The following is a 982,777-nucleotide window of genomic DNA, read 5'->3' on the forward strand; positions in this document are numbered from 1 at the left end:
ATGCCAAAGAACTCTCTGAGGATCTGAAAAAAAGAATTGTTGCTCTACATAAAGATGGCCTAGGCTATAAGAAGATTGCCAAGACCCTGAAATGGAGCTGCAGCACGGTGGCCAAGACCAAACAGTGATTTAACAGGACAGGTTCCACTCAGAACAGGCCTTGCCATGGTCGACCAAAGAAGTTGAGTGCACGTGCTCAGCATCATAACCAGAGGTTGTCTTTGGGAAATAGACATATGAGTGCTGCCAGCATTGCTGCAGAGGTTGAAGGGATGGGGGGTCAGCCTGTCAGTGTTCAGACCATACGCCGCACACTGCATCAAATTGGTCTGCATGGCTGTGGTCCCAGAAGGAAGCCTCTTCTAAAGATGGTGCACAAGAAAGCCCGCAAACAGTTTGCTGAAGACAAGCAGACTAAGGACATGGATAACTGGAACCATGTCCTGTGGTCTGATGAGACCAAGATAAACTTATTTGTTTCAGATGGTGTCAAGCATGTGTGGTGGCAACCAGGTGAGGAGTACAAAGACAAGTGTGTCTTGCCTACAGTCAAGCATGGTGGTGGGAGTGTCTTGGTCTGGGGCTGCATGAGTGCTGCCGGCTCTAGGGATCTACAGTTCATTGAGGGAACCATGAATGCCAACATGTACTGTGACATACTAAAGAAGAGCATGATCCCCTTCCTTCGGAGACTGGGCTTCAGGGCAGTATTCCAACATGATAATGACCCCAAACACACCTCCAAGATGACCACTGCCTTACAAAAGAAGCTGAGGGTAAAGGTGATGGACTGGCCAAGCATGTCTCCAGACCTAAACCCTATTGAGCATCTGTGGGGCATCCTAAAATGGAAGGTGGAGGAGCGCAAGGTCTCTAACATCCACCAGCTCCGGGATGTCATCATGGAGGAGTGGAAGAGGACTCCAGTGGCAACCTGTGAAGCTCTGGTGAACTCCATGCCCAAGAGGGTTAAGGCAGTGCTGGAAAAAAATGGTGGCCACAAAAAAATATTGACACTTTGGGCCCAATTTGGACATTTTTACTTAGGGATGTACTCACTTTTGTTTTCGCTAGCGGTTTAGACATTAATGGCTGTGTGTTGAGTTATTTTGAGGGGACAGCACATTTACACTGTTATACAAGCTGTACACTCACTACTTTACATTGTAGCAAAGTGTCATTTCTTCAGTGTTGTCACATGAAAAGATATAATAAAATATTTACAAAAATGTGAAGGGTGTACTCACTTTTGTGGGATACTGTATATATATATATATATATATATATATATATATATATATATATATATATATATATACACTGTACTGTTTATATACAGTGGGGACAGAAAGTATTCAGACCCCCTTAAATTTTTCACTCATTGTTATATTGCAGCCATTTGGTAAAATCATTTAAGTTCATTTTTTTTCCTCATTAATGTATACACAGCACCCCATATTGACAGAAAAACACAGAATTGTTGACATTTTTGCAGATTTATTAAAAAAGAAAAACTGAAATATCACATGGTCCTAAGTATTCAGACCCTTTGCTGTGACACTCATATATTTAACTCAGGTGCTGTCCATTTCTTCTGATCATCCTTGAGATGGTTCTACGCCTTCATTTGAGCCCAGCTGTGTTTGATTATACTGATTGGACTTGATTAGGAAAGCCACACACCTGTCTATATAAGCCCTTACAGCTCACAGTGCATGTCAGAGCAAATGAGAATCATGACGTGAAAGGAACTGCCTGAAGAGCTCAGAGACAGAAATGTGCCAAGGCACAGATCTGGCCAAGGTTACAAAAAAATTTCTGCTGAACTTAAGGTTCCTAAGAGCACAGTGGCCTCCATAATACTTAAATGGAAGACGTTTGGGATGGCCAGAACCCTTCCTAGAGCTGGCCGTCTGGCCAAACTGAGCTATCGGGGGAGAAGAGCCTTGGTGAGAGAGGTAAAGAAGAACCCAAAGATCACTGTGGCTGAGCTCCAGAGATGCAGTCGGGAGATGGGAGAAAGTTGTATAAAGTCAACCATCACTGCAGCCCTCCACCAGTCGGGGCTTTATGGCAGAGTGGCCCGACGGAAGCCTCTCCTCAGTGCAAGACACATGAAAGCCCGCATGGAGTTTGCTAAAAAAAAAAACCTGAAGGACTCCTGAAGATGGTGAGAAATAAGATTCTCTGGTCTGATGAGACCAAGATAGAAATTTTTGGCCTTAATTCTAAGTGGTATGTGTGGAGAAAACCAGGCACTGCTCATCACCTCTCCAATACATTCCCAACAGTGAAGTATGATGGTGGCAGCATCATGCTGTGGGGGTGTTTTTCAGCTGCAGGGACAGGACGACTGGTTGCAATTGAGGGAAAGATGAATGTGGCCAAGTACGGGGATATCCTGGACGAAAACCTTCTCCAGAGTGCTCAGGACCTCAGACTGGGCCTAAGGTTTACCTTCCAACAAGACAATGACCCTAAGCACACAGCTAAAATAACGAAGGAGTGGCTTCACAACAACTCTGTGACTGTTCTTGAATGGCCCTGACTTAAACCCAATTGAGCATCTCTGGAGAGACCTAAAAATGGCTGTCCACCAACGTTTACCATCTGACCTGACAGAACTGGACAGGATCTGCAAGGAGGAATGGCAGAGGATCCCCAAATCCAGGTTTGAAAAGCTTATTGCATCTTTCCCAAAAAGACTCATGGCTGTATTAGATCAAAAGGGTGCTTCTACTAAATACTGAGCAAAGGGTCTGAATACTTAGGACCATGTGATATTTCAGTTTTTCTTTTTTAATAAATCTGCAAAAATGTCAACAAATCTGTGTTTTTCTGTCAATATGGGGTGCTGTGTGTACATTAATGAGGAAAAAAATGAACTTAAATGTGTTAAAAGAGTGAAAAAATTAAGGGGGTCTGAATACTTTCCGTCCCCACTATATATATATATATATATATATATATATATATATATATATATATATATATATATATATATATATATATATATATATATATATGTATGTTCCTGTTTATGACCCCAGTTTGCTTCACATACTGTCCCTGTGATGCCTGGAAAAAAGTCTGAGGATGCCATTGTCACCATAACAGGAGGTCACAGACAACTATAGAAATGTTGTGTTTTTGTCTGTGTCCCCATTGGGGGGGTCTCTCCAAAAAAGACACAGATAGCAGCAAAACAAATACAGGAGTTTTACCCAAGCTCAACCACTGTTATATATCCAGCAGCTGGTGTCCAGTACTCTGGCTGGGGAGTTCAACTCCCAAGGTAGTAGATATCAATAAGATTAAGGCCGGCAACTCGAAGTACTCTTGCGATGAAAATTCTTTATTGCAATGCTGCAATAAACCTATTGAAGGCTGCAAAAGCTGAAACGTGTTAGCATCTTTTGTATCATGCTTTTATACATGTAGCCAATAAAGAATTTCCTTTGCAAGAGCACTCAGAGTCGTCGGCATTAAAGTGGATGTAAACCCAATGTCATCCTTTCTAAACTACTGCCATAGGGGTTATCTATAAGGATATACATGCCTCCTGCATGTATCTTTACCTGTCAAATGTCTCCCCTCTGTCTGTTATGAGACCCGAAAAACTGCAGATTCTGTGGGTGGGTCTGTTGTCTGGAGCTCGGTGGGTGGAGTCGTGATGTCAGTAGACTCCCCGCCCACCTCTACACTCCCCTTGTCAATATACATTTTCTCCTGTGTATTTCTAACACTGAGCTTTGATCTCTATCATCCAGTGAAAAGACAGGAAAGTAACCACATGACTTCAGCATGCCAAATCATGCTGAGGTGTGGAACAGCCAATCCTTGCAGAGCTGCTGAAGAAAGGAGTGGGGGAGGGAATTAAAAAATAATGCATGTGTCTTAGGCTGGTGCACAAGATGTAAATCACCTGTCACTCACAGCAAGGGGGAGGATTTGACAAAGTTTTTCTCAGTTTGTCAAGATTTATCTCACTGAACAATAAAAGAGGATTGCTCAGAGATGGATTAAATCTGTGTGGCAAGACTGGGCTCAAATGATAGAAAATCTTATACTCTACAGTATGATATAAAAAAAAAAAAAAAACAGGTTTACATCCATTTTAATCTTATTGACAGATAGCAACAAAAGCCTCAGAAAGGGTTTTTCCTTCCTTGGTCTTTACAACACAAAATACAAGTCTTGGATGGAGTTGAGCTATAAAATATAAGTTTTATTTTCTCACAAGAGTTACATTTTAGATAACTTATCTTTTCATTTACTAGACAGGGAAGCTTCTGCTAATCTTGGGTAGATTTACCTATGGCATGTTGAGGAGGAGTGGACACACACAGGATCTGGTTTTTAACATTCTTTTAGAACTGTATGCCTGAAAGAGGTACAAGAACCCAATAAACACGTTTGTGGCCTGTTTGAAATTAGTGCCTAAGTTTTCTTTAGTAGCATACAACAATGAAAAGGCTCAGAAACTTCCACAGAGCAATGATGTCATCTCCAGAATGCGCCCTCTAGAACACTGTTGTATTTTATTGCCCTCGTTTATATATTCATTGGAGGAACATTTCAATTATGTGCACCTGCTGTGCGCCCGAATGTGCCCTGTTGTATTTAGATAAATATTATTGCTACAATTCATCTAAATTGTAAAGCAAATTATACACACTTCAGGAGAAATGTGGAATTCGGAAGGGAAATCTTGAGGGGAGCAATAAAACAAATGTAGTTGGAAGCCATAAATCCAGAAAGTGCGTTCAGTGAGCACAGCAGACTGCAACGTTATTTGGTAATAAGGCCACAGATCTATTACCCGTAAATTACAGAAAGGCAGATGCAGAAATTCAGACTGGCTGGAATTTGATTTTTTTGGTGTCATTAATTCACAGCAGACTAGATATGAATGTCAAATGTTTAATTCAGATTTGTGTTTTATGTCCCTGTAGGAAAATATTAACTTCACTACCCAGTATCAGAGAAAACTGCACTCACTTTTATACATTTGTGCCATTTAGTCTGGAAATTGGATTAATCTGTACCTGTCATCAGACACCTAGATCTGTGTTACAGGAATATTTTCAAGAGTTATTTACATGGCACCTTTTTTTTTAATTTATATGTTTGTTCAAAGCAGATATAATGTACAACGATTATGAGAAAAAGAAGTGAGGAATGCAAAGACCTGTGGATTGGGTAGACAAAATCAGCTTTCAACAAATAAATGGCACAACATAGGAGGACAAAGTCAATAATTCAAAAGTCAGCAGTCTTCAAACTATGGCCCTCCAGTTGTTCAGGAACTACAATTCCCATCATGCCTAGTCATGTCTGTGAATGTCAGAGTTTTACAATGCCTCATGGGATGTGTAGTTCCGCAACAGCTGGAGGGCCGTAGTTTGAGGATCCCTGCCTTAAGTAAAAGGGAAAGTGTTTTGAGGACAGGTCCACTTTTTGGACAGAGAGGACAACTTGTTCACAGGAGGCATGAAAGAGGCTATCTACGTTAAACTTTCATACCTCCCATTATGTTCTTGGACAATAACTTTGGATCTTCCTTTGTGATTGAATCAAGGAGCTGGTGTTACCTGTTTAAATAGTAGGGTATTTTCCCAATACTCATTAGAACTGAAGAAGTAGCTTGAGCAAGCTATGAAACACTTTCAAAATTACAGAAGTCCAAATGAGTGTGACTAAATACTACTAGATATACTAGACTCAATCTGTTCACACATTAGGTATATTTCTTTTGAGACATTGCGTGGCAGATATTCTAATAATATTAAAGCGGAGTTCCACCTAAAAGTGGAACTTCCGCTCATTGTACTCCTTCCCCCCTCCGGTGCCACATTTGGCACCTTTCGGGGGGGGGGGGACAAGATACCTGTCTTTCACAGGTATCCTGTCCCCACCTCCGGGAGCCTCAGCTGCAGATATTTGTGTCACCGCTCAGGCTCCCGTCTCCTCCCTCCTCCTTCCCCGGCCACCGTGCCAGTAGGAGAGAGGAGTGGAACCTCACGCATGTGCAGTAGGGTTCCCGGCGTGAAGCCGTAAGGCTAAAATGCTGGGTTCCCTTATTCACAATGGAGGCGGCAGCACTCAACAGCTGATGGAAACAGCTGCGGTGCCGACATCGCTGGACTCCAGGACAGGTAAGTGTCTGATTATTAAAAGTCAGCAGCTGCAGTATGTGCAGCCACTGGCTTTTAATTTTTGCAGCGTTGGGCGGACCTCCGCTTTAAAGACATTGTGCAATTCAGTAGGGGTTGTTACTTGTTTTTTGCAATACAATATACTTTAGAGGCCCAAGCGGTTATATTGAGGTGACGTAGAAGACCCGCAACTCTTGTGCATTATCTGCCTATTTGTATAAGGATAGAAAAGGGTATCTGCATGTTGCAGCAGATGAATAAAATAGAAATGGGAAGAGAAGAATACTATCAGAGAAAGAGAGCAAGATGTAGATAAGGATAGATAAGTAGTGAGGTTAGAAAATGAGGGGTATGAAGGGAGGGTTGCTAAATGGGGAGTGAGGGATAGAGAGAATGATGGACACCTGGGTGGAGCAAGCCTATACATGGATCTTTTTTCATAACTTGTATCAGGTGGCCCAGAAAATGCTACTGTAAAAATGTCTTGTCACCCCAGGTTGTTCCTACCACAGGGTGAAGGGGGGGCTGTGAAAGTTTTGTCCCATACAGCACCCTTTAGGGATGGCACAAGATGAGCATCTAATATCTCCGTAAGGTTTCCTGTTGCAGTGGACACTGGGTATATAGCAGTGGTTCTTAACCCTGTCCTCAAGTACCCCCAACAAGTTGAGAATGGTATATAGCACAGAAATGCACAAGTAAACCCCCTTAACACACAGGCTGCATATACAGTAATAAACTAGGCTCTTTTGTTCACTTTTTTTTAATCAGAATTAAAAAATAAAGGTTATACACTCTTGCAGCCCCAACATTTCCCTTAGAATAGAACCTCTGCTGGGTTTTTTGACCATCTAGCTCCGCTAGATAGATTCAATCCTCTCTTTGCCCTGGTGACCATTGCTCCAAGGTAGAAAGTGGTGGGAAATCCAAAATTTAACATTTGTCATCGGAACAAGAAATCTTCCAATGGGCACACCTTTTGTGGTGACAACTGGGAAATGGGATCTTGTTCACTTTGTGGAGATTTCATTTTAATTTATGTTACATCCCTGAAACAAAAATGAAGGGAAATCTCCCCAACTGGACAAGGTAGGTAAAATATCCATGTAGCATATGAGAACACAGGAGGAAAGGGAGCACAGCACTTTCAGCACCTTTTGCTACATATTTCTGCATGGATTGCACTTTTTAAAGAACTTTTTCTGCATGGATGGCACTTTAAAGGAATCATTGCAATATTGAAGAATCACAGTACTATATAAACTCTTATTGTTATACTTTGTCATTTGTTATAGCAGGTATTGTTGAATATATGGTAGATATTGTAGACTATTTTTTAATGATTCTATATATTTTACTGAGCACAGACAGCGCAGGAACTTCCCATACTAATTCCTAATTCTTTAACCATTTCCTACTCTATCCAAAATTTTTAAAAAGAAGTCTTATGCCCCGCACACACGATTGGATTTTCCGACAACAAATGTATGTGAGCTTGTTGGCTGAAAGTCCGACCATGTGTATGCTCCATCGAACATTTGTTGTCGGACTTTCCGCCAACAAATGTTGGCTATCAGTTTCTCAAATTTTCCGGAATTTCTGATCGTGTGTGCACAAGTCCGACGCACAAAAGTTCATGCATGCTCAGAATCAAGCAGAAGGAGCAGCACTGGCTATTGAATTTCCTTTTTCTCGGCTAGTCGTACGTCTTTTATGTCACCATGTTCCCACATTTGTAATTGTTGGCCAACATTTGTGTGACCTTGTGTATGCAAGACAAGTTGGAGCCAACAACCTTCAAACAAAATTCCACGGTTTTGTTGTCGGAAAGTCCGATCGTGTGTACGGGGCATTAGTGTAGGGATCTGCTGTCCTCCACTGTATTTGTGATTAGCCTAGCTATCACGGAGCTATGTATAATTATATATCAGCACTTCCTCATCCTGGGAGGATGGCTTGGAAACCCCAGAAGGAGGAGATGAAGAGAGAGAGGAGCTGAGACCACATGCCCCTATGGAAGAACTGTTGCTATTCCAGATCAGAAGCAGTGATTATTAAGCAGTGTCCCTATGTTAATAGTTTACAATTTTTGCCTAATATTTCTGAGGCCACTTCTGCTAATTAGAGATCCAGTTGCATGACAGATTATAAACTACTAGGGACTAAGAAGCAGAATACATAGGCTGACTCTGAGTTCCAGCGCCGCACCACTGGTTCTGTTGGTGAAAAGCCACATTCCAGGCTAGTAGGACAAAGGTTGGAGGATCTCCCTGCTGAATTTGTCTTCAGGTCTCCAACACCAAGACGAAGGCTGAAACTGGACTTTGCTGTAATATTTATCTGGAGGTATCTCTATTAATACTTATATATACCGGGGTATATGTGCATAATTCCACCAACTCTTGTTGGGCCCTTTGCTGATAACACCTGTTTGTACATTGAGTGTATGTACTAATATTAATCTCTTCTTATAAAGCTTGCATTATTTCCATACGAGTGTGCATCTAAATACTTATGGGTAATGCACAGTAGGTATTGTGCAGTAGGTTGCTGTCTCCCAGGGGCACGTTCTTTATACGATTTTTGGATATACAGTGGGTTGCTGTCAGGCTTCATTAGCCACTAGCATTTCTGGAGCCTAATTAAGGATTTGTCTCTCATATATATGGTGGACGCTATTTTGGCCCCGCTGGCCTCTTACAGACTAGGAATACAAGCCTTCACTTGCCCCTGCTCATAGACTTAGCTAAAGACTTATGGGTAATGTTATATGTTGGTTGCAGTAGTTCCTCTGCTCCCAATTACTTTTACATGATTAATGGTTTCATTTCCCAGGAAGAAAATCCCCTCTGTTGAAAGAGGCCCTGTCCTGGGTGAAGGTATTGCCAACTTTAATATCAAACTCACTCTTCCACTTAGTGAAGGTTTTGGTTTTTGTTATCTACTACAAGTTTAGCGCAATATCCTGTTTGGGATGGGCCGTTTCTCATAACCCCCCCACCCGAAGAGGGCTATATTAGCTATACATATACTTTAAGGATTATTATTCAGCATGATGTACTAATAGAATGAGAGACCTTGCTTCCAGAATCCACGTTATCGCCTCACAATGATAACCCATTTCCTGGCACATATTGTAACCTTGATCGTCCCAGCTCTGATGGCGGTATTGTTCCACATCTGAATGACTATCAAGCTGTACAGATCTACAGATCTCTCCCTGTCTGATGTCTGTAATAAACGTATCTCCTAGTGTAATAGCTGAAGATAGTCCATTTCCAATTCTAAGAAAAGTTCAAAGTCTCAGAACCATCCTCTAAGATATTAAATAACATCTACTTTATTCAGTTCACTAGAAGCAGTAACAAGGTGACAGCTCGGTTCAGCTGTTGCTGATTTTAATGACCAGAATAAAGTGAATCTTATTTAACATGTTGAAGGATGGAACCTTTGTGCTGCTACTTTGAACCTTTCTTTGTATAAACTGCACAATCTCTCGGCTTTAGCTCATTGTGCCTCATGCAGCAGTCATCAGGGCCTTCTTCTCACTCCCGACATAGTAAAGATACTGACAGGCTGATGCAAGCAGGAAATAAAAGTCCATGCAGTCCCCGTGGATGCTGAGGTGACATGGTGACACACAGGAAAAACAAAATGGACATGACAGCTGGGGCTCAAAATGCAAGCCATGTTACTTAGAATCCATTATAAGTACCTGCATAGGGATATATATATATATATTTTCTTATTTCTAGAAATGGTGGCTGGCAATCTCTGAAATAGATTGCCAACAAGGAAGGCAGTCTTATTACTGTTGTGGTGATAACATGTTGTTTTACCTGGTTAGTGATATGCTGCATGTCAAACTTTTGAGGGGGAGAAGTTCCCCTTAAAGTGACACTATAGTTCACTTCAAAGCAACCATTATTGTAAAAATCTGTAGTTGTTTGCAAGAACCTAGGACATATATTTTACATCTGTCAGGAACATTGTGCTAGCCATAGGGAAGATTGTGCCAGCATATAGGTTATCTAGAGGTGTCACTTAATATGTGTGCATCACAACGTGCATGCAAACATATGTAGCACCCTCCTAGATAGGTGCTAGGATTATATAGATAGATTTAGCGTTGGCTCACTGTGTTTTGTGGAGCTGTTTTGATAATTTAGTAAATGGCGGGAGTTGCTGTGTTAGGTAAATTTAGTTGCTCACTGTAGCCAGTGCAGGTACCTTTAACTAGTTAGATCTGCTCAGTGTTCTCAGCTGCTGCTAGTCTGTTTACTCCCTCTTCTTTCCATAAAAGTGTAAGAACTTTCTAGTTCATAGGTGTGGAGCTATGCAGATGGCAGCGTAATTATTTATACAGCCCTGTCCAATCCCAGGGAGCAGGGTCCTGAAGGCAATTTGGGAGTCTGTATATATTCCCTTAGCACACTGGGCTCTGGGTCTTTTCCTGGAGTGGATTAGTTCAGTCTGGGCAGTGCTGCCATGTGCTTGATGTTCGTGAGGCCTCAGGTGAGTGACCTTGAAGCTACAGAGAGCTGACTGAGGGCTGTCTGCTGAAGATCTAGCCTGGCATTACTAGCAGAAACTGTCGCTTGGAAAGAGGCAACCAGCTGTCCCTGGACCTTTTTGTGAGTACAGATGGCTGTGAGAGATCTTAGAGACTTTTGGGCTGCTGATGCCCCTCTTGTGTTAGAGAGTCAGCCGTGTGTTTGATAAAAGGGACATCAGCCAGTGTTCTGAAGAGCTTAGTCTGTTTGGTTCTTTGTGAAAGAACTCTGCTCTCGCTGCTCCAAAGGGAGAAGCTTGTGTGCTGTTAACTGCTTCTATACCAAAGCCAAGTCCACATTCTGCAAGGACTTCTGCTTCATTTTTACAGAAAGGAATTCACTGTCCTCAACTTGTATATATTTGCTGTTTTTGGAGAATCCCACTCAATACCATCAATCTTAACCAAGTTCTCCAAAAATAAAAAGCAACAAAAACAACACCCCTACTAGACTGGTTATTGAGGAAAAGAGTGACTGTGTTCGGGTGCATGGCTGTGGGGCAATCCACTGGGGAAGAACCTGGGCAAATTTCCAGTGGCTCGTATGGGAGTAGCACTACATGTAAAGGAACATCCACTGCAGATATTGGCACCTAGTGGGCTCTTTCAGTCTGTATAACTTCAATTCTTGATCTTGAACCCTATGACTGACCGCTTTATTAACCCAGCTTTTGTTTGACCTGCTTCTGGCTATCCTTGCCTGCCTATGATTGGTGTTCATCTCCATTCCACACCTCAGCCTGGACTTCTGATGAAGATTCTGACAACTGGGCACTTGTGTTTCCATCACTCTTGCAGATGCTGTCTCAATGTCCAGGTGTGTTTGGTTGGGAATTGCACAAGAGGCCACCCTCATCATCTCAGGCTTCCCATACAGGTAAGTGAAAACATTCTAAAGTTTTCCCCTGCTCTGAGAACACACCCATATAATAGATGCCAGGACCTTCTGCCATTTTAACAGCAGCGGTCATGAGCTGTGATATAAGCAGCAATTTCAGCACTGCTTTGATGAAGCATCTGCTTCTGCTCAACCCTATTAAAATGTAAACAATGGTTGACACATTGGGGGATGTACTAAAACTGGAGCACTCAGAATCTGGTGCAGCTGTGTATGGTAGCCTGTCAGGGACTTACTGCAGCAAGACGGAGGTGCGTGCGTGCGCTTATGCGCACACAAGTTCCAGGCCAACAAGCTGGGCAGCAGCGTGCGAGCGAGCGTGCTAGACGCTGCTTTGCACCAATGGACTTTTCAAAGAACAGCAGCTTATTGTGTCCTGAAACCTGTACCTGCTATCTGATTACCTGTATTGACCCGGCTCTGCTGACTTACCTGATATCTCCAAAACTGACCTCGGCTTGCCTTGACTCTGCTAAAGACTTTCTGCTTGATAACTTGTTGCCAACCACTGCCTGTTCATTTGACCCTGCTGTCATCCACAACCCAGTCCTTCCTGGTGGTTCATCATCCGCCCATCTGTGCCAGCTACCACAGATCTCACAGGCACTTCTGCCTCACTGCGCTCTCAAGGCCACTGTCCCAACTCCAGTGGCTCCTGAGCCAGGGCTGAAAGAGAGGTCTCCTCCTACAAGTCAGGCTCTACTACAAGGTACATAACATAGCCAATCAGCTTCTAACTTCAGCTTGGTCAATTAAGCTTTGACGATAAAACCTGGAAGCTGATTGGTTTCTGTGCAGAGCTGTGCCAGAATTTGCACTCTCCAGTTTTGGTAAATCTCTCCCATTGTATTTGGTGGTGGCTAACCTGAATGTAGAAAAATAAGTTTGCTATATTATTAAGTGTTAACATATTAAATTATGGACCATAAGTTGATATCATAGATTCATAAACAAAGTGCAATGTGCATGAGTGAACCTAAAGTCCAAGATAGTGCAAATGTGCAATCTAATAAAAAAAAATGTCCAATAGATGGTATGGATATCTGTCAGAAATGTCCATACAGTGACAATGATAAAAAAATTATTTGTAATAAAGGTAAATATTCAGTGATCTTTGTAACCACGATTAGGAGTGACTGTATCCTCCTCCACCAACACCTGTCAAACATCCTACTCACCAGATCACCATGACACCCATTACAGGTAGTCAAGATACACAAGATAAGCAACCAATGGGGGGTCCCTCTGGACTCGGATCATGTCGTCACCACTCCAGACATCCGTGGTGTAATATGGAAAGGAAACAAGCATCCATGGTGAAGTACATCACGATCATTTATTTAAAACTATTAAAATTCATTGCATATAGCGGTACAAAAAATTCAGGAAGCAGGTACGCCGTAGAGTTTCAACTGCATTCCAGCAAAGAGCGGAAGTGATGTATTGCGTTCACAGGATCCGACGCGTTTCATCAGTACGTTCTGACGTTATCAAGCGTGTTTCCTTTCCACATTACCTCACGGATGTCTGGAGTGGTGACGGCACGATCCGAGTCCGGAGGTATCCCCCCACTGGTTGCTTATCTTGTGTATCTTGACTACCTGTAATGGGTGTCATGGCGATCTGGTGAGTAGGATGTTTGACAGGTGTTAGCGCAGAAAGATACACAATCACTCCTAATCATGGTTACAAAGATCACTGAAGATTCACCTTTATCATCTTTATTGCAAATAATTTTTATTATCATTGTCACTGTATGGACATTTCTAACAGATATCCATACCATCTATTGGACATTTTTTTGTTTATTTGATTGCACATTTGCACTATATTGGACTTTTGGTTCACTTATGCACATTGCACTTTGTTTATGAATTTATTAATCTTTGATATCAACTTATGGTTCAGGATTTAATATGTTAACATTTTATGGTTAATAATATAGCACTCAATATATCATACATTGATGAGAGTTTGGTTTAAATTAATTTTATTAATACATTTTTTTTTCACCAAAGGCTTATTGCATATAATGAGCAGCTCTCACTTCCTAATTTCACTTCACCATCTGCGCAGTTAGGGTACTTTTGTGCACTCCCTTCCTTTCTTCAGATAAATATGTTTCATTTTTCTTAAATAAAAGTCTTTCTTATTAAAGCATATCTATAGTCAAAATGTAAAACTGTATATTGATTTCCAAATTACATTTCATTTGTATCTAGCCTATTTCTATTAATCTAAATGATCTTGACATTTTTAAACTTTCCTTGTGGAGATTCCCTCACATTTACTTTCTTGAATTCTGTGGCACACATTTCACAGAACCTACCTTCTGTACTGTAGTGGTGCTGAGGGATGGAGTAGAGGAGAACCTGCAAAGCATGCAGGAAATCCAGGATATTGTGGAAAGAGATGGCCAACAGATAGGCAACAGTCACAACCCGATAGGGAGATTTTTCACGTAAGTAATATTACTTAATGGTAATTGATTAATTAGTATTAAGTAAGTAATATTGGATTGTCAAATGTAACTATTGTTTGTATTGTTACTACAATGCTGATGTTATAAAATGCAAGCATGCTGTGAACATAGATTTCCTTTCATTTCCTGTAACTGAAATCTCATTGTTGAAAAATCTCAGACAGGGACTAGCTCAACCCATCAGGCTCCATCTAAAACAAAAATATCCCTTTTTTGGTGGAATGACCCTTAAACATCTAAGATCATGGAACAAATATTATGTCTGATAACACAGCTTGGCGTACTCTAGGTCATTGTCAGTGAAATAACCTTTTAATACGAGTTGGAAATGAGACATTAGCTAGTAATTACCAGGGATGACCCCATCCGGTAGAGTTCATCACAAAGCACTGTAATCCCGCTGAAGGTATTCCACACAACTGCCTGGGATTCTGGTAAGCCTGGTAGGTAACGAGGTAATTAGACATTCTCGGCAGCCCAAGCCAGGACATTAAGCAGATGCTATAAATAAAGTCCCATTCAGCCCTTCCTGTATCATGCATATCATTCACTTGTGACAAATTCCGCAACATCTAATCTTGGCACAGCTCACCAATGCCACGGTGCCCTAGCAACTATTTGTTAAGCATTAAGATGTGCCCCACTTCTGTAGGGTCATGTTTGTTTTGCAAACTGGATATGTTCCTGTTGCTGCCAATTCCTAGCAGCACAGAATCTGCTGTGGTCTGCATAATGCTGGGCACTTTTCCATCTGTGTCACTTGGACATAATGAGGAGGCACTGAAATCTGCAGCTTTTACTGATGGAGGGGAAGAGAATCTAAACAGATTGCGCATCACCTCGCATCTCCCAGGAGGCTGCTGGATTGCTGCATAGATTAGTGGGTGGGAGGACAAAGGGGGTTTGTCTTGCGAGTCATCGGAGCTGGCCACCTGCACCCATAAAAAGCAACCAGATGAAGAGGACCTGTTGCATGGCACCTGAAGAGTGGAATGCATTAGGACAACGCTGGATTCGCTGTGCGGGTAAGCATATGTTTTGAAGGAACTGCAAAAACATTACTAGGGGTGAGGAGTTGATTTCCACTGTAAACTATATCTAAGAGTGAAAACTTTTACATTTTGGATATAGTAGGGGAGGGTTAAACCCCCTATCATTTTTTTTCTTTCATATTTTTATGCTGTTTGCGTCCCGTTGAACAGATTTTCCGTTACTCCTCTCTCAAAAACACAATAGGAAAAGAGGAAATTGTCTTCAGAACATCAGATGATTTTCTTTAAAGTGGAAGTTTTTTGTTTTTTGACTTAATATTAGATGATCACCCCCTCCTAGTTTGAGGTGAGTACTCCTCCCCATTCATATGGGTTACTGAGCAAGGTTCCCAGGCATATTCACTTTTGTTTGTAAATCAAAAATCACTGTACTTAACTATTCTGCAGCCGATCTGCTCCGGCTTCCATCGGCGGATGCTGTGTGCTGGGGGGGGGACCAACAACGGCTGGGAAGTGACTTCACCCATAGTGTTCGGCTGCAGAATAGGTAAGCTAACAGGGTTAGATAGATTAGGTTTAGAATGTGGCACAGAGCAGGTATAGAGTTTGTTTTTGCCCGGACTTACGATTTAAACTCCTCTTATAGTGACAACTGTAAAATTTGCAATCATTTTCTGTTTTAATGACAATTGTGACCAAACCAAAATATTTCTTTTTATTTATTTATATTTCTATAAAACTTTTTTTCTTGGGGACTCAAGCTTTTATCTGCTGTTGGGGCAGATGATGAGGTAGCCATCTTGGGCTCACTTAGTAGAATATCATGCTAGGACAAATTTTAAACATGTGCCAATTAACCTACCAGTATGTCTTTGGAGTGTGGAAAATAACTGAAGTACCCAAAGGAAACCCATGAAGGCACAGTGAGAAGATGAAAACTCCATGCAGACAGTGTCTTGACCAGGACTTGAACCAAGAACCTCAGTGCTGCAAGGCTTTTGTGCTAACCACTAAGCCACTGTGCCATTACTCTCCCTGAGGACTTAGACATCAATAAAAGCCTGAAAGAGGTAACTCTCTGATACTCTACCCAAAATTAAAAAAAACAAATACAATTGGCTTTAAATATACTTTAAAGAGGAACTTCAGTCTGCTCACATAATTTGTAATAAACCTCTTTGCCATTCTGAAGCTTCCCTCCAACCACTTTGCATATTATTTTATATATACTGTGATTCTGTACTTGCCAAATATGCTGCAGAAATCTCCCTTTACTGAGTCTGGCTGCAGCCATTTTTACTGTGGGCAGCTGAAGCTGCTGCCTGTTCACTTCCTGGATTTACACAGACACACATACACAGAGGCACACCTCCAGCTCTGCAGCTCCCATTTGCTCTCTTATGACTCATCCCCCCTCTCTTCCTGGCAAACTCTTACAAGAGTGAGAGAGAGAGCTGTATATGTCATAAGCCTAGGCCTTTTACCAGACAAGAAACAGGAAGTGGGCTGTATAAGGTATTCACTGGCAGAAAAATGTTTTACTATCCACAGTTAAAACAACAAGGGCAGAAGATTTTTAATAGATGGAAAGTTGAAACAAATGACTGAAGAGCCTCTTTAAATTGGTAAAAAATAAAACCAAAACTAAAAATGTAATACTGTATATTGCAGCTTGCCAATCATTAGATGTGGTGGCTGCATTTTTTAAGCTTTTTCCATGATGATCTGGCCAGTACCACACTTTCCGTATTAGAGAGACACCACTCTGGATGAAGGAGCACAGGGGGCAAATTTGGATGGCAGCATTGTCAGTCTGGGGGGGGGGGGAGTGTTAGATCTACATGCAGGTTTACACACAGTAACATACTGAAGCTGAACTCCAACTAATACTTTATAAGCAGTCACAGAAAATAGCTTTTCCTTTTTTGGATAAAGTTTTGCATGAATAATAAAAGCTGATCATTTTTAGCACTCTGTCAGTGGTAAATGGTTTGTCTCATCCATGTAACTGCAAGAGAGCTTGTTCTGTTGAAAAACAACAGACTTACTAACTCGGACATTAGAATAGGAGAAAGGAAACCTAAAAGAGAAAAGCCATGCAGCCACCAAAAGTAGTAAAACCGCTCAGGATAGAAATTCCAGATTCTCACCTCCCCCACACACATAGGGTTCTGGCTCAGTATGCAGGATGCATGTAAGCAGAAAAAGTCTGGATGGCCGCACTCCAAGTTAATATCTTTATTGAAGAAATAGTCCATACAGCAATCAGAATAAAAAGCACGATAGCTATGTATTTCACACCACTTTACCGGTACTTAATCATAGCTATGATTAACCATTTCAATACCAGACACTTTCCCCCCTTCCTGCCCAGGCCAATTTTCAGCTTTCAGCAGTGTCGCACTTTGAATGACAATTGCGCGGTCATGCTACACTGTACCCAGACAATTTTTTTTATCATTTTGTTCCCACAAATAGAGTTTTCTTTTGGTGGTATTTGGTCACTTCTGGGGTTTTTATTTTTTGCGCAACATTTTGAAAAAAAATGTTTTTCTTGTTTCTGTTATAAAATTTTGTTAATAAGTAAGTTTTCTCCTTCACTGATGGACACTGATAAGGCAGCACTGATGGGCACTGATGATGGGCACTAATATGCAGCATTGATGGGCACTGATAGGTGGCACTGGTATGCAGCACTGATGAGCATTGATAGGCGGCACTGATGTGCACTCATAGGTGGCACTGATGGGCAGTGAAAGGCTGCACTGATGTGTACTTATGGGTGGCACTGATAGGTGGCACTGATGGGTATGGATGGGCACTGATGGGCATCACTGATAAGGAGGCACTGACAGGCATTAGTGATGGAAAATGACTGTCGCCATTTGTAGGTACTGACTGGCATCGAATTTGGGCACAGATTGGCATCCCTGGTGGCCATGGGTGGCATACCTGGTGGTCATCAGTGGTGGCAATCCCTGGTGGTCCTGGTGGCATTCCTGGTGGTCTTAAGTGGGGATCCTCGGGGGGCTGCGCTCATAATCAGTGCAGACCCCCCTGATGGGAGAGCAGCCGATTGGCTCTCCTCTACTCGCGTCTGTCAGATGCGAGCGAGGAAAAGCCAATACCTGGCTTTTCCTGTTTACACTGTGATCAGCTGTGATTGGACATGGCCTATCACGTGGTAAAGAGCCTCCGTCAGAGGCTCTTTACTGAGATCGGTGTTGCGGTGTGTCAGACTGACACGCCGCACCACCGATCGCCACGCGCCCCCACAGGCGTGCGCCGGCTGTTATCCTGAAAGATGTCATATGACATCCAGTCAGAATAACGGGACAACCACCCAGCCGTCATTCTGCTATAGGCTGGGCATGAAGTGGTTAAGCACCGGTAAAGTGGTGTGAAACGCGCCAGTTATCATGCTTTTTATTCTTATTGTTGTATGGTCTATTTTTTCAATAAAGATAACTTGGAGTGTGGCCATCCAGACTTTTTCTGCTCACTTGTGTAATACAAAGTATAAAAAAGAGATTTGCGCTAGGTGCATATACTATACGTGAAAAAGTGTTAATATAAATAAATATCAAATAAAAAACGTGAAAGGAATCCTGCTGCTGAACACTATAACCCCGATATGAGGGCACAGAAAGTAGATATAGAAAGAACAGTGCAGCGCTGGATATATATCCCAAATGAGAAATGTGTTAAATCAATATATCAATACAAAAAATGATAACAACAATGATTGACTACTAATAAAATTAAATCAACCAGTATACGGTTAATCAAGCATGGTAGATTATATAAAAGTGAAAGACAATAAATATATACAGGTGAAGGTAAAAAATTAAAGTCCCCCAAAAAAATGGTGTTTTAATATGGAATCCTGGATCTATGTTCCACCGCAGGTGCTGCCCACCACCTAGTGAATAGTATTGGAGGCTTACCAGACAGCCTGCGACTGCCCTTATTCAGGGGGGTCAAAACAGGCTCAGTAGAGATATGCAGACCTTAGAATGTGTCCCGCAGGGAGCTCTGTGGATGTTCCTCCAGCCTCCTTACAGGAAGGCTAGCCAGCGACACCAAGGTACTATCCGAAGGATGCTATCCCGGGAGCGTTCCTCATATAGCAATCAAGGTTTTGGCTCCAGCGGAATCCAGCAAGGGTTATCCATAAGTACCAAAAAGAAAGAAGACTCCAATAGTGTAGGGAGACTAGGTTGGTTTATTAAAATACAATACAAAACAGATATAACATTTCTGGCAAGGAAAACCGAAAAAAAACTCCACTGCCGTTTTAAAATGAAATCGCGCATGCACGATGCGTGCTTACGTTGTGACCCTACGGGCGTTTTGTCACAACTGACGTCATCAGGGGTACGCAACCGCGTATGCGCCTTATAAAGCTCAACGGTGCGCCGAGAGATGCCGCCATTGGCTAAAGAGAAGCTAAGCTAGAAAACTAATTGGTCAACAATGTACTTCATGATTATCACATGGGGCAGGGGCCTGTTTGATTGACATACATAGTAAATTTTTTCTACTAGAGCAAACAAGGCAATGTGCTTATAAGGCTACAGCGATATCAATAGGAACAATGCCATCTAGTGGCTAGTTAAAAAGATACACTAAATACACAGCATTTAAAATAAGTGCTGTGTATTTATATAAATAACCAGAAAGAAAACTCTATAGTTGGTGTAATAGTTGGCATAAAAAACCTTGCAATAGATGTAAACAAGAAATGATTACTAACAAAAAACCCTTACTCCCAAAGGGGAGATTATTAAAGTACTGTGCAAATGATGCACAAGTACCTAAATGTGATAAAAATGATAGGATCAAACAATCTTTAATGTATATATATGCAAGGAAAACATAAAAAAGAAAATAATCATAAAAAAATCATGGGATGGCTAAGACAAATATGGCAGAACCATTCCCCCCAATTTTTTTTTAAATATATTATTAAAATGAACACTATATACCTTAACCGAGGGGGACATCAACTGTTATTAATAAAACAGTTGATGTCCCACTCGATGTTCAAGCCACTGGGGGCATGACAACCAAGTTTATAGATCTAGTTCGTTTCGGATCTAGAAATGGTTCTTTTGCCATTACTGCCACGCCAATAGGGAACATATTTTTCTATGCCTATGAAGATGGTGCCCTTAGGGTCCCTGTTGTGCACAAGATCATAGTGTCTAGAGACACTGTGCTTATCAAAGCCTTGTCTTATGTTGGTGATATGCTCACCCAACCTGACATGCAACTTCCTAATGGTTCGTCCCACATATTCCAACCCGCATGGGCACCTAAGGAGGTACACAACACATTTTGTGGTACATGTGATAAGGGACTTGATGGAATATGTGACACCTGTACCACTTGATGTGAACTCAGTCAATCTCCTCTCCTGTAACGCATTTATCCTGCAGACGCTGCACCTCCTGCAGGGAAAAAAAAACCTTTTAGGTCACCAAAAAAAGTTAAGCGTGTGGGCGGATCTGGGACATTAGGTGCCAGTATATGTCTGAAGTTAGTGGCTCCCCTAAAAAGGTCTCTAGGTTTATCAGACAGCAAAGGTCCAAGGATCCGGTCGTTTTTAATGACCGGCCAATGTTTTTTAATAATTCTTTTGATAGCCCAATGCTGACTGGAATAGGTTGTGAGGAAGGCTAATCCAAAGTCTTCTCTGTTTTCGACCTGTGGGGGTTTATCATCCAGTAGGTCCCTACGACTTTTATTACCCACCTCTGTGATCAAGGATTCCAGAGTTGCATTATCATAACCTTTACTTAAAAATCTAGATTTCAAAGCTAAAGCCTCCCTGTAGAACTCATTCAGGTCGGAACAATTCCACCTTAGGCGTAGAAATTGGCCCTTAGGGACAGCGGATAGCCAAGATCGGTGGTGACAGGAATCTAGCGAAATAAAGCTATTCCTGTCGGTAGTTTTGAAAAAAGTGGAAGTGGTAATCACGCCATCAGCAACTGTGATGACTAAATCCAAAAAATGAATTTGAATCGGACTGGCTTCATATGTGAGCACTATCCCCGTATCATTATTATTAAGAAGAGATAGGAAGGTGGCCACAGATTCAGAGTCACCGTCCCATATAAACAGGACGTCGTCTATAAATCCTCTCCACATGACAAGCTGGGATGGTTTATCACGCAGAACCACATCTTCCTCCCATTTGGCCATGAAGAGATTGGCCATGCTCGGAGCGAATTTAGCTCCCATGGCCACTCCCTTTATTTGTAAATAATGTGCACCATTGTGCCAGAAATGATTGTGTTCCATCGAGAAGTCCAGTAGCTCCATCGCGAAATTACATTGCGTGGTGGGGATACTGGAGTCTCGATTGAGAAAATGTCACACTGCTTCATGTCCTAACCTGTGGGATATTGACGTATAGAGTGATGCGACATCGGCCGTCACCAGCATGTAAGTAGCCTTCCACTCAATACCGCTCAATATATTAAGAACATGTTTAGTGTCCTTCAGAAAAGAGGGGGTGCCCATCACCAGTGGTTGTAGGAAAAAATCAATGTATTTACCTACACGTGAAGTTATGGAGTCTATACCACTGATGATGGGCCTTCCCGGAGGGTTGATCAAAGTTTTGTGTATTTTTGGCAAAATATACATGATCGATAATCTAGGGGCTAGAGGGACCAGGTGTTCCTTCTCTTTTTTATTTAGAATCCCATATTAAATCCCTTGTCAATCAGAGCATTCAGTTCCCTTTTGTAACCGAGTGTTGGATCAGACTGCAAAGGGGAATAGGTGTCCGTGTCGGAAAGGATCCTTGACATTTCGTTATTATACGAGTCTTTATCCAAAATGACGATAGCACCGCCCTTGTCAGCGGGGCGTATGATAATGTCCTTTCTATTACATAAGGTCTCTATTCCAACTCTGATCTCATGTTGAGGTTGCACCGATCTCATTCTTAAATTCGCCAAATCCTTTAACACCAAATCTCGAAAGATGGTGATGTTGGGTGCTGAGTTGCCAGGAGGATTAAAGAGCGAGGCATTAGATAACCCAGAGTGGATCACCACGGATGCCTCCCTGGTAAGTTGTCTAGAGGGATTACTTAAAATATACCTTTTAATATTAAGCTTACGTGTGTATTTCTGCACATCTATAAACGTCTGAAATCTATCAAGATTCCGAGGTGGGACAAACTTCAAACCTTTATTAAGAGTAGAGAGTTCTTCCTTTGAAAGTTCTTTAGTGCTTAAGTTTATAATGCCATCAACATCTAGGTTCTCCTCCTTTTTGGGGTGAAGTTTCCTCCCCCCTCTGCACCCTCTCTTGCATCGCCATTTCGCTTGTTTTGTCCCCTGCTGGCCAGCTGAAAATCCTGACTGTTCAGTTTTCTCCTATGTGCTGACTTTGGGGGGGACAAGAGACATTATGATTTCCACTTGAACCAAATGTATTCTCATTGGTGACATTTAGCAAAGGGGAGAATCTATTCCTAGTGTTGATGTTACCCTCCTGTTGGCCCTGTCCACCATTACTATCACAATGGTTATGCCCTAATCTGTGATCCTGTGGGTCACGATGATAGTTCCCACTATTGTGGCTTGGGTAAGTTTCACGACCATCCTGTTGTCTCCAAGGTGGGAGTGAATGATAGTTTGATCGAGAAAAAGAGTTTCTACTGGCACCCCTACCTCTTGAGCGATTGGAGTGTCGTTGAGGTCCCCTTCCCCTAGAGGGGTGGGGAGAGGTGTGATGCATATATGGAGCATCAGACCTATATAATACAGCCATCACATCTAAGAATTGGTAAGCTGCAATACAATAAATGTTTGCTTTTGTGTTTAATACTTCTTTAAGTCCTTACGCAACTGATGCACAGTATAATTATTAATATTACTATTTTACAGAAGTTTTATGGTGCCAACAGTCTGCACAGTGGATTACAGAATAACAGGAAAAAGAACAGTTAAAATACAGTTGAACACTGAGGGTTAGGAGGGCCCTGCTGGTATGAGCTTTCAGTCTCATAAGGAGGGACAAGTGATACAAAAGGTAGTAACTGTGAAGAGCGGGCTGATGGAGAAAGTAAAAGTTTCAATAAAAGATAATGGTGGGCTAACGCTTTATAGAGTCATGTTTTCAAGAATTGCCTAAAGAGTAGAAGATAGATGGACACACAAAGGCTAGAGCAGGGGTTGGCAACCTCCCTGTAGATGTGGCCGCATTTATGATGGCATGCAAAGGCTGGGACACCTGACACATCAACACAGCCAGCTGCCCAATGCTTGTGGCCGGCTATACAGAAAGAAGCCCTGCCCAGTGACCAGTGCATGTTTTAGAAAGGTGGGGAAAATGCCAATGGAAAGGGGGTATCCGAAAAAAGGGGGCGTGGCCTGGTGGGGGTCCAGGCTGAGACTGCCAATCACTATCATACAGCAAGTCTTGGCTTGATGTGCGGCTCCCGGGGACACCTAGTCACTCTCATTTAAAAATTATGCATGTGGGCAATTTCAGTGGCAGACAATGTTTTTTGGCTCATGCAAATGCTTAGAAAGGGAATTATCTCTTAGCTTAGTGAATGTGGTAAAAGTCTACTCAATCACGTGCAAAGGAAAAAAAAAAATCAGGATTTTTTTGCTTTGCCCATGATTGGATGCTGAAAGTCAGCAGAGCTTCACCTCAATCGCCAAGCTAAGGGAAATTCCCTTGCAAAGTCAACAGCCTAATTGCCATTAGTAAACCATCCATGTGTTGCTGGTATCCACAGGTGTCCAGGGTAATTATACCAGTTTAAAATGTTTACATTCTTTTCATTTTTATACTAAGCAGATGTAGATAGAACTACTATGGACCAGTGTTTGTATTGTAAACTCACAATGAAAAAAATTTTGTACAACAGGAAGTCATATTGTAAAGACTGTGAATGGGGATTTAGGGCAGTACAATGTGTGTGGCAATTTGGTTATACATGTCACTGAGTCATGTCAATAGCAAATTGGTGAAATACATTAAGTAATATCCAACTGGCTGGCAAATGACTTTATGGTCTAACTGATGCCTATATAGTGAGGAGTGACCTGAAGGATAATAGAGCAGACTCGATCAGCCTCTGCCTTAAAACCTGACAGCAATGTCACATAACATTTGAAGGTACAGCAGTGGAAGATGCAATCAGCAATGCCCTTTAGGAAAAAAATGTCAGGTTTCCACTACTTGAATAAAACGGGACGTCTCTCACACAGGCCCCATGCTGAGCTGTCCCTGTTCACAGCCCCCCAAGGTATGAAGTATATGGAGATAATGAATACAAATTGCTTGTAGGTTCAAAGATGCATTAATGCAGCCTTTAAAGCTCATGAGCAAAGACAAAGAGACGTATCTACAGACACTTGGCTTGCTGCAGGTGAACTTCGCAGACATTACGCTATAAAGTACAAAACAACTGGAAATGTAAGTGAAATTGCTGACTTTAACCAATTAGGATATGACATCATAAATTTTACAGTCTGGCATAAAAACCCAAAGCACTTAAAAAAGTAATCTTCAGCGGCATGACATATATATATATATATATATATATATATATATATATATATATATATATATTTATTTATAGAGAGAGAGAATTATATACAGTATCTCACAAAAGTGAGTACACCACTCACATTTTTGTAAATATTTTATTATATCTTTTCAAATGACGCTTTGCTACAATGTACACCCTGTTCCAAATGCAAATTCTATTTCAGTGTCACAAAGATTAAATATTTTGTTTTTCAGTTTAACTCGTGGATGGCATTGTGTCTCAGGGCTCTTTTGATCACTGAAAACAATCTCCGACACCTGTGATAATTAGATTGCCAGGCGAGCCCAATTAAAGGAAAAACTACTAAAGGAGAGTGTTCCATATTATTAAGCAGAGCACTTTTTCAAGCAATATGGGGAACCAAAAGGATCTCTCTGCTGCTGAAAAGAGTGAAATAGTTCAATGCCTTGGACGAGCTATGAAAACATTATATATTTCACAAAAACGTAAGCGTGATCATCGCATTATTAAGAGATTTGTGGCTGATTCAGAGCACAGACGGGTTTTGTGCAGATAAAGGCACATTGAGGAAGATTTCTGCCAGATCCATGCATCGGATCAAGAGAGCAGCTGCTAAAACACCATTACATAGCAACAAACAGATATTTGAAGCTGCTGGTGCCTCTGGAGTCCCATGGACATCAAGGTGTAGAGTCCTCCAGAGTCTTGCAACTGCGCATAAACCTTCCATTCGGCTACCACTGACCAATGCTCACAAGCAGAAACGGCTGCATTGGGCAGTAAAATAAATGAAGACTAATTTTCAAAAAGTCCTGTTCACTGATGAGTGCCATGCAACCCTGGATGGTCCAGATGGATGGAGTAGTGGATGGGTGGTGGACGGCCACCCTGTTCCAACAAGGCTGCGACATCAGCAAGGCGGTGGTGGAGTCATGTTTTGGGCCGGAATCATGGGAAGAGAGCTCGTCGGCCCCTTTAGGGTCCCAGAAGGTGTAAAGATGACCTCTGCAAAGTATGTGAAGTTCCTGACTGACCACTTCCTTCCCTGGTACAGAAAGAAGAACTATGCTTTCCGTAATAAAATCATCTTCATGCATGACAATGCACCATCTCATGCTGCAAAGAATACCTCTCCATCAATGGCTGCTATGGGGATAAAAGGAGAGAAAGTCATGGTGTGGCCTTTATCCTTCCCTGACCTCAATCTTATTGAAAACCTTTGGAGCATCCTCAAGCAAAAGATCTTTGAGGGTGGGAGGCAGTTTACATCCAAGCAGCAGCTTTGGGAGGCTATTCTGACATCTTGCAAACAAATTCAAGCAGAAACTGCTATCAAATAAGGGGTCCTATGTTAAATGTAACGTGACCTGTTAAAATGTTTAAAAAGTTAAAATGTTTTTCAAAGTTTGATTGAAATAGCTTTTGATTTCAGTAAATATGCTGCAAACACAACAAATGACAATTTTCAGTTCTTTACAATCTATAAAGTGTTTTGAAACTTACTGTGCGTAATAATTTGGAACAGTGCATTGTAAGTTTTTTATTTTGAAAAAAAAACTGTTATCATTAGGAGGTTTGTTCAATAAAATTTGAATTGTACTCTAATAGTTGATAACATGAGAATTATGCTGACTGTTGTTTACATCAATTATTTAGGTAAATGAGAAAAATATCACTGGAATAATAATTTGGAACAGGGTGTAAAGTAGTGAGTGTACAGCTTGTATAACAGTTTAAATTTGCTGTCCCCTCAAAATAACTCAACACACAGCCATTAATGTCTAAACCGCTGGCAACACAAGTGAGTACCCCCTAAGTGAAAATGTCTATATTGGGCCCAAGGTGTTAATATTTTGTGTGGTCACCATTATTTTCCAGCACTGCCTTAACCCTCTTGGGCATGGAGTTCACCAGAGCTTCACAGGTTGCCACTGGAGTCCTCTTCTACTCCTCCAATTTGGACATTTTCACTTAGGGGTGTACTCACTTTTGTTGCCAGTGGTTTAGACATTAATGGCTGTGTGTTGTGTTATTTTGAGGGGACAGCAAATTTACACTGTTATACAAGCTGTACACTCACTACTTTACATTGTAGCAAAGTGTATTTTCTTCAGTGTTGTCACATGAAAAGATATAATAAAATATTTACAAAAATGTGAGGTGTGTACTCACTTTTGTGACATACTGTATATAGGAAATTGTATTGAAGGAATATCTAAACCAAGAACACTAATGTAAAAAAGTATTCTTCAAGGGCATGACATATATTTGTATATATAGATAGATATTAAATATATATAGGAAATTGTATAAAAGAATATCTAAACCAAGAACACTAACGTAATACTGTACAATATATTGCAGCCTATCAGTCCTGAGTTGTGGCTGTGTTAGTTTCCTTTTTTTCAGGCTAAGTACAGAACATTTTCCATAAGTAAACTACATGTTGATCCTGCCAAAAATCCAGGATTCTTGCAAATTCCTGTGCATTAAACTGAATCTTAAACAGTGTTATCTGCCCTCTCAGGTCTTTTCCATAGACTACAGAATACCTCCTCCTATGTAATGGAGAGCAGAAGAGGAGAACGTGTTCTGTAGACTCGTACTAGGGTAACAGCGCTCTTTCTTCATAAGTACAGTTCAGCAAGTGAGCATTGCCCCCCTTGAACAGGAAGTGTTTTACAGGCAGGGGAAAAAAAGCTTAAAAAACTAATGTAATCACCACATGTAAGGACAGGTAAGCTGCAATATATTACATTATTGTTTTGGGATTTAGATACATTTAGATACATTTTAATTTATCAATCCAACCCAAACTAATAACTTGAATATGGGTAGATGTTGGCAGAAGCATGATTTGTATTCAACAAAACCTTTGGCTCTTTTTTAAAGAAAAAGACCACAGCAGCACAATTCTCTGCTTCAATGTGTTCATTAATGCGGAAGTAAACCCATCCATAAAACAGTTTAATTTCCGACACGTGCCGGAAATGTGACAGTCCCATTGGTTGTGCTCTCAACCAAACTGTCAAACCATCCAATGGCTGGTGTCTAAACTGATCAAATGTGCAGCATCATGGCAGTTATAGATTAAACAGAGGCAAAGATGGCAGCTTCCTTGGCTGAAAACGATAGGTGGGTTACTTACACTTTAAGTCTTTTAAAAAAAGCCTTAATATTGGCCCTAACATTGGGCCATTAATAGTACTGTTCCTGTAATAAACCACAAAGGAGGTTAGAAATTTGGCATCCGCATATTGTTCTCCATACACGTTTGCATGTATTGTCAAAATCCATATATTTATTTGTCCTGAAAATAGTTCTCACAATTTCTAATATATATGAATGACAAGTTTGCGAATTAATATTTTTTTAAATTCCTGGGCCTAAAAGCCCCCATATTTACAAGGTGCTCACAAAACAAACCTTCCACTGTTGTATATCTGTGATTATAAAACTAGTAGGTGGAATGATGTGCCACATATCCAAATTATCCAGCAGGAAGATGGACTCAACACAAACAGCCACCATATAATCAATAAACAGGAGTTGGACATAGCAGGGATTGTGTTCAAACCAGGAGAGCAAGCTAATACTCACAGAGAAAATGGGAGAGTGGCTCGTTACCAATGTGTGCACAGTATGAGGCAAGACTTTAAACCGTCGTGAAAGCCCCGTGCAAATTTTTTTTTCAGACAATGTATTTATTTCTAGGATAAATTCTGAAAACCAGTGTCAAGGCATACAGTGGGGACGGAAAGTATTCAGACCCTATAAAATTTTTCACTCTTTGTTATATTGCAGCCATTTGCTAAAATCATTTAAGTTCATTTTTTTCCTCATTAATGTAAACACGACACCCCATATTGACAGAAACACAGAATTGTTGACATTTTTGCAGATTTATTAAAAAAGAAAAACTGAAATATCACATGGTCCTAAGTATTCAGACCCTTTGCTGTGACACTCATATATTTTACTCAGGTGCTGTCCATTTCTTCTGATCATCCTTGAGATGGTTCTACACCTTCATTTGAGTCCAGCTGTGTTTGATTATACTGATTGGACTTGATTAGGAAAGCCACACACCTGTCTATATAAGGCTGGGTTCACACTGCTGCGGTGCGGGAACGCAGCGAATTTACTGCGGGTTCCCGCATCGCACCAGCTCGCACGGCAGTTCACACTGCCATATGCGAACTGCTGGGGAGTGTCATACAATGTTAATGACACCCCCAGTTCAGCCCGCATATCGCAATGCGAACTGACAATTCGGACATTTTCGGATCGCATAGGTGTGAACACCCATGCGATCCGATTTTGGTCCGAACAAAAAAAAGGGTCCTGTGCGAGTTTGGACCGAATGCGGTGCGATATCAGCCATACTATCTGTATGGCTGATATCGCACAGCACAGACATCGCATGTGATGTGAACAGCAGTGCGCTGCGAATCACATGCGATGTCTGCCACCGCAGCAGTGTGAACCCAGCCTAAGACCTTACAGCTCACAGTGCATGTCAGAGCAAATGAGAATCATGAGGTCAAAGGAACTGCCCGAAGAGCTCAGAGACAGAATTGTGGCAAGGCACAGATCTGGCCAAGGTTACAAAAATATTTCTGCTGCACTTAAGGTTCCTAAGAGCACAGTGGCCTCCATAATCCTTAAATTGAAGACGTTTGGGATGACCAGAACCCTTCCTAGAGCTGGCCGTCCAGCCAAACTGAGCTATCGGGGGAGAAGAGCCTTGGTGAGAGAGGTAAAGAAAAACCCAAAGATCACTGTGGCTGAGCTCCAGAGATGCAGTCGGGAGATGGGAGAAAGTTGTAGAAAGTCAACCATCACTGCAGCCCTCCACCAGTCGGGGCTTTATGGCAGAGTGGCCCGACGGAAGCCTCTCCTCAGTGCAAGACACATGAAAGCCTGCATGGAGTTTGCTAAAAAAACACCTGAAGGACTCCAAGATGGTGAGAAATAAGATTCTCTGGTCTGATGAGACCAAGATAGAACTTTTTGGCCCTAATTCTAAGTGGTATGTGTGGAGAAAACCAGGCACTGCTCATCACCTGTCCAATACAGTCCCAACAGCGAAGCATGGTGGTGGCAGCATGATCCTGTGGGGGTGTTTTTCAGCTGCAGGGACAGGATGACTGGTTGCAATCGAGGGAAAGATGAATGCGGCCAAGTACAGAGATATCCTGGACGAAAACCTTCTCTAGGGTGCTCAGGACCTCAGACTGGGCCGAAGGTTTACCTTCCAACAAGACAATGACCCTAAGCACACAACTAAAATAGCGAAGGAGTGGCTTCACAACAACTCCGTGACTGTTCTTGAATGGCCCAGCCAGAGCCCTGACTTAAACCCAGTTGAGCATCTCTGCAGAGACCTAAAAATGGCTGTCCACCAACGTTTACCATCCAACCTGACAGAACTGGAGAGGATCTGCAAGGAGGAATGGGAGAGGATCTCCAAATCCAGGTGTGAAAAACTTGTTGCATCTTTCCCAAAAAGACTCATGGCTGTATTAGATCAAAAGGGGCTTCTACTAAATACTGAGCAAAGGGTCTGAATACTTAGGACCGTGTGATATTTCAGTTTTTCTTTTTTAACCACTTGCCGCCCGCCATATAGCAGAATGACGGCGGCAAAGTGGTTTCAAAATCCTGACTGGACGTCATATGATGTCCGCAGGATATGGGGGCGCGCATTGCAGCGATCGTTGTTGCGGTGTGTCAGTCTGACACCCCGCAGCACCGATCTAGGTAAAGAGTCTCTGATGGAGACTCTTTACCACGTGATCAGCCGTGTCCAATCATGGCTGATCACGATGTAAATAGGAAGAGCCGGTGATCGGCTTTTCCTCACTCGCATCTGACAGATGCGAGTAGAGGAGAGCCGATCGGCTGCTCTCCTGAAAGGGGGGTCTGTGCTGATTGTTTATCAGCACAGCCCCCCCTCGGATCCTACCCAGGACCACCAGGGAAGCCGCCCAGGACCACCAGGGAAGCGATCCACACTGGACCACCAGGTATGCCCCTAGACCACCAGGGAAATGCCACTGTGTGCCCAGGCAGCTGCCAATCTGTGCCCAGGCAGCTGCCAGTCAGTGCCCACTTCAATGCCTACCACTGCCAGTGCCACCAGGGATGCCCATCAGTGCCTCATATCAGTGCCGCGTATCAGTGCCCATCAGTGCTACATATCAGTGCCCATCAGTGCCACATATCAGTGCCCATCAGTGCCGCCTATCAGTGCCGCCTATCAGCGCAACTCTATCAGTGCCCAGCAGTGCCGCCTTTCATTGCCCATCTTTGTCGCCTATCAGTGCCACCCAGTGCCACCCATCAGTGCTCATCAGTGCCGCCTATCAGTGCTGCATATGAGTGCCACCTACCAGTGCAGCATATCAGTGCCCATCGTCAGTGCCCGTCAGTGCCCGCTCATTGGTGCCACCTCATCGGTGCCGCCGTATCAGTGCCTGTCAGTGCCGCCTTATCAGTGCCCATCAGTGAAAGAGAAAACTTACTTATTTACATTTTTTTTAACAGAAACAAAAGTAAAACTTTTATTTTTTTCAAAATTTTCGGTCTTTATTTATTTGTTTAGCAAAAAATAAAAACCGCAGAGGTGATCAAATAACACCAAAAGAAAGCTCTATTTGTGGGAACAAAATGATAAAAATTTAGTTTGGGTACAGTGTAGCATGACCACGCAATTGTCATTCAAACTGCGACAGCGCTTAAAACTGAAAATTGGTCTGGGCAGGAAGGTGTCTAAGTGCCTGGCATTGAAGTGGTTAATAAATCTGCAAAAATGTCAACAATTCTGTGTTTTTCTGTCAATATGGGGTGCTGTGTGTACATTAATGAGGAAAAAAAATGAACTTAAGTCAGTGGTTCTCAACCTGGGGTCGGGACCCCCTCGGGGGTCAAATGATGATCTGCCAGTGTCATCAAATCCTTGGCTGCTTCTGAAGCCCGCACCGCTCTCCCAGCCTTTTCGTGGCCGCCCAGCAGGGCTGTCCCTGGAGCCCACAGCTGCTCGCCGTCTGGAGGAGACCCTATCTCCTGATTTCGGCATAGGTGTCAGTGCTACGAAACACCACAAAGCCAGAGACACAGAAAGTAACACTACCTGTGATTATAGTTGCCATTAAAAGTCCCCACTACAGTTCTCAGATCAGCAGATGACCTTGATCAAGAGGACCTAAGTTGGCTGATCAGAACTCCCCGCCAACATTGCCATTCATCCCATTCCCCCCATTCCCTCACACCCCCACCAATGAGTGAGAGAAGGAATAAAAGTAGAGAATACATGGAAGGGACAGGAAAAGAGGGGGAGGAACAAAGAAAAAGGGAGAAAAAGAATAAGAGAAAGAACAAGAAAGATGGCTAGAAAGAGGGATGGGGAAAAACAAACAAGAAATTAGGATAGAGAGAGATAAAAGGGAAAGAAAGGAGAACAAAGAGAAAGAGTGGTACATCCTAAAATGTACCATAAAGGGTTTTAATACTGTACGAGTGGAAAGGACTCAGGGAGCGCTAAATGTCTATGGGTTAGGGGTGCAAATGACTTGTCTTGCCTTGGGTGCTGACAACCCATGCTATGAAAATAATTTTACGGTTGGGGGTCTCCACAACTTGGGAAATTTTATCAAGGGGTCACGGCACTAGAGAGGTTAAGAACCACTGACTTAAGTGATTTTAGTAAATGGCTGCAATATAACAAAGAGTGAAAAATTTAAGAGGGTCTGAATACTTTTCGTCCCCACTGTAGAAATCAGGGAGAATTACCATGTATGATTTACGTCATCCATGTACCTGGAATCCAAATGGAGAGAAGCACTGCTCTAGGTGAGTGACAAGTAAACCCCTTCATAGTCCTTGTTTGTAGGTGCCTGCCCGGCTTGCTACTACATATTTCGAAGAGAAGAGGAGGATGGTCACACACCACAATTTGCTGTATATATTTTATATATATATATATTTCTAACCATAGTCCAGGTAAATAGATGAGAAGAGGAGGATGGCTGTACAGCACAGCAGGACACTTTCCATTAGCAAAAAGTGTATTCCAAGCAATATCTGCAAGACATGCAGCACAAGATACAGGAGATGTTTCACACAACAAACAGTTATGACTAAGCACTTTGTTGTGTGAAACCCGTCAACATCTCCTGTATCTTGTGCTGCATGTCTTGCTGATATTGTTTGGAATAACCTTTTTGCTATTGGAAAGTGTTCAGGTGGCCTGCTGTGGTGTGTGGCCATCCTCCTGTTCTCATCCAGGTACCTGGATTATGATTTGATATATATATATATATATATATATATATATATATATATATATATAGCAAATTGTGGCTCTTAACACTAAACTATATGAACATCCAAACGTGGCAATATATAGTATATAGTAGCAATGAATAGATCAGCTTTTCTCAAACTTAATATTACAAAGGAACCCTTGATATATTTTTTTGGATCAGGGAACCCCTTAAGACACCCTTACAGACAGCTAAGATAAATGTGTTGTGTTGCTGGCTCTGCCAAGTGGTGTTGGACCCCAAACTATCCTGGCATCAGATGGGAGGTCAATTGGCAAAAGATCAATGAACCCTTAGTAACCTTTGGAGGAAGCCTAGAGTTCAGAATGTTTGCAATAGATTGACAGGCAGATCATCTGGAGGGTAGCCCCATCCTCATCAAAGGTACAACAACACACCAGATTCCTAGACTCACTCAATGCAGCTAAAGACCCACAGTGTGTGCCTGCACCTAATCTAAAAATGACCGACTTAAAATACATTTCAATGCTTTTTATGTAGATGGGACCAACTCCATTGTAAACTCACTCTTAATATATTTATTTCCATGTAGATATTTCTCTGTTTTGGTGTTAATATTTGTAACATTTAGAAACCACACATTGGAGAGACAGCTTGGGACAGCAGTATGACTTGCTCATCATGTGCTGAGTTTTTGGAAATGTTAAGGGAATTGTCCCATGCCTGGGTACCTTTCCTTTGCTATGAGTAGCAGTCGTCTTCTTTTGCTTTGTTGGATTATGGGTGGTCTCCCACTCATCACAATTCGAACATGAATGTGTAATGAGTGAATGCTCACTCCAGGATTTCCTCCACTACATCCACATTTTAACACGTCTCATTTGAGCTGAATATTTATTTACCAGTAGACATAAGTGTCCTGTACTGTTATAGTTTCCTTTTTTTATCCGGTTTCCCTGAACACATCAACAGTTTCTCACACATCAGCAGCACACAAGTCATTGTCTGAGGAACTGAGAGGAAGTGGCACTTCCATGATTTTGATTCTTTAGTTTAGTTCAATTCTTATCTTTCCATCTTTACAACAAACAAAGCTTTAACACCTATGGTATACCGACTGACAGGAAAGTCACTGTCATCTGAGAATAGTTTCTCTTGGGTCTTCTTTTTTTTTTGACTATCAAATTAACCACTTCGGCCCTGGAAGATTTTGCTGCTGAATGACCGGGCCATTTTTTGTGATTCAGCACTGCGTCACTTTAACTGACAATTGCTTGGTCATGTGACATTGTGCCGAAAAAAAATTGACATTCTTTTTTTCCAACAAATAGAGCTTTCTTTTGGTGGTATTTGATCACCTCTGCGGTTTTTATTTTTTGCGCTATAAACAAAAAAAGAGCAACAATTTTGAAAAAAAAGCAATATTGTTTACTTTTTGCTATAATAAATATCCCCCAAAAATATATAAAAATCAAATTTTTTCCTCAGTTTAGGCTGATATGTATTCTTCTAAATATTTTAGGTAAAAAAATTGCAATAAACGTATATTGATTGGTTTGCGCAAAAGTTATAGCGCCTACAAAATAGGGGATAGTTTTATGGCATTTTTATTATTCTTTTTTTTTTATTAGTAATGACTGCGACATTATGGCGGACACATCGGACACTTTTGATACTATTTTGGGACCATTGTCATTTATAACGCGATCAGAGCTATAAAAATGCACTGATTACTGTGTAAATGACACTGGCAGGGAAGGGGTTAACCACTAGGGGGTGATGAAGAGGTTAAGTGTGTATTAGGGAGTGATTCTAACTGTGGAGGGGAGGGGGCTACCTAGGACATGACAGCAATCACGGCTCTCGATCACAGGGAGCAGCAGATCTCTGTCATTACACAAGGCAGAACGGGGAAATGCCTTGTTTACAGGGGGTGGTAAAGGGGGTCTGACGAAGGAGCCGCACATGCTCCGAAACGTGTTACCACCCCCTTCTCTACACTGACACCATCAGCCTTGTGTGTCCCGCAGTGAATACAGGCTTCCCTGCTGCCTCCTCTTTCCAACACGCATGAGAATGCTTTACAGCTGCTGGACGGCTCTGCACTGCTCTCTACCACCGTGCTGAGGATGGACACATGCCACAGATGAGGACTCCTGATTTTATCATGTCTTTTAACACTCAACAATCTTGTAAGTGCTTTTAACCCTTTGTGCACTCTATTAAATTTTACATACTGCACTTAGAGGCACCTTTCTTTTCCTTTTTTGATCCTTTAATTTAATTGGAAGCTCACAATAAAAAGTAAATCTAGGCAAGAGCTAACAATATTAAACTAAATGTAAAGCTGACCATATGTTATACAATTTTCTTGTTCAATTTCCTTTAGATTTATCTTCAACTGTGTAGTAGAAGGGCCTGCCTGATTGCATACAAAATTGAAAGTGTTTAGGTGTGACCTTATATTATGTGGTTTTGGTAAATCTAAAGAAAAGTTGTAGAAGAAAATTGTATAATGTATGGGCAGCCTAACCCATGTGCCTTTCCAAAGGTCTGAATGTCCACTCGGTGTACCTTAATGTGTTTGTTACGCCAACATTTCATATTCCTGATATGTGGCTGTTGTACCATGTACTTATAAAAAAAAATATCCTGCTCTCTTTGTATTGCCTCCTTTGTGTGCAATCCCTGGTGTTCAAAAACTGACCACACTAAGCAGGAGAGCACAGGGTGGTCAGTTCTCTAGCTCTGCTGGGTACTCAGCCTGCCCTATGCCAATGATCAGACTTATCCTGACACGCCTCCCCCCACACCCACCCACACAGCCTTTCACTGGGAAGATCAGTGTGCTACTGCTTCTCCTCCTCCAGCTCTTACACAGCTGAGAAGAGAGGGAACAGAAAGAATGTGATCACTTATGAAAAAATAAAGGAAAATAAAAAGGTACTTATAATTTTTTTTGTATCTATAAACAAATGTTTTGCCTTTCATTTTTATTTTTAACTTGAATGGGTTGTTTAACAAGGTAATTGTTTACAATCAATTTAAGTTAGAGTAAGGGAGGGTTGTGTAGCCCATCAGTTTTTTTTTGCCATCTGTGTCCTATTGGGGAGATTTCCCTGCACTTCCTGCCCCATACCCAAAGCAGGAAGTGAAGGGAAATCACTCGATAATGAGGGAATCACTGGTTGTCACAAGAACCAGTGTGCCCATTGGAAGATTCCCTCTCTATTCCTGGTGTCAGTCAAATACTTGGGCTTTCTTTCACTTTCAGTAATAACAATAAACAGTACAAATAGAGAGGGTCAATCTCTTTAATGGGGGCATAGGAGAGTAGAAGTAATAAGCCAATATTTACCTGTGTTCTATAACATAGATATCATGCTACACCAGGGCGGCCCATCCATTAAGGGAGCACGGGTGCCCCCCCCCATTGCCGCCTCTCCTATCCATGCAATCCAGCCTCTTTCAGGACACCGGCGCATGAATTCCAATGAGGAGGGGCTGTTTTTTTTGAAGCACCGATTAGAGCCAGAGGCTTTAATAGGCTTCAATATAGGATGGGCTCGGGGCGCAGAGAGTGCGCTCCAAGCCCACCCAGGTGTGTTACAACAGTAAATCAATATTCTCTATTGTAACGCTGATCCTCCTCCCGGCCAATCAGGAAGCGGGTTTTGACACCAGTCACCCCATTGGCCGAAAGGTCAGGCGATACTATTGGATGCCTGGGAGGAGGTGGGGAGGAGCTAGAAGCCACCATGGAGGAGAGGACTCAGAGCCGAGTTGCTGCACCACACTGCCTGCCACCCGCCATGATGGGATAAGTGTCGGACCGACCAACAAACAGCAAGGGGGTGAGTGCGGCATGGGGGGATGGCTGGTTGTTTGCCAGCCGCCACTGTGCTGCAGTGTTAATTTCGACGACTAAAACTTTTTAATCGATTAGAAGTCTGCGCTTAGGATTAAATCAGGGCTGCTGCCTCCCCTTATTTAATTCCTAATAAGGAGTTAATTGAATATACTAAAAACAAGACTGGGGAAATTGGCGCTGCCCTACTATAATAAATTTGCCCAAACCATGCAAATAGTGCATAAATATGTGAAACAGAAACAAAAAACAAAAAAGGGGGGTACTATTGTAAATGACCTGCCCCTACCTATGTGCTAAAATTATAATAGAGTAGAAAATTATTTTTATATATTTCTTAAACGTGAACGTGTGACTCCTATATGTATCTTAAATAGATATCAAATTGTGCAGATATAGTTAAAAAGTGCTCCACCTCTATTGCAACATTCAGAAAGTGTCAATCAAATACCGCAAGATTAGGGGTTACCATTAATCATGTGGGGGTTTCCTCATAATCCCCAAGCCCATAATAACAAAAGTGCACTGTGCAACAAATAAATAAAACAAGGTACATTAAACTAATAATTGCTAGATTCCATATAGACTCAGTTCATAAGAGCAAAAACCTTAGGAGCATAAGTCCGAACTATAGTATTGATGTAAAAAGTCCAAAAAAGTACATCTATAAAATAAAAACCAAACCAAGGAATAAAACTTATTTAAAAAAGGAATATTTAGGTGCGTCAGGATTAAAAATGCATTCCCAGCTGTCCAGGGGGTGATATTCGGTGACTTCTGTGCATACAGGAACTGGTGACTTCAAGTGCTCCCCCCCGTGCTCCCCCACTCACAGGACTCCGTCACCCTCAAAGGGGTATTAGGCAAGAGAGTGGGTGCCTCAGGATGGCTGCTGTTGTAGGGTGTCCCTCTCCCGTTCTGCTTATTCGTTCATGGATCCCTCCTTCTGTGCTGATGTTAAAGTTTCCCTTATCTGGATCTGGATGTTATCACTAATTCCCACCTCCGTGTTGTTTGAAACGTAGCTGTCAAGAGAGGAAGCTTCAGGATAGGACATGGCCACGTGACAGGTCACAATGATAAGAATGGACTAAAACTCTTCACAAAGGTAGAAGACAATCTTCAAAAAAGGGTCCACAACAGGGCTAATAATGACTTCAAAGACCTGCAAAGCTGCCCCTTGCACGTCTTCGAGCGGCTTGTGAGGGTCCACCTTAACCTTCCACGTTGTTTGGAAGACCACCAGAAAGGCGAAGTTCTAGCTGACCTTCCAGGAATCCTGCAGCTTTTTCAAAATTAGGTTAGCTGTTGTCCTTGAAGCCCCTCAAATCCATGTTTCACAATTTTTTGGACGCAATGGACAGTCCCAGGAGGCTCGCTTTTTTTTTTTTTTGCTCAGTTTTAACTGAGCAAAAAAAAAAAAAAAAGCGAGCCTCCTGGGACTGTCCATTGCGTCCAAAAAATTGTCAAACATGGATTTGAGGGGCTTCAAGGACAACAGCTAACCTAATTTTGAAAAAGCTGCAGGATTCCTGGAAGGTCAGCTAGAACTTCGTCTTTCTGGTGGTCTTCCAAACAACGTGGAAGGTTAAGGTGGACCCTCACAAGCCGCTCGAAGACTTGCAAGGGGCAGCTTTGCAGGTCTTTGAAGTCATTATTAGCCCTGTTGTGGACCCTTTTTTGAAGATTGTCTTCTACCTTTGTGAAGAGTTTTAGTCCATTCTTATCATTGTGACCTGTCACGTGGCCATGTCCTATCCTGAAGCTTCCTCTCTTGACAGCTACGTTTCAAACAACACGGAGTGAGTGGGGGAGCACGGGGGGGAGCACTTGAAGTCACCAGTTCCTGTATGCACAGAAGTCACCGAATATCACCCCCTGGACAGCTGGGAATGCATTTTTAATCCTGACGCACCTAAATATTCCTTTTTTAAATAAGTTTTATTCCTTGGTTTGGTTTTTATTTTATAGATGTACTTTTTTGGACTTTTTACATCAATACTATAGTTCGGACTTATGCTCCTAAGGTTTTTGCTCTTATGAACTGAGTCTATATGGAATCTAGCAATTATTAGTTTAATGTACCTTGTTTTATTTATTTGTTGCACAGTGCACTTTTGTTATTATGGGCTTGGGGATTATGAGGAGACCCCCACATGATTAATGGTAACCCCTAATCTTGTGGTATTTGATTGACACTTTCTGAATGTTGCAATAGAGGTGGAGCACTTTTTAACTATATCTGCACAATTTGATATCTATTTAAGATACATATAGGAGTCACACGTTCACGTTTAAGAAATATATAAAAATAATTTTCTACGCTATTATAATTTTAGCACATAGGTAGGGGCAGGTCATTTACAATAGTACCCCCCTTTTTTGTTTTTTGTTTCTGTTTCACATATTTATGCACTATTTGCATGGTTTGGGCAAATTTATTATAGTAGGGCAGCGCCAATTTCCCCAGTCTTGTTTTCAGACTAAAACTTTTTAGTCAACTAAATTAATACTATTTTAGTCGACTAAAATACGACTAAAACTAAAACAACTGAGATGACTAAAATACGACTAAAACTAAAATGGAATTTTAGTCAAAAGACTAAAATGGGACTAAAACTAAAATGCCATTTTAGTCAAAAGATTAAGACTAAAACTAAATTGAAATTTGACTTCAAAATTAACACTGGTCTGTAGTGCACGTTCATACCTCAATACCATAAATAACATATCAGATTTTTCACTCCAGCAGTATATAATAAGTTTGGAAATTGTAGAGAAACTAATGCAATACAATTTATTTACACCCATTAGATTTTAGTCGACTAAAATGTACTGGAAATTTAGTCAACTAAAAACGACTTAAACTAAAACAATTGCAGAAGACTAAAATGGGACTAAAACTAAAATGCCATTTTAGTCCTAAGACTAAAACTAAATCAAAATTCACTGCCAAAATTAACACTGCTGTACTGCAAGGTCCATAAAGACATGGATGAGCGAGTTTGGAGTGGAGGAACTTGACTGGCCTGCACAGAGTCCTGATCTCAACCCAATAGAACACCTTTGTGATGAATTAGAGCGGAGACTGTGAGCCAGGCCTTCTCGCCCACCTCAGTGCCTGACCTCACAAATGTGCTTCTGGAAGAATGGTTAAACATTCCCATAGACACACTCCTAAACCTTGTGGGCAGCCTTCCCAGAAGAGTTGAAGCTGTTATAGCTGCAAAGGGTGGGCCAACTTAATATTGAACCCTACGGACTAAGACTGGGATGACATTAAAGTTCATGTGGATATAAAGGCAGGCGTCCCAATACTTTTGGTAATATAGTGTATTCAGGACCTCTATGTATTGTGGCCTTTGTGTTCTTCTACAGCGTGTTGTTAATCTGGGGCAGTGCAGCACACATTATCTTGGAACATCACAATGACATATGCTAGAGAAGCACTTCTCTATATATTTGGGTATATTGCACTATTATATTTTATGAATCTTCACACACACAATGTAGTCAAGAAGATTGTTTCGGCTGTTTATCTGTCACAAGTTCTTTCTTCTGCAAAGCTAGTCAATACTCTGACTTACATTTGTTTTTTAGATTGCAGAAATGTGATTAGAAGATACTGATACATGTTCACAGTGTTACAGCGGATCAATACTTCACATACAGAGATAAATGTATTGTCCTCCCCAATAGTTCTCTCTACTAAACTGCATTGTGAAAAAAGACAGCAGTTCAATATTAAAGTTCATTTAACTACTTCAATACCAGGCACTTACACAGCAATTTTCAGCTTTCAGTGCTGTCGCTGTTTAAATTACATTTGCGCGGTCATACAACACTGTACCCAAACAGAATTTTTATCATTTTGTTCCCACAAATAGAGCTTTCTTTTGGTGGTATTTGATCACCTCTGCGTTTTTTATTTTTTGCTAAACAAATCAAAAAAAGACCTAAAATTTTGAAGAAAAAAAAAAGAAAGTTTTCTTTTGTTTCTGTTATAAAATTTTGTAAATAAGTAAGTTTTCCCCTTCACTGATGGGCACTGATAAGGCGGCACTGATGAGGTGGTACTGATGGGCACTGATAAGGCGGCACTGATGAGGTGGTACTGATGGGCACTGGTAGGCTGCACTGATATGCAGCACTGATGGGCATTGATAGGCGGCACTGAAAAGCTGCACTGATGGTTACTTATGGGTGGCACTGATAGGCGGCACTGCTGGGCACTGATACGTGGCACTGATAGATGGCATTGGCAGGCCAGGCATTGGGGATGGGCACTGATTGGCAGCTCTCTGGGCACTGATTGCCATTTCCCTGGTGGTCTAGGGTGGCATACTTGGTGGTCCAGTGTGGTGGGAATCCCTGGTGGTCCAGGTGTGGGCATCCGAGGGGGGGCTGCGCTGATTAACAATCAGCACAGACCCCCCCCTGTCAGGAGAGCAGCTGATCAGCTCTCCTCTACTTGCTTCTGTCAGACGCGAGCGAGGAAAAGCAGATCAACAGCTCTTCCTGTTTACATTGTGATCAGCCGTGATTGGACACGGCTGACCACATGGTAAAGAGGCTCTTTACCGAGATCGGTGTAGCGGTGTGAGACCGACACACAGCACCACCGATCGCCGTGATGCGTGCCCCCACGGGCGCGCAAGAGCGGTCGTTCTGGAGGGCCGTCCTATGACGTCCACCCAGAACGAGAGCCGTGCCGCCCAGCCGTCATTTGACAGTGGGCGGGAAGCAAGTAGTTAAACTTAAGAGCAGAAAATATAGTGTAGCTTACAAGTTCTTGGTGCTTGCAGTCTTTTTTTTTTGTCAAACTTTTTTTGCCTTTACAATCAGCTGGTGATCCTGCCACTAAAACACTTATGCCGCGTACACACGAGCGGACTTTACTTCAGACTTTGTCCTGCGGACTTTACGACAGACTTTACGAATGAACGGACTTGCCTACACACGATCAACCAAAGTCCGACGGATTTGTACGTGATGACGTACGACCGGACTAAAACAAGGAAGTTCATAGTCAGTAGCCAATAGCTGCCCTAGCGTCGGTTTTTGTCCATCGGACTAGCATACAGACGAGCGGACTTTTCGACCGGACTCGAGTCCGTCGGACAGATATGAAACATGTTGTTTCATTTCCAGGTCCGTCAAACTTTTGGTACAAAAACAGTTTGCTGGAGCCCACACACGATCGAATTGTCCGACGGACTCAGGTTCGCCGGACCAAGTATGCCGTAAGGTCCGGTCGTGTGTACGCGGCATTAGGCTCGGTTCACACCAATACGTTTTTTCATGCTTTTTGCAGCAACGCAGGACATTATTTTTAACATCCTATGGAACACGTTCACATTAATGCATATTTGTGCCTCTGCGTTTTTGGAAAGGGTCAGGGACTTTTTTAAACGCAAAACAGTGCTTTTTTTTTTTTGCTTTTTTTGGTTCAATAAACTTCAACAGAGAAGCTGCAGAAAAGCATTTAGTGCTTTTTTTACTGCAGTTTTACAGCCATTTTCGTTTTTTAACTTGCCCAATAACAAATTTGGCGGGAAAAAAAGCATAAAAAACGCAAAATGCATCAAAATCGCAGCAAAAAGCACAGCAGAAATGCTCAAAAGCAAACTGCCTAGGTGTGAATGGAGCCTTACTGTCCCAAGGTGACAACTCTCAGGCTGCATTTACACCTCAGCGTTTTGAATTGTGGGCAGATTTGTCATGATTCTGCCCACGATTTCAAACGGCAGAACGCACATTTGAGATGTCATTCATTTGAATGGCCCCTAAAATCGCGGTACGTTTCTGTCACGACTGTCACGCGATAAATTGTGCTGCAATCACAGCAACCCGCATTGCGTGAAGCTTGTCGCCCAATAAAAGTTCAGGAGTTACTTTTGGGCGACTTGCACTGCACTGCGACTTTAGATGCCGCTCAAATGAATGGCATCTCAAATATATGTTCTGTGTTTTGTCATTCACACCTCGACGCTTCGAAATCGTGGGCAGGACCACAGCAAATCTGCCCACGGTTCAAAACGCTGAGGTGTGAATGCAGTCTTACTCACCGATGTGCTTCTTGGATTTCTAGTAGAATCAATGGGTACTTTTTGTTACTTATCTAACCAATATAATAAAAGGCTTTCCACAATGTATTTAAGCGATCAAAGGATAAGTGAAATTCATCATTAGGTTTTACACTATAACCACTTGCCCCAGATGGACATATCAGTATGTCTTCTGGCCTACGGTAAGTGGTTCTACCAGAGTCATGGCTGCAGCTACAATTATGGTATGTTTTGTTTTTCAGCAGGTGATGCTGAATGTAAAAGGGATCCGAGTGGCATGATTGCTTTTACATGTGGAGGCAGCCCCCCCTCCACACCCCCCCCCCCTACCCCGCCACCTTCCTGGTGGCCACCCACCTCTCCACCTCAGCCAATCAGAGGAAGCCTTGAATTCTTAAAAAAAAATACAAAACTTCCTGAGAATGGTTGAGAAGTATTCAGCCCAACTCAATTCTGTTGCAGCAGCAGATGGGTAATCCCTGTACTACTGCCGAAACACAGCTATAGATACTTGGATCAGTTTGACCCAAATTATTTAAAGTGAAAGTAAACCTGGAGTTAGGCATTAAGATTGCATTCATCGCCACACTTTTATCATACCAGTTAGTGTTATTGAGCAACAAGGGGCATCAATGTCATATACATAACACAACCCAAGCAATTTGATCAAATGTTATCTATTTTAAATAATTTTAAATAACATTTTGTGTTCCTTTATTGTATACTACAATAGTGTCCTATGTATTCCAAAGGACCTCTGTACTAGTTTGCTTTCATGGTGAAATGAGTGTTAAAGAGCACCTGTATTGTGAAACCTAAAAAAAAAGGCATGCAAGGGACAAAAAGACTATTGCCCATAGGCTTCCTTGTAACTGCTATTTTGCCCATTAATGGCATACAGTACCATATCTTGTTGCACATTGTGTCTCTGGGTAGTGGCAAGGCTTTATCCTAACTTCAAAGCTGCTCCCCTGCCTGGTGGTGTAATGTTCAAAAAGCAGCAAGAGGTAGAAGAACAGAAGAAGCACAAGCAGGGAGATCCTTGCACTGCAGATCCTCAGATACAGCTTATTCTGCAGCACAGAACAGGGAGTAGCACAGTAATAACATTAGAAAATCTTATTCTAAAACTCCTATGAATTAGAAAATATTATTCTAAATCTCCTATGACTAGAAGCCAGAGGCAGCAGTACCTTAGAATTATTTTTTATTTAATTCAGGAACTTTTATAGCGCCGTCAATTTACGCAGCACTTTACATATGCATTGAACATTCACATCAGTCCCTACCCTCAAGGAGCTTACAATCTAAGGTCCCTAACACACATTCATATATACTAGGGCCAATTTAGGCTCGATTCACACCTATGCATGTTGCTTTTGAGCATTTTTGGAGGTTTTTTTTTCATGCTTGGCACGTTTTTGAGCAGCGTTTTTGTAGCGTTTTTGCCGCGATTTGCGTTTTGCGTTTTTTTTTTTTTTTTCATTTTTTTTTACAGTCTTAAAAAAAAATTACAAAAAAAAAAACGGCAAAAACGCACCAAAAACGCACCAAAAACGCTGCAAAAACGGTGCACTTGCGTTTTTGATGCTTGTCCATTGAAATCCATTACATGCAAAACGCTGCTTTTTGCATGAAAAAAAGTCCCCGACCCTTTCCAAAAACGCAGAGATACAAAAAAGCATTGATGTGAACATGTTCCATAGGAACCCATGTTAAAAAATTCCCATGCATTTCGGCAAAATGCATCAAAAAACGCGCTAGTGTGAATGGAGCCTCAGACAGGATCTGATTAACCTACCAGCATGTCTTTAGAGTGTAGGAGGAAACCAGAGTACCCGGAGGAAACTTAGATCGGTGTTTCTCAACTCCAGTCCTCAAGGCTCCCCAACAGGTCATGTTTTCAGGCTTTCCATTATTTTGCACAGGTGATTTGATCAGTTTCACTGCCTTAGTAATTACCACAGGCGTTTTATCTGAGAGAAATCCTGGAAACATGACCTGTTGGAGCACCTTGAGGACTGGAGTTAAGAAACACTGCCTTAGATCTCACGCAGCAGATACACAGCTATGAGGATGCACAGGAAGTGCACTTCTTTTTTAGGAGAAATTCAAGACAAAAGATAAATCTTTCAGGGTACCGCTTAGACACAATTAACATTCCTAGAGATAGCTCTAGATCTACTTTTTGCATTCAGGTCCACTTTAAAAGTATTAGCACATTAACATGCACATAATCTTCAAAGCTTTAATATTAATGTGAATAGTGACAAGCAGTTACAATTGGGGGAGAAACAACTTATTGTCACTTTTGCAGGCATATTTGCGAAAACTCCACTATATATTTATGTGTTCCTATTCAAACAACATACCTAAAATTGATAATGAAGATCTGCCCGCACAGTACAGACAGGATTCATTGTGGCAAACACAGCTGTCCAAACCCCTCATAAACAAAGAGAACTTTGTGGGATTTTTCTTTGCTGGATGGTCCGGGATAGAGCATCTAAAAAAAAAGTACACTGCAATTTTATTATTTTTTTTAGCTATGCTATGTGAATGGGAACTTGTAACGTGTTTGCTGTAAGCTGAAAACTTAGCAAAATTAGCATCACCAATAGATAAATTACTATTTTACACCCTTGATAAATTGCAGGAAGCATCTGAAATGAAACAAAATCTGTGAAAACATCCAATTTAACCTGTTGATTATAAGCTTTTTTTTCTGTCGAGAAAATGAAAATCCACTAAAAATGGTGCACTTATTTAGTAGACAATGCGGTTTATAGGAAGTGCACAAACATTTTAGAATGATTTATTTAGGAAATTAGTTTGTGTTGGAGAAACGCAACCCATAAAATGCTATTTAATTTTGTTCCATTATTATCCACAGATAAAGTGAGCAGCCATCCCTCTTTCCATCCCCTTTTCAAGGTCGTTCAATTGTACTTTTGTTACATTCATATGAGACTATGCCGATTGCCAGTGAATACCAGTGACACTCGGCTCTCTCTCTCATCCTCCCAGTATGTTCTCTAAAACATTTCAACACTAACTACACACCCGCACAATACTAAACCTGAACTGTATTTGTATTTAGTGGCACGTATCACTTTGAAAAATATGATATAAAAAGTGAAATATTAGTGTTCCAACGTGTGTAGTGGCGTATATTTTTGTATTTAGTGGCGACAAAGCCTTTTCTTTCCATTCCATAGCATTCTTTTCTAGATTAGTCTAAATTTTGTTATGTTAAAACTCTATTTCCGAAATGCAAACAGTGTAAGTACCTGAATTTGATTGTACAGCAGCATTCATACTGGGGAAGGGAAGTGCAATGGGCATGCTGATAGGAGGAAAGAGCAGAGTGACCAATAGATGAGTTTATCAGTTTGCTGCTTCTCATTTACTACTACAGGCATGGGAAGGGGTGAGCACCTGGAAGTGCTTCTGAACCCACCAGACAGGGCTACACTGTATGGCAGAACTGTATAAATCTAAAGACAAGATAGACATACACATAATTTGGCATAATCTGTTTATCTGGAGCTCAGCTTAAATAAAAAAATAAAAAGTGAAAGACATTCTATCGAGCACTTAAATGTCATGGTCAATGATCCAGTGGTTCTAGTAATGTTTACTGTACACACTAGAGCAGGGGTAGGCAACCTCGTCCTGCCAGCTGTGGTGAAACTACAAATCCCATCGTAACTCTAGGAGTCATGCCTGTGATTGTCAGGGTCTTGCAATGTCTCATGGGACTTGTAGTTTATAAACAGCTGAAGGGCTGAGGTTGCCTACTCCTGCCCTAAAATGTAGAACTAGCCTATGGAGGTTGGTTTGACTAGAGAAATAGATGAAGTAATCTGGTTTGAGCTTCAAACCTCCGTCAAGTTGGGTGATGCACCTACAGTATTTTTAAGAACCCGTGTCAATAGATTTTTGTTTGCTTCAAGCAGTATTTGCATTCCAATACAAGTCTATAGCAGGGATAGACAACCTGGGGCCCTCCAGCTGTTGTGGAACTACATTTCCCATGAGGCATTGCAAGGCTGGCAGTAACAATTACTCCCAGAGGCATGATGGGACTTATAGTTCTGCAACAGCTGGAGGGCCCCGGGTTGCCTACCCCTGGCCTATAGGATTGCAAAACCCTCTTGAAGCAGGTCAAATGCACCTCTCAATAAATTCTGATTGATCTCAGAAGGGTCTCAAACTGATATCGTCAACACAAGGACTTTGAATGCCTGTTGGACATGGTCAAACATCCTCATCACACAAGTAAACGCAGCACCAGCTATTTGCTTTCCATTGGTCAGGATCTAGATCTAGCTGAGGCACACTGAAGGAAAAAGTCTCAGAATAAACAGGCTGCATTCTAGGAGTACAAGAGCCCAGTAAAGCAGGCCATAGATCAAGGATCTTCAAACTACGGCCCTCCAGCTGTTCCAGAACTACACATCCCATAAGGCATTGTAAAACTTTGACATTCACAGACATGACTAGGCATGATGGGAACTGTAGTTCCTGAACAACTGGAGGGCCGTAGTTTGAAGACCCCTGCCATAGATGGTGCAAATTTCTTTCCTGTAACCACGATTCCCCCATCAACACAGTGCTGACAGGGGAATCCCTCCGCCAAGCTATTGTCTGTCATTACTGCTAGTGGCTATAGCAGCCGCTAGCAATAATCGCACGTAAATCCGGTACGCTGGTTGCTCCCAAGTTGATTAATCAATCAACTTGGTACATTCAGCCTGCCCACACATGGTTCGAATCTTGGCCGGTTCCTGCTGAACCGGCTGAGATTCGAACGGTCTATGGCTGGCCTAACTGATAAGGTGCTCCAAAAACAATGGAAAAAGTCACTAATGAGTGAAAATGGTAGCTCTGCCTAGAATGCTTCAAAGTATATTTTGACTGTTCACACATGGTACAGAACATGAAAAGAAATGGGCCATCACTTTGCAAGAGAATTTTCTTAGTGAATGTGGTGAAGTTTCACTTTTCAAAGAATATGCAATCACAGGCACAGAAAATATACAAAGAAAAATGGCATTTTTGCTTGCACATGATTGGATTATGAAAGTCAGAAGAGCTTCACCTCATTCACTAAGCTCTAAGGAAAATGTCCCTGCAAAGTGCATCTACCCCTTTAAAATGAACAATGAATGAATGTTTGCCTTTAGTAAATCAACCCCCAATAATGAAATCAGAAGGAGCCAAGGTAGTTGTATTCTTTAACCACTTCAGCCCCGGAAGAATTTACCCCTTTTAACGACCAGAACAATTTTTGCGATACGGCACTGACAATTGTGCGGTCGTGTGATGTTGCACCCAAACAAAATTGATGTCCTTTTTTCCCCACAAATAGAGATTTCTTTTGGTGGTATTTGATCACCTCTGCGGTCTTTATTTTTTGCGCTATAAATAAAAAAAGATCGACAATTTTGAAAAAATAAAACTATATTTTTTACTGTTTACTATAATAAATATCCCCCCCAAAAAATATAAAAAAACAAATTTCTTCCTCAGTTTAGGGCGATATGTATTCTACATATTTTTGGTAAAAAAAAATTGCAATAAGCGTATATTGATTGGTTTGCACAAAAGTTATAGCGTCTACAAAATAGGGGATAGATTTATGACATTTTTATTATCTTCTTTTTTTTTATTAGTAATGGCGGCGATCTACGATTTTTATTGTGACTGCGACATTGCGGTGGACAGATCGGGCACTTTTGACACTATTTTGGGACCATTGACATTTATACAGCAATCAGAGCTAAAAATAGCCACTGATTACTGTATAAATGTCACTGGCAGGCAAGGGGATAACACAAGGGGTTAACTGTGTTCCCTCAGTGTGATCACTGCTCCTGATCATTGGGAGCAGTAGATCCCCTGTCATGTCACTAGGCAGAACAGGGAAATGCCTCTCTGTGTCACAATCGCGGGCCACCGGCGGACATCGAATTTCCTGCTGTATAGGTTTTTTTCAGTTATCTTTCAGTGCACTCAATGAGCTTTAACACCCTGGATTGTGAGCTGTTCACAAACTTAGATATAGTTCATAGTTTCGTAGCATAGATGTAAACATAGTTGGGAAGTCAACATTTTCCAGTTCCTTCTAGCACTTCACTATTAATCAGAGAGAGAGACCACGTTTTCAGGTCAATAATGAAGAGCCGGAGGGGCAGGTCAAGGCACCACTGGCCTTCATCTACATCCTGCTGCCAGTTTGCAGTGTTAACTCCTGACGGCTACAGCGCTGATCTGCTTTGCCGGGAAGGTGTCAATAGATGTCCTCCCCTTAGCAAGCTGGCCACGCTCCCCTGCAGGGTGGGCACGGCGCACGCTGTGATCACCCAAGTCATCGAGACTCGGGTGATCACAGATCGGAGTAAGGGGTCGATCCCGACCCTTTGGAAAACGAAAAAGAGCACGCATACAAAAAGCACTTATATGGAAATATATATAAGTAAATCTGTGCATACAAATTAATACAAACTTCATAGTGCATATGATAAATGTATCATAAAATATAAAAAAAAAAGTCCTTCAATGTGTAAATAGAAAAATATATATATATAAAAATATATTAGACCATAAACAATAAAAAATCCATATGTTAATCTCTGAATTCCTGACCCCTTACCACGTGATCAGCCAATGACAGCTGATCACGTGATGTAAACAGAGAATCAGTAATCGTCTTTTTTTTTCTCACGCTAACAGCGTGAGGAGAAAAAAAAGCTGATCACCGGCTTCTGTTGAAGGGACATCCGTCCCGAGCAGGGAGAGGCGAAGCCACCTCATATGTGCCCACAGTGCCCACCAATCAGTGCCCACAAATACAGCAGTGCCACCTATCAATGCCCACGAGTGCCACCTATCAATGCCCACGAGTGCCACCTATCAATGCCCACCAGTGGTGCCTCATCAGTGCCACCTAGAAGTGCTGCCTATCAGTATCACCTACCAGTACTGATCAGTGCCCATCACTGCCACCCATCAGTGCCAACTATCAGTGCCACCTATTAGTAGCCTTCAGTGTCACCTATTAGTAGCCTTCAGTGTCACCTATCAATGCCCTTCAGTGCCGCTTATCAGTGCCCATCAGAGCAGCCTATCGGTGCCCATCAGTGCAGCCTCATCAGTGTACATCAATGAAGGAGAAAAATTACCTGTTTGCAAAATTTATTAACAAAATATAAAACGGTTTTGTATTTTTTTTTAAATCGGTCCTTAATTAAAAAAAAATAAATAAAAAACCCAGAGGTGATCAAATACCAGCAAAAGAAAACTCTATTTATGGGAAAAAAATTATAAAAATTCCATTTGGGTACAGTGTTGTATGACTGTGCAATTGTCATTCAAAGTGACAGCGCTAAAAGCTGAAAACTGGTCTGGGCAGGAGGGGGGTTTAGGTGCCCAGTAAGCAAGTGGTTAAAATCTAAGTTTAGTCAAAATTTGTTTTTGAAAAATCAGCACAAGGTACTTTAGATTTAATGAGAAGTGCCCCTTGAGCTGTTGGCTGCTCTCAAAGTGGATGTAAACCCTCACATATACCCAGTGAAGTGAACAGCCTCAGATGATGCACAGAGATGAAACAAATGTCCTACATACATTTTACATGTATATCTGCTGTCTTCAGCTTTATATATCCTTTAAAAAGTGTACATCGTGTTACAGATTTTCTCTTCCTGTTCCACTGGGAGTGGATTATTGGCATACAGCCAAGACAGCTGATTGGAGGAAAGGCACACACCCTCCACTCCACATTGGCAAAGAAAGGAAGGAATGTGCAGAGCTCTGCTCTGGGAAGTCAAGTTCTGTGCTAATCTATTCACAGCAACCTCCCACAACACAAATTTCAGGCTGCTTTTATCTCCCGTCTCGGAGAACTTGTCAGAAGTTATCAGGTTTATAACAGAGCTACAGAACAGCAGAAACACACAGGACGTAGTGCTTTGAAGAGAGATAAGAAAACACTTCAGATATATGTGCTTAGCTCAAATTTTACAAATCAGGGTTATATCCACTTTAAGTGAACTCCGAAGTCCTCTGCCAATCTACTCAACCCATACCCCCTCATTTGTAATCTTACAGTGCGGTGGGGGTTAATATGATTGCTTAGCCTGTCACAGCCACTGCTCATGCAGACTATGCTCTCCCTATCTACCCATCATCTGCATTCATAGAAGATATATTACAACTTTCATCAATGAAAATCAATCTATGAATGGAGGAGGCAGACTGTTCATTCATCTGGCAATCCTCCATTCATAAAGTGCTTTTCATTGATTGAAACTATGGCACAACTTCTATGAATGGTGGGTGTGCGGAAAGGGTGGCCATAATCAGTACTCTTGATGAGGCCATGTGCGCTGCACTATACTGTATTAGCATCGGCTACATCCAGTAAGCAGCCCTGTGTTCTGCAGAAGTATGGATGATTTCCTGTCTGTTCCTGGAACTAAATCTAGATCACCTGAATGCTTCTCTGCCGTTCAGGAGGAGCACTGTAATTTAACCAGTGAATACAAGTCTTCCATCTGATTGGCTGAGATGGAAAGGCAAGCGTATGACATCACAATTCCGACCTCAGCCAGTCAGAAGAAGCCTTTTATTCACCTGAAGAAAACACAAGGCTTCTTCTGAAAGGCTGAGAATCATTCAGGCTGACTCAATTTATTACCACCAGTAGTCATCCATACTTCTGTAGAACACAGCATTACATACTAAATGTAGCTGATGCTACTACAGTACAAAACAGTACCGCGCCGACAGCAGCCACATCAGTTAGCAATGGAAATAGTTCATTTGAGCCAGCCAGTTTGGCCAAAAAAAACCCCAAGTCAAATTAACATGGCATTATACTTTAAAGGCATAGTTAACCTATAAAGAAAAAATAATACATACAATTTTTACAGTAAAAAATGGTGCATTTATTTTTTCCATGGGAGCCTGAAAAGCATTGCCCGTGTAATCAGGAGATTTCAGGTGCAATGTCAGGCTCATGCAGACTATTCCTCCAGCTTTCTGCCCGTACCTCTTTATGGGTTTTCAGTTTGAAAACTGGAGGGAATAGACCAGGAGTACACCGATTACCACATTCTTAATCTATTAAAGCGACAAGCCCGTCTGCTGCAGTGGCAGATGGTACTTGTAGTTTATTCATTCACAGGTCTCTGGGAGAGGACTACATGTTACACCTTAAATACGAGGGTAACATGTTCCAAAAGGTGAACTTGGCATTTAAAGTGGTTGTAAAGGCATTACTTTAATGCATTCTCTGCATTAACCACTTAAAGACCAGGCATTTTCTGGCACTTTTTTGTTTACATGTGAAAATCATCTTTTTTTTTTTTTGTGCTAGAAAATCAGTTAGAACCCCCAAAAATATATTTTTTTAAAGCAGAGGCCCTTGAGAATAATTCGGTGGGTTTTGCAATTATGTCACACGGTATTTGTGCAGCAGTTTTTAAGCGCATTATGTCAGGCTTTAAAACTGTGCATGCCCGCACAATGGCAACAAACTATGTACATTTTACTATCCATAGGCAATGCTTTAAAAGCCTTTACAGTTTACCACTTTAGATGTATAGAGTTAGTCTAGTGCTAGAATTACTACCCATGATCCGATGCTCACGGTGATACCTCACATACGTGGGGCAATCGCGGTTTGCGTGCATTCAGGACCGACGTACGTGTTCCATTTTGCACGCTAGCACGGGGGGGGGGGGGGGGGGGACGTTAATTTTTTTTTTCCATTTATTAATTTATATATTTTTTTTTACTTTTACACTGTTGCTTTAAATTTTTGTTTTTTTTTTTAACCACATTTATTGCAGTCACATCGTGACAGGTATTCTTACAGAGGGATCTGGGGTCTATAAGACCCCAAATCTCTCCTTTGCACTTGAAAATACTTTAGATTTTTTAAAACTGGCGCCCTTAAGACTCCAGTAAATCGGAAGTGATGTCATGACATTGCTTCCGGGTTACTAAATCCGATACCCAATCAAAGCCAATCCCAGCTTTCTTTGGGGCTCCAGCCAGCTGGCGGACGTGCTGGCTGGTCGTTTGGGTCTCCCATTCGGGTCCCCCCCCCCCCGCTGCTTGTAACAACAACCAAGAAGCTGCTTAGCCACATCTGTTGTTATTACAAGAGAGCCGACCATCGGCTCTAAAAAATGGTACCAGGGTTATGCTTGCTGTCAGCTGCAGGCATCACTCCGGGAAAACCACTTGAAGCCAAATTATGTACAGGTACGTGATTTGGCGGCAAGTGATTAACGTAAAAAATGTCCCAGGGTTTGTATTGCCCCCCCCCCCCTCACCCCCTAAATACTTACCTGAATTCTCACTCGATCCAGTGCTGTACCCATCTGTAGCGTCCGTCTCCTCTTTCCCTGCATTCACAGGACAGCAAGGCAGCAACAAGAGCCAATGGCTTGATAAAATGCCGTGAGCAGAGAGTGAGGGGGGCGGGCAGCCAAGCCGCGCTGTGTGTGTGTCTATGGACGCACACAGCCCTGCCCGGGAGTGAGCCCACACCTGCGTTCCTATTGGAAACTGCTTGCTATTGTGGTCCTTGGAGAAAAGCAGCCACCAAGAGTGGTGGTGGGGGACCCCAGAAGAGGAGGTTGAGGTTGTTCTGTGCAAAACCATTGTACAGAGCAGGTAAGTAGAACATGTTTGTTATTTTAAAAAAAATAGCCTTTACAACCACTTTAAAAAGAAATCTTAGCCTTAAAAAAAAAGAAAATCTCCCAGTGTGAATCTGTAAATTGTAAAACTCGCAGGATTGGCATTGAACCAATAGTAGCAGAACCCAAATATCATCTCTATTTAAAACATTAAAAACAGCTGACCACAATAAGTATGCCATACCAAGACAAGGTTATCTCTTAAACATCCAGACAAGAAACATATTTTATTCTAATGATTTATTTACAAGTATAAGGCGAAATTAGCTCTTTTTCTATATACTAGTTTAAAAAAAGAGCCTTTGTCATCCCATATTACTGTGCTTACATTAGTAATCATCTCAACACTGTAGTACATTAATAACAAAAACATCTTTAAAAGACAAGATACATGTGCTTGACAGCGTCACAAACTTTTTTTTTTCTTCTTGTATAAAAACAAACTTGTGATAAAGTGTGCCAGTAGACCAAAAAAAAAAAAGAAAAAAAAAAAAGGAAAACAATAAATCAGGCTTATTTAATAGCACATTGCAAAGAGGCGTGCAGTAATTTTATGGCAACCAATGAGAAACTACCTTTAACTAAGAGTCCACTTTCTGTTGCTGATTGGTTGTACACAACGCCACTCTATGCAATGTGTTGAAAATTAAGCCCCCCTCTTTTTTTTTATCACATACTGTGAAATTTTTTTTTCTTTTGTAGTTTCTCCCCCACTCCTAACATGATATGTTCAGCTTAGTCTTCATGGTCAGAAGAGAATCGATAGGCACTTTATTAAGTGGTGATAACACATCTAAAGTCTTATGTAACAGATTTCATGTCAATGAGACCAATAGAATGACTTGACTTCCTTACAGACATAAAATAAAATAAAAATAAAAAACAGGATAAGGATAAAATAAGGATTGGACATGTCAGATGACAATGGATTGAAACACAGCTGTGCAGTGACATATTTTGCCTGCCAGTTGGGTGCACCCACATTCAGAGCTATCTGATCATCAGTAATGTTTAAAGACACCCATCAAGCAGTGGTTCACTATGTGTGGCATGTGTGCCATTGGTGGTCCATGTTCCCCTTACAGTTAGTGAGCACCAGGTCAGGGTTTAGGATAACAGTCCACAGGAATATATGGGACCTGGAGTGACAGCTGCCAGTGTGGATGTTATGACCTTCAAGGATAAGTTCACCTTTATAAAAAAAAAATTTATAAATGGACATTTTTTTTGCAGGTAAATAAATGTGTAATTATTATTTATTTATTTTTTTTCTAGGACCAAGATCAAGCAAGTATACAGAGGAGGGTGAGGGTGCGATACACACACTGAAACATTTTGTACCCTAATCCAGGAAATGCATTAAGGTAAAAAATGTTTGGCTTTACACCCACTTTAAAGCTGAACCCCAGCCAGATATAAAAGATACAAATGAATACAGCTCTGTATTGATTATTATTGCATTAGATGCATTATATAAAAAAAGTTTATTTAGTTGTTTGCATGGAGTTCAGCTTTAACTTTACAAGCAAAGGTGGTACTCAGATACCTCAAACATCATGTGACAACACTAACCAAAGTTAAGGTCTCCTTAACATTTGAGGTTGAGAGGCGTAAAACTGTGTATTTAATGCCAACCCCCCCCCCCCCCCGCTTTCTCTTGAATTGCAACGTCAGCAAAGGGGGTAGGGTGTATGTATGCTGCAGATGTGATGCTTTAGATCACAACATGGCAAAAGTGATGCCCACTGCCGTGTTTGGCGGGCAGTACCACCCACTAAACGCAGCACATTTGACTGAATGGGGGTGGTTGCAACATGCTAGTGTGGGGTTTAAGGAGTTAAAACAGGCAGCAAGGAGGCCATAGGATGCCTCCTCATTGCCTGCCAAAAGTCCTCCGAACAGTGATCTGGACACAGATCACTCTTCAGAGGGCACCACGTGTAAATGAGCCCTTAGGGAAAGACTGACTTGTCCACCTGACTTTAAAAAAGACACTGAGACATTAGCTATTTGTCTTGGTAGCTTTTTAAAATGCCATTGGAAATTAGCGGTTCTAGAGGATCCAGGCAGAGGTTCAGGCTTGAACAGCTGGCTGTTAGTGCCAGCCGGCATTCAGCACTAAGCCCAGGACCTGAAATGATCAGCTCCTGGAATTTGGATTTTGCTACAGAGCACTCACTAGATGCTCTTCTAGCAGATCATTGTAAACACAGCACTCCCTCATTGAGTCCAGCGACGCTCTGTAGCAATAGATTACTGCTATAACAAATTGGGATATTATAGAAAGAATGTTTCAGGATATAAATGGCCTTCAGAGGTATGGCAGAAAGATCATGACCACTTATGGGAATTACTATACAAGATGGTCTAGTGATGGCAGCTTTTGCACATTATAACCTGTATTTTCTTATTTACTATGATTCTAAAACCTGGGTAATTCTGATCAGATCACAAGAGCTTTTGCTTATAGTGTTGTTTCATTTATGTGGCAAGATTTTCAGAACTGTGTAACAGATTCCTCCATTTCAGGCTCACACCCTATTGGGTACATGGAAGCACAAAGCAAATGTTCTCTGGATCTTGGTGGAATGTCACTCCTGTTCTTTTTTTTTTCTTTGTTCAAACATTTTCTGCAATCTGTTTTTATTCCTGACTCCCATCTACTATACATGGAGTTGGCAGACAATTTATAAGAACTATCCATAATAATCAGACCACGGTTAGGATATCTGTCTTAGGAACCAGTTAAGATATGTCATGTTGGGTCTTGTACTACCTCAATAGTTGTAAAGTGTTAGGCTTCATGTACACACAGCCTACTGTGACCGCCGGAAAACATGGCAAAATAATGCCACAATTTGAGTTTTCCCATGGCTGGTGGTCAAAAGGTTCCTATCCTGAATGTGATTTTTCCGCATTCAGAAGAGGGAGATTGAAGCTCCCCTAACCACAGCAGCTCTTAAACTCTGGTAAAAGCCTATGTGTACATTGACACACAGGCTTTTACGGAGTTTAGGAGCTTTGGCAAAAAATGCCAAAAGCTCCAAAACTCAAGTTTAGGAGCTGTAGTGTATGTGAAGCCATAGATAACATCGCAGAGCAAATGCACTTCAATGACAACACACTGCGCCATGTTATCACAACTTTGGGGGGAGTCTTAGGCAGGCCATAGATGATCCACCGATCATCGCTCTCAGCCAATCGCTAAGAGCGCTAATCGGTGTGTTCCGGCAGGGGTTCCCCTGTCAGAACACAAAAGCTCAGCAGGGGAGATAGCTGTACTTACATTGGATTGTTAGTACAGGGGCTCTTACTGAGCTGTAAGTTTTTTTTTTTTTATTCAGCCCTGCTGGGTTGAAAAAAATAAACTACTAGTGTGTACTAGGCTTTAGACTTGTGAAGGCAATAATTCCCTTAGTAATAGTTAAGCGTGCAAAAAACAGGAAATATTCTGGTTTAGCTTACACATTTTCTGCCTTCACTGTGCATGAAAGGGGGATCAAATTAAAAATAACAACAAATTCCTAAACATTCTTAGAAATCTGAATATGATGAAAATACATTCCAGAAATAAAAAATGCTTACATAAAATCCAGGCATGTACAACCTACCACTTATAGGGTATTCATGGTTAGGACAAACATTTTTATACAAATTTCTTTGAGATGAAAGGCAATTGTAAGAAAGTGAATATATCACAATTTTTTTCTCCTTTTAGTTACATAACAAATTACAACATAAACATAATCAGCTTTATAACTGCTTAAAAACAAACCAAAGTGAGTAGTGTAAATGATTAAATGACCAATCTTGGGCTGCATGATAACAAGAAAATAATACTTTAGTCAACTGTTCCACATATGTATAAAAAGAAAATAAAAGAATCCATTAAGTAGAAACCTCAATTCATTCCGTTCCCACAATATATTATGTCAGTAAAAAAGAAACAAAAAGATACATGGCAAAACAAAAACAAAAGCATGGCAGTCAATTCTTGACTCTTCATGAAACTCAGCTGAACGACATGATCTTCGGGAGAAAAAGATTAAATGTCACCAGTGATTGTCTTATCATAAAACATCCTTCCATGTGGATAACACTTCAGACCAAAAAGACAAGGGCAAGGAGACAAGAAGAGAGGTCCATTGTTGCTTCGCCCGTATTGCAAAAGGCACTAAAAAGAAGCATACCACAGTACCATTCCATTTAAAAAATAATACAAAGTCTTCCATGAAAATAATTATTGCCTTTATTTGTTTAACAGTGTTCAGTGTTCCTCAGGAATAGAAGGGTCTCCCCTGTTCTTGCGGTAATCGGTTCAGCCGTGCTACCTGAGACGGAGAGGGTGGGACATCTTGACGGAAAGGACCTTTAGACTGAGTGTAATTTGAGTCATAATTGTCTGACCCTTCAGACACCTTTTTTTTAAGCTGCTGTTCTTTCCGCCTCTGCTCTTGTCTGAGAAGTTCTTGGGTTTCCATCATGACCCTGGCATTGAATCCATGTCCACCCATGTAGCCATTCCTTGAGCCCTGATAGCTGGAATATCGAGGATTCTCCTTGGCGCTCTGGAAACCCTCTCCAGGGGAATAAGCTTGCTCCCACGAGTCTTGAGAAATAGAGCTAGGATTTTTGCGACTTTGCCTGCATATGGATAAAACAAAGGGTTGTTAGCTTTGAGTGTATGTAAACCCTTTCAATGAACTTATCTTATTTGCTACATTAGGTCTGTTAAATCAAACATTAAAAGCATTGTGTTATATCTGTTTGAGAAGTGCAAAAAAACTTTACAACATGGTCTTCAAATGTGTACACTTTTGCAAATGCCGGTTTAACATTTAATATAATATATGGGGATAGGAGAAGTTCTTGTAGGGGATGGTTAAAGCCAAATTGATTATTCTATCAATAAAGTGACTACTGGTGATCAGGAATTAGGTGATTTGTTTGTGTTGCACCACAAAAGTCCACTATGTCCCAATTTTTACCTGCTTTATAAATCAATGAGATACAAAAAAAATCTAATTGTATAAACAAAGAATAGGCAGTCATTGTGCCTAAATCCATCCCATATCTATGCCTTGGATACAACAGACAATGGTTTCACCATTAATCGTTCAACACAATCTAAAAAAAAAAAAATGATAAACACAATTTTAAACATATACACTATATCAGGAACATGCAATTAGCGAACCTCCAGCTGTTGTAAAACTACAAGTTCCATCATGCCTCTGGGTGTCATGCTTGTGGCTGTCAGAGTCTTGCTATACCTCATTGGACTTATAGTTCTACAACAGCTGGAGGTCCGCTAATTGCATATGGTGCACCTTGAAGACTGGAACTGAGAGACATTGCCATGGACACACTCCTAAAACTTGTAGACAGCCTTTCCAGAAAAGTTTAAGCTGTTATAGCTGCAAAGGGTGGGCCAACGCAATTGAACCCTATGGACTAAGACGCCATTAAAGTTCATGTGCGTGTAAAGGTAGGTGTCCCAATACTTTTGACAATATAGTGTATGTGTAAAGAAAAAAAAAAAGAAAGCAAGAAAACATTTAAATAACAGAATAAGCCAAAACCAAAAAAATAAATCAGCCTTCAGTGTAAATGCAGTCACTATAAAAAAAAAAGCTGAATTCATTAGTTGCTATGAATTGCTGCAGCTTACTAATTATATGACCTTTTTATAGACAGAATAAAAAGAATGAAAGTTGTACAGTAACCAATGACAGCTAATTAGCAAAGTGGACATGCTATTCAAAGCTAATTTCTGATTGGCTGTGATGTACACCATGTACACAGAGCTACATGTCTGCCTTTGTTTCCACTCAATCTCCTTTCTTAAGTAACCACCATCATATTAAGATTTCTTTCACTGTTTTCTTGACAATTGGCAGAGATTATCATCACCTCAACGATCATTATTATTAATCCTATATAAAAATGATCTGCATTTCTCTTTATTGTTAACAACAACAAAAGTATGAAAAAATAAAATAAAAAAAGGATATAAAAAGGTGGACGATCTTTCTGATAATTGAAGAATAGCCATAAATGGTTATTCCCCTCTCACCTATATGAATACCGTAATGTTTGAAGTTAAACCCTTTAAAAGTGAATCCAACAACAGGGAACAGAAGCAGTGATTCTACTGCTTTCATCTTAACGGAAAAGAAAAGTTGAACGAGTTCTAAAGTATGGGCTATAAAGTCCTCCAGCGTCATGGCTGCTGGGACGTCTCATATCAAAGAAGCATCACTGACAACTGCCTCACTGTTCCCAGCAAGCTCCAGGTCTCCCCCACTCCTCTGTCTGATGGATTGCCTTGCTTTGACCCACTTCTAGCAGCCAGGAAGAGTCTCTTCCCCCGGCCTTTCCTCTGAGGAGTGGTATTCCTGACAGTTGTGTCTGGGCTGTTTCTGACGGCTGTGCCAAGCTACATTAGGTTTCAGTTCTGTAGGAAGCTGGCTGTGTGAGGACTCCTGTAGATCTGAGGTCATTGAAGTTACTGCCTCAAGGTATAGAAAGCACAGCGTGTGCCAAGAACCTTTTAATTCTATGAAGGTCAGTCTTTGAAACAACCGCTGCTTTGGAATTGCCGGCAGTTAAATAAAAAAAGACAGGGCTGTTGCACATAGTCATACAGTTAGAATGAAAATTCATGCAAAGTGTATTAAGCTGGTGTCTGTATTATGTGCAGAGATGTGCTACTTGACCAACATCTGCAAAGTAACTGCATAAAGTGCCGCATGATCCAGAAAACTAAAGGCTAATGGCAGCTAAGACATAAATACATGCACAAAGTATCAGAAGTTGTAATCTATCATACAAAGTGCATTAGCAGATGTTGGCATAGGATAAAAGTAATTCACTTTAATGTGCGTGTGCAAATATTATTCTGTTTCTCTGCACAAATATGTTTTATATAGTTGCATTACTCTGTATGTAAAAAGAGATGCAAAGAAATCGGTGCAAGAACCTTTACCAAGTGCGCCACTGTCTGTTTAAAATTTTACACACATAAAAAAAAAAGTTTATTAGGGTTTAAATCAACGTATGGTGCTTAAAGCCCAACTGGGGCCAAAGCCTTTTCTCTTTGTTTTGGATTGGGGGCAATTTGAAACTCTGTCGCTTTTCTTCTTTTTTTTTTGTTTTGGGGGGGGGGGGGGGGTCCAAACTGTGAAGATATCCCCATGCCTTTCATTATGAGTGTATCACAGTGACAGAAAGTGATGTGAAATTTCTCCAGTGAGGACAGAGACAGCAACAGAAACAAATGTGTTAGTGCAGGGGAGGGAATTAGAACCTCCTTAAAGCTTTTAATTGTGCTCTGGTAAGACATTACCTTCATTCATTCGCCTTGTGTCAACAAAGGGAAAATAAAGTGAAAATCCCAGCCAACAGGGTCACATTCAGCAATGAAAACACCTCAAAGGTTAGTTTTCTCAATGATTTAAAAGACAAAGAAAAATGGGCTTCAACTGAAATTGTTGTATAGTGCACAGACCACAAATGATCAGTAAAGCTAATTGTTATGTGTCTTTAACAGTCACAGATTAGAAGAATTAACAGTAAAACCTTGTCTTAGGTTCCTCAAGAAGGAAAGATGAAAGAGTCCTCCCAAATCCCAAGTATGCTACCTCAACACCCAATCATTTTGAAAAAGAGAAGATAAACTGTTGGGTTTCCCTCGATACATTCTATTATTAAACCTGATTAGCAGCAGAAAATAGGGTAGTGGGACTGCTACAGGGTGAGGGATGACACATACTTATCTCCACCAGCAGTATATAATGGACAGAGACAAATGACCTGACTGGGGTTCAACTTAGACAGCCCAATTTTATTGTATGTTAATGGGGGAAACTGACAATTTTGCTCATTTATTGTTCGATAACTGGTTTTATTTCCGTACACAAAACACATAATTATGGTCCATGAAAAGTTAGAAATACAATGTTTAACCAGTTTCTCCACATTTGCAATTGGATGCAGCAATTGCAGAAACTGATAACATCGCTGAAAGATGCTCGCTGACGGCATGCTCAAAATACATCTGACAGTAGCTGACATGATCTTCACTGATCTTATTACTGGAATAAGGTAAAAGCCTGGGGCAGGATCTTATAATTGGTAAGAAGGACCTATCAGGTGAGCCATCTCCACGGCTTGTATTTATACAAGAAAAAAAAAGTGAAAAAGAAAAAAAAAAAAAAAAAAAAAAAGAAAAACCAGCTCGGAGGGAGGCCAGCTTGAACCAGACTTGAATAAGTCATGTAATTGCATTGCCAAAAGAAAGAAAAAGTAAGAAAAAGTAAGAAAAAGTAAGGAAGGACAACCATCAAACTGAGGTGAAGCAAACTATTAGACTGTAATATTTAGATTTCCCCATTACATTATGTCCCCCGTAACGATGGTCCCCGAGACGAATAGAGAGGGTAAACCTCCCCAGCGGGGATACAGCCAGCAATACCTACCTGATAGAGGTTTTAAAGCCCAAATCCGAGAATCTTAAAAAAAATCCACCCCTACAGTACCCCCTTCCCCGTACTGCAAATGCTAAATACTCTTTATTTTTAGCTTAGGGGGCACATAAAGTATAAATACTTACCCCTATTCTTCGCTCTAGCAGGGTCTCTCCAACGCTGTGTTCGGTTCTGTAAGCTGAAGACAAAAGTAACGAGAGAAGCTTTTGTCTTCACAATCCTAGTGTCAACTTCCACCAGCCCTGGTGTATGGACTGAAAGGACCTTTTAACCCTTTCATTATGGTTCTCTTTAACCTTGGAATAGAGATAGATATATAAAGATAGATAGATAGATAGATAGATAGATAGATAGATAGATAGATAGATAGATAGATAGATAGATAGATAGATAGATAGATACAGTATCTATAAATATAATTTCCAGCCCCTTTTTAATTCATTTATGACATCTTGAAGTGTCTTATCCTGTGCCGATCTTTGTTTCTGTAAGCTCCAGTTTTGTTTTTTAATTCCTGGTGAGGGGATTTAACATTTACCTGTTTTAGATATTCTTTTTTTGTACTCTAATTGGTTTTGGGGAATCTGTTTTTATAGGTCCTGCAATCCTCTATTTATGATAGGTGAACATGAACATAAACCTTTGTGTATCATATAAAACAAATTTAGCTTTCCTAAATTATTATATATAATTTATATTTGCTTATACAATGTTGCAGTATTAAAACCTCAATGCTAGGATACTTACCTTGCCTTTAGTGCAGCGGTTTTATTTTTCTTTTTAAACGCATTTGTCCAGTTTACATTTATTTCTAAAATTACATGAAATCCTCATATAATTAAATATAAACTCGTAAAATCACAACTTTTTATTGCGGGTAAATCCTGAGTGTGGCAAAGCGAATAACATGAATTTGACAGAAAAGCCCTGTGACTCATTTCATTCTCATTGACATCCTTTAATTTAATTGGGGATCACATGGCATTAGTGAATTTTCATTACAGCCAGAGCCCTTCGATCATCATATTGCTAATTGGAATCGGATCAGCTGGTCATCTAATCCAAGTATAATATCAATATATTTTCATTACTGTATATGAATTAAGCTAACAGTTAAATGCAGTGAGCGTTTAATGAGCAACATAATCTACTGCAGCTCCAAAAAAAACGTAATGGCTCGGCCTAGAGCAGTTGTAGAGGTTTCATATACAATCTAGTGGGCATATATTACAATAATAAAAAGGATAGAAAAAAACAACAGTGAACCCTCTGGCACAATATCAATAATGCCACATGCTTTAATTAAATAAAAGATTTAATAAACCTGTGGGCAATGCCAAGAAAGGCAAGAAGACATTGTACCCAATATGGAATGAAGAACAAATGTTCAACATGGCCACCTCAGAGAAATATTAAATCAGAACGGGGCTCTAGGCAAGGTTTTGGCCACTTTATGGACATTCAAAAGAACTGCAATAGACACAGAGAAGTTGCCCTATTTGTACTGTACTGGCAAGGGCCCATCAGACACCAACTGCCTGCCACAAGTGCATTGCCCCTTGTGAACCTGTGAAGTTACAGGCAGGTGCACTGTTTTGAGCAATTGCAGTATTTCCCTAGCTTACTGCAGGAGCATGAAGGTTTTAGCTGAGCCACCTAGACATCCACCAGGCCCTAGGCTCCTCCCTAGGTTGCCTTCTAGAAGAACTGACTCGTGGCCACTCTAACCTAGACCTTTTAGGAAATGTTAAGCAGTGGATACTAATGGCAATATATTTTACACAAAATCAATTTAAATAAGAGCCAAGTAAGGCTATTCTTACCCCGTGTACACCTATGAATCCCCATTATATCCATCCTCTGTGCTGCACATCACTGACCCTAGTGGAAAGCTGATCTACAGACTGACATGATGTAGGATCGACTTTCTGTTGAAGTAAATGGATGGTGCATATAATATATTAGTGTGTATATGAAAGTGCGGGTGGGGGTGTGGTAGGTAGAAAAAGATGAGTACACAAAGTATATCTATACTGTGAAGTCATTATTACTTGCACTATTATTAAATATGTATAAATGTAGAGATTAACTAAATGAAAAACAACATCGTACAATCATGTCATCATGGTCAGCTTGGGTCCTCAAACACATTAGATGCGACATGTTTTGCAGACATGCTTTGAATCAGGTAGGTAACATTGTTGATAGCAATCCTGACCTGCAGCTGGATGCATGCCTGGTTTGTTGTGGTCACTGAATGCATCCATTTTAGTAGACATGGCACCTTGGATATCTTCAGTAAATGCAACACAGCTGGCCAATATAGACATCCGTGATGGCTTTCATTGACTCAAAGTCAACCTGTCTTTGAGAGTCAAGAGTAGCTGCCCATCCCAGACTAACCCATACTGCATCACTTATGTAAGCTGTTTTACGATAAACCACTTAAGGCCAACTGGGTGGCCTTCGGCAGCTTGGGACCTAACTATCTCAGATCATATATTCTTCTGATTCAGACCAGATATCGCTCTTTCACTTTAGGCTTGCATCTTGTTTTATCCAAGCATCTTCCACACATTTTTTAATACTTCTGTGCAGTAGAGAATTCCCAGAACTTGTTCTAAGTCAGTACTAAAAAGTAGAATCCTGTATTCTAGCTAATTCTGCAATAATTCGTTTAAACGTGTGACAGAGTGCATTCCTTGCATAAGTTGTGCTCTTGCTGCTTGCATTATGTCTTCAGGAACAGCTGTTACAGTATCTCGTTCAGCAAACAGCTACCTCTTACAATCAAGTGTTTACAGAACATATTATGGGTCAGCACAATGCCAAGATTTATGCCTCTTTTCCTTCTTCGTCTCCTTTGAATGGCTGCTAGGAAAACTTTACCATAATTGTACAACTTTTAGGATCAAAGGCTTGCTGGCGGTGACGAATTGCAATGAAATGCTGGCTTAAAACTGAAATGTGTTCTGTTAAGAAAAAATGTGAGAAGACTTCTACCGGAATCTAATTGAAGAAAGTTATTAGTCTGAAATGAAAACTGGCTAATTCGCACTCTTGGTGCAGACGCATGCATTTTTCCAGCTACAGACCAATATTTGTAGTCAGGCGGTTGTCTTTGTGACCTCCAAGCATTTGGCTTTCAATAGAGAAAGCTTTATGTTTAATAAAAATTCCATGGATCACTGATTTTAAATGCTTTGAGTGACTATCCGTGCTTATCTTTTTCACCCTTCCTGTATAGTCAGAAGGACTCTAGCTTATCTTCCTTTTTAAACAGACTTCAGCCTTTCAGTTTCATATGTACAAAACACAAACATGTGTGGAAGTCATTTCATCGGATGGGGGGAAATTTGATTGGACACAAGTTTTCACCACAGAGCTGCTTTTAAAGCAGACCTAACGGTAACATTGCAACCTTCATCAACAAATTCCTAACATGTCAAAACATACAGAACCAGCATCATCTTTGCAAAAAGCATTACCTTTTACCATTATTAGTCCTAGAGCTCCAGTCAAGTGTACCCAACCCAGTGTGACTTTACCTAGACACCTCCAGTCTCTTAAGGTGCATTCTGGGAGAATGAGGTAATCAGTCTGCTGCAGGCAACAGGTTATCAACAGAAGGTTTTCAATTTTTCCAGTCTTAGCTCTGCACTCGAGGGTAAAAACGATTTGTTATCCAAGGTACTGGATGTGACATACATTACTAATTATATGTCCACGCAATCAGAACATAAAATCAAGCTTTACTCCTTATTCAATAAAATTACTGTAACGAGTGTGATTTTTGTGTGTTTGTAATATGTTAATAAAATTTACACAAAAAGTGACACTTGTTAAAGTATTTTTATTGAGTAAAATATAAAGGTTGATTTTATGTTCTCTGATTGGATGGACATAAAATTAGTAGTGCATGTCACAGCTATTATGTCAGTTATGAAATACTGCAGGCAGGAGGAAGGATTTCCCAAGTCTCCCGTCCCACAGTGATCATTCACTTAGCCTGCTGCAACATAGTAATTTTCTTGTAGCTAGTGGTAGCAGCAAGGCTGATGTAAAGACAGCCATACATGGAACAAAATTCTCCTGGTACAGCAGGGCCTCGGCTTGGCCGAACTTCGATCCATGTATGGGTAGGCTGGTTGTACAGAAGTCAAATTTACCAAACAACTTCTGTACAACTGCCCTGTTGGATTTTTTCTGCTCCACAGAGCCACCAACAGCACTGATCTGTGTACTCAATGGCATGGAAGCTATCAGAGTACAATAGATCAGCAGGGAGCATTCCCCATCCACATTGAGTGTGTGGATGGGAGAATCGAATCATTTTTTGCTGGTTGAACAAAAAAAAAAAAAAGACTCATCTATGGGCTTCTTAAATGAGACAGCAGGTGGACATACATACAAGACCATAAATGCAGCTCCATAGGTATGTAGATGTACTCAACCATGTCAGATCTGGAAGAGTAACTCAAAAAGTAGGTGCAGGCTCTGGATCATGCCTGATGATTCCCAATGTAAAGGTAAATCTGTCCCTTTCAGAGATGATAATGAACTAAACACTGCTGCTTTTCATGATCCATTAGTATGGGGTCCGGTAGTAGGCCCTGTTCTTGGAGGGGCTGTGGAAGAATGGCTTGTTGAATCTGAATAAATTACCTTGTTATAGTAATACATGCTATCTGCAGGTGGAATATAACTGTGGAATGGATAACAGGGACCAGGTTTGAACTATGTGACCCTAAAAGACCCCAGATTCTGGTGATCTCTATTGAGATTGATCCTTATGACCATATCGTTAAAAAAACTTCACAAGTGTATTCTATGTTTAATACAATTCTACCTTCTCAATCTTATGTTCCTTAAAGATTTGCCTTTCCAAGACCCAAACTGGAAACAATTCTCCAAGTAGGGACACTTACCTGGAGTTCAGTGTCACCCCCACTTTTTCTGCCCTAATTTTATATCATAAATCAGTGAAGCCTTTCTTGCCAAATAACCAAATCAAACTTTCATTCTCTAAGTGACAATGTTTATCACAGGTCTGAATGAAACTGGCTTTTAAAGATCGTTCTTATTCTTGAATTTTTTTTAAAGAGCATTCAGTGATATGAGGAAATAAGAGGCATCCAAACCACATGTTGCCTTCCTATACAATCCTATCTATATTTGGCAGAAGTTGCCAGAGTTTCCTTGTAGACACAGACAATAAATCCCACAAACTAAATGCAGGAGACCTATACTTGGGGGGGTTGAAAGGTTTAAAAACTGCTTTACTTCAGCAATTACACAGTGAAGACCAAGAGACCAAAATATGTGGTAAAATATTTCACAGCACTGCAAAGCATTTAGCACTGACGCGAACGTCCACATTTCACTGATAAACATACAACACAGAGAAGAGGAAGTGCTGCTCTTATGTTCAGAACAGAGTACACAAATGTTATTTCCATGAAAGTATCAATTTGAAACCTGTTTTTCTATTTTTGAAAGGCATTTCCCCTAAAGCCCAAATAAACTTCCAGTTTAAATCAGCTAAATCCTTCCTGGTGTATCAAAAACAAAACATGTATAAGGTGTGCAAAGTCCTTCAGTTTGCTCACAGCCAGAGTAGAAAAGCCTGCCACCTGCAAAGAAGGACTTCTGCCCTCTGTTTGGAAACATGGGTCTCTCTGCAGGGTCCAATACACCCTCTGCTAAGTCAGTGGTAGAGCTCTCCAATCAGCAAATATCATGCCCCATGCTGATTGCAGAGCTAAAAATCTTATTTAGCAGAGGGCATGTTGGACCACTGAAGAGAGACCACTTACAGCATTCTGGGAGGGGACAGGCTTTTTTTAATCAGGCTGTGGGCACTCCTTGTAGAAAACAAACTTTAAACGCCTTTGTTTTCATGCTCTTGAAAGCTTAAAGCAGACCGTCAGTCGATTTTTTCAACTTTCCATCTATTAAATCTTCTGCCCTTGTTGTTTTAACTTTGGATAGTAAAACATTTTTTTTTTTCTGCCAGTAAATACCGTATACAGCCCACTTCCTGTTTCTTGTCTGGTAAAAAGGCCTAGGCTTATGACATCATGCACAGCTCTCTCTCTAAGTCTCGTGGGAGTTTGCAAGGAAGGGAGGGGGGGTGAGTCATAAGAGGGCCAATAAGAGATGCAGAGCTGGAGTTGTGCCTGTGTGTGTCTGTGTAAATCCAGGAAGTGAACAGGCAGCAGCTTCAGCTGCCCACAGTTAAAATGGTTGCAGCCAGACTTAGTGGAGGGAGATTTCTGCAGCATATTTGGCAAGTACAGAAACACAGTATATATAAAATAATATGCCAAGTGATTGGAGGGAAGCTTCAGAATGGCAAAGATGTTTTTATTACAAATTATGTGAGCAGACTGCAGTTCCTCCTTAAACTGAAAGATCATTTTGAATTAACAAATAACTACCAGAAAACCTCTAATTAAGCAAAAATGCAAGCAAAGATGATACAAGTCTATAAACACAATATGACAATTGAATAATCCAATAAGCTATATCCAAAAAAAAAAAAAAAAAAAAAAACATGGCTGCATTCTAAAAAAGAACACCGATAGCTGCATACTAATCCATTACAAAAAAAAACAAAAAAAAAACAGTCAATGTAAACTGCACTCACAGGGCCAGTGCAGTGTGTAGAGTACAAGAAAAAAAGGCTGTGGCTGTCACAGCTTCTGTGAAATTGATATTAATGGGAAGTCTGAGGTTCTTTCGACTGATATTTCAGCCCTGCTAATGGATATTCCACAAAATGTAAATGATCCAAGTCTGCATTCAACCTGAACAGAGACAAAAGAGGCCAATTCTACAGCACAGATTTATGGGTACAGGCTCACGGTAAGGAGCCAAGAAGTTTATAGTGACACTACCTCACTGTGTGAGCGATATCCATTATCCTAGCATGAGCGATGGGGAGTGATGGGGGCCATGTTACCTGGGTAATGAACTGTACTGGCGCTGGGCTTGCTGGAAGCTGTCCCGTTCCTCCTGTCTTTGCCTCTGCATCTGAACTTCCACAGACACTGAATGCCGTCCGCTCTGATTATATGTTGTTGTGTTTGGCTGGGGAGAAACAAGCAGGGCGAAAAGTGATTTTTGAGCAATATACAAGGACGTGGGCAAGGTTGTTAGTCAGTACATCATGTGGATACAAGGCTGGACATTCTCTCAGCTGAAGACATTTTCACAATATGCTTGACAAGAAACGTCAAACAGTTTGACAAGTAAAAGATGGCTACTTTGGCAAGGCACGCTTCTGACTGCTGTTATTTAGATTGGCTCAGAAAAGTAGGCTGGATTGTAAACATTTAATTTTCCTTGGAGTGCGAGAAAGTAGTTCAGAACTTTCAGAATGCTTGCTGCAGTAATTACAAAGGCATGAAACCTCGACTTCAAGTACCTTTAAAACACCCCGCTGAACAAGGGTCTCTGGGGTTTCAGTAAATGGAACCACGGTATGTTAGTTATTTACTGAAAACATCTCTATTATGTGGTCCTAGAAAGTGCAAACAACAGGTCCAAAACCTCTGACAGCTCCAGAGCTACACTGACAAATAACTGGGGGAGCCACAAAAATCTAATAAAATTACCATGGAAACTATAAAAGGGCCACTGAGCAAAATGATAATAAAACCAAAAGTTTCATTATATTAAAGGGTGATTAATAATGATTACATGAAGTACATAAAATATCCCACATCGGCCATGAAATTGTGAATTTTGGTATTTATTCAACTTCGCTGTAAAGTGCATTGCTCTACATTAGCTGTTATGGGTACATAGGTTGGAAAAAAAAAAAAAAGACATGAGTCCATCTTGTTCAACCAATAGAATTGGTCATATTAGCAGGAAGTAGCAGCAAATAAAAGTTGTCAGGTTTCTTTTATGGGATTACTTAACAGGAAGCAATTTACCACTTACTGTACTTGACCTCAAATAGCAACTTCTTTTAAAATGTACACTATATTGTCAAAAGTATTGTGACACCTGCCTTTACATGAACTTTATTGGCATCCCAGTCTTAGTTCGTAGGGTTCCATGTTGAGTTGGCCCACCATTTGCAGCTAGAAAACCAAAATAGGTGTGTGCCCCAAGGGGGATATTATGGGCAGTATATCACCAGGAAAGAAATATAAGGTGCAAAAATAGAGTACAGCAGTATTGTTTAAAAAATTATCAAAAGGTCTTTATTGTTTACAAAATACATACAACATAGAATAAATATAAGATCAAAAGGGTGGAAGAGACAGTAATCAATTATATTCCAACTGCTATAGTGTTGTGATAGACCACCCCAGTAGACTCCAGGGTCAACTGACTGGAGTGGCAATAAAACAACACAAGGCACTCTACATGTTTCGGAATGACATAGAAAGATTCAGTTCTTTCTATAGTGTATGTTTCCTTCCTCAGGAGTTTCAAAGAAGCAGTTTGATGTATTTCTAAAAAAGGAAAAGTATATACAAATGTGTGTAAGTAAATATATTTGGCACCTACATATAACATAAAAAAAAAAAATATTCAACTGAGAATTTTAGAGACTGTTATCTTCCAACAAAGCACAAGGACATCATAGAATCCCAATTTGGGATTCCACACCAGTCAGTTGACCCTTGAGTCTACTGGGGTGGTCTATCACAACACTATAGCAGTTGGAATATAATTGATTACTGTCTCTTCCACCTTTTTGATCTTATATTTATTCTATGTTGTATGTATTTTGTAAACAATAAAGACCTTTTGATAATTTTTTAAACAATACTACTGTACTCTATTTTTGCACCTTCTATTTCTTTCCTGGTGATATACTGCCCATAATATCCCCCTTGGGGCACACACCTATTTTGGTTTTCTTCCTTATATATGGGATGTGGCAGAAATCCCTGGAAAAACTCAAACACTGGTTCCTTCCTATTCTATTTATTCACCATTTGCAGCTATAACAGTTTCAAGTCCACTGGGAAGGTGGTCTACAAGGTTTAGGAGTGTGTCTATGGGAATGTTTGACGGTTCTTCCAGAAGTGCATTTGTGAGGTCAGGCACTGATGTGGACAAAATGGCCTGGCTGGCAGTCTCCGCTCTAAATTATCCCAAAGGTATTTAATCAGGTTGAGGTCAGGACTCTGTGCAGGCCAATCAAGTTTCTCCAACCCAAACTCGCTCATCTATGTCTTTATGGACATTGCTTTGTGCAATGGTGCGCAGTCATGTTGGAACAGGAAGGGGCCATCCCCAAACTGTTCCCACAAAGTTGGGAGCATGAAATTGTCCAAAATGTCTTGGTATGCAGACGCCTTAAGGAGTTCCCTTCACTGGAACTAAGGGGCCAAGCCCAACACCTGAAAAACAACCCCACACCATAACCCCCCTCCACCAAATGATTTGGACCTGTGCACAAAGAAAGTTCCATGAAGACATGGATGAGCGAGTTTGGGGTGGAGGAATTTGACTGGCCCGCACAGTCCTGATCTCAACCCGATAAAACACCTTTGGGATGAATTAGAGAGGAGACTGTGAGCCAGGCCTTCTTGTCCTCATCAGTGTCTGACCTCACAAATGCGCTTCTGGAAGAATGGTCAAACATTCCCATAGACACACTCCTAAACCTTGTGGACAGCCTTCCCAGAAGAGTTGAAGCTGTTATAGCTGCAAAGGGTGGGCCAACTCAATATTGAACCCATGGACTAAGACTGGGAGGCCATTAAAGTTTATGTGCGTGTAAAGGCAGGTGTCCCAATACCTTTGGTAATTTAGTGTATGTGTGGGTAAAAAAAAAAAAAGTATATCTATGCAATACACGCATATTCACAACATTCTGCCTCTTTAAAAATGCTGCAGAAAAAAGACCTGTTTATCTGCCAGAAATTGAATGAATTGTTAACTTCTTGTTTGAGCTTACGAAAGCTGTACTGAAATCCTAAGCACAGTTATTAGTCATGCTTAGCTCTTCTTTATTGGACTAAAAAAAACCCAAAAACTTATGTTAAGAATATGAGGAGAGGATGAGGAGTTCTGTAGTTCAGTAAGCGAGAACTCCGGTAGGGCTGATGCTACGTACACACGGTCGGACTTTCCGGCGGACTTGGTCCGGCACACTTTCTGACGGACTTTGTCCGCCAGGTGCGCCGGACTTTAAAACGGACGGACTTGCCCACACACGACCGGACTTTTCTGGCGGGCTAAGTCCGCCGTCTTTCCGACGGACTTTCGCCGGAGGTACGGCGGACTTTCAGAATGAACGGACTTGCCCACACACGGACAAGTCCGTTCATTTTGAACGTGACTCATGTGCGACGGGACTAGAAAAGGAAATCAATCTTGCCGCTTTTATCGGCAAGATTGACACCTTGCGAGCCCCGTCGCGGGGCATACCAGGCCCTTAGGTCTGGTATAGATTATAAAGGGGAACCCCCTACGCCGAAAAAAACGGCGTGGGGTTCCCCCAAAGATCCATACCAGACCCCGATCCGAGCATGCAGCCCGGCCGGTCAGAAAAGGGGGTGGGGACGAGCGAGCGCCCCCCCTCCTAAACCGTACCAGGCCGCATGCCCTCAACATGGGGGGGTACTTTGAGGGAGGGGGGCACCCTGCAGGGCCTCCCACCCCAAAGCACCTTGTCCCCATGTTGATGAGGACAAGGGCCTCTTCCCGACAACCCTGGCCGTTGGTTGTCGGGGTCTGCGGGCGGGGGGCTTATCGGAATCCGGGAGCCCCCTTTAATAAGAGGGCCCCCAGATCCCGCCCCCCCACCCTATGTGAATGAGTATGGGGTACATGGTACCCCTACCCATTCACCTAGGGAAAAAGTGTCAATAATAAAACACACTACACAGGTTTTTAAAATAATTTATTAAACAGCTCCAGGGGGGTCTTCCTCCGGCTTTGGGGGTTCCTCCGGTTCCTCTTCTCCCGGCGTCCGGTTGGAGAAGAGAAGAGGGAAGAAGCCAAGAAGCCCAGAAGCCCGGACCTCTGCTGGCAAGAGAGCTACCTGAAGACAGCAGAGGAGCCGGCCGAAGAACTGGAACACCGGGAGAAGAGAGCGGAGAAGAACCAACCGGACGCCGGGAGAAGAGGAACCGGAGGAACCCCCGAAGCCGGAGGAAGACCCCCCTGGAGCTGTTTAATAAATTATTTTAAAAACCTGTGTAGTGTGTTTATTATTGACACTTTTTCCCTAGGTGAATGGGTAGGGGTACCATGTACCCCATACTCATTCACATAGGGTGGGGGGGCGGGATCTGGGGGCCCTCTTATTAAAGGGGGCTCCCGGATTCTGATAAGCCCCCCGCCCGCAGACCCCGACAACCAACGGCCAGGGTTGTCGGGAAGAGGCCCTTGTCCTCATCAACATGGGGACAAGGTGCTTTGGGGTGGGGGGCCCCGCAGGGCACCCCCTCCCTCAAAGCACCCCCCCATGTTGAGGGCATGCGGCCTGGTACGGTTTAGGAGGGGGGGGGCGCTCGCTCGTCCCCACCCCCTTTCCTGACCGGCCGGGCTGCGTGCTCGGATTGGGGTCTGGTATGGATTTTAGGGGGGACCCCACACCGCTTTTTCGGCGTAGGGGGTTCCCCTTTATAATCCATACCAGACCTAAGGGCCTGGTATGCCCCGCGCTCACCGCAATAGGAAAATCTGTTTTTCCTATTGCAGCGAGCGCGAGATGCAATACCCTGCCCTTTGCGTCGTATCTGGTCCGTCGGACCAGCATACACACGAGCGGACTTTCCGTCGGACCAGCACACAGACGAGCGGACTTTCCGCCCGAAACTGAGTCCGGCGGATAAATTTAAAACAGGTTTCAAATCTTGGTCCGGCGGACTTTGGGGAAAAAGTCTGCCGGAAAAGTCCGCTGGCGCCTACACACGGGCGGATTGTCCGGCACACTCTGGTCCGCCGGACCAAGTCCGCCGGAAAGTCCGACCGTGTGTACGCGGCATGAGAGCATTGTTTGAGTTTTTAGCGTAGCAAAAGCAGTGTTATCCGCTCAAATAGAAAGATAGGAGCTCATTGCATTTCTGGCAGGAACAACAGCTAGTTTTCTGTTCTTGTAGCATTTTTAAAAAGACACAGAGAAATACGCATGTATTGAAGAGATGCACTGAGCAGGTTTTTTTTTTTATTTTGCTCAGAAATATATTCTAACAATTTAAGAACTACAGGCATATTAGATATGCCCCTGTAGGAATCCAGTTGAGCCGACAAGTGGTCTTGGTATGTTCTACTTTATCTTCTTTTTGCTTTCAAGAGCACAAGGCAGAGGTTTGTGAAAAAAAATATTATTGTGGTAAAAAGTACATAGCCCTTTTCACACAGGCATTCCATGTGCCCATTTTCTCCAGTGATTAGATGGATCAAAAACAACCTGAAATGTATCCCTTAGGGAGTCTGGATGTAAGCAGATGTGCATCTGTTTACATCCAGGTCTGTTGTTCAGGTTCCTTGGGCCAAACGTAATAGCATTGTATCCAGGTTTGCTTTTGTGGATCTTAACAGATCCACCACATCCATCTACTGTAATCTAAAAGGGATGACACTGGTCTGTTTTACTTCCATCACCAGACAAATGTTTCCATTCTGATCAGTCAATGAAGCTCCTTCTGAGAAGAAACGGAGGCACCCATGTGTAAGGGGCCCATAGATCCTTGCATAACATGTAGTGCTCAGATTCCAAAAGATGTCATTCCTGGCTTGCATAACTTTTACATTTTCCTTTTGTTGCACCAAAATAGAAATAGGAAGTGGTGTGCTTGTGGGGCTAGTGAAATAATTTAATTGACCGATCCCTCCAGTTAGAGTTGGAAACAAAAAACAGGAACATAGCAATCCGCTTTTTTAAAAGCGAAACAAAACAAAAAAAAAAAATCTGATTGTGATTGTAAAAGGCACATGATCCACTTTATCCAAAGGATACTCACACCTGAAAAAACACAGCTAATCACATATCTAAATATGGAAGCTATCAAACCAACATGGCAGCATGTCTCTGCCCTGTACCATACAAAGCCCTCTTCTGGTAGTAATTTGGGGGGCTGTGAACTGAATGAAGAAATGCACAAACAGACATATTCCAGTTGTAGAGTAAATAATGACACATTACTTCAAAGAACAGGTCTAGGAATTCCACTACAATGACTCTTGCCTGTGTCCGGCCACGTCGGCTTAAGCAATATTGGCAATTTTCCTTGCATGACTGAGCTATCAAGATTTCCTTATGTGGCTGCTTTGGGGGATTACTAGAGGAGCTTGCTGGGGGATTTTTTAAGGCAATTAGATTTATAGACATAAAAACAATCAGGTATTTTCTCTTGAAAGTCAACTGCTTAGAAAAGGAAGCAATGCCGATATTCTGTTGATATCATATCTCACTAAATGTAGCTTTAGTTATTTATTTCATGTTTAATTAAACCCATTGTAGACTGATTCAGCACGCTTTGGCAATCATACTGCCCTCTTCCCCCCCTACACACACTATGGGACATTAGGCCACATTCACACTTAAGCATTTTAATGCACTTTACTTTTCAAGCATATCAAAATTAGTATGTTGCAGAATGTGTTTTGAAGTGGTTGCAATATTTGTTACTTGTGTTAAAACACATGTGAATCTGTCCCAAACGTAGGGCAATAGATCAGAAAAACATTCAGATATTCTAGCTAGACTATAACTAAAACTGCAGCACTCTACACAGCCAACATCCTAGTATGACTTTAATGCATAGGTTGGTACTTGGGTGCCGCCAAGAACTAGCAGATGGTGAAAAAAATGAAGCTTCACCATAGTAGGGGGGTCACACCAGGTTACTACCAGTAGATCTAACAACCATGCATAAGGGCATGGTTAAAAAAACACACGTGGAATCAGGACAGGTAGAGGTCAAGAATCGTTAAACAAGTAGTAGAGGTTGCAACTAGCTACCACGTGGGAATGGCACCTTAATCACACCTATAAGCTATTAAAATGTTACAAAATCCACAACAGTAAAAATTAGTCTGTATATGCACTAAAGCATGATTGTTATACTGTGAAACCTAAGGGGTTAATCCTCCACATTATATAAAAAGGCTTTTTGATCCTGTCTTCTCTGATCCTCCCCTTCTTCCACAGTCCACAAACCATCTCCTGATAGTACAGAGTCTTGGGGGAATCTCTGCACATGCTCAGTTTGGTGTATTTGGGAGCATGCATGTGATCAGCACAGGGCCAATTAGCATTGCCTAGACAGAGGGTCAGGGGTTATGCAGTTTCATAAAACAGTCAGACTAGAATGAAAACTCCTCCCACAAACTTTAACCAGTGCAAGGCCAGACACTGATAGAAGTTACAAGACTGCTATATACTGCTGATGGGAAAGGGTATTTAGCAGTTTGTGTTTACTAAAATAATTGCATTTCCATGTTCTGTGTACTGTGGGAGACCAGATATAGTGAATGCAGGGTCCTGGGTTTAATAACACTTTAAAGGCCTTAAAATGTATCTATGGTCAAAATGTAAAATTATATATTAATTTCCATGTTAAATTGGAATTATTTTTAGCCTACACCTATCAATAAAAATGATCTTGATGTTTAAAAACTTAAGGCTAGTACTCGCTACTAGCTTTTTATTTGTTCAACCCGCAAAAAAACCTGATAGCTCAGATTGGAGCCGATGTATTAACAATCTGATGTTAGTACAGCGATGTCCCCTACTGAGCTTTTGTGTTCTGACCCCCGCCATAACATGTCAGTCAGTGCTCTCAGCCAATGACTGAGAGCGCTGATCAGGAGTCATTTGGCTGCTCATTTTCCAGCATGCTCGTCCGACAGTAGTCAGCCAAACTGCCGGCTGCCATACACGAAGGCCAAACATCGGACATTTTTTATTGAACCAGCTGATGTCTCCCGACATTCGTGAAGAATCCCACACATTTACTTCCTTGAATCATGTGACACATACTGCATGCACTATACCCTGTGAATATGTGCTCCTTGTGTCACATATTTAACAGAATCTGCCTTCTGAACTACAAAACATGCAGGGAATCCAGGAAGTTGGTAAACAGAGATTTTGTTGGAAGAAAGTTTATATTGAATTGTCAAAAATAACTATCAATTGTATTGCCATTACAATGCTGATGTTATAAAATGAGAGTCTAGAGTGAGTGAGGACCCAGAGGAGGCCACATCAAAATACACTGACCTGGTTCAATGTCCAGGAGCACGAATAGCAGCAAGAAGCTCTACAGAAAAGCCGCCAACTAAACCCCTCGATTTACCTGACCGTCCTATTTCCCCTGTGACCTTGCTGAGGATAACCACCAAGCACCCAGATGGATGGATGCACTACCGAAAAGGAAGCCATAACTATCAGCTCTTCGTTAACGTTTTCTCCTTTTTTAAAAGCATTAGATATCCACTATTTCCACCCTTAAAATACATATTTTGTAAGCCAGCAGCATCTAATATTCAGAATTGTAATCGGTAACATGGCTTGCATCTACCCAACAGCTCTTCCAAATCTTTTCAATCTTTTTTTTCTTGCATGCTGTGTAATAGGCATTGAAAGTTTCTGCATAAACACAGATTATAAAAATCTCAGAAAAACGCACAATGTCAGTAGAGCATTTACAAAGCAGTGCCGGGTCTAATTGGAAATATATAATTATATGATAGATTCAGTAGAGGGAATTGAATTCAAGCCATTGTACATCAAAATTACAAGCCAGTAGCTCAATAGCTCAAGAGATGTCCTTGAATAAGTTCCCATCTTGCATATAGAGGTTACTAAGGGGAACAGGCAACAATGTTTTTTTTCTTATTAAAAGCAGGCAGCAATGGATAGCAGATGTAATAATTCAGACAGAATGTGAGACTTTTGTGCTACCCCCTGTGCAGTACACAAGCACAGATTGAAAGTAATTCTCTGAAGGGCATTATGACTAAGCTAATGTATTGCAGGAGGCACACAAATGTATGACTGCGCGAGGAACTGACGGCTGTAAACTCAGATCTTCAAAGATCTTTCGCCTGAAAATGAACGGAAACCATTAAAATCCCAATATGTTATGCCTTCAAAGAAATTAAATCTTGAGGCTGAAACTCTATTTCATGAGAAAGTGGATATTTTGATGATTGTTTATTAAAAATTTGAGTTTTTTTAAAACATTTTTATAATCTTTATTACGATGGAAACATTTTTTTTTTTTCAGTAGCAACTAAACTTTAAAAAGATCTTGTAAAGTGATTGGATACCTAGAAATGCCCTATGAATAAGGATAATGCAAATGAAGCTGCCCCAGTCACAAAAAAGTTGGAAAAAACATATAACAATGCGGCGCTAAGCATATACAAGTGAATATACGGTATATATCATGAACATATCTCACTGCAAAAAAACCACATACATCGTTGAACATATAGCAAGCTAAAAAGTCCATTAGTGATAGTGTTCCCAACACCAAAAAAAAATGCTTTTAAATGAAGCTTCTAGTTCTTCCACCACAGGTGCTCAATGGAAAGGTGGCAACTCACCTCAAGTGTTTGCCCACTTTTTAAGGTAGGTCAAATTGCACATTTGGTATAACAAATTGATTCCCACTGCCAACACCACTCCGCTTCAATAGACCCCTCCAGATGAAGCTAGGGCAATGACAAAGTAGTAGGTTGCACTCACATGTAAAAGTGCCTGCCTGGCACTAGGGGAAACAGCATGTGTGGATTTGAGGATTTGTCACTTCTGGGTCCGGATTTGTCACCCCACACCAGGCTTTACCCCTATGAGCGGGAAGCAGAATGCACGCTACTGCGTTAGGAACCAGCCAGATCCCTACACGCTGTTTTCCCTAGTGCCAGGCATGCACTTTTACATGTGATTGCAGCCTACTACTTTGTCTTTGCTTTTAAATTTTATTAAATATACTACACTATGAGACTTTCTCTCTCCTCTCCTGTGGAGTTTATTTTTATGCCCTAGCTTCATCCGGAGGGTCCATTGGAGCGGAGTGGTGTTGGCAGTGGGAATGAATTTGTTATTCCAAATGCGCAATTTGACCTACCTTAAAAAGTGGTCAAACACTTGTGGTGAGTTGCCACCTTTCCACTGAGCACCTGTGGTGGAAGAACTAGAAGCTTCATTTAAAAGCATTTTTTCTGCTGTTGGGAACACTATCACTAATGGACTTTTTAGCTTGCTATATGTTCACCAATATATGTGTTTTTTTGCAGGGATATATGTTCATGATATATACTGTTTATTCACTTGTATATGCTTAGCGCCACCTTTTATATATTTTTTCCAACTTTAAAAAGATCTTGCATTTAAAGCTGAACTACAGTCTGACCAAAAAATAATATTTAATAAAGGTTTGGATTTATTTGTTTTTATATACAACTACCTGAATGCACCTTGATACATGGACGGTCAGCACTCAGACTACAGAGATGCCATAGAGCTCGCTAGGCTACCTGGAATGGGCATCTGAATGACACAGCTGGCCAAAATGTAACTGTAAATCCTTTGGAAGGTAAAACATTTTGTGCGTAAGTATTTCAGCTGTACTATGTGTTGGTGTTATAAACTTGGGTCATACCTCTCCATGCAGTTGATTTAGTTTGCTCATCACACTACAAAATGCTGATACAAATATCTAGCAGAGATCCTGGACTGCCTGTCATATGTACTCCATTATATCTCTACTCCCCAGACCGGGGCTGCAGCACGCTCTTTCCTGACGTCTTGCAAGACTTCAGAGGCAGTAAAGGAAAAAGAAGCAAGGACGTACGTGATCATTTTCTTGGGATATTTAATAATGGCTGCTTAATAATACAATGTGCACAAGGAAAACAGGAAAAAGTAGAGGTAAGCAGGGGAGCTTGCAGCTCCAGTATGCCATTGCATTACACTGAAATTGAATTTTCTTTCCAATATGATTATACTACAATGTTCGCTTTAACAGTTTTCAGTCTAGTATAACATAGACTTATTTAAGCTTTCTGTGAGTATTTGTTGCAGCAATTTTAATATTTAAAGTGAACCTGTGCTTTATCAATGCAGGGCAAAGCAAGAAGGTGACCTAATTGCCACTGTCTCCAGCTGTACATACCTCACTTCACTTTGCTCTATCACCAGGAGCAAAGAGGAATACTTGGTATGAGAAGCATGTGACTCATTCTCTTTTCTCTACTGTATGGGCACTAATGCTTGAGGACGTCAAAAGAGTTCTCAACCCCATGTGAGCTGCTAAAGCTTACATGGTTTCCTCTCTTTGCGGCTGGCGGCTTAATAGAGTAGTTGGGAAAGGAAGGCGAGTATATAGGGAGGGTAGCAGTTGAGCCTGTTGCTTACCCCCTACAGGAACATTAGACAGTTTTTCTTTATATCTCTAAAAGTAAGTCTTCCCAAAACTTCAGGTTTTGGGGGATGCTAGAAAATACATTTAGGCCACAGCTTCTTACATCTCACAAAGATTCCAGTTGCAAGAGCTATGAAGATACATTTCTCGGTGTGACCACTATCCTCATCAATTACTAAGTGATTTGGTAGATGAGAAGCTGGATCATCAAGCATATGTATATAGCATGATGTGAGGGCCAATAACATGGATGGAAGCAGAATCTTTGTTAAGTAAACCCTCCTTTTAGGAGACAACGGAAGATTCCAAACTCCTTAATTAAAATATCACTTTAGGTGGGCAGCCTCTGCCTTTAGGTGAACATAGCTGGTCAAATATCAAATTGATATGAATGGTATCAGAGTATACATAAATTCAAATTTTTAAAAATTGTAGCTGGTCTCAGCAGCAGTCTTTCTGATGCACAAAGTGGAGATAAAACACCTTAAAGAGACAAAGAACACACTACAAATCCGCCGAGCGGGATATTAACACCTGTTCATGCAGTCACTTCTGAGGTGCGGTCTACCTTTATATGCAAACTATATCATTACAGTTGGATCTGGTTAGTGGCTTCACTCATCTGGCAGTAAAGCAGTTAAATATAACAAAGATAATATCTGTTTTAAACTTCCCTTTCAGCAGGCCTGCCATCTGCTCAGCACAAGTATTATTTGAAGTCTGAATGTTAAGTATGTAAATTATATTGCTTCGATTCTTCAACATGGCCCAGGAAAACAGACATCTGCTCAACAAGTATTAGGAGCTGGAAGCCGGATTGGCCCTTAAATACAAAACGGCGAGGCTGAAGCTGCTATCTTGTGACAGAATTCCTAGTGGCTATAGAGAAGCAGATATGAAAAGGGTCAGGCAGCGGTCAAAGGAAATCTATCAGCTTACCACCGATTGGTCTAACAGTTTATCATTGTGATATTCTGAAATTTATAGTATCATTATCAGTACCATTTACGTATGTAGTGTTTGTAGAAGCACATATAAACTAGATTCACATTCAAAGAAGAGTTGTCCTCGGAGTAGGGCCCATAGTCACATTGTGGGCATTATATCACAATCTGCCACTTGTTCAGGCCTGAGATCACTAATCTGGCGGAGAGAAACACGTTCTGCCTTTGCGGCTTTAATATTGAATGTGACCAAATGCTGGGAGCCAAGAAAGAAGCGGATGAGGTGGATGTCACAATAAACCCTGTCTATTGAAAACGCAGACCTTTTACCAAGCCCACCAACAGCTGTGTCCACATGGCACAATTTGGTGAGGAAAACGCCATTTATTGGCTATACTTCTCCATATTCCCTACCTAGAAAGTGTGGCGGTAAATGACACAATTTGGTACACTTCTTTTGGTAAATCGGCCCCTACCATGAAGGAGCCAGTCTGTTATGGCTCCACCATTGTCAAAAGTTCCCATTCCTGCCCTGCAGGTTGGTAACAGTAACACATGCTTTTCACCTCTTAACAAGGACCTAGAGCAGGGGTCAGCAACCTTTTTCCACTTAAGGGCCGGATTCAATGCATGTGAATGCAAGGAGGGCTGCATTTACCTGCTAATAAATGAAGATAATAATCTGGACCCCTTTACAATTTACAGCCCCCGCACTTCTGGACCCCTTTACATTACACAGCCCCCCTACCTCTGGACCCCTTTACATTACCCAATCCCCCCTACCCAGCCCCCTGCATATTACACAGCCGGCTGCGCCCCCCCCCCCACCATGCTATGCTTTAAAATTGCGCACACTCGTGGAATAGTGACAAACTACAGTACTTAAAAATCTCCATAGGCGATGCTTTAAACATTTCTACAGGTTACCAGTTTAGAGTTACAGAGAAGGTCTAGTGCTAATAATCACATGTGGCAATACCTCACATGTGTGGTTTGAACACGGTTTACATTTGCGGTTAAGACTTGCGTATGTGTTTGCTTCTGTGCACGAGCATGGAGGCATGGGGCGCTTAAAATTTTAAATTTTTTTCTTTATTTTTTTATATTTTTTTTACACTGTCCCTTTAAAAAAAAAAAAAAAAATTATGATTACATTCCTTTTGACAGCAATAAAAGTTAACATCCCTTGTGACAGTAATAGGCAGTGACAGGTACTCCTTATGGAGGGATCTGAGGTCTATAAGACCCCAAATCCCTCCTTTTCACTTAAAAACATTCAAACGGCAAAGTTTGGCTGTTGTCTTCTGTAAATCGGAAATCATGACATCGCTTCCAAGTTACTAGATCTGACACCTGTTCGGGCCTCCAGCCAGCCGGCAGACGTGCCGGCTGGTCGCTCGGGCCTCCCAGTGGGACGGGAGAGCTGCGGAAGGAGGGGGACATCCCCTCCCGCTGCTTGGGATAACAGTCGAGTGACTTCTTAGCCGCATTGGTTGTTATCCCAAGAAAGCAGACTGGGGTTAAAATGTCCACAGGTTGGGTGCACGTGAATTCATCACATGCACTGACGGGTTGGACATTTAGCTGGGGCGGGCCAGGTGCGGCCCGCAGGCCGTTGGTTGCCAACCCCTGACCTAGAGGCAGGCAAAAATGCATCTAAGTTAACTGAATATTTTACAGAACGGAGCAGCTCAATACACATTTTTAAGACCTGACAAAATGCTCTCTGATGGCTGAAATTCCTAAGAGTCAGTTCAGAGGCCAAAACGTTGACAGCCAATTGAAAACCTTTATCATCTGTTTGACTTTAAGTTTTGCTAAATTTACTTTACTGATTACATTGGCTAATAATTAGAGCTAGCTTTATAACAAAGAGTAAAGAGATTAAAAATCCTAATAAAATAAATTAGAAGGGGAAAAAATGAAATTATTCATCCTATTCTTTCACAAGAAATACTATTCTTTGGCTGAGAACAGCTATACATTTCACACCATCACTAATCTGACAATTGACCTTCATTAAGCAGACCAGAATTCTCACAAAGTTCAGCTTTTTCTCAGGACACTTTCCCAAGAAAAATTGCATTTTTCACCCAAGTAAAAGACAATCCAAACAGGGCGATATGTCCTAATAAATCTTAAGGTACAGATAAGATGGAGCCGCTACTGTGCAAGGCAAAGACCAGGGAACACGCCTGATGGATTGGTCTGGCTAAGAGGATGCACATTTAGTTAAACATACAAAACGTGTAATTAAGAAAACACATACTTTATCTTTGCTACAAGAAAAAAAGAAAAAACCTTGTTTGTAGGTTTTGTTGATAAATTACCTGTAATGCAGCAAAAGTATGTAAAATATGAACTTTAATGCCATGTGTAGTTTCAGTAGCTTTACAATTTGCATTGTAGCTGTATTATGATATACAGTGGGGCAAAAAAGTATTTAGTCAGCCACCAATTGTGCAAGTTCTCCCACTTCATAGGTATACCTCAACTATGAGAGACAAAATGTGGAAACAAATCCAGACAATCACATTGTCTGATTTTTTAAAGAATTTATTTGCAAATTATGGAGGAAAATAAGTATTTGGTCACCTACAAACAAGCAAGATTTCTGGCTCTCACAGACCTGTATCTTCTTTAAGAGGCTCCTTTGTCCTCCACTCATTACCTGTATTAATGGCACCTGTTTGAACTTATTATTAGTGTAAAAGACACCTGTCCACAACCTCAAACAGTCACACTCCAAACTCCACTATGGTGAAGACCAAAGAGCTGTCGAAGGACACCAGAAATAAAATTGTAGACCTGCACCAGGCTGGGAAGACTGAATCTGCAATAGGCAAGCAGCTTGGCGTGAAGAAATCAACTGTGGGAGCAAGGGAGCAATAATTAGAAAATGGAAGACATACAAGACCACTGATAATCTCCCTCGAACTGGGGCTCCATGCAAGATCTCACCCCGTGGGGTCAAAATGATCACTAGAATGGTGAGCAAAAATCCCAGAACCACACGGGGGGACCTAGTGAATGACCTGCAGAGAGATGGGACCAACGTAACAAAGGCTACCATCAGTAACACACTACGCCGCAGTGCCAGACGCGTCCCTTTGCTTAAGCCAGTACATGTCCGGGCCCATCTGAGGTTTGCTAGAAAGCATTTGGATGATCCAGAAGAGCATTGGGAGAATGTCATATGGTCAGATGAAACCAAAGTAGAACTGTTTGGTAGAAACACAACTCGTCGTGATTGGAGGAGAGAGAATGCTGAGTTGCAACCAAAGAATACCATACCTACTGTGAAGCATGGGGGTGGCAACATCATGCTTTGGGGCTGTTTCTCTGCAAAGGGAACAGGACGACTGATCTTTGTACATAAAAGAATGAATGGGGCCATGTATCGTGAGATTTTGAGTGCAAACCTCCTCCCATCAGCAAGGGCATTGAAGATGAAACGTGGCTGGGTCTTTCAGCATGACAATGATCCCAAACACAACGCCCGGGCAACGAAAGAGTGGCTTTGTAAGAAGCATTTCAAGGTCCTGGAGTGGCCTAGCCAGTCTCCAGATCTCAACCCCATAGAAAACCTTTGGAGGGAGTTGAAAGTCCATGTTGCCCAGCGACAGCCTCAAAACATCACTGCTCTAGAGGAGATCTGCATGGAGGAATGGGCCAACATACCAGCAACAGTGTGTGACAACCTTGTGAAGACTTACAGAAAACGTTTGACCCTTTTGCTGGCCAGCTTGGTCTGTTAAAGGAAATTAAAAAATAACAGATTTACTGTCAGGATCATCAGGTGAAAATAAAGTTAAAAAAAAAAGCCTAAAATGGGAAAGTAATGCAATCACCACATCTAAGCTGCAATATAATACATTTTTGTTTTGGGTTTGCTACTGCTTTAAATCACTGGCATCAAAAGGCATATGATGCAGTGGGCATAACCTGGTGCACTATAGGAATACCTAAATGAAAAAGAAACCCCCGGGGCGTCATTTCAGGCTTAACTTTAAATTTTGACTGTGAGTGTACCTTCAATATAGGGCCGAAACAACTAATCCATTAATCGATAACTAATAGATTATGTAATTAATCGATTACTATTTTCATAATCGATTAATCGGCCAGTAACATAATGGGGTTAAAAAAACTAAAATTAGCCCTACATAGTACAAAAAGAGCAAATAATCTCTACTGTAAATATTACTTTCACTGTTGCACAGTAAAAAAACGAAGGGCTCATTTTTTATTTTTTTTTAACTCCATTATGTTACTAAATGTCTTAGGCCTGGTTCCCACCCATGTGTTTTTTGGTGCTTTTTGCAGAAATGCACTACAGTTCATTTAACGTTCACATCTATGCTTTTTTCAGCTGCTGTGTATTTGGAAAGGGTGAAGAACTTTTTTCAATGCAAAACGGTGCTTTTTTGGTTCAATATACTTCAATGGAGAAGCTTCAGAAAAGCATGTAATATTACAGTTCTGTTTGAAAATCTGCAAAACAGTCTAGAATTTTTTTTTTCTTTAAATAAAAAAATTTGATCTGAGTCTGATGATATTTACCAGATTCAACCTCTAATAGTATATAGAGTATATCTCTTCTGTCTGTTATTCTCAGGAGGGGATTAAAGATTTTACTCCCTAACCATATAGTTATTTATATTTACCCCTGCATATAAAGATATTTAGGAATAAATTGCCCTTTTTTAAACTTTACATATTAACTAAATTATATACCACACTTCTTTTTAAAGGTTATTAACCGATTAATCGAAACAATAATCGGCCAACTAATCGATTATGAAAATAATCGTTAGTTGCAGCCCTACTTCAATACCACTAAATAAACCTGGCACCCTGCCCAATCTATTATATTCCTTGCAAAACTATAAAGTCATGGCTTGATTGAGCACTTATTGTTATTCCACTGTGTAGCTTTTAATATGACCAACTCACAAATGAAACTAGCTGAAAAGACAGCATTAATTTCTGCAGCACAGAGAGAAATCCCAAGGACATTCAAACACCAGCACTGCCAATGCATTTCTCACAGATGTGTGCTGTACGCTCATAGATTAACAGCTCCACAGAGTGCTTTGTCTGATAATGCCTAACACGTTGGCATCAAAAATGATTGCAATGCATATTAAATAAGCAGTACACAAACCATGGTCCTGTATGATAGGGTGCATTTCCGTCTTCAAATAGGGAATATGCACCAAGCACTATGTGAAATGAAAATGGGCGCATATCACTATAAGCATACATTGATTAGTATCAAATATTGTTCTGTGTTTGAAAGTTCCCATATGGTATAACATTTTTGGTCTAAATACTTAATACAGGGATGCTGGCACTTCCCTTTAATAGGGTTGAAAACTCCTACCATTTATAATAATATTGCTCCCTTGTCAAATAACTCAAATTTAATCACTGGAGATCTGGCCCCATCCTCTTCCTACCTCCCACACTTTACTATTGGTCAGAAAAAGAAACAGTGACTTTGAAACAGAAGACAATATTTACATAGAGTGTCTGTTCTTCAGCCAAGCTAGCAGTTTGCTAGAAAGTGTAGTCATCGTAGGCTCCCATTCACACTTGTACAATTCCAATGTTGTGCTGACTGTAAATAGGTGCAACTTGGATATGACTTTGGCCAGTGATAATTGACAAGTGTTGCACACAAGTTGCCTTGTATAACATTCAGGTATGACTTTAATGCAACGTCTGAGGCTTACCATTGTAGTCTATGGCCTTCAAGTTGAAATGAAATTTGGTACGATATGAAAATCGTACCAAAGAAGGGCATGAACTACTATTAAGTTGCTGCAACTTTAAGTTAGTCATATATGATTAGTTATCATTGGTAAACATGGGAAACGAATTGTCATGCGACTTAGATGTCCAAAGTTTCATGACAAGTCGCACAAGCGTAAATGGAGCCTTACACTTACATTTGTATTGCGAACAGCACAGATGCCGATGATGTTTATATTATACAAAATAACACATATTATACTGGTCTACCGGAGGAATTGGGAATGTGGTGAGACATCACCTGACCACAGAACAATCAGTGTCTCCGAGGCTGGTAGTCAGAACACAATATTGTACATATTCTACCACCTACCTCTTTAGTTAAGTACTACAAAGCAAGATTACATAAGGAGACATAAATCAAGCTCAAACCTTATTTCTACCATTGAACGTAATCAAGAGAGACAGCTGATTGGACTGAATATAATTTAGAAACTTTGTGCTATTGGTCACTGTTTACGAAACTTAAAGTGTATTATAAAATGTAATATGAAAAGAACTTAAAAACAAAATCACGTTAAGGGTCTGGGGGTAATCAATATGGAAGCTGATCAATGAATAAAATACACTTTATTGGGCCTTTGACATTGCAAACCTATGAGTTATTCAATTTTGTAAATGAGGAAACGTCTGAGTAGATTTTTATAGACTACAACTGTCTGATGGCCAAGTACAAAGCCTCGCTTAAGTGGATTGACATTTCAAATGAACAATATGAATCTAAATGTATAATACACAGTACTGTATTGTCATCTTTAAAGGGCAGCACTGTCTGTCTATCTTTGTGTCTTGGTTGATATCCACCATGAGGACATGCTGGGTGTCTTAATCTAAACATTTTGTAAATGAAAAAGCTGATTGGCTTTTATGGACAACAGCAACAGTTTGTCATGCACTTTTATAGACCAAGGCTCATTGCCTCACGCCATTATTCAATTGGATTTTGCCACACTAACTAAACTAAGCCAGACAATAGTTTATGCAATTTCCTTTCCTGTAACCATGGCAGGACCGCTGGCAATAATCACATGGTAGAAATCTGACATGCTGGTTGTACCCAAATTGATCAGCTTGGGTACAATCAGCCAGCCTATAGATGGACTGAATCTCGGCCGATTCAGCATTCGAACCTTCTATGGCTGGCTTAAGTTTATGGGAGACCAACTGCTACACCTGAGATACTGGAGACAGATTCAAAATGTGTATTTGACTTCCCTTTATTCTCTGTTGATAATGGAGATATACTATAAGCAGTCCACCCAAAATAGACCTTAAAGCGGAGCTAAACCCTTCGATTCGGTTTCAAAAAACAGTTACATTCCTGGAATGCCAAGATTGCTAACTTGTCACATTTGCTTGTGTCCTCAACCAACCTGTCAAACCATTAAATGGCCGGTGTCATAACTGATCACATGTGCAGCACCATGGCAGTTGAAGATCAAACAGAGGCCAAGTTGACAACTTCCTTGGCTGAAAAAGAGGGTTTAGTTCAGCTTTAAAGCAACTTTGTCACGGTGAAGAAAAAAAAAGCGCTCTGACAAGAAAAAGACATGCAATACTTACCTCCCCTGCAGTCTGTACTAATGAATTGAATTGATACCACTTCTTGAAGAATCTTCAGAATCCAAAACTTCCAGGACTGTCAAATTCAAGGTTCCCCACTACAATCAGTGATTCCCCCCCCCCAGTTCCTATGTCACTACAGGACAAAGCAGTGAAGTAGGGGCTGGTGCATCAAACCACTGAGTACAGCGGGGGAGCAGACATCCAAAACTATTAGAAATGTCAGATTCTGAAAGCTCTTTAGGCACCAGCATCTTCAGAACTTACAGCAAAGTTCAGCATTATGGGAGGTGGGAGAGGTAAGTACTAAATGTCTTGCAAGAGGTATTGTTTTTTTTTTTTTTTACATTTTAATTTTAGATAACCTTTAGTACAGTTATCCTTTGAATGACCTTCTCTAGTAAGCCCCCCAATATCTGTCCCCTCTCTTCATATATCTTTACTATGCAGTCTGCTTGCTGCAAACCGCACAATCACCACTGCACAATCTACTGGCCCAGAGAAGGTTACTGAGGAGCAAAGACAGGTGGGTACAAGTTTTGAGGGGCATCATTTATAAAAGAGAACTTTACATTTCACATGAAGAAAAGATCATCCAAGGCCCTCATTACTAACAAATGATTTCCCTTGCATAGTTTATTGAAATATGCAGAGACAAAAATATGGGAGCTGACATTGCTGACTTGTTGCAAGCTCCTGGGCTGCCATTCCCATCTTTCCAGCACAACCTGGTTAGCCACCTACCTGGAAAAGGCATGTGTTCATCAGGTGTCACAACACTTAGGCTAGCCATACATGGGTTGAATTCAGAAATTATTTTCTTTTGAAAATCTTATACAAGAATTTTCACTTGAGTTTTGCACCATTAGTGGGCCAGGGCAAGGGCCGATTTTCGTGCAGCCATCAAATTTTAATGATCGGGTATGTTGGAATTTTTTTGAAAAACTAATGATTTTCAATGATGGGAGAATCATGTGAGGAAAAACAAAATTGAAAAATGTGCATGAGCACAAGAAAATGGGATTTCTGACTTACCGTAAAATCCATTTCTCTGAGTTCATTGACAGACACAGTGCTCTATTATTCAGAACCATTGGGTTATATCGCCCCCCCCCACAGGAGTAGGACACCAGGCAGAAGAAAGTCCTAGGTGATATACACCCCCCTCTCTGCTATAGGTCCTCAGTTTAGTAACAAGCAGTGTCAGAAGCATCAAAGCTCCTTAGAGGGGTGGGTGCTGTGTCTGTCAGTGAACTCAGAGAAAAGTATTTTACGGTAAGTCAAAAATCCCATTTTCTCTTTCGTTCATTGACAGACACAGCACTCCATTATTCAGAACCATAGGGATGTCCCAAAGCAGTGCCCAACATGAGGAGTGGGACCTCGAACAATCCCAAGGTTAACACAAGAGCCAATCAGGTAACAGGAGCTCAACACAGAAACAAACTGGAGCCCAACCTGAACAATACCCCTTCAAGCGGGAATAGAGCCTCTAAACAGCCGCCTGCAACACCTTGCAGCCAAAAAAAGCATCCGCAGATGCCAGCACATCCATGTTGTAGAATTTTGTTAAAGTGTACACCTGCGACCAAGGCAGGTGTACACTTTAACTTTGACTAGGTAGAAATAAACTGAAGGCCTATAGCAGAGAGGGGGGTGTATACCATCTAGGACTGCCCATAGGCGTAGCCAAGTCTTTTTTCTGCCTTTGTGTCCTACTCCTGTAGGGGGCAATATAACCCTATGGTTCTGAATAATGGAGCGCTGTGTCTGTCAATGAATGAAAGAGAAAAGAAAATTGCCGAAAATAAAAGAAGATTCCTGGCCTAAAAAATTATTTTCTGTAGCAACACAAGGCGAAATTGAAAACTTGATTGGTCAAATTTCAAAGTCAACAGTGGCACCATCGGATGACAAAAATGCACAAAGTTTCTGATTTTCAAAAGAAAATTTGTTCAGAATTCAACCCATGTATGGCCTGCATTAGGGCTATATTCATAAAACAGTGAATCTGACAGTTACTACAGGTGAAAATTCATGGTGCATGCGTTTTAAATTTCACCATCAGTAAATGCTTGGTAATAGTGGAATTCACTGCTTTTTAAATATGGCCCTTATGCCTAGTTCACATGGGCTGAATGTGGGGAGACCTTGGACAGCTCAATAAAAACCTGCCCGGAGGCGCGGCCAAGCACGCATGTGAGCAGCCGCTTTATCAAAGAGCTTCTGATTAATATCCTGATTTGATCCAGTTTCCAGCGCTACAAACTCCTCATTTTGGCCCCAGCACAACCCTGAATGTTTGCAGCAGCTCCTAGAATGATCTGCAGAGGCTGAAGTGGTATGACCACCAAGGGAAACAAAGGAGAAGCTCTGCGGATCACCAACATGGCGCCGCAGCAGCTCCTCCACAGCATGCTCGTAGTGTGGAGAAGAACAAGGAGACTGAGTAAGACGCCCAAAGCTCCCAAAGATCAGGCAGGGTACCCCCCCCCCCCCCCCCCGAAGACATGAGATATTATGCACTGAAAATGACAGAGCTATCAATAAAGACATTCATTATCACGGCCGACATTCCAACGTTTGGCTGGCTTCGGGTGGACGAGCATGCTGGAAAACTAGCAGCTGACTGGTGTTCTGCCGAAAAAACTCCAACTCACCAAAATCTCCAGCCACATAACTTACGGTGACTCTCCAGCATCAGTAATTGGAGATTTGGATGACTTGGCTGTTTTCACAGAACACTGGCAGCGTATACACTACAGTACACAATATGAGTGGACATTGTTAGTCTGCCTGCTAGTAACCAACAACATGGCCGACACAAATCTTTTCCTCCTTACCCGGTGTTCTGTTAAAACAGCCGACTCATCATGTACTGTAGTGTATAGGCTGCCGATGCAACTGCTGCACAAGCCCTGGGAAGCCAAACGAACACTTTCTGCTTCTATACACGACATGTTTATGCATAAATATTATCAGCATACAGGTTTCCTATTGTTCAGGAAGTATAAATATACTTTTCTGTAACCTTGGGATGAGATGATGGTATGATAAAAGACATATTGCTTGCACTTCATTGATATTCCTGGATGCAAGAGAAGCAGTTGCTATAATTCAGATAGTGAAATTGTTTTCAAGATATACACACACACACACACACACACACACACACACGGAAATTATCTGCAGATCAGGTGTAAAACAGCCTAATCTGCCATTATACATCCTGCCTATAGGCACAAAACAACCATAATTACTGTAAAGGCTTTAACAATACTGCAAATGTCTATTTAAAGAAAAGCAAATGTTTTGTCTGGAGTGCTGAATCTAAATCCACAGTTGTTTACCGCAGATAAACAAAAGGGGAAAAAATGGGCCTATAATTAAGGAACAGCTGAGATAAATATATAACGTACGATAGCTAGAAGTAATACAGCTTTTGTTTCGAACCATTTGAGTTCCTCACGGATCTGGGACTTTTGTACTTGCCACTTAGTAAAATAAACACAATTTGCTACAGCAAGACACAAGGAAATGTGATATTGCGTAAATAAGCGTCCAGATGGTGAAGTCAGATATGAAATGAAATTATCCATAATGGACACATGCTGTGAGGATAGGGACATAAGTTGAAAGGTCATAAAGTTGGTACTCTAAGTAGTAATGCCAATCTGGAGTGAATCTGGTAGATAAACTAGTATAGGTTACTGGAGGTTGTCTGAACACTCACCCAAGGTTGTTCAAAGCTGTAAGTACGCCTGCGCTCATCTACGTCGTCCTCATGCCGGGCCTGCTGGAATTCTTGACGAAGACGCTGTATTCGGTCATGGTTGCTTGGAGTTGATCGATTACTGAAACAGAAAAATCTCATTAGAGCTTCGCTGCAATATAGCCTGTAAAAGTTTGCATGCAACTTAAAAATGTCCACATATACATATCAGCACCAACTGAAAAGGATATAAGATGTCTATAGACAAGATAATAATGAGATGATCTGATTGACGAATTACCGTTCTTCAGAAAAAAAGGGGCACAAAAAAAAAAAAAAGACACACTTATGTCAGCTAAGCATGCCTGTTTATTCAGTCAGCAGCTACACATGGCAAAGGGTAACATTTTGTGAGAAACCAAATGATTCTGAAAGTGGAACTTCAGTTTGTAAATCATCATTGAATATTTTTAATCCTTAACCTGCTAGAATTACTAAATAGATAGGAAAGTATTTCATAGTTACTTGTTTTAAACTGTTTATTTTTTTTTTTACATTTCTTCAGTTACTTACTTCCTAGTCTCCATGCCAAGGCAAATGATGTCATACATCCCAGAAGTCTTCAGGAGGGGAGGAGGGGTTTTCTCAGCTAAGCACACCCTCCTGCCTGCATGCCTGAGCTAAAGGCAGATGGACTTCAGGAAGTAAATGCTACATGATTCATCTGCCCTTATTCAAGATGGCCACCACCAGAAATGAAAGGGGGTGTTTTTCAAAGTGATTTCTCAGCAAAACAAGGCATGGAGACATGGATGGATGGGGGATTTTGCATTGAATATTAAAAATGAATTTTGGTGCTCAGATGCAATGTAGTTCTGCTTTAACCCCAATGGATCCTTCAGGGATTGTGTGCAACAGATGCTGAGAACCCATAGACTTGCAATCCCCTCATGGACTGAGTGTACTCAGGCCTGCCTGACCAGCTGATAAATTAGCTAGAACAGCTATTGTACAATGAAATGATGCCACTTTCTAAACTTAATAATACAGTAATTAAATTGGAAAAATTACCCTTACCTGCCCTTTACAAACCACTAGAAATCCACTCTATGTCAATGGAATAAGTACCCATTGGAAGATTTACCCTCTATGCTTTTTTTAGGCGACAACTTAAAGCGGAACTTCAGTAATTTTTCCATCTATTAAATCTTCTGCTCTTGTTGTTTTAACTTTGGATAGTAAAATATTTTTTTTTTCTGCCAGTAAATACATTATACAGCCCACTTCCTGTTTCTTGTCTGGTCATTAGCCTAGGCTTATGACATCATACACAGCTCTCTCTCTCACACTTTCGTGAGAGTTTGCCAGGAAGGGAGGGGGCATGAGAGCTGCAGAGCTGGAGGCGTGCCTCTGTGTGTGTGCATAAATCCAGGAAGTGAACAGGCAGCAGCATCAGCTGCCCACAGTTAAAATGGCTGCAGCCAGACTCGGTGGAAGGAGATAGCAGCATATTTGGCAAGTACAGAATCACAGTATATATAAAATAATACGCAAAGTGGTTGGAGGGAAGATTCAGAATGGCAAAGATGTCTTGATCACAAATTATGTGAGCAGACTGCAGTTCCTCTTTAAAGGCTAAGATCACCTTTAGTAGCATGTTACACTTGTATTTAGGGTGTAACATGTTACTAGGCAGCATCCCCCGGCCTCCCCTATTCCCCATTGTGGACTAGGGTGGTTCTCCTGGTACCCGCTGTCACAATTTAAACACAGTCTGGCTGTACAGTCCACACAGCCATGTCATACATTCACAAGAAACTGTGAATGAGAAAACTAGTTCGTAGTTCAATCACACTGCCTACAGGTCAGGAACGGTCTCTGTCTGTACAAAGGTATGGGCAGAGAGCACTAGGCAGTATGTGCAGGAGTCTGACATTGCACTCGCGCTCCACTGATCGTGGGGGCAATGCTCTGCAGGCTCCTATTAAGAAAAAAAAAAGTTAATAAATGCACATTTTCTACCTGCAAATATACATGCATTTATTTATTTATTTTTCTAAAAGTTAATTTAGGTTTTAAAATGTTGCACAGTCAGCAATAAAAACCTGAAAGGAGTTCCCATCACTATTCTATTCAAAAAAAAAAAAAAAAGTTTTTGGATACACTTTAAAGTTGCAAGATTGTATTTACTACTCGTACTAAGAACTGTATATATGAATGGTAAGTCTAGTGATCAGACTCCATCCCTGTTGCCACCAATGTGTCTCCATTAAATTCTGACCATCTCCCATTATCTTCTAACTCTACACCATTGCCAAAAGCTAAAACATTCATGTTGGGTAGGCCGACTCCTTAACCCCCAAACCATCGCTTGGCAGCTGCATAAATATAGTTAAATTAACAGCTATTAGAGATCAGGGCAGAGTTTTAAACACACATTAAAAGATGAAAGCTGCATGCTATGGCTTAAAAGCTACTTATGCGTTAGGGTTATAGAGATGGCTACTTTATGACCAATGAAGTGGTCTGCCAGTACATTCAGTCTATTTTCACTGATCAATGAGATACTGTCATCCACTTCTGTAATGGCTACTGCATTTGAATGGAAAATCATTGCTGTACACGCATTGTATGAGACTTAAGAAATTTTAATTCTCAATACAAGTCAATGAGACTGCAAAAGCAAACCACAGCATCTTACTGGAAAATCAAAGCAACGCAGAAGCATTTGAAAGCATACTGCATTTGAATGTTGTCTGTATCAGATGCCCATATACATTAGCCCAAAGACAGTTCCTAAATGAAGGAGCTACTTTAATCAAGTTTTTTTTTTTTTTCAAAATTCTTAGTGTGAACTTCGAGTAAAAACATATATATTACAGACTTTATTTATATACCATCAAGAAAACTTAATTTAAACCTTCATTCTCCCTCTGCTATTTTCTGCTTTGAGTTTAGAAGCGGTCTGAGACTTTTCTTCCTGTGTTGCTTTATAATACCATCCATTTTATTACAAAAAAATGGAAGTCACTTGCTAACACCAAAGAACATGACCACGAACTAAATAATGTTTCTATCATATCCAGTAGACAAAATGACCTGATGGTGACTTTTCTTTAAAATACTCCAGGCAGCCATCACTAGCTACACTTTGAAGCATCTCAAGGACAGACATCAAAATAATGTCAAGTGGCTAAAACAAAAAACAAAGATTCTCCTCTGAACAATCTGAAATAAAAATTGAGCTGTCCTATAGCAACAAATCAGACAATTCCTTTCAGTTGGAACTGTCAATTACTAGTTTAAATTATTTACTATAGGGTAACACTGACAGATGGGACATATACTTTGATAAAAGAAGTCAACTGTATGAAACATAATCTAAAAACTGTGTCTGCAATATCCATCTTCCATCTGGAACTGCCTCCTGCAGTACCTATTTGGATGATGTCTGGCAGAGCACACTGAGTAGGTGTCAATACGGCATCCTTTACTCTTTTAACGAAGAGAGTTGTTGCTGAAGTCATCCTGTTAGCACTGCTCTCTGCAACATCCAGCACCACTCGTGGCCAGAAGTAGACCAAAGAGGCCCCAACTTGTTACGTTCCTGGCCAAAAACACCAGAAAAAGGCAAGTATAACTTCACTGAGCATTAATTTGGGCCTTAATCAAAATGAAAGTACATCTTATGCAAAAACTTTTTGCTTTGGATAGAATAGGGAAAGTATAAAACCACTGGCATGTCTTATTAGCATTTTCCTTCACTTCCCACCCCGTAAAGACAAGAAGAAGCAAAAGGAAATTCCTCCAATGTACGGGAAATTCTCACTTAGTTGTCATCGCAACAAGTGTCACACATTACAAGATTTCATCCTAGTTCTGCTGGTAACTCAAAGCTTTGTATCTTTGCTCCCTTTCAGTTCCGGAGACAATGATCACTATTTACTATCCTTACATATTCTACCCAAAACAAACAACAAAAGTATTGTCTTTAGGCACACTTTCATTAAAGTGAAGTTCCACCCACCCCCCTCCAAAAATAAAAAGTCAGCAGCTACAAATAGTGTGGTTGCTGACTTTTACTATTAGGGCACTTACCTGTCCAGGCATCCAGCGGTGTCCTCACATGGGCTGATTCTTGAATCTGCTCTCGGGTGCTGACACCATTTCGGCTAATGGAAACAGGACGGTTTTCTACTGTGCTGCACTCTGTGAGTGGGCAGAACCAGGTACCTGCTCCCCCCCAAAAGGTGCCAAATGTGGCGGGGGGGGGGGAGGCAGACAAGCGGAGCTTCCCCTTTTGGGTGGAGCTCCGCTTTAATATGACTACAGTAAAATGCCGCTTTGCTTCTACCAGTAGCTGTGCTTTACAGTGTCCTGTTATGGAAGGCTGACATCTGCAAAGTGTATTAATCTTGCAATCGCCAAGACAGGAAGATTTCAGAATGACACATGCTTATTACATATAATACATCCTCATATTGCAGGGTAAATTGCACTTCAATACAATGCATTGCCCTAGACTAGCAGCCTTTGATTGAAAGAATTCCATCTTACAGAGTCTGTCAGTGCTCGGGGTATCCGGTCACTGCACTGATCAGCCTATAATATATGCAAAGTATTCCTTTGTGGTGATAGAACCTGTTATCCACCCAAGTAGAAGCAGTTTATTACTTGCTGTATATAACAGACATTCTGATCAACGCCCTGAATCTTCTTCTGACACCTCATGCATGTAAACCTACCAAAGGACTTTTAGAGGAAAAAAAACAATGTCGGCTTGAGTATTCATTCAAAGTTTGATCAGATTTTGATTGAAGTTTTTATCAAATTGTTTACCAGTTAATTTGTTCTTCATTGCCTTACTACAGTAACAGACAACAAAATTGCCATTTCCATTGTGTATTAGAGCCCCATGCACACAAGAATTAAGACGTCCAGGTGTGTTTGGAGCCAGTTTCTAAATGCACTTGGAAGAGTGAAAAGTGCTTGCTATGTCTGAATGCACCCAGGGTGTTTGGTCTGGCTGCATTAACACAAAATAGAAATTTCCGTGTCCCAGCACTGTTTAGCCTAGTTGGCTAAATGCAACTAAACCCAGGTACATCTAAACGCATGATCCTTATACTGAATCACAACTGATTGGCTCCTTGTACTGTTTTCTCCCTCTCCCAGTCCTGAGCTTTGCTGTACAGAGGTTGTAAGAGGCTTACACTAGGTCACATTTTAAGGTAGTTACACTGCTTGCATTTAAGGATGTATTCATGAATACAAGTCAGTATAATTTAATTATTTCATATCTGCATGTAGTTCAGTTTTCAGTCAAGTGCTTGTGAGCCTTAGAGTGCGATATTCAAAGATAAAAGTGAAAAACAACATAAAAATGGTTTATTCCAAGAAAGCAACGCATAGATCTCTCTAATAAGCCTGATATTTAGAAGCAACATGTTGTAAACGGTGGATTCTTGGGCTTGTTTTGCAACTGCATAGCACTCAAATTGCAATATTCGTTAAATTTAAACAAGAAATTAGAATAAAATTTTAATGCATGCTCATTTGGTTTGGAGATTTAATTTCAAACTGCAGGATGTTGTTTTGCACTGATGGGATGTTACATATTCCCCTGCTGTGAATACTTACCCCTATGTAAAGTGCAGGCGTTGTGTCATTGTTCTTTAGGGTATTTTGTAATTAAACTCAAATATTGGTGCCATGTACAATATGCTAATAAGTGGCAAGATGGAAAAATTATACATCAGGTCAAAAACAATGTCAGAAAGGAGGGAATTATTTGGCGGGACTTTAAGGGTGCCAACAAAAAAGAGAAATAGTCATATAATGCTCGACAAAAAGTATGTAAGGGTTAATGATTTTATTGTTACATACAAAACATCATTAAAATTCAAATATAAATTATGCGCACATGTTCAGAAGTACATCTAGAAATTTAAAACAGATGATAAAATGTAATCACTCGGTAGTAGCGTTGGAGTGATTGTCCCGACATTCGATTTTTTGGCTAGATTTCAGCTGACAAGCTCATCTGGGCCTCTTTTGACACCTTAAGTACACCACTCAGCGAGGATTTCCCTTGTTTTCACATGGAATCACAGGTATGAGACTTTGCATATGAGTGAGCTTCTGTTGATGGACCTAGCAGTCGATAGTATACCCTATTGTATTAGTATATTCATTTTACCATTCTGTATTATACTCCGAACTAACGTAATGCTTGTATTTTATCTTATTACATGCAGTGTTACATCTATTTTTTCTTTAAAACATCCCCTGATGAGCCCAGAATGGCGAAACATGTCGGGACAATCACACCAACGCTACTACCGAGTGATTACATTTTATCACCTGTTTTAAATTTCTAGATGTACTTATGAACATGTGCGCAAAATTTATATTTTCATTTTAATGATGTTTTGTATGTAACAATAAAATCATTAACCCTTACATACTTGTTGAGCATTGTATGACTATTTCTCTTTTTTGTTGGCACCCTTAAAGTCCCGCCAAATAATTCCCTCCTTTCTGTCACAAGACATGCCATGCTAATTCTTGGAGCCCCCCCCCCCAAAAAAAATTGGCACTGCAAAAAAAAAAAAAAATATATATATCTATATATAGATATAGATATATATCTATATCTATATATAGATATATATCTATATCTATATATAGATATATATATATATATAAAAAGCAAAGCAATGTAATTACTGACACTGAGAGCCTTTTAAAATGTTGCTACTACTTTGATTTTGAGCATTATATGTGTATATATATATATATATATATATATGTATATATATATATATATATATATATATATATATCGGTTCACCACCAGCTTAAACCATTAATACAAGGCAGGATGGATCCATGCTTTCATGCTGTTTAACCCAAATTCTGACCCTACCATCTGAATGTTGCAGCTGAAATCGAGACTCGTCAGACCAGGCAACGTTTTTCCAATCTTCTATTGTCCAATTTTGGTGAGCCTGTGCAAATTGTAGCCTTAGTTTTCTGTTCTTAGCTGACAGGAGTGGCCCTCGGCATGGTCTTCTGCTGCTGTAGCCCATCTGCTTCAAGGTTCGATGTGTTGTGCATTCAGAGATGGTATTCTGCATACCTTGGTTGTAAGGAGTGGGTATTTGAGTTACTGTTGCCTTTCTAAATTCTCAAACTATCTTCTATTCTCCTCTGACCTCTGGCATCAACAAGGCATTTTCGTCCATACTACTGCCGCTCACTGGATATTTTCTCTTTTTCGGACGTTTCTTTGTAAATGCTAGACATGGTTGTGCATGAAAACCCAGTAGATCAGCAGTTTTTGAAATACTCAGATCAGCCCGCCTGGCACCAACAACCATGCCATGTTCAAAGTCACTTAAATCCCCTTTCTTCCTTATTCTGATGTTCGGTTTGAACTTCAGCAAGTCTTCCTCACCACGTCTAGATGACTAAACACATTGAGTTGCTGCCATGTGATTGGCTAATTAGCAATTGTGCTACCAAGCAATTGAATAGGTGCACCTAATAAAGTGACCGGTAAGTGTATATGCCTTTGTCATCATTGGGGATCCATGATATACTGTAAGACCAAAATACACTGGGGGTGAAAGAGATAGCAGATGAGATGTCAGTGGTCTGACATTTCACACATTCTTAATACTGAAAACTGTAGACAGAATGTTTACCGTGTGTAAAATGAGGCATATTAAAAAACAAAGGTTTTATGGCATTACTGGTGTGATAGTTGAATTCTGCTATTGTCTATAAAGTAGCTTACCACAAGAGATATTACAAAAATATGTAAGATTCTCCACATGTCCAATTTTATTTAATCGGCTGAAAATCTATTATTTTACCTTCTCATGAACTGGGAAATGAACGGAGTGCAAACATTCTGCCACAGCCAGCAATTCATTTAACTAAATACAATATGATCCCTCCCCCCCCCTTCAAATTAATTTAATCAAACCAAGTGTAAGTGGTGTCGTTATCTAGAACTAAGATGTGAATACAAATATGATTATTGATATGATAATAATGGTAATAAGTCAGCATCTTAAATGTGTTTTATTATTTGTCTATGCAGGTTCTTTGAAGTAGAAGATTGCCATCATATTTTTTTTTTTAATTACCATGAAAGCCAAAGCAAATTGTTTAATGTAAAAGACATAAAGATGGTTTATAATGCTGAGCGGAGAAGGAGGTTTAGTCATCGGGTTACAATGTTTATCCTTATAAATTCAGATAATAACGAAGAGTACAACATCATAAATGTGCTGGAATTTTTTTTGGACTTGAGGAAAAATAACCAGTGGCTTGTGAGAGATGTCAGGCACTGAGCATCAGATTGTATGGACTATCTGGTTCATACAGAACTAAAGTGACAGGTCATCAGGACTCCTCTGAAGTGTGGTCGTGGCTTTGTGGACCAGTAATGACACCACAAATGTGAAGGGAAAAGGCATAGCATGATCAGGCAGGACATCATTTCTGCACTACTCTTTGCATGTAAACTGAGCCAGATCATCCACAAGGCAACGTAGGCAAGAGCTTAGGACTCAGTGGATGTCCAATGGGCCCACTTACAACCCTCATATACCTGCAGTAAACAAGGAGGATATTGCAATTGGTTAGAGCTGTGCAATTAAAGTGATTGTAATCATTTTTCTTTTTAAAATAGCAAACATGTTATAATGACCTGCTCTGTGCAATGGTTTTGCACAGAGCAGCCCTAATCTTTTTCTGGGTCTCCCCGCTGGCGCTCCAGGCCCCCCCTCTTCATCTAGTGCCCCCACAAAAAGCCACGGTCTGTGGGGGCACCTGTGCGAGCTCGCTCCCTAGTACCACTGCTGCGTCCATTGACACAGAAAGCGGGACTCAGCCCCCCACCCCACTGTCCTGTGTGACAGCTTTTGATTGACAGCAGCTCCTGCTGCTATCAATCTGTCCAATGAGGAGAGCGACAGCAGCAGGAGTCGCTGTGCTCATGCACATCCAAGGATCGGATTGGGCTCAGGTAAGAAAAAATGTGTGTGTGTTTGGGGAGGGGGGGGGGTTGGGGGGAGGAGGGAACTGCAGCACAGAAGAGAGGGGGGACTGCAGCACAGAAGAGAGGGGGGACGGGACTGCAGCACAGAAGAGAGGGGGGACTGCAGCACAGAAGAGGGGGGGGGACTGCAGCACAGAAGAGAGGGGGGGACGGCAGCACAGAAGGGGGGGGGACTGCAGCACAGAAGAGAGGGGGGGACGGCAGCACAGAAGAGAGGGGGGACTGCAGCACAGAAGAGGGGGGGGGACTGCAGCACAGAAGAGAGGGGGGACTGCAGCACAGAAGAGAGGAGGGGACTGCAGCACAGAAGAGAGGGGGGACTGCAGCACAGAAGAGAGGGGGGACTGCAGCACAGAAGAGAGGGGGGACTGCAGCACAGAAGAGAGGGTGGACTGCAGCACAGAAGAGAGGGGGGACGGCAGCACAGAAGAGAGGGGGGACGGCAGCACAGAAGAGAGGGGGGACGGCAGCACAGAAGAGAGGGGGGACTGCAGCACAGAAGAGAGGGGGGACTGCAGCACAGAAGGGGGGGGGACTGCAGCACAGAAGGGGGGGGACTGCAGCACAGAAGAGAGGGGGGACTGCAGCACAGAAGGGGGGGTACTGCAGCACAGAAGAGAGGGGGGACTGCAGCACAGAAGAGGGGGGGGACTGCAGCACAGAAGGGGGGGGACTGCAGCACAGAAGGGGGGGGGGACTGCAGCACAGAAGGGGGGGGGGGACTGCAGCACAGAAGAGAGGGGGGACTGCAGCACAGAAGGGGGGGTACTGCAGCACAGAAGAGAGGGGGGACTGCAGCACAGAAGAGAGGGGGGACAGCAGCACAGAAGAGAGGGGGGACAGCAGCACAGAAGAGAGGGGGGACAGCAGCACAGAAGAGAGGGGGGACAGCAGCACAGAAGAGAGGGGGGACTGCAGCACAGAAGAGAGGGGGGACTGCAGCACAGAAGAGGGGGGGGGACTGCAGCACAGATGAGAGGGGGGGACTGCAGCACAGAAGAGAGGGGGGGACTGCAGCACAGAAGAGAGGGGGGGACTGCAGCACAGAAGAGAGGGGGGACAGCAGCACAGAAGAGAGGGGGGGACTGCAGCACAGAAGAGAGGGGGGACAGCAGCACAGAAGAGAGGGGGGACTGCAGCACAGAAGAGAGGGGGGACTGCAGCACAGAAGAGAGGGGGGACTGCAGCACAGAAGGGGGGGGGACTGCAGCACAGAAGAGAGGGGGGACAGCAGCACAGAAGAGAGGGGGGACTGCAGCACAGAAGAGAGGGGGGACTGCAGCACAGAAGGGGGGGACTGCAGCACAGAAGGGGGGGACTGCAGCACAGAAGGTTTTTCCCCTTAATGCATAGAAATTATTAAGGTGAAAAGCCTTAAGGCTTTTCAACCACTTTAACTGTCACCTCAAAAAGGGAGGATGCACTTGAAGGCAATATCTGATATCTCCTATAATTTGACCACTCCTATTGATTAATTGCTACCATTTTTAGTAGCAAGATTGTACGCTAAAAATCTCAGGTGTAATGCAAGGCTAATGAAAAAAATGGTTCAACACATCACTGCAATCTGTGCACTTCCCTCAATGTTATACCCGCCCGCAAACACAAAAAAAAACAACTTGTTAATCTGCAATAAACCCAATGTGGTCCTAACTTCCTGCCTGAGTGGACAGCACTGAAATCCCATGCAGTATTGTCAGCACTGCCTGAATTCTCACCTTCTGGCCTACAGATCACCTCCACATATCGTCATCTCCATAGCATGAGTGTTCTGTGGTACAGAAGGGGAACACCCAGGTAGGTATGACAACACTGCTTGGGATTTAAATAAGTTCACCTTAAAAAAAAAAAAATAATAAATGCACATTTTTTTTGCAGATAAAAAAGTGCATTTACAATTTTTTTTGTAGGAGCATGGACAGCATTGCACCAGCGACCAGCAGATTGCTGGTGCCATATAGGACTCCTGCAGACTGTCAGTGTAAGCTGTCTGCACACACATCATACGGGCAGGCAGTGTTACACTAACAGGAAGAATCAATGAACTACCAGAGCACTCTGGAGGTTCATTGAGAACTACAAGCTGACAGCCACAAAGGTGTCGGTACTTGTAGTTGATTTATTCACATTACTCTGTAAATGAATGACATAGCCGTAGCCTCACACAGCTGCGCTCTTTTCAAAAAGCGATAGCTGATACGGGGAACTTCTCCCTGTACTGCTGTCATAGGGAGAGAGGGAATCGACTGCCGCAATGGGAACATGTTCCATCCTAAAAACAGGTGGAACATGTTCCCAAAGGCTAATTTATCCTTTAGGGCAGCAGAGGCAGTAATGTCAGCTCAAATAAGTGGTTACGAACTAACTAGGTTTTTGGCAAATCAGAAGTATTTTTTTTGTGCTTGCAGTGTTTTCAAATGGGTAAAACAGATTAATCTGCATGTATTGCAGAGGCAGACATCATCTTTTTTTTTTGACCAAACACTTTACGTCTCTAAATAGCAAGGTATTAAAAAGACCCTTGCAGCTTAGCTGCTAATACTGGAAAAAACAACTAAAAAGCAGTGATTTTGGAGTCCTGAGGTTATAGAAAACACAGAGGCCCTGTGCTGACCAAACCGTGGAGGGACTACAAATCTCAATATGCCCCTCAATGTTCCCCAGTAAGAATGTCTGCATACTGTCCTTGGCTGTATTAAAAAGTGTTTTCCTCTGTCATCTTCCAGTCTAATTCCCCATCAAGCGTGTACACAATTTTAAATCCAGAAATTGATTTTTCCAAAGTAGCTTTATGTGAGGCTGACATTATGTGCAATCACAAGCAAGTCTGCCTAACCCTAAAATTGCCGAACAGATAGGCTACCTTACTGACAATGATGGCTCAGTGGGAGCACGCTGTCGAGAAAAGTGCCAATTTTGGTTTCTGTACGAGTCATCTTTGTAGGGGGTGCAAGATCACAACAATTTTGTGTGAATTTTCTCTGGCTAACCAAACAGGGAACAGACAGGCTGCTTTACCTGAGTACAAAATACAAAAAAAAACCTTTTAAAATAAAAACTGCTAGATATTTTTATTGCTTGCTGTGAGGGTAAAAAAAAAAAAAATCTGTATTCGAGGAAGCTGAGATGTGGGGGACAAAAGGCAATTTAGGCACTTTAAAATGAGGTATAACAAGGTATGTAATTGTAAAGCTAGACACACTACATTTTGCCCACTGCGTGCTTTTATTTAAGTGGATACTGAGATTGCCTTCAATAAGGTATAATCTTCTGTAATCATTTTTGGTGCCGAACGCAATTACAACTCAATGGGGAAGGCAAGGTGGGAAACAATGACAAGAGTTCTACAGGTCTGACTTCCACAGACATTTACATTTGGCCACTGGGTAAAAGGTAGGGTTGAATGCTTACCACTGTCCCAACACAGAAGATGCTAATTAGAGCAATGTATTAAAAGATAAACTTGAGACGACATTGTAAATTAGGTACTAAAATACCTAAGGTTTTCCATCTATACATAGATGTATTATACCAAGGGCATTTTGCTATTTTGAGTGCCTTTTTGCTGGGAATACCAAGTGCTAAGCCATGTGAATTTCGGGGCTGGCTTTGTCAATCCTTATAAAGAAAGCGAAGAAAACAAAAGGAGACAGAAAAAAATAAAATGGGGAAAGTAAAGAAAAGAGAGATGAAAAAAACAAAGGCGTATTAGGCTCCATTCACACTAGCGCGTTTTTTGATGCATTTTGCAGAAATGCATGGGAGTTTTTTAACATGGGTTCCTATGAAACATGTTCACATCAAAGCCTTTTTGTACCTCTGCATTTATGGAAAGGGTCAGGGACTTTTTTCATGCAAAATGCAGCGTTTTGCATGTAATAGAATTCAATGGACCAGCATCAAAAACGCAAGTGCAGCGTTTTTACAGCATTTTTGATGCGTTTTGCGCGTTTTTTTTTTTTTAAACTGTATATGGTCTAAAAAAAAACTGTAAAAGAAAAAAAAAACGCAAAACGCGGCAAAAACGCTGCTCAAAAACGTGGCATCACAAAAAACACTGCAGAAACGCTCAAAAGCAACATGCATAGGTGTGAATCGAGCCTAAAACCCAAAAGCAGACTTATTTTGGATTGTACCAATTCTTATATGTGGTGGCTGCATTCATTTTTATGGGCTATCTTTCGTTTATTTTCATCTTGCCAGTAAGTATGCAGATGTACAATAAAAGAAAGAAAGTAAAAAAAAAAAAAAAAAAAAAAAAAAAGGAAATGAAAGAGAAGAAAAAATAAAAGGAAAAATAAATACAGATGAAAATAAAATTAAAAAGAAAAGAATGGAAGAGAGAAAGTAAATGGAAAGGTAGGGAAAAGTAGTGGTAGGGAAAAGGGGAAAGGAAAAGGAAATTAATTTGAAAAGTAAAAAGAAAAGAACTGAAAGGGGAAAAAGAAAAAGAAAGCAAAAGAAAAAAGGAAATGAGTTCATCATTAAAGTAAAGTGGGGTACACACTATGAGAAAATCTTTCAACATCAATTCAGACTTTCCAAAGGGACAAACACAAAAAAAAAATTCTGGCACGTGAACAGATTTTCGTTCAATAGGTACTGTTTTCAGACGATAAAAATTGAATACAAATGACTAAGCATGGTCAATAACATCTTTCAACCGATTTTCTTATAGTGTGCACTAGACTTAAATGTGGGCTCTTACAATCACACTAATCTATGTCTGCCCACCAGGTATCAAGAGGCATCTGTCAAGAAACCTCAGTTTACAACTGTCCATCGTCCAAACATAATTACATACCACTCACAGGACTAGAGGAGCACCACTTGGAGTTGTTCACTAGACACCTGCCCTTGCTATATTTGATGACTTTGCTGGAAAGAAAGCAAATTCTGGTAACTGCCATGTAATCCAACATTCAAATACAGAGGCTGATTTACTAACGGCAAACAGACTATGTACTTTGCAAGTGCAGTTGCTCCAAAACTTAGTAAATGAGGGTGCAAGTACTGCTGACTTCCAACATCCAATCATGCGCAAGCAAAAAAGTTTTTTTTTTTCCTTGCATGTGAGTGTTCTCTGCAAAAGTATCGCTTCACCTCATTTACTGAGCTCTGGAACAACTGCACTTGCAAAGTGCACAGTCTATTTGCCTTTAGTAAATCAACCTCAAAGACACGCAGTGCAGGGTAACTGCGAAACTTGACACCCGACTGGGCCCTGTGACAAACATTTTCAGTCTTTCAGTAAGACCCCTTTCACACTAAGGCGTTTTTCAGGTGCTTTTGGGCTAAAAATAGCTCCTGTAAAGCACGTGAAAAACGTCTCCCCTGCAGTCTCAGTGTGAGAGCCCGAGTGCTTTCACACTGGAGCGGTGCGCTGGCAGGACGTTAAAGAAACTCCTGCAAGCAGCATCTTTGGAGTGGTGAAGGAGTGGTGTATACACCGCTCCTAAACTGCCCCTGCCCATTGAAATTAAAGAGCAGCGCAGCCGAACTGCCAGCAAAGCGCCATTTGTGGGTTGTTTTAATCCTTTTACGACTGCTAGCGGGGGTTAAAAGCGCCCCGTTAGCGAACGAAAACCTCTGCAAAAACGACACCTCGGTGTGAAACCAGCCTTAAAGAAAAAAAAAAATGTCTAAGGCCCCTTTCACACTGGGGCGGTTTGCAGGCCTTATTGCGCTAAAAATACCGCCTGCAAACCGCCCCTAAACAGCCTCTGCTGTTTGTTCAGTGTGAAAGCCAGAGGGCTTTCACACTGAAGCGGTGCACTGGCAGGACGGTAAAAAAAGTCCTGCGAGCCGCATCTTTGGAGCGGTGAAGGAGCGGTATATTCACCGCTCCTGCCCATTCAATGGGACAGCGCGGCTATGTACGAGTGGTTTTAACCCTTTTTTGTCCGCCAGCGGCCGAATACCGCGGTAAAACAGCGCTAAAAATAGCGCTGTTTTACCGCCGACGCCCCCTAAAGCCCCAGTGTGAAAGGGGCCTTACAATTTTAGAATTATGAAAAACAATTTCCCCTTTTGTATAAAAGGCAGTGCCTGCTAAAGTGAGGGTAAGGGCCAACAAAACAAATGAACTTTAAATCCTTCATTCAGTACATAAAGAATTGCATACAATGGCAGGAGACAAAATAGAAAGACAGATCTATCCAGCCTTGACGCATAACTTGTAACTTTTTGGCAAGAGAGGTGCAACAGCTCAGCTACAGAGCTGGAAATGGCCAGATTAATGGCGCACCTCAACCTCCCGGCATAAATCATTTAAAATATGGCAGATAAATGAAAGTGGCGTGCTTGGGTTTTCGCTGCATGGCTCACAAAATAAGAAAAATTGGCAGCTGGGGAGTTTTATCGGAGTTCACAGGTAGTCTGAGAATGTCATTTACTCTGGAACAATGCCGCAACTGGAGCTGCGCGCAGAAAGACCCATGGCAGAGGCTTTTGTAGAAAATACCGATGTACTGCTGAATGCCAATGTCAAAACCTCACCAGGCACTACATCATTTAGTAAATTATTAACATCCTCCACTAATGAAGAAGCTTCCTTCATTAAATATTGACGTGCTATGTTTTAGGATGTTTGCCAGCACTGACAGAAGGTGTATATGATAAATATAGCTCCCAGGTCCTTTTTTTTTTTTTTTCCCTATTCCCTTCTGGCTCCCCAGTGCTTACTTAAAGGAAAGATGTGGTGATTTTTGTCTTTCCAAGGGCTTTGTGAGAGAGAATATTGGAGGATCGCACTGTACATCCCTCTCGGGGGAGCAGAGTAGGTCAGAGGGTTGGCCCAGTGTTAATGGCAACACATGGCCGCACAAGGCAAGGCTCTGGCCATGTTTCAATTACCTTTTTCAATTAGTTCCAAGGATCAATGATTGTACTAAAAAGCCTGTAGGAAAATGATCAGTGTAGACAAGCCGCTATTATTGGTTTACATGTTTAATGGACTGTATCAGAAAACAGCCAGTGAGCTCCCATCACTCAAAACAGTTTAAAATAGACCCATCAAGCATCACGGAAAACTCGATCATTAATAGTACAAACTGAGTAAAGCACAAATGTCAACTGTCCCTGATTTTCAGGGTTTGTCTCTAGTTTTCAGACTGACCTACCACATAAAATTCCTTACGCTTGCCATACACGGCACAATTTTGAATGCTACCTAAAGCGCGTGCCTCAAATTGATATCTATTATGCCGCATACACACGACCGGTTTTCCTGACGGAATAAACTGTGAAGGTTTTTCCGACGGAGTTCCGCTGAAACTGTCTTGTGTACACACGATCACATCAAAGTCTGACCGTCCAGAACGCGGTGACGTACAGCACATACGACGGGGCTAGAAAAAGGAAGTTCAAATAGCCAGTAGCCAATAGCTTCCGTCTCGTACTTGATTCAGAGCATGCGTCGTTATTGGTTCATCAGAACAGCATACAGACAAGCGGTTTTCCCGATAGGAATTGGTTCCGTCGGAAATATTTAGAACATGTTCTATTTCTAGGTCCGTCAGAATTTTCAAAAAAAAAAGTCCGATGAGGCATACACACGATCGGAATATACGATGAAAAGCTTCCGTCTGACATTCCGCTCGTGTGTACGCAGCATTAGAGCTGCACGATTCAGGATAAAATGAGAATCACAATTTAAAAAATTTTTTTTTAGAATAAAGATCACTATTCTCGGCATAACATCATCTTTCACATTACACAAAAAAAATTGGGCTAACTTTACTGTTTCGTTTTTTTTTTTTTAAATTCACTGACGTGTATTTTTTCCTAAAAAAATTGCTTTTGAAAGACCGCTGCGCAAATACAGTGTGACATAAAATATTGCAACAATCACCATTTTATTCTCTAGGGTCTCTGCTAAAAATACATAAGTAATGTTTTGGGGTTATAAGTAATTTTCAAGCAAAAATACTGATTTTAACTTGTAAGCAACAAGTGTCAGAAAAAAGGCACCTTTTCCTTTAAAGAGGAACTGCAGTCTGCTCACATAATTTGTAATAAAAACTTTTTGCCATTCTGAAGCTTCCCTCCAACCACTTTGCATATTATTTTATATATACTGTTATTCTTGCCAAATATGCTGCAGAAATCACCCTCTGCTGAGTCTGGCTGCATCCATTTTAACTGTGGGCAGCTGAAGCTGCTGCCTGTTCACTTCCTGGATTTATGCAGACACACAGAGTCACATCTCCAGCTCTGCAGCTCTCATTGGCCCGCTTATGACTCATCCCCCCTTCCTTCCTGACAAACTCTCACAAGAGTGAGCGAAAGAGAGAGCTGTGCATGATGTCATTAACCTAGGCTTATTACCAGACAAGAAAAAGGAAGTAGACTGTATGAGGTATTTACTGGTAGAAAAAAATGTTTTACTATTCAAAGTTAAAACAACAACAACAAGGGCAGAAGATTTAATAGATGGAAAGTTGAAAAAAACGACTGAAGGTCCACTTTAAAGTGATTGTAAGGCTTTGTTTTTTTTTTTTTTAAATAACAAACATATCATACTTCCCTTCACTGTGCAGTGGGTTTTGCACAGAGTGGCCCCGATCCTTGACATCTGGGGCCCCCCAGCGGCACTGGTAGCTCCTCCCTGCATCGTATAACCCCCTAGGAGAAGCGCTCTCCCAGGGGGTTACCTTGCGGGGGCTCTCCCCAGTCCAGCATTTGCGTCCATAGACACAGAATGCCTGACTCGGCTCCGCCCCCCTGGCGCTAAGGTAATTGGATTTGACAGACAGCAGCGTGAGCCAATGGCTGCGCTGCCTTCAATCTATCCAATCAAGAGCCGAGACAATGGGCAGAGGGGAAGAGCGCCTCTCCGGCGTGTGAATCACAGGACTCAGGTGAGTAAAATGGGGGGGCTGGAGGGCCGGTCAGTGACTGAAATTTTTTCACCTTAATGCATAGGATGCATTAAGGTGAAAAAACATGAGGGTTTACAACCCCTTTAGGTGGTTAAACTAACCTCATTTGCAGACCGAAGTTTATCCCTTTGATCCAAAAGAACCAAATGATACAATATTTCTTTTTATCTCAGTACTGAGCAATGTTGTGATAAACTCTGCAGGCTGCTTTTTTTTTTTTTGACAGCTCTGAGCAGAGAAGGCTCTGGACTTGTTACCTGAATCGTGGAAATGCCGGATTAAGATTGTGAGGGGGTTGAATAGAGCACAATTTTTTAACGATTAATCGTGCAGCTCCAATATCTATGCAAATACAAAAAGTACCATCATCCTAACCACAGCATATTGTATTTGGCTGGGGACATTCCCTGCCATGTCCCTAATGGTGGAAGAGAGAAATGGACTACCTCGGTACCAAAGAATAGCACAACTGAATAAAAAGGTTTTTGCATTTTATTAACATAATATAATAAAATCAGGACATATAGCCACACAAAAAAAGATAAAAAAACAGTGCTTGTAGTGGCATATAATGATCAATGGTGCTGATGAAGAGGTGATACGTAGTAACCACTTCATCAGCACCATTGATGTAAAACATTATATGCCGCTACAAGCACTGTCTTAATCCGGCATTTCCACGATTCAGGTAACAAGTGCAGAGCCGTTCTCTGCTCAGAGCTGTCAAAAAAAAAAAAAAAGCAGCCTGCAAAGTTTATCACAACATTGTTCAGTGCTGAGATAAAAAGAAACATTGTATCATTTGGTTCTTTCGGATCAAAGGGATAAACGTCGGTCTGCAAATGAGGTTAGTTAGGATTTATATAGCACCTACAGTTTGCACAATGCTTTACGTTGTTAAGGCAGACAGTACAGTTACAATACAATTCAATGCAGGAGGAATCAGAGGGTATGGCTGGCTACATGTCCTGATTTTATTATATTTTGTTAATAAAATGCAAAAACCTTTTTATTAATTCAATTGTGTTATTCTTTGGTACCAAGGTATACCATTTCTCTCTTCCCCCATTGGGGGCATGGTAGGGAATGTTCGCAGCCATATGCAATATACAATTCTGAATGATGCATGCAGGAAAACTTCAACTGTGAGAGTGCCGTTAGCATGCTCTATGATGGTAAAAGTGAACATGGTGGATTCAAACATTTACTCTAACGTTGGTTTAATTATTTACAGCCTACCATATATGTGCCTCATGCCACGTGGTGAAGGCGGCACCCTTTGGCTGCTGTAGTAAGATAGGCCCTTATGCACAAAGGAAATGTTATTAATAGATGACGGGTGCTAGGTTACACGGCTTCAATCAGCTGAACTGCCACTCTAAACACAAGAAGAAAACTGGATATGCACTGTCATGGCTGCCCTTAGGGAAAGAAACTACGGTCCATAGTAGCACCAGATTATGTATGTCTTATAAACAAAATGTAATTTATTGCATCTTTCTACATCTTGGTTGTGGTGGCTGCATTAGCTTTGTTTTTCCCTTCATTTTGACATGGGAAACCTGCAAATACCACACTCCCTGTCCCAGGGTGGCTATGCTGATTGACTTCAAACATGTCTGCCTTTGTTCATTTTCTATAACATGGTGGGTGAAGGGGTTAGTTTACAGAACTATGATATGATTATTTTGCTTTCTGTCAGCTCATAGGAAGCGACATTGACACTGCATGTCAGACAAGATTATCAGATATTTTCTATACGACTATACCTACAGCTTTATATGAAAGAACACATCCCTGGCATCCCTTTAGATGTCCATGCTCTTCCCTGCTGGCCACTGGGTGCTGCAGCCTTAAAGTGGTTGTAAACGCAAATGCCCCAAATTTATTTACCCTCCATGTTTTGCCTCGTTTAGCAGTGCAGTGTGTTTTTTTTTTTTCCTATTCCTAAATACCTTTTTGTTTGTGTTCTGCTGTGCGGTCACGTGTTCTTTGTCTGCTGTTTATTCTGATGTAAGGGAACAGGGAGGAAAGGGGCGAGGAGGGGAGCGGAGGGGCAAGGATGAGAGGGAGAGATGGGAGAGGAGAGGGGCGGGGAGGAGAGGATAGGGGAGAGAGATCATCGTGTTCTCACTGAAGACTACAGAACTAACAGGGAGAGAGGGAGGGGGGATAGGGAGGGGGAGGAGGAGAGAGACGGAGGGGGAGGAGAGGGGAAGAGGGAGGAGAAGAGGGAGGAGGGGGGGGAGAGGGAGGAGGGGGGGAAGAGGGAGGAGAAGAGGGAGGAGGGGGGGGAGAGGGAGGAGGGGGGGAGAGGGAGGAGAGGGGGGGAGAGGGAGGAAGGGGGGGAGGAGGGAGGAAGGGGGGGAGGAGGGAGGAGAGGGGGGAAAGGGAGGAAGGGGGGGAGGAGGGAGGAGAGGGGGGAGGAGGAAGGGGGGGAAAGGAGGGAGAGGGGGGAGGGAGGGGGAGAGGGGAGAGAGGGGGGAGAGGGAGGGGGAGAGGGGGGAGAGGGAGGGGGAGAGGGGGGAGAGGGAGGGGGAGAGGGGGGGAGAGTTGGGGAGAGAGAGATGCAAAGGAGAGAGCTGTAATGTCAGATTCACGTGAGCTGACCACACTGGCACAAAGGGGGAGTCAGGACCAGGCAGGAAAAACAAGGTACTGTAGAAGATACAAAGGAAAAATTGACTAGGCAAAAGCACTATGCTATAGCGCCTGCCTTAAAGGGACAGGATCAGGATTTCAGGGGTGTGTTATTTCATATAATGCTTAGGAAACTATAACTGGTGGCAGAGAAAGCCAATACCTGTGAGAGATGGGCAATGTACAAATAAGAAAGTGGATTGATTAGTAATTGAAGCCATTCAGACAAGAAATTAGGGCAGACGTAAGATAGCTGCTGCAGTTTTAAAGGATTATACTGTGGAGATGCCAGTTTGCAGGAAATTGATAGTCAGTTTCCACTCAGAAAAGGACTTTCAACATTTGTGGGAAAAAAACTTAAGGTTGATGTTCAGCTTTGTGGCTTCCTCGTATATGTAATCATGACATTTTATTAATTGAAAGCACCACCACTGGCAATTGATTGACCAATAATGCAGCTATTTTGATTGACTGATTCTCTGCCTTCAGTGGAAATCACATAACCAAATACCTGTGACTTTAATTGAGTGCAGTAAGTAGGGTAGTGATTTTGTCTTGTAGAAGGGAGTCATGTAGAGAGCCAGGGAAAGTCCTGGCTAGGATTTCTCTCCTGTAGTTTTTCACCTCTCATGGTCAGTGAATAAAGCATCAGGCGAGACAAACAGCCAGTGTAGCCTGAGAAGCAGACGAGATATCTGCTAGAGTTAAGGTTGGTGATACTTAAAAGTTTGTTATCCCAACACTTCATATTAATGACATGTGCCTGCTGTACCTTGTACTTGTATGAGAACGTATCCTGTTCTCTTTGTATTGCTTCCTTTGTGTGAAATCTCTGGTGTTCCTGCCAGTCCCTCTGCCTTCCTATTAATAACTGACCACACTAAGCAGGGGAACACACCGTGGACGGTTCTTTAGCTGTGCTGGGAATTCGGCCTGCTCTCAAATTGTCAGACTTGTTCTGACATGCCCCCCCCCCCCGCATAGCCTTTCACTGGCAAGCTCAGTGTGCCGTTGCGTCTCCTCCCCCAGCTCTTATGCAGCTGAGAACAGAGGGAATGTGATCACTTATAAAATAGGAAAAAAAGTATTTAGATTTTTTTTTTATATATATTTATACAAAAATGGGTATTCCATCTATCATTTCTATTTTAACCTGAATGTGTTGTTTTACAAGGTGATCATTTACAATCACTTTAAAAGAACTGCATATTTTGAAGTTGACAAGTGTTCGCCTTGTTCAGCCTATTAGTCAGGATTGCTGTCGTGTAGCTAGCGCCCAGACTCAGCTAGGTTTGCTTTTGAAGTATTGTTTTATTTATTTTGAAATATTGTACAGCACCTTCATATAACCTGTAAATCAGAGGAATTGCACCTCTGCTTCATCAAGCCACTACTGAACTAGTCTCTTTGCCTAAAAGGTTGCTTGTCCCAGGGATCATCGCACCTACAACCTACCCCGACTCAGTCTACAGTTCAACTTTATGTGCTATTTTATGGGTTTATGAACAAGAATATGAGAAATGAAAAGTTGCTTCTTAAAACACTGCTGTGAACAGAAGTTTGCTATGATTTTCCACAACAAAGCTTCCTCAGGGATCTCAGAAGAGAAATGCTTGAGGCTAGGAAGCTTTGAAGCAACTGGGTCAGCCATTGAAGAGCTGGGAAAGGAGTTGTGCTGTTAATTTTGTAGTTGGATAGTGAAATGTCAAATCATGTCTTCAAGAGAGTGGAAGCAGTGGGAATCTCTGTAACATTGCAAATGTATTCAGAAACACAATCTCAATAATACATCTTTTCCTCTGCACAAAGTTTGAGCATCTAAGGGGAACTTTACCGAATGAGCAGGAGGGGAGAACTGCATATTTTGTAAGATGGATAATGAAGTCCCATGCCACATAAATGTAACAGATGGAATTTCACTTGTGGAACACAGACGAAAAGAAAACTTAATCTGACCTACTCCCTGGACAATACATGGAGTAAAAATGAAGTCACATTTTTATCTGCTTTTTTATTTTTTTTTAATAATTATAAATATGCAAATAGTGCTGATACAAAGTCATAGTGCAAAACATAGTACTGCTCGTCTTCAGCTGGCCATACATGGATCGAAATTCATCTGTTTCAACAGGGACTGGCCCAGTTTGATCCATGTATGGTCACTGTAGTAGAAGAGAAGTAGATCTACTCATCAACTTCTGTACAACCACCCTGTCGAATTTTAGCAGCTCCATCAGTGCTGCCATTGATAGATAGCAACTTGTTTGGAAGGTGGAAGAAGCCCTCGATAGTGGTGATTCATTTAGAATATTTATTGGTGCACATTTCATTTTTTGTGGACTCAAATTTATATATATATATATATATATATATATATATATATATATATATATATATATATATATATATATATATATATAAGTGGATACTACACTGAATTTTGAACTTGGCACTTTTTATTTTGGGATGAAAGATATTCATATATTATTTTTTTAGTCACACTGATCTATTATTTATGCATTTGAAATAGATTTATAGGCTATGTATATGGTTTGGTTCTGTTTTTTCTGCAGTGAAACTCCACAGCAGATTTTTCCGCTTGTGGACAGAGTAATCATAAGATGGACATGCAATTTTAAAATGACTTTACATGGGCAACAAATTAAAGCCCAACTCCGGCTTACACTTTCTAAGCAGTTACATCATTTTTTTCCTTGGAGAAAAGGCTTAAGCTGACCAAAAGCTGACTGTTGTAAGGTAAAACTAGCGAGTTCACAAAATAGAACAAATAGAGAGGATGAACCTACCTAATGGTGGAACAGCCGGCCATTAAAATGACATCACCTCGCACCTCTCATATGATAAAGGAGGGTGAGCACTTGATTACCTTGCTAGTACTACAGAAAAGGATCAGAGACCTATGTTAATTTAAATATCTCAGCTCCACCCCAGGTAAAGATCTAGCCTAAAATATATTTACCCTTAATCTTGCTACATTACATCCTAAACCATTGAATGTCCTTCTCCAGGTCCATCTGCTCTTCACTTATGGGTCTGAAATGCTTCTTTCTCAAAAACCAAACTGAACAGAGACGTTAAAGCAGCAATTTAGCTACAGAACACTTTTGTTTTTCTGGAAGAAAACTACGTGTTAGCAACTTGAACTTCCACAAGAGTCTGATTGATTTACAGAAATATCATTTTAAAGCAAGTGCTTGGAGATTTGGTACTGTGCCTAGTGAAGGAATGTTTATGAGGAGGTCAGGACTGAAAACTTGATTCTAGTAAATGTCAGGCTTTATTGTATAAAGAGAATTACTGGAAAGTGGTTAACTGACTGGGGTCTAAACCACAGGTCAAATGAAGCCGTTTATAGCATTCTTCTGAGGCTTATCATTTTAGGGCTCCATAATTAGATAAAGGAATGTCTGAACAGGTGGACCATGGCTAGTCTGCCTTATCAGAAGCTAACCACAGCCAGAAGAATGATCAAAATCCCTGCACAGGAGCTGAAGGTTGTGTTATAATCAATGGTTTAATTTTTGCAGCTGAAAAGCCACAACAGTGCTGTACAACAGATTGTAATGTATCCGACACCCCCTTTTATTAACATCTATATTGTGCTAATTTTCAGCAATGCCTGAGAGCAGTGAAACAATCCTTAACATGCCTAAAACTCAGTTGGTATTCATACACAGTTCCTCAAGCACAAATGATAAATACATTCTAACTGGCTTTTCAGAATATAATTTTGTTCAGATACTTTTAAAGAGATCTACTGTTTTCAGATGGACCGCTGCTTTAGAGATCACAGTGATGATCAGAGAATATTCATTTTGAGAGGCTCACAAGCTAACAAGTCCCCATTTTTTAAAATCACAAATGCCCTTTAAAGTGGACCACCCCATAGAAGGTGAAATACACGGTTTCTACAGCGATTTGTATTCAAGCAATGCCACTTAGATTTCAGTGTCTCTCACGGCCAGGGAGGGACTAAAATCTTGTGGGCAGTTCAGGGACTGTTGAGAGCAGCAGAGAGTGGCATGGCACAAGATGAGCATGGTATGAAGTATATTATGCGCTATATACTTAGTAATAGGTCTCAAAAAAAACAACAAAAAAACTTTAATGAGACAAAATGCTGCCTTTCCTGGAACAAGTGCTGCTCCAGATTCTTCCAAGTGCTAATTATGACTGCCAGACTATGCAACTAAAGCCACTGAACTTCCTCCAGCAGAGATTATGACATGGTTTCATTTGTAAGCAGCACTGGAAGGAGCCTAAAGTAGTACTTTCTTCAGAAAAAGTCATTGATCCAACCTCGACTGTTAACTTATCTTTTAAATGATCCCGTAGTTAGGATACAAAGTTTGACATTGAAGCACCCTGTAGACGATGTCTACTACATGTCCAACAGGCAGTACACTTACAGAGCTACGGTTGCTGATGTCCCCACTGTGTGCTGTGGTTTCACCCACCAGCTGCAAAGTCACTACTACCCCGTATAGCGGACTCGCCGTTCGAAGTACAACTAAGTATTCAATAGCTTCTAGTACAGGGGACTTCATGATCAAATTTTGTATTCAATCAATAGGGTTCCCTTAAAATAACATTTGAGGATAGGTCCATTATATACAAGTATTTCTCAGAAGAGTTCTTCTTTAGGGTATACTCCACAATTCACATAAGAAAAATGTATGTCTACCCATAAGATTTCAAGTAAAATAAGTGCCTTAGTGGAACGTACATCCCTATCAAAACACATATTATAGTCTCACGCAAGTTAAATATTTGATTTAGATCCTCATCTACCTAACCTTAGTTGGCAAGATGAACATGCTTCACAGAAACACTTCTACAAATGCATGAAAATGAACCAATACATCAGCTTTTCTGGCAAGCATTCAATAGTTCATACATAATTTAATACGGTAACAAATCATTTCCTTTACACTCTTATTTAATAACAATTCTCAACTGAAAATTAAATCTCAGAGTCTAACACAATTTAAAACAAATGCTAATATAAGTAAAACCTTTCAAAGATATTTCATCTGCCTTGGAAGACAACGGAAAAAAATGGTGCTGTCAGAGCAAGGCCAAGTCTCAGATGGGGAACGAAACTGCCATTAACCGCTCTTAAAGCCTTTGAAAATGACTTTTCTGATAAGTATTGCAAGTAATTATAGACATGGGCTCTCACTCTGCAATACAAATCTGAAGAGGACTCATCCAGCAAGGTGCAAAGCGGTATCCTACTTTGGTGTTGCAGACCCGGCACCAAATGTTGAGTAAACCAGCATTCTACATCAGAAGGCATCTATAAGGCAAGTATTTTTGAAAATGTTCTGCTGTTCTTCTGGGACAGGGCCAAGCAGAATTAGTGACCTTAAAGTTAATGTAAACCCCAACATTTTACAATACTGTACATGTTGATGCTGCCAGAAATCCAATAACCTTGTAACTTCCTGTAGTCAGCGGACTACACTGTGCTGCATTGAAATCTCAGTGTTACTAGCCCCATGCAGTTCAGCTCTGTAAACTACAGAACTCCTTAAGTTTCCTCATCTCCATAACATAGGGGAAGGTGTTCCATAGTTTGCAGAGGTGAACTGTGCAAGGCTTAGAACGCTGCTTGAGAATTCAGTGCAGCACACCATTGTAAATCTCACTATAGAAAATTACAAGCCGTACTGCAATACAAGCAAGCGGCCTAGGGTGACAATGCTCCTCCTCAATAGATACAGTTTGGTGAGAAAGCAGTGTCACCGTAGAACAGGAAGTGTGCTTCTGGCAAGATCACCTGATGAAATACAAGGGAAAATAAGTCCAAAGAAAATGAAAGCAGATACCACATTCAAGAACTTGTAAGTTCCATATATTAAATAAAACATACCAACAATCTTCTGTGTTGTAGGCAGCCTCACAGATTCTATCTGCCAGCCCAATTCAAGCCTAAAAAGCTCACAGCAGTTAAACATACATTTGAAAATGTCACTTGCAGAACGCTTTATTCATGTAAAGGGAATCTGTCATGAGATTAATATGCAGGCTACCATGGCTGACACTCCTTTTTAGAATGCTAGTTCCCTAGCTGTCATGTTAATGCATGGGATAATAAAAATAAGGAATTCTGACACTTTTCTGACTCATTTATAGCATGCATGTTTCAGCTCTGTGAATGAAAAGTAACACTTACAACAAGGCAACTAGTATTTCAGGAGACAAGCAATGGCAGTCCTGGTACTTCTCTCATGACAGACACACTTTAAAATGAATAGCTATAATTGTAAATGTCCATATAAGAACCTGTGGTGCATACTGGGAGATGTTTCCCATGGCAAGGGCCTTAGAAGCAAGTAAATGGTGGAGCATGGTTTGTGCCAGTATGCATGTTGTTACATATATTACGTACCAGGAAAAAAATGGGGGTTACCATTGTTGATTTTCTGAAAATTCTAGCTGGTTGGCTCCCAAGTGGATTCTCTGATTGCTGAACTTTCTAATGCAGCCCAAAGATGATTTTATTTTGGAAGGAAAGAAAATCACTTGATTACCCCAACAATACGGCCAGTGTTTGCACTATTGTGTTCTGCCAGCTGGGGGGGGGGTGGAAGGGTGTGCCCGGCCCAGAAGAACACAATGATTACCGCTAGCAGCTATAGCCACCGACAGTAATTGAATGTAAAAAATCCAACAGGCTGGTTGGTGAACTGGCCCAACTTTGATTCATGTATGTCTGGCTTAAGTCACTGATCTGGGAAATGAATGAAGTCATGAAATCAGAGCTCCTTACTTCCATACTAGCTCCAAGCCAGTAAGCAGCATGACAGACAGGCACCTAGCATTTTCACAAGGAAAAACGCAGGATTCCAAGTCTTCATATTTCTCTCAGCGCCTGTTTCCTTTAAAATGTTTCTATATAGCTTTCGAATAGCAGAATTTAGAATAACTATAGCAAATCCCATTTTGCATTTCTGTCAGGAGACTGGGGAATATATTGAAAACACTTATGTTTGCTAATAACTTTTATTTGCCAATAACTTGCAGTCTGCAGGGTGATTGGAGGATCTCAGATGAAGCTTAGACTCAGTGTCAGTTTGTCGGGTTGATGTGGTCAAGGAGAAGCCCCATGACACAACAGGGAAAGGGAGAGTTCTACGTGAACATCACAAATGCTTTCATGTTGGAGCAGAGAGACTGGGAGCTCCAGTCCACCCAGCACTTGACAAGGAAAGCACAGAGCTGTCACTGACTGCCACTGAGCATTGGCTGCTGAAACAAAGCGTGCCGGAGGATCCACAGCCTGGGAAACTTAGCCATGCTGATGAACCCTTGCCACATAATGCCTCAGTTAATATAAAAGCTGAAGTGATGCAGTACATGGTTGCCTCTCTAACGCTCTTAATTACTTGAACAGAGGAATTAACTTATTCCTTTGGCTGATTAAATGCAAGAAACAGCCCGATTCTGAACAGTTATAGAACCAACACAACTAAAACAAGCTGGCAACAACAAGAAACCAAGTAAATGTAAATCTCAATTAAATTACATGGCAAAAGAACTTTAAATTAAAAACTGCCAATTTTACTTTTAAAGCCTAAGGCCCCTTTCACACCAGCGGGCTGATAGGGTCCGGCTGTCTGTTTTTCAGGCAGACCCGATCGGACCACCCATTGTCCTCTATGGAGCAGTGGATATCAACGGACACCTGCCAGCATTCAATCCACAAAAAACAGATAAGTGGGGATCCGTTCCCCATCTGTCCTGCAGGTCGGATGACAGCAGACAAGCAGTTTCTTTCCATTTGACCGCCCCATAGAGAACAGCGGGCTGTGTCTGTGTACAATCTGCACAGCAGAGCAGACACAGGCCTGTCATCTGCCTGCTCAGTGGGGATCAGCAGAGAGATTCCCTTCTGAACAGGTGGATCCGCTTGATGGATTCCACTCTGTCTGAAAGGGGCCTAACTTTGGAAAACGTAAATTGTAGTGGGGCTGTGCCCACACTGCACAGGTTAACTGCTCGTTTAGTCTAGGAGAGAGTTTATGTATTTTAACTTACCTGTGTTCTCTCACACTCAGAGGAAGTGGGCTGAATAATGCTGGCCATGAAACTGTGGACATCTACTGGCAGAAAAGTACTGGGGAAGAGCAGCTCTAGATTTTGCAGCAGAAACTACACAGAAAATCACCAAAACCTATAATTTACACAGGGGAGCCCAAACTTATCAAATTTGTTTGGAGGCCATACCTTACAGTATGAGCCCTTAAAGGCAAGTTGGATTTTAACATATATAGGTGTACATACTGCTTTTAGTTATAGCCCTAAAAATGTCATCCAACAGTAACTTGTTCTTGAAAGCATTTTGAGCTATTTTGGCATTTCTCAAAAATGACTGCAGCCTCCAAAAACTGTTTGCGTTGCAGTTCAGCTGAGGAAGGTATGTAGAGCTCCTGGAAACAACAATGATTCAACTTTTAATCGTGAATTCTGCTTGAGAAACATAATGTTTGAGAAAAATGTTAATAGGAACTTTCTTTAACACGGCAACGTTTTCCACGGATATCAATTACGCATGCAAGCCAAGACTTGCAATATCTGCCATAATACAGAAGGAGTCTTCCTGCTGACAAATGAATATCTCATAATGAAAAGTATACACAGAAAAAAAAAATCAATCAACCAGCAATAAAAGTAAATGAACATTCTGTTTAAGGTCAGTCATTGACTTTAACTACAGGATCTAGGTTTTTGTGTGTAAGCACACAGGCCTGCATCTAAAGAAACATTCAGCCAGATCAAAAAAAAAGAAAATAAAAAAAAAAAAAGGAGAACGAAATCACAAGACACACCAAAATATTGATGAATTAAACATGCCCTGGATTAAAAAAGACAAAGCTAATCTAACTAAAGAGGAAGAAAACTTTCATCTAATGTTTGTACCTATAGGTAAGCCTATATTAAGGCTTACCTATAGGTACTGTAAATATCTCCAAAACTTGCACCGTCTAGGAGATATTTACTGTATACGCCGCTGACAGCCGCCCCTGCCGTTTCTTCAGGGCCTTGTGCTGTGACCGGCGGCTCTTGCACGCATGCGTGGGATTGACGTCAGGCGGCTCCGGCCAGTCGCACAGCCAAATCCGCGGACCCGGGACGAAGAGAGGTGAAGAGGTGCAGCCATTGCATTTAAGGATTGGTTAGTTACAATATACAGTATAACTTTTTTGTTTTTTGGATTTAAAAGAGAAGTATGGGGTTTTAAAAAAAACAATCAATCATTCTCACCTAAGTGGATGCAGCTAAATTTGTCCCCCGCTGGCTCTACACTGAGAACTGAGCGATCAAACACCGCTGATCACTCAGTTCTCGGGTAGAGTGGTGACTGTAAGTCATCGTTCTGTGCATTTCTCCTCCAGTCCAGCACTCACTGAAGCACCAGGCTGTGGAGGGGGTGGCAGTGGCTGGCTTAGGAGTCAGCTGCCAGTCAGGCATCTGGGTGGATCCTGACATTAAAGTTGGGATCTCTCCAGAGTATGGACCAGCTGAGTGATGTCAGCTGACATCAGACTTTAGGCCGCTCTTGGCTGAATATGGGTTACAGAAATGCAGAACTAAGTGCACTTTTGTGACCTACAGGAGAAGTATGACCAAAAGAGCTTTGGCCCCACTTCTCCTTTAACATGGGTTTAAAGCAAATAGTAAGGTCTTCCACTTTATGGTGCCTGCTCTATGTAAATTAGTTTGTGTTGTCCTTTTTCTTTGGCTAGCATAGTTACACTATAAAGATTTCAGATTGAAAACATTACACCTAGGTAGAAAACATCCCCAATGGCTGGGACCTGTAGTATACCAACTGACAAGAGCTATAGTCAGCCACTACTGGCAAGCTATGCAGTAGTTTTATCACATTACTCACAGCACATAAGAAGCAGGAGAGAGATTTTATCATCAGAAAAGCTGAAATCAGCTGTGTTTATTTTAGCGTGACGTGCCGTTTTCCAGCAAATGACCGAGGTTCTGAGGTCAGCCATCTCCAGACTGCCCTGGACAAAAACAAATCTTTGCTACCCGCTGTGCTGGTTACTTATTTACAGTGCTTTATGAAGAGTGTCTAATCCTGGGTACACACTATGGGTTTTTTTTTTTTTTGCTCAACCCAGTGGGCTGCACAAAACATTTTTTACAGATTGCCGTACTAACACATCTGATGTTAGTGTGATGATCTTCCCTGCTGAGCTATTTTATGCTGACAGGCGGACTGCCCCCCTCCAGAACACACTGATCGGCCACTGGCTGATCAGATGCTTGTTTTTCAGCATGCTTGTTCAACAGAAGCCGGTTGGGAGATTGTGAGGAGTTGTACATACGGGCCAAAGTCGGCCAGTTCCTGACTAACCGTCAATGTTTGCCTGATTTTTGGCCCGTGTGTACCCAGTTTTACAGTTCTGCCCTATGTTTTCAGGTTGATACATCAGAACTTTGTATTAGTTATGTAACAGCCACTTAGAAGGAATAGTTAATACATAACATATTTGAAAAAAATGATGGTTAATAGCAATGGGGGGGGGGCAGAGACAGCCAAAGCTCTCTGATAAGGATAACTGACCCGCATGGTAAAAGTCTATTAAAGCCTTTGAAACCAGGGTGCCCAGTCACCATGGGGTACCTTGAGGATTCTGCAGGGGTTCCTTGGCAAAATGCCTAAAAATTGTCCATAAATTGTATACAAGCCTGCGTGTGGATGAAGCCTGCCTTTTAGCTACACTAAGCCACAGGTTTTCATTGGGCGCCACTACAACCTTCTAGCTGCCGGCATCCTAACTAACAATGGCATCATCAGTTGATAAGGAGAATGTCAGTTGCCTGCATAGCATCCTTAGAATACATTGGTTTGCCACATAGTTTACACAAAGGAATAAACTAACATTAATAGGTACCATCATCCTGGGTATGCATAATCAGAAAATGAGATTGAAAGAGAAATCGGAACAGGGGCCTCTCCAATAGGGTCCTGCCTCTTTCAAAAAGGGGGAGAGAAAAAAGAGGACTATTGCGGTACCATGAAAAAAAACTTGGTTTAAAAAGAGTATAAATTTATTTCAAAATTAATAAAAAGTCCTGTGAGGGACATGTTTTGTACATATTAATAATACTAACATACAAAGACAAAAACAATAGTAATTGTTTACAGCAATGTTAACACTAGGTTTTGGTATAGCTGATGCCCACAAAGTGCATAGACAACGGTTTATATGGTGTGATACTTGCAGACGTGACCTCTACGGTTTCGCGGTCACAGCCGCTTCTTCAGGAGGCGTCTGGTAGTATATAGTCACACTATAACCAAAGGGGGTCTTCCTGGAATGATGTTGTGAGACGCCCTCGAGGAGGCGTTCCCCCGGTGGCGGGCCCGGGAGGCAAATTTAGGGTACAGCTATCATTGCTTTAGTAAAGGCCTAGACTCAGGGACTGTTCAAACCCAGGAGGATGTGACTAGTGCAATCAGTGGCACAAACGCCATATCACACTGTCACAGCGGATCGATAAACTTCAAGTAGCGTCCGCACAGAACTGGGTATCCAACTGAGGCATAGCATCCTTGTTTGACCCTCCTCTGCCCCTCTCCATCAGCGCTGGGGTCACATTAGCTGAGTGATGGAGAAAAACTGAGGGAGAAGAGAAACATTGGAATACTAGTCAGTTCCAGTTTGCAAAATTGAATTTGCTTTAGAAGAATACATCACCTCCAACGTTGGGTATCCTACTTGGACTTGCGGATGTTGCTGAATTATATAAAACTATTAGGAAAGTTTTTACATTTTAGAATGGGGTGCCTCGAGATGCAAGGTGCCTTGACTGAAAAAAGGTTGAGAAACACCGGTCTATTTCATAAAAAGCAGTCAACTGAGGACAGCATACAGCCAATATAGTACATATTAGGTGATGGTTAGTGGAAGCATGTTACTTTTAATACTGCAAATCTGTATGTTCAAGTTCAGATGGGGACAGATTCCCTCTAAAATAAACATCACAAGCTGGAAGCAATTCAAACTGTGCATATAAAATATACATACACGGGGGTCAACATCAGTGGTCTACGTGTCAAAACAATTAGTAGATGTAAGATACAGGCAGATAACATTTGCTGTAACTGTTGAATTTGAACCTACCCATTCTTGCTTCCCTAATTAAGCCATTGCATTAATAGACCAATAGGGGCAGGCCAACGAAAAGACCAGATCTGCTGATGTTTTCAGAAGGTAATTCTGATCATGCATTTTTTAATCAAATACCAAATTGATTTGCCCACATTTGCGACAGGTTTGCTTTCAGTAAGAAAAACCAAATAAACCTTCATTGTCACATCTATTGACACACAAACAACAGACGAGACCAAGGGAGAGTGGCGACTGTAATTCAGAGGTATACAAAACACGTCTTCCCGATAAAATTATAGCCGCACATCCAGAGTATTTATTGTCCTTATTTACAACATCCCGCTGTTCATTCTTTTACTGTTTTCTGCAGTGACAATTAACCTTTCCTATTGATCTGCTCCAGAGACGATAGAGCAGTCTCTGGTTTCACCGAGGATAGTGTGACGGGCAGCTTTTGTTTCCAAATGGCACACCCTGTCCCTCTCCTCTGTGAATGGACTGGCGCGCTGTTTTGAGGCTGTGTGCGCTGCAAACCAAATCTGTAATATGTATGCCGTAACCCTGACAGTGATTTATCCCAGCAAAACACAAACTTCAGACAGACCTTTGCCAAAAACATAAGAAATCACAAGGGCTCTATGAATTATTTTAAATATATTAAATATAAGTGTCATTGCACAATGTTCTTTGCAAAGACGACAAAGCTCTTAAGGCTCAAATGAATTTTCAGTTTAAATTTGTGAAATACATTCCAGGTACATCAAAACAAAAAGTTATAATTGGTTTTCTTTAAAAGTTAGCCACAACCTGAGTAAAAAAGCCTGTCACCTGCCAGCATGCTGCAGAGTGGGACTGTTCTCTGTGGGGAAGCAGTGGTCTCTTTGCAGAGGTCCAATAGGCCCGCTTAAGGGTCAGACTAGATCTCTGGCTTGAGCACTTTATCACTGATCTGGAAGTATTTCGATCAGAAAAAAATAAGTCATTATCTGCATACTTTGATTATTGACATAAGCAGGCCATATATGGATCAAATTTTGTCCAGTTCAGCAGGGACTGACTGAATTTCGATCCATTTATGGGCAAAGTGGTTTAGGGAAGTCGATGTACGCCACATTTTGACCCTACTATCTGAATGTCGCAGCTGAAATCGAAAGTCATCAGACCGGGCAACCTTTTTTTCTAAACTTCTATGTACCATTTTTGGTGAGCCTATGCGAATTGTAGACACAGTTTACTGTTATAGCTAACAGGAATGGCACCCAGTGTGGTCTTCTGCTGCTGTAGCCCATCTGCTTTAAGGTTCAACGTGTTGTGCTTTTAGAGATGGTATTCTGCATACCTTGTTTGTAACGAGTGTTTTTTTTTAGTTACTGTTGCCTTTCTATCATCTCAAACCAGTCTGCCCATTCTCCACTGACATCAACAAGACATTTTCGTCCACACAACTGCTGCTTACTGGATCTTTTCTCTTTTTCACTGTAAACCCTAGAGATGGTTGTGCGTGAAAATCCCAGTAGATCAGCAGTTTTTCAAATACTCAGACCAGCCCGTCTGGCACCAACAACCATGCCACTTTCAAAGTCACTTAAATCTGCCTTTCTTCCCCATTCTGTTTGGTTTGATCTTCAACAAGTCGTCTTCACCATGTCTAGATGCCTAAATGCATGGAGTTGCTGCCATGTGATTGGCTGAGTAGCAATTTGTGTTATCAAGCAATTGAACAGGTATACCTAATAAAGTGGCTGGTAATTGTATTTCACTATAACTAAAATTGTGTTATTTTTTTTTTTTAAATACGAGTTTGAAAATTGGCAATTTCAAATTATTCAAAGTAATCCTCTCTCTTTTTAAGTCATTTAACACTAAGATAATTATTTTCAATGGAATTGAGTTTGCGCAGCATTTCATATCGGCCCCAAGCTTGCCAATGACAATTGCTCTGCATTCACCTCCATTGCTTAGCAGTAAATCCCCGAAGGGGGTCGTTATGTAGCAACGGGTGATAATGTTATGATGAAGCATGAGTTTAAACTGTAGCTGCAAAAAAAAATCACAGCCAAATCGCTAGACAATAATGATTACGTCACTAGCTACAGATTACGGTTAATCGTTGTCATTAGCAATTTGTAGCAGCGAGGAATTGCCGCTAGAAATATCCCCACCTGACATGGCCCTAAAGGTAATTCTGGCTAACACAGCTGCAGTGTTGCCTGGACATCATTAGCAAATCTCTGAATGACTTTTATTGTTACCCAAAGTAATATTTTGAATATATATTTTAGCAGTAGTATAGGAAAAAAACCGACACAAGTTTATTCTAAATGATCTTGTTTGCAGGGACAAAACCAATGACAAATCTTCTAAGCCGGGAGTAAAGCTGTTTACATTTTTTAATTTTCTGCCACATATTCTTTATGATAGATGGCCTCTTAATTATCTCCAGACTACAGTGAATCAGCTAAATACTAAAGCAAACAAAAAAAGCAAATACACTGTGAAAGAAATTCTCTTTTGCATTTTTATTTTATTGACATGGCAAAGTCAAACCATTTTTGCATGGCGGTTTATTTTTCTCTGACATTTTTGCCCTAGGAAGCTTACAAATAGATAGAATTCACAGCAGTGTCTCGTCAAAAAGAAAGTCCGGAAGATAAAAATGAGTTATGCTAATTGTTAAATAATATGACTTTTTAATTATAGAAGCCGGAATTAACAAACAGCATTTCTTTGTTCTTAAAGTCCCATTAAAGTTTGTGAAACAAAAACAAGAAAAGTTATATTATTTGGCAGTTTTTTATTTTTTATTAAAGGGGTCAAAATATGGTAAAGTGAAAAACCCTTCCCAGCAGAGCCAGTGCTAGCGGCGGGCTGACTACTTTCACCCAGAACCAGTTCAGAGGTGACAATGCTAATTTAGATGCCTGATGGTTTATTTTGTATCAGAAATTGAGTAAAATCTTAATTATTGAAAGAGAAGTATGTTTTTTTTTTTTTCATACTTACCTAGGTGGATGCATCATCGGTTCCCTGCCGGCTTTAACACTGAGAACCAAGCAATCTAACGGTTCTCACAGCACCCTGAGCAGAGAGCCGGTGACTGTCAGTCACCGGCTCTCTGCTCTGGCCCCTGGGCATTCACTGGAGCGCTGGGGTGTGAAGGGGGCAGGAGTGGAAGTGGTTCCCAGATCATAAGGTTATCAGCAAATGATGGGACAGGAGAGAATGGAAACAATACAGTGATTTTTTTTATTTTTAAAAGAACATCAAGGAGAGTGCAGGTAGCCCAAGCTGCTTTTAAAGTGGAGCTCCAGGCTCCTTCAGAAAAAAAGATAAAAGTCAGCAGCTACAAATACTGTAGCTGCTGGCTTTTAATATTAGGACACTTACCTGTCCACAAACCCAGCAGTGTCTTCACCGAAGCCGATTTTTCAATCTGCTCTCGGGCGCTGCCGCCGCCATCTCTAAAGGATACTGGCAGTGAACTCTTGCGGCTAGTGAGACCTCATTTAGAATACTGTGTCCAATTCTGGAGACCTCACTTACTGAAAGATGTTGATTAGATAGAATGCATCCAGAGACGGGCAACAAAAATACTGAAAGGTCTGAGGGGTAAGACCTTTACCTTAACCCTCCCCAATTGCTGGACTTGGTACTGGTATTCAGAATGTGCAAATTTGTACATATATACTAGGGCCAATTTATACAATGGCAAATATGACAAGTTTACTTTAAAGTTTACTTTAAAGGCGTCATTAACAAATTTTGAGCAGGGGAAAATGGGATTTTTGACTTACTGTAAAATACATTTTCTCTGGGTTCATTGACAGACTGGCATTGGTGGTGACCACTGTCCAATACAAAAGGAGAAAGCATGTGCCCTGCCAAAATCCCGGAAAGCGAAGCCACCAGACCAGGGACCGTTGGTTTTCTGGCTCAGCCGAATCTGATATCCCAGAGACCTTGGGCACTTTACGCCAGAACATCACTTGAAAGGAGCTTGTATGGAACTGCGTAAATGGAACCGCCTCAAAAGGTAGATACCATCAGGCCTAACACCCACATGCAGGACCGCAGGGAGGCACACCTGCGAGACAACAGTAGTTATAACGCAGCATGCAACTTCTGGAGTTTGTCCAGAGGCAGAAACACTCTGGCCAGAGATGAAACCAGAGTCAGGCCAAGATATTCCAATTTTCTGGAAGGATCCGGAGCAGACTTCAGGTAGTATAAAAGCCAACTGAAAACTGAGGTCTGTATAGCGAGCTATGTAGCCCCTCAGGGTAGCCAAGGACTCTGCTCGCAGAAGATGATCGTCCAAGCAGCCCAGGACCCATGCAGACGCAACCACGCCAGAACTAGGTCCAACACCTTTGTAAGTACGCGAGGGGTGGAGGCAAGACCAAAGTCCACACCGCAAGCTGAAAATGCCCTCTTCCCACAGTAAAATAGAGGAAGTGTTGGTCCTGGGCACATATTGGAGTGTGTAATCAGCATCTGTGATGTCGACATAAGCCCAAAAGCCCCCATGATGAAAGGATGCCGCCACCGTGCGGATGGACTCCATTGGACTCCAGTGGTGCCCAAAGCCACGGCCTAAATTAGTGGAGGGTCACTGCAGGGGGCGCGGATCTGCGGATGCCTGGTCACCCACCCAACCATCCAGCAGGTGCCAAGGTGTACCCCACATAGTGTCAACCCTGAAGGGGAGATTGGACAGAGTGTCCGAAGCACCTAAGCCAGAGGCCTGGGCCTCACCCAGGGAAGGGGGGATGTGGAGGAACCCCAGAAGGATGGACCACCCCATGGAGTACCCGCGCCCCAGGCCACTCCAGGGAAGGAGAGGAGGGGGCCTTTTACTTACCGCTCCAGCGAGTGCGCAGGTAACACTCCCAGACAAATCCTCCTTGCCACTGAAGTGGCGGGAACTGTTGGCCATGAGGAAAGCTGTGACTCAGGCCGAGACCCGGTCGTATGCAACCTCGCTAGACGTTTAACAGGGCCAGCCCCCGTCCAGTGGGGCTATGTCTCAGCCAACCTAGCGCGTAGCTGCGGTCTGCACGAGCTCGCTGGGCAGACTGGGGAGACCACTGGATCTTAGTGTCCAGCCCGTCGCCCAGTCCGGCAGTTGATTGTAGATCTCACAGGAAAAAATCCAAGAGAAAGAAAATAGTTTAAAAAGCAAAAACAAAAGATTGTCAGGACCAGAGATCCCAAGCAGGGTACTAGGTCCTTACTTCTGACTAGGCAGAAAAAAACTGAAGGCCTATAGCAGAGAGGGGGGTGTATATAAATTAGGACTGCCCATAGGCATAGCCAAGTCTTTTTTCTGCCTAGTGTCCTACTCCTGTAGGGGGCGATATAACCCTATGGTTCTGAATAATGGAGCGCTGTGTCTGTCAATGAACGAAAGAGAAATAAGAATATGTACTACTGACTTCACAAGGGACTGCTGAGAAAATAAATGCCCCTCACTGGCCTTCAAGGTGTTAACCTGCTTTGAGTCCTAAGACCCAGTTTAGTAAATCCAGCTGGATAATGGATAAACTGAGGAGTTGCTGATACAAGAAGGCAATGGTGTGGAAGATTGCAGACAACAGCTTAGTAGCACGAAATAAAGCATGTCAGAGGTTTTATCAGTGACCTCTGGTAAGTGCCGGGGATCACAATGTCATGATTCACACAACTGTGTTACTGACTCACTGAGCTTCACTCTGGCGTCATTTGTCTCCTACCAAGGCACTGGCCTAGTCGCTCCAGGATTTATTGGATCAGCTAGAAAGCCTATGTAATCAGCTATGTATTATTTTCAGAATTACACATAGAAGAGGTGCCGGGACCTGTGTACTAGCACTGAAGTCACACGGCATATACACAATAGGGCCAATGACATCTTGTAGCAACTGATATACATTATATTTATAAATAGAAAACGTCCCAATCCAGCATATATCACTCTTGCAATAAAGACATAATACTGTTAAGAGTTTAAAACAAAAATATCGATATCTACATCAATAGATTGCAATACAAAGCCTAAAATGTATACATTCTGCCTAGCTTTTCTGAAGCTCTTTTACCAGTAAAAGGTTTTCTACATAAAAATGATAGATTAGATGGGGACACTGTAATGGGCATCCAATTCTTAGAACATGAGATTAAAATATTAGTAGAGATTTACTTGTATTTTGGAGTAAAGTATGGTGGACCATGCAATGAAATACAAATATTGAGCCTCTTACTACGTTGAACTTTGTCATAAATGCAAACACCAACTAACTAATGTAGATAACCACAGTATACATTATATAGACTGTCTACACATTATTTTGGGCTAAGAATGTTTTGTCTGTTTTTTTATGTATTTAAAAAGATTTACAAAAGGCAGTTAAGGTACCATCATGACCCTTAGGGCTCTTTCACACATGCGGACCGTCCAGGTCCGTCTGTCAGTTTTTCAGGTGGACCTGAACGGATGCTCCATGCAGTTCTATGAAGCGATGGATGTCAGCAGTGACATGTCCGCTGACATGTGATCCGCTAAAGATGGATGGAAACCCTCATTTCCATCCATCTGGTGGATCGGATGAAAACGGAAAGGTGGATCCATTTTCAGCCGATCCCCCATAGAGGAGAGCAGTGGGTGGGGCCAAGCCGCACTGTGTATATCAATGGACACACAGAGCGTGGCTCGAGATTGAGCCCGCACATGGGCCACCATAGGAAACAGCTTCCTATGGTGGCACACAGAGAAGTGGAGGAGGATAGAGCACCAGTGGAGACCCCAGAAGAGGAGGATTGGGGCTGCTCTGTGAAGAACCATTGCACAGAGCAGGTAAGTATGACAGGTTTGTTATTTTAAAGAAATATTGGTAACTTTACAATCACTTCAAGATTTAATATTTTGATAAATGTAAAACTGACCAATGATGCAAGATGGTTCTAGCCAATAAAAATGTTAAAGTTTTAGGCTCGGTTCACACTGCATGTCTCCCTGCGGGAGTTCACACTGCCCGATGCTGGGAGTGTCAATTAAAAGTTAATGACACCCCCAAATCAGTTTGCATATCGCAGTACTACTATAAATACACTACTACTATCTGTATGGCTGAAATTGCATCGCATGTGATTTGCACTGCAGTGCAGTGCGAATCACATTCAATGACGGACATCGCTGCAGTGGGAACCGGCACTAACAACATTCTTTGCTTGTGTAAGATGAGGCATTTTGGAAAGGCAAAAAAAAATCTGTTCCTGTGGTCAAAATATTTATCCTGGAAAAGATCTGCCATTTTGAGTCAAACAAAATAAAAAAATATAGTTAAAAATGTCAAATCTTAACAAAAAAAAAAACAAAAAAACATCTACAGGAGGCAGTTTGCGCACTGGTGCAATTGTCTTTGATTAAACTTATGATGAAAAGGATTGAGTACATGTTTTTTTTTAATGTATCACACTAGACTGAGGTAATTTTTTTTTGTGGGTGTGGAAGGATAGTTAGTGGGTTTTTTTTTTTTTTTTTTTTACCTTAATGCAGAGAATGCATTAAGGTAAAAAACAAAACAAAAAAATAACACATACTTTATAACCAACCACTTTAGGATTCTTTGGTTATAACAGAATGGCATGGACATTTCCTATTGGCTGGCAGCGGTCCTCTCAGGAGAGAAAAGAAGGATGACGTCATCAGCAGACTGGTGGACTTTGGGTGGCACTGCAGTACTAGATTAACCCCCCCCCCCCCCCCGAACTGGCAACACTGAGAGACCTGGGTGGGGGATTTAGGTAAATATTGTTGGCTTCAAGGTAAGGGCTGTCAGGATGGGCTAGACTGGGGTGGGAGGAAGCGGGACTTTGATGAGAAAGAATGTCTGATTTTAAGTTTAAGGCATGAAATTTGTAAGTTTTTCTTGTGAACCTCCAGGTACTTGAATTTCCTCCTACCACCCAACAATATGCCTGTAGATCAACTGGTCTTATGGGCTTGTATATAGTGCCAAATACAGGCAAATCTTTAGCGTCCATATTATTTTGCATAGTATTTCGTCTCACTCCAAATGCTCTTCTGGCATGGGGGCATGCTGGGTTAAGTATTATATATAGAGTCGCTTGGCCTGATTCACAACTTGGTTGAGCTACACCAAACGTAGACACATGTATGGACTCATTCAGCTTTATATAATCATCTAAACAAGCGTCTGGGGACATGTACATGGTTTTAAACCTGTCTGGCAAATTACCAAATTCAGCGCTCGTATGCATGAGTACCTAAACTTTGTATGTGAATATTTTAAGGACAACTGATTGAGAGCTCCTCGAAGGAGAGGGACTAATGTGATCGTTTAGTCTGGAAGGTTCTGCTTACTATGTTGGTGCTATACTAATTGAGGAAATAAATAATTATAACTACAGATTAGTTATCAGACACGCACAATGAAATGACTTAATATTTGCCCAACAAAGGAAGGCCTTACTAATTAACAATCCATAGCAACAGGGATATGTAATTAATGAAACTGCACACTTAACATCCTGCCATCTCTTCTACAATAGAATTTGTTTTACCTCCACTCACAGCTGTCACAGTAGGAAACCACTGTTCTCATCGCAGGGAAGGAGGTTAAAAGACACCCAAGACACAATTTGACCAAAACTGACCCTGGACCTCCACAGAATTGGAAAAGCTATTTAACAAATTGGTGTTGAGGAATTTGTATTATCTGGCTGGGCTCGCCAAGATTAATGATGCATGAATGAGATTAAACTGGTGAACCTATCATTAGCGGATAGAGAATTTTGAAAAGAAAAAAAAAAAAAAAAAACACACCTGATCAATCTGTGATTGATCTTGGACTTGTGCAGAATGGAAAGGATCAGAATGCCTTTTTTCCACTAAGAGCCGCTGTTTACAAACATACGGCGGGAAAAGGGTATGCGCAGCCCCGCATAGAGGCTCATTGACAGCCCAAGGAATCAATGTTTCCAGTACACATGCTTTATTACAAAGCAAGAGCAGTAAATTACTCCAAAAGCCTGTAAATTAGCCTGCTGTACTGTTCAGTAATACAGCTTACATGCACACATTCATTAGAAGACCGCACACCTACATTACCTAATGGGGCCGACGCTTCTCCTGTAACAGGCTGGCTCCTCATCAGCAATGTGTAAGTTTGAGTTATGTGTCTGTGACCTGAGACGGGTTAAGCAGATACCTTGCATTTACCGCCACTATGCTGTGTGCTTATTTGCCACAAGAATGAAAGGAATATATACCAAACACAACAGCTGTCAAAATATATTTTCATTTATCTAGATAATGAGGAGAAGCAGCTAAGTGCACTCAGTGTATAACGACAACACTAAGACATTAACCATTGATTATCAGTTCCAGTGTTGATTTTTTCCTATCCACCATGTGAAGAAATAAATCTTACCTACGTAAACCGACAAAGACTCCTATGTTTATTCCAATTAAAGTAAAACTCAAGGCAAACATCTAATTACTGGTTTTAAATATAGGGTTGCTGTTGTGTGTGACAAGAGATTTGCGATTCAGTACAGCCAGTCCAGTGATTTACACATATTTTGTAGCTTGCACAGCCAGATGGGAGACTCAAGTTCTCGATTAAGCAATTCATATTCCAGGTTTTGCAATGAAGCTTCCTATGCCACCTCTTCTCTTCTATCTTCCTTATTGGGCAGTTAATCAGCATCATCACCTCTGTCCAATGTGCAGGGAGCTGACCCAGGAAGCAGCATTACAAAACCTGGAAGAAGCACAGTGATCTACTTGAGTAGAAGAGGGGTGCGTAATTACAAGAATGGAGGGTTATACTCACAAATCCATTGGCATTGAAAACCTTAAACTATTATGTATTTAGCGGTTTGTCTAGAGTTCTACTTTGTGTAGAACACCACATTACAAAAGATGGTTTCTGAACTAGGCATTCCATATACAATATTATTATTATTACAGGCAGTCCCCGAGTTACGAGCACCCAAGTTACGAACAACTCCTACTTATGAACGGACCTCAATGCCGGCTGCTTGTGCTCCACGCTGGTCCTGGATACCTCCGACCAGCTATCTTGCAGCGCTGGAGACATCCTACACTGCAATACTGCATGGCCAGAAGAGCCCCAGATAACATAACTGCATGCCCAGAAGTGCCCGGAACATCCCACATCCCTGCTTAGGCTGAAGTTAAACTTAAAAATGCACTGTTCTGACTTGTACACAAATTACACTTAAGAACAAACCTACTGTCCATATTGTGCTTGTAACCCGGGGACTGCCTGCATACAGGATTTATATAGCGCCAACAGTTTGTGCTGCGCTTTACAACACGAGGGCAGACAGTACAGTTACAATACAAATCAATACAGGAGGAATCAGAGGGCCCTGCTTATTAGAGCTTACAATACCCAAAGGAAGACTGTGTGCAACAGTGGCAATTATTAGACCTCTAAAAGAACCACTGATACCCTGCCCATTCAAGGATTATTGTCTTAGGCAGGCCATAAATGGTTCGAATCTCGGCTGGTTCAGCAGGAACTGGACAAGATCTGAACCATGTGTGGGCAGGCTGAATGTACTAAGTTGATCAATCGATCAACTTGGGTACAAACAGCATGCCGGGTTTTACCTATGATTATTGCTAGCATCTGCTATAGACGCTAGCAATAATCAATGTCTTCTCCCAGCAGGGACGACTTCCCCCGCCCTCCCGCCGGGAGAGGACAATGGCCTGGCAGGAGGGATTCCTGCATCAACATTGTCTGTGTTAATGGGGGAATTGAGGGAATCTCTTTCCTGCAACCCATTGTTACAGGAAAGAAATTTGCTCTGTGTATGGCGGGCCTTAGAGTCTGTATGTTCCCTTTTCTCCTCTTACCCATTATTTTTTGCTTTTTGCCAGCAAGGGGTGTGGTTGGTACAGGTTTTCCTTGTGAAAGTATTACCCTGTCAAGTTATACCACTTAAGGTCGGTTCACACTGAGACAGCATGACTTGCAGCGCGACTGCCTCAGGCGACCCAGGACATGACTCAGCGGCAACTTGCAAAATGACTTCTGTATAGAAGTCAATGCAAGTCGCCCCCAAAGTAGTACAAGAACCTTTTTCTAAATCAGAGCGACTTGCGTCGCTCCGATTAGAACGGTTCCATTGCACAGAACGGGACGCTACTTGTCAGGCGACTAGGTCGCCTGACAAGTCGTCCCAGTGTGAACCGAGGCTAAGAGCATACTCAGGCTAAAATGATACCATCATCATATCTGTAAAGCCCCCCACCTCAACCACCTTATACTCCCCCTTCAATGCTTCCTTTACACTCTTCCCTCTACTGTAGCTTCCGTCAAAATAACTGCCGCTGCAGCTTAGATAATGTCATCTTCTGGACATGTAACAGTGCTTGGGCTGAGCGACTGGCCACTAGGCCCAAGTACTGCATCATGGGAGGAGGTCACATGCTGCCCAATAGCACTGTGTATTGCAGCCACAGTCATGGAGCAAGGAGCAGAGAGGGAGCGTTGGAGGGGGGGTAGAAGGTTGATTCTTTACAGACTCACTTTAGTATATGTGATTTTTCAAATACACTATAAATGCACACACATATATATATATTTACACAAAGTCAGGTCGATAAATATTGGGACATCGACACAATTCTAATCTTTATGGCTCTTTACACCACCACAATGGATTTGAAATGAAACGAACAAGATGTGCTTTAACTGCAGACTTTCAGCTTTAATTTGAGGGTATTTACATCCAAATCAGGTGAACAGTGTAGGAATTACAACCGTTCGTATATGTGCCTCCCACTTTTTAAGGGACCAAAAGTAATGGGACAATTGGCTGCTCAGCTGTTCCATGGCCAGGTGTCTGTTATTCCCTCATTATCCCATTTACAAGGAGCAGATAAAAGGTCCAGAGCTCATTTCAAGTGTGCTATTTACATTTGGAATCTGTTGCTGCCAACTCTCAATGTGAGATCCAAAGAGCTTTCACCATCAGTGAATCAAGCCATCATTACGCTGAAAAAACAAAACAAACCCATCAGAGAGATAGCAAAAACATTAGGTGTGGCCAAATCAACTGTTTGGAACATCCTTAAAAAGGAAAGAATGCACCGGTGAGCTCAGCAACACCAAAAGACCCGGAAGACCATGGTAAACAACTGTGGTCGATGACTGAAGAATTCTTTCCCTGGTGAAGAAAACACCCTTCACAACAGTTGGCCAGATCAAGAACACTCTCCAGGAGGTAGGTGTATGTGTGTCAAAGTCAACAATCAAGAGATGACTTCACCAGAGTGAATACAGAGGGTTCACCACAAGATGTAAACCAATGGTGAGCCTCAAAAACAGGAAGGCCAGATTAGAGTTTGCCAGACAACATCTAAAAAAGCCTTCACAGTTCTGGAACAACATCCTATGGACAGATGAGACCAAGATCAACTTGAACCAGAGTGATGGGAAGAGAAGATTATGGAGAAGGAAAGGAACTGCTCATGATCCAAAGCATACCACCTCATCAGTGAAGCATGGTGGTAGTAGTGTCATGGCGTGGGCATGTATGGTTGCCAATGGAACTGGTTCTCTTGTATTTATTAATGATGTGACTGCTGACAAAAGCAGAAGGATGAATTCTGAAGTGTTTTGGGCAATATTATCTGCTCATATTCAGCATTTAAGTGGAATGTTATGCAATGGCCAAGTCAATCACCTGACCTGAATCCAATGAGCATGCATTTCACTTGTTGAAGACAAAACTGAAGGGAAAATGCCCCAAGATTAAGCAGGAACTGAAGACAGTTGCAGTAGAGGCCTAGCAGAGCATCACCAGGGATGAAACCCAGCGTCTGGTGATGTCTATGCGTTCCAGACTTCAGGCTGTGATTGACTGCAAAGGATTTGCAACCAAGTATTAAAAAGTGAAAGTTTGATGGATGATTGTTAATCTGTCCCATTACGTTTGGTCCCTTAAAAAGTGGGAGGCACATATACAAACTGTTGTAATTCCTACACCGTTCACCTGATTTGGATGTAAATACCCTCAAATTAAAGCTGAAAGTCTGCAGTTAAAGCACATCTTGTTAGTTTCATTTCAAATCCATTGTGGTGGTGTATAGCGCCAAAAAGATTAGAATTGTGTTGATGTCCCAATATTTATGGACCTGACTGTATATATATATATACACACACACACACATACATACATACAGTGCTATACAAAGGTTGTAGGCAGGTGTGAAAATAATGCTTTAAATAGCATAGGTATTGTAGGCACACATAGTGTACCTAGAAAGTATCTCAAGGTACATATATTTATCCATTATGCTTCAGGGAGGTGTGTGGTTGGCCCCAAATTTATTCTGCAGCAGGAAAATGACCTCAAACTTACAGTCAATGTCATTAACAACTAGCTTTAGCCAAAAGAAGAACAAAGAATCTTGGAAGTGCTTGTTTGTCCCCCACAGAGCCCTGATCTCAACATCATTATTATAATACAGGATTTATCTTGCGCCAAAAGTTAACGGAGCGCTTTGAATATAAAGGGGACAGTACAATTACAATACAGTTCAATACAGAAGGAATAGGAGGGCCCTGTTAACCGCCTGCCGTCCAGTGCACGACGATATACATCGCCACAATGGCATGGCTGTGCAAATGGGTGTACCTTTATGTCTCCTTTAAATTGCAGGCTAGTGAGCGATGTCCGCCGGTGGGCCGCGATCGTGTCACACGGAGAAGCAGAACGGGGAGATGCCTATGTAAACAAGCATTTCCCTGTTCTGCCTAGCATCATGACAGGGATCTACTGATCCCTGTCATCGGGAGCAGTGATCTCTGTTATGTCCTGACTAGCCCATCCACCCTACAGTTAGAATACACCGAGGGAACACATTTAACCCCTTTATCGCCCCCTAGTGTTTAACCCCTTCCCCGCCAGTGTCATTTACACAGTAATCAGTGCATTTTTATAGCACTGATCGCTGTACAAATGTCACTGGTCCCAAAATAGTGTCAAAAGTGTCCGATCTGTCCGCCGCAATGTCGCAGTCACGATAAAAATCTATATTAAAAAAATGCCATAAATCTATCCCCTATTTTGTAGACACTATAACTTTTGCACAAACCAATCAATATATGCTCATTGTGTTTTTTTTACCAAAAATATGTAGAAGAATATATATCGGCCTAAACTGAGGAAGAAATTTTTTTTTTATATTTTGCTCACTTTGCATTTTGTAAATTTCTAAAAGTAAACAAATAAAATGTATATTTTTGAAAGCATTCTAACTTTATACCTGCCTATAACTTTCGCAAAGTAATATATATATATATATATATATATATATATATATATATATATATATATATATATATATATATATATATATATATATCAAATCGCACATTGGATCAGACAACATGCGATGCATTTAGAGTTGAACATTTCTGTGTAACATTATACCTACAATTACACTAGAGTGTGGACTGTTTTGTAATCTAATTTTCCCCAGTTTCCAAAGAATGGATAGAAGTGCGATAAAAAGTAATGTCAATGTTGTGCTTAAACAACCCGCAGGCAAGACGACACACGACTAATAGAAACATAATATATACTGTGGAAATTCGAGGCAGCCAGCCTGGAATGAATCAGTTCCATGTGGAAAAAATCTTTGTATTGTCTCTCAGCGACACCATAAATCTCAATACTGCCGCGCTGATGTGGAAGTTTCTACAAGGAGAAGATGCTTAGCCTCCATATACACAGACATTTATAGTTGAAGCTGGGCTTGCCAGCAGGAGATGGATGTAACCCTACACGGAATGTCTTTTGAGATATTCATCTATACTACATGTATCAATATATGGACATTAACCTTGGATGGTCTACTGCAAAAGTATCTCTGTACTTAAAATTGAAAAAAAAAACAAAAACAAGATACTGGTGTAAAACAGTGAACTGTTGGAATCATGAAACATAATCAATTAACTTTCCTTGAAAAGAAGGAGAATATAATAGGCAGTGCATCATCTAAGTCCTTGAAAATGTTTGTACCCACCTCATCCATTACTTTATGTTGAATGACAGCACAACTCACTTAAACCTAAAAGAAAGTCCTTTGGCATCATGAAAGAAGACAAGTTAGACTTGATCAGTCGTGACATGCTGAGCAGACTAGAGACATTTACACAGGTCTTGTTTTTTTTTTTTGTTTTTTTTTTTTTTAAAGTCTTCTATGTGTACATGGCTTTTGGGGGATTGATGATCCCACAGACATTAATGTATACTTTTGAATTCTTCCATTATGGAAAACTAGCTGCTGAACTGTATACACTATGGATGAGTTTTGGGGCCCCCAGCTTGTTTTGTAAATGTAACTTGTAAGGGTACCTTGAGGTGCCTTCTAAAAAGTCTGGGCCATCTACCATGCTGTAAGAAGAAACCACAGGTACACTTTAAAGTTGCATGATGGGATGGGGAAAAAAAGCTACCCTTTTTACTTCACTCCCACGGCAGCCGGTGCTCTCCTCTGCTGTTCAATACTCCTGGGGTGCACCACTGGTCCTGCACTGTATGCAGCGATCTTGAAAAGCTTGAGGGAATGGTCTTATGAAGTCTACGATTGCAAGGAATTTGAGGAAATTGAGTAATTTATCCTAATCCCATCCTTCCAGACCAGGGGTCTCCAAACTGCAGCCCGTGGGCCAGATGGGGCTCCTTGTTTGCCTTTATCCAGGCTCTTGGGGCACCATGCTATTCAAGAACACCAATAATGGTGCATCATTCCTCCCACAGACACCAATGAACACCATTCCTCCCAAAAATACCGACAGGGCACCATTCCTACCTTGAATACCAACAATGGGGCACTGTTCCTCCCACTGATACCAACCATACGTTGTTCCACTAAAACCAGTGATGGGCACGGTTTACTCTCACTGACACCAGGGCGTTTTCTAAACCCACTGGCCAGAGTCTGGCCCCCTAAAGCCTCAAGGGCTGTAAACTGGCCCTTTGTTCAAAAAGTTTGGAGACACCTGTTCTAGACAGAACTAGCATTTAGCCCTTGCAATCACAGGGGTTCTAATGCAAGGTTAACTTTATCTCCAGCCCAGAGTTTAGCTTTAAGTGCTTCTTCATGGAAAAGGTTGTTATGCAATTTATGTTATGCCAAGTGGGCAGTCTAGATGCAAACAAGGCTTACATCAGATCTATCAAATGTCACAATTATGGCAGATGAAATAGCCAGGCTGTAATTACAAACATTGTACCTGAGAAATGGAATATGGCTGCCCCATGGCCCGGGTTGAGGCCGTGAAAGAGTTATTTCCTCTACTAATGCACTGCTCAATGAAGATGGCTCTCATAAAAAGGTCATCACAGTCTTCCAGCTCACCACAGACAAGTATGAAAGGAATATTAGTATTTACAATGGCCAATAATACAGAATGTCAAAAAAAAAAAAAAAAAGCGGTTCATGGTATAGCCATCACTCTCAATCAAATGCTAAATACATTTGTAGAAGTTTGAATTTTATGCGCTTGTGTGTGTCACCATACCTATTTAACATGTCAACATTTAGCCAGTTTGAACATGGGCTGCGGCCCTCCTCATCGAGTTATAGAAGGTACTGGGCAAACACACTGTTTAAGAGGAGGCAGTAATAGAGGAAACCTTGAGAGCTCTTCATTCTAAGATGGTATCTTGCTTTTCATTTGGTTCCAATTGCTCTTTAAAAACACAAACCAAGAAACTGCTGTGGCTGAAAGAAACTCACGTGGGTATTGTTGCTTCTGTCTATACACAAGCAGATGACAAATTAGTTGTGCTCCCTGTCGGCTGATTATTTTGCATGGATCAGGTTTTACTTTCTCAAAAAGAAGTGACAGCCTAGAAATTTCTATAATGACAAGCAGGCAGAACGGGACAAAATCTCAGAGGAATATGACACCATGATGAAAGCAATCTGACCTGATTATGTCACAGAGATTAATAAAACTACAGGCGACGGAATCCAGACAGCTGGTTCATAATGTATCTCTACACTTAGGTTAAATGTGCTTTTAGCTTCAGACTCTACAAGAGGAATATGTTAGGCAGGCCCTACACAGGCAGATCTTTTGTTCAACATAGATAAAGATCAGATATTTGGCCATTCCCCAAATAATTGCAGAGTAGTGTAAGCAGCACAGCAGTCAACTTCTGGCAAACCAGAATCAAATCTAACCTTTGTATTATCAGATTGTCTCAGCTAATTGGCTGAAAACATAATTTAAAGTGTACCTGTGGGGATTTTTTTAAGAGCCTTTCTTGCTGCAAATGGCAGACAGTTCAATGTTCTTGCACTTTTTATCTGAGCCGCTGGAATTGTGCTAGTGTACCAGTACTGACCAGCATCCATGTCAATGCCCCACCCACCCTAAAATTGGATCAGGACTGTGATAACCAGCCTGTCTACCCACAGACTAGAGCAGGGTTTCTCAACCAGGGTTCCATGAAATACTAGGAATCCTCCAGAGATGGTTAGGGGTTACTTGAGCAATAAGCAATTTCCATTTCTCAGATAAGTTCCCACTGACACCATTGCTCCTTTTAGCCATCTGTAAGAGGGTAATGCCCCGTACACACAGTCGGATTTTCCGACGGAAAATGTGTGATAGGACCTTGTTGTCGGAAATTCCGACCGCGTGTAGGCTCCATCACACATTTTCCATCGGATTTTCCGACAAAGTTTGAAAGCAGGATATAAAATTTTCCAACAACAAAATCCGTTGTCGGAAATTCCGATCGTGTGTACACAAATCCGACAGACAAAGTGCCACGCATGCTCAGAATAAATAAAGAGATGAAAGCTAATGGCCACTGCCCCGTTTATAGTCCCGACGTACGTGTTTTACGTCACCGCGTTCAGAATGATCGGATTTTCCCACAACTTTGTGTGACCGTGTGTATGCAAGACAAGTTTGAGCCAACATCCGTCGGAAAAAATCCTAGGATTTTGTTGTCGGAATGTCCGAACAAAGTACGACCGTGTGTACGGGGCATATGTCTTCCCAATGACCACAAGTGTAAGGAACATCAATGTATCATGAGTTGTACATAAAGTAATATTTAGCAGGGGCCCCCCTGACACCAGAAAGTTATTTCAAGGGTTCCCCCGTGTTAAAAAGGTTGAGAAAGGATGGACCTAAAAAGTGTCTCTTTAGGTGTTCTAAGACTAGGTTCACACCTGTGCATCTGCATTTTTTGTTTGTACTTTGTACTTTTCATGAACTCCCATTAAAGTCTATAGGGCCAAAAACACAGTGTCAAACCAAAAAATGCACTTGTAAGACACATGCAAGAGACATACAGGTGGGAACGGCTAACATAAAAATTGTGGTAATCCTCTTGTTGTGTATTGTCATTCGTAATCCAATGCACAGAAAATCACAAGTGTGAATTTGGACCAAAATGACAAAAATATTTTAGCAGATATTCTCAATATTGTACATTTTTTAACATGTAAGTTCTTGCTCTGATTAACGCCAAAAAGAAGACAGTCTTCAGTAAGAATTGTGTCAACTTCTGACTCAATGCCTTTAAAATACATTTTAAAGTTACAGTGTCATAAAGTTACAAATGAAAGCTTCTTTCAGCAGCCGCTAACCAGCACTTTTTTTTCTAACATTTTTAATAAAATGAATTATGTACAGATATGAAGGACATATGACAGACTTTGCGATAATGTCTACGGGTTACAATAATGTACATTATAACTGTATTATAGTTTTAATAAAGACACTGAATCTTTTTGGGCGTCATAAAAAATTTTTTTTTAATCTTTTTTGGTTAAGGCCTATAGAGATGGCTCAATGTAAGTAGTATGCCTAGTGTGTGTCTGTGTGAATCATATGTTCAGAGCAAGGGTATCAGTAAAAATGGGGAATGTGGAGGATCTCTGACCACCACTCTTTATGAAAGAGGTTTATAAGAAAACCATTCTAGTGTGCAGGCAGTTTACCAACTCGTACTAAGTTACTTTGCATCTAAATAATTTGGATTACTGCTCATTCATTATCCTGATACAAGTGCCCCCTGAAAACTTTTATTCATTGTGTGAAAAATGCCAAAACATGAGCACTTTAGCTCCATTCCAGCAAACCAGATGGAATCTGAGCTACTCTAGAGTGGCCTTCCAGTAACTGGGGAATTACAAAAAGCTGACAAAGCACGCTGGTTTTTGACGTCTCGGTGACTGGAGGGCTGAGGGTTGCCCATGGCTGGCTTAGCCAATAAAGTCTGACAGGAATTTGTTTTCCAGCAATAGCGTTACTTGATACCTGAATTGCTAAATTTATTTTTTAATGGCAAATTTTACACCTGAGAGAAAAAGCAATAAGCCTGATGACCAAATTTGTATGACCTGTCACTACTAGGGCAAGCCAATTTTTCTTCACTCACCAGAAAGCTCATTTGTTAGGAACCCTGTGACCCCAGGCTGAGGCAGATTTCACTTACTTTCCTGTGTTTGCCAATACACTCTTAGCAGGGGCTAATTACGCACATGTGTTTTTGCTTTAACAAGAGCAACGCATTAAGGGACCGTGGGCTTGCAAAGTAACAGATACACCACAGGGTCTGGTAGTAAAGTGGGACCTGTGCAGGACATTAAACAGTCCACAGTAGAGGAGAATAGCTTCTATGATCACAGCAATTTGTGATCATTTTTCAGAACAGAAATGGCTGGGTAACATCAAGACGTCACCCCTATCACGCTTCAAGATGTGCTCAACTTAAATAGCTAGCTGTGCTTTATACACTTCAACACTTGACAACAGAAGAGTTTAGACACCCTCTTAAAATGGTTAGAAGGATAACTATTACAGAACAATCATTCAGTGTAATGGATAAAAGGATCTGACCTCGTTCTGTTCTTCTATTATAGATGTGCTCTCATTTTTCTTTAAAATAAACTTTGACCTGAAAGCACCTTAAATTTAGGGTAGCCACACAACTTGCATTTTTGCAATTGATGAGGCAGAATCTGACGCAGCTCATTATGATTGGTTACTTGTTCACTTTGAATGTAGGAGTTCTTCCTCAGATGATTTGAAAATGTTGGTGAGTGAAAGGATTCTTTCATTTTGACCATAGCTATCTCTCTACCTTCTGCCATTTCTAATAGGAGATCAGGCTGTCCAGGAGCTGACTCAGACAGGCTCAGAAAGGCAGTCAGACTTTAGAAAATTATTCAGTGAGGCTAATGCCCACTCCTCTCCCTCCCGAGCAGTCCCTGAGCAGTGGCCCTCCTCAAACAAATAAAAAAGGTTCCTACAATAGGCAATGTATCTCCTCCGGCCGGAGGAAACACAATACCAATTGAGGGAGGATACAGAAGGGACCTTCTTTTCTACGAAAGGCAATGTGTTTCCTGCCCACCAAGAAGAGGAGCTATATCTCAGGGGCTGTCCTGGAAGACAACTGGAGGGGGGGAATTATTCAGTTACTCTACTTTCACACTGCTCCACTGCAAAAACGCAGTAAACCACATATGCATTTTTGCTGCATTTCCTGTGCGCTTTGCAATTGTGAAAAGAGACATGCAACTCAAAAACTTACCAAAAACGCAACCATGGGTGTGTTTTTAATGCATTTATTTTTCGCTTTCCATTAAATTGAAGGGGGAGGTGTGTTTTTAGTTGATTTTTTTTACCGCATCAAAACATGCAAGCTCTAACAAGCAGGGCCCTCTGATCCCTCCTGTAATGAATTGTATTGTAACTGTTCTGTCTGCCCCTATGTTGTAAAGAGCTGCGCAAACTGTTGGCGCTATATAAATTCTTTATAATAATAATGTACTAAAAAGCAGCAAGCAGGATTTTACAAAACACAGTGGACCCGCAACTGGTCTGCGTGAAGAGTTCCATAGGCTTTCATGGGCATGTGTTTTTCTTCACTTATTTTAACCACTTCAATACTGGGCACTTTCACCCCCTTCCTTCCCAGGCCAACTTTCAATAAGAATTGCGCGGTCATGCAACACTGTACCCAAATTAAATTTTTATAATTTTGTTCACGCAAATAGAGCTTTCTTTTGGTGGTATTTATTCACAAATCATTTTTTTTTATTTTATGCGATATAAGTGAAAAAGAGCAGAAATTTTGAAAAAGAAAATATTTTCTACTTTGTTTTAAAAGAAATCCAATAAAATCTAATTTCGTCATAAATTTCAGCCCAAATGTATTCTGCTACATGTCTTTGGTAAAAAAAATCCTTTTAAGTGTATAATAATTGATTTGTGTGATCACGGACAGATGTGTGCAGATGATCATTGGGACATATGATTTTACTGTTACATATGTCGGGGACAGGTGTTTTTACTGTGTGGGGACAGTGTTTTGGGGACACTATTTTGAGGACATTGTGTGGGGACACTGGGCTGGTGACAACTTCTGTGTGAAGAGAGGAGAGCTGATCGCCTAGCAATCAGCTCTCTATTTACATAACATGACGGCTGTGATTGGACACAGCCGTCATGTGATCAGGAGGGACAATCACAGAGCCCTCCTGCCGATTGGAGATGCGCCATGTCCAGGTGACATGAGCCCTCCTTCTGAGGGACTTTCCTGAACGTCCATACAGGAGGAAGCGCCCACCCGTCCGTATATGTGCAGTGGCCGGGTAGGAGGTGGTTAAATGCAAAAGCGGAAAAAAAATGGATCAGTGTGAAAGCAGCCTTAAGTGGTAATTCAGGGCAACAAGTGATGAGTTACCACTGTTATGCAGTAAACACTGTGCTAAAGCCAAAGGCTCATTTATAAATCTGTACAAACCCCTAAAAAGTGCACATATTAAATAAGGACACGGTAGAGTAGCAGGAATATACTTCCTTTAAGCGGTGTTCCACCTGCAAATTTTTTTTTTTAAAGTCAGCAGCTACAAACACTGTAGCTGCTGACTTTTAATAGGGACACTTACCTGTCCAGGGAGCCCGTGATGTCCGACCTCCAAGGCTGATCCATCCATCGGAACTTTTGCAGGTGCCGCCATTCCAACTAAGGGAAACCGGCAGTGGAGCCTTCAGGCTTCACCACCGGTTTCCTGTCGCATGGCGCTTCCTGAATGGCCTCTTCAGCTTCTCGGACACACACAGGTCCCAGAAGGCAGCGGTGGAGAAGAGGACGTGCGCACTGGGCCGTAGCGAGGCTGGGACGGAAGTACACAAGGTACTTCCATAAAAGGTAAGAAAGAAAAAAATAAATAATAATAATTATTCAAAATCGAGTGGTGGAGGGGTTGTCTTTCCTTTAAGACAAAGTTGTAAAAGTGGGTTGAACTCCACTATAATTCCATACCACAATACATTCTCGCTCTGTGTTTCCTACACCATTGATAATGTTTAAGCTTCTACACCAGGTTCAAATCTTATTGGTGGTTGTTGGAAACTTCTGAGTGCTAGCATTTTTATATCAGGCGCTCTTGTGTGACAGGTATATAGAAAAATTTTTTTTTGTTTTTTTTTTTTTTTTTCTTTTTACCAGCAGTGTTCCAGGACCAGCGGATTGTTGAAAATAGAGATTGAGTTGAACTGGTACAATATAACTTTGCCTGGATGTAAAAATGGACTACTGAAAATGTCCAAAGCAACTTTTCCAACATTAGCATTTGACCCAAAAAGACAAACCCAACAAGTATGAGCATTAAAGTGACCTAAATGCAAAAGTAAACAGTTACTAAAATAGGGAACCTCTACTATGTTAATTGTGATTAAGCCAAACCCTGCGACCCCTGACGCTATGCCTATGCTGAGGGTGCTTCCATCCAGTCACATGATCGTCTCCCAGCCTTGGTCTCAGTATAGAGGAGGCACAGCCTACAATGAGTGCACATAGTAAGCCTATGGGTGACGTCATCCCCCAGGCCCTGCAGCCGTTGTCAACCATCTTTCCTCTTCAATGAAGTTGACCATTGGAGAGATCATGCGACTGGACCGTAGCACCATTAGTAAAGGTAAGTATAAGCATTTTTCCTTTAAATGGTAATTAGTAAAGGGCATAGAATAGGGGTGGGAGCAGGTTTAAGTATAGTTAGGATTTGACTGAACTTCTACTTTAATAAGTAAATAGACTAAGTTTTGCTAGCTTTAAAAAACTGGCCATACGGATCATACCTGTTAGGAGACAAAACCTCTTAATACTTGGGCCCAATGGTCAAATCTGTTTCTATGTGGGAACTGCAACTCAAGTTCTGCCTACATCTACAGGTATCAATTAACTGACACACTTCAATTTCGACAGTCCAGCATTTGCAGTTAAATCTGGAAGGAATTACATTAAGAGTTATGCAGATCCCCAAGGGTCCTTACTTTGTACATTGGAGAAAATTAATTTGCACAAGCTGCCACAGTGATTTGTTGTGTATTTCGCACCCGCCTATATGCAATAAATCATAACAAATTAAAAACAGACAGGAGAATTATCTGCTTTTAAATAAAAGGCTTATTAACTACTAAGGTAGCGCTCTTTTGATGTGAGCTCTGTGCTGATGCGGATGTCTTGAAGCCAGAACGGAGGTCACTGCTTTCTTTAGATTCTTTCAACTTTGTAGCCCAGATGTCACTTCCTGCCTCCCATTTGGTCATTCTAAAGAAGGAACATCATTTTACAACCGGTGAAATGTGAGGAATGCACCCAAGACCACTTTTATTATCCTCATCACTCTTTCTGATTAGCCTGTCACTGGGCACACAGAAGGAAAAGTTAAGTCCCCTGTATATTTCAGGGGATTTCCTGCCAGAGATGAAAGTGTGAAGAACCAGTTACCACTTATTCAACTGCACTGAGAAGAGCCAGTTACAGTGGCCTTATCCTCATAGCATTTAAAGGACCAATAAAGCTAAAACAACATAGTCTTAGTCTAGGGGACTAATGGGAAAAAAACAACAACTTTCTATAAATTTCATAGGGAACGATATACAAAAACTAGGAAAATACAGAAGCAAAAATGAATTACAGCAAAAGCAGAGAAAATACGGTGCCTGTATTTGCTGAGCTCTATTTCTAAAAATGCTAGATGTCTGGATGTTGTGTTGGATTGTGTGTACTTTGAATCACAGCCCTGAAACAAAAATGTAGATCAGGAGCTCAGTCTTTCCTCTGATCTGCATGCTAGTTCTGGGTAAGTGACTCAAAATACTGAAGCCATTGGATCGGTATCTCTTTATCATTATTATTATATAGGATTTATATAGCCAATAGTTTGCGCAGTGCTTTACAACATGAGGGCAGACAGTACAGTTGCATTACAATCCAAATCAGAGAGTCCTGCTTGTTAGAGCTTACAATCTAGGAGGGAGGGTCAAGTGATACAAAAGGCAATAACTTTCGGGGGATGATTTGATGGAGAAAGTAAAAGTACAGTTGTTAGGTGAAGGCAGAATAGGCTTCCCTGAGGAGATGGGTTTTCAGGGATCGTCTAAAAGCAAGCAGAGTAGGAGATAGTCGGACAGATTGGGGTAAGGAGTTCCCTAAGATTTGAGAGGCACAGAAAAGTCCTGGAGGCAAGCATAGGAGGAGGTGACGAGGGAACTAGAGAGCAGGAGGTCTTGGGAGAAACAAAGAGAACAATATGGTTGGTATTTTAAGACCAGGTTAGTGATGTAGCTGGGGGCCGAGTTGTGGATGGTTTTGTAAGTAGTTGTAAGAATTTTGAATTTAATTGTTGGGCGAGTGGAAACCAGTGGAGGGATTGACAGAGAGGGGCAGCAGACACTGAGCGTTTGGTAAGTTGGATGACATTCAGGTAGCCAGCATTTTCTGAGCAATGAAAGCATCTGTAGCTTTCTTTTCACAGATTTATTTCATTTTGCAGGTTTGCAAACTGCTACCAAGTCTTTTTTTAGGCTCCTTAAACACGGGCGCCTCTGTGATGCGGGATCCACCCTCACTGCCAAAAGTACCAATACCTTGTTTAATGATCATGGTATCACTGTGCTTCATTGGCCAGAATAATCACCTGACCTAAACCCCATAGAGAATCTGTGGGTTATTGTTAAGAGGAAGATGAGAGACACCAGACCCAACAATGCAGATGAGCTAAAAGCCACTATCAAAGAAACCTGGGCTTCCATAACACCCCAGCAGTGCCACAGGCTGATTGCCTCAATGCCACACTGCATTGATGCAGTAATTCATCCAAAAGGAGTCCCGACCAAGTGCATAGTATACCGTACATGGACATACTTTTCAATAAGCCAACATTTCTGTATTAGAAAATCCTTTTTTTATTGGTCTCATGTAATATTCAAATTTTCTGAGATACTGAATTTTGGGTTTTCACTAGCTGTAAGCCATAATCATCAAAATTAAAAGAAAGGAATGATTAAAATATATCGCTCTCTGTATAATGCATCTAGATAAATATGAGTTTCACTTTTTGAATTGAATTACTGAAATAAATTAACTTTTTGATGATATTCTAATTTTATGAAATGCACATGTATATTTATCCTGTGCTTTGCTCATGCAGGGCAAAGCAACAGGCTCACTGGAATGGCATAATTTACCTTCACTTCACTTCTCTACCATTTTGTTCGGCCACAGAAAACAATGCTTTCTGGTATGGAGGAGCAGGTGACTTCCCATGACAAAGCTGGAGCACAACCCACCTGGGGGGGGGATTTTGTAAACTCAAAGTCTCCCAGCAGCCAATGATGAGTAGGTGCAGCTGGTGAGAACAACATTAAAGAAAACTTGTTGCCTGGCCCTGCATGAGCACAGCATAAATCCGCTATAAGAGCAGAATATAGATTCTCTAAAAGGGAAGGATATTCATATATTAATTTACCTAATTCAAATATGTTTTTGGACTGCAGGAGGAAGTCAAAACAGGTGAAGATAGAAACATCAAGAGGGGTGTTATCCATTTCCTCAGATCCAATGTACAGGTACCTTCTGGGCCATCCTGCATATTTCATTCACAGTTAAACCCCATCCCACCACACCAGCAGGTTAGTGGTATGGCAATCCTGATCTGATTCGGTGTTTCCTCTCCTCCAGATTAAAGAGGAACTGCAGTCTGCTCACATAATTTGTAATAACAACAGCTTTGCCATTCTGGAGCTTTCCTTCAACCACTTTGCAAATTATTTTATATATACTGTGATTCTGTACTTGCCAAACATGCTGCAGAAATCTCCCTCCACTAAGTCTGGTTGCAACCATTTTAACTGTGGGCAGCTGAAGCTGCTGCATGTTCACTTCCTGGATTTACACAGACACACAGGAGGCACACCTCCAGCTCTGCAGCTCTCATTGGCCCTCTTATGACTTATCTCCCCTCCCTTCCTGGTAAACTCTCACAAGAGTTAGAGAGAGCTGTGCATGATGTCACAAGCCTAGGCTTTTTACCAGACAAGAAACAGGAAGTGGACTGTACAAGGTATTTACTTGCAGAGAAAAAATGTTTTACTATCCAAAGTTAAAACAACAAGGGTAGAAGATTTAATAGATAAAAAGTAGAAAAAATGACTGAAAAAATTTTCCCTTTTAGTAACAAGGATATTACTGAGGAAGGGGGGTGGGAGAGCTTTATCCATTTCTTGTAAGCTATACATATCCATTCATCCCCTGCAAAAGTGGGTACGCCAAAGAACAGTTAAACCAATCATTTGTATGCCAAGTGACCTACTAGGTCCATGAGGAAAGGCTAGTGGTAAAGTCAATCACATGACCTTTGTGATTGGCTGTCACATGATCAGGAGCCGGTCCCGCTGGCTACAAACCATTAGCGGGAACCAAAAGCTATCTTCCATATATCAGTCTCTGTGCTGGGAGTGCGCTCTCATCCCAGAAACATTCATTACCAAGGGATGCATATGTGTGGAGTGTGGTCATTAAAGTCCATCCTTTTACGGTCAGATGGGTTAATAAAAGATTATTTTGCATGTTAATGTGTGGCACTCCTGACACTATTACTGCGGTGCAGACAAGCTGAGCCAGCACCTGAGATGTAGTTGTGGAGTGTGGAGCAGGATCTTGCCTGGAGCAGCATGTGAAATATTTCACATACTAAGATATTGAGGGGGCATCTGTTCCAAAGCTCCCATATAATGATTTTACCTGTGCATTTAGTCTGGAATAAAGTTTTAAGTATCTCTTTGAGAAGTAGACTGGAGTTCAACCTGTAAACTAAAATTAAAGCTAGTATAGTTGTATAAAGTCCTCTCCTGTAGTGAAACTGCGCATTCTGATTTCACTGCACACTGTGAGCCTTTCCCCTTGTACACTGGAAGCTGCTGCAAGTCAGATCATGCCTAATTTCATGGCTGGGGGACATCAAGCATTATCTAGCTCTTTCCTCCCCAGGCTGACTGTCCCTGGCCCGTCCCTTTCATTCATTGGATTTCAGTTCTTTCCTTAACAGAGGTCAAGCCTCATATGAGGGCATTACCTAGGACTGTCTACATGCAATTTCAGTCTGCCTAGAAATACACACATCTCCAGATTAATATCCACACATCCAAGCGTTTTGATATTTGCATAACTCCTCCCAAAAGACAGAAAAAAGAAGAACTGGGACAGGGCGTTGTGATGTTTTCAGGCATCTATGTATAGCACCCTGCTGAATCCCCACACCAGCCTTGATCTGACTACATTGCATAGAGACCAGAGACCCATTGATGACATCAGATTAGGTCTAAAATAAGATATGCAAGAAAAACAGAAAAGATTTATTTTAAAGTTTAATTAGTATATTGATGAGGGAAAGGAGGATGCAGGGAAGGAAAATATAAACAGAGTAAACTTCAGATACAAAAGCTTTCACATTTTGCTGTGCGTTTTTTTTTTTTTAATTATTATTTAACATGAACTAAACAAGCACAATTGCTGTACGCGACAAATACAATAAAAACCTTTCAAATCTACAAAGTTTTTCACAACAGTAGGCTGTTTAACTGATTGGCTCAAAACGGTTTGAACATAGATATACATTTACAATACACTCAAGTAATGTGGAAACTTTCATAAAAGGTCACAGCAATTTAAAGCCATCTTCTTTTTTCTTCCAGCTTGATAGGTTCAGTGCAGGGAGCGTGCAGCTGTAAGGGTGAATTACGCTGAGCAACCCATCAACTCATCGCCCATGTCCCTCCAGTGATTACATTTGTTTAAGACAGGATAAGGAAGATACGTTTTAGACAATGAATCCCCCATTGTTTAGCCCAAGACTTGCCAGCTGCTGGCCCTGAAGACAGATGTAGGGCCCAAGGGTGTTTTATCCGGTCCCAAAGCACCACAAATAAATCAGATGTGGCAGTGGAGGAAGTCAGTGGGAACAATGTACAACAGATGGAAAGTCAATAGATGACTTTGGGCAAGTGCAGTTCAGAGGTAAAGAATAGAAAGCACAAAAACAGGGCCTGGGGAGCAGTGCGAAACTTTTCAAGTGAAAAGAACACATCTCTGAAGTGTCTTGAAAGTCGAAATGACCCTGACCTCAATTCAACAGAAACACGGCAGTATGATGGAGTGACAATCTCCCAGTGTTACTACAGTTCATTAGAACTCTATAAAAACTAACACACAAACTGAAACCAGCTTCACCGTTGTGGTTAGCAACTGATTAGTATGCTGCTAATCCAACCTCTGTCTGAATTACAGCACATCTGTTGTGAAAGAAATATGGAGCCTGGCGCTGCTGAGCTCTCCTTCTGGAAATGCAAGTTGCCTGGAGGTCATGGTAATGCTTAGTCTTCCCGAGTCATGGATCATAAACAATTATAGATGTAAAGACTTATGACTTTTCTTTTAATTTCAATTGTTGCATGCTTGATCCAGGTTCTAAACTTGATATTAGTCAGCGAAGTCGATTGGGATTGTTTAGAAGAAACCCTTGGTTTGTTCCAGACTAGGAAGAGTATCCTGTATTTGAAGGTTCTCCTGTGGCTGTTCAACACTTGGGCAATTCTTTAATAGGCAAGGAGTGCCCAAAAAGTAGTCAATATGCTTGCAATTTTGAAGAATTCATTGATTTGTTAAAACAAAGAAGGGTACAGCCAATGCGTTTTGGGGCTTTTGGGCATCCCCTACTCCAAGGCTCAGAGGTTATATTAGTTTGGGTCCAAATGGTGAATAGATTGTTTATGTAGTAAACTCGGCCATAGATGGTGCGATTTTCTTTTCTGCAACCATGGGTTACAGGAAATACAATTGCTCGATTCCTCCATCAACATTGTGTGTTCTTCCAGCAGGCCGCTGGCAATAATTGCATGAAGAATGAAGCATGAAGAACATGCTGGTTGTACTCAAGTTGATCTATTGATCAACTAGGGTACAATCAGCCTGCCCATACATGGTTCGAATCTTGGCCGTTCCCTGCTGAATTGGCTGAAATTCGAACCGTATGTGGCCAGCTTAAAGTGGTTGTAAACCCATCATTGTCATTTTTACCTATAGGTAAGCCTAGAATAGGGCTTACCTATAGGTAGTGGAAATATCTCCTAAATGTGCGCCGTTTAGGAGATATTTCCTGTACACTGCGCAGATGACATCATTGGCATATGCGCTGTGAATAAATGGCGCTCTGTGCCATTTCTTCACTCGCAAGTGCCGTGACTGGGGGCTCCCTTGCGCATGCGCGGGAGTGACATCACGCGGCTCCGGCCAGTCACAGAGCCAGAGTTCGCAGCCCCAGAAGGAAGAGGGGCGAAGGTGGATGGTGTCACCAGCGGGGACATCGCGGACAGATCAGGCTTCGTTTGCAGGTAAGCGTCACATAATGGGCTAGTATGAGATGCATACTAGCCCATTATGCTTTTACTTTGCAGGGGAACAAAGGGGAAATAAAACCCATCAGGGTTTACTTCCTCTTTAAGTGTTCGGTCTGTGTGTCAAAATAGGTCTTTGGCTTTTGTCTGCACTATAAAAATAGAAAACATTGGTAACCATTTAAGAAACATATTCCAAATCATCGGGACAGATACTAGCAATCATAAGGAGAAGATTGCAGAACTTTTTACCTTTGGCCACCCACATGCATCACATATGGGTAGAGTTACAGATACTGTGCTCAGGATGACCATTAGTATGTAATGCCTTTGGGCAAACTAAGGCTTCTTAACTGAATTAACACTTAACACCGTGAAGTTTGACTGCTATTTAGATGTATACAAGCCATTTCTTTTGAGAATCCTCTTAATACAGGCCTTTGTCAAGACCACCATTATGCATGACGCATTGCTGACCTTCTGCCTAGACATATATATGAAAGGAATCAACACCAGGGAATTCATTTTCCTTAACTACTTAAAGAAAATTCACAATGGGCTTGTGCTCATTTTCTTGGTCAAGGATATGAGTTGTTGAGATGTTGAACAACAATGATGGAAAATGCAGTTGTGCGATGGCCGCATCAATATATTTATACCATAAAACAAACCACAAAGCACACTGCGCTACCTGCAATGAAATATAAGGTATCTCTAGATACTAAATGTACATTAGCAAAAGATTATCATACAAAACATAATTTTGATACATATGCAAGTGGTGCTGTGATTGGGATTAAATCCAACAACTCTGGGGCTGCTGGGTGGAAGTGCTAGCCACTTAGCCGCTGTGCAGTCCACACTATATACCCTCTATATATATTTTTATATATAGTTTCCATATATATGTTTTTATTTTTTAATCTATATACAGTATCTCACAAAAGTGAGTACACCCCTCACATTTTTGTAAATATTTTATTATAACTTTTCATGTGACAAATTGAAGAAATTACACCTTGCTACAATGTAAAGTAGTGAGTGTACAGCTTGTATAACAGTGTAAATTTGCTGCCCCCTCAAAATAACGCAACACACAGTCATTAATGTCTAAACTGCTGGCAACAAAAGTGAGTACACCCCTAAGTGAAAATGTCCAAATTGGGCATAAAGTGTCAATATTTTGCGTGGCCACCATTATTTTCCAGCACTGCCTTAACCCTTTTGGGTATGGCGTTCACAGAGCTTCACAGGTTGCCACTGGAGTCCTCATCCACTTGTCAATGATGACATCACAGAGCTGGTGGATGTTAGAGACCTTGAGCTCCTCCACCTTCCATTTGAGAATGCCCACAGATGCTCAATAGGGTTTAGATCTGTAGACATGCTTGGCCAGTCCATCACCTTTACCCTCTTGTTTAGCAAGGCAGTGGTCGCCTTGGAGGTGTGTTTGGGGTCGTTATGTTGGAATACTGCCCTGCGGCCCAGTCTCCAAAGGGAGGGGATCATGCTCTGCTTCAGTATGTCACAGTACATGTTGGCATTCATGGTTCCCTCAATGAACTGTACCTCCCCAGTGCTGGCAGCACTCATGCAGCCCCAGACCATGACACTCCCACCACCATCATGCTCGACTGTAGGCAAGACACACTCCTCACCTGGTTGCCGCCACACATACTTGACACCATCTGAACCAAATTAGTTTATATTGGTCTCATCAGACCACAAAACATGGTTCCAGTAATCCATGTCCTTAGTCTGCTTGTCTACAGCAAACTGTTTGCGGGCTTTCTTGTGCATCAACTTTAGAAGAGGCTTCCTTCTGGGATGACAGCCATGCAGACCAATTGCAGTGTGCGGTGTAGGGTCTGAGCACTGACAGGCTGACACCCCACCCCTTCAACTTCTGCAGCAATGCTGGCAGCACTCATATGTCTATTTCCCAAAGACAACCTCTGGATATGACACTGAGCATGTGCACTCAACTGTTTTGGTCAACCATAGCGAGGACTGTTCTGAAGGGAACCTGACCTGTTAAACCACTGTATAGTCTTGGCCACCATGCTGCAGCTCAGTTTCAGCATCTTGGTAATATTCTTATAGCCTAGGCCATGTTTATTCAGAGCAGCAATTCTTTTTTTTAGATCCTCAGTTCTTTGCCATGAGGTGTCATGTTGAACTCCTATTGACCAGTATGAGAGAGTGATAACACCAAATTTAACACACCTGCTCCCCATTTACACCTGAGACCTTGTAACACTAATGAGTCACATGACACCGGGGAGGGAAAATGGCTAATTTGGCTGAATTTGGACATTTTCACTTAGGGGTGTACTCACTTTTGTTGCCAGCGGTTTAGACATTAATGGCTGTGTGTTGAGTTATTTTGAGGGAACAGAAAATTTACACTGTTATACAAGCTGTACACTCACTACTTCACATTGTAGCAAAGTGTAATTTCTTCAGTGTTGTTACATGAAAAGATATAATAAAATATTTACAAAAATGTGAGGGGTGTACTCACTTTTGTGAGATACTGTATGCACTTTTGTTTATACAAGTATTATCGATTAATTAATATTGATCTCAATTATGAGTATACAAGTTTTAGGTAAAGATGCTTGTTATTTTAGTTTACTCATTGAATTAGGTTGTTTTCCCTTAGATTTTATAGGATAAAGGTGTCCGTTTATGAAGCAGTAAAAAAATGTTACTGCCTAATTCTCCGGCACTCTCAGAGGAGATCGTTCTCCTCTGTGTGCCAGTTTATGAAGCTTTGTAGATTGCTTCTCCTTTGGAGGAGTAAAGTGATCTACAAACGCTTCAAACAGTGGAGAACGGCCCCTGATACTGAAATCTCATGAGACTTTACGAGATTACAGTACCAGAAATTCACAGAAACACTGAGATGTCAGTTTATTAAGCAGTGATAATCCCTGCTCAGTACACGGACAGACGGCATGGTTAATGCTAATAAAATAAAGAGTCCCCCTTATATATATATATATATATATATATATATATATATACACACACATACATTATAAATATATATATATACATAAATATGACAAGGGAGCATGCATAGTTACTGTCTTGGGTGGTCTGAGAGGAAGAAGGAAGTTAATAATCTTCCTCTTTCCTCCTCAGATCCCCCAGGATTCTCTCTTCACTCCCCGATTCCCCACCTCTGAGCTGGTGAATCAGGGAGGGTGAATTCTGACAGAGATCGCCAGTGAAGTGCTGAGAGCAGCTTTATAAACTGGCTGTTTCTGTGTCAGTCAATGAGTATTCTAAGTGTGTGGAGATCATTGGCAGGTGAACATGTTCAAACACGTTCTCCCCCGATCATCTCTGTTTCATAAACCGTTTATGGACCGTGATCAGTGGCAAACCTCTGGATCACTGCTCTTCACTGCTTGATAAACGGACACCGTAATACCTTTAGGTTGATATTATGCTCACATTTTGTCAATTATAAGGTTAAGTTTGACCAGGGGTGTGAATGAAGTGTTTTCATCTCCTGCTCCCACCCTTTAATAGCAGGATCCTTCTATTTAAAGTGTAAGTTCACCTTTACAGAAAATCTGTAAGGTGACGTTACACTGGACCCCCCCCCCCCGGTCCGAATCCTGCTCTGCCAGGGACAGGAACACCACTTCACCAGAGATTTGTGGCTTAATCTGTTTTCCCTACCTCTCAGCGTGCACAGACAAGCAACATTCTAATTGGTCAGCACCATCACATGGGCGGCCCTGACCATCAGAATCCAGGCGAATTTCAAATCCTTGGACTGGTGAAGCGATGTTCCTATCCATGACAGAGCAGGATTGCAGGTCTACAGTAAAGGACTGGTGGGGATGAGGTCCAGTGTAAGGATTACTTTAAGCACCTTGTTCCCCTTGTTCTGCAATTGTTCAATTGCAATTCGAAATGTATATGGTGACAGCCATAATTTAAAATTACAAAGACCCTTTATTCCTTTCCACTGGTACACAGGGGTTTTCCCTTTACTGCTCCTTCCCATGATGCCAACCTATGAGTTACTTGACTCATTTAAAAAAAAAAAAAAAGTGCATTACATATGTGTCCAAAACCTCTGAACAGTGGTTAAGGGGTCACTATAGCATAAATATTATTTTCTGGTAACTGGTAAATGTGATTATTGCTTGCAATGAATGTTTTGAATTGATTAATGAATATTGGGCAGCACAGTGGCTAAGTGGTCACTTCTGCCTATCAGCACTAGGGTCATTGGTTGGAATCCCAACCACCGCACTACCTGCATGGAGTTTGCATGTTCTCCCTGTGCCTGCGTGGGTTTCTTCCGGGTACTCCGGTTTCCTCCCACACTCCAAAGACATGCTGGTAGGTTAACTGGCTCCTATCTAAATTGGCCCTAGTATGTGTATGTATGAATGTGAGTTAGGGACCATATATTGTAAGCTCCTTGAGGGCAGGGGGCTGACGTAAATGTACAATATATATATGTAAAGCGCTGCGTAAACTGACGGCGCTATACACAAGCTTCTGTAATAAATAATAAAAATATATTAAATTATAAATAATAAAAATAAAATCATTATAACAATATTCATATGTTAAACAATGTATCAGCACTCAAATGTATTTTTGTTATTTGACATGCCTTAATATATGTATTTTTCTCAACATTGACATGCAGCCCAAGCTGTCTAACAAAACAATGACAGCTACAGGGTTGGGATAAGCTTTATAACACTGCCAGGGGGTGCTTGCTACAGTCAGCTTTTACTCCATATGTTTTAAATCCCTTTTTTCCAAAGGGAAAAAAAAAAAAAAAAAAACTGTCGCTGTAACTACTTCAAACATGTTTGCTCGTGTTAAGATTTAATTTGTTTGTCGCTTGATTAAAGTCCATTTAATACATGATGTGCATCTAAGACTGCCCAGTCTACAGGATGACAATCTCGCTGCACGATTTTACTGCAGAATGAACAGCAATGACGCAATGACGCCCTGTAAAAAGAAGGGAAACACAGCAGATCTACTTGCAAGATAAACCGGTGATAAAAACTATTTTACAGGGACTGCTGTGTTGATGGTGACAAAAAGCAGCAAATGAATCATTTTATTATTAGTGGCTGATATATATTTATGCATTAGTGGCTAATCTATATGTTTCTAAGTTTAACAATAAAGAATATTTGAAAAGCAAGCATGTAAAAAGTTGTATAAAAGATAAAAAAAAGTCCTCAAGACAAACTCTGCAACAACAAGTAGAAATATGTACTCATTAATAATACATTATGCTTCTTCCCCTTTTAAAGCTATTGGCAAACAAAATATATATCTTCAGCACATCAGGCCAACTGGGACTTTACCCTGAATTTTATTTTAGAGGTTTTATTTACTCTAGCAATACTAGAAGCACAGATTATGATCCTCGGCGCTCTACCTTTCTAACAGGGAAGAAAAAAACTATTTAACATACACTTATAAATGCACAGCACATAATTAATCCAATAAACCCAGGTTATTCTTAATCATATTTTAATTAGTCTTGATGTTTTATCTACATGCCAGCTGTGATGTTTGAATTTTTAATAGAGCTTTAGGTAGTTAAAGGATTTACTTTGCCTGAAATGTAGTAGAAATGTGTGACAAATTAAAAAAACGCAGCCAAAGATTTTGGCATGGTAGGCTACGGTAGCCAGGAAATGTCATGGAACAAGATGGAGATGTAAACGATGACTCAACTCTCACTGGTGACAGTATGAGAGGGTCGGCAGAAAAGTCAAGCTAGGGATTTGAATAACATGCTACCCCTGGCCTTGCCCTTCTCTCTTAGCCACATAATGGAGGTTGGAGGCAGATGTTTTTGATCGGGAAAAGCTTGAATCCCAGGCTCTGAAGGCAGCAGGGCCGAGATTTGGAGGAAAATAAATTGTTGTCTTGCTGGGAAACTTGCCAACAATGTGGCTGTTTGATCTGAAACACACACCAAGTGGATTTTCCTGTGTTTGCCCAGGTCCTCTCTGTTCAATTATATTTGCTATTAAGTGGCGTAGAAGTTCCGTTATGGTATTAAAGCAGATTCTAGTTCTTTGTTCTAATCTTAGGACACTTAAAATAAGCAGCATCCTTCTTTTATGAGAAGCTTCCTGCGAGTACTTCTCCTTTTCCAAACAACAAACCATATATTGATTATTGTAAACATGTAGACCACAAAGTCATGTCACAAATGAACAGATCTTTTCACACTACAAACTTTCACTTGTGCCTCTGCCTCCCCTCTAGCCGTGGATGTTAATAATGTGAGGGACGCTTTCTGCTTCAATACACTATGGATGAAAGGTGCCATAGTGACACACCCATAGAAGGCAGCACTGTGAGGTCCTCATTTATATTAGCTCATCGATCTTGCAGATTAAATGATGCCCAAAAGACTGAGGACATCTCATGGAAAAATAACGTTAGGGATCACCTCCAGATTGAAAGTGAGTATGGCAGCCCGGGCTTTAAAGTTGAACTAGCTAATAAGCCAAGAAATGTGTCGTTCATACACTTTTAAAAGCACAGCCAGAAGAATGACACCACTTTCTCTGCAAGAGTAATAAAATATAGTGGTGTCACCTTCCTGCCTGCAAATCGCTGTTTAAATATTGAGAGCCCTCATTCACACTGAGTATGGGTTTGAAATCGTGCGAGTTCAGCTGAATTCAAACCTGCATTTCAGTGCGAGTTCGGGGGCGATTTGAAAGACATCTATGCGGGTTCATGCGCAGATGTCTACTGAAATCGCCCCCGAAGTCGACAAAAGTAGTGCAGGAACTACTTTTCAGAATCAGTGTGGTGCTGCAAAGTCGGTGTCGCACCGATTCGGACAGTGCCGTTGCCAGCAATAGGTTCCGATTTGGCATGCGATTTGACATGTCAAATCGGCCCAATGTGAACAGGGGCTTAAGAATAAGTGCAGCAAAAGCTCATTTGGTTGTACTTCTCCTGTGGATCACAGGAGTGCAGTTCGTTCTGCACTCCTGTGACCTGGTATCAGCAGACAGCAGGCTGAAGCTCGCTGTCAGCTGATGTCACAGAGCCGATCGAGACAATTAATAAAAAGTCCATACTTCTCTATTAAAGTGATTCAAAAGGTTATTTATATATATATATATATATATATATATATATATATATATTTTTTTTTTTTGTAAAACAAACATGTTATACTTTCCTGCACTATGCAATGGTTTTGCACAGAGCAGACCCGATCCTCTTCTTTTTGGTTCCCCTGCCTGCAATCCTGGCTCCTCGCCCCTGCCGGGTGTCCCCATAGCAAGCCTCTTGCTATGGGGGCACTCGAGCAGGCTTACTCATGAGCGGCACTCCTGTGAATGGACATTGTCCATTAACACACACACAGTGCGGCACACCCCGCCTCCTGCTCTCTCCTCGTTGGGCTGTGATTGACAGCAGCATGAGCCAAGGCTCCCACTGCTGTAAAAGACAGCTATAGAAAGACAAGGGAACTAGCCTTCCTTTAACCTAGCTGTCTGTGACCCCCATTTAAGGATTCCCTCATCTCTTCCCGTGCTGGTGACAATGTTGTCTCCCGGACAGATTTTCTAACATTGTAGACGGCATTAACAACCTAGAAAAAAGATGTAACCCCACTATATACTCCATAAAAAAATTTTTTTATTGGAGATTCACTTTAACAGAAGCAAGGTATAAGAGGTCATCAAATTATCATTTTCTCCATACAAAGAAAGGTTCAATGACTTCCATATCTGAAGTAAATACATGCCAACAAAACATCATACAGACGTATAAAACACAATATAGAGATTGGTCCAGCCTGATAGTGCTAGATAATAAACTTTTCTCACTAATTGGGAACTATGAAGTTGGTGTACTTTCTCAACGACAGTCACGTTTTAAAAATGTGTGACGTAACGCCATGAGGTTGCATGCACACACATATGCAATTGTAGGCTACTTTCCCTAAAGTAACAACTTTCAGCACTGTTGCACTTTGAATGACAATTGTGCGGACATGCAGCACTGCACCAAAACAAAATTTGTATCTTTTTTTTTTTTTTAGACATATAGAGCTTTCTTTTGGTGGTAATCACCACTGGGTTTTTTATTTTTTGCAAATTAAAAAATGCCCAAATTTTTGAAAAAAAAACACAAAAGTTTTTCTAAGTTTCTGTTCTAAAGTTTTGTAAATACCGTAAGTAATTTTTCTCTTTCACTGATGTGCGCTGATGAGGCTGCACTGATGGGCATGGCACTGTTGGGGCTGCACTGATTATCAGGGTAGATGTCCCCTGTGTGGATTGCAACCTACGGGATCTCCTCACGCGCTGTCAGCGTAAGGAGAGGACTGCCGATAACTGGCAAATCCTAATTACACTGTGAGTGGGCACAGCTGATCACACGGTAAAGAGCCGCTATGATTGACTCTTTGCCCTGATCACAGATCCCTGCTGATACGCAGCACACGGGGGCACATGGAAAGCACGCTCACAGGACGACGTCAAAAGACGCCCTCCTGGAAATGTGCGACGGCGCTGTAGCCATCATTCGGCTATAGCATGGTCGGGAAGAGGTTAATGGCCCTGAAATCTATGTTTCATGAATTTGTTTCTTATTGTGGCTTTTCTGACTCCTTCTAATGTCTTCCACGAGCTCCCAAAACCTCTTCTTTACCCTCTTACTTCCGTATCTTTGAAACGAGCAGTGCACATTAGTTGTAGTCACGTGCACTCCTCTATACACACTACAAATCCCACATTCCGTAGTCCATCATTAGAGTGGGAAAGAGAGGGTGGCTACATTCTTATATGCAATGAGACCATGGAGAACAGACGAAGTTGCCCTCTAACAGGAAGGAGGAGAGCTGAGAGCAATAGAAGGGGCTTTTTGAGTTAAGAATACAAACTTGAATAGATGGTATTTAGTGTCACTTCAAGTTCTCTATACTTGGTTTGCCTGATCTGCCCAAATCAGTTTAAATCTCATACAACATACCAGGGTAAAAACTTATACAGATGACTGTATTCAAAATATTGCTTTCCAAGATACATGTTAACATAAATATGGTTTTCTTAAATATAAGAATTTTCTATAGGGGTGGGCTTCAGGTAAGGGTCCCTTTTACCCCTTAAATATCCAGCACTGGCTGGAGTTCATGTAGACAGGACTAGGATGCAAAAAGACAAATGTTTTATTAGAAAACAGCAATTGTTTATCACTCATTGTGCTTCAAGAATCTAAATGTCATTCAGTTATGGATTAGATCTACGATCAATGTAATGTACTCTACTGTAGTTTTATTCCAAGCTTACTAGAAAAACACGACTCTGGAAACTCTGGAAAACAACTGCATTAAATTTAATTAATTGCAAACAAAAAACAAACATACTAAAACTACATCAACCTAAATTATAAGGAATAAAGAATAAAGCCACTTCTACAACAAAAGGAAACAGCATTCCCAGGAATCAGCACTGCCTGCGATAACCAATTATCATTACCATAACAGATTAGGATAACATTATCATATGGAAAAGAATGGGACGTCTAGAAGAGCAGGGGATCTGGGATGTCTAGAAAAGCAGCATGCCTATCTCACTGTTAACAAGCTATTGATTTGCTCTGGCGCCCTCTGATGGACACTCCCTTCACTGTTACCAAATAGACATTTTGGAAGCATAACCATATAAATTGATGTTGTAGTAGCTTGTCTATTATAAAGTGTAAGCATTTCTTAAGATCTTCCGATGTTTTTATAATGGGGCCCTTCACACTGTTAGTAGTAGAGAAGTCAGACAGAGCTTGTAGCGATAGATGGACAGCAAAAGCGTAAGATTAAAGGTAATAGTGTGAAGCGCTAAGTCCAATCCAATCAAATCAATCTGTTCAACCAACAGGAATGTTTTTATTTTACACTTTAGGTGAGAATTATATCAACCAACAGCTACAAGTACTCCACCAGCATATAAATCTACAAATGACAGAATGTGAAATGATAGCACATTGTGCAGCAAGCTCCGAATCCACCCTCCTAGACCGTGCACAAAGCTTTGTCCGCTGTGCGTGTTTGCATCTAATCTTCCAAAAGGAGGAAGCTGGAGCTTGAACGCTCTATTCTTCCCCCTCACATCAGCAGCAATTACAAATATTTCCACTGCAATTCACAATTTACAGCAGCTGTAATTTCACTTTGTTTATGGCGTTACATTTCCTTACGTAACAACGCACATTACTCACTGAAAGCAACCTCGTTTATTTTCTGTCTGACATTTCACATTTTCCTAATCAATAAAGGGAAAATCTGAAGTGCTTTCAGCCTGAATGAGACAAGTGTACACAAGCTGGTGCCAGCCTTGAGGGCCACGTCCACCCAATACTGGTATTTGGTAGAGAAATGAAGCACCCAATGGTTTCTCATCTCTCAGGAGGGGCCCCGGTGCTGAGATTTTGGCATTTCTATTCCAAGGTCTGCAAACCTAACAAAGCCATTTAGAAGAAACCCTTCTCTCTTCCTGATGATCTGTCCATTCATTTTATATCATGAAGATGACAATAGGTGGAGTGAGAACACCTTAAGTTAGGCCAGGAAGAAGTATGAAGGCTTCCATTCTAAAAAATAGTCATTGGATGGTTTCATGCTGTTTAAACAGCTTCAGTCTTTTTGGAGGTACGGAGTTAGATCCGGTAGATTAGGATAGTGTTTAACCCTTTTTTAGTCAAGGCACACTTTATGATGCATAATCTCGAGGCACCCCATATTAAAATGTAAAAAATAAAACTAAAAGTTATACATGCTGCAGCAACATCCACAGACGTTGGACACAATGTTTACAATGGTACTGACTAGTATTCTAATGTTTCTGTTCTCCCTCGTTCAACTAACATGACCCTAATGCCGACAGAGGGAGAGGTGCTGTGCAGGCGCCCAACGTGCTCCTCATCAACGGATGATATCATTGGTTGTTAGGACATTGGTGGCTGGAAGGTTGTAACGGTGCACAATGTAAATCTGTGGCTTTGTGTAACTAAAAGGCAGGCTTGATTCACCTGCTGGCTTATACAGCATACACTTTTTGGGCAATGTTTAAGCATTTTGCCAAGGCAACCCTGAAGAAATCTGAAGGCAACCTGGTTGAAAAAGGCTGGATTAGGACACCCTGTCTATCCTGATCTGTATGCCCGCAGTGACTCAAAGTATTAGGTCCAATTCACACAGTATGTTAACACGTGTTGGGTCACATGTACATCAACATTACGTTAAGGCAGCCAATTCATCTTGAATGGGCTGCCAACACACAAGAATGGGCATGCAGCATTTCTTCAAATGCAGTGCACAATGCACAGTAGTATATTACTATGTGTTGTAACACCCTGCAATGCATGTGCATCAGAGCAGCACTGCCTTAGGGACTGGGGTGCCATTCAAAAGGTGATCCTTAGATTGCAAGCTCCTTCAGAGCAGGGACTGATGAGAATGTACTATATGTAAAGTGCTGCATAAACTGACGGTGCTTTATAAGTACCTGTAACGCTGCTTTCACACTGAAAGCGCCGCTCGTTTTAGCCGTGCTTTAGCGCTGTTTAAGCAGGGCCTTTGAGTCACTTTTCGGCCGCTAGTGGGGTGCTTTTAACCCAAAAAAAGGGTTATAAACTCCCGTTTTGCTGCGCTTTGAAAGCACTGCCCATTCACTCCAATGGGCAGGGCGTTTTGGGAGCGCTAAATACAGTGCTCCCAAACCACCCCAAAGATGCTGCTTGCAGGACTTTTTGGAATGTCCCGCAAGCGCACCAACCCAGTGTGAAAAGACACATTGGAATGAATGGGAGGCGGTTTTCAGGTGATTTGCAGAGGCTATTTCTAGCGCTAAAGCACCTGAAAACCGCCCCAGTGTGAAAGGGGTCTTATAAATATATACACAATTTGATAATTTTTATTAAAGCTGAACTCTGGGATAAGCAAATATTGTCTAAATACAAGAACCATGCATACTCTTACTTGAATCTTGATGTGCTTTGTGTTTCTTATAGATCTGTGCAGTAATCCAGTGGGAACAGTTTCCTCCTTGCAGGAGCTTCCTGTAATAAAGACCGGTCACTGCTGCTCCCTTCTTAAGCAGGGTGACTGGTCTTGTGTATCTACCCCCCTCTTGTAGTTTTCTGCAAGCAGCCTGTAGTAGGTGCGACTCTGCTCAGGCTATGTGCAGCACAATGATGATGTCATTGCTACTTTTACAAAGTAATATCTAGAATTGCAAGGACATTTGGTGCACAAAAAGGGTATTTATTTTCTTTGTGGTTACTGGGGAACATGATTAAATGAAAGGTTTTGTGCCCAACCTTCAGCTTTAAAGCCCATCTCCACCCCGGCTATGCCTGCACTGCAAGGGCTAAGTGCTCATATTGTCTAGGGGAGAGGAGAAAGAGTTATAATCATCTCATCCTCCGCTCTACTGGCAATCTTTCAATGGACTGCTCCTGTCGTCCTCACATCCAGAGCAGGTCTATGGTGCCTGCTCTGGGCTTGATGATGCCTGGACTCAAGAATACTAGAGCCCGGGGATGCAGGAGCTTCAGGAACCGGTGGGGGGGGATTGGGTAAGTATATCTCCTTTCATCTCTTCCCTAGACAAAAATGAGCTGTTAACCATCGCAGTGCGGGCACAGCTCCATTGCAAGGGTATTCTTACTCTGATAATTACACTTAGACCCCTTTCACACCAAGGGCGTTTTGCAGGCGCTATAGCATTAAAAATAGCGCCTGCAATCCGCCCTCAAACAGCTGCAGCATTGTCTCCAGTGTGAAAGCCTGAGGGCTTCACATTACTCTACCCGAGGGCTTTCACACCAGAGCGCTGCGCTGGCAGGACGTCAGGAAAAGTCCTGTCAGCAGCTTCTCTGGAGCCGTGAAGGAGCAGTGTGTTTACCGCTGCTCCCCATTGAAATCAATGGGGCAGCGCTGGGATACTGCCGGCAAAACGCCGCTATTGCGGCACATTGCGGGCCGCTTTAACCCTTTCTCAGCCGCTAGCGGGGGTAAAAGCGCCCCGCTAGCGGCTGAAATGCGCCGCAAATCCGACGGTAAAATGCTGCTATAAATAGCAGTGTTTTTACCGCCGACGCTATAGATGGCTTGGTGTGAAAGGGGTCTAGACCACATCAGTACCAGACACTTTTACCCCCTTCCTGCCCAGGCCAACTTTCAGCTTTCAGCACTGTCACACTTTGAATGACAATTGCACAATCATGCAGCACTGTACCCATTTGAAATGTTTATCATTTTTTTCACACAAATTGAGCTTTTTTTGGTGGCATTTAATCACCAGTTTTATTTTTATTTTTTGCTAAACGAAAAAAGACCGAAAACTTTGAAAAAATAAAAAAAAGTTATAAAATTTTGCAAATAATCTTTCTTCATACATTTAGGCCAACATTTATACTGCTACATTTCTATGGTGAAAGTAACCTGAATCAGTATATATTATATAGTCTGTAGGAAAGTTAGAGAGTCCACATACTATGGTGCATGTATCTGAAAATTGATCAATCCTAATGTACTGATGGCCTATCTCATTTCTTGAGGCTCGAAAATGGCAGGACAGTAAAAATTTCCCCCAAATTACGGAAGTAGACAGTCCAATGTATTTAGTAAGAGGCATAGAGAGATTTTTGAAGTTTTTATTTATTTATTTATTTATTTTTTTTAAAATAATGTTTTAGTAACACTGTACTTACTACAATGGATTTTTTTTTTAACACACTGATTACTTATAACAGTGAATTTTACAGTTTTAAGCAACCATTTTTTTCAGAATGAAAACTATTCATTCAATGTTTACTATTGTGATTTAGCTGTGATTGGCCACAGCTAATCACATGGTACAGATGGTTTGTGATTGGCCCTGTCTGTACCATGTGATCACTGTGACCAATCACAGAGATCAACACAGTAGTACACAATGGATGGCATGAATCAAAGCCATTCATTCTGTACAATTAACCAATCACAGAAGATCACATGGTACCCGCAGCGGTACACTAATCTGTCATCTGCTCTGTCCGGTGGACAGAGCGGGTGACAGATCGCGCCGGAGCATGGCTCATGGGATGCACGCGAGGTGCGATCCTGGGAGGATGTCATATGTAGTTAAACAAAAAAAGTTTGTCCGTCACGTTGATCCTCTTGCTCCAATACTTCACTGACCCATATAAGAACCTTTGAACTTTTTCTGCCTTTTCCAATTTGCATACTTGTTCTGAGTTAGAGACTCAAAGAAAGTCAGCCAATGGTCAGTATAAGGGCCAGGCAAATAGCAATTGCAGAAGGGGATCAACACTGACATCTCCAGTATTTTTTTTTTTTTTTAACGAGGGGTTAAAATTAAAGAACAATTTTTAGTTAGAGGCCTTCGTACAACTTTTAATGTCTCTTATCAGCAAACAGGTCAATACATAATTCACTTGCCTAATGTAGCAACGGAAAACCTTCATCCAGGAGCATTCAAGGTAGTCGTACATAAGATACAAGACTAGAAGTTAAAACCAGCAGAAAAAGACGCAGCTCTTTAGATAATTAAAGTGCCTTAGCCCGCTAACCAATTGATTGTCTTCCTTGTAAAGAAGGCTCGATTGAAACATTCAGAATAAATCATGCATTAAAATTATCTTCCAAAGCAAACTCTAGAGTGCATATTGATTAATAATTATTTGCACTAACAGACTCAACCGAAGCAATACCATCAATTACTTCAAAATCCTGCCACATCAATCACTGGAGGGAGGCCTGAGTGAAAACTTTCAGTGCTCTGACATTTTGCTAGCACTTCATTACAAATTCAACATCTCCCTGAAGTTTAGGGAACTAGAATCCCGGAATATGAGGCTGCCGTAAACCAGTAGACGTCCATAATGAATGGGGGGGTCTCCACAGAGCTCCGGTATTGTGTATAGGAAAAAATGGAAGTGGAAGTTCACTGTATATTTACTCTTTATGATTATGTCACAAGGGATGTGAAGATGGGAAGGAGGAGGCGTGCGAGGATGTAAAGTAATATGATATTTATTGTGTGTGTCCTCCACAACCCTCTAATATTGGGTTAGGTGTCAGAACAAAGCATAGGGTGGGAGGTAAGCAGACCTAGAGGAACTACTTCCATCTGTGACCGGACATTTTCTCAGGCGGCTACAAATGGACAGAAAAACTTCACACGATGCTGTAATAGAATGCATGTTTTTGTGTGTGTGCCAAACACATTTTCACACAGAACTCTAAAGCTGAACTCCACGCAAAAGCAAAATACATAAATGAATGCAGCTCTGTATTATATATATATATATATTTTTTTTAACCACTTGTCGACCAGCCACCGTCATTATACTGCAGCAGGTCGGCACGATCCCGTGAACCGTCGTAGCTATATGTTGATCCCTTTAAGCGGGATAGCAGGCACGCCCGCTGCACAGCGGGAGTGCCGATGCTCCTGACTGGCAGTCCCGATGACCGCCGGCCATGAGCGATCGCGGGCACGAGAGGCAGAACAGGGACGTGTGTGTGTAAACACACACATCCCAGTTCTGTGAGGAGAGGAGAGAGAGATCGTGAGTTCCTAGGAGCTGGGAACCACGATCTCTCATCTCCTATAGTCAGTTCCATCCCCCACAGTTAGAAAATACATAGGGAAACAGTTAACCCCTTGATCGCCCCCTAGTGTTAACCCCTTCCCTGCCAGTGACATTTATCCCCTATTTTGTAGACGCTATAACTTTTGCGCAAACCAATCAATATACGCTTTTTGCGATTTTTATTACCAAAAATATGTAGAAGAATATATATTGGCTTAAACTGAGGAAACAATTAGCTTTTTAAAAAAAAAAAAAAAATTGGGGCTATTTATTATAGCAAAAAGTATAAAATATTGTTTTATTTTCAAAATTGACATTTTTTTTTTGTTTATAGCGAAATAAATAAATAATCACATACCACCAAAAGAAAGCTCTATTTGTGGGAAAAAAAGGACGTCAATGTTGCTTGGGTACAGCGTTGCACGACTGCGCAATTGTCAGTTAAAGCGACGCAGTGCCGTATCGCAAAAAATGGCCTGGTCATTGAGCAGCCAATTCTTCCGGGGCTCAACTGGTAAAATATAAGCAGTGTGAGTACCTGCTATCAGATTCTTGTAGCTGTCTGTACAGCAGAGCTCAGAAGCAGCACAAAGAGCCAATCAGGGATGCTGCGTGCGAGGGACATGCTGATAATAGGAGAGTGCGCCAGACAGATTGGGTGCTCAGTCTGCTGCTTCTCCACTGTCTATACCCAGGCTGGGGGTGAACCTCTAAGATTTTCTTTACTGCAGCAAAGAAAAATAAGGTCTCTTTTTTTGCTAGATGGGGCTGTGTTATGTGATTGAGCTGTGTGGAGATCAGGACTGGATGGGCAGAAAAAAACAGTTTCTGGAAATTTGCCTGGAGTTCAGCTTTACTACCTCATATTTTAGTATTGAAATGGGCAAAGTTGTGTTCATAAGTTTACATACCCTGGTAGAATCTATGATTTCTTGAGCTCAGCGAAGCTGACCCCCCTACAATCAGCACAAATAAAAACTCAAGTGTATTTCTTTAGTGCTAGGTTTGTGCTGTTTTGTGTCGTAAAAATTGACATTTGTGCTGCTTTTATTTTAAGATATTAGCAATTGTTTTTTCCAGACATCACCTAGCCCCCCTACAACAGCCAATGACACAAAACCAGGCTGGTTGGTTAGTGCTACATTTGTGCTGTTTAAATTTCCATTCTATCTTTTATTGTTTTTGCGTTATTAATGATTTATTAAAGGTCACTCAGCCCCCCTACAACACCCAAATGACACAAAACTGGTCTCGTTGGTTAGTGCTACGTTTGTGCTGCTAAAAAAATGTATTTGTGCTGTTATGGTTTTTAAGTTATAACAGTTTTTTTTTTTTTTTTCAAACCCCACCCACTTTGCCACCCCTACAATCAGCACAAATAAAAACTCAAGTGTTTTTTTTTTTTTTAGTGCTACGTTTGTGCTGTTTAAATTTCAGTTCTATAATTTATCATTTTTGCGTTATTAATGATTTATTAAAGGTTACCAAAGGTCACTCAGCCCCCCTACAACAGCCAAAAGACATGAAATCAGGCTGGTTGGTTAGTGCCGTTTTTATTTGATAACACACCCACCCACTTTGCACCCCATGTCATTGAATCTTAAAAACAAACATACCATTTGTTAATGCTACGTTTGTGCTTTTTAGTGTCATAAAAATTAAAAACTGCTTTTATTTTTAAGATAATAGCAATTTTTTTCCCCAAACGATGACATCACCGTGCTGCCCTCCTGTCACGTACCTGTTTAGTGAGCTCTGGCTCGGGGGACCACTGATAGGGAGACAGCAGCCATGGGAGCACAGCGAGGTACTAGTGCCTGTGATCAGTCCAGTAGACTGCGTAGTGGCAGCAGTCAGCAGCTGGATGTGGCAGCAGAACCGGCTGGTGGCAGATGCGCTGGCATAGAGCTTGGCTTATGTATGCAGTGGGAGACATCATTTGTGCTATGGGCAAGCCTGTCCTGACACCCCGTACAACAGCCAAAAGAAATTAAAAATGGGCTGGTTGATTAGTGCCACGTTTATTGCAAAAGTTATAACGTCTACAAAATAGGGGATAGGTTTATGGCATTTTTATTATTAATTTTTTTTTTTTACTAGTAATGGGGGCGATCTGCAATTTTTATCGGGACTGCGAAATTATGGCGGACACATAGGACAATTGTGACACATTTTTGGGACCATTGGCATTTATACAGCGATCAGTGCTATAAAAATGCATTGATTACTGTAAAAATGTCACTGACAGTGAAGGGGTTAACACTAGGGGGCGATGACTCTAACTGAAGGGGGGAAGGGACTGTGTAGGGGAAATGACAGATCGCTGTTCGTACTCTGTATGAACAGACAATCTGTCTCTTCTCCCCTCAGAGAACCATAAATTGTGTGTTTACACACACAGATCCCGGTTCTCCATGTGTCAGCCGCGTTCGCAGGAGCCCGGCGGTGATCGTGACCGCCGGGCACTCGCATCGGCTCCGGGGCTGAGCAGTGGCCACAGGGCGAATCTAATTAACATAACGTTGTTTCGCCCAGCCGTGCCATTCTGCCGCAGTACACCTGCGGCGGCTGGTCGGCAAGTGGTTAAAGGTGGTTAAAGGTCACCAAAGGTCACTCAGCCCCCTACACATGAAACTGGGTTGGTTGGTTAGTGCTGCGTTTGTGCTGTTAAAGTTATCATGTGTGCTGCTTTGATTTTTAAATTGTAAAAGTTTGTTTTGATTTGATCAAACCTTACCCACTTGGCATCCCATTTTATTAGATATAACAAATACACCATTCATTTGTGCTAATTTGTGAAAAAAATAACATTTGTGCTGGTTTGATTTTGGAGATATTGTACATTATATTTGATCAAACCCCCTCCACATGTGAGAATCACATGCTGACCATTTCTCTTTCTCACAGACAGCACAAAACCCTTCTTCACACACAAAATGAGAGTGCGTGAAAAAAAAAAACTATGATTTTCATGTATGCTTGTATAAATGTAATTGAGAATGCCAAGTTGTACTTCTATTGGTTTGCTGAATAAAATATATAGAGGGCAAAGAACATAATTGGTGTCTTGTTGTTTAAGAATGCATGGAAACAGGTGAAAGAGGAGTGCAAGTTACACAAAGACTTTTCACTAGTCAGTACATTTTTCTTTTCTAAATTGTAATATCCATATTGTTATAATAGCAAAAATGTTTACATTGGTCCTTGCTAGGCCCCATACTCAGCCTAGAGTTTGTTTTTGTAATGCTCCTCCTCTGTACCGGGCTCTGTAAGCGCAGCACACAGTACCATGGGGGAAGGCACTAATACAGCTTAAAGCGGAGCTCCACCCAGAAATGGAACTTCCGCTGATCCGGTTCCTCCCCCCCTCCGGTGTCAGATTTGGCACCTTTCAGGCGGGAGGGGGGAGCATATACCTGTCTAATTTACGCCATGTCCAGCCCCTCCTCTATTCCCCCCGCTGTCTTCTGGGAGAGACACAGGTCCCAGAAGACAGCAGGGACCATTCAGAACACACAGCGCGACTCGCGCATGCGCAGTAGGGAAACAGGCTGTGAAGCCGCGCTTCCCGATTCCCTTACTTAAAGTTCCCGGCGCCTCCACCCGAAGCCGAGGGAGGGGTCGGCTTCAGGGGAGGATATCGCGGGCACCCTGGACAGGTAAGTGTGCTTATTTTAAAAGTCAGCAGCTGCAGTATTTGTAGCCACTGACTTTTTTTTTGCAGGACTTTTGCAGGACTTTTTTTGAGGACTTGCTTGACAAAATTAAATAAATGACTCGACTTGACTTTGACTTGTCACTAATGACTTGCGACTTGACTTTGACTTGGGCTATTTGACTTGCAATGACTTGGCACCACCAGTGCTGTGTCTTGGCCTAGGCAAAAGCCCCCCCCCCCCCACAAAAGAAAGCTCCCCCCGAGTCCCGGCTTCGGGGTAGATCAGTATTTTGACTTAATTTGTAACTTGACCAAAATAAATGACTTGACTTGCTTGACTTCTAGCAGGGACTCGACTTGCTTACTTTTCGCCACAGTAACTTGGGACTTGCTTGTGACTGGAAGGTTAAGACTTGCACATGTGTGACTTACTCCCATCACTGTATAGCAGAATGACGGCGGCAAAGTGGTTGTGATATCCTGACCAGACGTCATATGACGTGATCAGGATAACACAGTCAGAGCGTGTGATCGGAGGTGATGTGTGTCAGCCTGACACACCGCAACTCCGATCATGGTATGGAGCCTCTGGCAGAAGTACACAAGTCATTCGATAGATTGTACAACCAGGGTGTGCATACAGGGATTCAAATTCGGCCAGTCCTTGCTTAACTTCGATCCACATATAGCCGGCTTTGGAAGCAAGCTGGGACAGCGGTTAGTTGTGATGTCACTTACTGACAATAGGACTCTCCAGGCACAATGTGTCAGCATTGTGTTATTTTGCGGGAATAGGGAGTCTCTGGCCACCAGTCACTAGGAGGCACCAAAAAGGCCCAAATAATGTTAGGATCAACAGGTATTTATTTTTCTGTTTGCATTTAATAAAGAGAAGTAATGGTATATTTAACAGATCATACAGGAGAAAAATAAGAGCAGCTAACGTTTAGGATATTATATACTTAAAAGGGATCTGAGACTTACATTTTTAAAGCAGCGTGCCTTTATGAGAGATGAGCTCATATACTTGATCAGAGCCACACGCTGGTTTAATTTTTGCCTGTTAGCAAATAGCAGCTCCAGTTAGGGCCAGAACATTTGTGAGAAGCCGTGCCAACAAGGCCCCACTGGTTAGGGAATCAAAATCAGTATCTGTCCATGTGTTCCCTAATTACAGAACAGCTGTAACTCAGGAGTCTTCTACTTCCTGTCCTTTTGCGACGTACACATCAAAGAAGAATTCTGCAAATAACAACATACAAGTAACATATTGGGACGGCGCATAATGAAGCCATTTTCTAATCCTGCTATTCATTTTTCCTGTGCTGTCAGGAGAGATTGATGCTCACGTCTTTAGACATCTTTATTCGCACGTTCTGCGGTCTCAGCAAGTGACCTGTGTAAAACAGCGGCAAGCTGTATTGTGATGGAGACAGCACAATATGGTCTGAGCTCTCCATTGAGAAGGCTGACTTGTAGAAGTGCTGATTTATCTCCTAGATGAACAGTCTCTGGGAGATGAACACCGCCAACGTTTGTTTGATCGGGTGACACTTTGAACAGAACAGCAGATTCAAGGACAGCTGCAATATGAGGACATGCTAGTCAGCAATTAAATAGGTGCATGCTATGTAAATTGTACCTCCGTAAATTAGTATTAGAAGAAATTTAAATAAACTCTATTTCTATTCCGCTAGCTTTAAGTACAGAATTCAAATGGGAACCCACGTTTTCAAGCAGAACTTTACTCGCAAAAGCAAAATATAGTTAAAAAAAGAATCAGGCCTATTAAATGACATATTTTGTATGCTTCTCTACCAAAATCCACTCTAAATCTGCCTTGTGTTTGGGATCTGAATGGCAAACTTCCAGCATCTTGAAATAAGCATTTAGTGTTTGCAGTTAACTTCACTGGCAATGCATTGGGCCATGACAAGTGACTATTTACATCATTCAAGAATGTCCAGAACTTTGCAGAAGGTAGGCTGAGAAGAAAATCTGTAGAAGAAGAATGGATGTAGTAGATCACTGAGCCAGTCCTATAGTTTAACAATAAGTTGACCGAAGATGATGTATATTCAGAGATGGTGCTGGCATCCTCCAAGCCGAAATGCTAGGAGGGAAGAGGCTAGCGGCCAGAAATAAATACACTTAGAGCTTTTTGGCTTTCAGTTTGTTGACATTATAAACAACAGCATATTTTCTGTTTTAACTTTAGCGCACCAGTTCAACTTTCATAGCAGAATATGGTCTCAAAACAGGAAGCTGCAGAAATGTGAAAACTTGGCTAAAATGAATGTCATCGTATTACACAGAGCACTGTCTAAAAGTTTAAAGTAATGTGCTCAAATAGGCAAAAAGGTCATCTTGTTCACGGTTATTTTAATCATGATCACCAAAAGCTATTGTGTTTTTATTAGCACTTTACCAAAATCTACGATTCTGATAGATACTGCCTTAGGAGGGGCAAAATATGTCAAGGAGGTGTGACTTAAAGGCAGAGACTACTACCAGCTATACACAATAAACTAACCAGTAGGATTTTCGTGGAGTGCGGTCATGTCCTTTGATTTTGCTTTCACAACAAAATACTAGGTTACCATGGTCAGCATTAGATCATTAAGTCATAAAGATGCAAAAGCACCAGAGAAAGTCAAGTAATCCATACTACTAGGTGCCATGAATCAAGAAGAAAAATGTTAGTATGACACTGTGCAGAAGCAGTCTCAAACTTGATCTGCCCTGCTGGCTTCTGAGTTTGAAATAGCTGGCTGCTTCACCCCAATGTGTGGTACACATAAGAAGGTTTATTTTCTTTCAAACTAGCATGCTGATTGAAAAAAAACCTGACAGATCTTCGTACTAACACAAGCGATGTTAGTTTGGCAATCTTCCCCGCTGTGCTATTGTATTCTGACTGGGGGACTGCCCCTCCACCAGAACACACTGGTCAGTGCTCACAGCCATTGGCTACCAGTGCTGATCGAATGCCAGTCAGATGCTGGTTTTGCAGCATGCCCTTTTGACAGAAGTCATGACAGCTGTACACATGGGCTGAAAGTCGTTTAAAGTGTACCCAGCATAAGTAAGTCTGGGCAGCTACTTTGCTGAACATGTGCTTAACAAACTTTCAGCACCATGAAATGGAGAGAAGGTAAGGAGAGTAAAGAAAAGGAAGCAACTGCCAAGCTAGACCCATTTTAGGTCCTGTGTAGATCACCTCCGTTTGAAATGCTTTCAAAATCATTCAGAACACTGTTGCTTTTACAATTGACCTCCTCCTGGCCTGCCTCAAGCAGATGTTTTATTTCCTTTAGACTTGCAACAGACCATGAGATACAGTTCCATGGCTGTGTATATTTAGGAACTTCTTGTTTAAGAAGCTATTGTTCATTACTTTAGAATTCAGGAGTTTGCCAAAAGATCCTTTATCTTTATCGGTAATTTTGCTTTCCATTCAGCAAGAGCTTTCCAATCTCTTCCCATTTCGTACATGTCAGGCAGCAAATATGCGTATAAGAAGATCAGAAGACTATTTTTTTCTAGAAAAGCAGTGGTCTATTAATAAAAACCTGTGTTAATTAGTAGTCTGATTTGTCATGCCTGCCTCAAAATCACTGACTCTTTACAAGCATGTAGATAAAGGATGGACCATACTGGTTAAAGGTCAGTGACTGAAGCCGCGTGTGGCATGGCCACCAAACAAACAACTGCTAAGTCCAAAGGCGCTTTAGCAAATGCACATGCGCCATGGCCACCAAACAACAACTGCTAAGCACAGTGGCACTCTTGTGAACGGTCATAGTGAACCAAGGCGAAATGGTGCACCGTCATACAGGTAAAAAACAGCCAGACACAAGCAAAAAAGGTACACTTTGCAAACACCTACAGCTAGGCCAAAACTCCCCCATATGGTCACTGTATACAGGTGTGCAGTCTTTAGCTAGCTTGACTGATTGTTACAATCACTGGGACACCCCACAATAATAAAGGGGTTTCACTTACCCGCCCAGGCGCAGGGCCACTTAAAAACTAAGCACCCAATCTTCATCCTTCATGGCGGGTTCCTGTCACTTGAGGACCTTCAAGGACTGGATACCCTTTTCATGTTTAGGGTCCACTCCTTTGGACCTGTACAGCACCCTGCAGGAATGCTTTAGCGCTGTAGTGTGCAGGATTCCGCTTCGCAGGGTCCAGCGCCCGGAGGCCGCATTACAGGCAAAACCTTGCAGGATCTTGAGTCTTCTTTGCGAGGCTCCGGTACCATTTGTCTAAGCATATAAGGCCTGTGTCAAATGGATCCAATCGGTCAATCCCTTGATTCATTTATGAACCGTTTGTGGGACTAGAGACCTGGAGCTCAGAGAGCTCAAACAAACTGTGTCATCCACCTTGCAGACACTGGTAAAAAACTGAATTGCTTCAGGTGTGGGAGGGGTTATATAGGGGATCACTTCCTGTCTGAAGACCTTTAGTCTACCAGTGTCCATTCACCTGGAGATGGAGTATAACCCAGCAGGTAATGAATATTAGCCTGACTCTGTGTCCCATGAGTTATGAAAAAGAAATCTCATGAACATCTGTATGGTAGACACAAAGTAATAGACAAGGCCACCCATGCTGAAATATGACCACTCTCTATGGACAATTATAAAAAAAAAAAAAAAAAAACACCTTCTGCAATTTTTTATACAATATACACATCTGCCAAAATCTTCAGTGTTATTAAAGAATCAGAAATTACAGGGAAGGTACTGGGTGGTGCTTAGCTGCAACAATGCAGGGAAAAAATTAAAATGGGATAAAAAGCCATTACAAAAACACTGCCCTGTTAACTTTTGAGTCAAATGAGGATCCTTTGACATATGTTTCTTAATTAAGCAGGGATGTAACTCTTAAGCAACAGTCAAACAAGATGATGTCAGATTATCCCCGAGGGGCATTGGGTAATAATTATTTTTAAGGAGGTTAAAGTTTCTTAGAATAACTTTTATTTTATTGTGGAACTTTTTAAATGATAGGTTATTTTTATCATTTATGAAATATATACTTATATATATATATATATATATATTTAAGCAGTTTAAAGCTGCCCTCTGGGATAGATGTTAATTGTGACCAAAACCTGGGGAAAGAGTGAGCACAGTGCCACAGGTCTTACAATCAGAATATAAACTATGCTTACCCCTGGAAATGTTGCATTTAAAAAAAAGAATCTATGAGTGACTGCTGCTTTGACTAAAATAATAATGTTTATATTTGTTTAAGGTAGGAATGCACTTTTTAAAAAGATGAAACCTTTTTGCCGCAAGTTCTAACACAGTGTTACGCAGTTTTAAGTGTGTTACTGGCAGGATTACTAGATGAAAATAAAGGAAAAAAATAATGCAGCTGCCACATCTAAGGACTGATAATCTTTAATAAATTACACTGAATCAGGGGTTAAGATACAGATTATAAAAATTATATTCCAATACAAACACCTACAAGGCCTTCATTAAAAAAAAAAAAAAAAATTATATATATATATATATATATATATATATATATATATATATATATATAATTCACAAGTGTTTTTATTTATGGATTGGAACACAGCTGCATTGTTTTCAACGGAGACATTCAAACAGGTGTGTAAACATGCACTGCGTCCAGGTCCATAAAACAAAATCCAAAAATCTGGCTCTCAACATGCGTATGCATTCTGGTATTGAAATAAACAACAGGACAAATTTATGCATTTAAAAAAATTGATCTAAAAGCAAGTATAATTTATCCAGGAACTTCTGTATCAGTAACATTTTTACGACCATGTGAGTGTAGCCTAAAAGGCAAAAACAAAAATGCAAATATCAGCTAGTTCAGCAGGGACCGGCTCAGATTCTAATCATCTATGGGCAGGCTGATTGTACCCAAGTTGATCTAGTGATTAGGTACAACCAGCATGTTGGATTTTGACATGCGAGTATTGCCAGTGACAGCTCCCCTTGCCCCCGTCGAGAGAATAAAGTAGCTCTGTGGGAGGGATTGGAGAGATTTTCTTTCCTGTAACCCAGGAGCGCTACCCATTCATTTCAATGGGCAGGGCATTTTGGGAGCAGTGTATACACTGGTCCCACACCGCCCCAAAGATGCTGCTTGCAGGACTTTTTTTCCTGTTCCACAAGCGCACCGCCCCAGTGTGAAAGCACTCAGGCTTTCACACTAGGGAGGCATGAGAGGCGCTTTTCAGGCGCTATTTTTAGTGCTAAAATGCCTGAAAAGCCCCCCAGTGTGAAAGTACCCTTAGTCTTTTACCTACTTGCTTACTGGGCACTTAAACCCCCCCCCCTGCCCAGACCAATTTTCAGCTTTCATCGCTGACGCACTTTGAATGACAATTGCACGGTCATGAAACACAGTACCCAACTGAAATTTTTATAATTTTTTTTCACACAAATAGAGCTTTCTTTTGGTGATATTTAATCACAGCTGGGATTTTTATTTTTTGCTAAACAAAAAAAGATGGAAAATTTTGAAAAAAAAAAAAAAAATCACGTTTCATAGTTTGTTACAAAATTTTGCAAACATGTAATTTTTCTCCTTCATTGATATGCGCTGATGAGGCAGCACTGGTGGGCACTGATAGCCTGCACTGGTGGGCACAGATAAGGCGGCACTGATGGGGACAGATAAGGCGGTACGGATGGGCACAACTGATAGATGGCACTGATGGGTGGGCACTGGTAGGTGACACTGATGTGCAGCACTGTTGATGAGGCACTGATTGTGGGCACTCGTAGGCAGCACTGTTGTCTACTGCTATGTGGCACAGGTGGGCACTAAGGAGCTGGCGCGGCAGCTCTCCGTGCTCGGGACTGATGTCCCTCTCACGGCCGCCAGTAATCAGCTTTTTTTTTACCGGCTCTGTTTACATCACATGATCAGCTGTCATTGGCTGACAGCTGATCACATGGTAAGGGGTCGTGATCAACCTTACTTCGATCTGTGATCCAGCGAGTCTCATAGACATAGCAGGAGGCGTGCGGGCCGCTCGGGCACGGGAGGATGTCAACAGATGTACTCCCGGCAAAGCAGGTCCGCGCTGTCGCCGTCATTCGGCTATAGCGCGGATCTGAAGTTATACTGTACATGCGTTGTCTTTTATGTATGCGACCTGTACAATGTCCTTAGTTAATATTCATGGAAGTAAAGAAAGTCGTCTTGGAAATTTTCTAAGTACAACTACTGTTAGAAAATAACACAGAAAATATAAGTAAAATATTTTCTGATGAAAAAAAAAAAGAATAAAAAGATGGCTTGAAATATTTTTTGGGGTGAAACAGCTTCCTAAAAGTGATTTAATCTGTTTGTACTACTTAGGTCACTGGGTGCACTTATCACATATCACATAATAAAATGTTGAGTTCCTGGCTCTGCCTGGGTGTGGCACTTTTCAACAGGATCTCCAACTAGCAAAAATCTATTTAAGAACTTGTTTTAAGGAAACCGCCAGTGAAAACAAGTATTTAATCTTCTAGACGGATGCTGTTTACAGCGTGTTGGAACATATTATTAACCTCACAAGTGAGCAGAGGAACAGAAAACTGCGAAGCAATTGGAAGTGCCTGAGCCAAAAAAGATAACAATGATCACCAGTTCTTTCAAGGAACAGAAAGTCAATAGGGGCTGAAACAAACTTTAAAACTTCTTGCACAAGCAGTTTGATGGCATTGCACTTTTATGAGCACAACAGTTTTGCTTAAACTGCCAGCACGTAGCAATTAAACCCATGACCGCAAGTGTTTAGCTAGGAGACTTAGAGTTGATACCCTCTTATAACCTCCTCCTTGGAACTTCGCAACCTTAGAAATGGAATACTGTCAAATATGAAGTCACATTCTGTGCTGTAAATGGGTTGACTTGGTTCCAGCAGCAGCTTAACCTTATCTCTCCATGCCACAGTCTTCCTGCAGTAATTGATGCTCACAGTCCCCAACTCCACATAAACTAAGGGACAATGTTATTGTACATAGCAATCTGACTGCTTGCAGACAGGAAACTGCACTGAACCCAGATCAATAGACATGTCAACAAGTAAGCAGCTTAATCTAATTCTGCCTATCTCATCTTGGAGCACACTGCTCACAATTTTAATGCCAGGTCCCTCTGGCAGGAAAAGGTTTAAAAAGTTTGGAGTTCATTGCCCAGGCCTTGCAAAGTCTGTTCAGCAGGATAAACACTCTAAAGGTCTCTATGCTGGCGGCAAAGGAAATTTGGGTTTGTGGATTGGAGATTATTTTACAGAAGTGATCGCTTTGGTGATAAAATACCAAATTCAAGAACATACACATTATTTTAATTCCAAGCACAAATGGAGTGATATTGTAGGAATCACACACTTTTAAGCTCTCTTTAAAAGAAACTTTGATGGAACATGGTTGGGAAAAATGTATAAGACAAAAACTTTAAGAAACCAATTAGGAAGTTAAGAAAAAAATCTAACTAATTGGATTGTTAAAATGTTACTAAACCCACAATAGTAAAATCAGCTTGCATATGCAGTGAAGCATGCTTGTTATACTCACTGTGGAATTTAAAGGATTATTCCTCTTCATTGTGTAAAAAGTATGTTTGAACCTGTCTTCTCTGATCCTCACCTTCTTTTACTGTCCCCAACCCATCTGCTGATAGTACAAAGCCCTGGAGGCACTCTGCACATGCTCAGTTTGGTATGTATTGCTAGAGTTTTTTCTTTGGGAGGGTGCATGCAATCAGCACAGGGCCAATCAGCACTGTCCAGACAGAAAGTCAGAGGTCATGTAGCCTCATAGGACCAGTGAGAGGAGAATGAAAACTCCTCTTACAAGCTTTAACCAGTGGTCGGCCAGCCATTGATAAAAGTCACAAGACTGCCATATACTGTTGATGAGAAAAAGGTATTTATCCATTTATATTTACTAAAATATTTGTATTTCCATGTTCTGTGTACTGTGGGAGACCAGATATAGTGAATTCAGGGTCCTGGGTTAAGTACCACTTTAACTGAAATGCTCATTACTAGGCCAAATGCTCATACCTATGGTCTACATTTAAGACAATCACTAAACTACGGTAATGTAAATCAAGTAAATACAAGATTTTTTTTTAATTTGAAGGACATTTTTATTTATTTATTTCACTTATTTATATGGCACCAACAATTCATGCAGCACATTACATACTGTACATCAGTCCTTGCCCTCAGAGTCTAATGTCCCTATCTCACATGCATATGTGTACACATACTAGGGCCACTTTAGGCAGGAGCCTATTAAAGGATAAGTTTCCCCTTAGTAACATGTTACACCTGTATTTAGGGTGTAACATTTAACGTGTTACTATGCAGCCTCCACACTCTCACCCTTCTGTGACAATGAGGTTCTTCTCCCGCACCAGTCACATTTTGAAATCATCACAGCTGTATGGGGTTCTGCCCTCCCAGCCGTGTCATTCATTCACAGGACTCTGTCCTGTCCACTGTGGTAAACAAACTTGTAGTACCGATAAACTGCGAGCGTGCTAATTAGCACTCTCATAGTTCATTTACACTGCCTGCAGTTCAGGAACAGTCAATAGATACAGAGGTATGGGCAGAGAGCTCTAGGCAGTGTCTGAAGGAGCCTGACATTGCACCTGTGATCACTGGTCACTTTTAAGGATCCGTTCCAAAAAATCTTAAATGCACAGACTTTTCTACAAAAAGATGTGCATTATTTTTTTTTTTTTTTAGAAAAGGTGAACTTGAGCTTCAACCTGGCTGTATGGTTTTGGAGTGTGGGAGGAAACCAGAAATGAAGGGGAATTGCATGCGAGCACACAGGAACATGCAAACTCTATGCAGATAGTGTTCTGACCAAGATCCAAATCAGGGTCCCCAGTACTAACCACTAAGCTACTGCACTGCCACAAAAGTAATGTTAAATTCTTGTTCCTTTCAACAAAAAGTGACTTCCAATATACAATAAAAAATAGGTCTCTCTCTTCTTTCTGGAGTAGCTACATTCTTATTTCTTTTTGTTCAGTATAGGTTAGAATAGGACTTTTTATACACAACTCAGGCACTTTAATGCAAATAGGTATAAATTTCAGTTTCCAGTATAGGCAAGAGCATTCCGAAGCATCCTATAAACAGGAATTGTTCTTCTTTTGTGGGTAGAAGCAATCCATTTCTGTGAATCAAGGGAACATGCCATCATCTGAAACCCAACACATCCAATACCAAACTGTATATGCTTTAACAAGCATGTTTATAACTGTCATGCCTTACAGCTCTCAAAAAAATAAATATGAGTGAAAGATAAGCCTTTGCACATGGAAGACATTCGTCAATGGTATGGCAGCTCAAAAACAAACACACTTTATAGTATAATTGCCATTGCTTGAGGTCTGCTCTTTCTAAACATTGAAAACACCAAACATTGTTATGTGTTAATTGCCAACCAAGGTAAACGTATCTGATTTTCATAAATAGCGAGCTTTGACTACACATCAGTCTGGATATCATGCGCAGAGGATAATTAGCCAAGAATGTGCGTCCCAAGCTGTTCTGCACTTATCTTGGTTTTAAGGGTTTTTTTTTGTCAGATTTATAAAGAGAGCAGGAAACATTTATTTTTCCAAATGTTTTAAAACCATATATTATCAAGATTTTTGCCACTTTTCAGCATTCCAGCTATATACACTTGGAAATACTTCCCTTTGCCATTTCACCCATTGATAGTTCAGCAACAGCATGTAAAAAAAAAAAAAAGGGCAATGCGCTGATTAAAAGACCAGCAGGGCTATAGAAGTGGAAAGTTCTTCTCCACAATGGAAATCTCAATATTCTATTTTGCGACTGGATGGTGAGCAGAGTATGTACTAAGCATTAAGGGCGATATCCAAACTTAAACTGTGGAATACTCACTTTTATGGACTTTGCCAGGTTCAAGACTGGTACACGTTTTGTACTTTTGTAAACAATGATATAGCATTAGGCCAGGAGCTGAATGACCAGCAAAAGTGGAAGGCCGACATGACTGGGCTTGCAGGATTTAGACTGGAATTAATGCAAGGTTAAATTAGCTATGGTTTAGAAGCCTTGTTTTGAAGTAAATGCTCTTACCTTATATTGGTAAGAAGGGTGGGAACTTAGCAAGAAGTTAGGAGGGAGGTGCTTTTCCTTAAGGGTCAGTTGTAGGTGACAGCATTGGACATGCTTCTCTCCCACCCTCCCTCCCCTTAATGCTTTCTGATGTTGTTGGGTTTACTGTCCTTAATTTATTTCCTTTTTTCCAGCTCCTTAGGCCCCTTACACACTGGACGGGCTCTTTTGGATTGCAGCAGGGAATCTGTTTGCTGTTCCCCGCTGAGCAGGCGGATGACTGGTCTGTGTCCTGTATGCTTTGGCGGACACACAGACCGAGGAGTGAGAGCTTAGAAAGCCTCTGCTTTTGTGCACATCTTTGGATCAAGATTGGGTTCAGGTAAAAATAAGGGGGGGGGGCACGTAAAAAACCTTCTGCCTTTCCAACCACTTTAATGGTTATTCAGCTGTATAGAGTAGCTTGATAATCTATTGTCCCTAAGGCAGTGCACTAGGGGCTGGGGGCCTTACCGTGGAATTTGTTGGTAGAATACATGTGCCTTCAAAACCCCTAGATCTATTTTGAGATCAGTTATTTTTATTGTAGAAACAGCACACACTGCCAGGGTGGATTCATCATTCACACCCTTCGTGGTGAATATCTGGCACACCCTTCCTGTGCCTTCCCACTGGGCAGTTAAACTATCCTTTGTATTTATTTGCAAGCCAACAGGAAAATACAGCCACATATCAGCCTCAGAAGCATTGGTCAATATCTCCCAACTACAAATAGATACACAGCTGAAATTCATCACTAGGAATACGCTCTGCTCAGGTATGATTGCAGCATTACTGGTAATATTAAAACTTCTCAGTTTGCCCACATTCCTGAATACCAGGGAGCTTTGCAGGAAAAGAAACTATGTGAGAGCATGAACCTAGAAGCTTTATGCAGCCAATACTACATACAGGGTAAAATGAGCCCACTTTAAAGCAGAAGCATGGCCAAAAATAATTGTCCATTTGCACAGTAAGTTAGCTCTAATGATGTGTGCCCCACCTCTGGCTGCTGCAGCATTTGTTACATATCTTACTTTTACTCAGAAAGCAGTTTCCTGGTGGTGCTAAACTAAGACTTAGTAGTTTTGGAAGCAGTACGCCCAGTACACAGATCACAAGGTTGCTCGATTGCCACCTCCTCCATTTAAAAAAAAAAAAAAAAAAAAAACCCTTGCATTCTCTTCAACTGGAAGAGAGATTGTGACATTCATCTGTACCTCCTCCAACCACAGAGCTCCTTGTACTCAGTGAAAAGAATGCAAGACTTTTTTAATTGTGGTAGGTGCAACATGAGCGACCCATAATGATCAGTATATGGAGTGTAATGCAGCCAAAACTACAAATCTATTGGTTGGCAAAAATTAAGGACAGTTGAGCTGTTCTTCAGTAAATGCAAGACGTTCTGTGATAGGTGGTCAGAGAAGCCTATCTGGCCTCCACCTAACAACTGTACATTTATCTTCTCGATCAGCACATCACCCACAGTTATTACCTCTTGTATCTATTGACCTTCCCTCTTAGATTGTAAGCTCTAAAGAGCAGAGCCCTCTGATTCCTACTGTATTAAAGTGTATTGTATTTGTACTGTCTACCCTCAAGTTGTAAAGCGCTACTTAAACTGTTGGCGCTATATAAATCCTGAATAATAATAATACTTCAGCTTTAAATTACCTTGTTTAAACAGTTCTCTTTTCTTTTGCCTCTGTTTTTTTATTTGTCTTTAATTTTTCTTTGTCTTTAATTTTTCCCAACAACAAAACTAAAGGAGGCACAAATTAGCAATGGTAAACTAAATAGTCGCAGTCATGAAAACTACCCATAAAACACATTAACTCAGGAAAAACTGCAACTTATATTACTGTGCCAGCACTCCAAAGCATACAGTAAAGCTCAATGAGGAGCCATCGTTTTTTCTACCCATGACTTGAAATCTGTACATATCCCCCAGGTTTGTGTTAATCTTACAAAGAAATTTCAGACACAACACATACAAGAGATGAACAGTTTTCTGGAAGTTTAAAGCCAACCCTTTAATCTGTTTTATCTTATTTAATCCTTTAATGTAAATGACTGTTTTCATGATTTTTCATGCCACATTTCCTGAAATGTTGAAAAAAAGGAGGGCTTGGAGTGGGAAATGTTACCAAGTTAGTGAAAGTACAGAAGAAACACTGTCACTTGCAATAGTTTAGCAATGCCTTTACTTTCATCTGCTCTAAGAGGCTTAATTTTCCTTGCTGACAAGCAGAGACTGGGAAGAAAAGATCAACTAACTGTGAGAAGGAATTCAGGAATGTAAAGCTTTGCTATGCTATGGGTTTACCTAGGGAGGAAAGATCTATTTTATTACTAGTCTGGGGAGGGTTTATAGAAAGACACCACATGCACGATAAACAATACTGTAAATAAAACCAATATTAGTATCTAAACTATGTGTGCGTATACCAGAATGAGGTTGTATTGCATGTGGGTGCACAAAGGGGCACGTTTCTTACTTCTGTCTGTGTCCACACTAAGGAGAGTCACCAGAACAGGGATTTAAGGCAAATATCCCAATTGCCCAAAAAAACCCAAAAAAACTGACAGCAATTCCAACCTTTCCCTACTCTTTTCAAAAAATTACAGTAGTATTAAACCCTAAAAAAAAAAAAAAATTGATCCTGTTCCCTTAACGCATGAATAACAGCACAGCGCTTGTACTGTGTAATTTGTCCCTTTCGATCATCTAAAATACCTGGCTGATCCTGACTGATGCTGCCCTCCCCTTTGTAAACTGACCACATTTATCATGGCTGCTGAAACATGATTACCGTGGTCAGTTTACGTGCCTCCGTCATCCTGCTGTCTCTCCTCTCTCCCCCTCGACCCCTTCCCTGTCAGCTAGTTTCTGCCGATCTGTTGTCACGAGAGATGGGGGCAGGGCCATGCCCTACTGTCTGTGTCTATGAAAGCAGCTCCCCAAGGGGGGCACTGGATGAAGAGGAGGAGCCAAGAGCGCTGGCGGGGAACCTGGGAAGAGGAGGATCAGGGTTGCTCTGTGCAAAACCATTGTAGGCAGGTAGGTAGAAAATGTTATTTTAGTAAAAAATAACAAAACACTTTAAAGTTGCATGTTTTGCCATGTTTTCTAAAAGAATATCAAAGATGCAGCATGTAGGACTTTTGGTGTGCTTTCAGAAAAAGCAGCAAAACCACATAACTTAATAGAAGTCTATGGGACCGTAGCTGAAACCATAACACACAAAAACCATGGACAGACCGGCGCTGCAGTAAAACTGCAGCATAGGGATGTGAACATATCTTTACTCTAGAGTAATATGGGAAGAAAAACCATTCTGATGGAAACAAAAGTCCATCAATACAAGACATAACACAGTCCATCCCCCTTTTCACTCCTCCTGTCCGAATTTTCCTGATCTGCACATGGGCGCTGACAACTTGGAAAATGCTACAGGCATCAAAACTGCTTTTATTGCAGCCAAATCTGAAAGACCAAGACATACCAAAGGACTGGCTTGACAGAAAAAAAAAAAAAAAAAATTATATATATATATATATATATATATATACATATATATATATACACACACACACACACACACACATATAGTCAGATGGTTAAAGTGATTGTAAAGTCTTGTTTTTTTTCCTATAAAAATAACAAACATGTTATACTTATCTGCGCTGTTGCAGTGGATTTGCACAGAGCAGCCCGAAATCTCCTCTTCTCGGGTTACTCTTCTGTGATCCCGACTCTTCCCTCCTGTTCAGTGTCTCCACAGCAAGCTATGGGGGCACCCAAGCTGAGTCGCAGCTCCCTGTGTCCATTCAGACATAGTCCCGACCCCACCCCTTTTCTCTGCTGATTGGCTAGATGACTTTGATTGACAGCAGCGGCAGCCAATGGCGCTGCTGCGGTTGTCTCAGCCAATCGGGAGGGAGAATCTCGGATGGCTGAGACACTCGTGGACATCCCTGGACAGAGAGGGACCTCAGGTAAGTATTAGGGGGAGCTGAGGGGGGCTGCTGCACACAGAGGCTTTTTATCTTAATGCATAGAATGCATTAAGATAAAAAAACTTCCGCCTTTACAACTCCTTTAAAACTGCATTAAAACAGGATTTGTTCTTGCCTGCATTGCTCCTTTAAGTTTATGTTGTATATAGCTGCTCTGTCCATTGGAAATCACATAAGGGCACCAATGACTGACAGGTCACAGGATAATATAAGCGCAGTGGAATTGTGCTGTGAAGGGCTGGATGAATAAGAGAAGATTGGCATGCCACCCGGGTATGACAATATGCTCAGCACAATGAACACAGATTTAAAACATTTATTCCCGATGCCATTAGTATGTCACGGTGTCGCACTTAAAGGTTCATATGCCAATACAGAGCTTGCCATTTGGGCTCTTGATGGCTGCCAGAAGCCTCATTATGTTGATTGATTTAAAGAAAATCAGCATATTTACATTCCAAAAACAAAAAGTCCCTGATTTCGGTAATCTCTATTAAGAGATGAATAAGTACACTCTTACATATGTAAAAGCCATTTTTGTAGTCTAATTGACACTGCAATTTCTAACAACCCTACATGACATCTCCATAATTTAAACAAGAACAAAAAGAAAAATAATTTCTCTTGTCATTAAAGTGTACCTGACACCACGTAGAGAAGAAGAGAACATTCCTTCCGAATGACAGACCGATACTTCAAAACCAGCAGACTTACACTTTGCTAGATACAATAATTTTAGTGGTACAGTTCAGTTTTTTTTTGTTGATTGGTAAAAACGGCCACTATAGGTGCGCGCAGCCTACTGCATTAGGGTGTGCACCCCAAAGCTCATATGAACGTGTGTGCATGTGTATATACTGACAGTGTCAGTAGAGCAATGGACGTTGTCATTAGAGAAGTGGACGGTGTCATAAGGGCAGAGATTGGTGTTAGTAGGGCAGTTACAATACTATTTACATTTTTTTTTTTTTTTAGGAGAAATAAGAAAAAAGGAGAATTTTGTTTTATTTGGTGAAATATCAGTGGTCACTGGCACAATCACCTGGCACAATCTGTGCGCACGCCTATGACGGCCACTATGGCTAAACTTGTTTTTGTTATATTGCACATTGCTAAATTGTTTTTCAGGCACTGAGAGCTGGAGGGGAAGTTGTTTAGGCAGCTTGGAGAAGGGGGTGAGCAGACATGACGCAGGAAGTGCAATGAGCAGATAGAAGGAGGATACAATGCTAGGAAGGACACCAAACCTGCCTATGCAGTGTGGCAGTGGTGTATGAAACCCTACATAGGCTGAAGATTACATATATTTCAGCAGGTCAAACAGTTCACATGTAGGGTTTGAATGTAAAACATGTATTTAGATTTTGGTCTGTGTTTTTTTTCTGTTCTTTCCATTATTGATGTCTTACCATCTGACGTGGTTATTAGCTCTTTCCAAATCATATCTGCATGCATAGAAGATCCTGTGCGTACAGTATTAGAAAATGACAAGATCACAGAAACCTAGTTGTAACTGTTGGACAGTGCAGTTTCTAAGGCAAGCCATACAATTTTCTTTCCTTCTGCCAACGGTGGAAGGAAAGAATATCGCTCGATTCCCCCATCACCCCAGTTCGTGTTGATGGGGGAATCCCTCCCACTGCACTATTGTGTTCTGCCAGTGGTGAGCCTTCCTAGCCGGCAGAAGACATTAAATACTGCAAGTGGCTATAGCTGCCGGCAGTAATAACATGTAAAAAAATCAGACGGGGCGATTGAACCAAGTTTGATTGATGGATTGACTGATTGGTACAATCAGCCTGCCCACAGATGGATTGCATCTTTACCGGTCCCTGCTGAACCATTTGAGATTTGATCCATTTATGGCAGGCTTTACCAGCAGCACATGCAGCTTAGTCTGAGGACCATTATTAAAGTATATGTAAACCCATTCACTAAAATCTCATGCAAGTTCTACCATGTGAACACCATTGAAAATTATTTTTTATCTATAACTATATTCTATTACTTAGTTAATAATGCATGGTGATCTGGCTATAAAGGTCCTTGTTAAGGCATTTCTTGGGTGACAATGTTTGGTCCCTGCCTCCAGTTATGCTCCTGTGTGGTCACACTAGCTTCCGCTGTGGCCCACAAGAGGCTTTGAGATGGATCACTGTTGTCACTTCCAGGAAACAAGCCCTGAGAATAACCATGCAGCCATCTTTGGAGTGCATGTAAACAGGAAGTGGCTGCAAAGAGGTTACAGGAGTTTTGCAGCTCTGAAAAAAAAAGTTACAATAAGTACTTTTTAAAAAAAAAATAGCTATTTTACTATTTTAGCAAAATGAAGTCATCTAGTTTGAGTTTACATCTACTTCATAGAGAAGTATGGGGTAAAAAAAACCCCAAAAAACACAAACATTTATACTCACCTAGGTGGAAAGCATTGATCTAATGCCGTGTCTGCCCCCTGCTGCTTCTAAGGCGGGGAACTGAGTGCTCAAAGACAGCTGAAAGTTCAGTTCTCAGTCACCGGCTCTCTGCTCTGTCCCTCCAGCGCTCACTGGTGTACTGGGCTGTGGAGGGGGTGGGAGCGGCTGGCTTAGTCTCCCAGCAGCTCACTGAGAGGCTGATCCAGCTGCCGGCCCAGGCATCCGGGTGGATCCTGACTGTAAAAGCTGGGACTCATCCAGAGCCTGGACTGGCTAAGTGATGATAAAGCCCGCTGTCGGCTGAAAACGTGTCACAGGAGTGCAGAACAAACTGAAAATATCTTTGGCTATACTTCCACTTTAAACTCTACACATATAAAATAATTGAAACATCTACATACAAAATTCTTTATAAGTTTAGTGTATTTAATGGACTTTTTTCAAGAACATGGTAAGATATCCTGGGAACCAGTTAAAATTTTATTTCCTGGGGTTAAAAGGAGTTTCACTTTATTGCTCAACTTTTCCTTCCGTCATGGTGCAGAAGACACCTCAGCAAGTTCCATTCGGGTTTTCACTGACCTCTCCATCAAAGGGAACCATTGTCTTGACTGGACTCGGATAAATGACTTGCAAATGAAAAGTAACATTTTTATGATTCAATGCCATTGCCTGCGTTTTGGATGCAAGGTTAAGAAGTGCTGTGTGAACCTTTTAAGGTTATTGAAACTAAATTATTAACGCTACATTTCACCTTCCTTTTGTCCTCCTCTTGCTGTTTGAGCTTATTACTTGCTGCAAGTTCATTTCAACAAGTTGTAAATCAAATGCCCGTCTGAATGAATTGGTAATGTTTAGAATAAAAAAAAGGAGATTTCTTTTATAGGCCTGCCCTGGCACTCCCATGGCTAGCATATAAAACATCCCCCTACAGAACTTATTTAAAAGGGTTTTCCATTTTGACAAAGAAATTGGGAAATGACCCCTCCCCTCTTAAACGTCCACCATTCTGCAATGATTTGGCTTTTTTCACCTCTGTTTGGCTTTTCATTAACTTCAATTGCTGATGTTCTGGCTTTTCCTAAATAGTTTTTTTCAGTGCAAAGCCTCTAAGCCATTTCAGCAAGCTGTAACCACTTCAGATTTGGGCTGCAGCACCACCCGCAGCTGAAATTTAGCACTGCAGGGTCAGCTCAATTATTTTACAAATACATGACTTTACTAACCCAAATCATTGCACACTCTAATTTCGGGTAGTAGGGTTTCATTAGGGATACTGTAGTTAAGACACATAGTATATTAACATGTACTTTTGGTTTTTGACCAGAAGCAACATTTGGGCAGGATGGTATCACACTACAGATAGCTGTATAATATACATAGATCACTTATATTTGGAACGCTACAATCACCCAATGAAGTTATCAATACAATATCAGCTTAAAACGTGAATGTTCTGATAATCAAATCACAAAAATAGTAAAGCAGTGAGCGCAAAGTAAGACATTGTGCTGAAGCAAAGGGAAGGTGGTATGGCCTGATCATGTCATTTGAAGGGACCCTTCAATATGGAGGACTGGTAAAGCAGCTGTATATGCTGGTTGTTCTATTGATTGACAGCTATGTTCACAAAACCCACCCATTCTGTGGTCATTGGACTTAAAGAGGAGAGGTTACAAATCAATACTGCCATATACTGGCATCTGTGCAGAATCTATTTAAAAAGGATACATCCATATCTGAGTGGCAGTGGGTGTTTACATGTCCAGGTTGCTGGAAAAAAGCTTACCCTTATTTGAATATATACAGTGCCTTGAAAAAGTATTCATACCCCTTGAAATGTTCCACATTTTCTCACGTTACAACCAAAAACATAAATGTATTTTATTTGGATCTTATGTGATTGACCAACACAAAGTGGCGCATAATTGTAAAGTGGAAGGAAAATGATAAATGGTTTTCAACATTATTTATAAATAAATATGTGAAAAGTGTGGCGTGTATTTGTATTCTGTCAATACTTTGTAGAACCCCCTTTCACTGCAAGTCTTTTTGGGGATGTCTCTACCAGCTTGGCACATCCGGAGTGACATTTTTGCCCATTCTTCCTTGCAAAATAGCTAAAGCTCTGTCAGATTGGATGGAGAGCGTCTGTGAACAGCAATTTTCAAGTCTTGCCACAGATTCTCACTTGTATTTAGGGCTGGACTTTGACTGGGCCATTCTAACACATGAATATGCTTTGATCTAAACCATTCCATTGTAGCTCTGGCTGTATGTTTAGGGTCATTGTCCTGCTGGAAGGTAAACCTCCACCGCAGTCTCAAGTTTTCTGCAGGTTTTCTTCTAAGATTGCCCTGTATTTAGCTTCAGACATCTTCTCATCAACTCTGATCAGCTTCCCTGTCCCTGCTGAAGAAAAGCATCCCCGCAACATGATGCTGCCATCACCATGTTTCACAGTGGGGATGGTGTGTTCAGAGTGATGTGCAGTGTTAGTTTTCCATCACACATAGCGTTTTGCTTTAAGAACAAAAAGTTCTTCGCTGCTTCTCTGATTAATGCTCTCCTTGCCCGGCCTGTCAGTTTAGGTGGATGGCCATGTCTTGGTAGGTTTGCAGTTGTGCCATACGCTTTCCATTCGGATAATTGAACAGTGCTCCGTGAGATGTTCAAAGCTTGGGATATTTTTTTTTATAACCTAACCCTGCTTTAAACTTCTCCAAAACTTTATCACTGACCTGTCTGTTGTGTTCCTTGGCCTTCACGATGCTGTTTGTTCACTAAGGCAGGACATACACGGGTTGAATTTAGAAATAATATTCTTTCGAAAATCTTCTCTAAGAATTTTTTGTTTGAATTTCGCACCATTAGTGGGCTGCAGCAACAGCCGATTTTCGTGCAGTCACCTTTTTTGAGTAATCGGGTATGTTGGAAATGTTTTGAAAAACAAACGATTTTCTAATCAATGATGGGAGAATCGTGCAAGAAATGTAATTGAAAAAGAAATGCGCATGTGCAAGCAAAGAAGATTCCCAGAAATAAAAGAAGATTCCCAGTCACAAAAACTATTTTCTGTAGCAACATGAGGTGAAATTTAAGGCTTGGTTGGCCGAATTTCGAAATCAATGGTGGCACCATCGGATCACAAAACAAACACAATTTCTGATTTTCAAAAGAAAATTCTTTTGAAAATTCATCCATGTATGGCCAACCTAAGGTTCTCTAACAAACCTCTGAGGGCTTCACAGAACAGCTGTATTTATACTGAGATTAAAGTATACACAGGTGGACTCTGTTTACCAATTAGGTTATTTCGGAAGGTAATTGGTTCCACTAGATTTTAGTTAGGGGTATCACAGTAAAGGGGGCTCAATACAAATACACGCCACAGTTTTCAGATATTTGTAAATATCCACTTCACAATTATGTGCCACTTTGTGTTGGTCTATTCCATAAAATCCCAATGATTTTGGTTGTAACATGACAAAATGTGGGAAATTTCAAAGGGTTATGAATACATTTTCAAGGCACTGTAATATATATATATATATATATATATATATATATGGCATTTTTTAGATCATCTTCTGCATAACTGCTGGGTGGGATGATGGGACCTCTAATGCATGGCATGTACTGTACATAACACACCTATTTCCACATCAGCTCTTTCACATAAAGTCATTTTTAAATGTATTGGTCTCTATAAGCATAGGAAACCAACAGTGAGATCACCTTCCAGTGCCAACATCTAAACTTATTACATAAGAAAAAAAAATTCTCAGTTTCAAAGATACATAGTGCATCAGTATGGAAACAGTGACCAGACTGTGTGGTAGCCTATTCCTTCTCACTACTCTTCCTATTGGCAGCTCGAGATGCCAATTAAACTTTTTAGCCAACAGGGAGACACAGAGAATGGAAAAGGGCAAGCCACAGAGCAACCATGAGAGATCTGCTAACAGTTTTCATGATCATGCGCTCTGCATTTTCAAAGTAGCGGGTTTGGGAAAAACGATAAAAAAAAACAAAACAAAAGAGTATTGTAAGAGTAAAGCTAAAAAAAACAAATCTTCAGACACAGGTGTACGATTTTGTTCTGCTGTCTATTATGCGCTGTTAGAAAATGTCAATATCACTATGCCAAAAGCCTATATTAGAGTTTCTAATGCCCACTGTTCTCATACACTCGGTACTTATTTTTGGTTTCATGTCCCTTGGAAAGCACGGCACAATACACCAAACATGGTCTATTCAGGTAGAATAGCTGAAACTTTTCACTGTGTAGATAAGCAGCAGCCCTGTGCTCCTCTTGCATGGTTGCATTCATGCATTCAGCCTCCGCTACCGTGATGAAAAGATTCCACACACGGCCATGCCCCGACCTTGGCATTTTAACTTCACTGAAAGCTAATGCGATAGACTCGCATAATAGCTACTATGGGATAGGAATGAAAACAGCTCCAGGAGATGTCACTGAACTTAATGTCCCCATACATTCACTGTTACAGATCACCTTACAACAATGTGGCAAAGGGGTCAAAATAACAATTTTTAAGTCAACTGCTCGGTGCACAAGACATTCATTACTTCAATCGGAGAACAATTTACTCCTACCAAGTATTGCTGGTTCAGTGAAGAATATTAAATCAGTGGAACCCCAGGGTTTTCTATAAAGTTAATTTACCTTATGTCACTTCACAAAAGATGGTGTGAATTCAGAAACATTCCATCATTTTGAAAGTTTCTATGTCTCCAAGTTGTGTATGGGCCCACTTCCTCCTGTATGTCCCTATTAATCAATGAGGCCACCCATCAGAGTTATGGACCAATAGCAAGTTGTGTGAGGTAGGGGATGCAAGTTCGACATCAAAATCTGAAATTTTCATTAGAGTACAGATATCAGAGTTCTTTGAAACTCTGCAAGGTATCTCAAAAGGTGCCTTTAAGTAGGCTCTCTCAATGCTAAAAACCTCTTCACAGAAAAAGACTACTGCAAATAACAGAAACTAAAAGGATGTCGGGCATTATTTTACTTTCTTCTCCCCAATGAAACTTGCGATAACAGTATCTGGCAGAAGCAAAGACTTTCAATGTTGACTTCTTTGGCAGAGTTGACATGAGAACAAATGCAGAAAGCTGCAAAGGAAGCTGATGCCAGATGATGACACATTTTGCAAGGTACACTCCAGCCCAAAGAAATGTGTCTCTACCAAAGAATGGCTTGTTATTGTGTTTACCTCCCAGGTCAGGATTCCAGACCTCACCCAACCACCAAAGTCTCAGTAAATTCCCAGTATTCATCTAGATATGGCGCACATGTGTAAAACCTCACTTGCTTCCTACAATGAAGTGCTTTATCCCTAAGTGGCAAATCACTAGGTTCTAAGAGGCAGAAGAGCTTGGTTAACTATCTCCTAGTTTGGACTTTCACAAACATTTTTCAAGTTATGGAACCTGGTACACAGCAAAATTGAAATATTTATCCTTCACGGTGCACAAATTCTAACCAGCCCACATTTTTATTCAAACAATAGTAAAAACAAAGGATACTGATAATACATCTGAGCTGAGATTATGCCCAGAGGTAATTTAGGCTGGTGTAAATGAAGATGAATTATTACCCAGCATTTAGATGAATGACCCACTATACAATCCAATCCTTCCCCACTGTGTCTACCTCCCTGGCAGCTGTGTTACATGACGGAAGGAATTATCACAATGCTGTATGGCTATCTGAACACCTGTTGGAAGTGTGCGCTTAATTTTTCTTGTTCCATAGGATGTCAGATGGGATTTACATGGGTTTACTTCATATTTAATACAGCTTTCATGCTTAATATGATGCATTTAAGTAGGAGAATTAGTAAAGCTTCTGTTTGTTATATCTGCCAGGACCCCACAGGCGAGAGCTGTGTCCCAGATATGGTACTTAGTCTGAGAAGCAGTTTCTCTGGCTATAGACACACTTATTAGTGCACAGGAAAGATACACAAATGAAAAGGTACACTTCAATTTACGTTTTATGAATGTAAACATTTTCAAAAATACATTTAAAAAAAAATCAATCAATGGCATCTTCTGTGGGAAAATCATGGAGGCTGCAGTTGCTGAACTCTCCTGGCTATAATGCTGATGCTTTAGCTTTTAATGCTGAGTGGCTGAGCAAGAATATGTAAAAAGATAAGGGATTCTAACACTTTTGACAACATGTTTGATCTGGGTCTGTGACTGAAAAGCATATAAAGTGTATAACACAAAAATTTTATATATTGCAGCTAACTAGGCCGTTGATGTGGCGACTGCATCTGTTTTCTTCATTCAGGTTTTTTTACTTTATTTGCACCAGGTAATCCTTTCTTTCCTAGGATGACAACGCTCACTAAGGCCGGCCATAGACTGCTCGGCAAGAACCAGCTGAGATTCGAACCGTTAATGGGCAGGTTGAATGTACCAAGTTGATCGATAGATGCAGGAAAGAAATTTGCACTGTCTATGGCCAGCCTTATTCTGTATCAGAACTCCACCCTACTCCTGTTGTTCATAAAATAGAGGAGCATGCCCCTGTAGTTCTTTAGTGCCAACTAAGAACAATGTAATTGATAACAGTCACCACAGGCTGGGAATATATCAACTCACAAGATTTATGACGAGTTTAATGGGTATTTTATTTTATTTTTTTAAAAACATTACAAAACACTTTCAATTGTGTATTTAATAGAACAAAAGGCACCAAATAGGATAAGTTCACTGTTAGGGTTTAGATATGCTTAAAGTTAGACACAGTTAAGCCGGTCATAGGATGGTTCTAATCAGGAAATCTTGGCTGGCTCAGCAGGGAACAGCCGAGATTCAAACCCTCTATGGGAAGGTTGAATGTGTCCAATGCGATCATTGCCATTGACTATAGCCGTTAGCGATAATCACTGTGTGCTCTACGCCGAACCCCCCTCCGCGACACTAACACAATAGGTTTGCAGGAGGGATTCCCCAACACTGACTGTGTTGATGGAGGAATCCAGTGATCTATGGCCTGCCTTAAGCCTCTAGCATTTACTTTAAGAGGCCCTCCAGCTGTTGCAGAACTACAATTCCCATGAGGCATTGCAAGGCTGACAGTTACAAGCAGGACTCCCATAGGCAGAGGCATGATGGGACTTGTAGTTCCCCAACAGCTGGAGGGCCGCCAGTTTGAGACCCCTGCTCTAAACCTATTAAGATTTTTTTTTTTTTTTTACAAAATCGTACTTTTTGCCAAGTTCTGATAATACAAATTAACTTATAAAATCAGTTCACCTTTGCACCTTTGAAATAGATCTTTGTAGCAATACAATACTACAATAAGTCCAATCAGCATGTGTATTTTCCACCTTACCCAGATGATCTTTCACTGTAGCTCAGTGACCGGTGATCTAACTGCATTTCCCATAGTTCAATGCACCAATTCACAATTTCATGTGTTGGGAGGATGAATGAGGCTTTGCAGAAGTTACAGTAGGCCTACAGGTATGCAATTTGAGGGCAGTTACATTTCTCTACCCTGCACAATAATTACTAGCCTAGTACGGCCCCTTAACTGTATTGCAACATTTACTATAAAGGTGATCTAACCATTTAAATTCACTGATTAGGCAGGCCATACATGGGTCGATTTTCGAAAGAATATTCTTTCGAAAATCTCATCTAAGAATTTTCGTTCGTATTTCGCAGCATTAGTGGGCTGCAGCAACAGCCGATTTTCATGTGGCCATTGAATTTGAGTAATCGGGCATGTTGGAAATTTTTTGAAAAACTAACGATTTTCTAATCAATGATGGGAGAATCGTGCGAGAAATGTAAATCGAAAAAGAAATGCGCATGTGCAAGAAAAGAAACTTCCCAGAAAGAAAAGAAGATTCCCAGCCATTCTTTTCTGTAGCAACATGAGGTGAAATTGAAGGCTTGGTTGGTCGAATTTCAAAATAAATAATGGATCACAAAATGCACACATTTTCTTATTTTCAAAAGAAAATTCTTTTGAAATTCGGACATGTATGGCCAGCCTAAAGAGGCTATATTCAGCTAGGGACTACTGGTAGGTTTGCTGTCACACTGGCATATAGTTCAAAACAGCTCATTTTAGCATGCAAGCTAGTGTCCACGGTGAGCAAGACATTGATAACATTTCTCCTTTATTTTTAGCTTTATGGAAATGTCATACATTTCATTTGTTCCCTTTTTCTAAGTGGCCTTGCAATGCGCCTGCATTGTTTTGGGCAGATTAAGGCAGGTGACCGCACACGGTGTGAAAGAGCCCTAATTGTGTAAGAAAACAATGTAGTCTTATTTTCTGTTCAGGCACAATTCCAATAAGATAGAAAAAAGGGTTACATGAAACAGTTATAAACTTTATCATTCAAGCAAAGGAAAAATGGCCTAGTAATTCAAGAGAAAGGAAATCGTAATAATGACAGATGTAAAAATATAAAGGTTAAAATACATTTAAACACTACAAGAATAGTGTCTAGTCCGTCAAAGCAATGTGTATCACAAACCACTGCCATATTTTTTCATAAAATACGATTTTTACCTTTTTTTTATTCTTTGTTGCTTCTCAGAAGTGCTAATCTCCTGCTGCGTCTGTAAGGCACTTTTTGTCTACAAGTTGCATCGCCTGCACATCATTGCTCTAGATCAGATCCCTGCTAGTGCTTGTGCAATGTGAGCAGGCACAGGAATTTTTAGTCTACATCAGAGATATATATATATGACAGGGTGACAAAGGAGCGCAATAGTTACGACCCCGTAACGGAAAGAGCCTATAAAAGTACTTTGTGGTAGAATCTCCATGTACTCATTCGGGTTTAGATCTACTTCAACATTAAAGTGGTTCTAAAGGCAAAAGGTTTTTTTAATGCATTCTATGCATTAAGATAAAACCCTTCTGTGTGCAGCAGGCCTCCTCAGCCCCCCTAATACTTACCTGAGCCCATCTCAATCCAGCAATGCTGCACGAGGGCCAGAAAGTCTGTGGACTCCCCCTCCTGATTGGCTGAGACACAGCAGTAGGTGCCATTGGCTTCTGCTTCTGTCAATCAAAGTCAGTGAGCCACTGCGGAGAAAGAGGGGGTGGGGCCGAGCCACGGCTCTGTGTCTAAATGGACACAGAGCCGTGGCTCGCCTCCGGTGCCCACATAGCCAGCTGTTTGCCGTGGGGGCACTGGGAAGGAGGGAGGGACCAGGAGCACCGGTATGGGATTTGAGAAGAGGAGGATCTGGGCTGCTCTGTGCAAACCCACTGCAACCGATCAGGTAAGTATAACATGTTTGTTATTTTTAAACAAAAAAGAAAAACCAAGACTTTAATATCACTATTTTTAATGCTTATGCTGTATTAGTAAATAGATAGGAAGGTATATTGTATTTTTTTTTTTTACATTTCTTCAGTCCCTAAACACGTGTTTAGGGACTCTGGTGAAATGGGGACACCAATCATCATTAACAAACCATACCTGAGTCAATGTCTGGGGACAAATTGAAAACATAATGGCAGCACAAGGCAGGCCTTCCTCTAGCACTCAACACACTTCATAACACAACAAAACACATTTTCAAAGCAAAATACATATCATTTTCAACTCAATAAAAGTGTGTTTCCCAACAGCGAATTTTTTTCAATTCGCACACATTTGAGAAAAACATCAAAAGACTGGTTTCATGTGCATATCACAGAATTTGTTTTCTGCTCAAGTAAAACATGCTTTGAAGTCTTTGATGCAAATAAACAACGCTAAAGAGAGGTGTGATGGAAATGGAAATGGCAATGCAGGCGGCTCAGCGTGGTACATGGTGTGTGTCAAAACAAAGGCATGGAGATTGAGCTCAAACTTTCTTTTGTCATAACAAAACTAAAAGCCGATGTCAGAATGAGTAAAAAATAGTATATCTCTACAATACATGCACATTTCCCAATCAAATACTTGTTGATCCTGTCAGAAATCCAGTTTCCTTCTAACTACTTGTGCTCTTTTGGCTTTGCTGCACAGAAATCTCAGGTAGTGCTGTTAGTCCTGCCTAGTTGCCCTCGGACTACAGAACACTGTCTCATATGCTGTAGATAAAAATGTATTCTGTAGCACAAATCAGAACTGAACAGCCTATGATGCTCCTCCATAAATACAGTTCATTGTCACCACCCTAAGACAGGGTGGGGGGGGGGGGCTATACAAACACTTTAAAATCATACAATACAGCGCTTGCAAATATATGGTATCAAGCAGATTCTTTTGTGAAACCAAAAAAGAAAAGAAAATGGAACTTTGTTGCAGCAGCAGAGTGAAAGTACTGTACTTTGAAGATATATAAACCAAGTGTACTGCGCTAGCAACTAAATGTGTAAAAATATATATATAAACAAAAACCACACAAAACACACAAGACACCACAGGTGTATATAAAATGACACGTGAATATAGATATGGATGTGTCAGAGAACTGGACCTGCAGCTCGTGCATCCGAGCAAACACTCAGTGTGCGTGCACTAAGCTGCAACACCAGAGCTCCAAGACCCTCCACAGAAACAATATCAATTAGTGTAGAGGTGGCAGGATCATGGGACGATGCACTACTTGAACATATGCATCTATCAAACCTCAGAATTAGCAAATTGGCATACAATGGTATAAACAAAAATATGAATGTATAAATATAGCATAACAATTGTGCAAAAAATAGGATAGCATGGAGCAAAACCACTCAGCACGTTCCAGATAGCACAAAGAGACCATAGAATGTCATCTACAATATATATGCTTCTTCATGGGATATACAATAAAATAATAAACGGGCTTCCAACTTTTCATCTTTTCCAACACCCAGGGCCAATGGTGTAGTGATGTAAAAGGATTGCTCATAAAGCCATAGAAGCACACGTTCCACCGAAGGAGAGAAGAGAAGTATATAGCATAAAACCTTTTAAAAACAAAAGGTCACCTGCGCATAAATGCGCTACTCACAGGACCGATAGGGAAAGCAGGCATTCAGATATTTCGGTCGGTTCGCCGCTCATGGCGTGCGTTCCACCGCCAGGAAGTGATGTCACTGGTACAGGCCGAATGAACGTAAACAGGATATTGCGTCGACGCGTTTCGCCCCTCCCCCAGGGCGTTATCAAAGTCTTTGATAACGCCCTGGGGGAGGGGCGAAACGCGTCGACGCAATATCCTGTTTACGTTCATTCGGCCTGTACCAGTGACATCACTTCCTGGCGGTGGAACGCACGCCATGAGCGGCGAACCGACCGAAATATCTGAATGCCTGCTTTCCCTATCGGTCCTGTGAGTAGCGCATTTATGCGCAGGTGACCTTTTGTTTTTAAAAGGTTTTATGCTATATACTTCTCTTCTCTCCTTCGGTGGAACGTGTGCTTCTATGGCTTTATGAGCAATCCTTTTACATCACTACACCATTGGCCCTGGGTGTTGGAAAAGATGAAAAGTTGGAAGCCCGTTTATTATTTTATTGTATATCCCATGAAGAAGCATATATATTGTAGATGACATTCTATGGTCTCTTTGTGCTATCTGGAACGTGCTGAGTGGTTTTGCTCCATGCTATCCTATTTTTTGCACAATTGTTATGCTATATTTATACATTCATATTTTTGTTTATACCATTGTATGCCAATTTGCTAATTCTGAGGTTTGATAGATGCATATGTTCAAGTAGTGCATCGTCCCATGATCCTGCCACCTCTACACTAATTGATATTGTTTCTGTGGAGGGTCTTGGAGCTCTGGTGTTGCAGCTTAGTGCACGCACACTGAGTGTTTGCTCGGATGCACGAGCTGCAGGTCCAGTTCTCTGACACATCCATATCTATATTCACGTGTCATTTTATATACACCTGTGGTGTCTTGTGTGTTTTGTGTGGTTTTTGTTTATATATATATTTTTACACATTTAGTTGCTAGCGCAGTACACTTGGTTTATATACAAACACTTTTCCTAATGAAAAAAAATGTGTGGTCCCTTTAAATATCATCCAACTATATAGGTTAAAAATGAAATAAACAAAACCTGCACTTGAACCCAGTATATCGTGATACAATTTGCTAGCTGCAAACATAAAAGTTAAAATAAAACCGGAGTATAGCGCTACTAAATACATTTACACCAATTCCTTATCCACATTTAATCTAAGATGAAATCTAAGTGTGGCCCAATTAGTGCGAACTGCCACCTCCTAGGATAGAACACACAGCCTCCTAACAGATGGAATTGACCCCTATTACAGGTGGTCAAAACACACACAAAGGGCCCCATGTATGGCTCACAAAGGATCCAATCCAGACAGCACTTCCAAGACAATGGTCTTCAGTAATCATCTTGGAAGTGCTGTCCTTCCTTCCAGGGATCTGGGTGGAAGAATGACTGCCTGGGAAAGCGTTACTTTCCCAGTTTAGGAAAGCAAAGACACACCCGGAGAGCAGGTCCTACGGGACAAAGAACTTTACACCTTGCTGGGGTCTGCGTGGACCACCTGAGAAGTACAATATACCCTTCGGGAAAATACTATATTACACAACTTCTGACCATTCCTGCCTGGAAGAGGTTTTAGCCGAGCCTGTCAACAGACAGACTGGATCCTTTGTGAGTCATACCTGGGGCCGCTTGTTTGCATGTTTTGACCACCTGTAATAGGGGTCAATTCCATCTGGTAAGAGGCTGTGTGTACTTTTTTAGGAGGTGGCGGAGCTCTCTCTGGGTCACACTTTGATTTCATCTTAGAACCATTGCATGTGGATAAGGAATGGACTTTATATTCACCTTGATGTAAATTTAGTAGCACTACACTTCCGTTTTATCTTAACTATTTAGATTGAATATGTAAAAAAGAATAATAAATTGTGAATAATCAAACCATCACATCATGTACAAATTATTACCCATAACCAGTGTCCAGTAATGAACATAAACGTCAACGCTTATTTCATTAAACAAATTACTAAAAAAAAACAAAATTCATATATAAAAATAAAAAAGCAAATAAAGTCCATAAGCAAAGATTCAAGGTGCCTTTAAAGTGCTCAAAAAGATGCTAAAAGTGCTTCAGACATTAAGGCCTCTTATCAGATAGGTATGATCAAGTATTACAGAGATCATAAGCACTCTGAGCCCACACACAAGGCGGACACTCTATCAAAACCTTCCAATGACTCTTTGACCCTGTAGGTAGGTTACAGCAGCGGTGTAAGATATAGCCCCTAAGATACAAGTCTGAGCTTCTACCCGAGCCAACTTTCTCCAGTATTCCATAATTACACATGAAAAGGGAAAAAGCCTCATAGTGCAATTTCATTTTATTGATAAAAATTGCACTTACACCTGAAGGAAAAATACAGGCAGTTCCAAACACAAACAACACAGTCGGGGGAACCTCTGGCACCGCCGTGCGTGATGACGTCACAGCTCTAGCTCCGCACGACGAGTTTCTCTGAAAAAGGTGTCCTTTGGGATTGGAGACTAGAGTATTGTTTAAATCCAGTATTCAGGATTATTGCATTAAATCAGTTTGTGTATACATACACTTTACAATATCCACAATCTATCCAAGACAAAAAAAAAGGTGTGGTTTCAAGTACACTTTAAAGAAAACAAAATGGCAGACCGGAAACGATTGCTGATCTTTCCTTTCAAACATACTAGTTTTCTGACTTCAATGACCTGTAACAGGTATGAATCAAGTGAAGTCACAGCTCCTCCTGTTTCAGGTCAAAACTAGCATTTTTAGGAGTTTAGCAATGGCAGTTTACATTCCTATCTCCTGATATTTTTTCCTAACTTGTTCCCACTGACTGGGCTTTAATGCCGAGCCACTGCACATGTGCATCCATGGGGAATGACTTTCTGTGCTGAGAGCGCACTCACTCCACGCTCTCATCACAGTAACAAAGCTGTTTCTGGAAGCTTCCAATGCATACTTGTGCTTAGGAGCTTCCAATCATATGACTTCTGTGACAGCCTATCACAGAGAACAATCCATATTCCCATAGCACACATTCCTGGAAAAGGCTCTGGAATGATGGGAGCTGCAGCAACAAACAGCTGGAGACTGGACCATGCACATCACAGTGTATACATTTGCCAGCACACCACGAATCTTCAATGTTTTTCTACTGAAGTATGATCCCATCACAAACAAGAGAGTTTAACGTTTCAGAGCCACCCTGGACCCCTTTGTCAGGCATGTGCCGATGAAGGGGTCCTGCTTGGCTCCAAAACACTGCACTCTTTTGATGTGATCAAACGCCAATAAGAATTGTTTGGACTCAATTTGAAGATCCGTAGAGTGCTGGCAAATATCTACACTGAGCCAATCACAGAGGTCAAATAATTGGAAGGTCTGCCTCTGCCTCCCAGCATTTAGATTCCTCTTACAAGGCCAGAGGCATTAAAGTGCATCTAAACCCATAACCAATGAGTCCTTAGACATGGTGGCTGCATTAAATACCTTCTTTCAGGCTTTAATTTTCACCTGGTGATACTGAAAGTAACATTTTCTGCCCTGAGATGACAAAGCTAACTCACTGTACTAAACTATACCAATGTAGGAGCAACAATGTCACTCCGGGACAAGAAGTGTGCAAGGGCTACAGAACACCTTGACCTCTCCTCATCTTCCTAACATTGGGTTAAGGCTTTTTAGTCCAGAGAGAGTTAGACGGAATGCTGATAAGAGTCAGAAGCATAGATTTCACACGATTTCTGGATAGAATTAGCAGCTCACAGACTGCTTTCACTTGTCTAGAATTGATTTTTTTTTCTACTGGAAACCCAAGAAACCTCAACGTTATCCAACACTGCATAAACCTGAACAGCTAAACCTAGCTCTTCTGAGACAGCAACATGCTATTTTTATTCCGTCCATGGAACGCTGACACCGTGTAAGTCACAACTCTGGATGAAGCCAAATAAGTATTGGTGATTTAATCAACACATCAAAACAATTCATAAATATAAAACAGAGAGGAAATGTCAGGGCCCGGTGATATTTTCTTGGATCCAGTATGTTGACAACTGTATGACATGCAGAAATGCCAACATAGAAATACCACTTGACTAGGGGCACGTTTTAATAACACGCTCTGGAAAACGTGCAGGACATACAAAGGCTCATATCTGACAACGACATAGTTTAAACAAAATGTAAGCTGACAAAATATTACTTTCATTAATCACAGATTTTTGAAGGAAATGACTTTAATATCTTCAAGAGGATTATCACATGACATTTTACCATATGTGTAATGATGGCTCAATTCTCCAAACAGTTAATGTAAATAAACAGCTCAATGTTTCTCTCTTCAGAACAATTCTGTCTGGACAAATTACCACCAGTTGATGATGCAAAGGTCTTATTTTAACCTTTGACATAATGCATATCTTTGAAACCTAAATCTACATGATTGCCTTCAGAAAATCCAAATTTCCTTTATAAAAAAAAAAAAAAAAAAAGAAGTCTGCTACATATACAGTGGGGACGGAAAGTATTCAGACCCCCTTAAATTTTTCACTCTTTGTTATATTGTAGTCATTTGCTAAAATCATTTAAGTTCATTTTTTTCCTCATTAATGTACACACACAGCACGCAAAGACAGAAAAACAAAGAATTGTTGACATTTTTTGCAGATTTATTAAAAAAGAAAAACTGAAATATCACATGGTCCTAAGTATTCAGACCCTTTGCTGTGACACTCATATATTTAACCTCCCTGGCGGTATGATTATTTCGGATTTTAGGTGCTGAAAGCGGTACAATTATTTTGCGTGGAAATTTGCCGTTTTATATTGTAGGTCTGTAATTCTTAACAATAACACACTTAAATCTGTCCAAACAAGAGTCTAGTAGATATCCCGGGTATGATAAAGTTTGAAACACAAAAACATAAATTATAATATAATAAATAAAAATAAATAATTAAAAAAAAAAATAATAATAATAATAAAATACATTTCCCCACGATTCACTATCGTCCAATTCTGCAAGTGTTCTAATTTACTATAGCTGTTTTCTAGCTGGTCTAAAGCCACTTTTGATGTAAAGGGACACTTTTTGGTTGCTATGGACAATCTCCAGTTTCCAGGCAGAAAGAACAGTATATATAACATAAAACTGCATACAGGGCATGGGCCAAAGCACTAGGGACAAAAGGGATGTGAAATTATTTCATACAGTACTGTAATCTGTAAGATTACAGTACTGTATGTGTTATGATTTTTACAATTTTTTGAATTTGCCGCCAGGCTCTGCCCCCGTGCGTTGCGACGCTCGCAGGGAACGGAGCCTGGCACAGAGAGGCTTCGGAGGAGGACGGAGCCCACGGACACAGCGGGGGACATCGCAGAATCCCGGTGACAAGGTAAAGCCACACCAGGATCCTGCGATGTAATCCCGAGTGTGGCAAGGCACAGATCTGGCCAAGGTTACAAAAAAAATTCTGCTGCACTTAAAGTTCCTAAGAGCACAGTGGCCTCCATAATCCTTAAATGGAAGATGTTTGGGATGACCAGAACCCTTCCTAGAGCTGGCCATCCGGCCAAACTGAGCTATCGGGGGAGAAGAGCCTTGGTGAGAGAGGTAAAGAAGAACCCAAAGATCACTGTGGCTAAGCTCTGGAGATGCAGTCGGGAGATGGGAGAAAGTTATAGAGAGTCAACCATCACTGCAGCCCTCCACCAGTCGGGGCTTTATGGCAGAGTGGCCCGACAGAAGCCTCTGCTCAGTGCAAGACACATGAAATCCCGCATGGAGTTTGCTAAAAAAAAAAAAAAAAAAAAAACACCTGAAGGACTCCAAGATGGTGAGAAATAAAATTCTCTGGTCTGATGAGACCAAGATAGAACTTTTTGGCCTTAATTCTAAGCGGTATGTGTGGAAAAAAACAGGCACTGCTCATCACCTGTCCAATACAGTCTCTACAGTGAAGCATGGTGGTGGCAGCATCATGCTGTGGGGGTATTTTTCAGCTGCAGGGACAGGACGACTGGTTGCAATCGAGGGAAAGATGAATGCGGCCAAGTACAGGGATATCCTGGGTGAAAACCTTCTCCAGAGTGCTCAGGACTTCAGACTGGGCCGAAGGTTTTACTTTTCAACAAGACAATGACCCTAAGCACACAGCTAAAATAACAAAGGAGTGGCTTCACAACAACTCCGTGACTGTTCTTGAATGGCCCAGCCAGAGTCCTGACTTAAACCCAATTGAGCATCTCTGGAGAGACCTAAAAATGGCTGTCCACCAATGTTTACCATCCAACCTGACAGAACTGGAGAGGATCTGCAAGGAGGAAAGGCAGAGGATCCCCAAATCCAGGTGTGAAAAACTTGTTGCATCCTTTTTAATAAATCTGCAAAAATGTCAACAATTCTGTGTTTTTCTGTTAATATGGGGTGCTGTGTGTACATTAATGAGGAAAAAAATTAACTTAAATGATTTTAGCAAACGGCTGCAATATAACAAAGAGTGAAAAATTTAAGGGGGTCTGAATACTTTCTGTCCCCACTGTATTTCAAAGTCTAGTGAAAATTTTCAGACACATACACCATTTAGTTAGGCTGGGGTTAGTGCCGCAAGGCTATGGCCAGGGTATGGACATTCAGACATGTACACTGTAAACAGTAAATGAGCTTTAAATTGATGCCTCACTGATCTCTGTAGCTGCAAGCTTGTGAATCAATTACTCCTCAAAGTACACACCACAAGAAGCCTTCCTACGGATCAACTGTGGGTATCAGATTCTATATATAGTGAGGGAAAAAAGTATTTGATCCCCTGCTGATTTTGTACGTTTGCCCACTGACAAAGAAATGATCAGTCTATCATTTTAATAGAGGGTTTATTTTACTAGTGGGAGACAGAATAACAGCAAGAATATACAGAAAAACGCATTTCAAAAAAGTTATAAATTGATTTGCATTTTGAGTGAAATAAGTATTTGATCCCCTATCAATCACCAAGATTTCTGGCTCCCAGGTGTCTTCTATACTGGCAACGAGCTGAAATTAGGAGTGCGCACTTAAAGGGAGTGCTCCTAATCTCAGCTTGTTGCCTGTATAAAAGACCCCTGTCCACAGAAGCAATCAATCAGATTTCAATCTCTCCACCATGGCCAAGACCAAAGAGCTGTCCAAGGATGTCAGGGACAAGATTGTAGACCTACAAAAGGCTGGAATGGGCTACAAGGCCATCGCCAAGCAACTTGGTGAGAGGGTGATAACAATAGTTGGTGCGATTATTCGCAAATGGAAGAAGCACAAAATAACCGTCAATCTCCCTCGGTCTGGGGCTCAATGCAAGATCTCACCTCATGGAGTTTCAATGATCATGAGAATGGTGAGGAATCAGCCCAGAACTACATGGGAGAATCTTGTCGATCTCAAGGCAGCTGGGACCATAGTCACCAAGAAAATAATTTGTAACACACTACGCCGTGAAGGACTGAAATCCTGCAGTGCCTGCAAGGTCCCCCTGCTCAAGAAAGCACATGTACAGACCCGTCTGAAGTTGGCTAATGAACATATGAATGATTCAGAGGAGAACTGGGCAAGAGTGTTGTGGTCAGATGAGACCAAAATCAAGCTCTTTGGCATCAACTCAACTCACCATGTTTCGAGGAGGAGGAGGAATGCTGCCTATGACCCCAAGAACACCATCCCTAGCATCAAACATGGTGGTGGAAACATTATGCTTTGGATTTTTTTCTGCTAAGGGGACAGGACAACTTCACCGCATCAAAGGGAAAATGGACGTGGCCATGTACCGTGCAAATCTTGGTTGAGAACCTCCTTCCCTAAGCCAAGGCATTAAAAATGGGTTATGGATGGGTATTCCAGCATGACAATGACCCAAAACACATAAAGGAGTAGCTCAAGAAGAAGCACATTAAAGTGGAGTTCCACATGTTTTTTTCTTTTATTAAAAGTCAGCAGCAACAAAAAGTGTAGCTGGTGATGATTAATAAACAGACACTTACCTGTCCTATGGTCCAGTGATGCAGGCGCCCGGAGCCTCGCTCCTCTCCGCCAGTAACAGCAACTGTGGGCACCCAGCCATGACAGCTTTCGGCTTCACGACCGGGCACGCACTGTGCATGCGCGAGTTGCTCTGCGATCCCATGTGACATGTCCCAGAAGATTGCAGAGAGGGAGGGGACGCCTAGGAGGAGAGGAGTTGCCTAGGCAGCCAAGAGCAGGAAGAAGGAAGTGGGACAGGAAGTCCCACTCTTAACTAGGTACACGCTCTCCCCCAAAAAATGACATGCCAAATGCGGCATATCAGGGGGCGAGGAATACTTAAAGCAGAAGTTCCACTTTTGAGTGGAACTCTGCTTTAAGGTCCTGCAGTGGTCTAGTCAGTTTCCAGACCTTAATCCCATAGAAAGTATGCGGATGGAGCTGAAGGTTCGAGTTACTAAACGTCCGCCTTGAAACCCTAATGACTTGGAGAGGATCTGCAAAGAATAGTGGGACAAAATCCCTCATGTTTTGCGAAGGGGTCAAATACTTATTTCACTCATTAAAATGCAAATGAATTGCAGTGCCCTTCAGTGCCACCCATCAGGGCCCTTCAGTGCCACCCATCAGGGCCACCCATCAGGGCCCATCAGTGCCACCCATCAGGGCCCATCAGTGCCGCCTCATCAGCGTGCAACCTTATCTGTGCCTATCAGTGCCCATCAGTGCCCATCAGTGCAGCTTCATCAGCGCATATCAATGAAGGAGAAAAATTACCTGTTTGCAAAGTTTTATAAATAAAAACCCCAGCGGTGATTAAATACCACCAAAAGAAAGCTCTGTGTGAAAAAAATTATAAAAATTTCAAACTGCGACAGCGCTGAAAGCTGAAAATTGGTATGGGAAGGTGGGGGGTTTAAATGCCCAGTAAGCAAGTGGTTAAATAGTTTGTTTGGACCAAGCTCATCCAAACAAACTATTTTCTTCACTAAGTGCTGCAGTGTCTCTAAGCGCTGTATGCACTGCATGTAACTTCAGCTACATACAGTACACAGTGCTGGGTTCCGGCTGTAAGAAAGAGACTTCCCGTCTCACACCCAGAAGAAAACAGACTGAGCGCCGCTCAGCCATTCATAGGCAGCTTTTAATTCTGTGAATAAATACAAAGCTTCCTCACTTTGGCTGAGTGGGAGGGGTGGGCTGATGACGTTGCACGCTCAGACTCGGCCAGAAGAAGCCTTGTATTCATTCACTGTATTCTGTGAATGAATACAAGGATTCCTCTGATTTGCCGAGTCTGAGAGTGCGACCTCATCAGCCCACCACTCCCAATCAGCCAAAGTGAGCAAGCTTTGTATTTATTCACAGAATTAAAAGCTGCCTATGAATGGCTGAGCACTGCTAAGCCAGACTCTTTTTTTTGTTCCAGGCGCGAGACAGGAACCCAGCACTGTGTACTGTATGTAGCTGAAGTTACATGCTGTACACACAGTGTTTGAGACACCGCAGCACTTAGTGAAGCAAATAGTTCATTTGGACCAGCTTAGTCCAAACAAACTATTGAAAGTGACATGAAACATGGACATCAGCTGTAAGGATTCACGCTTGTCAGCATTTGCTGTAGCACCTGCTCACAGGTTTTCACATCTGGTACAATATGCGTTGCAATTAGTAACCTGTATTGCATTCTGGCATGCTAAAAAAAAAAAAAAATCAGGTTGATCCTTTTTGTGGCCCACTGAAAATAAGTGGGCATACTCAATACAAAAAAATAATCTACATGCAAGAGTGAACATGGGCCCTAAATGACAACACATTTCTGTAGCACAGACAGGGTAGGACATGCGTCTATTTAGATTTCAGGAAGGGTTATTAGACAGAGTTTAAAGCAGATGCTTTATAAAGCTACTATCAGCTTGTGGGAAATTTGACTGTACACAAAAGGTAAACAGTAAATATCTACTAAACAAATCTGATTTATTCATAATTATGGCTTCAAAGATATGCAATTAAATCGATATCTTGATCTTATAGTGGACTATTTAGTAGCTTCTTATTGCTTGTTAGACATCACTCAACAATTTAATCCAAATTCTGCAAACAAAAACTGAAAGCGGACAATAATGTTTTCTATGATAAATGTAGAATATGACTATATGTAGTTGGAATACAATGCTGGAATTAAGCCTTTATATTTAAACCATAGAAAAGTGACAGCGCTACCCACCCACTCCACTCAGAACTCGTTACCCTTTACATATAGAACAAAAAGCTGCTTTCTGATGTGTGACCTGCTTTATAAAACAAACTTCTGAGAAATTTTGTTGGCAGGTAGTCATTGCTAAAAGCAGGTAGAAGTAGAATTTCTTCCAAAATCTGCTATAAATTACTTAAGGAACACGTTACCCAGCAGTTGTTTGAATGTATTTCCAAATTACAGGTATAATTGAGCAAGCACAAACTGTATCTGGATACGTTCTTTGTTGTCTACTTTGGCTTCCGTTGAACAAGTGCTTGGAGCTCATTTAGGTGAAGTTCACAATTCTGTAGCTAAAACTATAAGAAATAACAGTGCACATTCACAGCACTTGTATTATAGCTGTAGAATGTTTTGTTACATTTAAACAGAAAGCCCCATCCTCTATAAGGCCCCTTTCACACATGCGGACCGTTCGTTTTTCATCCATACAATGACGGATGAAAAACGAACATCAATGCATTCTTATGGAAAAATGGATGATCATCTATTTTCATCCTCTTTCGTCAAAATCAGTTTTTTTGAATGGATGAAAGGCCTATTTTTCATCCGTTAAAAAAACAGATCGGAAAAAAAAAATGGACGTAAACGGACGGACGTTTTTTCATCCGTATTCTCATTGGTAGTGTATGGAAAAAAAAAAAAAAAAAAAACTGATGAAAAACGGATGAATACTTCATCCGTTTTGACGTGACTGAACTGATGAAATGAATGGTCCACATTGTAACGATATCAAGTACGGGACATGACAAGCTGTAGCTAGCTGCCATCTTGTGTGGAAGTAGCCATGACAGTTTTTGCTAACCATGTAACCTCACAGAGAACTCTGAACTCCGTCTTCCCCACCTTAGGAATTCAAAGCTTTTTAAGTTCAACAGAAAAGGTTATCTCAACAGAGAAAACGAGCAGGCTAAGTCAGTAGGAAAACATTTGTTGTAAGGGCAGTGTTCAGGCCTGTCGTAAAACTGTCACCCTCCCCACTCAGAGCCCTAACAGACCTCGGTCGTAAAGTCTTCTGAATACACCTCATAAGAATAAGTATGAAATTTCAGCATGTTTCATAACTTCTGACTTAGTAATAGCACAGCCATAATCTGGACATATTTAGCTTCCTCAGATAATATGGAACGTTTCAAGTCCAGACACCCCTATGTCAGGTCATATGGGAAACCCCTGGGACCACTTATTCCTCCAAAGCAGGCTATACGTTATAGACATAGCATGTTTAGACTTGTTTTGAAGGAAATCTCAAGTTGAATAATAATATGGATATTTGGAGTCTGTCAACACTACAGATGCAGATATATGAATATGTATTAAAGAGATCTACCTGGGACGTGGTCATGAGTGTAGACACCTCCCAGCAACCAACCCCTAAAACCAGCTGATCAGATGATTGGTTACTGGTCGCTGTCAACACCCCCTTTGATTTGACAGAAAAGAGGAGATGCCAAGACAATGGGCAGTTCTCCTTTTACCATCCAAGAAGAAACATCTGCCAAGTCGAGAACCAATTACCTAGCTCATCGATCGAACTCTGATCAACCCTCGGACATTAATTGCAAGTATTCTTCCTTCCCAATTCTACCTTATTGCTTTGTGGCTGTATATTGTCTTTATTTTTTGAAACATTTTTTTTTCTGTAAATATTTTATTTGCATCAACTTTGACCTTTTCATAATAAACCCTTATGTTGAAAAGTGTTGACCTTGTCTCTAAAGCTCTTAATGCAAGCTATAAACGAACCTGCCTCTTGAAGGGCGCTACTGTTGTAGAGTAAGACTCTGAGCAGATCTGTCTGTAGTGGCAGTGTGTGTGTCAGACGCTTATTCTAAAATTATAATTGGTATTGCAAAATTACGAGTCTCCCCCGGCTCGGTCTTTTAAACGGGGGTGGTGGCAGTTAAAGGGTTAATTGTGTAATTAGCCCAGTGACAATCACTCTCAGGCTGCTCGCACCTAGATTGTGGTCCCGCAAGCTGGAAAATCTTTGTGCTGGGCGCAGCTGAGAGTGGCATTGTTACGTAAGTGACAGCGTGGTGTGAGGTTGGCCGGTCCTTTGTCGCGAGTTAGCGAGGAGGGCAGGGATCTGACACCCGCGTTCGTCACATATTGGCTGGCAGCGTAGCGGGATAGTTTCGCATTAAGAGCATTCAGTGCATTGTTAGGAATTAGCTCTGCACTGAAGGATTGTAACCTTTGTGGAAACAGTCCTTAGAGACAAGCTGGTGCATATTTTTTGATTTTGATTTTTTCAAGAGAGACATACAGCAACAACTCTTTCCTACACCTTCTTCCTATCTCTTCTTTCTGTTCTATCTCTTCTGCTTGCAAAATGTCTGGGTTATCAGCATATAAAAAGATGAGCAAGAATGAACTGACTGTTGAGTGCGCAGAAAGAGGAATTGATGTCGGTGGCAAAAATCGTGAAGGCTTGATACATGCCTTACAGGAGTTTGATATCCGTACACACCAGAACCTGGGGGAAACTGGACCAGAAAGGGTTTCCGCTACTCCAGAGCCCAGTGGTTCAGAGGCGGCCTCACCAGATGGGCAAGCAGAGACTGACACTGGCATACCACGGATTGTTACCTCCAAGCCACCACAAGAGCAGGCCAGCATCAGATTGCCTGAAACCATTATAGACTCTCTTCAAATGCAAGAAACTCTACAAAACCTCAGGGAGACGGATCCTGTGGTGTACCTGCAGTTTCTGGAACGCCAGGCTGAGAGAGAGGAACGCAGGGCTGAGCGAGAGGAACGCCAGGCTGAGAGGGAGGCTGATCGTCGGCACGAATTGGAGATGGCTAGGCTCCAGCAGCAGCGACAGGCTCAGAACCTCGGATCCCTAGAGCACAGGGATGCCTCTCTGCCAGTGATCCCAGCAGCCAAATTTCCAGTTATGGAAAAGGACAGTGACATTGACGTGTATCTACTGTCGTTTGAAAAAACTTGCCGTCAGTACCATCTGCCCCCAGCACAATGGGCCCGGTACCTGACACCAGGGCTACGAGGCAAGGCCCTGGATGCTTATGTCGAACTGTCAGAAGAACAGTGCGACGATTATGCGGCCCTAAAAGCTGCAATCATCCAAAAGTTTCAGCTAACCCCGGAAGTGTACCGGAAGCGTTTTAGGTCCTTGCAAAAGGGGCCTGGGGACTCATACATGGATGTGGTAGGTCGCTTACGCACCACATTCCGGCAGTGGACTAAAGGCTTGGAAGCCGATTCTTTTGAATCCCTGGAAGATCTTATGATTGCAGATCAACTTTTGCACATCTGTCCTACAGACGTCAGACAGTTTGTGCTGGAGCGAAAGCCAGCCTCTGCCAAAGCAGCAGCAGAACTGGCAGATACCTATATCCACTCTCGGGTATCTGACCATCGCAAGGTTCCTCTGAATGGCTGGAAAGGAGGGAAATCGCACACGGCAACCCCTCCTCTGCCTACCAAACAAGTTCCTCAGCAGCCGGAACCTGCAACTCCTGGAGCCAAGGCCTTCCTAACGGACAAACGCAAATGCTACAACTGTGGGGGAGCCGGACATCTCAGGGCGCAGTGCCCTGAGCAGAAGAAGACGACATCACCTGGCCATCCGGCTAGCAACCCTTCCGCTGTGCTGCTCGTCAGTGGGAAACCTCCCGGAACCAATGCCAACTTGCAGCCAGTCATCGTAGGCCACCGGACTGTAACAGGCTTTCGTGACACCGGAGCCGAAGTCACATTGGTCAGACCAGAGGTTATAGAAGAAACAGACATCATCCCAGAGAAGTTCCTTACCCTCACCGGAGTTGGGGGGACCCGTTCCTGTGTACCCCGTGCCTATGTTTTTATTGATTGGGGTGCCGGAAGTGGGATGAGAGAGGTGGGTGTCTCGGAGGAGATCCCCACTGCGGTGTTGTTGGGTTCTGATTTAGGTACCCTTGTTTCATACTATGCCCCTGCTAAAAGCACCCCAGATGCTCCCACGGATCTCTCCGGACCTCCCAAGGTACTGTTTACAGATGTTGGGGTAATATCTGGGCAACCTGTAGATGGACAGAGGGAGGGGGAGGGTGGAGTGGAAGTGCAAGGTCCTCCTTCTTCAGAGACAGGAGAGGAGGCCCCCTTGCTAGTGAAGGTAACTGATGTATGTTCCAATGATGCTGAACTGATAAAGGTTAAATGTGATGATAATGATGATGATGATAATGATGATGATAATGATGATGATAATGCATTGCCAGTACTGGTGGTCACTCGCAGTGCTGCAAAGGCAGCCGAGGTGCAGGCCCTGGTCGCAGAACAGCAGGAGGAGGTCTCTGGGCCCTCTCCCTGTTCTGACCCAGTGGACTCCACCTCTGTTGAGCCTCAGCAGCTGTCCATGTTTGCCACAGGACTGCTGGCTGGGACCTGTTGTTCCGCCTTTGAAACAGCACTGCAGACAGACCAAACACTAGCACAGCTCAGGAGTCTAGCTGATCGCCCCCCTGCAGAGAATGACAAACAAAAGGTCTATTGGGACAAAGGTAAACTGTACAGAGAAAATATCCCTGCAGAGGGGAATGAGGCTGACCTAGGTAGCAGGCAGCTGGTTGTACCCAGTCAATTTAGGGGACAGCTGCTAAAAGTGGCTCATGAAATTCCCCTCGCAGGGCACTTGGGGATCACTAAGACCCGAGGGCGGTTGATACATAACTTTTATTGGCCTACAATGCTCGCTGACATAGCTGACTACTGTCGGTCCTGTGTTACCTGCCAGCGAGTTGGCAAGGCAGGGGATGTACACAGGGCTCCGCTAAAACCTTTGCCTGTGATTGACGAACCTTTTAAGAGGGTGGCAGTGGATATCATTGGGCCTTTGGCCATCCCTAGCAGTTCAGGCAAACGTTTTATCCTTACAGTTGTCGACTATGCCACGCGTTATCCGGAGGCGGTGGCTCTCTCCTGCATCCGGGCAGACAAGGTCGCTGATGCTCTGCTGGGAATCTTCACAAGAGTGGGATTCCCGGCTGAGCTCATCAGCGATCAAGGCCCTCAGTTTGTGTCCGACTTGATGCAGGCTCTCTGTCGGAAAATACAGATGACGCATATCATGGCAAGTCCTTATCACCCACAAACGAACGGTTTGTGCGAGCGTTTCAATGGAACCTTGAAACAAATGTTGTGCACCTTTGTGCACTCCCAGGGTAAGGACTGGGAACGATATCTGCCTCATCTGCTGTTTGCTTACAGAGAGGTGCCTCAGGAGTCCACAGGCTTTTCGCCATTTGAACTTTTGTACGGACGGAGGGTAAGAGGACCCCTGGACCTAATCCGTGAGACCTGGGAGGGCAAGATTGCCGACTCAAAGGTCTCTGTTGTGGATTATGTCCTAAAATTCAGAGATAAAATGGAGACGCTGGTGGAAATTGTGCGGGAGAACATGACCCAGGCCCAGACTAGGCAGAAAGAGTGGTATGACCGTAATGCTAGGGAGCGGACCTATGACATTGGTCAGAAGGTGTATGTTCTGCTTCCCCTGCGGCAGAACAAACTCCAAGCAGCATGGGAAGGCCCGTACACCATCACCCAGCGTCTGAATGATGTCACCTACTTGGTCAGGTTGGGAGAAGGGCGTAGACGGCAGAAGGCCATTCATGTTAACATGATCAAAGCCCATCATGAGCGCACGGCCTATGTCATGCCGGTCTGCAGCAGGCCAGAGCCCGAGGAGGCTGATCCACTTCTGGACCTGCTAGCAGACACCAGGGAGGTAGACTCAGAGCTCCTGATAAACTCCAATCTTACCCCCACCCAGGTACCTGGACTGAAGCGAGTGCTGGCAGTACATGGTAGCAGGTTTACGGGAAAACCTGGGAGGACACACCTCGCTGTCCACCAGGTGGACACCGGGGCACATCCCCCCATTAAACAGTCGGCCTATCGCGTCTCCCTGGAGGTGCTGGCCGACATGAAAAGGGAGGTGGAGGAAATGCTGCAGCTGGGGGTGATTCAGAAGTCCCACAGTGCCTGGGCGTCCCCAGTAGTCTTGGTCCCCAAAAAGGACCAGACGACCAGGTTCTGTGTGGACTACCGGAAGCTGAATGCCATCACGACTGCAGATGCCTACCCCATGCCCCGGATTGATGAGTTGTTAGATAGGCTGGCGGCCGCCCGTTATATAACAATCATGGATCTGAGCAGGGGGTACTGGCAAATTCCTCTGGCCCCTGAGGCTCGGGAAAAGTCGGCCTTCATCACCCCATTCGGATTGTTCGAGTTTACCGTCATGCCGTTTGGGATGAAGAATGCCCCAGCTACCTTCCAGAGAGTCATGAATGACTTACTGGAGGGGCTGGAAACCTTTGCCGTAGCCTACTTGGATGACATCGCCGTGTTCAGCCCTACCTGGGAAGAACACCTGGTGCACCTGTCACAGGTCCTAGACCAACTGACAGCTGCCAATCTGACTGTCAAACCCAGTAAGTGTCAGATTGGCATGACTGATGTGCAGTACTTGGGACACCAGGTAGGAGGAGGTACCCTGAAACCCGAGACAGGGAAGGTTGAGGCCATCCTGGCCTGGCCTACCCCTCAAACCAAAAAGCAGGTTATGTCTTTCTTGGGGACCGCTGGCTACTATAGGAAATTTGTATGTAACTATAGTAGCCTGGCCAAACCTCTGACTGACCTAACCAAAAAGAAACTGCCCAAGGTGGTGTCTTGGACACCAGAATGTGAGCAGGCATTTCAGGCCTTGAAGGGGGCGCTGGCCAGCGCACCTGTGCTGCAGGCTCCAGACTTCACCCGCCGTTTCCTTGTGCAGACGGATGCCTCTGCCTTTGGATTGGGTGCAGTCCTGAGCCAGGTGGACGAGGCCGGAGAGGAGCATCCCATCCTCTACCTGAGCAGGAAGCTGCTTCCCAGGGAAGTAGCATATGCCACGATCGAAAAGGAGTGTCTTGCGATCGTGTGGGCTCTCCAGAAGTTACAAACGTACCTTTATGGACGGCACTTCACTGTGATCACGGATCACAATCCCTTGAGCTGGCTAAATCGTGTTGCTGGGGAGAATGGCAAACTACTTCGGTGGAGCCTAATTCTTCAGCAATACGATTTCACCATCCAGCATAAGAAAGGCAGCGCCCATGGCAATGCTGATGGGCTGTCACGACAAGCCGAGCCCGCAGGAGTCGGTTGCGTCCGGAGGGAAATTGTAGTTCCCTCCCATGCAACCACCTAAGGGGGGAGGTGTAACGATATCAAGTACGGGACATGACAAGCTGTAGCTAGCTGCCATCTTGTGTGGAAGTAGCCATGACAGTTTTTGCTAACCATGTAACCTCACAGAGAACTCTGAACTCCGTCTTCCCCACCTTAGGAATTCAAAGCTTTTTAAGTTCAACAGAAAAGGTTATCTCAACAGAGAAAACGAGCAGGCTAAGTCAGTAGGAAAACATTTGTTGTAAGGGCAGTGTTCAGGCCTGTCGTAAAACTGTCACCCTCCCCACTCAGAGCCCTAACAGACCTCGGTCGTAAAGTCTTCTGAATACACCTCATAAGAATAAGTATGAAATTTCAGCATGTTTCATAACTTCTGACTTAGTAATAGCACAGCCATAATCTGGACATATTTAGCTTCCTCAGATAATATGGAACGTTTCAAGTCCAGACACCCCTATGTCAGGTCATATGGGAAACCCCTGGGACCACTTATTCCTCCAAAGCAGGCTATACGTTATAGACATAGCATGTTTAGACTTGTTTTGAAGGAAATCTCAAGTTGAATAATAATATGGATATTTGGAGTCTGTCAACACTACAGATGCAGATATATGAATATGTATTAAAGAGATCTACCTGGGACGTGGTCATGAGTGTAGACACCTCCCAGCAACCAACCCCTAAAACCAGCTGATCAGATGATTGGTTACTGGTCGCTGTCAACACCCCCTTTGATTTGACAGAAAAGAGGAGATGCCAAGACAATGGGCAGTTCTCCTTTTACCATCCAAGAAGAAACATCTGCCAAGTCGAGAACCAATTACCTAGCTCATCGATCGAACTCTGATCAACCCTCGGACATTAATTGCAAGTATTCTTCCTTCCCAATTCTACCTTATTGCTTTGTGGCTGTATATTGTCTTTATTTTTTGAAACATTTTTTTTTCTGTAAATATTTTATTTGCATCAACTTTGACCTTTTCATAATAAACCCTTATGTTGAAAAGTGTTGACCTTGTCTCTAAAGCTCTTAATGCAAGCTATAAACGAACCTGCCTCTTGAAGGGCGCTACTGTTGTAGAGTAAGACTCTGAGCAGATCTGTCTGTAGTGGCAGTGTGTGTGTCAGACGCTTATTCTAAAATTATAATTGGTATTGCAAAATTACGAGTCTCCCCCGGCTCGGTCTTTTAAACGGGGGTGGTGGCAGTTAAAGGGTTAATTGTGTAATTAGCCCAGTGACAATCACTCTCAGGCTGCTCGCACCTAGATTGTGGTCCCGCAAGCTGGAAAATCTTTGTGCTGGGCGCAGCTGAGAGTGGCATTGTTACGTAAGTGACAGCGTGGTGTGAGGTTGGCCGGTCCTTTGTCGCGAGTTAGCGAGGAGGGCAGGGATCTGACACCCGCGTTCGTCACACACATGTGTGAAAGGGGCTTTAACCTCCTGCAGGGGGCGCGCTGTGATCACAGAGTCACTGAGACTCGGGTGATCACAGATCCAAGTAAGTGGTCGATCCGGGCCACTTACCATGTGATCAGCTGTCAGCCAATGACAGCTGATCACGCGTGTAAACAAAAGCTCGGTAATCGTTTTTTTTTCTTCTCACACTGACAGCGTGAGGAGAAAAAAAACAGCCGATCACCGGCTTATGTGCAAGGGACATCGGTCCCGAAGAAGATGCCAATCAGTACCCTCATCTGTGCCAATCAGTACCCCCTGCCAGTGCCAGCTGCCAGTGCCCACCAGTGCTACCTATCTATGCCCATGAGTGCCACCTATCAGTGCCCACAAGTGCCACTTATCAATGCCCACCAGTGGTGCCAATCAGTGCCTCATCAGTGCCACCTATCAGTGTAACCTACCAGTGCCCATTATTGCCACCCATCAGTGCCCATCACTGCCACGATACTATCAGTGCCCACCAGTGCCACCTATCAGTGCCCACCAGTGCCACCTATCAATGCCCTTCAGTGCCACCTCAGCGCACACCAGTGCCGCCTATCAGTGCCCACCAGTGCTGCCTTATTGGTGCCCATCAGTGCAGCCTCATCAGCGTACATCAATGAAGGAGAAAAATTACCTGTTTGCAAAATTTTATAACAAAATATAAAAAAATATAATTTTTTTTTTTTTTAATTCTGTCTTTTTAAATTTTTTTAACAAAAAATAAAAACCGCAGAGGTGATCAAATACCACGAAAAGGAAGCTGTTTGTGGGAAAAAAATGATAAAAATTTCATTTGGGTACAGTGTTGTATGACCGTGCAATTGTCATTCATAGTGCAACAGCGCTGAAAGCTGAAAATTGGTCTGGACAGGAGGGGGGTTTAAGTGCCCAGTAAGCAAGTGGTTAAACAAAAATGAGTCCTTGCCACTGTAAAATAGAAAAGTTTGGATATGTTAAAAATGTGGCAAACACATGCATTTTAGTGGAAGACCAATTATCTGGGGGTCAGAAAATGTTAAATAGTGTGGTCAAACTATTATATGTACAATATTTTAAAAACACCCTGCACTAATAGAGCCCTATGGTTTTTCTCCAATGGGAATGTAAATTAAAGTGAAATGTGCTTAGTATATAAAAGGGCAAAGCAACAAGTTTACTCAGGCACAGTCCTCCCCAACTTCACATATTCCCTTCACTCCCTGCTGATCAGTTCAGCCATCAGGAGCAAATGACATAGAGGTCGCATCAGGGATGTGACTTCACTTCATGCCACATGTCATTGCAGGGGCTTGGTGACCAACACGGGCTGGTGTCCAACAGATGTGTCCTTAAAGTGTTACTAAACCCAGGACCCTGCATTCACTATATCTGGTCTCACACAGTACACAGAACATGGAAATTCAATTATTAACAATTATAAACTGCTAAATACCTTTTCTTATAAACAATTAGAGCAATCTTGTGATTATCAGCGTCTGGTTAAAGCTTGTAGGAGTTTTCATTTTCCTTTGATTGTCCTATGAAAATGCAGGACACCTGACTCAACGTCTGGACAGTGCCGATTGGCCCTGTGCTGATCACATGCACCCTCCCCCCCCCAAAAAATAAAAAAAATAAAATGTGCAGCTTGCCCCCAAGGCTCTGTTCTATCAGCAGATGGAAGAAAAGGGGGGTGTGGGGGGGGGGGGGGGGTGTCAGAGAAGACAGGATCAAACAGCCTTTTTACACAATGTGGAGGATTAACCCCTTAAGTTCAACAGTGAGTATAACAAGCATGCTTTACTGCATACACAGACTGATTTTACTGTTGTGGGTTTAGTAACACTTTAAAGGAATCTGTAGGCATAGCACAGGTTTACAATAAATCTGAACTCCAGGCAAACTGGAGCCATTCTAGGCACTGATCTAGACACTTCAGACAGACCGCATAGCTGGGTTGGTAACCTCCTTTTTCTCCATTATAGTTAGGCAATACAGCTTAGTGCACGTAATGAACTAACCATTCAACTGTGCGGCCCCCATGCCAGTGGCAAAGTATATATCTTTCCTCTAGTAAAAATAAGCTTTACCCCTTTTAGATTTTTTCATTCCTCTTTTGCCCATTGGTGGAAATTATTTTTGTTCTATTCGCTTAAAATCTTTCTATTCATTCTGTAAAGGAGGGATGAAGCCATCTAGGCAGACTTTGGGAGGTAAGTTGATTACTTTCCACAGCTGCTATCTAGGGATTAATATAGAGCTGTGCCGTGAGAAAGGAAGCAATATATATGTAAAGCGTTGCGTAAATTGACGGCGCTATATAAGTACCTGTAATAAATAAAATAAATAGCTTACAACAGCTTCTATAAACATATGCTGTCAGGTGAGGTATGGCACTGGTCACGTTAAATGGACTGCACAGCTGCCATTTTTATGTAACCTAATGCTTCCACTGACTCTTCACTATACTTGATTTTGATATAATAATTCTGCTCCTATTTTCACTCTGGTTATATTGATGGTTTCATTTTTCCAATGCAGACTGACTGTCTGCTACAGACAACAGGTCTTTTTCAAAAAAAGTTCCAGTTTTCTCAAAACGAAAACCTCCTGCATGCTTTATACAAGCATATAAAGAAGCACAGGCTGAGAATCAAACATTTTTATAAACAACCTGAATGCTATTTTTCACCGATATTTGTTATATGTGAAGGTGTCTCACAGGTTGGGGACCTCAGGCGAACATTTTCTTATCATAAAGGAAAAAAGAAGAAGTGTAAGCCACGGAATCCATAAAAGACCTCCTGGATTACTAAAGAGTATAACACGTGGCGAAGTAGCAAAATCCAGGGCCAGAGGTTTTTTTAATATTATGAGGCCTCACTAGGGTGTTATTCAAAAAAAAAAAAAAATAGGCACACTGTTGATAATGGTGCCCATCAACCTACCCCACACCTGTTTACAATTTCCTAACACTTAAAAAAAAAAAAGATATAAAAATGCACAGAGGCATCCATAAAATTCTTTGTAGACTTTTAATAAAACTGTATCTACTACTGAAAACTCTCAGGGTTTAAATGTAGAGCATAGTAAGGTTTCAGGATTTATGCCTGAATCTTGCTAAAGTCTGCTAAAAGCTGAATAAAAGGTCACTAACACTTCAACTGACCACTATACAAGAAACGAAAAACAGTTGAGCATTAACTCCCCTCCCCAGCAACACACATTTAACACTTTGTTTTGCCTCCCTGGAGTATAGACTATACCTAGTACTCTTGTGTGTGTGGAAGAGCATGTGAGTCGATCTACGTGGCAGTGGAAGGATAGGATAGTGCCAGTGCTGTCACATGAAGAGTGTCCATAGCCCTTTGTAAATTTTGTTCAAATTTTTTTTAAGTGTTCATTCAATTTTCTAAACATTAGTGGGGTCAAACCAATGTTCATTTTTGTCCAGAGTGATGAGAAAAGTCAAAGGAGCAGGATGGAAATTTTTTCTAGTATGAACGACTAACCGTGAATGTGGTCTTCATTCGGGGAAATTCCATTCATTACAAAATCAAATGTTAAAATGAAATCAGATTTTAAGTACTTTCAAAGAAATTCATCAAGTCGTCAAATTTACTGAGAATTTTTGTACAAATGTTTGTGTGAAAATCTATTAGTGTATAGCCAGCTTTAGCTACGATTTATATCTTACACACAGGACAACTCCTAGCAGCTGAACAGTAAGGTGGTGGAGGGAAGGAAAAAGGAATATGTTATACTAGGAGGGGAATTCAAATGAACATGTTGTTTTGTCATACATGGGTCACAGGAGAGATTTTGCTAAGCTAGGTAAATACTTAGTTCAAACAGTGCCCATGTGTTAGAGTCTTGAAGGGTACCTATGGTGAAGGAAGGGTCTTAACAACCACAATGGCTCCTGATCTATAAATAAAAAAAAAAAAAAAAAAAGGAAAAAAGGTACCTCCAAGGTGCCTGCCTGCTTCCATCCTCAGATTATCTTCTCTACAGCCCAGAATCCTTCCCGGGGTGCAAATAACTGCTGCAGCACTGTGCTTATGGCCCCTGCTGAATTTTACTGGCCACCAAACATAATGGATGAAAAACAGAGGATAGAACGAAGCACAACCAGAAACTTGTGGTTACTACTTTCTCCCCTCATTTTGGAGGTAAGATGATCTAAAAGAATTAGAAGCCATTTTTGGAATTACTCCCCACCCCAAGGCCACTGATAAGGCAGTACCAGCCAGCCCTCCTGTACCGTACCAGTATCTGTGTCCCCAATTCCCCCTTCTACTGCTCTGATCATCCCCCTGCTGTTCAGGCCCCCTGTGAGCTCCTCCTTTCACTTGCTGTTCAGGCCCCCCAAGTACCCTTTCACTCGCAGAGCTGTCAGCTTCCCTCCTTTACTCTTCCGAGCACTCAGGGGGGGCAATTTCAGGATGGAGACCTCATTTACACACAACTATTTTTAGCAAAAATATAAGATTGATATTTTCAAAGGAAAGCTCTGTGATTTTTAACAGCAGCCCTGCTCGCACAAACAAAACAGGTTCCTTCTTGGTCCCTAGACAATAGAAACTTGACCTTCAACATCATTGATGTAGGTGAATTAGCCAGTAAAATAGGACTTTTCCAGATAATGCCTTTAATTGTTCAAATCACATTAGTCTAATTTACTTGTGATAATAGGCATCAATAAGAAAAAGAAACATTTGCATCTATAACGCACTAATTACATTTGCTGTGATCCCGGTGCTAATAAGGATGTTATAAAATATTTAGCGCTTTAATATCAGAATGTCACAATTACAAACAAAATTGCACCTTCTTTCTAAGAATAGACTGCTAAACGATTCACGAGCAATGTTGACAATCTTAGAGAAACATATGCAATGGTTCAATATGAGCCTTGCTTTGTTGTTTTATATGGAAAACAGAATAGCATTATACACATGTGAGTGCACCCATGCTCACCGAGTGTTAATAAAAGGCCCAGACAAGCAGATACAACCCAATGGCTCAAAGGCAATAGATGAATAAGCTGCTAAATTAGACTGAAAACAACATTTCAAACCAAATTTCATTTAAAATGCCATTTGCCCAGGAAAAAAAAAATATGATTATTATATTATAAATAATAGAAGCATTTTAATATTGTTTTTTGCAGTTCTTAGTTACCTTCCATTTACATTATTTCAACACTAACTGCCAAGGACAAGAATATCAGACAATCACATGCACTTGTCTCTAAGGTCCACCGGCTGCTACACTACTTCATCATATCATGTCTAACTTTTTTGTACTTTTTTAAATTTTAAAATGTATCTTCAATAAGCCGTTGAAGATGTGTGCATGCTAAAACTTTACTGGAACATTGGCTCAATACCAATAAGGTACCTCTAAATGAAATGTGCCCCACTGGTGGCTGCTGCTTCTTTCAAATGTTACTTATATACATCCTCTGATTTTGAGGTCACCAATGAAGTTCCGGCTGTGAAACTGACAGTCTAGGGCTGGAACATAGGAATCACCGTGGATCACTCGTTGTGTGCAGCTCCACCATTCTGAAACGTCTGGTATTCTTTTCATAGTATACAAAATGTTCCGTCATTGGACAAGGGGAGAGTGTGACATTCATATGCCCCTTGTCCCAATCACAGAACACCTTGTATCCCTTGAAAAGAATACAAGATGTTTTCTGAACGGAAGAACTGCAGAGCGATCAACCTGCTTTAATCGTTGAGTACTAGCCCCAACTGTCAGTTTCAGTGGTGACATCATTGTCTAGTCTGTTTCAAGTAATATTTTTCAAGAGAGAAATGGCATCTACTATTAAATCTGCATAAATTACTTTTTAGAAAGGTTGAGATTTGTATATTTTTGCCAATCACGTGTAGTCCATACCTGGAACTACCAAGTTCATCTACAGAAGTGTTAGCAGGGATTAGGAGATGGAGTATTCTTCTTATTTTTAAGGTGACAAATTTGGTTTAAGATTTACACAGCATGGGAACTGAAGCACAGAAATCTAGAGATAGAACATAGATATACAATAGACTGACTTTTTTCATTATGGGTTAAAAGAAGACCTCAACTGAAATCACAAATGATTGGAACTTAAACATCTTTCTTTAGTAGGACCAGTGCTCTGCATCAATAAGAGCCTACAATGCTGGTGACTGCACTTAATACAATTTTTACTGCACCACATATCCTACTTTTTAAAATCAATTCAGAAAACAGAAATGATAAAAACCACACAGAAGCTATTTCTGGATTTTTCTGTGGTCCATACTTCATTTTGATCAAACATTTGGAGTCACTGGGACAGAGAATTTTCCTGGTAGTAATATACTCTCTGGTGGTCTGATGCTTTCATCACCTATAGCAACACTCAATCTCTTTAATTATATATATATATATATATATATATATATATATATATACATACACACACACACACACACACATACAGGTAAATGACCAGTTGCCAAGTGCAACAAGAACCTTTTTTACGCAAATAGTTTAATAAAAAAAGGTAATGTTTACGAATAGTGGCGTAGTAGTTAGCACTTGTGCCCAACAGTACTGGGGTCATTGGATTGAATCCCAACCATGACACTACCTGCCTGGAGTTTGCATGTTCTCCTTGTGCTTGTGAGGGTCTGTTCTCAAAAAAAAAAAAAAAAACTGAAATGAAAATGGTTGTTTTCCCCAAAGCAACTAGGTTCCCATCTAATAAGTTTAGGCTACAAAATAGGATCACGTGGTTGTATGTTGCTATGGCTTAAAGTGTCCATTATTCTACGTTCTAGTCAACTGAGAATACCTGTTTATGCTTAAGTGGTGGTGAGGAGGCAATGCAGCCAGTTAGAAGCAAACTTGAATAATCCTAGGGGTAGCAGCCGACATCAAAAAAGGCTTTTAGGCCTGTCCCATTATCCTGTGACACTGGTCAGACAATAGTGTCTGTTGATATTCACAGACATGAGATTAGAGAGTGAATCATACCAACGACCATCTCAAGCCTAGGGTTAGCTTAAAGTGGAGTTCCACCCAAAAGTGGAACTTCTGCTCGTTTTACTCCTTCCCCCCTCCTGTGCCACATTTGGCACCTTTCGGGGGGGGACGACAGGATACCTGTCTTTTACAGGTATCCTTTCCCCACTTTCGGGAGCCTCAGCCGCGGGTATTTGCGTCATCGCTGGAGCTCCCTCCTCCTTCCCCGGCCGCCAGGCCAGTAGTAGAGGGGGGCGGAGCCTCACGCATGCGCAGTAGGGTTCCTGGCGTGAAGCCGTAAGGCTACACTGCCAGGTTCCCTTACTCGCAATGGAGGTGGCATGCACCCGACAGCTGATGGAAACATCAGCTGCGGTTCCGACATCGCTGGACTCCAGGACAGGTAAGTGTCCGATTATTAATAGTCAGCAGCTGCAGGCTTTTAATTTTCGCAGCGGTGGGCGGACCTCCGCTTTAATACTACAATTTTCCTTTGCATTGTTTACAAAGTAGACTTTGGAAAGTGTCCATTTAGCCTTGCTGACTTGATGCTTTTCAATGAATTCCCAAACTATTTATGTGAACACATTTGCTCAAAAGCTCCAGAGCACATAGGGCGCAATAATCACCACCAGGCCATGGGGTTCAAAAGAATCTGTGGCTTAATGTAAACTAAACAAAACTAGCATATATAAAGCCTGGTACACACCTGTCAAATATTGGCTGGATCAACAGAAACCAGCCGACATTCGGCCCGTGTGTACACTAGCTTGGCCGGCTTTTGTTGAATGGGTATGCTAGAAAAACAGCATCCAATCAGCGCTAGCAGGCAAAGGTTGGTGTGTTCTGGCAGGTGGGCCCAACCTGTGTTAGAATACAATAGCTCAGCAGGGAGATTGCTCTACTAACATTGGGTAGTTAGTACAGCAAGCTCCTCAGTTTTCTTTTGTTCAGCCCACTGACGCATACAAAAAAGCAAGACCTGACAGTGAAATAAACCTATGGTGAAAAACAACTGCTGACACTGGGGGTTATTTACTAAAGGCAAATCCAGTTTGCACTACAAGTGCACTTCGAAGCACAGTGACTGTAGATCTGAGGGGAAGATCTGAAATGAGGGGAAACTCTGCTGATTTTATGATTCAATCATGTGCAAACTAAAATGCTGTTTTTTTTCCTTGCATGTCCCCCTCAGATCTACATCGACTGCACTTCCAGTGCAAAGTGGATTTGCCTTTAGTAAATAACCCCCAATGTGCACAAGTCTCAATGAGAAGGATGCCTTCAAACTCATGGAATTACTGCTGAGATCCTGTCTGCAACTTGGCTAATGGGAGAAGGAATTACACAAAAGGTGAAATATCAATTTTCTAATATCCATAAAAGGAAAATGACTGGAACTTGCTCATACAGGGATTTCTGAAATCAGAAACACCCATTATTTCCCCTTAGTAAAGCCCTACATGGCCTGATCATAATCCAATTATAGCAAAGGAGGACTGAAACAAGGACATTTTTTGCAACACTCATGACTGCCTTCAGACAATTTTAGATGAGGCCAAGAGAAGACCCAAGTGCAGAACCCACTTCTGCCTTCTTGAGTTTTGCAGGGCCACAAAAAACCCATTAAGGTACAGTAGTGAGATGTTCAGGCACAACACCAGCACCGAATCATCATAACAACATAAGCGTGTATGCCTGGATGATCAGACTATGAGGGGAGCTGAAAAACACACAGCTTATCTAAGAAATAAAACGAGTGGTTGAAATTATTTTAGTGAGCTAAATGCCATTTCCCCATCTATATCAGTTTAGGCCTAGTGAAACCATATAGATAGGGATCGTTACTACCCGATACAGTCAATTTAAGATTATCTCATACTGAGTGAAGATGCAAGTCTTCCTAGCAATACAGACCTATTGGGACTCTACTACATAGTATCTAAAAGAAGAGTGATCTGTGTAAGCTATATTAAACAGAGCTTCCATTTGTGATGCTAAAGAATATAACAAAAAAACACATTTTTTATCAAACAGTCATACAGTCCCATAACAATGCTTTGTCTGCCATTTGCCTAGTAATTCAATAGTCAATTTGAAATTCTCTCCAAACTTCAATAGATAAAAGGAATTTCTTATTTGTTCTCCCAAAGACCAATTTGCTAGAAGGAATGGCACTCGGCCTAAATTGAGAATAAATGACCTATTCCACCAACTGAATGCACAAAACCAGCAATACACATCACTGATAAGTGGGGAAGTCTGCTGAAGTCAATGTCTACAGTACAAATGGAACAAACCACTCATTGGGGGTAAACGGGGACTTTATATAAAGCAAGTGGCAGGTAACCTGTTACATTTTTGGGGTAAAAAATGCAGCCCGTCTCTTCTAAGCTACCACCCTCTGCAACAAGTCTATACATACGGTATTAATTCTGTCTAGAAATCTAAGCAAATGAGCTTTAAAAGGAGCCAAACAAGACAGCAAGATAGGACCTGCCAATGCAGACATGCTGTTGTTGTTCCATGTTTCCCTATATCCAGAAGTACCAGGGTATATCGCAGGAGCTCTGACAGTAATGGAGCAGTGAAGGAGCCCAGTCAAGATAAGTATAAGTGAGTCAGTGGTGGGCTTAAAAGAGATTGTCATCCTTCTCTAAAAGGACACAGTGTTGGAGTCTTTTTGTGGCCCTGAAATAGTTACAGGATTATATGATTATTAGTAAATCTGCAAGTGTAAAGCAGTATCCTATATCATCAACCTGGTTTTTGTCTAATCTGCCCCAAGTGTGATCTTTTTGCTTGGGTACAAATTATGGCCCCTAATGACATCCCTGGGGTCACCCTTATCCTATGAGATGCAGACAGAAAACTGTCACCTGGGTCAGAGTGGAAGCAATCTATTGCAGTTCAATACTCAGGCTGCCTTTGTTTCTCAGGGATATCATCTGGAGCCGTACTTCTTTCTATTTTAATTCACCTGACTGTATTGCGGCGCTTCTAAAAATAATTCAAATACTAGCCTGCTCCAAGTTGATTTTTTTAATGCGTCTAGACTGATTTTTGCATATTTTTCTGATTACATCTTACAGAACTCTACGGAAATGAACTGGAAATTAGACTGTGCTGTGTTTGATAAAAGCATTCTGGGAATTTAAACAGTGTTTTCTTTTAAAATTCATGTTACAAAACACAGAAGAAAGGCACCGAAAATAAATGCAAATGTGTTGTATATACTTGCAATTAAAAAGTTTACTTGGCTTCTATAAATGCATAGGTGTGTACATACCCTAAATGGAACATTATCCATCATATTTGCTTAGAGTTCATTCACACCTCTGTCATCTAGCAATTTAACATACATTTAAGTGTATCTCATTTTACACTTTGAGTAAAACCCTTCCTAAAAGAATACACAACAAGAAGCCTGCTATTCTATTTATAAGCCAAAAATTCCCTGTGCCCCTTTTTGATTTAGTATTCATTTCTTATCAAGACTTGACTTTGTCCAATTCCCATGGCTAAGCCCCACCAACTACCATCTGCCTGCACGAGCATGACTCAAGTTGATGGAGCTTAAATTAGCAATGTAGGCAAGGAAAGTCACAAACTAGCAATACAGTGAAGCCAAATCAGAGGGGGGCACAGAAGGGGTTGTTCTGGCTAACAAGTAAATAAAAGATAATTTGTATCCGTTGAAGTTTTAATTTCAATTGATTAAAATTAAAGTGCATGTATAGCCAATATTTTTTTCATTTTGGATAGAATAAGGGTGGGATATAACCTCTGTCAGATATTTTTTTTTTTTTAGCCATCTCTGTCACATTGCGGAGATTTTCCTTCACTTCCTGTCCCATAGCCAAACAGGAAGTGCAATGAAATTCCTGCAAATTAGGGGAATTCCTTGGGGACCCCCAGGTCACTAGAACTGGGGTCCCTGTTGGAAGATTTCCCCTTTATTACTTTTCTGGGGACAACCCTAAATTTGGGATTTTCTTTTACTTTCAAAAATAATTGTAAACAAGAGGGTGATTCTCCTTAATGGGGGGGGCACAGATAGCAATAAAAACTGACAGGTGTTCTAATCCATCTCAACTATCGAAAACTGAAAAAAATAAGTTTTGCCTTTAGTTCTACTTTAAGGCGATTTGCTTTTTCTGTTCTGTCTGTGTTGCATCAGGAAGTTAGTGGAAATCCACAGCAACAAGTGTGCATATTGGAAGGTTTATCCTCACCTTCTGTTAAGATGACAACTAAAATGTTGAATTACCTATCAATTTCTGTCTTGTTGACAATGGCCACCAGAAAAAATAGAGGGTGAATCTAACAGATGGAAAAAAGAAAAGGTTTTCCCTATGCGTACACTTTAAGCACAGGTTCACTTTAAACTGCCTCTAAAGCTCCTGGAGAATTGTGCCCCATGATTTCCAATGGTAATGCATCTATGCACTTTAGGATTGTGCAAGTTTAAAGTGATTCTAACGGAATAAATAAAAAAATAAACACAAACATGTTATACTTGCCTGCTTGTGCAATGGTTTTGCACAGAGCAACCCCCCCCCCCCCATACCCTTTTTTTGGGTCCGCCGCCGACGCTCCTGGCTCCTCTCCCCGCCGAGTGCCCCCATAGCAAGCTTTCTGCTATGGGGGCATTCAAGCAGGCCTGTGTGTCTCCATTCATACAGAGTGTGACTGGCTGTGATTGACAGAAGCAGGGGCTGTGTGAGCCAATGAGGAGAGAGAGACAGAGTTGCTCTCATGCACATCGCTGGATCAAGATGGGGCTCAGCTAAGTATATGGGGGGCTGCACCCAGAAGGTTTTTTTTACCTTAATGCATAGAGTGCATTACGGTAAAAACCTTGAGATTTTAAAACCACTTTAAATATCTTGCCATTTCCACCTTTAGAGCTTTTTACTGCAAACACACACGTACCATAGAGATAAAGTTTACTGCATATATCACACACTATACAAGCTCTCAAAGTTTTACCTCATGAAGACGCATAACAGTAAAAAGTAAAACAAGCCAAAAATACGCAACGCACGAAAACTGCACATAAAGTACATATTAAAAATGCATGCGTTTATAAACACAGCACTGAGAATGGAGCAAAGCTTTAGAACATTAGATCCTAATACAGAAAATACAAAGGCTTTTGTTTTCTGATTACGACCAAATCAGATTCAATCACCTGGAGTTTCAGATTACGACTGACAAGCGGCTTATTTTATAAGGCCGTGGTGGATGAGCCACCTTTAAATAACTGTCAAATGATGTAAAAGGTTGTTTAAAGTAAATACATAAGAAAGGCTGCTCTCTCTTTAAAAATGAATGAGCCAGGCAGTGGATATCTGTATTTAAATAACTGGTCTCACTTGCCTCTCAGTGTGAAAATTAATATTTATACCTCACATTGGAAGATGTGAATTTCCAGTCGACTCTTCATTCTGTGCTGGGTTATTATATAGTGTCTGTAAGACATTCCTCGAGCCATGTTGAATGAGGCTGGAATAGGAATTTTTACCATTTCAGCATCACATTAAAAGCTAATGCAGAGTTGGACTAGCAAGCTCAGAAAAAAGGACATTACTAGGGTTATAGAGCCACAGGCATAATTTAGAAGACAAATACAGAAATGTGGGTTTGCATATTTAAATAGTGTCTCCTCTGTACACTGCCACCTAAACTAAAACTTATCCTTCAGTGTACAATCAGGTCCACTATACAGGATCTGCCATCTCCAGCTTCTTCCATGGTTAACAAATGTGGTCTTTCAAAAAAAAAAAAAAAAATGCACTTGGCAAAGCTTTTCCATAATGTGATTGGATGACTGGACTATTTCAACCTAAAATGGGGGAATGCCTCCTGTGGAGCTATTGAGTTCTACCGAAGGGGGGGTGCGGGGAACTGTCCCTGCCAGAACACAGTGATTATTGCTAGCGGTTAGCAATAATCACATTTAAAAACCTGACATGCTGGTTGTGCCCAAGTTGATCGATGGATCGACTTGGGTACAATCAGAATGCCAATAGATAGTTCAAACCTGAGCTGGTCCTTGCTGAACCAGCCGAGATTCAAGCCATCTATTGCTGGCCTAAGGAGGATGCAAAAGTCACTGCAGTCTGCACAGTGACACACAGAGAAAGCAGTGGGACGCTCGGGGATGAAATTAAATGAAACCTGTTCATTCTGAGCTTGGATCTCCAACAAGACACCCAAGAAATCTTCCTTAAGCCAGGGAACACACAGGCTGAATGTTGGGAGGCAACGGCTGGTTAAAAAAAAACAACAAAAAACTGGCCAACATTTGGCCCATGTGTATATTGGTCTGTCTGACAGAAGCTGACCGTTTAGCTGGAAAACCAGCATCCGACCGACTCCCGAACAGCGCTCTCAGCCAATGACAGAGAGCACTAAGCAGAGTGTTCTGGCGGGGGGTGTGGGTGGTGGGGGGGGGGGATTGGCGGGGGAGATCACTGAACTAATCTTGCATGATTAGTACAGCGGCTCCAACTGGAGCAGACAATTTTTTTTTTTCATTCAACCAGCGGGGTCAAACTAAAAAAAACTAATAGTGTGTGGCTTAAGATAGATCAGTAGCTAAAGCCAGGCAATACATTTTCTATTTCTTCCAGGGATTCTACAGAATACTCCCTATTCTCTCCTTGCACTACACTGATGCTCCATGGGGTCATTTAAAAACTGAAAGCAAAAAGGTAATGGACAGGGACTCTTCAGATGTACCCTGCAACACCTGGTATTATCAATGGTCTGTAATATAATAAAGTTAAAAAGAGAAATCCATACGACTGCAAGGTGCACCATTCTTCTGGCTCTGTGTGTTTAATTTTCCAGAAACTGCAGACTGAGAATCCATGCTAGATGTACAGCGATCTGCATTATTTCTCTCTGAAATTACAATTTGTACAGCCTGTGACCCAGCTCCAATTCCCGCAGCTGCCGGTAACATGCATATCCTGTCTCCTAGCAACAAAACCAACGTGCATGCTTATTACTTTGGTGACACCAGAATTTCATTGCATTTTAATATAGAAAATTCAGTGACAGATACCTAAAAATAGGCATGTCCACCCTAAATATTTTATCAAATGTATGTTGTGGGAAATTCTGGGAAGTGTAACTCTGATATCCCTCTGCTGGCAACGAATACTTTGGACAGGAACATTTTGAAAAGGAAAAATCCATATATTTAGTTAGTCGCTAGGTAAGTAAAATAAAATGTCTGTCCAAGGCCTACCAAAAGCAAACTTTCTTCATCTTTACCAGTAGACCTGGAGATACTGTAGTGCATAAAGTGGTCAACTCATTGGTCACTGGTACTCTGAGCAACACCCTGGAATAATTTATCTAAAGAAGCTGAGGCTGCTCACCTAGCAAAGTGAATGCTAGTAAATAAGTTGAGCCTGTGTTCAGTGTGAATATCCAATCATGTAGAAGGGAAATGCGAAAAGGAAAAAATACTCTCTAGAACAGGGTTTTTCAACCAGGAACCCTAGGGTTCCTCCAGGAGGTGGCTAGGGGTTGCCTGAGCAATTAGCAATTTCTGCCTCTCAGATTAGCACCCACCTAAACAATTGATGTTTTTAGTTATCTGTAAGGGGGTAATTCTTCCCAATGACAAAAAGTGTAAGGAGCATTCTTCCCACTGATCATTGTGCTAATGAATCATGAGTCATGTACTGTAGATATGGTACATTTTCAGCAGGGGTTCCCTGAGACCAGAAAGTTATTTCAAGGGTTGAGAAGGCTGAGAAAGGATGCTCTAGAACTGGTTGAAGTAAACACAGCAAACCTTATTCTAGTCTCTACTTTAGTAATCAACTCCACTATTTTAGGCCACTGGGACTCAGTTGGAGAGGGAGTCTGCACACTGGGTCAGCATGGATTTGGAGGTGGAGAAGCTACCACCCCTCCACCACATTCCCTGTGTGTGAAGCTAGATTAAGAATTAGTTCTTAGGCTATTTAGCACCTTTGCCCCCCATCACTTTGATTAAGATTGAAAAGCATAGGTATGGAGAAGTCATATCTGTTCTGACATAGCCTGACCAGACACCAAATGCTTACCAATGCATCCCCCCTTGTGAAGTTGGATGTGAACAGTTTTGACCAACTGAGCCATTATGTCGACGCAGGTACTAAAGGCTGTAGCTCATGAACAGCCATCAGGTCCTAGATTCTTGCCTAGGTTGATTTTTGCATGATTTGACACTGTCTACGCTTGAAATCTTGCAATGAGATAGGGGTGCCAGAACAAAATATGCACTTAGCTTCTCCAAACTGGTATCTCTGTCAGGAAAGTGAAGTACATTATTGCTCAATCAAGCACATCTGTTTGAACAACCACATTTAACCTAACCTTTTGCCCGAACCCTAAAATGCACATACTTACCAAACCTGTGCTCTAGTGCTGCTAACTTCATTCACTGGAAGTGATGGAGAGTTTAGTCCTATGTAAGCTCCAAGTTGCAACTTTTAGCCGAGGAAGCCCTCCCCACCATCATATAACAGTAATTGGTGGCTGAGTAGCCAATCATCAAAACGCAAGCTCTGTGCTCTCCCACAGCCAAGTACCGAGTATGTTTTTTTTGGTCTAAAGCTTAAGAGCTCTTTCACACTTGTATGTCCGTTTTCACAGACTCCGTTTGCTCAGCGGGGATCGCTCCGTTGATCCTCACTGAGCCAGCGGATGACAGGTCCATCTCCGCTCACTGTGCAGAGACGGACATGTCAGAGGTCTGCTCCCCTCTATGGGGGGATCGATTGAAAATGGATCCACCTGTCTATTTTCATCCGATGTGCCGGACTGATGGAAAATAGGGTTTCCATCCGTCTGGATTTAAAGGATTGGATGTCAGCGGACATGTCACCGCTGACATCTGTTGCTCCATAGAAGTGAATAGAGCGTCCATTCTGGTCCACCTGAAAAACTCACCTTAACGGTCCGTATGTGTGAAAGGGGCCTAACAGAGCTGCTGGGGACAGCAGGAAAAATTTGTATATGTTGCTGTCAGAGCCATAATTACAGTGAACCTGTTACTAATCCCTGCGGGTCAAAGCACAAGTTCTCTTTAACCCTAAAGCTAGTCCAAGAAAAAAAAAAAACCTAACCATCACCTCTCTTCCTTCAGGAATAATTTGTGCAGGCTCATGAGGCTGCAATTGTCTTCTCCCCAAAAACCATGCACTAGAATACCAGCGTGACTTTTGCAAACTTAGTAACTATTCCAAGTAACTATCTGCAAGTAAACAAACCGGCATAGGAGAAAACTACATATTAAGGTACACTGTGGTTAAAGTTTATCATGAATACATTTAAGCAGTATTCACTCACCCCGCAAAGGGCTGTAAATATGATACACTAAACAGCTACAGGCCAGATTAGTGCACTGAGGAGAAAACGCACGCATGGTAATTGGTCAACTAACGTCAATCAGCTGTCCGGCAGATCACCGACATGAAATGAAGCAAAAGGCAAATGTGCAATTTCACATATAGTTACTGGACGCGCAGACAAGTAAATGGCAGAAAAAAACATTTCTGAGAATCGTCTTTCAGCTTGAATTATTGCTGGCTGCCTATTAGCAGAAACACTCTAAATGACCGCAGCCGTGAGGGGATGTCGCACAATAAAGTACCCTGGATTAGTTAATGGAAGATGCTGAACATAAAACAACGTGTGTGTTTTCTTATTAGCACGCAGGGTCTAGTACAGTTAGAGATGGACTCCAGTTTTACCTTTTTTTCTTCCATTCCTTCTGTGTTGAAAACTATTTCTCTTGAAGGCCTTGTGTCATCTCTTCAATACAATCTCTAGAATTTGCAGCACCTCTCTGGATCCCGCATCTTTTCCAACCCCAACGACCGCATCATATACCATCTTCTCCTCCCTGTCCCTCTTGTCAGGAGCTCACCTCATGCATCTTTTTGTTTTCTCTGCCTTTTGTATCATGTGGGGGCAAGATTGTTCAGTCTCTGCATAATTTTAATTAGCGGGAATGGTTTATTTTATCTTTTTTTTTGGGGGGGGGGGGTATGCATACACTACACCTCAGCTTTAATATGTTAGGACTCGCATATTGTTCTTATTGTGCTGTGTGTGAACATCGTTAGCTACAGTGTTATTTTTTTAAAGATTTCTTTTATATTGTATATACTGGAATAACTACACTTGGGTGGAATTAAGAATTCTTGGAATGGTCACAAGGAGGGGGACACTGGGAACTTTGACTCCACCGAAATTCCGGGAGCAAGTGCCCAGGCTATGGACATTCATATACAGTATGTATATATTCTTAACAAGCAGTAAATTATCCTTCTAAGAGGTCCACGCTGATCTCTGTAGCTGCAGGCGCTGTGAAATAATAAATCTATTTTATAGTAAACACACTTTCACTTTAGTATTCTGCTCAGCAGTGACCTGGCTGCCTGGCAGTCTTTAAACCTCTAAGACAATCACAGAGGAAAAGTGGGGAATAGAGTGCTAGGACCAGACATGAAGATTTCACTTTAGTTATAATGAAATTTGAGGATGAATTACTCCACAGCGCCTACAGATATGGAATGCTGTCAGCAGTTTTACATGCAAACTGGATATTTAGCTCTGGTGCATAGGGTGCTAGTGTATAGCTTTGGGCAAGGGACACAGGTGCCACATCCAGCCCCGCTACTGGCAGCTTGTAAAACTGTATGAGAGGCTGAAGCTACTGTGAATAGACGAGTGCATGTAGCAGTCTGAACCTTTAGGGCAGTATGTGCCTAAGGATGAATTCTGTGGCTCCTGTTATTAACTCCTACCGCACCGGAAGACTTCCCACTCAAGACAGCATCCTATAGTTTTGAAGGATTAAAAGTCGACAGACTTTTCAAAAATCATATTTTTTTAAACTTAAAAGTTGACAGACCACCTTTATTACCAATAATATGTAATGTACTTTACAATGTTCCTGACATATATTTCAGCTTCCTGGATTTTTTTTCCATCTGGCCTTCAGATATGAAAAGCAAAGTGATTTAACATCTGTTTAGATTTGTCATGTGACGATATGAAAAGTATGCTGTTTGCAAAAAACTTTGCATAAAATAGTTCATTTGCATGTAATTTTAATGGTTCAATGAATGTCAGACACAATGGTCGGCCCTCACGCATGTTCACTTCTTCAAATCTGGCTCTCGTTGAAAAAAGTTTGGAAACCTCTGCCTGAATCTATCAGCCTCTAGTAATCCCTTGCACAGCAGCAACTGGATGGTGTAGGAGGTGCATGCAAAGCTTATCACGGCTTTATTATTTTGCACAGTGGTGTACATTCGCTATAAGAACAGTGGAGCAGGATGAGAGCCATATTAGGGTGTGATTGCTCTGTCTTTGTCCAGGTTAGGGGCAGGTTGGTGACAAAGCTGTATTTTCTAGCCATCATAGGGAAATACACCATCTAAAAAATATACATACCCTGGGGATTGAGGAGAACACAACTGCCTAAACGTAAAGTGGATCTAAAGGCTTTTTTATTCTGTAAAATAACAAACATGTTATACTTACCTACTCTTTGCAATAGTATTGCACAGAGCGGCCCCAAGCCTCCTCTGGGGCCCTCTGCCAGCGCTCTCGGCTTCATCTCTTCTGTGTGTGTCACCACAGTAAGCTGCTTCTTATTAGGGCAGATGTGCGGGCTCAAGCCTGAGCCGGGCTGTGCGTGTCGACTCTGCCCCGCCCCCCACTCCGTCCTCACGGATTTTCACTGACAGCAGCAGCCAATGGCTGCTGCCTGTTAGTCTGAGTGTGAAGAGGGAGAGAGGACTGCAGCCTGGCACAGCGCCAGATCGATCCAGGAATAAGGTAAGTGTTTAAAGTGGGAGAGGGGCACAGCAAGTCCTAAAAATGTCTTTTACTTTGATGCAGGGCATGCATAAGACCCCTTTCACACTACAGCGCTAAAAAGAGCGCCTGCATAAAGCCTCAGCTGCAAACCCAGTGTGAAAGCCCGAGTTACTTTCACACTGGGGTGATGCGCTGGCAGGGCGTCACAAAAAGTCCTGCCAGCAGCTTCTTTGCAGCGGTGGAGGAGCGGTATGAAAGCGGTCTTAGGGTTAAGAAAAAAAATTTATCTATAGAACCACTTTAACTGGATACATAATTTCAAGTGCAGTTAGGCCTTATAATAAAATTATTAATGTGACAATTTATTAGTGTGATATTTAGTTGTTTTTTCAAGTGCTTTTTGTGATTTTCATAAATTCATTTAAGTCACAATTATATTTTTAGTGCTGTAGTTTTATGTACTTTAATGTATAATATCTGTTTGTTAAAGCAGATTTTTGGGGGGTGTTTGTTTTTTTATAATCGGTTTTAGAATAGTGCAAATCACTGTTTATATATATCATAGAAGAGGAATGTTAGATCACCAAGCTGGCTATAATGCCTGGCAGGAGTGCTGGAAAACTATTACAAATTATTTGGCAGGTGAAATAGTTTCCATATATAACTGTACATTTAGCTATTTGCCTGATGTTCTGCTTCACTTCCACATTTATCAAAGGTGATTTCCCTTTAATGAGGAATATTCACATAAATATATATTTCATTTTGCTGGTTAAAATCCCTTACATTCCAGCCAATTCCCAGAGAGCAAATCCGGAAAATTTGTAAACAAAATACTGCTGGCTTCAATTTCTGACACACATAATCTAATGACTGCTCGGCAATGATAAAAACCCCATCAAGAATACTATTTATTCTGCAAATATTCCCCGACATAAATAGAATGTTATTTGAGAAAGGTGAGGTTACTCCTTGATATGGTGCATCAATGTCAAAAGCGGAATATAAATCTAGAATAAGGATGAAAAATATGCATTTTATGGAAATTCCGCACAGCTAGAACCGGTCACCTCAGCAAAACTGCCAGGCAGTGTAGTATATGAACAGAAAATTACCATACTGCAAAGGTAGTTATTATTAAGATTTTTGTTTTGGTAATTTTGACATATACAAGATGAAAAGGTCTGAATTAAAACATATCATAAGCAAAAGTGTTTTCAGAACAGTGGTCCTCGAATGGTGAATAAAAGTGTCCCTCTGATTTCTCATAGTTATAAGTAACCAAACGTTATACAGCTGCCAAAGCTTTAAAAAATAACTTCAGTGAGGACCAGAAAAATATACACAATAATGGTTTAATTATTACATGAATCATAAATAACATTTATGCATTTTAATCAATACCCCAATAATAAAAAGGTTAAAGCTGAACTGCAGGCATACAATAAAGCATGGAGAAAATTGACATGTTGACAATTGAAATGGTCATGAATATTAGGCCTCTTGCACACAGGGCGTTTGCCCAGCTCTTCTGAACGCCTTTGATCCGGACAGGAGAAAAGCAGTGTTCTGCAAACAACTTCAGGTGCATCAGATGTTTGGGTGTTCAATCATTTCATTGGGCAAAATATTCATTTATTCTGGTCATCAAAATGAATGCTCAAGGGCTAAATGCACCTAGCGCTTACACACTTTTATGTACGTTCTGCATTTATTATTTTTTCTGCCAAAAACTTCTAAAAAGTGATGTTGTTTTCTGCCTCTAAAAGACTGTAAATGCCTGTGTGTGCAAGGACAACATTGAGGGACGTTCAGAGGCAGAAAATAAACCCAAAGTGGAGTTTTTGGAACACAGTGTACATGAGGCCTTATGTTTACGTTTTGTTTTTTTTTTATATATATAATTCTAAATGCTTTAAATTTCTAAAATTGCCTGACATGATAACTTTGTTCATTGGCTGCTTCAAGTCGACTTTAAAGTGGTTGTAAAACTCAGGGATGAAATATGAACAAAAGTATACCCTTCTATAGTGTGTACATGTCTCAATTAAGAAGACTAAGTGTCATTTCTATCTGCTGCTTCATTCCTCTGCTAGCAGCATGAACCACTTCTGACAAGTTTTCCTGACACCAAGAGAAAAATGGTGACAGGGGAGGGAGCTCCAGCAGATTGACAGCCTCAGCTTTGTTCCTGTGTGCTGTGTGAAGGGAGTGTGTCCCTTCCCTCCAATCAGCCCTCAGAGATCTCTTCTCTAAGCTCTGTTGAGTGTGACTTCATCTCACCGCCCCTTTTTTTTTCCAGACATCTCAGGTAAGCTTTATAAATTCTAAAATTTGAAGAGATGTGGAGAAGGGAAGACTGCAGATATACAGGTACATCTTATGTAGGAGGATTTGTTTAATCTCTACGTATCACCTGAGGCCAGTTACTAAACTGGGTATTATGCAAGGGTCTACAACCACTTTAGGTACGTTGAAAACCATTAAATGGCAGCTTTCTGCAACAGGTGAGCTATTATACTCACGTCTCCAGTGGTCTGTGTCTCATATCTTCACTCTGTTTCAGCACTTCACCAGACTCTTAAGCTTTCAACACTATTGGGAGTGTCGAATAGTAAAGAGTATGAGAGAAACTGTAGTACTATAGTGAAGATGGTGACATGGACCACCAGAGAGGCAAGTGTAATAGCTCTTCTGTTCCAGGGAGAGCTATTGCTGTTTAGGATTTGTGGACAAGAGTGAAATAAAATACAGAAGAGAGATGTGCAGAAAAGTGTCACTGCTTTCAAACTACAACTATCAACACGCAAAAGGTGGTGTGTCAGAGACCAGGCTTTCAGCGGGCAGGAGAAATGAAAATGAATAATGGTCACCCGGATAGAGCGCCTACTGCAAAAAGAAGTTTCTCTTAATAAAGACATGGTAATATGGGCAGCACAGTGGCTAAGTGGTTAGCACTTCCACCTAGCAACACTAGGGTCATCGGTTTGAATCCCAACCACGACACTACCTGCCTGTGGGTTGCATGTTCTCCCTGTGCCTGTGTAGGTTTCTGTGGGTACTCCGGTTTCCTCCCACACTCTAAAGACATGCTGGTAGGTAAATCGGCTATGGTGTAAAATTGGCACAAGTATGTGTATGTATAAGTGTTAGTTAGGGACCTTAGATCGTAAGCTCCACGAGGGCAGGAACTTGATGTTAATGTACAATACATACAGTGGATATAACAAGTCTTCACACCCCTGTTAGAATATCAGGTTTCTGTGATGTAAAAAATGAAACAAATAATTTCAGAACGTTTCCCACCTTTAATGTGACCTATAAACTGTACAACTTGGTTGAACAAACAACTGAAATCTTTTAGGTGGAGGGAAGTAAAAATAGAAAACTAAAATATTACATAAACTAATACTTTGTTGAAGCACCATTTTATTTTATTACAGCACTCAGTCTTTTTGGGTAGGAGTCTATCAGCCTGGCACATCTTGACTTGGCAATATTTGCCCACTCTTCTTTGCAAAAACACTCCAAATCTGTCAGATTGCGAGGGCATCTCCTGTGCACAGCCCTCTTCAGATCACCCCACAGATTTTCAATCTGATTCTGGTCTGGGCCATTCCAAAACTTTAATCTTCTTCTGGTGAAGCCATTCCTTTGTTGATTTGGAAGTATGCTTTGGGTCGTTGTCATGCTGAAAGATGAAGTTCCTCTTCATGTTCAGCTTTCTAGCAGAAGCCTGAAGGTTTTGGGTCAATATTGACTGGTATTTGGAACTGTTCCCAATTCCCTCTACCTTGACTAAGGCCCCTGTTCCAGCTGAAGAAAAACAGCCCCAAAGCATGATGCTGTGACCACCATGCTTCACTGTGGGTATGGTGTTCCTCTGGTGATGTGCGGTGTTGTTTTTGCGCCAAACAAATCTTATGGAATTATCGCCAAAAAGTTCAACCTTGGTTTCATCAGACCATAACACATTTTCCTACATGCTTTTGGGAAACTTCAGATGTGTTTTTGCAAAATTTAGCCGGGCTTGGATGTTTTTCTTCGTAAGAAAGGGCTTCCGTCTTGCCACTCTACCCCATAGCCCAGACATATGAAGAATACGGGAGATGGTTGTCACATGTACCACACAGGCAGTACTTGCCAAATATTCCTGCAGCTCCTTTAATGTTGCTGTAGGCCTCTTGGCAGCCTCCCTGACTAGTTTTCTCGTCTTTTCATCAATTTTGGAGGGACGTCCAATTCTTGGTAATGTCACTGTTGTGCCATGTTTTCTCCACTTGATGATGATGATTGTCTTTTTCTTTTGCTGTAGGATGTGACTAAGAAAATGTCAGGAAAGACCTACTAGAACAGCTGAGCTTTATTTGGGGTTAATCAGAGGCACTTTACAGTGATTGTAAAGGCTCACTTTTTTATTTTTTAAATAACAAACATTGTATACTTCCCTCCTCTGTGCAGTTGGTTTTGCACAGAGCAGCCCGGATCCTCCTCTTCTCAGGTCCCTCTTTGCTGCTCCTAGCCCCTCCCTCCTTTGAGTGCCCCTCAGCGAGCAGCTTGTTACAGGTTGTCACCCAAGCCGATTCAGAGCTCCGTGTATCCATTCAGACACGGACCCCAACCTGGCCCTGCCCCCTCTCTTCCCGGATTGGCTGACTGACTTTGACAGCCATGGGAGCCAATAGCGCCGCTGCTCTGTCTCAGGAGGAGTGTACTGGATGGCTGAGTGGATCATGGACATTGCTGGAGAGAGAAGGAGCTCTGGTATACAATACGAGGGGTGCTGGTTGGGCTGCTACACATAGAAGGTTTTTTATCCTATTGCATACAATGCATTAAGATAAAAACCTTCTGCCTTTACAACTCCTTTAAATGATGGCAGGTGTGTACGGACTCCTATTTAACATGAGTTTGAATGTGAATACTTAATTCTGACACAGCTACATCCCCAGTCGTAAGAGGATGCGTGGACACTTATGCAACCACATTATTTTAGTTTTTTAGTCCCCCCCCCACCCACCTCAAAGATTTCAGTTTGTTTTTCAATTGAGTTGTACAGTTTATAGGTCACATTAAAGGTGGAAAAGTTCTGAAATGATTTATCTTTGTTTAATTTTTTTACATCACAGAAACCCAACATTTTAACAGGGGTGTATAGACTTTTTATATCCACTGTATGTACCTGTAATAAATAATAGGCTGACGCAAATTCAATGCATGTTAAAAAAAAGTTTGTAGGAAATGTGTTTTGGCATTTTTTTTAACCCCAAAGGTCAGGTTTAGCTTTAACGATGCAAAGAATAACATACAAAAATGCAATCCATAGTGCAGAAAAATGGGAATTTTATGGTGCACTTGGTCGGTAATATGAACACCTTTAATGTGGGCCTGCCATATTAAATTGATTCAGTTTACATGAGTCAGATCAGTGAAAGATGAATTCTGATATATTGCTATAGGCTATTCTGTTCTGCCTTGCTGAAGCAAATTAGGAGCCTAGCACAATTCACAGACTTCTACAAGTCAATAAAAAAGCCTTTTACAGTTTTAACATAGTAATTGTTGTACGCATAAACTTACAGAGAATCTGTTACTTTTCCCTTTGATAGAAAAATGAGCCCCCCTTCCCTCCCTCAAACCGAATAACACTCACATTTTCTGTGCTCCCCCATGCCTCCATCAAAAATACCTGTAGATTGCTCCCAGGAGAAGCTTGGCACAGACTTAAGCAGCACCAGTCTCAACCACACTACTGTGATGGGAAGGGCGTCAACACCTCAGCAAGGAGAAGAGCTTACACAAGATTTGACTTCCTGAGCAAGAGAGGAAGCGCCGGAAAGGTAAGTATAAGTGAGTCAGAGTACTGGATAGTAAAAGCCTCTCTTAATTTGCCCATTCAGTCTCCTTAAGCTGACCACAGGTTCTTTTTTCATTTGTTACATATATCCTCAGATTGCATAGTTCTATCTATGGAGGTGATACATGGACAGCGGTGTCTATGTGGCTGGTACTCTTACCTTTCAGCTCCAGGTCTGTTTGGGTAGAGTTTGTATTCTCACCCCACATTGAGAGTTTCCAACCACAACCCAAAAACATTCTATTAAGTCATAGTCAATAACCTCTACCAGCTGACTGCAGGCAAAAAATAGCAGCCACCAAACCCTAGTTGCCATTGCCAAGACTGGTTGGCCGGGAGAGCACGGCACTCTCTGCTTGTGTCATTACTGGCAGCACTGGACTAGAATCATCTCATATCTATGGCCACCTTTATAAAGGCTGGCTCTCACACAAGTTATTTTAGTAAATGTAACCCCACAATGCTTTCATTGCCAGAACTGTTGTTAAGAGATACCATATTCTGGTTTAATTTCACAGATAAACCCTGATAAGTTGGTGTGTGTAGGCGATCCAATCTTGCTCCAGCTTTCCTTGTAACCGGCCTCAGGATTGCCTGCTAACAATCTGTCAGTGAGAAGCTTAAAATCCCAAGACTGAGTAGTGAGGCAGAACTGGGCAGAGCATCAGTTTCACAGACTTATTTATCGCTCATTTTCTAGGGCCATTATCGAGGAAGACTTTTCATGTGGGAATACAAGTGAAAATTCCACTTAAAATTAAATAATCCTCGACTGCTATTATTTCACGAACATAAATGATTAGCGTCCTCTGAAAGATAAGCTGATTAATAATGGATCTGCGGCACATTATAAGTCTGTTTCATGAAAAAGCCAGCACCTTATACTTTCATATGCCATGATGAAACGGTGGAGGTAATGTACCTTGCCTGCATAAGTGACTTGTGACTGTTACAAAGAGATTTAACAACTAGGCTGCATTCACACCTGCGCATTTCCTAAACATGCTACAAAGCACACACGCACATTCAGGGCTGGACTGGGACAAAAATTTGGCCCTGGACTTCATCCAGACTGGCCCACTTTGACAGGTCTCTCCCATGCCGGCTGGACAAACCCGCCTCCCCCGGCCTGCCACCCAAGCCCCCCCCCCCCCCCCCCCCACTAGCCGTTCTACATTATTTCTCTTATAGGCAGTACCAGTGGGGAAGTTAGACATTATTTCACCTGGGGCAAAGAATCAGTTTGGCGCCCCCCCCCCCCAATGGGACAAGATTAGGCAGGAAAGTGAGGCCACCCTCCTTCTGGATCGTATTATGAGCTTCTCAGTGTTGACCCCTGAGCATCATGTCTGTATTCAGGCGCGCTGCATAACTAGCCAGGGAGAGGAGGTGAGCACTGTGGGGGGGGACAGAGGACCGGAGGGAGGCGGCGGTCCACTGTCACTGAAATCGGCCCACTGAGCCATCGGGCCAACCGGGAAACTCCCTGTAGTCCCGATGGCCAGTACATGCCTGCGCACATTTTGCTGGGTGTTTCAGGAAACACGCTGCACACATGTAGTGCAATTAATCGTTAATGACACTCCAGACGCAGTTAACAGATGCTTGTTTTGCTGTGCAACAAAGCATGCTGCAAACGCACCAAAATGCACACGTGGTGAACTGAAAAGGAGGTTCTGGCACTACTTTGGAGCATTTGTCCTGCGTAGGGCAGCCCTATGCGCGACACGCAATAACACACACACAAAAAAAATTGCCAGTGGTAACGCGCATTCCCACTATGCTCAGGTGTGAATGGGGCCTTCAAGTGATTGTAAAGTCTCTTTTTTTTTTTATATAAAAATAACAAATGTGTTATACTTACTTGCTCTGTGTAATTCTTTTGCGCAGAGCAGCCCAGATCCTCCTCTTCTCGGATCCCTCTTTGGCTCTCCTGGCCCCACCCTCCAGTCCAGTGCCCCCACAGCAAGCAGCTTGCTATGGGGGCAACCGAGCCGAGTCACAGCTCCCTGTGTCCATTCAGACATGGAGCCCCGTTTCAGCCCTGACCCCTCTATCTCCTGATTGGCCAACTGACTTTGATTGACAGCAGCGGAAGCCAAGAGAGTCCCGGACGGCAAAGGGACTCGTGGACATCGCTGGAGAGAGAAGGGGCTCAGGTAAGTATTAGGGGGTGCTGGGGTGGCTACTACACACAGAAGACTTTTTATCTTAATGAATTAAGATAAAAAACTTTCTGACTTTACAACCCTTTTAAAGAGGTGGGTATTCTTGCTGCCTGAACAGTAGCTTAGAAACAAACCTCCTACTCCTGGAATAGCTGCTGCAAAAATGTTTAGAAGAAATCAGATCATTTGTCTCACCCCACTGTCTAAGCCATAGGGGGCTAAACCTGTGGCCCTCCAGCTGTTGTGGAACTACAAGTCCCATGAAGCACTGCAAGGCTGACAGTTACAAGCATGACTCCCAAAGAAAGAGGCATGATGGGACTTGTAGTTCTGCCACTGCTGGAGGGCCACATTTTGAGCACCCATGACCTAAGTATTAAAAAAATACATTGAGCTACATATCTATAGTACATATGTGCTGCTCATAGCAATCAGCATATTCTTTTATTCCTCCTTGATTCTGTAAACAGCACTTGAAAAGTGCCAGCTGGAATTTAGTTGTTTGCTATAGGCAGACACTGCACTTCTGCACAGTTTTCACACACACAGGCAAATAATCCAAGGTGTAGAAACACTCAATGCAGCAATAACTGTCCAGCTGCATCTCTCTAACTAGTTAAAGGAGAGGTATGGGGTTTATAAAAAATAAATTTGAAAAAATTAATAAATCCATACTAACCCTCTAGGCTGCAGCTGTCCCTCGTTGCCTCTAAGACAGAGAACTGAGTGATCACATGACTGCTGATTGGTCAGTTATTCGTCTGCTCCGAGCGGAGAGCATTGACTCTCAGTCACCACTCTCCACTCTGCTCCTCCAGCGCTCGCTGGAGCTATGGGATGCGGAAGGGGTGGGTGCAGCTGGCTACAGCACTCAACTGCATACTGAGAGGTGGAGTGAGCCGTCAATAAGGCAGCTGGGTTTATCCGGACAATATTGTTTGGATCCCTCCAGAGCCTGAAGCAGATCTGACATGTTAGCTGACAGCAGCCAGTAGCCTGCTTTAAGGTCGCAAGAGAAGTAAAAATCTTTGGCTATATTTTTCTTTTAAGCATATAAGAGGATTTCATGGCAGAAACACAGGGAGAATTTTGCACTTTATTTTCACATTAGAAAATATGAATGCATTAGTAGAACTGCGACAGGCATGGGCGCTTGTTATATATGACTATACAGATTGTGTAGAGTTCTATATTTAAATTAAATTAAAGGGACTCTAGGCACTGAATGGTTAAAGAAGTTATTTGCAGGGAAAAAAAAAATAAAACTTAATTTAGCACATTATCAAAATCAGTGTGAATAAATCTGATGACACAGGAATCCTATTATTCAGTCTAAATTGAAAAATATGGGATTTTGTGCCCTCTGTAATACTTGGGGCCAGAAGTGAATCATTTGCATAAGCCTTTAATTAACAGTGCCAAGGGAGCTTACAGCCTTTGGAGAGCAACATGAAAAAAAATGATTAATCAACACAGAAACATCAGATGGGACTGACAAGATACCCCCCACCAATTAAAAGTAAAGGTTTTTAGTAACATTTTTAAATTACAATTTAGTAATGGTCTCCATAGAATGGGCCATTAAAGATCTATTAGTGGCCTGCATGGAGAAGCTGCAGAAAGTAGAAACTGTTCCACGTACAACATCCCTACATCCCTCAGTAAGGATCAGGACATGAAAGCAGCTGCTGAATACCCTGAAGTAGACAGTACAAGACCTCTATATACTTTTCAGATTTCATACATTGCATACAGAACAAGCTCATACAAAACCCAGGAGTCTAAGGCCAAGTAGATGTCTATGGGACTCAGCTACAACCTTCATGTCTCTGCAATAAACCAGATGGACAGCACAATAGGTCAAAGCTATACTCCCAATTTTTACTTTATAAGGGAACATGCGCTTGTAGGCAGTTGGTATCTGATGGGCCATACAAGTACAGAAAATAAAAATGGGGCAGCTTCTTTATGTCTACTGCAATCCTTATTAAGGTAAATCAAAAGGATAGGTAAACAAAGCTGCCACTTTATCTAGTGCCCCATTCTGCTTTAAAGCAGGTCATAAACTAGTAGAACTTTGTTTTATGAACCTTTGTTCGATTTTCTCATTGGCGTTCATTTTCAACAGCAGCAGTGAGAAAATGTGAAGGAGCAGAATGCAAAGTTTTTGTCGAATTAACCAACAGTGTATGTAGTTTTTGTTCAGGAAATTACATTCACTCCAAAATTGAATGTTAAAAGCAAATTAAATTTAAACGACATTAGTCTGGTCATTGAATGTACAAATCATTTTTGTACGAATATTTGTGCAAGTGCTTGTTTGAAAACTAACAGTGTACAGTAAACTTAGGCCATCTCTTCCTGCCTTTAATTTTATTTTATTCTTCTCGATTTTTGGATGGGTTCATCAGAAGCCAGCCTAAGTGACAACCATAGCTCCCTGTACTGAAAAGATACAGTACAGTAAGTGAGGTGAATATAGCCACCCCAGGACAGAATTACCAGGTATATACAAAGGGGAAAAAGACTAAAAATGCAGCAGCCACTACATCTAAGGACTTGTCAGCTGCAATATCATTTTGTTCTTGGGTTTAGAAATGCTTTAACAGTGCCCCACACTTTTATTTTTTACAATTAAAATGTAAATAATAGATTAGGCAAAAAGGCAATTTTTTTTTTTAGTTTTGGATAGAGTGGAGAGGGATTAGAATGCCTGTTTTTACCACGGTCTGTGTCCCTGTTAGGAAGATACCCCCCTCTCTATTACCACTGTTTAGCGTTATCGTTGACCCAAATTTTTTAGTTGACATTAAGGCTACTTTCCCACTGGGCAGTTTTCAGGCGCTTTAGCGCTAGAAATGGCCTCTGCAAAGCGCCTCCCATTCATTGCAGTGTGTCTTTTCACACTCGGGCGATGCTCTTGTGGGACGTTAGGAAGCAGCATCTTTGGGGTGGTTTAGCGCTCCCAAAACGCCCTGCCAATTACAATGAACGGGCAGTGCTTCCAAAGTGCCTTAAAAGCCCCGCAAAACGTGAGCTTCTCACCTTTTTTTGGGTGAACCACACCGCTAGCGGCTGAAATGTGCTGCTAAAACAGTGCTAATGCTAATTTCGCGGCGATTTACCGCTAATGGCCAGTGCTGCCGTGTGGAAGTAGCCTAACAGAGGGGAACCCTTCCAGTGGGGACACTAGCTCTGCTGACCTTGGTAACACCCCAGGATTAAAGGTAAATGTCCCCACTGGGACATGGGCAGAAAAAAAACAAAAACTTATGGAGGTTATAACCCTCCCAAAATGAAGATTTGGCTTTAGTTACATATTAAAGTGGATGTAAACCATGATACATAAAATTTGACCTGGGCACATATCTCTGCAGTTGTTCTTATCTCTCTCCAAAGGCCTAAGTCCAGTGGCGGTGTGTCCATAGAGGGCGCAGGAGCACCGCCCCCTCTCTCCTGCACCCGTCAATCTTCAATAGATAGATTTATGCATTGCATGAATCTATCTATTGTCGCCACTGCCGCCCCCTATTCAGGTGTCCGGCCCCTTGTCGGGCACCGGGCATCTGAATGACAGCGGCGGGGGGTGCTTTTGGAAGTGCCTGATTAGAGCCGTCGGCTCCAATAGGCATCCTGATTAGCGCTGTGGCTTCTAATAGGCTTCCAAATTGGTAAACAGCGGGCGCACTGCTGTGCGTTCACTGCTTACGTAGTGCTGTGTTAGGGAATCAAATAAATTGCTTCCCTAACACTGACCCGCCTCTCAGCCAATCAGGTGCACTAGGCTGGTTACCTGTCACCTGATTGGCTGAAGCGACAGGCGCTGTGATTGGATGCCTATTGGGCGTCCAATCATAGCAGAAGAGGACGGGAGGACTCGGAGGGAGCGTGGAGGAATATGCTGACCCGAGACAGGTAAGTGCCGGGCGGGGGGACACTGGCAGCATTTGATGGGGCAAACTGGCGGCAATTGAAGGGGCAAACTGGTGGCAATTGATGGGGCACACTGGCGGCAATTGGGCAATTGATGGGGCACACTGGAGGCAATTGATGGATACAGTGGCTGCGCTTGATGACACAGTGGTGGCAATTTATGGGCACAGTGGTGGCAATTTATGGGCGCAGTGGCTGCCTTTGATGGGCGCAGTGGCTGCCTTTGATGGGCGCAGTGGCTGCCTTTGATGGGCGCAGTGGCTGCCTTTGATGGGCGCAGTGGCTGCCTTTGATGGGCGCAGTGGCTGCCTTTGATGGGCGCAGTGGCTGCCTTTGATGGGCGCAGTGGCTGCCTTTGATGGGCGCAGTGGCTGCGTTTGATGGGCACAGTGAATGCCTTTGATGGGCACAGTGAATGCCTTTGATGGGCACAGTGAATGCCTTTGATGGGCACAGTGAATGCCTTTGATGGGCACAGCGGCTCCCTTTGATGGGCACAGCGGCTCCCTTTGATGGGCACAGCGGCTCCCTTTGATGGGCACAGCGGCTGCCTTTGATGGGCACAGCGGCTGAATTTGATGGGCACAGCGGGTGAATTTGATGGGCACAGTGGCTGCGTTTGATGGGCACAGTGGCTGCGTTTGATGGGCACAGTGAGGCTGCAATTTTTTTTTTTTTTAAGTTTGCGTCCCCCCAAAAATTTTGAGCACCAGCCGCCACTGCCTAAGTCGCACTACTGCTCCGTTCTTCTGTTAACAGCATGATAACATCTGACAAGTTCTCCGACAACCGAGATAAAATCAGCCTGAAATTTGTGTCGGGGTGGGTGCTATAAATAGTTTAACAGAGAGCTGGTCCATTCACAGCACATTCCTTCCTTCCTCTGCCTATGTGGAGGGGGGGGGGGGGGGGTATGCCTTTCCTCCTATCAGCTGTCACACAGTGTATGCCAAGAATCCACTCCCAGTGCTGATAAGGAAGAACAGATTTCTAACACCATGTGCACTTTCTAAAGAATATAGTAAGCTGAAGACAGCAGATATACATGTGAAACTTATGTAGAGAGATTTGTTTAATCTCTGTGTATCAGTGGAGGCTGTTCACTTCCCTGGGTATATGTGAGGGTTTACATCCACTTTAAGTCTAATCTTTTAAGGAGTACACTTGAAATTAAATATCTTTTTGATTTGTAGCTACTGACTTAATTTTTTTTTTTTGCCGGCGGAACTCGGCTTTAAAGCAGTATTAAACCCAAAAGCAAAAATGTAATATAATCACAGCTCACCAATTCTTAGATGTGGGGGGGGCTGCATAGGCAGAGGAAGGTTGATTTATTAAGCCATTTTTCCTTTATTTCACATTCATCTTTTCCCAGCTGTTCAGCAAAAGTGGTGGTTAAGAGGTTTAAGACAAAGTATTTAACACTGACAAGGGTGCTTACAACAGTCAGTTTTTATCCATTTATGTAAAACCTTTATCCCTAAATGAAAAAATAAAGTTGCTATAATTGCTTAAAAGGTTTTAGCTGGAGTTCAACCTGAAAGCGTTTAGCCTGTAGCTGCTAGCAATGATCACTATGTTCTCCTGGCGGGGGTGGCTTCCCCCTCCGGGAAGGATCCCCCTGTCAACGCTGTCTGTGTTGATGGTGGAATCAAGCAAATTTCTTTCCTGCAACCTGTGGTTGCAGGAAAGAAATCTGCTCCATCTATGGCCGGCCTAAGACAGGAAGAATGCTACTGACCAGTTTACTTTTAATAAAAGAAAATAAATGCCTTAAAAACAAAAAACAAATACAGGGACTGGTAAGTTATAGCATATTAACATTTTTTTTTGGGGGGGGTTAATACCACTTTTAGGCTGCTTACACACCGAGGCGGCAGCAGCGGTAAAGCGCTGATATTTTTACCGTCGTTTTTGTGGAGGTTTTTGGCAGCTAGCGGGGCGCTTTTAACCCCCGCTAGCAGCCAAAAAAGGGTTAAAACCACCCAGCGGTGCTGCCCATCGGGCTTTCACACAGACTGCAGGGGACCCGTTTTTCAGGTGCTTTACAGACACCATTTTTAGCCCAAAAGCTCCCCAGTGTGAAAGGGGTCTTAATCTCTTAGCAGCAAACGAAAAAATCACCCAGTAGTCCAAGACTAAGTGAAACCATATAAAGGCAATCAAGTAACTAGGTTGGTAGCAAAAGAGGAAGAAAACAAAGTAAATACAAAGTTTTAAATATGCACAAAACATTGACCATATTGTAATAAAAACATATTTTTGAGCTTGACACGGCCAAAGTGTAAAAAAATAGGAAAAAAACTCCAAAGGGTAGAACGTGAACAAAACAAAAAGTAATACAAAGTCTCAGGAGCGATCCTTCGTAGTGTATTTAGGTCTCAATCTTCTAGTGCTGTACAAATCAAAAAAGTAATATAAACCAAAAAAGTAATGTAGCACTAATGCTCACATCAATAGAGTTGCAGTACACCAGACAGTTAGGCCTGTGGGGAATATTTCTGTCCACGGGCAGATATAGGCCACTATTTGCTTTTAGGAATGGCGGTTGGATCCAGATGGAGGATATGTGAGGAAACAAGCCCCAAAAATTGCTATCGATTGCAGAAGTGCCGTATGACAGAATATTTTGCATCAAGGACTGGTCATTAATTACAGAGGACCAATAAAGACCAGTTTTTGATGTAAGAGATGCTCTCAAGCATTCTGTTCCATATGGGTGCCTCTACAATGAATAACAATTTTTTGGGCTCGTTTACTAACACATAAAAGTGATAAAAAAAAAAAATCTGAATAAATTAGATGGCATACTAAACATAATATTCATCTATCCACACCCTTGGCATGTCCCATTGGTATGCTTCACTGACTGCGAGCTGCATTAGTGCTAAAAGTTGGATCACAAGCATGGTGTGTGCCTAGGATGGATGCTCCTGAAGTGCAAATAAAATAATTCGATGTCTAACAAAGGTACTTGTGATTACTTAAAGGTGCTTCTGCTTTGAGCAACTGCTAGTATACTTTTATAAACTAACAAGTTTACTTTAGTAGCTAGCTTGTGTCCTGAACACAAAGAAGAAGGCTAAATAAAATATTCACATTGCATATAGCAGAATTCCATCATCTGCCTTTAAACAAATGCAGCATATAGCATTAGCTGCAGGCGTAACAAAAGTACAGAGTAACTACAGTACTTCACTGAGACAAACAAAATGCCAATTGTAGTGTAGCTTGTACATCATTACTTAAAAACACTCTGCTTAGCAGGTCGGCTGCCAGAATTTCTTGTGCTGAAAGAGCAGTGCACATTATCCGTGTGCATGAAAACAATATAGAGTGCTATTAAACGGAAAAAAGCGAGCGAGAGCCCTGTGATTAGAAGCTTTACGTATACACGAGGAAAAAAGGCTCCATCAATTAGTGGTAAAAACATACCCTGCTATTGTCCCTGGTATAAAAGCACACATTGACGAACAGGGTGAAAAAAATTTTAAATTATGTCTCCTGTCATAATGAATCAGAGCCCAGAAGGTGGTCGGGAGGGGGGGGGGAAAGGGAATCAGCAGGTTGTGATGAAATATTAAAGCCAGTGATTATTGATGAAAAATGAATTAGCCTTTTTGATTTCCGCAACCTTTAAATCACAGACACAGTTCTGGAGCTAATTAAAGCAGCTCAGACATATTTGGTTTGCACTGGCGCAGACATTTACAGATCTGTACTACTAAGGTTGTTAAAGTCATATTTAAAGCCATTTTTTTTTTATCAATTTATTTTTGAATAAAGAATGATTAAAATGCTTGTCCGACATCTTCCTCCCACAGATATTTCCCATCACTTCCTGTCCTATAGATACAATAGAAGTGAGAATAATACTTTATGAAGTGAAAGCAACTCCTTAAAGTGGATGTAAACCCTCTCCTATACCCAGTGAAGTGAACAGCCTCAGATGATACACAAAGATTAAACAAATCTCCCTACATAAGTTTTACATGTATATCTGCTGTCTTGCCCTTTCTACATGCTTTGGAAAGTGCAGATAATGTTAAAAATCTTTCTTCCTGTTGAAGTAGCACATAGGGGTGGGTGTGGAGTCTGGGCTTACACTGTGTGAGAGATGATTGGAGGAAAGGCACACACCTCCTTCTCCACATAGGCAGAGGAACGAAGGAGCATGCAGAGCTGAAGTGTGAATAGACAAGCTCTCTGCTAATCTACCCCTAAGCTCCCTCTCCACACAAATTTTAAGCTGCTGTTATCTCATGTGTCGGTGGACTTGTCAGAAGTAACTTTGCTGCAAACAGAGGAACGGAGCAGCAGAAAGAAATGCCACTTAGAGCTTTGGAGAGACATAAGTAAACACTACAGATATATGTGCTTAGGTCAAATTGCATGAATGGGCTTTACAACCACTTTAAGCCTACAAGTACACACCACTATTTTTTGACAGACCCGGTCTGAGCCATTGTACTAACAATCTGATGTTAATACAGCGATCTCCCATGCTGATCTATTGTGTTCTGACAGGTGGACGCCCCCTTCCCCTCCCTGCCAGCACACTCCAGTCAGCAAGTGATCAACACCCAGCGCTGATTTTCCAGAATGCTCGTCTGATAGAAGCCGGCCAAACTGCTGGCTTCTGTCGGGTCGACTGCAATACACATGGGCCAAATGTTGTCCGACACTCGGTCTGTGTGTACTAGGCTTGAGGCCGGTGGAGGGTGGACCTCATATCTAAGCTTACAAAACACATAGAGACATGTACTTTGTCACCCGGAGACAGAACACTGAAAAAAATGTAAGTGAGAGTTCTTATTTATAGGAAACCTATACTGAAAGAAATATGGGGGCCATCACTGTAATTTACAACTGAAAAAATTTGTTGCGTAGCAGTCTATGGCTTCAATATTTTCTCTGTCACTCAATTTTAATTACTATTTAGATAAGGAAGTGAGTGTGAAGTGAAAAAACCTCCTAACATGTATACTAGTTCTGGATCAATGACCGTATTAAAGCATTTAAATCAGCATTAAGGATGGACAGCCTAAAGCCTTACACACCAGCTCTTGTCAGAGACGCTGTACTAGCTATTCTAATATATTCTGACCTGAGCCCCCCTACCCCCCCAACCACCACCACCAGCAGGACACTCCAGTCTGCACTCTAAGCCAATAGCCCGATTGGCCAATTGGCTGAGAGCGCTAATCAGCTGCTGGTTTTCCAGCATACTTGGCCGGCTTCTGCAAGACCAGCTGCATACACATGGGCCAAATGTCGGACGGTTTTTATTGAACCCATGGCCTGTGTGCACAAGGCTTTAAGGTCAGCTATGGCAGTCTTAATATTTCTCCTAGGTTTCTTTTAAGTACAAACAGGTCTTGTTTGACTGCAGTGTTCCTTTATGCATCCTACTGCTTATTTAAATGCCAAGCTCCCTCCGTTCAGAACTAATCAAAGAGACTCTTGGCATGTGTGAGAAAATTGCCAACCATGCCATTATCTGTTTTGATAATGCCATTTATACCCAAATCAGATAACATCACAAAAATGAGTATATTTAAGCTGCAAGAAACGACAAATATTACTTTGTGTTTAAGGAGCTGCATTTGCCATTTCATCTTATCAGATGTGCGTGTTGTCAGGATAACAATAACCAGACAATGTAAGCTAAACTTGTGAGTGACAGCATTTTGGAAAATGGTAATTACACAAGAATCAAATCTTTCACTGAAACAAAACACATCTTAGCACCCGCCTATGTTCTCTTTAAGCTTCTATCTTTCTTTTTCCTTTATGAGGTTTTCTAGGGACCGCTCAGGTTTTACACATACAGATGTAAATATTACCTAAGCACATATATTAACCTTTCATACTGAATAGGAAATCACCCTTGGGGTTTCTTCTGCTTTGGAGGGTCACTATAATATTGGTGGATGAAATTTACAGGAATTCAAAATTTGCACATATAAAAAAAGATACTATAGAGAATTGCTTTACATTATGGAGGCACCCAGTGTAATAGTCCTAATGAGTGCATGGGACAAACGCCACTTTTGTTAAAATATGTTATAAATAACTACACATGAAGCATTTTTAATGTTACCAAAATATTTTTTTATATGTCAGCCAAAACTTTTAAAAACTGCCAAGAACGTCAAGTGTTGCAAAGATGGCAAAACCAGAGACATTCTGAAGACCAGCTTTTCTCAACCAGAGTCCCATGATACCCTAAGGCTGGCCATACATGGTGAGAATTTCTTGCCTGCAACCGCGGGTTGCATGGAAGAAATTTGCATGATTCCCCCATTAATGTAGACAGTGCTTAGCATCATCTGCTCCCGGCAGGGGTAGGGGCAGGGGAAGCCACTTCCACCGGGAGAAGACAGTGATTGCTGTAGCTGCTAGCGATAATCACAAGAGAATCTGGAAGGCTGGTTGTACCTAAATCGTCTGATCAGTTAACTTGGTACATTCAGCCTGCCCATTAACGGTTCAAATATCGTCCGGTTCCTGCTGAACCGGCCGAGATTCGAACTGTGTATGGCCCGGCTTAGGTTTCTTCTGAAGTTTCTAGGGGTTCCTAGAGCAGTGAGCAATGGTGAATAGATCTCCTACCTACACGGATTACCAAAGCAAGGAGGCACTTCTACACTGACCAGATGTTCAGGGATACCACAATTTATAAATATCTTTTCCATCACTACTAATTTCTAGATTACTAAAAATGTTGTTGTACAGAAAAGTAGGGTGTAAAAAGAATCATACCATTTATTCATATATATATATATATATATATATATATATATATATATATATATATATATATATATATATATATAAAAAACACTGTACAATTTAGCAATCATGCTACTGAACCACAAACTGTAGGTAAAATTATTTTTAACAGGTGTTCTCCGAGACCTGAACAATAGATTAATGGTTCCTTGGAGGTAAAAGGGTTGAAAAGGTCACTGTAAACTATAGGTAGAAGAACTCCCAGAAAGATGTAATTTCCTGTTTGTAGGTTTAGCTCACTTTTCATGGCTTTTATTTTTTTTAACGCATAATTGTCGCAGTCAGATTGTTCCATGTAGCATTCTCACTTCCTCCAGTAAATCGGGAAATAACTGCATTGGATTCTCTCCACATCTACAGAAAACAAGCATGTATGAATCTACAACTAACTTCATAAACCTTGCAATATTTATAACTGACATGGACAGGATACATTTTTCCTTTATAAACTGGTGTTTCACTTCACCAATAACGTAAAAAAAAGCAATAAAAATGAATACTTGACAAGTTGCTCCAGGCCAATATCTGGATTTCATTATGACCCAACAAAAGTACAATGAGTGTGGCAGGGATAGAGAAGTGAAGTGACTGCCATGGACAATGCCTTCTAATTGTCTGTTCCAGTAATATCAGTGGGGGGGGGGGGGGGGGAGAAGGCGCAGAATGGTTTATTTAATCGCTCTTTTATCTTTCTTGTTTAACAAGCTGAACGTGGTAAATTTTCTTCCACATCCTGCAAGAGCATTTGCTTCCAGTTAAGTCACAGCCTTTCACCTCTGGTGAGACGTGCTGCACTACGAGTGTTTCATCAACACGCAATGCTCTGTGCTGTTCCTATTTCCTGGAGGGAGAGTCGGTATTTGTTGCAGACCGTGACTGGCTTTTGTTTCTTTTCATATGCCAACTTCATCTAAGGCATTATTATTTTTATATGCACTGCTTCACATTGGAAACACAGGTTTTATGTTTTCATATTATGCTGATGGAACTCAAGTAAAAACACGCTTTTGCTGTAGCAAGACAAGACGCTCCAGCAGACAGGGGCTAGAAGATTTGGCATTCATACATAGTTGCTGAAGTTAAAAGAAATGGTCCGGCTTCGTCAGATGATTCTCATTATAAGTTATAATGTCTGCAGAGAGTATGATTTTTCAGCCATTCCAGAGAGTCTCTATTTCCTTTTTGTACTCCCTGTCCTAGGTCCTGCTTCAGTTGTATTGACTTACAGACGATCTACGAGTTATTATTATTATGGTGTTATGGGTAATATGAACAGTCTTTTTCTTCAGAAACTTTAAAGTATTGCTCCAGTCATTTTATTTAGGTTTAGACAGAGAGGTCATGTTTAGAACCTTTGTCAAGTATTACTGTCCAGCTCCCCATCTGAGACATCTAACCTCACTTTGGTGTACCTAAATCCACTATAAATCGACTTCAATATGTTCAAAATTCTGCAGCCAGAATCCTGACTAGGTCTGGTACAAGTGATCATATTACCCCTATCCTGGAGTCCTTGCACTCGCTGCCTGTCAGGTTTCGCATAGACTTTAAGATCCTCTTGTTCACCTACAAGGCTCTTCTTTAGGTTAGTACATGTATCAACAGAAAGGGGTGGTGCCCGATATTCCTAAAGCTGAAGTTTAGTATATATATATATATATATATATATATATATATATATATATATATATATATATATACATACATATACACACACATACACACACATATATATTTTATTTTTTTGGGTCACAGCAATTTATACATATATAGTTAGCTCTAATGGTGTTATCTCAGTTGTCTGCGATTACTAAAAATCCCCCTTGCAGTGCCTCCTCACAGCCACCAGATACTGAGTGGATGTCTTTCAATACTACGAGAGTTAACTGTGGAGTCGCTGCTACGGAGGATAGTTGCACCTCTCACCCGCCCTCTTCTCCATTGAGAGAGCTCGTCTTAGTACCCTGCCATAATGTATCACATTCTGTGAATGGGTGGTGGAGCATTTGAATGACAGGATTCCACCACTCTATCTCAGGACAGGATGCATTGAAGGAGTGTAGTAATACAGGTTCTGTGAATGGTGGAGAGGGGAGAAGGGGCCGAGTGAGCAGTGCAACTTTTCTCTGTAGCAGTGGTTGCAGTTAACTCTCACATTGCCAGAAGACAGCCATTTAGGACAGTATCTGGTCACCAGAGATGGGGCACTAATCTTCCCACTGACACTAGAGATGGGGAACTAATTCTTCAAATGACACCACTAATGCAATTTATTTACTCCCACTGACCACCAAGCCTACGGCATTGTTCACTCGCACTGATGCCAGGTATTTTCCACTCCCACTGACCACAGTCTGGCCCCCTAAGGTTTGAAGGGCAGTATACTAACCCCTTGGTTTCCAAAGTTTGGAGATCCCTGCTGTATAGTAATTGTGATTTGATCCTCTCCTTTCCTTGCAAGCCTTCCAGCATTTATTCGATTGAAAATACACTCTCTACAGGCTCTATGGCAGGTAGAGATCACGTGATCTCTTTTAGGTGACCTGATGATTTCATGTACATGACTCATAAAATATGAAATTCAATTTTATTCCTTTATGGTCTTTCCTTAAAAATCAAGCTGTGATTGAGAGATAGAACTGTGAATCTACCATGACCTACTGCATTTATAATCGCTTAATACTAACATGTTTCAGGCACTGCTGGCTGGAGGCGTTCAGTTAGGTTTACAAGACTAGATGGTTGCTGCTCAGTCATGGTCCAATCCGAAGGAACCCACAAAGCTCTCAACAGTGATGTCTCTCTAAAGCTGTGAACCATGATAGTGTTTGTGAATCACAAGACTGGCTGAACAAAATTACAAACACATTTCACTTGTATTTCAACCATACATTCAGCCATATGGCTGGAATTCTACTTTAACATTACATTTGTGAAGGAAGGATCAAACATTTGATTGGCATTTTTTTTCTGAAACGTAATACAAAAATAAAACAACCAACCAAATGGTTTACTAGCCAGCTATTTCTCATTTCTTCCAAACAATATTCTCTTGACATGTCTGAATGGCATTTACACTACAGCAAAAAATACAGTTCACAAAAGGTCTTCTCTTTAAAATGGACATTTTCCCAACAGTGGTAAAATGCACATAGAAAAACATGTGATTATGGTATTTATGTGTCCATTAAAGCAGACACAAAAAGCTATAGATGAGTAGCCTACTATTTGACTGCTATTTAGATGTGCCAAGGCTTTGTGCCACTTTTAGTTCAATTGTGCTTGCAGAACAAAGCACCCGGTATATGTGTGGAGAACAGAGGAATGCTTCAGGATAGTAAGGAGGGTCTCATACAGGGGAACATAGACTGCGGGAAGGGCGCTCTTATATTATTATTTTGTAGCTGCTCATTGTGATGGGCCAGTAACTTGTGTTTTCATCCTTATGATGCATAATATTAGCAGCTTTGATATGCTAAATGTGTGCCACCAAAATGTAATAAACACAAGCAAACACCACCCTGAGTAGCAATGAAGGAGTGTCTGGACAACGCACAGAGAGAATCCATCAACCCACACCTGATTAAATAGGCTATGATGAGGAAAGGCTGTCTATAGTGTATGGGAATCTTTTACAAACATTCATTTAAGGAGATGCATTGGAAATGATAATTACTGGCTACAGAAAAAATAGTATCAGTGCTTAGTCATAATCATAGTACATAGCCATAAGTGATGTCCATTACCCCATCTCCTAGACACAGGAGGAAGAAGATTTTAAAAGCCACAGTAAAACAGAAACCATCAAAAAGTTTGGTTTAGCATAGACATTTCCAGTTTTTAAAGAGACCCTGTGACCAGCTTAAAAAAAAAAAAAAAAAAACTTAAGATAAAGGCACAATGCTTACTTTTAGTGTTTCTTTCAAAAAATACATTTTAACTGTGTGCAAAGTACCTATGAACTAAATTTGACTACCCCAAGTCAATTCTCTAGTTTAGCCCCCTTCCTCCATGCACGTCACAGCCCTCTCCTTTTCTGGTAGTGTCTAATTATTCTCTGTGCTGGCCAAGCTCCTCCACCCTTCTTCTCACCTCTCTACATAAGTCTTTATGTACCTAACAATGGAGGAGCAAAGTGGAATAGTATAGAATGACATCACATCAAAGATGACAAGAGACCATCAGTAAATAGAAACATTCTAGCAAACCTATTTTTACATAAAAGAAAAATGTAAAGAAAACAAGTGCCAACGTTCATTAAAGGGATTCTATCCTAATGATCTCACAACTTGTACCATAAAAAAAGAATACACACCTAACACACTAGGAAACCCATCTGAAGTAGGGATAAACCCCAAAAACTTAATGGTGGAGACCTAATTCCCCTCTGCCTCACTGGGCACTTTGTTTTGGTAAAAGATGGCACCACCTAGAAGTCTCAGGGCTTTTGGATGTCTAAATCAGGGAGGCTTTTACAGGTAAATAACATGCACACACCCCCAACTCACTCATCCATGTCTTTATGGACCTTGCTTTGTTTACTGGTGTGCAGTCATGTTGGAACAGGAAGGGGCCATCCCCAAACTGTTCCCACAATATTGGGAACATGAAATTCTCCAAAATATCTTGGTATGCTAATGCCTTAAGAGCTCTCCTCACTGGAACTAAGAGGCCAAGCCCAACCCCTGGAAAACAACCCCACACCATAATCCCCCCTCCACCAAATGATTTGGACCAGTGCACAAAGCAAGGTCCATAAAGACATTAATAAACGAGTTTGAGGTGGAGGAAATTAACTGGCCTGCACAGAGTCCTGACCTCAACCCAATAGAACACCACTGGGATGAATTAGAGCAGAGACTGCAAGCCAGGCCTTCTCGTCCAACATCAGTGCCTGACCTCACAAATGCGCTTCTGTAGGAATGGTCAAACCTTCCCATAGACACACTCCTAAACCTTGTGGATAACCTTCCCAGAAGAGTTGAAGCTGTTATAGCTGGAAAGAGTGGGCCAACTCCATATTGAACCCTACGGACTAAGACTGGGATGCCATTAAAGTTCATGTGCCCCAATACTTTTGACAATAGTGTACACACACATATATTTATATTTTTTTTACACATATACACACACATACACCCACACCAATGTTTTGCCTTCGATCTCTATTGTAAATGGTTTAGGTTGTTTTACTAGGTATTTGTTCACATATACTTTAAGGCAAGATTTTTATTGAAATGAATGGTGGACAGTTATATACCCAGTGCGGTTCATAAATGGCACTGGATAAAGCACTGTTAGACAGCCACTGCGCCAGTTAATGTCTGAACTGAGTGGTCATCGTCCACACCATTCACAGACTGTGTACAGACAGAGCTGATCTGAGCAGCTCTGTACATGGTCATCACTGTGAACAGTGTACTCTTCACATCTAAGGGCGCGTCTGTTACTCTTACAAAGGAGAAGAAGCAGCAGCAGCAACATAGAAGGCTAGGTTTTTTTAAACCTTTAACCGCCTTCTTTCATATACATCTGATCTGCAGCTTGCCTCTGTATGGAATCTATATATTAACCCTTCACCTTCCTTACCCTCACATTTACATATTAACCTCCTTATTTTCTTCCTCCTACTCTATTTGACCTGTACATTAACCCCTTAATCTCCTCCTCCCTCTGTGCATGTGCTGTTTCTAGTTAACCAACCCGTCTTGTCTATCTAATGCACCAACCTTGTTCCCAACCTGTATGCACTGTATCTACTGCATCATTACCAAGGCTCTGTGTTTCAGCCCTCAATATTTAATACCACCAAAAGAAACTGGTCTCAAAATATGACATAAAATTCATTTAGGTATAGTGTTGCATGACATAAAACTGTCAGTTGAATTATCACAGCACTAGAAAACAAAGAACGACCTGGTAATGCTAAAAATGTTACCATTGTTGAAAGGTGAGACCTGTGCCCTCCAAAGCCTAATTATTGGCACATCCCTGTGAGCTGCTGCCCCAGTGGCTGAAAAAGGGGCAACAGAGGGAACAGAAACCACCTCTGGATCACAGGGCTGGGTAAGATTTGCATAACAGACAGCTCTACCCAAAACAAGATAAAATCTTGTGGCTGGGATTGATAAATCTAACCGTAATTTCAAGAGTCTTAAATGTGCTTGGTTTACATCAAACTCACAAAGGGAAAACCAGACAGTAGATCATGGGAAGTTGCAAAATAATTTTTATGTTTCAGGGGAAAAACAACTGTCAAATTCCAGTCTAACCTAACCTTTCAGCAACAATAAAGAGCCTTTGAAATGTTGCCGTTTGGGTTAACCCTAGGGGTGGTTTTAACATTGTGCAACTTTCCAATTAAACATAGCTACCAGCAATCAAGTTTCCCAATGCTCTGGATGAAATTTGGCATCTTTTGGTGAACTAAAGTTAAAACGGAAGATTACAAAGCAGAATGGTGACAACTTCCCTAATTAGGTCAACACAAAAGAACTCTAGTAAAGTCAATTACTGTGAAGAACATCTTCTAACAGTAAGAAAAAGGCTACCAGCAAAATCCCATTTTTCAGAAAGAACTAATTTGGGGCTGGGGAGAACATACAGGCACTTTCTTTGTAATAAAACACTTAAGTATCAAAGGACCAAAAAGAAAAATTGATAAACCCGCTTCTACTGCCAGGCAACCAACAAAACAACATGCACTAAAATGCCACTGCAAAAAGAAGAAACTATCTCGTATAATTAGTGATATTTTTATCTACGATGATTTCGAGTTTAACTTAAAGTTAAAAAAAAAAATCATCTAATCAGGCTCTTGATCAAAGGAAATTTTTTCTGACATAAGCACTCTAGTTTCTAGAAAAAAACTACGGATTTAAAGGCTTCTCTTTTATATAAAAAAAAATACTTTATTTCAGTTAAGAATGGTGTAAAACCACTTAAAGTTTTCGTCTTGCTCATTACAAAAGATTCCAGATCTGTAATCAGTCACTGAAAAGCAGAAAGCCACAAATAAAACACAAGTTATCATTTAGGACACCTAAATACTTTGCCCAGTGCCTACCTGTCTACAGGTGAAGGCTTTGAGTTCCTCGGTTTCTTAACTTGGGCATACAGCGCCTCCATTTGCTTTCCGTCTCTTGGGCTTTGAGGTCTACTGTTCAAATTAATGGTACCGCTGTTAGGAGTAGTGTCGTACTGGCCCGTAGTAGCATAGGTTGGATCATCCGAGATGCTGTAATTCTTTGAATATTCATGAATCTCTGCATAGTCTTTTTCCCGAGCTTGCCTTTCTCGAATTTCTCGGGTTTTAGCCTGAATCCTGTGTAAATAAGGAATGGTTAAAATGCTGAAGAGTTGGATGTGGAAAAAAATTACTTAGAACAGAAATAATATTTTTACACTGTACAAAACAACACAGTTAAAGTGCCAGACTAAACTCAGCTGTCTTCTGCTTTACCTACTTTCATTCAAACAAGCATATTGTCAGTAGGTCCACAGTTAGAACAAGGTAATAAGAGTTTAACTTTTTTTTTATCATGAGTACTCATTTTCATTTTTCAAAGTTAGTCAATGAATTGTGATGCTACTGAGATAAAAGCATTGTATGGTGGATTGGGAGGCATGGAACTCCTTCACCTTGCAAAAAGTTAAAGGCTGATCTTTTACTGACATTAAAAAAAAAAACACCCTTACTTACTATACTGGTCATGACACATGTAAAGGCAACATTCGGAAAAAAAAATTCTAGAGTAATAGTAGCCCACCCTAAAGCCCCGCACACACGGGCCGAATGCTGGGTGACATTGGCCGGTTCAAGAAAAACCAGCCGACATTTGGCCCGTGTGTATGGCAGTCGGTCGGACAGAAGCTGGCTATTTGGCCGGCTCCTGTCAGATGAGCAGCGGACAATCAGCAGCTGACCGGCTCCCAATCAGTACTCTCAGCCAATGGCTGAGAGCGCTGATCAGAGTTCTATCGGGGGGGGGGGGGGGTCTTTCTGACAGCTCAGCGTGGGAGATCGCTGTACTAACGTCAGATCGTTAGTACAGTGGCTCCGACCGGAGGTGACGGAAACGGAAAAAACTGTGTGTACCAGGCTTTACTCTCCTGTACAGGGGAAACAAAAGACGGATACCCTAGTACAGTGGTGGTGAACCTTGGCACCCCAGATGTTTTGAAACTACATTTCCCATGATGCTCAACTACACTGCAGAGTGCAAGAGCATTATGGGAAATGTAGTTCCAAAACATCTGGGGTGCCAAGGATCACCATGACTCCCCTAGTATATGTATGTATGAGTGTAAGTTAGGGCCCTTAATCACTTGCCGACCATCCGCCACAGTTGTACTGCAGCAGAATGGCACGGCTGGGCGAAACGACGTTATGTAACGTGCGCGCCCCCCATGCCGATGCGCGTGCCCGGCGGTCACGATCACTGTCGGGCTCCCACGATCGCTCGGGGCACGCGGAGAACTGGGATCCCTGCGTGTAAACACAGTTTCGGCTTCTCTGAGGGGAGAACAGACAGATCGTCTGTTCATACAGAGTATGAACAGTGATCTGTCATCTCCCCTGCACAGTGTCCTCCCCCCTTCAGTTAGAACACACACTAGGGAACACATTAACCCCTTGATTGCACCTAGCGTTAACCTCTTCACTGCCAGTGACATTTTTACAGTAATCAATGCATTTTCTATAGCATTGATCGCTGTATTAATGCCAATGGTCCCAAAAATGTGTCACAATTGTCCGATGTGTCCGTCAAAATGTCACAGTCCTGATAAAAATCGCAGATTGCTGCCATTACTAGTAAAAAAAAATAAATAAATAATAAAAATGCCATAAAACTATCCCCTATTTTGTAGACGCTATAACTTTTGCGCAAACCAATCAATATACACTTATTGCGATTTTTTTTACCAAAAATATGTAGAAGAATACATATCGGCCCAAACTGAGGAAAAAAATAGTTTTTTTTATATATTTTTGGGGGATATTTATAATAGCAAAAAATAATGCGTTTTTTTCAAAATTGTCGGTCTTTTTTTGTTTATAGCGCAAAAAATAAAAACCGCAGAGGTGCTCAAATACCACCAAAAGAAAGCTCTATTTGTGGGAAAAAAAGGACGTCAATTTTGTTTGGGTTTAACTTCGCACGACCGCGCAATTGTCAGTTAAAGCGACGCAGTGCCGAATCGCAAAAAGTACACTAGTCAGGAAGGGGGGTAAAATCTTCTGGGCCTGAAGCAGTTAAGATTGTAAGCTCCTTAAAGGGGTTGTAAACCCATAAACCCTCTTTTTTTAAAACAAACATATCATACTTACCTCCACACGTTTTGCACAGAGTGGCCCCGGTCCTGTTCTGGGGTTCCTCAGCGTCGCTGGTGGCTCCTCCCCACATTGAGTGTCCACTTTGGAGAAGCGCTCTCCTTGGTGGACACCCGTGCAGGCGCGCTCCTGAGTCCTGCATCTGTGTCCATTCACACAGAATGAAGGACTTGACCCCGCCCCCCAGCGCCGCTTCATTGGATTTTATTGACAGCAGCAGGAGCCAATGGAGTCTGCTGCTATCTATCTATCTATCCAATCAGGACACAAGACACCAGCTAGTGCTGGTGGGCTCGTTCCCAGCCGGAGAAAGATCAGGGTCAGGTAAGTAAAACGGGGGCTGGGGCTGCAGCACCACAGAAGGTTTTTCACCTTAAGGCATAGAATGCCTTAAAGTGGATGTAAACCCATTTTTTTTTTATGTCATAATGTAGAGTATAAGAGATTTCCTATCGTTTGAGCCCAGTCTTGACACAAAGAGTTAATCCAGCTCTGAGCAATCCTCTTTTATTGTTCACTGAGATAAAACTTGACAAACAGAGAAAAACTTAGTCAAATCCTCCCCCTTGCTGTGAGTGACAGGTGATTTACATATCTCGTGCACTAGCCTAAGACATGCATTATTTTTTAATTCCCACCCCCACTCCTTTCTTCAGCAGCTCTGCAAGGATTGGCTGTTCCACACCTCAGCATGATTGGGCATGCTGAAGTCATGTGGTTACTTTCCTGTCTTTTCACTGGATGTTAGAGATCATAGCAGAAGTTCAGTGTAAGAAATACACAGGAGAAAATGCATATTGACAAGGGGAGTGTAGAGGTGGGCGGGGAGTCTACTGACATCACGACTCCACCCACCGAGCTCCAGACAACAGACCCACCCACAGAATCTGCAGTTTTTCGGGTCTCATAACAGACAGAGGGGAGACATTTGACAGGTAAAGATACATGCAGGAGGCATGTATATCCTTATAGATAACCCCTATGGCAGTAGTTTAGAAAGGATGACATTGGGTTTACATCCACTTTAAGGGCAGGGACTGATGTGAATGTACAATATACAATATATATGTAAAGCGCTGCGTAAACTGACAGTGCTATACAAGTACCTGAAATAAATATCAGGTCTATATTGCTGTAGGTGCCCCTATTTAGCTCTAGGCTTAACATATATCATGGAAAATAAAATGTCAGTAAAGGTAAAAGGTGCCACTGGAAGAGACACAGAGGGTATTATGTACCAATGGGGTAACAGATGTCAAAGATCAGGTTTGCTCTCATTTTGGTTAGATTTCCACCTACCTCCTGTCACATTTCTGGGGCAGGAAGCGAAAAGAGTTTTCCTGACAGGATCATAGATAACAGTATAAACCTTTCACATACTAACCAAAACTAAAAATTAGAAAGGTTTTTGCTGGAGACCTACTTTTACTTCAAACTTTGTTTTCATCTGTGGCTTAAAAGCAACGGAAAATTAAACTGGCAAGTTATTATGTGCCAATACAATACCTCGTCAGATGCTTTAATAAAAAGGCCTGTTTTTGTTCAGGGCTCTTTTGTACCCTAGAAGACAGATATACCGCATGATGCTTAAGCTGAGAGCACAATTCTCCAGCCCATCTCTAGGTGTCAGGAAAAGAGCAGGGGAAAGGCCTCTTCCACTAAGCCAGACATACTACTTATTATAAACTATACATTTAAAATGCATATATACACCTTCAAAAGAAAGTGGAAAAATGTCAAGCCTGACGGATAGCGATTACACAATATACACAGGTGCCAGTCTGATGGCCCATTACGGTGTGCTGCAGGGCTGCTGCCTCTCCAGAAATCCCTGACAATTAGGTGAGCCGCTGAGGAAGCAGACTGCTGCTACTTGGCGCAGCTATCTGACAGGAAGATATTTTGACAGCCATCTCTCTGCACCTCCACATTTCACTGCACATTTCAATTCAATACAGACCTATAACGCAACATTTACTCTGGAAGGTGAAAAAAAAGCTGCATTTAGAGGAGTTCCATCTGAGCGCCAATAAGGACAGAACCAGAGAAAATTTACCCTGCTCTGCAGCACAATCCAAGCTTTATACAGCCAAAGTGATTCAAATCTTGAATTATTAAAAATATTTTTAAAGGACACCTATAGTATGAAGACTTCCATTGCAGACCCAATCCTTCTAAATATATTGACGTTTTGGTTGTAATGCTAATCTTATGGCACTGGTATTACTATGTTACTTTCTTAAAACAAGGACGCAGAGCTTTGACTTTCCTGATCTGCATTTTTATTGTTCCAAGTAAGAAGGTCAAATACTGAAGCCAGACAGCCAGGAAACCAGCATTTTCAGAAGTAAAAACAGCCTTTATATTTCTCTCAACACACATTTTTTTTCACGTGACACTGTTGCTAAGATACAGTTCCTTGAAAAAGTATTCATACCCCTTGAAATGTTTCACATTTCCACAACTTAAATGTATTTTATTGGGATTTTATGTGATAGACCAAAGCAAAGTGGCACATGATTGTGAAGGAAAATGGTTTTCAAATTGTTTTTACAAATAAATATCCTAAAAGTGTGGCATGCATTTGTATTCAGCCACCCTGAGTCAATACTTTGTAGAACCACCTTGAGCTGCAATTACAGCTGCAAGTCTTTTTGGGGGATGTCTCTACCAGCTTTGCACATCTAGAGAGTAAAATTTTTGCCCATTCTTCATTGCAAAATAGCTCAAGCTCTATCAGACTGGATGGAGAGCGCCTGTGAACAGCAATTTTCAAGTCTTGCCACAGAGTCTCAATTGTATTTAGGTCTGGATTTTGACCGGGCCATTTTAACACATGAATATGCTAAACCATTCCATTGTAGCTCTGGCTGTATGTTTAGGGTAGTTGTCCTGCTGGAAGGTGAACCTCCTCTCTAGTCTTTTGCAGACTAACAGGTTTTTTTCTAAGATTGCCCTGCATTTGGCTCCATCCATCTTCCCTGTCCCTGCTAAAGAAAAGCATCTCCCCCACAACATGATGTTGCCACCACCATTTTTCACAGTGGGGATGGAGTGTTCAGGGTGATGTGCAGTGTTAGTTTTCCGTCACACATAGCGTTTTGCTTTTAGGCCAAAAAGTTCAATTTTGGTCTCATCTGACCAGAGCACCTTCTGCCAAATGTTTTCTGTGTCCCCCCATGGCCTCTCACTAACTACAAACAGGACTTCTTATGGCTTCCTTTCAACAGTGGCTTTCTTCTTGCCACTCTTCTATAAAGGCCAGACTTGTGGAGTGAATGACTAATAGTTGTCCTGTGAGCAGATTCTCCCACCTGAGCTGTGGATCTCTGCAGCTCCTCCAGAGTTACCATGGGTCTCTTGGCTGCTTCTCTGATTAACGCTCTCCTTGCCCGGCCTGTCAGTTTAGATGGACGCCATGTCTTGGTAGGTTTGCAGTTGTGCCATACTCTTTCCATTTTCGGATGATGGATTGAACAGTGCTCCGCGAGATGTTCAAAGCTTGTGATTTTTTTATAACCTAACTATGCTTTAAACTTCTCCACAACTTTATTCCTGTCTGGTTTGTTCCTTGGCCTTCATAGTGTGGTTTGTTCACTAAGGTTCTCTAACAAGCCTCTGAGGGCTTCACAGAACAGCTGTATTTATACTTAGATTAAATTATACACAGGTGGACTATTTACTAATTAGGTTACTTCTGAAGGCAATTGGCTCCACTAGCTTTTAGTTAGGGGTATCACAGTAAAGGGGGCTAACGCCACACTTTTTAGATGTTTGTAAAAAATCGTGAAAACCATTTATCATTTTCCTTCTACTTCACAATTATGTGCCACTTTGTGTTGGTTTAGCACATAAAATCCCAATAAAAGACATTTACGTTTTTGATTGTAACATGACAAAATGTGGAAAGTGGTATATTTACTTTTTCAAGGCACTGTAACACACTAGGAAAAACACCCTGTTAAAAAAGATTACCAACACTTATCTTTCTGGCAAGTAGAGTGTTGATTGGTTGCTCTGTTCAAGAGTTATGGGCACTACTGCTGACACATACGGGTGTGTTGGATATGTGGTCCACTGCTGGGCACCGCCGGCTGCTATGCCACTACAGGACATAGTAGCGATATAGCAGGCCGTGGGAGAAAAGCACAATGCCCAGTGATGAATGCACTATCCAAAACACCAGATAACAGAAGCTCTTGAACAGATCAAATATTCAACATGCTGCCTGCTGAAAAGAGAAGTATAACCATAATTTTTACAGGGTACACTCACATCTCAAGCTTTTCATTTTCAAGTGAGCGGATGGTGGTAGCCTGGTGGACAAATAAAGGGCTGACTATGGTACTGCAGGACTATGCTGGTGGCCTTTATGGCCATGGCTTACAGTAAGCCAAATTGTTAAGAAATTTTCCCCTATTTCCAACAGATTTCCGATAGGGGATGACAGAATATTAAATCGAAGCCTTCCAAAGGTTTTGGCACGCGTAATACAGTATGGGTGCTCAAAGCAAGCATCTAATGAAGGATATCTGGGGTTTGTAATCACATGGTACTCTACAGCCTTACTCAAACTCACAGCAAGTCTTGGACCCAATGTAAGTTCATTATAAAGATGAGCAGCGCTAGGGCTCCATGTCATGCCCCAGAATCAGATGGTAAACATCCAGAAGAGCTGTAAATATCTGCATGTCATTCCCTATACTCACTTCTTGAGTTTATGTGTGAAACATGCTCAGAGAGCGTATGTTGGTATAAATGCAGTGCCAACATTATAGACAGAAACTAACATCAACAGTTCTCTGCTTAGAAAAGTTAAAAAAAAAAAAAAAACTCTCTATAAATGAATTATAAATATCATGTTTTAAAAACCATGGTATTGTGGGAGGACTTTGACTTATGGGATCAGTGGTTATAAGCTTTCAGAAGTACACTTAGCAAAAGAATATATGACAAACGATGACAACCACACGGCAGCCATCCCTTACTTCCCATGTTTACTCGGGGGTGAAAAATTCTAGTATTTTCTGACATGCCGTTTATCGAAGATCTTAAATGGTACTGTTAAAAAAGTGACAAATGTGCCCATTTTCTTTTTAACCGGATCAAGTGTAGGTTCACATGACCTCCTAACAAAAAGCTGAGGATATGCTATGATATACAGAAGATAGAGCATGTGTCAGCGTTTTGTAAGCAATAGTAACATCTGCACCATATCTCTTTTTTTATTACCAAAATTTTATAGTCACTTTAAAATGCTCTTATCGGTCTGACTTAGTGCTGTAAAACAGAGGAAGGGAGGGGGCACTCTGGGGTTTATCATGACAGGGCTACTTGAAGATGTCAGAAGGTGAAAAGTGTGCATCACTGGCAGATGTGCCCTCAGAATGCTGAAAGTTCAATATATATGTAAGTATACTATAACACCATATAAATATGGGAATAGAATAATAAGAATGTTCAGATCAGCTGCAAGTGTATACTGAGACATTCTCTTCTTCCCTCTGAGCGATGTACTCTTCTAGAGAGGGTTAAAAAAAACACATGCCAAGTGCCCAGGAACTTCCAGGAATGGCACTAGTATAACCTTGTATTTCCATCTATGAGTCCAGTGTTGAGTCACCCTTCATTCCTGCCCCTCTGATACTTGTACAAGAAATGGGGGATATGTATGTCACTCTGATCCTACTATGATACTCCTAAGAATTAGTTTTTGCTTTGTCAATGTCTCTGTTTTATAGATTTCCAGTCACTTCCTGTTTTTGAAATTAAGTGAAATCTCCCCAATAGGGACATACAGTGCCTTGAAAACATATTCATACCCCTTGAAATTTTCCACATATTGTCATGCTACAACCAAAAATGTAAATGTATTTTATTGAGATTTTATGTGACATACCAGCACTTAGTGGCACATAATTGTGAAGTGGAAGGAAAATGATGAATGGTTTTCAAACTTTCTTACAAATAAATATGTGAAAAGTGTGGTGTGCATGTGTATTCAGCCCCCTTTACTCTGATACCCCTAACTAAAATCTAGTGGAGCCAATTGCTTTCAGAAGTCACCTAATTAGCAAATAGAGTCCACCTGTGTGTAATTTAATCTCAGGATAAATACAGTTGTTCTGTGAAGCCCTCAGAGGATTGTTAGAGAACTTTAGTGAAAAAACAGCATCATGAAGGCCAAGGAACACACCAGACAGGTCAGGGATAAATTTGTGGAGAAGTTTAAAGCAGGGTTAGGTTATAAAAAAAAAAAACAAGCTTTTTTAAATCTCAAGGAGCACTGTTCAATCCATCATCCGAAAATGGAAAGGGTATGACACAACTGCAAACCAACCAAGACATGGCCGTCCACCTAAATTGACAGTAACTCTGGAGGAGCTGCAGAGATCCACAGCTCAGGTGGTAGAATCTGTCCACAGGACAACTATTAGTTGTGCTCTCCACAAATCTGACCTTTATGGAAGAGTGGCAAGAAGAAAGCCATTCTTGGAAGAAAGCCATAAGAAGTCCTGTTTGCAGTTTGCGAGAAGCCATGTGGGGGGACACAAACATGTGGCAGAAGGTGCTCTGGTCAGATGAGCCCAATATGAACTTTTTGGCCTAAAACTTACACTGCACATCACCCTGAATACACCATCCCCACTGTGAAAAATGGTGGTGGCAGCATCATGTGGGGATGCTTTACTTTAGCAGGGACAGGGAAGCTGGTCAGAGCTGATGGGAAGATGGATGGAGCCAGACACAGGGCAATCTTAAGAGAAAACCTGTTAAGAGTCTGCAAAAGACTTGAGACTAGGTCAGAGGTTCACTTTCCAGCAGGACAACGACCCTAAACATACAGCCAGAGCTACAATGGAATGGTTTAGATCAAAGCATATTCATGTGTTAGAATAGCCCAGTCAAAGTCCAGACCTAAATTCAATTGAGAATCTGTGGGAAGACTTGAAAATTGCTGTTCACAGAAGTTCTCCATCCAATCTGACAGAGCTTGAGCTATTTTGCAAAGAAGAATGGGCAAAAATGTCACTCTCTAGATGTGCAAAGCTGGTAGAGACATCCCCAAAAGGACTTGCAGCTGTAATTGCAGTGAAAGGTGGTTCTACAAAGTATTGACTCAGGGGGGCTGAATACAAATGCACGCCACACTTTTCACATATTTGTAAAAAAAAATTGAAAACCATTTATCATTTTCCTTCCACTTCACAATTATGTGTCACTTTGTGTTGGTCTATCACATAAAATCCCAATAAAATACACTTACGTGGCACTGTATAGTAGGTAAAATAGACAAATGCTCTAAACATTTCAATCTCTATTCAAAAATGAAAACTATTTTGCCTGGAGTTGGGCACATGTATATGGGCTTTAAACTTAGAAGCAAAGCAAATGCAGTATTGCTTTCAGGGACACTTGATTTGCTTTTGAGTTGCTACAAATTGTTTTTGTATTTGCATTGACTTGTATGTGGAACAAAAGCAGCTCAGACATAAAAGGAGCTTTAGGGTCCTTTCACACGGGCTTGTCCGTGTACGGCCCCCGCTTTGCTCAGCAGGGATCGATCCGCGGATCCCCACTGAGCAGGCAGATGACAGGTCCGTCTCCGCTCACTGTGTGGAGATGGACCTGTCAAAGCTCTGCTGTCCTCTATGGAGATAGGTTATAAACAGACTGCCTGTCTGTTTCCATCCGATTCGATTCTCCAATAGGGTTTCCATTTGTCTGGATTTCACAGACAGGATCGGATATCGGCGGATGTCCCCGATGACATCCACCGCTCTATAGGAGTGAATGAAACGTCCGATCAGGTTCGCCTGAAATACTGACAGGCGTACCTGATCAGAAAGCCCGTGTGAAAGGGCCCTTAAAGTGGTTTTGCTTTTTTGTTATCTATTTTTTTTTTTCTCATTGGAAGTTAAGATGACTTGATTCTTTGAATTTATAATACTTTGAACACTGGACTTTTCCACTATATATTTATAACACTTTTTTTAATAAGATTAAGGTGTTGCGCTACACTGTTTTCTGGTTTGATTATATTGGTTTAAGTGTTGTGAAATCACTGTACAGTGTTTGGCTGAGCAACACATACAGTACATTAATATTTTTTTATGATTTTCTGTGAATAATTTCTGTTGTATGTTAATTGTGCGGATTGTGATTATTAGATTAAGTCATACTTATTCCATTGCACAGAGCGGCCCTGAACCTCCTCTTCTCGGTTCCCCAAGCCAGCCCTCCTCTGGCTCTTCCTCTATATCCAGTGCCCCCATAGGAAGCCACTTCCCATGCACGCTCGCTCTGGAGCACCGCTACAGCGTCCATTGACACAAACAGTGGGACTCGGCCCTGACACCCCTCTCCCTTCGTCACTGGCTTTGATTGACAGCAGTGGGAGCCCAAAACTCCTGGTGCCCCAGCAAAGCCAGTGAGACCCGGAAGTGAGGGGAGAGAAGAACTGCAGATGTGCACAGAGCTGAATCAAATGAAGGGCTCAGGTAATCAAAAGGGGGGTGAGGGGGGGATACTGATGCCTAAACATTTTTTATCTTAATGCAAGGAATTGCATTAATGTAAAAAAAATGTTTAGGCTTTAGAACCACTTTAAGCACTTCCCGCATGCCGTATGCAGAATGACGGCCGGGAAGTGGTTCTGTTATCCTGACTGGGCGTCATATGACGTCCAGCAGGATAACATGCCGGCGCACGGCGTTCGCAAGTGCGGCGTGTCAGTCTGACACCCCGCATCTCCGATCGTGATAAGAAGCCTCTGTCAGAGGCTTCTAACCACGTGATCACAGCGTGACCCAGAAAGTGCCGGTAAATGGCATTCCTTGTTTCTCTCTGACAGGGAGAGCCAATCGCCGGCTCTCCCTGTCGGGGTGGGGGGTCTGTGCTGATAATTAGCAAATTGATTATCGGCACAGCCCCCTCAGATGTGCAAATAAGCTACCAATCAGTGCCCAGCATTCCCCCAATAAAAAAGCCTTCAAGTGCCCACCACAGTGCCAATCAGTGCCCAGCAGTAACACCTGTCAGTAACACATCAGTACCTCATTATCAGTGCTGCCCATCAGTGCCACCTGTCAGTGCCAATCAGTACCACCTATCAGTGCTGCCTGTCAGTGCCCATCACAGCTGCCTGTCAGTGCCCATCAGTGCCACCCGTCAGCGCTGCATATCAGTGCCGCCTATTGGTGCCCATTAGTGCTGCATATCAGTGTCGCCTATCAATGCCCATCAATTCTACATATCAGTGCCTCCTCATCAGTGCCCGTCAGTGAAGGGGAAAACAAAATGTTATGACAAACTAAAAAAAAAACTTTTTTTTTTTTTTCAAAAAATGTTGGTCTTTTTTAGTTTATCAAAAAATAAAAACCCCAGAGGTGATCAAATACCACCAAAGGAAAGCTCTATTTGTGGGAAGAAAATGATAACAATTTTGTTTGGGTACAGTGTTACATGACCGCGCAATTGTTATTCAAAGTGTGACAGCGCTGAAAATTGTCCTGGGCAGGAAGGGGCGAAAGTGCCTGGTATTGAAATGGTTAAAAGGAGCCACAGTCTAAATAGAACTAAAAAATGATAATCAAAACTATTTCTAAGAGTTTTTTTTTCTGGCAGCAGTCTATTTTTTCTTCCAAAGCAATAACTGAAGCTCATGCACTCCCACCAATGAAACTCAGTGCAGAGTCAATGCGTGAGATATTAGGTGTTTAAAGAAAATATTTTGGCCAGGAAAATTAAATATTTGCTTTCCTCTAAAAATATTATGATCTTGTAGACTTTATAAATACACTAAAAAGTGCCCCACAGTTCCCCTTCCCTGGTGTAAAGGGTCAAGATGGTGACAGAAGAAAGATGACACCATTCTATTCTCTGCTGAGGACCTGCAGGGTCATCAAGTGTCTTGGTTTCATGCAGGCTTTGGAAAATAAAACACAGAAGTACACAGCTCAATCGAAGTACGTAGAGAAGCTCTTGCACTAAAATACAAGCAACAGTATACTAAACTTGGAGTCATGATCAAAAACCCAATCTGAAGAATTTAGGATTTAACACTTAAATCTGGTTTCAGCTAGATATGGATGTTTCCAAAGTTTTAACCCATCTGTTTTGAAATAATGACTAAACAGAGGGCACATTTTAGGGGTTTTGGAACAGACATTTTTTTTTTGTTTTTTTTAAATATAATTACCCTTCATAGTTCAGGCAAGGTCTTCCATGGCCTCTGGCAAGGTTAAGTTTTTGATTCTGGCTGGAGGGATTAGCATAAACCATCTATGCAGCATTGATCGCAATGATTAGGTCTTAAAAAAACTACATTCATTTACTTCATTATGCCACTTATCCTAAATGAATACCCCAAAATAATAAACGATTACATGCATAGATGGGGGGACTGGATAATAAGGTTAATGTCGCTCCTGCTGTCACTAAAGCCACATTAGCAATCTCTTTTCAGCTTGACACAAATTAATGATTTTAATTCAAGACACTTGTCACGGGGCTTACTAGCCTTTCTTCTAATTAAAATGGATGAAGCGCTGTGATCAAGAAACCATACAGTTAATTTTTTTTTCTCCTTCCTGTACTTGCTACATTCCTATTCATTAAAAAACAGCTTACAGCACCCTAACACAGGACAGGGCGAGGAGATGTGCAGTGCCGGCTGACATATGGGGGAAGTCGTCTTTCCCCCAGGGGTATTGTACAATAGAGGCTCCTGGGAATGTTCAGCGCTAGATTGGTTTAATTACTGCATTGTAGAAATGGATTCATTACAACACACTGTGATTAGGAATTGGCCTCTTCCCTTTTGAATGCCAGAGGCCAAGAAGACTTAACAGAGATGCACAACACACCCCTTTAATAAGTACTGTACATCTCACTTCATCATGTACGAGAGCCTCAGCAGTCTGACACTGTGCAATGAGACAAAGTAAATGTGAGGGCAAACGATAAATCACTAATTGTTGCATGGTTATAATTGGGACGAATATAAAAAATGTTGGAAAGGCAAAGTGTGATGTCTGGGTTGATCAAAGGGCCCAACAGAACCAGCAATGTTTCCACACTTATTTTGGAATGTACAGAGTAGATTTCTCCCATTAAAGGTGTGTGTGTGTGTAGACCTCTCACATTTTTGTAAATATTTTCTTCTATCTTTTCTTGTGACAACACTGAAGAAATGACACTTTGCTACAATGTAAAGTAATGAGTGTACAGCTTTTATAACAGTGTACATTTGCTGTCCCTTCAAAATCACTCAACACACAGCCATTAATGTCTAAACCACTGGCAACAAAAGTGAGTACAACCCTAAGTGAAAATGTCCAAATTGATCCCAATTAGCCTTTTCTCCCTCCCTGGTGTCATGTGACTCGTTATTGTTACAAGGTCTCAGGTGGGAACAGGGAGCAGGTGTGTTAAATTTTGTGTTATCGCTCTCACTCTCTCATACTGGTCACTGGAAGTTCAACATGGCACCTCATGGCAAAGAACTCTCTGAGGATCTGAAAAAAAAGAATTGTTGCTCTACATAAAGATGGTCTAGGCTATAAGATGATTGCCAAGACCCTAACATTGAGTTGCAGCACGGTGGTCAAGAAGACCATACATCGGTTTAACAGGACAGGTTCCACTCAGAACAAACCTCGTCATGGTCAACCAAAGGAGTTGAGTGCAGATGCTCAGCATCATATCCAGAGGTTGTCTTTGGGAAATAGACGTATGAGTGCTGCCAGCATTGCTGCAGAGGTTGAAGGGCGTGGGGTCAGCCTGTCAGTGCTCAGACCATATGCCGCACACTGAATTAAATTGGTCTGCATGGCTCTCCTACCAGAAGGGAGCCTCTTCTGAAGATGATGCACAAGAAAGCCCGCAAACAGTTTGCTAAAGACAAGCAGACTAAGGACACAGATTATTGGAACCATGTCCTGTGGTCTGATGAAACCAAGATAAACTTATTTGGTTCATATGGTGTCAAGCGTGTGTGCCAGCAACCAGGTGAGGACAAAGACAAGTGTATCTTGCCTAGAGTAAAGGATGGTGGTGGGAGTGTCATGGTCTGGGGCTGCATGTGTGCTGTCGGCACTGGGGAGCTACAGTTCATTGAAGGAACCATGAATGCCAACATGTACTGTGACATACTGAAGCAGACCATGATCCCCTCCATTCAGAGACTGGACTCCTAATACATCTGCAAGACAACCACTGCCTTGCTAAAAAAGCTGAAGGTAAAAGTGATGGACTGGCCAAGTGTGCCTCCAGACCTAAACCCTATTGAGCATCTGTGGGGCATCCTCAAATGGAAGGTGGAGGAGCACAAGGTCTCTAACATTCACAAGCTCTGTGATGTCATCATGGAGGAGTGGAAGAGGACACCAGTGGCAACCTGTGAAGCTCTGTGAACTCCATGCCCAAGAGAGTCAGTGCTGGAAAATAATGGTGGCCACACAAAATATTGACACTTTGGGCCCACTTTGGACATTTTCACTTAGGGGTATACTCACTTTTGTTGCCAGCAGTTTAGACATTAATGGCTGTGTGTTATTTTTAGGGGACAGCAAATTTACACTGTTATACAAGCTGTACACTCACTACTTTACATTGTAACAAAGTGTCATTTCTTCAGTGATGTCACATGAAAAGAAAGAATACAATATTTACAAAAATGTGAGGGGTCTACTCACTTTTGTGAGATACTATATATATATATATATATATATATATATATATATATATATATATATATATATATATATATATATATATACATACATATACATATATACACACACACACATACATACATACAATATTACCAAAAGTATTGGAACGCCTGCCTTTACACCAACATGAACTTTAATAGCATCCCAGTCTTAGTCCGTAGGGTTCAATAATAAGTTGGCCCATCCTTTGCAGCTATAACAGTTTCACCTCTACTGGGAAGGCTGTCTACAAGGTTTAGGAGTGTGTCTATGGGAATGTTTGACTATTCTTCCAGAAGTGTATTTGTGAGGTTAGGCGCTGATGTTGGAGAGAATGCCTGGCTCTCAGTCTGCGCTCTAATTCATTTCAAAGGTGTTCTATCGGGTTGAGGTTCAGGACTCTGTGCAAGCCAGTCAAGTTCCTCCACCCTAAACTCACTCATCCATGTCTTTATGGACCTTGCTTTGTGCACTGGGCCAAATCATTTGGTGGAAGGGGGATTATGATGTAGAGTTGTTTTTCAGGGGTTGGGCTTGACCCCTTTGTTCCAGTGATGAGAACTTCAGCATACCAAGACATTTTGCACAATCTCATGCTCCCAACTTTGTGGGAACAGTTTGGGGATGGCCCCTTCTTGTTCCAACATGACTGTGCACCAGTGCACAAAGCAAGGTCCATAAAGACATGGATGAGCGAGTTTGGGGTGGAGGAACTTGACTGACCTGCAGGCGTCCCAATACTTTTGGATTATATCTAGATATATATATCTAGATATATATATCTAGATATATATATATGGAAAATTCCAAAATATACTAAATTGATTCAGTCCATGTTCCACGAAAGTTTTGTTGATCTGAAAAAGAAACCAAACTCCTGGACAAAACCCACCAAAACATGGGAAGAAAAGAGCAAGCAAACTCCAAGCAAAAAGTTACCCTAGCAGAACCTAAAATTCTCTAGGCGAAAATGCTAAATCCTAATAACCATGCCTCCCTGTATCCTATATTAGAGGATTACGTGCATTTTAGAGATGAAAAATATAATCAATTGTTAAAGCGTTTGTAAAGGAAATTTTTAATTGATTTTTTTTTTTTTTAATACAAACAGGTCTTACCTGCTCTGTGCAATGGTTTTGATCCCGATCCTCCTATTTTTGGGTCCCCCTTCGATGCTCTGGTCCCCTACCCTTTGGCGAGTGCCCCATAGCAAGCCGCTTTCTATGGGGCCACTCCCGAGCCAGGTCTCTGTGTAAAAGACAACACAGGGAGCATGGATCAGCCCCACCTCACTGGCTGAGATTGACAGCAGTAGGAGCCAATGGCTCCTGCTGCTGCATTTCAGCCAATGAGGAAGGAGAGACCCGGGAGAGCTTTGGCACTCGTGCACATAGCTCGAACGAGATCAGGCTTCAGAAAATATTGGGAGAGGGCTGTGGGGAGAGCTGCACATTAAAAGTTTATATCTTCATACATAAAACGCATGAAGGTAAAAAAAACCTTCAGCATTTACAAGCACTTCTCTCAACTAGTGTCAATACCCAAATTTGACTGTTTGACACTGTTTAAATCTCGGCCGGTTCAGCAGATTTGACCTATTAATGGGCAGGCTGAATCTACCAAGTTGATCGATCTGCTGGATTCTCTTGCAATTATCGCTAGCGGCTGCTATAGCCACTACCAATCACCATCTTCTCCCAGCCAGGAGAAGACAATTGCTCAGCAGAAGGGATTCCCCATGTCAACACTGTCTGTGTTGAAGGGAAAATCGTGGAGGAAAGAAATTCACAGTGCATGGTCAGCCTAAGTCTCTGGCAGTCTTTGCACAGCAAAGCTCAGACTGGGAGAAGGAAGGACTGGGAGCCAATTATGTGTGCATGCAAAATTTACTGACAAGTATCATTCTGATAGGAGGAGAACACTGAGACATGACTTCATCAATATGTTCCTGCTCTTTTACTATTCATTCAGCAAGCGCTGGGTGCTGGGAAGACACTAGCATATTCCTTTTAATATCTATAACAGTATAAGAAAAAGTGGTGTAAACCTCTTGGCAGGTAAGACAGGCAGATATAAAAGACGCAAATTAATGTAGCTCTGTATATATAAAATATATATACTTTTTTTGTTTTTTAACCGTAAGCAGTGTTATTACTGATATTGACTTGTATTTCCATTTGGAGCAGAGCTCAGACTGGGAGATCCGTCGAAGTGTGCAAAAACAAAAACACCTAAGTGTACAAAATCAAAGTGCATGTGCAGACAAAAAAAAAGAAAAAAAAAAAAGAAGAGCATCTAAGGGTGTATCTTTTACCCAACCCCGAAGGAGAAGGACCTTACCCTGACCTTCAGGGGTGCAAGGCTCCTGACAGGGGCAAGGCTCCAACATCATCCACCTAGCCAAAAGGCCTGGTGGACCCCTCTCCTCATGGCCAACTGAAGCCGATTAACGATCCCCCAGGTTCAGGGCAGAAAGGAACTTAATGGCCACACATCCTAACCCTAGCCCTAGGTGTAGGCCTTAGGACCCACACCCTGCATCCAAGTGAAACAAACAAAAGTGCAAAGCGAAAAAACAGTGGAGAAAAATAAAAATAAACAAATAGTGTAGGTGCACTGGCTAGGCCTTGCAGACTTGTAACAAAAATTGCCTCATACTTAGCCCATATGGGCACTGCGCAGCTAAAAAGCATCATAAAAAGTACCATTACATACCAGCAGGGATACTATACAGCCAACCATTACTGCCAGAATGACAGTGGAGCACCCCTACTGGAAACTGATAAGAACAGATACTACACTTTATCTTAGCCAAAAGGAGAAGCAGCACAAGGAGAGCCCGTAAGTTGTACTACAGTGCTCATGTGCTAACACGGAACATGCGGATAGGAAGATAGATCAGGGTTACAGATAGATGAGCTCATTAATCTGCTGTTTCTCCTTTCACTGTCCAGTCACAGGATGGAGAAAGGACAATACCTGTAAATGTTACCCAACAACTGCAGCAGAGAAAAATCAAGTTTCCTGTTTGCCAGACAGATTAGTGCTGAACGGTCGAGCAGTGTAAATCATATCAATGGACAGACAGAAATACAAATCCATAGACAGTTAAAAAAGCTCTAATATGTATTCATCTGCATATTTAGTGGTTTGCATAGACCTCAGCTTTAAACTTTTTTGCATGTACAAGAGAGAAATTCACTGGAGACAAAATGACACGTGAACTCAATTCACTGTTACACTTATTCATCAGCTAGATGTAGAAGTCAGGAATGTTCCCAGCAAGTGAAACTTTCACAAGTTTATTCATAATAAGCATTTCAAAGGGAATTCAGAAGACAAAAAGAAGATAAGACAAGTTGCAAGGTAGATAAAAGGCGTTACTATAGTCACAGAACTGGTGATGGGATCATTATGAGAATTAAGGCACCTCTGATAGCTTTTCAGTCATGATGAAAGTAGGGCAGATCAAGTTGCTCGTATGGTTTAATGTTCACAAAAATGGGCCGCCAAAATGGGTGAAGTGGCTTTAACCTACTATCAGGTTCTGTCTTTTTGCTGGGATTGGAGACAGCCTTCTGAACCATCTGTTCATACTTGAAATATGAAAGACGAGACTTCTAGAAAGTGCGCACCTATACCAGGAAACATACATGTCATCTGAATTCAATAATGTCTGAGACAAAATGGGACACAATAGAAAGTGCAGTAATGCTTGATGTGCTGAACTCCAAAGTTCTGAGTCAACATTGACAGAACTGCTGAACCCTCAGATGAGCTCAGGCGGCATGCATTTAGTAAGAACATTATATTGTAGCTGCTACGGGAATTCATCCTAACGTTCTGAGCCAACCAACAATAAACCTAACAACAGAGAGGTCACTTTTGGATTAGGGCATTTTAGTAAAGCAAACAGACTTTTGTTCTGTGCTTTATGGAACTTCCTGAGTTAAGTTATGGATTAAAGGATGGGTATAAACAGATAATCTAAATACAATGGACTCGATTCACAAAGATTTACACAAGCATAAGACAATCCCAGTGGACCCTGGACTTTTAGAGATACAGTATAAACAAAGCCTAATATACCTGATTTAAATATCATTGATGATGACTGAACAGCTAGCAGACCTGGTTTCCCAGATAGTTCTAACATGCTCAACTCACCACCTAAAGCTTGTGAGAATCAAAGTCCTCACTACATTCACCCATAGTCTGAGAAGGGAAGAACACTATGACCGAGGATGGACCGATAACTCACTGCACTCACAAATACATTAAATCACATGTGGTGAAGACAGACTGGGAACAATTTGCCTGAAAAGACAAGCTTCTGCCACCTGCCCATTGGCAGTTTGCCTCTTATAGGCCTACATCCAAGATCCTGGTGCTGCTTGTTTTTGAAGCAGAAACTGAGTGATTTCTAACAGTTAGAGTAAGTACTTGTGTCATGAGAGAAATATGGGGCTTCCATTGCTAGCTGCAGGCTTTAGAACCGATACACAGACCTACCACAATTATGGGCCTCATAGTGGCTTATTAGTTAGCTCTCCTGCTTTGCAACACTAGGGTCCTTGGTTTGAATCCTGACCAGGACCACCTGTGTATGTTTTCCCTTTGCTTACATGGGTTTCATGCGTGTACTCTGATTTTCTCCCACACGCCAAAGACCTTCCGGTTGCTTTATCTGTATTTATGCATGCATGTGAGGTAGGTATCAGAGATGTAGGCTCCTTCCTTGAGGACAGGGACTGATGTAAATATACAGTATGAAAATGGTGCATACGCTGTGGGCACATTAAAAATACACGTAATAATACATTAAATAAAAAATAAATTTTGCAACAGAACACAAAATTTCTTATTTCTATCTTATTCCAGGCTATTGACAAAGTGGTTGTAAAGGCAGAAGGTTTTTTAATCCTAATCTATGCATGTATTCTATGCATTTAGATAAAAAAAAACCTTCTGTGTGCAGCAGTTTCCTCAGCCCCCTTAATACTTACCTGAGCCCCATCTCTATCCAGCGATGTGCACAAGTGCCTCGGCCGTCCGGGACTCTTACTCCTGATTGGCTGAGACGCATAAGCATTTAGCCAATGAGGAGAGAGAGGGGGTGGGGCCTAACCATGGCTTTGTGCCTGAATGGGGACACAGAGCAGTGGCTCGGCTCCAAGAGGAGGAGGATCAGGGCTGCTCTGTGCAAAACCTTTACACAGAGCAGTTAAGTATAACATGTATGCTATTTTTAAAGAAAAAAAAAAAAACATGACTTTATTATCACTTTAAGCTGGCCATACATTATACAATTTTCTTGTTCCATTTTCATTTACCTTTAACTATGAAGTCAGAGGGCCTGCCTGATTGCAAATAAATTGAAAGTGTTTAGGCTTGACCTCATATTATATGGTTTTGGTAAATATAAAAGGAAAATTGTACAAGAAAATGGTATATTGTGTGGCCAAAATTCCCCTTATTTGCCCAATTTCCTTTACATTCTACTGCACTAAAAATTTCAAGCAGTATTATCAGTCCTAACCAGTTCTCGTAAACAGGACACATCACTTCTATGTTATAGAGAAGAGGCGAGAGGGAAAGTCTTCTGTAGTTTTGTCCTAGGGTGACAAAAGTGCCTCTCCACAGATAAAGTACACGGAGTAAATATTGTCTTGGGGCAGGAAGTGTGTTACTGGCAAGATCACCAGAAAAAAACAAAGGAAGACAAATGAAAAAAAAAAGATAATGCTGCCACCAAGGACTGATGAACTTAAGTACAGTACATCTTTTTGTTCTTTCACACTTTTAAACAACTGCCTCACTAATAAAAAAAAGTAAGGAAACCATTCGGCAAAGAAGATAGTGAATAAGTAGCTCTCCCACCACCTATGCTGATGTGTTAAAGAGAAAACACAACACTCTTCAGAATCTGACCCTGCAGGAGTAGCAATTTCCACTGCAGCAGGGCACCAGGAATTTGACACCAATGGGGGAGACACTGCATGCCTGAAGTGTTGTCATCTGCCTGGCTGTGCTATCTGGCAGAGCACGTTACACCAGTTTTTAAGGTGGAACATGTAACATGTTTCCACTCCTGCAGCATCACCCTGATCCGCTACATCTAGTGACAGCAAATGGGGTATCTTCTCCAGGCGTTTGCTGTCACTATTAAAATAAAAAAAAAAAAGTTTCCGTACAGGGCTCCACTCACCCACGTCATTCATTCACAGGGTGCTGTGAATGGGAAACTACAAGTACTGACAGCCTTTGCGGCTGTCAGCTTGTAGTTTTTTTCAACTACCAGGGTGCTGTTGAGCGCTCTAGGCAATCCATGGTCGTTTCCTGTCAGTGGGTAACTGCCTTCTCCTACGACACGCTGACAAGTGTGCAGGAAACCACCATGGCACCTGCGATCTGCTGATTATGGATGCAATGCTTTTCAGGCTCCTAGTAAAAAAAAAAAATGCACATCATTTTTACCTGCAAAATGATGTGCATTTATTTTTTTATTTTTTTTAAAAGTTGAACTTATCCTTTAATCTCAGGAATGGATACACAAACACCAACACTTTAGTAGGTAAAACCCCCTCTGCATATAGGCCTTTCATATATTTAGCATGTTTCCTGCAGTTCAGCTTCTGGTCTGGTTGAAGCATAACGGCAGCAAAAATAGTAAGGTGGTAAGAGAACAGCTGATAATAACAAAACACCATTTCCTTTTTTTTTTTTTGTATTGTTAGACAAAAGAATGCTTCAGGCTAGAATGGAAAAGTAATTTTTTAATAACATTAAATTACAAAATGGCTTGAGAAGCAGATTTCATTGAAAGTGCTCAGGAGTTCAGAGTACATACTATGCTGCAGAAAGTCTAGATGACTTTAAATAATAAATATGTACATATGAAAAAAAGCCATATTATTCAATCAATTCTACAAAGTACTATCATTAATATGTTTGTCTCACCCTCGATCAATATGGGCAAATACTATGGGCGTTTAAGCAGAACATGGTTGTAAGCATATTATTATTAGAAAGATGAGGTTGGGTATTTTCTGTATAAAAATTGTAGGCTTAATTGATTTTTATTTTTAATGGACCATTTGCTTGTTCTTCAGCCCCCATAGGACTTTTGTTTGATGCTTTCTGCACACTGTAAATTCATTATTGCCAAGCGATTTCCCAGAAGTATTACATCATTAAAGAAAGAATGGAAATATGTATTAAATGGACGGTCCTAAACGAACTTAGTTATTGCAAAAAGGCAAGTTATCTATGGACAATAAATGTTTTTTTTCTGCTCACGCAGTAGATGAAGGAATTAGACTAAGGTATCTACATACAGGGGACCAAACAGCTCTTTCCTTTACAATTAAAATCAAATTAAATACAACTTTACTTTGGCATCTAAATGCTCCGGATGCAGCACAAGGCTTTCCCGGCTGATTAAATAGAAACAGAGGTGGCTTTATTAACACTTCCAGAATTCAATGCACTTTAGCCGCACGTCGCCGGATTCGGTTAACACAAAAAAACGCTTATTGTATGTGGCCGTTAAACCGTGCTAGACATCAGCGGGTCAGCTCCTGACTTGCAGCACTGGTATCCTGACTGCTGTTCTCACCTGGGATACATAGTGTGCATATGCTTCCTCAGTTTCCAGCTTCTTTGCAAAATTAAAGAAAAAGCCATTTACATTTAAACATACTACATTCTTGTTATTATTACTATACAGGATTTATATAGCACCAACAGTTTGAGCAGCGCTTTATATTATTATTATACAGGATTTATATAGCGCCAACAGTTTGCGCAAAGCTTTAAAACATGAGGGCAAACAGTACACTTACAATACAATTCAATACAGGAGGGATCAGAGGGCCCTGCTCGTTAGAGCTTACAATCTAGAAGGGAGGGTCTAAAAGCTAATAAAGTAGGGGATAAGCAGACAGATTGGGGTAGGGCATTCCATATGATTGGAGAGGCTTTGGAAAAGTCCTGGAGGCGAGCATGGGAGGAGGTGACGAGGGACCTAGAGAGCAGGAGGTCTTGAAAGGAACGAAGAGAACAAGTAGGTTGGTATTTAGAGACTAGGCTGGTGATGTAGCTGGGGGCAAAATTGTGGATGGCTTTGTACGTAGTTGTTAGTATTTTGAATTTAATTCTTTGGCCGAGCGGAAGCCAGTGGAGGGATTGACAGAGAGTAGTAGCAGACACAGAGCGATTGGTAAGGTGGATGAGTCTGGCAGCAGCATTCATGATGGATTGAAGAGGTGATAGACTATGTAGAGGTAAGCTAATGAGAAGGGAGTTGCAGTAGTCGAGGCGAGAGATAACCAGCGAGTGAATTAAGAGCTTTGTTGTGTCATTGGTTAGAAAGGGGCGTATTTTGGAGATGTTGCGGAGGTTGAGGTGGCAGGATTTGGCAGTGATTGGACGTGTTGCTTAAAAGAGTTCAGAGTCCAGGACTACACCTAGAACCTTGGCATGTGGGGATGGGCTTATAGTTGTGCCATCGATTTTGACAGTGAAATCAGGAGAAGGGGCATATGGGGGAGGAAAAATTATAAGTTAGGTTTAGGATAGATTGAGTTTGAGGAAGTGATGTGACATCCAGACTGATATATCTGATAGTAAATTAGTGATATGGGAGGAGACAGAGGGAGTGAGCTGAGGGGTAGAGAAATAGATTTGGGTGTCGTCAGTGTAGAGGTGGTATTGGAAGCCATGGCAGGCTATCAGTTGACCCAGGGAGGAGGTGTAGATTGAAAATAGGACAGGTCCAAGAACAGAACCTTGGGGGACCCCAACTGAGAAAGGAAGGGGAGAGGAGGAAGGCATGGGAGTTTTTTGAGGAGGAGGGGGTGGTCATCTGTATGAAAGGCAGCAGAGAGGTCCAGGAGTAGGAGTACATAATAGTGTCGATCGGTTTTGGCCGTTAGTAGATAGTTTGTTAGTTTTAGGAGAGCAGTATCTGTGGAGTGTTGAGGACAAAATCCAGACTGAAGGGGATCAAGAAGGCTATTATCAGTGAGGTGGACGCTCAGTCGGTTCTAGACCAGACGTTCAAAGAGTTTGGATAAGAAGGGGAGCAAGGAGATGGGGCGTAGGTTGTTAAGATTGGATGGGTCCAGTGAGGGCTTTTTAAGTATGGGTCTGACAAGTGCATGTTTTAGATAGTTGGGGAAGATGCCAGAAGAGAGGTAGAAATTGAAGATGTGGGTTAGAGAGTGTAGCATAGAGCCAGAGGGTGAACGTAGCATTTATGAGGGAACAGGATCCAGAGGGCAGGTGGTAAGGTAGACATTTCCAAGTAGTTTAGCAACCTCGTCTATAGTGGTGGGGTTGAAAGCGGGAAGTAATGATTTATTATATAAAGGAAGACAGTACAGTTACAATACAAGAGAGTGTTAGAAGGGCTATACCCCTGATAGTTTACTAAATAAATTAAACCAGATAAAAATAAGAAAGTAAAATATGCAAAAATAGGATTTTTGACTTACCGTAAAATCCGTTTCTTAGAGCTCATTGACAGACACAGCGCTTCCTTATTCAGAACCATAGGGTTTTATCGCTCCCTACAGGAGTAGGACACTAGGCAGAAAAAAGACTTGGCTACGCCCATGGGCAGTCCTAGGTGATATACACCCCCCTCTCTGCTATAGGCCTTCAGATTTGTCACAAGCAGTGTCAGAAGCATTAAAAACTCCATAGAGAGGTGGGTGCTGTGTCTGTCATGTACTCAGAGAAACGCATTTTAAGGCAAGTCAAAAATCCTATTTTCTCATACATTCATTGACAGACACAGCGTTTCCTTATTCAGAACCATAGGGATATCCCAAAGCAGTGCCAAACATGAGGGGTGCGGCAGCCAACAAAAAAACAGGCCAACCAGACAATCTGGAGCTCAATGAGAATAACTGGAGCCCAATCTGAACAGAAAGAAAACCCCTTCATGAGGGAAAAACCCTCTAGATCCCAGCCTGCAGAACCATGCGGCCAAAAGAGGCATCTGCAGATGCCAGCACATCCACTTTGTAAAATTTTGTTAAAGTGTGCACCGACGACCAGGTGGCCGCCTTGCACACTTGCGTCACTAACGCCTGATGACGGAAGGCCCAGGAGGCATTCAACGCCTGAGTAGAGTGCGCCTTCACCGGGAAGGGTGGAACCCGACCCCTGACAGAATAGGCCTCAGTCATCGTCTGTCTGATCCACCTAGAAACGGTCGCCGAGGAAGCAGACAGCCCCATCTTTGACCGGTCTGCGATCACGAACAGGGAGCCTGACCTCCGAAAGGACTCAGTGGCCTCCAAATACACTCTGATCGCCCGAACCACATCCAAGGTGTGTAAGGCAAATTCCCTCAGATGTTGCGGCCTGGGACATATTGCGTTGCCTTTTCGGTCTTCATTTAAATGGAAATCAGAAACAACTTTTGGAAGGAACGAAGGATAAGGACGAAAAACCACTTTGTCCTTATGAACCACCAGGTAGGGCGTGCGACAGGATAGCGCCGCCAATTCCGACACCCTGCGAGCAGAGGCGATTGTCACAAAAGGTGGCCTTCTTGGTGGCTGAGTGAGCAGGGGAATTTCTCGAATATTTTCAAACGGAGGCTTCTGTACAACCGAAAGCACCAGATTCCCACGGTGGCAAGGGAGATCGCACTGGTGGAACCACATGTCGCACCCACTGAATGAAGGTACGCACCAGGGAATGCAAAGCCAGAGGGCGCTGAAAGAAAACCACCAAAGCTGATACCTGGCCATTGATGGTACCCAAGGCCAAATTCTTTTCAACGCCCCTCTGAAGTACAGTCAAAATCTGAGCCACCGAAAAGGAACATGGGTGAAACCCCACTGACTCACACCATGAAATGTACGCTTTCCACATCCGATTATATACCTTCCCGGAAGTAGACTTCCTAGATTTGAGTAGTGCCGGAATCACGACGATAAAGCAGGGTGGAAGATCAGCCTTTGGGAAAGCAGATCCTCCCTGAGAGGCAGCCGCCAGGGGGCGTCTGCGACCAGACGCACCAGGTTGGTGTACCAGGACCGACGAGGCCAGTCCAGGGCCACTAGAATGACCGGTAATTCCTTCGGCCTCGATCCTGCGTAAAAGCCGAGGCAGAAGCTTGAGAGGATGAAAGGCATAGATCAATCAATACTGGCCCCACGGAGCCACCAGAGCGTCTGAGGCGTCCACCAGAGGGTCCCGGGATCTGAACACAAACCTCTGCACCTTCCTGTTGACCCGGGATGCCATCAGATCTACCTCTGGAGAGCCCCAATGCAGACATATCTGTTGAAATACTTCCTTATGAAGGGATCACTCCCCTTGGTCCAACACTTGTCGATTGAGGTAATCCGCCTGCCAGTTGCCACCCCCAGAATGTGGACGGCGGAGATGGCCGGGATGAAACGCTCTGCCCGCCGGAAAATGCCTGCTACTTCCAGGCCCGCTAACACACTCCTTGTTCCTCTCTAGTGATTGACATAGGCCACCGCCGTGGCATTGTCCAACTGGACCTGTATCGGGAGCAACTGAAGTAGATCCGGCCAATGATCCAGACAGAGTCTGATCACCCGGAATTCCAAGATGTTGATAGGTAGCCAGGATTCCTCCAGCGTCCAGCGACCCTGAGCCAAGCTCAGGCCCAGGATTCCTCCCCACCCGGACAGACTGGCATCGGTGGTGACCACCATTCAGTACAGAAGGAGAAAGGATTTCCCCTGCCGAAGAGCTGGGGAACCAATCCACCAGATCAGGGACCCTTTGGCTCCTTGGCTTAGCTGAATCTGACTGCCCAGAGACCCTGGACATTTGTCCCAATTTAACAAGATCTCCTTTTGCAGGGGTCTCGTATGTAACTGAGCAAACGGGACCGCCTCAAATGTAGACACCATCAGGCCTAGCACCCACATGCAAGTCTGCAGGGAGACTCACCTGCTGGACAGCAGTAAGCAGGTTGCCGCCTGTAACTTCTGGAGTTTGTCCTGCGGAAGGAATACACTGGCCAGAGCGGAATCCAGAGTCAGACCCAGATAAACCCATTTCTGAATTGAAATCAGCGCAGACTTTTGGTAATTTATCAGCCACCCAAAATCTGCCAGAGTCTGAATAGCAATCTCCACCCCACCCTATCTGCTCGCAGCAGGTCGTCCAGGTAGCCCAGAACAGCAATTCTCTGCTGGCACAGCAGCGCCAGAACCGGGGCCAACACCTTGGTGAAGACCCAAGGAGCAGAGGCGAAACCAAAGGGTAACACCTCAAACTAATAATGCTCCTCTCCAACAGCAAAGCAGAGGAACCGCTGGTGTTGTGCACATATCAGAATGTGCAGGTAGGCATCCTTAATGTCGATGGAGGCAAGAAAGTCCCCCTGATAAAGAGATGCCACCACGGAGCAAATTGGCTCCATTCTGAACTTCCGCACCTGCACAAAGCGGATCAGGGCCTTGAGGTGCAGAATCGGATGTACCGTACCCTCTTTTTTGGGGATCATAAACAGGTTTAAATAAAAATCCCTGCAACGTTCCGACACTGGACGCGAGACAATCACCCCTTGAAGCAACAGGCCTTGCACCGCGCCCCAGAGGGCTAACAAGGTGGTCCGTAGACGTAAGCAGATTAGACGGAAAAAATCTGCTTGGGGACAAGACTGGAATTTGATCTTGTAACCAGACAGAATCAATTTGTGGACCCACATGTTGTTTATCAGAGAGGTCCACGGGCCCGGAAACCAGCGAAGATGTCCCCCCACCCGGACTGCGGGTGAGGGCACCCCTTCCTGCCGAAGGAGCCTTATCTGGGGGTCTGGACCAGACCAGGGTCGCTTGGAACCTCCAGGGGGAGCGTGAAATACTGAGCTTTTATCAGTGGACCCTGAGGGATGAAAAAACTTTGTGTGCAGAGAAGGAAGGACCTACGCTTGTGACATGGCTCCTTTCCCTTTTTGACTGTGGAAGAAAAGTTCTCTTCCCCTTGTGACACTCTTAATCATATCATCCAGAGTGGCCCCAAACAAACGATAGCCTTGAAAAGGCAGATCAGCTAGGGCTTTTTTTAGAGGCCTCTTCCACAGTCCAAAACTTCCCGCATAGATGCAATCAGTGCTTCCACCAGAGCCTTCTTGTGTGCAGCCACCGGGGCAGAGGAATCATTCTCACTGTCTGAAAAATCTAGGAGTGCGGCCACAGAACTGGCAGGGTGGACCCCGTCCACAGCAGCCGAATCAGATTCAGAATCTGATGAGACAGATGAAGCAGGGGAAGGCAGGGGACGCTTCTTGCTAGTCCGCCGCCCAGGAGCCACCTCCACGTGGGACACAAAGGACTCCAGGGCCGCCATCAGTGCATCAATGGATGGCTGGGACCCAGAGGGACCTGCAGCCTCTTAAAGGGGGTTAGGTGGGGAAACATGCACCTGAGACTCCATAGGGGAAGAAGAGACCCACCACACCAAGAGCGACACTGCAAAGGGACACCCCCCATGCTGGTAGTGGTACCGGAACACTAGGATATGCCACAGCCTGTAGCAGAGAGAGGAAGGGACCCCACCAGACTCAACACCCCACTAGCGTAGAACTTGCTGCCTCAGGTGTAGACCTGCACACACGTGGCATCCGAGGAAGAGGATAACACAAGAGTCAGCACCGAGTTAAAAGGAAGAGCTTCCGCCTGCTAAAAATGCTGTCTGGGCTACACAGTAATGGCCGCCGCTGCCTGAGCACAAAAACTACCAAATCATGGCCGCCGAGATACACAAACATGGCCGCCAGCCATAAGAAGTCAGCAGGCACTAGGGGGAAAAAATGCCAGGCTACGGCAAAATGCCCACTGGCCCCGCTACACGAGGCTGACACAGACCCAAGGAAAGACCCTGAAAGAGAGAAAGAGGATCCGGGCACCGGACCCCCCCCCAGTAAGCACTGCACCTGGCGGCGTGCACCCCCTGCCCACCAGTACTCAACCCCACCCCCCCAGGATCCATCAAGGCACCACACTACCTCATATAGAGGAGGGAGGGAGAAAGGAGGGCTACCAGGGGACCTCCAGGGACCATCCACCACAGGAAGAGAGGGTGAAAGGGCGGAGGGAAACCCGCAGGACCGACTGACCCGGGGAGAAGCCTGTGTCCACCGCAAACCCACCAAGAGGAGAGGGGCACCGCTACAGACAGAACCTTCTCACCACTGAATTGGGGGGCTGTCGGCTATGAAAGACGCTGCGACTCGAGCCAAGACCCGGTCATATGTGACCTCGCGAGACGTTTAAACAGGGCCAGCCCCATCCAGTGAGGCTATGTCGCAGCGACCTAACACGTAGCTGCAGTCTGCAAGCGCTCGCTGGCTAGACTGGGGAGACCACTGGATCAAATGCCCAGCCCATCACCCAGACCGGCAGATGATTGCAGATCTCATCGGAAAAAATCCTGGAAAAAAACAACAAAAAGATAAATTTTGTAAGGACTAGAGATCCCAGCAGGGAACTAGGTCCTTACTCCTGACTAGGCAGAAAAAAACTGAAGGCCTATAGCAGAGAGGAGGATGTATATCACCTAGGACTGCCCAAGTCTTTTTTCTGCCTAGTGTCCTACTCCTGTAGGGGGCGATATAACCCTATGGTTCTGAATAAGGAAGCGCTGTGTCTGACAGTGAACAAATGAGAAAATAACTCTGTGTATAGGGTCCCTACACATCTAATATATATGTAGAAGGAAAAAAAAGGATCTGCGTTTCGTCTCATACTAGTCAAACTCAGGCAGAGAATATGGTAATAAGCTACATTTAGGGCTCTAAATCCCCTTATTTAAAAAAAAAAAAAAACAAATACAGTTACCTTAAAACGGAGCACGACCCAAAAGGGGAAATTCCACTTTAAGGCATCCTCCCCCACTTCTGTTTGTGAAATGGAGCCTTTGGGGAGGAGGGGTACTGGATTTTGACAGGTTTCCGCTCCGATCACCTAGGTGTTTGGAAGCGGAAGTTGTCCTTTCCCCCCAACCTCTCGAAGTCTTCTGGGAAACATGACAGGTCCCAGAAGACTGCAGGACCAGTCACAGAGTGCATATGCAGTGGGCACCCGGCTGTGAAGCTGCAAGCTCTCACAGCCGGATGCCCATAGTAAAGATGTTGGCGCCGGCAAGGGATGACACAGGGAGAAAATGGCTGGGGTGAGCACACCACTGGATTGTGGGACAGGTGAGTGACTGTTTACTAAAACTCAGCAGCTACAGTTTTTTTTGTAGTGGCTGGCTTTTAATTTTCACTTGAGACTGGAGCTCCGCTTTAAGCAAGCCTTACAATTTTCTTTCTTTCAAACACAAGTTAAAAAAAAAAAGAAAATGGCTTGATTCCTCCATCAACACAGTCAATATTGATGGGGGGATCCCTCCCACTGTGCTATTGAATTCTGACAGTGGGAGGCTTCCCAGCTATCAGAATACAATGATCACTGCCAGCAGCTATAGCCGCCGACAGTGATAACACAAAGAAAAACCCTGACAGGCTGGTTGATCTGAAGTCGATCGATGGATCGATTTCAGTACAACCAGCCTGCCCATAGATGGATCAAAATACATCCGTTTCCTGCTGAACTGTGTGAATTTCAATACATCCAGGTCCAGCGTTTTAAAACTGTTTTCACCCACACAGACATGTATGTGTCTGTATGAATGGGGCGGGGCCATTAGAAAAAACAGCTCCTCGGCACATGCAGTACAGCCACTGGAGTCTAATCCTGGTACAGATAGACCTCTTGCAATCACCTGTACAGCAAAACTCGCAAAAGGGAAAGCAAACCGCAGAATGGATCTCCGGCGAAGCTGCTAAAAGTGTACAGCTGAAACACACTGTATATGGGAGCTATTTCAACAGCCAAATAATTTGTTGTTCTGTGCAGCCTATCCTATGATCTGGAGGGAGAGTGCAACTTAAGCATACACTCAGCATAACAATTGGACAATGAAATAAAGCAGCACACTCATGAGGGCATCACTCTGCTCTCTCTACTTCTATAAGCATATTACCTGCCCCACTTGCAAACTTTGCTGTACTGTGATTACAGAAGGCTGATCACCACACATCCAGAAGCTAACTAACTGCATTTAAGATACTTTTATTTTTTTAATACATAACTACATTAACTGGTGTTATATGCCTGCAGATTGGTTTTAATATGACTTGGTAATTATGAACAAATAGCGCCATTGCATCCTCCTGACATTGGAGAATGCCACAACACACACTGTTGCAGTGAAGATTGTGTGGCTTTTCCTTTCTTATGGATCTGGCACTAGAATACGAGCTCCCTCGGGGCAGGGAAGTAATGAGATACACTATGAAGTCAGCTGGGCTATGCATTACAGAATACGTCGACAACAGCGGCGGCCGGTTGGATCTGGTACATTTACCCCATCTATGGTGGGCAGTGCTTCTCCCGGGCTTCATCGGTGGCTCCAATCAGGTGCTTAAAAAAAAACACCCCGCCTCTGTAATTCATGCACCCGGCGTCCTGAAAGGGGCCAGACGCATGAATAGGGAGTGGCGGCCGTGGATAGAGGGGGCGGTGCTCAGGCGCCACCTAATGGACGGGCCACCACTGGTTTTTCTTTTTTTTTTTCCTTACATTTAATTGTATTTACAGACCCCTTTTGCTCCTCTCTCGGTTAGGGTAATTTATAGTGTCTGACTGCTTACTGTCCCCGTATGTTGCACGGAGTTGGGTTTTGTGTTCGGCTAAGCCTGCATGAGTCCTGCTGAGTTGAGTCTGATGTCCCGCTGGAAGATACCATTAATATGCACCTGATGTCTTGTACATGATGATTACTTGTGTGCATTTTGATCCTGCCATATTATGGTCCATATGTTAACCTTACTTATTGAATATTGTATTGACTGTTTCTTTATTGTATCTATAGATTTTGTACACCCTTTTCTTCTCCCCTGAAGAAGGAATATACAAAACATTTTGCGAAACTCGTTAGGTTCGGGTTCAGCTGTGAATACCTTGAAGACTGTTGGGCCATTATTCCATCCTGGCCGACTCGGTGCAGCCCATTTTACAATTCGGGTGTTTGTTTTGTTATTTTATCATCATGCTATGCCCTTATGTATTTTATTGTCCCCTCTGGGGAAATACTTTTATATTATGTAACGAATAAACTTATATTTTATACCTTGTATAACTTTTTCACACTCCCCTAACCTGCCTATAAAAGTCCATGCTAGGGCAATTTCTTTCTCCACTGGTGGACACTAAACAACATAATAGAAATACAATAAAATTAATTGAACGTGGAATTATTCCTGCTTGTAAATGTTGGTGTGTCACTTTTCCTATAAACCAAAAACGAAACTTGCAATTCCAGGCCCCCCTAAATAAATAAGTAAATACATCCCATGGATTTCTTCTCCAAGAGGAGAACGCTGATTTGAATTATATCTTGCTTTAACTTTGTATGAGAGATCCATCAGACAACGGTAATACTGCTGTGTGCCGCATATTTTGTTGAAATGGGTCAAGAACAAAAAGTGCTACTTAGATAACAGAAACTCGGTATACTCATGAGTAGCTTGATTTAAAATGTACTAGCCTACTGAATATGCAAAAGACAGACCACAACATATAATCCAACATAATCATACCAGATCACTTGGTAAAAGAAAACGGCTTTAAAAAATGGATACTCTACAGTGAAATAAAACCCACATTATAAACACATGCGCAGCATGCAAAAAATGAAGCAAATGAGCCGTCCGCGTTCATTTACTGTGCACAAGAAGTACTGCAGTATACAATAAAGGGAAGTAAGTTTGACACATGCAACCCCCCCCCCCCCCAAACTTAAACAAGAAATAATAAAAAAATGGTGGGGGGATTCTATGTATTGGATTTGATAAAACCAGATATAGATAAATATATAAATAAACATAATAGAAAACAAGCCTTCAAGACAAACAAGGTGATATTTTAAACTATTGTACTGTGGTTTTATAGAAAGGTTATGTCAGTAGCTTTTAATGTGGTATAAGACACGCATGCTGCAAGGTTAGGAAAAGATGCTAATTAAGGCTCAGTTGAAGTCTACCTCTCCTGTTCTTGCCTCATTCGCATCCTGTCATCTTCTGAAGGGTGGGCTTCTTTCATTTTCCACGATCCCCTGTGATCAATCTTGTCATCTTTTCGATGTTTGCCAAACCTGTCAAGAACAAGCGCAATTCTAACACTGGTCTGCAGAAAGAAAAGGCGACAACAAGTGCCTTTGTGGAGGCCATTCTCTGCTGCTAACAGTGCACAGTAACTTGATCACAATTTCTGCTTCTGTGTCCTCGCTGTTTTCTGCAGGGATATTCACTGCCACAATGCAATCAGCACAACCGGTTTATAGATGTCCTACTTGGCTACACTTGAGTTTTAACAGCTTTCCTATTTCAGAAATAATAGCAGAGATTATTATAGGGCAGGATATATGTTCAAACTGTTTAAATTGTTAGTAAAGCACCAAGTGAAAACAGGCTTCACATAGTTCACCTCACAATGACTAGAATCCATAAAAAAAACTCAGGGCTGAATAAATCTAAAAAGCCAGGATCCAACTGCGTCCAAAGAAAATTACAACTGTCACCCTTTTTGTCGGATTTTCCTACTGACTGAATCAATTGAAGAAAATGTCCTCTGGGCCCCTTAAAGGAGACTTTCAGTTTATACCGTTTTGTTGCCATACAATGTAGAAGTGCAAAAACAAGTTGTCTGTAAACAGTGTAAGGAAATGGCAAGGTAGACTAAGAAAGAAAGATTCAATTAGCTGTCTGTTCTTGCGTAACAGTGCCAGGACCTTCCAACTACACACATTTGGCGCTGGCAGCGGCACAAACGTGGCATTTCTGACTTTTCACTCTTCTACACAGAGGTACTGTCCCTGCTTAAAAGAATTTTTTCCAACCACAAGAGCCTCTGCCCACTCTTGTAACTGCTTCCTGTCAAGAATGACTCCATGTTTCAAGCCATTCCCCTATTTTGGAGCATTGCTACCTTTTTACCATTCTACTTTTATTGCACATACCAGAAATACATTGGTTATTATCTACATCCTTAAAACCAAACTCTGCCCCTCCACAGCATTAGATGTTCTAAACCTATAAAAATCTATTTTGATTTATGGCTGGTGTGAGAGAACACCATAATCACGGAAATGCTTCTGCTGCAAACAGTCAGCAGGTTAATTAAAGACGTTTGGTTTAAGTTAAACTTAAAAAAAAAAAAAAAAAAAAAAAAAGAAGAAGATATATAAATTATCTATCTCATGAACACTAATAACATGGAAAAATGATACACTCAGTCATATAGTTCACATCGCCCTATCAATCCTTCCACCTGTTTCCGAGGCTGTCCTTAACCACATGTAAGTTTAAACATATACGATGGGGGAAGGCTATCGGTAACTTAGTTATAAGTTATATATATTACTTTACCAATCGATATGCAAAGCCTGGGGGAATTACTAAATAGCTACTTAATCCAAAGACAGATTTTTGTATGTCTACAAAATATATATATATATTTTTTTTTTTTTTTTAACGGTTTGGAAGACTAGAAGCCTAAAGGGTAGCTGAAGTTAAAATGTGGGTTACTTGGACCATAAGTAATGAAAACAATAGCAAAACAGATTTCATACCTAAATTAAAGAAAACTGGAATCTGCAATCCTTTCCAAGTCATTCCCCTATTTGATCTATTTCTTCATCTTTCTCTCTCCACCTCACCTCTATTCTCCAACCTCTACTCTCCAATTCTAACTTAAATATTATTTAGCATTTTGTTGAAAAAGTTATCATATTTGTGCGAATACTAATGTTCTCAGCCCCAAATCTAATAACTGTATTAAAAAAGAGATGCATTCTGTAACTTGGCACCTTTGTTTTACACTCTTAAAAACAATATGCTGGATCCCAAATTGAGCGGACTGACTTTTGATTTCAATACCAACGGACCATTCTCAGAATTGTGGGATCTAGTCCCAGAAGAGCTCCTTCATTTGCAGTGATCTTGGAGTAATTCAGCCAGGCTGACCCAGGACTGGTATTTGGCCCAGTAGTACACTTTGTATCTGAGGTTTCGCATTAATGTATTTTGCTCAAAAGTTTTGCCAAACTGCCTTAAATATTTTCACTTAGTTACATACGTATCCTAACAACTTGACTTCCTTTTTTTTTATTAGAATACAATTGCAGTTCCTTTATTAGTCTATTAATTAAGACAAATTAAATAATGCAAGAACAAAAGCCCCCCCCCCCCCACCCACTGGAAAGAATATGAACTTGAGCTGGTGTCTAGGTACTTGTTTCTAGACCTAAACTGGTTAAAGTCTCTCTTTATCCAAATGTGCTAAATTTCAAGCACAACAAAACCAAATAAAATCACAATTTAATCTGTTAAATGGGCTAAACTTGCTGCGTTACTGATGAGATCATTGTAGCCTGCCAAATTACCTACGGATTTCATTAGGACAGCAAGCTATAGAAGAAACATCCATTAGTTGATTAATGAAGAAAAACAAAAACTGATTAAGACATAAAAAGTCCCATAGTGTTAAATTGGTTATGAATGGTAGAAATGGAAAAGCCTAATTTATTAGCCAGCCTCTGTATGCATATTGTCATCTCCCTGCATCTGGTTTTATAACGATAAGAAATAAATACTAGAACAGAATATGAAAGACAACGCCTGAACACCAATCACTTATTCTATTTGAATGTCAAAAGTGCATGCCTACAACACTAAGAACACCAACCTTTTAATCCCAGGTTTTGCTTGGTTTAGGGCTGGGTTTGATTGTTCTTTGGCGGGGTTGGCAACCCGTCAATCGCGGCCCACCTGTTGACCGTCTGCAGGTAACAGGTGGACCACGAAAAGATTCCTGCTCCGCCAACCTCCTCCTTCTAAGTGCCAGTCTTTGCCTTTTCTCCCAGCCGACTCCACTGTGCCATCCCTGTCTCTCTCTCCCTCCCGCCTCCTCCACGCTTTCCATGTCCCGGTCCCTCGCTCTCCCTCCCCGTCCAGCCTCCTCCGCCGCTGTGATCAGTGAATAGCGGAGACTGGGAGGAAGCACAGCTCATGATTGAGGGCGGGGGAAGGAGCCGGCCAAATTAACTTTTTAAGTTAAACCACTGGTGATTGGTTGTTAGGACACAGGGTGGTCCTAAGCAACCAATCATCAGCTTGCTAATATGAAAATTGACTCTGCAAACTCCTGCCCTCTGTCGAGAACTGTGCTGCTTCCCGGGTCTCCGCTGTGGAAAAAGGTAAAACACTGCTATGGGAGGAAAGGGGGGCCAGAGTTTACGGCTATAGGAGAAAGGGGGGATGATGTGAAGTGAAGGGGGGCGGTCATCTTTGACTTCACTAGGGTTGTGCCAAGTAGATCTCCATATCTCGAAGGTTGCCTACCCCTGATCTATTGTGTCAAGAAAGCCTGCTATGTTTGGTCTAGTATTTTCATAGAAGATGTGACAAAAGCACTATGGGGTACACATAAATATACATTGAATGCAGACCAAAAATACACAGTACTTTATTTCAGAATTGAACCCTGGCTGCAACATGAGAACATGGGTTGGTAGGTGGTTGGAGACAGAGGTAAGAACCTGGAATGTGATTCAACTTTTCTAAAATTATAATTTATGGGTGGAGTTCAAGTTTAAAGTAAACATGCCATTCTTCTTGCTTACCCATCTAACAGGTACTGTATATAGAGATTGCTGTAAGGTCTGTAGTGCTCTCTCTTTCATGTCACAGCTCTCTTGGCAATCCCCCAAATAGCAGCTGTGAAAACTCAGACTGAAAATCATTATATATATATATATATATATATATATATATATATATATATATATATATATATATATATATTTTTTTTTTTTTTGTCATTGTCTGAGGTCTGCCAAAAAAATTAAATATAAAACATTCCAGCCAACTAGAAAATAGAGATGTGAAAATAAATTTTTATTTTTACAGTTCTACAGAGCTCAACAGCTGCTATTGCTATTGTGACAGGAGAGAGGAAACGATAGAGAGCTTATAACAGCCTCAAAAGAAGAGTAAGATCAGGAGCAGGGCTTGTGTTTGTTAGGGATTCCCCCCGTTGTTTCAAAACCTTTGTGATAAAATGGTACACCCATTCCTTCCAGTACTCTGGTTTCCTCCCACACTCCTTAGACATGCTGGTAAGTTATTTGGCTCCTTTCCTAAATTAGCCCTAGTATGTGCGTGCGTGGATGAATGCATACCTGTAAATATTATATATATATATATATATATATATATATATATATATATATATATATATATACATACACACACACACACAGCATCTGTCCACAAGTGCAGCACACCATACTCTGCTGAAATAGGTTAGATTTCAGTCTCAATCTTTTTCATTTGTTTTCCAACCAGAGTATTCATTCTGTTAACTGCTCAAGGCCCTTCTAATTTCTGTGGATGCGAAAGGTAGAATTCAAATGAAAAAAAAAGCACAATTAAGTTGTTAATGGCAATTAACTCTGTATGATGGCTTGATTGCACGGAAATGAAAAAAATATTGTAATGGAGGACAAGCAAGGTCGATATTGCCAAGACTGTAATTTGGCCTGGCATCTGATGATTTACTGCAGATTAAACGTTCTGTTATGTTAACATAAGTAGTAGATGTACAATACAGCCATTCTAGGCTATTTCGTAAGCCTAGGTGGGGAGCACATGATCCACAGCGACTGAGAAGCCTCAGAGTCCACATAGGCTGTGGGCTGATAATGACTTCATTCTTTTGTCTGACCTTCTTAAACTTGTTCTAGATCAACGATTCTGAAGTTACTGAAGCCAGTCTCTATTAGTCTCCCTCTTCTCCCTTCTCCATTAGTCTCCCTCTCTAATGAAAGTTTTACTCGGAAACCCAATTGGGCCTTGGTGTACAGGATGCATATTAAAATATCAAACTTTAAACATCTCGAGCTGTACTGGAATAAGCAGTGGAAGTTATAGATGTCTAGTCTGGAATTTGGTAAAGGGGCAACCAATATGGTAGGGGAACCTCCGCAAGTGTTCCAATACTTTGGTAGTGTGAACCAGCATGCCTTGCTTTCCATCATTTGAAGCCACACGGATAAGTGAGATATGTTTCTAATGTTTATTAAAACTATCTGGATAATGACAAAACAACTTTAACATGGCAAGTAGAAGGCAAATGGGTTCCGACTGGCTGTTTACTTTGCAAGGTAAGTAGCGGTTTACAAAGATAATTTTACACATGGCTTAGTGGATATGGTGAAGTTTTACTTTGCAAAGACTAGCTCAATTACGTACAAGGAAAAAAAATGGTTTGCTTGCACATATAATTAACTGCTTCAATACTGGGCTATAGTCATATGATGTCCGCAGATGGGATCTCCCATCCTGGGCGGGCGTCATATGACATCCTCAGCTTCTCGCCGCTCCTGCGGGCCCCAGCGTGGTGATCAGGGATGAGGTGTGTCCCTCGGACATAGCCCATCCCAGATTAGTGTAAAGAGCCAATAAAAAATGGCTGTTTATCACGTGACTGGCTGTGTCCAATCACAGCTGGTCACATGTACTGTCCATGTGCACGGTGCTCGTGCATGCCCCTAGGGTGCGCGCACAGCAGCGATTGGAGACGAGGCTTGTCACCCTAACACAGCCCAACCCAGATCGCAGTACCACGTGACCAGCTGTGTCCAATCACAGCCAGTCACAGAATGTCAACAAACCGTGGTAACGAGATGTTACCGGGTTCTCCACCTCACACACCGATCGTGTGTGAGAAGGAGATTGCAGTAACATCTCGTTACCACTTACAGTGTACACCAACCACACTGATCTCCCCAATAAAGAGGACCTGTCACCAGCCATCAAAGTACCTTTCGCAGTTCATCTGAGTACCTGTCACAGCCCATCTGAGTACCCGAGTACCTGAAACAGCCCACCCGTGTACCTGTCACAGCCCATCTGAGTACCCGAGTACCTGTCACAGCCCATCTGAGTACCCGAGTACCTGTCACAGTTCATCTGAGTACCTGAGCACCTGTCACAGGCCAACTGAGTACCCGAGTACCTGTCACAGTCCATCTGAGTACCCGAGTACCTGTCACAGTCCATCTGAGTACCCGAGTACCTGTCACAGTCCATCTGAGTACCCGAGTACCTGTCACAGTCCATCTGAGTACCTGTCACAGTTCATCTGAGTACACGAGTACCTGAGCACCTGTCACAGCCCATCTGAGTACCTGTCACAGCCCATCTGAGTACCAGTCACCAGCCCATCAGGGTACCTAAGTACCTATCTATAGCCCAGAGTACCCGAGTACCTGTCACCAGGCCATCAGAGTACCTGAGTACCTGTCACCAGGCCATCAGAGTACCCGAGTACCTGTCACCAGCCCATCAGAGTAACCGAGTACCTGTCCCCCGGCCAGAGTACCAGAGTACCTATCTGCAGCCAATGCCTCATAGAATATACGTTGGGGTGTTTGGTTGCTAGGAAATTAGAGGTGTAATTTATGCTCCTAGAACCCCTGATGTTGCTCCCTGCATGTTAGACCTCTCTGTGTGGCCAGGCTGTGTAAAAGTCACACACATGTGGTATCGCCATACTCGGGAGGAGTAGCAAAATGTATTTTGGGATGTAATTGGAAGTATGCATATGCTGTGCGTGAGAAATAAAAAAAATAAAAAAACAATCTTCATTTTACCAAGAATTATGGGGAAAAAAAAAAATCACAACTTCAAAAAACTCACCATGCCTCTTATATACCTCTGACTGTCTTTTTCAAAAAGGGGTCATTTGGGGGGGTATTTGTACTTTCTTGACATTTCAGGGCCTCAATAAATGAGTCAGTGCATCAGGTGTGATCGATTTTCAATGATTTGCACCATAGCTTGTAGACTCTATAACTTTCACAGAGACTAAATAATATTCACTAATTAGGGTTATTTTTACCAAAGAGCTGTAGCAGTATAAATGTTGGCCCAAATTTATGAAAAAAAAAATTACTTATTTGCAAAATTTTATCATAGAAACTAAAAAAAAAAGTGTTTTTTTTTTCCCAAAATCTTCGCTTTTTTCCACTTATGTCGCAAAAAATAAAAAACCCAGTGGTGATTAAATACCACCAAAAGAAAGATCTATTTGTATGAAAAAAAAAGATAAAAACTTTGTTTGGGTAGAGTGTTGCTTAACTGAATAATTGGCATTCAAAGTGTGAAAGCGCTGAAAGTTAAAAATTGGTCTGGGCAGGAAGGGTGCCCTGTATTGAAGTGGTTAAATGATGGAGGTTAGCAGAGCTTTACCTCATTCACTGAGCCCTGGGGTAAGTTCCTTTGCAAAGTGAAGAGACTATTTAGCCTATTTGCCTTTAGTAAAACAACCACACTGTGGGGTTGATTTACTAAAACTGGAGTGCGCAAATGCAGCGTTTCTATGCAGCTCTGCATAGAAACCAATCAGCTTCCAGGTTTTATTGTCAAAGCTTAATTGAGCAAGCTGAAGTTAGAAGCCGATTGGCTGCTATGCACAGCTGCACCAGATGTTGCACTCTCTGGTTTTAGTAAATCAGCCCCTATGTTTTCCCAATAAATGAATGGGCAGATGCGCCGAGTTACCAGACTGACATTCTTCATTGCAATGTCATGTTCTGTTATAGCATAGACGGAGTCTCATTAAGCATCACTCTCGCTCAATGTCAGTCAACAGCACAGTGCAAAAATGCAGCTAGTATTGATCTGCACACTTCCCATTTCCGCTGGGGAAAGTAACACTGTAGTTTCAAACTGGCTCTCTACATTATCTCTACCTCTATTTAATGTATTTAACAACATTCAAGGGGAACCGGTGTCCACTTTTCACAATGTCTGTGGAATACGAAATATTCTTCTGTGCACCCCCCTGGCTGGAATGACTGAAAAGGTTACGTTAGTCATCTTAAGGTTTTATATCAGCATTGGAAGAAGGTTTTTATAACAAAGGAAAAAAAGGTGCAAGACCCCAAGAACCTCACACATCCCAGCTGACACAAAGCAAACTCATTTAACTCAGCAGCACTGAGCTTACATCCAGAACGAGGCAACCAAACAAATCAATTTCTTAACCGTTGTTCAATGTTTCCACAACCTGTCGCTTGACATGTTGAGACTGAAACATAATGGCAGTTGTGCTGACCTTTGACTTCACACATTAAAGTCACCTGAATCAATTGTTATAGAGACGAGAGGCAGGCTTCGCCATTACAGACGCAGTATGTACACCATTCATAGACGGTTTAAAAGGGAGATGCTACTGTATTTTTGGTACACATTTTAAGTTAGTATCATAAAAAAAACTTGCCAAAAAAATTTGAAGAAGGATTTACATTTTAACATGTTGTTCCTTATTAGGACTGTTGTATGTTATATACAGATAGGTGAAGGCTCACTCTAGTGGTCATCTGTATATTGGGGAAAGTGATAGTGTCCATGTACATAGAAGGCAATTGGCTATGCAAGCACAGTCTAACCTCCCCACTACAACTGTGCTATGGAGGCGCTCAAACACGGATGTTCAGCATGCTTTGGCATTTTTGCTCAGGTCAATCAAAAGTGGACTAGAAATGAGAACAGTGGTACTCAGGAAAAATAATAATAATGTTTGGGGAAAGTTTAATAACCTGATCATCTAGTAGCTGTGTGCATGACAAGGCCTGTTCACACCATGAATCTCATAGGAATGTCTTGTGCGTTCCTATGTGATTCACACGTAGTCCAGGAGCAGTGCCAATTGAGTCCATTTCATTTGGACTGAAATCATGCTGCATTGCACAAAAAAAAAAAAAAATCATAGCAACTAGATTGCATGGTACTACTGTACGTTTTGAACGTGGTGTGGGGAATGTGCACAGAACGCAGGTTTCCCAAACTGCATTCTGGTGTGAACAGGCCCTTGGACAGGAGATTACCTTATCAAGGAAATGTCAACATTAAGCAACTGCAGATTTGTATCTACTGTATGAGCAGTTTTAGGGTGGCCAAAGAATAACAGATGTCTATGAAAACAACAGATGGGAATCCTTAAGTGAGTTGTCAGATCGCCAAGATCCCCTCTATGATCCTTGCTAAGCAATGATGTGCAATACTTTGCTCTTTTATTCTTCCACATAAGAAAAAGTGAACGATGGGAACTTGCTCACGGGAACCGTTTCTAATAAGTGCTTGTTTCCTATATGGTCAGCAAGAGCCCAACAATTCTAAATACTACTCAAAACCAATTCACATCTTTTTTTTTTTTTTTTTATTTATCTGACCCATAGACAGAGGGGCAGTATAGCCCATCACTATGTAGTTCTAGAAGGCAGAAAGCAGAGCCTTCACTATCAATGTGCAAATACGCCTATTCTAAAATAACATAATAGGTTTATTACATATTTATATATAATATATATATATATATATATATATATATATATATATATACACATATACACACACCAATCACCCATAACATTTACCACTTCAATACCAGGCACTTTTGCCCCTTCCTGCCCAGGACAATTTTCAGCTTTCAGCGCTGTCACACTTTGAATGACAATTGCGCGGCCATGTAACGCTGTACCCAAACAAAATTTTTATCATTTTCTTCCCACAAATAGAGCTTTCTTTTGGTGATATTTGATCACCTTATTTTTTGATAAACTAAAAAAGACCAACATTTTTGAAAAAAAAAAAAAAAGTTTTTCTTAGTTTTTGTCAAAATTTTGTTTTCTCCTTCACTGATAAGGCACTGATGAGGAGGCACTGATATGTAGAATTGATGGGCACTGATAGGCGGCACTGATGGGCCAATTGGAGGCACTGATATGCAGTACTGATGGGCACTGACAGGTGGTACTTATTGGCACTGACGGGCAGCACTGATGATGAGGTACTGACTGGCAATGTGGTGGGCTCTGATTGGCACTGTGGTGGGCACTTGAAGGGTTTTTTTATTGGGGGAATGCTGGGCACTGATTGGTAGTGTTCTTTGTACATCTGAGGGGGCTGTGCTGATAATCAATGTGCTGATTATCAGCACAGACCCCACTCTCTGACAGGGAGAGCCGCTGATCGGCTCTTCCTGTCAGCGCGACTTGAGGAATGCCTTTTACCGGTACTTCCTGGTTCACGCTGTGATCAGCTGTGATTGGTCACAGCTGATCACGTGGTAAGAAGCCTCTTTTTCTTATCACGATCGGAGATGCAGGGTGTCAGACTGGCATGCCACACTCACAATCGCCATGCTGCATGCCCCCACGGGTGTGTGCTGGCATGTTATCCTGCTGGACGTCATATGACGTCCAGTCAGGATAACAGAACCACTTCCCGGCCATCATTCTGCTATAGGCCGGGCGGGAAGTGGTTAAGATCACTGACAGAAAAAATTAATAACATTGATTATCTCGTTACAATGGCATCTAAAATTCGGTGGGTTATATTAGGCAGCAAGTAAACATGTTGTCCATGAAGTTTATAATTTGAAAGCTGAAAAAAAAAAAAAAAAAAAAGGGATTGCAGTTCGTTGTAAATGGGGCTGCGTAGCCACAGACCAGTCAGGATGTTCATGTTGAACCATCTTCACAGCCAAAAGCACCTACAACAGTCAACTGGACCACAGAAGAAGGTGTCCAGGTCCGATGACTAACATTTTCTTTTACATCACATCTCGACCCGGGGAAAAGCGGTCACCAGGATGCAGTATGAGAAGAAGGCAAGCAAGTGGAGGCAGTGTGATTCTTTGGACAATAATCTGCTGGGAAACCATGGTTCTAGTTCCTGGAGGAGTCCCCACTGTCAGAATATAATACTGTAGTAGGGAGGATTGAAGGTAAAAAACATCTGTGTGCAGCAGCCCCTCCAGCCCCCCCCCCCCCCCAATACCTACCTGAGCCCCATCTCGATCCAGCCAGGTTTACGAGAGCCTTGCCTCTCCAGGGACTCAGACTCTTGATTGCCTTTTGGCAGCAGCAGGACCCATTGGCTCCCGCTTAAGGTTGCCACCTCATCCCTTTAAACCCAAACACATATGAATTACACAGGTTCTGTGGTTAATTTAATGCAGATAAGGCACCAAGTGAGTTTAATTACCACCTTAATCAGCCTCAGAACCTGTGTAATTCATATGTGTTTGGGTTTAAAGGGATAAGGTGGCAACCCTACTCCCGCTAATGGCTTCTCCCCCCTGGCGGATGCCCACAGAGCAAGCAGCTTAAATCTACTGCTATGAGGCCACCCGGCAGGAGCCATTAGCGCTGGTGGAGGACCCAAAATGAGGAGGATCTGGGCTGCTCTGTGCAAAACCATTACACAGAGTAGGTAAGTATAACAGGTTTGTTATTTAAAAAAAACAAAACAAGGCTTTAATATCACTTTAATGTCCGAGTGGGAGAGGCCAGTTGAACAAATCACAATGAGCAATTGTTTAGATCCTGAGAAAGAGCAACACACAAAAAAGAAAAGAAAAAAAAAAACTCTCTAGCAAAACAAACCAAAACGAAGCATGAGAAGAGTGCCTCCTAGGCCTCTGTATTATCAGTAGATGGACAGTAGGACAGTGGAAGAAGGAGGATCAATGAAGACAGGCTCAAACAGCATTTTTACACAATGTGGAGAATTCACCCCTTTGGTTCCACAGTGAGTATAACAAGCATGCTTTACGGCATATTCAGACTGATTTTACTGTTGTGGATTTAGTAACACTTTAATAAGATACATTTTCAAAATGATCTACCACATTTATAACATTTACATTATTATATATTAACGTTTTCTGCACTGCTGCAATACCAGGCCTGCCCATATGGTGAGCAAGTCATTGTTTAAGTATGTAACCAGAATACCAACAGGCAGAAAAGCCTTATGAACCTGACAAATTCATACCACTACAATATACTCACAGAATATTGAGAAAAAAAAAAATGTTCTCGATAGATACAAAAAAAGATCTAAACTAAAAAGAAAAAAGTAACAGCTAGGGATTTTTCATTTCATCTGATTTCTAGTCTATTTCATCGTGTTTCCTTTGAGGTTAATATATTTCATGAGATAAGCGACACCCCCTCTGTTCCAGCCCCAGCTCTCTCTTGCACTCCTGTCTATGCGGCTGCATTTGGCTTTTGAGTTCTCCCAAAAGGAAGCTCGGTGGCAGCGCAGCTTGCTCACCACTGACAGGCCTCACAGGGATCTGTCTACAGCTTGCATCCATCCATTTCCCTTAGAAGATGGCATGCATGGAGATGCTCATTAGTAATATACAGAGCAAAAGTCTCCCAGGGGATAGTCTCATATGAAATGCAGTATCACACTCTTAACCACTTCCTTACTATGTGCATTATGGGATTAATTTATATTTATAATGTAGGTGTAGATGCAGTTGCCAGTGGTAACCGGGGGCAGTAAAATTAAATTAAAGGTGAGAGAGAAATTTTTTTTATGGCTCACACACCAATGAGATTAACCAGCAAAAGTGAATTATAAAAAAAAAAAACAAAAAAAACAAAAAAACAAAACGAGAAAGAAAGAAAAAAGAAATAGAAAGTAAGATCGAAAGCTATTAGATATAAGAAAAAAAGTTTACATAGAGCTGCTTTCAAACAGCATGATAACAGCCAATATCTTGTAACTGATATCAGTATACTATAGGGACAAGATGTTTGAGGACCTGAACCATCATTGTGTTTAACACCTGATCCAATCAGCAAGAAAACCAAGCACTTATTTTCTACTCTGCTATTTACTTTCTCCTGATTAGATGCTCTGTAGAATCCCAGCCATTACTGTTCTACAGTACAATAGTGCAAATTACAAAGCGCATTTGGCTTAAGGACCATTATGGCACACGGGATGATAGCTGTGTCTGCTTGAATAACTTTGATAATAAGTAAGGAGTGATTGTGCCCCGAGCGGCCCCAAATGAAGAGCTGGGTCATTCTGAGTATTTCTTTTAACAGCCTTTTAAATTCTTCCATTGACTGGGGTCATGAGCAAATGATTGCGCCAAACACAAATGTGTCTTGAGGCGGGGAAAAAGCAAAGTTTGCACTGAGTGACAACAGCGAACGTCGTATCTTCCCAAGTGATACGAGGAAAAAATAAAACCAAAAAAAAAAAAATGTCTAATGCATGCTGTTTATGTTAAACCTTGGAAGGGTACATGGTGTCAGGAGCTTTGCAGGATCAACACTGCCTTCCTGAGCCCAGCCAACAACAGGCTAGGGACATGCAAACCTGTCATTTATGAATTCAGCTTGGGAAAGAGAAGAAAGATGTGATTACTCGATTCGCGCTAAAAGAAAAAAGGGAGGCAGATACTGTACTGCAGATTTTTAGGATGCAATACTACCCTTAGAAAATGATTATAATCGTCGTAAGGTCTATCATCAAAAACTTACAATGCAAATAGACAATAATAAGCCTACCAAGAAAGTATACAGATGATTCAGCTAATGATTCATGCCATAGGAGGTGTAACACAATGACCTCAGCTGTGGAGTTATGTAAAGATGAGTACCAGGCAGATATAAAAACACCAATAAATGCAGTTCTGTAATTGTTAATTGTATTTTTATTTTTTTAATGCAGGCACTTTAAGCACCCCAATTTGACCTGGCATCATCCTCTTGCAGTTTCTGTACAGCAGGGATGGAGTAGAACATGAAGCCAATCAGCTGATGTGCTGAAAAAAAAAAAAGCAGAGTGACAGAAAGATGAGCTCATCGCTGCTGCTTCTTTCACTGTCCAGCCACAGGATGACCTGGGCTCAGAGGAAGTTGGTTGAATGATGCTAGCCATCGGACTGAAAACAAGTATAACAGAAAAAAGAAGCACTGTGGGGAAACTCTCTGTATTGAAGGTGAATATTGCAGCAGAGACTGTTTTTTTTTTAATTTTTTATTTTTTTTATGGCTATTCATTTTTACCTAGCTACATTTGGCTGGAGTTCTGTTTTAAAGATATTTTCAAGAATTCTGGAAATCACTTACAACCAACAATCTTAACATTTCTTGCTCCACATTGTTTAAGAGCAATTGTTGCAGTGCTATCTATCAAAACCATTTACGTGTGCTTTTAGAGCCCTTTCACACTGGGGCGTTGGAGGCGTCCATGGTAAAGCGCTGCTATTTTTAGTGGCGCTTTACTGTCGTTTTAGTGGCACTTTTCAGCCGCTAGCAGGGCGCTTTTAACCACCGCTAGCGGCTGGAAAAGTGTTAAAAGTGCCTGCAAATCGCGCCGCTGCCCATTGATTTGCATGGGCGCTTTAGGAGCAGTGTATACATCGCTCCTAAAGAGCCTTGAGCTTTCACATTGGAGTGACAGGAGAGCCACTTTGCAGGGGCTATATTTAGCGCTATAGCGCCTGTAAAGTGCCTCGGTGTAAAAGGGGTCTAAAGATTGGTAAATGACACAGTTTTTGCAGTTTTTGGAAATTTTGTGCCCATGTGACCAGAAAAAGATGGCTTGGAAAACCACAGCTTATTTCTGTTATGACAAAGAACTGATGAGATGGCAAATATATATTTGAATGATGTATTTGTTACCTGTTCTATTACTATCATAGATGCTTTTGAAGTATCCACCATTGCTAGTTACCATGGGGCACAATGGAGCTGCATACATCTGTGGATTGCGTACACTCACTTATTGTCTACCACATTCTAATGCGGTTTCAATTTAAAATTTAAGCCACTGCTTTACTGCCAAAACATACCTGTTGATCCTGCAAGCAAAATAAGTCAGCCAGCACTTCCTGTATAAGGGAGACAGCACTGTTCTATAGAGCACTGTCACCTTATTTTTGTTCTTAAAGTATAAGGTAACCCTCACAATGTAAGACATCTCATTCACTAAAAATAAGTGATCATAAAACCTGTTTTCAGATGCATAAGGGGCTTAGCGAGCTGGGGGTGGAGACTGTGGAAGAAAAGGGGCATGTCAGCAGGAGGCAGAGAAAGAGCAATACACTGATCTTCCCAGTGAATGGCTGTGTAGGCACGCATGTCAGCACAAGTCTTGGCCATTGGAGAACAGGCAGGTCGTGTTCCCAGCACAGTCATTAAACTGACCACCCTGGGATGGATGTGCTCTCATGCCTACCATGGTCAGTTTGCAATTGGAAAAAAGGGGGACTGGCAGGATCACCAGGTTTTGCGCACAATGAAAAAAATACAAAGAGAACAGGACACTGTTTAACATAAGCACATGGTACAACATACACTTATAAGGAATATTAAATGTTGGAGTAATGAATGCCTGAACAAGAACAAGGCTAGTCATACACAACATTTTGATAATATGACTGATCTGTACATTATTAGATAAGTCGTGGCTATCAGGCAGAATATAGAATTAGATGAACAGCCGACAAGGTATGAAAAATCAATTGGCAATCTCTTCCAGCATGTAAAAGGAAATCACCGCACACACGCTGAATGAGTTACAGCCCTGTGATAAGCGCAAATACAGGAGAGATCCTATGGTAGGTGGCACCTGTCCAATAGAATGTAAGAAATATTTAGCCCCTCCCATTAACCATTATGGCAAATTATGTTTCCCTCCCATTAACCATTGTGGCCAATTCTTTTTTTATGTACACAGTAGAAACAATGTACAGTGTTTTTTTTTTTTTTTTACATTATAGACAGATGGTTTTTATGAGATTATGCTGGTGCTAGGTTAGGGGTCAATATAGCTCCAATGAATGCTAAGCAGAGTTCATTTTTAATATTAAATTTACAAAACAGATATATGTGTTACATGTTCCACAAAGAACATGACGGGACTAATTAAAACATGCAGAGAGTCAGCCAAGGCTGGCCTGAAGACACACACACCAAAGCATTCACAATGTTAATATCCCTATCTGTAGACCCTGCTACATTCCCAGAAGATCTCATTATCTGAGAACCAAGACAAGTCAGCACATACAAGAATACATCTAAATAAAAGATCTTTGTTTTATGCCACAACATGGGAGGAAAAAAAAAACAAAAAAAACACAGAATTTTCATTTAATGTCATTACGGTAACAATGAAACACAACCTAAGAAATGGATGTGATATGGGGCAAAGCGTATCTTGACAGATCCTGAAAGTCGGTATACCAATCCACTGTGTAATACTCGAGGATCATCAGGCCTTTAACTGCGGTGAGTCTCAGGTCAGATCATTATGCAGTCTCTAACCTCAGGACAAGAACAGACAACAAACCTGAAATCAAACAAGCAATTTGGTGGATAACGCCACTGCTAATAGACACAAGGCAGAGGACCAACACGTGTGCAGCCAGCTTCCATCGGGATCAATGATCCTATTAAGCATCATTGAATGTCACACATACATACATAAGAAAAAAAAAAAAGGTAGCAGGGGAGAAATATGACATCAGCCAAGCTGGTCAGACCATCTAAAGAGTTAAAACAGTAACTACTGAAATGTTAAAGAAAACCTGTCACCTACACTAGCATACTAAAGAAGCCTAAAAATGTTAAATCCACTGATAAAATACAATACTGTTCAAAATCTGATAACACTAAGAATTATTAATGGTTTTTGAAAGCATTGCTTTTTTAAATAAAATGTGCCAGTAAATTAATAAAAATGCATTGATATTTTTCTGGGAATGAGCAACGTAGCATGTATTATTTACATAGACTGCAATGCTCCATTTTCAGTAGCCATTTCTCTAAAATGTTAATGGCAACCAAAAACATGAACATTTTAGGGTGATACTTAAAGTGCACACACACAAAATTGCACCACCTGCAAATTTGTTATTTTAATTACTTTACTGATGATTCATAATGCGTGCCAAACTTTAAGGCCTGCTTCACACCAATGCATTTTTTGATGCTTTTTGCAAAAATGTACTAGAGTCCATTTACCATGGTTTCCTATGGGGAAGTTGCCATCTATGCTTTTTTCCGCTGATGCATTTTTGGAAAGGTTCAGGAACTTTTTTAAATGCAAACTGGTGTGTTTTTGGAACAGACTTTAATGGAAACGATGCAGAAAAGCATGTAGTGTGTTCTTGGATGCATTTTTGACATGTTTTTGATGCGTTGCATCTTTATTAAACTGCCCAACAACAAACTGACCAAAAGCAAAAAGCATTAAAAATAATGCATAAAAAAATGCGTGAAAAACGTGTGTGCAAAGACACACCGCAAAAAGTGTGAACCAGGCCTGGCTGACTCCATTGTTCACAGGCCACAGTTTCTCGAGTCACCCCACAAACAGCAGAATCAGCGTTTTTAATAGCAACAGGCAAATCTCTCACCTGAATGCTCAGGTCACATATAAGCATGCATTATAGAGATGTATTGTAGTTTTTTTTTTCCCAATAAATACTTTAAAAGTTTTATCCTACTCCAGCAGCCTTAAAAAAGATATTTGCTACCTGTCTGAGGCCCTTATAGCCCAACACTGGCTGCATTTAAATTAAATTAAAGAGGGAGATTCCCCTCTTTCTCTTTACTGGTGACCACTGTTAACAAGAGTAATATAAATGGGGAGTTTGGGACTATAAATGAGGCACAAGTATGTGCCTCCATCCCGGCTTTGATAAGGCAAAAAAGGGGAATTTTTGGGACTTTAAATGAAGTGGTTGACTCATGTAAATGAATAAGGTCAAATTTAATTGCATAGAATAAGAGGTATATAAATACATAAGAATAGTATAATTCATATAAAAAGATCAATGGATAAATGCCATATTTATAAATATTCATAACAATAGTACCGTCAAATTCATAAATGTATACATGGTCAGCACATAACAATAATGTATGGTATAGTCAATTCACATGTCAAATGGCAGTAATTAGTAATTCAATAGATACAAAAATAATAATAAATAATGTATCCAGATATATATCATGATAAAGCACATAGCTACATCCTCAGAGCCCGACGCATTTCTGTGTATAAAACACAGATGTTGTGAGGCATCTATAAAAATATATACTGTAAAGTATATTAAGAAATTGAATATAATATTGGGGTAGATACAGCAAGACAAGACAATCTCATCAACCCTAGTGCTTACGTTCCACAAGTAGCGACGGTGTATAGTGTTTGCAGAAATAGGGCCATAGAAGTGGTCCGTCCCGGGAGCTGAGGCGGCAGCTCCATAACCAGGAGGGCACATACATAGAGCCCCAAAAAAGCCACAGACCTCTCATCTCGGGGGCATGTCCAAAATTGTGAAAAGAATGGGGATGTGAATCTAAAATGGGTAAATGAAGTGACCATTAGTGAGTGAAGGTAGTGTGAAAATGAAAACCCAAGTGAAAATGTCAGAGATAGAGAAAAATATGTGAAAATATGCAAAAAAGGTGGTGATGTGAACCACCTAAACGGTACTGAAGTGAGTACCATAGAGGGTACATTAGCCACATAGAGGGAAAAATGAAGGGAAGAAAAGGGAGCGTGCTGGGATAGCACTGCCGTGAAGTCACATAGGTGTTTACCTTGGGTAGTAGCATAAAGAAGTGAAGGAGCTTGCCACAAGTGCGGCATGCCACCTGCATGCGCCGTGTAGGTTTAGGAGATATTCATTTTACCTACAGGTAAGCCTTATTATAGGCTTACCTGTAGGTAAAAATGTAATAAAAAAAAAAAAAAAAAAAGGGGGTATACAACCACTTTAAACGCGCTCAGACAGCATTAAAGTGATATTAAAATCTTTTTTTTTGTTTTTTTTAAAAATAACAAACAAGTTATACTTACCTGCTCTGTGCAGTCGTTTTGCACAGAGCAGCCCAGATCCTCCTCTTCTTGGGTCCCTCGCCGGCCCCTCCCTCCTGCGGAGTGCCGTCATAGCAAGCAGCCTGCTATGGGGGAACCTGAGCTGACCCGCTGCTCTGTTTGTCCATTCAGACACAGAGCCGTGACTTGGCCCTTCCCCCTCTCTCTCCTCATTGACTTACTGACTTTGATTGACAGCAGCGGGAGCTAATGGCGTCCACTGCTGTGTCTCAGCCAATCAGGAGGGAGAGTCTCGGACAGCCGATGCTCTTGTGCAACATCGCTGGATCGAGATGGTGCTCAGGTAAGTTTTAGGGGGGCTCATGCACACAGAAGGTTTTTTTTTTTTATTTTAATGCATAGAAGATAGTCACATTTAGGGACATTTCTTTTTCTTCCATTTGCAGGAGGAGGGTCTTTCTTAGATAATCACGCCTGAGCTAAGGGCAGATGGATTCCAGAAAGAAAAGCTTTGAATATCAAAATAATACCTATAGTGTTCTGCTTGAAACCTTATTATTGTGAGTTATAGCATAATTAAAAGGAAAACTTTTTTTTTTTTTGGACAGAGTGCAGAGGGATTAAAACACCTTTTTTTTTATTGATGTCTGTGCCATTAGAGAGATTCATCCCTCCTATTTGTCAGGTTTACCGTTATCACCAAAAGAAAGAAAACTCCAAATTGTGAGTTGACACTAGAAGAGTTTAGAAAAATATTCCAATGTGGACACTAGTTCTGGTAAAAAGAAAACAAAAAACAGGGATTCCATCACTTTGGAGAGATTTTTTTCTCACTTGTGAAGGACTAAATCCCCAATGGAAGACAGATGGCAAAGAAAATAGGCCTGACAGGGGTTATAACCCTCACGCTATGCAAAATGAATGCTTCAGTTCTACTTTATTTATATACCTGTTTGTACCTCTATATCATTAAGGGGTAGGCCACTTTTAATTACTGCATTTGCAGGCTCTGTTTACGGCTTAGAAGAGCTCAGTACTGCAACGGACATCTATCATTGAGGAAACAATACTTCAACTAAATTAAAAAAAAAAAAAGTGAAATAATGTTGCTAATATCATTAAAACAAAAATATCCAAGGGCAGCCAGAGGGCTCTACACACAGGCCAATTCTCCCTGCCCATTGTTCTCAGGGCCTATAGGAGCCTACATGAACATGCACTGATTATCCATAAGCTCTCACTCAACTATATTATAATGTAGGAGCAGAGTCGGTGTAATTGGTATATCTTCTGAGAGCACAGCATTCAGCTGAAGTCTTATCTTTTCTGACACGCTTAGGTTCCCAGAATATATAGCCTTGTCTGGTTACCCAGCCTTTCATGTTTTTTTAGCCAGGCATTGTTTGAAACTGAATAGTCGCTACCCTTTAATTTTCACTCAATTACAGAAAAAAAAAATGATTTCACATTTTCTACATAAGCTGAAATGGAAATTGACTAAGAACCTCAGAACTGTCAGCAACATCTTTTGAGAAAAGATTAGCTTTGCCGTGATTATAAAATAGGTGTCATCTTTGACACGTGCGCTCTGCGGTGAATCGGAGCACTATGGAAAGGGAATGTTAAGGGACGTCAGAAAGGGTCTTAGAAGACTCAGCTGTCATGCTATGTGCCTCCTTCTCCTCGCTTTGTAGTCAGATGCAGTGCGCGGAATGTCACAGGGTCTCCATTTAAACTCACTGACAAGAAAGGGAAGAATACTGGGAGAATATGTTATTAGCAACTATGAACTTGTCTGTGGTTATGGGTCAGACTGACACCTCATTTATATGGAGGCAAGCTGCAAGAAAAATGCTTCCCTCAACCTAAATAGAAACAAAGGAGAGCTAACACCACTTAGCCTCTTATTTGCCTGAATGCGGTCAGTGGTTAAATACAGGATTGGAAATATGTCCGCTTTCCTATCACAATGGCAGCTATTTATTGTAAGCAAAAAAATTGTGTGTGTGCATGTGTCAACAGGAGTGTTGTGTGGATGGATGGGGGTGTGTGTGTGTGAGTGAGTGGATGGGTGGGTGTGTGTGTGTTTGTGTGAGTGGATGGGGGGGGCGTGTGTGTGTTTGTGTGAGTGGATGGGGTGTGTGAGTGGATGGTGGATTGGGAGTGTGTGTGTGGATGGGGTGTGTGTGGATGGGGTGTGTGTGGATGGGGGTGTGTGTGGATGGGGGTGTGTGTGGATGGGGGTGTGTGTGGATGGGGGTGTGTGTGGATGGGGGTGTGTGTGGATGGGGGGTGTGTGTGGATGGGGGGTGTGTGTGGATGGGGGGTGTGTGTGGATGGGGGGTGTGTGTGGATGGGGGGTGTGTGTGTGGATGGGGGGTGTGTGTGTGGATGGGGGGTGTGTGTGTGGATGGGGGGTGTGTGTGTGTGTGTGTGAGTGGATGAGGGTGTGTGTGTGTGTGAGTGGATGGGGGTGTGTGTGTGTGTGAGTGGATGGGGGTGTGTTTGTGTGAGTGGATGGGGGTGTGTTTGTATGAGTGGATGGGGAGGTGTGTTTGTATGAGTGGATGGGGGTGTGTTTGTGTGAGTGGATGGGGGTGTGTTTGTGTGAGTGGATGGGGGTGTGTTTGTGTGAGTGGATGGGGGTGTGTTTGTGTGAGTGGATGGGGAGGTGTGTTTGTGGGTGGATGGGGAGGTGTGTTTGTGGGTGGATGGGGAGGTGTGTGTGTGAGTGGAGGTGTGGATGTGAGTGGATGGGGGGGTGTGAGTGGATGGGGGGGTGTGAGTGGATGGGGGGGTGTGAGTGGATGGGGGGGTGTGAGTGGATGGGGGGGTGAGTGGATGGGGGGGTGAGTGGATGGGGGGTGTTTGTGTGAGTGGATGGGGGTGTGTTTGTGTGAGTGGATGGGGAGGTGTATGTGTGAGTGGATGGAGGGGCGTGTTTGTGTGTGTGGATGAGGGTGTGGTTGTGTGTGTGGATGGGGGTGTGTGTGTGGATGGGGGGTGTGTGTGTGTGTGTGTGAGTGGATGAGGGTGTGTGTGTGTGTGAGTGGATGGGGGTGTGTGTGTGTGTGTGTGAGTGGATGGGGGTGTGTTTGTGTGAGTGGATGGGGGTGTGTTTGTATGAGTGGATGGGGAGGTGTGTTTGTATGAGTGGATGGGGGTGTGTTTGTGTGAGTGGATGGGGGGTGTGTTTGTGTGAGTGGATGGGGGTGTGTTTGTGTGAGTGGATGGGGGTGTGTTTGTGTGAGTGGATGGGGGTGTGTTTGTGTGAGTGGATGGGGGTGTGTTTGTGTGAGTGGATGGGGGTGTGTTTGTGTGAGTGGATGGGGGTGTGTTTGTGTGAGTGGATGGGGAGGTGTGTTTGTGGGTGGATGGGGAGGTGTGTTTGTGGGTGGATGGGGAGGTGTGTGTGTGAGTGGAGGTGTGGGTGTGAGTGGATGGGGGGGTGTGAGTGGATGGGGGGGTGTGAGTGGATGGGGGGGTGTGAGTGGATGGGGGGTGTGAGTGGATGGGGGGGTGAGTGGATGGGGGGGTGAGTGGATGGGGGGGTGAGTGGATGGGGGGTGTTTGTGTGAGTGGATGGGGGTGTGTTTGTGTGAGTGGATGGGGAGGTGTATGTGTGAGTGGATGGAGGGGCGTGTTTGTGTGTGTGGATGAGGGTGTGGTTGTGTGTGTGGATGGGGGTGTGTGTGTGAGTGGAGTGGTGTGTGTGTGGATGGGTGGGGCGTGTGTGTGTGTGTGTGAGTGGATGGGGGTGTGTTTGTGTGAGTGGATGGGGGTGTTTGTGTGAGTGGATGGGGGTGTGTGTATGGGGGGGCTGTGTGTGTGTGTATGGGGGAGTGTGAGTGTATGGGGGAGTGTGAGTGTATGGGTGTGTGTGTGTGTGTGTGTGAGTGGATGGGTGTGTGTGTGTGTGTGTGTGTGGATGGGGTGTGTGTGTGGGTGAGTGGATGGGGGTGTGTGTATGGGGGGGGTGTGAGTGGATAGGGGTGTGTGTGTATGCGGGGGGGGGGGTGTGAGTGGATGGGGGTGTAGGTGTGAGTGAATGGGGGTGTGTGGGTGAGTGAATGGGGGTGTGTGGGTGAGTGGATAAGGGTGTGTGTGTATGGGGGGTGTGAGTGTGTGTGTGGATGGGGGTGTGTGTGTGTGTGTGTGTGTGTGTGTGTGTGTGTGTGTGTGTGTGTGTGTATGGGTGGATGGGTGTGTGTGTGTGTGGATGGGTGTGTGTGTGTGTGGATGGGGGTGTGTGTGTATGGGGGGGGGGGCTGTGAGTGGATAAAGAAAAAGAAAAAGAGAGAGAAAAAAAAAAAGAAGGATCCTGTCTCCTTATAGCAGATTTAACAGCACAGTGCTTGTGCTGTCTTAATCTGTCCCTCTCTATGATGTAAAAAACGTGGTTGATCTTGCCTGTTCCTGTGTCCCCCTTAGTGTGCTGACCACAGTAATCCCTGCCTGTCAGCTCCTGTGTGTGAGCCAATCTGCTCCCCGCCCCTCCTGTCGCTATTAGTAGCTGGCAGTAAAGTTAAAAAAAAGAATTCTGGCAGCCCCCCTGTTCTACTAAGCTATACTACCCTGTGTACAGGTTTGTATAAAATTGTGTATAAAATAGTGCCTGTAAATACATTATTTCAATTAGTTTCTGGCTGGTCACATGACCTCCGGCCGTTCTCTTCTTACCATCTAAGGGATAAAGTGGAATGGGGCTGAGCGGACAGCACAGCGGTCATGTGACCTCCCGGCTGACACTAGAGGGGGATCTCAGCCCCTAGCGCTACATCCCTTAGATCAGGGGAGGAGAGCTGCCAGAGGTCAGAAACAAATTGAAATAAGGTATTTACAAGCACAATTTTATACAAACATGTACACTAATGAAAATAATAAAATTATTCTTACCTAGGTGGATGCAGATTCGGTCTGATACTGCATCTGTCCCCCACCAGATCAAGACAGAGAACTGAGCGATCAAACACTGCTGATCACTCGACTCTCAGTCTTCAGGCTGCACAGAGCTGGTGACTGTCAGTCACTGACTCTCTGCTCTGCCCCTTAAACATTCAGTGCTGGGCTGGGCTGGGCTGTGGAGGGGGCGGGAGCAACTGGCTCGGGCTATCAGCAGCTACCTGAGCCAGCTGCTCACCCAGGCATCTGGGTGAATATCGACCATATTATCGGGATCTTTTTTAGAGCCTAGACCGGCGAGTGACGTCAGCCAAATGCAGGCTTTAACCAGCCATTGGCTGAAAACGGGGCAAAAGGAGTGCAGAACAAACTGCAATTCTGTGATCCATAGAAGTATAGCCATAAAAGCTTTGGCTATACTTGTTCTTTAATAATAAAAATAAATAAATAAAAACACAGAGTACAGCAAATGGAATGACACACAGCAACTAGCAATCTGATAATAGAAAAGAACAATTTGATTGGTTGTTATAATTTACTGCACTTACTTTTTTGCCATTCGGTGCGCTCTTACTAGACATCCCCAAATGTGCTTTGTGCATATAAGTACAGAAATAATTACTTGTGTTGCCCACACTGACTAAATTCTTACTTTTACTGCTCCAAGCTGCTTGCAATGGGCAACGATAACTGTGAAACAGGCCTCATTTATGAAAATGTGTGAAAAACTGACTATTTCCCCACAGCAAGCATTCAAAAGCTCCCCTTTCATCCATCAACCATCACTTTTCAACCTATACTAAAACTAAAAATTGTATGGTGTGGTGGAACACTTAGGTCTCATTTTATCAAAGCTGACATTTACAGGTCTCTGTATGTAAAGCGAGTGGCAATAGTGGTTTGCCTGGATTCTGGGTAATCGGTTTAGTTATAAGACGATAATTTGCAAGCTATGCTTGTTCACACTTATGCAACGTGCTTCCGTGCGACTTGAAAACAGGTCCAGGTGCTTATTTGGCTCTATAGCCTTCAATGGGAGCACATGAAAAATGCACAAAAAATGCATAAAAACACATGCGCACAAGTGTGAACCTAGCCTTAGTCATCTCATTTTACTGGTTTGCAAGAACACCATGCCAAAGGTATTGTGGGGATTGGCAAGTATTATTTGTGTGCTTTGCAGGAAATACAAATTGTTTTTAGTACTTTTCATGTAAAATTACCCAGCTTGATGAAATCATCATCTTATCTGTGTGCCAATGTTTTAAGAACTTTGTTTCCATATATAGTTTTTATATATCACTAACTGTGGAAACTTCACACTGGACCTCATGCAACTTAGATTCTGTGCCACTCTTCCTCCAGACTCTGGGACCTTGATTTGCAAATGAAATACAACATTTTTCACAGTCCGGGGAGTGTTTGGGGAGCAATGTCATCTGCTGGTGTTGGTCCACTGCGTTTTATCAAGTCCAAAGTCAGCGCAGCCCTCTAGCAGGAAATTCTAGAGCACTTCATGCTTCCCTCTGCTGACCAGCTTTATGGAGATGCGGATTTCATTTTCCAGCAGGACTTGGCACCTGCCCCCACTGCCAAAAGTACCAATACCTGGTTTAATAAACTTGGTATCACTGTGCTTGATTGGCCAGCAAACTCGCCTGACCTAAACTCCATAGAGAATCTGTGGAGTATTATCAAAAGGAAGATGAGACACCAGACCCAACAATGCAGACGAGTTGAAGGCCGCTATCAAAGAAACCTGGGCTTCCATAACACCTCAGCAGTGCCACAGGCTGATCGCCTCCATGCCACGCTGCATTGATGCAGTAATTCATGCAAAAGTGGCCCCAACCAAGTATTGAGTGCATACTATACTGTACATGGACATACTTTTCAGTAAGCCAACATTTTTGTATTAGAAAATTCTTAGTTTTATTGGTCTTATGTAATATTCTAATTGTCTGAGATACTGAATTTTGGGTTTTCACTAGCTGTTAGGGTCAAATTACTTGCCTTGCCCCAGGCACTGACAACCCATGCTACGCCACTGTTCCTACCAGTCATTTTCGTTTCTTATACAAAACCACACTAAGCATGCAAACACATCCATTCTCGTGTGTGGTCAGTTCCTGTCCTCCAATGGTGAGATTTGTGCTGACAGCCCACCTATGAAAAGGGACAGGGAGCAATAGAATGACTGAATAATTTTATTTGGAAAATAAGAACGATAATCAGGGCAGCCAACCTAGCCAATTAATAAAAAATGTCAGGGGGCGTGTACCCAACTATGTTCTTGTTTCTCAAGCTGGCAATCCTCTCTGCATGGAGTTTTTTTTTTTTTTTAAAGCTACACTGCTTAGTTTATCTCATGATAATATTCTTAAAGTGGTTCTTAAGGTCATTGGTGAACCCTGAATAAATGTTTATTTGCACTATTTTTTTAAATATAAAAACATATAATAAGTTAAAAATCAAAATCAAATAAAACTGTCCCCAAACCATTATAAATAACCTTTAATTGTAGTGCCGACTTGGGATTTTAGCTAATAAGGTTCAGTCTGAGCCACAAACAAAAACAATGAAGAGCTGAAGAAAACATGTTATGAAAATTGGGCACAGATGAGATCATTAGCATAAGATAATACCAGCTTATCAATGTCACATTACACACAACAGCGTGATTTTTTTCCTAAGCTTGACAATTCAAATATCAATGCCAAGATGATAAACAGAGTCTGACTTCGGCCTGGATGTAAAAATTCATGAGATCAGCTTGCCAAAAATACTGAAACTCCACAAAATTTGTCCCTGAGATAGTGCTATGTTAGATCAGGAGTAGGAGTTTAGATATGTGGTTCTTATTCACATATTCCTACAACAAATATTTAAACATGATGAGCCAGGCTTATGCCAGTGGCAACAGAGCCTGACCGAAAACCCCATACTTACAGCAAAAAAACACAACTTCAAATATATAAAAAAAACTTTAACTGCACTTCAGATATATTTAAACTCTGCATGTATTTAAACACACCTTTTTTAATATTCTCTGTTGTACAAGGGCTTTCATCACAGATCTAGCCAGTAAACATATCACTGTTTTCATGCTCTAACTCAGCGGTGCCCAACCAGTGGCCCACAAAGCCCTCTAATGTGGCCCGCGACCTCCTGCTATGGGATGGTGGGTCGGCAAGCCCAACCCTCTATCCAAAGCATAGGTGTTATGAATGAAGCCAGCAGTAGAGGAAGCAAGTGGCTGTGGAGCAGAGCCGCATAAGCCGCTGCTTCCTGTATAGGGCCGGCTCCTGTCACAGGCAGAGTGATACCAAATGCACCCTGCCTGGGACAGTAACAGTCAGCGATACGCGAATGGAAGACTGTCATTAAAGATATGTTTATTACTAAAATCACAGAGTATATATGGGCATATCTGTTCTGCAGTGGTTACTGGGCTGCTTTCAAACTGATCTACAGGTGCAGTGCAGCTGCAGGTTACCTGCACTGAGCCATAGACTTCTGTTATTGCCTGGGGGTTGTGCTTTATGAAAGTGCACCACACCTGCAGGATATAATAGAAGTCTATGGCAAAGTGCAGCTAACCCCCAGGAAAGCCACAGGTACACTGTGCTGCACCCGGAGTGTGGGTGAACCGCAGCGCATCATTGTGAAAGCAGCCTTAGGCCCCTTTCACACCATCATTTTGACCCAATTGGACCCTCCATTCAACCTCTATGGAGGAGCAGATGTAAATGGACTTGTGTCCATTTACGCCTGCCTACCTCCAATTCGATCCACTAAAAAAAAAAACATAAGGGGATCGTCCCCTTTCGTCTGGATGGATCGGAAGGCCTATAGAGTAGAGTGGGGTTTATCCATGTCCATTCTGCATATGCAGAGTAGACACGGACCTGTCATACGCCCACTCTTCACATTGTGGCCCGTGACCGGTTACCAAGTCGCTTAAGTGGCTCTCGCTCTTCAAAGGATCGGGCACCCCTGCTCTAACTGCAGACAATAAGCAACAAGGAAAGGAGGACCTGGGGAGTGGATCTGGTCTTCAAAGCTGCAGCCATGAGAGTACTATTAAGGGTGGCTCCAAGAGATCCTGCAAGCAGTGGAGCCACCCTACAAAAAGAAACCAAGGAGAGTGATATTTTCACAGCAAATTAAAAAGTAGTAAGAGGCTGCTAGCAGAAAGCAGACATGGACATTTTAAGTGCAATTGCAAGTGTCCACCATCTGCTGGGACTAAGGGCTACAAAGACTTTGGTTTAGTCTGTATATTATAATATACTTATAAATCTTTTGTTAGCTGTCAGTTTTGTCATTTTAATGGCTTATACAAATCCTAATATCGTTGTGGGTGATTTGTACTTTTCTTGCTGTTTTCTCAAAACATTACTACAGATTCTTGAGTGTCCCTGTGTGCGGAATATAATGCGCGCATTAAGCTGTCCTTGTTAAAGTGCCTGCTAAGTGGGAGGATATGCCTTCATTACTATTATTATTATTATACAGGATTTATATAGCATAAACAGTTTGCACAACGCTTAACAAAATTAAGGCAGACATTACAGTTACATTACAATTCGGTACAAGAGGAATCAGAGGACCCTGCTCACTAGAGCTTACAATCTAGGAGGGAGGGTCAATTCATACAAAAGGTAATAGCTGTGGGGGGATGAGCTGATGGAAAAAGTAAAACAGTGTATTAGTAAGAAGCAGGATAAGCTTCTTTAAAAAGAAGGGTTTTCAGGGATTGTCTAAAGATGGATAGATTAGGGCACAGTCGGACAGATTGGGGTAGGGAGTTCCAAAGGATGGGAGAAGCTCTGGAGATATCCTGTAGGTGAGCATGGGAGTTGGTGACTGGTTTCCTTCATCATCTTCAGCCACCTGAGCAGGCAGTCTCAAATGCTGGAATAAAGGAGTGACAAGCCTCAGGCATTCTTTTAGAAAAAGAGGCTTTTTAAAAGTTTCTGATTTAAAATGATGCTTAAAATGTATGTTACCTCAACAATTCATATTCTTGATATATGCCTGTTGTACCGTGTACTTGTATTATAAAGTATCTATTTCTCTTTGCATTTCTTTTTTTGTGTGAAAAGCCTGGTGATCTTGCCAGTCCCTCTGCTTCCATTTTCCTTTCATCACCATGGACCTTGTTTGTTTGTCCCATTATTTTGATTTTGGTGTATTATCTGGTACTCCTGACAAAGCTCATTTAGTGAGTGAAACATGTAGAGAAGATATTTTTTTTTTTTTTTTTATACTTTGGGGTGTCGCATGGGAAGGTGAACAAGTTGTTTTTTAAAGTAGTTATGAGAGCTCTTTTTGAGACCAACGAGTGGCTTGGATGCATGACACCATACCATGGTAATTGGCCAGTCAAATTGTTAGAGGAGGCCTCCCAATAGTAATTATTTATCTGATACTTCTAGATCATAGGGACATGCTTAAAAACCATTGCAGATTATCATTACTTGGGTATCTATCTTCTGCACGTCTACAGAATCAATATGCTTCCCATCCTATAAGTATACACATACACTCATTTGCTTCTACTTTATTTTCATGATATACTTTATAACCAAAGGTTGATCCTGTCTTATTGGCCATTGGTGTGTGGGCATGCGCACCCCCATCTGTCTATCTAGTATAATTACTTGCCAGCTTAAGAGAATTTAGTACATTAAAGTAGGCAACTTGTTCAGCAGTTCCTCTGCTTCCTTATTTCAAACTGACCATGCTAAGCATGGAAGCACATTAATCACAGCGTGGTCAGTTTTCTGGCTGTGCTGAGTGCACAGCATGCCAGTCCTCCAATGATCAGACTAGTGCTGACATGTCCCCTTGCACAGGTATATTACCAGGAAAGATTAATGTACTGCCCTATCTTCGCCTCCTGCTAATGCTCCCCCCTGCAGTGTCCACTCACACCTCTCTAAGCCCCATAAGCGGCTGAGCATAGAGGTTGTGTGAGAACTTTTTTTTTTTTTTTTTTTTTTTTTTTAATCTAGTCACAAGTATTTTAAAATAGGTTGTTTTACAAGGTAATAGATCACATATACTATACTTGAAGTTTAGGGGGGCTCCAATTATATGATAAACTGCCAAACTTCTGGGAAAAGCAGTGACCCAATCACACGCAGAGAAAAGAAGTTCACTTGGTGCAAACTGTTCACACAGTCATCAAAAGTTGTACATATTTCTAGCAGCTGCTGGTAAGTCTATGACAGGAATAAGGTAAGTCACGGCCGGTTTGCTTTGACAGAAGAGTAAATGACCTCCCATTCTGCTAAGCAGGTGAAGGCAACAGTCACTACACAAGGCTCTAACCTGACTCAAAAGGGCTCTGGGCAGCAGCACTACAGTGTGCTATTCTTTATGAAAATAAATGTGTTTAGACCTGCCACTAAATATACAGAAGGGCCTGTGAGAGGGAGACGCTCAATATAAGCCTAGCTCAATGCGGCGAATGGAAGATAAATGTAATTTTCAAGTCTATCAGGGCTGGCGCTGTTAAATAATCATAAAACAGAATTGGATAAAGACAGATCCTACAGCATGTTGTTTATTGCATGGCTCATTCCTAAGGCTCTTGTAGTAATATTCTAATGTGCAAATCAAATGAATAGGCTTTCAAGAGAAAAGTCACTTTAATGCTCTTAATAAGATCGTTGTGTATATTAAAATGTCTCCTGCAATTCTCTTCACTTTATCAATGATGCTGTTTACAGGATGAATACATGTACGTTTAAAGATTTATGCCAGCAATTTCTGTAAACACGGATCCCCCGGGAGCGTTCCTGCAGGCTGTGGAAAATGGTTTTCATGTATGAAGGTTTTCCACTAAACATGCCATAGGTACAGTATATAACCAACAAATACCAACTGCTTTCTTATTACTCTACAAACACTAATGTGCAAACGTTTTAGGTAACTGTAAAAAAAATACTGTAAATTAAAAATTCTTTCAGAAATAGAAGTGCTAATAGTTTATTTTTTATCAATTAACAAAATGCAAATTAAATGAACAGAAGAGAAATCCAAATCCAATCAAATATTTGGTGTGACCACCCTCTCCCTTCAAAACAGCATCAATTCTTCTAGGTATACTTGCGGAAACTTTTTGTAGGAACTCGGCAGGTAGGTTGTTCCAAACATCTTGGAGAACTAACCACAGATCTTCTGTGAATGTAGGCTGCCTGAAATCCTTTTGTCTCTTAATTAAATTTCAGACAGACTCAATGATGTTGAGATCAGGGCTCTGTGGGGGCCAACCCCCTTCCAGAACTACTTCTTTATGCTGAAAATAGTTCTTAAATGACACAGGCTATAGGTTTAGGGTCATTGCCCTGCTGCAGAATACATTTGGGGCCAAACACACGCTTTCCTGATGGTATGTCATGATGGAGAAGTATCTGCCTGCATTGCACACATTTTGACTCATCAGTCCAGAGCACCTGCTGCCATTTTTCTGCAACCCAGTTCCTATGTTTTTGTGCACAATTGAGTCACTTAGCCTTGTTTCCACATCAGAGGTATAGCATTTTTGGCTGCAAATCCTCCATGATGCCTATTTCAGGCAAGACTTCTCCAAACTGTAAATGGGTGTACCTGGGTCCCACTGGTTTCCACCAGTTCTGTGCAAGCATAATGTGTCTTTCATCTGCTGCATTAGGTCTCCTTGGCTAACCTACGTCTACCAATTTCCTTGTTGCCCATTTCTTTGTGCTTCTTAAAAAGAGCTTGAACAGCGTATCTCGAAACCCCAGTCTGCTTTGAAATCTTTGCCCGGGAGAGACCTTGCTGATGCAGTATAATTACCTTGTGTCTTGTTGCTGTGCTCAGTATTGCCATAGTGTATGACCTATGATATGATATGAAACGGTATTCCACAACCTCACCCAGTTTTCAGCCTCCTAGGTGGCCGTTTCTGTTTCAGTTAAGGACCATGTTTCACCCTACATATAGAATTGATGATCATTACCACCTATTTGGTATAATTGGTTAATCTTACATCTAAATCTAATACTACAAAACCCCTAACAGGGTGCAAGTGTAAGAATTGATGCTGCTTTGAAGCCAAAGGCTAGTTATACCAAGTATTGATTTTATTTAGATTTTCTTCTGTTTACTCACTTTGAATTTTTTAAATTGGTAAAAAAAATGATAAAATGTACATTTTTAAAAACATTCTTACTTTACAGCATTTCTTCACACCTGCCTAAAACGTTTGCACAGTACTGTATATTGCTATACGATACTCTATTACAGGGATCTCCAAACTTCGGCCTTCCAGCTGTTGAACAACTACACATCCCATGAGGCAATGTAAAACTCTGACAGTCACAGACATGACTAGGCATGATAGGAATTGTAGTTCCTGAACAACTGGAAAGCCATCATTTGGAGACCCCTGCTCTATTATATCGCAAAAAGACTGGATGTACACCATTTGATTTTAAAAAGCCAGCTTAACTTAACCTTAGCTTTGGACAATTTATAAAATCAAACTGCCACATCTATCTGAATGTCCTAGCCAAAATGGAGGTAGTAATCTTCTTGTTAGGGAGATCACATAATAAATCTGCAGTGGGTCCTGGTGGGAGTATGGGCAGGTTTTTCCCCACCTGCTGTTCTGGAGAAACAACTGACCTTTTATGGTTGGCCATGAAAAAGATCTTAATGCAGTCGTTCATCAAGAATGCTGACTGCCCTGCTTTATAGACAAGAAACCACTAGAGGGAGAACCTATAAATCTTCTTTAATTATGATCTTGAGAATCTGGCACAATAAGTAACATTTACAATAATCTTCAGTGAGTACTCAGTGAAAATATTTGAAAAGAGCCCATTAAAAGCATTCCTTGTTTAGCATTCAGCTATTTTCTCGCTACCAGATAAAACCTATCACACAGTAAAAGTAAACAGATAAAACACACAAAAATTGATTCAAAACACAGTTGAATATCTTTTTTGCCATTTCTTTTTTTTTTCTCTAGAAAACTATCCAAATTTTCCTGCAGCCCTTTATTACCTCAACTGGAAAGATCTATAATCTTGCAGCTCATCTATTGGGCTTATTAAACATTGTTACGTGAGCCATTAGTGTTTTTGCTGGCTGAGCTAAGTTATAGATTGTGGTACACAAAGACCAAGCAAGACAAGAAAGAGGGATGTGGAGAAAACATTTGTAAGTACTGTAACATGAATAATGTAATGCTGTTTATAACAATGCATCATAATGGCTTTATAGGTCAATTGGTATTTCTACCACTTCCAATCATCACTCAAATTTTGTGTAATAGCTGGTTGGTGAGAGTCCATTTAGAGGAAAAGTGAAAGGATAGATTATGCCGTGTCTCCAAAAAGTTTTTTCAATACACTGAAAACTATTAGGCATCCTACAATTGCTCAGTAAATAGGGCCACATATGGAGTAACAACCAGTTTCTGGAGGGATTCTAATGGGTCTGCAATAACAACTCGTAGAACATGGGCTAAGGTAGATGCACTATATTGCCAAAAGTTTTGGGACACCTGCCTTTACACGCACATTAACTTTAATGGCATCCCAGTCTTAGTCCATAGGGTTCAATATTGAGCTGGCTCACCCTTTGCAGCTATAACAGCTTCAACTCTTCTAGGAATAGATGTCCACAATGTTTAGGAGTGTGTCTATGGGAATGTTTGACCATTCTTCCAGAACCGCATTTGTAAGGTCAGACATTGATGTTGGATGAGAAGGCCCAGCTCACAGTCTCCGCTCGAACTCATCCCAAAGGTGTTCTATCTGGTTGAGGTCAGGACTCTGACTCTGTGCAAGCTAGTCACGGTCCTCCACGTTTTTATGGACCTTTCTTTGTGCACTGGTCTAAATCATTTGGTGGAGGGGGGATTATGTAGGGTTGTTTTTCAGACGTTGGGCTTGGCCCCTTAGTTCCAGTGAAGGGAACTCTTTTGGCGTAGAGAGAGAGACCCTGAGGCAGACAGATTATGCAAGTTCTAGACAAGTACATGAATTTGGTGTATGCTGAATTACTTTTAGAACGCATGAAAGACACTTTCCAAAATCTGTCTGCGGCTTTATGAATTCTAGGGAGAATATTTTCCTTTCAATCTATGTGTTTACACAGCCTAATAATGGAATAAGTTGTTGATGCAGCACATTGGAACCAGTTATATTCTTCATAAAATAATAATAATTTTGCATGAGGAGTTTCCTGCTATATGCCACAGATCAGGCATAATGCAATTTTTAACCCCCCCCCCCCCCCCCAATCAAAGATATCAGCCTTTGCTTATCAAGGCATTGTGCCACACTGATTTGTATGTGAATGTCAGGATGGTATAAATTAGAATTTGTGAACATTAGTGAGAAACTTACCAACTGATTGGCATGCCATTTGCATTGTTCAGCTGCAATTGGTGAGGCGTGATATGCTAACAAAGCCTTCAACGGAAGCTCGAGTACACATTACAAACGTGAGACATGGCAGAACTCCGCATAATAAATTCTACACACACCGGAATATATAGCAGGTAATATATTAATCTGTTGCTGCTAATTGAAGCCAATGGGGAAAACTGTCATGGTCTGCATTCAGGTAAATATTTGCAAAACTAACAAATTAAAGTTACAATTAATTTGCATTTTTTCTCTAAAAAGAATGTATTTGAAACCCCTTTTGTAAGTGCTGGTTCACACTAGTGCGATTTCTGATGTGCCTTAAAGTGTAAGTAAACCCTCCTATCATTTTGAGCCAAGGAAGCTGCCATCTTGGCCTCTTTTTAATCTACAACTGCCATGATGCTCCACATGTGATCAGTTAAGACACCAGCCATTGGATGGTTTGACAGTTTGGTTGAGAGCACAACCAATGAGAGTGTTACATTTCCGGCACCTGCCGGAAATGAAAGGGTTTTATAGATGGGTTTACTTCCACTTTAAGTTTCACAAAATCATGTAAGCGAAATTACATTATTTTCAATGGTGCCCAATCACATCAATGCGGTGCGATTTTGAAAAAAGTTCCTTTGCTGCTTAGGTGTGTTTTCTGTGCAATTTTGCTCCTTAGAATATGCAAACTACATCCAAAGTCATAGTCATATTTTAGCACCTTACACTGCTCCTCTTTTTATTTGTTAATTGTATTTAAAGTGCATAAAGTGACACTTCATTCATGTCTCCACACAGCAGGGCATTGTGCTGCTGTGGGGTGACTTGCAGTGCCTAACTGTACACTGCAGTAAAATACAGTGGAAAAACACCAGTCACTACACTATGAGTGAACAAACCCTAAATTACAGTCAAGAGGCCATGTATTCTCAACAGCAACAGATTGCCATTATCAGATGATGTATTCTGGGCTTCAGGGCTCCCCAGGTGCTCCACAAAATAACTAAAGGTACACAGGCAACAGTCACCGCATTTTACTTCTGTCAGTTTAGAAACCATCATTTAACAAGCTCACTGAGCTGGAACAAGACTGCAAATCAGGAGTTCTGACTTCACTAGCAGCATGCTTGTCCCCGATATGTGACTTAAGTATTGAAGTCAGTCAGGCAATTGACATTTAAAGTGGAACTAAAGACAACTCTTTTTTAATGTTAGACAGAGAAACAGAGGGTTATAACCCCTGTAAGGATTCTTTTTGCCATCTGTGTCCCATTGAGATTTCCCTTCACTTCCTGTCCTATAGCCAAAACAGGTTGTGAGTGAAAATCTCTCTGAAGTGACGGAATGTCTGGTTGTCACCAGAACTACAGTCTCTATTGGAAGATATCCCCATTCTCTGTCACTCTGCAGCTCCAGATGGATGACGCCAAGAAACAAGATTTTATTCTCTCTCCACTCAAATTTTCTGTTTGGACAGTAAAACAGCAGCAGACTGCTACCAAGTTAAATTTGGGCACTTATTCCACTGGAAGAAAAAAAAGATTTTTGAACACAAAGCTGTATTAATTTGTGACTTTCAGATCTGCCTGGATATTAACTTTAGAAAGGAGGTCAGCAATGGCAGCCTACAGTCTTATTTTATGACAAGTTTCCTTTCCTCAAGGTTCTAACACAGAATGCTGTCTAGCACAGACAATATCAACAAAGTTGTATCGAAATTTAAACATGTAGGAAAGAGACCCACTGGATTAGAGTTTCAGTAGTTTCCCTAATTTTCATACCTGCTTGTATTAAGATATGCCGATGCCGCACTTGACTGTCTGGGGAGAAACTACACAACATGTACCAAACAGCAAACTGGCAAGTAGTGTCGAGTCCTTCTGAGGTCTGACCATTCACAAATAATCAGATTACCTCTTGTCTGATAAGCTTTACAAGTATTCTGCTTACACTTTAATGAGGTTAACTGTTAGTGTACAATGTGCGATTTTCTAAAAACTGTGTTTATTTATATTTTAATGATGGATTATGGATAAAGCCTAGGCCTAATCTCCTGCAGCTGTCCACATGGGATGATATTCCAGCAGAAAAACTGCTATATTCCTTCAAAATACATAAAAAAAATACAGGGAAAGAAATGGTTAAGGAGCACTCTTCAATACAGCACTTTGAGCCTTTTCTAAACTTAAATAATGCATTGTTATTTATGCAGGAGGGGGGAATTAACAAGGCTTTTGTCTAGGAAATTTCCTTTGATATACACACGAATCAGAGGTTTTTATCCCTTTAGCTACATGGGTGGATACTGTAACACTGAACATGCCATTGGAGAAAATAAACTGACTTTGCAGCGAGGTAAAGGTGGCCACAAAGAGTTGAAGTACACCAAGTAAAAATCTTTTTTTTTGCGGAGCACTGATTTTTAGCAGCAAGTTTGGAACAGATTTGTTATATCCACTACCTAGTATAGTGCCAAAGGATTGTTAAATTGAATGCATTTTTTTTGATAACCAAGGAGAAGACCTAGTAGTTAGTCATATGAACTTGTTCTGTAATGTTGAAGACGTCTCGTAGCTTATCCAATCCACTTCTCCAGTTCTAATGAGTTTCAGGAAATACCTGAGCATTCAAAACTACATAGGTAACACCAACACTTTGATTGAAACACCATGGAAAGACAGATTTTATGATCTAAGAACAGGATAGGAGGTGTGAAAATTGTGGAACTACCCTGTTCTAGCTAAAAAATACAGTTGAATTTAACGGACCACAACTAGATATACCATTGACCTTTAAAGACAAGGGCAACATTCAAATAAAGCTGGATAGACACAGATTGAAGTTTGACCAGTTCAGCAGTAACCGCTGATCAGTGTATTCTGACGTGGGGATGCTTGTATGGATTGAGGAATCTGAGTTTTTTAGTCAGCCTGTTGAGTGATTGTAAAAAAAAAAAAACAAATAAAAAAACAAAAGCCTCACAGTATGTACCCAGCTTATGGGTGGTCATAATGGTCATATACAGAAGGATGTCATACCACATGAACACCTGTGAGACAATGTCACAGGATGCACTTCATTAATGCCTACTATGGGGACAAGAAATTGGAAAGACTGAAAAGAAAATTTGAGCCTATTACCATCTTGTTGTACCTATGAATAATAGACAAAAAGCCAATGAATCTAATAACTAAGCTGATAAACTTTTCAAACAGCTGTGTTGATCTTTGAGGACTGATATAATACATGGCATGTTACATGTTTACCATTTTCTTTTTTTTCCCCACTTCATTCGATGACTGTATAGTTTTGTGCTTTGGTGAACAATTTAGGGGATACATCTAACTAATTGCTTCACCTTCTATTAGAGGTAAGGCATTGCAGCACAGAAAAAATGGATTGAGGCAGGATTGGGTCTTGGGAAAGTAGCCGCCCCCACCCCCCCCATTCTTTTGATTGTCATTGATCAGGACTTCAGTAGACACAGAGATACCACATATTTGCACTTTATTGGCATTACCTGCCCTATCAGGAACCAAGTGCTTTTGCCCTTGTGAAGTGAGAGTTCAGCAATCTAGGTTGCCCTGTGAACGATCCAGCTCAGCAGCAAAGTAATGAATAACAAACATAATGGAGAGATCACCTACTTGAAATGGATTGGGCCTATTGGACGAACAGATCACTACCAAGCTGGATAATTTCTTCTTTGTATCCATCCTACTGCCCTTAAATACCATTCACCTTAAACACAAATCGGCTTAACAAAATAATGGAAGAAAAACAAAGATCTGTGCAACTGCATGATAAACTGGTTGTGAAATAAAGCACATTTCTTGGCCAATAACTGAAAGCCTGTTATATTGATTCAAATCTGTAGTGCAGATCTTTTCAAAAACGGTTCACTTCTGCAGTATATCACAATACCCAGGTAAGAAAAGAATTAGATACTTGTAGACTTTAAAAAGACTGTTGCTAATGTAGACAAATGCTTATTTGATAAGCAAAGTATTACAAATAAGAGGCATTAGTATTACAGTGAGCAGTAACTTGTGGGGTAATGGTGCTAATACCTGGTGATGCCAGGAAATTAGGCTATGTATAAAATGAGTATGACACTCCCAGCCATAAGGTATGTATGATATTCCTTCCTTTTAATTAGAAATCTAGATGCAATTTCAGTTGAAAATCTGGTTGCATGGCAATCATGAATACCAATTTATGCATGCTACCATGGTCCAAGAGATTAACACAGAGTGGAGAGATGCTTGTGATTTGGTCACCTGGGTATGGTCTAAACAATTTCTAAACAGCTGTCACAAATATACGACCAACATATAAAACATTTTACAGGATGAATATATAAAGTCTTGTAGCTGTCATAGACTATTTTCATGAAGACTAGTAACTTGCAATCTACATGGTGCCGTGGCCATTTTAGACATTGATCCAATATCCCTATCCATGCTAGGTATCAGTAGTACCAAAAAGAAAGTGTACACAGATATATTTCATATTAGGATTTCACTGCAGACATAACCTGCATTCCGTGATGACAAAACAATGGGCACTATATGATATAATTGAAGACAAAACTAGTTTAACTTAAAGTGGTTGTTAACCCACTCTAAGGACTTTACATAATCCAACTCTGTCTAATAAGGATATGTCCCCCTGTGTTTGATTAAAAAAATAAAGATTCTACCTCATTTCTGAGCACCACTCAGGTGACCCGCTGGCTCTCTCCTCCCCCTCGTCTGACAGTCGCAGCGGGCGGGACCCTGATACAGGAGCAGACAGGCAGGAAGGGAGTGGGGAGAGGAGCACAGAGGAGAGGCAGGATAGCTGCGTGTGATGGAGGCACGTAAACTGACCATGGTGTCAGGGTTCAGCAGCCATGATTAACCGTGATCAGTTTACAAAGGGGAGGGCAGAAATTGGCAGGACTTGCCAGGTATTTCAGGTGATAGAGAGGGCCAAATTACACAGCACAAGCACTGTGCTGTATGACATGCTTTAAGGCAGTGGTCATCAACCCTGTCCTCAGGGCCCACTAACAGGCCAGGTTTGAAAAAATAACTGAAATACATCACAGTTGATATCATTTGCTGCTCAGTGATTCTAGTCTGCATCTCCCCAAGGTAATACATAAAACTTGGCCTGTTAGTGGGCCCTGAGGACAGGGTTGATGACCACTGCTTTAAGGGAACAGGATCCAAATAGATTTATTTTAAGGTTAACAAATGCTTTAAGCTTGACACAAGCTAGAAGACCATGTGATAAATAGCAGTATCTGTCCACCTTCACAAGCATTATGAACACTTTTGTGAAATGAGGACAGCAGGGATCAATGTGTGATGAGCACGAAGATGTGTGCCGGATAAAACAAGGTCCTCTACTGACAGTATTTGAAGTAGATTACAAGTGGACATTGTATAGATGAAAAGAAGAGTCAAAGTGCCAAGCTGTCGATTTGTGTCACCTAACTTCATCAATGAAATGGACTTATAGATTCCATTTACATAAAATCTTCCCCAAGACTGATGTTTAATCACTGATCAGGACATCCAGAAGAATGGATTGCCTAAAGGACCTTGATTATGTATATGGCATTTTCACTGCCGAAGAAAAAAAATCACATTCTTTATTATGGAGTGTTAAATACAACACTGTACAATGTATTAATCTCATTTTGCTTTTAAAAACTATGAAGATGCTGTAGTCCTCTTGGAATGTGACTGGACAAACTGTTACCCAGATATGGTTTTAGTAACGAATGTTAGAGACACTTTTCTTCAACTGTTGGGAAAGTCAAGGGGGATGCTTCTGCTTTTTTAGGATATTAAATAGTTATACATTTGCTATTTAAAAATGATATCCGTGAAAATCCCTTTGTTCAACCACCTTAACCTTTCCATTAATGAATCCATTGCTTAGCACACGTAATGGTAGTCATATGTTTATAAGGAGGAAGACACAGTACTTTCAATAACAGACCATTTCTGCCTTACGAGATCACTGGCCCCTCAAATTCCGCCTACATATGCTCGGACATTCCGACAACAAAATCCTGGATTTTTTTCCGAAGGATGTTGGCTCAAGCTTGTTTTGCATACACACGGTCGCACAAATGTTGTCGGAAATTCTGAACGTCAAAAACGCGGTGACGTACAAGACGTTTGACGAGTCGAGATAAATGAATGCGTGGAATTTTGTGCGTCGGAATTGTGTACACACGATCAGAATTTCCAACAACAAGTTTTGTTGTCGGAAAATTTGAGAACCAGCTCTCAAATTTTTGTTGTCGGAAATTCCAACAGCAAATGTTCGATGGAGCCTACACACAGTCAAAATTTCCGACAACAAGCTCCCATCAAACATTTGTTGCCAGAAATTCCGAGCGTGTGTACGCAGCATAAGAGGGACTAATACCAAATGCTGAAGGTGTGTTGCATCTCAGGGGCAGAAGCTGGTATATTTTTTTTTCTAATACAGTCGTAAAGCTCAGACCAAACTTGTGACAATTTTTGTTATCAAGAAAATCTGTTTGGTTGACTGCCAAAGAGTGACTGAACAAGTAATAAAATAATCTAGCAGAGGAGGTATGAAAATCCTAAACAAAGCCTAAGAATCTAATAATTTAAAGCTAGATTTTAAAAGTATAATGTGATAAATATGTGTATAAAAAAGTATGTAGTGTAACCAAGTATAAACATGGTTTGTGTAAAAATAAAAATTTTCCTACCTGAACATATCTCCTAGACCTTTCAGCACGCCGCCCTTTTTGGCCTTGCTTTTATCTTTATCTCTGTCTTTATCTCGGTCTTTTTTCTTCTCTTTACTGCTCTTTTCCTTTTTATTCTTGTCTTGGCTTGACCCATTAACCTGCCTCTCTAGAGAATGAGATGGCTGGTCACTGGCAGTTGAAACGGACTCTCGCCCTGATCGAGAGCTCTCTTCAGTGTCTTCCTCCACTGAAAAAAATAAAAGTAAAATGTCAGTAAAAATGACAGAATGTACACAAGATCACAACAGTGGCAACAACTGACCAAACCAATGAAAGTCTGACCATTATTGCTACCATGACTACTGTGTTGGAAACACATTGACAAAATAAATAGCAGTTTCCTAACAAGAGGACATATGAAAGGCTTAGAATACAGTATATGTTCCATTAAATAAAGTAGAGATATACTTTGCACTTAACCTACCCCATGTGGTAGAACTGTCCCTTTGCTCCAGCTGTATTTGATTGGTACCTGATAAAGTATTAGATTCAATTAAGAGTGTTCACACTACATTCTTATGCAGCCTCCACCCAGCACCAGTAAAAAAAAAAAAAAAAAAAAAAGGTCTGAGAGTGTATTAATAATAAAAAAAACATTCATGAGGTTGCATTGTAAGGGAAAACACAACAAAACCCCATTCCTTCTTTTATAAAGACAAAACAAAATAAGCCTGAAAAGAGCTGCCTAAAATCTGTTCTGGTCCATGTCAGTCATCCCCAGAGTGCCTTGTACAAAGAGTTTTACAAGCACTTTACGTACCCAGCTCAAAAGACTTGTTTAGTGGTTCCAACTGTGATGTGCCATGTGGTAAAGTATTAATTGAAGGTAATAAGTTTCTGCATAGGTACAGCCATTTTATTTTATCTTGTGCTGAAACTACTATAGAAAAGGTAAAATTCATAATTGTCAAATTAATATTAATAGTAGTGATCTGATCTTATTAACATCTTTTCAGTTCTGGTTATTAAATAATAAGTGTACCCTTTAATTTAAATGTTCACATAAATAGTGTATGTGCCCCTAAGCATTTTAGCAAATGCAATTTATTGTCTCTCTGTGTCCCTTTCTAAAGGACGCTATACTAAGGCGGCTGTCATATCACATAGTTTAAAAACTCAACTTACTGGAGTTGGAGTATTCAGGTATCTCTGTGGACAGAAATAGAATACTTGCAAACTACTGAAGATGGCCACCTAACCAGAATCTTGTATAGAAACGTTCTCCTCTTCCCTTCTTATATACCACTGAATGCAGACAGCACTTTTACTCATTAATGGCAAATTATGTGAGCACTATTTTCCAGCCAGTTAGTGAAAGGTATGGGGTCATCAGAATTGTTAGATATCAGAATTTGAGCATCTTAAGCCTCTACTAAAAGTCCTTTTACTGCTCTGTGGGGTGCAGGCTTCACAGGGGCAGGAAGCTGAGAAATTACATGTAGACAAAGCCTTAGAAGGCATGATTTTTACATTTTATTTTAGTTCTATAGGAAGGTCCCAGATTCCTTGACTTACTGAAAAAGTAACAGGTACCAAAATACCAAACAACCCTTCAACCACTCTGCTCTCCATTATTCTTTTTTCATTATTATACTGTAATGGGAATTTGTAAGTTCTGTATATAATTGTATTCTTTTTTGTATGTATTGCACACTGCCCTCACTGTGCACTAATAATGTTTTTAGTACATGTTTACATTCTTTCGAGTCCTGATTAGAATTAGCCTGCCTATGTAACGCCCCTTGTTACCATAAACGTACAATTGTAATATTAATGTGATACCTACGTAATCATGTGTATAAAAACCTTCAATTGCGTCATAATAAAGCAGAACAGTTATTTGGAAAGATGCTGAGCGTATCTTTTGTGTCTGTTCCCTACTGCAGTAGTTATTATTAATTTGGAACCACTAATCAATATGAGGATAGGAGTTGCCTATCATCAAAATGTCCAGCTCAATACCACTGAAGTGGTTGTAAAGAATGAAGGCTTTTTACCTTCATGCATTTTATGCATGAAGGTAAAAACTTTTAGTGTACCGCTCCCCCCGCAGCTCCCCCTAATACTTACTCAAGCCTGATCCAGCGGTGTGCACGAGAGCCAAGGCTCTACCGGGTCTCTCCCTCTTCATTTGCAGAGTCACAGAAGCAGGAGCAAATGGCTGTCCATCACAGCCAGTGAGGAGGGAGCAGGAGGGGTTTCGGGGGGGGGGGGGCAGGACTGAGCCATGCTGTGTGTGTCCCATAGACACACAGAGGTGGCTGGGGAGCGAGCATGCACAAGTGCCCCCAGAACAAGAGGGGGGGACCCGAGAAGAGGAGAATTCGGTGCAAAACCATTACACAGAGCAGGTAAGTATGATGTGTTTATTATTTTAAAGGAAAAAAAAAATGGAACCTTTAGAACCACCTAAAATCCATTAAAAAGGGCAGGTTGCATAATTTTTTAATGCAGCGCAAGCAACGATCCCCAGATATCGGTGCTTATTACAGGTACCATCTGCCACAGAACTGGCTGTGGAATTTGTCCTCTTTAATGCAACTTGGGAGCCTGATAGCAGGGATTATTACACTTCTACCCGCGCTGCTTAGACAGTATTATGACACTCTCAAGAGGTCAGAGATAATGTTATCCAAATAAAACAACTCTTCCGTGCACTTGCCCGTGCCTTCTTCTTTAGCTCACCTACCCTTTTTTTGCTCCACCCCTTCTCCCCTCCTCCCTTCTCTCTCCTTTTTTCTTTCTGCTTTCTTTTCCTGATTTAGGAAAGTCAACACAACTTGGTCAGCAGCACCAGAATCCAGGTCAATCATTAAAAATTCTTGGCGAACATGGAAATGGCAGGTTAACTCCTTTGCGCCTAAGGGTAAAACAAATCTTAATGCCCAACCACAATTTTACAACTTTGACATGTGTTAGCAAAACCGTACATCACAACTACTTTGTGCATCCAGTTGGATTATACCTCTTTTTTTTTTAGGATAAATTGGGCTTTTCATTTAGTGGTAAATGGCAATGGATATCCCTTGATTTTTTTTTTAATTATCAAAGGAATACTGGCCCAAAATAGTTAAAAAAGAAAAAAAAAATTAAAGTTAGCTGTATATTTTTTGTTATTACCATAACCTTCCACCCAAAATAAATTATCCTGCTCCTGAGGATCGCAGCGATACTATATATGCGTATCATAGTTGTTGTTTGTACCTGTTGTACAGCCCAGAAACAATAGTGCGCATTTTGTTTTGTTTTTTTGACCCAAACACTTTGGCACTGACCTAGATCAAACCTTGATCTAGGTATTATTTTGTGTATATATATATTTTTTTTTGTTTCACACACGTCGGGAATCGGGAGTTTCAGGTCCTGATCATTAGTATGGGGCCTGGGGCTCTTGGTGAGACCCGGTCTCTGTGCTGTGAGCGTGCCATGTGGCGCTATCCCAGCACAAAAGGGAGATATGCAATTATGCAGCCCCATGGAAAAAAGCCCAGTCTAGTGGGGCAGCATATTTGTATGAGGTTGGCATAAAGGGGTTAAAAACATTGGGCTCCCTATACTTCCATGGAATCTGAGTAAAGCAATATTTACTCAAACAGGTTTCTGTAAAAGAAGAAGAGAGGGGTTTGGCCCCTGCATGTTGGGGGAAAAAAAATATTCTCTAGAAAATTTACTAAAGTACAAGTTCAAGAAAATGAATTCCTCTCCAGTTTCCACCTACCCCACTCCGAAGAGCTGTTCAATACTTCCAGCTGGGATCTGTTAGTGGCTGTTAAATTAGTGTCACAATTATTGATATCTAACCGGAAAGAACAACCACAACTATTATCTCAAAATCCAAGCATAATTTACATTATAAAGTGCAGTCAGAATTTTTATAAACATCGCATAGCCGCTGAGCTAGAATACCACAAACTGTGCTAGGGAAATTAAACAAGGTATCCGATTGGTGCATATAAGCATTGTGACGTTCCTTCGCTCCAAGTTTCAAAAACAAGAATGGATATAGGACTGTGACTGCTTTCCACTGTGTGCCTCCCATCAGATGTCAAACAAAGTAGAGAGTAGACACTGTCCCTCAGCTGGCAATTTAATTATTAACAGTAATGGCTTTACAGTGTGTATTTATAACCTCCACCTGTCATAATACTTCATGTCATCAGTATGAAATCATGATGCAAAATGTAACCACCATGACCGCATATCCAAAACCAGCTTAACATTTCAAGTGCAAATTCACCTTAATGACACTTCTACCTGGTACATACTTCACTGTACATTCTTCAACTTCTGAATTTTGTTAATGACCTATATTTCCCTTTTCATGGTTTCTAAATTTGCTGTGTCCTTTTGGCTCCACTTGCTTTACTAGTATTTACTAATTGCAAAAGAGGATTTTTACAATGGAGCCCTGCATTGACAGGCACAATGCTCTGCCTACCATAGGCTCAATTGGAAATAGGACTGCCTGGAGAGCACTACTGTCAGCAGGACATACAGCGCTGATATTGCACAAAGCAATGCTAGACCAAGTGCCTATGCATTTGTTTTTACATTTAAAAATAGGAGGGTGAGAAAGGGGAAACAGGTTAAATACTATACAAATGATCCTAAGGTTGAGGTTCAACTGTCAGGACACAAAGGGTGCAGGAGGATTTTTAAAACCTGCCAACCTGTGTCATGTAAATGGAGGACAAGTTAAAAAGTAAGCAATCTAGTGTGTCAATATATAGGTGCATCTCAAAAAAATGAAATATCATCAAAAAGTTAATTTATTTCAGTAATTCAATTCAAAATGTGAAACTCATATTATACAGATTCATTACACACAGAGTGATATATTTCTATATTTCAAGCATTTCTTTCTTTTAACTTTGATGATTATAGTTTACAGCTAGCGAAAACCCAAAATTCAGTAGAAAATTAGGAAAAGTTCAATATTGTAGACTCATGGAGTCACGCTCTACTCAGCTAATTAACTTAAAACCAACTGTAAAGGTTTCCCGAGCCTTTAATCACTTCAGCCCCGGAGGATTTGGCTGCTCAATGACCAGAGCACTTTTTACAATTTGGCACTGTGCTGCTTTAACTGGTAATTGTGCAGTCATGCAATGCTGTACCCAAACAAAATGTGCGTCCTTTTTTTCCCCACAAATAGAGCTTTCTTTTGATGGTATTTGATTGCCTCTGCGTTTTTTATTTTTTTCGATATAAATGGTAAAAGACTGAATATTTTCTACTTTTTGTTATAAAAAAAATCTAATGAACTTAATTATAGTCATACATTTAGGCCAAAATGTATTCAGCCACATGTCTTTGGTAAAAAAAAAAATGTCAATAAGCGTATATTTATTGGTTTGCGCAAAAGTTATAGCATCTACAAACTAGGGTACATTTTCTGGAATTTACGCAGCTTTTAGTTTATGATTGCCTCATTTCTTGAGGTGCTAAAATGGCAGGGCAGTACAAACCCTCCCCAAATGACCCCATTTTGGAAAGTAGACATCCCAAGCTAATTGCCGAGAGGCATGTTGAGTATTTTGCAGATCTCGCTTTTAGGCACAAAGTTTTGAAAATTGAAAAAAAAAAATGTCTTTTCTTTCTTCATTTTCAAAAATAAATGAGAGCTGCAAAATACTCACCGTGCCTCTTAGCAAAAACCTTGGGGTGTCTACTTTCCAAAATGGGGTCATTTGGGGGGGGGGGGGGTCTGTGCTATCTGGACATTTCAGGGCCTCCGTAACTGTGATAGGTAGTGAGGAGTAAAATCACAATTTTACGCCTTTAGAAAGCCTGAAAGCGGAGCTTGGTTTTTGGGGTCCTGTACGCGGCTAGGCTCCCAAAAAGTCTCACACATGTGGTATCCCCATACTCAGAAGCAGCAGAATGTATTTTGGGGTGTAATTCCACATATAAACATGCCATGTTTGGACAATAAATCATTTAGTGACAACTTTGTGTAAAAAAAAAAAAAAAAAAATTGTAATTTTCCCGAAACTTGTGGCGAAATATCAAATATTCCATGGACACAACATGCCTCTCAGCAAAAAGCTTGAAGTGTTTTATTTCCAAAATGGGGTCATTGGGGGGGGGGGGTGTTGTGCTACCTTGAAATTTCAGGGCCTCCGAAACTGATAGGTAGTGAGGAGGTGAAATCACCATATTATGCCCTTGTGGCGTAAATATAAATATAAACTTGTGGCAAGATATAAAATATTCCATGGACTCAACATGCCTATCAGCAAATAGCTTGGGGTGTCTACCTTCCAAAAAGGGGGGGAGGGGGGTTGAACTGTCCTGGCATTTTTTGCACAACATTAGAAGCTTATGTCACACATCACACACTCTTCTAACCACTTGAAGACAAAGCCCTTTGACACTTTTTGTTTGCATGAAAAAATATATTTTTTTGGCTAGAAAATTACTTTGAACCCCAAAACATTATTTTTTTTTAAAGCAAAGGTCCTACAGATTAATATGGTGGGTGTTGCAACTTTTTTTTTTTCCACACAGTATTTGGCGCAGCGATTTTTGAAACGCAATTTGTTTGGAAACAAAAAACCCTTTTTTTAATTTTAATGCACTAAAGCACACTTTACTGCCCAAATGTTTGATGAAATAAAGATAATCTTATGCAGAGTACATGGATACCAAACACGACATGCTTTAAAATTGCACACAAACGTGCAGCGGCGACAAACTACATACATTTTTTTAAAGCCTTTAAAATCCTTTACAGGTTACCACTTTAGATTTACAGAGGTGGTCTACTGCTAAAATTACTGCCCTCGATCTGACCTTTGAGGCGATACCTCACATGCATGGTGCAATTGAGTTCACCTTTGCGCGTGAGCACGGGGGGACAGGGGTGCTTTTTTTTTTTTTAATTTATTTTCGCTTTTTTGTTTTATTTTTAAACTGTTCCTTTCATTTGTTTAATTATCATTTTTATTGTTATCTCAGGGAATGTAAATATCCCCTATGATAGCAATAGGTAGTGACAGGTACTCGAGGTCTATTAGACCCTAGATCTCTCCGCTGCCCTCAAAGCATCTGACCACATCTGAGCGTGTACAGCACCCAGCTGTCTCCTAGGTGCACATCTATCTGTTCTAATAACCAAGCAGTCTATGCTAGTCTGGGCTTTGTTGCATGCCATTGGCTTTGCTGAGCACTATCAGAACCTTCCCCTGCTGGATCCTGGATCTTCCAATATTGCTGTTTGGATGGTTACTTTTACTCTTGGACATGAGATGCACACCTGCCCCTGCCATAGCAATACTTAAAATGTATATATTTGCTATAAGTATTCCATACCATGGGAAACCTTCTGGTTACTACAAATTTGTACACGAGGCCTTATCCATTTGAAGACAGTGAGATTTGCTCTTTTTCCTTTGTTGTTACATCTTTGAACCTTGGTCGTGTTCTGAAGATGCCTCACGGCAAAACGCGTAGACGCACAAGGGCTCAGTGTAAAAATTGTGTCATTTGGTTGTGGTTTTATCCCCTTTTGAACACTGTGTTATAATATGAACTTTTTTCAATAAATATCAATTTTTATTATTGTTACTTCTCAATTGTTTCCATGCCTACAAAGTCCGACTTTTTGGATACTATATTAGTACCTTCTTCTGTTCCCCTTAATTTACAGATGTGGCAACATGAGTGCTTCCACTTCTTATTAAACAATAGAGTGGACAATAGAGAGCGAACATAAGAGGGAACAATAGAAAGAGAAGAAAAATAAAACCACAACTATTTTTGGCGTTTTTATTTTTTGTGCTTTTGTGTGTTTTTCTTTTGCACTTTTATATAAACTGTAAATGGTCCAGATTAGGGTCTCTCAAAATGTGATGGCAATCTCATCTTCTGAGACCCTGTGTAAGTGGGCTGCAATGCTGTACCCTACGCTAATACTCCACTAGTGTGTGGTAGGGTTTGAAACAGTCACCCATGCAAAGACCAGGTTGGTCAGGACAGGAGGGACAATAAAAGCAGGTGTCATGCCTATATCTGCGCTTTCTACAGACAACATCTTCTTTGGGGATTTCTTTGGGTAGGGGTACCAGGGAGGACATGCAGAAAATGCCTCTCATGCAGCCGGCTCACTGCATTTGGATTGGGAAGTTGGGCCACAGCACAGTCTGGAAAAAGAAGTGCTGTGATGAGCTCTAACTGGAATTTAAGGAAGGATCCAGTTAGTCCTGAAGCTTTGTATAGCACACAAGCATTCAGCAGAGCCAATTGGAATAAGTATACAGACACTTTTTTTTTACCAGCGTACTGGCCTTACGGGCAATTAGGTATGGCGCCAACAACTGGTCGTTGAGGTTCACCCCTCCCATATTAAGGTTATATTCATGGACACAAAGGGGTTTCTCCACAACACCAGTGGCCGTAGAAATTTGGACCATTGTGTCTGCGTGAAGGAAGGACAGAAAGAAAACATTCTTATTATCCCTCCACTTCACAGCGAGCAAATTACTACATGTCAAGCAGGCTCTCTCCCCCAGCCTAAGACAGGAATCTACAAGTCGCTGGGGTAAGCTCCGGGGATTAGATTGCACAGTGCCACATGCGCCAATTCCATGATCAAACAAGTGACAAAAAAGTGGCACGCTTTTGTAATAATTGTCCACATACAAGTGGTAACCCTTTCCGAATAAGGGTGACACCAAGTCCCACACAATCTTACCAGTGTTCCCTATGTAGTCTGGGCAGTTCTCTGGCTCTACGCGACTATCTCTTCCCTCGTAAACCATAAAACTGTATGTATAGCCTGCTGCCCTGTCACAGAGCTTATACATCTTGACCCCATATCTGGCACGCTTGTTAGGAAGATACTGTTTGAATGTCAAGCGGCCAGAAAACTTAATCAGGGACTCATCAACACAGACAACTTGATCTTGAGTAAACAAGGCTGCAAACTGCTGGTTGAAGTGGTTTTACGGGGGGCCAAATTTTTGTAGAGCCAATTGTATTCAGGGTCACCCCGAGGACGACAGAGTTCATTGTCACTGAAATGCATGAACTGCAAGAATATGCCCATGAGGAGGGATAGGCCCAGGAAGGTCTTAAATTCAGAGACCGGAATAGGTTTCCAATCTCTGGCAAGGGTCAACTGGGGATTAGTGGCGATGAATTGAACAGCATACAAATTGCTTTGGTCCACAATAGATCTATAGAGATCTTCTGTGAAAAAACAGTGAATAAAAATCAAGTGACGTAAAATCAACTGTTTCCACCTGAATTCCAGGTTGGCCAGTGAATGGGGGATGTACGGGTGCTGCAGAAATGGTGGGATCCCAATTCGGATTGGCAAATGCAGCAGGGAGGGCACTATTGGCTCGACTGGCCCGTCTTTGTCTTCTTGGTGGCTACAGGACACAAGTTGTGGCAGTCACCTCACCAGCTTTGAACTGCACTTATGGGACTTCGCCACGTCACCACGTGATACTGCCGTGTTGGATGTACAACCAGGATGTACTAGGCCGCTGGTGCTTGCCAGTTCACCAGAAGGATGACCGACACTAGTACTGGCTCTCTGCTCCATTCAAGAGCCCTGCGGTTCTTGCACCTCAACAACAGCAGAACGGGGTCGGGTACGCCTGACCTTGGCAGGGACCACTACTCCGTCGTCAGAGCTATCTGTCAGAGTGCCGCTTCTGTCTACAGGTTTGTATTCTGAGCCTGAATCTGACAGATGGGTGAGTTCCTCTTCACGCTCATCTGTCATGCTCAGAAATATGTAGGCCTCTTCACTAGTGTTCCTTCGATTGAACATTTTGGCCTCTAAATTTACTGGTACACTTGTGAGACTCACAGGAAAAAAAGAGCACCTGTCAGCGACTGCTTCCAACGCTACCAAAAAAACTGTTAGCGATGGCAGGGATCAGGCCTGACGTGAATGCTGCAGTTATGTGTTTAGTGTTTTGTAAGTGACAGTGATCGATTGATACTGCACTTGGGTGGGCTGGGCTGAGGGGCTAAATGCAGGTGCTAGCAGGTATCTGGGCTGATCCCGCTAATACTGCATTTCTGGCAACCATAAACTACTGGGGACGCCAATATAGATCTGATCAGATATTGATCTGTTCAGACACTATACTACTAAGGGAGGTGTATGGTGCGTGCGTGGGTGTTAGCGCTCCTGGTACTAATCTGACGCAGCCTGGGGCAACGAAGACCCTAATTGACACTAAAACCTAACTTAAATAACCCGCCGGGGGATCAGGGGGTTAAAACTTTTTTTTTAGGTAATATACGGCGAGTGCCCTGACGCTATAAAATATAACAGACCAGCGTCACCTGTGACACTAATACGGCGATCACTGGTAACAGGGGTGATCAAGGGGTTAAACCTTTATTAGGGGGGGTCCCTAGACCTATCTGGGACTAATACTAAGTACCCTAATGCTGATTAGTGTCACAAATCACACCAGTACAGTGATCAAAGAAAAATATGAACACTGCACTGGGTGACACAATGACAGAGAGTGAAGGGGTTAGCTGGGGGGGCGCTTGGGGGTGAAATATGTGCCTATGTGTACTGTGTCATTGTAGTGTTGGTGCAACTCACATTTGGATGACCTCTGTCTGGAACGGAAAAGAGGGGAGAAGACATCACTTCCTATCTGTGTTTACACTTACACAGGCAGGGGAGGATTTTCTTGGTCAGGACCGATCAGCAGGAAATAATTGGCCTGGGCCTGGTTCTGAAATAAATCCGATCATCACAGCCACCGTAACATAACATTGCTTCGCCCACCCGTGCCATTCTGCCGCAGTAAAACTGCAGCAGCTGGTCGGGAAGTGGTTAAATGGTCTGTCTTGTTCAGAAGGTTACACAATCATGGGGAAGACGGTTGACTTCACAGTTGTCCAGAAGACAGTCATTGACACCCTCCACAAGGAGGGAAAGTCACAAAAGGTAACTGCTAAAGAAGCTGAATGTTCACAGAGTGCTGTATCAAAGCATATTAATGGAAGGTTGAGTGGAAGGAAAAAGAATGGTAGAAAAAGGAGCACAAGCAACAGGAATAACCAAGCCTTAAAAGGATTGTGAAGCAAAGGCCATTCAAGAATTTGGGGGAGATTCACAAGGAGTAGACTACCACTGGTATCAGTGCTTCAAGAGCCACCACACACAGACATATTCAGGACATGGGCTACAACTGTTGCATTCCTTGCGTCAAGCCACTCCTAAACAAGAGACCACGTCAGAAGCGTCTTACCTGGGCTAAGGAGAAAAAGGACTGGACTATTGCCCAGTGGTCCAAAGTCCTCTTTTCGGATGAAAGTAAATGTTGCATTTCATTTGGAAATCAAGGTCCCAGAGTCTGGAGGAAGAGTGGAGAGGCACAGAATCCAAGTTGCATGAGGTCCAGTGTGAAAATGATTTGGGGAGCCAGGTCATCTGCTGGTGTTGGTCCACTGTGTTTAACCACTGCCCGCCCGCCCTATAGCGGATTGACGTCCGGGAAGTGGTTGTGTTATCCTGACTGGACGTCATATGACGTCCAGCAGGATAACATGCCGCAGCGCGCCCCCGGGGGCGCGCATCGCGGCGATCGGTGGAGCGGTGTGTCAGTCTGACACACCGCTACACTGATCTTGGTAAAAAGCCTCCGGCGGAGGCTCTTTACCACGTGATCAGCCGTGTCCAATCACGGCTGATCACGCTGTCAATAGGAAGAGCCGTTGATCGGCTCTTCCTCACTCGAGTCTGACAGACGCGATTAGAGGAGAGCCGATCGGCGGCTCTCCTGACAGGGGGGGTCTGTGCTGATTGTTTATCAGCGCAGCCCCCCCTCAGATCACCACACTGGACCACCAGGGATCGCCACTAGGACCACCAGGGAAGGGGCAACATGTGGATGGCCAGGTATGTACCCCATGGCCATCCACATGTGCCCAGTCAGTGCCAATCAGTGCCCACAAATGGGCACTGATTGGCACCATTATGTTGCAGTGATGCCCAACAATGCCACCCTTAGGGGCATCACTGCAAACAACCAGTGCCGTCAGTGCCACCCATCAGTGTCCATTCATGCCACCTGTCAGTGCCCATCCATGCCCATCTGTGCCAACTATCAGTGCCACCCATAAGTAACCATCAATGCCACCTATGAGTGCCCATCAATGCCACCTATGAGTGCCCATCAGTGCCGCCTAGGGGTGCCCATCTGTGCCACCTATGAGTGCCCATCAGTGCCGCTTACCAGTGCCACCTATCAGTGCCGCCTATCAGTGCCCATCAGTGCCGCCTATCAGTGCCCATCATCAGTGCCCGTCAGTGCCACCTCATTGGTGCCACCTCATCGGTGCCCATCAGTGCCGCCGTATCAGTGCCAGTCAGTGCTCATCAGTGCCCGTCATTGAAGAAGAAAACGTACTTATTTACAAAAAAATTTTAATAGAAACAAAGAAAAACTTGTTTTTTTTCAAAATTTTCGGTCTTTTTTTATTTGTTGCGCAAAAAATAAAAACCGCAGAGGTGATCAAATACCACCAAAAGAAAGCTCTATTTGTGGGAACAAAATGATAAAAAATTTGTTTGGGTACAGTGTAGTATGAACGCGCAATTGTCATTCAAATTGCGACAGCGCTGAAAGCTGAAAATTGGTCTGGGCGGGAAGGTGTCTAAGTGCCTGGTATTGAAGTGGTTAATCAAGTCCAAAGTCAGCGCAGCACTCTACCTTGAATATTCTAGAGCACTTCATGCTTCTCTCTGCTGACCAGCTTTATGGAGATGCTGATTTTATTTTTTAGCAGGACTTAGTACCTGCCTACAATTGCAAAAGTACCAATACCTGGTTTAATGATCATGGTATCACTGTGTTTGATTGGCCAGCAAACTTGCCTGACCTAAACCCCATAGAGAATCTGTGGGGTATTCTCAAGAGGAAGATGAGAGACACCAAACCCAACAATACAGACAAGCTAAATGCCACTATCAAAGCAACCTGGGCTTCCATAACACCTCAGCAGTTCCACAGGCTGATCGCCTCCATGCCACACTGCATTGATACAGTAATTAATGCAAAAGGTTCCCCAACCAAGAATTCAGTGCATACTATACTGTACATGGACATACTTTTCAGTAAGCCTGAAAATTGGTCTTATGTAATATTCAAATTTTCTGAGATATTGAATTTTGGGTTTTCACTAGCTGTAAGCCATAATCATCAAAATTAAAAGAAAGAAATGCTTAAAATATATCACTCTGTGTGTAATGGATCTATATATATGAATTTCACTTTTTGAATTGAATTATTGAAATGATATTCAAATGTTTTGAGATGCACCTGAATGTGATCAAGATTTTTTCTTTCTGAATAGTAAAGGTGAGTTTACATTTGAGGGTCACCTCTGTGTATGTAGGATAGAACCAGCTACAATACTAATTAGAAAAGCTCACCTACCCCACTCCGAAGAACTGTTTAGCTGGGACTTACTGGCACCTGTTAGGAGTACAGAATACAATCAGGTTACCCAGTAAAGGGGTTGCCTATTTTTTGGTTTTTCACACAATGTTAGACATTGTATTTCAGGTGTTCCCAGTGATCACAAAGAGTGGAAACAGCATGAAGCTTCAGCAACATAGCTAAAGGAAAATATGTTTACATGTTATATGTTTACATGTGCACATATCAGTATTGGTGGCTAACTACATGACAGAGGACCTTCACCAAACACCAGTGACCACACAGAAGTACTGGGCACATGTGACTACCCACAGCACCAAACCTACCCCATTCTGATGAGCTATTCATGGTCTCCAGCTGGGATTTGTTATTACCTGTTGAAGTATTTTAATTGTATTAGGTTGTTTCACAGACAAATTAAAACGCAAGAAAACAAGATCTCAAGAAAAAGCACTATAATAATGATATTAGCTGGTTATTCAGAGGACACACAGTGCACTCGTTTGCTTATTACCAACTACACAGGATAAAAAAATTTGAAATGTTAAGAAAAAAAAAAAAAGGTTTTTATTTTAATAGCACTGATCCAAAGCCATTTCTCTTTTACACATTAGTCGAACAGGCCTGCATGGATTTGAGTGGGTAGGTGGCTACACCCCAACAGGTTTTTTTTTTTTTTTTTTTTTTGCAATCTATGTTGCATTGAGAAGACCTCCCTTTACTCCTGTCCCATACAAAGAACAAAAAGTAGAATAAAAACAATTAAAAGTGAGGAAAATTCCCACTCAGGTAGTTAATATTAAAACAAGCAACCACACTGGAAAATATCCCCACTATTCCTATCTGGTGACAACTGATGTTTTGGATATTCCTTCACTTTCAGTCAGGGCAAATCTCCCTATAGGGCACACAGAAAGCAATACAAACACGACAACAATCCCAATTCTCCCCCTCTACCTAAAACATAGATTGGATTTGGATTTAGATACACATTAGGATACCGCTTTTGTTATCTCTCAACATTCATTACCAAAAGTCAGAATTCATCTGGTAAGTTTCCATAAGAAACAAACATCCTAATAGTGCTAAGTAAATTGTCATTTAGCTAGTTGGTGAACACAAGGCCACTGCTTATTGCTTTGCTCTGTGTACTTCACTTTTTTTTAAATGGCTGGAGATGTATACTGTAAAAATCCACAGCTAAAATTATGACCTTATGGACTGGATTATACCCATTTCTCTAGATTGCGTACATGTGGCTGAAATTACTACTTTAGATATATCAGGAGCCACTTTTTATCACATCTCTGTACTCCTGGTGGTCTATTTATGACTCAGTAATGTTAAAATTACAGGCCACTGATGCAACCATTAACTGATAAAAATTTACTCTCATCATATTTACCTGGCCATGTGCAACACAGCATTTCACAATCTTCTAAATAGGCACTACTAAGATCATTTATATCCATTACTGCAAAGTTTTAGTGTTTGAAAAAAAAAAAACAATCAAATTGCTAGGTTACCAGCTCTGGGGAGGCAGAAGGAGGCGGGATAATGTGGCCATGACTTGTGTACCTTTAAACAGTATACCCCCCCCCAGCCCCCGCAGTTGTTCCATACTTCTAGCTAGCTGAACCTGAGGGACTGACTAAGCCAGAACAGCATCCATTTTGACACTGCACAAGACAGGGACATCTTGACTAAACCAGGTAATTTCAGGGAGGAAAAGAGCAAGCTCAGTGCTTTCTGTGACCAGAAACCCAAGACAAGACAATCTGCTGCTCTTAGGCCTTCACAACCTTCCAGATTTAAAGAGCAAATTTAGCAACCAGCTGGGGCTCTACGGAACACAAAGCACTGTTCTCTGTGTATTAGAGGAAAGCAGCCACAGAGCAAATAACCAAGCATGATGTCATAACTCTGTGACTGAGCTGTTCTTTCAAGCACACTGATAGTCACTTGCTGTTCTACAATACAGTTCAAACAGATTACTCAGAAACTTAAAGTCACAAAACTTTCATGTGAAATCATATTTTACATGAGTATGCATTTTGGGTTACCGTTACAATTATATGAGAGTACATTTTTGACAACGCTTTCAGATATTTACTTGTTTTGGATAACCTGGCTTACATGTGCCTCATTTCCACTGAGCGGAACGGTTCGGGTCAATACAGTTTGGAAGAGTTAGAATGGTCCGGCCTATTCAGGTGAGCATTTCCACTGCAAGTCGGACCACCAGGGGCCATACGAGGTTTAGAAAAAATGCCTTTGACGTGAGCATTGACGTTTTTTCTGTCCGCCAATCAGTGGAATGTATCGTTTGATGCCAGTAGCTCCGCCCTAACTGTACCATACCATTTTCTATGGCCCCACATCTGAAGCAGGACCATGACTGGTGCGGTATGGTTCAGTTGTATGGGCCACTTTCATAATGCAAACACTCAAAATAGCGTACCGTACCAACCCGAACCGATCTGCTCAGTGGAAACGAGGCATTAGACTTGATGTAAACCTACACATTTCAGATTGAAATTTTAACAAAAAATTAATTAGATAGATAGTTAACCTTTAGCAAGAATACCATATCAAAACAATAATAGAGAGAAAGAAGCAGATCATTTTAACATGCCGCTTTTACAAAAAGTAACCCCTTACGTATTTTTTTCTTTATGTGCTCAGTTTGAGTCACTTTGGGATTTAAACACCAAAAAAGCTGTCCCAAGGTTAATTATATATATATATATATATATATATATATATATATATCACACATACATACACACACACATATACATTCACAGTTGTGCTCATAAGTTTACGTACCCTGGCAAAATTTATGATTTTGTGGCTTTTTTTGCAGAGAATATGAACAACACAAAAACGTTTCTTTCACTCATAGTCAGTGTTTGGCTGAAGCCAATTATGATCAATCAACTGTGTTTACTCTTTTTAAATCATAATCACAACAGAAACTACCCACATGACCCTGATCAAAAGTTTACAAACCCAAGTTCTTAATACCGTGTAGTGCCCCCTTTAAAATCAATGACAGCTTGAAGTCTTTTGTGGTATTTGTGGATGAGGCTTTTTATCTTCTCAGATGGTAAAGCTGCCCATTCCTCTGGGCAAAAAGCCTCCAGTTCCTGTAAATTCTTGGGCTGTCTTGCATGAACTGCACATTTGAGATCTGCCCAGAGTGGCTCAATGATATTGAGGTCAAGAGACTGAGATGGCCACTCCAGAACTTCACATTATTCTGCTGTAGCCAATGACAGGTCGACTTGGCCTTGTGTTTTGGTTTATTGTCATGTTGGAATGTCCAAGTCCATCCCATGCGCAGCTTCCTGGCTGATGAATGCAAATGTTCCTCCAGTATTTTTTGATAACATACTGCAATCATCTTACCATCAATTTTGACCAAATTTCCTGTGCCTTTGTAGCTCACACATCCTCAAAACATCAGCGATCCACCTTCGTGTTTCACAGTAGGAATGGTGTACTTTTCATCATGTTGTTGACTCACCAAATGTAGCGTTTATGGTTGTGCAAAAAAAACTAAAGTTTGGTTTCATCACTCCAAATGACTTTGTGCCAGAAGGTTTGAGGCTTGTCTCTGTGCTGTTTGGCATATTGTAAGCGGGATACTTTGTGGTATTTGCGTAGTAATAGCTTTCTTCTGGCGACTCAACCATGCAGCCCATCTTTCTTCAAGTGATGTGGATCTTGAAAAAGTCCTGTATTTCACCTGAAGTTATTTGTAGGTTTTTCTTTGCATCCCGAACAATTTTCCTGCCAGTTGCGGCTGAAATTTTAGTTGGTCTACCTGGCCGTGGTTTGGTTTCAACAGAACCCCTCATTTTCCACTTCGAGATTAGAGTTTGAACACTGCTGATTGGCATTCTCAATTCCTTGGATATCTTTTTATATCTCTTTCCCGTTTTATACAGTTCAACTACCTTTTCCCTGCAGAGCCTTTGACAATTCTTTTGCTTTCCCCATGACTCAGAATCCAGAAACGTCAGTGCAGCACTGGATGAAAGATGCAAGGGTCTGTCATGAGTCCAGAAACTCATTGACCTTTTATAAACACACACTAATTATAAGCAAACAGGTGAGGATGGTTACCTTTAATAGCCATTCAAACCCCTGTGTGTCAACTTGTGTGCATGTTATCAGGCCAAAATCACCAGGGTATGTAAACTTTTGATCAGGGTCATTTGGGTAGTTTCTGTTGTGATTATGATTTAAAGAGAGCAAACATAGTTGATTGATAATAAATGGCCTCAGCCAAACACTAACCATGACTGAAAAATGTTTTTGTGTTAGCATTTATATTCTCTGAAAAATGGCCAAAAAATCAAATTCTGCCAGGGTATGTAAACTTATGATCACAACTGTATATATATATATATACATATATATATACACACACACACACACACACACACACACACACGCTAGAATCATAGCTACATACAGTACATGTGAAATTATTTTAAATACACCTATAAGTTTAAAAAAAAAACCCTATACAGACCTGGCTAAAGGACTAAAATACATTCCATTAGATATCTTGTTGAACACTCTGAAAGCCACAATTTTAACCCTGACAAAGATCTCTGAGAACAGCTGGGTGTGCACACATGATCGGAGTGTCTCAAAAGGTCATTTGTGCAAGCTTCTGACCTAAACTGGAGCAAACCCTTGTTGATCAAGCACTTTGGATGATCACATAATACAAACTGGATCTAGTTTATCTGGAGAGAAAGAATTGCAATCCAAAAATTTTTCCTAATGGGTTAAATTTTTTTGTCCAATTAAAACAAATGGATAGGGGGGACTGTTGTCTAACAGCTATATGAGCTTTACAGAAAGTCCAAGGTTGCTTGATGAGTAAAAGAAGCTGTTAACAAAATTGGGGTAGGCTATGGCTGTTCTGGAGAGGAAATACATAGTTGCGGGTGCAGATACCCCTCCAGTTATGCTAGTGACATTTAATAATTGGTAAGGTAAAGTTATCTTTGGGGAAATAAAAAACTCAACACTAAAGTTTGCTTATGGCATCAAAGCAGTGCATTGTCTTCACATTACTTGCACACCACCATATTCTTCCTCTTTTTCACTGCTGGCACACAAACACTAGAAGCCAGTCTGATGTACTACATTTGGGGGAGAGGGATGAGCCCAGCGTGCTGCTGCTCCTCCATTGTATAATCGTAGCTTGGGGGCAGACATGTGACAGGTCTTTATTGTTTAAAGTGAGTGTAAATCTTTTTTGTTTTTTTTTCAAACATCATGTCATACTCACCCTGCTCTGTGCTATGGTTTTGCACAAAGCAGCCCTAACCTTACCCTTCTCGGGTCCTCTGCTAGCGCTCTCGGGTTCCTCCTCTTCCCCATGTGCTACCATAGGAAGCCACTTCATATAGTGTCACACGTGTAGGCTCAATCACAAGCTGGTCTGTGTGCGTAGCGGCACGACCAAAAAGGTCTGCTAATCAGCGCTTTCAGCCAATGAATAATATTTAGTACCTTAACATGGATCGTTGGATTAAATCACACACCTCTTTAGCCAGTGTTTAAGAAAATATATCAAAGATTAATATATAATTTTATTATATATTAATTATATCCCCTATAAGACGTAATTGAATAAAATCCAATTTTATTCCCAGAAGACACAATATATGGATTTCTAGTGTTAGAGCGCCATCTGGTGGATAAATGAATCCACTGACTGAGCAAACAAGTAGTTAAAGCGGAGATCCAGGCAAAAATGTAACTCCTTGGAAAACATTTGTACAGCTCCCTGGACAAGTACCGTATATAATCGAGTATAAGTCGATACGAGTATAAGTTGAGGCCCCTAATTTACTACAAAAAACTGGGAAAAACTTATTGACCCGAGTATAAGACGAGGGAAATGCAGAGGGTCAACAATGCGCATCTGTAGCTGCATGCCTGTCTGTGTCCTGTGCATGTGCCTGTGTCCTGTGCATGTGCCTGTGTCCTGTGTCCTGTGTCCTGTGCATGTGCCTGTGTCCTGTGCATGTGTCCTGTGCCCTGTGCATGTGTCCTGTGCCCTGTGCATGTGTCCTGTGCCCTGTGCATGTGTCCTGTGCCCTGTGCATGTGTCCTGTGCCCTGTGCATGTGTCCTGTGCCCTGTGCATGTGTCCTGTGCCCTGTGCAGCCTCCCTGTGGCGATCTCCATCCTCCCTGTGGCAATCTCCATCCTCCCTGTGGCAATCTCCATCCTCCCTGTGGCAATCTCCATCCTCCCTGTGGCAATCTCCATCCTCCCTGTGGCAATCTCCATCCTCCCTGTGGCAATCTCCATCCTCCCTGTGGCAATCTCCATCCTCCCTGTGGCAATCTCCATCCTCCCTGTGGCAATCTCCATCCTCCCTGTGGCAATCTCCATCCTCCCTGTGGCAATCTCCATCCTCCCTGTGGCAATCTCCATCCTCCCTGTGGCAATCTCCATCCTCCCTGTGGAGATCTCCATCCATCCTCTGATCAGCGTGTGATAATACACTTCGGCGGCCATTCCACTGTTCAAAAACCACGCCTCCTCCTCGTCTGTGATAGGCAGAACACTCAGCAGTCAGCCTATCACGGACATTCTCTCATTCTCATACCACGGACGAGGATGAGAGAATGTCCGTGATAGGCTGTACATTGACAGCTGTTCAGCCTATCACAGATGAGCAGGAGGCGCGGCTTTTGAAAGCTGGAATAGTCTCCGAATAGTATTATCACACGCCGACCGCTGTCTGCCTGCATGACACGCTGATCATGCAGACAGACGGCGGTGACTCGAGTATAAGTCGGGGGGGGGGGGGGGGGCTGAAAAATTTGACTTATACTTGAGTATATACGGTAAGTGTCCTTAGATTAAAAGTCAGCAGCTACAGTATTTGTAGCTGCTGACTTTATATTTTGTTTTCACCCAGGCTGGAACGCTGCTTTAATCAATAATATTACTCCCCAGTTGGAGGTGAGTAAATATTCCAAACTACACCATCTGGGCTAGTCCCTACATAATAGGATTTTTAGGAATAAAAAGGGAAATTCAGAGAGAAAAGGGATCCCTCTTGATCCATCACCAGATCCATCCAAAACCTCACAATCATGATATCTATATCCACCCATCTTGATCTCTTCAGCTTCATCCTCCTTAATCAGCATCTTTGATTGTCCTCATCTAAGTTCATCACCATGCTCTCATACAGCACACTCTGTCTGTCTGAGATGCTTAGTCAATTTCCCTGAAGGTTCTACCGGGGTGGGTTAAGTATAATTTGATCATTAGCTTGAAAACAAATTCCATTTTATTCCTGAATATAGCTTGTCTATCACAATCCTCTAGGGGATAGGTAATCGAAATACAAGCTGTATCATCACGGTATGTAGATAGACTTGACCCCTTCATTCTGTTACAGAGAAAGCAAAGGGGATGGCCTGATAAATATGGACCTAGTTGCCTGCTTGGTTAGTTAGAATATTGGTACTCTGTATCTTGATTGTGATACCTACAAATCAACAGTAAATTATTCTTTTTCTATTGTTAGGCATACGATTTTAGCTGAATAAGTTGTGGAATATAAATTTTCTGCGTCTACATCATACTATTAACCCTGCTGCTATAGGCGATTATTGGCGACTAAATCTTAATGTTTTCTATTTCCATAGTCCATACTTTCACACAATTTAATTGTGCTTAAAAATATCTGCATAGAGCACACATTCAGGGGATAACTAATTGAGTCTGTATAATTATACTTAATTTATTTTATAATGGAGGCACTGTCATTTTGAATGATTAAATAATCAATATCGCACACTTAAAGTAGCAGGAAACTTCTTCGATGAACTTGTACCTACAGGTAAGCCTATAATAAGGCTCACCTGTAGGTACAGTGAATATATCCAAAACTTGCAGTGTTTAGATGATATTCACACAGCATGCAGTTGATGACATCACCGATGCATGTGCTTGAAGGAACCCATACCCCTCCTTCAGAGCTGTGTGCCGTGTCCACGCGAGTGACATAATCATGGCTGGGCCAGTTAGGCAGCCGGAGCATGCGATGCATACCAGCACATAATGCCTTTACCTTGCGAGGTTTTTTTCTCTCTTTCTTTTTAAACATGCCCAAGTTTACTACCTATTTAATTAATCAAACTTCCTGACAATATAACGAACTGTGAAATGGCAAAAACCACGAACGAGGATATGTTCATGGTTTTTGCCATATCACAGTTTTTTTAAAGTTTGTGTAACAATTATTTGAAGTTGTAATAAAGAGCAATTGTACCATCATACAGTCTGTAACTGTTTGGCATCTTAAAAATCCCACCCTAGGAGATTTAGTAGAATACACGTTGAGTTTTTTTCAGGATGTTGAGCCAATTGTTACCCCTTGCATCACGAAGTTGGGCTCTCATATTGGAGTTAGTTACAACCCCCCACCAGTCTGTAACATTTAACATGCAGTAGAGAAAAATCAGGTAACCTTCCTGGCTCCGAGGTCTCATACAAATCAAGATATCCAGAAACACAGATTATTTGGAAGATAAAGCATCTCCCGTACGTGTATTACAGCTGAGTAGTTAGTAGTTTGCCTGGAGTTCAGTTTCAAAACCAACCCTGTAGTGATTTACTTAAATGCTCATGGTGGACAAGTTAGGCATGTCATTCCCGGCAACTATAAAAGTTTCACAATTAAATTTAATTGGCACTTTTTTTTACAAATGTGACCAATATTATAAATATGAAAGTGGTATTATTCACATCTAAGGAAAAATAAGACAATAGATTTCCTTTAATGGGACATTCATCTGGAAATGTTACTGTCATACAATGTGTCAGAACCTTTTCTGCATTGTCTTCGTGCTGCCATCCAGCATGTTAGTTCTACCCTTTAGACCAGGCTAATTAGGCTCACATTACACAAGCCTAACCTCTCTGGCTGGGACTGACTAGCATGGGCTGACATTTAGCTGTTTGCTGTATGAAATTCATGGCTAGACAAAATGTAATCTAATTTACTGCCATTCATACAGAACCTACCCATTGTGCAATGACCTCAGCAAATGCAATTTAGTCATTTAAACTGACATACTGTGGGGTGGAGAAGGGAAATGCACCATTGTGAACGATGACTGTGCAATGTATAGAAAGAAAATGAGGAATAATTACAATTCATCATTAGCAAGCATGCCATTCTTCAAAGGGCCACGCTAAGAAAACTGCAGGAAACCTCCATTTCCTTGCAAACTCTTCATTTTACTTTACAAAATTCACTTAATTATCCTGAGTAAGCGGAAGCAGACAACATTCACCTCCCTAAAAATCTAAAAATACACACAAATATTTCATAATACACAATGAATGATTTTGATATCAAGAGGCACAGATTGCAGATTATGGAGGAAGTATGGGATTGTTTGACACTTATGCTCGAACAACTTTAAATGCAAACAGTGAAAAACTGTAGATGTTACAGAATAAACATTTGTTGTACATTTGTGATTGAAATAATTCAACTAGAAAAGCTAAATCATTAAGACACATGCATTGTTACTACTGTAAATGTGCAAACTTATATAAAAAGTGCAAACAAATGCTAAAGTTGCCAGGAGAGTTGCTGTTTGCTGCTTCTGGAATCATCAGAGCCTTAAACTATTGGTTTCCTATGTGATCACTTCAGCAGTACTTTATGAATGCCCCTAAAGAGGACCTTCACCCTAAATTGTAAGTTATGTTGCTCTGCCTCATCCTCCTTTCTGTCTTACAGTTGGACATTATTTTTTAAATGGTGGTGTTCATTTGTGCCAGGCAAGAATTACAGTTTCCCCCCACCCATGTGTGCTTAGATGTGTGGCAGGGCTTTGGGTTCTGAATAAGTCCTGCAGTGCATCTCCACACACATGGGTATTTCAGACCATCTGCACATGTGTGGGGTTTTAAAAGCATTTGCAAAGACTCCTATTAGGGAAGTCAGGAGACTTTGCACATGTGCCAAAGGGCTCTGCCAGGACCCGACATGATATATGCAAAGCAGGTACGAAGCGGGACTGAAGTTCCATATTAACTTCTCTGACTTCCTGAAACATTGACATGTCCACATGAGTTTCACTTTTCAATCGAGTGACTCAAGGGCAACAGTGAGGCACAGTATAACACAGTGAGAGCAGGCAGGTAAATTTAATGCAAGTTGATATAAATTGCCCTGATTGCACAGGGTAGCTGGTACATGGAGACCGCTTGAACTGCTACACACAGTGATTTGAAAAGCAAAAAAGTTTTTTTTACCTTAATGCAATCCCAGCATTAAAGTAAAAAAGTTAGAGCTTGCTCTCCATCTCCCTAAATACATAACCGAGTCCTCAATTGATCCAGTGCTGTGCACAGCTGCATCTCCTCTCTCCTCTCCTTTACACAGGGACCTGGGCAGCTGCAGGAGCCACTGGTTCCTGCTGCTGTCAATCAAATGCTGTGAAGAGACGTGGGGGGAGGAGCCAAGCCCTACTGTGTGTGTCTATGGAACACGGCTCCATAGACACACACAGCTCAGGAGCAAGCACACATTGTGTGCCCCACTGCAAGCCAATTGCTATGGGGGCACACACAGAACAGGAGCAGCCAAGATCGCCGGCAGGGGATCCTAGAAGAAAACGTTCGGGGCTGCTCTGTGCAATAATTGCACAGACCAGGTGAGTAGAACATGTTTATTATTTTAATTTTAAAATCATTGTCTTTAGTAAAACTTTAAACACTGTTACTAGTCTGGTCAATCTATGCAAGGCAAAGAACAACAGAAATCAATGGACTGATTTCCAGTTCAGAAGCTTATAGTTTTAGCAAGTTTTATCTACAGCAGCAAAAAAATGTAGACAAAATGCAGGCAATGTGCAGTCATGCCAAAATCCAAACTACAAAGTGTCTTCACATGAGGGGTGTGTCCAACATAATTTCTTAGTCCTACAATGCGACCATTACATGCGGACATTCGTTTACATGCATAGCAGAAGGGGGTGCTGAAGGCAGGCATTTTTTTAGTACACACTTAAATTTTTACATGTCACATTTGGCAGGCGACAGTGCCGCCAAATGTGACACATTCAAGTGAATGAGAGTGCTGTAAGCGCATGCGCTTTCACTTGGTGACATCATCCCCTAATTACCTGTCAACTTGCTCTGAAAAGCAATCCAAAACAGATCACTTTTCAGATGTGTGTTCAGAACTGGTGCATCTGAAAACAAGGCTATAGTCTGTTCTGTGGCCATACATGATCAAACTGTCAAATAATTAATCAGAATCAAATTAAAATTTAGATATGTAGTTGTCCATAGACAAGCAGAGGATACAAAACATTAAGGCATCGATATACGTTTATTTTGCCCATACTACTAGTAAACATTGCTTTTAGGGCTCAAGCAACTAATCGATTATGAAATTAATCGATTACTATTTTCATAAATCGATTAATCGGCCAGTAATATAATGGGGTTAAAAAACTAAAATGAGCCCTTTATAGTACAAAAAGAGCAAATAATCGCTACTGTGAACATTACATTCACTGCTCTACAGTAAAAAAAATGAACCCCTTACAGTAGTGATTATCTTGCTTTTTTTGTACGATAAAGGGCTTATTTTAGTTTTTTAACCCCATTATGTTAATAAACATCTTAGACCTGGTTCACACCTATTTGTTTTTTTTGGTGCTTTTTGCAGAAACACACTACAGTTCATACATGGTTTCCTATGGGACACGTTCACATCTATGCTTTTTTCAGCCGCTGCGTATTTGGAAAGGGTTAGGGACTTTGGTTTGTTTTTTTTTTTTTAACTCAAAACGGCGCTTTTTTGGTTCAATATACTTCAATGGAGAAGCTGCAGAAAAGCATGTAATGCGTTTTTGCAGCAATTTGTGTTTTTTAATCTGCCCATGAACTAATTGTCCAAAAACAATGCAAAAACGCAAATCGCAGCAAAATCACGTGCGCAAAATTTAAAACACACAGCAAAAGGCACTGCAGAAACAGATCAAAACGGATCACACGGATCAATTTTCAGATGAGAATATTCAGACAAAAAAATCTTTGTACATTCGCTGAAAGAATGCTGTTTGAAATTTTCACTTGTTTTTAAAATGAATGTAATTTCTGAACGAAAACCACATACACTGTCTGAAAATTCCTTTGACCAAGAAGTTTTCTATTTCCAAATTTTCCCATCACTGTGGTTTAAAATGGTCGATTTGACCCCACTAACTATTAGAAAATTGAACAAACGTTCTTAAAATGACTTTTTTTTTGCAGGGAGATGTTTGTTTGTTTTTTTTAAATAAAAAAAATTTGATCTCTGAGTCTGATATTTACCAGAGTCACCATTTAATAGTATATACAATTTATCTCTCCTCTAATAGTTTATACAGTATATTGATAGTATATATGTCTTCTAATAGTATATACAGCATATCCCCTCTTCTGTCTGTTATTCTCAGAGTGGATTAGATATTTTGCTACCTAACCATATAGTTGGTTATTTATATTTACCACTACATAGAGATATTTGAGAATAAATTGTCTTTTGTTGTAAAGTTTATATATTAACTAAATTATACACCACACTTTTAAGGTTGTTAGCTGATTAATCGAAACAATAATCGGCCAACTAATCAATTATGAAAATAATCTTTAGTTGCAGCCCTAATTGCTTTTTCTTAATTTTCTTTTTACTTAATTTTGCTGACAGTGGTGTACACTATTTAATACTTCTGAGTGATGGTTCCAGACTAAGTATGACTGGAAAGTCTAACACAAGATTTCCTTATTACTTTAGCTTACACTTGTTCAGGGTTATAGATTTAAAAAAAAAAAAACTGAAGCTCAAGCATCAACGTGACAGCCAGGCACAAATTTAGAAGAGTTCAGCAATGGCAGCCCACCTATTTTGCTCACGCTAGGTGTATATTTAATGCATTATTATTACTGTACTGTTATTCTGTTCAGGCAATCGTGTGATCCAGCATTAATCACAAGACTGACTGAACAGAATTACAATCATCTAGCAGGTAAAACATTAAACTTATACAGTAAAACCTTGGTTTGAGAGTAACTTGGTTTGAGAGCATTTTGCACAACAAACAACATTTTTAAATAGATTTTGACTTGATATACAAGTAGCTTCATGTCACAACAGAGTATAAAAGAGAAGAGAGGCACCACTAAGTGTAGCAATAGGGTTACATTTAACCACTTCTGGACCGACGCACGCCGGTGTACGTCCAAACTTTGAAGGGGGTATCGTTGTTATGGCAGCAGCTAGCTGCCATAACCCCGGTATCCACATTTCATGTGCGGCGGCCGGCTTTCTGATAAAAGTGGTCCCTGGGGCGGATTCACTACAAGATCACTTTTATCGGTGGCATTGCATTTTACTGTAAATATGAGATCTGAGGACTTTTTGACCCCTGATCTCATATTTAAGAGGTCCTGTCATGCTTTTTTCTATTACAAGGGATGTTTACATTCCTTGTAATAGGAATAATAGTGACACAATTTTTTTTTTTTTAATTTTTTTTTTTTTTTTCTTAAAACAGTGTAAAAATAAATAAAATAATGTAAAATAAATAATAAAAATATAAAAAAAAAAAAAATTTTAAAACCCCCCGTCCCGACGAGCTCGCGCGCAGAAGCGAATGCATACTTGGGTAGCATCCGCATATGAAAACGGTGGTCAAACCACACATGTGAGGTATCGCCGCGACCGGTAGAGCGAGAGCAATAATTCTAGCTCTAGACCTCCTCTGTAACGCAAAACATGCAACCTGTAGAATTTTTTTAAACGTCGCCTATGACGATTTTTGAGGGTAAAAGTTTGACGCCATTCCACGAGCGGGCGCAATTTTGAAGCGTGACATGTTGGGTGTCAATTTACTTGGCGTAACATTATATTTCACAATATAAAAAAATTGGGCTAACTTTACTGCTGTCTTATTTTTTTATTCAAAAAAGTTAATTTTTTTCCAAAAACAGTGCTCTTATAAGACCGCTGCGCAAATACGGTGCAAAAAAAAGTATTGCAACGACTGCCATTTTATTCTCTAGGGTGTTAGAAAAAAAAACATATATAATGTTTGGGGGTTCTAAGTAATTTTCTAGCAAAAAACACGTAAACACCTAAAATATAAAACGAGGCTGGTCCTTAAGTGGTGGTTAATGCAGGTACAACATTTATCAACTCACATGGTTGATGATTAAAAGAGGCTCATCAAAGTATGCAGGCATCCGGGGTAAAGCTGTCCACATAGACCGTCCTCCACACCGCAGTCGACGTCATCCCTTCCACGCTGTGCTCCACAAGCGCTTCAAACGCTCTTCTGCAGGGTAGTCTTCCCGGTCACGGTTGCAGATTGACAGCGGTGAGAGCCAGCAGTGCGGAGGATGGTCTATGTGGACAGCTTTACCCCGGATGCCTGCATACTTAGATGTGCCTCTGTTAATCATCAACCATGTGAGTTGCTAAAGGTTGTACCTTCATTAAATGTAACTGTATTGCTACACTTAGAGCAGTGGTTCTCAACTCCAGTCCTCGGGACCCACCAACAGGCCAGATTTTAAGTATTACCTTGGGGAATTGCAGACTAGAATACTGCAATCACTGAGCAGCAAGTGATATCACCTGTGATGTATTTCAGCTATCAGGCAAACCTGGCCTGTTGGTGGGTCCTGAGGACTGGAGTTGAGAACCACTGACTTAGAGGCACCTCTCTTCTCTTTCATACTCTGTAGCTCCTGCTGGATTTTGCTTCTAATCCCCTTGTGGAGGCTGCCATTTGTGGATGGACATTTTATGGTTACATTGCTATAATCTTTTTTTATATGGACTATAAACTGAAGGACTTCTGAATGTTTCTGGAACAAATTATGCTCGCAATTCAAGGTTTTACTGTATTTATTTCAACTACATTTAAAAGGTTACCCGTAGTGCAGCTTTGAAATGGTCCTCTTACAAAACATTAAAAAGAGAACATTTTACAGGAGAGTAGGTGGGGGAAAGGTAGCAGGAAAGGTTGATGCAGTATCCTGCATTTCTTAGCTGAACTAAAAGCCTGTATTTTCAAGGTTTCTAGAAATGATTCTCTATGCCATGGCCTTAGATGTGGAGCACTCTGTGAGGTATTTATGTGTTTAATCAATTAAGTGGACCGTTGTATTGAACTTTCCTCAATAAAATCCCAGTAATTCTACTACAGGAAAAAAAAATCAATTGTCTAAATTGGGTACATTGGTACTTTGGGACATAAAAAGAAAATGGAAATAAGCAGTAATAAGGCTTGCTTTGTATCATTTCCAGCCAGATAATACGTCTGGGGAGAGAAAGGAGAAACATGGAGAAGTTTCTGAAAACTCTAAGTTTACAAACCAAAAGTAAACGTTAAAGTGAAACCATACTTTGCACACAGGAGGTATAAGAAGTTCATAATGTATGCATGCTACTCTCCATAGCCACAGAATTTCCCCCGATACACGTAGGGCTTCTCACCCTTCTGGGGGAGTGCGCAGACCAAGTGATGTATTGTGGAAGAGGGGGGAGACTGTCACATGATCTCACACCAAATGTAACAGGAGGGGGGTCACATAGAAGATAAAGGAACAGCATACCTAGTGTGCCATTAAAGTGTTCTTAAACCCAGGACCTTGCATTCACTGTATCTGGTCTCCCACAGTACACAGAACATGGAAATGCAATTATTTAGTAAATATAAACTGCTTAATACCTTTTCTCATCAGCAGTATATGGCAATCTCGTGACTTCTATCAGTGTCTGATTAAAGTGTGTAGGAGGAGTTTTCATTCTCATCTGACTGTCCTATGAGGCTGCATGACCCTCTGACTTTGTCTGGACAATGCCGATTGGCCCTTTGATGATCATATGCACCCCCCCCCCAAAAAAAAATCTCTAGCAATACACACCAAACTAAGCATGTGCAGAGTGCCTCCTAGGGCTCTGTTCTATCATCAGAAGAATTTGGGACAGTAAAAGGGGAGGATCAGTGAAAACGGGATAAAACAGCGTTTTTGTAGCTTTTTTTTTGATCGCGAGCTGGACGGCTGCTTGTTTCCCAGCATGCTCTTCCGACAGCACCAGGTGCCATACACATGGGCCGAATGTCAGGTGGTTTTTTTTTAACTGGCTGATGTTGCCCGACATTTGGCCCTTGTGTACTAGGCTTAAGACTTTGCATGGTCTATATTAAGCAACTATAAAATCCTGCAACCAAGACTCTCTACAAAGAAATAAATTACATCAAATGCCATTTTCACATAGTTGGTCCTAAATTAATGCCACACAAAGTTTGAAAAAACAAGACCTGATTTTGTGAAGCACATCAACTTGTGCAACTACTATTAGGATGCTACTTTCCTTTAGTATATGTTTAAACTCAGCTCTAGTGACTACCTATTGAGTGAGGCATTCAATTACAGATTGGTCTTGTGAAACTGACATTGACCCACATTTCTCCTGACTTCTTGGCACCCTCCACTTTTCCTTATATATATAGCAGACATATCCAAACAGCATTCTTGAGATCAGTTATATATATCTCTATATCTATCTATAGATATATATTTATAGATAGATATATCTATCTATATCTATCTATCTATCTATATCTATATATATCTATCCATCTATCTATAAAAGAAAAAGCCCCAAGGAGCACATCTAGTCGAATAAAAAAAAATGTGGCAGATGTTCATTACTGGATGGAAGAAGGGACATCCTCAATTAAAACCATCAATCGGCTGACAATGATTAAAGCAAAATTAACACAGAATTACTTTGTCCTTTCCTCCCGTCTAGAAGATTGGGCCATAACTTACATGTCTCCATGCCTTCATCGTCGTCATCAACAGGTGGCTTGTCATAGGACTTGTCAATAGCAGCTCGGAAGCTCTCATTGCAGCCTCGTCCTCGAATGATTCGCGGGCGTGGGCGATGGAAAGGAATGTCGCCGTTCAAAGTCACCTCAGCCACGGCTGTCTGCAGACTTTCTAATGAGCTGGATTTCTTCAGGCCTAATGAAGGCCCGACGTCTCTGCTTGGGGAACCTTAGAGGTCAAAAGGAAAAGTTAATTGGTATTAGTACGAGACAGAGCATGCCTGATTATTCATGTCCTCAGTGAAATTCTATGGGGAGGTGTATCTATTATACACTTTTATCTCCCATTTCTTTGTGGTAGATTAATATTTTTCAAGCTACAAAACGTAATCGTGTCATTTATAATGTTCACTCCTTTAATTCATTAACATTATCGCTGCAGTTTTCCATTATCCAACAATTTCCTCTTAGCATATACAAACAGGGTATCTTATTTTACCTTTACCCACAAACACACACAGGGTTTGATTTACTGCTATTGGAGACTACAAAATCTGGTGTCAGCTGTGCATGGTAGCCAATTAGCTTCTAACTTCAGCTTGTTTAATTAAGCTTTGAGAATAAAACCGAGAAGCTGATTGGTTTCTATGCAAATCTGCACCAAATTTTGCTCTCCCCAGTTTTTGTAAATCAACCCCAATGACTATTATTCAACTTATTATTACATAATTATTACAATTTCATCCACAGATATGTGTAAAAATGGATCTCAGGGAAGCAGTCTAATCTTTGCAACAGTATTGTATGTTAAATATTATTAAGAGTTTCCACTAACATGCTTTCTAAAGTTGGTAATGTGCTATCTGCCGATACGAAGCCATCTTGTGCTGGCAAATAAGATGACATGCATCCAGTCTAGCTGATTTCGGCTTGAAGAGTCAACTCAATGATTTACAGCTGCTATCAGACCAAGCTAAGCGCCCCAGGCAATTGATTGGCAGTTGGATTTGTTGGATACCTTTGCTAATTAGCATCATTTTACACCAGCATCAACTAGCCACAGTGGTAAATGACTGGCCTTCCTCTTCAACAGGAATAAATACACGAGGCAGCTCTAGTTTAGGTGATATGCATACTTAATACTGTCCAATGGAAAAAAGGAGTAATAATTTGTGGGTGGTCAGGTCATGCCTGTATGTTTGACACGCCTTGAGAGATCAGAGTTTAGATTTTCAGGCCGGGTTCACACTGGAACCCGCTGCGGATCACACAGGAGCGCTGTGCATCCCTGTGCCTATGAACCTATGCCTGAATTCGACCCTGAAACGAAGCCAAAGACGCACAGCATTTCCGTGCAGTGCGCTCCACAGCCGCAACGGAGCTATGTGAACCTTCTCCATAGGGAGCCAGTCACATTCTCCTGCTATGTGAATTGGATGCGGGGAAACCCACATCTAATTCGCATAGGTGTGATCCTGGCCTCAATGCACTACAAAGGTCACAAAACACTTACAGATTAATCGGGGCTTAAGCTGGCCACATATTCAGTTACTCCAGTCACACAATCAATGTGGATGGAGGAATTCCCATAACTGGAAATTGTATTCAGGCACCTGTAGCTGTCAGAATACTCTGATCAAGAAAACTTTTCCAACATGTCCCTTCAACAGAAGTTGATGAAATTAGTGACTTCTTTCGAGCTGGAATGGCCACACACAGATTTCTATCAGAGTATGGCCAGTTTAAGATTAACACACCTTTCACTGCTTTCTTAAAGTTGGCTACACATTATACAACTTTCTTGTACAACTTTCCTTTAGATTTACCAAAACCATATAATATGAGATCAGACCTAAACACTTTCAAATTGTATGCCATCAGGCAGGCCCTTGCACTACATAGTTGAAGGTAAATCTAAAGGAAGTTGAACCAAAAAAAAAATGTATAATGTGTAACCAGCTTAATAGATACACAGATTTATAATATGCATTACGGTTAAAAGGAACCAGAGGCTAAATTCTGGCCATCTACCATTAATCTAAAACCTGTAAAATCCTGCTGAAAGAATAAATCTACTGCTACTAAAACTACTGCTACCAATGGCTATATTAGCCTATACAAAGGGCAGGTATAGAAAACAAATGGGACATTTTTGGAACTGGAAATTACTAAATAATAAATCCATTTGTCACTTTCTATATAATGGTTCCTTTTAGACTAGGAACACTGTAAGACAATAAAATGTGAACAATTGTCATCTTGTTGTACTGCTGAGCACTGTTTCACCCAGCACCAGTAAAAACAATTATGACTAAAGCTGACGTCTAAGAGGAAAAAAAGAAGGCATGTAATGCTTTTGCTTTACAGATGCTCATGGGTTGAGCATTCTTAGCAGCAGCTTTAGGGGTGATCTAGGGGAGAATGTGTGCAGGGGAAAATCATAATTTTATGAGGCCTAAGAGTGCCCCATCATTCACAGAAAAGCAGCAATTATTTTATGTTTTTGTTGATAATTTCCAGAACAGACAAAGAATAATGGAAATTCTTCATAACACGTCACAGTTGGGCTATGTTCACATGGACGCACCCAGGCAGCCTCTGTTGAAAATCAGTGGATTCTTGCAAAAATCTAAATGCTGCATGCAATGTGTGCAAACAGCAGTGGTAATCAGATTGTACTCTGTACTATTCAATGGTCACTGCCATTGTTGTTCGTATGTAATTGTTCATCTGATCAGTTACATGTGAATAGAGCCTCTGACCGTCCCTGGAGGCAAACATTGTGCATTCAGGGATGGCATTTCTGCGGAGTTTCTTGTCACCGCTAATTAGCCAGTTTTTATGTGGAAATTGCCTCAGAACGCAGCAAACAATATCTAACTCTAGGGTGGACCACATACTAGAACAGGCTGTAAAATGATTGCTTTGCTAAAGAAATAAGAATATGTTATTGTACACAAACATTGTTTGTTTAGCCTGGAGTTCCTCTTTAAAAGGTGAACACATGTATTGCCACACTGTGGACTGTAAAAACCAAGAACATAGGCAACGCTTTTTCACCATTTAAATTCCATTTTGGTCACATGATCTGAAAGAAGTGTTTGGCACGTTGTTATAAAGTAGAAGGACATGCCTAAGCATTTTGTCGTCATTTACTGAAAGCACAGACACCGCTTATTAATTAGTATTGGCTTGTCAAGTGCAAGTTCAAGATGCTTTGTGCAGATAGTACTTAAATGACAACCTCTCCATAGAGGATGCCAGGCTCATTACACGTGGCTTGATGTCCTGGAATCAATCTGTCTGTGGACAAGTTTTTGGATAAGAAATAAATGAGAGCAAAAAAGGTTACCGGTGACAGCAGTAACTATTACTGATTCTAGGCTGAGGGGCTCCCTTGATAAAACGAGCTGATCCTAGAGATTAGAACATCTTTTGTGACATTGGGCTGTATGGGAGTTAGCAAAAAGTGCTTCTGAGCATCAGAAATTGTATATTTTAACACGTATCTACATAAATAATTATTGTTTTTTCTATACAGGGAACAGATAGAAATTCTTAGCAAATGTGCAACACATTAGGAGCCCAGCTGCATTAGAAGGCAGGTGCTGATGTGAACAGTGCATTATACTGTTTACACCTCATTAAACTGGAACTTTGCTGCCTTTCCCCTACATCATCAGGTGCCAGTTGTCCCTTTCTGGTTCAGGCAGGCCTTCCCCTAATGGGCACCGTTGGGTCCACCCTCCTTCTGCAAAATGAATGGAATGTGCATATCACAAAACACTTCACAGCAGAGGAGACACCATTCTTGCCAGGGTGAGAATGATGGTGGGGAGGCTGGGCAGACCAAAAGAAAGTAAACAAAGGAAAAGACTAGTTGCAGTTTTAGGTGGTAGGGCAAGGGGGTCAGTGATGGCTAGTTCATCTAGAGGGCGAAAGTCTAGGGTTGTCCAAAGTTCTGTTAGCTGCACTGCAGTGTTTGATGCAGTGGACTGCAACCCACCATGCTGAAAAAATAAAATAACGTATTGCATGCCATCATTTCTTTCAGAGCCCACAAGTGGTACAACCTGGTTTGACCTGGTGTGACTGGGTCCTAAGGCTGTAGATGACTGCAGTGTGCAGTTAAAGCTTTGGCTAACATCTCACTGAGCCCCTCATGTACACCTTGGCCTGGGTAAGCAGTGGAATCACCGAGATGCAGTTGTCACTCTAACCATGTGAATTTGCTCCTTAACTGGCTATAATGCTTCAAGATCTTAAACAATAGATTTTAGGGATTTTGTTGCCAATTAGTTAATTCCAGGTAAGCAATAGGTCATAAGTGGTGCTGCAGCTACTAAAGGAAACCTCTGTCTATTCACACCACTGCATTGCGGTGGTGGGTGCTGAAAAAAAAAAAAAAAAAAAAAAGTACTGATTGCACTACTTTTTTGCAGCGCAGTAGGTTGTGACACAAGCCGCGGAATTGAACAGGGTGCAGGAAAGGTGGCAGGAAAGAAGACAGCATTGGCTAGTAATTTAGACTGAGCAAGGCTTATTAAACATAATGCATACCTTCCCAACTTTTTGAGATGGGAACGAGGAACACCTATTAGCAAAAAGTATGTAGGCATGGCCACACCCCCTTAAAATAGATTTACACAAAAAAATGATTACCGTAGTTAAACCCAAAAGTGCTTTTTTTACCACTACTAGTCCTTTATATTGGCTTTTGAAATTTACAAATGCAGAAATCGGATGAAAGGTTTCACACTGTGAAACACTTTTTGAAAGATAAAATAGTGCATTATATATACACAACTATATAGAACAGATCAAAATGAAAGACAAATGAGGAGGTATCAGGGACAGTTGGGAGCTATGCATAAAATATGCTGCACAAAATATGAGCTGCCCACCTTTACATGGTTCATACAGATTCATAGGGCCCAAATGTAAATACGTAAATTAAAGGCAGATTTTTGGTGCTGTGCTCTACAAGCAAATGCATTATCAGTTTAAGAGAAAATAAATCTCAAACATTTAATGGCGGAAATATGCACAATGCCAACAATTTTACAGCCAAAAAAAAAAAAAAACAGTATAATGTGAAAGCATGAATAAGAATTTTAATAGACCATCTCAAGGGAAATTCTTTCAGGCAAATAGATTCTTTCCAATAGCTGCTAAATACTATCCTGCTAAATAAATATTTTACAAGTTTAATAATTTTATTAATTCTCACTTCTCTGCCTTAGCAAGCACTCCTGCAATTTTCTTTCATATAAAATGGAGACTATTAAATTAGTCAGGAATTCACATCAATTACCTTAAAGACATCAACAGCTGTTTCTGCACCCTGGAATAGTTTAATGGCATTTAACACTATCCTTGAGCCTTTGATTGGCCACTTATTTGCAAGGCAATTGAAGTTTCAAACAAGAGCTTGTGAAGGGTCAAATAGAGTATGCTCTATTTATACAGTATTCATGTCATAGCAGGGAGCCAATGAGAAGTCTACTTATAGACTGGTTAAAGCTTATTTTAATTTGTCAGTATAGATATATTTAGCTAGTGATAATATAACACTTCAGAAATATCTGCATATTTTTCTGTCTTAAATTTATCCAGATTGGGTTAGAAGCTGCAAGTTTTTTTGGGCAAGGCTCTCAAAGCAGGTTTTAGACAAGGTTTTCAACGTCACGATACTCACCTAAGATCATAAGCTATAGCTGAATGACAAAGTGCGAGTGCTAGAAAACAGGGTTTTTAAAACAGCGTACCTGTAAAATCCTTTATTTGGATTACATCATAGGACACAGAGCCTCAAGTAATTACTTGGTGGGTTATGGGCCTACCTTCAGGTGTTGACACTGGTATAACCAATACAGGGAGTTGACTCCCCTATATAACCCCTCCTCCTTCCAGGAGTCCTCAGTTTTTGTAGCCAAGCAATATAAGCAATATACTCTCGCCCCATAAAACAGAGGGGCGGGAGCTCTGTGTCCTATGATGTACTCCAAGAAAAGGATTTTACAGGTAAGCTGTTTTAAAAATCCTATTTTCTTTATCGTACATCATAGGACACAGGGCCTCAAGTAATTAATTGGTGGGATGTCCCATAGCAATGCTACTTGAGGGGAGGGAGACACAACCCGTAGGGCACCCCCAGACCTTGAGGAATTATACTGCTGCTTGCAGCACACTGCGCCCAAAGGCGATATCCTCATTCCAATTTACATCTACTTGATAAAATTTTGTAAATGTATGCACTGAAGACCAAGTCGCAGCCTTGCAGATCTGAGACATGGAGGCCTGGTGAAGCACTGCCCAAGAAGCACCAACCGCTCTGGTAGAGTGCGCCTTAACTTGAAAAGGGGGAATCTTTCCCTTTAAATCATAAGTTTGAATTATTACTTGCCGAATCCACTTAGCCACAGTGGATCTTGACGCTGCCTGTCCTTTTTTAGGACCCTCTGGCAGAATAAATAAGACATCAGTCTTCGAATCAGAGCAGTTTTCTTTAAATAGATCTTCACTGTTCTCACCACATCAAGACAATGTAGTGACTTCTCATCTTTGGAACATGGTTTTGGAAAAAACGATGGCAGGACAATATCTTCATTCAGATGAAAGCCTGAAACCACTTTTGGCAAAAAGCCTGGATGAGTGCGTAACACCACTCTGTCCTCATGAATAACCAACATGGTTTTGGAAAAAACGGCAGGACAATATCTTGTTCAGGTGGAAACCTGTGACCACTTTTGGTAAAAAACATGGACGAGGGCCCAACACCACTCTGTCCTCATGAATAACCAAATATGGCTCTTTACAGGAAAGAGCAGTCAATTCTGAAACCCTCCTTGCTGAGGATATAGCAACCAAAAATATCAGCTTCCTAGTCAGAAGGACTAAGGGAACATGCTGTAATGGTTCAAATGGCGGTTTTTGTAATACTGCCAAAACTAAATTCAAGTCCCAAGGGCTTAAGGGTGATTTAACTGGCGGATTAATCCTCATCACTCCTCGCATGAAACCCCGGAATAAAGAATGCATAGCAAGTGGTCTTTGAAATAAAATTGATAAGGCTGAGACTTGGCCCTTAATAGTACTCAGGGCCAACTTCATCTCTACGCCTACTTGTAGAAAGGCAAGAATTCTGCCTCTAATATATCTCCGAGGGTGCCAACCCTTGGATTCACACCAGGAAACATAAGCTTTCCAGACTCTATAATATATAGCTCTAGAAGCTGGCTTCCTAGCATTAAAGTAGAAATAACTGCACTGGAAAGCCCACGTCTTTTCAGAATGTGGGTCTCAATAGCCAGGCCATTAAATTTAGCATTCGTAAAGTAGGATGGAATATCGGCCCCTGTGAGAGCAGGTCTGGCCGTAGTGGAAGGGACCACAGATCCTCCACTGCCATCTTTACGACCTCTGCATACCATGACCTTCTGGGCCATGCTGGTGCTGCCAGAATTACCGTTTTTCTTTCCAGCTTCATCCTGCAAAGAAGTCAAGGCAGCAACTGAATAGGGGGAAATGCATAGATCAGTAAAAGCTGATCCCACAGTATCATCAACGCATCTGTTCTGCATGCGAATAGATCCTTTGTTGTGGACACAAAGTTGACTAACTTTGTGTTACACTGGATGCTAGAAGATCTACATCCGGAGTCCCCCATCCTTGACAAACAGCCCGAAACATGTCGGGGTGAATAGACCATTCCCCTGGGAATAATCTGCTGGCGGCACATGTAGTGCGCGTGCCAATTCTCTATTCCCGGAATTTAGACTGCCGATGGGCACGGAATATTTCTTTCTGCCCAAGTTAGAATATAGTTCACTTCTCTCTGTACTGAGAGATTCTTGGTGCCCCTTTTGGTGATTGATATAGGCCACAGCCGTGGCATTGACGGATTGGATCCTGTCGGGACAATCCCTTAACCTGGAAGTCCAGGCTTTTAGAGCCAGACGCACTGCCCGAATCTCTAGGATGTTGATGGGCAAGGCTCTTTCGGTTCTTGAACACTGTCCTTAGACAGTAGTCTTCTCTGTCATTACCACTTTCCAGAAAAGTGGTTTGAAGTATTTACCCTTTAGGACATTCTTTAGTAACCACCAATTGAGGCTTTGGGACACACCTGGGGACAGCCGCATTGGCAAGTCCAAAGCTTGGATCGTTTTGTTCCAAGAAAATAGAATACTGTTTTGCAACAGTCTCGAATGGAACTGGGCAAAGGGAACTGCTTCCAATGAAGCCACCATCCTTTATAACAACCTCATGCAAAGGTGAATGGAGGGACCTCCTTTTGACCTGACCATCCGCACCAACTCTTTTATAGAGTGGTGTTATTTTTTTTTTCTTCTGGGCAAGAAGACCCTTTTTCTGGGCTGTATCTATGATCAGACCCAAATACTGCAGCCCTTTTTTAGCGATTTTAATGGAGACTTTACTAGGTTGAAAATGCAACCCAGACTTTTCCAGGTAACTGGTTGTAATGCGTACAACTTACTCCGAACAGTGATTGGTCTACTAGCAATAGATCGTCTAGGTATGACAAGACTGTTTAAGCCCTGTGCCCTTTACCTGGCTACAGGTGGGGCTAGCACCTTTGTGAACACTCGAGGTGCTGTAGCTAGCCCGAAGAGCAAGGCAAAGCGGGAAATATATGGACATGCAGATGTGCATCCCTGATGCCGATAGGCGCCAGAAGTTTTCCTCCTTGCAGGATAGAAACTACTGACTTGATTGACTCCATAGAAAGGAGCGGGTCTTCAGGAACTGATTTAGATTCTTTTAGATCTAGAATGGATCTGTTGAATTTCTGCGTGGCTCTGTACATGTACAGCAGTGAAGGTTCCAAGGAACCTAAGAAAAAACAGAACTATCAGCTGACTCTACTAGAGGTAGCTTGAAAGAGGCACAAATCATCTCTGTAAGAGGTTTGTATCAGCAATTTCTCAGAATGCGAGGCTGAAAAAAAAAGTTCAACTCTAGTTGTCTCCTTATCAGAGGAGTACTCGGTTTGCCTTTCTTCCCGAATACCTGAGGGTAATCCTTCATCCTCTACCCACTGTTCCCTTGATAAGGGATCTCAGGTGGGGGGAGGGGGGTCTAACACGCTTCTCATCCTTGGATAGCGGATGCAATTAAAGTCACTAATTTTCCTTTTAGGCCCTGCAGGGCGGAGGAAAAACGCATCTTCAATCATCTATACAGGGGCTGAATATTTTCTCCTCTTAGGCTCAGTTTCCACTATTGCAACCTCAAAGTTGCGTGATTTTACTGTGATCCTTTCCTGCCGAGAATACATCGGGGCGCGATTTTGATGCGACAGCAAACAATGCCTGTGTATTCTAGAGGTTTATGGACCTCAAGTCGCATCAAAGTGGTACCAAAGTAGTGCAGAGACTACCTTGAAGTCGCACAGATCTGAACAGTATTTCTTGGAAATCATGCCCTAGAGTCTGACGGTGGAGGCCGTCACCGCTGCCTAGAGGCAGCGGCCCCTGCGCAGGGGAAGGAATCTGTTTAAGTGACTTGTCCAAGGTCACAAGGAGCCAACGTGAGGACGAAGTCCCACGTCTTTCAGGAAGCCTCCCATGGCTACGCTGGCTGTCAGAGTAGTTAACCTGTGAGGAGTGGCTTCTTCACTAGTGAACGCTGACATGTGGATCTGAACCCATGTCTGTCAGGAAGTCTCCCATGGCTGCACTGGCCGTCAGAGTACTTAACCTGTGAGCTGTTGTGGCTTCACTTTAAATAAAAGGACATTTATACCTTCTACTGGACAAAAGAGCTTTACTGCTAGAAATCATTTGGATGTATTTCACCAAACCTTCCCCAATGAAAAGGGAAACTAGTCAGACACCCCTTTTTTGCAAGATGCTTCGGCTGACCAACCCTTTTAACCACAGGGTCCTAAGCATGTGTTTTAGCACAAGCGCAAGGCAAGACGCCTGGTGGATAGGGTCTTTTATGGCATCTATGGCGAAACATAACACCATTGGTAGGAGGATTTTAACAAAAAAATTCCAACTCCTTATCTGTTGGATGCTTAAGCAATTATGCATCTTTATTGATGGTGGAAATCGCAGTGTCTACTGCTGGTATTTCCAACCCCTGTGAATTTTTCCTCCATGATAGAGAACTGAGAAACTCTTTGGAGGGAAAAAAATGCTTATCCAGATGATCCCATTCAGCATAAATAAGCGCTGTAAAAGTTTTTTTTTTTTTTTTTTTTTTAAAAACCAAAGAAGGGACATAGACTTTCAGCTTACTCTGTTAGGAGTGGTATAAAAAGTGGAATGAACCATCTCTGTAAGAGTTTGTACCATCAATCTGTCAGATTGTGAGGTTGCATAAGGTTCAACTGTTGTTTCCTCCGCAGAGGAAAATTTGGCTTGTTTTTCCCCATGATCACATGAGGATAACACCTCACCCTGTGCCAACTGTTCACTTGGAAAAAGGGGTTTGGGGAGGGGGATCTAGCATGCTTCCTATCCTCTTGGATGGAAAATGCGATTAAAGCCGCTAATCTTCCTTCTAAGCCCAACAGGGCAGAGAAGAATGCATCTTCAGTCACATACACAGGGGCTGAAGTGTGAGAAGCAGTTGCACCACCAATTGCTTCCAATGACTCAACCTGGCTTGCCATGTCAGGTATCTCCGGAGAGGATGACAGTGTGGAGGCATGATTTGGAGTTCCCAGCGCCTGGGGGTGGAATCCTTGGTACCTTTGTGGTACACTGGAAATCAAATGTGCTAAGCCCCACAGCAGAGGCACTTTAACAAATTATGGTATTTGCTGAACAATAGTTTTTGCAAAAGAAAACAATGTCACCATAAGGATCAGCCTTTGATGCTGAGTACCATAATATTTCCTGTGCTGGAAATGCCTGTTTACACACCTTTACATGCCCAGCGCTCCTGTGTCTCTTAGTGTGACAGACTTCTGTCTTCAGCATATGAACTGAGAGCGTCTGTGTTAAGCCTCAGGTGAGAACCTCATTACACATAAGTGTCAGCTGTTACCGCACCTCTCCAGGAGGAGAGGGGAGGGGAATTTTTATCAGCAGTGTTTGTTAAGCTCCTAGTTTTAAAGGAAGACTTCACTTTATACAAAAAAATTCAAATGGCTGGTTTTGTATGTTCATAAACTACTGCTGTAACCCCTTTAGATCCCTCAGAAGAGGAACACCATCTGTTCAATTAAGAACTCCCCTCTAGCTGCAGGGACCACACCCACTGCTATAGCCAGACACAGAGCTGCTGAAAAAGCATTGTACTAGGTAAGTGTGATATACTCCCTCTAGAGGAGACATTTTAAGGCATACAGTTATACATTATATATATATTTTTTGGAGAAAAAGGCATAGGTGGACTTTTTACAGTTCCTAGGCTTCTCCCCTTACCTTATCCTCGCTGCAGGATACTGCTGATTTAACAGACAGATCCAACTTTCACCCATCACGGCGGGCAGCGTAGTTAAACCTTCAAAGACTGGGGCCCTTTTTAAAGGGGTTCCGCTCCTTTGGACCTGTATAGCACCCCTCAGGAACAACTTTAGGTAATATGAAAAACCAAAAAGAGTCCTGGTTCCTAGGGTCCAGCTCTCAAAGAGAAGCTTACAGGCAAAACCTTGTTCTTCAATGCGAGGCCCAGGTACCATCCTATGGCCTCAGTGGTGAGGATGGATCCGGTTGTGGAGGTTTTTTAAATCCAGCATGGATCCCTCCCTGGAGCTCCTCAGAGCACATCTTCACTTGTGACCAACACCTTAGACACTGGCGAAAAAAACTGAGGACTCCTGGAAGGAGGAGGGGTTATATAGGAGAGTCAACTTCCTGTATTGGTTATACCAGTGTCAACACCTGAAGGTAGGCCCATAACTCAAGTAATTACTTGAGGCCCTGTGTCCTATGATGTACGATAAAGAAATAAACATTTTCTGAACAATTCCTAGACCTGCTCTTTGCCAGTGGTGCAAGAGACTAAAAAGGGGCCTGGGGTATTCTGATAGCGGGGAGACTTCTCCGCTGTCAGAATACACCGATAAGCATTGCAGGCTATAAGCCTGCAGCACTGATCGAGCAGGGAAAATCCAACAGGGTAGTTGTACAGAAGACCCATACATGGGATGAAATTTGGCTGGTCCCTGCTGAACTGGCCGAATTTCGATCCATGTATGGCCAGCTTAGGAATTTTCATTTGAAGTTCCATCCATCTATGGCCAGCTTTAGCATTGCACAGAAAGTGTTAATGACAGCCTAGACTTCCCTGGCTGCACTAATGGCTCTTCAGCTTTCAGCTGGATAAATGAGCAGTTTCTTACCCCTGACCATCACTCCTAGTCTGTCTAACCTTTGCACTGAACTCCTAACATTCAGAAAGATCACGCAGCCCAAATAAATTGCAGAGGAAAATAATTAAAGGTCTATTATGTTGTCTGCCTCAAGTGATGTTTACTTTATACTTCTTATCAATCTAATTGCTTTCAACTTCAGGCTCCAAACAAGGTTTTCACAACTGGCTTCAATCTTACATAGTAAACTTGAAGGATGAAAAAAAAAAAGAAATTTATTAGCATAAAAGTGACAACTCTTACTTCTTCCTTCTACAGTATATGGACTTGTGCTCAATCTCTTTATGTAGAATGTATTAACCTTTCACCCTTTCAAGTCATAGAAAGAAATACAATTATTTTATAACTCTTTTACAGATAATTCCATCACACTGAGGCAGAATCTCATCGCCCTTTGCTTTTACTCCAACCATTTATTAAAATATTTATCTTTTCCAAAAGCTGCAGCTTGGTGGTTAAAGACGTGACCGTTCACCCTAAGCTCTATAAGTCATGTTGTTCTGGGCAAAGGATGCTTTTATCCAGCTGCTGGACAGCACAGAGTTCACAAGCTAAAACACATTTAAATTTATAAATATAAAACCATTCATTCTGTACCATTACGCTGACAAAACAGCCACCAGAGGCTTTTCTATGGATTCATAAATTTCACCAACAAAACCAAATGGGACTTTTTAGGTACAACTATAGTTGACTCAATCCTTGCTGTTAAAATATTCCATCATATTATTGCAGTATCATCATTAAAGAGACATAAAACCCTGATATCTTTTTAAACGATTCAAAATTTCTATACATTACATAAACCTCTGTATCCATACAGAGACACATTCTTCTATATGTTCAACTTACAGGACAACCTTAAAATGACTGTAAACCTTTGTTTTCTTTTTAAACAAACATATCATATCTCCACTGTGCAGTTCATTTTGCACAATATGGCCCCGAACCTCATCTTCTGGGGTCCCCCAGTGGCACTTGTGGCTCCTCCCCACATCAGATAACCCCCCTGGGGGTTACCTTGCGGGAGTGCTCCCGAGTCCAGCATTTGCGTGCATAGACACAGAATGCCGGACTCTGCCCCGGTGCCCACGTCATTGGATTTGATTGACAGCAGCGGGAACCAATGGCAGCGCTGCTATCAATCTATCCAATCAAGAGCCAAGAACCCCGGGCAGAGAGGTACAGCGTGTCTCCGCCAAGAGAACGAATGGGCTCAGGTGAGTAAAACAGGGCTGGGGGGCCGGTCAGTCAGAAGTTTTTTCACCTTGGTGCATAGGATGCATTAAGATGAAAAAACACAAGGGTTTACAACTCCTTTAACCACCTCCCACCCGGCCACTGCACATATACTGCCAGGTGGGCGATTCCTCCCTCTGAGTGGACCTTCAGGAAATCTTTTAGGCAGAGGGTAAAACAAAAAAATAAATAAAACGGTTGCATAAGTGTGCACACTCTTAAACTAATGCTTTGTTGAAGCACCTTTTGATTTTAATACTATATTACTAATTTTCTCAGCATGGCACATCTTGACTTGGCAATATTTGCCCACTCTTCTTTGCAAAAACACTCCAAATCTGTCAGATTGTGAGGGCATCTCCTGTGCACAGCCCTCTTCAGATCATCCCACAGATTTTCAATCAGATTCAGGTCTGGGCTCTAGCTGGGCCATTCCAAAACTTTAATCTTCTTCTGGTGAAGCCATTCCTTTGTTGATTTGGATGTATGCTTTGGGTCGTTGTCATGCTGAAATATGAAGTTCCTCTTCATATTCAGCTTTCTAGCAGAAGCCTGAAGGTTTTGTGCCAATATTTACTGGTATTTGGAACTGTTCATAATTCCCTCTACCTTGACTAAGGCCCCTGTTCCAGCTGAAGAAAAACAGCCCCAAAGCATGATGCTGCCACCACCATGCTTCACTGTGGGTATGGTGTACTTTTGGTGATGTGCAGTGTTGTTTTTGCACCAAACAAATCTTTTGGAATTATGACCGAAAAGTTCAACCTTGGTTTCATCAGACCATAACACATTTTCCCACATGTTTTTGGGAGACTTCAGATGTGTTCTTGCAAAATTTAGCCGAGCTTGGATGGCTTTCATCTTGCCACTCTACCCCATAGCCCAGACACATGAAGAATATGGGAGATTGTTGTCACATGTACCACATAGCCAGTACTTGCCAGATATTCCTGCAGCTCCTTTAAAACCCTTTCATGACTAAGCCTATTTTTGAAATTTGGTGTTTACAAGTTAAAATCCGTATTTTTTGCTAGAAAATTACTTAGAACCCCCAAACATTATATATATTTTTTTAGCAGAGAATCTAGAGAATAAAATGGCGATTGTTGCAATATTTTTTATCACACGGTATTTGTGCAGCTGTGTTTTAAACGCAAATTTTTGGAAAAGTGACACTTTCATGAATTTTAAAAAATCCAAACAGTAAAGTTACCCCAATTTTTTTGTATAATGTGAAAGATGATGTTACGCCGAGTAAATAGATACCAAACATGTCACCCTTTATAATTGCACGCACTCGTGGAATGGCGACGAACTACGGTACCTATGAATTTCCATAGGCGACGATTTAAAAATTTTTTACGGTTACCAGGTTTGAGCTACAGAGGAGGTCTAGGGCTAGAATTATTGCTCTCGCTCTGACGATCGCGGCGATACCTCACATGTGTGGTTTGAACACCGTTTACATATGCGTGCGCGACTTCCGTATGCGTTTTCTTCACTGCGCGAGCTAGCGGGGATAGGGGCACTTTAAAATTTTTTTTTTTTTTTTTTTAATTTATTTTATTTATTTTTGTACTTTATAAATTGTGTTTAAAAAAATTTTTTTTTTTTTTTACTTTTATTGCTGTCACAAGCAATGTAAACATCCCTTCTGACAGTAATAGGTGGTGACAGGTACTCTTTATGGAGGGATGGGGGGTCTAAAAGACCCCCATCCCTCCTTTACACTTCAAAGTATTCAGATCGCCGAAAACGGCGATTCTGAATACTGTGTACTTTTTTAAATTCGGCGCCATTGGCAGCCGAGTAAACGGGAAGTGACGTCATGACGTCGCTTCCGCGTTTACAATGAGTAGGCTGGAACGAAGCTGCTCGCAGCTTCGTTCCAGTCCGCCCCCAGCCACCGAAGGCAGCCGAATGGACACCGGGCCTCCAGATCGCACGGGAGGCCCGGTAACAGCGGCGGGAGGCGGCGGGAGGGGGGGGATGTCCCCTCCCGCTCCTCCGGTATAACAGCCGAGCGGCTTTTAGCCACATCGGTTGTTATACATGGGTAGCCGATCGCCCGCTGTAAACAACGGTACCGGGATGATGCCTGCAGCTGCGGGCATCATCCCGGTATAACCCCGGAAAGCCGAGTACGCATATCTGCGTACGGTCGGCGGGAAGGGGTTAACTGTAGGCTTCTTGGCAGCCTCCCTGACCAGTTTTCTTCTTGTCTTTTCATCAATTTTGGAGGGACGTCCAGTTCTTGGTAATGTCTCTGCTGTGCCATATTTCCTTCACTCGATGATGACTGTCTTCACTGTGTTCCATGGTATATCTAATGCCTTGGAAATTCTTTTGTATCCTTCTCCTGACTGATACCTTTTAACAATGCAATCCCTCTGATGCTTTGGAAGCTCTCTGCGGACCATGGCTTTTGCTGTAGGATGCAACTAAGAAAATGCCAGGAAAGACCTACTAGAAAAGCTCAACTTTATTTGGGGTTTATCAGAGGCACTTTAAATGATGGCAGGTGTGAACTGACTCCTATTTAACATGTTCGGCACAGTGGTGTAGTGGATAGCACTTTCGCCTAGCAGTAAGAAGGGTTGCTGGTTCGAATTCCAACTACAACACTACCAGCCTGGACTTTGCATGTTCTCCCTGTGCCTGCGTGCCTCCAAAGACATGCTGGTAGGTTAATTGGATCCTGTCTAAATTGTCCCTAGTATGTATGAATGTGAGTTAGGGACCTTAGAGTGTAAGCTCCTTGAGGGTAGGGACCGATGTGAATGTGCAATATATATGTAAAAGCACTGCGTAAATTGATGGCGCTATAAGAGTACCTGAAATAAATAAAATTAAAATAAACATGAGTTTGGATGTGATTGCTTAATTCTGAACTCAGCTAAATCCCCAGAGGGTGTGCACACTTATGCAACCACATTATTTAACTTGTTTAATTTTTACTCCCCCGCCCCCCAAACGACTTCAGTTTTTCAACAGAGTTGTACAGTTTATAGGTCACATTAAGGGTCGGTTCACACTGAGGCAGCATGACTTACAGCGCGACTGCCTCAGGCGACCCAGGACACGACTCAGTGGCGACTTGCAAGACGACTTCTCTATAGAAGTCAATGCAAGTCGCCCCGAAAGTCATACAGGAACCTTTTTCTAAGTCGGAGCGACAGAACGGTTCCATTGCATAGAACGGGATGCTACTTGTCAGGCGACTAGGTCGCTTGACAAGTCATCCCAATGTGAACCGGGGCTTAAGGTAGAAAAAGTTCTGAAATGATTGTTCTTTGTCTCCTTTTTTTTACATCTCAGAAGCCTGACATTTTAACAGGGGTGTGTAGACTTTTTTTATACACTGTATCATCACAACTTTGTGCATCCAGTAGGATTATATCTTGTTTTTTCAGGACAACTTGCGCTTTCATTTGGTGGTAACTGGTCATGAATATTTCCTGATTTCTTTTTTTTTTTTTACCAAAAAAAAAAAAAAAAAAAAATTTTTTAAATTTAGCTGTCTATTTCTTGATACTACCATACCCTTCTACCAAAGAACAACCCAAATTAAATGTTGCTGCTCCTGATGAAAGCAGCAATACCACATATGTGTACATTAGTCGCTGTATATAGTTACATAGTTACATAGTAGGTGAGGTTGAAAAAAGACACAAGTCCATCAAGTCCAACCTATGTGTGTGATTATGTGTCAGTATTACATTGTATATCCCTGTATGTTGCGGTCATTCAGGTGATTATCTAATAGTTTCTTGAAGCTATCAATGATCCCCGCTGAGACTACCGCCTGTGGAAGGGAATTCCACATCCTTGCCGCTCTTACAGTAAAGAACCCTCTACGTAGTTTAAGGTTAAACCTCTTTTCTTCTAATTGTAATGAGTGGCCACGAGTCTTATTAAACTCTCTTCTGCGAAAAAGTTTTATCCCTATTGTGGGGTCACCAGTACAGTATTTGTAAATTGAAATCATATCCCCTCTCAAGCGTCTCTTCTCCAGAGAGAATAAGTTCAGTGCTCGCAACCATTCCTCATAACTAAGATCCTCCAGACCCTTTATTAGCTTTGTTGCCCTTCTTTGTACTCGCTCCATTTCCAGTACATCCTTCCTGAGGACTGGTGCCCAGAACTGGACAGCATACTCCAGGTGCGGCTGGACCAGAGCCTTGTAGAGTGGGAGAATTATCATTTTATCTCTGGAGTTGATCCCCCTTTTAATGCATGCCAATATTCTGTTTGCTTTGTTAGCAACAGCTTGGCATTGCATGCCATTGCTGAGCCTATCATCTACTAGGACCCCCAAGTCCTTTTTCATCCTGGATTCCCGAAGAGGTTCTCCCCCCAGTGTATAGATTGCATTCATATTTTTGCCACCCAAATGCATTATTATTATATACCCATTGTTTTTTATCCTTCCTTAAACACACTGACAATGACACAAACTGACACCGATATCAATTAAAAAAAAAAAATGGTCCAAAAAAAAATACTGACCCCGACCCAAACATTAACCCTGGCACTGACCTAGATCAAACCTTGATTTAGGTACTTTTTTTTATTTGTTCAGTGCGCCCCTGCACAAAAGGAAGATACACAACTATGTGGCCCCACAGAAAAAAAGGCCAGTCTAGTTAAGCCGCATATTTGTGTTAGATCAGCGTGAAGGGGTTAAACAAACATAAGTAGACATCTAAAAGAAAACTATTGGGTTTGAAAAAATACACACCTACACACACACCTAGGTGGATGCAGCATCGATCTGATGCTGCATCTGTCCCCGACCGCCTCTAAGTCTGAGATCAGATCACTAATTACTTGGTTCTCGGTCTTCAGTGAGCAGAAAGCCGATGATTGTCAGTCACCGGCTCTCTGCTCTGCCCCTCCATCACTTACTAGAGCATTGGGCTGTGAAGGGGCAGGAGCGGCTGGCTCAGGCTCCCAGTGGCACGCAGAGAAGCTGACCCAGCTTCCGGTCAGGCATCTGGGTGGATCCTGACATTTAAGTTGGGATCTCTACAGAGTCTGGACCGGCTGAATAATGGCAGGCGACAGCGGACTTTAGCCCACTGTTGGCCGATTACAGGTCACGGGAGTGCAGAACTTAGTGCACTCCTGTGACCCACAGGAGAAATAAGGCCAAAAGAGCTTTGGCTCTACTTCCCCTTTAAATTACATATACAGGAGGTCTGTTAGACTTGCCAAGAGACCCCGTCATCAACTTAAATAAATTGCAGATAAAAGCACAGAAAAAAAAGTTGCTTACTTGCAGTGTTTTTCCTTTCCATAAAGATTTTTTTTAATTCATTTTCACTTCACACGCCTTAGAATTTCAAAATTTGACTACTTAGGACTACTCCAGGAGAATCAAATCTACAACAGCCCCTTCCCTGCTTGCTCCCTTCTCTTCTGAGAGTGTCTAAACGGCCCAGCTCCATCACCCCTCCCTACATTTTATGTAGCTGCCGGGAAGGGGGAATACCATGAAGCATCACTTGAATGTCAGCTGGGGCTGCTGAAAATGCATAAAAGATGGGGGCATCCGGCAGCTTTTGGAGGCTTGCACAAGGAAGGTTTTAACATGTAAATAACTTACACACTATATGTTAATTACACGTTGTGTAAATTAATTGCATGGTGACACTGGTCCTTTAAGACACTACAAAAAATGTTATTTGAGATTTAGGGTGTTTTAAAAGTGGACCTTTCCCCAGACTGTCCTAAAGTAAAGCCACCATGCAAACATTTGCAAAAAGACATAACAAAAAGCATATACATATTTCCTCTTCCTTTTCTTTCCTAAAATATTCTACTGGTAGACATTTCTAGAAAGGGCAGAGAAGTTCTAACTCACCAACGAGACACTAAAAGGCCCTTTCCAGAAATCTGGTAAGATATTGCAATGCATACACACAAAAAACAGTGTTCTTTTCCTTTCATGGTAACACCGCAACATGGAGCTTCAAATTTCTTCATTTCCACATGAGACTTGATATTTAACATGTGTGTTCACGCATGATATTTACTTATATTTCCAGCACTGACAATTTCTTTGCACCATATAGCACTTATAGTATATGCAATGCCTTAAGTGCTACACTTTTGTGTTTATTTATATGTTATGCCTTGTAATAGGGTACTGTGACAACTGCTATTTTTCACATATATGACTTTGTGTATCCAGAGCTGTTTTCTTTCGTTGTTAGATTTGGAACACTTTTTTCTACTTGTGGGGGGGGGGGGGGGGGGGGATCCACTTAGTGTTTTTGTACTTTATAGTAGTGACTGTCATTTGTAATAAGAAATCTTTTCATTCAACAAGTATTTTTATGGACATTTATGTAGAGAGTTGTTTTCCTGGAGTGTTTTGTGTCTTATATTTATCCTCCCTAGTCTAAAGACACAATGGTCCCTCTTTTTTATTTTTGGGTTTCTTTAATGCTCCATGCACACAACCAAGGAGGCCCCCCAGATACCACCCCCCCCCCCATGTGGATGAGTATGGGGACATTGTACCCCTACTTATTCACCAAAAAAGTAGAACAGAGTTTTTAAAAAGTCTTTTATTAGCAAAAAAAAAAAAAACCCTGGTGTAGATCCATTGTCAATTAGAATGATCGCTGGCCATCCACCCCAGCTCTGCTGCCTCCCGCAGCTAAATAAATGAAGGGGTGGAACCACCCGATGACCCCGCCTCTTGTGATGCATAGAGAGAGAGAGAGAGAGAGAGAGAGAGATCTATATAGATATATATATTATATATATCTATACATATATATCTATATCTATATATCTATATATCTAAAGGAAATACATACCCAAATTGTATAATTCGAGAGATAAAGGAAGCAAGAATCTGAGATTACTACTTAAAAATGGACTATCAGTTTAAGGGGACTGGTTCTTCAAAATGGGCAATCCACCCAAAAGTAATATTTCAGTTATAGGTAGCTCCTGGTGGCATGCATCACCCCGTGGCAGTTATTATCCTCCACATAATCTTGGGTACCACATGTCAAGATCTATGTATATATACCCAATGCAAAGGGCTTATGGCCGACTCAAGGTAATAAGCAAAAATCGCCAGCATGTAAGCAAGTGCATTTGGCTAAAATAGTATATCAAATTCCAGAAACACAGTGGAAAAAGAATAAATAATTCAGTGTTTGAGGACATAAAATGCCAGCAGAGAAGCAAGTGGAAACGGAATGTATCCAATAAAAAGCACAATGCTCCCACATAAGAATGATTTTGGCCTAATTAAAATAGCATTTCAAAGGTCAAAAGCTAACTTGGATTAATAAATCACAGAAACTCATAATTGCAAACGGCACATTATTTTAATTGCTAAGGGGAACAAAAAACACGATTACTCAGAAGTCATTTTTCATAAGCCGATCATCAGGAAAAAAAAAATGAATGAAAGCTGCTTAAATACATAATTTATTGACTAAAGGCTGTCACATAATTCTTTCTCATATGGAAAAGTTAAGGTGCAAGTTCAGGGTCAGGCGAGTTTAGTTATGAAAAGATGTAGAGATATAATAGAGAAACGTTACAAACATTTCTTCTAGTATTCAAAGTGATCTGGATTGCAGGATATATATTTTTATTAGCTACATTCAGTAGAGCAGTAATACATTAGACTGCAGACCAAACCAAAACATTGTTGGAACAGGACATCAGCATAGTTCCTAGTTTTCCAGGGGCAGACCCTTTTCTACTGAAATATCTCCTTTACGCTTTTCAAGTATGATATTCAACAGAAGAGATCAATATAAACTATTTTTGTTTTTTTAATAAAAAAATAATATAACAGTAATAAAAAATAATAATAATAATAAACTAGTAATACAAAAGTAGCAAACATTTAATATTGGGTGGAATTACGATAAAGGATTCCCAGAGGGCTATAAGCTTTATAAACAGATAGCACATCAGTAGCTTTCACTCAGTGTGCTTCTGATTAAGGCTGGGTTCACAGGAGAGTGTGGCCGGCTCTCAATGGAGCCGGTTCACCCACTTCCAGGGCGTCTGCGGAGCACACTGCAGAAGAGTCCTGTGTGTCTGGATTTGTTTCAGGTCCGAATTCAGGCAAACATTCGGACCTGAAACTGTGACGCACCGGACCCCATGCTGCGAGCCGCGCCGTAGTGTGAACCCAGCCTAAAACCTAAGCTGGCCATAGATGGATTGAAAATCAGCAAGCACTGGGCAAATTTTGATCCATCTATGGCCATTCCCTTCAACAAAAGTCAATCTAATTATTTGCTTCTCTTGAACTGGACTGTTGGAAAATTCTCTATTCGTTCAGTGCATGCAGTGCTGATCAGTGTATTCTGACAGTAGAGGGGGCCCCCGCTGTCAGAATACAATGGTACAGAAAAGATGATTTCAGCCACCTGTGTGGATGGGAGAATTCATCTTTTTCTTTTTTTTTTATCAGCCCACTGGTGATAGAAAAAAAAAAAAAATACATCTATGGCCAGCTTTAACGGCAAACCTTTTTTGGCCATGCTTCTCTTGTGTGTCACAGGAATAAACTTACTTTTGCACACCTGTGGATCCAGGAATTGGCTGACAGTGAGCTATCAGCTGATGTGACAAAGTCAGATGCATCCACCTCCTCCCAAGTCCAGCGTTACAGAGAGCACTGGAGGAGCAGAGTGGAGAGTAGTGTGACTGAATGCTGTCTGCTCTGTGCAGACCGAGAAATGAGTGATCAGCACTCATGTGATCGTTAAGGTCTCGGGCTTGAGTCTATGTGGGACAGCTGCAGCATCACACCGATATTGCAGCACAGATGGGAATATGTTTGTTTTTTTTACAAACCCCATACTTCTCCAAATAGTGGAGAATCAAACATATGAAAAAGGGCCCAGAGCTCCACCTGCTGGTTGACCAGCTGCTAGCTGAAACTGTAAATACAAAATATACACTTGCGATATTTCAAAAAATTTATTTCAAAATTTTTTTTTAGTTCTGACCATATTTAATAGAGAAAATATATTCTAAACTATTGTATTGTTCCTTTCAAGGAAACCTATGCTAAAGTGGAAATATATATGCTGCCATTGTGGGCATTCATCTGAAAATGCTAGCCGTCTTGGACCAAAAAACGTTGTGTTATTGATCAGTAGCAAACGCACAGCTTATGAAGCAAGAATTTACTTCTTCTGGTGTCTGTAATTCAAGTACTGATGTCAGTGGCTCAACATTACAGGCAGGCAACTAACATTTACAACAGGCAATTTCAAATTATAGTTTTAAGTTTAAAGGCAAAACAGTTTTTTAATTGTGGATAGGGTGGAGAGGGATTAGAACACCTGTCAGGTGTTTATTGTTGCCTGTGCCCCCATTTAAATAGCCTCCTTATTTGTGATGATTACCACTATTATCGAAAGTAAAAGAAAAGCCTGAATTTTGGGTTCTCCCCAAACTGTAAGAGGGAAAATGTTCCAATGCAGACACGTTCTTATTTTCTGATGACAAGGGGAGGGATTTCCTCTCAATTTCTGTTTTGGCTGTGGGACAGAATGTAAAGGAAAAACTCCTCAATGGGACACAGATGGCAAAAATAAAACTGAAAAGTGTTATAACCCTTAATTACGCTACCTAGCATGGAAAAAAAAGAAAAGTTTTGGCTTTAGTTCTACTATAACTATAAAAGTATATTTTCCATTTCTTTTAAAGCGGAGCACCAATTTTTTTGTTTTATTTTTTTCATTTTTGGATCCCTCCCCTTTCCTTCATTAAAGTGGTTCTAAAGTCAGAAGGTTTTTTCTCTTAATGCATTCAACACCTTCTGTGTGCAGCAGCCCCCCTCAGCCCCCTAATATTTACTTGAGCCCCATCTCGATCCAGCGATGTTGCAGGAGAGACTTAGCTGGTCGGGACTCTCTCTCATTGACTGAGACAGCAGCAGGGCACCATTGGCTCCCGCTGCAGTTAATCAAAGTCAGTGAGCCAATGAGGAAAGAGGGGGGTGGTGCCAAGTTACGGCTCCATGGCTTAATGGACACACAGAGCAGCGGCTCGACTGAGGTGCCCCAATAACAAGCTGCTTGCTGTGGGGGCACTTTGCAGGAGGGAGGGACCAGGAGTGTTGGCAAGGGACCTGAGAAGAGGAGGATTTGGGTTGCTCTGTGCAAAACCACTGCACAGAGGAGGTAAGTATAACATGTTTGTTATAGTAAAACAAAAAATTAAAACATTAATATCACTTTAAATAAAGAGTTTGCCAAGCTATATTTCTCTTCTTTATGCTCCAGCGATGTCCCAGCTTCCTCCTCAGTACAGCAGAGCTGGTCACCTTATTCTACTTCCTGGAGTCCAGCCTATCACTCGCACAAAACACCAAGTTTTTTTTGCTTTAGAGCCCTTTCACACTGAGCCGCCCCAGGGGTCTGCGGCGCTTTACTGTTGTTTTTGTGGCGCTATTCGGCTGCTAGCGGTGCACTTTTAACCCCCGCTAGCGTACGAAAAAGGGTTAAAATCGCCCCACAAAGCACTGCAACAGCGGCCCTTTACAGGTGGTTCAGCGCTGCTGCCCATTGATTTCAATGGGCAGGGGCGCTTTAGGAGCGGTGAGTTCACTGCTCCTAATGCGCTTCAAAGAAGCTGCTGGCAGGACTTTTTCTGATGTCCTGCCAGCACACCGCTCCATTGTGAAAGCCCTCGGGCTTTCACACTGGATTGAATGTAGCCACTGTTTCTGGGCGCTTTGCAGTCGCTATTTTTAACGCTATAGCGCCTGCAAAGCGCCTCAGTGTGAAAGGGTTCTTAAACTAACCTGTCCAATAGGAGCACATAGCAACCTTAATATCAGATTGTGGATAAACTGCAGCTAACAGACAGCTACAAAGTCATAAAAAATACTAACATTCTAAACTGCATGCAAGAAAATCACACAACCAAAATGTACAAGGTTTCCTGCTGCCTAAAATATGAGAATCATAGCAGATGTTCTAAAAGGACATTTTTCATAGCACAAAACAAGCCTCTTAAAAAATATTTTCATATAAAAAAACAGATGGTACAATAAAGAAAACGTGGATCATAAAGCGCTGAATGAAATTTTTGCTTAAGGTACAAAGTCAGAAGAAAGACGTCACTGGGAAGAATACAACATCATATTAAATTTAGCATTCATTATTATCTTTTCACATATTCTGTCATAGCCATATATTAAGACTCATGTCCAATAGGGCTCCACTAGGATTAGACGACTAATGCCCCGTACACACGAGCGGACTTTACGGCAGACTTTGCTCGGCGGACTTTTCGACAGACTTTACGACGGACTTTCTGAATGAACGGACTTGCTTGCCTACACACAATTCACCAAAGTCCGTCGAATTCGTACGTGATAACGTATGACCGGACTAAAACAAGGAAGTTCATAGCCAGTAGCCAATAGCTGCCCTAGCGTGGCTTTTTGTCCGTCGATCTAGCATACAGACGAGCGGACTTTTCAACCGCAATCGATTTCGACGGATTGATTTAAAACATGTTTCAAATCTAAGTCCGTCCAACTTTTGAGAAAACAAAGTCCGCTGGAGCCCACACACGATCAAATTGTCTGACGAAATCCAGTCCGCCGGGCAAAGTCTGCCGTAAAGTCCGCTCGTGTGTACATGACATTACTTGGATACTTGAAGGCACCACAACAGGCCTGTACTTCTGCACTGTTATTACATGGTTGGTTCCAGAAACTTGTTTATTGCCAGGAAGATGGACGGGAGTAACCTCATCACTAAGGGGCACAGTTACAAAGCAGTAACATTCACTGCAAATGAATAAATCCCTTCAATATAAACACATTCATCAGGAATATTCACCGGCAGTGATTGGTGAATGTCACGTTCACTGCTTTAAAAATAGGTCTCTTAATTCTATTTGTTTGCATTCAGTATCACACTAATGCCCTGTACACACGGTCGGATGTGTAGGATGTGTAGGCTCCATCACACATTTTCCTTCGGAATGTCCAACACACAAAGTTTGAGAGCTTGCTATAAAATTTTCCGACAACAAAATCCGTTGTCGGAAATTCCGATCATGTGTACACAAATCTGACGCACAAAGTGCCACACATGCTCAGAATAAATTAAGAGACAAACGCTATTGGCTACTGCCCAGTTTATAGTCCCGACGTACGTGTTTTACGTCACCGCGTTTAGAACGATCGGATTTTCCGACAACTTTGTGTGACCATGTGTATGCAAGAGAAGTTTGAGCCAACATCCGTCGGAAAAAATCCATGGATTTTGTTGTCGGAATGTCCGATCAACGTCTGACCGTGTGTACAGGGCATTAAAAAAAAATTCCTATGGGGAATTGGGGGAGCACAATTGCATCGTAATGTGGGTGGGGAGTTTGTGCTTTGTATAACCATGATTTAAAAAGTCTATTTCCAAAAAAGATGACAAAATATTCTTGGTCTACAAAGTCAGTTGTTTTTGTCTTAAATGTGCTGAAGATGGTTTTGGAACATGTAACATCTGTACATACACATTCCTGTTTGTGCTGTAGCTGTATCGTGACACACAGTCAATGACAGCAAAACAAAGATGAATTGCCATTAGATTTTACTTGGCTACACTATAAAATTATATTGGTACACTACACGATAAAAACAAAAACAAAAAAAACACAAAAGAATAATCCATGTATGCGTTTCTAAAGCTGATTGATTGAGTCACAGTAATAACTGGTCTGTTCCTTCTTTTTTTCACGTCAGTTCAGTAATGAGTACACTTTACAGTTAGAGGAGAGCCATGCTAGCCCTTCAAAGGTCATGCTGACATGCAATCAGAATGGTACTTCGCTCTTAATCTGCTTTGACCCTGGTTTCCATAGCAACAGCATTGTCTCTTACCTGCACTGTAGTCAGCCATTGCACTGATCCTAGCCTCGTCAGCTACTGTTAAAAAGGTAAATGTAAGAAGGTTAGCCCGGTTAGTGCCCACATTCCACATGCAATGCAAAAAATAAAAAAAGGAACATTAAGATGAAATGTCTCAGTCCATGCAGGCTCTTTATCCCCCCGAGAGTCTTAATGCAATATTGGGAAATTAAAACACTCCATGCAAAGTTTGCTGGCTGCAAACCGCAGGCACTTATGTTATTACATGTTAGCATCACCCACTTAAACAGAATTAAAACTGTTAATTATTTTCATCATTTGCTCATGCCAAAAAAGCAGATCATTTAAAAAGGCAGACAAAACAGAATAGTAATTATTGTAATGATTGCTTTCTGCTGGTGACACATTGCTTTCCCCAGCCTTTGCGATTAATTGGGGTTGTATTAATAATAGTATTAGGAAACAATCTCAGGGGTTATGGTAATACACAAAACTGACAAATATGGCTACGTTCAATATGCAACTCATGCTGTAGCATTGCATTACATATGGGGAAATATTACCTATGTATATGCAGACATGTATTCAAACTGGAAGTTGAAATGGAAAAAGTGGACGTGATTTAAAGAAGAACTAAACCAATCAAATTAACGGTTAAAAAATATTTCTGGCTACCCATTACATAAGCTTGTGCTCTCAACCAAACCATCAAATGGCTGGTGTCATAACTGACGACATGTGCTACACCATGGCAGTTGCAGATAAAACTGAAGCTAAGATGGCAGCTTCTTTGGCTCAAATGAATAGGAAGGTTTAGTTCCACTTTAACCCTGCCTGTGGCCAGCAACATGAGCACTCAGCTTTCCCTTAGGAACAATGAGACACTCAAAAGGAACAATTCGTCATAGGACAAGCCTAGCCTTATCTTTGCTGATGGCAATCTGACGGCTTTCAAAACTGGTATATTGACAATTCAATGGTCAATGCAAGTCAGCTGTGAAAGGTTTGTGGACATAATCAGAGAAATCACTGTACAAGAGGCAGAAATGTTCATGTCAAAAATTAGTCCAACTAATTGGCTTGTGTCACAGGAACAGTTTTCCTGCATTTGACGTGCATATACAATGCAAACAAACCAAGGACAACAAAAACCCACCAACTTCAACTGAGCAGTACATATGGCAATTCAGAGACTGCATTTAGCTACATTTCCTTGGACACCGCAGTAAATACTACCTAAGTGTGTACTGCAGACAAAGCAGGTCAAATGTAGACATTTCTTGTCAGAAGCCCCGTTTCATTTCAAATAGCAAATGGAACATTTGAAAAGAACACCCATTGACATGAGCACTTAGGCATCAGTGTTTTTTTTTTGTTCAGAACATATCCCCTGCCTGAGTAAAAGAGCATGCCCCCTGCCATCAGACTGCAGAAAAGGGCCCTTGTTCTCTTTGTGTGGAAGCAGTAGTCTCTCCACAGAGGTTTGACACACCTTCTGCTGAATCGGCAGAGGGCACGTTAAATCACTGCTTCCACACAGAGAACAAGGGTCCTTCTCTGAAACATACTGGCACAGGCTTTTCTACTCAGGTTGTGGACGCTTTCTAAAAAAAAAACAAAAAAAAACAAAATAATTGTAAGACTTTGCACACTTTTTTAATGCACCAGGAATGTATTTTGATGGCAATAGCGTTAAATCAGTATGAAACTAGGGTGAAAGTGACTCCAATATAGCAAGGATGTTACCATAGCCTGTATTTATTTATTTTTCAATTTATGCTCATGTGGATGTTCAGTTTTGTAATATGATGCTATATAACTTGATTTCAGCAATAGTTTGATGTGCAATAGTCACTAAATTGGACTCTGCATGTTTGGGCAAACCATGCATTTGGACCCTCTTTACACTAATGCCAAGACTCTGTACTCCCTCTGGACAGTGAAATCCATATTTACTATCAGCACTCGCGATGTGGAGAACATCAGAAGATCATAAGAAACATTCCAACCTATGTCATGTTTAGCATAGTCTGCACAAGGCTTATGTTTTACATTTACGTGCCAACTTCTTCTGCAATACTCTTAAAGCACAGGCCTTCTCAGGGGAGGGACTGAAGTAGACCAGTGCTACATTATGAAGAAACAGCAGGCAATGCTTTTTCACTAAAGAGAGTCCTGTGATTCAGGGACCATTCAAATGCTTATTCAGTGAAGCCGACGCTCTCCTAATATGCTTGATAGAGGCTACATAGAACCATTATAAATTGTTCAAGTTAACTATAGAACATAATGTTATTCTGTACTACACATGCAAAATGACTGCACATTCACAAGACATCAAAGGGTTACAGTTCTGATTAATATTTTCAAAAGATACAAAATCTAGACTGTGAATGGTGCTATAAGAAATAATTCCTCATGCCCAGTATAATTGCACCCAACCACGCTATTGATTGGCCTTATACTGCAGCTAAAATCTACATTGTGAGCCATTTAATCTTATTATCCCGGTGAAATAATACCTAGCTCTCTGCAAGCTGGCAAAGTCACATTGCTTTTATAAGTACTCTGGCAAAGACAGTCAATTAAACTAATAGCTGCCGAGATTAAATCTAAAAGTAAACACTTTGTTTCAATAGTAACGAGTCAAATGTTCAGAGTTATTCTGCTTTCAGAGTGTTTTCCCCTAATATTTTGAAAACTGCTTAGTGACCTGTCATTGCTTGATGAGAATATCCTTCTCATGGCACACATTAAGGCTACATTCACACGAAAGATTAAATGCAAACAGCAGATTCCTGTGGAAGCACTCAGTGGCCATCTATCTCTAGCTGAAAGTAACAGCTGAATGTGCGCCTACTTGCACACAATAGTCACAGCTCCCGTCAGCCTGTCATTGCTTTGTACAGTGTTCCCGGTTGCAGCTGCTCACATACCTCTGTGATCCAAGCTGCAGGAATCCACCAATTCTTGCTGCAGGAATCTGCTATATGCCCCTAATACCGTGTGTGAATGTAGCCTTATCAAATCAAAGGCTACTAACAGCACTGCAGGGAGCACTTTTTACATTTCCCAGAATGTACAGGAAAAAGTAGACCTGCAGATCCTCTACTTATCTTCCTCTATGAAAGTTAACATTATATAGAATGTTTCAGGATTGCTGTCTGTCTGAATGTCATCTTGTTTTTTTCACATATATAATGAAACTGAAAAAATAGGATTTTTAACGTCATCCTTACCTGTAAAATGCCTTTCTTTGAGTACATCATGGGACACAGAGTCACGGAGGTAATATTCATTACCTGCTGGGTTATACTTCATCATAAGGTGAATGGACACTGGTAGACCAAAGGTCTTCAGACAGGAAGTGATCTCCTATATAACCCCTCCCATACAGGAGGCACTTCAGTTTTGTAGCAAGCACTGAATCCTCAAAAAAGAAGGGAGGGATCTTTGTGTCCCATGATGTACTCAAAGAAAAGGATTTTACAGGTAGGTATTACGTAAAAATACCATTTTCTTTTTCATACATCATGGGACACATAGTCAGGCCAATATTCATTACCTGCTGGGACATCTCAGAGCAATAGCCTTGAGGGGAGGGAGACACCCTGCCAAACAATAGCCATCAGAACTGATACGGCAGCCGCAGTACACTGCGGCCAAAAGCCGAATCCTCGGCTGCTCAAACATCCACTTGATAAAAGTTTGTGAACTTATGCACTGAAGACCAGATAGCAGCCTTACAAATCTGAGCCACAGATACCTGATGGCGAAAAGCACAGGAGGTTCCTACACCCTTGGTAGAGTGAGCTCTCACCCTAAAGGGAGGAGCTTTATGTTTCAGACTGTAGGCCTGAATGATCGACAGACCCAATTGGCAATGGAAGCTTTGGAAGCTGAAAGAAAAGCAGCGCCGCTCTAAGAGTAGTAGGTAGTTAAAATAAAAACTTTAATATTTTAAAATTGTGCACTCACATTTGTGTGATAAAAACAGGCATTGGTAAGTTCTCCTGGGCAACGCAGAGTCACTTCTGGAACCAGCTGGGCTGTGGTGGGGCCGGCCTCGGACGCTTTCGGTGGAGTCCGTAGCTCCGAGGCGTGGGGTTCCCTCTGGCAGCGCGTCAGCAGGTACGTGGGAAGATGACGTCAGGTGGAGGAGAGCGGGGGGCGTGGCCGTAGCGCTCGCGTTCGGAGCATGCGTGCTCCTTTATCAGGCATGGATATCAGCCATGATGGTGTTGGTAATATAGGGAGAGAGGAGGGGAGGGACAGGGGCGGTACACAGGAGTGGCCTGGCAGCGTTGGTGCGTGTCTAACACACGCCAGCAGAAAGGAGGGATAGTGGTGTGACTCATAAGTGCAGGGAGAAAAGTGAAAAAGGGGGAGGGGTTATGGAACTAGAACGATAGGAAGGATAGTTGGAAAAAATAAGAAATTGGGATAAAAATAGGGATAAATATTAAGAAAAACAAGAGAAAAAAATAAAAATGAAATTCAAAATGTGAGAAATGAGAAATATAAAAAATATATGAAAACAGAAAATGAGAAATATAAAAAGAAAAATTAAAATAAAAAATGAAAAATAAGGGTAGACAGTACAAATACAATACACTTTGATACAGTAGGAATCAGAGGGCCCTGCTCCTTAGAGCTTACAATCTAAGAGAATATTTTGAGTATATTTTAAAAAAATATAAAAAAAATACAAAAAATATATATAAACTAATTTTTATAAAGAATATATATATATATATATATATATATATATATATATATATATATATATATATATATATATATATATATATATATATATATATACACAGTATATATATATATTATATTAAAAAATTATATAAAAAATGAGGTGGGAAAAGAATTTTTTTATATATTAGGTGGGAAAAAATATATATTGTATTTTTTATATATTTTTTTATATATACTCAAAATATATTTTCATATTTTTTTATTTTTCATTTTTTATTTTTATTTTTACATATTTTTAATTTTTTATTTTAATTTTTTTTTTATATTTCTCATTTTCTATTTTCATATATTTTTTATATTTCTCATTTCTCACATTTTGAATTTCATTTTTATCTCTTGTTTTTCTTAATATTTATAACTATTTTTATCCCAATTTCTTATTTTTTCTAACCATCCTTCCTATCATTCTAGTTCCATAACCCCTCCCCTCCCCCTTTTTCACATTCTCCCTGCACTTACGAGCCACACCACTATCCCTCCTTTCTGCTGGCGTGTGTTAGACACGCACCAATGCTGCCAGGCCACTCCTGTGTACCGCCCCTGTCCCTCCCCTCCTCTCTCCCTATATAACCAACACCATCATGGCCGTTATCCATGCCTGATGAAGGAGCACACATGCTCCGAACGCGAGCGCTACGGCCACGCCCCCCGCTCTCCTCCACCTGACGTCATCTTCTCACGTACCTGCTGACGTGCTGCCAGAGGGAACCCCACGCCTCGGAGCTACGGACTCTACCGCAAGCGGCTGAGGCCGGCCCCACCACAGCCCAGCTGGTTCCGGAAGTGACTGCGTTGCCCAGGAGAACTTACCAATGCCTGTTTTTATCACACAAATGTGAGTGCACAATTTTAAAATATTAAAGTTTTTGTTTTAACTACCTACTACCCTTAGAGCGGCGCTGCTTTTCTTTCTGCTTTCTCATACCACAGAGTCCCTTCTACTCTGACAAGCTGGCTGCAGCTCATCATAGATGCCTTAACCATCTTTAACTGTTTTTAACTGCTTGTCACCCCTGGACATACCTGAACTCCCACGCCACTGCCTCTTACCTATCCATCAGCAGCACCTGTCAGCGCTCCATTCCTCCTCGGTTACTGCAAGCTTTGGAAGCTGCCTGCCCCTTCTTGGGTCCTTTTGGTAAAACAAAAAAAGTCTGATCCTCGGATCTCTGCATCTAGACAAATAAACCTTGACTGTCCAGACAACATCCAAAGAATGCAGTCGTCTCTCTTCCGCCGAACGAAGACGAGAGAAAAAAGAAGGCAAAATAATGTCCTGATTTAAATGAAAAGCCGACACCACTTTCGGCAAAAAGGATGCAACAGGTCATAACACGACTCTGTCATGGTGAAGGATCAAGTACGGTTCCCTGCATGAAAGGGCCGCCAACTCCCTTCTAGTCGAGGTGATAGCCATCAGGATGGCTAGCTGGCATGACAGCAAGTCTAATGGAATTTCCTTAATAGGTTCAAATGTTTGTTTCTGTAACACAGACAGCACCAAGTTCAAGACCCAAGGACACATAGGTGACCTAATGGAGGGAAGCAAGCGAGTTGCCCCTTGCAAGGTTCAGATCAGTGAATGGGAGGCTAAAGGCCTTTGGAAGAGTACTGAAAGGGCCGAAACTTGACCTCTGATTGTACTCAAAGCCAATTTGATTTCCACAGCTGACTGTGGAAAAGAGAGAATTCTCCCAATCCCCTATTTCCAAGGATGCCATTTTCTGGCTTCACACCAAGCAATATAAGTCTTCCGGACCTTAAGATAAATCTTCCTAGTGATACCTTTTCTAGCATTCACTAGAGTAGACACCACTGGTCCAGAGATGCCAAGGTCCTTTAACACCCTGGCTTCAATAGCCATGCCGTCAAATTTAGAGACTGTAAATTGGGGTGGAATATATAGGACCTTGAGATGGTAGACCGGGGCGACGTGGAAGCATCCATGGTCTGTCTATTGTCAGTCTCACAATCTCCAGGAACCAGGGCCTTCTGGATGACTGGAATCCCCTCTCTTTGAATCCTGCTCAACAAATGTGGAAGGAGAGGGATCGGAGGGAGATCATAAACCAGGGAGTACTGGCTACATGGAACTATCAGAGCATTTGCTCCAACTGCCAGAGGATCTCTTGTTTGCGACACAGCTTGTTGTTGAACCTGGATGCCAGTAGGTCGACCTCTGGCCATCCCCAACGTTGGCAAATTTCCTGGAACACCTCTGGGTGTAGGGACCATTCCCCCGGGCAGATTTGCTGGCGGCTGAGATAATCTGCCTTCCAGTTCTCTACTCCTGGGATATGGACTGCCGATATTATTGCCACATGTCCCTTTGCCCAGGCTAGTATGCAGTTCACCTCTTTCAAAGCTGAATGACTCCTGGTACCACCTTGGTGGTTTATATAGGCCTCTGCCGTGGCATTGTTGGACTGAACCCTGGACTGGACCCTGATGGGGCAGTCCTGAAGCTCCACCTTCCAGGATCGTAGGGCCAGACGTACTACCCGTAATTCTAGGACGTTGATGGGCAGGGTCTGCTCTGTCCATTTCCCCTGAGCTGTGAGCCAGTCTAGGGTCGCTCCCCAGCCTGAGAGACTGCCATCTGTAGTCAGTACTCTTCAAGTTACCTGGAGAAAAGATTTTCCCTTTGGCAGGTTCAGATCCTCCAACCACAAGTTTAGGCTTAAGCATTCCTGAGGAGATAAGCACATTGGATAATCCAGGGCTTTTCTTCCTCTGTTCCAAGCCAACAAGATGTCTTGTTGTAAAGGCCTGGAATGGAACTGGGCATAGGGCACTGCCTACCATCCTCCCTAGAAGACTCATACAGAGCCGAATGGAGGGTTGTCTGGTGCCCCTTATCTGCCACACCTGATCCTTCAGGGCACAGATCCTTAAGGATGGCAAGAATACTCTTGCTTGGACCGTGTTTAGAATCAGACCTAAATATTTTAGACTTTGAGCTGGTCTCAAGGCTGACTTTTCGGTGTTTATGATCCAGCCTAAGCTTTTCAAATAACTGTGTATATTATGCTCTGCTATTATGCTCTCACTGTGTATATTATGCTCTGTTCTAAAGCCTGTAATGAGTGATCTCTGAGCAAGAGGTAATCCAGATACCCGAGCTCCAGGATCCCTTGGGCCCTTAAAAGACCCAATACTGGTGCTAGGAACTTTGTGAACACCCGGGAGCTGTAGCAAGCCCGAAGGGTAGAGCCACAAACTGAAAATGATGTTCCTCTACTGCAAAATGTAGGAACCTCTGATGAGGCTGAAAGATAGGTTTGTGCAAATACACGTCCTTTATATCGATGGAGGCTAAAAAGTCTCCCCTCTGGAGTGAGGTTACTACTGAGTGGACAGACTCCATCCGAAAGGATTGTATCACTAGCTACTTGTTCAGGGACCTTGGGTCCAGAATGGGCCCTTGTGTCCCCGTTTGGTTTCTGAACCATAAACAGGTTTGATTAGCACCCTGTGCCCCTTTCGGGTACCAGAACCTCTACAATCACTCCTTGATGCATTAGATGATGTAGTGCCTGAAGTAATAAGTTTCTTTTTGGAGGATCCGAAGGACGCTGGATCTTAGAAACCTCTGAGGGGGCACCCCCCCGTAACTCCAGCTTATAACCGCGAGATATAATTGAGGTGACCCACTCGTCCTGAATTGTTGTTTTCCAAATGTCCCCAAAGTGCAGCAGCCTTCCCCCACCCGATGGAGTGGGAGCGTCCCCTCAAAAGGAGGGCTTGGCGCTGGGTTTAGAAGAATTTTGGACCCAGGGCTTTTTCTGGCGCTAGCACCCTATTGGCGACGGAACCGCCCTGACGCTGAGACATTTGATGAAGCAGTCCTGGGTTTTTAAACGAGGAACATTTGGTGCTTTTCTTCACAGGAAGTAGAGAACTCTTCCCTTCGGAAATCTTTTGGATATATTTGTCCAAGTGATCACCGAATAAACGTTCTCCCTGAAATGGGAAACCTGCCAATAACTTTTTACAAGGAAGCGCGGCTGACCAGTTCTTAAGCCATTAAAATCTGCACATATGTACAGACTAGAGAGCCAGACGAGAAACCTGCTGTATTGAATCCTTTAAAGCATCAACAGCGCTTGAGGAATATCTGTCTTACTTTCAGGCAGATCATCCTCTTGGTTAGGCCTATCAGGCCGTTTGACTTAATCCTTTATGGACTGGCAAATACCAATTGCTGCAACAGCTGGCTGAATAGCTGAACTGGTGAAAGAAAAGGGAAGCTTTTAATAATAAGTCCAATTTCTTGTCAACAGGGTCTTTCAAGCCCTGTGCGTTATATATCCGACAAGTTAAGTTCTTGTTTAAGGAAAAGACTGCTGCATCTACGGCTGGCCTGCTCCGATTTTTAATAAACGTTTCATCCATGGAATATAAAAGTCCTGTCAGGATGTTCCCAAACACCCACCTGTTCCAACAGGGGGTGTAGTGGGAAAGTCTGTCCAACCTGAAAAGATCTCAGAGATCCCAAAGAGGACCAGGGGGGCTCATTCACCTCTGCAAGAGGAAACTTAAGGGCAGAAAGAACCATTTCGGTCAGAGTCAGGATCAAAAGCCCCTGCGACTGAGAGGCAGACATCAACTGGATACCTTCTTGTCCAGATTGCTCGGAAGCAGACTCCTCATCCGAATCCTGAGCTTTCAGCTCTTCCCAATCCTCAATCCATTCCTGCACCAGACTAGGAGACTTCAAGGAGGGGGATCTGTCACGTTTCCTGACACCCTTTGGGATGGAGGCAATCGTGCCTGCAATCCTGTGCTCTAACCCAGCTAGGGCTGAGGACAGTTCATCCTTAGTGATAAAGGGTGAAGCAGCAGCGTTGGCTGTAGGCACAATACCAGATAAGAGTAGTGGCTGGGATTGCCTGGGAGCCTCAGGTCTTTCAGGGGATATGACTAGGTTCACCAGGAATTACTAATGACATAGGTATGCCCTTCCCTATGGTGTTAGTCCCACTCCTCTGTTGGAAGACATTCAATGCCTGCAAACAAAGAGTACTTGGGTGTAGTTAAAACACCTTTGAAGGGATACCCTGTAATAGGGCTCACCAAGCCCCTATGCAACAATCCTGCTAAGCACCTTTAGCCTGCCAAGCAACACCTGGTGACTCATGTGACCCGGGTAAGGAAAAATGAACCACTGCAAGTCTCTGTTCAGAGCCTGCTTTGTGTCCCACAGCTGCCTTCTGGAAGCACCACATGCTTGGCCTGCACAGCTTAAATAAGCTGGGTGTGCGCCGGAACGTTCCATGTGTGTGTACGCACGCATGTGCGAGGTCCCAGCGAGCGGGCGTGACTGTATTCGCGTACGACGTGAATCTTCGTTCGCTCAGATAAAGGCTATGGCGCATGAACGGCGAAGCCATGTGCGCCATGGCCGCCAAACTGCTGGGCCCAGCGTTTGCTCTTGTGAACGCACATGCGCCATGGCGAACCAAGGCGAAATGGCGCACCGTGGTGCGCCATCATACAGGTAAAAAACAGCCAGACACAAACAAAAAAGGTACGCTTTGCAAACACCCACAGCTAGCCCAGAACTCCCCCAAATGGTCACTGCACACAGGTGTCCATCCTTTAGCTAGCCTGATTGATTGTTACAATCAGTGGGACACCCAATAATAAAATAAAAGGGGTTTCACTTACCCGCCCAGGCGCAGGGCCACTTAGAAGCTAAGGGCCCAATCTTCACCCTTCACGGCGGGTTCATGTCACTTGAACCTTCAAGGACTGGGTACCTTTTTATGTTTAGGGTCCACTCCCTTGGACCTGTACAGCACCCTGCAGGAAATGCTTTAGCACTGTAGTGTCCAGGTTTTCCACTCTGCAGGGTCCAGCGCCCGGAGGCCACGTTACAGGTAAAACCTCGCAGGAACTTGAGTCTTCTTTGCGAGCCTCGGGTACCATTTACCCAAGCATAAAACCTGTGTCAAATGGATCTGTTCGACCAATCCCTTGATTCAATTCTGGAAGCGTTTGTGGGACTAGAGACTGGGAGCTCAGAAAGCTCAAACAAACCATGCCATCCACCTTGCAGACACTGGTAAAAAACTGAAGTGCTTCCTGTATGGGAGGGGTTATATAGGGGATCACTTCCTGTCTGAAGACCTTTGGTCTACCAGTGTCCATTCACCTAATGATGAAGTATAACCCAGCAGGTAATGAATATTAGCCTGACTCTGTGTCCCATGATGTATGAAAAAGAAATAATGTTTTTCAACAATTTGTCCCAAAGCTTTTCTAACCCATTGACTACAGCTTGGTGAAATGACTCAGAAAGCTGTTAACCTTATTTTTTCAAAGCATGAGTATATCAGGTATGTGTACTTGATGTAAACTATTTAACCAATGGATGTCTCTAGTGTTTAAGGGAGTGGTAGATTCTGCTTCATCTAGTCTCAATAGCAGCTGATACAGAAGCAACTACAAAATAAAGATCAAAGCGAGTTGGACTGTAAGGCTTGACATACTTTGTTAATTTTTTTGCATTCGACCAGCGGGTTAAACAGAAAAAAATAGCCAAATCCCAGACCAACACACTTGCTGTGGATAGGAGGATTTTTTCTGCTGAGCCTTTGTATTCACAGTGGGGAGCCTTCCCGCCATCAGAATACAGTGATCAGTGTTGCTGGTTATAGCCAGTGGCTGGTTGTACACAAGTCAATCTATACATGCCCAGCCTGCCCATACATGGATTCAAATTCAGCTGGTTCCTGCTGAACCGACCAGTTTTTGATCCATGTATGTCCGCCTTAAGTCTCTATACCAGTCTTAAGTAGACTCCAGGCTGTCAATATTATCCAGCTTTGAGGTCGAAGGGCTATGTAATAAAATAAAGAGCTGCATTAAATATGGGCCTTATATAGGGCACCACCAAGCATCACTAGTTTGGATTAATCAGCAAGAAGCAGAGACAGGATAGAGAAAAAAAATGTATCTTATCGGTATGGTTTTTCCCCAGTAAGCAAGAATGGTCTGCAGAGTGCCTTGCATACCTTGCAATGTGAGCTAAATCCAAATGGCCACAGAATGCAATCATTTTAGCTTAGAGAAGTACTGGAAGATTCAGATGACTGGAGGCACATTCCATCTGGCTTCTGATGTATGCCCAATAAATGTAAATCAATGTCAAATTACAGTCATGAAAACAAAGTTAAACTCTGGGCAACAATTTCTTATTTAAAATTATTTCAAAGGATATATAATCCACTCTGTGAGCATTAAATTCCTTTGAAATCCCAGACATTACCTTGTAAATGTAGCAGTGACATTATCACTGTGCTGCACGCATGGAGCAAAGCTGTTGGCAGGACCCAGCGGGTCCATCTACTGCAGGCTGCGTGTAGGAACTAGAGGGGGACATATACAAGACCAGTCACCCTGTACAAAAAGGGGGAAGCAATGACCTGTCTTTATTTGGGAAACGCCTGTACAGAGGCAAAGTGCAGGAGCTGTTTCAAGCTAAATTGCTGTGCAAATCTGGAAGAAATACCAAGTAGGAATACACTCGCCTCTTGTATTTAGACCAGGGGTAGGCAACCTCAGCCCTCCAGCCCTGGTGAAACTACAAGTCCCATGAGACATTATAAGACCCTGACAATCACAGGCATGACTCCTAGAGGCAGAGGCATGATGGGATTTGTAGTTTCACCACAGCTGGAGTGCCGAGGTTGCCTACCCCTGATCTGACAATATTAGTTTAGGCCAGATTTGAACTTAAAAAAAAACGGAGGGAAAAAAAAAAAACAACAAGGCATTCTTGGGGCTACATGTGTACTATTATGGAGACTGTAATTCAAATGCTGCTGCTATGACTCGGTTCATCTGTTGTGCAGTGAGAAATGATGACCTTTGAATAAATCCCAGTATCTGGTTATCAGAAGACACAGCAAACGTCATATGTTTGGCTAATGCTTGCACGACTGCCGAACTACCTCTGTCTGGCTGGGGCTGGTAGATCAGAAATAAAATGATATTTAAAGAATTAATTTATCTGAGTGAGAAAGGAAGGTGCTGAGCTCTTTTATCTATGAACTTGTCATGGGGAATAAATCCATATCTTTTTTTATATACTGTAGATACAGAAAAACAGCCATATCCAGCAGGCTGCAGGAAGGTAGCACCTCATAAAGCCATTCTGCAAGGCAGGATTGTGAACAGATAAACTACACAGTGATGATGGAAATACTACATTTCAGGAATTTTAATTCGAATTTTAAGGAATTATCTCACAGACAACTCCAACAGCTGTCATTAGATATTCATCTGTTTTCAGTGGAAATGGGTTTTGAAGGATTTAAAATAATCCATGATTACTACAAAAGAAGAACAGAAAGTGACTTTTTCTCTAGGTATATATATTTGATAATGACACCAAAAAAAAAAAAAAAATCTTCTATACATAGTGTGACTGATGGAAGAGATTTTCCACAAAAAAAAATAATTAAACCACAATATTTAAGAAATAAACATATTTGTTACCTAAATCCATGCTTTTGGATTTTCGGGTTTTAACAAAGTCCAACTGACTGGCGTCTCCAAACTGCTTGGTGCGTTTCTCTGACATGCTCTGGCGACCAAACCCCTCTCTCTGGAAGGCAAGGGATGGATCTACATCTGGACTCAAAGTGCTGAAAGAAATTTAAAATAGTATTCATAATCACCAATCAAGAAATAGTGTGTGTTTGTCAGTGCGAGTGTGTGTATTTCATAAGGAATATGTTCTACATAGACACATTAGACAGATTAAATGAGAAGTTTGCCTTTTGGGAAAAAATAATACATGCACATATTTTTGCAGAAAGAAAAGTGCATTTATTCTTATTTCCCGCAGAAGCATGCAGAGCATTGCACCTGTGATCAGTGGATCTTGAGTGCAATGTCAGTCTCCTTGCAGACAAGCCGCCCATACCTCTGCACAGGCTGTCTGTTTAAAAGCTCTTCAGTGCCCTCGCAGTTCATTGGGAACTACAAACCACCTGCTGCAATGGCATCCAGGACTTGTAGCTCATTCATTTACAGACTGTTGTGAATAAATAATGCTTAGGGGAAGGGGGGTGGGGTGGGGACAGAGAGAATGCTGGAGCATGTTACTAGTTACACCCTACTAGGAATGGGCTCAGGCGAGTTCAGGATCCTAATCCCAACCCACCTGCCCGATCCTGCCAGGAAGCCGGCATTGCACAACGCTAGTCCCAGGCAGTGAGATATTTCCCAGTCCGAAGCTGCACAAATTGAGCAATATCTCACTGCCTGTGATTAGCGGTGTGCAGTGTCGGCTTCCTGGTGGGATCAGGCAGGTGGGTTGGAACTAGGAACCCGAACACGCCCGAGCCCATCTCTACACCCTACATATGGGTGTAATGTTTACCATGCTCCAAAAGGTGAACTTAGCCCTTTACGTTGCTGCTGGCTAAATTTTACCACTTCTGCCCCGGAAGGATTTGCCCCCTTCCTGACCGGGTCATTCTTTGTGATACAGCACTGCATCGATTTAAACTACAATTGTGCGGTCGTACGACGTTGTACCCAAACAAAATTTGTCGTTTTTTTCCCCACAAATAGAAATTTCTTTTGGTGGTATTTGATCACCTCTGCGTTTTTTATTTTTTGCGCTATAAAGAAAAAAAAAAGTAACAATTTAAAAAAAATATTTTGTAGTTTTTGCTCTAATAAACATCCCCAAAAGTTATAGCGCCTACAAAATAGTGGATAGATTTATGTCATTTTTATTATTTTATTTTTTTACTAGTAATGGCGGCCATCTGCGATTTTTATCAGGACTGCAACATTGCGGCAGACAGATCGGACACTTTTGACACTATTTTGGGACCACTGACATTTATACAGTGATCAGAGCTAAAAATAGACATTGATTACGGTATAAATGTCAATGGCAGGGAAGGGGGTTAACACTAGGGGGCGATCAAGGAGTTAACTGTGTTCCCTAGGTGTGTTCTAACTGTAGGGTGGATAGAACTGACTAGCGGAGGAGAGAGATCGGTGTTCATATTTAGTATGAACACACAATCTCTCTCCTCTCCCCTGAGAGAACTGGGATTTGTGCGTTTACACACACAGATCCCGGTTCTTGCTCTGTCACAAGCGATGATGGGTGCCCGGCAGTCATCGCACCAACCGGGCACATGCATCTGCGCTGGAGACAGGCGGCGGGCGCGTGCCTGCTGTGACATCTTAAAGGAGCGACGTCCAGCTACGGTGATTTGCGTAGCCGTGCCAACCTGCCACAGTATAACTGCGGCAGCTGGTCTGCTAGTGGTTAAAGACAACACCAGCTTTATTACCCCCCCTTAGGCTTTTCTCATTATCTATTATCGACATGTATAAATACATAGGTCCATATAGTGAACTTGGTGTTGCATTATTCACTTTAAGGTCATCACAAAGGACAAGGGGGCATGCTTTACCTCTGGAGGAAAAGAGATTTAATTTTCAAATATGGAAAGATTTCTACACAGTAAGAACTGTGAAAAGGTGGAATAGACTCCCTCAAGAGCTGGTTCTGCCTTGCTCAGTAGATTGTGTTAAAAAAAAGGCCTGGATTCCTTCCTAAATGTACAGAATATAACTGGGTACTAACATTTATAGGTAAAGTTGATCCAGGGAATATCCAATTGCCTCTCAGGAATTTTTTCCCCTGCTACAGCAAATTGAATCATGCTTTGCTGGAGTTTGCCTTCCTCTGGAATAATTGTGGGTATAGGATTGTGTATATGGGTTTGTTTTTTTTTGTTTTTCTCTTTTATTGGTTGATCTAGATCAGGGGTCGCAAACTGGTGCCCCTCCAGCTGTTGCGAAAGTGCCTGTGCCTCTGCCTGTGGCAGTCACACTTTTAACTGTAAGCCTTGCAATGCCTCATGGGACTTGAAGTTTCGCAACAGCGGAAGGGCCACCAGTTTGGGACCTCTGATCTAGATGGACCTGTGTCTATTTTAACCATACTATGTTAGCCTCTTCTATGTACATTACTGACCCTGGTTGTATGGTCCTACAGAGGGCAGCTCTAACTTTATTTCTGGGCTAAGCCTTACCAACCACCCTCTCGGCTAACAAGAGTGCCCATTATAGCCATACAAGTGCTAACACTGCTAAGTTTAAAGGGGGGATGGAAAGCTTAACCTAAATCGAATATGTCTAATTCTAGAAGTTTGGGTACTTGTAAAACACCTGTCACCTCAAGGACACACAGGAAGCATTTTTTTCCCATGTCCCATTCATACTGCAATGCAGCCTAGGGCACGTTGCGATAAAATACTGACACGCTGCATTTTATTGCAGCGCACCATTGACAGCTTTACTTTAAAGTGTATTTCCACTTTTACACCTCCATATTTGAAAACACCTATTTTATATTTGTTACATTTTATATTTGTTATATGTTCCCATTCACATAGCATAACTAAAAAATTCAAAACTTGTTGCTTACTTTTTAATTCAAAAAATCGGCCTACCATTTCCATATTTTATCTAATGTTAAGGAGAGGGCTAGACAGTTGTTTTCAAAGCATTATTAACTCTGTCTGTACTGTGCTAGCAGATCCTCATTAGTTGTATACCAGATGTGCAGGACTCTCTGTCTTAAAGGGTTAAAGCAGAACCATCACATACCGCTGACATTTTCTGGTGGGGCTTCAGGAGTCATTCATTCTGATATACACTGGTACAATGCCAAGAATGTATGCGGAGATTGGCACATACAGCTTAGTGTCAATGCAACAGAAGATTTCAAACAGGTAGGTAAATTTGTTTTATTGCAGAGGAAGAGAAAAACAAAAATCTGCCTGCTCGAAAAATTTTTAACTGAAGGATTACTTCTACTTTAAAGAACTCAAGCCTTCGGTGGTACATTGTTTATGCACTTAAAAAAAAAACAAAAAACAAAAAAAAAAAAAAACTGTCTCTACATCTGTCTCTTACTTGCACATTATTCTGACTAATTCTTAACTACAATACAGAGTGCTGAGTATAACCCTGCTCCAAACAACCAGAAAGGGAAGAATTATTTTTTGTATAATTATTTTTAGGTATGCTTTGTGAACATGTAGTGGGTAGTTCTCAAATCTGACTGTAATGGGTGAAATGCACTTTAAACTGAAGCACATCTGTTATTTAAAGGATAAATAATGTAAAGCAAATAAATCCAGGGTAGAAAATGTGAAAACGCTTAACTTAGGCTTTAAAAGGGCAACAAAAATTGAATTTAGCCACAGACATAACACACTTATTTAAAGTGTCACTCCATAAGTGCTTTGCAGAACAAACATTTCCAAATGTCCTGAAAGTCACCTTTCCCCATGTATTACTGAGCATGGTGATTAAGCTGTGTCCCACCAGCACATTCATCCCTCTTCCGCCCAATTATTAAAATATTCATCAGATTTTTGCAGGCTCAAATCTACTCCCCAGGATTGATTTGGGAAGAGCTTCGCCACCCGGCGACCCTGCATATTATTAACATTCCTTATATTAATCCCTTCTTATTGCACTTTTTGTTTTCATAATATTTTCATGAAGGATTAGGGAGATAATGTCATGCTGGACGGCATACATTTTCCTCTGTGATTCAGAACAGCTGCCAGGCTTGTTTGTATAACCCTCATATGTCCATTGTGACTGCTCCAAGTTTCTGCCTCCGAGCATGAGGTTGTAGAGAACACGCAGCTCCCTTCTGTCTACTTGGCCCCCTGACTGCAGGAAATTGAACTGCATGGCTTTATTGTTAATGAATCTGGTCTTTAATGGCTGCTTTATAATGTGTGCACTTCGATTGTGAATACAGAAACCAGAAAGTCACATGGTCAGAACTGGCTGTACCAGAAGATGATTCTCTATGTCTTAATAGGTGATGGGCCTAATTAATATGGCACAAGAAGCATGACCTTTAATCAGAATCCAGTGACATTAGCTAAATACTCTGAATACACTTATAGTTTATTAAGAAAGAGCGACAGGTAAAAAGTCCTTACAAGCATGCAAAACTTAAATGGCAATTCCAGGCAATTAAACAAAAATATCAGTGAGCTGTTAATATTAACCAGAAACTTCATATTAGGCGCTAATTAAACAGTATATATATATATATATATATATATATATATATATATATATATATATATATATATATATATATACACACACATATATATACATACACACACACATATACATCTATATATATCATCCCCTCATGATCCTATGGACTAGCTAGGACCTAGCAGAAATACACAAAGCCCTAAATCTTATGTGCCGCATTGAATGTCTTCTCTTTTCCAGTGAGATGTAATGTTTTCTGGAAGTCTGCAGTGTATGGAGCAGAGATATCATTTATTTATTTTTGCAGGATCAATGATGTAATTAAATTGCCAAGAGTTTTAGATGAACAGGACTGGGAATTTATGGCCTTCAGAATTTATGGTTCAGAAGTTCAGGGTATTGGCTACCAAAACATTTGATAAAGTAAGTAGGTGTCTTCAGCACTGAGCTGAAAAACAATCTGTTGAAGTGCAGTGTTGAGTGCTCAGATTGCCAGTCCACTCGAAACTAATATTTCAGATTTTGGTAAATGTTGGAAAGCTTAACCACCCAAGAGTTTCTTCAGATCTCCAAACTTTCTAAAGATAGGGCCAGTTTGTTGTCCTTCAGACTTTAGGGTGGCTGGACTGGGCCCAGGGTGAGTAAACAATGCTGATCTTTGATATTAGGGGGAGAAATGTCGTCGGTGGAAGGAATAATTCTCCATCGTTGGTGTCAGAGAAAGGAATAGTGACCTATTGTTGGTGTCAGTGGCAGGAATAATAATGCCTCAAGGGCTCAATAAAGGCAAGCAAAGATCAGCACCCAGCCCCAGGGCCATAGTGTGGAGACCACTGTCCTAGAGCCATTCTGCCTGCCTGTTTTTTTTATTGTATTTTGAAAAATAAGAAGTGGGAGCAAGCAAAAGTGGCTGCAGACACCCATAATCTGTAAAGAGGGCAGAAACATGAACTATGGCAAGGAAATCTCACTACCTTGAAGATAATCTTCACCAGTCTTTATCAAAGAAAACAATGTTGCCTGTCTACCTCTGGTTTCAACTGTTTGGTGTTGATCTACTAAAACTGGAGTACACAAAATCTGGCGCACCTCTGCATAGAAACCAATTGGCTTCCAGGCTTTTTGGGGTTTTTTTTTGTCAAAGCTTAAAGTGGTTGTTACCCTAAAGAAAAAATCATGGTCCTGCCCCTTTAAGGAACGAGCTATAACATAGTGCTTTTTCCTTTTCAATTGCAGCTTTCTATCTTCTACAGCAGTGGTTCTCAACCCTGTCCTCAAGTACCACCTATAGGCCATGTTTGCAGGTTTTCCTTTATCTTGCACAGGTGCTTTAAATCATAGTCAATGGCTTAGTATTTTGGACAGCTATTTTATTCAAGAGAAATTCCCAAAACATGGCCTGTTATGCTACTTGAGGACAGGGTTGAGAACCACTGTTCTACAGTACCTGGTTGATCCTGACTTCCCATCTGTGAGCTGACCACGTTTATCATGGCTGCTGAGCCATGAAATTGTGGTCAGAATGTGTGTCTCTGTCATCCAGCGTCTCTCCTGTGCATCTCTGCATTTTCCCATCCTCCCCGTCCCTCTCAGTTTCGGTTTTAGTGTGTAATGAGAACACAATCTCCTTTCCTTTCCTCCCCTCCCCGCCCAGCCAGCCTTCATTTACTGACTATACTGTTTACCCAAAACAGAAGGGAATCTCGGTCCCTTCCACTTGGCTCCCTTAGATCAGGATCCAGAGCTGAGGGAGGACATGTGACCATAAATGAGCACAAAGAAAAAAGGTATTAAGATTGGAAAAAATAAAAGCAAACTGCACTGTACTGCTAAATGTACAAACAAATAAATACATGGAGGTTAGATCAGTTTTAGCCATTTAAGTTTACAACCACTTTAACCACTTTCGGACCGTCCACCATATGTATGTACATCGCTACTTTGACGTTATGTACTGTGGTTATGGCAGCAGATAGCTCCCATAACCCTGGTATATTTTTACACAGCAGGCGACCCGGCGTCAGATAGAAGTGGTCCTGGCGGATACGCCAAGGGATCACTTTTATGGGTGGTGGGAGAGTTGCCCGAACCCCCCCTCCCCCCCGCCGCTTCACAGTTGTTTTCCCCGCTTACCAGAGCCATCGGTAGTTGCAAAAATGATCCGTGTGCTGGACAGATGGGCATGAAGTCGAGTGAGGGCAAGATGGCCCAGTCGACACTATGCCCTTGGAGGACTGGAGCGACATCAAAAAGGGCCCATTTTCTTTTTGCTTTTAAATGTAAATGTGAGATCTGAGGTCTTTTTTTTACCTCAGATCTCACATTAAAGAGACTTTGTTCTACTTATTTCTATTACAAGGGATGTTTACACATAAAAGTGATCAAAACATTTTTTTTCAAAGAAACAGTGTAAAAATAAAAAGTGTAAATAATATAATAAAAAAATTAAATAAAATTCAAAGCGCCCCATCCCTCTGAGCTCATGCACAGGAGTGAACGCATATGCAAGTTGCGCCCACATGTGAGGTATCGCCATGATCATCAGAGCGAGAACAATAATTCTAGCACAAGACCTCCTCTAACTCTAAACTGGTAAGCTGTAGAAAATTTTAAAGTGCCTATGGAGATTTTTAAGTACCTTAGTTTGTCGCCATTCCAGGAGCGTGTGCAATTTTAAAGCATGACACATTGGGTATCAATTTACTCGGCAAAAACGTTACTGTTTTCCTATTTTTTAATTGAAAAAAGTGTATATTTTTTTAAAAAGCCTGTTTGTAAGACGGCTGCGCAAATACAGTGTGACAAAGTACTGTAAAAAGCTCCATTTTATTCCCTAGAATCTCTGCTAAAAAAAAAAAAAAATACAATAACGTTTGGGGGTTCCAAGTAATTTTCTAGCAAAAAAAATACTGATTTTAACATGTAAACAACAAATGTCAGAAATGGGCTTGGTCCTTAACTGGTTAATTGAACAAGCTGAAGTTAGAAGCTGACTGGCTACCATGGACAGCTGTACCAGATTTTGCACGCTCCAGTTTTAGTAAATCAACACTTTTGTGACAGATTTGAAACAAATATGCAAACCAAAAACTTCAGAGTGAAATCAGGACTCCTAATCTCCATACTAACTCTTAGTGTCTTATAACGTACTAAACATATTCAATATAGCATGACAGCCAGGGAATAATATTTTCTGAAAAGGTCAGAAATGGCAACATTATATATATATATTATACACAAACACACACATATATATATATATATATATACATACACACACACACACTATATAGACACACTCAATGTAGGTTTTCGTTAATGGCAATGTAGTTAGGACCTGTGTATATGAGCTATTGTTCGCATCGGATCTGCCTTTCTCTTCATGCAATTGAATAGGTATGCCAAAGCAGCTTAAGAGGAGGTCAACTACAAGTCAAACCAACATGCGCATGACCTTAGAAGTGTCTCAAACACCTGAAAGTATGCTGCATTTTCCCATCCAAATAATCCCTTTACCAAACTGCAAGTGGCATGACCTTAAACATTGAACAGTAGGTCGGAAATGAGAAAACTAAAAAAAACAAAATGTTCATTGGAACAGAATTCCCAAAGAGTAAGGGATTGTTATTCTACCATCCCAGAAGTGCCAAGTTACAGTTAAGTCCATATATATTTGGACACAGGCAGAATTTTAGTTTTTTTCAGGTATTTACCAAAACATATTCAAGCTATAGTTATATAATGGATATGGTCTGAAAGCGCACACTCTCAGGTTTAATTTGAGGGTATGTACATCCAAATCGGAGGAAGGGTTTAGGAATTACAGCTCTAAAGAATAGCTATCCCCTCTTTTTCAAGGGGCCAAAAGTAATTGGACAATTGAATCAGAAGCTGTTTCATGGCCAGGTGTGGGCTACCCCTTCATTATTTCTTCATCAATTAAGCAGGTAAAAGGTCTGTAGATTCTAAGTGTGGTATTTGGGATCTATTGCTGTGAACCTACATCATGTGTTCAAAGGAGCTGTCCCTGCAAATGAAACAGGCCATTGTAAGGCTTCATAAAACAATTTCTCGATTTTTCGAACGTTTTTCATAACAAATCCATCAGAGAGATAGCAACGTTAGGAGTGGCCAAATCAATAGTTTAGTATATTCTGAGGAAAAAAAGACGCACTGGTGAGCTCAGCAACATAAAAAGGCCTGGACGTCCATGGAAGACAACAGTGGTGGATGATCATCGGTCCTCTCTATGGTAAAGAAAAACCCATTCACAACATCCAGACAAGTGAATGACATTCTCCAGGAGGTGGGGGTATCATTGTCAAAGTCTACAATCAAGAGAAGACTTCATGAGAGCAAATACAGTGGGTTCTCCACAACGTGCAAACCATTCATAAGCCTGAAGAATAGAAAAGCCAGATTAGACGTTTTTCAAAAAACATCTAAAAAGCCAGACCAGTTCTGGAAAAGCATTCTTTGGATTGATGAAAGGTTAATCTGTACCAGAATAATGGGGAGAACAAAGTGTGGAGAAGTCTTGGAACGGCTCATTATCCAAAACACACAACGTCATCTGTAAAAAATGGTGGAGGCGGTGTGATGGTATGGGAATGCATGGTTTTCATTGGCACTGGGTCATTGGTGTTTATTGATGATGTGACAGAAGACAGAAGCAGCTGGAATAATTCTGCAGTGTGTAGAGATATACTGTCAGCCAAGAATTACACAAATGCAGCAAAGTTGATTGGACAGCACTTCACAGTACAGATGGACAATGATCCAAAACACACTGCATAAGCAACCCAGGAGTTTTGAAGGAAAAGAAGTGAAACATTCTGCAATGGCAGAGTCAATAATCTGATCTCAACACAATTGAGCATGCATTTAACTTGCTGAAGGCAAAACTAATGGCTGAAAGACCCACAAAGAACAACTGAAGACTGCTGCAGTTAGAGGCTTGCAAAGCACCAGAAAGGAGGAAACAGTCTTTGGTAATGTCCATGGGTTTCAAACTTTAGGCAGTCATTGCAAGTAAAACATTCTCAACAAAATATTAAAAATTAAAAATTTTATTTATGATTACATTCATTTGTCCAATTACATTTGAGCCCCTGAAAATGGAGGGGGGGGGGGGGCTGTGTATAAAAATGTTTGCAGTTCCTAAAATTTGTACTTGATATTTTTGTTCAGCCCCTTGAATTAAAGCTGAAAGTCTGCACTTTAAATTCATTTGGATTGTTTTGCTTTAATTTTTTTTTTTCTGGTGGCATACAGAGCCAAAAGTATGAAAATTGTGCCTGTGTCCAAATATATATATATGGACTTAATGCCAAAGCATGTAAACATGTGGCAGCTGTAATGGCTAGCTCCCTTCCACAACAATGTTTCAGAATAGCTGAGATGAGCTGTACAGGGAAGGTGCTCTGCTTCGCTCTTTCCCTGGCAATCATGCTGATGCTCTAAAAGCATGCTCAAGAGAAGGACCAACTGCAAAAGCGGCATATAATAATTCTCACTGCTTGTACTAATTATCACTACAGCCTTAGGAGGTGGCACAACTGAGAGCTTTATTTTGCTTATTGATGTACATAATTACAAGGCTTGCAAATTATGCACAATTCCCCAATTACGAAGAGAGGCTGTAGTCTTCAGACTGTTTAATAATTATCAAATTCCAGGTGACTATCAACTCTGGGTTTCACTGTGTGAAGAAAATAATGCAAACCTGCCAGGTAGTGTGGCACAGAAACAAAACAATTGGCTGTATCCCATATCTATTAGCAGGTATCAGTTTTGGCTGTTTTCTCAAACTGAATGAATGCATTTGGTACAGAAGCCACAGGACAGCAACTGAACTACAAATTGTATGAATAAATGTGGGTATCAGAAAGAACTTACATATTTTATCTTCCTGGGGACCCATGAGGATAAAAATATGAGCTGTTAGTACTGATATTTTCAAAGGTCAGAAGTTGTCGCTCTGAACCTGGCTTTACTACCTCATAAGTCAATCAACCTGATCAACCTGGAACAAGCATGTAGACAGTAAAGTCTGAAAGTCTAAGCGCTTCTAAAAACTTTCTATAGGTTAGTGCTTTAATAGATATTGTTTGTTCCCCCAAAAGACAACAGAGGCCACTGCTACCCCTGTCCCTATATAGTTCCCGTTCCCTCCTAAATGTCCAGAGCTATGGCTCCCAATAAGTAAAGCTGTTATCACCTCTTGCCATTGCTGTACATTCTTGCTAAATAAAAAAATTAAAAAGTGTGATTTGCCTTGCTAATGCTTTGGTTTCAATACTCAACTATACCAAGTATAGTGATTAGGAATTTGTTGAATGTCTGTTTTGGGTCAGCAACTCAAAAGGATTAAAAGGCTAGACAGCCCAGCAAACAGCACTTTCAGATTTTGGCCAGTGACTACAGCATTGGTGCACTTTAACACTGTACCAACACTAAAAGCATACCTATCAACTTTCTGAGATGGGAATGAGGGAAATCTATTAGCAAAAGTATATAGGCATAAGACACACCTCCTGCTACCCTCCTTGGTTACTTCCCTTCATATATCTTCTTTTAGAGCCGGCGATTCCCTGCACCTTAAGATCAATCATAGGGGCTTGATCATTCTTACAGGCAGCAGAAGGAGATGTGTGTCCCCCCCCCTCCACGCTTCTCCCATACGATTAGCGAGAGGGAGAAGGAATCAGTCCATGCCAGAAGTTTACCATAGAGAATCTGGTCATCTCTCTATGATCTTTCGGAGGTCGGGCACGATGTTATGATGTCACCCCCGGCATCTAAATTTGAAAAAATGCCGCCGCCTCTACTGGGAAGCCAGGATCGTTTTTTTTGTTTTGTTTTGTTTTTTCTGGCTTCCCAGCCTAGAGGCGAGATCTGGGGACTTATTGACCCTAGATTTCGCTGTGGACCTGTCACGCACTATTCCTTTTACAAGGGATGTTTACATTCTTTATAAGAGGAATAAAAGAGATAAAAAAAAAAGTAAGTGTCAAAATAGAATAAAAGTAAAATAAACAAAAAAAATTAATAATTAAAAATTAATAATATAATAAAAATGCAAATTCTAGCGCTAGACCTCCTCTGTAACTCTAAACAGGTAACCTGTAAAAAATGTTAAATTGACGCCTATGGGGATTTTTAAGTACCAAAGTTTGGGGCCATTCCACGAGTGCGCACAATTTCTAAGTGGGACATGTTAGGTATCTATTTACTTGGAATAACAGCATCTTTCACATTATGCAAAAAAAATGGGCTAACTTTACGGTTTTGTTTTTTTTTTAATGCATGAAACAGTTTTTTTTTTCCCCAAAAAAAAAACATTTGGAAAATGACTGCGCAAATATTGCGTGAGATAAAAAGTTACAATGACCACGATTTTATTCCCTATGGTCTCTGGGGGTTCCGAGTAATATTCTAGCAAAAAAATTATGATTTTTACATGTAAGAGTGAAGTGTCAGAATTGGCGTGGGTAGGAAAAGGTTAAAAGAAAATTGTACAAAAAAAAAAAAATTGACTGGTTAAACACAAAATTGCTTTTTTACCACTTTTACTACTATTCCTTTATATTGGCTTTTGGAATTTACAGATGCAGCGAGTTAGAAATTGGATGGGAAGTTTAGGACTTTTTGATAGATAAAACTATATAGATCAGACCAAAATAAGGGACAAATGAGGAGGAGAGAGGGACATAGGGAAGTCCCTCAGAATCAGGGACAGTTGGGAACTGTGCAAAAGGGCCAAGGAGCATGATGAGCCTTTTCTTCTCCATAGAGCAGGGCAAGCTGAGTCTGGTTTGTTGCTTAACTTTCAAATGGTGCATAAATCTCCTTAACATTAGAAATACTTGTAATAGAGTTGAAATTTGTATCCCAGGACCGATTTACAGCCTGCAATCTCACCATGTTCCCATCACCAGATCATATTAAGTGGTTTGCAGAGGCTGATACAGTGAAAATAGGTTCCTCTTTCCAAAGCAGGCTTTTGGAGTTATTGAATGCTAGAAACAGATACAAGTTAGTGCTTTTCTGCCAAACAGTGCATTCAAAATAGAAACACAGATTTTGTGGTTTGTCTTGAGCTCTTTTAAATGAGTCGGAGTTTAAGCAGAACCTGCTTGAGGGTTAACCTAAACTACAATGTGCTGACCTTACAAAGAAATACAATCCAGGCTTACCTCTCTGTGGATTCACTAGTAACATTTTTTGACCAAGCTCCTGCGGAGTCTGTAACACATCCTACATCATCGTGTGAGCTGGACGACGAGTGGTCAGAGAGCTGGGAAGGCATTGCTGGGGATCTGTCATCTTCGATGATCACAGTGTCATCCTGAGGCATGTTCACTGTTGGGGAAAGCTGATATTTACCTGCAGAAAGCAGAAAACAGCATTACATGACAGAAAGCTTGACTAAGCAATTCCAGCAGCAGCTCAACACTCCCTTCCAAAGTACTGTTCAGTGTCTTTGGAGCCCTCAGACTTGAGTTTATTAAAGCGGAACTTCAGTCATTTTTTCATCTTTCCATCTATTAACCACTTCAGCCCCGGAAGGATTTACCCCCTTCCTGACCAGAGCGTTTTTTGCGATTCGGCACTGCGTCGCTTTAACTGACAATTGCGCGGTCATGCGACGTGGCTCCCAAACAAAATTGACGTCCTTTTTTTCCCACAAATAGAGCTTTCTTTTGGTGGTATTTGATCGCCTCTGCGATTTTTATTTTTTGCGCTATACACAAAATAAGAGCGACAATTTTGAAAAAAACGCATTATTTTTTACATTTTGCTATAATAAATATCCCCCAAAAATATATAAAAAAAAAAATTTTTTTCTTCAGTTTAGGCCGATCGTATTCTTCCACATATTTTTGGTAAAAAAAATCGCAATAAGCGTTTATTAATTGGTTTGCGCAAACGTTATAGTGTTTACTAAATAGGGGATAGTTTTATGGCATTTTTATTAATACATTTTTTTTTACTAGTAATGTCGGCGATCAGCGATTTTTATTGTGACTGCGACGTTATGGCGGACATGTCGGACATTTTTGACACCATTGTCATTTATACAGCGATCAGTGCGATTAAAAATGCACTGATTACTGTGAAAATGACACTGGCAGTGAAGGGGTTAACCACTAGGGGGCGGGGAGGGGTTAAGTGTGTCCTAGGGAGTGATTACTAACTGTAGGGGGATGGGCTGTGTGGGTGACGTCACTGATCTCTGCTCCGATGACAGGGAGCAGAGATCGAGTGACACCTGTCACTAGGCAGAACGGGGAGATGCTGTTTACAACGGCATCTCCCCGTTCATCCGCTCCGTGAGGCGATCGCGGGTATCCCCGCGGCGATCGAGTCCGTGGGACCCACGACTCGACTCACGGAGCTGCCGACCGGCGCACATGCACGGGCACGGCGGGAAATTCAAATGGACGTACAGGTACGCCCATGTGCCCAGCCGTGCCGCTCTGCCGACGTACATCGGCATGCGCCGGTCGGCAAGCGGTTAAATCTTCTGCCCTTGTTGTTTTACCTTTGGATAGTAAAACATTTTTTTTTCTGCCAGTAGATACCTTATACAGCCCACTTCCTGTTTCTTGTCTGGAAAAATGCCTAGGCGTTTGACATCATGCACATCTCTCTCTAACTCTGGTGAAAGTTTGCCAGGAAGGGAGGGGGGATAAGTCATAAGAAGGCCAATCAGAGATGCAGAGCTGGAGGTGTGCCTCTGTGTAAATCCAGGAAGTGAACAGGCAGCAGCTTCAGCTGCCCACAGTTAAAATGATTGCAGCCAGACTCAGTGGAGGGAGATTTCTGCAGCATATTTGGCAAGTACAGAATCATAGTATATATAAAATAATATGCAAAGTGGTTGGAGGGAAGCTTCAGAATTGTAAAGATGTTTGTATTACAAATTATGTGAGCAGACTGCAGTTCCTTTTTAAGAAAAACAGCAGACATGTATTTATTTACTGTGTGTGACAAATTATGCCAGCTAGGAATTAAAAAGTGAGCAATACACATGGCTTACAAGTCTATGCTTTCAAATCATATGGCTAAAAATAGGATTTTTAAAACAGCTTACCTGTAAAATCCTTTTCTTGGAGTACATCATAGGACACAGAGCCTTCAGTATTTACTTAGGGGGTTATAGCTACCTTCAGGTGTTGACACTGGCACACCCAATACAGGAAGTGGACTCCCCTATATAACCCCTCCTCCTTTCAGGAGTATCTCAGTTTTTGTAGCCAAGCAATATAAGCAATATACTTACACCCCATAAAAAGAGGGGCGGGACCTCTGTGTCTTGATTCAATCATTTTTATTGAACATTTATAAAGAAGAGTAACAGTCATAATATATTCAGTAATATTGTTATGATACAGATATGATTTATACTCCAGTATCTACAGAGTATTAAACACATCCCATTGCTGTACTTTAGGTCAAATTCCTTGAAGTTAATAGAGCGTTACATCTAAAAGGTATTATAAAGAGAGAAGGATCACCCTCTGTGCCCCCCTATGGGATCAAGCTGCGCCTCAGAAGGGTAATCCTCCCTCACCCCGTACTTCTACTAGGTTAATATTGATCATTTACATTTAAAGGAGCATCAAAAATGAATTGCTGTAGTTGAAAATACTTATAAAGGAAGAAGTTATTATATAACGTTATTTACAAATATTTAGGTACTTAAGGTGTGTGAGAGAAAGAAGAGAAGGCTTTCCTAGAGGACCAGTTGGACTCATATTTAGAGGTGTTGTCATCTTTGTATGCCATTATTCTTTCGTATTCAGCTATCATTTATTTTGGCTCTTACATCCCTTACACTGTGGACATCCATAGTCTTCCATCTGTACATTATTGCTGATCTCGCAGCTAGTAAGGTGTGTGTGGCAATAGACCTCACTGCTTTTGGGAATAATGACATATTGATGCTGAGTATGGCCTGTTCAATGTTCGGTTTTGAAAGGACTCCTGACACTTTTGAGATCAGGTTAAATATGTCTGACCAAAATTTGCAGAGGTTGATACAGGACCACACCATATGTGACATGGTGCCTACCTGCCTGCACTCCCTCCAGCAAAGGTTTGAATTATCTTTTGAAAACTTAGCGACTTTATAGGGAGTGAAATACCACCTCAACATAAGTTTTTGGGAAAGTTCTTCGTAGTTAGCACACCTAGAATACTGATGATGGCATTTTATTGCACCCATCCATTGTAGTTCCGTGAATTCCTTACCCAGTTCTTTTTCCCATTTTAGTAATGAATTTCCAAATTTTTCTGAGATCGGTCTATGAGTGCCCTTTGTAGTTCGATAGAAAGAGGAGATCTGGGTATATGTAAAGACTTCTGTGTTTTGAATCTTGTACTTGTGTTGAATAGCTATAAATGGCATTATTTTGTCCCCTATTATGATGTCTGCTAGATTTAGTATTTTGTTCTCTATCCAGTTGTCTAGCCGTATGTTAGAGATTATCCACCTTAGGGTGTCTAGAAAGATAGGGACATTGGTTGTTGGGTAGAATGCATTCCCCGTTGGGTTTAGTTCTGTCCAGGCCTGACATGTTGTTTGAATTGTGGGGTGGTCTGCTAGGTCACTGTCTTTAGGTAAATTGGAGGCCAAAAGAAGTGAAAGTGGGGAATTTGTATTTAGCCATGTTAGTTCTATTTGGCACCAGGGTTTGGTGGTGGGTTAGGCAAACCAATTTTTAAGTTGGTCTAAAATAGCTGCTATATAGTAGTCTTTTAGCACTGGTAAGCTCATACCCCCTGCAGATTTGTGCTTGCTCTGTATGTGAGGCGAACATCTGGCTCTTTTTCCCGCTCACACAAATTTCGATAATTGTTTTTGCATAGTCGTGAAAAAGGAGGTGGGTAGTGGGATTGGCAGTGCTCTGAAGTAGTAAATTAACTTCGGTAGTATTAGCATTTTATATGCTGCCAGACGTCCAGACCAGGTTAGGTAGAATTTTTGGATCCTAGAAAGTTCTTGTTGGAATGTGTTAGCTAGTGGGGTATAATTGACACGGTATAAATTTGTGAGGGGGTAGGTAAGTTGGATGCCTAAGTATGTGATGGTGGCATTGACCTTGTAATAGGACACTTTACTTAACAGTTGCAAAATATCATGGGCAGCAGGAAGTGAAGTGGCCGGGTTTGACATGGATAGGATGACATCATTCGCAATTAGTGATATTGTATGCTGGTGTTTATGAGCTAAGATGTCCTGGATATTTGGATCTGACCTAATTTATCCCTGCCTTGTCCCATTTGTGATTTGAAATGTTTTCCAAAACATTCCTTCTGTGAAAACAAATGCTGAGGGAGAGGAGTATAATGCTAGTATTGCATTTTGTATTGGGCCGGACAGTCCAAACTTCCCCAAGACCTCGCCAAGATATCCCCAGTGTAGTCTATCGAAAGCCTTCTCTGCATCCAATGTTAGAAGCAGAGAAGGCTCCCTTCTTTTCCCCACCAAATGTAGGAGGTTTAACATCCTTCTTGTGGCGTCTGTAGTCTGGCGACCCAATACAAAGCCCACTTGGTCGTAATTTATCAATTTAGGTAGCAGGTCCATTAGTCTGTGAGCAAGTAATTTAGTGTATAATTTAACATCTACGTTTAGTAGGGAGATTGGCCTAAAGTTTTGTGGCAAGTTAGGTTCCTTGGCAGGTTTGGGAAGGGTAATTATTGCGGCTGTGAGCATTTCTGGGGGAAAACTCGCAGTGGCCTGTGCTGCTTTAAAGACTTGATGAAGATACGGTGATAAGATGGGACTGAACAATTGGTAGTATTCAGAATAACAACCGTCAGGTCCAAGGGATTTGTTGTGGGGGAGGCTTTTGATGGAATTCTCTATTTACTGTATTGTGAAAGGTTCATTTAAATGGTCTAGGTCAGTTTGAGATACAGTGGGCAGATTCACTGAGGATAAAAAGTCTGAAATTATGTCCGTAGTGGGTTGGAAGGTGGTCGGGTCTTTGTTGAGATTATACAATGTTTCATAGTAGTCACTAAAGGCATCTGCTATTTCTTTGGGGTTTGTAACTTTCGATTAGGTTTTGGGGTTTACAAGGTAAGAGATTTTTTGTTTAATTATCTTTTCTTTCAATTGGTTAGCTAGTAATTTCCCCACTTTATTCCCATACCTGTAGGATAGAGCCTTTAAGGAACGCACCTGGTGGTCATGTTGGGCCACCAGATGGGTTTGCAATTCTTGTCTGGTAACGAACAGTGCCTCTCTGATATTTTGTGTTGTTTTTTGTTTATTGAGATTTTCTAAGTGACTGATTTTGGTTAGTAATTCAGTAAGCCGCTCAGACCGTTGTCTCCTTAATTTTGTACTCATTTTTATAAGTAGTCCCCTAATGTAAACCTTATGGGTGTTCCATAGTATGAAAGGATCCTCGACCGAAGGAGCATTGATGGCGAAAAATTCCTTAAGTGCTTTTTTAATTTGGTCTTGGTTGTTAGGTTGAGACAGGGTATATATGTCATTACACCATCTGTTTGCCCTGGTTTCGGTGCGACAATCTCCCACACTCATGGAGATGAATATCTGACATCACAACTTGCTGTAAAACAAATTTATCTACCAGAAACAAGTCTATACGGGAATATGTGTGGTGAACACTGGAGAAGAACATATAGTCTGTTTCTGATGAGTGTTGGCATCTCCACACGTCATGAAGACCTGAAGATGAGATGAATCGATCCAACGTTGCTCTGCATTGTTGTGCCTAGTGTCACTGGATAAATCCAGATCCTTGTTGGGTATTATGTTAAAGTCTCCGCACATGAGTACAGTTCTTTGGCACATTGTGGAGACTTTTTTCCAGATTTTTTTCCAGAAAAGGTAGTTGTTTTGTATTAGGGAGGTACACATTAACCAGCGTGTATTTGGTGCTATTTAGTTCACATACGAGGATTATGTATCTACCTGATTCATCAAAGTATAGGTCTAGACTTTTGAACTGAATAGAGTCTTTGACAGCTATTGCCACTCCCTTTTCTTTTGGATGGGCCATTAGCTTGAAATACATGGGGAAATCTGCGGTGTTGGAAAATGGGTGGCTTGTGGGAAACAAAATGGGTCTCTTGAAAGCAGATTAAATCGCTTTGAAACTTAAGCGCCTCTTTCCATGCCATTCGCCTCTTGTGAGGACTGTTTAAGCCTTTTACATTAAAAGAGGTAATTTTAATCGGCATTCTGTATCTTTGATGAGATCAGTTTATGGAGTGTATAGAGGTGTTTCGGTGGGATGTAGATTTACCTTTCACTGGAGAGATGGTTGAGGCGATCTCTGTAGGTAGTCGAACGGTTAGGAGTTGAGGCGTAGGCCGTCCCTTCAAAACGTAGAGATGGTAAGGTCCCTTGAATAGCCTTTGAATGAGCAGTTATGTGAGAAATAAACAAAAAATAACAGTAAAGGAACTTGCGATTCTAAGGAGAATCTGTGCGGTAAGAACAACCGCTCAACTTAAGGGGTAACAGAGATTTAGTGGCAATCCCCTGGGCCCTCAGGGGAAGGAAAGGTATGTTAAATATAAGTAAGGAGTTCAGCCTGTTTCGGCATCAGAGTTGTAGCGAGATTGTACTAGAGGGCTGGTGTCATTTTTATCTACGGCTCCCGGATCAATGATTTGCCATTCTTGTATGAGGAGGAGGCCCTCTTTTATGTTGGTTATTAAATGAGTAGTGCCATCCTTTGTCACTAGTAGTTTCGCAGGGTATAGCCAGCGATAAGTGATCTTGTGGTTGTGCAGGGGTTTTGTTATTGTAGTCAGTTGTCTGCTTTGTTGCATAGTAAAGGCCGACAGGTCGGCGAAAAAGGACAATCCTGCAAATCAGGAGGTAGTGATTCACGGCGTCTGGTGGCTGCCATGAAGTGGTCCTTCGTGTGGTAAAAGTGGATTCTTACAATAGTGTCTCTGGGGAGATGGGTGCAATGTGTTTGGGCCTTGTTAGCCTGTGTATACGATCTATTATCAGATCCTCCATGGGTGCATCAGGGAGAACAACTTTCATGACATTGACAAAGTATTCTTTCAGGTCGGGGGGCTTAACTGTCTCAGGGATCCCCCTAATTTTTATGTTATTCCTCCTGGACCTGTCTTCTAAATTTGCTAGATTAAGTTTCATCTGCAGCAGTTTGTCATCTCTATCATTGTGAGCATCCACTAGGTCAGCGTTTCTCAATTCCAGTCCTCAAGGCGCCCCAACAGGTTTATGTTTTCAGGATTTCCCTCAGATAAAATGACTGTGGTAAATACTAAGGCAGTGAAACGGATCAAATCACCTGTGCAAAATAATGGAGAGTATGAAAACATGACCTGTTGGGGCGCCTTGAGGACTGGAGTTGAGAAACACTGCACTAGGTCATTGAAAGTAGAAGCAAATTCTCCCATTTTTGCCTCCACATGGGAGACTCTTGTTTACTGTGGAGATGTCGGAATTGCTGGGTCAATGCAAGAATGTCAGTATGCAGAGTAGACCTCAAGGATACGAACATATCTTTTAATGTAGTATCCATTACTGGCATTGATAGTGGGAAAGTCAGTGAGTGAGTCTTGCAGCTCCCTGGTATCATCAAGGGATGAATCCAGGCTTACCTCCAGAGTTTCTGCTGAAGGATTGTCCATCTTCTGCCTTCTTTTAGCTGGGCTGGATGACACAGATGGCGGTGAGGAGAAATTTCCTTTCCCTGGCTTACCGGCGGTGCGGCCTGGTATCCATCCTGGAGCTGCGTTGTGCTGTGTGTGAGAGACGCGTGTATGCTCTCCTTGCCTGCCACCGCCACCACTTGGTCCATGTAACGGCGCTGCTGTGTAAAATAGTCGGGCAGTTTACTCGGCTGGCTGCCTTCCTTCCTCTTGCGGGATGGCATCTCGAGGTACCCTGGTTCGTGCGGGGTAGTCGGGTGTGGAAAACGAGGCTTTCAGTCGCTTTTAACCCCCCCTAAAGGCCCGTAGCGGAGAAGAGCTGTGTTAACTAGCATCCATTCACTCCATCGGCTAGCCACGCCCCTGGGACCTCTGTGTCCTATGATGTACGCCAAGAAAAGGATTTAAAAATCCTATTTTCTTTATCGTACATCATAGGACACAGAGCTTTAAGTATTTACTAAGTGGGACGTCCCATAGCAATGCTACTTGAGGGGAGGGAGACACAACCCGTAGGGCACCCCCAGACCTTGAAGTCTTAAGCTGCTGCCTGCAGCACACTGTGCCCGAAGGTGATATCCTCATTCCTTCTTACATCCACGTGGTAAAATTTTGTGAATCTATGGACCGAAGACCAAGTTGCAAGTCATGGGTCAGGGTTGGTCCTGAAAGCCTATGGAGTATGTGCCCCTGGAGTGACAGTCCAGGGGTGCCAAAAAATCACTGTGAGTGGGAGTCACTTTGATTTGAGGCACCACGGTCACTGCACCATAGAACACGCTTTTTTAGCACCTGCCTCTTGGGCCGGGCCTTTTGGCTGGGACCAGAGGAATTTTTTTATTCCTGGCCGGAGGGCCTGGTCATTGTTTTACACAATGGCCACCTTTTTCACTCTCCTCTTCACTATCCTTTCCCCACTTTATTTTATTTATTAAGCCTATGTTTGTCAGTTTTTGTATTTTTATGTTTGTACACGGTTTGTTGCACTGTGTGATGAGTAGGGATGCGGGTCCACGGGCCAGCCCTGAAAGTCTTGGGAAGGGGTGGACATGGCTTTTGGCTTAGTTCGCCCTCTCTCATGGGGTTTCCCTTCGGGGGAGCCTCACCTAGTACTTGGGTGGGTCTGTTTCAGCAGGCCCTCCAGAGAACGGGGTCCATCTGGTTTCTGCCAGATGGACCAATTATAAAGTACCCTTGTCCCCGTCTGGAGCCTAACGCCCCGGGGGATTCAGGGCAAGGCACTATCGTGTACCCGTTTGCTCTTTTTTGTGTTTCACTCTTTATGAGTGTGCACATTTTTTTAGGCACCGGGTGAAGTTTTTGGGTGTGTTATGCACGCCATAGGCTTTCAAAAAAGAAAAGTAGTAAGCCTTGAAGCCATAGTGCAAAGCACAAAAAGCAAAAAGGTATGCTAAGAACCGTTCTATTTATTTGAACAATAGTAGGAAAAACAGTGGTAGCATAGAATGATCTAATGCTAAACAATACGTTTTTTCCTGTACTGCAAATGCCTGTGTAAACCCCTCACGTGCACCAGCACTTCTGTGTCCTGTGGCAGCCTTGCTGCAGCTGCTCTGATAGATGGTTTCCCAGAGTATCAGCTTTAAGATTTTTCAGGTGTGAGCCCGATTGTCTATGCGCCACGCCCTTTCCTGTGCTTTAGCAAGAGTTACCTCAGAGGGGAGGCGGGGGAGGGGGAAGGGGATTTACACAGCCTTTTTATCAGCTTTCCAGATTTATGCTTGTTTAAACATAACATGTATCCCTATGCACTCAGTTTCCCCATTTAGGGGGAGAGGAGACCCTCCTCCAGCTGCTGAGACACATACTGTATTAGCACAGATTTAAACAGGGTCTATACACTATTACTCCCTCTAGAGGAGTTTTTAAGGCATTTTACAATATTATTAAAAGAAAAGTCATAGGTGGACTTTGCAGTTCCTATGTTTTCCTCTTACCTTTTCCTCGCTGCAGGATACTGCTGTAAACAGACAGATTCAAACTTCACCCATCACGGCGGGCAGCATGTTTAAACCTTCAAAGACTGGGGCCCTTTTAATAGGGGTTCCACTCCTTTGGACCATTTATAGCACCCCTCAGGACAGCTTTAGGTAATGTAGCAAGACCACAAAGAGTCCTGGTTCCTAGGGGCCAGCCCTCAAAGAGGAGCATTACAGGCAAAACTTCGTTCTTGTATGCGAGGCCCGGGTACCATCCTGGAGCTGCAGTGGCGGGATGGATCCGGTTGTGGAGGCTTTTTAAATCCAGCATGGATCCCTCCTGGAGCTCCGCAGAGCACATCTTCACTTGTGCCAACACCTTTAGATACTGGCAAAAAAACAGATACTCCTGGAAGGAGGAGGGGTTATATAGGGGAGTCAACTTCCTGTATTGGGTGTGCCAGTGTCAACACCTGAAGGTAGCTATAACCCACTAAGTAAATACTTAAGGCTCTGTGTCCTATGATGTACGATAAAGTTTCAGTTATAGATGAGATCAACAATGTATAATGTCACTTCAACTGTGTCCTACTCAAAACAGAAACCTGTAAACTGTAGCAGGGGGTCTATGTGATTGACATCATTCTGCTAATGTAAACAGAAATTATTCAAATATTCTTGCAACCCACCTTTCCCAGAACTAACAATAACACATTTTACCTGCACAACCTGAGCAACTGGAGTATATACCCCCGAATTTGTCCTGATACCAGCTTCTTGTAATCTATTCTCTAACCTAACAGTGCTCAGATTAGAAGGGGGAGTCATAGCAAGAGAAGCCAGTCAGCATCTACATAGCAAGATGGTGAATTCTTTCAAGGCCACGCTTTTAATATGGAATCTATCTACATATAGTAAAAATTCTGAATGAGCCCTCTACACACTGCTCTGCACCATATTTCTAGCAAACTTTGCAAATGAACATAGATTTTTAGGTCACATACAGTGGAAAACATTTTCAACTGGCCAACTGCACCACAGTAATCCTTTCTGGCCAGTCCCTACCTGCTCTGCAAATGCTCCAGTGAATATAGTGCTAATAGGGGGCAGATAAACACAATCACCCTGGAACAGTTTCTTTAGAAAGTTTTAAAGGATAACGTTACCCCAAACTGATATACCTACCACCCTATGATTTAGGTATTTATTCTGTATGATAGAGGCACAGTAAATGATTGGAAGCCCATCATTTTCAGAGGGCAGAAAACAAGCCAGAAACTACAAATGCAAGACGTAAACATATATATATATATATATATATATATATATATATATATATATATATATATATATATATATATATATATATATATATGAAGCCAGTGTGTGAGTCATCCCGAGCATAGACCATCTATAACTTAAATATTAGATGTAAGAGGATTACCACTTTATTGTACACATCCAGACACATATTTGAGACCTACAGTGGGGTTGGTGTTTCTTCCCCCTGCATGTCAGAATGAACAGCGGTACACAAGTTGACACCTCAAGTCCCAGAGGTGATGGCGGAGCTCTGCTCGGTCAAGTAAAATTTGTGAACTAAGATGCTGGATATCAATTAAATCCATGTCAAAAGATCCTTTAAATGTATACCTCTGCACGGCGTCTGAAGTTCCAAGTACTTAGGGATTGCAGAATTAGGAAGCTAGGGAGATGTCTCTAATTCAATGGGATAGCTGGAAGCACTGGCATAAAACTGGCACAATTTAAATGTGCTAAGTGGTTGGAGGTTTGCCTAATAGAATAGTGAATTTGGATGTGTTGGTGACCTTAAATAAAAACCACGAAAAAACCCTAGTGCATACCATCTCATGAGGCTTCTGTGCAGTCAGTGTAAATTAAATTAAATTCGGCATATATGGAGCAGTCATCTTACAGTTCACTGTTACAGAACAAAGCAATACATTATGTGATGTTCCAATTTTCACCATTCAATTCCTTCATCCCAGCATAGTGTTTTGAGCATCAAAATAGGAGACTTGATCAATACCCATTTATGCAATATTATTGCAAGGCAGCACAATCAGACAATCAGACCTATGATCAGAATTTTTTTTTCACCCTTCATGTGCATGGGCAAGCGTTATGTTTATGATAATCCATGGAGACACTGATATGTCCTGTTCATCTAGATCCAAATAAATAATTTATTCTAGCAAAGCTTGTTTTTATGTAACCTTGCCATGAGTAACTTAGTGTTTCACTTTATCTCTAATTAAAACTAAAGGTGTCAAAATGTGCACAGAAATTCATTACCATGCAGAAAAAGCTTGTATACAGATGTGGGCGGGCTTACAGATGCAGACTGGTCTGAGACTTTAGCAACAATTCCTATTATGTAAGTTTCTCCTACACAAGTCTAGACTACTGTGATTATGCCTTCTCATTGCCTGCTCTAATCCTGTAAATGCTGCACCAAAGCACCAAAACTGTGCTTATTGATTGCGATTACAGAGCATTACCAGAGCGTTTGCTTGAATGGGTCGCATTTGGCTGGCATACTTGACGCCGAACGTAACAGGAGTGATAGTCTTGCCACGGGCATGAAGAAAAGAATCAGGACGTGTGAACACCCCCATCCGCTGACTTTGCAACTTAAGGGGACAGTTGGGAGGCACTAAAAATGCAACACAACTAGGCATTGTTAGCACCTGCATTGTGAGCATACAGAACAGTAAGTGTTAAAGTAATATTAAAAGGTAAACTTTTTTTTTTTTAAACAAAAATGTTATACTTACTGTACCTGCTCTGTGCAATGGTTTTGCACAGAGCAGCCCCAATCCTCATTTTCTCAGGTCTCCCACTGCTGCTCTTGGCTCCTCCTCTTCTCTGAGTGCACCCAAAACAAGCTGCCCGCTAAGGGGGCACTCATGCATGCTGGCTCCCGAGTCCCACTCCGTGTCCATAAGACACACAGAAAGGGGCTCAGCCCTGCTCCCTCCCCACTGGCTGTAATTGACAGTGGTGGGAGCCAATGGCTCCCGCCGGGGAAGTTGCAGGGGTGAAAAACCTTCAGCCTTTATAACTACTTAAAGAAAGAAAAAAGCAATGAACGTCATAAGATTATGGTAAACTGGAACTCCAAGCACAAATCTGAACACATAGCTGCAGCACCAAAGCAACAGGATTTTATAGCTGATCTTGAGGCACAAAAAAACTTATATTCCTCAATACCACAGATCCAATTAGTGTCCACGAAATGCCTTTACAAACCCAATTATAATCTTGTAAATGTAGCAATGACATCATCATTATGCCACATACAGCCTGCACAGGGAGCAGAGCTATGTGAGGCACCCAACAGGTCCACCCATCACAGACTGTCTGCAAAAAACTATAGGAGGGGTGGAAACATGACCAGTCACCCTGATCAAGGAGAGAGAGCAGCAGTGAGTGGTCTTTATTAAAGGAAGCTCCTACACAGAGGTAAAGTTTCACACTAGATTACTGCACAGATCTGGAAGAAATACACAAAGCACACCAATATTTGCTTATCCTAAAGTTGAGTTTTAAATATCTTTAGTAAACGTGTTAAAAGACCTTCTGGATAGTCAATTATGATAAAATATGTAAAACAAAAACAGCTTTATTCACAACTTCTGCATAATGTGTCATGTGACTATGCCTAGTCATTTCATCAAATCCTTCAGAATTCTCCAAGCAAGATACATTTGTTTTATCATGGGAAGGCTGTCTATGTAAACCACACCACCAGGTCCCCTAAGACATCGGACAGCGATATGGCCTAGGACAATACAATTTCTTTAACGTGACTCCCCCTCCCCCAACGTTTAGTAGGAAACCGCTAATAAAACCTTCTTCATTTTAATATTCATACCAACCAAAATTCTGTCAACTCTAAAGTATAACGTACGGTATACCAACAGAAGGTCCTGCTTCTATCAAAACATGAAGGGAGATTTATGAAAACACCACAAAAATAATTATTTTTCTTAATTACATTCTTAATGAGCTCATTAGAAACATTGGAATTTAAATGATCTAATAGCTCTATTTATGTCTTTCTAGTGAAGGGAAAAAAATTAACTTGCCAATGCAAGGGAAAAATGTTTTTAATGTCAGGACCAATTTTAATCAAACCTCTCATTGTGTTTAAAATTTGAAAATCCTTACAAACTAATCCCATGATGAGGCAGTCAGTAAATCTCTGTTCTCCTGTGGCAAGACAAGTCTTTATTAACTGGGTCTGTTAAGGGAAAGCTGGATAGCTGCAGAGCAAGCGCTAATAACCTCATTGGCCACAGGGGACGAGGGAGTCAGCGTGGTGCTGAATGCTAACAAAGGATGCAGAAAATTATCTATAGCGATTTGGAGCTAATGCACTGAAAAATAGAAAACCCAAGCAAGCTAGCGATAGCACTCCAGTGACCCATTCTGCCGTCTCAGTGCTACCCGTAATATAGTACTTCTACATGTAAAACCTATTACCACATATGAAAATTCAAAACTGTTAAAGTCAACCTTGCATGAGAAAATAGTTTTCTAACGGTATAATCCACACTGCTCACTCAACTTTGTAATTGAGAGGTTTAAAAATAAAATAAAAAAAATCTGTGTTTTGTTCATGGAGCAATAAGCTTAGCTCCTCCCTTCCCATGCTTCTTTTTTAGTATAACATTTCTGTTTAAAACACCTACGTTCTAGAAAAGCTCTTGATCTGCTGGTCAGGTGACATCATCAATTCCACCCCTTTTCAGTCAGGCATTTATACTGTATACATGCTTTAGCTGGATCCCTGGATTTCCAAATATGGCAGCTCCATAATACACTTTACACAGGTAAAAAAAAACAAAAAAAACACACACATACATATACTGTATATAACATGCAAAACATGTTCTAAACTGATTTTCTTAAAGTGATACTTAAAAAAAAAATAAATAAATAAAAAAACAAAACAAACAACTTGTCATACTTATCAAAACCAGTGGTTTTGCACAGAGCAGCCCTGATCCTCCTTCTCGGGTCCCCTGCCGACAATCCTGGCCCCTCCCTCCTGTCAAGTGCCCCAAGCAGGCACACTCCCGAGCTGCTGCTCTGCATGTCCATTCAGACATGGAGCCACGGCTCAGATCCGCCACCTCTCTCTCCTCATTGGCTTACTAGCTGTGATTGACCACAGCCAGAGCCAATGGCTCCCGATGCTGTTTCAGCCAATGAGGAGAGGTAGTCCCGGGACAGCCGAGACTCTTGTACACATTGCTGGGTTGAGAGGAAGCTCAGGTAAGTATTAGGGGGGGCTACTGCACACAGAAGGTTTTTTACCTTCATGCCTAGAATGCATGAAGGTAAAAAAACATCACCCTTTACAACCACTTTAAGTAAATAATGCAAGATTATACAAAATAGGTGTGTATATACCTATAAACTCAATATAAATAACTAAAAACAAATCATAAATCCATCACATAGAAAGTACATTAGTGAATATTATCCACATTAAAAAGCAAGCCTATGTGTGTACAATACTAAGAATCAGCCAAAAAAGTGAATATAGGAAATAAATGATATATGTGTATATAAAGTCCAAAAACGTAATCAATAGTCCACCAATGAATGAAAGGGGTTGTAATCCCTCGTGTTTTTTCACTCTATGTATTAAGGTGAAAAAACTTCTGTCAGTCACCAGGCCCCAGTCACTTTAAGGTGTTTTTTTGTGACATTTCAAAGCATATAAAGTGCTTCCAGTGTTCAGGTGCTGCTCCCCTATGCACAGCCTCTAACCAGAAAGACATCAATTTGCACTTTTGAATAACACTGAGGGTCCAGGCAGCCAGCGCCAGATTAATAACTCCAATGGATATCGCCCACAGGCACTTTATCTCACTCCTTAATCACCATAGCGCTCCACAGGCAATACTCAAATATAATAAAGTAGTGCATGTGAAACTTCATTTACTTGTACATTCCTCTCACAATCCATCCTGCAATCTTATGACGTGACCGGCGCATGCGCAGTCCGTCGTTTGATTCACGGCACGCTGTGTGTGCCATTTCTATATCAACAGCATGCCGGGTCTGTCATTTCCCCTGTAAACGGCACAGCACGGTAGCCTTGAGATACTGTGACTTCCTCCTCAGCCTCATTGTTCTCCTTGGATAGCATGCGATCGCGCATGCACAAGATTTCGGCAAGGAAAACAAAGGAAGGGTGGAAATGACGTCCACAACAGACAGAAAACAATAGCAAAAATGTCGTGGCCGATTCCCAGAAGAGGATATAATTTATCAAAGGACAAAAAAATAATTGCGAAGCAGTTTTAAATTATGTTTAAATGTGCAAGGCATGTAAATACTTAGTTTCTATATAAAAAAACAAAAAAAAAAACAAAAAAAAAAAACGGGGTTTACTTCCTCTATTAAATAGTGATACACTCACATAACAGAAACAATCAAGGCATAATATATATATATATATATATATATATATATATATATATATATATATATATATATATAATTTAAAGGGATCTTATTTTATATAATATTTTTATGTCCTGTGACATTTGGAAGTGCTGCAGTCTCATGCTGCACTAAGCAAGAGTTTTTTTATTAATGTAAGATTCTCTTAAATTAAACTTAAGGTAACTTTGGACAAATTCTGGGAGACAGAAATACCCATCTTTTTAGCATTCTTAACCTCCAGAGGAAATATCTCAACACACAAATTCCATCAGCCTAATGGGCCCGTTATGAATGGTTGTCCCCGTCCACATGGGCTTAGATCTACCGTTACAAATTTTACTGGGTTGCATGTGTGTTTAAAAAATGTTCACGCTAGAAAACATATTGCAGCTCAGTGTTTCACTACACAGGGCCTCTGAAGACAGGGATGAAACTATGCATGACATTTAATTCAAGTCAGTGATCTCCAACTTGTTGGACTATGTTCCGTCATATGATGTGGCAAGTACAGGAAGTGCTCTTGATATAACATACTGGGTGCATTTAGGAAGAACTCTAGTTCATTCACATGTACAACTGCTCTACCACATTTACTGAAGGAAAAAAGTCACGTGTAGAATACACTTATCAGGATTTTTTATTACATTTCTTGCATACAGCTCAAGTTGACAATTTTCATTGTTGGATAAAAAAGATATTTATCAACTCTGTGCTGACAGACAATTTATGAGACTCGCTGCAGTTTACCAGTGCATGTAATCGAGAACAAGTCCGCATTCACTGAAAATAAACGATGAAAAAGTTCTGCTTTCCAAGGGAATTGAGGTAAAGAAAGTCATACACAAAGTCATTTCTGATAATAACCAAAAGACTATATTTTCTAGGTGATGTTACAGGTGATGCTTCAAAGTGGTTCACCAATATTTTAATAGTTAAAGCAAATGTAAACCTGATCACGTCTCACCCAATCTCATTTAAGCTTTAAAACGTTATTATTTCAGATTTTTTTTTTAACAGCTTTCATTAAAATAATAACTGCTGATGCTACAAGATCCATGCTTGGACAAGTCCTGTTATAGGGTGACAACACTTGGTCTCGGTCTCGCAATTGTGCTCCTGCACTGCCACCCTTTTCAATGGAGGCTACAATTCACCATTTTAACACATTTATGCAGGTATAAACTACTGTTGTCGCCATCAAAACCATGCCCTGACAAACACCATGTAGCTGTAAACTGGAGTGCATTAATGGGTTCTAACCCTTCCATATTTTAGTAAAATTCCAGTCTGTGTCCTTACTGGAGAACTTTTCAATCACTTCCTGAAAAAAAAAAATCCTTCCTGTTCCCTTAAGGCAAGCGTATATTGCCTGGATCAACAAGCTCTGGTGTTTTTCTGGCGACAATGTATAGCTCATCATAGCTTGAAGAATCTCTACCTGCTGTGCAGGGGATTGGGAACATAGAGATTTTTGGCAGCAGACTAAAAAAAAACAACAAGAGTGAGGCTTGGTCTAGACAGACTTCCCGTCATCTTGTCCTGGAACAATAAAGTTTGGTAAAGTTTCTTTGTTCCATGTAGGGAGCACTAAAAAGCTTCTTTGGCAGGCACCTGGAGGTAAAATGTGTGGATTGCAGGTTTTGAGTAGTGACCTTCTTTGGTATTAAGACAAAAAACTAAATAAACAAACAGCTGGACTAATGGGTGGTTTTACTACTTTCCCGGCCTTGATATATAATTTACTAAAGCACAGCGTGGATCAAAAAAAAAAAAAAAATGACCATTTTTATATTATAAAGTAATCTTTTCAAATTGATCTTTTTTTGATGGTTTCCCCCAGTTTGTTTTAGCTACTCTACATTCCAGTGACAACTTCGGGTTTTGTTCTGGGTTGGCTTACTGATGGTGAAAATGGAACAACGTACCTGCACAAAAAGTGTTAGCTAGACTATTGAAGATTAATTCACATGGGTGCTGTGGAGATACCTAAAGCTGCATGTAGGCAGGCCATGTTTCACTATAGGAACAAAGGCCTCATTAACGCGCGAGTGCTGTGGCCCGTACAGCATGAAAAAGTATCTTATTCATGCAGCTGGAGCCACCTGGAACTGCGTGCAAGCAATCCATATTTCTCTTTGTGGACACAGTCAATCATCCTAAACTGACAGGAGGGCAAGGGCAGGCGAGAGGCCCAGAATGCAGATAGTTTGCGTGCAGATCTGCTCCCCCGCACGCCTGTCATACTAAAACAAGCAGCCATGTCTACATAGTCGCTGCATCCCCAAAGCGAAACATGGGCTACCTGCATGCAGCTCCAGCTGCATAAACAAATAGTATCTACTGAAATCACATGGGGCAAGGTGACAACTCAGAAGAGTATTTAGGAGACAGGAAAGTTCTCTCTCCATAAAAGGGAACTGCCTGAACAACATTCTCTGCACTAAGGTAAAAAACTTTCTGCATGCAGTGCCCCCCCCCCCCCAGCCTCCCCTTATGCTTACCTGATCCTAATCTCGATTCCACGATGTGCACAAAAGCAGAGGTTCTCTCAGCTCTCTTCATACACATTGGCTCAGAGACAGCAGTGGGAGCCATTGGCTCCCACTTCTGTCAATCACAGCCAGTGAGGAGGGAGCAGGGGCGGGGCTGAGCTGCGCTGTGTGTGTGTGTGTGTCAATGGACACACAGAGCGGGGCTCAGGAGCAAGCATGCACGAGTGCCCCCATAGAAAGTGGGTCGGCCGGGGGGTGGAGCCAGGGGTGCAGGCGGGGGACGCGAGCAGAGGAGGATCAGTGCTGCGCTGTGCAAAATCAGTGCACAGAGCAAGTAAAATATGTTTGTTATTTATTTTTTTTACCAGTTAAAGCTGGTCGTATGCAAATTTCAGCTGGTTCCTGGTCAATTGCCCAAAATTCACTCCATAGGTGGCCCCAACGCCACCCATCCTTGCTTCAAAAATAAAAACAATGGAGCAGGAAGGAAAATTTTCAGCTCGACGGTGCTTGCATCCAATCAGATACAAGTACTGTTCAGGTATTCTGACAGTCGCAGGATGTCAGGATACAACAGGTGCAGTGGGAGATTCCTCCATCTGCACTGTATAGTAAGGATGGAGGATTCGGTTAAAAACGTAAGCGTGTATGGCAAACTTAACAGAGAACCTGGGGAAGAAAAATGTACTGGTGTGAATGGGACCCAAAGAGTTTAAATTATCAAAAAACATTTTTTTACAGACAACAGGATGTTGTTGTCCAGTTAGAGACCTTTACATCTGAATGAAGGAATAGATAGAACACAGTTATAACCCGCAAATGTTCAGCACTAATACACTGATACAATGGCAGGACTAGGTTCCTGACAGTTACGGCTCTAACAGTGTTGACTGTGCCTAACACACATCCTTTAATCTAATAAAGCCATTATTCCAGGAAGACAAAAAACGCAGAGGTACTCTTATAAAAGACAAGGCCCATTCTATGCTGCGCACCCACTTCACCTGTTCTACTGGGAAAACAAACTATGCCAATCACATTAGAAATCTTTTATCCTGCACAATCTCTGCTGCTCTTTGTTCGCCTGAATTGGATTTGAGATGTTGTATGCTGACCGTTGCCATTGTAAATAGAACATTAATCACTCTTCAATAAACAGTGAAAAGGACAAAAACATGACATGATTAGTAGAGGCTACTTGACTCACCCATTATTCTACTTAATGCAGCATTCCTTGTGGGCGATTCGTCAAAGCTGTACATAGAGTGGGAAATTCTTCGCTCCCTGTCGTCCAGCATTGTCTCGATGGGCAATTCGGGCCCCGAGGGGCTTCCAGGTGACTCCAACTGTAGAATCGGGAGAGAAGGGATATCAGTGTTGACGGTCTATTTAACAGCATGGGGGAACAATAACAACATGCCTAAGGCCTGCACCCGGCTGGGTACCAAATGAGCTAGAACTTTTCACCCTCTACCAAAATAATTTGCATTGACAGCTCTGCTTAATGGGCAACTTTCGACGCCACTTTGTAGTATACCTCCTGTGGAGCGCCTGTCATATTTCAACACCCTTAAGCAAAAAATAAATAGTACAAAGGCAAATGTCTCTGATCATATTAGACCAAATTTGCTTACAAATTTGTTCTTTTAACTCTTCTCTGCACTTAGGACTTCTACAGCAATAGACAAAATACAAAAATAATTTTACTGCCAAAATGTGTCTTTAATCTTATTATGCAGATAGCATCTGTTAGGTTAGTACGTTTTAGAATAAATAAGGCTTGAACTAATAAAACATCTTTTAATTGAAAAAAAAAAAAACAAAGCACGATCCAGTTGTTTGTTTACTTTTTATTTCCCCAAAACAATATTTCTTGCAAAAATTCAACAATAAAAATCTGATTTATCAACTTTACTTGCTAAAGAAGTTTTAAATATATTATATATATATATATATATATATATATATATATATATATATATATATATATATATATATTCCAAAGACATGCTGGTAGGTTAATTGGATCCTGTCTAAATTGTCCCTAGTATGTATAAATGTGAGTTAGGGACCTTAGATTGTAAGCTCCTTGAGGGTAGGAACTGATGTGAATGTACAATGTATATGTAAAGCGCTGTGTAAATTGATGGTGCTATATAAGTACCTGAACTAAATAATTCAAATAAATAAATATATACCGCCCCTCCACCTTGATATTGCATGCCTTGTAAAAGAGACTCTACCACCTTATCACCAATCCAGCATTAATCTGCTACTGGTCTAGTCCAGTAAAGATAAGAGAACAAGTGTTATTTCGCACTTTTAATGATTCAGTCCCACTGTGCACGTTGGGGCCTATACTATTTAAGCTTAAACCTGTTCCCACCCCCATTCTAAGCCCTATATTACCTATCCTGTAAAAGAAAGATATGTATACTTACCTAATCTCAGGGTGTTCCAATCGTTCAGGATATAAAGAAAGATCCACAGGTAACCTCAGGAGAAATACAGGCTGCTCTGGAAAAAGATGGTGTAGTTGTTTTAAAGAGAACAATACGACGATACTTGAACAAAAATGAGCTGATTGGCAAAGTTGCCAGAAAGAAGCCTTTACTGTGCCAATGCCACAAAAGAGCCTGCTTTGTAATCTGGACGGACAAGACCAAAATAGAGCTTTATGGTCACAACCATAAACACTATGTTTGGAGAGAAAGAATACCATCCTCACTGTGAAGCATGGTGGTGGCTCACTGATGTTTTATGGGTGTGTGAGCTCTAAAGGCATGGGGAATCTTGTGAAAACTGATGGCAAGATAAATGCAGCATATGATCAGAAAATTCTGGCAGACAATTTGCATTGTGTGAACCGAATTCAAACCTCTATAAATGTGAGAATGAATAGTGGCGCTATCGTAAAGAGAATAAGTGCTTTGAAATCTATGTGAATAAAAAAAATCTAATATCTCAGTGAAAATAAAATTAAGTGGTTCGAACACATATATGACACCCTGTGACAAGTGTACAACATATATAGCACTTCTCAAAAAATATCAGTGGATGGTGATAATGCATAAGAACAATCCATATACAATATAAACAACAAGTCACAAATGGACCTGCACTTGGCACATTTATCACAAGGTGCATTTCATCTGTTTTGGTGCACGTTACATATGGATTGTCATCATTTATTTATTTTTTTTAAGAAGTGACACATTTATTTAACTAGGTCCATTTGTGACTTGTTGTTTATATTGTATATGGATTGTTCTTATGCATTATCACCATCCACTGTTATTTTTTGAGAAGCGCTATATATGTTGTGCACTTGTCACAGGGTGTCATATATGTATTTGAACCACTTCATTTTACTGTCACTGAGAATTTTTTATTCACATAGATTTCAAAGCATTTATTCTCTTTGAGATAGCGCCACTATTCATTCTCACATTTATAGAGGTTTGAATTCAGTTCACATATTGTTTTTTTTAAGAGGCAGCTATAGGATCACCCTTTCATATTTCCTAGAGCGCAGTGGTGGATTTACGGGTTAGGGCGGATTCTCTTGTAAACCAACAGTTTAGACAATTTGCATTCTTCTGCATGAAAGCTGTACATGGGACGCTCTCGATCTATCCAGCATGATAATGACCCTAAGCAGAAGGCCAAGTGGACCCTACAGTGGTTACAGCAGAAAAAGGTGAAGGTTCTGGAGTGGTCTTCTGACTCTAATATCATTGAGCCACTCATGGGTAGATATCAAACGTGCAGGTAATTCAAGACGATCAAAGACTGCATGACCTGGAGACATTTTGCCAAGAGGAATGGGCATCTATACCACCTGCAAGAATTTGGGGTCTCAGACAACTATTACAAAACACTGCACGCTGTCACTGATGCTAAAGGAGGCAATACATGGTATTAATAACTAAGGGTATGCAGACTTTTGAGCAGGGGTCATTTAATTTGTTTACTTGTTGCCACGTTTTATTTTATGATTGTGCCATTCTGTTATGACCTACAGTTGAATATGAATCCCCTAAGAAATAAAAAATGTGTTTTGCCTGCTCGCTCACGTTTTGAAAATGGTACATATATTACCAATTCTTCAAGGGTATGCAAACTTTTAAGCACAACTGTGTGTGTGTGTGCGTGCACGTGTGTATGTATATGTGTATGTGTATGTATATATATATATATATATATATATATATATATATATATATATATATATATACACACACATACAAATATACACACCATAGTTCATAATAAAAAAGCTATAAAATTGAAGGGTAAAAAAAAAAAAGTGTCAATGAGCAGAGACTTAGTCACACTAATCAGAAGAAGCGCACAAGAAAAGAAAGCGCAAGCATCTCTTGACACTGAGGCTTGTCTTCTGCCTTCAGCTGTACATAATAAAATCTGCATCAGTATTGCTTAAGCTAAACTGTCACCCATAAAAGTGAAACCATAATTCACAGCTGCCGGTAAAAGTGTCTTTTGTGCTTGTAAGACTGCGGCTGTCACAGCCTATCAAACATTTCGACTGGAAATGGCTCCACTAAACTCCTACTTCAGTGCAAACGCTTCTGTCAGAAAATGATCAGCAACACCCACAAGGCAATCTCTGTCTTTTCCACATGGAGATTATTTTTAGATGAAGAAGAGTTTGGTGAACTCCTACATGGATGGAACCTTTATGCAAAACCAATGTCAAGGAAAATGTTTCCATTTACCTGTGTTACCTATTAGAGGGATGTCATTCAGTGTAATGCATGTTTTCCTTTTCCATCTAAATACATTTCTCCCTCTGCGTATTTAAACACAGCCCCGGCAATTGTCCTTTCACTCCCCCCCTGATGACATGCTGGCTTTCACTGAGAAATTTTCAACATGCAATCCCTTGATACAATACGGTCAACACTTGGATTGCAATGGATTTCACTAAAGGACACGTGGAAATAAAACATTTTCCTATTTTTTACGCATGCATGGTTTGACTTCCTGCTCAGTCTTTGGTGTGGATTCTATGATGGCCAAATATACTTTTTTCCAACAGGTTTTTGATTGCAAAAGATGGTTTCTACCTGTGAAGCAACCAAAAGTGTAGATGGTGGGCATCTTGACCTATAATTTCTGTATTTTAATGCTGGTTTAAAAAACAAAAAAAAAAAACAAAATAACATTAACCTTTCTTATGAGAGTTTAAAGAGTCAAGAGACTGTGCTTTAAGCAGGATATACACGCAGTTTTTTTTTTTTTTCCGAGCAGTGGGTTGAGTAAAAAAAAAAAAAAAACAAAAAAAATCTCAGATTCACCCAACCCTTCAAGTGATGTGGATGTAGGGATCACCCCAGCTGTGCCATTTTCTGACTACGGCGAAGCCTCCCGTCAGAATACACTGATCATCCCAGCAGACATTGCCTGTCAAATCCCTTACAGATCTCTACCAAAAAAAACTGCTCACATCTTAAACCCATCTCCTTTTCATTTTATAAGTTTTATTTTGTGCTTTAGCAAGCACATAGTACAGTTAAAGTAGAACTATAGGAATTTTTATTTTTTCATTTTGAATAGAGTAAGGGGGCTATAATCCATCAGTTTGTTTGTTTTTCTGCCATCTGAGTCCCATTGTGGAAAATTTCCTTCACTTCCTGTCCCATAGCCAAACAGGAAGTGAGAGGAAAGCCCTGCAAATTAACGGTATTTCTTGGGGACCCCCAGGCCATCAGAACTAGGTTCCTCATTGGAATATTTCCCCTCTATTAGTTTTCTGGGGACAACCCAAAAATGTTGATTTTATTTTACTTTCACTTTCAATAACAACAGTTAACAGGACAAATAGAGGGCGAATCCCCCTAATGGGGGCACAGACCGCAATACAAACTGACAGGGATTCGCTTTTAGTTTTAGTTGTACTTTAATGGAACATAGCCCCCAAGACAAAAAGAAGAAAAATACAATTAAAACTTGTAGCCTTGGAGTCCAAGGGAGTGAATTCCACAGTTACAATTTAATTTAGATAGCTTAATAAGACCTATGAATTCACAAGTACATTTTCTAATCCCTTTAATCTGTTAAGTAGGCTGGGACCCAGTACAGTAATGTGTAAGCCAAAGGAACTTATTTTCTAGAGTTCCTTTGTCTAATGCCTCGTACACACGATCGGACTTTCCACCAACAAAACCGCAGAATTTTGTCCAAAGGGCGTTAGCTCAAACTTGTCCTGCATACACATGGCCACACAAATGTTAGCCAATAATTACGAACATAGTGACATAATAGACATACTACATGTTTTTTTCAGCTCTTTAGCGCCACCCTTTGAGTTCCTTCTGCTAACTTCATGTTAGTAGAAGTTTGGCAAGTGTTGATTCGCGCTTTTCTTTTCGTGTTTTTCATTTAGCGCTTTCAAGTTCATTTCTGAACGGCCGTCGGTCAACCAGACATGTTGCGGAATCGGAGGAGATAAAGTGTTATTTATTATTAGCCTTGGAGTTATTGCTTTGACATTATTTTTTTCGTTGAATAATGATTTGATTTATTTTCTATATTTTTGGATGCATAGAATGCACTTTTTGGTTAAGTTCTATTGGCAGATAGCATGTCTAATTTTATTTTTTTTATTGCACAATAAAAAAATTGTGGAGAATAATACTTGGCTATGTGTTTTACTTCAAAATACAGTTTGGGAGTAGGCAGTTACATTTTAAAAAATACAATGTAAAATTGACAATGTACACCAACATAGTTGTATCTTTGATATCTTTGATATCTTTGATCTTAAAAACTATGGAATAATGGTGTTGTGGTAACTTGCCCCAAAAAAAAAAAAAAAAAAAAAAAAAAAAGGTGTAATAATAATAATATTCTTGATATCACTAGAACAAAAAAGGCTTTGAAAATTTGTTTGCAATAACTCATCAGTGTCAGTATCACCAGCAAAGCAGCTTCATTATTATCCCATTAAAGAGGGAGAGAATGTGCACTGCATTTGGAGATTTCATAATTTGCCACGTCACGAATGTTAATTCTCCATTACGAACACTAGTTTACAAGACCGACCACTTCTGGCTCATCCTTGCTTCCAAGCATGCATGTTTGTACTTTGGACTTTGGTCCAACGGACTTATGTACACACGATCAGAAAATCCGACACCACACATTTGTTGGCGGAATATTTGAAGACATGCTAGCCAATATTTGTTGGCGGAAAGTCCGACAATTGTCCGATGGAGCATAACATGGTCGGATTTTCCACCAACAGCCTGACATCCAACATTCTCCGTCAGAAAGTTTGATCGTGTGTACGGGCCTTTAGAGTTTTTTTTTTTTTCCTTCAAACAAAAGAAAGGGTGGGGTAGGGGGAGGGAATGGGGACACTTGGCATAAGTGTAGACGGGAGGAGGGAAGAAGACTGGAGTCCACCGGTGGACCCAGAAGCAGCAGAAGTATAACCGCTACCAAGGTGGAGCCCAAGTGAACAGCGTGGTTAGATGTGAGGTGTATTCCCGTGAGTATTGGAAATCATGCCAATAATACCACGTTTTATGGGACAATTCATCCTTGCATTTCATAGCCACCATCAGGCGTTCCATTTTATTAACCTAGTTTACCAGTGCTGTCCACCAACCAATTGTCGGCGGGTCTGTGCTTCTCCATTTTTGCGATATGCAGACCTTGGCACCATTAAGTGAATCAGGGAGGATCGCTTACATCTGTGCCTCAAGAGTGGGGTAATGTGAAGAAGGATTGTCCCTGGGCGAGCATATATCGGTAAGCTTGTGGATCAACTGCCTGACATCTACCAAAAACGCTGTACCCATTGTAAACGCAGTAAGCCATCTGAAGAGGTTCGATATGCCCTCTGCTGAGTCTGCACTATCTACTGGAGAAGGAGCATGAGCTTTACTGATTGCAGAGCTATAGGCCGGACTAATTAGTGGAGTAGTGGACATGTTACCTCTCCAAAGAGAGCAAGGGTCCTATTATGCAGCTGCTGGAAGGGAACAGGCTTTTCTACTCAGGAAGCTTTAGAAAGAAAATAACTAAGACGCTGAACCTGGAATTAACTTAGCTGAGTTAAATAAAAAGTTCAGTTTGGCTTGCAATAAATGCTAGCATGGAGATCAGGTTCCACTTCTCACCTAGGGTTCTACTTTAATGTGACCCTGACAAGAGAGCTACATGAACTGGTATTGCTAGTCTACTTCCAAATATGTTATTGCTAGTCTACTTCCAAATATGTTTGTTGCCTGGTGGCAAGCATGCTGTACAATTTTCAGAATTACTTTTCCCTATACTTACTGAAAGGGAGAATGGTCAGCAATGTTGGTACTCTATAAAACACTCATTACAGTATTAAATAATGTGAATATTGAAATGTAGTATTCATTCATACCCTTAGGAAGTTTGCTAGATTCATGTGAATGGAGGTGTATTTCTCAAGGTCACACAGCAGAGGGAAGTCATCTCCAAGTGTCTAAATTCTTAAAATATTTCAGTGAAAGTTAGCTTTGTAAATAAAGTGTTGGGATAGGCAAATACAGCAATCCCCAATATAAATTTATACCCAGAAGCATAGGTTAGATGCATATGAGCATGGTTAGATGCATATGTGGAAAATGTGTTTTTTTTCCCCATCAATGTGATCAGCAGGCAAGGGTTTCTTTAACCCCTTCCCGACCAGCCACCGCAGTTGTATTGCGGCAGGTTGGCTCCCCTGGGAGAAACGACGTAACTGTACGGCGGTCCGCCTTTTGACCACTAGGAGTGATGACCGCCGGGCACCCACGATCACTCGTGACAGAGCGAGAGCCGAGATCTGTGTGTGTAAACACACAGATCCTGGTTCTCTCAAGGGAGGAGACAAATCACGTGTTCATAAGAAAGTATGAACACCGAGCTCTCTCTTCCCCTAGTCAGTCCCATCCCCTACAGTTATAACACACTAGGGAACAGTGTTAAACACTTGATCGCCCCCTAGTGTTAACCCCTTCCCTGCTAGTGACATTTATACTGTAATCAGTGCATTTTTATAGCACTGATTGCTGTATAATTGTCAATGGTCCCAAAAAAAGTGTCAAAAGTGTCCAATTGGTCCACCGCAATATTGCAGTCCTGATAAAAATCACAGATCACCGCCATTACTAATAATAAATAAAATAAATAAATTACTAGTAAAAAAAAATAATAAAAATGCCATAAATCTATTCCCTATTTTGTAGACTCTATACTTTTTGCGCAAACCAATCAATATACGCTTACTGCGTTTTTTTTTTTAACCAAAAATATGTAGAATACATATCGGCCTAAACTGAGGAAAAAATTTGTTTTGTTTTTTTTAAAATTTGGGATAAAAAGAAAAAGAAAGAAAGCTCTACTTGTTGGAAAAAAAAGACAACAATTTTGTTTGGGTACAGCGTCGCACGACCGCGCAATTGTCAGTTAAAGCGATGGTGCCATATCACAAAAAGTGGCCTGGTCATTGAGCAGTCAAATCTTCTGGGGCTGAAGTGGTTAATGACTCCTTCCAGGCTTGAATACTTTTTAAAAGCAAAACATGTATCTACTAAATACATGTCCAAAAACAAAACAAAAAAACTATATCCTTTTTCTTCCTCTTTTCTCTTTCACCTTCGGTCCTCGCCAAGGATTCTAGGCGATTCTGTTCTATTGACCTCTTCACACTAACAAGGTGTTCCACCTCAGACCCTGGAACATCCTCCCTCTTTCGCCCTTTTCATTTTGATTATCTCCTTTTTCTTGAATGTGGCAAAAGTTTTGGCTGATAGCCTCTATTGCCACTGGACCGCTCTCAGAACTACATTGATGCTACTAATGCACTTGTTGGTACCTTTGGCTTGAATTGTAACATTCAGGCACTACTGCCATATATCTGATGGAATTGTAACTATTTTTCTTTTGCCTCCAAAGTGTTTTATACGCTTCCTTACAATACACATCTGTTTGTTTTGTACCACCCTTCTTAAAAAAAAAAATACAATAAAAACTTTGTAAAAAAACTAAATTTTCAACAACTTTGTGCTCCCACTGGTTGCCAGTCTTAAAATCGGGCCAAAGCAAGACATCACACGAGCTGATTATGAGATGATTTTCAGATAGAATCAATCACTGGCTATTTCTGAACATAGATCCTACTGCTTCGTCAAATTCAAGTGTCCGCCTCCATGGATGCACTTGAAATTGGCAGCCAGAGGATTGCATATAATAGACTTAAGGACCCATTTAGGCCCACAACTAAAGACACTGATGAAAGCCTTGCCTACGCAAGCAAATCGAGAGGAGAACAGATTCACTTAAATTAACTTGGATTAGCCCTTTTAATTCTGTTACAATAAATTGATGAGTAGGTTTCAAGCAGTTATGTGGGAGGCTGAAAAAAGCCTAACAAGAACATTAGCAAGTATGGTTTTGAAGTCAATGAAACATACAACATCTTACAACGGTGGAGGCCTGGCTGCATGCCACAGACATAAACTGAGGAGGGAACGGGAAGAAAAACAAGACATTCCTAGCACATTAGACCATGAGCAGAGGAGGTCACAGAGTTTCCTAACATGATTCCATTCCAAGACTTGGCCTGCCTACTACAAATGAGATATTTAATGAAGCGCCGAATGGTAGTCTTATCTTCTTCTCTTTGATAAGCACTGGGGAGATTTGCTGCAATAAAGGGTCAATGCAATTACAATTGGAATCACGTCAAGCTGTAGGAGAACAATAAACTTGCAGTGCCAGTGAATTAGACTCAGTAAGGTTTAAATTGCAAAATAAGGATTTGTTTTATTAGTTTTTACATAAAATGCAGATTAGGAGTGACAGCTTCACTAAAACATGAATTAATCACTTCTCTGAGCTGCTGGAGGCAGAAAAATTAAAGAAAGTGAGAGTAAAAGCCCTGGGAAGGTTTATGAGGATCATGGTTGGATATGGGAGGAAATCAGTGATGTAGATGTACTAGAGAACAGGAAGTGAGTGCGGGGGAAATTTTCTTACACCAGAAGCAAAGAAAGGCATTCTCTAGCTAAAATATATTTTAGAAAAATGTATAGTCTTTTTAACAATTTTGTTTTTTAAAGCTGCACATTTAAAATAATTCAAATTAATTTAGATAAATCTTTGCATTCCTTTTGTTTGTGCATGGCCTGGCCAAAGAATATTTAAATCTTATTCCAAATAAGCGAGTGTAATAACAAAAGATGATGTGGTTTGCCTTGTTGTCAAGTATATAAGGGGCATCAGCAGAGGTGTAACATTTCATAACTGTGGGCACAAAGCTAGGTAGACTAGAGGAGTGCATTGTTTTCAGTGTGTCGGTTGACTCGCTGACCTACATTGTGAAAAGGAGTAGCAAAGTGCAACACTATAGAGCAGAACACATAGCATGCGTTTAAAGAGAATATATAAATAAAAAGCATGAAAACACATTCACATGCTCCTGATTGTTGATAGTTATCACATCTTTAATTACCTCTAATTAACAGTGAATTTGAAACTTCAGGAACTGGGGCCCCTTTTTGTCGGGGGATCCACACTCCTGGACACGTAAAGCACCCCACCAGGAAAACTTTATGGCTGAAAAACCAAAGCACTGGATCCCTGGGTCCAGCTCTCTAAAAAGAGAAGCGTTATGGGCTAAACCTTGTTTCTTCCTCCACAAAGCTCGGGTACCATTCAATTCGGCCTGAAAAGACACTTTGAATGGATCCAATTGCATAGACTGCCCCAGCAAGGAATAATCCAGTGGAGCTCAGCACAGCACATCTTTACTTGTGACCAACACCTAAGACACTGGCAAAAAAAACTGAGGTACTCCCAGTAATGGGAGGGGTTATATAGGGAGTGGATTTCTTGTCTTAGGGTGTGCCAGTAACCCACATAGTAACTACTATGGCTCTGTGTCCCGTGATGTACGATAAAGAAAGCCATCTACTTACAAGTCACTAGACACAATCTTTATTTATTTATTTTTTTCACTGTGGCCTACCTAGGGACTATTGGATACTGTCTTGATTACTGCACTATTGTAAGTATGAATGTATGCAGGGAGGGACTGTTATCCAACCATTTCAACCACATGTTTTCTAGTTGGCTTTTGTACTTCTTTGAAAAACTTAATAAAAAGTAATGGAAACGAAAATCTTTTTTTTTGGATAGCAACAATGTTGCCAATTTCTTCAGTTATCTGGATTTCTGACAAAATGGTGCTTTACATCCTGCCAGCAAAATGCTTTGGAATGAAACCTGATAAATATTCAAACTACTAGCTTTTACACATGACTAGAAATGGACATATACATTTGTGCCCAGAGTTGAGGTTTACCTAAAAAAAAAGGGTCCCCTGGCTGCCTTAAAAAAATAAGTGCACCTTCAGACAAAGTGCATTTATTACTTTTTGCCCATGTTCCCCGACTTAACCACTTGCCAACCATGCTATAGATGAATGACGGCTACAGCGCGACCATCTAGTTCTGGAACATCTAGTCCCACGATCGCGCGCGGGGCGCGCTCTGTGATAGTAGTGTCCAGAGGACACTGCTGATCACAGAGTGAGGTGAAGAGCCAATCAACGGCTCTTTACTCTGTGATCAGCTGTGTCCAATCACAGCTGATCACAGATGTAAACAGAAGATGGTTTTTGCCATTCCTTTCCTCATGCTGACAGCATGAGGAGAGGAGAAGAGAGCGGATAACACCCTTCTCTAAAAAGGGGCATGTACACTGATAATCAGGGCACTGATTATCAGTGCAGTCCCAACAGTGCCCACCAGTGTTGCCAATCTGTGCCCACCAGCGTTGCCAATCTGTGCTTATCAGTGTCCATCAATGCAGAGTCATCGGTGCACATCAGTGATGGAGAAAAATTACCTGTAACTTTTTATAAAAAACTATGAAAACGTTTTCTTTCCAAATGTTCGGGGTTTATTCGTTTTGTAGCAAAAAATAAAAAACCCAGTTGTGATTAAATACCACCAAAAGAAAGCTCTAATAGTGTGAAAAAAAGTGATAAAAATGTTGTTTGGGTACAGTGTTGCATGATGACTGCGCAATTGTCATTCAATGTGCAACAGCGTGGAAAGCTGAAAATTGGCCCAGGCAGGCCACCCTCCAGAGATTTGCACTTACTGAGAACAGTTGTCCTCCGCCTTTGGTGATTGTTTAAATTCCACGTGGCAAATCACCCTTCCTTCTGGGTTGATGGTCCCATAGAAGTCTATGAGAGTTTAATAAAACAGTAGGGGAATCTTGCAGTGAGTGATGTAAACACTCCCCAAGAATTTCGGGAAGTACAGATCTGTAGAGGATGTGGGTGGGACCGTTTAGGTCAGGCACAAAATTAAAAGAAGTGTACTTTGTTTAAAATGCACTGATTCTTCAACAAGAACAAAGCACTCTCTTCAATAAATCTCCCCCTTTTCAGCACTGTCCCCAGCAGTAAATTCTTTGCCACAACTAGATGTCCCCAGTCTTCCCGGTTGAATTTCAACCTAGAAGTCTAAGAAATATCATGTGCAAATAAAAACTAGCAGTCGCCCAGAATGTAAAATTTAAATTCTTGATATATAAAAGGCCGATGCAGAAATGTTATTTTAGAAGTTCTGGTACATGAATAACACACATTCACCGCAATCGACATGTTTTTCAGTGACCCATTTCCTAGAGCCATGTTTTAATAACTTCAGTTAATCAAGCAAAACAAATAAGACCCCTTTCACACTGAGGCGCTTTGCAGGCGCTATAGCGTTTAAAATAGCACCTGCAAAGCGCCCTGAAACAGCGGCTCCATTCACTCCAGTGTGAAAGCCCCCGAGGGCTTTCACACTGGAGCGGTGTGCTGGCAGGGCGTCAGAAAAAGTCCTGCCAGCAGCTTCTTTGGAGCGCATTAGGAGCGGTGAACTCACCACTCCTAAAGCACCCCTGCCCATTGAAATCAATGGGCAGCGCCACCGAACCACCGGCAAAGCGCAGCTGTAGCTGCGCTTTGCCGGTGGTTTTAACCCTTTTTCTGCCGCAAGCAGCATTTTACCATTGACGCCTGGGGAGGCTCAGTGTGAAAGGGCTCTAACTAAAAAAAAAAAACAACAAAAAAACTTTGTTCTTCATTCCTAACATTATCATCCTGGCTCAGGAAAACAGATACGACATGTGAGCGTAACTACCAAAGCATGGAGAAAGGACAAGAAGTCCGAAAAGTAGCATTCTTATGTCGAATCTCGCAGCAAATGAGTTTTATAATAGATGCCATTTGTAATCCGGGCTTTTTGCACAGTGTAAAGTAATGGCAAATTACCCAATTAAATATCTACTTCATCCCAAGCTGCAAGGCTTCTGGCATACAAGCGCAGACAGAGATAAATCTTGTGTGGCAGTGAATGAGATACAATAAATAGCAGCATGTGCAGGATTTCTGGAATCAATGTATAGACCTCAAAATTAGATAAGCATTCCTGTTTATGTGTTATAATATAAAATGAAAGCTATCACCACAGATCAAGATATTTACTAATTGGAGCTGGGATTCAGGCTTAGGTGCTATAAAAGGGCTAATAAAGCAAAAAATATATACCGTATACCCTGAAAAGTAGCAACTTAAAGAAGGTTATACTGCAGTATGCAGACATAGCTAGCAGTCCAACAAATACGTCCAAGGTTTTACTGGGACAGGAAGCTACAAGTCACAAATTTACCTGCAGCTCCACCTGCTGGTAAAATCTGGCACCATGAGATTACAAACTTCTCAATGTTCTACTGTCATTTTATGGTCAGATTGCTGGTATTGCTGTCACTGTATGGTCAGATTTCTGGTACTACGGTCACTGTATGGTCAGATTTCTGGTATTACGGCCACTGTATGGTCCTTGACTTCACAGGGCTTTTTTTTTTTTTTTTTTCAGCCAAGAGGGCTACACACAGATTGAAATGCGGCCAGTCCCTGCTGAACTGGGCAAATTTTATTCTGTATGTACCCAGCTTTACGAAAGAGCTCTAAGACTATAACTATGAATCAGTGTGAGGTGCATTGGAACATCTGTGTTGTAACAGTTAAGCAAGATTCAGAGACAACTTTGGCAGGAAAAACTATTAGACCCTGCTTCCTTTATTACAACACACTACATCTGTATTTGAAATATCACTTTAGGCGGACTAGCTCTTTAACTTTACATGTATGACTTGAAAGCTTGAACTTCACAACACAAACAGTCAAATGTGCATTAATAGTCTGGTTCTACTGCATGAGATTGAAAGGATCTTAGGGTTTCTCTCTTTCTGAAAAGCGCATGCAAGCAAAGTAACGTGCAAGTGTAACGCTTATGCTTTAATTATAATTGTGTAATGACAAAGCCTCAATTTCTCTCCAGGAAGCCAGCACTATTTTTATTCAGGCACCATTCAAGGTCAACATTTACTTTATGAACTGGGAACAAGACCCATAGATGATATGAACCCCACAGCCTACACAGTTTGTTTTGGGCTTCGTACACATATGTTGTTTTACCCAGATCCAGCACCTTCTGCTGCCTCTTATTTTGTGATCTGCCAGAAAATTGCAATGTACAGTTATAGGAAGCACTGCACTCCAACCATACGGGGCAAAGACTTATATGGATAAAAGGGTATTTGTGTGATAATAGTGAGGAACTGTAGCTCCGATGAAGGGAATGTTTTAACCACTTGCTTCCCAAGCCTATTCTGACACTTCTTTCCTACATGTAAAATGCATCTTTTTTTGCTAGAAAATTACTTAGAACCCCCAAACAATATGTATATATTTTTTAAGAAAAGGCCCTAGAGCAGTGATGGCAAACCTTGGCACCCCAGATGTTTTGGAACTACATTTGCCACAATGCTCAACTACACTGCAGAGTGCATGAGCATCATGGGAAATGTATTTCCAAAACATTTGGAGTGTCAAGGTTCGCCATCACTGCCCTAGAAAATAAAACGGTGGGTGTTGCAATTTTTTAAGTCGCACAGTATTTGTGCAGCGGTTTTTCAAACGCATTTAAAAAAGAAAAAAAATATAGTAAACACCATATAATATCAATTTTTTGGGTAAAACATAAATGATGATGTTACACTGAGTATACAAATACCAAACCTGTCATGCTTTAAAAATGTGCACGCTCAGGGAATGGCGGCAAACTACGGTACTTTAAATTATCTATAGGTGACGCTTTAAAAGCCTTTACATAGGTGGGAGTTATATGCAAGCGGTCTGGTGCTAGAATTATTGCTCTCGCTCTGAAGTTTCTGGCGATACCTCACATGTGTGGTGCGATCACTGTGTACATTTGCGTGCAGGACCGCCGTGTGTGTTCGCCACTGCATATAAGGACGGGGGGGGGTTAAAAAAATATATATTTAATTTTTATTATCTTAAATATTTTTTATGTTTACACCGTTTCTTAAAAAATAATGTAAACATCCCCTGTGACAGCAATATCAGTGACAGGTACTCATTATGGAGAGATGGGGGATTTATTAGACCCTCCAACTCTTCTTTGGGCCCCAGTACAGTCGATCAGACACAGATTGGTTTGATCAGCTGCTTCACTGGCCGCTATGCTGAAATAGTTGTTGCTTCTAGGTTCTAACATCACACTTCAGTTCCTCTCACTGAGTCCACAGCTGGATGCAGCCGGCCACATCATTACTGGGCTTCCTGACCGCAGCCTGTATTCCAGTGGCTGCTTAGCCGCTCGGATTACTTTTACCTGAAAGAGAATCCCCGACACTAAAAACCGATATCTGGATTACCGCTTCCATTGGGCAACGTATATATACTGTGGCCAGTAAGGAAGCAGTTAATGCTCTGAAACGCGTTGAAGAAGTTCACAACAATCAAATACTGCAGCTTTGATAAAAGCCTAGTTGGAAATTTAGACCATTTGTCCATATAAGGCTTTGCCTCTCTTGATGTGAGTGGAATACTCACTATAGATGTATCTCACCTCCCTTTGGTCTTCTGGCTTGTATGTTACACATGAGCAGCCTATATCTAGTAACATATAATGGCTCCGGGTTTATTCCTTACTCCACTTGACGTTATGAAAGCAATGACTGAGTAAACAGTGGTGGAGGCGCGGCTGAGAAAATTCTTTACTACTGCCTGTTATGTAAGAATATTAATATTGTAGACATGCAAAGATTCTGTTAGGTCCTCATTATCATCAAAAGTAGAGACTTTTGAAATAGAAATATGAGATTTTACCTCATTCTTCTTTATTCTCCTTGCTACAATTAACTGGATCATTCCCCTTTTATTTCCTTCTGTAGACATAGACTTCCTCAAATTTTCCATGGCATCTTGGTTTGTTTTACCTAACAGTGATTCGCCATTGACTGCCACTAGTTGATCATTCACATGAAGCCTTCCATCCTGCAACAGAAAAATGGGGTAACTAATCTTGTATTTTTTTTTTGGTTTCTCTTAACCAATCTTTTTCAAGTTTTCTCCAATGCAAAGTAAAATGTAAAAATATCTATGGTAGAAGCATATACTTTTTTAACATCAGCATTGTAATTCCAACACAAACAATAGTTACAGTTAACCAGTCAATTTAAGCTTACTTGAAAGATCTACTTTCATGTTGTGAGTTGTGCCTGTCTGCTGCCCAACTCTTTCCACAACTTCCTGATTCCCTGCATGCTATGCAGCTTTTCTGCTGTTTACTTTCAATTTCTAAGGACTAGATATCACATGGTAACTTGCTGCCTGCAAGCAACGATTCACTTACTGACTGTCCTAAAACTCCTTCCCTAAGCACCTCTAATTCAGAAGGCAGGTTCAGTGAAATGCGTGACACAGCAGTTACAGAACTCAAGATAGTAAATGTCTGGGGAGCTTCACAAAGTAAGCTGACAAACGTCAAGATCATTTAAATAGGAGGCAGGCTAGAAATTGAAATACAACAGAGAAATGAATATATGATTTAAAATTGTGACCATAGATATGCCTTTTGTGCTTCTCTATACAATGCAAACAGATCATGGATTATTTGAGGGGCCAAAGGTGATGTATATATCTTTTGGAATACATCACAGCATCCTGCTTCAGTATTCCTCTCAAGAGCCCTCAGTCCTGATGCAAGCAGTGGGCTGGCTAATGGGAAGAAGTATGCAAATGTCAAGATGGGTCAGTCTGGAGGAGATGGCATTCCTAGGCGGAGTGTATTTCCAAGAAGACTGCTCTAGGTATCACCCACATGTGATGCTAGGCTTCCATCATTGAAATAACTGAAATCAAATGAACGAAAGGGATGGTCTCTATATGACTTGCTGCTACTCCTATTGCACACTGTGAAAAGCTCACAGTGTGTAGTGAAATTGCCAGTTTCGGTAGAGGAGAGGAGGCTGTACAACTGTGCAAGACTGAAGTAAGGCCAGAGTTTACCTTTAAATGATACCTTGTTCACAGACCTGAGGAAAGGAACTTGGAATGTTGCACATAGAAACCCAAAATCATCATTAATTATTTATAGGATCTTCAGTTTTAACAAAAAAAAAAAGTAAAACTCAGCAGCCAGAAATACTGTTACCTGCTGACGTTTAATAAAAGGACACTTACCTGTCCAAGGAACCAGCACTGTCCACATCGATTCTTGCGACTTCACAGCCAGCTTTCCACTGCACATGCACGAGCCACACTGCACTTTGTGAATGGTCCAGGAACCTCCTGAGGCCTGTGCTGTGTCCCAGAAAGTTCAAAGGTTGCAGGCTGGGGCCCTGATAGGTGAAACTGATGGGCACTGATGAGACTGCACTGATAAGTAGCACTGATAGACAGCACTGATAGGCACTAATAGGCACTAATAGGTGGCACTGGTGGGCACTGATTGGGGCCAATGTCCCTGTAACAGAAGCCTGTTACCGACTTTCTTCTATTCTCCTCACGTTGATCGTGAGGAGAATAAAAGCCAATAACCGGCTTCTGTTTACCACGTCATCAGCTGTCAGCCAATAACAGCTGATCATGGAAATAAAGGGCTGCTGTGATTGGCCCCTTATCCTGTTCTGTGATCAGCCGAGTCCGAAGGACTCGACGATCACAGAACATGCCGGCGGGCTGTGTGATCATGGGAGGACGTCTATTAATGCCCTCCCATTACTGAAGCCCACACTGTAGCTGCCTTTCAGCTATAGCGCAGGCAGAAAGTGGATAAGTTCCACTTTAAGATAGGATGTTAAAAAAAAAAATTATTTAAAAAAATGCCTTCTGGTTGTTAGCAAGGAACAGCTCTGTCGTTCTTAGTTTCTAACACTTATAAAATAGATTTGAATACCACAGGGAAAGAAATGTTATTACATGACTGTGAAATTGAGAAGTAGACTCAAAAAGGAAAGCGATCTGAAAGCATATTTTTCAAACTGCATTACTTTTCTTAAGAGGACACCTAAAAATACACAAGTTAATGGCCTTAGTACAAGCAGCCAAAGTGTATTATTGTTCGTAATGCACACACTGCTGGTACTGCAAATAATCTTAACATATATATTGATTTCCATCTCTCTCTGAGGGAAAAACATAACTGGAAGCTCCGTGTTGTACGGTATTGATCAGTATATATCATGGGCACTTTGTAGGCAGTAAAATTGGGGTTATTCATTGCCAATTATGTTTAGGCAATTATCATTGGCAAACTATCAGATGTGCAGATTACTGTGAAACAATCACTGCAAAGATCTCCTGAGGCTGTAGACACATCAGTGGGGAGGTAAACCAAGGCCTCCAGCCAAATGCGTAAATAATCTCAGGAACCTGGTGAAAATTCTATATAGACGCTTAGTCCTCAGTGATCATTTTGAAAATTCTGTTTAGCACACAATAAGAGTATAGCCAATAATTCTGGGTAGAATGTGCTGGGGAATTCACTCGTTTTGTTTGTCCTGGTGTCACTGAAATGAAAAGTGAGGGAAAAGCCTACATTTTAGGTTGTCATCTGACCGAGAATAGCGTGGAAAGCTTCCACGTGGACATCTGTTCCATTGACAACTATCCAAGGGAAGATTTCATCCCACACTATGGAGATCTCCTCATGTTCTGTTGTGTCTAGAGAACAGGACGTGAAGAGAGCTCCCAATGGGACACGACAGGCAGGGCGTTTAGCCATTCCCTACTCTATGCATAATAATTAAAAAGAAAGTTTTACATATAACCACTTTTGTACCTCCACATGTTTTTGAATAGCAAAGTGGTAGAAAGCTCACGACACACAGTTTACAAAGCCAATCCAAGTGGCTCTGTACCTTGTAAATGATGTGTTGACTAATCAGAACTATTGCGAACAAAAAAAAACACATACTAATGTTTTCATTGGAGATCCCCTTCCTTCTTCTTACAGCAGAGGAAGGAGAGGAACCAGATTAGTTTATGAAAGAGGAATGAGCGAATAGATCAGCAACTGATCCATTCATTTATTAATTTTCACTGGCTGTGAGATCTTTTTTTAAACCTTTCACTCCCCCAACCCCTAAACATCTGCCCTTCAGCTTGTCTATGTGTGTGTGATCTGTATCCAGCATAACTTCACATTTTACAAAACAAAACAATGAAAACATTTTTCCTTTATATAGTAAAAATAGAAAACCCTTGGTGCCACCAGGATTTCTTGAAACTCATGGAAGACATAAGGAATAGAAAACAAGATGTAGGTCAGTCAAGATGTTGCTTTACAGCATTGTCAGAGAAACATAGCTTAGTTGTGGATAACCCTCACAACCTCTGCAATGTTTGAGTGCCTGCTGTCCCACCCATTGTACAGTGCATCCGGAAAGCATTTACAGCGCTTCACTTTTTCCACATTTTGTTATGTTACAGCCTTATTCCAAAATGGATTACATTCATTATTTTCCTCAAAATTCTACAAACAATACCCCATAATGACAACATGAAAGAAGTTTGTTTGAAATCTTTGCAAATCTATTAAAAATAAAAAACACAAAAAACACATGTACATAAGTATTCCCAGCCTTTGCCATGACACTCAAAATTGAGCTCAATCAACTTGGAGTCCACCTGTGGTATATTCAGTTGATTGGACATGATTTGGAAAAGCACACACCTGTGTATATAAGGTCCCACAGTTAACAGTGCATGTCAGAGCACAAACCAAGCCATGAAGTCCAATGAATTGTCTGTAGACCTCCGAGACAGGATTGTATCGAGGCACAGATCTGGGGAAGGGTACAGAAAAATTTCTGCAGCATTGAAGGTCCCAATGAGCACAGTGGCCGCCATCATCCATAAATGGAAGAAGTTGGGAACCACCAGAACTCTTCCTGGAGCGGGCTGTCTGACCAAACTAAGCGATCGGGGGAGAAAGGCCTTAGTCAGGGAGGTGACCAAGAACTCGATGGTCACTCAGACAGAGCTCCAGCGTTTCTCTGTGGAGAGGAGAACCTTCCAGAAGAACAACCATATCTGCAGCAAACCACCAATCAGGCCTGCATGTTAGAGTGGCCAGACGGAAGCTGCCACTCAGTAAAAGGCACATGACAGCCCGCCTGAAGTTTGACAAAAGGCACTTGAAGGACTCTCAGACCATGAGAAACAAAATTTTCTGGTCTGATGAAACAAAGATTGCACTCTTTGGCCTGAATGGCAAGCGTCATGTCTGAAGGAAACCAGGCACTGCTCATCACCTGGCCAATACCATTCCAACAGTGAAGCATGGTGGTGGCAGCACCATGCTGTGGGGATTGTTTTTTACCGGGAGGAACTGGGAGAATAGTTAGGATCAAGGGAAAGATGAATGCGGCAATGTACAGAGACATCCTTGATGAAAACATGCTCCAGAGCACTCTGGACCTCAGACTGGGTAAAGGGTTCATCTTCCAACAGGACAATGACCCTAAGCACACAGCCAAGATAACAAAGGAGTGGCCACGGGACAACTCTGTGAATGGCCATGAGTAGACCAAACAGAGCCCAGACTTGAACCTAATTAAACAACTCTGGAGAGATCTGCAAATCGCTGTGTACTGGCGCTCCCCATCCAACCTGATAGAGCTTGAGAGGTCTGGCAAAGAAGAAAAGGAGAAACAGCACAAAAACAGGTGTGCCAAGCTTGTATCATCATCAAAGACTTGAGGCTGTAATTGGTGCCAAAGGTGCTTCAACAAAGTATTGAGTAAAGGCTGTGAATACTTATGTACATGTGATTTTTTACGTTTTTTATTTTTAATAAATTTTGCAGAGATTTCAAACAAACTTCTTTCACGTTGACATTATGGGGTATTGTTTGTAGAATTTTGAGGAAAATAATGAATTTTATCCATTTTGGAATAAGGCTGTAACATAACAAAATGTGGAAAAAGTGAAGCGCTATGAAAACTTTCCGTGTGCACTGTATGTCATTAATTCCAACGAGGATGTTCTTTCAAATGTATCACAATACACATTGACAAACGGTTTCGTCACACTCCTTGTGCATTGGTATCCAACACTAGAGTAATCTTCTGGTATGGTGGGGTCAACAGAACTGAGAGCATTGTGGAAGGTACCCATCAAGAGGGCTGTGGGAGTGGTGGGGCCTTAAAAGAGGAAGACTTCACCTAAACCAGGAGGCAGCAGCACCAGGGACACATCACACTGGTGGTAAGTAATGTTACCTGATCACATTCACATACATATCTAAGCAAAAGTAAAAAGATGACAGCTCCCCTCTTTTGTGTTTAATCTAGAGTCAAAGGTCTCAACTGCAAGAAAGCAGGCACCCAGAGAGCCAGTGTTAGATTTGGATTATTTCTGTTAATGTCACAGATAGATTACTGGAGAGGCCATAGAAAACTATGTACACAAAGCAAAAAATATTCACTTACTTTGGAAGCGGCTCCACCATTGATAATAGACTTTACAAAGATGCCAAGGTCAGCATGATTCTCTTTTGACCGATTTCCTTTAACACTGACGCCAAGTCCAGCAGATCCAGAATCATTTAGGGGAATTTCAAACGTCAAGAACTCTCTGGTGCCATCAGGCGTGAGAACCAAGTCATCTTCTTCTGGTTGCTACAGAACAAAAGACAATCTGGCTTATAACACACAAAACACTAAGAACTGGTAAGAAACTGGAGCTTCCAAAGTTCTTTCAATTTAGGAGCAACATTTTTTTTTACTGTAGGTGGCTACCAAAAACACTGACAGATTACAGACAGCACCTTAAATGGATTTTGCCCTGAAAGTTAAGCTGACAAAGATGCATGCCCATTGCTGACCTCATTTGTGAAAATGCTAGCTGACTGGATTCCTGTCATTTTGATTAAATTACTTCAATACTTTCAGTGTCAATGACCTGGAAGAGAAATGCAGATGAGCAGTTCAAACTTCACTTGTTGCATGCTCGGAGTCCATGACTCTGAAAGTAGTATAACCACAATTCTGACGCTTATATAGGCGTTTAGCATTTTTTTCATACCTGTAAAAGCACTTCTACGATAGCCTATATGGCCATGCACACATAGGCGTTTACAGGCATTTTTAAAGAGGGGTGTTTACAGGTAGAAAAAAAACAAACCAAAGAAGAGTTCTGAGCTCTTTTGAGCAGAAAAAAAAACATGCATACGCGTGTAAATGCTTAAAGCGCGTAAATGTATTCCATTCCCATAGACGACACAATTCGGTGCCTGCACAGAGCAGACTGCAGCTTATCTACTTTGCACATCTCAAAACTGAAAAATCACTTTTTTGGCATTTAAAATATGCCAGATATGATAAAACATTTAAGAGAGGTTTAATATTCTGTAATACATGGGAAACAATTTATATGGTACAGGGTTGCCTTAGTCAGTTACACAAAGGCTAGCAATGCTGCACTTTATTATTAGTATGCCTTGCATACCAAGTATTATTATTATTATTCAGGATTTATATAGCGCCAACAGTTTACACAGCGCTTTACAATATAAAAGGGAAACAATACAGTTATAATACAATACAATACAATAGGATTAAGAGTAGAGGTCGACCGATATATCGACCGGCCGATATATCGGCCGATATTTGGCTTTTTTTTACTTAATCGGCATCGGCCGATTGTGCTGATAAAAAAAGCCGATTCAGCGGGACTTGCAAACGACTTCTGTAATAGAAGTCAATTGCAAGTTTTCTGAAGTTTTCTTCTCTCCTCCTCTGGGCAGCCTGCCAAGTCTGATAAGAAGATACATTGTATCTCTTTCAGGTTCTTTTATCAATAGACTGAACTCTGTGGAGAAGTTCTCAGTTTAACCATTTAAAGACTAAATCTTTTCTGACACTTGTTGCTTACAAGTAAAAATCCTGTATTTTGTGCTATAAAATCACTTAGAACCCCCAAACATTATATATATTTTTTTTAGCAGAGACCCTAGGGAATAAAATAGCGGTTGTTGCAATATTTTATGTCACACGGTATTTGCGCAGCGGTCTTTCAAACGCAATTTTTTTTTTTAAAAATACACTAATGAAATTTTAAAAAAAAAGCAGTAAAGTTAGCCCATTTTTTTTCATCCAAAAGTTTTGATTACCTGTTTTTGTGTATTTAATATTTAGGATATAGTTATTTTTTTTTAATCTAAATTATACATACAAGTGAAATGATTGGAGGTTTGTTTTGTTTAATAAATGTTTAAATATAAAAAATTTTCTGTATCACTTATTACTTAAGGCTGCTTTCACACTGGTGCGGGCATGCGTTGACGATAAAACGCTGTTAATTTTAGCGGCGCTTTACCGTCATTTTAGTGGCGCTATTCTGCTGCTAGCGGGGCACTTATAACCCAGCTAGTGGCCGAAGAAGGGGTTAAATGCGCCCCTGAAGCGCTGCTGCCGAAACGCTTTGCAGGCGCTTCGGCAGCGGTGCGCATTCATTTCAATGGGCGGGAGTGGTGGAGGAGCGGTATACACCGCTCCAAAGATGCTGCTTGCAGGACTTTTTTTTAACGTCCTGCCAGCGCATCGCCTCAGTGTGAAAGCACTCGGGCTTTCACGCTGAGACTGCAGGGGAGCCGTTTTACAGGCGCTATTTTTAGCCCAAAAGCGCCTGAAAAACACCCCAGTGTGAAAGATGTTAGATTTTATGAGATGAAGGGAAAAAAAAAAAAAAATCGGCCTAATATATCGGCCCAAAAAAAATCGGCATCATATATCGGCCATCGGCCACCGCGATTTCTAAATATCGGCTTTGGCATCGGCCAGAGAAAAACCCATATCGGTCGACCTCTAATTAAGAGGGCCCTGCTCAGAAGAGCTTACAATCTACTAGGTATCTGTAGATTCTATAATAAAAGCTTACTTGTTATACAAAGATTTTTCAAATCGTTCTTAAAGTATGTAAAGTAAATTTATAAAGTTTTAATCTTCCAAAAAGACTATATAAAATTGAGCAAAAGCCACTGATGGAGATTTAACAAAATAGTGGACAACAAATGCATAATAAAGTGCAAATTAGGCTTTCGTTTAGTTAGGTGTATTTTCAAACCCTCTACTTGCAATTGGGGACAGGAAAATAGCATTGCATGAATACTGTGACAACTCCCCAACTATGACAGTTAAGCCTAGTACTAACTATCCGATGTTACTACAGCGATCTCTCCGGCTGTGCTATTGTGCTCTGACAGGGGGACAGCTCCCCAGTCAGAACACTCTGGTCTGCGCTCTCAGCAATTGGCTGAAAGTGTTGATCAGGAACAGATCGCCAGACCTTTTTCGGTCATGCTCCATCGACCGAAGCTGTCCGATATTCGGCCCGTGTGTACTAGGTTTTACAGTGGTCATACAACACTAATGCCCCGTACACGCGGTCGGATTTTCCGACGGAAAATGTGTGATAGGACCTTGTTGTCGGAAATTCCGACCGTGTGTAGGCTCCATCCACACATTTTCCATCGGATTTTCCGACACACAAAGTTTGAGAGCAGGCTATAAAATTTTCCGACAACAAAATCCATTGTCGGAATTTCCGATCATGTGTACACAAATCCGACGCACAAAGTGCCACGCATGCTCAGAATAAATAAAGAGATGAAAGCTATTGGCTACTGCCCAGTTTATAGTCCCGACGTACGTGTTTTACGTCACCGCGTTCAGAATGATCGGATTTTCCGACAACTTTGTGTGACTGTGTGTATGCAAGACAAGTTTGAGCCAACATCCGTCGGAAAAAATCCTAGGATTTTGTTGTTGGAATGTCCGATCAATGTCCGACCGTGTGTACGGGGCATTAGAGGTGGTCAGGAGCAAGTTTTTACTTAATGCGCTATTATGGGCAGTGCAGGGGTGTAGTGGGTTAGCACTTTCACCTAGCAGCCAAAGGGTTGCTGGTTTGAATCTCAGCCACGACACTGCCTGGACCTGCCTGGAGTTTGCATGTTCTCCCTGTGCCTGTGTGGGTTTCCTCCCACACTCTAAAGACATGCTTTTCATTGGATCCAGTCTAAAAATTGGCCCTGGTATGTGTGAATGTGAGTTAGGGACCTTAGATTGTAAGCTCCTTGAGGGCAGGGACTGATGTGAATGTACAATGAATATGTAAAGCACTACGTAAATTGATGGTGCTATACAAGTACCTGAAATAAAATAATAAATAAATATTATGTTATTCTGTCTCACCGTGCCTGTATAATACAGCCTTTGTGTGACAAATCTGGTAAAGCTCCACCCAAAAAAAAAAAAAAAATTAAGGACACGAGTACCCTGTGAAGGTAGCTCACCAATGCCTCAAAGAATATGTCTTCAACCGAAAGTGCGGAGACTGATGTTGCATAAACTTTCACACTACAAGCCTCTGCTAGACACACACAATAATGAACATGAGCATTGCTTATGAAACATGTTCACATCCTGACAGATGTAAACCCCATAGACACAGAAAACGTGAGTTCAAACCGAGCAATAATTGCTAAATTACCAAATCACACATACCAGGTTGGGGAATTCATGGATGAAATGTGAAATTCTCTTTTCTACTCACCTTTCTAAGATGGTGTGACTTTAGTGAGCAAGTAATTATTAGTTTACTCTAGCAGACAATACACTTTAGAAAAAATTAAATTAAATAGCAGAAGGGCGATGAACCGGAATTACAACACTGTATACACAAAAAGGCAGCTAATATAATTTGCCAATACATACAACCTAAAATAAAGCATCATAAACCAAGAAGGAAAACCATAGATACGTTTCTGGCCTCTAATGGAGACATTTTTACACAGGTACATCTGAAAATTCCCTATAGGCATTTTCTGATACAAAATCCTTGCCAATGCACAAATGAAAGTTGCCCACGATGCCTCCAATTCTGTAAACTATACGAGATTAAGTGACCTTCTATTTGGGTTGCTGGGCTAACAAATTAGGTGCAGCACTGAGCAATCCATAGCGCCTAACTTTTCCTCATTGGGAACCAAATTACTCTTATCCTTATTTATTAGCAGGCCCCTCTTTTTGGTCTGTTTTGGTCTGTATCAACCTCTAAAAGAGATAAGCTTTAAAGTGTACATTTGTTTTAAATACACTAAAAACCCCATTAGTTTACGTTTTGAGGTCCCCTTAAAACATGTCTAAACCCAAAAACTAAAATGCAATAAATTGCAGCTTACAAGACCTTAGAAGCAGTGGCTAACCTTTTTTTTCAGTCTTTTCTTCTTTATTTTCACCTGGTAATCTTGTGACCACAATTTCTGTCCCTGGGTCAATACGTTCATTCACTGTACTTTATCTATGGAAGAGCACTGTTGTGTGTTTTAACACTAAAGAACACTTTCCCTTTCCTTTTCTCCATAATAGAGGGTAGGAATTTTATAGATCACAGAGAGAGCGTGCTGGGAACAATCAAACTCATAAGAGTGCAACTCAGACAGGGAGCGCAAGAAGTTATCAACTCACATTTCTGGCTGAATCAACAGGTATTTTTTGCTCTTTCAGAAGAGATAGAACAAAAAGCTTTTAAAATATATATTTAACAGACCAAATACAGCAAATGGGAGAATTTCATTACCAGGTTTTAAAAACCCTTTGAGATTTCCCTTTTTTTCCTGTTCTGCAGGTTCAAAAGGAAGTAAAGGGAATTCTCCTCTTACCATGGCTGTCACCAGAACAGGTATCTCAATCGGAACATTTGTCACCTATTCTTCTAGATACAATTATAAAACCTGGGATTTGCCCACACTTTTTGTCAATGGCAACTGTTATCAGGACGAATAGAGGGGCGATTCTCTCCAGCAAGAACAAACACAAAATGGTACTCTTGCCTGCGGGTATTATTCTTCCATGCTTTCATTAACATTTAACTAAAAAAAAAGTTTAGCCTGTACATATACTAATTACCAAATGTTTTACACTGCATTAAAGCATTCATCCTAAATCTATTGCATTTGTAATTTTGAAAAGCCAGTATAAAGTAGTGATGGAAAAAAGTTCCCCCCACTGTCCCATCTGAGAAAGTTGGGCAGTAAGAGAAATCATTTGCTGGACATGGTTAGTGACGTAGCAAGACCCCATCAAGAAAAAACTTGTAATTGACAGTTACAAAGGACTATTAACTGTGAATAAAAAAAAAAAAATTCACTTGTTTAAAACCTTCTCTTACTGTATGCAATTGAAGGACACTGCAGGAACTGGCAAAAAAAGCAATCTGTAAGATGCATCAGCTCATTATATAGAACAAGGAGCTATGTTTCACAGGACATATAAATCTAATGCTAAACAACTATAGCTCTGTACACCTTGGGGAACTATAACATACACATCTGTTAATAATACTCACAGTCAATTTATTTAAAACAAACATTTTATTGAGGATAAAAATCATTGATAAACTTAAAACCTTTTCATAGCTCTCAGCAAGTAAGCATATTTCTTTTGTGGATGGATAGCCTGTTTCTGAATGAAACTACATCATGCAAGATCACTAAAATGTCCACTTCAAAGCTAAGAACATTGACAAAGAAAGGTTTCAATAACCACCACAAAACCAGAACTTTGAGAAGTATGCTTCCAAACATCCAAATACACAAAGCTAATTCAGGTTAAGGGGTAGGACTACTATTAACCTGGCCACACACTAGTAGAATTTAATTCCAAACTTTTTGCTCTATTTTCTAATAGCTCATGGGATCAAATTGAACCTCATTTTTGACAACAGTGATGAGAAAATTCAAAGGAGCAGGGTGGAAACTTTTTCTCAAACAAATTAATTTCCAACAGTGTGTACGGTTTTCATTCGAAAACTACATACATTCTAAAACAGATTGTTAAAAGCAAGTAAAATTTTGAAGTAGCTTCACACGATATTCAGTCAATAAACATACAAAGAATTTTTGTTTGTTCATACATCAAACATCTTCTAGTATATGGTCAGCTCAAGAAACCAAATCTGAACTCCCCAGAGGAGTTCATAAGCATTCCTAAAAATTAGCAGTGCACAACGATGCTTACTGTATCTAGACTGTCTTTATTCTAAGTGGAAGAAGACTTAACACTAAAAGATGCGCACACCTGGGCCTATTGGAGGTCTACTGTGCACCCGCAGAAGGAAGAGGAGGACTGGCTGGTGGTAAACATTGCATCGAGAAATGGCTAGACTAAGTACAAGAACTAGTAAATTTTGGATGAATAAGGGAAGAGTAGGTTAGATCACCATTGTGAAATAGGTGGAGGGTTGCAATTTTCTTACTCATTAAAAAATTGCAAAAACACGTGATTCAGGATGCCTACAATAAGACAAAAGTGAATAGGTCTGCTGCCTCATTCCTTTGCTGTCAGTATGAATAAATTCTGACAAGTTTTAGAGGACATCAAGGGGAAAAAAAGTGATGACGAGGGACCTCCAGCACACAACTTGTGACTGACAGCCTCAGCTCTGTTCCTGTGTTCTGTGTGAAGGGGTGTCTGTCAATTCTCTCCAATAAGCTCTTAGAGCTCTCCTCACAAAGCTCTGCAATGTGTAATTTCAGCTCTCCGCCCTGTTTTCTAAAAGCACAGACCAGCTTTATAAATTCTGGACTTTGAACGGCAGTGGAAAAGAGAATACTGGAGATAAACATGCACAACCTATGTAGGAGGATATGTTTCATCTGTGTGCATCACCTGTGGTCAGTCACTTCACTGGGTATATGTAGGGTTTAGGAAGGTTAGCAAAGTCAGATACAACTATATAGTAGCTTAGCTATTTATGACAGCATGTATTTTCTTAGCCATTAAGGACAATGACGTGTCTAGCAAAGGTTTTTTTTTATGTTTTTTTAAATGTACAGTATTTAACATTAGACCATGCAGAACTGCTTATGGCAGCCTTTAGTCTCCTGCAGCTTGAACTGCCATTCTGTTATGCAGTACAGTCTTCTCATTCTGCATGCAGTCTGCTCTCCCTCATCTTAGAAGGCGATGCTTTCATTGCACTGACTCCTCTGACCAGATTCTGCCTCCAGCACTCAGACTCTCTTATGTTCTGCACACTGTAGAGCATAACTGTGTTTGTCTAAACTTGGAAGAAGTATTGCTTGCACGCACATTTTTGCCACGTCGGAACTCATGGATCAGAAATTAAGTTCACATGCGGAGTGCTTGTGGAATTGTTGTTCCAAAAAACATCTTCTGATTAATAAGCATTATTTTACAGATGTTCTGATTCTCCAATTCATTCTGGAGTCTATTTAAAGGATGACTTTACCCAAAAGCAAAAATTACTTGGCAGTGGGCCTGTTGGGCTAACTCACCTACAAGGCTCTGATATCTTTTTGGTAACTCCTATAGTACACCCCCCCCCCCCCCCCCATTATATTTCCCCACGTTCTCAGGTTGGAGAACATCGAATCTGGAATGTGAAGACTCCTAATAAGGATGTGGCAGATATGTCAACATGAAAAATCAGGTGCATGTAAAACACCACCCGACTTTCTGAAAGGCCCCATTTTCCACCCTCTTACAGAAACTAAACTATCACCAGCTCAGTGGATTGGTCTTTAAATGACAACTTACAGAGAGGGAAAAGTAGGCAGTAACCTGAAGCAGCTTATAAGGATTTTATAAATCAACATCAGAGCTTGTATAAAATACTGCATTCATTATTTTATTGCAAAGTAATTTAAAGTATAACAAAAAGGCAAAACTTTATTTTTGTTCACCACAGAATGAAGATGGTTTAGAACACCTGTTTATCATTGTCATTGAAAGTGAAAGTAAAAGAAAGTCCCACATTTTGGATTGTCCCCAGAAAAGTAATAAAGGGGAAATCTTTCAACGGGGACCTAGGGGGGCCAATAGTTTTGACCTGTCCATTTTTGGAGTTTTGCGTAGCATGTGACAGATTTAGCTTTTCGTTTCTCCAATTTTTTGTGTCATACCAATACAAACAAAAGAAATACACGAAAATGCCTAAAGTTTTAATAACAATTATCTGACAGAAATGCATGAGTGCCAATCATTTTGGGTGTGTGTGTGTGTGTGTGTGTGTGTGTGTGTGTGTGTGTGTGTGTGTGTGTGTGTGTGTGTGTGTGTGTGTGTGTGTGTGTGTGTGTGTGTGTGTGTGTGTGTGTACACTATATTACCAAAAGTATTGGGACGCCTGTCTTTGCACACACATGAACTTTAACCAATTGCCACCCAGGCCAATTCTGACATTTCTCTCCTACATGTACAAATCATCATTTTTTTTTTTTTTGCTAGAAAATTACATAGAATCCCCCAAACATTATATATGTTTTTTTAGCAGAGACTCTAGAAAATACAATGGTGGTCGTTGCAACTTTTTATCTCGCACAGTATTTGCGCAGCAATTTTTCAAACGCAGTTTTTAAAAAAAAAAGTTTCATGCTTAAAAAAAAAAAAAAAAAAACACAGTAAAGTTAGCCCGCTTTTTTTGCATAATGTGAAAGATGTTATGCAGAGTAAATAAATACCTAATATGTCACGCTTCAAATTTGCACACGCTCATGGAATGGCACCAAACTTTGGTACCTAAAAATCCCCATAGGCAACGTTTTACATTTTTTTACTGAGACAGTAGAAGCCAGTAGAAGCCAGTAGAAGACAGTAGAAGACAGTAGAAGACAGTAGAAGCATCGGAGGGCGGCGGAAGGGGGGGGCGTCCCCTCTGGCCAAATGTAAGAATGATCAAGCGGCAGAACCACTATGATCTACTGTCTCAAGCAGTAGATTGGGACGACGCAGAATCGTCCATGGCCCGTCTATTGTCAGTCTTACAATCTCTGGATACCAGGGCCTTCTGGTGCCACCAGAATGACTGGAACCCCCTCCCCCAGAATCCTGCGCAATAAATGTGGAAGGAGAGGGACTGGAGAGAAAACATAAACCAGGGAGTACTGACTCCATGGAACTACCAGAGCATCTGCTCTGATTGTCAGAGGATCCCTTGTTCGGGACACAAACTGCTGTATCTTGTTGTTGAACCTGGATGCCAATAGATCGACCTCTGGCCATCCCCAATGCTGGCAAATTTCCTGGAACACCCCTGGGTGTAGGGACCATTCCCCCAGGCAGATATGCTGGCGGCTGAGTTAATCTGCCTTCCAGTTCTCTACTCCCGGGATATGGATTGCCAATATAAATCGGCACATGTCCCTCTGCCCAGGCTAGTATGTGGTTCACCTCCTTCAGAGCTGAACGACTCCTGGTACCGCCTTGGTGGTTTATATAGGCCACTGCAGTGGCATTACCATACTGAACCCCCGATAGGGCAGTTCTGAAGCTCCACCGTCCAGGACCTTAGGGCCAGACGTACTGTCGTAACTCCAGGATGTTGATGGGCAGTATCTGTTCTATCCTTCACCATTTCCCCTGAGCTGTGAGCCCCTCTAGGGTCGCTCCCCAGCCTGAGACTAGCATCTGTAGTCAGTACTCTCCAAGTTACCGGGAGGAAGGATTATCTCTTTCGCAAGTTCTGTTCCTGCAACCACCAGTATAGGATTAAGCGTGCCCGAGGTAGGACCACTGGATAATCCAGGGCTTGTCCTCTTCTGTTCAAAGCCAACAAGATGTCTTGTTGTAGAGGCCTGGAATGGAACTGGGCATAGGGCACTGCCTCAAAAGAGGACACCATATAGGATCAGTCCTAAATACTTCAGACTTTGAGCTGGTCTCAAGGCTGACTTTTCTGTATTTATGATCCAGTCTAAGCTTTTCAAATACTGCACTGTGCAGGTTATGCTCTCTTCTAGAGCCTGCAGTGAGTGATCTCTGAGCAGGTAAATGTCCAGATACCTGAGCACCAAGATCCCATGGGCCCTCAAAAGACCCAGTACTGGTGCTAGGACCTTCGTAAAAACACCCGGGGAGCTGTGGCAAGCCCGAAGAGTAGAGCCACAAACTTAAAAAGACGTTCCTCTACTGCAAAACGCAGGAACCTCTGATGAGGCTGAAAAATAGGTACGTGTAAATACACATCATTTATATCAATGGAGGCTAGAAAGTCTCCCATCCGGAGCGAGGCTACAACTGAGCGGACAGACTCTATCTGAAAGGACTGGATTAGTAGATACTGGTTCAGGGATCTTAGATCCAAAATGGGCCTTTGTCCCTGTTTGGTTTTTGAACCGTAAACAGGTTTGAATAAAACCTTGCGCCCCTTTCAGATACAGGAACCTGTACAATCACTCCTTAATGCACTAAATGGTGTAGTGCCTGAAACAGTAAGTTTCTTTTTGGAGGATCCAAGGGAACGCTGCATCTTAGAAACCTCTGCGGGGGAACCCCCATACCTCCAGCTTGTAACTGCAGGTCATAGTTGAGGTGACCCACTCATCCTCAACCACTGTTCTCCAAATGTCCGCAAAGTGCAGCAGCCTTCCCCCCATCCAATAGAGTGGGGGCATCTCCTCAAAAGGAAGGCTTGGTGCCCGGGTTTAGAAGAGCTTTGGACCCAGGGCTTTTTCTGGTCCTGGCCTTGCCCCTGGCTCTAGCGCCCTGTTAGCGGCGGAATCTCCTTGGTGCTGAGACACCTGAGGAAGCAGACCCTGAGGTTTTAAGTAGGGGACGCCTGATGCTCTTCCCTCCGGAAATCTTTTGGATATATTTGTCCAAATCATCACCAAACGTTCCCCATGAAAGGGGAAACCTGCCAATAACTTCTTACAAGGAAGCTTGGCTGACCAGTTCTAAAGCCACAAAAAAGTCTGCTCATATACAGTATACAGACAAGAGGGCCAAAAGAGAAACCTACTGTATTGAATCCTTTAAGGCAGTGGTCATCAAACCTGTCCTCAGGGCCCACTAACAGGCCAGGTTTGCAAGATAACTGAAATACATCACAGGTGATATCATTTGCTGCTCAGTGATTGCAGTATTCTAGTCTGCATCTCCCCAAGGTAATACATAAAACCTGGCCTGTTAGTGGGCCCTGAGGACAGGGTTGATGACCACTGCTTTAAGGCATCAACAGTAAAACACAGCGCTCGAGAAATAATCTGTCTTATTTTCAGCAAGATCATCCTCCTGGTTAGGCCTGTCAGGCCGTCTGATCTGATCCTTTACGGACTGGCAGATACCAACTGCTGCAACAGCTGGCTGAATAGCTGAACTGGCCAAAGAAAAGGAAGACTTTAATAATGACTCCAGTTTCTTGCAACAGGGTCTTTCAAACCCTGTGCATTATCCACCGGAAAAGTCAAGTTCTTGTTCAAGGAAGAGACTGCTGCATCTACGGCTGGCATGCTCCACTTCTTTATGAACTTTTCATCCATGGGATATAAAAGGGAAAACATCTTAGAGGAACAAAATTCCTGCCAGGATATTCCCAATCAGAATACACGGCCTGTTTCAACAGTGGGTGTAAGGGAAAAGCCTGTGCGGCCTGAAGAGGCTTCAAGGACCCCAAAGAGGACCAGAGGGGCTCAGAAAAGTCTGCAAGAGGCAACTTAAAGGCAGAACGAACCAGTCTGAATCAAAAGCCTCTGCGACTCAGAGGCAGACATCAACTGGATATCTTCTTGTCCAGATTGCTCAGAAGCAGACTCGTCCACCAGGCCCTCCACAGAATCCTGAGCTTTTAGCTCTTCCCCATTCTTTTTTTTTTTAATAATCAAAATTTTATTATTTCATTTATATATACATCATTTATACAACATTCTATACCCCTATATTCAATCCACAGGAAAAAACATACTACACATTACATCCTTCCTCTCCACCGCATTTTCCCCCCTGTCCCAGCAGTCGACATTAACATATGTGATGGGGAGAAAAAAAAAAAAGCTCTTCCCCATTCTCAACCGATTCCTGTTCCAAACTAGGAGGTTCATGGGAGGGGGATCTGTCACTCTTCTTGCCACCCTGTTGGATGGAGGCAATCATGCCAGCAATCCTGTGCTCTAACCCGGCTAGGACCAAGGACAGTATATCCTTGGTGATTAAGGGTGAAGCAGCAGCATTGACTGTAGGCACCATACCAGATAGACGCAGCGGCTCAGATTTCCCGGAAGCCTCTGGTCTTTCAGGGGATACAACACTAGAGATATGACTAGATTCATCAGGAGCAACTGATGACATAGGTGTGCCCTTCCCTGTAGTGTTTCTCCCGCTCCTATTTTTTGAAGACATTTACAAGTCACAAAAAGGGAGTACTCGGGTGTAGTATTAACACACCTCAGAAGAAAGACCCTTTAATAGGGCTCACCAAGCCCCTATGCAACAATCCTGCTAAGCACCTTAGCCTGCCAAGCAACACCTGGTGACTCACGTGACCCGGGTAAGGAGAAATGAACCACTGCAAGTGTCTGTTCAGAGCCTGCTCTGTCCCACAGCTGCCTTCTGGAAGCACTGCATGCTTGGCATACACAGCTTACATAAGCTAGCCGTGTGCCAGAACGGCAATCGGGCGCGGCTGTATTCGCACATGACTCAAATTTTCGTGCGCCCAGATTAGGCTATGACGCAAATTTTCGTGCGCCCAGATTAGGCTATGGTGCATGGGCGGCTTTGAGTGCGCTTAACGCCCACAGAGAAGCCGCGTGCGCCATGGCCACCAAATAAATTGCTAAACACAGCAGTGCTCTTGCAAATGCACGTGCGCCATAGTGAACCAAGGCAAAATGGAGCACCGTCGTGCGCCATCATACAGGTTCTAGATAGCTTGACTGATTGTTATAATCACTGGAACACCCCACAATAAGTAAAGGGGTTTCACTTACCCTCCCAGGCGCAGGGCAACTTAGAAACAGAGCGCAATTTTCACCCATCACGGTGGGTTCCTGTCACTTGAGGACCATCGAGAACTGGGTACTCTTTTCATGTTTAGGGTCCACTCCCTTGGATCTGCACTGCACCCTGCAGGAATGCCTTAGCGCTGTGGTGTCCAGGATCCCACTTTGCAGGGTCCAACGCTCGGAGGTTGCATTACAGGCAAAACCTCGCAGGATCTTGAGTCTTCGCGAGGCTCGGGTAGCATTTATCTAAGCAAACAGATCCTGTGTCAAATGGATCAGATCGGTCAATCCCTTTATTCATTTAAGAACCGTTTGTGGGACTAGAGACCTGGAGCTCAGAAAGCTCAAACAAACGTGCCCATCCACCTTGCAGACTGGTGAAAAACTGGTGTACTTCCTGTATGGGAGGGGTTATATTGGGGATCACTTCCTGTCTAAGACTTTGTCTACCAGTGTCCATTCACCTAGAGATGGCGTATAACCCAGTAGGTGATGAATATTACCCAACTCTGTGTCCCATGATGAATGAAAAATAAATCAGTGTAAGATTTCACAACAGGAGAGGAACATACAAAACTGTAAAAGACTGAAGATAGAGTTGGAGTTCTGCTTTAAATGTCTGCAAAAGAAAAGCCGACGTGACTGATAAGCAGAATTAACATGGCACCAGTTTTGTATTCTGCTAACAGACTTTCAATTTTACTTCCCATATCAAGAAGCAATTCGTGCTCAGACCAAACCCTTTATTCTCCCCAGCTCCCTACTTACATATTCATTAACTATTCAAGCTATTAGGCCTGTCCTATGTTTCATTCAAAACATTTACTTGACACAAAGGTCATTCAGAATGACTTCAGCTGATTGAAGCCGCTCATGTATATAATTTCTAATAAAGAAATGATGAATGATAAAATATGTTGAATGCTTTTCCTTTAACATCATGTTTAACCACTTCCTGACCGCCTCACGCAGATATACTGCAGCAGAAGGGCACGTACAGGCAGATTAACGTACCTGTACGTTGCCCTTTAAGAGGTGGCTTGAGGGCACGCGTGCGCCCGCCGGGAGCTCCATGAGCGTGATCTCGGGTCCCGCGGACTCGATGTCCGGGGGGATACCCGCGATCGTCTCACGGTGAAGAACGGGGAAATGCTAATGTAAACAAGCATTTCCCCGATCTGCCTAATGACACTGACACTGATCACAGCTCCCTGTAATCGGGAGCGGTGATCAGTGTCGTGTCACACACAGCCCCTCCCCCCCACAGTTAGAATCACTCCCTAGGACACACTTAACCCCTACAGCGCCACCTAGTGGTTAACCCCTTCACTGCCAGTCACATTTACACAGTAATCAATGCATTTTTAATCGCATTGATCGCTGTATAAATGTGAATGGTCCCAAAATAGCGCCAAAAGTGTCCGATCTGTCCGCTATAATGTCGCAGTCACGATAAAAATTGCCGCAATTACTAGTAAAAAAAAAAATTCATAAAAATGCCATAAATCTATCCCCTATTTTGTAGACATATAACTTTTGCACAAACCAATCAATAAACGCTTATTGTGATTTTTCTTTTACCAAAAATAGGTACAAGAATACGTATCGGTCTAAACTGAGGAAAAAAAAAATTTTTTATATATATTTTTTGGGGATATTTATTATAGCAAAAAGTAAAAAATAATGAATTTTTTCAAAATTGTCGCTATTTTTTTGTTTATAGCGCAAAAAATAAAAACCACAGAGGTGATCAAATAACACCTATTTGTGTGTGTGTGTGTGGGGGGGGGGGGGGGGGAGACGTCAATTTTGTTTGGGAGCCACGTCGCACGACCGCGCAATTGTCAGTTAAAGCGACGCAGTGCCGAATTGCAAAAAGTGCTCTGGTCTTTGGCCAGCCAAATGGTCCGGGGCTTAAGTGGTTAACCACTTCCAGACCAGCTGCCGCAGTTTTACGTTACCATACGTCACTTCGCCTTTTGGCCACTAGGAGCGCGCGCCCGAGTGTGCCTGTAGCCGATGCGAGTGCCTGACGGGCACGATGACCGCCGGGAACCCGTGAGCGCTCGTGACAGAGCGAGAACCAAGATCTGTGACATGAAAACATGAAAAACAATACAATGGAGATGGATGCTGATCAGGATCAGCCGTAAATGACGCACAGATGCGCAATGACAACATAAAGTATGTATACAAATGATCCAAACCTGGAACCGAAAATAATCATGTGACAGCAGAAAGGATCTAACTCCTTCTGTGAAATATGATAAGCCCAGAAATAAGAATGTAATAGACAGGAGTCAATTTGAATCAAAGCCCATTGTGCACAGAAAAGAGAATATATGTATCCAGCTGCTCCAGTTCCAGCGAAATGGATGACTTTTTGAATACACTGTTGCATTTACAAAGTTTTATGCAGTTGATACCAGTGTTTGTATGCCAGCTGGTGTTCATATTGTACTTGTACAGTGGAACCTTGGATTACAAGCATAATCCGTTCCAGGAGAATGCTTGTAATCCAAAGCACTCGCTTATCAAAGCGAGTTTCCCCATAGAAGTCAATGAAAACGAAGATAATTCGTTCCGCATTGACTTCTATTACATGCAATACCGCATGTGACCAGAGGTGGGCAGGCACCGGACAGCCTCGGAAATACTCGGACAGCTCGGCTGAACTCGGAAAGGCTCAGAAACACTTGGGAACAGAGTATTTCCGAGTCATTCCGAGTATTTCCTAACGGCTCCGAACCGTTACGAGTGTCCCCGGAGCCCCTGCACCTCTGGCCAAATGTGGTACTGCACCGCCAATTAGCTTGAATTCTGCTTGTTTTGCGAGACAACACTCACAAACCGAGTCAGAATTAAAAAAAAAAAAGTTGCTCGTCTTTTAAAATGCTCGTTAACCGCGTTACTCGTAAACCAAGGTTCCACTGTATTTCACAAAGTTTTTGTAGTTTATTACTTAGTTTTCAACACCGCAGCACCATTTACAGCATATCTCCTTATTTTTTGGTATCTATTTTCAATTCCTCTATAGTGGTGGCACGGGACTACCCTCTTTTTAACAGTGTAAATTACCTTCCCCCTTAAAAAAAAAACTCACACAGCCATTAATGTCTAAACAACAAAAGGGAGTACACCCCTAAGTTAAAATGTCCAAATTGGGCCCAATTAGCCATCTTCCCTCCTGGTGTCATGTGACTTGTTAGTGTTACAAGGTCTCAGGTGTGAATGGGGAGCAGGTGTGTTTTCTCTCTCATACTGGTCACTGGGAGTTCAACATGGCACCTCATGGCAAAGAACTCTGAGGATCTGAAAAAAACTTGTTGCTCTACATAAAGATGGCCTAGGCCAGTGGTGGCGAACCTTGGCACCCCAGATGTTTTGGAACTACATTACCCATGTTGCTCATCCACTCTGCAGTGTACTTGAGCATCATGGGAAATGTAGTTCCAAAACATCTGGGGTGCCAAGGTTCGCCATCACTGGCCTAGACTACAAGACCCTGAAACTGAGCTGCAGCATGTTGGCCAAGACCATACAGCGGTTTAACAGGACAGGTTCCACTCAGAACAGGCCTCGACATGGCCGACATAAGTTGAGTGCACGTGCTCAGCATCATATCCAGAGGTTGTCTTTGGGAGACAGACGTATGAGTGCAGCCAGCATTGCTGCAGAGGTTGAAGGGGTAGGGGGGGTCAGCCTGTCAGTGCTCAGACCATATGCCGCACACCGCATCAAATTGGTCTGCATAGCTGTCGTCCCGGAAGGAAGTCTCTTCTAAAGATGATGCACAAGAAAGCCCGCAAACAGTTTGCTGAAGACAAGCAGACTAAGGACATGAATTACTGGAACCGCGTCCTGTGGTCTGATGGGACCAAGATAAACTTATTTGGTTCAGATGGTGTCAAGCGTGTGCAGTGGCAACCAGGTGAGGCGTACAAAGACAAGTGTGTCTTGCCTACAGTCAAGCATGGTGGTGGGAGTGTCATGGTCTGGGATGGATGAGTGCTTCCGGCACTGGGGAGCTACAGTTCATTGAGGGAACCATGAATGGCAACATGTACCTCGGCATACTGAAGCCGAGCATGATCCCCTCCCTTCGGAGACTAGGCCACAGGGCTGTATTCCAACAGAACGACCACAAACACACTTCCAAGACGACCACTGCTTTGCTAAAGAAGCTAAGGGTAAAGGTGATGGACTGGCCAAGCATGTCTCCAGATCTAAACCCTATTGAGCATCTGTGGGGCATCCTCAAACGGAAGGTGGAGGAGCGCAAGGTCTCTAACATCCACCAGCTCCGTGAAGTCATAGTGGAAGAGGACTCCAGTGGGAACCTGTGAAGCTCTGGTGAACTCCATGCCCAAGAGGGTTAAGGCAGTGCTGGAAAACAATGGTGGCCACACAAAATAGTAGGATGCAATAGGGTGGAGCAGCACTATATGTTTACACTAATGTATTCAAACAGTAAAGGTGCAATCTGTATAAATTCACATAAAGTATTCATTCCTAAAGTTGATAATCAATAAAAGGTGGAATGATTTTGCAAAGAAGAGTGGGCAAATATTGCCAAGTCAAGATGTGTCAAGCTGATAGACTCATACTCAAAAAGACTGAGTGCTGTAATAAAAACAAAAGGTGCTTCAACAAAGTATTAGTTTAACCACTTAAGCCCCGGACCATTTGACTGGCAAAAGACCAGTTTTTTGCGATTCGGCACTGCGTCGCTTTAACTGACAATTGCGCAGTCGTGCGACCTGGCTCCCAAACAAAAATGACGTCCCTTTTTCCCCACAAATAGAACTTTCTTTAGGCGGTATTAGATCACCTCTGCGGTTTTTATTTTTTGCGCTATAAACAAAAAAACAGCGACAATTTTGAAAAAAAAACACATTATTTTTTACTTTTTGCTATAATAAATATCCCCAAAAAATATATAAAAAAAATGTTTTTCCTCAGTTTAAGCCAATACATAAGCGTTTATAGATTGGTTTGCGCAAAAGTTATAGCGTCTACAAAAAAGGAGATTTTTTTTTTTTACTAGTAATGGCGGCGATCAGCGATCTTTATCATGACTGCGACATTATGGCGGAAACATCAGACACTTTTAGCGCCATTTTGGGACCATTCACATTTATACAGCGATCGGTGCAATTAAAAATGCATTGGGTTAAGCGTGTCCTAGGGAGTGGTGTCCTAGGGAGTGATTCTAACTGGGGGGGGAGGGTCTATGTGTGACACGACACTGATCACTGCTCCCGATTACAGGGATCTGTGATCAGTGCCCTGTCGCTAGGCAGAACAGATCTTCCTCTCCGTGAGACGAGGGCGGGTATCCCTGCGAACATCGAGTCTGCGGGACCCGCGATTACACTCACGGAAGTCGCTGCGCGCTTCCGCAAACCGCTTCTTACGTTTATCTGCCTGTACTTTCCCTTCTGCCGATGTATATCGGCGTGAGCCGGTCGGCAAGCGGTTAAGGGTGTGCACACATATGCAACCATATTTTATTTTTTTTATTTTTACTTCTCTCCACCTAAAAGATTTCAATTCGTTGTTCAACTGAGTTGTACAGTTTATAGGTCACATTAACCACTTGCCGACCAGTTCACGCCGATATACGTCGGCAGAATGGCACAGGCGCGCAAAACAACGCACCCGTACGTCACTCCATCATCGGCGGCTAGCAGGTGCTTGCCGCTACCGGCACCACAAGCATGCCCACAGTGCCCACTGACTCGATGTCCCCCCGATGGCCCGCGATAGTTGCATGGAGAGGCATAATGGGGAGATGCCTAGGTAAACAAGGCATTTCCCTGTTCTGCCTAGCAACATGACAGGGATGTACTGCTCCCAGTGATCGGGAGCAGTGATCTGTCAAGTTCTAGTGAGCCCATCCCCCCACAGTTAGAATACACTGAGGAAACACACTTAACCCCTTGATCCCTTCCCTGTCAGTGACATTTACACAGTAATCAGTGCATTTTTATAGCACTGATCGCTGTATAAATGTCAATGGTCCCAAAATAGTTTTTAAAAGAGTCCGATCTCTCCGCTGCAATGTCGTAGTCACTATGAAAAAAGCAGATCACCCCAATTACTAATTTAAAAAAAAAACAACTAATAAAAATGCCATAAATCTATCCCCTATTTTGAAGATGCGATAACTTTTGCACAAACCAATCAATATATGCTTATTGCGATCTTTTTTACCAAAAATATGTAGAAGAATACATATTGGCTTAAACTGAGGAAGAAATATATAAATATATATATATATATATATATATATATATATATATATATATGATCAAATACCACCAAAAGAAAGCTCTATTTGTGGGGGGAAAAAAGGACGTCAATTTTGTTTGGGTACAACGTCGCACGACCGCGCAATTGTCAGTTAAAGCGACGCAGTGCCATATCGCAAAAAAGGGCTTGGTCAGGAAGGGGGTAAATCCTTCCGGGGCTAAAGTGGTTAAAGGTGGAAAAAGTTCTGAAATGATTTATCTTTGTCTCTTTTTTTACATCAGAGAAACCTGGCATTATAACAGGGGTGTGTAGACTTTTTATATCCACTGTATGTATTTCAACAATGTATTTAGACAGAATTCATTTTTGGAAAAAACTGCAATTGAGAAAAAAAAAAAATGAAGAATGGGGGAAAACCAACAATGCATACAACTCTCCCTGTAGATGAGAAAATCAAAATACAACATGTCAATAGGTTATGACTTTCAGAAACTTAACAGAATAATGATGCTGCTCGCTGTCTGATGCTTTCTTATCACACTGATTGTCTAACCATTGCCAAGTGAGGAGAATGTTAATTTCCTCCACATGACAGCTAACTGTTATTGGGCACCATTTGCACATATACATTGAAATTCATTATTCCTATTATCTCAGCTAATACATCACATCTGGCCTTGAATGGTTTTATGCAATTTGGCAGCAGCTGTGAAATATCACGTGTCAAAAGTAATTTTATTTTCAAGACTGAGTGGAAAGTTTAATTTGTCTCCATTTTAATTGTAACACTTGTTTGCCTGGAGACCATTCAAACAGGCTTCAGCCACTTTCAAACGGCGTAGCTGATTACTAGATTATGGAAACTAAACAGATAATTTTGCGTGGAGCTTTCAGTCTCTTCAGAACGTAGCCAACATATCACCAAGAATTTGTTTATTGACAGGTTGAAAGTGTTAAGACATTGCTGTTTAGACTAAGGCAAAGTGGAACGCCAGGCAAACTGCTAAAAAACAACACCCTCCACATGCACTGTATGTTTATTGCTTTACCTACCACCCAGTAATATGTATTGCAGCCAACCATTATAGTGATAGACCCACCTCTGCTTAGAGGATCACGCTGCCAAATCCTGGTTTGGCATTAGAGTTTCTTGGGTCGGCTATACTGCTTACTAGAGATGGGCTTGGGCGGTTTCGGGATCCTAGTCCGCAGCTGCACAGACCGGGAAATGTCCCACTGCCTGTGATTAGCGGTGTGCAGCGATGGCTTCCTGGCAGGATCGGGCAGGTGGGTTGGGACTAGGACTCCTACCACGCCCGAGCCCATCTCTACTGCTTACTAGGTCAGTCCCCCAATTGCTGCATAGGGGTGATAATACTGATTCACAGTCTAAAAAAGCGGTGCTGAAGATGATAACACAATAGTGAGTCCAAAGTAGAAGGAAAGAGTATTCCAGTCACCAGCTATAGTGCATCCATATAAAAGCACTCAGCATCACGTGATAAGGTGATCTGCTTACCAGAAGGCTAAGTATTAGGCATGTAATGATAAGTTCAGGCTCATCCTGCATATCCGCCTCTACAATTCTCCTTCAGATCCTGAAATAGAGGTGTCCAGATAATATTCTCCCTCTTTAAACTTCTCCAGGAACTCATATCAGATGCAAGGCTCTCAATATAACGATCAGCAATGTTGGTTCTGGCTGAGCCGAGTCACACACCGCACCTTCAGTCCTGACCTCCCAATAAGGGCAGGTGGGTTGGGGCTAGGATTCTTACCACGCCCATCCCTACTGCTTACTAGGTCAGTCCCCCAATTGCTGCATAGAGGTGATAATGCTGATTCACTATCTAGTGAGGGGGCTGGAGGTAGAGAGGTGACATAGGATGCCTAATTCCTTAGTCAAGGCTGTATGGGTTCCCCTGTCTGGCTGTGCAGTGCGGAAAATGTGTATAAATCACAGGACTGATGGTACAAAAATACAAAACTTTTGGCAGTTAAAACTGTAAACATTTATGAATTGCAGCTGTGTATATGTTTTGAGATGTAATATGTAAAACATACAGAAAACCCCCTTGTGTAGGTGTTACATACACGAATGCTTCCTTTTAAATAAGCAGACCTCTAGAGCAAATATATGCTAAAAGTTCTTTCACTAGGGATGCACCGATACATCAGCTGTCAAAAATTATCGGGCGAAAATAGGGTTATCACCGTATTACAGATAAAAAAAAAAAAAAAAGTGCCAATAATGGCCACCAAAAAACGCACGCAATTTTACCTCGATTTTGCCGCATTTTCATAGGTCATGTGACTAAAAAAACTCATCAAAAACGCAACATGGGCGCGTTTCTGTGTTTTTATCGCATTTTCAATGCATTCAATGGGGAGGTGCATTACACCACAACTGAAACACAATGGTCCACTGTAAAGACAGACATAAAATTTAAAAGGATGTTTTCACTTGAGCTTTTTCTGCGCTTTTTTTTTTTTTTTTTTAATGCAAAAGCGCTTCAAAAACTATTATTTAAAAAATCGAATTATAGTACAATTGTATTTTACACTGTCTATTTCAGTTTTCGGGCCAAGTGTATCCTGAATTTTCATTTCGGTGCACCATTACTTTCAACAAAGCCGGGGTCAATAGCCTGCCATAGCAATCTCTACCCTATTAATTTCCCTCAAAAGTGAGTATAGATCAGCCAGAGACCTCCTGCACTTACCTTTGCCTACGTGGGTCTTTTTCATCGAACCACTGATCTACAGCATACAAGGCATGCACAGCCTCCATAGACCCTAATGCAGAAGACCTCTATTTACACATAAAAAAAATGTGCGCACTCAGAACACCACAACCATCCAGCTCAATGTAGACTCCTTGAGTCAATGTAGGCAGAAGTGGTGGAGTAACATCAAGCTTCACAAGCAGGTGTTCTCCAGGATGACCATATTACAGACAAAAGGGAGTGGGGTTAGGACTTTTTGCTACAGCAATGCCTGCATGAAACCTGAAACCCTTAACAGGTCAGCTGTGCTACCTTTGTGCATCTCAAGGGTAAATTTATAATTTGGGTTGGAGTGTACCTTTAAATATGAGACTTAATTTAAAAGAAACTGCAAACGGTAAACCTTTGCCTTTGCAGCTATACAACTCTGCCCGATACTTCAAAGAAGTGTCTGAGTTCAATCTCACTACGCTTGAATCAGGTGAGCCTCTATGGGCACTTACAAAGAAATCAAATTTATATAGCATGTGATTTTCATCTTGTGTGAAAATCAAAGCTATGAGAAAAGGAATCAAATAACCACTTCCATATGTCTTATTATTCAGCTGTCTTAAGACAAGTCAGTAGACATTTCCTTTAATATTTATGCCGAGCAGCATCCCAATTGCGCTGTTCTGACCCGCTGTGCAGACAGAGCAGCGTCAACATCCTGAATAGACACCAACAATAGTGACATGTGGATGGAACATCAATGAATGGTATATTTTTAAAAGAGTACCAGCTAATTAAAAGTGCACAAGCAGAGCCTCCCGCAGTTTTCTGGAAAAGTTAACAGACAGACAATTGTTCATCTCTTCTCATTTCAACCTCCCAAGAAATGACTTCCTCTCTGGCTGTTTTTGGCCATACAGAAACCACTGGAGATGGAGTTACGATTGATAATGTACATTATTTACCTTAAACCTTGAAAATCACTGCAACAACTCTGTATCAATAAAAAAGAATCTCTTTGAACAGTCCTTGGAAAAAAAAAAAGAATTTTAACATACCTGTAAATTCTGTATCTTGGAGTACAGTACAGGACACAGGAATCAATTCATAGACCAGGAATCTATGAATCACTTCCCCTTAGTGGACCCATATAACCCTGCCTACTTCGCGAGGTTCAAGTGTTGTTAGGAAGCATCTCCTATGGACACTATCAGGATAAAACTGGAGCCTCACGGAGTAGGTGGGATTATATGGGAACACAAGGGGCGAACCCAACAAAGTTTCTTCTGCCAGTGTCCAACCAACTATAAGTACTGTCATACACCCATGGTCTACAATATGATTCCGTTGTCATGCGCTGTACAATAAAAAATAGTTTCCCATTTGTTCAGCCCTCCTTTGTTTCCTTGTGTGAAATGAAGTTTAAAGGGGTTGTAAAGGTAATTTTATTTTTTTTTTAAAATAACTAACATGTCATACTTACCTTCACTGTGCAGCTCGTTCTGCACACAGTGGCCCCGAACCTGCTCTTCTGGGGTCCCTCGGCGGCTGTTTCAGCTCCTCCCCGCAAGCACTAACCACCTTAATGCGAGCTCCCTCGCATGGTGGTTAGTTATTGCGGGCGCGCTCCCGTGATACAGCCGGCGGCTATAGCCGCTCACTGTATCACTCGGCCCCGCCCCCCGGTGCGCCGCGTCATCGGATGTGATTGACAGCAGCGCGAGCCAATGGCTGTGCTGCTTTCAATCCATCCACTGCAGCCAATCAGCGACCAGGCTGAGCTGCAATAGAGATGACGGGAACGAGCAGCGGAGATTCGAGGTGTCAAGTAAGTAAAACGGGGGGGCTGGGGGCGGCGGTATTGTAAAAAGTTTTTTCACCTTAATGCATATAATGCATTAAGGTGAAAAAATTTTTACCTTTACAACCCCTTTAAATTTAAAAACATTTTTGGATGTTGAGTGGTAAGGAAAGATGACATGCTCTGCATTTTTCTGCTTGTTTGACAATTACGAAGTCCAGATAATCAAAACTGAACTCTATCCAAATAACTGCAGTAACAAACAGAAAGTTCTTGCAAATATATTTTTTAACTAAAAAACAGCAAAAGGCAGAACATAAGAGAGGAGATGTGAAAAAACGCAGAAATCTTTTAACCTAACAGAAAATGCTGACAGCTATAGCATTTCTAATAGACTTTCCCTATGTGGTCACTGGAATATTGGCTTAAATGCTGTATGAATGTTACTTTAAAGCATAAAAGCACATTTAAGTATTAATACATTGCACAGCAGATTCTGGAAGAAAACAGCTTCCTGTCTGCAAGGGATATTTTACCCATGTAATTACTGCAATTCAGCTAAGTTTTGGAGAGAGAAGAAAAGGCTTTTAAAAAAACTGCCAGTTGTTTCTCACATTCTTAATCCAAATTAAAGGATTTTTAGTTATTTCTTGGCCCTGTAACCAGGGTTCCTAATAGGGATGCATAGAATAAAATCCAAACAGATGTTCTAATCCTTTTACACTCTAAAAACAAAGGATAATTTGTCTAGAGCTGCATAGTAACTTCGAAGAGAAACCACCCTGCAGATAAAATCAGATAATGCAACTCATCTAATCAGAAATGGCAACTTTTAATGGACGGAGTAGAGTTAGAAACCAATAACATTAAAATGCATATATAAACCGGAGTGCATTTTCAGCCATGGCACTATTCAAACTGCAGTGAAAAATGCAGTACTTAAAGTCTATGGAGCTACAACGCTCAACTTAGAAACCCTGGCCAGAGACTTAACCCCTGCCTACTCCTATCTAAACTTTTTAAAAAGGAAAAAAGGTGGTTTTAAATATACGCAAATGCTTGTAGTGTACTTCCCACCACACACAGCAGCAAGATAGAATAACAGGTTTCTTGGGAGCTCATCGCTTTAAGGGACACAGGAACCAGTTATTCCAAAACAACTGAGTTATACTGCCCCCCACAGGAGGATTTGCAGAAAGTGGAGAGCAGAGAGTCAGAAGTTTGTCTTGAGGAAGAAAAACTTTGGCCCGGGTTGTGTCTAAGATGCAGATATTTCAAGCGATGTGCCTCTGCTCCAGCCCTGAAGTTTCAAAATCCAACCAAACCATTTTGGGATCTTGACTGCTTGCCCCAAACTGTCAGTCAGTAGTTGGGGTTACAGATTCCTCAACAGGAGAGTATTCCACAAGGGGAATACCAATGTAGCAAAGTACGACTATGTAGTAAGACTATGTGCACGAGAACCTTGGCTCTCCTGGGTCTCTCCCTCCTCTTTGGCTGAGATAGCAGCGTAAGCCATTGGCTGCCCCACTACTGTCCATCACAGCCAGTAAACCAATGAAGAAGAAAGCGGGGGCAGGGCCAAGCCATGCTGTGTGTGTGAATGGACACAGAGCAGCGGCTCAGAAGCGAGCCTTTTCAGGTGCCCCTATAGAACGTTGCTTGCTAAGGAGAAACTAGGCAGAAGGGAAGGGTCAGGAGCTTCAGAGGGGGACCAGAGAAAGAAAGGATCAGGGCTGATCTGTGCAAAACCACTGTACAGAGCAGATAAGTATAACATATTTGTTATAGTTAAACAAAATAAATCTCAACATGACCTACTAAGTCTTCGGCAGCAAGGCATGCAATTAGACTGCTTAAAATTAAAAATAAATGAATAGCATAAAAATGTGTTTTGCTAACACAATCAAATAACCACCAAATTCAAGTTACACAAAGTATTTTACAGGGGGGTCGTTAATGGAAAAAAAAATTTAAGTTCTCACCGGTTCTCTTGCGTTGGGTACCGGATTTGGCTCAGTGTTCTGAAATAAATTAAAAACATGTAGTTTAAATAACTGTATAAAAGTTTATCAATTTTCTCAAAGCTGGACATGAAACAGCTATAAACATAATTGATAAACGTATGTGGTAGCAGTTTTACCCGATTCTTATTGTGTTTGTATTTCTATACATCCAGTTTTAAGATTTACACAGCTCTGCCACGCAGCAAAGCCCTGCCTGGAAAGCAAGCAATCAGATTTTTTTTTTCTCTGCTGCAGATCAGTACACTGGTCTAGTCCCTTCATGCAGCTCAAAAGCGAAAGTAGAAAATGCAAACAGACAATATATCTATCATGACTGTTCTTTCCTCTTATCAGCTTGGCCCCTTAGCACATGCCCACTCTCAGCCCACCTGATTGGCTCCTTGTGATGCTTCTCCCACTCCAAGCCTTATACTGAACAAGGCTGATACCAGGTTAACATCAAGTACTTATACTGTCTGCATTTTAAAAATATGAGAAACACCTGAGCAGAGTGATTTTCAAGCATTTTGAGCATTTTTTCATGCATATACAAGCATTTTAGAGAAGTACTTCGAGCCTTTTATATGTGTACTCAAGCGTCATCTTTGTTTTAGCCATTGGAAAGCACTATGGAAAGAAACCAGTTCTTACAGGCTCAAACACGCCTTAAAAAAAAAAAAAGCTTTATAATGCTCAATTTGAGCAACAACGGTCATTTCCATTGAAGTCTATGGGGCCCAAAAAGTACAAACCCGCCTGAATAGTAGCTCATGCAGCTTTTGGAGGATCAGGTATATAGAGCTACAGATGCCTGAGCGCTCATGTGTGAATGATCACCCTTAAACATGAGATTTTGGAGCTTTAAACTTGGAATGGGAATGGGACCCTCATTGATGGTGTATTGATGAATGCCGTTGCATTATTTAGTGTCTTTTATATTTACCTGGAGCACAGGTTTTACCCTATCAGTGATTTTGAGTCTAACCTACTATACCACCAGCAAGCCTTATATAGCTTCCAACCTAACATATCATACTTGTTCCATGGGGAGAAACCACTGGAGAAGGCGTCAACTGTTGCATTAAGAGGGTTCCTGGGATGAAATAGAGATTTCATCTACCCATGATACCTTCAGACAACTGCATGACCCCTCCTAAACCTAGCCTTTAACTTCCTACAATCACATCACATCTATGGTGTATTATTGTATGCTGGAATGTATTGTGAAGATCATGCAGAATAGATTACAGCATTTGTTATGGAAGAAATGACACAGAAATGTATACGTATGCATAGATCGCTTTTTCAGCCAACTCCTCAGAAAAGACAGACTGAGAAATGAATCAAAAGACAGGCTAAGGGATATGAATATTTAACAAAGGAAATTAGTCATTTATCAAAAGATCAGATTAGCTGCACCATCTGGGTATGTCGCACACATCATGCCAACACACAGCAAAAAGCGGAGGCCAGTCATGTGATTAGTTGTCACTGACACTAAGTCAAATACAGTTGTCACAGACTGTGCGCAGCTAAATTACATTCACAACTCCAGCTGTACTGTGAATGAAAGCTCATCTGCTTGATGCACAATAAAAACTGCCAGCTCTCTTCATCCAGTGCTGATTGTGAAGTTCACACAAATCATAGGACTGCAACGAAGACTTCCAAAGCCGCCAGGGCAGATGGAAAGAAAAAACATCTACGTGACTGTCGTAATGGTTTCTCTATTATTCTGGAGGAAATAAAATATATTTGACACTTTCTGGTCAAGAAACATAAAAAAAAAAAAAGTTGATTCTGTGTTCCCCAATGCTTTTTCAAGGTGCCACCTGTGCTGGGATTGATGCACCTTACAGTCTAGCTACTCATTCCTATAGAGGGGTTGTGAGACTCAAAGGACAGAGAAGAACTACTAACTTTCTTTAGTTAAGTTAAAGTGACAAAAATATGTGCAATGTTAAAGCGGAGTTCCAGCCTGGCGAAAAAAAATTAAAAGTCAGCAGCTACAAATACTGCAGCTGCTGAGTTTTAATATAAGGACATTTACCTGCCCAGGGAGTCCGCGATGTCGGCACCCAAAGCCGACCCGTCCATCGGCTCCGGGTGCAAGTGCCAGCATCCTTACTAAAGGGAAACAGGAAGTGAAGCCTTGTGGCTTCACAGCCGGTTTCCTACTGTGCATGTTGTGCGGCGTTTTGTGAATGGTCCCGTCATCTTATGGGACACACACATGGGGGTCCGGGGTGTGCTTTTGTTTCAAACAGAGTTTAATTTTTACCTGGAACTCTGCTTTCAAGGCAAAAATAAAACACATCACAGTAACCAGCCAGAACTAATTTTAACCAAGAAGTACAAGATGGATCTAGCTGGTGTAGTTTGCACTAAGGGTGTTGCACTGTGCATTGCTTTAAAAGTAAGTCTCATGCCTACACCGTACCAAAATCTTACGGCGGAAATAAAATAGCCACAGATTTGAATTCTATTAAAGCATCATTAAATGCAGCTTTTTAAATGCAAGCTGGGTAAATTACCAGAAAATGACTTAGAATCAAGCTTCTTGTGGCTTAGAGAAGGGGAGGGTAAAGCAGTAGTAAAGGAACCAATCAGGTGTGCTATTGTGCAAAGACGATGTGGACAGGAGAGTAACCAAGTAATAAGCTTTTCAGTGTGTTCCTTCTCTCTGTCCATCCTTTCACCTGCCAGGCTGTGTGTGCGCATCAGGGCTGTGTAAATACCAGGCCTGGATGGACAGAAATACAAATGCTTTGGCAGATAAAATAGCTTCCTTATATGTACAATATTTAATCTGTCTATTAAGCTGTTTGCCTGGAGTTCAGATTAAGATTAGTGTATGGTGGAAATTTTTTTTTTGAATATGAGGCAGCCATAGTTGATATGTATCAATACAGCTTGAAATAAGAGCGTGCATTCACTTATCACTCCCACAGCAGCGCGGTGGCATACCATAACCATAATAAAGTTAAAGTGCATAATGTGTAAAGTTCTTAAGAAAATCCATACAAAAGTCCATAGAAAGAGAAAAAAAACAGCCACATCCACCAAGAATTTTCACAAATCACCAGTTGTGCATGTGAACCGCTTCCCTCTTCCAGAAAAGACTCACCAAAAAAATATACCACTCACTGGTAAATAAAAATTCCTGGGAATTCCTTGAGTGACTTAGTATGGATCTCTGGGTTGAATCGCCCCTGGGTCACTCCTTTATCAGGCTCAAACATCCAATCACATAAGGAAGAAAAAGAAATAGCCTCCAATGGTACAGTAAAACCATCAACAACCGATTAAAAATTAATTTATTTTATCTTTATTTAACTAAAAAGCCACTCACATAAAAGTCACATAATTCAAGCTCATCCTAAATTAGAAATGGTGTCAGGCAGTAGAAAAGAAGCTTGTCTCAGTCTCTCACCACATCTGGAATATTCTAGGCTACTGCCGCTGTGTCACTTCCGATGCCAGCTCTGATGTCACTTCCAGTTGCCGTGTAACCACGCCTTACCGTGTTTTGTCCAATAAACATTGTCACTTTGGGGCTATTTCTTGTTCTTCCTTATGTGATTGGGTGTTAATGAGTCGGATGGAGTAGTGAGCCAGTCACAATTCATCGCAGATATCCATACTAATGCAAGGAATTCCCAGGAATTTGAATTTAATTAAACAAGCACCAGTCATGAGAGTAAGTGGCATAGTGTTTTGGTGAGTCTTTTCCTGAAGGGGAGAAACCATTCACATGCACAATTGGTAATTTGTGACAATTCCTGGTAGATGTGGCTATTTTTTGCACTATTTATGGACTTTCTTAAAGGATAAGTTCACCTTTGGGAGCATGTTACATGTTCCAGCCGTTTTAGGGTGGAACATGTAACATGTTCCCAGTGCCGCAGCCATCGCCTGTAACATGTCTGAAGTTGGTCAATTTGTATCTGGATATCCACTTATATCTATGGCCACACCAAGATTTAATGGTAGCCTGAGGACTGACTGAAATCTGCATCTGAGAAATGGAGCAAAAAAAAAAAACGTAATTCTATAAATTGTTCTCATTTATAAATCAGAACAAACAAGTCCCTGCTGTCTGATTATAAGTAATAGGTGTCAAAGATCGGACAGGTGAAGACTGCTGCATTAAAAGTATTTTTATTTTTTTGTTAATATTACATCTCTTACGAAACATTTTTGGTAAAGTGTAGATGTACTTTTCCAAGCATTGCTAAAATTACACACAATCGTTAAAATAATCAGCAGTCATAAATCATTAGTGAGCAAAGAAGGTTCCCAAGCAATCCATACATTTTTGGAATGATAATAGCCCCTCCAATCAAGCAGTGGTGTAATCACTTCAATTGTCCAAAGCCAGACATTGAGACATGATTTTCATTAAAGCTGATGAGGCAGAGAGGTCGAGTCACATTCAAAAAGGCTTTTTTTTTGCGGTTGTTAGGCCTACATGAAGATAAAAATTATCTAACTTTTTTATTGCATGGTTAGTGGTATGTTTTCTGCAGTAAAACCGTGCAATCAGAAGAAACATGTGCAGGACACACTTACCAGCTCTCTGGGGTGGAAAGCCTCGTCTTGTCTGAGGATTAAGAGATTTACTGCACCTCCCATTTTGGTACTTCTTAATAATGATACGACTTCTTCTTGTGTTTTTCCAGTTAGGTCCACACCATTCACCTGATAAAGCAACAGAGACTCTTTATTTGTTCAATTAACAGATGAAAATATTTCCTTGAAATAAAACTTGCCCATTCTGTCATAAAGTAATACTGAATTGTCAGAGGCTACTTGATCTAAAAGCATGTCTTCATGAATGCGCCATCAAGAGTTTGATGCATGTGCATATGGGCAGGGAATATGTGCAGTGTGTGTGAACTGACGGACACTATAGCTCAGATTAAACATATGTATACAAGAGCCTCCATTGAAAAGTAAGATAGAACTACGGAAGCATTACATCTACAGAGCTTCTCATGTCCAAGTTAAAATTCTCTTGAAGAGTGTGCCACTATTTAGACATGGAATTTTAATATTTTTAATACATGGAAAATAATGGCCAAGGCAATCACACAAATATTGGCTACAACCACAAAACTGACTTAAGTTGGGTATACTCTAGTACATTTTTGAATGTATGTTCCTATGAATATTCAAACAAACATTTGTATGAAAGTTCTCAGTACATTCAACAGCTTGACAAATGTTCGAAGTTAGTTCAAACCTTTGCTTGCCTTTACCATTTGAATTTGGAGCGAATGGCCACAACTGAACAAAAAACACATGCATGATTATGTTCCTTCGTGTTTCTTATAACTGCGGTCCAAAATGAATGTCAATTTGACCTCACTAATAATCAGAAAATAAAAGAAATGTTCTTTACGCTAACATTTTCAAATGAAAATCTGTTTGTGTATAGTATTACCCTGCATTACTCCTGTATTTAGAAAATTATTAATATCATTAGTAAAATAAGTAAATCCTTGTTAAGTTAAATGTTTGTATTAATTGTTAAAATTCTGCTACAAGAAGTCAGTACAAGGCTCCTATTAACACCTTGATTATCCAGTCTCTTGATTAAAGTCTCTTCTGTGCATCCCTCTGAAACTAGTTTTACTTGGCCTAATACAACTTTATTTTCATGACTTTAGGTCCCACCTACCTCCCATCCATCTGCCAAATAAGAGGACCCTAACTGGTCAATGAGACTCATTCATTAGTCAGTAGGAATGTCAAGGGGCCAAGACCAAGCCAGAAAGGGAAGCTGACTTTTTACAAAAAAAAAAAAAAAAAGAAGTAAAACCAGTTTCAGAGGGGCTATAAAGAATAGCAAAGAACACTTATCCTATTAGGCAGTAGTTTTACTCTGGAAGTTCAAAATGATCAACATGTGAGATTATTTATTGGTATTGCTCATCAGCATCAAGGTCCTGATCCATTCATAAACGTTGCTGGGACCCTAATCTGCTGTAACATGCTCTAGAATTAACTATGCCCAGTAACCAGTATAAACTTAAAGTGGTTGTAAAGGCAGAAGGTTTTTTGTTTTTTTTGTTTTTTGCATTCTATGGATCCATAGGAAGTGGCTTCCTATGGTTGAACACAGAGAAGAGGAGGAGCCGAGAGTGCAGGTGGGGGAACCCAGAAAGGAGGGAGGATCGGGGCTGCTCTGTGCAAAACCACAGAGCAGGTAAGTATAACATGTTTGTTATTTAAAAAATAGCCTTTACAATCAATTGCTATATGTATGTTCTTATACGGCATAGCTGTTTGTGCATTCTTAAAATTATTGTAATATTTAAAAGTAACGATGGGGCAACAATAGAACAGACATTAATCTCACAAATGACACAATCTAAAAAGTTCTTCCAAGCTTGCCAATTTAGTTACAATTAGCTATGATGGAGCCATTAACTCCCCCAGCGAGTTACCAATAGCGTAATTGTTGAGGTATGTAAAAAAACCTATTATACATCACAAACCACTTAAAGTCTATTAAGCTATGCTATTAGGTCACCTTGCTTCCCACATAACCTTGCTCATACGCATGGCTTCCTGTGGCCTAAATCAGTACTTATTATGAAAATATCAGTGTGGTTTTTAATGTTTGGAGTGATTGCTCACTTCCTCAACCCGTGGAATTTTCTTTTAAATTTGGCATTTAATAAAATTCCCCTTGTGATCTTATTTTAGAGTATTCCTGAGATCCAACAGGCCACCATGAATAGGAATCCTAATTACATTTCACAGCTGTAGCACATTCGCTAAAAACGTGTTCTGTGGGCAGCCACAGTGTGAGGGGAGGACAGGTAGTCCGTGATTTAAAATTCCCAGTGTTCAGACACTGCACAGCCATTTTTGATGTGACAATAAGCCTAGCTAAAGGGAGTCTGTGTCCAGCCAGCATGTGGGGAGGTGTTATCTCAAAGAAAGAATAACTGCTTCTCTGGCTGTAAGCATAAGCACACTATGAAACATAATACAAAATAGAAATAACACTATATTAGTATATCTTGCTGAAATATAAGTGGTAAAGAGAAAATAAACAAACAAGGGAAGAGTTTGGTAAATTACAAGGCAAACAATGAAATAGTAAAGAATTGCAGGTTCCTATAGTGGAGATTTCTGCTGAAATCATTCTCCTCCAAGAGCTGGCAGCAGTGGGTAATGAATAGATCTGTACAACATCCCTAGATTTATTGCGGAGTGCTGAGAGCTCGGTGCAGGAACACAGTGCTTTCTTCATAGCCTTGTGATTGACTGTTTAAATAGTAAGTCTGTTCTCGTATGCAGATATTTATCTTATTCATTTATGTAAAACAAACATAATCAGCAACACTTTATAGTGGCTGTCCCCAAGGATCTTGCAATACACTATACCACAATTACGCACATTGGGTAATAATAGTTAGGTAGTGGCTACCCCTAAATATCTTGCAACCTAATATCCTTACCACAATCATGCACTAGGCTGGGTAGAGGCCAATCAATCCTGCAGTATTTTTTGTAGTTGAAAAATCCAGAGAAAGCCCAAACAAGCTCAGAAAGTATACTGTGGTCAAGTGGCATAAAGCTGAACTCCAGTCATTTAAAAAAAACAAAAAAAAAAAAAACCACATACAGCTGGCAAAAGTCCCTAAATCTTTCTTATTCAGTGTGAGCAGCCATCACTGAATGAGGGAAGGCCAGCAGCGCAAGCAAGTTAAGTACAGAACAGGTTGCTAAAAGGAGAGAGTAGAGTGATAATCTCACAAGTCTGCTTCTTTATTAACTTGCGATAGGCTTAAGCCGACTATAGACAGTTTGGATCAAAACTTGTATGGGTAGGCTGAATGTATCCAAGTTGATTGATCAATCAACTTGGGTACAAGCAGCCTGTTGGATTTTATGAATGAATGAATGAATGATTTATAAAGCGCTGCAAATGCGAACTGAATCGCCTCAAGGCGCTGGATGCATTCTCTGATGTCCACTTCTCAGAAAAGGAAGGTCTTTAGTTTTTTTCTGAAGGCCTGGTGGTTTTCTTCCATGCGGATATTGGTAGGAAGAGCGTTCCATAGTCGAGGTCCTTGGACTGCGAATCTTCGTTCTCCCTTTGCTTTGTAGCGGTATTTGGGAATGGTAAGGAGGTTTTGGTTAGCTGATCGAAGACTGCGATTCGGTGTATAGTGTTTTATTTTCTCGCGGAGATATGGTGGGGCGTTTCCTTGTACGCATTTGTGGGTGAGGCAGAGGGTCTTGAATGTGATCCGTTTCTTCACCGTTAGCCAGTGTAGGCTCTTTAGGGAGGGGGAGATGGATTCCCAGGGTTTTTTTCCTGTTAACAGTCTTGCCGCCGTGTTTTGGATGAGTTGTAAGCGCGCAAGCTGATATTGGGGTAGTCCTACGTAGAGCGAATTTGCGTAGTCGAGTCGGGAATTGATGATTGTTCCCACAACTGCCGCTTTGTCCTCTTCTGGGATGAAGGGGATGAGTCTATGTAGTTGGCGGAGGAGATGGTGGGATCCGCTCACCACTGATCCTATTTGTGCATCCATTGTCATTCCTGAGTCAAAAATGACTCCGAGACTCTTGGCTTTGGTACTTGGGGAGATGGTCTGTCCAAGGATGGTGGGAGGTGTCCATGTAGTCTTTATTTTGGAATTTTTGTTAGCTTGTAGAAGAAGAAGTTCTGTTTTTGATCCGTTGAGTTTGAGGGAGCTAGTGGTCATCCAGTCATCTATTAAGGAGAGGCATTTCTGTAATTGCTGATGAAGGTCTTTTTGTCCGTTGATACGAAGGTAGAGTTGGGTGTCGTCAGCGTATGAATGGAAACAAAGATCAGTTTTCCTGATGATATTGAGAAGTGGGCGGATGTATATGTTGAATAGTACTGGTGACAAGGGTGATCCTTGAGGGACTCCGCAGGAGACTGCCCGGGTTTCCGAGGTGAATGTACCTAGTTTCACTGTCTGGGAGCGATTCTCTAGGAAGGATGTAAACCATTTTAGAGCAGAACCTGTTGCTCCTGCTACTTCAGCGAGGCGGACGAGTAAAGTGTTGTGGTTTACTGTGTCGAATGCTGCGCTGAGGTCTAACAGTACCAGGAGACTCTGTTCTCCATCGTCTGCTGCTTCAAGGGCATCATCCCATATTTTGAGAAGTGCTGTTTCTGTGCCATGGCCTGGGCGGAAGCCTGATTGCAGAGGGTCCAAGAGTTGGTGTGTGTCCAGGTGGCGTTGTAGCTGTTGTACTACCGCTTTCTCCATAATCTTGGAGATGGCGTTGAGGCTAGTTATTGGTCTGCGGCAGTTAGGGTCCTTAGGGTCGAGATTGGCTTTCTTTAGCAGAGGTTTGACGATGCCTTGCTTGAGGGAGGTTGGCACAGTCCCTTCTTTAAATGATTGATTTATGAGCTGTGTTAGGATAGGAGCCAAGATGTCGGAACATTCTTTAAGCAGTTTAGTGGGGATGATGTCGTTCGGTGATGTGCTGTCTCGAAGGCTTCTGATGATGTTTTTGGTTGTGTCTATGGTGATTGGGGACAAAATGAAATTCGGTGGTTGAGTGATGTTTGTGTCGATATCTTCTTTTTGCTTTGGTTCAGTGAGGGTGATCGTTGTTTTCTGATGGATTGATTTCCGAATGTTGTCTATTTTGTCGATGAAGAAATCTGATAACTCATTGCAGAATTCTTGAGTATCGTTTCCTGGGGGCTCTAAGCAGGTCGGGTTCATAGACTGAGCCACTATTCTGAACAGTTCCCGCGGACAGTTTAAGGCGGATGAGATGGTGTCTGAGAAGTGTTTTTTTTTGGCTTTGAAGATTGCCTTGTGGTATTTCCCTGTGAGTGCTTTGTAGTTAGCATGGTTTTCCTTGGTAGGATTTCTTCTCCATGCTCTTTCAGCTCTTCTACGTTCTTGCTTGAGTAGGGTGAGAGTACCATTGAACCAGCTAGAGTTTTTTTTGCGGATGAGTGTTCTACGTTTTGGCGCCACGAAGTCTGCTGTTTGTAGTAATACATTGTTTAGGGAGTTGAGCGTTTGTTCTGTTGAGAGGTTTGAGTTTAGCAAGAGAATTTTGCTCGATAATGTAGTTTTGAAGAGATCAGAGTGGAGTTTCTTCTGCGATCTATTCCAGTGTGTTGCTGTTACGTGTTTCTGTTTTTGCAGGATGGTGTTGATGGTGATTTTAAATTTGATAGCATGGTGGTCCGTCCATGGTAGCGGTGTGTTGTCAAATACGTTGATGTCCATATTCTGTTTGAAGATGAGATCTAGGGTATGTCCTGAACCATGCGTGGGAGAGTTTATCAGTTGTTGAAGGCCAAGTTCTTCCATTTGGTTGACGCAGGCGGTTGCGGTGGGGTCTTGGGCCGAGTTTGCCCACAGGTTAAAATCCCCAAGTACCAGCAGGTTTTTGGTTTTCAGGGTGTGCATCGAGAAGAATTCAGTGAGCGGTGTGAGCAGATTGGTCTTAGGTCCTGGTGGTCTGTAGCATAGTAGTATGTGAACGGTGTCTTGAGGTGTTGTTCGGAGGTGCAGTGAGAGTGTTTCCATGAAAGGCACTGAGTTCTGTACATTTGGTTTGGTGAACCCAAGATGAGATTTGAAGATCACTGCTAGGCCTCCTCCTTTTTTTCCGATTCTATGCTCGGTTAGGATACTGTAGTTCTCGGGCACCAGTTCAGTTAGGATGGTGTTGCAGTCAAGTGTTAGCCAGCTTTCTGTAATGAAGAGGCAATCTAAGTTGTTTTCGATGACGAAATCGTGGATTTCCAGCCTGTGCTTGACTGCAGATCTGGTGTTAATCAGGGCGCATGCTAGTTGTTGCGGTTGGATCGGTGTCTCCTTGCATTTCCTGGTTGATTGTGGGTTGGTTCTTAGTAATTGTTCTTTTTTTAGTCTTTTTTGAGTGGCGCTCGGTAAAGTTGCGGCGGTGTTTCTTAGCCTGTGGATGGTGTCTGCTGTGTATTTAAAGTTGCACATGATGAGGAGGATGGTGTTGCTAGTAAGAAAGGCGTTCTGATGATGGTCCTGATGTGGTGATGATCCACTTGCAGGGAGATGGCGGGGTCTGATGGCTACCCGCTGCTTCTGGAGTAGTGTGGCGATGGGCTGGAGTGGGTGCGGAGGTACGGCTGCCTACCCCCTTGTCGTTGATCCAGAGGAAGGCGAAAAACCCCTAGCTGCGAGGGCCAATAATGCAGCAGAGGAAAAAATTCCTTCCTGACCCCCCGAGGGGCGATCGGACTGGCCCCTGGATCAACTGATGCAGTACCCCTAGTGGCTTACCTGTAGGATGGTCCGGCGGACGACGGGGGGGGGGATCAGACACTACTTACTGGTAGGTGGTGCAGTGGCTGCGTCAAGGATGATTGAGTTGGAGTAGCCTCTGGTGAGATACCGGAGCCTTTGGGATGATGTTCCGTGTTAGCGGGAGGGGTGATTCGGGTGTGGAGGGGTGCGGGCTCTGTTGGACAAAAAAAGGAAGGGGGGGATGAGTGGCTGGCTGCAAGAAACTAAGCCGCAGCCGTGGTCTATCCCACAGAATCTAGCAGCTAGCCTATGGTGCTTAGACTGCGGCTGCGGTGGTGACCCGGGGGGGGGTGCCGGAAGGAGGGATCAAGGATGGTGGGTCCAACCAGGGGGGTTACCCTGCTGGGGGCCTCAGATGATGCACCGGGGGTCTTTAGTTGGTGCACTGACATGGGATTATTGAAGGCAGCTGTTATAGCTGCTAGCAATAATCACTGTGTTCTCCTGACGGGGACCCATGGTTGCTGGAAAGAAATCTGCGTCTATGGCCAGCCTTAGGCATATCTTAAGCCTGGTACACACTGACTTTTCACGGGTTGAACAAAAAAAACAAACTGTCAGCTCTGGTTGGAGCCGCTGTACTATGTGAAGTTAGTACAGCAATCTCCCCTGCTGAGCTGTTGTGTTCTGACAGGGGGATCCCCCCCCCACCAGAACACTCCGATCAGCGCTCTCCGCCATTGGTTGAGGGCGCTGATCGGGAGTCAGACGGCTGCTGGTTTTCCAGCATGCTCGTCTGACAGAAGCCGGCCAAATGGCCAGCTTCTGTCAGAGGGTGGCATACACACAGGCTAAATAATCAATTAATGATCCCGCGCTCCAGCAATAAAAGTGCAATTTTTTTTTTTTTTTTTTCAATACATGTACTGTTTAAAGACTTTAAACCTGAACTTCATGCAACTGAACCTCTTTACCTGGTAGGGTGTTAGTAATACACCACCATGCTCTAAGCTTCATGAGACAACTCTGTAGGCTGCAATTCAGTTAATCAATACAGGCTGGTCTAAAGCCCCGTACACATGGGCTAAATGTTGGGAGACATTGGTCGGTTTAAAAAAAAAAAAAAAACGCAGACATTTAGCCTGTGTGTTTAAATGTAAAAAGCCTTTGCGCTACGAAGATGTGTTCAAATAGTAAAAGGTGTATAATAATAATAATAATAATAATAATAATAATAATAATAATAATAAATAAAAACAACTATCATAAATTTGTGAAAAATCAAAGTTCGATGTGCAATTAAAGTGTAACCAAATATATATTAAATGCCGTTCGCAGCAAGATCTAACAGTGTTCACATCACACTCAAGCAAAATAATCAATTAATGATCCCGCACTCCAGCAATAAAAGTGCAAACAGTGCCTAATATATAAAAAATGAGGTACTACAACAGTCCGGGGGCATACATAAATGAATAAAATTATATAAACATTAGTATGGTATTAATCTTCTAATCAGATGTTTTTTCAAATTGACGTCCAAAAAGTTCCTTTAAAATTGGATTAGACAGTTCGCCACATCTCGCATGTGAGAGGTATAAAATCCTAAATAGGCTCACAAAACTCTCACCTCGATATCTTTAATCAACAGCATAGAGTTGTGTAAAAAATATATATTCCGCTATTCCAGCATCAACCACCAGGGGGTCCTCCGCTCCAGCCAGCAGGAAAATGGAAGCTTTAAATTCACATACTTATAACGTTCTTGTACCCCACGGGGGGCGGGGAGGGGGGGGGAGTTGAGAACAAGGAAGGGATGGAGGAAAAAGAGTATTCCAATAGTGTAGTATTGTTAAATATAAAGTGCTTTTATTAAATAAAAAAACTGGACTCTTACAATTAGATTAAACCAAGACAAGCAATAAAATAAAATCTTGTAGCATCTGAGCGCCGTTCTCACGTCACTTCCTGTATCTTAGTTAGCCTCCGGCCACTCCCTACGCGTTACGTCATCACGTGACTTCATCAGGGGATCCCGATTGGCTGTGGAAGCTTTGTCTATAACTAGTACAAACGGAAATAGAATCGCGGCCATTTTCTTGTGGTCCACTATGTTAAACAACCTCAGCCATCTTCCTATAGCCTTTCCTATGTATTAACAGCGGCCATTTTCTTAGTGGCAAAAGAAAAAGACCTTCCGTTGTTAATACATAGGAAAGGCTATAGGAAGATGGCCCCGGTAGTTTAACATAGGGGACCACAAGAAAATGGCAGCGATTCTATTTCCGGTTGTACTAGTTATAAACAAAGCTTCCACAGCCAATCAGGATCCCCTGATGAAGTCACGTGATGACGTAACGCATAGGGAGTGGCCGGAGGCTAAGATACCGGAAGTGACGTGAGAACGGCGCTCAGACACCACCAGATTTTATTTTATTGCTTGTCTTGGTTTAATCTAATGTAAGAGCCCAGTTTTTTGATTTAATAAAAGCACTTTATATTTAACAATACTACACTATTGGAATACTCTTTTTCCTCCATCCCTTGCTTGTTCTCTCCCCCCCCCGCGGAGTACAAGAACATTATAAGGATGTGGATTTAAAGCTTCCATTTTCCTGCTGGCTGGAGTGGAGGACCCCCTGGTCGTTGATGCTGGAATAGCGGAATATATATTTTTTACACAACTCTATGCTGTTGATTAAAGATATTGAGGTGAGAGTTTTGTGAGCCTATTTAGGATTTTATACCTCTCACATGCGAGATGTGGCGAACTGTCTAATCCAATTTTAAAGGAACTTTTTGGATGTCAATTTGAAAAAATATCTGATTAGAAGATTACTACCATACTAATGTTTATATAATTTTATTCATTTATGTATGCCCCCGGACTGTTGTAGTACCTCATTTTTTATATATTAGGCACTGTTTGCACTTTTATTGCTGGAGTGCGGGATCATTAATTGATTATTTTGCTTTTATGAGTGTGATGTGAACACCGTTAGATCTTGCTGCAAACGGCATTTAATATATATTTGGTTACACTTTAATTGCACATACGCACTTTGATTTTTCACGAATTTATGATAGTTGTTTTTATTTATTATTATTATACACCTTTTACTATTTGAACACATCTTAGTAGTGCAAAGGCTTTTTACATTTAAACACAGGCTAAATGTCTGCGTTTTTTTTTTTTTTTTTTAAACCGACCAATGTCTCCCAACATTTGGCCCATGTGTACGGGGCTTTAGACCAGCCTGTATTGATTAACTGAATTGCATCCTACAGAGTTGTCTCATGAAGCATAGAGCATGGTGGTGTATTACTAACACCCTACCAGGTAAAGAGGTTCAGTTGCATGAAGTTCAGGTTTGAAGTCTTTAAACAGTACATGTATTAAAAAAAAAAAAAAAAAATCAATCACTGAACCTGGGTAGGAAAGGCAGGGACTGTCATATTTCACTAGCTGCAAAATTTTAGGGCATTTTGGAATATTCATGTTAAGCAACACCTAATATAAGTCTCAAAAACACAATCAAATCTCAACTTGTGTTTCACTACAATTGTTAGGTACTCAAAGTGGAACTCCAGTCAAAACGTTTTGGATTTTTGAATAGCACAGGGAAAGCTTAGAACCTCTGTTAGGTTTTTATCGCTGACTGCATCTCTACAGTTCCAAGGACAAGAGGAATAGTCTTTCCAACAAGAAACCAGCAAGAAAAGTGACAATATTTTAACCCTTCCTCGCTTTATCCAAAATAATAAATGGCGGCGTTCCACTCTAGTTCCAGTAAGAACAGAGTTTACCATAATCAAAGTAGCCACAGTACCTCTAGCAGTCGGTCTCCAGCTTTCATTCTGCCATCTTGAATAGCAGCTCCTCTGGGGAGAATGTTCTTCACATAAATTGGCGCTGAACCACCAAGAGGAACATCTCTTGAAGTAATGCTAAACCCCAATCCTTCAGCCCCTGTATCAAAAAAATTAAAAATTAGCTTGAAACCCCATATTAGGGCACAAAACACAGTTTCTAATACATACAACTGTAAATGGCAGAAACGCTTCAGTGCTGATCTATTTTTGACTTCTAATATCCAAACAATTGAGAACCATTTTATATATCGCAGTAAAAATGTAAACTAAACCTGTCATAAATCTTGACAATTCAAACTGAGGATATTATGGGAAAAAAAAAATAAAAGGAAAACAACATGTAAAACATAACAAATAGGCTGCTAACATTATATAAAATCTCACCATTTTTAGGCAAAGTTGAACTACACTCCAAACCTATCGAGCATCCCTTATTGGTCAGTAAATGTCATGACCTCACTAACCAATAGATTTAAATTAAACTTCAAATGCCTATATTTCCTGGAACTGCTGATCATCTTGATATATACATTTTACTGAAGGTAACATCTGCTTAGTCATTTGTTTTTACCTGAAGCTTTATTTGAATGGAAATATGTGATAGTTTAGCTCTGAAGTGTATAGTAAAAGAGAAGTAGAACCCAATCTCTTTTAGCCCTACTTCTCTTCTCCATCACAGGAGTGCACTTCATTCTGCACTCCTCTGACCTGCATTCAGCAGACAGCAAGCAAAAGTATGCTGTCAGCTGACTTTGTCAGGGTCCATCCAGATGCCCAGACCAGCAGTTGGCTCAGCCTCTCAGCGCCCCACTAAGCGCCTGAGCCAGCCACTCTCGTCTCCTTCACAGCCCAGCACTCCAGTAAGCGCTGGAGGGATAGAACACAGAGACGGTGACTGACCGTCACCAGCTCTCTGCTCGTGGAAGACCAAGCATCAAATAGTGGTCTTTGATCGCTCAGTTATCAGTGTAGAGTTTCAGGGGGACAGATGCAGCCTCCACGTAGGTATGTTTGTTTGTTTTTATTTCCTGAACTTGGCTTTTAAAACTGAACCCAAAAAGGTAAATAAAAGTTAATTTTGCTGTTATCAGCCTGTCAAACTCTATGAAAGGCTGAGAGCTGCTGCAGCTGGACAGTGTGCCTAGTTGTATGAATGAAAAGGGCAGTACGCACCAAGAGACAAATGCTCCGAACGGACGTTGTCTGCGTCCCAGCCATTCATCTTTGGGCGCACACTGCCCTAAATGTTCATACACCTAGGTGCACTGTCTCCCCCTGTCCAGTGGCAGCAACTGTCAAACTCTCAGAGTTGTGTCCTCCGCCTGCAGCTAAGCGCCAGAGCACAATGCACGGAGGCTAAATGCCAGGGCCAAATAGAAAACTCACATTTTTCTGTTGCTGTGAGTAGCAAAACCTTCTTTTTTGACACAGCTGAGTAGATCAAGTAGAAGTTTTTGTTCTGGACTTTAGATACACTAAACGGGTAAGAGTAAATCGACCCGACTGCCCCATCCTTTAGACAGAACAGAAGACATTTTTACATAATACTTTTAATAAAGTTTTGAATATTTTAGTAGGGATAAACTCTGGCGTGTTCAGATCCTAGCCTGAGCCCACCAGGAAGCTGTCACCTGTATTTGGCCAATCAGCTGCTGTCAGTGCATTCCCTGAGCCACAGCCGCACATACAAAATATCTGTGTATGCGTGCAGGGGGGCAGGGAATGCCTCGACCCAGACTGGTGCAGTTCAGCTACAGCTTCTGGCGGACTCACTTACATGGGTTCAGACTAGATTTGACCATGCCTGAGCTCAACCCTATATTTTAGGCTGACTATCAAAACATGAGCTACAACAATGATCTCCTGCGCATGAGTGGGAAAGCCAACAATGGAACAATAGCTCTGTTGCAGCAATGGATAACTCTTTTGAAGCCTTGCTGCCCTTTAGGACTGCGGTTGTCCTAAGAACACTGTCAAGATAGATAAAAGAAAGAAAGTGTACTTGCCTAGTGCATTATCCCACAAATTTTATTAAAATAGAATAAAATAAATAGATGCTACTCACAAACATAGGTAGTAAAGGCGCTCATCAGGCAACCCAACTTGGTTGCACTCTCCCAAACTCTCCGACAATTGGCGCATAGGGGGGACCTCACGGGGGTCCCTGCTGGCAAACGCGTTTCAAAGGCATATCCTTCTTCATTAGAGTAGCATCTATTTATTTTATTCTATGTTAATAACATTTGTGGGATAATGCACTAGGCCAGTGCGCCCTCTTTCTTTTATCTAAACTGTCAAAACATCCCTGGTTTAAGCATACATTATAAGCAACAAGGATTGCTCTCAGAACGCTATAAACATTATAGTCTACAAATGAAAGCATCATATCCAGTTAAAAAGATCCAACATATTATTCCTCTCGCATGGGGCATCATGATAACATTCAACCCACTTAAATCTGCACAACAGTATTTAAAATATGTATTAGAGATTGTTTTTTTTAAAATCTACATCTGAAAACTGCAGCGTAAAATTGGCATCTAGGGTGAGAAATTAAGATTTGGAAGTGGTAAACGGAAAATTATTGTTTAATCCTTTGTTGTCGCAGCATCTCAGCAGGGATGCAGCAGAAGGGATGAGAGGTTTCATACATCCCTGCCGGCCCCTTGCTGGGAAGCGATATGAGCGTGGGATTCAGTTATATGCATTTAATAATATTGTGCAGCATTCTGGTTTCTCTAGAAGCAATTATTACAAGTCTCAGCCTTATTTCCATCATTTTAAAGGGCATCTCCATGCAACAATCACTGAATGAATATAATCCAGGAAGCACTGCATCTGTGCTAAAGTCAGAAAGGATAGGCAATGTCATTTAAAAATAATTTTATATACTCTATTCTAAACAAATTAGGCAGGTTTTTCATTGTGCTTTTACACATGTCTGAAGCCTCTTGTTACATTCTGATGTGCCACTGCCAACGACTTCAGAGCACAGTAATTAGAACCAACAGACAGACATTTAGCCATTGGCATGTGTACCGTGAGTCCGTTTGTAAAGCTGAAGATTTTGCTTTCAAGGTACACCACGGTCATAAATGAACTCCAGGACAATGTAACACTCCATTCACACCTGAGCATATCAATTTACTAGCTTTTTTTTTAAGTTTTTTTGCAGTTTACAAGCTTTTTTTTTTTTACACATTTTAGAAGCGTAGTATTTTACAGCTTTGGCCGTTTTTGTATAGCCAATAGAAAGCACTAGGGGGAGGAGAGGGAGAGGAAATTAGGGGTAGAGAGCTGCTGTTTGAGCAGAAAATTTTCGTAAAACGCTCAAGTCAAGCATTTCTATTGAAGTCTATGGGGCAAAAAAACGCTTGTAATCTGCTAAAAAGCTGCCCGTACATTTTTGAGCTTCAGACATTTTGCTTCAGGAGACAGAATGCTCAGACGTGAACAGGGGCCATTGAAATGAATGGGATTTGGCTTGTTGATTGTCTTAGAGCTACAAGCTTCAAGTAGAAAATCGCTCAGGTGTGAACAGGGTCAACACATATATATTTAACCGCTTGCCAACCAGCACGCGCCGATTTACGTTGGCAGAATGGCACTGGCAGGCAAAAGGGCGTACAGGTACGTCCCCTTTAAGAAGTGGTGTGGCGAGCGCGTGCCCGCAGCTGTCTCCGTGACCGCAGGTCCCGCGGACTTGATGTCCGTGATCATGTTATGGAGAAGAACGGGGAGATGCTTTTGTAAACAAAGCATTTCCTCATTCTGCCTAGTGACAGGACAGTGATCACAGCTCTCTGTCATCGAGAGCTGTGATCACTGTTCTGTGTGTCGAAGTCCAGCCCCTTAACAGTTAGAATCACTCCCTAGGACACACTTAACCCCTTCAATGTCCCATAGTGGTTAACTCCTTCACTGCCAGTGTCATTTACACAGTAATCAATGCATTTTTATAGCACTGATTGCTGTATAAATGACAATGATCCCAAAAAAGTGTCAAAAATGTCTGATGTGTCCTCCATAATGTCGCAGTCCCGATAAAAATCGCAGATCGCCATTACTAAAAAAAAAAAAAAAAAAAAATTAATAATAAAAATGCTATAAATCTATCCCCTATTTTGTAGACGCTATAACTTTTGCGCAAACCAATCAATATACGCTTATTCCAATTTTTTTTTACCAAAAATATGTAGAAGAATACATATTGGCCTAAACTGAGGGAAAAAAAATTTTTTTATATATTTTTGGGGGATATTTATTATAGCAAAAAGTAAAAAATAATGCATTTTTTTCAAAATTGGAGCTATTCTTTTGTTTATAGTGCAAAAAATAAAAACCGCAGAGGCGATCAAATACCACCAAAAGAAAGCTCTATTTGTGGGAAAAAGAGGACGTCAATTTTGTTTGGGTACAGCGTCGCACGACCGCACAATTGTCAGTTAAAGCGACGCAGTGCCAAATCGCAAAACACGGCCTAATTATTGAGCAGCCAAATCTTCCGGGGCTGAAGTGGTTAATACAGTAAGGCCCCATTCACACCTGGGTAATTTTCGCCTTGAACCTTGTAGCTCTAAAACCCTCAACAAGTCAAATCCCATTCATTTCAATAGCCTCTGTTCACATATGAGCATTCTGTCACCTGAAGCAAAACACCTGAAGCTCAAAAAAGTACATGAGCTTCTCTTTGGTAGATTACAAGCATTTTTGGCCCCTTAGACTTCAACAGAAATGCCTAACTTGAGTGTTTTGTCACTCGTTTTTTGCTCAAACAGCAGCTCTCCACAATGAATTTACTCTCCCTCTCCTCCCCCTAGTGCTTAATATTGGCTAAATAAAAATGTCTGAAGCTTTAAAACGCTTGTAATAAGCTTCTAAAACGCTTTTAAAAAGCTGCAAAAAAGCTTTAAAAAACAACCAAAAAACACCAGTAAATCGATATGCTCAGGTGTGAATGGAGCCTCAGTAGCAAATAAGCATTAACCCGAAAGGACAGGAAATGTGTTCCTGGCAGGATCACCTGATGAAAAGGAAGGGCAAAAAGCCCAAAAACAGAAAAGGAATGCAGCCACCACATTTAAGGACTGGTAAGCTGCAATATAAGATATTTGTTTTTTGGGCTGAGATTTGCTTTAATACAATATATTTTTACATATAAGTACCTAAATCTTTATTACTAACAACCTTTATCATACCTCCCAACTTTTTGAGAAGGGAATGAGCAAAGGTATGCAGGCATAGGACCCCCCTTACCACGCCCCCCTTAAAGGAGAACTGTACAAAAAAACAAGATTGGTTAAACCCACAAGTGCTTTTTTTTATATTGGCTTTTGGAATTTAAAACGCAGCAATTTAGAAATTGGATGAAAGGTTTAGTGCTGGAAAACACTTTTTAATAGATAAAAAGTGCATTTTATATACATCTATATAGATCAAACCAATGAGGGACAAGGGAACATTGCTCCAAATCAGGGACAGTCCCTCGAAATCAGGAACAGTTGGGAGCTATGCCTTTATCAATACTTGTCTTATATTACTTAGGCTGGAAAAGGGATAGGGAATGCTCCATGCACATGTGCCAACAGAAACATGCTGAAATCCCCCCCCATAGACTTATGATTTATCAGTGAACTGCTGGTCCTTTATTGTTCAATTGCTAGGCTATGAGGTGACGCCCCACAACTCACCTGAAGTCCATGTTGGTCCCTGCACAAAGGGCAACAGACTGCCATTCTGGGATATTTCAATAATGTTAAAAAGGTAAATAATACAAAAAAACTGTGCTTTGTGTTGTAACACAAAGCATGTACCCCCATCACCCATACACAATGGACACCCGACTGCATAGGCTTAGGCTCGGTTCACACTAGGGGCGGCACGACTTGCAGGTCGCCTGCACACGACATCCACGGCGACTTGCAAAACGACTTCTGTATAGAAGTCTATGCAAGTCGCCCCAAAAGAAGTACAGGAACCTTTTTCTAAGTCGGAGCGACTTGCGTCGCTCCTATTAGAACGGTTCCATTGTACAGAACGGGAGGCGACTTGTCAGGCGACTAGGTCGCCTGACAAGTCGCCCCTGTGTGAACCGGCACTTAGTGTGCACAAGCTCTACCTGTAAGAGAAACAGCAGTGTCACCCTCCTGGCTGTGCTGTCTGGCAGAGGTGTAGGAAGAGTCACAAAAGAGAATGAACAGAATATCAAACCCTCTGGAAGATAAATCAGTGCATGTGATTTTCAACTGTGAATTGAGCTATCTGCCTGGATTTAACTGAATACAGTCTTTCCTCAAAGTGTTTACAGATTCATAGTTGGAGAACTCTTCACAATCACAAAATAGTTCTGAACCACACTGTTTAAAATCTATAAGGAGTGTCTACTGAGATTGACAGATATTGCCGAGTTGCTGGAAACAGTCCAAGGAGTGAAGAATCAAAACCCATTTAAGCAGCTCTGGAACCTCCTTCACTCGTGTTTGTATTAATTAACAGTCCTCCTTTAAAGAGAGCATAATAGAGCACACCTTGCAATATTAAATAACTGCTAAAAGCTTTCCACTTTAATCAATTTGTTCCAAAATACTCAACGCTTGGTCAAAGCTGTCATAGCTCACAGCAGCAAAATTGAAGATCATATAATCAGAGTACAGAGCACCTAGACTGTGCAAGGAATATGTGCAACACAAAAAGGGATTCATTCACTTCCAGGAAAGCTCCTAGCTTCTTCAGATGTACTGTATAAAGTGGAAATCTCCTAATGAAGAGGGGTTTTAAAGTATAAAAAGCAGTTTCTCTGCTGTAACATTAAAAATATAAGGGGCAAAATCAAAAAACCTTTGCACTAGCTTCATAATAATGCAAATGTTTTTAAACTATTAAATATAGCTGTGCTGGTCATATGAAGACTCTGGGATTGATTTACTTAGACCCCTTTCACACGGTGGGCATTTTTCAGGCGCTACAGCGCTAAAAATAATGCCTGAAAAAAATCGGCTCCATTCACTCCAGTGTGAAAGCGGTGCACTGGCAGGGCATCACAAAAAGTCCCGTCAGCAGCTTCTTTGGAGCGGTGAACTCACCGCTCCTCCACCGTTGCTCCCCACTGAAATCAATGGGGCAGCGCTGCGATACCGGCTGCGTTTTGCAGGCGGATTTAACCCCTTTTGGGCTACTAGCAGGGGGGTTAAAACCGCCCCGCTAGCGGCTGAATAGCGCCGCTAGAACAACGGTAAAGCTTACCGCTGATGCCCTAGGCGGCTCCGTGTGAAAGAGGTCTTAAACTGCAGAGTGCAAAATCTGCTTCCAGGATTTTTTGTCAAAGCTTAACTGAACAAGCTGAAGTTAGAAGCCGATTGGCTACTATGCACAGCTGCACCAGATTTTTCACTCTCCAGTTATAGTAAATCAGCACCTCTGTATACTAGTTGTGTCAGACCTTAAAAAGTAAATGTAAACTTTAAAGCAACCCAGCACCTAAAAGTGAAAGTACCACTCATAGGCCCCCACCTACTTTTGTAAACTTGGGAACATAATGGTAGGATTTTTACCATCAAGTTGATCTCCCTTTTTATTTACAGATCCTTGAGATAGTTTACATTCCATTTAATGTGCATCTCCAGGTAAAAACTTATTCTTTTTAGTTTTGAATAGGGTAGCGAAAGGTTAGAGCCTCCAAGTTTTTATTGCTGTCAGGGTCCCCATTGGAGGAATTCACTCTCAGTTTGGACAGGTGACCACTGTCACTGACACAGAAACTGAAGGGGAACCAATATTGTAGAGCTGTCCTCAAAACATCCAATGGGGACACTGGCTGTGGGAAAAACTGTCTAAGGACCCTTTCATACAGGTGATCTGATCAGGTTCACCTGTCAGTATTTAAGGCGGACATGATCGGAAGGTCCATGCATTCCTATGGACAGGCATGTGTAAAGGGAGTTGTGTCTGTTTACACTATCCTACCTTCTGATCCAGTCTGGATCCGAAAAAAAAAGAAGAAGAAGGGGATGAGCCCTCTTTCGTTTAGGTGGATCGGAGGGTAGTTAGGTGTAAATGGACAGCAGGGCTTTACACCCAGACGCCCATACAGCAGAGCGGGCTCCCCTCGTGACCACTCTGCAGAAGCTGAGCAGACACGGATGTGTCAGCCAGCCACTCTGCTGGGAGCTGATCCCCTGCTGATTATAAGACTCCGCCCCATGTGAAAGGGGCCTAAATGGGGAATTTCCTTGATTGTAGATGATCACCTCTAACTTCTAGTTGCATTTCTAAGAAAGCAAGTGAAAAGAAAAATGTCCAATGAAATTTCCAACGACCAAAAAAAAAAATTTCCCTACTCTATCCAAAACTTAAAAAAAAAAAAAAGTTACACCAGTACACCTTTAATACAGGACCCCATTTAATACATTCCATAATGAAAGGCTGGATGCTTCCTTACGGCCATATGTTAGAAAGAAACAGGTGCATGAGCACATTACTTGGCATCTCTATTGCCAAAACAAGGATATAAAATAAATTTGCCCACTCTAAGATTATTCAGCAAAAAACCCTAACCATTGGCAAGCAAAATTGTTGTTGACGGAATAGGCTACAAAAAAAAAGGACACACATCACAATTTATCTATGGATCACGCACAAACATGTATCCCGCTGCAAATCTCTCAATGACACAGATAATTATTTCTGTAATTAAAATTAGAGACAATTATCTACAAGAGCAGCTTCCATTACACTGGTAATCTACTAGGAAACATTCAATTACTGTATGTCTAACGCAGATGTAATAGACACGGTTATGGATCATAAAAAGCATTCAATGCTTAAAAATAAAAGTTCTCACTTGATCATGACTTAAGGGTGGAAATAAAAATACTCCCAATGAGACTACATGTATTTACATTTTTTGCAGCATAGTTATTTTTTTCTCCACATTTAAGTAGTCAATCATTTACCACCCGATAGGCTGTTCTTTGTAACAGGATTAAATTGGGGAAGAAGAAAAAATGAGACTGACGGAATAGAATAGTCAAATAGTGTCAACGTGAGATGCAGTCATGTGACCTGCCTGATCTCTGCTATCTCTCTCCAAAATCCTCAAGGCTTTATTCTCTCCTTTCATCCATTTTAAAGAGAGAATTTCGAATTGATGGAATCTATGAAGTTTCTGGCGTTACAAAAGCAGAGATTGGAAGGAGTATTATACCTTTTTGAGACTGTGATTTAAATTATTCCCTGAATTATCTGTAAACTAAAGTCAGCATCTTCAGCATAACTGGCTTGTCTGAAGACTAAAATTACTTCTCTTTTCCATTGGGGTTCTTCATTCAGACAATAATACACTATATGTGCAAAGGTTAGTGCATAACTGACCATCAGCCCTATATAAGCTTGCTGGACACATTCAAAAAATTCCTTTTTTTTTTTTTTTAATTATTAACAGCCTCATGTTGGTAAGACGACCTGGCTAACAATCAGCATTCTAGTTTACCAATAAGGTGTAGACTTGAGGTGAGGATTCTATGAAGGCTTCTCACCCAAAATAGATCAAGCAACGTCTTTGCGGAGCTGGTTTTGCGTGCAGGAACATGGCCACGCTGATATAGAAAATCTTTGTCCTCAAATTGCTATCACAAGGTTGGACGTGCACAATCGTCTATGAAAGGGATGGCCAACCTTTAGACCAGGGGTGTCCAACTTTTAGACATTCCTGGGCTACATTGGAAGAGAAGAAATTGTTTTGGGCCACATATAAAATACACTAACAATAAGGATAGCTGATTAGCAGAAAAAGTCAGGCCGATCAAGTTAATGATCACTAATATCCACTTGCCGATTGCCCTATAGCAGTTTTACTGCTACAGGGTGGCTGCACAGGATCACGTACAGTATCTCACAAAAGTGAGTACACCCTTCACATTTTTGTAAATATTTTATTATATCTTTTTATGTGACAACACTGAAGAAATGACACTTTGCTATAATGTAAAGTAGTGAGTGTACAGCTTGTTTAACAGTCTAAATTTGCTGCCCCCTCAAATGAACTCATCACACAGCCATTAATGTCTAAACCGCTGACAACAAAAGTGAGTACACCCCTAAGTGAAAATGTACAAATGTTCCAGCACTGCCTTAACCCTCTTGGGCATGGAGTTCACCAGAACTTCACAGGTTGCCACCGGAGTCCTCTTCCACTCCTCCATGATGACATCACGGAGCTGGTGGATGTTAGAGACCTTGTGCTCTTCCCACCTTCTGTTTTGTAAATTAGCGGTCACCTCAAAATAACTCAACACACAGCCATTAATGTCTAAACTGCTCGCAACAAAAGCGAGTACACCCCTAAGTGAAAATGTCCAAACTGGGCCCAATTAGCCATTTCCCTCCCCAATGTCATGTGACTCGTTAGTGTTACAAGGTCTCAGGTGTGAATGGGGAGCAGGTGTGTTAAATTTGGTGTTATTGCTCTCACTCTCTAATACTGGTCACTGGAAGTTCAACATGGCACCTCATGGCAAGGAACTCTAAAGATCTGAAAAAAGAATTGTTGCTCTACAAAGATGGCCTAGGCTATAAGAAGATTGCCAAGACCCTGAAACTGAGCTGCAACACGGTGGCCAAGACCATACAGTGGTTTAACAGGGCAGGTTCCACACAGAACAGGCCTCGCCATGGGCGACCAAAGAAGTTGATTGCAAATGCTCAGCGTCATATCCAGAGGTTGTCTTGGGGAAATAGACATACGAGTGCTGCCAGCATTGCTGCAGAGGTTGAAGGGGTGGGAGGGTCAGCCTGTCAGTGCTCAGACCATACGCCGCACACTGCATCAAACTGGTCTGCATGGCTGTTGTCCCAGAAGGAAGCCTCTTCAAAAGATGATGCACAATAAAGCGTGCAAACAGTTTGCTAAAGACAAGCAGACTATTGACATGGATTACTGGAACCATGTCATGTGGTCTGATGAGACCAATATAAACTTATTTGGTTCAGATGGCGTCGAGTGTGTGTGGCGGCAACCGCGTGAGGAGTACAAAGACAAGTGCGTCTTGCCTACAGTCAAGTATGGTGGTGGGAGTGTCATGGTCTGGGGCTGCATGAGTGCTCCTGGCACTGGGGAGCTACAGTTCATTGAGGGAACCATGTATGCCAACATGTACTGTGACATACTGAAGCAGAGCATGATCCTCTCCGTTCAGAGACTGGGCCGCAGGCCAGTATTCCAACATGATAGCGACTGCAAACACACCTCCAAGACAGCCACTGCCTTGCTAAAGAAGCTGAGGGTAAAGGTGATGGACTGGCCAAGCATGTCTCCAGACCTAAACCCTATTGAGCATCTGTGGGGCATCCTCAAACAGAAGGTGGAAGAGCACAGGGTCTCTAACATTCAACAGCTCAGTGATGTTGTCATGGAGGAGTGGAAGAGGACTCCGGTGGCAACCTGTGAAGCTCTGGTGAACTCCATGCCCATGAGGGTTAAGGCGAGGCCTGTTCTGAGTGGAACCTGTCCTGTTAAACCGCTGTATGTTCTTGGCCACCGTGTTGCAGCTCAGTTTCAGGGTCTTGGCAATCTTCTTGTAGCCTAGGCCATCTTTGTAGAGCAACAATTCTTTTTTCAGATCTTTAGAGTTCCTTGCCATGATGTGCCATGTTGAACTTCCAGTGACCAGTATTAGAGAGTGAGAGCAATAACACCAAATTTAACACACCTGCTCCCCATTCACACCTGAGACTTTGTAACACTAACCAGTCACATGACATTGGAGAGGGAAATGGCTAATTGGGCCCAGTTTGGACATTTTCACTTAGGGGTGTACTCACTTTTGTTGCGAGCAGTTTAGACATTAATGGCTGTGTGTTGAGTTATTTTGAGGAGACAGCTAATTTACAAAACAGAAGGGGCGAAGAGCACAAGGTCTCTAACATCCACCAGCTCCGTGATGTCGTCATGGAGGAGTGGAAGAGGACTCCGGTGGCAACCTGTGAAGTTCTGGTGAACTCCATGCCCAAGAGGGTTAAGGCAGTGCTGGAACATTTGTACATTTTCACTTAGGGGTGTACTCACTTTTGTTGCCAGCGGTTTAGACATTAATGGCTGTGTGATGAGTTCATTTGAGGAGGCAGCAAATTTAGACTGTTATACAAGCTGTACACTCACTACTTTACATTATAGCAAAGTGTCATTTCTTCAGTCTTGTCACATGAAAAAATATAATAAAATATTTACAAAAATGTGAGGGGTGTACTCACTTTTGTGAAATACCGGGACCCATGGTAGGGCCGGCCCTGGATGTCCTCAACTTCGAGTGGGGATATCGTCTTTGTGATAAAAAGGAAAGTAATGGATATACCCGTTCCACAGCTACCCCATATAGCTCTATTTAATGAAAAAGTTGATGGCAGTGCTACTCAAAGGCTGATCCATTTTATGTTATTTGCTGCCAAACTTGCCATAGCCCGATCCTGGAAGCGCCCCTCAGTTCATATTGCTATGTTTAGGTGCAAAGTTTCCTGGATTATGCTCAATGAGCATCTGGCAAGCAAGCTTACTGATCCGAGCCTCGGTTTAAGAAGGTATGGGAACCATGGTCTAGTTATGTCAACATTGAGTTGTAGGAGTTATCCAATTTTATGCATCCTGCTCAGGACCTCCTAGTTCAAGGTGCTTTTGCAGTTCTGTCCCTCTTCTGTTTCCTCCCCTTTTTCCCCTCTGGGCCATGTAGTCCGGTCTTCCGACTGGGCCCCCTCTCTTCCTTTTCTTTGTCTTTTTTCTTCCTCTATATGATTAGGTGATTTGCTCTCATGCTTGGAGTTAGTCCCCGTGTTTTGCTTCAAGTTGGCATACGTTCGACAGGGGGATGACCCCCCCATGGTTTATTTTCTTGTGTGATCACTTGGACTAGTCTAGTGTTTTTTTTTTTTTTTGCTTATTTACTTGAGTGTTTAAGTGTCTGTTGTTTTGCGCTATGTTTTAGTGTAAAATGACATTTATGCTGTATTATGGTTGGGGCTCCAACCTGTGCAACCCTTATTGTACAATGACATTTCTGTATTTGGACTTTCTTCTTATAATAAAACAGCTTGAAAGAAAAAGGAATGGGATGCTGGTAAGCAGACAGCTTAGATATAAATAGCCTTCACTAGGGGGAGTTCTAGGTGGGAAGATACTTTTACTTTTTTTTTGTCTACTAGAATAAATCTCTCAGGAGCTTACCCTGCAGATCTTAAAAATTAAAGGCTCACGAAGGAGGCGTGGCCTTGCCTTCGAAACGCGTTTCTATTGGCCACTACCACGGCAGGCTGCACCAGGTCTTACAGCTCCAATCCGTCTTCTCCCCGAGAGCCTCGGCTGGTGTCTTCTCGATTTCACTATGGCCACGGCGGAGACTCACACCTGGCGCCCGCTCTTTGTGCTGACACTGTCCACATGACAAGCCTGTATTCACTCGTCAATTGTGAGTGTATTTTATATCTTCTTACTTTTGTTTATTTATATTAAACCTTACTGCACCCGCGGTGGTTTGGCGCTTCTCGCTTCTCTCTTCCCCCTTCCCTGCATTTCATTTCCACAGCCATAGGGTTCCCAGGCCGCCATAGAAGCAGCCTCGCCACCAGGAGCAGACATACTTAGGACACCTTTATGTGCAAATGACCTTGAACATGCCTTATATTGGACTATTTTGGGACTGACTGAATCATTCATAAATCAACTATTGCAGTACACATTTTTTCCAACTATTTGTCTCTTAGCGCTGAGTTGCGCACTTTGTGTGTTATTCATTTTCTTGTAGTGCCTTTAATACACCTGCAACTTGTTTATTCTGAGTTTATCATTCCATAAGTGCAAAGCAAAATGTAGTATTCACAGGGCGAGTAAACCATATTCTGCTTTCGTCTTGGCTTCAATATATTTACAACTTTATTACTTGTGTTACACTAGCACTAAGGGGTGAAAAACAAAGACTATTGTTAGGCGGTTTTCACTCAGGATGAATGGTAGTCGTCAACCAGAATAGAGTAAATCATGAAAATACAGCATTATGGCCAATAGACGGAGCTGACATTCATCTAGTGACCATAATGAATTATTATTTAATGGGGCAGCACAGTGGTGTAGTGGGTAGCACTCTTGCCTAGCAGTAAAAGGTCACTGGTTCGAATCCCAACCACGACACTACCTGCCTTGAGTTTGCATGTTGTCCCTGTGCCTGCGTGGGTTTCCTGCGGGTACTCCGGTTTCCTCCCACACTACAAAGACATGCTGGTAGGTTAATTGGCTTCTGACAAAATTGGCCCTAGTATATGAATGTGAGTTAGGGACCTTAGATTGTAAGCTGCTTGAGGGTAGGGACTGATGTGAATGTACAATGTATATGTAAAGCGCTGCGTAAATTAGCCGCGCTATACAAGTACCTTAAATAATAATATATAATAATAATATTTATTAGATGCTCTTTATTCTGTATGAAGAATACCATTTGACCTGTACTGAAAATTGCCTAACATTTGAATTTGTCCCTATTTGCACGACACAAATGTACAAGGGGTTTCACTGGACAAACAAAATGAATAGCTCTGCATTTATTTTTATTTTTTTATTATTAAAAAGTGTTAGGTGAAGTCACAGATTCAAAAGATGAATCAGAAATGCCACGATTTATAAAATATCATTAAATAGAAAAAAATATGTATTAAAATGTGAAAAAAAAATCAAGTCCCAAGGACAGTGATACAGTAATGTCTCTTACCTTTCTTGAGCTGGATGTATAGCTTCTTTCCTTTTTTGGTACTGTAACCGCTGGCAGGGGGGCAGTTAGCGCCACGCTGTGGTGAAGGGGTGAGGCCGGTTGGTGGTTTTCCTGCTGAATTGATACTATGAGGTAGGTGTGAGTAAGAGTCAATTTGCTCTGTCTGGTTTCCCTGTCGGGGAACTCTCTGCAGTGTCTGCTCAGGACCAGGAACTCTCTGCAGTGTCTGCTCAGGACCGGGAACTCTCTGCAGTGCCTGCTCAGGACCGGGAACTCTCTGCAGTGTCTGCTCAGGACCGGGACTGTGAAAGTTCCTGTTGTCCATGAACTGGTGGTCAGAGGCATGTTGGCTGGAGTAATAGCTGTTGTTCTCACTTTGAGATAGTTGTTCATACGGTTCTTTGTTAGCAGCAGGCACCACATGGAACCAAATCATGGGCGAGCGCATGGCTTGACGGAACATATGCTGTGCTCTGGATAGATGAGATAAGATTATCAAATTATGAAATTGTTAGGAATATAATTATGCTTTCTAATTATGCAAAATGAGGTGCTGTGTGCCACTATGGAGATAGGAAATTATTTATAGAAAAAAAATAAGTCTTTGCAGTCACTTGTTAGTATGTCACAGTTGGTCCCAATTAATGAGTATTTGTAATGTGCACAAAACAGTCAAAAATAGCAGAGAAAAACTGAGAAACGTGAAATCTGGGATTTACAAACCCAAAGCAAAAACCTGGTCTGTGCTTTGTATATTTTATATACTCATTCCAAAAACTTCACATCAAATCTAATGTAGAACATGCACCTCCAATTTGAACAGCTGATGTGCAGTATGGACCCATCAAGAGGACTGAAAGACACACAAAGTCATCTATCTCATTAGAATCCAGTATGAACATATTTGTGACTTGTGCTGGTTCTGGAAACATTAAAGCTGAACTCCAGGCACATAAAATACAAATGAATGAAGCTTTGTATTTATTAATTTATCAATAAATGTAGGTTTTTAAAAACAGGCAGTTTAAGTACCTGGATTTAATACCTTGCAAACCCACAGTACAACAGAACTAAGACTGGGAGAGGGAGAAACAGCACAAGAAGCCCATCAGTTGTGCTGGTATGCTTATGTGCTAACAAGAAAATGAATATGCCACTAGAGTAACAGAGGAGTTCACCCGTCTGCTGCTTCTACTTTCTCTGTCCAATCACAGGCTGGGGAAGGAACAAAATCCTTAGGCTCCGTTCACACTTGTGCGACTTGGGACATGAAAAATCGCAGCCCATTCTTTTCAATGGCACCCATTCAGATTGATGCGACTTAAAGTTGCAATGATTTTGAAAAGGTGCCTGCACTACTTTGGTGCAACTTTTAATGCAATTTAGGTCCATTGTGTGTAAAGTCATATCAAAGTCACACTGAAAATTGTGCGACTTTGGAGTCACGCTAGTGTGAATGGACTCAAAGTATAACTAAAAAGAAATTTTATTTATTTATTTTTAATTTGGATAGAGTGGAGAGGGATTACAACATCTGTAAGGTTTTAATTGCTATGCCCATGTTAGGGAGATTCACCCTCTCCATTTGTCATGCTTACCGTTGTCATCAAAAGTGAAAGAAGATCAAGGAAGATCAAAATTTTGGCTGTCACCAGACCAGGAATAGAGGGGAAATCTTCCAATGGAGACACTAGTTAGGGTGACCTGGGCATCAACCAGGGATACCCTCACTTTGGAGGGGTTTCCTCTTACCCACTGTTTTGGCTATAGGACAGAAAGTGAAGGGAAACCACACCAATGGGACACAGATGGACTCTATCCAAAAACGCCTTATGTTCTACTTTAAATGTAACGCAATTATAACAAAAATCTTGCCCTGCCAAATGAGGCTGTGTTGTGTGGCAGAGCTGTGTAAATCTCAGGACAACATGGACAAAAAAGAAGATCTGACAGGTATGACAATTCCCTTGTACGTATTTCATTTGTTTATTTAGATGTTTCCTGTAGTTCAGCTTTAAAATTTCAAGCTATAACTGAAGGCCAACTATACCCAAATATGAAATGGCCTTTCCAATCCAAGTGCCTGCATCTTCTGGTTTTTAGCCCTGATGAAGTGCTGAGCTCTGGATGGATCAACTGAAATGTCCATATGCATGATATTAATTTTAATATATTTTGCAGAGAAAAATTGATTCATGAAGATAACCACTTTGATTATTGCTCTTAAAAATATTTCTAACTTCTGACTGGCTTTAATAGTGAGTTTCTATGAGGTTGTCTATTGAAGAGGGCAGAGACTGAAGCACGAGAAAAAGACAATACCTAGTTTTACATAAAGTGGAAAAGGGTTAAAACCGCTATCAATTTTTTATTGCCGCTTGTGTCCCCACTGGGGAGATTCATCCTCAGTTTGTCCTTTGGATACCAAGCGATAAGAAATACACATATTCACAGTTGTCTAGAGCAGTGGTTCTAGAGCAGTACCTCCAACAGGCCATGTTTTAGGAATTTCTCTTAGATAAAATAGATGTCCAAAATACCAAGCCATTGACTATCTTGCACAGGTGCTTTAAATCAAAGGAAAACCTGCAATCATGGCCTGTTGGGGGTTGAGAACCACTAGTCTAGAGAACAAATGTTCTGGTGATAGAAATTATCTGCTCTTTTTGTAAAGGTATCATCTAATTTTCTGTTGTGCCTCCAGAAGCTCCCCAATGAGACACAACCAAATTAGAAAAAATGGTTTTTGGATACAGATAAATTTACCTATGCTATAAACCCAAAGGTATATGGACACTCTTCCAAATAATTGAGTTCAGGTGTTTCCAGAAAAGGGTACCAGCCAGGACTTACTCGTCACCAGTTGCCCCTCCCAACCCTCACCCTGTCCCACCCCTAAACATGTCCTCAAATTATCTCATGAAATTACACTGTTAAATGTTTTAGGCAGAATTAAGTTAGAAAAATAATTATTAACAACAACTTTACCATAAAGCATATTTCATTGATCTGTGATCAACAAAATAAGGATAAAATATGATTGGCTACTATAGGCACTGTACACATCATTACTGCCTTGTTAAGTAACTATTTTAACACTATATTAAATATAACATTAAAAAAAAATTTAAAACCAAAGAATTACACTTTCACTGATTTAGGATGCACAGAGACTTACAGCGGAACACAGCACTGGACATGGGAGCGGGAACTGCCAAAGTTAACTTTTTCTATTAATAAGCTGATGACTGGTTTCAAGGTGGTCCTGAGCAACCAATCACCAGCTTGTTAATAGGAAAAGTAAACTTTGGCAGCTCCTTCCCTGACCCCACCGCATCTAGTTCTTTGCTTACTCCCGCTGTATGCCAGGCCTTCTTGCGAAGAGAAGAGGGACAAAGCTAGAAGGACAATTGGCTTCTGTTCAACCCCGAGAGACACGCAGTCTGTAAGTAGGGCCTAATTTACAGGAAGTGAAATAACCCATACCAACCAATCAGGGAGGATATTCCACTCAAGGAAACATACCTATCACTGGTTGCTAGTGGTTATAGAAATCTGCAAGTCAGACTGTGGAAAGCACATGGATAATGCCCCGTACACACAATAGGATTTTCCGATGGAAAATGTTCCATGGGAGCTTGTTGTTGGAAATTCCGACCATGTAGGCTCCATCGGACATTTTCCATCGGAATTTCCATCACACAAAATTTGAGATCTGGATCTCAAATTTTCCGACAACAAAATCCGTTGTCGTAAATTCCGATCGTGTTTGCACAATTCCAACGCACAAAGTTCCACGCATGCTCAGAATCAAGCAGAAGAGCCGCACTGACTATCGAACGTCATTTTTCTCGGCTCATTGTACGTCACCGCGTTCTTGACATTCGGAATTTCCGACAAGATTTGTGTGACCGTGTGTATGCAAGACAAGTTTGAGTCAACAACTGTCTGAATAAAACCATGGATTTTGTTGTCGGAAAATCCTATCGTGTGTACAGGGCATTAGAGTACAATATCTATAAACATAGAATTACGATACAGAAACTGTATATCCTGTTTTATTTACCTAACCACAAAAAATAACCAGCAACTGACTACTGCACATTTTCCAGAAGGCAAAAAACACTGTGAAAACCAGACAAGTGATATATTTGAGAACTGCTTCAATGTGTGCCAGCCAGCGGCGCTACTCTAACTTCTATCAATTCCCAGGATTTACATCTAAAATATTAACAAACATGTTAAATACATCAAAGAACACTGCCAAGTTCAGGAGGAAAGTTATTGCTAAGCTACAGAACAAGACAAGGAACTGAACACAGCTGGACTTGACAGGGGAGGATACAAGCAGAGCAAACCGTCTGCAGAAATAGGTGAAAATGATCAGAAAGCACAAGCAGATAGAAAATGCTACTAAAATCATCTTGAGATAAATGAATTGGCTATATACAGTATTGTGGAAATGTTTTAGTCACTTGTGAAAAATGCTATCAAATGAGGATGTTTTAATTTGTCAATTAACCTCTTGCACCTGGGCAACCCTTTAAAGGGGCTCTAAAGCCCAGGAGGAAGAGTTGGGCTTTTCCAATTATGTGAGTGGTGTGATTGCCTGTAACACAGCTCCCATAGCCCCTGATCACATGACAAGGATCTGTCCAGTAGTTCCCAAATATAAACAATGACCAGGAAGAGCTCAGTCACTGTGCTGGCAGCCAACTCCAGAGCCAGATTCCTGAGCTGCCACATAAAGAACATCCTGGTCCTCTCTGATAGATAAACTGATCTGTCCAAAAACTGGCTCCACAATGACAGAATGTTGCAATGTAGAGATCTTGAGTGTAACTTTGAAATATGACTTCTGGTAAAGAAGCTTCCATCAGACCAGGACACCCTTTCAAAAGCAAGAGTCAGATGGCTCTTCGGCTGGAGAGTTTGAATCTGAGACAAGACTTTTGAAATTTTTCCAACAATTTCTAAAGGTCAAGGCTTAATCTCAGGGTTCAACAAAATTTCGGAAATTTCTGGACAGTCAATGTCATATTGTCCAACAGAGCCCATGCAGACTGTTCTCTAAACAGAAAGTCGTCTAAGTATGCCACAATAGGGATGCCATAAGAGAGCAACAGGCAAGTCACGGAGCCAGCACATTGGTGAATACCTACCTGAGGACGAGATGCCAAAGGGCAGGGCCACAAACTGGTAGTGGCCCATCAGCAAAGCGTAGGAATTGCTGTTGCGCTAGAAAGATAGGGACAAGTAGGCAAGCATCTTTGAAGGTTGGTGGTAAAGGTGAAGGTCCCCGGTGAATAGATTTTTTTTTTTTAATTCCATGCGGACTTTTTGGACTCCAATGAAGACATACTGAGCTTTAGGATACAGAAAGGGGCAAATTCCCCCTTTGGGCTTCAAAGTAGTGAACAAGTTGGAGAAAAACCCATGGAACCATTTAGCCAAATCAACTAGAGTAATGATATTTTGACCCAAACGACTTAGGAAGGCTCAATGCAGATCTGCCAATTAGAGATGGGCTCGGGTTTGTTTGGGATCTTAGACCTAACCCACCTGCCCGATCCCACTAGGAAGCAGACACTGCACACCACTAATCATAGCCATTGAGACATTTCCCAGTCTGTGCAGCTGCAGACTGGGAAATGTCTCACTGCCTGTGATTAGCAGTGTCGGCTTCCTAGCAGGATCGGGCAAGTGGGTTGGGACCAGGATCCGAAAACGCCCGAGCCCATCTCTACTGCTAATCTGTGCGGTGACACAGGAAAGCTGTAGGTCAGAAACAGAGGAGGGGGCAGTAGTGTAAAGCCCTGTGGTACCACCTTCTGCACCTGTCTAAGATGCAAGCTGTCTAAGCATCCACATAGGTTAACAAATGTCCCCTAACTATGGAAAGTAGAAGTGCAACTTCCTACAGAGGAATGCTTGTCCGAGGGATTGGCAAACACAGTGTCAAGACTTGCAGGTAGATAAGGAGCCAAACTTGAAATTGTCTGAAAGTGGATGTTGAGAGAATGGAGAATCAAAAGGGGCATTTCTTAGCAGATAGAGAGGAAGAGGACTTTGCAATTTGTACCCTAGGTCTTTATGTCAAGAAAGAGGGTGCTCTTACCAGCAGTAGCATCCTTGATGTTATCAAGAGATGACTCAGAGTCTATCCATCACATTTGCTATAAAAGTAAATAAAGCCCTATCGGTACACCTCCCCACCCCATACACACACAAAAAGACAATGAATAATCTGTTATGGTATACAAGAAAACCTAAAATGTATAATGTGCAAAACAGACATCACCGGGAAAAAAATGTCCTGGGCTCAAGGATTTTAGGGGGGGGGGGGGGGGGGGGAATCACTTTACTGCATACGGTCCCCATGCCATCCCTCGCCCCCTACCAACAGCGAAATATATGTAGAAGGACTTACACTTAGAGGCTGTGAGTGGCAACAAGAAGTAGTACTTCTCAACAGTCCAGTTTTTGTTTACACTGTTGCCCCTATAGCATTGTGTACAAAGTTAGCATGAGTTTAACAGCTAAATTCTCACACTACAACGTTAAAACTACAGCGTCTGCATTTTAGCTTGTGTAGCCTTTAAAGTAGGCAGACAATGCACGGCCTCGTGGAAAAACGTACCCTACTGTTTAACATGTGCCAATGATTTTGGTTCAGGTATACTGCTTGATTACTTCATAGACCCAAGGAGTTTTGCAGAGTATTAGATGCTGGATCTCTGGTTTTATTTTGAATGCTTTATTGCTCTGTAAAAGTCTGAGCGGTATATTGATGTTCATAACAACCAGTACCAAGAGCTCAGCTCAGGCATTTGCTCCAATCTACTTGATATTAACCAGGTGTGAATATGATTTGTGGTTTCCAATAAAGAGATATAGATCTTAAGTTGCAGAGTCATTGACCTGAAATGCTGTCTCAATAACAGAAGTTTTGAAATCTTCCAGACTTGATCAAAAAAAAAAAAAAACATTTCCACCATGTACAAAAATAAACCATAATGTAAACATGGCCATTGTCAAGTATTTAAACCTAATTCTGATTTAACAGATGGGGCAGTCGGTAAACGGAGTCATTCACACCACCCCCTTTCCCTGCACTGTAATGGTTACAGCGCAGTCTTTATATCACCGTCCTCCCTGCAGTCATGGCCCCCATCACAGTCCTCCATGCAGTCATGGCCCCCTCACAGCCCTCCCTGCAGTCATGGCCCCCCCATCACAGACCTCCTTGCAGTCATGGCCCCCCCAATCAGAGTCCTCCCTGCAGTCATGGCCCCCATCGCAGTCCACCCTGCAGTCATGGCCCCCCCATCACAGTCCTCCCTGCAGTCATGGCCCCCATCGCAGTCCTCCCTGCAGTCATGGCCCCCATCGCAGTCCTCCCTGCAGTCATGGCCCCCATTGCAGTCCTCCCTGCAGTCATGTCCCCCATCGCAGTCCTCCCTGCAGTTCCTCTTTAAAAGCACCTTCGTACCTTCGGCAGGGCAGAGGGGAAGTTAGCAGCCTGTGCCTACTTAAAAAAGGAGAATTGCACTAGGTACGTGATAAATGTAAAAAAAATGAATAAGATTAAAAAAGGGGGGGGGGGGCCGTGAAGGATATCCTGCAACTAGGCACTATAACCCCGATATAGGGAACAAGAGATATGGATAAAGGTAGGAGTGCAGCGCTGTATAAAAAAGTGAGTATGATGTGTATGATGACAATGTATACAATACATTTCCAATATATCAATAGTGATCAAAATCAGGTGCAAATGAAAACATCAAATACAAAATAGTCCATGTGTGATTATTACTCCATTAGTAGTGAACATGCATATAAAACACACAAAAAAAAATTTTTGTGACAAAAACACAGTTCATAAGTGAAAGTATCCAAATGGAAGATTTCCAATGCGAGACCCTGGGTCTATGTTTTCCACCACTTGTGCTGCCCGTCACCTTTCAATAAACTATGGAGGCTCACCAGAAAGCCTGCGACCGCCCTTACTCAGGGGGATCAAAACAGGCTTAGTAGAACCACAGGAACACTGCTAAGATCTCAGACTTCCTTCACAGGTGACCGGTCGGCATCAATGAAGAGCGCCTTCAATGGCTTGTTCCCAGGAGACAATCGTCGTTCTCAGGGCAGGGATAAGGGCTCCATTAGTCCCTCCATTAGGACTAATGGAGCCCTTACCCCTGCCCTGAGAACAACGATTCTACAAACAATACCCCATAATGACAACATTAAAGAAGTTTGTTGGAAAACTTATCACAGCCTTTGCCATGACACTCAAAAATGAGCTCCAGTGCATTCTGTTTTCACTGATCATCCTTGAGATGTTTCTACAACTTGATTGGAGCCCACCTGTGGTAAATTCAGTTGATTGGACATGATTTGGGAAGGCACACACCTGGCTATATTAGATCCCACAGTTAACCGTGCATGTCAGAAAACAAACAAAGCCATGAAATCCAAGGAATTGTCTGTAGACCTCAGACAGAGGATTGTATCGAGGCACAGATCTGGGGAAGGGTACGGAAACATTTCTGCAGCATTGAAGGTCTTAATGAGCACAGTGGCCTCCATCATCTGCAAAGGGAAGAAGTTTGGAACCACCAGGACTCCTAGAGCGGGCTGCCCCGGCCAAAATGAGAGATTGGGGTAGAAGAGCTTTAGTCAGGGAGGTGACCAAGAACTTGATGGTCACTCTGACAGAGCGTCATCATTTTTCTGTGGAAAGAGGGAAACCTTCTATAAGAACAACCATCTCTGCAGCACTCCACCAACCAGGCCTGATTCGTGGAGTGGCCAGATGGAAGCCACTCCTCAATATTAGGCACATGACAGCCCGCCTGGAGTTTGCCAAAAGGCACCTGAAAGGCTCTCAGACCATGAGAAACAAAATTCTCTGGTCTGAGGAAAACAAAGAGTGAACTCTTTGGCCTGAATGGCAAGCATTATGTCTGAAGGAAACCAGGCACTGCACATCACCTGGCCAATGCCATCCCTACAGTGAAGCATGGTGGTGGCAACAGAATGCTGTGGGGATGTTTCTCAGTGGCAGGAACAGGGAGACTAGTCAGGATTGAGGGAAAGATGACTGCAGCAATGTACAGAGACATCCTTGATGAAAACTCCAAAGACATGCTGGTAGGTTAATTGGATCCTGTCTAAAATTGTCCCTAGTATGTATGAATGGGAGTTAGGGACCTTAGATTGTAAGCTCCTTGAGGGTAGGGACTGATGTGAATGTACAATGTATATGTAAAGCGCTGCGTAAATTGACGGCGCTATATAAGTACCTGAAATAAATAAATAAAAAATAAAACCTGCTCCAGAGCGCTCTGAACCTCAGACTGGGGAGAAGGTTCTTCTTCCAACAGGACAACGACCCTAAGCACACAGCCAAGATAACAAAGGAGTGGCTACAGGACAATTATGTGAATGTCCTTGAGTGGCCCAGCCAAAGCTCAGACTTGAACCTGATTGAACATCTCTGGAGAGATCTGAAACTGACCAAAAATAGATGTTCCAAGCTTGTGGCATCATACTCAAAAAGACTTGAAGCTGTAATGGTGCCAAAGGTGCTTAAACAAAGTATTGAGCAAAGGCTGTGAATACTTATATACATGTTATTTTTTTCATTTTTTATAGTTAATAAATTTGAAATCTTAGCAAACTTCTTTCATGTTGTCGTTATAGGGTATTGTTTGTAGAATTTTGAAAAAAATAATGACTTTAATCAATTTTGGAAAAAAGCTGTAACGTAACAATGTGGAAAAAGTGAAGCGCTGTCAATACTTTCTGGATGCACTGTAATTACTTACTGCCTGGTAGTTTGAGTAAAACTAAATTTAAAAAAAACATGCTGGCAATTTAAGAGCACATTAACATTTTTTTAATAGAGTTTATAAATAACTAATAGCATTGCAAATATTTTCCCAAAACTATATTTACCCTTATTCCAATTTCAAGGACAATGTGTAGGTTTTGAAACAGGATATTGTGTTGAACTTTGGATTGTATCTGATACAGCTATTCTCATAACTCTAGCAGCTACATTTTTCCATCATATTTTTTTTTTTCAAATTATGCGGTGTAGGTCATAGAATGAAAAGATGCAACTTTTTTTTTTTCGATTGATGAACTTTTAAACTTAATTTGTGGTGGAAAAAAATCTTATCTGCACAAGTGCTTTATGGTATTAAAACTCATAATATCTGGTCTTGACTGAAAATGAAGAATCCACTTACTGCTCAAATCTTCTGTTGCGAAGGTCACCGTTGTTAATCCGGACGATACAGTCGTTCTCACGAAAAAGGTTCTCTCGTTCAGCTTTACCACCTTTCTCTAGCCGTTTTACTAATAACCCGAGTGTTCTGCAACATTAACATCACAAATGATTACACATGCAGGACTAGGGCTGCTACTTAATGGCTTGTGCAGATGACAATATTCATACAATATATGAGCAAAGCAAAATATTAACATTCCCTGAAGAAAACAAGGTTAAACTAGCAGAAAGAATAACCTCTTTACTTTTTTTTTTTTAAGAAAAAATACTGCAAGCAGGTACAGACTATAGATGTAATTCATTTAAGTATAATTCCATAAGTACACATCTATAAAATATATATAACTCCAAATCAAATAGAAAAAAAAAACTATAAAAGGTTAAATGAAATCTCTCCAAAGAGCTACAAAGCATTAAAAGCCCGGTCAACCAACACACTTATGTTTATAAGGCAAACTGTAATAGTAAACCCTTACATATACCCAGTGAAGTGACTGGTCTCAGGTGATGCACAGAGCTGAAACAAATCCTTCTACATAAGTTGTACCAGTTTATCTACAGCAATCTGTCTCCTACATCCACTCAGTGCAGGATTTACACAGGATCTTTCAACTCTGCAAAACAGGGGCGGGGAGCTGACGTTACACTTCGCGAGGAGAGTTCTGAGAGCTGATTGGAGGGAAAGGGACACACCTCCTTCACACAGCACACAGGAACAAAGCTGAGGCTGTCAATCACAGGCTGTGCTCTCCCCTCATCCTTTTTCTCTTGGTATCAGGAAAACTAGTTAGAAGTGACTCATGCTGAAAGCCGAAGAACAAGGCAGCAGACAGAAATGACACTTAGTGCTATGGATTAAGACAAGTACACACTATAGAATGATATGCTTTGTTTATATTTCATTTCTGAGGTTCACAAACACTTTAAGAAAAATCAAACTACTATTAGCTACTAAGAAAAATCAGCTACTAAGGCTATCAAATACACTGCAATTGCATAAGAATCAGAAAGTCCACTCAATTTATTAAATTTGAGTTATCTATGACCTACTGCGTCTAGAGCACAGACTACCTCACGTGGTCAAAAGGAAGTCAGTAGGAGCTGTACAGTTTAAGGCCCCTTTCACAGTGATGCGGCACAGCGCAGTGTACCTGCTGCTTTTAGCACTAACTTCTACTATGTCTCATGGTTTTGGTGCATTTTCAGAAAGCGCACCAAAAACAAAGGACATCATAGAAGTCAATGGGAAAGTGCAGCTAACCAGTGCACACAATGCCTTGCACTTGTGGTGTGGCGAAACCACACCGCATCAGCGCGAAAGGGGTCTAAAGCAGTACTTAACTGTCCACATCCCACCCTATGTTTTTTTTTCCCCACTTACCTGTATAGTGCTCTTCAAAATGCATACTTGCCCACAAAGTGAATCCAGTGTTGTCCTGCATCACCATCTTGGTTCTCTTCAGCTGACTATTCTGGGTATAGGCAGCCAGAACCAATGATGCACTAGACTCACCAACTCTAGCCATTTTTAATGTATTTGAGTGCCAAGCCATTAAAATATTTGTCAGGTATTTATTTCTGTTCATGATCTCATTTGGAGGATTATTCCCAACTTCCTGCGCCAGTGAAAACCATCTCCACTTTTTTGTCCACATTCAGTATTACAGGGACAGGAAGTGACAGACATCAATAAAACATTGTCAAATGTTCTAGTCTATCAGTCTGGGTCCCTGCTGGAAAGATTTCCAACCACTTTATGTCTCAGCAATGAAATCAGGCTCCAAAACACTGAGAAATTCAGAAACAGCGAGAGAGACAGAACAAGCAGTTTATCAAGCCTCCCTTTTTATAGTTTAAGTAAAACTATAGGCAAAACTATTTTTTTTTTTTTTTCATTTTGGATAGAGTAAGGCAGGGTTATAACCCTGTCAGTTCTTTTTTTTTTTTTTTACCATCTGTGCCTCATTAGGGGGGGGATTTACCTTCACTTTCTGTCCCATAACCAGAACAGGAAGTGAGAGGAATTCTCTGCAAGCGGAATCCATCTCCCCCCCCCAAAAAAAACTGGTGTCCATATTAATAAAGTTCCACTCTAGTCCTGTGTTGGGATCTTTTAATTTTACTTTCAATGAAAATGAAAGTTTCAATGAAAATTAAATGTAAAGTAAACAAGATATATAGAGAGGATGACTCTCCCCAACGGCCACAGACAGCAATAAAAACCTGACATGGGTTTTAACCCTCTCCACTCTATACAAAGATTATATATGCCTTTAGTTATACTTTACCTTTTTGACTGACTATAGGTTTATGTTTGTGCTAACTATGTTTGAAACCACTTATGCCCTGTAGACACGGTCAGATTTTCCGACGGAAAATGTGTGATAGGACCTTGTTGTCGGAAATTCTGACCGTGTGTGGGCTCCATCACACATTTTCCATCGGAATTTCAGACACACAAAGTTTGAGAGCAGGCTATAAAATTTTCCGACAACAAAATCAGTTGTCGGAAATTCTGATGTAATTCGTGTGTACACAAATCCGACGCACAAAGTGCCACGCATGCTCAGAATAAATTAAGAGATGAAAGCTATTGGCCACTGCCCCATTTATAGTCCCGACGTACGTGTTTTATGTCACCACGTTCAGAACGATTGGATTTCCCGACAACTTTGTGTGACCGTGTGTATGCAAGACAAGTTTGAGCCAACATCCATCAGAAAAAATCCATCCGTGTGTACAAGGCATAACTGTTGACTCACTACCTCTGCTGGAAGCTTATTCCAAACATCTACTCTCTTGGTAAAATATTTGCCAAGATTAGTTGAGATAGTTACTTAAGATAAGTCACTGTGTTCTTGAAGTTAACCACCTCAATAACGGCGTACGTTTATATATGGCTGCATATTAAGGTGGTTTTAACAGGATCATGGTTGAAGCTACAAATAAGAACCTGGTACTGTTTTTTGTCAGAAGGTGATTCCCTATACAGGTGGCTGAGGGGGCTCATCCATTCCTTGCAGCTGCCTTTCCCGGGATCTCTTCTCTCACCCGATAGCATCTGCTGTACTGACGTTGTTCCTCCCCCCTCTGCCACGCCAGAAACTGTAAGCAACCAGAATTTTGTCACTTCTGGTTTTGATTTGTTTGTTTACAAACTGTTGCTGGCTTAAACAGCATCTGATCAAATGGATCTCGGTACTTATAAAGAGGACCTGTGGCAGCCCATAGCAAAAAAAAAATATATATATATATATATATATATATATATATATATATATATATATATATATATATATAACTATAACACATATACATATATTAAAGGGACAGTGACCATATTCGTAAGTGCATATGTAATTGGCTCCACACATGTCCGGTATCACCGCAAACATCACAGTGACAGCAATAATTCTAGCGCCAGACTTCCAGTGTAACTCTGAACTGGTAACCTGTAAAGGATTTTAAGGTATTGCTATTTGTGGGTGTATGCAATTTTTAAGCGTGACATGATAAGTATTTATTCTGCGTAACATCATCTTTTATATTTTACCAAAAATATTATATTGTGTGCGCACTAAAATTAATTAAAGTGTATTTTTCCTGAAAATTTGCATTTAATAAACTGCTCCGCAAACATGTGGCATAAAAAAATTGCAACTACAGCCATTTTATTGTCCAAGGCCTTTGCTCGAAATAAATATCATGTTTAAGGGGTTCTAAGTTATTAAGTTCATATTGAAAATACTGCCCTCCTGAACCTTATTCACATGGTTCAAATCATGCCTTCCCTGTTCAAAACAGAATAAATCTGTTTGGCTGGAGTTGGACTTTTGTAACCTCCTTTCCCATCCAATGATACTGAAAGTAATAACTCCTGAATTGGGGATACAATATTACCAACTGTTTCATAGGAGCGAGAGTTCTTCGTAACTGAAGACTGGATATTAGAGTAAGAAAAAAAGTAATTTTTTACTGCTGTACAATAACTTGTGCAACAACAGAAACAAGGTTCATATCTCGCTGAAAAATATCAATGATATTAAAGGCAACACAAACCCTACAGAATTTGGCCTGTAGATCTGTGTTTTATATGGTCAAGGAACTGTGTAGCCTCCAATATCCTTGGGTCATACAGCAGACAATGCAATATACGGCGTGTATTACAGGTATCTTCTATACATCATCTTTTTCAAATGTTACAAATAATGTTTTCTCTACAAGAATGTGTTTATTTAAAGGTCTGAATAGTGTTACTAAGGAACATTTAGAAAGAAAGAGTAAAGGTGACACCGTATAACATTTCAAGATGAGCAAACCACAAAAGTCCAACGATATATAGTGACAAAACAATCAAGAATGTAAGAATGAGCCCACAAAGCTTATTGTCATAGCTATTTCTTTCTTCCAACTGCAATAACTGGCCTCTCCAATTCTATAGTTGAGAATTACAATCCTGGAGACTGCGATGTACTGAAGTGCAATAGATATGCACACAAAAGGGAAAAAACTGTATAACAATTTATATATATATATATATATATATATATATATATATATATATATATATATATGCGGGGCCCTCTGAATCCTCTTGTACCAAAATGGTGTTGTAGCTGTAGTGTCTGCCTTTATTTTGTAAAGCGCTGAGCAAACGGTTGGCGCTATATAAATCCTGGATAATAATATTAATACTCTCAAACCATTAAATGGCTGCTCTCAAAACTGATCAGATGTGCTGCACCATGGCAGTTGCAAATTAAACAGAGGCTAAGATTGCAGCTTCCTTAGAACAGAAGGGTTTAGTTCCACTCAAAAAGAGAAGTACAGGATTTTTTTTTTTTATCAAGAATCACACTTACCTAGGTGGATGCAACATCGATCTGATGCTTCATCTGTCCCCCACCGGCTCCAACACAGAGAACCGAGCGATCAAACACAGCTGATCACTCAGTTCTCACAGCTCTGTGAGTAGAGAGCTGGTGATTGAAGCACTGAGCTGTGGAGAGGGCGGGAGCAGCTGGCTCAGGCACTCGGCAACTCCCTAAGAGGCTGAGCCAGGTGTCAGTCCAGACTCCTGGGCTGATCCTGACCATATGGTCACGATTATTCCCCAGCCTGGACCGGCTCTGTGACTTCAGCCTGCTGTCTGCTGAAAATGGGTCACAGGAGTGCAGAACGTACTGCACTTCTGTGATCCACAGGAGAAGTACAGACAAACAAGCTTTGGCTGTACTTCACCTTTAACAGGGTAATATGAGGCCCATGGCAATGATCAAGCACATCTAAAAAGGATCAACAATCATTACATGAATTGGAAATAATCTAGCCTTGCCAATAATCTGGCACAACACCGCCACTTTAAAACAAACCACTAATCAAAAATAGGATTTTTTCGCCATACTTACCTGGTAAAATCCTTTTCTTTGAGTACATCATGGGCCGCAAATCAGGCTAATTTTCATTACCTGCTGGGTTATACTGCATCACCAGGTGAATGGACACTGGTAGACCAAAGGTCTTCAGACAGGAAGTGATCCCCTATATAACCCCTCCCACACAGGAAGCACTTCAGTTTTGTAGCAAGCACTGAATCCTCAAAAAAACAAAAAAAAAAACAAAGAAGAGTAGAGGGATCTCTGTGTCCCATTATGTACTCAAAGAAAAGGATTTTACAGGTAAGCATGACGAAAAAATCCTATTTTCTTTTTCATACATCATGGGAGACAGAGTCAGGCTAATATTAATTACCTACTGAGACGTTCCAGAGCAATAACCTTGAGGAGAGGGAGACACCCTGCTAAACAATAGCCATCAGAACGTATACGGCAGCCCGCAGCAAGCTGCGGCCGAAAGCCAAATCCTTGGCTGCTCGAACATCCACTTGATAAAATTTTGTGAACATATGCACTGAGGACAAGGTTGCAGCCTTACAAATCTGAGCCACAAATACCTGATGGCGAAAAAGCCCAGGAGGTTCCTACACCCCTGGTAGAATGAGCTCTCACCCTAAAGGGAGAAGCTTTACGTTTCAGACCGTAGGCCTGAATGACCAATTGACAATTTGGAAGCTGCCTGCCCTTTTTTGGGTCCTTTTGGTAAAACAAAAATAGGAGTCTGATCCTCGGATCTCCGCAGATCTAGAAAAATAAACCTTGACTGCCGGGACAATGTCCAAAGAATGCAGTCGCCTCTCAAACGCTGAATGAGGCTGAGAGAAAAAAGGCGGCAAAATAACGTCCTGATTTAAAAGAAAGGCCGACACCACTTTTAACAAAAAAGGGTAGAACAGGTCGTAACACGACCCTGTCGTGGTGAAGGATCAAGTATGGTTCCCTGCACGAAAAGGCCGCCAACTCCGACAGCCTTCTAGCTGAGGTGATGGCCATCAGGAAGGCTAGCTTGCGTGACAGCAAGTCTAATGCCGCGTACACGACCGTTTTTTCCGTCGGAATAAACTCTGAAGGTTTTTCCGACGGAGTTCCGCTGAAACTGTCTTGCCTACACACGATCACACCAAAGTCCGACCGTGATGTACAACACGTACGACGGGACTAGAAAAAGGAAGTTCAATAGCGAGTAGCCAATAGCTGCCGTCTCATACTTGCTTCAGAGCATGCGTCGTTTTTGGTCCGTCGGAACAGCATACAGACGAGCGGTTTTCCCGATAGGAACTGATTCCATTGGAAAGATTTAAAGCATGTTCTACTTCTAGGTCCTTTAGAATTTTTGAAAAAAAAAAATTCCGATGAGGCCCACACACGATCGGGATGTCCAATGAAAAGATTCTGCCGGAAAGTCCGACCGTTTGTACGCAGCATAATGGAATTTCCCTGATAGGTTCAAATGGTCTTTTCTGTAACCCAGACAACACCAAGTTCATGTCCCCAAGGACACATAGGTGACCTAATGGGGAGGAAGCAAGCGAGTTACCCCCTGCATAACGGTTCGGATCAGTGAATGGGAGGCTAAAGGCCTTTGGAAGAATACTGATAGGGCCGAAACGTGATCTCTGATTGTACTCAAAGCCAATTTGATTTCCACAACTGACTGTGGAAAAGAGAATTCTCCTAATCACGTATTTCCAAGGATGCCATTTTCTGGCTTCACACTAAGCAATATAAGTCTTCCAGACCTTATGATAAATTTTTCTAGTCACAGCTTTTCTAGCATTCACTAGGATAGACACTACTGATCCCGAGATGCCATGGTCCTTTAACACCCTGGCTTCAATAGCCACGCCGTCAAATTTAGAGACTGTAACTGGGGTGGAATATAGGACCTTGAGACAGTAGATCGGGGCAATGTGGAAGCGTCCATGGCCCATCTATTGTCAGTCTCACAATCTCCGGGAACCAGGGCCTTCTGGGCCAGGCTGGTGCCACCAGAATTACTGGAACCCCCTCTTTCTGAATCCTGCGCAACAAAATGTGGATGAAGAAGGATCCGAGGGAAAGCATAAACCAGGGAGTACTGTTTCCATGGAACTATCAGAGCATCTGCTCCGATTGCCAGAGGATCCCGTGTTTGGACACAAATTGCTGTAGCTTGTTGTTGAACTTGGATGCCAATAGGTCGACCTCTAGCCATCCTCAACCCTGGCAAATTTCCTGGAACACCCCTGGGTGTAGGGACCTTTCCCCCAGGCAGATCTGCTGGCGGCTGAGATAATCTGCCTTCTAGTTCTCTACTCCCGGGATATGGATTGCCAATATAAATCGGCACATGTCCCTCTGCCCAGGCTAGTATGTGGTTCACCTCCTTCAGAGCTGAACGACTCCTGGTACCGCCTTGGTGGTTTATATAGGCCATTGCAGTGGCATTGTCGGACTGAACCCTGATAGGGCAGTCCTGAAGCTCCACCGGCCAGGACCGTAGGGCCAGACATAGTACCCGTAATTCCAGGACGTTGATGGGCTGGATCTGTTCTGTCCCTGACCATTCGCCCTGAGCTGTGAGCCCTTCTAGGGTTGCTCCCGAGCCTGAGAGACTAGCATCTGTAGTCAGTACTCTCCAAGTTACCAGAAGAAAGGATTTTCCCTTTCGCAGGCTGTGATCCTGCAACCACCAGTTTAGGCTTAAGCGTGCCCGAGGAGATAAGAACATTTGATAATCCAGGGCTTTTCCTTTTCTGGTCCAGGCCAACAAGATGTCTTGTTGTAAAGACCTGGAATGGAACTGGGCAGAAGGCAATGCCTAAAAGGAGGATACCATCCTCCCTAGAAGACTCATAAAGAGCCGAATGGAGGGTTGTCTGGTGAACCTTATCTGATGCACCTGAACCTTCAGGGCACAGATCCTTACGCGTAGCAAGAATATTCTTGCTTGAACCGTAACTAGGATCAGACCTAAATACTTTAGACTTTGAGCTGGTTTCAAGGCTGACTTTTCGTTATTTATGATCCAGCCTAAGCTTTTCAAATACCGCACTGTGCATATTATGCTCTGTTCTAGAGCCTGTAATGAGTGATCTCTGAGTAGGTCGTCCAGTTACCCCAGCACTAGGATCCCTTGGGTCCTTAAAAGACCCAGTACTGGTGCTAGGACCTTTGTGAACACCCAGGGAGCTGTAGCCACCTCAATGGGTAGAGCCACAAACTGAAAATTACGTTCCTCTACTGCAAAACATAGGAACCTTTGATGAGGCTGAAAGATAAGGTATGTGTAAATACGCGTCTTTTATATCGATGGAGGCTAAAAAGTCTCCCCTCTGGAGTGAGGCTACTACTGTGCGGACAGACTCCATCCGAAAGGACTGTATAAGTAGATACTTGTTCAGGGATCTTAGGTCCAAAATGGGCCTTGTGTCCCCATTTGGTTTCTGAACCATAAACAACTTTGAGTAAAACCCTGTGCCCCTTTCGGATACCGAAACTTCTACAATCACTCCTTGATGTACTAGATGATGTAGTGCCTGAAGCAATAAGTTTCTTTTGGAGAATCCGAGGGAACACTGGATCTTAAAAACCTTTAAGGGGAAACCCCCCGCAACTCTAGCTTGTAACCGCGAGGTATATAATTGAGGTGACCCACTCGTCCTGAATTATTGTTCTCCAAATGTCTGCAAAGAACACCAGCCTTCCCCCCACTCGATGGAGTGGGGGGCATCCCCTCAAAAGGAAGGCTTGGTGCTGGGTTTAGAAGAATCGTGGACCCAGGGCCTGTTCTGGCCCTGGCCCTATCGCCCTGTTGGCAGCGGAACCGCCTTGACGCTGAGACATTGGAGGAAGCAGTCTTGAGGTTTTAAACAAGGGACGTCTGGTGCTTTTCTTCACAGGAAGTAGAGAACTCTTCCCTCCGGAGATCTTTTGGCTATATTTGTTCAAATGATCACCAAATAAATGTTTCCCATAAAAAGGGAAACCTGCCAATAACTTTACAAGGAAGCTCGGCTGACCAGTTCTTAAGCCATAAGAGTCTGCGCATATGTACAGACGAGAGAGCCAAACAAGAAACCTGCTGTATTAAATCTTTTAAGGCATCAATAGCAAAACACAGCGCTTGAGATATATCTGTCTTACTTTCAGGCAGCTCATCCTGCTGGTTAGGCCTATCAGGCCGTTTGACCTGATCCTTTACGGACTGACAGATACCAATTGCTGCAACAGCTGGCTGAAAAGCTGAACTGGCCAAAGAAATAATGACTCCAATTTCTTGTCAACCAGGTCTTTCAAGCCCTGTGCTTTATCTACCAGATAAGTTAAGTTCTTGTTTAAGGAAGAGACTGCTGCATCTACTGCTGGCATGCTCCATTTTTTAACGAACTTTTCATCCATGGTATATAAAAGGGAAAACCTCTTAGGAGGAACAAAAATCCTGTCAGGATGTTCCCAATCAGCATACACCACTTGTTCCAACAGGGGATGTAGGTGGAAAGCCTGTGTGGCCTGAAGAGGCCTCAGGAATCCCAAAGAGGACCAGGGGGACTCAGTCACCTCTGCCAGAAACAACTTAAAGGCAGAACGAACCATTTCAGTCAGAGTCAGGATCAAAAGCCTCTGCGACTGAGGCAGACATCAACTGGATATCTTCTTGTCCAGATTGCTCAGAAGCAGACTCATCTGCCGGGCCCTCCACAGAGTCCTGAGCTTTAAGCTCTTCCAATCCTCAACCCATTTCTGCTCCAGGCTAGGAGGCTCCGGGGAAAGGGATCTGTCACGTTTCCTGCTACCCTGCGGGATGGAGGCAATCATGCCAGCAATCCTGTGCTTTAACCCGGCTAGGGATGAGAACAGTTCATCCTTAGTGATAAAGGGTGAAGCAGCAGCATTGACTGTAGGCACTATACCAGATAGGCACAGCATCTCATATTGCCCGGAAGCTTCTGGTCTTCCAGGGGATACAACACTAGGGATACTAGGTTTCTCAAGGACTACTGGCGGCATCGCTGTGTCAAATGGATCCGATTGGTCAATCCCTTGATTCATTTAAGAACTGTTTGTGGGACTAGAGACCTGGAGCTCAGAGAGCTCAAACAAACCGTGCCATCCACCTTGCAGACACTGGTTAAAAAAAAGAAAAAAAAACTGAAGTGCTTCCTGTGTGGGGGGGTTATATAGGGGATCACTTCCTGTCTGAAGACCTTTGGTCTACCAGTGTGCATTCACCTGGTGATGAGAGTATCACCCAGTAGGTAATGAATATTAGCCTGACTCTGTGTCCCATGATGTATGAAAAAGAAAAAGATTTCCCCCCCCCCCCCGCCTATACAGCACCCTTAATTTCTGTTCAGAATTTTTTGACAGCTGGTCACAAGACCAAAAGTAAAACTATTGGTCACAAAATCTCTGCTAAAAACAAACAATCATTCACTTAGTGGTTTTGCTCAAACGCTTATTGACCACTTCACAGCGATTACATGACTGCTTCTCAGCCTTTGGTTATATGACTTGCTATCATGGAACTGCGATGAAGTGGATTCCTTGGTACTGGTATTTAGATTCGATCCATCCATGGGCAGGCTGATTGTACCAAAGTCGATCCATTGATTGACTTGTGTACAACCAGCATGTCAGATGTTTAGCATGTGATTATTGCCAGCAGCTATAGCCGCTAGCAGTGCTCATTGCGCGCTCCCATCTGAAATATGCTGCAGCTGGACAGGGCCAAACGCTGAACCATGCTGTACTCATTTAGAGCCATATTCTTGGATAGCAAAATACCTAAACACTCACCCAACCTTTTAAAATGCTGTGACACTTACTGAGCCATTTCTACAGAAGTGATGGATAAAGAACGAGGTACACGACCATCTAATCCCGTAAAACTATAATAATCCCTAAATCACAACAAGATCGTCTACCCATCATCTAAACCAAGTCACATTTATCCCTTACAAAAATGATATTGGATTAATTGCCAAAACATCGAATGTTTCTCCCCTAATTTCCCATTTAATAGAAACACAAGTTTAATTTGAAAGATAACACCTTCTAGCAACACAGTGTGAAAATATTCAATAAAGCAAGGGGAGGGGCGGCTTAACTCAGAATTTCTCTTTTCAGCCCTGGAAGAAATAATATTTTGAAAAATATTGCTAATTAAAGCAACATGGTGCCCTTATAATAGGCATCCCAGAATAAAGCTATAGATAAAAGTATTAAAACAATTCACACAGAAGTGCTACTGAAATTCTTCCCATAATCCATTGGCAGCAGCATGTCCCTTGCACTGAACATTAAAGCGCCAATCAACAGGCTGAAAATTGGCAAAGGTCGATCTACACCTTTACTTTAAAATGTATTCTGAATCAATATATAGTATAGCAGTAAGGTTAATAATTTTTTTTTTTTAAATCAAAAGATATATACTGTGTGGGAAGAAAAAAATTAATTCTTGATGCAAAAAAAATATGTTGGCTCTTACTTGCAGGGACTGTTGCCAGACCATTCAATTCAACCAAACCCTTTCAATTAATTGTATTTATATTAACCTATGTTAGGTGCTAGTTACCTGTAGAAGCTTCCCTTGTGTAGACTTCCAGAGCTGTCACTCAAAGGACACACTACAGCGGGGTCAGCAACCTGTAGACCGCAGTCTGGGCTTGCTGACCCACCATCACAAAGTATCAAACAAAGTGCAATGCAGAGGGACTACTTGTAAAACTTGGAGCTGTAGTAGGGAGCAAGAGCCGCATAAGCCAATGCCTCCTCTGTAGTGCTGGCTCCTGTCCCATGCGGAGTGATACCAACTGCACTCCACCTCTTATCCCAGCTAGCAGTCTTCGGAGTGATGCCAGTAGCAAGAAAGAAGAGGTATTCAGGTCAGAATAAAGCAATACAGTGGGCATAAGAGTATAGGGCTGCTTTCACACTGATGTGCTGTGGTTTACCCACACCGGTTTGCTGCACTCAGCCATAGATCCATTATATCCTGCGGGTTTGGTGCACTTTCTGAAAGCGCACCAAAACTCCTGAATGCAGTTCATTCATTCACAAGTGCAGCAGGCACTGCTGCTCCTCCGAAAAGCAATCAGAGTATGTTTAATAGGTGGTGAGGAGGAAATATGTTGCCTCCTCACCACCTGATTTAAACCCATGATTGCCATGTAATGAATATGATTGCAACACAGCAGTACGGCAATTAGAGGTTTAAATCAGGTGTGAGGAGGCGACACGGTGCCCGGTGATCTTTGACTTCTCCCATGTTGTTAAGGTAGATTGTCACCTCTTTAAGGTTGCCTACCCCTGCACTACAGTATTCCCTTTTGCATGGATTGGAGTGGTTGCCATATTTGTATAATTTGCTGAAATTGGCATGGGGACACATTGGAGGCCACCAGCTGCTGTTGGACTGTGCTGAGCTTCTTTTGTGTCCCTGCACCTATATATGCTCCATCATGGAGGATCAGAGTTAGATACCACACTACAAAGTTAGGGCTTGATAAGGCAATGTGGCTTTTTCGTATTAACAAATATGAACAAAAAAAATGTCTGTTATTAAGTCAAATTGTTCGACAGTGTAATTAATAAATTGACTGGCGTGGTCACCATTTTTATTTCTGTTAGACATTCCCAGAAGAGGATGTGCAAGGAAGGAAGGGGCTATGCTAGGTAATTTACACTTTCTAGCGTGTCCATTTCCCAGCAAGTTAAAAAGGCACATTGCAATTCAACAAAAAAAATTATGTGTGTTAAGTAAAGCAGCCCAGAGATGATTCGATTTTTTTTCCTTCCACTGCAGAAGGAAGCCTTCACGGCTGGCAGTACACAATGTAGCAACCGGCAGTAATCGACTGTAAAAAATCCAAAAGGCTGGTTGTACCCAAGTCAATCGACAGATTGATTTGGGTACAATCACCTGTCCATACATGGATCGAATCTCTGCCGGTGCCTTCTGAACCGGCTGGATTTCGACCCACGTATAGGCGGCTTAAGTGAGTAAGCATTTAAAATAGTGTTTTTGGTTTTATTTTTTCAAAATGTGTTAAGTTGATAAAAAGGTCTCTTTAAATAATTTTCAAAGTAAATTTGATTAATAAGCTAAAAAAAAGAAGCAGTAGTAATTGTACACGCCAGGCAAAATATTTTATTTTTTTTTCTAATTCCATCCCAAGGTTTTTGGATTATTTAGAGTATGCATATTTTTATATTATATAGATTTTTGATTGACCCCTCTGGGAATCTTTGTGATTCTTGGTACCATCCAGGCACCCGGGGAAGGCATGGGGCATATCATGCGTATGAGAGTTATGCTGTTCTAAGTGAGTGGTTTCCTCTATGCATCACTTATATGTCTTTCTGGGACATCTCACCTTTTGATATGTATATCTGTACCCATTGTCCATATTTGAAATATGATTTCTCCTTTCTTATGCAGAATCCCTCTGCTTGGTGTCAGGCATGTAGGTCCTGAGGAAGCTAAAGCGAAACGTCGACCTGCCATATTCAAGCAGCAATAGGGATCAATATACATACTATGCGTGGCTTATTTTACTGGAAGCCAACGCTATTTGTATTTAATGTTATATTGTCAATTGTTTAAAATTTGTATAATAAATTATTTTTCTAAAAAAATGTTGTATTCCTTTTCTGGTACCCATGAAGTCCGCTCCAACGTTCCCCCTTTTTCATTAGCAATTTCATATGGATGTGGTACCCCCTTGGCCCCTTCTTTATCTATATGCCAGGCAAAATTAAAAATGTACTTTGTATTAGATTACGAACATGACCCTACCTATGGGTTTCAGCTCCTTATCCAAATATAGTTGTAGGTGTTCCAGTCTACCTGACTCCCTTTTGTTCATAATCTGGGGGTTTAGGGACCCCTTTGAACTCTGTTATGCATCAGAAGAAATACTTAAACACACAAATATAGGATGCAGTGAGAACAGACTTCATTGGTTTGCTGTGTTCTGAAGACCCAGAGATTCAGGTAAGTATAGCAGCAACTACAGCGATTTAGTGAGCAGGGAAGCCTGCTGTGCAAGATGAATGCCAGAATGCAAATTAGCATCTCACAGCAGGTAAACTGCATCTGCAGACCAAAGTGAAACAATCATGTTTGACTACAGCGGACATTTATATATGTTGTACTAGGTGAGAGCTATAGGGCTTTCTCTGTAAACTTGTCACAGACACCCCACCTTCCCTTTGCATAAATGGAATACAAATATTGCCAAGTCCCTGGCCGGCACTTCATGCACTAATGAGCAGTTCAGGTTTAGTTTATTACAAGCTAAGGCCTGCTAATCTAGTGCAGGTGTCTTCAGTTATGCTCTGATAGATGCTGCGCTGTACAATCAATACCGCAGAGCTGGCTAAAGCCTGGAACATAGTGAAAACAAACGATTACTATCTGCAATTTGGAAACAGGCTGGTGCTTTCCGTGATTTTATCCCAGATGGACTGAAAATAGATTGCTACAGGCAGTGCGTTACGGCAAAGTTCAGCAACAAGGAACAGGACCCAGACAGGGCGTTCACTGGCAAGGGGTACCCTTACCACAGGAATGCTTGAATGTTCTTAAATACAAATAGAGCAGTAATAGATTATAGGATCTGGTTCCAAAGTGCGCCAAAGACTCTGGCTTTACACCACATGAAGGGCTGATCACCTCTCCTAAGACTCAGTAAGCAGAGCAAATCCACACAGCCAAGAGAGCTTTCTCTTGTAATCCTTTGGAAATCACAAAGAGAAAAGAAAATCAATCAAAAGTTAATAGAAAGAGCGTAAAAGAGATGAAGCCACTGGGGGTCGGGACAGGGTGGAGGGAGGGAAATAAAGAAAAGCTTCCAGATTCTTACAGCAAAACATAAACCTAGCAGTTAAAGTCATCTGTGACTGCACTGACATCTACATGTTCTTGTTCATATGAGAACATTGTGAACTTCATGGGGTATTAGAATGCAGGGCCTCCTGTCTGTAGAAAGGAATCATTCCAGGTTTGCAGCCTGCTACCTGGCTGCAGGACTTTGTAAAACCAATGGAGATGGTTTCAAACAACCTATCAAAGTAATCTTTTACAAAGTGAGTATTTGCAGTACATGGTGTCTGATAAAACTGGGATTTAAAGGCTGCCAACATATCACTGAATGGGGACGATGGATGAGCAGGGCTTAGGCTAAAAGTTTTGAAGGTCAAGTGAAACTAACTTTTATGGTTTTCTTTCCATTAAAATAGTATTATACAACATTAAAGATTTTAACTTCTCATTCACACGGGCATATTTAAGAACACATTCACTGGAAGGGCTGTGTTTGCCCACATGGGATGCACAGGTGTTGCATGCATCCATGTGCGGGCAGTCCTATTCATGTCTATTGGAATACAGAGGTTTCACAGACAGTTGCTAGCCCCAAATTGACAGCCATGCAAGTGAAATAAATGGGACTGCCTGCACATAGGTGCAGTATACACCAGTGCATCCTATGCTGGCAACCACAGCTCTTTGCAGAGATTTATGCTTAAAGCAGGATGTCACTCTCTTAAATCAGCATTGACCATTTTGAATCCTTATGCTGCCAAAATCAAGTAAATAGATAGGAAAATATATCAATATTTACTTGTTTTATTTTTTTTTGTACATTTCTTTAGTTACTTCCTGGTTTCTGGCCTGGGTAAATTATGTAATACATTTCAGGGATCTTCAGAAGGGGAGGAAGGGTTTTTCTCAGTTAGGCACACCTTCCTGTCTGCATGTCTGAGCGAAGGGCAGATGGATTCCAGTAAATAAATACTATATGAACCATCTGCACTTACTCAAGTTGACCACAACCAGGAATGCTAGGGGGTGTTTTTCATAAATTCCATAGAAATATTAAGCATGGAGAAATTGGTGGATTGAGGAGTTTGCTTTTAATATTAAAAATCGTATTAAATACCGTTTGGTTTGTGGTGCTCAGATGCAATGTAGTCCCGCTTCAAGTACGCCCATTTCGAGGTCTAAAGCCCAAAGCAGATGCTGATGCCTTGCCAGCATTAGCACTATTCTTCCCCACTCTATGCAAACTGTGTAATGCTGTGTAAATGAAGTCTGTGTAAATTGCCATGGAGTTATTTTCATGAAATGATGAATTTGTTTGCTGCCAATTTCCTCTAGCCTCCTTTAGCAACTTCCTGTCTACCTAAACTAGCTACAGCGTTCGCCGAGCATCATTGTCATGGACTGGTTTTCTAACAATGATGAGCCAATCTAGTCTCAACCAAGGGCCCATGTGACAGGGTGACAACACAGGTGCACAGCTGGGCAAAAGTTGGCACCCTATAAACAGGAACCTACCAGGTGCTCATTAAATGAAAGCTGCAGATTAAAAAAAAAGAAAAAATAAGCAACTATTTAAAAATACATTAAAATGTTAAAGCTAATGATCGGGATCTACTTCAAAGTTTTAAATGTTTACATTTTCTGGCTGGTTTAATGTTTGGATGAAGCAGGGCAAAAAAGAATGAAACATTTCTAAACTTTTTTTTTCTGAACTGTGCTTCTTCTTAGTATTCAAAGTATTTCTGGAAGGAAAATTAATTTATTAAGCTCACTTGATCTTTTCCTGAAACTGCAGTCATTTTGGAGCAATTCATATTAATGCACAAATCAAAAAAAAATACTTGTGTCTCTTTTCAAATGAAGAGGTTTATGTGAAAAAGTTTCAATTTCATTTAAGTAATACATTCTGAACTACTAGTATTACCTGGGATCAAACAACAATTTACTGATCACAAATCTAACATCAGCCGAGACAAACAACCAACGCCGGGAGGTCAGGAAAAATTGAAAGTAGCGGAAATAAGGAAAACAATTATTTTAAATAACAGACAAAGTAAGAAACACAGTTCAATAAATGAACAAAAAGCCTGCAGAGACTCCAAGACAGAACTCAACTAAATTACCAACAATCAGAGAAGATTTGGAAGCTGTGTTTTGTGTTTACCGAAAGCATATTACGTTTATTGTTTTCCCTAAGATGCTCACTAATCACAATTTAGCAGAGGGGAAGACATTTATCTAAAACAGTGCTGGTATAAGTACACGCCTTAAGCACAAGAATTTGGATTTCCATTACAACTTTTCAAACGCATCCTCTGCTACAGAGATTGCGCTGACAAAAACGCCTCCTGCTGTGTCTTACTTTGCGTACATAGGCTCGCCGCCCATAAAGTGCCTCCCCGATTTTACCCACATGCTACAGTGTAGTAGATGCAGACAGAGGGGGGGGAATTACTTTCAGCTTCCTTAAAACAAAAAAGCAAACTTTTACATGTTTACGAAAAGATTAGTTTGCGATATCCTTTTTATTATTTTACAAAAAAATATCCAGATGCCTACATGATTTCTTAAAAAAGAAAGTGTAATGCAATCTAAATGCAATAATGCACTTGCTGTCTAACTGAGACACTATCCAATATTTTTTTTTCAACTTTATATATACTGTGCACACAAATACTTCTGCATGCAACCTAAACCTAATATCCTGTTTCTAAATCCCAACTTTGGGTACAAGAAATGAAGTGATTATGGATTAAAGTTGAACTTCAGATTTTGCCAAGCTGGCCCAAACGAATGTTGCCCCCTAACATGTGAGGCTGCTGGATGTGCAGTATAAACTGTATGCAGCTGGGGCTACATTCAGCACTGTGCATTTGCACATTCCGCACTGTGTTCCAGGTTCGAGCCGAGAATTTCTGTCTCATACCCTAAACACACTAGAATCTATTTGATCAGGCGCTCAGCCAAACAGAGAAAGTGATGTATTCTAGCACCGATTACAAAACTTCCTGACTGGCTGAGTTAGGCGTTGTCAACATCATCAGCCCGCCTCTCTGACTCAACCAGAGGAAGCTTTGTATTCATTTCTAGAATACATTGCTTTCTGACTGGCTGAGCGCCAGTCAGACACTAGTGTGTTCCGGATATGAGGAAGTGTCGGCTCAAACCCGGAACACAGTGCAGTATGCTGTATGTAGCCTCAGCTACATGTTAGTGAGGGGCATCTTGACCCAAACAAACTATGTAAAGTATAGCAAAAGCTAGAGTTCAGCTTTAAATACTCTATTTGATTAAAGGATAAAGGCACTTTAAGTAAAAGCACACTTATCCTTTTTGCTCCTTTTTATTGACCTAACTGAAATCCCCCTTGAGAGACTGAGGTTATGGCTTACATCCAGCACTGCAAGTCTCACTGTCCTGGCTGCACCCAGCCACAGACTCAGGTTAAGGTTTACATCCAGCGCTGCAAGTCTCACCGTCCTGGCTGCACCCAGCCACAGACTCAGGTTAAGGTTTACATCCAGCGCTGCAAGTCTCACCGTCCTGGCTGCATCTGAACACTACAGCTCCACAGACTTCCTCTCTATGCAATGAAGGAAGATCATTGCTGGTGGGAGGTGTTGGCAGGGTGGTGTATGTAGCTTTAGGAAAACATCACAGCCCCCCCGCCTCAATACACCTCAGAGTCCTCAGGTCTGAGGCAAGCAGTAAGCTGGCTCTTGGAAGATGTTATAGAAATATTAAAATTCCTTAACGGGTGGATGCCAGCCTTGGCAAATTCAAACTGTATTCACAAGCAGATTGCCCAATGTGATTTAGAGTCTATATTATTAAAAAAAAAAAAAAATCTATCGGCAGTGTGCGGGGAGGTTGCTGAACATGTTACACCCTAAATATGGGTGTAACATACTGACAAGGGTGAACTTATGCTTTAAAGCAAACCTGAAGCCAAATTGTCCATTTAGACTCTAGTTCAGGAAAGAAAGCAGCAGCAATTGGTGCTTGCACACACCATGACTGTATGTACAGATTGCCCCAGCAGTCCTAAAACCCAAGATGCTCAATAAGTTAACAAACAGTTCCTAGGGTACTCTAGAACAGCGGTTTCCCAACTTCCGTCTCTAAGTACTCCCAATGGGCCATGTTTTTGGCATTTCCCTTAGATAAATAGCTGTCAAATACTGAACCACCCTTTCATGACTAAGCCTATTTTTGAAATTTGGTGTTTACAAGTTAAAATCCGTATTTTTTGCTAGAAAATTACTTAGAACCCCCAAACATTATATATATTTTTTTAGCAGAGAATCTAGAGAATAAAATGGCGATTGTTGCAATATTTTTTATCACACGGTATTTGTGCAGCGGTGTTTTAAATGCAAATTTTTGGAAAAGTGACACTTTCATGAATTTTAAAAAATCCAAACAGTAAAGTTACCCCAATTTTTTTTGTATAATGTGAAAGATGATGTTACACCGAGTAAATAGATACCAAACATGTCACCCTTTATAATTGCACGCACTCGTGGAATGGCGACGAACTATGGTACCTATGAATTTCCATAGGCGACGCTTTAAAACATTTTTACGGTTACCAGGTTTGAGCTACAGAGGAGGTCTAGGGCTAGAATTATTGCTCTCGCTCTGACGATCGCGGCGATACCTCACATGTGTGGTTTGAACACCGTTTACATATGCGGGCGTGACTTCCGTATGCGTTTTCTTCGCTGCGCGAGCTCGCGGGGACAGGGGCACTTTAAAAAAAAATTTTTTTTTTTTTTATTTATTTTATTTATTTTTGTACTTTATAAATTGTGTTTAAAATTTTTTTTTTTTTTACTTTTATTGCTGTCACAAGCAATGTAAACATCCCTTGTGACAGTAATAGGTGGTGACAGATACTCTTTATGGAGGGATGGGGGGTCTAAAAGACCCCCCATCCCTCCTTTACACTTCAAAGTATTCAGATCGCCGAAAACGGCGATTCTGAATACTGTGTACTTTTTTAAATTCGGCGCCATTGGCAGCCGAGTAAACGGGAAGTGACGTCATGGCGTCGCTTCCGCATTTACAATGAGAAGGCTGGAACGAAGCCGCTCACAGCTTCGTTCCAGCCCGCCCCCAGCCGCCGAAGGCAGCCGAATGGACACCGGGCCTCCCGATCGCACGGGAGGCCCGGTAACAGCGGCGGGAGGCGGCGGGAGGCGGCGGGAGGGGGGGGATGTCCCCTCCCGCTCCTCCGGTATAACAGCCGAGCGGCTTTTAGCCGCATCGGTTGTTATACACGGGTAGCCGATCACCCGCTGTAAACAACGGTACCGGGATGATGCCTGCAGCTGCGGGCATCATCCCGGTATAACCCCGGAAAGCCGAGTACGCATATCTGCGTACGGTCAGCGGGAAGGGGTTAAAGCACCTGTGCAAGGAGAAGGAAATCTTGAAAACAAGACTAGTTGGGAGTACCTGAGAACTGAGGTTGGCAACCACTGATCTAGAAGATTAAAAGAATTATAAAGTAAACGTTTAATAATTAACAAACTAATAATAAACATGTTTAGAATCATCTGCACTGTGCAATGGTATTGCACAGAGCCACCCCTTACTTCCTCTTCTGGGCTCCCCCTCCAGCAATCTTAGCTCCTCCTCTCCTGTGTCTGCCCCATAGCAAGCCTCTTTCTATTGGGGCAGATGTACGTGCTAGCTCCTGATCTGGGCTCATCCCTGCCCCCTGCTCTCTCGATTAGAGGACAGGAGTAAGGTAAATGTTAGGGAGGGTGAAGGGTGCAAATAAAAAAAAAAAAAAAAAAACCTTTAGACTATAGAACCACTTTAAATGTAGGCATGTTCTGCCACTTCTTGGTTTCTACATTTGGTTTCTGAGTTCTAACTGAATGTGAAAGCAAATCAGAGGAGCTTTAGCAGGATCAATGACATCAAATACAGTCACAGAACACAAAATTGGAATATTTATGCTTTTATGAATGCAAAGCTTTAAGGAGGATAGAAGTGAACAGAAGAAAAGTCTACTTGGCTTTGTTAATAAGATCTGCAAAGAGGAAATGTAACCTTTTATAAATGAACGCAGCCTAATAAAAGCTGACCAAATACCTTTGGTGTATTAAATAGCCCACATGATAATCTGTCACATTTCAGAAATAGAATTTTTAGCACTAAAACATAAAACTCATAAATTTCATTTGAACTTTATAAAAACTTTATGTAGTACAAAAAGGGATCCGCCTGACTGCATTCCAGGTCTCTATAGTTGAGTTTGGATCTAGGTCTGCTAATTCAATTTAGGACTAGAAAACTACCTGAACATGAAATCCAGAAGAGCACGCTGATTTATTATTCACAGACAGGCTTTAGAGGCATAACAACTATTTATCAAGTGTAAAAAGCACACAATTAGAGCTTACCAATATAAATGTCATACGCCTTTAATCAACTCCAACTAGAACTGCTGTTAGGAAAGTTCACTGGAATGTTATGTCTTTAAAATGCAATTTATGGTTGTAATTTCACTTAATATGTGCATTTATCTTCCCACTCAACACAAACGGCAACAAAGCCAACATACAGTCATGCAGCGGGAAGATCTATGTATCCTAGCCGTCCCCCATAATTCCCCTCTATCTGGCATCTGACACAGGAACACTTCTCTTGTGATATATCTGTTGAATATCTCGATTACGATGATGAAAAAGACAATAAATCTGTTCTAATGCCAAATAGGGCTAAAATAAAGGTTACCAAAACTTCAAATAATTGTTTAGCTGCATGCAGCCATTTTCTGAAGTGCCACAATAAGTGGAAAAATGTGTCTTATTTAGCCAAGCGAACAAAGCAAAATATTTTCTTTGCCCACAGCAACTGACTATTCACTTCTTTTCTGCATAACACGGCAAGGAAAATCTAATAGCAGCTATGAGGAGTTAGTGCAAGAAAACTAACACAGGGGTGTCCCGCCTGCGGCTAAAGGTAGCTATGAATAACGGCCCAACACAATATCATAAACTTACTCAAAAATGTATCATTTTTGGGGGGAATGTTTTGTAAATATGCATTTACACTTAGTGAACGCAGCCAAAATTTTTTCTAAAGTGTCTCTTTACTGGACTTGTGTAAGTTTCATCTTCCCAAAGACAAATCTCCCACTCTTCCCAATCATGCCTTATTCATGTCAACAGTTTACAGCAGCACTTACATTTGTGAGCAATTATTTTCAAGGATGAAGCACAGGAAGGGCAAAATTACAACCAAAATATCTGATGAGCACCTTGAGAGTTATCGAGAATTGCTACTACATCAATCCAAACAGATATTGATGCGTTAGTTTATCAAAAACAGAGTCAAATATCGAACTAGTTTTATTTTGCCCTCTTTTACTTTTAGAATAAAAAACACTACAAAGAAAGGTACATTATCTATATCAGTGATTGGTAACCCGTGATCTGCCCAACTTTTTCTGCTCATCAGCTATACTTATTGTTAGTGTATTTTATGTGTGGCTCAAAACAATTCCTCTTCTTCCAATGTGGTCCAGAAAGAACAAAAAGTTGGACACCCCTGGATCCAACACAAGAGACCGACTGTTTGTTTTTGGACAAAACCGTACTCTGTAGTGTGGTTGTAGAATTTAGAACCTCAATGCAGAATCACAATGCAGTGTTCCAAACTACTGTAAAAAAAAGTTATAAACAATTAAGGAAAAAGTTTTCTGATGTGATGCCGAAAAACGTGTAATGTCCATCCTGACAAATCATTCTGCAATTTAGTTCTATAACTATTGGAGAGCAAAACCTTTATAATAAAGATTAAAACCTCAAGTGCATTCTGACGTTACATACATTAAAAGCTCAACAGCGTGCTGACCACTGGAACATGGCGCATATCTCTACACCTAAACAAATCAGGCTAACAATAAAAGCAGAGCTTCATCTGTACACTTATATTATGGACTGTCTCCTTCCTAAGATGTCCTCCTGTGTGGCTGACCTCAGCAGAACAGGAACAAATCTCTGCTTCCTGTACCATAGGAAAATGCAGATTTTACCAAATGTGCAAATTCTGCAGCAATGGGATATCCATTTATACCTTTAAAGTTCACCTTTCATAACATGTTACACCCATATTTGGGGTCTAACATGTTATGAATGCACTGGCCTCCGCACCTCCCGCTCACCCCATGTGACAGCTAGCGGGGAATCTTCTCCCCCCACCCTCATTCCCCCAGCTGTCAAAATTGTAAAAAACATGTTCCATCCACCCGGCCTTATCACTCATTCACTCACAGCGCTCTGTGAAACTGCAAGGAAAGGCTGCCAGCTTGTAGTTTTCAATGAACAACCACAGCACTGTGAGTTCATTCATTCTTCCTGTCAGAATGAATAGGCTTGCCGATACACTGACAGATCTGCAGGAGACCTGCATGGCACCATGGCAATGCTTTACAAGCTCCAGAAACAAAAAAATAATAAATTCACATATTTCCACCTGCAAACAAAATTTGAATTTATTTTTTGACAAAAGGTGAACTTCTCATTTAAGACAGGACTATACAGCGGGCCTTGCAAATCCAAAGGGACAGTACTACAGACCTAGAACCAGCTAGCATCATTGTAGGGTATGAATCACATGAGCCCTGCTAATCATGCACACAGATTTCATGCACTGTGATGCAAAACCTGTCCACTGACTCTCTTGCAGCTATTCAAGTAAAACGCAAAGGTCTTCACACAAAGGTATTTAGTGGTATCAATGGGCCTTGATATAAATGTATCAAATTAAAACATGTTTAAAAAAGGTGTATGCTTTTTTTTCTCAACTGGTCTATATTTATTCATTTAACCACTTAAAGTGACATTAAATGTTCATTTTTTATTTTTTCAAAATAACAAACATATCATACTTACCTCCACTGTGCAGTTCGTTTTGCAAAGAGTGGCCCCGACCCTGCTCTTCTGGGGTCCCTCCGTGGCTCTCTCGGCTCCTCCCCGCACCAGATAACCCCCTAGGAGAAGCGCTCTCCCAGGGGGTTACCTTACGGGCACGTTTCCGAGTCCAGCATTCGGCGTCCATAGACGCCGAATGCAGGACTCGGCCCCGCCCCCCGGTGGCCGCGTCATTGGATTTGATTGACAGCAGCGGGAGCCAACGGCTGCGCTGCTATCAATCTATCCAATCAACAGCCAAGAACCCCCTAGCAGAGAGACTGCGCGTCCCCATGGGACAAGTTCGAATGTTCAGGCAATTAAAAGTAAGGTGGGAGGGGCTCAGGGCAAGTCACTGACAAGGTGTTTTTTCACTTTAATGCATAGGATGCTTTAGGGTGAAAAAACACAAACATTACAACCTTTTTAAGGACAGAGCCTGGTTTTGAAAATTGGTGTTTACAAGTTTAAAACAGATTTTTTAGGCTAAAAAATCAATTTCAATCCCCAAACATTATATATATATTTTTTTCTAACACCCTAGAGAATAAAATTGCTGTCATAGCAATACTTTCTGTCACACCGTATTTGCGCAGTGGTCTTACAAGTGCACTTTTTTTTTGGAAAAAATACACTTTTTTGAATAAAAAAAATAAGACAACAGTAAAGTTAGCCAAATTTTTTTTTTATAATGTGAAAGATGATGTTACCCCGAGTAAATTGATACCCAACATGTCACACTTCAAAATTGCGCCTGCTCGTGGAATGGCGACAAACTTTTGCCCTTAAAAATCTCCATAGGTGATGTTTAAAAAATTTTACAGGTTGCATGTTTTGAGTTATAAAGGCGGTCTAGGGCTAGAATTATTGCTCTCGCTCTAACGATCGTAGTGATACCTCACATGTGTGGTTTGAACACCGTTTACATATGCGGGCGCTACTCACATATGTGTTTGCTTCTGCACGCGAGCTCGGCAGAACGGGGCCCGTTAAAAAAAAAAATGTTTTTTATTTATTTTACTTTTTATTCTTTATTTTTACATTGTTCTTTTTTTTTAAAAAAAAATGGTGTCACTTTTATTCCTTTTACAAGGAATGTAAACATCCCTTGTAATAGAAAAAAAAGCATGACAGGACCTCTTAAATATGAGATCTGGGGTCAAAAAGAACTCAGATTTCATATTTACACTAAAATGCAACAATAAAAAAAAAATTGTTTGAGAAAATAATTTTTTAAAAAAATGTCCCTTTAAGAGCTATGGGCGGAAGTGACGTTTTGACGTTGCAGCCGCCCTACAATGGTATGGAGGCAGGTGGGGCCCATCTCCCCCTCACTCAGCTCCATACCACACAGGGAGAAGGATCCGATCACCTCCGCTGCTGCCAACAGCTCTGGTAACTCTGGCACCAGAGTGCGGTCGGAGGGGGGGCCCTCTCCCGCCAATGACAAAAGTGATCTTGCTGTGAATCCGCAGCCGAGACCACTTTTATCTGAAAGCGGACCGCCTGCTGAAGAAGTGGATACTGGGGTTATGGCAGATAGCTGCCACCATAACTACGATATTCCACTTCAAACAGCCAACGTATAACGACAGCGGGTGGTCAGCAAGTGGTTAAATTAAGGTGGTTGTAAACCCTGTTACACCACTTTTACTTACAGGTAAGTAGGTACCTTGAATATCTCCCAAACTTGCACAGTTTAGGAGATATTCAGTATACGAAATGCGCTGCTGCTGACATCATCGGCGCATGCACACTGAAGAAACGGCCTCTGGTGCCGTTTCTTCAGGATTCTTGCTTACACTGTAGCACAGTAGTACCTTACACTGGAATATTCACCACTGAATTCAGTACAGGAGTCATATCTGCCAATAAAGGAGGATAAACAAAGTGTCTACTAAGCTTCAGATATTCACAGAAGAATGAAACCATAAGCACTGCATTCTATTCAACTTGTCCCAATCACATGTAACCAAAAATAGGCTATTGTTTTAGCAGAAGATGCATTCAAAGAAATGAGCCATGTAATGACTAAAAAATAATGGTTTTAGCCAACGAGGCCATGATCATTACCTGCCACCACGGGAGCTGTAAGGCACTACATGGATGCCCAGAGGTCCACCATCATTGGAGACTTCCACTAGTTTCACCATGTCACTGTAATGAAGATGGATAAAAGATTAATAGTGCACAATATTTTATGATATTATGAGCCTCAATTGTGACTGGAACAATAAATGTGTTCTATATACAATGAAGTACACACAGCAAACAGAGTTTGGGAGGTGAAGAAGAAAATACTGCATACCTCAAAATCAGCCTGACGGCATGCAAAAAGGACAGCAACATAAACAAAGCTAAATCAATTCTAACAGTCAAATCTAATATTTTCTCAGTATAGTACAGTACTGTGCATTCACATTTCAGCATAAATACAAGCAAGCAAAACAGGTATGTAAATACAAGCAAGCAAAACAGGTATGCCAATGTTGGCATAAAGGTTCTTGTGCTGAATTAAGTTCTTTGTTTTTTTCAGAAAGAAATTTTTAAATAAATGAACGGAATATAATTACTGTGGAAAGAAGTAGCATTTTCTGTTAACTGATAAAAAAAATAAATAAAAAAAACACAAAACTACCAGGCAAATGTTTGTATATATATTCTAAGCTCATGAGAACAAAAAATGATGGATGCAATCTGGACTTTGATTTTCTTGTTATATTATGTTGTACAACCCCTGGTAAAAAGTATGTAATCACCACTCTTGGAAAATGTTCATTCAATTGTTAGTGAAGAAAAAAAACGAATCACAGACATCCCTCAAAACTATTTTCATTTAACATTCCAACCTTCTGGCTTTAAGAAACACTTACAAAAATAAAAAAGAAAGAAAACTGTAGTCAATTGCAACTGTTTTGCAGATCAAGCAGAGCAAAACAAATGGAATCACTCAATTGTTGCCTTATGGGATTATGTGAAATCTCCATTAATCGCTGTAAAATATTGCAATTAGAAATATATTTCAGTTAGAGGGAAATATATTTAAAATACTGAGTGTTGTGTTGGTGTTATTGTAATTAGTTCAACTTCAAAGGTTGGCCTTTTGTTCTCCCTGATAACATCTTCCCTGGGTAGTAAACAACAGCCTTCTTTGACTCATCCAATCAGGCTGTGCCCAATATACATTTACTAGGTACAGTGACCAATTAGGGAGAATTATATTAGCCACACTACAGAAAGGATGGGGGGGGGGGGGGGAAATAATGCTTTGTGACCAAGCTAACTCACTCTTTGGTGTGGGAACAGACAGCAGTCACCATGGGCTGACCTGAAGTTAACAGGTAATCTAATATACTTGTATTTTATACTGTACTGTAAATATGGGTGTCGTGGGTAATTTGTAAATACCATGTAAGCCAGGAGACCTACACTGTACATTGTGTTGTAAATACTGTCGGGTGTGTACTTTGTATAGATTATGCAACCCTATTAATAAATGTGTATTGCGGAACGAACTACCTCTTTGTTGTAAGATCTCTCAGATCTAGATATGTATATGTCCATACTACTACAATGATTGAGGTGTATGCATAAAATACAGAACTAGTCAACACAATTCTGAGGAAAATATTATGTAATCATGAAAAAAAATACTATAGTACACCACTAGGACTTTGTTGCACCACCTCTGGCTTTAATAACAGCTTGAATTCTCTGAGGAATGGATTTATCGACAAACAGTATTCTTCATCAATCCTGTTCCAACTTTCTCTTACTGCAGTTGGCAGATCAGCTTTGCAGGTTGGAGCCTTGTCATGGACCATTTTCTTTCATTTCCACCATAGATTTTCAATTGGATTGAGGTCCGGACTATTTGCAGGCCATGCCATTGACATTATATGTCTTTCTTGAAGGAACATTTCATGGCTTTTGCCCTATGACAAGATGCATTATCATCCTGAAAAATGAGGTCATCAACACCGAGCATCCTTTCAATTGATGCAATAAGAAAAGAGTATAAAATCTCAATATAATATTTGTGCATTTATTGAAGATTTAATGATGGTCATCTCCCCGTGCCTTTACCTGATATGCAACTCCATATCAATGATTGTGTAAATTTGCATGTTCTTTTCAGGCAGTCTTCATAAATTTTATTGGAACAGCACCAAACAAAAGTTCCAGTATGATCACCCTGCCCAGTGCAGTCCGTAATTCATCACTGAATATACCTTTCATCCCATCATCCACAGTCCACGATTGCTTTTCTTTAGCCCACTGTAAGCTAGTATTTTTCTGTTTTCTGTTTAGGTGTTAATGATGGTTATTATTTGGCTTTTATGTATGTAAATTCCATTCCTAGGCGATGTCTTAGAGTTCGGTCACAGACCTTGACTCCAGTTTCTGACCATTTGGTTCCTCAGTTGTTTTGTTTTTGTGCATTTTCTGTTTTCAAGGCATTTAAGTTTTGATGCTTTGAGGTCTTCCTTGGTCTACCAGTACGCTTCCCTTTAATAACTTTCCCATTTGATTTGTACTTGGTCCAGATTTTAGACATAGCTGACTTGGAATAACCAACATCTTCTGCAACATTCCGTGATAATTTACCTTCTTGAAGATGTTTTTTAATCCTCTCCTTTGTTTCAACTGTCTTCTCTCATGTTGGAGCCATGATTCATGTCAATCAGATTGGTGCAATAGCTCATCAAGGTGTGCAAGACTAATTAGCAGATCTCCTAGATTGTAAGCTCTAACAAGCAGGGCCCTCTGATTCCTCCTGTATTGAATTATATTGTACTTGTACTGTCTGCCCTAATGTTGTAAAGCGCTGCGTAAACTGTTGGCGCTATATAAATCCTGTATAATAATAATAAAATGTAATCTGATACAGATATTTGTTTTAGAACCGCAAAGTACATGGCTATTCCATAATAAAAAAAAAATCTCAGAATTGAGTGATTTTCATTTTTTTTTCTCTGCTTGGTCTGCAACAACTGTTACAATGGACTACAGCTTTCTTTCTTTTTTTATAGTTTTGTTTCTAAAAGCCAAAAGCATAAAATTACAATGCTTATTTTTTTTTCTCTTTTGTTTAGTGGGAATGTATGTTTGTTTCAGTTTTAAGTTGTATATTGTAAAAACCTTTCAATAAAATTATCTGAGGAAAAAAAAAAAAAAAACAGAAGGTTGGAATGTTAAATGAAAATAGAGTTGAGGCTGTGTCTTATGTCTGTAATTAGTTTTTTTTCTACGCCATTGAATGAACATCCAAGAGTGGCGATTCCATACTTTGGCAAGGGTTGTATAGGATACATGTTGCGTTGTATTATATACTTTTTCAGTGTTGGTGATATTCATTAAAACCCATTATCATTCTATTTCATCCAAAATTTCTTGCAAGATAGCTACCATTTTGATAGGAATGGAGGTCGACTGGATTGTCCAAAACTTGTAATGAGCATGGGGTCAGTGTGAACCAGCTGCCAGTCAAAGATTTCTGAGTAAACATGCATGCTTGTGTTGTCAAACATGGATACACGGAACATTTAAGATTGTTGTGGGGGTTGTGAATGCTTAGTGACATAGAAAGTATTTGGCCAGTAGTCTATCATACCCCCAACTCCCCCCTCCCCATATGTGAATTCTGATATGCCATGCGTGTGTCCTAAATGCATAGTCATACACCTTTTTCCAAAACTATACACGTTTGGGGCTAGATCAATATATATTTATATAAAAAATATAGTCAGGCTCTGCTTCCTACTTAGTAGTCCAGCACAGAGGTTATTTCTTTACAATCCTCTCATCTCATGTCTAAAAGACCAGTTCTGTTGGACTGAAAAAAAAATACAGTCACTGCATCCAATACCATGAAACAGCCACAATGCTCCTGACAGCCATGCGATCTAGACTGCCGAGGCATTAGAACATGCATTAGGATTGGGAGAAGTAGAGTTTGTTATTCAAGGAAAACTAGAGTTACTTCTTTAAATAATGTGGTCTGTTAATGGTTACATGTTCTATACTGATTCAGTTAATATGACTTCTATCTTAACAGCGAGGACCTCGTACCACCCTAATAGTAATATTCTTTGATTTTTTTTTTTAACCATGTGTGTAGACACATTCTGCAGTACAGTGATTATTTTGTACCCGCTGTGTATTTGGAAATATGTTAAATCTGAAATCTTTAGCCTTGGTAGGGAATTGGCTTTAATACTCACTCAAGGGAGAAGCTTGAGGTTCGTTCCAAGCCAGTGTCTGCGTGACCAACAGGTTCAACCCGGCTGTTCTCTTCTCCATCTTCCTCTTCCTGAAATGGGAATGCAACATATGCTTAAACGTCATTGGGATACTAAAGAGACATTTCAATGCTTTTCACGATTCGTTTGAAGCATGGGAAGCGATAATTAGGAGTGATCCAAAATTTATGTCGGGTGTTCTAATGAACATGCATAATGTATATTCTAGATACCGTAGGCACACAGAGGTCTAGGAAGAAATAAAACAAGCATAATGTTGGCACAGAATTGCCACATAAAAAGGAATTGCAGCACTACAGTTCTGTATGCTGTCTTGATTCAAGAGAGCAGTTTGTTATGTTTAGCATCGTACAAAGTTATTTGTGCTATATGTATTCACAAAAGGTCTATCTTTTTAACCATGGATCACGTTATACCCTTATTTTAACATGAAACATGGTCTATGGCCCACCACCTCTAAACAGTCCCCCTACAGGGACTGCATATATGCATACCTCTCTTTGTGCTGGGAGCGCACCGCACATTGCACTCCCAGCCCAGAGATTGGGTCTCGTACTAACAATCAAGACCCGGGACCCCAGTTCTAGGTCACCTGATCACTGTGATAGCCTCTGATTGGCTATTACAGTGATCAGTCACTGTAAGCCAGCCCCTGTGTTTTTACTTCCTCTTCTGAATGGAGTGTAAGATATGTTCACGCATTACATTTGTTTTACCATCAGTCACTAAGGGGTTAAAGTCCATTTCAAGCTGTAAACGTATTTTAGTTTTTGAATGGTTGCTGGCAAGTTGAATCAAATGTCTTATTTGGTGGCCCAAGCAGTACAATTTCCACACCAGACTTCAAACCCATCCAGTTCAACTTATGCGGGTGTCACAAAGCCAAATTTTGGTGCCCTCCTTGCCAAACAAATAACCCAGACTAGACAAATATTTAGAGAATGCAACTATGAGAGATTGATTGTGACAACCAAAACATAAACAGAGCTGAATATTGGTATTAAAAAAAAAAAAAAAAGGATTTCGGCAAATGCAACAAGAATGGGAAAAATTCTTCAAGCTATTGGGAATCACATATCAGCTTCTAATACCTCTTGGGGATTCCAGTGGAGAGGCAAACAATCCAAAATTTGCAAATACACCACAGACACTATCCCACAACTGGGATTTCAAGGAATAAGCCAGCAGGTAACGCAGTTCACCCGTGTCTGTCCAAAACTCAAATGTTAGTGCAAAGTGGAGTTAGCCTTTAGAGACTCATGCATGCTGCCGTTGTGGACTATTTCTTTTGAAAATGCAAGTAGATTGCTTTCCTGCTATACTTTTTCTTCTATACTTTGAGTGGCTGACCTGGAACAAGTATAGAGGTAAGGAATTGACACTTTACAGATACCTATTAACAGCATTCTCATTCAGGGTCTGTGACTCAAGTATTGATGCCCTACAAGCATTTTTAGAAAGAGGCCAGCAATGGCAGCCCTCATATGTCCCTCATGACCAATGACATACATCCCTAAGGGCATCCAACTATACTGGATAATCAACTGGATTAAGGGTGGTCATTGATAAGCAGATAATTCCAAGTGATGCTCCTAATTATGAGCATTGTTTGTAATTAATGCATATTGAGCGGTGAGGAGGTGATATTGAGTGGCTTCCGTGGTCAGACATGCTCAACACACAGATTTTCTAGTTTGGTAATTAAAAGGAAAAAAATGGATCACAAGGGACTCTGAGTCGTTTGAGGACAGTTCCATATCTGTATAGTTAATCATTCCTGGACATATACCACAGAAGATTATATTAAAAACACATTTCATTAGAATGCTTTCCATGTGATCAGAATAAGGTATTTGATTAGAGAATCCACATTTAAGCAAATGCAAACATTTTTTAAAAAGTTGCTTGGGAGTCAGACTGCACACGTGTCAAACGTACTAGGAACACCTATTGAAACTTGCATACAAGTAGAAGCAGCTATTTGGTAGGAATGAATGAATTTTTTCGCAGAATAAGAAAAAAGTTCATAGGTAAGTGTGTATGGCAAACTGTTGACACAAAAATATTACAGAATGTAAACAGCACAGCGGCATCCCCTAGCTCTGGCGCCACACGGTCTGTACAGAAACACTTTATCAGTGCAATTAAAACACACTATTACAGAAAAATGAGAAAATAACGCTCACTTTATGATGTAATATTTTTTGACTTTTTGAGAACAAAAATAATTAAGAATTTATGTCCCTCATCACTCATGCAACTAAACAGAATTAAGCACGGAAAACTCAGCATGGTTCCTAAACAGATTTGGGAATCTTTGAGCGTCTGTATCAATCAAGAAAACGATAAGGAGAGGTTGGCACACGGAATAAAAATATTAAATTATTAAAAAAGTCTACCCAGGCGAAGCCGGAGCAGCCTGTAATGTTCTACTGACATTTCCTCCGAGAGGCTGAAAAACAAGTGCGCCTGCATGTGTTCGGCTTGTGTCTGTGGATTTACTCTGCGCCTCGGATAACGGCTTCGCTGCGTGAACCCAGGCTGCCTGAAGATTGATGATCCTGTGTTTTGAAAGCCTCTAATATACACTTCTATCACATCTATCTCTCTTAAGCACCAGCCAAGTAATGCATTTTAAAAGGTTAACCGGCGGCTTGAACCCACCAAACAGCCATATGAATGTAAACAAGGGGTCTAAACAGGTTAGTATTTTGGAAGCAGTAAATTGCAATTCCAGTTGCTGCTGGGGATGACTGTAATTGTAGGTCTTAAACGCATTAGGGGGCAATGATTGCACACACAATGTAGAAGCTTTCACTCTTCTTGTCATCTTAAAGATGCATTAACTCAAAGCCAAAATCAAGATAAACATTTCCCGAAATAACCCTTTCATTTATAACATTCTTTTTAACCTGTATTATTATGATCTCAAAATATTGGACTCAATAGGTATTTTACCTATAGATACATAGGAAAACATGACTGCCTTCTCAATTCCACAATAGGGTGCAATTGTGGCAAAAGAATTAAATCCATGCAGGTGGTAAAGTATTCTTCACCTTCAGAGATGGTATAGTTGGTTGGACTGTATAGTTTAACAACAAGCCTTCAGAGAAAGAGAAGTTCTACATCTTATGTGAAATGCAGAGCGCCTTAACCTCCCTGACGGTATTCCCAAGAGTTGCACAGGGTTAAATTTCAGCACCATTAGCAGTAACCCCGAGCCACACTCGGGATTGCATTGCAGGATCCTGGTGCAGGTTATTTACCTTGTCCCCAGGATCCTGCGATGTCCCCCCGCGATGTCCGTGGGCTCTGTCCTCCTCCGAAACTTCTCTGTGCCAGGCTCCGTTCCCTGCGAGCTTCGCGAAGCACGGGGGCGGAGCCTGGCGGCAAATTCAAAAATCATAACACATACAGTACTGTAATCTGTAAGATTACAGTACTGTATGAAATCATTTCACATCCCTTTTGTCCCCAATGCTTTGTCCAATGCCTTGCATGCAATTTTATATGATATATACTGTTCTTTCTGCCTGGAAACTTGAGATTGTCCATAGCAACCAAAAAGTGTCCCTTTACGTCAAAAGTGGCTTTAGACCAGCTAGAAAATAGCGATAGTAAATTAGAACACTTGCAGAATTGAGCGATAGTGAATTGTGGGGAAATGTATTTTATTCTTATATGTATTTTTTTTAATTAGTTACATTTATTTATTATATTATAAATTATGATTTTGTGTTTCAAACTTCATCATACCCGGGATATCGACTAGACACTTGTTTGGACAGATTTAAGTGTGTTATTGCTAAGAATTACAGGCCTACAATATAAAACGCCAAATTTCCATGCAAAATAATTGTAACCCTTTCAGCACCTAAAATCCAACATAATCACACCGCCAGGGGGGTAAAGATTCCTCTCTGCAGCTATCACCTATAGTTACATGCTTTAGGAAAGGTCCCTATGTATGCACTGCAACTATCACGCTAAAATTATACCACTTGCTGGCAGACACATTATCTACAACACGCTAAAACAGCAGCAAAGTCCATAGTTAGCAAGGGTTGAAATACTTTTGTAGCACAAAATTAAAAAGGCCCATGTCGTTTAGCTAGCACCAGTTTTAGTCTGTAAACACTAAAGAGTTTTCATGCATTTGTAAGCAAGGCTTTCAGTCTACTTTGAACATCTTAATAAAACAAACCTTAGAAATGGGGGGAAAAAAGCAAAAGGCTTGCTCTCACCCCAGCTGCATCTACTCAACCTTCTTTAGCTCCCCCTCCACTCCTTTCAACTACAGGGGGTGAAGTAAAAATTTCTAATACTTCCAAGTATGGAAGAGCATTAACTCACTCTTTGGGGTTGATTTACTAAAGGCAAATAGGCTGTGCCCTTTGCAAAGTGCAGTTGCTCCAGAGCTTAGTAAATGAGGTAAAGCTTCACTTTGCAAAGAATACCCAATCACATGCAAGTAAAATTAACGAAACAGCATTTTTGCTTGCACATGATTGGATGATGGAAGTCAGCAGAGCTTCTGCTCATTTACAAAGTTCTGGAGCAACTGCATTTACAAAGTGCACAGTCAATTTGCTTTAGTAAATCAACCCCTATGTGACAGTGCTGCTGCTTGATCATTAGTCCAGCACTATCCCTTGGGGCAGGGAAGATTCTCAGCCCTGTTTAAAGTGGTTGTAAGGCAGGTTTTTTATCTTAATGCATTCTATGCATTAAGATAAAAAGCATTCTGTGTGCAGCAGCCCCCTCGCACTTACCTGAGGTCCCTCTCTGTCCAGGGATGTCCACTAGTGTTTCAGCCATCCAAGATTCTCCATGCTGATTGGCTGAGACAAAGCAGCAGAGCCATTGGTTGCCACTGCTGTCAAAGTCAGCTGGCCAATCAGGTGATAGGGGGGCGGGGCTCCATGTCTTGAATGGACACAGGGAGCTGTGACTCGGCTCGGTTGCCCCCATTGCAAACTGCTTGTTGTGGGGGCACCGAACAGGAGGGAGGGGCCAGGATCACAGAAAAAGGACCTTAGAAGAGGGGGATCCGGGCTGCTCTGTGCAAATCCACTGCAATAGAGAAGGTAAATATGTTATATATGTTTGTTATTGTTATAGAAAAAAAAAAACGAGACTTTACAATTACTTTAAGCTTCAGCTGGAACTCGTAACTTACACAGAACTTTCTTTGCTTCTGTCAGCCTAGCATATAGGCAAGAAAGTGCAGGAACTATTAATATGTCCATCAAGGAAAAATAAAATTATTCTTTTTACTATGCCAAGCAAGGACAAAAGCACAGGTTTACTTTAAAATATAAAGCTTTTTTTATTGATTTATTTTTTATTTAGTTTTGGATAGGGAGAGATGAGGGGTTAGAACACCTGTTTTAATTGATGTCTGTGCCTCTCTTAGGGAGGTTCAACCTGTTTGTCATGTTTACCGTTATCACTAAAAGTGGAAGAAAATCACAAATTTAGGGTTGTCCCCAGAACAGTAGTACTAGTTCTGTCAGAATACCCAAGAACTGTCTGCTTCCGATCGGATGCAATGTGCCATTTGGCCAGCAATTTCCCCCCTGGCTACTATGACAAAAGTCAGTTGAATAATCCACTTTTGTCAATGCTGTTGCCAACTGGGCCACCTACGGAGTAAATTTCAGCCAATTTATCATGAACCAGTAAAAATTCAATGCTTGTATGTCCATGATTACTGGATTTAAATTATTTTCTTGTGCCTTTAATTAGAAGGCTAATTTTTTTTTAAGCCAGATATATACGGTTTGAACTGTCTGAGATTCAAAACGTTAATGGACAGGCTGAATGTACCAAGTTGAACAATCAACTTGGGTAAAACCAGCCTGCCGGATTCTCTTTTGGTTATCACTGTCTTCTGCTGGCGGGGACAGCTGCCCCCACCCCAAGAAGACAATTGCAGATTCTCGTGTCAACATTGTCTGTGTTGATGGGGGTATAGTGCGAAATTTGCACCGTGCCTAAGTTTCAGTCAGAGTTAGCTGTTCTTTTTAGAGTACTGGGCCTCGTTAATATGGGTATTTAAGCCCTTCTATGGTAGTGTGTGTGTGTGACCCTTAGGCTGGCCATACATAATATAATTTTATTGTACAATTTTCTTTTAGGTGTATCAAAACCATATAATATGAGATCAAACCTAAACACTTTTAAATTGCATGCAATCAGGCAGGCCCTTGCACTACATAGTTCAAGGTAAATCTAAAGGAAATTGAACAAGAAAATTGTATAATGTATGGCCAGCTTTAGGCAGGCCATACACGATTCAAAAACTGAACTGTGCAACAGGCTGAATGTACCAAGTTGAGCAATCGACCAACTTGGATACAACCGGCATGCTAGGTTTTACCTGCGATTATCGTTAGCGGCTGCTATAGCCGCTAGCAATAATCCCTCTATTCTCCAGTACTTCCCTTGCCCTCCACCGCCGGGAGAAGACAATGACCCAAAAGGAGAAATCCCCTCATTAACACAGTATTGATGGGGGAAATCAAGCAAATTTCCTCCCTGCAACCTACTTGGTTGCAGGGAAGAAATTTGCTCCTTGTATGGCTGGCCTTAGTCCTTTTTCAAGTCCACTTTTAACCCCTGATCTACAGGGTAAGGTAGAATAACCATAACACTAACTCAGGAAAACAAAAATTCCTGCTATGGTAAATCTGGGTGGACAGGGTTAAAACCACCTACAAATCTTTTTTTTAGAAGTCTTAACGCTTTCTTTTTATATATCTGTAATGGCAAATACAAGGCAGACAAGAGCAGAACACTTCAAGCGATGGGACAGTCCCTGTTGTCCCGTTGCAGTAATAATGATGAAGGCGGCTACTTGTAGAGTACACATTCCCTGCCACACAAGTGATTTCAGGCACATTGCTCTACCATTTGACAAGACAGGCTGTAAAATGAGCTTAAACCTACATAAAATAACAGAGCGCCATCACCCTCTGCTCATCCCATGGAAGCAATTCAGCCGAATGTCTGTCTAGGCTGTAAATAAATCGCAGAGAGTAACTGAGGACACCGCTCTAAACTCTTCTCAGAGAACTTTGTATCCAGTCTTTCAAAGAAGAGGTGTACACTTTAATTTTCAACCTTAGGGAGACCTTAATTAACTAACTATTGACAAAAACACGCATAAAGTTGTTGCCTGAAGAGCAGAATAATTAATGGGCTTTTGGTAACTTCTTTATTATTTCCAACAGATAAGGTCTTCTGGCTGTTATCAAGGTTTTTCTGGTATCATTAATTCTTTGAGACAAAGCCTTAAGCAGAAATCTGAATATGTTGAGTTGGAGACAGAATCGCGGTAAAGTGTCTCCAAAACCAACCCATAGTATTCAAAATAGTGCAGCTAAGAATCATAAGTATAAGGCTTCATGCACACTGGACGTTATAATAATGTTATAAAAATGCCAGTAGCTTTGCAGGGAGTTTTTCAACGTTTTTCCAGCGTTTTTGCAATAGCATTTTTCACCATTTTTTCAGCTAACATTACTGGCTTTTTTACAATGTCCAATGTGCAAGAGGCCTAAGGGCCAGTGATTCTAAATATACTGCAGCAGATATATAAAAACATGAGGTTTAATAAAAAGTATGTTTAGAAGGCCCCCCTCCAACACTGACAGCACCCCTTTATACAAGTTAGTCTCTAGACACTGCTGCAATAAAGACAAAGGCTGCTAAAGTGTATACAGTATATATAGGGATGCACCGATACATTTTTTAAAAAAATTTTTATGAGTACCAATACTTTTTTTCTTTTTAGTACTCACCGATACCAAGTACCGATACCTACCACAAATTTATTGTTTACATTTCAGCTGTCAGCAATGGTACAAAGCATTGAAAAGTTATTAACAAATTACATTTTTTTTTGGGGGGGGGGGGCTTTTTTCAATGTGAAACGTGTAAATATATGTTAAAGGTGTAAAAATATTAACAAAAAAAGCAAATAAAATGATTAGTTTATAAAAATAGAAGTGAACAAAAAAAAATCTGCAGGAAAATAATTAATCACCTCAATACCAGGCACTTATACACCTTCCTGTCCAGGCCAATTTTCAGCGCTGTCGCAATTTGAATGACAATTGCGCGGTCATGCTACACTGTACCCAAACACATTTTTTTTATCATTTTGTTCCCACAAATAGAGCTTTCTTTTGGTGATATTTGATCACCTCTGCGATTTTTATTTTTTTTGCGCAAAAAATAAAAAAAGAGAGGAAATTTTGAAAAAAAAAGTTTTTCTTTGTTTCTGTTAAAATTTTTTGTAAATAAGTTTGTTTTCTTCTTCATTGACGCGCACTGATATGGCTGCAATGACGGGCACTGATAAGACGGAACCGATGAGGTGGCACTAATGAGCAATGATGGCCACTGATAGGTGGGCACTGATAGGTGGCATTGCTGGGCATCACTGAATTAATTTGTTCCATAATGGTGCCAATCACTGCCCATTTGTGGGCACTGATTGGGCATTAATTTGTACATGTGGATGGCCATGGGGGATGTACCTGGCCATCCACATGTTACGTGCTTCCCTGGTGGTCCTGGAGCAGAGGAGAGACAATCAGCACAGACCCCCCTGCCTCTGTCAGACATGAGTGAGGAAGTCGATCAACGGCTCTTCCTGTTTACATCGTGATCAGCCGTGATTCGACACGGCTGATCACGTGGTAAAGAGCCTTCGTCGGAGGCTCTTTACCGAGATCGGTGTAGCGGTGTGTCAGACTCACACACCGCACCACCAATCACCACAGGCGTGCGGCGGCTGTTATCCTGCAGGACGTCATATGACGTCCAGTCAGCATAACTGAACCACTGCCCAGCCATCATTCTGCTATAGGCTGGGCGGGAAGTGGTTAAACGGAGGAGAATAAGGAGTTATTAAGGCTGATTAGAGTCAATTAAGGGTTAACAATTTAATTAAAAACAAAAAAAAAAAAAAAAATTTTTTTTTACTTGACAGTAGAGCTGCGCGATCCTGGATAAAATAAGAATAACGATTTTTTTTTTTTGTTTAGAATAAAGACCACGATTCTCTTGGCGTAATATCTTTCACATTATACAAAAAAATTGGGATAACTTACTGATCAGTTTTTCTTTAATTCATTGAAGTGTATTTTTTTCCAAAAAATTGCATTTGAAAGACTGTTGCGCAAATACAATGCGACATAAAATACTGCAACAAATCTCTAGTCTTTAAGTGATTAAACTGTCCTCATTTACAGACCGAAGTTCAACCCTTTAATCTAAAAGAACCAAATGATTACATTGTTTATAGTTATCGCTCAGCGCCAAACAATGTTGATAAACATTTGCCGGCTTTTTTTTTTTTTTTGCTTTTTTATTGACAGCTGTGAGCAGAGAATGGCTCTGCATTTGTTACAAAGAATCGTGGAAATGCCGGATTAAGATCGTGAAGGGGGGGGGGGGGGGGGTGTTAAATCGAGATTGCAATTTTTTAACGAATAATCGTGCAGCTCTACTTGACAGGTTGCTTTAAACTGACTAAATTTGCAGACCGAAGTAAATCCCTTTGATCTGTAAATGAATAAACAGAAAAAAATAAATGAGAAAATTTTATTTTTTTTTATCTATCTGTTTCAGCAGCTATGTTGTTGATGTTGATAACCCGGCTGTTTTTTTTTTTTTTTTGACAGCTCCAATTGCTGGGACTTTGTTTACACTTCAGCTGTTAACAGGGGAACCCCACTGAGAGCTGAATAAGTCATCAGTTAAGGACACAGCGACCCCGCTCCTTAACAACCAATAATTGTCTGCTCCCCCCCCCCCCCCCCCCCCCATTACATTTGAGCTGCCAGTGGGGAAATCCTGCAGAGAGATGAAATTACTGAGCCTGAAAGTATCGGTTTCAGGTATCAGAGCATTTGCACAAGTACCAATACTTATGCAAATGCTTAGTATCAGTGCAACCCTAGTACACACCAAACTTGAGGAAAGAAAGTCTTTTCTACAGCACTGCAGCAAAACTCCATTCTGCCATGATATGAATTATTAAGGAACAGATGTTCCTACCTACTGTTGGTAGTAATAACAGTTTAGATCAAGTTTAATGATATATAAGGATATAGGAAGGAAAAAAAAAGTCCTGCAAGCAGCATCTTTGGGGCGGTGCGGGAGCCCATTGAAATGAATGGGCAGCGCCGCAACACGGGCCCTAGCAGGGGTAAAAGCGTCCTGCTAACGGCCAAATAGCGGCGCTATAAAAGCAGTAAAGCACCACTAAAACTAGCGGTCAGTGAGCCAAAGAGGAATGCGCAGGGGGCAGGGCCCAAGCCATGGCTATGTGGGAAAAAACAAACAGAGCATTGGCTAGGGAGCAAGCCTGCTTGGGTGCCCCCATTGCAAACTGCTTGCTGTGGGGGCACTTGGCAGGAGGAAGGGGCCTGTAGAGCTGGCGCTGGACGCAAGAAAATGAGGATCGACGTTGCGCTGTACAAAATCACTGCACAGAACATATATTACAGGTTTGTCGTCATTTATAAAAAAAAAAAATATTATATATATATATATATATATATATATATATATATATATATATATATATATATATACACACACACACACACACACACACACACACACACACATACACACACCCCTTCACAGTCACGTTAAAACCACAAAACAACCCCCCCCCAATCTCACTGGTGGTCAGTGGCAGTGTTTATCCCCCCACCAAGTATACAGTTGCATGGAAGACCCATATGCTGTTTGTTTCTATAGAATATGGAACACCATGTCAACTATGAAACCACATGTATATTTTGTTCAGTGGTGACAAATATGTTAGCTTTAAGTACATTACTTGTACAGAAAAATTATATTGGCAATGAAAGGGCTAAGGCAATGCATCAAAAACAAATGCAACTGGCTGGTGCTGAAACAGAACCAGGGATTTAATTTGCTTGTGTGGGGCCAAGCTGTTCAACAGATCTGCCACACACAGCTGATTATACTGGCATGTTCTAAGACCCAGAGAAGGTTAGAAGGGAAACAGCAGTGCCTTATTGTCGTTCGCATAAAGCTATGGTTCCATGCGACTTGGCACAAAATGCACACAGGACAATTGTGAGCATTGTGGTGGGAGGATCATGTGCTTCTAAGCAGCTGCTCTGTACTAATAGGGAGACGAATGCTAGCAGTTCTTCCATATTGTCAGCCATTGTGAAATCCAGCTGCCATCAGAAATCTGGAGCCAGGAAAGAAGGAGCACAAGCATCAGGCATTTATGGAGAAAGCGGCCTGTGGCTAGATTGTATTTATAGAATAATATCCTGCAAGCTGTATTTAGCTTTAGTTCAAGGGTTCTGTTATCAACCTAACTTCCATCTATAATGCCTAATCAACGGCATACATTTCTAACAATCGCACTTGATTACTGTGTATGGTCACAAGCTTTTGTTCACCACCTGCAGTATGGCCTGACCTACACACACACACATGTCCTTTTCCCCAGATCTACATTTGCTGACCAACACAACAATAACTTCATTTAATTGTTGAATTACAAGATGGTTAAGATGAAAAGAGATACATTTCATATACAGCAAATTGTACAAGTTTCATAAACTGCACAACAGCTATAGGTATATAAAGTGAATCGGACACCCTGTCTAGTAGTAATGCTCAACCTTTAAAGCAACTCTGTCGTAAAATTAAAATAAAATCTGTAGAATTGAAATACACATGTGCGCTGCTACCTGCTAAAGAACTTGTAATTCTGTTCAGCCGCTCTTGTGATTTACCACCTGAACAACCAGGCAGGTGACACTTATTTCCTGGCTCAGTAACATGGCTTATTTCTGCTCACTGGACAATGAATCAGTAGGGGGATGACCCAGGAAGAAAGATATAACGTGCAGTCACCCACCCTATACAGCCATTTAGGCACAAAAGGGGTTGGAGGATCACAAGAAATTGTTCAATACTTACAAATCTTTTGGCAGATAGAACAGCCCTTATACAAGTCTTTTGCTGCATCTGACCTTTAAGGGCCAAACACATGGGCCGAATATTTTAATACAATAATATATATTATATAATATATTTTGCACTGCTTATTGTTGGGCTACAGCTCCAGAAGTTCAAAATGCAATTACAACTTTCTACAGGCCTGTGTTCTTGCTTCACTTGAGGCATTTATTGTAAAGCCATTCTAAACAGGAAGTTTAGTGTAGATTAAGGTGGATGCAAACCTGAAATTTATTTATTTTTTTTAATCATACTGAGTAGAGTATAAGATTTCCTATCATTTGAGCCCAGTCTTGCCACACAGAGTCAATCCATCTCTGAGCAATCCTCTTTTATTGTGCAGTGAGATAAATCTTGACAAACTGAGAAAAACGTTGTCAAATCCTCCCCCTTGCTGTGAGTGACAGGTGATTTACATATCAAGTGCACTAGCCTAGGAGACATGCAGTATTTTTTAATTCCCTCCCACTCCTTTCTTCAGCAGCTCTGCAGGGATTGGCTGTTCCACACCTCAGCATGATTTGACATGCTGAAGTCATGTGGGTACTTTTTGGTCTTTTCACTGGATGTTAGAGATCATAGCAGAAATTCAGTGTTAGAAATACACAGGAGAAAATGCATATTGACAAGGGGAGTGTAAAGATGGGCGGGGAGTCTACTGACATCACGACTCCACCCACCGAGCTCCAGACAACAGACCCACCCACAGAATATGCAGTTTTTCGGGTCTAATAACAGACAGAGGGGAGACATTGACAGGTAAAGATACATGCAGGAGGCATGTATATCCTTATAGATAACCCCTATGGCAGTAGTTTAGAAAGGATGACATTGGGTTTACATCCACTTTAAGCCTTGGTTCACACTGAAAGCGGGATTGAAATTGTGCGAGTTCAGCTGAACTCGCACAATTTCATACCTGCATGTCAGGCCGACTTCAGGAGCGATTTTAGAGACATTTGTGCGGTTTCCTGCATAGATGTCTATGCAAAACACATCCCGAAGTCACCAAAAGTAGCACAGAAAATACTTTTGGGAATTGGTGCGGCTCCACAAAGCCGGCGTCACACCGATTCGGAGGTTGCCATTGCCATCAATAGCCACCGAATTGGCATGCGATTTGACATGCCAAATCGCATCAATGTGAACCTAGGCTCAATGTTGGAAAGTTTACATACCTCCTTTGTGAGGCTGTAACAATGGAACAAAGGATTTCTGTATATATGTGCTCACAAGATTACTAATGAGGCACTCCGTCATATGCTACTGAGGACAGCTCCCTGTTACCCTAAGTTGACTGTGCTCTTTAGTAGAGCCTTGATGAGAGAAAGCCTAATGGACGACACGCAACAGATTATCATCCAGATACTATGGCAAGAACACACAGGAGCTGCACACGTGTCTCTGAGCTTTCAAATACAGAATCCCCTCAGTCAATGTTCTCTGCTTGCGGAAAAGGTGAAATAATTTTAATGTATAGGGAGTACGGAGGAGATTTAAGAAGCTGGGCATATAATGAAACTTTTCAAGCAGTTGAGGGGATGTAACAAAGCATGGGAGACCAGCAGATTTCAAAGCACATAAGACTCAGAGAAGATGAGGCCATGGCGTGAACTGCCAGTAAGGTACAAAGGAGGAAGAAGAGTGCTAGAACAGCACAGGTAGAGGAATGATTGAATCCGCTCCCTGCAGAGACTCCATCCTGAGATGTGAAAGAAGGCCATTACATTCCTCTGTTTGAAACTAGACTGAAAAGGTGGGTCAGTGCACATTCTCTCTGCTATTACCACCTTCCGTCTTCTTACCGGAGATAAATCCTACTGAAAATAATACTAGACAAAATAGAAATTAAAGCGCAATGACAACTCAAGGCTGCTCACTCTTAGCGTGTAAAGGAAAAATTTTTTTGGTTCTGGATAGATAAAAATTTAGCCAAAACTTAAAAAACAAACTTTTTATTTACTCTTGAACAGTATAGGGAACGATTAAAACTGCTGTTGGGTTTGTACTGCATTCTGGGACACTGTATGAGAGCTTTCCTCTTTTTATCGTGACAGCAGTTTTTCAAGACAAGAATAGAGGGAAAAAAACAAACAGCAATACGTACATAATGTTTAATTTTTATTTTAGAAGTGTAGAAGCTTAGAATCCCCCATCAGCTATTCATTGCAGTCTGTGTTGCTAGATTCCACCTCCAGATGTGATAAGAACAGTTACGCACATTCCACACCACATCAAAAAAATACCTATTAAAAATAAAAAAAAGGATAGCAGAAAAAGAAAAGCCCATCTGAACACTTTTGGGTGGGTTGCTGCTTCACTCCCACCACACATATCGGTATCTTCCCTAGACTTCAATGCTCTGTAGTAACAATATGACGTGGTAGGAAGATCTAGTGTGTGTGGCAGCAGGAACAGGGATACACACACTTGGAAGTGTGCAACACTTACAGCTGCCAGGATGTAGTAGCGTTTCAAGACAAAGTTAAACTTGTAAACTCAAATGGTCCAGATAGCTTTAACAGCCTTGTCTATATTCCATTAACAGTGCAGGAGAGCTGCAATGACAGAGGCACGCATTCTGACCATGCTTTCAGGGCTCAGCAGCCATGATAAACATGGTCAGCTCTCAGAGGGACAATCAGGACCAGGCAGGATCAACCAGGTACTGTAGAGCAGTGTTCCTCAACTCCAGTCCTCAAGGCGCCCCAGCAGGTCATGTTTTCAGGATTTCCCTCAGATGAAATGGCTGTGGTAATTACTAAGGTAATGAAACTGATCAAATCACCTGTGCAAAATAATGGAAAGCCTGAAAATATGACCTGTTGGGGCACCTTGAGGACTGTAGTTGAGAAATACTACTGTTGAGCCAGGTTCTCCAAACTATGGCCCTCCAGTTGTTCAGGACCTGCAATTCCCATCATGCCTAGTCATGTCTGTGAATGTCAGAGTTTTGCAATGCCTCATGGGATGTGAAGTTCCGCAAAAGCTGGAGGGCCGTAGTTTGGAGATCCCTGCTGTAGAAGATAGAAAGGGGCAATTGAAAAAGCAAAAGCAGCTTGTACTTTAAAGAGACAGGAGCATCTTTTATTTATTTTTTATTTTTTATTTTTTTTGAGGGGGGGGGGGGCTAATGATCACTTTAAGCATAGATTTGCTTCTTATACAGGGCTGGCCATCTTTTAGAAGTGATCCGGTGACAGAGTCATTAAGCCCAAAATCTTGCTCAGTACTAACAAAATGGAGGGCCAGCGCACCCTTACAAAACAGGCATCCCTATCCCATTCACTGTGATAAAGAGAGAAATAAACTGAAGCAGATACAAAAAAGGCAGACAAACCAAACTGATATCAACGCACTTCCAAAGCACAGAAGCAGATGGTTAAAACTGGCAAAAAAGAGAGAGAGGAAAAAAAAAAGCTCTCATTCATTCAGAACCGACAGATGCGAGAAGTTTAAAATATTGCTGCTTTAGGATACACAAAGACTGTCAGCCCAGATTGTGAGTTTGGGCCAGTCTATCAGTTATTAATGATCTTGAAGAACAGAAGTCCTAGAACACAGTTGTGAAGGGAAAAAAATTGTGTGACAGACACGGTGCTATGTGGGCTGCCAGTCTCCTTAGAGATGGAATAGAAATTTGAAACAAATTCTGCTGTAGGAAGGGCAAAAGATCCAACAAAAACTTTTATTTTCTTACTAAAGAGTCAACAAACGGGCAAATCAGGTAAAAGCGTTAAACCATCACTCATTTTGTTTGGACATATAGCTCCATGTCAGAATAAGACCTCCTACATAAGACAATTTTATTAAGAGCGCATATTGCTTTATATTTCCCTACTAGTCTTTAATCTTGTTTGGGATCTTTGCAATCTGCAATCAGAGCAATTATATTAAAAGCAAGGGCATAGAATAGCAGGGTTATAGGACTGTCATCAAATGGAAAAGTGGCTGCTTGGTATTAGTGAACAATTAAAGTATTTATCAACTCTGTTATTCAAAATAAATGACATGGGTTTATCAGGGAGAAAAAAAATATTTGTATATTGGTATGGTACTCTGGATACAGCTTAAAGTTTCACCCATATAAATTTATTAAGTCAATAATTTACCCACCAACATAAGGGAAAACAAATCTAATTTATGAAGCATAAGTGGTATCATTTAAATTAGCAGGTTATAAATTTCCATCTCAAACGGCACCAGACAGGGTTATCACGTGTCCCCCCTACTATTCTTTCTCTCTCTGGAGCCCTTTCTACAACATATCAGAGGTAACTCGTCCATCCGAGGCACTGAAGCCGGCAAATACCAACACAAAGTGCCAGCTGATGACCTTTTATTTTATATTACTGAGCCTCTTACCTACTTACCCTCTTGTTACAGGAGTTGAAACGCTATAGTAGCTTGTCTAAGTTCAAGGTCTACTTACAAAAATCAGAGGCCTTAAATGTCTCCTTATCAGACGTTACCAGAGCACGATTATGCCCTGTTTTCCTGTTCAAATTGGCTGCCCGCTCGATTCAATATCTGGGAATGAAAATCCCTGCAAATTTAACAGCCCTTGCACACTGGGGCGGGGGGCGGCGTCGGCGGTAAAACGCAGCTATTATTAACCGGGGCGGTTTTACCCCCCGCTAGCGGCCGAGAAAGGGTTAAATACCACCGCAAAGCGCCTCTGCAGAGGCGCTTTGCCGGCGGTATAGCCGCGCCGTCCCATTGATTTCAATGGGCAGGAGCGGTATACACACCGCTCCTTCACCGCTCCGAAGATGCTGCTGGCAGGACTTTTTTGACCGTCCTGCCAGCGCATCGCTCCAGTGTGCAAGCCCTCGGGGCTTTCACACTGGAATGAAAGCAGCGGCACTTTCGGTGCGGTTTGCAGGCGCTATTATTAGCGCAATAGCGCCTGCAAACCGCCCCAGTGTGCAAGGGCTCTAAATGACAATTTTCCCCTCAACTACCAGCCTTTCCTGTCAACGCTAACCTCGTACCTTAAAAAGTGGGACTCTCTGGCTCTTTCCTGGTTTGGCCACTGTAACGTACTTAAGATGACCGTGATGCCCAGACTCTTGTACTTATTGCAGGCACTGATGGTAAAAATACCTCAGACCTTTTTCACACGGTAGTTTTTCCTCAGACCTCTGTTCACACGTTCGGTATTTATCAAATTAATCTGGCAATAAACATCCAATCTTTAGAAGAGCGTAATTGTTACGACCTAAGCTGAAGGGCGGTGTGGGTTTCCCGGATCCGGCCCTGTGTTATACTAGGGCACATATGACCAGAGTTATGGACTGGTGCCGACAGTGACCTGAAACTCTGGATATCGCTGATCCGGAGACCGCCCAGGCTCTGTTTCCTGGCGTACCTTGGCAAGGAAAACCCACATTACCCATTTAACTACTCATCCATTGATTGGCCTCACTTTAGCAGAACTGGACAGGTTTTTCCGACTATCTTCACTGAGCAGTTTTCCATCCCCAATAACTCAGATTGTAGGTCACCCAGGGTTCATACCTGGTCTCACTGATCCAACTTTTCATTCACAAAGCTCACAGGGACTTCTGAGAGCCTCTCAACTATTACGATCATCTGGTTGGATATCTACAGAGACTTTGCTCTCTGGATGGGCTCCTCTTAAACTGGATTACTATTCAATTGTCGCACTTTCTTAGATCGTTGCCTAAGCCGGTCCTTTTTGCTAGTAAGCTCCACTCTTTCGAGGAACTTTGCCTGGGAGCGGGCCCGATTCGGAGTTCCTTATCAACTTATAAATCTCTGCTAGATCTCCATGCCACTGAAGACCCACCCCCCGTTTTTAGCAAAAATGGGAGAGAAACTTGCAAGTTCCCTTTACTGAACCCCAAAAAGAATGCATATTTTTTTTGCTCAGAAATTCTTCCTATGCAGTAAATATCAGGAGACCACTTACTAAATTATGACACGTTGGTATAGAACCCCATCAGTTTTGGCAAAGATATTCCCTCATCAGATGGATAGCTGTTGGCGTTGTCGCCTCCATTCGGGTACCCTCCTACATATTTTTTGGGAGTGTCCTACGCTTGCCACTTTCTGGCAACCAGTGCTTAAGCTCATACATAAATTCACAGACATTTCTTTACAAAATATCCTAGCTGCGATCCTACTTAACCTTACCCTATTGTCAAGGAAACGTTACCACAAATCTCTTCTCAAACATCTCCTTAAGGCGGCACAGGCTTGCATTCCACCTCTGTGGATGCAACACTCCACCCCAATGGTGGCCCAGTGGCTCGCAAGAGTGAAGGACAGAGCAAATGGAAGATCTGACCTCCGCTTTACAGGATGTCAGAGGAACACAAGTCAAGATGGTTTTACTGAGACCTCTTCCGCTTCTCTGGCAAATTTCTCAAATATACCTAATTAAGATTCATTGTCGGTGATTCCCACTGCTTGACTGACGCTGTTGATCCCTGCTCCATGGAGGTGACCCCTCCATCCCCTACCTTCCCTAGCTTTCCTTTAACAATTCCCCCCACCCCTTTTATTTTTTATTTTTATTTTTTTAAACTTTTTTTAAACTTTATTTCTCCTTTTCACGCTTTCTTCATCTGCTTCCTTTTCATCTCTTAAAATAAAAATAAAATATATGGTATATACAGGCATGTGTTATCTACCCTGTTTCCGACTTCCCTCTACGACACGACAGATTTGGGGTTATGCTTCCTCAAACAAGCTTGCCGTCAGCACAACCTGCTTAAAGGGTTCTATATATGTAGGTACAAATGTTTTGTCTTTCTTAATCGCACTTAATTGCTTGTTTCGATCTTTCGCAATACAGTACGCAGTTTTGTTTGTACCTTATAAGCTTGACTGTACTGAGAGGTTGTCCTTTCATTTTACCTGTGACACATCTTTAAATAAAAAATAAATAAAATAATAATAAATAATCCCATATTTCTCTTTTTATTTATTACAGGTACTTATATAAGGCTGTCAACTTACACAGTGCTTTACCCATATTACACTCTAAAGTATTTTAACCTGCCTTTTTGGCTGGCAGGGGACACTGTGTTCACAGACATTGATTTTTGGAAGTATTCCTGAGGCCATGCAGTGATGTCCATCACAGAATCATGCCTGTTTTAATGCAGTGCTGTCTGAGCACCAGAAGAGCACAGACATCCAATATTGCATTTCAGGCCCTGTCCCTTGCGTACAGAGATTTCTCCAGATTTTCTGAATCTTTTGATATTATGTACTGTAGATAATGATATATTTAATGTCTTTGCAATTTTACATTGAGGAACATTATTCTGAAATTGTTCAACATTTTTTAGACACAGCTTTTCACAGATTGGTGAACATGACAATCTTTAGTTCTGAAACGCTCTGACTCTCTAAGATGCTCATTTAATACCCAATGTTACTGACCTGTTGCCAATTAACCTAATTAGTTGCAAAATGTTCTTCCGGCTCTTCCTCATTAGTACCACTTACTTTCTCAGCTTTTTGTTGCTCTGTCCTAACTTTGAGATGTGCTGCTACTATCAATTTCAAAATTACCTTATTTTTTTCTTAAATGGTACATTTTCTCAGTTTAAACATTTGATATGTTTTCTCTTTTCTATTGTGAATAAAATATGGGTTTGTAAGATTTGGAAATTCTTGCATTATGTTTTTATGTTGATTTTATCAGCGTCCCAACAATTTTGGAATTGGGGTTTTATAACCAACCAAACTGTAGAGGAAAAGAGAAATGCGGGGGTTAGCATTTACAAAGCACTATAATTCAGATGTTACAGAATCATATATAGTAAATAACTAGCAGAGCAGTCAGCTTCACTAAACAGCTCAGAGGCAAATTTCCTTAGATGGAAGAAGGCTGTAGGATATCAGCTCGCAGCAACCGAATTGGATAACTGGGAATTTATAGATGCACAGGTGTTTTGTGATGTTTTTTGATTCCCAAAACATGACACTGAATTTACCAAAGAAATAGATGGATGAAGCTTGCAAAGTAAATACAGAACAAACAAGAATATCATTACTAACATTACACCTATTTTCTGATATCAATTTTTATGTTGCAGCAGCCAGAAAATGTTTTATGCAAATTGTACAGTTTCCGAATATAACCTAAAATCAGCTCAAATGAATGAGATTACAGAATGTGCTGAAAATTGGATCATATTTTATTACACATAAACAACTACATTTTCTTGGGAAGAAAGCCTTCATTTAGAAATCTACAACCTAAGCTTTCATTTTTCTATGCCGTCAAAAATGTGCTCAACAACGCAGACTAAATAAACATTTAGTCCAAATCTCTACACTAAATCTAAACACTGTACACTAGAGCAGCTTTTCTTAACCAGGATTCCTCAAGAGTTTGCATTGAAATGAGTAATCACTAACATCATAGATATTTTTAGATGGGATCTGGCATATCTGAGCAGCATGTCTGCGCATGCGCTGGACCCTTTGTGCATGCGCAGACACGCTGCAATAACTGTCAGTAAACAAGCAGAGACTCCCGCGCTGTATCTGTGCATGCATGAGATCCTGCAGGCTGCCTCCTAAGATGAGTGATGTAGAAATCCCAGGAAGGGGTTTTTGCAGGACCCCAAGCATGTGCAGAAACTCTGCAACAGATCTCAAAGTGACTCATGGCATTCTTGTGCATGTGAGGGGTCCGGTTACATCATTCTTGCCAATGAGGGAATATACTGGTATATCACTTTAGATGTAGGACTCTATTAAACTATTTAGGGGCTGTAGAGTAAACATTTTTGAGAGCTTAGGCTTCTAAGGGACTGATGCACCTTCAATACACATGTTAAAGCATGCTGTAGATTACATCAATTTTTACTTTTACTTTAATTTGACTTTTAATCTGGACATCAAGTTGATAAATATTAAAAAAAAAGCAAGCTGAAGTCAAAGTGCTATTTGCCTGTATTGCCTAAGGTCCCCCTGCAGCTGATCTTTTCCCCATAACTGTGTGGAGGTGGACATCTTGATAGGGCTTTGCTTCCTCAGGTCTATGACTGATATAAAAAAAAAAAAAAAAAAAAATCAGCAGAAGTAGTTCAAAAACACAGATCCACAGAATAAATAAAGCAAAATTGTGGGCATTCTTGCACTGCAAGTCTTTGGGTACAGCTTTCTCTTCAACAATGAACAGCATGGCTGTGACATCAAGTCTCACTCCAAATCTCATGAGGCTGGGAGCAAGAGGAGGAGCAGGACATTGCACTCTTTATTTACAATTTCAATCTACAACTGCTTTGAAATATACTTATTCCTGTTTGCATTGGAACTAATGTACGAGCAGCTGTGACTATTTCCCATAACAAGAAGTCCACTTATCATATTAAACCGTCTGTATATGTCAGCAGCCCAAATACCTGCCAAGAATCAGCAGTGCTTTAGGTAACCTCACACTGCAGATATACAACTAGGCTCAAGACTAGGGAGGAAATGTACTGCTATTTTTCATGGAAGGAAAGGGTAGATTTTTTTAGGGTACTGCTTAGGCACAATTAACATTTCTAAAAGCTCTTCATGATATAGCAAACCTGGTTTACACCAGTGCGGCTTTGAAATCGCGCTACTTCAGCATGTTTCAAAGCCACAGATCATTCCGATTTGCACCTCCGATTCCATTGCGGCTTGTGACTTCATTTCACAGAAGCCTATACAAGTCGCAATGAAATTGTAAAAAAAAAAAAAAAAAAAAAAAGCAGTACAGGAACCTTTTGTACAGTAGCTGGGAATCACGACGATTGGAACGGTTCCATTGCTGGCTTTTGGGTGCGACTTGTCATGCGATTTGAAACTGGCAAATCGAATGACAAATCACACCAGTGTGAACGAGGGCTTACTGAAGCATTTACCGACTTCCAAACGGAGATCTTGTAAAGTGTAAACATAAGCAACATTTTTAAAATTTTCCTGTTTATTAAGCCTGTTTTTGAGTACTTGATTAAAACCAAATTATTTGCTTGAGAGGACAATATATTGGAATTTTTAAGCCCAACAATAAACTAAGAACACATCAGTAAGGATAAAGACTACACAATGAGCACAAACTGATGGACGCCCTGCTTATGTTCTTGAAAAGACAAAACAAGCATCCATCTCACTATGACCTTAATACTGGAAATCAAGTTACATTGAGACTAGTAACTTGATTTAATGGCTCTAATGCTTTTAATTTTCCCATCTACCCTGCAAAGTAGATCTACAGGGCCTACGCTGAGATGCAACCAAGACAGCCTTCGTAAAATCTGAACTACTTTCTTTTTCCCGTTTAATAATTCCTAGAGATTGACTTACATAGGTCTGCATTGTTTTAATTTGGTTCACTGCTGTGCGTGATTTCCTGCAATTTGATTTGGGAAAATCAAATTTTTGTATCAGTCTGGGTAGAAATGAAATAAAGAGGGTAAACTGGTATATAAAATAATTTCATTGTGTTTAGGTGAATTACGTCCACATCCTAGGCAGAGGAGGAACAGAACATTGCACTGTTTATGAAAAAACATTACAATTTCAATCTACAACTGCACTGAAATATACTTATTGTAATTTGTTTGTGTTGGGACTAATGTACGAGTAGCGGTGACTATCACCCATAACAAAAAGTCCACTTATCATATGGAGCCGTCTGTACATGTGTGCACAACAAATCCCTATCAAGAGTTTGCTAGGGCTGAAAGGGTGTATACCTGTAACGAGCCATATACTGTTGTGCTCATAAGTTTACATACCCTGGCAGAATTTATGATTTCTTGGCTATTTTTTACAGAATATGAATAACACCACAAAAACTTTTCTTTCACTCATGGTTAGTGTTTGGCTGAAGCCATTTATTACCAATCAACTGTGTTTACTCTTTTTAAATCATCACAACAGCAGAAACTACCCAAATGACCCTGATCAAAAGTTTACATACCCCAGTTCTTAATACCGCCCCCATTAACATCAATGACAGTTAGTCTTTTGTGGAATTTGTGGATGAGGCTCTTTATCTTCTCAGATGGTCAAGCTGCCCATTCCTCTTGGCAAAAATCCAGTTCCTGTAGATTCTTGGGCTGTCTTGCATGAACTCCACGTTTGAGATCTCCCCAGAGTGGCTTAATGATATTGAAGTCAGGAGACTGAGATGGCCACTCCAGAACCTTCACTTTATTCTGCTGTGACAGCTTGACTTGGCCTTGTGTGTTGGATCATTGTCATGTTGGAATGTCCAAGTACGTCCCATGCGCAGCTTCCTGGCTGGTGAATGCAAATGTTCCTCCAGTATTTTTTGATAACATACTGCATTCATCTTGCCATCAATTTTTACCAAATTTCCTGTGCCTTTGTAGCTCACACATCCCCAAAACATCAGCGATACACCTCTGTGTTTCACAGTAGGAATGGTGTACCTTTCATTATAGGCCTTGTTGACTCCTCTCCAAATGAAGTGTTTATTGTTGTGGCCAAAGAGCTCAATTTTGGTCTTTACTTTGTGCCAGAAGGTTGGAGGCTTGACTCTGTGCTGTTTGGCGTATTGTAAGCGGGATACTTTGTGGCATTTGTGTAGTAATGGCTTTCTTCTGGCGACTTGACCATGCAGCCCATCTTTCTTCAAGTGCCTCATTATTGTGCATCCACAGCCACACCACATGTTTTCAGAGAGTCCTGTATTTCACCTAAAGTTATTTGTGGCTTTTTGTTTGTATCCTGAACAATTTTCCTGGCAGTTGTGGCTGACATTTTAGTTGGTCTACCTGACCGTGGTTTGGTTTCAACAGAACCCATCATTTTCCACTTCTTGATTAGAGTTTGAACAGAGCTGATTGGCATTCTTAATTCCTTGGATATCGTTTTATATCCCTTTCCTCTTTTATATAATTCAACTACCTTTTCCCGCAGATCCTTTGACAATTCTTTTGCTTTCCCTATGACCCAGAATCCAGAAATGTCAGTGCAGCACTGGATTAAAGATGCAAGGGTCTGTCAGGAGTCCAGAAACTCATTGACCTTTTATACACACAAACTAATTACAAGCAAACAGATCACAGGTGAGGATGGTTACCTTTAATAGCCATGTGTGCATGTTATCAGGCCAAAATCACCAGAGTATGTAAACTTTTGATCAGGGTCATTTGGGGAGTTTCTGTTTTCATTATGATTTAAAAAGAGTAAACAGTTGATTGATAATAAATGGCTTCAGCCAAACCCTAACCATAAGTGAAAAAAGTTTTTGTTTGTGTTATCATTCATATTCTCTGAATAACGGCCAAGAAATAAATTCTGCCAGGGTATGTAAACTTATGAGCACAACTGTATCTGACTTTGGAACCCCCACACAAAACTGATATCAGTCAGCATGGGACAAAAAAAAAACACTAGAAACAACTTAACATAATTGGTGACTGCTGACAACACCTCCACAATTCTTTGCTCTTGTTTTACACCTTAGCCCTGGGGGACATCATTTGTCAAAGTGTTTGACACAAGAACTGTTACCAGAGCAACTAACTGCGATCAAGACTACACTAGAAAAGGACAACTGGAGAGATTTTTATTCTGACTGATAGCTGTAAAGATAGTCAGGTATTGGTTCAAACATTGTGCCTAATTCACGGAGTATTAAAATAAAAACTGTCCATGTTATCTCAAAGCAACCAATAAGATTCAAACTAGCTCCGGAATGCGGCTGTTGAAGAAGAAGAAGAAATGCTTGATTTGTACTGGTTACTACATTCCATGCCTGCTTTAACCACTTGCTTACTGGGCACTTAAATCCCCTTCCTGTCCAGGCCAATTTTCAGCTTTCAGAATGACAATTGCATGGTCATGCAACACTGTACCCAGATGAGGAGTGATTTTTATTTATTTTTTTCCCACAAATAGAGCTTTCTTTGGGTGGTATTTAATCACGGCTGGGTTTTTTATTTTTTGCTAAACAAAAAAGACCGAAAATGTTGAACAAAAAAAAAAAAAAAAAGTTTCATTAGTTTGTCATACATTTTTTCAATCAAGTAATTTTTCTCCTTCATTGATGGGCGCTGATGAGGCTGCACTAATGGGCACTGATAAGGCGGCAAAAATGAACACTGATGGGCGGCACTGAAGGGCACTGATAGGCAGCATTGACTGGCAACACTGATGGGCACTGCATAACACCAGTGCCTTTCCGAGGGAGAGACTGATGTCCCTTTGACAGAAGCAGGTGATCGGTTCCCCCTCCCTTGTCCTCCAAGTACTTTTGGTCCTTCATTCAACTGATGATCTGACCAGTTGGATTTTTGGTCACTAGGTCCATGCCCGTCCCCATTTCCCTTTAATTGATATCCTTAAGTGGTTAAGCTGCTTTCTCCTGCCAAGAGTAAAGTGTTCAGAGGAAAAATTCAAATGCCCTGTGTGTATGAGGCCTAGGTGTGGACAGCCCCAGTCCCTTCATCTGTGAAGGGGAGTTTTAGCTCTATCACAAATTAAAATCTACAAGTAGCCAAAGTCTACAATAAAATGAGCAGCTTCCCCCCACCAAAAATAAAAACAAAAAAAATAAAACAGGCCCTTTACCATTCTCGTTTTCCCAAATAACGGTGATAATCAAGAGAATGAAAAAGCCCCATTTACTGCTGTAATACTGATAAAATAGAGCAGTTTTTGCCAATAAAGCAACACTGCTATAGTCATTTAACTAGCGACACCAGCCCATTTCAGAGATTTCACATCCGATCCAAGGAAAAGAAAAACAAAAAAACAAAAGTCAAAACCAGGGTTTGGACAGATGGGCATTATTTCCCTGCAATTCACGCGTCCGCAGCACATATCAAATGCAGGTCAGCAAATTTCCACTTTCCATAAAGTAGTGTGGATGACATGTCTTTTGCGCAGGACTTCTTTGAACACAGCAGGTTCTACTGAAACGCATTTACATTGCATGAAAAATGGAAAAAATGCAGCATTTTGCCTACAAAAACCATGTTTACAAGCAGCAACGCATCAGCACAAGTCCTAAAGCTGCTAAAAACCTATATTATCCTTCTCATAATTGCCTGTTAGCATAAGCATTAGATGATGCTGCCACAACATAAGCTGCTTATCTTTGCTTATAACCTACACACATCAATAGCACAGGAAGCCATTTTAAAGTGGAACTTCACTCTCCCAGTCAACATTGATTATTTCTAATCCCCAAGCTGTTAACACTTAATAAATAGATAGGAAAGCATATTGTATATACTTGATTTAAATTTTTACATTTCTTCCTGGTTTGTTGCCTATCATACATCCCAGGAGTCTGCAGGATTGGAAGAGAAGAGGAGAAGTTTTCTCAGCTAAGCACACTATACTGCATGCATGCCTGAGCTAAGGGCAGATTGATTCCAGAAAGAAAATGCTACATGAATCATTTGTACTTACTCAAGATAGCCACGGCTAGAAATGCTAGGGGGCTGTTTTTTAAAGGGATTTCTCAAAAAAAAAAAAAAAAGCATAGAGACATGGATGGGGGAATTTGATTTGAATATTAAAATTGAATTAAACAGTGTTTTTTGTTTGTGGTGGTCATGCGAAAAGAAGAGCCACCTTAATAATCCTTCCTAGCATAAAAGAAAAGCATTTTGAGGTCACTGCACCTATAACTTGGGGATTGACCCTATAGAGGTTTCACAGGCAGTCCAACTCCTCCAGGATGGCACATCAATACGTGCTATTGCCAGAAGGTTTGCTGTGTCTCCCAGCACAGTCTCAAGTGCATGGAGGAGATTCCAGGATACTGGCAGTTACTCTAGGAGAGCTGGACAGGGCCACAGAAGGTCATTAACCCATCAGGACAGTTATCTGCTCCTTTGTGCAAGGAGGAACAGGATGAGCATTGCCAGAGCCCTACAAAATAATCTCCAGCAGGCCACTGGTGTGAATGTCTCTGACCAAAACAAATCAAAAACAGACTTAATGAGGGTGGCCTGAGGGCCCAATGTTCTCTAGTGAGCCCCTCTGCTCACTGCCCGGCACCGTGGAGCTCAACTGGCATTTGTCATTGAACACCAAAATTGGCAGGTCCACCACTGGTGCCCTGTGCTTTTCACAGATGAGAGCAGGTTCACCCTGAGGACATGTGGCAGACATGAAAGGGTCTGGAGAAGCTGTGGAGAATGTTATGCTACCTGTAACATCATTCAGCATGACTGGTTTGGTGGTGAATCAGTGATGGTCTGGGGAGGCATAGCCATGGAGGGACGCACAGACCTCTACAGGCTAGACAATGGCACACTGACTGCCATTAGGTATTGGGATGAAATCCTTGGACCCATTGTAAGACCCTACGCTGGTGCAGTGGGTCCTGGGTTCCTCCTGGTGCACGACAATGCCCGGCGTCATGTATGCAGCCAGTTCTGGAAGATGAAGGAATTGATATCAATGAATAGGCCCCATGCGCCCCTGACCTGAATCCAATAGAATACCTCTGGGACATTATGTTTTGGTCCATCCAACGCTACCAGGTTGCACCTTAGTCTGTTCAGGAGCTCAGTGATGCCCTGGTCCAGATCTAGGAGGAAACCCCAGGACACCATCTGTCATCTCATTAGGAGCATGCCCCAACATTGTCAGGTATGCATACAAGTACGTGGGGCCATACAAACTACGGAGTACAATTTTGAGTTTCTGCAATTAAATTTCAGCAACATGAACTAGACTGTTGCATCATTTTTTCACTGCGTTTTTTGAGGTGTCTTTGAATTCAACCCTCTGTAGGTTGATAATTTTCATTTCCATCAAGTGATGGGATATTATTTTGTTCCTAACACATTACCCAGTCCATATCAGTATAGATATCCAGCATGATAATTTTCCGCATTGAGATCTGATGTGTTTTCAAAGTGTTCCTTTAATTTTTTTGAGCAGTGTACTAAAACTTTTAGGGGAAAAAAGAAAAAAAGTATGGCCTATGCAGGAGCCATGTCTTTGTCAGTCATTTTCTCAGAGAGAGACAATTCTGCAGACACGATCCCAGAACACACACCATTGCTGAGGAAAGCTCTCTGCTCCCCTGCGGCCAACTACCCATTTTAATCATCTGCCTAGTGCGAAGTGAGTACCGATTGTGGCAGTGTCGGAACTCTGCAAATCCACCAAGTTCCTTACATGAAGTAGCATTGACAGGCACACATGACAAAAATGGGCCAGGTGACCCACACTCCCTTATGACAGCAATAGGCAGCAAGAAAATGCATTTATGAAAAACTATGAATATTCGTAAATGTCTTTAGGCTATTACTGATGCATCTCATGGTATCCTAATATGGAGTTTTTGATGGAATGGTTACAGATGCCTGGGCAACCTCTAGGGGGCATGTTCTATTAATAATGGCATCAAACAAAAGGTTCAGCGTTTTACCTGCTCCTGCCTCTCTAGCCACTTGTCCACCAGGGGGTGACTGGCACTCAGGGAAGAGCGGGCTTTATCTCTTTCAAACTGTTTAGACCAGTTACTGGTATCTCTGGGCAGACTCCTGTAGTTCTCATCTTTCTGTTTTAAAAGAAAGAAAAACACATGATTAAACTATTCTGTCACTATACAAAGAGCATATACACTCTTGGGAAACCACCACCACCACCAAAACCACCGTTCTGCCTATGTAAAGATACATGCATTAAAAAAGATATGAAGTATCTACAGTATCTCACAAAAGTGAGTACAGTACACCCCTTACATTTTTGTAAATATTTTATTATATCATTTCATGTGACAACACTGAAGAAATGACACTTTGCTACAATGTAAAGTAGTGAGTGTACAGCTTGTATAACAGTGTAAATTTGCTGTCCCTTCAAAATAACACACACAGCCTTTAAATGTCCAAACCGCTGGCAACAAAAGTGAGTACACCCCTAAGTGAAAATTTCCAAATTGGACCCAAAGTGTCAATATTTTGCGTGGCCACCATTTACCAGCACTGCCTTAACCCTCTTGGGCATGGAGTTCACCAGAGCTTCACAGGTTGCCACTGGAATCCGCTTTCACTCCTCCATGACGATATCACAGAGCTGAGGGATGTTAGAAACCTTTCGCTGCTCCACCCTCCATTTGAGGATGCCCCACAGATGCTCAATAGGGTTTAGGTCTGGAGACATGCTTGGCCAATCCATTACCTTCACCCTCAGCTTCTTTAGCAAGGCAGTGGTTGTCTTGGAGGTGTGTTTGGGGTCCTTATGTTGGAATACTGCCCTGCGGACCAGTCTCTGAAGGGATCATGGTCTGTTTCAGTATGTTACAGTACATGCTGGCATTCATGGTTTCCCTAATGAACTGTAGCTCCCCAGAGCATGACACGCCCACCACCATGCTTGACTGTAGGGAAGACACACTTGTCTTTGTACTCCTCACCTGGTTGCCGCCACATGCTTGACACCATCTGAACCAAATAAGTTTATCTTGTTCTCATCAGACCACAGGACATCCATATCCTTAGTCTGTTTGTCTTCAAACTGTTTGTGGGCTTTCTTGTGCATATCTTTAGAAGAGGCTTCCTTCTGGGATGACAGCCATGCAGACCAATTTGATGCAGTGTGTGGCGTATGGTCTGAGCACTGACAGGCTGACCCCCAACCCCTTCAACCTCTACAGCAATGCTGGAAGTACTTATACATCTATTTCCCAAAGACAACCTCTGGATATGACGCTAAGCACATGCACTCAACTTCCTTGGTCGACCATGGCGAGGCCTGTTCTGAGTGGAACCTGTCCTATAAAACTGTTGTATGGTCTTGGCCACCATGCTGCAGCTCAGTTTCAGGGTCTTGCCAATCTTCTTATAGCCTAGGCCATCTTTATGTAGAGCAACAATTCTTTTTTCAGACCCTCAGAGAGTTCTTTGCCATGAGGTGCCACGTTGAACTTCCAGTGACCAGTATGAGAAAGCCATAACACCAAATTTAACACACCTGCTCCCCATTCACACCTGAGAGCTTGCAACACTAACGAGTCACATGACACCGGGGAGGGAAAATGGCAAATTGGGAGCAGTTTTGTTGCCAGCAGTTTTGACATTAAAGGCTGTGTCGAGTTAATTTGCGGGAACAGCAAATTTACACTGTTATACAAGCTGTACACGCACTACTTTTCAGTGTAGCAAAGTGTCATTTCTTCAGTCTTGTCACATGAAAAGATATAATAAAATATTAACATAAAATGTGAGGGGTGTACTCACTTTTGTGAGATACTGTACATAACACTGATTATTTAATGAAATCCAAAACAGGCCTTTTTTGTACAACAAAAAAAAAAAAAAAGAAAAAATAATGTGTTCTGTGATACAGATTATATATTTTTTAAGCCAAAAATAAAATTCTAAAAAAAAAATCTCCTTTCAAAAAAGTGTGTGTAATGACATACAATATATAAATAAGTCTCACATTTCTGACTGCCAAATAAACAACTGTAGTATAGTACACCTAAAACAGCCCCCCTGAATTGGAGCACCAAATAGTACTAAATTCCATACAGCTGAAAGTCCTGACAAGGGCTAGCCTCCATATACGCTCCTCATGCCTGGCAAAGGCTCCCCTGACAATGGAGCTGAAAGAGTGTATTGGAAAAGATGAATACAAATATCAAGTGCTGTGTCAGAGGAATAAAGCCGGCAGCATCACGTAGGTATTGTTGTGGCAGCGCTAGTTGATCTAATGGGTCTACCAAGTATGCCATCCTAATGAGAGCGCAGAATGGTAAGCCATCGTGGGAATGATGAACAGATATAGTACATGTATACAAGCCATAAAATGAATGTGGACTGCATCATCTGTCGATGCTCATGCTACAATCGTTCTGCTTAAGCACCAGCTTGCGAAGGTTTATAGATTGATGTCTACATTGCTAATAAGGTTCAATGAAATAGGATTATTGACAGACCAGGGTGTTGCTTAAAATATCATCGCCTTTAAATTGATTAAAGGCCTAAAAAATGATCACTATTATTCAGTCTGCAGTGGTCTCCAAACTAATTGCTTTTATAAAGCCCTCGGGGCAAAATTTCATCTTTGGACACAATTCCTCCCAGTGGTACTGATGGGACACAGTTCTTGCCAGCGACGCCAATGATGGGGCACAGTTTCTGCCAGTGACATCAAAGATGGGGCATGATTCTTCCCACACAATGACACCAACGATGGGGCACAGTTCCACTCACTATGACCAAAGATGGAGCATTGTTTACTCCCACTAATGCCGGGACATTTTCTGCTTCCAGTGGCCACAGCCCAGCCCCCTAAAGTATGAAGGATGGTTTAGAAAGTATGGAGCGATTTAAAGCAAAGTAGGAAACCACAGATGTTCTGTTCTTGTCGTCTGTACATCCAATTTCCAAAAACAAGATTGGCCAAAATGCTTTTTATGCAGCACCAATGATGTGCGCATACAGTGCTATATCCAAACTTTAGTTCACTGCAGGAAAATGCTAAAGCGGAAATAGAAAGCCTACAGAAAAAAACGTTAAATCTATAAGAAAAAAAAACAAAAAAAACCACAAGATGTGTTGGGACATATACTGAAGAGTGTAAGATGCATAAAATCCAGGGAACAGTGATTTCAGAACCATGCTTTAGCTTACCGGTCCCTTTTAGCCCACATCACCATAAACCTGCCTGGTTGTACCAATTTAACAATAAGAAAACCTGGAGTATTGCAATCTTTAGCTAATCAGAAAGAGTTCAGTAGAACAATGAAATAAATACTGAAAAAATTGATAGCTCAGCAAGGAATAAAATATGAAGAGGCTTTAGACTTGGCAGATCTGCCAACAGAGCATAGTGCTGGACTGGTCTATCATACATGCAGGAAGCCCGCTGTGTGGTTTCACTGATCTGTAACTTATTGCTTGAATTTACAGACAGTCACATCTACCCGTTAAGTAGAAAGCCAGCAGCTGGTCTGTGTGATCGTAGTGCAGAGCTGCCACTTAGATCAGGAGCAGAATATAACTGGGAGACTTAACACATCTGCCCAGCTGGGTGTTACTGCTGCCCGGAATAACACAACAATGGCAGAACAATTTTCACATTCATAAAGTCACACTGGCTACCCAGCTACTTTGAGATCTATGTTTGTAACAAGGCTTGTCATTTCACACAACTCCACAGTACATTGGATCAAATAAAAATGCAAACCTATCAAGCATCTGGATTGCTATAAAAGACAAAATTTCCCACCTGTAGCTGCTATACGCTCACTACATTTGACCCCCTTTGACCAACTTCGTTGCAATATTCACATTCCATCTGCAGGTTACTGCAAGCTAGTTGAGCCTAGTTTTTTTTTTGGTGCCTTTTTATTGTGTAGGTCTGTAAGCAAACAAATGTCGCTGTTCATCACAGTGGTTTCTTCTAAAATCAGTAGAACTGTTTCGGTGTAGGGTTTTCATTTCTTTAAAGCGACTGTAAACAATCACCTTGCTAAATAACTCATTCAGTTTAAAACAGAAATGAAGGGCAAAACACTTGGGTATAAATATATGTTAAAATAAAAAAAAACACATTATAAATACCTTTTTTTTTAAGTGATTTCCTCTGTTTTCAGCTGTATAAGAGCTGGAGGGAGAAGCACCAGTACACTGATCTTACCAGTAAAAGGCTGTGCAGAATGGCTGTGTCAGGACAAGTCTGATCATTGGAGGAGAGCAGGCGGAGTTCCCAGCAGAGCTAGAGAACTGACCACGGTCTGTTCTCCTGCTTAATGTGGAAAGCAGAGGAATTGGAAGGAACACCAGGGATTTCACACAAATGAAGCAAATATAAAGAAATCAGGATACTTTTTCATATAACTACATGGAACAGCAGGCACATATCAGGAATATAAAATGTTGGGGTAACAAACACTTCAAGGGATGGTTCACACTAGCGAAGACTGCTACGTTTTGTGCAGAAGAAAAAGGCAACTCATCGCAAGGGCACACAGAAAACAATGTTTTTCTTTGTGCCCAGTTTGCACTTCCACACTGCAGGGCAGTACAGTGCGGAAAAATTTAACATGTCTGCATTTTTCTGCACCGCTCCACAGCCATATGTGTGATTCTGCGTTTCTATGCATGAGCTGCCATGAAAAACTGAACTATTTTCCTCTGTGGGTGGTATGAACCAGCCTTAAAATAGGATTTTTTTAAAACATCTTACCTGTAAAATCCTTTTCTTGGGATTACATCACGGGACACAGCGCTCTATTCATTATATCATGGGTTAGATAGCCACTTTCAGGTGTTGGACACTGGAAATCCTAATTGTAAGGAGAGTTCCTCCCCTATATAACCCCTCCCATACGGAGAGTACCTCAGTTGTGTAGCAAAGCAATAAGTATCCCGATGCATATAGATTCATAAATCCCGAAGAGGGGCGGGGAGCTCTGTGTCCGGTGATGTAATCCCAAGAAAAGGATTTTACCGGTAAGCGGTTTTAAAAACCCCTATTTTCTTGTTCATACATCACAGGACACACAGCTCTATTCATTACATCATGGGACATCCCAAAGCAATGCCCAAATTGAGGGGAGGGAGACACAGATCAGAAAACAAGACCGCTACTGGAAGTGAAGACCTACACTCTTGCCTGCAGTATACTGCGCCCGAAGGCGGTATCCTCATGCCCCCTTACAACCACTTGATAAAATCTAGTGAATGTATGGATTGAAGACAAAGTTGCAGCCTTGCAGATGTGAGCCATGGAGGCCTGTTGATGCACTGCCTATGAAGCACTTACTGCTCTAGTCGAGGGCGCCTTAACTTGAAAAGGAGGAATCTTCTTTTCCAAATCATAGGCCTGAAAAATAACTTGTCGAATCCACCTAGCTATAGTGGACTTCGATGCCACCTGGCCCTTTCTGGGACCGTCTGGCAGTACGAACAGAAAGTCAATCTTTCGTATCTGGGCAGTCGCATCTAGATACATTTTGACTGCTCTAACAACATCTAGAGAGTGTAATAATATTTCCTCCGCGGACTGCGGATCTGGAAAAAAGGATGGCAAGACCACATCATGGTTTAGGTGGAATCCTGATACTACCTTAGGTAAGAAAGCCGGGTGAGGACGCAACACCACCCTGTCTTTATGAATAATTAAGTAAGGTTCTTTACATAAAAGAGCCGCTAACTCCGATACCCTCCTGGCAGAGGATATGGCAACAAGAAAAACCAACTTCTTGGTCAAAAGACACAAAGAAGCATGACATAATGGTTCAAAGGGCTGTTTCTGCAAAACAGACAGAATCAAATTCAAATCCCATGGGCACATGAGCGGCCTGACTGGCGGATTTAGACGCAGTGCCCCTTGAATAAAGGCCCGGACTAAGGAATGAGAGGCAAGCAGTTTCTGAAAAAATACAGATAAGGCCAAGATCTGACCCTTGATAGTGCTCAAGGCCAGCTTCAACTCTACTCCTAACTGGATAAAATCAAGAATTCTTTCAATAGCATACCTTCTAGGATGCTATCCTTTGGACTCACACCGGGAGACATATGCCTTCCAGATTCTATAATAAATGAGCTTGGAGGCCGGCTTCCTGGCATTAACCAGAGTGTTTAGGACTGGACCCGAGAGCCCACTTTTTTTAGGACGTGGGTCTCAACAGCCAAACCATCAAATTCAGACTTTGCAGGGAAGGATGGAATATTGGCCCTTGCGAAAGCAGGTTTGGTCGCAGTGGGAGCACTCATGGCCTTCCGACTGCCATTTTCACGATCTCTGCATACCAGGACCTCCTGGGCCATGCCGGAGCTACTAGGATTACTGGTTTCCCTTCTGACCTTACCCTGCGAAGTAATCGAGCAAGAAGCGGAACTGGAGGGAACGTATAGATTCGAGAAAACTGATCCCACGGAACTATCAAGGCATCTGAACCTTGTGCTAGCGGGTCCTTTGTCCTAGGTACAAAGACGTCCAGTTTGCTGTTGAACCTGGAGGCTGGTAGGTCTACATCCGGGGTACACCATCTGTGGCATTTTGTTTGAAAAATGGCGTGGTGTATTGACCATTCTCCTGGGTCCAGCTGCTGGCGGCCTAAAAAATCTGCTTTTCAATTTTCCACCCCTGGAATGAAGACTGCTGATAGACAAGGAACACCTTTCTCTGCCCAAGTGAGAACATGAGTCACCTCCCTCTGGGCACTCAGGCTCCCGGTGCCCCCTTGGTGATTGATATAGGCCACTGCTGTGGCATTGTCGGACTGAACTCGGCCAGGACAGCCTTGTAGCCTGCCTGTCCAGGTCTTCAGGGCTAAATGGATTGCCCAGAGTTCCAGAATGTCTATGTGTAAGGACCCTTTGGTTCTGGACCATTTGCCTTGAATTGAAGCTTCTTCCAGAACTGCTCCCCAGCCTGAGAGGCTGGCATTTGTAGTTACAACTTTACAAAAAATTGGAACAAAGGACTTTCCCTTCTGTAGATTCTTGTCTAGTAACCACCAATTGAGGCTCTGGCGCACTGATGGTAACAGGTGTATTGGAAGATCCAAGGCTTGAACTTTTTTGTTCCAGGCAGACAGAATGTTGTTCTGCAAAGGCCTTGAGTGGAACTGGGTGTAAGGAACAGCCTTGAATGAGGCTACCATCTTCCCCAATAATCTCATACAGAGACGAATGGAAGGAATTTTCCTGGCATTGACTAGTCGGACCAAATCCTTTAAAGGCTTTGGCTTTTGCCTTGGGCAAGAACACCCCCCTTTGGACTGTGTCTATGACCATGATCAAATATTCCAGCCTTCCTAGGGGCTGTAATAGTGATTTTTCAAGGTTGAGGACCCAACCTAGATACTCTAAGTGTTTTACTGTGCTGAGCACATTGTGCTTCAGGCGTGCCCTGGACTGTTCTACCAGTAGTAGATCGTCTAGATAAGCTGTTACTGTTATGCCCTGATCCCTTAGATTTGCCAGGAGTGGAGAACCTTTGTAAATACTCGAGGTGCCGTAGCAAGACCGAAAGGGAGGGCCATGAACTGGAAGTAGCGCTGCTCTACTGCAAACCTTAAAAACTTCTGGTGGGTGGGAAAAATTGATACATGTAGATATGCATCTTTGATATCTATTGATGAGAGGAATTCTCCCCCCTGAAGGGTGGAGACCACCGAGCGGATAGACTCCATGCGGAACGAGCGAATGTTCAGGAACGCATTTAGGTCCTTTAGATCCAGAATGGGTCCAACATCTCCTTTTGGTTTCGGGACTGTAAAGAGGTTTGAATAAAACCCCGAGCCTTGCACCTCTGGAGCCACCTTTATGATCACCCCTTGATACAACAGGTGATCCAAAGCCAGAAACAAGGGTCTCCTTTTGTCTGGGTGCTTGGGAACACTCAACAAAAGAAGACGGGATGGTGGAAATTCCAGAAATTCTCGCTTGTACCCGAGAGATACCATGGAGGGTACCCACTTGTCTTGAATCTTTCTGCCAAACACCCAAAAAACCCCAAAGCCTTCCCCCCACTCAGCCGAGCGGGGGCGCCCCTTCACAAGGAGGCTTTGGGATTCTGCTTAGAAGACCTTTAACACCAAGGCTTCTTTTGCGCATAGGCTTGGGCCTTTTCTCTTGTACTGGACTGGGAAGGCCATCGCCACTGCCCAGAGGCCAAGGTACTCGGAGCTGGGGAGAGAGAACGTTTAAAAGTAGGACGTTTATCTTTCTTTTAACCGGCAAGGTGGTCTTACCACCGGAAATCTTTTAGATATATTTATCCAGATTATCCCCAAACAAGCGTTCCCAATGAAATGGGAACCCAGCTAAATACAGTGGGGATTTTTCACTCTTTGTTATATTGCAGCCATTTGCTAAAATCATTTAAGTTCATTTTTTCCCTCATTAATGTACACACAGCACCCCATATTGACAGAAAAATACAGAATTGTTGACATTTTTGCAGATTTATTAAAAAAGAAAAACTGAAATATCACATGGTCTTAAGTATTCAGACCCTTTGCTGTTACACTTACATATTTAACTCAGGTGCTGTCCATTACCAAGACCAAGTCCAAGACCTTACAGCTCACAGTACATGTCAGAGCAAATGAGAATCATGAGGTCAAAGAAACTGCCTGAAGAGCTCAGAGACAGAATTGTGGCAAGGCACAGATCTGGCCAAGGTTACAAAAACATTTCTGCTGCACTTAAGGTTCCTAAGAGCACAGTGGCCTCCATAATCTTTAAATGGACGACGTTTGGGACGACCAGAACCCTTCCTATAGCTGGCCGTCCAGCCAAACTGAGCTATTGGGGGAGAAGAGCCTTGGTGAGAAAGGTAAAGAAGAACCCAAAGATCACTGTGGCTGAGCTCCAGATATGCAGTCGGGAGATGGGAGAAAGTTGTAGAAAGTAAATCATCACTGCAGCCCTCCACCAGTCGGGGCTTTATGGCAGAGTGGCCCAACGGAAGCCTCTCCTTAGTGCAAGACACATGAAAGCCCGCATGGAGTTTGCTTAAAAAAAAAAAAAAAAAAAAAACAACACCTGAAGGACTCCAAGATGGTGAGAAATAAGATTCTCTGGTCTGATGAGACCAAGATGGAACTTTTTGGCCTTAGATCTAAGCGGTATGTGTGGAGAAAACCAGGCACTGCTCATCACCTGTCCAATACAGTCCCAACAGTGAAGCATGGTGGTGGCAGCATCATGCTGTGGGGGTGTTTTTCAGCTGCAGGGACAGGACAACTGGTTGCAATCGAGGGAAAGATGAATGCGGCCAAGTACAGGGATATCCTGGACGAAAACATTCTCCAGAGTGCTCAGGACCTCAGACTGGGCCGAAGGTTTACCTTCCAACAAGACAATGACCCTAATCACACAGCTAAAATAACAAAGGAGTGGCTTCACAACAACTTCATGACTGTTCTTGAATGGTCCAGCCAGAGCCCTGACTTAAACCCAATTGAGCATCTCTGGAGAGACCTAAAAATGGCTGTCCACCAACATTTACCATCCAACCTGACAGAACTGGAGAGGAATCCAAGGAGGAATGGCAGAGGATCCCCAAATCCAGATGTGAAAAACTTGTTGCATCTTTCCCAAAAAGACTCATGGCTGTATTAGATCAAAAGGGTGCTTCTACTAAATACTGAGCAAAGAGTCTGAATACTTAGGACCATGTGATATTTCAGTTTTTTTTTAATAAATCTGCAAAAATGTCAACAATTCTGTGTTTTTCTGTCAATATGGGGTGCTGTGTGTACATTAACGAGGAAAAAAATGAACTTAAATGATTTTAGCAAATGGCTGCAATATAAAAAAAAGAGTGAAAAATGTGAACTAAAAAGAATAATAAACTGACGAGCGGGACAACCTTGTGGACCATACCTCTACCTTTCAACCCTTTTTCTTCTTTCTCTTTCCTTTTCTCCACCTTACGATTAAAGCTCATTATCAGAATTTATTTGACCTATATACACTCTACTTGTAAACAATATGTATAGTAGGTATAAATCATTTAAATACCTACAAAAGTAACTAAGGAAATGATATATATCTTTAATTTAGGTTTACGTGAACCCAATGTTTAATATTTGAAATTTCATGATATTTACCTATATAAACCCTACTGTAAAACAATGAGCTTACTTTATAGATCCTTGTAAACTTACTTTATGTATCTTTATAACATTGTATACTCAATAAACTTCTTTTGACAAGGAAAAATGTAAGGGGGTCTGAATACTTTCCGTCCCCACTATCTTTTGCATGAGGCTTCAGCCGGCCAATGTTTAAGCCAAGAGGACCTACGCATGCGTACCAGCAGGAGTGTAAGGTGGGATGCTTGTTGGAGAGAATCCATAATTGCATCTATTGCAAAACATAAGGCCCTTGGAAGGGCTGCATAGTCTTGAACTTGTTCAACAGGAAGAAAATTAAGTACCTGCTTCACCTGCTCCTTCAATTATTGGCACATACCAACTGCTGCAACCGCAGGTTGGACCACAGCGCCTGCCACGGAAAAAGAGGATTTAAGTAATGATCCCAGCTTTTTGTCAGTTGGATCTTTAAACACCTGAACATTGTCCACAGGACAAGTTAGGCTTTTGTTCACACAAGAAATAGCCGCATCAATTGCTTGCACACTCCATTTCTTGGTGAAATTTTCCTCCTTAGGGTAGAGCAGGGAAAATTTCCTAGGAGGAGAAAAAGATTTACCCAGGTGAGCCCAACCATCATACAATAGTTTTCCATTAATGGATGGATGGGAAAGGAAAAAGCAGCCTGTGGAGACTTACGAGATCCCAGGGACGAAACAGGGGACACAGTTGGTTCAGTACAGGGCAAATTGTATGTGGTACGCACCACCTCTGTATAATATTGCACCTGTAGCCTGAGAGCCTGCGAGATAGAAGAGAGCGTCTCCTCATCCCCTGATTCGTCCGACTGCTCATGATCCTTGTCCCCCGACAATGTTGTATCATCATCAGACTGCTGATTATCTGATAGGGAACCCAGAGCAGAGGAAGGAGACCTACCCCTTTTTTCTGCTATCTGCTAGGGATGCTGTGATAAAAGCAGTAATCCTTTGTTCTAAACCACCCAAAGCTGCCTCTATAGCATCTTCAGCGACATATGCAGGGGCTGCAATATTGGGAGAGGCAGCAATGCCTGACGGCGGCGATGGCTCACCCTGCATGGCTGCCTCCAGTCTCTCGGGGGGGGGGGTTGGGGTAATGTTACCCTGCAGACACGTCTAGAGTCCCCCGACGGTGACTTTTTCGTGCTCTTTTTACCTGGCCCTGAAACCTTTTTGTGGGGAGACATAGTGCTAAGCTAACAAAGCAGAGGTACTAAAATCAATTGCATACACTGTTGTGCCTAGCTTAAAATAGTAATGTTTGCTTAGATTGCACAACCTGACGCTGAGTAGGTGTCTAGGTGTGCCTGTATCCGAACCACATGAGATGCTTACGTGCCCCAGCTCTGTGTCCTGCCGCTTACAGACTCTTGGCAACCTGGGCTCTTTAAAACAAGCGCCTGCACAGTAAATGGCCACGCACGCCACATGTGCACAGCGCTCGTAACTACGCCCCCATCCTTTGCCGTAAAAGTGTGCTCCCTGCGCGCGCGTAGAGCCAATCTGGCCGCAGCCAGGAACGAGGAGGGGGGGGAGGAAGACCGGAGGCTACTCAGGGACCCCAAGACTGCATGGGATCCCCTTATTTGAGTGACTGACAGAGCGGCTTCACTGAGCTGTTTATCCTGGAGGCATGTAAGTAACACCAGGTATGCCTCTTACACCCTCTAGTGGCGGAAAAAAGGTAAGACATGCAACAACTCAAAGAAGCTAATCCTTAAGGTATTTACCTAGGATTGCTTCACTTACCTTATCCCCGCCGCAGGATACTGCTCAGAACAGACCCAACCTTCACCCATCACGGCGGGTACTGTTGTGCCAACCTTCAGGGATCTGGGTTCCTACTTACAGGAGCCTCTTACCTGGACCTGTAGAACACTCTGCCAGAAAAACTTTGCGCATTTAATATATATGCTCAAAAGTACTGGATCCCAGAGCCCAGTCCTCAGGGACAGACATTACAGGTAAACCTTGTTTCTTCTTTTACGAGGCCCGGGTACCATCCATCTTAGGTGATATAAACTGGCCCGAGGTAGGGATCCGGCTGTGTAGCTCCTAGAACCCCACAGGGAACTTCAAACAGAGCTTTCTTCTAAGCATATCTTGTATCGTGACCAAACACCTTAGACACTGGTGAAAAAACTGAGGTACTCTCCGTATGGGAGGGGTTATATAGGGGAGGAACTCTTACAATTAGGGTTGCCAGTGTCCAACACCTGAAGGTGGCTATCTAACCCATGATTTAATGAAGAGAGCTCTGTGTCCCGTGATGTATGAACAAGAAAAAGGATCTTCTAAATGGAGCAATGGACAAAGCTAGACAGCCAATACATAACTCACATAAAATATACTTTAAAAATGGCAGATTTGGCACTATTGCAATTCAGGTTGACAAGTTAGAGCTCCACTCAGCATTACTACATTATAAAATTGCAACACAGAAAAAAAACGCTTTAACCCACATAGTGTTGCCACATCTTTAAAAACCAAGACCATATGAGTTTAGGAACCAACATTTTAGTTGCGTGGCCAACTGTCCTTATCAGAAAATATATGCTGAGTTAACCTAAAAAAAAAAAGAAACCCTTGGCTTCCATGAGTTTAACACTTTCCCTAGATTTGCTATGCGCCAGCCAGAAAAGAATCTGTACAAAAGATAAATATATTATATACATACATACAGTTGTGCTCATAAGTTTACATACCCTGGCAGAATTTATGATTTCTTGGCCATTTTTCAAAGAATATAAATGATAACACAAAAACTTTTCTTTCACTCATGGTTAGTGTTTAGCTGAAGCCATTTATTATCAATCAACTGTGTTTACTCTTTAAATCGTAATGGCAACATTTCTTAATACTGTGTATTGCCCCTTTAACGTCAATGACAGCTTGAAGTCTTCTGTGGTATTTGTGGATGAGACTATCCTCTTAGATGGTAAAGCTGCCCCATTCCTCTTTGCAAAAAGCCTCCAGTTCCTGTAAATTCTTGGGCTGTCTTGCATGAACTGCACGTTTGAGATCTCCCCAGAGTGGCTTAATGATATTGAGGTCAGGAGACCGAGATGGCCACTCCAGAATCTTCACTTTATTCTGCTGAAGTCAATGACAGGTCGGCTTGGCCTTGTGTTTTGGATCACTGTCATGTTGGAATGTCCAAGTACGTCCCATGCGCAGCTTCCTGGTTGATTAATGCAAATGTTCCTCCAGTATTTTTTGATAACATACTGCATTCATCTTGCCAACAATTTTGACCAAATTTCCTGTGCCTTTGTAGCTCACATATCCCCAAAACATCAGTGATCCACCTCCGTACCTTTCATCATAGGCCTTGTTGACTCCTCTCTAAATGTGGCGTTTATGATTGTGGCCACAAAAGCTCAATTTTGGTCTCATCACTCCACATGACTTTGTGCCAGAAAATTTGAGGCTTGTCTCTGTGCTGTTTGGCGTAATGTAAGCAGGATACTTTGTGGCATTTGCATAATAATGGCTTTTTTCTGACGACTTGACCATGCAGCCCATCTTTCTTTAAGTGACTCCTTATTGTGCATCTTGAAACAGCCACACCATGTATTTTCAGAGAGTCCTGCATTTCAAAAGAAGTTATTTGTGGGTTTTTCTTTGCATCCAAAACAATTTTCCTGGCAGGTGTGGCCAAAATTTCAGTTGGTCTACCTGATCATGGTTTGGTTTCAACAGAACCCCTCATTTTCTACTTCTTGGTTAGAGTTTGAACACTGCTGATTGGTATTCTCAATACCTTGGATATCTTTTTATATCCCTTTCCTGTTTTATACAGTTCAACTACCTTTTCCTGCAGATTCTTTGACAATTCTTTTGCTTTCCCCATGACTCAGAATCCAGAAACGTCAGTGCGGCACTGGATGAAAGATGCAAGGGTCTGTCAGAAATCCAGAAACTCATTGACCTTTTATACACACACACTGATTACAAGCAAACAGATCACAAGTGAGGATGGTTACATTTAATAGCTATTCAAACCCCTTTGTGTCAACTTGTGTGCATGTTATCAGGCCAAAATCACCAGGGAATGTAAACATTTGATCAGGGTCATTTGGGTAGTTTGTTGCCATTATGATTTAAAAAGGAGTAAACACAGCTCATTGATAATAAATGACTTCAGCCAAACACTAGCGATGAGTGAAAGAATGTTTTTGTATTATCATTTATATTTTCTGAAAAATGGCCAAGAAAGCATAAATTCTGCCAGGGCATGTAAACTTATGAGCACAACTGTACATACATATACACACACACTATATTGCCAAAAGTATTGGGAAGCCTGCCTTTACACGCACATGAACTTTAATGGCCTCCAAGTCTTAGTCTGTAGTGTTCAATATTGAGTCGGCCAACCTTTGAAGCTCCGCTCTAATTCATCCCAAAGGTGTTCTATCGGGTTGAGGTCAGGACTCGGGTTGTGCAGGCCAGTCAAGTTCCTCCACCCCAAACTCACTCATCCATGTCTTTATGCACTATTCCAAATCATTTGGTGGTGGGGGGATAATGGTGTGGGGTTGTTTTTCGGTTAGTTTCAGTGAAGGGAACTTTTAAGGCATCAGCATACCAAGAAATTTTGGACAATTTTAAACTCCCAACTTTGTGGGAGCAGTTTGAGGATGGCCCCTTCCTGTTCCAACATGACTGCACACCAGTGCACAAAGGTCCATAAAGACATGGATGAGAGAGTTTGGGGTGGAGTAACTTGACTGGCCTGCACAGAGTTCTGACCTCACCACGATAGAACACCTTTGGGATGAATTAGAGCGGAGACTGCGAGCCAGGCCTTCTCATCCAACATCAGTGCCTGACCTTACAAATGCGTTTCTGGAAGAATGGTCAAACATTGCCATATACACACACTCCTAAACCTTGTGGAAAGCCTTCCCAGAAGAGTTGAAGCTGTTATAGCTGCCTACGGACTAAGACTGGGATGCCATTAAAGTTCTCATGCATGTGTAAAGGCAGGCGTCACAATAATCTTGACAATATAGTATATTCATCATTCTGGTAGATAGCAGCAGATTTTTATCGAGAACACCTTGGTACATTTTTCCATTCATCCTTCAATGACATGAAGTTTGCAAGTACCATATGCTGAAAAAACAGCCTCACACCATGATGCTCCCACCTCCAAACTTCACTGTTGGTATGGGGGTGTTTTTGGGGTGATGTGCAGTGCCATTTGACCTCCAAACATGGTGTGTATTATGGCATCCAAAGGGTTGCAGTTTGGTCTCATTTGACCAGACTATATTCTCCTAGTATTTCATAGGCTTGTCTAAATGTTGTGCAGAAAACTTTAATGGAGCTTCAACATGCTTTTTCTTCAGCAATGATGCTGCCACCCACCATGCTTCACTGTGGGTATGGCGTTTTCTTGGTGATGTGCAGTGTTTTTGCGCCAATCATATCTTTTAGAATTATGGCCAAAAAGTTCAACCTCGGTTTCATTATTATTATTAGTATACAGGATTAATATAGCGTCAACAGTTTACGCAGTGCTTTACAATATAATAGGGAGACAATACAGTTATAATACATTAAAATAAAAGAGGATTAAGAGAGCCCTGCTCAGAAGGGCTTACGATCTAATAGGGTGGGGCAGGTGGTACAAAAGGTTGTAACTGGGGAATGAGCTGATGGAAGTGGTAGAAGATTAGTTGGAGACGTGATAGGCTTTCCTGAAGAGATTTTTCAGGGATCGCCTGAGGGTAGCAAGAGTAGGGGATAGCCGGACAAGTGGAGGTAGCGAGTTCCAGAGGATGGGAGAGGTTCTGGAGAAATCCTGGAGATGAGCATGGGATGAGGAGATGAGAAAGCTTGAGAGTAGGTGGTCTTCAGAAGAGCGGAGAGGACGATTTGGGTGATATTTGGAGACAATATTGGTATGTACCTCGGGGCAGAGTTGTGAATGGCTTTGTATGTTGTGGTTAGTATTTTGAATTTAATTCCCTGGGTGATTGGGAGCCAGTGTAGGGATTGGAGGAGAGGGCTGGCAGACACTAAGCGGATGGTAAGGTGTATAAGTCTGGCAGCAGCATTCATGATAGACTGAAGAGGGGATAGCCTATGGAGAGGCAAGCCAATGAGAAGAGAGTTGCAATAGTCAAGGTGAGAGATATCAAGGGAGTGAATGAGGAGCTTGGTGGTTTCATTTGTTAAAAAGGGGCAAATTTTAGAGATGTTACGGAGGTGAATTCTACAAACTTTTGACAACGATTGGACTTGAGGCTGAAATGACAAGTCATAGTCTAAGATTACACCTAGTACCCTGGTGTGAGGGGAGGGACTGATGGTTGCATTGTTGATTTTGATGGAAAAGTCATGGAGGGGATATTAATAGCTCAGTTTTAGAGAGATTTCATTCATTTTTAGGTAGAGTGCTAGCAAGATCTGTTTGTCATAGCCTCTTGTTATGTTATGTTCTCCATATTGAGTCTTGCACTTCTTGCTAGCACTCATTGTACAGCATACTCCAGTGAATAGTAAACTAAAAATCCAACCATGCCAATGTTTGTCCAAAGGGGAAATAAAGTGGATATAACTGAAATAACGTATTGTTATCTTTCAATGTTAACAAAAAAAAAAAAAAAAACACAAGGTAAGAAATTTCAACATTTGTTGAATTACATTGTTTAGCCCAAAAGAGAGCTTCCAGGCAACAAGTGATTCAAGTCACTGAACTACTAAAGCTTTTATACTAAACACTGCAACTCTGCTAAAAAAAGAAAAGTCAATTTATCTTAATACGATTACTCTTTAAAAACCAGCCAACCCTCAACAAGCTCTTAACAGGATCACTGGGAATGTATCATCAAATATTCCCCCTCTTCCCAACTGATAAAGGATCTAATACTCATTTTTTTTCTAGGGGATGAGATAAAACAGAATATTACTTCTCCTAATCCAGTATTCTGCAGTCTTCCTCCCTCCTCACTGACATCACAATGTTCACTGCAGGATCAGCAGCCACATCCTATCCTGAGGATGGAACCGCTGGTCCTGCATGGTAACTTGTGAGGTTGAAGTACCTGCTCACATTCCGCAATGAAGAGAAGAGGCACAGGCCACCAGCTGACATGAGACTGCGGGTTAGGTAAGTAATACTATTTGCGATTTCATTTCCTAGAAAAAAACAAGCAATTAATTTTTTTATTAGCTGGAAGCTGTGCATAAAAAAAGTGTTACTGCCTGGGAGGTTAGCCGTAAACATTCTCGATTTCCCTAAGGAAACCCAAGACTGTTCTGCTTCAAAAAACTACCAACTAAACATAACTTTGAATTAAACTAAACACAAAATCAATATAGATATGCATTATCTGACAGATAAAAACTGTTCTCTAAACCCTTTTCTCAGCAAACTGTTGCAGAAACACTTGCAAGATGGTATCATTTTCACATGCTGAAGAAATTAAAAGCTGATCTAGGAAGTTCTGAGAATCCAGTGATCCCGCGACATATGGTGTTACAGATGGGAGAAGGTGAACTTGGAGAAGGCTAATTGTTTCAAAACATGTCTCTGTTTCTACGACCGATCGACAGGGACAGCAAAGCAGCAGACATAACAACTGTACTTTTCACAGGAGAATAGCTGCCTCGGGGCTGCAGCCCAGTGGAGGATGCTGCAATAACACTACTGACATGAAGAAACAATTACAGTCAGAGAGAAGAATGAGAAAGCTGAACGGCAGGCAGTAAAGTGTGTGTGATCCATACCTTTCTGTCACTGCTGGTGTGGCCTGCAGGGTGGTTTTTCTTGGTGTAGCCTGCTGTTGTAGACCATCTTGAGGGGTTCCTGCGAGAGGGCTCTTCTGATGAGAAATTGGAGTCGCTGACTGAGGTGGTAATCCCAACTAATGCCGGATCGCTACTCCGACGCACGTGCAGTGGCATATCTGAAAGAAAACAAGGAATAAAATAATCATGTAAAAAGCACTACAAGGTTTTGCATAGTAACTTGCAAGAAAACAAAAACACAAAAAAAGCTAAGTTTCCATAGGTAAACTATTCACCTAACTGCATATAACCGCGTACTCAACATGCAAAGTGGTCATGTCTGAACATCGGTAGTAATTACTAAATTCGAATACAACATGTAAAGATTAATAACCACACAGCCAGCAATCTCACCTTCTGGCAGACAGAGAAATGATAGGTAAATATTGACTGGATGCTTTATATGGCTGACTGTTACACTCAGATCTATAAACCAAACCCTTTGTATACACTTATCCATAAAGGGGGTACTACAGCATATTTTAACTTTGCTTCTGGACATGCTAGACAACAGGCGGACATTTTGGGTCCACTCAGTTTTTCAGGCGGACCCAATCCGACCCTCCAGTGTACTCTATGGAGAGGCGGGTGTCAACAGACATCTGGCAGATCAGATGGCAGTTGGGTGTAAACGGACAGATGGTCCGTTTACATCAGACTACCCATACAGGAGAGCAGGCTGTGTCTGACTTGCTTAAGCAAGGCAGACACAGACCAGCAGACGGATTACCTGCTGAGCTGGCAGACTCCAACGGAGCCTGCCCTGTGTGTAAGGGGCCTGTTTTTAGTGGATGGGATGGCATATCCATTGACACCTGCAGCTCAACAGGGGCGACTGGAGGGTCCAATTGAGTCCACCTGAAAAGCTGACAGTCAGAACGAAATCGGTCCGCCCATGTGAAAGGGCCCTAAGGGGCCTAACTGTCAAACAAAATCCCATAGCATTTTAAGGAGTACACAGCAAGTACTATCTGTTCCTGACCTTCTGAAGGCCTTTAGAGACTCATGCCTCTAACACAGACACAGACACAGACATACACTGGGGTCAATTTGCATTTTGTAGTCAATGTTCCAATAAGTTCTTGGGGTGAAGGAAACAAATGTCACCATCTGAAGGAACCCATACAGGAAGAAGAGTTACAAACTCTATGCATATAGTGTGTTTATAAAAAATGAAAAAAGCATATGTCAAGTTAAAAACCCTTTAAGTTTTGGATAGTCGTTTTTACTGCTATCCGGTGCTCGGTTAGAAAGATTTACGGCCATTTCCTGAAAATATTAGGGACCAATCCTTCCCTACTCACTACTGAGTGAGCGGAGGGTGTTGTGAACTTCTGGTCTGCTCAACTAGGCAAGCCAAGCAGATGTGGGAGCAGTACCTGTCAGGATTAAGGGGGGGGGGGGGGGAGGAGAAGGAGAAGGAGGAGGAGGAGGAGGAGGAGGAGGAGGAGGAGGAGGAGGAGGAGGAAGAGGAAGAGGAGGAGGAAGAGGAGGAGGAGGAGGAAGAGGAGGAGGAGGATCAGTAGAGCTTCCTTTTTTATAAGTGAAGTTCAGGATGTTTTTATGAAAGCAGCTAACCAGAGACACTGTGCAAAAACATCCTGTAGACTTGGGAGAATACAAGAAAGCTTTTCTGTCCTGTGGATTTAATCCACCACACCCTGGCCACTGTATGTTACTGTATGTTTCCAGTGAGACATAAGAAAAACTGCTAAAATCACTTTCCATTAAAAAAAAGGCATGATGATAGGAACATTACAAGTTACAAATTTATTTAGTTTTATTACCCACTTAACAGAAGAAAGAACAAATAAAACTCATATGTATCCAGCATGATATAGATTAGCTTAATACAAATGTCTTTTCTTACAGGATTTCCAGTGTATATGTGAAAATCATCAAGTAGGTTTCTCCGTGAGTATAGCAGTGAAGAGCATGCAGACTTCAAGAAAATCATTAAAGTGGACCTGAACACAAACAGTCAAGATCTTTATCTTCTAGGAAGTTTCTAAAAATGTGGAGCTAAACTCAGCTGCTGCTGCTCAGGAGTTTTGCCAAAATATGTATGCACATCATCTTTGCATTTTATGGCAGACTTATCCATCAAAGCACCGCTGTCCACAAAGCGATGGGTTCACTCTTCACTTTGTCACCAATGACATCTTTGCACGGTCTTCTTCTGGATTTGAAGAATCATCTTGATTGGCCAGGATAATGAAGATCCTGTGCATGAGAATTCGGTCATCCCAGCATCAAAGGCAAGACAAGTTTGTACACTGTACTACGCTTTCTCAACTCAACGTACATTAAAAAATAAACCATTGCTGGCAGGTTAGGCAAAACTTTTTATAGCCAAGCATACATACACAGTTTGCAGTAAAAGCCTGCCAGCAATATTATATTATTTTTTTTGTTAGGTTTTACTTTAATTTTGCCTAAACAGAAATCCAAGTGCCAAGGGCTCATTCACACCACTCAGACCCTTTGTGGGTCATTTAACGCTCATGGATTATGTGAATCAACTGCCTAATGCACCGCAACAGACCTAAAATTGTACCTGCAGTATTTTTGGCATTGTAGCGAACTGCAACACATTGTAGTGAGCTAACACGTGCGTTGTAATATGCTGCAACTCAGGAGATTTGGAGTAAGAGATATGGTGATGTTACTACCGTGCTGCTCACTGCTTTCTTTGCTGAAGAAGAGGCTGTAGCTAAGGACCTTCCAAGCATACATCACATTTTGTAGTTCATTTACTTTCTATGCCTCTCCTGTTGCTCCTTGGCCATTCATCAGATGCCACATGGGCATCTGATGGAGACAACAATGTGGCCGTTTCAGCAGAGATTACAAAGGCGCAATACACGTGGGAAATCCCATGATGTTTTTGAAGGATTGCATGTTGTTAGGTAGGAAGTTGCTGCAAAACATTGCCAGTATGCAACAAAGGATGGATAAAAAATGTGAAGTATTATCTTCAGGGGCATTCAGTTCTGGACATTCATCCGATGTTGGAGGAGTTGGTGTAGAGGGCTATGTCACTCCAGTGAGTAAGGCAAACCTAATATGCTTACTATGCATAAATGTAATTATTTTAACAGCATTAGCATGTTATACGATTTATATGAAGGATGTTTGTTCAGATTTATAATAATTATTCTAGATCTTTTTCCTTCTGAGGCACTCCCGAGGAAGACGTTTTTTCCCACGAAACTGGTCGAGGCCCAAACCAGGTGGATTGAAAACTCCCCCAGTGTAAACATATGTATTAGTTGTAGTGCTAACAGATAATATTGGAGTCTGTTACATGGAATTTGATTTTTAGTCTTATTGTATTTTAAAAATTATGTTAGATTAAAATCAAAGTGCAAACAAATGTTAAATAGAAATTTGGGGAATATTTTATAGGTTGTCCTTGTGCACCTCAAAAGTCCAGTGTCCTCCCTTTGAGATTTTGTTTTCCTCGATTTGAGTAGAATGTGGTGCAGCTGAATGCTGACTCTCGCTAGATACTACAATATCACAATGGAAGTGGGTGACTGTCCATTTAACTGTCTATTCACAAAGGAGCATGCAACTTAAACAGGTAGAAGTCACCTTTCACACCAGCTTACCTCTTTTCCTGATAAAAGGTTTTTAGCAATACATCTACAGTATACAAATTAACAGCATTAGCCTTAAACCTTGGGGCTTTATCACAATGAAAATATTTTTGATCAAGCAAAAATATATGAATGGTGACAACATTCTATAAACACACCAACATCCCAGCACTCGCAACTAAAAGATTAAGACTTTGTTGAAGAAGATGTAATAACAAGAACAGAGAAAGCGGAGATTTACTACCAGATAAACGTGTCCCTTAAAAGATGTATACGTGTTCAATTTTAGTTATTAATGTATTTAAACACCAGAACAAAAACACAACATATTGCAGATTACCAGTCACGTATATATGGCAGCTAGAGATGGGCCGAAACATATCAGCCAAAAATTGTGTTTTCTGCATTTTGCGGATAAGAAAAAAGGTGCCGATAATGGCGTCGAAAACGCACACTATTTCGCCCCAATTTTACTGTGCTTAACGTGTGGTTTTTATAGGTCATGGACCTCAAAAACTGCATCAAAAATCTAACAGGTGCATCATTGATGTGTTTTCAATACACTTGAATAGGGAGGTGCGTTTTTGGTGAGGTTTTTAAACTGACCAAAAATGCAGCAAGCAAGACTTAACACCACAACGGACCAGTGTGAAGATACATTTTTCTTGAGCTTTTCCTGCGCTAAAGGTTAATGACCAACAATAAATTCATATTCATTTAAATGGCAATATATCTATATATCTATATCTATATATATATATCTATATCTATATATATATATCTATATATATATATATATATATATATATATATATATATATATATATATATAGAGAGAGAGAGAGAGAGAGAGATCTATCTATCTATATAGAGAGATGTGTATATATCTATATATAGATATATCTATATTTTTTTTTTTTTTTTTTTTAACTGTCAATCTTGGTTTCGGTCAAATGCATCTTGAATTTTTGATTTCGGCACCAAAATTTCACTTTGAAGCACCACCAGAACTCCAGGAAAACCTTCAAAATGTGCAGTTCACATTGTAAGATTACATATTTTTTTTTATGTTTCCTGAGGACTGTCCCTGTTTTAAGAATGCCTGTCCTGAGAAACAAACATCCCCACCAGCAGTGAATGCAGATCAAACAAAGCCATACCTCCTTCACACTTTATTTTCAGCTCCAATGATCTATTTTGGCACTTGAACAAATATACACTGAAGCACAGTAAGGCCACATTCACACCCATGAATGGGCCCTGACACCAATTACACGCAAGAAGCCCAGCAAGTTCAAAGGAGCTGCCTTCTGCAGCCAATTAGCAGTAACCCCCCACTGGGTGTAATCGGTATTGGGCACATTCACAGGTGTAAATGTAGCTCAAAGATATCTCTCAGGTTAGCTCAGAGTGGATGGATGACTCCCCCACCGTTAGCCATTTTATTCAGTCGGTGTCCACGGCTGTAAGAATAACCAAATAGTGACTGCAGCTGATTCGCAGGAATCGGATGAAATTCGAGCCATGTATGGCCAGCTCTTGAGTGCCTTGTTGCGGCTGCCAGCAATATGAAGAGACAGGAGCAGGGCCAGGTGCTGGAACGCCTTCCATGACATGATAACAACAAAGGAGCCAAACTGGGGGACAGGGACAGAGCATTGTCAACCTACTACAGGAGGAGTCTGAACACGAACCTTCATAGCAGGATCACCAGTTATTTCAATGGAAAGCTGCAGATTTACATTGAAAAGGACGTTTGAAATTTTGCTACAATGTTAAAGGTTATATGAGAATTTTAGGATTGGGTTTAAGAATGCTTTATGCACATGCCTGTTCAGACCACTCCACAGATTTACCAGTCATAGGATGACAGAATATAAGTGCTACAATTACAGAATGCAGTATAGAGTTCATACTTTTCGAACTGTACTGGCTACCGTATTTTTGCAGATCTGGGAAACCCAAGTAAAGCTTAACCACTTGCCTACCAGGCACTTACACCCCCTTCCTGCCCAAGCCATTTTTTCAGCTTTCAGTGCTGTCATACTTTGAATGACAATTGTGCGGTCATGCTACACTGTACCCAGACAAATGTTTTATCATTTTCTTCACACAAATAGAGCTTTATTTTGGTGGTATTTACACAAAAAAAAGACCAAAAATTTTGAAAATAAACATTTTTTTACTTAGTTACAAAATTTACTGACAGAAACGAAGTCATTTTTCTCCTTCACTAATGTGGCGGCATTGATAGACTGAACTGGTGGGCACTGATGAGGCATCACTTATGGGCGGTGATTGGGTAGCACTGCTAAGGAGGCACCAATATGCCGCACTTATGGGCACTGATAGGTGTCACGGATAGGCGGTACTGATAGGCACCACTGTTGGGTATTGATCGACAGCAGTGATGGGCACTGATGGGCAGCACTTATAGCCAGCACTGACTGGCATCGCTAATGGGCACCGATTGGTGGCACTGGTGGGCACCGATTGGTGACACTGTTGGCACTATATTGTAATCAGGGCACTGATGATCATGCCTGAAAATTGGCAAAACAGACTTTCATTTTTTTTTTCTTTAAAAGAGAAGTAAAGGATTCCCCCCCCCCCCCAATCATACTTATCTAGGTGAATGCAGCATGGGTCCGATGCTGCATCTGTCCACTGGTGCCTCCACACTGAGAACCGAGCGATCAAACACCGCCAATCACACGGTTTTCGGAGACCCGTGAGCAGAGAGCTGCTGACTGTCAGTCACAGCTTTCTGCTCCCTCCTCGCTCATTGGAGCGCTTGGCTGTGGAGGGGGCAAAGGTGGCGAAGCAGCCGTCTCAGGCTCTAAGTGGCTCGCTAGAGGTTGAGACGGGTGTCAATCCAGGCACCTGGCCGATCCAGACCCCGTTGTCGTGATGACGCGTTGCCTGCACTGAAATTGGCGACGTCAGCAGAGAGAAGACATCAGCCCACTCTCTGCTGAAAACGGGTCACAGGAGTGCAAAACTAACTGCACTCCTGTAATCCATAGAAGTAAAGCCAAACAAAGTTTGGCTGGACTTTTCCTTTAAATAACAAATTTGATCTCTGAGTCTGATAATATTTACGAGATTCAACCACTAATCGTATATACAGTATCTCTCTTCTGTCTGTTATTCTCAGAGTGGATTTGAGATTTTGCTCCCCAACCATATAGTTGTTTTTTTTATATTTACCACTGCATAGTGGTAAATCACGCCGATATACGTTGGCAAAGTGGTTCGTTATTGCAAATCGGCATATGGGTACGTCTGTACTTTTAAGCGCGATGGCAAACGCGCATGCCTCCGGACACCCGCGATCGCGTGCATGACAGCAGGAACAGGGATTTGTGTGTATGTAAACATAATAATAATAAGCACTTATTATTAATGTTTTACATAACTATACCTGTAAAAGGGGCCAGCCCGAAGTTATCTAGCAGGACTTAATTTTCTGCCTAAAGTCAGTGATCTTAAAGTGAAAGTCCAGCTTAACATCAAAATCGCTACATCTACAATCTAACAATAACCTATCTAGCCCTGTAAAGAAGAAATCAGTAAACATATCTTTTTTGAAGCCGCTCCGGTCTCCAGCAGTGGAAGCTTTGCAGGAGGACATAGCCGACGACGGCTGTGAAATGAATGGGGGGTGACATCACCCTTAGAGTTACTATGGGGCTTCCATTGTCAGCTGTGTCCTCTGCATCCGCCTCCACAGCGAAACTGCTGCTGACAGCTCAGCGTAGGATGGGACCAGAGTGGATACGGAAAAGTTATGTATACTGATACTTCTTTACAGGGCTAGATAGGTTAGTGCTAGATTGTGGATGTCTATAGATGTAGCGATTTTAGTGTTAGGCTGGACTTCCACTTTAAGCTGGCCATATATGGATTTTTTTTTTCCCTAATCAGCCGGCGGGGTGATGGAAAAAAAAAAAAAAAACACAAACAGATTTCCCCATCAGCACAAGCATGGTTGATGAAGTAGTCCTACCCACTGTGCTTTTGTAAGCTGGGACTTCTCTGTTATCCAAACAAACTGCTCAGCGCTGCAGCCCATTGGCTGCAGGCGTTGATCGAATTAACATTTTCCAACATTCCCATTCAAGAAAGGCTGATCATTAGATCAACTTTTCTCAAGCTTGAACAGCCATAGATGGATCAAAATTGGTCCGGCCCCTGCTGAACCAGCCCAGTTTGGATCCATCTATGGCCAGCTTTACACCTGTGAAAAAAAAAAAAAATGCAACGGCAGATTCAATACTTTTTCCATACAATGTATACATTACCAACGTGAAAGAAAACCGCAACATAAAAGCATGCACTAGGACCCACTAAGTGTTTTATGGGAATATTAATTCATGGGATTATCACAGAGTGTTCCGAAGATATGACAGAGCTTCAACATTTGGCGATTCATTGAATAGGGACATCCAATGTAAATAACCTGTATTAAGCTCATCAGACCCATGTCAGAGAAAAGGTAGATAGCACTGGCAGCATTTGAGCTGTGCTCAAGTATTGCTGAATAGTTTGCACAGTAACTGTAAACAGAAGCTAATATTTAGGCTATAATTCATTTTTCAAGTTGACAGCTATTGGCTCTGTAGGGAAAGGATAAGATAGAGGGTCTAGAAGAGATTATTACTTGTGCAGGAATCGAACTGTCATCAGCAAGGATGAAATACACAGCGTCCCAGAAAGGATGGATAGGTAATAGTCCACGGGAACTCAGAAGTTTATTAGGACTAAGAAAACCATCACAAGGTCAAATGCATCTCCCACATGGAGGCTGAATTTACTCTTTTCTATTTAATTCTCTGTGGCAAGGACAGCAGAGAATAAAGGGAGACATTGAAAACACTTGCAGACACAGCGAGCGATCTGTAACAAACTGTAGGCAAGAGCATTCTACACACACTACATTAGAGGTGTACAGAAACTCTGCCAAGGTCTAAAGAGCCTCCATTTATCATTTTGGGTGATACAAGGGTGCTATGGGAGTGACTTCTAGTTCTTCCAAAAAAAAAAAAAAAAGAATCTAAGTCATTACCTCAAAGGTGGCTCAATACATATCGAATCACCTTGCCTATAGCCACAACCTCCTAAAAAAGGCTTGAACACACTTCAAATTAATTTAATAAAAAAAATATAAAAATAAAAACTTTAGCATGCATTTACATCTGTGCAGTGTGGACTAGGCGGAGAGAAGTTCTAGCAGAGATGGAGAGGAGTTTTTCCAGGTGCAAAAAACGCTCATAAATGCACCTGTCATGTGTCTCGGGGCAAAAACTCCTGAACACGTACTTTTAATGTCTGGTTACACAAATTTGTGACATCCCAATAAGCCTTTGCCTGATTTAAATAACAAAAAAATGACTAAATACGACTAAAACCAAAACAACTGCAGACGTTTAAATGGGACTAAAACTAAAATGCCATTTTAGTCAAAAGACTAAAATCAAATCAAAATTTGCTGTCAAAATTAACATTGATTCGCACTGTAGCCACTGAAAAATTAGTGGTTTGCAGAGTAGAGTAGGCACTGGCCAGCTTAAACCTGTATTGCAATGTATGTGAACAAAAAAATCCCTGAGACCCTCCAGAATTTTTAGCATGAACATGTCGTTGCACTCCCTTTCGTGTACATATATATATATATTTATTTATACACACACTCCAAATCCAAAGACAATCCAAAGACAATCCAAAGACATGTTGGTAGGTTAATTGGCTTCTGTCTAATTTGGCCCTAGTATATGAATGTGAGTCAGGGACCTTAGATTGTAAGGGACCGATGTGAATGTACAATGTATATGTAAAGCGCTGTGTAAATTGACGGCGCTATATAAGTACCTTAAATAATAATATGTATAAGCTGTTGACATTTGAGCACAGGTGTATGTTATTTCAATTGCATAGTGCAGGACAACGACCAGACCTGCACCTGTAGCTCTCCTACAGATTAGGGACTGGCCAGAGAGGGGTTACTTTGACACAGCAAGCCAGCTTAAACATATATTACAATGTATGCGACAAAAAAATCCCTGTTACTGTGCAACGTTTGCTATAAAGGGTGTAAAGAAGTGTGCAGAGGGTTCATTCCGAAATTTTGTCAAAAAGCTCACGTACTGTCTTTTTTTTGGTTTTTTTTACTACAGGGTGGGGTGTAGATTATAGGACGATCAAGCGTACAAGTGTGAACAGAGAATTATCATCATGAGTGTAGTCAGATGTAGGGAAAAAGTTGGCATACATAAACTTTGGGACATATTTATAAAGCAGTGTATGTGACTTTTACCAACTTTTCACTGTCATTTAGAACACATAAACCAGGAGAATTTGTCTACAGTGAATGCCAGCTTCACTGCTTTATAAATATGCCCCTTTAGTTACTTTTGAGTCACATTCCTGGAACAAGCAAGCAGTAAATGAAAGTCAAAGAGTCAAAATTACTTCTCGCTATACATTTCTATCACAACTCAGAAAACCCTGAAGTCTAAATCTTTAGCACATCATCCATGAAACATACTGTACATACATGAAACTAGCATTCTCAAAAAGTTTAGCAATAGTGCCTCCATTAATCTCACTTGAAGAGTACCTTTAAAATGGACCTTTCTGTAAACTTTACAAGTCTGCATGAATATATTCCTGACATATTACAATAATGTAAAAGTGTACAATTTTTTTTTTCTCTCATCAAAAACTCCAGTCAACTGAATCTGCCTAGGTAGATCTGATGTAACCAGACTGCTGCAGGCAGGAGAATTTCCTCAGTCAACTTTCTACCTGCAACACTAACTTTCACAAGGTGAAAGGCTGAGAAATTCTGTAATTTCCCTGTTTTATGCATTGCATGCTTCAACTATAGTCAGTGACTAAATATGGAATCCAGACCTGCCAGTCAAGGTATTGGTGGTGTACATGAAAAAAAACTCAAAAACCTCTCAGATAGAATATAGTTTGGACATTAGATCTGATATAACCCTCTACAACAGGTCTCTGTATATGTCTGCAGGAAAAAAATGAAAACTGGAAGGAGAAAAAAAATAATGTCAAATGGTCATAATTTTCTCTATATGAAAATAGATATTTTAGTACATAGCTTACTCAATTGGACATATTTTAAAATCTTATTGGCAGTTCTCTCATACAGAAAACAGTTGTGGTATATTGTAGGGTGACTACTCCTTTAAAAAGCACATATTCATCTTTCCTGAGAGGTTACATTATACTGGATACAAGACCACAATCATCATGAACTAGAAATATCCATGTCTACACTCCCCTTTACAACATTATCTATGAAGGCAAACATGTCTGGCTGAAGGCTAATACAGTTTTTCTGGGACGTCACCTGAGATAATCACAGATAATCAATAGCAAATACAAGCAAGTCACCATCCAGAGAGTGCTGTGAAAGGAAAGTAGCAGGTTCTTTTAGCAGATTGCTTTGTGTTCCTCTGTCTGCGGTTTTGAGGTTTCTCCGTTTAATTGGAAAAATGCCCTGTTCAGAGAAGCAGTGCCTACTCTGGGTCAGGAAAACAGATTCTGGCAGCTCATGTATACAAACAAATGTATTGCTATAGAGGAATACCGATTAGAATGGATAATTCACCTTAGATAGGACAGGAATGCAGTCTGATTAGTATTCACTTTCACTAACCACTAGCAGACACAGGTTGTGGAAGTCTTAAAGTAGACCATTTAGTAACTTTTCAAGTGTACATGAAAAAAATGCTGACATATCATACTATACAATGGTCAAATATATAAAATAATAATGTATAGGTGTGGTTTAGCCTACCGATCTAGCCCCATCTCGCCACATTGCTTATCCATAAAAAGGAGCAAGAGACTGTCCAGTTCCTCCAGAACACCAGCTCACATGCCACATATGAAAAAGGTCTCTAAAAACTGAGCACACAGACCACGCGGGAAATCCAAAAAGGTCCCCTCACGTCTTCAAGCTACAGATCCTCCATCAGCGAGAGGCTCTGATCCCCCTGCTCCAGATAGCTGCCCCTGAGGTGGTAGCAGAGGTTCCCTTCCACCCCTCCGGCTGCACCTATACCTACATCTTAGCTGTTTGAGTTAATCTCATCAGCGGAGACAGAGCTGGCAGCCAGCCTTTCCACCAGCTTTCAGTTTCAGGAGACAAGCATCCATTCAATCCTCCAGGCTCTACCAACAAAAGCCAACCTACAATCTCTAGCCAACAGCATCACCAAGGCCTTGAAGAATGAGTTAGCAGACATAAATACTAAAAAAGCCAGCACCAAACAGAGTGACCACTCTAGAAACTTCAGCCCAGCAAGTTTCAGAACTGCTGTCCCAGTTTTAAAACACCCAGGCTTCATCCCAACTGTGGGAACTGTGTTCGCCTGCCTCCAACTGTGGGTAGAAGACATGGAAAATCGGAACCGCAGGAACTACATTAGACTACAGGGTATTCCAAAGCCACAGCGGGCCCCGATATGCCAGCTACATTACTGGTCATGTTAAATGCCACATTGGGAAATCCCCCAACAGTCCCTATCAAGCTTGACGGAGTAAACAGACTCTAGTCGCCCTAACCAATCACAATTGAAAAAGGTACTCTGTAGGGTACATTTTTACAAGGTGAAGGAGAAGATCCTCTGCCAAGCATGGCACAAAGGGAACAGATTTTGATGGAGCGCCCATTCAAATACTAACAGATTTATATCGCGAGACTGTTAGTCAATTTATGTAGGATATACCTTTTGCTCAAGGATACTGCTTAAATAACTTTTGAAAAAGCTGCAATCCCTTGGGCTTTCCTATAGATAGGGCTACCCTTTTGCCTTGCAAATCCATAAAGTGAACCAAACCTTCATGCTACAGTCCCTGTCACAGCTGCCAGCTCTCTGCAACTTCCTGAAACGTAAAGAACTACAGCTTCCAAACTGGCTGTATTTCACTCGCAGCCATCATCTCAGAACTCCCTGAGACCTCAATGTCAATGGTGAGCGAGATCTAGAGGATGGTTCAACATAATCGAGACAGACTCCAAGCTCCAAAGAACCTCAAACTTTCCAACCTGTGGATATGCCTTGATTGCTGGCTATGGGCCACCCGTGAATGCACGTCTGCGGGGCCAGAGACTTTGTTACCCTTCTTAGTGAATAATGTCATGATCTGTTCACCAGACATGGGGCTCAGTGCCCCCCTGCTCCCACCAGTAACTAGCACTACAGCTTCATGTTAACGCTTCTGCAAGCCATCTGTGCATTATCTATCACTCTGCTATGCGATCATAGGGAGCAATCAGCCACCAGACATTTTCGCCATACCTTGCCTATGATACCCTGAATGACCAGATACTACCCAGTGGGCTTGGAAAAAATAACCACGGCTACCCCCTTGGACTTGGGCTACCGGGAACTGGTACCTTTATGTCCAGTTTTGCCTTTATCATTAAACCTTTGATGGGTCCTCGGTGCAGACCCCTTGGCACTGAGAGGCAACCCCTCGGTGGCTGGAGGTTTCTGCCAAGCCCTGAAGGTTCTAACTGCTTTTCCTGAATGCAATACACATAGTTTGAAATCAATTATAGCTTTGTGTGATCCAGGGCCTAGCCAGTTTGTAGTTAATGTATACTGTTTTAGGTCTTCTATGGTCCTACTAGCACGTTAACCCTCAAGAGCCAGCCTGGGGCTGTCAGTGGTGACAATACCTGTTATTTAATGTTTGGGAGTTTTCTCCCTCATTATTGTGTTTACAACACAATGCAGACTCCCAGCCCTGCCTGGGAAGGGGAGGAACCCTAGTTGGAGAGGGTAGGGATGGGATGTTATCTAGCCACCCTAACCATTCCTCGTGAGTGGGTGCCTTAAGCTCTATGATGTTCAATATACAAACTCATTTGGAGATGTACCACTCCCTCTGTGGGCTTGGTAGTGGGGGGGGTTGAATGAGTTAAATTCTCTTGGCTACCCAAAGACTCCGTATTTGTCTGTTTTCTAGTAGCCATCCTTTCAGTACACTGGAGATACTTTTCCAGGAGGCCAACCCCGATTAAGGGAATTTATCCAGGCTTGTTTATTCTCCTCTTTCTGTTTTGTGGATTGCCTGAGTGGAGGGGCTCACCCTCTGTATGCCCCTGCAGTGTAGTCTCGGTCTTCTGACGGTATCAAACCAATAACTTTATACACACCTCCCCACAAGTTCTACATCCTCAACTGCTTTTTCAATACCAAAAGAACGGTGCCCACAGTCCAGCACTGCATCTGCAGACCTGCCAGCAAGAGGTTGTTGCATCTGTAAGTGCAGATGACAGCTTTCCTCTACCACTGCAATCAAGCAGACATAACTTTTAGGCGATAACTGCCCCCCACCACCATTTCCCACTGCCAAACATCTGGACCCTCACAAGAACTTTCCAAATTGTTGCCCCCTTCAGGCTACAAGCAACTTAAATGTTTATCTGGAAAGTTTGTGGGTTAAACTATTGATAATTCTAAAAATACTTTCACCATTGTGAAAGCTATATAGCAAATGAGTTTAAATTCCATAAAAATGTACAAAATACACATTAAACTCACAACTATTAATATCCCAGGCAATGCTACGTAAGACTTGATATAAATAAAATCTTATGGGACATAACGAATGACAACTTGCAGGCTTCAATCGCTGGCGTGAATAAAATAAAGACCCGCTATTAATCAGTGATAGAGAGGAGCCGAGCTTTGTTCTAAACATAAAAAGCATCAGCCACAATGCTTCAAAACACAGGCGACAAGAAAGATGTGTCAAACTTTCAAATTTATATTCTCAGTCCGTAATCCTGACATGACAGAAAATATAATAACTGCAAAGAGCCTAGATATCTCTGACATTTACGATCAAATCCCTTTGGGATTCCATCTGATTGGATGATATACAGCCCAGGCCACAAGCATCAAGCGACATAATGAAGTAAGCAGGTATTGCAGCCCTCGTCTTGGCTCTCCAACCTAAGATCACATCTATTAGATTAGCGTCTGCTAAGAAAGGAAAGGCTGATGTGACCACTTAAACAAAGTGGCAATTTCTGCTTTTTACTGCAAATACAAAGGAAGAAGAGTACAGGTGGCTTGTAACAATGGAGGGTGGTTACCCAGGATTATATATGGCTTTAATACAGTAATATGTTTTCCAGAGACTGTCCATCATTTCATAGCCAATAAAATCCAACACAGAAAGTTGACAATTTTCTTTTTTTTCCCCAAATTTGTTTTTCTAATTTCGTTATGATTTCTTAATATACATACTAAACAAGTGCATTTTACATTTTCCAATGGTCACAGTATGTACTGAGGATAGGATAAAAAAATAAAATTTACCGCTTCAAGTTTTGGGGAAGGAATTGATACAGAGAGACAGATTTATCGTAAGCCACAACAAATCTGGGTATGGGAAACACAGTGGCTAGAGACCACTGAGCATAGCTAGATAGAAATGCAGCAGACTGCATGATTATAATCTATGTAAATGTGGCAAATTAATGGTTGTATCAGGACAGCTCCTTACAAAGAGTATTAAGCAATTCAACTGCACCATGCGTGGATGGGCAGGTTAGGTCTACCTAAAACAAAAAAAAAAAAAAAAAAAAAAGACCATCCTAGAATAAAAAAGAAAAATTAAGCACTTAGTGATGTTTTTTTTTTTACAATTCCATGGAAGGATATAATCCGAGGGTACTCTTGTTGCAAAAACTGTAGGTTCTTACTCCTGGTCCTGGCATGTTCTGGAATGAGCTAGTGCTATGGAAGTGATACATTGATGATATTGTATACTCACTTGAGGTTTACTTGGCAGAACCTAATAGGACAAGCAGGGCATTTGTTTGAGTCACACGATTAGTAAGAAAAACTTTTTTTTTGTATCTAACTGATTCAGTAGTAGATTGTTCTATTAGGACAACCACTTGTTTTTTTTTTTAAGGGAAAACGGAAATGGGTTTATTCCTTTAAAGAGGAACTGCAGTCTGCTCACAGAATTTGTAATAAAAACATCTTTGTAATTCTGAAGCTTCCCTCCAACCACTTAACATATTATTTTATATACACTGCGATTCTGTACTTGCCAAATATGCTGCAGAAATCACCCTCTACCAAGTCTGGCTGCAGCCATTTTAACTGTGGGAAGCTGAATCTGCTGCCTGTTCACTTCCTGGATTTACACACACAGGCGCACACCTCCAGCTCTGCAGCTCTCATTGGCCCCCTTATGACTCACCCCCCTCCCCCCCTTTCTGGCAAACTCTCACAAGAGTGAGCGGTGCATGATGTCATAAGCCTAGGCTAATGACCGGACAAGAAATAGTTAGTGGGCTGAATAAGGTATTTACTTGCAGAAAAAAATTCAAGTTAGACTTACGGGTGACTTGTTTTCCAGAAGTCTTCAGGACAGCACCTGAGAGAGTGTGACTACTCCCACTGGACCACAGTAAAAAAACACCTTCTTCCTCCAGATCTTTAAAGGGAGGCACCTCCCTACCACACCTCAGTTGTATTAGAGAACCTCCTGCCCCGGCTGGAACACATAAGCACATACGTTAGTCACAGCATAGTACATCAAACTAATAGGGCGGGTCGTTGCTGTCCTGAAAGACTTCTGGAAAACAAGTTACCGGTAAGTCTAACTTGAATTTTCCCAAGGCGTCTTTCACGACAGTACCTGAGAGGATAACAGAGACTTACCCCTTAGGGCAGGACAATAACCTAGAGGACCTTCCTGCCAAATGTCTGATCACTGGCAGATGTGAGGCCCAGCCTGTAATGTCACACAAAGGTGCAGAAATTTGACCACGTTGCCGCCTTGCAAATTTGTTCAGGGGTGGCACCAGCTCTTTCTGCCCAAGTGGCCACAAGGACTCTGGTTGAGTGTGTACGAATTCCCTCTGGTGGAGACAAGCCTGCATGCAAGTATGCTTCCAGGATGGTTAACTTCAGGCATCTGGCTAATGATCCTTTAGAAGCCTGGCAACCTTTTCTTGTTACCCGAAAACCTTGCTACCTTTCTTGTACGTTTAAAGTCCTTTGTAATTTCTAGATAACGTAACAAAATCCTTTTGACAGCCAGCGTATGGAAAAAGGTCTCCTCCTCCCCCGATGGGTTAGCACAGAAGGTTGGGAGCACAATGTCTTGTTAGTGATATATTGAAGCTACCTTTGGTAAGGTTCCCTAACTAAATCAGTGTAGCTCACTGATCCTGTGTGCTGAAATAATGGCGATTAGGAACACAGCTTTAAGAGTGAGACATTTGAGTGACGCTTGTTCCAGAGGTTCACATGGACTCCTATTTATTTTCTGTTTGGAGAGTTTGGACTTTGCTTGCTGTTTTACATAGATTTTGGCAGTTCGAGATGCAGACAAAACGGTCAGCCCCTAACTATGACTGTTTTTAGACCATGGACTGAGAGTGACGTGCAGAAGGCTACCGAGCATATTAAATATCCTAAGTTTGGGGCCCCAAACCAAATCATTGAAAATATGGAAGGTCTGAGGAACAGTTATAGGCTAAACGGGGTCGAAGTGGAAAGGGCCTTAAGGAGGGTTCTAGGATCAGATTGGGCATCAGTAAAGGGAAATTGGGACCCCTGTGTAGCCACAGTGCCCCCTCAACAAAGAGGGGAACCACTGGCCCTTGATAGCCAAGATTTGACAGACAGATTGACTGCCTTCTATCAGAGATGCAATCTCCGATCTCCGACTGGCAAAAGATTATTATGACTGTAAAGGAAGACAAGGAAAGTGTCAGTGATTATCTAAATAAACTACCAGAAGTTTTTAAAGTGTTCTCTGGGCTCCCCGAAGCTGAGGATGTGAATAGTGCATATCAACAACAGCTAAAGATAGCTTTTGTTAAAGATTAAAACAGGATCATAAGTATTACATTGTTAAAAACATGGTTACATACCGAACTGCATCAGTTTTAGATGTTTTGCAATATGTTAAGCATTCTGAGAAGTATTTGAAAGTGATGGAAAAAAATGTGAAAGTAAAGGTTTTTGTGCAAGGTGATGGAGACACCCCCTTAAGAAGGAAGCAGAGGAGGGTATAGCCCCTGCAATACCCCTCCTTTTCCTGTTAAGAAGGCTCCACCTTCCACAGGCTGGAGAATGGTACAGGATTTACAAGCTGTTAACCAGGCAGTTATACCAAGGGCATGGGGTAAATAAAACTAAACTCCAGTTGTGGCAACAGCAGGTCACATACTTAGGGTATGATATCTCAAAAGAAGGTCGACACCTGGATGAGGAGAGAATTTGAGCCCTCCACCAGGTGCCGAAGCCAGAAACAAAGAATCAAATGATGTCTTTTTTGGGCATGACAAATTTTTGTAGAGCTTGGATTTCTGGGTATTCAATACTGACCGCGCCCCATTGGTCCATACATTTGAGCCCAGAACGACAGCTTTACTGTATGACAATACTTCTGACACAACCTCACTTAACAATACAGAGATGTACTACATTAAACCCATCCACACTAATACCACTTCCTACTGATGGTCATAAACATGACTGTACTGCTGCCATCGCTGAAAAGGTACTGCCATGAAGTGATTGGAAAGATGTACCGTTATCTAACCCTGACATGACACTTTTTGTTGATGGCTCCAGTACGAAAAATCCAGATGGCACAAGTGTAACTGGATATGCAGAAGTGACACATGACAGAACAGGAAATCATAGAGATAGATCATACAGTCCTTACTGATATACAGCAGAATGTATCCCCTGGGGAGAAACAATATCGGAAAACAAAAGGTTGCACAATAATAGATAACATCTACACATCACCTGAAGGAAAGCTGGTATTGCCAATATCCTTATTTAGGTATGCAGCAGTATTGACACATGGAGTAACTCATGTGTCAAACAGGGGGATGACTGAGATGTTAAATAAGGTATGTACAGCCCATGGCTTCAAAAACTACAAAAAAAACTTTTTGTTCTCAATGCATTATATGTGCAAGACACAATGCTCAGGGAGGCATAAGACCACGGAAAGGGAAGTTCCCCACACCGCAATATCCATTCCAACACATCTGCATGGATTTTATTGAATTAGACAAAAGTGAAAAGGAAGAAATATTGTTTGGAAATCATTGATGCATTGACCACATAGGTAGAGATATTCCCCACAGGAAGTGCTGATGCCCTAATAGTATCCAAAGCCTTACTAAAAGTTATCATTTCACAATTTGGGATACCAGAGAAGATTTACAGTGATAATGGTTCACATTTTGGAAATCAGATCATAAAACACCTAACAGAAGTGATGGGTATAGAAGTAAAGAATCACTGTGCCTATCACCCTCAGTCAGCAGGGCTTGTAGAAAGACATAATGGGATATTAAAGAGCAAGCTAAAAAAAGACTATGGAAGAGACAGGGAAAAATTGGATGTACTGTCTCCCACTAGCTATTTTAAGCATGCACATCACCCTCACTAAAGAGGGGCTGAGTCCATTTGAAATGATGTAGGGTAGACCTTATAAAATACCTTTATTACCAAATGAAACCCACACAGAGGAAGGGGAGAGAACCTTAGCAGAATACATGTCAAGGTTATTAAAACAGAAACAAATTAACCAAGAGTGTTCCATTCCAGAAGGAGAGCCCATAGGAGAAGACAAAGTACAAATCGGGTGCTCATCAAGGTGATCAGAAAGAAGTATTGGCACTCCCCTAAGTGGGACGGGCCATATCAAGTACTCCTTACTGCAGTAAGAATTGCTGAAAGGACTATCTGGATTCACCAATCCCACTTTAAAAAAGGTAAACATAGGCAGTGTAGGGACAGAAAGACTGAAGGAGGGGGAAAGTCCAACTACAAAGGGAGGCAGATAAAAGGTCTGCTTGTCTGAACCTTGGTGAAGAAAAGGCCCTATTATGCCCCCCTCACTTCAGATAGGATGGTAGGGATTTTGTTCCTCGTGGGAGTATTGGTGACTCTAGGAGAGGCCTCTATACGGGGAGGTAAGAGACACGGGAGGATGGTGGAACCAATCAATTGGGAAGAGACAGGAAGAGCATTGAACCTCACCTTTGTTGAAGGAACCACCAGTACTATACAGGTGGATTTCTGCCAGATGACAGATTGTGGAGATAAGGTAGAAGCAAGCAAGTTGACCTGGGCAGACAAATACATGTGCTACCCGGCTGAAACTACCGGGTGTACTACTTGGGATTCAGTCATGTGGACAACTGCAGCCCAGGATTGGGGATATGAGATCCCAGCAGCAGGAGATTTAAAGAATAGATTAACCATAACTAAAAGCAGCCCACTCTCCCTGTACAGAATCAAAGAATTGCATTATTGATTTCCCTGAAGGACCCAAAACTAGAAGATCAGAGGTTATACCGTTTAGGAGCTTGGATATCAGGAACTGACCTTTTGGGAAAATTCTTCCTCGAGGTTAAACCAAAGAATGAGACAAACAAGAAGAAAGAATTAGATAATGAGGACCAATTTAAAGTAGAGGTATTAGGATCCACAATGAGATTCACCAATCTCACAGTGGAAGAAGCTATAACATTAGAAACAGGATACCAGGATAAGAATGAATTGTTTGAATGGTTAATCTATACTGCTAACATAATTAAAAAAGAGAACTGCTTGGTCTGTGCAGGGGCCAGACCCCAGCTGGCTACAGTGCCTTTTCCCTTAAATAACACTATAGATCCAGATGGTTTAGGGTGTATGCTAAAGCTATATCAAAAAACATACAAACCTGACACCAACACACCCTGTCACATGTTAAGTTTGTGGTTTCCCCAGGTTCAGAGACCTCAGATACCCCCTGCTGTCACGGCATACCCTGACAACTTTACTTGTTTTGCACTTCTGGGGAATGAGAATGGCAAAGATTTGGGGTCCTTACCGGATGACTACTGCATAGAGAGGATTAACAAAATTGCAAAGGGAGAGGGTGACAACTGGGTTGAGCACGACACCCAGAGGGCGGACGTCTGGTGGTTATGCGGAGACAAGAGGCTCAGAGCGAGCATCCCAGCCAATTCCCGAGGAGATTGTGCACTGGTACAGCTGGCAATGCCTCTGCGCTTACTGTCAGAGTCCCCTTGGAAGAAGGGTCACCAGAGGAGCAGAAGGGACACCTCTCCTGCGGGGTCTTTTGACCCCCAGATCTATATAGATGAGATTGGGGTTCCGCGTGGAGTGCCGAGTGAGTTCAAAGCTAGGAATCAAGTGGCAGCTGGATTTGAGTCTCTTCTCTGGTGGGTGACAGTAAACAAAAATGTTGACTGGATTAACTATATATACTATAACCAACAAAGGTTTGTAAACTACACCAGGGATGCAGTTAAGGGATTGGTAGAGCAATTAGCCCCTACCTCTCTGACGGCATGGCAGAATAGGATGGCATTAGATATGGTCCTAGCAGAAAGAGGAGGGGTCTGTAAAATGTTTGGTGGTATGTGTTGCACCTTTATTTCTAACATTAGAGCTCCTGGAGGAACCGTGACTAGAGCCCTCGAAGGATTGACAGCTTTATCGAATGAATTAGGGGAAAACTCGGGTATTGATGATCCATTCATAAATTGGCTTGAAGGTTGGTTTGGGAAATGGACTGGACTTGCCAAGGTCAAGAACTTGCTAAGGTCGGAAAACCCAGTTGTGAAACAGACCTGCACTGAAGTAATAAATTGAGGAAGCAAATATAGATATCAGAGGAGGGAATGATAAGAAATATGTAAAGAATTACAAGTGATATCGAAATTTGCCTTGTTCCTTATAGGCTTTCTTTCTAGCTAAAATGGCGCTGACTTATTGTTTATGCAACCTGCTTATTTCCAACTAACGCCTTAAACCATACTTAAAAGAACTAGCAAAAGTTTACCATATTAGGGCATATTGTGAAAGGACACACTGTTTTTTTGACAATAAAGCCGACGATGCACCATGAGTCACCAGTGTGCCTTAGCCAGTGGCAGCTTGCCAAATACTGCTATAAAATGACATGTGTAAAAGGGTTCCTGTGTAACTCTGCTGGAACTCCTTGCTGTGAACAGAGTTCACCCCTATGTATCGATACATTTGTAATAAATCTGTCTTCTAATCAACATGACCGGAGTTGAGTGATCAGTGAGAGAATGGAATTTTACTGACAGTCCTAACTTTAGGCTCACTTAGACCTGCGTACATGCAGTTGTGCAGAGTCAATTCCTTTTTTTTCTTCACTTAGGTCAAGGGTCTTGGCTTTGCATGAGGGGCATCTTTTTTTTTCCCTGGGTCAGAGCTTTTGGCCTGAGAGAAAAAAGAAAAAAAAGGGAAAAAAAAAACAAAAAAACAAGGGACCCTTCGTGAGACCCAGTCTCGGCTTACGGACCACCCGGCAAGGTGCACTAGGGAGAAAACACAACCTCCTGTGCCCAGACAGGTCCTCGCCACCAGGGGGAAAGAAAAAAAGACCATAAACCCCAGGAAAAGGAAATGGCGGACTTAATCCACTGCCCCCTACCTGAGCCTTGCTGGTGCCTGTCCCCACCAATGCAGATGCCGCGTCCTCCATAGCGGGTGTTCAGCGCTCCACTTGTGGCTTCACACACCGCTTCCAGACTCCCATAGTGCCACTGCACCAGACTGGAAGCAGAAATAGGCGCCAGCTTCTGCCCTGCCTCCTCAACTGGAAATGACTTTGGGCATTGACCCGGTGACCTATTAGGAAGTGTCCAAGGAAGAATTCCTCTCAGCCAGCGCAAAATGTTGACGGAGCACGTGCAGCCGACGCTCCCAGGACACTGGAGCAGGTCACCGGACCTTCTGCGGCTCTCCCCGAGCACCTAGGGGGTAAGAGGAGCCTGAATCTACCTATCTAAAAAGGAAGAAAAAAAAATGAGAAGAGACCTTGTCTCTTAGGAGCACCTAAGAGATCCTGGATCCCCTCCAAAAGATGTTACCCCGGGGCCGGAGGAAACACAAAAACTGAGGTGTGGTAGGGAGGTGCCTCCCTTTAAAGATCTGGAGGAAGAAGGTGTTTCCTGTGGTCCGGTGGGAGGAGTCACTATCTCTCAGGTGCTGTCCTGAAAGACACCTTGGAAAAAATGTTTTACTATCCAAAGTTAAAACAAGGGCAAAGGATTTAATAGATGGAAAGTTAAAAAAAAAAAAAGCCTGACGGTCCACTTTAAATAGCTGCCACCTTCCTTCCTGGCTCGCTTCAGTCCACAACTTATGATATGGAAGAAATCAATTGGTCTTTGATTACCACATATTCAAGAAAACCCTTCACAGTGAAAAAAATTATCAAAAACCACTGGCCCGTACTAAAAAAATTACAAGGTTTTGGGTCCCCTTTTGCCACAGAACCCCTCTTATCTTTAAAGGGGTTGTATAGGTTCAGTTTTTTTTTTTAATAACAAACATGTCATACTTACCTCCACTGTGCAGTTTGTTTTGCACAGAGTGGCCTCAAACCTCGTCTTCTAAGGTCCCTTGGCGGCTGTCTCGGCTCCTCCCCGCAAGAGCTAACCCCCCCTCTGGGAAGCGCTCTCCCAAGTGGGTTAGCTTGCGGGCACACTCGTGTGTGATACACTCGACGGCCATAGCCGGCGAGTGTATCACTCGGCCCCGCCCTTCAGCGTGCCACGTCATTAATTTGATTGACAGCAGCGAGAGCCAAAGGCTGTGCTGCTATCAATCATCCAATGAAGAGCCCACAGGACCTGGGGGAAAGCAACGCGGGATCACGCCCACAGAGATTCGCAGTTCAGGTAAGTAAAGCGGGGGCTGGGGGCCGGAGAGGATAGGCATAGGATGCATTAAGGTGAAAAAAACATGAAGCTTTACAACCCCTTTAAGGGAGTGCCTTCTTTGAAGAATAAGATTGCCCCAAATGGTATTTGATCCATTGAAATCTATGGAACCAAAAAAACTGAAAAAAGTCCCTGGCCCTTTCCATAAAATGCAGAGATGTGAACGTGACCCATAGGAAACCATGTTAAATGGACTATAGTGTGTTTCTGCAAAACTGAAAATGCGCTAAACAATGCATAGGTGTGAACCAGGCCTAAATGGAAGAAACTACCTTTTAAGACTGCCACAAATGCTAAAACATAGAATATTGACACATCCAGCTCATGCAATTCTAAAATCATTATTTACTGCAGGTGTGGAGAGCATCACATGGACGCTGCAGGTTTGACTTAACAAGCACGTTGTTAACATAAAAAGAGGGTTCAAGGGGCATAGTGTTTTAAAGCACAATGCCATCCATCATAATATTAAGCCTGTGGGTTCTTTGATTATGGGTATTGACAAACATAACCCTAGTTGGAGAGGAGGTTTTATCAGGAGAGAAATCTTTTGAAACAAGAAGTATTTATTAGTTGAGAACCTTTACCCCCCACAGCCTCAACATTGAGTGGGATATTAACTGCTTTACTTAATAATTATTGAGTTGCCTGTATTGGGTGGAGATAGGCTCCTCTTTCTCTCCATCTTTTATGTATATGGGATTCGCTCTGACTTCTAGAGATGGTACACTGTATCTGATTTTGAGATGCCATTCGTTTAGTTCCAGTATTGGTTGTAAGCTACCCACATTAATCTGTGTTATTCATAGGAAATCTGTTCCATCCAATGCTGCGTTAAAATTTTCTACCTTTTTTATGTTTTAATTTAAATCTTGATTTTATTAGTTTGAGGGGGTTTCTCCCTTCAGGTTGTTTATATAATCTTAATCATGTTTGGATTATGTTCTAGAGGAAGCAGACCCTTATAATTTAATTTTCATATATAGTTTATCTTTAATTTTTAATTTTCAAAGATGATGATTTTTTTTTTTTTTTTTTTAAGAGGGATCTCTTCCTTCAATGAGATGTTTCCCATCTTTTCGATTAGTACTTTCAGATCAAGGTTCAAGACACACATACACACAGAGGTCGCTTTTGCACCCTGTGATTTCTCGCACCCAAATATGCACTGCAGTTTCAGATGTGTGGGGGTGGCATTAAATATGAATGGCACCCACACAAGTCTACCAAAAAGCAGAGCGTTTTGCCTGCGGGTGTGGGAATTATGCTTTTTACATGTATTCCCACACCCGCATATATGTGAACCTAGCTTAAGAGGGTATAATAAACATTGTATGAAAGATCATATAGAAAGTAAAATATAACTTTAGTAGCAAAAAGGATTAAAACAAGAAAAACTGAAAAAGAGAACTTTCTTCAAAATCCCACCTTGGGCATCCTTTCTGTGCAATACCCCAACAGAAACACCCAAAGTTGAACAATTTGAAGACTCTTCGTTGGAACCAATTTATATTCAAATTTTTGTCTTTTCCAGCTCCATTTCAGTTCATGACAAGTTAATCTGTTGCACATTAATTAATGCAACTGAAAGCTTAACTGTCTGCCTGCGTTGTAGGATGAGCTTTTTATCGCCGTACTCTGCGTCTCGCATTTCACAGATTCCAAGAGGAAAACAGTGAAAAAGAAATTAAGGGCAATATCAAAGAAAGGATCTTTAATTATTAAACCCCGAGAAGCAGCGCGTGTGGGAATAAGGCAATGTCACTGACTCCTGAATGAAGGCTAATTACGTTTGATGTCTGCGCTTTTCTTTGAAGAGCGGATAAAACGCAGATGAACTCTAATCACAAGGTTTCAAATTCTCTGAGGCTCTAATGCTCTGTAAATATTGATTTGACTCTGAATGTAAGATCGTTTTGAATAAACCCCATAGCAATGTTAATTAGGATTAGTGAAAAGTTGCATGTTTTTGTTTATTCAGTCAAAACTTCCCATCACCAACTGCCGCTTCCTTAAAATTCATGGAAGAAGAGGTGGGAGTGATGGCTCTACCTGGCTTGTTAGCTCATCACATACTTCAACTCGAACAAAACCATACACTAGAGGTTCTAGAAGACATTATCCCAATTCCATGAGTGAATCATGAACTGTGTCCTATAACACAGGCCGATTACAGAACCTTAATAAAGCCATTAAAAGAGTTCAAAGGGAATGTACGAAGGGCATTTCCTCTACTCTTCAGTAAATGCAAAAACCAAAGCTCCTTGTCCTTGTGGGGATTTGGGGGGAGTGCTAAGTGATTTTCTACCAAACTTGCTTCAGCTGTTGCCTGTGTGATTCAAAAGCCAAAACGCTACATTGCTTTTTTTTTTTCCTTTCTTATTTTTTTTTACTATGTATTAATTGGAGTATTGAGCTCCTAAGCATCTGCGTATGCTATATTCTTTATACTTACTTTCAAAATGTTAATAAAATACTTTAATCAGCAATGTGCAAGATAACATATCATTCATTGAGGGTGATCATGAACATAACTGGTCTTTCTTGGAGAACTGGGGGAGAGGTGCCTTTGGGAAAGCTATAAGAAAGGCTGTCTGAGATGAGGAGCTACAGAGACCACAGGTATGCAACCTGTGTCCTACAAAGGGAGGAGCTGTATCCATCCACAAGCAGGTAGTATTGATCTTTCCGTGCACTAGGTATGATGACTACAGCAAGTTCAATACAGTTTTGCATGTGTTCATGGTTTTTTAGATCTACTGGGTTTCTCTAGGTGGGTTTTGCAAAGTCTTAGTTTTTACGCAGTGATCGTATTTCTGGGTAAATACCTTTATTCATTTTCTAATTCTAACATTTACATTTTTTTTATTAAAAATCTAACTCCTGTGAAAGACCAAAGAATCAGGGCCCTACTCCTTTCCAATTCTTGGTGGCGTACAGACCCATCTCCCAGGTCAAACCTTGCCATGCATGTTTGAGTTTTAAGTTTGAGAGCTACTATTTGCAAAGAAACTTTTTCAACACCATCAGTATTCTGGTAAGGTGTAGTGATCAGAATAGAGTTACAATTGTAATAAAGTACCTGATTGTGTCCTGCTGTATAATTGCAACCTTAAATTTGAATTCCTGCTAAAGCCAAACTAGTCTTACAAATGCTCCCTCATCCCTCCTAACACTTTTGCTGACTAGCCTGTGTAAAAAAATGATATATTTACCTATTTTAAGGCAGTTTTGGTCTAGTCACATGATTTCACGTCAGCCAGGGGAACAGAGAGTGCGCCCAACAATGGCTGTAAAAGATAGGAGCAATAATGCCATCCATAGGTTCCCTGGTGCAGCCGTTGCCTGCGGCCCCTCCTCTCCCCTGCAGCTGATGCTGGCTGCCAGACTTGAGTATAACTGGCTGAAAATAAGCAAGTATATGCATCTTTTTTTACACAAGTTAGTCAGCATAGGTATTAAGAGGTGGGAGAGAGAGCATGTTTAAGACTAGTTAAGCTTTAGCTGGAAGTCTACTTTAATTTATCTTACTTGAGGGTGATAAAGGTTCAGGTTGGGTATGGCAACAAATACTCAGGGATTTAGCACAACATGTTAGATTTGGTTATTGAGCATCTATGAATATGCTGAACTCCAGACAAAGAGCTAAATACACAGAATACATATAAGAGCTGCTTTAACTGCCAGAGGATTTGTACTTTGTCCATCAGGCTTTGAGGTTTACATAGCTCTGCCACACAGAGTAGCCCTGTGTGGCAGAAGAAAGGACCTGATCTTTCTCTTTGCTTGCAGGTCTACTCACCCTGTAACTAGGAGATTGAAATATAAAGCAGCACACTGATCAGCTTATCTCTGTCACTCAGCTCTCTCCTCCTATCAGCATACATTACACGCTGCAGAACATCTGATTGTCTCCATGTGCTACTTCTCCCTCCAAGTTTTCTGTACACCACTTTTAGCAGAGATCAGCAATGGCAGCCTCCACCCCTAGGCCTTTCCTTTAATCTCAGCATACTGAAATTTTGCAGAATGGTGTTTTTTGCATTGCTCTTTTCATAAACCAATGCAGACACGCATGCATTTATCCATATAAATGAAAGTAAAGAAGAGTATTCATTTTGAAGATGCTAAATTTGGAGATGTACGGTGGCCAGCAAAGAGAATAATGATGAGAAATTATTTTGGACATGGAAATGTGGAGAGCAACAGGTTTGTGGAAATGCATGTTAAATTTGAAAGAAATTTCTTCTCTTTCAGTATAAAGTTATCTTTAGATGAGTTATGGGAATGTAAAACACTGAAAAATATGGCAGATGTAACTCCCCAAGGCACAGCATTTATAAATGAGTGTTTTCTCCTTGCTTTAGAACTAATCCTTTAGGAAACCAAAAAACTGGAACGTGATGTCTATCTGTAAATTTAGGTTTCCCGCTTTGAAATTTTAACAATCATCATCCATTGGAAAATATGGAGGACGTTTGCCATCAACTTTAGTCACGTCTCTTCTGAAAGCCTGCTGAATGGACAAAGAGGCAACAACAAACACGAAGCAAAACTGACAGCCCTAAGCAATAGACACCAAACTAGCATAAGCTAGCCATAAATGTTTCAATCAGATTGTACAATCACCTTTAGCTATGTAATGAAGGCCTATCTAAACAATGCATTCAATGTATGTCCAATTGAGCAGGCTCTCCCACTGCAGAAATGGTTGTACATCTACAGGAAACTACACGTTCAAACTTTATTGTGCATAGTTAGGCTCCATTCACACCAATGCATTTTTTCATGCTTTTTGCAGAAATGCATGATATTTAACATGGGTTCCTATGGAACACATTCACATGAATGCACTTTTGTGCCTTTTTGGAAAGTGTCAGGGACTTTTTTAAACGTAAAATTGTGCTTTTTTTTGTTTAAAAAGATTTCAATGTAGAAGCTGTAGATAAGCATCTAATTTTTGTTTACCTCGATTGTGCCGAGATTTGTGTTTTGAAATCTGCACAACAAATCCCCCCCCTCTCAAAAAAAAGCATTAAAAATGCAAATTGCAGCAAAAACACCGTAATAAACGCGGAAAGCACAGCAAAAAGCACTGCAGAAATGCTCAAAAGCAAAATGCATAGATGTGAATCAAACCTTAGCTTCACAATATTAGGTCACATTTAGGTGTACGTTTATAAAAGTTTTTTCTCAGTTCAGTTCTCGGCAGTTCTCAGAGGAAAATTATCTCCTCTGCAGCCGGTTTATGAAGCTGAGAACATCAGTTCACAGAGGAAGAACAGAGGAGAAGTGTTTCCTCTGAAAACGGCCGAGATCAGTGTAAAAGTGAGTGAGCTGCCTGTAATCTTGGGAGATATTGTGAGATTATGGTGCAGCCGAGTTCAAAAAGCGAAACTAAAGTTTAAAAGAACAATTACATGTTTTCAGACATGTGATAACTAAGCATATACATACACACGCACATATATATATATATATATATATATACACACACATATATATACACACACACACACACATATGTACAGCCATGGTCCTGAGGATCACGGCTGATCTCGGTTTTATAAACGGACACCATAGGCTCAATTCACACTGGTGCAATGTGGAAAACCTACCCTGAGGTATTGCGCCTGACTCACAAGCAGTTCACACTGCCCTATGCAAACCGCTGGGAGTGTCAATGCAAAGTTAATGACACCCCCAGTTCAGTTTGCATATCACAGTGCAAACTGTGAATTCGGACAGGAATCGGATCGCACGGGTGTGAACACCCATGTGATCCGATTCTGGTGCGGACAAAAAAAAAGGGTCCTGCACAAGTTTGGTCCAAATGCGATGCGAATTCAGCCAGTCTGTATGGCTGTATTCGCATCGCACAGACATTGCATGTGATCTGCACAGAAGTGTGGTGCGAATCACATGTGATGTCTGGCATCGCTGTAGTGTGAACCGGCCCTTAGGAATTCACACTAACTGTGTTACAGTGATGGAAAACCTTGGCACCCCAGATATTTTGGAACTATATTTCCTATGATGCTCAACTATATTGCAGAGTGCATGAGCATCATGGGAAATGTAGTTCCAAAACATCTGGGGTGCCAAGGTTTGCCATCACTGGCCTATTGGGTGGCATCTGATGAAGTAACTCCTGTGTATGAGTGTTTGACATGCATAATGCACGCATAGCAGTTAGGGTACAATTTTTTTTTAAATTGCTAGCGAAAAGGGGGAAGTATTTTTTGACAGATGAGACACACAGTCTCTTCTAGCGAAATAAAATTTACCTTAATTATTTTTCCAACTTCAGTTTTGCTCTAAAGTGCAAGCCCACTTTTAGTGGACTTTCACTTATTGGATTTTTACTTCATCCCATACAAAAAGTCACACACTTACCTGTCCCTACTTCTGTAAGATCTTGGCTAGGAAGCCTGCTTAGCACCATACTGCCTCTTGAAAATCTTCACTCTAAATACTTTTCTTTTTTTTAAAGTGGATGTAAACCCTCTCCTATACCCAGTAAGATGAACGGCTTCAGATGATACACAGAGATGCAACAAATCTCCCTACATACGTTTTACATGCATAGCTGCTGTCTTTAGCTTTATATACTGTTTAGAATGTTCAGATCATGTTATAGATTTTCTCTTCCTGTTCAACACTGCAGTGAAGCCTGGGCATACACCCAAGACAGCTGATTGGAGGAAAGGCACACACCCCCTCTCCTCATAGGTAGAGACTTTCAGAGCTGATCGTTGATAGTTCAGGGCTCTACTAATCTATTTATAGCATCCACCCCCCTGCTTTTATCATATGTGATAGAGAACTTGTCAGAAGTTATCAGACTGATAACAGAAGAACGAGCAGGAGACAGCTACAGTACATTGTGCTTTGTAGAGAGATAACAAAACACTGCAGATATATGTGCCCAGCTCAAATTTCATGAATTGGGTTTACATCCACTTTAAGTTTTTCTATGTGGTCACATGACTATAAAGCGCCAGCTCAGTCCATTTTCACTGCAGCCATGACAACAGCACCTTTAGCCCTATGAATACTTGTGAAAATAAGGTCACTGCTCTACAGGATTAGGAGGTATGGTTTAGCTAGCTCAAAATTTTGCAGAGTTGTCAGCCCTCAGCAGGACCCACAGACTACGTGGAGCTTTGTGGTCACAAGACCACATAGAAAAATGCTTTTAAACAAAAGAAAATAGGTGGCAATTTCTTATAAAATGTATGCAGGGAGCATCAGAAATTGTGTAGCCATTCCTTCTAAACTTTAATGAGAATTTAAAGATTATTAGCCATTTTAAAATATTTGTTTGCAATTCGGATCTTCTGAACTTATACAAGGGGCAATGTTCATTAGCGAACACCATCAAGCTATAAAATGATGTCCCTCAAGTTATAAACCTACTTTACTCAGGAGGCTCAGCTAGTCTTCCACCTACTGTCATATGTCTGGGCTGCCTATATCATAAAACCAGAACTGTAGAAAATGCCTGCTGGCATGAAGCATCTATCTTCCTTAGTTTTTCCCTTCTCTATCATAAGGATTTGACGTTCCAGCTGGAGGTCCAAAACTGTGCATATTAAAAAGATGCTGTCCAGATACAAAAAAATTAAGCGGCCACAGTTGACTTAGTATTGAAGATAAAAGTTCTACTACTATAACAAACATGTGTCAGCAAAGGACACTGCAATCCTTTTTAACTATCCCTTCAAAACGAATGTGTGAGATTTGCAAGGTCTTATTTGCCTGGAGTTCCTCCTTAGCTACTGTGACTTTCAGTGGAAAGGTGCTTTGGTAACTTTTTACAAGTCTCATTACAAGAGCCAATGTCATTTACTCCACTGGGCTCCACCTCTATCCTTTGAAGAGATGATAAAATATTTAAAGTGATCAAAGGGAAGTCTCCTCTTTTCAAACACTCGAGCTGCAAAACTCATAAAACCTAATTCAAGTCACACGACACAAAAAAAAGAAAAAAAAAAAAAAAAAAAGCTTTTTTTCCCCTCCAAGAATTAAATATAATTACAGAGTACTCTGGAGGGGGGGAACGATACAAAGACATATCTCCTGAGCACAAAATGAATCCTGCCTTTGTCCTACTTTTAATATTGTAAGAAACTCCATGGAGAGGGCTAGACGCAAAGTCACAGCATTGGCCATTATCACAGACTTTTATTCTTTTTTTTCTGTCAACAGAGCCAAAGAAGGAATAAAGTTCTCTGCAAAAATGCTAAGCATGTACCCATCAGCTATATTAAGAGGAGACAGTCATTTTTCCATCTGGCACCACTATCTCAAAAGAGGACACCTTATCAACTCAATAGACACCGGTAGGGTCTAGAGCTGCACAATTAATCGTGAGAAAATCGTGATCTCGATTCAACCCCCCCTCACGATCTCTATTGCAAAGTACCCGATTCTTTCATGTAACAAGTGTAGACACTTCTCTGCTCACTCAGCTGTCAATAGAAAAAAAAAAAAAAAAAACAAACAGGCAGTCTGCCAACATTGTCCTTGCTAGTAGATAACTACAAATATTGTAACTCTTCCTTATTAGATCAAAGGGATAAACTTCTGTGTGTAAATGCAGGAAGTTTAACCACTTAAAGTCTAAACCTTTTTCTGACACTTGCTTCTTACAAAGTTAAAATCACTATTTTTTACTAGAAAATTACTTGGAACCCCCAAACATTATCTATATTTTTTTAGCAGAGACCCAAGGGAATAAAATGGCAATTGTTGCAATATTTTATGTCACATTGTATTTGCACAGTGATCTTTCAAACGCAATTTTTTGAGAAAAAATACACTTCAATTAAAAAAAAGAAACGAAACACTAGTTAGCCCAATTTTTTTGTTCAATGTGAAAGATGTTACGCTGCGAGAATCGTGATCTATCAGCAAAAAATTGTGATTCTCATTTTAGCCAGAATCTTGCAGCTCTAGTAGGGTTCAGTCATTCGTTTAAACCCTAACCCCCATTCATATTAGATTTTTTTTTTTTTGCTGATTTCCCTATGGCTGCCTATGCTCAACATGCAGAATCCCATTCTTTTTAATTGTTCCTGTTCACATTTGTACTCTCAGTTGCCCCATGCTTAAAAAAAGTACATAAGTAGTTTTTTTTTTTGTTTTTTTAGTGTAAACAGGCATTTTTTGCACCATAGACTTACAACTGTTCTAAAAGCTCAAGGTTTTTTTTACCTTCATGCATTCTATGCATGAAGATAAAAAAACCTTTCCTGTGCAGCAGCCCTCCAGCCCGCGCTAATACTTACCTGAGCCGGATCTTCCTCCAGTGCTGTCTGTGCACGAAAGCCTCTGCTCTCTGGGGACTCTCCCTCCTCATTGGCTGAGACAGGGGGAGAGGGGCAGGGCCGAGCTATGGTTCTGTGTGTGGACAGCGAGCCTGCCTTGGTGCCCCCATAACAAGCTGCTTGCTCTGGGGGCACTCGGCAGGAAGGAGGGGCCCAGAGCGCCGGCAGGGGACCCGAGAAGAGGAAGATGAGGGCTGCTCTGTGGAAAACCATGTTATTTAATTTTTTTTAACCACTATAATACCAGGCACTTATACACCTTCCTGCCCAAGCCAATTTTCAGCTTTCAGCGCTGTCGCAAATTGAATGACAATTGCGCGGTCATGCTACACTGTACTCAAATTTTTTATCATTTTGTTCCCACAAATAGAGCTTTCTTTTGGTGGTATTTGATCACCTCTGCGATTTTTATTTTTTGCGCAACAAATAAAAAAAGACCGAAAATTTTGAAAAAAAAAAGTTTTTCTTTGCTTCTGTTAACAATTTTTGTAAATAAGTACGTTTTCTTCTTCAATGACGGGCACTGATATGGCTGCACTGATGGGCATCGATGAGGTGGCACTGATGGGCACTCAAAGGCGGCATTGAGAGGTGGCACGGATAGGCACTGATAGGTGACACTGATGGGTGGCATTGCTGGGCATCACTAATTTTTATTGTGCCATAGAGGTGCCAGTTAGTGCCCATTTGTGGGCACTGATTGGCATATGTTGGGCATTGATTTTCACATGGGGGATGTACCTGGCCATCCACATGCTGGAGGCTTCCCTGGTGGTCCTAGCGGCTTCCCTGGTGGTCTAGTGTGGGCATCCGAGGGGGGGACTGTGGTGATAAACAGTCAGCACAGACGACACCCCCCCCCCCCTGTCAGGAGAGCCGCCAATCGGCTCTCCTCTACTCGCGATGTCAGACACGAGTGAGGAAAGGCCGATCACCGGCTCTTCCTGTTTACATCGTGATCAGCCATGACTGGACACGGCTGATCACGTGGTAAAGTGTAGCGGTGTGTCAGACTGACACACCGCACCACCGATTGCCCCCACGGGCGCGGGGTGGGCTGTTACCCTGCGGGGCGACATATGACGCCCAGTAAGGATAACTGAACCACCGCCCAGCCGTCATTCTGCTATAGGCCGTGCAGGAAGTTGTTAAAAATCGAAAGCTTTAATATCATTTTAAATGGGAATGCCTGCAAATGCGTGATACACACATTTTTATGAAGAATTCTCATCCTGTAGAACTGATCTCCCCATTTGCTCAGCCCAAAAATGCTTGTAAATGCCATCTTCAAAATTACCAGGAATACCAGAAAGTTTCTGCTAAGATAATCTCATGTGTGAATGCTAGCTTAAAGTGGTTGTAAACCCTATTCATGAAATTTGACCTAAGCACAGTTATCTGTAGGGTTTACTTATCTCTCTCCAAAGCTCAAAGTGCCATTTATCTCTGGTGCTCCATTCCTGTTATCAGCATGAGTCACTTCTAAAGCTCTCTGACGCACAAGATAACAGTAGCTGAAAATTTGTGTCGGGGAGGGAGATTAGCAGAGAGCTTGTTTATTCATACTACTACAGCTGTGCATGTTCCTTCATTCCTATATGTGGGAGGGGGGAGGTTGCATTTCTTCCAATCAGCTCACACACAGTGTGAGCCCAGACTCCCCACCCACTGCTGAAAGGGGAAGAAAGATTTCTAACATGATCTGCACTTTCCAAAGAGTGTAGAAAAGGGGAAGACAGCAGATATACAAGGCCATTCACTTCACTGGGTATATGTGAGGGTTTACAACCACTTTAAACGTCACATTTCAATATACACTATATAGGTAAAATTAGCAAGAATGGGGTTTGCCTATCTGCCAGTACTATAAAAGTAAGGCTGCCAGACAGCTGGTAGTTGTAACTTTAGCTTTTTTGATTTATTTTTTATTTGTTACAGTAGTGATACATTCGAACCTCCAAGACTAGATTCACACCAGCAATTAAGACAGGCTGGCAGCATCCAGCAGCAATCACTGAAGGTAATCGCCGGTTTTGTAGAGAGCGGTGAGTATCTGTGGCCACCAGTGCCCTGTAATTATAGTGAATAGGGCCAGAGGCTGAACTTAGCTGCTCAGAGCCTCAGCAATCTTCAATTCCTGCCTCTACTGCTAGCACCGGCCCTAAGAGTCGATGTGAATGTAGCCTTAGTTTTCAATGCACACGAACATTTGAAGGCTTAAAATATGCCTAGCAAAAAAATTCCCAGTGTTCTCCTGTGCCTGCGGTGCTGCAGGTGGGGTATACAGCTGGCCATAAAAGTAAATTGCTTACGCACCTGTACCCCATGTTGACACAGATGCTTCTGTGCATCAGAGTTTACCTGCGCACATGTATATGATCTATCTCAAGAATCTTGAATTTTTGCATTTGGGAAAATATGCCGATTTTTTTTTTTTTTTAAGTTTTAAACACAAGTACAGGGGCATACAGCCACTCACTTCTAGAGCTGCCTGTATGTTCCACCTGTAGCACCTCCGGCGTGGGAACATGCAGAAAACTTTACACTAGGCCTATTTTATGCACCAGACCAAAGTAACTTCAAAATAGGTAGGTATAGGCCTGTTGCTTTTTAAAGGGTAGATACAATAGGCTTAGAATGGGGGTGAGAGTAGATTTAAGCTTAAGTTTTGCCTTGCCTTGCCTTCCACTTTAACGAAAGTATGAACAGAACACAAGGTGGCAGCCTACCAAAAGAACCTCGACACCAAACGCTGATTCAGACCAAACTGGTTTCTCCCTCACAGAATTTCCTGGGATGGAAAATCTTTACTTCACATCAAGAAAAATATGCTATTGAGATGTGGTGATAAATCTTGAGAAGTCAAATTTACGGCTTTCAAGATTGTAGGGATGGCCAAATCTGATAAGCCCTTGTCTTTAAGGATCTGGCATTCAACAACCAAGCCACTAAAGCCTGTGACTGAGGAACAGGGTGGCAAACCAGCCCATGAGATAGAAGACCAAAATGATCTGGGAGGGCCCACCGAGAGTCTGCTAGAAGCCCGGCGAGGTCTAAGTACCACCTCCTGCAGTTCTGAGCAATGAGATTCACTAGAAAGCCCTCAAATTTCAGTGCTGCTGAATAAGAAGGGAGCTTCAAAGGAGGAAAAGCATAGCTCAGGTTGAACTAATTCTGCAAAGTGAGCCAGAGCATCCAATGCGAAGGCTAGAGGATTCCTGGATCTGGAGACCGACCTGCTCAGTTTGTTGTTAAATCTGAAGTCAGGTGGCGATAAATTCCTATTCACTCTTAAAATTTACACATCAGAACTCTGCCTGCTGGATGCCTAATGCAGCAGGTCTTGCGGAAGTCTAATCAGAAAGGGAATATACAGCTATTCTTTGGGTATGTAATCCTTTTGCACGAGTGTTTGCCAGAGCAATAATTGGGGGTTGAACTTTTAATACAGAAGGAATCCTTAAATGCACTTTAGAAATCCATGCCTAAAATATTTGGCTATTGTGGGCAAATGCCCACTAATCATGTAGGCAACCCATAGGTTTAGAAAACACTTCACATTTCAAGGTAGGCCATATTTTCTGATAAAGAAATGTAATTTTCGAATAAGGATTTTATTCTCACGCAGAAGCAGAATTTATAGGGGTGGCTGGGAGGATAAAGACATCTTTTCAAAGATCTTTCCATGTGGTGAGGAGCTATGTACACTGAGAGGACTGGCAGCTGAGCAGCAATTTCAGATCAAAGCCTTGCAACAACTTCCAATGAACTAGGCAGGGCTGTGATACAGGGCGAGAGTTCAGAGAATTTGAAAATGAAAAAAAGAGCTTGTACATCATTTTTAGTAGGAGTTTAGACAATATCTGGGAGGGGCGCAAAGAAGCCTCCAAAGCAAATCTAGTTCAGATAAAATTATCTGACTTTGAAACCTACACTGGCATGGGAACCTGACAGAGCCAACCTTGAAAACGATGGCTCAGAGGAACTCAATGCTTTTATGTCCTTTTTTTCCTGATATGGTGAGAGGATGTCCCACTTGTGTCCAGACTTCTACTTTCACTGGTTTGTTCTTCTGCTCCCAACAGTAAAACGAGGCAAAAATGCAGGTCTTGGCATACACAGGGGGATGATTTAAAAAAAAAAAAAAAAAAAATACATGGCTATTCATCAAACAAAACTGCATGTACTTTTGTTATATGTGAATTCCCTAACCTTCCCTCAGTTTTAGAGATTTTTTTTTTGCACAATGCATAAAGCTGTGGTTGTGCGAAGGGGTCAAAACTGAATGTTCTTAAAGCGGAGTTCCACCCAAAAATGTAACTTCCGCTTTAAGTGCTAGTGACTTCCTGATATGCCACATTTGGCATGTCATTTTTTTTTGGGGGGGTGGGGGGGTGTTACCCTGTTTTTAGAGGCACCCAGCTCCCACTTTTCCCCCTGGATCCGTGGCACCGGATGATAACCTCTCTCCCCCCTCTCTCCCTGCAATCTCCTGGGACACCTCACAGGTTCCAGAAGATAGCCCAGCTATTCACAGCACGCATTGCAGCCCGTGCCCACAGTACGGATACTGGCGCCATGGAGAGGAGAGGAGCGAGCCTTCCAGCGTCGAGGAGAGGAGCGAGGCTGCCGGCGCTGCGGAGAGGACCGAGGCTGCGGCGCCACGGAGAGGACCGAGGCTTCCTGTGCCCGCATCGCTGGACCGTGGGACAGGTGAGTATATGATTATTAAAAGTTAGCAGCTACACTTTTTGTAGCTGATGACCTTAAAATGGGTGGAAGTCCGATTTAAGATATTTTTCCTTCTGATGGAATATTTTTAGGGTATTCACTCTGATCAAATGTTTTTAGGGTATTTTCTCATTTGAATAATTGTTCTTAAGCCATTTCTGATTGGAATCAGATGTTCTTAAGGTATTTTCTCTTAGAACCTGAAGTTCTATATTATGAATGTAAATACGATGTGTCCAGGACTGCTTATGTTTGACAGAGAAATCCATACAAAACTATTATATATGATAAACCTATTCTAACTAGGTTCGATTTGCCAACAATGAAACAAATGAATGTTGTATTTGCCCTGCGAAAGACTATTTAAGTATTGTGAAAGAACATTTTCAACAGAATAAAATTCACAAAGACAATATTTCTTTGCTGAATGCAGATACATTCACATAGCAATTGTTTTATAGCCAAAATGTTCTCAAAGCAGCTCTTAATACAAGGGAAAGTGATTTTCCTCCTCACATTTTATTTTTATAACTTACGTTTATTTTGAAAAAATAATAAAAAAGGTAAGACAACAGTAGGAATAAAGTATACAAGCTAGATATCATATGTCTCATTACTAAAAGGGTCTCTTAAAGTGGTATTAAAACGAAAATTGTAATAGATTGCAGCTTACCAATCAATATGTGGTGGCTGCTAGGGATGAGCACGATGTTCGCCTGTTTGCCGAACATTGAACAATATGCGGTATCGGCGGCAAATTTGAAAGCCGCTGGAACACCGTTAAAGTCTACGGGACACTAACATGAAAAAGCAAAAGTGCTAATTTTAAAGGCTTATATGCAAGCTATTGTCATAAAAAGTGTTTGGGAACTCAGGTCCTGCCCCAGGGGACATGTATCAATGCAAAAAAAAAAATTTTAAACACGGATGTTTTTTCAGGAGCAGTGATTTTTTTTAATGCTTAAAGTGAAACAATAAAAATGAAATATTCCTTTAAATATCGTGCCTGGGGGGTGTCTATAGTATGCCTGCAAAGTGGCACATTTTTCCCGTGTTTAGAATAGCACAGCAAAATGACATTTCTAAAGGAAAAATTGTCATTTAAAACTGATCGCAGCTGTAATAAATTGTCAGGTCTCGGCAATATAGATAAAACTCATTGAAAAAAAAAATGGCACCCCCCCCCCCCAATCCATTACCAGACCCTTTGGGTCTGGTATGATTAACCACTTCGCTACCCGGCCAGACAAATGACGTCCACAGATGGGATCTCCCATCCTGGGTGGACGTCATATGATGGCCTGGGCTTCCCGGCCACCTAGGGGGCGTGCGCGCGCCCGCCACGTTGCTCAGGACCCGGTGCGTGTGCCCGCAGGCCGCGATGTCCGCCGGGCATCCGCGATTGCCCGTTAACCAGGCTGGACCGTGGATCTGTGTGTGTAAACACACAGATCCATATCCTGTCAGTTGAGAGGAGACCGATCTGTGTTCCCAGTACAGAGGAACACTGATCGGTCTCCTCCCCTTGTGCGTCCCCGCCCCCTACAGTTATAATCACTCCCCTAGGAAACATTTAACCCCTCATGTCCCCCTAGTGGTTAACCCCTTCACTGCCTGTCACATTTATACAGTAATCAATGCAATTTTATAGCATTGATCGCTGTATAAATGTGAATGGTCCCAAAAATGTGTCAAAAGTGTCCGATGTGTCCGCCATAATGTCGCAGTCATGAAAAAAAAAATTGCAATCGCCGCTATTACTAGTAAAAAAAAATATATATATTTTTTTTAAAAATGCCATAAATCTATCCCGTATTTTGTAGACGCTATAACTTTTGCGCAAACCAATCAATAAACGCTTATTGCAAATTTTTTTTACCAAAAATATGTAGAAGAATACGTATCGGCCGAAACTGAGGAAAAAATTAGTTTTTTTTTTTTAAAAATTGGGATATTTATTATAGCAAAAAGTAAAAAATATTGTGTTTTTTTCAAAATTATCGCTCTTCTTTTGTTTATAGCGCAAAAAATAAAAACCGCAGAGGTGATCAAATACCACCAAAAGAAAGCTCTATTTGTGGGGAAAAAAGGACGTAAATTTTTTTTGGGTACAACGTCGCACAACTGCACAATTGTCGTTTAAAGTGCGACAGCGCTGAAAACTAAAAATTGGTCTGGGAAGGAAGGGGGTGAAAATGCCCTGTATTGAACCAGTTAAGGGGAACACCGAACCAAAATTTTTTAAAAATTGCGTGGGGGTCCCCCTAAAATCCATACCAGGCGCTTCAGGTCTGATATGAGAATTAAAGTTGATGTAAACTCGAATTTTTTTTTTTTTGATGTCATAATGTAGAGTATAAGATTTCCTATCATTTGAGCCCAGTCTTGCCACAAAGAGTTAATCCAGCTTTGAGCAATCCTCTTTTATTGTTCAGTGAGATAAAACTTGACAAACAGAGAAAAACTTTGTCAAATCCTCCCCCTTGCTGTGAGTGACAGGTGATTTACATATCTCGTGCACTAGCCTAAGACATGCATTATTTTTTAATTCCCACCCCCACTCCTTTCTTCAGCAGCTCTGCAAGGATTGGCTGTTCCACACCTCAGCATGATTTGGCATGCTGAAGTCATGTGGTTACTTTCCTGTCTTTTCACTGGATGTTAGAGATCATAGCAGAAGTTCAGTGTAAGAAATACACAGGAGAAAATGCATATTGACAAGGGGATTGTAGAGGTGGGCGGGGAGTCAACTGACATCACGACTCCACCCACCGAGCTCCAGACAACAGACCCACCCACAGAATCTGCAGTTTTTCGGGTCTCATAACAGAGGGGAGACATTTGACAGATAAGGATACATGCAGGAGGCATGTATATCCTTATAGATAACCCCTATGGCAGTAGTTTAGAAAGGATGACATTGGGTTTACACCCACTTTAAGGGGAACCCGGCACCAAATTTAAAAAAAAAAAAAATGGCGTAGGGGTCCCCCCCAAAATCCATACCAGACCCTTATCCGAGCACGCAACCTGGCAGGCCGCAGGAAAAGAGGGGGGACGAGAGAGTGCCACCCCTCCTGAACCGTACCAGGCCACATGCCCTCAACATTGGGAGGGTGCTTTGGGGTCTGACCCAAAAAAAAAAAAAAAAAAAAGTCCAGCGTTGTCCATTCTTCTTCTATCACGCTGTCGACGAGCCGAAAAAGAAAAAAAAAGTCGCAACCGATCCACCTCCATGGGAGGCTCCTGCCGAATGACGCGTCTTCTCTGTGACAGTGCTTATATAACTGAGGGCGGGGCCACCCGGTGATGTAAACAGGTGATCCCGACCCCTGTGACACCACGGGGGTTTCCCCATCGCAGCATGATAGAAGAAGATGAATGGACAACGCTGGACATTTTTATTTTTTTTATTTAGGACTCTTCCCAAGCCGTCTCATCTTTTTTACCATTTTTGACACTTTTTGTGAAATGGTAGGGGTACAATGTACCCATTACCAATTCACACGGGGGGGGGCCGAGATCTGGGGGTCCCCTTGTTAAAGGGGGCGCCCAGATTCCAATAAGCATACCCCCACAAACACCGGGCAAGGGTTGTGGGGATGAGGCCCTTGTCCCCATCAACATGGGGACAAGGTGCTTTGGTGTCAGACCCCCAAGCAACCACATGGGGATGTTAAAGGCATGTGGCCTGGTTCGGTTCAGGAGGGGGGGCACTCTATTTTCCTGCGGCGTGCCGGGTTGCGTGCTCAGATAAAGGTGGGGGGCCCTACGCCATTTCTGTTTAATTTTGGTGCAGGGTTCCCCTTAAAATCCAGACCTGAAGGGCCTGGTATTGATTTTAGGGGGACCCCACACAATTTTTTTTTTTTTTTCAGTTCGGGGCTCCCCTTAATATTCATACCAGACCCAAAGAGCCTGGTAATGGACTGGGGGGACACCCATGTAGTTTTTTTCAATGCGTTTTTATCTATATTGCCGAGACCCGACAACTCATTACAGCCGCTATCAATTTTAAAAGAAATTTTTCCTTTAGAAATGTCATTTTGCTGTGGTACTGTTCTAAACACGAGAAAAATGCGCCACTTTGCAGGCTATAGACACCCCCAGGAACGATAGTTAAAGGAATATTACATTTTTATTGTTTCACTTTATACATTAAAAAAAAAAAAATCACTGCTCCCGAAAAAACGGCCGTTTTTTAAAAAAAAAAATTGCAATGATACATGTCCCTTGGGGCAGGACCCAGGTCCCCAAACACTTTTTATGACAATAACTTGCATATAAGCCTTTAAAATGAGCACTTTTGATTATTCATATTCGTGTCCCATAGACTTTAACGGTGTTCATGTGTTCTGCTAAATTTTTTGCATATTCGCATGTTCTGCAGCGAACCAAACCAGAGGGTGTTTGGCTCATCCCTAGTGGCTGCATTAGTGTTTTTTTTTTCTTTTAGTTTTTCTCCTTATGTTTTCACCTGTAGACCTAGACAGTAACACACTTCCTATATTAGAGTGCCCCCACTCTGAATGAAGGAGCACAGGGGGCACCAACATTATCATTCTGGGGGGAGAGGAGTGTTAGATGTAATAGTAGATTTAGATACACAAACAGATTTAAGCCAAACTCCAGCTAATGCTTTATAAGCAGTTACAGCAACATTTGTTTTCCTTTTGGGCTGTTTACATAAATAAAAGCTGATCATTGTAAGCACCTCTATAGGTGTTAAATGGTTGTCCCATCTATTTACCTGACACATAAAGCTGGAGAGATTGTTCTTTAAAAAAAAAAAACACACTAACTGGCTGGATCACCATATGAAAATAGAAGAAAGAAAGCCTGATAAAAAAATGAAAGCAGCCATCACATCTAAGAAGTGGTAAGCTGCAATATAAAGAATACCTTTGCTTTAGGGATTAATACCATTTTAAGGCTAGGTTCATATTGGTTTCCCCGCATCCAATTCATATGACAGAGAGTGTGACCGGCTTTCAATAGAGTTGGTTCACACACCTACGGGACGGCCACGGTTTGGATAGCAGAAGGGTTCTGTGCGTCTTCTGGTCTGTTTCAGGTGCAAATTCAGCCAAAAAGTTGTGAACAGGCACTCACCGCACCCCCCTGCTGTGAGCCACGGATGAGAATTTAGTTCAGGATGTAGTCCCAGCAAGTTTCAAGGGAGCCTCAGCATCCATACAATACCAGATCGCAGCACTGCAGGAATGTCAGATAATAGGAGAGTCTTTACAGCAGCAATGTAGCACTTACATTCAGGAAGATGGGCAGGCCAGCTCCCTAAAACGCTCCCCTTCCTTTTCACTGCAATCAACTAAACTCTGACCCCACTGTCAGATGCAAAACGCGTCTCTTTCTCGTCAGTCTGACCCGTGCTCTGCCACCAGACATATGACGGCCCACGCCAGGATAAATCAGGGCTGATCTGTGCAAAACCATTGCACAGGGCAGGTAAGTATGACAACTTTTTAAAAAACATGTAAAAAAAAAAAAAAAAATCAACATTTACAATCACTTTAAGGGCTCTGTGCAGGAAGATCAGCATCTGAAACCAGGAAGCTGGAGGCTGATAGACGGAGGCCGATAGGCTGATAGACGGGAGGTAATATAAGGCATTACAAGTAAAAGTTAACCAGTATTGCGCATTATCTTTAAAATTATTATATAGCCTTAAGTAGTACTTTAATATAAAGGATTTGTATCCCCTCCCCTTCACATAGTTTCAGGTCTGACTCTGGGTATATCTATTATCACATAAAATGTATATATATACACATACATACACACACACACAGTTGTGCTCATAAGCTTACATACCCTGGCAGAATTTATGATTTCTTGTCCATTTTTTCTTTTAAGAGAGAATATGAATGATAACACAAAAACTTTTCTTTCACTCATGGTTAGTGTTTGGCAGAAGCCATTTACCATATACACACACACACAGGCGCGAGTATAGGCCGACCCGAATATAAGCCGAGGCACCTAATTTTACCACAAAAAAAAATGTGAAAATGTATTGACTCGAGTATAAGGCTAGGGTGGGAAAATGCAGCAGTTACTGGGTAAAAAATGACCATCTGCAGCCTCACTGTGCCCATCTGCAGCCGTACCTTTGATTACTAAAACCGCGGGTGTCTCCCGCTGTGTTATGCAGTATATTCGGCGGCCGTCCATTGTAACAACTCCCTGCCTTCTCCTTGTCCGTGATAGACGGAACACTGATAGTTTCCCAGCATTGTATCAGTGTTCCTCTATCACATACGAGGAGGAGGCAGGGCTTTGTTACGATGGACAGCTGCCGAATAGACTGCATAACACAGCGGGAGACACCCCCTGTTTTAGTAATCAAAAGGTACGGCTACTGCACGGCTCACTCGAGTATAAGCCAAGGGGGGTGTGTTTAAGCCTAAAAAATGGGCTGAAAAACTCGGCTTATACTCTAGTATATACGGTATTATAAATCAACTGTTTACTCTTTTAAATCATAATGACAACAGAAACGACCCTGATCAAAAGTTTACATACCCTGGTGATTTTGGCCTGATATCATGCACACAAGTTGACACAAAGGTGTTTGAATGGCTATTAAAGATAACCATCCTCACCTGTGATCTGTTTGCTTGTAATTAGTGTGTGTGTATAAAAGGGCAATGCTTTTCTGGACTCCTGACAGACCCTTGCATCTTTCATCCAGTGCTGCACTGACGTTTCTGGATTCTGAGTCATGGGGAAAGCAAAAGAATTGTCAAAGGATCTGTGGGAAAAGGTAGTTTAACTGTATAAAACAGGAAAGGGATATAAAAAGATTTCCAAGGAATTGAGAATGCCAATCGGCAGTGTTCAAACTCTAATCAAGAAGTGGAAAATGAGGGGTTCTGTTGAAACCAAACCACGGTCAGGTAGCCCAACTAAAATTTCAGCCACAACTGCCAGGAAAATTGTTTGGGATGCAAATTAAAACCCACAAATAATTTCAGGAGAAATACAGGACTCTCTGAAAACACGTGGTGTGGCTGTTTCAAGATGCACAATAAGGAGGCACTTGAAGAAAGATGGGCTGCATGGTCAAGTCGCCAGAAGAAAGCTATTACTACGCACATGCCACAAAGTATCCCACTTACAATACACCAAACAGCACAAAGACGAGCCTCAAACCTTCTAGCACAAAGTCATTTGGAGTGACAAGACCAAAATCGAGCTTTTTGGCCACAACCATAAACGCTTAATTTGAAGTGGAGTCAACAAGGCCTATGATGAAAGGTACACCATTCCTACTGTGAAACACGGAGGTGGATCGCTGATGTTTTGGGGATGTGTGAGCTACAAAGGCACAGGAAATTTGGTCAAAATTGATGGCAAGATGAATGCAGTATGTTATCAAAAAATACTGGAGGAACATTTGCATTCATCAGCCATGGGACGTACTTGGACATTTTAATATGACAATGATCCAAAACACAAGGCCAAGTAGACCCGTGAATGGCTACAGCAGAAATAAGTGAAGGGTCTGGAGTGGCCATCTCAGTCTCCTGACCTCAATATCATTGAGCTACTCTGGGGAGATCTCAAACATGCAGTTCAGGCAAGACAGCCCAAGAATTTACAGGAACTGGAGGCTTTTTGCCAATGGGAATGGGCAGCTTTACAAATACCACAAAAGACTGTCATTGATGTTAAAGGGGGCAATACATGGTATTAAGAACTGGGGTATGTAAACTTTTGATCAGGGTCATTTGGGTAGTTTCTGTTGCCATTATGATCTAAAAAGATTAAACACAGTTGATTGATAATAACTGGCTTCAGCCAAACACCAACCATGAGTGAAAGAAAAGTTTTTGTGTTATCATTCATATTCTCTGAAAAATGGCCAAGAAATCATAAGGTCTGCCAGAGTATGCAAACTTATGAGCACAACTGTACATGTATAATATATATATATATATATATATATATATATATATATATATATATATATATATATATATATATAGGCTCAAATCGCACTGCAAAGGTATCCGTAATTGGTATCTGCGAGTACTTGAGTACAAGTATCAGTACTCATACTCGCTGGTAAAAAAAAAAGCATTGGTGCATATTTATATAAATCTCTATCTCTATCTCCTGTTCTTCTCAGAGTGTATTAGGTATTTTGTTTGCTAACCATAGAACTGGTTATTTATATTTACCACTGCATAGAGATATTTAAGAATAAATTGACTTTTTTAAACTTTACATATTAACTAAATTATACACCACACTTTTTTTTTTAGGTTTTTATCCGATTAAATTGAAATCATAAATCTACCAACTAATCGATTATGAAAATAATCATTAGTTGCAGCCCTAAATAACAGCACACACCCCCCTAAATATGAGTATAACACACCAAAAGGTGAACTTAGCATTTAAGGATTCCAGGTTAATGGTAAATATCTGACCACTGTTTATGTTTTAAATCCATTTGGGGAGAAATTTTGGTAAAAGAAAAAAAAAAAAAAGGAATTCCGTGAATGGGTCCTTTTAGGGCTTTTGCACACGGCCATTTGAGCCCCTTTAGCGTCATAACAGCCATACGTTATCTGCCCAAGCAGCTTATGTATATAGCGTTCAGCCTATCACTGACATTAAGGGCTGTGCGCTGATGTCCTTGTGTATATGGCTTTGCCGTCGTAAACATGAGTACAGCACATGGGCATGTGCAAAAATATAGAACATTTTAGGCTACATTTTAAAACACAATTTAAAAAGAACCTAATAAAAATGCAAGCCAGTTTTATCTAACCTTGAGAATTGCGGAATGCTCAGCAGCTGCACTCTAGGCAGGGCTGCAGGTCTGACATTTAACAGCGAGAGCACTGACTGATCAGTTGTGTGCAGTTCTCACTTCACTGTGGGTTTTCTTTTATAAAAATGATAAGATTCTTTATGATGAAAGGTTATCTCTAGGACAGAGACAGGCTTCTCATAGCCAAATATGAGGCAGCCTTGTTTTCTGTCAGATTTCGACAAGGTTATCTTCATGTTAAGGCCACAATGCAATTGAAGTCCTATTTTCAGCAAGAAATTCAGAATATCATTTATTGCAGCTTTTAAAATAATGTATGTAAGTACATCGGGTTTGCTAAGCCCCCGAACAGAGAAACTTATATAACAAACCGGCCAACCTGAAAAGTGCCAACCACTTCATCCCTGGACGCCTGGAGACAATGAAGTTAAAATTGCACGTTCCCTACAACAATAATGCTGGTAACAGCCTGTCAGCCACGTCGCTTATTTTCTGAATTACTTTGTCCTACTAAAGCTAACCAGGTCATAACTTGAACTGCGAAATGAGGAAGATGAATACTGAAGGAGGAACAAGAGCCAAGCTGGAAGTGTGAGGAGGGAGCGAGGAGAATTGGAGCCATTGATCACTTTCTGACACTTATTTTCCCATCGTAAGTGAAGCTAATGTGCAGACGTTCCAATGAGAAGCGGGGTGGGGGTGGAGGGAGTTAAAATGAAACTTTTAAGTTAATTGCGACTCTGGTTACCAGCCGCAACTTCAAAGTGATAAGTATAGCTAAGAAGACACAGATAAGAGGTAAATGAAAGTGAGAACTTCATCACACAACATTAGGGCGGATGGAAATTGGAACAGCCTGGTGATGTGCTGTTGGAGGTAATGCAAACTTATTTAAGCGTTTTCAGCAGATGTGAACAAAGAAAAAGGAAGGCTGGATCAGAGGACTTTGTGCAACTTCAATAACATTTCCAACAGTAGACTACACAGAACTGTATAATGAATAGCCATTCACACGTGCAAAGAAATGTTTGATGTAGACCCAGACATTCAACAAATATTCAGAGTAAATTTAATCACATCTGTCGCATAAGGCTTCATTTGAATTGTAAGAGTGTGTAGACTGCTCAGGTGAATCAGTGATCAGCCATCCAATGTGGGTGCCGGCCTTGGCTCGCCACCGTGCAATACAGGTATAGAAGAAAATAGGACGCACACCACCGGGAGCTTGAGTAAAATAAGATCCTTTATTCACATATGCCAAAAGTAGACAGGCTACAACGATTTTCTTCTATACCTTTATTTGAATTGTATTGGAAACAAAGAAGATTCCAGCACAGTATGTTTTAGGGCCACATTTTGTCCGTATATAAACCATTCTACTCTTGCCCCCAAAGATAATACGCAGCTTCCTTCTGAACCATAAGACTCTTTCCCTAAATTCAGACAGATCATATTTTAAAAGTTAGCAATCCTTCTCAAACAGACTATCTTTGGAAAAGACAACTGTGATCAATTGGTTGGAGGGACCCTCAAGGGCAACAAAGGTGGCTTACTACCATTCAGATAGGCAGGCAGTGGCGGCCCATGCACTGTGGGAGCAGTGGGGAGGGGGGTGGTACTTTTTGAAGCACCTGATTAGAGCCAGAGGCTCTAATAGGCTTCAAAATAGGGTGGGCTCGGGGCGCAGAGAGTGAGCCCTGATCCCACCCAATTGTGTGACGATAGCGAATTACTTTTCGCTTTTTTCACACTAACCTTCCTCCCTGCTAATCAGGAGGCAGGGCATCAGACCTGTTTGCCAATTGGCCAAAGCGCCAGGCCACACTACTGGATGCCCGGCACTTAGGAAGAGGAGCGGAGGACTCGGAGACACACACTGGAGCGGAGGTATCGGTAAGTGCCATGTCAGAGCCGTGCGGGGGAGGGGTGTTGGGGGTGCTGCCAGAGCTGCGAGCCCTGCAAGTAGGGGGGAGTGGTCGGTGGGCACAGTGGCTGCATATGACGGGCACACGTGGCTGCAATTGATGGGCACACGTGGCTGCAATTGACGGGCACAGTGAGGCTGCAATTGATAGAGGGGGTTCAGTATTTTTCAGTTTGTTTGCTCCCCCCAAAAAATTTTGAGTACCAGCCGTCACTGTAGGCAGGGCTGTTTTTATTGCATAAGCAAAACCATGTTAATGCCTAAAAGTCACCCAAATAAAAAGGGCTCAGTAGGATTGTCGCACCAAAACTTTAGGTAGCACAAGATGAGGTGAAATGAACCAGGCCAATAAAGAAGCTCTGGAGTGGACCGGAACAAAACAACCTAAAGTGCCTATACCTAACAAGTGTATGTAAACCCTAACAGTAAACTGATCCTTTTGGTCTGTTAAATATACAGTTTAAAGTGTTTTTTTTTTTTTTTTTCGCTTTGTTTTATTTTAACAGCCGTTAGGCAGGCCATAGACAATGCGATTTTCTTTCCTGCAACCACAGGTTACAAGAAAGAAGATCGCTTGATTTCCCCATCAACACTAATGTTGATGGGAAAACCCTCATGTAGAGCTATTGTGTTCCCCCAGCAAAGATCAACTTGGGTACAATCAGCCTGCCCAAACATGGATCAAATCTCATCCAGTCCCTGCTGAACAAGCCAAGATTCAAACCATGTACGGCTGGCTTTAGATGCCAAAAAAAAATACACATTGATCCTGTCAGAAATGAAGAGCTGTCCTTTCTCCTGTACACACTTCCTAGGTTATCTAAAGGAGCCTTATTAGTGCTCCTGGTACTCATCTTGGAATACAGAACAACAAAAGCCGGCACACACGGGTCGAATGTCAGGAGATATTTGCCAGTTCAAAAAAAACAGAAACAAAAAAAATAAATAAATAACAGCCAACATTCAGCCCGTGTGAAGCTACTGTCGGACAAACACGCTGGAAAGCCAGAAGTCAACCGACTGCCAAGAGATCGCTGATCGGAGTGTTCTGGCGGGGAGATCGCTCTACTTACTTCGCATAGAGAGTACAGCGGCTCTGACCGGAGCTGGGTTGAATAAAAAAAAAAACCTATAGTATGTACCAGGCTTAAAACATAGAATTCCTATGTTGTGGAGATGAAAAGGCAGAGGATGATTCAGTAGTTTAGCAATAGACAAGTGGGCAGGGCTGACACTATTCAGTCCACAAAAGTAATTAGGAACAAAGATATACTCCTGTTTCTATTTTTTTTTTTTTTTGCCATGATAAGCATGGTAATGCGGTGAGTGACACACACAGTATTGCATTGACCATGCAAGCAGCTCAGAAATTAATGTGCATGTGTGATAGAGGAGGATTGCTCTCAGGAATAATGTTTAAAGTTGAAGGCAGGTCACGGGGTGGATCACTTCAGGCAATTCCAGTCTTCACTGATGGGTAACTGCCAATAGCACGTTCACTTGCCATACTTATAGAAAGTCCACAGAGGTCCTAATTATGGTCTCATATTTGTTTTTAACACAACATTCTGTCTGCTACATGCTTCATTTTACCAAGGATTTTAAAGAGGTATGGCAGAATCTGGCATAGTCACCACCCTCCTGAGTTGCACTTGGCAGGCATTGGTGTGCTGTGCTGCCCACCAGCTTACAAAACTGAATTGTATTCAGACAGATTATTGTGAATCATTTATAGCATGATTGATTATCGGCATCATTCTAAATCCCTATAATAAAAATGTAATTATGGAATAAAACAATTTAGGTGAAAACATAGTTGCTGTAAGTGTAATAGAAATGTAAGTTTTAAAAAATGTACTTTGAAATAAATTGGTCAGGAATTAACATATGTATCATTCAAATAAATGGCATTGTTTGATCTAGTACACTTGCAGCAAGATATTTGTTTTGCCATAATTTCTATAATGAAAATTCAAAAATATAATAAATCATACTAAAGCTGACTGCAAGGCAACAATTGTTTTACTAGGAATTTTACTGCCTTAATGTGATTCCATTTTGTTGCCTGCTGGACATCACAGCATATCTTCTGAGAATTAATGCCTCTTGTTACATTCTGTATATCATTGTTGTACATCCGAGTTCATATGACCTAGCTAAAAAAACTTTGCAAAACTTTGCTAAATATACCTATAGTTTGTTGTAGTGCAAAACAGACTTAGAATAGCCTACATTGTAGATTTATAATGTGTACCTGCATTCTTTTTTAAAGGGGTTGTAAAGTCAGAAGGTTTTTTTCTTTAACTTAAAGCATTCTATGCCTAAAGATAAAAAGCCTTCTGTTTGCAGCAGCCCCCCTCAGCCGGTCTAATACTTACCCGAGTCCCCTCTCTGTCCAGCAATGTTCACGAGTCCCTTGGCCGTTGGGGACTCTCCCTCCTGATTGGCTGAGACAGCAGTGGTGCCATTGGCTCCCACTGTTGTCAAAGTAAGTCAGCCAATCAGGAGAGAGGGGGCGGAGCCAAACAGCAACTCCGTGTCTGAATGGACACATGGAGCTGCAGCTCGGCTAAGCTGCTTGCTGTGGGGGCACTCGACCGGAGGGAGGGGCCAGGAGCAGCGAAGAGGGACCCGAAAAGAGGAAGATCTGAGCTGCCCTGTGTAAATCCACTGCAACAAAGCAGGTAAGTATAACATGTTTGTTATTAAAAAAAAAAAAAAAAGACTTTAGAATCACTTTAACATGTAATGTTTCATCAGCTACATACAGTATGTAACAATCTCTAATTTGCATTAAAAAGTACTCAGCTGTTTTCCCACTGTCTCATTAGGCAGACACCTGTATATGGGACCCCTTTTATCTGTAGCTGGTAGACAATCCAACACTCTAACATGCACTCTTCCTCCCTGCCAAGTAGAAACTGGACTTCAGGTGCTTGAGCGCGTCCCTGCTTATTGCACACACTCATTCAAAAACGGACGGGCTACACGCCAGATAGGTCACCACAATGAAAATTTATAAATGACTTTATTAACTTGCTAGCTGGCATATCATTCACTTTGCCCTAATGCGTGTCATCCAAAAAACGGGCTTAGCGTAGGCATCCCCCTTTACTGGTGGTTTGGGAGACCCTCTTGCTAAACTGCTTGTAATGTAGAAAAGTTATTCCCAAGCGCACCCACTGGAGGCTCGAAGGCTCCTTGTGTACCAAACCATCACTGTTAAAGGATAAGCTCACCTTTAAGAACATGTTTTTAGGGTGGAACATGTTCCCACTCCTGTGTCGTCTACCCGATCCACTGCATCTAGTGACAGCAAACGGGGGATCTTCTCCGCCTGCTTGCTGTCACCATTTTAAAAAAGATGCGGCCGCATGGGATACTGCCCACCATTGCGGCTGTCGGAACTATGGTGCTGTTGATCGCTCTGGGAGTTCATTCTCTCTTCCTGCCCATACGAGCAGACAGATACACTGACAAGTCTGCAGGAGTTCAGCATGGCACCAGTGATCTGCTGTTCGCGGGTGCAATGCTTCACAAGCTCCAAGTAAGGAAAAAAAAAATTGCGCATTTTTTACCTGCAAAAATTTTTTTTTTTTTTTTTTTTTTTTTTAAGGTGAACTTATCTTTTAAGGATGATCATACTATTAGGTATGATCTTGTACATTAACACACACAAAAAACTAGTCAACCTATTATTTTTATGCATTTTGGCAAAGAGGAAGAAGGTGACCAGCACTGACAGATTTCTCTAAATGTTCTCCCTTACAAAGGCTGTCTGGGAGGGGTTAGGGATTTGCCATAGATGTGAACTTATGCCAATGGGTATCCAAAGACATCTCTCCCTCTAAACTGATGGCACATTCAATATAATATACTCCCATTAATCATGTTTGGTGCTGCTTAGATTGAGGCTGCAGGGGATTACAGACAAATCAGATTAAGGTAATCCAAGTGATTTATTTTGACTAAACAGGATTGCAGTGTTTGCTGGACAGCAGAAGCAGTTCATCAATTTGAATGGCTCTTTAATGGGATTCCTTCCTGCAAGTGTACAATCATCAGTGGACCTGTTTACCCCTTGTTAAGATGTTCAATGCTGCAAAAACACTTAGGCCTCCATCTGATAGATATGTGCATTTTGTGAAAGGGTACACAGATCCTGCTGGCTGAAAAATGCATCAGCTTACACGTGTTATATCCATTGTGTTTACATGTATTTAAACGTGTTTACGTACATTTGCATGCGTACATATGGTAAAAACACAGAATCTGTGTGGCCACGAACACAAACCTGCTCTATTTTTTTTTATGCTGCTCCAAATGCACTTGTCTGAAATACCAATTCACTTCAATTATGCTGAATACAGATGTTGCAGAAGTATACCCTGCATGCATCTGTACGCAGCATGTTTTTTTAATGTCCTGTCTGAATGAGGCCTTAAGGCCTATTGACGCTAGTGCACATATTCATGGGTCCATTTTTTAGGGGGAAATCATGTAAGCTCATACGTTGTCAGTAAAGTTTTTTTTTTCTGGCCTTTTTTCCAGCACATGGACAAAGCATTGCATGTTCATGAAAAGAAGCGTTGCTGTAAACTGAGGGACAGCTGTGTTTGCTTAGGTTGTGAATGCACATTGGGGTAACATTCAAAATGAGAGGCAATGCACAACTGTGAATCCTGCCTTAAATGGTTCAGCTTTCCAAAAAGGATCAATCCTATCAATGAGAGTGCCCCAAAACCTAACCGTGACAAGGTCCAAAACGCGACTGCACATTTGCATTGTCATAATCACAGCAATGGTATTTCTTCTGATCTACCGTTATGATTGACGAGAATCTGCCTGTCATATACTGGCAGACTTTGCCAAATGAATAGTCCACTTTAGCTATAGGTGGCCAATTACAACTAAATCTCTTACAAAGAGATGAACTGAACAATTTCCATTTTTGCTGAACATGGGTCAACAAGTCCTAGATCTACAATAGTCTCCCCCTGCTCACACAGGAAACACATCTTGTGCAGTGAGAGGTCCATTCCTTTCTTTCCAGAGAAAAATAAAATATGGATACGAAGGGTCACACAGATTTTACACCACACTGTAAAATGTATACCTTCATTAGGCAGTACTTGTTTAATCACCCTCATGGTAAAAATTTGAGTTTAAACTATAACCTGCATTTTGGAAAATCCCTGTGGCTCATAATATGGGTCTTTCTTCACCTTCCCCTTTTTATTTGGACACACAAGAGTGGCAAGCATTTGCTGAGTTAGTTTCCATCTGGACTGGTTATTGCTAAACCACCAAAAGAATTCTGGTGCCAGCTAAAGTGACAAAACCCCTTCTGGAGATCTCAGCCTTTAACAAGATTGTTTATCAATTGCCTGTAGCAGACACCAGTGATCACCGCTCTGAGCCAAGATCCACTGTGCCAAACCTTCACATAATGCTTTGCAGATACTTGGAGAAGTCGTCACATGAAAATAGGAGTGAAAAATATTTTAATAATTGAGCACAAAAATCCTAGTCTTTAAAAATAAAATTATGCACAATAAAATGTTATCCTAGATTTACACTTTATTGTAAAACATCTAGATTTGCTTATTTCTGTCTCCAGCTTCCTAAGCCAAACTTAGACAACAGAAAATCTTATGAATTGACAACATTTAGTAATCAGTATATTTAATTTTTTTTAATCAAAAAAGTTTTTATCAAACATATATATACACCACTTCCCAAGTACATACATTGCAATTGCACAAGTCTACATTTACATACCAGTTTCAACACAGTTCCATCAAAAGTATTATACACACTAACCAAGGTCTCATACCATCACAATTTGTTCATAAAATTATTATAACGGTTGCATTGTGTCATATACATGACAGTTATCCTGTAGGGCATTGTAGAAGCCTGGACATTACCAATTCCCTGGGTCTCAATCCTTGTGTATCCAGCCATGGTGACCAAATACATTCAAATCTACCCGGGATCCCCCTGTGTTGATAGATATATTTTTCCATAACAAGGGTGTTCCCCCTGTGTGCTATCCATAAGGCGACAGTGGGCGGTGAGGTTGATTTCCAACCCATCAGAATAAGTTTTTGGGCCTGAAACAGCACCCTGGATAATGCAGTTCTCGCCATCTCCTCTGGGACCACCTCTTCTAGAACTCTCAGTATACAGTGAATGGGGCTTAGAGGTACAGCAGTTTGGAACAATTGATTGAGTGTTCCAAGTACCTGATTCCAGTAACGGTGCAGCTTTGGGCATTGTCAGAGGAGATGGATAAGGTCCCCACTGTGCTGCCTACACCTGCCACACAAAGGGGTCTGCCAGCCTGCCCATATGGTGGAGCTTTTGCGGGGTGTAAAGCACACTGAGTACAATGTATAATTATGATACGTTTTGTGCAACGTTTAAAGAGCAGATATTTATTGGTTGCAATGCTTCATCCCACTGGTCTCCCACGAGTGGTCCTAGATCCCTTCACACATGGATACTGCCTTGATGGGGTGTGCCCTCAGAAAGTGTGTCAGCAACATCTGGTAACACTGATATAATGCCCTTAGTTTTGGTGCTAGACTGCAATAGGTGAAATATAGGGGTAGACGACACAACCCAGCCCCCTGCATGCCTGAGCTGAAAGTATGAATAGAACATGGAAGGTGGTAGATTGAACTGACTTTGTAGTTCACGGAAGGACTTCAGCTTACCATTACGGAATATGTGAGACAAAGGAGACACCCCAAAGGCTCTCCACCTAGGCCCCTGGAGCAGCTTAGCCAGTTCAACATAGGAGAGGTTATTCCAGATTGGGCACACCCTACATCTGTTTGCCCTTGTTCCATATTTTTTGAATCAGTGAAAGAGTAGGCATCAGTTTGTTGGATTTGTGGAACACCTGCACCCCCAAGCCCATGGGAACAGATTCCGCTCCAGTGCCCACCAGCATCAACCGCGCCGATGAGCTCACCGACTCATGGGCCATGGAGCCAGTCAGATGCTGCAGCTGGGCTGCCAGATAGTACAGCCAAGGGTTGGGCAGTGCCAGGCCTCCGCTGTCCTTCAGGGATTGTAGCTGCTCCAACTTAATCCTGGGGGGACCCATATTCCACAGTAAGCGTCGAATAAGGGAGTTAACCACTCTGAACATTTTTAGATGGATAACTACAGGGGAGTTGTACAACAAATAGAGCAGCTGTTGCATTAATATCATTTTTGTCAGGTTTGCCTTGCCCACCAACGATAGTTTAAAGTTATTCCAAGTGTTAATTTTGTCCCAGAAGCGTGAAAATAGAGGCTATACATTCAGTGGACGGTAATCCGTGAGCCTAAGCGGTATTTGTATCCCTAAGTACTTAAATGAGGTTACTATTTGGATAGGGGAGGTCCCTGGCAGGTCTACCTCCTGATCATCAAGCAGCATTTAAGCTGATTTAGACTAGTTTATGTTCAGGCCAGAGTAATATCCAAAACTGGAAATCATGTCCATCACAGCCTTTAAAAAGTGGCACCAGAGGGGGGGATCAGATGAGCAGAAGTTCCACTTTTGGGTGAAACTCCGCTTTAAGCACATTTACACGCGTTTAGGTGCATTGGGCTTTGTTTGTGGCAAAATGTTCCTCTCCTGAACGTACTGGCCTTGGTTGTTTTCTGTCTCTAAACATCAATGTGTTCATAGAAACAAAGGCCAACACAGATGGGCAGGAAAAAAAAAGTCAAACACCCTAAGAAAGTGGTGTTTTTGATGCCTAATGTGCACAAAGCCTTATTTAAAGTGGTTGTAGAGCCTTTTTTGTATTAAAATATCAAACATGTTGTACTTAATACACTTAAAAGCATCGCACAGAGCAGCCCTGATCCTCTTCTTCTAGGGTCCCCCACCGACGCTCCAGGCTCCTCCTCTTCATCGGTTGCCCCCATGGAAAGCTCACTCCCGAGTTCCAATACTGCGTCCATTGACACAGACAGTGGGACTCAGCCCCACCGCCCGCTCCCGTGTCACAGGATTGGATTGACAGCAGCGGGAGCTGCATGAAGGTGAAAAACCTTAAGGCTTTACAACCACTTTAAGTGACACAAACAAAATGAAGATATCAAATTTAAAAGAGAATAAGGCCAGACCTAAAAGGAAAAAAAATTCTATGCTGCCCACAAAGGGCTCTACAGGGACATAGGGAATAATTTTACAGCCATCACAGATCCTTGCAGGTACCACAGGATGCCCGCTTTTTAGGTTGTACATTTATTCTATTTCAGTAATTAAGTAGTGACATGGGATAAAAAAGGCAAACTCAGATATTGATTCTTCACAAATAAACAGAGGGAGCCCCAAAACCGGTTTCAGCCAACCATGGAGTATTCTGAAATCTTTCCCTTTTAATTAAAAAAAAAAAATTACATCCAAGCTTTGACAAAATCTTCTTAGGCACAACCAATTGTGTTATTGTTCACAATTTACTGTTGTGTATCTTATTTTATCCTTTATAACAGACATATGTTTTGCAGGAGGCATAACAATCTATATATTCTGAACATAACCATTCAGAAAAAAACATGGCTGAAAAACACCCCATTTTGTTGGCACAGTTTAAAATCTTGGCACTGCCCACAATTCTGCTATATGTGATAAGAATGGTAGCAATTTTTAATCTACATTATGTTCGGCGAAGCCAGGGACATTTGTATTCACTTTGTGTCGTCTCAAAAGATTGTGTTTCATCACATCTCTGCTTTGTAAATGTATGCAATGTGTTTCTAAACAGATTTTATCCCAGGAGACTCAATTGGAATAAATAAGAGAAATATGAAAAGGAAGACATTGAAGATTGTCTAGTTTTACAAGGTTCAGCTGAGAAAAAAAAGGGTGTAAAAGCTGTATTTACTTATTTTTTTTAATTTTAGGAAAGTCCCCAGATTCATTCCTAATGCTTGATTGAGCAGACTGGGCTTCCGTCTCTGCCTGACATCTCATTTGATCTGCCAAATTGCTCATTAGGTTTGGCAATTTTCACCTAGGCCTCATGTTTGCATTTCAGAAGGGAATGAACATCAGTTTGGCTTTAACAGTCATCAAGCTGCAAACTTCCTATCTATACCCAAGGCTAGAAAACCCACAATATTAACATTTAGTTAGTGGTGAAACATTACAGCACTTTCACAGTCTGCACGGTGTAGCAGTAACACTTATTACATGAAGCACAATAAAGACTAGTGCAAGAGACCACATTTTGGACAAACCTGGTTACCCATAAGGCCCCATTCACACCTTAGCATTTTGTAGCTTGAAGCTCAAAGCTCCAAAACACAGGAGGAGGGAAAAAAAAATCAATTATTCTCTATGGAGTTGCTTCACATCTCAACTACAAGTCATTTAAAGCCAAATGCACGAAGTTCAAAAAAGTTCTGGAGCTGTTATTGTAGCTCAAATCTGGCAGATGCGTTATTGAAGCCTCTTGTTTCATAGAAATGAATTAAAAAAGGCTTGATGCTAGTGTGTTTTGTTATACGTTTTTCTGCGCAAATGCAATAAACGAAAATAAACAATAAAGTAAATACAGTAAAACCTTGGATTGCGTGCATAATTCATTCCGGAAACATGCTTGTAATCCAAAGCAGTCGCATATCAAAGCAAATTTTCCCATAAGACATAATGGAAAAATCAGATGATATGTTCCACAACCATTTATTCATAAGTATTTAAGTTTAAAGTCCACATAAATAGATTATAGCAATGTGACCAGGTTGTGTAACCATAAAATTCACCATCCACAAATGGAAGCCTTCACAAGGGGATTAGAAGCAAGAGCCAGAAGAGCTACAGTGTATAAAAGAGAACAGAGGCGCCTCTAAGTGTAGCAATATGATTACATTTAAGGGCGGTACAACATTTAGCAACTCACATGGTTGATGATTAAGAGAGGCACATCTAAAAAGTCATCAAAAGTATGCAGGCATCCGGGGTAAAGCTGTTCACATAGACCATCCTCCACACTGCCGCCTCTCACTGCTGTCAGTCTGCAATCGTGACCGGGAAGTCAACCCTGCAGTAGAACAATCTGAAAGCGAGGCTTGAAGCGCTCGTGGAGCGCAGCATGGATGGGACGACGTTGATGGCGGTGCAGAGGACGGTCTACGTGGACAGCTTTACCCCGGATTCCTGCATATTTAGATGTGACTGTTTTATTCATCAACCATGTGACTTGCTAAATGTTGTACCTTCATTAAATGTAACCATATTGCTACACTTAGAGGTGCCTCTATTCTTTTAAAGACATTGCTCGTTTATCAAGTGAAAATTTATTTTTAAAAATGCGCTGGTCTTTACTCTCAAGCCAAGGTTTTACTGTAAACAAATTAAATAAAAAACCCTTAATCCTAATATTAACCCTTAATCCTATTAACCCCAACTCTCATATTAACCCCTAAGCTAACAGAACAAACTAAGTACATAGAAAAACAATAAACAAATCCCTTACAAAAATCTAAAAGTAATCAAAAGAAGTTTGGGGCTGTATTAGCCCAAAACTGTTACTACTATAACTGCCTGTATATTTCAGGTGTTTTAATTTTATTCATTAAAACACTTTTTTGTGCAGCAATCCCTCTTGATATTTTCTATAAGCCCTTGGGAAGGCTTGATTGCTTTTGCACATACTACTGTGACCGATGTGCACCTCACCCTTTGATTGATATATAGAGATAGATAGACACGTGCAGCTACAGAGGTCAGTGTTTAAAGAGGTTCACTTTATAGTGGCCAACTACAAGAAGGGCTTTTTTTTAACGGAAATGAAAACTCGAAATTAAATACTATACCCTTTGAATATAAAAAAAAAAAAAAAGGACTAGTGACTAGACCCAATAGTAAAATAAGTGTGTATACAAATCATCCATTTAGTACAGTCAACTTTGCATTTTTTTGTTTTATAATCATTATGTATTAAATAATAATTTGACTTTTTATGTACTTGTCTATTTATAATTACCATCACAATCCTGGGCGCAGATAGCCATGTTAAAAACTTTCTGTCCTCCTGTTCCAACAATCCTCACTGTGCAGAACAGGACAGCTTTTCTCCTGAAAACATCCCCACTAGCACAGGTTAGCCATATTCTACAGCAGAGGTCTCCAATCTGCAGCCGTTTATTTGCCCTTATCCGGCCCTTGAGCCATTATTCCTGCCACAAACAATGCAGCACTATTCCTTCCACTGACACCAACGATGGGGCATAATTCCTTCCACTGACAACAAAAATGGGGCACTATTAGGCCACTGACACCAACTATTTCTCCCCCTAATACCAAAGATCGGGCATGGTTTACTCCCACTGGGCACAGTCTGGCCCCCCTAAAGTCTGAAGGACAGTAAACTGCCCATTCTTTTGGAAAGTTTGGAGACCCCTGTTGTACAGGATGGCTGGAAAACAGCTCACCGACAAGAATAAGTGGGACTGCCACACATATGCACAAAAGGAAAAGCTGGGGAGGATGTTTTCAGGAGAAAGGCGACATCAGGCAGGGCTGCACAGGTAAGACTTCTGGAAAAGGGAGGAAGGCAAGTACAGTATTTAACAAGGCACGCACACTCAGGGGGGTTGAAGAATTAACTAAAAGTGAATTTGTCCTTTAAAAGAAAAACAATACAGTTGTCTTAACAGTCACTGCTTTATTACAGGTATTTAATTGACAAAACGGTGCTTAGTGAACACTATATTTCAGTGGACCAAAATACCATAGGAAAAGTTTGGCGTGTAAGCCATACTACATTTATCAATGGCTAACCTGGCTGGCACAAGAGTACTGCAGTAAAATACTATGAAAAAAATAAATAAAATTTCCCTAAATGATCCTTTTAAAATTCAACTCAGTTACAGCCACTGATCAGAAGTGCTAGGGTCTGGTCTGGATCTAAAAAATGCCCCTTTTACGCAAGATGCATTCTACAGCCTGTTCTTTCAAACTAAAATTATGCAGGTTGCGTAAAAGCCTTTATTATAATCTCTTTAAAATACTCTTGCTTTTGTACCATGCTAAATTAACCAATAGTCTTTGAACGGAGGAAAAAAACAGTCAAGGTTGTGTACAGCTATACTATTCTCATATGAATTGCTAAAACATCCAAGAGTACACATCTCCAGCCAATGTGGCCTGATTTGCCTGATCAGAGCGAAGAGATAAGTGCTCAGGTGCTTTATTGTCTGGATAATCCGTCCTCAAATCTATAATTACAAAATTAATTTAGCTAAGCCTGAATCCCATCATTTTGATGATCAAACACAATATACTCTGAATATCTTCTGGGTTAACCAACCTTACATGTGCTGGTGTCCAAGGATACAAAAACAGCATTCTAGCATTAGAATGCCCCATCGCAATCCCAAATGGCATGCAGACAGTCGTAAAATGATTTAAATTGCATTTTCTACTTTCCATTAAAAATAGGCTCAACACCTTTGAGCCCGGGTTCACACTGAGCTATGGGAATGAATTTTATTCCCACATGTCAGTCCCGATTTTGGACGATTTTTGAGACATCTGGGCAGGTTTCTGCACAGATTTCAATGTAAATCACAGCCCAAAATCGCAAAAAGTAGTACAGAAAATGCTTTTTCAAATCGGTGCAGTGCCGCAGATGTGGCATCGCACCAATTAGGACAGTGCCATTGACGGCAATTACCGCCGATTTGTCAAAACGCTCCAGTGTGAACCAGGGCTCAAGGAAATCTTTACCTGGGAAAAAAAAAAATGCTAGAAAGAAGGATTGATGCAAAAAAAGACATACTATGTCTCTTCTGCAATAAAAGCTTCTTGCAAACTTCTTTGGCATGTAAACTGGGCTTCACATGAGCAGCTCAGTGTACACACATGGAGCGCCCTAGTGGCACGATGAATAAACATGGAAGGAAGTTTCGCAATTCCAAGTCTGCCAGTCAAGATGGCCGAAGATGCGGAAACACATCTTGCTAAGATGTCAGGGGTGAAGAGGGTACCCACACATGTTACACTGGGGGGAGTATAGGAGACTTTAGTTCGACATTAAGACAAAACTGTCAGAGCAGAAATGTGGGGGCTTACAATGTGGATCTCTTCAGCAAAATGTGTTCCGCCTGGCTGTTACATTAACGTGTTGACTTTAATATGTCCTCCGTTATTAAGTAAGAACAATTACACAGACCAGGAAAAGGCAGACAAATGTCCTAGGTCTCCAAATGCATATTTGTTTTCAGTCCACGACTCAATATATGATCACGCAATCTAAATATTGGCCAGTTCAGCAGGAACCAGCCAACATTCAGATAGTTACCTGTCTGTGTGTACAGCTGCCCGTCTGACAGAAGCTGGTCTCACATACGGCTTCTGTTGAATGGACATGCTGGAAAACCAGCAGCCAATCAGCGCTGGTAGCCAATAGCTGTTAGTGCCGACCAGTGTGTTCTGGCCATTGGGGGCAGGGGCTACAGCCCTTCTGTCAGAACTCAATAGCTCAGTGGAAGTGTTTGCCACACTAAAGTCGTATAGTTAGTTTGGCCACATCGCTCTGGGTTGAACTTTAAAAAAAAAAAAAAAAAAAAATGAACATGTGCATTAGGCTGAAATCAGCGTTTCAACTCCAGTCCTCAAGGCACCCCAACAGGTCATGTTTTCAGGCTACCCATTATTTTGCACAGGTCACAGGTGATTTGATCAGTTTCACTGCCTTATTAATTACCACGGGCATTTTATCTGAGGGAAATCCTGAAAACATGACCTGTTGGGGTGCCTTGAGGACTGGAGTTGAGAAACACTGGCTTAAAGAGACTGCAGTCTGCTCACATAATTTGTAATAAAAACATCTTTGCTATTCTGAAGCTTCCCTCCAACCACTTTGGATATATATATAGATATATATATATATATATATATATATATCTATATAGATATATATAGATATATATAGATAGATATATATAGATATATCTATATAGATATCTATATATATCTATATAGATAGATCTGTACTTGCCAAATATGCTGCAGAAATCTCCCTCCACAGAGTCTGGCTGCCACCATCTTAACTGTGGGCAGCTGAAGCCTGTTCACTTCCTGGATTTACACACACACACCTCCAGCTCTGCAGCTCTCATTGGCCCTCTTATGACTTACCCCCTTCCCTTCCTGGCAAACTCTCAGGAGAGAGAGTGCTGTGCATGATGTCATAAGCCTAGGCTAATGACCAAACAAGAAACAGGAAGTGGGCTGTACAAGGTATTTACTGGCAGAAAAAAAAGTTTTACTATTCAAAGTTAAAAAAGCAAGGGCAGAAGATTTAATAGATGGAAAGATGAAAAAAATGACTGAAGTTCCGCTTTAAGTTATTGAGTTCTGTACTAACTAGGCCACTACTATGTTTTAGAAGGTGATTCCAACAAAGGCAGCCTCACATGAAAGGTTTCCTTTAAGCATAATGACAGTTTAATTTAAGGCCCCTTTCACACATATGGACCGTTTGTCCGTTTTTCATCCATCCATTGACGGATGAAAAACGGACATCAATGCATTCCTATGGAAAAAGGGATGACAATGGATGATCATTGATTTTCATCCGCTTCCGTAAGCATCCGTCTTTTTAAATGGATGAAAGCCCTATTTTTCATCCGTCAAAAAAACAGATCGGACGAAAAACGGATGTAAACTGACAAACGGTCAGTTTTTCATCCGTCTTTGCATCGGTAGTAGATGTAAAAAAAACTGATGAGAAACGGATGAACTGAACTGATGAAATGAATGGTCCGTATGTGTGAAAGGACCCTTGAGGGCCTTTCACACATACCGACCGTTCATTTCATTAGTTCAGTTTATCCAGTTTTCATCAGTTCAGTTACCACCTCCCCAAAACCCATAAAGGGCTCACCCCCTTACAAGGTAGACCTATAATAGTGGGCATAGGGTCTTCTCAATGAAAGGTTGGGCCAATAGCTGGATGGTGAGGTTTGTGCTATCATCAACAAATACCTACCTACCCTCTGTGTTGATGATGTATGTGTGAACATCTTGCATAACGGCATCAACATAGTACCCAGAAAGGGCACTAACACTAGGACACTCCCCGTCACCCAGTTTTTATGATAAGACTGGCAACCAGTCATTTACTTGGCTCTATTTCAAAGGAAATTTCAAATGTGGGTCGTCAGGATGTGCCTGCTCTGGCCATGTTCTGGGGAGAAATATGTTTAGGGCGTCACCCAACCAGATGGAATATGAAATCAGGTCCTTTTATAATTGTAACACAAGTTATGTTATATATCTAGTTACTTGTGACATTTGCTATATGCAATATGTTGGTAGGACTACGATACGTCTGCAAGACCATTTCTAAGAACATATACAGTGTAGTCAAAAATAAGGGAGCCAACATAGCCAAACACTATAAAGAGAGCCATGATGGTAACATCAAGGCTTTGAAAGTGCAGGTTATAGAAAAAGTGTGTGCAGCAAAAAAAAAAAAAAAAAAGGTGGGAGGTGATATCTTCTGGATGTTATGTCGAAGGGAGGTGTTCTGGATACACCGGCTCCAGACTTGCATCCCTTCAGGTGTCAACTTTGAGTGGGATGTTAGCCACTATCATGATTAGATACCTTCCATATTGTTGTGGACCCACTTTGGCTAGAGATGTTATGATTCTCGCCATTTGTTGATCCATACGATGTTCCCCACTCTTCCTTCGCCCGTAAATGTTCAAAATTGGTTATTATATACAATTAACTGACCATTTATAACAGCGGGTTAATGGGACTGTGGACATTGTTTGTATTTAGTATTTAGGGGATGTCTTTTGTGGAGTATTTTTCTATGGCTATAGGTTGGGGTCACCATGTGGTGTGCCAGGGGAAATGTTGCCTTTTAGTCTTATCGGTTTTAACATAGTAGTTTCGATTAGCACCACATACTCCACATCTTCCCATTTAGAGATCTTTTTTGTTCTTGTGCGTCCACAATATCAAACGGATTTATTTATTTTATGATATTGGGATGTGTTTTTTTCTTTTTTGTCTTTCCTTCTTATTTTTATATACAAATTGCTAGATAATATATATATATATAATGGAATCTTATATTTTATCAATATAGGACACTATTTCTCTAGTAATTTATTTATACTTCTCATTCATATATTTGGGTTAGTTTCTATTATTCTCAATATTATGCTATTTGTCATTTACATTTTTCTCCATTACACTTTAACAAATTTATACTTATATTTATACTTATATTGTATGACTATTATAACAATCTTTGGCGGTGTTATTTTTTATATTATTATATATTTTTTTGTATGAAATGTACATGTTATGCCATGTTGTCATATGGTAACACAGAGGTATGGTTATGCAGTTGTATTAGGATTGCCTTGTCAGACATTCGGCACAGCTGATTGCATTATCCCGCACCTGTGTGTGGGGGGGTGGAGCATTTATATGCTCGGTGCTTCAATTAAGCTGTAGGTTTGAAGTACTGAGGTCAGTGTGAAACGCACGCGTCACCTCCTGGGTTCGGACACTCTGTCTTTATTGGCTGTTTATTGCTAGTTTTTTGGAGTAAAATGGTTGGAACGTTCCTGTGGTGTGCCTAGCAGAAAGTGGATTTTCCCACTGGGTTGAATACCGCTTTAATGTTAAAGGGTAACTCCACTTTCGTGTGGATAAAAAATTACAATAAAGAAAAAATAATATAGCATATACAATTACGACAAAAGATATATTATGATTGAATGTTATTAAAAATTATCTTTCCTTTTTAAACTGCATCTGTAATTTCCTGAAAATGCAATGCAATATGGCTACCTGGAGGTGTTCTGTACAAAGAATGTGTACAGAACGTCCCCCAGAAACAATGTCCTGCTTGTGTGATTGGCTCACCAATTTTCCCAGAATTATGCCCTAAGATACAAGTCAGATTTCAGGCATCCCCTGCAACAAAAACTTCATTTTTGATGAGCTACTTCCAATAGGAAATCACATCTAAAAGGGATACAGGCTCAGCAACTTTCCTCATTCGAGCCCTGCAGGTGCATAGCTGATTGATAATTAGGAAACCACTCCCATTAGATGTATTTTCCCACATGGACACAGAAAAACACAGGGATTTCTTCAATATAACAAAAAGGTAGGAATCTGCAACAAAGCTTGTTAAAATCCTTGCAATGTACATAGATCACCCAACAAGGAAATGTTTTTTTCTCAACAAAAGTGGGGTTATGCTATAAATGCTGTCAATTCCACTAATATTTCTATGTAAATCTTCACCTAAATAACGCCCCCCCCATCGCCTCAGTCAAGAAGATGTGAATAAAAGCACAACTAATGAGGACTCCTCCCTCTCCCAGTCTCAGTGCTACTGTAGAGTGGTTAAAAAAGATAAAATTAATTCAAATCCAAAAATTTATACAAGGTGCATTTACTTTAATAAATACAAAACAGAATATATTGTGGTTTTAGCTGATATCTGGAGTTCTGCGTTATAGAAAAATCAAGTCTTAACCTACTTTAGCTCCAGCCACAAAACCTGAAATGTACTACCCAAAAAAGAAAATGGTCTTCACACTAAATTTTATTCATATGTACAGTTATGTCATGTCAATGTTTTCCAAAACTCAAATAGTTATATCTTACTAGTAATAGGTCTATGTTTATGGAGATGTATGCTACTAGAGACCAATCTCCAGCAGAAAACAGCAATAAAAAAATACTTCTGTATTGGGATTGCTGTTCTATTTTTCATAAAACTGCTTTCTTTTTAAAGAAGAGATGTGCTGAGAGAACTATTATGAGGAGCAACTTAAGGTAGATGTCAGGCAAAAAAAAAATATTTTTTTTAACCTTTGTACAGAGTCGGAACTTGAACCTCTAATCGGGTATATATTGCTACCTATGTCATTGCTGGGAACATTCACCTTTTGTATTTGTCTTGGTGGTTGTAGTAACCAAGACACAAGGTGGTAATAGGAAATCCAAAATTATAAAATGGTTACTAGAACAGAATGTAAGGGGAAATCTTCCAAATGGGACATCTGTTCCGGTGACAGTTGTCTAACAGGGGGTTTCCCCTCAACTGAGACAGACTGCCTCTCAATTATTATTTTTTTGGGACAATTCCTACTTTGATTTTAAAAATATTTAGTAATGTTTATTTATCGTTTAGGTATCTAACTCCAGATTCCATTGAGCAAACCTGAAGAACACTTACTTGTTCGCAGGACTGAGGGGGTAACCTCGATTTCACTTGTTGCCTGGTAAGGTTGGAAGGCAGACATGCTGTTCGTTCCAAGCTCGCTGCCAAATATCTCGGGGCTCTGAGTGCCAGTGGAACTGGCACTTGTGCCATCTCCCCCATGATGTGGATCTTGTTCTTCATAAATCGCTACAAGCTGTTGTCGGAAGAAAATACAACCTGTCATTTTTATGAAGTAGAAAGCGCAGTCCAAGAACAATGAAAACAGACACTTTGCAATTAAAGCTACTAAACAGGGAGACCGCTAACAGATTATTGATTATTAAAAACAATATACTCATCATCATCTTCAAAGTGGAATACCATAGAAATATTCTACAACTGCTTCTGTATATATCAATGTATTCAATAAACCTGACTTACATCTCAACTTGAAATGTAAAATACCATTCTGAGCATGTAGGGTCCCAGATTTTTTTTTTTTTGTAAAATCCTTGGCAGTATGCTCCTTTTCTTTAAATGCCCATGTACGTTAAAAGGCATGAGGTCTTGAATATAGTTCCATGTCTTACTTCTAGTATCCATGCTCAGAACAGCAGCCATGTTGATATCTGATAAATGTTCATTTTATTCAAAAATCAAGAAAGTTTACAGAGTATGAGGTCACTGAACTAAATGAGCAGTTAAACAACCTTCATTTTCATAGTCGTAACATCACTTTTCCCTTACTGCATTTGCACAGGGAATCTTATTGTTTCTGTGCAGTCCAATCGGCATCAGGGTTAGATCCTGTGCACTTAGTATTAGAACTGGTCTGACACACTGCTTTCTCATGTCTGTAATAGAAGCCTATGTGAAGACACTTGTGCTGAATGGTGAGGCTTTTACTTAGCTCTGCCAACGTAGAGCAATGAAGTAGGAAGGTAGGAAAGCATTACCCAACAAAATAGTCACATGTGGCAGTAAAGGACAAAATAAAAGAAAAAAAATGAGTAACACTTCCTATTGGAGCTTAATAAGATAAACAAAAAGGTTAGGGTTGTCCCGATACCGATACTAGTATCAGTATCGGCACCGATACCGAGCATTTGCCCAAGTACTTGTACTCGGGCAAATGCTCCCGATGCTTCCCCGATACCTAGAGGACAGCTGTGATCGGCGCGTGGGGGAGTTACAAGATTCTCCCCCAGCGGCTTTCACCAGCTTTAGTGACATACAGCGGTGATCTCTCACCGCTGACTGTCACTGCATCCTCCTCCGTGCCCCCTCCTTTCCTCTGTGCCTCTCCGCTGTCCCCTGCATTCCTCTCTCCTTATCTGTCCCCCTCCATTCTCCCCCTCCGTTCCTCTCTCCTTATCTGTCCCCCTCCATTCTCCCCCTCTGTTCCTCTCTCCTTATCTGTCCCCCTCCATTCTCCCCCTCCGTTCCTCTCTCCTTATCTGTCCCCCTCCGTTCTCCCCCTCCGTTCCTCTCTCCTTATCTGTTCCCCTCCGTTCTCCCCCTCCGTTCCTCTCTCCTTATCTGTCCCCCTCCATTCTCCCCCTCCGTTCCTCTCTCCTTATCTGTCCCCCTCCGTTCTCCCCCTCCGTTCCTCCGTCCTCCCCCTCCTTCCTTTGTGTATGGATAGAGTCAGCTGACTCTGTCCATTCACATAACTGAAACATTGTAATCACCTGTGATTAGGTTGTGTCAGTTTATGAATGGAGAGAAGCCGCTGTCTTCTCTCCATTCATTCTCAGTGCAGCTGACGCTGCAGAGAAAGGGACTGGGGAATCTCTATCCTCTGTCTCTTTCTCTGTCTCAAGGGGGAGATATCAGAGGTCTGTTAAGACCCCTGATATCTCACCAAAGCCCCCCAAAAGGGCTTATTAAAAAACAAAAAAACAAATAAAACAATAAAGAATAAAAAAATATTATTGTAAAAAATACCATTCACCACCCCCCCACCCCCCAAAAAAATAGCAAAAAAAAAAAGTCACGTGACATTAAAAAAAAAGTATCGGTAATCGGTATCGGCGAGTACTTGAAAAAAAGTATCGATACTTGTACTCGGTCCTAAAAAAGTGGTATCGGGACAACCCTAAAAAAGGTAATAAAAACGTAAAATAATCAAAGCTGACCATAAACAATCCAAACTTCTCCCAAACAGATGGTCACTGATCCACTGTTCAGGCTATCATTGGCCTGCTTATTATTAAACAAGATTTATATAGCGCCAACAGTTTGCGCAGAGCTTTACAATGTAAAGGGGAGACGGTACAATTACAATACAGTTCAATACAAAAGGAATAAGAGGGTCCTGCTTAGAAGTCTCTTAGATGGCAATAAAAAGTCATAAAAAAAAAATGGATTTACACTTTTGGCACATTCATTTTTAATGATCCATATAACGAAGCTGTCATGGATGTGTGTGTACTTCCTCAAGCTAAAAAGTGTCACTCTTTTTCATGTTACAAAGTTAGTTGGTATGCAGCAAGAAGTGGAACTGAAGGTGTTAAAATGTGTTTGCACATCTTCAGTCAATAATGTAAGTTGCACTAGAAAGAATGAGGGTCTCTGCACTACCAGAGACATGGAGTGGCATTGGCCTATCTATATAGAAAACATTAAGCCGGCCATGGATGGTGCAAATGTCTTTCCTGCAACCATGGGTTGCAAGGCAATATCATAATGTGCTAGTATGCACTACATACTAGCACATTATGAGAGACTTCCCTTAAAACAAAGCCCTCCAGTGGCGGGATGTCACCGCTGCAGAGGCTTCCATCTTCATCTGGTCTTCCTTCCAGGTTCTTGGTCTATTGGAGAGGACAGTGATTAGATCTAGCAGCTATAGCAGCGACAAGCGATAATCGCAAGTGAATCTGACAGGCTGGTTGTACCCAAGTTGATCGATCAATGTGGTACATTCAACCTGCCCATACATGATTTGAATATCGGCCATTCCTGCTGAACCGGCTGAAATTGGAATCATCTATGGCCGGCCTTAAACATACACGTCTCAGTACAGGCTTTTTATTACTCAGTTCATGCATGATATTTATTTTGTATTTACATTCTGTAATTAGGTACCTAAATGCAGTAATTGAAGACCATCACAATTAGCATGCTAAGAGTCCTGGAATGTTCCCATTGATTACTCCCTGTCCAATCATCCTGAGAAGTAATAGACTTTACAAGGATCACTGCAATCTGCCTCACTCAAATCATTCCACTGTCACATATGCTACAATGGAAAATGAGATGAAGCAGCTGGACAGCCAAACTAGTCAAAATTGCTCTAATGTGATCATTTTTTTTTGTAAGAAGAAAATTATGGAAAGACAGAGACCAGACCAGAAAAAACAACGTGAAATTTGTCATACACAGTATTACACTTGGGTATACAACATTCCAGGACAGGATATACACTGTCAGGAAGATTGCCCAGACTAGGAACACATATTGCTTCGGAGGAAGACTGAGGAAAAGATCAAAGCTTGTATGAGAAGGAAAAAAAAATAAAAAATCAAGGAGAACATGTTACCTGTATCAAGCCCTGTGAGTGGGCATTAAAGTCATGGTAATGGTTATATCATTTATGTTCTGCCAACAGATAGACTTCAGGTGTTGCACAGTTTCAAAAAGAATGATCACATAACAATAATCCAAAGACTAACATTCAAAACGAAGCAGCACTTAACATTTTGAAAAATGCATAGGGCAGGTATCACTAAATGGCAGACCGCGGTCCAGATGCGGATTAAAGTCACTGACCGGAACCGGACTGTTCTTCCCCGCACCCTCGCCATTGTCATTTTCACAGTAGTGCAAAAGGTGGGAAGCACAGCAGCAATGAACAAAGTGTGGGTGTGGGAGCTGCCCATTATGTGTCACTTACCTGAAACCGAAGCCTGCGATGTAACCGCTGTCCCCACTAGCAGCGGGTGTCCATCTTCACCCCTCTTCCTTCAGAGGCCGCGAGTTGCGTGAAGTCACTCCTGCGCATGAACGCGGAAGCCACCAGCCATGGCATGACCCCTTTAGAAACAGCACGATCTGCCCTTTCTACAGTCCGCATGCCCCATAGACATCGGCGCACAGCTTTATTGTAACCATCCCCTAGACTGTGGAGATTTAGGAGATATTTCCAGCACCTACAGGTAAGCCTTAATATACGCTTACCTGTAGGTAAAAGTGGTTGTACACGGGTGTACAACCACTTTAACTTTAAAAGTTAACCATCAGGTCATTGATTGCTGGGACGTAGGATGTCCTAGCAACCAATCGCCAGCAAGTTAACATTTAAGTGATCTCCAGCAACTCCCGCCACCCACCGTCTAGTACTGCTATGTCTCCCACCCTCCGCTTTGTTTGCCTGTGTGAGGTAGGAGAGTGAAGGGGCTATGACAAGGCTATGAGATTTTTTTTTTGGGGGGGGGTTGTTGGATTGGTGATGTAAAGGGGCAAAGGAGGACACTGCTGTGGGGGGTGATGGGGGGGTGGAGGGGTGATGTGAACAGGGGTAGGACGACACCACTGTGGGGGGGGGGCATCTTTGTTGTGAAAGCAGGGGCTGTGAATGAAGCAAGTTAGGGAGATGTGATGGCGGTTTAGAAGACTACAGTGAAGGAGATGATGTAAATGGGGAACTGTAGTGTGAAGAAAGGGGGTGTTATGTAAAGGGAAGATAGTGATATGCAGGGGGGCTGAGGACGCTAATGTAAAAATGTGATTGAGATATAGGAGGAGAGCTACTGTGATGTGAAGGATCTAAGTCATTGCACAAATGTGATTCAGACTTTTGCTGTAAGAAAATTTTTCTGACAGGGCTTTGGTGAATTTTAATTGAATACCCCTTGCATAAGGCATTAATGACATACTGCATATCTGTCCAAAGAGTGAAAGAATGTTCATTATCACTGTATGAATCTGTAAGGACAACAAGCCATAAGCTGGCATACTTGCCCGATGCAAATATCTTTAAACGTTTCTCATCAATCCTAAACAGGTAAGTATATGTTTATTTAAAAAAAAAAAAAAACACGAGGGTTTACAACCCCTTTATTGTCAGAATCACAGTAAAATGCACTAACAAACAGCCATAAACAGGCTGACCTATTGCCATCCCCAACAGTTTGTGTTAGTTAAAAGTGGCATTCTAGGAAAAACTTTTTTTTAACTTTTGGATAAATGGGGAGTGGAGGCAAGCCTAGTCATATGCAGAAATATAAGCCCTTTGGTGGCACCTTTGTGACAGATATGGGTGGAAACCTAGACCACAAAAGGTATACCAACATTTGCCAGCTATGCATCTACAGTGATCAGGCTGCGTTGTGGCTAACTTTTAATGGCCAGTCCGCCAAAATGAGACTTCCCAACGACTTGGCAGTTTTGGGCGTTCCTGCCTACTTTTCTATGTTGCAGCTCACCCTGTTGCTATCTCCTACTTAGTCTGCCTTTAGGTGATCACTGAAAACGTATCTCTTCAGGTAAGCCTATCCGGCCTCACTCAAAAAAAATGGAATTTCTTCCTCCAGATATTACCTTTTTTATCACTTCCCAAGCTGTGATCTGTGTGTCTATGGACACAAGCCCGCACAAGTTCCCCCATAGCAAGCGGCTTGCAATGGGGGGCACTAGGTTGGGCGAGGAGTCAGGAGCCTTGGTGAGGGACCCCAGAAGAGGAAGATCAGGTCTGCTCTGTGCAAAACCATTGCACAGAGTAGGTAAGTATAACATTTGTTTTTTTTGTTTTTTTTTTTAAATAAGTTTACAATCACTTTAAGAACATTTCCACAGCAGGTGCAAAGTAAAACCTGAATATACTAAATTTAACATTTCTTTCCTTTCATTTTTTTTTTTTTATAAAATTGGCAGCAGTGATTGACAGAATGGCATAAGATGCAGGGTAAATATGGATTCTAATCTATAAAGCTGATCAGTCAAGCTTATCCTTCACTGCTTGTGCTTTAGCCAGCTTCTAAAAGGAAAACATCACTACCATGTTGGAATCCATTCATAGCCCCCTTATGTAGCTCATGCACAATGCTGAACAGGGCTAAAGAAATACACAGACTTTGTAAAATGTAACCACATGCTTTTTTTCATCTGTGCTGTTTGAGTGAAACTGCCAATGAGACATGTTTTATGGTTCACAGCCAAAATGAAAATTCTGTCATAAGAATATTGAAGAAAAGACCCAGTAGACAGCAAAGAAATCTTAGAACAACATACTAAATATAAAACGAATCCACATTAGCCTCAACAGAACACAAAGGAGTATATTTCCTAAAGCCGGAGAGTGCAAAATCAGGCTCACTGCTACATAGAAACCAACCAGCTTCTAACCTCACCTTGTTTAATTAAGCTTTGGCAATAAAACCTGGAAGCCGATTGGTTTTTATGCAGAAAAGAGCCCGATTATGCACTCTCTAGCCTTAGTAAATAACCCTCAAAGGTTTACATATACATAATACATGTTACAATTATCCTTTATTTGGCAAAGACTACCTGAAGTGTAGCACAGTTTTACATATTTATAAAGCAGAAATTTATACATTTTACAAGTTTACAAATATTCATTGTTGGATGGTTCCAAGAAACCTCAACATTTGGATAAGAGTTTACTAAATATGGTGCAATAGGTAATGTAAGTGAGCCAATTGGCTGCTACGGAACACCAATATCCTACACTTCCGGCCACATCTCATTTGTCCTAAAGGCTATTTGCTTCAGAACTGCTTTTTTCCTCATGCAGGTTAATATAAATGTAAAAGCAGCTTGAGGCAGCTTAGGAGGTCGTCAGACTTAAGCCTGATACACACTATTAATCTTTATCCATTCAACCCAGCAGGCTGAAGGAAAAGAAACTGAAGCGATTGGGTGGAGATACAGTACTATCTGATGTTAGTACAGCGATCTCCCCTGCCAGAACACGCCGGTCAGTGCTCCAAGCCATTGGCTGAGAGCGCTGATCAGATGCTGATTGGCAGAGCTTTTTCCGTCATGCCCCTTCGACAGAAGCTGGACCGGCTGCCATACACACGGGCCAAACATCAGCCAGTTTCTATTGAACCGGTTGATGCCGCCAAATATTCGGTCTGTGTGTAAAGCCCTTTACCTGTGAAGAAACACAGAAGCATCTCAAACTGATCTTAAAGAGTTGGTTCAACTTTATAAAAAAATAAATAAAAATAAACCACCTACGCAGGTAAGGTGCACCTGTAGATACAAACTGTGCAGCTTTGACCAAAGTTGAATAATGCCCTCTCTACAAGCATAGGCAGGTCATGTTTTGGGAATATCCCTTGGATAAAATAGTGGTCATAAATGCCACTGAAATTAATCCATCTGCTTAAGGTGAAGAAAATCTTGAAATCATGACCTTTCTATAGACAAGATATGGTGGTTAAATAACTCAAATTAGCTAAAGGTTTGTGACACATACACTATATTACCAAAAGTATTGGGACACCTGCCTTTATACACACGTTTTGTTTTTGTTTTTTTATGGCATCTCAGTCTTAGTCCGTAGGGTTCAATATTGAGTTGGCCCACCCTTTTCAGTTATAACAGCTTCAAATCTTCTGGGAAGGCTGTCCACAAGGTTTAGGAGTGTGTCTATGGGAATGTTTGACCATTCTTCCAGAAGCACATTTGTAAGGTCAGGCACTGATGTTGGACAAGAAGGCCTGGCTCGCAGTCTCCACTCTAATTAATCCCAAAGGTGTTCTATCGGGTTGAGGTCAGGACTCTGTGCAGGCCAGTCAAGTTCATCCACCCCAAACTCGCTTGCTTTGTGCACTGGTCCAAATCATTTGGTGGAGGGGGTATCTGGTGCAGGGTTGTTTGTCAGGGGTTGGGTTTGGCCCCTTAGTTCCAGTGAAGGGAACTCTTAAGGCGTCAGCATACCAAGTCATTTCGGACAATTTCATGCTCCCAACTTTGTGGGAATGGTTTTCAGGATGACCCCATCCGGTTCCAACACGACTGCACACCAGTGCACAAAGTAAGGTCTATAAAGACATGGATGAGCGAGTTTGGGGTGGAGGAATTTGACTGACCCGCACAGTCCTGATCTCAACCCAATAGAACACCTTTGGGATGAATTAGAGACTAAGCCAGGCCTTCTCGTCCAACATTAGTGCCTTACCTCACAAATACACTTCTAAAAGAATGGTCAAACATTCCCATAGACACACTCCTAAACCTTGTAGACAACCTTCCAAGAAGAGTTGAAGCTGTTATAGCTGCAAAGGGTGGGCCAAATCAATATGGAACCCTACAGACTAAGACGCCATTAAAGTTCATGTGCGTGTAAAGGCAGGTGTCACAATACTTTTGGTATTAAAGTGTATATACCACCAACATTGGCCTTACATCAGTTAAACAATTGACTGAGAAAATCCAGTTCAATTTTCCAACGGAGATGGGCCAGAGCATATCCGCCAATACAGAAGTATGCGCAGAGAGTGGGGTTTTGATTTGACCATTAGCCAGCCCACCTCACATTTGCAGATTCTTAGAAATTATTTAACTTTGGAATATCTGCTACCAGGGTTTGGAGATTTGTCCATCTCTGAGTTCAGACACAGAGAGGAACTAACCTATATTTATATGCACATATATAGGTATATTGGTTCTTTACATTTATATATATCTATATATATATATATATATATATATATATATATATATATCTATATATATATCTATATCTATATATATATATATATCTATATCTATATATATATATATATATAGATATAGATATATATATATATAGAGATATATCTCTATATATATAGAGATATATCTATATATATATCGATATATCTCTATATATAGATATATCTCTATATATAGATATATCTCTATATATAGAGATTATATATATATATATATATATATATATATATATATATATCTCTATATAGATATATATATACACACATACATATACACTTTTCTTTATATACTATATATAGATTCTTATGATATGAGTTATTACATTTCACAAATATTTATAGAACTGAAGACCACAAAAATAACATCAGATCATAAACCAGACCCTGGGCTTTGGACTAGCAGCAAAGTCAAACCATCTGTAGAAAAAAAGTGAGTAACATCTTAAACATTTTCAGTCCACCAGATGGCATAAAACAGCTTTGTTCCTCTGACAGTAAACGCTGAGGGATGGGGCACACTTTTCATGGCTTTCCAGAAAAAAAAGCATGAAAGTGTTTTTCTGTGTAAGGGGGCTGAGGGTATTTCAAAAGATTCACATTTGGCCCCTTCTGTCGAAAAAATCTGCTCGACAGTAATTAACCTCATGTGGACTGAAAGACTTGGCAACAATCATAACGGTTCCTTAAAAAAAATCCCTAAAAAAAATAAAGCCTTCAAAACGAACACAGAAAAGACAAACTACACTGAGACATTAAAAACCAAACAAAGAAAAAAATAAAAAGTTTAACCATGTTGTAACTTTGCAATCTTTATTAATCAATGTATTGCCATATATTTTATTGGAAACTAAAAGAAATGTCAGTTTCCAATAATTTTTTTTTTTTTCCATCACAGCAGGTTGCAACACAAACTACCACATCACAACTACCCTGTGGTGAGTAGATTAAATGAAATGTCACTTTGTGACATTTCAATAAAGTTCTAACAATAAGTAGTGTGATGTACTGGGATCGATCGGCAGAGTTTTTACAAGGAACTCCCAGGTGTCTTTGTTTATTTCATTAAATTTGAACTCCAGGAATGATCTGTATTGCATACCTATATGAGTCCAGCTTGGCACAAAGTAAGTATACATATCTCATATCTGATGGGCCACTGGGGAAGAAGACATTCGTTCTAGCAGTCAAAGCTGCTACATTGATACTTGCTATCTTTCAGGTCCTCCTGGAGTTCTGTGCAAGCAGCTTTCCCTCTCCACACAAAATATAGAGGGGAAGGAAGAGGGGGTCGCTCACTCAACACAACTGCCATTCATATAATGTCTTGTACTTTTTCTGTGAAAACAGGGCATTCTCTGAGTGGACAGGATAGAGCAGTGATGGCAAACCTTGGCACCCCAGATGTTTTGGAACTACATTTCTCATGATGCTCAGCACACTCTGCAGTGTAGAGGAGCATCGTGGGAAATGTAGTTCCAAAACATCTGGGGTGTCAAGTTTCGCCATCACTGGGTTAGAGTGTAAGGGTGGCAACATCATGATTCCCCACCTTGTCCAATCAGTTAAAGTGGTTGTACACCCTGTACAACCACTTTTACCTACAGGTAAGCCTATATTAAGGCTTACCTGTAGGTTCTAGAAATCTCTCCTAAATCTCTCCTAAACCTCCACGGTTTAGGAGATATTTACAATAAAGCCACACACCGATGTTTACGGCGCATGCGCACTTTAGAAAGGGCAGATCGTGCCGCTTCTAAAAGGGTCATGCCGTAATGTCACACGTCTCCGGCCAGTCACAGAGCCGGAGTTAGCGGCCCCGGAAGGAAGAGTGGTGAAGATGGACGCTCCCTGCTAGTGGGGACAGTGTGACATCGCCGGCTTCGGTTTCAGGCAAGCGACACATAATGGGCTACTATGTGACCCATAGTAGCCCGTTATGCTTTACTTTTGCAGGGAAATAAAAAGGAAGTTAAAACCATCAGGATTTACTTCCTCTTTAAAGCCATGTATTCACAGAAAAGAAGGCGCACAGAGGAAGCTGTCACACAGAACGATAGAAAGACCCAGAAGTTTGCAGGTTTACCTGTTGTAGTACCAAATGATTTTCAGCTTCCCCAGCGGTCCATTAGGTATAAGATATGCACACTTACATTGTGCCAATGTTGAACAAAGTATGCAACATAGATCATTTCCGGAGTCCAGCTTTAAGGATTAAACCTAAGGAGCTTTAGCTTGAGCATTTGTCCTGGTGACTTTCATCATCAGAACAGACAACATTTTACAGTTGTCATCAAGTAGCAAGTGATAGTTTGCTAAAAGAGGAATTCCCTTTACGTTGGTAAGATTTAAAAGTGACACTAAAGTCTCTTTTTTCTTTAAAAATAAACATGTCATGCATACCTGCGCTGTGAAATGATTTTGCACAAAGCAGTCCAGATCCTCCTCTTCCCGAGTCTCTCAATGGCGCTTTCATGGCCCGCCCTCCCTCCCATTCAGTGCGCCTACAGCAAGCAACTTGCTATGGGGGGCACCCAAGCCGAGCCACTGCTCCGTGTGTCCATTCAGACACGGAGCTGTGGTACAGCCCTGCCCCCTCCCTCTCCTGATTGGCTAACTGACTTTGATTGACAGCAGCAGGAGCCCATGGTGCCGCTGCTGTGTCTCAGTTAATCAGGAGAGAGTCCTGGACGTTTGAGGCACTTGTGTACATCGCTGGATGTGGGGGGCTCAAGTAAGTATTGAGGGGCCGCTACACACAGAAGGTTTTTTTATCTTAATGCATAGATGCATTAAGATATAAAACCTTCTGCCTTTACAAGCACTTTAAAGGCTAAGTTCAGCTTTTTTTTCTTCTAAATTCCAGCTCCCCTATGCACCAATATAGCATTCATGTACTTTTTTTGCAAAAATATGAAAGCTTTCCTTAAAATCTACAGACACGTACCTTACTGTCCTCCATCTATGATTCCAAACATATCTATTGCTTCTGTCTTACGTCCTTACAGCCTGTAGGTCATGACACAGGAAGGGATTGACCAGCTGATCTCATTAGCATACACCCTGCATCATCCACCCTCCCACTCCCAGCTGCACATTTTTTAAATGAAATGCAATCAGTGATGACCTTTCTCACTAAATAAACAATCAGATTGCATAGTGTATGGCCATCTTTATACAAGTACATAGAAGGGAGTGGACAGAAACTCTCAGTTTCATGGAAAGCTTTGATATTTTTTCCAAAAAAGTACACGCATACTATATTGGTGCATAGGGGAGCTGGAATTTAGGGGAAAAAAAAAAAGGGGGAGAACTTAGCCTTTAAGCTCCCCATAGATAGAGTTTCGGCCAGTTTGGCAAGGACCGCTGTCATTAAACAATGGCACAGCAGGGAGGATTCCTCCATCCCCCTAATCCAACTGGCTGACTGAAAAAATTAACAGTCTATGGCAAGCCTTAAGCCACATGGCCCAAAAATCTGCAGGTGTCGGCCGGCTCAACAGAAACCGGCTGACATTCTGCCCAAGTGTGTACATCAGAAAGGCCGGCTTCTGTCAAACGGGCATGCTGGAAAACCAGCAGCCAGAATCCCATCAGTGCTGGTAGCCAATGGCTATGATCACTGACCTGTGTGTTCTGGCAGGGGGGGGGGGGGGGCCTGTCAGAACACAATAGCGCAGCGGAGAGATCGCTGTACTAACATTGCATAGTTAGTACAGCGACCACCTCTGTTTTTTTTTTCCTCTTGTGCACCAGGCTTTCCTTCCTAGACCTCCAGGAGGCACATTAGGAAGTTGGAGTAAAGGGAAAACTTAACTAAAGGACAGACAGCAAAAAAAAAAAAAATCCCTTCGGGGTTGTAACCATTTCCTACTCTACATTAGACAGGCAGTTGTGTTCAATCAGACAGAGCCTGTCCAATGGACTTAGGGCAAGAAGATCAGCAAAAACACAACACTGTTCCCTACTATAAAAAGCAGAGCCTGTATACTGTTTGTAATCCATCCAATCCCTCCCCACCCATTATACATACTTTATATAAAAACAAATTATGCTTAGATTAAAAAAGAAAAAAAAAACCCTAACATGCACCAGTATTATTTTTTCAATTGAGCGCTTTCACATGAATATTTAAAAAACAAAAAAAAAAAACATTAAAACGATTATAGTTCCAGCGTAAGCGCTGCATTTCAGAGAGTTGGAGGTAAGCTGAGAAGATTTTCCAGCATTTTGTTTTGCAACGCAAGAGATAAATAGCAACTTTTGAAATCCATGCACTATCTTTGTAGAAGGTGATTAGGTTTTCTTCCAGTTTGTAGAGATAAGGGCATTTAACTGTGGAGAAGACATGAGTATAAATTTGGTGGAATGACATAAAAGGAGATAGGAGACAGGTCTGCTCAGGGAGATAAACTAGGAACCATTGGGGACTGTGTTGTCTTCCTGTTGAGTTATTAATGATATCATATAAAGCAATAATCTTTAGTATGTGTGTAGATGTAAGAATTATTGGCCTTTTTCGGCACCCTGTGGCACACCAAACGCACATTACTTCACACAACCCCTGTATTAAACAATGGCAAAAAAAAAAAAAATATGCTGAAAGGGAAGTTATGACATTTTCATTAGAGTACGGTATGTAATTATTGTAATTTACTTGAAAATCAGTCATATTTAAAATTTAAAAAGCTGTGCTTGCAAAAAGACAGTATACTGTATGTCTCCTGCCGCCCCCCATTGCCAAACTTTACTCCACTGAAAACTCATTCCACCAGAAGTCTTATTGAAAATCAAAACATCCAGAAGTACCAATCCCGTGTCCTTGCAGCACCCAGTGCCCCCCACCCCCTGCTGATCTCTACATCACTGTTGACATGTTTGTCTGACAGAAGTCCGATTGTGCATGCATGTCCCAACCGCCTTAGGAAGCCTATGGCCAGAACTAGGTTCCAGAACTTCTTTTGGGTGACAGACATCACACGATTCTGTTTGTGTGATTTTGCCACAATTTGTCGGGCGACAATGGCGCCACGATTGGGGTGCAATTGAAAGTAACAGGAACACAAGAGCATCAAGTGATTTGTTGCGATTCAGGAATTGCTGGCAGAATCGCTGCGATTCTGTCCCCAATCAAGAACGCCAAGGTGTGAATGAAGCCTTAAGATTGGACAAAGTTTTTTTTTTTTGATCAGCCAGGGGGCTGATGGAAAAAAACAAATGTGTTCTCCCTTCCACAGAAGTGAGGAGGATGGGGGAATCCTCCCCGCTGTGCCATTGTATTCCGACGCCAGAGTCACCTCCACTGTTAGAATGCACTGGTCAGCAGCTGGAGACTTTAATTGCAATGTTTTAATATGTTGGTGTCTTTTTGTATTATGTGTAATATAAAAATTATATATATAATTTTATGATTGGTGCCTATAAAGTCCATTTTTTCCACCCCTTTCTTTGTTAAAATATACTTCTGTGATACAAAAAAGTACTGAAGCCATTCAGTCAGCATTTTTAGGCTGAGCAATGGCCGCCCTCATACGTTTCTCATGACAGAATCACCTTCAAGCCAATGTTTTCTAATTTTAGCCAAAGGGAATTTTGGGCTTGTGCACATCTGATTGACAACGAAGAGTACATAGATCTTTTTTCTCTCCAATTATAACAGACCGATAACACAGAAATGTTCATCTGACTATTCTTCGCTGTATGTAAAATAAATGCAGTATACAGGCGGTCCCCTAGTTACAAACATCCAACTTACAAACGAAGGGAGACAACAGGAAAGGAAATCTAGGAAGGGAAATTAATTCCTGTAAGAGTTATTATGGGAAAAAGGTGTCTCCACTGAAGCTTTATCACCAATCCTTGTTTCCACAATAACCCAAAATGTTCAAAATCCAATTGTCATTGGGACAGTAAGTGAGGTGAAATCTTCTGAACAGGTACATAGACAGAGAAACAAAACATTACAGGGGTGATAACCCTTCCCTATGCTATCCAAAAAGCTTAAAAATAGTTTTTTGGCTGGAGCTACACTTAAAAAAATGTACCTTTTCTGACTTACAAACAAATTCAACTTAAGAACAAACCTACAGACCGGATCTTGTTTGTAACCCGGGGACCGCCTCATGTCATTTTAGAGGAATGTTTTTTCCCCGTCAAAACCAAAGATGATTAAAAAGTATATTATAAGCATCCAGGAATTTATGTATATCAGGTGTGCTATTAGGAAGCGTTACCACCTTTCCAACTACTGTCTGTCAGCTTCAAAGTTCAACTGGAAGGATATTACAGACATAAAGTCTGATTTCAGGGTGTGTTGCTCTACTTGGTAATTTACATACCAAAGCAAGGAGAATGTGATTTCCAATATTGAAATAAAATCCATCTAGAGACACATGAAAAACTTCAAACATTCACCGATTCCCCAATGTTCCAGTCATCATTTCAAACCTTGACTACAACAAAGGCACAGATAACACTTGTCCTTGACATTAGCCGGATCTTTCTGACACAAACGACTTCCTAGTACATTCTGCTAACTGCATCAACTGGTAAGGCTGATTAAAATAAAATGTATATCCGTCTGTTACATGAGAATGAAATTTTACCATGCATAACTTCCATACATTTTTGAAATATACTCAGTCTATTAATAATGGTCTGAAAGAGTTAGTTGGTCCCATGTTTTCCATTGCATATAGCTATCTATACATTGAAGCTTGTTTGAAAGTCAAATTCACCATTTTAACCTGCTATATACAGGTGCGTCTCCCAAAATTAGAATATTAACAAAAAGTTAACTGCCGCTATTATACTGCGGCAAGGTGGCACGATCCCGTGAATCTCCGTAGCTGTACGTCAGCTTAGGAACTCGCTATTGTGGGCTCCCATTGGCCAGCAGGGGAGCCAATCAGTGACAGTACAGGGATCTGCCTGTGTAAAACAAGGCAGATCTCCGTTCTGACAGGGAAGATCACACAGATACTGTCTTACTGCTAAGCAGCAAGATGGAACACCTTGATCACCCCTGATGTTAACCCCTTCCCTGCCAGTGTCATTAGTTCAATACCAGTGCATATTTTTAGCACTGATCACTGTAAAAATGTCACCGGTTCTCAAAAAAGTGTAAAAAATGTCAGTTAGGTGTCCAATCTGTCTGCCGCAACGTCGCAGTCCCGCTAAAAATCGCTGATCGCCGTCATTACTAGTAAAAAATAATAAAAATGCCATAAATCTATCCCCTATTTTGTAGATGCTATAACTTTTGCACAAACTAATCAATATATACTTATTGCGATTTTTTTACCAAAAATATGTAGCAGAATACATATCGACCTAACCTGATTAATAAATTTGTTTAACTTTTTTTTTTTTATGTATTAAAACGTAATAAAAGGGGGGGGGGGGGACACGACACCAATTTTGTTCGGGTACAACGTTGCACGACCACCCAATTGTCAGTTAAAGCAACGCAGTGCCGTATCGCAAAAAAATGGCCTGGTCAGAAAGTGGGTAAATCCTTCCGGAAGTAATTCATTAAAAAAGTGAAACTCCTATTTTATAGATTCATTATACACAGAGCGATGTATTTAAAAAAATATATTTTAATTTTGAGGTTTATGGCTTACAGATACTGAAAACCCAAAATTCAGTATCTCAGAAAATCAGATTACAACATAAGACCAATAAAAAAATAAAAATGGATTTTCAATACAGAAATGTTGGCTTACTGAAAATTATGTCCATGTATAGTATGTACTCAATAGTAGTTGTTTTTTTTGCATGAATTACTGCATCACTGTTATGGCGTTATAGAAGCCCAGGTTACTTTGATAGTGGCCTTTAGCTCGTCTGCATTGTTGGGTCTGGTGTCTCATCTTCCTCTTGACAATAACCCACAGATTCTCTACGGGGTTTAGATCAAGAGAGAGTTTGGTGGCCAATCAAGCACAGAGATACCTGGACCGGCACCTGACTCAGTCTCTCAGCAAGCTGCTGAAATCGTGAGCTGGCCGCTCCGACCCCCTACACAGCCCAGTGCTCCAGTGAGTGCTTGGGAATGGGGGGGGGGGAGCAGAGATCGTGAATGGCAGCTCTCTACTCAGGGAGCTCGGAGCTGGCGGGGGACCAATGCTTTTATTCTACAAAAAAAAAAAATACCCATACTTCTTTTTTAAGAAGCAGTAAAAGAGCTTGGAAAACGGCTTGTACTGTGAATAAATTCATTCTCAAAGACCACAAGAGACTCTAAAGTCATGTTTGAGCTTTTTTTGACATTTTAGGAATACCTGCTGATTATTTACATTAGAGAGTTGGGGGCTGACGAGATTCTGCTCTCCACAGAAAATAGCAAAGTTTTCTGTCCATCTGTTGTGAACTTTAAACAGTTGCGACCCATGCATTGAGGGCGCACGGGCGCCACCCGATCCTTGCCGCCGCCTATCCATGCATGAATTCCTATGGCAGGGGTGTTTTTTTTATTGAAGCAACCGATTAGAGCCAGAGGCTCTAATAGGTTTCCAAAAAAAAAAAAAAGTGTGGTGCTCGGGAATGCAGAGAGTGCGCCCCAACGCCACCCAATTGTGTGACGATAGCAAATACATTTTCCCTATTTTCACACTAAATTTCCTCCCTGACAATCAGAAGGCAGGTCGTAAAACCTGTTCCCTGATAGGATCGCCAGGCACTGTGGAAGAGGAAACACACATCCAGAGGAGACGCGCGCTGGAGCAACGGACACCTCCGCCCGCACTCTGGAGAAGACACAGGACTTAGAGGAGAGGACAGGCCGTTAAGTGCCAGACCTCCCATGAGGGGTGGCCCCAGAGTGGCACGAGCCTGGCTCTGGGGTTGGTGGGGGGGAGCTGTCAGTATACCCCGATTTGTGTCAGGTCGAGCTGTATACCCAGTCCTGTGATGCTGGGGCCGTTTACTCAGTCCTGTGATGCTGGGGCCGTTTACTCAGTCCTGTGATGCTGGGGCCGTTTACTCAGTCCTGTGATGCTGGGGCCGTTTACTCAGTCCTGTGATGCTGGGGCCGTTTACTCAGTCCTGTGATGCTGGGATTGTATACTCCTGACACTATGGGTGGAAGCAAGTGGAATACAAGGGATGGAGTGGGTGGATTCTATAAGGGGTGGGCTCATGAGAAGTGGGAGAGGTCAAAAAGGAAGGGCGGGGTCTGGCACCCCTCCATCCTAAAACTTCACCAGCCGCCACTGACTTGAAAGATTCTTTTTTACACAGTGCTTATGGATACAGATATAAATGGGGGCTTGTTTCAAACCGCTTTTACTGCTTGTTCAGAATATGTACATAATTTAGTGTTTATGGCCTGGGCACAGGTTCTCAAACCTGCTAAATTTTGAGGAAACAAAGGCCTGGATTAAAACATTACTTACAGTGACACAAAGTATCACTATATATTAGATTCTGCTGTTCTGTCCCCAATATAAAATCAATTTTTTAAAGGGATACTACTTCCTATGGTAGAACAGTAATCACAATGTCCATGGCATTTGTGTGCCCCCCAAAAAACAACAGGTAAAGACTATTTTATGCAACCATATCTGCTCTGAAGCCCAAATCGTTTTAGTAAGGATTATTTTCTCCTGTCTGGGCACAGTCTAAATCTATTATGGACGCAGTAACAATAAAAAAAGATACGTTTCCATTATGTAATGGAATCTTTCATACTCAAGCTCATATGTTATGTGTTGTCAATAGTCAGGACATAAGAAAGGAACTGGACTGGTACATTATTTAAGGGTATTTCTTGACATAAGAGAACAGTCTTCCTAGTGTGCTGGGCAAGACAGACTTCTGTGGGTGGGGTGTTAAGTGGCAGAGCAATGTTATATTATTGTTCTTAAACGTAACTGTGTTGTACTTGGTCATAGGAAGGATTTCCAACAAGCTGCATTAAAAAGCTCTTTTGACAGCCTACAGGGCTTGCTATGACCCTCAAGCAAATCAGAAGTGGCTTAAAGATTGAACCAATTCTCAAAACAGAGCATCACTCGATTATCAAACCATTTATAGACCCCTATAGTCAGGCAGTTTCCTCCTTTCATAGATGGCAGTAATGCTTCCTATGATAATTTGGCATGTACTCATCAAGCAATCTTGTTATTCACTACATTGTTTGAAAGAGAACACCAGGGTTTCCTAGTAAACTCAAACACCAAGAACTCTGGTCATCAATGTCATCACTCTCTCAGACATTGGAGGCACCGCTCCTCCAAATGTGCAAGAAGGAAAAATAAATTTAAATGTTTAAACATTAAAAATTTAAACTGACCAAAAAAAAAAAATACATAAAAAATTATATTTTAACAAAAAAAAAAAATTAAGAGCCAATTGTGTAAGCAAGGTCACATAGCATAAAGACACAGCATGTAAAATATAACTTTAAAAGCCTATGATAAAACACAATAAAAATAAACTGTACTATACTTGTCTCCTGTAATATATAACCTAATTAAACTGTGATCTGAAAAACGAATGAAGAACAATTTTAAGTTTAAGGGTCACTTACAAGCAACTCATAATTAATGTAAGTGGGGGCGAGGGGCCTAGTGGAATATGCAATTCCCAGAAAAACGTGTTAATGGTTTTGCTGTTGTGACTAATCTTAAGAGGTAGGCAAGAAAATACAGCGGAAAGTTGAAAGGGGAAAAAAAAACAGAATGAATCATCTGATTCCATTTCCCGTATCAATGAATACAGTATGGAAAATGTACTGAGAAAGTTTAAAGGCAATGTCCTTATATATATATATATATATATATATATATATATATATACACCGTATATACACACACAAATACATACTATAAAGCTGCTCCCTCAACATAATTGAATCAGATAAGGGGCCAAAGCACAGCTATGTTATCTGTGAGAAACAGACCTACCTGATTCCAGCTGACACAAAACAATATTCTCCCACAAAGAAGAAGAATTTATAAGAAGATCAATTACCCTAAGGGAAACCTAAACTACAGTTAACGTCCATGCTAAATAGTTGGGAAGAACAGAGGTCACCAAATGAATGTATACTTGCAAAACAGGTATGATGTTGTAAATTTTTTATTTAATTTTTATACCCTTTGATTCTTTAGGACATTAACAGTCAACAATAAGAGACAAGCAACGGAGACCAAATTCACAGAATAATTTGGTTTGTTCTCAATGTTTAGAACAACTTAACTGTTGACTTAACCCCTTGGCACTGCCACCTCCCATCGTTTCTAAATGCCAGGAGGAGGTGGCGGGCATTCCGATCATGTGACTAGTGCGATTGGCTGTCACATGATCGGAAAGCTCCCGATTGCAAGTAGGCATTGGGAGCTTTCCGGTACCCACCAGTAACAGTAGTGTGCAGGAAACACGCTCTTAGTACAGAAATGTTTACATTTGGGATGTATATATGTGGCCTCTCTGCGTTAAAGCCCACCAACCGATAGGCAGCCTATATGCATATCACCGGGAAGAGGTTAACAGCAGGGTAAGTGCCAAAAACCTTTTACACATTAAGGCCCCTTTCACACTGTAGCGCCTGCAAACTGACCCGAAACAGCCGCTGCTGTTTCTCCAGTGTGAAAGCTCCGAGGGCTTTCACACTGGAGCGGTGCGCTAGCAGGACGGGAAAAAAAGTCCTGCTAGCAGCATTTTTGGAGCAGGGAAGGAGCGGTGTATACACCAATCCTGCCCATTGAAATCAATGGGACAGCGCGGCCATACCACCGGCAAAGCGCGCGTGGTTTTTAACCCTTTCTCGGCCGCTAGCGGGTGGTAAAACCGCCCCACTAGTGGCCGAATACCGACGGTAAAGCGCCGCTAACAATGGTGGCGCTTCACCGCTGACCCTGCCCCAGTGCTAAAGGGGCCTATATATATATATATATATATATATATATATATATATATATATATATATATATATATATATATATATATAAAATCACATATACTCCTATACACAACCACATATCATATACTTCATTGGCAGTGTTGGGGCTTACAGAATGCTAGACCATTGACTAAAAGATGGGCAGAAGTCTTTCCAATACAGGGCATTAATAAACATTACATGACTGGCCATTAAGGTCATCGCTAAAGTACAACTAGACAGCTTAAAGTGGTTGTAAAGCTCAGACATGAAATATGAACAAATCATATCCCTCTATAGTGTGTACTTGTCTCAATTAAAAACATTGAGGGCTCATGCACACCGGACATTATAAAAATGCCAGTAGCATTAGCTGTAGAATGAGTTTTGCATTGTTTTTACAGTAGCATTTTACAACTTTTTTTAGCTGTAGCTTTTTTTGGGGGTTATTTTAGCTTTTTTTAGCAAAACTTTACTCCTGCAAAAGCTTATGGCTCAAAAATGCTGATAAATGCAGAATTGCCACATTTTTAAGCTTTTATCAGAATTAGAGCGTTTTTACAGCTGAAAAACTCCTCTTAAAACCAACTAGTTCTGGGGTTTTTTTCCAACAAGAAAACGCCCCTGCCAAAAAAGGGCTGATAACAGCCTGTGTGTGCATGGACACATAGGAGAACATCCTCGGGAGTTTACTGGCTGCAGAAAAAAAAATGCCTGAAGCCAAAAAGAGCAGCTGTAAAATTATCCAGTGTGTAATTTCAGCTTGCCACCCCTTTTTCTGACAGCTCAGACAAGCTTTATAAATTCTGGACTTTGAATGGCTGTAGAATAGACTGCAGAAAGACCGGTAAACTTATGTTTTTTCATCTCTGTATCACACCTGAAGCCAGTCCCTGGGTATACTTAAGTTTACAACCCTTTTAAATATCCCTTCCAATTTACAAAAAGACTTCCAACAGAACTTTTGTAGTTTGTACAAAATTAAAAAAATTCCAATTGGACCTTTCGATTTATACATTTTCTAAAAGCAAATAAATGGAGAGGCTGTGAGATAGAAAAGGTTAAGCAGCCAGCATTGGCACATTATTTGCAGTAAATCTGAACAGTACATATTCTCTAGTCGTACGGCCAACATTACCATGAGAGGATTGAATGGAGAAGAAAATATGCAGACAGAACAGTTCTATTTTATACTCTGCATGGGGGCAAGTACATGCTTCTCCCAGGCACAGCGATAAGCAAATACACAGCAAAACATTGCAGATTAAGAGCAAACCACCTGGAGAATGGCTCTTTATATAACAACAAACAATGGGAAAACAAGCTGTACAGAATCATCAATGGCCTTCTGAAGCAGCAGCCCACCACCTAATCCTACTGGGAGCAGAAAGATTGCTTTTCACCTCCAGTGAAATCAATTGAGCTTTTTCAATGCATTGTATTTTTTTATTTTTTAAACTATTACTTTAGACAGGTCTAGTACTTTTTAAAACTAAATCCAAAAAAAGCAAGCAAGCTGTCGCATAAAATACAGTTCATAGTATAGAAAATATTATGGAATTTTTTTTGGAAAATCAATAATTGTCAATTTTCAAAAAAAATATTATGGTAACATGCCAAAAAAAAGCCACCTAGCACCTGAAATATAACATTTATACAGAGGTCACATGACTGCACCAACTTTTTGTATTGCTCTTCTGCTGGGTGGGGGATCCAACCTTCCACTAGCAGGCTGTGGTTTGTTACCGATTCACCCCATCTGTACCTTACCTGCAGCTGCTGGGGAAAGTGACAGCAAAGTGGTAGTAAGGCGACACCCCCCCCCCCCCCCCCCCCCCCGTTCCTGTGATATGTATATTCTCACACCCACCTAACTCGCTGGGGGAGATTTACTAAAACTGGAGCACTCAGAATCTGGTGCAGCTGTGCATGGTAGCCAATCAGCTTGTAATTTCAGCTTGTTTAATTAGGCTTTGACAATAAAACCTGGGCGCCGATTGGTTTCAATGCAGAGCTGCACCAGATTTTGCAGTCTCCAGTTTTAGTAAATATCCCCCATCGTGTCCACTCCCCAGATCACACAAAATTGCAGCTGTTTTGACAGACCCTTCTAGGTCAGTACTTAGCAGAGACCTTTAATTGGTACGGCCAAAGTATTTTGGCTGAACTTCTCCTATAGATCACAGGAGTGTGACCTGTGATCCGTTTTCAGCCTACAGCGGGTTAAAGCCCACTGTCGGCTGATGTCACTCAGCTAGTCCAGGCTCTGGAAAGATCCCAACCATTTGGTCAGCATCCACCCAGAAGCCTGAGCCTGCCTCTAAGGAAACATAGGAGAGAGAAGGACGCGCCTAGTATCCCTATAGGTTTAATGGATAAAAGCCGGATTATGGACACTTACAAGATGTACATAGATAATGGGCTCATCTGTGTGTAGATCTCTGTGCTGTCATCATGGTGCGTGCGGTTGGTTGGTAGGAAATTCCAGATGCTCAATGTGGAGGGAGAGAGGCCGTTCCTGGAACCTCTAAGAATCAGGAAGTCGCGCTGTGACAGCGTTGAACACCCCATGGATATGACGTCACCAGAACGCCCTTACCACACTTAGTGCTCTCCTATGCTTCCTTTTGGTCTATGCAGAGCCGTCACAATTCTGGAGGACAGCAGCCGCAGGTGGTCCCCCATATATACACCATTCCAGCATAGGATTCCACAGCCCAGTGATTTCTATGGACTTCCTATAAACTTTTATATCAGCCTGCATTATTGTATTGTTTCTTTGGAGACATTGTTTTTTGGCTGGCTGGATTGCTTTAAACATCACTCTATGCGCCAGTAATTTTATTCCCTCTGAGCTTGCCCCCCCACCCCCCCTATAGCCCAGCATTTCAGTGAGTGCTGGAGGGGAGAGCAGAGAGCCACTGACTGACAGTCACAGTTCTCTGCTCAGGGTGGAGGGGAGAACTGAGTGATCAGTGATGTTTGATTGCTCAGTTCTCAATGAAGAGCCGGCAGGGGACAGATGCAGCACTGAATCGATGCTGCATCCACCTGAGTATTGTTTTTTTTGTTTTGTTTTTTTTTTAATTTCCAACTTCTTTTTTCGATATGGGACTGGCAGGATCACCAGGTATTTTACAGTGCAGGGAACTTCTATGCATAAAAAAGGCACACAAATTCCAAGTCCTTAACATATACACCGATCAGTCTCTTTATTTATTTATTTCAGGTACTTATATAGCGCCGTCAATTTACGCAGCGCTTTACATATACATTGTACATTCACATCAGTCCCTACCCTTAAGGAGCTTACACTCTAAGGTCCCTAACTCACATTCATACATACTAGGGACAATTTAGACTGGATCCAATTAACCTACCAGCATGTCTTTGGAGTTTGAGAGGAAACCGGAGTACCCGGAGGAAACCCACACAGGCACAGGGAGAACATGCAAACTCCAGGCAGGTAGTGTCGTGGTTGGGATTCAACCAGCAACCCTTCTTACTGCTAGGCGAAAGTGCTATCCACTACACCACTGTGCCACTGTGAGAGGTTAAATGAACAACATTGATTGAAAGTCAGCAAGTGAACATGTTGTATCAGAATATACACTGCACTGTAGTTTGTGGTGTATGGGGCTGCATAGCCACAGACCAGTCAAAGTGTCCTGACCCATGTCCACAGCCAAAAGCACCTACAATGGGCATTTGAGCATCAGAACTGAACCACAAAACAATAGAAGACTTGATCTGATTTATTACATTTTCTTTTACATCACATGGATAGCCGGGTGTATGTGCATCATTCACCTGGGGAAAAGATGGCGCCAGGATGCAGTGTGGGAAAAAGGCAAGTAAAGCGGATGCAGTGTGATGCTGTTGGCAATGTTCTTGCTGGGAAACCTTGGGTCCTGCCATTCATGTGGATGTTACTTTGATACGTACCACCTACCCTAAACATTGTTGCTGGCCAAGTACAACCCTTCATGGAAACTGTATTCTCTGATGGTAGTGGTCTCTTTCAGCAGGATAAGGCACACTGCAAAAACAGTTCAAGAATGGTTTGAAGAACATAACAATGAGACCGAAGTGTTGACTTGGCCTCCAAATTCTCCACATATTACTCCAATAGAACATCTGTGGGATGGGCTGGAAAAACAAGTTGATCCATGGAGCTGATCAACAGCCCAACTTACAGGACTCAAAGGATCTGTTACTGACTGCTTAGTACCAGGTACCACAACATACCTTCAGAGGTCTAGCAGCCAGGGCTGGTACAAGGGGTGGGGGGAAGGGGCGGGTGCCCTGGGCGGAGCAATTTATTGTAGGAAGGGGGCACAGCGCTGGCAGGCAGTATGATATTAAACTTTCTGGGCAAGTGACTATCACAGGCCGCCCCTACAACATTGCAGATCTGCGCTTTCTTGCAAAGATGTGCAGAGGCATACTAAGTGCGGGGCGGGCCGCCCCAAGTACCACACAACTCACTGGGAGGGGTGCCAGGCTGCCCCCCCACCTCCGCGATTGAAGTGGTGGCAGCACTGCGGGTTTAGGCAGCGGCGCAGTGACAGGCAGGGAGAGGCGATCTACATTGTGATGCGGGGGGGCGTGCGGGGGTGCAGGATGACACCGCTACAACCACCATCCCCTCCTCTCGCGGCCGTGGGCTGTGTGTCTGTGCGATCCCGGACGTCACACAGGCACAGCCAAGCAGAGTGAAGCCACCTCCCGCTCCTCTCTGTTTATGGGTAAACAGGGGGAGGGGATCTGCTGAGCATGTGCTGCCGTGCTGATCTGAGGTGCTGAATGGGGAAAGTCTGCACACTACACTGAACGGGGGGCTACACTAAAAGGGGGCATCTGCACTGAACGGGGGCTACACTGGAGGAGGCGTCTGCACTGAACAGGGGGCTACACTGAAGGGGGGTCTGTGTAACATGCAGGGGGTCCAGAGCTGATGTGTAATGTAAAGGGGCCCGGAGCTGCAGGGTGCTATGCAATGTAAAGGGGCCCAGAGGTGCAGGGTGCTATGCAATGTAAAGGGGCTCAGAGGCACAGGGGGCTGTGTAATGTAAAGGGGTGCAGGGGGCTGTGTAATGTAAAGGGGTGCAGGGGGCTGTGTAATGTAAAGGGGTGCAGGGGGCTGTGTAATGTAAAGGGGTGCAGGGGGCTGTGTAATGTAAAGGGGTGCAGGGGGCTGTGTAATGTAAAGGGGTGCAGGGGGCTGTGTAACGTAAAGGGGTGCAGGGGGCTGTGTAACGTAAAGGGGTGCAGGGGGCTGTGTAACGTAAAGTAGTGCAGGGGGCTGTGTAATGTAAAGGGGTCAGTGCGGGGGATCGCTGGACTCCAGGTTAGCAGGACTGGGAGGGGGTCCAATGTAAGTTCACCTTAAAGTGAACTTACAATTTAACCATTTGCCGACCCGCCGCAGTACATATACTGCAACGGGGCTGCAGCTACAGTATTGTATTGTTTTAAGTGTTTTCTAGTTTTGAAAGGACACCGACTCTTTCTTTATACCCGGGGGGTGCCACAAAAATACCACTGGAGAATCTCCATTTACCAGTAGAGTGTTTTGCACCTTTTCCCACACACACACACACACACACACACACACACACACACACACACACACACACACACACACCAATCCTCTGGAATAGAACAGTCTCAACAATATAAAGCAAAGCTATCACATGGACTAGATACACAGAGAGCAGCAGATTTGACTTGCTCTGTACACAGGGAAAAGGGTGTGCTGCTGAATGCAGAATATCTACTAAACAACATCGCGGAATGTGACAAGATGGAGATATATCACCTGTCGTTCTCCAGAGCTCAGCCTCATTATTACTAATCTGTTATGTTTCTGGTGCCTGTTTGGCTGCTGCTAATAGATTTACTTCTGTGTATTTTTCTGGTAATTTTGCCTCGAACTTTCCAGCTGTTCTGATCTCCCGTGTGAATGATGAAAATGATCAGTGAGCCTCTGCACACTGGGAGAGGTACAGTGGTGGTACTCTTCTAAAATACTGGCAACACGGCAGCGGTCCTGATTTACCAAGAAAGGAGCAGAGGTTTGGAAAAGTTACTCATAGCTAGGGTTGTCCCGATACCACTTTTTCAGGACCGAGTACAAGTACCGATACTTTTTTTCAAATACTCGCCGATACCGAATACCGATACTTTTTTTTATGTCACGTGACAGTGTTTTTTTTTTTAACAGTGCTTTTTTTTTTTTTTTTTTTTTTTTTTTTTTTGGGGGGGGGGGGGGGGGGGGTGAACGGTGTGTGTGTGTGTGTGTGTGTGTGTGTGTGTGTGTGTGTGTGTGTGTGTGTTTTTTTTTTTTTTTTTAATTTACAACTTTTATTTTTTACAATAATTTTTTTTTATTCTTTATTGCAATATGTGTTTTTTTGTTTTTGTTTTTTTTTTTAATCAGCCCTGTTGGGGGGCTTTGGTGAGATATCAGGGGTCTTAACAGACCTCTGATATCTCCCCCTTTAGACAGAGAAAGAGACAGAGGATAGAGATTCCCCAGTCCCTTTCTCTGCAGCCTCAGCTGCACTGAGAATGAATGGAGAGAAGACAGCGGCTCCTCTCCATTCATAAACTGACACATAGTAATCACAGAGATTACAATGTTTCAGTTATGTGAATGGACAGAGTCAGCTGACTCTGTCTATTCACAAAGGAAGGAGGAGGAGGACGGCGGAATGGAGGGGGAGAACGGAGGGGGACAGAGAAGGAGAGGGGAACGGAGGGGACAGCGGAGAGGCACGGGGAAGGAAAGAGGAACGGAGGGGACAGTGGAGGGGGACAGAAAAGGAGAGAGGAACAGAGGGGGACAGCGGAGAGGCACAGAGGAACGGAGGGGGCATGGAGGAGGATGCAGTGACAGTCAGCGGTGAGCGATCACCGCTGTATGTCACTAAAGCAGCTGAAAGCCGCTGGGGAGAAGCTTGTATCTCCCCCATGCGCCGATCACAGCTGACTTTTAGGTATCGGGGGAAGCATCGGGAGCATTTGCCCGAGTACAAGTACTTGGGCAAATGCTCGGTATCGGTGCCGATACCGATACTAGTATCGGTATCGGGACAACCCTACTCATAGCATATTGGAGGAAGAAAAAGCCTAAATGATGGTTATGGGCAAATGCTCCATCTTTACTTCTTTAATTTTGGTTTGTTTTGTGTATACCTGCCCCAATAGGTTACAATCAGCAGGAAATCTTAGGTCAAATTTACATAACATTGTGGCTGAAAATCTCTCATGCACAAGCATCCTTGTAAAAATACATAAGCACAAGTTCCATTCAGCAAAAACTCATAATACCAACAATAAGGTTTTAAAATTACATATAAAGTCCCTTCAGCCATAAAACTACATTATGCATTCTTACTTTCCCTAAATCCAGCCAATTAAAAAAAAAAAAAATTAAATGAATAGCCGATTGAAATTAACATTGAGAAAAAAAAAAAAAAAAAAAGAGCCCTCACCTGCAATACCTAATTTCCACCGCAGCATTCAGTCCACCTGCTCTAATCTCAGTCTGTCATAGTTCAGCCACCACTTGTCACTGCTGGACAGTGAAAAGGAGTCTTTCTCTTCCTAACATGCTTCTTGCCAGCACATGAACTGCCCAGATAGCAAGGCTAACGTGCCACAAATTTGTGGCAGCGTTGAATTTTAAGTCTGTTAACGTGCTGCACATTTTCACCGGCAAGTTGTACATTTGCAGAGCACTTAAAGCACAAGTTCTAGGTGACACTTTACCAATTTGCAGCAAATTTGCGTGGCAAGTCTCTAGCAGAAGCAAAGTTGCAGTGGTGAGTCTACAGCAAGAGCTCTGCGAGTCACAGTAATGTGATGATCCTGTGGTGGGATGACTATTGCACAACAAAACTGAACCTGAACTTGCAGCAGACTTGAAGAATGTTTGCAAAGAAAGTTGATCTGGAGTCATGCAATGTAGACTTGCTGCAATTGTGCAACAAACTTGTAAGGGCCGGAAAGTCTAGCAAGTCCAGCAATAGTTTAGCAAGTCCTTTTCAAACTTGAAGCACAATTGCTTGCTATCTGGGTGACGGGCTTCTTGTAATACTACTTTCCCCAACACTTACGCTCTGCTGTACAGGATTATAAAAGGCTAATACCAAGTGAAACTCAGGTACCAATTTTTACACTGCTTGCATTTCAAAAAATACTGATTGCACCAATTACAAAGCTACATGATTTGTGCCTAGAGTTCAGCTTTACATACAGTTCCACTTTATCTTGATGCAAAGCACAAATGAAGAGACAACCTAAGATTACTATTTGAAGAAAAAAGGAAAACTTCAATAAGCGAAAATTAGAGGCTGCCAATACTGACCTTTAGACGTGCTCTGTGCCATCAGAAATGGACTAAGGCCCATATCACATTTGCAACAGATTTGCTTTAAAGGGCAGAGGAAACCTGTTACTCCTCAACTGTTCAGAAAAATGAGATGTCGTTCTATGTTCTCAAGGGTTTTCAATTGAGAGGAAATAACACAAAAATTGAAGGACAACTAAAAGTTTTCCCCCAGAATGACAATGATACTCAGGACAACAAGTGAATCTCCCCAAAGGGGACCAAGACAGCAGTAAAATTCACATGGGGGCTCTAACCCAAAAAAACTTATCAAATTATTGTTTTGCATCCTTTTTTTTATAAATAGTTTTTTTAGTAAATTTGCTATATATCAATGTTAACTCCCCAGTTTGCTTTAAAAGCAAATTTTGGGATAAAGGAAAAAAAAAAACATTCATACTCACTTAGGTGGATGCAACACTGGTCCATTGCTGTATCTGTCCCCCACCGGCTCTAAGACAGAGGACCGAGTGATCAAACACCGCTGATCGTTCAGTTCTTGGTCATCAATGAGCAGAGAGCCACGATGGTCAGTCACTGTTCAGTGCTCATTAGAACATCGAGCTGTGGAGGGGGCAGGAGCAGCTGGCTCAGGAGCCCTCCAGAGTCTGGACCGGCTGAGTCAGAGTCTGGAGCAGAACTAAGTAGAAATACAGGAGAAATATGGCCAAAAGAGCTTTAGTCCTACTTCTCCTTTAACTACGTTAGGCTTGAATGAAGAAGTTTGGTCTTTGGTAAATAAGTGTTCCAAACATAATGGACGATGTATAGGTTTTATTCTGCAATGACACGTTTGTGTCTAAATTCTGGTGCTTTCATTTGGTATTAAGAGTTAAGATCCGAAGATACTCGCTAGAGACCTGGAAACTATTATTAGGAATAGAACTGAGCCTGATTCTGCTTATAAGAGTGGAGAGCTCCTTGACATCTCCATTAAAAGTATATTAATTGCTTGAGTTAATGCGTTCTCATAGATTTAACAGACTCAAGTATATTCCATCAACAAAGCTCTTTACTGATATAAAATACTGCTGGTCAGGCACCCTGCTCAGATTACTTCCCAGAGAAGAGTTTGTATTAGCTGACTGATAGCTGGCTGCAGTACTTGCTGCTCATAGATCAGATCTCACTGAGAAATGACGGCAGTGAGAAATCCTGGGAGCCATTTCCTAATCACACACCCATAGACTGACTTAAAATAAATATTTTTAACTAGACAAGTAGCCCTGCTGGCTCTGCAGTGAGAACTGAACAATCAAACACTAATGATTGCTCAGTTCTCCTCCTCCGCTCTGAGCCGTGACCATCAGCAGCCCACTGTTTTTGCCCCTCCAGCACTCACTGAAGCACTGGGCTGTCGGGGGGCTGGGGGAGGAAGGGGCTGGCTCAGGATCTTTCTCAAACCTGGAACCTCTGTGAAAGTAGTTGACAACAGGCTTTAGCCTGCTGTCATCTGAAATTGGTTCACAGGAGTGCAGAATGCACTCTTGTGATCCAAAGTAGTATGGCCAAAAAAGCTTCGCCCATATTTCTCCTTTAAGTATTTTGCTAGTCATTGGCCAAGTATAGGAATCTGGTGTCATGTCTTTACTCTTATTCTAGGACAGTGACTCAAATTGTTGAAGCAAGAGACAAAATGGCACACAAAACTGGATCACCTCCTAGGGAGCCTAGACCCGGGTGGGTGTTCAGGAGTCCCAGCTACAACCTTCATGCTTCAGCAGTAAACAAGGAGAATAGCCAAACTGGTTAAGCTGTGTATCTGACATGCTACAAGGCAGAGTGAACTTGTAGAACTTTTTGACCCTTATCTACACTGCACAAAACCAACAGACTTTAAGCAAATATCCTGTATACCTCTCAGTGGTGCAGTTATCTGAGAAGCTGGGAATTCACCTCCAATTTACCTCCAAATGTGCTGCTGTGTTGGTAAAAGACACATGCCCAGAGCACTGAGCAATTTCAGGGTATAAACAGACGTTATTAAACTTAAATTAGTCCTGATTGTGACCAGTACTGGAACTGGGAATGTAAGAGAGCAGTGGCATGAAATGAAGGCAGGACATGACCTTTGTCACAGCAAGAACATGCAAACTTTCACACATCATGGAAATGCATTTATTTTATACATATTGAGCACTATGAGTTAGAAAAATTAAACACATTGGTCTCTGATTCTGTTTGTATCTTCATAGACCTTCTGATGGCAGATAGCTAGAACTAGAATAATCAAAGAGTAATCTCACTACCGTAGTCACCAGACAGTGGCAGAAATACAGCTATTAAAATTCTGAACCAAACATTTTGTTGGCTCCACCCAGCTCTCCTTTTACATGCCAAGCCCTGCCAGGTACCACCCAGAATGCCATCACGCGTGGTCTGTTATACACCCCAAGTTTAAATTATGACATGACCCGCTTTACAGAAACCCACATTCTATAACTGGCCAAAATGATCAAATAATGACAATAGAAAAAAAGATGAACAGTGTAGACCTAATTCTAACACCATAAAGCATTTCATGATGTCCACGCTGAATAGGACCTCAAACAACCCAATAGTATCAAGTTAATGTCAATATTACATATTGTAAACGTTCTAATAAGGTATTGGAAAGGTATACCAGGATAAGGAAAATAAAAAAATTCCCATAAACAAGGCCATCAATGTATTTATTCATTATCCCAATTACTTTCATTATCAAGTATGCAGTATTTCGCCAAAATGCATTGTTACCAATTATTTCTGCAACCTTTTGAATGGCTTATCTTCCTCGTGCAGAAAGAACTTGTGCCCTCTGTTTAAGCATGTCTTTTATTACCAGCAATCTAGGAGAGGTGCGGGGTGTAAAAATTTGTGGTGTGCTTTAGGTTCATTTGCTTTACAACTCTTCATCGCTGATCAGCCGCTCTAGCACTAATTAGCACTTTGAGAATTGTGTAAATATTTCAAAAACATGTTTGCAATTAAGGAAAAGAAATATGCCACATTAAAAAGAATGGATGAAATTAAGTTATTAAGGTGGAAGAAAATGTAGCAAATTAACAGTTGTGACACAGTTGCTGAAAAAAAAAAAAAAAAAAACAGGAAATGTTTTGCCTGGGAAGTTACAGGTGATTAAGTAGCCTGTAAGGCAGGCATGTGAAATGGGATTTCTGGAATGATTTCTGTCCTCTAGATTCTATTAGCCTTTCAGTCCACCCAAAACCCCTCATTTTGTGCTTTTTTTTTTTTTTTTTTTAGCCAATGCTGGAAACATAAAAAAATTCCAGGTACATCAAAACAACTTGCTCTCTGGACCTCTGCAGAGAGACCAGTGCTTTGTACAAATATACCTTAATGGGTCAGAGCTAGATATCTCCAATTATCACAGAACATGATCTTTACGGTTTTGAGAGCTCTAGCGCTGACCTATCAGGGGGCATGTCTAACTCCTGTAGATAGACAACCGCTTCCACACAGAAGGCTGACAAGGGACAGGCTACACAACTAAAGCTGTGACTGTTTTGTAAAGAAAGCAAACTTTAAAGTGGTGGGCCAGCTGAAAAAAAAAAAAAAAAAAATTTTAAAAGTCAGCAGCTACAAACACTGTAGCTGCTGACTTTTAATAAGCACACTTACCTGTCCAGGGTGCCCACGATGTCAGCCACCCGAGGCCAACCCCTCCCTCGGCTCTCGGGTCCCGGCGCCGCCATTCAAACTAAGGAAGACAGGCAGTGGAGCCTTGCGGCTTCACTGCCAGTTCCCTACTGCGCATGCAGTAGAAAAATCTGCACCAACAGTGCACACTGTACACATTAAAAATTAAGTGGTACATGGCCCCTTCAGCCATTGCTTCTTCTGAGGGGCAGCATGTAAATATGAACAATGTGCAGCCAGCAGAGTCACTGCTTGTTACAGACTATTGACTGAATTGGATATTCATGCAGCAGCACAGAGTGACCTTGGCCTTCAATCATTCAGAATTAGTTGAAGATATCCCGTTGCAGTATGAAGGGCTCGTTCAAGGAGGGGGGTGTAAACATTGATAGCATGTATTCAGCAGTGGTGGAATTATTAGCTACACATTGGTGACATTTACATGTTGACCCAGAGCAGGAGCAACCAATAGGGCCCATGTACGCATATAAACATTAGTACAGTGCACAGGCAACTTTTTATGCAGGCTCTTGCTGTCAGCAAGATCCGGCATAAAAGTAATACACCTGTGTGCAATAAAGTTCACAACCCGGCATTGAAATGTAAGTTTTTCCTCTAAGAGTACATCTTGGCAGGCTACCAACATTCTAATGTAAAAAAAAAAAAAAACTAGAGGGGATTTCTAAGCCGTTAGAAATGACTGAAACCCAACTCTAGAGTATATGCTGTGATCTTTGAGGATTTTTGGGAAGGCATAATTTCAAGAAAATATGCAAGAAAATTAATGTATATAAATAAGCCTAGCTTACACCACTGTGGTACATTTACGAGTTAAACATTTTTCCAACCGGAAAGCATGTGTATGCACTTTTAAATGCATGTAAAATAATGCAAAACAAGCACCACAAGCCCTAAAATGAGCTACAGAGGGTCAGGGATGGTTTGCTTTATTTCTTTCAATGCTTGTTACTATGTAAATGGTTTAATGTTCATTTTATTTAAAATTTTGCATTCTAAACACTCTTGCACTTATAGTTCTTGGGCTCTGTAAGTGCTTCGTACATATAATCAGACTCACTGTATTTACTCAAATTCTCGATGTCTTCCCATTTCCAAGAAAAAAAAGTTACAAGATAATCTTTGTGGTATAGGACCCTGGAACGTTCTGCATTGTATATACCTCTCTACCTCTGACAATTGTTGGTGATGCTTGGAGAAAGTATGCACCTACCTTCACATACGGCAGCATTGCCAGTCACTATCACAGTTCTGGGAGAGAGAGTTTATTATATAAAAATCGAGGTGTTTTTAAGATTTACCGGCCACTCCTGAAACTGCTCTTTTGTCCATGATACCTGGGCTCATATAGAAAATTATTAAAGGTATTTGCAAGTCGCGACACTGTCTTTTGGCGACCAGAGTTGCCATCCCTCATCATTAGAAGATTACGTCTACTCATTCGCTCCTGGACTGAGCCCAGGTTCTTAATGACATAATGGTGAAAGCGATGTTGGTGGCAGAGGATAGTGCGGACCCTGAAAAAGTCTACACTACCTGGACTTGTTGGTAGGTAAATAGTGATACTACAAACTTTAGAACCCTCTTTAATAACTCAATGCCTGAAGTGGTTACCTTATTTGCCAGCTCCTCAACCCCAGAGAGATGCGCAGACCTGATGTCATATTATATTACATACCTATTGCAAGCTTGAACCTACCACTGTATGCGATAATTATCGCATGACATCACATCTGAGCATCGTGATCGGGCGTACAGACATCTTTTCTTTTACTATATGTGTTAATGTTACATGTCCTTGTCTGTTGCCTTATGTAGATGCACTTTATCCTAAAGCTGGTATACCTCAATGGTACCGCAAAGCTTAAATTCTAATCAGAAGCATTATACTTCTCAGTTTAACATCAATAAAATATTCACTTTGATTGACTCTGCTCTAGTATTGCCCTTTGTTACCATTAGTAGCCCCTTGTTTCCCCATGACTGTCAAAGGGTTACATGTTTTCGCTATAGTTCCCAGGTTACGATGACAATATCTCATATGGTAAGTGGTTAAAGAGCTCTTTCTAAACTTTATAGTGGACCTTTTCATATCCCGTTATTTTTGTTTCGGTTAATAACTCGGCCTGCCTTTTGCTATTGGTGTGTCCTTGGATGCTTTTATAAATGTTACCAATAGAGCAATCCTCGGAACCCCTATTATCTAAAACTGGACGTGTCTGGTCTTCCCCGGTTTAAACCAAGATATCCTCACAAATCATTCTACTTTCCCTGATGCTGATATTGTTTTGTTTTTTGATGTGCTTGTTAGGTTTTTAACTCAAGGCCTCTCTGTCTGTTCTCAAGGACCAACCTTCACCTGTTCAGATGTACTGATTGTACTCATGTCTGGCTTCCAACCTTCTCTAGTTAAATAATGCATTAAAAATATAATATATATATATATATATATATATATATATATATATATATATATATATATCTATATATATAGATATATATATATATATATATATATCTATATAAAATAATAAGTTGGTATCATTTATTTACCCTACTATGTAATTTGGCATTGTACATACTATGCATCTGTAAATTGCTTTAATAAATAGTTATGTGAAAAAAATAAAAATAAAAACACACAAACATAATGACAAACTCAAAACTGCTAAAAATACAAATTTTTTTTTTAAGTTTTTAATTGAATGTGGAAGTGTTACCCAGGTCAAGTTTTTATTGTTGACTGTGTCCCCATGGGAAGATTTATCCTCATCGTCCTGGTGAACATTTTCACTGAGATAAAAAGTACAAGGAAACCAAACATTTTGGACTGATCACTAGAACAGAAATATTCCAGTGGAAGCACCTCTTTCCAGTGAAAGCTAAAGAGATTGTACCTAGTTTTGGGGAGCTCTAATCAGTTGTGCTGTTAGGTCGCGGAGTGAATGAAGGAAAATCTCCCTAACAAAACAAAGCTAAAAAAGCCAGGAAAGGGCAAATGGTAATGGCCATTTAGAATTGATTTTGGATTTTCCAATACATAATTTTCCTCCTATTTCTCACTTACAAACTAAACAATATGTAAATTAAATTCTCATGCTTAAGCTTCTAATGAGATATCCGGCAACAAAAAATGATTCAACTTGTCTCAGTACCCCTCTTAAGAGCCCTCTGTCCTGATGCAAGGAGTATGCAAAAGTTCCTTATGGGTGGATGCCAGTGTGTGGGAGTTTCTTGGCAGACTGCATTTGCATGCAACCCACCCTGTGTAAAGCCCACGTGTGATGTTGAGCCTACAAGGTTGAAAACTGAAATTCAATGAATGAAAGGGGTGGGCCAAAGTCAGTCAAGGCTGTAGAAGAAAGATCTAGATGCTGATCGCTCTCTGGTCACCAAACGAGGCAGAAGCTCACAATTGCAAGACTGTAAAAGGTAAAACTGAAGTTCAGCTTTAAAATGATGTGCACATTGGCACACACCTAAAACTATCTTTATCCATTTTTTTTTTAACATAAGGGTTTCTAGATTGGTTGAAATCAGTCTGCCTAAAATAACCTAGGATTTCCATAAAGCTAGGTTTGATTGCTGCCTGCCTCAATGAGCTTGTCTTCTTAACAATGCCATGATTACAATAAACCTCTGGCAAATGGTGAGAGATTAACAGAACACAAAGAATGTAATCTGAAAATTAAAATGTAAATAGTGTTTCTACATAAAATCCTTAATCTATGCAGAAACTAAATATGCATGACTGCAACGGATTTCTTCTCATCTCGTTGACTATATAAAGATAATGAGATTAAGTATTTAGTATGCATTATATGGGACACTTTATTAAATTCATTTAATAAATGCTAATAACAATAAGATCGGAAAAGCGTCCTGTGATGGAAATAATAAAACATGCGAGACACACACTCCAAACATTTATGAAGCTGGTTGCCATTCTTGCAAATAGTGGTTTAATTAAAGCTATTCTTTAAACTCATGCAGTAAAGTCACAAACTGGAAAAAAAAAGGAAATGCTTACTTCAAAAGCATTACTCCCAATGGTCTCTTTCCCTCTTTTCTCTTCACGGGTCTCTTCTAGTAATGAAGTATAGACTTGTAAATAAATATTTTCTTTAAAGTCAAAAATAGGATTTTTTCGTCATACTTACCTGTAAAATCCTTTGAGTACATCATGGGACACAGAGTCAGGCTACTATTATCTGCTGGGTTATACGCCATCTACAGGTGAATGGACACTGGTGGACCAAAGGTCTTTAGACAGGAAGTGATACTCAAAATGATGTACTCAAAGAAAAGGATTTTACAGGCCAGTAAGACAAAAAAAAAATCCTATTTTCTTTTTCATACATCATGGGACACAGAGTCAGGCTAATATTTATATATATTTACCTGCTGGGACGTCCCAGAGCAATAGCTTTGAGGGGAGGGAGACACCCTGCCAAGCAATAACCATCAGAACGTATCCCAAGTGTTGTATCCCTAGTGTTGTGATGACCTCTGAAGGACCAGAGGCTTCCGGGCAATCTGAGCCGCTGCACCTATCTGGTATACGATAGCACGCAATACACAGCGGCCGAAAGACGGATCCTCGGCTGCTCGAACATCCACTTCATAAAATTTTGTGAACGTATACACTGAAGACCAGGTAGCAGCCTTACAAATCTGAGCCATACAGATACCTGATGGTGAAAAGCCCAGGAGGTTCCTACACCCCTGGCAGAATATTCTCTCACCCTAAAGGGAGGAGCTTTATGTTTCAGACCGTAGGCCTGAATGATGAATTGACGGAACCAATTGGCAATGGAAGCCTTGGAAGCTGCCTGCCCCTTCTTGGGTCCTTTTGGTAAAACAAAAAAAGGAGTCTGATCCTCGGATCTCCACAGATCTAGGCAAATAAACCTTGACTGCCCGGACAACGTCCAATGAATGGGGTCGTCTCTCTTCCGCCGAGCGAGGCCGAGAGAAAGAAGGCAAAATGTCCCGATTTAAATCAAAGGCAGACACCACTTTTGGCAAAAAGGATGGAACAGATCGTAACACGACCCTGTCATGAGGAAGGATCAAGTATGGTTCTCTGCATGAAAGGGTCGCCAAATCCGACAACCTACCAGCCGAGGTGATGGCCATCAGGAAGGGTAGCTTGCGTGACAGCAAGTCTAATGGAATTTCCCTCGTAGGTTCAAATGGTTGTTTCTGTAACACAGACAGCACCAAGATCAAGTCCCAAGGACACATAGGTGACCTAATGGGGGGAAGTAAACGAGTCGCCCCCCCTGCATAAAGGTTCGGACTAACGAATGGGATGCTAAAGGCCTTTGGAAGAATACTGACAAGGCAGAAATCTGACCTCTGATTGTACCCAAAGCCAATCTGATTTCAACAGCCTACTGTAGAAAAGGGAATTCTCCCAGTCATGTATTTCCAAGGAAGCAATTTTCTGGCTTCACACCAAGCAATATAAAAGTCTTCCAGACCTTATGATAAATCTTCCTAGTGACAGCTTTTCTAGCATTCACTAGGGTAGACACTACTGGTCCCGAGATGCCACGGTCCTTTAACACCCTGGCTTCAATGGTCATGCCGTCAAATTTAGAGACTGTAAATTGGGGTGGAATTGAAGACCTTGAGACAGTAGATCTGGGCGACGAGGAAGCGTCCATGGCCCGTCTATTGTCAGTCTCACAATCTCCAGGAACTAGGGCCTTCTGGGCCAGGCTGGCTGAGCAACTCCGAATCCAACAAATGTGGAAGGAGAGGGATTGGAGGGACAGCATAAACCAGGGAGTATTGGCTCCATGGAACTATCAGAGCATCTGCTCCAATTGCCAGAGGATTACTTGTTCGGGACACAAATTGCTGTAGCTTGTCGTTGAACCTGGATGCCAATAGGTCGACCTCTGGCCATCCCCAACGCTGGCAAATTTTCTGGAACACACCTGAGTGTAGGGACCATTCCCCCGGGCAGATCTGCTGGCGGCTGAGATAATCTGCCTTCCAGTTCTCTACTCTGGGAGATGGACTGCCCATAGAATCGGCACATGTCCCTCTGCCCAGTCTAGCATGTGGTTCACTTCCTTCAGAGCTGAACGACTCCTGGTAACGCCTTGGTGGTTTATATAGGCCACTGCAGTGGCATTGTCGGACTGAACCCTGATAGGGCAGTCCTGAAGCTCCACCGGCCAGGACCGTAGGGCCAGACATACTGCCTGTACTTCCAGGATGTCGATGGGCAGGATCTGTTCTGTCCCTGACCATTTCCCCCGAGCTGAGAGCCCTTCTAGGGTCGCTCCCCAGCCTGAGAGACTGACATCTGTAGTCTGTACTCTCCAAGTTATCAGGAGAAAGGATTTTCCCTTCCGCAGACTTTAATCCTGCAACCACCAGTTTAGGCTTAAGCGTGCCCGAGGAGATAAGCACATTGGATAATCCAGGGCTAGTCCTCTTCTGTTTCAAGCCAACAAGATGTCTTGTTGTAAAGGCCTGGAATGGAACTGGGCATAGGGCACTGCCTCGAAGGAGGATACCATCCTTCCTAGAAGACTCATACAGAGCTGAATGGAGGGTTGTCTGGTGCCCCTTATCTGATGCACCGTAACCTTCAGGGCACAGATCCTTACAAGCGGCAAGAATACTTTTGCTAGAACCATATCTAGGATCAGACCTAAATACTTTAGACTTTGAGCTGGTTTCAAGGCTGACTTTTCGGTATTTATGTTCCAACCTAAGCTTTTCAAATGCCACACTATGCATATTATGCTCTGTTCTAGTGCCTGTAATGAGTGATCTCTGAGCAGGAGGTCGTCCAGGTACACAATCACCAGGATCCCTTTGGGCCCTTAAAAGACCCAGTACTGGTGCTAGGACCTTTGTGAACACCCGGGGAGCTGTAGCAAGCCTGAAGGGTAGAGCGACAAACTGAAAAGGATGTTCCTCTACTGCAAAACGTAGGAACCTCTGATGAGGCTGAAAGATAGGTATGTGTAAATACACGCCTTTTATATCTATGGAGGCTAAAAAGTATCCCCTCTGGAGTGAGGCTACTACTGAGCGGACAGACTCCATCCGAAAGGACTATATCAGTAGATACTTGTTAAGGGATCTTAGGTCCAAAATGGGCCTTGTGTCCCAGTTTGGTTTTTGAACTGTAAACAGGTTTGAGTAAAACCCTGTGTCCCTTTTGGATACAGGAACCTCTACAATCACTCCTTGATGCACTAGATGATGTAGTGCCTGAAGCAATAAGTTTTTTGGAGGATCCAAGAGAATGCTGGATTTTAAAAACCTGAGGGGGAACCCCTGCAACTCCAGCTTGTAACCGCGAGATATAATTGAGGTGACCCACTCATCCTGAATTATTGTTATCCAAATGTCTACAAAGTGCAGCAGCCTCTCCCCCCCCCCACTCGAAGTGGGGGCGTCCCCTCAAAAGGAGGGACTTGGTGCTGGGTTTAGAAGAGTTTTGGACCCAGGGCTTCTTCTGGCCCTACGGCTTGCCCCTGGCCCTAGCGCCTTGTTGGCTGCGGAACCGCCTTGACGCTGAGACATTTGAGGAAGCAGTCCCTGAGGTTTTAAACGATGGACGTCTGATGCTTTTCTTCACAGGAAGTAGAGAACTCTTCCCTCTGGAAATCGTTTGGCTATATTTGTCCAAATGATCACCAAACATTCCCCATGAAACGGGAAACCTGGTAATAACTTTTTACAAGGAAGCTCGGCTGACCATTCCCTAAGCCATAAAAGTCTGCGCATATGTACAGACAAGAGAACCAGATGAGAAACCTGCTGTATTGAATCGTTTAAGGTGTCAACAGCAAAAAACACAGCGCTCGAGGAATATCTGTCTTACTTTCAGGCAGATCAGCCTCCTGGTAAGGCCTATCAGGCCGTTTGACATGATTCCTTATGGACTGGCAGATACCAAATTGCTGCAACAGCTGGCTGAACAGCTGAACGGGCCAAAGAAAAGGAAGCCTTTAATGATGACTCCAATTTCTTGTCAACCGGGTCTTTCATGTCCTGTGCGTTATCTACCGGACAAGTTAAGTTCTTGTTTAAGGAAGAGACTGCTGCATCTACGGCTGGTATGCGCAATTTTTTAACAAACTTTTCATCCATAGGATATAAAAGGGAAAACCTCTTTGGGAACATCCTGACAGGATTTTTGCTCCTATCAGCATCAGTGTAGGGGGAAAGCCTGTGCGGCCTGAAGAGGCCTCAGGGATCCCGAAGAGGACCAGGGGGCTCAATAACCTGTGCAAAAGGCAACTTAAAAGCAGAACGAACCATTTTGGTCAGAGTCAGGATCAAAAGCCTCTGCGACTAAGAAACAGACATTAACTGGATATCTTCTTGTCCAGATTGCTCGGAAGCAGACCGAACAATCTGCCGGGCCCTCCACAGAATCATGAGCTTTAAGCTCTTCCCCATCCTCAACCCATTCCTGTTCCAGACTAGGAGGCTCCGGGGAGAGGGATCTGTCACGCTTCTTGCCACCCTGCGGGATGGAGGCAATCATGCCAGCAATCCTGTGCTCTAACCCGGCTAGGGCCAAGGACAGTTCATCCTTGGTGATAAAGGGTTAAGCAGCTGCATTGACTGTAGGCACAATACCAGATAGGTGCAGCGGCTCAGATTGCCTGGAAGCCTGTGGTCCTTCAGGGGATACAACACTAGAAATATGACTAGATTCATCAGGAACATAGGTGTGCCCTTCCCTGTAGTGTTAGTCCCGTTCCTCTTTTTTGAAGACATTTACCAGCCACAAAGAGAGAGTACTTAGGTGTAGTATTAAAACACCTCAGAAGGGAGACCCTTTAATAGGGCTCACCAAGCCCCTATGTAACAATCCTGCTAAGCACCTTTAGCCTGCCAAGCAACACTTGGTGACTCATGTGACCTGTGTAAGGAGAAATGAACCTCTGCAAGTGTCTGTTCAGAGCCTGCTGTGTGTCCCACAGCTGACTTCTGAAAGCACAGCATGCTTGGCCTACACAGCTTAAATAAGCTGGGTGTGTGTGTGCCAGAATGTTCTGTGCGTGCATGGTCCCGGTGAACGGGCATAGCTGTATTCGAATACGACGCAAAGCTTCGTGCGCCCAGATAAAGGCTATTGCGCATGTGCAGCGAAGCCGCATGCGCCATGGCCGCCAAACAATTGCTGAGCACAGCGGCACTCTTGCGAATGCACGTGCGCCATGGTGAACCAAGGCGAAATGGCACACCGTCGTGCGCCATCATACAGGTAAAAAACAAGCCAGACAAGCAAAAATAGGTACACTTTGCAAACACCTACAGCTATCCCTAAACTCCTTGTATGGTCACCGAACTCAGCCTCTAGCTAGCTTGACTGATTGTTACAATCACTGGGACACCCCACAATAAAAAGTAAAGAAGTTTCACTTACGCATCCAGGTGCAGGGCAGCTTAGAAACTAAGAGCCCAAACTTCACCCATCACGGCGGGTTCCTGTCACTTGAGGACCTTCAAGGAATGGATACCCTTTTCGTGTTTAGGGTCTACTCCTTTGGACCTGTACAGCACCTTGCAGGAATGCCTTAGCACTGTGGTGTCCAGGATTCCACTTTGCAGGGACTAGCGCCCGGAGGCCGCATTACAAGCAAAACCTCGCAGGAACTTGAGTTTTCTTTGCGAGACTCGGGTACCATTTATCTAAGCATATAAAGCCTGTGTTAAATGGATCCACCAACCAGTCAATCCCTTGATTCATTTAAGTACCGTTTGTGGGACTAGAGACCTGGAGCTCAGAGAGCTCAGACAAACTGTGCCATCCACCTTGCAGACACTGGTAAAAACACTGAAGTACTTCCTGTATGGGAGGGGTTATATAAGGGATCACGTCCTGTCTAAAGACCTTTGGTTTACAAGTTCCACCCCTTGACAGGTTTGTATTGTTGTCTCTTTGTCTCTGCTGAAGAGATTCATCATCTTTGATGTCTTGACCATCGAATCCAGACCGTAATAAGAAAGATAAATTGCTACAGTTGTAAAAAAAAAAAAAAAAAGTGACGAGAGGAAATCCATCAATGAGGACAACTGTTCTGGTGACAGCTTTCTAAAAAGAGGCCCACCATCACTTTAGAGCAGTGGTCCCCAACCATTCGGACCACACCAAATTTTGAATCGCGCGGACCACTAACATGAATTTTACATGACTTGTATACACAATGCTCCGGCTCTCTGACCCCCTCTGCATCACACAGCTCATCATTTGATCTCGCCTCCTTACCCAGCCATGTGCTCGAGCTCCATGGTCCCTCCCAGTCTGTGATCAACGCTGCCATTGAAAGTCCCCTCCCTTCACCTCCCGCTCTTTGCACTCGGCACCTCCCTTTGAGTTCAAAGGAGTCGGAACTATAGAGGAGGCATCGGGTATCAACGCGCGTAGACAATATTAGCTGTCAACGTGCACTGAGAACAATGGAAACAACATAGGCGGTATACATCTGCCACATTGTTGATTTGCGGCAGAAACCCTGGGGACCAACATCATTTTCTTGTGGACCTTCAGTGGTCCACGGACCGCTGGTTGGGGACTTGTTAGTAATTTCAGGATCACACTGCTAGCCCTGTAACATGCACCTTTAGAAACAAGTCATCAATGTGAGTGCTTTTATTTATACCTGGTGATCCTGCCAGTAACCCAAGTCCTGCCTGTGAGTGACCATGCTCATGCACTGTACTGTATCTATGGCAGTTGCTCTCAACCAGGGTTTCCGTGGAACCCTAGCGTTCCTCCAGAAGTTGCTAGGGGTTCCTTGAGCTTGATCCTAGAAGGTTGATTGACCTCCCATTTGCTGGTGCCTGCATAGTTCCTGAGCCAACACCACTTGACAAGGCTAACAGCATGACACATCATCTTTTAAGCTGTCTGTAAGGGTGGCATTCTGACCACCACTGTAAGGGTTGCGTTCTTCCTACTGACTACCAATATAAACAACTTAGACCCCGATGAATTTGTTTTAGCAAGGGGTTTCTCTAGGGTGAAAAGGGTGAGAAAGGCTGATCTATGGAGCAGCAGCATAGAGGACAACTCCCCCTCCCCTTTCCTCATCTCTATAAGAAGTAGGAGGGGGGATCTGTAGTCTACAGAGAGGAACTGGGCATGGATAATATTACTGCCTAAGAATTTAGTACAGCAGAGTGCAATGGAAGTTCCGAGCACAAAACACTTTTAATGAAATATTTAACAGACCAAAAGGGCACTAATATAACAAATTCATTATTTAAATACACTTATTGATCAAACAAGTGTTCTGCTTCCAGCGCAATGGCAACATTTCATGGATGGCACTGCCACTTCTCTGATTGGTTTTACTTGCTAGCTGGAGTTGCTCTTAAAATCTCAGTGGGCTACATTAAAAGATATAACAATAACAAAAGCATAGAGGGGAAATCTGAAAGGCGGCCAGATGGAAATCTCCTGAATAACGATGCACAGGCAGCTGCAAGAGAACAGATATAGCTTGTTTTTCATGTTTAATTAGCATTGTATCTAGTGGCTGCCAATTCAATCATTCTGCAGATTTCATATTCAATGAAAAACAAAACACTTATGTTGGCTAGACATGAGCAGGTACTCGCTCCATGCTGAACCGGTGAGGGGAATACAATGCTGCATGTGTGTATGCATGCCTTTTCACTGTGGCTCCTTTTTAAGGATGGCGAGTGCCCTTTTTTTTTTTCACAAAACATTCCCAAAACAAGTGGTTAGAAGACAGACCAGTGACTGATTTAGTGACCTTTTGGAATAAAAAAAAAAAAAAAATTCAGCCCGAGTAAGAAAATGGGGGGGGGGGGGGGCTAGGCTGGATACATAGACATTTAAATATTGCTTTTGGTACAATGAGATTTCGAACCACAGAGGAGAGTGGCTGCATCCAAGCAAATTCCCCACAAAACAACCACAGACAGATAAATGTGTATAAACAGACCAGCAGGATAATAAAGAGGATGTGTAATGGTAAGGGGAAAGGATTACCGCTACTCCTGACAAGCCAAGGTGAATAAATTATAAGGAGCAGCCTCAGCCTTCATCTCTCCAACAAATCACACACCTTGATGCATTTCGCCCCACCCACTGGGGCAAAATGCATCAGAATGTGTAGTTTGGTGGAGACGTAGGCCGCTCCTGATCATTTATTCAGCTGGGCTTGAAGAGAGTAATAGCGATCATTTCCTCGTCACATTTACTAACCCCCTAGATTAGAATGCGGACAAGCCTGCACCTCATGCTCTGTGACACAGGAATATTCTTTTCACCTCTACTTTGAGTAGGGCCAAAAGCAATATAACAGGATGTGTAATGAGTTTATTTTTCGTGTTTTACTTGTTTTATTTTGTTCAATAATAAAAAAAACATTTTACAATATTTTTCTTCTTTTTAAATAGGTATATATATCACATTTACCTCTTGTTGGCAGCGTGTGATAAGCTTCAAGCAAGATCAACCGGTTTCGCCAAGCTACTTTTTTAAAGTGATATTAAAGTCTTGTGCTTTTTTGTTTTGTTCGTTAAAAATAACAAAAATGTTATACTTACCTGCTCTGTGCAGTGGTTTTGCACAGAGCAGCCCAGATCCTTCTCTTCTCGGGTGTCTCTCTGGTGCTCCTGGCCCCTCCCCTTCTTTAGAGTGCCCTCAGAGCAAGCAGCTTGCTATGGGGAAACCCAAGACAAGCCGAGGCTCCCTGTGTCCATTCAGATACGGAGCCACAGCCTGGCCGCACCCCCTTACTCTCCTCATTGGCTCACAGACTGATTGACAGCAGCAGGAGCCAATGGCTCAGCGCTGCTGTCTCAGACAATGAGGAGAGGTGTCCCGGACAGCCAAGCCTCTTGTGCATCATCACTGAATCTAGATGGAGCTCAGGTAAGTATTAGGGGGCTGCTGCACACAGAAGGCTTTTTAACTTAATGCATAGAATAGATTAAGATAAAAGAAAAAAAAAACTTCTGCCCTTACAACCACTTTAAGGATACACTGTGAAACATACCTATAGCTGTAAGCCTGGCTGGTTGAACATTCAACCAGTGGTTCCTGGGTATGTTGTCCTCCCATCAACCTCTCCCATCAAGCCCGTTCAGCCTTCCACTGCTCACTCTTAGGCCCTGTACACACGTATATGAGAATATTATGTGACTGATCATCTGTTTTTTTTGGGTTTTTTTTCTTCTTTCGTTTTTGCATGCTAGTTTCATATCGAAAATGAAGAGGTTACTAGACGTACGAAAATTCTTGTACGTTACAATACAACTTCAGGGGTGATGTATTGTAATGTATTTTTGCGTTTCCAAGCATGTGTGTTCTTGCTCTTCTGATTTTTTTCAGACGAATACTGTACTGAATAAAAGAAAATCGTATGATCCGGTATCATACAAGAAAAACGTTCACGTTTGTCCCGGATAATTTCGGTTGAACTGTCATGATCGGCTCTCGAAAGCTGTGAACGAACGATCAGATTAGCATTTAATCGCTTCAAAAGCAATATTTTTTGTCCAATTTTCTGATTGTGTGTACTAGACTTTACCCTTACTTTACCTACATGAAGTGTAGACAGGAAAGCACTGAGGGAGGAGGATAAGGAGGATGAGATGACTCATGTGTCTGAGCAAAGCCTGGACCATGTGAAAGCAGTATAAAATATGCTTTAAGGAGTAAAGTTTAATGTGCAGATTGCAAACCGTGTGTAACGTGTAATGTCAGTGTATGGTAGAATGTGTGAGGAGGTCTGTGAGATGCCCTGTGCTATTTTAAATATGGGGGTGCAGCAGGTTTTCGTGTTGGTTGCATCGTATAGTTGATAATATGGGTATATGTCTGTGCATAGTAATAAAGCTAAAAAAGTATAGTAAATAAAAATATATAGTAAAAATTGCTTTGGTTTGTTGAGTTGCATAGACAAATTGATAGGGTTGTGCCACAGGCACAGGTTTGAGGTAGGTCTACAAAACATATACCAAGGTAGATCAATAAAACCAGACCACATGGAGCCCACTATGCCAATGTCACTAATGTTATCAAATAAAATGCAACGATCAAAAGGGACTCCAGTGACAGTGCGCAATTATGTACTCAAGGAAACAGGACTGCTGCCCAATCCAGCTGATTTTAGCAAAATCATAAGAAGATACCCGCCAACAAATGCCCATAGCCATCTCCAGCAGGCAGGGCAGAGAATAAAGAGCCATGTGGTGTGTTGGATTTCTGGTACAATGCTATGGATTTTCCAGAAAGGTATCCGAAGGCCAGGGATACCTACCCACTCTCACCCACTCTCTCCAACAGGTAGTCAGAGATTTCAGTTATAAATATGAAGACAGATGGATGTGGGATAATTAAAAGATACTTTAGTCCATGCCTGCCTGTCAAAAAACATTCATGACTGCATGCACATCCTACCACCACCATAGGTCAACTTGTGTAATCATTAACCCCTAAAATCTCTTAAAAATCTTATTTTTTCCTGCTTAAAAGCTCCAAAAGCAATTTAAGAAAAACTCCTTTGTTTACACCTAAAAAGTTAAAGCCACCTTGGCCTCCTAGACATGCTCAGTGCAATTCCAGAAGCCAAATTCATTTACTCTTTAGTGAAGATAAATGGCTCTGCTGCATGGCGCTAGCTCAGAAAGAAATACTAGTGCAGAAACTCCCAAGCCTTTACTCTTGACTAAAAATGAAACATATCACTCATTTGATTTCTCTCACTTCATCTTGATAGATGGAAGTTTATTTCTAAGTAGAACCCGCAGTAATTCCTTCTGCGCGCTGAAGAAAGATCCAATCACTGAAACAGTAAAAATATGAAACTTATAGGAGGTTGCCAAGACTTTCCGAAGAGATTTAGCCTTATTTAAATGCATCTAGAGCTGCAACTCAGCATCCAATCCGCAAACGTCCCACTTCTGACTGTTGTAAAAAAAAGAAAAAAAAGAAATCCAATTGCTGTTTTTTAAAGGCTGTACATAACTGACTTTGTCACTATCATTTTCATAAGATTTATAAATGACTAAGGCTACTTTCATACTTGGGCCTTCTGAGCGTTAGCGCTACTCGTTTTAGCAGTGCTTTAGCGCTGTTTAAGCGGCGCTTTTCGGCCTCTAGCAGGGCAAATTTAACCCCCGCTAGTGGCCGAAAGGGTTTTTTGACCTGTATTGTGGCACTTCCGAAGTACTTTTCAGGCGCTTCGGAAGCCCTGCCCATTCATTTCAATGGGCAGGGCGTTTTGGGAGCGATGTATACACCACTCCCAAACTGCCCCAAAGACGCTGCTTGCAGGACTTTTTCCAGCAATGCCTGAATTAAAATTCAGCTGGCATAGGCAAATATATTGAAAGCCAAGTAAGCAACGCAAGGATTATTTTTTTTTTATTTATACTTCTATATCTTAATAGAAAAAAATTAGAATGTTATTTTTTAAAATAAAAGTTAAATTAAAAAAAAGACCAGTGTAAATAATGTATTTTTTTAACCCTAATTTCTAAGTATATTTTGTATATGCACATGAAAGAAAACGTATATATTCATTAGATATGCGGGCTTTGCTTCCATAGCAGAATTACAGTATTGTTTGCATCGAAAGCTGGCCAAAAATGGATCTAAATTTGATTGCTTCAGCAGGGACTGGGTGAATTTGGATCCATATGTCATGGTACCTGTTCAGAAGTGGACCCATTTCTGTCAGACAGGAATGTCTGAAAACTTTTGTCGATCAGCAGATGATCAGTGTATTCTGACAACGCAGAGTCTTGCTGTCAGAATACAAAGTCTCAGTGGGGGAAAGTGGGGATTCCTCCATCCACCTAGTTTGTATGAATGGAGGAATCTTTGGCCAGCTTTACCCCTTCTCACAATGCAGGTGTTGACCAATTTATTTAAAAAAGTGTAATTCCTATGTGTCAGATAACGTATCTCAAGTGTCAGTAAAGGTCAACTCCAGGCAAGTCTATAAAAACTAGGAAAGCAAAGCACAAAGACAGCGCTCACAACAGGGAACATGCCTCAAAGATTAAGGGTGGAGTCATTCACTGGGTGCTCTGGCTCAAATGGCCTCCAGCTATTTTCTGCTGTATGCCGAAATGCGTCAGTTTCGGGACTTTATGTAGCACAAAGATTTTAATGGGATTCTGGAGTTGCTGGCTACATCTTTCTTGAAGCTAAAGTCTATAAAAAGTCTACACACCCCTGTTAAAATGTCACGTTTCTGTGATGTAAAAAAAAAAAAAAAAAAAAAAAAAAAAAGACACAAAGAAAAATTTTCTGAACTTTTTCCACCTTTAACATGACCTATGAACTGTACAACTCAATTAATAAAAACGGAATCTTTTAGCGGGGGGGGGGGAGCTAAAATAATGTGGTTGCATAAGTGTGCACACCCTCCTATAACTGAGGATGTAGCTGTGTTCAGCATTAAGCAATCACATTCAAACTCATGGTAAATAGGAGTCAGTACACCCCTGCCATCATTTAAAGTGCCTCTGATTTACCCCAAAGTTCAGCTGTTCTAGGATGTCTTTCCTGACATTTTCTTAGTCGCATCCTATAGCAAAAGTCATGGTCCACAGAGAGCTTCCAAAGCATCAGTGGCATCTCATTGTTGAAAGGTATCGCTCAGGAAAAGGGTACAAAAGAATTTCTAAGGCATTAGATATACCATGGAACACAGTGAAGACAGACATCAAGTGGAGAAAATATGGCACAATCGTGACGTTACTAAGAACTGGACGTCCCTCCAAAATTGATGAAAAGACGAGAAGAAAACTGGTCAGGGAGGCTGCCAAGAGGCCTACAGCAACATTAAAGAAGCTGCAGGAATATCTGGCAAGTACTGGCTGTGTGATATATGTGACAACAATCTCCCATATTCTTCATATGTCTGGGGTAGAGTGGCAAGACAGAAGCCTTTTCTTACGAAGAAAAACATCCAAGGCAAACATTTGCAAAAACACACCTGAAGTCTACCAAAAGCATGTGGGAAAATATGTTATGGTCTGATGAAACCAAGGTTAAAATTTTTGGCCATAATTCCAAAAGATATTGTTGGCACAAAAACACCATTGCACATCACTAAAAGAACACCATACCCACAGTGAAGCAAGGTGTTGGCAGCATCATGCTTTTGGGTTGTTTTTCTTCAGCTGGAACAGGGGTCTTAGTCAAGGTAGAGGGAATTATGAACAGTTTCAAATACCAGTCAATATTGGCACAAAACCTTCAGGCTTCTGCTAGAAAGCTGAACATGAAGAGGAACTTCATCCTTCAGCATGACAATGACCCAAAACATACATCCAAATCAACAAAGGAATGGCTTCACAAGAAGACTATTAAAGTTTTGGAATGACCCAGCCAGAGCCCAGACCTGAATCCCATTGAAAGTCTGTGGAGTGATCTGAAGAGGGCTGTGCACAGGAGATGCCCTCACAATCTGACAGGTTTGGAGCATTTTTGCAAAGAAGAGTGGGCAAATATTGCCAAGTCAAGATGTGGCAGGCTGATAGACTCATACCTAAAAAGACTGAGCGCTGTAATAAAATCAAAAGGTGCTTCAACAAAGTGCTAGTTGAAGGCCCCTTTTAAACGGGGCGGATCCACTTAGTGGGAGATCGCTCAGTTGATCTCCGCTGAGTCGTGGATGCAAGGTCCGTCTCTGCTCACTGAGCAGGGAGGGACCTGTCAGAGCCCCGCTGATTTCTATGGGGAGAAACAGCATGTCCGTTTTCATCAGATCCCATCCACCAGACAGATGGCGAACGTATCGCTATACGTCTGTTTTGAGCGGAACAGATGGCAGACGGGTGTCAGCAGGCACATCTCCGCTGACATCCGCCTACCCATGGGAGTCATGGGGTGGCCCGCTCGGATCCGCCTGAAAAACGGACAGGCGGATCCAAGTGGGCTTATCGTGTGAAAGGGGCCTTAAAGAGTGTGCACACCTATGTAACCATATTATTTTAGCTTTTTATTTCTACTTCCCTCTACCTAAAAGATTTCAGTTTCTTGTTCAGCGGAGTTGTACAGTTTATAGGTCAAATTAAAAAGGGGGGGGGGGGGGGGAGTTCTGAACTGATATATCTTTGTCCCTTTTTTTTACATCACAGAAACCTGACAATTTAACAGGGGTGTGTAGACTTTTTATATCCACTGTAGACCGGTAAATTGCAGAAAAGGAAGTTATTTTACCTGCCTAAGGATTTGCATTTGCATTTCTGTCCATCCAGATCTAAGATACAATGGTTGCTGTGAGACAGTGAACAGCCTTGTTGCCTTTAGTAAAACAACCCCTGGGTCTTTAATCCACAGACAAAAAAAATGCTGTCTGAATATTTATCTGTTCTGTCAGGGAAAAATTCAACATCCAGATCAGGTCAGAGCTTCCTACCATGACCAGCTCCCTCACTATAATGATCTGGCTTACTGGCTAATAGAAATGCACAATATACAGGAAGGGATGGGGCAAGCTTTGGCACTCTAAAGAAGAATGACCAGAATGTATGCAAGCTTTTGAAGCCGCTCTACAGGCATGACCAGGTACTTCAAGGGGCAGTTTATGTACGCAACAGTTTTTATTTTTCTAGAGACAGAGTCTCAGTCTATAAGGTGGTACATCAAAATTACATTTAGGTAAAGATTACATTGATAGCAAGTGTTCCTGCTGAAAATACGTTTCCCACTATGTTAAAAATAACAGATAAGACCAAGCATAAATAAATACCTATGAAATAGAAGTCCATATTTAGAACAATAGCACACTACCGGTAGCCCCACTAGTGCCGAACTTTGCATGGCTGTTTAATATGCCAATTACTATGCTCCCATTTGAAGGGTTCCTGTCTGACAGATTTCTGCAGCTACAAGTGGAAGTCGGGTTTGTTACAGAAAGGTGGCAGATCATTTTAAAATTCATCTGGCTGGCTCAAAGGGGCTTACTCGCTTCCACTGACACTTTTGGGATAGGATTTTGAAAGACTGGCTTCAATTAAGGCCTCGATGCCCAAGGCAGAGAAATAGTGAGAGCTCGGTAAGAACTTGTCGACAGCCTGTTTGTCCTTTAATCTGTGCAGCTGGGAAATTCAGAGAAAGAGCAAAAAATGATGAGAAGAAAAGAATAAAATGTTTTACTGAATTTCATAACAAAACTATTTTTTTTTTTTTTTTAACAGCCTGTAAAATAGAAATCTCTGCACATTTATATATTGTAGTGAATGTGCATTAACAAATGCTAAATAGGTCTGTTAAAGAAAAAAATTCTTCCTCTAATAATAGAACTCAATTCAACTTCACTGATCTTTCTTACTGCTATGGTAAACAGTGTCTTAAAGAGGAACTGCAGTCTGCTCACATAATCTGTATTAAAAACATCTTTGCCATTCTGAAGCTTCCCTCCAACCACTTTGCATACTATTTAATATATACTGTGATTCTGTAATTGCCAAATATGCTGCAGAAATCTCCCTCCACTAAGGCCTCATGTACACTGCTGCTGGTAAAACGGATGTCTAGGAGCAGTTGGGAGTTTTTTCCACTGCCCTCCTCTATGTTATCTTATCAGTACACGTACACAGGGTCATTTACTGTCACTTCAAGGCAGTTGAGTTTAGAGGCATTTTTTGGAACGCAAAAAAATGCGTCCAGAAGCGGAGTTTACAGGCATTTCAAGTGCCAAACGCTTCTAAACACAGCTAAACGTGGAAATTCACGTTTAGTTTACAGGCGTTTTTAGCTAATATATATATATATACACACGCTTCTAGATGCAAACGTGGCATGTAAATGCGGCAAAATGGACGTTTTAAACGTGGGTTACTATCTGTCAAGTTAAATCTGTCAGGAGAGGTTGCAACAACCCGTGTACATAAAGCCTAAGGCCCCTTTCACACGATCGGACCGTTCAGGTCCACCTCTCAGTTTTGACGGCGGACCTGAACGGGCGCTCCATGTTAGTCTATGGAGCGTCGGATGTCAGCGGAGACATGTCCGCTGACATCCGACCCGGTCCGATCCGCTGAAAAGCAGACGGATGGCCCTACGTCCAGATCCGTCGCTGGCGGATTGGATCGGGGAAGATCTGTCGAAAACAGACACGCTGTCCGATCCCTCCATAGGCGGCAGCGGCGCCTGACAAGCCCCTCCCCGCTCAGTGAGCAGAGAGGGACCTGTCATCCGCCGGCTCAGCGGAGATCAACGGACTGATCTCCCGCTGAGCCGGCGGACCGAGGCGGGCTCCGTGTGAAAGGGGCCTAAGTCTGGCTGCATCCATTTTAACTGTGGGCAGCTGAAGCTGCTGCCTGTTCACTTTCTAGATTTACAGACACACAGAGGCACACCTCCAGCCCTGCAGCTCTCATTGGCCCTCTTATGACTCGTCCCCCCTCCCTTCCTGGCAAACTCTCACGAGAGCGAGAGAGAGAGTTGTGCATGTCATAAGCCTAAGCCTTTTTACCAGACAGGAAGTGGGCTGTAACAGGGTATTCACTGGCAGAAAAAAAAAAGTTTTACTATCCAAAGTTAAAACAAGGGCAGAGGATTTAATAGATGGAAAGATGAATAAAATGACTGAAGTTCCGCTTTAAATGAGTAAAATAGATGTGTGCTCCTTCGCAAGCAAAGATGCCAACATATTAACCTGGGCTAAACGCCCAGTGTGCACAAGCAGAAAAACCAACTTACTTTAATTATTCTGATGGAAATTTTTGCACCTGCTTGTCATGCTAGCCACCTTGAACCTGTGAAATTCAGGGCAGTATCTTCCCTGGATTAGACACTACTGTAAATAGACAATTTGACTTTACCACACTTAGAAGATTTCCCATATAGAACCATAAATTGTATGCTTAAATCTGCTTCTTAACCGGAGATACACCTTAAAAGTACAAATTAGAACTATGGTCTTCCACAAAAAACAAAAGGGGGCAAATTTTATACAGCGGTGGCCAAATGTTTTGAGAATGACACAAATATTTTTCACAAAGTCTGCTGCCTCGGTTCCTATGATGGCAATTTGCATATACTCCAGAATGTTATGAAGAGTGTTCAGAGTAATTGCAAAGTCCCTCTTTGCCATGAAAATTAACTTGATCCCATGAAAAACATTTCCATTGCATTTGTGAAGAAGGCTTCAGGGAGTCCAAGAAAGTCCAGCAAGCACCAGGACCATCTCCTACCATCAGCCAAGGGATGGTACAAAATGGTACAAAAACCATCCTCAGAGCAACTTCTCCCAACCATAACAATGCCCTTTCCAGCATGATGAAGCCCCTTCCCATAAGGCAAATGTGATAACTGAGTGGCTTGGGGAACACAATATCAAAATTTTGGGTCCCTGGCTATGAAACTCCCCAGACCTTAATCTCATTGAGAATTTGGGGTCAATCCTCAGGAGGAGAATGAACAAAAAACCCCCCACAAATTCTGACAAACTCCCAGCATTGATTATGTAAGAATGGGCTGCCATTAATCAGGATGTGGCCCAGACGTTGAATGACAGCATGCCAGGGTGAATTGCAGAGGTCTTGAAAAAGAAGGGTCAACACTGCAAATACTGACTCTTCGCATAAACTTAATGTAATTGTCAAAAAAAGCTTTTGACACTTATGAAATGCTTGCAATTATCCTTCAGTATACCATAGTACCATCTGACAAAAAGATCTAACAAACACTGAAGCAGCATACTTTGTGAAAATTAATATTTGTGTAATTTTCAAAACTTTTGGCCACGGCTGTACAAGTACAGCTGAAGCAAAGCTGGCCATACATTATATAATTTTATTATTCAATTTCCTTTACATTTATTTAAAATGATGTAGTGCAAGGGCCTGCCAGATTGCATACAAAATGAAAGTGTTTAGGTTTGACCTCGTATTATATGATTTTGCTAAATCTAAAGGATGTATGGCCAGCCTTCGTTTTCTTTTGGCTGCCCCCCTGTAAAGTCCTTCAAATACCCATCAATGAAGTCCACATAATGCAGTTGTGGCATCACAGGTAAAATGACCCTGTCCCAAATTGTTTTGAGACAGGTTGCTGCCATGAATATGAAAATTACCTTTTTTTATTACCGTATATACTCGAGTATAAGTCGAGGCCCTAATTTACCACAAAAAAATGGGAAAAACGTATTGCCCCGAGTATAAGACGAGGGTGAGAAATGCAGCATCTACTGTAAGTGGAAAAAGAGGGTCAACAGTGCCCATCTGCAGCTGTATACCTCCCTGTGTCATGTGCCTGTGTCCTGTGTATATGTGCATGTGTCATGTACCTGTGTCCTGTGTATATGTGTCATGTACCTGTGTCCTGTGTATATGTGCATGTGTCATGTACATGTGTCCTGTGTATATGTGCATGTGTCATGTACCTGTGTCCTGTGTATATGTGTATGTGTCATGTACCTGTGTCCTGTGCATGTGTCATGTACCTGTGTCCTGTGTATGTGTCATGTACCTGTGTCCTGTGTATGTGTCATGTACCTGTGTCCTGTGTATGTGTCATGTACCTGTGTCCTGTGTATGTGTCATGTACCTGTGTCCTGTGTATGTGTCATGTATCTGTGTCCTGTACCTGTGTCCTGTGTCATGTACCTGTGTCCTGTGTATGTGTCATGTACCTGTGTCCTGTGTATGTGTCATGTACCTGTGTCCTGTACCTATGTCCTGTGTATATGTGCATGTGTCCTGTACCTGTGTCATGTGTATATGTACCTGTGTGCATGTGTCTGTGTGCATCCTACCTGTGTCCTGTGCATGCCTCAGTGTGCCGCTCTGCACCAATCAGCGTGTGCTATTACTATTCGGCGGCCATTCACTGTTCAAAAGCCGCGCCTCCTCCTCGTCCATGATAGGTAGAAAACTCCATTCCCCAGCAGTCAGCGGTCAGCCTATCACGGACATTCTCTCATCCTCATACCACGGACGATGATGAGAGAATGTCCGTGATAGGCTGTACACTGACTGCCTATCACAGACGAGGAGGAGGAGCGACTTTGGAACAGTGAGAGGCTGCCGAGTGGTATGTAGCACACGCTGGCCGCCGTCTGCCTGCATGACACGCTGATCATGTAGGCAGACGGCAGTGACTCGAGTATAAGTCGAGGGGGGCACTTTCAGCCCCAAAAAAGGGGCTGAAAATTTCGACTTATACTCGAGTATATTCGGTAAATTGTACATTTTCTCAGTTTAAACACTTGAAAACCAGGTCTTTTCAGACACTTTTTGTTTATAAGTAAAAATCTGTATTTTGTGCCTGGAAAAACTCAGCTAAAAGATGACTCGGGGGAGTGGCACCTCTACCCTCCTGCTATGTCTGCTCTCTTCAAATTGTATGCACTTTCAATCAGAGAGAGACATTCTAAATGCAAACAACTTCCTTTGTACTCTTTAAATATCACATATCGTTCTGTGATATGTTGGTGGTGTGTCTCATAATAGATGTTATTTCAAAATAATAAAAGTAAACAGTAAAACATGTCATAAAGTATAGGTTTAAGTGTAGAGCTAAACAGGAAACTGTCAAGTACACAGATAATATGCATATAAGGGAGCTGTTCTACATGCCAAAGGATTTTTATTTCTGTCCATCCAGTTCTGAGATTTACACAGCAACACAGCATAGCCCTCTCTGGCAAGACAGGAGATGTATTTTGTCTTGCTGAAGTTAAAGCATTTGTTACCCCAACATTTCATATTTCTGATATGTGCCTGCCATACCATATACTTGTAAGAAAAAGTATCCTGTTCTCTTTTATTACTTCCTTTCTTTGAAATCCCTTGTGTTCCTGTCAGTCCCTCTGCTTTCCTATTAAAAAATGACCACACTAAGCAGGAGAACAAACCATGGTCAGTTCTCTGGCTGTGCTGCTCTCCTCCAATGATTAGACTTGTCCTGACACGCCTCCCCTGCATAGCCTTTCATTAGTAAGCTCAGTATAGTGTTGTTTCTCCTCCCCCAGCTCTTATGCAGCTGAAAACAGAGGGAATCTGAGGAATCTGATCACTTTTTTTTTATAAAAAGGGGGGGGGGGGGGATTGTTTATTAAAAATCTATACACAGATGTTTTGCCTTTCATTTCTATTTCAAACTGAATGGGTTGTTTCTACAAGGTGATTGTTTACAACTAGAGATGGGCGCGGGTGTGTTCGAAGTCCCACGTGCCCGATCCTGCCAGGAAGCTGACACTGCTAATCACAGGTAGTAAGACATTTCCTGATCTGTGCAGCTGCAAACCTGGAAATGTCTCACTGCCTGCGATTAGCAGTGTTGGCTTCCTGGCAGGATCGGGCAGGTAGGATTTCAAACATACCCAAGATCATCTCTATTTACAACCACCAAGTAACACAGCTAGACATTTCCCCTGATCCCAGCCTGTAACTCCACAGTGAAAGTAGATAACACACACATAACCTTACCTCAGTCATTTTGCTGCCTCTCTCCTATCAATACAGAAGTGAAAGCGACAATTTTTAATGTTAAAAATATGCAACGTACATGGACACTTCAACACAGAAGACAAGCATTCAAGCTATTGTAAAGGCAGAAGGTTTTTTTAATCTTAATGCATTAGGATAAGTTTAAGATTAAAAAACCTTGTGTGTAGCAGCCCCCCTCAGCCTCCTAATATTTACCTGAGCCCCATCTCTATCCAGAGATGTGCACGAGTTCGTCAACCATCCGGGACTCTCCCTCCTGATTGACAGACACAGCAGCGGCACCATTGGCTCCCGCTGCTGTCAGTTAGCCCATCATGAAAGAGAGGGGGCGGGGCCAGGCTGCGGCTCCATGTCTGAATGGACACTGTGATACAGCTCGGGTGCCCCCATAGCAGGCTGCTTGCTGTGGAGCCACTAGACAGGAGGGAGGGGCCAGGATCACAGAAGATAGACCCAAGAAGAGGAGGATCTGGGCTGCTCCGTGCAAAACCATTTCACAGGGCAGGTAAGTAGAACATGTTTGTTTTTAAAGAAAACAAAAAAACAAGACTTTAGCATCGCCTTAAGAAAAAAAAAAAAGAGCCTATAACATAATAATATCACACCGTTAAAAAACCCCCAGAATATCCTACCACAAGGCCTGCAATTACCGGAAATAATGTTTGAGATGCCATGGGTCTGCAAAGACAACTCGCAATCAATTAAAGTTGTCAGCAGTGAAACTCAATTTTCTCCGCTCCATGTGGAGGTGAATATACAGAACAGATTGATAATTCCTGTCGCGAATGTGCCTGAGTGTTTCTAGGCAACATCCCTTCATCATCTTCTGTGACAAATACAAGTAGAAGAGTTTAAACTGCAGACTGATGGAGTTGTGAATACTAATGACTACCCAAAGAAGGGCATTATAGTGCTGACTTCCAAAGTGTTTGTGACAGACGCTCAGAAAGTTGCATCCATTTATTCAATATGAAACAATCTGAGAGAAAGGACTGCATAATTAGCAATGGATCATAAACAGAACTCTCCTGTACTTTTTCTATCAAGGACAAATCGAAAAGTTCCAGGAATGAAGGACAATGGAAAAGTCAACTAAATGTGAAAAATCAATCCTGCAGCAAAAAACAAACAATTCACTAAGAAGAAAACCGTAAAAGTGTCAATTTTCCCAGGAAAGGTATGATTCCACGTCACATTGCAGCCTACAGTATGCCCTACAGCTTGTATGCAATAATACCATATCTAGTATTATCACCTGTATAATGAAATGAAATCTTTAAAAAAAAAATTAAAAAAAAAAAAAGCCATATTCTGCTTTCTTCTATAATTTGTGGAGTGCAAAAAAGTCCTGGCTTGCACCAGCTTTCTTGTTAAGCCAATGGAAAAAGGCCTGAGCAGAGAAACCTTGCAATATATTTGGGGACGTGAGCTGCTACCTGCATACTACGTAAGCTGAGACAACAGTAGAGACACCTGCAAATAAAAAAAAAAGAAAACAGGTCCAGGAAACTAAATTCTAAATCTTAGCACATCTACTCATTTTTTGGGGGTTCAAACAAAATACTAAGTAAACATAATCTGAAATTTAAAGTGGCATTGGTAAAGTTTTCGTTCACTTCATTAGAGCCATCTACAGGCAAGTGTTCAATATGGACATCTGTCTGTATAACTAGTCAATTATGCAACCTAAGTAGTAGTAGATCATGGGCCAACTATGGTACCATGCAGTCTAAGGGGGAGACACATTTTCATGTGTAATATATTATATATATATATATATATATATATATATATATATATATATATATATATATATATATATATATATATACACACACACACACATAGATATGTACATACACACACACTTACATACACACTCTGACCTGGAACCATATTCAGATCACTTTCTAATTTGCATGTCATCTTCAGAGACTGTGGACCCTTCCAACCGCAATCCATCAATACTCAACTTGCCAGCAATCCATGTTGCTTCTGGGTATGGGGAAGAATGTGGCCTTCTCCCCTGTGACAGTACTCCGGTCTACAAGCCAATGGCTTGACTCCAGCATTGCCACATGACCAAGAGACTGGCATTACTGCTCCCGTTTGCTTCTAACACTAATGCTATGGGCCTTTTAGTGTGGGCTTCAGAAAAAGAGTAGTGGGGGTGCACTTAAATGGTGAGTATGGGGGTTTGGGGGGGACCTTTACAAAGGCACTGTCACCTACCCAGAATGGGCAGGGTGACTTTTTTTTAATTTCTCAAGTATAATATTAACCCAACACATGCCAAATGATGATACTTTAGGCCTCGTTCACACTTGAGTTGTGTAGCTTATAGCGCGAAGGCCAAAAATGCTCAAGCGAAAACCTATTGTTTTCAATAGCCCTTGTTACCATCTGAGCGTTCTGCTGCTTGTAGCAAAACATTTGTCGCTCAGGAAAAAAAATTACATGAGCTACTTTTCAGGCAGAATTGAGCCTCTTTGTCCCCATAGAATTTAATGTAAACGCCTGAAAAATGCAACATGAGATTTTTTCAAGCATTTTGTCACACATTTTCTGCTCAAACAGCTCTCTGTCCCTTTTTCAGCAGAACTCCACCTTTTAGTTGAAAAATGCCTGAAAAAAACTACTGACAAAAGCTGCAAAAACGTGCAATTCTGCTCCAAAACGTCAAAAACGGTTAAAAACGTGATGCTTTGGTGTGAATGTAGCCTTAGGCTCGATTCACATCTATGCATGTTGCTTTTGAGCGTTTCTGCAGTGTTTTTTGTGGTGCTTGCCACGTTTTTGAGCAGCGTTTTTGCAGCGTTTTGCATTTTTTTTTTTTTACAGTTTTTTTTTTTTTTAGACTGTATACAGTCTAAAAAAAAAAAATGCCAAAAAACGCAAAACGCTTCAAAAACGCTGCAAAAACGCTGTACAAACACTGCAAAAATGCTGTACTTGCGTTTTTGATGCTGGTCCATTGCATTCTATTACATGCAAAACGCTGCATTTTGCATAAAAAAAAGTCCCTGACCCTTTCCAAAAACGCAGAGGTACAAAAATGCATTGATGTGAACATGTTCCATAGGAACCCATGTTAAAAAATTCCCATGCATTTCTGCAAAATGCATCAAAAAACGCGTTAGTGTGAATGGAGCCTTAGAGGCCATCACCAATATTGACATTTCAGCAGCTGCTTGCTTTTTTTTTTTTTTGGCAAGATTTCCTTGCAGTGGTTGCGTCTCCATCCAACAAGGACATAGTAAAGGTGTCACTCTCACAACTGAACCAACCAATAGTAGTGATTCTACCACTATTCGTAGTAGTGGCCACAGTTCTCAGAGAGACCTGAAAATTCCAGATTACAGATAATCTTTGCTCTTAGTAGTATAAAACATGTTTCCCTATAATTATAACTGCTCAGCCTGAGGCTGTGCTAATTGCTTAATGTTAACACTGTAATTATAACACTGTGTAGTCAACAAACATGTCAAGTGGTCAGAGGAATCCAGATACCTCATCAGGCAAAAGCAAAGATAACAAAAATACATTATTCTAAGAATATCTTTTCTACAAATACATTAAAAAATATTTATTAAATGAATGGATTTTACTGCAATGTGTCGCCAATGGAGCATCAGAGAATAAGACCTTAAAACAAGACAAACATTTAAGTCATATTAAACCCCAAAACAACAATGTAATTTATTGTAGCTTACCAAACCATAAATGCTGACGAGATGAATTGACATCTTTATATTTAAGGTAAGAACCCCCGAAAAAATTAAGGTAATCTGGTTCTCCACAGTAAAACTGCCCATAGTACTCAACTACAGAATAGAAAAAAATCTGTTTAGGCCCATTTACACCCATGCATGTACAATACATCTGGCTGTATACTACAAACGTTCCTTCAAATATCGGTATGAACATTCGCACACAAGTTAATAATATGATTTGCTGGAGGTTGGTTAGTCAAAGGCTCAACATCCCTATATATACATACATATAATAGGAAAGGAGAAATGGGACTTTAGTAATGGGAAATGAAAAATGGGAACATCCAAGTGAAAGATATAACACCAACAATTTAGAAAAACAAAACAAAAAAAAATCAAAAACAGAAGCACTGGGTTGGAAAAAGGATCACCCCCTTGTGTCAGTATTTTGTTGAACCATCTTTTGCTGTAAAATTATTACAGCCTTTAGTCTGTTGGGATATGGCTCTACTAACTTTGTAATAGTTGCCCACTTTTCTTTGCAGAACTGCTTAAGTTAAAGTGTTACTAAACCCAGGACCCTGCATTCACTATATCTGGTCTTCCACGAAACAGAACATGGAAATGCAATCATTTTAGTAAATGTAAACTGCTAAATACCTTTTCTCATCAGTAGTTTATAGCAGTCTTGTGACTTCTATCAGTGTCTTTTTAAAGCTTGTAGAAGTTTTGATTCTCCTCTGATTGTCCTATGAAGCTGCAGGACCCCTGACCCTCTGTCTGGACAGTGCTGATTGTCCCTGTAATGATCACATGCACACTCTCAAGAAAAAAAAAAAAAAAACCTCTAGCAATACACACCAAAATGAGCATGTGCAGAATGCCCCCAAGTCTCTGTACTGTCAAGAGATGGATTGGGGACTCTGGAAGAAGGGGAGGATCAGAGAAGACAGGATCAAACAGCCTTTTTACACAATGCACAGGATTAACCCCTTAGGTTCCACAGTGAGTATAACAAACATGCTTTACGGCATATACAGACTAATTTTACTGTTGTGGGTTTAGTAACACTGCAGTTTCCCAAACAAAACACACATTCACTGTTAGAAATTAGTTAATTCCAGAAACATTCTGCTCCTTTGAATTTCTTGTCAATGTGATCGAGAACGAACTTTGATTTGACTCACTAATGATTAGATTGAAAACATTTCAAACAAAATTCAACTAGTGTACGGCCAGCTTAATGTGTTAGTTACAGGTTGCACCATGATTTGCACAGCAACGTGCTTGTGCGCTCCCCTGCGAACCACATGCGATTCAACTGCGGTTTCAGCCCATTCATTTGAATGGGCTGAAATTGTGCCGGACTTCACCAAAAGTAGAGCATGCACTACTTTCTAAAATGTGCTGCAACCGGATTGCTTGGTGCTGCTTTACCATGTCATCCAGTGTAGGCAAATGCACTGTGTTTGCAACTTGCATTTCGGGTGTCATTGCTGCAAATGGCAATTGCAGTGCATTCTGAATGTGGTTCGGTAAAACCTGCACAGAATGTGGGTTACCTGCACTGCGTTCTGGTGTGAACTGGCCCTAAAAGCATAAGATTTAACACAACACATTTGTGCGTGTGTTAACAAGCCGTCTTGAGTAATCTGATTCAAGGTGGGTTTTAATGATGATATATTAACTGCACAGACCATGTAAAACTGGGTAAAGTTCCACTTCAACTGTCAACACCAAAAATACAAAGTAAGTGTTTATATATGTATTACACATATAAACTAAAAAAAAACACATATAATAAACAAAACGGCTGCCTGTTTGCGTAACTAACTGAACTCAAACTCGTGTCTGTTCACGACTAATTTGTTCACCCAAAACAATCTGGCAGCACTTGTACATTTTTAGTTTTCTGTCAGGAGTCAGGCTTTCCACCGAGCAGCATGCTGCCACAACAGAGAGCCCTGAGCATGAGACAGCTGAGGCCCGTACAGAGGTCTGGCTACCAGGTAGGACATGAACCGAGGAATGATGGGCTTTATCCCACCCACAGCTTAACAATGCTCCTGGGCCACAGGACCCAAGAACCAGTTGAAGGACCTTGGGCGTGCTACACACACACACCAGAAAAAAAAACAAAACAAAGAAACACATAAGTGAAGTACAAAGGGCATGTGTAGTACTCCATGTCCTTCTGCCCTGTAGGACCAACACAATGTTTTTAAACATTCAGATGTAGGATAGAAAGGTACAAAGAAAATGTTACTTTCATATCTACTTGATTTGTTCATCTGCAGATCAATGGGGTAAATTAAAGGACTTTTAATCTTACATAATGACAAAGTTATTGCCAAAAAAAAAAAAAACAGATAACCTATAAAAAAATTGTAAGGGAATGATGGACAATAATAGGCAAAGGCTTAGCACTTTAAAGATAATGAAATGTTTTAAAGTTGAACTGAAATTTTATTAAAAGCGGTATAAACCTGAATGTTTTGCAAAAATATAGGTGGGGCGAATACAATCCCAAAGCAGAATTAACAGTTTTCAAAAAAGTTTTTAAATGGGTTTTAATTTGCTGCTTTTTCTCACTGGTCACATGACCTTCTTGCTTTTCTGTACTTCACTCAGGAAGTGGGCAGAACCAAGCTGCAGCATGGTAAAGGGTGGGCATAGTATAATGAAACCAAAACAGTCCGCCCAGCTATGGTCGATACTCTTATCTGTCCTAGCAGATGGTGATGTGGGCATCTGGGATACTGAAGAGCACAGTTTCTTTTTTTTTTTTGTTTTATAGTTTTTTTTTAATGATCACACAAGTGATGTCAATGTAGCAGGATCAACAGGTATTTTCATCAAAATTCAATACATGGGGGAAAAAAACAGCCACACAATTTTATAAAAATTTGTTGTAAAGACTGTAAATCAGTTACATTAGCATGGCTTGTATATACTTTAAACCCCTCCAGGTCAACTATAAGGACATTTCAAGAATTCTGCTAACTTTAATGCACATCCTTACCTGTAGATACTGAAATAGCTGATGACAGGGCATTCGTGGAACACTTTCAAAATCAGTGCTAAGAATACCTAGCTTGTTGAATGGATACAGCAGCACACTGATGAAATCATACCACTAATCACTGACAACTCTTCCTTTTTGCACGTGTACTGCAGTGGAGTCCAGCTGGCTTTGGATGCTGGAACTCTGTCTTAGTGCAGGGTAGACAACCTATCACTGGAGCTGTGGTGAAACCACAAATCTCATCATGCCGCAGACGTCTGTGGTGGCTGTCGGAATGTGTCATGGGGTTTGCAGTTTTATCATAGCTGGAGTGCCTACTCCTTGGCATTAGTGTGAGTGCTGACGTACAAGAATTACAAGAGGACAATATTGCTGAAATACACAACATATTGTCACTTCCAGCAGCTCAGAGATCTGCCATAGTTCAACTAGACCATAGCTAAAAACAGATGAAGATCTATCAGGAATGCTTGGCCTATGCAGCCCCTCCTCAGACCGAGGGGTCCAGTATACAACTATAAAAAAAAAACAAAAAAACACACACACAGGTGGGCGCAAGCGCCTAGTGCATTGCTACAAATTTAATTTATAAAAATGTGGGAGATAACTAATTGGGAACTCCCAAAGGTGGAAGGTAAAAAAAGCATTAAAAAAAAAAAATCGGGTTATGCGATTCCTGCACTGCATGGTGTCTCATGGTTTTAATTTCTTTTGTACCAACTACCTTAGTGAATACCCATTTTGTTATCTCTCATTTTTTTTACATTAAATTGCTGGTAGTGCATTAGGCAATTGCACCCTCCTGTGTGTTTTTTGTTTTTTTAAGAGGACAACATTGTTAGAATCACAGTGGCTGCACTTTATATACAATAAAAACCTACTGAACTTTCAGTTTAAACCAGCTAATACATTTAGAGTGCATCAAAATATAAGGAGGGGGTTGTGTAAAAAAAAGCAGTAAACAGTCTATAGAATTCCCTCACACCTCCACACCAAAATTATCAGTATCTGACAGATTCATGTACATAAATCTGTCTTAGGAGGTGGCAGCACTCAGGGCAGTGTTTCCATAACAGACACTGAGCTCTTTCCCTAGCCACTCCACCTGACACACAGATACATGCATGGCCAAGGAGTTTAGTTGTGGGCAGAACACGATGGGGTGCCAAGAGACTAGCTTTCTATTCTCCTGGCCTGTGATTGTCAGCGCATGGCAGTGGGTTGGTGTGAAGATTGGTAAGTAGAGCCTGATGGAAAACTCTAAAACAAGTTGCTCATCAGGTTGGCCTCCCATGAGACTTGTCATTGCCTAAATATGGGCATTGACATATTTGGTGATATTAGCCAGCATACCCAGCCCCTTTGCTTACATTCAGGTGTCATTCAGGTTCTGGTGGGAAATCTCCCGGGCAGCAAATATATGGGGCTGAAAAGTCATCGGTTGCTAGGATGCCAAAGGTTGCTGGTGTCCTAGCATCCATAAGCCCTGTGCAGAAAGCAATCAAATTTATGGCAGCTACCCAGTACAGACATGCTCCACTCTGAAAACTGGCATCTCTCTGTACACCATCTCAAAGTTGGTCTTAATTATCACCATTTTCTAATCTGAGAACTGATCATAATTCTTTAAAGAACCTGCCACAGTTATAGCAAAAGGTTCTTAAAGTGGTGGTAGCAAAAACTATATAAATTTGTCATGTGTCAGTACTGCTACCAAAACTGTTCCAAATGCTTGCCTGAATTAGACACTGGTAGCTTAACGCACACCGACTGCATTCAGGGCCAAGCCACCACTCCTACATGGCTGTCAACTTCTGATATACAGCTCTATCCTTTTAGCCACTGCATTTGCAGCCAACTATATAGGCTACCTACATGCTGCTCAAGGCAGAATCAGTCACCAAAACAAAGTGAGCATGCAGGTCAGATACCAGCGCCTGACTGAACCAAGTCCTAATCCTGGTACAAACAATGAGATTATCGGACGAATGATCATTAGTTTTCTTTTGTTTTTTTTGCATGCTAGGCTCCATATCGAAAATGAAGGTTATTAAAGTTACGTAAATTCTCTTATGATAGAATAAATGTTTGTCCTAAAAATATCTCAATTTCCCTTTGGGATTAAAAAAGTATTCTGTAAACATTCGGAAGTGATGTAATGTATTGTATTTGTGTTATATTTTCGGAAGAAAACTGTACGGATTAAGCGAAAAATTATCTAGTGTCATATGAGAAAAGGTATAATTTTTTTTGAACGATTTTCTGATCCTGTGCACTAGGTTTTAGAGAGACCTACAGCCAGAAAAATACTGTAGATGCTCTACTGAATTCTACAGAAGATATTTAAAATCTTAGACTTTAAAAAAAAAAACCCCAGTTCCTTGCCAGCATGCTGCAGAGAAGGACCCTAGTTCTGTATGAAAGCAATGGCTTCTCTGCAGAGGTCTAACACGTAACCTTCTAAATCTGCCATATAGCTCTCCAATCAGCAAGGAGCATACACTTATCCCAACTGCAGAGCTATAGGACTCAACTTTGCACATTTGTATTGTTACACCTGAAATGTGTTTAGCTAATTTAAAGTGAAAGTCAGTTAGATTTTAAGAAATAAAAAAATGTTTTGTTTTTTTTTTGGCATTTTTACATATATGACCAACTAAGTTTTAAGGGGGGTAAAAAAAAACAAAAAAAACGAATATTAAATGATTTTAATGGCATTTAAAAGCAATCTGACTGGAGCAGTGAAAAAGACTGAAATGCTAACATAAAATTACAGGTGCAATCGCACTTACAGGGCAACAAACATGTCAGCAGGAAATACAGCATAAAATACTTACAAGCAGAAGCACCGTATTAGCGACCATGCCTATTACTTGTTATAATGTGGCGCCATAATGCTCATAGTGTTGTCATATTTCCAGAGATAAAGTATAACACAGTAACCATCTCTCCGATGTGGAAACAGTATTAGAGCGAGCTGTAAAAGCTAATCAAGGCCTTCATTCATAGGCACGTCATGCAAGGTCTAATGGATTTATTCAAATGGAATGCCTTGATTGTCAACATTAAACTGGATTGCCGATCATATCATTTCTGTGCTTTAGCCAGTAAAGTAATTAAATTCAGTTCTGCAATATAAACAGGATTGGTTATCCTTGATTTCAGATACATTTATCAAGTCTGCTCTATTTACATGAGATTTATTGCTGAGTCGGAGCATTAACATCGCCTTCTGTGGTCCAGTCAGATAAAAATGCTTCACTTTAAAGTCAATCTGTGCTTTGCCTAAGCAGTCAGAGCACAAGACAGGAAAACAGCTGCAGAAACCATTGCTCAGAGATCCCGTGGTGACCACACATGGATGGGAGGATCAATTATTAGGTCATGTGAACAAAAGTCAAGGTTAGTGATCTTGTGATCAGCTGCTGTGGGGTCCCAAAGCAGTGGTATCTCCAACCAAATTAGGCATTTAAGAGCTCTTGCCACTGTTTAAGGCTTCATTCACACGTGTACAACTCCAAAGTACTGTAGCTCAACTTTGGGAGTGCAACTTTAATGCAAATTTGGATGGGTATGACTTGGATGCAACTTTGGCTTTGACCAAAGATAATGGACAACTGATGCACAACTGCTGCATGTAAAAAATTCAGGTAGGACTTTCATGCAAATTTTGAGAATTAACATTTTAGTCTATGGCCCTCAAGTTGCATGAAAGTCAGAATTAGTGCATGAGCTACTTTGAAGTGGCTGCAATTTTAAGTCGCACATATATATGAACGTTATCATTGGAAAATATGGGGTAGGACATGGGGGTATCAAGTCGGATGACAAGTCCTTCAAGTGTGAATGGACACTAAAGCTCACTTTTTAGGACACAGTGGGGAAGTGTTAGCAAATCAAATGGGTTTCATGGCAGTCTATGACCCCATTGAAGAAATTATTTATTGCCTTCAGGACAGCAAACAAATGAAATTGGCATCACCACAATAAGGTAGAAAGAGGGAAAAAAAAATGCTGTTAGATTCTAACCCTACCCTATTCTACTAAAATGTGGCTTGTAGCAAAAAATTCAAATGGGGCTGAAAAGACAGATATGCTCTAATGGTATGCAGAAATAACAGGTCTGAATAAAAGTTCATGAATATGTGTGGCTACGCAACCTCAGTGGCAGCTACACATGTGTATTAGAAGCACAATTCCTTAATGATTACATTTTTATTTAATTACAGACCACTTTGCACTGCAGCTCAACTTACGATTAATCCTAATTAGCGAAGGGCGCTGTCTAGTTCTGTATTCCATAATGAGGTCCACTGTTGAGTTCTGAGCTGGTTGTTTTTACATTGTTTAGGTTTGCTTTGGTCACAGATATTCTGATAACCTGCTCTTAACATGAATGAGCAACTGGGAAAAAACAGATTTTCTATCAAAATTACAGGTTTTATCTTTTCACTTGGTAAAGAAGTTCTGACAAATGTAGAGTTAGATTTAACAATACAGACTGCTGAGGAAGCTCAGCAAATAGTGGTCAATGGCTTTGTTGGTAAAGCCAAATATAATCCCATTGCTAACCCTAGCCCTTTGTTTTCTAACTAAACCAAATGATCGCTATGTCAGCATTGATATAGTGAACAAAGACTTTGCTGACAAACAATGCCATGCCATGTCAGTGACAAATGCCAATGTATTTGTTCCTAGATGCACTTGACAACCATCAAATGAATTAATGTATGTATATTATCTACATAATTACATTGGTCCAGCTTGGATGGTATATAGTATACCATATCTGACCGATGTTCCTGGAAGCTGGACATCACTAAAGTGGACACCACGACTCCAGAGATCTTCGCTTGCTTCCGGGTCCTGTGCTGAGCGGCTGGCTCTATGCATTCTGTACAACGGAGGACGGCCACTCAGCACAGGTGTCCTTCAGAGAATGCTTCGCATTTTCTGAATGAATGAAAATTGATCTCTGATTGGAGAAGGTGGGGAAGTGACATAACACTCTCCACCTCATTCAATCAGAGAACACGTTGTAACCCACAGAAGCAATTTATAAACCCCCCCCCCCCCCCCGAAAAAAAAATAAAAATAAAAAAAAAACACTAATTTAAGCTTTCCCATTAATTCAAATGCATTTTGGCCAATTTTTAGTGAAGCCAAAAATCAGATCTGAAAGGGTCTACATTCATATCAACAGTTTCATTCTGACAATCCTAAAATCAGATAAGATAGTTTTTTTTTTTTTTTTTTTAAAGAAGGTTTATTTGGTGTTTTTTTTTTCAGTAAAAATAATACAATATTCAGTATGATTTCAGTGAAATTAAATGATGCAATAGACAACTTGACCTGTGAATAAATGATACAGATCATCATAATGGGAAAGTGAGGGTCTACATGAAAAGGTATGGGGGGGGGGGGGGGGAAGGAGGGTAAATAGTGTTTTTTATTGTCTAGGTTTCTACCCATATACCACACACACACTGCTTCAAACCAAACTACCACTGGAACATTTTTATGTGATTAACTGCTGTAGGGACGTTAGGACTGTAAGCTTCTCTCAGAGAGGGATTGACGTGAATGGTGTCATGTTGTCTGTAAAGTTATTCATATTATGGCACCAAAAAATGTAGGGAACAAAAAAAAAAAAAATATTATATATTATGGTACATATTTTGTTTATGCTTTACTAGGATTTGTGTGGCTTAACACTGTATAGCCACACGTATTTTGGTCTGGGCCTATTTCCTGATATCCAAATAATTAGATTAAAATGTGCAAGAATGTGTCTAGACAAATGTAAGTAGATATCCAATGATCCTATACTTAAAGAGGAAATGTTTACATAGAATAAGGATGAATGGGTCTACTTACTGTGCACACTAAAAGCAGACATTCAGTATTTTTTTTCAACTTTCCCTTCTTTCTTCTGCCCTTGTTGTTTTAACTTTGGATAGTAAAAAAAAAAAAAAAAAAAAAAATTCTGCCAGTTAATACCTTATACAGCCCACTTTCTTTCTTGTCTGGTCATTAGCCTAGGCTTATAACATCATGCAGAGCTCTCTCTCTCTCTCGTGAGAGTTTGCCAGGAAGGGAGGGGGGGAGTCATAAGAGGGCCAATGAGAGCTGCAGGGCTGCAGAGTTGGAGGTGTGCCTGTGTGTGTCTGTGTAAATCCATGAAGTGAACAGGCAGCAGCATCAGCTGCCCACAGTTAAAATGGCTGCAGCCAGACTCAGTGGAGGGAGATTTCTGCAGCATATTTGGCAGTACAGAATCACAGTATATATAAAATAGTATGCAAAGTGGTTGGAAGAAAGCTTCAAAATGGCAAAAATGTTTTTATTACAAAATTATGTGAGCAGACTGCAGTCCCTCTTTAAGCAGGGTATAAATAAAAATGCCATAAAACTATCCCCTATTTTGTAGACGCTATAAATTTTGCGTAAACCAATCAATATACGCTTATTGCGATTTTTTTTTTACCAAAAATATGTATAATACATATCGGCCTAAACTGAGGAAAAAAATTGTTTTTATATATATTTGGGGGATATTTATTATAGCAAAAAGTAAAAAATATTGTGTTTTTTTTTCAAAATGGTCGCTTTTTTGTTTATAGCGCAAAAAATAAAAACCGCAGAGGTGATCAAATACCACCAAAAGAAAGCTCTATTTGTGGGGGGAAAAAAAAAAAAAAAAAAGGACATCGATTTTGTTTGGGTACAATGTCGCACAACCGCGCAATTGTCAGTTAAAGCGACGCAATGCCGAATCGTAAAAAGTGCTCTGGTCAGGAAGGGGGTAAAATCTTCCGGGGCTGAAGTGGTTAAAGTGCATGAGCTTCTTTTGCATGACAAACATGCATATGAATGGGCTGTCCTATGCACAAGTGGAATGTGAAAATGATGCACACAAAATTGCAAGCGGGACTGCTTGTTCCCGATACGTAAAAGGACCAAAGGGTGTAATCGCACCTGTGAAGGCACCCTGTCAGTGGTCACATGCAAGAACCCAAGAAGACGGCTCCCACAGCTAATCACGCTCACTTGCATGTAATCTCTTAAGCTGCGATCGCATAAGAGTGATCAGCCCTGGATGCAGACTGATTGCGTCCGGGGCCGATCACTCGCATGTGATCGCAGCACGAAAATTAGGATTAACAAAATTAGACCAAAACCAGACAGGAACATGAGATTTTTTTGGATAATAGCAGTCATAGACATTTTGTAATGTCTGCTCTTTGGAAAACCTTTTGGTTTCAACTGTGGTACTATTTAGATGCTTAGAAGGTATTCTCTCTTGACTGTGGTGTACAAAGATTTCTCATTTGAAATGGACTGATTCTTTAAATCTATTGATCACCATTTATTAAAAACTTACAAACGCATTTTGCCGTACACCGTGAACTTACACACCGAATACACGAGTAATCAAGAAGGAAATTCATGCAGCTCATTTCGCTATATTCCAAATAATCACTGGACTGCTTGATAGCCAGCTGTGTAAATTAAATGAAGATTGAAAATCAAGTTTTTAAAAAGGCGGAAAAAAAAGTTTTCATTTGCACCAAAATTACCAATTAATAATAGAAAGACAAAACTCATAAAAACGTTGGGAAGTGCAATGGAAGAGATAAAACTGTTGAGAAAAAAAAAAAATGGAGTGCTAAACACAAGTGGAAGTTGGAGATAATCGCAACAGAGCCATAAAAATGTAATTTGAAATTGTAAAAGAATGTACTGAATGTGAAATTAAAAACCCTGTGAGACACATTAATGATCCTTACAAAATCCAAAAATAGAAAAACGATAACTAAAAGCATTTCAGCACTTTATCTAGTGACAGGAGCCACTCACACACACTGCCATAATGCTTCACAAAAATAAAGTTCTCTAGATCCAGAACAAAAAAAAAAAACACATCACCTTATAAGTAACCAGATGAAAGGTTTATGTATTGGTGAGATTACATGAATGCAGTCAGAAATCTTATACTGCAGGTTTATACATCTTCCACTCCCTAATGCTCCTGCCACACACATATCCACGTTAATGTGAATTGTAGTAGTCCATGTTGTCATTAATACCTGGATAGGAATCTTTAACCTGCTAAATGCAGTTTGTCAGTGTGCCAAATTAGGAGCTACACTCAAATGTTAAAGTACAACTCCAGACAATACTTTTTTGGTTACCAGTTTAAGGCCCCTTTCACACTTATACGACTTTTCCCACGATTTTGTACTGCAAAATCGCATGATAAGTCATTCTCCATGATTTTCAATGTCTACCATTCATATTGGCACGACTTGTACTCGTGCCGACTTCAAAGTAGTCCCTGCACTACTTTGGTCCAACTTCCATGCCAGTTGATGTTCATAGACCTCAATGTTAAACCCTCAAGTAGCATGCAAATCGTACCTGAATAATATAGACATGATTTCAGTACAACTTTGTAAGCACAAGCTGAGGGTCAAAGTATTTGTAAACCCCAACCCTGTAAAGTCGTACAAAGTAGTGCTGATCCAAATCACGGCAAAATCGCACAAAATCGCTGTAAAAATCGCGTGACTTTGAAGCCGCGCACGATTTTTCTGCGTTTTGGGATCAGTACTACTTTGTACGACTTTACAGGGTTGGGGTTTACAAATGCTTTGACCCTCAGCTTGTGCTTACAAAGTCGTACTGAAATTGTGTCTATATTATTCAGGTACGACTTGCATGCTACATGAGGGTTTAACATTGAGGTCTATGAACATCAACTCGCATAGAAGTTGGCCCAAAGTAGTGCAGGGACTACTTTGAAGTCGGCACGACTTAAAGTCGTGCCAATATGAATGGTAGTCATTGAAAATCATGGCGAATGACTTGTCATGCGATTTTGCAGTACAAAATCATGGGACAAGTCAAATAAGTGTGAAAGGGGCCTAAGTTAGAGTCTGGGAACATTAGAACCTCAGTCAGGTTTTTAAAGCTAAATTCTATTTTTTTTTATACACACTTTACATAGTTCATGTGGGCCAAGCTGGCCCACATGAACTATGTCCCTTACTATCGGTAACATGTGAGGCTGATGGATGTGCGGTATATAACACTGTATGTAGCTGAGGCTACATATAGCATATTGCAATGTCTTTGGGGTTCGAACCAATACTTCCAGTCTCATACCAGGAACACAGTAAAGTCCTATCATAACGGCGCTCAGCCATTCATAGAAAGGGATGTATTCTAGCATTGAATACAAAGCTTCCTCTGAATGGCAGTCAGAGAGGTAGGCTGATGATGTCACAAACTCAGACTCAGCCAATTAGAGGAAGCTTTGTATTCATTGCTAGAATACATTGTTATCTCTGAATGGCTGCTGTCATAGAATCTATTGTGTTCTGGGTATAAGAAAGGAAGTCTCGGCTCAAACCCAGAACACAGTGCGGTGTGCTGTATGTAGCCTCAACTACATACAGTTTATACCGCACATCATTGAGGGACATAGTTCATTTGGGCAAAGCTGGCCCAAACAACTATGTAAAGCGGGGTGGATAAAAATCCAGAATTAATTTTTTTTTTTTTTAAATCTAAAGAAAAAAAATAAAAAAAAAAAAATCAGATTTTTTTTCAATTTAAATCTGATTTTATTATACTTAAAGTGGCTTTTTTCGATTTCTATCAAATTTATTTTAATAAAATGCTTTCCGAGTAAAAATCTAAAGATATTCTTCTATTTAAGATACATTAATAACTTAGTTTATTCAGCATGAAATGGAGCCTAGTTATGTAGCATGAGGCTGTATATTTTGCAATATTAAAATTTTTTGTAAACTCATTCAATGAATCAAAGCTCTGCAAGCTGAGATAGCATGCACTGCATTGATGCATTCACACAATTTCACAGTAACCATGAGATAAAAACCAAGTTCATGAATATTCCTTTATCCCATTGTTTTGCAGATCTATGTACACCTCAAACAGTGTGACTGAATCAGTTCTGATATCGCTGTTTTACTAACCTGACAGCTTATTATTCTAAATAGGAAACCCTGATTTTGTTTTAAATATATTTAAGATTCTAACTACCAGCAAGAATGAGTCCTTACATTTAAAGAGCACCTGTCATTTCAGATCTATCATGGCAGCGCCTGTTAGCATCCACTCACCTGCTGCCGCCACATCCCTCACCTTGTTGTGTCACTGCCGCATCACCACCTGTCCCATTAAAGTGAATGGGACTGTCGGTAAGTCAACAGCGGGTCAGAGGAGGAGCCGCTGCGGGACAGAGATGACAGTCGCTCTTTAAAAATTATGATTTAAATCAAGCCTTTTTACTAGTGATTTAAGTTGACTTGATTTAAATCAAATCCACCTTGATGTAAAGTGCATGAAAAGATGGAGTTCAGCTTTAATGCTGAGGTGTTGGTGGATAGACGTTCTCGGTACAGCGTCAAAGTTAAATGTTTTGGTCCATTTCCCTTCACTGTCAAGAGGACAGATAAAATAGAGACACACTTTATTGTTCATGTATGCAAGAGCAAAGGCCCGTATATAGCTAGAGTCATTTTGTTTATGCGTCTGAGGCACTGTGGAGCTGCGTGCAGTCAGCCTATGCTAGTCAATGGCGACAATGTGGCTATATCGACTCGCTGGCACATCCCAGTTTGACAGGTACGCAGGGAAGGTTACACAGTCTGAACACAGGCCATGTGCATTCGGAGGACCATGCATCCATCCCTATATGCCTGACAAACTCAGACACATGGGCGAGTCTGTACAGCCGCTATGTCTAAACCACCTATAACAGGCTTCCTTTGCACGCAGCTTCAGGGACAAACTGTTTTGCAGCCATGTGAAAGAGCCTATAATACAAAGCTATGGATAAACCAAAAAAAACTAATAGAAGAGCTGAAATACCTTCTCAGGAGAAAAGGCCGCACTAGGTTCCTTCAAGTGCCACCAACGCAAGCAAAATAAAGGCCAATCATTTGGTCAGCAGGTCCTATGTTCTCATTATCTACTTGATGCAGCTCCTCTTGACACCTCTTTGGGGTTTAATATGTTTTCACACAAGATCAAAACACCTTTCACATCCAGTCAACCCTAATTTGACAAATCAGAGTCATGTGACTGCAGGCTTTGCTTCTCTTATCGGACACACAAACTGCATTCTTCATCAGGTGAACTGTGACAGCTGGAGGCATCCATTGGACACTATGTTCGGTGGCTGTTAAAATTTCTCCAACAAGCATCTATGTCAATAGCAACCTATATTTGTCTGAGGAAATCGATGGTCTTTGATATGTAAATGTACAATGGCTCAGGAAACATATTTTGGACTACTTGGAATGGGATATGGCACTTCTCAAACTATGGTGATAAATAAACCCTCCATTCCAAGTCTGCTCATCTGCGTATTAAAATAAAGAATTTGTTGAAGTGAAAAAGAAGAACAATTATTTTCCTGCAGTGCTATTGCTAAAGCCTTCATACTAAAAATAATGCATCCCGCTGGGTCCTATCTTTGCTATGCTAATCAGCTGAAGCCAATTAAAAATTTCTTTTTAAACTTTGGCTAATGGAACTATTAAGAAACACAAGTATAATCGTATCCAAGAGTTTCTTTTCTTCTAAATACGGGGTATTAGATTTCCCCACTGAGTGCTGGGGAGGCTGCCCCATCTAAAAAGGAACACTGAGGGTTGCCTTCTTTTAACAAACATTTGGGCATCAGAGGGATAAACAGGATTGTAGGATGTTCATACCATTCTTCAGCAAGATCAGGAAGGTGCCTTATAAATGTAATCACTGCTTATATTCTGGCAGTAAGGTCTCGTTCACATGGTCTGCTCTGTGTGTACACCCATGCAAAGGGCCATCTTCACCTGCATGGGAAGCATCAGTGTCCCATGCAAGCCTATTGGGATGCAACAGCTGCCCATACAGAGCCTTTGATCCTAATTTAACAGCCGTGCAGGTGTGAGTGCATGCCAAAGCACACGGTCACATCTTGGCATCTTGTGCGGGCAGATTCCCTTCACTCAGGTGTACGCACAGATACGCCCCTGTGAATGAGGCCTAAACAATCTTGTTGTCTCAGTATGGCAACTTCAGAACGGCAATCTATGTACATTTTCCTACATTCTGACAGTTTTTATACTATGAGGTCTACTAGGCATCAGCAAACCACATCCTTCGAATCATATTCTATGGTGGTCTCAGCCATACAATTCAACATTTTAAAGGAAAAGTAAGGTAAAGTATTTACATTTCCTTACTGACAAAGCTGACCAAAAACCAATGAAATACAACTTATGAAGATTTAAAGCGTGTCTCCTGAAAATAATATTAGCTAAACAGGTTCCCAACTGCAGAAACATTTTACGAGATGTGTTTTAACCATCCAAAATGAACGACAAAACGGCCAAACTGCATTATATATGCTAGACCGCTGAAACAGATTTCATTAGTAAAAGACATAAAAACATAACATTGGCAAGGTATTTCCATACGAAGAAGTCAATGCCAATTTTCTTATTTAACCCATACAATTAACATGTTACAGTGACCAGTAGAACAGCAAGAGGTGCTGACCTTAAAATTGCCTAGAAAAATCCAGCACGATTGTTTGCCCGCTCTCCTGAGAATAATCAGATGGGTGTGTTGCTTGGTATTCACATGCTAGCCGAACCAACTGCACATACCTTACACTTCACATCCCTGCAGATCCATTTGGCCATTGAGAGCAAGAAGAATTACCTACAACTTGGAGCTTACACCGTAATCTCACCATACAATGTCACAATGCTGGGTGCCCGAGAGGCCAATCACAAGTGTCAATATAAAAAGAGTATTTACACTTCCAATTCAGGTATTTCCCTTCTCTCTGGCTGTCCAAATGAAATGATTGGGTAATATAAGCATATATAGGAGGCAGTGCAAGTGTTGCTTTGTTTTGGGCAAAGCACAGGTGTGCTTTATTTATTTATTTAAGGTACTTATATAGCGCCGTCAATTTACACAGCGCTTTACATATACATTGTACATTCACATCAGTCCCTACCCTCAAGGAGCTTACAATCTAAGGTCCCTAACTCACATTCATACATACTAGGGACAATTTTAGACAGGATCCAATTAACCTACCGGCATGTCTTTGGAGTGTGGGAGGAAACCGGAGTACCCGGAGGAAACCCACGCAGGCACAGGGAGAACATGCAAACTCCAAGCAGGTAGTGTCATGGTTGGGATTCGAACCAGTGACCCTTCTTACTGCTAGGCGAGAGTGCTACCACTACACCACTGTGCTGCCCGTGTGTATACATTTTATTTACATCTGAATTTATTTTAAATCCTTTAAGTTGCAAATGAAGAAATAAACATGTCAATCTGGTCATCAGACTTTTACAGCATGGCAGAAAATTTCAGTAGATACAATAAGCTACAGGTGTTACCAGGGACCCCTAGATAGATGATATGCAGACTACCACAGAAGACACGCATACACATGTCTAGAAAAAGAAACATGTATTAGCAATAAAAAATATAATGGAATGGCTAATACACCAACTACCAACCTTTTCTGGAGAAAAAATTCTGGCTTGGGCTCTCATGTGTGCAAGTAATCTGACCTGCAGACTAGACATTTTGACTAAAGCAGCATTTTCTATAGGTATTAAGCCGGCCATAGACACAGAAATGGAAGGAAAATGGCTCCATTTCCCCATCAACACTAATCCCTCCAGCAGAGCTATTGTGTTCTCCCAGCGGGGAAAGCCACCTCCACCGAGAGAATACAGCGATTACTGCTAGTGTCTATAATAGTCTCCATCAATAATAATCGCATGTAAAAGTGGACATGCTGGTTGTACCCAAGTAGCTCATCAACTTGGGTACATTCAGCCTGCCCATACATGGTTGGAATCTTGTCCGGTTCAAAAGAGATTTGAATTGTCTATGACAGGCTTTAGTCTTCATTTATCCACCTCTAAAAGTCAAGCAACTTTGCTTTCAGCTAGAATTTGAGCATCAGACTGCTTTAATTACATTTTGCCCTCTTGCTTAGGCCAGCCATACATTGTTCAAATTTCGGCCGGTTCAGCAGGAACTCGAACTATTAATGGGCACATTCAATGTACCAAGTTAATTGATCAACTTGGGTACAACCAGCCTGCTGGATTCGCTGGGGGGACGGCTACCTCTGCCCGCCCCCACGGAGATAAGGCAATTGCTCGGCAGGAACGATTCTCCTGTCAACACAATGTTGATGGGAGAATCGTGCAAATTTCTTTCCTGCAACTTGTGGTTGTAGGAAAGAAATCCGCACCATCTATAAGCTGCCTTAGAAAGGAGAGAAAAAAAAAGTACCAATGTATTCTCCTTTTTTTGCTGCAGTCTCTTTAAACTCATATTGAAAGTGGTTTTATCTTAAAATTGGCCAGGTTTATTTTTTGCGGTTTTATTTTATTTATTTTTTGGGGGGGGACAGGATCACCACAAGTGTTTCGTCCCGTTTTATAAATGAGGTCCAAACCTGACATGCACTTGCTCTATTCAAATAGAAGAATCAGACATCGTTGTTAATCCTAATGTGGTCACCAGCTCTATGGGAAATAGAAGCTGACTGAGCATCATGGGGAGATGTAGTCCAGCAATCGCTCAGTTATCCAAACCGACAGTCTGAGCACATCGTATTGTTCGGCAGTTACTCCCTCACTTTCGCTTTATGGCCGCTTTTAAAACAGCTCTCTTTCTCAAATAAAAGTTTCAAGATGTAAGAATATTTGAATAAAAAGTGTTATCAGGAGAATTACATCTAGAATGAGCCAATTCTTTTTAGGAGAACATGTCTAAACTCCATGATTCAGAGACAGCTTGGCAGCTTATTTGAGGGAGAAAGAAGCAGAAAATAAAATGATTGCAGCAATAAAACTTTGGCCGGGAAGCACTGGACTCTAGGTGAGATGTTCCAGCCGCAGCAACGGGGTGGTCTGGGAGGGTAATAGATTATAGTACAGCAGTAATAAAACACTCTGGACTTCATTTATCAAAATGTTTTAAAAGGAAAAAGTAAGGCCCCATTCACACTTGAGCTCAGCATCTGTGGTTGTTATAGTTCTTTTTTGTACAGGCATTTTTGCATGTGTTTTTACACTTCAGCAAGTTTTTCTTTAGCTTATGGAAAGCTAGTTACTAGGTATTTTACTGGCCATTTTAAGCACTTTTTTCCCCAAGTGCTTGCATTAAAGTCAATTGGAGCCAAATCATGCAACTATGCCCCCAAAAGCAGCTCAATCACTTTTTCTATCACACATCAATGTGACATTATTTCTTCCACATACTGGCACATTATCACAGACTTACCTGTACACAGAGCCTTCCTACGCATTTCTGGCACAACTCTCCGGCGCTGCCACCTTCACCTGATCTTCCTTCCAGGTTCGCGTGCTCCGGCTTTATGAATGGCTGGGGCCGCTAAGACATCACTCCTGCATTTGTGCACGGGATGCCTCGGCTCCGGCACAGAGCTGAGGCTAGATTCACACCACTGATGGATGCGGCTTGCAGCAGGAGTCCGATGCGTCCCTGTTCTCCATTTCAAGGACGAATCCGGGCCGAATTTGTGCCTGAATTCGGCCCTGAAACAGAGCTAAGGACGCACGTTCCTGTGCAAGCCGCTCGGTAGCCGCAAGGCTCCATAGAGAGTCAGTCACAATCTCCTGTCATGTGAATTGGATGCAGGGGAAACCCACATCCAATTTGCATAGGTGTGAACCCAGCCTGAAGGTCCAGCACGATATGCTGTCCCTCAGAGTGTATGCTCCGGTGACATTACCGGCTGCATGCTGTGTGAATATTTCCTAAACAGTGCAAATTTAGGAGATATTGACTGTACCTAAAAGAGGAGCTTGATTCCACCTTAACAAGCAAATGCATAGATTATGGTAAAAAAAAAAATAATAATAATAATAATAATAATAATATGAAAGGACTACCACTGGTGCCTTGCAGCAGTGCAAAAGTCATAGCTTGTTGGATCCTCAGATTATATAATACCTTTAAATGTGTCTGCAGCTGTCATTCAGAATTCCACAGAGAAATAAAAAATATGGGGTTGCTGCAGCACGTCAATAAAAACAATTTTGCTTTATTAAAAAGAACAAAAAAAATATTAAAAACAGCAGAAATTGCTGAAAAGATTTTTTTCAGGTATAGAGTATGAACTAAAAAAAATCAGCTGTCTGTGGCTGTATGTAATCCCACACCAATTGTGTCAACTATCCACGTGACATTCAACTTGCAGCTACAGGCCACCAACATAATCACTCGTTTTCTTAAAAATAACTGCACTCAAGATACAAAATAAAGCAAATATATACATATTTTTCTCTACTATAAGGCCAGGTTCACATAGGTCGCGGTTCACAGCATGGGGTCCGGTGCGTTTTTTATACACCAGTTCAGATCCAAATTTTTGATTGAATTTGCACCTGAACCGGACCCAGATATATACAGGACCCTTCAGCAATCCAGACCATGGCCACCCAAGACCTGTGTGAAGCGGCTCTATTCGGAGCCAGTCACACTCGCCTGTCAAGCGAATTGGATGCAAGGAAACCCGCATCCAATAAGCATATATGTGAACCCAGCATCAAAGTCAATTTTCCTGGAATCTACACACCAAGTAGCCATTACCAACAATTCAAAATCAATCAGGTGTGGATTCTGCCTATCCATATACACAGTGTTGGAAACTCCTCACTAAATCCTCTAGGAAAAAAAAAAGTAAAAAAAAAAAAAAAAAACATAATTCGACAATAGATAAGCAATAGAAGACTTTCATCTGGATTGTAACTTTAACTGTAAAAGTTCAAATTGAAAGTGAATTTCTCCCTATACCATGCTGTTTACGTTATGTCTTTAGTTGTTCTAAATCTTTATTGATAAACATAGATAATCAATACTGATTTATTACTCACGCAAGATAAAACATACTAATTGTTGTAGTAGTTCTCCCATTAAACTCTCAGAAAATAGCAGTTACCTCCAGTGAACGTACAGTAGATCTATAGACACAGGCAGTGGATATCAAAAGAAAATCCTGAACATTCAAGTAAACATGGAGCTTGGCACACCACTTAACACTACACAAGCCTCCCTATTGGGCAGGGAGAATTACCATCACATTTAGCCCACGTTCACATGGACCTGATTTGGCATCCAAATCAGCAGCTATTGCTGGCAATAGCACCGTCCGAATCGGTGCACCGCTGACTTTGCACCACCGCACTGATTCCCAAAATACAATGTAGGTTATCTATGTTCTAACTGACAATACCTGCCATGCCAATTGTTTGCACAATAATAATGAACTTGTAATACTGATGTTTGTTATTTGATACTAATTTTGTATACTCGCTTTGTAGAGACTTTATACCCATGTGAATCTATAACAAAACCTCTGAAGAAGGACTCTCAGTCCACAACATGTAAGGTATTATATGCTGTATTGACCACCACTAGTCCACTTTGCTATAGGACAGTGACCAGTTCATACAACTGTATCATTCTGGGTACTGGTATAATGTTCTTATGTTCAATGTAAATGTTTTATATCCAGACTTTTATCAAAGTTTAATAAATAAAATCATTTTTACTCTTTATATTCCTTGCTTTTGGCCTATTAAAGACCCTAAGGGGTTCCTCTCACCGTGCCGTTGGCACTATGTGCTTTTTTACCCATAAGTAGTTCCTGCACTACTTCTGACAACTTCGGGGGGCAATTTCAATAGACCCCTGTGCAGGAACCCACACAGATATCGGTCAAATCACCCCCGAAGTCGGACTGACATGCGGGTATGAAATCATGCTTCATTTGTCCAGTTGAACTCGCACAATTTCTAACCCGCAGTCAGTGTGAACCTGGACTAAAGGACCTGTAGGGAGGTTTGAGAGGTGAGAAAAAGGGTCACACTAAACTTTTACAGCAAAAAAGTTCCAGACTTGCCTATAAATCCAGTTAGCTATATAACTAAAGTTCCAGAAGTGCCATGCTGCATGGCCAACGACAGAGGTACATCCATACTTGCCCTCATACCTGATGTCTCAACAAGCACATAAAAGGTAAGGAAACACAAAGACTAGAAGACTTTGCATGGGATTATTAAAATAATAGCATCCTAAGGTAGGCATTCATTGAACAGGTATAGAAGTCTGGTACTGGAAGGTGCCTACAACAAACATTGTAAATGCACAAAAAAAAAAAAAAATAATAAAATAAAATTTAAAAAGAAAAAACAAAAAAACAAAAAAAAAGGAAATAAAGGGACCTGACAGAAACTGGCAGCTAAAAATGATCTTGAACACAGTCACATGAGACAAAATTTGATTATAGTTTCCTATAAGCTGTCCTTTAAGGGTATGTAAATCCACTGATTGAACATCTCTAATGTGGTCCCATTTGGTCTATTAATAATTGAAAGCATTTTGTTATATCTGTTTAAGACGTTCAAAAATATTTCTGTTGACCTTGCCGGAAATTTCTGAGCTGATAACTTTTCCTGACTATGTCTCTGCTTGTGCCGACTGTAATCAGTACATTGTTTTCTGACTCTACAAACCCCACCCTCTATGCTATGGACAATAGGAGAGGGGTGCGGTTTCATAGTGCTATCATCTGGTTTCTGTTGTTCCTTGTACAGCACAATGAATCAGTGTAGTCCATTCTAGGACAAAAGTGTGTTATTGGCAGAAACGCCAGGTGAAAATGAAGGCAGAAAAAAGCTTGAAAAAAAACGAATGCAGCCATCACATCTAAGAACTGGTAAATTCCACATTTGTTTTTAAGTTTAGATATGCTTTCATTTTTTTCTGTTATGCGTTTTCTTTTTTTCCATGATCACAAGATGGAAAGAATTGTAGTAGCACTCTACCTGTTTATTATTGCAGCACATATTGTTTATTCTATGAAGACTGCAGCAATGTCTAATGACACCCAGTGCCAACTACTAGGCAAGTGTTACTGTAGGATGACAGCAAAGTAACAATAATGCTGAAATTGTTTATAGAAGTATTCTTTAGTGTTTTTTCCTGTGCCTGAAATATTTTGGACAATGTGACGCTTTCCACTAGAAGTCATCATTAGGCAAAAGCATCAGATCTACTTCCTGCTCTTCCCAAAGATGATGGCTTTACTTTATGGGGGGGGGGGGGGGGGGACCTTGTCTATTTTTACATATTTCCCAGAAAACAAACATACTGAACGTGGTAGCAAAGGCAGAAGTTTTTTTTTTTTTTACCTTAATGCATAATTAATGTAAGGTAAAAGACCTTACAAAAGAAGCTCCCCCAGTCACCCCTTAAACAATTACTTGAGTTCTGTATCGACTCAGTGCTGTGCCCGGCTTCAGTTCTTCTTTCTCTCACAAGCTTCAATGAGAGCAGAGGGAGCCATTGGCTCCTGCTACTGTCAGTCATATCATGCGAGGAGAGAATGGGGGGGCGGGGCTGAGCCACACTGTATGTGTGTCTCTATGGACACACACAGCCCGGCTCAAGATCGCACCCACATGTCTGCCCCCCTAGCAAGCTGCTTGCTAGGGGGGCAGACACAGAAGTGGAGGAGCCAAGATGGCCAGAAGGGGATCACAGAAGGAGAAGTTCAGGGCCACTCTGTACAAAACCAATGCATAGAGCAGGTATATATAACATGTTTTTTTTCCCTTGAAATAACAACCAACCTTTACAGGCAATGAAAATGTAAAATTGACATGCTCTGCCATTTCTGATGACCTCTGAAAAATCTCTGTGCCTGTCAGTAATATGGATCCTCTGCCTACAATACATCGAGTCCCTGAAAAAAACCCTGGAAAAAGCATGCAGCAAATTAAAGTGATTGTAAAAGCAAAAGGTTTTTTTATCTTTATGCATTCTATGCATGAAGATAAAAAAAAAAAAAAAAAAAAAAAAAAAAAAAAACTTTGTGTGTAGCAGCCCCCCAATCACTTACCTGAGCCCCATCTCTCTCCAGCAACCTCCACGAATGTCTAAGCTGCCTGGGACATTCCTCCTGATTGCTTGACACAGCAGCAGCGCCATTGGCTAGCGTGGCTGTCAAAGTCAGCTAGCCAATCAGGGGAGAGAGGGGGAGGGGCCAGGCCGTGGTAGCTCCATGTCTGAATGAAGACATTGAGCTCAGGCTTGGCTCAGGTGCCCCCATAGCAAGCTGCTTGCTGCGAGGGGACTCAAAAAGAAGGAGAGGCCAGGAGCTCTGAAAAGGGACCTGAGGAGAGGAGGATCCAGGCTGCTCTGTGCAAATCCACTGCACAGGTCAGGTATGTATGTTTGTTATCTTTATCTTAAAAAAAAAAAATGAATCTTTACAATCACTTTAAGTCAAAAGAGAAGCCAGAGGTCCCAATCTGCATGCTTACATTAGGTCAGTGACTAAAACAAATTCAAGCACATAAAGCCCAACTCTTGCCAAAACTTCTGGGAGTCACCCAGAGGAAGGACCGATCCAGAGAGTAAAAACGGAAAAGGACCTGAAGCAAATAAAAGCAGTTGTATAGGGGTTTTTTTTTACTACTATAATAAACATGGTATACTTACCTGCTCTGTGCAATGGGAGGGTGGCAAAACCACAGCTCTGCCACCTATTTTTATCGCCCACCTGCTCCACCATGTGAAAGACCCCATCCTGCCTAAGAGGACAGCAGCAGGACAGGAATGGGTTCTAACCTTTCCTTTATCCTATCCCAAACTTGAAAAAAGAAAAAAAAGTTTTAGCTTGACGTCTACTTTAAAAATGGACTCCTGGAAACTTCTGATTATCACCTTAGACAATTCCATTATTCTATCAGGTAAGACAAAGGCCATCTTAAAATTTCATCAGTGGCACCTCTGCAGGTAATATAGTCTGCTCTTCATCTCTTTATTTCCCATATTATACTATTAAAAGAGGAGTACAGGCAAAGCTTGTTTGTACTTCTCCTGTGGATTCGTTCTCCACTTCTGTGACCCATTTTCAGCTGACAGCAAGCTTAAGCCCGCCATCAGCTGAAGTCACAGAGCCGGTCCAGGCTTGGGCAAGAGCGCAACAATGAAGTTGGGATGCGCTCACATGCCTGGACTGACACCCGGCTCAGCCTTTGGTGCCAGGTGCGAGCCGCTGAGATCCTGAGCCGGCCACTCCCGCCCCCTCCACAACACAGCACTCCAGTAAGTGAGTGAACAGAGCAGACAGCGGTGACTGGCAGACAACGCTCCCTGCTCAAGGAGCTCTGAGAACTGAGCGATCAGCGGTGTCTGATCACTCCATTCTCAGTGTTCGAGCTGGCAGGGGACAGATGCAGCATTGGTCCAATGCTGTATCAACCTAGGCAAGTAAGATTCTGCAAAAAAAAAAAAAAAAAAGTCCATACCTCTCTTTTAATGTTACTGCTTTTTTTATGGACTCCTTCACTGCCTCCACTGTATGTAGGTATGTATGACAGGTACAGATTCCCTGGATATACACACAAAATCAGACACATCTCAAATCAGGTATACACAGAAGAAAACTGTAATTTTCTATATACCTGTAAGCATGATGTTCTGTGTTATTTACAGCTGACTGGATAACAATGGCAGTGTTTACATATCTAATTATCACTGGATCCCAGAACAACAGGCACCTGCATTCACTACGCCCTCCCATCCAGTCAGTAAATACACACTTAAATCAGTTGTGTAAGTATGATAATTAACAATTGCTGCTGCTTAAAGTGCATCTCTAGGCAAAATCTTTTTTTTTTTTTTCTTTTACATTTGGATATGAGGAAGGGTTAGGTCTTAGGCATTCATTTTTATGATGCATGTCTGTGTTCCCATCTGGAAGATTCACCCCCATACCTCCCAACTGTGCCTGATTTGGAGGGACTGTTCCCGATTTGGAGCAATGTCCCTCTTTCCTCATTTGTCCATCATTTTGATCTGATCTATAGAGTTGTACATAAAATGTGCTACTTCTCTTTTAAATATTATTTCCCAGTGCTAAACCTTTCATCCAATTTCTAAATTGCTGTATTTGTAAATTTCAAAAGCCAATATAAAAGGAATAGTAGCGGTAAAAAAAGCACTTATGGGTTTACCTAATCATTGTTTATATGTAATTCTCCTTTAAGAGGGAGTGTCCTATGACTAACTACCTAGTTTTAATAATAGGTGCCCTTTGTTCCCATCTCAAAAAGTTGGGAGGTATGCACCCCTCGATTTGTAATGGTCACCATTGTCCCTAAGGAGGAAAAGGTTGGGACAAAATCCAAAATATTAGATTTGTCTCCAGAACAAGAGATGAGGGGACCTCGCACCAAAGCTGTATGTGGATTTAGAGCCTACATAAAGCAGAATAGGGTGCACTCCAACCAAATGATAGGAGCAGAGTGGTTTTTTTTTTTTCCGGTCCAGTCCTGCTCAGTAATGGCTTTATAACGGCAGTATTAAAGCGGAGTTGCACCCAAAAATGGAACGTCCGCTTATACGCTTCCTCCCCCCTCTGGTGCCCCATTTGGCACCTTTCAGGGGGGAGGGGGAACAAGGGCCTGCTTTTGATAGGTCCCCTTTCCCACTTCCGGAGACAGGGCTGCAGGCCCAATCTCCTGGAAGTTCGGCCCCCCTCCTCCTTCCCCCCCCCCCCCCGCCACCGGATCAATTAGAAAGCGCAGCGTGCTTTGCGCATGCGCAGTAGGGAACCAGCTGTGAAGCCGAAAGGCTTCACTGCTGGGTTCCTTTACCAGGAATGGCGCTCGGGAGTCCATCCAATGATCGGCTGGGGTGCCGACATCCCGGGCTCCCTGGACAAGTAAGTGCCCTAATATTAAAAGTCAGCAGCTATAGTATTTGTAGCTGCTGACGTTTACATTTTTTTCACCCAGGCTGGACCTCCTCTTTAACCACACATGACTGACTCTTAGAAGCATGAGTACTCAAACCTAGAACAAAGATGTTGTTTTGCAGATTCTTGTCTCAATAAAGTGTTACTCCAGAATGTAATATTTCTAATATGTGCATGTTGTACCACGTACTTGTAATAAAAGAATTTTAAAAAAAAATTTAGCACTTAAATAAAAAAAAATAACAGAATAAAAAATACTCATTGGTAATCCTGCAATGAAGAACCTTGCTTCAGGCACTTCCTATTATAGAGTGAACATGCTTTGTCCGTCTTCTAATTGTGTTTCTATGCTGTCACCTTGTCACACATGTGGCCATATTAATGCAGATCATGCAGACAAGGTCCATGTAGACAGGAGGAAGGGAGGGGCTGCAAGAGACCAACAGAGCTGAGATGCAATACAGAGAGGGAAAAAAATGGGAGAACAAGCATTATATGAAAGAAATTTTAACTGATGACAAAGCACAGAGCTTTAACAACTAAATTCAGTTTGTTAAAGCTTTACCATCTTCTTTTTTGGGGGTGAGTTAATGTGCAGAACTTACACTTTGATCGCATTAATCCCACCAAGAGCAAATACTGGAAAGGTTTGACAGACAACCGCTTCACTTCTGCATCTTGTGCAATAACTAGGCCGTCCAGAAGTTAACGGGACCATGATAGGAAGCACATTAGAAGGGCTTATCACATGTGGGGATTTTCTGACATTTTGGAATCTCTCTTGTGACTGATTACCAATTTTTTCCTATGGTGAAAATGAGTACAGACCTCTCACTGCATATGCACTATATCTATCAGGCTGTGTTATTTTCCCTTGCTGGCTTCTATGTCCCAGTGTTCTGACAAAATACTAAACTCAGCAGAAAAGCGAACCACGTCACTTCGGGTTTCTTTAAAGCCACAGTAATTGGACATTTGGACAAATTTGTGTTTGGACACAACAGCGGCAACCGAGTGCAGTCCGGTATTGCAACATTTTGGTGTTTTCACAGCACAGCGGCTAACGGGGACAAAGTTGTCACAGCTTCGGAGGCGGCCATTTTGGTAGTTATTGTTGGAGCGGAGTGACAATCTCGGCTCCTAATGGTGTGCACCGGACTGTATTCGGTTGCCGCTCGAGTCCAAACACCTATTCCTGAAAATGTGAAATTACTGCTCAAAAATCTGCAATTAATGGTTTAAAGAAACCGGAAGTGGCGTGGTTCGAGATTCCGCCAAGTTGTGTATTTTGTCAGAACACCGGCGAGTACATAGCAGGTACACATAGCATTCTACACACCTGAATGTACACTGTACAACAGAGCCCACTGCTCTTCAAAAAAAAAAAAGTCTTTACTTAATGCAGGATGGAAAGGTTTCAGTATCACACCGCTTTGTTACAGGATGCTACCAATTTCATTGTAGAGGCAGGATCACTTTATAGCGGACCTATCAGTAACATCACAACTCTGCATAAATAAATAAAAAGCACAGCAAAATATACAGCAACAGTTGAACGTTATAACGGAAAGTTTTTTTTATAGTAGAACTCCAGTTTTAAAGGACAACTCTACCTTTGCTACAAGTTGTTCTGCATAATTCCATCCCTCATTAAGCATTTTTCATCCTCCCCCAAACTCCTATCTCCTCTACTACTCACGACCTCTGCTGTTGCAATAAGTATGACGTCTCCTCCCTTCCCATTCTTGAAGTCTCCTGGGAAACTCGTTTCACCCATCCTAGTAGGCTTAGGGGCAATCTCAGGCACACTAGGCATACGCTGGGCAAATTTGGGCACATTGCACCAGGCAAGCTTAGGCACACCATGCATGTGCAGACAAACAGCACCCCGATGATGTAAGAGAATGCAACAAAGGACCTGGCATGCACCAACAGAGCAGTCCATTAGACAAGAGGACACTAGATTTGATGGCCAAGCAAGTGTGTTTTTCAAGGACAACCCCACAGTCAAATGAATGCGGAACTTTAACCCAGTTAAGAACAATGAATGTTCTTTAACAATAGAACATAAAATCCACATTTATAATTATGCTACCAAAATGTAAATTGCTTCTAGTATTGCTCTTGTTTCTTCAGGCCACCATTTTGTTGAAGCCCAGAGCCAGCATTTCCTTATTGGAGACAATCTCTCCCCATCTCATTGGTCTCAAAAACTATTTTCTGTCATTTTCTTCCATTAAAATATGTGCATTTCCAGCCTTGATTGTATGTCTTTTCTCAACTAGCGAGATAAACTGACAGAAGTGTAAGGTCCCATGCACACTAGCTTATTTTTAATATGGTTGTTGCTTTTACAAATTAAATCACTGCCAGACCCTCTATTTTATGCAGCCATAATGCAGTTAGAGCTGCACGATTAATCGTTAAAGAATCATGATCTTGATTCAACCCCCCTCACAATCTTAATCCAGCATTTCCACGATTCATACAGAGCAGAGCCGTTCTCTGCTCACTCACAGCTGTCAAATAAGAAAAAATAAAAAAAAATAAAAAAAGAGCCAATGTATAGTAGTGAGTGTACATCTTGTATAACAGTGTAAATTTGCTGTCCCCTCAAAATAACTCGAAACACAGCCATTAATGTCTAAACCGCTGGCAACAAAAGTGAGTACACCCCTAAGTGAAAAATGTCCAAATTGAACCAAATTAGCCATTTTCCCTTCTCGGTGTCATGTGACTCGTTGGTGTTACAAGGTTTCAGGTGTAAATGTGGAGCAGGTGTGTTAAATTTGGTGTTTCTGTTCTCACTCTCTCATACTGGTCACTGGAGGTTCAGCATGGCATCTCATGGCAAAGAACTGAGGATCTGAAAAAAAAGAATTGTTGTTCTACATAAAGATGGCCTAGGCTATAAGAATATTGCCAAGACCCTGAAACTGAGCTGCAGCATGGTGGTCAAGACCACACAGAGGTTTAACAGGACAGGTTCCACTCAGAAAAGGCCTCGCCGTGGTCGACCAAAGGAGTGGAGTGCACGTGCTCAGCGTCATAGCCAGAGCTTATCTTTGGGAAATAGCCGTATGAGTGCTGCCAGCATGTACTGTGAAATACTGAAGCAGAGTATGATCCCCTCCCTTAGGAGACTGGGCCGCAGGGCAGTATTCCAACATAAAGACCCCAAACACACCTCCAAGACGACCACTGCCTTACTTAAAAAGCTGAGGGTAAAGGTGATGGACTGGCCAAGCATCTCTCCAGACCTAAACCCTATTGAGCATCTGTGGGACATCCTCAAATGGAAGGTAGAGGAGCGCAAGGTCTCTAACATCCACCAGCTCCATGATGTCATCATGGAGGAGAGGAAGAGGACTCCAGTGGAAACCTGTGATCTGGTGAAATCTGGTGAACTCCATGCCCAAGAGGGTTAAGGCAGTGCTGGAAAATAATTGTGGCCACACAAAATAGACACTTTGGTTCCAATTTGGACATTTTCACTTAGGGGTGTACTCACTTTTGTTGCCAGCGGTTTAGACAACAATGGCTGTGTGTTGAGTTATTTTGAGGGGACAGCAAATTTACAATGTTATACAAGCTGTACACTCACTACTTTACATTTTTTTGCAAAGTGTCATTTCTTCAGTGTTGTCACATGAAAAGATATAATAAAATATGTACAAAAGTGTGAGGAGTGTACTCACTTTTGTGAGAAAATACACATATATACACACACACACACACACACACACACACACACACATTTTATATACGGTATATATATATATTATATTATATATATAGTCTTTTTTTTTTTTTTTGCAGAGACCCTAGAGAATAAAATGGAGGTCGTTGCAGGTCTTTCAAATGCTTTTTTGGGGAAAAAGATTACACTTATTATTTGTTTAAAAAAAGGAAACAGTAAAGTTAGCCCAATTTTTTTATATAATGTGAAAGATGATGTTACGCCCAGAATCGTGAGAGAATTGTGATCTTTATTCTAAGCATAAAAATTATGATTCTCATTTTATCCAGAATCATGCAGCTCTATGCACAGTGTGTTTTTTTAAAACAATGCCTCTAAATACCTTTTTTTCCCCAGATATCTTCAGGCCAGTCATGTGACTCCTGGCCGCTCTCCTACTCCTACCCAAGGCTGGAGATCTCCCTCTGACATCAGCCAGGTGGTCACGTCTAATCTACTAGGTCTACTTTAATCTACTGATCTATGCACAGGCAGAAATGTCAAGAAATAATGACACCCATGCATTGAGATTACAAAAGTATGTCTAAAACAAACAAAAATCGTCATCTGAGATTCAAAACAGATCCTCTAAAACACAGGCGATACATGCACACAAAACAGCAACCTAGAACAATAAGTTCGGGCCCCCAGAAGACTAAACGCTAATTTAAAGGTAACTGATTAAAAAAAAAAAAAATAATAATAATATCTGACTAATTTACATAAAAAGTCATTTAAGGAAGCCAATCATTGCTAATTCATAGTCAGCCACAGGATGAAGATTAAACTGCAAAAAAAGGAGACATCTGTTACTTTGCATTTTTACATTATCAGTCTTATTTATGACTCAGCTTACATGTATAAAAAATAAAAATTAAAAAAAAAAGGTTTTATTGATAAATCGGGTTAGAAAAAATAAGCTTGGATTTAGGATTCAGAGTCTATAAAGCAGTCATTTTCACAAGTGCAATACGAATTTAGGAGGAATGTATTAGCAAAGTTGAAAAACAAAAATTAGCTAACTGAATTTGTCTGACATCTCAAAATGCATTTAGAGGAGTAATCTGGATCCATTTCAGAAGCAGCCGAGAAAAATGCCTGTTCATTTGTGGAGTCACAGTGACCTCTGCTGCATGGTGTGAATAATGCAAAAGAAAAGCAAAAATTAAAACTTGTTACTTTAACTGTGCAACTATTTCATTTGAGAATTTCAGCTTTGTGAAACATGCCTGGAGTGAACTGCTCTTCACCAATGCAAAATGCTGGTCTTGAACCTGAGCTGCCTGAATAACTAGTACATCATAAGTATTTGAAAGAAGCTTTACTCTCTAATCACAGGTGAATGGTAGTTCTGGATTGGTTAATGTTAAACCATTCTGGGAGTTGGAGAGAAAATGCATCATGCAAAAGGTATCCTAGAGATACAGATCTACCATTAATGTGACAACCTCCATGCATCTCTGGTCACTGTATGGCCAATACATACTATTCTTCGAGTCCCCCTTGCCGGCATCTTTAGCGTGGGAAGCTGGCTGTGACAGCTTGCGGCTTCACAGCCAGCTTCCTACTGTGCATGCGAAAGCCGCACTGCACTTTGTGATTGGTCCCGCAGCCTACTGGCACTGGTGATGTGTCCCAGAAAGCTGCGGGTGAAGAGAAGGGAAGATGAACTTCCTAAGCAATCCGGAAGCAGGAGAGGGTATCTGTCAACACTAGGTACCCGCTTTCCACCCCCCAAAAATAATATGCCATGACCATATGACTTAAAGAAGAATTTCCTTTGAGTGATGTTCCTCTTTAACCTGAACCATGTGATCAGCTATGACACCTGCCAGTTGAGAGGTAATATAAGCATACTAGTAACTGTACTAACTGCAGCAGTTATCATTCAAGGCATTCCACAATTTGGTCTTTTATAGGCATTTTCTACGTCTACCATAACTTCCTGGTGCTTCCCTGAGCCAGGGAGCCACACCTGCAATAAAAATGAATGGCCGTGCATAGCCGTTCTCTTGCAAATGCAGATACTTCATTGCATAAGCATTTACCAGCACATTCGCGTCTGTCGTACTTTAAAAAATACATTAGACGCAGATGCATACAGATGGGACAGTAATGCAGAGAAGCATTAGCGTTTACAACAACATGGATGAAAGGTTAGGTTAGGCACCCATCTTATGGAGACTTACAGCCATTCGCTTGTATGGTGGGCTGTGCAAGACAGGTTTGGCTACCCAGGATCAAATAACACTAGCAAGGAAAATGCCTGTAAGGGCTCATGCACACTGCAGTTCAAAAGGAGCTCAAAGAAGTGGCTCCTACAGGCTTTTGAGCTATTTTATCTGCCTGGAAACTCCCCTCCATGTTAGCCAATGTGTCCATATACACTATGGCTTTTTCAGGCATATGCTCCCACAGACAGCAAACAAAAACAAAAAAAAACACACCAAACTCACGTTTTAGAGAAGAGCTAGTGCCCCAAAGTGCTCAAAAAAACTTAAAGAAGCTTGAAAGCATTTGCTCCAGATTTTTGTTTTGTTTATATAGTGGTTAAGAAAATGCTTATGCTCAAAAAAGCTCAAAAGGAGCTCAAATAAGCTTGAAGCAGCTCAAGAAAAATGTGCACAAGAGCACAAAAAAGCACAAACTTGTTCAAGCTGAAATAAAAGCCCAAATGCCTGCTTGAGCTGCAGTGTGCATGAGCCCTAAAAGTCCTGTGAGCATGAACTCTAAAAAGTGTATGTAAACCTCAACAATGAACTTCACTTATATGCTACACTTTGGTCTACTAAATATACAACTGAATGAGTTTTGTTACATCTATTTAATAAGTGCAAAGAATGCAACCTGTTGATCCTGCCAGAAATGGTGCGCGCTTCCTGTTTGTGCAAAAGGAGAGTTTATGGAGATAAGGAGAGGTAAAACGATAAGAACGCTAATCTTTGTAATCCATAAGAAAATAAGTAGGTGTGGCTATTACATGCTACGGAACTTGGGGGGTGGGGGGGGGGGTCAGGTATAGCAAAAGAATACTATAATTCTGGCACATCAATAGTCTTTTTCTGTACTTGCAGCATATATGGCCACCAGCATAACTACTACACCAATGGCAAAATCAGCATGCAAACAATCTAATTTCTGCAATAAAGCTATTTGTTTGCCTTTGCAGAGCAGATTGCGATCTATACAAATGCTCAATCACTTTTATGTCTGTCACTCCATCTTTCCTGTCAAGTGTGAATCCAAAATGCTCGGTTTTTAGCACTTCCGGGTTCAAAGCCATCAGTCCCCATTAGGTGAGCCAGGAGAAACAGCTGACCAAAGACGCTGGTGCCTTGGGTCAGAGTTGGGCAGGTGCAGGAGAGCCAATAGGGACTTCTTTCCTTTTCTCTCTCCTTCTCCATTCAACAAACCCCACGTATTGTTGCACAGAACACAAAGTGTTCTAAGAATGTGATCATGAACATCAATCAGCGATAAAATGGAAATTTAATAAGTGTGTGCACAGGAGAGCTTGCTAGCATGTGAACAGGCATTATAGTAAATGGAAATGTGATTAGACCTTTATGGGTATTAATGCACACTACAATACAAATGGACAACATGTTTGAATTGTAAAAAAAAAAAAAAAAAAAAAAAAGTAATAAGATTAAAAAAAAAAAAATTAACAAAAACAAAAGGAAAGTGTGCACATATTTCAGAGACGTATTAAATAGGTTTGGTAATTATTTTGCCTTGTCATACACTTTAGGTGGTCTTCTCTCTGATTAAATTATTCTTTTCAATTTACAAAATGGCAGACAATGGAAGAATCTAGTTGTTATGGGTAACAGATAATTTGTTATAGTTTTTTTTATCAATCATTTTACACACAGAAAACACAGATTGTTTATGATGGTCCTTCCTCAAACATTTTGGTAAATGAGACCCTTTATCTGCAGCAGAATACGAATTCTACCCTTTACTGTCCCTCATTTATGAGTTCTACAAATACAATCAATCAGTGTGGGGACTCACCTGGAACGTCATGTACCAATATCAGGGCTGTAATACAAGATCTATAAGATGAGTACCCAGTCTAAAGAGACATTTTCCCTTTTAAACATATGTGTATTTACATCCTCCTGACGGTAGTTTTTCATTATAAGTGTCCCTTTCTCATCCCAGCAAAGCACTTGAACCTTGATACCTGCATTTTTCACAGATCTAATCTAAAGCGGAGGCTGCTCTATCTCTATTCTGCAAAGTGATGCTTAAATGAACGACAGGATATAATAATGTGATCATGAACATCAATCAGCGATAAAATGGAAATTTAATAAGTGTGTGCACAGGAGAGCTCGCTAGCATGTAAACCGGCACTTCCAACATGCATTATAGTAAATGGAAATGTGATTGGACCTTTATGGGCATTAATGAAATACACTGCAATACGAGGCAGGCTCTCTACTCCTCACTAATGAGACTTTGTACGGCCGCCTGATAAGATAATGGACCTTTAGTGGATAAAACCCACTGCAATGGCAACTACTAGTCAAATGAATAGAACCTGACTGGTCACTTATTTAGGACATTATTTGTTTTCTGGACTGTTTAAGTTTATAATTCTCTTCTATGCCTCCAGCTAGGACATGGTAATGCGAGTATGAAGGGGACAAGACACATAGTCCACAAGTGCTATATAGGCAAATATTTAAAAAAAAACATACACCAAAAAGGGGCTTAGCTTAGAGCTGCTGCCACCAGTGGCTAAAACAAAAGTAAACCTATGCAGGCAGTTTTCTATAGAATTATTTCAGGTACTTCTATAGTGCCGTCAATTTATGCAGTGCTTATATTATCTGTGAAACACTGGAAAACCAACTACTAGTTTACGTAATGAAGAAAACCAAGGAGGAAAGAAATATGAATGCTAGTGCTGCAAAGTGTTCTCAAATTGGACAAGCTAGAGAGGTGGGGTAGCGATGTTACTATCGCCACTAGGTCCAATCAGAGTGCATTGAATTCATTGAGAAAAAAAAAAAAAAACACAAGGCTTTCACTAAATGGTGCCAGTGCCAAGAGAGTGACCCCCCCTCTGGTTACTTATGCAGCAGGGCAGCTGCTTGGCACAGGATCTGAAAAATACAGTGAGGATCACTGCAGTCGTGGCGGGTACTACAGGGAGTCTTCACTTCCATGGGGATCAGTCAGCTATGGAATCTGTATACATACATTGGTTCAGCTATGCAAAAATTTTCACACTTTTTTTTTTTCTGAAAAGGGACACTGTACATCCTTCCCCATCCCCTGCAGTACTACTTCAAGCGTTTCTAAAGGGAGAAGATTTTTTTACCTTAATGCATTCTATGCATTAGGGTAAAAGAAACCTTCTGGGTGCAGCTCCCCCCACCCTCCTTATAATTCCTGAGCCCCATCTCAATCCAGCGATGTGCATGAGAGCAGTGGCTCTCCGTGGTCTCTTTCCTCATTAGCTCACCCTGCAGCGAGAGCCATTAGCTCCTGCTACTGTCAATCACAGCCAGTGAGCCAATGAGGAGAGAGCGGGGGGCAGGGCCGAGCCACGCTCAGAGTAAATGGACAATTCCTGCAGCGCTTCCAAGACAGATTAGAATGATTCTGATTGGTCAACGTCAGTACAGAGAATCTCTAACCTGTCCTGGAAACACTGCAGAAAGAAGAGGGAGTACAGCGGAGATTTCACATCCTAAGAAGAGGGAGTACAGCGGAGATTTCACATCCTAAGAAGAGGGAGTACAGTGGAGATTTCATATCCTAAGAAGAGGGAGTACAGCGGAGATTTCACATCCTAAGAAGAGGGAGTACAGCGGAGATTTCACATCCTAAGAAGAGGGAGTACAGCGGAGATTTCACATCCTAAGAAGAGGGAGTACAGCGGAGATTTCACATCCCAAGAAGAGGGAGTACAGCGGAGATTTCACATCCCAAGAAGAGGGAGTACAGCGGAGATTTCACATCCTAAGAAGAGGGAGTACAGCGGAGATTTCACATCCTAAGAAGAGGGAGTACAGCGGAGATTTCACATCCTAAGAAGAGGGAGTACAGCGGAGATTTCACATCCTAAAAAGAGGGAGTACAGCGGAGATTTCACATCCTAAAAAGAGGGAGTACAGCGGAGATTTCACATCCTAAAAAGAGGGAGTACAGCGGAGATTTCACATCCTAAAAAGAGGGAGTACAGCGGAGATTTCACATCCTAAGAAGAGGGAGTACAGCGGAGATTTCACATCCTAAGAAGAGGGAGTACAGCGGAGATTTCACATCCTAAGAAAAGGGAGTACAGCGGAGATTTCACATCCTAAGAAGAGGGAGTACAGCGGAGATTTCACATCCTAAGAAGAGGGAGTACAGAGGAGATTTCACATCCTTGGACCACTGCAATGGCTAAGTGGGCACCGACAGCTCATCGCGGGGGGGGGGGGGTTATTTCACCATTTCTTTTTCTATCTGAAAACTAACCCTTTATGCCAAAAGTTGTTTTTTTTTGTTTTTTTTTTGTTTTTTTTTTTTAAAGGGGCTAAAATGTGAGATGCAAAGGTAATGTGTGGTTGCCTTCTAACGATGCTGACAGGCCCAGCTCTAGTCCCTCAGCTGTGGCAGAATCACTAGTCTGTTGGTACCTAAAAGAGGGCACCTCGGGTTGACAGGCATCACTGGAAAAAGTGATGTATAAATAAGGGTAAGGGTTCAAGCTCCCATAACAATGAATTCGTTTCCGTGACGTGGACGGGTTAATGTGGGAAAAAAGCAATAGCCTTTAGCACTTTTCATAGGTCAGGCAAGAAAACCATTTCGTTTTTTTTTTTTTTTCTCTCAAAATTAAATAAAGGTCATGTTTATTACCAGTCAGGATGGAAATATTAATTCTTTAATAATGCTCATTTTGTTACCAAAATAAAATTTTCTACAGTTTAATGTTGACAGGTACGCAGATTTGCACACAAAAGAAACATCATTATAAGTTATTACGTTAATGCCACCACTGAACAAAGAAAAGATCTCTCCTGTGCAGAACTACTAAATACCTGAACACTTCATCCATCTACCTACCTGGGAGCTCAGCAGTGCTGACACCTCACTGTGGGCAAGAACCTCGAGCTGATTACTCACCACCTTTCAAGCACTTTCTATTGTATGATGAATCAAAACGGAGGTGTGTGACTTTCACACATGGATGACAGATCTTCTCTTGAAAGCTTTTATTTTGCCAATGTATCCAGAATCCTGGCATACTTAACGAGGAGGTGGGCGACCAGGTCCTGCATAATTCACCTTTAAGTGCTCATTTTAGACTATTTCAAAAAGCTGCGTCGTCTCCCTGTCACTGCGTTTTGTGCTTTCACAGCCCTTTACTACATCAGCACATCCTTCAATTTCATGGCAAGGTTCACAAGACGAGAACGTGGAGCAAACAGCGGTGGCATTCACATTTGCTCCCTTCATCTGGTAAATAGAACTTCGAAAAAGTTTTATTATATCTTTTTGAAAAAAATGCAAAAAATATATGTTAAACCGGACAGAAATCTAGGGAGCTTTAAAACTTGTTCTGCTTTCACTTGCTGCACTCTTATCAGTTACAATGTTCCCAGCCATCTCTATGGACTACAAAACACCTCCTCCTACCTGTCCTAGGGTGACAACATTTCCCCCTTTCATAAGATCTAGTACAGTCTTGTCACCCTAGGACAGAAAAAAATGCATCACTGGCAGAATCTTCAGGTGAAAATGGGGGGGGTCTGAAAAAATTTAATAAATAAAAACCACAACAAATGCAGCCACCACATTTATAGGACTGGTAAACTGCACTATATTACAGTGAGATAGATTTTAAGGAGCTTATCACCAAGGTTTTAAACTTAAAAGAAACAATACAAACAACAAATGAAATCAGAAAACTAGAAGGCCCCATTCACACTATGACAACGCCAGACATATGCATTTGCAGGCTGATGCGCTACACGCATAGGAGGTCCATTTATATCAATAAGCAGCTGGACATGAAATAAATGCAGAATAACTCATACACATTTCTGAGCTTGGAGCGTCACACATTTTTAACTGCAAATTTTGCTGTGTGAATGTGGAACATGCATTTTTTTTTTTTACACATTTCGTAATTGTGAATTTAACATGTGCAGTAAACACTACAGTGTAAATGTAACCTTACTGCTGTCCAAGGTCAACTTTATGTGCCAACAATGTAAAATGCACTCAGTTTACCTTTTAATCTGAGCCGAATAGAATAGTTAGTAGCAAATTACTAAACTTGTCACAGCGCTTCTGGATTGGACTGTCACAGGTGGTTTGTTATTACTGCTGTCTTGCGCCTTCGGGTCTTTTCACAAGAGCGTTCCATTTGTTTCATTAGTTCAGTCAGGTTTTTTGGCCCCTTTCACACAGGTTGGCCGATCAGTTTTTCAGGCGGACCTTATCGGTCCCTCCATTCACCCCTATAGAGCAGCGGATGTCAGCGGTGACTTGTCCACTGACATCTGGCGTCAAATGGAATAAAATAGACAGGTGGTCAGTTTTCACCTGATTTCCCCATAGAGGAGAGCGGGACTGTGTCAGAGCGGAGACGGACCTGTCATCTGCATGCTCAATAGAGCGATCCTCCTCTGGGCAATCGAATTCATTCCCACAGAGGCGCCCGTGTGAAAGGGGCCTTTCAAAGAAAAAGCAGATCAGGTTCGTTTATCAGTTCATGCATCCACTACCAATGTAAAAAAAGGACTATTTGTCCCTTTACATTCCTTTTTCTTCAGTTCCATTTTTTTTTTTACCGGAAAAAATATAGGGCATTGATCTGTTCCAAAAAATGGATGTCGACAGAAGCAGATGTAAACGGATGTAAATAGACGATCATCGTTTGCATCCGTTTTTCAATAGAGATTTATTGACGTCTGTTCTTCACCCATCAACGGATGGATTAAAGTGGGGTTCCACTCAAATTTTTAACTTATTCTTACCCCCTTCAGTTAATTGCATAGATGTTCAAATGCCGCACGAAAAAAAAATTTATCGCTGTAATTACCTTTATATTGTACTTTATTGTAGCACTTCCTGTCTCTCCTCCCATGGGAGTAGGCGTGTTTATTGCCTTTCCCCGGCGCCGCACTGTCTCCTGCGAGCTTAGTGTCAGGCTTCCCAAGATTCAGTGCGGAAACAATGATCATGCGTGTGAAAAAGCTGTGAATGAACAGCATTTACCGCATCCAGGAAATCAATGCTTGTGGGCTTCACATGCCCACAAGCAAGATGGAAGCAGCCAGCATCACATTTTTTAAGTTATTCTTCAGTACGAAAACAGACAGAGGTGGAAATATTACACCCAAATTGTGAGTATTATTTTGGGGTTAGCAAAGTGTCTCAATGACCAAAAAAAAAAAAAAAAAGGATTGGTCGCCAGACTCCCGCTTTAAAAAAAAAACAGACAAACGGAATGCCCGTGTGAAAGGGGCCTTCCTCTGTCCAGAGGATCACACCCCTGGTTTTGAGTATCACTGGGGCAGTTAGCCAAAATCTCCCTAATGAGGTTGCACAGACATATCAGAAATGTTAACTCTTCCCCACTCTATCCCAAACTGAAAAGGCTGGTAGACTCTCAGGCCTCTTTCACATGGGCCGGATCTATTTTTTTCCTCAGTAGGGGATCCATCCGCTGATCCCCCCCCGCTGAGTGGAGCGGCTGGACACAGACACAGCCCGCTCTGCTCTATGGGCAGTCGCATGTAAATGGCCTGGCTGACCATTTACACCCAACTGCCCTCCGACCCAGCCAGATGGAGGGAAACTAATCCCCTTCCATTTGTTTTTGCCGGATTGGATCAGCCCCGGAGGTAGCCGGGTGTTAACAGACACAAGTATGTTTACATCCGACTGCTTATAGAGGAGAATGAAGGGTCAGATCGGGTCCGTCCGAAAAACGAACAGGCAGAACCGATCAAACCGCACATGTGACAGGCGCCTAATGCTTGCCCTATATTTACAGGTACATTTCAGAGATATGAAGAATGCTATAAACACACTTTCATAATTTAGCTGATCATTTTCCTATGTATTATTGAAATCGTAATAAAAAGCCCCCTGATCATTTTACTAGTCTAGGTAGATGTTAACAGCATCAATTTTACAGTTCGGCACTAGCAGTCTTTCCCAAAACTTGGTCTCGTCTCCGATGATGAATAACAGACAATTTCCCTTTCTCAGTTTCATGCAAATGAGGCCTTGTTCATGCGCTCTCTGGCAAGCTCCCAAACAATGCATTTCTTGGCAAAGGGCTCTAGATGACCCCATCTTCCAGCTCCATGGCAGTTGCACAATGCACAGCTCCTCATCACATGACCCTGGTTTTCAGCTAGTTTGCAGGTGATGAATTTTCTGTCTGGATCGCAGACAATATTGTTGCTGAAGATGTGATTATAGATTCATAAGTTGTTAGGCCATTTAGGTAGTTTAATTAAAACTTGGCACGCGTACAGAAAATAAAATTTAACGTGAACAGGAAGAATACGTGCGAATCATAGAAAGTGCGGGCTAATTGTTCCCGCTCCTTGATTGATACTTAGGGGCAGAGAGGTCACGGTTCTCACTGACAGAAACTAAACGTAATCCTGAGAATTTGCACCACCGTGCCAGATCCTCCGGAGGCCGTGCGGGCTGGGAGCTAGTACATGCAGCTTGATATATTTTACAGGGTCACCGCTAAGCCCACAGCTGGCTATATATTTAAATATATATCCGCTACGCCAATTCTATGTCTTGAATACAAGAAAAAAATAACTATATTCTACAATATAGCAAAGCCCTAGAGGAAAAAATTGCTGGTATATAGCCCTTACCCAATATTTCAAGGAGCAACTCCCAGAATGAAATACAATCAAAGCAAAACTTCAATTTTGTTAAGAAATAACAGCCCATTCACTCAAAGTTTAGTAAATTTCATTGCAGATTCTTAAACCGGCCATAAATGGAACAATTTTTTTTTTCTACACCACCAGTTGCAGTAAAGAAAATCTCTCGATTGACTGTGTTGATGGGGGAATCCCTCTCGCACAGCCATTGTGTTCTCCCGGCAGGATCCCTCCAGCAGCACCCTGCCAACGCTAACAGGGTTTTCATCTTCACCGGGTCTTCTTCGGGGTTCATAAGCTCCGGCCGTCTGATAGGCCGGAGGCACGATGACATCACTCCCGTGCATGATTGCGGGGGCCCTGGGCACGGCACAGAGCTCTGTAGGATGGCACAGGTTCTGTTCCTTCAGAGCACATGCGCCGATGATGTCATTAGTTGCTGATCACTGGAATATCTCCTAAACAGTGCACGTTTATGAGATATTTAAGCTTACATGTAGGTGAAAATGGCACAAAAGGGTTTACTACCACTTTAAGGCCGAATACAATAAACCAAAAGTCAGAGCTCAGGATCACTGAATATGTAACACAAGCTATCTACAGACATGTGGAACATAATCAATATATACAAACAAGGGATAAGAAGAAATCTACAGACACCATGTACATTTGCCATGGTTACAACATAAATTTTAAAAAAAAGTATGAATCTGAAAAAGACGTCCCAAAGCGGAAATTAGTATCCAGGTTAAATTTATTCCAATATAAATTAGGGGCTTGAGGAGCCAGAAAACAGTCTCATCATCAGAGCTTAAAAGGTGGAGAAATATTTATGTCAGACAGAATAAAGGTGCGAATTATACACCCCGATTATTGCTAGGAGCTGTAACAGCTGTTAGTAATCGCATTTAGAATTCAGTAGGCCGATTGTACCTCAGCTGATTGATTAACTTGGATGCAGTCATCCTGCCCATACATGGTTCGAATTTCGGTCGGCCCTGCTGAACCGGCCAAGATTCGAACAGGCTATGGTCAGCTTAAAGTGGAGTTCCACCCAAAAATGGAACTTCCGCTGTGCGGAAGTTCCATGTGACTCGCGCATGCGCCATAGAAAAGCAGGCTGTGAAGCCGCAAGGCTTCACCTCCTAATTCCCTTACTTAAGATGCCTCCACCCGGAGCTGAGGGACGGGTCGGCTTCGGGTGAGGACACAAATATAAAGCTTCCTGTACATGTTAACAATCTCAATAAAATCATCCTCAGTACTAGAGATCAGAAGTGAAGCAATAAAACAGTAATCCAGAATCCTCCAGGGAAGCTCACAGTGCCATATTTTTATATTGTTTCTCAAAGGTATCTCCTAATGTGTCTTAATGATAACAATTATACATCTGCTGCTGATGACCTATCCCTGGTTGGGAAACACCCCCGCCTCTCGCCTTTCATTAATTATGCACACTGCGAGAATGGGGAGACAATTCTCACTGTATGTGTGAGGAGTTGGAAATCTGTTGGATGAATGAGGAGAAGGACCTAGGTAACTCCCTGCTGTAGGATCTGCTAGGCCATATTAGGGGCCTTGTTAACGCTCTCAGTATAGTGAACAGATGCTCAATGAAAACTATACGAGCTACGAGCCCGAGCACGTGTGCACGCTTCATAGAAACACGCAGCAAAAAGAAGCAGACGCACATTAATCATTTAAGCTGTGCTTGAGATGGAGGTAGAAGGAAGGAGACAGGCTGTCAGTATTTTTGCAGAGTACTGCTGATAATGTGTATAAATCCTGCTGACCCTCCACTAACAAATGCACATCCTATGGTGACTTGGACACAGATCAAGGACAGCTCGGTTCTTATAGTGAGACCTGCAGCTTCTTCCAGCATGAATACATTTTGTTATCCAAAAAATGTACACACAGGTCCTACCGCCTGCAACGTATCCATACAAATACATCCCAGCAGATCTTTTAAATACTCCCAGGTAAAGATGGCCATAACACTGATTGTTTTGAACGGATTCCGCCATCCACACAAGCAAAGTGAATGGGGGAATCCCCCCTGCTGCTGGGATTCCTCTGCTGTCAGAATAAACCCATCCATACTACAGCCAATTGGCTTCAACGTGGATCAACCAAGCTCATTCGAATGATCGACTTCTCTCTTACAGTTACAGGGATGAGACCGACCATTTAAAACTGGCAGGGATGTTTAATGTGATCAGCTTTTATTTATTTGATGTAAAACCTTTATCCCAGAAGGAAAAAGAAAAAGTTGTTGCTGTAAGACCCCTTTCACACCAAGGGCGTTTTGCAGGCGCTATAGCGTTAAAAATAGAGCCTGCAATCCGCCCTCAAACAGCTGCAGCATTGTCTCCAGTGTGAAAGCCCGAGGGACGTTAAGAAAAGTCCTGCTAGCAGCTTCTCTGGAGCGGTGAAAGAGCGGTGTGTTTACCGCTCCTCCACCGCTGCTCCCCATTGAAATCAATGGGGCAGCGCTGGGATACCGCCGGCAAAACGCCGCTATTGCGGCGCATTGCAGGCGGTTTTAACCCTTTCTCGGCCGCTAGCAGGGGGTAAAAGCACCCCACTAGCGGCCGAAATGCGCCGCAAATCCAATGGTAAAACGCCGCTATAAACAGCGACGTTTTACCGCCGACGCTATAGGCGGTTCGGTGTGAAAGGGGTCTAAGTGATTATAAAGTATTAGCTAGAGTTGAGCTTCAGATTGTTAGTGTATTTTAACCTGCTAGTACTTCTAACACCACCCTCCCCTCAGACTGACAAATATGCCACCTTTGCTTCTTCATCCAGAGCGTGGGCACTTTAATACAGAAGGAGTGTTACTGGCCAGATCACCAGGTAAAAACCGGGGAAAGGCCTAAGGGCCAGTTCACATCACATGCAGTCCAGTGTGGTTTTTTTTCTGCATCAAAAAGGCATTGAGAGTAAGTTATATGATTGTCATTGGCATAGTTCACACCAGTGCCTGCAGTTTCAATGCGTTCCAGTAAAAAAAAAAAAAGTAGAACATGTTGCATTTTTGCTGCACTGGACTGTACTGGAACGCTGTAAAACGCATCAAAAAAACGCACAGGAGCGCACACAAAAAAATGCACTGGAACACACGTCCTTATTTAAGGTTAAGGGAAAAAAAGGGGGAAATGTACAGGACCGCATCAAAAACGCACCAAAAATGCATCAAAAAAGCACTGGAATGCATTAAAATGGCGACAAAACTGCGCATGCAGAAAAGCTTCTGGAACATATCTGGACTGTGTTTCTATGGTGTGAACTGGCTCCTAAAAGAAGTAAACAAATGCAGCCACCACATCTGATTAGTAAGCTGCAATATGATACATTTTTGGTTATAAATGTAATACCGGTTTAAAACTCTTCACATTCGAAAATGGTAATGCCAGCGTTCTATCAGATTAGTGCTACCTCCGTGTAACTTAAGTGACATTCCGACCAAAAAATACTTACTGCGCATGTGCTATGCGTTCCAAACACAGGTAGCGGTAATCTGATAGAACACCCATGCGGACATCTTACTACACCCAGCTAGGTCTTGAATTTGAGAGTAATTTTAGCAATAAACTGAGCGTATATAAATATAGTATATTGATATCTGTGATGCTGTTTTGATGCTAAATTTTGAAAGAAGCTGGACGCCAGCAGTAGGAAGGTGGCGGAGGCCATGTTGGTAAACCCCGCACTGCTCAGCACTAAACCTTTAGGCTTTCAAAATTAAACATCCAAGCCGCATCACAGATATCAATATACTATATTTATTTATATACACTCACTTTATTGCTAAAATTCCTCAGAAATTCAAGACGTAGCTGGGTGTAGTAAGATGTCCGCATGGGTGTTCCATCAGATTCTTGCTACCCGTCAGATCATGAAGTGTTTGGAACGCATAGCGCCATGGAATGCATGTTGGAACGCATGCGCAGTATTTTTTGGTCGGAACGTCACTTCCGTTACACGATCTGATGGGTAGCAGTAATCTGATAGAACAGCAGGGACCTGCCTGATCGGTCCCATGGCAGTGCTGGGGGGCACCGTTTGAAAGGCAAGTCTGTCATAATGTACAAATTTGCTGTGCTTACTAGCACATTATGGCATAACCCACCTGGGGGGCCCCAAAATAAAATTTTATAAGGGAGTTAACTACTGCTTTAACTTAAACATCTGCAGGACAACTTGTTCTGTTGAAAAACAGGCTTACTGGCAGGATCACCAGGTGAAAAAAGAAAGCCTAAAAAAGAAAAAACAAATGCAGCCATCACATCTAGGACTTGGTAAGTTGCAAAATAACAAAGGTTTGCTTTTGGGTAGAATACTGCTTTAAGTCTGAATTGTCCAAAAGCACACTTGTCATGGATCACATAAAAAGGTTGGGAGCATTGTTACTTTTTCTTGACTTGGAATTTAGGAATGGATCTATATACTCTGCCAAATATTGCAAAAACAGGTGTTCTAAAAAGGACAGAAAAAAATATAACTAATGGCAAAAAAAGTCATTTGGGAGAGATTATCTTTTAGTATTATCACAGTTCGGAGAAGGTAAAATCAGGAACACACGCTCACTAATATCTTTTTGCACAAAGTCAGTTCTATCTAAAAGCACATTTACTGTAAGGGGTGAAGCTTTAGAGGGTTCTCCAAAGAACATTAGAGCAATTATTGCCTTAACTGCTTTGTTAAGCATCCCTCTGTGAAAAACAGCTGTTAAAATCATCAAGCATATTTTTAATGCCAGACGTGGCATTATGAAGATGTAAATGCCGAGTTGGAGAGAGGTCGTCTCAGCTGAACGTTGCAGAACAATTGCAAGCTGAGAAAACGTAACCTCTGTCATTTGTCTTACATCTTTTCTGCTCTGAGAAGTTCCTATTGAACAAAAAAAAAACAAAAAAAAAAAAAAACACTAAAAGTCAGACAAGGAAGAGAAAAAAATAAAATAAAAGACTGATCCTGGTACAGCCTGTGCCTGTTCTGAAGCCAAAAATACAGAGCAGCATGCTTTGTGACTGACTCCTTGTGTAAAGCAGAATACCTTTGTGACCACAACATCCTCCCACACTCTGTACTCTACAAATCGCTAAGTCTGAGGTCACCACCTACTCAGAGCAGCCAAAACCCACTTCCAAACTTTGGTTACTGCTTTTCACCTTGCTCTACATAAACCCACTGCGGTAATTGCCGGGGCGATAGTACTTCGGAATGTAAAGCATTTCCTTAAAAAAAAGTAACCATTTACCAAGTACATGCGTGGGACGAACTCCTTTAGTCATCTCTGCCGTTACAGTGAAGACCACAGGAGTTCTGAAAATGGTTCGTGGAAGAGAATCTACCAGCCCAAAACATCTGTGGGTCATCCATATAGAGAAGGCGGGCACCAGACTTCACAGGTGGCAAAAAGCACCTTGCTGCAAATAATCTGGCCTGCCGAGAACACCAACTGCTGATCCATCTGAGTGTGCAGGTCTGATATTCTAACCCAACTAAAAGAGGGGGGGGGGGGGGGGGGGGGCGCTACACTGCAAAGCAAGGATCGGCCAATATTCACTTTTTCTTTTAAAGTATCGGTCACAAACTTACCCGATATTACAGATATTGGGTTTGACCAGGGTGATGCATGCAGCAGCATGCATCACCCCGGTACCGTCGTTTAGAGCAGACAGTCGGCTTTATTGTATTAACAACCGATGCGGCTCAGCAGCCGCGTGGCTGTTACTATTATTATTATTATACAGGATTTATATAGGGCCGACAGTTTACGCAGCGCTTTACAACATTAGGGCAGACAGTACAAGTACAATACAATTCAATACAGGAGGAATCAGAGGGCCCTGCTCGTTAGAGCTTACAATCTAGGAGGGATGGTCCAGTTATACATAAGGGTAATAGCTGTGGGGGATGAGCTAATGGAGAAAATAGTGCAGTTGTTAGATGGAGGCAGGATAGGCTTCTCTGAAGAGTAAAGTTTTCAGGGATCGCCTAAAAGTGGATAAATTTGGAGACAGTCTGACAGATTGGGGTAGGGAATTCCAGAGGATGGGCGAGGCTCAGGAGAAGTCCTGGAGGCGGATATGGGAGGAGGTGATGAGGGAGCTAGAGAGCAGGAGGTCTTGGGAGGAACAGAGAGGGCGATTAGGTTGGTATTTTGAGACTAGGTTAGTGATGTAGCTGGGGGGCACAGTTGTGGATGGCTTTGTAACTTATTGTTAGTATTTTGAATTGAATTCGTTGGGTGAGTGGCAGCCAATGGAGGGATTGGCAGAGAGGGGTAGCAGACACTGAGCGGTTTGTAAAGTGGATGAGTCTGGCAAAAGCATTCATGATGGACTGAAGGGGGGATAGTCTATTTAAAGGTAAGCCAATGAGGAGTGAGTTGCAGTAGTCAAGGCGAGAGATAACCAGGGAGTGAATCAGGAGCTTTGTGGTTTCACTGCTTAGAAAGGGACGTAGTTTAGAGATGTTGCGGAGGTTGAGGCGGCAAGCGAGAGGGGACGCCCCCCACCCCCATGCTGCTCATCTGGGCTCTCCCAACCCACCGGGTGGCCCGAGCAACCACTTCCGCCGGCTGGCCAAAGACCCGAACAAAGCCGATGTTTCCTTTAAGTTTTGGATCTAGTAACCAGGAAGCGATGTCATGACCTCACTTCCAGATTATTGGCATCTTAAAGGCACCAGTGTTAAAAAATATAAAGTATTCAAAAACTCTGATCTGGACATTTTGAATACTTTCAAGTGCAGAGGAGGGGTTTGGGGTCTTATAGATCCCTGGTTCCTCCATAAAGAATATCTGTCACTGCCTATTACTGTCACAAGGGATGTTTATATTCCTTGTCACAGCAATAAAACAGTGATGGGGGAAAAAAAAAAAGTGTAAAAAAAAAAAAAAAGTACACAAAATCAGCACACCATATCAGCTATAGACCTGCGAGGTGGCCGAAATATCGTTTTTCGGTGCCGATACAATACAGATATCGGTTGATCCCTACAGGCAAAGTAACACAATAAGAAGGTGCCACCTTCACCGGCATACATGTTAGGATCTGGCAGGGTCAAGACACCAAATCAGTGTTCCCACCACTAAGAAACGTTTGTCAGGGAATACGCTGTTTTTGTAACAGCCAAGGTTATGCCAAGGCTCACCTTGCAGGTCAAGGGGATTCAAGACAAAGGGTGTTCTACTCATTGTGGAACCTAAGGGGTTAATCCTTTGCATTGTGTATAAAGGCTGTTTGAACCTGTCTCTCTGATCCTCCTCCTCTTCCACTGTCTCAAAAAAAAAAAAAAAAACCCTGATATTTACAGAGCCAGGGCACGGGCTGCACGTGCTCAGTTTGGTGTGTATTGCTAGAGAGTTTTTCCTTTTCTTGGGACAGTGCATGTCATCAGCACAGGGCCAATCAGCACTGTCAAGACAGAGGATCAGTGCAGTATGAATAGTCTTCCCACAAGGTTTACTAGGAACTGATAGAAGTCACAAGACAAAGGTTTAATAACACTTTAAGGCCTTACGCACTTTGAACATTTTTGCAGCAGTTTCTAGGGACGTCAGGCGGTTTGTTGGTTATTTTTCCTGCCTTTAAACTCTCCTGCATGTTGTATCCCTGCACACATGGGTTTTGACAGAATTTAGTGGCAGAAGCTTTTAGCCTAGGTTCACATTGTTACAATTTGGCATGCGATTTGACGGGCGATTTGTATAGACATCTGTGCAGGAACCCGCACAGATGTCTGTCAAATCACCCCCAAAGTCGGACTGCTAAACTCAGCTAAACTCGCACGATTTTTTCTAACCCACAGCAATGTGAACCTAGGCTGAGAGGCAGAATAAAAAACCCCACTGCCAGTGTGTCCAGGACCAGCAGAGGTCTGTCAGGAAAAAAAAACACTTGACGCTTGTCAACGCGTCTAAACGTGTGTAAATGCCAGGCGCCTTTAGCGCTTGAGCGTTAAAGTGGTTGTAAACCCCAGTCATGGAATTTGAGCAAAGCACATATATCTGTAGTGTTCAATTGTCGCTCTCCAAAGCTCTAAGTGTTGTTTTCTCTGGTGCTTCGTTCCTGTGTTATAAGCATGAGTTACTTTTTCCCCAACACATGAGACAATAGCTTGTCTATTCAGAACACAGTTCTGCTTTGTGGGAGGTGTGTATGTCTTTCCTCCAATCAGCTCTCACATACTAACTGCAGCCTCTCAGCCCCCTCTGTGCTCCTGACAAGAAAGATTTTTAACACAATCTGCACTTTGGAAGGGGTGTAGAAAGCAGAAGATTGCAGATAAATAAAAACTTATATATGAGGATTTGTTTCATCTCCGTGTATCATCTGAGGCTGTTCACTTCACTGGGTATATGTGAGGGTTTACATCCACTTTAACTCCAGTGGTTAAGCCAGAATAAATTATTCCAGTTAAATGAACGCCAAAACTCTTGACGCCTCTAAATGCACCTATAAGCATCAGGCGTTGTTTCTGCCAGAAACGCTGCTGTCAGGAGGAAAAGCTTCAAGGAGAGTTTGAAAAACATTTGTATTTTATCCATTTAGATGCCTGTCTAGCACTTAAGGTTTAATGTTGCAAACAATATAAGAACATATAAGCCCAGTGGGACAGTTGTGTTAGGGACCATTGAGTTCAGCTTGCTTTTCTGAAATAAGGAACCTTGCAGTTGAAGCATGTATGCATCAGACAAGTGAGGGGCGTTTATTTTGTTGAAATGTTAGCCAATGAAAGACCCCCATCTGCCCATCTTTGGCCACATATGATAACTCATCCCTACTAAATTACTCTCTACTGTGTGTATAAACTTCAATACTGCCATACAGTTGGCTTTTGTTTTGTTTTTTTCCCCAAATACACTAACCCACAAAAATTAAAAGGAGAACACATTATATTCAAAACAAAATGCTTAATATTTAAAAATGCAAATGATTGGCAAAATAATTGCTGCAAAGTGCTCCATATCATGCTTCCATCGCCATCTAGTGGAACTACTAAAAATTGCAAATTGCATAGAGAGATATATATATATATATATATATATATATATATATATATACATACATATACATACACACATATACACACATATACATACACACATATACATATATACACACACACACACGTACGTCTGTGGCACAAAACTAGGTCTCGCAAAACCAATACAAATCTGCCCTCTGAAAATACTATTCTTTCCTCCACACTGCCAAGCAGACCTATTTTACAACTCTTATTAACACTTTCTCATCCAGTCCCCGTAAACTCTTCTCTACCTTCAACGCTCTACTTTGTTTGCCACCCACTGACTCACTCACTACCCAGAAGATTGTCAATCACTTCAAAAACAAGATTGATACAATCTGAGATGATACAATCCCCCAGTTAAGACCCCATGTCAACAGGTACAACTGACACTCACCTTATTCAAATCTGCTACTACAGATAAGATTGCTAAACTCCTTTCTATCGCCCACCTAACCACCTGTCCTCTGGACACTATTCCCTCTCAAACACTACGGTCACCCTCTGACTCTATCCTACACTCTCTAAATCACATCTTCAATCTCTCCCTCACTTCTGGCATATTCCCCAATGCTCTAACACATGCATTGGTTACCCCCATACTTAAAAAGCCATCCTTGGACCCTACCAATATTAAAGCGGAGAGGCCACCCTAAAATAAAAAATTTCATTAATATTCATAAAAAATTTTTAAAAAAAATATTTGAAAAATGTTTTAACTTACCTGAAACCCCTGTTGCTAGGCAGTCTTCCCAATCTGCCTCTTCCTATTCTTCGGCACTTCCTACTCTTCAGCGAGCAGCCCCGTTGCCTTCTGGGACATGTGTGTCCCAGAAAACAACGGAGTCATTCACAAAGCGCTGCGCGACACGCGCAGGCACAGTAGGAAACGGGCAGCGAAGCCGCAAGGCTCCACTGCCCGTTTCCCTTCGTTAAGATGGAGGCACCGGCAGCCGATCTGATGGTCGGACATCGTGGGCTCCCTAGACAGGTAAGTGTCCTTATTAAAAGTCAGCAGCTACAGTGTTTGTAGCTGCTGACTTTAAAAAAAAAAAATTGCGTCCGGAACACCCCTTTAACAATCTGCGCCCTATCTCCTTGCTCCCCTTTTCCTCTAAACTCCTTGAACGCCTGGTTTACAGCTGAGTGACCACCTCATTAAGAATAGCCTTCTTGATCCCCTTCAATCTGGATTTCGCCCTCAACACTCCACAGAAACTGCTTTTTAAAACTCACAAATGACCTACTAACTGCAAAAACCAACGGACACTATTTTGTTAAAAGAGAAATCTTGCGCGCCACAAACGGATCAATGCCTATAGAATAAATGATGATAATAACCAGCTGCAAACGCAGATCCCGTTTCATAACCGTGCAGTGGTGAAATCAATAAATAAATGCGTTGCGCTAGAAAAAATAAAATAAATATGTATCCAAAGTGTATGATTTAAGCCTAAATCTAAGAGTGACAAATATAAAAATAAACATCAATAAATATTAAACAATAATTCATAAGTGACAATCCGTGATGCAAAACTAATTATTAAAGTGCAGCATGCATAGATAATAACGCTGGAACCAAAGTGTATACATATACTGCAAAGAGTGCACAATATTTCCAAAAAAAATGGATAAATGAAAGTTCATATGTGATTGATGTAAAATATCAAATATATAACATAGTGTCCATTAGTGGTGTCATCCAGCATGCTCATCCAATGTGTGTAACTGCAAAACCATGCTTCGGTGCACTCCAGTGACCCCCCCCCCCAAAGCTTATGCGCTCACCTCAGAGCGTGTGACACCGTAACTAAACTATGTCTAATCGCGCTTTGGAGCCACCCCTGGGCTCTCTAATGAAGTGCAGGTGCCGATCTTAAGCTGGTTCAGTCAGTACCGCTCCAAACTGTAATGAAGGGTGTCCCACATCTGTCAGGCAGCTGGATCCTGTAGAAACCTTCTGTGCAGGAATGACAACAGGTCCTCTTTCTGCTGCTGCTGAACTTCTGGCCCAGCCAAAGTGGTTCTGTGAATGAAGGTGTATGGTCCCCAACATAGACCTGTTCCTTGTCTCCGCTCCGCCGTCCGCACACAGCTCCCCTCACCTGAATTACGCCATTACCTCTTCCCTGTGTAAGCTGATAGCCTCTCATGGCTTTCAATATCATTTCTAAGCTGACGACACCCAAATCTATCTCTCCACCCCTCAACTCACTCCATCAGTCTCCTCACACATCACAAACTAACAGACATATCTGTATGGATGTCACACCACTTCCTCAACTCAACTAGTCCAAAACCGAGCTCATAATATTTCCTCCCCCACGTGCCTCTTCCCCTGACTTCTCTGTCAAGAGCAATGGCAAAACCATCCACCCGTCCCCACATGTCAGGGTGCTAGGTGTTATCCTAGATTCTGAACTCTCCTTTCGGCCCCACCTCAACCACCGCAACATCTCTAAACTACGTCCCTTTCTAACCAATGAAACCACAAAGCTCCTGATTCACTCCCTGGTGATCTCTCGCCTTGACTACTGCAACTCGCTCCTCATTGGGTCACCTTTAAATAGACTATTCAGCCCCCCCCCCCCTTCATTCCATCATGAATGCTGCTGCCAGACTCAACTCATCTTCGTTACTCCCAAGACCTCCTGCTCTCTAGCTCCCTCATCACCTCCTCCCATATTCGCCTCCAGGACTTCTCCCAACCCTCGCCCATCCTCTGGAACACCCTACCCCAATCTGTCAGACTGTCTGCAAATGTATCCACTTTTAGCCGATCCCTGAAAACTTTCCTCTTCAGAGAAGAACTGCACTATTTTCCCCATTAGCTCATCCCCCACAGTTATTACCCTTTTGTATAACTTGACCCTCCCTTCTAGATTGTAAGCTCTAAAAGCAGGGCTCTCTGATTCCCCATGTATTGAAATTGTACTGTCTGCCCTAATGTTGTAAAGCGCTGCGCAAATTGTTTGCGCTATATAAATCCTGAATAATAATGTGTGTGTGTATGTATGTTTATTTGTGTTTGTGTATATATTTATGTGTGTGTGTGTGTGTGTGTGTGTGTGTGTGTGTGTGCGTGTGCGTGTGTGTGTGTGTGTGTGTGTGTGCGTGTGTGTGTGTGTGTGTGCGTGTGTATGTAAATTAACAAGCCAATAAATCCTCTATTTTCAGATATGGGTCTATATTTAAATAAGCCAATATTAGGAAACAATCTCTACAAAATGTAAACTTAAAGTGGTTGTAAATCCTTTTTAGAACCTAGAATAAGGCTTACCTATAGGTACTGTAAATCTCTCCTAAACGATACCTGTAGTAAATAAATCCTGTATAATAATATAATAATAATAATAATAATAGTATGCCGAGGATGTCATCGGCAAATGCGCTGTGAAGAAACGGTCCTCCGTGTCGTATCTTTCTGAGCAAGGGGCGTGACTAGCGGCTCCGGTGCGCATGCGCAGAAGTGACGTCATGCGGCTTCAGTTAGTCACAAAGCCGGAGTAAGTGGCCCCGGAAGAAAGAGGGGCAAAGATGGATGTGGCCTCCAGCAGGGACAGCATGGGCTTCGTTTGCAGGTAAGTGCCAAATAATAGGCTAGTATGCGATGCATACCAGCCCATTATGCTTTTATATTGCAGGGAACAAAAGAGGAAGTAAAACACATCAGGGTATACTTCCTCTTTAAAGGGAGCTGAATTTATAGCCCATAGCAGATTCTTTGGTTTTCAAAGTGACTGCTTGCCTTATGAGATGCCTCGTTCCCACTAGTGTGACTTGTCACGTGACTTTGGACACAAAGTTGCATGACAAGTCACAGCCCATTGATTTTGCTGGCCCCCTTTCCAATCTATGCAACTCAAAGTTGCAGCAACTGTAACTACTTTGATGCGAAATACTAGCAACCAGAGTGCCAGAGCGTGTAAAGTGGCATCAAGGTCGCACTCAAAATTGTGAGAGTGGTAAGGGAGCCTAAAAGTTTTACATGGCTGCAATAAGCTGAAATTCCACTAGATGGCAGCATTGGCCATCAATTTTCTGTCAATCTCAAAACCATAAAAATCTATCTGGTACTAGTCTACACAGACAGTGCCACCGGAAATATACTGTATTATGATCTATTCTATTTGGGAAGCATAGGTTATATATTATTATTTGAAGATAATATACCTGAAGATGCAGGATTCACATTGAACAAGAAAAAAAAAAAAGAAAAATACAAAAAGTGGCCACAAGGGGGCATGTACGGACCATGTCCTATATGGCAAATGAAAAACGAACACCTCACCTGTCCAAGCCCTATATATGCAAATTAGCATAAAATTAGGGCAGATTTGATATGCTGCATACAAAATTGCAGTTTATTAAAAAAAAAAAATCTAACAAACAGAAGCATAATAATGTATGCATAACAAACTGAGACCTTTGAAAACTTAACAGTCATGGCAGAGCTTGTGCAGAGTGTATGATTAAATGACACCGCAGTGACCCCTGACATTAATTTCCACTAGACAGTGAAGAGAGAAGATTACAGCTGACATTTCCAATCAAAAGTTATGCCTGCCAATATTCAAGTATTATTTCATCACTTGCATAGGAGCTGGCAGATCTCTGCCCAGAGTGTTCCATTTTTTTTTTTTTTTTTTTTTAAATAAGTGAAAAACAGTATTTTCCCACATGCCTCTGACATAACCTATCCCTTAACCTCAATCCCATCAGAATATTACCAGGTAAAGTGTATGTAATCACTAACCACAAGCGTCTCTTATTTCCTCCCTTTTGGTATGTTTTACCATTGAAAATATTTTGTTTTATGTTATTAAAGAGTAATTCCCCTCTGGGTGATCTATGTACACTGTAGGGATTTTAACAAACTTTGTAGCAGATTCCTACCTCTTTTGTTATTGTAAAGGAATAGCTGTTTCTCTCAACCGAGCAGGGCTGACACCACTTAGTTCACAAAAATGTGTGCGTTGTCTGCCAACAAAAAGAATTCGGAGCAAAGTGCATTTCTAGCAGGTGAAGAATTATTGTGTACTTATAGTCTTAAATTCTTGTTTTATTTTTCCTCAGCATAAATTTTACAGTGCCAAGATTTTCAGGCATAAAGCATACATGGACCCTCCTGGCGGCTACTGCTGAAGACTGACAGCATGTAGTCAAAATGGCCACTGTTCCAAGTTACACACTGTTGATGTTTACATCTCCTCCTGTGAGTCAGTCATGCAGTGACCGCGCATGCGCAGAATGACCTTGGCTTTCAGTCATTCCTGCACTGCTGTCCAGACATTGATATTTACATGTCACTCCTGAGTAAGGATGGGCTCAGGCGTGTTCGCACACTCCACGTGCAGAGCCCGCCAGGAAGTCGGCACGGCGCGGCGCTAATCACAGGCAGTGAGACATTTTCCCGATGAGCGGCTGCAGAGATGGTGAAATGTCTCACTGCCTGTGATTAGCGCAGCGTCGTGCCAATTTCCTGGCGGGCTCTGCACGTGGAGTGTGCGAACACGCCGGAGCTCATCCTTACTCCTGAGCAGAAACCAAAAGGGTCCTTCAAGCATATAAACATTAGTACAAATATCACATGCACACCTTTTTACACAAGATTTTACAGCAAAATCTGTAGGCCCGTATTCATGAACCGCAATGGGAAGCTTTATTACTGAAAAGGAACAGCTTAATCTGGAACTATACATGTCAGCTGTCTGGCTGTGCACTGTGCAAAATTGTGTAAAACCGGACAGAATCACAAATCTTTATATGTATTTCAACTGTGAATTGAGCTGCTTGCTAAGATTGTCGCTTTCACAAACAAAAACATGAACCTAACACCTAACCCTTATACCTGGCTTTAACATGATCCTTTACAAAGTTATCTTTGAAGTAGACCTGTCATGAGATAAACATGTAAGCTGCTATTTCTGCCAAGCAGACCTCCTACATGCTTCAATACGTTTGAGTTACTGACCTGGAACAGGTATGTAGATAAACACGCCTGACTTCACTCTGACCTTCCGGATCTGTGTAGCAGTTACATGTCACTGGGGCCGATTTACTAACACTGGTGAGTGCAAAATCTGGTGCAGCTCTGCAAAGAAACCAATCAGCTTCCAGGTTTTATTGCCAAAGCTTCATTGAACAAGCTGAAGTTAGAAGCGGATTGGCCATCATACACAGCTAAACCAGATTTAGCACTCTCTGGTTTTAGTAAATCAACCCCACAACTGATCAATGAAGCGATCCATCAAAGGATGGATTGATAGTGAGCCACATAGAAAACAGGAAGGTGGTGCAGAGCAACAGCTGAGCACTAAAGAAGCTATTGGTACATTAGACGCCCCCTGACTTTAGGGCTTATCAGCACTACAGATTATCTTGCCATGAGTGCAGGAACCTCTAGCTGCTCAATATGTATACCTGCCTGCTGTTTAGGGGTTTTAATGTAAGCACAGGCTCACTTTAAGGCCCCTTTCACACTTGTGCGACTTCAAAGTCGCGCGATTTTGCTGCGATTTCACAACCTGTGATTTGGGATCAGTACTACTTTGTACGACTTTACAGGGTTGGGGTTTACAAAAGCTGCTTGTGCTTACAAAGTCATACTGAAATCGTGTCTATATTATTCAGGTACGATTTGCATGCTACTTGAGGGTTTAACATTGAGGTCTATGGACATCAACTCGCATGGAAGTTGGACCAAAGTAGTGCAGGGACTACTTTGAAGTCGGCACGACTTAAAGTCGTGCCAATATGAATGGTAGTCATTGAAAATCATGGAGAATGACTTATCATGCGATTTTGCAGTACAAAATCATGGGACAAGTCAAATAAGTGTGAAAGGGGCCTAAGCTGGACAGAAGGAGGGAGACACAATCCAATAACCCTCAGGAGACACCTCTAACAAAAGCAGTGTTCATTTTTACATCAAATTTCCATTTCGTCTTATTCATAGTCTTTAAGAAAATGTCATTTTAGTTTTAGTCGTATTTTAGTTACGTGAATTGTTTTAGTTTTATTTTAGTCTATAACTATAACCTCCAGTACATTTAAGTTGACTAAAATAATCAGCCAGCTAAAATCTAATGGGTTTATTAAATTGTAATGCATTATTTAAGCATTTCTCTAGAATTGCCAAACTGATTATTTACTCCTGGAGTAAAGATCTAACATAATGTTATTATTTATGGTATTAAGGTTTGAACATGCACTAGAGAGACACAGATTTAGCCGTCTTGACTAAAATGTCATTTTAGTTTTAGTCATATTTTATTCATCTGAATTGTTTTAGTTGTATTTTAGTCTACTAAAATAGTGTTAACTTAAATTAACACTGAACAAACAGTTTATCTATGGGAAAGCCACAGCGATTGGACAAAGTTTTCAAAACTCTGCAATCTCTACTTTCTCAGATAAGCCCGGCCCAAAAAGTCGACACGTGGTTTACAAACATTGGAAAACTACATAAGACAATCGAAGGGACACATAGCATTACTGTTATCCACTGCATATGGGCACCTTTGTGATGCTCAAAAAATGTAATTGGAATGTCAGTTGCCTCATTTACTATACGCATAGAAACATCTATAGAGATCTGTGAAAGCGAAAGACCTGCAATCAGTCACAAACAGCTGGCCGAGTCTTCTGATTGTTCTGTGAGCTGCTGAAACCTTCAAATGCCATTTCCACTTTCACCCGCACAAATGACAATCTACTCTTTCCACTTGGCTGCCTGTACAAGGCTCAGATGACTATCAGCTGCAGACACACTATTCCTGGCCGCGGCATTCCACTTCTTACACACGACCTACAGTAGCTGGAAGCTGGCGGAAGATTCTAGAGACACACAATCCTCTGGACAGATCTGAAGTATTGTACAAACACTGATCATTCCTCTGCCGAGGAACCACAAGATACAGAATTCCCTATTATTTACTACCCCACCATTCCATTAAAGAGGTGTACCGCCTGAAAGGTATTGCTCTACTCCTCTAAAGTTGGTCCTCGGGGGAATCTCCCAAGTGGGGAGGGTATCCTTAATCTCAACATCTTGTGCTTCAACCACTTTTTGAGTTTGATTTCTACATATATGCTCCCCCTTACATGGGTTGCCAGCAGGTCTTATTTTTGAACTTTGTGTTTTGTGCATTTTTATATAAAAAAAAAAAAAAAAAAAGTCGTCAATAAAAGACTTTTACAATAAAATAAGAAAATGCATTGCCAACCTAAAAATTATTTTGTGATTTTTCTCTTTTTTTTTTTTTATAGTCCGTTTTTTTTTTCTTTAATTTAGATACATTAACTTTATTGTAAATATACACAAATACCGTATATATTTAATCAAGTTGTATTGTCAGGTGCAGAAAGTTTAAAAAAAAGAAAAAAAAAAAAAAAAAAGATTCCTTTATATTATAGGGGGGGGGGGGGGAATAAAATACTAACTGAACTGGCTGTAGGCTGGATACCCGAGACACAGCCTGGCAGACATGAGAGAGGAGCAGTTTGTTGACTACCAAAATTCCACAGCCTACTACGTCCTGATCGGACTTCGGCACTGTCACACGTCCAAGTTCAGACACTAAAGTTAGAAAAGCGCGTTCTGAATGCCTTGGAAGCACCGAATGGAGTGGATTAATAACGGAGGACACAACTGCTTGTCAGTTAAACTTGCAGCCAGGAAAGAGAACTATTCTACAACTGCCGTAGAAATAACACATTACACCCCACTAGGAGATTTTTGAAATGGCAGAAAAAATTTATGAAAACTGATGGCAAATAAAATAAAAAATCTTCAATATAAAATGTCTCTACAGAGACTAAGCAATACAGATTACACTTGTGCAATCACCATGTAAAGAAACATTCCCATCAACAAGTGATAAAGCCATAAAAGTTATTTTATCACAGACAATGACACTTCCAGTAGATGTAATCAGAGGTGTCTTATTATTGCTTTATACTGACACTTAATGGGGTATTTTCTTCCAAGACACATCCTGCCGTTTATGGCCTTCCTGTTTAAAGTAAGCTTGACCCAAAGCAGAGCCAAACTCTGTTCAAAAAGACAACATATCATAAAATCGAGGTAAACCTGAGTGAGAACTTTACATCAAAACAGTTTTTTCTCTCTCATATTATATATATATCTATAGATAAATATATATACATATATAGAGATATATATAGATATATATAATATATACACACATATATATATATAGTTTTACATATATCTATCTCTCTCTCTCTCTCTCTCTATATTATATATATATATACACACACACACACACAGAGATGTGGCCGGGCAGCTGAATTTATATACGTTTGACTTTTCCTGTGAAAGTCACATTTCCCCATCTTCCGTCACCTTCCTACCCCCCACCCCTCAATGGTCAGCAAAGTCAGCTGCCATATTAAAGCACCAATATGTCCCTGAATGACAGATGTTTGTAACAGACTAACTATATAGCAGTATGCAGGACAAAGTAGACTTTCCTTTAAAATAAGTAGGGACAGTGCCACTTTAAATGGGTTTACTACTATAAGCTAAAATTTCCCATAAAACGTGTTACCTGTAAAGAAACAAGTAAATACAACCGGTACTTCTCCTCCTGACTATCCGATGGAGAAAAACTGCTCTGATCAAGAGAAAAATTCTAGGATTAAAGCTGGCCATACACCTATAGATTATCTGCAGATTTTCTATGGTTAGATGGAAAAAGTGCAACAGATTTCTCCATGTTCGCTAAACTGTGTGGATGGAGGAATCTCCCAGTTTTTCCATCTAACCATAGCAAATCTGCAGATAATCTATAGGTGTATGGCCAGCTTAAGTCTCGCAGAAACTGACCGTTCTGGAAGTGTCAATCTTCTGGTCCCCCTGCAGAACTCGGTGGTTTCTTCTTCCATCTTTCATATTACTATTATGTCCTGTAGTGACTTAGAGCTCAACAGAAGGAATTACTGAGAGCTGCAGGGGGACAGAAGATCGGCACTCCCGGAAGTGCCCATTTCTGCAAAAGACTAAACGCTCATTTAAATCACAATCCCCGTGTTAATTTTTCAGAGTGTTTTTTTTTTTTTTTTTCATGTGTTTTTAATGTGATTGTGGTGTTTTTGGCTTTTTTTTTTTTTTTTTAAAGGATAAGTTTACCTTTTAACAAAAATAAAATGCTAGGATGCACCATTACCGATATTGGTGCCGATACAAAGTATCTGCATGAGTACTTGTATTCGTGCAAATACTCTGATACCTAAAAACCGATACCTTTGTGGTTGATTTGAGACCAAACAAAATGAATGGGCTCAAATTGCACTGCAAAGAATTGCATGTGATTTGAACAGGAATGCTGTGTGATTACTGTCTGAATCACATGCGGTTTCCTGCACCACTCCTGTGTGAACCCAGACTTGTCCAGCCAGGGTTCACATAGGAACGGTGCAGGAAACCGCATGTAATTTGGACAGGAATCGCACCACATTCCTCTTAAAATCACGCAACTCTTTGCAGTGCACTTTGAGCCCATTCATTTTGTATGGGCTCGAACCACACCGCATCAAGTAATGGGCAAGTACTTGAGCACAAGTATCGGTGCATCACTAATAATTCATACAAATCATGTATAATAATAAATGCACTTTTTTTGCAGGTAAAACAATACTCATTTACTAATTTTTGTTTTAGAACCTGGAAAGCATTGCACCAGTGATCAGCAAAGTGTCAGTGTAAGCCGTCTACCCGTACATCATATAGGCAAGCCATTTTACACTGACAGGAAGAATTAATAAACTACCACAGTGCTCAACAGTGCCCTGGTAGTTCACCGAGAACCACAAGCCAACACCTGCAAAGGTTGTTGGTAGTTGTAGTCCATTCATTCACAGAACTATGTGAATGAATGATGTGTCCGGGGGGGGGGGGGGGGGGGGACACACAAAAGTTCAGCAGGGGTGATTGCTGTACTAACATCAGATTGTTGGTACAGCAGGTCCTCCCAAGCTCTTTTTTGTTTTTCAGCCTGCTGGGGGTGCGGTGGCCAGTACATTTGTAACATGTTACATCCTGAATGTAGGTGTAACATGTTACAAAAGGTGAACTTACCCTTTAACTGTTGCAAGTAAATCTCTTTATGAAGTGTTCATGTGTGTTTCCATGCAAACAGTGCAGTATGTTGAATTTTTTGTAAACCCACAAAAATGTAAATGAGGCTCATTGAAATTATTGTCTTTGTTACATTTGCATTCGTCCTGCGTTTAAATGCGTTCAAACTAATATGGCACAAATGAGCCTTTTTACGATTTCTCTGCATCAAAGCTACTGTCAGTAGCGAGAAATCTTTCCAAAGAGACAGCTGTAAAAAAAAAAAAATATGACACATAATATAATTATAGCACCAATTTAAAAAGTTTAGTAAATTTTACAAAAACATTTCAAGACAAAAAAAAAAAAAAAAAAAGAATAAGTAAACAAATGATATTTCTGGAAGCAGAAAAAAAGGTAAGGCAGCTTTCACACTGCCAACAATTATTGTTGTCTTTTTATTTTTTTTTATTTTTTTTTTATTGTCTTGAAATGTTTTTGTAAAATTTACTAAACTTTTTAAATTGGTGCCATAATTATATTATGTATCATCTGTGTTTTTTTTTTAATGAGGTCTCTTTGGAAAGATTTTTGGAAAGATTTCTCACCACTGACAGTACCTTTGATGCAGAGAAATCCTGAAAAGGCTTATTTGTGCCATATTAATTTGAACGCATTTAAACGCAGGACAAATGCAAATGTAACAGAGACAATCATTTCAATGAGCCTCGTTTACAAAAAATTCAACATACTGCATTTTTTGCACAGGAATGCACATGAACATTTCATAAAAGAGATGTACTTGCAACAATTAAAGGATAAGTTCACCTTTTGTAACATGTTACACCTACATAGGGTGTAACATGTTACAAATGTACTGGCCCCTGCATCCCCAGCAGGCTTAAAAAAAAAAAAGAGCTCAGGAGGACCCGTTGTACTAACAATCTGATGTTAGTACAGCGATCTCCTCTGCGAACTATTGCGTCCACCCCTCCCCTCCAGAACAGCACTTTCTGCCATTGGCTGCTGAATGGAAGACTTTTTTCGGTCATGCCCCTTTCGACAGAAGCTGGCCAAATGACCGACTGCTGTAAACACAGGCTGAATGTCGACCAGTTTCTATCAAACCAGGTAATGCCACCCGATATTTGGCCCATGTATATGGCCCTCAAAAGAAAACGCAACTACGTGGGGCTCCACAAAACATGGAAATGGCTCCTTCCATAATGAGACTTGTTTGAGGTTAGTGGTCCAGTCAATGAATGATGACAGTAATTTCTACCATATCAATAGAGCAATTCTCCTAAGATTTAACGAGCCGGTTCACACATCACAATGAGGGTAAACGGTATCTATTGTGTCTGTTTGAAGAGACATTACAGGAAGAGGCCAATACCTCAGACGCTTTGCACAGTCATTTGTCTTAAAAATCCCGAATTTCAGGTCTAGCCGGGTACAATAATAAAACTGCATATTTTTTGCCTCATTTCAAGTTTGTCAGGAAGCAGGAAAACTATGCAATGCTCCAATGATACAGCATTATTTCATGTTCACTACTCGAGAACAAAATCTGCCACTCAATGTGCTTTCCAGCCGAATGAATGCCATTCCATTTAGAAAATCTCCTTGTCAGGGTTCCCCGATGACTTAAAAAAAAAAAAGCTAGTCAACAATTTACACTACCTACATCACCCCAGGGCCAAAATATCAGTTCCGGGTGGACTAAACAATGTTAAAGTGCATTATGCTAAGGAAGTACATTCACTCTGAATAGGCCGACAACCTACAACGCCGCACATTTTATAGACAAGCAGCATTTTTTACACTTCCAAAACCATCAAAAACTCGTCCCCCAGCTATGTCACTAACCTAGTCTCAAAATTCCAGCCAAATTGTTCTTTGTTTCTCTCAAGACCTCCTGCTCTCTAGCACCCTTGTCCCGTCCGCCACCGCCAGGACCTCTCTCGAGCCTCTCCCATCCTCTGGAACTCCCAACCCCAATCTGTTCAACTATCTCCTACTCTGTCAACACTGAAATCCTTTATAATAGGAGCAGCCTATCCTGCCCTCACATAACTGTACCTTTATTTTCTCCATCAGCTCATCCGCCACAGTTGTTCCCTTTTGTATCACTTGATCTTCCCTCTTAGGTTGTAAGCTCTAATGGACAGGGCCCTCAGATTCCTCCTGTATCAAATTATATTGTAACTGTACTGTCTGCCCTCATGTTGTAAAGAGTGCTGTGCAAGCTGTTGGCACTATATAAATCCTGTATAATAATAATTTTGCCCGGCGTAGGGCAGTGCCGGGAGGGGGGGCACATGGATTTTTGACATACACACACAGGCAGGCCAGTAAGCTCAGTGACATAGATCCAGTTAAAACTGCAGGTTCAGCATCATTGGGTAAAAGTCTCCACTCCACCATTGCACCAATTACATAGGCGGGTGTAGTGGCCAGCAACGCTGAACCTGCAATTGCATTAAACCTACCGTGGTCCGGCAGGGAACTCAATAACAGGGAGAACGTGATTAAATCAAGCTTAGCAATAATGAGCTGCAACTGTGGAAGGAGCGTCCAAAATGGCCCTCATCGTGCCTGGAGTGGCCACCTCAGTTGGCCTCTTTGGTGACAAAGCCCTGAACAGGCATAGCCACAATGCAATAGTGTGAATGGGCCTTAAAACTTCCCATCAGAGAAAAGGGGTCAGTGTCCGTGGAGCTGTAGTGCAACTACAAACACTCAGCTACAAGCGGAGACAATTATGGATTACAAGGAGTACCCCTTGTTGAACAATATCTCATTTGCGATACACATTAATAAATAGCAAAAAAAAGTAACCGACAAGCAGTGTAGCTCACGTTACAAAGAAATAAAAAAGGGCATGTGTCAGTTGAACCTTGCAATATGGAGGGGGACCCCACTACAAGGGGAATTTTCTCCAGGTTGGACGTTAGCTTTATCTCTCTGTTTATTACATATTTTACAGAAACGTTGCAATTCCCTCAACTGCTACTGTAGTTTTATTACAAATCGAGTGGCCATGGCTTACCAGAAGTAATTTTAGAAGAAATCACACTACTAATGAAAGACAGCAGACACTCATTTTCTGCTGTGAAGGTATGGGGATGGCATGCTTTAGCTAAGCGTTTGTCACGTGATGACTCCTGAACATCCTCGCTGAGGTTATGTACATGCTGGAGAGTCTACATATGGAATGGATGGAGGTTTCACCAGTAAATCTGGATCTCATTACACAGAGAGAAGCTCACAGCAAGACAAATAATAAAAGGGGATTGCTGGAAGGTCTAAAACCGCTGCCTACTATTATTACCAAACCACTTTCTTCTTTTAAGAGAAAATGTGCAAATCAGAATTGTGCAGAGTGTGGATTGACAGCGTCCTCTGAACTACAAGTCTATGTTCCCAATAAGAATCGGGGGCAGACCACAGCTCCACATCATTCTGGTCAAAAGCTCATGAAGTGGAGCAATTCTTCTTTTACTCTTTCCTTCAGAGGAAAATACTGTCCAAGTGGTGCTGGGACTTCAAGTACCGTATTTATCGGCATATAACATGAACCTTTTCCCCCTGAAAACAGAGGGTAACCAGTGCCTGCGTGTTATACGCCGATAATATGTTTTACCAACAGGGGGAGGGGATCGGGCGGTGCGCCCCGGGAGCCACCCATTGGGGGGGGGGGTGTCAGGCCTGCAGCCCCGCCTCTCCTGGCCCTGGGACAGCGCTGCCAGCCCCTTCTACATCGCTCCTCCTGTGTCAGTGTCATAAAATGAAGCTTGTAAATATCTCAATAGCGCCTTTTTTTCTGGCTGCTCTCCTCCTCCTGCTCCTCCTTTCCCAAGTGTTGCTTTAGATTGAAGGAGGAGAGTGATCACATCTATGTAATGTCAGAGGAGAGCAGTCATGTGACCAGGTTCCTGAAAAAAAACAGAGCTATTGAGGTATGTGGAAGCTTCATTTTACAATAGGAGTGACACAGGAGGAGCAGTTTGTCACTCCTATTGTAGAGAATGCTAGTAGCGCTGTCCCAGGAGACGGCGAGTCTCCTGGGAGTGCAGGGGGCTGTGTACTGTGCAGGGGGTGGGGGCTGTATACTGGATGGGGGGGCTGTATACTGGATGGGGGCTGTATACTGTGCAGGGGGTGGGGGCTGTATACTGGATGGGGGGCTGTGTACTGTGCAGGGGGTGGGGGCTGTATACTGGATGGGGGGCTGTATAATGTACAGGGAGAGGGGGCTGTATACTGGATGGGGGGGGCTGTATACTGGATGGGGGGCTGTGTACTGTGCAGGGGGTGGGGGCTGTATACTGGATGGGGGGCTGTATACTGGATGGGGGGCTGTGTACTGTGCAGGGGGTGGGGGCTGTATACTGGATGGGGGGCTGTGTACTGTGCAGGGAGAGGGGGCTGTATACTGGATGGGGGGCTGTATAATGTACAGGGAGAGGGGGCTGTATACTGGATGGGGGGGGGGCTGTATACTGGATGGGGGGGCTGTATACTGTGCAGGGGGTGGGGGCTGTATACTGGATGGGGGGCTGTGTACTGTGCAGGGGTGGGGGCTGTATACTGGATGGGGGGCTGTGTACTGTGCAGGGGGTGGGGGCTGTATACTGGATGGGGGGCTGTGTACTGTGCAGGGGGTGGGGGCTGTATACTGGATGGGGGGCTGTGTACTGTGCAGGGGGTGGGGGCTGTATACTGGATGGGGGGCTGTGTACTGTGCAGGGAGAGGGGGCTGTATACTGGATGGGGGGCTGTATAATGTACAGGGAGAGGGGGCTGTATACTGGATGGGGGGGGCTGTATACTGGATGGGGGGCTGTGTACTGTGCAGGGGGTGGGGGCTGTATACTGGATGGGGGGGATATGTACTGTGCAGGGGGTGTGGGCTGTGTACTGTGCAGGGGGTGTGGGCTGTGTACTGTGCAGGGAGAGGGGGCTGTATACTGTGCAGGGAGAGGGGGCTGTATACTGTGCAGGGAGAGGGGGCTGTATACTGTGCAGGGAGAGGGGGCTGTATACTGTGCAGGGAGAGGGGGCTGTATACTGTGCAGGGAGAGGGGGCTGTATACTGTGCAGGGAGAGGGGGCTGTATACTGTGCAGGGAGAGGGGGCTGTATACCTCGCAGGGAGAGGGGGCTGTATACCTCGCAGGGAGAGGGGGCTGTATACTGTGCAGGGAGAGGAGGCTGTATACTGGATGGGGGGCTGCATACTTTGCAGGGAGAGGGGGCTGTATACTGTGCAGGGAGAGGGGGCTGTATACTGTGCAGGGAGAGGGGGCTGTATACTGGATGGGGGTCTGTGTACTGTGCAGGGGGAGGGGTCTGTATACTGGATGGGGGGCTGTATACTGTGCAGGGGGAGGGGTCTGTATACTGGATGGGGGGGCTGTATACTGTGCAGGGGGAGGGGTCTGTATACTGGATGGGGGTATGTGTACTGTGCAGGGAGAGGGGGGCCTGTATACTGTGCAGGGAGAAGGGGGCTGTGCACTGTTCAGGGAGAGGGGGGCTGTATACTGGATAGGGGGCTGTGTACTGTGCGGGGAGAGGGGGGCCTGTATACTGGACGGGGGCTGTGTACTGTGCAGGGAGAAGGGGGCTGTGCACTGTGCAGGGAGAGGGGGGCTGTATACTGGATAGGGGGCTGTGTACTGTGCAGGGAGAGGGGGGCTGTATACTGGATAGGGGGCTGTGTACTGTGCGGGGAGAGGGGGGCCTGTATACTGGACGGGGGCTGTGTACTGTGCAGGGAGAAGGGGGCTGTGCACTGTGCAGGGAGAGGGGGGCTGTATACTGGATAGGGGGCTGTGTACTGTGCAGGGAGAGGGGGGCTGTGTACTGGATGGGGGCTATGAAAACATTTTTTCCTTAAACTTCCCTCTTAAAGCAGCTCAAAGCACAAGAATACCAGTCCCAGATCCCATCATATACTGTGTCACTCCTACAAAACAGATCTGATCAACTCATCCCCCTGCCTACTTGGGGAGATGGGAAGACAAGCTGGGTGTCATCTTATTGTCCAAAAAACTGATCCTATCCTGAGATTAGCCCCCGCATTTATCTCGAAACCTTACAAAGAAGAAGGGAAAATAAAAAAATGGGGGAAAATAGATTTTTTAGGCACCAATAACTCGATATTAGTTAAAAAAAATATTAAAAAAAGATTAAAAAAAGATATTAAAAAAATGTATATATTTTATTCAATGACAGTATTTAAAAAGCATACTTAACATAAATATTGTTAAAAATATAACAAACACCAAGCTACCGGTTAGTGTATAAGCATGAGCCGGGTAGACCCTGATGTAACAGCATGCAAACGGTGAGTATTTGGAGGACCGGACCACCACCTAGCTTGATGAACAGTCACATTAGCTTGATGTAGCTCAACATGTTTCGCGACTAAACACAAAAACTCAGACCTAGACCTAGGAATCAACCTCCAGGCCTACCTGTTCCATGAAAGTACTCTCTCTCTCTCTCTCTCTCTCTCTCTCTCTCTCTCTCTCTCTCAAACAATGCAGAAAAATCAATGTTGATTTTTTTAATTAAATGTGATCGGGGCATGCACCTAAGGCGGCAGGCATGTCCCGCGTTCAGGTTTTGAACGGCCCGCCTGGTTATTTGGACTTGTATATCTTTTGTGGCCCCCAACGATCTTCCAGCGCCAGGGCCACAAAAGATACATATGCTGGCTGCCTTGGAGGGGGCAGGGAGGAGTTGGGACGAGTGCCGTACACACAGGAGTATTTCCGGTTTACACAGCAGCCTCTGTAATAGGAAGTCCCGTCTCCTGCGCTGCCATTGGATGAATTTTCTGTCCATCATAGGAGGCGGGACTTTGTATTAAAGAGGGCAACGAGAAAACAGGAGTTTTTCCTGTATGTAATCTTTTGGCACTCGTCCTGCCCCCTCCAAGGCTGCAGATGGATGGGCATCAAACAGGCTGCACTGGGGGGGGGGGGCGCTGCATTCGTGGCAATGGGATGGAGGCTGCATTCGTGGCAATGGGATGGAGGCTGCATTCGTGGCAATGGGATGGAGGCTGCATTCGTGGCAATGGGATGGAGGCTGCATTCGTGGCAATGGGATGGAGGCTGCATTCGTGGCAATGGGATGGAGGCTGCATTCGTGGCAATGGGATGGAGGCTGCATTCGTGGCAATGGGATGGAGGCTGCATTCGTGGCAATGGGATGGAGGCTGCATTCGTGGCAATGGGATGGAGGCTGCATTCGTGGCAATGGGATGGAGGCTGCATTCGTGGCAATGGGATGGAGGCTGCATTCGTGGCAATGGGATGGAGGCTGCATTCGTGGCAATGGGATGGAGGCTGCATTCGTGGCAATGGTGGGGGCTGCAAATGGGCACTGACTCTTATTTTGCTTCACAGTTCTTTATTTAAAATTTAATTTTTTTGCTGAAACTTCCCTTTTAAAGTGAAGGTGCGTGTTATACGCTAATAAATATGGAACATTCAAATAACACGCCCGAGCTTATCTCTTTACTCACACACAGCCACAAAGGCAAAAGAATTCTAGTTGGGCAGTGTATTAGTGCTCGAAAGAACACACTTAGACTGAATTTTAATGGTTCAAAGAATGTAAGGCAAAATGGTTGGCCCTCATGCATGTTCACTTCATCAAATCTGGCCCTCTTTGAAAAAAATTTGGACACCTCTGATCTAAGCCCTCTGAAAGCAAACCTCACCCCCAAATAAAAGCCAAAAGGTTAGCACAATTATCTAATACAAATGGAGGACCTCACCCTACTCCTTCACCACCAAGAGAAGAAATTTAGAAATACCTGGCACTATTTTATCGTGTTCAAAACATACTCTAAAATACCAGCCCTACCAAATCCAGTCTACCAGCTAAACCTAGCTATCATTTGCTAAAAAAAAGTGCCTGAACTCTTAAGCCCCCAAGGCCCCAAGACTTCCTTCCCTCCGCAACCTATTCTTCCTTTTAAACCCTTCAACCCCTCATACCCACGTCTGCTCTTTCCTATGGCCTACATACTTCTAGTTTTCTTTCTGCATTATGTTTTTTTTATATATAATAAAAATGGAATTGTGAGGGCCACAGGATGTTGCGGACTTACACTCATACATGTATTCTTCACTGTTATTCATCTCAGGAATTATGGCCTTGAAATGGTTTCAAAGATGTACTCATTTATGTTGACGATAATGTGTTGCTTTATACATTAATTACTGCTTACGATGTATACATATCCGGTATTCAACACAACTTCAAGGCAAATGGCAAAGAGTTCAAATGTTTTTTTACCAGAAAAACAAAAATAAAAAATGTTCCAACCTGTTTCCAGGTTCACAAGCTCCCCCTTCATCAGAGCTTAAAGATTAGGTAACATAAGCTTACATGGACTCAAAGGACCTCTTCAAAATTTGCATTGTTTTGTATTGTATCGAGCTATGAAATCATTTTGGACACTTTAATTTGGCTTGGCACTCATGCTTTGGGTTTTTGTTCTCCCTTATCCATTTTGAAAATGCCTTAAGCCTCGTACACACAATGAGATTATCGGACGAATGATCGTCCGAGTTTTTTTTTTGCATGCTAATCTCAGATCGAATCGGATGAGTTTATTAAAGTCATGAAAATTCCCGTACGACAGAAAAAAAATTCGGAAGTGATGTCATGTGTTGTAATGCATTTGTATTGCATTTTCGAACGATAGGTGTACTGATTAACCGAAAATCGTACGATCTGGCATCGTACGAAATAAAACTTACGTGCTTGTCCGAATAATATTGGATGAAGTGTCATGATTGGCTCTCGAAAGCTCTTTACTAACGATCTGATTATCGTAGGATCGTTTCGAAAGCGGTATTTTTCTGATCGTGTGTACGGGGCATTATAGACTGCTCACGGAATACAAGGTGCTCTGTTAAAGGACAAGAGGAGTGAAGAGGATGAGAAGAAGGGTAAACAGGATCCCTTCTCTGTACGAGAGCCACAGCCAAAGTTCTCATCTTCCCAGTGCCAAAGTATAGCACTGGCTGTACTTTTCATCATAAATGAAAGGCTGTTTACCCTACAAAGCAGTGATCTGGATGAAGAAAAAGCATTATTATAGGGAAGTTCGTTGTACAAGGCATAAAAAGGTTTTTTTTTTTTCCTGGAGTTCCACTTTAACCATGCCCTAAAATAAACCAAATGCAACAGATTTATTATTTATTATAGCACTGTCAATGCTGTGTATTTTAACATCGAGTTCATAAACTTCTCCAAGCTATGCATATGAATATCCAGGCCTGTTCAACCTTGCTTGATATATCTGCACTTCTTAAGAACAAAAACAAGCATCCAGTGCCTCATACATTAGACTATATTACCATCCTCATTCCACAAAGGAACCTGGAAAGCAGAGAGCTTCAGACACCTGATCCCAAGACCTGGAATGGAAACAGTCACCTGATCCAACCACTAACCACTTCCCAAACCCCCCCATCTGAGTGCTGTACTCTGCTCCACTAAGCAACGATACATGTTGGGAGGATTTTAGCAAACATTATGGTAGGAACAGATCTTTACCCGCTTCTGTTCTGAAAGATATTGATGCAGGCCTTGCAATGCTCTTTATGGAGCCTTCTAGTGCGTCACCCACTGCAAAGCACTAAACAAGAGCACCAACTGATTGCTTTGGACACTTTTAATAAAGTGTACCTCCCATCTGTACAAAGAGGTAGTCACACTTAATGCCTGTGTTACTGTATAGCCCCTTTCACATCTGTGTGTTTTTCACGCATTTTTGAGACACACGCTTAGGGTAGCTCATTCACTTGAATTGGCTGTCCTATTTGGAACAAACATGCACCTTTTAGGGTGTTAAAGTGGATGTAAACCCAATTTCTAAACTACTGCCATAGGGGTTATCTATAAGGATATACATGCCTCCTGCATGTATCTTTACCTGTCAAATGTCTCCCCTCTGTCTGTTATTAGACCCGAAAAACTGCAGATTCTGTGGGTGGGTCTGTTGTCTGGAGCTCGGTGGGTGGAGTCGTGATGTCAGTAGACTCCCCGCCCACCTCTACACTCCCCTTGTCAATATGCATTTTCTCCTGTGTATTTCTAACACTGAACTTCTGCTATGATCTCTAACATCCAGTGAAAAGACAGGAAAGTAACCACATGACTTCAGCATGCCAAATCATGCTGAGGTGTGGAACAGCCAATCCTTGCAGAGCTGATGAGAGAAAGGAGTGGGGGTGGGAATTAAAAAAGAATGCCTGTCTTAGGCTAGTGCACGAGATATGTAAATCACCTGTCACTCACAGCAAGGGGGAAGATTTGACTAAGTTTTTCTCAGTTTGTCAAGTTTTATCTCACTGAACAATAAAAGAGGATTGCTCAGAGCTGGATTAACTCTTTGTGGCAAGACTGGGCTCAAATGATAGGAAATCTTATACTCTACATTATGACATAAAAAAAAAAAAAATTCGGGTTTACATCCACTTTAAGCTCTGCGCATTTTAGGGTACTTTAAACAATACGTTTTTTAGCATATGGGTGTTTTTGAGCATTCTTGCAGGAGTCCAAGCCTTGAGTATTTTTTACCCAATTATTTTTAGCCAATGCAAAGCTAGTTACTTGGGGAGCGCCCCCATTAAAGTCTATCGAGCCTGAAAAACAGTTTGTAGCCCAAAAAAAGCTTGTGTACTTTTTCTTTGAGTTGTCACTACGCTCAAGCGTGAACAGACAACTGAAAACCATGGGATTTTGGATGCGGAGCGTTCTGGAGTCTTAAGCTCCAAAAACGCATCAGTGTGAATGGGGCCGAAGGAAGCAAGAAAGAGCAGCAAAAGCTAACAAAGCTTCTACTCCTTACAAAAACTAAGTATTAAAATGGAATGTATTTTTTTCCCCATTTAATAAAACACTTCATTTTCTAGTCAATGGACGTATACATTGCTGGGTTCCTGGAATATGATCACCGTCCAGTGATGGTCTTTCAGTCTTATGGGCTCATGCACACAGGAGCAACAAAGGAGAAGCCACCTGTGTGCTAGTCAAACAGGTACATTTGAGCTATGTGCATGCACAGGTTAGTAGGAACGTTTCATGCATACAGTACGCAGATCTTGCTGCCAACAAGATCCTATGTTAGGCCCCAGTCACACCTGCATGTTCTGGGAACGCACAAAAAACACGTGTTGCATTTGATGTGCTGTTAATTCTTAATGGCACCACAAATACGGCTAGGAAACATGCATTTTGTCATGCTGTGAAAACATATGAAGCTCATCACACGAAAAGTTAAGGGAGCTTCTTTTGGCACGTTTGTTGCTACAAGCGTATGGGCTTCCCTATGCTGTCGCATGAAAAATTGTATGTTAGCTCAATGCACAGGTGTGAACAGGGCCTAAACCTCAATGCCTTGTGTGCACAGGGCCTATACCTGTCCATTACTGTTCAAAGTATGAATACAAGAATACTAAGACTTTTCAAACAAAGCAAATCCTTTAAGAACTCAGCAGCAGAATATTAACAGCATTAAAAAGATGAACCTGCACAGGTTTGCTTCAGACTTACTCTGTCTTTGTCATCCGCTACATCACAAAGAATATCATCGAGGTCCAGAATGCCGCCATCACCATGTTCTAAACGATGAACTTGAATCCAGTAGTTCGGGTCCTGTTAATGGAAAACAAAAAAGACAAAATTACCACTACTATTTATGTGTATAGTGTGCATTATACAGAGGCTTACAGCAAATCACATATAGCAGTCTAATGTCATCCAAACATTCGCTAAATGCCAGGTTAAGAAAGAAGTGAAGTTAAGAGAATTAAGTAGACTTAAACCCTCCAAGTCTATCTAACATTCACCTCCCTTCAGGCTGACAATACTGCTGTCCAAAAGGTGCCCCCTGTACTTCTTTATCAAGGATGGGGGCGCTCTAATACAGGAGGTGCATTACTGGCCAGATCACCAGGTGAAAACAGGAGGGAGCCTAAATAAAAAACAAAACTAATGCAGCCATCTCATCTAATGATTGGTAAGCTGCAATATCTAAAATTTTTGTTTTTGCATTTAATACTGCTTTAAATGTTGTGTTGGTTTTTAAAGCGGCATTAATCCCCAAAACCAAAAATGGAATACACTGCAGATTACCAATCATTAGATGTGGTGACTGCATTAGTTTTCTTTAGGCTTTCTTCCCCTTGGTGATCTGGCTGACCTTTGGACAGCAGCATTGTCAGTCAAGGGCAGGGATCTCCAAACTACACATCCCATGAGGCATTGTAAAACTCTGATATTCACAGATATGACTGGGAATGATGGGAATTGTAGTTCCAGAACAACTGGAGGGCCATAGTTTGGAGATTCCTGGTCTAGGGGATGGGAGTATTAGATGCATTAGCAGATTTAAATACACTAACAAATTGAAGCTAAACTCCAGTGAAGACTTTATAAGGTAGTTACAGCAACAGTTTTTTTGGGGATAAGGCTACATTCACAAATGATCACATGTGGAACCGTCATGATTCCGCCCCGCAATTTCAAATGGCTGCAAAACACAGGGCACATTTGCAATGCCATTACTTCTAATGGAAGCCCAATCGTGCTGCAATTGTCGTGTGGTAATTCACGCTGCAATCGCAATGCGTGACGCTGTCGCCTAAAGCTTATGTTCCTTTTTGAGCGACAAGCGTGCGCTGCGTTTGCACGATTTAACGCGATCATGTGTGAATGCAGCCTAAAGCTTTGTAAGCACCACTGCCAGTGGTAAATGGTTTGTTTTAACTGATACATCTGAAGGACAGCATACTGGCCATATCACCATCCAAAAAATAAAATGCAGCCACTACATGTAAGAATTGGTAAACTGCAATATAATAAATGGTTGCTTTTGGTTGCTGGTTCACACTAATGCGGTGCGGGAAACACATCGTATAGCATTTCTGTTCAAATCACACAAAATTCTTTGCAGTGCGATTTGAGCCCTTTAATTTTGTACTGGAATCGGATCACATGAGTGTGGAAAATGTACAGGAATCTCTGGGAATCCTGCACTACATGAGTGTAAACAGACTAATACTGCTTTCATCCAGAAGAGCCATGACCACCACCTTGAACTCCAACTCCAGACACATGAACTCAAGGAGAACATATGGAGCACACAGGCTAAACTATTTATACAGAACCCAAATTATAAACCAAGAAGAGAAAACCTATCATTTGCTTCCCAGGTTCTGCATCACAATCTTGTTTCCCTCCAAGTTCTACATAGAAATACGTCGGCTAACAAGACCAGACAGGCCAAGAATACAGGAACTGCCAGTGAACTCCTACAAAATGTACTGATCTTCTCAGCAGGGCCCAGGCTGAATGCACCGAGGAAAACGTCTTCATTTGGAGTTTTGAGAAGAAACAGACAGATCAGCTTGTTGTCATGTCATGGCTATGGGCAGCTTAGAGAGGAACTCCAGGTTTCCAGTCACTTTAATGACTTAGTTTGGGTCATTTTGCCCAATGGGGACATACCGGATTTACAGTAAGCAAACCAAAAATTTCAAACCCTTACATATAGTTATGCTTCACATATCCAGCCTTGCCAACAGCTGCTACATAGTATACATAGTACCACCAGATCTTTTTATTTTATGTTTATATGTAAAGAATCTCTTATATTTTAATAAACTAATAGTTTATTTGTGGCAAGTACACATTTTAGTCATTACTACAAAACATGTCGGAAAGTAATTTTTGGCGTGACACATTTTAACTTGACAAATGTTTGCTTTTTTAAAAATGTTATTTATAGGTTTGAAGACTATTTATCAGGGTGGATAAAAAGGCAATGATAAAAATAAATAAATAAATATCAGATTTTGTTTTTTGTTTTTTTTTATTTAAAATCATATTTGATTTTTTTTTTTTTTTTTTTAAATAAAATGCTTTTAGAGTAAAAATATATCTAAAGATAGTTTTCTATTTAAGATACATTAATAATTTAGTTTATTCAGCATGAATTCAGCTTAGTTATGTAGCATGAGGCTGTATATTCTGCAATATTTACATTTTTGGTAAACTCATTCAATGAATCCAAGCTCTGCAAGCCGAGATAACATGCACTGCAGTGATGCATTCACACAATTTCACAGTAACCATGAGGTAAAACAAAGTTCAGGAATATTCCTTTATCCCATTGTTTTGCAAATCTATGTACACTACAAACTGTGTGATTGAATCGGTTCTGATATCGCTGTTTTACTAACCTGGCAGCTTATTATTCTAAATAGGAAACCTTAATTTTGTTTGAAAATATTAAAGATTCTAACTACCAGCAAGAATAAGTCCTTACATTTAAAGAGCACCTGTCATTTCAGATCCATCATGGCAGCGCCTGTTAGCATCCACTCACTTGCTGCCGCCACGTCCCTCACCTTGTTGTGTCACTGCCACATCACCAGCCACCCCATTAAAGTGAATGGGACTGTCGGTGAGTCAACAGCAGGTCAGAGGAAGAGCCGCTGCGGGACAGAGATGACAGTTGCTCTTTAAAAACTTTGATTTAAATTAGAGGTCGACCGATATGGGTTTTTCTCTGGCTGACGACGATGCCGATATTTAGAAATCGCAGTGGCCGATATAAGATGCCGATTTTTTGGGGCCGATATATTAGGCCGATTTTTTTTTTCTTCTTTTTTTTTTCCCTTCATCTCATAAAATCTAACAGTTAGACCCCTTTCACACTGGGGCGTTTTTCAGTCGCTTTTGGGCTAAAAATAGCGCCTGTAAAACGGCTCCCCTGTAGTCTCAGTGTGAAAGCTCGAGTGCTTTCACACTGAGGCGATGCGCTGGCAGGATGTTTAAAAAAAGTCCTGCAAGCGGCATCTTTGGAGCGGTGCATACCGCTCCTCCACCACTCCTGCCCATTGAAATGAATGCGCACCGCTGCCGAAGCGCCTGCAAAGCATTTCGGCAGCAGCGCTTCAGGGGTGCATTTAACCCCTTTCTCAGCTGCTAGCTGGGTTATAAGCGCCCCGCTAGCAGCCGAATAGCACTGCTAAAATGACGGTAAAGCGCAGCTAAAACTAACAGCGTTTTACCGTCAACGCATGCCCGCTGCAGTGTGAAAGCAGCCTTAAGTAATACAGAAAATTTTTTACATTTAAACATTTATTAAACAAAACAAACCTCCAATCAGTTCACTTGTATGTATAATTTAGATTTAAAAAAAAAATGATATCTTAAATATTAAATACACAAAAACAGGTAATCAAAACTTTTGGACGAAAAAAAATGGGCTAACTTTACTGCTTATTTTTTTTTTATTTCATTAGTGTATTTTTTTTTTTTAAATTGCGTTTGAAAGTCACACGGTATTTGCGCAGCGGTCTTTCAAACGCAATTTAAAAAAAAAAATACAGGATTTTTACTTGTAAGCAACAAGTGTCAGAAAAGATTTAGTCTTTAAATGGTTAAACTGAGAACTTCTACACACAGAGTTCAGCTCATTGATAAAAGAACCTGAAAAGATACAATGTATCTTCTTACTTATCAGACTTGGCAGGCTGCCCAGAGGAGGAGAGAATCCTCTCCACAGATAACTTTCAGGCAACTTGCATTGACTTCTATTACAGGAGTCATTTGCAAGTCCCGCTGAAGTTATAATCGGCTTTTTTTATCAGCACAATCGGCCGATGCCGATTAAGTAAAAAAAAGCCAAATATCGGCCGATATATCGGCCGGCCGATATATCGGTTGACCTCTAATTTAAATTGACTCGATTTAAATCAAATCCGCCCTGCTATTTATATCAGAGACTGCAATTAGCTATACTGAAAAAAATCAACCAAAAGGAAAGTGTAAGGTTTTTATTCTGAGCACACTGGTACACTTGCTCTGGGACCAAGGCAACACATTGCATTACTAAACAAAAAGCACAGCCTGTTTCAATAAATATTGCTGGAATTTTGTACAGTAGCAACAAAAAAGCTAAACCCTTTGGGCCCCTTAGACACAGGGTGGGCCCCGCTGTAGTCCACCTGGTTATAGGGGAATCTGCTGATCACCGATTTATAAATCGAATTTCTTTATAATAATTTCAGGCCAATACGTATTCTCCTACATGTTTTTGGTAAAGGAAAAAAAAAAAAAAAAATCACAAGCGTATAGCGCTTTGCACAAAAGTTATAGCATCTACAAACTATAGTATAAATACTGGAGTGTTTATTTTTATAGTAGCAATGGCAGCAATAAGCAACTTATAGCAGGACTGCGATATTGCAGCAGACAATCGGACACTTTTGATGCTTTGTGAGAACCAGTGACACAAATACAGTGAATAGTACTAAAAATATGCATTGTCACTGTACTAATGGCTCTGTATGGGAAGGGGTTAAACATCAATGGCGTTCAAAGGGTTAAATTTGTGCCTAACCAGTGTTTTTGTGTTTACTATGTGCTGTTTTTACTAAGGAATGTGATGGATTTTTCATTCAAATCCACCACATCCCAGCTGACAGAACAGAACTCTACCTTGTTTACATAGGCAGAACTCTGTTCTGTGTTTCTCCTCGCAGATCAGCTGGTGCCGGTGGACATCCATTGGCTGGCAACCACTGATCAGCTTGTGTGGGGTCTAATCACAGCACAGCCACGGTGCCGATGCACACCCCCTGATAGTACCGGATCACGTACTAGGTACAAGATGCGGCGCAGAAGAGCCTCTCCCGCCGTCCTACGTGAGGCGGTTGGCAAGCAGTTAAGCTGGCCATCAATGGATCACAATTCAGCAGGAACCATCTATGGGCATTCCTGCTAGAGAATCAGCTAGAGAATCAGCCTCTCTCAAATGGAGAAATCCAACTAAGTATGCAATAATGCAGCAGGAAGGATTCCCCCATCCACCTCAGTTGCTGGCTGGCTGATCAAAAAAAAAAAAAAGAAGATCCATCTATGGCCAGCATTAACAGAGAATGCTGTGCTTCTATGACGATCATTGCAACACATCTTTTCTTAGGAAGAATTATACCAGCTCTGTGTTTCCTCCACTAGAATAGTGAACATCCAGGCGTTAATGTATACAACTTTTTGTTTCTTTATTCTTTCAAGTCAGAACAACCCTATAGGTTCACATACTTTTTTCTATCAAGTCTCTTGAATATTTAAACCATTTGTTCAATAAAGATGTAATGTAACAAAAAATGCATGTGTTGTTTGTTAAACACAACAGCCTTTAGTTCTTTTTGTGGTTTGGATGAAGATCAGATCACATTTTAGGATTTTGTCACATAAATCCAAGCAATCCCAAAGGGTTCACAAACTTTGTCTTGCAGCTATCCATATAAAACAGCATACAACAGATCGAAACAAATTGGTTTACATTAGTTAATACTGTATACAGTGGGATGATCAGACATACATACCATTTAAAAAAAAAAAGACATGGAGTACAAAAAACTAGTTTCCCTTTAAGTTGGCCAACTACACCATAAAACATTCCACAAAGCCAACATGGGCCAACCTACCCAGAATGATCGAAGAACACTCCAAGTAATGGAAGCACAGCACCGCATTCTATCTAAGCTTAGTGGAAAATAAACTCCTATACCAAAAGCTTTTGTGGAAAATATGTACCTTTCTGATTACCAAGCCCACAAATATTAAACTCACATCAAGGACAATCCTTTCTACAGATCCAAACCCTCCGCTAAATACATGAATAATGAAGGAGAGACCACAGGACGGCTGATGTTGCTAAATAGTTTTCTATAAACTACCAGCCAAAGATGAACGTCTTCATTTTACATCGCTCAGCAGAAATCGGCCAGCTTCAAAAACCTAGCAACAAAGGACTTTATAATCATAAATATTAAGACGTTTGTGTTATACAAGACTAAATAATGTTGCTACCAAACATAATGACCAACACCTATCACATCTGGAAAAATTACTGATATGACCAGTTTGGATTTTAGAAAAAGCATCGATTCCAACTGCCTTGTGCAGAACGTAAAAATGTTTCTCTTCACTTTTAAAAATGTAACTCAATCTTCTGATAAAAAAAAAATAACAATAATAATAATACATTAAGTAGCTTAAAGTGATAAACACACACTGTTCAATTTACATTGTCCCTTCTATCTCTGTATGTGGATGATGGCACATTATTATTTTAATTAAAAAAAAAAGTCTAAGTACAATTTTACTAATTGATATAATACAGCCGTCACATAACCCAGATCTTCCCCAGTCTGTCTGCAGGGAAACATAAGTAGGAGGAGCTTCTAGTCCTCTGCTACTGGTCACATGTTCAAAATAAAAAAGCCTTTGGGATACAGAGCAAACGATAATAATATCAATAAACTGGCTCCATGCACACTAGCCTATTTTATAAGCTCAAAAAAAGCAAGAAAAAAAAAAGCAGATGAAAAATGCTGATAATAGCATTTTTGTGCCAGCTTGTAGTAGCATTTTAGTCGTTTTAGGATCTCGGGCAGAATTGTTGCGATTCTGCCCCCAATCTCAAATGGCACTACAATCGCAATACGCATGTTCGGGCGCCATGCGTTTTCAATGGCTTCTGAAACAAGGTGCAATTTTGCCACGATAAAATCGGCAACCCTTGGAGTTTGTCGCCCAAAAAGAAGCAGGAGCCTCTTTTGGCCAACAAACTTCACGAGTTGGTTTGCCATGAGAATTATCGCGGCACAACCGCACTGCATTTTAGATGCCACTGCAAATAAATGGCGTCTGAACATGTGTTTTGCGACTGCAGTGCAATTGAAGATCACAGGCAGAATCACAGCGATTCTGGCCGAGATGGCAAAATGCCAAATGTGAATGGAGCCCAACCCCACAAGTCATTCAATCACCATTCATTAGTACTGCTCTCACATCTGGAAGAAAAGATTTGTTCCTCTACCAAGATAACTGCCTTAAAGTGTTACTAAACCCAGTAATATGAAAATAGTTAAACCCCCCGCCACTATATACCTTTTTGGCTGACCTGTATACCAAGGTCAGTGATAGACTGCACAATTTCTCCAGTGCAGAGAGTTCAGGTAGGAGGAGATTTCCACTTCAACCTGAATACACGCCCGCACGTGTGATGTGGATATCTCAGAGAACAAGTAATTAGTCTCTCCAGCATCAAAGACACAACTGAGCATGTGCAGGTCGGGTACTCTGCCTGTGTTAGCTGGCATTCCCCAGATAGACCGTGCAGGAGGGAACGATCTGTGCATAAAACAGCCTTTTTACACAATGCAGAGGATTAACCCCCTTAGGTTCCACAGTAAGTAGAAGAAGCCTGCTATGCTGCATATACAGACTGATTTTACTGTTGTGGGTTTAGTAACACTTTAGTACAGAGAATGTGGAACAAGGCATGGCAAGTAATGAGAAAAAGATCAGCTGCAGAGACCACTAGTAATAACATGCCCTCTGCTTGCTTTAATTGGGCACAGCTTCCACAGTACAGGTCCTCTTTTAATAGGTCGATCGGTCTGCTACTGGCAAAAACTCAAAAGACTGTCATATTTTTTTCCCCTCCTTGAATTACTCTTCTACAGCCAAGATAAAAAGCCTGTAATCACAACGTGTAGACAAGGAAATTCACCTAGATCAAAGCAGATTTACTACATCAAAACAGGGTTGTGCCTTTGTTCCGTAAATCCTCAGTTATGAGCATTATTCACCCAAAATACCACAAATTAGAAAGCGGGTTATCTTTTTTCTTGGCAAAACCTATTTCACAGAAGAGGTCATGGGGACGTTTTACATTGTCAGATTGAGCGAAAAATGTCACATGCAAAACTTTTAATAGTCTGATGCGTGTGAAAGCCACTTTGGTTGGTGGGACTACCATCTATAAAGGGTAACTCCACTTTCGAAGGAAAAATACTGCAAATAAAAAGAAAATATAGCGTATACAATTAGGACACAAATTATATAGTAATTGAACGGTATTAAAAATGACCTTTCCTTTTCAATCTGCTGCACTGTAAATTCTGTAAAATGCAATCTGGTCACCTAGAGGTGTACAGAACACCCCCAGTGATTGGCTCACTGATTTTCCCAGAAGTCTGTACTAAGACACAAAGATTAAAAAAAGTATCAGATTTTGGGCATCCCCTGCAACAAACATTTCAGTTCTGGTGAGAGGCTCCCTAGGGCAGGGCTCGACAAAACCCTTGCGACCAGAAACTGCGTCCCGACACCTGAGCCCCCGCCAGCCTACCCACCACCTGCACCAGGCCTGAGCAACCCCCACTGCCCGACACCCCAGATGTGCAGCTCCGGGCGCTAAGCAGCTGACCCCAGTTCGAAAATCCCCCCCCCCCCCCAAAAAAAACCACAACCAACCACACCCCCGTAGCACAGCCAACGTTTTAATTTTCCTCCCCCCACACCTGTCACTGTGCCCCCCGACACCAGCAAATCGGCACACCCCTCCCCGTGCGCGGCACCAGAGACAAGCAGGAAGGTAAGCAGAGTCCAGCCCACACAGCATGTCACACAACACACACCAAAAACTTCAGCCCCCAACAACCTCAAGCGTCAAATCCTCACACCCCGAGAGCCTCAAAAAAGGACACACATCCTCCCAAACCACCCAGTGAAAAAGCCGTCCCACCCAGCAGCACCGCAACCAGATGAGACAGCCGCCTGACCCCCAAACAAATCAAATTTTTTATTTTTTTTTTTTTTTAAACAAAAAAAAATTAACACGTCTCCCAATTATTTTAGTTGGCTCCTAGATTCAAAGCAAATTTATCAAGTCCTGTCCCAGGGAGCAATTACATCTAAAGGGATTCAGACCCTGAAACCTTCCTAATTAGAACAAACAAAATAAACAGACATTTCCTCAGCATAACAAAAGGAAGGAATCTGCAACAAATTTGTTAAAATCCCTGCAATGTACATACGTGGGGAATGTTTTTATTCCCCAACGAAAGTGGAGTTACACTTAAAAATAATGATCCCCTATTGATAATGAAGAGGCAAGCGGCTCCATTTTCTTAAGCTTATGCTGTCTAATTTCCACTCTCTCATGATCTTTTACCGATAAGACAAACATCCTAAAATGAACTAAACCCCTTTCCACCCAGTCCTGGCATCTATTCAACTGTATGCCTAGAGGGGGAAAGATCGGTCGGTCACATGACTGCTGTCATGGGCTGTCACATGATTTGGAATGGGTTCCACCTTCTCCTGATCATTAGTACAAACTAAAGGCTGGTCATACATTATACTTTTTTTTTCCTTCTACAACTTTCCTTTAGATTTACCAAAACCATATAACATAGGTCCTACACACTGTAAAATTTGGTTTGCAGCCAGGCATTCCCCTGTACTACATAATTGAAGGTAAATTGAACCACTTATGAACCACCGCACGCCGATGTACGTCCTAACTTTGAAGAGGAATATGGTTGCTACGGCAGTAGCTAGCTGCCATAACCCCAGTATCCTCTTCTTCGGCCGGCGGTCCACTTTTCCATAATAGTGGTCTCTGCGGCTGATTCGACACAAGATCACTTATCGTCCGCGGGAGTGGACGCCCCCCCAGACATGTTTCGGTGCCCTCTGCCACTTACCGGAGCCATCGGATCTTCTCCCTTGCTGGGTATGGAGACGAGTGAGGGGAAGATGGCCCCCACCATGTCATACATCTCCATACCATTGCAGGGCAGAAGCGACATTTTCTGACCCCAAATCTCATATTTAAGAGGTCCTGTCATGCTTTTTTTTCTATTACAAGGGATGTTTACATTCTTTGTAATAGGAATGAGTGACTTTTTTTAAAAAAAGAACAGGGTAAAAATAAAAAATAAAAAGGTAAAATAAATAAGAAAAAAAAAAATTATGTTTTAAACGTGCCCCGTCCCACCGAGCTCACACGCAGAAGAGAACACATACGTGAGTAGCCTCCGCATATGAAAACGACACATGTGAGGTATCACCGCGATCGGTAGACAGAGAGCAATAATTCTAGCCCTAGAAATGTAACTCAAAACATGCAACCTGGAGAATTTTTTAAACGTCGCCTATGGAGATTTTTAAGGGTAAAAGTTTGTCGCCTTTCCACGAGCAGGCACAATTTTGAAGCGTGACATGTTGGGTATCAATTTACTCAGCATAACATTATCTTTCACAATGTAAAAAAAAATTGAACTGTACTGTTGTCTTATTTTTTAAAATTCAAAAAAGTGTCTTTTTTCCAAAAGAAAAAAAAAAGTACGCTTATAAGACCACTGCGCAAATACGGTGTGACAAAGTATTGCAACGACCGCCATTTTATTCTCTAGGGTGTTAGGGGGGAAAAAAGTATAATGTTTAGGGATTCTAAGTAATTTTCTAGCAAAAAAAAAAAAAAACTTTAACTTGTAAAACAACAAATCTCAAAAAAGAGGCTCGATCCTTAAGTGGCTAAAGGAAATGGAACAAGAGAACTGTATAATGTATGGCCAGCTCAAGAGCGGTCTGACAGCTCAGTCATGGTGTTGGTAGGCATGCAGGGGGCAGGCTCTTAACACAGAAAGCTCTGCTGCCCATGGATGCATATATGTGTGAGCATTAAAGCCCACCCTCTTTCCCTACACACGCGTGTGGTATGTGAGCAGCAAGAGGTCTTCATGCAGACACATTCCATGTATGAGAAAGTACAAGGAGCCTACATTGGTGTGTCTGCTGCATTGCAAACAAATTCGCAGAGGGGATCCGCAGGTCATCATACTACTAACAAAAAGGAGCGTTGGCTGGCGCACTACAGTTACCTTTGAATGAAAAGCCGAAGCCCTAAACAAATATGCACTGCCCCTTGAATGCTATGTTTATTTATTTTAAGTATAAATGCATTTTTTCCTTTAATGTTAGGCATTACCTAACTGCTTACAGCAAACAAAAACAGTAAAGTTTGCTGAAAATGCTTGAAGATATCCCAGTGTGCAAAATAAAGAGACAATTATAGGTTTATGTCTGTAAATAATGGGTAGTGACATGCCTAAATAACCAGCTAATGATTCACACCAGGAAATAGTCGGGCTACAACTGCCCTAGGACACGGCACACATGGGGCAGCCTATACCAATAATGGATTGCTTTGTGTACAAATAGAAAAAACAAACTAAATATAATAAGCAAAGCAGTTTGAGCTGGGAATTTGGCTTTAATGTAAAATAATAATGTGATTTATGATACCGTAATGGTGCCCACAAGCATCATCACAAAACACCCAATTCCGCCAGACTTGAGAACATTTCAAAGCACTCTGCCAACTGAGAGCCCGATAACGGTCAAATCACACATGTATGTTTGACTACCCGCTAACGTCTGTGGCCTGCCTTAAAGTGTATTTCCAACTTTGCAAATGAGTATACTTTATATTTACTGCATGTTCTCATTCACATAGCACAACTTAAAGTGGTTCTAAAGGCTTAAGGTTTTACCTTAAAGTGGAGTTCCACCCATATAAAAGTCAGCAGCTACAGAAAGTGTAGCTGCTTACTTTGAATAATCGGACACTCGCCTGTCCCACGGTCCAGCGATGCGGGCAAACGAAGCCCCGCTCCTCTCATCGGCGCCGGAATTGTGACTGTGGGTGCCCGGCTGGCATGCACTGCACATGAGCGAGCCACGCTGCGATTGGCCAGGTAATCTTCTTGTACCTGTGAAGTGTCCTAGAAGATTGCACGGGAGGGAGGGTGGGGGGGAGAGGTTTACTTCCCCCGCAGCCCCGGGTGGAAGTGGGAGCTGGAAGCCCCTAAAAAGAGGACATCTGCCCCCCCAAAAAAAAATGACATGCCAAATGTGGTATGTCAGGGGGTCACCTTCACTTAAAGTGAATGTAAACCCGAAATTTTTATATTTATATATATATTTATATATATATATATATATATATATATATATATATATATATATATATATATATATATATATATATATATATATATATATATATATATAATACTGTAGTGTATAAGATTTCCTATCATTTGAGCCCAGTCTTGCCACACAGAGTTAATCCATCTCTGAGCAATCCTCTTTTATTGTTCAGTGAGATAAATCTTGACAAACTGACAAAAACTTTGTCAAATCCTCCCCCTTGCTGTGAGTGACAGGTGATTTACATATCTCATGCACTAGCCTAAGATATGCAGTATTTTTTAATTCCCTCCCCCACCCTTTCTTCAGCAGCTCTGCAAGGATTGGCTGTTCCACACCTCAGCATGATTTGGCATGCTGAAGTCATGTGGTTACTTTCCTGTCTTTTCACTGGATGTTAGAGATCATAGCAGAAATTCAGTGTTAGAAATACACAGGAGAAAATGCATATTGACAAGGGGAGTGTAAAGATGGGCGGGGAGTCCACTGACATCACGACTCCACCCACCGAGCTCCAGACAACAGACCCACCCACAGAATATGCAGTTTTTCGGGTCTCATAACAGACAGAGGGGAGACATTTGACAGGTAAAGATACATGCAGGAGGCATGTATATCCTTATAGATAACCCCTATGGCAGTAGTTTAGAAAGGATGACATTGGGTTTACATCCACTTTAAGTGGAGGTTCCATTTTTGGGTGGAACTCTGCTTTAAAGGGGTTGTAAAGTAAGGTGGTTTTTATCTTAATACATTCCATTCATCAAGATAAAAAGCCTTCTGTTTGCAGCAGCCACCCGAGCCCCCCCCCCAATACTTACCTGAGCCCCATCTCTATCCTCTCCCTCCTGGTTGGCGCCGCTGCTGTGTTTCAGCCAAAGTTAGTCAGCCAGCCAATAAGAAGAAAAAGGGGGTGGGCCCGGGTCACAGCTCTGTGTCTGAATGGACACAGGGAGCTGTGGCTGGACTCAGATGCCCCCATAGCAAGCTGCTTGCTGTGAGGGCACTCACCAGGAGGGAGGGGCTAGAAGCACCGAAGGAGGACCCGATAAAAGGAGGATCAGGGCTGCTCTGTGCAAAAATCACTGCTTATACTATATACTTATACTGTAAGTATAACATTTTTATTTTTTATAAAAATAACAATCACTTTAAATGAAAAAACACAGAATTAAAAAGAAAAACACGATATTTCTACTTTCAGGCATAAAACATATCCAATAAAATTAAACTTCTTCATAAATGTAGGCCAAAATGTACTCTACTACATGTGTTTGGGGACACTATACAGGGATGATCCGAATGATGAAACCCTTTAACCGGCCATAATGTGTATAGGAATAGAGAGCCACACACACCATGTCATTCCTGATTAGGTGGTGAGGTTTTCAGACCTAAGACTATTGCGCTGGTTGTATTTTATGTGAGTGTTTTTATGATACCTTATTAAAATTGTGTGTGTGTATATATATATATATATATATATATATATATATATATATATATATATATATATATATATATATATATATATATATATACACACACACACACACACACACACACACACACACACACACACACACATATATATATATATATATATATATATATATATATACACACATACATATACATACACATGTTATATATATCATAATACATATTATACACACACAGCACTATTTGTTCTCCATTTTATGCTTTACATATGCCACCAACTGGTGATAAGGAGAGAGGCCACAATATATCTGCCAGTCTCTGTATGTGTTCACGTATGTATGCATACAAGTTTATTTTATTTTTGCGCTTGCATGCAAAAATATCCCTTCAAATTATTTACAGGCAAAACTTTACACTAACTTAACTGTGTAATCACTGAAAATCCTTCAAAGCTTCCCTTTAAGCACTGCGTACCTATATACCATACACAAAGCTATCACCGTGCAGTGAAGCACAATGGGGTGGAACAATAGGATTATAGGAGGCAGCAAAGAGGTCATATGTACACTGAACATTCTTCAAGTAGGATAAGTCACATTGAGCAGGTGCTTTGTCCTGCTAGAATGTCATTGTAAAGGTATTTTTCTCCACTTACAAAAGTTAATTCTTACAATTGATCCAAAAAGCAGAGAGAATCTACTTTGTGTTAAATATTACATTAAAAAGCTTCTAAATTACTCTTTAAAACTTAATTCAATGAACCAAGTATCACCCATAAGATAAAGGGGGGTCCACAGATGGCCCAATACAGTAATTAGAAGGGATGCTCCTGATTTGCAGCATTAATGGACTGTTCACTCAACTCCTATGAGCCAATAACCAGGACCTCATCACACAAAAGTTGTTCTACCTTGTTGTAAAAGCTCCATCCAAGCTAGTTTGATACTTTCCTCTACCGCTGGGTAGAGGAAAGGACTTACATACTGTACATGTACATAACTGATGAGCGCTCAGGTAACTTATTCAAGTACAGGGGGTCCCCTAGTTACAAACATCTGACTTACAAACAACTCCTACTTACAAACGGAGGGAGAAAACAGGAAGTAAGAGGAAATCTACCCCTAGGAAGGGAAATTCTCTCCTGTAAGAGCTATTATGGGGAAAAGGTACTTCCACTGAAGCTTTATCACCAAGGCTTGTTTCCACAACAACCCAAAATTTTCAAAATCCAATTGTCATTGGGACAGAAAGTGAGGTGAAATCTTCTGAACAGGGGCACAGACAGCAAAACAAATGTTACAGGGGTGATAACCCTTCCCTATGTTATCCAAAAAGCTTAAAAATAGTTTTTTTGGCTGGAGCTACACTTAAAAAATGTACCTGTTCCAACTTACAAACAGATTCAACTTAAGAACAAACCTACAGTCCCTAACTTGTTTGTAACCCGGGGACCCCCTGTATGGCAAAACATTTCCTCCAACATTATCCTCATAGAGAATCTAAAGACTAAATAGCATTTAATCACAGAGGAACAACAAAACACATACTCAGAACTTGGCATACAGAATGTTCTTTGATACAAGCAGTGCAGAGCTAAGCACTCTTTATACAGCTTCAACAGTGTTAAACACATGCTGCATTATCTAGGTTTACTTTTAGTGAAGTTCTCCAATTAAACCACCCACCCCACTGAGCTCAGCCTGCCTGGTAAAATACTTACCTTCCTCACCACGGAATGAAGACTTTGATATGTCCAGCATTAAAGTGGTTGTAAACCTCAGACATGAAATATGAACAAAGCATATCCATCTATAGTGTGTACTTGTTTCAATTAAGAGCACCAACTGTCATTTTTTTCTGCTCCCTCATTCCTCTGCTATCTACAGGAGTAACTTCTAGCAAGTTTTCCTGACACCAAGAGAAAAATGGTGACAGGGGAGGGACCTGAGCTCTGTTCCTGTGTGGTGAGTTTAGGGGGTGTGTCCCTTCCCTCCAATCAGCTCTCTGAGTTCTTCTTAGTGAGCTCTCCAGAGTTTTTCAGCTTTCAACCCGTTTTCTCCAAAGCTCAGACAAGCTTTATAAATTCTGGACTTTGAACAGCTGTAGAGAAGAAAAGACTTCAGATAAACAGCTACAAATGTATGTAGGAGGCTTTGTTTCATCTTTGTTTATCACCTGAGGCCATTCACGTCAACGCACAAGGATTAAAAAGGCAGGGTAAAAAAGGAAGCTGCATCCCAGTTTTATTTTTTTTTCATTCTGCAAAAGCAGACAATAGAAATGATGGGGTTAATATACTAAATGCAAATGGGCTGTTCACTTTGCGAGGGAATGAATACCAGAGTAAGGGAATGATGTGAAGCTCTGCTGGCTTTCATTATCCAATCACGATGAAGCAAAATTGTTGCTCCCCCCCCCCCCCCCCCCCCCCCCCCTTACACATGTATGGCTAACTTTTTACAAAGTGAAACTTCCCTTGCAAAAAGATCAACCTATTTGCCTGTAGTAAATCAACCTCTGTATGTTTGGTCCCATCCATCCACTACTTCACACTGCCAACACGCAACAGAACAGCGGGGAACCCAACCAACTACACCTTGACCATCAACCTTCCTTTGAATCTCGGCCGGTTCAGCAGGGACCAGCTTAGATTCAAACCATGTATGGACAAGCTGAATGTACCGATCACCCGGGGAACAAACCAGTCTGTTGGATTTTTTCAGCCACTAGCAGTAATCACTGTTCTACCAGCGTGGACGGCTCCCCTGCCGGTAGAACACAATGGCTTTGTGGGAGGGATTCCCCCATCAACACAGTCAGCCCCTGGTTGCTTGAAAGAAAAATGCTCCTTCTATGGCTGGCTTAAGGGCAGGTGAATTCCAGGAAGTAAATGCTAGATAACTCATCTGCCCTTACTCAAGATGGCCACAGCTAGAAATGCTGGGTGGGTGTTTTAGAGTGATTCCTCAACAAAATAAAGCATGAAGACATGGATGGGCGATTTTGCTTTGAAAATTAAAAATTAATTAAATGGCGTCTTTATTTTGTGGTGATCAGATACAGTTTAGTCCCACTTTAAAGTGGATGTAAACCCCATTCATGAAACTTGACCTGGGCACTTATCTGCAGTGTTTTCTTATGCCTCTCCAAAGCCCTAAGTCCCATAGCTTTCTCCTGCTCTGTTCTTCTGATATCAGCATGATAACCTCTGTCAAGTTGTCCTTCAACTGTGATAAAACCAGGCTGAAATTTGTGTCAGGGTGGGTGCCCTAGATTATAGCAGAGAGCTGGTCTATTGACAGCACAGCTCTGCAAGTCTCTGCCTATGTGGGGGGTGGGCAGCCTTTCCACCAATTAGCTTCTCACAGTGTATGGCAAGAATCCACACCCACAAGTGAATCAAAAAGAGAAAATTCTAACAGGACGTGCAAGTTCTAAACCGTATATAAAGCTGAATACATGTAAAACGTATGTAGGGAGATTTGCTTCATCTCTGTGTATCATCTGAGGTTGTTCACTTCACTGAGTATAGGAGAGGGTTTACATCCACTTTAAAGCTTTAAAAATGAAAACTAGAAGCCATGCACAGCTGCTCCAGATTCAGTCTGCTCCAGTCTTGATAACTTCCCCAATATGTTTTTCTCTCAGGAAAGGTTTCCTTTAATTGTAGATCTCTGCAGAACATCCAGCAGCTGCAGGAGGGGGAACAGGTCATCTCCAGATTTCCTGATTAAAAAACAAAACATGCCAGCATGCAGAAGACGAAAGGAATAGTTTGGTTGACACAGACCATTATAAAATTGCAAAGAAAGGTGGGAAAATATTCATAAAATATGAACGCAGGAACCAGATCCTGCACACTCTGCTGTTTTTCCGCTTGCATGATTCCGATTAATACCAACAAAATCAGGCACTGGTAATTGCCGTTGTGGTGAAGTGCTCTGAATGATAAGCTGTCTCAATGTTAGACCTCAAACTCTGAAATATTCTGGAAAGCGGTAGACAGGCAGCTCTGCCAGCACTCTCTTTAACTAGGTGTGTGTAAATCAATGCTGCTACACAGTGAACGTCCAAGGAGTATAACTCATTCCCCGTAGAGCTATTACATGGCTGCCATCCATATCACCAAGAATAAATCTTTTAATCTAGCCACATGTCATCTCCTTTTCTGAAGGCTAATTGACACGTCCCCTCTCAATCCTATTTTGTAAATCTTTTCTATCACTGTGGCACTTGCAGAGATTGGACAGATAAAGGTTTAATCCAAGAAGATGCACGGTACATTAGTTACAGTGGCAGAGAGACAAAGTCAGGGCCCACAGCCAGAGAGCACAACTCTACATCCAAGACCCCAAAGCATCATAGCCTAGCACCTCTGTCCTAACCATTAGAACATTTACACTGTGGTTTTAGAGTACTTGTTAAAAAAAAAAAAAAAGGATCCGATTGGTTGTGACAACACTTTAAAAACAGGTGCCTCATTAATAAATTGGGAGTTGACATTTCAGATGCAATTGTGGACATCTCCGTAAATGTATAAGTTTACATGATTCAATTCCTGGCACAGCAACAATAATACATTTTTCAAAATCCTGAAGCATTAGTCACTTGACTTTATGGATGTTGAGATGACATCATAAGTCTGCTGCAGACAGAAGGAAGCAATGCCTCTGTCTCCTCTTCCACACTGATATTGTTAAGCCTCGTACACACGAACAGATTAATCTGACAAATTTTCATCCATATTTTCTTGCATGCTAGTCTCATGTAGAAAGTGAAGAGGTTACTGACATACAAAAATTCTCGTATGAAAGAATTCAACTTCAGAAGTGATGTCATGTGTTGAATTGTTTTGTATATATTTTTTCGTTTCTGAACATGCGTAGTCTCTTGCTCTTACGATTTTTTTCGAACGAAAACTGTACTAATCAAAACAAAAATTGTACGTTGTGTTCAGGTACGATAAACATTTTGGAGCCTGCACACAGTTTTTGTTGTCGGAAAATTCATAATCAGCTGTCCAATACACCATACCAACGATCTAAAAAATCAGCAGATCATTCAAACAAAATTTTACTTCTGATTTTCGTATCGTGTGTACGGGCCTCAACTGTGTAGCCATTCACAAGTTGGGAGGCTGTAGCAGGAGCCAATTTGCGTCAGACATTTGTGAACACAGCCAAAATCTGCCAGGTACCAGAAATTACATGGCTGTTTACTCAGAGCTGGCATATCAGTCCAAGAAATAGATGCTAATCTCTAGATAATGCCTGAACAAAGATGGAAAGAAAAAAGTACTGTCAGGAGAGCACTGTGATCTCTCAGAGAGGTAATAAATAATTTTAGGAGCTAAAGTTACACATTATGTAGTCATTTTTCATTTTTTTTTATTTCACATGGAAAATTATATCTGATGTTAGGTCAACTATAACAAACTGTTAGGTGCCATGCACACTGGGAGTTGAGCACGGATACATGAGGCTGCAGAGTTTAGGTGCGGGTGGAAGGCCAGCTGCACCATCCAGCCCCAATGCTGGCAGTCTTTCAAATGCCGAGAGGCTGACAAACTGCTGCTAGACCAGGCTGGACGGTGCACCTAGCAGGAAGGCGGTATGCACCCAGGGACCAATGTCTGGAAGCAGGCACCTGTTGATTTTGCCAGAAATTTTGAGAGCTGATAACATCCTGTGCTCTCTGCTTGTGCACAAGGAGAAGTTTTGGAGACGAGGACAGGAGGAGACATATGTGTTCTTTGTCATCAGAAATTAAGTCATATGTCAAAACAAAATACATTTCCACGCAATTTAAAAGTAACACGTATCAAAAAAACAAAAACAAAAATAAAGTATGTATTCTGGTTAGAATTCCTGTTGGAGAATTCCTATACCAGGCAAACGGTCTGTCTCTGTTTAGGCAACTGAACGCCTTATTGGACTCCTGGTAGGGTTTCTCTATATCATGGGTTTGGAAGAATATTTTCTAATAAAATGACGCACCTTCCAAAACAATTCTATTCCTTTTGCATCCTCCCTGTCTATATCTCCCCACATTTCCTCCGTATTCAACAAAGGAAACTCTTTACCCTCATATAGCGTAGTTCTAACCCTAGAGTTAATATTCATATTTTCGCCCCAAAGATGGTCAGAGGACTGGCGGTTCCCAACTCACTATTTTATTATCTAGCAGTTAATATTTATCCCGATCTCACATCTATATACTATGTGCAAACTCCCCTTATGGACCTACATAGATTGGTTACCCTATCCATCTTTCCTTGCTCCCTCTGCACTGTAGTCCCCGATAAATAATCCAGACTTACCCTTCAAACTAAAAATGTGGGACTCTATTAATGTTTCTTCCAGCCTCGTATCCCAGTTTCTCCCCCCATTAGAGTGGCTCCAGTGCCCATTATTTCTTCCAGGGCCGGAGGAGTTTCCCCAGTTCAGTTGGTGGTCTGAACATAACTTTGCGACATATACTCTTTCCTTACTCATTCAGGCACCCTGCCATTTCATCAACTGTGAACCGACCATGAGACACCACTACGGGAACATTTTCAGTATTTGCATATCATTCATTTGCTCCACACTTTGACACAGAACCACATTACATGTTGCTAGAGCCTGGAAGATCCCCATGTTGAGCTTTGAAGCAGTCAAGAATAAAATCTCAGATATTATTTCTTTATCTTCATACCATGCATTGTCCACACTTGACAAATTGTCTTTTTGTACACCTGATCTGAAGTTCTCTGTTTGTATTTGCCAATTAACTCTTTTTGTAATATAATTTTTTTTTTTTTTTTTTGAAGGGTTAGGTTTGTTTTCCATGGTCTAACTGTATGTGGGACTGTAGCTACATGGTTCACTCCTTAGATGGACTATGGGATTTGCAGTGTGCATACTGACGTGCACTACTGGTTCCAAACCAATTTAGGAAGGAGGGGGCACAGCCTCACTGCAAGGGAGGACTTTTTACTTTTCCAGAGTTCAGCATTTATTTTTTTGGAACCTTCCCTGCTACTTTATAAAATGGATTATTTATCCACTCATAGTTGGCGCATAAATAAAAAGTGACAGACTGGGATAGTACAGTACCAGCTTACAAGCCTTTGGCTAAAAAGAATATGCACTAGTTCAGAAGTGCCATGTCTCCTTAGCCCAGCGGTTCTCAACCTTACTAGTGCTGTGACCCCTTGATAAAACTTCCCAAGTTGTGGGACTCCCAACCGTAAAATTATTTTCGTAGCGTGGGTTGTCAGCCCCCAAGGCAAGACAAGTAATTTGCGCCCCCTCAGTCCCTTCCACTCGTACAGTATTAAAACCCTCATGGTATGTTTTAGGATGTACCATTGTTTCTCTTTGTTCTCCTTTCTTTCCCTTTTATCTCTCGCTATCCTAATTACTTGTTTTTTTCCCCATCCCTCTCTCTAGCCATCTTTCTTGTTCTCTCTCTTAAGCTTTCTCTCCCTTTTTCTTTGTTCCTCCCCCTCCTTTCCTCTCCCTTCCATGTATTCTCTATTTTTATTCCTTCTCTTACTCCTTGGTGGCGGGGAGTTGGGATGAGTGGTAATGCTGGGGGAACTTCTGATCAGCTAACTTGGATGCTCTTGATCAAGGTCATCTGCTGATCTGAGAACTGTAGTGGGGACTTTTAATGGCAACAATAATCACAGGTAGTGTTACTCACTGTGTCTCCGGCTTTGTAATGTCGCGTAGCAGCGACAGCTATGCCGAAATAAGGAGATGGGGTCTCCTCCAGAACCTCCCACTTTACATTCCTCACCAGTCAGCTGACCTCTAGTCTCTGCCCCCCAGGCATGTCGTGATCTGAATGGGCGGCTGCAAAAAGGCTGAATGGGCGGCCGCGGGCTTCTGGGACAGCCCTGCTGGGCGGCCGCAAAAAGGCTGGGAGAGCGGTGCGGGCCCAGGATTCAGTGACCCCTGGCAAATCATCATGCGACCCCCAAGTTTAGAACCACTGCCTTAGCCCCTGTATTGGGGTAAAATTTGAAGAACCAAGGCACTTCAGGACACTGTGTAGATAAATAACAGAACTGGATGAAGGAGCACAAGGGGGCATGTTTGGACAGCGGCATGGATTGTTAATCTTAGGGGGGGGGGTGTGTTAGATACCCTAGCAGATTTAAATACATTAAACAAATTGAAGCCAAATGCCAGCTAATACTTTATAAGTAGTTACAGCAAAGAGTTTTTTTCACTTTGGAATAAGGGTTTTACATAAATAAAAGCTGATCATTGTAAGCTTCCCACTAGTGTTAAATGGGTCGTCTCATCTCTGTAAGCAATACTCTGCTGGAGAGCTTTTTTTTTTTTTTTTTTTTTTTTTTTTAAACTACTGACCTACTGGTTGGGTTCACCAGGTGAAATCAAAGGAAAGAAAGCCTAAAAGAGGAAGATAAATACAGCCATCACATCTAAGAATTGATAAGCTGCAACATAATACATATCTGCTTTTGGGATTAAAGTCTCTTCTTTGTTTCAAAATAACAAACATGTTATAAGTGGTTTTGCACAGAGCAGCCCAGATCATCCTCTTCTCAGGACCCTCATCAGCACTCCAGGCCTGAGTGCACCCACAGCAAGCAGCTTGCTATGGGGGCACCCAAGCTGAGCCGCTGCTCTGTGAGTCCATTCAGATAAGAAGCCATGGCTTGGCCTCGCCCCCTCTCTCCCCTCATTGGCTCACTGAATATGATTGACAGCAGTGGGAGCCAGTGGCGCTCGCTGCTGTGTCTCAGCAAATCAGGAGGGAGAGTCCGGGGCAGCTGAGGTGCTCGCGCAAAAACGTTGGATCGAGATGGGGCTCAGGTAAGTATTAAGGTGGCTGCTGCACAATGAAGGTTTTTTATCTTAATGCCTTCTATGCAAAGACCTTCTGCATTTAGAACCCCTTTAATACTGCTTTAATTCTAAGCCTGTTAAAAGGGACATTGTTTTACTTTGTTGCCTCCTAAAGTAACCATTTGCCTAACCTTTGGCTCCTGTTCTTCATCCCTTTGACATACGCGGTTTCCATTAATGGTTGAGAATCATAGGACTAATACTATTCCCTGAGTCATTTCTATTGGGTCATGTTAATACCTGTCGTGAAAGAAACTAACCTGAAAAACTCTAGTTGCCAACTTGCTATTCTGAGTTTCTGGCTTATAAATTTTGAGCCAGTGATCTGAAAAAGTATGCAGATATTGATTTCTTTCCCAGACATTCCAGATTTGTATAGTTGTTCTGGATCATTGGCTCTAGGTTTTGAAAGCTGTCAGTCAGTAGAACAGCCAGGCCTAATATCACTCACAGTTTAGGAAACAACTCTAGCTCTGACCTTACCAAACATGCAATAGCCAAGAGGGGGGAGTTTGGGACTTTAAATGAGGCACAATAAATATACCTCTATCCCGGGTTCAAGTACATAAGAAGGGAATGTGGGACTTTAAATGAGGCAATTGACTTGTGGAGGTAGAGTATTTACACATATGCACACATGGCATTTTTTTTTTTCTTTTGACTCATGCACCATACCCACTTACTATGGTGTATGTGTGTATTTTTATACATACACAACACTCATTAAAACATAAACATATAAAATTTTATATATATATATTTATTTATTTATATATATATATTTTTTTTTTTCTATCTCTCTCTCAAACGCTCATATTTTTTTTTTCCCCCACACTTGTGGAGTGTGTTGTGGCAATCAGGCATGCATTGTGGGGGTTTTCTTGGCTGGGGTGGGGTTCCTTGCCTCAGCTCCGGAACAGACATTTGGGGTCCCATCCTCCTCGATGCTAGCCAAGCACAGTGCCTTAGTCGACCTGTGAGTATAGATCTTTCTCCCCATGATTTCTTTTCTCCCTTTAAAGGGGTAGAATATATTTACTAATACTACATAATTATTTATATTTCCAGTTTACTTCTGTACCCAACTCCTGATGAATGGCATAGCCATGAAACGCGACGAGTTTCCATGGGGTGCTCAGTCAAGTCTGGCTCATTACCTATTCACTGGCCCATATATATCTTTTATACATCTTAAATTCATTGAGTGATGTAACTATTAATGTGTATGTGTACCTATCTTATAGCAGCTCTTTTGCATATGGTGTACCAATGCCTGCTAATATGAAATGCCTGTATTACATTTTTCAATATTTACTATCTCTTATGTGTTGCCAAGCTGACATATATGCATTCATTATGTTTATGCCATGTGTGCATGTATATACATATGAAAATACTTTTCTATAGGGCCGAAACAACTAATCGATTAATCGACAACTAATCGATTATCAAATTAATCGATTACTATTTTCATAATCGATTAATCGGCCAGTAACATAATGGGGTTAAAAAAGCTAAAATTAGCCCTTTATAGTACAAAAAGAGCAAATAACCTTGATTGTAAATATTACTTTCACTGTTGCACAGTAAAAAAAACGAAGGGCTAATTTTTTTTTTTTAACTCCATTATGTTACTAAATGTCTTAGGCCTGGTTCCCACCTATGTGTTTTTTGGTGCTTTTTGCAGAAATGCACTACAGTTCATTTAACGTTCACATCTATGCTTTTTTCAGCTGCTGTTTATTTGGAAAGGGTGAAGAACTTTTTTTTTTCTTTAAATAAAAAAATTGGATATGAGTCTGATGATATTTACAAGATTCAACCTCTAATAGTATATAGAGTATATCTCCTCTAATAGTATATAGAGTATATCTCATCTGTCTGTTATTCTCAGAGTGGATTAAAGATTTTACTCCCTAAACATATAGTTGGTTATTTTATATTTACCCCTGCGTATAGAGATATTTAGGAATAAAATGTCCTTTTTTTAAACTTTACATATTAACTAAATTATACACCACACTTTTTTTAAGGTTATTAACCGATTAATTGATTAATCGAAACAATAATCGGCCAACTAATTGATTATGAAAATAATCGTTAGTTGCAGCCCTACTTTTCTACTATTGTTACAAATGCCATGTGTGCATGTATATATATGAAAATACTTTACTATTGTTACAAATAAAAAATGTTTACTAAATACTCTACCTCCACAAGTCAACTGCCTCATTTAGGCCCCTTTCACACTGGGGCGGTAGGGGGCGTCGGCGGTAAAACAGCGTTATTTTTAGCGCTGTTTTACCGCGGTATTCAGCCGCTAGCGGTGCAGTTTTAACCCCCCGCTGGCGGCTGAAAAAGGGTTAAATCCACTCGTATAGCGCGGCTATAGCCGCTCTGTCCCATTGATTTCAATGGGCAGGACCGGTTTAGGAGCGGTGAATACACCGCTCCTTCACCGCTCCAAAGATGCGGCTGACAGGAGATTTTTTCTTCTCCTGCCAGCGCACCGCTTCAGTGTGAAAGCCCTCGGGCTTTCAAACTGAACAAACAGCGGAGGCTGTTTTGGGGCGGTTTGCAGGCGGTATTTTTAGCGCAATAACGCCTGCAAACCGCCCCAGTGTGAAAGGGGCCTTAAAGTCCCACATTGCCTTCTTAGTTACCAAACATGCAATGGACCAGATTTCAGAAATAAAAGACCATCAATGAGGCTGGATTTTCCTTATTAAATAAAACAATAATACAAGGAAAAGAGCCAAGTCCAAAGTGTAGTACAAAAAGCAAACAATAAGTACCCATCTATTATTCAAAAAATAAGTGAAAGGAGTTAAGTGCAAAGCATAGTAACTCAACAGAATTCATTTAACTGTCAAATGAATACGCATTTACAGTATAAATAAGCTTATAGGAGAATAGAACAAGTTCTTCTATTAGCAGTAACAGAAGTAGTACCAAAATGGTAAATGCCGTCCAATATCTTGGGTGCATTAGCTGCCTGGCTTGACCAATAATACTTTTGTATCCATCACTACTGCCATTAAACAGACATTCTAAAAAGGACAGGAAGTTCCAATATGTATCAAGATAGCTTTGTATTATCCATTTCCAGTACAAAAAAAGAGGAACTGGAAAATTCCTGTCACCAAGAAAGAAATATTACACTATAGCAAGCTTTTTTACTCAATGGACCTCATACATTCAAGTGTCTGAAAGAACTGTTTTGCAACTATTAACCAGAAATTATTTTTCCCTTTTTTCTATTCTGAATTTAATAAATCCCATCCGTAATTTGACGAATGGGCTACATAGGCACATACTTTAAAAACACAACATAAGAAAAAAAATAGAGCAACAGACTCCAAATAGCCCACAGGCTGGTTATGACCCACTGCTTCTCATACATACACCCAGCCATGCAATCAGAACGTTCTGCATGCATGGCTCTCTGTCACTGCAAGCTGAATGGAGTGAAAAGCTGTGTGCAGAATGGCTGAGAGTGCCAGGCATGGGAATGCGGAGTGTTCCAGTACATGGCAAAATAAAAAAGGCAGTATTGAGCTGTTTGATGTCCAACCCAATGGAGCCAGTATTATGGAGTCTACATTGTAAGTGACCACTGAACACCATTTCTCCCTATGACAAAGGGGTGCCCATTCCTACTGCTGAAATTTGGGCATTTTTTGCTCCCACAGACTCACAATGCATGCAATGAATACACCGCTCCAAAGATGCTGCTAGCAGGACTTTTTTTACTGTCCTGCCAGCGCACCGCTCCAGTGTGAAAGCCCTCGGGGCTTTCACATTGGAGACACAGCAGCAGCTCTTTCAGGGCGCTTTGCATGCGCTATTTTTAGCGCTGTAGGGCCTGCAAATCGCCCCAATTGGAAAGGGGTCTAAGTCACTGGCCCCCAGTAGTAGCATGCAGCCAGTGAAGTGCCAGAAAAACACCTCACCTCTATATATGTTCCAGGCCAGAAAAAAAAAAAAATAATAATGAAGCATGGATGAGGAAGACAAAACCAGATTAAGCATTATTAAAATGCATATCTTTGCAGGAAAAAGAACAAAAAAAAACAAAACACGTATGCAGTACATCTCTGCAATATATGCACATTTCCTAATGTTTCAACCCAAACTGCCCAAAATCACTGCCCAAAATATAGCATGCGCCCAACTACCTGTAGAACACACTAGTGGTTGAGCCACATGTTTTACCACCCCCCAACCACTACCCCATTAGCTGCAGAAGTAGTTGCTGGGGGTTTACATATGATGCAGCCACGATGCTTCGCTTTGCTGCAGGAATTACACCCCATGTTGCTTGAAGTGGTCACATGCCCAATTCAAGTATATAAAAAAAAAAAATTAAAAAAATTGTAAAAAAAAAACCTAAAAAATAATTAATAAAAAAAATCCTGACAGTCCATGACTCAGTGCCATATACTAGTGCCTCTGTCACGTGACATAAAAAAAAAAAAAGTATCGGTTCTTGTACTCGGTCTTGAAAAAAGTGGCATCGGTGCAACCCTACAAATGAGTGCTGTCAGCTCCACCATGTTCTCCTTTGCTGCACTACATTACTCCTCTCCAATCCTCATCTTTAAAGTGGTAGTAAAGGCAGAAGGTTTTTTATCTTAATGCATTCTATTAAGATAAAAAAAAAAAAACTAACATTCTATGTGCAGCAGCCACCCCTGCACCCCCTAATACTTACCTGTGCCCCATCTTCCTCCAGCGATGTTCACGAGTGCCTCAGTCATCCGGGACTCTCCCGCCTGATTGGTTGAAACACAGCAGCGGTGCCATTGGCTCACGCTGCTGTCAAAGTCTGTTAGCCAATCAGGAGAGACAGGCGCGGGGCCAAACCACGGCTCCATGTCTGAATGGAAAACATGGAGCTGCGGCTTGGCTCAGTGACCCCCATTAGCAAGCTGCTTGCTGTGGGGGCACTCAACAGGAGGGAGGAGCCAGGAGCGCCGGAGAGGGACCAGAGAAGTGGAGGATCTGAGCTGCTCTGTGCAAATCCACTTCCCAGAGCAGGTAAGTATAAAAAAATGTTTTTATTTAAAAATAACAAAAACAAAAACGAGACTTTAGTATCACTTTTAAACCTAAGAGGGAGGGGTGTTCTGTAGACCAGTAGAGGAGAACCCAAGCAGGGCTGACAACACTATATGGGATCTCAGTGCGGCAGAGGCAGTGTCATTGGCTCACTACAGGAAGTTAGGAGCTCTGAGGGTTTTTGCACAATCAGCAACAGGATAGAAGACACGGACAGGTGCATGTACAGAGTTGTACTTAATATGGATTTTTTTTATCCTTATTTTGACCAGACATGCACCTCAAAGACAAGTGAGCAATGGCAGTTTTGATATTGCCATTCTTAAAGGTTCTCTTAAAGGTACCACCATACTTCTAAGCCTATCCCCTACAACCAAGTAGTTCAAGGGCCTGCCTGATTGCATACAAATTGAAAGTGTTTAGGTTTGACCTATTATATGGTTGTGGTAAATCTAAAGCAAAATTGTACTAGAACATTTTATAATGTATGGCCAGTCTTGGGCTCCTAGTCTGGCAAGTGAATTTGGATTAATATTGATTATGCTCCCTCCTAAACCTTCCGAATAAGTCCACTGGTGCCATCAGTATAATCAGCAATATAATAGAGGCCAGTGTATTCCTGAGGTCACCTAAGGGTACCGGCTCTGCTTGTTAATCATACTTCTCTCTCATCGCTCTGTAAGGTGACAGCCATTGTATGGCCATTTTTCAGGTGAATGAACTGAGTACACAAAAAATAGATCTTTCCACTCATGACTATATGTACACATAGTTAAAGTGGTTCATTAATCTGAAAGGTAACATTACACAAAGGATGTAAGGTTATTTCACATACAAAAGTCATGACAAAGTCCATCTCATGGCTTACAGAGCTACAATACATCTGAACTATACATTATACTCTATCCATTATTAGCAACATTTCTAATCACAACTCGTTCTAGAAGAAAGAAAAAAAAAAAAAAAACAACGTGTTACTTTTGATAGCTATTCTGCAAACCCATGATCTTTTTACTATTTTCAATTCAGAAACAGATATTCTATATGACTGAACATACAAATTTGATCATTTAAAAAATTCTAGTTAAAACCCCAGATTCATATCTGGGTAATGTGGTAAGACCCCAGCATGATACGGACATGGCCACATGTGGCCAATTCACACATAACTGGCCAATAACACTACAACCAAATATACCCCTCTTGGGGCCTACTTTAAATTTCATTTTTTTTATATAACTGAAATTTTAATGGTTTTCTGCAACAGTAATATTGACATTAATAATGCCAATTTTTCAGCAAATTCATCCAGTGAAGCTGCATGTCATATTAGTATTCTTTTGGACAGGACAACTTTTGACAAACTGATGTCCAGGTCAGCTGTTGTCATACTGAAATTCTATAAGACAAGACATAGTGATGTTCTAGTGCAGTGATGGCGAACCTTGGCACCCCAGATGTTTTGGAACTACACTTCCCATGATGATCATGCACTTTGCAATGTATTTGAGCATTATGGGAAACGTAGTTCCAAAACATCTGGGGTGCCAAGGTTCGCCATCACTGTTCTAGTGGATAGGACAGGTTAGCTTTAGACTGATGTTCTAAAAGGACAGAACAGGTCATTTTTGTCATACTAATGTTCTTTAGCAAGGGTCTCCAAATTTTCTAAGCAAAGGGCAAGTTTACTGTCCTTTAGACTTTAGGGGGGCCGGATTATGGCTAGTGGAAGTAGAAAATACCCCATTGTCAGTGGAAGTATACAATACCTTATTTTTTATTTTATTTTTTTATTAAAAATTACATAGCACATGAGGTCAAAAGGAGGAGGAATAGAGCCCCATCATTGGTATTCATTGGTGGAAGAGCCCCATTATTGGTATTCATTGGTGGAATCTCTGCCCCATCATTGGTATTTATTGGTGAAATAGAGCCCAATTTTTGGTGGAATAGATCCCCACTATTGGTATTTGAAGAAATTGTGTCCCATCATTGGCATTAGTTGGAAGCACAGTGCCCCATCACTGATATTAGTTGGAGAAATAGTGCTCTATCATTTGTATTAATAAGAGGATAGTGCCCTGTCGTTATGTTCAGTGACAGAAATAGGAGTTGATTTACTAAAGGCAAATAGGCTGTGCACTCTGCAACTGATCCAGAGCTTAGTAAATGAGGTAAAGCTTCACTTAGCAAAAATTATCCAATCACGTGGTCGACATTGGACATACTGTTGTTCTATTACGGTGGTCTCCAAACTGTGGCCCACTGGTTAGATGCGGCACTTTGCTCGCCTTTATCCGGCCCTTGGGGCACCATTCCTACCACTGATGTGAGGCATTATTCCTCCTACTGACACAAACTATAATGCACAATGGCTTCAACCGCAGGGCACTATACCTTTCACTGACAATGGGGCATCATTTCTCCAGGCAACTTCAATGATGGGGCACTATTTTACCAGGACGATTTCTACCCCACTGGTCATAGTTCTGCCCCCCTACAGTCCAAAGAGAAAAATGAACCGGAGACCCTTGTTCTAAAGGACAAGTCTGGTCACATTGGACATACTGATGTTCTACAGCAGTGGTCATCAACCCTGTCCTCAGGGCCCAATAACAGGCCAGGTTTTCAAGATAACTGAAATACATCACAGGTGATATCATTTGCCGCTCAGTGATTGCAGTATTCTAGTCTGCATCTCCCCAAGGTAATACATAAAACCTGGCCTGTTAGTGGGCCCTGAGGACAGGGTTGATGACCACTGTTCTACAGGACAGGACAAGTCAGCTTTTTACATACTGAGGTTCTATAGTACGGAACAGGTCAGCTTTTGGTAACAGAAGCGTGAGACTTTTTAGATTCGGGTACCTAGATTTTGGGCCTCCAGTTGTATTTTAGCAAGCTTCTAAACACAATCGAAGATTTCAATTACAGGTATGCTTTTAGTTTGTAAGCAGTCTGTAGGTAGCTTTAGCCAGATATTAAATGGTAAAAATAAACCTATTAAAATAATGGTTCACCAAAACTCTTAGGCTCCATACACACTGGACGCTAAGGCCCCTTGCACACTGGGGCGTCGGCGGTAAAGCACTGCTATTTTTAGCGGCGCTTTACCATCGTATTTGCGCGGGTATTCGGCCGCTAGCGGGGTGCTTTTAACCCATGCTAGCAGCCGAAAAAGGGTTAAAACCACCCGCAAAGCGCTGCTGCAGCAGTACTTTGCCGGCGGTATAGCCGCGCTGCCCCATTGATTTCAATGGGCAGGAGCGGTGGAGGAGCGGTATACACACTCCAAAGATGCTGCTAGCAGGACTTTTTTTACCGTCCTGCCAGCGCACCGCTCCAGTGTGAAAGCACTCAGGCTTTCACACTGAAGAAACAGGAGCGGCTCTTTCAGGGAGCTTTGCAGGAGCTATTTTTAGCACTGTAGCGCCTGCAAAGCGCCCCAGTGTGAAAGGGATCTAAAATTTTATAAAAACGCCGGTAGCTTTGCAGTGAGTCTTTCAATGTTTAACGTTTTTGCAATAGCGCTTATTAGCGTTTTTCAGCATTTTTTTTTCAATGGATCAAAAACGTTAAAAAACGCTGGTGAGTCACGTTTTTGAGCGTTTGACGTTTATCAGCGTTTATCACTTTTTTTAGCGTTTTTTGAGGTCAAATAACGGCACTTTGAACGCGATTTTTGGGCGTTCAGAAAAAAGCCCAATAACTCCACTGCTCATTAAAGCTAAAAAACGTCCATGTGTGTTTATTGAAATGGCCACATTTCAATAAACTGCAGTTTATACACAAAACTTTGCTTTAGAGGCTTAGCACTACATAATGAATGATAACGGTTTCTAAAAGCCCAGCTTCAAGCTCACCTCTACCATTAACCAGTGCTTCCCCTTTCTCTCATTCATACATACAACTTTCCAGAGGTCTTCAAGTCAGTCTCATGCAGCATAGGGTCCTCTTGAGATGTTTACCAATGATGGATGGTCCTCAATGAGGGCTTTGTGAAGTCATCACTTCATCATAATTACTGTAACTGTATGTAAACAATAACTAGTGGGTAATCCCTGGTGGGTGGGTGCATGATGGTATGTTCTTAGTCTTCCAGGGAGAATGATGGGTGTCACTCAAGCCAAAAAACTAAGGGCATATAATACTGAAATTAGATGACTACAGAAGACAGCACAGGAAAGAAGGGGAGTATCGCAGCCTGAGCTGTTTTTTTTATTCTTATATTTTAAACCCCTGCTGGGGTGCAATCTCAAGACATATATATGTCCAGAATTGAGCTTTAAGGCCTGATTCACACTTATGCAGGTTGCACTTTGCATATTGCAGATGCATTTTGCGTTTTTCAAAACATGCTTTTCATCCATTGAAGTCTATGGAACCAAAAACCAGAAAAAAATCCCTGGCCCTTTCCATAAAATGCACAGATGTGAACTACATCCATAGGAAACCATGTTTAATGGACTGTAGTGTGTTTCTGCAAAACTGAAAACGTGCCAAAAATGCATAGGTGTGAACCAGGCCTAAAGTGAAACTCCACTTTAGTGGGGAAAAAATGTAAAAAAAATATATAGCATATACAATTACTATTCACATTGTATTGTAATTGAATATTAAAAATACTACTATTGCTTTTCAAACTGCAATGCTGTAATTTTCTGTAAAATGCAAATCAATATGGCAAGCTGGAGACGTGCTGTACACAGATAGAGTACAGAACGCCCCCCAGAAATTTAATTTCCTGCTTCTGTGATTGGTTCACTGATTTTCCCAGAAGTCTGCACCAAGATACAAGTTAGATTTTGGGCATCCCCTGCAACAAAATTTGTAATCTAATGAAGGGATTCAGACCCTGCCACTTTCCTCACTGGAGCCCTGCAAGTGCAAAAGCTGATCAAGAATTGTAAAATCACCCCATACAAATTCATTCTGCAAATCAACACAAACGGCTATTTATTCAGAACAACAAAAAAAGATAGGAATCTGCACAAAGTTTGTTATAATCTTTGCAATGTATATAGATCACCCCGAGGGGAATGTTTTTTTTTTTCTCAACAAAAGTGGAGTTACACTTTAAATATAGGAAACTGGCTTCACACCACAAGGCCAGCTACATTTCTGATGAAGAGAAGGAAACCGCTGCAGTGACAAAAAAACATGCCACAGACATATTCATTTTGTAATCTTATCTGTTGAGGAGCAACCAGCAAAATATGACAAGAATATGAGATGTTCAGCCATACATAAATCAACTTTACTGCTATGTAACACCGGCATATAGAACATGGAAACTTCATCAATTATGAATGTAGCAGCCAGCGATTAACAACTCAGCTGAGCAGAACATACAGAACTGCACAAAATGCAGCACACAGGGGGATAGAACATCAGATTATCCATTGACAAAAATCCATTGGCAGTCCTTGATTATTCTCCATTTTCTACAGTTCTCTGATTATTACTAAAAACACTATAAAAATAACAAAAAGGGGATTGACTGAAAAGTTGGATACAGTTTAACCATTTACATCTACGGAGACCAGCAAAGAACCATTCCCTCAATACATACTGAGAATTACATGTCATGGAAGATGAATTCCAGGTCCTGACAATTAAAACTGCTTAGCCTGTGTCCACCCTCACTACATTAGGCCTCATGCACACTGAAAAAAAAAAAGTGTTAGAAAAGTAAAAAAAGTAAAAGTAGTAAAAAGTAAAAAAGTAGAAAAAAAAAAGCTGAGCAATGTAGCTAGACAACAAATCTGAATCCAGCTACCAGTTAGATGTCATCTGACTTTAGCCCACTAAAAAAAGGTAACGTAAAGTTATTTTATGGATAAGTGTTAAAAAAAAAAAAAAAGCCGCCATTTTTGTAAATCATATATGCAGGATCTGCTTTCTGCTTAGTAATGCAGCACAATGGCTGTACCTTACTTATTTTCTTATTTAATAAGGAAGGACATCCCTTTGCCATTAAGGCATTGCAAGAGTTAAAGTGACACTGAACAATACCCTTCTCCAAAACTAATCCCTACACATCCGTAACTTAAAGTGGATGTAAAAGGTAGAAGGTTTTTTACCTTAAGGCTGGGTTCACACCTATGTGAATTGGATGTGGATTTCTTCGCATAGCTGGAGAATATGACCGGCTCTCTATGAAGCCGGTTCACATGTCTCCGTGGCGGCTGTGGAGCGTACTGCACAGAAAGGCTGTGCGTCTTTGCCTCCACTTCAGGACCGAATTCAGGGAAAAATTCTGCCCTGATTCATCCCTGAAACTGAGAACAGGGACGAACAGCGTTGCTGTGCGATCCGCGGCCGGTTTAGGCGTGAACCGAGCCCAATACATTCAGGTTAAAAAAAAAAAATCCTTCTGTGTGCAGCTGTGGTGTACAAAGCTCTGTGCTGCGACCGTGTCTTCGGTGCGCATTCACGGGAGTGACATCACCATTCAAACAGCTGGAGCCTGCAAACCCGGAAGGAAGACCAGGTGAAGTTAGAAGCCCCATCAGCAGTAATGGCGCACCGCTGGAGGGCTTAGTTTTAGGGCCCTTTCACACTGGGGCAGTTTGCAGGCACTATTGCGCTAATAATAGCGCCTGCAAACTGACCCGAAAGTGCCATTGCTTTGATTCCAGTGTGAAAGCCCCGAGGGCTTTCACATTGGAGCGGTGCGCTAGCAGGACAGGAAAAAAAGTCCTGCTAGCAGCATCTTTGGAGCGGTGAAGGACTGGAGTGTATACCGCTCCTTCACCGCTCCTGCCCATTGAAATCAATGGGACGGTGCGGCTATACCGCCGGCAAAGCGCCTCTGCAGAAGCGCTTTGCGGTGGTTTTTAACCCTTTCTCGGCCGCTAGCAGGGGGTAAAACTGTCCCGCTAGCGGCTGAATACCGACGGTAAAGCGCCGCTTACAATAGCGGCACTTTACCGCCGACGCCGCCCCCGCCCCAGTGTGAAAGGGCCCTTACAGGCAAGTCTTTCATAATGTGCTAGTATGTATCACATATACCATCAACTTGCAGGGGGACCATTTTTTTTCTCTCTTTACTACTGCTTTAACCCCTGCAGTACCAGGGGAGACTTAACTACTTAGGCAATTTTAATAGCAGCTTTGAGTGTGACTTTAAATTCCAGACAGGAATATCCTAAATACTATAAAAATAATCTCCGTGCTATAGAGAAATTATTCTACACTTCATACATATGTGCTTTAATTCAAATCCGTGTGTCTTAAAAATCAACTATTTTCAATGCTGCCATCTTAAAATTATATCAGTGTACCAAAATTATCAAAGTGAAAATATTTCACACTACCAGTAGCTCTGCAATATATAGTCTCAATACCATTAATCAAATAATATAAAATGAATCAGTTGATAACAACTTCAAACATAATCCAAATAACCAAAATAAAGTCCACCCTGTGTTTGTGCTCAAAAATAAATAAAAAAAATAAAAAAAAGTCCAGGAAAAGGTGGAAATACTATGAACAACTGACAGAAATACTTGGTGGATTTTTTTGAGCACAAGACACTGGGTGGACTTTATTTAGATTATTTGTATTATTATGGATTAGGTTTGAATTTATCATCATATGATAAATTTTAATATTATTTTATTAATGGTATTGAGAATATCACAGCGCTACTGGTAGTGTGAAATATTTGCACTTTGACAATTTTAGGAATATCCTAAAAACAATAGATTCTCAACAGTCTTGAATGACGTGATTCATGACATGCGACGGATAACCAGATAACACGTAACTCAAGTTGCCTACAGCGAATATAAAAAGTCTACACAACCCTGGTAAAATGTCAGGTTTCGGTGATGGAAAAAAAATAAGACAAAGATAAATCATTTCAGAACTTTTTCCACCTTTAATGTGACCTATAGGCCCCTTTCACACGATCGGACCGTTAAGGTCCGCCTGTCAGTTTTGACGGCAGACCTGAACGGGCGCTCCATGTTAGCCTATGGAGCGAAGGATGTCAGCGGAGACATGTCCGCTAACATCCGACCCGGTCCGAACCGCAAAAAGCAGATGGATGGCCCTATGTCCAGATCCGTCGCTGGCGGATCGGATCGGGTGAGATCTGATGAAAACGGACGTGCTGTCCATTTTCATCCGATCCCTCTATAGGCAGCAGCGGCGCCTGACAAGCTCCTCCCTGCTCAGTGAGCAGAGAGGGACCTGTCATCCGCCGGCTCAGCGGAGATCAACGGAGAGATCTCCCGCTGAGGCGGCAGACCGAGGCAGACTCCGTTTCCAATGAGGGCATAAACTGTACAACTTAATTGAAAAATCTACTGAAATCTTTCAGGGGAGTGGAAGTAAAAATAAAAAAACTAAAATAACGTGGTTGCAGAAGTGTACACACCCTCTTATAAATAGGGATATAGCGGTGTTCAGAACTAAGCAATCACATTCATGTTAAATAGGAGTCAGTACACACCTGTCACCATTTAAAGTGCCTCTGATTAACCCCAAAGTTTAGCTATTCTAGTAGGTCTTTCCTGACATTTTCTTAGTAGCATCCTACAGCAAAAGCCATGGTCCATGGAGAGCTTCCAAAGCATCAGAGGGATCTCACTGGTAAACGGTATTAGTAAGGAGAATGATTAAAAAAAAAAAAAGGAATTTCCAAGGCATTCGATATACCATGGAACACAGTGAAGACAGTCATCATCAAGTGGAGAAAATATGGCACAACAATGACATCAAGAACTGGACGTCCCTCCAAAATTGATGAAAGACGAGATAAAAATGGTCAGGGAGGCTGCCAAGCGGCCTACAGCAACATTAAAGGAGATGCAGGTATATCTGGCAAGTACTTTCTGTGTGGTACATGTGACAACAATCTCCCGAATTCGTCATATGTTTGGGCTATGGGGTAGAGTGGCAAGACAGAAGCCTTTTCTTAAGAAAAACATCGAAGCCTGGCTAAATTTTGCAAAAACACATCTAAAGTCTCCCAAAAGTATGTGAGGAAATGTGTTATGGTCTGATGAAACCAAGGTTGAACTTTTTGGCCATAACTCCAAAAGCTATGGTTGGCTCAAAAACAACAACACTGCACATCACCAAAAGAACACCATACCCACCGTAAAGCATGGTGGTGGTGGCATCATGCTTTGGGGCTGTTTTTCTTCAGCTGGACCAGGGACCAAGAAGAACCTCATCTTTCAGCATGACAATGACCCAAAACATACATCAAAATCAACAAAGGAATGGCTTCATCAGAAGAGGATTAAAAATTTGAAATAGCCCAGACCTGAACCCGATTGAAAATCTGCGGGGTGATCTGAAGAGGGCTGTGCACAGGAGATGCCCTCACAATCTGACAGATTTGGAGTGTTTCTGCAAAGAAGAGTGGGCAAATATTGCCAAGTCAAGATTTGCCATGCTGATAGACCCATACCCAAAAAGACTGAGTGCTGTAAAAAAATTAAAAGGTGCTTTAACAAAATATTTGTTTAAGGGTGTGCACATTTATGCAACCATATCATTTTCATTTTTTAGTTTTACTTCCCTCCACCTAAAAAGATTTCAGTTTGTTGTTTAACTGAGTTGTACAGTTTATAGATCACATTTAAAAAAGGTGGAAAAAGTTCTGAAATTATTTATCTTTGTCTCATTTTTTTACATCACAGAAACCTGACGTTTTAACAGAGGTTTGTAGTCTTTTTATATCCACTGTAAGTGATAAGTCACATGACGGAGCGTAGTTTTTTCTTTTAATTCATGGTAAATTTAAAAACAAATGCTGACACGTGTCTTACTGATTCATGTGGAGTGAATTCTGATGACAGGGCCACTTTAAATCTGATCGTTGTAGATTACTGCCTTTAAGCTTGCTCTTTAGCGCCGACTTATTGAACAAGCCGGTGTCTTAATATGTATTGCCATTCACACCTATCCTAAGATTAGTTCCTGGTGTCACAACAGGATTCCCAGCCCTGAAATCTTGTCACTCTAAGTGGCTTCATTTTAGTCATGTGGGAAAAGGCGTGCTTCTGTTTTCTTGTATTACTCAGCTTCAATAGAACAATGAGATCATTTAAAAGAATAAACTGTCTCCTGTTACCTTTCTGAAACAAAGAGAACCTGTCACCAGAACATAAACAGCAAACTGGCAATAACAGACTGTAGATTGTATACGCCATAAGATGCCAATATATCTGCATTATGAAACTTCTTTCTGTAAGTGCCCTGGATTCAATTTTCTACTTCTCTCAAAGATTTCTACCCAAAGAAAAAATAAAGGTGTCTAATCCATGATCAACATAGCTCAACACACAAAACTGCGCACACAAACTATAAACAGTATTCAAGCCATAAGTGACATTTACACGTTTAGAAAATTTCATGCTATGAAACAGATGTGATCACTAGATCCATAAAAGTTTATGGGCTCATTCACACAACCTCATTGGCCCAAACAGAGCAGTGCGTTTGTCCCTACCAAGCATCAGAGGTGAGCACAGGCACCCAGTTTTTGTCAATGGAGATGGAAAGGGGGTACGGACTCACCCACAGCTGATTCTGACAGCTATGCATGGATCATACACATTATATAAAGACCAGCTACCTCCACTCTAGAGCTGCACAATTAATCGTCAAGAATCGTTATCGCGATCTTGCCTAAAGTGTTCCACAATTCTTTCTATGCAAAGAATTCTCTCTGCTCTTCTGAAGCCCTCAAAAGAAAGGAAGAGAAAAGCTGGGTAGTCTGACAAGTATCAAAACATTCTTTATCAGTTGAACTTAACTATAAACATTGTAACAATTTGTCAATGGAATAGACACTGTGTGTAAGGGGAAAAAGTTTAACCACTTAACCCTTTCATGACTAAGCCTATTTTTGAAATTTGGTGTTTACAAGTTAAAATCCGTATTTTTTGCTAGAAAATTACCTAGAACCCCCAAACATTATATATATATATATTTTTTTTTTTTAGCAGAGAATCTAGAGAACAAAATGGAGATTGTTGCAATATTTTATATCACACGGTGCAGCGGTGTTTTAAACGCAAATTTTTGGGGAAAGGGACACTTTCATGAATTTTAAAAAATCCAAACAGTAAAGTTACCCCAATTTTTTTTTATAATGTGAAAGATGATGTTACGCCAAGTAAATAGATATCAAACATGTCAAGCTTTATAATTGCACGCACTCGTTGAATGGCAACAAACTACGGTACCTAAGAATTTCCATAGGCAACGCTTTAAATTTTTTTTACGGTTACCAGGTTAGAGTTACAGAGGAGGTCTAGTGCTATAATTATTGCTTTCGCTCTGACGATCGCGGCGATACCTCACATGTGTGATTTGAACACTGTTTACATATGCGGGCGCGACTTCCGTATGCGTTTTCTTTGCTGCGCGAGCTCGCGGGGACGCTTTAAAAAAAAATGTTTTCTTATATATTTTATTTATTTTTATAAATTGTGTTAAAAAAAATATATATATATTTTGATCACTTTTATTGCTGTCACAAGAAATGTAAACATCCCTTGTGACAGTAATAGGTGGTGACAGGTACTCTTTATGGAGGGGTCAGGGGTCTAAATGACCCCCAATCCCTCCTTTGCACTTCACAGTATTCAGATCGCCGAAAACAGCGATTCTAAATACTGTGCATCTTTTTTAAAACCGGCGCCATTGGCAGCCGAGTAAACGGGAAGCGACGTCATGACGTCGCTTCCGCGTTTACAATAAGAAGGCTGGAAAGAAGCAGCCCACAGCCGCTGGAGGAAGCCGATTGGTCACCGGGCCTCCCGATGGCACGCGGAGGCCCGGTAAGAGCGACGGGAGGGGGGGGGATGTCCCCTCCCGCTCCTCCGGTATAACAGCCGAGTGGCTCTTAGCTGCATTGGTTGTTATACTCAGATAGCCGATCGCCAGCTGTAAACAACGGTACCGGGTTGATGCCTGCAGCTGCGGGCATCATCCCGGTATAACCCCAGAAAGCCGAGTATGCAGATCTGCGTACGCTCGGCAGGAAGGGGTTAAACACAACCTTTTTCTGACATTTGTTGGTTTCAAGTTAAAATCTTTTTTTTTTTTTTGCTAGAAAATTACTTAGAACCCCCAAACAATATATATTTTTTTTTAGTAGACACCCTAGAGAATAAAATGGTGGTTGTTGCAATATTTTATGTCACACTGTAGTTGCGCAGTGGTCTTTCAAATGCAATTTTTTTTTAAAACATTTCTTTAATGAATTTAAAAAAAAAAAAAAAAAAAAAAAAAACTAACCAGTAAAGTTAGCTAGCCCTTTTTTTTTTTTTTTTTTGTATAATGTGAATGATTTTACGTCGCGAGAATCATGAGAGAATCGCAATCCTTTTATTCCTAGCAAAAAAAAAAAAATCATGATTCTAATTTTGATCAGAATCGTGCAGCTCTACTGCACTCCAAACTCAGCTCTGAGGAAGAAAGGACACCCCTCGAAATGCGTCTGCTCTTTTGGACTCTAAATTCCACAATTGGCACTTGCCAGCAGACCATGCTGGGTGGAGCCCTTGGTGGATTGTATTTTGCTTGACGTATGCATTTGTGAGTATAATGTATACATTATTTATAATAATTTGTTGCAAAGGTAATGCGCTAGGCTGGTGCGCCCTCTGTTTCATTTATATATATATATAGATCTATATATATATATATATATAGATCTATATATATATATATATATATATATAGATCTATATATATATATATATATATATATATATATATATATATATAGAGAGAGAGAGAGAGAGAGAGAGAGAGAGAGAGAGAGAGAGAGAGAGAGAGAGAGAGAGAGAGAGAGAGAGAGAGAGAGAGAGAGAGAGAGATGGGTGCATGGACCATGATGCAGACAATGTGCACCCATCCTGTGTACGCATCGAAATCAGACCGCAGGCAAGTACGTAAGCCCTATGGGGATCTGTTGCAAAATTACTGACTTGATCACTAGATGAAGATAGAGGAAAGCGTAAAAAAAGAAAACGAATGCAACCATCACATCAAAGAATTGGTAAGCTGCAATTTAATAAAGGTTTACTTTTAGGTTTATGCCAGTTTAATAAATAAAATAATGCCATTACAATGAGACCTCCAAACACACCAAAAGATATGGGGCTAGTCAAACATACAGATGCACAGATGGACCGAAACTACACTCATTCACAATGTTCTAATATTACATTGAATGTGTAATATTTATCACTTTCAGGCAGTGGAATTCCCCTTTGTTTCTGCCCCGACTGACCTTCACAGGTCATTTACATTTCTAAAATAGGATAACTTTGTTCTTTTCTATCAAGCATGCACACAGTTTATTTATGCAGAAAAACAAAAAGTACAGCTTTCTTATCTGCAAAAAAGCACACAAAGCCTAGTTTCCATTAACTTTTAGGGTAAAAGTCCATTCTTTATCTCAGTCTGGCGCCCCCTGGTCACAAAATAGTGCCCTTTCCCACAACCGCCGCCATACCCCTTCACTCAGCGCCATCTCCAAACTTGTAAAACAAGGTGTCCAGGAAAAAACCTAACACACACAGCTGAACTACTGTACATACATGGATTTATTTTATCTGCCAAAGCATGTTTAATTCTGTGCAATCCTGTGAATTACACATCTAAAATGTGAAAGTTCTTTCCCGACTCCCTCACCTCCATCTAACTAGAAAGGAACGGATTCCAGAAGCAGTAAAGTCATCTTCCCGGCTAAGCAGTAGAGCAAGAGCCTGCAATTCATAAATCTGGCTGAACAATATACACTATATTGTCAAAAGTACTGGGACACCTGCCTTTACACCCACATGAACTTTATTGGCATCCTAGTCTTAGTCCGTAGGGTTCAACATTGAGTTGGCCCATCCTTTGCAGCTATAACAGCTTCAACTCTTCTGGGAAGGCTGTCCACAAGGTTTAGAAGTGTGTCTATTGGAATGTTTGACCATTCTTCCAGAAGCACATTTGTGAGCCCAGGCATTGATGTTGGACAAGAAGGCCTGGCTCATAGTCTCCACTCCAATTCATCCCAAAGGTGTTCTATCAGGATGAGGTCAGAACTCTGTGCAGGTCAGTCAAGTCCCCCCCCCAACTCGCTCATTCAAGTCTTTAAAGACCTTGCTTTGTGCAGTCATGTTGGAACAGGACATCCCCAAACTGTTCCCACAAAGTTCGGAGCATGAAATTGTCCAAAATGTCTTGGTATGCTGATGCCTTAAGAGCTTCCTTTACTGGAGCTAAGGGGCCAAGTCCAACCCATGAAAAAGAACAACCCTACACCATAATCCCCCCTCCACCAAATGATTTGGACCAGTGCACAAAGCAATTCTGGCCTAATTCGAGCTGCATATGAAAAAGCTTAAAAATGGTTGTAAAGCCCTGAACTGAAATAGGAACAAAAACCATATCCTTTTATAGTGTGTACTAGGCTCAACCCAAAGCACCCGGTGTGATTTCTTTCATTTCTCTGCCATCTGCATGGGTCACTTCTGACAGTCTATGCTAACATGAAGCAATCCTAAAAGATGACCCTGCCTCTTCCCTGGCCCAGAACACAGCAGGTGATTGACCGCCTCAGCTGTGCATATTTACCTATGAGACTCTGTACAGCAGTGGTTATCAATCATGTCCTCAGGGCCCACTAACAGGCCAGGTTTTATGTATTATCTTGGGCAGATGCAGACTAGAACACTGCAATTACTGAGCAGCAAATATCACCTGTGATGTATTTCAGTTATCTTGCAAACCTGGCCTGTTAGTGGGCCCTGAGGACAGGGTTGATGACCACTGCTGTACAGGGTTGTGTCCTTTCCCTTCACTCAGGTCTCAGATTACACTCAGCTCCCTGCTGTGCAGTGTGTGCCATCAGATCCGGCCTCCTGCCTTTTTAAAGGGGTTGTAAAGGTGTTTTTTTTTTTTTTTAAAAATAACAAACATGTCATACTTACCTTCACTGTGCAGCTCGTTCTGCACAGAGTGGCCCCGAACCTGGTCTTCTGGGGTCCCTCGGCGGCTGTCTCAGCTCCTCCCCGCAAGCATTTACCACCTTCATGCGAGCTCTCTCGCACGGTGGTGAGTGCTTGCGGGCGCGCTCCCGTGATACAGCCGGCGGCTATAGCCGCTCGCTGTATCACTCGGCCCCGCCCCCCGGCGCGCCGCGTCATCGGATGTGATTGACAGCAGCGCGAGCCAATGGCTGCGCTGCTTTCAATCCATCCACTGCAACCAATCAGCGGCCAGGGTGAGCGGAGGAACAGATGTCGGGAACGCGAAGCTGACTTTCGAGGCGTCAGGTAAGTAAAACGGGGGGGCTTGGGGCGGCGGTTCTGTCAGAAGTTTTTTCACCTTAATGCATAGAATGCATTAAGGTGAAAAAACTTTTACCTTTACAACCCCTTTAAGCTGAGAAAAGCTGTGTTAATTCTGTACTTTGAACAGATAAAGAAAAAAGGGCTGCAGATGGTATATGGAGGGGATTACAACAACTTTAAAGAATATGTAAACCCAACATTTCATATTCCTAATATATGTCTGCTGTACCCATGTACTTGTGTGCTGTTGTTTCTCCTCCCCAGCTCTCTGAGCCCTTTATGCAGCTGTTTTTTACCCTGCATCAAATGGAGCAGCAAAAGCGTGAAGAACGACAAGTAAATATCGCTAAGAGCCTGGTTAGGTGACCCTTTTCCTTTACCCTGAGTAGGGAAAGGAAGAGTAATTTAAAAAGGCATGCTGCCAACTAGCAGTAGTACTTATCCTATACTGGATGAACCTTTTTTAACCCTTACTTACAAATAAATTCTAGTAAATAAAACTATTTGTAACCTAAACGCACCCAAATGTTAACCTGAACTCCCCTCCCTGGGAAGGCAGCTGTCAAAAACGTGAATTACATTAATTTATATTGTTTACACTGACTAAAGTATGAGGTGCAACAGCAAAGCATGTCATTGCATGATCGTGACACACCTCAGAGAGACTGGAGACAAAAGATGCTTTCAAGTAGGCAGAATAGACAGTATGTGTTCCCCCACACAGTAATCCGTAATACCAGCACATTTTATAGCCTGGATTGAAAAGGCGACACTGCCCAGTGATCGAGTATGGAGCCCAGAAATAGATTTATCTACATGCACAGCTGTGATGCAGTTACACAGGTCTTGCCATAAAAGATGAATGACTTTCCTATCTAGCCATAGCTTTACTTTCTACACCAGTGATTAGGAGACTTTAGAGGACAGCGAGTGCCATGCAAGCTTTCACTCTCCGGTGAGATGTACACGTAACCCACCATCACAGAGTGATTGCTTTGTTTGCATGATATTCCCCACCTTACACCTCTCCGCTGATTCTATCAGGAAGGCTAAACTGGGTCATACTTGACTACAGAACACACGCTAGCTTCAGATGTAAAATATTTATCAAGAGCACTACGCAGATGTGACTATATAACCAGGAATATGGAAATGATTGAAACCGTGCCAAACGATCAGTCCTAGGACTGCCAGCGACGCTCTACCCACCTACATTGGAAAAGTAAGCTGAAGTTGGGCTACCAAACCTTTTATTGGGCAAGTTTGGATTGGAAGTTTAAAAAAAGGTAATGGATTCCCTAGGTATCCCCAAAATGAAAAAAACATAGCCTACGGACAAAACGAAATCATTTCTAATAAAAGCACTGGATGACATTTTTATAGTGTTGTATTCTTAATCACAAATCCCAATTAAACAATACAAATCTTTGCAAATGAACTGCCATTTTCTTTGTTTTTTGAAAAATATTGTGGCTTCAAATTGAGAACAATAAATAGGATACAAAATAGGGCTGATTATAACCAGTTGTGCAAGGCAGCATGTTACCTCAAAGCAGATTTAACAAAAACAAAAAAAAATATGTATAAATTGGTGCTTTTATCAGGCTCCTATTCCTTTATTTTAACCTAGTGATCCTGCTAGTTACCCAGTTCCTGTCCAAGGGCGACAAAGATTTCTCACAATGGCACAGAACAAAAAGGGAGCAAATTGGGAGAAATTAAAGCATATGTAACCCCCCAACAACTAAAGTGGTTGCAAACCTAGTTACACCACTTGTACCTACAGGTAAGCCTTTAATAAGGCTTACCTGTAGGTACTGTAAATATCTCCTAAACCTGCACAGTTTAGGAGATATTTACCGTTGGCGCATGCGCACTGAAGAGACGGCCACTCGTGCCGTTCCTTCACCAGCTGTGGACAGCGGCTCATGCACAGCGACGTCACTGCGGCTCCGCACAATCACAGTGCCGAAGCCCGCAAACCCGGAAAGAACTCCGGGAGACATGTCGCCGGTCATGGCGGAGTGCAGAGCCGCTGCAACAGCTTCAATCTAAGTTAAACATTTCATAATGAGCTAGTATGCGATGCACACTAGCTTATGTCTTTGTCTTACAGGGTTTGTATTTTTGTTATTTTGTTTTTTGGGTATACAACCAACCACTTTAAAAAAGGTACCAGACCAGACCATGCTTCTACCTAGCCAATATCAAACTTTCTGAAACGTTTGCTATATTGTTCATGGCTGACTACACAGTTAGCAAGCATTTTTTTTTCACTCATGGTTAGCATTTGGCTGAAGCCATTTATTAATCAATTAACTGTGTTTACTCTTTTTAAATCATAATGACAACAGAAACTACCCAAATGACCATGATCAAAAGTTTACATACCCTGGTAAATTTTGGCCTGATATCATTCACACAAGTTGACACGAAGGGATTTGAATGGCTATTAAAAAGGTAACCATCCTCACCTGTGATCTGTTTGCTTGGAGTGTGTATGAGTAAAAAAACAGTGGTTCTCAACCTTACTAGTGCCGTGACCCCTTGATAGAATTTCCCAAGTCGTGGGGACCCCTAATAGTAAAGTTAATTTTGTAGCGTGTGTTGTCAGCCCCCAAGGCAAGACAAGTGATTTGCCCCCCTAACCCATGGACAATTAGAGCCCCCCCCCCCCCAGTCCCTTCCACTCTTACAGTAATAAACCCCTTATGGTACATTTTAGGATGTACCATTCTCTGTTCCCTTCTTTCCCTTTTATCTCGCTCTATCCTAATTTTTTGTTTTTTTCCCCCATCCCTCTCTAGCCGTCTTTCTTGTTCTTGCTCTTATTTTTTCTCTGCCTTTTTCTTTGTCCCTCCCCCTCTTTTCCTCTCCCTTCCATGTATTCTCTATTTTTACTCCTTAGTGGGGGGTGGGGGTGGGGGGGGGGGGGGGGTTGGATGAGTGGTAGTGCTGGGTGGACTTCTGATCAGCCAACTTGGGTGCTCTTGATCAAGGTCATCTGCTGATCTGAGAACTGTAGTGGGGACTTTTAATGGCATCTCTAATCACAGGTAGTGTTACTCACTGTGTCTCCAGCTATGTGGTGTCTCACAGCAGTGACACCTATGCCGAAATCAGGGGATAGAGTCTCCTCCAGCCTTTCCCACTTCACATTCCTCACAAGTCAACTGACCTCTAGTCTCTGCCCCCAGCCATGCTGTGAACTGAATGGGCAGCTGCGAAGAGGCTGAGTGGGCAGCCACAGGCTCCAGGAACAGCCCAGTTGGGCGGCCGCGAAAAAGCTGGGAGAGCGGAGCGGGCTTCAAGAACAGCCCAGAATTTAGTGACCCCTGGCAAATAGTCATTCGACCCCCAGGTTGAGAACCACTGGTGTAAAAGGTCAATGAGTTTCTGGACTCCTGACAGACCCTTGCATCTTTCACTCAGTGCTGCACTGACATTTCTGGATTCTGAGTCATGGGGAAAGCAAAAGAATCGTCAAAGGATCTGCGGGAAGAGGTAGTTTAACTGTATAAAACAGGAAAGGGACATAAAAAGATATCCAAGAAATTGAGCATGCCAATCAGCAGTGTTCAAACTCTAATCAAGAAGTGGAAAATTAGGGGTTCTGTTGAAACCAAACCACGGTCAGGTAGACCAACTAAAATTTCAGCCACAACTGCCGGGCAAATTGTTCGGGATGCAAAGAAAAACCCACAGGTGAAAAACAGGACTCTGAAAACATGTGGTGTGGCTGTTTCAAGATGTACAATAAGGAGGCACTTGAAGAAAGATGGGCTGCATGGTCGAGTCGCCAGAAGAAAACCATTACTACGCAAATGCTACAAAGTATCCCACTTACAATACACCAAACAGAGACAAGCCTCAAACCTTCTGGCACAAAGTCATTTGGGAGTGATGAGACCAAAATTGAGCTTTTTGGTCACAACCATAAGCGCTACATTTGGAGAGTCGTCAACAAGGCCTATGATGAAAGGTACACCATTCCTACTGTGAAACACGGAGGTGGATCGCTGATGTTTTGGGGATGTGTGAGCTACAAAAGGCACAGGAAAGGTGATCAAAATTGTTGGCAAGATGAATACAGTATGTTATCAAAAAATACTGGATGAACATTTGCATTCATCAGCCAGGAAGCTGCGCATGGGACGTACTTGGAAATTCCAACATGACAATGATCCAAAACACAAGGCCAGGTCGACCTGTCATTGGATACAGCAGAATAAAATGAAGGTTCTGGAGTGGCCATCTCGGTCCCCTGACCTCAATATCATTGAGCCACTCTGGGGAGATCTCAAACATGCACTTCATGCAAGACAGCCCAAGAATTTACAGGAACTGGAGGCTTTTTGCCAAAAGGAATGGGCAGCTTTACCATCTGAGAAGATAAAGAGCCTCATCCACAAATACCACAAAAGACTTCAAGCTGTCATTGATGTTAAAGGGGGCAATACATGGTATTAAGAACTGGGGTATGTAAACTTTTGATCAGGGTCATTTGGGTAGTTTCTGTTGCGATTATGATTTAAAAAAATGAGTAAACACAGTTGATTGATAATAAATGGCTCCAAATAAACACTAACCATGAGTGAAAGAAAGTTTTTGTGTTATTCATATTCTCTGAAAAATGGCCAAGAAATCATAAATTCTGCCAGGGTATGTAAACTTATGAGCACAACTGTATTCGTTATCTCAAAATTTTGTTTTTCAGTGTAACCTAGAGAATTTATTTTCCATTAGTACGAGCAGATGACTGACCTATCATGAGAGAGGAACAGTAAAACACAATCATAGCGCAGCACTACTAAAATTTACCATAATCATATCGAAATTCGGCTGGTTCAGCAGGGACCGACTGAATTTTGTTCCATGTATGGCCACTGTTGCTGAACAGAAGTTGATCTACCAATCATTTACTGTTCAAGGGCCCTGTCGGTATTTTCATGCTTGATCAGAGCTGCAGGCAATAGACTGCAGTGCTAATCAGTGTAATCTGATTACAGGGTAAACTTCCCGCTGTCAAAATACAATGACACAGTGGGGAGGATTCTCCATATTCACAATGAATGTGTGGATGGGGGAAATCAGTTCAGTTTTTTTTTGTTCAACCCGCTCCTTGAATGAAGGAAAAAACTAAAACTAAAACTAAAAGGACCCTTTCACACAGGCGGTCTGCCCGGCGGACTCAGCTTTGCTCAGCAGGGGATTGCTCCGTTGATCCCCGCTGAGCAGGCGGATGACAGGTCTGTCTACGCTCACTGTGCATAGATGGACCTGTCAGTGTCCCGCTCTCCTCTATAGGGAGATCAGATGAAAACGTTTGTCCTATCCCATCCCATCCGCCAGACAGATAGAAAATAGGGTCACCATCCATCTGGATTTCACGACAGGATTGGATGATAATGGCGGATGTCAGCGGACATGTCACCGCTGACATCCGCCGCTCCATAGGGGTGAATGAAAACTGACAGGTGGACTAGGCTCAGGTGACACACACCTGATGAAACAAATCCTCCTACATAAGTTATACCTGTTTTACCTGCAGTATTCTCTTCTCTACATCAAGTCCAGCGTTTATACAGGTTGTCAGAATGTAAAGAAATCAGGGGGCAGGGAGCTGAAACTACAATCTGTTCAGTGAAGAAAGCGGAGAGCTGATGGGAGGGACACCCTCCCTTTCACACAGCATACAGGAACATAGCTGGGTCTGTCAATCACAGGCTGTGTGCTGGAGAGCTCTCCTGTCACCTTTTTTCTCTTGGTGTCAGAAAAACTTGTCAGAAGTGACTCATGCGGAGGAAGCAGGAAGCAGACAGAAATGACACTTCGTGCTCTGGATTGAGACAAGTACATGCTACAGAGGGATATGCTTTGTACATATTTCATGTCTGAGGTTTACAAATCACTTTAAAATACGTAAATCATATTCATCAATATACATTAAACAAAGAGACCGCTATCGCTGTTTTCATACTTCATTTTTCTCAGCCAACAATATAGTCAACATATGTGTGAAAATGATCATGGGTGAAAAATGTCAGTGTAGGATGCCTCTATTTATTCAAACTATAGGAAGAACGGGCAACAAAAGTGCAGATCTAACTACTATAAACCAAATAATATTGGGTAATAAAAGTATTGGAATATACAGGTTCAAAAAAGGTACCCCTACAATGCGAATGTCGAAAAATAGTAAAAATAGATAATTACTCCAGAGCCACTAAAGCACAATTGAAAAAATCCAGCGACATAAACAATTCTGAATGATTCCAATGAACTTCTAAGGGTCCAATAGGCACAAAAAAACCCTCAAATGTTCCAGCCAAAGCCATTTTAATAGCACTTTAGAGAACCATATTAGTACTAATTAAGCTGCATTGTTTTCCAAACTGGACGCAGAATTTATACTGAGGATTGGAGGATGACAGATGGCATTAGCATTCTGCTACTCACTGAACCATTCAAATTAGCCCAATAATGCCAAGTACACATTAGCAGATCTTTAACTTCTGACAGTTCATCTTCATTAGCTAAACCAATGTAAAAAAGGTACCCAGGTTAATATATAAATGAACACACACACACCTTAGGATTAAAGGATCAGATGTCCCCCACTCTGTAGAGACCGGAAAGGGTAATAATGGGCCTGTATACAGCACAAAGCACACGGAGCACTCAGCATATACAAGGCACAAGTCCTGCACAGAACTCGGAGATCTGATGGCACACAGCCTGCTCAGTACACAACATACAAAGGACAGGACTACATAGATTAACATTTTTGACTTGGCAGGCTATCCATAGGAGACTAATTCAATTGGCATGTGACTGATGTACACAAAGCAGCAACTACATTATTATTATGCAAGGTTTGCTGACTATCTTTTACAATAAAATAAAGTTAAAAACCCACTCAGGGACAAAATTATCCCCCTCCCACCAGCCTTTAAAGGGGCTGAAAAGTCAGAAGGTTTTTTGTCTTAATGCGTTAAGATAAAAAGCCTTCTGTGTGCAGCAGCCCCCCTAATACTTACTTGAGCCCCCTCTCTGTCCTGCGATGTCCATAAGCGTCTCACACAATTAGGATCCTTCCACCTAATTGGCTGAGACACAGCAGTGGCGCCATTGGCTCCCACTGCTATCAAAGTCAGCTAGCCAATCAGGAGAGAGAGGGGGCGGGCCAGGGACTCTGTGACTGAATGGACTCAGAGATGTGACTCGGCTCGGGTACCACCACAGCAAACTGCTTGTTGTAGGGGCACTCAGGAGGAGGGAGGGGCCAGGATCACAGAAGAAGGACCTGAGAAGAGGGGGATCCAGGCTGCTCTGTGCAAATCCACTGCAAGAGGATGGTAAGTATAACATCTTTGTTATTTTTATAACTAAAAAATGAGACTTTACAATCACTTTAACAAAATTGCTATAGTTTAATAAAAAATACCACATTATCTAAAAGCTGTTTTTACTTACCTGTAGCTATGGTCACCTGACACTCCGGCCCCAAGTCTACTCTTCTTCATACTTTCTGTATAGGTCCTTCAGGTCCTCCACGTCACTGACTGAGATGTGAACACTTCCTATTGGATGGTCAGTGGCAGGGTACTCTCAGGATCGAGGAGCAGGTTGATTTCATTGGAGGGGAAAGGGGGAAATCAGCCGGTCTCAGTGGCCCATCACAGTGCTGGATTAGCAGTCTCCTACCCAGGAAGGGGCAGTGGTGTGTAATCTGGACAGGGAACTTAGGCAAGTATAAACTGGCTTTACAAGGTAAACACACCACTAAAGCCGAGTACACACTAAAGTTTTTTTCACGCAACCAAGAAAAAAAAAAAAACTGGACAGCTGTCGGAGACACTGTAGACACTGTATGTAGACACTGTAAGCAAGGTTAGTCCAGCGATCTTCCCCACTGAGCTGTTGTGTCCCGACCAGAACACTCCGATAAGCGCTCTCTGCCATTGGCTGAGATCGCTGATCAGGAATCGGCCGGTTGCTGGCTTCCCAGCATACACATCCAACAGAAGTCAGCATACACACGGGTAGAATGTCAACCGTTTTTTTGAACCAGCAACTGTCTCCCGCTATTCTGCTTGTGTGTGCGGGCTTAAACCTGGCAGGATGGGTTAGAAAAGACCGGGGGGGTGAGGAGAGTTGGATGCACTAGCAGATTTAAGTACACTAACAGAGAGCTGGTTCACACCAGATGCTTTTCAGTGTTTTTTTAAACCACATCTAGACTGCATGCACAGAGTTTGCCATGTATCCTAATAAACCCAGTGCGGTCAGTTCCAGTGATTTCAGCAAGAGTACAACCTGCTGCATTTTATTTTTTCATCTGATCGCATCAAAGCACGTTTAAACACACCGGACTGCACACTGTCCAAATGAAAATAAAGATTTTTCAAGTTTCAATACAAAAAAAAACAAACAAAAAAAACACACCAGACTGTGTGTATACACACCAAAAATGTGTGTAAGTGCGTATGCAAAAACACCTAGAACACGATTGTGGTGTGAACATGCGCTTTATCTCAACCCTCTAACTGCTACATTTGCTGTACAGTTTGTTCTGTTGAAAAATAACAGACTTACTGGAGAGATCACCAAGTGAAATAAAATAAAAAGAATTAAAAAAAAAAAAAAGCTCAAAAAAAGAAAAACTAGTGCTGCCAGCACATCTAAGAAACTGCGATATAGTAAATGCTTGCTTCTGATTTTAAAGTCACTTTAAAGTGTTTGTTAACCAAAAAAAAAAAAAAGAAGATGGGGGGGGGTCGCATTCCTTTAATGCATGGTATACAGCACAGTGCTTGCGCTGTGTGATTTGGCCCCTTGTATCACCTAAAAAACCTGGCTGGTCCTGCCCTACCCCTGTAAACTGACCACAGTTTATCATTGCTGCTGAGCCTTGACACTATGGTCAGTTTATGTGCCTACATCAGCATCTCTCTCTCAAAATATTAAATAATCCTGTGCGTTTCCTACTGATAGGTGCTCCTGACTCCGATTTATTATAGAAAAAAAATGCCGGCTATACCGGATTTCAGAGCGCCGCTCACGTGACCTGCCGGCTCTCCTCCTCCTCCTCCTGACTGATGTCAGTGCGGAAATCTCAGCCCTGCCCACTGCAACTGTCAGAGAAGAGAGTCGGCCTAAACAATGCAGGGTTAACCTCTTGCATATACAAGTAGAATAAAAAAAAAAAAAAACACACACACTATCAACATGTTCTAATCGTTATAAATATGGTGACCATGAGCTCATATTATAAATTTCTCTAAATGACAAAGGTAATGGGATGATGATGCTGTGTGGTATACAGGTATTTGGGGTTATTCCTGTGGGACTTCAGAAATACGTGGAACATCGCTAGATCAATGCTGCTGTACCACACCCATATAGTCATCTTTGATAATCCATGTGCCAATACCACAAAATTACTGAAGCAGGCACTGAGTTTCCTAGATGGCCATGTATAATTATTTGGGAAGGTCTATTCGGCTGAAAGATATCTGTGTGACTCTGGGGCAGCCACAGCTTTACACTGTTCTTCCTTATGCTTGTTAAACCTTACTAAAAATGCTGTTTATGGTAAAGTATCAAAAATCTTCACCCATTCCACTAATGTTGCCCACACTTTAACCACTCTCTTATGATGTAGCTTTTATGGAGCTTACAGCATATACATTCTTTATGGTATTCTTTGTGCTGTATAAAAACAGAGGTAAACTTTTTCTAGGCTAAACCACTATTAACAACCAATGCATGATGGGTCCATTACCAGACAGAAAGACATTGCTTCCATAATTTACAAACTCCTATGTTTCTTTAAGCCTTCACACAGTGATGGGGGTTTTAAATGGCTATGGCCAATGCGGAGATGTCCTCCACATTTGGTGGACTTGCCCACGCCTAACCGGATTTTGGTCTAGGATTTTTGGGCTCCTGCATACCCCATTTCACTTACCCATCCTTAAGGATGCAAATCTGGTCCTATTGCACTGCCCTATCCAGGGTGTTTTCTTACCCAAAGAAAATGGCCACCTATTTGTTTTTTGCGGCCAAGACCTGGAAGGAATCCACAGTCTCATTTGCTATGATGATCAATGAGAAGATGTCCAGCATCTTGCACAACTCCCATTCTAAAAATATGGGAACCTTGATTATTTTACACTTTTCCCACACTAAAAGCCAGCCAGTTATGGCACCTTGTAAACCCCTGGTGTATTCATACCAGGGCCTTACACAACACCGCTTTTCCCCCACCCCCCCATTTTTCTCTCTCTTCACTCTTTTCTTTCTTGTTCTCTACTTGCATATTCTCGGTTTTCCTTTCTGGCCTCCTCTTAGTACCTCACATGTTCTTCTGCATGGGTCTTTTGGCACAACTAGTTGTTTAGGCTGACGGTGTTTGCAGTGTGGCCAAATAGTTCAATCTCTGAAATATTGTTCATTATACTGTCACTTACGCACCCATACCTTGACAATTGCTGTTTAAAAAGGTGTAAGCGATTCTCAGTTATATATGACTGTATAAGGCCCCTGCGTGGTTGACTCTCCCATTGTATTTCCCTTTAACTTTAAAAAAAAAAAAAAATGATTGTACCAGAAAAAGCGCTGGCTCTTAAGCTGGCCATAGATGGATTGAAATTCGGCTAGCAAACTGGTTTGTTGTGAAAAAAAAATTCCCCGCTGCCAGAAAACAATGTCTCAGTGTGGAAGATTCCTCTATCCACCTCGATGATAGCGAAAGCTGACTGGAAAAAAAAAAATATAATAAAAGAGGAAGGAGTGTATGACCAGCTTTAGCTCAGACTAAGCGGCTCTCAAAATCCTGTGTGCCCTTCCCTTGAACCAACATAAACTAGTCCTTCCTCCCAGCACAGTCTGTAGGCCATAATCTCTCACTCACTTCTTATATCTCTTAGGCCCCTTTCACATGGCCAGATTCAGCTAAACTCAGGTTTGCTTAGCAGGGTATCAGCAGAGGATCAATGCACAGAGCAGGGCAGAGCGGGCAGATGACAAGTCCGTCCCCGCTCACTTTAAGCAGAGAGGACATGGACACAGCCTGCTCTGCTCTATGGGCAGTGTCCGTTTACACCTGACTGACGATTCCTGCCAGACGAAGGGGAACGGATCCCTTTGTCTTTGCTGGATCAGATTGGATGAGATCAGATTTTTAGTGGATAGGATTGGATGGCGGCGGCTGTAGATCGGCACAAGTCAGTTTACATCCGCAGCTCCTTAGAGGAGAATGGAGGGCTCAATCGGGCCAACCTGAAAAACAGACAGGTGGACCTGATTGGACCTCTCGTGGGAAACAGGCCTTAAGGTCCCCCAATGGGAAGATCTTACTTTTCAAATCCCCAGGCTCTGCTGACCATGAAAGCAGCCACCTCCTGCTGAATCCTGAAAATACATAATAAAAAATAAATAAAAGAACAGGGATCAGGAGAATCACTTCTAATAGCTTCAGCAAGTGATACGACCCGAGAACAAGAGCTCTCCCAGAGTCACCAACATTCACAAGGTCGTAGGATAGGATGGCAAATTCATGTCTTAAAGCAATTGTCAACCTTAGGGGTGAAACATAAAATGCTATTATGCCAGCTGCCACTTAGGGAAGCCAGCAAGGACCATCAAAAATGAAAACCGCTATCAATCATCATCATTGCATGTTCTGTTGAAATCTGAGATTAGTAATACATTTTGCCAAATATCAGATTTCCATTAGACATTTACAGGTACAAAAGACTGGCATTCTAGGTTTCAATGACACCAGAGGCCTAAAAGGTAGTATGCCAGTTTCATATTCAATGTTTGCCTTAGGACCCGTACTTTGTTGAGACAAACATGTGTGTGTGTATTTCTTCTCTCCAAGTCAGTGAACAGTGACTAATAAAAGTGCTTCTCGGTGTCATGATGCTTTGGGTGCATACAGCTACTGCCTTAGTTGCCCTGCCCTTTAGAGCCATGAAACAACATCAATGCAATTATAAAAACAACAACAACTCGTACCGGAAACTGCCACTATATTTAGGAATATTACTAAAGGTATGAGCTGGGGATTATTCTAATTACATTACTCCAAGGGGACTGGGTCACAGACTTAAATTTTGGCTTAAGTAAATACATGTTCTTCCGGACTGTAAAGAGGTAGGTCACACTACAAAAACTCAATGATGAATTAATTAACCCACTCAGAACAGGAAGGTTTTTGTATTTTTGTACATAACGGCTTCTCGTCTTACATCCCACTAAGGTTTTGTATACAAAAAATAAAATATATACACTGTAGAACCCGAATATAAACCTGTCAAGTGAGAAATATTGGGGTTACTTTTGAAACTGCTGCCGGGCTTGGAGTTGAATATGTTTTGAGTTACTGGTCCAAGATAAAACACGTACATTATGGAAGTCAGAGTGAAGTTCAGAGCTCAGCTCAGAAGTCAGCAATGGTAACATCCCTATTCTCTGGGTTAAGGTTTCCTTCAAAAGTATGTTATGTTTGTTATGATTCCTTTCACAAAAACACAAAATCTTTGGGCACAAACTACCTAAGAAAAAAAAAACAAATAAAAAGAAAAAAATGAATTGGGTTGCCAAACATACCCAGCATGTGTGTCCTAGCATGCTGGAAAGTGGGCACGTGTGTAGCAACGGCTGCACTTAGTCATTAGGGTACGATTTTTACCCCCTTCCCGCCGAGCATACGCACATATGCGGCCTCGGCTTTTGAGGGTTATACCGGGATGAGACCCGCAGCTGCAGGCCTCATCCCGATACCGTTTTTTTTTTTTTTTTGAGACGGCGATCAGCTTTCCAGGGATAACAACCAATGCGGCTAAAAGCTGCTCGGCTGTTATATCGGAGGAGCGGGAGGGGATGTCCCCCCCTCCCGCCACTCTCAACAGGCCTTCCGATCCACCGGGGGACCTGATCGACAATCCGCCACCTCCGGCGGCTAGGGTCAGACTAGCACGAAGCGGGAAACCGCTTCGTGCCAGTCTCCTGATTCTAAGCGACGTCATGATGTCACTTCCTGTTTACTCAGCTGCCAAGGGTGCCGGTTTTAAAAAAAATATAAAGCATTCAGAATCGCCGAAAACGGCAATCTGAATACTTTGAAGTGCAAAGGAGGGATCGGGGGTCTTTTAGACCCCCGATCCCTCCATAAAGAGTACCTGTCACCACTTATTACCGTCACAAGGTATGTTTACATTCCTTGTGGCAGCAATAAAAGTAATCTAAATTTATTTTTTTTTTTAAACACAATTAATATAAAAATAAATGAAATAAGAAAAAAAAATGTTAAAGCTCCACCGTCCCTGCGAGTTCACGCAGCAAACGCATACAGAAGTCACGCCCGCATATGTACACGGTGCTCAAATCATACATGTGAGGTATCGCCGTGATCGTCTGAGTGAGAGCAATAATTCTAGCACTAGACCTCCTCTGTAACTCTAACCTGGTAACCATAAAAAAAAAAAAAAAAAAATTTAAAGCATAGCCTATGGAGATTTTTAGGTACCGTAGTTTGTCACCATTCCACGAGTGCGTGCAATTATAAAGCATGACATGTTTGGTATCTATTTACTCGGCGTAACATCTTTCACAGTATATTAAAAAAATGGGCTAACTTTACTGTTTCATTTTTTTAAAATTCATGCGTGTCCCTTTAAAACACCGCTGCACAAATACAGTGTGACATAAAATATTGCAACAATCGTCATTTTATTCTCTAGATTCTCTGCTAATAAAATATATATAATGTTTGGAGGCTCCAAGTAATTTTCTAGAAAAAAAATACGGATTTTAACTTGTAAACACCAAATGTCAAAAATAGGCTTAGTCATGAAAGGGTTAAACAGCACTGCAGTGAATGGATATTAAGCCAGCCATAAACTTTTCACAAGGAAAAATTAACTTATAGTGCTGCAAAAAACTCTGGAAGAACTAAATCCACAAACCAACTCTTCATTTTGTCTGTTTTAAAGTTGAACGTCACTCTCTCAATCAACAATGATCATTTTCAATCCTCATGTTGCTAGCATTAGTAAATAGATTGAAAAGTATATTATATTTACTGGTTTTAAACATTTATTTTTTTACATTTCTTCAGTTACAGTACTTCATGACTTCTTGCCTAGGCAAATGACATCATGTCTTCAGGAGGAGAGGAGGGGTTTTATCAGCTAAGCACACTCTCCAGCATGCATGCTTAAAACTAGGGGGAGATGGATTCCAGTAAGTAAATCCTACATGAATCATCTGCCCTTAGTTAAGGTGGCCACGGCCAGAAATGCTAGGGGGTGTTTTTCAAAGCGATTTCTCAACAAAATAAAGCATGGAGACATGGATGGATGGAGAGGTTTGCTTTGAATATTAAAAATTAATTTGTGGTGCACAGATGCAGTGAAGATACGCTTTATGGACAAGGGGCGGAAATAAAATAATAAATGAAATTTTTTTTTAAAAATGTCAAAAAGCCTGTGCAATTCTGTTTTACTAAACTCCAATGTCCCAAGGGTGTGTTTATATTCAGGCTCTAGTCAAAGGGATTTGCACTTTACGTTTTAATATTTAGCAGAAAATGAATAAACCACTGAAGTTATAAATACTCATTCAAATTCTGCAGCTAGATTCCAGCATTAGGACCACACAAGAGGTGGCAGTATGTCAATGATGAAAACTCGGGATTATCCCAGTAATGCTCGCTTCCACATAGTCCAATCAAACTATTTTTCTTCAAAGCCAATTATGTCATTTTCCACAGGACACCGCTTGTAATAATATTTCATTAAAACAATCACTGCAGGGTTACTTTGTTTTACTAAAATGTTTTTAGTATTTACATTTCCTCTTACAGTTAGGAGGGGAAAATCTTTGATATCAGAAACGCCTAAATGTACACTTTCCAAAATATGCATCTGTGGGTACCGAACGAATGGAAAAGAAATTAAAAAAAAAAAGTCAACAAGAGAAAAAAAAAAATGTATATGTATGTGTGTGTGTGTATATATATATTTTTTTTTATTATTATTTATATATATATATATATATATATATATATATATATATATATATATATATATATATATATATATACACACACACATACATATATACACACACACACACATACATATATACACACACACACACATACATATATACATACACATACACACACAGCCAAGAGCAGTGGCCTGGCAGGGGAAGGAATCCTACCTATGCAATTAAACACAATTAATTTAAAGTAATGGTGTACATGTCATTACCTGCTAGCAGCAGCTGGGGGTAAATCTAGCAACGCTAGATCAGTGTTTCTCAACCTTTTTTCAGACAAGGTACCCTTTAAATAATACGGACAGTCTCGAGGCACCCCATTCATAAAATGTAAAAAATATTCTAATAGTTTTACATAATGCAGCAACATCCACATAGGTAGGTCACCCAACATTAGAGGTGATTTATTCTCCTAAAGCAAATACACTTTTACAAACGGTTACTGACTAGTATTCCAATGTTTCTCTTCTCCCTCCGTTTTTCTCCATCACTCAGCTAATGTGACCCCAGTGCTGATGGGGAAGATCATACAAGGATGCTATGCAGGCAACTGACATCCTCCTACCAAATGATGATGCCAATGGTCATTAGGATGCCGGCAGCTAGACTGTTGTAATGGTGCAGAATGAAAACCTGTGGCTTTGTGTAACTAAAAGGCAGGCTTCATCCATACGTTGGCTTGTATGCAATTTGTGGGCAATGTTTAGGCATTTTGCCAAGGCACCCTGGTAGAAAAAGGCTGCGCTAGACACTCTTGGCCTTGCATCAAAAAATTTAACAGCATACTGTACCATCTTGTCATAATCATCCTATTCAATTGCAAGGGGGCTGGCACAGTATTACCCACTCTGGCAAATGCCATGGTATGTACACTGACCATAATTCTTTAACGTCTTCACAATCTCCATATGAACACATACACACGATTATATTGTGGCCACAGCGCCATGAAGCCGGCCAACAGGCAGAACTAAATGGTTTCTTTATGGCAAAGATACAACGAGTTAGTGCTCCTTTTTCTATTAATCAGAAGGCTGGAAGGAGGAGGTTGTTCTACTGATTTTTAAAATAGAAGTGTGCTGATCTCTTAGGAAAAAAGTGGAAACATTTCTGAAAATGCATTACCAAAGTCAACTGGTGAATGAGATATGTTTAATTACAAAACTTCATGCAAGGCAATACAAAGTCTTTATGTAAAAAAGCAAAATAAAGTTTACAAGTAAGGGTCATTTTTTGGGAGGCAAAGCATTATAGAGGACTATGGTACAAGCTGTGATCACTGAGGGTGTGTTTCTGATACCTATGACATCTATAAACAATACGCAGCTGCTATTTTCCAGCATAAAGCTCACGCATTCAATCACAAAGGCAATATCATAATGAATATTAATGTGGAAGATGATGCATTACCATGACAATATCAAAAGCATGCTGAAACTTTTATAGTATCCTAAATTATTTAGACTGTGTATAACCCAGGGTTTAAGCAGGATTACAGCTCACATAAGCCTGTGTTGTGTAACACTTTTAACACTACCAAGCTTTTCTTTCCTTAGGCATAAACATTTTCAAAGTGAGCCAGTTGCGCAGTACTGGACTAGAAGAAGCCTGACTGCAATGGAACACAGAAATCACATATATAAACCCAACATGAAGGGGTCTATTTAAAAGGTTTTCACACAACTTTCTCCAAGGATTCTCACACTTTTACAATTGAACCAAAATTAGAAAAAATGGGGAGAAAGTTGTAGGAGTCTTGCGTGAAAACCTTTATAAAACAGACCCCTTACGAGCTTGAGAGAGAGGACAATATTGCTGTGATGTATCCAATGTGTACTTTAATACACTGATTACTGAGATGGAAGTATATGTACAAATATTTGTGAAATGTAATGTCAATATGTTCTTGACTTTACCCTTAAAAATGTAATATAAGAATGTAAGATAAGAATATAAAGCATTCACTGATTGGATGAGGTGGAGAGCATGACATCACTGCCGCACCTCTCCACCTTGGTCTAACAGAGAACACTTTCCAATTATTCCGAAAATACAAAGCATTCTCTGAATGGCAACCGAGCTTACTGGCCAACCTCCATTGTTCAGAATGCATCAGGCCAGCTGCTCATCATAGGACCCTGAAGCAAGTGGACATTGTAGAGTAGTAGTTGTCTAATTCAGCGATTTCCAGCTCCCAGGGGCATTGACCAGGTATGGTATACATAGCTTTGTGGCACATTTTCCAATGTTGAAAACGGTAGTCGAGCCATTCCTGGTTTGTCGGCCATTTTCGAGTTGAAAGTGAGGCTTGGTAGTCACTAGAGGTCGACCGATATGGGTTTTTCTCTGGCCGATGCCGATATTTAGAAATTGCGGTGGCCGATGTATGATGCCGATTTTTTTGGGCCGATATGTTAGGCCGATTTTTATTTTTTTTTTCCCTTCATCTCATAAAATCTAACAGTTAGACCCCTTTCACACTGGGGCGTTTTTCAAGCTAAAAATACCTCCTGTAAAGTGCCTGCAAAACAGCTCCCCTGCAGTCTCAGTGTGAAAGCCTGAGTGCTTTCACACTGAGGCGATGCGCTGGCAGAATGTTAAAAAAAAAAAGTCCTGCAAGCAGCATCTTTGGAGCGGTGCATACCGCTCCTCCACAACTCCTGCCCATTGAAATGAATGCGCACCGCTGCCGAAGCGCCTGCAAAGCGCTTCGGCGCATTTAACCCCTTCCTCGGCTGCTATGCTGGGTTATAAGCTCCCCGCTAGCACCAGAATGGCGCCGCTAAAATGACGATAAAGAGCCGCTAAAACTAGCAGTGTTTTACCGTCAATGCATGCCTGCTCCAGTGTGAAAGCAACCTTAAGTAATAAGTGATACAGAAATTTTTTTACATTTAAACATTTATTAAACAAAACAAACTTCCAATCAGTACACTTGTATGTATAATTTAGATCAAAAAACAAACAAAAAATTATATCTTAAATATTAAATACACAAAAACAGGTAATCAAAACTTTAGGATGAAAAAATGGGCTAACTTTACTGCTTAGTTTTTTTTTTTTTTTTTTTAATTCATTAGTGTATTTTTTTTTTTTAAATTGCGTTTAAAAGACCGCTGCGCAAATACCGTGTGACATAAAATATTGCAACAACCGCTATTTTATTCCCTTGGGTCTCTGCTAAATATATAAATATATATATATATATATATATATATATATATATATATATATATATATATATATATATATATATATATATATATATATATATATATATATAATAAATAAATATATAATGTTTGGGGGTTTGAAGTGATTTCCTAGCAGAAAATACAGGATTTTTACTTGTAAGCAACAAGTGTCCATTTAGTCTTTAAATAATGGTTAAACTGAGAGCTTCTACACACGGAATTCAGTCCATTAATAAGTGTAAACATTGTATCTCTTCAGGTTCTTTTTATCAGATTTGGCAGGCTGCCCAGAGAAGGAGAGAAGTCACTTCACAGAAGACTTCAGGCAACTTGCATTGACTTCTATTACAGAAGTCACTTGCAAGTCCCGCTGAAGTTATAATTGGCCTTTTTTATCAGCACAATCGGCCGATGCCGATTAAATAAACGCCAAATATCGGCCGATATATCGGTCAACCTCTAGTAGTCACATCTTTCAGCCAGGCGGCCATTTGTATATGCAAACAAGGCTTGGTCTGGCCTTTCAGACATTTTATAATACAGGAACTGCTCATTAAAATTTGGAAACCAGAAACTATGGGGTCACCTCCCTATTGAACATATATAAATACAGGCATGAGGACTCGTGTGATGTTTATGCTCCCCAGTGACGTCATATGATGAAACGCGCTGAGCAGAGCCAATGCACACAACGTCGCTACGCCTATACTGACTGGTAACTTTGTGAAGCATTGTCTGAAAGTTTGTACCATGCATCCCAGGATTGTTTTATATTACAAAGTGCATATCTGTTTTATCCATGTGATTCATTTTCATACTTTGAAGTGCAATAAAACTTTATTTAGCTTTACACTATGTGGATTCTTCCATCTTCATTTTAGGTGTAATTTGTGTACTATATGGTTGCCATTGATGCTACTACCGTATTAGGATATGATACACATTGTGGAACTTCAGCCAAGCAACATGTTTGATTGGATTGCCATATAAAGGTTGACTTGACTCTGTAGTGAAGTCCTTGCATTCTGTAAAAAAGCCCATTTTTTTATGAATGGTGATGGTTCACGATGTGATCGCCAATGCGGATTGCATATCATTTTCTTGCGAAGTGTCACAGTGGTGCTTTGCCATGTCGAAAATATTGTTGGACTCCATTCATTTGTTTGTATATTATCACATTCAGTGCAGCAATATTATATATATATTTATTTACATTGGTCCAAAGTAGATCCATGTAACTACATATAAAATATCCATATTGAGAATTCCTCTATAAGAAAGGGCTTATGTCACTTAAGGTAGTAGTAAACCCTTACATATTTTCAGTGAAGTGACGTGATACACAGAGATGAAACAAATCCTCCTACATAAAAGGTGTTGTACCTGTTTATCTGCAGTCTTTTCTATAGCCGTTAAAACTCCAGAGTTTATAAAAGTTTGTCTGAGCTGTCAGAAAAAAGGGGGCAGACAGCCGAAGTTACATTCTGTAGAGCTCAGGGAGGAGAGCTCTGTGAGATAACTTGAGGGGTGGGATGGGACACTCTTCACCCCCCCCCTTCCTCCACTCCACGCTGGAGATCCCTCCCCGGTCACCATTTTTTTCTTGGTGTCAGAAAAATTTGTCAAAAAGTGATTCATGCTGATAGCAAAAGGAATGAAGCAGCAGACAGAAATTCTCACTTTGTGCTCTGGTTTGAGACAAGTACACACTATAGAGCAGTGATGGCGAACCTTGGCACCCCAGATGCTTTGGAACTACATTTCCCATGATGCTCATGCACTCTGCAGTGGAGTGGAGCATCATGGGAAATGTAGTTCCAAAACATCTGGGGTGCCAAGGTTCACCATCACTGCTATAGAGGGATATGCTTTGTTCATATTTCATTTCTGAGGTTTACGACCACTTTAAGGGTTAACAAAGGATATGATAGTGCTATAAAAAATTCAAGTCCATCTTTAGAGCAGAATGTGAATTTTAATCTTAGAATGAAAACCACCGAACAAGCTCCTACCACAGATGGCAATGGCACATCCCACAAAAGGATTCTGGCACCTCTCCAGGCATAGAGACTAAATCCCACATTTATTTGAAATATGCTGTATGGTGAAACAACCATGAACCTTTTTTGCATACTTGTAAAGATTCTGCTTGTTCTGACAAATCTCCAAAGAGCAGACACCCTATAAGCCTTCTCCCATTTCTGTAGTGAAGGGAAAACAAAAAATAAACACCGCTATCTTTTATTGGATCCCTAAATTTTACAAGCAGCCAAACAGTTATCACGTCCAGGGAAGATCATATCAAAACACCCAGCTGGCTGATCACATAAAATTAAGCAAAAGTATGCACATCAATTAAGCATCAATGTGACTATTAAAAAAGCAGTCAGACAAAAAAGCAGTCAGTTTTAGAATTATTGCTAATGAACATTTTACTTGACTTTTTCCAATCACTTGTTCCATTATCAGATTTGAATTCTTTGCTTAAAAAGATTGGCCAATTATACTTTGCAGATCACATCAGTCCATGATTGTGTCATAGCAGCCAGGACTGCACGCTGAGGAAGACATGGTCGGGTAGCTTACACCGCTGTGAAATGTTACAAATGTTGTAAATTCATGCAGAAACAGGTCCTGGTGTCTTTAAATATAAATGTGAAATAGATTAGCTAAATGTAATATCAAAGAGTGTTGAGTATTTGAAAAGCTTGTCTCCATGAATATTTTCTAACCATATACAGCAATATACAGTTGTGATCATAAGTTTACATACCCTGGCAGAATTTATGATTTCTTGGCCATTTTTCAGAGAATTTGAATAACACAAAAACTTTTCTTTCACTCATGGTTAGTATTTGGCTGAAGCCATTTATTATCATCAATCAACTGTGTTTACTCTTTTTAAATCATAATCACAACAGAAACTACCCAAATGACCCCGATGAAAAAGTTTATAATACAGAGCATTGCCCCCTTTAACATCAATGACAGCTTGAAGTCTTTTGTGGTATTTGTGGATGAGGCTCTTTATATTCTCAGATGGTAAAGCTGCCCATTCCTCTTGGCAAAAAGCCTCCAGTTCCTGTAAATTCTTGGGCTATCTTGCATGAACTGCAAATCTGAGATCTCCCCAGAGTGGCTCAATGATATTGAGGTCAGGAGACCGAGATGGCCACTCCAGAACCTTCACTTTATTCTGCTGTAGCCAATGACAGGTCGACTTGGCCTTGTGTTTTGGATCATTGTTATGTTGGAATGTTCAAGTACGTCCCATGCGCAGCTTCCTGGCTGATGAATTCAAATGTTCATCCAGCATTTTTTGATAACATACTGCATTCATCTTGCCAACAATTTTGACCACATTTCCTGTGTCTTTGTAGCTCACACATCCCCAAAACATCAGAGATCCACCTTCACATTAGGAATGGTGTACCATTCATCACAGGCCTTGTTGACTCCTCTCTAAATGTAGCCTTTATGGTTGTGGCATTCTCAATTCCTTGGATATCTTTTTATATTCCTTTCCTGTTTTCTACAGTTCAACTACCTTTTCCCGCAGATCCTTTGACAATTTGTTTGCTTCCCCATGACGCAGAATCTAGAAACTTCAGTGCAACACTGGATGAAAGATGCAAGGGTCTGTCAGGAGTCCAGAAACTCATTGACCTTTTATACACACACACTAATTACAAGCAAACCGATCACAGCTGAGGATGGTTACCTTTAATAGCCATTCAACCCCTTTGTGTCAACTTGTGTGCATGTTATCAGGCCAAAATCACAAGGGTATGTAAACTTTTGATCAGGGCCATTTGGGTAGTTTCTGTTGCCATTGTGATTTAAAAAGAGTAAACACAGTTGATTGATAATAAATGGCTTCAGCCAAACACTAACCATGAGTGAAAGAAAAGTTTGTGTGTCATCATTCATATTCTCTGAAAAATAGCCAAGAAACCATAAATTCTGCCAGGGTATGTAAACTTATGAGCACAACTGTACATGGGGGCATCCATATTGGTTTATTAAATAAGCGGTCTCGGTTTCCTACAGTTTCCCTGTTTGACTGCAAAGGACTCCCTGCAGTATCTAATGAGGTGAATCACCTACAGAGACAGACCATGCGATCTTTCCCTATAGTGTCGGATGTGTAATAGCACCCATAGCAGCATTTTTTTTTTATGACAGGAAAGGGTTAATTTTACTGTAACAATCTAGAAAGATTTTCGCTAAAAAAAATAGCTCTGGTGAAATACCAGTAGCGTAGTGTTCATTTACTCTTTCATATGCAACGGTTTGAAAAATAAAAAGGAAGCTATAGAAACGTGGGAAAGGATTTGGTCTGCTGACTTTAGAATGCTTGCAGAGGACGGGTTTGGGGGATATTCATCCATCCACCTCAATTGTGTGGATGGGGGAACTAGGAATCTGTGGGCAGCTTTAAATAGTAGTCTGTGGTATAATACAGTGTAAACTCCGATGACAGAAAAGGTTCAATAGGAAGAACCCTTAGGGACAGACCTGATTTCAATACAAGCTGAAAATAAAGCTAAGATTTTAAACTTAAAATGTTAGACAAATTTTCACAAAAACCTCTACAAACGTTTAATATGGCTTCCCCCTCAGGGAGCATACCGGGCCCTTCAGTCTGGTATGGATTTTGAGGGGGAACCACCACGTCGAAAAAAAGGGCGTTGGGGTCCCCCCAAAATCCATACCAGGCCCTTATCTGAGCACACAGCAGGTAGGTCAGGAAAGGGGGTGGGGATGAGAGAGCGCCCCCCCCTCCTGAACCGTACCAGGCCACATGCCCTCAGCATGGGGGGGAGGGCGCTGCACCCCCCCCCACCTTAAACACCTTGTCCCCATGTTGATGAGGACAAGGGCCTCTTTCCGACAACCCTGGCCGTTGGTTGACGGGGTCTGCGGGAGGGGGGCTTATCGGAATCTGGAAACCCCTTTAACAGGGGAACCCTCAGATCCCTGCCCCCACACTATGTGAATGAGTATGGGGTACAGTGTACCCCTACCCATTCACCAAAAAAAAAAAAAAAAAAAAAGTAAAAAATAAAAACACATTAAACAGGTTTTTAAAGTAATTTATTAAGGTAGCTCCGTCTTCTCTTCGGATTTCTTCTCCCTTCTCCTGCCTCCTCCAAAGTCTCTGCCGGTTCTTCTCCCCTCTCCACTGATGTCTTCTAGCCCTCTCTGGTTCTTCTCCCTCTGTCCGCTGTCTTCTCCGCTATCGTCTCGCTCTTTTGCTGGATCTTCTCCGCTGTTATCTCCCTCTGTTGTTCTTCCGATGCTGACTCGACGCTGTGTCCAGCTTTAATGCTGGGTGCGCGGTGTCCTACTACTTATATTAGCATGGGGCGGGGTCACAAGAGGCCCACCCCTTATGACGTCACCGCCCCATCATGCCTCAAGCAGTGACCTCATAAGGGGCTGGGCCTCCAGATTACATCACCCGGTGACCCCGCCCCATGCCAATATAAGTAGTGGCACACCGCGCACCCAGCATTAGAGCAGGAGAGAGCGTTGAGTCAACATTGGGATTAGACAGCGGAGAAGACCCAGTAAAAGAGCGAGAAGATGGCGGAGAAGACAATGGACAGAGGGAGAAGAACCGGAGAAGGCTAGAAGACAATCAGCGGAGAAGACCCGGAGAGGGGAGAAGATGTCAGCGGAGGAGACAGAAGAGCCGGAGAGGGGAGAAGAGATCGGAAGAGACGACGGAGCTGCCTTAATAAATTAATTTAAAAACATGTGTAATGTGTTTTATTTTTGACACTTTTTTTTAGATGAATGGGTAGGGGTACAATGTACCCCATACTTATTCACATAGGGTGGAGAGCCAGGATCTGGGGCCCCCCCCTTGTTAAATGGGGTTTCCAGATTCCTATAAGCTCCCCACCCGCAGACCCCAGCAACCAACGGCCAGGGTTGCCAGGAAGAGGCCCATGTCCTCATCAACATGGGGACAAGGTGCTTTAGGGTGGGGGCCTCAAGGCACAAGGTGCTTTAGGGTGGGGGCCTCAAGGCACCCCCCCCATGTTGAGGGCATGTGGCCGGGTACGGTTCGTGGGTGGGGGGGGTGCCCGCTTGTCCCCACCCACTTTCCACTTGCTGAGCTGTGTGCTCGGATAAGGATCTGGTATGGATTTTGGGGGACCCCCATGCAGTTTTTTTAGCGTGGGGGTTCCCCTTAAAATCCATGCCAGACCAAAGGTCCTGGTATGCTCTTGGAGGGCGAATCCATGCAGTTTTTTTTTTTTTATATTTGGTGTGGAGTTCCCCTTCAAGATCATCAGAGTACAAGTCTCATGCCAAAGTCGGATCAGTCAAGACAGCGATCCGACGTCAGTGATATTCAATGGGCTGAAGTAGGATCAAAGTCGGACCAAAGTAGTGCAGGGAACATTTTCAAAGTTGGACTGACTTGTGTCGGACCAGTTAAGACGGCTCCCATAGGGAAACATTGATTTTCACACGTCATGAGCTCCCAATGTGGGAGCGTTTGATCAGTGTGAACCCGGCCTCATGCACACTGCAGCTCAAAGTAGCTGCTCCTATAGGCGTTTGAGCGTTTTTGAGCTTTTACTTTTCTCTACCTGTTAAGTCCCCGGTCACACTTGTGCAAAATGTCCTGCTATTTGATAGTTTCAAATCACATGACAAGTCGCACCCTACTGTCCGCAAGGAAAGCGATCAAATCGGTATGACTCCCACTCCATTGGAGTCGCACCGATTTTGATAGAAGTTCCTGCACAACTTTTTGCAAGTTCAGGTGCAACTTGCATAGACATCTGTGCATGAAATCACACAGATGTATTCAAAGTCGCACTGACCTGCGACTTTGAAATTGTACGGCTTCAAGTAAAGTCACACGATTTCAAAATCAAATTCATTGTGACCGGAGACTAGGGCCCTCTACACGCCATTAGATTTTCTGCAGATTTTTGTCTTCAGATTTACCAAAACCATGTAGTGCAAGGGCCTGTCTTCGTGCATACAAATTGAGACTCTTAAGGTTTGACCTTTTTTTTTTTTTTTAATATGGTTTTGGTAAATCTGAAGACAAAAATCTGTAGAAAATCTAATAGTGTTTATGGGGCTTAACACCTTTTCATGTTAGCCTATGTTTCCAGGTACACTGTAGGCAGTTTCAGAAGTTTACAGGCAGGAAAAAAAAAAAAAAAAAACCAAGCCCAAACCCTTTGGGGTTTTTGTACTGTCTAAACTCCTAAAAACATTTGTAGTGCGTCTGGACACATAGGGGTTGATTTACTAATGCCTGGTTCACAACTATGCATTTTTTAGTGCATTTTCAGTATTGCAGAAACACATTACAGTTTTATAGCACTGATCAATGTAATAATGTCACTGGTCCCCAAAAGATGCAATTTGGGGTCATATTGGTCTGCTGCAATGTCGCAATCCTGCCAAAAATCACAGATCGCCACCATTACCAGTAATAACAAAAAATAAAAGTACCTAAATCGATCTTGTAGTCTGTAGACGTGATAACCTTTTGCGCAAACCAATCAATATATGCCTAGTGCGATTTTTTTTTAACCAAAAATCTGTAGAACAATATATATTGGCCTAAACTGATGAATACATTTGTTTTATATTTTTTTTGGATATGTATTATAACAGAAAGTAAAAAAAAAAAATAAAAAAAAAAAAACTTTTTTTAAATTGTCGCTCTTTTTGATTATAGAGCTAAAAATTAAAAAACTGTAGAGGTGATCAAATACCACCAAAAAGAAAGCTTGGGTACAACATTGCACGACCACGCAATTGTCAGTTAAAGCGACTTGGCGCTGTATCGCAAAAAATGCATTGGTCATTAAGGGAGCAAATTCTTCTGGGGCTGAAGTTGTTAAAAGAAGTGTATCGAAAAACGCAAAATGCACTTGCAAACTGCAACCTGCACAAGTGCAAATCAGGCCTAAAGGCAAATCCACTCCGCACTACAAGTGCACATGGAAGTGCAGTCGCTGTAGATCTGAGGGGAAGATCTGAAAAGATGGGAATCTCTGCCAATTTAATCATCCAATCATGAGTAAGGAAAATTGCTGTTTATTTTCCTTACATGTTCCCCTCACGTCTACAGCGACTGCACTGCCAAGTGCACTTGGAAGTGCACAGTGGATTTGCCTTTAGTAAATAAAACCAGTAGGCTAACATGGAGAGGAGTTAAAGGATAAGTTCACCTTTCCTAATACGTTACATCCATATGTAGGGTGTGACACATTACAAACGGACCAGTCCCCGATTTGACAGCTAGTGGGGATCTCTCCCCTCACCCCTCGCTAGCTGTCACAATTTTTAAAAAGTGTGGCCGAGCAGGGCTCCGCCTGTCCGTGTCACCCATTGTTTCCTGTGAATGGAAAACTACAAGGTCCGGCAGCTTTTGCAGGTGTCAGCTTGTAGTTTTCAATGAAGTACCATGGCGATGTGGAGCGCTGTTAGTTCGCTCATTCTCTCCTCCTGTCAGATTGTATCTGCTTCCCCGTACGGGATGTATGGGCACACAGATACACTGACGACAGATCTGCTGGAGACCTTCATGGCACCAGCGATCAGCAGATCAATGGTATACAAGTGCAAAACAAAATAGTAAAAGCACATTTTTTTTACCTGCAAAAAAAAAAAATGTGCATTATTTTTTTTTTTTTAAAGTTAACTTATCCTTTAACATGCAGAGAGTAAAAGCTCAAAACAGCTCAAATGTCCATAGAAGCAGCTCCTTTGAGCTGCAGTGTGCACAAGACCTTAATCCCCCTCCAATCCTTCCTCCAGCTTTCTGACACAACTGTTTTTTTCAGTTCATGATGTGTGAGCGATACTGGTCAGCCCAGTTGAAAAGCAAGGTCATGGACAAACATTGAGTTACTAAGCTAAAGTCAGTATGCATACAGAAATAAACTTGATATCACAGAGACATTTCACTGACCATTCCACACTTCATTAATGACCTAAGCCTTTCCATCCAAGACCTCAATTAAGGCAATTAGATAGAGATTAAACCAACATCAGTTCACTGCACATTTTATCCTTGCACACTTCACGGCAGATCACAATTATTGCCCACTGGACCATTAAATGGGTCATTTTAGAAGCAAACAAAACTATGTAGTTGATCTACATAGCACATGAAGAAGAAACAGTGGACAGTAGTTCAGGTAAAAGAAGTTATCCACAGTAAGTGGATTCACACATGCCTGGGACAAACAGATCAACAATCGGACAAAAAAAAAAAAATTTGGGTAGACCCACTTGGTGTTTTTTGGCCCCTTACACATGATCTACTTGCTCAGCAGAGGATCTGTCCTCTGATCCCCACTAAGCAGGCAGATGACTGGTCCAAAGTACAAAGAAGGGCAACAAAGCTAATAAAGGGTCTGGAGGATATTAGTTATGAAGAAAGGTTGCGAGCACTGAACTTTTTCTCTCTGGAGAAGAGACGCTTGAGAGGGGATATGATTTCAATTTACATACTGGTGAACCCACAATAGGGATAAAACTTTTTTGCGTAAGGGAGTTTAATAAGACATGCGGCCACTCATTAGAATTAGAAGAAAAGAGGTTTAACCTTAAACTACGTAGAGGGTTCTTTACTGTAGGAGCAACAAGGGTGTGGAATTCCCTTCCACAGGCGGTGGTCTCAGCGGGGAGCATCGATAGTTTCAAAAAACTATTAAATAAGCACCTGAATGACCACAACATACAGAGATATACAATGTAATACTGACATATAATCACATACATAGGTTGGACTTGTCTATTTTTTTGACCTCACTAACTATGCAACTATGTAACAGCCATCCGATCCAATGGGCGAAAGGGGAACACCCACTGGATCTCATCCGTCTCTTTTTGGCGAATCGGATTGGATGTAGGCTGGTGTAAAATGGACACGTCTGTTTACACCCACCGCTCCATAGAGAAGAGTGGAGCTTCCGATTGGGTCTGAAAAACGGGCAGGCAGACCCGATTGGAGCGTCTATGTAATACGGGCCTTTCTGCAATTCTTTTTTAAGTTTTGCTAAGGCGTTCTATAACTTGCCTCAAATATTTGGTCACCAACTGGCTGCTGATTAAGGAGGTGGCCAAAATTAAAAGTCTGCACACCCTTTCCCCCACCCTGACCAATCAGACGAGGGTACCTATACCCAGTAACATGGTATGATTTTCTTTGGGTGATGCAGCTTGCTTTTAGATACCCACTGGTTTCCAATACGAGTTGCACAGATGCGCTCTGGCTTCAAAAGCCAAAAGAAAATTATAGAATGCAACTGCTGACATCTTCTACAAATGCCAGTTGCCTGGTAGTCATACTGAGCATATGGCCTCAATATACTGAGTCCCCGACCCAAGAAAAGTATGCGGATAAGGATTTCAGACATTTTCCTGATCTGTATACTCATCAGTGATTTTGAAAATACTCAAGCAAAGTAGTCAGGCAACTGGCATTTTCAAAAGATTAATAATAAAAGAAGTGCCCTGTATATCTCCAATGACAATTTTTTCATTGAAGCTCCAACTGAAATCCTGTAATTTTGTGTGTCTATGATCTGATTAGAACAATCAAAACCCACCTAGTCTCAAAATACCAACCAAATCATTTTCTTAGTTTTTCCCAAGACCTCCTGCTCTCTAGCTCCCTTATCACCTCCCAAACCTCTCCCATCCAATGGAACTCCCTACCCCAATCTGTCCAACTATCTCCTATGTCCATTTTTAGGTGACCTCTAAAAACCCCCATTGGAGAAGCCTATCCTACCCTCACCTAACAACCGAGAAGTGTAAATGTGGTACTCCCAGTGGGAATGAGGCCTCAGAAAGGGGGTGTATCACTATCTGACCACATCGGTTAGATTACAATGTGCACGAGGTAAAGTGGCCTCCGCTGCTTTCTGCGCTTTCATATTTAAAGCGTATCTATGGTCAAAAAGGAAAATCATATTTGTTTCCACATTGTATTTGAATTATTTCTAGCCCACTTCTATTACTCTGAACAATGTTGAAGTTTGTAAACTTACTTTGTAAAGATCACCACAGATTTACTTCCTTAAATTCAGCAATACAAAATAAGAAGGAGCCAAGAGCAGGCACTTTTGGCTCCTCTTCTCAGTGTGCAACCATAGGAAGACGCTTACTGTGGCACACCTGCGGCCTCAATCCTGCTCTGTGTTACCTTTGTCTATAGACAGCGAGGCTCACCCCTGTCGCCAAGATTTGATTGTCAGCAGCGGAATGCATAGAATACACACAATACTTTAGGGTCACCAGATAACTTTTACGGGGCTCTCAAACAAGTCCCCTAAGTGATGGCAATAAATTTAAAAAAATAAAAATTCAATATCACCACTGTCACCCCCATACGATGACCATAAAAAAAGTGCAACATTGGGGAGAGCACATGCATCATCAACTGTGCCACACATCAGACAGAGCAATAATTTTAGGGCCATAGTTCATGCTCTAAACTGATGGCCTGCAAAGCGACACCTATAGAGATTTAGGGGTACCATAGTTTTTTTGTGAATTCAGAGCCTTGTGCCATTTTCAGACTTGACATTTTTGGTATCCATTTACTCGACGCAAACCCGATCTTTTATATTTTACCAAAAAAAATTGGTACAATATTGCCGCAGTAGACAAGTGTATTTCCACTTTTTGAGCCAAATTGGGAAAATGCCCATCTTATATTGGTAATATGTTCTCTTTCACAAAAAACAATTAAAAACGTGCCTTACCTTTTCAATGTGATAGACTACATCAGTGGTCTCCAAACTGCAGCCCGGGAGCCGGATGTGGCTTTTTGCTTGCATCTGTCGCTTGGGGCACTATTCCACCAATGATGGAGCACCATCCCCCCTACTGACACAGTCACTTGGGTACCATTCTCCTCATTGATATCAATAAGGCACTATTCCTCTCATTAAAAACCAATGATAGGGTACCGATGCCGTGGCATCTTCTACTCCTACTGGTCACAGTCTGGCCCGCCTGAAGGACAGTAAATTGAACATTTGCTTAGAAAGTTTGGAGACCCCTGGACTACATTATCTGTTGTAAACTAGGTATGTAAACGGTCTGTCCCGAAAAAAAGTTAATCAAGGCTTGAGGGGAGTACATGGTATGTTAGTACCCTTTCCCTCAGTTTGTCCCTCTACTACTTGAACTTTGAAAATAGCTTACAATCCCTGTGTGTAAATCTGCTGCATAGAACCAACCAGAAAAGTAAGAAATATACAATTGGGTAGATAGGCTGTGTGAATGGAGACACATGAACATAGTGCTGCTTTCTCAAATATGACTGCAAAATTGGAAATCTAACAACCATTCTTTCTCTAGATGGCTTTACACAAATGTGGGCTTTTGCTTAGTACACAACAATCAGTTTCCCAAGCACTTTTAGGATCCCATCTCATTGCACATCCTGACAAGTATTGACAGACAATGCTAATTAGCAGTTTAACATTCTGAATTAATAGCAGTTTAATCCAATTAGCAAACATTAAAACACAAGGACAAAATGAAGACCCATTAGCAGAAGCATAGACAAACATTGAAATTCAAACCTGATCACTTCCAAGATACTTTTATGGGAAGTGCACTAAAGGCTGGCAGTGAAAGTCTCAGCTCAGCGTGGCTCTACTGAATGGAATTCTTGTGGGAGTCACATTCAGTTCTGCATAGCTCAAGTCAGAGTCTAAAATGCAAGGCACTTCTGTGTTATAGTCTCCCTCTGTCTTGGCATTTCCTATAGACAACCCCACAAAATGAGAACACACAAGAACGCAATCCTCTGACAGTCAGCAAATGTTTAAGTGGTTCGGGAAAACATATCGGTCACTTTGCATCATTGCCACATTTAAAGTGTTTACTAAACCCACAACAGTAAAATCAGTCTGTATATGCAGTATAGCATGCTTGTTATACTCCCTGTGGAACCTAAGGGGTTAATCACCAGCATTCTGTTAAAAGGCTGTTTGATCCTGTCTTCTATGATCCTCCCCTTTTGCTATTCCAAATCCATCTGCTGATAGCAGAGAGCCTTGGAGGCACTCTGAACACTCAGTTTTAGTGTATATTGCTAGAGTTTATTGTTTGTTTTTTGGGAGGATGCATGTGATCAGCAAGGGCCAATCAGAGTCAGGAGTCATGCAGTCTCTTAAGACGGTCAAAGGAGAATGAAAACTCCTCCTACAAGCTTTAACCAGACACTGATAGAGGTCACAAGACTGCTATATACTGCTGTTGAGAAAAGGTATTGAGCAGTTTATATTTACTAAAACTATTGCATTTTCATGTTCTGTGTACTGTGGGGGACCAGATATAGCGAATGCATGGTCCTGGGTTTAGGAACACCAACTTATATGGCTACTCATCGACATGTAACGGTAAATGAGGGAAAATTCCACAAAGGGGAATAAAAAATATGTTCTGGTCTGATTGAATCCAAACACTGATTTGACAGCGGTTAGAGAGTACTCAAAAGGCAAGCAATCATCCCCAGGCTTACTGCTGTTAGCTGGATCAGGCAACAAAGTTACCTTGGGGGGTGTTAGGCAGGCCATAGATGAAGTGATTTTCTTTCCTGCAACCACGGGTTGTAGTAAAGAAAAATTGCTCGATTCCCCCATCAACACACAGTCAGGCGCACCAGGCAGCTGCTGGCAATAATGGCATGTAAAAAATCCAACATGATGGTTGAATCCAAGTCGATCGATGGGAAAATCAGCCTGCCCACAGATGTTTTGAATCTCAGCTGGTTCCTACTAAAATCAGCCGAAATTCAAACCATCCATAGCCGGCTATAGTTTGGGAAGGGTCCTCTCCTCCTCTAGTGTGCTTTTTCTGTACACAGTGTATGGATGTTGTAGAATGGAATGATTGACATACAAACTCATTCAGCCCTGAACAAGAACTATATTTCTGAACAAAAGCCGAGGAAAAAAACTCTCCTGTTCTGAAGATCACACAGCGCCCACTCACACCACATTCAGGCTGGGACAGTTGCCGAAACTACAGCCTCATTAGGGTGCCAACACTTTTCTGGCATCGTGCCTGCTTATTCCCTGGCACAACACAGGAAAACTGGTTGCTTGCTTTCCACATTTAAACATTTCTAAAGATTACCATACAGCAGGATTACAAATCCAATACACATGAACACTCCCTGTAAACGTGTGTCACAGTTTTGCACAGCAGTAGTTCTTCAGGCTTCATAAAGAGTATTTGCTGTGTGTTAAATAAACTGCACAAAATCCAGGCTCCAAATATCATGATAAAACAATTTTACATGAATGCAAAATATACTGTATAGTGCCACTCAAGCTTTGTGTAACTTCTCTGTGATAATTTCACTAGAAATACAATATATTTCATAAAAGATTATATTTTATTCAAATCATAACAGTATTCCCTTCTGGGAGTATGACAACTACACACAGATTTTGTGTTTTTTGTAGACCGAGCACAGCAGAGGTTGTTTACCTTCAGATTGTCTCTCTTCAAACTGAACTCTGTACAGACATTACAACAGATAGGGAGGGGCAATGAGGGCAGTCAGTCCCTCCTTTAAACATTTTATTATAACATTTAACTAACAGCTTGAGTGAATGATTGAAGAAATGAGGGTATAGAAAACAAAGTAAAAAATCTGGGGAAAAAAAATGATTCTAAATATTTGTAGTTAGTACTTCATACGTAAAATTTATCTAACCAAACTAAAACATTAAAATTCATTGGATACAAAATTTAAACACACCAGTTGACTAGCCTTTTAAGGTGAAGATTTTATTTTTTGTTATCTGTAAACTGACCACGGTGAGCCCCTTTTTGTTTCGCTTGTCTAAATCAAGCATGTAAACCAAACAACTACAGGAAAAAGGCATCATGGGACTAAAAGTGTATCCAAACAAAACAAAAATATAACATATTTCTGCTTACTAGTCCTTAGATGTGATGGCTGCATTAGTGGGTTTTTTTCAATTATTCTTTAATTTAGAAGATTCAGCGTGACAGTGCAGAAGTTAAAACATTTAGGCACAACATATATAAGAAGCGAGACACAACATTACGTAGCCAAGAATCATGGACTCTATAAACCGGATAAAAAAATAAATAAAAAGGTGGTGGCCCGGCAGCCTATCTCACCTGCACACCAGGAAGAGTAAAGGAAGAGTAAAGGAAGAGGGCAGAAGAAAAAAAAAAAAAAGGGGGGGGGGGTGTAGGGAAAGGAGGTTAAAGGGGTTGTAAAGGCAGTTTTTTTTGTTTTTAATCTCAAGACCCCCTTCACACTGGAGGTGTTTTTTAGGCGCTTTAGTGCTAATAATAGCGCTTGAAAAATGCCTCATCTGCAATCCCAGTGTGAAAGCAAGTGCTTTCACACTGGGGCGCTGCGCTGGGAGGACGTCAAAAAAAGTCCTGCAAGTAGCAACTTTGAGGCGCTTTAGGAGCGGTGTATACACCGCTCCTAAAGTGCCCCTGCCCATTGAAATTAATGGGCAGCGCCACCGAAGCGCCTGTAATTCACCTCGGCAGCTGCGCTTTGCAGGTGCTTTTAACCTTTTATTCGGCCGCTAGCGGGTGTTAAAAGCGCTCCCGCTAGCAGTCGAAAAGCGACTAAGAGATCAGTATTGTTTTAATCACAATGAGAGGGTGGGTTTGCTATGCAGCACGGTGATTGGTTTAGCATCCAAATGATGTGAAACGCGTTAGTCTACCACCCTGTACATCTCTGCAATTGACTGTATTGTTGGATTTTATTGAAATAAAGATGTCCTTATCCCAGAGTGCGGCTATCCAGGATTTCTTTCTACCTCACTGCAAACCAGCAAAGCCAGCACCTGGAACCAGTTCTTACTAGGGCGGTGTCATTCCAGAGCAAGAGTGTTTGTGAGCTGCATTTCCTTTTTTCCTAAGACGGTAACGCGCCGCTAAAACTAGCATTGCTTTTCCGCTGACGCCCCCGCGCTGTCAGTGTGAAAGGGCTCTAATGAAATAAAATTTAAAAAAACCCTGTGTGTGTAGCAGTTCCCCTAATACTTACCTGAGCCCCCTCTCTGTTGAGCGATGTCCACGAGTCCCTCGGCCGTCTGTGACTCTCCCTCCTGATTGGCTGCCGTTGCTGTGTCTTGGCCAAAGTCAGTTAGTCAATCAGGGGAGAGAGGGGCGGGCCAAACAGCAGCTCACTGTCTGAATGGACACAGGGAGCTTCAGCTTGGCTGCCCCAAGAGCAAGCTGCTTTATAGAAAAAGTATGGAGTCCAGATTTTTCCGCTTCCTGGTCTTTAAACTGATTGTTATTTTTAACTAAAAAAAAAAATTAAACTTTACAAAGATGTCATACTTGCCTCCTCTATGTAGTGGTTTTCACAGAGCAGCCCAGATCCTCCTCTTCTCAGGTCCCCCTTGGGTGCTCCTGGCCCCTCCCTCCTGCGGATAGCTCCCACAGCAAGCAGCCGAGCCACAGCACCCTGTGTCTATTCAGACACGGAGCCATGGCCTGGTCACGTTCCCCTTCTCTCCTCAATGGCTGACTGAATTTGATTGACCGCAGCAGGAGCCAATGATGCCACGCTGCTGTCACAGCTGATAAGGAGGGGAGCCTCTGTCTCGCTGGATAGAGATGGGACTCAAGTATTAAAGGGGTTGAGAACTGAGAAGAGCTACTGCACACCGAAGACTTTTGCACAGAATGCATTTAGTTAAAAAAAACCTTCTGCCTTTACAATCACTTTAAGCATCATAGTGAGATTCTGCTGGATCTCTGAAATTCGGGCAATTACTATTCTTTTTTTCAGCTCCCCCCCCATTTCCCACCTGGGGAACACATTTCCTTTCCTAGGGTGACAATGCTTACAACACTTGTACTTTATGAATTAGCAGCATTGTCATCCTAGGACAGGCAGTGTGCTGGGAATGGCATCAGAATACACCACACCTAGAGCAGATGCATTGGGAGGAATATGCAGTAACATGCACATTTACCCACACAATACTGGAGCACATAAGTGTGAATGGGCCTTGATGCTAAACTCACGTTAGGCCTCATTCACACAGAGCATTTTAATCTATGTAGGGCGTGCTATACTGGTTTGTTTGGGGATGTCCCATTGGGAGCAGTCGCTGTGTCCGCGCAGCTGCTGTGTCCCAATTGAAAGCTATGGGACTGCTGGCACAGGGATGCACACAGCACCTGTGTCACACCCTGCATGGGACATGGATTAAAAATGCCCCATGTGAATGAAGCCCTAAAAAAGAAAAAAAAAAAAAAAAAAAAAACACATATGTTAAGGGTCTAAAAATGTATACTGTATATACAAGAAATATAACAGCTAATAAACATTTTACATTTAGAACAAAGAAAAATATAAAGTTTAATAAATGGATAGAAGTTCAGATGAGGGCATATCATATAAATACCTATAATAAATAACTTCATTAATGATAGGAATGGTTCCAAGTCCTCTGTAATGGCCTGTGAAATATTTGTATGCCATATAATTAAACCAATAAATGACAACAAAACAATATGTGAACCATGCCACGTAGATTTGGGAAAGGAATTTATAAACCAACTACTGCCATTCATTTTAGCTCTCTAGAAAATGCCTACTTTCCAGATGTCAGAACACCAATGTGGTTTTCCTAATGGTTTCAGAAATGACAGGCTTCTGTAACACAGCTTCATGCTCTTTATCAATTATATGGAGCATTTTTTTCCACTTGTGGGTTAGTAAAGCCGTTGCAAGGATACATAATTCTTAAAGCCGAACTGCAGACAGGTTAAAGTTATTGTAAAGTTTTGTTTTTTCTTTAATAAAAACGATACACGTTACACTTACCTGCTCTGTGCAATGGTAGTGGACAGAGCAACCCCAACTCTTCTCAGTGTGCCACCTGCAGGCTCGCTCCACCAGAGATGGGCTGTGTGCATCCATAGACGCACACAGAGTGGCTTTTTTTTGTTGCCCACATCACTGCACACAGCTTAGTGCCCGGGCCTCCCACTAGAGCCAGCGGTGACTTCATTACGTTGGTGCTGGTAAAAAGTAACTAGAGCAAGGAAGTTTAACAGACCAATGGCCTAGGGAAAGAGCGGCACAGCAGCCTTCAGTCTTATAGATGTAGATTACTACAAAAAACTGTGATGGTGAATCTTGGCCCGCTAGATGTTTTGGAACTACATTTGCTCAACTACACTGCAGACTGGGTGTTCTCACCTATGCGATCGGATTCCTGTGCGAGTTCGCACTGCGATCTGTGAACCGATCTGGGGGTGTCGATAACAATATATTGACACCCGCAGTGGTTCGCAGAGGGCAGTGTGAACTGCCTGTGGGAGAGATGGGATGCGGGAACTGGAGCTGCAATCGTGAACCTAAGCTTGGGTTCTGAATGAACCGTGAGGGCGCTGGAGACCATCCTTGCAGTTCATTCACAAGCCCCGCAGCTTTCAAACTCACAATACAGGCTGAAAGCTGCAGGGCTTGTCTGAAAAAGCCTGACATTGCACACCTCATCCACTGATTGCAGGTACAATGCTTTCAAAGCTCCTGCAGGAAAAAAAAAAATTTAATAAAAAATATTTTAATAAAAATTTTTTCCCGCAAAAATATGTGCATTTGTTGTTTTTTTCCTAAAAAGCTGAACTTCTTTTAAAACAAACATTCCATAAACAGGCACTGAAAAAAAGTAACCAGATTGCATTCTGTAAAGCTCTAATCCAAATATGTGCGTGTATGTCAGCTTCCAGATTTTTTTCCCTTTAAAACAGCTACACAATTGTTCGTTAATAAAGCAGAAAGACATGAACAATTTGAACATAATTAGGACTGTTCGTCAAGCTAAACAGCTGCATCACAGCAAATATTCCAAAAATAAGACCGATAAATAAGAGCGGCATGTTTCCGATCCGCCTCGTCATTAGCAAAATGAGATAAACGTTCCCCACATGTTAGAGATCAGAAAACACAAAGACCCGGAGCGGAGAGACGACAGGCTTTTGTGAGGCCGAAACAACACGCCTGTTGTATGTGTCATGTGAGGACACGTGAAGAAAACACTGGAAGATCCTAAAACACACACAGCTTATCAGAACTGCTAACAATACCAGCGTTACAGCATGAAATATGAAAATGGTAAGTAAACGGATTGCTCATGATGAGAAATAGAGCAAAGTTACAGCTCAAGGGTCACACTAGAATACATAAAGAGCAATCAATGGGAATCTCAATGTTTTCAATCTACAGGTTTCAGCCTCATTAGCAAATGAATTTTGAATAAGGGCCTACTGTGTCTATCACAGCGGGGGTCACCATGCTGCCCGACCTCAAGGTTTGGAGGGAATATCAGCTATTGTAAGGAAGCTTTACCCACGTACATTCCCTCTCTGCATCCCCCACCTCTAGAAAACACACGGCATAAAGAGCAGAGCCTATATACACTCCGATTTGGAGAAATCAATGCATTGAAAGTTCATCCAATAGAGCTGGATACAATTTTTCAGTAGAACAATTGAGATATCACTGAGCTCACTGGCTGCATTCAGCAGCACGCCACGAAAGGAGAACCCTAAGGAAAAAGGTTGAGGATCAATGTATATATTCCTACAAGAGCACCATGTAAAGCTGGCCATAGATGGATCAAAATGCGGCTGGTTCAGTAGGGACTGCTTGAATTTCAATCATTTATGGCTGATCTGATCAATCATCTATGGCTGTTCTCGCTCCAGAGAAGTCTATTGAATCATCGGCTTCTCTCAAATGGAACTGCTGGAAATGTTTCACTCGATCTGCAGACTGCAACACTTATCGGTGTATTCTGACAGAGTCGTCCTCATCAGTGTATTCTGACGGAGTCCTTGCTGCGAGGAAGATTTCTCCATCCGTCACGGTTCACACTGGTGCAATGCAGGGAACCCTGCGATTTCCACATTGTACCTCAATCACACACTGGTTCACACTGACATTTGCAAACCGCTGGGGGTGTCCTTGTAAAAGGTAATGACACCACCAGATTGGTTCACAGATCGCAGTGCGAACTGTGAAATGATGCAGGAATCGGATCACATAGGTGTGAACACCCTTGCGATCAGATTCCAGCGCAGACCAAAAAAAAAAAATGGTCCTGCACCCTTTTGGTGCAAATGCGATGCAACTTCAGCCATACAGTGTGTATGCCTGAATTCGCATCACGCAGACATCTCATGTGATCTGCACAGCAATGCGGTGTGAATCACGTGCGATGTCTGATCGCACAAGTGTGAACCCAGCCACCACCTCGGTTGTGATGATCTATCTATGGTCAGCCTAATGCCTATTACACATGATGAGATTATCGGACGAATGATCTCCCGTTTTATTTTGTTTTTTTGCATATTAATCTCATATCGAAAATTAAGAGGTTACAAAAATTCTCATACGACAGAATAATTCAGAAGTGATGTAATGTATTGTATTTTCGGATGAAAATTGTACAATCTGGTATCAGACAAGAAAAATTTTCGTGCTTGTCCCAGCGGATAATATCGGATGAATCGGCTCTGAAAAGCTGTGTAATAATGAACAGATTATCGTACGGTCACTTCGAAAGCGGTATTTTTGGTCGCTTTTCTGATATGTATACATTATACAATTTTCTTTAGATTTACCTTTAACTATGTATTGCAAAGGGCTGCCTGACTGCATACAAATTGAAAGTGTTTTACCCCTTTCACACTGGAGGCGTTTTTCAGGCATTTAAGCGCTAAAAATAGCGCCTGTAAAATGCCTCCCATGCCACCCCAGTGTGAAAGCCCGAGTGCCTTCACACTGGGGCAGTGCGCTTGCGGGACGGGAAGAAAAGTCCTGCAAGCAGCATCTTTGGGGCAGTTTGGGAGCAGTGAATACACAGCTTCCAAAATGCCCTGCCCATTGAAATGAATAGGCAGAGCTGCCGAAACGCCACAACACGGGCGCTTTTAACCCTTTCTTCGCCCGCTAGTGGGGGGTTAAAAGCGCCCCGCTAGTGGCCGAAAAGCACAGCTAAAACCAGCGGCGCTTTACCGCTAACAAGGCCACACTACAGTGTGAAAGGGGTCTTTAGGTTAAGTAAATCTAAAGAAAAATTGTACAAGAGGATTGTATAACGCATGGCCAGCCTAAGGGCTCATATACACACACACACAGACAAGGTTGACCACTGGCCGCTGGAAAAACGCAAAACTCTGTTTTGCGGCCAGCGGTCAAAACGTTCCTATCCTGAACGCAAATCTTTCGCGTTCAGTAGAGGGAGGTTGAACTTCCCCTAACCACAGCAGCTTCTAAACTCTTGTAAAAGCCTATATGTACATAGACACATGGGCTTTTATGGAGTGGAGTTTATGAGCATTGTCAAAAAAAAAAAAAAAAAACGCCAAAAGCTCCTAAACTCAAGTTTAGAAGCTGTAGTGTACATGAGCCCTAAGAGTCATCAACTTTACTATACAAACTGGTTCACATTAAAAAAAACTGTGTTTCAGGGGTAAACAAACACCCCCTTTTCCAAGGCTTAAAAGAACAGACATAAAAAAAGGTGGCCACACAAGTAAAATCTCTATCAGTTCAAGTCACATAAAAAAAAAAAGTCAACTGATAAATGAATGTCTAAGCAATTCCTATATGAGTACAGAGTATGTCTTATATAAAAAAAATGCAGTGCAAATAAAAAATAATCTTAGAAAAAAAAAGCGTTGGAAATAAAATAAAGAATATACAATATAATATGTGGGCTAATTAAATCCCCCAATTTGCTATAATAGTGCCAGTATGTAGAACAAGGAAGTAAACTGCTGCACAAGGAAAACCACAGGGGGTTCAATTCACCAAGATAATTACCACATGAATTTTTGTCCTAAAATAACTCATTTTCTGTGATAGAGCACAGAACAGGGGAACATAGGACCCAATAAGATCCAACAGAGGAAACACGTTATCTGTTGAAATCAGCAGGACCTGGTGGTGCTCAGAATGTACATGGAAAGGCACAGATCTCATTCCAATAGTCTGTCATATATACAGCATCAACCTACTCAGCCTAACATGGATATAAACATATATAGCCCAGTTTTAATATTTTTGTAATAATAATAATTAATTTTCTTACACAACTTAGTTCAGGATCATTATACTGCTTTTGTAACATGGACCTTTTGTATCGTTTACATAGGCTCATCACACTTTCAAGATGCTTTGACACAGAGACCATAACTTCTCTACATAAACTTCTGGGAGTTTTCCCACCATCTCCTCGGGACACCAGGTGCCATTTTCCTCATTCTTCCCTTGTCCCCCCCCCCCCCCCAGTAATATTTTATTGAAAATATAAAATGTAAGTCACATCAGCAGTGTGTGAGTACTACAACAACTAAGAAATAGGTAATGCACATAACAGATATAGTATCTGGACAGCAATATTACCCAACAGCCAAAGGAACCTATGCTGATACATAATTGGGATAAGTCCGAGCGTACAAGTTTTCAATCAAAACCACCAGGATATGTAACTGTAGCCTCATTCCTATGTTAAATAAAGGAAATATTAATGTTCAGGTGTGTTTGAGCTTAAGAAGTATCAAGCTTCTGCTATAGATCACAAAAAAGGGGGAAAAAAAAAAAACCTTTATATATTACCATATAGTAAAAATCAGCAGCTACAGAATTTGTAGCTTCTGACTTATTTTCTTTCCCGAAAATGTATAAAAAACCAAAGGTTAACGCTGCGCTAGACACCTAGTAATTGATTGATAGCTATAAAGGATTAACCCTTACAGACTAAAGCAAATTAATACAAAAGTAAACAAAAAAAAATCAGAGATTTTACCCTAAATTACCAAAAGCAGCCAGCATCAAAAAGTCAGACACAAACTTCAGATGTTAATAATAAAAAAATAATGCAGCGCTAAGGGTAACCAAAAAATGAAAAAAATTTTTTTTTTTTTTTGGTTTTTTGTTTTTTTTTTTGTTTTTTTTTTTTTTGTTTTTTTTTGTTTTTTTTTTTCATTTTTTGGTTACCCTTAGCGCTGCATTATTTTTTATTATTATTTTCTTTCCCCCCAAGACGGAACTCTGCTTTAAGCTAGAGGGAAATAGAGAAGAGAAGAGAAGAGAAGAAGGGTAAGGAGGGAGAGGGGTAAAAAGAGAGGTAAGGGTAGATACAGAGAGAAGATATCCCTCCACTGCAGACAAAACAAAAGTTTTCTAGTTATAATAAACACACACACACATACATACATATACACACATACATACATATACATACACACACACACATATATATTTTAATATATACACACATACTTTTTTTTGTTCTATTTCTTTCTCCTCAACTTCCTCTCTTTTTTTTTTTTTTTTTTTTCAATCTCTTTTGTTGGGACCGCAGCCTCATAGCTTCTACCCCACAGACACCAGAGATGTTTTATTCTTTTCTTAATTAGGTTGTCCTCTTGTATATTATGTTGGCCGTGCACTAGCAGAATTACATTTGAAAATTTCAGTTTCTCATTTTCTAATCTTAATTTCTCATTATGGGGTCAAATCAACATTCATTTTCGATCAGTGGTGAGAAAATTCAAAGGAACAGAATCGAAGATTTTTCTCAAACACACAAATTTTTAAAGGTGAATGCGGTTCAAACAACATTTGTTTAAGAACTTTCAAACAACATTCATTATGTCATCAAATGCACTAATGACCATTTTCGTAAGACTGTTCATAAGGAAATCTACCAACGTATGGCCAGCTTCACACATCTCCATCCATTATAAGTAGATGTCATTTCCATATGTGCGGGGTCTGTGTATTCCCTAGACCTAAATGGTGGTTGCTTTCATTTCACCTTGTCTATGAAAATCCATAAAAAAACTCTGTTCTTTAAAAGATTCTTAACACAGCCCATTCCTTACCCCTTTGGAATGTTAATTGTAAAAGAACATAAAGTTATGCTTTAAGAGCATACGCGGCAGACCACAGGACTGGATACCACCCAGAAAAGATCTAAGCAGATAACCATCAGTTCAAACTAGGACAGTGCATGGTATACCAGGGAACAGAAAAGCACATTCACACATACGTTTAGTTTGGGGCGAGGTATATGATGAGCGATTGGGCCCTGGAGCAAAGGAAACAATAAGTGCCGATCTCAGAGTCTAACTTCCATTTCTATTCAACACCCCAATTACTATGCAAATTAAGCCAAACTTTACTCAACATATCTTATGATAGCATCTAAAAGTTGACTTGACTATACCTGCATAATCTTCACTTCAATACAAATTAAACATTTATAAAAGGAAATACTATGTAGCATCTTTAAAAAGCACTGAATGCAATATGCAGTCACTGCAATTTAAAAAACACATGCACCAGGAAGATACCCCGAGCACTGAATGCTCAGTGAATGTCATATTGACGTCATTGTTTTATACTAGATGTGGCTTACCTTATGCCTGGTACACACAAGACTGCCCTCCACCAGAACATACAAGCCATTGGTGGCAAGAGCTAATCAGATGCCAGTTGGTTACTGGTTTTCCAGCATTCCAGTTTGACAACAGCCTGAAGAAGATATCCTTCTGTTGGACAGGCTGCTGTACACACTGGTTGAATGTCGACTGGATTAGCCGTAACAGCCTTTAGCCCTCCCAGTCTCATCCCACAATGAGAAGTAAAGTTTGATTATGTTCACTCTTCTTCAATGGACACAAGGATGAAAGAAATTAATTATAAAATTACTAATGAAGTGGTACTATGTCCCATTAAAATTGCACAAAATGAACCCTGATCTTCTCTTTGTTGGAGGGATTGTGGGGAGGAGGGAACTCATGCACATATATGGTGGCAATGTCCCCTAATTCAACCATATTGGAGGGAAGTAGTAGGATGGATAAAGAAGATCAGTGGGATCAAAACTGTATTAGATCCTTGGCAGTGCCTGTTTCATGTAACAGCGATACCAAAGAAGAAATATAGAGAAGAACTGAACGCCGCAAAGGCACCAATTCAAAAACACTGGAAGTCAAAAAATATCCCCACGATAAAGGATTGGTTTAGGGAGATAGATAAAATTAGGCGTATGGAAGAAGCAATAACAAAATATGCAAAACAACTCTGAAATAAAATGTCAATACTTGGAAGAGCTGGTTGGAATTTAGACAAACCCAGTACGTGGACTACATAGGTGGTAATTGGGGGTACCCTGTATTTTTCCCCTCCCCCTCTTTTTTTTTTTTGTGTTTCACTCTTTTTTTTAACTTGTATAAAAAGGAAATCACTTAAAGAATTTAATATAAGAGATGCAGGATTCTATTTATCACACACACAAGCAACATAGTGGGCGTTTTGTTTTTTTTAATCATCACCAAGGAATAATGTTTGGATGGTAGAGAGTCGCGACTTTCTCCTCTTCAAAAAGGGGGGGGGGGGGGGGGGGACACAAATAGGGTTGGGTTAGTTACAATATCACATATATAAGAGGGACACAGTATGGGATAAAGGAGAATTATGATTGGGAATAAGAAATAAGGGGGAGGGGGTCACTAAAGAGGGAGGGAGGGGGAGGGAAGGTGGGGGTAAGGAAAGAAAGAAGAGAAAAGGGGTAATGCTATACACTACACTATAAAGATGGGAGGGTTGCGGGAGTTCCCCCTTATTTTCTCTCCTTCAGGGATGGGGGATGGGGGGGGGGGGGGAACGGGACGGTGGAATACCCTTAATATTTCTGGAAGGTATTATGAGATTGAGCCATGTGTTATGTTGTTGGTGGTTTTTCTTTTGTTTTATACATATGTACGTTAAGCATGTTTATATACAAGGTTTTGAAATGAAATATTATGGAATGTTTTTATGTGAAAAATATCTTAATAAAAATAATTGAAATAAAAATGATCCCACAAGGAGTGGAAATGGTTTAAAATCATCAATACCAATTACAAGTGCACAAGAAAGGAACTAAACTCCACTTTCTAAAACTCATATTTAAAGAACTAGAGTTCTACAATATGTCTTTAATGGTCAGAGGGCTCTGTAGGTTTGGGAATCTCTACCTGGGAGCACTGACAGAATTATTTGAAAGCCAAGGAATTAAGCATTCAATGTCTGTTAGCCATAAATTCTCTAAGCAAGGAATGATCCCCCTAAAGAAGGACCATGGTGGGCACATGAGTTCCTAGGCCTAAGGAGAGGACATGGCGGAGGCAGAACCTAGAGACCGACTGCTATGCTCTAATGTCTGTAGGCACCCTTTATAAAAACTGTGCCACGAATACAATAGATTTTCAAATAAAAGCCATTTGTATTTCTGGTATACCTAAATCTTTACATCAAATCACCATTCAAGATGCATACAGAACTGCAACTTAGAATGGAGTGCAACACTGGGGGAACCTTGTTTTTTGTGCTTTGAAAAAAACCTCTATACTACCTCACCCGCACCTGTTGACCAGAAGAAGCATCCTATTAGAAATTTCCACCAAATTAGTTTGGAGTCTCAGTGCTTTCAAATGCAACAGCACATAATCAGAAAACCAGTGATGTCCAATACAGGCTTTGGAAACCCAATAGAAAGAAAAAGAAACCTTAACACAATCATGTTTTTTGAGAATGGGGACATAAGCCTTAATAAAAAATAAATAAATAAAAATTAAAAAAAAAAGGGAAGGGAGGCGTTAGTGTACGGCATCAGTTCATTGGGCAAGCCCCACAAAAAAGCATCAAGATCTGGAAGCAGAAGCTAGAGAAGTTGTGATCCATTGTGACCCTAAAACCATGCCACATTACAAAGCTATTACTACTGACAATAATAAAAAAAAAGTGTCACTATTTACAGTACATATTCCATGGCACAGATGGAGCTGAAATACACAATGCTTTAAAGGGAAATATCAGCCAAAATTTCCTTTGTTTCGGATAATGTAGAAAAGACTTAGGTGCTGAGAATTATGGTCATCATGGTTCAAGATGAGGGGAGTATTTCCTTTATCACCTGTGCCAGTGAATGCTAGTCTAATACTTACAGGATAAGTACACATTAAAACATTAGTGTACTTATCCTTTATCCCCTCTTCCCTTGGCCTTACCAATATCACACCCCCCCCCTTCATAGATGCATACGTACCCCAAATTCGACAGCTGTGATCCTGCCGTTTACATCAAGCAGTAGAAGCATCACTGACCTGGTCCTGCCTGCACAATAGTTCTTTGGAGCTGGGTCCCTAAGCCAGAGATAATCAGAGGCTGTCCCATAAAATTATATGGGGCTGTAATGTAGAGGACAGTGAAGGCTTGCGATACTGCATGTAATTGATAGGGAAACGGGGCCGTTAAACTGAGGTAAGTACATAATCATGAAGGGAAAGGGTAGGTTAGGTTATTTCAGTTAAAGGTGACTTTTCTTTAGTAGATTCAGAAAAGATAGAAGTACTGTCAAATTTGTATTGCCCGTCTATCACCTTAACACAAAGGAACCTGTGGTTCAAAATCTAGTGCAGCTCTGCATAGAAACCAATCAGCTTCCAGGTTTTTTTTTTTTGTTAAAGCTTAATTGAACAAGCTGAAGTTAGAAGCCGATTGGCTATAATGCACAGCTACACCAGATTTTGCACTCTTCAGTTTTAGTAAATCAACCCCTGTATGTCCTTGTTGGTAGAAGGTCATTACTTTTTCACTTAAAGTCTTAGTAAATCTAGAGGATCTACTTTCTGGTGTGCCGTCAATTCTCTCCGTTTGACTTTGCAAAGCATCACGATAGACCACGGGGTGCTCAACCTGTGGCCCTCCAGCTGTTGCAAAACTACAAGTCCCATGAGGCATTGCAAGCCATTGACTGTTACAAGCATGACTCCCAAAGGAAGAGGCATGATGGATAGTTTTGCAACAGCTGGAAGGCCACGCCACGGGTTGAGTACCCATGCTACAGATGGTTCACCCACCTAACTTCAAAAAGAGCACAGGAGGCATAGGTGTCGGATAGACAATTACTTTTTTTTTGGTAATCTGTCCCTCCACCGATAGCAATCAATATAGATCCCTGAAATCCTGTTCCAAAGCGAGCGAGGATGCCCAAAATAGCAAGAAAATCACCCAAGCAGGACTAAGATGGCAGAAATAAATCTACAGGCATTTTAACCCTTCTCAATTCTACCCAAAACTTTAATAGAGTCTTAGCAGGAGGCAAACTTTAACTAGCTGCTGACAAACTACAAGTCACAGCAATCTGTCCAGGCACAGGATAACAAATGTATTTTCTGAGGCTTCAACATGAAGTAGATACGGTTACATAACACTAGCCACAGTTTACAATTCTAGCTGGTAACCTGTTGTGCTAGCTCAGCAAATCTCACACACTGCCGAAGTCGGGCATATTTTATGAACACATTACTGGAATACTTCATCTACAAAAGAGCTCACATCAATCTTAAGGGAAAGCTAGTCTTATAAACCACAATTCTAGTCTTTTGAAAAGTTTTTTTGTGTTATCTGCTGTTTTTGGAATTTTGTTTCATTGCATAATTTAGTGCAATACAATTTGGAGGGCCTATTTTCTGCTTAATAACAATGCACAGGGATTGTGCATCCTCTCCTGCAGTGCAAATCTATCAGTCTACTCTGACATCTTTTGGCTAACGGTCACTACACAATCTTACATAAACGTAGACACATAAGAACCAACATATCTAGACATAGCATATGGTCATAAAAATACCAAAACTAAGCAAGAAACCATTTAAAAAAAAGTTATATCAAGAATTACTTTCAGAAAAAAAATGTAACAATAACACAAAACTCACTAAAATTGCCCTTTTGCAAAATAGCAATGCTGCATAGACTAGATCAGCCTGTAGATTGTGGTCACCAGGGATAAGGACGTCAAGTAACTAAAATAACAAAAGGACACACATTAAAAACTTAAAAGCGGAGTTCCGTCCACCCCTTTAAAAAATTACAAGTCAGCAGCTACACATACTGTAGCTGCTGACCTTTAACATTAGGGCACTTACCTGTCCAGCGATGTCGGCACTGCAGCCGATGTTTGCATCGGCTAGTCGGGTGCTGCCGCCGCCATTGTGGGTAAGGGAACTGGGCAATATAGCCTTTTGGCTTCACGGCCGGGTCCCTACTGCGCATGCACTGCACTCTCTCACTGGCCCGACAGAAGGGGAGGGAGGAGGGGGGCCGAGCTGCTGACGTAATTCGCCACGGCCTGGTCTCCCAGAAGTGGCACTGGAGGGAGGGGGGGGGGGCGCTGTCAGATAAGCAGAAGTTCCACTTTTGGGTGAAACTTCGCTTTAATAGGGAAGCTTTTATCATGAATTTGTTTTTGGGTTTACAAGCACCATGTATTTTAATAATTATAGAACATTCATTTGCATATTTTACATCTGCCTATGGTGGGGGGTGGCCTGGACGGAGTCTAGGCTGAGGCTGCTTCCACTCTTTACATGAGGGTTTTGTGTTATATGTGGCTCCTGGGATGTCTTTTCCTTCCAAGCCATGACAAGCCCTTTCCCTGCCTATACTCCATGCGGTTGTCAGCATATAAGGACCTACTATATGCCTGAATCGGCATTCGGCACCCTGAATTTCTTTGTATGTGCACAGTTGCACCCACATATTCATGTCGTTCATTCCCAGAGATCTGTTAATGAACTACAAGTCCCGTCTTCCACCACAGCAGACAGCTTGTAGTTGTCAATGAACTACAAAAGCGCTAGTGAGCACTCTCATAGTTCATTGACTCCTCCTGCACTTCAGTAACAGTTTACACATACAGGAGGTCCTATGTCCATAGTCTTGCTGGGTTAGAAGGGCCAAATATTCACCTTTTCTAGATAATAGGCTGCTCCACTTGACAAATGACAAATCGCACCGATGTGAACGGGAGGCTTAGGCCCCTTTCACACTGGCGGAGATCACCAGCGGATCTCTCTGCTGAGCAGGTGGATGACAGGTCCATGTCTGCTCAACTGATGCAGAGCGGACACAATCCGCTGTCCTCTATGGGGTTGTCGGACAGAAACAGACCACCTGCATTTCCATCTGTCTGTCATCTGATCCGCTGGACGGATCAACATCTGTCTGTTTTTAGCGGACAGCATCGGATGTCCACTGACATCTGCTGCTCCATAGAGAGCAATGGATGGTGTGATCAGGTCCGCCTAAAAAAACAGACCGGCAGATCCGATCGGTCCATCAGTGTGAAAGGGGCCTTAAATAAGAAAAACAAAAAATGACAAGACTAAGAGCCCTTTCATACTGCCAGCACCCGGGTGTCGGCGGTAAAGCGCCGCTAGTTTTAACTGCGCTTTACTGTTGTTTTTGCTGTGCTTTTCGGGCGCTTTTAACCCCCGCTAGCGGCCGAATAAAAGTGCTCGCAAAGCGCCGCTGCCCATTTATTTCAATGGGCAGAGGTGCTTTTTTTGATGTCCTGCCAGCGCAGCGCCCCAGTGTGAAAGGGGTCTTAATAAGTCTTACTTGCCGCAAGCAATTAAACAGGTGCTAGCATCTCCTGCAATAAATATAGTCTGCAAAAGCAGGTGCTTACAACACATTTATGACACATGCCAAGGGCTAACCAACTATCTTGACAGTGTGCGGTTTGGTCTGTGAAACCTAACTGACACCAATTATTACTGATCGGTCTGATCTGATCACGGGCACCGAATGCTCTTGCATTCAACGCCTATGGACGCCCAGCTTTAAGGGTTAACAGCCAAAAAGAGCACCGCAGAGTTTTCCTAATATGTTTCATAACATGTGGGTGACAAAGCCAATTGTTCTTATTATCTGGGGAAATAGATGTGCACGGTGTCCATTAAGCTGGATTGAAAGGAAAGGTAGCTCCTAGCAGCTTAAAGATGCATGTCAATACAGACTGCTCAGCCCTACAAAGACTATATTATCAGCAGTCAGTATGTCATACAGGCCAAAAAAGCCAGCATTTCGAAAGTAAGGTCTGGTTAACATCTACTGATAAACAGAACACATGAGTAATACTATTACTGTATTTACCAAGCAACATACGGCAGGTTATTAACCTCCCTTACCCTAAAACTTACAGGGTGCAGAGTCCATAAATGTGAACACCTCCTAAACTTGATCTTTACTGATTTAAATTGATAAATTATGTAACTTAATGCGTATTTAAAAACAGAGCTCAGGGATCCTGCCCACTTTGGATCCTGGGCCCACATTCCCATGCACATAAAAAATGCCGATACATTTATGCAGTAAATGCCTTAGGGCCAGTTCACACCACATGCAGTCCAGTGCGTTTTTTTTCTGCATCAAAAATGCATGGAACGCACCTAAACCCACCAAAAACGCACTGGAACACACATCCTTATTTACAGGTAAAGAAAAAGAGGGGGGTGATGCACTGGAACGCATCAAAAACGCTCATGCAGAAAAGTACCTGGAACACATCCGGACTGCGTTTCTATAGGGTGAACTGGCCCTTACTTTATTAAAGGTTTTTCTTTCTTTAGGAGGTCACTGGCTCCTCCTGTACAGTGTATTATGCCCAGACACCACTGGGAGACCAAGCCATCCAGCGCACATCACATCTGATGTATTTCCTATAGGGAAATTGGAACTACATATCCCATGTGATTGCAATGACAGGGTGGGTATAGCTGTGGACGGCTCATGACCAGGCGCTGTGGGAGGGAATACAAGCACATCACCACCCTCCTCCTGTAAAGCTGCGATATACTATATTATATACTTCACTAGTCATGATCAACTGGGGTGTCTGCCTTGGTCACACTCCTAATCTTGGAATTAAGAAAAAAAAAAAAAAAAAGTTTATGTATTATCCCTCTACCCAGCTATTCCTGCAAAGAGGGAAATACAATTAGAATTTACAACAGAGCCGTATATACACAGTAGGCATTATAGGTGGCATACTTGGCACAGTGTTTCCTATCTGGGGGCACCACAGGCATCTAGTAAAGTGCATGTGGTTTTAATTCTACTGTGCTGAAGTTTCATTGCATCTCAAAAAAGTGAGTCCCAAAATAACTGAAGCTAAAACAAAATACCCCTGTGTAAATTGTTGCTACACAATGACAGAAGGTATCACACATACCTCCTCTTCACAGAGCCAAGAGCCAGCAAGTTCAATCTAGAAGCAAACAGGAAGTTGTGAAATGACCGAGCGTCCTGATTGGTCCTTCTGCGTAGTGAACCACATCCACGCCGACCCAGTCCACTGAAAGTGGCAAGGTCAGGACTGGGTGGATGTCTCTCCAACTAGTTTATGGCCAGTCATTCCTACCTTTAGAATCTCCAAATTAACGCACAGATAGCAGTTTTATCTGCTAAACTAGAAAACCCTTTCACCTCCCAAGACCTCAAATTATACTTACAAAATGATTTGAAAACCTGAGAATTCACATATTTAAATTTTCACAAAATCTGTAACTATTGCTTTACCAATTTGATTGCCAATAAATGGAAGAAAAACAATGTTCTGCATTACCCAGCCCAAAATCCCTTCTGCAGCAGAGCCACTGCCGCTGAAAATCTCACCACCTACTCCTTTTTTCCCCTTCTCCTTTTCAATCTGTCTCACATAAATCTCAAATCTTTTAGGCTCCATTCCCACTAGTGCCACTCTAAAGCCGCGCAATTTCAGATGCAACGGTACACTCTCTGGCACTCAAGTCGTAAGAAAGTCTCATCAATGTAGAGCAGGAACCTTTTCAAAGTTGCTGCAACTTTAAGTTGCATAGATTGGAATGGGCGCCATTAAAATCATTGGGCTGTGAATTGTCATGTGAATTTGTGTGTCCAAAGTCACACTAGTGGCAACAGAACCTTATAGGTGGTTCATACCATTTTTAAAAGTAGTAGTAGTAGTAGTAAATTCCAGTCCTAAAAATAAAAAAAAAAATCTGGTCCCTCTGCAGGTTTAAGTCATAATGTACTAGTATGCACAGCATACTAGCACAATATGATAGACGTACCTGCAAAAAGAGCTGTCCAGCAGAGAGCTGTCACGGCTCCCCCAGCGCTTTCATCGCCCCCTGGTGTTCCTTCCGAGTTTCCTATCTTCAGCCGCTTGAGTGGCCAGGCTGTGGTTACGTCACTCCTGCACCCACGCATGGGAGAGACATTGTCGTAACTGGGCCATAAATATGACCTAAACTGCGAATTTTAAAACACACAGACTTTACCACCACTTTAAGAAACTTGACCATCTGTACACCAAACCCGACACCTTGTAAACTTTGTAAATACCTGAATCTTTGTTAAAGTAATTGTAAAGTCTCGTTTTTTTTCCTTTTAAAAATAAAAAAACATGTTATACTTACCTGCTCTGTGCAGTGGATTTGCAGACAGCAGCCCAGATCTTCCTCTTCTCAAGTCCCTCTTCTGTGATCCTGGCCCCTCCCTCCTGTTACGTGCCCCCACAGTAAGCATCTTTTTGTGGGGGCACAAGCTGAGCTGCAGCTCCCTGTGTCCATTCAGACATGGAGCTGTGGTTCGGCACCGCCCCCTCTCTCCGGATTGGCTAACTGACTTTGATTGACAGCAGCAGGAGATAACGGCGCCCCTGCTGTGTCTCAGCCAATCAGGAGAGAGAGTCCCAGACGGCCGAGACACTCGTGGACAACGCTGGACAGAGAGTAGGCTCAGATATTATTTTTATCTTAATGCATAGAATCCTTTTTCAACAAAAAAAAAAAAAAATTTAGTTTGTTGCCGACCTTCATTTTTTTCAGGCTCAGTGACAATCTGCCTTTCAGGATTTGTCCAGTGCTAATGCAACCAACCGCCCACCAGTAGATTATAGTAACACTTCTGAAGCAACATCCATCAGAGTCTGTGCTAGAAATAAACAATAGATCTGTAAAACAACGAAGGTCCTCTGGGAATCCTTGGCTAAGAAAACGTTCAATAATTTCATTGACTTGCGCTCAAACAGGGAGGATGATCTGCTAATTCCCCAAGAGGCCTGGCTGCAATCAATGAGTTAAGTCACTGCTTAGACTCCTTATAAAGCACTGTCCTAGAACAGGGGTCATAATGCTACAGTCCAGGAAGACATGAGTAAGTATGGGTAACATGAATAGTTATCCATCCCTGAGGATTATTACAGTATGGCTACATGAAAACCATGGTGATAAAGCAACATCATGCAAGCAAAACATAACTCAACAACACCCGCATTCAGCTGCTGAGCCGACAGCAGTTCATACTGGTGCAGCAGTCACCTAGGGGAAATAAACAGATGATTCTGGGATGGAACAATCACTTGGGTGCTACAGAGCTCCAGACATGGCACAGACTAAACATTCCACATAAGGAATAGTGCTGACTAAGCAATAATGCAGATTACTCACCTTCTCCTGTCCTAGAACCAGTGAAAGGAACATTTCTCAGTGCAGCCAGGGCTGCATTACTTTCATCAATTAGAAAATTATGCATATAAAAGAAATTAGAGGGAAAATGGTGCATCAATGAGAGCATATTTATCATTGCAATGTCTACTGGAAAGTCATCTTAAAGCGGAGTTCCACCCAGAAATGGAACTTCCGCTAAGTGCTGGTGACCCCGATATGCCACATTTGGCATGTCATTTTTTTTTTGGGAGGGGGGGCTGGTACCCTGTTTTTAGAGGCACCCACTTACTTCCCTGGTGCCGGAAGATCACCTCTCCCTCCCATATTCTGGGACACTTCACAGGTCCCAGAAGATTGCCCGGGCATTCACTGCGCGCCTCGCGCATGCGTGTTCGGCTTTGGAGCCACAGCCGGGGGGTGCCCACAGTTAGAATACCTGGTCCGCGGAGAGGAGTGAGGCTTCCTGCACCCGTATCGCTGGACCGTTCTACATTTTAAAGGGTGGAACCCCGCTTTGATAAGACTATTACATGCCTTCCATGTTTACAGATTTATAGATCTCCATAAATTTACAGCGTTATACAAGCACCTGTAATAAAAAAAAAATACATACATTTCCTTTCAAAAAGGAAGACAACAAAGGCAGTCCCCATGTTCTTCTCATGACAGGGTTACTTTAAGGCTGGGTTCACATTAGGAGCACGCAGTGGCTCACAGAAGGAGTCCGGTGTGTCCTCGTTCACCGTTTCAGGTCTGATTTCAGCCCGAATTTTTGGCTGAATTCGGTACTGAAAAAGGGACAAAAAAAGATGCATAGCATTCCTGTGCAAAAATCGCACCAGAGCCGCTGCAGAGATATGTGAACAGGCATAGACAGCTGGTCACAATCTCTTGCTATTTTGCAAATTGGATTGCGGGGAACCCAGCCTAAAGTGTTACTAAATACACAACAGTAAAATCAGTCTGTATATGCAGTAAAGCATGCTTGTTATACTGCACATGCTCAGTTTGGTTTCTATTGCTAGAGAGTTTTTTTTTCCTCTTGGGAGAATGCATGTGATCAGCACAGAGCCGATCAGCACTGTCCAAACAGAGGGTCAGGCAGTCTCATAGGACAGTCAGAGGAGAATGAAAGCTCCTCCTACAAGCATAAACCAGATACTGCTAGAAGTCAGAAGACTGATAAATACTTCTGATAAGAATAGGCATTTAGCTGTTTATAGTTACTAAAATAATTGCATTTCCATGTTCTGTAGTGTGGGAGACCAGATCTAGTGAATGCAGGATCCTGGGTTAAGTAACACTTAAATTGAATGCATTTCCAAAGAACTGCATCCTATAAGTGTAGGCAGTTACATAGACACTGAAAGTGTATCTAAAGTCTTATTTTTAGGTACAGTGAAGAGGTATTAGAACCTGTCAGGTTTAGAATGAGGTCTGTGTCTCAGTTAGAGAGATTCACAATTTCTATTTGTCCTGGGGTGCCCGCTGCCACTGGGACTGAAAGAAATGAGAAATCCAAAATGCTGAGTTGCCAATAGAACAGGAGTCTTCCCTTGGGGACACTTGAGTAGGAGGTTTGTTCCTGTTGCGTTCACAGGACAGGAAGTGTAGGGCAATTCCCAATGAGACCTGACAGGGTTTTATCTTTTACCGACTCCTTCCAAAATTGGGAAAAAATAAAAATTAGAAAAAAGTACTGTATATTATCAAATGCTTTAAATCGGTAATCAACCCGAAAGCATGAATTTAATATATTGCACCTTAATATTTATTAGATGTGTTGGCTACATTAATCCCCTGATGACGTCACATGATGGGAGGAGCCAGAGCACACGTCACCAGGCCTGCACGCCAATTGGTGGACTTCTTAGATATTGTCATTACCAAGCTTGTTTGTACACAGCGCTGTTTTTTTGCTTTGCATTTTGTAAGTGCAGTTTTAATTATTAAATACATTTACTTATTGGTATTGCACTATGGGAAGCATACTTATTTCTTACATGTACACCCTGGATGTTTAAATGGCTATAAGTCACAGGTTATGGAGGAAGATTGCGGTAGTTGCTAAAGTGAAAGACCTGGGCACCATTCGCTGTGGGATGCTTGTATACCTTCAAGGAATTACAACTGGAGAAAACCTTCATACAAAAGCAGTTATGACCGCTCTATAATTTGAGGGACAAAATGCTCCAGTAAGCCTCCTCTCACATAAGGGTGGTGTATATTGGTGTGGCTTTAGTGGTCACCTGCTGGGTTCAGGTCACATTAGTGAGAAGACCAGGATTTTTTTCACATGATTTTTTTCTTTTTTTTATTCATATATGGTAAAATTTAAAATTACACAGGATCACTTGTTTGCCATTTGACAATATAAATTTTAAATGATCAATATAAATTAGTACGCTTTATCACTTTTTAATGACTTGACAAGTTCAAGTATCTTTATTGGGTAATATCTAGAATTGCGTACATATAAAAATACTGATAGAAAAAAATGGAAAAATAATTGCGCTTCAAGGTGTCTAAAATTATAATAAAAAAAGCAGCGATGTCTAAATGTGACACAAACACATAAATGAACAAAAGAAAAAAATTGGATGACTCACGCTATATAGATGGATGTATGTGTGGCCAAATTCGTCACACAAAAAGCACTAAATACACAGTATCAGTGAATATATAAACCATCTGTGTGGTGATATATCACAATCAGTGCAAACAAATCGCAAAAATAATCAGTAAAAACATAAATCATCAGTGCAATAATATATCGCAATCAGTGCAAACAATTGAAAAAATAAAGTCCAAACAAAATATACTGAAAAAACCATGTGGAAGAATCAAAAATAGTCCATAAAAGGAACCCAAGACAAGGTGAGTTGGCAATTACAGGTCTTTCAACCGCATGGAACCTCAAATGTGTAGCACCACCACCAAAATTAAGAGCCTGGCCGCTTACCAGAACCCCATGACCCCCCGTTACAGAGGGTCTAAAAGGGCTTTTGAGATCCTAGTAGTCCGGACTTCCCAGGAACGGAGATGGAACAGAGATGGGAGTGAAAACTGGAAAAGGGTGTCAGGTGCTGGAGTGGGGATGGATGGATCCACAAGAAGGGGCCTCAACCATAAACAACAATAGTAAAAGGACTTGCTCCAACGAGCGGCGAGCTCGTAAGCCTCTATCAGCATGTACAGCCTGTCCCGTCCCTACGCGTGATGTCACACCACACGGGAACCCCTAATGAAGTCACGTGTGGTGTGACATCACGCGTAGGGACGGGACAGGCTGTACATGCTGATAGAGGCTTACGAGCTCACCGCTCGTTGGAGCAAGTCCTTTTACTATTGTTGTTTATGGTTGAGGCCCCTTCTTGTGGATCCATCCATCCCCACTCCAGCACCTGACACCCTTTTCCAGTTTTCACTCCCATCTCTGTTCCAGCTCCGTTCCTGGGAAGTCCGGACTACTAGGATCTCAAAAGCCCTTTTAGACCCTCTGTAACGGGGGGTCATGGGGTTCTGGTAAGCGGCCAGGCTCTTACTTTTGGTGGTGGTTCTACACATTTGAGGTTCCATGCGGTTGAAAGACCTGTAATTGCCAACTCACCTTGTCTTGGGTTCCTTTTATGGACTATTTTTGATTCTTCCACATGGTTTTTTCAGTATATTTTGTTTGGACTTTATTTTTTCAATTGTTTGCACTGATTGCGATATATTATTGCACTGATGATTTATGTTTTTACTGATTATTTTTGCGATTTGTTTGCACTGATTGTGATATATCACCACACAGATGGTTTATATATTCACTGATACTGTGTATTTAGTGCTTTTTGTGTGACGAATTTGGCCACACATACATCCATCTATATAGCGCGAGTCATCCAATTTTTTCTTTTATATAAATACTGATGCATTTTACAATTATCACATCACTTCTTATGCGCTGCGTTATACAATTTTTATTTTTTTAGCCTCGGTTCACACTATGAATAGTATATGAAAATCGCATCACATTACTGTACAACTCATATGTCATTAATTTTGAATGGGCTCAAATTGCACTGCATCTGCACCAAAATCGTGCATGTAGCAATTTTGTGAACACACTGCATTTGTGACGTCGTTCACAAGGGCAGTGCAATTTGAATGCAGTGCAGGAAACTAGCATGGATCAATGCTTAATCTTTTGTTTTAACTGCAGAACAATATCTCCTGCAAATGTAGCATACAGGAATAGGACAAACCATTCACCACTGACAGAGGTGCTTACAATGAACAACTTTTATTTCTTTAAAACTTTATTCCAAAAGAAGAAAAAAAAAAAAAAAAAATCGGTTGCTGTAACTTATGTAACTGCACTGTGAGCTGAAGTTCTGCATCAATTTGTTAGTGTATCTAAATCTGCAAGTACATCCAACACTCCCCTCCCTGTGCTGTTTCATCCAGAATTGTGTCTCACTAATACAGGAGGTGCATTACTGGCCAGATCACTGGGTAAAGACACAGAGGGGAAAAAAAGTCTAAAAAAAGAAAACAAATGAAGCCACCACATCTGAGGTTTTTTTAAGCTGCAACGTGTTAGTTTGGGTGATTTAGGTGTAACTTGCAGTGCCGCTCTAAAGGAAAACAAAGATCTCTCCGCCGCATGCAGTGAAGGAAGCAGGCGCCTATGCACCATTCAGGGGTGTGGAAGCATCAACAGGAAGCAACACCACTTACTGAACCAATGCATGAATATGTGAAGGAGTGTGGCCTGAGCAAGTGGCGTTCAAGCCCCCCCTCAACAACATGTTTCGCCCCAGTGTGATCGCAGAGGTTGGGAAACAGAGCCAAGCATAGGTTTATGTGAGTATCATTGGCCAGCATGTCAAGGCCACAATCATATATTCATGCACTGGGTCAGTGAGCGGTGTTCCTTTCTTTCTCTATTGATGTTACAGTTTGGGGTTTAATACTATTTTAAGATGAAAAAGGAAAAACAAAAAAAAAAACCCTGCAAGACGAAAAAGGCATAATATGTGCTAGTATACATTGCATACTAGTACATTATGAAATACTCTCAGCGGTAACCGGGCTTCATTCTAAGGGGAGTATTTCATAATACTCCCATCCTTTCTTCAAGGATCGCAGGCTCTGGCGCTGCGAGTAGCCTTAGCGGCTATGATGTCACTCCCACGCATGCGTGCAGGAGCCCTCAGATCTGGCAGGAAGCTTTGATGTTCCGGCACGGTAAACCGGACCTTCAGAGCGCATGCGCCACTGACATCAGCGGTCGCATGCAGGGTGAATATGTCCTAAACCATACAGATTTAGGAGATATTTATTTTACCTATAGGTAAGCCTAATTATAGTTCCAAAAATGGAACTTCCACTTTTTCGGTTCCACCCTCCTCCGGTGTCACATTTGGCACCTTTTGGGGGGGGGGGGGGGGTGTATACCTGTCTAATACAGGTATTTTGCTCCCACTTCCAGGCATAGATACCCAAGCCACCCGCTGGTATCTACGAAACTTCCGGCGCCTTCTCCACCCCCCCCCCCGCTGTCTTCTGGGAGACATACAGAACACAGCAGGGATCAGTGGGATGGCGCAGTGCGAGTTGCACATACACCTTATTATAGGCTTACCTATAGGTACTGTAAATATCTCCTAAACATGCACAGTTTAGGAGATATTTCCTGTACATGCAGCTGGTGACATCACCGATGCACATGCTCTGAAAGAATGGCCACCCGAGTCGAGTGCCATAAACGGCAGCTTTGGCCACTCACACAGCCGGAGCACACAAACCCAGAAGGAAGAACAGGTGAAAATGGAAGCCCTCTCAGCGGGGACAGCTCGCCACTAGAAGGGCTTCATTCTAAGGTAAGTTTCACGTAACATGCTAGTATGCGATGCATAATAGCCCATTATAACTTTGCCTTGCAGGAAGGAGAAAAAAAAAACACACACACACACCTAGTGTCTTACTGGCTTACTACCGCTTTAAGCCAACCTTTCATTATGAAATAGGGCATTCGGTGTGTAGGAGGCGTCACATTTAGAAATGAAAAATGAGAAGCGCACTCCACTTATTTACATACAGATTTACGAGTGTTTTATTTTAATTGTTTTACCAAAGTAGATGCAAATTTGTCCTTGGGGGGGAAAAAAGACAATTCATAAAAAGAGACAACTAGCTACAGCAGTAATGAGCACAGCTTCTATCACACAAAACCTTCCAGTAGCCACAGTCACAATTCAACTACTAAATTTAGTCCCTGTTCCTCGTATATAAACCTCTACAGCAGACAAAATACCCTCGCCAGCACAATTGCTCCTCAACTACAAAAAGGGAACAGGTCTGCCAATTTCCAGCAGCTGGGAGACCAATGCGTCTAGATTTTCGTGGCTTGTCCACCACAAAACTGTGACCTCACCATTTACTGGCTGCAGAAATTCAAGATCTTGCAGGCAAAACTGTACACTATAATTAGTATATTACTGGGGGAGCACAACATCAGAAAAAACATATGCTGGAGATAAAGGCCAAGAAGGTGTCAAATCCATCACTCAAAAAGGAAGTGACGGGACCAAGCAAGCATTTAATAAAAACAATCGATGTGTGGACGTGATGCTTCTGTACCAGAGGCTACAACCCCACAAGAATGGAAAGAAAAGGTTATGTCAAACACCTAAGTTCTATTCTGGATTCTCCCTAAAGCGGGCACAACATTTAGGTAATATACAAAGAGGACAGAATATCAGTTCTGTATGACTGAGAAAGTCATATCTATTGAAGTTATGTGCACCTTTAGTGTGGCAACTCCGATTTTCTCAACCACCCAAATCCTAAATGGTTCAAAACATGCAGCTGTATAGAGGAAACCGAGAGAAATGGAGCTTTCAGCACCAGACTGGTCTTAGATTGTAAACATTTTTTTAAATAAACATGTTGTACCCAACTTCTCTGTGCACCCGCTCTATGGTTTTGCACAGAGCAGACCAGAGTCTCCTCTTCTGGTGTCCTCCTCTCAGCCAAGTACACCCACAGTGGGGGCGCTCGTGTGAGCTCGATCCTGAGCCAAGCTTTGTTTATCCATTGACACACAGCACGGCTGGGCCCTGCCCCTCACTCTCTCCTCGCAGGCTGTGATTGACAGAAGCTGGAGCCAATGGCTTCTGCCGATGCCTCTGCCCAGTGAGGAGAGAGAGCAGTTGCCCTTGTGCACAGCACTGGATGGGGATTAGTCTCAAGTAAATAAAATGAGAGGCTGAGGGGAGGGTGTGTGAGGGGTAGGGTAGAGATTGGGGCTGTACACAGAAGGGTTTTACCTAGATGCAGAGAATGCAAGAAGGTAAAAAAAAAAAAAAAAAATCTGCATTTAGATCCACTTTAAAGCTATTGCACCCATTCCTCCCAATGCATTCACTAAATGAATCCCTGGTGTTGAAAGATTTAAAATTAGTGCTAAATACATGGGGTGGGGTGGGGGGGGGAATAGATAATAATAATGATAATATCATCTGGAGAAAAGTTCTAATCTCAACTTGTGCTGTTGCCCACAGGACCCAAATCAGCTTCTCTCTCATTTTTTTCCACACAGTCAAAGTTCAGACAAAGGGGGAGATTTACTAAAGTTGGAGAGAGCAAAATCTGGTGCAGCTCTGCACAGAAACCAATCAGCTTCCATGTTTTATTGTCAAAGCTGAAGTTAGAAGCTGATTGGCTACCATGCACAGCTGCACCAGATTCTGAGTGCTCCAGTTTTAGTAAATCTGCCCCAAAGTCTCTCAGATGCTGAAAAAAAAAATAGTGTGAAGAGGGAAAGAAAAAAAAAAAAAAGTTTATAAAAATGGGAAGGTGACCGGGGATTTCCAAACACCGCTATAAGAACGGGGTAAAAGGATGTCCAATTACATAGAGCTCAGGGACTTGGTAGGTCCTTATAAATATTATTATTCCAGTTCCTGGATACACATCATGGCACTTGTGTATTCAATTATTGATATTTATCACAACTGCATTCATCATTCAAGGAACATGAGTTACAAAAGAATACATGACTATGGACATGAAAACTCTGATCAATGTGGCTTTACTGTATTGTGTGTTGGGGGGGGGGTCAGCATTGCTTAGGGATTTCTTGGACAACACTGACATTAATGTGTGTGTTAGGGATTTATTATTCCTTAAGATTACTCTTTGGTAAATAAAGAAATCCATTGAGGGAAAAATCTCTAATTAGGAGCAGCAATCACCACATTTTCTATATACAGTATAAACTATATGAGTGAATAGGTCTGAGAACTCCAATGTTTGCATTTGACTGCTTGTTGATAGACAGAACACTACTGCCGCATTCTCTATAAGGAATCCAGGTGCTATGATCATGCACAATGCAGATAGAATGTGAAATTGATATTATCTTAGTTTTGTTGACGGTACAATCACTTATAGGTGGACTAACCTTTAACCATTAAAAAAAAAAAAAAAAAAAAAAAAAAAAGGAAGAGGGATTCAGGAATGTAAAGATTAAAACAGGTGAAATACACTGCATTACTTTTAAAACTAAATGTGATGCCTCATAAGAAGCCGGACTATTGCCAACCATACAACAGGAACATATTTTAAGTTTTTCATGGATCCCAATGCATCTATATTACAATGCGTTTCTACTTTAAAAAAGGTAATGTAATGTATAGTCTTTTATGCACCAGAAGACCACAAGTCCCCTGTTCATCCTCCTCATTACTCTATATGCCATATCACAGGCCACAGATCAACTATCACTGGCTTCTAATGTTGTGGCCTATGCCTCCTGGGAACTGTGTTGCAGTGCACACATGGCTATATACTATTGAATTCAATACAGAACTGGAAGAGGACTTGTCCATTTAGGCTGGGTTCACACCATTGTGAATTGGATGCGGACTCTCCACATCCAATTCGCAATAGCAGGAGATTTAGACCGGCTCTCTATGAAGCCATTTCACATATCTCCGCAGCACGTCCGGTGCATTTTGCAGTGCGTCTTTTGGTCTGTTTCAGGTGCAAATTCAGCCCAAAATCTGGGCTGAAATCGGACCTGAAACGGTGAACCAGCACGCACTGGACCCCTGCTGTGAGACGGATCTGTCTTAGGTGTGAACCAAGCCTGAAAGAAGGAAGGACTCCAGGATTTTTTTTTTTTGTAATCTGCTGGGTTACACAGAGTTCAGTCTCAAGACGTGTATGCTACCTCCTGGGTCGCTGCCTGTTGCACAATTACATGTACATAGAGCGCTGAGAGTATAGCCTTCTAGAAACTTTCAGCACTTCGGCAGGAGACATTCAGCTTTCATACACAGCAGCACCTGCATTGTACTGTAAATAACGGACATATACATGCCAACAACTATATGTAACCCAGCAGAAAAAGAATTTGTGGAGTTTTTTTCTTTAAATGGCATACAGTTGCATGAGCACAGTATGGTGCCTACCATAGGCTGAACAGAAAGAGAAAAGGTGCATTTGGGAAAATGGTGCATGAAAGTGTACTTGTCCTTCACATTTTAGCTGTGGTGAAGAATTCAGGGCCCATAGCAGGCTTGTTACAATGTTAGCAGTCACATGCTAGAGAAAGAAAACACTACAGGACTCGCCAGGATCTCACTGCCAACCAATCTGAAACATTTCACAGCAACCTAATGACCTTCCTTTGTAACTATTTTATGCCTGGACTGTCAAGCACACACCTACAATGCAAGACATCAATTACAGATTTAATAACAAATTAAATACAATATAATTTTAGGAAAAAACAGAGGCCCACACACCAGAGGAAGAGATAGAATGTTATTTTATCAACAAAGCATCAAATTTATGTAATGATACAAATAAACAAACAGTGTGCTCTCCTATACCCAGCAATGAGAAAGAAGCCTAGACTACACTATTCTATAGGTTTACACACCATTATTTTCAACTCTTTAGTCTCATGTAAGCTGAATGCTGGATGGTTAGGGTATGTACAGGTAAACACAAAACTTCACTGCAGAAATTAGAATGCATGTTATGTTTATTGCGTGAAGTGCTTTCCCTTTTCTGTCCAACACACCTTCTAATCCTACCAGTGTCACTGTCCATGGGTCGCTTCCAGTTCTAGGGTGACAACACTAAATAGGACCTTTTGAAAATCAGAAGACATTATCAATCTGTCATTTTCGTACTACAAGGCTGTACAATGATGAAGTCCCTTCCGCCTGCACAGTAGTGTTATCACTCAGGAGGGAAACACTGAACACACATCACAGCCAGTATTCCCCTCCCCCCTTCCTGGTGATTGACAGCAGCCACATAAATCTGGATAGGGAGATGAAGTCCACCAGTAAGCGACAATGTCGGCAGAAGATACAGAACGGCGCTGTAAAGCTATTTTTTTCCCTTTGCATGCTAGTCTCATACCGAAAATCAATAGTTTACTAAAGTTCTGAAAATTCTTGCATGACAGAATACAACTTCAGAAATGATGTAATGTATTGTATAGTATTGGTCACACAATTTTTTTCCTACAAATACTATTATCGTACGAGAAAAATGTCCGGATATTTTCGCATGAACTGTCGTGATCGGCTTTTTGAAAGCTGTGTACTAATGATCAGATTATCGGACAAATCGCTCCAAAATCTGTATTTTTCACCCAATTTTCTCATCATGTGCACTAGGCATTATTCTCTGCCTACAACACTTTGCCGATCACACTACATCATGAAAATCTTTTTTTTTTTTTTTTCTAAAGCAGACACTGGAACCCTGCCCTGCAACACAAAGTGAAAGTGTCTCAGAGAAGGGTCCTCCAATGCAGCAATCCCTCACCACTCCTCCACAGCCAGCTTTGAAATGACAGGTGTTGATAACCCAGGGGAGCACTGATGACACTGCTCCATTCATGTAATTGACTGCTAGACCTGAGCTCTGTCACAGGGGTGTTGGTCACATGCTTCTCAAAGTGTCGGGTATTATGGGGAATACTGGTAAGGTGAATATATGGGGGTCTGTGGTGTAAGGTGGGGGCTCTTTCCAGAGATACACACTTTTCCCTGCATGCATATGGTGACAGCCTCTCAATGTATTTGCACGGCTTTAATGGATAAATACAACATTGGGGGCACTAAACAAAACTAAAGTCATATTTAATTCACTAATCCAAGTTATTGTTCACCACTGCTTTTTTAATCATACTTATAAAGTATTTGATTTCCACAAAAAAAAAAAAAAAACTGAATCATTTCAAGTATTTGAGTAGCAGAAGGGGTTAAGCATGCTAGCAAGGTGTCACATGTCATTAGGTAACAGTCAAAAATGCAGACATGTATTGCTCTAGTTGGCCATCAAACAGGAGGTATGCTGAAAATGTATAGGACTGTCCTGTTTATAAACATTCTGCATGATACTCTACCAGATGTACGTTACACCAACAATACCCCCATAGGAACCAATGCAAAACACACACCAAAGCCTGAATGTCACAGCTGCCAAGTATTCCCGATATAAGTGACCTACAGCTGGAAATGTCTGAGCCCAGAAACCATTGGTGATGGCCTGTATGGTGAAACGTCTCTTTAGTTGTCTGTTGTATTCAGTATTGTCATCGGTGGTCTTTATAACAATAATATTTACATACACACAACTAAACTACACAGCAGATATTCATTTTAAAAATGTTACTAATCCTTAATGGCATCTCCCAGCAGCATTTTAGCAGCTTCTCCAACATGTGATCACCTCCCACCCTGGTCACATGATTGGGAGGTGGTCAGTGGGGGAGATTGCCAACAAGTGGTTAAGGTATATGTAAACCCAATCACTATCATATCATATATATTGCATGTAAAAGGAAATTCCAAAGTAACGTCAGATTTTTAAATCTGCACAACACCACATCCGGTCTTCCAACTATTCTCCTGCACTGTCTCCTGATCACACAGGCTTTTGATAAAGATTACTAGCAACCACTCTGACGTACATTGCACAGGTATGGCGTGCTGTTGTTACCACGAGGAAACGCGCTCTGAAAAACACCACAATGATATCACTGGAAGACTTTCATATAGACAGAAAGACTGCAGGAGATCAGCAGTGCTGAGATGCAGCAAAGTATGAAGGTGATCACATGTATGGCAATTGTTTATTATACATGGTGCATTGGGCCTGATCACACATAGTGTAGTGACTGGTGTTTTCTGCACTGGAAGCATGTCAGTCACTGCTAGGACACATAGAAAACAATCTCCGAGGGGCAATGCAATGAGCTGCAATAAAAAGCAGACATGCTGCATTTCATCGCAGAGCGCAGACAGGCACTGCAAGAAAATGCAACAAACCATGCAGCAGTGCGGGGCCATGAATGATCTTCACTTCCAATAAAGTTGCCAAAAAAAAGGGAACGGTGGTGATGTGGTCAAATACGCATCACACTGCCACACATAATTGCAGCCCAAAATGCACAGTTATCCGCAAATACACCGCTCCGGTTTAGTGTGTGGACAGTGTGAACAGACCCTTAGAGCACATCTACACGGGCTATACAAAATAGAGTGGTTTAGCCCGGGTTCACACCTATGCGAATTAGATGCGGCTTACACCGCATCTAATTCGCAGGACATTTTAAAATACATTCATATGAATGCAACTGGTTCACATATGTGCGTTGCATTCGCACTGCGCATTGCACAAAAAACGTGTGCGTTTTTTGGGCATTGCGGTGCGAACTACAAGCCTATTATCTCCTATGGGAACGCATCTGATTCGCAGATGCATTGCGTTCTGAACAAGGATTTTCTCTTTCTCCTCACTACACCTCCCCCTCTCCCCCCTCTCCCTGCTCTCTAATCCTGAGCAAAAACGCAATGAATCCGTTGAACAGGAGATTGTTATCTCCCCAGTGAAACCTGAGCTTCAATTCGCACCGCACATGTGTGAAACCAGGCTTAGTGTGTGGGCAGCTGTCAGTTTCAGCTGCAGTGAGGGGTCGGTGGGATGCACAACTCAGCACATCACTACTGATAATAGTTCGCATAGAAAACAGCCGTTTTCTATGTGCCCTAGCAGTCACTGATGTTTTTCCAGTGCAGAAAAATCTCAATCACTGCACTGCGTGTGAATGGGCCCCAAAGTATGATAAATTTCATTCAACTAGGGTTAAATCTATACTGGGGCTCATTCACAGGGGTGGCCAGGGAGGTGGTAAAAGACAACAGTTGTATACCCCTTTAGCACATTTTTACCTACAGGTAAGCCTATAATAAGGCTTATCTGTAGGTAAAATGAATATCTCCTAAACCTGTACGGTTTAGGAGATATTCACCTTGCATGCAGCCGCTGACATCAGCAGCGCATGCGCAGTGAAGGTTCGGCAAAGGTCCGACGTATCGTGCTGGAATGGAGGGCTCCCGTGTGCATGCGCTGGACTGACCTCATCGCGGCTCTGGCCACTCACAGCGCTGGAGCCATGAATCCGGAAGAATCGCCGAGGCAAAATGTCAGCTGCGGGGGCTTCGTTCTAAGGTAAGTATTTCATAATGAGCTAGTATGCGGTACATACTAGCTCATTATGCCTTTGCCTAATAGTTTTGTGTTTTTTTTTGTTCTGGGTATACAACCGCTTTAAACTGTGGTTTTACCGCCCCCTCGCCTCCCATCAAAAGAAGAACATGCAGCATGTCAAGGTAACCACTCACACTGCTGCGTGTTTTCATGTGCACTGCAATGCACTGTGCATTGAAGGTCGTCACACATTGCAAAGCACATTGACGCACATCTTAGCAAGTGCATTGAGAGTCATCTTGATTTTAATGGAAACACGTCATCAAGGAAGAACGCACAGATGTTATCCCAGCCTAACCAATCAGCAGCTCAAAAAGGAATTCTCCCACATTTCAGATTGGATATTACATGGTCAGCCACCACTATATCATCTCATTGTGCAATCTCCTTTATGGGGAAAAACAAAAACAACAAACACACTCTAAACCAAATACATTAAACTAAATGTGTGATCGCACAGCACTTTCATAAATTGATTGGATCTAATTGATCACATAGCAGCTCAGGTCTCCTTTTGTGCTCACAAGTGTTTGGAAATAGTGAACTGTGGGAATTGCTTAGGATGCAAAAAACACACCATCTGTACAATCAACATTGACTAGGTTCAATCCTTATGCTGCTAGCATTAGTAAATAGATGGGAAAGTAGAATACAATTGCTTGTTTTACACGTTTTAACATTTCTCCAGTTTCTTCCTGATGTCCTGGCCTGGGAAAATAATGCAATACATCTCAGGAGTCTTCAGGAGAGGTTTTCTCAGCCAAGCACACCCTCCTGCCTGCATGCCTGACCTAAGCGCAGATGGATTTTCAAAGTGATTTCTCAACAAAATAAAGCATAGAGACCTGGATGGAAGAGGGGGTTGCTTTGAATATTAAAATGAATTAAGCGGTGTTTGTGGTAGGGTGTAGAGATGCAGTGTAGTTCTACTTCAAAGGCTTAGTTCACTTTTACTAAAAAAGTTGCCTATGCAGGTAAGGGGTGTCTGTTGGTCAAACTGTGCAGCTTTGACCAAAATTGAAGCATGTCCATTCTATAGGTGTGGGCCATTCATGTACTACAGGAACACGCAGCGGCTCACAGCAGAAGTCCGGTGCGTCTCCATTCACTGTTTCAGGTCTTATTTGAGCCCGAATTCAGACCTGAAATGGGCCAAAAGACACACAGGAATCCTGTGCAATTCGCACCAGAGCCGCTGCAAAATTTGTGAGATAGGGTCACAATCTCCTGCTATGCGAATTGGATGTGGGGAAATCCGCATTCCAATTCATAAAAGTGTGAATTCAGCCTCAAAGTTTGCATCTCCCAGTTCTGTCTTGTTGATGGAACATTGCTAAGGCACTCCCAGCCATTACTGCTCACCTCCACCACCACAGGAGTGAGCTCTCATACCCCCCGAACATGTGTTACTCACTACCTTCTCTGTCACCACTGAGATTTCAGATACTGCAAGAGGGGAAAGAGTGCATGCAAGGGGACCCGAATCAGCTGGGAGTGTCTTAGCAACGTCCTAGCAACAAGGCAGGTCAGGATGAGGTCATTGCTGGGAGTTTTTCAGTCAGGCTTCATGAGGTATGTAAATAGCCTACACCTATAGCAAGGGCATTCGGAAATCGTAAACTTTGCTCAACGCTGCACAGTTTGTAACAGACTTCCCTCATCTTTTTAAAGGTAAACTACACCTTTAACCACTTTAAAGGATAAGTTCACCTTTGGGAACAAGTTACACGTTTTTAGGGTGGAACATGTTCCCAATGCTGCAGCCGCTGTGAAGCACTGTGGTAGTTCATTGATTCTTGTTGTCAGTGTATCTGCTTGTCTGTATGGGATGTACGAGCACACAGATACACATAAATCTGCCAATCCCTGGTGCAATGCTTTACCGCCTCCAAAAAAAAAAAAAAAAAAAAAGTACATTTTTTTTTTACTGCAAAAAACAAATGTGCACCTATTTTATTTTTTTCTAAAAGGTGAACTTATCCTTTAAGACCAGCTAACGTGCATATACATCACCAGCTCAAAGTGGTTATACTGGGATGATGGCTGCAGCTACAGACATCATCCCAGTTTTTTGTTTTTTTCCCCCAGCAGCCGATCCTCCGTAATGTAAAAGTAATCCCACTGGCTAATTATTCCCATCACGGAGCCTGAGACTGAAGCTGGCGGTTCCACTGGCTTACCATAGAGGTGATCGGGGACCAGACCTTCCCCAAAACCTCTCTATGGCATTGGAAGTGACGAGTATTTTGTCACTTCTGGTTTCTTCAGAATGTAAACAATCCATTTTTGCATCAAATAAAACCGATCCTGGTATGATCTGAAGCTTTTATCCCTCGTTCACAATGGAGCGACTTGTCATGCGATTTGTCGGGTCAAATCGCATGACAAGTCGCATCCTGTTGGCCGCAAACACACTGTTCAAATTGGTGCGACGCCAACTTTGTGGTTCCGCAACTATTTGAAAAGGTAGTTCCTGCCTTTTGGCGATTTTGGGTGCAACCTGCATAGACATCTGTGCATAAAGCTGCACAGACGTCTTCCAAGTCACACACAAAGTGGCACTGACATGCATCTTTGAAATCATGAGATTTCAGATGAAGTTCAATTTCAAAGCGATGTCAATGTGAACGAGGGCTGAAGGGCAGAGGAGAGATCTGGGTCTATTAGTCTCAGTAAAGAGGACCTGTCACTGCCCATGTTGTTCATCCCTTGTGATAGCAATAAAAGTGATCAAAAAAAAAAGTTTAAGTCCCCTGTACTCACACATGATGGTGAACACACGTGTTGGTCCCGCATTGGTATGTAAACAGGACACGTGAGGTACCACCGCAAACATCAGAGTGAAGGCAATAATTCTAGAGCCAGACCTCCCGTGTAACTCTAAAGTGGTACCTCGTAAAAGCTTTTAAAGGGTCGCCTATGGAGTTTTTTTTTTTAACCACTTCAATACCAGGCACTTTTGTCCCTTCCTGCTCAAGCCAATTTTTAGCTTTCAGCGCTGTCGCACTTTGAATGACAATTGCGCGGTCATGCTACACTGTACCCAAACAAGTTTTTTATCATTGGGTTCCCACAAATAGAGCTTTCTTTTGGTGATATTTGATCACTGCTGGCATTTTTATTTTTTGCGCAACAAATAAAAGAAGACTGAAAATTTTGAAAAAGAAAAAAAAAAAAAAATAAGGGTTTTTGTTTCTGTTATAAAATTTTGTAAATAAATAAGTTTTCTCCTTCGCTGACGGGCACTGATGAGACTGCACTAATGGGCACTGATGGGGTGGCACCAATGAGTTGGAACTGATGAGATGGCACTGATAGGCAGCACGGATGGACACTGATAGATGGCACTGCTGGGCATCACTGATGAGGAGACATCTGGCAGACACTGACTGACTGGCACGATGTGTGGGCACTGATTGGCATTATTTGGGAACTTACTGGCATCCCTGGTGGTGGTCTAGGGTGGCATCCATCTGTTGTGGGCATCCGTGGGGGGAGGGGGGGCTGTGCTGATAAACAATCAGCACAGACCCACCCTGTCAGGAGAGCCACCGATCGGCTCACGTCTGTCAGAAGTGAGTGAGGAAAAGCCAATCAACAGCTCTTCCTGATAACATCGTGATCAGCCGTGATTGGACACGTCAGGGGCTCTTTACCGAGATCGGTGTAGCGGTGTGTCAAACTGACATACCACACCACCGCGATGTGCACCCCCACGGGCATGCGGTGGCTGTTATCCTGCATATGATGCCCAGTCAGGATAACTGAACCACCGCCCTGGGCTGTCATTCTGCTCTAGGCTGGGCGGGAAGTGGTTAAGTACTGTAGTTCGGCACCATTCCGCAAGCGTGCGGAATTTTGAACCCAAGTCTGACATGTTTGGTATCTATTTACTCAGCGTAACATCTTTTATATTTAACCAAAGAAATGGGGTATTATATTGTGTTTTGTGCATTAAAAACTCATTGGGAGGAGGAAAAGAAATTGTGTTTGAAAAACCGTGTGTAAAAAATTGTAACACCCACCATTTTATTCTCTAGGGTCTCTGCTTAAAAGTGAGATTATATATATATATATGTGTGTATATGTATGTGTGTGTAGATGTAGGAGAGAGAAGTGTCAGAGTGGGCCTGGTCTTCAAGTGGTTAATAAAACAATTAAATTGCATAGTACATGTAAGCTCCCCATACATCTCCTTTAGATCTACCAACAACAATGCAGTGAGAGGGCTGGCAGGTCTGAATAATAAGTGAAAGGATTGTGTAGTGATGTCGTCTTCATATGACATTGTGGTAAATGACAGATTGTACAGATCAGATCGTACAGTGTATGTCCAGCCGTGTCCCCATAGCTGGGATCCTGGAAATGTTGATGTAACATCCCACACACACACACACCGATCAGTACACACACACACCGATCAGTACACACACACACCGATCAGTACACACACACACACCGATCAGTACACACACACACCGATCAGTACACACACACACCGATCAGTACACACACACACCGATCAGTACACACACACACCGATCAGTACACACACACACCGATCAGTACACACACACACCGATCAGTACACACACACACCGATCAGTACACACACGACTCAGCCTGGGAAAGTAAACACTGACACTCTGTCCCATGCTCACACTGATACAGGTTGGTGCTCCTCTACACAACACGTCTCCCCCCCGGGGGCAGCCAGTTGGACTCTCCAGCAGTAAGTACAAGCCAAGCCGGACGGGACCACCCCAGAAATATAGGGGTGTCCGGGCACCTCACAGTCCCAGGGAAGTCCAGGCGATGCCGGCGGCGCTCCGCTCTCTCCCCCCGGCCTCACTCACCTTGGCTATGGCCTTCTTGTACCTGGTCACCGCTTGCTGGATGAGGCTGGAAACTTTCAAGTTGCCGTCCCCACAGGGCACCACTACCCGGGTCCTCCCGAAGCTCACCGTCACCTTCATGGTAGCGCCCCGGGGGAGCTCCACACACCGCCCCGCTCTCCCCGCGCTCCCACTGTTCAGGGGTTAATCCAGGGTTCCGGTTCTCCCTCCGTATCCTCCGATGTGTGCGGGGCCTGCAACCTCCTCCTCCTCCCTCCTCTCCTGCATGTGAATACGCCACGCCCCCCACCCCATCCACCAGGATTGTCTGACCGCCAGCGCCGCGTCTTAGCCAATCACACGCCAGGATTCCTAAAGGACGCGCGGCTCCGCCTATAGATATCCCAGCAGGATCGAGGTCCCGCCCGCATAGCGGAAGGTGGCAGGTGATTGGCAGACGGCGGTGATATAAGCGGATTCTGGGCAGCACTGTGGCTATAGGAGTTCGGGATGCGGCTGTGGGAGAAAAAAGAAGTTGTGATTGTTCGAGAGGGATTTACTAAGACTGGCGCAGCTGTGCATGACAGCCAATCAGCTTCTAGATTGCATTTCCAAAGCTTAGCTGAATAAGCCGCAGGTAGAAGCTGGTTGGTTGCCATATACATCTGCTCCAGACTTAGGAAATCCCCCCTTCATGGTTACATTTGTCCTTTATGGCGGCATTCACACCTGAGCGTAGCGTCTCCCAGCGTTTTTCTGGCACCTTACTTTTTCTCTTGAACGTTTTTAATACGCAAGTTGCACATGTTTACACAGCGTTTTATTACTTTTGTTTTTTAGCAAATAGAGAAAACTATTATCTGTTGCATCATTTGTTGCTAGTGTTTTAGCTTTTCCATCAGCGCTTATTATTTTTTAATTATTATTAGTTATTTATTTATTTATTTTTTGTTAGAGTAGAATGGCCCATACACACGATCCGAAAATCGGACGAAAAATACCGCTTTCGACACGATCATACGATAATCGGATCATTAGTACAGAACTTTGGAGAGCCGATTACAACAATTCATCCGATATTATTCGATCGGACAAGCACGAAAAGATCGTACGAGGAACATTTTCGTGCTTGTCCGATCGAATAATATCAGATGAATTGTCATGATCGGCTCTCCAAAGCTCTGTACTAACGATCCGATTATTGTACGATCGCGTCAAAAGCGATTTTCGTTTAGTCAGTACAGTTGTCGTCTGAAAATACAATACAAATACATTACAACACACAACATCACTTCCGATTTTTTTTTTCTTTCGTTTAAGAATTTTCGTGACTTTAGTAACCTATTCAATTTCTACTTGCAACTATTAAGAGAAAAAGTCAGACGATCTGTCGTCCGATTTTCGGATCATGTGTACGGGCCATAAGGCTCCATTCACACCTAGGCAATTCGAATCGGGGGGCAGAATCACCGCGAGAATCGCAGCAAAACACAGGACACACTTGTGATGCCATTACTTGTTTAATGCACCCCGATCGCGGTGCAATGTTTCCACGGTTGTCGTTCAATAACAATCGCAAAATCGCAACCATGAGAGCGTGTCACTCAAAAAAAGAGCAGGAGCTTCTTTTGGGTTACAGCTCCATGCATTGTGATTGCAGCGTGGTTTATTACACGACAGCCGCAGCAAAATCACACCGCGATTGGTGTGGCATTGACAAGCAACGGCTTTGCAAACACGTCATGGGTTTTGCTGCGATTCTGGAATCCCTACAATTCCACCTGCGATTCAAATTGCTTAGGAGTGAATGGATCCTAGGGGGTTAGGGTTATTTAATATTTATTTAGTTTTTGTTAAGGGGTAGGGTGCATTCTATGCATTAAGGTGAAAAACCTTCTGTGATTCAAAAAAAAAAGTTTCTCTCAGTAAATTTTGTAGATAAGTAATTTTTTTCCTTCACTGATGGGCGTTGATGAGGCGGCACTGATGGGCTGCACTTATGGGCACTGATGGGGTGCCACTTATGGGCACTGATGAGACGGCACTGATTAGGAGGCACGAATATGCCGCACTTATGGTCACTGATATGTGGCACTGATGAGCACTGATAGGCGGCACTGATGGGTGGCACTGGTGGGCACAGATAGGCAGCACTGATGGGCAGCAGTGATGAGCATTGATGGGCAGCAGTGATGGGCACTTGTGGGCACTGATTGCTGGCACTTGTGGACACAGATTGGTGGCAATTGTGGGCGCTGGTTGGCACTTATTGCTGGCAGTGGTGGGCAGTCATTGCTGGCACTGGTGGGCACTTAATAGTAATCAGGGCGCTGATGATCAGTGCCCTGATTACATACCTAGCTGTCCCCTGTGAGGAGATGCCACTGATCGGCTCTCCTCTCCACGCACTCTGTCAGTGTGAGGCAAGGAGAGCCGATTAACGGCATCTCCGCGTTTACATGTGACCGCCTGTGATTGGGCACAGCCAATCACATGGTTAAAGAGCTGCGTCCGCGGCTCTTTACACAGATCGGGGTTGTACCGTGTCCTAACGGCGCTGCTGCGATCGTCACGCTGCGCACACCCCCGGCGCCCGAAAGCGGTGGTTCTGGGAAGCCACCATATGACGTCCACCCAGAACGAGAGCCGCACCGCCCCGCCCTTATTTGATGGTGGACGGGCGGAAAATGGTTAAAGAGTCAAGTCATCAAGGTAAACTATCGAATGTGATGTAAATATCGCACATTTGTTAAAATTGTGAGAGAAATACCGCAAAAAAATTGAGATAAATTATTAAAGTCATTGCAGTAAAGAACACATTGCTTTGTTATTTATCACCTGGTGTTTCTGGCGGTATTTTAGAAATGTACAAAATAACAATTAGAGGAAATCTGCACTGGCCAGGAAATGAAAAGTATAGAATGTATCAGTGTAAAAATGTTCTCCTCTGAGCTCAGGAATAAAAAGAAAGTGTAACATTTCATCGGAGGGAGATCGTTTTGTGGATGAAAGCATCCTGGAATGTTTTCATAGTTTCACAATATTGCTGTGTGCCTTCTGGTGCAGTGTTAGCCTGCAGAAAAAAAAATAACGAAAAAAAGAATAACAGGAAAAATTAAAGCGGAGGTCCGCCCACCGCTGCAAAAATTCAAAGCCAGCAGCTGCACATACTGCAGCTGCTGGCTTTTAATAATCGGATACTTACCTGTCTTGGAGTCCAGCGATGTCAGCACCACAGCTGATGTTTCCATCAGCTTTCGGGTGTATACTGCCTCCATTGCGAGTTAGGGAACCCAGCAGTGTAGCCTTATGGCTTCATGCTGGGAACCCTACTGCGCATGCGTGAGCCTCCGCTCCTCTCTCTTACTGGCCCGGCGGCTGGGGAAGGAGGAGGGAGGAGAAGGGAGCCGGGGCGGTGACATCAATACCCGCGGCTGAAGCTCCCGGAAGTGGGAACAGGATAGTGAAAGACAGGTATCCTGTCCCCCCTCCCCCCAAAAGGTGCCAGATGTGGCACCAGAGGGGGGGGGGGGAAGTACAACGAGCGGAAGTTCCACTTTTGGGTGGAACTCCGCTTTAAGTGCTAAATATTTTGCAAAACATAAATATGTAAAGCGGTCGGTAAATAGCACATTTTTTTTGTTAACTTACTACCTTTGAGATAAATACCGCATTAGTTATTTTAACCCAAAAATTCATGCAGTATTTATCACTAAGGCCCCTTTTTACAGTGCAGCACCGCTAAAACGTGCTTTAGCAGCATTTTAGCAGCGGTTTTCGGGTGCTAGCGGGGAAAATTTTTTAAGGTTACTTGACAATGTGATGTTAAAAAAAGGAAAAAAGTCCAGTTTTGCGTCGCATTCAAATTGCTTTAAAGGCACTTTGGAAGCACCGCCCATTCATTTCAATGGTCAGGGGCATTTTGTGAGCACTATTTATAGTGCTCCCAAGCCGCCCCAAAGATGCTGCTTGCAGGACTTTTTCTAATGTCCCGCAAGCACACCGCCCGAGTGTGAAAGCACTCATTGCACTGAATAGGAGGCAGTTTTCACATGCTTTTTAGATGCTAAACAAACCACCCGGACCCCTGCCCCCCCCCCCCCCGCGGGTGGTACTCACACGTCTCAATCGGCGCCGATGCAGAGCACTGAGAGATCGCTCTGGGCGGCCATCTTCAGAGTCCTGGATCTTCCTGTACATCCTCTCCCCTGCCCTGCCAATACGATCGCTTCTCCTCTCAGCCAATTGCGCTCCTCCTGCATCCTGATTGGTCTGGAGGAGAAAGAGGAACTGGGTGGGCTCCCTGCATGTAGATTAGGGGCCAGGCACATGGATTAGGGGGGCATCACATGCCTCATGAAGGGGTCCTGCGCGACTCCGAAACGTTGCACCTTTTGTGTTGTGATCATGCAATAAATTAAACCGTTTGGATGCCACCGTGTGCTGATCCTTGGTGTGCTGGCAAATATCTACATTGTGACTTGAACCAGTATCCAGCTGGTTGTTGCTGCAGCACCCGACCTTTAAGAGCTTATACCAGGAACGTGTGCGATGGGAATATGAAACATTGGATTAGGGGGGCGGTGCCCCGTATGGAGCAACTGCCACTTTTGGCCACAGAGCACACTGGAAAATAATCCTGTGCGTCTTTGGCTCCATTTCAGATGCAAATTCAGCCAAAAATTCAGACCTGATTCACACCTGAAACAGTGTATAGGGACGCAGCGGACCCCGTGCTGTAAGCCGCGGCCGCAGCTAGTGTGAACCCGGCCTCAAAGTATTTTTGTGTGCATTTATTTCTTCTCTGTGAAGAGTTAGGCCTTTTGCACTTAGTACTGATGTTTGAACATCTACTTTTTTGGATGTAACTTCAGGTGTTTGTTTTGCACGTATTCGTGCGTATTTATGCTCATATGCGCATATTTGTGTGTACCAGCGCAATGCTGACTGGGAACACCAATTTTTCCGAATTTTTTTTCCTCAAGAATATGCAGCGCCTGTTTACACGCCAGTGTATACAGGCTCATTGTAAACAAACAATGGGCCGCATTTTAGGTCAGTAAGAAAAAACAAACATTGTACTGAGCTTTTTCAGGCTGCAAAGTACAAGAGGCCTTAGCATGAAAAAGAAATTGTGAAAAAACAACGCCAAAATAATGCAAAATTTAAGTGATAAATATCGCAAAACATTAATAATTAACGCATTGGATAAATAATGCATTTTTTTAGTGAATTGACTACCTTTGAGATACGTAAATACCGCATGAGTTATTTTAACTTAAAAATTAATGCGGTATTTATCTATTACTGAATTGACTCCCATATGTGTAGTTATCACTGACTTTTTTTTTTAACTTTTTGTGTATACTCATATGAAATATAGACTTTAAAGATTGTATTTATTGATTGTGAAATATGGATATTTTGAATTTTTATATATTTATTGATTGCATTTATTTACATGTTCCATTTGCACATATTGATGGTTTAGTACACTATCAAAGGGGTAGCACACTGATCTTTGTATATATAGGTTTTTTACATCTTGTGTTCAGATGTTTTTGGTGCTGCAGTCGTTTTTTATTTAATTACTACGTTCAAGTTTTTTTTTTTGTTTTTCATTATTTAAATAAAAGTTGCAGATTTAAAGCTGAAATGTATTTCTCTCCATCTAGTGCTGACATTTCCCCAAATACATCACAGAGCGCAGGTCACTTCCCCATCTCCAGCCTATATCCAGACAGTGAAAGCAGTAATAAACCCAAAAGCAAACTTTTATTATATTACAGCTTACCAATTCTTAGATGTGATGGCTGTATTAGTTTCTTTTTTTAAGGCTTATTTTCTTCTATTTTCATCTGGTGATCCAGCCAGTCGCTTTTCAGAAGCACAAGCTCTCCAGCAGAATGTATCCGTTTACATGGATGAGACAAACCACTTAACACTGACAGGGGTGATTAAAATGATCAGCTTTTATTTATTTATGCAAAACCTTTTTTTCATTGTCATGCATTGCAGAGCAATGGCAGACGAAGGAGAAATCGCACTGGTGTGAATGGGAGCTTTAAAGTGATATTAAAGGTTCAGGCTCAATCCCTTACTGCCCACACTATAGCAGAAAGATGGCTATAGCGCGCGCAGCTTTACAATTCTGGGCATCCATGCCAGTGCGCGGGCAGCACGCTCTGTGATCGCTGAGTCTTTGGGACTTGGCTGATCATGGATCGTGGTAAAGGGACAATCACAGCGGCCCTTTACCAAGTGATGAGCTGTCAGCCAACGACAGCTGATAACACGATATAAACAGAAGCCATTTAACGTCTTTATTTTCCTCACGCTGGCAGCATGAGGAGAAAAGAGGAAAGCCAATAACCCTTCTGTAAGACCCCTTTTACACCGGGGCGTTTTTCAGGAGCTTTAGCGTTTAAAAAAAGCGCCTGTAAAGCGCCTGAAAGAAGTCTCATCTGCAATCCCAATGTGCCCTTTCACACTGCCAGTGCCCAAAAAACGCTGGTAAAGCGCCGCTTGAGACCCTTTTCACACTGGGGCGTTTTTCAGGTGTTTTTTCGGGCTCTGGCAGTGTGAAAGGGCTCGGGCCATCTGCGCACCTAGCCAGGTGGCAAAAACACGAAAGCGATGCAAAGATGCTGCTTGCAGGACTTTTTTTGACGCCCTGCCAGCGCAGCGCCCCAGTGGGAAAGCACTTGGGCTTTCACATTGGGATTGCAGATGAGGCTTCTTTCAGGCGCTTTACAGGCGCTTTTTTTAACGCTAAAGCGCCTGAAAAATGCCCCAGTGTGAAAGGGGTCTCATTGTGAAAGTACTCGGGCTTTCACATTGGGATTGCAGATGAGACTTCTTTCAGGTGCTTTACAGGCACTTTTTTAATGCTAAAGCGTCTGAAAAACGCCAGAAAAACGCACCAGTGTGAAAGGGGTCTTAAAGGGACATCGGTGCCAACATTGCTGACAGTGCTACTAAACAGTGCCCACCAGTGCCACCTATCAGTGCCTATCAGTACTGCTAATCAGTGCCACCTATCAGTTTCCATCAGTGCTGCAAAATAGTGCCCATCAGTGCCTCATCATCAGTGTCACTTATTAGTGCTGCCTATCAGTAGTGCCTATCAGTAGTGTCTATCAGTGCCGCCTATCAATGCCACCTCTCAGTGCCCATCAGGGCCACCTATTGGTGCCCATCAGTGCCATCTGATCAGCACCACCAGTGCTGTTTTATCAGTGTCTATCAGTGCAGCCTCATCAGCGCACATCAGTGAGGGAAAAAAATGACTTATTTTCAAAATTGTGTAGCAAACTATGAAAAATGTTTTTTTTTTTTTTTTCAAAACTTTCATTTTTTTTTGTCTGTTTAGCAAAAAATAAAAAACCCAGTGGTGATTAAATATCACTAAAAGAAAGCTCTATTTGCGTGAAACAGTGTTGCATGACCGCCCAACTGACATTCAAAATGTGACAGCGCTGAAAGCTGAAAATTGGCAGGAAGGGGGTAAAAGTGGCCAATAGGCAAGTGGTTAAAAAAATTACATACATGTCATACTTACCTGCTCTGTGCAATGGTTTTGTACAGAGCAGTACTGATCCTCTTCCTCCTGAGTATGCCACCGACACTCCTGGCTCCTCCCCCTTGACCAGTGCATCCAATAGCAAGCCGCTTGCTATGGGGGCACTGGTGCGTGCTCGCTCCATAGGACACATAGAGCTGCGGCTTGGCCCTGCCCCCCACTCTCTTCTTACTGGCTTATTGGCTCACTGGCTGTGATTGACAGCAGTGGGAGCCTGTGCACATCACTGGATCAAGAGGGGGCTCAGGTGATAAAAACGTCAGTAGCTTTGCAGTGAGTTTTTCAACTTTTTTCAACGTTCTTGCAATAGCGTTTTTTTAGCGTTTATTAGCGGTTTTTAGCGTCTCCGCATTAGTGTTTTACCGTTTTTGGGTTTTTTTGAAGAAAAAAAAATTTTTTTTTTCAATGGATCAAAAACGTTAAAAAAACGCTGGTGAGCGATGTTTTTTAGCGTTTATCGATGTTTTTACAGCTGAAAAACGTCTCTCAATACCCACTAGTTTTGGGGTTTTTTTACTGCTCAAAAATGCCACTGCCCAAAACTGCTGATAACAGCCTATGTGTGTATGGACACATAGGATAACATAGAGAGTTTAATGACTGTAGAAAAAAACATCTACAGCCAAAAACAGCTGCTGTAAAAACGTCAAAAAACGTCGAATGTGCTTGAGGCCTAAAGCATACTCATTGACATGGTAAAAATAAAAAAAAATCCATGTAACTTGTTTTTAGCAAGTTTGCACTGCTTCTCTTCAGAAAACATCTCCCTCATTTAGGCTGGGTTCAACCCATCACTGGATACGTCTCACAGCAGGGGTCCGGTGCGTCCTGGTTCACCATTTCAGGTCCGATTTAAGCCCGGATTTTGGGCTGAATTCGGACCTGAAACGGACCAAAAGACGCACAGCTATTTTCTGGAAAACGCACTGGACCTGTAGCAGAGATATGTGAACCGGCTCCATAGAGAGCCGGTCAAAATCAATGGTGTGAAACGAGCAGGGCCCTCTAATCCCTCCTGTATTGATTTGTATTGTAAGTGTACTGTCTGCCCTCATGTTGGGGCATTTGGGCATTTACATTATATGATAATCATGTGTATAGCATTTGTTTGATTGTTCCATGTAATATACGTTTTGCATCTTTGTCATATGTGGATTTTATATGTTTTTTATTCTATATCATTAAAGATAATTTTTTATATTTTTGAGTGGGTGGTCTGTTAAAAACCCCTTCCCGCCGACCGTACACAGATATGCGTACTCGGCTTTCCGGGGTCATACCGGGATGATGCCGCAGCTGCAGGCATCATCCCGGTACCGTTGTTTAGAGCGGGCGATCGGCTACCCGTATATAACAACCGATGCGGCTAAAAGCCACTCGGCTGTTATACCGGAGGAGCGGGAGGGGACATCCCCCCCTCCCGCGGCCTCCCGCCGCTCTTACCGGGCCTCCCGTGCGATCGGGAGGCCCGTTGTCCAATCGGCTGTCTCCGGCGGCTGTGGGTGAGCTGGAACGAAGACGTGGGTGGCTTCGTTCCAGCCTTCTCAATGTAAACGCGGAAGCGACGTCATGATGTCACTTCCCGTTTACTCGGCTGCCAATGGCGCCGAATTAAAAAAAATATACAGTATTCAGAATCGCCGTTTTCGGTGATTTGAATACTTTGAAGTGCAGAGGAGGGATCAGGGGTCTTTTAGACCCCCGATCCCTCCATAAAGAGTACCTGTCACCACTTATTACTGTCACAAGGGATGTTTACATTCCTTGTGACAGCAATAAAAGTAAAAAAAAAACTTTTTTTTTAAAAACACAATTTATAAATCTAAAAATAAATAAAATAAATAAATAAATAAATAAATTTTTAAAGCGCCCCCGTCCCCGCGAGCTCGCGCAGCGAAAAAAACGCATACGGAATTCGCGCCCGCATATGTAAACGGTGTTCAAATCACACATGTGAGGTATCGCCGCGATCATCAGAGCGAGAGCAATAATTCTAGCCCTAGACCTCCTCTGTAACTCTAACCTGGTAACCGTAAAAAAAATTTAAAGCGTCGCCTATGGAAATTCATAGCTACCATAGTTTGTCGCCATTCCACGAGTGCGTGCAATTATAAAGCGTGACATGTTTGGTATCTATTTACTCGGCGTAACATCATCTTTCACATTATACAAAAAAATTGGGGTAACTTTACTGTTTGGATTTTTTAAAATTCATGGAAGTGTCCCTTTTCCAAAAATTTGCGTTTAAAACACCGCTGCACAAATACCGTGTGATATAAAATATTGCAACAATCTCCATTTTATTCTCTAGATTCTCTGCTAAAAAAATATATATAATGTTTGGGGGTTCTAAGTAATTTTCTAGCAAAAAATATGGATTTTAACTTGTAAACACCATATTTCAAAAATAGGCGTAGTCATGAAAGGGTTAAAGTCCCATTTGAGGGGGTTACTTTTTTGGGCCCTCATGTTGTAAAGCGCTGCGCAAACTGTTGGCACTATATAAATCCTGTATAATAATAATAACCCAACCTCACATAACACAAGAACAAAAACTTCCATCTAAAATATGCATAAATCTGTGTTTAATGCGTGTGTAAAAGTGCATACATGCATGCAGGAATATCCTTCAAAATACGACATGCTAATACATAGCCCAGGATTTCCCTCCCAGGGAAATAATGTGTACCTCTGTCCGCCCCCTCCACTACATCATGATGATTGACATCAAAGCTTCCATAGACAACAATAGAGGAAGTTCCTATTGCTTCATGAGAACAGGTTTTTTGGTTCGAACATGCTAAGGGGAAGGAGTGGCTGAATGGAGACTCTTTTCTTCCGCAGAAATCCTTATTTTCTTACATTTCATTGAGGTTATGGTATGAGGCCAGTTTAGACGGCATTCGTTCTTCTTGGAGTTCCTCCTAAATAATGCAGAACATAGCAGAGGCTGTATTCCATTGCCTTCCTTATGAACAGAACATCCTGGTACAAAAGCGGAGAAAACAATGGATTCTGTGTCTGGAATTAGACTGGATTTAGAATGATGTGATTTTTTTTTTTGTGAAGTTTAATTGCATCATTTATGAGACCCGTCACAATGTCTTTCTACCCTGTATATGAAAAGGAGATGGACCGGTAGGGCATTGTTAAGATGACTGGCTGGGTATGTTTCAGGTTTAAACATGTTAATGAGCAGAGTGGTTTTCCTTTGGCAGCATCGTTCTGCAGTAAAGTTTGTAGTAAAGTTGAAGTTTACCGCAGCAGCAATAATTACAGGGCGCCAGGAGGTTGAAATAATAGACTAAAAATACAGGCAAAGTCCCTCCATCTCTGTTTTCTTTAACTCTCGGCTCACTACAGTTGGTCCATATTGTCTTCTGGGCTGAGTTAAAACTGAACTCCAGGCAAAGCTAAGTGCACAAATGAAATATATCAGAAGGACCTGTTTAACTTGCCAAAATATTTGTATTTCTGTCTTTCCAGTCCTGAGATTTACACAGCTCTGCCACACAGCACAGCCAGGTGGATGACATCACTTTCTCTGTTACTCTTATAGTCTGCAGAAGAGGTACAGTGGTGTCCTCTCTCAGCTCCCAGCCTGCTGATTAGATAGTAGACACGTGCAATTTGTTTGGTAACGAATCGAAATTCGGCTGAATTTTGCATCTTTCGGACATTCAGATGCATCCGAATGTCAGAATAAAAAAAATAACAAATTTCAACTAATACGAAAGAAATTATAGCGAATATAACGAATGAATTCAACATGATTCAGTAATTCGTTAAAGATCTAATGAAACAAAAGGTCAACTCAAAGTAAATCTTACTGTCCAATCAGCTGATTAATTTTGTGCTGGAGGTTGGATTACTGGCAAAGTACATTCCTGAGAACTGAGTAAGAAAGGTGTTGTATTGTATTTGAGCAGAGGAGAAGAGATATTGTCATTGTGTGTGTTAATAGATTCAATAAAAAAATGACTTTCCAAACTATCAATTATTATCACAAATATATATACATACATAAATATCGAATTTCAATACGAAAAGAATTATAGCGGATATAAGGAATGTAATCAACATGATTCGAGATTCAGTATAACGAATATCTACAGAAATAACGAATTATCCGAAAACGAATTAACGTAACATAACGAATATAACAGAACAAAATTATGTATTTTACAAATGACAACGAACCGAAACTAAACGTAATTTTCCATTGTGCACAAGTCTATTAGACAGTGAAAAAAAAGCAATAGACTAATGAGGTCATCTCTCTGCTCTCTCCTCCAATCAGAATGCTCTTTGTCTGCATATTTGAATGCAACACACCAGATGGGCTCCCAGCCAGAGTTCTCCTATACCAAGGATTGCAAGAGGATGGCACCAAGTTAAATTCAGGCACCCATACTAGTTATACCTAAACAAATACATTAAATCTAGGGTTGCAACGATACAAATACCGGTATCGGTGTCAATACTAGGCATTTGCACAGGTATCGGTACTCGTGCAAATGCACCCATACCCGAATCCGATACCTTCTGCCTCGGTTCTTTCAGCTGTCAGGGGGATTGCCCCGCTAACAGCTGAAATGTAAGGAAAAGAATGCCAACAATTATTGGTTGTTAAGGAGCAGGGCCGCCGCGTCCTTAACAACCAATGACATTTAATCTGTCCGTGGGATTCCCCTCCCTGCTGCCTCCTCCCCTCCCGCCAGCTGTCACCCTCCTGTCCTGAAGGACAGAGAGAGCAGCACCATCTAAGTGCAGTATAACCGTAATTTAATGTATAAAAGATAAGAAATACACTCACAAGGTTAAAAACAACTTCAGCATAAATGATGAATATGGTGTTCATCTGCTCTACTCTCAGGTGGTACCTGCTAGTGTGTGGCTGGCCAGAGGTCCGGGGGTGCTGGTGGCTCCCAGCGCTTCCTGGTAAACTCGGAGACACTCGGGTGCACTGATGACGTCACTTCTGGTTTTGGCTATAGGACAGGATGTGAAGGGAAATCTCCTGTCTATGGAACAGAGATGGCAAAAACCTGATAGCGGTTATAACCCTCCCTTACTCCAAAATAAAAAGTTTTGCCTTTAATCCTACTTTACCAATGTAAGGAGCCGCTTACAAGGTACAGTATTTCACAGAAATCAGAATTTATCTTCCAAAGGTTGAAGTGACGAAATGGGCTGCTATTTTTTACATTTTTTTTTACAAAAGAGATTGAGAAGATTAAGGTCAATGTTGTCAGAAGGAATAGTAGATGCAGAGATATAGGCAGCAGTTAGGTTTCCCTATGGATCGAAATTAATCCGGTTCAGCGGGGATCTGCCAAGATGTGATCCATGTCTGGGCAGGCTGATTGTACCCAAGTTGATCCGCTGATTGGCTTGGGTACAACTAGCGTGTCTGATTTTTTTATATACGATTACTGCTACTGCTGGTGGCTATATCCTCTAGCAGTAATTATTGTGTCCCCCCAGCTGGCAGAACACAATAGTGCTGTGGAAGGGATTCCCCCATCAACACAGTCAGTGTGATGGAAGGAAAGAAAATTGAATCATCTATGGGCTGCTTAAGTATTGTAGTAAAAGGGTCATCATATCCAGCAAGCAAGCTAGCATTTCAGAAAGAAAGAAAGAAAGTTGGTCCTACTACCTTCTGTCCCCTGAACCTCCCACTTGGCCATTAAGAATCGCCATCACATTAAACAACTGATAGGGGAGCTTGGAATTTGTTAAGGACAGGATCAAGTCAAGGTTTGCATATAGTTTCAGCAACCTGTATATTCCTTGATCTACTAATTCAGGGATATATTCAATTAGCGGACCTCCAGCTGTTGCAGAACTACAAGTCCCATGATGCATAGCAAGATTCTGACAGCCACAAGCATGACACCCGGAGGCAGAAGCATGATGGGACTTGTAGTTTTGCAACAGCTGGAGGTCCGCTAATTGCATATCCCTGTACTAATTATTCATTCTGACATAGCTATCACTGAACCTGTAACCTCTGTTCATGTCTTTTCATCATATGTAAAGTTTGACTTGTTCAGATTTTTCTAAGTTTTTCTTTTGAAAGGACTTCCAACACGTTTCAGGGGCCACACAATCCCCCTTCATCAGAGCTAGAGGAAAAGCTTAAAATAACTCACATAGAAATGATGATAAAGAAGAATTGCTACTAAAAATACATATGTATAAAATAAAAATAAACAAATAATAAAGTGTCCATTGAGGGCTTGTTCACATCAGGTGCGATGTGGAAATGCCTATCAGTTGTTTAATGTGATGGCGATTCTTAATGGCCAAGTGGGAGGTTCAGGGGACAGAAGGTAGTAGGACCAACTTTCTTTCTTTCTTTCTGAAATGCTAGCTTGCTTGCTGGATATGATGACCCTCTTACTACAATACTTAAGCAGCCCATAGATGATTCAATTTTCTTTCCTTCCATCACACTGACTGTTTTGATGGGGGAATGTGACTTGTCATGTGATTTGAAACTGTGATTTCGGGAAATCACATGTTTTCCCACACTGCACAGAACGCACTGCCTTTTGTAGAACCGTGTAGGTGCCATAAATTCCTAATGGCACCTCCATGCATCTAGCAAACATGTGCATTCACATCTGCCAAAAGGCATGGTACTGCAGTACCATGCTTTTTGGTGCAGCATCGTTTTAAAAATCACGCCTGCACCTTTTTAGCGCATTTCATACGCATAAAGCAGCCCAATTTCAACAGTTTCAAATCACATGACAAGTCACACCCCATTCCTGGCAATGGAACCGTGGAAATGAAAAGGGTTCCTGCCAGGGCTGGTGCTAGACTATTTTGCGCTCTAGGCAAGACCAGCACCCCCCCTCCCCCCAAAAATTCGGCACAAGACACATGGCTGCAATCAGCAACAGTGTGTCTTTTAAATGAGAGAAATGCGATTTGCATTTCTATCGGCTCCTTTTGTATATATTATATTACTGCTGCTGATATATAATATTGGGGATCACAATGGTCCCCGACCCACCATCTCTTCTCTCTTACCTTACCTTCTCAGCTCTGTGTAGGGAGATACAGGGACTGACTGGGGCCCATCCTGTTGAGTGGGTGGGAGGAGGAAATGACATTGAAGCACGCTGCACGCAGCACCTTTTTGGCTGGAGACTCTGCCTGGCATCTGTCCTGCACTGGACTCCTGGCACTGCTGGAAGCCTGGCTATTCATGATCCAGATTGGCGAAGCGAGTTCGGCCCTGCGAACACCAACCGATCCGGGTCGTGCTCCAATTCACGCACAGGTGAGGCCTGTGCACAGTGACAGTTAGCAGCACTGTCTGCAGCAGTATGCCGAGCCGCAGAGTCTTGTGTGGCACTGGTCGCGGCTGCCAGCAAACAACATGATGCCCATCCAATCCGCGTGCACAGACACAGAGCCGCTGCGTCTTGGGAAGCCAGGCAGTGCGCCCCTACATGGCAGTGCACTCTAGGCGGCTGCCTAGTTTGCCTAGCGGGAGGACCGGCTTTGGTTTCTTCACTGCTTTTTACCGTTTTTATTGCGACTTGCATAGACTTCTGTTTAATGAAGTCGCAAGCTGCAATGAAATCAGCAGTGCAAATCGCACTGATGTGCTGAAATAGCACGGTTTCAAAGCTGCACCGGTGTGAACCAGGGCTGACATAGAGTAACCAAAGAAGCCTCATCTGAAGTGTGGCTGGATACAATCTGGCCAAAAGGATACAAATGTTTCCACTGCTAGAAATGCATTTGGTTGCAATTAGATAAATGCAGATCCATACAAAATTACTATTACTTAAAAAATGGGGTTGACATAAAGCTGTTCATTGAATATACATCTATAGAAAGGATGAGGGGGAGTGGGGATATGTATAAAGAAAAACATGGTGGGTAAAGTCAAGGCGCTGTTAGAAATCAGAATCTCACACACATAAGCACACATACTTTTTCTTCTCCTCATCCCCTCTTACCTGTTATGTTGCGTTCTCTTCAAAAAACATACTTACCTGCCCAAAGCTAAGCTAAGAGATGTGCGTGAAAATGCAACATGTTTGTATTGCAAAGCACATAAATGCATATAAACTCTTCTAATCGCAAAATACGCCATATGCAAAAAACACATAAAACACATAATCATAAGCATAAAAAATGCACATTAAAAAAATGCTGACAAACATACATAAAAGCATATGACTGCAGGCCAACGTAGATTCATTTTTATAGCATTGTATGCACATTATAGTGTGAATGGGCCCTTAAAGTCCATTTGCAGAGTGAAGTTTGATTTTAACCAGAAAAATAAAAAAGTTCTCCCTACTCACACAGCCACCACCCTTCACAGCGATCACAAATAAAATTTTATTACAGAAATGAAGATATTCTGCTATCAGGTTTATACTGTAAGCTTTCTTGCAGGTCCAGCCACAGCTGCCAAATCTTATTGCACTTGGCTTGACAGCAGTTGCTAATATATATATACCCATGTATACTTCATAAAGCATCATTATTAAGTTACTAGGTAGAGAAGGTACAGAGAAGTCATTCCAGTAAAACAAGAACAATTAGATCTGTTGAGAAAAAAATTGCCAATGTAAAGGAAACATTGCTTTTCTACATTTGGTTAATAAACAGTAGTGTAGTGTTAAAATAATCATTTACCTAGTTTACTTTTTTTTTTTTTTTGTGGATCAGCTAGTTTTACCCCCTTCATGACCAGGCCATTTTCTGCTATTTAGCACTGCGATATTTTCAATTGGTAATTGCACAATCATGCAACGCTGTACTCAAACTAAATTTATAACATTTTTATCACACAAATAGAGCTTTTTTTTGGTGGTATTTGATCAACACTGGGTTTTTTATTATATAGATTAAAAAAGACTGAAGTTTTTGAAAAAAATACGATATTTTTTATTTTCTATTATAAAACATATCCAATAAAATATTTAAAAAATCGAATTTCGTCATAAATTTTGGCCTAAATGTATTACGCCACATGTCTTTGATAAAAGAAATCCCAAAAAGTGTATATTAACTGGTTTGCGTGAAAGTTATATTGTCTACAAACTATGATATAGATACTGGAATTTTTTTTTATATACTATTAATGGCGGTGATCAGCAACTTATAGTGGGACTCTGATGTGTGAAGTGTGGCGGAAAATCTGACACTAACTCACAGTGGGCACAAACTGACTAAATGACACTGACAACTCCAGGCACAGTTACAGTGGTCAGTGCTAATAATATTCACTGTCACTGTACTAATGACACTGGCTGGGAGGGGGTTAACATCTTGGGGTAATCAAAGGGTTAAATATGTTTCTAACAGTGTTTACTGTGTGCTGTTTTCAGGTAAAAAAAAAAAAACGCACAGCGCCACTTTCTGTATATAGCCCTGTGTTGTTTACGAACACAGGGCTCTCTTCTGTCATTCGCTCAGCCGATTGGCAGGTTCTGGTCATAAATCATTGGCTGAGACCCACTGATGTACTGGAGCGAATGGAGGCACAGCTTAGGGGCGGCGCAACGCACTGCCTACCTGGAAGAGCCGGATCACGTACAAGTGAGTGATCTACCGCAGTATATCTGCGGTAAGTGGTGGCCAAGTGGGTAAATAGTTCAGCAGTAGCTGCATAGTTATTCTCTCTGACTAATTACAGCTTGACTATAAACTAGAGAGATATTGCAAAAAATATTTATTGATTGCACTTTGAATTTTTACATCAGGCTTTCTCCTCCAAGGTTCTGAGGAACCCTAAGGTTCCTCCAGAGGTTTCTAGGGGTTCATTGAGCTGTGACTGATTTGTTTGCCAGGTACATTGCCCACAACTGTAAGCGCGCAATTTCCCACTGACATTCAATATATGTTACTCATTGATGTCTATGTCTATGTTCTAGAGACAAGAAATAATTTTCTTCCACCCATCTGTATGTTAAACAATTCCCCTGAAGAAGGAATATACCAGTGTGACTACGGTCCTCTCCGAAACATGTTGGGAAATATGCATCAGCCACCTACCCCCCACCAGCCCTACCGTATATAGGTGGATGGTTTGGGGTTTCTGGCACTGGGTGATATCATTTTTATATGCTCTACTTGTCTTTGTCATTTATACAGATACCAATTTTTGATTGTACATGTTTGTCTTGTCCCTCTGGACATTTTTAATCTATTTTTGTATACTAATAAAGTTGGCACTGTTGGTGCCTTTTATGGTTAATACTTTCTTTACTCTTTCTCTGCCTTTAAAAATCCAAAGGGGCGTCCCCTACATGCACTCCGCTGCATACCAATTCCTCCAAATATTATTCAGGATGATGGCAGTATCCATTGCACACTAGTATGGTTTCCCTTAACCTTATTCCTGACATTCAATATAAGGACTCATGTCACTGACTGAAAATACAAGGGATCACTTCTTCATTGACCACAGGGACAATTCTCCACCAGGACTTTACAATTTTCACAGTATGTGTTTCTTTTATGGCCATTATCATAATTTCTTTTTATATTGAGATCATTTTTATCTCATATAGAAGGGGTATTTTGTAAAATGATCTACTCTGGGTGTCAAATACCCTAGGGATGCCACATTCTTCATTCTTTTGCTTAACACTTTTTTTTACCAACCATGGTAATGTACCATGAACGGCGGAAATAATCATTTTTAGTATGGGTTCTCTGAGACCCAAAAACCATTTCAAAGGTTCCTCCAGGGAAAAAGGTTGAGAAAGGGTGTTCTATTTGCTGCTTCAGGCAAGTCTTCATGGTTGCACCAATAGATGGTCAAGATTTTGGATTCTCATTCAACCAAAACTATTTTGTCTTCAAATTCAATAGAATGTAAAGGGGTTTCATGATATTGTTACTTGCCCCCTTCTGCTTTCTCTTTACTTTTATATGGTATACTTATATGGCTTAATCATAGGTGTGCACAGCCTATTGCATTAGGGTGTGCACCCCAAAGCTCAAACACATACTACCCATCTCTCATTTAGAGAGGGAAGGGGTCAGTAAATTACATATTTACCGGCCCCTTCCCCCGTTCATCCTAAAAGCAACAGCTGCCAGGAGAGGAGAGGAGGAAAGCCAGTAGTGGTGCAGGAGGAAGAGTGGGAGCTAGGGCAGGGAATCTATGCTGCACAGGGTGATTAGGGTGTGCCTGGGCACACCTGGCACACCCTGTGCGCACACCTATGGGCTTAATTAATTTGAATTAATTCATCATTAATGAAAAAGACTGCTTCAGCAGTTAGAGCAGTCTCGTGACTTCTATCAGTTCCTGGTTAAAGCTTGTAGGAGGAGTTTATATACTGCAGTGAGCTGTCCTATCAGGATGCATTTTTTTGACCAAATCCTTTTGGGCAGGAGCAACCCACTCCCTCATAAGTGCCTCTCATTAGTGCCCACTTGTGTCATGGGTGGAGACCTTTAGTTCTCCTATATAGAGGAGTGTATGGCTCCCGTGGTTCAGAGAAGCAGGATCTCCCAGTCTATGGACAGTGTAGGACCCACTAATCACGGGGTACTTTGTCGCAGTAAGTGGGCTTAGGCACCATATAGCAATATAGTGTGACCAAATCCCCATATTTTTTTATTATGTTTTGTTGAAAATGTCTAGGTGTTTTAAAAAGCCCTGCAGGAGGTAAATGTCTTTTTTGCATGTGTGCGCTGTAATATTTTGTTCTGTTGTATGGTCTTATGGCTGCACTATCTTTAATGCATCTTTTAGGGTGTGCCCCCCAAATATCTTGTTTGTCTATCAGGATGCAGGACTCCTGACCCTCTGTCTGGACAGTGATGATTGGTCCTGTGGATCACATGCACTCTCGCAAGAAGAAAAAACCCTCCAGCAATACACACCAAACTGAGCATGTGCAGCCTGACACCAGTAACTCTGTCTTATCTGGACATGTTTTGGAGTCAGTGGAAGAAGAGGAGGATCTGTGCATACAGGATCAAATAACCTTTTTACAGAATACGGAAAATTAACCCCTTAGGTTCCACAGTGTGTATAACAAGCATTCTTTACTGCATATACAGACTGATTTTACTGTTGTGGGTTTAGTGACACTTAAAGGTAAAAAATAAAAATGTGCCACTTGCTGTCACCCCCACCCCCTTCCCTAAACACTTACCTGAGTCCTCTATTGTTCCAAAGCTTTGTCTAGCTGCAGGTCTTCTCTCCAATCTCCCTGCTTTCACTACACTACACTGAGAGAAGCAGGGGCCATGGGCTCCTACAGGTCTATGGGCTCACACAGCTCGGCTCAGGAGTGCTCCCACACATGTGATCACATAGCACACAGCTTGGTAGGGCACACACAAAAGAGGAGAAAAGGAGAGTGTCAGTGGGGGACCCCAGAAGAGGATGTAAGGGACCTTACGCATCTTATTTTAATTAAAAAAAAATGCTTTTAGAACCGCTTTATTATGTTTATTTTCTTGGATGCCAGCACCATCTAGTGGCAATATTGCAGTATTTTTTCCTGAAATACCTCAATTAGGAATAATACCATGGTATTGCCTCTAGAGGGCGCAGACAGTCCTAGGAAATGAACATTATTAGGCAAATTATGGTAAAGATTCATGGTGCCTGTGCAAATGATTGACACATTGAGACAGAAATTTTTCTATACATATACCCCTTGGTGTTTTGTGATTTAATTATTATTTAAAGGGTACTGGCAGGTTGGTTGGGGTGGCACATGCAGTCCTATGCGGATGAGTTGGAACCTCTATATGTTTTTATTGATCTCTCTGGTCCCATTGGGGAGATTTTCCCTCACTTCCGATGCTAATGGCAACATTCCAAATGGGATCCAGACAACAATAAATATATTTTTTTTGTTTTAGAAAATAGGTAAGGATAAAATGCCATTAGCTTTGTTTATGACAGCTGCCACTTTATGATCAAAACTATAACAATTTGGCTGTAACTTATATATTATACTTATATATACTAAAATATCAACTAAAAATTCAATATAATGTGTCAAAAAACTCTTATTTAAACCTTCTCTTTTTAATGATTGAATTACTGAACTCAAGAATAAAATGTAGAACAGTCGCAGTTTCCTGTTCTATTAATTTTATGTGCTGACTAACATTATAGGGTAAATTACCTGCCTTTTAGTACTACTAAACTAACATAACATTCTTTATATGGTCACATGATATCCTTTGTATGACAAGTTATTGCCTGTGGCTTCACGTCTACCTATGTGTGATGTATGTTACTATCCTATTGCAGCGACCTTGTCTTCTGTGAAATTTCACACTACTATAATTGCTCTTTACACTATGAAGTCAATATGTGTGTTGGCACTGGCAGGCGGGAACTCCTGGGCAGTGCAGTATTGCTGTATATACACTGGTAAGTTTACCTCTTCTTAAGAATACATCCCAACCTCCTGAGATGAGAAAGAGGGACACCTTTTCCCACACCAAACACACAGTTACCTTCAACATGAAGGATTAAAATGCTAAAAATTAGTGCTTTTTTCACGTAATTTTTGCTTAATAGCATCTTTTTAAAATAGCAAATGCAATAATTTAGAAGTTACATGAAAGCTTTAGTGCAGTATAACACTTCTGGCAGTTGAATAGAGCATTTTATGGTGGTTTATACATCAAACCAAAAGATTCATACATTGTATTTTAGTTCAAGTTCAAAAGAATGCTCTTAGTATGTCCTGAATTTCAAATAAATGCCCAATATGTACTATTTACATCCAAAAATTGCCACAACCAATAACCTCCTTATTAAAGAATCAACACTTATTGTAGGTTCACACTGATGCGATGCTGAAAACACAGTGAATTCTGTGTGTTTCCTTCACCACATTGCGCAGCATCCATTAGTTTAACGACACCCCAAAACAGCTTGCAAAACGCAGTGCGATTGCAAGAATTGCATCGCATGGGTGTGAACACCTATGCGATGCAATTCAGGTGTAGAAAAAAAGGGCCCTGCACCATTTTGGTGCGGATGCAATGCAATTTGACCCATACAAAATGTATGGCTCAAATCGCACCGCACAGACATCACACGCGATGTGCACAGGAAGCGGTGGGATTCCTGGGTGAATTCTCCTGCAATGCACAAGTGTGAACCTAGGCTAAGGAAAATGATTAAGTCTTCATGTCAGCAAGCCCTACATCATGGTTGGTTGACTTCATGGTTGAGTAAAGTAATATCCTGTTTTTTACTTTGACCAGATTTCCTATTGTGCTGAAACATGCTTGATTAGAAATGCAGATTAGGAACCATAATGTTAGGGTGGCTATACATATTGCAGTTCAGTGATGCAACAACTGGGTGAGGATCTGACTGTGTAGAGCCTCCCAAGGGCGAGATAACAATTTCTCCCATACATCAAGAGACTATAATAAGCCTGGGTATTGAAATCAAAACAGAAGGGATTTAAAAAGTCTTAGGGCCTGGGTTCCAAATGTTAACAGTGCTCCGGTCAGATCTCTGTACATGTTCTTATGTCAACTTTTGGCTTTTTATTTTTTTACCATCAGTTACAATCACTCAAGTAACGAATCAGCCACTTTCAACTCATTGGCACTAGAGCACTAGTTTTCTCATCATTTCATATCAATTTTTTTATAAACACAATTTACATCTTATTCCTGATGTAATTGTAACCTCCCTTCTTACTTTTGTAACAAACCACCAAAAAAATAAAAAAATTGTACCACTTGGCAGCTTGAGTTATCTTCCTTTCCCTAATTGCATCCAACATTGTAACGATCCACACTGAAATCATAAAAGTCTGAAAAAATCCTTCTCTACGTCCATCAAATGCATTAATAATATGCTCTTGCCATTCCTTTCCTACCAATGCATCCAACTGCTCCAACTGAAAAAACACAATTCTGATGCTGGAGGTTGATTTTCCATAATGAATTGCTCTTCCCATGTAGGAATTCTTCCTGGTTTATTCTGATCATCTTTAGGTAATGTCATATTTGCCTTTTTTACTTGTATTCTTTTCTTCTTCCTCTTTTTCAGACACCACAGGTTCTTCCATTTCTGTCTCCTGATTCTCAGCTTCCCTTCTAGGAGGGGCTTTCTATTCCTCCGCTTTCATTTTATTCTCTGTGTGCTGCTTTTCTTCTTTCTTTAAAGAGTTTTAAGAGTACTACACATAAAAATGCCCAGATACTTGGCATAACCTGCATTGTTTGTCCTTGGTGCATGTCTCTGGAAACATGCCCTTCTTCGTTACAATTGGCACACCACACTTTTACACTTTTTTGGCATTTCCAATGTTTGTGTTCATATTTCTCGCAACTCCCACAGAAAGTATCCACACCATCAAAGAAAATGTCCCCATTGGTCTCTCCCAACTTAAACCTAGCTGGGGGGCAGGAACCTTCTTTAAAGTTTATAACAAACTGGTGCTTACCAGTCCATAAGCTAAACCGATTTTCAATTTTGCCCAGTATCTCCCATTTGAGCAAAAACCCTTTAGGGAAAAGGCAATGATCTATACTTGTACACAAAGTGAGTACATTTTTACCACCAGGACAACTTCCAAACGCTTGATCTCAAAATATCTCTGGAAAACAAATCTTTATAAATTTCTTCAGCAGCCAACATATCATCGAAGACATCTGGCATGATGATGTGCAGTCAAAATGTCCTTGTTTTGGATCCCAGAGCCCCCTCGCAGAATTTCTCTCACAAGAAACACCAAATTCTTCTTTATTCCATAATCCTTGGTCAGCACACATCACAACACATTCTTGCTACATGCATACTCCAGTACATCACAGCCCTCCCACAGGAAAATTTGCTATTTCATAGACAATCTCAAGTTTGCCTAAACCTCCTCTAGGTTACCCAGAGAAGTGAATACTTCCGGCAGGGGGGTTCAGCGGCATCCACCCCAATTGTTGCATGTGACTCTTGGGATACTTCACAGGGCTGAGATAGACAGATGCTTATTATCCTTTAATCCCCAACACTTGATATAAGTCAAAAGCAGAGAAGCAACCTACTCCATACTACATTACAGCTGTTTCAGGCTATTTGTCCATCATCAATGCAGCGTATAGAACCCATACTCCATATGGAGGAGGGATTGGGGCCCAAAGTGCCAGCATAGCTATGCAGGTTAGGATAACAAGAGACTAAAGCAATTAAAAAGCTCTCCAATTGAATAAGTGTGCAGTACAAATAGCAATTAGCAAATTAGCGCTTGGGATAAATGAAAAAAAAAAAACGTGTAATCATCCCAAAAAGGGTATTATCTCTGCTGCTGGAATCCTCCATTCCCCAAAAAGGTCTCAAAATGATAGTCTATAGATAGGTATATTGTAGATAGGACTATCAAGTGTGCAGTACAGTAAAGCCTTCTTAGAACAGAAAGTATTCCCATGTCTTATTCCATCCCGAAAATAAGAGGATTATTCCTTATTTCAGTGTAGCAAGGTCCCCAACCCCTAGAGGCCTAATGGTGACCTCCAGAGTCAGGGAGAGCTGACATCCTTCTTTGTAAAGTGGGTTACCAGGCATGGTGGGTGTGGTGCAAGAAGAAATGCTGGGCGACAGTCACTTTTTGAATGCGAACAAGAGGTTTATTGTCTCTTAACAGAACTGTGGGAGAGAGGGTTAGGGCCAGGACACCCTTGGGTAGATGCACTGCTAATTGGCAGACTCTGAGACTTCTGTAGGTAGACAGCTATACAGTGGAAGGCCTCCAGCCGGATAACACTTCTATATAGGTAGGACCGCTGTCTCCGATGGCAACTAATCGTGCAACAGTCAATAAAAGGTAGTTGTACGTAACTCTTGGTAACACAGAACAGTCCTTCACTTATCTCACAGTATCTCACTGTAGATCTTCACTCACTCAGTCTCTCACTAGACTTCTAGATTCCAGTCGTCACTGGATCCCCTGAGCTCTTCCGCAGCTATCCCGCTGTATACTCCTCAAGCATCACCCCCGCTATCCTGCTGGGTCCCTGGCTTGGCACTTGCTGAAGCTTTCCAACTTCTTCACCGTCTCCGGTTGGTGAGAAGACTACTCTGGTCCCTTAGTCGTGACAGCTTCCCTTCTACCTCCAACCGCAACTGGTTCCCCATCCGGCTGAACCTTCTCAACTTGGTTGGACTCCAATCCTGCAGTCCCAACCCTAACTTGCCACAAATTTGTGGCAGTGTTGAATTGTAAGTCTGTTAATTTGCTGCACATTTTCACTGGCAAGTTGTACACTTGCAGAGCACTTGAAACACTTGAAAGTTCTAGTTGACACTTTTCCAATTTGAAGCAAATTTGCACGGCAAGCCTCTAGCAAGAGCAAAGATGCAGTAATGATTCTACAGCAGGAGCTCTGCAAGTCTACAGCATGAAAATTCAGCCACAGTGACCCCTGTGGTGGGATGACTATTACACAACATAACTGAACCAGAACTTGCAGCAGACTTGCAGAATGCTTGCAAAGAAAGTTGATCTGGAGTCATGCAATGTGGACTTGCTGCAATTGTGCAACAAACTTGTGAAGCCTGGCAAGTCTAACAGTAGCTTAGCAAGTCATTTTCAAACTTGCAGTACAGATGCTTGCTATCTGGGTTCTTGTAGCATTGCACATCTGGTAGCATGTTGTCACTAGCAGTATGGACATCTGCTCACACTCCTCTATACAAATGGTTTTAATAGTTCCTTGGCTCTCTTGGTTACATGGCACTTTTGATATAAGGCAAGTTTTGGTAACATGACCCTTCTGGTAACATGACCCTTCTGTATACATGGCACCACTAGCAAAAGAGCACCGATCCCGATTGTGATATCATGGCTGTTTCTGATTATGATTTTTTTTTTTGTGTGTATTAGCACAAAAAAGGGATTAGGCTGCAATCTATTCATCACAGCATCTGTGCTTACAGACTCATATGCTATAAATTTGGTCCTACTCATGTCCAGACCCCTACCCATCTATGACCATTCTTTCAAGGTCAGAGATAGACGAGTCTAAAATCAAATGTTCTATCGATCAAAAAAAGAAAATGGCGCATACAATTGTGCCATCATTTGTTTTTTTTTTTCCAAAAAAAAAACCCCAGCTTTTTGGATCAGGCACTGATTGTGCCACAAAAATCACGCGTCGCAGCTGGCACAGTAATGATGTCAAACATGAATGATCAAGAAGTTTCATTTGGTTTTCAACTCGTCTATGGCCTGCATAAATCACAGTGGTCAGATCACTTCTAGCGCCCAGAGATTCTGCTCCAGCCCATAGTATAAGCAGTACTGTTGGTAGATACATAGGCTGACAGCAGCCAATGTTGTCCAGTACACAAGATAACGCTCACATTCCATACAAGAAACACGCAGCTGAACTTTAGGCAAGTTATTTATAGAACACAATAAAGCTATAGGAAACGACAGGTTAGTAAGATTAAAGCTCACAGCTGTCAGGCGAGCACTGCCAATTCGTATGCAGGAAATAATGTTTTAGGCGCTATCATTTGCTTTAAAAGCTATTACATCATTTTCCACCATATATAAAGTAAAGTGATTTTTAAAAGTGGATGTAAAGCACAGTTTTTGTAGTTTGAAGTGACTTTGTGCGGCATGATAGGCCAGGTGGCATATAAAGTCTCTCAACAGTTCTTCAACACAAATGCTGACTGTACGGATTCAGCTGTTCGAGCAATTCTAAACATTTGGCACCGCATCTGGTCTGTGAAATCCATTCCAAGGTCTGCACAGGTTCCAGCATCCACTGGGTGCAATATACATTGCAGATCACATTCTCCTCTTGGATGTCTGGCTATTGATGGAAGCATTCAGGAGATTCTCATTAATCCGGCGGAGTTTAAACTAGAAGGGCAGGTTCCAGCCACATTTGCTTAATTCCCTCCCTGGCACTTTCTTGTGTTTCAAGTTCCTCTGCCGAGTTTTGCTGCATAAATGGTTCAGGGATTCTCCTCTAAAGCGCAACATTTCCGTATACGGGAGCTCTGTGCTGGTCTTCTTACAGATAACAATATTATATTATCTTGCTGTTGTTTCAAGGCGAACTGCAGACAAATAACACAAATGGTTGCAGTATCTATTATTAAATTATTAGCATATTAATTGTATGCAGTATAAGTACCAGGGCTTTTATTCTCAGAGAATAGGTGCAGGAACTCCCTCTTTCTGAGTCACCCCCTGTCTTCACCAATTGGCATGCGCAGGGGGTGTGCCAGGTGTGCCTGGGCGCACCTTAATCACTCACTGGGTTGCCGATTCCCCTTAATGTTGCACCCCCTCCGCAGTATTGCTGGCTTCCCTCCTCTCTTCTCCCCCCGAATGCTACGGGGATGTTTCAGGATGGAGAGTGGGGCAAGGGGCTAATCAATATGTCATTTACCGGCCTCTTCCTTTTCTAAAGGAAAACAGCGAACACACTCACTCACTGGGTTCCATCATAACTGAAGCATAGTATACCTTACTATGTATTCAACCTTACTAACTATGTACTATGTATACTGTGTTTACTATGCTTCAGTTTGTGAATGACCAGGAAGTCGCTCAGTACAGAGCATTTCCAATTCATTCACTGTCCAGTGCAGCTGAGGCTGCAGAGAAAGTCGTGTGTGTTTGAGCTTTGAGGTGCGCACCCTAATACAATAGGCTGCACACACCTATGTCTCCACCCCTACCCACCTCCAGTTACTGTTCCGTGGTTCCACTCCCTACCCACCTCCCATTACTACCCTTTTAGAGAATATAGAACAAATTTTTTGTGGCAATAAGTAATTTGTATGGAATTTGTTAATGATAACAAGAAAAACAGTAAAATAGATCCCCTGTAGCCAGTAACAATAGAGCCCCTCCAGCAACAATAGATCCCCACAACAACAATAGACTGCCCGAAACAAAATCCACAGCAGCAGCAACAGATCTTCCCTCAGCCCACATCAATCCCTCAACAGTAGATCTCTCCCAGCAATAACTGACCTCCCCCCAGCAATATAAGATCCACCCCAGAAACAAAAGGTCCCCACCAGCAACAATAGACCCACCTGCAAAAATAGATCTCCTGCAGCTATAATAAATCCCACAGCAGCCAGCATCAATAGTCCTAGTATCACATCCCAGCACCCCTTGCCATTACATACAATCAGTGCTAAATGTCCTGGAAATGCTTTCCTCCACGTTCCCGCTGGAAAAAAAACCCTGGTAAGGACTGAATAGGACTTGGTATCAGCTACTTGCTGTTCCTGTACAGCAGCCTTTAAACTGGGAGAAGAGAAGGAGCACAAGGAGCCAGTCAGGTGTACTGCAATGCTCATATGCTAAGTAGCGATGAGCCTTACTTGCTACAGTGCTCATATCCTAACTATTGGTGAGCTTCAGGTTCGGACCAAACTCCAATTCAGTCTGAATTTTTTTCAGCAGATTGGCAGGTGTTGTTCATTTTGATTGACATGGCTCTACATAACTGTACATTGTGATTGACATGGGTTTACATTATGGAACATTTTTGTTTTATAAAGGGTGAGTCAAATGACTATGTATATTTTTGCATGGGATCCACCATTAACATCTACTGTATACCAGACTCTTATATAGGATAAGGGCAGTGCTGTGTCTTGGCCTAGGCCAACAAGGCCCAGGCCTAGGGTGGCACTTTCCGCATGAAAAAATCTCCCCACATTCCGTTTTTCCAAGTCCCAGCTCCCATGGCCGCCTCCCGCACAAATGCAGCCCCTGGCGGCCGGCTTGCTGTAGCAAATATTGACTGCCCAGAATGGCTGCATGTAATTTGACTGGCAGGTAAAATTGATTATGTTACTATGTGTGCCAAGCAGCCAATCAAATTTAAAGTGCTTAATATGGAAATCAATATACTAATGGCCACTGATGAGCTGCACATTTGGGCACTGATGAGGCTGCGCTGCACTGTCAAGGCAGCACTGATATGGGCACTGATGAGCACTGATGAGGCTGCACTTATGGGCACTGATGGGAACTAATAGGCTGCACTGGTTGCCCCTGATGAGGCTGCACTGATGGGCACTGATAAGACTGTACTGATGGGCACTAATAGGCTGCACTGGTTTCCTCTGATGAGGCAGCACTGATGAGCTGCACTGTTGGGCACTGATAAGGCTGTGCTGCACTGGTAAGGGAACTGATGTGGCTGTGCTGCACTGGTAAGGGCACTGATGGGGCTGCACTGATGGGCACTGATAAGGTTGCACTGATGGGCACTAATAGGCTGCACCAGTTGCCCCCGATGAGGCTGCACTGATGGGCACTGATAAGGATGCACTGATGGGCACTGATAGGCGGCACTGATTGCCCCTGATGAGGCTGCACTGTTGGGCACTGATGAGGCTGCGCTGCACTGATAAAGCAGCACTGATATAGGCACTAATGGGGCAGCACTGATGGGCACTGATAAGGCTGCACTGATGGGCACTGATAGGCGGCACTGATGGGCACTAATACAGTGCCTTGCAAAAAAATTCACCCCCTTGGCTTTTTACCTACTTTGTTACATTACAGCCTTTAGTTCAATGTTTTTTTAATCTGAATTATATGTGATGGATCAGAACACAATAGTCTAAGTTGGTGAAGTAAAATTAGAAAAATATATACATAAAAATATTTTTCAGAAATAAAAAAATGATAATTGGCATGTGCGTATGTATTCACCCCCTTTGTTATGAAGCCCATAAAAAGCTCTGGTGCAACCAATTACCTTCAGAAGTCACATAATTAATGGAATGATGTCCACCTGTGTGCAATCTAAGTGTCACATGATCTGTCATTACATATACACACCTTTTTGAAAGGCCCCAGAGGCTGCAACACCTAAGCAAGAGGCACAACTAACCAAACACTGCCATGAAGTCCAACTCTCCAAACAAGTAAGGGACAATGTTGTTGAGAAGTACAAGTCAGGGTTAGGTTATAAAAAAATATCTAAATCTTTGATGATCCCTAGGAGCACCATCAAATCTATCATAACCAAATGGAAAGAACATGGCACAACAGTAAACCTGCTAAGAGACGGCCTCACACCAAAACTCATGGGCTGGGCAAGGAGGGCATTAATTAGAGAGGCAGCACAGAGACCTAAGGTAACCCTGGAGGAGCTGCAGAGTTCCACAGCAGAGACTGGAGTATCTGTACGTAGGACGACAATAAGCCGCACGCTCCATAGTGTTGGGCTTTATGGCAGAGTGGCCAGAAGAAAGCCATTACCTTCAGCAAAAAACAAAATGGCACATTTTGAGTTTGCGAAAAGGCATGTGGGAGACTCCCAAAATGTATGGAGGAAGGTGCTCTGGTCTGATGAGACTAAAATTAAACTTTTTGGCCACTAAAGAAAACGCTATGTCTTGCGCAAACCCAACACATCACCCAAAGAACACCATCAGCAAAGATCACCATTTTCAGCAGTCGGGACTGGGAAACTGGTCAGAGTTGAGGGAAAGATGGATGGTACTAAATACAGGGATATTCTTGAGCAAAACCTGTACCACTCTGTGTGTGATTTGAGGCTAGGACTGAGGTTCACCTTCCAGCAGGACAATGACCCCAAACACACTGCTAAAGCAACACTTTAGTGGTTTAAGGAGAAACATGTAAATGTGTTGGAATGGCCTAGTCAAAGTCCAGACCTCAATCTAATAGAAAATCTGTGATCAGACTTAAAGATTGCTGTTCACAAGCGCAAACCATCCAACTTGAAGGAGCTGGAGCAGTTTTGCCAGGAGGAATGGGCAAAAATTACAGTGGTAAGATGTGTCAAGCTCATAGAGACTTATCCAAAGTGACTTGAAGCTGTGATAGCCGCAAAAGGTGGCTGTAAAAATTATTGACTTTAGGGGGGTGAATAGTTATGCACATTGACCTTTTCTGTTATTTTGTCCTATTTGTTGTTTGCTTCACAATCAAAAAAAAACATCAAAGTTGTGGGCATGTTCTGTAAATTAAATGATGCAAATCCTCAAACAATCCATGTTAATTCCAGGTTGTGAGGTAACAAAACACGAAAAATGCCAAGGGGGTGAATACTTTTGCAAGGCACTGTAGGCTGCACTGGTTGCCCCGATGAGGCCGCACCGATGAGGCTGCAACAGTTGCCCCTGATAAGGCCACACTGATGAGCTGCACTGTTGGGCACTGATGAGGCTGGGCTGTACTGGTAAGGGCACTGACGGGCACCAATGAGACTGTACTGATGGGCACTGATAGGCGGCACTGATGGGCACTGATAGGTGGCACTGATGGGTACTAATAGGCTGCACTGGTTGCCCCTAATGAGGCTGCACTGATTGCCACTGATGAGCTGCACTGTTGGACACTGATGAGGCTGCCCTGCACTGATAAGGCAGCACTGATATGGCCACTGATGGGACTGCACTGATGGGACTGTATTGATGGACACTGATAGGCTGCACTGATGGCCACTGATAAGGCTGCACTGATAAGACTGTACTGATGGGCACTGGTAGCCTGCACTGATGAGGCGGCACTCTTAAGCTGCACTGATGGGCACTGATAGGCTGCACTGGTGGCCCCTGATGAAGCTGCACTGATGGCCACTGATGAGGCCACTTGGTACCCACTTTTAATGTACAGAGCGAAAGAGGTGGAGCTCTAAGAGGAAAAGGTGGAGCCTAAAGAGGAAGGATAAGTATTGTTCTAGGAGGGGCCTTTTTTTTGGGGGGGGGGGGTGCTAAGAGTGGTGATTTTTGTTGGGAGGGGAAGGGGGAAGAAGATTTGTGCTGGGAGGGAGGATTTCAGTAGGGGGGCGGATTTGTACTGGGAGGAAGGGAAATTTATGCTTAGGGGGTAGCTTACTAGTCTTTAAATGTGGTGGCTGCATTCCAATTCTTTTTTAGAAGGCTTTTTCCTTTATTTTCTTCTAGTGATCTAGCCAGTAACTTACTTCCTGTTATAGGGTGGCTCCACTCTATGGAGGAGCAATTGAAACAACCTTGGACAGCATCATTGTGAAACTGCTGAGAGGATAGTGTTAGATATACCAGCAAAACGTAGATGGACTTGACTAACGAATTATAATCAAACTCTAGCTCACACAGTTAGAGAAACAGTTTTTTTCTGGGAGGGATAAAGATTTTACATAAATTAATAAAAGTTAACCATTTTAAGCACCCCTGTCAGTGTTACATGGTTTTCCTCAACCCTCTAACTGCCCTTTTTGCTGCACAGCTTGGTCTGATAAAGGAAGCTGAAAAATAACTGGCTTAATGGCTGGACCACTGGGTGAAAATAAAGGAAACAAAGCCTAAAAAAGAAAACGAATGCAGCCACCACATTTAGAGATCAATATAATACCATTTTGCTTTTGGGTTCAGATGTTATTGTTTTAAGTTATGCTCATTCAATACATAAGGCTTAAGTACCCCTAATTAGAGATCTCAATTTTTCTATAACTATCATAAAGACAGGGTTAGAGTTGCTCTATTTCAAGAGACGCATTTTTGACCTGGTCACACAGCTATTCTTAATAAAAGGTATTTTTCTACATGGTTTCATGGTATGTTCACACAATCCTGTCCTGAGGAGTATCTATTGCCCTTCATAAATCTTTATTTTATTGGATACTTTAAACTAAGACTGACTTGAATGGAAGATTAATGTTTATAAAAAGCTGAATTTCAGGTATGGATTTTTTTGCACTGTTACATTGGTCCATCTTGGATCAATGTATGTATGCATGAAAAAAAGCAAATGCAGCGCTCAGAGCAGTGTAACCACAATGCAGGTTGAGAAGGAAATACACTAACGGGTGCTCTGGCTCTGATGTCCTCTCCAACATCAAACAATAATCAGTAATCTAGAAGCTAGAGTCGGCTAATCCAAAAGTCCTTGTAATAACTGTTATTGATACATGAGTGAGTAAAAGATATGAGGGCTTACGCATTTCGGCAAGAAAGCCTTGGCAAGATGCCACTCTGGATCCTTATATGGCTAAAAGTGCCATTTCTCATTCTTAAATCAACCAGTTTGAGTGTTTCTTAACCCAACATCACTTTGCAGATATTTGGTGGATCTCCCACAATACATACCAAATGTATAGGTTTTATTCTCCAGCTTGTACAATAGGGTTGACTTTTTTCCTACTAGCCAATATGCTCTAGCACTCCTGGCACTCCAACCTACATCTACTACTGTATAGCTAACATTTACTGGTCTGATCATGTCCCTATCAGTGTAACACTTTCCTCTCCAGAGCTGCAGCAGCAAACGTGGATGGAACTGGAAACAAAATAGCAAAAAAACACTTATATCTAAGGGATTGCACCCCCCCCCCCCCCACCCCAACCCCTAGCTTTTTTTATGAGTCCAGTGATAAACCTTGTGAATTACCTGCTAGAGCCCTTCATTCTAAAAAAAAAAATAGCAGTGTGGCCATCCCTGTGCTATAAGATTTGAATGGCTCCTATGATCTGACCAAAATTGCTAACCAATCTCATGCCTTCTAGAATATGCTATTCAATATACCTGGGTGCTGTAAAGATATGGATTCTGCACTACTCTAGTTGAAAATTAAGACTTGCATACAAGAAAGTGTTTTCCCTACCATAGTATTTAGTAAAAAATACTAAAACAACCATTTCAGAAGAAATAAGTGCCACTCTCTATTGCTTCTGTACAGATGGCCAAAGTCCAGGCTCATATACTGGTCATTCCGAAACCTGGTAAAGATGCCTTTCCTGAAAATATCTATAACCAATATTGATATTTTCCTCTATACAAAACTTATTGCTAACAGGATTGAGACTTTGATCCCTAATGTTATTCACCCAGATCAAATGGGTATCACATCTGTTCAGGAAGCCTGCAATACAATTTTTAAACCTAATATTGATTTTAGCTCTCATCATTTAGATTTGCTTAGTGCAATCTCATCTCAGCCTGCCTTATCTCAGTAGATGCCAAAAATAGTTTTTAAAGGGTGGACTTGGGGTTCACGCAAGAGATCCTATCCCAGATTGGTTTAGGTCCCAACCTTCATCAAAAAATCATGGCAATCAAACATAACCCATAACATGATTTTATCTGACCTCGGTTAGATCCATAATATGGTACCCAGCAGGGATATCCATCATCCCTGCTGCTCTATAATCTTACTATGGAGAACTTAGCTATTACATTATGTAACAATCCAGGTGTCTATGGAATCAAGGTTGCGGGCTATCCTTATAAGCTGTCATTATATGCCAATGACCTTCTTTTATATGTTATTCCCTGACATACTTCTCTTCCATCCATCATGAAGGAGTTAGATAGGTATGGCGGCTCTTTTAGTAACTTCAAAAATAATTATGATAAAATGAAAGCCTTGACTATATTCCTATCCCTTTATGATCTCTCCCTAGTACAGTCTAATTTCTAATTTCACTGGCAGAAATCAGCTGTCAAATGCTTGGGTAACTATATTCCCAAGAACGTGCATGTCCTAGCATCATAAAATTATACACTCAAGGTCTGGTTTATCTACACATATCTACAATAATTCAACAAACTGTGCGTCTTGTGGTTGGGGTGTATTAATATAAGTAAGATAGATATACTGCCAAAACTTCTGTATGTTTTCCAAACCATCCCCATTTTGCCACTGCCCCAGACATTCTCTCTCTAGTTACCCATCTTTTAAGGGTCTAGAATACATACACATACCCTCCTTCTTCCTAGAGAAGAAAAGAAAAAGGGTTTCTTTACCAGATCTTCCTTTCTAATTCCAAACTGCCTCCCTCATCAAAATCATTGACGGGCTCTACAACAGAAATACAAAACTCTGGGCCAAATTGGAGGAAGATCTTACAATTCCAAACCTAGTTTTCATTGTGGGGATAACCATAGCTTCTTGCCTGAACAAACATACCCTACCACTTTTGGTTTACTCTACTTTACACATTTAGGACAGGTATATATATATATATTTAGCCAAGAGCTTCCTTTCTTCTTACCCGAACCCTCTGAGTGCCTTGTTTGGGAATTCTGCATTTCCACAAGTTATGCATCAATCCCACTTTCTAACTTGGCATAGAATGGACAATACCACAACTGCCCAAATGTTGACCTTTTTTTTTACCATTGCTTCCATCACACCACAAACACCATGCAGTCTGGCTGGTAAAGTCCCAATTATCCTATTATCTCGACTCGTTTACTCCATGGAACTCACTTACTAGATACAGCTTTCAACCACTACAGACCTGATCGCATAAACCTGATCACCCAGACTCCATTGTATACAGACCACTGTTCACTGAAAACCACCCACACATTGCCCATCTGTTCTTCATAAAAGAGACTCTTCCCTTCCCAATACCTGATGGCGCTGGTATTATTCCTAATACTCCCCATGGACTTTGTTGTCCATGATACCAGGATCCTATAAACAAATTAAAAATAGACTACGTCATTTTTTTGCTGTGGTTTGTACCATTATTGCTTCACATTGGCAGAGCTCCACTTCTCTTAAGTTAGCAGAATGGATTAATCCTATTGGATTCATGTTCAACAGTGGTGGGGACCCCCCCCCCACTCCTTGTAGATTGCTGCTCCATCCCACATTCAGGTGGTTGACCAGTATTTAAAAAGCATACAGTACATGTAATTTTTGGATATCTCATAGGTGTGCTCTGCTGGGCTTCTGGGGTGTCCCTGCCCCTTTAAGGAGGAATGGGCTCCTTCCAGGCACAGCCACTGTTAGGGTTTCCATTGCTATATATCATCCAACATTAAAACTCTCAAATACTATCACTAGGACTGAACTATACAGTGTGGCATATACATATATATTCAACTTTTATGCAGCTAAAACCTCTGCTTTTAAAAAAAATTTTTAGATAGTGTTATTTTTTTTTGTGGCTAGCTGGTAAGTGTGCTGGGAAATACATTTTGTTTTATTTGCTGTATACAAAGTCCTTCCATGTGCACCTTGTTCTAAAAGCTGGTTATAAATTGGGACAGTTGCCATTTTTGTTTATATCATAGGTGAACCCTATTATGTCCCCCCTGTACATCTTGTTATCTCTTGAACATCTATATGTATACATATATTTTCTTTCTTTTTAGTGTTGACATGATGCTCTTTGGAACAGAAGTAATATGGACGCACTAATGTTTGTTCTTATACAGCCAAGTATGCAATTTGAATTTACACAATTTGCATTTTCTGTATTCTGTGATATTTCTTTGCCTAACCTAATAAAACGAGATTAAAGAGTAACTCCACTTTTGTTGAGAAAAAATATTCTCCTCTGGGTGATCTATGTACATTGCTGGGATTTTAACAAAAATGTTTGCAGATTCCTACCTTTTCTTATTCTGAAGAAATATTTATTTGTCTGTGTACTTGTGCAAAGTCAGTGTGAATGGGAGTAACTTTATCATTATAACTCAGCTGTTGCACTTGCAGGGTTATAATGAAGAAAGTGACAGGGTCTGAATCCCTTCAGATGTGATTTCCCTTTGGGAGTATCTCACCAAAAATGACATTTTTGTTGCAGGGGATGCCAAAAAATCTGATTTGTATCTTAGTGCAGACTTCTGGAAAAATCAGCCAATCACGCGAGCAGGAAATTACATTTCGGGGGGGGGGGGTATTCTGTTCACAATCTGTGTATAGAATGCCCCTAGGTTGCCATATTGCATTGCATTTTACTACAGAAACTGACAGCTCTGCAGACAGAAATGGAAAGATTTTTTTAAATATTTTTGCAGACCACTTCATAGAGGTTACGTATTTTTGATGTTTTAATCCTCATGTAGATCGTAGGCGGACCCGATAAGCTATTCTTGCCACGGCTTTCTTCCTTTATAATGGTTTATACTATGCAACTATTCATCACACGTTTGATCACCCTATTTGTATGTGATTATATGGGACCTCATAGATCAGGGGTGTCAAACTCAACTTCATCGTGGGCCGCATCAGCACCACGATTGTCCTCAAAAGGGCCGGTTGTATCTGTAAGATTAGATGTCAAGCGCATCCCCTCCCCTTATAATAGATGTCAAGAGCCACCCCACCATCAGAAGTTGAGTCCCCTACTCTCCCTAACATCACAGTGCACCCCCCTTCCTTATGCTGCTGCTGGGAAGAAGCTGGTTGCATTGCTTGAAAGCAGAAAGTAGGGGTCTGGAGGAGGACCAGAGAAGGGCTGGAGCTCTCCTGCAGCTGCAGGAGAGGTGTGAGGGCCACATGAAATGGCCTGGAGGGCTGGATTCGGCCCACGGGCCTTGTGTTTGACACCTGTGTCATAGATGGTTCATCCCATTTGTTATGGTCCTTTCGTGTTCCCCCCCCCCTTTTTTTATGTATCTACTTTGTTGTGTGTACAGAGCTTTGCGAGGATTGTTCGCTGCTCTGCTTTGGGTTGTTTCTCCTTTATTTTCAGAAAATGAATAATAAAAGCAATTGAAACAGATCATTTTTATAATATTCATTTACAATATGACTTGCGTAACAATTTTGTATGCTATATTTTTTTTTGTTCGCTATTTTTTTCTCCACCAAAAGTGGAGTTACCCTTGGTAATATATATTGTTGTGAGTATAATGTGATATATAAGGAAATTCCAGGATAAGTGTGATGCCTTTGTAATGGCTGAGGAATAGAGAGGTCTCACCACCAAAGACTCCTAAAAATATGTCAGCTGGGGGTTAAAGTTCATGTCAAGTTAAAAAATTACCCTTGCAGTGCCCACACAGTCAGAGTTAATTACACACACACACATCAGGAGATCGGGGGAATGTGTGCCGCACAGGGTGATTAGGGTGTGTCCAGGCACGCCTATGTATGCAGTAAAGCATGCTTGTTATACTCACTGTGAATCCTAAGGGGTTAATCCTGTGCATTGTGTAAAAAGGCCTGTCCTCTCTGATCCTCCCGTTCTTCCAGAGTCCCCAAACCATCTCCGGATAGTACAGAGGCTAGAGGACAGGCTGCACATGCTCAGTTTGGTGTGTATTGCTAGGGAGTTTTTTCTTTCTTGAGAGAGTGCATGTGATCAGCACAGGGCCAATCAGCACTGTCCAGCCAGAGGGTCAGGGGTCCTGCAATTTTGTAAAAGGCGCTGGGACTTTTTTACACGTACCACGGTGGATTTGTGCATTCATAGACTTCAAAAATGCAATAAAAACACATGTATGTGTGTTTTTGGTAGGGTTTTATGTTTAACAACTAGTCAGTCTCCTCCTCCTACAAAAAAAAAAAGCATAAAGCATTAAAACACATCAAAAACACATAAAAATGTCTACATTCCTGTCCTATAAGCAACCATAAAAGCTAGACTACTAGGAGACATAAACGACACAAATAAATAATTACATGTATGGTTTATGTACCTAGTGTAATTATCTGAATTTGACTTAAAGTGTTACTAAACCCAGAAGAAACAGAACATGGAAATACAATAGTTTTAGTAACTATAAACTGCTAAATACCTTTTCTCATCAGCAGTATATAGCAGTCTTGTGACTACTATCAGTGTCTGGTTAAGCTTGTAGGAAGAGATTTCATTCTACTCTGACTGTCCTAAGAGGATGCAGGACCCCTGACCCTCTGTCTGGGCAGTGCTGATTGGCACTGTGATGATCACATGCACTCTCCCAAGAAAGGAAAAAAAAAATTCTAGCAATACACACCAAACTGAGCATGTGCAGCCTGACTCCTAGTCATTGCTCTATCAGGAGATATATTGGGGACTCTGGAAGAAGGGGAGGATCAGAGAAGACAGGATCAAACATCCATTTTACACATTGCGGAGGATTAACCCCTTAGGTTCCACAGTGAGTATAACAAGCATGCTTTACTGCATATACACACTAATTTTTACTGTTGTGGGTTTAGTAACACTTTAAGCCAGCCATAGATGAGACATAAGATATGGGCAGGCTGGTTATGCTGAAGCTGTTCCATCGACCTCTTACAATCACCTATACAGGAGCACTCAGACTGGAAGAGGGAGGGGCGGGAATGGCAAGGCATGCAAATGTGCTGACAAGGAATATGTTGATAGCTGTACAAAGCTGAGGGAACCCACCTCATCAGTCAACTGCTACTCTTTTAGTGTTCAATCAATTGGTTTGGGAAGGGAGGGGAGCAGGAGAGAAGACACCACTGCAATCCTTATCTGTAAGGGGTGTCATCTATCTGACTGCTGTGGGGTAGGACTGTGTAAATCTAATGCCCCGTACACGCGGTCGGACTTTGTTCGGACATTCCGACAACAAAATCCTAGGATTTTTTCCGACGGATGTTGGCTCAAACTTGTCTTGCATACACACGGTCACACAAAGTTGTCGGAAAATCCGATCGTTCTAAACACGGTGACGTAAAACAAGTACGTCGGGACTATAAACGGGGCAGTGGCCAATAGCTTTCATCTCTTTATTTATTCTGAGCATGCGTGGCACTTTGTGCGTCGGATTTGTGTACACACAATCGGAATTTCCGACAACGGATTTTGTTGTCGGAAAATTTTATATCCTGCTCTCAAACTTTGTGTGTCGGAAAATCTGATGGAAAATGTGTGATGGAGCCTACACACGGTCGGAATTTCCGACAACAAGGTCCTATCACACATTTTCCGTCGGAAAATCTGACCATGTGTATGGGGCATAAGAATTGAAATACAACAGCTCTCATATCTGTATGTCACGTGTAGTTGTTTGTCTGGAGTTCAGCTTTAAGTGAAGATTATTCCCAGTACCTTATAGTGTGTCTAAAGTGCAGACACAGGTAGGCCAGCCATTCATATTGGGTATGTACAGTATATATCAATATACAGTTTGCTTGATGTTTTCTTTACCATAAACCCCATAGGATGGAGGCCCTCCTATCTCTATCCCCTGTCCATGTTGGAACATGTTCCTGTAATGCTCTACTGGATGTTAGGATCATAGCAATGCAATAAAGACTGATAGTCTTAGTGAGAGAAAAGTTGTGCTTTGTCCTTCCACACATTGCACAACAAGCAGGCACATGAAAAAGAGTCAAACATTGTTCTGGAAACCATTGCGACTGAATGTACAGGACAGAATTAGGCTTCTTGCATATGGTGCCTGACTCTGTGCAATGTAAATTCCAGTATAGCTCTCCTGCCCAGGTATTGTGTACAGCCGCCCACAGATAATACCACTCAGATGGTACTTTTTATTTTTTTTTGCATACTTCCCAACCTTCTTTATTTATTTGAGACGCTCCCAGTGGCAATTCCGATTTCACATCTAAAGGCTCTCCAACGGAAGTGCCTACGCTTTGTATGGAATAATTACTCCCATCGCATCGCAAGTTCAGTGGTCCTTGCTCTAAGAACTAAGAGGGGTCTGGCCGCTCAAGACATCATTAAATATTATTATGCTTCTCATTTGCGGGTACTGACATCTTGGACATTTAGGAAGGCCCCAAATAGATGGGCCGAAATTGAAATGGGGATTACCTCCCTGTTTCATTCATGCTACATGTTGTGGCCTTCCTCCAGCAAACATATGCCACAATTGAGATCCATATGCCTAGGCCCAATGTTATTCACGTTATCCATATGAAAGAGATGCTCGGAATGGTTTTCCCTCTCCTCCCTCTGTCCTCCTTTTTCCGACAAGCTCTTTAACCCAGATATTCCCGATAGTTTATCCTATGAGCGGATGCTACCTTGGACTCAGGCAGGGGTTTTCCAGCTTTGGCACCTTGTGAATCCAGTGACACGTAGATTTATGTCTTTTTCAGATCTCTAAGCGAAACACCAGGTCCCTAAGACACTTTTGTAATCCTACTTGCAATTTAAACACTACTTCTCTATAAAATCTCCCTCACTGTCTCTGGAGAAACCCACTACTTTTGAAGTCCTTTGTGCCAATGGTCCTTATGAACCTCAACTAATTTAGTCTATATACAAAATACTACACAACGCTCTCCCTCTGAGTCCACCCACACATATATGAAAAAATGGTCCCATATTTTACAGCAACCTATCTCTTTAGAGGATTGGGGAAAAATATGGGAATCCACATCTAGAACCTCACGTTGTGTTGTGCAGAAAGAAACAGCATTTGAGATTCTTCTTTTCTGGTATATAACTCCTGACATCTTCCATGCTCGAAACTCAGAAGCCTCAAGTCTATGCTGGAGATGCTAAGTGTCCACAGGCACCCACTTTCATATATTCTGGCAATACCTCTATAAGGTATCCCTAAAGCCTCAGGGAGACTTATGTCCTTTATTTTATTGGCTGCAAAGCGGGTCATACCTAGATGCTGGTTGTCCACATCTCCCCCTACCTTCCCACAATTTTTAGCTACAGTGACAGATATACGAAGGATGGAACACCTGACTGCATTCATTACCTAGGTTCTTTAAGATCTGGAAGGCATGGAATGAATATGAGTTCTCTTCGGAACCGATCCATTTGGTGCCTTAATAAAGAGTGCAGTATACCACTCACACTATGATTTGGTAACGATTGTGACTGTCTCCCCTTTCCCCCTGGGAGCTATTTTTGTTTTTCCAATGTTTTCCCTTTTTGAAGGTCATACTTTCTTTGAAGTTTTAATTCTGTTGTACTGTATGGTATGGTGTAGTATATATGTGTGACTGAAACAAAGATAGAAAGTTGATTTGTTAGACTACACCATGCATTTGAGCGTTCACATTCCTGTGTGCATGTGATACTCCCTTTATGTTAAAATGTCCTACTTTTTTCTTACTATATTGTCTGTTCTATAAAATGTCATAAATAAACAATAAAAAAAAATAATAAAGTTCTAGCAAACAGACTAAAGAAAGTCATATGGACCCTAGTATATCTGGACCAAACAGGACTTATTCCCACTGGTGTGTCTACAGTAACTAATTTACGTTGACTTTTCGATAAAGTGGTTGTAAACCCTTACATACTGTATACCCATCGAAGTAAACAGCCTCAGATAATACACAGAGATTAAACAAATCATGGTTCAATTGTTATATTCCACACCTAAATCTTGCATTCAGATTAAAGATAAACAAAGAACAAAGATGTATGATGCCCTTTTGGGAAGTCATCTAGAAGCCTTTGCCACCCCTAGTACAAAAGGATGGGAAAAGGACCCTGGACCACTGCCGGAAGAGTCTTGGCAGCATATCCTGGAACAGGTTGAAATTATAGCTTTATCTCCCAGAGACTTTACCAGCTTTTCATAATCTCTAGAACATATTATACTGCACTAAAATTATTTAAATGGGGTCGGAGGGAAAGGCCTATTTGCATGAGATGTCAAGGGGACCTGGCAGATTTTATACACATGGTTTGGGGGTGCCCAAAATTATTTAGGTACTGGCAGTCTTCTATAGATACTATCGATGGATCTAACGCAGGTTGTTCTCAACCCCCTAAGTGCGTATCCTAGGGAATGTAAATGAGGAATTGTATCCTAATAAGATAAGGGTGCCAAAATCCAGGCTTCTGTTTAATACTCGAAAAATAGTTGAAGTGAGCATCTCTATATCCACCTACATTACAGGACTGGCGAGCTCATGTCAATATGACCCTTCTTCAAGGAGCATTTGATATTCCAGCACAGGCATACTCTAGATAAATGTAATAAGCTATGTGAACCTTGGCTCTCTGCCCCTGGTTGGGCACCTACTTCTTTGACGATGCAAAATATGATGAGGTGTTAAAGTCTCCTTGACCACTATTAACCATGTTGATGAGTAGTAGCAAGAATGACTAAGTTGCAATGAATGTCTTATGGCCTAGGACACTATGGTACAAAAAGATAAGTGAAAGATAGGTGCTTTTTTTTTTTAATAGGGGTTCATATGTGAATAGAGCTGAAATATAACATATAATTGTGTATGTTTTGTTTGTTTAAACAATTAAAAATTAAAGATATAGAAAAAAATAATGGGGAAGCAATAAAACAAAACATAAAAGAGAAAATACAGTATATAAAAGGCACGGTACATTCCATATAGAGGAAGCTTGTGTGGAGATATACAGTGCCTTGCAAAAGTATTCACCCCCCTTGGCATTTTTCGTGTTTTGTTGCCTCACAACCTGAAATTAACATGGATTGTTTGAGGATTTGCATTTAATTTACAGAACATGCCCACAACTTTGCAGATGTTTTTTTTTTTTTTTTTTTATTGTGAAGCAAACAACAAATAGGACAAAATAACAGAAAAAGTCCATTTGCATAACTATTCACCCCCTCTAAAGTCAATACTTTGTAGAGCCACCTTTTGCGGCTATCAGAGCTCCAAGTCGCTTTGGATAAGTTTCTATGAGCTTGCCACATCTTAGCACTGGGATTTTTGCCTATTCCTCCTTGCAAAACTGCTCTAGCTCCTTCAAGTTGGATGGTTTGCAATTGTGAACAGCAATCTTTAAGTCTGACCACAGATTTTCTATTGGATTGAGGTCTGGACTTTGACTAGGCCATTCCAACACATTTACATGTTTCCCCTTAAACCACTCAAGTGTTGCTTTAGCAGTGTGTTTGGGGTCATTGTCCTGCTGGAAGGTGAACCTCTGTCCTAGCCTCAAATCACACACAGAGTGGTACAGGTTTTGCTCAAGAATATCCCTGTATTTAGCACCATCCATCTTTCCCTCAACTTTGACCAGTTTCCCAGCCCCAACTTCTGAAAAACATCCCCACAGCATGATGCTGCCACCACCATGTTTCACTGTGGGGATGGTGTTCTTTGGGTGATGTGATGTGTTGAGTTTGCGCCAGACATAGCTTTTTCTTTAATGGCCAAAAAGTTCAATCTTAGTCTCATCAGACCAGAGCACCTTCCTCCATACATTTTGGGAGTCTCCCACATGCCTTTTTGCAAACTCAAAACATGCCATATTGTTTTTTGCTGAAAGTAATGGCTTTCTTCTGGCCACTCTGCCATAAAGCCCAACTCTATGGCGTACAGCTTATTGTTGTCCTATGTACAGATACTCCAGTCTCTGCTGTGGAACTCTGCTGCTCCTCCAGGGTTACCTTAGGTCTCTGTGCTGCCTCTCTGATTAATGCCCTCCTTGCCCAGTCCGTGAGTTTTGGTGTGGGGCCGTCTCTTGGCAGGTTTGCTGTTGTGCCATGTTCTTTCCATTTGGTTATGATAGATTTGATGGTGCTCCTAGGGATCATCAAAGATTTGGATATTTTTTTATAACCTAACCCTAAATTGTACTTAACAACATTGTCCCTTACTTGTTTGGAGAGTTCCTTGGTCTTCATGGCAGTGTTTGGTTAGTGGTGCCTCTTGCTTAGGTGTTGAAGCCTCTGGGGCCTTTCAAAAAAGGTGTGTATATGTAATGACAGATCATGTGACACTTATGCCGCGTACACACGGTCGGACTTTACGGCGGACTTTGCCCGGCGGATTTTTCGACGTACTTTCCGACGGACTTTGTGAATGAACGGACTTGCCTACACACAATCCACCAAAGTCCGTCGAATTCGTACGTGATGACGTACGACCGGACTAAAACAAGGAAGTTCATAGCCAGTAGCCAATAGCTGCCCTAGCGTGCCTTTTTGTCCGTCGAACTAGCATACAGACGAGCGGACTTTTCGACCGGACTCGATTTCAACGGATAAATTTTAAACAAGTTTAAAATCTAAGTCCGTCCAACTTTTGAGAAAACAAAGTCCGCTGGAGCCCACACACATCGAATTGTCCGACGAAATCCAGTCCGCCGGGCAAAGTCCGCCGTAAAGTCCGCTCGTGTGTACGCGGCATTAGATTGCACACAGGTGGACATTATTTCACTAAATATGTGACTTCTGAAGGTAACTGGTTGCACTACAGCTTTTTATGGGCTTCATAAGAAAGGGGGTAAATACATAAGCACATGCCAATTATCAGTTTTTTATTTCTGAAAAAAAGTTGTTTGTATATATTTTTCTAATTTTACTTCACCAACTTAGACTATTGTGTTCTGATCCATCACATATAATTCAGATTAAAACAACATTGAGCTAAAGGCTGTAATGTAACAAAATAGGTATAAAGCCAAGAGGGTGAATACTTTTGCAAGGCACTGTAGTCTTCCATTGCTGACCTCCTTCTAAAAATTCTTGTTGCCTGTTTGTCTCTGCCTTTTGAGTCATGGCACAATATGAAGACAGAATTCTTGATCAACATCCTTGTCAGGTAACTGGCTCAAAAAGCATTGAAGTCAGAGGATCAGTATGACAGCCAGAGAACTTTTCAGATACAGGTCAGCAATGGTACCCTTGGTAGGTCTTTTTTTATTTTTTTATTCTACGTACTTTGATTAATTTTTTGTGAAAATGCATTTAACAATGATAATGGCAGAAACATTTGGTCAATGAAACAATTGAGAATGACAATGTACATGATAATGTACATGTTAATATAGTTTGAAAATAAATGAATAGTGCTGGGTCTAGAAATGAGTTGTATTAAAGTTTTACTAAACCCAGGACTCTGCATTCACTATATCTGGTCTCCCACAGTACACAGAACATGGAAATGCAATAGTTTTAGTAAACATAAACTGCTAAATATCTTTCTCATCAGCATCATATAGCAGTCTTGTGACTTCTATCAGTTTCTGGATAAAGCTTGTAGGAGGAGTTTTCATTCTGCACTGACTGTCCTATAAGACCGCAGGACCTCTGACCCTCTGTCTGGACAGCGCTGATTGGCCCTGTGCTGAAAACTCTCTTGTAATACACAACAAACTGAGCATGTGCAGAGTGCCCCCTAGCATCTGTTGTATCAAAAGATATTTTGGGGGACTTTGGAAGAAGGGGAGGAACAGAGAAGGCAGGATCAAACATCCTTTTTTACACAATGCAGAGGATTAACCCCTTAAGTTCCACAGTGAGTATAATAAGCATGCTTTACTGCATATACAGACTGATTTTACTGTTGAGGGTTTAGTGACACTTTAACCAGTTGCCGCCTGCCATATAGCAAAATGACGTGGTCAGGATAACAAGACGCTGCGTGCCCCCGGGGGCGCACATTGCGGCGATCATTGTTGCGGCGTGTCAGTCTGACACACCGCAACTCCGATCTAGGTAAAGAGTCTCTGACGGAGGCTCTTTACCACGTGATCAGCCGTGTCCAATCACAGCTGATCATGATGTAAACAGGAACAGCCGTTTATCAGCTTTTCCTCACTCACGTCTGACAGACGCGAGTAGGGGAGAGCCGATCGGCTGCCCACCCAGGACCACCAGGGATGCCACCAGGACCACCAGGGATGGCCACCACTGATGACCACCAGGTAAGGCATTCCCTGGTTGCCATGGGTGGCAATGTGTGCCCACACATGATGCCAATCAGTGCCCACCAGTAATACCTGCCAGTGCCTCCTAATCAGTGATGCCAATCAGTGCCATCTATCAATGTCAATCAGTGCCACTCATCAGTGTTCATCAGTGCCACCTATCAGTGCCCATCCATGTCCATCAGTGCCCATCAGTGCCGCCTATTAGTGCCCATCAGTGCCACCCATAAGTACCCATCAGTGCCGCCTTTTAGTGCCCATCTCTGCCGCCTATGAATGCCCATCTGTGCCACCTATGAGTGCCCATCTGTGCCGCCTATGAGTGCCCATCAGTGCTGCATATCAGTGCCACCTATCAGTGCCGCCTATGAGTACCCATCAGTGTCACATATCAGTGCCTATCATCAGTGCCCATCAGTGCCACCTCATGCGTGCTCATCAGTGCCACCTTATCAGTGCCCGGCAGTGCAGCCTCATCAGTGAAGGAGAAAACTTACTTATTTACAAAATTTTATAACAGAAACGAAGAAAAACTTGTTTTTTTTCAAAATTTTCGGTCTTTTTTTATTTGTTTATCAAAAAATAAAAACTGCAGAGGTGATCAAATACCACCAAAGGAAAGCTCTATTTGTGGGAAGAAAATTATAAAAATTTTGTTTGGGTACAGCGTAGCATGACCGCTCAATTGTCATTTAAACAGCGATAGCGCTGAAATCTGAAAATTGGCTTGGGCAGGAAGGGGGTAAAATGCCCAGTATTGAAGTGGTTAAGTACCATGAAGGATGGCGGTCGGTCAACCAATTAGCAGATAGAGATGGAAGGAGGGGTGGCCTTGATTACTGGGTTTTAAAGCTTATTAGGGTTAACTGGAGGATAAACCGGTCTTTTTTAAGAGCTTTTCTTTTTTTTGATCCATATTTCAAAAAATATAATTTCAGCACTTACACAACCATACCTCCCAACATTTTGAGATGGGAATGAGGGACACCTACTAACAAATGTATGTAAGCAAAGGACACGCCCCCAGGCACACCCCCTTAAAGGAGAATTAACCCAAAAAAAAGGTTAATTAAATTCACAAGTGCTTTTTTTATCACTACTATTCCTTTACATTGGCTTTAAAAAATGTACAATTGCAGCTATTTAGAAATTGGATGAAAGGTTTAGCACTGGGAAACACTTTTTGAAAGATAAAAAGTGCATTTTATATACAACTATATAGATCAGACCAAAATGAGGGACAAATGAGGAGGAATGAAGGACAGAGGGACATTGCTCCAAATCAGGGACAGTCCCTCCAAATCAGGGACGGTTGGGAGGTATGCACAACATCTCTGGCACACATAAGGAAATCACTCAGTGTGAGCTTCATAGGAATTATACAATGCAAATTGTTAACCTGTGCAGAGATATTTTGGTCTTTGTGAAGCCTGTGATGTTGAATTTGTTATTACAGGACATGTACTAACAGGTTCCATCTCTTGTACTTTTCGTGACACATTGCACAATCAGTTTACATAAAGTCCCAGTGTGAGCTGCGGACTTCATAGGTGAATGCGAGGCATCAAAAGCATTTATGTAATTTTTTTATGTATGGTGGAGAAACAGTGCCTAGAATATCATCATTCCACCAGGTTCATTTAAAGGCAGAAAAAAAGAAAACTAATGCAAACACCACATTTAACCGCTTCTGGATCGCCCCACGTACATTTACTGCGGCCGGGCGGCCCGGGTGCACAAAATAATGTACCTGTATGTGATTTCGTGCACGCGGTTTAGGTGGCACGCGCCGCTCCCGCTATGGTCGGGCACCACGGGAGACAATCAGCGGGTCCGGCGGTCGGGATGGCCGTCGCGACCTGCCGATCGTTCATAGGAGAGACGGAGCAGCGGTGTGCCGATGCAAACAAAGCTGATCTGTCAGGGAGGAAAAGAGAGAGATTGTGTTTCAGCTAAACTGAATCACAATCTCTCTTTTCCTCCAGTGAATCCACTCCCCCCATAGTTAGAAACACCTCCCAGGGAACACATTTAACCCCTTCCCTGTCACTGTCATTTATACTGGGATCAGTGCATTTTTTTAGCACTGATCACTGTATTGGTGTCACTAGTCCCCCCTGGGTCCGATTTGTCTGCCGCAATTCCGTTAAAAATTGCAGATCACCACCGCTACCAGTAAAAACAATAAAAAAAGAAAAAAGAAAAGTCCCTAGATCTATCCCCTCTATGGATTCTATAACTTTTGCGCAAACCAATCAATATACACTTATTGGGATTTTTTACCGAAAATATGTAGCAGAATACATATTGGCCTAAATTAATGAAGAAATTTGTTTTTTTTAATTTCTTTTTTTGGCTATGTATTATAGCAGAAAGTAAAAAATATTGTTTTTTTTTCAAAATTGTCGCTTTTTTTTTTGTTTATAGCACAAAAGCGGCACAGGGCACATTCTCTTTCGTAGTATACACTATAGGATTATAGTATGGCAGGGCATTGCGGGAAACAGCGGATGTGGCAAAAAATGCTCTTGCTGACATCATCGCGCCCGCCCCCCAACCCCCCCCCCCAGTGCCCCATTGATGGTGAACCTGCCCCCAGACCACGACCTGCAGCTCCCAGATGGCAACAGATTTTTGTGTGACTATCTCAGTTACTTGGGGAGCCACAACCCAGTCAAAATAATGTGTCTGGGTTTCAGGCAGACTGAAACCCGGACAGATAATTCCAAACCCGGACTGTCCGGGTGAATCCCAGACAGGTGGCAACCCTAGCCAGGCTCGTGCAGTCTCTCAGTATAACTGTCTGCCTGTACCTACCATCTGGGCAGACAGTTACTGAAGAGCAGGAAGATCAGTGAACTATGAGAGCGCTAACCGGTGCCCAAGCAGTTCATTGAAAACTAAAAGTAGTTGAAGTTCATCAATTCATTGAACTCTGTGAATGACAGGGCTGTGAGGGGGTAACATCGGTAACATGGGTAACATGGGTGTAACATGTAACATGCACCCCAAAGGTGAACCTATCCTTTAACCACATGCCGACCAGCGCACGATGATATATGTCAGCACAATGGCACAGCTGGGCAAATGGGCGTACAGGTACATCCCCTTTAAATTGCAGCATTGTGGGTGCACGCGCAAGCCCGCCACATACTCCGTGACCATGCCCGCGGATCTCGCGGACTCGAAGTCCGCCGGGGGCCCGCGATCGTGTCACAGAGTGGAAGAACAGGGAGATGCCTATGTAAACAAGGCATTTTCCTGGTCTGCCTAGCAACATAACAGAGATCTACTGCTCCCTGTCATCGGGAGCAGTGATCGCTGTCATGTCAGTGGAAGCCCACCCCCCCCCCCACAGTTAGAATCACTCCCTAGGACAAACTGAACCCCTTGACCGCCCCCTAGTGTTTAACCCCTTCCCTGTCAGTGTCATTTACACAGTAATCAGTGCATTTTTATAGCACTGATCGCTGTATCAATGACAACGGTCCCAAAATAGTGTCAAAATTGTCCGATGTGTCCGCCATAATATCGCAGTCACAATAAAAATCGCAGATAACAAAAAAAATTAATAATAAAAAATGCCATTAATCTATCCCCTATTTTGTAGACACTATAACTTTGCACGAACCAATCAATATACGCTTATTGCGATTTTTTTTACCAAAAATATGTAGAAGAATACATATTGGCCTAAACTGAGAAAGAAATTTGTTTTTTTATATATTTTTGGGGGATATTTATTATAGCAAAAAATATTGCTTTTTTTTCAAAATTGTCGCTCTTTTTTGCTCATAGCGCAAAAAATAAAAAACGCAGAGGCGATGAAATACCACCAAAAGAAAGCTCTATTTGTGGGAAAAAAAGGACGTCCATTTTGTTTGGGTGCAACGTTGCACGACCGCGCAATTGTCAGTTAAAGTGGCACAGTGCTGAATTGCAAAAAGTGCTCTGGTCAGGAAGGGGGTAAATCCTTCCGGGGCTGAAGTGGTTAATACTGCTTTACCATCAGTATATGTCTATGAACCCTAAGGGCCCATTCACACCAGAAACTGCACATAACTGCGTTTTTGACTGCATTTTGCATTTGAAGCATGTTTGAAGCACGCTTCACACGCACTTTGCAGAGGTTTTCTGCTGCGTTTGCAGTGCACTTTTCAATACGTTTTTGGGCTTGGCTTGGCAAATTCAGCTGAACTCACACAATTTCATTCCAGCTGTCAGTGTGAACCTAGGCTAAGAAGAGGAAATGGGAAAACTATTAACTCAGTTACAGGTACAGGCGGGGAGAAAGGAGTGCGATACTTTTTGAGTGAAGTTTGATTGTAAACCCTCACCTTGTAAAACAACCCATTTTGTTTTAAATAGAAATGAAAGGCAAAGCATTTGTGTATAGATATATAAAAAAAAATTATAAATAAATGTTTCCCCTTTTTATAAGTGATCACATTCTCAATGTTCTCAGCTGCATAAGAGCTGGGGGAGGAGAAACAGCAGCACACTGATCTTCCCAGTGAAAGGCTGTGCAGCGGTGAGGCTTGTCAGGACAAGTCTTATCATTGGAGTAAAGCACACCGAGTTCCCAGCACAGCCATAAAACTGACCACACTGTGCTCTCATGCTTAGTGTGGTCAGTTTTTAATAGGAAAGCAGAGGGACTGGCAAGAACACCAGGGATTTCACACAAAGGAAGCAAAACAAAGAGAACAGGATACTTTCTCGTAAAAGTACATGGTACAGAAAGAACATATCAGGAATATGAAATGTCGTGTTTACATACTCTTTAACCTCTTGCGGACCGCCCCATGTACATTTACTGTGGCAGGTACGTGATTTGACACTTGCGGGTCTGGGGTGTGCTCAAGTGCCATTGGTGACCCGCTTCCACTGTGATTGAACACAGCAGGAGCCAATCAACAGGTCCAGCGGACTTGATGTACACTGGGACCCACAAGTCATTCAGAACACAGGCAAAATGGCAGTCTGCCTATGTAAACAAGGCAGACCGCCGTTCTGTCAGAGGGGAAGGTACTGATCCTGTGTTTCTGCTAAGCAGGAACACGGATCTTTGCCTTCCCCTAGTCAAAGCATCCCCCACAGTTAGTAAGCACAACTTAGGCATACATTTAACCCTTTGATCGTCCCTAATGTTAACCCCTTCTCAGCCAGTGTCATTAGTACAGCCACAGTGCATATTTCAAAAGTGTCAGTTAGGTGTCTGACTTGTCCGCTGCAATATCACAGTCCTACTATAAGTCGCCGATCGCCGCCATTACTAGTAAAAGAAAAAAAAATATCCCATAGTTTGTAGACACTATAAGTTTTGTTCAAACCAAGCAATATACACTTATTGGGATTTTTTTTTACCAAAAATACGTAGCAGAATACATATTGGCCTAAATTGGAGGAAGACATTTGATTTCTTACATTTTTTATTGGATATGTTTTATAGCAGAAAGTAAAAAGGTCTTTTTTTTTTTTTTTTTTAATTTGAATTGTCGGTGTTTTTTGTTTATAGCGCCAAAAATTTAAAATGCAGAGGCGATCACCACCGAAATAAAGCTCTATTTGTGGGAAAAAAGGAGAAACATTTTATTTGGGTACAGCGTAGCACGACCGCGCAACCGTCAGTTAAAGTAATGCAGTGCCGTATGGCAAAAAAAGGCCTGGTCATAAAGGGGGGGGGGTAAACCTTCCAGAGCTGAAATGGTTAAGTTGATAAAATCCTTGCATGTATAAATTCTTCTTTCCTTTCTGATAACTTTGTGACTTTCATATCTGAGGTTTTGATTTCGCAATCCATTCATTCACTCTGCTGACGCTCATAAGGACAGCAATTAGCGTTAAGATGCTTTCTCACATCTAAAATAATATATCTATTGTGCGGAAACCTCAGAACATTTCTCATGTTTAAGTATCTGAAAAAAAACAACACCATCATTAGGGAATTTCGAGTTATAATCTTATTATTGTATTATTCAGTGTTAGTTCAGCTCCATCAGACAGGGAAGATGATTAGACCTGTCACAAGCTGCATGTACAGCCTAAAATACATTAACAGAGTGTCAGGCGCAGGACCTCGGGGATCAGAACACCTTCAGAAGAATCTTTTCTATTCTAACCTGTAACAAGGACTGAGCATTTTATACTAAATCATATTCAAGTCTTCAGCTGGAGAATACCGAGGAGGAAAACATTTATCCCACTTCTGCTGTGATTTCATAATGGCATCTTCATGGGGTGAGTTGATAATAAAATAGGGATTATGACAGCACAATGGGGATGCTTGTCATCTATTAATAAGACTTGACTTCTATGAGCCAGCCTGTCTTCCACTGACAGCTAGGATACACTGGGGTCCACACATCAACGTCTTATGTCTTATCACATTCTTCTGCTGATCTAAATTGGAACAGATGTTGATTTTTCCTATATCTAGTGTGTGGCGGTGTATGAGGCTAATTTATTATTATTATTCAGGATTTATATAGCGCCAACAGTTTGTGCAACACTTAACAACATGAGGGCAGACAGTACAGTTACAATACAAATCAATATAGGAGGAATCAGAGGGCCCTGCTCATTAGAGCTTACAATCTAGAATGGAGGGTCAAGTGAAACAAAATTGTGGGGGTGAGCTGATGGAGAAAATGAAAATATAGTTGTTAGGAGTGGGTAGGGTAGACTTTTCTGAAGAGAAGGGTTTTCAGGGATCATCTAAAAGCTAATAGAGTCAATCAAATAGATTGGGGTAAGGCATTCCATAGGCTTGGAGAGGCTCTGGAAAAGTCTTGGAGGCGAATAATAGGGGGGGGGGGGGGGGTTGGGACTTTAAATGAAGCACACGGTCTGTGCCTTCATCCCTGGTTCAGGTACAAGAAAAAGGAAGGTGGGACTTTAAATGAGGCTATTGATTTGTGGGGGTGAGATAATTAGAAAGTATATTTAATTGGCATATGGAGTCTGACAATACATAACAATGATGCACATAGTAGAAAAGGTTTCATATGTATACACACACATACATGGTATTGACCTCATGAATACATTACATATACATGTCAAAGGGACGGCATATAAAATTGACGAGAGATTTAATAGGGTAAAATGAATTATTGCAGATTCCATTTTTTTTCCTCAGTTTAGGCCGATATGCATTCTTCTACATAGTTACATAGTTATATAGTAGGTGAGGTTGAAAAAAGACACAAGTCCATCAAGTCCAACCTATGTGTGTGTCGCAATAAGCGTATATTGATTGGTTTGCGCAAAAGTTATACAAAATAGGGGATAGATTTATGGCATTTTTATTACTAGTATTGGCTGCGATCAGCGATTTTTATCGGGACAGCGAAATTGTGGCAGACAAATCGGACACTTTTGAAACCTGTTTTGGGACCAGTAACATTTATACAACGATCAGTGCTATAAAAATGCACTGATTACTGTATAAATGTCACTGGCAGGGAAGGGGTTAACACTAGGGGGCGATCAAGGGTTAACTGTGTTCCCTATGTGTGTTCCAACTGTAAGGTGGATGGGACTGACTAGGGGAGGAGACCGATCAGTGTTCCTACTTAGTAGGAACACACGATCGGTCTCCTCTCCCCTGACAGACCTGGGATTTGGGTGCTTACACACACAGATCCCTGTTCTTGCTCTGTCACGAGCGATCGCGGGTGCCTGGGGGGGGTAATTGCGCCCGCCGGGCACTCGTATCGTCTCCGGGGACACGCTGCAGGTGTGCGCCTCCTACAGCGTCTTAAAGAGCCGATGTACAACTACGACAGCTTGCCCAGGGGAGCCATTCTGCCACAGTATAACTTTGGCGGCTGGACGGGAACCGGTTAATGTGAGATCTGAGGTAAAAAATACCTCAGATCTCACATTTACACTTAAATGCAATAATAAAAAAAAAAATTGTCTTTTTTTTTTCAATAAAAAAAAATGTCCCTTTAAGGCTGTTGGGTGGAAGTGACGTTTGATGTCGCTTCCGTCATTCAACGTCATTGAGTCGAGTGGGGGCCATCATTCCCTCACTTGACTTAGTGCCTCTGAGGGGAAAGGATCGGATTGTCTCCGGCGCTACCAATGGCTCCGGTAAGCAGGGGAGACGACCAGGACTCGGCAGGAGCACCTCTCCTGCCACTGATAAAAGTGATCTTGTGGCCAATATGCCACAGAGACCACTTTTGTCATAAAGTGGACTGCCTGCCGTTTAAGAAAATACCGGGGTTATGGAGCTATCTGCTGCCATAACCCCGATATTTAACATCAAAGTACCGAGGTATAATGACGGTGCGCGGTCCGGAAGTGGTTAAACTTATATTATTAGCACTTTCAATTAAATTTTAAACAATAAGAAAACATGCAATAAATCGAAGGCTAAATCAACACAAAGGGCACAGTACAGGGTGGAGGAAGAAGGGCAAAGTATGGGGGGGATCAGGAGGGCAAGATACTGGGATCAGGAGGGCAAAGTGCAGGTTCCAGGATGCTGGCCATCTTGGGAAAGCTTAGTAAAAACCGTGACTATCCCAGCAAATCCGGGACAGTTGGCAAGTATGATTTAATGCAAGATTATCATGGGGTCCCTGAGCAGTGCCCAAGGGTGTCCATGCATTAAGACAGCCCTGGCTGTGGGTCAAATGCAGGGCTTCCTGTTCTAAATAAAAAAGCAAACTGACCTAAACTAAATTTCAACCCCAACATATAACTGTATTCCACCAGGTTGGTTACCCTAACCACACTGCAAAAAACATACATTGTTTTTATTGAATCCACATAGACAAATGGATACTCACATGCGAACAAAGGATAACAAGCCAAAATAATCCGCTCCAGCCAGAATGCACTAGCGGTATGTCCTGAATGCAAATTGTTGGACAGTTAACGCATTTCGGGAGTCATGTCCCTTTCCGCAGGGATCTGAGAAAAGGGGCATGACCTCAAAATAAGTCCAACCATTTGCATTCAGGACATACCGCTATTGCATTCCGGATGGAACAGATTAGTTTGGCTTGTTATCCTTTGTTCGCATGTGAGTACACATTTGGCAGCACCCTTCAATGGCATTCTAGAAAGAAGTTTGATGGAAGATTTCCCCTTGGTTTAGCACTGAAAGTGGTTTTGGACTTGTGTTGGTTACCCTAACCCCTTAAAGCATTCCTAAATCCAAGAATTTAATGTTAGTGTACTGCAGCTCACCAGACCTTAGATGTGGTGGCTACATTTGTTTTCATTTTTCAGGCTTTTGTTTTTTTATTTTCACCTGGTGATCCTACCAGTAACACACTCCCAGTCTTAGGGTGACAACATAGGAGTTTGTAATCCAAATCAGGAGAGCAGCTTAAGGTGACAATTAGGGCTTTTTTTTCACAGAAAATAGTTGCAGGAACTCCTCCTTTCTGAGTCCCTCGTTTTCTCCACCCCTACCCACCTCTGATCACCGTTCCTTGGTTCTACCCCCTACCCACCTCCCATTACTGCTAGAGAATACAGAACCAAGTATCATTTTGTGGTGATAAGTAATCCGTATGGAATTTGTTAACGATAACAAGAAAAACAGTAAAATAGATCTCTTGTAGCCAGTAACAAGAGATCCACCCAACAACAATAGACCACCTGAAATGACCCCCCAGCAGCAAAAGATCTCCCCATCAATAGACTCTCAAGCAGCCAGAAACAATAAACCCCTACCTCAACAGTAGATCTCTCCCAGCAATAACTGACTCCCAGCAATATAGCACCCATCTCAGCAACAATATGTCCCTATCAGCAACAATAGACCCCACTGCAAAAATAGATCCCACAGCAGCCAGAATTAATAGACCCTGCAGCCCACCCCAGCATCCCTTGCCATTACATACAGTCAGTGCTCCAACTGCGTTCCCCCGCGTTCCTGCTGAAAAAAAGCCCTGGTGACAACACTGCTCCTCCAGAGATACTAGTACTATAGATGAGCAGTGTTGTCACCCTAAGCTGCCCATCTTTTTTCAATTACATGGTGGTGGTTTGGGGGGGGGGGGATGTTCTGCAGTCTACAGAGAGAGCTAGGAATAATGTAACTGATAAAACTGTAGCTTACGCAGAGATCACAGGTTATCAGCTAGCAGGATTTCAGTTATATAATGTATATTTTGCAAACCAAAAGGTAGCAAAAAAGAGAAGTTCATTATTAGGGTTTATATGCCCTTTAACAGCTCCTTACAAGAAATCCACGCAGGGCAAAGGAACAGGTTCATTTCAACAGCCCCTACCCAGCTGTATATACAGTATCTCACAAAAGTGAGTACACCCCTCACATTTTTGTAAATATTTTATTCTATCTTTAAATGTGATAACACTGAAGAAATTACACTTTGCTACAATGTAGTGAGTGTACAGCTTGTATAACAGTGTAAATTCGCTGTCCCCTCAAAATAACTCAATACACAGCCGTTAATGTCTACACCGCTGGAAACAAGTGAGTACATCCCTAAGTGAAAATGTCCAAATTGGGCCCAAAGTGTCAAAATTTTGTGTGGTCACTATTATTTTCCAGCACTGCCTTAACCTTCTTGGGCACAGAGTTCATCAGAGCTTCAAGGGTTGCCACTGGAGTCCTCTTCCATGACGACATCTTAGAGCTGGTGGACCTTGCGCTCTTCCACCTTCCATTTGAGGTAGTCCTTCTCTGTGCAAAACAGTAACAAAAGTTGGTTCCCCCCCGGTCATATGAGGATGGTGGGGACCACTATGAACGTTCGCCATGGAGCCCGCTATCACATAGCTTCATGATGGGTAGGGGAGGGTAATATGCAATTATGACTCCCGATTCTGGTTCACAGGGGGGCCCTGGGATCTGTGCCGGGGCCTCTGCTGACGTGCCTGTGAGCGATTCCGGGGACCCGGAGGGCCCGGGGGGGCCAGGGCGCCCTCCCGTGCGTGGGATGATCATGAGCCAGTTCAGTATTTGGATGGGTTCCACATTAAAGAAGGCAAACAGTCCCGTGAGGTCAGCAGGGGTGCAGAGGGTGAATGAAGATGATGCCCTCCGAAATGTCACCGCAAGCGGGTATCCCCACCTGTACGTACAGCCCTGTTCTCTAGCCAGGTCCAAGACTGGGTGCAGACGGGCCCTGTGCTGAATTGTTGCCTGGGACAGATCAGGCAGGATCTTGATAGGGGCAACATCAAAGTCCGTTTCACCCGCTTCCCAGGCCGCTCTAAGTATCTGTTCTTTCAGTGGATAGCGGTGAAGGCAGCATACTACATCCCGGGGTCTCTCTGGGTCGTTTGATCTAGAACCTAGAGCTCTGTGCACCCTGTCTATCTCCACTGTCAGCTGGGGGGATTTTAGAATCACCTGGAAAATGGCACTCACTTGTGGTGTAGAGGGCAGCACAGTGGTGTAGCGGATAGCACTCTCACCTAGCAGTAAATGGTTCGCTGGTTCGAATCCCAACCACGACACTACCTGCCTGGAGTTTGCATGTTCTCCCTGTACTTGCGTGGGTTTCCTCCGGGTATTCCGGTTTCCTCCCACACTCCAAAGACATGCTGGTAGGTTAATTGGCTTCTGTCCACAATTGGCCCTGGTGTATGGGTGTGAGTTGGGGACCTTGGATTGGGGACAGGTGTGTGTGGAGCGGTGCGTAAAGTGATGGCACTACATGGGTACCTTAAATATATAAAAAAATAATAATATAGTGGATGGACATCTTGATGGGACGTGGGGATGGGGACAATTGTGGGCGCTCACTCAGGTTGAACTGGATGGACTGGTGTCTTTATTCAACCTTACTATGTAACTCACTGTTGCCTCTGGAAGGTCTCGGAGCTGCAGGTTGTTCCGACGGCTTCTGTCCTCGAGGTCCTCCAGGTGAAGTTGGAGGTCCACCGCCGTGTCAGCGTGGGAGGCACGGGCACGTTCAAGGGCCGTTACTCGATGTTCCAGGGAGGACACGGCCGCTTCTCTTGCTTCTACCCTTTCTGTGAGTGTGTTGACCTCTGCTCTTACCTCCTGGATATTCCGGCGGTGTCTCCTTCACTCAGAGGATCAGGGCCTCTAAGTCCTGTTGTGTGGGCAGGGCTCTCAGCAGCGTTCGGATGTCCCTGTCCAGCCTGTCCGCCTCTTCTCCCTGCAGTGTGGCATCTGTGTCTGGCGGTTCAGAATGGAAGAGTGCCGGGGTCTCTGACAGGGATTCTGATCTGGAGGAGGAGGTAGGAAACACAGCAGGGTCTGGCATGATTTGAGCTATGCGACCCGTGTCAGTATGGCTCCCGGGGAGGTTCGATGGGGTAGCTGAAAGTACTGCTGGATATCCCCCTGTGAGTTGCTGGGCCAGGCTCTGCGGGCTGCGGATCGGGTCCTGTACCTTCTTCCAGAGCTCATGCAGTAGTAACAGGCAGTAGATGTCGGCTATAAGTCGGGGCAAGCATGGAAGGCGAGGAGCACCTGGAAAACATGTCTCTACTCCACCATGTCCAGGCCACGACCCCAGGGCCCCCTTGTTAATGGGGGCTTCCAGATTCTGATAAGCCCCCTGTGCACAGACCCCCACAACCACCGGGCAAAGGTTGTGGGGATGAGGCCCTTGTCCCCATCAACATGGGGACAAGGTGTTCTGGGGGGAACCCAAAGCACCCATGTTGAGGGCATGTGGCCTGGTATGGTTCAAGGTGGGGGGCTCTCTTTCGTCCTTTTCCTGCGGCCTGCCAGGTTGCGTGCTCGGATAAGGGTCTAGTATGGAGTTTGGGGGGGTACCCCCACACTTTTTTTTTTATTTTGGCGCGGGGTTCCCTTGAAAATACATACCAGACCTGAAGGGTCTGGTATGGATTAGGGGGGACCCCCACGCCATTTTTAAAAATTTTGGGGAGGGGTTCCCCTTAATATCTTTAGGGGGGACCCCCATGCCATTTTTAAAAAAAAATTTGGTGCACGGTTCCCCTTAATAACCATATCAGACCCGAAAGACCTGGTAATGGACTGGGGGGGGTAAAATCCCGCTGTTCTTTTCAATGATTTTTATATATATTGTTGGGATCCGGCAATACATTACAGCTGTGAGCAGTTTGAAATTACATTTTTTCCTTTAGCAATGTCATTTTGCTGCTCTCGTTCATTACACTATATACGACCGTTATGTAAGCAGCTTTACATAGTGTGGGGCGTGGACTTAGCTTCCCTGAGCCATGGCTAATCATGGCTCTCACAGCAGGTCAGGTGCATGCTTTGGCCAATCAGCAGCCATCAATGCACTGCGATCTTGCAGTGCATTATGTGGCATTCTGCGGGAGCTCAAATTTCCTGTGAACACCCCATAATGTTCTAAATTCGGTGAACGGGTGAACACCCGATGTTCGAGTTGAACTTACGTTCGACTCTAACATTGGGCTCATCCCTATTGCTGGGGAAGGGGGGGGGGGTATTGTTGCTGATTGCAGGGGATCTATTTTACTGCTTTTTCTGTTATCAACAAATTCCATATGAATTACTTAGCACCACAAAATGATACTTGGTTCTGTATTCTCTAATAGGGGCAGTACTGGAAGGAGGGTAGGGATGGAACCAAGGAATGTGCTCAGAGGTAGGTAGGGGGTGGAGATAAAGGTGACTCGGAAATGGGGAGTACCTGCACCTGTGGTCTGGGAAAAAAAGCCCTGCCTATTCTATAAAGTCTAATAGAAACGTGCAAAATTAAAATCTCCGCTGGGAGAAGGAGGTAATACTGCAATATTTCCCAAAGTTACATAAAGGGATGCTGGAGATGTACAGGCTTTGTGCTCACAACTGAGCAAGCCTAAGGATCATCCTCCTCTGAAACCATGTCTAGAAAGCTTTCCTAGGTAAAGGTCAGCACAAGTCTGAATGCAAAAAAGCCTGAGAATGAAGAAGTTATCAAACAATAAAAAGAAACTTGTACCAGCGGGACAGCTGATGATCTAACTTGAAGGACACAAAGAGTAAATAAGAGACTTAAAATTCTAATTGCAATATTTTGAACTTTTAGTGTATTTATACAGGCACGTTTTGGGCCCCCAAGTTCCAGACATAGAACCATCCTCAATATGAAATATGACAATTCATTTTTATAAAACATTTTTTTGATGCAATTTTTCTTTCCAGACACCCCTGTAAACATTCTATAGCAGGGTAGAAGAGTAATAGCGCAAGTCACTCCAAGCTTACAAATAAAAAAATCGATATAAATATGCTGGACACGATTCAAGGTGAGTGCTTTGTTCCCACAGTTCTGGCTTTATGTAGGAATACATATATATATATATTAAACATTATCAGGCTGCAGTGGAATAAAGCCAAAACTCTAATAGTGAGAGTAGAGCTGTGCCTGGTGCAGGTGTGCAGGTCCCTGGGGACTGACGCTGTTCCTGGACACAGACCAACAGCTTTTGTTTTTAGTTTACTGCTTTCCGTCTATTATTTCAATTAAGCTATGGCCAGATGAAGACAGGGTATCAAAGGAATAAAGACTATTACATATCCATGTTCCATGTCCTGCAGCTGAGCCAAAGGCCAACGCTTTCACTATAAACAGTGTGATTACAAGTCTCTGGGATTCTGTTTAAGGAATTACCTGCAAACACTGGCTATTGTTCATCTTATAACTATGTCTGACGTCTGTAGCTATACTTTAATTCAATTGACTACAAATTAAAACACTTGGCCAGCTATGTACAAAAAAAACGAAATTTTTAACACTTCCTGCCCAGGCCACTTTTCAGTGCTGTGATAGTTTGACTGCCAATTACTTGCGTAAGGCTAGATTCACATCTATGCAGATGCAGTTTCCCGGTGCGTTTTGTGTTTTAAAACACATGATTTTGATGCATTTTAGCATGCCTTTTTTTTCTCCATAACAAACCGTGAATAGCCAGTTGTTAAAGAGCGGGCGGCTGTCGCTCGTCCCCTCCCTTTCCTCACCTGCCAGGCGGCATGCTCGGATAAGAGTCTGGTATGGATTTTGGGGGAGGGGGTAGGAGGGGGGGGACTCCACACCATTTAAAAAAAAAACCTTTTTTTTTTTTAACATTCAGCTGTCACCACGTTAAGGACGTGGTAAACGTGTACCATAGGAAACCATGTTTAATGGACTGCAGTGCGTTTCTGCAAACCGCAAAATGTACTAAAAAGAACGCATTGGTGTGAACCTAACCTAACTGTGGTTTCAGCCTTTATAACACCTCTTTGTCTTTTTTCTTGATCTATACCTAATGGTAAGCCTATTAGAAGGCTTACCTGTAGGTACAGTAAATATCTCCTAAACGTGCACTGTTTAGAAGATATTTACTTTAGCAGCGCCAGTGATGTCACTGATGCATGCATACTGCACTCTTAATGGACAGCGTACTTTCCTTTGAGAAAGCCATACAATGACCGTGTTTTGGACCAGAGAGACGTTATACAGACATTTCTGCCGTCTCTTCCAAAGAAGCAAATTGTTCATGACACATGTTGAGATCCTTTTAAGGTCTTCCAGTCTTTGTTGAATCATTATAACATTAGGATAGTGCAAGTTATACATGTATGTTAAATGATAAATGTTGGGTTAGGCTTCAGAAGTGTTGAACCATGATACATCTAGATCAGTGGTCTCCAAACTGCAGCCGGGGGGTTGGATGTGGCCTTTTGCTTGCCTTTATCTGGCCCTTGGGGCACTAGTCCACCCACTGACATTAACAATAGGGCATAATTCCTGCCAATGACACCAACAGTGAGGCACTATTATTCCCACTGACACCAATGATGGGGCACTATTCCTCCAACTGACACCAATGATGGGACATTATTTCTCCCACTAATACCAATGATGAGACAATATTCCTCCTACTAACAGCAATAATTGGGTATTATTCTTCTCATGGACACCATTGAAGGGGCATTGTTATTGATGCCAGGACATTTTCTACTCTCACTGGCCTCAATCTGGCCCCTTTAAAGTCTGAAGAATAGTAAATTGTCCCTTTGTTCAAAATGTTTAAAGGCCCCTGATCTAGAATATGTGCATAGAGCATTTAAGGATGGTTTTAAAGCGGTAGTAAAGTCTGTTTTTTT

At 41.6% G+C, this 982,777-nt stretch overlaps 1 protein-coding gene across 5 annotated transcripts; it reads right to left on the reverse strand.

Moving 5' to 3' along the window:
* Positions 1-53,794: 53,794 nt before the first annotated feature.
* On the reverse strand, positions 53,795-921,167 carry PARD3 (par-3 family cell polarity regulator). 5 transcript variants are annotated; one of them, XM_073629878.1, is made up of 25 exons: positions 920,891-921,167; positions 806,805-806,906; positions 673,843-674,023; positions 607,345-607,523; positions 589,424-589,555; positions 560,965-561,053; positions 556,814-556,897; positions 530,566-530,691; positions 520,307-520,779; positions 505,520-505,659; positions 495,004-495,132; positions 490,411-490,449; positions 464,340-464,528; positions 458,731-458,898; positions 442,699-442,837; positions 423,088-423,277; positions 410,318-410,466; positions 397,055-397,099; positions 370,573-370,800; positions 340,197-340,425; positions 299,462-299,572; positions 266,388-266,645; positions 92,477-92,597; positions 69,025-69,152; positions 53,795-58,215 (listed from the first exon to the last, which is right to left on the reverse strand). In XM_073629878.1, exons 1-25 carry the CDS (start codon positions 921,008-921,010, stop codon positions 57,849-57,851), a joined length of 4,116 nt encoding a protein of 1,371 aa, XP_073485979.1. In that variant the 5' UTR covers positions 921,011-921,167; the 3' UTR covers positions 53,795-57,848. The 5 variants fall into 5 exon arrangements, with proteins under 5 accessions (XP_073485979.1, XP_073485982.1, XP_073485980.1 ...); XM_073629881.1 differs by lacking the exon at positions 589,424-589,555; XM_073629879.1 differs by lacking the exon at positions 397,055-397,099.
* Between the last annotated feature and the right edge of the window lie 61,610 nt (positions 921,168-982,777).

This window comes from Aquarana catesbeiana, linkage group LG05 (genome assembly GCF_042186555.1).
Source record: "Aquarana catesbeiana isolate 2022-GZ linkage group LG05, ASM4218655v1, whole genome shotgun sequence".
Taxonomy (NCBI): domain Eukaryota; kingdom Metazoa; phylum Chordata; class Amphibia; order Anura; family Ranidae; genus Aquarana; species Aquarana catesbeiana.

Excerpts from the sequence above, each read along its gene's own strand:
- PARD3 (XM_073629878.1), bottom strand. The coding sequence starts at position 921,010 with ATGAAGGTGACGGTGAGCTTCGGGAGGACCCGGGTAGTGGTGCCCTGT. Across the intron at positions 520,780-530,565 it reads CGCAACAGAAGATTTGAGCA|AGCACAGCATATGTTCCGTC; the intron begins GTAAGTGGATTC and ends TCATCTATCCAG. Across the intron at positions 495,133-505,519 it reads CTGGAGACCGACTGCTAGAG|GTGAATGGTGTGGACCTAAC; the intron begins GTACTGTGGCTA and ends TTGCTTTATCAG.